Genomic DNA, 1,016,947 nt, shown 5'->3' on the forward strand with positions numbered 1-1,016,947 from the left:
CCACTGCTAGCCACTGCCCAAGCTAAGAATGGAATGGGTACAGTAATGATGGTATTTGTTAAGCGTTTGCTAAGTGCCAAGCACTGTTCCAAGCACTGGGGTAGATAGAAGGTAATCAGGTTGTCCCACGTGAGGCTCACAGTCTTCATCCCCGTTTTACAGATGAGGAAACTGAGGCCCAGGGAAGTTAAGCGACTTGCCCAAAGTCACACAGATGACAAGTGGTGGAGCTGGGATTAGAACCCACAGCCTCTAACTCCCAAGTCCGTGCTCTTTCCACTAAGCCATGCTGCTTCTCTGCTTTATTCATTCAATCGTATTTATTAAGCGCTTACTGTGGGCAGAGCACTGTACTAAGCGCTTGGGAAGTCCAAGTTGGCAACATATAGAGACGGTCTCTACCCAACAGTGGGCTCACAGTCTAGAAGTGAGCTAGACTCACTGCTTGACTCTCCCTCCCTTAGCTGAGACAGGTAGAATATCGGAAACTCTCCAGGCATGATCCTGAGAGGGGAGTATATGGGATAACTAATAAATAATAATTATGGAACCTGTTAAGCATTTTCTTATGTGTCAAGCCCCGTTGTGTGCAGGAAACATTCATTCATTCGATCGTATTTATTGAGCGCTTACTGTGTGCAGAACACTGTACTAAGCGCTTGGGAAGTATAAGTCAGCAACATGTAGAGACGGTCCCTACCCAACAGCGGGCTCACAGTCTAGAAGGGGGAAACAGATGACAAAACAAAACATGTAGACAGGTGTCAAAATCATCAGAACAAATAGACTTAAAGCTATATGCACATCATTAACAAAATAAATAGAATAGCAAATATGTACAAGTAAAATAGAGTAATAAATCTGTACAAACATACATACAGGTGCTGTGGGGAGAGGAAGGAGGTAGGGCGGGGGGGATGGGGAGGAGGAGAGGAAAAGGGGGGCTCAGTCTGGGAAGGCCTTTTGGAGGAGGTGAGCTCTCAGTAGGGCTTTGAAGGGAAGAAGAGAGCTAGCTTGGTGGATGTGTGGAGGGGGAGGGCATTTCGGGCCAGGGGAAGGACGTGGGCCGGGGGTCGACGGCGGGACGGGTGAGAACGAGGCCCGGTGAGGAGATTAGCGGCAGAGGAGCGGACGGTGCGGGCTGGGCTGGAGAAGGACGGAAGGGAGGTGAGGTAGGAGGGGGTGAGGGGATGGACAGCCTTGAAGCCCAGGGTGAGGAGTTTTTGCCTGATGCGTAGATTGGTAGCCACTGGAGATTTTTGAGGAGGGGAGTAACATGCCCAGAGCGTTTCTGGACAAAGATAATCTGGGCAGCAGATGTTAACCTACTCTGTTAAATTATAGTCTCCCGAGCACTTAGTACAGTGCTTCTAGACTGTGAGCCCACTGTTGGGTAGGGACCGTCTCTATATTTTGCCAACTTGGACTTCCCAAGCGCTTAGTACAATGCTCTGCACACAGTAAGCGCTCAATAAATACGATTGAATGAATACAGTGCTGTGCACTCAATAAGCACTCAATAAATACTATTGATTGATTTATACTACGTGTTGGGGTAGCAGCCTGGCATAATGGGTAGAGCATGTGCCTGGGAGTCGGAAAGTGATGGGTTCTAATCCCGGCTCCACCACTTGTCTGCTGGGTGACCTTGGGCAAGTCATTTCACTTCACTGGGACTCAGTTCCCTCATCTGCAAAATGGGGATTGAAACTGTGAGCCCCCCGTGGGACAAGGACTGTGTCCAACCTGATCTGCTTGTGTCCACCCCAGCTCTTAGTATGGTGCGCACATAGTTAAGTGCTTAACAAGCACCATAATTATTTTTTTGTTATTTATTAGATATAAGAGAACGAGGTCAGACTTGGTATCTATCACACACAGGCCTGAAAGTCTAAGTGGAGTGAGGAAAACAGGTATTTAATCCCCATTTTACAAACAAAGTGAGGCCTGAAGAAGTTAAAAGCCGCCCCAAAGTCACACAGCTGCTGAATAATAATAATAATGATGGTGTTTATTAAGTGCTTACTATGTGTAAAGCACTGTTCTAAACACCGGGGAGGTTACAAGGTGATCAGGTTGTCCCACAGGGGGCTCACGGTCTTCACCCCCATTTTAATAATAATAATAATTATTATTATGGCATCTATAAAGCGCTTACTATGTGCAAAGCACTGTTCTAAGCACTGGGAGGGATACAAGATAATCAGGCTGTCCCACGAGGGGCTCACAGTCTTAATCCCCCTTTTACAGATGAGGTAACTGAGGCCCAGAGAAGTGAAGTGACTTGCCCAAAGTCGCACAGCTGACAATTGGCAGAGCTGGGATTTGAACCCATGACCTCTGACTCCAAAGCCCGGGCTCTTTCCACTGAACCACGCTGCTTCTCAGCAGCTTGACAGATGGAGGATTAGAACCCAGGTCCTGTGACTCCCAAGCCCGCGCTCTTACAGCTAGGACCATGAGCCCGCTGTTGGGTAGGGACCGTCTCTACTTGGACTTCCCAAGCGCTTAGTCCAGTGCTCTGCACACAGTAAGCGCTCAATAAATACGATTGAATGAATGAATGAATGACCGCGCCGCTCCCGGCAGCAGTGATGCTTGTCCTCACTGGTTGGAATATACAGGCTGGTGGACCAGGCTTCCCTTTGCAATCCTTTACTTCCAGGGAAAAAGGGGATGGGAGAGACCTTCTAGACTGTGAACCCGCTTTTGGGTAGGGACCGTCTCTGTATGTTGCCAACTTGTACTTCCCAAGCGCTTAGTACAGTGCTCTGCACGCAGTAAGCGCTCAATCAATACGATTGAATGAATGAATGAATGCTGGGACCACTCTCTCTGACCCCACAGTGAGGGTCATGCACACAGGACCTCAGGGCCCATTAGGGTTAATAATAATAATAATAATAATAATAATAATAATAATGGTATTTGTTAAGCGCTTACTATGTGCAAAGCACTGTTCTAAGCGCTGAGGGGGATACAATGGGATCAAGTTGTAAGGTTTGCTTACCCCAAAATGTATCTTGAACTTTGAAGACTGGAGATTCCGGACTGCTCTCCCAATGCCTGGCTTCCATGGAGAAACTTCCATGGAGAGAAGCTGGGATGGGTGAACGGAGATCTCCTAGAGGAAGAGACACAGGAGAAAGCATGATTGAGCTCCCTTTTATAATAATAATAATAATAATGGCATTTATTAAGCGTTTACTACGTGCAAAGCACTCTTCTAAGTGCTGGGGAGGTTACAAGGTGATCAGGTTGTCCCACTTGGGGCTCACAGTCTTCATCCCCATTTTCCAGATGAGGGAACTGAGGCCCAGAGAAGTGAAGTGACTTGCCCAAAGTCACACAGCAGACAAGTGGCAGAGTCGGAATTTGAACCCGTGACCTCTGACTCCAAAGCCTGGGCTCTTTCCACTGAGCCACGCTGCTTTTTCCTCTCCTCCTCCCCACCCCCCTCGCCCTACCTCCTTCCCCTCCCCACAGCACCTGTATATATGTTTGTACAGATTTATTACTCTATTTTACTTGTCCATATTTACTATTCTATTTATTTTGTTAATGATGTGCATCTAGGTTTACTTCTATTTATTCTGACGACTTGACAACTGTCCACATGTTTTGTTTTGTTGTCTGTCTCCCCCTTCTAGACTGTGAGCCCGCTGTTGGGTAGGGACCGTCTCTATACGTTGCCAACTTGGACTTCCCAAGCGCTTACTACAGTGCTCTGCACACAGTAAGCGCTCAATAAATACGATTGAATAAACGAATGAATGAATGAATCTCCTAGAGGAAGAGAAGAGACACAGGAGAAAGCATGACTGAGCCCCCTTTTTCCTCTCCTCCTCCCCATCCCCCTCGCCCTACCTCCTTCCCCTCCCCGCAGCATCTGTATATATGTTTGTACAGATTTATTACTCTATTTTACTTGTCCATATTTACTATTCTATTTATTTTGTTAATGATGTGCATCTAGCTTTACTTCTATTTATTCTGACGACTTGACAACGGTCCACGTGTTTTGTTTTGTTGTCTGTCTCCCCCTTCTAGACTGTGAGCCCGCTGTTGGGTAGGGACCGTCTCTATACGTTGCCAGCTTGTACTTCTCAAGCGCTTACTACAGTGCTCTGCACACAGTAAGCGCTCAATAAATACGATTGAATAAACGAATGAATGAATGAATCTCCTAGAGGAAGAGAAGAGACACAGGAGAAAGCATGACTGAGCCCCCTTTTTCCTCTCCTCCTCCCCATCCCCCTCGCCCTACCTCCTTCCCCTCCCCGCAGCATCTGTATATATGTTTGTACAGATTTATTACTCTATTTTACTTGTCCATATTTACTATTCTATTTATTTTGTTAATGATGTGCATCTAGCTTTACTTCTATTTATTCTGACGACTTGACAACGGTCCACGTGTTTTGTTTTGTTGTCTGTCTCCCCCTTCTAGACTGTGAGCCCGCTGTTGGGTAGGGACCGTCTCTATACGTTGCCAGCTTGTACTTCTCAAGCGCTCAGTACAGTGCTCTGCACACAGTAAGCGCTCAATAAATACGATTGAAAGAATGAAAAGCATGACCATATGTTCAGGCTTGCTTTTTGGGCTAAATGGTATTTAAGTGGGGCCGGGCACTGTACTAAGCACCGGGGTAGATACACACTATTTGGGTTGGACATGATCAATAAATTGTATTTATTCAGTGCTTACGGTGTGAAGAGTACTTTAAGCGCTTGGGCACAGTATAACAGAGTTGGTAGACACGTCCCTGCCCACAATGAGCTTGCAGTCCTCAATATAGTTATAGACTGTGAGCCCACTGTTGAGTAGGGACCGTCTCTATATGTTGCCGACTTGTACTTCCCAAGCGCTTAGTACAGTGCTCTGCACACAGTAAGCGCTCAATAAATACGATTGATTGATTGATAGCGTTTATTAAGCGCTTACTATGTGCTCGTCCCCCTCTCCATCCCCCCGTCTTACCTCCTTCCCTTCCCCACAGCACCTGTATATATGTATATATGTTTGCACGTATTTATTACTCTATTTATTTTACTTGTACATATCTATTCTATTTTATTTAGTTAATATGTTTGGTTTAGTTCTCTGTCTCCCCCTTCTAGACTGTGAGTCCGCTGTTGGGTAGGGACCGTCTCTATGGGTTGCCAACTTGTACTTCCCAAGCGCTTAGTCCAGTGCTCTGCGCACAGTAAGCGCTCAATAAATACAATTGATTGATTGATTGATTGTTCTAAGCGCTGGGGAGGTTACAAGGTGATCAGGTTGTCCCTCGGGGGGCTCACAGTCTTCATCCCCATATGATTACGTATATTTTGAAGACTGGAATAAAATACAATAAAAAAGCACTTTCCCCTCATGCCTTGAGAGTCAAGATTGAGAAGCAGCAAGACCGATTTGGATAGAGCCCGGTCCTGAGAGTCAAAAGGACCTGGGTTCTAATCCCGGCTCCACCACGCGTCTGCTCCGTGACCTTGGGCAAGTCACTTCACTTCTCTGTGCCTCACTTACCCCATCTGTAAAATGGGAATTAAGATTGTGAGCCCCATGTGGGACAGGGACTGCGTCCAATCCGATTTGCTTGTTTGCATCCACCTGGAAGTTTAGTACAGTGCCCAGTAGTACAAAGTAAGTGCTGGAGAAATTCCATAGTTATTATTGTTGTTAGTACTAAGCACTTGGGAGGGTACAGTTCTGTAGCTGATCCCTGCCCACTCCTTTCCATTCTAGACTGTGAGCCCGTTGTTGGGTAGGGATTGTCTCTCTCTATGGCCAAATTGTGCTTTCCAAGCGCTTAGTACAGTGCTCTGCACACAGTAAGCGCTCAATAAATACGATTGAATGAACTGAATGAATTCAGTCAGTTCTCCCCCTCCTACTTACCTTGCTGATTTCCTTCTCCAACCCAGGCTGCACTCTTGTCTCCTCTGCTGCCAACCACCGCTCCTCTGCCGCTCACCTCCTCACTGGGCCTCGTTGTTGAGTAATAGTAATAGTAATTTTGGTATTTGTTAAGCGCTTACTATGTGCAAAGCACTGTTCTAAGCGCTGGGGGGGATACAGTTGAGGGTCCCCCCACCTTTCTAGACCCTTCTTGCCCTCCCTCCCAACATCCGCTAAGCTAGCTCTCTTCCTCCCTTCAAGGCCCTACTGAGAGCTCACCTCCTCCAGGAGGCCTTCCCACACTGAGCCCCTTCCTTCCTCTCCCCCTCGTCCCCCTCTCCATCCCCCCCATCTTACCTCCTTCCCTTCCCCTCAGCACCTGTATATATGTATATATGTTTGTACACATTTATTACTCTATTTTACTTGTGCATAGCTATTCTATTTTATTTTGTTAGTATGTTTGGTTTTGTTCTCTGTCTCCCCCTTCTAGACTGTGAGCCCACTGTTGGATAGGGACTGTCTCTATATGTTGCCAACTTGTACTTCCCAAGCACTTAGTACAGTGCTCTGCACACAGTAAGCGCTCAATAAATATGATTGATTGATTGATTGATTCTAGACTGTGAGCCCACTGTTGGGTAGGGACCGTCTCTATATGTTGCCAACTTGGATTTCCCAAGTGCTTAGTACAGTGCTCTGCACACACAATAAATATGATTGAATGAATGAATGAATGATGATGATGATGGCATTTATTAAGCACTTACTATGTGCAAAGCACTGTTCTAAGCGCTGGGGGGGTTACAAGGTGATTAGGTTGTCCCACAGGGGGCTCACAGTCAATCCCCATTTTACAGATGAGGGAACTGAGGCCCAGAGAAGTGAAGTGACTTGCCCAAAGTCACACAGCTGACAACTGGCAGAACCGGGATTTGAACCCATGACCACCAACTGCAAAGCCCGGGCTCTTTCCACTGAGCCACACTGCTTCTATATATCATTCTCACCTGTTCCGCCATTGACCCCCGGCCCACGTCGTCTCCCTGCCCTCCCTCTGCCCATCCGCCAAGCTCGCTCTCTTCCTCCCTTCAAAGCCCTACTGAGAGCTCACCTCCTCCAGGAGGCCTTCCCACACTGAGCCCTTATTCCTCTTTCTCTCCATCCCCCCGCCCTACCTCCTTTCCCTTCCCCACAGCACCTGTATATATATTTGTACAGATTTATTACTCTATTTTACTTGTACATACTTACTACTCTATTTTATTAATGATGTGCCTATAGCTATAATTCCATGTATTCTGACGGTTTTGACACCTGTCTACTTGTTTTGTTGTCTGTCTTCCCCTTCTAGACTGTGAACCCTCTGTTGGGTAGGGACCGTCTCTATCTGTTGCCGACTTGGACTTCCCAAGCGCTTAGTACAGTGCTCTGCGCACAGTAAGCGCTCAATAAATATGATTGAATGAATGAACCTACTCTCTATAAGTCGATCCCGTCTACCTCACCTCCAGCCCCTTGCCCCTATCAGTCAATCAATCAATCACATTTATTGAGTGCTTACTGTGTGCAGAGCACTGTACTAAGCGCTTGGGAAGTACAAGTTGGGTTCTATCCTCCTTCAGGCCTGGAATAATAATGATAATAATAATAATGATGGCATTTATTAAGTGCTTACTATGTGCAAAGCACTGTTCTAAGCGCTGGAACTCCTTCCTCCTTCATATCGGGTAACCACAGCTCTCCCCATCCTTCAAAGCCCTCCTAAAATCACGTCTCCTCCCAGGACCATCTCCGATTAAGTCCTCATTTTCCCTATTTGCCATCCCTGCTGCATCGTCTCTTTCATTTATTCATTCGATCGTATTTATTGAGCGCTTACTGTGTGCAGAGCACTGGACTAAGCGCTTGGGAAGTACAAATTGGCAACATATAGAGACGGTCCCTACCCAAAAACGGGCTCACAGTCTTGGCCCTTGGCTCTAAATATTCACCCCCTCCTCAGCCCCCAGCACTTATGTATCTAGTTTTTCAATCTGCTATTTCCCCTATTCATTTTATATTTATTTTAATATCTGCTTCCTCCTCTAGACTGCAAGCTCCTTTAAACTCTCTTTTCCTTACCTGCAATTCATTTTAGTATCTGTTTCCCCGTCCAGACCGTAAGCTCTTTCACTGGTATTTAGAGCTGCCCTAGAGGATTCTAATCCCAGCTCCGCCACTTGTCAGCTGTGTGACTTTGGGCAAATCACTTCACTTCTCTGGGCCTCAGTTCCCTCATCTGGAAAATGGGAATGAAGACTGGGAGCCCCATGTGGGACAGCCTAATTGCCTTGTATCCACCCCAGCGCTTAGAACAGTGCTTGGCACATAGTAAGTGCTTAACAAATAACAACATTATTATTATTATTATTATTATTGTTATTATTATTATTGTTGTTGTTATTATTATTATTACAATGCCTGGCACATAGCAAACACTTAAATAACATTTTTTAAAAAGACGCCCAGCCAAGGGCTTATAGAGTGACTGGAGGTAAGCAAAGATTATCAGGTGTTTGCTGTGTGACCTCGGGCCAGTCATTTCACGTCTCTGGGCCTCAGTTTTCTCTAGACTGTGAGCCCGTTGTTGGGTAGGGACCGTCTCTATATGTTGCCAACTTGTACTTCCCAAGCGCTTAGTACAGCTCTCAGCACACAGTAAGCGCTCAGTAAATACGATTGAAGGAATGAATGAATCTGTAAAATGGGGATTAAAACTGTGAGCCACAGGTGGGGACATGGACTGTGTCCAACCCGATTTGCTTGTATCCACCCCAGCGCTTAGTACAGTGACTGGCACATAGTAAAGAAGAAGAGCATGGAGAGGCAGCATGGCCCAGTGGAAAGAGCTCGGGCTTGGGAGTCAGAGGTCATGGGTTCTAATCCTGCTCTGCCACTTGTCTGCTGTGTGACTTTGGGCAAGTCACTTCATTTCTCTGTGCCTCAGTTCCCTCATCTGTAAAATGGGGATTAAGACTGGGAGCCCCACATGGGACAACCTGATCACCTTGTATCTACCCCAGGGCTTAGAACAGTGCTTTAGAAGGAGCATGGCTCAGTGCAAAGAGCCCGGGCTTTGGAGTCAGAGGTCATGGGTTCAAATCCCGGTTCCGCCAATTGTCAGCTGTGTGACTTGGGGCAAGTCACTTCACTTCTCCGGGCCTCAGTTCCCTCATCTGTAAAATGGGGATTAAGACTGTGAGCCCCCCATGTGGGACAACCTGATCACCTTGTAACCTCCCCAGTGCTTAGAAAGTGCTTTGCACATAATAAACGCTTAATAAATGCCATTAAAAAAAACAGTGCCTGGCACATAGTAAGCGCTCAATAAATACTATCAACATCATAGTAAGTGCTGAACAAATACCATAATTATAATTATTATGATCTGGGAGGAGGCAGACTTTGAGAATAATTTTCTAGGAGGAAACGTCAGCAAGGTAACCTGAACCATATTATAGACGCAGAATGGTGCCGTGGATAGAGCACGGACCTCGAAATCAGAAGAACCTGGGTTCAAATCCCAGCTCTCCACTTGTCTGCTGTGTGACCCTGGGTAAGTCACTTCCCTGTGCCTCAGTTCATTCATTCATTCATTCAATCGCATTTATTGGGCACTTACTGTGTGCAGAGCACTTTACTAAGCACTTGGGAAGTACAAGTTGGCAACCTATAGAGACTGTCCCTACCCAACAGCAGGATCACAGTCAGTTGTTTTGTCTGTAGAATGGGGATTCATACTGTGAGCCCCTTCTACACTATGAGACGGTTGTTGGGTAGGGATTGTCTCTATCTGTGGCCGAATTGTACTTTCCAAGCGCTTAGTCCAGTGCTCTGCACACAGTAAGCGCTCAATAAATATGATTGAATGAATAAATGAATGGATATGGATTGGTTCCAACCTGTTAGCTTGTCTCTACCCCAGTGCTTAGTACAATTCATTCAATTGTATTTATTGAGCACGTACTGTGTGCAGAGCACTGTTGTCTAAGCGCTTAACAAATACTATTTGAAAAAGAAAGTAGGAAGCCTCAGGCTCTGCACATAGTAAGCGCTCAATAAATCCGAATGAATAGATGGATCCCGGCCCTGCCGCTTGTCAGCTGTGTGACTTTGGGCAAGTCACTTCACTTCTCTGGGCCTCAGTGACCTCATCTGGAAAATGGGGATTAAGATTGGGAGCCCCACGTGGGACAACCTGATCACCTCGTATCCTACCCAGCGCTTAGAACAGTGCTTTGCACATAGTAAACGCTTAACAAATGCCAAAATTATTATTATTATTAGGGAGGAGGGGGTGGATGAATGAATGAATAACACCGGTCTGTATGTGCTTGCTCTTGAAAGCCACTAGGGGGCGCCATCTTGTTAAAGATCGTGTTCATTCATTCATTCAATCGTATTTATTGAGCGCTTACTGTGTGCAGAGCACTGTACTAAGCGCTTGGGAAGTACAAGTTGGCAACATATTTTGTTGTTTGCAGCCTGCAAAAAACTAGGGAGAGAATTTATCTGGAAGTGTGTGTTTTTCCAGACTTCATGGCACTAAAGGAATAACAATAATAATAGTATTTGTTAAGCGCTTACTATGTGCAAAGCACTGTTCTAAGCGCTGGGGAGGATCCAAGGTGATCAGGGTGTCCCACGTGGGGCTCACAATCTTAATCTCCATTTTACAGATGAAGTAACTGAGGCCCAGAGAAGTGAAGCGACCTGCCCAAAGTCACACAGCTGACACGTGGCAGAGCCGGGATTAGAACCCACGACCTCTGAGTCCCATGCCAGGGCTCTTGCTGCTTCTCTACTTCTCTGTTGTTGTGTTATATGTCTACTGAACCCCATTTACATTGGCAGGGCCAGTCTAATCTGTCTACCGTATAGTTTTTGGGGGGGTTTAACCGTATTTATTAAATGCTTACTGTGGGTTAAGTACCATTCGAAGCGCTGGGGTTGGTACAAGTTAATCAGGCCAAATACAGCCCCTGTCTCACGTGGGGCTTACAGTCTAAAAAGGAGGAAAAAGGGGTATTGAATCCCCATTTGCAGTTGTGGAAACCGAGGCGTATTGAAATGCCATTTTGCAGTTGAGGAAACTGAGGCACAGAGACTAATAATAATAATTTTGGCATTGTTAAGCGCTTACTATGTGCAAAGCACTGTTCTAAGCGCTGGGAAGGATAGGAGGTGATCAGGTTGTCCCACATGGGGCTCACAATCTTAATCCCCATTTTACAGATAAGGGAACTGAGGCCCAGAGAAGTGAAGTGACTTGCCCAAAGTCACACAGCTGACAATTGGCAGAGCTGGGATTTGAACCCAGGACCTCGGAGTCCCAAGCCCGGGCTCTTGCCACCAAGTCACGCTGCTTCTCTACTTCTCTGTTGTTGTGTTATATGTCTACTGAACCCCATTTACACTGGGAGGGCCAGTCTAGTCTGTCTACCGCATAGTTTTTTGGGGGGTTTTAACGGTATTTATTAAATCAATCAATCGTATTTATTGAGCGCTTACTGTGTGCAGAGCACTGTACTAAGCGCTTACTACATGCTTAAATGCTTAAATTATTAAATGCTTTCTATGGGTCAAATACCATTCCAAGCGCTGGGGTGGATACAAGTCCCTGTCCCACATGTGGCTTACAGTCTAAAAAGGAGGGAAAAGGGGTATTGAATCCCCATTTGCAGTTGAGGAAACTGAGGCATATTGAAAATCCATTTTGCAGATGGGGAAACTGAGGCACGGAGAAGTGAAGAAACTGGCCCAAGGTCATACAGCGGGTAAGTGGCAGGGCAGGATTAATAATAATAATAATAATAATAATGGCATTTATTAAGCGCTTACTATGTGCAAAGCACTGTTCTAAGCACTGGGGGGGATACAAGGTGATCAGGTTGTCCCACGTAGGGCTCACAGTCAAACCCCATTTTACAGATGAGGGAACTGAGGCTCAGAGAAGTTAAGTGACTTGCCCAAGGTCACACAGCAGATATGTGGCGGAGCCTGGATTCGAACCCATGACCTCTGACTCCAAAGCCCGGACCTTTCCTCTGAGCCTCGCTGCTTCTCTGGATTATCTGGATTCTCTGGATTAGAATCCAGGTCCTCTGACACCCAGGCTTTATCCACTAAACCAGGCTGCTTCCCAGCCATGCTCCCTCCCAGGGCGTAATAAATTGCACTGCTATCGCTCTGGCCTAGAGTCCGAGGACTTGGGTTCTAATTCTGCCTTCACCACTTGTTTGCCGCGTGACCTTGGTCAGATAAGGTCACTTCTTGACTTCAATGACTCAGTTTTCTCAACTGTAAAATGGGAAGTCAATACCTGTCCTCCCTCCTGTTTAGACTGAGAACTCCATCTGAGCCCCAAGAGGCCGGGGGGTCAGAAGGACCTGGATTCGAATTTAGCTCTGCTATTTGTCCGCTATACTATTTGAAAAAGAAAGTAGGAGGCCTCAGGCTCTGCACACAGTAAGCGCTCAATAAATCCGGATGAATGGGTGGATCCCGGCTCTGCCGCTTGCCAGCTGTGTGACTCTGGGCAAGTCACTTCACTTCTCTGGGCCTCGGTGACCTCATCTGTAAAATGGGATTAAGATTGTGAGCCCCACATGGGACAACCTGATCACCTGATCGCCTGATCATGGTTTTCAAAGAGGGAAACCGTTTGGTTAACAGCTGGTCTGACCCAATCCAGATGGGGTCAATCAATCAATCAATCGTATTTACTGAGCGCTTACTGTGTGCAGAGCACTGTACTAAGTGCTTGGGAGGTACAAGTCGGCAACATATAGAGACAGTCTATGTATGCTGTGTGACCTTAGGCCAGTCACTTCACTCCTCTGTGCCTCAGTTCTCTCATCTGTAAAATGGGGATTAAGACTGCTCTGCCACTTGTCTGCTGTGTGACTTTGGGCAAGTCACTTCACTTCTCTGTGCCTCAGTTCCCTCATCTGTAAAATGGGGACTAATACTAATAATGGCATTTATTAAGCGCTTACTATGTGCAAAGCACTGTTCTAAGTGCCAGGGAGGTTACAAGGTGATCAGGTTGTCCCACAGGGGGCTCACAGTCTTAATCCTCGTTTTACAGATGGGGGAATTGAGGCCCAGAGAAGTGAAGTGACTTGCCCAAAGTCACACAGCTGACGAGTGGCAGAGCCGGGATTTGAACCCAGGACCTCTGACTCCAAAGCCCAGGCTCTTTCCACTGAGCCACGTTGCTTCCTTAAGACTGTGAGCCCCACGTGGGCCAACCTGATCACCTTGTATCGACCCCGGCGCTCAGAACAGTGCTTGGCACAGAGTAGGTGCTTAACAAATACCATTATCATTATTATTATTTTGAAGACTGGGGAGATATGCGCGGAACAACGTTTTGGAAAAATGATCCAGTCAGCGGAGTGAAGAATGGTTTGACGAGGTGAGAGGCTGGAGACAGGGAGAGCAGTGAGGAGGCTGATTTAGCAATCAAGTAATAATAATAATAATGATGGCATTTATTAAGTGCTTACTATGTGCAAAGCACTGTTCTAAGTGCTGGGGAGGTTACAAGGTGATCAGGTTGTCCCACATGGGGCTCACAGTCTTCATCCCCATTTTCCAGATGAGGTAACTGAGGCCCAGAGAAGTTAAGTGACTTGCCCAAAGTCACACAGCTGACAATTGGCGGAGCCAGAATTTGAACCCATGACCTTTGACTCCAAAGCCCGCACTCTTTTCCACTGAGCCACGCTGCTTGTAGGGCTACGTATGACCACTGCCGGCTGAACCATTCATTCATTTATTCAGTCGTATTTATTGAACGCTTACTGTGTGCAGAGCACTGTACTAAGCGCTTGGGAAGTACAAGTCGGCCACATATAGAGACAGTCCCTGGGGGTAGCTGTTTTAAATGGAGAGGAAGGGGTGGATCCTGGAAGCGTTGTGGAGGAAAGCCCAACAGCTTTAAGTGACAAGAGTTGGAAATCCCAATCTCCATCTGTCTCCCACTGCTTACTCCACTCTCCTTAGAAAATACTACTAATAATAATATTAATAATAATAGTAATTATTATTATTATTATTTTGGTATTTGTTAAGCGCTTACTATGTGCAAAGCACTGTTCTAAGTGCTGGGGAGGATACAAGGTGATCAGGTTGTCCCACGAGGGGCTCACAATCTTAATCCCCATTTTGCAGACGAGGGAACTGAGGCACAGAGAAGTGAAGTGACTTGCCCGTGGCAAAGGAGAATTCTAGGAGACTCTGATGGCCTGTGAGAAAATCCTTAATGTCACATAATCCTTAATATCACATATCACAGTGCAAAGCACTGTTCTAAGCGCCGGGGTCGGTACAAGGTGATCAGGTTGTCCCACGTGGGGCTCACAGTCTTAGTCCCCATTTTACAGATGAGGGAACTGAGGCCCAGAGAAGTGAAGTGACTTGCCCCAAGTCACACAGCTGACATTCGTTCAATCAAGGGGGTCCTTTAGTCGAAAATTATTCCGAAGGAAGACGTGGCGGTTGCAGTGCTTAGACTGTGAGCCCACTGTTGGGTAGGGACCGTCTCTATATGTTGCCAACTTGTACTTCCCAAGCGCTTAGTACGGTGCTCTGCACACAGTAAGCGCTCAATAAATATGATTGATTGATTGATTGATTGATTGAATGGTGCGATTTTGGAGGAAACTGAAGGAGAGGGGCTGAAAGGGATGAAGTTAGTACAGAGAAAGTTTCAATAATACAGGTGAGAAGAGACCGGAGGAAGAGAGGAAAAATCTATAGGAAGTTCCAGTCAGGAAAAATGACTTCCTTCCGTCGCCTGTAGGACAATACAGGTTATCAATAATAATAATAGCATTTATTAAGCGCTTACTATTTTCCAAGCACTGTTCTAAGCGCTGGGGTAGATACAAGGTAATCAGGTTGTCCAGGCTGGGGCTCACTGTCTTAATCCCCATTTTACAGATGAGGGAACTGAGGCACAGAGAAGTCAAGTGACTTGCCCAAAGTCACACAGCCGATCAGCAGCGGAGCTAACCCGCAACCTCTGAACCGCCAAGCCCGGGCTTTACACCATGCTGAGGGAAGGGAAGGACTTCAGTGAATCAAATACTTCCAAGGTTCCGATTTATTCTTCTGAGCACTTGAAAGGGCTCTCTGCTCACAGTAGGTGCTCAATAAATATTATTGATTGAACAATTGAGTCCGAACATGGCAGGGGGAGGGGGTGGTGGGGGATAGGCAGGAAGGTTGGGGGACCTACAAAGTTAGAAAGTCTAAAAAAGGGGAAAGTTCAGGAAAAAAAAGATGAGCTCAATCTTGACCATTTTGAGTTTGAAGTGGCAAAGGCATCCAGCGAGAAAGGCAGTTAGAGAAAGAGAGGTTAGGGCTCAAAAGGGTAATTAATAATAATAATAATAATAATAATAACAATAATGGCATTTGTTAAGTGCTTACTACATGCAAAGCACTGTTCTAAGCGCTGGGGAGGTTACAAGGTGAACAGGTTGTCCCACGTGGGGCTCACAGTCTTAATTTATTTATAGAGTATATATTTATATACTCTGTAGAGTATAAAATAGAGTATTTATTACTCTACTTATTTATTTTACTTGTACATATCCATTCTATTTATTTTATTTTGTTAATATGTTTGGTTTTGTTCTCTGTCTCCCCCTTCTAGACTGTGAGCCCACTGTTGGGTCGGGACTGTCTCTATATGTTGCCAACTTGTCCTTCCCAAGCGCTTAGTACAGTGCTCTGCACACAGTAAGCGCTCAATAAATACGATTGATTGATTAATCCCCATCTTACACATGAAGTTTTGAAATCATAAATGAGAGAACGCAATAGACAGGTTGATTAGGCAAACTTTGAGAGAAGAGTCTGCTCTCTGCGGGTACTTTCATTCATTCATTCGATCATATTTATTGAGCGCTTACTGTGTGCAGAGACTGTACTAGGTGCTTGGAAAGTATAATTTGGCAACATATAGAGACAGTCGCTACCCAACAACAGGCTCACAGATAGAAGTCCTGACATTGTACAGAATCAAGAATCTGGCATTTGGGAAGCTATTTATTTCTTTCCGTAATTAAGTGATGATGTATTTCAGTTTGTCTTTTCAGATTTTCTTTCAGGCATAAATTCATTCATTCATTCATTCAATCGTATTTATTGAGCACTTACTGTGTGCAGAGCACTATACTAAGCATTTGGGAAATCCAAGTTGGCAACATATAGAGACGGTCCCTACTCAACAGTGGGCTCTTCAAAGCTAATATATTTTTGGAGATCTGAGATGAAGTATGTAGCGAAGACGATTGCTAACTTTTGTTGCGGAAGGATTCGTTGTCACTCTAGAATTCATATCTTGGTTAAAAATAAAAACACCTGGGAAGAATCCATCTGCATCAGGACATCTCTTCCAAGAGGCCTTCCCTGATTCAGCCCCCCTCTTCTCCCTCTCCCTTCTGCGTCGCCCTGGCTGTTCCCTTCAGCTCAGTGGAAAGAGCCCGGGCTTTGGAGTCACAGGTTAAGGGTTCAAATCCCAGCTCTGCCAATTAGCTGTGTGACTTTGGGCAAGTCACTTCACTTCTCTGGGCCTCAGTTTCCTCATCTGGAAAATGGGGATGAAGACTGTGAGCCCCCCGTGGGACAACCTGATCACCTTGTAACCTCCCCGGTGCATAGAACGGTGCTTTCATTCATTCATCATCATCATCATCATCATCAATCGTATTTATTGAGCGCTTACTATGTGCAGAGCACTGTACTAAGTGCTTGGGAAGTACAAATTGGCAACATATAGAGACAGTCCCTTCAATCGTATTTATTGAGCGTTTACTGTGTGCAGAGCACTGTACTAAGCGCCTGGGAAGTACAAGTTGCTTTGCATATAGTAAGCGCTTAATAAATGTCATTATTATTATCGTTATTATTATTCAACTCCACTGCCAGCCCCACAGCACTTATGTACATATCTGCAATTTATTTTTTCCTTATATTGATATCTGTCTCCCCACTTCTAGACCGTGAGCTCGTTGTGGGCGAGGAATGGGTCTGTTTGGGGTTGTATTGTACTCTCGTAAGCGCTTAGTACAGTGCCCTGCGCACAGTAAGTGCTCAATAAATACGATTGATGGATTGAATCAATAAATCCGATTGATGGATTGAATCAATAAATACAATTGATTGATTGAATGAATGAATAACTGACCTGATGGCTCATCTCGGTTTTGACGGGGAGGGCAGAACGAAGCCCAGTGTAAATAGTTTGCGTTTCTAAGGAAAATATTCCTGAAGGATTAACCTTTAAAGCAACTCAAGCCCTTCCACGTCAGCGTCTCCCAATCCTAAGATCCTGTTAAGGGTGTGTCCCTGTTTCGGGAGCTGAAAAAGCAAATAGTGGAGGAATTTGACCATCAAGGTACTGCCTGCTTGGTAAAACTGAAAAGTAAAGCTGAAGTTCGGAACGTGGCAGCGCGGTAGGGTTGAAAAGCGGCCTGTCTATTCCCTATATCCCAACTCCTCACTATCATCGCCGATTCGGGTTCCAGCTTCTCTGTTTTTGTTTTTAATGACATTTAATAAGCGCTTCTTATGTGCCAAGCTCTGTTCTAGGAGCTGGGGAGGTTACAAGGTGATCAGGTTGTCCCACGGGGGGCTCACAGTCTTCATCCCCATTTTATAGATGAGGTCACTGAAGCATAGAGATAATAATGATAATAATGATGGCATTTATTAAGCGCTTACTATCAATCAATCAATCGTATTTATTGAGCGCTTACTGTGTGCAGAGCACTGTACTAAGCTCTTGGGAAGTACAAGTTGGCAACATATAGAGACAGTCCCTACCCAACAGTGGGCTCACAGAGCACTGTTCTACGTGCTGGGGTGGGATACAAGGTGATCAAGTTGCCCCACGTGGGGCTCACAATCTTAATCCCCATTTTACAGATGAGGTAACTGAGGCTCAGAGAATAATAATAATGGTATTTGTTAAGTGTTTACTATGTGCAAAACACTGTTCTAAGCCCTGGGGGGATACAAGGAGATCAGGTTGTCCCATGTGGGGCTCACAATCTTAATCCCCATTTTACAGGTGAGGGAACTGAGGCTCAGAGAAGTGAAGTGACTTGCCCAAAGTCACACAGCTGACAAGTGGCGGAGCTCGGATTTGAACCCATGACCTCTGACTCCAACGCCCGGGCTCTTTCCACTGAGCCACGTTGCTTCTCTGTTTGCTACTAAAGCAAGTGGAAAGAGGCCAGGCTTGCGAGTCAGGGGTCATGGGTTCAAATCCCGGCTCCGCCACTGATCAGCTGTGTGGCTTTGGGTAAGTGACTCAAGTTATCTGGGCCTCAGTTCCCTCATCTGTCAAATGGGGATGAAGACTGTGAGCCCCCCGTGGGACAACCTGATCACCTTGTATCTCCCCCCAGAGCTTAGAACAGTGCTTGGCAAATAGTAAGCGCTTAACAAATACCATTATTATTGTCACTAATCCTATCCTTCCCTTTGGAAGAGCCCCAAACAGAACATGCGTAAAAAACAATATTTGTATGGCAAGCACACAAGCCACGTTGCCTACTGGAACGAGAACAGACCTGGAAGTTGGAGGACCTGGGTTCTAATCCTGACCCTGCTACTTGCCCTGGGCAAGGCACTACTTTTCTGGGCCTCAGTTTCTGCATCTGTGAAAAAATGGATTAATAATGATGGCATTTGTTTTTTGTTGGCATTTATTAAGCGCTTACTATGTGCAAAACACCATTCTAAGCGCTGGGAAGGATACAAGGTGATCAGGTTGTCCCTCGGGGGGCTCACAGTCTTAATCCCCATTTTACAGATGAGGCCCAGAGAAGTGAAGTGACTTGCCCAAAGTCACACAGCTGACGATTGGCAGAGCCGGGATTTGAACCCATGACCTCTGACTCCAAAGCCCGGGCTCTTTCCTACTGAGCCCCGCTGCTTCTCAAGCGCTGCTTTGTTAAGCGCTTATTATGTGTGACCCACTGTTCTAAGCACTGGGGGGATACAAGTTGTCACAGTCTTAATCCCCATTTTCCAGATGAGGTAACTGAGGCGCAGCGAAGTCAAGTGGCTTGCCCAAGTTCACAGAGCAGACAAGTGGCGGAGCCGGGATTAGAACCCATGACCTCCCAAGCCCCATTCTCTTTCCACTACACCATGCTGCTTCTCTAAAATTAATAATGATGGCATTTGTTAAGTGCTTACCATGTGCCAAGCACTGTTCTAAGCGCTGGGGGGGGAGGGGTACGAGGTAATCAGGTTGTCCCACGTGGGGCTCACAGTTTTAATCCCCATTTTCCAGATGAGGTAACTGAGGCCCAGAGAGGTTAAGTGACTTGCCCAAAGTCACACAGCTGATACGTGGTGGAGCCGGGATTAGAACCCATGACCTCTGACTGCCGCTTAGACTGTGAGCCCCACGGGAGACGTGGACTGTGTCTGACCAGGTTATCGTGTATCTACCCCAGGGCTTAGTATAGTGTTTGGCACATACTAAGTGCTTAACTTCTAGACTGTGAGCCCATTCGTTCATTCAATCGTATTTATTGAGCGCTTACTGTGTGCAGAGCACTGTACTAAGCGCTTGAGCCCGTTGTTGGGTACACCTGTCTACTTGTTTTGTTTTAATAATAATAATGGCATTTATTAAGGGCTTACTATGTGCAAAGCACTGTTCTAGGCGCTGGGGAATTTACAAGGTGATCAGGTTGTCCCACGGGGGGCTCACAGTCTTAATCCCCATTTTACAGATGAGGTCGCTGAGGCCCAGAGAAGTGAAGTGACTTGCCCAAAGTCACACAGTTAACAACTGGCGGAGCCGGGATTTGAACCGATGACCTCTGACTTCAAAGCCCGGGCTCTTTCTGCTGAGCCACGCTGCTTCCCTACTTCCCAAGCGCTTAGTACAGTGCTCTGCACACAGTAAGCGCTCAATAAATATGGAATGAATGAATGAATGAAGCACTGTTCTAAGCGCTGGGGGGTTGCAAGGTGATCAGGTTGCCCCTCGCGGGGCTCACAGTCTTCATCCCCATTTTACAGATGGAACTGAGGCCCAGACAACTGAAGTGACTTGCCCAAGGTCACACAGCTGACAAGCGGTGGAGTCGGGATTTGAACCCCTGACTTCTGACTCCAAAGCCCGGGCTCTTGCCACTGAGCCCCGCTGCTTCTCTGATCACCTTTGCTATCCACAAGTAGGGGGCAAAATAAATTAACCGGTGTAAATCTGTATGCCTGTATATATGTATATATGTTTGTACATGTTTATTACTCTATTTATTTTACTCGTACATATTTATTCTATTTATTTTATTTTGTTAATATGTTTTGTTTTGTTCTCTGTCTCCCCCTTCTAGACTGTGAGCCCACTGTTGGGTAGGGCCCGTCTCTATATGTTGCCAACTTGTACTTCCCAAGCGCTTAGTACAGTGCTCTGCACACAGTAAGCGCCCAATAAATACGAATGAATGAATGAATGAATGAACGAATCAGCCTCAGGGTTCGAGAACCCAAGGCGGTGACGCAGATAGGAAAAATGACTCAGAGACATGATGATGATGGCACTTGTTAAGCGCTTACTATGTGCAAGGCACTGTTCTATTTATTCTATTTATTTTATTATTCTATTTATTTTATTTTGTTATTTATTCTATTTATTCCATTTTGTTATTCATTCTATTTATTTTATTTTGTTAATATGTTTTGTTTTGTTGTCTGTCTCCCCCTTCTAGACTGTGAACCCTCTGTTTGGTAGGGACCGTCTCTAGATGTTGCCAACTTGGACTTCCCAAGCGCTTAGTACAGTGCTCTGCACACAGTAAGCACTCAGTAAATATGAATGAATGAATGAATAAATAAATACGATTGAATGAATGAATGAATAAATAAATAAATTGGCCGCAGGGTTCAAGAACCCAAGGTGGTGAAGCAGACAGGAAAAATGACTCGGAGACATGATGATGATGGCATTTGTTAAGCGCTTACTATGTGCAAGGCACTGTTCTATTTATTCTATTTGTTTTATTATTTATTCTATTTATTTTATTATTTATTCTATTTATTTTCTTATTTATTCTATTTATTTTATTTTGTTATTTATTCTATTTATTTTATTTTGTTAATATGTTTTTTGTTCTCTGTCTCCCCCTTCTAGACTGTGAGCCCACTGTTGGGTAGGGACCGTCTCTATCTGTTGCCAACTTGTCCTTCCCAAGCGCTTAGTCCAGTGCTCTGCACACAGTAAGCACTCAGTAAATACGAATGAATGAATGAATGAATAAATAAATACGATTGAATGAATGAATGAATAAATAAATAAATTGGCCGCAGGGTTCAAGAACCCAAGGTGGTGACGCAGACAGGAAAAATGACTCGGAGACATGATGATGATGGCATTTGTTAAGCGCTTACTATGTGCAAGGCACTGCTCTATTTATTCTATTTATTTTATTATTCTATTTATTTTATTTTGTTATTTATTCTATATATTTTATTTTGTAATTCATTCTATTTATTTTATTTTGTTAATATGTTTTGTTTTGTTCTCTGTCTCCCCCTTCTAGACTGTGAGCCCACTGTTGGGTAGGGACCGTCTCTATCTGTTGCCAACTTGTCCTTCCCAAGCGCTTAGTCCAGTGCTCTGCACACAGTAAGCACTCAGTAAATACGAATGAATGAATGAATGAATAAATAAATACGATTGAATGAATGAATGAATAAATAAATAAATTGGCCGCAGGGTTCAAGAACCCAAGGTGGTGACGCAGACAGGAAAAATGACTCGGAGACATGATGATGATGGCATTTGTTAAGCGCTTACTATGTGCAAGGCACTGCTCTATTTATTCTATTTATTTTATTATTCTATTTATTTTATTTTGTTATTTATTCTATATATTTTATTTTGTAATTCATTCTATTTATTTTATTTTGTTAATATGTTTTGTTTCGTTGTCTGTCTCCCCCTTCTAGACTGTGAGCCCTCTGTTTGGTAGGGACCGTCTCTAGATGTTGCCAACATGGACTTCCCAAGGGCTTAGTCCAGTGCTCTGCACACAGTAAGTGCTCAGTAAATACGAATGAATGAATAAATAAATAAATAAATAAATACGATTGAATGAATGAATGAATAAATAAATAAATTGGCCGCAGGGTTCAAGAACCCAAGGTGATGACGCAGACAGGAAAAATGACTCGGAGACATGATGATGATGGCATTTGTTAAGCGCTTACTATGTGCAAGGCACTGCTCTATTTATTCTATTTGTTTTATTATTTATTCTATTTATTTTATTATTTATTTTATTAATTTTGTTATTTATTCTATTTATTTTATTTTGTTATTTATTCTATTTATTTTATTTTGTTAGTATGTTTTGTTTTGTTCTCCGTCTCCCCCTTCTAGACTGTGAGCCCTCTGTTGGGTAGGGACCGTCTCTAGATGTTGCCAACTTGTACTTCCCAAGCGCTTAGTCCAGTGCTCTGCACACAGTAGGCACTCAATAAATACGATTGAATGAATGAATGCATGAATAAATCGGCCGCAGGGTTCGAGAACCCAAGGCGGTGATGCGGATAGGAAAAATGACTCAGAGACATGATGATGGATGGCATTTGTTAAGCGCTTACAGTGTGCAAGGCACTGTTCTATTTATTCTATTTATTTTATTATTTATTCTATTTATTTTATTATTTATTCTATTTATTATTTTATTTAGTTAATATGTTTTGTTTTGTTGTCCGTCTCCCCCTTCTAGACTGTGAGCCCACTGTTGGGTAGGGACCGTCTCTATCTGTTGCCAACTTGGACTTCCCAAGCGCTTAGTCCAGTGCTCTGCACACAGTAAGCGCTCAACAAATTCGATTGAATGCATGAATAAATCGGCCGCAGGGTTCGAGAACCCAAGGCGGTGACGCAGATAGGAAAAATGACTCGGAGACATGATGATGGATGGCATTTGTTAAGTGCTTACTATGTGCAAGGCACTGTTCTATTTATTCTATTTGTTTTATTATTTATTCTATTTATTTTATTATTTATTCTATTTATTTTGTTATTTCTTCTATTTATTTTATTTTGTTAATATGTTTTGTTTTGTTGCCCATCTCCCCCTTCTAGACCGTGAGCCCGCTGTTGGATAGGGACCATCTCTATCTATAGTTACCAACTTGTACTTCCCAAGCGCTTAGTCCAGTGCTCCGCACACAGTAAGCGCTCAATAAATACGATTGAATGAATGAATGAATCGGCCGCAGGGTTTGAGAACCCAAGGCGGTGACGCGGATCGGAAAAATGACTCGGAGACATGATGATGGATGGCATTTGTTAAGCGCCTACTATGTGCAAGGCACTGTTCTATTTATTCTATTTATTTTATCATTTATTCTATTTATTTTATTATTTATTCTATTTATTTTATTTTGTTATTTATTCTATTTATTTTATTTTGCTAACGTTTTGTTTTGTTCTCTGTCTCCCCCTTCTAGACTGTGAGCCCTCTGTTGGGTAGGGACCGTCTCTATCTGCTTGTTAATAATAATAATAATAATAATAGTGGCATTTATTAAGCGCTTACTATGTGCAAAGCACTGTTCTAAGCGCTGGGGAGATTACAAGGTGAACAGGTTGTCCCACGGGGGGCTCACAGTCTTAATCCCCATTTTACAGATGAGGTAACTGAGGCCCAGAGAAGTGAAGTGACTTGCCCAAAGTCACACAGCTGACAAGTGGCAGAGCTGGGACTTGAACCCATGACCTCTGACTCCAAATAATAATAATAATAATGGCGTTTACTAAGCACTTACTATGTGCAGAGCACTGTTCTCAGCGCTGGGGAATTTACAAGGGGATCAGGTTGTCCCCCGTGGGGCTCACAGTGATAATCCCCATTTTACAGATGAGGGAACTGAGGCCCAGAGAAGCGAAGTGACTTGCCCAAAGTCACACAGCTGACGAGTGGCAGAGCCGGGATTTGAACCCACGACCTCCGACTCCAAAGCCCGGGCTCTTTCCACTGAGCCACGCTGCTTCTTCCCAGCGCTCAGCTTTGTTCTGCTTTAACAAATACCATTATAAATCATAATACTAATGGCATTTGTTAAGCACTTACTATGTGCAAAGCACTGTTCTAAGCGCTGGGAATGAGTTCGGATGGAGCAGCAGAGGTAGGAAAGCTGACTGCTCTCCCGGTCACCTCCCGAGAGAGGTACCAGTGGCGAACGGCCCCGATTCCAGCCGCTTTTTCCCTTTTATTTGGTTTCCCATGGGAGCTACACAGAGGATTCCCGCACGCACGAGGAACTTCGGCACTGGGTTGTGAGGAGATTATTTAGGAGACATCGCCCACACGGAATGGGGTCATCATCATCATCATCATCAATCGTATTTATTGAGCGCTTACTGTGTGCAGAGCACTGTACTAAGCGCTTGGGAAGTACAAGTTGGCAACATATAGAGACGGTCCCTACCCAACAGTGGGCTCACAGTCTAAAAGGGGGTCATTTCGGACAGGGCCTAGCCGCTTCGATCAGCCAGTTTGATCGATATCGGCCCTCCTCCATTATAGACTCTTCCGCGAGGCCTGCGCTTCTTCCTCACACACCCTGCAGTTGAGCCCTAAAATGGAGTCGGTTATGCTAAGCCTTTAGGGAAAATGCAGTCGATGCCGCTTCGGCTGGAGTACGCGGCTCGGGTGGACACCACCTTGGACCTATCCCAGCGCTTAGCTTTGTTCTGCTTAACAAATACCAACATTATAAATAATCAATCAACTGATCATATTTATTGAGCGCTTCCTGTGTGCAGAGCACTGTACTAAGCGCTTGGGAAGTCCAAGTTGGCAACATATAGAGACGGTCCCTACCCAACCGTGGGCTCACAGTCTAAAAGGGGGAGACGGAGAACAAAACCAAACATACTAACGAAATAAAATAAATAGAATAGATATCATCATCAATCGTCTTTATTGAGCGCTTACTGTGTGCAGAGCACTGTACTAAGCGCTTGGGAAGTACAAGTTGGCAACATATAGAGACAGTCCCTACCCAACCGTGGGCTCACAGTCTAAAAGGGGGAGACAGAGAACAAAACCAAACATACTAACGAAATAAAATAAATAGAATAGATATGTACATACAAGTAAAATAAATAAATCATCATCATCATCGATCGCATTTAATAAATAAATAAATAGAGTAAAATAAATAGAGTAATAAATATGTACAAACATACATATATACAGGTAATAATGATATAATAATATGATATAATATATTATAATATATAATATATTATATATAATATAATAAATAATGATAATAATGGCATTTATTAAGCGCTTACTATGTGCAAAGCACCGCTCTAAGCGCTGGGGAGGTTACAAGGTGATCAGGTTGTCCCACGGCGGGGCTCGCAGTCGAGCAGCTTGGCTCAGTGGAAAGAGCCCGGGCTTTGGAGTCAGAGGTCATGGGTTCAAATCCCGGCTCCACCACTTCATTCATTCATTCATTCAATTGTATTTATTGAGCACTTGCTGTGTGCAGAGCACTGTAGTAAGCACTTGGGAAGTCCAAGTTGGCAACATAACTTTAGTAACTTCAGAGATTTAGTGATGGGTTGCGTAGGTGGGTTGAATGATGGAGAGGAGTCAAGGAAAACGCTAAGGTTTGGGGCGTGTGAGACAGGAAGGATAGTGGTGCCGACTTGGACTTCCCAAGCGCTTAGTACAGTGCTCTGCACACAGTAAGCGCTCAATAAATACGATTGATTGACAGATTGGTGCTGTCTATAGTGATGGGAAAGTCAGGGGGGAGAACAGAGTTTAGATGGGAACATAAGGAGCTCTGTTCTGGACATGGTAAGTTTGAGGTGATTGGAAGGAGATGTGACATAGTCAGAATTAGAACCCATGACCTTCATTCATTCATTCCATCGTATTTATTGAGCGCTTACTGTGTGCAGAGCACTGTAGTAAGCGCTTGGGAAATCCAAGTTGGCAACATCTAGAGACGGTCCCTCCCCAACAGCGGGCTCACAGTCTAGAAGGGGGAGACGGACGACGAAACAAAACATATTAACAAAATAAAATAAATAGAATGAGTATGTACAAATAAAATAAATAGAGTAATAAATCCGTACAAACATATATCCATATATCCAGGTGCTGTGGGGAAGGGGGAGGAGGAGGAGAGGAAGGAGGGGGCTCAGTCTGGGAAGGCCTCCAAACATATATACATACATACATATATATACATATATAATCAAGATGGCTCAGTGGAAAGAGCCCGGGCTTTGGAGTCAGAGGTCGTGGGTTCAAATTCCTACTCTGCCAATTGTCAGCTGTGTGACTTTGGGCAAGTCACTTCACTTCTCTGGGCCTCAGTTCCCTCATCTGTAAAATGGGGAGGAAGACTGTGAGCCCCACGTGGGACAGCCTGATCACCTTGTCACCTCCCCAGCGCTCAGAACAGTGCTTTGCACATGGTAAGCGCTTAATAAATGCCATTATTATTATTATACATAATCGGATGGAAGCTGATGTGTCCTCGCGGCGCGGATTGGTCGAGGGGGAGTGACGTCATAGGTGGGCGGGGAGAGCGGAGCGCCCGTGGGGGGGAGGGGTCCAAGCGGATGGAAGCTGAGATGTCCTCGCGGCGAGGATTAGTTGAGGACGAGTGACGTCACAGGTGGGCGGGGAGAGCGGAGCGCCGACGGCCAATCGGATGGAAGCTGAGGTGTGCTCCCGGCGCGGATTGGTCAAGAGGCAGCTACGTCATAGGTGGGAGGGGAGCTGAGGGATGAGGTGTGCTCCCGGCGCGGAGTGGGTGAATGGGATGACGTAATAAGTGGGCGGGGAGGGTGGAGTGATCGGGGCCAATCGGATAGAAGCCGAGGTGCCATCGCGGCGCGGATTGGTTGAGTGGGCGTGATGCAATAGGTGGGCGGGGAGAGCGGGGCGCCGGGGGCCAATCGGATGGAAGCTGAGGTGTCCTGGCGCGGATTGGTTGAGTGGGAGTGATGTAATAGGTGGGCGGGAAGGGCGGGGAGCTGAGGGCCAATCGGGTGGAAGCTGAGGTGTCCTCGCGGCGCGAATTGGTCGAGAGCCAGAGACGTCATAGGTGGGCGGGAAGGGGGGAGCTGAGGGCCAATCGGAAGGAAGCTGAGGTGTCCTCGAGGCGCGGATTGGTCGAGAGCCAGAGACGTCCTAGGTGGGCGGGAAGGGCGGGGATCTGAGGGCCAATCGGATGGGAGCTGAGGTGTCCTCGCGGCGCGGATTGGTCGAGAGCCAGCGACGTCCTAGGTGGGCGGGAAGGGCGGGGAGCTGAGGGCCAATCGGAAGGAAGCTGAGGTGTCCTCGCGGCGCGGATTGGTCGAGGAGGAGAGACGTCCTAGTCGGGCGGGGCGCCGGGGGCCAATCGGGTGGAAGCTGAGGTGTCCTCGCGCCGCGGCGGATTGGGCCACTTCCGGTCGGCGCTGGGGCCTGGGGCTGGTCCTCTTCCTCATCCTCCTCATCCTCTTTCTCCTGCTGGTCCTGCGGCGAGGAGCCCAGGTGGGTGGCTCCAGAATGATGGCATTTATTAAGCGCTTACTATGTGCAAAGCACTGTTTTAAGCGCTGGGGAGGTTGCAAGGTGATCAGGTTGTCCCACGGGGGGCTCACAGTCTTCATCCCCATTTTACAGATGAGGTGACTGAGGCCCAGAGAAGTGAAGTGACTTGCCCAAAGTCACGTGGTCGCTGGGAGGGTGGGCGGGCAGGGAGGCCACCGGGGAGAGGTACAAAACAACTATAATATCAACAATAATAATGGTATTTGTTAAGCGCTTACTACGTGCCAAGCACTGTTCTGAGCGCTGGGGAGGTGACAAGGTGATCAGGTTGTCCCCTGGGGGGCCCCCAGTCTTCATCCCCATTTTCCAGATGAGGCAACTGAGGCCCAGAGAAGTGAATAATAATAATAATAATAACGACATTTGTTAAGCGCTTACTACGTGCAAAGCACTGTTCTAAGCGCTGAGGGGGATACAGTGTGATCAAATTGTCCCACGTAGGGCTCACAGTCTTAATCCCCATTTTTACAGATGAGGGAACTGAGGCCCAGAGAAGATAAGTGACTTGCCCAAGGTCACACAGCAGACTTGTGGTGGAGGCGGAATTCGAACCCACGACCTCTGACTCCAAAGCCCGGGCTTTTCCACTGAGCCACGCTGCTTCTCTTACCCAAAGTCACCCAGCTGACAATGGGTGGAGTCGGAATTTGAACCCATGACCAACAGTGCTATTAATAATAAGGGTATCTGTTAAGCGCTTACTCTGTGCCAAGCACTGTTCTAAGCGCTGGGGGGGGGGATGCAAGGTGATGAGGTTGTCCCACGGCGGGGGCTCACAGTCTTTATCCCCATTTGACAGATGAGGGAACTGAGGCCCAGAGAAGTGAAGTGACCTGCCCAGAGTCACCCAGCTGACAACTGGTGGAGTCAGAATTTGAACCCATGACCAACAATGCTATTAATAATAAGGGTATTTGTTAAGCGCTTACTCTGTGCCAAGCACTGTTTTAAGCGCTGGAGGGGATGCAAGGTGATGAGGTTGTCCCACGGTGGGGGCTCACAGTCTTTATCCCCGTTTGACAGATGAGGGAACTGAGGCCCGGAGAAGTGAAGTGACCTGCCCCAGAGTCACACAGCTGATAACTGGTGGAGTCAGAATTTGAACCCATGACCAACAGTGCTATTAATAATAAGGGTATTTGTTAATTGCTTACTCTGTGCCAAGCATTGTTCTAAGCGCTGGGGGGGATGCAAGGTGATGAGGTTGTCCCACGGCGGGGGCTCACGGTCTTTATCCCCATTTGACAGATGAGGGAACTGAGGCCCGGAGAAGTGAAGTGACCTGCCCCAGAGTCACACAGCTGACAACTGGTGGAGTCGGAATTTGAACCCATGACCAACAATGCTGTTAATAATAGGGGTATTTGTTAAGCGCTTACTATGTGCCAAGCACTGTTCTGAGCGCTGGGGGGGATGCAAGGTGATGAGGTTGTCCCACGGCGGGGGCTCACAGTCTTTATCCCCGTTTGACAGATGAGGGAACTGAGGCCCGGAGAAGTGAAGTGACCTGCCCCAGAGTCACACAGCTGACAACTGGTGGAGTAGGGATTTGAACCCATGACCAACAGTGCTATTAATAATAAGGGTATTTGTTAAGCGCTTACTCTGTGCCAAGCACTGTTCTAAGCGCTGGGGGGGGGGGATGCAAGGTGATGAGGTTGTCCCACAGCGGGGGCTCACAGTCTTTATCCCCATTTGGCAGATGAGGGAACTGAGGCCCGAGAAGTGAAGTGACCTGCCCCAGAGTCACACAGCTGACAACTGGTGGAGTCGGAATTTGAACCCATGACCAACAATGCTGTTAATAATAAGGGTATTTTTTAAGCGCTTACTATGTGCCAAGCACTGTTCTAAGCGCTGGGGGGGATGCAAGGTGATGAGGTTGTCCCATGGTGGGGACTCACAGTCTTTATCCCCATTTGGCAGATGAGGGAACTGAGGCCCAGAGAAGTGAAGTGACCTGCCCAAAGTCACCCAGCTGACAACTGGTGGAGTCAGAATTTGAACCCATGACCAACAATAGTATTATAATAACAATAAGCCGGAATTTGAACCCATGACCATCAATAGTATTAGTAATAACAATAAGTCGGTATTTGAACCCATGACCAACAATCCTATTAATAATAAGGGTATTTGTTAAGTGCTTACTATGTGCCAAACACTGTTCTAAGCGCTGGGGAGACTACAGGGTGAATCAGTTTTTCCCACGGGCGGCTCACAGTCTTCACCCCCATTTTACAGATGAGGTAACTGAGGCCCAGAGAAGTGAAGTGACTTGCCCAAAGTCACCCAGCTGACAATGGGTGGAGTCAGAATTTGAACCCATGACCAACAATAGTATTAATAATAATAATGGTATTTATTAAGCGCTTACTATGTGCCAAGCACTGTTCTAAGCACTGGGGGGATGCAAGGTGATCAGGTTGACTCCATGGGGGGCTCACAGTCTTTATCCCCATTTGACAGGTGAGGGAACTGAGGCCCAGAGAAGTGAAGTGACTTGCCCAAGGTCACAAAGCAGACAAGTGGCAGAGCCAGGATTGGAACTCATGATCTTCTGACTCCCAGTCCCTTGCTCTAATAATATTGATGGTATTTGTTAAGCGCTTACTCTGTGCCAAGCACTGTTCTAAGCACTGGGGAGATGCAAGGTGACCCCACGGGGGTCTCACAGTCTTTATCCCCATTTGACAGATGAGGGAACTGAGGCCCAGAGAAGTGAAGTGACTTGCCCAAAGTCACCCAGCTGACAGTTGATGGAGTCGGAATTTGAACCCATGACCAACAGTACTATTAATAATAAGGATATTTGTTAAGCGCTTGCTGTGTGCCAAGCACTGTTCTAAGCACTGAAAAGCCTGAGCCCTCTAGCCTCAAAATCATTCAATCGTATTTATTAATAATAATAATGAGGGTATTTGTTCATTCATTGTCGTATTTATTGAGCACCTGCTGTGTGCAGAGCACTGGACTAAGCGCTTGGGAGAGGACAAATCGGCAACAAAGACGGTCCCTACTCCAAAACGGGCTCTTACTATGTGCCAAGCACTGTTCTAAGCGCTGGAATTGACACAAGGTCATCAGGTTGTCCCACGGGGGGCTCACAGTCTTCATCCCCATTTTACAGATGAGGTAACTGAGGCCCAGAGAAGTGACTTGCCCCAAGTCACACAGCAGACAAGTGGCGAAGCCGGGACTAGACTGTGAGCCCACTGTTGGGTAGGGACCGTCTCTCTATGTTGCCAACTTGGACTTCCCAAGCGCTTAGTCCAGTGCCCTGCACACGGTAAGCGCTCAATAAATACGATCGAATGAATTAGAACCCACAACCTCTGATTCCCCGGGCTTTTTCCAGTAAGCCACGCCGCTTTTGTGGACTGTATAATGGTTGTGGGCAGGGAATGTCGCCGTTTATTGTTGCGTCGTACTTTCCCAAGCGCTTAGTACCGTTCTCTGCACACGGTAATTTTATTTGGGAGCTTATTATGTGCCAGGGCTACAGGTCTCTGCCCACGGGAAGTTTATTTAGGTGCTTATTACGTGCCAGGCACTGGGATAGAAACGAGATGGTTGGGTTGGACACAGTCCCTGTCCCCCATAATAATAATAATAATAATAATGGCATTTATTAAGCGCTTACTAAGTGCAAGGCACTCTTCTTCCACTCTTAATCCCCATTTTACAGATGAGGGAACTGAGGCCCAGAGAAGTGAAGTGACTTGCCCGAGGTGGCACAGCAGGCAAGTGGCGGAAACTTCCGACTCCCGGAAGTATCCACTTTGCCATGCTGCTTCCCAATTTATTTATATCGATGTCCATTTGTCTGTATTGATGTGTGCCTCCCCCCCCATTCATTCATTCATTCATTCGTATTTATTGAGCGCTTACTGTGTGCAGAGCACTGTACTAAGCGCTTGGGAAGTCCAAGTTGGCAGCATCTAGAGACGGTCCCTACCCAACAGCGGGCTCACAGTCTAGAAGGGGGAGACAGACAACAAAACCGAACATATTAACAAAATAAAATAAATAGATATGTACAAGTAAAATAAATAAATAGAGTAATAAATGCGTACAAACATATATACATATCTCTGGGCCTCAATTCCCTCATCTGTAAAATGGGGATTAAAGCTGTGACCCCCCCGTGGGACAACCTGATCACCTTGCAACCTCCCCGGCGCTTCGAACAGTGCTTTACACATAGTAAGCGCTTAAATACCATTATTATTATTATTAAATAGAAGGCAGGGCGACAGAATGACTTACTGAAATCAAGAGGTGACGATCCTTTTTCTTAGTGCCTTAAAGACAACCACAGAAGCCGGTGAAAAATCTTTCCATCAGGATATTCTGAGAACTTTTTGGCCTCCCATGCTCAGGTGAAACCCCAAAGCTTGGCTAAATAATAATAATAATGATGATGTTGGCATTTTTTAAGCACTTACTACGTGCCAAGCACCATTGCAAGTGCTGAGTGACAGCAGACTAGCTTACAATGCTAGGGATTCAGGGGAGACTAGAGGTCATTTTCTAGACTGTGAGCCCGCTGTTGGGTAGGGACCGTCTCTATATGTTGCCAACTTGTCCTTCCCAAGCGCTTAGTACAGTGCTCTGCGCACAGTAAGCGCTCAATAAATACGATTGAATGAATGAATGAATTTGCGTCAAATAGGAGTTCTTATGTGCGGCGGAGCGTGTCTGCTAATTTTATTAAATTGCACTCAAGTGCTCAGTAAAGTGCTCCGCACGTAGTAAGCGTTCAGCAAATGCGATCGATTGATTGTTAGCGTCACTGTCCCCATTGTGCTCTTACTTGGAGTTAGGAAAGAGACCAATTACCCACTGAAAACTTAAGGGGATCAGCAAGAATTGAAGCAGGCCACGGTTCCCTATCAGTAATTTATTTTAAAATCCGCCATGGTTCCCTATCAGTAATTCATTTTAAAATCCGCCACGGTTCCCTATCAGTGATTCATTTTAAAATCCGCCACGGTTCCCTATCAGTAATTCATTTGAAAATCCGCCACGGTTCCCTATCAGTAATTCATTTGAAAATCCGCCATGGTTCCCTATCAGTAATTCATTTGAAAATCCGCCACGGTTCCCTATCAGTAATTCATTTTAAAATCCGCCACGGTTCCCTATCAGTAACTCATTTTAAAATCCGCCACGGTTCCCTATCAGTAATTCATTTGAAAATCCGCCACGGTTCCCTGTCAGTAATTCATTTGAAAATCCGCCACGGTTCCCTATCAGTAATTCATTTGAAAATCCGCCACGGTTCCCTATCAGTAATTCATTTGAAAATCCGCCACGGTTCGCTATCAGTAATTCATTTGAAAATCCGCCACGGTTCCCTATCAGTAATTCATTTGAAAATCCGCCACGGTTCGCTACCAGTAATTCATTTTAAAATCCGCCACGGTTCCCTATCAGTAATTCATTTTAAAATCCGCCACGGTTCCCTATCAGTAATTCATTTTAGAATCCGCCACGGTTCCCTATCAGTAATTCATTTTAAAATCCGCCACGGTTCCCTACCAGTAATTCATTTTAAAATCCGCCACGGTTCCCTATCAGTAATTCATTTTAAAATCCGCCACGGTTCCCTATCAGTAATTCATTTTAAAATCCGCCACGGTTCCCTATCAGTAATTCATTTTAAAATCCGCCACGGTTCCCTATCAGTAATTCATTTGAAAATCCGCCACGGTTCCCTATCAGTAATTCATTTGAAAATCCGCCACGGTTCCCTATCAGTAATTCATTTGAAAATCCGCCACGGTTCCCTATCAGTAATTCATTTTAAGATCCGCCACGGTTCCCTATCAGTAATTCATTTTAAAATCCACCTCCCCATGTAGACCGTAAGCGCGCCGTGGGCCGGGCACATGTCTACCGACTCTGTAGTTAGGGACTGCCTCTATATGTTGCCAGCTTGTACTTCCCAAGCGCTTAGTACAGTGCTCTGCACACAGTAAGCGCTCAATAAATAACGATTGATTGATTTTGTACTTTCCCCAGCACTTAATCCGGTGCTCCGCACACGGTAAGTGCTCCATAAAAAGCAACGACTAACTGATCTGAATACAGCAGTGGAGACCTCGTCTCTTCTTTGTTTTACTGAAGAATTAAATACTCATTTAAAGAAGAAGGCAGGAGACCAGGTCTGTTGTCGCTTTGTTTTACTAGAGAATTAAATACTGATTTAAAGGATATAATGACCGAGGATCACACCTTTGGGGGCTCAGGACGTTTGAGAAGCGGAAGCGGCGATTTGGAGCGGGATTCCGAGAGCGAGGGTGAGGAGAGACTTCTAGACTGTGAGCCCACCGTTGGGTAGGGACCGTCTCTATTCCCAAGCGCTTAGTACAGTGCTCTGCACACAGTAAGCGCTCAATAAATACGATTGATTGATTGATTGACTGATAAAGGGTAAGTCAGGGAGCGGAGTTTAGGTTTCACAGCCTGACGGAGCGGTTCCTGCTTGAAATTTCCGCTCGCTTCACTGCAGATCCGAGTCCCAGTTCCTGCCCAAATCCAAATCCGGAGAAATTCTTGAAAACGGTCAGGGAATTCCACTTGAGTTAACCATCCTCTTTCTCAACGTCTTTGCCAGCGGCTATTTTTCTCGTTCCTTAGCTCCTAAAGCAGGAGATTGCTTAAAATTGGCTTCTCCAGACTAGTTTGAGAGAGTGTGTACAGCCGTGCTGTGGGGGCGTAGCGTATCCTGGCGTGGAAGGGCATAATAATAATAATAATAATAATAATAATAATAATAATAATGGCATTTTTTATTAAGTGCTTACTATGTGCAAAGCACTGTTCTAAGCGCTGGAGAGGGTCCAAGGTGATCAGGTTGTCCCACGGGGGGCTCACAGTCTTCATCCCCATTTTCCAGATGAGGGAACTGAGGCCCAGAGAAGTGAAGTGACTTGCCCAAAGTTGCACAGCTGATAGTTGGCGAAGCCGGGATTTGAACCCCTGACCTCTGACTCCAAAGCCCTGGCTCTTTCCACTGAGCCACGCTGCTTCTCCAAGCGCTGAACAAATACCGTTATTATTATTATTATTATTATTTAGGAAAGCTTAAACTTTAAGGAGAAGCAGTGTGATGATGATGATGGCATTTGTTAAGCGCTTACTATGTGCAGAGCACTGTTCTAAGCGCTGGGGAATTTACAAGGTGATCAAGTTGTCCCACGTGGGGCTCACAGTCTTAATCCCCATTTTACAGATGAGGGAACTGAGGCTCAGAGAAGTTAAGTGACTTGCCCAAGGTCACACAGCAGACATGTGGCAGAGCCGGGTTTCGAACCCATGACCTCTGACTCCAAAGCCCGGGCTCTTACCACTGAGCCACGCTGCAGTGTGGTCTGCTGGCTAGATCTTGGGCCTGGGAATCAGAAGGACCCGGGTTCTAATTCCGGCTCTGCCACCTGTCTGCTGTGTAACCTTAGGCAAGTCACTTTCCTTCTCTGTGCCTCAGTTCCCTCATCTGTTAAATGCGGATTAAGACTGTGAGCCCCCCGTGGGACCTGGTTGTCTTGTTTGTACCCTAGCACTTAGAACAGTACGTGGCACGCGGTAAGCACTTAACAAATAGAGAAGCAGCGTGGCTCAGTGGAAAGAGCACGGGCTTTGGAGTCAGAGGTCAGGGATTCGAATCCCGGCTCCGCCACATGTCTGCTGTGTGACCTTGGGCAAGTCACTTCACTTCTCTGAGCCTCAGTTATCTCATCTGGAAAATGGGGATGAAGACTGTGAGCCCCACGTGGGACAACTTGATCACCTTGTATCCCCCCCAGCACTTAGAACAGTGCTCTGCACATAGTAAGCGCTTAACAAATGCCATCATTATTATTCTCTGAGCCTCAGTTCCGTCATCTATAAAATGGGGATTCATTCATTCATTCAATCGTATTTATTGAGCGCTTACTGTGTGCAGAGCACTGGACTAAGCGCTTGGGAAGTCCAAGTTGGCAACATCTAGAGACGGTCCCTACCCAACAGTGGGCTCACAGTCTAGAAGGGGGAGACAGAGAACAAAACCAAACATATTAACAAAATAAAATAAATAGAATAGATATGTACAAGTAAAATAAATAAATCGAGTAATAAATACGTACAAGCATATATAAAGGTGCTGTGGGGAAGGGAAGGAAGTAAGGCCGGGGGGATTAAGACTGTGAGCCTCCCGTGGGACAACCTGATCACCTTGTATCCCCCCAGCACTTAGAACAGTGCTTTGCACATAGTAAGCGCTTAACAAATGCCAACTGTAGCTCAGTGGAAAGAGCATGGGCTTTGGAGTCAGAGGTCATGGGTTCGAATCCCGGGTCCACCAATTGTCAGCTGTGTGATTTTGGGCAAGTCACTTCACTTCTCTGTGCCTCAGTTCCCTCATCTGGAAAATGGGGATTAAGACTGTGAGCCCCCCGTGGGACAACCAGATCACCTTGTAACCTCCCAGCGCTTAGAACAGTGCTTTGCACATAGTAAGTGCTTAATAAATGCCATTATTATTATTATTATTATCATTATTATATTATTATAAATACCGTTTTAAAAAGAGGTATGTGGAATAGGAGTGGCGGCAAGCAAATAAGGTGGTGAGGTGTAAGCTCCTAACCGAGAGTAGCTGAAACTATTGCACCTTTAAGCGCTCAATAAATACGATTGATTGATTGATTGATTAGAGAAACAGCGTGGCTCAGTGGAAGGAGCCCGGGCTTTGGAGTCAGAGGTCGTGGGTTCAAATCCCGGCTCTGCCAACTGTCAGCTGTGTGACTTTGGGCAAGTCACTTCACTTCTCTGAGCCTCAGTTCCCTCATCTGTCAAATGGGGATTAAAACTGTGAGCCCCACTGTGGGACAACCTGATCACCTTGTAACCTCCCCAGCGCATAGAACAGTGCTTTGCACATAGTAAGCGCTTAATAAATGCCATCATTATCATTAGTTTTATTATTATTATTATTCTCTGGGCCTCAGTTCCCTCATCTGTCAAATGGGGGTGAAAACTGTGAGCCCCACTGTGGGACAACCTGATCACCTTGTAACCTCCCCAGCGCTTAGAACAGTGCTTTGCACATAGTAAGCGCTTAATAAATGCCATTATTATTATCTTTGAGGTACAGGAGGCTTCAGGTCAAAGCTCCCCTTGGCGTTTTTATAGTTCCAGCTCTGGCCAGGTAAGAGATTCTGGGCAGTTCCGTTTCTCCAGGAGCAGATCTAACAGCAGGGGAACTTGAAAAGAGCAACCCAATCAATCAATCGTATTTATTGAGCGCTTACTGTGCAGAGCACTGTACTAAGCGCTTGGGAAGTCCAAGTCGGCAACACATAGAGACGGTCCCTACCCAACAGCGGGCTCACAGTCTAGAAGGGGGAGACGGAGAACAAAAGCAAACATACTAACAAAATAAAATAAATAGAATAGATAGGCCATGGAGTAGGATAGGCGCGGGAGGCGGTCTCAAAAGTTACAAAAAGACGCCCACGGCATCCGTAGAAGTAGAGCCCTCGGTCAGAAGTTGTCGTGCGGAGTAGCTAGTGGCATTTTCCGAGAAATGGGCTGATTTGTGGAGTCTTCTTTCCATCCCCCCCATCTTACCTCCTTCCCTTCCCCACAGCACCTGTATATATGTTTGTACATATTTATTACTCTATTTATTTATTTATTTTGCTTGTACATATCTATTCTATTTATTTTATTTTGTTAGTATGTTTGGTTTTGTCTCCCCCTTTTAGACCGTGAACCCACTGTTGGGTAGGGACCGTCTCTATATGTTGCCAATTTGGACTTCCCAAGCGCTTAGTACAGTGCTCTGCACACAGTAAGCGCTCAATAAATACGATTGATGATGATGATGATGATGATAAAAAAGTATTCAGGCCTTTGCGCAGCCGCAATCACGTCGTCAGATTGTGGTTAGTGTTTCACCCTTGGCCTGACTTCTGCCCAGTATCTCTTTTTTCCTTTGATTGAGCACTTGTCTGTCAATCAATCAATCCATCGTATTTGTTGAGCGCTTCCTGTGTGCAGAGCACTGAACTAAGCGCTTGGGAAGCACATGTTGGCAACATGTAGGGACGGTCCCTACCCAACAGCGGGCTCACAGTCTAAAAAACTGTCTAGCCTGTCGCGATTTCAAGTGCCGCGGGGGCAAATTTTGGTTTTTAAAGAAAGTGAGGGGTTTGGTGGTTGTTCCCGCGGGTGGGTCCGAGAAGGCCGGAATTCGGACTCTCCCTCGGCCCCATTCTCCGCCTTTTTCTAAATGAATCCGAACGTCCCGAATGCAGCGCTCACGTCTCTGTCCTTCAGGTCCCTTCCGGCTCATGGCTACGTACCTGGAGTTCATTCAACAGAACGAAGAGCGGGATGGGGTGCGCTTCAGCTGGAACGTGTGGCCGTCCAGCCGGCTGGAGGCCACGCGGCTGGTGGTTCCCTTGGCCTGCCTCTTGACTCCCTTAAAAGAGCGAGCCGACCTGCCCCCCGTCCAGTACGAGCCCGTCCTCTGCAGCAGGCCCACGTGCAAAGCCGTCCTCAACCCACTCTGGTACGTGCCTCTTTTCAAAAGGCCTTTTAACACTGTCTTCCAGACTGTGAGCCCTCTGTTGGGTCGGGACCGTCTCTCTATGTTCCCATCTTGTACTTCCCAAGCACTTAGTACAGTGCTCTGCACGCAGTAAGCGCTCAATAAATTTGTTTTGTTCTCTCTCTCCCCCTTCTAGACTGTGAGCCCGCTGTTGGGTAGGGACCGTCTCTCTATGTTCCCAACTTGGACGCTTAGTGCAGTGCTCTGCACACTGTAAGCGCTCAATAAATTTGTTTTGTTCTCTGTCTCCCCCTTCTAGACTGTGAGCCCACTGTTGGGTAGGGACCGTCTTTCTATGTTCCCAACTTGGACTTCCCAAGCGCTTAGTTCAGTGCTTTGCACACAGTAAGCGCTCAATAAATTTGTTTTGTTCTCTGTCTCCCCCTTCTAGACTGGGAGCCCGCTGTTGGGTAGGGACCGTCTCTATATGTTCCCAACTTGGACTTCCCAAGCGCTTAGTGTAGTGCTCTGCACACAGTAAGCGCTCAATAAATATGTTTGGTTTTGTTGTCTGTCTCCCCCTTCTAGACTGTGAGCCCAGTGTTGGGTAGGGACCGTCTCTCTATGTTCCCAACTTGGACTTCCCAAGCGCTTAGTGCAGTGCTCTGCACGCAGTAAGCGCTCAATAAATTTGTTTTGTTCTCTGTCTCCCCCTTCTAGACTGGGAGCCCGCTGTTGGGTAGGGACTGTCTCTCTATGTTCCCAACTTGGACTTCCCAAGCGCTTAGTGCAGTGCTCTGCACACAGTAAGCGCTCAATAAATCTGTTTTGTTGTCTGTCTCCCCCTTCTAGACTGTGAGCCCACTGTTGGGTAGGGACCGTCTCTCTATGTTCCCAACTTGGACTTCCCAAGCGCTTAGTACAGTGCTCTGCACACAGTAAGCGCTCAATAAATTTGTTTTGTTCTCTGTCTCCCCCTTCTAGACTGTGAGCCCACTGTTGGGTCGGGACCGTCTCTCTATGTTGCCAACTTGGACTTCCCAAGCGCTTAGTACAGTGCCCTGCACACAGTAAGCGCTCAATAACTGCGATTGAATGAATGAATGAATACGGTTGAATGAATGAATGAACAGAGGAAAATGCAATATTGGGGGGGTCGTCTTCAAGTGGCCTCATCTCCAAGAGTCCTGCCCCAATTAAGCCCTCGTTTTCCCCAACTCTATCTCCCTTGTGCATCATCTATTAATTCGTTCATTCAGTCGTATTTATCATTCATTCATTCAGTCGTATTTATCATTCATTCAATCGTATTTATTGAGCGCTTACTGTTTGCAGAGCACTGCACTAAGCGCTTGAGAAGTACAAATCGGCAACATATAGAGACGGTCCCTACCCAACAGCGGGCTCACACTCTAGAAGGGGGAGACAGACAACAAAACAAAACATATTAACAAAATAAAATACATAGAACAAATCTGTACAAATAAAATAAATAAATAAATAGAGTAATAAATACGTGCAAACATACATACATATATACTGGTGCCATGGGGAGGGGAAGGAGGTAAGGCGAGGGGGAGGAGGGGGCTCAGTCTAAGAAGGCCTCCTGAAGGAAGTCTTCATTCATTCAATCATATTTATCGAGTGCTTACTATGTGCAGAGCACTGTACTAAGCGCTTGGGAAGTACAAATCGGCAACATATTCAGTCGTATTTATTGAGCACTTACTGTTTGCAGAGCACTTACTAAGCGCTTGGGAAGTACAAATCGGCAACATATTGAGTCGTATTTATTGAGCACTTACTGTGTGCAGAGCACTGTACTAAGCGCTTGGGAAGTACAAGTTGGCAACATATAGAAACGGTCCCTCCCCAACAACGGGCTCACAGTGTTTGGGTGACCCTTGGGCATTCCATATTCACCCCACCTTCAGCCCCCAAAGCACTTCTCTAACAGCTCGTTGTGGGCAGGGAATACGTCTGTTTATCTTCACATTTTACCCCATCAATCACCTAGTACAGTGCTTTGCCCACAGCAAGCGCTCAATAAATACGACTGAAAGAATTCGGTCTGAACTCATGACTGAATGTTACGGACATTGGTCCGTAAACTGTTTATTTATAGCAATGTCTGTCTCCCTGTAGACCGTAAGCTCATTGTAGGCAGAGAACGTGTTTTGTCGAATTTTGTTTTGTTGAATTTTGCTTTGTCGAGCCCTTCTGGGCACTTAGTACAGTGCTCCGCCCACAGTAAACACTCAATATTCATTCATTCATTCAATCGTATTTATTGAGCGCTTACTGTGTGCAGAGCACTGGACTAAGCGCTTGGGAAGTACAAGTCGGCAACATATAGAGACGGTCCCTACCCAACAGCGGGCTCACAGTCTGGAATACCTTTGATTGATTGACTGCTTAGTACCGCATGCCGGATGCGCTCAGTAAATGCTACCGATCGGTAGATTGATCGTCTTAGTGTGTAGTCAAGCCGTGCAAGGAGAACTGCCTGCTTGGCTTTGTCAGCCCAAGAAGTAGTTTCAAAAATCACGTTAGTCCCCAAACCTTTCCCTACACTTCATTTATTGTTGTATTTACCGCACGCTTACTGTGTGCAAAGCGCTCGGGAGAGTACCATATAACATCAGAGAGTATACTTGCAGTGAAATGGTGTGGGTACATGGCAGTATCAGTCGAATGCAGTGGTTCTTATTGTTTTTATTGCTTCCAATTTCTTTACTACTCAGGGGCAAATATATCTGTGTATATGGAAAACTTGCTTAGACCTTTCTCGCCCACTCTAAGACTCCCTCACTTGCTCTGCTCCGCTGCTCTGAGGGTCACGGTTGGGGTTTGTTGGGTTTTTTGTCTTTGGAGACAGCATAATTTGAGAAGCAGCGTGGCTCAGTGGCAAGAGCACGGGCTTTGGAGTCAGAGGTCGTGGGTTCGAATCCCGACTCCGCCACATGTCTGCTGTGTGACCTTGGGCCAGCCACTTAAATTCTTAGAGCCTCAGTTCCCCTATCTGTAAAATGGGGATGAAGACTGTGAGCCCCACGTGGGACACCTTGATCACCTTGTATCCCCCCCAGGGCTTAGAACAGTGCTTTGCACATAGTAAGCGCTTTACAAATACCATCATCATCATAATTCAGTTAGCCCTCACCGTTGTTCGCCGTACTGGCGTAAGCCGATCAATCAATCGTATTTATTGAGCGCTTACCGTGTGCAGAGCGCTGTACTAAGCCGGCCTCGTCAAGATCAAAAAGTGGGTGAATCTGTGTCTTTTGAAGCTCCGCTAAGTAAGGCCTAACTGAGTTGTCTTGAGTTTACACCCCAAAGCCCCTTCCTGTTAGGCAGAAATTTATTTCTAAGATTCAGTACTCTGAGGTGTTTTTTTTTTTTAGCAGGAGAGTGACATGTTTTTTCTCCCCGCTTGAAATTTTCTTCTCTGCTGTCTTTTGCAGTCAAGTTGATTATCGCGCCAAGCTTTGGGCCTGCAATTTTTGTTTTCAGAGAAATCAGGTAAATTGTTCATTTGTCTCTACTGTCGTTTTCCGTGTGCTTTGTCATTCACGATCTGCGGGAAAGCTGTATTATTTAGCCGAACCGTAGGCCCTCGCTGCCGCTCGGCCTCATGGAAAGCCCAGTTACACTTCTGGGTAACCTAAAGTGGGAACGGTAACTTCTGTAGATGGTTGACCACGATCCTTGTTGTTTGAGCTTTTTAAGGAAAACAGGACTCGAAGAAATTTTACATTGTGCGTCGCTTGCCCTCAAAAAGCGTACCATTCACTTGTCCAGAACGAAATATGCAGTGCAATGAGTCGTGATTATGGGTTGGCTCTTCCTAACCCTGATTATGTTTGGTCGAACGTTTGTAAGCACTTGAGGAGATGAAGGAACCCAGCCTCATTACGGTTTCAGACAATGTTTGATATTCTCAGCTAAGCAGTAAGAGAAGAAAAATTAACCTTTCAATCACGTCCGTAGCGTGAAGTAAAAAGGCTCCATCTGGTATGTATGGTAAAAGTTGGAAGTCTCATCTGCTGGCGGCAGAAGACAAGAGGCGTCTTTTAAAATAGGGTGTTCACGACTAGCCTTTTTAGGCCGATCTTTGATGTGTCCTACTTTTTAAATATATTTTGTTTTAAATGTGTTTTGTATAATTTTATATCGGGGCCCTGACATATTTTAATCGCAACGGCACCGTGTTAAGGGGCTTCAAATGAATCTGCTTATCTCATTTGCAGTTTCCTCCAGCTTATGCGGGCATATCTGAAGTAAATCAACCTGCCGAATTGATGCCCCAGTTTTCTACGATTGAGTACATAGTGCAGGTAACTTGTCAGAAATACAATTGAATGAATGTGCATGTCTGAAGTAAATCAACCTGCAGAATTGATGCCCCAGTTTTCTACGATTGAGTACATAGTGCAGGTAACTTGTCAGGAATACGATTGAATGAATGTGCAGTTTTATGAACCTCCCCTTTCACGGACCTCCTATTTGCTATTTCCTCCGTGCTCGGTAGTTAATCATTATATAATAATTACGACAGTTACGTGCTAAGCACTGGGCCACATTAAACCTCAGTAAGATCAGGTCCGGTCCCCGCCCCACATAGGGCTCGTGATCTAAGAGGGAGGGAGAGCAGATATTTCATCCCTGTTTCACAGATGAGGCAACTGAGGCACAGAGAAGGTAAGAAACTTGCCCAAGGTCACACAGCAGACAAGTGGTGGAGACCGGATCAGAATCCAGGGCTCCTGACATCCAGTCCGCCGCTCTTTCCACTAGGCCACACTGCTTCTGTAGGTTTAATAACTTGAGGCACAAGTTAATCTTCATGGGGATTTCCCGCAGCCGACCGTAAACCATTCATTCATTCATTCAATCGTATTTATTGAGCGCTTACTGTGTGCAGAGCACTGGACAAAGCGCTTGGGAAGTACAATTCGGCAACAGATAGAGCCAGTCCCTACCCAACGGGCTCACAGTCTAGAGACCAAAGATGTCACCCCAAATACTTAGCTGGTCCTTGTCACTAGAACTCCATCCAGTTCCCTTTCCCGTGTAGGTAATAATAATAATAATAATGACGGCATTTATTAAGCGCTTACTATGTCCAAAGCACTGTTCTAAGCGCTGGGGGGATACAGGTAGGTTAATCACAGAATCTGTGGTTTCCCAGAGTCCCAGAAAGAAACAGAGTAAATCTAGCCTACCTTCCATCTGAATAACGTCAGTCAGTCATTTGTATTGTCGAGCGCTTATTGTGTGCAGAGCACTGTGCTAAGCGCTTGGGAGAGTACAATAGAACAATAAACCCACATTCCCTGCCCACAACGAACTTTCCGTCTAGAGGGGAAGACAGACAGATACTTACAAAAGTGCTGTGGTGCTGGGAAGGGGGATGAATCAAGGGAGCAAGTCAGCGCGACGCAGAGGGGAGTGGGAGAAGAGGAAGGGAAGGCCCTTTGGAAGAGATGTGCCTTCAAAAAGGGTTTAATCAATCAATCGTATTTATTGAGCGCTTACTGTGCGCAGAGCACTGTACTAAGCGCTTGGGAAGTACAAGTGGGCAACATATAGAGACAGTCCCTACACAACAGTGGGCTCACAGTCTAAAAGGGGGAGACAGAGAACAAAACCAAACATACTAACAAAATAAAATAAATAGAATAGATATGTACAAGTAAAATAAATAAATAAATAAATAGAGTAATAAATATGTACAAACGTATATACGTTTTTAGACTGTGAGCCCACTGTTGGGTAGGGACTGTCTCTATATGTTGCCGATTTGTACTTCCCAAGCGCTTAGTACAGTGCTCTGCACACAGTAAGTGCTCAATAAATGCGATTGATTGATTGATTGATTAAGGCGGGGGAGAGCGATTGTCGGATATGAGGAGGAAGGACTGCAGGGGAGCGTGTCGAGAGGGTTCCCCCCGGAGCCCTGCCCGATGTCACATTTGGAACCGGGCCTCCCCTTTCTTTCCGCCCCAGACTGCCGGTGGAAGTTAGGATGATTGTAGGGAAGCCCGGGTCCGTCCGGCTGCATCCCACGCCCCACATTTTGGGAGCGGTCCGGGAGAGAGGGGAAAACCTAAGCCCAGTTTTTCAATAGGTTTAATCATCCTCCATTTGGGTTCTGCCCTCTGCAGCGTTCTCTTGGCGTGTCACGCCACGGACCGGTAACGGTTTCCAAGTGGCCCTCTTTCACTTTCCTCCTAAATGGAGAAACCAGCAACTTCCGTACTTTAATCTGATCTTTAGAGGAAGGAGGGTTGAACTTTTTTCTCAGACACTTGAGATGTTTTTGGTTTTAACCATTTTGGATAAAATTACGAGGCGTTTCTTAATGTCTTAAGACATCAATGTCTTAATGTCTCATCCCCTCTCCATCCCCCCGTCTTACCTCCTTCCCTTCCCCACAGCACCTGTATATGTGTATATATGTTTGTACATATTTATTACTCTATTTTACTTGTACATATCTATTCTATTTACTTTATTTTGTTAATATGTTTGGTTTTGTTCTCTGTCTCCCCCTTCTAGACTGTGAGCCCACTGTTGGGTAGGGACTGTCTCTCTAAGTTGCCAACTTGTACTTCCCAAGCACTTAGTACAGTGCTCTGCATACAGTAAGCGCTCAATAAATACGATTGATTGATTGATTGTCTTCATCGCTGTCTAATGAATGGACCATACCTAAGCAGGGGGCCTTGAGTTCACCTGGCCAAAAGTGACGTTTTGTACTAATTAAATTGACGCAGCCGAGGTTTTTTAGCGTGTTAAATATTGTATAGCCATCGTGGTGGCTTAGTGGAAAGAATACGGGTTTAGAAGTCAGAGGTCGTGGGTTCTAATCCCTGCTCCGCAACGCCTCAGCTGTGTGACTCTGGGCAAGTCACTTCACTTTTCTGTACCTCACTTTCCTCATCTGTTAAATGGGGATCAAGCGTGAGCCTCACGTGGGACAATCTGATTACCTTATATCAACCCCAGCGCTTAGAACAGTGCTTGGGCCATAGTAAGTGCTTAACAAATACCATCATTATTATCACCCTCATCAGCAACAGCATGGACAGGGCACTTCCGTGGGCAGAACCCGTCATCGGGTGCTTGGGAATGTGTAACAGCGGTGCTAAATATGCGATTTGTTTAACTCTCTTCAGCTCCCTGTGAGGGAATATTGAAAAAGACAATCCCTTTAGGTATGGATTAATAGTAGTAGCGAGTGCTTAAAGTGAGCAGAAGCACTGTACTAAACACTAGGGAGAAGGACGAGGGGACTTACCATCCAGAAGGGGTAAGGATGGGCACGGGAAGAGAAGAGCAGTAAATTCGACAAATTAAAAAAATTTCAATTAAAGCAATAACCTTAAGAAAATAGATCAGTATCTAGGTGGAGGAAATGGCCCTCAGTACTCCTTTTCCAGCCAAATCACCCCAGAAGCCCATCTCTCTCGCCTATATGAACGGAGAAACAACTGCTTACAGTTCTGACTCGTTTGCAAGATTGGGTGACTAAGTAAACTCTTTAAAACATCTTCTAAGCCCTGAGGTTTCCTCTGCAAACCCCAGACTTGTTTTGGATTAGGTGGATGCCTGTTGCTAATAATTGGCTGTAGCTGAAGCCCACAAGGGAGACTTTCTAAATGAAAAATTGCCAAATTCAGCCCCCTTAAGAGGAACAGTAGTCCTCCCCGTTCCCCATGACCTCTTGAAGAGTGGATTCTTGTGACCTCAGGATTTTCCTGTTCAAGAATCAATCAATCAGTCAATCAATCGTATTTATTGAGCGCTTACTGTGTACATACCTATTCTATTTATTTTATTTTGTTAGTATGTTTGGTTTTGTTCTCTGTCTCCCCCTTTTAGACTGTGAGCCCACTGTTGGGTAGGGACTGTCTCTATATGTTGCCAATTTGTACTTCCCAAGCGCTTAGTACAGTGCTCTGCACATAGTAAGCGCTCAATAAATACAATTAATGATGATGATGATGATGATGCAGAGCAGTGTACTAAGCGCTTGGGAAGTACAAAGTACCCGTTATCTTTTATTTCACCAGTCAATTGTGTTTACTGAGTGCTTTCTGGCCCTGTCTCCCCCTTTAGACTGTAAGCTCATCGTGGACAGGGAACATATCTGCCAACTCTGTTGCGTTGTCCTTCCCCAAGCGCTTAGTACAGTGCTCTGCGCATAGGCAATGTGCGATCAGTACCATCGATCGATCGTAGCGCACTGGAGAGAGTAAAACAGAGTTGGTAGACCCGTTCCCTGCTCACAAGAGCTACCGTCTAAAGGACTGTAGACTGGTACAGCACTGTACTAAGCATTTGGGAGCGTACTAGACTTGAACCCTGCCCTTGAGTTTACAGTCTGGCGGGGAAGGCAGGCTAAAATAATTTGCAGGTAGGAAGAGGTGAAAAGGGATGTGAAGAGAAACAGTGTGGCCTCCTGGATGGAGCGCAGGCCCAGGAGACAGGGGACCTGGATTCTAATCCCAACTCTGCCACTTACCTGGTTTAGTGGCCCTGGGCAAGTCACTTTACTTCAGAGAAGCAGCGTGGCTCACAGCACCTGTATATATGTTTGTACATATTTATTACTCTATTTATTTATTTTACTTGTACATATCTATTCTATTTATTTTATTTTGTTAGTATGTTTGGTTTTGTTGTCTGTCTCCCCCTTCTAGACTGTGAGCCCACTGTTGGGTAGGGACCGTCTCTCTATGTTGCCAACTTGTACTTCCCAAGCGCTTAGTACAGTGCTCTGCACACAGTAAGCGCTCAATAAATATGACTGATTGATTGATTGAAAGAGCCCTTGCTTCAAATCCCGGCTCCGCCAATTGTCAGCTGTGGGACTTTGGGCAAGCCACTTCACTTCTCTGGGCCTCAGCTCCCTCATCTGGAAAATGGGGATGAAGATTATGAGCCCCACATGGGACAACCTGATCGCCTTGTATCCCCCCCAGCGCTTAGAACAGTGCTTTGCACATAGTAAGCGCTTAACAAATACCATCATTATTATTCTCTGTAAAACAGGGTTTAAAAGTCTGCTGTCACACTTTCCTCTACTGTAAGCCCCGTGAAGGCCAGGGACTGTGTCTGATCTGATTGTATTGCATTTACGCCAGTGCTTAGTGTAGTGCTTGGCACATAGTATTAACAAATATCACAATTATCATCATTATTATTATTATTGCGTGTCCTTATGTGTCCCCGCCTTACCTCCTTCCCCTCCCCACAGCACCTGTATATATATATTATATATATATATATATATATATATATATTTTACTATTTATTTATTTTGCTGTTTATTTTACTTGTACATAGCTATTCTATTTATTTTATTTTGTTAATATGTTTTGTTTTGTTCTCTGTCTCCCCCTTCTAGACTGTGAGCCCACTGTTGGGTAGGGACTGTCTCTATATGTTGACAACTTGGACTTCCCAAGCGCTTAGTACAGTGCTCTGCACACAGTAAGCGCTCAATAAATATGATTGATTGATATGTATATGTGTTTGTACGTATTTATTACTCTATTTTATTTGTTCGTATTTATTCTATTCTATTCTATTCATTTCATTTTGTTAATATGTTTTGTACAGTGCTCTGCACACAGTAAGTGCTCAATAAATACAATTGATTGATTGCTATGTATATGTGTTTGTACATATTTATTACTCTATTTGTACATATTCTATTCTATTCATTTTATTTTGTTAATTTGTTTTGTTGTCTGTCTCCCCCTTCTAGACTGTGAGCCCGCTGCTGGGTAGGGACCATCTCTATATGTTGCCAACTTGGACTTCCCAAGTACAGTGCTCTGCACACAGTAAGCGCTCAGTAAATACGATTGAATGAATGAATGAATGTGTGTTTGTGTTGGGCTTAAGTCATAAGATATGTAAGATATGAACAGAAGTGTTGAGTGGTTATGAGTACCCAGGGCACGGTGCTCTGCACACAGTAAGCGCTCAATAAATGCGATTGAATGAATGAGTGAATGTGTGTTTGTGTTGGGCTTAAGTCATAAGATGTGTAAGAGATGAACAGAAGTGTTAGGAGTGGTTATGAGTACCCAGGGCGCGGTGCTCTGCACACAGTAAGCGCTCAATAAATACAATTGAATGAATGAATGAATGTGTGTTTGTGTTGGGCTTAAGTCCTAAGATATGTAAGATATGAACAGAAGTGTTAGGAGTGGTTATGAGTACCCAGGGCGCGGTGCTCTGCACACAGTAAGTGCTCAATAAATACGATTGCATGAATGAATGAATGTGTGTTTGTGTTGGGCTTAAGTCCTAAGACGTGTAAGATATGAACAGAAGTGTTAGGAGTGGTTACGAGTACCCAGGGCGCGGTGCTCTGCACACAGTAAGCGCTCAGTAAATACGATTGAATGAATGAATGAATGTGTGTTTGTGTTGGGCTTAAGTCATAAGATATGTAAGATATGAACAGAAGTGTTAGGAGTGGTTATGAGTACCCAGGGTGCGGATGGTGAGTTGTGGGGGAAGTAACCTGGGGAGTTCAGAAAGCAGTCAGGGAATGCCTCGTAGTGGCGATGCAGTTTCCGAAGGGCTTCGAAGACGGGGAGGGTTGTGGTTTTTCATCATCATCATCAATCGTATTTATTGAGCGCTTACTGTGTGCAGAGCACTGTACTAAGCGCCTGGGAAGTACAAATTGGCAACATAGAGAGACAGTCCCTACCCAACAGTGGGCTCACAGTCTAGAAAGGGGAGATGAAGCAAGGAGGGAGGCAGAGTAAGAGTGTGAGCGAACCCAGAAGCTTCCTCGACTGACCGGCTTCTGGAAGGGTCGGAGTGGTTGTGACGTGGCCTCTGGCAAATCCCGAGTCTCCTAACTCCAGGTTTCCCGTAATGTGCGATAATTCAAGGCCGTAGCCCCGTGTCTGGCGTTGTTTCGGGAACCAAGTCTTCCACCCTCTCTCTTTCCTCTTAAGCGAGGCGCCCAGCCCCCTCTGATCTTCCTCTACGTCGTCGACACGTGCCTGGAAGAGGAAGACTTACAAGCTCTAAAGGAGTCTCTGCAGATGTCCCTGAGTCTGTTACCCCCGGACGCCCTGGTGGGGCTGATCACCTTTGGGAGGATGGTCCAGGTTCACGAACTGAGCTGCGAAGGGATCTCCAAAAGCTACGTCTTCCGCGGGACCAAGGATCTCACGGCCAAGCAAATCCAGGTGTGCCTCGGGGCGCTCCAGCAAACGCCGTCTTCCCTATCGGGCGGTGGGGGATCCGGATTGGGATTAAGTTGGTCATCCCCCTTGTTCCGTTAGGACATGTTGGGCCTCTCCAAACCAGCCGTGCCCGTCCAGCAGTCCCGGCCGGCCGCGCCCCCGGACCAGCCTTTCGTCTCAAGCAGGTAGGGCGGCGGTCCGGCTCGCGGGGTGAGGCGGGCGGGATGCCCGGCCAAGTCGCCGTTGGACATGAACCGCTCTAAGAAATTCCCGGGAATGAATTTTGGAGAGGTGGAAGTGTCCTTTAACCTCCAGTTCGTTTCCGTTCATTCAGTCGTATTTATCGAGCGCCTACTGTGCGCAGAGCACTGTACGAAGTGCTTGTTTTCTCAAAGAATGTTCAGGTGGAGAGGCAAACTGTCTAATAATCGTCAAAGAACTACACCCAATTCCGCCAGAATGTGGTTTTCGTTCATTCAATCGTATTTACTGAGCGCTTACTGTGCGCAGAGCACTGTACTAAGCGCTTGGAAAGTACCGTTTGACAACAGATAGAGACGGTCCCTACCCAACAACGGGTTTTGTTCACAGTTTGGTTGTAACGGGCCAGAAAAACTGGGGAACAGTCTTCCCATAACGGTAAATGCAGATTCTCAAGTTGACAGAAATAGATTTTGTTTAGGAAGTAAGGGTGTGCTCATGATGCTACTGCATTTCCCAGCCTCTTCCACAGTCTTACTCATTCAGTCGTATTTATTGAGCGCTTACTGTGTGTACTTCGTGATCTTAACAAAGCAGTAAACAGCGTGGCTCAGTGGAAAGAGCCCGGGCTTTGTAGTCAGAGGTCATGGGTTCAAATCCCAGCTCCGCCAATTGTCAGCTGTGTGACTTGGGGCATGTCACTTTACTTCTCTGTGCCTCATTTACCTCATCTGTAAAATGGGGATTAAGACTGTAAGCCCCGCCATGGGACAACCTTATCAAGCAGCGTGGCTCAGTGGAAAGAGCCTGGGCTTTGGAGTCAGAGGTCATGGGTTCAAATCCCAGCTCCACCAATTGCCAGCTGTGTGACTTGGGGCAAGTCACTTCACTTCTCTGGGCCTCAGTGACCTCACCTGTAAAATGGGGATTAAGACTGTGAGCCCCCCGTGGGACAACCTGATCACCTTGTAACCTCCCAGCGCTTAGAACAGTGCTTTGCACATAATAAGCGCTTAATAAATGCTCTCATCATCATCATCACCTTGTAACCTCCCCAGCGCTTAGAACAGTGCTTTGCACATAGTAAGCACTTAATAAATGCCATCATTATTATTATTATTAACAAATTCATTCATTCAATCGTATTGAGCGCTTACTGTGTGCAGAGCACTGTACTAAGCGCTTGGAAAGTACAGGTTGGCAACAAATACCGTCATCATCTTGCCACTGTACCTAACAATATTCCAATATTAAAGGAATCTGCATTGAAAAGTCAGTCACGGTGATACTTCCGAACCATTTATCTCCTTTCCATTAATTCCCATTGAACTAGTGACTACTCTACAGTGATGTTCCCCTTAGCCCAAGGTACTCCAAGAATAAACCCCCTCACACCCATTATGTACTAACTCCCCACACCATTCCCAACTGAAATCTAATAAGATGCTTACCTCTGGAATTAAGCCCAGCTCCCTAAGCATGTGGACTTGAGAAGGGTTTAAGTAAATTTGTGAATGAGAAATTTAAGTGGATAGCAAGGGAGAATGCTAGAAAGTGCATTTGAAGCTCGGGGTGGGTAGCTTAGTATCAATCAAGCATATTTATTGAGCGCTTACTGTGTGCAGAGCACTGTACTGAGCGCTTGGGAAGTCCAAGTTGGCAACCTATAGAGACGGTCCCTACCCAACAGTGGGCTCACAGTCTAGAAGGGGGAGACAGAACAGAACAAAACATATTAACAAAACAAAATAAATAGAATAGATATGTACAAGTAAAATAAATAAATAGAGTAATAAATACATACAAACATTCATTCATTCAGTGGCATTTATTGAGCGCTTACTGTGTGCAGAGCACTGTACTAAGCGCTTGGGAAGTACAAGGTGATCAAGTTGTCCCACATGGTATCCTCTGTGCTAACGTTGGAGACAGGATACTAGGCTGCTGGTCTCATGCTTACTGCTTACGCTCATCTCTAAGTCACCCTGGCTGGATTTCCTTCGAATATTCCAAAAGGCATTTTTTTTTTTTATCAGATAAAACCCAACCAAGGTTTTTATTCTGTTTGGCTTTTCGGCCTTAGTGCGCAAACGTACTCTGCAGATGAGTACGCTTCCCCTAATTAAATTGTGCAAATAACGGCTGACACTTCATAATAATAATAATAATAATGGCATTTATTTAGCGCTTACTATGTGCAAAGCACTGTTCTAAGTGCTGGGGAATTTACAAGGTGATCAGGCTGTCCCACGTGGGGCTCCCAGTCTTAATCCCCATTTTACAGAGGAGGTAACTGAGGCCCAGAGAAGTGAAGTGACTTGCCCAAAGTCACACAGCTGACCCGTGGCAGAGCCGGGATTTGAACCGATGACCTCTGACTTCAAAGCCCGGGCTCTTTCCGCTGAGCCACGCTGCTTGATAGAAACAGTTTAAAGAGGCAAGGCCTAAAATTGTTTCTGGTGGTGTGCTGTCATTATGAGGGCTTTGGTTAGCAATAACTAGGCATTTAGCCTTCCAGATTTGTTTCCCCAGACCAGTGAGATGATGATGATGGCATTTATTAAGCGCTTACGATGTGCAAAGCACTGTTCTAAGCGCTGGGGAGGTTACAGGGTGATCAGGTTGTCCCACGCGGGGCTCACAGTCTCCCCATTTTCCAGATGAGGTCACTGAGGCCCAGACAAGTGAAATGACTTGTCCAAAGTCACTCAGCCGACAACTGGCGGAGCCGGGATTTGAAACCCATGACCTCTGACCCCAAAGCCCGGGCTCTTTCCACTGAGCCACGCTGCTTCTCACTCAGATGATGTTTGCTCACTTAAAATTTACAGGTTTCTGCAACCCATCCATAAGATTGACATGAACCTGACAGATCTTCTTGGAGAATTACAGAGAGACCCTTGGCCGGTAACTCAGGGGAAAAGACCCTTGCGATCCACGGGGGTTGCTTTGTCAATTGCCGTTGGCTTACTGGAGGTAAATCTTGTTTTTTGCTGTGACTGTGTAAATAAGTAAGTTAATTGTCAATTTTTTTTTGTAAGATAAGATAATGGTGGTATTTGTTAAGCGCTTACTATGTGCAAGCACTGTTCTAAGCGCTGGGGGGGGGGGGATACAAGGTGATCAGGTTGTCCCACTGGGGGCTCACAGTTTTAATCCCTATTTTACAGATGAGGGAACTGAGGCCCAGAGAAGTTAAGTGACTTGTCCAAAGTCACACAGCTGACAATTGGCAGAGCTGGGATTTGAACCCGTGACCTCTGACTCCAAAGCCCATACGCTGCTTCTCTACTTGTACTTGTTAAGCGCTTACTGTGTGCCACTGTACTAAGCGCTGGGGTAGATTCAAGGCAATCAGGTTGGACACGGTCCCTGTCCCAGACAAGGCTCACAGTCTAAGTAGGAGGGAGTAGGATTTAATCCCCATTTTACAGATGAGGTAACCAAGGCCCAGAGAAGTGAAGTGACTTGCCCTTGGTCCCACAGCAGACAAGTGTGACTTTGGGCAAGTCGTTGAACTCCTCTGTGCCTCAGTTACCTCATCTGGAAAATGGGGATTAAGACTGTGAGCCCCATGTGGGACAACCTGCCTATTCATTCGTTCATTCATTCAATCGTATTTATCAGCGCTTAGAAAAGTGCTTTGCACATAGTAAGCGCTTAACAAATGCCAACATTATTATTATTATTGTTACAGTACAGCGGAGTTGGCGGACACGTTCCCTGCTCCCAACGAGTTGACAGTGTAGAGGGGGAAACCTTGGAGTCAGGTGAAGCACCCTGGGCTCTGCGCTGCTTTAAATTCTGAAAACGAAGAAGCTTCAATCAATCAATCAATCAGTCGTATTTATTGAGCGCTTACTGTGTGCAGAGCACTGTACTAAGCGCTTGGGAAGTACAAGTTGGCAACATAGTACAAGTACAAGGCCACATAGAGTTCTAATTAGTAGCCTAACTAGCTCTTTTTTTGAAACTGAAATAACTGGTAATAAATCGATCACCGTATTACGAGGCTCGGGCTGGGCAAAGGGAAGCTTTCTTTGTAAATGGCAAGGGAGTGTCTCCTGTCACCATTTCCAGGGAAAATGAATCCTCTTCGCATCTAAAGTTGGATAATCTCATGTACTCAGGGCACATTCCCAAATACGGGGGCCAGGATCATGCTGTTTACTGGAGGCCCGCCCACCCAGGGACCAGGCATGGTAGTTGGCGACGAGTTGAAGCTTCCCATCCGCTCCTGGCATGACATCGAGAAGGACAACGCACGTTTCACCAAGAAAGCTACTAAGGTAGGGACGTGAACATTCAGGCAACGGCGGCGTTTCAGAAGGGAGCGAAGGGGGAATCTGTTTAAATGTAATGCAGAAAAGATGACATTAGTCGTTCCCGAATGGGGGTATGGCAGGTGTTCCCCGAAAATGGAAAAGGACGGGGCAGGCTCGGGTGTAGGTTGTGGTGTGAGTGAGCCATCGTCCAAATGGAGACCCTCTTCCGGAGTTGGGGAAGCTGCCGAACTCAAGAGTGGGTTTTTTTGGCAGGAGAAGTTGCTAGACTCTTTTGCGGTGACTGCAATCAATCAGTCCAATAACAGTAGTTATCAAGCCCCTTCTGCGCGCAGGGCACTGTACTAATCACTCGAGAGAGCACATTAAATAGACACCATCCTGATCTTCAAGGAGTTTCCTGTCTAGTGGGGGAGACGGACACAAATAATTTACAAGTAGTAAGAGGAAGGAAACGTGGATATTTTTTGTGCGTGTGATTGTCGTAGAGCACGCAATATCGGTACAAAGGTTTACAGTCCATTCATTCATTCAGTCGTATTTGTTGAGTCTTCTGCGCACAGGGCACTGTACTAATCACTCGAGAGAGCACATGAAATAGACACTATCCTGATCTTCAAGGAGTTTACAGCCTAGTGGGGGAGACGGACACAAATAATTTACAAGTAGGAGGAGGAAGGAAACGTGGATATCTTTTGTGCGTGTGATTGTCATAGAGCACGCAAGATCGATACAAAGGTTTACAGTCCATTCATTCATTGAATCGTATTTGTTGAGCGCTTACTGTGTGCAGAGCACTGTATTAAGCGCTTGGGAAGTACAAGTTGGCAACATATAGAGACGGTTCCTACCCAACAGCGGGCTCACAGTCTAGTCTAGTGGGGAAGACTGACGTATAATTTACAAGTAGAAGGAAGAAGGCAAGGTGGATATTCAGTCATTATTTATTGAGCGCTTACTGTGTGCAGGGCACTATACTGAGCGCTTGAGTGAGTACAGTATAACAAGTAGGCACATTTCTTTCCCACAACCAGTTTACAGTCTAGAGGGGGAGACTGTCATTAGTATAAATAAATGACAGATATGTACATAAGTGCTCTGGGGCTGGAACCGGGCCTCCTTCCCTTCCCCACAGCACCTGTATATATGTATATAAGTTTGTACATAGTTTTTACTCTATTTATTTATTTATTTTATTTGTACATATCTATTCTATTTATTTTATTTTGTTAGTATGGTTTTGTTCTCTGTCTCCCCCTTTTAGACTGTGAGCCCACTGTTGGGTAGGGACTGTCTCTATATGTTGCCAATTTGTACTTCCTAAGCGCTTAGTACAGTGCTCTGCACATAGTAAGCGCTCAATAAATACGATTGATGATGATGATGACTAAAGGGAGCAAGTCAGGGCGGCGCAGAAGGGAGTGGTAGAAGAGAAAAGGAGGGCTTAGTCAGGGAAAGCCTCTCGGAGGAGATGGGCCTTCAATAAGGCTTTGAAGGGTGGGGGAATGTAATTGTCCAATTTATGGAGGGAGGGCATTCCAGGCCAGAGGCAGGACTTGGGCAAGGAGTGGGCGGCGTATGCATTTGCGCGTGTGAGATTGTCATAGATCACGTAATGTCCGTACAAAAGTGCTGTGGGTGGTTGCGTGTGTATAGGTAAATAGTTGGTACAGAGTGCTAAAGGATTTTATGCAGGGAAATGAGAGATTGGTTAAAGAAGGCCTCCTGGGGGAGAGTCATTCATTCAGTCGTATTTATTGAGCGCTTACTGTGTGCAGAGCACTGTCCTAAGCGCTTTGAAGATGGGAAGAGCAGCAGTCTGCCGGATGTGAAGTGGGAGGAGATTCCAGACAGGGAAAAGGACTTGAGAAAAAGGTCAGAGGTGGGAGAAATCCCCTCTCCATCCCCCCCGCCTTACCTCCTTCCCTTCCCCACAGCACCTGTATATATGTATATATACTTGTACGGATTTATTACTGTATTTATTTTACTTGTACATATTTATTCTATTTATTTTATTCTGTTAATATGTTTTGTTCTCTGTCTCCCCCTTCTAGACTGTGAGCCCACTGTTGGGTAGGGACTGTCTCTAGATGTTGCCAACATGTACTTCCCAAGCGCTTATTACAGTGCTGTGCACACAGTAAGCGCTCAATAAATACAATTGAATGAATGAATGAATGAGCTAGACCCTCTGCACACAGTAAGCGCTCAGTAAATGCGATTGAATGAATGAATGAATGAGCTAGACCCGAGTAGACTCACCTGAGGGGAAGGCAGAATGCGAGCTAGGGCGGCACTGTGGAATGTCGCTGTGTTCCCAGGAATGCTCTGGACCGGATGCGGTCTTTGGAAGTGCCTTTTTATGCTTGGGGGTCGGTGGCCAGTGGCTCGTCAAATTGTTTGGCCGGATCAGTGCAATTGCCAGGGCCATAGCTCATCGACAGTCCCTGCTTCGGGGCTCTGAACCATGAGTAATACAACACGTGAAGATGTGGGAAGTGAAGTACTGTGAATTATGCTTCAGGGATATTAATGTCAACAAACAGTTTTCCATAGTCAATCACAAATACAGGCAGATTTCACCAGTAGATGAAGTTGTAAATACTGAAGAACGTCTCTGTTGGTTAACGGTGTCTTAAAGCAGTTTCTCTCTCTTCACAGCACTACGAGATGCTTGCTAATCGTACTGCCATAAACGGGCACTGCATTGATATTTACGCGTGCGCCCTTGATCAGACCGGTCTCCTGGAGATGAAATGCTGTGCAAACCAAACAGGGTATGTTTAACCTGAGCGGCGTGACAGAGAATATCTGCTCACCACAGGGATGAGAAATCGCGAGAGCGACCGTTTCAGTAGAGCTGTGCAATGTAGTTGAAAGGGAATCCTGCTGCTTTGATTGTAAAATGGGGCTTAAGACTGTGAGCCCCGCGTGGAACAATCTGATTACCTTATATCTACCCCAGCGCTTAGAACAGTGTAAGCGCATAGTAAGTGCTTAAGTGCCATCATCATCATTATTATTATTATTATTATTATCCACTCCCCCATGCTGCTTCTCCACCACTGATTGGTTGATTGTTTACTTCAAAGAGGTAAAAACCAATAAAGTGGCCTACAAAGCAACAATAAATAATATACCAATAATCCAGAGTAATGCTATTATGAGCATCTGAAAAGTGAGAATGAAGAAGACGACTGTAAAGCATTCAATAATTCCGTTGATATTGGGGATGAATATAGCATTGAGGGTATGCCTCCAATTGGACAATACATCAGGACATCCATCGTGTCTTAAGCAAAGCATTCCCAACAGGAAAGTGATGCTCGATAGCACCCCTTCTAACTCTGCCCAGGGAGCGACTTTTTTAAGCGCTACACCCAATCAAAATTCAACCGTAACCTGCAGATTCCCAGCCCGTGGATAGAGCACAGGCCTGGAAATCAAAAAGATCTCGATTCTAATCCCAACTCCAATTGCCTGCCGAGTGAATTTGGGCAGTTCGTTTCACTCTCCTGTGCCTCAGTCCCCTCTTCTATAAAATGGGGTTTAAAGCCGTGAGCCCCATGTGGGACGGGGACTGTGTCCAACCAATTACCCCAGCGCGTAGTACGGTGCCTGGAACATGGTAAGCTCTTAACGAACATCATTTAAGAAAACAGAACAAAATAAAAAACAACCCTTTAGGAATGGTCACGGTCCTGTGCCAACAGGGAATCCTGGGATGAGAAAAACCTGCTGGGAAAACTTGGACCAGACACGTGCCTCGGCTTAACTCTCCTGTGCCTCAGTTCCCTCGTCTATAAAATGGGGATTAAAGCCGTGAGCCCCATGTGGGACGGGGACTGTGTCCAACCAATTAGCTCGTATCTACCCCAGTGCGTAGTACAGTGCCTGGCACATAGTAAGCTCTTAAAGAACATCGTTTAAGAAAACAACAAAACAAAAAACAACCCTTTAGGAATGGTCACGGTCCTGTACCAACAGGGAATCGTGGGATGAGAAAAACTGCTGGGAAAACCTGGGCCGGACACGGTGTCTCAGCTCAGAGACACCAATGTTCTGGGTGAAACCAACAGGATCTCTCAGCTGGTAAGAGTACGGTTTACAAGAGGAGGAAATGGAAGACTTGGCCAAGTCCTCCTGGAGTTGAGCAACAAAAAACTTGTGGCGCTCCCTCGGCAAAATCCAAAAAGATTAAAAGAAACCAACCACTCTCCCATCACCCGCCTTCCTTCTTCCTCTTCCATCTCTTCCTCTTTCCTCCCTCCTCCAGCTATTTCCATCCTCAGTCTATTACTGATTCCCCATTGCTCCAGCCTTACGCCTCTCCCTCCATTTTTGGCAGATTGAACTCTGATTTTTGTTTCATTGTATTTTCTTTTTTTTTTTTTTTTTCAAATTTTGCCCCTCATTTGGGGGCAGTCCGTGAATCTTTCTATAGTAAAATCTCCGCTTACAGAAGTCAGGATTGCTGGACCACAAGTGTGGATATGTAACTTCTGCTTGTTCCTTTGATTCGATCCCCACTTGACAAATTCACAATCATAATGGATTGCCATTGTGAAGTGAAATCCAGTGAAATGTAGCGAGCACTGCTGATTTTCCCAAGGGGTAGAAATTCAAGCATCCAAAACATGAGTACTGTGAAAAGGGTTATGAGTGATTAGAGGGTCCCTGGGGGCTTTTCTAAACATGAACTTGATTGCGATTGATAAAGGAATTGAAAGTTTGATTTCAGTTGGTGGGAGTAATAATGCGCATACTTGGAGCATCGTTTCCTCCTTGAAAAAGTAACCATTTCTTTTAAGTTCCGGAATACTGAAGATTGTAAGGATGCTTTACCTTTTAATATTTAATTTTTTTTCCACCTTTTAGGGGTCACATGGTGATGGGCGACTCCTTCAATACATCTCTCTTCAAGCAGACATTCCAGAGAGTTTTTAGCAAAGATTGTAACGGCGATTTTCGAATGGCGTTTGGAGGTATTTTGGAAGTGAAGGTAAGATCTCAGTGAAGCAACCGCTGTACTATGTGAAATGTTTTGATCTTTCCCTGAGAATGGTGAAAGGGAGGAGAAATGACGTAAGTGAATTACCCAAACAGATGAAACTGTCATAGTGGGTTTGAATCAGCGTGGCCCGGAAAGAGCCTAGTCTTGGGAGTCAGAGGACTTGGATTCTATGATCCTTGCCTTCGTGGAGGTTGTAGTATAGTAGTATATAGTATATATAGTAGTATAGTAGTAGTAGTATAGTATATAGTATCCTGTATATATGTATATATGTTTGTACGTATTTATTACTCTATTTTACTTGTACATATTCTATTTATTTTATTTTGTTAATATGTTTTGTTTTGTTGTCTGTCTCCCCCTTCTAGACTGTGAGCCCGCTGTTGGGTAGGGATCGTCTCTATATGTTGCCAACTTGTATTTCCCAAGCACTTAGTACAGTGCTTTGCACACAGTAAGCGCTCAGTAAATCAATCAATCAATCAATCGTATTTATAAATACGAGTAAATACGATTGAATTGAATTTAGTGGGGGGAGACAAATCCTCCGTCTCTTTGGCCTGTCCCTCTCACTCTCTCTGTGTTCGCATTTCCCTTCTGTCTTCGTCTGGGTCACTAAATCTCTGTGGATATACTTATCCACGTCTTTCCGGATAGGGGTGTTTCTGTAGTTCGGTGTAGAAGTGGTTACGGGTAGCTTTGGGTGTTTTCCCCTCCTGGCTTCAAGTTCTTCCTCACAGAGATGGCTTGTAATGCCTTTTCCTTTCTGCTGCTCCTCGGGCAGTGTATGACTCGTCCCTGTGCTCCTCTGTGGTCAGGGGAGACTTACCTTATCATCATCATCATCATCAATCGTATCAGTTATCAGTTGGGCGTGGGGCCTACGCTCCTCCTGCTGCTGCTGCTAGTGGGGTGCTCTTCATTTTACATACTGGGGGGCAACTCTGAGGGGGCATTGTTTTCATTCACACCTCTTTGGCCCGGTTCCCCACAGGTTTTGATCTGAGAATTTCTCAGAGGGGTAGGAAAGACCTCCAAGTGGAGGCTTCTTAACCTGTTAGCCCTGTGAAGCTCTGTCCTTTTCTGCCCCCACCCTTCCCCAAGATCAGTTGACACCTGTGCAGCCTGGAGAATCGTCACTCAGCCATCACAAGGCCCAAGATTTTGATCAGTTCCCAGTGGCCCTGAAAAGAGTCTGTACAGAAGACTAAACCCTGCTTGATAATCCGTGCTGCTGGGTTTTCTCTCTCCGACTTCAGTTGAAGTAACGGGGACAGGGTGTTTCGGGGCGAATTTTGGACTTCAGAATTCATTTTTCGACGTTTCAGACCTCCAGGGAACTGAAGATTGCCGGCGCTATTGGGCCCTGTGTATCCCTAAATGTGAAAGGACCGTGTGTGTCTGAAAACGTAAGTAAGATGGTAGCTTTTCTAACCCAGAGGGCTGAACAATTCGGCCTGTCGTGTCAGTGCACTGGGCATTCTTTAGGTCCTGCCCAGTGGCCAGGGGGCCAGGAGGACCTGGGTTCTAATCCCGCCTCTGCGGTGGGCCCGTGGATAGCCTCGAATATGCCAGGAGAGAGGAATGAGCCGCAGAGTTCAGTGCGCCAGCACTTGTTCAGAAGAATTCCCTAGGCCTGTTAACCGATTCTCTGACCTTTCCGTCCTTTCCCTCATCAGTCCAGAAGAAAATGAAGTGAAATCCACAAAGCAAGTAGTACAGAAAGCCTTTCCCCCAACTTTTCAGTTGTCTTGGATTTGATTTCTGGCTTCGTCTACGTGTCGGGGGTCACAATTTCACGGGCACCATTCCATTGACCTTAAAGGCAGTGGGTCCAAGTCATTGGACCCACTGAAAGGCCTGACTGAATTTTACTGTCATTGTACCTCTTTCCCTCAACTCGTGAACATTCAAGTGTTTGTTTTTCCGAGGGAGAGGGGGCTCAGAGGAAAACGGGACTTATTTTCTTCAGAGTTGAATCTCCGTACTGCTTTTTAACCGTCCCTTTTCTCAATCCCAGGAATTTGGTATCGGTGGTACAAGTCAGTGGAAAATCTGCAGTATGGACCCTTCATCTACACTTGGCCTCTATTTTGAAGTAGTAAATCAGGTCAGTCTGTTGTTTTCTGTCACGCTTCCCAAGCTCAACATGAAAAGGTTTAGCGTTTACTCTGACCTCACTTCCGAAGAACCTGAAACCAAAGAAGCTCCACCAGCTTTCCCTGACCCCAGTTCTCTTCCCAGTTTCCCGAAGTGGCTTTTTTTGTGCTAAGTGTTAGTATAACATAGAAAAGTGAACTCTTTTCACCCTCTCTGTGGGTAGAGATTGTAAGGATCATTGGAAGACTGATGCCTTTTCAAAACTCATGAAAGTCCAAGTTGAAACTGAGCCAGCATCTATTGGATTGTAAGCCCTTTGAGGGCAGGGACAGTAGCTTTGGCTTCTGGTGTTTGCTCCCAAGTGCTTAGTACAGTGCTGTGCACTCAGTAGGCCCTCAGTAAATTCAGTTGACTGCTTGCAACCAACTCATGGACCTGGGAAATAAATTTGCTTTGTCGATGAGACTGACATCAGCTGATATGTACCAGTATTCTTCCAACAGTGCTGCCTACAGAGCCCAAGGAAATTAATTTTTCACTAGCATACCTGCACCAACTAAGCAATTATATATAAATTTTTTACTCTGTTACTCTGTTACTTCCTCCGACCTGTAGTTGATTTTAGTGTCCATCTCCCCCCACTATACTACAATCTCCTCAAAGGCAAGAATCCATGTCTTATAATCTTTTTTGGACTCTCCCAAGTGCTCAGTGCAGTCGTTGGTTCAGTCGTATTTATTGAATCCTTATCTTATCATCTTTTTTGTACTCTCCCAAGTGCTCCGTACAGTCGTTGGTTCAGTCGTATTTATGGAGCGCTTACTGTGTGCAAAGCACTGTACTAAGCACTTGGAAAGTACACTTCAGCAATAAAGAGAGACAATCCCTGCCGACCCCGGGCTTACAGTCTAGAAGCGGGGAGACAGAAATCAAAACAAGTAAACAGGTGTCAATATAAATAAATAGATTTGTAGATATATACACTCAAAACAAGCGAAGAGGCAGCAATATAAATAAATAGAATAATAGATATGTACACATATACACAAGTCCTGTGAGGCGGGGAGGGGGTGTAGAGAAAAGGGATTGAGTCAGGGGGACGTGGAGGGGAGAGGGGCTTAGTCTTTTACATAGAGTAGGTACTCAAAACTCCTTTTGATGGAGCGATGGATATTGATGGATGATTGTGTTTGCTCATGTTGCCCCAGAAATGCCCAGGTAATGCCTCCAGAAAGGGCGTCCAAACCGATTTGCTCGTATCCACTCCAGCGCTTAGTACTGTGCTTGGCACGTAGTAAGTGCTTAACAAATACCATAATTGTCATTATTGTTACGAAAATCGATCTAGAATGTGGGAGGGGAAGTGAGCTCTTGAACACTTTGATTTATCATTAGACCTGGCCAAAGTGGAAGTCTGCCCTTTAATTATCTCTCTCAGACTAATAATAATAACAATAATGGCATTTATTAACCGTTTACTACATGCAAAGCACTGTTCTAAGCGCCGGGGGGCTTACAGGGTGATCAGGTTGTCCCACGTGGGGGCTCACAGTCTTAATCCCCATTTTCCAGATGAGGTCACTGAGGCCCAGAGAAGTGAAGTGACTTCCCCAAAGTCACCCAGCTGACAAGTGGCAGAGCCGGGATTTGAACCCACGACCTCTGACTCCAAAGCCCGGGCTCTTTCCACTAAGCCACGCTGCTTCTAATTCAGCTACTAATTTGAAATGTGTCTATTTATGCGGAAAATGCAGTTGGACTTTGTGTGTGTGTGTGGGGGGGGGGGTGTCTTCGTTTGGAATGAGGTATCATTCACTCATTCAGTCGTATTTATTGAGCGCTTACTGTGTGCAGAGCACTGTACCAAGCGCTTGGGAAGCACAGAAGTGTCGTCTACTACTAATCCCGTCAAATTTCTGTTTGCAGCACAATGCGCCAGTACCTCAGGGAGGCCGAGGAGCAATTCAGTTCGTCACTCAGTATCAGCATTCCAGCACCCAAAGACGCATCCGCGTGACCACAATTGCCAGAAAGTGAGGATTTCCAAGGTTGCCCTTTTTTTTTCTGCAAGGCTGTTCCTGCGGAGAGAGATTCTCATGCGCGTTAATTCCCCGTGCTCGGTTTACTAAGTGTCCTCTGCCATCTTTCCCTCTCTGATCTGTCAAGTAAAGGAGATCGCAGAGACTGTTGCAGATTTAAAGAGCAATCAATCAGTCGTATTTATCGAACGCTCTTTCTGTCAGATAAAGGAGAGAGCGGAGACTGTTGCGGACCGCTGTACTGTGTAAAGCGTTTCGATCTTTCCCTGAGAATGGTGAAAGGGAGGAGAACTCCCTTCTAGACTGTGAGCCCACTGTCGGGTAGGGACTCTCTCTAGATGTTGCCAACTTGTACTTCCCAAGCGCTCAGTACAGTGCTCTGCACACAGGAAGCGCTCAATAAATACGATTGATTGAAATGACGTAAGTGAATAACCCAAACAGATGAAACTGTCATAGTGGGTTTGAATTGGCGTGGCCCGGAGAGAGCTTAGGCTTGGGAGTCAGAGGACTGGGATTCTATGATTCTTGCCTTTGTGGAGGTTGTAGTATAGTAATATATAGTATATATAGTAGTAGTATAGCATATAGTATCCTGTATATGTGTATATATGTTTGTGCGTATTTATTACTCTATTTATTTTACTTGTACGTATTTATTTTATTCTGTTAATATGTTTTGTTTTGTCGTCTGTCTCCCCCTTCTAGACTGTGAGCCCGCTGTTGGGTAGGGACCGTCTCTATCTGTTGCCAACTTGGACTTCCCAAGCGCTTAGTACAGAGCTCTGCACAGAGGAAGCGCTCAATAAATACAATTGAATTGAAAGAGAAATCAATCAGTCGTATTTATTGAACGCTTCCTGTGTGCAGAGCGCTGTACGAAGCGCTTGGGAGCGTACAGTGTAACGGAGTTGGAAGTGTGGCTTAGTGGATAGAGCACGGGCTTGGGAGTCAGAAGGACCTGGGTTCTGATCCCGACTCCACCACCTGTCTGCTGGGTGACCTTGGGCAAGTCACTTCACTTCTCTGGGCCTCAGTTCCCTCGTCTGTAAAATGAGGATTAAGACTGTGAGCCCCACGTGGGACAGGGACTGTGTCCAACCGGATTAAATAATAATAATAATAATGATGGCATTTATTAAGCACTTACTATGTGCAAAGCACTGTTCTAAGCGCTGGGGTAGATACAAAGTAATCAAGTTGTCCCACATGGGGCTCGCAGACTTAATCCCCATTTTACAGATAAGGCAACTGAGGCACAGAGAAGTGAAGTGACTTGCCCAGAGTCACACAGCTGACAAGTGGCAGAGCAGGGATTTGAACCCATGACCTCTGACTCCAAAGCCCTGGCTCTTTCCACTGAGCCACGCTGCTTCCCTAAATGGATCTTAAATGGATCTGCCCCAGTGCTTAGCAGAGTGTGTGGCACATAGTGCTTAACAAATACCATAATTACGATTATTAATTATTACGCATTCCCTGCCCACAAGGAGCAGTGAAGACAATTGTCACCGCGCGGCTCCTTCGGTAAGTGCGGATTGTTAAAACTTTTGGAGGAGCTGGAATACTTTTTCAGCTTGTGCGCCAAACTATTCTAGGAGAAGGAACTCTGGATGGAGAGGCAGGAGACCTGTGGGACTTGGGGCAGGTTATTTCCGCCCGTCCCAGTCTTCCCACCTAAAAAATGGGGAGAACGTCCCTTTCCGAAACGTCGGGAGGCCGAAGGACGCCCGTGAAGTATTTTGATTCCGAAGAGGTATACTTGGTCACGTCAGTTGTGCTTCTCAAACGGCAGTTGGACGTCTTTCATCCAGATGAATATCGTTTTCCCCTTGTGCGCTCTCCTCCCCGTGAACACGCGTCCTTTTTTTTGGTTTTCGTAGCTGGGCGGATGCCCAGAGTCAGCTCCAGCACATAGAAGCGGCGTTCGACCAGGAGGCGGCTGCGGTGCTAATGGCCCGCCTTGGCGTGTTCAGAGCGGAATCGGAGGAAGGCCCCGACGTCCTTCGATGGCTGGACAGGCAGCTTATCCGACTGGTAAGTGTTCCTCGGGAGCAGTCCGGGAGGACAATGGTAAACCAATCTGTAAGTCCCGTTTTTTTCCCTCGGACGATATCCCCCGGCCTCGTCTACGGCGGATGTGGCTTGGTCGATGAGACTGACAGCAGCTGTTGTGTACCGGTATTCTTCCAACAGTGTCAGAAGTTTGGACAGTACAACAAAGACGATCCCAATTCCTTTCGGCTGTCGGATTCGTTTTCTTTATATCCCCAGGTAAGGAACGGGCTTCCTGTTGCGGTGCAAAGTATAATAGGGGTGGAAGAGCTACTGTTGTGATTCTTTCCTCTGTTTTAAAGGCTTAGAAAGATTGGCTCTGTGTGAGATTCTGGCAACCATTAAAATCCACCACTGTGGACTAGTGGTTTTTAAGGGTTTTCACTCTTTTTTTTTTTTAAAGTCAGTCAGTCAATTTATTGAGCGCTTACTGTGTGCAGAGCACTGTACTAAGCGCTTGGGAAGTACAAGTTGGCAACATCTAGAGACGGTCCCTACCCACCAGTGGGTTATTCATTCAATTCAATCAATCAATCAATCATATTTATTGAGCGCTTACTGTATGCAGAGCACTGTACTAAGCGCTTGGGAAGTACAAGTTGGCAACATCTAGAGACGGTCCCTACCCACCAGTGGGCTATTCATTCAATTCAATCAATCAATCAATCGTATTTATTGAGCACTTACTGTGTGCAGAGCACTGTACTAAGCGCTTGGGAAGTACAAGTTGGCAACATCTCGAGACGGTCCCTACCCAACAGTGGGCTATTCATTCAATTCAGTCAATCAATCAATCGTATTTATTGAGTGCTTACTGTGTGCAGAGCACTGTACTAAGTGCTTGGGAAGTACAATTTGGCAACATATAGAGACGGTCCCTACCCAACAGTGGGCTATTCATTCAATTCAATCAATCAATAAATCAATCGTATTTATTGAAGCGCTTACTGTGTGCAGAGCACTGTACTAAGCGCTTGGGAAGTACAAGTTGGCAACATCTCGAGACGGTCCCTACCCAACAGTGGGCTATTCATTCAATTCAATCAATCAATTAATCAATCGTATTTATTGAAGCGCTTACTGTGCGCAGAGCACTGTACTAAGCCCTTGGGAAGTACAAGTTGGCAACATCTAGAGACGGTCCCTACCCAACAGTGGGCTATTCATTCAATTCAGTCAACCAATCGTATTTATTGAGCGCTTACTGTGTGCAGAGCACTGTACTAAGTGCTTGGGAAGTACAAATCGGCAACATATAGAGACGGCCCCTACCCAACAACGGGCTCACGGTGTATTTGTTAGCTCTTACTATGTCCCAGGCCCTGTATTAAGTGCTGAGAGTCATAATCCCCGTTTTAGAGGAGGGAACTGAGGCCCGGAGAAGTAAAGTGACTTACCCAAGGGCACACAGCAGACCAGTGGCAGAGCTTTATTAGAACCCAGGTCCTCTGACTTCCCCAGGCCCGGGCCCTTTCCACTGAGGGCACAGTGCATACCTTTATACCTAAAATACCCCCAGTTGTCCCCTCAATATTGTCTCACGCACAGGAGGAAGAAAGAGCATCAAAAGCAGGTGGCTAAAGCAAGCAAGACGTTCCCATGCCCATTCACAGTTCCCTCCAGTAGAATTTCTGGAGCGTCTCCCGTAGCGGCCGTACCTTTCAGATCTCTGAAAAGAGATCTTTAGAGAAGCAGCGTGACTCCGTGACTCAGTGGAAAGAGCACGGGCTTTGGAGTCAGAGGTCATGAGTTCAAATCCCGGCTCTGCCCCTTGTCAGCTGTGTGAGTTCAGGCAAGTCACTTAACTTCTCTGTGCCTGTTACCTCATCTGTAAAATGGGGTTGACTGTGAGCCCCCAGTGGGACAACCTGATCACCTTGTAACCTCCCCAGCGCTTAGAACAGTGCTTTGCACATAGTAAGCACTTAATAAATGCCATCATTATTATTATTATTATTATCTCTGTAAATATTTGTATCTAGGGCACTTCCCATGGCAAATTATGTCTCTAAAGACATTAGTGGTTGTACATGATATTCGTTTCCTTTCAAAAACTCTTAGCCACTAAATACTTTCTTTTGGAAGCAGATGCTTTGCTGTTAATTTTCAATAGAAAATGCAGGTTAATCTCTCCCTCCCCACCCCCCAGCATGTACACAGCCCAAAGACAACTTGCCTTAATGCTGTCCAAAATAGAAGTCGTGGGTTCAAATCCCGCCTCCCCCACATGTCTGCCGTGTGACCTTGGGCAAGTCACTTCACTTCTCTGTGCCTCAGTTCCCTCATCTGTAAAATGGGGATTAAGACTGTGAGCCCCACATGGGGCAACCTCATCTCCTTGTGTTCCCCCCAGCGCTTAGAACAGTGCTTTGCACATAGTAAGCGCTTAACAAATACCAACGTAATTATTATCTCGGGAGGAGCCCCGGAGATTGACCCTGGCGTCAACCTCCATCCTCTATTACACCACTGATCCACACGCCCCCGGACACCTAAACCCACCTACCCTTCCCTGTAGCGGGCACTCGAGCTCCTGGGACAGGGACTCCGTTGGCGACTCTCTGAAAGTTGGCATTTCTGAGGAATTCCCTTTTGTGTGCATTGTGGATGCTCATCGGTCTCTGTGTGTGCAGTTTATGTTCCATCTGCGGAGATCTCCGTTTCTGCAAGTATTTAACAACAGCCCGGACGAGTCGTCTTACTACAGACACCACTTTGCCCGGCAAGACCTGACTCAGTCCCTCATCATGATCCAACCGATTCTTTACTCTTACTCTTTCCACGGCCCCCCCGAGGTAAGCATTCTGGGCTCTGGACGAGCCTTTGGTCCGCCTTCATGCCCGTGGGAAAAGTCTCACCGTTGTGGTCTTAGGGTGGGACGGAAAATATTTTCCGTCTCTGAAATTCGCTTCTCGGGTGTGCCAAAAGTTAGGCCCTTTCAGTTTGCGGTGACCCGACTTTGAGTACCATTTCTTGAGAGTACCAAAAACATCCAGGAAAGATAAACATTCCGAAGGAGCAATTACAAAAAAAAAAAAAACTCTCCTAATTTTAAAATCAGTTGCTATCATTCAGAATTAGTGGGAGCGGGAAAGAAAGTGAGTTTCTTGCTGTTGAAGCACATAAAAAAATGGAGAGACTGACGGGCGGGAGACTGAATAGTGGAGGGGAGGGGTTTCGGTCAGGTACGGGCCGTCGATAGAGCAGACCGCCTCGTTCTTCTGCCAGGAAGATGATCAGGAGTTATTTCCGACTTGGCGGGAAGCAATTTGTCTACGAGACTGAGATCTGGAATTAATAGATACAGTAATTGGAGGTTGTTCTCCCAGGCCTTTAAGCGAACTGGGCTGAGATTGTCAAATAACACAAGCAACCAGATCTTTAAGTTTCCGGAGCCGAGCTTGTAGATCATTATCTGCATCTCCCCGAGGTCCAAACTCTTTAGCAGTTCACGAAGTGGTTCCCTGAGAAGCTTGACGGAGATAGTGTTCCTCCCAAAGTGCCTCGCTGTCAGGAAGTAACTTTGGGATTACCGGGCCCAATTATAAGGCCTTTCTGGTAACCATTTTGTCCGTCTCCCTCGCTGACGCTCTCAGCCCGTGCTCTTGGACAGCAGCAGCATTCTTGCAGACCGAATTCTGCTGATGGATACTTTCTTCCAAATCGTCATCTACCTTGGTGAGGTAAGGTGTATTTATCAGGAATGCCGGAGTTGTATTCCCCCGCTTGGCCTTAACTCCGAGACCCTTGTTCAGTCAACCATTCAATCGTATCTACCGAGTGCTTAATAAGCGCTTGGGAGAGTACAGCGTAACAGAGTTGGTAGACCCTTTTGTGGAGACACAGTCCCTGCCCACAATGAGCTTAAAGTCTAGAGGGAAGTTGAGCAGGGAAGCCCCTTGGTACTTAATGACCGCATTCGAGGGCATTAATGGAAATTTTACGAGACCCATTTTAACCCACTGATTTCTCACCTTCTACGACTCTTGAGCTTTGATTAGAGTGGGATCAGGGCAGCCCTGTTAATGAGACACCCTTGACATTACTGTTAACGTTAAAGTTAACGTTGACGGTAACAGGTCATCACTGTCTAATTGCAGACCACTGAATTCCATGCTCTGGGGAAAGGTACAGAGATCATCATTCAGGTGTAATCTCTAGCCCACGGGATCTAAAAAAAATGAAGGTAATTTAAGAGGAGGGAGCAACCGGGGAGCTAGTGACAGACTCACAGAGAAGGAGGTAGTGCGATAACTTCGGCAGAGACAACAAGGAAAGCAGCGAATCAAAACTTCTGGGAGGGAACGGACCTTGGGCTGTCCCCCGTTGTCAGGCAGGGCTGCCTTAGATCCGGACCACCACAGTCTTCCCAACGCCCAAAGGAGAGGAAGGCGGTTTTTGCTCACCCTCCTCCCTGACATTGGAGCCCGTTGTCCCTGGGTTGCGTGGCTTTAGCCATGGCATCAAAGATAATAATAATAATAATGGCATTTGTTAAGCACTTACTATGTGCAAAGCACTGTTCTAAGCGCTGGAAGATCCTTTTCTGCTCCAAAGTTGGGCTTCCTGTAGCTATCTGGGGTTATAGAGTAATAATAATAGGAATTATGGTTCTTGTTAGGTGCATATTGTGTGCCAAGCATTGGGGTAGATAATAATTATAATGATGGTATTTGTTAAGTGCTTACTATGTGCCAAGAGCTATTCTAAGCGCTGGGGTTGATACAAGGTAATCAGGTTGTCCCATGTGGGGTTCACCGTTTTAATCCCCATTTTAAAGATGAGGGAACTGAGGCACAGAGCAATTAAGTGACTTGCCCAAGGTCGACCCACATCCTCTGACTCCCAAACCAGTGCTCTTTCCACTAAGCCACGCTGCTTCTCATCATCAGATTGGACCCAGTCCTCGTCCCGCATGGGGCTCACAGTCTTGATCCGCTGGGGTTGATAGAAGGTAATCAGGTTGTCCCACGTGGGGTTCGCAGTTGTAATCCCCATTTTATAGATGAGGGAACTGAGGCACAGAGCAATTAAGTGACTTGCCCAAGGTCGACCCACATCCTCTGACTCCCAAACCAGTGCTCTTTCCACTAAGCCACGCTGCTTCTCATCATCAGATTGGACACAGTCCTCGTCCCGCATGGGACTCACAGTCTTGATCCGCGTTTTACAGATGAGGCAGCCGAGGCCCAGAGAAGTGAAGTGACTTGCCCAGGGTCACCCAGCAGACAAGTGGCGGAGCCGGGATTAGAACCCAGGCCCGGACTCTATCCACTAGGCCATGCTGCTTCTAGATCTGACCTTTTCCGTCAGCCGCGGAGCCCTGTGCTCTACTCCGGTTTCCCTCTTTCAGCTTACCGTTTTGAAATGAGCGTCGCTTTCGGGGTTACCTCTGGCCAGTCGCTCTAACGTAATTTCCCCACGTCGGCTTCCGAGAACTCCTCCAGGGATTTAAGCGCTTAGTACAGAGCTCTGCACACAGTAAGCGCTCAATAAATATGATTGAATGAATTTGGAGGAAAGGAGGTAGTTGAGTAGTTGGCAATCGTGAGACTATGCTGGCCTCAGAGTTCTCCAGAGAAGTTGTTAGGAACCGGGAAGCTACCTGGGCTCCTGCTGCTATTACTGTGCTATTATTGTGAGAAGCAAGCGTGGCTCAGTGGAAAGAGCCCGGGCTTTGGAGTCTGAGGTCATGGGTTCAAATCCCGGCTCCGCCACTTGTCAGCTGTGTGACTTTGGACAAGTCACTTACTAGTAATAATAATAACAATGATGGCATTTGTTAAGCGCTTACTATGTGCAAAGCACTGTTCTAAGCGCTGGGGGGGATATAACATGATCAGGTTGTCCCACATGGGGCTCACAGTCTTAATCCCCATTTTACAGATGAGGTAACTGAGGCTCAGAGAAGTTAAGTGACTTGCCCAAGGTCACACAGCAGACATGTGACGCAGCCAAGATTCAAACCTATGACATTATGACTCCAAAGCCTGTGCTCTTTCCACAGAGCCACGCTGCTTCTCTGGGCCTCAGTTACCTCACCTGTAAAAATGGGGATGAAGACTGAGTCCCCCGTGGGACAACCTGATCACCTTGTAATCTCCCCAGTGCTTAGAACAGTGCTTTGCACATAGTAAGTGCTTAATAAATGCCATTATTATTATTGTTATTACTGCTCTCCCCGCACAGTTCTCAGCTGAAGTTTTTTATGGCAGAAAGTGCTTTCATCTCCTCCCCAGTCCGCTCTGCAGCTCCGGTTTTGCCGGCAGCTGCTGCTGGAGATCGGGCCTGCGAGGGTGTCCAGGGGCCATAGCAGGGACCCAGCCGGCCAGTGCTTAGAACAGTGCTTTGCACATAGTAAGTGCTTAATAAATGCCATTATTATTATTATTATTACTGCTCTCCCCATGCAGTTCTCAGCTGAAGCTTTTTATGGCAGAAAGTGCTTTCAACTCCTCCCCAGTCCGCTCTGCAGCTCCGGTTTCCCCGGCAGCTGCTGCTGGAGATCAGGCCTGCGAGGGCGTCCAGGGGCCACAGCAGGGACCCAGCCGCACGGGTCCCCCTCAGCCCAGAGAGCAGAGTTAGAAAAGAAGCTGGCAGAACCACGGGAGGGAGGCCAAAAGTCCTTCCTTCCCTTTGTCACTACCCCCTTCCCAGGAAATCCCAGTCAGTCAGATTTATTGAGCGCTTACTGTGTGCAGAGCACTGTACTAAGAACTTGGGAGAGTACAATGTAACAATGAGCAGACACACTTCCTACCCATATCCATCACCCTCTTCCCTTTGCCAGCCTCATTCATTCATTCAGTAGTATTTATTGAGCACTTACTGTGTGCAGAGCACTGTACCGAGCGCTTGGGAAGTCCAAGTCGGCAACATCTAGAGACGGTCCCTACCCAACAGCGGGCTCACAGTCTAGAAGGGGGAGACGGACGCAAAACGAAACATGTAGACAGGTGTCAAAATCGTCAGAACAAATAGAATTATAGCTATATGCACATCATTAACAAAATAAATAGAATAGTAAATATGTACATGTAAAATAGAGTAATAAATCTGGACAAATACATACAAGTGCTGTGGGGAGGGGAAGGAGGTAGGGCTGAGGGGGGATGGGAGGAGGAGAGGAAAAAGGGAGCTGAGTGTGAGAAGGCGTCCTCTAAGAGGTGAGCTCTCAGTAGAGCTTTGAAGGGAGGAGGAAGAGAGCTAGCTTGGCGGATGTGCGGAGGGAGGCCATTCCGGGCCAGGGGGAGGACGTGGGCCGGGGGTCGATGGCGGGACAGGCGAGAACGAGGCACCGTGAGGAGATTAGCGGTGGCAGAGGAGCCGAGGGTGCGGGCTGGGCTGGAGAAGGAGAGAAGGGAGGTGAGGTAGGAGGGGGCCAGGGGATGGACAGCCTTGAAGCCGAGAGTGAGGAGTTTTCGCCTGATGCGTAGGTTGACTGGTAGCCACTGGAGATTTTTGAGGAGGGGAGTAACATGCCCAGAGCGTTTTTGCACAAAGGTGATCGGGGCAGCAGCATGAAGTATAGACTGAAGTGGGGAGAGACAGGAGAGTGGGAGATCAGAGAGGAGGCTGATGTGGTAATCCAGTCGGGATAGGATGAGAGCTTGAACGAGCAGGGTAGCAGTTGGGATGGAGAGGAAAGGGCGGATCTTGGTGATGTTGCGGAGGTGAGACTGGCAGGTTTTGGTGTCGGATTGGATGTGTGGGGTGAACGAGAGAGGGGAGTTGAGGATGACGCCTGTGTTGCGGGCTTGTGAGACTGAAAGGATGGTAGTGCCGTCTGCAGTGACGGGAAAGTCAGGGAGAGGGCAGGGTTTGGGAGGGAAGATTAGGAGTTCAGTCTTGGACATATTGAGTTTTAGATAGCGGGCAGAAATCCAGGTGGAGATGCCCTGAAGGCAGGAGGAGACCAGAGCCTGAAGGGAGGGAGAGAGAGAACAGGGGTGGAGATGTAGATTTGGGTGTCATCAGCGTAGAGATGATAGTTGAAGCAGTCGGAGAGAATGAGTTCACCAAGGGAGTAAGTGTAGATAGGGAACAGAAGGGGCCCGAGAACTGACCCCTGAGGAACCCCTACAGTAAGGGAATGGGAGGGGGAAGAGGAACCCACAAAGGAGACTGAGAATCAACGGCCAGAGAGATAAGAGGAGAACCAGGAGAGAATGGAACCTGTGAAGCCAAGGTCGGATAGCATGTTGAGGAGAATGGGGTGATCCACAGTGTCGAAGGCAGCTGAGAGGTCGAGAAGGATTAGGACAGAGTAGGAGCCGTTGGATTTGGCAAGAAGGAGGTCACTGGTGACCTCCTCCTGGCACGGTCTGTCCATGGCGCAGTGAGGCAGCCACTTGCCCAGAGTGTTTCCATTTCACCAGTTTGTGCAAAAGAGGCAGGGTTTAATAAGACAGCAGCATCCTGCACTGCTTTCACTGTTGGAATGACCTGAAATTGAAACCTCCTACCCAGGTCCTGAACTTAGCATCTTGGCTTCATTGGGACTTTGGAAATTCTTCCCTAACAGCCGTCTTCAACTGTTTGCTCTCCAGTGGCTTCTTCCCCACTTTCAAACAAGCCCATGTCTCCCCTATCCTAAAAAACCCTTCCTTGACCCCACAGCTCCCTCCAGTTATCGCCCCATCTCCCTCCTACCATTCCTCTTCAAACTCCTCGAGTGAATTGTCTACCCCCGCTGTCTCAAATTCCTCTCCTCCAGTTCTCTCCTTGACCTCCTTCAGTCTGGCTTCCGACCCTTTCACCTCACAGAAACCACCCTCACAAAGATGATCAGTGATCTCCTTCTTGCCAGATCCAATGGCCTCTACTCCATCCCAATCCTCCTCGATCTCTCAGTTGCCTTTGACACTGTGGACCACCCCCTTCTCCTCAACACGCTATCCAACCTTGTCTTCACTGACTCTGTCCTCTCCTGGTTCTCCTCTTGTCTCTCTGTCTCCTTCGTGGGCTCCTCCTCTGCCTCCCACCCCCCCCAACTATGGGGGTCCCTGAAGGCTCATTTCTGGGTCCCCTTCTATTCTCCATCTACACCCGCTCCCTTGGAGACCTCATTCGCTCCCATGACTTCAACTATCACCTCTATGCGGATGATACCCAAATCTACATCTCCGGCCCTGATCTCTCTCCCTGTCTGCAGTCTCGCATTTCATCTCGCCTTCGAGACATCTCCACTTGGATGTCCTCCCGTCACTTCAAGCTCAACATGTCCGAAACAGAGCTCCTTATCTTCCCACACAAACCCTGCCCTCCCCCTGACTTTCCCGTCACCGTAGACGGCACCTTCACCCTTCCTAACAAGCCCATAACCTTGGCATTATCTGACTTGGATGTCCTCCCGTCACTTCAAGCTTAACGTGTCCAAAACAGAGCTCCTTATCTTCCCACACAAACCCTGTCCTCCCCCTGACTTTCCCGCCACCGTAGACGGCACCTTCACCCTTCCTAACAAGCCCATAACCTTGGCATTATCTGACTCCTCTCTGTCATTCTACCCACATATTCATCACTAAATCCCGTCGGTCCCACCTTCATAGCACAGCTAAAATCTGCCCTTTCCTCTCCATTCCTACTGCTACCACGTTAATAGAATCAGTCATCCTCTCCTGCCCGGATTACCGCATCAGCTTCCTTGCTGACCTCCCAGCCTGCTGTCCCTCCCCACTCCAGTCCATACTGCTCTGCTGCCCGGATCATTTTTCTACAAAACCGTTCAGGAGACGTCAGCCCGCTCCTCAAAAAACTCAAGCGGTTGCCTTTCAAACAAAGACTCCTCATTGTTGGCTTTAAAGCATTCCACCACCTTGCCCCTCCCTACCCACCTTGCTACTCTTCTAGAACCCAGCCCGTAAACTCCGCTCCTCCAGGGCTAGCCTTCTCACAGTGCTTCCATCTCACCGCCAACCCCTCTCCCACATCCTGCCTCTTGCCTGGAATGCCCTCCCTCCTCAAATCCAACAGACACTTTTCTCCCCTTCAAGGCCTTATTGAAAGCACATCCCCTCCAGGAGACCTTCCCAGACTAAGCCCCACTTTTCCTCATCTCCCACTCCCTTCTGCATCGCCCTGACTTGCTCCCTTTTCTCTCCCAGCCCCACAGCACTGATGTACATATCTATAATTTCTTTATTTGTCTTGATGTCTGCCCCGTCCCCCCCGCCCACAGACTGTAAGCTCGTAATGGGCAGGGAATGTGTCTGTTTATTGTTGTATCGTACTCCCCCAAGCACTTAGTACAGTGCTCTGCACACAGTAGGTGCTCAGTAAATATTGAATGACCGAGTTAATCCTGGGAATAATGAGTAAGGAGTTGGCTAGTACAGTGCTCTGCATACAGTAGGTGCTCAGTAAATATGACTGAACGACTGAGTGAGTCCTGGGAATAATGAGTAAGAAGTTGGCGCGGAAAGACCCGATCTTAGTCATTGTCCCCTGTCTTTGCAGTCAACTCAGGATGTTTAGGGCTGTCCATCATTCCCACACTCCCACCATCTTCCGTGGTTACCTGCAGCCTAGCTAGTTAGGCTTATTCCCCGCCCTTCCTGAAAGGAGCAAATTCTGGTCCTCTAACCCAGCTGATGGAACGGTTTCTTGCAGGAGTGATAAGTTGCAGAAATTTGGCTCCAAGACTCTCTTTATTTCCCAGTTAGGGCCCTTGGGTTTTCTCTGCCACCATTGAGCTTTCTCAGTGGAACGCCAGCCGTTTCCAGGCCAACCCGGCAGAGGCTACCGTGGGGTTAAACTCGGATTTTTCTGTGCGCAGACAATAGCTCAGTGGCGGAAGTCCGGCTACCAAGACATGCCCGAGTATGAAAACTTCAAGCATCTCCTGCAGGCCCCGTTGGATGACGCGCAGGAAATCCTGCAGACGCGATTCCCCATGCCACGCTACATAAACACCGAGCACGGGGGCAGTCAGGTAAGGCCTTGTTCCTCTAGTTTGTGTTCGGACAGAAGCAAAGAGGAGCCACGTTGTCCCGGGTACTGTACTTTCGCAAGCGCTTAGCACAGTAAGCACTCAATAGATCCTACTTGATTAGAAAAGTGAGCTTACGGGGTTGTTTTCAGAAAACCATCCTTGCTCTGATGAAAGACAGTGCGAGACACAGATCTATATGTGTCTTTACGGTTGTGGGATTAAAATACCCTTTACATAGGTGGGCTCCATAGCAAGTCCTCAAGCCTTGAGCTTTGTACCGCAGTGAAGACGAAGGAGCGGTATTTCAGTATTTTACTTGTACGTATTTACTATTCTATTTATTTTATTTTGTTAATATGTTTTGTTTTGTCATCTGTCTCCTTCTAGACTGTGAGCCCATTGTTGGGCTCTATATCATCATCAATCGTATTTATTGAGCGCTTACTGTGTGCAGAGCACTGTACTAAGCGCTTGGGAAGTACAAGTTGGCAACATATAGAGACAGTCCCTACCCAACAGTGGGCTCACAGTCTAAAAGTGAGACTGTTGAGAAGTAGCGTGGCTCAGTGGAAAGAGCCCGGGCTTTGGAGTCAGAGGTCATGGGTTCGAATCCCGGCTCGCCCCCTTGTCAGCCATGTGACTTTGGGCAAGTCACTTCACTGCTCTGGGCCTCAGTGACCTCATCTGGAAAATGGGGATCCAGACTGGGAGCCCCCCGTGGGACAATCTGATCACCTTGTATCCTCCCCAGCGCTTAGAACAGTGCTTTGCACATAGTAAGCGCTTAACAAATGCCATCATTATTATTATTATGTTGCCAACTTATACTTTCCAAGCGCTTAGTACAGTGCTCTGCACACAGTAAGCACTCGGTAAATACAATTGAATGAATGAATGAATGAATTTAATCGTATGCGTTGAGCACTTTCCATGTGCAAAGCACTGCACTAAGCACTTGGGAGCGTACGCTTTCCACTGAGCCACGCTGCTTCTTTGATTATCTTGTCTCTACCTCAGCGCAAGTGCTGAACAAAAACCACAATTAACATTATTACTTTATTAGGTAGGGCTGCCTTTGCGTTTGCTACTACTAGCAGGAAGACAGGAAATCTCAATTCCCATTTTACAGTCCGAACGAATTGCTTGTTCAGAATCGGCGCTGTTTTTTGTTTATAATAATAAACAGGTGCATTCCCTTCCCACAATGAGCTTGCTGAAGTGAAGAATTATAATATATTATAATATACTCCTATATATACCTGTATATATGTAAATATGTTTGTACATATTTATTACTCTATTTTACTTGTACATATCTATTTTATTTTGTTAGTATGTTTGGTTTTGTTCTCTGTCTCCCCCTTTTAGACTGTGAGCCCACTGTTGGGTAGGGACTGTCTCTATATGTTGCCAACTTGGACTTCCCAAGCGCTTAGTACAGTGCTCTGCACACAGTAAGCGCTCAATAAATACGATTGATTGATTGATTGGGGCTTGTAGATAGGTTAACTTGAGGCAAACTATCTTCACCCCTTGTAATGTTAGTGTGTCTTTAAGTCACGAGTGTTTTATTGTTTTATTTTTTAAGGCTCGGTTCCTGCTGTCCAAAGTGAACCCATCTCAGACACACAACAACCTGTATGCTTGGGGACAGGTAAGAAATTGAGTTCCACTTCTTGGAGAAGGCTAGAATAAACTGTCTGTGCTGTAGGCAGAGAAACAGTGTGGCCTAGTGGAAAGAATACGGGCTCAGGGGTCAGGCCCCGGGTTCTAATCCCGCCTCTGCCACTTGTCTGCTGTGTGACCTTCGCAAGTCACTTCGCTTCTCTGGGCCTCAGTTTCTCACCTGCAGAAAGGGGATTCGATACCTGTTCTCCCTCCTACTTAGACTGTGGGAGCTGATTATAATAGTAATAATAATAATGGCATTTATTAAGCACTTACTATGTGCAAAGCACTGTTCTAATTAATGATGGCGTTTATTAAGCGCTTGCTATGTGCAAAGCACTGTTCTAATTAATGATGGCGTTTACTAAGCACTTACTATGTGCAAAGCACGGTTCTAAGCGCTGGGGAGGTTACAAGGTGATCAGGCTGTCCCACGGGGGGCTCACAGGCTTCATCCCCATTTTACAGATGAGGTAACTGAGGCCCAGAAAAATGACTTGCCCAAAGTCACCCAGCTGACAATTGGCAGAGCCGGGATTTGAACCCATGACCTCTGACTCCAAAACCTGGGCTCTTTCCACCGAGCCACTCTGCTTCTTTGATTATCTTGTCTCTGCCTCAGCGCAAGTGCTGAGAAGCAGCGTGGCTCAGTGGAAAGAGCACGGGCTTTGGAGTCAGAGGTCATGGGTTCGAGTCCTGGCTCCGCCACATGTCTGCTGTGTGACCTTGGGCAAGTCACTTAACTTCTCGGAGCCTCAGTTACCTCATCTGTAAAATGGGGGTGATGACTGTGAGCCCCATGTGGGACAATCTGATCACCTTGTATCCCCCCCAGCGCTTAGAACAGTGCTTTGCACATAGTAAGCGCTTAACAAATGCCATCATTATTATTATTAAGTGCCGAACAAAAACCACAATTAATATTATTACTTTATTAGGCAGGGCTGCCTTTGCATTTGCTACTACTACTACTACTACTAATAATAATAATAATGATGTCATTTATTAAGCGCTTACTACGTGCAAAGCACTGTTCTAAACGCTGGAGAGGTTACAAGGTGATCAGGTTGTCCCACGGGGGGCTCACAGTCTTCATCCCCATTTTACAGATGAGGGAACTGAGGCCCAGAGAAGTGCCAGCAGGAAGACAGGAAATCTCAATTCCCATTTTACAGGCCGAACGAATTGCTTGTGCAGATTCGGCGCCTTCTCTTTTGTTTTTTGGATCGGTGTTGCCGATGACCTCCGACTCGTTTTGGGGCCCAACCCCACTGTTGGCTGTCCAGGAAGGAAGCACGTCGTGCCAGCTTGTACTTCCCAAGCGCTTAGTACAGTGCTCTGCACACAGTAAGCGCTCAATAAATACGATTGATTGATTGATTGATTCCCCAGAGCGTCCTTTGTTGCTCTGGACCCTGGGCTGGGTTGGGCTGGTCCAGTGCAGAAAGAGGGAGTTGGGGGGTTGGGGGCATTTGTCTTGAGATCCTGATTGATGTGATTTGATCTGAATTCATTCAGTCGTATTTATTGAGCGCTTACTGTGTGCAGAGCACTGTACTAAGCGCTTGGGAAGTAGAAGTTGGCAACAGATAGACACGGGCCCTCCCCAACAGTGGGCTCATAGTCTGAATCCGAGAGGCAGCAGGAAATATCACGCGTCTGGGGGGGTCAGAGGACCTGGGTTCTAATCCGGGCTCAGCCTTCTGCATTACCTAGGGCAAGTCACTTATTTCTCTGGGCCTCAGGTTTCCCGATCTGGGAAATGAGGATTAAATACTTGATCTTAGTTTCTTTTGACTGTGAGCCCCTTAGAGAAGTAACCTGACCTGGTGGTATTCATTCAATCGTATTTATTGAGAGCTTACTGTGTGCAGAGCACTGTACTAAGCGCTTGGGAAGGACAAGTCGGCAACATATAGAGACGGTCCCTATCCGACAACGGGCTCACAGTCTAGAAGGGGAATGAGACAGGGAGGGTGTCCAACCTAATTGGACGCCGAGAAGCAGTGTGGCTCAGTGGAAAGAGGCCGGGCTTTGGAGTCAGAGGTCATGGGTTCAAATCCCGGCTCTGCCAACTGTCAGCCGTGTGTCTTTGGGCAAGTCGCTTCACTTCTCTGAGCCTCAGTTACCTCATTTGGAAAATGGGGGATTAAGACTGTGAGCCCCCCGTGGGACAACCTGATCACCTTGTAACCTCCCCAGCGCTTAGAACAGTGCTTTCCACATAATAAGTGCTTAATATATGCCATCATTATTATTATTGTCGTCTACATCTTCCCCAGTGCTTAGTTCCACGCTCGGCCCGCAGTGAGAGTTAACATCGCTTACCTCTGTGCCCCACGCCACCTCCTGATCCTGATTTCTCACCTTCTTTTCGGAATAAAGGATGGTTCCTTCTAGACTGTGAGCCCACGGTTGGGTAGGGACCGTCTCTAGATGTTGCCAACTTGGACTTCCCAAGCGCTTAGTCCAGTGCTCTGCACGCAGTAAGCGCTCAATGAATACTATTGATTGATTGATTGATTTTTGGTTTTATCTCATCACGCAGGAATCCGGAGCGCCCATCCTAACGGACGACGTCAGCCTGCAGGTCTTCATGGATCACTTGAAAAAGCTGGCGGTGTCCAGCGCGTCCTAGGACCGCCGAGCCGCGGCCCCAAGAAGCCCGACCCCGGCCCATTTAAAGACGCAGGACACTCCCCTTCTCCTTCCTGCAGCTTTTTAAACTAACCCAAGGGGAACCTGTCGTCCGTTTAGATTTTAATTTATTTGGGTCCCTCTTCGACCGTCCCGCCTCCTGTTTCTTCCGTGCGCCAGCCCCGTAGGATGGGTGCCGTGGCACTCGCAGGCCGCCGCGTGCTTCCTTTTCTCTAACCTTTTGTAAAACAGACCTGACCCTTCTTGGCAGCTTCCTCCAGTGAAGGGGATATTGCTTACAAAGAAAATAAAGCTGGATGAGGAGAGCAATCAATCAATCAATCGTATTTATTGAGCGCTTACTGTGTTGCCTAAGCACTTGGGAAGTACAAGTTGGCAACATATAGAGACAGTCCCTACCCAACAGTGGGCTCACAGTCTAAAAGGGGGAGACAGAGAACAAAACCAAACATACCAACAAAATAAAATAAATAGAATAGATATGTACAAGTAAAATAAATAGAGTAATAAATATGTACAAACATATATACATATATACAGGTGCTGTGGGGAAGGGATGGAGGTAAGATGAGGGGGATGGAGAGGGGGACGAGCACTATCGAGGGCAACTGCTTCACAATCTTCGCGGCTGGGTGCGGTTTGTCCAGGTGAATTTCCAATGTGTCCCCTAGAGCTTGACACCGGAGTTTGATAATAATAATAATTTTGGTATTTGTTAAGCGCTTACTCATCATCATCAATCGTATTTATTGAGCGCTTACTGTGTGCAGAGCACTGTAGTAAGTGCTTGGGAAGTACAAATTGGCAACATATAGAGACAGTCCTTGCCCAACAGTGGGCTCACAGTCTAAAAGGGGGAGACAGAACAAAACCAAACATATTAACAAAATAAAATAAATAGAATAGATCTGTACAAGTAAAATAAATAGAGTAATAAATATGTACAAACATATATACATATACACAGGTGCTGTGGGGGAGGGAAGGAGGTAAGATGGGGGGATGAAGGGGAGAGGAGGGAAGGGAAAAACTATGTGCAAAACACTGTTCTAAGCGCTGGGGAGGATACAGGGTGATCAGGTTGTCCCATGTGGGGCTCACAGTCTTCATCCCCATTTTACAGATGAGGGAACTGAGAAGTGAAGCGACTTGCCCAAAGTCACACAGCTGACAAGCGGCGGCGATGGGATTTGAACCCATGACCTCTGACTCCTAAGCCCGGGCTCTTTCCACTGAGCCACACTGCATCATGGCGTAGTGGATAGACGACGGGCCCCAGGAGTCAGAAGGTTATTCATTCATTCAGTCGTATTTATTGAGCGCTTACTGTGTGCAGAGCACTGTATTAAGCGCTTGGGAAGTACAATTCAGCAACAAATAGAGACAATCCCCGCCCACAAAGGGCTCACAGTCTAGAAGGGGGGAGACAGACATCAAAACAAGTTAACAGGCCTCGGGAGCATCGTTATAAATAAATAGAATTATATGCATTAATATAAATAGCAACAGAGACAATCCCCGCCCACAAAGGGCTCACATCAAAACAAGTTAACGGGCCTCGGTAGCATCGTTATAAATAAACGGAATTATACGCATTAATAAATATAAATAGCAACAAATAGAGACAGTCCCCGCCCACAAAGGGCTCACAGTCTAGAAGGGGGAGGAGAGACATTAAAACAAGTTAACAGGCCTCGGTAGCATCGTTATAAATAAATAGAATTATACGCATTAATAAATATAAATAGCAACAAATAGAGACAGTCCCCGCCCACAAAGGGCTCACAGTCTAGAAGGGGGAAGACAGACATCAAAACAAGTTAACAGGCCTCGGTAGCATCGTTATAAATAAATAGAATTATACGCATTAATAAATATAAATAGCAACAAATAGAGACAATCCCTGCCCACAAAGGGCTCACAGTCTAGAAAGGGAGAGAAAGACATCAAAACAAGTTAACAGGCCTCGGTAGCGTCGTTATAAATAGAATTATACGCATTAATTAAATATAAATAGCAACAAATAGAGACAGTCCCTGCCCACAAAGGGCTCACAGTTTAGAACGGGGGAGACAGACATCAAAACAAGTTAACAGGCCTCGGTAGCATTGTTATAAATAGAATTATATGCATTAATAAATATAAATAGAAGTCTAATTATACAGATGTACATGTATTTCATTCATTTATTCAACCGTATTTATTGAGTGCTTACTGTGTGCAGAGCACTGTACTAAGCACTTGGGAAGTACAAGTTGGCAACAGATAGGGACAGTCCCTACCCAACAGCGGGCTCAGTCTAGAAGGGGGAGACAGACAACAAAACATATTAACAAAATAAAATAAATAGAATAAATACGTACAAATTAGAGTAATACGTACAAACGTATATATTCAATTGTATTTATTGAACGCTTACTGTGTGCAGAGCACTGTACTTAGCGCTTGGAAAGTCCAAGTTGGCAACATCTAGAGACGGTCCCTACCCAACAGCGGGCTCACAGTCTAGAAGGGGGAGAGAGACAACAAAACAAAACATATTAACAAAATGAATAGAATAAATACGTACAAATTAAAGAGTAATAAATACGTACAAAAATACATTCACTCATTCAATCGTATTTATTGAGCCCTTACTGTGTGCAGAGCACTGTACTTAGTGCTTGGGAAGTACAAGTTGGCAACATAGAGAGACGGTCCCTACCCAATAGCGGGCTCACAATCTAGAAGGGGGAGACAGACAACAAAACAAAACATATTAACAAAATAAAATAAATAGAATAAATATGTATAAATAAATGGAGTAATAAATATGTACAAACATATATTCATTCATTCAATTGTATTTATTGAGCGCTTACTGTGTGCAGAGCACTGTACTAAGCGCTTGGGAAGTCCAAGTTGGCAACGTATAGAGACGGTCCCTACCCAACAGCGGGCTCAGAGTCTAGAAGGGGGAGACAGACAACAAAACAAAACATATTAATAAAATAAATAGAATAAATATGTATAAATAGAGTAATAAATCCATACGAACATATATACATATGTACAGGTGCTGTGGGGAGGGGAAGGAGGTAAGGCGGGGGGATGGGGAGGGGAGGAGGAGCAGAGGAAAATGGGGGGGCTTAGTTTGGGAAGGCCTGCTCTTATCCTGGCTCTGCTGCGTGATCCCGGGCAAGTCACTTTGCTTCTCTGGGCCTCAGTTACCTCATCTGTGAAATGGGGATTGAGACTCTGAGCTTGGGAGGGAGGAGGAATGAAAGGAGCCAGTCAGGGAGATGTGGAAGGGAGTGGGAGGAGAGCTCAGAGCTTAGAACAGTGCTTTGCACATAGTAAGTGCTTAATAAATGCCATTATTATTATTATTTATTATTATTAGGAAAGGCTTCTTGGAGGAAATATGCCTTCAATAAGGCTTTGAAGCGGGGGACAGCGATTATCCATCTGACATGAGGAGAGAGGGCATTCCAGGACAGAGGCAGGATATGAGTGAGAGGTCATCGGTGAGATAGCTAATAATAATAATGGCATTTATTAAGCGCTTACTATGTGCAAAGCACTGTTCTAAGCGCTGAATGAGATCGAGATCTCCTGAGAAGGTTAGCAGAGGAACGAAACGTGCGGGCTGAGTTGTAGGAGAGTAGCGAGGTGAGGTAGGATTGGGGAAGGTGAGACGGGGCGATAACTGGAGGGAGCCAAGGGGGTCAAGTGAGGGTTTTTTGAGGATGGGGGAATCACGGGCATGTTTGAAAGAAAGCAGTGGGGAAGGAGCCATTGGAGAGTCGACTGAAGGTCAGGGAGGGAAGAAGGGAGAGGGCAAGTGTTTGGATAAGGTGTGAATCAATCAATCAATCAATCAATCATATTTATTGAGCACTTACTGTGTGCAGAGCACCATACTAAGCGCTTGGGAAGACCAAGTTGGCAACATGTAGAGATGGTCCCTACCCAACAGCGGGCTCACAGTCTAGAAGGGGGAGGCAGACAACAAAACAAAACATATTAATAAAATAAAATAAATAGATATGTACAGTGATGGGGTCTCATTCATTCAATCATATTTGTTCATTCATTCAATCATATTTATTAAGTGCTTACTGTGTGCAGAGCTCTGTACTAAGCGCTTGGGAAGTCCAAGTTGGCAACAGATAGAGACGGTCCCTACCCAATTTATTGAGCGCTTACTGTGTGCAGAGCTCTGTACTAAGTGCTTGGGAAGTCCAAGTAGGCAACATCTAGAGACGGTCCCTACCCAACGGTGGGCTCACAGTCTAGAAGGGGGAGACAGACAACAAAACAAAACATATTAACAAAATAAAATACATCGACTAAATAGGTACAAGTAAAATAAATAGAGTAATAAATATGTATATACAGGTGCTGTGGGGAGGGGAAGGAGGTAAGGCGGAGGGGAAGGAGGGGGCTCAGTCTGGGAAGGCCTCCTGGAGGAGGTGAGCTCTCAGTAGGGCTGATGAGCCGGTGGAGGGGATGGATTTTGGCAGGAGAGCTCTTGAGATACTGCTGAGAAAGGAGGGAGAGTCAACGAAGGGCACAGGGGAGGTTATAAGGGAGGTCACTTCTGATGGCTTCTCAATAAAGTATGCGCTCAGGTAATTAGGGGCAGGAGATGGGGGCAGGGGGTTTGAGGAGGAAGTTAAATATCTGAAACAACTGGCCAGGGGACAATGGGCCTGGGAATCAACAACGATGGAGACTGTGAGCCCACTGTTGGGTTGGGACCGTCTCTCTATGTTGACTTCCCAAGCGCTTAGTGCAGTGCTCTGTACACAGTAAGCGCTCAATCAATCAATCGTATTTATTGAGCACTTACTGTGTGCAGAGCACTGGACTAAGCGCTTGGGAAGTCCAAGTTGGCAACATAGAGAGACAGTCCCTACCCAACAGTGGGCTCACAGTCTAAAAGAAAAAACTATGTGCAAAGCACTGTTCTAAGCGCTGGGGGGGGGGGATACAAAGTGATCGGGTTGTCCCATGTGGGGTTCACAGTCTTAATCCCCATTTTACAGATGAGGTAACTGAGGCTCAGAGAAGTTAAGTGACTTGCCCAAAGTCACACAGCTGACATGTGGCGGAGCCAGGATTCGAACCCATGACCTCTGACTCCAAAGCCCGTGCTCTTTCCACTGAGTCACGCTGCTTCTCTGCAATAAATACAACTGATTGATTGATTGATTGATTGAAACAACTGGCCAGGGGGCAATGGGCCTGGGAATCAACAAGGATGGAGACTGTGAGCCCACTGTTGGGTAGGGACCGTCTCTGTATGTTGCCAACTTGTACTTCCCAAGCGCTTAGTGCAGTGCTCTGCACACAGTAAGCGCTCAATAAATACGATTGAATGAATGAATGAATGAAATAATTTTGCCCGGCGGAGGGTAGGGGGGGAGTTACGCAAATGAGGATAAGCCTGAGATTCATTCAGTCATATTTATTGAGCGCTTACTGTGTGCAGAGCACTGTACTAAGCGCTTGGGAAGGACAGGTTGGCAACAGATAGAGACGGTCCCTACCCAACAGCGGGCTCACAGTCTAGAAGGATGGGCAAGATGAGATGGACAAGGTCATCCGCACAGAGGTGGTAGTTGAAGCCATGGGAGCGAATGAAGCAGCGTGGCTCAGTGGAAAGAGCCCGAGCTTTGGAGTCAGAGGTCAGGGGTTCAAATCCCGGCTCCGCCAATCATTCATTCATTCAATCATATTTATTGAGCGCTTACTGTGTGGAAAGCACTGTACTAAGCGGTTGGGAAGGACAAGTTGGCAACATATAGAGACGGTCCCTACCCAACAGCGGGCTCACAGTCTAGAAGGGGGAGACAGACAACAAAACAAAACATAGAAACCAAATAAAATGCATAGAATAAATAGGTACAAGTAAAATAAATAGAGTAATAAATCTGTACAAACATATACACATATATACAGGTGCTGTGGGAAAGGGAAGGAGGTATGGTGGGGGAGATGGGGAGGGAGAGAGAAAGTGGGGGGCTCAGTCTGGGAAGGCCTCCTGGGACCCAACTTCTACTTGTCTTCTAGTCTGCTGTGTGACCTTGTGCAAGTCACTTAACTTCTCTGAGCCTCAGTTCCCTCATCTGTAAAAATGGGGATTAGGACTGTGAGCCCCACGTGGGACAACTTGATCACACTGTAACCCCCCCCCAGCGCTTAGAACAGTGCTTTGCACATAGTAAGCGCTTAACAAATGCCATTATTATTATTATTATTACTTCCCAAGCGCTTAGTCCAGTGCTCTTCACACAGTAAGCGCTCAATAAATACGATTGAATGCATGAATGAATGAATGACCGTCTCTCTATGCTGCCGACTTGTACTTCCCAAGCGCCTAGTACAGTGCTCTGCACCCGGCAAGCGCTCAATAAATTCATTCATTCATTCATGCAATCGTCAGCTGGGTGACTTCGGGCAAGTCGCTTCACTTCTCTGGGCCTCAGTTCCTTCATCTGGAAAATGGGGATGAAGACTGTGAGCCCCCCGTGGGACAACCGGATCACCTTGTAACCTCCCCAGCGCTTAGAATAGTGCTTTGCACATAGTAAGCACTTAATAAATGCCATCATTATTATTATTAGCCTGTACTTCCCAAGCGCTTAGTACAGTGCTCTGCACACAGTAAGCACTCAATAAATATGATTGAATGAATGAATGAATAAATGAATGAAGACAGTGAGCCCCCCGTGGGACAACCTGATCACCTTGTAACCTCCACAGTGCTTAGAACGGTGCTTTGCACGTAGTAAGCGCTTAATAAATGCCATTATTATTATTAGATGGAGAAGAGAAGGGGCCCTCCACCTGAACCTTGAGGGGCATCGACAGGAGGCAGGGAGGTCAGCAAGGAGGCTGATACAGTAATCATGGGCAGGATAATCAATCAATCAATCAATCGTATTTATTGAGCGCTTACTGTGTGCAGAGCACTATACTAAGCGCTTGGGAAGTCCAAGTTGGCACCATATAGAGACAGTCCCTACCCAACAGTGGGCTCACAGTCTAAAAGGGATAGGATAAACACTTGGAGCAATGTGGTAGCATTCATTTGTTCAATCGTATTTGAGTGCTTACTGCATACAAAACGTACTGAGCACTTGGAAGAGCCCGGGCCTGGGAACTGGAAGGTCATGGATTCTAATCCCGGCTCCGCCACTTGTCTGCTGTGTGACCTTGGGCAAGTCGCTTCACTTCTCTGGGCCTCATCTGTAAAATGGGGATTGAGACTGTGAGCCCACATGGGGCAGGGGTTGTGTCCAACTCAATCTGCTTGTACCCACCCCAACGCTTAATACGGTGCTTGGCACATAGTAAGCGCTTAATACCATCATTATTATTACACTGTAACAATCAGCAGACACATTCCTGTCCACAATGAGCTCACAGTCTAGAGGGGGAGGCAGATATTAATATAAATAAATAAATTACAGATATATGCAGATGTATACATGTATAACAAGTTTGGACAGAGAGGAAAGGGCAGATTTTAGCTATGTTGAATCTGTGGTAGTAGTGGTAATAATAATAATGGTATCTGTTAAGTGCTTACTATGTGCCAAGCACTGTTCTAAGCGCTTGGGTAGATCCAAGGTGATCAGGTTGTCCCACGTGGGGCTCCCAGTCTTCATCCCCATTTGACAGATGAGGGAACTGAGGCCCAGAGAAGTGCTTCATCCCCATTTTGTAAATCAATCAATCGTATTTATTTTTTTTTTATTGTATTTATTGAGCACTTACTGTGTGCAGAGCAGAGCACTGTACTATGCACTTGGAAAGTACAAGTTGGCAGCATATAGAGACGGTCCCTACCCAACAGTGGGCTCACAGTCTAAAAGGGGGTCATTATTATTATTATTAACTTGTACTTCCCAAGCGCTTAGTCCAGTGCTCTGCATATAGTAAGCGCTTAATAAATGCCGTCATCATCATCATCATCATCATCAATCTTATTTATTGAGCGCTTACTGTGTGCAGAGCACTGTACTAAGCGCTTGGGAAGTACAAATTGGCAACATAGCTATGAGAAGCAGCGTGGCTCAGTGGAAAGAGCCCGGGCTTTGGAGTCAGAGGTCATGGGTTCAAATCCCAGCTCCACCACTTGTCAACTGTGTGACTTTGGGCAAGTCACTTAACTTCTCTGGGCCTCAGTTCCCTCATCTGTAAAATGGGGATGAAGACTGTGAGCCCCACGTGGGACAACCTGATCACCTTGTAAATTCCCCAGTGCTTAGAACAGTGCTCTGCACATAGTAAGCGCTTAATAAATGCCATTATTATTATTATTATTATTATCATCAATCATATTTATTGAGCGCTTACTGTGTGCAGAGCACTGTACTAAGCGCTTGGGAAGTACAAGTTGGCAACATATAGAGACAGTCCCTACCCAACAGCGGGCTCACAGTCTACAAGGGGGAGACAGAGAATAAAACAAAACATATTAACAAAATAAAATAAATAGAATAGATATGTACAAGTAAAATAAATAGATAAATAAATAGAGTAATAAATATGTACAAACATATATACATATATACAGGTGCTGTGGGGAAGGGAAGGAGGTAAGATGGGGGGATGGAGAGGGGGATGATATTTATTAATGATTAATGATTTATTAAAGATATCGATTTATTAATGATATTTATTGACACATCCAATTTGTACTTCCCAAGCGCTTAGTACAGTGCTGTGCACATAGTAAGCGTTCAATAAATACGATTGATGATGATGATGATGAACGAATTAAGGGCCGACGAAGGGGAGGCGGTTGGGACTACAAGTACCAGAGTGCCCCGCGGCGGGGGAGGGAAGCGGCCGGAGGGACTGCAAGTCCCAGAGTGCCCCGCGCGGGGAGGGGCCGGAAGTGGGCGGGGGACTGCAAGTCCCAGAGTGCCCCGCGCGCGCGGGGAGGTGGGAAGGGCGGACTGCGAGTCCCAGAGTGCCCCGCGGCGGACTGCTAGTCCCAGAATGCCCCGCGGCGGACTGCGAGTCCCAGAATGCCCCGCGGGTGGGCCGAAGGCCTGCGAGTCCCAGAATGCCCCGCGGGTGGGCAGCAGGCCAAGGGGACGGGGAAGAAGGGCCTAAGTGTCATGGACGGCCCGAGGGCCGTGCGTTGGTACAGGAGGATGGCTGTGCTGTACGCCATGGGGGCCTGGACCACCCTGGGCTCCGCCTTCCTCTTACACTGGATGCGGGCCCAGTCCCAGTCCCAGCCCCAGCCGGCCCAGACAGGTACGGGCCCAGGGCAGGGCCACCCTCCACCCCCCATGACCCCATATTGCCTTCTGCATTAGCTATTTAAGAGACATCCATAAGACCTCACCATACCTCCCTCTCGCCTGTCCCGCCATCGACCCCCTGCCCACGTCATCCCCCGGGCCCGGAATGGCCTCCCTCTGCCCCTCCGCCAAGCTAGCTCTCTTCCTCCCTTCAAGGCCCTGCTGAGAGCTCACCTCCTCCAGGAGGCCTTCCCAGACTGAGCCCCTTCCTTCCTCTCCCCCTCGTCCCCCTCTCCATCCCCCCACGCCTTACCTCCTTCCCGTCCCCACAGCACCTGTATACATGGATATATGTTTGTACATATTTATTACTCTATTTTACTTGTACACATCTATCCTATTGATTTTATTTTGTTAGTATGTTTGGTTTTGTTCCCTGTCTCCCCCCTTTTAGACTGTGAGCCCACTGTTGGGTAGGGACTGTCTCTGTATGTTGCCAATTTGTACTTCCCAAGCGCTTAGTACAGTGCTCCGCACATAGTAAGCGCTCAATAAATATGATTGATGATGATGATGATGAAGACTGTGTTGAACATACAGTTGAGACTTTTTCCTCTTGGTTGGGTCACCACAACACCGTGTTAGGAAGTATTTGGACACTGTTAACAGCCGTTGGAAAACGTTTAGTACATATTTACTATTCTTTTTATTTTGCTAATGATGTGCAGAGAGCTTTAATTCTATTATTTGTTCTGACGATTTTGACACCTGTCTAAATGTTTTGCTTTGTTGTTATATATTTTTGTACATATTTATTACTCTATGTATTTATCTTGTACATATCTATTCTATTTATTTTGTTTTGTTAGTATGTTTGGTTTCGTTCTCTGTTTCCCCCTTTTAGACTGTGAGCCCACTGTTGGGTAGGGACTGTCTCTATATGTTGCCAACTTGCACTTCCCAAGCGCTTAGTACAGTGCTCTGCGCACAGTAAGCGCTCAGTAAATACGATTGATCGAATGATTGTTAACAGCCATTGGAAAACGTTTAGTACATATTTACTATTCTTTTTATTTTGCTAATGACGTGCATCGGGCTTTAATTCTATTTGTTCTGACGATTTTGACACCTGTTTCCATGTTTTGTTTTGTCTGTCTCCCCCCTCTAGACTGTGAGCCCGCTGTTGGGTAGGGACCGTCTCTATATGTTGCCAACTTGTACTTCCCAAGCGCTTAGTACAGTGCTTTGCACACAGCAAGCACTCAATAAATACGATTGAATGAATGAATGACCAGGAATCATGGTGCCAGGCCTGGTCGTAATAATCATGTTGGTATTTGGGAAGCGCTTACTATGTGCCAAGCACTGTTCTGAGCGCCGGGGAGGTTACCAGGTGATCAGGGAGGTGATGGGCGTCTAGCCTGTGAGCCCACTGTTGGGGAGGGACCGTCTCTCTATGTTGCCAACTTGTACTTCCCAAGCACTTAGTACAGTGCTCTGCACACAGTAAGCGCTCAATAAATACGATTGAATGAATGAATGAATAAATAAATAAATACGATTGAATGAATGACCATCTCTATATGTTGCCAACTTGGACTTCCCAAGCGCTTAGTACAGTGCTGTGCACACAGTAAGTGCTCAATAAATACGATTGAATGAATGAATCAATAAATAAATACGATTGAATGAATGAATGAATGAATGACCATCTCTATATGTTGCCGATTTGGACCTCCCAAGCACTTAGTCCAGTGCTCTGCACACAGTAAGTGCTCAATAAATACAATTGAATGAATGATTGACCATCTCTATATGTTGCCAACTTGGACTTCCCAAGCGCTTTGTCCAGTGCTCTGCACACAATAAGCGCTCCATAAATACGATTGAATGAATGACCATCTCTATATGTTGCCAACTTGGACTTCCCAAGCGCTTAGTCCAGTGCTCTGCACACAGTAAAGCACTCAGTAAATACGATTGAATGAATGAATGAATGGCCATCTCTATATGTTGCCAACTTGGACTTCCCAAGCGCTTAGTCCAGTGCTCTGCACACAGTAAGCGCTCAATAAATAAGATTGAATGAATGAATGATCAGGTTGTCCCACGGGGGGCTCACTGTCTTCACCCCCATTTTACAGTTGTTTTTCCACTGAGCCACACTGATTCCCGCCCTACCTCCTTCCCCTCCCCACAGCACTTGTATATATTTGTACAGATTTAATAATATTAATAATAATAATGGCATTTATTAAGCATTTACTATGTGCAAAGCACTCTTCTAAGCACTGGGGAGGTTACCAGGTGATCAGGTTGTCCCACGGGGGCTCACAGTTTTCATCCCCATTTTCCAGATGAGGGAACTGAGGCCCAGAGAAGTGAAGTGACTTGCCCAGAGTCGCACAGCGGACAAGTGGTGGAGCTGGGATTTGAACCCATGACCTCTGACTCCAAAGCCCGGGCTCCTTCCACTGAGCCACGGCCCCCCTTCTAGATTGGGAGCCCGGTTGTAGGGAGGGACCATCTCTATCTTATTATTATTATTATTATTATTATTATTATTATTATTATTATTATTATTATTATCTGCTGCCCAATTGGACTGCCCCAGCGCCTACTACAGTTCTCTGCACACACTGCGCGCTCCATAAATAATAATGATAATGGCATTTATTAATCGCTTACTATGTGCAAAGCACTGTTCTAAGTGCTGGGGAGGTTACAAGGTGATCAGGTTGTCCCTGGTGGGGCTCACAGTCTTAATCCCCATTTTACAGATGAGGGAACTGAGGCACAGGGAAGTGACTTGCCCAGAGTCACACAGCTGACAAGTGGCAGAGCTGGGATTTGAACCCATGACCTCTGATTCCAAAGCCCGTTGTCTTTCATTGATCCACGCTGATTCCCGCCCTACCTCCTTCCCCTCCCCACAGCACTTGTATATATTTGTACAGATTGATGACTCCATTTATTTTACTTGTGCATATTTACAATTTTATTTACTTTGTTAATGATGTGCAGCGAGCTTTAATTCTATTCGTTCTGATGTTTTTGACACCTGTGTAAGTGTTTTATTTTGTTGTCTGTCTCCCCCTTCTAGACTGTGAGCCCCTTGTTGGGTAGGGACCATCTCTATATGTTGCCAACTTGGACTTCCCAAGCGCTTAGTACAGTGCTCTGCACACAGTACGTGCTCAATAAATACCATTGATTGATTGCCGACTTGGAGTTCCCAAGCGCTTAGTACAGTGCTCTGCACACAGTAAGCGCTCAATAAATACAAATGAATGAATATTCATTCAATCGTATTCATTCAGAGAAGCAGCGTGGCTCAACTGAAAGAGCCCGGGCTTGGGAGCCAGAGGTCATGGGTTCTAATCCTGGCTCCACCACTTGTCAGCTGGGTGACTGGGCAAGTCACTTCACTTCTCTGGGCCTCAGTTCCCTCATCTGTAAAATGCGGATGAAGACTGTGAGCCCCACGTGGGACAACCTGATGTCCTTGTATCTCCCCCAGCGCTTGGCACATAGTAAGCGCCTAACAAATGTCATCATCATTATTATTATTATGAATAAATACTTCACAAAAACAGCCCGAAGAAATCAAGTGGGTTATGTGTTTTCAAGTTAAAATTCCCCAACTGCCAACAATCTGCTTCCAATATTATTCATTCATTCATTTGTATTTATTGAGCGCATACTGTGTGCAGAGCACTGTACTAAGCGCTTGGGAAGTCCAAGTTGGCAACATCTAGAGACGGTCCCTACCCAACAGCGGGCTCACAGTCTAGAAGGGGGAGACAGACGGCAAAACAAAACATGGAGACAGGCGTCAAAACCATCAGAATAAATAGAATTACAGCTATATGCACATCATCAGCAAAACAGAATAGTAAATATGTACAAGTAAAATAAATAGAGTAATCAATCTGTACAAATATACACAAGTGCTGTGGGGAGGGGAAGGAGGTAGGGCGTGGGGGCTCTAGTCTACCAACTCTGTTATACCATCATCAGTTGTATTTATTGAGCGCTTACTGTGTGCAGAGGACTGTACTAAGCGCTCGGGAAGTACAAGTTGGCAACATATAGAGACGGTCCCTACCCAACTCTCCAAAGCACTTAGTACCGTGCTCTGTGCATTGGACGCTCCGCCACTTGTCAGCTGTGCGACTTTGGGCAAGTCACTTCATTCATTCATTCATTCAGTGGTATTTATGGAGCGTTTACTGTGTGCAGAGCACTGGACTAAGCGCTTGGGAAGTCCAAGTTGGCAACATCATCATCATCATCATCAATCGTATTTATTGAGCGCTTACTATGTGCAGAGCACTGGACTAAGCGCTTGGGAAGTACAAATTGGCAACATATAGAGACAGTCCCTACCCAACAGTGGGCTCACAGTCTAGAAGGGGGAGACACTAAGTGCTTGGGACAGCACAATATAACGGACACATTCTCTGCCCACAACGAACATATATGTGTATCAAATATGCATCTATAATAATAATAATAATGGCATTTATTAAGCGCTTACTATGTGCAAAGCACTGTTCTAAGCGCCGAGCACTGTATCTGTACATTCAGTATCTGCATACACACACATATCCACACACCTGCACACAGTCAGCAAGGGCTAATACGGATCAGTTGAAAATTGCTGGAGGTAGCTGCAGGGATGGAAGCCATTTGTGCCCCGCGTCCGTCCGGCAAACCCACGTCGTCTCGGCTCTCCGCGGCGAGGGAGGTTCCTGCGGTGCAGTGAGGTGGAATTTGGGGGTGAGAGTGGTATAAGAGCTCGGGGTGAAAAGGCCAGGGAGAAGCAGAACGGGCTAGGCCGGAGAATTAGATCGGGAAGCGGCATCCCCTGGGCCTCTCTGGCTACCTGCAGCACCAGACCCACTTGGACTTTTCCACCTGTCGTCTGCCTCCCCCTTTTAGACGGTGAGCCCACTGTTGGGTAGGGACCGTCTCTGCACACAGTAAGCGCTCAATAAATACGATTGATTGAATGAATGAATGAATAAATACTATTGAATGAATGAATGAATAAATACGATTGAATGAATGAATGAATGCGTCTCTCTATGTTGCCAACTTGGACTTCCCAAGCGCTTAGTACAGCGCTCTGCACACAGTAAGTGCTTAATAAATACGATTGAATGAATGAATGAATACATAAATAAGATTGAATGAATGGCCGTCTCTATATGTTGCCAACTTGGACTCCCCAAGCGCTTAGTACAGCGCTCTGCACAAAGTAAGCACTCAATAAATACGATTGAATGAATGAATGAATGAATACATATATAAGATTGAATGAATGGCCGTCTCTATATGTTGCCAACTTGGACTTCCCAAGCGCTTAGTACAGCCCTCTGCACACAGTAAGCGCTCAATAAATACGATTGAATGAATGAATGAATGACCATCTCTATATGTTGCCGATTTGGACCTCCCAAGCACTTAGTCCAGTGCTCTGCACACAGTAAGTGCTCAATAAATACAATTGATTGAATGAATGACCATCTCTATATGTTGCCAACTTGGACCTCCCAAGCGCTTAGTCCAGTGCTCTGCACATAGTAAGCGCTCAATAAATACGATTGATGATGATGATGATGATGCATGGGAAATCCCTTGTTTCTCCCGGCTTTCCTTGTCTTCTTTTCCTCCCCAACTCTTCTGATTTGTCACCAGCACGGCAGTTAGTTCGTTGCGAAAGTTACCTCACAGGACATTTTTCTGCTCTCAGAGAACTTCTCAGTTCCCTCCTCTGTAAAGCTCTCCCACCTCAGTTTAACCGAGCAACAGTCCCATCACCCAAAGCTTCTCTATGCCGCAGTTACCTCATCTGTAAAATGGGAATTAAGACCCAACCCCACGCAAGCCGCGGACTGTGTCCAATCTGGTTATCTTGTTCATACCCCAGTGCTTAGTGCAGTGCGTGCACATTCATTCAGTCAGTCAGTCATATTTATTGAGCGCTCACTGTGTGCAGAGCACTGTACTAAGCGCTTGGAAAGTACAATTCAGCAATAAAGAGAGATCATCCCTGCCCACACCGGGTTTACAGTCTAGCGTAATAAACGCTTGACGAATACCATAATAAAGAGAAGAAGCATGACTCAGTGGAAAGAGCCCGGGCTTTGGAGTCAGAGGTCATGAGTTCAAATCCCGGCTCCGCCAATTGTCAGCTGTGTGACTTCGGGCAAGTCACTTCACTTCTCTGGACCTCAGTTACCTCGTCTGTAAAATGGGGGTGAAGACTGTGAGCCCCCCGTGGGACAACCTGATCACCTTGTTACCTCCCCAGCGCTCAGATCAGTGCTTTGCACATAGTAAGTGCTTAATAAATGCCATTATTATTAATTATTAAAGAGGACAGATTACGTAATTTATGAACTGTTTTCACCCCCGAAGGATTACCGTCACAAACTCTGACCCTGTTATCCGGTGAAGTCCTCCAAGATGATCCAAGATTTTCCCAGGCTGAGCCCCCTTTTTCCTCTCCTCCTCCCCATCCCCCCCGCCCTACCTCCTTCCCCTCCCCACAGCACCAGTATATATGTTTGTACAGATTTATTACTCTATTACTTGTACATATTTACTATTTGCCCCTTCCTTCCTCTCCCTCTCATCCCCCTCTCCACCCCTCCATCTTACCTCCTTCCCTTCCCCACAGCACCTGTATATATTTATATATGTTTGTACATATTACTCTATTTATTTTACTTGTACATATCCATTCTATTGATTTTATTTTGTTAGTATGCTTGGTTTTGTTCTCTGTCTCCCCCTTTTAGACTGTAAGCCCACTGCTGGGTAGGGACTCTCTATATGTTACCAACTCGTACTTCCCAAGCACTTAGTACAGTGCTCTGCACACAGTAAGCACTCAATAAATACGATTGATGATGATGATGATGATGATTTTGTTGATGCTGTGCACATGGCTTTAATTCTATTTGTTCTGACGACTTTGACCCCCGTCTCCATGTTTTGTTTTGTTGTCCGTCTCCCCCTCTAGACTGTGAGCCCGCTGTTGGGTAGGGACCGTCTCCGTATGTTTCCAACTTGTACTTCCCAAGCGGTTAGTACAGTCCTCTGCACACAGTAAGCGCTCAATAAATACGATTGAATGAATGAATAGGAAGCGCCCAATAAATACGATTGATCGGCTGATTGACCGATAGGCCAGGTGGCACTAAACCAAGCGTTAACGGTGGTTCAGATCTCCAACCTCATCACTTGCCCTTCTTCTTTCTGCCAGGCGACGAAGAGGAGGGAAAAGAAGAACACCCGCCCGATATTCCCGATCCCAGGAAAGGATTTTACGTGGAAACAACCTTCACTTACAGAGAAAACTTCGTGCCGTATACCACCAGGATCTTCAACCTGTTGAAATCGCTGACCGGCGGGCCCGGCCCGGCGGAGTAACCTCCCCCGGACTGTGGAAATCACAGCTCCCCGGGCGGGGAACGATTTATTTAATAACGACGACGGAAACGATTTATTTAAGAAGCCGGTTGGAAAAGGGAACGTGACCCTCTGCTGTTGAAATTACGACGAGAGGGGCCAGCGCGGGCCGGGATACCGAGTCCGGCTGTCCGTCCGTCCGTCCCGAGCCGAGATCGGGGGGCGTTCCCCCCGCTTCCCTCCGAAGACTGGCCGGGCCAAGGCCCCCGCTTTCGACTGCCAAGACGGACGTTGTCTCTCCGTCCGCCGTGGGTGGCCTTTCCTCGGGGAATTCGCTCGGAGTTTCATTAAATTGGTTATCCCGCGGCTACGGTTGCCGTAGACTTGTTGTAACGTTCCCCGTCTCCCCGTTGAGTTTCAGCAGAGAAGCAGCGTGGCTCAGTGGAAAGAGCCCGGGCTTTGGAGCCGGAGGTCCTGGGTTCAGATCCCGGCTCCGCCGCTTGTCAGCTGGGTGACTTTGGGCAAGTCACTTCATCATCATCATCATCAATCGTATTTATTGAGCGCTTACTATGTGCAGAGCACTGTACTAAGCGCTTGGGAAGTACACTTCTTCACTTCTCTGGGCCTCAGTTCCCTCATCTGGAAAATGGGGGTGAAGACTGGGACAACCCGATCACCTTGTAACCTCCCCAGCGCTTAGAACAGTGCTTGGCACATAGTAAGCGCTTAATAAACGCCATCATCATTATTATTATTGTTATTAAATTGGTTATCCTGCGACTACAATTGCCATAGACTTGTTTTAATGGTCCACGGATGTTCGAATCGGCCGATTCTGATGTAGGAATCGCGACATCAGACTGTGACTGTGAGCCCGCTGTTGGGTAGGGACCGTCCCTATATGTTGCCAACTTGTACTCCCCAAGCGCTTAGTACAGTGCTCCGCACACAGTAAGCGCTCAATAAATACGATTGAATGAATGAATGAATGAATGAATGAATGACAGCCAGGTCTGCCCTGAGTGGACGGTGGGTTTTAATTAGATCAAATGCCCCCCCAGGGACAAAAGCAGGATCTTATCATCGTCATCATCAATCGTATTTATTGAGCGCTTACTGTGTGCAGAGCACTGTACTAAGTGCTTGGGAAGTACAAAATTGGCAACATACAGAGACAGTCCCTACCCAACAGTGGGCTCACAGTCTAAAAGATCTTATTACACTGTACTTTACTCGACTGTACTAAACGCTATAATAAATGGCATTTGTGAAGCACTTTCTCTGTGCCAGGCACTGTACTAAACGCTGGGTGGATACAAGGGTTCTTTTAGACTGTGAGCCCACTGTTGGGTAGGGACTGTCTCTATATGTTGCCTACTTGTACTTCCCAAGCGCTTAGTACAGTGCTCTGCACACAGTAAGCGTTCAATAAATACGATTGATGATGATGATGATGACACAGTCCCTGTACTAAACGCTACAATAAATGGCATTTGTGAAGCACTTTCTCTGTGCCAGGCACTGTACTAAACGCTGGGTGGATACAAGGGTTGGACACAGTCCCTGTCCCACGTGGGGCTCACAGTCGCAACCCGCATTTTACAGGTAACCGAGGCACAGAGAGGTGAAGTGACTTGCCCAAGGTCACACAGCCGACAAACGCATCACCGTCTAACTCCCGTGCCCTCTCCGCTACGCCAGGCCGCGTCTCTGTGTTGGGCTACGACAGGCTCGGCAGTGGTATCCGAAGTGTAAGTGCTTTGACAAAAGAAAAAAAAAGCTGTGTACGGATTCCAGGTATTATTATAAATCGGATCTCAAGGTTTGCCCTGCTGAGAGCCTTGGCCTCCTGATTAACCTGTTTTTCGGTCATTTCTTTTCTGCTCTGAAAAATCGGAGGGGGCAAAGGCCTCCTCCCCTCCCTGCTACGCCAGATCTGCCTCCTAATGTGCCTCCCCTCCGTCTCCCCCTTTATTTTTTATTTATGAACGAGTCTCCCAACTCTGTCATAGCGTACTCTCCCAAGTGCTGTGCATAGGACTCTGCACACGGGAATCACAACCCAAAAAATACCACTGATTGACTGACTGACTGGCACCATGTTGCCAGCTTGTACTTCCCAAGCGCTGAGTACAGTGCTCTGCACACAGTAAGCGCTCAATAAATACGATTGAATGAATGAATGAATAAAACCTGGTCAAGCCTTAGGGTATTTCATGCCGGGGATGGGAAGAAAAAAACCACTTGTAACGGTAATAATGATGATAATAACTGTGGTATTAGGAGCTTACTATACGCAAGGCACTGTACTAAGCGCTGGGATGAATACAAGCAGTCCCTCCCCATCCCCCCCCGCCTTACCTCCTTCCCCTCCCCACAGCACCTGTATATGAGAAGCAGCGTGGCTCAGTGGAAAGAGCCCCCGGGCTTTGGAGTCAGACGTTGTGGGTTCAAATCCCGCCTCCGCCGCTTGTCAGCTGGGTGACTTTGGGCAAGTCACTTCACTTCTCTGGGCCTCAGTTGCCTCATCTGGAAAATGGGGATGAAGACTGTGAGCCCCCCGTGGGACAACCTGATCTCCAGCGCTTAGAACAGTGCTTTGCACATAGTAAGCGCTTAATAAATGCCATCATCATTACAATTATTGTAGATGTATATATGTTTGTACATAGTACTCTATTTGTACATCTTTATTCTATTTATTTTACTTTGTTAATATGTTTTGTTTTGTTGTCTGCCCCTTCTAGACCGTGAGCCCACTGTTGGGTAGGGACCGTCTCTATATGTTGCCAACTTGGACTTCCCAAGCGCTCAGTCCAGTGCTCTGCACACAGTAAGCGCTCAATAAGTACGATTGAATGAATAAATGAATGAAAGTCGGTTCCCTCTCCTTCCTCTCCCTCTTCTCCCCCTCCCCATCCCCCCACCCCTTACCTCCTTCCCCTCCCCACAGCACCTGTATATATGGCTGTACGTATTTATTACTTTATTTTATTTGTACATATTTATTCTATTTATTTTATTTCATTAATATGTTTCGTTTTGTCGCCTGTCTCCCCCTTCTAGACCGTGAGCCCACTGTTGGGTAGGGACCGTCTCTCTATGTTGCCAACTTGGACTTCCCAAGCGCTTAGTCCAGTGCTCTGCACGCAGCAAGCGCTCAATAAATACGACTGAATGGATGAACGATCGAAAGCAGCGGGTTGGACATAGTCCCTGCCTCGCGTGGGGCTCCCAGTCTTAATCCCCATTTTACAGATCAATCATTCATTCATTCATTCATTCCATCGTATTTATTGAGCGCTTACTGTAAAATGGGGATGAAGACTGTGAGCCCCACGTGGGACAACCTGATCACCTTGTATCCCACCCAGCGCTTAGAACGGTGCTTTGCATATAGTAAGCGCTTAATAAATGCCATTGTTATTATTATTACTGTGTGCAGGGCACCATACTAAGCGCTTGGGAAGTACAAGTTGGCAACAAATAGAGACGGTCCCTACCCAACAGCGGGCTCACGGTCTAGAAGGGAGAGACAGACAACAAAAGGAAACATATTAACAAAATAAAATAAATAGAACAGTAAATATGTACAAGTAAAATAGAGTAATGAATATGTACAAGCATATATTCATTCGATCGTATTTATTGAGCGCTTCCTGTGTGCAGAGCACTGGACTAAGCGCTTGGGAAGTCCAAGTCGGCAACATAGATGAGGTAACGGAGACACGGAGGCGTGAAGTAAGTTGCCGAGGGCTCTCTCAAATCCCTGCCCTCCAATTCTCTCTTTGACCCCCTCCAGTCTGGCTTCCGCCCCTTCACTCCGCAGAAACCGCCGTCTCAAAGGTCACCTACGAGCTCCTTCTTGCCAAATCCAACAGCCCCTACTCCGTCCTAATAATAATAATAATAATAATAATGGCATTTATTAAGCGCTTACTATGTGCAAGCACCGTTCTACGCGCTGAATCCTCCTCGACCTCTCAGCCGCCTTTGACGCTGTGGACCACCCCCTTCTCCTGGAAACATTTTATCCACCCTCGGTTACACTGACACTGTCCTCTCCCAGTTCTCCTACTATCTCTCTGGCAGGGAGAGCCATCATCATTATCATCATCCCGGTTCTCCTACTATCTCTGGCAGAGCCATAATAATAATAACAATAATAATAATAATAATAATGGCATTTATTAAGCGCTTACTATGTGCCAAGCACTGTTCTAAGCGCTAGGGAGGTTACAAGGTGATGAGGTTGTCCCACGGGGGGCTCCCAGTCTTCATCCCCATTTTCCAGATGAGGGGACTGAGGCCCAGAGAAGTGAAGTGACTTGCCCAAAGTCACACAGCTGACAACTGGCAGAGCCGGGATTTGAACCCATGACCTGATGATGATGATGGCATTTGTTAAGTGCTTACTATGTGCAAAGCACTGTTCTAAGCGCTGGGGAGGATACAAGGTGATCAGGTTGTCCCATGTGGGGCTTACAGTCACCATCCCCATTTTACAGATGAGGTAACTGAGGCTCCGAGAAGTTAAGTGACTTGCCCATGGTCACACAGCCGACATGTGGCAGAGCCGGGACTCGAACCCATGACTTCTGACTCCAAAGCCCGGGTTCCTTCCACTGAGCCACGCCGCTTCTCATAATCATTATCATCATCATCATCATCATTGTCACTGTTGCCAACTTGTACTTCCCAAGCGCTTAGTCCAGTGCTCTGCACACAGTAAGCGCTCAATAAATACGATTGATTGATTGATCATCATCAGCTCAATCTCGGTCTCCTTAGCGGGCTCCTCTTCTGCCTCCCATCCCCGAACTCTGGGAGTCCCTCAGGGTGCATTTCTGGGTCTCCTTCTGTTCCCCACTTACACCCATTTCCTTGGAGAACTCACTCGCTCACACGGCTTCAGCTACCGGCTGAGAAGCAGCGTGGCTCAGTGGAAAGAGCCCCGGCTTTGGAGCCAGAGGTCACGGGTTCAAATCCCGGCTCTGCCAGTTGTCAGCTGGGTGACTCTGGGCAAGTCACTTCACTTCTCTGGGCCTCCGTTACCTCACCTGGAAAATGAGGATGAAGACAGCCCCCCGTGGGGCAACCTGATCAGCTTGTAACGTCCCCAGCACTTAGAACAGTGCTTTGCACATAGTAAGTGTTTAATAAATGCCATCATTTTTTATTATTTATTATTATGACCTTATAACCTCCCAAGCACATAGAACAGTGCTTTGCACATAGTAAATCCTTAATAAATGCCATCATTTTTAATTATTTATTATTATGACCTTGTAACCTCCCCAGCACTTAGAACAGTGCTTTGCACACAGTAAGTGCTTAATAAATGCCATCATTTTTAATTATTATGACCCTGTAACCTCCCCAGCACTTAGTGCTTGGCACATAGGAAGTGCTTAATAAATGCCACCATTTTTCATTATTCATTATTATGACCTGGTAACCTCCCCAGCACTTGGAACAGTGCTTTGCACATAGGAAGCGCTTAATAAATGCCATCATTATTATCACTATTATTATTATTGCTATTACCACCTGTCCGCCGATGACACCCAAATCTATATCTCCAGCCTTGATCTCTCTCCCTCTCTGCAGCCTCGCATCTCCTCTTGCCTTCAAGACATCCCCACATCGATGTTCTCCCTCCACCTGTCATTCATTCAATCGTATTTATTGAGCGCTTACTGTGTGCAGAGCACTGTACTAAGCGCTTGGGAAGTACGACCTCAAACCTAATGTCTAATCAGAACTTATCTTCCCACCCAAACTCCGTCCTCCCCCCAACTTTCCCATCACTGTTGACGGCACCACGATCCTTCCTGCCTCACAAGCCCATAATCTTGGCATTGTCCTTGATGCGTCTCTGTCGTTCAACTCTCCTGGTGGTATTTGTTAAGCGTTTACTACGTGCCAAGCACTGTTCTAAACGCTGGGGTAGATACAAGGCAGTCGGGTTGTTCCACATGGGGCCCATGGTCTCTTAATCCCCATTTTTCAGATGCGGGAAGTGAGGCCCAGAGAAGCGACTTGCCCGAGGTCACAGAGCAGATAAGTAGCGGAGCCGGGATTCGAACCCACGACCTCTGACCTCTTTCCGCTGAGCCGCGCTGCTTCTCGAGCCACGCTGTTTCTCTGTCGTATTGTCAGGGCTGGAACCGGGCGTAGAATTAGACATGTAAACGATGTTGTAAGTGAAAATTTGGGGGAGCAGCGTGGCTCAGTGGAAAGAGCCCGGGCTTTGGAGTCAGAGGTCATGGGTTCAAATCCCGGCTCCACCACTTGTCAGCTGGGTGACTTGGGGCAAGTCACTTCACTTCTCTGGGCCTCAGTTCCCTCATCTGTCAAATGGGGATTAAAACTGTGAGCCCCACTGTGGGACAACCCGATCACCCAGCGCTTAGAACAGTGCTTTGCACATAGTAAGCGCTTAATAAATGCCATTATTATTATTATTATTAACTCGTACTTCCCAAGCGCTTAGTATACTGCTCTGCACACAGTAAGCGCTCAATAAAGACGAATGAATGAATGAATGAAGACTGCGAGCCCCCCGAGGGACAACCTGATCACCTCGTATCCTCCCCAGCGCTTAGAACGGTGCTTTGCACATCGTAAGCGCTTAACAAATACCAAAATTATTATCCCCGGCAACATTTTAAGTTCCGGATTTAAGACGCGAAACTTCAGATGACTTCCTCAAAGTTGCCTGAAGACACGCTTCTCTAAGAGCTAGAATTTGAACAGTCGGGCACCGATGAGGAAAAGAATCACAAACTATAGGGAGCCGTCACTAAATCCCGTCCGTCCCATCTTCACAACATCGCTAAAATCTGCCTTTTCCTCTCCGTCCGGACTGCTACCCTATTAATGCAAGCACTTCTGCTACCCGGCCTTAATAATAATAATAATAATGACATTTATTAAGCGCTTACGATGTGCAAAGCACCGTTCTAAGCGCCGGGGAGGTTACAGGGTGATCGGGTTGTCCCACGAGGGGCTCACAGTCTTCATCCCCATTTTCCAGATGAGGGAACTGAGGCCCAGAGAAGTGAAGTGACTTGCCCAAAGTCACACGGCTGACTACTGGAGTCGGGATTTGAACCCATGACCTCTTGACTCCAAAGCCAGGGCTCTTTCCACTGCCTTGATTGTCGTATCAGCCTCCTTGCTAAGCGTGGCTCAGTGGAAAGAGCCCGGGCTTTGGAGTCAGAGGTCACTGGTTCAAATCCCAGCTCCGCCAACTGTCAGCTGTGTGACTTTGGGCAAGTCACTTCACTTCTCCGGGCCTCAGTTCCCTCCCTCATCTGTAAAATGGGGGTTATGACTGTGAGCCCCCGCCGTGGGACAACCTGATCACCTTGTGGCCTCCCCAGCGCTTCGAACGGTGCTTTGCACATAGTAAGCGTTTAATAAGCGCTTAATAAGTAAGTAATAACTAAGCACAGTCTTTTAGACTGTGAGCCCACTGTTGGGTAGGGACCGTCTCTCTATGTTGCCAACTTGTACTTCCCAAGCGCTTAGTACAGTGCTCTGCACACAGTAAGTGCTCAATAAATACGATTGATTGATTAATAAACGCCATTATTATTATTTTCCTGCCTCTCCCCACTCCAGTCCATACTTCACTCTGCTGCGTGGATCATTTTCTTGCAAAAACATTCAGACCAGGTTTCCCCACTCCTCAAGAAACTCTCGTGGTTGCCCTTCCACCTCTGCTTCATTCATTCATTCAATCGTATGTATTGAGCGCTTACTGTGTGCCGAGCACTGTACTAAGCGCTTGGGAAGTCCAAGTGGGCAAAAGCACTCAGTCGCCTTAGCCCCCTCCTACCTCTCCTCGCTACTCTCCTACAATAAATAACCCAGCGATCACACTGACCTAATGCCAACCTTCTCATTTTACCTCCATGTCGTCCATCTCACCACAAACCTCTCGCCCACATCCTGCCTCTGGCCCGGGATGCCCTCCCTTCTCAAATCCGATTTTTCTCCCCGCCTTCCAAGCCTTATTGAAGGCCCATCTCCTCCAGTCAATCAATCAATCAATCAATCAATCGTATTTATTGAGCGCTTACTGTGTGCAGAGCACTGTACTAAGCGCTTGGGAAGCACAAGTTGGCAACATAAGGCCTCCAAGAGGCCTTCCCTGACTAAGCCCCCCTTTCCTCTTCTCCCATTCCTTTCTGCATCACCCTGACTTGCTCCTTTTATTCATCCCCTTTCCCAGCCCCACGGCAGTAATGTACATGTCTGTAATTTATCGTTTATTTATGCATTCACTTATATTAATGTCTGCCCCTCTGGGCTGGAAGCTCATTGTGGGCTCTCTCTGTTGCCGAATTGTACTTTCCAAGCGCTCAGCACAGTGCTCTGCATACGACTGACTAGCTCTCTTCCTCCCTTCAAAGCCCTACTGAGAGCTCACCTCCTCCAGGAGGCCTTCCCACACTGAGCCCCCCCCTTTTCCTTTCCTCCTCCTCCCCAGCGGCCCCACTCCCTCCCTCTGCCCCCCCCTCCCCACAGCACTTGTGTCTATTTGTACCTATTTATTACTCTATTTATTTTATTAATGATGTGTATATAGCTATAATTCTGTTTCTTCTGATGGTATTGACACCCGTCTACTTGTTTTGTCTTGCCCGTCTCCCCCCTTCTAGACTGCGAGCCCGTTGTCGGGTTGGGACCGTCTCTATGTGTTGCCGACTTGTACTTCCCAAGCGCTTAGTGCAGTGCTCTGCACACAGGAAGCGCTCAATAAATTAGAGAAGCAGTGTGGCTCAGTGGAAAGAGCCCGGGCTTTGGAGTCAGAGGTCAGGGGTTCAAATCCCGGCTCCACCAACTGTCAGCTGTGTGACTCTGGGCAAGTCACTTAACTTCTCTGGGCCTCAGTTCCCTCATCAGTCAAATGGGGATGAAGACTGGGAGCCCCCCGTGGGACAAACTGATCACCTTGTATCCCCCCAGTGCTTAGAACAGTGCTTGGCACATAGTAAGTGCTTAATAAATGCCATCATCATTATTATTATTATTATGGGTTCAAATCCCAGCTCCGCCAACTGTCAGCCGTGTGACTCTGGGCAAGTCACTTCACTTCTCTGGGCCTCAGTTCCTTCATCTGTCAAATGGGGATGAAGACTGGGAGCCCCCCGTGGGACAAACTGATCACCTTGTATCCCCCCAGTGCTTTGAACAGTGCTTGGCACATAGTAAGCGCTTAATAAATGCTATTATTATTATTATTATTATTGTTATTATTATGGGTTCAAATCCCGGCTCCGCCAACTGTCAGCCGTGTGACTCTGGGCAAGTCACTTCGCTTCTCTGGGCCTCAGTTCCCTCATCTGGAAAATGGGGATGAAGACTGTGAGCCCACCGTGGGACAACCTGATCACCTTGTATCCCCCCAGCGCTTAGAACAGTGCTTGGCACATAGTAAGCGCTTAATAAATGCTATCATTATTATTATTATTATGGGTTCAAATCCCAGCTCCGCCAATTGTCAGCCGTGTGACTTTGGGCAATTCGCTTCTCTGGGCCTCAGTTCCCTCATCAATCAGTCAATCAATCAATCAATTGTATTTATTGAGCGCTTACTGTGTGCAGAGCACCGTACTAAGTGCTTGGGAAGTACAAAAGTTGGCAACATCTAGAGACAGTCCCTACCCAACAGCGGGCTCACAGTCTAGAAGGGGGAGACAGACAACAAAACATATTAACAAAATAAAATAAATAGAATAGATACGTACAAGTGAAATGAATAAATAGAGTAATTAAGCGCTTGGGAAGTCCAAGTTGGTGACATATAGGGACGGCCCCTACCCAACGGTGGGCTCACAGTCTAGAAGGGGGAGACAGAGAACAAAACCAAACATATTAACAAAATAAAATAAATAGAATAGATATGTACCAGAAAAATAAATAAATAAATAAATAGAGTAATAAATACGTACAAACATATATACCAAACATATGTATGGAAAACGGGGATGAAGACGGGGAGCCCCCCATGGGACCACCTTGTAACCTCCCCAGTGCTTAGAACAGTGCTGGGCACATAGTAAGTGTTTAACAAATACTATTATTAGAGAAGCAACGTGGCTCTGTGGAAAAGAGCCTGGGCTTTGGAGTCAGAGGTTATGGGTTCAAATCCTGGCTCCGCCACTCGTCAGCTGGGTGACTTTGGGCAAGTCACTTCACCTCTCCGTGCCTCAGTTCCCTCACCTGTAAAATGGGGATGAAGACTGTGAGCCCCCCGTGGGACAACCTGATCACCTTGTAACCTCCCCAGTGCTTAGAACAGTGCTTTGCACATAGTAAGTGCTTAATAAATGCCATCATTATGATGATTATTATTATAAATAGAATAGATATGTACAAGTAAAATAAATAAATAAATAGAGTAATAAATACGTACAAACACATATACATATATACCAAACATGTATACATGGAAAACGGGGATGGAGACTGGGAGCCCCCCGTGGGACCACCTTGTAACCTCCCCGGCGCTTAGAACAGTGCTGGGCACATAGTAAGCGCTTAACAAATACTATTATTATTTATTATTATTAATTATTATAAATAGAATAGATATGTACTAGTAAAATAAATAAATAAGTAGAGTAATAAATACGTACAAACATATACATATATAACAAACACATATATGGAAAACGGGGATGGAGACTGGGAGCCCCCCGTGGGACCACCTTGTAACCTCCCCAGCGCTTAGAACAGTGCTGGGCACATAGTAAGCGCTTAACAAATACTATTATTATTATTATTATTATAAATAGAATAGATATGTACAAGTAAAATAAATAAATAGAGTAATAAATACGTACAAACATATATACATATATAACAAACATATATATATGGAAAACAGGGATGGAGACTGGAAGCCCCCCGTGGGACCACCTTGTAACCTCCCCAGCGCTTAGAACAGTGCTGGGCACATAGTAAGCGCTTAACAAACACTATTATTATTATTATTATTATAAATAGAATAGATATGTACAAGTAAAATAAATAAATAAATAGAGTAATAAATACGTACAAACATATATACATATATAACAAACATATATATATGGAAAACGGGGATGGAGACTGGGAGCCCCCCGTGGGACCACCTTGTAACCTCCCCAGCGCTCAGAACAGTGCTGGGCACATTGTAAGCGCTTAACAAATACTATTATTATCATTATTATTATCAATAATAATGATCATTAATAATAATCATTATCAATAATAATTATCGCTAATAATTAATATTCTATAATAATTATATAATCATAATCAATTATAATTATATCATCATAATTATATAATTATACTATAATTATAATCACAATCATAATTATACAATCACAATCACAATATAACCACCAATAATCAACATTAATAATTAATAATTAATAATAATGATAACGATAACAACAATAATAATAATAATAATAATAGTAATAATAATAATAATAAATACGACTGAATGAATGAATGGCCGGCTGACTGACTGACTGACTGACTGAGTGGCTGAGGCGGGCGGGCGGGCGTGGAGGCGGCCGCGGCGGGAGCTGCGTTTCCGGAGGCCCCCGCTAGGGGGCGGCAGAGGCCGCGGAGGGAGCTGCGTTTCCGGCGGCCCCCGCTAGGGGGAGGCAGAGGCCGCGGAGGGAGCTGCGTTTCCGGCGGCCCCCGCTAGGAGGCGGCAGAGGGGGCGGCCTGGGTGGGGGGGCGGGGGCGGCCCGGGCGGAGGTAAGAGCCGGAGCCGGAGTCGGAGTCGGAGTCGGAGCCGGAGCCCGAGCCCGAGCCCGCACAGCCCAGCACGGCCCAGCCCGGCCCAGCCCGGCCCGGCCCCGCCATGAAGGCCGTAGTGCAGCGCGTCACCCGAGCCGGCGTCACAGGTCAGTGTCCGGCACTTACCTACGGACGCGGCCGAGCCCCGCCGAACCCGGCCGAGCCGATCCCATCCGATCCGATCCCATCCGCTGGGGCCCGATCCGCTCCGTGCGCCCGCCCCCGCTCGGGGCCTGCTCCTGCTCCCACACTCACTCACACTCACAGGCCCTCCCCTCACTCACTCGCTCACTCACTCACAGTCACTCGCTCACTCATTCACTCAGTCATTCACTCACTCACTCATTCATTCAGTCATTCACTCAAGTCACTCACTCGCTCACTCATTCACTCAGTCATTCACTCACTCACTCATAGTCACTCGCTCACATTCAGTCAGTCACTCATTCATTCAGTCATTCACTCAAGTCACTCGCTCACTCATTCACTCAGTCATTCACTCACTCATAGTCACTCACTCGCTCACATTCAGTCAGTCACTCATTCATTCAGTCATTCACTCTTAAGTCACTCGCTCACTCATTCACTCATTCACTCAGTCAGTCACTCAGTCATTCACTCACAGTCACTCACTCGCTCACTCACTCAGTCATTCACTCACTCACTCATTCATTCAGTCATTCACTCAAGTCACTCACTCGCTCACTCATTCACTCAGTCATTCACTCACTCACTCATAGTCACTCGCTCACATTCAGTCAGTCACTCATTCATTCAGTCATTCACTCAAGTCACTCGCTCACTCATTCACTCAGTCATTCACTCACTCATAGTCACTCACTCGCTCACATTCAGTCACTCATTCATTCAGTCATTCACTCTTAAGTCACTCACTCGCTCACTCATTCACTCATTCACTCAGTCACTCACTCAGTCATTCACTCACAGTCACTCACTCGCTCACTCATTCACTCAGTCAGTCATTCACGCAGTCATTCACTCACTCTTAGTCACTCACTCATTCACTCAGTCAGTCAATCACTCACTCAGTCGTTCACTCATTCATTCACTCACTCAGTCATTCACTCACTCGTAGTCACTCAGATATTCACTCACTCATTGTCGCTCAGTCAATCACTCAGTCACTCATTCACTCAGTCAATCACTCACTCAGTCACTCATTCACTCACTGTCAGTCACTCAGTCAATCACTCAGTCATTCACTCACTGTCAGTCACTCATTCACTCACTGTCACTCATTCACTCAATCACTCAGTCATTCACTGTCATTCACTCACTGTCACTTAGTCATTCACTCAGTCATTCACTCACAGTCACTCACTCACAGTCACATATTCACTCAATCATTCACTCACTGTTGCTCACTTGCTCACTCATTCACTCAGTCCCTCACAGTCCCTCACTCCTCACAGTCACACACTCAGTCATTCATTGGTATTTGTGGAGCGCTTACTGTGCGCAGAGCCCTGGGCTAAGCGCTCGGGACAGGGCCCCTCCCTGCCCACAGCGGGCCCTCAGGCTGGGACGGGGCGGGGGGGGGGGGGGGGGGGGGGGACAGACGTCCACCCAAGGCACCAGGCCTGACTCTCCCTAAGTAGCCTCCTGGCTGTAGACATGGATCCGCAAGGGCTGAGGGGTGAGGAGTGGAGAGTGGGGTGAGGAGGAGCTGAGGAAAAGGGGGCCTAGTTTGGGGGCGAGGTCGAGGAGGAGGAGGAGGAGGAGGAGGAGGAAGAAGAAGAGGAGAAGGAGGGGAGGCCCAGGCCCAGGCCAGAGCGGGGCTTGGGACACGTGTTGGGCGGCGGAGGCCGAAGGAAGCCTGGAAGGGACGCTTCCCTTCTCTGGGCCTCTCACGTACCTCATCTATCCATGGGCCTTTGGGACCTCCCTCTCCCTCAGTTACCTCATCTGCAAAATGGGCTTCCGGGACCTCCTCTCCCTCAGTTACCTCATCTGTAAAATGGGCTTCCGGGACCTCTTCTTCCTCAGTTGCTTCATCTGTAAATGGGCTTTCGGGACCTCCCTCTCCCTCAGTTACCTCCTCTGTAAAATGGGCTTCCGGGACCTCTCCTCCCTCAGTTGCTTCATCTGTAAATGGGCTTTCGGGACCTCCCTCTCCCTCAGTTACCTCATCTGTAAAATGGGCTTCCGGGACCTCTTCTTCCTCAGTTGCTTCATCTGTAAATGGGCCTTTGGACTTCCTCTCCATCAGTTTCTTCGCCTGTAAAATGGGATTTCAGGGCCTCCTCTCCCAGTTATCTCGTCAGTAAAATGGGTCTCTGGGACCTCTTCTCCCTCAGTTGCTTCGTCTGTAAATGGGCTTTCGGGACCTCCCTCTCCCTCAGTTACCTCCTCTGTAAAATGGGCTTCCGGGACCTCTTCTCCCTCAGTTGCTTCGTCTGTAAATGGGCTTTCGGGACCTCCCTCTCCCTCAGTTACCTCATCGGTAAAATGGGCTTTCGGGACCTCCCTCTCCCTCAGTTACCTCATCTGTAAAATGGGCTTTCGGGACCTCCCTCTCCCTCAGTTACCTCCTCTGTAAAATGGGCTTCCGGGACCTCTTCTCCCTCAGTTGCTTCGTCTGTAAATGGGCTTTCGGGACCTCCCTCTCCCTCAGTTACCTCATCGGTAAAATGGGCTTTCGGGACCTCCCTCTCCCTCAGTTACCTCATCTGTAAAATGGGCTTCCGGGACCTCTTCCCCCTCAGTTGCTTCATCTCTAAATGGGCCTTCGGACCTCCTCTCCATCAGTTTCTTCGCCTGTAAAATGGGCTTTCAGGGCCTCCTCTCCCAGTTATCTCATCAGTAAAATGGGTCTCTGGGACCTCTTCTCCCCTCAGTTCCTTCATCTGTAAATGGGCTTCCAGGGCCTCTTCTCCCTCAGTTACCTCATCTGTAAAATGGGCTTCCGGGGCCTCTTCTCCCTCAGTTTATTCACCTGTAAAATGGGCCTTCAGGGCCTCCTCTCCCGCAGTTACCTCATCAGTAAAATGGGGTTTCAGGACCTCTTCTCCCTCCGTTACCTCATCTGTAAAATGGGCTTCCGGGACCTCTTCTCCCTCAGTTGCTTCATCTGTAAAATGGGCTTCCGGGACCTCTTCTCCCTCAGTTTCTTCATCTGTAAAATGGGCTTCCGGGACCTCTTCTCCCTCAGTTTCTTCACCTGTAAAATGGGCCTTCAGGACCTCCTCTCCCGCAGTTACCTATCAGTAAAATGGGCTTTCAGGACCTCTTCTCCCTCCGTTACCTCATCTGTAAAATGGGCTTCTGGGACCTCTTCTCCCTCAGTTTCTTCACCTGTAAAATGGGCCTTCAGGACCTCCTCTCCCGCAGTTACCTATCAGTAAAATGGGCTTTCAGGACCTCTTCTCCCTCTGTTACCTCATCTGTAAGATGGGCTTCCGGGGCCTCTTCTCCCTCAGTTTCTTCACCTGTAAAATGGGCCTTCAGGACCTCCTCTCCCACAGTTACCTATCAGTAAAATGGGCTTTCAGGACCTCTTCTCCCTCCGTTACCTCATCTGTAAGATGGGCTTCCGGGACCTCTTCTCCCTCAGTTTCTTCACCTGTAAAATTGGGCTTCTGGGACCTCCTCTCCCTCAGTTTCTTCACCTGTAAAATGGGCCTTCAGGACCTCCTCTCCCTCAGTTTCTTCATCTTTAAAATGGGCTTTCAGTCACCGTACTCCCTTCCACCCCTCAGTCTGCAAAGGCCCATCAGGGACAGACTGTCCAACCCGGTTATAGTCCGTCTACCCCTGCACCGACTACACAGTGGGTCAGTCGGTCGTAGTTATTGAGTGCTTACTGTGTGCAGAGCACTGTGCTGAGCGCCTGGGAGACTACAACAATATCATAGACACATTCCCTGCCCACAGGGAGTTTACATTCTAGAGGGGCAGACAGACACTAATAGAAATCAATAAATGACGGATACGGACATAAGTGCAGCGTGGCTCAGTGGAAAGAGCCCGGGCTTTGGAGTCAGAGGTCATGGGTTCAAATCCCGGCTCCGCCGCTTGTCAGCTGTATGACCTTGGGCAAGCCACTTCACTTCTCGTTGCCTCAGTTACCTCATCTGTTAAATGGGGATTAAGATCAGGGCAACCTGATCACCTTGTATGTACACCCGCGTTTAGAACAGTGCTTGGCACATAGTAAGTGCTTAACATATACCTTTTGTGCCTGGCACATGGTAAGCGCTGAACAAATGCCATCATCATTATTATCATTATTAATAATAATAATAATAATGATGGCATTTATTAAGTTTATTCTTATAAGTGCTGTGGGGCTGGGAGAGGGAATGAATAAAGGGTGCAAATCAGGGCGATGCAGAAGGGAGTGGGGGAAAAGAAATAGAGGGCGAGCCAGGAAAGGCCTCTTGGAGGAGTTGGGCCTCCAATAAAGGTTTTGAAAATGGGGAGAGTCATTGTCTGTCGGAGATTCATCCATTCAATCGTATTTATTGAGCACTTACTGTCTGCAGAGCACTGTACTAAGCGCCTGGGAAGTCCAAGTTGGCAACATATAGAGACGGTCCCTACCCAACAGCGGGCTCACAGGCGAGAAGATGAAGAGGGAGGGCGTTCCGGAACGTATATGTTGCCAACCTGTACTTCCCAAGCGCTTAGTACAGTGCTCTGCACACAGTAAGCGCTCAATAAATACGATTGGATGAATTAATGAACGAGAGGTCAGCGGCGGGATAGACAGATTGATCGTCGTCTGCAAAATAGGGAAGCGGCGTAGCATGGGGAAGGGTCTCCTCCTCCTCTATATTGAGAAGCAGCGTGGCTCAGTGGAAAGAGCCCGGGCTTCGGAGTCAGAGGTCGTGGGTTCTAATCCCTATTCCGCCACTTCTCAGCTGTGTGACTCTGGGCAAGTCACTTCACTTCTCTGTGCCTCAGTTACCTCATCTGTAAAATGGGGGATTAGGACTGTGAGCCCCATCTGGGACAACCTAATTGCCTTGTATCTACCCCGGCGCTTAGAACAGTACTTGAGACATAGTAAGCGCTTAACAAATTCCAACATTACTGTTATTATTATTACATGGGGAAACTGAGGCCCAAGGAAAGAGGAGGGGGGCTCTCTCCGGATTCTTCCTTTCTCCTCCCACCTCGTAGTAAGCGCTGAACATAGCCATTATTATTATTATTATCATCACATAATTACCTTGTATCTACCTCAGCGCTTTGCACAGAGCTTGGCACTTAGTAAATGTTTTCACTGTACGTCCATCTCAACTTCCTTGCAACCAAGTGCCCTGCTCGTGTCCTCCCTCTGGCCTGGACCTCCCTCCCCCTTCGTATCCTGCTAACTTGGTGCTAACTTGGACTCCCCAAGCGCTTAGTACAGTGCTCTGCACACAGTAAGCGCTCGATAAATACGATTGAATGAATATGCAACGGTCCACCATTCTCCCTAACTTCAAAGCCTTTTTTAAAACAGATCTAACTCCTAATTTCCCTTACTTTATTCACCCTCTCATGTGTTACTCAACTATGCACTTGGGCCCATTCCCCCTTCCTTTGGGGTATTTGTTAAGCCCTAACTATGTGCCAGGCACTGTTCTAAGTGCTAGGGTTATTATTATTATTATTATTATTATTACAATATAATAATAATAATGGTATTTGTTAATCGCTATGTGCCACGCACTGTTCTAAGTGCTAGGGTTATTATTATTAATAATAATAATAATCATAATAATAATGGTATTTGTTAAGTGCTTATTATGTGCAAAGCACTATTCTAAGCGCTGGGGGGGATACAAGGTGATCAGGTTGTCCCACGTGGGGCTCACAGTCTTAATCCCCATTTTAAAGATGAGGGAACTGAGACCCAGAGAAGTGAAGTGACTTGCCCAGAGTCGCACAGCTGACAATTGGTGGGGCCGGGATTTGAACCCGTGACCTCTGACTCCAAAGCCCGGACTCTTTCCACTGAGCCACGCTGCTTGTCTATTATTATTATTATTATTATTATTATTATTATTATTGTTATTATTATTATTGTGTCGTCGAGTCATTTCCAATTCATAGCGACTCCACGGATATACTCTCTCCAGAACTTCCTGTTCTCTGCCATAATCCGCAACCTTTCTAACGGTTCTTCCGTTCTCATTATTATGCTCTCTGGCCACCTCATTCATTCATTCAATCGTATTTATTGAGCACCTACTGTGTGCAGAGCACTGTACTAAGCGCTTGGGAAGTACAAGTTGGCGACATATAGAGATGGTCCCTACCCAACAGTGGGCTCACAGTCTAGAAGGGGGAGACAGACTTAGAACAGTGCCTTGCACATAGTAAGCGCTTAATAAATACTATTATTATTATTATAATGATGACATTTATAAATACCATAATAATAATTATTATTATTAGGGCGGGGGGGGAGAGAAAGGATGGGGCTCAGTGTGGGAAGGCCTCCTGGAGGAGGTGAGCTCTCATTCAATCATTCATTCAATCGTATCTATTGAGCGCTTACTGTGTGCGGAGCACTGTACTAAGCGCTTGGGAAGTACAAGTTGGTGATATATAGAGACGATCCCTACCCAGCCACGGGCTCAGAGTCTAGAAGGGGGAGACAGACTTAGAACAGTGCCTTGCACATAGTAAGCGCTTAATAAATACTATTATTATTATTATAATGGTGGCATTTATAAATACCAAAATAATAATTATTATTAGGGCTGGGGGGAGAGGAAGGGGGGGGCTCAGTGTGGGAAGGCCTCCTGGAGGAGGTGAGCTCATTCAATCATTCATTCAATCGTATTTATTGAGCGCTTACTGTGTGCGGAGCACTGTACTAAGCGCTTGGGAAGTCCGAGTTGGCAACATATAGAGATGGTCCCTACCCCAACAGGGGGCTCACAGTCTAGAAGAGGGAGACAGACAACAAAACAAAACATAGGAACAAAATAAAATAAATCAAATAAATATGTACAAATAAAATAATTTTGCCCGGCAGGAGGGTAGGGGGGAGTTACTCAAATGAGGATAAACCTGAGATTCATTCATTCATTCAGTCGTATTTATTGAGCACTTACTGTGTGCAGAGCACTGGACTAAGCGCGTGGGAAGTCCAAGTCGGCAACATATAGAGACGGTCCCTACCCAGCATTCATTCAGTCGTATTTATTGAGCGCTTACTGTGTGCAGAGCACTGTACTAAACTGCTGGTCTGCCTCTTCTGCGTTTTCCCTGGACTTTTCCCAGCATTAGTGTTTTCTCCAGAGAATCAGTCCTCCTGATGATGTGTCCGAAATATGCTAACCTAAGTCGAGTCATTTGACCTGCCAAAGACCACCTTGGTTTAATTTGTTCTAAAATCCATAGCCAGGGTAGATACAGAGTAATCAGGTTGAACACTGTCCCTGTCAATCAATCAATCGTATTTATTGAGCGCTTACTGTGTGCAGAGCACTGTACTAAGCGCCTGGGAAGTACAAGTTGGCAACATATAGAGACAGTCCCTACCCAACAGTGGGCTCACAGTCTAAAAGGGGCCCCGAGTCTTAATCCCCATTTTACAGACGAGGGAACTGAGGTCTAGAGAAGTGAAGTGACTTGCCCAAGGTCACACAGCAGACGAGTGGCAGTGTTGGGATTAGAACCCGGGTCCTTCTGGCGGTTCACGAGGCTGTGCTTCTCTTTGGTACTTTGTTACTTACTTACTCCCCCCTCAGTCCCACAGCAGTTAGGTGGATATCCAGAGAAGCAGCGTGGCTCAGTGGAAAGAGCCCAGGCTTTGGAGTCGGAGGTCACGGGTTCAAATCCCGCTCCGCCAACTGTCAGCTGTGTGACTTTGGGCAAACCACTTAGCTTCTCTGGTCCTCAGTGACCTCATCTGTAAAGTGGGGATTAATAATAATAATGGCATTTATTAAGCGCTTACTATGTGTAAAGCACTGTTCTAAGTGCTGGGGAGATTACAAGATGATCAGGTTGTTCCATGGGGGGCTCACAGTGTTCATCCCCATTTTACAGATGAGGGAGCTGAGGCCCAGAGAAGTGAAGTGACTTGCCCAAAGTCACACAGCTGACAGTTGGCGGAGCCGGGATTTGAACCCAGGACCTCTGACTCCAAAGCCCGGGCTCTTTTCCACTGAGCCACGCTGCTTCTCTAAGATTAAGATTAAGACTGTGAGCCCCCCGTGGGACAACCTGATCACCTTGTAACCTCCCCAGGGCTTAGAACAGTGTTTGCCCCATAGTAAGCGCTTAATAAATGCCATCATCATTATTATTATTATCCTTATATTCTGCCATTTTCCCTATCTGTAATTTACAGTCTTCCTCTCTAGACTGTGAGCTCCTGAAGGCGGGGACTGCGTCGACCGACTCGATTGTACCGCGCTTTCCCAAGCTCTTAGTACAGTGCTGAGCACTCAGTACTCACTCAATCGCATTTATTGAGCGCTTACTGTGTGCAGAGCACTGTACTAAGCGCTTGGCAAGTCCAATTCGGAAACGGAGAGAGGCAATCCCTGACCACAACGGGCTCAAGGTCTAGAAGGGGGGAGACAGACATCAAAACATGTAAACAATCAATCAGTCGTATTTATTGAGCGCTTACTGTGTGCAGAGCCCTGGACTAAGCGCTTGGGAAGTCCAAGTTGGCAACATATAGAGACAGTCCCTACCCACAGTCTAAAAGGGGGAGACAGAGAACAAAACCAAACATACTAACAAAATAAAATAAATAGAATAGATATGGACAAGTAAAATAAACAGAGTAATGAATATGTACAAACATATATACATATATACAGGTGCTGTGGGGAAGGGAAGGAGGTTAAGATGGGGGGATCGACAGTAGTTAGGACGACAACAACAACAATAATAATAATAATAATAGTGGTAGTATTGGTTAAGTGCTTGCTATTTTTTAATGGTATTTATTTAGCACTTTCTGTTGTCAAGTACTGTTCTAAGCTCTGGGGCTGAGCTTTCCTCTTCTCCAAATCCCCTCTGCAACCCCCTGACTTGCTCCCTTTATTTATCTCCCCCTCCCAGCCCCATGGTACTTGTGTACGTCGCTGTAATTTATTCATCTCTATATGCTGCCAACTTGTACTTCCCAAGCGCTTAGTACAGTGCTCTGCACACAGTAAGCGCTCAATAAATACGATTGAATGAATGAATATTTGTTTAGTCATATTGTCTATCTCCCCCTCTAAACTGTCAGCTCGTTGTGGGCGGGGATTGTGTCCGTTTTTTGCCGTATTGCCCTCCCAAGTGCTTAGCACAGTGCTGTGCACACAGTAAGTGCTCAATAAGGCAGCAGCTTTATTGGAGAAGCAGCGTGGCTCAGTGGAAAGGGCCCGGGCTTGGGAGTCAGAGGTCATGGGTTCAAATCCCGGCTCTGCCCGTTGTCGGCTGTGTGACTTTGGGCAAATCACTTGGCTTCTCTGGGCTTCAGTCCCCTCATCCGTCAAATGGGGATGAAGACTGCGAGCCCCCCGGGGGACAACCTGATCACCTTGTAACCTCCCCAGCGCTTAGAACGGTGCCTTGCACATAGTAAGCGCTTAATAAATGCCACCGTTATTATTATTATTCATAAATACGATCGAATGAATACAAGCCAATCAGGTGGGGCACGGTCCCTGTGCCACATGGAGCTCACGGTCCACGAAGGAGGGGGAATAGGAATGTAGTCCCCATTTTACAGGTGAGGGAACTGAGGCCCGGAGAAGTGAAGTGACTTGCCCCAGGTCACTCAGCAAGCATTTGGTAGAGCCGGGATTAGAACCCAAGTCCTCTGACTCCCACTCCGCTTCTCCTGTGTTCTCAGCACTGTTTCCTCCAGACCGTAAACTTGGCGTGGGCTGGGAATGTGGCTGTTACATTGTACTTTCCCAAGCGCTTAGTACAGTGCTCTAAACACAGTAAGCGCTCAATAGATGCGACTGATTCATTGATCGTTCTAAGTGCTGGGGTAGATTCAGGATAAGCAGATCAGGTAATCAATCAATCAATCGTATTTATTGAGCGCTTACTATGTGCAGAGCACTGTACTAAGCGCTTGGGAAGTACAAATTGGCAACGTATAGAGACAGTCCCTACCCAACATGGGGCTCACAGTCTAAAAGGGGGAGACAGAGAAAAAAAAAAACCAAACATACTAACAAAATAAAATAAATAGAATAGATATGTACAAGTAAAATAAATAAATAGAGTAATAAATCTGTACAAACATATATACATATATACAGGTGCTGTGGGGAAGGGAAGGAGGTAAGATGGGGAGGATGGAGAGGGGGATGAGGGGGAGAGGAAGGAAGGTAAGTAAAGAAGCTGTGTGGCTCAGTGGAAAAGAGCCTGGGCTTTGGAGTCAGAGGTCATGGGTTCAAATCCTGGCTCCACCAATTAGCAGCTGTGTGACTTGGAGCAAGTCATTTCACTTCTCTGGGCCTCAGTTACCTCATCTGTAAAATGGGGAGTAAGACTGTGAGCCCCCCGTGGGACAACCTGATCACCTTGTAACCTCCCCAGCGCTTAGAAGAGTGCTTTGCACATAGTAAGCGCTTAATAAATGCCATCATTATTATTATTATAGGTACTGTCCATCTGTCCCACATGGCGCTCCCAGGCAATCAATTGATCATATTTATTTAGCTCGCTCTCCCCATTATTTATCCTCAGTCCTCTCCCACTCCAACCTAGGTTGCCCACTTCATTTATTCATTCAATCATTTAATCGGTGGAAGTGTTTATTGTGTGCAGAGCACTGTTCTAAGCGCTTGGGAGAGTACAATAAATAATAATAATAATGATAATAATGGCATTTATTAAGCGCTTACTATGTGCAAAGCACTGTTCTAAGCGCTGGGGAGGTTACAAGGTGATCAGGTTGTCCCACAGGGGGCTCCCAGTCTTAATTCCCGTTTTACAGATGAGGTCACTGAGGCACAGAGAAGTGAAGTGACCCGCCCAAAGTCACACAGCTGACAATCGGCAGAGTCGGGATTTGAACCTGCGACCTCTGACTCCAAAGCCCGGGCTCTTCCCACTGAGCCACGCTGCTTCTCTTTGTGACAGTGTCACAAAGCTGTCAGACATGTTTCCTGCCCACGGGCTTACAGTCTGGAATGGGAGACAGCCATTAATATACATAAATAAACTGCGGATATAATAATAATAATGTTGGTATTTGTTAAGCGTTCACTACGTGCCAAGCACTGTTCTAAACACTGGGGGGGGGGGGGGATACAAGGCAATCAAGGTTGTCCCACGTGGGGCTCTCAGTCTTAATTCCCACTTTACGGATGAGGGAACTGAGGCACAGCGATATGGACATAAGCGCTGTAGGAGGAGTAAATAAAGGGTACAAATCCAAATGTCAGGGCGATGCAGGAGTGGGAGAAGAGGAAATGAGGCCTAAATCCCATCTGAGGGAAGGTGGGAATGGCAGTCGCTGGGTGAGATGGACAGTGTTGTTCATTCAGTTAATCAGTGGTATGAATTGAGTGTCTTCTATGTTCAGGACACTGTGCTAGGTGCTCTCCGAATCAGGAAATGGTATTCTCTGGTAACTGGTATTTTCTGGAAAAATGGTAAGCAGATTGCCTCCCCTAGACGGAGGGACGCCCCTGCCCAACGACCACTATTCCGGTCCCGGGGCTGGCGTCAATCAATCAATCAATCGTATTTGTGAGCCCACTGTTGGGTAGGGACTGTCTCTATATGTTGCCAATTTGTACTTCCCAAGTGCTTAGTACAGCGCTCTGCACATAGTAAGGGCTCAATAAATACGATTGATGATTTATTGAGCGCTCACTGTGTGCACAGCGCTGTACTAAGCGCTTGGGAAGTCCAAGTTGGCAACATAGAGAGACGGTCCCGACCCAACGGCGGGCTCACAGTCTAAAAGGGGGAGACAGAGAACAAAACCAAACATACTAACAAAATACAATGAATAGAATGGATATGTACAAGTAAAATGAGAGCCCCTAAAACCCAGCCGGGGCTCCCAGAGGGCTTGTTGTCATTTCCAGCTGGCTCCAGACCGCGGTTTGGTGGGGTGGGAGTTGAGGAGGGGCTGCTGAGACCAGACCCCCTCCCGCCCCCCGACTCTGGACCCGGATCCCTCTGCTCCTTTCCCTGGACTCAGAGCAGCAAGGAGCTGGAGCTGGATTTATTTATTTATTTATTTATTTATTTATTTACTTATTTATTTATTTATTTTTCATTTATTCATTATTCATTTATTATTTATTTATTTATATTTACTTATTTATATTTTATTTATTTATTTATTCATTATTTATTTGTGTATTTATGTGTGCATGCATGTATGCATTTATTTATTTATTCATTTATTTTTTGTTTATTTATCTATTTATTCATTTACTTATTTATTTACCTATTTATTTATCATCTATTTGTTTGATTAATTAATTAATTAATTGTTTTATTTGTTAATTCATTTATTAATTCATTTATTTGTTTGTTATTTATTTATTTATTTATTTATTTACTTATTTACTTATTCATTTATGTATTTATGTATGTATGCATTCATGTATGTATGTATGTATTTATTTATTATTTTTTGTTTATTTATCCATTTATTCATTCACTTATTTATCTATTTATTCATTATCTATTTGTTTAATTAATTAATTAATTGTTTTATCTATTAATTCATTTATTAATTCATTTATTTGTTTGTTTATTATTCATTCATTCATTTACTCATTTACTTATTTATTTATTTACCATTTATTCATTATTAATTTATTTACTCATTCATTCATTCATTTATTTTACTTGTACATATCTATTCTGTTGATTTTATTTTGTTAATATGTTTGGTTTTGTTCTCGGTCTTCCCCCCCCAGACCGTGAGCCCACCGTTGGGTAGGGACCGTCTCTACATGTTGCCAACTTGGACTTCCCAAGCGCTTAGTCCAGTGCTCCGCACACAGTAAGCGCCCAATAAATACGACTGATTGATGGATTGCACGCTGTCGGAGGGGGGCAGCCCCCGGGGATTCGGAAGTGGCGGGAGGAGATCTCCCCCGACCTCGGCTCGAACCTGACCAACACGCTCCGGCCTCTTCCTCACCGGAGGAGACGGGAGGAGCTGAATCTGTGAAGTAGGTCACCCCCATCCGTTCATTCAGTCGTATTTATTGAGCGCTTCCTGTGTGCAGAGCAGTGTACTAAGCGCTTGGGAAGTACAAGATGGCAACATATAGAGACGGTCCCTACCCAACAGTGGGCTCACAGTCTAAAAGACATCCCCCCCCCGCCACGTTTGTCACCCCCCAGCCCCAGGGCGGGCAGGGTCAGGCTTCCCACCCTAGACTGGTGATTTCCACACTGCCACCTCCGCCACCGTTCTCCTTCCTCACGGGCCCCACCTCCGCCTGCATGTGTCGTCCACCTCCCCCCGGCCTTCCTCCTCCGTGTGGACTTCTGCCTCCGTACGGCGAGCCGTCACAGCGTGGCCATCCATCTCAGTGTGGGCTTCGGCCTCCGTGTGGCCTTCCTCCTCTCCGCGCGGCCGTCGGCCTCCTCCTCCCACGTGCCCTCGAGTCTGGCCAGGCGCGGTCTTCCGGTCGGGGAGCAGGACAAAGCCGTCACCAAAACCTGCCGGTCTCAGCTCTGCAACATTGCCAAGATCCGCCCTTTCCTCTCCATCCCAACCGCTACCCTGCTCGTTCAAGCTCTTATCCTGTCCCATCTGGATTACTGCATCGGCCTTCTCTCTGATCTCCCATCCTCGTGTCTCTCTCCACTTCAATCCATACTTCATGCTGCTGCCCGGATTGTCTTTGTCCAGAAATGCTCTGGGCATGTTACTCCCCTCCTCAAAAACCTCCAGTGGCTACCGATCAATCTGCGCATCAGGCAGAAACTCCTCCCCCTGGGCTTCAAGGCTGTCCATCCCCTCGCCCCCTCCTACCTCACCTCCCTTCCCTCCTTCTCCAGCCCAGCCCGCACCCTCCGCTCCTCGGCCGCTAATCTCCTCACCGTACCTCGTTCTCGCCTGTCCCGCCATCGACTCCCGGCCCACGTCATCCCCCGGGCCCGGAATGCCCTCCCTCTGCCCCTCCGCCAAGCTAGCTCTCTTCCTCCCTTCAAGGCCCTGCTGAGAGCTCACCTCCTCCAGGAGGCCTTCCCAGACTGAGCCCCTTCCTTCCTCTCCCCCTCGCCCCTCTCCATCCCCCCATCTTACCTCCTTCCCTTCCCCACAGCACCTGTATATATGTATATATGGTTGTACATATTTATTACTCTATTTATTTATTTATTTATTTTACTTGTACATTTCTATCCTATTTATTTTATTTTGTTGGTATGTTTGGTTCTGTTCTCTGTCTCCCCCTTTTAGACTGTGAGCCCACTGTTGGGTAGGGACTGTCTCTATGTGTTGCCAATTTGTACTTTCCAAGCGCTTAGTACAGTGCTCAGCACATAGTAAGCGCTCAATAAGTACGATTGATTGATTGATTGATTGATAGGATGAGACGTTGAACCGGCGCTGTACGGAGTGGTTGGGAGAATCCAATACAACAGAATTAGCAGACACATTCTCTGCCCGCAGCGGGATGGCAGGGTGGGCGGCCAGCGCAAGGGCCCAGTCCACACCAGAGAAGACCTACAGGCCCGGGGCCAGGCACTCGGCCACCAGTGCGCTGTGGAAGGCGTCCGAGGGTTGGCCCGGGCCCGGGATTCCTTGCTGCCAGTTCACTGGGCCCTCCTGGCCCTAAGTCGGTGACACCTTTCATTCATTCATTCATTCGATCGTATTTATTGAGCGCTTACTGTGTGCAGAGCACTGGACTAAGCGCTTGGGAAGTCCAAGTTGGCAACATATAGAGACGGTCCCTACCCAACAGTGGGCTCACAGTCTCTAAGGGGGAGACAGAGAGCAAAACAAAGCATATTAACAGAATAAAATAAATAGGATAAGTATGTACAGGTAAAATAAATAAATAGAGTAATAATAAATAGAGTAATACCTGCCCGCAGCTGTTCCCGGGAGAGTAAATGCTCAATGAATACTATCCGTTGATTGAGTGACGTGCTTAACCATTCACACCATCATCATCATCATCATCAATCGTATTTATTGAGCGCTTACTATGTGCAGAGCACTGTACTAAGCGCTTGGGAAGTACAAATTGGCAACACATAGAGACAGTCCCTACCCAACAGTGGGCTCACAGTCTAAAAAACCATAATTATGATTCTGGCGTGCGCTCTGGTTCGGTCTCAGTCCGTCTTTTCCTTGGTCCTTCTGTCTTTCCTACTAGGGCACAGGCATACTATGTAGGGCTTTTTTTTTAATAGTATTTGTTAAGCCCCTCCTACGCGCCAGGCACTGTTCTAAGCCAAACATGGACACAGTCCATGTCCCATGAGGGCCGCAGTTGTAATCCCCATTTTCCAGACAAGGCAACTGAGGCACAGAGAGGTGAAGCGACCCAAGGTCACACAGCAGACAAGTGATGGAGTCGGGAATAGAACCCACGTCCTTCCGACTCCAAGGCCCATGCTCTATCCACTGAGCCACACTGCTCCTCCGTATTTAAATATTTGTTGAGAGGGTTCAGGGTGAAGAAAGGGTCATAATAATAATCATAATGATGGTATTTGTTAAGCGCTTACTATGTGCAAAACACTGTTCTAAGCGCTGGGGAGGTTATATACCTGTATATATGTATATATGTTTGTACATATTTTTTACTCTATTTATTTATTTTATTTGTACATATCTATTCTATTTATTCTATTTATTTTATTTTGTTAGTATGTTTGGTTTTGTTCTCTGTCTCCCCCTTTTAGACTGTGAGCCCACTGTAGGGTAGGGACTGTCTCTATATGTTGCCAATTTGTACTTCCCAAGCGCTTAGTACAGTGCTCTGCACATAGTAAGCGCTCAATAAATACGATTGATGATGATGATGATGATGATACAAGGGGATCAGGTTGTCCCACGGGGGGCTCACGGTTTTAATCCCCATTTTACAGATGGTATCATGGTATTTGTCAAGCATTTACTATGTGCCTGGCACTGTACTAAGCGCGGGGGTGGTTACGAGCAAATCAGGTAGGACACAGTCCCCGTCCTGCATAGATCTCACGGTCATAATCCCCATTTTACCGATGAGGTAACTGAGGCACAGAGAGGTGACTTGCTCAAGACCACACAGCAGAAGAGAGCAGCGTGGCTCAGCGGAAAGAGCCCGGGCTTGGCAGCCGGAGGTCATGGGTTCTAATCCCGGCTCCGCCACTTGTCAGCTGTGTGACGTTGGGAAAGTCACTTCACTTCTCTGTGCCTCAGTTACCTCATCTGGAAAATGGGGATGAAGACTGTAGGCCCCACGTGGGACAACCTGATCACCTTGTATCCCCCCCAGTGCTTAGAACAGTGCTCTGCACATAGGAAGTGCTTAACAAATGCCATCATTATTGTTATTATTAAGTGGCAGAGCTGGGAAGACTTCCAGGACTAGGCGAATTTCCAGTAGAGCTCCGATGGAGACGAGGGGCCCAGTGAGGATACAGTGAATGCCTGGTTGAGCGAGATGTGTCCAGAATTCCAAGGGGGAATCTTGTTTTATTGTTTTATGGTGTTCGTTAAGCGCTTACCAAGTATGAAACGCTGTTCTAAGCGCTGAGGTAGATACACGCCAGTTAGGTTGGACGCAATCCCCGTCCCACATGGGGCTCTGTCTAAATCTTGTCTGTTTCCCTAAAACCTCCGCTTTGCCTCTAGACTGTAAGCTCATTGCGGGTGGGGAATGTGACGACTGTTTATTGATATATCAAACTCTCCCAAGCGCTTAGTACAATGCTCTGCACACAGTCTACGCTCGGTCAATGCAAATTACCGACTGACTGACCAGTCTCTCCTGGAGTTCAGCTCCTTTAGCATCTGATGAGCTTCCCTGAGAAACGCCCTACCCAATCCCCAGAAGCTGGGAAATCGAAGACACCGGCACGGCAGGCGCCTATTTTTTATGGATTGCATTTTACCTTTTCTTTCAAAATGCCCTTAGCTTCAAAAGCAAACCCGATCCTGGCTTCACACCCGAACAGTTTTCTTTGTTAACACCAAAAAACATCGCCGATGCCCGGGAGGATTTGCACGGAAAGGTCCCGTCAAGCAAAGGACCAAAGAAATCCCGAAAATAGCGAGAACCGTGCAACCCCGATCGGCTACGTTGTGAAGCCGGCTTCTAACGAGGTGTCCGATTTGCCTCCGTCGCCAAGGAAAACCTTCCCGATGTGGGTGGTTGAAAGGTGAACTCAAGTTGGAATCGGGTGTGTGTTTTTTCAGGATATTATTTTTTGCCGTACAATAATGTACTGTAATTTGGCCCCCAGCGCTTCTGAAAGTAGCATTATGCATCAAAAAAGTGGGTGTTAATTCCTTAAACATGTGGTAGGGCATTTGGTGGAGGCGTCCTTCTACGCGTTTCCCCTCGAGGAGCCGCCGTAAAATCAGAAAAGGTTTCCAGAGCAAGGGGGATTACAGAAACACACACAAACCCAAACACATAAATTAGAGCTCTGTTGATTGGGTTGGCCACACCAAAAGATGTGCCTTGCGTTGCTTCTAAGTATTTAGGCTTTCTTCGGCCATGGGAAGCAGAGCAGACACAAAGTCTCCGAAGACAGGTAGGCCCACCCCACCGTTTGAACTATTAACAGGTTTTATGGGGGGATCAGGTAATAAATAAAACCGAAGATTACCAAAGGGGATTTTTCGACTCGGCTTTCCCAGGTTCTGCCAGCGGAAGCTGTTATAATTTATAATGTTTTTGAAATAATAATAGCATTTGAGGTTGCTTCTCATCTTCTGTTTAAATGTGGTCTCTACGGGAGAATACACAGTATCGAACAAAATGTTTTCTCGCAGCGCTTTGTAGAGAGAAACCAGTCCGGTCATTAAAAGAACGCCGCCCAGCAGGCTCCTGTGTTTTCTCTCCCAAAACAATTCTTTGCCGTTGGTCGCTGGTTCGTCATCATCATCATCATCATCAATAGTATTTATTGGGCGCTTACTGTGTGCAGAGCACTGTACTAAGCGCTTGGGAAGTACAAGTTGGCAACATATACAGTCCCTACCCAACAGTGGGCTCACAGTCTAAAAGTTCGTCAATCTTCAGCCCATCCAGGCCAGAAATAACGCTTTCACCCCAAGTAACTTGCTAATCGAAAACAAAGGGTAATTTTTTGGCTCCAGGGAACTGGCCTTTTTTTTTTTTTTTTCAAACTGTTATTATCTTTTAAAGATGCAAGATTCCTTGATTCCCTTTTCAGTCTGTTTTCCGGTAGCCCCAAACCGATATAAAAAACATCTCTTCAGAAGCACCAAATTGGAGAGCCGGGTGGTAATTTCCAAGATAATCTGCCTCGCTTTCATTCGGTGGGGTCGAGAAGGGCACAAGTGGTAGAAGAAAATTAGAAAAACGATAAGGTAGACTCTTGATTTGGTTGCGATTAAAAATTCACATCTTTCCCGATTGAAGCTTAGATCAAAAGAACAAATCTTATATAGTAATAGTGTAGGGTTCCGTATTTTGTCGTAGTTTAAATTCCAACCTAGACTTTGCTGCATTAATAACAGCTGTATAATTCCTATTTGCCCATGTTACGTGTAACTAGAAAAGCATTCATTTCAGTTTCTTCAAAGCGATTCGACCTTTAATAGTAGCGGCAGTAATAGTATTTATTAGGTGTTTACAGTTTGTAGAGCACCCTACTAAGCACTGGGAAAGTGTATCCAAGTGGGAATTTAACACAGACCCTGTCTCTTGAGGGGCTCCGAGTCTGTGAGTAAAAATGGGGGGTGAGGACTTGAGGCAGGCACATCAGGAGATAATATGATAATAACAATAATAATGATAATAATAGCGAAGTTTATGAAGCCCTTACTGCATGCCAAGCACTGGGGTAAATACAAGCTAATCAGGGCTCACAATTTAAGTATCAATCAGTCAGTCAATGCTTAGAGATGACGCTTGGAGCACGGGCCTGGGATTCAGAGGATCTGGGTTCTAATTCCGCCTCTGCCACTTGCCTCCTGTGTGTGCAGAGCACTGTACTAAGCGCTTGGGAAGTACAAGTCGGCGACATATAGAGACGGTCCCTACCCAAAAGTGGGCTCACAGTCAAGAAGGGGGCCGGGGGGGTTCTGTTGGGTGGGGAGTTTTTCTAGTTGTTGCCGAATTGTACTTTCCAAGCGCTTAGTACAGTGCTCTGCACTCAGTGAGCGCTCAGTAAGTACCATTGATGAATTGATTTAGAGGGAAAACCGAACTGATAATTCTTTTCTTCTCACTTTTTCTTCCTCTCCCCTGCTGATTCTATTCTCTTTTCTCTATTCTATTCTTCTTGACCGTGAGACCACTGTTGGGTAGGGACCGTCTCTCTATGTTGCCAACTTGTACTTCCCAAGCGCTTAGTCCAGTGCCCTGCACACAGTAAGCGCTCAATAAATATGAATGAATGAATGAATGAACTTGGGCCTGTTATTTAACCTTTCCGTGCCCCAGTTTCCTCATCCGCTCGATGGGGATTCAATCCCCGTTCTCCCTCCTACTTAGACCGTGAGCCCCGTGTGGAACCTGATTATCTGAACAGTGCTTGCCACCTAAAAGCGCTTTACAAATAGCATTATTACGATTCGATGCTTATTATAATTGGTATTTATGGGGCCTACTGTGTGCAGAGCACTGTACTAAGCATTGGGAGAGCAGAGTGCAGTAGCGTGAGCGGACAGGATCCCTCCTCCTGGTCTAGAAGGGGAGACAGATATTAAAAAAAAATTTCAGACGGGGAAAGTAACGAATATGAGGATATATATGTAAGTGCTGTGGGGCGAAAGTGCTTAGGCGAGGCGGGAAGGGAGGGAGAGTCACGGGGGAAGATGAGAGTTTAGTCAGGGAACGTTTCTTGGGGTAGATATCGTTTTGGTAGGGATCGAAGGTGGGGAGGGTGGTGGTCCGTTGGACTTGAAGGGGGAAGGACGCGAGCGAGGGGTTGATGGCGAGATAGACGGGATCGAGGTTCGGTGATGAGGAGCAAAGCGAGCCAGGCGTAGAGGGAATCTAGTGAGGTTAGGTAGCCGGGAGAGAGTTGACTGAGTGCCTTAAAGCTGATGGTGAGGAGATTCTGTTTGACGTGGTGGAATTTTTTTTTTATGGTATTTTTTATGTGCTGTGTGCCAGGCGCAGTTCTGAACTCTGGGCTAGATACAAGCTAATCAGGTTGGATGCAGTCCCTGTCCCACAGGGGCTCCCCGTTTTACGAATGAGGCACAGAGAAGTTAAGTGACTTGCCCAGGGTCCCGCAGCAGACAGGTAGTGAAGGCTGGATTAGAATTCAGATCCTTTGATTCCCGGATCCCTTTTCATCCCACTAGGCCACTCTGCTTCATGGTAGTTCATCTCTGTCTACATGTTCTGTTTTGTCGTCTGTCTCCCGCTTCCAGACTGTGAGCCCGTTGTGGGTAGGGACCGTCTGTAGATAATAATAATAATAATGGCATTTATTAAGCGCTTACTATGTGCAAAGCACTGTTCTAAGCGCTGGGGAGGCTACAAGATTATCAGGTCATCCCTCATGGGGCTCACAGTCTCAGTCCCCATTTTACAGATGAGGTAACTGAGGCACAGAGAAGTGAAGCGACTTGCCCCAAGTCACACAGCTGACAATTGGTGGAGCCGGGATTTGAACCCATGACCTTTGACTCCAAAGTTTGGGCTCTTTCCTACTGAGCCACGATGTTGCCGACTTGTACTTCCCAAGCGCTTAGTACAGTGCTCTGCACACAGTAAGCACTCAGTAAATACGATTGAAAGAATAAGCTACTGCTGTTCCTCCCTCTTAGATTTTGAGCCCTCTGTGGGATGGAGACTGTATCCAATCCTATTATTCATTCATTCATTCATTCATTCAGTCGTATTTATTAAGCGCTTACTGTGTGCAGAGCACTGTACTAAGGGCTTGGGAAGTGCAAGTTGGCAACGTATAGAGACGGTCCCTACCCAACAGTGGGCTCACAGTCTAGAACCAGGAGACAGACAACAAAACAAAACATATAAACCAAGTAAAATAAATAGAATAAGTATTATCTTGTCTCTACCCCGGCGCTTAGAACATAGTACGTGTTTAATAACTTCCATGATCATCATCGTCATTATTATGAAAATTAATGATCTTTGGCTGATGATATTTTGCTATACCATGGGTAGGCCTGAAAATCCGGGGGCATTCAAACACTCCGCCGGATCTGAACCTGTCATCGATCCGTAAAGCCGTTCGGTGCTTCCATTTTTTGCGATTTAATCTCTCCTTCTTTGTTTCTTTAAAAGTTGGCGAGGAGCAAGTAAGTTCCATTGGACGGGGCATCTGTGTGTTGCTGGGAATTTCTCTGGAGGATACACAGAAAGAGCTGGAGCACATGTGAGTTACGCGGTGGCCGGAATGACCGACCCATAGTCAGCATGAGATGTAAACTCCAGCGGTCGCCCATCCACCTCCGCATCCAACAAAAACTCCGACAATTATTCTCCCCCCGTTCGAAGCCTTATTGAAGGCACGCTTCCTCCAAGAGGCCTTCCCTGACTAAACCCTCCCTTTCCCCTTCTCCCACTCCCTTCTGCATCGCCCTGACTTGCTCCCTTCACTCTTCGCCCCTCCCAGCCCCGCAGCACTTCTGTACATATCTGTAATTTATTTATTTGTACTGATGCCTCTCTCCCCCCCTTTAGGCTGTAAGCCTGTTGTGAACAGGGAATGTGTCCGTTTATTGTTGTGTTGTACTCTCCCAAACGCCTAGTACAGTGCTCTGCACACAATCAATCAATCAATCGTATTTATTGAGTGCTTACTGTGTGCAGAGCACTGGACTAAGCGCTTGGGAAGTACAAGTTGGCAACATATAGCGCTCAATAAATACGATTGATGATGATGATGATGATATAGAGACAGTCCCTACCCAACAGTGGGCTCACAGTCTAAAAGGGGGAGACGGAGAACAAAACCAAACATACTAACAAAATAAAATAAATAGAATAGATATGTACAAGTAAAATAAATAAATAAATAGAGTAATAAATATGTACATATATATATATACACATATACAGGTGCTGTGGGGAAGGGAAGGAGGTAAGATGGGGGGATGGAGAGGGGGACAAGGGGGACGAGGAGGAGCACAATAAGCGCTCAATAAATACAATTAAATGAATGATTGAACGAACTGACCGTGCCACTTCCTTGGCATGTGAGTGTTTCTAAAAGGGTCAGAACCACTTCGACTTGTTATTCTAGACTATTGTTATTGTTACTGTTATTGATTGATTGATAGACTGTGAGCCCGTTGGTGGGTAGGGATCGTCTCTATCTGTTGCCGACTTGTACTTCCCAAGCGCTTAGTACAGTGCTCTGCACCCAGTAAGCGCTCAATAAATACGATTGAATGAATTCCTGTCCACCACCTCAGGTGATGAGCTTCTCTCTCTTTGACTGTGGGGACTGTGAGATTCACTCTCTCAATCAATCGATGGTATCTATCGAGTGCTTATTATGTGTAGAGCGTTCATTCATTCAGTCGTATTGCGTGCTTACTGTGTGCCGAGCACAGTCATAAGCTCTTCCATTCAGTCGTATTTATTGAGCGCTTACTGTGTGCAGAGCACTGTACTAAGCGCTTGGAAAGTACAGTTCAGCAACAGAGACGGTCCCTCCCGAACAACAGGCTCACGGTCTAGAAAGGGAGGAGACAGACAACAAAACCCAACAAGTAGACAGGCATCAATAGCATCAAAACAGATAAATAGAATTATAGATACATACACATCATTAATAAAATAAATAAAATAATACTATTAATTTTAGTACTCTCTCGGGAGAGTATGATACAACAGTCAACAGACACGTTCCCTGTGAGCCCGCTGTTGGGTAGGGGCCGTCTCTATATGTTGCCAACTTGTCCTTCCCAAGCGCTTAGTGCAGTGCTCTTCACACCGATCGAATGAATGAATGAATGAACTCTTCGGAGAGTTTAATAGAAAGGAATTTAATAGACACATTCCCTGCCGCCCAGTGAGCTTACATTCGGAGTGACTTGCCGAAGATGACACAGAGTTCTCAGGCCCAGCTTGTATCTACGCAATTAAATTAGCTTGTGTCTACCCCAGTGCTTAGTCCATTGTCTCGCACAGAGTAAACACTTAACAAATACCTTTAAAAAGCAACAACCAGCGCTAGATGCATCCAAATTTTCTTCTTTGACGCTGGTCTGTGCTGTCTCTTCTTGAGATTGGACCCGGTAGGATGGCGAGTTGGTCATAATCGCACCATTGCAGCCCGACGCTGTCTTCATAACGCAGCTGAACCAGGGGACAAGACAAATGATAGCCAATCCCTCTTTTCGTACAGTTGTAATTATTGAGCGCTTACTGTGTGCAAAGCACTGTACTAAGCGCTTTCCCCCCCAGCTCGAAGTGTGTTGCCCGGTTGCTTCTCCTCTTAACGAAAAGGAGGCTTCGCTCTTCCCTCCGAGTGGTAGCAGATCCGAGATCTTATAAAATGCTTCCAGTCAGTTCTGTTTAATCAATCAATCAATCGTATTGATTGAGCGCTTACTGTGTGCAGAGCACTGTACTAAACACTTGGGAAGTACAAGTTGGCAACATATAGAGACAGTCCCTACCCAACAGTGGGCTCACAGTCTAAAAGGGGGAGACAGAGAACAAAACCAAACATACTAACAAAATAAATAGAATAATCAGTCAGTCAGTGATATTTATCGAGCACTTACTACGTGCAGAGCACGAAATTAAGCATTTGGAGGGTTCAACGTAATAGAGTTGGTAGCCACGGTCTCTGCCCAGAGGAGCTTACAGTCCTATTTAAACCCCAATAAATAATAAATAGAAAACAGCATGGCTGAGAAGCAGTGTGGTGCACTGGAAAGAGCACGGGCTTTGGAGTCAGAGTTTATAATAATAATAATAATAGTAATGGCATTTATTAAGCACTTACTATCTTCTGGACTGTGAGCCCGTTGTTGGGTAGGGACCGTCGCTATATGCTGCCAACTTGTACTTCCCAAGCGCTTAGTACAGTGCTCTGCACACAGTAAGCGCTCAATAAATACGATTGAATGAACGAATGAAAGTGCCAAGCACTGTTCTAAGCACTGGGGAGGTTACAAGGTGATCAGGTTGTCCCACGGGGGGCTCACAGTCTTCATCCCCATTTTCCAGATGAGGTCACTGAGGCCCAGAGAAGTGAAGTGACTTGCCCACAGTCACACAGCTGACAAGTGGCGGAGCCGGGATTTGAACCCATGACCTCTGACTCCAGAGCCCGGGCTCTTTCCACTGAACGCTGGGTTCAGATCCCGGCTCCGCCAATCGTCAGCTATGTGACCTTGGGCAAGTCACCTCACTTCTCTGGGCCTCAGTGACCTCATCTGTAAAATGTGGGTTAAGACCGTGAGCCCCCCGTGGGACAACCTGATCACCTTGTACCCTCCCCAGCGCTTAGAACAGTGCTTTGCACATAGTAAGCGTTTAATAAATGCCATTATTATTATTATTATTATATTTATGAGCCGATAAGGAGTATTGATGACATATCTGTTATCTTTTCTGTACTTAATTTATCTGTACATATGCCTCCCCCTCTAGACTGTGGATTCCTTCTGGGCAGGGAAGGCGTCTATCTACTCTACTCTCCTAAGTGCTTAGTATAGTGCTCTGCACATAGTAATGCACAATAAATACCTTGATTTATTGGGAAATAAAGGGAAGGGGATGGAGGGAGAGCAAGGATTGTCCCATGGGTGCGGGAAGGTGAACGCTTGACTGGGGAAAATCTCCTTTTTGTGAAGCAGCGTGGCTCAGCGGAAAGAGCCCGGGCTTTGGAGTCAGAGGTCATGGGTGTGACTTTGTCAGCTGTGTGACTTTGGGCAAGTCACTTCACTTCTCTGGGACTCAGTTTCCTCATCTGTAAAATGGGGATTTAGAGTGTGAGCCCCACGTGGGGCAACCTGATCACCTTGTATCCCCCCGGGGCTTAGAACAGTGCTTTGCACATAGTAAGCGCTTAACAAATACTATTATTATTATTATTATTGCTCATTGGAAGAGTACCGGTCATTGGAAGAAAAATTATTGGAAGGAAAGCTCCCTCTTACCACAACTTGCTCCTCTCCTACTTCAACCCGGCTGCACATTTTGCTTCTCTACTGATAACTCTCTCACTTTACCTTAAACTCCACCTCACCGCCGACCTCTCGCCCACATCCTACCTCCGGCCCGGGGTGCCCTCCCTCCTCAGGTCCGACTGACCATTACTCTCCCCTCCTTCAAAATCCAACTGAAGTCACATCTGCTCCAAGAGGCCTTCCATGATGATGATGATCATCATCAATCGTATTTATTGAGCGCTTACTATGTGCAGAGCACTGTACTAAACGCTTGGGAAGTACAAATTGGCAACATATAGAGACGGTCCCTACCCAACAGTGGGCTCACAGTCTAAAAGGGGGAGACAGAGAACAGAACCAAACATACTAACAAAATAAAATAAATAGGATAGATATGTACAAGTAAAATAAATAAATAAATAAATAGAGTAATAAATATGTACAAACATATATACATATATACAGGTGCTGTGGGGAAGGGAAGGAGGTAAGATGGGGGGGATGGAGAGGGGGACGAGGGGGAGAGGAAGGAAGGGAGGAAATGATGGCATTTGTTAAGCGCTTGCTATGGGCGAAGCACTGTTCTAATTGCCGGGGCGGGGGGGGTACAAGGTGATCAGGTTGTCCCACATGGTGCTCCCAGTCTTCATCCCCATTTTACAGATGAGGGAACTGGGGCACAGAGAAGCTAAGTGGCTTGCCCGAGGTCACAGAGCTGACAAGTGGCGGAGCTGGGATTCGAACCCATGACTCCAGGCCCTTTTCCTCTTCTTCCGCTCCCTTCTACCCTTCTGCGCCGCCCTGGCTTGCTCCCTTTATTCATCCTCCACCCAACCCCACGACACTTATGTACACATCTGCGATTCATTTATTTCTATTAACGTCCGTCTCCCCCTCAAGACAGTGAGCTCGTCTTGGGCAGGGAACATGTCTGTTATCTTATTCACTCATTCATTCATTCAAGCGTATTTATTGAGCGCTTACTGTGTGCAGAGCACTGGACTAAGCGCTTGGGAAGTCCAAGTTGGCAACATATAGAGATGGTCCCTACCCAACAGCGGGCTCACGGTCTAGAAGGGGGAGACAGACAACAGAACAAAACATATTAACAAGATAAAATAAATAGAATAAATATGTACAAATAAAATAAATAGAGTAATAAATCAGTACAAACATATATTCATATGTACAGGTGCTGTGGGGAGGGGAAGGAGGTAAGGCGGGGGAGATGGAGAGGGGGAGGAGGGGGAGAGGAAGGGGGAGAGGGAGAGGAAGATATATCTATATATAGATATATACACATCATTCATAAAATGAATGGAATAATAATATTATTATATTGTACTCTCCCAAGTGCTTAGTACATTCGTTCATTCAGTCGTATTTATTGAGCACTCACTGTGTGCAGAGCACTGTACTAAGCTCTTCGGAAGTACAAGAAGTACAGAGAAGCAGCGTGGCTCAGTGAAAAGAGCCCGGGCTTTGGACTCAGAGGTCACGGGTTCAAATCCCGGCTCCGCCAATTGTCAGCCGTGTGACTTGGGGCGAGTCACTTCACTTCTCCGTGCCTCAGTTACCTCATCTGTAAAATGGGGATGAAGACTGTGAGCCCCCCGTGGGACAACCTGATCACCTTGTAACCTCCCCAATGCTTAGAACAGTGCTCTGCACATAGTAAGCGCTCCGTAAATGCCATCATTATTATTATTACAAATCGGCAACCTACAGGGACGGTCCCTACCCAACAGGGCTCTGCACGCAGTAAGCGCTCAGTATATACCACTGATTTGACTTTCCGACGCTCTCTTTCCAGGCGCGCCGTCCCAGGGGGTGATATCCGTGATTTTTCTCCTCCCTGCAGGGTTCGGAAGATTTTAAACCTGCGGGTGTTTGAGGACGAGAGCGGGAAGCCCTGGTCGAAAAGCGTGATGGACAAAGAGTACGAGGTTCTGTGCGTCAGCCAGTTCACTCTCCAGTGCATCCTGAAAGGGAACAAGCCGGACTATCACATGGCCATGCCCAGCGAGCAAGCCAAGGCTTTCTACGGCAACTTTTTGGAGCAGCTTCGGAAGGCCTACAAACCGGAGCTCATCAAAGGTGCGTCAAAGGGCCCGTTTCGGCGCGGGTGGAGACGATCCGGTAACTGCAGCCCCCTTGGAAATCTTGGGTTTCTTTCCCCCGCGCATTGTTACGAACAAATGCCGCCGGGGCTCTCCTGGCATCCGTGTGTTCGTTCTTTAGAGAATCGCAGTTACGAACCATTGTACTTCCCAAGCGCTCAGTACAGTGCTCTGCACACAGTAAGCACTCAATAAATACGATTGATGATGATACAGCATGTGGGTCTGGAGGTTTCTTAATAGCCCAGAAGGATGCCCCGTGAAGACCACGCTTCGAGCGGGCGGAGAGGTGGTTTAATGTTGAGTTTCCCCCAGCCGGGCTGATTTCACGGTATTGAAGCTCAAGACCTTAATCCACCCACTTTTCCCACTGACTCAGTTATTTCGAAAACCAGCAAGCCGCAGGATGTAGAGTTTTCCAAGATCGCAGCCCCACAGCGCTCATGGCTTCCCAAGCGCTTAGTACAGTGCTCTGCACATAGTAAGCGCTCAATAAATACGATTGAATGAATGAATGACTGTCCATACTTGTAAATCATTTCTATCAGTGCCTGTCCCCGCCTCTAGACTGTGAGCTTGTCTCGGGCATCATCATCATCATCATCAGTCGTATTTATTGAGCGCTTACTATGTGCAGAGCACTGTACTAAGCACTTGGGAAGTACAAATTGGCAACATATAGAGACAGTCCCTACCCAACAGTGGGCTCACAGTCTAAAAGGGGGAGACAGAGAACAAAACGTACCTACCAACTCTGTTGTATTGTACTCTCCCAAGTGCTTACTGTAGCGCTGTGCACACAGAAGCGCTTATTAAATGCCACTGATTGTTAATGGCTACAAGTCGGTGTTTGCAAGAAGGGGAGTTTTACTGAGGAGCTGTTCAGGCTTTTCTCCTCCCTTGAATTGCTTTGGGTAAGAATAATAGTAATAATAGTAATTATAATAATAATAATAATAATAGCATTTATTAAGCGCTTACTATGTGCAAAGCACTGTTCTAAGCGCTGGGGAGGTTACAAGGTGATCAGATTGTCCCAAGGGGGGCTCACAGTTTTAATCCCCATTTTACAGATGAGGTAACTGAGGCGCAGAGAAGTGAAGTGACTTGCCCAAAGTCACACAGCTGACAAGTGGCAGAGCCGGGATTTGAACCCATGACCTCTGACTCCAGAGCCCGGGCTCTTTCCACTGGGCCACGCTGCTTCTAATTATTTATGGAACTTGTTTAGCACTGTTTTAAGCGCTAGGATAGATACAAGCCAGTCAGGTTGGACACAGTCCCCGTCCCACACTGGGCTCGCACTCTTAATCCCCATTTTGCAGGTGAGGTAACTGAGGCCGAGAGAAGTGAAGTGACTTGCTCAAGGTCACGCAGCAGACACGTGGCCGAGCCGGGGTTAGAACCCATGACCTTCTGACGCCCAGGCCTGTGCGCTCTCCACTAAGCCAGGCTGCCTCTCTATCAATCAATCAGTCAATCATATTTATTGAGCGCTTACTGTGTGCAGAGCACTGTACTAAGCGCTTGGGAAGTACAAGTTGGCAACATACAGAGACAGTCCCTACCCAACAGTGGGCTCACAGTCTAGTTTTGCTGTCAATCATTTTCAGCCCTGATAGACCTCGCTAACCAAGGTTGTTTTTTTTTTCCTGGGAAAGCTTTGGGATTTATTGCATGTGTGGGATTACTTTAGAGAAGCAGCGTGGCTCAGTGGAAAGAGCCCGGGCTTTGGAGTCAGAGGTCATGGGTTCAAATCCCAGCTCCGCCAACTGTCAGCTGTGTGACTTGGGGCAAGTCACTTCACTTCTCTGGGCCTCAGTGACCTCATCTGTAAAATGGGGGTTAAAACTGTGAGCCCCCCCCCCCCGTGGGACAACCTGATCTCCTTGTAACCTCCCCAGCGCTTAGAACAGTGCTTTGAACACAGTAAGCGCTTAATAAATTCCATATTATTATTATTATTATTTCCCTGCCGTTTAGTTCAGGGGTATAGTCCCTCCTTTCCTTAGGCATGTTCTTATTTAAAAGAACGAGAGCAGTGTCCTTTCCCTTAAGTCCTCTTGACTCTAAGTCCGTTGTGGGCAGGGAACATGTCTATCAATATTGTGCTCTCCCAAGCGCTTGGGACGGTGCTCCACACACAGTAAGCGCTCAATAAGTAAAATTGATTGAAATCATCACGTGGGACTGCTTCCTCCCACTCCACCCCACCTCCGGGGTCTGGGGACGGGGTCCCACTAAACTATTTTGCGGGGGCTCCCAACCCTTTCAGGTTCTTGTGCAGCCTCTCTTCTTGTCCTGGGGATCTCCTGCTGCTTATGGGGATTCATTCAATCGTATTTATTGAGCGCTTACTGTGTGCAGAGCACTGTACTAAGTGCTTGGGAAGTACAAGTTGTCAGCATATAGAGACGGGCCCTACCCAACAACGGGCTCCCAGTCTAGAAGGGGGAGACGGAGAACAAAACAAAACATGTGGACAGGTGTCAAGTTATCAGAATAAATAGAAGTAAAGCTAGATGCTCATCGTTAACAAAATAAATAGAATAGTAAATATGTACAAGTAAAATAAATAGAGTAATAAAACTGTAATAATAATAATAATGGCATTTATTAAGCGCTTACCAACCCCCCAGCACTTCAAACAGTGCTTCATTCATTCGTTCATTCATTCCGTCGTGTTTATCGAGTGCTTACTGTGTGCAGAGCACTGTACTAAGCTCTTGGGAAGTAGGGAAGCAGTGTGGCTCAGCGGAAAGAGCCCGGGCTTTGAAGTCAGAGGTCATCGGTTCAAATCTCAGCTGTGCCACTGGTCAGCTGTGTGACTTTGGGCAAGTCACTTCATTTCTCCGGGCCTCAGTTACCTCCTCTGTAAAGTGGGGATTAAGACTGTGAGCCCCACGTGGGGCAACCTGATCACCTTGTAAATTCCCCAGCGCCTAGAACAGTGCTTTGCACATAGTAAGTGCTTAATAAATGCCATTATTATTATTATTATTATCACTATTATGTGCAAAGCACTGTTCTAAGCACTGGGAAGGTTGCAAGGTGATCAGGTTGTCCCACGGGGGGCTCACAGTCTTAATCCCTATTTTACAGTTGAGGTAACTGAGGCCTAGAGAAGTGAAGTGACTCGCCCAAAGTCACACAGCTGACAAGTGGCAGAGCCGGTGTTTGAACCCATGATCTCTGACTCCAAAGCCCGGGCTCTTTCCACTGAAACTTATATACAGGTGCTGTGGGGAGGGGAAGGAGGTAGGGTGGAGGGGAGGGAGAGGAGGAGAGGAAAAAGGGGGCTCAGTCTGGGAAGGCTTCTTGGAGGAGGTGAGCTGTCAGTAGGGCTTTGAAGGGAGGAAGAGAGCTAGCTTGGCGGATGTGCGGAGGGAGGGCATTCCGGGCCAGGGGGAGGACGAGGGCCGGGGGTCGACGGCGGGACGGGCGAGAACGAGGCACAGTGAGGAGGTTAGCGGCAGCGGATGAGCGGAGGGTGCGGGCTGGGCTGGAGAAGGAGAGAAGGGAGGTGAGGTGGGAGGGGGCGAGGTGATGGACAGCCTGAAGAGATCTTTAGCTCTCCAAGGGGACTTACTCCTTGGGTAGGGATCATGCCTTCCCTCTGCTTTACTTTCCCAAGTGCTCGAACAGTGCTCAGCCCTCCTGAAACTGCGCTCAGTACAGTGCCTGGCACGTAGTAAGCGTTTAACAAACACCATCATTATTATTGTTATTGAGGTGGAGGGTCCGTGCTCTGACTGGAGTCCCGGGCCAGGCTGCTGTCAGTCAGTCAGGCCGTTGTATTGATTGAGTGCTTACTGTGTGCAGAGCACTGTGTTAAGCGCCTGGGCGGGTACAGTACAACAGAAGGTGTGAGAATAATGAGAACAGCGAGAAGCAGCATGGCGTAGTGGATAGAGCCTGGGTCTGGGAATCAGAAAGTCATGAGTTGTGCCCCTTGTTTTCTGTGTGACCTTGGGCAAGTCACTTTACTTCTCCGTGCCTCAGGTGCCTCATCTGTAAAATGGGGATTGAGACTGTGAGCCCCATGTGGGACAGGGACTGTTGCTTGCAATAATAATGATAATAATGATGGCATTTATTAAGCGCTTACTATGTGCAAAGCACTTTTCTAAGCTCTGGGGAGGTTATGAGGTGATCAGGTTGTCCCACGGGGGGCTCAGAGTCTTCATCCCCATTTTACAGATGAGGGAACTGAGGCCCAGAGAAGTGAAGTGAGTTGCCCAGAGTCACACAGCTGACAATTGGCAGAGCCGGGATTTGAACCCATGACCTCTGACTCCAAAGCCTGGGCTCTTTCCACTTAGCCACGCTGCTTCTCTATTCATTCATTCATTCATTCATTCATTCATTCATGATCTAGTCATTCATTAATTCCATCATATTTATTGAGCACTTACTATGTGCAGAGCACTGTACTAAGCGCTTGGGAAGTACAAGTAGGCAATCCATTTGACTTTGGATGAAGGAAAATTCATTTTCTGAAAACCAAAAAACGGTTTCGGTTTACAGACTTTTGACTCAAGACAGATTTGGGATCTGATTGTTTTGTCAGACCAAGCCCTTCCTGAATATATATATATATATATATATATATGTATACACGCATATGTACATATATTCAAGAAACTTTTTAGAAGAATTATCATTTAGTATAGTGAGACTTATATAGTACAGTGCTCTGCACACAGTAAGTGCTCAATAAATGCGATTGAATGAATGAATGAATATAATGGAATGTGTGTTAAAGCAGGGTACCCTGTCCTCCCCAAATTGAACTTGGGGAGTTTTAATAATAATAATAATAATAATAATGATGATGATAATAGTAATAATAACAATAGTATTTGTTCAGCATTTACTATACGCCAAGCACTGTTCTAAGCACTGGGGAGGTTACAGGGTAATCAGGTTGTCCCACGTGGGGCTCACAGTCTTAATCCCCATTTTACAGATGAGGTTCCTGGGGCCCAGAGAAATGAAGTGACTTGCCCAAAGTCACCCAGCTGATAAGTGGCAGAGTCGGGATTAGAACCCACGACCTCTGACTCCCAAGCCCGGGCTCTTTCCACTAAGCCACGCTGCTTCCCTGTTTAGATTCTGAGATTCAATGTTGCCCCAGGCAGGTTCTGGGGAGGAGGCCGTTTAGGGAATGAAAAATCAATCCGCCGATCAGTGGTATTTATTGAGCACTTACAGCGTGCAGAATCCCTGGGAAGAATACGATGTGACAGAGTCGGTAGACACATTCCTTGCCCACAAGGAGATTGATGGTGATGATGGTATTTGTTAAGCGCTTTCTATGTGCACTGTTCTAAGCGTTGGGGGGATACAAGGTGATCAGGTTGTCCCACGGGCGGCTCACAATCTTAATCCCCATTTTCCGGATGAGGGAACTGAGGCCCAGAGAAGTGAAGTGACTTGCCCAAAGTCACACAGCTGACAGTTGGGATTTGAACCCATGACCTCTGACTCCAAAGCCCGGGCTCTTTCCACTGAGGCACGCTGCTTCTCCGGATTGCAGTCCAGAAGAACTGGGAGAGCAGGTGGTTTGACCCTTTCAGCCTCTCCTCCATCCGGGGCCACCAGACCCTTGTGCTGCTGTTGGGGGACAGAGAGGGATGAGGCAAAGCCCCTCAGGAAATTTACCCTCCCGGCTTCTGCTACAGGTGAGAGGAGGGACCTCAGAGAGAACAATCAATCAATCAATCAATCAATCAATTGTATTTATTGAGCGCTTACTGTGTGCAGAGCCCTGTACTAAGCGCTTGGGAAGTACAAGTTGGCAACAGATAGAGACGGTCCCTACCCAACAGTGGACTCACAGTCTAGAAGGGGGAGACAGAGAAAAAAACCAAACATATTAACAAAATAAAATAAATAGATAAATAAATAAATAAATAAAAGGAACAAGCAGCGTAGCTCAGTGGGAAGAGCCCGGGCTTTGGAGTCAGAGGTCAATCAATCAATCAGTCAATCGTATTTATTGAGCGCTTACTGTGTGCAGAGCCCTGTACTAAGCGCTTGGGAAGTACAAGTTGGCAACATATAGAGACGGTCCCTACCCAACAAGCGGGCTCACAGTCTAGAACCGGGAGACAGAGAACAAGACCAAGCATATTAACAAAATAAAATAAATAGATAGATAAATAAATAAATAAATAAAAAGAACAAGCAGCGTAGCTCAGTGGAAAGAGCCCGGGCTTTGCAGTCAGAGGTCACGGGTTCAAATCCTAATTGTCAGTTGTGTGACTTTGGGCAAGTCACTTCACATCTCTGGGCCTCAGTTCCCTCATCTGTAAAATGGGGATGAAGACTGTGAGCCCCCCATGGGACAACCTGATCGCCTTGTAACCTCCCCAGCGCTTAGAAAAGTGCTTTGCACATAGTAAGCACTTAATAAATGCCATCATCATCATTATTATTATTACAAGCAACAGTCCCTGTCCCATATGGGACAGTGCTTTGCACATAGTAAGCGCTCAACAAGTACCATCATTATTATTTATTATTAGAGCAGGGGCCTGGGAATCAGAAAGACCTCGGTTCTAAACCCGGCTCCGCCACTTGTCTGCTGCCCACTGTTGGGTAGGGACTATCTCTATATGTTGCCAACTTGTACTTCCCAAGCGCTTAGTCCAGTGCTCTGCACACAGTAAGCGCTCAATAAATACGATTGATTGATTGATTGATTGCTGCGGGATCTTGGGCAAGTCACTTGGTTGCTCGGTGCCTCAGTGACTCCATCTGTAAAATGGGGATTATATCCCACTCCCTCCTACTTGGACTGGGAGCCCCGTGTGGGACAGGGACTGTGTGTAACCTGATTTAACTCATATCTACCCCCGAGATGAGCACGTAGCAAATGCTTAACAAGTACCATAATTGTTTCATTATCGTTATACTTTTGACCTCCTTGGGAAACCAGGCTCCGAGGGGTTTGCGGTCCCTTCCGGCCTCGTGAGCCTTACGTTCGGGAAGAAAATCTCGGTCCGGCAGATGTCACACGTCCTTAAAGCAGCCGGAAGGAGCAAGGATAGAGGGGCTAAAACAGGCCTCCGCTCCGCGTCCCCGCAATAGTCAGAGGAAAGCATTCAACTGTCACCCATACCCAACAAATTGGAGGCTGCCAGTGGAGAAACAGCGTGGCTCAGTGGAAAGAGCCCGGGCTTTGGAGTCAGAGGTCACGGGTTCGAATCCCGACTCTGCCACATCTGCTGTGTGGCCTTGGGCAAATCACTTAACTTCTCTGAGCCTCAGTTCCCTCATCTGTCAAACGGGGATGAAGACTGTGAGCCTGCCATGGGACAACCTGATCGCCTTGTAACCTCCCCAGTGCTTAGAACAGTGCTTTGCACGTAGTAAGCGCTTAATAAATGCCATAATTATTATTATTATTATATTCAAAAGTTGCCCGCGTGATCCCTGTGGGGTCCGATTTGTCACGGGTGGCCGAGAGTTGGAGGAATGAGGGAAAAAACTTGGAGCCTGCTGGCTTTTTCGTCCTCTATGACGCCATTCCCTCCACGGGGTCTCTTTCAGGCCTTGCCCTCCCGCAAGTTTCTAAATCCAGAGAGAAGCAGCAGTTGCAGGTAGAACAGGGTCATTTTTTTTTTGCGAGCGGTTAGTATTTTATTTTTATGATTTGTTGACTTTTCAGTTGGGTTTTCTTTTTTCAGTAGACCTTCATTTTAACCCTCTAGTTGCGTTGTTGGAAAATTGCTGCATAATGTACGGACCTGGTTTTATGAGTCACTGAGTCAGTGGGAACTGGAGGATTTGGGGTTTCAAGTCTCCGAGGTGGCCTAACTTTTTAAAAATAAAAGTAGTATTTTGTTAAGCATTTAAACACATTCTTATATTTAGCTTGTGTTTTTGTGACCAGCCCACTGTTGGGTAGGGACTGCCTCTATATGTTGCCAACTTGTATTTCCCAAGCGTTTAGTACAGTGCTCTGCACACGGTAAGCGCACAATAAATACGATTGATGATGATGATGGTGACCCTGCCCCTCCTTAGGTGGGTATGTTTGCGGGTATCTCTGAATAAGTGACATTGACAGAGCAGCAGCGCGGCTCAGTGGAAAGAGCCCGGGCTTTGGAGTCAGAGGTCATGGGTTCAAATCCTGCTTCCGCCAACTGTCAGCTGTGAGACTTTGGGCAAGTCACTTCACTTCTCTGGGCCTCAGTTCCCTCATCTGGAAAATGGGGATGAAGACTCTGAGCCCCATGTGGGACAACCTGATCACGTTGTATCCTCCCCAGCGCTTAGAACAGTGCTTTGCACATAGTAAGTGCTTAACAAATGCCATTATTATTATTATTATTTGTGTAGGTAGGTATGTTTCTTGCGCATACTCTCCTCATTTGACCGTCTCTTTAAATCCGAATGGGAAACGGGAATGTTCTTTCCTTTCTCCCTTACTTCTGCTGGTTGCTTGTCTCAGTTTTGTACAAGAATTAAGGCTTCCAGGAGAACAAAATCTTGCTCCTAAAGATCCAGTCTGTCTTTTGGAGGGTTCTGAATGTGGGACATATATAGAAACCTCATTTAATTGAGGGAGTCCCTGCTTCCCTCCGAAGGCGGGAGTAATAAAAATAAGAATTATGGTCTTTGTTAAGCGCTTACTATGTGCCAAGCACTTTGCTAAGCACTGGAATAATTAATTAATTAATGATGGCATTTGTTAAGCACTTACTATGTGCCAAGCACTTTGCTAAGCACTGGAATAATGAGTGAATTAATTAATGATGGCATTTGTTAAGCGCTTACTATGTGCCAAGCACTTTGCTAAGCACTGGAATAATGAATTAATGAATTAATGATGGCATTTGTTAAGCGCTTACTATGTGCCAAGCACTTTGCTAAGCACTGGAATAATGAATGAATTAATTAATGATGGCATGTGTTAAGCGCTTACTATGTGCCAAGCACATTGCTAAGCACTGGAATAATGAGTTAATTAATTAATGATGGCATTTGTTAAGCACTTACTATGTGCCAAGCACTTTGCTAAGCACTAGAATAATGAATGAATTAATTAATGATGGCATTTGTTAAGCGCTTACTACGTGCCAAGCACATTGCTAAGCACTGGAATAATGAATTAATTAATTAATGATGGCATTTGTTAAGCACTTACTATGTGCCAAGCACTTTGCTAAGCACTGGAATAATTAATTAATTAATGATGGCATTTGTTAAGCGCTTACTCTGTGCAAAGCACTGTTCTAAGCCCTGGGGGAATACAAGGTGATCAGGTTGTCCCATGTGGGGCTCACAGTCTTCATCCCCATTTTACAGACGAGGGAACTGAGGCTCAGAGAAGTGAAGTGACTTGCCCAAGGTCACGCAGCCGACATGTGGCGGAGCCGGAATTCGAACCCATGACCTCTGACTCCAAAGCCCAGGCTCTTTCCACTGAGCCACGCTGAATAGACATAAGATCATCAAGATGGACTGCGTTACTGTCCCACGTGGGACTGTGAGCCCACTGTTGGGTAGGGACTGTCTCTCTATGTTGCCAATTTGTACTTCCCAAGCGCTTAGTACAGTGCTCTGCACATAGTAAGCGCTCAATAAATACGATTGATGATGATGATGATGATGACTCACTGGGTATCTATCGAGGCAGAAGCAGCATGGGGGGGTCTAGCAGCAAGAGCCCAGGCTTGGGGGTCAGAGGTCATGGGTTCTAATTCATTCATTCAATCGTATTTATTGAGCGCTTACTGTGTGCAGAGCACTGTACTAAGCGCTTGGGAAGTACAAGTTGGCAACATATAGAGACGGTCCCTACTAATCCCAGCTCTGCCACTTGTCCACCGTGTGACGTTGGGCAAGTCACTTAACTTCTCAGGGCCTCAGCTACCTCATCTGTAAAATGGGGATGAAGACTGTGAGCCGCTCGTGGGACAACCTGATTTCCTTGTATCTACCCCAGTGCTTAGAACAGTGCTTGGCACACGATAAGCGCTTAACAAACACCACCATTATTATTATTGTCTCTCATCCTCTGTTAAATTGATCAGGCTGATTAGGGCCGATCAATCGATCAGGGGTCGATGTCTGGAAAGTCCAAAGGCTCCTCATCCAGCTAGCAACTATCAAATCGATTTCCTAGTTTAGCGGACACCCGCAACCCTTCAAGGCCCTACTGAGAGCTCACCTCTTCCAGGAGGCCTTCCCAGACTGAGCCCCCTCCTTCCTCTCCCCCTCCTCATCCTCCCCACCTTACCTCCTTCCCCTCCCCGCAGCACCTGTATATATGTATATATGTTTGTACGGATTTATTACTCTATTTATTGATTTTACTTGTACATATTTATTCTACTTATTTTATTAATACGTTCTGTTTTGTTCTCTGTCTCCCCCTTCTAGACTGTGAGCCCACTGTTGGGTAGGGACCTATATGTTGCCAACTTGGACTTCCGAAGCGCTTAGTACAGTGCTCTGCACGCAGTAAACGCTCAATAAATACGATTGAATGAATGAATGAATGAATGTTGGGTAGGGACCGTCTCTATATGTTGCTAACTTGGACTTCCCAAGCGCTTAGTACAGTGCTCTGCACACAGTAAGCGCTCAATAAATACGATTGATTGCTCATCCTTCTGTGTCACCGATGCACTGGGTTTCATATTACTCTGTCTTATTCTGATGACATGACACCCGTCCACATGTTTTGTTGTGTCGTCTGCCTCCCCCTTCTAGACTGTGAGCCTGCTGTTGGGTAGGGACCGTTTCTAGATGTTGCTGACTTGGACTTCCCAAGCGCTTAGTACAGTGCTCTGCACACAGTAAGCGCTCAATAAATACGATCGAATGAATGAATAAATGAATGTTGGGAAGGGACCGTCTCTATATGTTGCCAACTTGGACTTCCCAAGAGCTTAGTACAGTGCTCTGCACACAGTAAGCACTCAATAAATACGATTGAATGAATGAATGAATGAACCTGTGTCGAGTGGTGATAAACCCTGGGCTGGGTACTGTGTCCTGCGTGTAGTTGACCTGGAAATCAAATTGACCTCTGACCCGGAAATCCCTATTCCTTCCTATCCAGGAGACCACCACTGTCCCGACCTTCCAAGCCTTACTAAAGTCACATATCCAAGAGACCTTCCCTGACTAAATCCTCATTACCCCTGCTCTTCTCGACTGTGAGCCCACTTTTGGGTAGGGACCGTCTCTATATGTTGCCAACTTGGACTTCCCAAGCGCTTAGTACAGTGCTCTGCACACAGTAAGCGCTCAGTAAATACGATTGATGGATTGATTGCTCATCCTTCTGTGTCACCAATGCACTTGGTTTCATATTACTCTGTCTTATTCTGATGACTTGACACCTGTCCACATGTTTTGTTGTGTCGTCTGTCTCCCCCTTCTAGACTGTGAGCCTGCTGTTGGGTAGGGACTGTCTCTAGATGTTGCCGACTTGGACTTCCCAAGCGCTTAGTACAGTGCTCTGCATGCAGTAAGCGCTCAATAAATACGATTGATTGATTGCTCATCCTTCTGTGTCACTGATGCACTTGGTTTCGTATTACTCTGTCTTATTCTGATGACTTGACACTTGTCCACATGTTCTGTTGTTTCGTCTGCCTCCCCCTTCTAGACTGTGAGCCCACTGTTGGGTAGGGACTGTCTCTATATGTTGCCAACTTGGACTTCCCAAGCGCTTAGTACAGTGCTCTGCACACAGTAAGCGCTCAATAAATACGATTGATTGATTGATTGCTCATCCTTCTGTGTCACCGATGCACTTGGTTTCATATTACTCTGTCTTATTCTGGTGACTTGACACCTGTCCACATGTTTTGTTGTGTCGTCTGCCTCCCCCTTCTAGACTGTGAGCCCGCTGTTGGGTAGGGACCGTCTCTATGTGTTGCCGACTTGGACTTCCCAAGCGCTTAGTACAGTGCTCTGCACACAGTACTCAATAAATATGATTGAATGAGCGGAATCAGTTCTGGAGCAAAGATCCACCGTGTCCATAATGGCTCTGAGAGAGTGAGGATGGTCCCCGGCTCCTTCCCTTGGCCCTCCTCTCCCGGAAGCAGAAGCCCCATCCCCAGCCCGGCCCCCCGACGGATCCCTCTCAAACCCCTCTAGCCTGTAAGCTCACTGTGGGCAGGGAACGTGTCTACCAACTCTGTTATATTGGACTCCCCCAAGCGCTTCGTACAGCACTCGGCACGGGGTAAGCGTTCAATAAATAGAATTGATTGATAAACAAGGGGGTCCCATCCTTCCCCGAGGAAGGCTGCGTGCGTGCGTGTGTGTGTGTGTGTGTGTGTGTGTGTGTGTGTGATGAAACATACTAGCCTAAATGCCAACGGTCCATCTCGTTCCTGAGACCAAGGAGGAAGGTCACTGACTTAATTGTCCCCTGGTAGCGTGGCTCAGTGGAAAGAGCCCGGGCTTTGGAGTCAGCGGCCACGGGTTCAAATCCCGGCTCCGCCACTTGTCAGCTGTTTGACTTTGGGCAAGTCGCTTCACTTCTCTGGGCCTCAGCTCCCTCATCTGGAAAATGGGGATGAAGACTGTGAGCACCCCCCGGGACAACCTGATCACCTTGGAACCTCCCCGGCGCTTAGAACAGTGCTTTGCACATAGTAAGCGCTTAATAAATGCCATTATTGTTGTTATTATTATTATCTCCAGGATCAACACCATTATTATTATTGCTATTATTATTTCCAGGATCACGTTCCTTGGTGTTCGCGTCCGCTAGACTGTAAGCTCCTTGTGGGCAGGTACCGTCTCTACTAACTCTTTTATGCTGTCCTCTCCCTAGCACTTAGTACAGCGCTGTGCACCCAGTAAGCACTCAATAAGTACCATTGATGGATGGACTGACTGAGCCCCCTCCTTCCTCTCCCCGTCCTCCCCCTCCCCTTCCCTCCCGCCTTACCTCCTTCCCCTCCCCACAGCACCTGTATATTTGTATATACGTTTGTACAGATTTATTACTCTATTTCTTTTACTTGTACATATTTATTCATCATCATCATCAATCATCAATCGTATTTATTGAGCGCTTACTATGTGCAGAGCACTGTACTAAGCGCTTGGGAAGTACAAATTGGCAACACATAGAGACGGTCCCTACCCAACAGTGGGCTCACAGTCTAAAAGGGGGAGACAGAGAACAGAACCAAACATACTAACAAAATAAAATAAAACAGAATAGATATGTACAAGTAAAATAAATAGAGTAATAAATATGTACAAACATATATCCATATATGCAGGTGCTGTGGGAAAGGGAAGGAGGTAAGATGGGGGGGATGGAGAGGGGGTCAAGGGGGAGAGGAAGGAAGGGGCTCAGTCTGGGAAGGCCTCCTGGAGGAGGTGAGCTCTCAGCAGGGCCTTGAAGGGAGGAAGAGAGATTTAGTTTATATGTTTTGTTTTGTTTTGTTGTCTGCCTCCCCCTCCTAGACTGCGAGCCCGCTTAATAAATGCCATCATTATTATTACCTAGACTGTGAGCCGACTGTTGGGTAGGGACCGCCTCTATTTGTTGCCAACTTGGACTTCCCAAGCGCTTAGCCCGGTGCTCTGCACCCAGTAAGCGCTCAATAAATACGATCGAATGAATGACTGATGGGGGCCAAATTTTCATTTTTGAGAGCAGGGACTGAACGGGGGGAGCTAACGGGCCGGAAAGCCCAATCCTGGGGCCTTTTGAGCTACAGTCGGGTCCTCTCGGCCTGGTCAGATAGCCGGAGTGAGCACGTCTGGGTGGGGGCGATCGCCCCGGTGGAGTGGACACAGCGTCTCCATATCAATCAATCAATCAATCAATCATATTTATGAGCGCTTCCTGTGTGCAGAGCTCTGTACTAAGCGCTTGGGAAGTCCAAGTTGGCAACATAGAGAGGCGGTCCCTACCCAACGGCGGGCTCACTCGCCCCTTTCTCCCCGGAGGCGGGCACCACCTGCCCACCCCGACTCTCCAGTGGCTACCAATCAATCTGCGCATCAGGCAGAAACTCCTCACCCTGGGCTTCCAGGCTGTCCATCCCCTGGCCCCCTCCTACCTCAACTCCCTTCCCTCCTTCTCCAGCCCAAATAGCCCGCACCCTCCGCTCCTCCGCCGCTAACCTCCTCACCGTACCTCGTTCTCGCCTGTCCCACCATCGACCCCCGGCCCACGTCCTCTCCCTGTCCCGGAATGCCCCCAATCCCTCTGCCCATCCGCCAAGCTAGCTCCCTTCCTCCCTTCAAGGCCCTGCTGAGAGCTCACCTCCTCCAGGAGGCCTTCCCAGACTGAGCCCCTTCCTTCCTCTCCCCCTCGCCCCCCTCTCCATCCCCCATCTTACCTCCTTCCCTTCCCCACAGCACCTGTATATATGTATATATGTTTGTCCATATCTATTCTATTTATTTTATTTTGTTAGTATGTTTGGTTTCGTTCTCTGTCTCCCCCTTTTAGACTGTGAGCCCACTGTTGGGTAGGGACCATCTCTGTATGTTGCCAACTTGTACTTCCCAAGTGCTTAGTCCAGTGCTCTGCACATAGTAAGCGCTCAATAAATACGATTGATGATGATGATGATGATCTCCTCCCCGGCCGAGCCGTGGCCAGGCGGGAACGACGGCCCGGGCCCCGGGGCCCCGGTCCTTGGCCCTCCCTCTCATGACCCCGATCGATCCGTGTTCCAGATGGCCGGTTCGGAGCCTACATGCAGCTGCACATCCAGAACGACGGGCCGGTGACCATAGAGCTGGAATCCCCGGCGGTGACCACCGCGGACCCTAAGCAGGTAAGGTCGGCCTCTTCACTTCGTCGGGGAGGGGGCTGGGGGAGCTGCCACGGGAGAAGAGCTCACCTCCTTTTAGGGTGGGGGGCAGACAACCATCACGATCGGAGAAAACCCGGGGAGCGGCAATTCCCCCCTGCCTCTAGACTGTAAGCTCGTAATAATAATTAGGGTATTTATTAAGGGCCTCAGTTACCACGTCTGTAAAATGGGGATTAAGACTGTGAGCCCCACCATGGGACAACCTTGTAACCTCCCCAGCGCTTAGTATAGTAATAATAATAATGGCATTTATTAAGCGCTTGCTATGTGCAAGGCACTGTTCTAATGATAATAATAATGATGGCATTTATTAAGCACTTACTATGTGCAAAGCACTGCTCTAATAATAATGATGGCATTTATTAAGCGCTTACTGTGGGCAAAGCACTGTTCTAATAATGATAGTGATGGCATTTATTAGGCACTTACTATGTGCAAAGCACTGTTCTAATAATAATAATAATGGCGGCATTTATTAAACGCTTACTATGGGCAAAGCACTGTTCTAATAATGATAGTGATGGCATTTATTAGGCACTTACTATGTGCAAAGCACTGTTCTAATAATAATAATAATGATGGCATTTATTAAGCGCTTACTATGGGCAAAGCACTGTTCTAATAATGATAATGATGGCATTTATTAAGCACTTACTATGTGCAAAGCACTATTCTAATAATAATAATAATGATGGCATTTATTAAGCGCTTACTATGGGCAAAGCACTGCTCTAATAATAATAATAATGATGGCATTTATTAAGCGCTTACTATGGGCAAAGCACTGTTCTAATAATAATAATAATGATGGCATTTATTAAGCGCTTACTATGTGCAAAGCACTGCTCTAATAATAATAATAATGATGGCATTTATTAAGCGCTTACTATGTGCAGAGCACTGTTCTAAGCGCTGGGGAGGTTACCAGGTGATCAGGTTGTCCCACAGGGGAGGTCACGGTCTTAATCCCCATTTTACAGATGAGTTAACTGAGGCCTAGAGAAGTGAAGTGACTTGCCCAAAGTCACCCAGCTGACAGTTGGCGGAGCCGGGATTTGAACCCATGACCTCTGACTCGAAAGCCCGGGCCCTTTCCACTGAGGCACGCTGCTTCTCTGTTATGCCATTATTATTATTATTATTATTATTATTATTATTATTATTATTATTATTATTATTATTTGCTAAGCACTGTTCTCATTGTGGGCAGGGAATGTGTCTGTTATATTGTCCTCTCTCCAGGAAATTAACACAGGGCTCCGCACACAGTCAGTGCTCATAAGCTTCTCATTAGAGAAGCAGCGTGGCTCAGCGGAAAAGAGCCCGGGCTTTGGAGTCAGACGTCATGGGTTCAAATCCCGGCTCCGCCACTTGTCAGCTGTGTGAGTTTGGGCAAGTCACTTCACTTCTCTGGGCCTCAGTTCCCTCATCTGGAAAATGGGGAGTAAGACCGTGAGCCCCCCGTGGGACCACCTGATCACCTTGTAACCTCCCCAGCGCTTAGAACAGTGCTTTGCACATAGTAAGCGCTTAATAAAAATGCCATCATTATTCATCCCTCCCTCCCAGCCCCACAGCACTGACATACATAATCTCTAATTTATTTATATTTTTTACTTACATATATAGATAAATATATATTTTATTTATAGTGATGTCTGTCTCCCCCTGTACATATTGCTTCGAACAGTGCTCCGCACATAGTAAGTGTTTAACAAATGCCATCATTATTATTATTATTATTTTTCTGTATTGGTGTCTTTCTCCCCCACACTAGACTCTTAGCTCATTGTGGGCGGGGAATAATAATAATAATAATAATAATAATAATGGTATTTGTTAAGCGCTTACTATGTGCAAAGCACTGTTCTAAGCGCTGGGGGGGATACAAGGTGATCAGGTTGTCCCACGTGGGGCTTACAGTCTTAATCCCCATTTTACAGATGAGGGAACTGAGGCACAGAGAAGTTAAGTGATTTGCCCAAAGTCACACAGCTGGCAATTGACGGAGCCGGGATTTGAACCCACGACCTCTGACTCCAAAGCCCGGGCTCTTTCCACAGAGCCACGCTGCTTCTCTACAGAGCCACGATATTGTTGTATTGTCCTCTCCCAAGCGCTTAGTATAGTGCTCTGCACACAGTAAGCGCTCAATAAATATGATTGAATGAATGAACGAATGAATGAGCAGGCTCGGCGTGGACAGGGAATGTGTCTGCTTATTGTTATATTGTACTCTCCCAAGCGCTTAGTACAGTGCTCTGCACATAGTAACCGCTCAATGAATGTGATTGAATGAATCAATGAGTCAATAACTAAATAATGTAGGGCGCTTTGGTAATAAAAGCATCACTTAAAAACACAGGTATTATTATTAGAGAAGCAGAGTGGCTTAGTGGAAAGAGCCCGGGCTTGGGACTCAGAAGTCATGGGTTCTAATCCCGGCGCCTCCACTTATCAGCTGTGTGACTTTGGGCAAGCTGCTTAACTTCTCTGTGCCTTGGTTACCTCATCTGTAAAATGGGGATGAAGACTGGGAGCCCCACGTGGGACCACCTGATTACCTTGTATCTACCCCAGGGCTTAGGACAGTGCTTGGCATGTAATAAGCACTTAACTAATACTATTATTATTATTATTATCTGACTAATCTCTCCCTCTCCCCTCTCCTGGTCTGGGCAAAGCATCTTAGCTTCCATGGGCCACTATATATGACTAAATACGTCGACTAAATACGTCGACGATTGAATATGGGAGTACAATTCTAAACCATCTTTGGCCGGGGTTCATCTCAGCTTGGTTTTATCCCAGCAAATGAGTTTAGCCTGGAATCCTCCCTCTGTCCTTTAAGGCTTTTCCCATTTTCCATTTCCTGAGAAACAGCTGCAGTGGATTTGTTTCCTTCCAGGGACACCATTTTCACGTGGAAAATAACACAGTCTCTAGACCGAAAGCTCACTGCGGGCAGGGGTCGTGTCGCCATACCAACTCTGATGTACTGTCCTCTCTCAAGCGCTTAGTAATAATAATAATAATGCTGGTATTTGTTAAGTGCTTACTATGTGGCAAGCACTGTTCTAAGCACTGGGTTTAGTGCTCTGCGCACAGTATGCGCTCAATAAATATGACTGAATGAATGAATGGACTGTGAGCCTGTTCATTAATTCATTCATTCAATCGTATTTCTTTTTTTTTTTTTTTGATGGCATTTGTTAAGCACTTACTATGTGCAGAGCACTGTTCTAAGCGCTGGGGGGATACATGGTGATCAAATTGTCCCACGTGGGGCTCACAGTCTTAATCCCCATTTTACAGATGAGGTAACTGAGGCTCGGAGAAGTTAAGTGACTTGCCCAAGGTCACCCAGCAGACGTGGCAGAGTCGGGATTCGAACCCATGACCTCTGACTCCAAAGCCCGTGCTCTTTCCACTGAGCTACGCTGCTTCCATTATACCATTATTCCATTATTCCATTACACGCTGCTGTATTTCTTGACCATTTACTGTGTGCAGAGCACTATACTACTATACTACTGCAGAGCACCCCACAGCACCTGTATATATGTATATATGGTTGTACATATTTATTACTCTGTTTATTTATTTATTTATTTATTTTACTTGTACATTTCTATCCTATTTATTTTATTTTGTTGGTATGTTTGGTTCTGTTCTCTGTCTCCCCCTTTTAGACTGTGAGCCCACTGTTGGGTAGGGACTGTCTCTATGTGTTGCCAATTTGTACTTCCCAAGCGCTTAGTACAGTGCTCTGCACATAGTAAGCGCTCAATAAATACGATTGATTGATTGATTGATTGATTGATACTAAGCGCTTGGGAAGTACAAGTCGGCAACATGTGGAGACGGTCCCTACCCAAAAGTGGGCTCACAGTCTAGAAGGGGGCCGGGGGGCGGTTCTGTTGGGTGGGGTTTTTTCTAGTTGTTGCCGAATTGTACTTTCCAAGCGCTTAGTACAGTGCTCTGCACTCAGTGAGCGCTCAATAAGTGCCATTGATGAATTGATTTAGAGGGAAAACCGAACTGATAATTCTTTTCTTCTCACTTTTTCTTCCTCTCCCCTGCTGATTCTATTCTCTATTCTCTATTCTATTCTTCTAGACTGTGAGCCCACTGTTGGGTAGGGACCGTCTCTATATGTTGCCAACTTGTACTTCCCAAGCGCTTAGTCCAGTGCCCTGCACACAGTAAGCGCTCAATAAATACGATTGAATGAATGAATGAATGAATTCTCCATAAATACGATTGAATGAATGAATTCTCCTCCCTCTCTCTTCCCCTTCCTTCAGTGGTCTTCTTTCTCCTCAATCAATCATCCAATCAGTGGTATTTATTGAGCATTTACTGTGTCTAGAGACCTTGCTGAGGATATTCATTTCATTCAGTCGTATTTATTGAGCGCTTACTGTGTGCAGAGCATTGTACTAAGCGCTTGGAAAGTACAATTCAGCAGCAAATAGAGGCAATCCCTGCCCGCAACGGGCTCACAGTCTAGAAGGCGGGAGATAGACATCAAAACAAGTGAACAGGCATCAATAGCATCGATATTAATACATAGAATCAGAGCTGTGTACACATCAGAACAAGTAAAACGGGCATTAATATAAATAAATAGAATTATGATAATAATAATGATGGCATTTATTAAGCGCTTACTATGTGCAAAGCACTGTTCTAAGCGCTGGGGTGGTTACAAGGTGATCAGGTTATCCCACGGGGGGCTCACACTCTTAATCCCCATTTTCCAGATGAGGGAACTGAGGCCCAGAGAAGTGAAGTGACTTGCCCGAAGTCACCCAGCTGACAACTGGCGGAGCCGGGATTTGAACCCATGACCTCTTACTCCAAAGCCCGGGCTCTTTCCACTGAGCCACGCTGCTTCTCTGATATGTGTATATACACACACACACGCACATATATATATATATATATATATATATATATAATATATATATACACACACATATATGTATGTATATTATTACAGCTATTATTACAGCTTTCCTTATATTCTCTTCAGGATGTACTGCCCTGCCCAACATATATATATATATATATATATATATATATGAGCCCCCTTGGGACAACCTGATCACCTTGTAACCTCCCCAGCGCTTAGAACAGTGCCTTGCACATAGTAAGTGCTTAATAAATGCCATTATTATTATTATTATTATTGTTATATATCTATACACGTGCTGTGGGGCGGGGGTAGAACCAAAGGAGCGAGTCAGGGTGAGGTGGCGGGGCAAGGGGGAGCTGAGGAAAAGGGGGACTGCAACGGACTTGGAAGACATGTTCCCTGCCCACAACAAGCTCACAGTCTAGAGGGGGAGATAGACATTAATATTAATAATTCCTCCTCCTCCTCCTCCCCATCACATCAATACAAGTCAACAGGCATCAATATAAATGAATGGAATCATAGATAATTCATTCAGTCGTATTTATTGAGCGCTTTCTGGGTGCAGAGCACTGTACTCAGTTAATAATAATAATAACAATGGCCTTTATTAAGCGCTTACTATGTGCAAAGCACTGTTCTAAGTGCCGGGGAGGTTACAAATGCCGGGTAGGTTACAAGCACTTAGAACAGTGCTTTGTACATAGTAAGCGCTTAACAAATGCCATTATTATTATTATTATTATTACAAGGTGATCAAGTTGTCCCACGGGGGGACTCACAGTCTTAATCCCTGTTTGACAGATGAGGTAACTGAGGCCCAGAGAAGTGAAGTGACTTGCCCAAAGTCACACAGCTGACAATTGGTGTAGCTGGGATATATATATATATATATATATATATATATATATATTTATTTTATATATATACACACACACACACACACGCGCACACAAACACACATATATATATATATATATACACACACACATATATGTATGTATATTATTACAGCTATTATTACAGCTTTCCTTGTATTCTCTTCAGGATGTACTGCCCTGCCCAGCATATAGTATTTAATAAATGACTGTTGAGGGGAATTTTTCCTTTTTCCTTTGTAACTGGATAAAAATAATGCACGGCATCAAGAGGTCACTCGATGTGCTATGTGCAAAGCACTGTTCTAATAATGCTGTAATAGTGCTCTAAGAATGGGAAAAACCATCCCATTCTTAATAATGATTATTATTAATAATAATAATATGTATATATATACATATATATGTAAGTGCTGTGGGGCTGGAGGGGGGAGAGCAAAGGGAGCAAGTCGAAGTGAGCAAAGGGAGGGGGAATTGAGGAAAAATCTTTCTTTCCTGTCCTCCTCTTCGCTCTCTCCCTTTCTCCCTTTTCCTTTCCCATTTTCCCCTTCCCTCTGCTCTAAGCTTTGTAGTCCCTGAGAAGATAATAGTCCTAGGGACAAATGGGGTGCCAGCAGGATTAAACACATTTTTTCAAAAAGAGATGGGCTAGTCGTGGGCTGGAATATATTTTTGATTCTCCGTCTTTAGAGCACACTGCTCTTTTTTGGAGACAGAATTCAGCTGCATTCGGTACTTAGCGTGAAAGGTGAGGAGAAGTTAAACGTAGCTGAGCGATTGTTACATTTCCCCTATTTGGTAGGTTTTTGTGGAGTTAGACGGGGGTAGGCGATGGTAAGGTCTAAACTATCTAAACTGTCTAAAATCTAAACTATCTCTTATTGTTAGGGTCTACATGCGGTACAAAGGATATCATTTCAGGGAGTCGAGCAATTGGACATCGAGTGACCTCTTGATGCCGTGCATTATTTTTATCCAGTTACAAAGGAAAAGGGAAAAATCCCCCTCAACAGTCGTTTATTAAATACTATATGCTGGGCAGGGCAGTACGTCCTGAAGAGAATACAAGGAAAGCTGTAATAATAATAAATAATAATAATAATAGCATTTATTATTATTATTAACAATAATAATAATGGCATTTATTAAGCGCTTACTATGTGCAAAGCACTGTTCCAAGTGGCTGGGGAGGTTACAGGGTGATCAGGTTGTCCCACGGGGGGGGCCTCACAGTCTTCATCCCCGTTTTACAGATGAGGGAACTGAGGCTCAGAGAAGTGAAGTGACTTGCCCAAAGCCACACAGCCGACAGTTGGCAGATCCGGGATTTGAACCCATGACCTCTGACTCCAAAGCCCGGGCTCTTTCCGTTGAGCCACGCTGCTTCTGTTAAGCAGCTTACTACGTGCAAAGCATGTTCTAAGCGCTGAAATAGTCACATACCCTAGGAGGAGAGGTAAAACAAATGGGAAAAAATAGCTCCTAAAGCACTTTCATTCAAAGAGTCGTATTTATTGAGCGCTTTCTGTGTGCAGAGCAGTGTACTAGGCGCTTGGAAAGTACAATTCAGCAACAAATAGAGACAATCCCTACCCAACAACGGGCTCACAGCGGAAGGCAGCAATTAATAGCAGGCCAACTGTGTAAATAATAATAATAATTGTGGTATTTGTTAGGTGCTTACTGTGTTTCATGCACTGTGTCAAGTGCTGGGGTAGATATTTAGCAAATCAGGTTGGACACAGTCACTGTCCCACATGGGGCTCCCAGTCTTAATCCTCATTTTACAGATGAGGGAACTGAGGCTCAGAGACACGATGTGACTTGCCCAGGGTCACACAGCAGACAAGTGGCGGAGCCAGGATTAAAACCCAGGTCCTTCTGACTCTCAGGCCCATGCTCTATAATAACAATAATAATAATATTGGCATTTATTAAGCGCTTACTATGTGCAAAGCACTGTTCTAAGCGCTGGGAAGGTTATAAGGTGATCAAGTTGTCCCACGCGGGGCTCACAGTCTTAATCCCCATTTTACAGATGAGGGAACTGAGGTACAGGGAAGTGAAGTGACTTGCCAAAAGTCACACAGCTGACAATTGGCAGAGCGGGGATTTGAACTCATGACCTCTGGCTCCACAGCCTGGGCTCTTTCCACTGAGCCACACTGCTTCTCTGTGTTTGAAGGTGGGACTGGGGGTATCCTGCTCTTTGAGCATCTGCTGTACTCACATCTGTAGTGCCTCTTGATTATTATTATTATTATATATAATAATAATAATAATAATTATTATTATGGTATTTGTTAAGTGCTCACTATGTTCCAAGCACTCTTCTAAGTGCTGGGGCAGATACAAGGTAATCAGGTTGTCCCATGTGAGGTAACAGGCCCAGAGAAGTGAAGTGACTTGCCCAAAGTCACACAGCTGACAGTTGGCGGAGCCGGGATTTGAACCCATGACCTCTGACTCCAAAGCCCGGGCTCTTTCCACTGAGCCACGCTGCTCTATCCACTAGCCCACACTGCCTCTCTACCAGGGAGCTGGCTGTATCTCACTGCCATCATCATCATCATCATCAATGATATTTACTGAGCACTTACTATATGCAGAGCCCTTTACTAAGCGCTTGGAAAATTACAGCGTAACAGCGTCGGTAGACGTGTTCCCTGCCCACAGTGAGCTGAAAGTCTAGACGGGGAGAGAGACATTAATATAAACCCAAAACTTAAAATATATAATCTATAGAGACGTACATAAGCGCTGTGAGTTGAGGATGGGGTGAATATCAAGTACCTATAGGTCACAGATCCAAGGGCATAGGTGATGCAGGAAGGAGAACGCGCTGAGGAAAAGAGGGCTTAATTGAGGAAGGCCTCTTTATTCATTCAATCGTATTTATTGAGCGCTTACTGTGTGCAGAGCACTGTACTAAGCGCTTGGGAAGTACAAGTCGGCAACATATAGAGACGGTCCCTACCCAACAGTGGGCTCAGGCCTGTTGGAAGAGATTCATTCATTCATTCAATCAATCGTATTTATTGAGCGCTTACTGTGTGCAGAGCACTGTACTAAGCGCTTGGGAAGTACAAGTCGGCAACATATAGAGACGGTCCCTACCGACCAGTGGGCTCGGGCCTCTTGGCAGAGAGTCATTCATTCATTCAATCGTATTTATTGAGCGCTTACTGTGTGCAGAGCACTGTACTAAGCGCTTGGGAAGTACAAGTCGGCAACATATAGAGACTGTCCCTACCCAACAATGGGCTCACAGTCTAGGGAAAACAAAGCATGTAGACAGGTGTCAAAATCATCAGAACAAATAGAATTAAAGCTATATGCACATCCTTAGCAAAATAAATAGAAGTAAATATGTACAAGTCAAATAAATAGAGTAATAAATCTGTACAAATATATATGCAAGTGCTGTGGGGAGGGGAAGGAGGTAGGGTGGAGGGGTGATGGGGAGGAGGAGAGGAAAAAGGGGGCTGAGTGTGGGAAGGCCTCCTGGAGGAGGTGAGCTCTCAGAAGGGCTTTGAAGGGAGGAAGAGAGCTAGCTTGGCGGATGGGAGGAGGGAGGGCATTTCAGGCCAGGGGGAGGACGTGGGCCGGGGGTCGACGGCGGGACAGGAGAGAACGAGGCCCGGTGAGGAGGTGAGCGGTGGCAGAGGAGCGGAGGGTGCGGGCTGGGCTGGAGAAGGGGAGAAGGGAGGTGAGGTAGGAGGGGGCGAGGGGATGGACAGCTTTAAAGCTGATGGTGAAGAGCTTCTGTTTGAAACTCTATGTGCCCCTCTTCCAAAGAATGTCCCGGCCTTGGTTGTGGTTATCCATCCAAACCTTCCTTAAACCTCCTGGCAGTTTGGACTGCACGGCTTCTGCAGTGAGGAACTCCATGGCCTTTTCCACCTGCTGGAACTATATTTGCTGTCGAAGTTATTTGTGCGAGGAAGAAAGCATTTCTGTCTCATGACGGCATTACATTCCTTCGGCTTATTTCGAACCTCCCCCGCCCCCCGTCAAGCTTCGATGACTCGTTGCGGGCCGGGAGTGTGTCTGCCAACTCTGTCGTGCGGTGCTCTCCCAAGCGCTTTGTACAGTGCTCTGCGAACAGTAGGTGATCAGTAAGTACCGTTGACGATGATGACGAGCATTCTTCCATCCCGGTGTTGCGGCAATTTTGTATGTGGCCAGTCCAAACCCTTCATGATTTCGTGGTATTCCGCGCCGAGACGCGCCGTCCATACTGCTGGGCAATTCCTGCATCGTTTGAGGAACAAATTCAGTTTTTCCCAAATAACATTTGGAACTAGTTTGGGATTCGCTCCAGAGAAAAGGCAACTTTCTGGGATATATATATAGATCTATCTATCTATCTATCATCTATCTATCTATCTATCTATCTATCTATCTATCTATATATATACGTATATATATCTATATATATCTATATATATATATACGTATAGATATATATACGTATATATACACATATATACGTATATATGTATATATATATACACCTGTATATATGTATATATGTTTATACATATTTAATATATATACGTATATATATATATATACACCTGTATATATGTATATATGTTTATACATATTACTCTATCTATTTATTTATTTTACTTGTACATATCTATCCTATTTATTTTATTTTGTTAGTATGTTTGGTTTTGTTCTCCGTCTCCCCCTTTTAGACTGTGAGCCCACTATTGGGTAGGGACTGTCTCTATATGTTGCCAATTTGTACTTCCCAAGCACTTAGTACAGTGCTCTGCACATAGTAAGCGCTCAATAAATACGATTGATGATGATGGGATTTTAGATAAACAAAGATCGTTGTAAAATTTTATTTCATCTACACTGATCTGGTAGTAGCTTGATTCGATTTTGCATCCCCTTTGAGTGTCCTCAGGTTCCCCATTTGTGCTGTAATTCTCAATTTCTCTTTGAACTCTTCTGACACGTCTTTGAGAAGCATCCCACGTTCCCGGTTGCTTTTTCCTTGGCCCTTCATGCCTGGCGTTCCTGACATTGTTTTCAGGGTCTCCTCCTTGACCTTTCATTTCTTTCTTGGCACTTTTATCACTTGAACTGTAGTTGCTGTTGAAGTTACTTGTGTGAGGAATAAAGCATTTCTGTCTCATGATGCCATTACATTCCCTTATACCACAGGGTAGGTCAGCCTTTTTATGGAGCATTTCTTCCACTTCCTCCTCCTCCTACAGCACCTGTATATATGTATACATGTTTGTACGTATTTATTACTCTGTTTATTTATTTTACTTGTACATATCTATTCTATTTATTTTATTTTGTTAATATGTTTGGTTTTGTTCTCTGTCTCCCCCGTCTAGACTGTGAGCCCACTGTTGGGTAGGGATCGTCTCTTTATGTTGCCAACTTGTACTTCCCAAGCGCTTAGTACAGTGCTCTGCACATAGTAAGCGCTCAATAAATTCGATTGATGATGATGATGAAGTTACAGCGCAGAGTTGCAGTCCCGAAGCCCGGCCGGGAGCCCCTTTAAAGGCAGCCGAATCAGCAGCTGTCAGGGAACTCCAAGTCGAGGGAGCAGACGGGATGGGATTGGGTTTCCACAAGCTTCCAGGGTCGGAACGTGAACCCAAGGAGCTCTGTGGTCAAAAAGCAAACGTGCCCGATGGCAAATTGAACAGGGAGTGGAAGTTCACAGAAACGGGAATAGACCATTGCCGGGATTTCACCTGTTGACAGTCGGCCATCCTAGCAAGCCGAGGGAGCAGACGGGATGGGATTGGGTTTCCACAAGCTTCCAGGGTCGGAACGTGAACCCAAGGAGCGCTGTGGTCAAAAAGCAAACGTGCCCGATGGCAAATTGAACAGGGAGTGGAAGTTCACAGAAACGGGAATAGATTTTTGCCGGGATTTCACCTGTTGGCAGTTGGCCATCCTAGCTGTCAGCCTAGCAGGTGTGCACTCTGTGTAAAATAATAATAATAATAATAATAATAATAATGATGGCATTTGTTAAGCGCTTACTACGTGCAGAGCACTGTTCTAAGCGCTGGGGTGGATACAAGGTGATCAAGTTGCCCCACGTGGGGCTCACAATCTTAATCCCCATTTTACAGATGAGGGAACTGAGGCAGACACGCAGCATGGCCTAATGGTTAGAGCACAGGCCCGGGAGTCCGAAATCCAGGTTCTGATCCGGGCTCTGCCCCTTGTCTCCTGGAGGGAGGTCAGTTCGCTTTTCTGTGCCTCGGTTCCCACATCTGTAAAATGGGGATTAAGACTGTGAGCCCCATGTGGGACAGGAACCATGTCCAATCTTATTAGCTTGTATCTTCCCCAGCGTTGGCACGTAAATGGGGATTAAGACTGTGAGCCCCATGTGGGACAGGGACCGTGTCCAATCTTATTAGCTTGTATCTTCCCCAGCATTTAATACAGTGCTTGGCACATAAATGGGGATTAAGACTGTGAGCCCCATGTGCGACAGGGACCATGTCCAATTTTATTAGCTTGTATCTTCCCCAGTGTTTAATATAGTGCCTGGCACGTAAATGGGGATTAAGACTCTGAGCCCCATGTGCGACAGGGACCGTGTCCAATCTTATTAGCTTGTATCTTCCCCAGTGTTTAATACAGTTCCTGGCACGTAAATGGGGATTAAGACTGTGAGCCCCATGTGGGACAGGAGCCGTGTCCAATCTTATTAGCTTGTATCTTCCCCAGTGTTTAATACAGTGCCTGGCACGTAAATGGGGATTAAGACTGTGAGCCCCATGTGGGACAGGGGCCGTGTCCGATCTTATTAGCTTGTATCTTCCCCAGTGTTTAATACAGTGCCTGGCACGTAAATGGGGATTAAGACTGTGAGCCCCATGTGGGACAGGGGCTGTGTCCAATCTTATTAGCTTGTATCTTCCCCAGTGTTTAATACAGTGCCTGGCACGTAAATGGGGATTAAGACTGTGAGCCCCATGTGGGACAGGGACCTTGTCCGATCTTATTAGCTTGTATCTTCCCCAGTGTTTAATACAGTGCCTGGCACGTAAATGGGGATTAAGACTGTGACCCCCATGTGGGACAGGGGCCGTGTCCAGTCTTATTAGCTTGTGTCTTCCCCAGTGTTTAACACAGTGCCTGGCACGTAAATGGGGATTAAGACTGTGACCCCCATGTGGGACAGGGGCCATGTCCAATTTTATTAGCTTGTATCTTCCCCAGCGTTTAATACAGTGCCTGGCACGTAAATGGGGATTAAGACTGTGAGCCCCATGTGGGACAGGGGCCGTGTCCAATCTTATTAGCTTGTATCTTCCCCAGTGTTTAATACAGTGCCTGGCACGTAAATGGGGATAAAGACTGTGAGCCCCATGTGGGACAGGGGCCTTGTCCAATCTTATTAGCTTGTATCTTCCCCAGTGTTTAATACAGTGCCTGGCACATAAATGGGTATTAAGACTGTGAGCCCCATGTGGGACAGGGGCCGTGTCCAATCTTATTAGCTTGTATCTTCCCCAGTGTTTAATACAGTGCCTGGCACGTAAATGGGGATTAAGACTGTGAGCCCCATGTGGAACAGGGGCCGTGTCCAATCTTATTAGCTTGTATCTTCCCCAGTGTTTAATACAGTGCCTGGCACGTAAATGGGGATTAAGACTGTGAGCCCCATGTGGGACGTGGGCTGTGCCCATCTTATTAGCTTGTATCTTCCCCAGTTTTTAATACAGTGCCTGGAACGTAAATGGGGATTAAGACTGTGAGCCCCATGTGGAACAGGGGCCGTGTCCAATCTTATTAGCTTGTATCTTCCCCAGCGTTTAATACAGTGCCTGGCACGTAAATGGGGATTAAGACTGTGAGCCCCATGTGGGACAGGGGCCGTGTCCAATCTTATTAGCTTGTATCTTCCCCAGTGTTTAACACAGTGCCTGGCACGTAAATGGGGATTAAGACTGTGACCCCCATGTGGGACAGGGGCCATGTCCAATTTTATTAGCTTGTATCTTCCCCAGTGTTTAATACAGTGCCTGGCACGTAAATGGGGATTAAGACTGTGACCCCCATGTGGGACAGGGGCCGTGTCCAATTTTATTAGCTTGTATCTTCCCCAGTGTTTAATACAGTGCCCGGCACGTAAATGGGGATTAAGACTGTGAGCCCCATGTGGGATAGGGGCCGTGTCCAATCTTATTAGCTTGTATCTTCCCCAGTGTTTAATACAGTGCCTGGCACGTAGTGAGTGCTTAACAAATACCGTTATAAAAAAGAGGGTGAGGCGTAAAAACTGACAGAGGAGCGCTTCTCTAAATTCCAAGCATCTGCTGTTGGAACCTTCCCAGTCAACTTGAATTCCCCAAATTACACAGATGGGGAATGCTGAACGGTCACGGACTTGCCTTTAACTTCTCAAAATCAAACTGGCCGGGAGCCAGAACTGATCAGTGCTCCCCACACAGTAAGCTTTCCCTCCATCAACCAGTCAGTGGGATTTATTGAGCGCCTACAATGTGCAGAGCGCCTTACTAAATCCTTGGGAGAGTACAATCCTTGAGAAGCAGCATGGCTCAGTGGAAAGAGCACGGGCTTGGGAGCCAGAGGTCATGGGTTCGACTCCCGGCTTCGCCAATTGTCAGCTGTGTGACTTTGGGCAAGTCACGTAACTTCTCTGTGTCTCCTTTACCTCATCTGTAAAATGGGGATGAAGACTGTGAGCCCCACATGGGACAACCTGATCACCTTGTATCTTTTTTTATGGCATTTATTAAGCGCTAACTATGTGCAAAGCACTGTTCTAAGAGCTGGGGAGGTTACAAGGTGATCAGGTTGTCTCACGGGGGGCTCACAGTCTTAATCCCCATTTTACAGATGAGGTAACTGAGGCCCAGAGAAGGCAAGTGACTTTGCCCAAAGTCACACAGCTGACAATTGGCGGAGCCGGGATTTGAACCCATGACCTTTGACTCCAAAGCCCGGCCCCTTTCCACTGAGCCAGTATCCTTTCCAGCACTTAGAACAGTACTTTGCACATAGTAAGTGCTTAACAAATGCCATCATTTATTTATTTTTCTTTATTTTACAATGCAACGGAGTTGGCAGACACCTCCCCTGCCCATAAGGAGCTTTCAATCTAGGGGGGGAGTGATACATTAAAAGAGATTACAAATGTGTGCCATTCATTGAGCGCTTACTGTGTGCAGAGCACTGCACTAAGCACTTGGGAGACTACAAGCGCTTAGTACAGTGCTCTGCACACAGTAAGCGCTCAATAAATGCGATTGATTGATTGATTGATTGAGATACATTCTCCGCCCACGGTGAGCTTCAGTAAGTCCCACTGACCGATTATCTAGAAGCAACGTTCCAATTGTACTTTCCAAGCGCTTAGTACAGTGCTCTGCACTCAGTAAGCGCTCAATAAGTACCATTGATGAATTGATTTAGAGGGAAAACCGAACTGATAATTCTTTTCTTCTCACTTTTTCTTCCTCTCCCCTGCTGATTCTATTCTCTGTTCTATTCTTCTAGACTGTGAGCCCGCTGTTGGGTAGGGACTGTCTCTATATGTTGCCAATTTGTACTTTCCAAGCACTTAGTACAGTGCTCTGCACTCAGTAAGTGCTCAATAAGTACCATTGATGAATTGATGTAGAGGGAAAACCGAACTGTTAATTCTTTTCTTCTCACTTTTTCTTCCTTTCCCCTGCTGATTCTATTCTCTATTCTCTATTCTATTCTTCTAGACTGTGAGTCCACTGCTGGGTAGGGACCGTCTCTATATGTTGCCAACTTGTACTTCTCAAGCGCTTAGTACGGTGCCCTGCACACAGTAAGCGCTCAATAAATACGATTGAATGAATGAATGAATGAGATGACACATGAATACATCACGACAGATAATGTGGCAGGTATACAGAAAGCACGTTCATTCAATCATATTCATTAAGTGCTTACTGTGTGCAGAGCACTGTACGAAGCGCTTAGCACTGTACTAAACTCTTTGGTTGGGCACTCACCCTCTCAACTCTTCTCCAGTTTTTAATGGGCGGCTCTATATGTTGCCAACTTGTACTTCCCAAGCGCTTAGTACAGTGCTCTGCACACAGTAAGCGCTCAATAAATGCGATTGATTGAATGAATGAATGAATGGGCAAATTTTCTGGGTGGGTCATCGCAGCGGACCCCTACCGTCACCCGTTGAGTGTCCGGGCAGAAGCCGAGAAGCCTAAGAGGGTGTCTCTTTTTCCTTCTAGACTGTGAGCCCACTGTTGGGTAGGGACCGTCTCTATATGTTGCCAACTTTTACTTCCCAAGCGCTTAGTACAGTGCTCTGCACACAGCAAGCGCTCAATAAATACGATTGATTGTTTGATTGATTGATTGATTTTTCAGAAATTGGGCCCGTCATCTGCAAGGGAAAGGGGGATTTTTCTTCAGGAAGAGCAGACCAGGCAAGCCAAGGGGCTCCCTGGTGCTTGAAGCAGCGGGGCTCAGTGGAAAGAGCAGGGGCTTTGGAGTCAGTGGTCAAGGGTTCAAATCCCGGCTCTGCCAATTGTCAGCTGTGTGACTTTGGGCAAGTCACTTCACTTCCCTGGGCCTCAGTTCCCTCATCTGTCAAATGGGGATTGACTGTGAGCCCTCCGTGGGACAACCTGATCACTCTGTAGCCTCCCCAGTGCTTAGAACAGTGCTTTGCACATAGTAAATGCTTAATAAATGCCATCGTTATTATTCTTCTAGACTGTGAGCCCACCTTCTAGACTGTGAGCCCACTGTTGGGTAGGGACTGTCTCTATATGTTGCCAACTTGGACTTCCCAAGCGCTTAGTACAGTGCTCTGCACACAGTAAGCGCTCAATAAATACGATTGATTGCTTGGGGACCCCATTCCCCCACCCAGGAGGGAGCAGGGTTCCCCAGATCCCGCAGAAACAGGGGGCTAGGAAAGTGGGGCAGCTGAGCTCCCCGAACAGTGGTCCAGAAGGAGGAGGAGGAGGGGATTCCGTCGGGATTATTGTCTAAAAGTCTGGAGCACCAGCCCTGAGGAACTGAGGGAAGGGATGGGTCCTTGGGAAGATAATAACCATAATTATGGTATTTGCTGAGCGGAAGGCACGGTACCAAGCGCTGGGGTGGAGACGAGCAAATCGGGTGGGGCACAGCCCCTTTCCCAATCAGTCAATCAATCAATCGTATTTATTGAGCACTTACTGTGTGCAGAGCACTGTACTAAGCGCTTCCCAGGTGGGGCTCCCTCACAGTCTCGATCCCCATTTCACAGATGAGGGAACTGAGGCACAGAGAAGTAAAGTGACCTGCTCGAGGTCACACAGCGGGGAAGTGGCGGTGCCGGGATTAGAACCCATGATCAAGGCCCTACTGAGAGCTCACCTCCTCCAGGAGGCCTTCCCAGACTGAGCCTCCTCCTTCCTCTCCTCCTCCTCCCCCTCTCCTTTCCCGTCTTACCTCCTTCCCTTCCCCTCAGCACCTGTATATATGTATATATACATACATACATGAGAAGCAGCGTGGCTCAGTGGAAAGAGCACGGGCTTTGGAGTCAGAGGTCATGGGTTCGAATCCCAACTCTGCCACGTCTGCTGTGTGACCTTGGGCAAGTCACTTAACTTCTCTGAGCCTCAGTTACCTCATCTGTAAAATGGGGATTAAGACTGTGAACCCCACATGGGACAACCTGATCACTTTGTATCCCCCCCAGCGCTTAGAACAGTGCTTTGCACATAGTAAGCGCTTAACAAATGCCAACATTATTATTATTATATATGTTTGTACGTATTTATTACTCTATTTATTTTACTTTGTTAATATGTTTTGTTCTCTGTTTCCCCCTTCTAGACTGTGAGCCCACTGTTGGGTAGGGACTGTCTCTAGATGTTGCCAACACTGTCTCCAGATGTTGCCAACTTGTACTTCCCAAGCGCTTAGTACGGTGCTCTGCACACAGTAAGCGCTCAATAAATACGATTGATTGATCGATTGATTGATGATCTTCTCACTCCCAGGCCCGGGCTGTAGCCACGAGGCCACGCTGCTTCTCGGACGTAAATCTGTGGACGTGAGATTGGCCTCGGACCCGGACAGTGGGTCACGGGGGGGAGTCAGGAATTTAAGAGCATCCTGATTTGAGAAGTAGTTTCGGCCGCTCCTTATTTACGGGGCAAGGGCTGCCTCAGAAGAGCTGTCTGGCATTCGCTGCCCAAGTTGTTGCTGAGGAGGAGCAGAGGTGAAGTAACTTTGAGCCTCTGGTGTGCAGCGAATGTATTCGTAGAGCCACGTTTACCAAGTTCCCTTTCCCGAGCTTGCAGTCCTGAGCGCGCTTCCACCGTCCTTGTAAATCACGTCGACCGTCCCGGGAGCCGATTCCCGTCATTGGGAAGCGACCCTCGTAAATGTCAGCCTGAAGAAATAACGTCTGGGTAGAAAAGGGGGAGGATGAAAAGGCAGGCTTTCAGCTTTACTCCCGTGCACGTAGTTGATTCTGGTGTCTGCAGACCCGACGTTTTTCTTGGACATTGACGATTCCTTGCCTCCTTTTGAGGCGTGACATTTCGCTGTCAAAATGTGCGACTTCAAACTTGAGGAATTAGAAGTGAGGCGTGTGCTTGCCTGAAGCGGCTCATCTTTGAAACAGAAATGGGAAAGGTAAAGCCGTCCTTCAACAGGATTGCACCATACGCATTATAGGTTTATTTTCTTTGTGGATTCTACTCACTGTAGAGTATACACTGTAGATTACATGTGCGGCCGAGTAGACACGGTGGATTATATGCAGTGTTAATTATGTGGTATTTGCCCCACGTCGCTCACTTCACCATTGCTTGCATCCCTTCCCTTTCCAGTTTGTCTTGGAATCACTAATGCTGCTCACTCCAAGAATAGAGAAATATCCTTAGCACCTGTATATATGTTTGTACATATTTATTACTCTATTTATTTATTTATTTTACTTGTACATATCTATTCTATTTATTTTATTTTGTTAGTACGTTTGGTTTTGTTCTCCGTCTTTTAGACTGTGAGCCCACTGTTGGGTAGGGACTGTCTCTATATGTTGCCAACTTGTACTTCCCAAGCGCTTAGTACAGTGCTCTGCATACAGTAAGTGCTCAATAAATATGATTGATTGATTGTAGGTGTGTAAATTCATGTGAAATGGACAGGGATCGGGTCTACCGAATCCGTTGTGTTGTACTCTCCCAGTTGTTTAGTATGGTGCTCTGCATTCATTCATTCATTCAATCGTATTTATTGAGCGCTTACTGTGTGCAGAGCACTGGACTAAGCGCTTGGGAAGTACAAGTTGGCAACATGTAGAAACAGTCCCTACCCAACAATGGGCTCACAGTCTAGAAGGGGGAGAACAGTCTAGAAGGGGGAGGACAGTCTAGAAGCGCTTACTGCCCAGAGTTCAGGGCAGACCCATAGTCACAGCGACCAGTCCAGCAGCCCCCGTCCTCTTTCCCGACCCTCCCCTAATCTTCAATCAATCAATCAATCAATCAATCATATTTATTGAGCGCTTACTGTGTGCAGAGCACTGGACTAAGCGCTTGGGAAGTACAAGTTGGCAACATATAGAGACGGTCCCTACCCAACAGTGGGCTCACAGTCTAAAAGGGGGAGACGGAGAATGAAACCAAACATACTAACAAAATAAAATAGAATAGATAGGTACAAGTAAAATAAATAAATAGAGTAATAAATATGTACAAACATATATACAGGTGCTGTGGGGAAGGGAAGGAGGTAAGATGGGGGGATGGAGAGGGGGACGAGGGGGAGAGGAAGGAAGGGGCTCAGTCTGGGAAGGCCTCCTGGAGGAGGTGAGCTCTCAGTAGGGCCTTGAAGGGAGGAAGAGAGCGAGCTTGGCGGATGGGCAGAGGGAGGCCATTCCAGGCCCGGGGGAGGACGTGGGCCGGGGGTTGATGGCGGGACGGGCGAGAACGAGGTACAGTGAGGAGATTAGTGGTGGAGGAGCGGAGGGTGCGGGCTGGGCAGTAGAAGGAGAGAAGGGAGGTGAGGTAGGAGGGGGCGAGGTGATGGACAGCCTTGAAGCTCAGGGTGAGGAGTTTCTGCCTGATGCGCAGATTGATTGGTAGCCACTGGAGATTTTTGAGGAGGGGGGACAGGGGCTGGCTGTCCGGTTTGGGGACTTTGGGGAGGACGCCGAAGTCCTGCCGTGGTATACAGTCTCCCCCTCCAGACTGCAAGCTCCCGCTGGGCAGGGAGCACGTGTCCATTATACGGTACTCTCTCAACCACTTGGTACAGTGCACTGCCCACGGCAAGCCCGGGCTTTGGAGTCAAAGTTTTGGCTTTGAAATACCATTAAATGAATGAATGAGTCAGAGGTTATGGGTTCTAATCCTGGCTCCACCCATTGGCAGCTGTGTGACTTTGGGGAAGTCACTTCACTTCTCTGGGCCCCAGTTCCCTCATCTGGAAAATGGGGATTAAGAATGTGAACCCCCCCCATGGGACAACCTGATTACCTTGTTACCTCCCCAGCGCTTAGAACAGTGCTTTGCACATAGTAAGCACTTAATAAATGCATCATTATTATTATTATTATTAAGCCTCAATAAACAGCACTGAGCGATTGATTGATAGTGTGAAAATTGCATGGGAATTCCTTACCATCTGGCATTGGCAACTCCTACCTCCCGAAGCAAAGATAATAATAATAATAATAATGGCATTTGTTAAGCGCTTACTATGTGCAAAGCACTGTTCTAAGCGCTGGAGAGGGTACACGATGATCAGGTTGTCCCATGGGGGGCTCCCAGTCTTCATCCCCATTTTCCAGATGAGGTCACTGAGGCCCAGAGAAGTCTCCTCACTGTACCTCGTTCTCGCCTCTCCCGCCGTCGACCCCCGGCCCACGTCATCCCCCGGGCCTGGAATGCCCTCCCTCTGCCCCTCTGCCAAGCTAGCTCTCTTCCTCCCTTCAAGGCCCTGCTGAGAGCTCACCTCCTCTGGGAAGCCTTCCCAGACTGAGCCCCTTCCTTCCTCTCCCCCTCGTCCCCCTCTCCATCCCCCCATCTTACCTCCTTCCCTTCCCCACAGCACCTGTATATATGTATATATGGTTGTACATATTTATTACTCTATTTATTTATCTATTTATTTATTTTACTTGTACATTTCTTTCCTATTTATTTTATTTTGTTGGTATGTTTGGTTCTGTTCTCTGTCTCCCCCTTTTAGACTGTGAGCCCACTGTTGGGTAGGGACTGTCTCTATGTGTTGCCAATTTGTACTTCCCAAGCGCTTAGTACAGTGCTCTGCACATAGTAAGCGCTCAATAAATACGATTGATTGATTGATTGAAGTGACTTGCCGAAAGTCACGCAGCTGATAATTGGCGGAGCCGGGATTTGAACCCATGACCTCTGACTCCAAAGCCCGGGCTCTTTAACACTGAGCCACGCTGCTTCTCTGAGATGTAGCGGCGACTCCCCCAGACCTGCGGTTCTGGTGATGATGAGGGTGATGGTATTTGTTAGGCGCTTACTACGTGCCAAGCACTGTTGTAAGCGCTGATGCTGAGGAATAGGAGGTGAGCAGCGACAGGGAGGGCCCAGCCCTGGGACAGACGGCAGGAACCTCCCTTTACAGGTACAGTGGAATGGGCGCCTTGCTTTTCGTCTACTTGCTCCACTGACCACACAACATCCACTGGAGGCCTCCGGGAAATGGTGATGTTGAAGATGTTGAAACTGGATAGGGAACGGCGTGGCTCAGTGGAAAGAGCCCGGGCTTGGGAGCCAGAGGTCACGGGTTCAAATCCCGGCTCCGCCACTCGTCAGCTGTGTGACTTCGGGCAAGTCACTTCTCTGGCCCTCAGTTACCTCATCTGTAAAATGGGGATGAAGACTGTGAGCCCCCCGTGGGACAACCTGATCACCTTGTATCCCCCCCAGTGCTTAGAACAGTGCTTTGCTCATAGTAAGCGCTTAGCAAAGGCCATCATTATTATTACCGTACCTTTGGCCATCTTTCTCTGCATCCGTGTCCGTCTCCAGCTTTTGTGACCCAGGTCAAGACCTCGGGCCCGGGAGGGAGGGGACCTGGGTTCTAATCCCGGCTCGTCCAGTCGCCTGCTGCGCGACGTTGGGCAAGTCGCTTGACTTCTCTGGGCCTCATTTTCCTGATCAGTAAAATTCATTCATTCAGTCGTATTTATTGGGCGCTTACTGTGTGCAGAGCACTGTACTGAGCGCTTGGGAAGTACAAGTTGGCAACATAGAGAGATGGTCCCCACCCAATAACGGGGTCACAGTCTAGAAGGGGGAGAGAGACAACAAAACAAAGCATGTGGATAGGTGTCAAGTCGTCAGAACAAAATAGGGAGCGAACACCTGTTTTCCCACTCCTTTGGACTGTGAGCCCACGTGGAACAGGGATTGTGGCTCATCTGATATTCTAGTATCTATCCTAATGCTTAGTAAAGTGCTTGGCACATAGAGTAAGCGCTTAGCAAATACCACGATTATTATTATTATTCTAATTGTGGTATTTGTTAAGCACTATGTGCCAGGCACTGTACTAAGCGCCGGGGTGAACACAAGCAAATAGGCTTGGGCACAGTGTCTGTCCCACGTGGGGCTCACAATCGCAGTCCCCATTTTACAAATGAGATGACTGAGGCCCAGAGAAGTGAAGTGATCTGCCCAAGGTCCCACAGCAGACAAGTAGCGGAGCTGGAATTAATAATAATAATAATAATGGCATTTGTTAAGCGCTTACTATGTGCAAAGCACTGTTCTAAGCACTGGGAGGATACAAGGTGATCAGGTTGTCCTGCGTGGGGCTCACAGTCATCATCCCCATTTCACAGATGAGGTAACTGAGGCTCCAAGAAGTTAAGTGACTTGCCCAAGGTCACACAGCAGACATGCGGCGGAGGCGGGATTCGAACCCATGACCTCTGCCTCCAATGCCCGTGCTCTTTCCACTGAGCCACGCTGCTTCTCTACCTTCCGACTACGCCCGTCTACCTGATTTAGTGGGAACTCCTTCCAGAATTTCCCCATTCCAGCAACACACTGATATTAAAGAGAACTTCAGCTTTAGAGTCAGCCTTAAAAATGGATTTTCTGAGTAAATTAATATTTTTTTATTTCCCTTCCCCAGTTCAAGAAAGGTTTGCCTTGTGGGTTTTAAATAGTGGTGTTAGTTTGGTTTAGTGCTTAAAACAGTCAGCTTTCTTTTAGAACAAAGCACAAACCTTTCCCACGCAATAGGTTATAACACCTTAGATTTTTCTCATTGGTAAGCCGAGATTTGGCAGATTCGTCACTATTAAAACACACTGCTAAAGAATTCCTCTGCTCTTTAGGGTGGACTTTAGGAATTGTAATTACGTGTTTGTCTGTGTTCAGTCTTGAAATATTTTTGGAGAAGCAGCGTGGCTCAGTGGAAAGATCATGGGCTTTGGAGTCAGAGGTCAAGGGTTCAAATCCTGGCTCCGCCAATTGTCAGCTGTGTGACTTTGGGCAAGTCACTTCACTTCTCTGTGCCTCAGTTACCTCATCTGGAAAAATGGGGATTAAGACTGTGAGTCCCATGTGGGACAACCTGATCACCTTGTAACTTCCCCAGCGCTTAGAACAGTGCTTTGCACATTCATTCATTCATTCAATCGTATTTATTGAGTGCTTACTGTGTGCAAAGCACTGTACTAAGCCCTTGGAAAGTACAATTCATCCACAAAGAGAGACAATTCCTGCCCACAGCGGGCTCACAGCCTAGAAGGGGAGAGACAGACATCAAAACAAGTAAACAGGCATCAATAGCCTCAATATAAATAAAGAGAATTATAGATATATACACATCAAAACAAGTAAACAGGGAATAATAAGAAATAAATAGAATTACAGATATGTACATATATACACAAGTGCTGTTAATCATAATAACAATGATGGCATTTGCTAAGCGCTTACTATGTGCAAAGCACTGTTCTATGCACTGGGGAGGATACAAGGTGATCAGGTTGTCTCACGTGGGGCTCACAGTCTTCATCTCCATTTTACAGATGGGTAACTGAGGCCCAGAGAAGTGAAGTGACTTGCCCAAAGTCACACAGGTGACAATTGGCGGAGCCGGGATTTGAACCCATGACCGCTGACCTCTGATTCCCAAGCCCTTGCTCTTTTCATTGAGCCACACTGCTTCTCTACTACACGCCAGACCGCTCAATAAATACATTATACTACTTCTCTGGATTTCAGAGTTGGTGCTACTCACAGTGAGATCCTCTGTCTCTCTGGCAACTCTAAATTTCCAAGCTACACCATTAGCCATAGGATGATGATAATAATAATTGGAGTATTTGAGAAGTGCTGATTACAGGCAAAACACTATGCTAAGCACTTAGATACATACACGTTAATCAGGTGGGACACACTCTCTGTCCCACATGAAGCTCACAGTCTAAGGAGGAGGATGGAGGATTTAATCCCCATTATATGGACGAAGAAACTAAGTTCATCGTGGGGCAGGGAATGTGTATGTTTATTCTTTCAATTGTATCTATTAAGTGCTTACAGTGTGCAGAGCACTGTACTAAGCACTTAATAGGCTTTATTGTTACAATAAGCACTTAATAAATGCCATTATTATTATTATTATTTGGCAGATTGGTCGCTATTAAAACACACTGCTAAAGAATTCCTCGGCTCTTTAGGGTGGACTTTAGGAACTGTAATTACCTGTTTGTCTCTGTTCTGTCTTGAAGTATTTAGAGAGCATTTCAGTGGCGTGTCCCTGAGATGCTTTGTATCGCTGAAAAGATTTCACACGATGGGAAAATCGAACTGGAGACTTAAAGGACCTGATGATCTTGTCCCTACCCCGGCACTTAGTACCACGCTTGGCACCTAGTTAGTGCTTAACAAATGCCGCAATTATTATTATTAAGGAGGCAGTAGCTTCTGAACACCAGACTCACCAGGGCCTTCTGCTTCGATAGGTCCTTTGTCCAGAGGATTAAGTTAATGATATTTAATTAACAAGGAGACCAGGGATTCAGCCTTGCCCAATTGAGTGCTTAATGCAGACAGTGCTGTTGATGATTTAGCACCGCTCTCCCTAAGAGATCAAAGCCCTTCACCTATAATCTCATTAAATCCTCACTACATTTTATGATCCTGGTCTATCCTGAAGCGGGGAAGGTTTGAAAGATTGGCTTAAAACCACAGCACAGCTCCAGTGGAATCGATAGAATAGGATGTTTCGAAAGGCATTTTCCTGATTCTGTGCCTTTGTTTCGGGTCGGACACAGCCCCGTCCCACTCGGCGTTTACAGTCTTAATCCCCATTTTACAGATGAGGTAACTGAGGCCCAGAGAAGTGAAGTGACTTGCCCAAGGTTACATAGCAGACAAGTTGCAGGGCCGGGATTAGAACTCAGTTCCTTCTGACTCTCAGGCCTGTGCTTCTCACCTCCTTCCAAGCTTATTGGATTCCCCCGCGACGAACTGTGAAATGATCCAAAGTCCTCAAAAGAAAATGGAGAAATAATCAATGATAGTTTTGGAGTGCTTACTGTGTGCAGAATAATAATAATAATAATAATAATGGCATTTGTTGAGCGCTTACTATGTGCAAAGCACTGTTCTAAGCGCTGGGGGGGGGGGATACAGTGTGATCAAGTTGTCCCACATGGGGCTCACAGTCTTAATCCCCATTTTTACAGATGAGGTAACTGAGGCTCAGAGAAGTTAAGTGACTTGCCCAAGGTCACACAGCAGCCTTGTGGTGGATCCGAAGCACTTTGGAAAGTAGGATTTAGGCACGATCCCTGCCTGCAAAGGAGTTCACATTTTCTAGACTGCGAGCCCCTCTTTACGTGGCCGATTTGTACTTCCCAAGAGCTTAGTACAGTGCTCTGCGCAAAGTAAGCGCTATATGTTGCCGATGTGTACTTCCCAAGAGCTTAGTACAGTGCTCTGCGCAAAGTAAGCGCTCAATCAATACGATTGAATGAATGAATGAATGACTCTACAGGGAAACAACCCAATTAAGCTGAAAACCGCCCTAGGAAGTGGAGAACCTTAAGGTAAACAGTGCAAAAATCACTTCCAAATCAAATGCAGACTTTAGTCTAGGAACTTCCGATTTCTTTATTCGTATGAATATCCGTCTCTTCCCCCTGGACTGCAAGCTCCTTGTGGGCGGGAAGCATGGCTACCAACTCTGTATTAAACTCTCCCAAGCACTCAGCACAGTGCTCTCTAACGAGTATTATTAAGTGCAGTCGAGTCGTTTCCGATTCATAGTTACTCCCTTGATATACCCTCTCCAGTACGTCCTGTCCTCTGCCATAATCCGCCGCCTTTCAACCGGTTCCCCCGTTCCCGCCGTTATGGTCTCTCTCCATCTCGCTGCCTGTCTGCCTCTTCCACGTTTTCCCTGGACTTTTCCCAGCATTAGTGTCTTCTCCAGAGAATTAATCCACCTGATTACGTGTCCAAAATATGCTAATCCGAGTTGAGTCATTTGGCCTTCCACAGTCCACTTTGGTTTAATTTGCTCCAAAACCCATTTGTTTGTCTTTCGGGCAGTCGGTGGTATTCGCAAAAGCCTTCTCCAACACCACATTTCAAAAGAACAGATGCTCTTTCTATCCTGTTTTTTCACCGGCCGGCTTTCGGATCCCTACACCGTCCCTGGAAACACCGTGGAGTTTGTATTTTTGCGGCAGTTGTTGTGTTGTGCGGTTGGGGCAAACGGTAAGCGCTCAATAAATAGCATCGACTGATTGGCTGATCGAATGCCCGGAACCGTAAACCCACTGAAGGCAGGGACTGACCGTCTGGCTCGTTTTGCACCGAGCCTAGATCGCGACCGGCCGTAAACGTGGGCCTGACGATGGGTCAGCCCTCCTAGTCCAGTGCTCTTCACACAGTAAGTGCTCAATAAATACGATTGATTGATTGATTGATTGATATCTCCATAGCAACCATCTCCCTGCTGTTTGGTCTCCAGCCAAAGAAAATGCAAAAGCCGGGCCGTATGCCTTCCCTGCTTGCGAATGCTGAATTCATTCATTTATTCAATCATATTTATTGGGCGCTCACTGTGTGCAGAGCACTGTATATGATAGCATTTATTAAGCGCTTACTATGTGCAAAGCACTGTTCTAAGCGCTGGGGAGGTTACACGGTGATCAGGTTGTCCCACGGGGGGCTCACAGTCTTAATCCCCATTTTCCAGATGAGGTCACTGAGGCCCAGAGAAGGGAAGTGACTTGCCCAAAGTCCCACAGCTGACAAGTAGCGGAGCCGGGATTTGAACCCATGACCTCTGACTCCAAAGCCCATGCCCTTTCCACCGAGACACACTGCTTCTCTATTAAATCAATCAATCGTATTTATTGAGCGCTTACTGTGTGCAGAACACTGTACTAAGCGCTTGGGAAGTACAAGTTGGCAACATATAGAGACGGTCCCTACCCAGCAGTGGGCTCACAGTCTAACTGTACTAAGCCTTTGAAGCGCTTAGTACAGTGCTTCGCACACAGTAAGCGCTCAGTAAATACAATTGAATGAATGAATGAATGAACTTTTTTCAGTGGCATTTTTGAAGCATTTGCTATGTGCTAGGCACTGGGGTGGATATAAGCTAGTCAGGCTGTACTAAGCGCTTGGGAAGTACTGGTCAGCAACGGATAGAGACGGTCCCTACCCAACAACGGGCTCACAGTCTAGGAGAAATCCCCTCATTTGCCCGCTTCCCATTTTGGCCAGAGTAGCTTGGGGGGAAGCAGCGTGGCTCAGTGGAAAGATCCCAGGCTTTGGAGTCAGAGGTCATGGGTTCAAATCCCGGCTCCGCCAACTGTCAGCTGGGTGACTTTGGGCAAGTCACTTCACTTCTCTGGGCTTCAGTTCCCTCATCTGGAAAATGGGGATTAAGACGGTGAGCCCCCCGTGGGACAACCTGATCACCTTGTAACCTCCCCAGCACTTAGAACAGTGCTTTGCACATAGTAAGCGCTTAATAAATGCCGCCATTATTATTATTATTATTACTAAACCACATTTCGGATGGACTCCTTTCAGTCGGTTCGACCTTCACGACAGCTCTAGAATCCACCCTCCCCTCTCTGCATCTAGCAGCGTGAGAAGCAGCTTGGCCCAGTGGGGAAAGAGCACTAGCCTTTGAGTCAGAGGACCTGGGTTCTAATCCCGGTTCTGCCAACTGTCTGCTGTGTGACCTTGGGCAAGTCACTTCGCTTCTCCGTGCCTCAGTTACTTCATCTGCAAACAGAGATTTAACCCCCGTTCTCCTTCTTTCTTAGGCTGTGAGCCCTTTTTGGGACAGGAGCTATGCCCAACCTGATTAACTTGTAACACTTAAACAAATACCACAGTTATTATTAAGCAGCGTGGCTCAGTGGAAAGAGCCCGGGCTTTGGAGTCAGAGGTCATGGGTTCAGATCCCGGCTCCGCCACTTGTCAGCCGGGTGACTTTGGACAAGTCACTTCGCTTCTCTGGGCCTCAGCTACCTCCTCTGTAAAATGAGGATTAAGACTGTGAGCCCCCCGTGGGACAACCTGATCCCCTTGTCACCTCCCCAGCGCTTAGAACAGCGCTTTGCACATAGTAAGCGCTTAATGCCATTATTAATTAACGGGGCTTTGCACATAGTAAGTGCTTAAGTAAGTGTGGGGGTTCCCCAAGGTTCAGTGCTTGGTCCCCTTCTGTTCCCAATATACACTCACTCCCTCGGTGACCTCATTCGCTCCCACGGCTTCAACTATCATCTCTACGCTGATGACACCCAGATCTACATCTCTGCCCCTGCTCTCTCCCCCTCCCTCCAGGCTCGCATCTCCTCCTGCCTTCCGGACATCTCCATTAGGATGTCTGCCCCCCACCTAAAGCTCAACATGTCGAAGACTGAACTCCTTGTCTTCCCTCCCAAACCTTGCCCTCTCCCTGACTTTCCCATCTCTGTTGACGGCACTACCATCCTTCCCGTCTCACAAGCCCGCAACCTTGGTGTCATCCTCGACTCCGCTCTCTCATTCACCCCTCACATCCAAGCCGTCACCAAAACCTGCCGGTCTCAGCTCCGCAACACTGCCAAGATCCGCCCTTTCCTCTCCATCCCAACCGCTACCCTGCTCATTCAAGCTGTCATCCTATCCCGTCTGGACTACTGCATCAGCCTTCTCTCTGATCTCCCATCCTCGTGTCTCTCTCCACTTCAATCCACACTTCATGCTGCTGCCTGGATTATCTTTGTCCAGAAACGCTCTGGGCATATTACTCCCCTCCTCAAAAATCTCCAATGGCTACCAATCAATCTGCGCATCAGGCAGAAACTCCTCACCCTGGGCTTCAAGGCTGTCCATCACCTCGCCCCCTCCTACCTCACCTCCCTTCTCTCCTTCTCCAGCCCAGCCCGCACCCTCCGCTCCTCCACCGCTGACCTCCTCACCGTACCTCGCTCTCGCCTGTCCCGCCATCGACCCCCGGCCCACATCATCCCCCGGGCCTGGAATGCCCTCCCTCTGCCCATCCGCCAAGCTAGCTCTCTTCCTCCCTTCAAGGCCCTGCTGAGAGCTCACCTCCTCCAGGAGGCCTTCCCAGACTGAGCCCCTTCTTTCCTCTCCCCCTCGTCCCCCTCTCCATCCCCCCGTCTTACCTCCTTCCCTTCCCCACAGCACCTGTATATATGTATATATGGTTGTACATATTTATTACTCTATTTATTTATTTATTTATTTATTTATTTTACTTGTACATTTCTATTCTACTTATTTTATTTTGTTGGTATGTTTGGTTCTGTTCTCTGTCTCCCCCTTTTAGACTGTGAGCCCACTGTTGGGTAGGACTGTCTCTATGTGATGCCAATTTGTACTTCCCAAGCGCTTAGTACAGTGCTCTGCACATAGTAAGCGCTCAATAAATACGATTGATTGATTGATTGATTAATAAATGCCATTATTATTAATTAACAGGGCTTTGCACATAGTAAGCGCTTAATAAATGCCATTATTATTATTATTATTATTACTGTTATCATCATACAGACTGCTGCCTGCTGATACATGCACTTGAGAAGCAGCGTGGCTTAGTGGAAAGAGCTCGGGCCTGGGAATCAGAGGTCGTGGGTTCTAATCCCGGCTCCGCCACTTGTCAGGTGTGTGACTTTGGGCAAGGCACTTCACTTCTCTGGGCCTCAGGTACCTCATCTGTAAAATGAGGATGAAGACTGTGAGCCCCCCGAGGGACAACCTGATAACCTGTATCTACCAGCGCTTAGAACAGTGCTTGGCACATAGTAAGCGCTTAACAAATACCATCATTATTATTTTTATCATGCACTTATGATATTCGGCCTCGACTACTGCATCAGCCTCCTCGTTGACCTCCCTACCTCCTGTCTCTCCCCCCTACAGTCATTATTAGAGAAGCAGCGTGGCTCAGTGGAAAGAGTCCGGGCTTTGGAGTCAGAGGTCATGGGTTCAAATGCCGGCTCCGCCAATTGTCAGCTGTGTGACTTTGGGCAAGTCACTTCACTTCTCTGGGCCTCAGTTACCTCATGTGGAAAATGGGGATTAAGATTGTGAGCCCCCTGTGGGACAACCTGATCACCTTGTAACCTCCCCAGCGCTTAGAACAGTGCTTTGCACATAGTAAGCGCTTAATAAATGCCATTATTATTATTATTATTACAGTTTGCACTTCATTCTGCTGCCCGGATCATTTTTCTGAAGAAAATATTCAGTTCCTCTCTCCCCACTCCTCAAAAAACTCCAACGGCTGCCCCTCCACCTCCATGTAAAACTGAAACACGTTCCCTGCCCACAAGGAGTTTTCAGTCTAGATGGGGAGAAAGGCATTCAAATAAATCAATCACGGAAATGTACATTGGTGCTGTGGGGCTGAGGGTAGGGTGACTATCAAATGTTTAACAGGTAAAAATCCAAGTGCATAGCATAATCACCAACAGTGTCGATTGGAAAGAGCTTGGGCTTGGGAGTCAGAGGTCATGGGTTCTAATCCCGGCTCCGTCGCTTATTAGCTGTGCGACTTTGGGCAAGTCACTTCTCTGTGCCTCTGTTACCTCATCTGGAAAATGGGGATTAAGACTGTGAGCCCCATGTGGGACAACCTGATTACCTTGTTTCTCCCCCGGCGCTTAGAACAGTGCTTGGCACATAGTAAGTGCTTAAGAAATGCCAAAATTATTATTATTATTATTACTGTTGCGTGCGGAGCACTGCACTAGCTACTTGGGAGACTGTAGAAGGGCAAGACATGGTTCCTGCCTTCAAGAAGATGGGGAAGACAGGAGTACAACTAACTACACCAGAGGCAAAAGAAGAGAAGCAGCGTGGCTCAGTGGAAAGAGCCCGGGCTTTGGAGTCAGAGGTCATGGGTTCAAATCCCGGCTCTGCCAATTGTCAGCTGTGTGACTTTGGGCAAGTCACTTCACTTCTCTGTGCCTCAGTTCCCTCATCTGTAAAATGGGAATGAAGTCTGTGAGCCCTCTATGGGACAACCTGATCACCTTGTAACCTCCCTAGCGCTTAGAACAGTGATTTGCACACAGTAAGCGCTTAATACAATGCCATCATTAAGTGTGTGTAAACGTTACAGTGTGCGATTTGAACTTTTACAGTGTGCAGAGCACTGTACTGAGTGCTTGGGAGTGTCCAATACAGCAATAAAAAAGGTGCATTCACTGCCCACAGAGAACTTACAGTTTAGAGGGGGAGGCAGACATCAATACAAATAAATTGCAAATATGTACCTAATTGCTGTCGGGGTGGGAGAGGGGATGATGATGATGGTATTAAGCGCTTACTATGTGCAAAGCACTGTTCTAAGCGCTGGGGAGGTTACAAGGTGATCAAGTTGTCCCTGGGGGGGCTCACAGTTTTAATCCCCATTTTTACAGATGAGGTAACTGAGGCACAGAGAAGCTAAGTGACTTGCTCTAAGTCACACAGCTGACAGTTGGCGGAGCCGGGATTTGAACCCATGACCTCCGACTCCAAAGCCCGGGCTCTTTCCACTGAGCCACGCGAAGTGCATGGGCTAGGGTTGTAGCAGAAGAGTAGCGAGAGCTGGTCATGTTCCTGTCCGCCAAAACAACAAGTAAAGCAAAAATAAACCAAAATAAAAAGCAGATTTGGGTAGATTAAAAAAATACCTAGGAGAGGTGAGGGGCCTGAGGGATGATATGATGATTAATCAAGGAACAACTCTTGGAAGAGCTTTTCTTCAGAGGAAAGCATTTGGAGAAACTGAGAGCGGGAGGGTATCCCACGTGGAGGATATGATGATTAATCAAGGAACAACTCTTGGAAGAGCTTTTCTTTAGAGGAAATCATTTGGAGAAACTGAGAGCGGGAGGGTATCCCAGGTGGAGGATATGATGATTAATCAAGGAACAACTCTTGGAAGAGCTTTTCTTTAGAGGAAAGCATTTGGAGAAACTGAGAGCGGGAGGGTATCCCATGTGGAGGATATGATGATTAATAAAGGAACAACTCTTGGAAGAGCTTTTCTTTAGAGGAAAGCATTTGGAGAAACTGAGAGCGGGAGGATATCCCAGGTGGAGGATATGATGCTTAATCAAGGAACAACTCTTGGAAGAGCTTTTCTTTAGAGGAAAGCATTTGGAGAAACTGAGAGCAGGAGGGTATCCCAGGTGGAGGATGATGATAAATCAAGGAACAACTCTTGGAAGAGCTTTTCTTTAGAGGAAAGCATTTGGAGAAACTGAGAGTGGAAGGATATCCCAGGTGGAGGATATGATGCTTAATCAAGGAACAACTCTTGGAAGAGCTTTTCTGTAGAGGAAAGCATTTGGAGAAACTGAGAGCGGAAGGGTATCCCAGGTGGAGGATATGATGCTTAATCAAGGAACAACTCTTGGAAGAGCTTTTCTTTAGAGGAAAGCATTTGGAGAAACTAAGAGCGGAAGGGTATCCCACGTGGAGGATATGATGATTAATCAAGGAGCAACTCTTGGAAGAGCTTTTCTTTAGAGGAAAGCATTTGGAGAAACTGAGAGCGGGAGGGTATCCCAGGTGGAGGAAAAACCAGGGCAACGGACTGGAGAATTGCAGGAGAAGTAGGTGTTTTGCTGGGGAGAAGAGAAAAGCGTAAGCGGAGGTGTAGTGAGAGTAGAGAGTGTGGTGAGCCCCCAACAAGCTGCCTTGTTAGTGACTGTTTGTGGTCCCGCGTCCAACAACTTAGAACAGTGCTCGGCGCTTCAAACAGTGCTTTGCACAAAGTAAGCGCTTAATAAATGCCATTTTAAAAAAACCCAACAAGGGAGAGGCTTTGCGAAGCCACCAATGGGCTTTACTTGAGGGCAGGTGATTAATCAATCAATCAATTGTATTTATTGAGCTCTTACTGTGTGCAGAGCGCTTGGGAAGTACAAGTTGGCAACATATAGAGATTGCGGGCTAGAGGCGGCAGAGCGAAGAGGGAGGCGAGGCTTTCTGTCCCTGTTCTATCGGACAACGGGCCTGGGTCAATCAGTGACTGACACATAGAGCCACAGCTGCCGTGACTAAGGCAGATTAAAGGTGGTCGCTTCGAATGGCAAAGGGGGCATCTGGATGTTCATAGAGGGCATCTGGAGGCAACGTGGAGTCTCTCGTAAGCAGACGGGGAAGCAGAAAGACGAAGCATTGGCAGAATGGGCTCCTTTGACCGCAGACTGGTATTGGACCCTTGGTGGAGTGAGTTTGTATATGTGTCACTCCCCTGTATAGTGATAAAACTCATTAAAAAAAACTTTCCCCATTATCCTTGGTGATCAGAGATGTGGTTTGATATCTACTACGTGTCACCGAGGCTCCCCCAGTCCAGGAAGGTCCTGGGGGCTGGTGAGAGAGAGCAGAGAGGTAAGAAGGAGACAACTGATCATCATCATCATCAATCGTATTTATTGAGCGCTTACTCTGTGCAGAGCACTGTACTAAGCGCTTGGGAAGTACAAATTGGCAACATATAGAGACAGTCCCTACCCAACAGTGGGCTCACAGTCTAAAACTGATGAAGAAGAGCCTTGAAGCAGAGAGGTAAGAAGGAGACAACTGATGAAGAAGAGCCTTGAGGCCGGCGACTGGAAGCTTTTTGTTCGTGTTCGAGGCAGTGGGCAGTCGTGGGAAGTTTCTGAAAGAGGAAGGGATGCACTCCCCCAGGCTTTTTAGCTAGATGAGCCGTGCACTTGGGTGTAAAACAGATCAATCAATCAATCGTATTTATTGAGCACTTACTGTGTGCAGAGCACTGTACTAAGCACTTGGGAAGTACAAGTCGGCACCACATAGAGACAGTCCCTACCCAACAGCAGGCTCCCAGATGAAAGAGGGAAGGAGGCTAGAGGCTCTTGGAGTCCATTAACTCTTGGAGGAGTTAATGAGATTGTGGACCAGAGGGAGGGTTTGATAGATGGAGCCATTAGATTGTAAACTCCTCTAGGGCAAAGACTGAATCTTGTTTTTTTCTGCTGTATTCATTCATTCAGTCGTATTTATTGAGCGCTTACTGTGTGCAGAGCACTGTACTAAGCGCTTGGGAAGTCCAAGTTGGCAACTTATAGAGACAGTCCCTACCCAACAGCAGTCTAGAAGACCGTGACTGCTGTATGTCCCCGGGACCTAGTCTGGTGCCCACAAGAAGGCTCACACAGTGTCTCTCCCCGCATGAGGTGTCCATTTCAGTCCTCTGTCCCCAGTGGATCTATTACAGGGAGGCGATGTGGCTTAGTGGCTAGAGCACAGACCTGGGAAACAGAAGGACCTGGGTTCTAATCCCTGCTCTGCCACTCGTCTGCTGTGTGACCTTGGCCAAGTCGTTTCACTTCCCTGGGCCTCAGTTCCCTCATCTGTGAGATGGGGATTAAGACTGTGAGCCCCACATGGGACCGGGACTGTGCCCAACCCGATTTGCTCGTATCTACCCCAGCGCTTAATATAGTCCCTGACACATAATAATAATAATAATAATAACGGTATTTGTTAAGCGCTTACTATGCGCTTACATAGTAAGCTGTTAACAAATAGGACACTATTATTATTATTAATCAATCAATCGTATTTAATGAGCACTTACTTTGTGCAGACTGAGCCCCTTCCTTCCTCTCCCCATCGTCCCCCTCTCCATCTCCCTCATCTTACCTCCTTCCCTTCCCCGCAGCACCCGTATATATGTATATATGTTTGTACATATTTATTACTCTATTTATTTATTTATTTATTTTACTTGTACATATCTACTCTATTTTATTTTGTTAGTATGTTTGGTTTTGTTCTCTGTCTCCCCCTTTTAGACTGTGAGCCCACTGTTGGGTAGGGACTGTCTCTATATGTTGCCAATTTGTACTTCCCAAGCACTTAGTCCAGTGCTCTGCACATAGTAAGCGCTCAATAAATACGATTGATGATGATGATATATGTTTGTACGTATTTATTACTCTATTTATGTATTTATTTTACTTGTACATAGCTATTCTATTTATTTTATTTTGTTAGTATGTTTGGTTTTGTTCTCTGTCTCCCCCTTTTAGACTGTGAGCCCACTGTTGGGTAGGGACTGTCTCTATATGTTGCCAATTTGTACTTCCCAAGCGCTTAGTCCAGTGCTCTGCACATAGTAAGCGCTCAATAAATACGATTGATGGTGATGATATATGTTTGTACGTATTTATTACTCTATTTATGTATTTATTTTACTTGTGCATAGCTATTCTATTTATTTTATTTTGTTACTATGTTTGGTTTCATTCTCCGTCTCCCCCTTTTAGACTGTGAGCCCACTGTTGGGTAGGGACTGTCTCTATATGTTGCCAACTTGTACTTCCCAAGCGCTTAGTACAGTGCTCTGCACATAGTAAGCGCTCAATAAATACGATTGATGACGATTGATGCAGAGCACTGTACTAAGCGCTTGGGAAGTACAAGTTGGCAACACATAGAGACAGTCCCTACCTAACAGTGGGCTCACAGTCTAAAAGGGGGAGACAGAGAACAAAACCAAGCATACTAACAAAATAAAATAAATAGAATAGCTATGTACAAGTAAAATAAATACATAAATAGAGTAATAAATACGTACAAACATATATCATCATCATCAATCGTATTTATTGAGCGCTTACTATGTGCAGAGCACTGGACTAAGCGCTTGGGAAGTCCAAGTTGGCAACATCTAGAGATGGTCCCTACCCAACAGTGGGCTCACAGTCTAAAAGGGGGAGACAGAGAACAAAACCAAACATACTAACAAAATAAAATAAATAGAATAGATATGTACAAGTAAAATAGAGTAATAAATATGTACATACATATATACAGGTATATATTATTATTACAGTTCTTACATACAGTAAACACATGGTAAATGCTCAGTAAATACCATTGATTGATGGAGTAGACTGCTAAGGAGTAAGACAAGGAGGGGGAGGGAGGGTTGTTAGGCGGAATTGTGCTTTGTAAAAGAGGGCTATATTTAGATTTAACTGCAGTGCCTTAGATTTAGAGTCAGAATGTGTATATTCTTAGCACCCGAGCCATATCTGGATACACCGAATCTGTCATTATTACCTCTGGGGCTGTCAGTCTGGAGCACTTCACAAGCAATCAGGTCTACTGAAAGCCTGGCTTGCTGGCAAAGGTGCCTGATTATTTTAAGCATTATTATGCGAAAATCAATATGATGAGCCCCCGCAAAGAAACCCCATCCCGCAAGGTGACCTTAACTCGGAGCAGCGTTAATTACACCGATTGCACTTATCAATCAGGTTTACTGCCGTAGGGAGTTTACCCGATCTATAAATAGGGTGTTTATTGAGTGGCTGTGATCTGCGGAAAACTTTGCGTTTAGCAGTGGATCTGAATGTGATGAGCTTTGAGAGATGCTGCGGTTGAGCGAAGGCTCATAACAAAGATGATGCCAGGAGATCAATCAGTCAATCAGTTAATCATATTTATCGCACACTTACCGTGTGCAGAGCACACTAATCAATCAATCGTATTTATTGAGCACTTACTGTGTGCAGAGCACTGTACTAAGCGCTTGGGAAGTACAAGTTGGCCACATATAGAGACGGCCCCTACCCAACAGTGGGCTCACACTTCTAGAGAAGCAGCATGGCTCAGTGGAAAGAGCCCGGGCTTTGGAGTCAGAGGTCATGGGTTCAAATCCCAGCTCCGCCGCTTGTCAGCTGTGCGACTTTGGGCAAGTCACTTCACTTCTCTGAGCCTCGGTTACCTCATCTGTAAAATGGGGATTAAGATTGTGAGCCCCACCTGGGACAACCTGATCACCTTGTATCCTCCCCAGCGCTCAGGACAGTGCTTTGCACATAGTAAGCGCTTAACAAATACCAAAATTATTATTATTATTACTAAGTGCTCGGAAAGAGCATGGACTTGGGAGTCAGAGGTTGTGGGTTCTGATCCCGGCTCTGCCACTTGTCAGCTGGGTGACTTTGGGCAAGTCACTTCACTTCTCTGGGCCTCAGTTACCTCATCTGGAAAATGGGGATTAAGACTGTGAGCCCCCTGTGAGACAACCTGATCACCTTGTAACCACCCCAGCGCTTAGAACAGTGCTTGGCACATAGTAATCGCTTAATAAATGCCATCATCATTATCATTAAAATATAACGGAGTGGGTAGACATGTTCTTTGCCCACAAGGAGCTTACAGTCTACCGGGGGAGATGGAAAATAAAATATGGATAGGTACTAGAGTGTTCTGGGGCTGAGGATAATAATAATAATAATAATGGCATTTATTAAGTGCTTACTCTGTGCAAAGCACTGTTCTAAGTGCTGGGGAGGTTACAAGGTGATCGGGTTGTCCCGGGGGGGCTCGCAGTCTTAATCCCCATTTTACAGATGAGGTCACTGAGGCCCAGAGAAGTTAAGTGACTTGTCCAAGGATGGGGTGAGGGGGGAAAAAAAAATCAGTTTTTAGTGATAGGGTGTGAGTGCAGAATCGTAGTGAGGAGTTCATTCATTCATTCAATCGTATTTATTGAGCGCTTACTGCGTGCAGAGCTCTGTACTAAGCGCTTGGGAAGTCCAAGTTGAGTTGAGAGAGATACCAAGATAGTGGCTTGGATCACAGTTAGAGGGAAAACCGAACTGATAATTCTTTTCTTCTCACTTTTTCTTCCTCTCCCCTGCTGATTCTATTCTCTATTCTCTATTCTATTCTTCTAGACTGTGAGCCCACTGTTGGGTAGGGACCGTCTCTGTACGTTGCCAACTTGTACTTCCCAAGCGCTTAGTCCAGTGCCCTGCACACAGTAAGCGCTCAATAAATACGATTGAATGAATGAATGAATGAATGAATGAATCACAGAGAAAATGGCAGAGTCAGCGGGGTTGGGAGGATGCAAGGAGAGAAGCGTTTAGGAGGGAAGATGAGAAGTCATTTCACCTCTGGGTCTTTTGAGTTTGAGGTGCCAGTAGGCTATCAGTCAGTCCATCAATCAGTCATATTTATTGCGTGGCTCAGTGGAAAGAGCCCGGGCTTTGGAGTCAGAGGTCATGGGTTCGAATCCCGGCTCCGCCAGGCCTGCTGTGTGACCTTGGGCAAGTCACTTAACTTCTCTGAGCCTGTTACCTCATCTGTAAAGTGGGGATTGACTGTGAGCCCCACGTGGGACAACCTGATCATCTTGTATCCCCTCCGGTGCTTAGAACAGTGCTTTGCACATAGTAAGCGCTTAACAAATGCCATTATCATTATTATTATTATTATTATTTATTGAGGACTTAAGGTGTGCAGAGCAAGGTAGAGAAGCAGCGTGGCTCAGTGGAAAAGAGCCTGGGCTTTAGAGTCAGAGGTCATGGGTTCAAACCCCGGCTCCGCCAATTGTCAGCTGGGTGACTTTGGGCAAGTCACTTCACTTCTCTGGGCCTCAGTTCCCTCATCTGGAAAATGGGGATGAAGACCGTGGGACCACCTGATCACCTTGTAACCTCCCCAGCGCTTAGAACAGTGCTTTGTGCATAGTAATGGCTTAATAAATGCCATCATCATCATTATTATTATTACTAAGCGCTTGGGAGAGCACAATATAACAGAATTGGTAGGCACATTCTCCACCCACAGTGAACTTTCTGAGGAGCAGCCTGGCCCAGTGGAAAGAGCACGGTTCTGGGAATTAGAGGACCTGTACATATTTATTCTATTATTTATTTTATTTTGTTAATATGTTTTGTTTTGTGGTCTGTCTCCCCCTTCTAGACTGTGAGCCCGCTGTTGGGGAGGGACCGTCTCTATATGTTGCTAACTTGTACTTCCCAAGCGCTTAGTACAGTGCTCTGCACACAGTAAGCGCTCAATAAATACAATTGAATGAATGAATGAATGAATTCCAGCTCCGCTACCTGTTCGCTGTGACTCTGGGCAAGTCACTTATCTCCTTGAGGCCTCAGTTACCTCACCTGAAAATGGGGATTCAATATCGTTTCTCCTTCCTACTTAGACTGTGAGCCCTGAGTTGGACAGGGAGTGAGCCTGACCTGAATGTCTTGTATCTTCCCTAGCGCTTAGAACAGTGCTTGATATACAGTAATCAATCAATCGTATTTATTGAGCGCTTACTGTGTGCAGAGCACTGTACTAAGCTCTTGGGAAGTACAAGTCGGCAACATATAGAGACAGTCCCTACCCAACAGTGGGCTCACAGTCTAAAAGGGGGAGACAGAGAACAAAACCAAACATACTAACAAAATAAAATAAATAGATATGAACAAGTAAAATAAATAGAGTAATCATCATCATCATCAATCGTATTTATTGAGCGCTTACTATGTGCAGAGCACTGTACTAAGCGCTTGGGAAGTACAAGTTGGCAACATATAGAGACAGTCCCTACCCAGCAGTGGGCTCACAGTCTAAAAGGGGGAGACAGAGAACAAAACCAAACATGCTAACAAAATAAAATAAATAGAATAGATATGTACAAGTAAAATAAATAAATAAATAGAGTAATAAATACGTACAAACATATATACATATATACGGGTGCTGTGGGAAAGGTAAGGAGGGGGGATGGAGAAACCTAAACACACTAGTAACTATATTCTAACAATTCATAAGTGACAAGGTGATCAGTGTAGCATATGAAAAAGGCATGAGAATGATGAGAACAATTAATTGGGCACCATAATTTTAATCAATCAATCGTATTTATTGAGCGTTTACTGTGTGCAGAGCACTGTACTAAGCGCTTGGGAAGTACAAGTTGGCAACATCTAGAGACAGTCCCTACCCAACAGTGGGCTCACAGTCTAGAATGGGGAGACAGGGAACAAAACAAACATACTAACAAAATAAAATAAATAGAATAGATATGTACAAGTAGAATAGATAGAGTAATAAGTATGTACAAACATATATACATGTATACAGGTGCTGTGGGGAAGGGAAGGAGGTAAGACAGGGGGGATGGAGGGAGGACGAGGGGGAGTGCTTAAGTAAGTGCTTAACAAGTACCACAATTATTATATTATTACTATTGTTGTTGTTAGTACGGCCTAGAGGCTGTGCTAGTGGAAGTGGTGATTACGGCATTTATTTGGGCTTACCATGTGCGTGGGGTAGATGCAAGTTCTAGACTGTGAGCCTGTTATTGGGTAGGGACCGTCTCTAAATGTTACCAACTTGTACTTCCCAAGCGCCTAGTACAGTGCTCTGCACACAGTAAGCACTCAATAAATACGATTGAATGAATGCAAGTTAATCAGCCTGAACCTTGCCCCACTTGGGGCTCACAGTCTAAGCAGGAGGGAGTAGGATTTAGTCCCCATTTTACAGATGAGGTCACTGAGGCCCAGAGAAGTGAAGTGACTTGCCCAAGGTCACCCAGCAGACGAGAGGCTGAGCCGGAATTAGAACCCAGGTCCTCCGACTCCCAGAACTGTGCTCTTTCCAGTAGGCTACACTGCCTCCGGGAGATGTCCTTGGGGGAGGAGCAGTGTGGCTTAGTGGAAAGAGCCCAGGCTTGGGAGTCAGAGGTCGTGGGTTCTAATCCCGGCTCCGCCACTTGTCAGCTGTGTGACCTTGGGCAAGTCACTTCACTTCTCTGGGCCTCAGTGACCTCATCTGGAAAATGGGGATTAAGACTGTGAGCCCCACGTGGGACAACCTGATTACTTTGTTTCTACCCCAGCGCTTAGAACAGTGCCTGGCACATAGTAAGCGCTTAGCAAATACCATCGTCATCGTTATTATTATTATTCAATAAGAGATGTGGGAATTAGAGAGCAGCAGAAGAGAGGGTAGATTTGGGAGTCATTTGCATCGAGCAAATATATAAAAAAATAAAAAATAAAATAAATAGAATAGCTATGCTTTCGAGCTGAAAGCATGTAAGTGGATGAATTTCCCAAGAAAGGGAGTGGAGGAGGAAACCAGCACTGTGTCCAGCAGAGATTTTGAACACTGAAATAGCCTTCAATCAATCAATCGTAATTATTGAGCGCTTACTGTGTGCAGAGCACTGTACTAAGCGCTTGGGAAGTCCAAGTCCGCAACACATAGAGACAGTCCCTACCCAACAGCGGGCTCACAGTCTAGAAGGGGGAGACAGAGAACAAAACCAAACATACTAACAAAATAAAATAAATAGAACAGATATGTACAAGTAAGATAAAGAAATAAATAGAGTAATAAATATGTACAAACATATACTAACATTATCAACAGCATCATCTTCAAATACACCCCAAACAGCTTCATCTGTACTTGGGAAAATGCTCGATTAAGCTGTGTGCAAAGAAAGAAATTCTCGCGGATTTTTGTCTGGCGAACCGAGCAGTTCTGGAGGGAAACCAAAGAGCATAATCATCATCATCATCATCAATCGTATTTATTGAGCGCTTACTATGTGCAGAGCACTGTACTAAGCGCTTGGGAAGTACAAATTGGCAACATATAGAGACGGTCCCTACCCAACAGTGGGCTCACAGTCTAAAAGGGGGAGACAGAGAACAAAACCAAACATACTAACAAAGTAAAATAAATAGAATAGATATGTACAGGTTAAATAAATAAATAGAGTAATAAATATGTACAAACATATATACATATATACAGGTGCTGTGGGGAAGGGAAGGAGGTAAGATGGAGGGGATGGAGAGGGGAACGAGGGGGAGAGGATCTTGAAGGGCAGCCCAACAACAGAAGGTGTAGCTACCCGGAGGCTGGAAAGGGGTTTTGTAATGGGAGATCGAAAAATTCACCATCCCCTGAAAGCTTTATAGATAATTACGGGATTTGAAATTGGAAACACCGTGCGCATTTTTAATATCTGTACTAGGAAAAGGACCTTAGCCGCTTTAATGTTTAATGCATGGACTGTTACAGGAGACTAGATGGATCCCCACGTCTCGTTTGTTCCATCACTGTCCAGAAGGAAATAAATTGCCTTCTATTTTTGGCCCCCGTTTGGAAACTGGACACTCCGGAGGGATGCGGCAGCGGCGTGAGAGCCCTGAAGCGGGACTTGCCATCCATTGCTCTTGAATGAACTGGCACAATTAATAGGAGAGCGATGTGGGGGAGATCTAGGCTCGCTAATGCTTATCTCGGCTTGGTCGGCCCAGGGCAAGGCCTAATGGCAGTCTGAAGAAAATTCACACTCCCAATCCATCTATTGATCCATCTATTATTATTGGTGGTATCTATTGAGCGCTTACTCTGAGCAGAGTGCAGTAATTAGCCCACGGGAGAGTACGGTGCAACAGAATTAGCAGGCACGTTCCCTGCCCGTAACGGGCTTACAGTCTGCGGCATGCTTAGTGGCCTGAAAATATCTCTGTATCAATTCATTCGTTCATTCAATCATATTTGGGTGCTTATTATGTGCAGAGCACTGTACTAAGCGCTTGGGAAGTACAAGTTGGCAACATATAGAGATGGTCCCTACCTAACAACGGGCTCACAGTCTAGAAGGGGGAGACAGACAACAAAACAGAATTAGCAGGCACATTGCCTGCCCGTAACGGGCTTACAGTCTGCGGCATGCTTAGTGTCCTGAAAATATCTCTGTATCCATTCATTCAGTCGTATTTGAGTGCTTATTATGTGCAGAGCACTGTACTAAGCGTTTGGGAAGTACAAGTTGGCAACGTATAGAGATGGTCCCCACCCAACAACGGGTTCACAGTCTAGAAAGGGGAGAGAGACAACAAACCAAAACAGAATTAGCAGGCACGTTGCCTGCCCGTAACGGGCTTACAGTCTGTGGCATGCTTAGTGGCCTGAAAATGTCTCTGTATCAATTCATTCGTTCATTCAATCGTATTTGATTGCTTATTACATGCAGAGCACTGTACTAAGCGCTTGGGAAAAACAGGTCGGCAACATATAGAGATGGTCCCTACCTAACAACGGGCTCACGGTCTAGAAGGGGGAGACAGACAACAAAACAAAACATGTGGACAGGTGTCAAGTCGTTAGAACTAATAGAATTAAAGCTAAGTGCACATCATTAACAAAATAAATAGAATAGTAAATATGTGCAAGTAAAATAGAGTAATAAATCTGTACAAACAGATATATAGGTGCTGTGGGGAGGGGAAGGAGGTAGGGCTGGGGGGATGGGTGAGCCCACTGTTGGGTAGGGACTGTCTCTATATGTTGCCAACTTGTACTTCCCGAGTGCTTAGTACAGTGCTCTGCACACAGTAAGTGCTCAATAAATACGATTGATTGATTGAGGAGATGAAAAAGGGAGCTCAGTCTGGGATAGCAACAGTGGAGTGTTGATTAAGTGCTTATTACGTGCCAGGTCCTGTGTTAAGCCATTGTGCAACATCCAAAGCATAAACACACACTCCCTGCCTTTGAGAAGCAGCGTGGCTCAGTGGAAAGGGCACGGGCTCTGGAGTCAGAGGTCATGGGTTCAAATCCCGGCTCCGCCGCTTGACAGCTGGATGACTTTGGGCAATTCACTTCATTTCTCTGGGCCTCAGCTCCCTCATCTGTAAAATGGGGATGAAGACTGTGAGCCCCCCATGGAACAACCTGATCATCTTGTAATCTCCCCAGCACTTAGAGCTGTGCTTTGCACATGGTAAGTGCTTAATAAATGTCATCATTATTATTATTATTACTAGTCACTTAACTTCTCTGCGCCTCAGTTACCTCATCCGTAAAATGGGGATTAAGACTGTGAGCCCCACGTGGGACAACCTGATCACCTTGCATCCCCCCCAGTGCTTAGAACAGTGCTTTGCACATAGTAAGCGCTTAACAAATACCATTATTATTATTATTATTATTATTTGAGAGTCTTCTGGTTTGAGGGGGCTGACCAAGATGTAACTTGGTGGATAGGCTGTAGTCAAGGGTGAGAGCAGAGATGGCCAACAAGACCCAAATGAAAAAGGAAAACACACGAGTGCCGAGGTGGCAAATGGCCTTTGCATGACTAATAATAATAATAATTGTGGTATTTGTTAAGCACTTACTTTATGCCAAGCACTCTACTAAGCGCTGGGGTAGATACAAGGTAATCGGGTCCCACAGAAAAGCAGCATTGTCTGGTGGATAGAGGACGGGCCTGGGAGTTGGAAGGATCCCGGCTCTGCCACTTGTCAGCTGTGTGACTTTGGGCAAGTCACTTCACTTCTCTGGGCCTCAGTTCCCTCATCTGGAAAATGGGGATGAAGACTGGGAGCCCCCCAAGTGGGACAACCTGATCACCTTGTAACCTCCCCAGCGCTCAGAACAGTGCTCTGCACATAGTAAGCGCTTAATAAATGCCATTGTTATTATTATATGAGTTCTACTGCTGGCTTCGCCACTTTTTGGCTGTGTGACTTGGGCGTGTCAATTCACTTCTCTGGGCTTCAGTTACCTCATCTGAAAAAAGGGGATTAATGCTGTGAGCCCACCTTTTAGACTGTGAGCCCACTGTAGGGTCGGGACCGTCTCTATATGTTGACAACTTGTACTTCCCAAGCGCTTAGTACAGTGCTCTGCACACAGTAAGCGCTCAATAAATACGATTGATTGATTGATTGATTGTGAGCCCCATGTAGGACCAGGACTGTGTCGAATCCGATTAGCTCATATCTACCCCGTTCATTCATTGTCAGTCAGTCATACTGAGCACTTACTGTGTGCAGAGCACTGTACTAAGCGCTTGAGAGAGTACAGTACATCAGACAGACACATTCTTTGCCCACAACGGGTTTACAGTGCTTGACATATGGTAAGCGCTTAATGAATACCACCATCATCATCATCACAGGCTAAGTAGGAGGGAGAACAGGAATTGAATCTCCATTTTGCAGATGAGGTGACTGAGGCACAGAGAAGTTAAGCGACTTGCCCAAGGTCACACAGCAGAAAAGTGGCGAGGCCGGGATTAGAACCCAGGTCCTCTGATTCCCAGGCCCGGGCTCTTTCCACGGAGCCATGCTGCTTCCCTAGGGGACAGGATTAGGAATGGGTGATGCTGAGGCGCAGAATGCCCCTGGAGGAGGCTACTGTTTGGGAAAGTTTGGGAGAAGGGGAAGGATGTGGCTTAGCAAGACTGAGAAGGAAGACCATTCCAGGAGGAAAGGAAGAGGAAAAACAGGGGTAGCGCTTGGAAACAAGATGAGGGTGAGAGGAGAAAAAGTAATAATAATAATAATAATGGCATTTATTAAGCACTTACTATATGCAAAGCACTGTTCTAAGCGCTAGGGAGGTTACAAGGTGATCAGGTTGTCCCTCGGGGGTCTCACAGCCTTCTCCCCCCTTTTACAGATGACGTAACTGAGGCCCAGAGAAGTGAAGTGACTTGCCCAAAGTCACACAGCTGACGAGTGGTGGAGCTGGGATTGGAACCCATGACCTCTGACTCCAAAGCCCGGGCTCTTTCCACTGAGCCACGCTGCTTCTCATTAGAAGCAAAAAGTAGTAGATAGTATTAATTAGTATTAGTATTAGAGAAGCAGCGTGGCTCTGTGGAAAGAGGTCATGGGTTCAAATTCCGGCTCCGCCAACTGTCAGCTGTGTGACTTAGGGCAAGTCACTTAGCTTCTCTGTGCCTTAGTTACCTCATCTGTAAAATGGGGATTAAGACTGTGAGCGCCCCGTGGGACAACCTGGTCACCTTGTAACCTCCCCGGCGCTTAGAACAGTGCTTTGCACAGAGTAAGCGCTTAACAAATGCCATCATTATTATTATTAATGCCAACCTACTCACTGTACCACTGTAAGCTAATGCCATCATTATTATTGGAGAAGCAGTGTGGCTCAGCGGAAAGAGCCCGGGCTTTGGAGTCAGAGGTCATGGATTCGAATCCCGGCTCTGCCAACTGCCAGCTGTGTGACTTTGGGCAAGTCACTTCACTTCTCTGGGCCTCAGTGACCTCATCTGTAAAATGGAGATGAAGAGTGTGAGCCCCCCGTGGGACAACCTGCTCACCTTGTAACCTCCCCAGCGCTTAGAACAGTGCTTTGCACGTAGTAAGTGCTTAATAAATGCCATCATTATTATTATTGGAGAAGCAGCGTGGCTCAGTGGAAAGAACCTGGGTTTTGGAGTCAGAGGTCATGGGTTCGAATCCCGGCTCTGCCAACTGCCAGCTGTGTGACTTTGGGCAAGTCACTTAGCTTCTCTGTGCCTTAGTTACCTCATCTGTAAAATGGGGATTAAGACTGTAAGCGCCCCGTGGGACAACCTGGTCACCTTGTAACCTCCCCGGCGCTTAGAACAGTGCTTTGCACATAGTAAGTGCTTAATAAATGCCATCATTATTATTATTATTATTAATGCCAACCTACTCACTGTACCACTGTAAGCTAATGCCATCATTATTATTGGAGAAGCAGCGTGGCTCAGCGGAAAGAGCCCAGGCTTTGGAGTCAGAGGCCATGGGTTCGAATCCCGGCTCTGCCAACTGCCAGCTGTGTGACTTTGGGCAAGTCACTTCACTTCTCTGGGCCTCGGTTACCTCATCTGGAAAATGGGGATGAAGACTGTGAGCCCCCCATGGGACAACCTGCTCACCTTGTAACTTCCCCAGCGCTTAGAACAGTGCTTTGCACATAGTTAGTGCTTAATAAATGCCATCGTTATTATTATTGGAGAAGCAGCGTGGCTCAGTGGAAAGAGCCCGGGCTTCGGAGTCAGAGGCCATGGGTTCGAATCCCGGCTCTGCCAACTGCCAGCTGTGTGACTTTGGGCAAGTCACCTCACTTCTCTGGGCCTCAGTTCCCTCATCTGTAAAATGGGGATGAAGACTGTGAGCCCCCCGTGGTACAACCTGCTCACCTCGTAACCTCCCCAGCGCTTAGAACAGTGCTTTGCACATAGTAAGTGCTTAATAAATGCCATCATTATTATTATTGGAGAAGCAGCGTGGCTCAGTGGAAAGAGCCCGGGCTTTGGAGTCAGAGGCCTTGGGTTCGAATTCCGGCTCTGCCAACTGCTAGCTGTGTGACTTTGGGCAAGTCACTTCACTTCTCTGGGCCTCAGTTCCCTCATCTGTCAAATGGGGATGAAGACTGTGAGCCCCCCATGGGACAACCTGCTCACCTCGTAACCTCCCCAGCGCTTAGAACAGTGCTTTGCACATAGTAAGTGCTTAATAAATGCCATCATTATTATTATTGGAGAAGCAGTGTGGCTCAGCAGAAAAAGCCCGGGGTTCGGAGTCAGAGGTCATGGGTTCAAATCCTGGCTCCGCCAACTGTCAGCTGGGTGACTTTGGGCAAGTCACTTCACTTCTCTGGGCCTCAGTTCCCTCATCTGTCAAATGGGGATGAAGACTGTGAGCCTCCTGTGGGACAACCTGATCACCTTGTAACCTCCCCAGCGCTTAGAACAGTGCTTTGCACATAGTAAGTGCTTAATAAATGCTATCATTATTATTATTGGAGAAGCAGCGTGGCTCAGTGGAAAGAGCCCGGGCTTCGGAGTCAGAGGCCTTGGGTTCGAATTCCGGCTCTGCCAACTGCCAGCTCTGTGACTTTGGGCAAGTCACTTCACTTCTCTGGGCCTCAGTTCCTTCATCTGTCAAATGGGGATGAAGACTGTGAGCCCCCCGTGGGACAACCTGATCACCGTGTAACCTCCCCAGCGCTTAGAACAGTGCTTTGCACATAGTAAGCGCTTAATAAATGCCATCATTAAGAGAGCCACCCCTTCTCTGCTGGATCTTTCTTGAAGCAGGCCTCCAGCGATCCCCTCCCCTCCGCTCCACCACGCTGCCTGAAGTTGCTTCCCCCTGTCTTTAAAATGTCAGTCCTGCCTCTCCAGTTCAGCTAGGACCAACGCGTTGGTGGGATAAAACAGCTGCTTGGGTGTCCTGTTCATGGCCTAGTGGTTAGAGCCCGGGCCCGGGAATCAGAAGGTCACGAGTTCCAATCCCGGCTCCACCGCTCGTCTGCTGTGTGGTCCCGGGGAAGCCACTTTGCTTCTCTGTGCTTCAGCTGGCTCATCTGTAAAATGGGGATTACAACGGTGAACTCATTCATTCATTCATTGTCGTAGTTGTTGAGCGCTTACTGTGTGCAGAGCACTGTACTAAGCGCTTGGGAAGTACAAGTCAGCAACATAGAGAGACGGTCCCTACCCAACAGCGGGCTCACCTTGCGGGACAGGGACCATGTCCCACCCGATTTGTTTGTATCCACCCCAGTGCTTGTTACATCATCAATCGTATTTATTGAGCGCTTACTGTGTGCAGAGCACTGGACTAAGCGCTTGGGAAGTACAAAGCGCCCGGCACATAGCGCTACTGTCAGTACTGAGAGCTCACCTCCTCCAGGAGGCCTTCCCAGATTGAGCCCCCTCCTTCCTCTCCCCTCCCCATCCCCCCCCGCCTTACCTCTTTCCCCTCCCCACAGCACCTGTATATATGTATATATGTTTGTACGGATTTCTTACTCTATTTTATTTATACATATCTATTCTATTTATTTCATTTTGTTAATATGCTTTGTTTTGTTGTCTGTCTCCCCCTTCTAGACTGTGAGCCCGCTGTTGGGTAGGGACCGTCTCTATTTATTTATTTTATTTGTACATATTTATTCTATTTATTTTATTTGGTTAATTTGTTTTGTTCTGTTGTCTGTCTCCCCCTTCTAGACTGTGAGCCCGCTGTTGGGTAGGGACCGTCTCTATTTATTTATTTTATTTGTACATATTTATTCTATTTATTTTATTTGGTTAATTTGTTTTGTTCTGTTGTCTGTCTCCCCCTTCTAGACCGTGAGCCCACTGTTGGGTAGGGACCGTCTCTATTCATTTATTTATTTTATTTGTACATATTTATTCTATTTATTTTATTTGGTTAATTTGTTTTGTTTTGTTGTCTGTCTCCCCCCTCTAGACCGTGAGCCCGCTGTTGGGTAGGGACCGTCTCTATATGTTTCTGACCTGTACTTCCCAAGCGCTTAGTACAGTGCTCTGCACACAGTAAGCGCTCAATAAATACGATTGAATGAATGAATGAATAGCGCTTAACAAATACTGCACTTATTATTACGATTATTCATCTATTCTCCCCTCGTATCACCCAACACAATTGAGCTACCACCGTGTTTTCTCTGCACAGTGGGAGCAGCATAGCCTAGTGGACAGAGGACCTGAGTTCGAATCCCGACTCCATCACTTATTCATTCATTCAATCGTATTTATTGAGCACTTACTGTGTGCAGAGCACTGGACTAAGCACTTGGGAAGTCCAAGTTGGCAACATATAGAGACGGTCCCTAACCAACAGCGGGCTCACAGTCTAGAAGGGGGAGACAGACAACAAAACAAAACATATTAACAAAATAAAATAAGTAGAATAAATATGTATGTCATTTATCTGCTCCTTGGGCAAGTCACTTCACTTCTCTGTGCTTCAGCTTCCTGAGCTGTAAAACGGGGAGTAAGATTGTGAGCCCCACGTGGGACAGGGGCTGTGTCCAACCTGTTAAGCTTGTATCCACCCCAGCGCTTAGAACAGTGCCTGGCACATAGTAAGCGCTTTATAACCTCCCCAGCGCTGAAAACAGTCCTTTGCACATGATAAGCGCTTAATAAATGCTATTATTATTATTATTATTATTATTATTCTAGACTGTGAGCCCACTGTCAGGTAGGGACCGTCTCTATATGTTGCCAACTTGTACTTCCCAAGCGTTTAGTACAGTGCTCTGCACACAGTAAGCGCTCAATAAATACGATTGAATGAATGAAGAACAAATACCGTAAAAAAGTACTGCTAGATCCAGTGTTGTGGATCAGGTCTCAGGGTGGAAAAACAAGATTACAAAAGAGGTCCAGCTGGCTATTGACCTTGTCCTGGAAACTGAGGGGCAGCTTTGGCCACAGGAGGAAAATGTTCCCGATTCATTCATTCATTGTCGTATTTATTGAGCGCTTACTGTGTGCAGAGCACTCCACTAAGCGCTTGGGAAGTACAAATTGGCAACATATAGAGACGGTCCCTACCCAGCAGCGGGTTCACAGTCTAGATGGGGGAGACAGAGAACAAAACGTAGTAACAAAATAATATAAATAGAATAAATATGTACAAGTGAAATAAATAGGGTAATAAATATGTACAAGCATGCATACATATATGCAGGTGCTGTGGGGAGGGGAAGGAGGTATGAGGGGTTCTTAATGTGACCCCAAACTCTCCTCTCCAGAGAGCCTTCCTGGTAAAGAGGTGTCTCTGGTAATCGTCAAAAAATAATAATAATAATGGTGGCATTTATTAAGCACTTACTATGTGCAAAGCACTGGTCTAAGCGCTGGGGAGGTTACAAGGTGATCAGGTTGTCCCACGGGGGGCTCACAGTCCTAATCCCCATTTTCCAGATGAGGTAACTGAGGCCCAGAGAAGTTAAGTGACTTGCCCAAAAAGAGGGGGCGGTGGTCTGGGAGATTCATTCATTCATTCAATTGTATTTATTGAGCGCTTGCTATGTGCAGAGCACTGTACTAAGTGCTTGGGAAGTACAAATTGGCAACCTATAGAGATGTCCCTACCTAACAGTGGGCTCACAGTCTAGAAGGGGGAGACAGACAACAAACCAAAACATATTAACAAAATAAACTAAATAGAATAAATGGTCCCTACCCAACAGCAGGTTCACAGTCTAAAAAGGGGAGACAGACAACAAAACAAAACGTTTTAACAAAATAAAATAAATAGAATAAATGGTCCCTACCCAACAGCAGGTTCACAGTCTATAAGGGGGAGACAGACAACAAAACAAAACATATTAACAAAATAAAATAAATAGAATAAATGGTCCCCACCCAACAGCAGGTTCACAGTCTAGAAGGGGGAGACAGACAACAAAACAAAACGTATTAACAAAATAGAGTAAATAGAATAAATATGTGCAAGTAAAATAGAGTAATAAATCTTTACAAACATATACTTGGGAAGTACAAATTGGCAACATATAGAGATGGTCCCTACCCAACAACAGGTTCACAGTCTAGAAGGGGGAGACAGGTAACAAAACAAAACATATTAACAAAATAAAGTAAATAGAATAAATATGTACAAGTAAAATAAATAGAGTAGTAAATCTGTACAAACATATATACATATATGCAGGAGCTGTGGGGAGGGGAAGGAGGTATGAGGGGTTCTTAATGTGACCCCAAACTCTCCTCTCCAGAGAGCTTTCCTGGTAAAGAGGTGTCTCCGGTAATGGCCAAAAAAAGGGGGCGGTGCTCTGGGATCATTCATTCATTCAGTTGTATTTATTGAGTGCTTGTTATGTGCAGAGCACTATACTAAGCGCTTGGGAAGTGCAAATTGTCAACATATAGAGATGGTCCCTACCCAACAGCAGGTTCACAGTCTAGAAGGGGGAGACAGACAACAAAACAAAACAGATTAACAAAATAAAATCAATAGAATAAGCGGTCCCTACCCAACAGCAGGTTCACAGTCTAGAAGGGGGAGACAGACAACAAAACAAAACGTATTAACAAAATAAAATAAATAGAATAAATGGTCCCTACCCAACAGCAGGTTCACAGTCTAGAAGGGGGAGACAGACAACAAAACAAAACATATTAACAAAATAGAGTAAATAGAATAAATATGTACAAGTAAAATAGAGTAGTAAATCTGTACAAACATATATACATATATGCAGGAGCTGTGGGGAGGGGAAGGAGGTATGAGGGGTTCTTAATGTGACCCCAAACTGTCTTCTCCAGAGAGCATTCCTGGTAAAGAGGTGTCTCCGGTAATGGTCAAAAAGAGGGGGCGGTGGTCTGGGAGATGCCCAGGATGGGTCAGGAGAGTCAGAGTTCCCGGTGTCTGCTGCCAGTCCCACCATCTGCATCAAGGCCTCCCTGCTGGAATGCATCGTTAGGGTTTGGAAGGGGAAAGTTGGGCAGGGAAGGACGAGGAAGCCCTCTTTTCCATTTCTTCCACTCCCTTCTGCGTCACCCTGACTTATTCCCCTTGCTCACCTCCCCCCGCCAGCCCCACAGCACTTATGTACATATCTGTAATTCATTTATCTAAATCAATGTCCGTCTCCCCCTCTAGACGGTAAGCTCGTTGTGGGCAGGGAATGGGTCTGTTATGTTGTTCCGAGCAGTTAGTACAGTGCTCTGCACACAGTAAGTGCTCAATAAACTATTGACTGAGAGGGAGAGAACTTCATTCATTCATTCATTCAATCGTATTTATTGAGCGCTTACTGTGTGCAGGGCACTGGACTTGGGAAGTACAAGTTGGCAACGTATAGAGACGGTCCCTACCCAACCGTGGGCTCACAGTCTAGGAGAACAGAGTAGAGAATAGAGAATAGAATCAGCGGGGGAGAGGAAGAAAAAGGGAGAAGAAAAGAATTATCAGTTCGGTTTTCCCTCTAAATCAATTCATCAATGGTACTTATTGAGCGCTCACTGAGTGCAGAGCAATCAATCAATCAATTGTATTTATTGAGCACTTACTGTGTGCAGAGCACTGTACTAAGCTCTTGGGAAGTACAAGTTGGCAACATGTAGAGACAGTCCCTACCCAACAGTGGGCTCACAGTCTAAAAGGGGGAGACAGAGAACAAAACCAAACATACTAACAAAATAAAATAAATAGAATAGATATGTACAAGTAAAATAGAGTAATAAATATGTACAAACATATATACATATATACAGGTGCTGTGGGGAAGGGAAGGAGGTAAGATGGGGGGGATGGAGAGGGGGGCGAGGGGGAGAGGAAGGAAGGGGCTTAGTCTGGGAAGGCCTCCTGGAGGAGGTGAGCTCTCAGTAGGGCCTTGAAGGGAGGAAGAGAGCGAGCTTGGCAGAGGGGCAGAGGGAGGGCATTCCAGGCCCGGGGGAGGACGTGGGCCGGGGGTCGACGGCGGGACAGGCGAGAACGAGGTACGGTGAGGAGATTAGCGGTGGAGGAGCGGAGGTTGCGGGCTGGGCAGTAGAAGGAGAGAAGGGAGGTGAGGTAGGAGGGGGCGAGGTGATGGACAGCCTGGAAGCCCAGGGTGAGGAGTTTCTGCCTGATGCGCAGATTGATTGGTAGCCCCTGGAGATTTTTGAGGAGGGGAGTAATATGCCCAGAGCGTTTCTGGACAAAGATAATCCAGGGAGCAGCATGAAGTATGGATTGAAGTGGAGAGAGACACGAGGATGGGAGATCAGAGAGAAGGCTGGTGCAGTAGTCCAGACAGGATAGGATGAGAGCTTGAATGAGCAGGGTAGCAGTTTGGATGGAGAGGAAAGGGCGGATCTTGGCAATGTTGCGGAGCTGAGACCGGCAGGTTTTGGTCACGGCTCGGATGTGAGGGGTGAATGAGAGAGCGGAGTCGAGGATGACACCAAGGTTGCGGGCTTGTGAGACGGGAAGGATGGTAGTGCCGTCAACAGAGATGGGAAAGTCAGGGAGAGGACAAGGTTTGGGAGGGAAGACAAGGAGCTCAGTCTTCGACATGTTGAGCTTTAGGTGGCGGGCGGACATCCAGATGGAGATGTCCTGAAGGCAGGAGGAGATGCGAGCCTGGAGGGAGGGGGAGAGAGCAGGGGCAGAGATGTAGATCTGGGTGTCATCAGTGTAGAGATGATAGTTGAAGCCGTGGGAGCGAATGAGGTCACCAAGGGAGTGAGTGTAGATTGAGAACAGAAGGGGACCAAGCACTGAACCTTGGGGAACCCCCACAGTAAGAGGATGGGAGGGGGAGGAGGAGCCTGCAAAAGAGACTGAGAATGAAGGACCGGAGAGATAAGAGGACAACCAGGAGAGGACGGAGTCTGTGAAGCCAAGGTCAGATAGTGTGTTGAGGAGAAGGGGGTGGTCCACAGTGTCGAAGGCAGCTGAGAGGTCGAGGAGGATTAGGACAGAGTAGGAGCCGTTGGATTTGGCAAGCAGGAGGTCATTGGTGACCTTTGAGAGGGCAGTTTCTGTACCAAGCGCTTGGAAAGCACAATTCGGCAACAACTAGAAAAAATCCCCACCCAACAGAACCCCCCCGGCCCCCTTCTACACTGTGAGCCCACTTTTGGGTAGGGACTGTCTCTATAGTTTGCCAACTTGTACTTCCCAAACGCTTAGTACAGTGCTCTGCACACAGTAAGTGCTCAAGAAATACAATTGAATGAATAATGAATGAATGACCACTCCTCTTGGGTAGCTATTTTCTCGTGGTGAACTTTGCCAGTTCTTGCTGTGATTTCAGTTAACAGACTGTCAACTTGTCAGTGAGGCGGTGGGGTTTTTTCCTTTTCGTTTTTAGTTTGGGAAGATACTAGGATGTAGACTTCCTCAGGGGAGGAATACTTGGAAATAGCGAAAAATATTGGGGATTGATTTCCACGTGGAAAGCGAATTGTAACCTTTAAACGACGTAACAATAAACCGTCTCCAAAGACATTGATTCATAATCATCTTTTTGCAGTCAGTCAAAACACCAGTGATGTTCTGTGGTGTGTATATGTATATATGCTTGTACATATTTATTACTCTATTTATTTATTTATTTATTTTACTTGTACATATCTATTCTATTTATTTTATTTTGTTAGTATGTTTGGTTTTGTTCTCTGTCTCCCCCTTTTAGACTGTGAGCCCACTGTTGGGTAGGGGCTGTCTCGATATGTTGCCAACTTGGACTTCCCAAGTGCTTAGTCCAGTGCTCTACACACAGTAAGTGCTCAATAAATACAATTGATGATGATGATGATGGTGTGTATCGGATGGCAAGCGCTTCCTCGGGTGACTATCCCAGAACCAAGTAACTGCAAAGCCTCCTCCCGTAATTAGTGCCGAGGAGTTGTTATGCCTTTGAATGGATGCACAGCCCTTGTAATTGAGTCCTTTTGGATCCTGGATGCAGGGAAAAACCTCTCAGCAGAGAAAGCAATTTTGAGGTGATGCGTTCATCACTCCCCATCAGTGCATATACTGCTGAGAGCCTCTCCACAAAGCTGTACGAACTGCTCAGAAATTCCGCTAGCGGGAAATGAATCGGCACGTGTGACGTCTCGTGTGTTAGTACAGTGCTAAGCGCTTAGTACAGCGCTCTGCACACAGTAAGCGCTCAATAAATACGATTGATTGATTGATTGATTTTGTCCCATCCACAAAGCGGCCCGTCAACACCTCCAAACTGCTGTGCTTTTGAGAAAGGGACCCACACTGGCCTCAATTTGCCTTTTCACACTTCCTCAACTCGTTGAGCTTCGTGGGGTTTCATGCCCATTCCTTCATTCATTCAATCGTATTTATTGAGCGCTTGCGGTGTGCAGAGCACTGTACTAAGCGCTTGGGAATACAAGTTGCCCACAATGGAAGTTGGAAAAAGTTGGCTTGTATTTTCTGCCTTCCCGATGCCATATTCTCTGGCCCACGTCATCCCCCGGGCCTGGACTGCCCCCAATCCCTCTGCCCATCCGCCAAGCTAGCTCTCTTCCTCCCTTCAAGGCCCTACTGAGAGCTCACCTGCTCCAGGAGGCCTTCCCACACTGAGCCCCTTCCTTCCTCTCCCCCTCGTCCCCCTCTCCTTCCCCCCCATCTTACCTCCTTCCCTTCCCCACAGCACCTGTACATATGTATATATGTCTGTACATATTTATTACTCTATTTATTATTATTATTATTATTGTTAACTGAGTACAGAAGAATGCAGAGGAGCAACAGCAGGGATGCAGTGGGGATGAAGGTGGCCATCTTGGGTCTCCGGAAGGGCCATGGGGCATCTTGGGCCTCGAAACTTCAGCGACGGCAAATCTCAGGGCCTTGAGTGATGCCCTTGGGGCAGCTGCTGAAGAAGTGGCGAAGGTGGCGTGTAATAATAATAATAATAATAATAATAATAATAATAATAATGATGGCATTTATTAAGCACTTACTATGTGCAAAGGACTGTTCTAAGTGCTGGGGAGGTTACAAGGTGAAGAGGTTGTCCCATGAGGGGCTCACAGTCTCAATCCCCATTTTCCAGATGAGGGAACGGAGGCCCAGAGAAGTGAAGTGACTTGCCCAAAGTCACAGAGCTGACACTGTACTAAGCGCTTGGGAGGTACAAGCCTTAGGAGAAGCAGCGTGGCTCAGTGGAAAGAGCACAGGCTTGGGAGTCAGAGGTCATGGGTTCAAATCCCAGCTCTGCCAATTGTCAGCTGGGTGACTTTGGGCAAGTCACTCGACCATGGCGGGGCTTAGGGTTTCCCGTGAGCATCACGAGAGCCGGCGGTGGTCGAAAATCGCCCCAAGCACCCCATGCATAGTATTATTATTAGTCGCTTCACTTCTCTGTGCCTCAGTTACCTCATCTGTAAAATGGGGATTGAGACCGTGAGCCCCACGTGGGACAGGGATTGCAACTTGATTTGCTTGCAAGCCCCCCAGTGTTTAGTACAGTGCCTGGCACATAGTAAGCACTTAGCAGATACCATCGTTATTAGTAGTAGTAGTAGTATTAGTATGAAGAATAACAATAATAGTAATTGTGGTGTCTGTTAAGCACTTACTATTCATTCATTCAATTGTATTTATTGAGCGCTTACTGTGTGCAGAGCACTGTACTAAGCGCTTGGGAAGTACAAGCCTTAGGAGAAGCAGCGTGGCTCAGTGGAAAGAGCCCGGGTTTTGGAGTCAGAGGTCATGGGTTCAAATCCTGGCTCTGCCAATTGTCAGCTGGGTGACTTTGGGCAAGTCACTCGACCATGGCGGGGCTTAGGGTTTCCCGTGAGCATCACGAGAGCCGGCGGTGGTCGAAAATCACCCCAAGCACCCCGTGCGTAGTATTATTATTAGTCGCTTCACTTCTCTGTGCCTCAGTTACCACATCTGTAAAATGGGGATTGAGACCGTAAGCCCGCCATGGGACAGGGATTGCAACTTGATTTGCTTGCAAACCCCCCAGTGTTTAGTACAGTGCCTGGCACATAGTAAGCACTTAGCAGATACCATCGTTATTAGTAGTAGTAGTAGTATTAGTATGAAGAATAGCAATAATAATAATTGTGGTGTGTCTGTTAAGCACCTATTATTCATTCATTCAATCTTATTTATTGAGCGCTTACTGTGTGCAGAGCACTGTACTAAGCACTTGGGAAGTACAAGCCTTAGGAGAAGCAGCGTGGCTCAGTGGAAAGAGCCCGGGTTTTGGAGTCAGAGGTCATGGGTTCGAATCCCAGCTCCGCCAATTGTCAGCTGTGTGACTTTGGGCAAGTCACTTCACTTCTCTGGGCCTCAGTGACCTCATCTGTAAAACGGGGATGAAGACTGTGAGCCCCCCATGGGACAACCCGATCACCTTGTAACCTCCCCAGCACTTAGAACAGTGCTTTGCACATAGTAAGCGCTTAATAAATGCCATCATTATTATTATTATTACAAGTCGGCAGCGTGTGGAGACGGTCCCTGCCCAACAACGGGCTCACAGTCTAGAAACGGGCGCACAGTCTAGATGCGTCAAGCACTGCTCTAAGTGCTGGGAGAAATACAAGTTAATCCGGCCGGGTGCAGTCCCTGTCCCACAAAGGGCTCCCAACCTAAGTAGGAGGGAGAACATCATCATCATCATCATCATCAATCGTATTTATTGAGCGCTTACTGTGTGCAGAGCACTGTACTAAGCGCTTGGGAAGTACAAGTTGGCAACATATAGAGACACTCCCTACCCAACAGTGGGCTCACAGTCTAAAAGGGGGAGACAGAGAACAAAACCAAACATACTAACAAAATAAAATAAAAAGTATTTATTGGGCACTTACTGTGTGCAGAGCACTGTACTAAGCGCTTGCTTACCCAGCACTTAGAACAGTGCTTTGCACATAGTAAGCACTTAATAAATGCCATCATCATTATTATTATTATTACTATGTGCCAAGCACTATTCTAAGTACTGGGGTAGATGCAAGGTGATCAGGTTCTCCCACATGGGGCTCACGGTCTTCATCCCCATTTTACAGGTGAAGTAACTGAGGCCCAGAGACTAATAATGCCTCTTATTAGTCTTATTAGAGACTAATGAAATGCCCTCCCTCTGCCCATTAACCAAGCTAGCTCTCTTCCTCCCTTCAAGGCCCTACTGAGAGCTCACCTCCTCCAGGAGGCCTTCCCAGACTGAGCCCCTTCCTTCCTCTCCCCCTCGTCCCCCTCTCCATCCCCCTCATCTTACCTCCTTCCCTTCCCCACAGCACCTGTATATATGTATATACGTTTGTACATATTTATTACTCTGTTTATTTTACTTGTACATATCTAATCTATTTATTTTATTTTGTTAGTATGTTTGGTTTTGTTCGCTGTCTCCCCCTTTTAGACTGTGAGCCCACTGTTGGGTAGGGACTGTCTCTATATGTTGCCAACTTGTACTTCCCAAGTGCTTAGTACAGTGCTCTGCACAGAGTAAGCACTCAATAAATACGATTGATTGATTAATAATAATAATGATGGTATTTAAGTGCTTATGATGTGCAAATGTTCTAAGCGCTGGGGAGGTTACAAGGTGATCAGGTTGTCCCACGGGGGGCTCACAGTCTTCATCCCCATTTTACAGATGAGGGAACTGAGGCACAGAGAAGTGAAGTGACTTGCCCAAAGTGGTGGAGCCGGGATTGGAACCCGTGACCTCTGACTCCCAAGCCTTTGCTCTTTCCACTAAGCCACGCATGGACGGGACTTATTTATATGCAGTCCCTGGCAGTCGGTGATGTACTGAGGAGTTGGCGGGGAAGCTTGGGGCCATTAGGGACAGGTGGGCCGTGGCGGGGAATTACAGCCGGTGGTTACGTTTAATAATAATAATAATAATGATGGCATTTGTTAAGCGCTTACTATGTACAAAGCACTGTTCTAAGCGCTGGGGGGGATACAAGGTGATCAGGTTGTCCCACGTGGGGCTCACAGTCTTAATCCCCGTTTTACAGATGAGGTAACTGAGGCTCCGAGAAGTGAAGTGACTTGCCCAAGGTCACACAGCAGACCTGTGGTGGAGCTGGGATTCGAACCCATGACCTCTGACTCCAAAGCCCGGGCTCTTTCCACGGAGCCACGCTGCTTCTCTTTTGTTGGAGGGGAGTGGTTTGGGGCCTTGAGCAATTTCAGCAGACATCCTTTTTGGCCCCGGGTGGGGCTCCCCGAAACTGGGAAACCGCGAAACACTCAGCAGTTTCAGCAATATTGAGCCACGATGTTCTTCTTTTAACCCTCTCTCTTTCGGGGCGACCTTTCCATTTTTGGGGCTCCGCAACACTTGGTAACTTTTCAGGGTTAATAACGGCATTTATTAAGCGCTTACCCTGTGCAAAGCACTGTTCTAAGCGCTGGGGAGGTTACAGGGCGATCAGTTTGTCCCACGGGGGGCTCACAGTCTTCATCCCCATTTTACTGATGGGTTACAAGATCAATCAGTCAATCAATCGTATTTATTGAGCGCTTACTGTGTGCAGAGCACTGTACTAAGCGCTTGGGAAGTACAAGCTGTCAACATATAGAGACGGTCCCTACCCAACAGTGGGCTCACAGTCCGAACGGCAACCGGAGAAGGCAGGAGTGGGGTCAGTCGAGAGTAATTATTTAGCGCCTACCGTGTTCAAAGCACTCTATTAAATACATGAGAGAGGTCTATAGAATTAATAGTAATAATGGTATTTGGGAAGCGCTTACTATGTGCCGGGGAGTAAGCCCTTCTCCCCCTTTTAGACTGTGAGCCCACTGTTGGGTAGGGACTGTCTCTATATGTTGCCAATTTGTACTTCCCAAGCGCTTAGTACAGTGCTCTGCACATAGTAAACGCTCAATAAATACGATTGATGATGATGATGATGATGATGATATGAGTTAATCAAGTTGGACACAGTCCCTGTCCCACATGGGGCTCACAGTCCCAATCCCCATTTTACAGATGAGGTAACTGAGGCATAGAGAAGTTAAGTGACCTGCCCAAGGTCACTCAGCAGACAAGTGGCAGAGCTGGGACTAGAATCCACATCCTTCTGACTCCCAAACCTATGCTGTATCCACTAGGACGCGCTTCTTTCTATCTATAATTTATTTTAATGTCTCCCTCCTCCACTAGATTACAGCTTTTTTGAGGCCAGGGATCATGTTTCGTGACTCTTGCACTTTCCCAAGTGCTTAGTAAAGTGCTCTGCACTCAGTAAACTCTCACTAAATATTCATTTAATCATATTTTTGAGCGCTTACTATGTGCAGAGCACATACTAAAAACCGTTGATGATAATAATAATAATAATGATAGCATTTAGTAAGTGCTTACTATGTGCAAAGCACTGTTCTAAGCGCTGGGGAGGTTACAAGGTGATCAGGTTGTCCCACAGGGGGCTCGCAGTCTTAATCCCCATTTTACAGATGAGGGAACTGAGGCACAGAGAAGTTAAGTGATTTGCCCAAAGTCACCCAGCTGACAATTGGCAGAGCTGGGATTTGAACCCACGACCTCTGACTCCAAAGCCCGTGCTCTTTCCACTGAGCCGTGCTGATTGATTGATTCTAGAGCCCCCAATAATAATAATTCATTCATTCATTCAGTCATATTTATTGAGCGCTTACTGTGTGGAGAGCACTGTACTAAGCACTTGGGAAGTACAAGTTGGCAACATATAGAGACGGTCCCAACCCAACAGTGGGCTCACAGTCTAGATAATAATAATGATGGCATTTATTAAGCGCTTACTATGTGCAAAGCACTGTTCTAAGCGCTGGGGAGGTTACAAGGTGATCAGGTTGTCCCACGGGGGGCTCGCAGTCTTAATCCCCATTTTACAGATGAGGTAACTGAGGCACAGAGAAGTTAAGTGACTTGCCCAAAGTCACACAGCTGACAATTGGCGGAGCTGGGATTTGAACCCACGACCTCTGACTCCAAAGCCCGTGCTCTTTCCACTGAGCCACGCTGATCGATTGATTTTAGAGCGCCCAATAATAATAATTCATTCATTCATTCAATCAAATTTATTGAGAGTTTACTGTGTGCAGAGCACTGTACTAAACGCTTGGGAAGTACAAGTTGGCAACATATAGAGACAGTCCCAACCCAACAGTGGGCTCACAGTCTAGACAATAATAATGATGGCATTTATTAAGCACTTACTATGTACAAAGCACTGTTCTAAGCACTAGGGAGGTTACAGGGTGATCAGGTTGTCCCACAGGGGGGCTCACAGTCAATCCCCATTTTACAGAAGAGGGAACTGACGCCCAGAGAAGTTAAGTGACTTGCTGAAAGTCACCCAGCTGACAACTGGCAGAGCCGGGATTTGAACCCATGACCTCTGACTCCAAAGCCCGGGCTCTTTCCACTGAGCCACGCTGCTCCTCAATAGGATACTAGCAACCCTTGTGAGGTGGTGCTTCTCCCCAAAATGTGCAATTTTCTGCATTTCATTAGCAACATCTGTTTCGAGGCACTCTTGCCCAAACTGCAGCAAGTTGCAGAAGACGCAAACCCGGGGCCCTTTCCTGTTATTTCAACTTCCGTCTTAACCACAGGGTAGATCGTGTAAGGGTGGAAATCAACACTTGCATCCGTTATTTTTAAAAAATATGCAGCCCCATCGTAAACCTCGGGGAGCTCTTTTTGGATTGCGTTACGCCGGGGAGCTCAGTGTGGGACTAATCCCCAGGGATGTGAGTTGAACTTCCTTCTCTGAGGTGAAGCTCACGAGGCCACCTCATTTATCCTAACGCGTAAAACTCCCAGTTTCCATGTCATGTGGATGGGGAGGGAATCACCTTCCTCGTTTGGGAAAAGAGGCGGAATATTTTGGTGCCCCTGAAGTGCCCTAATTTAACGCAAACCCCTCCTCTAGACTGTAAGCTTCTGCGGGCAGGGAAGGCATCTACCAACTCTCGTTTTATTTCACTCTCCTAAGCACTTTCTACAGTACCCTGCACAGGGTAAGCGTCCAATAAATACCGCCGATTGATTTCTCAGATCCTGAAACGTGTCAATGCTTAAAGGTGACTTGAGGGACCCCTTTTATTGTGATTTAACTGTCTTCGGGGCGCTGGTCGTTAGGCAGTTTCAAGCTTCGCCCTTTCGAAGGAATCAGCCGTCGTTTGCATGGTTCCCTGATGAAGCGTCGATGCAAATGAAAGCTCCAACCATACATTGCATAAACTCATTATAATGCGCCGCAGACATCTAGGTATCTCAACATAATATGCTTCAACCATTAAGCCAATTAGCGCTGAACAGATTTTCCTCACGAATGTGTTGCAGGCAGAGTTACATCCTAACCCAGTGCGCAGCATCAAATAACGATCCCCGCCACAGAACACAAGGTCATAATTCCGGCACAGGGGTCTGGTAAAGCTCTTAGTGTTTAATGACACTAGTTCCAACTGCCACGGGATCACAGTTTTCTATTCTATAAGAACGTAAGAGCATAAGCATGTTTTTCAATTGTATTTATTGAGCGCTTACTGTACTAAGCGCTTGGGAAGTACAAACCAGCAACATATAGATACGGTCCCTACCCAACAACGGGCTCACAGTCTAGAATAATGCCATAAGGGCGAAGGCCAATGGTCCGTCTTGCCCCGGTATTTTATTCATTCATTCATTCATTCATTCATTCATTCATTCATTCATTCATTCAATTGTATTTATTGAGCGCTTACTGTGTGCAGAGCACTGTACTAAGCGCTTGGGAAGTACACATTGGCCAACAAAAGATGCTGGAAGGAACAGCATAATGGTCACTTCCCCCCCACTTCGAACGTCTTGTACCTCTCGCTTCCTGGTCATCATCATCATCATCAATCATCAATCGTAATTATTGAGCTCTTACTGTGTGCAGAGCACTGTACTAAGCGCTTGGGAAGTACAAGTTGGCAACAAGTTGGTCAAAACCCATGGTAGATTTCTCCTACATCCATTTGTTCGACCCCATTTTCAAACGCGAGGGCAGTTTGGTCTGCATGCGCTTCCTGCGGTAATAAATTCCGTACCATCGTATCGCCACCCACTGCGTGCACGTTTTTCTTTTTGCTTCCTTTGGACTTCTAGTTTCAGTGGTGGCCCCTCACCTTGCTGTTGGGGGACCGGGGGAACAGTATTTCTCCGTTTGTCCCATCTATCTCTTTTAAGTTTTATGAACTTCAATCAGGACTTCTCTCCGTTTTCATTTTTCCAGAGTCCTAATCTTTTCAGCCTCTCCTTATACAGATAGCGCTCCAGCCTCCCCTCCGCAGCCTCCCCCCCAGCTATGATGATGATGGTATTTAAGTTATCTCGGATGCCTTGCCCTTCCCTGTCCCATAGCCAAGGATATTTTGTTAATGATGTGCATTTAGCTTTAATTCTATTTATTCTGATGACTTGACACCTGTCCACGTGTCTTGTTTTGTTGTCTGTCTCCCCGTTCTAGACTGTGAGCCCATTGTTGGGTTTAGCTTTAATTCTGTTTATTCTGACGACTTGTCACCTGTCCACATGTTTTGTTTTGTTGTCTGTCTCCCCGTTCTAGACTGTGTTCCCGTTGTTGGGTAGGGACCGTCTCTGTATATCGCTGACTTGTACTTCCCAAGTGCTTAGTACAGTGCTCTGCACATAGTAAGCACTCAATAAATACAATTGAATGAATGAATATGGCTGGGCACTGAAGAGAATGGCAGAGAAGTGAATGGATAAGGGGAAGGAGAGGGAACTGGTGTACCCATAGCGATTGGATGTAAAATCAACGGTGGGGCCTACGTATGCTTGCGAGCATCAGCGAATAGTGTAGAATGTGTCAGTCAGTCACATTTATTGAGCGCTTACAGTGTGCAGAGCACTATACTAAGTGCTTTGGAAAGTACAGTCTCACAGATGGTTAGACGTGTTCCCTTCCCAGCGCTTAGAACAGTGCCCAGCACTTAGAACCGTGCTTTGCACATAGTAAGCGCTTAATAAATGCCATTATTAAATAAATACGATTGAATGAATGAATGAATTATTCCCACAAGGACCTTGCAGTTTTCCGAGGAGGAACAGATATTAAAAGGAATTACATATATGTACATAGATGCAAATCTATGCACAAATCTAAGTGCAAGTGCGACAAAGAAGGGAGAGGGAGTAGTGGAAATCCCAGCACTTAGAATAATGCTCCAGTGCTTAGAACAGTGCTTTGCGCATAGTAAGCGCTTAACAAATGCCATTATTATTATGAGGGCTTAATCAGGGAAGGCGTCTTGGAGGAGATGTGATTTTAATAAGGCTTTGAATGTGGGGAGAGTGGTGATCTGACAGATACGAAGGGGGAGCGAGTTCTAAGAGATAGGACCTGGGTGAGGGGTCAGCAGCAAGATAGATGAAATCATCTATCATTCTTGAAGAGCGGGGAAACACGGACTGAACATTTTTGTAAAAAAATGATCCGGGCAGCAGAGTGAAGTGTGGACTGGAGTGAGGAGAGACAGGAAGCCGAGAGGTCAGCAAGGTGGGTATTAGAGGAGCCAAGTGACTGTGCTGGATTGTCATAGGAAATCAGCATGGTAAGATAGAAGGGGGCAAAGTGACTGAGTGCTTTAAAGCCGTTGGTAAGGCGTTTCTCATTGATTCAGAGGGGTTGGGCAACCACTGGAGGTTTTTGAGAAGTGAGGACCTGGGATATGCCTGAACCAAAGAGTAACTCTGGGCCCTGGGAAAATCATGACAAACACGTTTGAGTTTTAAACCAAGGTTTCCCTTCTCAGAACGCTCTGGGCATGTTACCCCCCTACTCAAAAACCTCCAGTGGCTGCCTGTCAACCTAGGCATAAAGCAAAAACTCCTCACCGTCGGCTTCAAGACTGTCCATCCCCTCGTCCCCTCCTACCTCACCTCCCTTCTGTCCTTCTCCATCCCAGCCCGCACCCTCCATTCCTCTGCTGCCACTAACCTCCTCACTGGGCCTCGTTCTCACCTGTCCCGCCGTCGATCCCCGGCCCACGTCCTCCCCCTGGCCTGGAATGCCCTCCCTCTGCCCATCCGCCAAACTAGCTCTCTTTACCCCTTCAAAGCCCTACAAAGAGCTCACCTCCTCCAGGAGGCCTTCCCAGACTGAACCTCCTTTTTCCTCTCCTCTTCCCCATCCCCCTGGCCCTACCTCCTCCCCACAGCCCCTGTATATATGTTTGTACAGATTTATTACTCTATTTCTTTTACTTGTACATATGTACTATTCTATTTTGTTAATGATGGGCATTTAGCTTGAATTCTATTCGTTCTCACGACTTGACACCTGTCCACATGTTTTGTCGTCTGTCTCCCCCTTCTAGACTGTGAGCCTGTTGTTGGGTAGGGACCGTCTCTATATGTTGCCAACTTGGACTTCCCAAGCGCTTAGTAGGTGCTAAGCACACAGTAAGCGCTCAAGAAATACGATTGAATGAATGAATGTGCGGAGCACTCTACTAAGCACTTGGGAGAGAACAGTATAACAAAGTTGGTAGATATGTTCCCTGCCCACATGAGCTTACATTATAGAGGGGGAGACAGATGTTAATATAAATAAATTACAGATATGTACATAATTGCTGTGGGGCTGAGGGAAGGAGATGTGCAGGAGGGAATGGGGGGAAGAGGAAATGAACGCTTAGTCTGGGAAGGCCTCTTGGAGGAGATGTGCTTTCAATAAGGCTTTGAAGGTAGGGAGAGGGATCGTCTGGAGGTTATGAAGAGGGATGGCATCCTAGGCCCAAGGCAGGATGTGGGCGAGAGGTCGGCGGAGAGATCGCCGAGATTGAGGTACAGTGAGTAGGGTGGCATTACGGGAGCAAAGCACGGGGCTTTGGTTGTAGGATAACAGTGAGGTAAGGTACGAGGGGACAGAGCGATTGAGTGTCTTGAAACTAATGATGAGGAGTTTCTGTTTGACGTGGAGGTGGATGGGCAACCACTGGAGGTTCTTGAAGAGCGGGGAAACATGGACCGAACACTTTTGTAGAAAAATCATCCGGGCAGCAGAGTGAAATCTGGACTGGAGTGAGGAGAGACAGGAAGCAGAGAGGTCAGCAAGGAGGCCGATAGTGTAATCATTGCGGAATAAGTGCTCGGATTAATGTAAACTGTACTGAACCGTTTTGGACCCTTTGGACTTAGTTTTCATCCCATTGGAATCACTGACTGGTAGCTCATTGGGTTGCGGTAATCTTTGTAAGAGACTTTAGAGCTCAAAGAGTAGGCAACCTTGTGGTATTCCAGGATTTTTGAAAATCTCCAATTTTTTTTAAAGCATTTTGGATTTGATAAAAATCCCAAGCACATTTTAATGGCGCTTGCTCTCTCTGTTTTCAAACTGATGTGGATTTTAAGGGAAGCTTTTTCCATGTGTTTCTGATTCCTTTTCACTTAATTCATCCAAATGGTGGTTAACAGGGGCCCTTTGATGCCCCAGAAGCCTTTGGGCTCTTTTAGAAGACTCTTTAAGCCTCTTCTTCCCCCCTGGGAAAGGAAAATTGTATTTACCAGCTAGGAAAGGAAATTCCAGAGGGTTTCAGTTTGAGACTTCTGGAGAGTGAGAATCAAGTTGTTGTACTGTTGCTGTTTAGACCCCCCGTCTCATTCCCCACAGCTCTTTATCAGCGCTTAGTACAGTGCCCGGCACATGGTAAGCGCTTTACAGGTACCATAATTATTACCAGTGAGACCTGGCACTGAAAGCCATATCAAGGGATTATCTAATCAGTCAGTACAGCCCCTTAAACCTTATCCTTATATACCTGTATATATGTATATATGTTTGTACATATTTATTACTCTATTTATTTATTTATTTATTTTCCTTGTACATATCTATTCTATTTATTTTATTTTGTTAGTATGTTTGGTTTTGTCTCCCCCTTTTAGACTGTGAGCCCACTGTTGGGTAGGGACTGTCCCTATATGTTGCCAATTTGTACTTCCCAAGCGCTTAGTACAGTGCTCTGCACACAGTAAGCGCTCAATAAATACGATTGATTGATGATTGATGACGATCTTTAGTGGATGGGGTTTTATGCAGTTTCTAAAGACTCACAGGAGCAGAAAAATCCCCATTGTCTCAGTATTACGATCTCCTGCTCTGTCATTTTATCAATAGCAGAACACCAATTTGTAGCTCACTTGTCTCTCTAAAGGCTCCAAACCCACTTTCCAGAGATAATAAAAATAATAATGATGGCATTTATTAAGCGCTTACTATGTGCAAAGCACTGTTCTAAGCGCTGGGGAGGTTACAAAGTGATCAGGTTGTCCCACGGTGGGGGGGCTCACAGTCTTCATCCCCATTTTACAGATGAGGGAACTGAGGCCCAGAGAAGTGAAGTGACTTGCCCAAAGTCACACAGCCGAGAGCTGGCGGAGCCGGGATTTGAACCCGTGACCTCTGACTCCATAGCCCGGGCTCTTTCCACTGAGCCACGCTGCCTCTCTGTTCCAGATGTTATCTGTGGAGTAGGGGCATAACGGGGCTCCCGCTGAGCCCTCTTTCCCTCTGAGTCACGATAGTGACATCACAGTGGTGAAATGTCTTCTGTTTCATCAGACGAGTCAGGTACAAGGCTAACATTTTTAATATGTTGGGAGAATACATACCTCACCAATGATCTCCTCCTGGCGAAATCCAACGGCCATCCTAATCCTCCTCAACCTTTAATAATAATAATGACATTTGTTACGTGCTTACTATGTGCAGAGCACTGTTCTAAGCGCTGTGGGGGGATACAAGGTGATCAGGTTGTCCTATGTGGGGCTCACAGTCTTAATCCCCATTTTACAGATGAGGTAACTGAGGCTCAGAGAAGTTAAGTGACTTGCCCAAGGTCACACAGCAGACATGTGGCGGAGTCGGGATTCGAACCCATGACCTCTGACTCCAATGCCCGGGCTCTTTCCACTGAGCCACGCTGCTTCATCTGCTTCGACACTGCGGACCGTTCCCTTCTCCTGGGAACATTATCTCACCTCGGCTTCACTGACACGGTCCTCTCCTGCTTCTCTTATAATAATAATGATGGCATTTATTAAGCACTTACTATGTGCAAAGCACTGTTCTAAGCGCTGAGGAGGTTACAAGGTGATCAGGTTGTTCATTCATTCATTCAATCGTATTTATTGAGCGCTTACTGTGTGCAGAGCACTGGACTAAGCGCCTGGGAAGTACGAGTTGGCAACATCTAGAGACGGTCCCTACCCAACAGCGGGCTCACAGTCTAGAAGGGGGAGTAGGGAGAAGGTCTAGAAGGTTGTCCCCCGGGGGGCTCACAGTCTTCATCCCCATTTTCCAGATGAGGTAACTGAGGCACAGAGAAGTGAAGTGACTTCCCAAAGTCACACAGGGGACAAGTGGCGGAGCCGGGATTTGAATCCCTTCTAGACTGTGGGACCACTGTTGGGTAGGGACCGTCTTTATATGTTGCCGACTTGGACTTCCCAAGCGCTCAGTACAGTGCTCTGCACACAGTAAGCGCTCAATAAATACGATTGAATGAATGAATACATGACCTCTGACTCCAAAGCCCGTGCTCTTTCCACTGAGCCGCACGGCTTCTCTCTCTTATCTCTTATCTCTCCGGTCGCTCCTCCTCAGTCTCTGAAGTGTCCTGTTTGGTTAGGACACCGGCTGGGGTGAGGAGAGAACAGTGGACAGGACGACACGCAAATTCGTGAAGCGTTCCATATTTTTCTATTTATTTCATTTTGTTAGTATGTTTGGTTTTGTTCTCTGTCTCTCCCTTTTAGACTGTGAGCCCACTGTTGGGTAGGGACCGTCCCTAGATGTTGCCAACTTGGACTTCCCAAGCGCTTAGTACAGTGCTCTGCACACAGTAAGCGCTCAATAAATACGATTGATTGATTGATTGATTGATTGATTTAGCGGGCTTCTCATCTGCTTCCCATCTCCCCCAAATGTAGGGGTTCCTAGTGGCTCAGTTCTGGGGTCCCTCTTATTCTCCATCTACACCCACTCCCTTGGAGAACTCATTCGCTCCCTTGGCTTCAACTCCTTTTCTACGCAGATGATTCCCAAATCGGTGTCCCCGACCTTGATTTCCCTCCTTCTCTGCAGTCTCGTATTTCCTTCTGCCTTCAGGACATCTCAACCTGCGTGTCCCGCCGACACCTCAAACTTAACTTGTCCAAAATAGAACCCACCTAAATCCCGTCCTCCCCAATAATGACGGACCCCTTGACGGACAGGCACCGTGTTTAATTCCCACCGAAGCAGCGTGGCTATTCTATTTACTTGTATTAACTTCTATTTACTTCTATTAACTTGTACTTCCCAAGCGCTTAGTACAGTGCTCTGCACACAGTAAGCGCTCAGTAAATACGATTGAATGATTTTATTTTGTTAATATATTTTGTTTTGCTGTCTGTCTCCCCCTTCGAGACTGTGAGCCCGTTGTTGGGTAGGGACCGTCTCTATATGTTGCCGACTTGTACTTACCAAGTGCTTAGTACAGTGCTCTGCACACAGTAAGTGCTCAATAAATATGACTGAATGAATGAATGAGCATGGGTTTTGGAGTCAGAGGTCATGGGTTCAAATCCCAGCTCCGCCAATTGTCAGCTGGGTGACTTTGGGCAAGTCACTTAACGTCTCTGGGCCTCAGTTACCTCATCTGTAAAATGGGGATTAAGACTGTGAGCCCCCCATGGGACAAGCTGATCACCTTGTAACCTCCCCAGCGCTTAGAACAGTGCTTTGCACATAGTAAGCGCTTAATAAATGCCATCATCATCATCATCAATCGTATTTATTGAGTGCTTACTGTGCAGAGCACTGTACTAAGAGCTTGATCATCATCATCACTGATCATCAGTGATCATCGTCATCACTGCTCCACGCGCCACTTAATAAGTATTTTTACTGCTATTATGAGACAACATCACTATTGTTCCTGTCTCATAAGAAGCAACGTGGCTCAGTGGAAGGAGCCCGGGCTTTGGAGTCAGAGGTCATGGGTTCAAATCCCGGCTCCGCCAATTACCAGCTGGGTGACTTTGGGCAAATCACTTAACGTCTCTGGGCCTCAGTTCCCTCATCTGTAAAATGGGGATGAAGACTGTGAGCCCCCCGTGGGACAGCCTGATCACCTTGTAACCTCCCCAGCGCCTAGAACAGTGCTTTGCACATAGTAAGCGCTTAATAAATGCCATCATCATCACTGCTCCGCGCGCCACTTAAGTATTTTTACTGCTATTACGAGACAACGTCACCATCGTTCCTGTCTCACAAGCCCATAGCTGTGGCATCATCTTCAATCAATGCTATTTACTGAGCACTTACTGTGCGCAATGCACTGTACTAAGCACTTGGGAGAGTACGACACGACCGAGTTGGTTGCCCACAAGGAGCATACAGTCTAGAGGGTTCCTGGACTCCTCTGTCATTCAGCGCAGATATTCAATCTGTTACCAAATCCCGTCCGTTCTGCCTTCTCAACGTCTCTAATAATAATAATGATGGCATTTGTTAAGCGCTTACTATGTGCAGGGCACTGTTCTAAGCGCTGTAAAATTTTATCTCAGCACTCTTAGGTGATCTATTCTAGACCCTCCTACGTATTTACAATCTTTTTTTAAACTCTCATACCAGAGAGGGGATTAGAACCCAGGCCTCTAGAGTCCCCCTCTTCCTGTCCATCTAAATTGGTACCTCGCTGCTCGAAGCTCTTTTCTCCTGCCTCAACTACTGCATCAGCCTCATTGCTGACCTCCCTCCCTACTCCTGCCTCTCCCTGCTCCAGTCCATATTTCACACTGCTACCCCGATCATTTCCCTAAAAATCCACTCAGTGCCCATCTCCCCTCCCCTTTAAAACCTTGATTAGTTGCCCGTCCTTCTCTGCATCAAACAGAAGCCCCTTACCATCGGCTATTTAAGGCTTTTCCCATTTTCCATGTCATGAGAAACAGCTGCGGTGGATTTGTTTCCTTCCAGACACCATTGTCACGTGGAAAATAACACAGTCTCTAGACCGAAAGCTCACTGCGGGCAGGGATCGTGTCGCCCGACCAACTCCGATGTACTGTCCTCTCTCAAGCGCTTAGTAATAATAATAATAATGCTGGTATTTGTTAAGCGCTTACTATGTGGCAAGCACTGTTCTAAGCATTGGGTTTAGTGCTCTGCACACAGTAAGCGCTCAATAAATATGACTGAATGAATGAATGGACCGTGAGCCCGTTGTTGGGTGGGGATTTTTTCTAGTTGTTGCCGAATTGTACTTTCCAAGCGCTTAGTACAGTGCTCTGCACTCAGTAAGCGCTCAATAAGTACCATTGATGAATTGATTTCGAGGGAAAACCGAACTGATAATTCTTTTCTTCTCACTTTTTCTTCCTCTCCCCCACTGATTCTATTCTCTATTCTATTCTTCTAGACTGTGAGCCCACTGTTGGGTAGGGACCGTCTCTATATGTTGCCAACTTGTACTTCCCAAGCACTTAGTCCAGTGCCCTGCACACAGTAAGTGCTCAATAAATACGATTGAATGAATGAATAGTAATAATAATAATGATCATGGTATTAAATGCTGTCTATGTTCATTCATTCAATCGTATTTATTGAGCGCTTACTGTGTGCAGAGCACTGTACTAAGCACTTGGGAAGTACAAGTTGGCAACACACGTGTCAGGCACTGTACTAAGCACTGAGGTAGACACAGGCTAATCAGGTTGGACGCAGTCCCTGTCCCACGTGGGGCTCCCAGTCTCAATCCCCATTTTACAGATGAGGTAAATGAGGCACAGAGAAGTGAAGTGACTTGCCCAAGGCCACACAAGTGGCAGGGCCGGGATTAGAACCTTCTGATTCCCAGGCCTGTGCTCATAGTAGTAGTATTTATTAAGCGCTTACTGTGTGCAGAACACTGTACTAAGTGCTGGGGGAGAATACCCGGGTGGGAATTAGACATGCTGTATGTCCCTTGGGAGCTCACAGTCTAAGCAGGGAGAAGGGCCTGGAGACAGATACATCAGGAATGGAGAAGCGGTACAACCCCACCCAGAAAGATACAAAAGAAAAACCAAATCAATCAATCAATCAATCGTATTTGTTGAGCGCTTACTGTGTGCAGAGCACTGTACTAAGCGCTTGGGAAGTGCAAGTTGGCAACATTTAGAGACAGTCCATACCCAACAGTGGGCTCACAGTCTAAAAGACTGTGAAATCAATCTAAATCAACCTAAAATCAATAATAATAATAGCATTTATAACAAGGTGCTGTAGCTAGGGGAGCAGAATTTCAGGCTCCTCATTCATTCATTCTATCGTATTTATTGAGCGCTGACTGTGTGCAGAGCACTGGACTAAGCGCTTGGGAAGTCCAAGTTGGCAACATAAAGAGACGGTTCCTACCCAACAATGGGCTCACAGTCTAGAGGGGGGAGGCAAGACAACAAAACAAAAGATGTGGACAGGCGTCAAGTCATCAGAATAAATAGAAGTAAATCTAGATGCACCTCATTAACAAAATAAATAGAAGAGTAAATACGTACAAGTAAAATAAATAGAGTAATAAATCTGTACAAATATATATACAGAATTTGTCAAGTGCTTACCGGGTGCCAGGCACTGCCCTAAGCACTGGGGTGGATACAAGTCAGTTAGGTTGGACACAGTCCGTGGCCCACACTGGGCCTCAGTTTTATAATCCCCATTTTACAGATGAGGTAGCGGAGGAACAGATAAGTTGAAGCGGCGGTCCCACGGCAGACGCGTGGCGGAGCCGGCATTAAAACCCAGGTCCTTCTGATTTCTGGACCCGTTCCCTACACCCCCACAGCAGTCAACGAGTGTTTTCAAAAGCAGGAATAACGAAGGCATCGCTTCCAAATAATCAATCAATCAATCAATCAATCAATCGTATTTATTGAGCGCTTACTATGTGCAGAGCACTGTACTAAGCGCTTGGGAAGTACAAATTGGCATCACATAGAGACAGTCCCTACCCAACAGTGGGCTCACAGTCTAAAAGGGGGGGGACAGAGAACAGAACCAAACATACCAACAAAATAAAATAAGTAGGATAGAAATGTACAAGTAAAATAAATAAATAAATAAATAAATAGAGTAATAAATATGTACAACCATATATACATATATACAGGTGCTGTGGGGAAGGGAAGGAGGTAAGACGGGGGGATGGAGAGGGGGACGAGGGGGAGAGGAAAGAAGGGGCTCAGTCTGGGAAGGCCTCCTGGAGGAGGTGAGCTCTCAGCAGGGCCTTGAAGGGAGGAAGAGAGCTAGCTTGGCGGATGGGCAGAGGGAGGGCATTCCGGGCCCGGGGGAGAACGTGGGCCGGGGGTCGATGGCAGGACAGGCGAGAGCGAGGTACAGTGAGGAGATTAGTGGTGGAGGAGCGGAGGGTGCGGGCTGGGCTGGAGAAGGAGAGAAGGGAGGTGAGGTAGGAGGGGGCCAGGGGATGGACAGCCTTGAAGCCCAGGGTGAGGAGTTTCTGCCTGATGCGCAGATTGATCGGTAGCCACTGGAGATTTTTGAGGAGGGGAGGAACATGCCCACAGCGTTTCTGGACCAAGATAATCCGGGCAGCAGCGTGAAGTATGGATTGAAGTGGAGAGAGACACGAGGATGGGAGATCAGAGAGAAGGCTAGTGCAGTAGTCCAGACGGGATAGGATGAGAGCTTGAATGAGCAGGGTAGCGGTTTGGATGGAGAGGAAAGGGCGGAGCTTGGCAATGTTGCGGAGCTGAGACCGGCAGGTTAAGACCCAAAGCGATGTCATTCTGGCTCTCAAAGTCTAGCATCTTGTCCTTCACGGAAGCAACGGGGGCACTTGAGGAACAAGAGGAGATGGCTGTTCAGGGTTCAGAGTTTAGGCCATAGCAACCAGTTCAACGGCTCTCAGTCTTCCCGGGATTTTATGGAGGGATCATGGCTGTGCGCTCTTTCCCTCTTTCTGGAACTTCATCAGCTCTCCCCATCCTACCTTCGTTATCGCTCTCCTTTTACGACCCAGCACGCAAACTTTTCTCCTCCAATGCCACCCTGCTTACTGCACCTCAGTCTTGTATTCCTTGCTTTCTGACCCCTTCCCCACGTCCTCCCCCTGGCCTGAAGCCCCCTCCCCATTCTTATCTAACATGCTACCACTCTCCCGTCCTTCAAAGCCCTATTCATTCAATCGTATTTATTGAGCGCTTACTGTGTGCAGAGCACTGGACTAAGCGCTTGGGAAGTACAAGTTGGCAACATATAGAGACGGTCATCATCATCATCAATCGTATTTATTGAGCGCTTGCTGTGTGCAGAGCACTGGACTAAGCGCTTGGGAAGTACAAGTTGGCAACACATAGAGACAGTCCCTACCCAACAGTGGGCTCACAGTCTAAAAGGGGGAGACAGAGAACAAAACCAAACATACTAACAAAATAAAATAAATAGAATAGATATGTACAAGTAAAATAAATAAATAAATAGAGTAACAAATATGTACAAACATCTATACATATATACAGGTGCAGTGGGGAAGGGAAGGAGGTAAGATGGGGGGGATGGAGAGGGGGACGAGGGGGAGAGGAAGGAAGGGGCTCAGTCTGGGAAGGCCTCCTGGAGGAGGTGAGCTCTCAGCTTTTAGACTGTGAGCCCACTGTTGGGTAGGGACTATCTCTATATGTTGCCAACTTGTACTTCCCAAGCGCTTAGTACAGTGCTCTGCACACAGTAAGCGCTCAATAAATACGATTGATTGATCGATTGATTATTATTATTGCCTTTACACTTGACATTCACCCACAGCAGTTGCATACGTATCCGTAGTGTATTTTCATGCCTGCCTCTTTCTCTCGACTGTAAGCTCCTTGTGGGCAGGGAACGGATCTATTAATGGGAAGCAGCATAGCCCAGCGGACAGAGCACGAACCTGGGAATCAGAGGACCTGAGTTCTTATCCCGGCTCTACCACTTTTCTGCTCTGTGACTTTGGAAAAGCCTCAGTGACCTCATCTGTAAAATGGGGATTATTCATTCATTCATTCAATCGTATTTATTGAGTGCTTACTGTGTGCAGAGCACTGTACTAAGCACTTGGGAAGGACAAGTTGGCAACATATAGAGACGGTCCCTACCCAACAGTGGGCTCACGGTCTAGAAGAATAGAACAGAGAATAGAATCAGCAGGGGAGAGGAAAAAAAAGTGAGAAGAAAAGAATTATCAGTTCGGTTTTCCCTCTAAATCAATTCATCAATGGTACTTATTGAGCGCTTACTGAGTGCAGAGCACTGTACTAAGTGCTTGGAAAGTACAATACGGCAACAACTAGAAAAAATCCCCATCCAACAAAGGGTTCATGATTAAGACTTTGAGCCCCATGTGGGACCTGTATATATGTATATATGTTTGTACATATTTATTACTGTATTTATTTTACTTGTACATATTTATTCTATTTATTTTATTTTGTTAATATGTTTTGTTGTCTGTCTTCCCCTTTTAGACTGTGAGCCCGCTGTTGGGTAGGGACCGTCTCTATATGTTGCCAACTTGTACTTCCCAAGCGCTTAGTACAGTGCTCTGCACACGGTAAGCGCTCAATAAATACGATTGAATGAATGAATGAACATGGACTGTGTCCATCCTGATTAGCTTGTATCTACCCCAGTGCTTAGTACAGTGCCTGGCACGTAGTAAGCGCTTAACAAATACCATTAAAAAGCAAAACAAACCATTTGTTAATTGCACACTCCCCAACAGTTAGTACAGAGAAGCAGCATGGCTCAGTGGAAAGAGCCTGGGCTTGGGAGTCAGAGGTCATGGGTTCGAATGCCGCCTCCACCACACGTCTGCTGTGTGACCTTGGGCAAGTCACTTCTCTGAGCCCCAGTTCCCTCATCTATAAAATAGGGATGAAGACTGTGAGCCCCACATGGGACAACCTGATCACCTTGTATCCTCCCCAGCGCTTAGAACACTGCTTTGCACATAGGAAGTGCTTAACAAATGCCATTATTATTATTATTATTATTATTATTACAGTACTCTGCTCTTAGTAAGTGCTCAATAAATGACAGTGTTTGATCGGTTGAATACAGAATGCATATCCGTAATTTATTTTAATGTTTCTGTCCCCCCTCTAGATTGTAAGCTAGTTGTAGACGGGGGACATGTCTACCACCGCTGTTATATGGCACGCTCCCAAGTGCTTAATACAGTGCTCAGCACACAATAAGTGCTCAATAAATCCCCATCCTCTTTCTAGCCACCTTCCCGTGTGGAGCATATGTGACGGTCTCTAGAAACTGTCACGTTGCGCAACCTCTGTGGGCTAGTGGTCTAGTGGCTAGAGCCCGGGCCTGGGAATCGAAGAGCCTGAGTTCGAATCCTGAGTCCACCGCTCGTCTGCTGTGTGACCTCGAGCGAGTCGCTCTGATTCTCAGTACCTCAGTTTACCCTATCAGTAAAATGGGGATTGAAGACTGCGAGCCCCATGTGGGACCGGGACTGGGTCCCCGAACCCACTCCAGCGCTTATTACAGTGCCTGACAAATAGTAAGGGCTTAACAGTTATCAGTTGTCATCACCTCCCCTAGAAGGCATCCTCAAGCTGCTTGAGGCCGGTTCCTCGGCTCATTCATTCATTCAGCCGTATTTATTGAGCGCTTACTGTGTGCAGAGCACTGTACTAAGCGCTTGGGAAGTCCAAGTCGGCAACATATAGAGACGGTCCCTACCCAACAACGGGCTCGCAGTCTAGAATGGGGGAGACAGACAACAAAACAAGGGGCTCCCCTTGCAGCCCCTTCGGGAACCAGGCAGCAGGGAAAAACTACCCCCCGGATGACGCTGGAATGTAGTCAACGCCCCCAGCTTTGGGGCAGTGTGGACCCCAACCTCGGAGCCCGCAAGGACGGACGGACGAGGCTAGGTAATCAATCAAGGGTATTTACTGAGCGCTCACTATGTGCAGAGCACTGTACTAAGCATTTGGGAGAGGACAATCACAACAGAATTAGCAGACACTTTTCGCCGCCCCTAACGAGCTACAGCAGGAATAGTCCAGCGGGTCGGCATGGGGAGCCATAGCGTGAAAGCTCGGAGAGGAGAACCAATATTTCCTACAAAACAGCGCAGCCCGACATTTGGAAATCAAGAGAGGGTTTGGCGTCTCTGAGGAGAGGCGATCCAAAGACCGATTGGGGAAAGGGATCCACCTGGACCTCGCATCAGCCGACCTGTACTTCCCAAGCGCTTAGTACAGGGCTCTGCACACAGTAAGCGCTCAGTAAATACGATTGAATGAATGAATAAATGAATGAATCAGCCCAGCAATCAATCAATCAATCAATCGCATTGAGCGCTTACTGTGTGCAGAGCACTGTACTAAGCGCTTGGGAAGTACAAGTTGGCAACGTATAGAGACAGTCCCTACCCAACAGAGGACAATCTCTATATACGCACCACGTGGATTGAATTGTTGTTTTGCCCTCACAGAGAAGTAGAAAGAATCAAGCCACTAATAGCTTTGTGTAGATAATAATAAAAATAATAATAATAATGGCATTTGTTAAGTGCTTACTATGTGCACAGCACTGTTCTAAGCACTGGGGAAGATACAGGGTGATCAGGTTGTCCCTCTTGGGGCTCACAGCCTTCATCCCCATTTTACAGATGAGGGAACGGAGGCCCAGAGAAGTGAAGTGACTTGCCCAAAGTCGCACAGCTGACAAGCGGCAGAGCCGGGATTTGAACACATGACCTCTGATGCCCAAGCCCTTGCTCTTTCCACTGAGCCACGCTGCTTCTCTATAGATGTAGATATAGTAATCAATCAATCAATCATATTTATTGAGCGCTTACTGTGTGCAGAGCACTGTACTAAGCGCTTGGGAAGTACAAGTTGGCAACACATATAGATGTATAGTAATCAGTCAATCGTATTTATTGAGCGCTTACTGTGTGCAGAGCACTGTACTAAGTGCTTGGGAAGTACAAGTTGGCAACACATATAGATGTATAGTAATCAATCAATCGTATTTATTGAGCGCTTACTGTGTGCAGAGCACTGTAGTAAGCGCTTGGGAAGTACAAGTTGGCAACACATATAGATGTATAGTAATCAATCGTATTTATTGAGCGCTTACTGTGTGCAGAGCACTGTACTAAGCGCTTGGGAAGTACAAGTTGGCAACACATATAGATGTATAGTAATCAATCAATCGTATTTATTGAGCGCTTACTGTGTGCAGAGCACTGTACTAAGCGCTTGGGAAACACAAGTTGGCAACACATAGAGACGGTCCCTACCCAACAGTGGGCTCAGCCCAGTCTCTAACACAGCCAGTCAGTCAATCGTATTTATCGAGCGCTTACCGTGTGCAGGGCTTGGGAAAGTACAGCATAACGATATAACAGACACATTTCCTGCGCACAATGAGCTTACAGACTCGAGGGTGAAACAGGCATTAATATAAATAAATTACAGATATTTACGTAAGTGCTGTGGGGCCAGGAAGGTGGGGTGAATAAAGGGAGCGAGTCGGGGTGACGCAGAAGGGAGTGGGGGAAGAGGAAATGGGGGCTTAGTCGGGGAAGGCTTCTTGGTGGAGATGGGCCTTCAATAAGGCTTCGAAAGGGAATAAATCTATCGGATATGAGGAGGGAAGGCGTTCCAGGCTGGAGGCAGGATGTCGGCGGAAGGTCAGCGGCGAGATAGACGAGATGGAGGTACACGGTGGGAAGAGGCATTGGAGGATTGAAGTGTGCGGGCTGGTTTATAATAGGAGAGTAGCGAGGTGGGGCAGGAGGGGACCAGGTGATGGACTGCTTTAGGAATTCGTAATTGATCACCGTTGGAAGTCACCAGGAAGGATGCAGTGTGGGATATCTATTCTATTATATCTATCTATTCTATTTATTTTATTTTGTTAGTAGGTTTGGTTTTGTTCTCTGTCTCCCCCTTTTAGACTGTGAGCCCACTGTTGGGTTGGGACCGTCTCTATATGTTGCCAGTTTGTACTTCCCAAGCGCTTAGTGCAGTGCTCTGCACATAGTAAGCGCTCAATAAATACGATTGATGATGATGATGATGATGATGACACAGCCGGGAGACAGCACCAGAAAGGGGAACCAGACTTTTCCAAACAAAAAGCAGGAAGGAGATGGAAACGGGCAGCAGATTGGGCTTTGTCACCAAGATGCCGCCCCATTTAAGGCTGCCCCAGTAATCCAGCGCTTAGAACAGTGCTGGGCACATAGCGCTTAACAAATACCAACATTATTATTATTAAATGCAGGCCGCTGTGGTGCTAATTTATCATTTCAAATGGTGCCCAGTTGCTCTGGATGAAATGCAGGCCTCGGTGGGGCTAATTTTGTCATTTCGAATGGTGCCCAGTTGCTCCTGATGAAGGTTCCCGTTTTATCGAGTGGCCCAGCATCCCTGTCTGCTTTATGACGCGTCCCCTGGGCTTTCTGAATTATTAACGGGGTTTGCCTCTTCGTCTCAGGAAAGTCGTGTTGGAGGATTGGCTAGATTCAGATCGACCTGCTCGGACCGCTGAGTAATGCTTTAAATTGATGTGCTGGTCAGTGGATTCGACTGTTTTTCCCCGTTATTAGCATTTCAATCAATCAATCGATCAATCAATCAATCAATCGTATTTATTGAGCGCTTACTGTGTGCAGAGCACTGTACTAAGGTTTCATCTTCCCTTCCCCACATATATGTTTGCACATATTTGTTACTCTATTTATTTATTTATTTTACTTGTACGTATCTATTCTATTTTATTTTGTTAGTATGTTTGGTTTTGTTCTCTGTCTCCCCCTTTTAGACTGTGAGTCCACTGTTGGGTAGGGACCGTCTCTATATGTTGCCAACTTGGACTTCGCAAGCGCTTAGTACAGTGCTCTGCACACAGTAAGCGCTCAATAAATACGATTGATGATGATGATGATGATGATGATGATGATCAAGATGGAAGGGCAAGCTGGGTCCACGGTTCGCTGATCATCCTTGGTTTTTTCCTGAAAAGTCCCGAGGTTTGGCAGGAGCCAACCTAAACTGTGTTAGGTGTTCTAAGCTGTGTGTTAGTACCTTCAGTCAATGGTATTTATTGAGCACTTACTGGGTGCAAAGGACTGTACTAAGCACCCGGGAGAATACAATACAGTCGAGGCGGTAAGCCACGTTCCCTGCCCAAATCAATCAATCAGTCAATCGTATTTATTGAGCGCTTACTGTGTGCAGAGCACTGTACTAAGCGCTTGGGAAGTACAAGTTGGCAACATATAGAGACAGTCCCTACCCAACAGTGGGCTCACAGTCTAAAACGGGGAGACAGAGAACAAAACCAAACATACTAACAAAATAAAATAAATAGAATAGATATGTACAAGTAAAATAAATAAATAAATAGAGAAATAAATATGTAAAAACATATATACATATGTTCATGCCCAAAAGGAACTTACGGTCTAGAGGGGGAGACAGACGTTAATATCAATAAATAAATTAATTACAGACAGATACGTAACTGCTCTGGGGAATGAACAAATAACCTTTTGGGTCTGTTTTTTAAGGGCAGCTTTTTTCTGCCCGTTGATCTCATCATCAGCCATTTCAGAAGGTGGAAAAAACCAATCTGTCTGCCACTAAAAAGTTTTCTTCATCCCTTCCCACACTTGCTACTACTGCAGCGCTTCTTCTGTGGGCAGTGAGCATTGCTGGCCTCCCAACGGCTATTGATGGGTTTATTTTTAAGAGTGATGGTTATATTTTTAAGAATGTGCTTATTAATATTAATGATAATAATAATGATACTCCTTAAGTCCTTACTATGTGGCGAGCATTATTCTGAGTGCTGGGGGTAGATACAGAGGTTCTAATCCCGGTTCCGCCACTTGTCAGCTGTGTGACTTTGGGCAAGTCACTTCTCTGCGCCTCAGTGACCTCATCTGTGAAATGGGGATGAAGACTGTGAGCCCCACGTGGGACAACCTGATCACCTTGGATCTACCCCAGCGCTTTGAACAGTGCTTGGGACGTGGTAAGCGCTTAACAAATGCCATCATCATCATCCTCAAATTAATCAGGGTGGACACGGTCCCTGTCCCACATTGCGCTCACATTCTTAATACCGGTTTTTAGAGATGAGGTACCTGAGGCACGGAGAAGGGACTTGCCCAGGGTCACACAGCAGACGTGTGGCGGAGTCAGGATTAGAACCCACGTCCTTCTGACCCCCGGGCTCGTGCCCTATCATTCATTCATTCATTCAATCGTAATTATTGAGCGCTTACTGTGTGCAGAGCACTGTACTAAGCGCTTGGGAAGTACAAGTTGGCAACATATAGAGACGGTCCCTACCCAACAGTGGGCTCACAGTCTAGAAGGGGGAGAGAGACAACAAAACAGAACGTATTAACAAAATAAAATAAATAGAATAAATATGTACAAATAAAATAGAGTAATAAATATGCACGAACATCTATACATATATACAGGTGCTGTGGGAAGGGAACGGAGGCAAGGCGGGGGGGATGGGGAGGGGGAGGAGCGGGAGAGGAAGGAGGGGGCAAGCCATCCACCAAGCCATGCTGTGCAGTGCTACCTCAGATTTGGCTTGGGGACTCCCCTGGCTGATCTCTCTGAGCCTCAGTTTCTTCATCTGTTCAATGGGCAGAGCAGCTGCCTTCTACAGTTCAGGGTAAAGAGGCTCCCAAAGCGGTCTGCAGAGGTAATGTCATGGTGACCCCAAGTGATAGGAGCTCTAGAGCATCCTCTGCCCCAGAGGCGCCGATGGAACCAGAGTGGATTCATTTATTCATTCAATCGTATTTATTGAGCGCTTACTGTGTGCAGAGCACTGTACTAAGCGCTTGGGGAGTCCAAGTTGGCAACATAGAGAGACGGTCCCTACCCAACAATGGGCTCACAGTCTAGAAGGGGGAGACAGATGACAAAACAAAACATGTGGCCAGGTGTCAAGTCGTCAGAACAAATAGAATTAAAGCTAAACGCACAACATTAACAAAATAAATAGAATAGTAAATACGTACAAGTAAAATAGAGTAATAAATCTGTGCAAACATATATACAGGTGCTGCGGGGAGGGGAAGGAAGTAGGGCCGGGGCGATGGGGAGGAGGAGAAGAAAAAGGGGGCTCAGTCTGGGAAGGCGTCCTGGAGGAGGTGAGCTCTCAGTAGGGCTTTGAAGGGAGGAAGAGAGCTAGCTTGGCGGATGTGGGGAGGGAGGGCATTCCGGGCCGGGGGGAGGACGTGGGCCGGGGGTCGACGGCGGGATGGGCGAGAACGAGGCACAGTGAGGAGGTTAGTGGCGGCAGAGGAGCGGAGGGTGCGGGCTGGGCTGGAGAAGGAGAGAAGGGAGGGGAGGTAGGAGGGGGCCAGGGGATGGACAGCCTTGAAGCCGACAGTGAGGAGTCTTAGCTTGATGCGTAGGTTGACAGGCAGCCACTGGAGATTTTGGATGCCAACACTGTTCTAAGCGCTGGTACGTACCTGTAATTTTGTGTATTTCTATTAATGTTTGTCTCCCCCTCTAGACTGTTAGCTCTGTGTGGGCAGGGAACGGGTCTGTTATTTGCAGCCTATCCTGAGCAGGAGACTGTAAGCTCACTGTGGGCAGGGACTGTGTCTGTTTATTGTTACATTGTGCTCTCCCAAGCGCTTAGTACAGTGCTCTGCACACAGTAAGCGCCCAATAAGTACCACTGAATGAATGTATGAGGACCAGCCTGGTGCTTGGGGGTTGTGCATTCATTCCCCCTTCCCAGCCCCATGGCTTTTGTAATAATAATTACAATTACGGCGTTTGTTAAGCGCTTACTACGTGCCAAGTACTGTTCGAAGCGCTGGACGCTGTTTGAAGCGCTGGTACGTACCTGTAATTTTGTGTATTTCTATTAATGTTTGTCTCCCCCTCTAGACTGTTAGCTCTGTGTGGGCAGGGAACGGGTCTGTTATAGGCAGCCTATCCTGAGCAGGAGACTGTAAGCTCGCTGTGGGCAGGGACTGTGTCCGTTTATTGTTACATTGTGCTCTCCCAAGCGCTTAGTACAGTGCTCTGCACACAGTAAGCGCCCAATAAATACCACTGAATGAATGTATGAGGACCAGCCTGGTGCTTGGGGGTTATGCATTCATTCCCCCTTCCCAGCCCCATGACTTTTATAATAATAATTATAATTATGGCGTTTGTTAAGCGCTTACTACGTGCCAAGTACTGTTCGAAGCGCTGGATGCTGTTTGAAGCGCTGGTACGTACCTGTAATTTTGTGTATTTATATTAATGTTTGTCTCCCCCTCTAGACTGTTAGCTCTGTGTGGGCAGGGAACGGGTCTGTTATTTGCAGCCTATCCTGAGCAGGAGACTGTAAGCTCGCTGTGGGCAGGGACTGTGTCTGTTTATTGTTACATTTTGCTCTCCCAAGTGCTTAGTACAGTGCTCTGCACACAGTAAGCGCCCAATAAATACCACTGAATGAATGTATGAGGACCAGCCTGGTGCTTGGGGGTTGTGCATTCATTCCCCCTTCCCAGCCCCATGGTTTTTATAATAATAATTATAATTATGGCGTTTGTTAAGCGCTTACTACGTGCCAAGTACTGTTTGAAGCGCTGGACACTGTTTGAAGTGCTGGTACGTACCTGTAATTTTGTGTGTTTATATTAATTTTTTTCTCCCCCTCTAGACTGTAAGCTCATTGTGGGCAGGGAATGGATCTGTTGTATTGCACTCTTCTCAAGTGTTTAGTACAGTGCCGTGCACACAGTAAGTGCTCAATAAATACAATTGAATGACCAACTGACTTCAGGTCATCTCCCTTGTCCTCAAGGCCAGGTTTCCGTGGGTGAGTTGGACTGGGTTGAATCGAGCTCGGTTCAAACCCCTGGATGGGTCAACTCTGCTGCAGGAGGCAAAGACCGCTGAGTTCAAGGGCAACTTTCAATCGATCGATGGTATTTATTGAGCGCCTTCCGTGTGCAGAGCACTGTACTAAGCGCTTGGGAGAGTCCAATTGGCAGACACATTCCCTGCCAACGTGACTTGACAGTCTGAAGGGGACAACTTTCCCTTGAGATGGACGAGCTCCCGTCTGCGGTTTCCTTTAAAACACGCCGGCACTTGCGCAGAGCGGAGGTGTTAAAATTAAATCCATTTTTCCTTTAAACTTACCAATACGATTAGGGTTCAAAGCCCGCTCACCTTCACTTCGGCCGCGGGCCGAAATCCACTTGGAATATCACGAATCCCATTTGAGAAAACTAAACGCAGCTGAAAGGGAAAGGAGGCTGCCGGGGTGGATTAAAATTTGCTTTTTTTTCCTATCTGATAGGATTATTTGATTTCATTTCAAATGAGAGTTAGACCGCCTTTCATTTGCGGGCGGGTGTGCATGTATGGGCCAGCACGTACTTTAAAGAAATCGGCATCATGGTTAATGGCGGTGGAATTTTTTAAAAAAAAGAAGGCAAAGACTCTTCATGTGTTTATCTCTGACAGCTGTTTCATCTCTGGGCAGCTTTGTCTATCTATTAAGAATAATTCCCTAATACCACACCGGCCAGTTAGGCATTTTTTTACCCTTTTTTATTTGAAATGGGCTTTATCTAAATCCCTCCGTATAAACAGCGTGCTTTTGGCCTGACTCAAGGCAGAGGAAGCAAGCTGATTTTAATTTTATTTAATAGCTCTTTGGTGTCCCAGATATAAGCTACACATAGTTGAACATTTATACTGTTGTAGGCTCTTGGTATGTTGTGGGGAGTGAGGAGCTGATGGGAGATTTTTCTCTTTTTTTCTCTCACCGTGACCGGTGTCAATTTAGAAAACATTTTGAATCACTTAAAAGAACTGTCTCGGCCTAAAAGGCTCATTTGGAAGCACAATTCTCTGTTACTAATTACGCCGCGAAGTGCAGAAATTGCTTTTAAAATGTTCTAAACTTTTACAACTAAGGATCATCCTATTCTCTAATAAGTGATGTAAATTTGTTGTGGGCAGGGAATGTGTCTGCCAACTCTGTTGCATTGTGCGTGGCTCAGTGGAAAGAGCCCGGGCTTTGGAGTCAGAGGTCATGGGTTCAAATTCTGCTCCTCCAATTCATAATAATAATAATGATGGCATTTATTAAGCGCTTACTATGTGCAAAGCACTGTTCTAAGCGCTGGGGAGGTTACAAGGTGATCAGCCCCTTGTGGGGCCCACAGATTTAATCCCCATTTTCCAGATGAGGTAACTGAGGCCCGGAGAAGTTAAGTGACTTGCCCAAAGTCACACAGCTGACAATTGGGGGAGCCGGGATTTGAACCCATGACCTCTGACTCCAAAGCCCGGGCTCTTTCCTACTGAGCCATGCTGCTTCTCCAATTGTCAGCTGTGTGGCTTTGGGCAAGTCACTTCACTTCTCTGGGCCTCAGTTCCCTCATCTGTAAAATGGGCATGAAGACTGTGAGCCCCCCGTGGGACAACCTGATCACCTTGTAACCTCCCCAGCGCTTAGAACAGTGCTTTGCACATAGTAAGCGCTTAATGAATGCCATTATTATTATTATTATTACTGTCCCAAGCGCTTAGTAGAGTGCTCTGCACATTGTAAGCACAGAATAAATAATGTAGAGGACGATGATGCAGTGATGAGTGCCAGGAGTGGAGCAGATAGGTGTTTGCCTCTGTCTTGAAGGAGCTTATAGGCCAAAGTATGCAGCCCCCTCCACCCCCGCCCCAGGAAAATGAAAGGGTAATCAATTAAACTCCCAAATTCAGTGACTGAAACACAATCTGCCTTCCCCTTTCATTGATCCTGGGCCTGGGGGCTCTTTACTAAGACTCCTCAATCAATCAGTCACTAGATTGGTCAATCAGTCAATCACGAGAAGCAGCGTGGCTCAGTGGAAAGATCCCGGGCTTGGGAGTCAGAGGTCACGGGTTCTAATTCCGGCTCCGCCACTTGTCAGCTGGGTGACACTGGGCAAGTCATCTCACTTCTCTGGGCCTCGGTTCCCTCATCTGGAAAATGGGGGTGAAGGCCGTGAGCCCCACGTGGGACAACCTGATCACCTTGTGTCCCTCCCCAGCGCTTAGAACAGTGCTTCGCACGTAGTAAGCGCTTAATGGATACCACCACCACCATTATCATTAGTATTTATTGAGCGCTTCCTGTGTGCTGAGCATTGATCTAAGCGCTTGGTTATGTTGCCAACTTGTACTTCCCAAGTGCCTAGTCCAGTGCTCTGCACACAGTAAGCGCTCAATAAATGCGATTGATTGATTGATTGAAAGTAAACAAAGTTGGCGGGGAATGGGTCTGTTTTTTGTTCTATTGTACTTTCCCAAGCGCTTAGCACTGTGCTCTGCACACAGAGTTCAGGAAATACGATCGAATGAATGAGTGAATGAATGGTGGATGCGTTCCCTGCCCACAGTGAGTTTACAGTCTAGAGGGCAAGACGGACATGCTCCTTTGTTGGGAAAGACCGGAGGGCAGGGGAGGGGATGGGGAGACACCGTAGCAAGCCGAGGGGTGGTGAGCGTCTTTGATCCCATCGCGCGGACCCTCCGCAGAGAGCAAGCAGCCACAGACAAGCAGCTCTCCGAAACCGGCATGGCCGTGACTCACCACGCGTTTGAAGCTTCCGTGATGTCGGGAGCCAAGACACACGGAGAGACGGAGCAGGCCAACACGGCTCCTGGAGGGAAAGGCCCCACGACCGGATTGGGTAGGGACTGTCTCTATATGTTGCCGATTTGTACTTCCCAAGCGCTTAGTACAGTGCTCTGCACCTCGTAAGCGCTCAAAAAATACGATTGATGATGATGAATGCCCCTCGGGCCACACAGTCATTTTCTAGGATGCGTTTTTCCCTGACTCCAAGATAATCCGGGGAGTTATGCCGCTGTTCTTCTTCTCTTGTCAGTAATCCGGAGAGTTATGCCGCTGTTCTCCTGTAACCCGACGGTGCGACCGTTGAAACGATCGGAGGACTAGCTCTGTCAGTTAATACTGATAATAACAATAATAATAATAATGGCATTTGTTAAGCGCTTACTATGTGCAAAGCACTGTTCTAAGCACAGGGTAACGTTGTCCCACGTGGGGCTCACGTCTTCATCCCCGTTTTACAGATGAGGGAACTGAAGCTCAGAGAAGTTAAGTGACTTGCCCAGGGTCACACAGCAGACATGTGGCGATGGGCAGTACGGCCCGGTGGCTAGAGCACGGGCCTGGGCGCCAGAAGGGTGTGGGTTCTAATCCCGGCTCCGCCACTCGCCCGCCGTGACCCTGGGCAAGTCACTTCACTTCCGGGCCTCGGTTACCTCATCCGTAAAATAGGTTTAAGACTGTGAGCCCTATACGCGACAGGGACTGCGTCCAACCCGATTATCTTTTTATTTTTTAGACTGTGAGCCCACTGTTGGGTAGGGACTGTCTCTATATGTTGCCAATTTGTACTTCCCAAGCGCTTAGTACAGTGCTCTGCACATAGTAAGCGCTCAATAAATACGATTGATGATGATGATGATCTCGTATCTGCCCCAGCGCTTAGAACGGTGCCTGGCACATATAGTAAGTGCCTAACAAATACCGTTACTATTCCATTTGTAGGTCGTATTTATTCAGCGCTTACTGTGTGCGGAACACTGTACTAAGCGCTTGGGAGAGTACAATACAACAATAAGACACATTCCCTTTCCGTAATGAATTTATTGTCTAGACCGGGGGAGACAGATCTCAACACAAATAAATAACCGGGGCCTCTGTCTTTTAGACAGACAGCCTCTGTCTGTTTTGAGAAGCAGCGTGGCTCAGTGGAAAGAGCCCGGGCTTTGGAGTCAGAGGTCATGGGTTCAAATCCCAGCTCTGCCACTTGTCAGCTGTGTGACTTTGGGGAAGTCATTTCACTTCTCTGGGCCTCAGTGACCTCATCTGCAAAATGGGGATGAAGACTGTGAGCCCCCCGTGGGACAGCCTGATCACCTTGTAACTTCCCCAGCGCTTTGAACAGTGCTTTGCACATAGTAAGCGCTTAATAAATGCTATTATTATTATTATTATTATTATTATTATTATTATTATTATTATGTGGCGGAGCCGGGATTAGAACCCATGACATCTGACTCCCAAGCCCGTGCTCTTTCCACTGAGCCGTGCTGCTTCCTAATTAATCGATTGTATTTATCAAGCACTTATGGTGTGCAGAGCATCGTACTAAGGTTTTGAGAGAGTACAGTAGATCAGAGTTGGTAGACACGTTTCCCTGCCCACAACCAGCTACAGTCCAGAGGGGGAGACAGACATTGATAGAAATAAAGTAAATTGCGGATCATCATCATCATCATCAATTGTATTTATTGAGCGCTTACTGTGTGCAGAGCACTGTACTAAGCGCTTGGGAAGTACAAGTTGGCAACACATAGAGACAGTCCCTACCCAACAGTGGGCTCACAGTCTAAAAGATATAGACGTCAGTGCTGTGGGGCTAAGGGAGGGGTGAATGGAGGGAAGCAGCGTGGCTCAGTGGAAAGAGCCCGGGCTTTGGAGTCAGAGGTCATGGGTTCAAATCCCGGCTCCGCCAATTCTCAGCTGTGTGACTTTGGGCAAGTCACTTCTCTGGGCCTCAGTTCCCTCATCTGTAAAATGGGGATGAAGACTGTGAGCCCCCCGTGGGACAACCTGATCACCTTGTATCCTCCCCAGCGCTTAGAACAGTGCTTTGCACAGAGTAAGCGCTTAATAAATGCCATCGTTATTATTGAGGGAGCAAATCTAAGGGCCAGGGTGATGCCGAAGGGAGTGGAAGAAGTGGAAAGGAGGGCTTAGGAAAGGTCTCTTGGAGGAGATGTGCCTTCGGTAAGGCTTCGATGGTGGGGAGAGTAATTGTCTGTCGCATATGAAGAGGGAGGGCGTTCCAGGCCAGAGGCGTGATGTCGGCGAGAGGTCAATCAATCAATCAATCAATCAATTGTAATTATTGAGCGCTTACTGTGTGCAGAGCACTGTACTAAGCGCTTGGGAAGTACAAGTTGGAAACATATAGAGACAGTGAGATGGACACTAAGGTAGACTCTCCCCAACACCAAGCTTTTTCCAAGCTGCCCCAGGTTCTGCTGAGCCCCAACCGCTTAGTACAGTGCTCTGCACGCAGTAAGCACTCAATAAATACGATTGAATGAATGTAACCCCGTCTGCCAAGCTACCTCTAACTTCTACTTTAAGGAACATCTCTGGGCCTCATTTTCCTCATCTGCAAATGTGGATTGAATCAGCGTCTCCCTCGTACAGAGACTGTGAGCCCCAGATGGGACAGGTACTGTGCGCAACCCATTGTCCGTGTATCTACCCCGGGGTTTAGTACAGTGCTTGGCACATAGTGCGTCACAAATACCACAGTCAGTCACAGCTCATGGGCATTTTCACCAGCACACTTTCCCCACTGCTGCCCTTCATTTCCTTTTATGTTTCTTTCCAGTTGAGTCGTCTTTCTAGCCCCCGCTTCGGCACTCCTGTCCTTATTTAATGGCGTTCTTATTTGGCATTCATTTTTCAGTGAGCTGGCCCAATTCCCACTTTTCGTAGCATTCCCTTTTGTCCATCAGGTCCCTCTGGAATTCTTTGTTTAGCCAGCTTGGCAACTTATTCCACTTTCGTGTCCTTTCTCAGAATTGGTGGAGCTTGTTTCTGAGTCTGCAGAGCTGTCAGAAGAACAGCCAGCTTTCTTGGACCCCCATAGAATTTCCTTTCTATTACATCATTGTTGCCAGCTTGTACTCCCCAAGCGCTTAGTACAGTGCTCTGCACTCAGTAAGCGCTCAGTAAATATGATTGAATGAATCATCATCAATCGTATTTATTGAGCGCTTACTATGTATGATGAATGGATCAATCAATGATGAATGAATCAATGATTCATTAAGATGAATGAATCGTTCTAGTGCCCGAACTGTGTTAAAATTTGCTTTCCTAAAGTTCCTTTTCTTTATCTCGCTGACTTTACACCTCCCTTCCTGAATATAATACTCCCTGAAGGGAAGGATTCCCCTTGTTAGAAAGGAGCAGTTCTCGAAGAACACCAGCCCTAATTGATTTCTCTTCTTTCTGTACCAAGAAACTATCCCAAAATGTAATTCAAAAGTCTCTGATGTCCCGTTAGATGAATCGGACATACCAATCGATCAGGTGGATTTATTGAGCGCTTACTGTGCGCAGAGCACTGTACTAAGGGCTTGGGCTAAACGTTGGGTTAGGTTGCAAGAAATTCAGAACAGGCACAGGACTCTTGCTCCCCGATGGGGCTCACGATACAATCTAAGTAATAATAATAATAATAACAATAATGACATTTATTAAGCGCTTACTATCTGCAAAGCACTGTTCTAAGCACCGGGGAGGTTACAAGGTGATCAGGTTGTCCCACGGGGAGGCGGGGGGCTCACAGTCTTAATCCCCATTTTCCAGATGAGGGAACTGAGGCACAGAGAAGTGAAGTAATTTGCCCAAAGCCACACAGCTGACAATTGGTGGAGCCGAGATTTGAACCCATGACCCCTGACTCCAAAGCCCGGGCTCTTTCCACGGAGAGTAGCTGTCTCCTCTCCATTTTACAAATTCATTCATTCATTCAGTCTTATTTATTGAGCGCTTACTGTGTGCAGAGCACTGCACTAAGCGCTTGGGAAGTACAAGTTGGCAACAGATAGAGACAGTCCTTACCCAACAGCGGGCTCACGGTCTAGAAGGGGGAGACAGACAACAAAACAAAACATATTAACAAAATAAAATAAATAGAATAAATATGTACAAGTAAAATAAATAGAGTAATAAATATGTACAAACATATATACATAGATACAGATGCTGTGGGGGGGGGGAAGGAGATAAGGCGGGGGGGGATGGGGGAGAAGGGAAGGGGAAGGAGGGGGAATGAGCTGTTACAAATGAGATAACAGGCCCAGAGAAGATAGGCACTTTGCCCAAGGTCACACAGCAAGCCAGTGGCAGAGCTGAGTTTAGAAGCAGCGTGGCTCAGTAGAAAGAGCCCGGGCTTTGGAGTCAGAGGTCGTGGGTTTGAATCCCGGCTCCGCCACATGTCTGCTGTGTGACCTTGGGCAAGTCACTTAACTTCTCGAAGCCTCAGTTCCCTCATCTGTAAAATGGGGATGATGACTGTGAGCTCCACGCGGGACAACCTGGTCACCTTGTATCCCCCCAGTGCTTAGAACAGTACTTTGCACATAGTAAGCGCTTAACAAATGCCATTATTATTATTATTATTATTATTATTATTTTATTATTATTAAACCATGGCTCTCCTGAAACCCAGGCCGCTTCTCTTTCCGCAGATTCACACTGCCTCACAGCCAGTCCATCTACGAGCATCAAGGCGAGCCTCATAAAGCACGCCTTTACTAGGGGCGGGCTATGTGCGTATTAAATATTCGCCCCACCCTCAACTCCAGAGCACTTCCGTACATATCTTTAAATTATATATTGTAAATGACTTATATTAATGTCAGCCTCCCCCTCTAGACCGTAAGCTCGTTGTGGGCAGGGAGGGCGTCTACTAACTCTTGAGTTGTACTCTCCCAAGTGCTTAGTGCGGCGCTCTGCACAAAGTGCTCAATAAATACGATTGGTGATGATGATGGTGATTCATTCATTCGTTCTATCGTATGTATTGAGCACTTATTGTGTGAGGAGCACTGTACTAAGCGCTTGGAAAGTACAGTTTGGTAGTAGATAGAGACAGTCCCTACCCACCAGCGGGCTCACAGTCTAGAAGTGATGGTATGTGAGTGTAATGAACAGCAGTGGGGTCCCAAGCAGCTGCCGAGTCGTTAGTTGAATTGGGGCTCATGCAAGCCTTGGGGAGGAAGCTGAACAAACCACGTCGAAGTTCATTCATTCAATCGTATTTATTGAGCGCTTACTGCGTGCAGAGCACTGTACTAAGCGCTTGGGAAGTCCAAGTTGGCAACATATAGAGACGGTCCCTACCCAACAGCGGGCTCACAGTCTAGAAGGGGGAGACGGACAACAGAACAAAACATATTAACAAAATAAAATAATTGGAATAAATATGTACAAATAAAATAAATAAATCTCCGGGGACAGGGAGGCCAGCCTGATGCGGAACAGAAGGGAGGAGGAGGAGTTACCCTTCTGGGGAGGTCCAGAGACAAAGAAACAGATTAGCAATAAGTGCCAGGCATTGCCAATGGCCATTGCGTCCATGCAGTAAGGGACTATATGTGAACACAGTGTGAGTTGATTGTTGATCTGACAGCAAGCTTTTCCACCATCCCCGCACACATGACTAGGATACCCCTCCATCATCATCATCAACAATAGCACCGTACCATAATTTTTTCAATTAAATGTACAGCTATTAATACACACACCCTTCCCCTTCCTGCCCCGTATTGTACGTAGCAGGATTTGAATGGCCTGGAGTGAATTCCCCCGCCAGCCCCAGTACACTGTACCTCACTGTACCTCGTTCTCGCCCGTCCCGCCGTCGACCCCCGGCCCACGTCCTCCCCCTGGCCCGGAATGCCCTCCCTCCGCACATCCACCAAACTAGCTCTCTTCTTAATAATGGTATTTATTAAGCGCTTACTATATGCAAAGCACTGTTCGAAGCGCTGGGGTGGTTACATGGTGATCAGGTTGCCCCGCGGGGGGCTCACAGTCTTCATCCCCATTTTCCAGATGAGGTAACTGAGGCACAGAGAAGTTAAGTGACTTGCCCAAAGTCACACAGCTGACAATTGGTGGAGCCGGGATTTGAACCTCTGACTCCAAAGCCCATGTTCTTTCCACTGAGCCATACTGCTTCTCCTTCTTCCCTTCAAAGCCCTAGAGAAGCAGCGTGGCTCAGTGGAAAGAGCCCGGGCTTTGGAGTCAGAGGTCATGGGATCGAATCCCGGCTCCACCGCATGTCTTCTGTGTGACCTTGGGCAAGTCACTTAACTTCTGGGAGCCTCAGTTCCCTCATCTGTAAAATGGGGATGATGACTGTGAGCCCCACGTGGGACAATCTGATCACCTTGTATCCCCCCGAGCACTTAGAACAGTGCTTTGCACATAGTAAGCGCTTAACAAATGCCATCATTATATAATAATGACCTCCCTACAGGGAGGTCACGGTGTGTGTCTAGGTTAGCAGACTCAGTAGTAATAGATACCTTGTGGTGTTTTAAAAATAATTGCAGAGGCGACATTTGATCTTTCTGACTCCATAAAAGACCGTTGGAAACCTTGCGAGGGGTTGGAGGGAACAGAACTTTTCCATGCTCATTGCAGTCTATAAAAATCATAATAACCGACCTCACGGGGCTTGAGTTTTTCTTTCGTTGCTTTCTTTTCTCTCTAATTAGATTCCGTTCATATGCATAATAGAGAAGTCTGGCAGACAATAGTCAGAATTAAAATAATACGAGAGCAGCGCCGTACCTTGGCAGCTTATTAGCAAGAATAGGAAAGGAGAAGGGTTTGCTGCCACCAGGCCTGTGGAAAATCGCTAACGGCATCTGTTCCAAAAGGAGCAATATTTACCGAAGGTTAAAGCTCTCGATGGGGAGGCAGGTCACCGGGAGCTGATTCTGACTCAGCTGTCCTCTTTTTTTGTTTTTCAGTGGTATTTCTTAAGTGCTTATTCATTCATTCATTCAATCGTATTTATTGAGCGCTTACTGTGTGTGCTAATCAAGTTAGACACACTTGATAGGTCCACCTGACCAAATAACCAGGAAGGGATGGTTATTGACCTATGATGCCATTCCTCCTGGAAGTAACTAGAGAAGAAGAGTAGCCCTTTCTTGGCACGATGACAATTAAAGATGCCGGCAGACCCGATGACCATAGCGTAGTGCGTGTCAGTAACTACAAGCAGTGAACTGGCCCCGCGTGAGAAGATTTAGGCATTTTCCTGCATCACTTGGGGTATCCCTCGGGATATCCCTCTTCCGTACAGCGTGGCCTAGCAGAGACAGCCCGGGCCCGGGGGTCAGAGGACCTGGATTCTCATCCCGGTTCTGAGTCAGTTCAATCCTCTGGGCCTCCGTCTCCTCGTCTGTAAATTGGGGGATCAGCTTATTGTGGGCAGGAAATGTGTCTGTCTATTCTAACCACTTAGTACAGTGCTCTGCACAAAGTAAGCGCTCAATAAATACGATTGAATTTAAGGAATGAATGAATGGAGATATCCTTTAGTGAATTACTACTCCAGGGTTGCGTGAGGAGCCAGAAAGAGAGCCGAGAAGACAGGGAAAGGTTTTCTTGGGGATTGCCACCCTAGTCATAGATTGCAGACTAGATGGTAAGCTATTCACGGATAGGAATTGTCATCTTCTTCCATTGTATCCCCCCCCATGTGTGCAGTACAGCGCCCTGTACACGCAATTCAGTTCAGTGTTTTTAACGTCTGCCTTCCCCTCTAGACCGTAAGCGCTACACACAGCGAGTGCTCAATAAATACAATTGATTGACTGGCAGGGAACATTTCTGCTAATTCTCTGGTATTTTACTCTACCAAGTGCCCAGTGCAGTAACTCCGCACATAGTAAGTGCCCAATACATACCATTGATTGATCGATTGATTGGTAGGTCCCTAATAAATACTGTTGATTGATTAACTGATTGAAGTCAGCCCCTAGGCCCGCTGGTGGTGAAAGCCCTGATTTAGTCATGAGTCTGGAGTTGTGGTCATGGCATAGTGGAATTGGAAAGCTGTAAGGGGATTTTGAGAGTGTACGTCTCAGCTCTCCACTTGAAAGGACTAAAACCTTCCAGGGCTAAGAAGAGACACTGTCTACTACTTTCCTACAGCTTGGCTAGGGCTTTCATTTTTCTGGAGTGCTTTCACATCTGGATCTCACTTCTGTGACCACACTTTACTTCAAAATATCCCTGTGAGCAGAGTTAGGTCACTGGAGCAGGCTCTTAGGTCTGACCGACAGGACTATTTGTCTCTTCCCTGTTAGTTCTGTTGGGAAATGCCTACGTGAAACTCCACCAAAGTGAGAACTGGCAGGGACAAACCTAGTTGTTTGGGCTTTAAGCTTATCCTCTAGACTGTAAGCTCGTCGTGGGCAGGGAATTTGTCTATTTATTGTTGTATTGTCCTCTCCGAGGCGCTAATTCAGTGCTCTGCACACAGTAAGCACTTGATAAATACGATTGAATGAGTTGGACTGAATGGAAAGTGTTTGGCTCTTGGATGTGTATTCACCTGCAGCTTCTTGGTTAACTCCAGAATCTCAGAATCACACCTGGGGCAGCAGCTTGGGCTTAGTGGAAAAAACACAGGACAGAAAGTCAGGGGATCTGAGTTCTAGTCCTGGCTCTGTCTCCCTGGCCCTCTGAGTGACCTTGGAGAAGTCGCTAAACCTCTCTGGGCCTCATTTTCCTCATCTGTAAAATGGGGCGGGGGGAGGGTGGTAATAATACCTGCCTCTCCTTACCTCATAAAAATAGTCGGAGGCAAAGAGAAATCATTGATGTGAAAACACGCAAACTGAAAGCGCTAACCAAGAAATATGGTGTTGATTATTATTATTATCATCATCCTCCACCCAGTGCCATTTCATGTCAGGAGTTGCCAAGTTAAAGGTTCATTCTATATACCTCACTTGGAAAAAGGCCACTGTTAAATGTTTTCCAGAGCTGCTTGTATGAGAACTAGAAGAAGAATGGCCAAAAAATACCTCAGGAAGCCCGGGGGCACCTTCTCTTGGCTTCGATGCCCCTGGCTGCCCCCTTATTTTAGGAACTGTTGAGGAGAACCTGCACTTTCAACCTGCGCATATAGCACGACACCATTTCACCCAAGAAAACCTCCCCACCCCTCATTTCATCTTTTCATTTTCTCTTTTCCTGCGGCCACCGCTTTAGCATCCTACGCCACGAGAAGGAGGCCCGGACTGGGAATCATTCTTCTTCTCTCCACTGCCCAGGCAGCCGGCCTGTTCCTCGGTCTAATCCAGTCTGCCCTCCCGTTAAAGGGATCGGCGCATTTCCTGGAGTGGAGGAGGCTGAAAATTTGGAGATCCAGCCTCTCTCTGCCCAAGACAAGGGCCAGTTGAGTTGGAGGAGTTTGGGCCTCTCTCGTCACTTGGCGCTGCCCAAAAGACTGAGATTTTAGGGAGAAGGATCTTTTATTCTGCTGCTGGGCCCTCTGAGCTAAACAGTAAGTCAGAGAGAGATGCTTTTACTCCAGCAGGGCCACCTGGCTTCTTGGCTGCTCCGCCAGGCAGCTGCGTTTGCAAGCTGCCTGGGCCTGCTTAATTTTCTGCCCACGGTGCTCCGATCCCGCTCAGCTTGGACCATTCTGCCCGGAGCAATGTGGACACACGCTCGTCTGCTAAAACGGAAAGTTACCGCGGATATGTTCATAGATAGTCGACGTGCAGGACCCTAATTGGCTTATTTCTTCTTTGTGCGGTGGTCTGCCTCACTTTCGTGGCCACGGGCACATTAATTGAGCCCAACTGCAATGGCCATTTTTTTTTTACACTCTTTTGGTAAAGAAACAAATATCTCTTCTGATGTAAATTCCACATTTTGAATGCACTAGTTTCCGAGAGCCGAGAGTGGGCACGGCCTTGGATTTATTAGGTTAGCTCACAGCGTTCCCATAGAAAGCTGGGCTTCATTTGAACTGCAGTGCCGTATCTGGGTGAGATTTGTTTGAAGATGAATAAAATGAAAGAAGGATTATATAGAGATACAAGGGTAATAGCTTACTGGAATCATTGCATCATTTTTTTTTTTAATCAGCCATTTAAGACCTCTTCTTATCTAAGAAGAGATGGATCCGTGGGGTTGGAACTCCTCCCTCTCCTTATTCATCCAAACCAGATGCCCCAGATTGGCAGGTTTAGAGGGCTGCCGATACGTTTGTTAATGTGGAGAAATGCCCAAGAAGTCTGTACTGTTAAGGTTTTGTTCTATACCATCTCCTCGTGAGTAAACTTCAAGACATCTTTGCCCCGACACAGATATCAGTTTCAACCACAGGCGGGTCTGGGTCTGACACGGGACCTGCTAAGAACGAGAAATCCAGATTTGATTGTCTCTGAGAACACCTCGGCGTGTTTCTTCGAGGACTCTAAGAAACGGTGCTGCCTGACGGAAAGAGTACGGGCCTGGAAGTTGGGGGACCTTGGTTCTCTTCCCACTTGCCTCCTATGTGACCTTGGACGAGTCATTTAACTTCTCAGTGCCTGAGTTTGCTCATCTGTTAAAGAGGGATTCAATATCTATTCTCCTTCCCCATGTAGACTATGAGCCCCATGTGAGACAGGGACTGTGTCCGACCTGATTATCTTACATCTACCCTAGCGCTTAGTCCAGTGCTTGGCACGTACTAAGCGTTGAACAAAATTCCATAAACAAATTAATAATAATAATACTAATTTTGGTATTTGTTAAGTGCTTACTATGTGCCAGGCACTGTACTAAGTGCTTGGGTGGATACAACCTAAATTGGATTGGACACAGTTCCTGGCCCACTTGGGGCTCACAATTTCAGTTCCCATTTTATGATGATGATGATGGTGGTATTTGTTAAGTGCTTACTATGTGCAAAGCACTGTTCTAAGCGCTGGGAGGGATACAAGGTGATCAGGTTGTCCCAGGTTGTCCCATTTTACAGATGAGGTAGCTAAGGCACAGAGAATAATAATGATAATATTAATGGTGGTATTTGTTAAGCACTTGCTATGTGCCAAGCACTATTCTAAACGCTGGGGTAGATACAAGGTAATCAGGTTATCCCACAAGAGGCTCTCAGTCTTAATCCCCATTTTACAGATGCGGTAGCTGAGGAAACAGAGAATCAATCAATCAATCAATCGTCTTCTAGACTGTAGATTGAATGAATCATATTTATTGAGTGCTTACTGTGTGCAGAGCACTGTACTAAGCGCTTGGGAAGTACAAGTTGGCAACACATAGAGACGGTCCCCACCCAACAGTGGGCTCACAGTCTAGAAGATTAAAGCTATATTCATTCATTCATTCAATCATATTTATTGAGTGCTTACTGTGTGCAGAGCACTGTACTAAGTGCTTGGGAAGTACAAGTTGGCAACATATAGAGACGGTCCCCACCCAACAGTGGGCTTACATACTAGAAGATTAAAGCTATATTCATTCATTCCTTCATTCAGTCGCATTTATTGAGCGCTTACTGTGTGCAGAGCACTGTAAAGAGAAGTAAAGTGACTTGCCCAACAACGCACAGCAGGCAAGTGGCAGAGCCAGGATGCAAACCCATGACCTTCTGATGCCCAGGCCCATACTGTAGCCACTACGCCATGCTGCTAATTCACTCATTCATTCAATCATATATTACATATTTACTATTCTATTTATTTTATTTTGTTGATATGTTTCATTCTGTTGTCTGTCTCCCCCTCCAGACTGTGAGCCCGCTGTTGGATAGGGACCATCTCTATATGTTCCCCCTCCTCCCCCTCTCCATCCCCCCTGCCTTACCTCTTTCCCCTCCCCACAGCACCTGTATATATGTATATATGTTTGTACAGATTTATTACTCTATTTATTTTACTTGTACATATTTATTCTATTTATTTTATTTTGTGAATATATTTTGTTGTCTGTCCTCCCCTTCTAGACTGTGAGCCCGTTGTTGGGTAGGGACCGTCTCTATATGTTACCAACTTGTACTTCCCAAGCGCTTACTACAGTGCGCTGCACACAGTCAGCGCTCAATAAATACGATTGAATGAATGCTAAAAATTCCTTTTCTGTAGAGTCAGTCAATCAGTGGTATTTATTGCGGGCTTACTATTTGCAGAGCTTGGTACTACGCTTCATGATGATGATGATGATGATGATGATGAGCTTACTATTTGCAGAGCTTGGTACTTCACTTTATTATGATGATGATGATGATGGCATTTATTAAGCGCTTACTATGTGCAAAGCACTGTTCTAAGCACTTCATCACTTCCTGTGATGAATTCCACCTTTTAAGTCCACGCAGAAGCAGCTTCTCCCAGGTAGCCCGACCCAAGATGCGTTGGGGTGAAAAAAACCTGCCCGTTAATTGGCTGCAGCCAAACTCCGATCCAGCCTTCGCAGTGTTGAATCCCAGGGCCATGAGAAGCAGCATGGCACAGTGGATTCATTAATCGTATTTCATTAATTCATTAATTCATTCGATCGTATTTATTGAGTGCTTACTGTGTGCAGAGCACTGTACTAAGCGCTTGGGAAGTCCAGGTTGGCCACATATAGAGACGGTCCCTACCCAACAGCGGGCTCACAGTCTAGAAGGGGGAGACAGGCAACAAAACAAAACATATTAACAAAATAAAATAAATAGAATAGATATGTACAAGTAAAATAAATCAATAAATAGAGTAATAAATCCGTACAAACATATATACATATATACAGGTGCTGTGGGGAAGGGAAGGAGGTAAGGCGGTGGGGATGGAGAGGGGGAGGAGCAGAAGGTCATGAGTTCTAATTCCAACTCTGCCACTTGTCTGCTGTGTGACAGTCACTTCACTTCTCTGGGCCTCAGTTACCTCATCTGTAAAATGGGGATTGAGACTGTGAGACAGGGACTGTGTCCAACCTGATTTTCCTGTGTCCACCCCAGTGCCTATAGTAAGCGCTCAAAAAATACCGCAATTATTATTCGTATTATTTCTTGATAATGTGGGGCCAGGATTCCAAGGTCTCGCTGGGCTGAAGGCAGATGATCAGTTACCTCATCTGTATAATGGGGATTGAGACTGTGAGACAGGGACTGTGTCCAACCTGATTTTCCTGTGTCCACCCCAGTGCATATAGTAGGTGCTCAAAAAATACCACAGTTATTATTCTCATTATTTCTTGATAATGTGGGGCCAGGATTCCAAGGTCTCGCTGGGCTGAAGGCAGATGATCAGTTACCTCATCTGTAAAATGGGGATTGAGACTGTGAGACCGGGACTGTGTCCAACCTGATTTTTCTGTATCCACCCCAGTGCGTATAGTAGGCGCTCAAAAAATACCACAATTATTATTCTTATTATTTCTTGATAATGTGGAGCCAGGATTCCAAGGGCTCACTGGGCTGAAGGCAGGTGATCAGTTACCTCATCTGTAAAATGGGGATTGAGACTGTGAGACGGGGACTGTGTCCAACCTGATTTTCTTGTATCCACCCCAGTGCATATAGTAGGTGCTCAAAAAATGCCACAATTATTATTCTTATTATTTCTTCATAATGTGGGGCCCGGATTCCAAGGTCTCGCTGGGCTGAAGGCAGATGAAGTTCCATCTGAGTTTATTAGTGATCATGGGGAAGCAGCGTGGTTTAGTGGAAAGAGCCCGGGCTTGGGAGTCAGAAGACATGAGTTCTGATCCCGGCTTTGCCACTTGTCTGCTGTGTGACCTTGAGCAAGCTGCTTAACTTCTCTGTTAAGTGCTTACGATGTGCCAAACACTGTTCTAAGCACTGGGGTAGGTACAAGGTAATCAGATTGTCCCACGTGGGGCTCACAGTTTCAATCCCTGTTTTACCGATGAGGTAACTGAAGTACCAAGACACAGATACCATGATGATGATGATGATAATAATAATAATAATAATAACAATAATAATAATAATACAGATCTGCAGTGATGGGGATGAGGATTTACTTAAATCTGCCACCTCCCCACCAGGCTCCCAACCTGCTCTCAGACTGAACCCCTCCCTTCCTCTCCCCCCCACCTTACCTCCTTCCCCTCCCCACAGCACCTGTATATATGTATATACGTTTGTACAGATTTATTACTCTATTTGTACATATTTATTCTATTTATTTTATTTTGTTAATATGTTTTGTCTTGTCTGTCTCCCCTTTCTAGACTGTGAGCCCACTGTTGGGTAGGGACCATCTCTAGATGTTGCCAGCTTGTACTTCCCAAGCACTTAATACAGTGCTCTGCACACAGTAAGCGCTCAATAAATACGATTGAATGAATGAATGAATGAACGCTCCCCTTCAACCCCATCTTTGCTCCCTCTGTTATTCCCCCTTCCCAGCCCCACAGCACTTACATACAGAGCTGTAATTTTTTTTTATAGTAATGTCTGTCTCCCCACCTAAGCTGTAAGCTCATTGTGGGCAGGGAATGTGTCTGTTTATTGTTGTATCGTCCCCTCCCAGGCTCTTGGTACAGTGCTCTACGTGCAGTAAACGCTCAATAAATGCGATTAAATGAGTGAATGAACCTCAGGGCTGGGAACAGAGCCAGACTCCAGCTCAGACACCTTCCCAGTCACTTCCAAACTGATCCCACCTTCTGCATTACTGGTCCTGGGGATTCAGCATGAAGATTTTCCCACCATGCAGATTTTCCCACCAATTAGGTTGTTGCGCGTGCTCAACAGCCGGATTTGCCCCCCAGTCAGATCCTGCTTGGGGGAACCCATCAGAGGAGGACTACTGGAAAAACAGCGTTTTAACTGGTGGGCTTGAGGAACAAAAGTCCCCCGGAAGCCATCGTATGTTGTGGGAGTTGTAGATTAGCACGCCGCTATCCTTTTGTGTACTTTCTGTAGCATCATATGTAGCATCATCACATTATCATCATATTATTTGTGCCCCCATTAAATTGTCCTGCTGCTGAGAATGATCTGTAGCATTGTTTCAGTAGGTCTTGCTGTCTTTGCTACCACTCAGAATAGAAGTACCACTCAGAATGGAGAAGCAGCGTGGCTCAGTGGAAAGAGCCCGGGCTTTGGAGTCAGAGGTCATGGGTTCGAATGCCGACTCCACCACATGTCTGCTGTGTGATCTTGGGCAAGTCACTTAACTTCTCTGGGCCACAGTTCCCTCATCTGTAAAATGGGGATTAAGACTGTGAGCCCCACGTGGGACAACCTGATCACCCTGTACCCTCCCCAGCGCTTAGAACAGTGCTTTGCACATAGTAAGTGCTTAACAAATGCCAATTATTATTATTAAGTTGCTGAGAATCCTACAGCAGATTAGCCTTCAGTTCATTCATTCATTCATTCAATCGTGTTTACTGAGCGCTTACTATGTGCAGAGCACTGTACTAAGCTCTTGGGAAGTACAAATTGGGAACATATAGTAACGGTCCCTAACCAACATCAGTCTAGAAATTCACGAAGCGCTTAGGAAAGTATGATATAACAGATGTAGTAATAATAATAATAATGATGGTATTTATTAAGCACTTACTATGAGAGAAGCACTGTTCTAAGCGCTGGGGGGGGGGATACAAGGTGATCAGGTTGTCCCACGTTGGGCTCCCAATCTTAATCCCCATTTTACAGTTGAGGTAACTGAGGCACAGAGAAGTGAAGTGACTTGCCCAAGGCCACACAGCTAAGTGGCGGAGGCGGGATTCGAACCCACGACCTCTGACTCTCAAGCCCGTGCTCTTTCCACTGAGCCATGCTGTTTCCCTAGTAGATTAGCTCCATCCCCACAAGGAACTTACAGTCTAGGCAGGGAGACAGACAAATAAATAAATTTATTCATTCATTCATTCAATCGTATTTATTGAGCACTTACTGTGTGCAGAGCACTGTACTAAGCGCTTGGGAAGTCCAAGTTGGCAACATATAGAAACGGTCCCTACCCATCAGCGGGCTCACAGTCTAGAAGGGGGAGACAGACAACAAAACAAAACATATTAACAAAATGAATAGAATAGTAAATATGTACAAGTAAAATAAATAGAGTAATAAATCTGTACAAACCTATATACAAGTGCTGTGGGGAGGGGAAGGAGGTAGGGCGGGGGGGATGGAGAGGAGGAGAGGAAAGAGGGGCTCAGTCTGGGAAGGCCTCCTGGAGGAGGTGAGCTCTCAGTAGGGCTTTGAAGGGAGGAAGAGAGCTAGTTTGGCGGATGTGTGGAGGGAGGCCATTCTGGGCTGGGGTCGATGGCGGGACAGGCGAGAATGAGGCCCGGTGAGGAGGTTAGCAGCGGCAGAGGAGCGGAGGGTGCGGGCTGGGCTGGGGAAGGAGAGAAGGGAGGTGAGGTAGGAGGGGGCGAGGGGATGGACAGCCTTGAAGCCCAGGGTGAGGAGTTTCTGCCTGATGCATAGGTTGATTGGTAGCCACTGGAGATTTTTGAGGAGGGGAGTAACATGCCCAGAGCGTTTCTGGACAAAGACAATCTGGGCGGCAGCAGCATGAAGTATGGATTGAAGAGGGGAGAGACACGAGGATGGGAGATCAGAGAGGAGGCTATAATCCAGTCAGGATACGATGAGAGCTTGAACGAGCAGGGTAGTGGTTTGGATGGAGAGGAGAGGGCAGATCTTGGCGATGTTGCGGAGGTGAGACCAGCAGGTTTTGGTGACGGATTGGATGTGAGGGGTGAACGAGAGAGTGGAGTCGAGGATGACACCAAGGTTGCGGGCTTGTGAGATGGGAAGGATTCATTCATTCATTCATTCAGTTGTATTTATTGAGCGCTTACTGTGTGCAGAGCAGAGCGTTTTGGAAGTACAAGTTGGCGACATATAGAGATGGTCCCTACCCAACAGCGGGCTCACAGTCTAGAAGGATGGTAGTGCTATGTGCAAAGCACTGTTCTAAGCGCTGGGGAGGATACAAGGTGATCAGGTTGTCCCATGTGGGGCTTACAGTCTTAATTCCCATGTTACAGATGAGGGAACTGAGGCCCAGAGAAGTGAAGTGACTTACCTAAAGTAACACAGCTGACAAGTGGCGGAGCCAAGATTAGAATCCATGACCTCTGACTCCCAACCCTGGGCTCTTTCCACTGAGCCACACTGCTTCTTGATGATTCATTCATTCATTCATTCATTCAATCGTATTTATTGAGCGCTTACTGTGTGCAGAGCACTGTACTAAGCGCTTGGGAAGTACAAGTTGGCGACATATAGAGACGGTCCCTTCCCAACAGTGGGCTCTGGTGACCTTTGGGAGGGCAGTTTCCGTGGACTGAAGGGGGCAATAGCCAGATTGGAGGGATCAAGGAGAGAATCGGAGAAGAGGAAGTGGAGGAAGTAGGTGCAGACATGTCGCTCCAGGAGTTTGGAGAGGAATGATAGGAAGGAGATGGGACAATAACTGGCGGTGGGAAAGGAGCCATGGGGACAAGGGAGGATTTTTTTATGATAGGGGACACATGAGTGTGGGTGGAAGTACAGGGGAAGAAGCCTTTGGACAGTGAACAGCTGAAGATGGCGATAAGGGAGAGAAGAAGGGAAGGGGCAAGTGTTTTGGTAAGGGGTGAAGAGATGAGGTTGTAGGGGTACATAGAGAATAATAATAATAATAATAATAGCATTTATTAAGTGCTATGTGCAAACAATAATAATAATAATGATAGCGTTTATTAAGCGCTATGTGCAAATAATAATAGTAATAATGATAGCATTTATTAAGCACTTACCATTTGCAAAGCACTGTTCTAAGCACTGGGGAGGTTACAGAGTGATCAGGTTGTCCCACGGCGGGGCTCACAGTCTTCATCCCCATTTTCCAGATGAGATAACTGAGGCCCAGGGAAGTGAAGTGCCTTGCCCGAAGTCAACACAGCTGACTATTGGCAGGGCCGGGTTTTGAACCCATGACCCCTGACTCCAAAGCCCGGGCTCTTTCCACTGCGCCACGCTGCTTCTCAAGAGGAGCAGCATGGCACAGTGGTTAGAGCATGGACCTGGGAATCCGAAGGTCGTGGGTCCTAATCCCGGCTCGGCCACTTGTCTGCTGTGTGACCTTGGGCAAGTCAATTCATTTCTCCGGGCCTCAGTTACCTCATCTGTGAAATGGGGATTGAGACCGCGAGCCCCGCGTGGGACGGGGACTGTGTCCAACCCGATTTGCTTGTAGCCACCCCAGTATGTAGCATAGTGCCTGGCACATAGTAAGCCATCATCGTCATCATCAATTGTATTTATTGAGCACTTACTGTGTGCAGAGCACTGTACTAAGCACTTGGGAAGTACAAGTTATGCCATCGTTAGACGGGGTGGATTTTGATTTATTTTATTTATACATATTTATTTTATTTTACTTGTACATATTTATTCTATTTATTTTATTTTGTTAATATGTTTTGTTGTCTGTCTCCCCCTTCTAGACTGTGAGCCCACTGTTGGGTAGGGACCGTCTCTAGATGTTGCCAACTTGTACTTCCCAAGCATTTAGTACAGTGCTCTGCACACAGTAAGCGCTAAATAAATACTATTGATTGATTGATTGAATGAATGAATGAATGAATGAATGAATGAGAGGAGGCGGGAAATTTCCTCTGGAGATACTGCTGGGAGAGCTGGGGGAGTTGAAGAAGGGGCAGGAGGGAGGGACTGGAAAGCAACACAAGGCAGAAAATCAATTGATTTGATAAACCCATTATAACCATCTCTATCAAAGCACCCATTGTTCGATTATTCATCCTCATGAAGCTTTCTGCCAGTATCCTGTCTGGGGCACAGGAGCTGATGAACAGACCCACTGAGCTGTCTTTGCTTTCCTTTGAAAAGTATTTCTGCCGAGGAATCGCCCTTTCATGCGTCTCTCCCTTTTTATTTTGAGCTCCAAAATCTTCGCGGAGGCTTCGGTCTGGGAGACAGATGAAACCGAGTTTCTGAGGCTCTGCCACAAATGCCTTCTCGTCTCCTTCCAAAAATATCTCTCTTGGACCAAAGCTTGGGCTGTCTTTTCCGACAGTCTAGACCGTCCCACTGAAAGTAAGGGGGGGATGGATTTGCTGATTTCTCCAAGTACCGAGTCCCATGGTTAGTTGGATTTCGGAGGGAGAGATGGAATCAGGGAAATAAAGCCGCGTGGCTCAGTGGAAAGAGCCCGGGCTTGGGAGCCAGAGGTCGTGGGTTCTAATCCCCGCTCCGCCACTTATCAGCTGTGTGACTTTGGGCGGTTCACTTCACTTCTCTGGGCCTCAGTTACCTCATCTGTAAAACGGGGATGAAGACTGTGAGCCCCACGTGGGACAAGCTGACATCCTTGTATCTGCCCCAGTGCTTAGAACGGTGCTTGGCACATTAGTAAGCGCTTAACAAATACTGTAGTTAGTATCATTACTATCTGGGAATCCAACTCCTATCCAAACTGGATGGGGAATTGGGCTTCCAACCGGCTCCACAGGAGGTGTGGAAAGGGAAGCTGCCACTAAGAAATCCTGTATGATGGCAGTGGGACACCCCTCTAGATTGTGGGCAGAAATGTGTCTATCAACTCTATTATATGGAGTTATATATTATATTATATTATATATTATATCATATCATATCATATCATATATCATACCACATATTACATTATTATATTATATTATATTATGTTATATTATATTATATTATTATATCATTATATTATTATATTATATCATATTATATTATATTACATTATATATAATATATTATATATTATATATAATATAATATACATTTATATTATATATATTATATAATCATATAATATATAATATAAGCGCATAATATAAGCACTTAGTACAGTGCTCTGCACATAGTAACTGCTCAATAAATACGATTGATGAAATTATATTATATTATATTATATATTATATTATATTATATTATATTAATTATATTATATTATATTATATTATATTTATTATATTATATTATATATTATATTATATTCTCCCAGGTGCTTAGTACAGTGCTCTGCACACAGTCAGTGCTCAATAAAAACGATTGATCGATCAATTCCTGTCAGTGTTAGGAAACAGAGCAAAAGGAGAGCCAGACAACAGGTTTGGCCTTCATCTTTCCCCAGTCCGCTTCTTACGGTAACCCTGGCCACCGTCTCTTAAATCTCAAGTGTCAGCCAGCTACTGACTGTGAGCCCGCTGTTGGGTAGGGACCATCTCCATATGTTGCCAACTTGTACGTCCCAAGCGCTTAGTACAGTGCTGTGCATGCAGTAAGCGCTCAATAAATACGATTGAATGAATGAATGAATGCTGGGCCGGCAAAGATTACTCCCGCCATCCCGTGGGGAGCTTCCTTGAGCCGTCCCCTAGGCAGAGCGGGAGAAATGGCTGAGATTCTGGGGTGCAACTTTATCAAATCCCATTGTTGGGTAGGGACCGTCTCTATATATTGCCGACGTACTTCCTGGATGCTTAGTACAGTGCTCTGCACACAGTAAGCGCTCAATAAATACGATTGAATGAATGAATGTTCGCCACACCATTGTCCTCTGATTGACTTAGCGTATGGGAAGCTACTTGGAGGACAGACACTGAAGAATTATAAAAGCAGGGTAATTGTTATTCTAGACTGTGAGCCCACTGTTGGGTAGTGACGGTCTCTCTGTGTTGCCAACTTGTACTTCCCAAGCGCTTAGTACAGTGCTCTGCACACAGTAAGCGCTCAATAAATACGATTGAATGAATGAATGAACCTTAGAAAAATGATTGCTGCGTCCTGCCTTTAGTGGTTAGTTCAAGTGAGAGTAGCAAGCTGGAACAGAAAATTCATTCCTAAAGCATTTTTTCCAATGCCAAATGATTCAGTTATCAGAAAATTCAGTGTTGGGTCCCCCTGAGCCTTGTTCAAGCGGTGATAACATGAGGAAGGGATTGAGGGATAGGTAGGGAATGGGCAGAAGCTGCTTCTTCAAGGTCATTTGCCAATTGGAACTGATTTGGTGAATTTGAATTGCTGGGAGATTAGCTTGTTATGGACAGGGAATGTGTCTGTTATACTGTTATGTCGTATTCTCCCAAATACTTAGTACAGTATATAGAGAACACTTAGTACAGAGAAGCAACGTGGCTCAGTGGAAAGAGCCCGGGCTTGGGAGCCAGAGGTCGTGGGTTCTAATCCCGGCTCCGCCACTTGTCAGCTGTGTGACTTTGGGCAAATCACTTGACTTCTCTGTGCCTCAGGTACCTCATCTGTAAAATGGGGATGAAGACTGTGAGCCCTGTGTGGGACAATCTGATTACCTTGTATCCCCCCCCCCCCGCCCCACCCCCAGGGCTTTGAACAGTTCTTGGAACATAGTAAGCGCTTAACAAATGCCATTATTATTATTATTATTATTATTATTATTATTATTATTACAGTGCTGTGCATTCATTCATTCAGTCGTATTTATTGAGGGCTTATTGTGTGCAGAGCACTGTACTAAGCACTTGGGAAGGACAAGTCGGCAACATACAGAGACGGTCCCTACCCAACAGCGGGCTCACAGTTTAGAAACGGGCTCACAGTCTAGAAGTGCACACGGTAAGTGCTCAATAAATACAATTGGTTGATTGATCAATTGATTGAGTCCCTGGTGTTGAAATTTTATCAGACAAATGCTTTATCAGTTATTAGTAATTAATAATAGTTATGGTATTTGTTAAATGCTCTCTATGTGCTGGGCACCGTACTAAGCCCTGGATAAATTCATTCATTCATTCAATTGTATTTATTGAGTGCTTACTATGCTAAGCGCTTGGGAAGTACAAGTTCTGCCCACAGTAAGTGCTCAATAAATACGATCAAATGAACATAAATAGATAAATAGTTCTGAACAGAGTGCTTTAAAAAGAAGCACAAGCTTATGCCACGGATGTGTACGTTATGAGTTTTTTTTTCTTTGAATCAGCCGTCCAAGCTGGAGAAACCACAGCAGAGGAAAGAGAAGACCAGAGCGAAGGGACCGTCTGAATCAAGTAAAGAGAGAAATGTCCCTCGCAGCAAGGACGACCCAAGTGCCAGCAGTGGGGCCGAGGGCGATGTGTCTTCCGAAAGGGAGCCTTAAATTGAGAAAACGCAAGCCTCAGGTAGGAACCATTTACATACTGTGCAGTCCCCACCTTCTCTCAGCTTCTTCCCAACAAAGTAATGGCCTCCCGTGGAAGGAAATAAAATAGAATACATCGTAGAACCGTGGCAGGTGCTTATCTCTGCAGCTTTACCTATCAAGGTTCTTTAATAATTCTTCCTTCACACCCGTCTCTTCCAAAATGAAAGGAAAATGTCATAGCATGGATGGGGAACCATTGGTACACAGAAGGGCTGACATGGGTAATAATAATAATAATAATAATAAGGATGGCATTTATTAAGCGCTTACTATGTGCAAAGCACTGTTCTAAGCGCTGGGGAGGTTACAAGGTGATCAGGTTGTCCCACGGGGGGCTCACAGTCTTCATCCCCATTTTACAGATGAGGGAACCGAGGCACAGAGAAGTTAAGTCTTCTAGACTGTGAGCCCACTGTTGGGTAGGGACTGTCTCTATATGTTGCCAACTTGTACTTCCCAAGCGCTTAGCGCAGTGCTCTGCACACAGTAAGCGCTCAATAAATACAATTGATTGATTGATTGATTAAGTGACTTGCCCAAAGTCACACAGCTGACAACTGGTGGAGCCGGGATTTAGAGGTTTTGAATGTAGACATTTTGTTGAGCAAAGTGCCAAATTACTTGTACTTTTACAATAGCATGGGCAGTTCTATTTCATCTAGCATTTGGCCATATAGTAATCACTCTGTTATTTGTTAAGTGCCTGCTATGTGCTAAGCACTTAATCACTCTGGTATTTGTTAAGTGCCTGCTATGTGCTAAGCACTGAACTAAGCGCTGGGGTAGATGCAAGATAATCAGGTCTCATATGGGGCTCACAGTCTAAGGAGGCGAGAGAACAGATATTGAATCCCCACTTTCATTCACTCATTCAATCGTATTTATTGAGCGCTTACTGTGTGCAGAGCACTGTACTAAGCGCTTGGGAAGTCCAAGTTTTCAACATATAAAGAGGGAACTGAGGTACAGAGAAGGTAAGTGACTTGCCCAAGGTCACACAGCAGGTAGGTGGAGGAGGTGGGATAAGAACCTGTGTGTATAAGTGTAAATTGAGCCGAAGTTGAGCAGTAATCCCCGAGGAACCTGAAGGCTGTTGGAAAACATTTAATTAAACGTTCAAATAAAATGTGTGTCAAAGAAAAAAATGCAGAGAAGCAGAGACCCGGCAAAGTCAAATAGGGCATCATAGGGAAAATCAATCAATTGTATTTATTGAGCGCTTGCTGTGTGCAGAGCACTGTACTAAGCACTTGGGAACCTGATCAAGTGTAAATAATAATAATGATAATATTGTAATAATAATAATAATAATAATATTTGTTACTATATGTCAAGCGCTCGGTTAGATGCAAGTTAATCAGTTCAGACACAGTCCCTGACCCAACATGGGGCTCACCGTTTAAGTATGCAAGAGAACAGGTATTAAATCCCCATTTTACGGATGAGGAAACTGAGGCCATAGAAGTGAAGTGACAGAAAGGGGATTGAAAGCCAGGTCCTTTGACCCCCAGGCCTGTACTCTTTCCACTAGATAACTCTGCTCCTCAAAGAAAAGTACAGAAAAGCTCATAATGAGTGATAATCATAATGATGGCATTTGTTAAGCGCTTACTATGTGCCAAGCACTGTTCTAAGCACTGGGGGGGATACAGCGTGATCAGGTTGTCCCACGTGGGGCTAGTCTCAATCCCCGTTTTACAGATGAGGGAACTGAGGCACAGAGAAGTTAAGCAACCTGCCCAGGGTCACACAGCGCTTAGTACAGTGCTCTACACACAGTAAGCGCTCAATAAATGCGATTGAATGAACAGCAGACACGTGGCAGAGCCGGGATTAGAACCCACGTCCTCTGACTCCCAAGCCCGGGCTCTTTCCACTGAGGCGTTAGCAGCATAGCGTGGTGGATAGAGCATAGGCCTGGGAATCAGAATGTCATGGGTTCTAATCCTGGCTCCTCCACTTGCCCGCTGTGTGATCTTGGCAAGTCACTTCACTTCTCTGGGTTTCAGTTGCCACCTCTGTAAAATGGGGATTAAGTCTGTGAGCCCTAGGTGGGACAGGGACTGTGTCCAACCCGATTTGTGTCCACGTAGGCAGCGCTTAATAAATACTATTATTATTATTATTATTATTATTATTATTCCTGGAGGTGAAATATAATGCTCAAAGGGATAAGCCTCAGGAAAACTTCCATCAATGATGATGGCATTTATTAAGCGCTTACTATGTGCAAAGCACTGTTCTAAGCACTGGGGAGCTTACAAGGTGATCTGGTTGTCCCACGGGGCTCTCACAGTCTTAATCCTCATTTTACAGATGAAGGAACTGAGGCCCAGAGAAGTGAAGTGACTTACCCAAAGTCACACAGCGGACGAGTGGCAGAGCCGGGATTTGAACCCATGACCTCTGACTCCAAAGCCCAGGCTTTTTCCACTAAGCCACGCTACTTCTCTAAAACTTCCATCAATCTGTCAATGAATGGTATTTATTGAGCACCTTCCGTGTGCCGAGAACTGTACTATGGGCCTGGAAGAATATGATACAGAAACACTGATAGACATTTTTCCGGCGTATAAGGCGTTTACAGTGTGGGGTGGAGACAGACATTAAATTACGGCTCTGTTCCTAATGCTGTGAGACTGGGGGTGGGGTCAATATCAGAAAGAAGCATTCATTCATTCAGTCATATTTATTGAGCGCTTACTGTGTGCAGAGCACTGTACTAAGCGCTGGGAAGTACAAGTTGGCAACATATAGAGACGGTCCCTACCCAACAGTGGGCTCACAATCTAGTGTGGTTAGTGGAGCACAAGCATGGACGTCAGAAAGACCCGGGTCTGCCCCTTGTCTACTGTGTGACCTTGGGCAGGTGACTTAACTTCTCTGAACCTCATTTACCTCATCCGTAAAATGAGGATTAAAACCGTCAACCCAATGTGGGACATGGACTGTGTCCAACCTGATTAACATGACTCTATCCCAGCGCTTAGTACAGTGCCTGGTACATAGTAAGCACTTAATAAATACTGTTATATTAACAGTACTGTTATACTTTGCACATAGTAATCACTTAATAAGTGCCATTATTATTATTATTATTATTATTATTTTGAAAGGAAGTAATGGGAAAGCGAGTTCTAGCCTCATTTTAACACCTGAAGTGGTTTAGTCAAGGTTCACGAAGCAAACTCCAAGTTGATCCAGGAGGACTAGGTCTGCTTTACATATATATATATATAACAGTATATATATATATATATATAGTCTTTAAAGAATACAGATCCAAATGCACTGGGGACACAGAAGGGAGAGAGAATAAGGGAAATGAGGGCTTAGTTGGGGAAGCCCCTTGGAAGAGATGAGATTTGAGTAATAAGGCTTTGAAGGGGCGGTGAGTTGGGGTCTGTCATCTATGAGGGCGGAGGGAGTTCCAGACCAGAGGGAGGACATGGGGTTGGCAATGGGATAGATAAAATAGATAGATAGATAGATAGATAGATAGATAGATAGATAGATAATGTGATAAGATGGAGGTATAGTGAGTAGGATGGCGTTAGAGGAGGAAAGTTTGCGGGCTGGGTTGTGGTAGAAAATCAGTGAGGTAAAGTGGGAGGAGGAGAACTGCTTTAAAACCAATGGAAAGGAGTTTCTGTCTGACATGGAGGTGGATGGGCGACCACTGGAGGTTCTTGAGGAGGGGGGAAAACACGGACTGAACGGTTTTTTAGAAAAACGATTCAGGCAGCGGAGTGAAGTAAGAATAAGTGTGTTAGGTCTTGGAGATCACCGGCCTGTTTGGGCTAGCTAAGGCCGATGTTTCCCTCCTACCCCTCCCCATCCCCCCCCACCCCCGACTTACCTCCTTCCCCTCCCCACAGCACCTGTATATATGTATATATGTTTGTACGGATTTATTACTCTATTTATTTATTTATTTTATTTGTACATATTTATTCTATTTATTTTATTTTGTTAATATGTTTTGTTTGGTTCTCCATTTCCCCCTTCTAATAATAATAATAATAATGGCATTTATTAAGCGCTTACTATGTGCAAAGCACTGTTCTAAGCCCTGGGGAGGTTACAAGGTGATCAGGTTGTCCCACGGGGGGCTCACAGTCTTAATCCCCATTTTACAGATGAGGTAACTGAGGCCCAGAGAAGTTAAGCGACTTGCCCAAAGTCGCACAGCTGACAATTGGTGGAGCCAGGATTTGAACCCATGACCTCTGACTCCAAAGCCCGGGCTCTTTCCACTGAGCCATGCTGTTTCTCTAGACTGTGAGCCCACTGTTGGGTAGGGACCGTCTCTATATGTTGCCAACTTGTACTTCCCAAGCACCTAGTACAGTGCTCTGCACACAGTAAGCGCTCAATAAATACGATTGAATGAATTGAATGAATGAATGAATGAGACTCCCCTGGTAAACCCGGTTGGTTGCATGGTGAAGAGTCCCGTTTGACCCCTGAAGTACCAAATGAATTGTGGATTTTCCCAGAAAGGAGCAGTCTACTCATGTCCTGTCTCCAGGACCAGGCCCGTAGTCACATCTTCACTTAACTTCTCTGGGCCTCAGTTACCTCATCTGTAAAATGGGGATTAAGACTGTGAGCCCCCCGTGGGACAACCTGATCACCTTGTAACCTCCCCAGCGCTTAGAACAGTGCTTTGCATGTAGTAATCACATAATAAATGCCATTATTATTATTATTATTATTATCTTGAAAGGAAGTAATGGGGAAGCGAGTTCTAGCCTCATTTTAACACCTGAAGTGGTTTAGTCAAGGTTCACGAAGCAAACTCCAAGTTGATCCAGGAGGACTAGGTCTGCTTTGAAGCCGATGCCCCTGCCTTCGTCCAATACCCGTCTTTTGGGGACAAGGTGCTATTTTGAAAGCCTCAGGTTTATGCATTTTCCAGGAGTCAGCCTCCTCGGCTAGAGGTCCTTCAGTAATCTGAAGGGCTCGATTTCTCCAGATTCAAAGTTCGAAAGTATTCAGAGCGCACCTGCAATGAATGGAGAGCACAGAGTGGTTTTGAAATACTCATCCAGACTGTGACCTAAACTGAAATACAGGGAGATTAAAATTTTTCGATGAATATGTTGCAGTGCTCTGATTATAGGAAACGTGGTCCTGGCGTGGGGGAAAGTGGGAATGAGCAAGATGGAAAGGACACATTCCACGGCCCAGAGTGATGAACTTTCTTTGGGCAGTTTTCTAAGCTGCCGTTCAATTCTCTCCAGATTTCTGGGTTGAGTCAAATTCAGGCACTGGTATGCTTTGTTCCCGAGTCTGCAGAACGCCATAGCCTCTTTCTTCAGCGTTCCTCAAGTACTAATCCGGGGCTTTAAGCAAGCTGTCTTAAGGATCACATTTGTCAACCTTGAAAGCATTCCAATTAGAATCGGAAGCGGCGATGAATACATCTCCCCGATTAAGCAATCAGATTCCATAAGGAAGCCTCGCATGGTAAATTCTCTATTCTGTGAGTTGGTGACAGGATGCCGAATTCCAAATGGCAGGGGATCCTCAATGCAAATCCCAAGAAGTCAAATTTGACTTGATGAGAATAGCCGAAGGTTGACCGCCTGGTCAGAGATGACCTTTCGAGCGCTAACTGGTTGGGCTCAGTCCAGCCAGAGTAGGTGGTGATTTCAAGAAGGAGAGGTGAGAGACCACCGCTACAGGATCCTCCAAGATCTAATTCCTGGAAGGGGGGATCCAAGAGTCCCTTTCTGGAGTGGGATCAAGAACCCAGAGGGATACACTGGTCTTCCTTTTCCCCCATTTCCAAAGGTCCTGAGATTTCCGCTTTCTTGACCAAGTCCTTCTAGACTGTGAGCCCGCTGTTGGGTAGGGACTGTCTCTATATGTTGCCAACTTGTACTTCCCAAAGCGCTTAGTACAGTGCTCTGCACACAGTAAGTGCTAAATAAATACGATTGAATGAATGAGTGAATGAATGAATGAATGAAAAGTCCCTCTTCTGCAAAATTCCCTCGCTTTCATCGAGTCTCCGTATCGTCGGCTAACTACCCTCGACCATGCTTCCTGCTTCCCTCTTTCCTCATTCTGTTGCTGTAGCCTCTCTCCTTCTTCCACTTTATCCTCCTTAGTCTTTCCTTTTGTTCTTTCTTCTGCCATCGCCACCTCTTCTGGTCACCTCATTGCTCTTTGGTCTTCCGTCTTCTTCAGGAAGTCAATCAGTGGTATTTATCGAGCACTTCCAGTGTGCAAAGCAATTTATGGATTAATCAATGATATTTACTGAACCCCTATTGTGTGGGCAAGGAGCTTACAGTCCAGAAGGGGAAACAGATCTTAAAATATATTAAGGGCTGAGGGTGAGGTGAATATCAAGCGCTTTCAGAGTACAGCCCCAAGTGCATAGGTGATGCAGAAGGGAGAGGGAGTTGGGTCAGGGAAGGTCTCTTGGAGGAGATGCACTTTTAGTAAGGCTTTGAAATGGGGGGAGTGGTGGTCTGTCAGATATGAAGGGGGAGGGAGTTCCATGCCAGAGGTAGGATGTTGGCCAGGTGTCAGTGGCTATTCTATCCTAATCCTCCTCAACCTCTCAGCTACCTTTGACACTGTGGACCACCCCCTTCTCCTCAACACGCTATCCAACCTTGGCTTCACAGACTCTGTCCTCTCCTGGTTCTCCTCTTATCTCTCCGGCCGTTCATTCTCAGTCTCTTTTGCGGGCTCCTCCTCCCCCTCCCATCCCCTTACTGTAGGGGTTCCTCAAGGGTCAGTTCTCAGTCCCCTTCTGTTCTAGATGTACGCTCACTCCCTTGGTGAACTCATTTGCTCCCACAGCTTCAACTATCATCTCTACGCTGATGACACCCAAATCTACATCTCTTCCCCTGCTCTCTCTCCCTCCCTTCAGGCTCGTGTCTCCTCCTGCCTTCAAGACATCTCCATCTGGATGGCTGCCTGCCATCTAGAACTCAATATGTCCAAGACTGAACTCCTTGTCTTCCCTCCCAAACCCTGCCCTCTCCCTGACTTTCCCATCTCTGTTGACAGCACTACCATCCTTCCCGTCTCACAAGCCCGCAACCTTGGTGTCATCCTCGACTCCGCTCTCTCATTCACCCCTCACATCTAAGCCGTCACCAAAACCTGCCGGTCTCAGCTCCGCAATGCTGCCAAGATCCGCCCTTTCCTCTCCATCCAAACCGCTACCCTGCTCGTACAAGCTCTCATCCTATCCCGTCTGGACTACTGTATCAGCCTCCTCTCCGATCTCCCATCCTCTTGTCTCTCCCCACTTCAATCCATACTTCACGCTGCTGCCCGGATTGTCTTTGTCCAGAAACGCTCTGGGCATGTTACTCCCCTCCTCAAAAATCTCCAGTGTCTACCAATCAATCTGCGCATCAGGCAGAAACTCCTCACCCTGGGCTTCAAGGCTGTCCATCCCCTCACCCCCTCCTACCTCACCTCCCTTTTCTCCTTCTCCAGCCCAGCCCGCACCCTCTGCTCCTCCGCCGCTAATCTCCTCACCGTGCCTCATTCTCGCCTGTCCCGCTGTCGACCCCCGGCCCACGTCATCCCCTAGGCCTGGAATGCCCTCCCTCTGCCCATCCGCCAAGCTAGCTCTCTTCCTCCTTTCAAAGCCCTACTGAGAGCTCACCTCCTTCAGGAAGCCTTCCCAGACTGAGCCCCTTCCTTCCTGTCCCCCTCCTCCCCTTCTCCATCCCCCCCATCTTACCTCCTTCCCTTCCCCACAGCACCTGTATATATGTATAAATGTTTGTACATATTTATTACTCTATTTATTGATTGATTTATTTTACTTGTACATATCTATTCTATGTATTTTATTTTGTTGGTATGTTTGGTTTTGTTCTCTGTCTCCCCCTTTTAGACTGTGAGCCCACTGTTGGGTAGGGACCGTCTCTATATGTTGCCAACTTGTACTTCCCAAACAGTGCTCTGCACACAGTAAGCGCTCAATAAATACAATTGATTGATTGATTGCACATAGTAAGCGCTTAATAAATGCCATTATTATGATTATTATTATTATCATTATTATTTCTTGTAAACTATGCTGCCTCTAAGGCCAAGATGATGAACTGATCGGCAGCAGGAGGAACGTGAGACCCGCTGATTGGGGAGCTAGGAGAAATGGGGAGAAGTAGCTAGAATGGGGGACCAGTGGAGTGTCAGTGGCCCCTGAAGAAAAGAGAAGTCATTCATTCATTCATTCAGTCATATTTATTGAGCACTTACTGTGTGCAGAGCACTGGACTAAGCGCTTGGGAAGTATAAGTTGAAGTCAGTCAGTCAGATTTATTGAGCACCTTCTGTATACAGAGCACTGTACCAAGCGGTAAGGAGAGTAAAGTATAACCATAAGCAGACACATTCCTTGCCCACAACAAGCTTATGGGAGCAGCAGGGGTAGGAAGGTTGGAGGCCCCCATCATTCCCCTCCAAATCAGATAGAAACTCCTCACCATTGGCTTTAAAGTATGTGTATATGAAAGTATATAAGTATATGAAAGTATATGTTGCCAACTTGTACTTCCCAAGTGCTTAGTACAGTGCTCTGCACACAGTAAGCGCTCAGTAAATACGATTGGTTGATTGATTTATTTAAAGTAGTCCATCACCTTGCCCTCTCCTTCCTCACTTCGCTACTCTCTTACTACAGCCCAGCCCACACACTTCACTTCTCTAATAGCAACCTACTCGCTACATCTCGATCTCATCTAGCTCAGCCATGTTTGGAATGCCCTTCCTCCTCAAATATGACAGATACTTACTCTCCCCTCCTTCAAAGCCTTTCTGAAGGCATATCTCCTCCGAGAGGCCTTCCCTGACTAAGCCCTGCTTTCCTCTTCTCCCACTCCCCTCTCCATTACCCTGAATTGGTCCCTTTTCTCTTCCCCCGTCCCAGTCCCACAACACTTCTGTACGTATCTGTAATTTTATTTATTTATATGAACGCCTGTCTCCCCCCTCTAGACTGTAGAATGGGAATGTGTCCGTTTACCATCGTATTGTACACTCCCAAGCGCTTAGTACAGTGGTCTGCACACAGCTTTCAGCGTGGCTCGGTGGAAAGAGCCACCTCATCAGTGAAAGACTGTGAGCCCGCTTTTGGGTAGGGACCGTCTCTATATGTTGCCAACTTGTACTTCCCAAGCGCTTAGTGCAGTGCTCTGCACACAGTGGGCGCTCAGTGAATACGATTGAATGAATGAAATGGGAATTAAGACTTTGAGCCCCATGTGGGGCAACTTGATTACCTTGTATCTACCCCAGCGCTCAGAACAGTACTGTGTCCCAAGGCACACAGTAAATACCATCATTTATTATTAGTATTATGTTTTGTTTTGTTGCCTGTCTCCCCCTTCTAGACTGTGAGCCCATTGTTGGATAGGGACCATCTCTATACGTTGCCGACTTGTACTTCTCAAGCGCTTAGTACAGTGCTGTGCACACAGTAAGCGCTCAATAAATATGATTGAATGAATGAATGAATGAAAGAGCCCGCACTTTGGAGTCAGAGGTCGTGGGTTCAAATCCCGGCTCCGCCGATTGTCAGCTGTGTGACTTTGGGCAAGTCACTTCACTTCTCTGGGCCTCAGTTACCTCATCTGGAAAATAGGGATTAAGACTGTGAGCCCCCCGTGGGACAACCTGATCACCTTGTAACCTTCCCAGTGCTTAGAACATAGTAAGTGCTTAATAAATGCCATTATTATTATTCAATACTAATGAATTGAATGAATGAATGGAGGGGGAGACAGATATTAATATAGATAAATAAAGTATAGAAGCCCATAATGATTAGACCCCAAGCCTTTTCCTAAGATTTGGGCTCTGGCTAATCTGAACATCATTTCATTTGAGCGATGAGTGAACTTTCAACCCTCAAACTTGGGTAGTCTATTTAAAATCACTTTCAGTCAGATGCTCTACTTTCAATAGTGTTATTGAATCGATCGATGAATAGCACGTGTTGAGCCATCATACTTGGGAAAGTACAAATAATTAGTAGGCGTGATCTTTCCCCTCGTGGAGCCTACAATCTAACTGGAAAAATCGATGCTAGTTAATTAACAGATAAGAGAAAATAACAGAAGGTATTATCATCAATATCATTATCATCAATTTTAGACTGTGAGCCCACTGTTGGGTAGGGACTGTCTCTATATGTTGCCAATTTGTACTTCCCAAGCGCTTAGTACAGTGCTCTGCACATAGTAAGTGCTCAATAAATACGATTGATGATGATCAATCATATTAAATATATACCTAAGTCTTCAGGGATACTTAAGTGATTAAGTGCTGACATCAGAGTTGAGGGAAATAAGGTGAAGAAAATAGGAATAAATCAGGGAAGTCAGTCCTTTCCTGGAGGTGATACCATTTCAGAAGGGCTTTGAAGATGGGAGAGGGGCGGTCTGTCACAGACAGCTTGTACTTCCCAAGCGCTTAGTACAGTGCTCTGCACACAGTAAGCGCTCAATAAATACGATTGAATTAATGAATGAGGGAGTTTCTGGCGGAGGAGACAGGGAGGTCAGAGAGGAGGCTAATGCACTAATGAGGCTGGGAGATGACAAGTGTTGATTAGACCACCACTCAGTCAACTCTCCCTGATAATAATAATAATAATGATGGCATTTATTAAGCGCTTACTTTGTGCAAAGCTCTGTTCTAAGCACTGGAGAGGTTACAAGGGGATCAGGTTGTCCCATGGGGTGCTCACAGTTTTAATCCCCATTTTACAGATGAGGTAACTGAGGCCCAGAGAAGTTAAGTGACTTGCCCAAAGTCACACAGCTGACACTTGGTGGAGCCGGGATCTACTGATCTACTGATCTACTGCAATCCAGCTTGTACACTCTGCTTCTCTTAATGATAATAATAGTAATAATCATGTTATTTGTTAAGCACTTGGTCATGGGTTCTAATCCCAGCTCTGCCACTTGTCCGCTGTGTGACTTTGAGCAAGTCACTCCACTTCTCTGGGCCTCAGTGACCTCATCTGTAAAATGGGGATGGAGACTGTGAGCCTCTCGTGGGACAACCTGATCACCTTGTATGTACCCCAGTGCCTAGAACAGTGCTTGGCGCATAGCAAGCGCTTAACAAATACCAACATTATTATTATTATTATTATTATTACTTACTATGTGCCAGGGACTGTACCGAGTGCTGGGGTGGATGCAGGCAAGTGGGGTTGGACAAAATCCCTGCCCCACAGGAGGCTCACAATCTCAATCCCCATTTTACAGATGAGGTCACTGAGGCCCAAAGAGGTACAGTGACTTGCCCAAGGTCACATAGCAGACAAGTGACATAGCTGGATTGGAACCCATGACCTTCTGATTCCCAGGCCCACGCTGTAGCCACGATGTCATGCTACTCGCTGTACCTCAGTCTCTTCCGTCTCACTACTGATCCCCTGCCCTCCTCCTCCCTCTGGCAACAAGTTGTTGCCAACTTGTACTTCCCAAGTGCTTAGTACAGTGCTCTGCACACAGTAAGCGCTCAATAAATACGATTGATGATGATGAGGAACTCCCTCCCTCTCTATAAACGGCAGACCACCACTCTACCCACCTAAAATCACATCTCCACCCGAAAGGCTGACCCTCATTTTCCCTCTCCACCCTCCCTTCTGCATCGCCTGTGTACTTGGATCTGATACCTGTAAAGCATTTGATTTTCACCCCACTACGAGCCCCAAAGCCCTCAGACATCATCATCATCATCATCAATCGTGTTTATTGAGCGCTTACTGTATGCAGAGCACTGTACTAAGTGCTTGGGAAGTACAAATTGGCAACATATAGAGACAGTCCCTACCCAACAGTGCGCTCACAGTCTAAAAGGGGGAGACAGACACTCCCATTTCCCTTTAATTTATTGTCTGTCTTCCCCTCTAGATTGTAAGCTCCTTTTTTGCAGAGATCACATCTACCAACTCATGGCATTTTACTCTCCCAAGTGCTTAGGGCAGTGCTCTAAGCACTGTATATATGTATATATGTCTGTACATTTTTATTACTCTTTTTACTTGCACATATTCTATTTATTTTATCTTGTTAATATGTTTTGTTTTTTTGTCTGTCTCCCCCTTCTAGACTGTGAGCCCGCTGTTGGGTAGGGACCGTCTCTATCTGTTGCCAACTTGGACTTCCCAAGTGCTTAGTACAGTGCTCTGCACACAGTAAGTGCTCAATAAATACGATTGAATGAATGAATGCTCTGCACACAGTAAGTCCTCAATGGAGAACATCGATGGACAAACCCACACTAACTTTAGCTTCGATGTCGTGGTTACTTCCAGGAAACCCGTGGCCCTTGTAGAAAAGAATATAAAGGATCAATCATCTATAGTAGCCTTCATAGTCATTCATTCAATCGTATTTATTGAGCGCTTACTGTGTGCAGAGCGCTTACTGTGTGCAGAGCACTGTACTAAGCGCTTGGGAAGTACAAGTTGGCGACATATAGAGGCGGTCCCTACCCAACAACGGGCTCACATTCATTCATTCATTCAATCATATTTATTGAGCGCTTACTGTGTGCAGAGCACTGTACTAAGCGCTTGGGAAGTACAAGTCAGCGACATATAGAGACGGTCCCTACCCAACAATGGGCTCACATTCATTCATTCATTCAATCGTATTTATTGAGTGCTTACTATGTGCAGAGCACTGTACTAAGCGCTTGGGAAGTACAAGTCGGCAACATATAGAGGCGGTCCCTACCCAACAACGGGCTCACATTCATTCATTCATTCAATCATATTTATTGAGCGCTTACTATGTATATTTATTGAGCGCTTACTGTGTGCAGAGCACTGTACTAAGCTCTTGGGAAGTACAAGTTGGCAACATATAGAGATGGTCCCTACCCAACAATGGGCTCACAGTCTAGAAGGGGGAGACAGAGAACAAAACAAAACATGTGGACAGATGTCAGATCGTCAGAACAAATAGAATTAAAGCTAAATGCACATCATTAACAAAATAAATAGAATAGTAAATATGTGCAAATAAAATAGAGTAATAAATCTGTACAAAGATATATGCAGGTGTTGTGGGGAGGGGAAGGAGGTAGGGTGGGGGGGATGGGGAGGAGGAAAGGGAAAAGGGGGCTCAGTTATAGCACAATAAAGATTATAAGTGCCATCTGCTTTCCTTGGGATTGTTTTATTTTTAAAGGAAGTGACTTCTGGCATGCCAGAGTCTACACAGGGTCACAATTGGGGAAACTAAGCAGTGTACGTAAGGAGGAAATTTGCATTATTGATAAGGAGCAGTCTGTTTTAGTGGACCATATCTGACAAGCTTGCAGCCCCCCAAGTTCAAGGGAAAGAAGCTTAGAGAAGCAGCGTGGCTTAGTGGTTAGAGCACAGGCCTCGGAGTCAGAAGGACTTGGGATCCTGTCTGTACCACTTGTCTGTTGTGCGAACTTGGGCAAGTCACTTCAGTTCTCTGGGCCTCAGTTACCTCATTTGTAAAATGGGGATGAAGAGTGTGAGCCCCATGTGGGACAGGGACTGCATCCGACCCGATCAGCTTGTATCTATGCCAGCACTTAGAACAGTGTTTGGCACATAGTAAGCGCTTAACTAGTAATAATAATAATAATTGGCATTTGTTAAGCGCTTACTATGTGCAAAGCACTGTTCTAAGCACTGGGGAGGATACAGGGTGATCAGGTTGTCCCACGTGAGGCTCACAGTCTTAATCTCCATTTTACAGATGAGGTAACTGAGGCACAGAGAAGTTAAGTGACTTGCCCAAGATCACACAGCAGACATATGGCGGAGTCGGGATTCGAACCCATGACCTCTGACTCCAAAGCCCTTGCTGTTTCCACTGAGCCACGCTGCTTCCATTATCATTGTTGTTATTGCCGGCGTTTTCGAGAGGAGCCACGAGAAGTTCCCCGGGGCTCACCCTGTCACGTGTCTGTATTTGCATTTCCAGCCCTGAATCCTGCAAATTCACGGATGACTCACCAGACCGTCCTCTCCGAAATACGGTGTAAGGGACTGGGAATAGGAAAACGAGAAGAGGCGGACTCCCCAAATAGGAATCCACATCACCCTGCAGAAGAGCCAACCAAAGGACCGTTTCCATTTTCTGTTGTCGTTGTGCCTAATAGTGAAAGTGAGTTCCGCGTTTGATTTCACCCGGCCCTGGGATGAGAGACGATCGTCTTGCTCACTGAACCGGGTGACGGGGCCCACGCTTTCAAAACCTTTCTGTTGATTTCAAATACCGTCGGTTGTGAATTTAGAGGGCGGCGGCGTTATTTGTATTTGGGTTGTCATTGTGCGCCGGGGTGTGTTTGTGTGCCAGTAGCAGTGTGTCTCAAACCATGAACACAGTACCGTTCAGGGTATACACGAGGCCAGATTGGCCCGTCGTGTCTGTTAAGGGATCGATAAAAAAAGAACGGACATCTTACGTGATTTCCCGGTTGTCCTGAGAAATTTTTGTCCGTCTTGCGCCGTCGGCTGGGATGGGGATGGGGCAAGCAAATGATGTGGCTGCCCAGGGGTGGAAGGACAGAGCCCCACTGAAATCAGATTTTCACCAACAAATCAGCCGGCCTCTTTGCCCTCCAAAATTCGGTGTTCTCCTCTCTCAGGACTCCATTGCTTGGCTCCATCTTTCCCGTGGCGAGGTGATAAGTGGAGCTATCGTCCGTAGGGAACTGTAGGGAATGAAACATCCCACCAGTTGTAGGACCGGAGACGACTCGTCCTCCCCTTCAAACCAGTCCCCTCGGTGGCTCCAGGCAAGCCCGGCTCCACCGCTTTCAGTTTGGGGGTTGATCTCACAGGCCTGGACCTTCCTGTTGGTACTGTAGTGGCCAACTCACATCTGCATCCTTTTCTACTTAACCCTCTGTCTCCTCTCCCCCCGCCCAGGCTTCCTGGCTTTAGGAGAACGGGAGAGAGAGCCAGGTGGTGAGTCCTGCCCCGGGGCCAGGGAAGAAGGATGGAAAGGACAGGGAGGGGGGAGAAAGATAGGGAAGAGCAAAGGAGAGGAAGAAAAAGTCCGAAAAGAAACGCAGGACAGAGAGGGATCGAGGAGCCGAAAGGCAGGCGTAAAGAAATGAAGACGGCTGGGATTAATCAACGATATTTATTGAGCGCTTACCGGGTGCAGAGCGGTGTACTAAGCGCTCAGAAGAGTACGATGCAGTTGGTAGACCCTATCCCGTGCCTATAAGGAGCTCACGGTGTAGAGAGGCGCTTCAGGACTGTCCAAAGTCCCACCAGAAGGGGTGGAGCAGGAAGGCTGGCACCACCAATTCCCATTCCTCCTAGCAGTGCCCCGGCGAGGAGAGGAATTCAGGAACCAGGGCAAGGGACAGAGAAAGACAGGCAGAGAAATCAGCCGAGCCACGAAAGGTCCCCGTTGAAAGAAGGACAAGAGAAGATTAGGGACCAACATAAAGAGGCAGAAACACAATGACACTGAAAATGGACAGCAACACAGAGAAACAAAGACAGGAGACATCTAGAAAGGCACTAGACCCTAGGTATGTAGCTTGGCTATTTACCATTTTTGTGTGAGCTTTGTGTGTATCTTGTAGACCTTTTTTAGCTCAACAAAGCCACTTTATTCAACAAATTCTCCTACCTTCCTTCCTAGTGGGGTGTGAGAAGGCCTAATGTCTCTAACGCTGAACATCAAATTTCTCTTTTTCTCTGCCCAGTCAATGGTCTCCCTACAGAGTCTTCCAATGTAATAGTGGAAATGGTCTCCAACTGCCAAACATTTCCCTCCGCCCCTGCCCGATCGCCTCCCCCAAAAGGGCCATCTTTGATGTTTCTGTTGGTGTCAGACTTGGGGTCGCAGGGTATGTGTCCGTGCTGTTATTCTGTTGCACTCTCCCAAGCGCTTAGTACAGTGCTCTGCACACAGTAAGTGCTCAATCAGTACGATTGACTGACTGAGGGTAGACTAGGGGGAGGAAAAGGCTCAGGGGGCATCAGTTTGACCGCTGAACTTCGGTACATCTCCAGTTCCCATCCCCACCCCTTCCTCCACTCTACCTCCTCAGCTCCAGTTGTCGCCCCCGGCCTCTTAAATATATGATCGGTCAAGAGGCAAAGCCCGCCTGCTGCCCGCTTCCTGTTGCCTGCTCGATTTATCCCTTTGCCAGTGGTGTTTCCGAAGTCTATAAAACGTTTCTTCTGCCTGCCCCGGTTGCCTGACCTGTGCTTCCATTTTCCACTGAGCAACTGTCGGCCATCATCAGTCCATCGGTGGTATTTGTTGAGAGCTTACGGTCTGCAGAGCACTGTACTAAGAGCTTAGGAAAGTGTAGTATAGTCCAGTTGATCGACTTGATCCTGCCCACGAGAAGCTTACAATGTCATCCCTCCCAGGAAACGCATTGAAATACCATCCCTTTCCAATGGTGGTAGCTCAGTTATAACGATGGCATTTATTAAGCGCTTACTATGTGCAAAGCACTGTTCCAAGCGCTGGGGAGGTTACGAGGTGATCAGGTTGTCCCACGGGGGGCTCCCAGTCTTCATCCCCATTTTACAGATGAGGTAACTGAGGCACAGAGAAGGGAAGTGACTTGCTCAAAGTCACACAGCTGACAAATGGCGGAGCCAGGATTTGAACCCGTGACCTCTGACTCCAAAGCCCGGGCTCTTTTCCACTGAGCCACGCTGCTTCTCTATGTTCAAGGGCTGCGAAGATATTAAACGTGGCCTATAGGCAGTGCTGATGAAACTGCTCGAGAAGGTGGGTGTGACGACCAGACGCTGTCATCATCATCACCAGTCGTATTTATTGAGTGCTTACTATGTGCAGAGCACTGTACTAAGCGCTTAGGAAGCACAAATTGGCAACATATAGAGACAGTCCCTACCCAACAGTGGGCTCACAGTCTAAAAATAATTAGAGTATTTGTTAAGTGCTTTCTATGTGCCAGGCACTGTTCTAAGCGCTGGGGTAGATAGAAGCTAATCAGATTGGACACAGTCCCTGTCCCACATGGGGATCACAGTTGAGGGGGAAGGATAGGATTTAATCCCCATTTTATTCATTCATTCATTCATTCAATCGTATTTATTGAGCGCTTACTGTGTGCAGAGCACTGGACTAAGCGCTTGGGAAGTACAAGTTGGCAACATATAGAGACGGTCCCTACCCAACAACGGGCTCACAGTCTAGAAGGGGAAGACAGACTGCAAAACAAAACATGTGGACAGGTGTCAAGTCGTCAGAACAAAAAGAATTAAAGCAAAATGCATATCATTAATGAAATAAATAGAATAGTAAATATGTACAAGTAAAATAAATAGAGTAATAAATCTGTACAAACATATATAAAGTCCGTGCTGAGGGGAGGGGAAGGAGGTAGGGCCGGGGGGATGGGGAGGAGGAGAGGAAAAAGGGGCTCAGTGTGGGAAGGCTTCCTGGAGGAGGTGAGCTCTCAGTAGGGCTTTGAAGGGAGGAAGAGAGCTAGCTTGGTGGATGTGCAGAGGGAGGCCATTCCAGGCCAGGGGGAGGATGTGGCCCGGGGGTCGACGGCGGGACAGGTGAGAACGAGGCCCAGTGAGGAGGTGAGCGGTGGCAGAGGAGCGAAGGGTGCGGACTGGGCTGGAGAAGGAGAGAAGGGAGGGGAGGTAGGAAGGGGCGAGGGGATGGACAGCCTTGAAGCCTAGCGTGAGGAGTTTATGCCTAATGCGCAGATTGATTGGTAGCCACTGGAAATTTTTGAGGAGGGGAGTAACATGCCCAGAGAGTTTCTGCACAGAGATGATCCGGACAGCAGTGTGAAGTATAGACTGAAGTGGGGAGAGACAAGAGGATGGGAGATGAGGGAACTGAGGTAACTCTATCCACTAGGCTGCACTGCATAAGAAGGTCGGGCACTTCTGGTGCTCTGAAGTCCCGCTGTTTGACCTGGCCCTTCCATTTGTCCATCCATCTGTCCACCTCCCACGGGTCAGGCTGCCATCCTTGACGTTTCCAATGGCTTGCTCACCAGTCTGAGCCGGGAAAGGAGAGGAGGGAAGGGTAACTCCCTATGGATGCGTGTGCACTTTCCCAGAGATCTGAGTTGGGCGCAACCGACCTCTGGCAACTCCCTCAGATCCATTATTCTGGTCACTTCCACTCTCCCTCCTGCTGCATTTTAGGACACACCCTGACCACCCGTCCGCCGGCCGATGTACTTTTCTTCGCCCCTTCGCCCTCACCCCCCACCTTGCAGCCTGGGCTCCCGGCCGGCCGGTGGGTATTTAGGACGAGATACGGCAAGGCCTTAGTGGATAGACCACGGGCTTGGGAGTCAGAGGACCTGGGATCTAATGCTGACTCTGCCGCTTGACTGCTGTGCGGCCTTGGGCAAGGCACTTTCAACTCCTTGGTGCCTCAGTTTTCTTCAGTTCTGAAATGGAGATGAAGACTGTGATTTTCATGCGGTACAGGGACTGCGTCTAACCTGATTAGCTTATATAATGATGCCATTTGTTAAGCGCTTACTATGTGCAAAGCACTGTTCTAAGCGCTGGGGGGGGGATACAATGTGATCAAGTTGTCCCATGTGGGGCTCACCGTCTTAATCCCCATTTTTACAGATGAGGTAACTGAGGCTCAGAGAAGTGAAGTGACTTGCCCAAGGTCACACAGCGGACTTGTGGTGGAGCCGGGATTCGAACCCATGACCTCTGACTCCAAAGCCCGGGCTCTTTCCACTGAGCCACGCTGCTCGCTGCTTATATATCTACTGCAGTACTCTGTACAGTGCCTGGCGCATAGTAAGAGGTTAACAAATAGAGAGAGAGAGACAGAGAGAGACAGAGAGAAAGAAAGGAAGGAAGGAAGGAAAGGAAAGGGGGAAAAGGAAAGGAAAGGGGAAAAAGGAAAGGGGAAAGGAAAGGAAAGGGGAAAGAGGAAAGGAAAGGGGAAAGGGGAAAGGAAAGGAATCTCTGAGTGGATTTGGAAGCAGTGGGCAATTGGCAATTAGGTCATCCACTATTCCTACACAACCCGAGGCTCTTGTCCCTGGGCAGATTCATTCAATCGTATTTATTGAGCGCTTACTGTGTACAGAGCACTGTACTAAGCGCTTGGGAAGTACAAGTTGGCAACATATATGATCTTGGCCTGCCCAGGATATGGGCAGGGGAGAGAAGTCAGTGAAGATGTCCCCTCCATCAGCAGCGCAGACTGAGCTACAACTTGTTTTTTCATCTTTATTTGTTAAGTGCTTACTATGTGCCAGGCACTGTACTAAGAGCTGGGGTAGATACTAGCTAATCAGGTTGGACGCAGTCCGGGTGCCACGGAGGGCTTACAGTCTTAATCCCCATTTTGCCGATGAGGTAACTGAGGCCCAGAGAAGTGAAGTGACTTGCCCAAGGTCACATAACGGACAAGTGGCGGAGCTGGGATGAGAGCCCTGATCCTTCGGAGTCCCAGGCCCGAGCTCTAGCTTGTCGTGGGCAGGGACCGTGTCAACCAACTCTTTTACAATATACCCTCCCAAGTGCTTAGCAGAGCGCTCTGCACACAGTAAGTGCTCAATAAATATGATTGATTAATTGATTGAGCAGGAATAGCCCGGCCAACCTAACACGGGTCTGTCAGCTCCTAGTTAACCACCCAGGCGGGCAGCGTGAACAGTGGAACTTTTCACTTTTACGTTGCCAACTTGTACTTTCCAAGCGCTTAGTACAGTGCTCTGCACACAGTAAGCGCTCAATAACTACAATTGATTGATTGATTGATTCACCGTTTAATTCTGTGACCCCTTAGAGTTGGGAAGTGGGCCATTTTGGTTGAGCAGTCGATGGTATTCACAGCATGGCTCAGTGGAAAGAGCCCGGGCTTTGGAGTCAGAGGTCATGGGTTCAAATCCCAGTTCCTCCACTTGTCAGCTGTGCGACTCTGGGCAAGTCACTTCACTTCTCTGTGCCTCAGTTACCTCATCTATAAAATGGGGATTAAGACCGTGAGCCCCACGTGGGACAACCTGTTTGTCTTGTAACCTCCCCAGCGCTTAGAACAGTGCTTTGCACATAGTAAGCACTTAATAAATGCTATTATTATTATTATTAAGCAGTTACTGTGCTCAAAGCACTGTTCTAAGTGGAGTTGGTAGATGCGATCCCTCCCCCAAGGAGCTTACCGTTTTATGGGAGAGACAGGCATAAAAATAAATAACAGAAGGGGAAATAGTAAAAACTTTGGATACATACGTCAAGTGCTGTGGAACTGGGGTGAGAATCAAAGTGTTAAGGGCGTACGCAGTCAAGGGCAAAGTTAGTGGCAAGAGCCCGGGCTTGGGAATCAGAGGTCATGGGTTCTAATCCTGGCTCTGCCACTTGTCAGCTGTGTGACTTTGGGTAAGTCACTTCACTTCTCTGGGCCTCAGTGACCTCATCCGCAAAATGGGGATTAAGACTGTGAATCCCACGTGGGACAACCAGATCACCTTGTAACTACCCCAGCGCTTAGAACAGTGCTTGGCACATAGTAAGCGCTTAACACCAACATTATTATTATTATTATTATTGTCACAGAGGGAAGTTGGTTAGGGGAAACGGACCATTTGGATTTTGAAAATGTTGAACTTCTCCCTCGCAAGTCTCTCTCTCTGCCTTTGGTTGGAAGTCTCCGGAGAACCAGGACCCATGGATTCTCGCTGGCTTTGTTGTACCCCAAGGGTTTGCCTCAGGGCTCACCTCAGAGCTCGTCTCAGGGCTTACCACAGGGCTCACCTCAGGACTCACCCCAGGGCTCCGTACCTCGTAAACGGGGACGGCTCATGTGGGAAGAGGAACTTCATTTCCCATCCTTTCCTATCATTGTTTCTGACTTGGAATTCTCAGGAGCCGCAGCTCCTTGTAATCATTCATTCATTCATTCAATCGTATTTATTGAGCGCTTTCTATGCGCAGAGCACTGTACTAGTCGGCAACGTATAGAGACGGTCCCTTCCTGACGACGGGCTCACAGTCTAGAAGGGGGAGACAGACGACAAAACAGAACATGGAGACAGGTATCAAGACCGTTAGAATAAATAGAATTCGAGCTAGATGCACATCATTAACAAAATAAATAGAGTGGTAGATATGTGCAAGTAAAATAAATAGAGTAATAAATCTGTACAAATATATACAAGTGCTTTGGGGAGAGGAAGGGGGTAGGGCGGGGGAGATGAGGAGGAGGAGAGGGAAAAGGGGGCTCAGTCCAGAATCAGAGAATTGACAGTGGAGGCTCCAATAATAGTTATAATGGCATTTATTAAGCACTTACTATGTGCAAAGCACTGTTCTAAGTGCTGGGGAGGTTACAAGGTGATCAGGTTGTCCCATGGGGGGCTCACAGTCTTAATCCCCATTTTCCGGATGAGGGAACTGAGGCCCAGAGAAGTGAAGTGACTTGCCCAAAGTCACACAGCTGACCTGTGGGGGAACCAGGATTCAAGCCCATGACCTCTGACTCCAAGCCCGCGCTCTTTCCACTGAGCCACGCTGGTGTATCATATTGAGAAGCAGCGTGGCTCAGTGGAAAGAGCCCGGGCTTTGGAGTCAGAGGTAATGGGTTCAAATCCCAGCTCCGCCAACTGTCAGCTGGGTGACTCTGGGCAAGTCGCTTCGCTTCTCTGGGCCTCAGTGACCTCATCTGGAAAATGGGGATGAAGACTGTGAGCCCCCCATGGGACAACCTGATCACCTTGTATCCTCCCCAGCGCTTAGAACAGTGCTTGGCACATAGTAAGCACTTAATAAATGCCATTATTATTATTATATTGAGGAGACAGAGCATTAAGCCCACTGTTGGGTAGGGACTGTCTCTACATGTTGCCAATTTGTACTTCCCAAGCACTTAGTACAGTGCTCTGCACATAGTAAGCGCTCAATAAATACGATTGATGATGATTAAGCAGGAGAACGTAGTGCGTCCCTACCGTATCAGCCATCGCTAATTAACGGATCAGGTTGTCTTCAAAACGTACAACCGTCTCCCCGGACGCGAGCCATCTGGCAGGGACTGAGCTGGGCGTCAGGGAGGGAGGGAACTGGGTGGAATTTGGGCAGCAACCAAAGCTGGGCACGTGCACACAAATGTGCCCAAAGGGGCTGGGAGAACGCAACAGCGAGGTGGAGGGAGGCCGAGAGGCACTGGAAAACGAACAAGATGAGCACTTGGAAGAGGACCAGAGGAACCGTGGCCTGAGAAAGGGGGAGAGGATGGATGGCGTTTCCATCCATCCCCTCAGCTCCCTGCGACCCGAAGAACCAAGGACATCCGGGGCTGGCTCCGAGTCAATCAATCAATCAATCGTATTTATTGAGCGCTTACTGTGTGCAGAGCACTGTACTAAGCGCTTGGGAAGTACAAGTTGGCAACATGTAGAGACAGTCCCTACCCAACAGCGGGCTCACAGTCTAAAAGGGGGAGACAGAGAACAAAACCAAACATACTAACAAAATAAAATAAATAGAATAGATATGTACAAGTAAAATAAATAAATAAATAAATAGAGTAATAAATATGTACAAACATATATACATATATACAGGTGCTGTGGGGACTAAGCCTCCTTTTGCTCTTCTCCCACTCCCTTCTACATCAATCAATCAATCAATCAATCAATCGTATTTATTGAGCGCTTACTATGTGCAGAGCACTGTACTAAGCGCTTGGGAAGTACAAATTGGCATCACATAGAGACAGTCCCTGCCCAACAGTGGGCTCACAGTCTAAAAGGGGGAGACAGAGAACAGAACCAAACATACCAACAAAATAAAATAAGTAGGATAGAAATGTACAAGTAAAATAAATAAATAAATAAATAAATAAATAGAGTAATAAATATGTACAACCATATATACATATATACAGGTGCTGTGGGGAAGGGAAGGAGGTAAGACGGGGGGATGGAGAGGGGGACGAGGGGGAGAGGAAAGAAGGGGCTCAGTCTGGGAAGGCCTCCTGGAGGAGGTGAGCTCTCAGCAGGGCCTTGAAGGGAGGAAGAGAGCTAGCTTGGCGGATGGGCAGAGGGAGGGCATTCCAGGCCCGGGGGATGACGTGGGCCGGGGGTCGATGGCGGGACAGGCGAGAGCGAGGTACAGTGAGGAGATTAGTGGTGGAGGAGCGGAGGGTGCGGGCTGGGCTGGAGAAGGACAGAAGGGAGGTGACTTCCTTCGACTTCACTTCGACTTGATCCCCCTCCCCACTCCCAGCCTCATAGCACTTATGTCCAATCTGCAGTTTATTTATTTATATATATATATAATATATAATATAATATATTATATATATGTATATATATGTGTGTATATATTATATATATGTGTGTGTATATATTATATATATGTGTGTGTATATATTATATATATATATTATATATATATATATATAATTATGTATATATTGAGTCAGGAAGGAGTCCCCGCTGGTAGGAGGAAGATGCAATTTCACACTGACATCCATCAGTGTGGGAAGCAGCTGGGAGGCAGCAGGGCCTAGTAGTAGTAATAATAATAATAATAATGGTACTTGTTAAGCCCCTACTATGTGCCACACACTGTTCTGAGCTCTGGGGTAGATACAAGGTAATCAGGTCGGACAGAGTCCCGGTCCCACGTGGGGCTCGCACTTTCAATCCCCATTTTGCAGATGAGGGAACTGAGGCCCAGAGAAGTGAAGGGAGTTGCCCAAAGTCACGCAGCTGACGTGGGGCAAAGCCAGGTTTTGAACCCAGGTCCTCCCGAGTCCCAGGCCCAGGCTCTATCCACTAGGCCATGCTGCTTCAGACGTAGTCCCTTTGTGGAAACAGCACAGGCCTAGCTACGTCACTCACCTGCCGTGTGATCAGAAGCAGCGTGGCTCAGTGGGAAGAGCACAGGCTTTGGAGTCAGAGGTCATGGGTTTGAATCCCGGCTCTGCCACCTGTCTGCTGTGTGACCTTGGGCAAGTCACTTAACTTCTCTGAGCCTCAGTTACCTCATCTGTAAAAGACTGTGAGCCCCACGTGGGACAACCTGATCACCTTGTATCCCCCCAGTGCTTAGAACAGTGCTTGGCACATAGTAAGCGCTTAACAAGTGCCATTATTATTATTATTATTATTATTATTATTATTATTATGATCTTGGACAAGTCATCTCCTCCTTCCTCTCCCCCTCCTCCCCCTCCCCATCCCCCCCGCCTTACCTCCTTCCCTTCCCCACAGCACCTGTATATATGTATATATGTTTGTATGGATTTATTACTCTATTTATTTTATTTGAACATATTTATTCTATTTATTTTATTTTCTTTATATGTTTTGTTTTGTTGTCTGTCTCCCCCTTCTATACTGTGAGCCTGCTGTTGGGTAGGGACCGTCTCTATATGTTGCCAACTTGTACTTCCCATGCTCTTAGTACAGTGCTCTGCACACAGTAAGCGCTCAATAAATACGATTCAATGAATGAGTTGAATGAACCTCCCTTCTCTGTGCCTAAGTTCCTATCTATAAAATGAGGTTGCAATACCTGTTTTTCCTCCTACTTAGACTGTGGGACTTGATGATCTCTCTACCCCAGCGCTTAATACACTGCTTGGCACATAGAAAGTGCTTAGGAAATACCACAGTTATCATTATTATTATCATCATCATTATTATCAATCAGTCAATCGTATTTATTGAGCACTTACTGCATGCAGAGCACTGTACTAAGCACTTGGGAGGGTACCATATAACAATAGAACAGACACATTCCCTGCCCACAACAAGCTCATTAATAACAATAATAATAATGATAACTGTGGTATTTGTTGAGCGCTTACTGTGTGTCAGACACAGTACTCAGTGCTGGGGTGGATAGAAGCAAATCAGGCTGGACACAATGCTTGTCCCACAAGGGGCTCACAATTTCAATCCCCATTTTACAGATGAGGTAACCAAGGCACCAAGAAGTGAAGTGACTTGCCCAAAGTCACACAGCTGGCAGTTGGCGGAGCCGGGATTTGAACCCATGACCTCGGACTCCCAGGGCCGTGCTCTATCCACTAGGCCACAGTCTAGGGGGGAGACAGACATTAAGATAAAGAAATAAAATGACTGTTATGTAATAATAATAATAATGTTAAGCACTTACTAATGTGCCAAGCACCGTTCTAAGCGCTTGGGGAGATACAAGGTTATCAGGTTGTCCCACGTGGGGCTCACAGTCTTAATCCCCGTTTTACAGATGAGGGAACTGAGGCACAGAGAAATGAACTGTCTTGCCCAAAGTCACACAGCTGACAAGTGATGGAGCCGGGATTGGAACCCACAATCTCTGACTCCCAAACCCGTGCTCTTTCCACTAAGCCACGCTGTGTTGTGGGACTGGGAGTGGGATGAATAAAGGGAATAAATGAGGGTCCCTCCCTTCAACCTTCCCTCCGTCCCTTCTTTCCTTCCTCTTTCCCTCCCTCCACCCATCTATAATAATAACAATAATAATTTTGGTATTTGTTAAGCGCTTACGATGTGCAAAGCACTGTTCTAAGCACTGGGGAGGATACAAGGTGATCAGGTTGTCCCATGTGGGGCTCCCAATCTTAATCCCCACTTTACAGATGAGGTAACTGAGGCACAGAGAAGTAAAGTGACTAGCCCAGAGTCACACAGCTGGCAAGCGGCGGAGCCGGGATTTGAACCCATGACCTCTGACTCCAAAGCCCGGGCTCTTTCCACTAAGCCACGCTGCTTCCCACCCTGTCTCCAAGCCCTTGGCACGCAAGCCTCCAAAGGACCCAACTGGCCCTCCGACCAAAACGATTGCCCATCCAGGGTAGAGGGGTGGATGGATTTGAGGCCCGTGACCGCAGAGCAGGGTGCAGAGTTGTGAGGGGGAAAACCTGCGGGCTGTAAGTTTGGGCGGCCCAGCCGGAGGGAGACCCGCTTTGGGATGGCCGGATCTGAGGACAAGCCGATTCGGATGGGAGATTTCCACGTACGACATTTCGCCAGTGCTGCCGTAATGTGGATTAGAAACAGACGTGGTCCCTTTGTGCTCAGTGAACAAGTTAAGCGCACGCTGGAAATCACTGATACGGTACTCCTCCCGACAAACATTAACATTAAGAGTGGGAGGGACATTTATTCATTCATTCAATCGTATTTATCGAGCGCTTACTGCGTGCAGAGCACTGGACTAAGCGCTTGGGAAGTACAAGACGGCAACATAGAGAGGCGGTCCCTACCCAACAATGGGCTCACAGTCTAGACAACAGCACAAAACATGTAGACAGGTGTCAAAATTGTCAGAACAAATAGATTTAAAGCTAGATGTAGGTAGTCTTGTCTTATGCTGTCGAGTTGCCTTCAAACCAGGGTGAGTCCGTGGACGCATCTCTCCTGGAACTCCCCACCTCCATCTGCAATCGATCTGGTAATGGATCCAGAGAGTTTTCTTGGCAAAAATACGGAGCAGTTTACCATTGACGCCTTCCGCGCAGCAAACTGGAGTCTCCGCCCTCGACTCCCTCCCGTCCCGCTGCTGCCCAGCACGGGTGAGTTTTGACTTGTAGCAGGTTGCCTTCCACTCGCTAGCCACTGGCCAAGCTAGGAATGGAATGGACGGGCCTCTGCTTGACTCTCCGTCCTGTAGTTGAGACTGTTAGAGAGCTGGAAACTCTCCAGGTGCAACCCTAAGAGGGATATGTAGCTAGTAATTAATATTAATTATTATGGTATTTGCTAAGTGCTTACTGTGTGTCAAGTACTTTAGTAAGCACTTGGGTAAGTAATAAGCACTTAGTACAGTGCTCTGCACACAGTAAGCGCTCAATAAATACGATTGATAATAATAATAATAATGACATTTATTAAGCGCTTATTATGTGCCAAGCACTGTTCTAAGCGCTGGGGAGGTTACAAGGTGATCAGGTTGCCCCACGCGGGGCTCACAGTCTTCGGCCCCATTTTACAGATGAGGGAACTGAATTCCAGAGAAGTGAAGTGACTTGCCCAAAGTCACACAGCTGACAAGTGGCGGAGCCGGGATTTGAACCCATGACCTCTGACTCCAAAGCCCCTGCTCTTTCCACTGAGCCACGCTGCTTCTCAAGTTAAGGTACAAGATAATCAGACCGGACATAGACCTCATCCAGATGGGGCTCACAGTTTAAGCAGGAAAGCAGGTATTGCATCCCTATTTTAGTTACAGAGGAAACTGAGGCACAGAGAAGTTAAGTGATTTGCCCAAGCTCTCACAGCAAGCGACAGAGCTGAGATTAGAACCCAGATCCTCTGACTCCAAGGCCTGGCGTTTTTCCACAAGGCCATGCTGCTTCATAGATGAGAAAGTGGTTAAATTAGTAGGGTTCATTAATTGTTACAGAAATGGGTCACGTGAGTGTAAGTGCAGAGTTGGTGTGGAAGTACTGAGAGAATAACTAGATAAGTGTGACTTATAGAGAAGAAAAATTAACAGTCAATCAGTCGATCATATTTACTGAGCACTTGCTGTGTGCAGAGCATTGTGCTAAGCTCCTGGGAGAGTACAATATAACAAAGTTGGTAGAAATGTTCCCTGCCCACAACAAGCTTACGGTTCAGAGGGGTTGTCAGACATTAACATGAATATATTACAGATATAATAATGATGGTATTTGTTAAGCTCTTACTATGTGCAAAGCACTGTTCTAAGTGCTGGGGAGGATACAAGGTGATCAGCAGCGTGGCTCAGTAGCAGTGTGGCTCAGTAGCAGCGTGGCTCAGTGGAAAGAGCACAGGCTTTGGAGTCAGAGGTCATGGGTTCAAATCCCGGCTCCACCACTTGTCAGCTGTGTGACTTTGGACAAGTCACTTAACTTCTCTGTGCCTCAGTTACGTCATCTGTAAAATGGGGATTAAGACTGTGAGCCCCCCGTGGGACAACCTGATCACTTTTAAGAGAAGCAGGGTGGCTCAGTGGAAAGAGCACGGGCTTTGGAGTCAGAGGTCATGGGTTCAAATCCCAGCTCCACCAATTGTCAGCTGTGTGACTTTGGGCGAGTCACTTCACTTCTCTGGGCCTCCGTAACCTCATCTGTAAAATGGGGATGAAGACTGTGAGCCCCCTGTGGGACAACCTGATTGCCTTGTAACCTCCCCAGTGCTTAGAACAGTGCTTTGCACATAGTAAGTGCTTAATAAATGCCATCATTATTGTTATCAGGTAGTCCCATGTGGGGCTCACAGTCTTCATCCCCATTTTACAGATGAGGGAACTGAGGCCCAGAGAAGTGAGGTGACTTGCCCAAAGTCACACAGCTGACAAGTGGTGGGGCCGGGATTAGAACCCATGACCTCTGACTCCCAAGCCCGGGGTCTTTCCACTGATCCATGCTGTGTGCTGTGGGGCTGAGGGAGGTGCAAATAAATTTGCACCTGAATAAAGGGTGCAAATTTAAATACAAGGCTGACATAGAAGGGAGAGACTGTGAGCCCACTGTTGGGTAGGGACCGTCTCTGTATGTTGCCAACTTGTACTTCCCAAGCGCTTAGTACAGTGCTCTGCACACAGTAAGCGCTCAATAAATGCGATTAAATAAATGAATGAATGAAAAGGGAGAAGGAGAAGAGGAAATGAGGATTTAATCGGGGAAGGCCTTTTGGAGGAGATGTGCCTTTAATAATGATGGTACTTGATAAGCGCTTTCTTGCCAAGCACCGTTCTAAGCGCTGAGGTAGATACAAGGAAATCAGGTTGTCCCACGTGGGGCTCGCAGTCTTCATCCCCATTTTCTAGATGTGGAAACTGAGGCCCAGAGAAGTGACTTGCCCAAAGTCACCCAGCTGACAAGTGGCAGAGCTGGGATTAGGACCCACGACCTCTGACTCCCAAGGGAAGGTGGAGAGGGCGATCGCCTGGCCTCCCGGAGGGGAGGGGATTTTAGAAGGACTTTGGACGTGGGGAGAGAAGAGGTCAAGCGGATGTCAAGGGGTTGGGAGTTTCAGGCAGGAGGGAGGGTGGCAAGGGTCGGCAGCAGGAGAGTTGCCAATGAGGCAAGGCGTCTCAAGGACTGGCTTCTGTTGACCCAAGCCAGAGCTTTAGGGAAGGAGTTCTCCCCAAGTCCAGTCCCCATGGATCCGGATAACTGGGAATCTCCTGGTCTCGACTCTGCAGTTCTGGGAGCTCCTGCTGGTAGCCACAAGGCCCAGAGGTCCCATTGAAATCAATCAATCAATCAATCAATCGTATTTATTGAGCACTTACTGTGTGCAGAGCACTGTACTAAGCTCTTGGGAAGTACAAGTTGGCAACATATAGAGACAGTCCCTACCCAACAGTGGGCTCACAGTCTAAAAGGGGCAGACGGAGAACAAAACCAAACATACTAACAAAATATAATAAATAGAATAGATATGTACAAGTAAAATAAATAAATAAATAGAGTAATAAATATGTACAAACATATATACATATATACAGGTGCTGTGGGGAAGGGAAGGAGGAATAGAGTAATAAATATGTACAAACATATATACATATATACGGGTGCTGTGGGGAAGGGAAGGAGGTAAGATGAGGGGGATGGAGAGGGGGCAGGGGGAGAGGAAGGAAGGGGCTCAGTGTGGGAAGGCCTCCTGGAGGAGGTGAGCTCTCAGCAGGGCCTTGAAGGGAGGAAGAGAGCGAGCTTGGCGGATGGGCAGAGGGAGGCCATTCCAGGCCCGGGGGATGACGTGGGCCGGGGGTCGATGGCGGGACAGGCGAGAGCGAGGTACGGTGAGGGGCTGCACAGATGCAGGTGGAATCGCCCCGAACTTGTACTTCCCAAGCGCTTAGTCCAGTGCTCTGCACACTGTAAGCGCTTAATAAATATGATTGAATGAATGAATGAATGCTCCTTGGCTGCCCCTCTGGCTCCACCCCCACATGGTGCTACGCTCGGGCCGTGGCCAACGTCCGCTAAGCCCATGGAAGGGGAATAATAAGAAGCAGAATGATGATAAAATAATAATAAGTAATAATAATAATAATAATAATAGCATTTATTAAGCACTTACTACGTTCAAAGCACTGTTCTAAGCGTTGGGGAGGTTACAAGTTGATGAGGTTGTCCTACGGGGGGCTCACAGTCTTAAGTCTTGGAGGAGCAGCGTGGCTCAGTGGAAAGAGCCAGGGTTTTGGAGTCAGAGGTCATGGGTTCCAATCCCGGCTCCACCAATTGTCAGCTGTGTGACTTTGGGCAAGTCACTTCACTTCTCTGGGCTTCAGTTCCCTCATCTGGAAAATGGGGATTAAGTCTGTGAGCCCCCCGTGGGACAACCTGATCACCTTGTATCCTCCCCAGCACTTAGAACAGTGCTTTGTGCATAGTAAGCGCTTAATAAATGCCATCATCATCATTAATCCCCATCTTACAGATGAGGGAACTGAGGCCCAGAGAAGTGACGTGACTTGCCCAAAGTCACACAGCGGACAAGTGGCGGAGCCGGGATTTGAACTCATGACCTCTGACTCCAAAGCCTGGGCTTTTTCCACTGAGCCATGCTGCTGCTCGCTGAGCCATGCTGTAAGAGAAGCAGCATGGCCTATTGCATAGTACAGACCTGGGAGTGAGAACGACTTTGATTCCCAGCTCTGCAGCTTGTCTGCTGTGTGACCCTGGGAAAGTCGCCTAACTTCTCTGTGCCTCACCTCAACTGTAAAGTGAGGATCAGTACTGTGAGCCCCATGTAGAACATGGACTGTGTCCAATTTACTTAAATAAAATAAATAATGGCATTTATTAAGCACTTACTATGTGCAAAGAGTTTGTATCTACCCTAGAGTTTAGTAGAGTGGTTGGCACATTATAAACACTTATCAAATACCACAAGACAAAGAAAGAAGAAGAAATTATAGTATTTATTAAATACTTGTACCATAAGACAAAGAAAAAAAAGGAGAAATGTTAGTCTTGTGCCATGAGACAGAGAAGAAGAAGAAATGATAGTATTTATTAAGTACTTGCTTTGTGCTAATTGCTGGAGTAGATAAAAGATAATGAGATAATAATAATAGTGGTATTTGTTAAGCGCTTACTGTACGCCATTCATTCAGTCATATTTATTGAGCGCTTACTGTGTGCAGAGCACTGTACTAAGCGCTTGAAGCAAATCGGGTTGGCTACAGTCCCTGTCCCGCATGGGGCTCACAGTCTTAATCCCCATTTTACAGATGAGGGAACTGAGGCACAGAGAAGTGAAGTGACTTGCCCAAGGCCACACAGCAGACAAGTGGCAGAGCCGAGATTGGAACTCATGACCTTGTGATTCCCAGGCCCGTGTTCTATCCACTATGCCATGCTGCTTCTGATACAGTCTCTGTCTCACATAGACTCTAAAAACTGGGGAGACTGAGGTATCATTTCCATTTTACAGATGTGGAAACTGGGGCCCAGAGAAGTCGAGTGACTTGCCCAAGATCATGAAGCAGGCAAGTGGCAGAGGCGGGACTAGAACCCCAGTCTCCTGTCTTCCCCAGACCACCTGGACCCTCATTTCCCTCAAAAACTGCCCAGATTTTCAGAGGGCAGCCTCGACCGCTCTCCACAGCAGGAGGTTGGGTCTCTGTGTTGGATAAGGATTGCTAGGAAGCCCTAGAAATGAAAGAACTACAGAGACACAGGAAAATCAATCGGTCAATCAGTGATATTTATTGAGCGCTTACTACGTGAGAAGCAGCGTGGCTCAATGGAAAGAGCCCGGGCTTTGGAGTCAGAGGGCATGGGTTCAAATTCCGGCTCTGCCACTTGCCACTTGGGCAAGTCACTTCACTTCTCTGGGCCTCAGTTCCCTCATCTGTAAAATGGGGATTAAGACTGTGAGCCCCCTTGGGACAAGCTGATCACCTTGTAACCTCCCCAGCGCTTAGAACAGTGCTTTGCACATAGTAAGCGCTGAATAAATGCCATTATTATTATTATTATATGCAGAGCACTGTGGAGAGCACTGTACTACCCCTTGGGAGAGTACAACAGAATTAGCAGATACGTTCTCCTCCCACAATGAGCTCACAGACCACAAGATGCATCCAAAACACAGGAATAATAGTGATGGCGTTTGTTAAGCGCTGGGGGAGATACAAGGTAATCAGGTGGTCCCACGTGGGGCTCACAGTCTTCATCCCAATTTTACAGATGAGGGAACTGAGGCCCAGAGAAGTGAAGTGACTTGCCCAAGTGGCAAGTGGCGGAGCCGGGATTTGAACCCATGACCTCTGACTCCAAAGTCCATGCTCTTTCCATTGAGCCACGCTGCCTCTCACGTAGTAAGCGCTCAATAAATATCATTAAATAAGCATAGTAAGCGTTCAATAAATATCCATACTTCATGCTGCTGCCCGGATTATCTTTGTCCAGAAACGCTCTGGGCATATCACTCCCCTCCTCAAAAAACTCCAGTGGCTACCGATCAATCTGCGCATCAGGCAGAAACTCCTCACCCTGGGCTTCAAGGCTGTCCATCCCCTGGCCCCCTCCTTCCTCACCTCCCTTCTCTCCTTCTCCAGCCCAGCCCGCACCCTCCGCTCCTCCACCGCTGATCTCCTCACCGTACCTCGCTCTCGCCTGTCCCGCCATCGACCCCCGGCCCACGTCCTCCCCCTGGCCTGGAATGCCCTCCCTCTGCCCATCCGCCAAGGTAGCTCTCTTCCTCCCTTCAAGGCCCTACTGAGAGCTCACCTCCTCCAGGAGGCTTTCCCACACTGAGCCCCTTCCTTCCTCTCCCCCCCGTCCCCCTCTCCATCCCCCCCATCTTACCTCCTTCCCTTCCCCACAGCACCTGTATATATGTATATATGTTTGTACATATTTTTTACTCTATTTATTTATTTATTTATTTATTTTATTTGTACATATCTATTCTATTTATTTTGTTAGTATGTTTGGTTTTGTTCTCTGTCTCCCTCTTTTAGACTGTGAGCCCACTGTTGGGTAGGGACTGTCTCTATATGTTGCCAATTTGTACTTCCCAAGCGCTTAGTACATTGCTCTGCACATAGTAAGCGCTCAATAAATACGATTGATGATGATGATGGTGAAGTGACTTGCCCACAGTCACACAGCTGACAAGTGGCAGAGCAGGGATTAGAACCCACGACCTAATATGGCATAATACCATTGTCAGTGGTATTATGTATATATGTATATACCTGTATATATGTATATATGTTTGTACATATTTATCACTTTATTTATTTTACTTGTACATATCTATTCTATTTATTTTATTTTGTTAGTATGTTTGGTTTTGTTCTCTGTCTCCCCCTTTTAGACTGTGAGCCCACTGTTGGGTAGGGACCGTCTCTATATGTTGCCAACTTGGACTTCCCAAGCGCTTAGTACAGTGCTCTGCACACAGTAAGCGCTCAATAAACACAATTGATGATGATGATATGTTTGTACATATTTATTACTTTATTTATTTTACTTGTACATATCTATTCTATTTATTTTATTTTGTTAGTATGTTTGGTTTTGTTCTCTGTCTCCCCCTTTTAGACTGTGAGCCCACTGTTGGGTAGGGACTGTCTCTATATGTTGCCAACTTGTACTTCCCAAGTGCTTAGTACAGTGCTCTGCACACAGTAAGCGCTCAATGAATACGATTGATTGATTGATTGATTGATTGACCTCTGACTCAATAGCTCGGGCTCTTTCCCTGGGCTGATCTGGATCCAAAGCCAAGTGCCAAACCCACCCTCCCACACCTTCACATCCCACCCCACCCTTCCATTTGGGATTTCAGATTCCCAAACGAAGACAGCTTTGGGGGTCGGCGGGGAAGTCGGAAGAACCCGCCTCGTGGCAGACGTGGCACGGAAGAGCTGAAGTGGCGGTTGTGGGGACAACAGGGTGAGGGAGATGAGAAATTAATCAGGGGCGGCTTCGGAGGAGACGTGATTTCAGGGGGTCTTTGAAGATGGCGAGAGCTGCGGCCGGTCAGCCGTGAGGGGGTAGAGAGTTTCAGACAGCAGGAAACTTGAGCGAAAAGTTGGGGGTGAGAGAGACAAGAATCAAGGGTCAGTGAGTGAGCAGGCTTGAGAGGAACATTCATTCGTATTTATTCCTTCGTATTTATTGAGCGCTTACCGTGTGCAGAGCACTGTACTAGCGCTTGGGAGAGAAGCAGCGTGGCTTAGTAGAGAAGCGGCACGGCTCAGTGGACAGAGCACAGGCTTGGGAGTAAGAGGTCGGGGTAGGGACTGTCTCTATATGTTGCCAATTTGTACTTCCCAAGCGCTTAGTACAGTGCTCTGCACATAGTAAGCACTCAGTAAATACGATTGATGATGAAGAGGTCGTGGGTTCTAATCCTGGCTCCGCCACTTGTCAGCTGTGTGACTTTGGGCAAGTCGCTTCACTTCTCTGGGCCTCAGTTAACTCATCTGTAAAATGGGGATGAAGACTGTGAGCCCCCTGTGGGGCAACCTGATGGCCTTGTAACCTCCCCAGCGCTTAGAACAGTGCTTTGCATATAGTAAGCGCTTAATAAATGTCATTATTATTATTATTACTTACCCAAGTGCTTACTAAAGTACTTGACACACAGTAAGCACTTAGCAAATACCATAATAATTAGTATTAATTACTAGCTACATACCCCTCTCAGGGTTGCACCTGGAGAGTTTCCAGTGCTTAATAAATGCCATTATTATTATTATTATTATTATTCTCTGGGCCTCAGTTAACTCAACTGTAAAATGGGGAACAAGATTGTGAGCCCCACATGGGACACCCTGATTCATTTATTCATTCATTCAATCATATTTATTGAGCACTTACTGTGTGCAGGGCACTGTACTAAGCACTTGGGAAGTACAAGTTGGCAACATATAAAGACGGTCCCTACCCAACAACAGGCTCACAGTCTAGAAGGGGGAGACAGACAACAAAACAAAACATGTGGACAGGTGTCAAGTCGTCAGAACAAATAGAATTAAAGCTAAATGCACATCATTAACAAAATAAATAGAATAGTAAATATGTACAAATAAAATAAATAGAGTAATAAATCTGTACAAACAAATATACAGGTGTTGTGGGGAGGGGAAGGAGGTAGGGCGGGGGGGATGGAGAGGAGGAGATGACCTTGTATCTACCCCAGCACTTAGAACAGTGCTTGGTACATAGTAAACACTTAACAAATACTATTATTATTATTATTATTATTATTATTATCATTATTATTATTATTATTATTATGGTACAACAATAAAAAGACGCATTCCCTTCCCACTTCAAACTTACCATCTAGAGTGGGGGAGCCAGACATCAGTACCAATAAATTAATTACAGATATGTACATAAGTGCTGTAGGGCTGCGTGGGGGGAAGAACGAAGGGAGCAAATCAGGGCAACGCAGAAGGGAGTGGAAGAAGAGGAAAGGAGGGGAACAAAGAGTGTGGGCTGGGGTGAGGTGGGGGAAGAGAGAGGCATTTATTTTATTTGTACATATTCATTCTTTTTATTTTATTTTGTTAATATGTTTTGTTTTGTTCTCTGTCTCCCCCTTCTAGACTGTGAGCCCACTGTTGGGTAGGGACCGTCTCTATATGTTGCCAACTTGGACTTCCCAAGCGCTTAGTAAAGTGCTCTGCACACAGTAAGCGCTCAATAAATACGATTGAATGAATGATAAATTCTGGAGAGAGAGCCATTACTCAGGGGTTCTCTGCTTGATGCCAAGAAAAGTGGGCCCCCACTGGAGGTTCTGGAGGAGTGATGAGATCATCAGCATCATCAATTGTATTTATTGAGCGCTTACTGTGTGCAGAGCACTGTACTAAGCGCTTGGGAAGTACAAATTGGCAACATATAGAGACAGTCCCTACCCAACAGTGGGCTCACAGTCTAAAAAGTTTTCACAGTCTAAAAGATGAGATGTGGGTAGATCTGAGCAGCAGGGCGAAGTTTGGCCTGGAGGCAGGGAGGTCAGCCAGGAGGCCATTGCAGTCATCAAATCAGGATACGGCCAGTGCCTGGACCAGCGTGGTGGCAGTTTGGGTGGAGAGGGAGGGTCGGATTCTGGAAATCTCACGGAGGAAGAACCATCAGGATTGGGCAGCCAAATTGGAAAACGGTCTCGAGAGAAGGGGAGGCATGAAGGATGGAGAAGCAGCGTGGCTTAGTGGAAAGAGCCCGGGCTTGGGAGTCAGAGATCATGGTTTCTAATCCCGGCTCTGCCGCTTGTCAGCTGTGTGACCTGGGGCAAGTCACTTCCCTTCTCCGGGCCTCAGTTACCTCACCTGGAAAATGGGGATTAAGACTGTGAGCCCCACATGGGACAACCTGATCACCTTGTATCCCCCCAGCGCTTAGAACAGTGCTTTGCACATAGTAAGAACTTAACAAATGCCATCGTCATTATTATTATCATAGCAAGCGCTTAACAAATACCAACATTATTATTATTTTATTATAACTCCAAGAATGTGAGCCCGAGGGGTGAGGAGGCTGGCGGGAGTGATGGGAGGTGTCTCTCTCTGGGTGGGACTAGCTCACAATCGCCCAGGCCCCTTTCTGTGTCCCATTTTAAGAGGAGGAGGGGCATTTAATCATTCATTCATTCAATCGTATTTATTGAGCGTTTACTGCGTGCAGAGCACTGGACTAATCGCTTGGGAAGTACAAGTCGGCAGCATGTAGAGACGGTCCCTACCCAACAACGGGGTCTAGAAGGGGGACGGGGGACGGGGAGAGACAACAAAACAAAACATGTGGAAAGGTGTCGTCATCAGAATAAATAATAGCCAAGCCCCCAGATGTCCCTAAAAATGAAGTGTGTGATGACCAGCCCAGCTGCTGCTGATGTCACAATCCGGCCCGCCGGGCCGGAGCCGATCCAAAGCCTGCCGAAGCCCAGGCTGGACGGTGCCAAAGCTCCGCGGAGAGCCATGTGGAAAAGGGAGAAGAAAAGGATCCACCAGCATCCCGCCAACACCCAGGCCTGCGAAGGAGCCGCTGGAGGCCTCGCCTTCCTGAGTTCGGCCCCCGAGCCCTTCCAGGGGACGGGGCTCCAGTGTGACCTCGTGTTCGAAGAAATGGGCCGGCGGATCCAAGAAGCCGGGGGCCGGCTGGTGGGGAAAGTGAACGCGGTATTTCAGCTGGACATCACGGACGGCGGGAAGACGGCAGTGCAGTGGACGGTCGACTTGAAGAACGGCTCAGGGGAGGTGTACCCCGGCTCCGCCCGGAGCCCGGCTGACACCGTCTTCACCATTCCTCACCACATCTTCATGGAGCTGGTCCTGGGCAAGGTCAGCCCGCAGTGGGCTTTCTTGGCCGGCAAACTGAAAGTGAGCGGCAAAGTCCGGCTGGGCCAGAAGTTAGAGAAGATCTTCAGGGACTGCGCCGGGCTCTAAACTGGGTGAGGCCCAGGATGGAGACATCTCTCCCACACGGAAGGGCGGAAGCAACGCTCGCACCGAAGATTAAAAAAAAAATTTATCCGATATTTTTACTCAAATTCTTCCTACTTTGAATCCCGATTCGTAGCCCGGCCGATCTGTGATCGGCCGCCGACGATGCCAGTGCAGTAAAGTGGCATGGAGTGAACCACCTCGATCCGTTTCCTCTGTTTCTCAGCAGCAGCAGCCCACACCAGATGCTTTCCAGGGTTAGAGGGCCTTCGCCCGAACAAAATCTCTCATTTCTAGGTCGGCGAACGTGGGGTTTCCCCAACTCTGTACTCACCACTTTCCCAAGCCCTTGTACTTTCTCGTTCCTTTCGTTTTCTGGGACTCTCAATCAATCAATCATGGTATTTATTGAGTGCTGAGTAGCTGCAGAGCACTATACTAAGTACTCAGGTAACCTCTCCAGCGCTTAGAACAGTGCTTTGCACATTGTAAGCACTTAATAAATGCCATTATTATTATTAGTATGGCGTAGTGGAAGTCAGAAGGTCGTGGGTTCTAATCCCGCCTCTTCCGCTTTACTGCAAGTCGCTTCACTGCTCTGGGCCTCAGTTACCTCATCTGTAATATGGGGATTGAGACTGTGAGCCCCATGTGGGACAGGGACCGTGTCCGACCCGATTTGCTTAGTCCATCCCGACGTTTAGTACGGTGCCTCGTGCACACAAAAAGCGCTTAACAAATTGCCACAAGTGTTGTAATTATTGAGAGCGCAATTGCCCCAAGTGTTATAATTATTGAGAGCACAATATAACAGAGTTGGAAGACAATGTTCCATGCTCACGGTGAGGTCATAGTCTATTTGAGGGACAGCTTCACGGGGCCTGTCTACGCATGGCTGGGTGGGGCATACAGTAGCTAACCTTTCGGGTCGATTTTAATGCCGCTTGGGCACCCTAAGATCCACGATCCCTGTGGTCTACCCGGCGGTTTCTGCTTGATCCCAGCGCGACGACAGTATGGCTACAGTCCGCCCATCTGACAAAGTAATTTGGGGTCGTCGGATGTGAATCTGGGGTAGAAGAGAGTGTGAAAATACTCTGGCAGAAGCAATCGGGGCCACGTGATGCAAGGAAAGATCAGAGACTCAGGTTCAGTGCGGGTTTATGAAAAGAGAAGCAGAGTGGCTCGGTGGAAAGAGCACAGGCTTTGGAGTCAGAGGTCAGGGGTTCGAATCCCCGCTCCACCACATGTCGGCTGTGTGACCTTGGGCAAGTCACTTAACTTCTCTGAGCCTCAGTTACCTCATCTGTAAAATGGGGATTAAGAGTGTGAGCCCCATGTGGGACAACCTGATCACTTTGTATCCCCCCAAGCGCTTAGAACAGTGCTTTGCACATAGTAAGCGCTTAACAAATGCCACCATTATTATTATTATTATTATAGGGCTGGGCCAGGAGATCTTTTTTGCAGACCCAATACCATCTACGGTGTGCTCTGTGACCTCAGCCTTATTGCTTAACTTCTTTGGGCTTCAGGTTCCTCATTTGTAAAATGGAGATTCATTCATTCATTCAATCATATTTATTGAGTGCTTACTGTGTGCAGAGCACTGTACTAAGCACTTGGGAAGAACAAGCTGGCAACACATAGAGACGGTCCCTGCCCAACAGCGGGCTCACGGTCTAGAAGGGGGAGACAGACAACAAAACAAAACATATTAACAAAATAAAATAAATAGAGTAGTAAACATGTATAAGTAATAATACTGCTTGCCTTTTTAGTAGCAGTAGTAGTAGTGTAATAGTGGAAAGACTACAGACTGTGGGGTTGGGGGGCCTGAGTTCTAATCTTGACTCCACTACTTGTCTTCTGTGTGACCTTGGACAAGTCACTTCTCTGTGCTTCAGTTCCCTCATCTGCAAAATGAGGATTCAATATCTGTTCTCCCTCCTAGATTGTGAGTTGCTGTGTCCTACCTGATTTTCTTGTATCCACCCCAGTGCATTGGTACAGTGCCTGGAACATAGTAGATGCTCAAAAAATACCACAGTTATTATTCCTGGTAATGGGGGGCCAGAATGCCAAGATCCCACTGGGCTGAAGGCAAATGAAGTTCCATCTGAGCTTATTAGTGATCATGGGGAAGCAGCGTGGCTTAGTGGAAAGAACTCGGTCTTGTGAGTCAGAGGACATGGGTTCTAATCCCAGCTCTGCCAGTTGTCTGCTGTGTGACCTTGGGCAAGTCACTTAACTTCTCTATGCCTCAGTTGCCTCTGTTTTACTCATCAGTGTAAATTAATGGTAGTTTTTGAGCACTTATTGTGTGCAGAGCCTTGGAGAATACCATACAGTTGAGTTGGTAGACCTGATCCCTGCCAAGGAGTTTAGAAACTCACTGCTTGCTCTAAATTTATTTTAGTGTCTCTCCCCCAATTGCTAGATTGTAAGCTCCTTGTGGGCAGGGTTTGTGCCTACTAGGAGAAGCAGCGTGGCTCAGTGGAAAGAGCCCGGGCTTTGGAGTCAGAGGTCGTGGTTTCAAATCCCGGCTCCACCACTTATCAGCTGTGTGACTGTGGGCAAGTCACTTAATTTCTCTGGGCTTCAGTTAATCAATCAATCAATCAATCAATCGTATTTATTGAGCGCTTACTGTGTGCAGAGCACTGTACTAAGCGCTTGGGAAGTCCAAGTTGGCAACATATAGAGACGGTCCCTACCCAACAGTGGGCTCACAGTCTAGAAAGGGGAGACAGACAACAAAACAAAACACATTAACAAATTAAAATATATAAGATATGTACAAGTAAAATAAATAAGTAGAGTAATAAATCCGTACAAACATATCAATCAATCAATCGTATTTATTGAGTGCTTACTGTGTGCAGAGCACTGTACTAAGCGCTTGGGAAGTCCAAGCTGGCAACATATAGAGACGGTCCCTACCAAACAGCGGGCTCACAGTCTAGAAGGGGGAGACAGAGAACAAAACCAAACATACTAACAAAATAAAATAAATAGAATAGATATGTACAAGTAAAATAAATAAGTAGAGTAATAAATACATACAAACATATCAATCAATCAATCAATCATATTTATTGAGTGCTTACTGTGTGCAGAGCACTGTACTAAGCAATTGGGAAGTCCAAGTTGGCAACATATAGAGACAGTCCCTACCCAACAGTGGGCTCACAGTCTAGAAGGGGGAGACAGAGAACAAAACCAAAAATACTAACAAAATAAAATAAATAGAATAGATATGTACAAGTAAAATAAATAAATAAATAGAGTAATAAATATGTACAAACATATATACATATATACAGGTGCTATGGGGAAGGGAAATTACCTCATCTGTAAAATGGTGATGAAGACTGTGAGCTCACCGTGGGACAACCTGATCACCTTGTTAACCTTCCCAGCGCTTAGAACAGTGCTTTGCACATAGTGCTTAATAAATGGTATTATTATTATTACTAATTCTATTGCAGTCTCCCAAGTGCATAGTACAGTGTGGTATGTATGTATTCAATAAATACCACTCATCAGTTGGTTGAAGCAGCGTGGCTCAGTGGAAAGAGCACGGGCTTTGGAGTCAGAGGTCATGGGTTCGAATCCCAGCTCCGCCACATTTCTGCTGTGTGACCTTGGGCAAGTCACTTAACTTCTCTGAGCCTCAGTTACCTCATCTGTAAAATGGGGATTAAGACTGTGAGCCCCCCGTGGGACAACCTGACCACTTTGTAGCCCCCCCCCCAGCGCTTAGAACAGTGCTTTGCACATAGTAAGCGCTTAACAAATGCCAACATCATTATCATTATTATTATTATTGAACAGAGAAAGAGTCTAGAAAAGAGGTCCTAGGGATTTTCTCCCTCTCCCAAACCAGAGGCCTCGGCCTGGGAGCACAAACTCAGACAGAGAACTATAAATACGAAGGATTAAATGGGGATTAAAATGGTAAGCCCCACGGGGGACAACCTGATTACCTTGTATCTACCCCAGCACTCAGAACTTGGCACATAGTAAGTGCTTAACAAATACCATAATCATAATAATAACAGTGCTTGGCATATGGTAAGCTCTTAACAAATACCACAATTATTATTCTTAGCAGCAGCATTTATTCATCACCTGTTTGTTGTGATGCACTTTACTAGGTACTTGGGAAGTGTACTTTCCCTTCCCCTAAGGAGCTTACACTCTTAATAGGAGAGGCAAACATGAAACTATACAACTAGTGACAACTTTTAGACTGTGAGCCCACTGTTGGGTAGGGACTGTCTCTATATGTTGCCAATTTGTACTTCCCAAGTGCTTAGTACAGTGCTCTACACATAGTAAGCGCTCAATAAATACAATTGATGGTGATGATAGTGAGTTCAAAAATGAATGAATGAAACAGACATAGAGATGCTCATAGAACAGACATACTGATGAGTGCTAAAGAGGATATAGATAAATTGATGATGGCTGAAGGAATGATATAGCTCAGGGTGTTGGGAAAATAATTGGGCGGGAAGGGGGGGGATATGTTGTCCCTATCTTACAGGGATGAGGATACAGTGGGACAATCGATGGGAAACTCCTCGGAGGAATCCAGGAGGTACAGACATTCTCAGTTCCTTAAATATGGCTAGAAGCAAAAAAATACCATTGATTGATTGATGGATAAAACAATCTCTGTGCTGCTGGCCGAAAGCGTGTCTTTTCATCATCATCATCATCATCATCATCGGTATTTACTGAGCACTCACTGTATGCAGAGCACTGTACTAAATGTTTGAGAGGGTACAATATAACAGAGTCGATAGTCAAGTTGCCCAAGCTAGACGCATTATCTAGAGCAGGCATATGTGAGCACGAAACAAGCCATGACGGCTTGGACTTATGGATAAGAAGCAGGAAAAAGTGGTACGAAAGGAGACGGAGAATCCTGAGGATGAGCGCGAGTCCAGCTAAGCTTCCTTCTTTTGCTCCTCCCTTCCTCTGCTCCACAAAGTCACCTTATTCTGATTTTCCACCTTCCCGGCTGGCTTGTTTGGTGGCTAAAACCTTCATATTTGTAGTTTTCTGTTTGAGTTTGTGCTCCCAGCCGAAGCCTCTGGTTTGGGAGAGGTGGGAAATCCCTAGGACCTCTTTCCTAGACTCCTTCTCTGTTCAACCAACAGATCAGTGGTATTTATTGAACACATACTGTGTTGTACTATGCATTTGGGAGAGTGCAATAGAATTAGTAAGCAAAAACCCTGCCCACAAGGAGCTTACAGTCTAGCAGTCGGGGGAGAGATGTTAAAATAAATTTAGGGCAAGCAGTGAGTTTCTAAACTCCTTGGCAGGGATCATGTCTACCAACTCAATTGTATCGTATTCTCCCAGGCTCTGGACATCAATGGTAGATAATCAGATTGGACACAGGGTTCACAGCCTAAGTAGGAAGGAGTAGGATTTAATTCCCATTTTACAGATCAGAAAACTGAGGAACGGAGAAGTTAAGTGGATGGCAGACAGATTTTCTTCATGTGGTGAATATTAGGTATTTTTGCCAAATTACATGTTTTGTTATACCCACTGGCTGTGATCAATGGATAAAAAAGAACTGGAGCCTCTTAGCAGCAGAAATCTGACATTCCTTGCAGGGTGTCTTTCAGTTCAGGGTTCTAGTGACTCCCCTTGTTAAAACACCACAGAAGTCTCTTCACCATTGCTAATTTTCTCAGTTCCTTAAATATGGCTAGGAGCAAAAAATACTATTGATTGATTGATGGATAAAACAATCTCTGTGCTGCTGGCTGAAAGCGTGTCTTTTCATCATCATCATCATCATCATCATCATCATCATCATCATCATCATAGGTATTTACTGAGCACTTACTGTATGCAGAGCACTGTACTAAATGTTTGAGAGGGTACAATATAACGGAGTCGATAGACATGTTCCCCTGTCCCCGGTGAGCTTACAGCCTACAGGGGGAGACTGATATTAATATAAATAATTTATAATATATAATTCATAGATGCATAAATGCTACACTAAAATCCAGCATCCTCTCAGGCAACAGAGCAGCATCCTGTGCTTAGCCAATCACATGATTGTCACTGAAAACTGGGACTGTAAGCTCCTTATGGGAAGGGACCATGTATAGAACTGTAATAATAATAATAATAATAGTATTTGTTAAGCACTTACTGTGTGCCAGGCACTGTTCTAAGCAGTAAGGTGGATATGAGCTAATCAGGTTGGACACAGTCCCTGTCCCACGTGGGACTCACATACTCTCTCAGGCAACTAGTATAGTGCTCTGCACACAGTAAACCCTCAATAAATTTCTGGGATGGATTGACTGACTGTTCTCAATCTACACTCACTCCCTTGGTGACCTCATTCGCTCCCACGGCTTCAACTATCATCTCTACGCTGATGACACCCAGATCTACATCTCTGCCCCTGCTCTCTCCCCCTCCCTCCAGGCTCGCATCTCCTCCTGCCTTCAGGACATCTCCATCTGGATGTCCGCCCGCCACCTAAAGCTCAACATGTCGAAGACTGAGCTCCTTGTCTTCCCTCCCAAACCTTGTCCTCTCCCTGACTTTCCCATCTCTGTTGACGGCACTACCATCCTTCCCGTCTCACAAGCCCGCAACCTTGGTGTCATCCTCGACTCCGCTCTCTCGTTCACCCCTCACATCCAAGCCGTCACCAAAACCTGCCGGTCTCAGCTCCGCAACATTGCCAAGATCCGCCCTTTCCTCTCCATCCAAACTGCTACCCTGCTCATTCAAGCTCTCATCCTATCCCGTCTGGACTACTGCACCAGCCTTCTCTCTGATGTCCCATCCTCGTGTCTCTCTCCACTTCAATCCATGCTTCATGCTGCTGCCCGGATTATCTTTGTCCAGAAACGCTCTGGGCATATTACTTCCCTCCTCAAAAATCTCCAGTGACTACCAATCAATCTGCACATCAGGCAGAAACTCCTCACCCTGGGCTTCAAGGCAGTCCATCCCCTCGCCCCCTCCTACCTCACCTCCCTTCTGTCCTTCTCCAGCCCAGCCCGCACCCTCCGCTCCTCCACCACTAATCTCCTCACCGTACCTCGTTCTCGCCTGTCCCGCTGTCGACCCCCGGCCCACGTCATCCCCCGGGCCTGGAATGCCCTCCCTCTGCCCCTCCGCCAAGCTAGCTCTCTTCCTCCCTTCAAGGCCCTACTGAGAGCTCACCTCCTCCAGGAGGCCTTCCCAGACTGAGCCCCTTCCTTCCTCTCCCCCTCGTCCCCCTCTCCATCCCCCCATCTTACCTCCTTCCCTTCCCCACAGCACCTGTATATATGTATATATGGTTGTACATATTTATTACTCTATTTATTTATTTATTTATTTATTTATTTTACTTGTACATTTCTATCCTATTTATTTTATTTTGTTGGTATGTTTGGTTCTGTTCTCTGTCTCCCCCTTTTAGACTGTGAGCCCACTGTTGGGTAGGGACTGTCTCTATGTGTTGCCAATTTGTACTTCCCAAGCGCTTAGTACAGTGCTCTGCACGTAGTAAGCGCTCAATAAATACAATTGATTGATTGATTGATTGACTGACGGGACCCTGGAGAACCTAGGCAACACCACCTTCCTTCTTGGGGATCATCACTAGACAAGAGTGTGGGATTAAGTTCTTCTGGTCCCCCAGGATGGTGAAACTCTAAGATCTCCAGACTGTAAGCTCATTGTGGGCCAGAAATGTGTCTGTTTGTTGTTGTAGTGTACTCTCCCAAGTTCTCAGTACAGTGCTTGGCACACAGTAAGCGCTCAATAAATACGACTGAACGACTGAATGGATGAAACGGCAATTCCCAGAGTTGTGTGGTGGGACTAGAGTGAGTGAGACTGAGTGTGTTCCAGCCCAGACGTGGACAACCCAGAATTTAGATAAGCAAGGTTAGTTGGGTTGGAATTGCACAATCGGCTGACTGAAACATTTGCTATTCTGGGCCACTTAAATAGTTTCTAAATTTGCTGGAGATGCTCCCTGTGCCCCACCAAATCTGGGCCTGTCCTGGCCAAACCTGTTTGAACAGTCAGTTTTATGGGTCACCTAAGAAAAGGACACATTTTTTAAAAAAACTGGTATTTATTAAGTGCTTACTCTATGTCAGACACTTTACGAGGCATCGGGGTAGGTACAAACTAATCAGGTTGGACACAGTCCCTGTCCCATATGGGGCTCACAGTCTTACTCCCCATTTTACAGATGAGGTAACTCAGGCACAGAAAAGTTAAGTGACTTGCCCAAGGTCACAAAGCAGACAAGTAGCAGAGGCAGGATTAGAACCCAGGCCCTCTGACTCTGAGGCCCATGCTCTATCCACCAGGCCACGCTGCTCCTCGACTTGATCTTGACCCCAGGCACCTCTGACCCATTTTTTTTTAATGGCATTTGTTAAGCACTTACTATGTGCAAAACACTGTTCCATTTAACTTCCCAAGCGCTTAGTACAGTGCTCTGCACACAGTAAGCATTCAATAAATAAATACGATTGATGATTTAAGTGTCCGTCTCCCTCACTAGATTGTAAAATCCTTGGGAGAAGGGATCTTAGCTGTTTACTCCATTGTACTCTCCCGAGCTCTTAGTACAGTTCTCTGCACACAGTGGGTCCTCTATAAATGTGATTGGTTGATTGTTTGGCAGCCCTATATATTGAGAATAGAGAAGCAGTGTGGCTCAGTGGAAAGAGCACAGGCTTGGAAGTCATAGGTCATGGGTTCAAATCCCGGCTCCGCCAATTGTCAGCTGTGTGACTTTGGGCAAGTCACTTAACTTCTCTGGGCCGCAGTTACTTCATCTGTAAAATGGGGATTAAGACTGTGAGCCCCACGTGGGACAACCTGATCACCTTGTAAACTCCCCAGCGCTTAGAACAGTGCTTTGCACATAGTAAGCACTTAATAAATGTCATTATTATTATTATAGGTCATGGGTTCAAATCCCGGCTCCGCCAATTGTCAGCTGTGTGACTTTGGGCAAGTCACTTAACTTCTCTGGGCCTCAGTTACCTCATCTGTAAAATGGGGATTAAGACGGTGAGCCCCCCGTGGGGCAACCTGATCACCTCGTAACCTCCCCAGCACTTAGAACAGTGCTTTGCTCATACTAAGTGCTTAATAAATGCCATCATTATTATTATTATTGACCCTCAGCTGTTACACTGGCATCTTATCTCACTGAAGCCCAGCCCTACTGGCCTTTGCCACAATTTCCCTCTGAAAACTCCCCGAAGCGGATCCCGTGGGCCAACTCCTAGCACAGTTTCCTGGTGGGAGAAAACGCCGGCTGACTGAGGTTGTGTCGCCGGATTCATTCAGTCAATCGTATTTATGGAGCGCTTACTGTGTGAAGAGCACTGTACTAAGCGCTTGGGAAGTCCAAGCTGGCAACATATAGAGATGGTCCCTACCCAACGACGGGCTCACAGTCTAGACATGGCACCAATCCCCCCCAGTTGGGCTGGGCCCCTTTCAGTCTCTAAAGAGGCTGATGCGGAGGGATGGGGGATCTCCTCTGAGGAATTCAGAAGGATGCTTTCTCCCACCACCACCCCAAGACCACACAGGAGATAAGCGGCGGAGCTGGGGTGAAAACCAGGACCTTCTGACTCCTACGCCCTTGTTCTTTCCACTATGCCAGGCTGCAAAACCAGCTAGAGTTATTGGGCAGAAACCCCTGGTGCCCCTTCCCACCCATCTTCGCCGACAACCTTCCCCCTGACTCCCAGGAACACCACGGATTCCAAACCGAGGTTCCTGCCTCCAGCTGAGTCCTGTTATTCCCAGAGCCAAGCCTGGATTGATTCCCCTTTGAAGGTGAGCCCAGGGAAATGGGTGTCTGGTGCTTCAGCTGGTCTGTGGAGGCGAGAAGAGAAACCAGCGCTGGTTTGAAAGTGTGGCCCTCCCATTTGGGCAGGTAAGAAATACTTGGGATTGTTTTTGTGGGTCACTTTGGCTTTAACCACTGCTTTACCCCACTAGTGCGTGTTCAGTAACTATCCACAGTTATACAAGAGAGTCAGGCGAGTACGGTGATAGACTAGGAAGCCCAGAAGCAGCAGAGTGTAGTGGAAACAGCACAGGATTGGGATTCAAGAGATCTGGGTTCTGTGCCCTCTGGCATGACCTTGGGCAGATCGCTTGACTTCACTGGGCCTCAGTTTCCTCATCTGTAAAATAGAGGTTAAATACCTGATCTGATTCATTCGTTCATTCATTCAGTCGTATTTATTGAGCGCTTACTGTGTGCAGAGCACTGTACTAAGCGCTTGGGAAGTACAAGTTGGCAACATATAGAGACGGTCCCTACCCAACAGGGGGCTCACAGTCTAGAAGGGGGAGACAGACAACAAAACAAGACATGTTAACAAAATCAAATTGATAGAATAAATAGGTGCAAATAAAATAGAGTAATCAATCAATCAATCAATCGTATTTATTGAGCACTTACTGTGTGCAGAGCACTGTACTAAGCACTTGGGAAGTACAAGTTGGCAACATATACAGTCCCTACCCAACAGTGGGCTCACAGTCTAGGAGGGGGAGACAGACAACAAAACAAGACATATTAAAAAAATAAAAAAAATAAAATAAATAGGTGCAAATAAAATAAATAAACAGAGTAATAAATACGTACAAACACATATATGTATATACAGGTGCTGTGAGGAGGGGAAGGAGGTAAGGTGGGGGGTGATGGGGAGGGGGAAGTGATCTAACTGTAGATACAACTCCAGAGGTCAGCACAGTATTGGACACATAGCCCTTAATAAATATTATTATAGTTGTAAAAAGTAAGTGGAAAGAGTAAGGTTTTTAACGATACACCTTGCCTGGGCTACTAGCAGTCATTCAAAGCCCCACGTCCATCATCATTGACAACTCTGAGAGCAGAGCGCTGTACTGGGTGTCTACTGCAGGCAGTGCACTATTATACCACTTGCCTTCTCTCTGCCTCTCCACCCAGCTTCAATTCATACTCCACCACATGGTCAGGATCCTCTTCTTGAAATGTTACTTGGTAAACTTCTCTCTATTCTTCCAAAACTGCCCAATGGCTCTTCCTCTACCCCCCCGTACTCTTCTATTTATTTGATTCAAGCATTCTGTGGTTTCTTTACTTAGAGGGCACAAAAACGTATATTTTTTTTCCCAAAAAAACAGTCCACACACTGAAAAATGAGTAAACAACAGGAGAACGGGCTCCAGCCAGCTGCTGTGGAAATGCATGATCTTGAGTTTGCGGGCAAAGAGAAACTGAGGGTCCCAACAAGCGACCCCCAACCGCCCAATCTAATCAGGAGTGAAGGGAGGGAGAGGGGAGACGGAGATGGATGCTCAGCCATCAGAATCAATTAATCAGTGGTATTTATAGACAACAACAACAACAATGGTGGCATTTATTAAGTGCTTACTATGTGCCAAGCACTGTTTTAAGTGCTGGGCTAGATACAAGGTAATCAGGTTGTCCCATGCAGGGCTCACAGTCATAATCCCAATTTTACAGATGAAATAACTGAGGCCCATGGAAGGCCCAAAGTCACATAGTTGACAAGTGGTGGAGCCGGGATTAGAACCCACGACCTCCGATTCCCAAGCTCTGCTCTTTCCACTAAGCCATGCTACTTCTCTATTGAGCATTTACTGTGTGCAGGGCACTGTACTAAGCGCTTGAGAGAGTACAACACAAGAATATAACAGGCACATTCCCTGCCCACCATGATCTTACAGAACTGCATTTCGGCTCCAGACAAAGCCAACAACTGGTTCCCAAAGACAAATGAACTGTGGTTGGTTATCTGGAAAACCATCCATCACTCTCACTGGAGAAATAATGTCAGTTAACGCTGTAATCTGTGGCTAGAGGGCAACAAAAATCAAATTTCCAGTGTCTTAAATTGATGGGGTTTGCAGCAAACGTGATAGTGATTGTCCAGATTAAATGGTCAAACAGGAAATCCCGACTCTCGTCCGCCGTAGCCTAGAGGGTCAGGCTCGGGAGTCAGAAGAGTCAGAAGTACCTGGATTCTAATCTCAACTCTGCCACTTACCTACTGTGTGACCTTGGGCAAGTTACTTCACTTCTCTGTGCCTCAGTCACCTCATCTGTAAAATAGAGATTAAGACTGTGAGCCCTATGTGGGACATGGACTGGACATGGACATGGACATGGACTGTGGGAAAGGGACTGTGTCCATTCTGATCTCCTTGTATCTACCCTAGCGCTTCAAAACACTGGCATACAATCAGTGCTTAACAAATACTATTTAAAAAGGAGCTTAATGGGGCATGTAAGCTGGTTCCTAGGGTGTCTGACACATAGAAGTGTTTAGTAAGTACCATTTAAAAAAAGGAAAAAAAACCCTCGCTGTGTCTCCGTTGCCTTACCTGTTAAATGGTCATTAATTACCTGTTCATCCTTCCACTTAGATTGTGCCCCATGTGGAGCAGGGACTGGGTCTGATATGATTGTATTTTGATTGTATTTAATAATAATATTATTATTATTATTATTACTGTGAGCCCATTGTTGGGTAGGGACCGTCTCTAGATGTTGCCAACTTGTACTTCCCAAGCGCTTAGTACAGTGCTCTGCACACAGAAAGCGCTCAATAAATATGATCGAATGAATGAATGATGGCATTTATTAAGCACTTACTATGTACAAAGCACTGTTCTAAGCACTGGGGAGGTTACAAAGTGATCAGGTTGTCCCACGGGGGGCTCACAGTCTTAATCCCCATTTTACAGAGGAGGTAACTGAGGCCCAGAGAAGTGAAGTGACCAGCCCAAAGTCACACAGCTGACAATTGGCGGAGCCGGGCTTTGAACTCATGACCTCTGACCCCAAAGCCCGGGCTCTTTCCACTGAGCCACGTGCCTTAGAGCAATACTTGTCTTATAGCAAATGCTTAACAAATGCTACAGTTATTATTAATTTCTTTGAGTGCCCCATTGCCATCGTCAGAGATAGAACAGTGTACTGCACCCTTCCTGTCAGGGTACTAATGTCTTCTCTGTTCGTCAGGGACTCTATCTGTTTCATTTTGTTCACCATTTAACTCTTGTCCAGGAGTCAGGACCTCAGTTCCGTTTCCAACTTTGTCACCGTCTTGTTATGTGAAGTTGGGCAAGTCATTCCTTCTCTCTGTGCCTCGGTCTTCATCTGCAAAATGGGGATGATTGATTGGGAGAGTTGCTTTCATTGTTGCCTTTCAGACCCCAAGCGCCGTGTGGGACAAGGACTCTGCCCAATGTGCTATTCTGGTTTGAACCTAGTGCTTAACGCGGGGCTTGGCACACACTCAGTCTTTAGTTAGTACCCTTATCAATAAGTAAGCATTAGTCCTGTAAAACCTGAAGAGCTTGAAGTGTAAATTCCAAACCGAACAGAAATCATTACTTGTAAGAAGAGGACACTCTGTTATTAATTATGATGTAAACATTAAATGGGTGGTCCCCTCGTCCCCCTCTCCATCCCCTTCATCTTACCTCCTTCCCTTCCCGACTGCACCTGTATATATGTATATATGTTTGTACATATTTGTTACTCTATTTATTTCACTTGTACATATCTATTCTATTTATTTTATTTTGTTAGTATGTTTGGTTTTGTTCTCTGTCTCCCCCTTTTAGACTGTGAGCCCACTGTTGGGTAGGGACTGTCTCTATATGTTGCCAACTTGGACTTCCCAAGCACTTAGTACAGTGCTCTGCACACAGTAAGCGCTCAATAAATATGATTGATGTTGATGTTGATGTTGGTCTCTTTATGGTTTTCAGTTGGTTTCTTGCACTTAAATGTGGATGCCATTGAGCTGATTTATTCCTTTTTTTCCAGGTGCCAGAACAGTCATAAATTTTTGTTTTGGTCACATTTAAAAGGTGCTATAATTCACAGGGAAAAGATTCTTTCTATAAAGCTGCAGACATTTGAGTTATAAAGATTTTTTTCCCTTTCCAAAAGCGCCCGTTTCTGCTAGGAGCCGACATCCATCCCGGAGTTATCTGCAGGGTGCATTTGTCATAGGACCATTCACCAGTACGATAGTCCGCACAGCTTTTAACATTAAATAGTGCCTCCTGCTCTATCTGGGAGATTATGAGGGTGTCCATTTCAGGAAACAAAGCCCTTTTAGGACTCCTGAAGGGTTTATTTCCAAGGTGAATCATGGAAATTGAAAGAAGCTTACATAGACGCTCAAGTCATATTTTTCAAGTGGAAATCTGAAAAGAGATTGATAGGAAGGGTTTCTCCCTCCCCCGGAGACGGGAGAAGCGGATTACTTTTGGCAAGAGCCGTTTACGGAGCAGGTGATGGGCAAGTGCGTTCCTGGAGAAGTTTTCCGCTGGGCCCAGATTACTGGAGGAAGTATTCATCGAGCCACCTACTCTGTTCAGAGCGTCGCGCTAAGCACTTGGGCGAGCGCGCCGCAGTTGGTGATCATGATCTCTGTCCCTGAGGACTGCGTTGCCCTCAGGATCGGGGTTGATTCAAAGATGGCAGGGTGGAGAGATGGTGGCGAACAGAAGCGTGGCTGGAATGGGGGCCTTGAGCATCCTCCCTTCAAGGCCTTCCTCCCTTCAAGGCCCTACTGAGAGCTCACCTCCTCCAGGAGGCCTTCCCAGACTGAGCCCCTACCTTCCTCTCCCCCTCGTCCCCCTCTCCATCCCCCCATCTTACCTCCTTCCCTTCCCCACAGCACCTGTATATATGTATATATGTTTGTACATATTTATTACTCTATTTATTTTACTTGTACATATCTATTCTATTTATTTTATTTTGTTAGTATGTTTGGTTTTGTTCACTGTCTCCCCTTTTAGACTGTGAGCCCACTGTTGGGTAGGGACTGTCTCTATATGTTGCCAACTTGTACTTCCCAAGTGCTTAGTATAGTGCTCTGCACACAGTAAGCGCTCAATAAATACGATTGATGATGATGATGAACATCTGTCGTGAAGTGGAGGTTGCGGGTGTGCTTTTAGAAAGGGGACTTGGGTGGGCCTTAAAAATTGGGGCACACTGGGGAGTTGTCTAGCTTTGGATAGTTGTGATCTATTCGCTTCTCAGGGTGAACCCACCAGCATTTTATTGTGGGACATCAGTTCTAAACTGTAAGCCCGTTGTGGGCAGAGAACATATCGATCAATTAATAGTAATAATAACAACCACAACAAATGATGGTATTTGTTAAGCTCTTACAGTGTGCCAAGACTTCCCAGACTGAGCCCCCTTCTTCCTCTCCCCCTCCTCCTCCTCCCCATCCTCCCTGCCTTACCTCCTTGCCCTCCCCACAGCATCTGTATATATGTATATATGTTTGTACATATTTATTACTCTGTTTATTTTACTTGTACGTATTTATTCTATTTATTTTATTTGGTTTATATGTTTTGTTTTGTTGTCTGTCTCCCCCTTCTAGACTGTGAGCCCACTGTTGGGTAGGGACCATCTCTAGGTGTTGCCAACTTGTACTTCCCAAGCGCTTAGTACAGTGCTGTGCACACAGTAAGCGCTCAATAAATACGATTGAATGAATGAATGAATTAGTGCATGTTTGACCCACAAGCTGCTGATGATGTTGATGAAGATGATGAGGAAGGTGATGACAGCATTGACAGGAGATGATAAAGGTCATGATGACGATGAAGATGGTGATGTCACTTGAAGAGAAAAAAATAACCAAGAATAAAAACCCTTTGTCCCATCTCTAAGGGGCAGGCAAGAGGAATTGGAAGAGTTGTTTGGCTGGGGCAACAATAAGGTGGAAGTGGGAGCGACTGGAAATGAGTCTGTTTTGCTCTGAAGGAGACGTCTTGACTCCCTGTAGGGTTCATGGTGGCAGACACCGGTCATGGGCTCTGTCTCCGGCAAAACGAATCCTCCTTTGGTCTGGCATATCAAACCCACAGGGTTATCCTTCTACTTAGCTCGGAAGCCCCATGTGGGACAGGGAATATGTCTGACCTGATTGACGTGTTTCTAATCCAGAGTTTAGAATGGTTTTTGACACATAATAAGTGCTTAACAAATGTAATAATAATAATAATAATAATAATAAATAATAATGGCATTTATTAAGCGCTTACTATGTGCAAAGCACTGTTCTAAGCGCTGGGGAGGTTACAAGTTGATCAGGTAGTCCCACGGGGGGCTCAAAGTCTTCATCCCCATTTTACAGATGAGGAATCTGAGGCCCAGAGAAGTGAAGTGACTTGCCCAAAGTCACCCAGCTGACAAATGGCAGAGCCGGGATTTGAACCCATGACCTCTGACTCCAAAGCCCGGGCTCTTTCCACTGAGCCACACTGCTTCTCCAGCCACACTGCTTCTCCAAGCATATCATTAATGGTAATGATAATAATGACAATAGCAATAATAATAATAATATTCTCACAACTCCAAAGCAATCCTGTTTCGGGGCGTTACTGATGTCTTTGGCACTCCCAAAAGCAGGCCTGGTGGTGCAGTTGCAAATGAACTCTATCTCCAAGTTAGCAATCTATCATAATTATTAAGCACTTATTGTGTGTGGAACACTGTTTGGAAGAATCAATCAATTAATCAATCAATCGTATTTATTGAGCGCTTACTGTGTGCAGAGCACTGTACTAAGTGCTTGGGAAGTCCAAGTTGGCAACATATAGAGTACAATTTCCCCGCCCACAACAAGCTTACAGTCTGGAGGGGGAGAAACAACCTTTAATAAAAAATAAATAAATTACTGATATGGACATAAAGGCTGTGGGGAATCTGTGAATGCTGCCATCTCATCATATCTTCCTCATCAACTTTCACCGACATGAGCTCCTGAACGAATAGACAGGCTGAATATGTCTAAGCCCATTCCTCTCAGAAGCCTCTCCTTAACGGTCCCTGAAAGGACTAGAACTCGGAAAACTTTTTCACAATGTACTGAGGTTCTAGGAAAACGTTTTCACAATGTACTGAGGGCTTTGGGGCTGGGAGGTCACTAGAAATCAGAGCTTTCTGGGAATGGAGGAGCAGGAGGTGAGAGATTAGGACACCTGAGGAGAGTGGGTTGTGGGTGAGCATGGGGTTGATTGATTCTGAGCTCATTAATGGGATGGAGAGGGAGAGAAAGGGGACAGAGGAATGAAGGGAGAGAGGAAGAGAGGGGTAGAAGGGGTGGGGGAGCAGAGAGAGAGAAAGAGCCTACCTGTAGACGGTAAGCTCCTGTGTGCAGGGATCATGTCCACCAATTTTAATGTCCTGTAGTCTCCCAAGCGCTTAATACAGTGCTCTGTGCACAGTAAATGCTCAATAAATACCACTGATCACCACTGCTTCTCAGCTGGGTGATTACACCTGAAGGATTCTGGCTCCAAGTTCCAAGAGGAGCTGCTTGTAGTGACATCGGGTCAGGAAAATGGATGTCACGGGCAGGCGTGGCGGCAATCAGCTGTGGCCGCAGTCAGAGAACTGGGCAGAGAAGAAGTATGGCTCAGCGGAAAGAGCCCGGACTTTGGAGTCAGAGGTCATGGGTCCAAATCCCGGCTTTGCCAGTTGTCAGCTGTGTGACTTTGGGCAAGTCACTTCACTTCTACATGCCTCAGTTCCCTCATCTGTAAAATGGGGATTACGACTGTGAGCCCCCCGTGGAACAACCTGATCACCTTGTAACCTCCCCAGTGCTTAGAACAGTGCTTTGCACATAGTAACGCTTAATAAATGCCATCATTATTATTATTATTGTTATCTCCCTCTGGGTCCACAGATCTTTCAAGAATTGATCAATAGTATTTACTAAGTACCTATTGTGTAAAGAACACTGTACTGAGCACTTGGGAGAGTTTATGGGCAGGGAACGTGTCTGCCAACTCTGTAGACCAAGAGTTTAGTACGGTGCTCTGCACACAGTAAGCACTCAATAAATACGATCAATTGATTGATTACAATAAAATTAGTGGACATGATTCCCTACCCTCCAGGTCATTATTATTTAGTGGGGGGTGCAGACACTAAAATCAATTGCAGATTGGAGGAAGTAATAAAGTACAAAGGTATGTACATAAATGTCACAGAGAGGTAGAGCATCATCATCATCAATCATATTTATTGAGTGCTTACTGTGTGCAGAGCACTGTATTAAGTGCTTGGGAAGTACAAGTTGGCAACATATAGAGACGGTCCCTACCCAACAGTGGGCTCACAGTCTAAAAGGGGGAGACAGAGAACAAAACCAAACACACTAATAAAATAAATAGAATAGATATGTACAAGTAAAATAAATAAATAAATAGAGTAATAAATATATACAAACATATATACAGGTATAGAGCAGAGTTGTGTGTACTAAGTGCTTAAGTATAATGGGAGTGAATACTTAAGTATATTCATATTTTATATTGTACTATTCCAAGTGTTTAGCACAGGGCTGTGCACACATTAAGCATTCAATAAATATGATTATTGATTGATTGATTAAAGTACTGAAATGGCAGTTAGGGGACATAGAGTGAAGAGAGGACAGATTAATCAGGAAAAGTCTCTTGGAGGAGATGTGATTTCAGGCGGGCTTTGAAGATGGGGAGAGCATTGGACTGTCTGATGTGAACAGTGAGGGAATTCTCAGCAAGAGGGAAGGCAAATGAGAATGAGGCTCAATGAGTAGGTTGCCTTTGGAGGAATGTAATCTGAGAGCTAAGGTGTGGTGGAGAACAGCAAGGATAAGAAGGGGTAAAGAGAGTTGATTGAGTTCCTTAAAGCCAGTGGTCAAGAGCTTCTGTTTGATAGTGAAATAAACAATCACTGGAGATTTTGGGGAAATGGGAAGATGTGGAAAGATCTGGGCAGCAAAGTGAAGTATGGACCAGAGAAGGGAGAGGCAGTGAAGAGGCTGACGCAGTAGCGAAGTTGGGACAAGACAAGTGCTTAGACCAGCGTGGTGGCCATTTGGGTGGGGAGGAAGAGGTGGAATCTGGAATTTTTGAAGAGGAAGTACCAAGATAATTTAATGATAGGCTGAATATTGAAGTTGAAAGAGAAGAAAGGGATTAAGAATAATGTCAAGATCGCAGACTCGAGACAGAGAGGATGGTGGTGTTGTCCACAGGGATCACTCAATCAATTGATCAATGTCGCTTTTTAAGCACTGTACTAAGAGTTTGGGAGAGCGCAGTACAATAGAGGTGGTAGACACAATTCCTGCCCTCAAAGAGCTTACAATCTAGCCGGGGAGACAGACATTAAAATAAATTACAGATGGGGGAAGCAACAGAATCTGAGGCTATGTACTATGCTTGTGGGGCTGGGGGAAAGGTGGAGAAGCAGCGTGGCTCAGTGGAAAGAGCCCGGGCTTTGGAGTCAGAGGTCATGGGTTCAAATCCCAGCTCTGCCAATTGTCAGCTGTGTGACTTTGGGCAAGTCACTTAACTTCTCCATGCCTCAGGTACCTCATCTGTAAAATGGAGATTGAGACTGTGAGCCTCCCGTGGGACAACCTGATTACCTTGTAACCTCCCCAGCACTTAGAACAGTGCTTTGCACATAGTAAGTGCTTAATAAATGCCATTATTATTATTATTATTGTTATTAGGAAAGGAAAATAATTCCAAGATTGCAGACTTGAGACAGAGAGGATGGTGGTGTTGTCCACAGGGATCACTCAATCAATCGATCAATGTCGCTTTTTAAGCACTGTACTAAAAGTTTGGGAGAGCGCAGTACAATAAACTTGGTAGACACAATTCCTGCCCTCAAAGAGCTTACAATCTAGTGGGGGAGACAGACATTAAAACAAATTACAGATGGGGGAAGCAACAGAATCTAAGGCTATGTACTATGCTTGTGGGGCTGGGGGAAAGGTGGAGAAGCAGCGTGGCTCAGTGGAAAGAGCCCGGGCTTTGGAGTCAGAGGTCATAGGTTCAAATCCAGGCTCCACCAATTGTCAGCTGTGTGACTTTGGGCAAGTCACTTCACTTCTCTGGGCCTCAGTTACCTCATCTATTAAATGGGGATTAAGACTGTGAGCCCCCCGTGGGACAACTTGATCACCTTGTAACCTCCCCAGCACTTAGAACGGTGCTTTGCACATAGTAAGCACTTAATAAATGCCATTATTATTATTATTATTATTATTATTATTATTATTATTATCAAAGTACTTATGGGGTACAGACCCAAGTGCACAGGTGACACAGAAGGGAAGGCAAAATAGGGTAGGAAAATGATGGAGTCCTCTTGAAGGAGATATGATTTTAGTATGATGGCTTTGAAGATGAGAACAGTAGTGGTCTGTCGGACATGAATGGGGAGGGAGTTCCAGGTCAGAGGGAGGATTTGAGCAACGGTTTAGCAGGAAGAGAGATGAGATCAAAGTATGGTAAGTGGATTACATCCCTTTGCTCTACCCCTGTCCCCACCCCACAGCACTTGTGTATATAGTTACATATTTATAATCATATTTATAAGTAATTATTATTATTATTATGACATTTAAGTGCTTACTATGTGCAAGGCACTGTTCTAAGTGCTGAGTAATATTAAAGTGATATGTAATATTTGTAATTATAATTCTATTATTTTTTATTAGTGATGTGTATATATCCATAATTCTTTTTATTTATAATAATGCTACTGATGCCTGTTTTGATGTCTGTCCCCACACTTCTAGACTGTGAACCCGTTGTGGGCAGGGGTTGTCTCTGTTTGTTGCTGAATTGTACTTTCCAAGCACTTAGTACAGTGCTCTGCACACAGTAATAATAATAATAATAATAGTGATGGCATTTATTAAGTGCTTACTATGTGCAAAGCACTGTTCTAAATGCTGGGGAGGTTACAAGATGATCAGGTTGTCCCTCGGGGGGCTTACAGTCTTAATCCCTATTTTACAGATGAGGTAACTGAGGCCCAGAGAAGTGAAGTGACTTGCCCAGAGTCACACAGCTGACAATTGGCGGAGCCAGGGTTTGAACCCATGACCTCTGACTCCAAAGCCCGGGCTCTTTCCACTGAGCCATGCTGCAGTAATTTTTCAATAAATATGACTGAAAGAATGAATGAATGAATGAATTGGTGTAAAAGGATGATGAAGAAGTAGGAGGGAGGAGAAGATTTGAGAGGGAAAATGAGTTCAGTTTTGGCTTTGTTAAGCCAGAGGCATCAGTGGGACACCCGGATTGAGGTGTCCCAAAGGGAAATGCAAGATTGCAGAGTGGGAGAGCGAGTGGTCAGGGCCAGAGAAGTAGATTTGAGATTTATCTGCAAAGAGATGGTAGATAATAATAATAAGAATAATAATAGGAATAATGTTGGTATTTGTTAAGTGCTTACTATGTGCAAAGATAGATGAAATCATGGGAGCAAATGAACTCTCCAAGGGAGTGAGTGTAGATTCTTTCTCATGGTATTTGTTAAGCACTTACTATGTCTTCTAAGCGCTGGGCTAGGCCCAAGATATTGAGGTTGGATGCGATCCCTGTCCCTCGTGGGGTTCACAATCTTAATCCCCATTTTACAGATGAGATAACTGAGACAGAGAGAAGTGAAATGACTTTCCCAAGGTCACACAGCAGACAAGTGGAAGAACCACGATTAGAATTTAGGTCCTTCTGACACCTAAGCCCATGCTCTGTCCACTAGGCCATGCTACTTCTTATTGATTAAGTGAGACTGAGAAGAAAAGGAAACCCAAAACAGAGCTTTGAGGGACACCCATTCTTAGTGGGTGGGAGGCAGGGGAAGAACTGACGAAAGGGCCTGAAAATAATTAGAAAGGTAAGAAGAGAAACAGGAGAGAACTATGACAGAAAAATCAAGGGTAGGAGTGTTTCCAGGAGAAGGAAGAATTCCACAAAGTGGTCGAAGACAGCTGAGACGTGGACAATTGGATGAAATTTAGCCTGCTAGATTTGGCAAGAAGAAGTTCCTTGGTGACCTTGGAGTAAAGCAGGCTCAGTCGAGTGAAGGGAGTAGAAACTGGATCCTTAGAGGGTCAAGAAGAGAGTCGAGGAAAGGAAATGGAGGCAACAGGTCTATCCCATCCATCTGAGGAGTTGGGACAGGAATGGGAGGCAGGAGATGTTGACATAGATGGAGAGAGTAGAGGGATCCAGAGAAGGATTTGTGGAGGTAGGGGAGACTTGGGAATCTTTGAAGGGAGGGGGAAGGAGTCAACAGAGTGAGTGGTTGAAAATGATGGTCAGGGAAGGAAGAAGAGTGGACACAAGTATTTTCAGAAGGTGAGACGAGTGTATCTTTTTATAATTTTAATTTAATTATAGTACTTGTTAAGCACTTAGAATGTGCCCGGCCCTCTTCTAAGCTCTGGGGTAGATGCAAGATAATCAGGTCAGCTACAATCCCTGTCTCACGAAGGACTCATATTCAGAATAGGAGGGGGTCGGATTAAATACCCATTTTACAAATGTGAATAGAAAACGGGCCTGGAGTCAGAAGGACCTGGGTTCTAATCCTGCCTCTGCCACGTCTGCTGTGTGACCCTGGGCAAGTCACTTAATTTCTCTGCGCTTCAGTTGCCTCATCTGTAAAATGGGGATTAAGACTGTGAGCCCCGGGTGGGACAACCTGATCACCTTGTAACGTCTCCAGTGCTTAGAACAGTGCTTGGCAGCGAATAAGTGCCTAACAAGTACCATAATTATTATTAAACGAGGAAACTGAGACACAGAGAAGTGAAGCGACTTGCCCAACATCACACAGCAGGCAAGTGGCAGAGGCAGGAATAGAACTCAGGCTCTATGATTCCCAGGCCCCCACTATTTCCGTTAGACCCTTGACCGCTGTGGTGACTCCAGATAATAATAATAATAATAATAATAATAATAATAATAATGGCATTTATTAAGCGCTTACTATGTACAAAGCACTGTTCTAAGCACTGAGCACTGATTATGGGATCTAGCCTCTGGGCGGGCCGTGATGCAGGGACAAACTATACATCCAGGGGAGGTGGAGACAGACCTCCCCAGACATTCAGCGGCGGATTCAGTGGGCAGATCTGGGAATTTTCTCCATCTGGATTCATGTACTCTTACTCGGCCTCCGAGCTGTAGGAATGTAGCCCGCTCCTTTGGCGGGATTAAAAACTAGTTCTGTCCTTTTGGTCTCTTCCCTGGCTTCTCCATCACCGCTCTCTGGAGATGGGAATGAACCGGGCATGAGAATCGGTTTTCCCTCCAACTGTTCTCTCTGGTGGACAGCACGAGAGAGCTTCAGAGATGGGCCTCACGGAGAAACAGGGCAGGAATGTGGGGATTGGCAGGGATGGGAAACTGCTCCCTTCTGCGTTCAGCCCATTGTGACTGTGGAATAAAACGTGTGTGGCCCCTGAAACAGGGCTTGGACGCTGGGCTGAGGGGCGAGAACAATGTAGGGGATGGGAACATTCCACCCGCCCACAAACACACACACATATGCATGCATGTACACACACTATGTGCATGCACACACTCGCACAGGTCTGATATGAAATCCATCCCCTTTGCTGCTTAAGGCAAGCTGAATCTTGTCAGATTAGCAGGAGATGGTCCATGTGGCCTCACTCCTCCCAAAACTATGGGATAGGAGGAAGGGCAAGGGAGAGGGGAAACACATGTTCAGTCCTCACAGTTTCCATGGTGACAGGACCAACGAGAGCCCGCACATTTCATCCGTGAAGCGCCAGGGAAACGGTCCAGGTGGGCACATGGGGTAGGTGGGCAGTCAGGAATGCTGAGGAGAAAAGGAACTAGGAGTAGGAGGCTAGGGAAGTGAGTTGAGGGTTAAATCCAGGAATAAACCAGATTCCAGAACTGCCCCAAACTGGACCCTTTTGTTTCAGAAGCATCTGTATCCCCTCTCCCTGGCCACATCTCCTCCCCACAACCCCCGCAGCCCCAGAAACCAGGATGCCATCTGCTGATCCCCCTCTTTTTCCTGGAGTGGAGTAAGACCAGCCTCGCAAGCATGGGGAAATGGGTCGGGAGTGAGAGAAAGAACGTAAAAGGGGAGTAAAATGGAGTTTCCTATGACTTTAGATTTACTGTGGGACTCCCCTCCCTTACCCAAAAGAAGTCCATTTGGAGTTGAAAGCATAAAGAAAAACTTAGATCAATTTGCCAATGCACCCTGATTTTGCCAGGTTGGTTTTCAGAATCATGGTGAAATGCTTTTCCTGGGGGATTTCCTCTCGTCCCTACTCTGTGAAGAAACAGGATTTCTTTGGGCAACTGGCAGGTGCGGTTGATTTTTCTTATTTTATGTGGGAATATCACATTCTTCCCAGTCCAACATATATCCCTCACCAAGAACCAGCTTGGGAAATTCAAACCCCATTTTAATTCCAGTTAAAATAATAATAATAATAGCCATCAGCCATTGCCCCCAGAGGACCCCACCTCAGAGCGGGGTGACTCCTAATGGGATTTGGGAATGGCTGTGAATGGTGACACTATTTACGGGATTTGGGAATGGCTGTGAACGGTGACACTATTTACGGGTCTCTGGTTGATGGGCCGTGCCCAGACCTCAGAGCACATGCTTTAGGAGCACATGGTCTTGAAGACTTCGCTCACGATCCAGAGTTCACGTTTGCCGATCGGCCAGGAGGGTTGGCGGGAAGATTAGTAAAGAGCGGAACAAGATTTGTGTCTCCCCAGAACAAACCATAATCTATGCATTTGTGTTGTTTTATTATCCGTGTATTCAGAAGCAGCGTGGGCCAAATGGAAAGAGACCGGGCCTGGGAATCAGAGGATCTGGGTTCTAATCTTGGCTGTGCCATCTACCTGAGGTGTAAATTTGGGCAAGTCACTTGACTTCTCAGAGCCTCAGTTTCTTCACCGGTAAAATGGGGAGTCAATACCTATTGTTTCTCTCCTACTGAGCCCAAAGAAGGACAAAAGACTGTATCTGACCTGATTAGCTTGTATCTACCCCAGTGCTTGGCACGTAGTATTCATTCATTCATTCAGTCATTTTTATTAAGCGCTTACTGTGTGCAGAGCACTGTACTAAGTGCTTGGGAATACAATGGACATATTTCCTCCTCTAGAAGAGCTTACAGTCTAGACATGGATCATCCATCTGTCATGTTGACACTGGGCTATGTATCTGGCTTCGTGGATTTTTTGGATTGCGTCTTTAACCCCTTGGGATTTTTTTTTTTTTAGTGGTATTTGTTGAGTGCTTACTATGTGTCGAGCACTGTCCTAAGCGCTGGGGTAGATACAAGTTGATCAGGTCAGGCACACGGGGCTCACAGTCTAAGTGGGAGGGAGAAGGGGTGTCGAATCCCCACTTTGTGGGTGAAACAAGTGAGGCACAGAGAAGTTAAGTGACTTACCCAAGGTCACACAGCAGGCATGTGGATTAGAACCCGGGTCTTCTGGCTTCCAGATACAAGTGTTACCCACTAGGTCACATCATTTCCTGTAGTTCGTAGTTTGGTATGAACCAGAGAGGTTTTTCATTCCACAGCTCTTTGGGTTACTTGAACCATAAAGACACTTCCATTTTTTTCATATTTTCCCCATATACACATATTCTCTGCAGCTCCTGGAAAACAAAACCAAAACAAGCAAACCAGCTACTGACTGGTTTAAATAAGTAATAGTAAGCACTCAAGTTACCTTTTTCCAATAAAAAGCACGGCTTTGGAAGTTAGGAGCCATGGAGTTTAATCCTGGTTCTGACACTTGGGCAAGTCACTTGACTTCTCTGTGCCTCAATTTCCTCATCTGTGAAATGGAGATAAGAAACCTATTCCTCCTCCCCCTTAGACTGTGAGCCCCATGTGGGTCAGGGACTGTGTCTGAACTAATCCTGTGGTATCTAAGCAGCATGGCTCAGTGGAAAGAACACGGGCTTGGGAGTCAGAGGTCATGGGTTCTAATCTCAACTCTGCCACATGTCTGCTGTGTGACCTTGGGCAAGTCACTTAACTTCTCTGAGCCTCCGTTACCTCATCTGTAAAATGGGGACTAAGACTGTGAGCCCGCTGTTGGGTAGGGACCGTCTCTATATGTCACCAACTTGTACTTCCCAAGCGCTTAGTACAGTGCTCTGCACACAGTAAGTGCTCAATAAATACGATTGAATGAATGAATGAATGAATGTGGGACAACCTGATCACCTTGTATCCCCCCCAGCGCTTAGACCAGTGCTTTGCACTTAGTAAGAGCTTAACAAATGCCATCATTATTATTACACTGGGGCTTAGTACAGTGCTTGGCACATAGCAAGCACTTAACAAATTCCACAATTATTATTATTACTTTTATTAAAGTCATGTGCCCATACACATTTATAGTGGCATCTAAAAGCAATATATATAATTTTATATTACCGAATATAAAATTGTATTATATCATCGCTATATTATTATAATGTAATAATAATGATAATAAGGACCTTATTCAAAAATGCCACCATTAGTGGGTATTCTATGGGTATACGATAGCCTGACATATGACTTCTGTTCCCTCGGGAAACTCAACAGGGTAAGGGAATCTTCCAGAGTCCTACAGAGTCACTTAGGAAGTTCGGCTACGTTTGGATGTCTGCGGTGTAGGGACACATATCCAAGAAGAGAGGCAAGTGACCGCAAAACTGCCATCTGCCAAGCCATCGACACTAAGTCTGAAATCAACTGAATCAATCAATCAATCAATCATATTTATTGAGCGCTTACTGTGTGCAGAGCACTGTACTAAGCACTTGGGAAGTACAAGTTGGCAACATATAGAGAGAGTCCCTACCCAACAGTGGGTTCACAGTCTAGAAGGGGGAGACAGAGAACAAAACCAAACATATTAACAAAATAAAATAAATAGAATAGATATGTATAAGTAAAATAAATAAATAGAGTAATAAATATGTACAAACATATATACATATATACAGGTGCTGTAGGGAAGGGAAGGGGATAATGTGTCATCCTCCGCCGGGGAAACTTTGCACATAATCTACAGTGGCAACACACAGCTCAATCAATCAATCGTATTTATTGAGCGCTTACTGTGTGCAGAGCACTGTACTAAGCGCTAAGCTCAACACCATCACTGAATTTGGCCACCCAGGCAATACACTTTCCAACTAGGCAAAGATGGTCAAGGAAATGGAAATTTGAATCAAGAAGCTCAGCACATCCTTTGGGTGACTATCAGATGGTCAGCACAGTATGGTAATAATAATAATAATAGTAATAATAATAATTGCATTTATTAAGCACCTACTATGTGCAAAGCACTGTTCTAAGTGCTGTGGAGGTTACAAGGTGATCAGGTTGTCCCACGGGGGGCTCGCAGGCTCAATCCCCATTTTATAGATGAGGTAACTGAGGCCCAGAGAGAGATTAAGTGACTTGCCCAGAGACACACAGCTGACAATTGGCAGAGCTGGGATTTGAACCCATGACGTCTGACTCCAAAGCCTGTGCTCTTGTCCACTGAGACACGCTGGTACTACTACTACTACTAATAATAATGATAGCATTTATTAAGCACTTACTATGTGCAAAGCACTGTTCTAAGCACTGGGTACTACTACTACTACAACTACTACTATTACTACTACTACTACTACTGTGACCTTGGGCAAGTCACTTCACTTCTCTGAGCCTCAGTTACCTCATCTGTAAAATGGGGATTAAGACTGTGAGCCCCACCTGGGACAACCTGATCACCTTGTATCCCCCCAGCGCTTAGAATAGTCAGCACTTAACAAATGCCATCATTATTATTATTTTACTATGTGCAAAGCACTGTTCTAAGCGCTGGGTACTACTACTACTACAACTACTACTATTACTACTACTACTACTACTACTACTAATGTCATTTTTTAGGCAGTTACAAGAAGCAGCGTGGTTCAGTGGAAAGAGCACGGGCTTTGGAGTCAGAGGTCATGAGTTTGAATCCCAGCTCCGCCACATGTCTGCTGTGTGACCTTGGGCAAGTCACTTCACTTCTCTGAGCCTCAGTCACCTCATCTGTAAAATGGGGATTAAGACTGTGAGTCCCACGTGGGACAACCTGATCACCTTGTATCCCCCTAGCGCTTAGAATAGTCAGCACTTAACAATGCCATCATTATTATTATTTTACTATGTGCAAAGCACTGTTCTAAGCGCTGAGTACTACTACTACTATTACTACTACTACTACTACTACTACTATTACTACTACTACTAATGTCATTTTTTAGGCAGTTACAAGAAGCAGCGTGGTTCAGTGGAAAGAGCACGGGCTTTGGAGTCAGAGGTCATGAGTTTGAATCCCAGCTCCGCCACATGTCTGCTGTGTGACCTTGGGCAAGTCACTTCACTTCTCTGAGCCTCAGTCACCTCATCTGTAAAATGGGGATTAAGACTGTGAGCCCCACGTGGGACAACCTGCTCACCTTGTATCCCCCCAGCGCTTAGGATAGTCAGCACTTAACAAATGCCATCATTACTATTATTTTACCATGTGCCAGACACTGTACTAAGCGCTGGGGTAGACACAAGCAAATCGTGTTGTTCACAGTCTCTGCCCCACTGGGAGCTCGCAGTCTCAATCCTCATTTTGTAGATGAGGGAACCGAGGCCCTGAGAAGTAAAATGACTTGCCCAGGGTCACACAGCAGACAAGTGGTGGAGCCAGGATCGGAACCCACGACCTTCTGACTCTCAGGCCGGGAATCTGTCCACTCTACCCACCATTCTGCTTCTCATTAGGTTCCAGTCCCAACTGAAGGTCACTAGAGCCGTAGTGCCGTTGGGCCGTCCAAACGTCTCCACGGCGGAGGGGCCCAGGCGCCCCGTCTGAGGCCACATCTGACTCCGAGAGCAATTTTATTCGCGTCATTTGTGAGTCATCCTCCAGTGGAAAAAACAAGGTCACCGATAACACAGCCCTTGGATGATGTCAGCCTATTCGATTTCACCTCCGGGTAGCTGAGGACATCTTGTGAGAAGAAGCCGCTTGGCCTCGTGGGGAGCGGTGTGACCTAGTGGAAAGACCACATGTCTGGGAGTGTCAGAGGAGCTGCGTTCTAATCCCGGCTCTGCCGCTTGTCTGCTGTATGACCTTGGGCAAGTCATTTCCCCTCATCCCCCTCTCCATCCCCCCCCATCTTACCTCCTTCCCTTCCCCACAGCACCTGTATATATGTACATATGTTTGCACATATTTGTTACTCTATTTATTTATTTATTTATTTATTTTACTTGTACATATCTATTCTATTTCTTTTATTTTGTTAGTATGTTTGGTTTTGTTCTTTTAGACTGTGAGCCCACTGTTGGGTAGGGACCGTCTCTATATGTTGCCAAGTTGTACTTCCCAAGCGCTTAGTACAGTGCTCTGCACACAGTAAGTGCTCAATAAATACGATTGATGATTTCCCTTTTCTGTGCCTCTGTTACCTGTAAAGTGGGGATTAAGATTGTTAGCCCATGTGGGACAGGGACTGCGTCCAACCTGATTAGCTTGTATCTACCTCAGCACTTAGTACAGTTTCTTGCTCATAGTGAATGCTGTGAGTGCTCATGAATGCTCATAGTGACTTCTAGACTGTGAGCCCACTGTTGGGTAGGGACCGTCTCTATATGTTGCCAAGTTGTACTTCCCAAGCGCTTAGTACAGTGCAGTGCACACAGTAAGCACTCAATAAATACGATTGATGATTTCACTTCTCTCTGCCTCTGTTACCCGTAAAATGGGCATTAAGATTGTTATCCCCATGTGGGACAGGGACTGCGTCCAACCTGATTAGCTTGTATCTACCTCAGCACTTAGTACAGTATCTGGCTCATAGTGAATGCTGTGAGTGCTCATGAATGCTCATAGTGACTTCTAGACTGTGAGCCCACTGTTGGGTAGGGACTGTCTCTATATGTTGCCAACTTGTACTTCCCAAGCGCTTAGTACAGTGCTCTGCACACAGTAAGCGCTCAATAAATACGATTGATGATGATGATGATGATATGTTGCCAACTTGTAATAATGATGGCATTTATTAAGCACTTACTATGTGCAAAGCACTGTTCTAAGCACTGGGGAGGCTACATGGTGATCAGGTTGTCCCTCGGGAGCTCACAGTCTTAATCCCCATTTTACAGATGAGATAACTGAGGCACAGAGAAGTTGAGTGACTTGCCCAAAGTCACACAGCTGACAATTGGCGGAGCCGAGGTATGAACCCATGACATCTGACTCCAAAGCCCGGGCTTTTTCCACTGAGCCACGCTGCTTCTCAACTTGTACTTCCCAAGCGCTTAGTACAGTGCTCTGCACACAGTAAGCGCTCAATAAATACGATCGAATGAATGAATGAATGCTTAACAAATACCATTTTTAAAAAATGGACAAGACTAGGACCCCGGAAAAGTTGCTATGTGCCGAGCTCTCTCTTACCTAGCCTTACTAGTCTTCCACTACGATTTAGTCTGCGCACTTTGCTCTTTTAATGCTGACCTACTTACTGAACCTTGATTGGGCCGCTCTTGCTACTGAGCCCTTTCTCAAGTCTTGCTTCTGTCCTGGAACTCCCTTCCCCTTCACGTGAGATGGCCCACCATTCTCCCTATCTCCAAAACCCTCCTAAAATCCATCTCCTGCAAGCTGTCTTCCCTTAGTTTTCATTTCCCCATCCTATTCACCCACTCTGCGGTGTCACCTATGCCCTTAGGTCTGTACCCCTAATAATAATTATGGTATCAAGCGCTTACTACGTGCCAGGCACTGCACTAAGTGCTGGGGTGGATACAAGCAAATCGGACTGGACTCGATCCCTGTCCCACGTGGGGCTCACAGTCTCAATGCCTATTTTAAAGATGAGGTAACTGAGGCACAGAGAAGTGAAGTGACTTGCTCAAGGTCACACAGCAGACAAATTGCAGAGCTGGGATTAGAACCCACATCCTCAGACTCCCAAACCTATGCTTTTACCCCTAAACCACACTGCTTCTCTTTAGAGCAGAACATTGTACTGTCTACTGTGTGCAAAGTGCTGTACTGAGTGTCTACTGTGAGCAGAGCATTGGGCTTGGTCGTATACAGAGTTGTCCTCCAACTAAAAGAGGACACTGTTGATAGCGGAAATGAGTTTCTGCTAGGGTTAGGGTTAGGGTCTCTATATGTTGCCAACTTGTACTTCCCAAGCGCTTAGTACAGTGCTCTGCACACAGTAATCGCTCAATAAATACAATTGATTGATTGATCTGTTCTAATCTTTGACACTTTGCTCCTAAAAATACAGTAGTGCACTTTCCTGGCCCCTTGTCATTGGGGAGGAGTTTTGATTATGAGGGTTTCAGTGACACTGTCCTCTCCTCATTCTCCTCTCACCTCTCTGGCCATTCATGACTGCGAGCCCGCTGTTGGGTAGGGACCGTCTCTATATGTTGCCAACTTGTACTTCCCAAGCGCTTAGTACAGTGCTCTGCACACAGTAAGCGCTCAATAAATACGATTGAATGAATGAATAAAATTCATTCTGAGCCTCCTTCATGGGTTCCTCCTCTGCCTCCGACCCCCTAACTGTGGGGGTCCCTCGAGACCCAGTTCTGGATCCCCTTCTATTCTCCATCCACACCCACTTCCTTGGAGAACTCATTTGCTCCCATGGCTTCAACAACCACCTCTATGTGTATGATACCCAAATCTACCCCTCCAACCCTGATCTCTCTCGCTCTCTCCAGTCTCACGTTTCCTCCTGCCTCTCAAGACATCTCTATCAATCAATCGTATTTATTGAGCGCTTACTGTGTGCAGAGCACTGTACCAAGCGCTACTCTCTACTTGGATGTCCTCTCGTTGTCACCTCAAGCTTTACAAGTCCAAAACAGAAAGGAGGAGAGTTGTCCCCTCCTCAAGGTTTCCTCTCCATCCCTGCAACCCCGGGTGAGTCTCTCTGTTTCTGCACCTGAACAAGGAGAATAATAATAATAACAATAACAAAAATTGTGATATCTGTTAAGTTTGTGGGCCAAGCACTGTACTAAGCCCTGAGGTGGATGCAAAATAATGCAGTTCCACATGGGGCTCTCAGTCTAAATAGGAGGGAACACAGGTATCGGATCCCCATTTTGCCAGTGAGGGAACTGAGGTCCAGAGAAGTGAAGTGACTTGTCCAAGGTCACACAGCAGACATGTGGCAGAAGCCAGGATTAGAACCCAGATCTGTTGACTCTCAGGCCCACACTCGTTCCACTAGTCCATGCTGCTTCAAGGTTTTACAGTTTCCAGAGTTCCTCACAGGGGTTCCCGTTGATGAATGGTTAATAGTGGTAAACAAGTCACATCTGCCTGCCAAAATTTTGTGTCTGAGGAGAAAGTTGAAATCCATCAGTAGCAGGCGCCTTTATCTGAAAAGAACATTCTCTGTAGTGTTCTGGTCTCGGGATGTCTCCCCCGTAGGATTTGAACCGTGAGGACCACCCTCTAACCCGGCAGCACCCGACAGAAACGGGACGAGCCGGCGCTTTCAGCCACCTTGGGATTTATGGGTGTCTGGATGTAGCAGTTCTTAGCGAGAAGTAGCCCTGGAGAGAGGAACAGGAATGGAGAGACACTTGGCATACACAAACCCATGTTGTGTGACAGGCGGGATTCACATTGTCATCTTGCCAACTAAGCACAAAAGGCCCACCTCCTCATCCACTTCTTAATCTGCCCCGAAACACAGGTGGAACCTCGTCATCATCATCATCATCAATCGTATTTATTGAGCGTTTACTATGTGCAGAGCACTGTACTAAGCGCTTGGGAAGTACAAATTGGCAACATATAGAGACGGTCCCTACCCAACAGTGGGCTCACAGTCTAAAAGGGGGAGACAGAGAACAAAACCAAACATACTAACAAAATAAAATAAATAGGATAGATATGTACAAGTAAAATAAATAAATAAATAAATAAATAGAGTAATACATATGTACAAACATATACACATATATACAGGTGCTGTGGGGAAGTGAAGGAGGTAAGATGGGGGGATGGAGAGGGGGATGAGGGGGAGAGGAAGGAAGGGGCTCAGTCTGGGAAGGCCTCCTGGAGGAGGTGAGCTCTCAGCAGGGCCTTGAACCTCGTCGGGAAGAAGAAAGTCCCCCCTGGTTCTCTTATGCTAAACGAACGCTCAGAACCCTCTAAATTTTTGTCCTGAGAACCCCACACCCAGTCCCAGCCATGTTCACTCATTCAGCCGCATTTATTGAGCACTCACTGTGTGCGGAGCACTGTACTAAGCGCACGAAACCCTTCTCCCTTAATTCCGTGAACCCCCAACCCCCCAAACCCGCTGGCCTGTGGGGCGCAGGCCCCATCTCAGAGCCCATTCAAGCGACTGGGCAGTCGAATGGATAACCCACTTTAAGACGCTGGATAAATTCCCACACTCCCCCATCCCCTCACCCCCTTTTCCTTTTTTTGGTCAGATTTTGGTTTCAGGAAATGGGCTCAAAAAAGAGCACTTCTAGACTGTGAGCCCGTTGTTGAGTAGGGACTGCCTCTATACGTTGCCAATTTGTACTTCCCAAGCGCTTAGTACAGTGCTCTGAGACAGTAAGCGCTCAATAGATACGATTGAATGAATGAATGAGTAGGGCAAGAGTCACCACGTCAGCAAGGATAAGAAACCAAAATCTAGCCAAGAGCAAACACATCTCTTCCTTGCTCTTGACAACTGGGCAGCAGGATTCTCCGTCTGATTGTGAATCAGGACAACCCGATAAATAATGGTATTTGTTAGGTGCTTACAATGGGCCTAGGACTGTACTAAGCGCTGGGATAGACTCAAGATAATCAAGCTGTCCCTGTCCCACATGGGGCTCAAACTCTAAAGTGGGTTGGGGAACTGGTATCCCCATTTTATACAAGAGCTCAGAGAAGTTAAATGACTCATCCAAGATCACACATCAGGCCAGCGGCAAAGGCAGGACTAGAACTTGAGTCTCCTGACTCCGTTAGGCCATGATCCACTTCATAATAATAATAATAATGATGGCATTTGTTAAGCGCTTACTATGTGCAAAGTACTGTTCTAAGCACTGGGGAGGTTATAAGGTGATCAAGTTGTCCCACGGGGGGGCTCACAGTCTTAATCCTCATTTTACGGATGAGGTAACTGAGGCACAGAGAAGTCAAGTGATTTGCCCAAAGTCACAAAGCTGACAATTGGCGGAGCCGGAATTTGAACCCATGACTTCTGACTCCAAAGCCCGTTCTCTTTCTACTGAGCCACACTGCTTCTCTGTACACACTCCTTCATAGCCCAAGGTGGTCTTTGTTATTATTATTTTTATTATTATTATTAATCATAATGGTACTTATACGCAGAGCACTGTTCTAAGTATATATGTCTAATTTTATTTATTTGTATTATTGCCTGTTTATTTGTATTGATGTCTGTCTCCCCCCATCTTGACTGTGAGCTCGTTGTGGGCAGGGATTGTCACTCCTTATTGTTGTATTGTACTTTCCCAAGCACTCAGTACAGTGCTCTGCACCCAGGAAGCGCTTAATAGATATGTTTGAAGCAGCATGGCTCAGTGGAAAGTGCCTGGCCCATAATAGATGCTCAAAAATGCCACAATTATTATTATTATTATTATTATGTCCTAATAATATTATTATATTATTATTATAATGTGGGGCCAGGATACCAAGGTCCCACTGGTTGAAGGCAAATGAAGGTTCATCTGATCTTATTAGTTATCATGGGGAAACAGCGTGGCTCAGTGGAAAGAGCACTGTCTTGGGAGTCAGAGGTCATGGGTTCTAATCCCGGCTCTGCCACATGTCTGCTATGTGACCTTGGGCAAGTCACTTAACTTCTCGGTGCCTCAGTTATCCCATCTGTAAAATGGGGATTGACTGTGAGCCCCATGTGGGACAACCTGATCACCTTGTATCTCCCCCCCAGCGCTTAGAACAGTGCTTGGCACATAGTAAGCGCTTAACAAATGCCATCATTATGATTGAATAAATGAATGAATACAAGTTAATCAGGTAGGACACAGTCCTTATCACACATGGGGCTCACAGTCTCAATCCCAGCTCTGCCACTTGTCAGCTGTGTGACTTTGGGCAAGTCACTTCACTTCTCTGGGCCTCAGTTCCCTCATCTGTAAAAATGGGGACTAAGACTGTGAGCCCCATGTGGGACAGCCTGATAACCTTGTATCTTCCCCAGCGCTTAGAACAGTGCTTTGTACATAGTAAGCGCTTAACAAATACCATCATCATTATTATTATTATCCCCATTTTACAGATGAGGCAATTGAAGCCCAGAGAAGTGAAATGACCTGTCCAAGGTCACACAGCAGCCATGTGGCAGAGCCGGGATCAGAACTCAGTTCCTTCTGACTACAGGGCTCATCTATCCACTAAACGATGCTCCTAATCCCAGCTCTGCCCCAATTTGCTTGTATCCCCCCACCCCCCCGCCCCACACCCAGCACTCAGTACAGCACCTGGCTCATAGTAAGCACTTAATAAATCCTACAGATATAATTTGTTAAGTGATTACAATGTGTCAAGCACTGTTCCAAGTGTTGGGGTGGATACAAGTTATCAGGTTGGACACAGTCCCTGTCTCCTGTGGAGCTCACAGTGTAAAATAGGAGGGAAAAACCAGGCTTACTCTGCCAGAGGGAACCAAAGTGGGGGGAGGTAAGAACAGGGGGGCTGAGTTGAGGCCTAAAGCGGAGATGCTCCTTCTACCTCGCCTACCCTGGTCTGCCCCCAATAACAATAATAATAATGATGGCATTTATTAAGTGCTTACTATGTGCAAAGCACTGTTCTAAGTTATTTTATTTTATTTTACTTGTACATATCTATTCTATTTATTTTATTTTGTTAGTATGTTTGGTTTGTTCTCTGTCTCCCCCTTTTAGACTGTGAGCCCACTGTTGGGTAGGGACTGTCTCTATATGTTGCCAACTTGTACTTCCCAAGCGCTTAGTACAGTGCTTTGCACATAGTAAGCGCTCAATAAATACGATTGATTGATTGATTGATTCTAAGTGCTGCGGAGGTTAAAAGGTGATCAGGTTGTCCCACGGGGGGCTCACAGTCTTCATCCCCATTTTCCAGATGAGGGAACTGAGGCCCAGAGAAGTGAAGTGACTTGCCCAAAGTCACACAGCTGACAGTTGGCGGAGCCGGGATTTGAACCCATGACCTCTGACTCCAAAGCCCGGGCTCTTCAAGAGGCACCACTCAGGGCCAAGAGCAAATGGGGAATGGAAACGGCTCTTAGCACCGTGCGTTTGGTACAAGAAGGGGAATGGGTGCCAGGTTCAGACTGGCACATGCGCCGGCCGGATCAGCGTGGCTTAGTGGAAAGAGCCCCGGCTTGGGAGTCAGAGGTCATGGGTTCTAATCCTGACTCCGCCACTTGTCAGCTGTGTGACTTTGGGCAAGTCACTTAATTTCTCTGGGCCTCAGTTACCTCATCTGTAAATATCAGGATTAAGACTGTGAGCCCCACCCGGGACAACCTGATGACCTTGTATCTACGCCAGCGCTTAGAACAGTGCTTGGCACATAGTAGGTGCTTAACAAATACCATCATTATTATATAGCGAATCTTATATTTCCCAATGCAGTGCAGTTAAGTAAATCACGGCAATAGGGAGGAAGGGAAGCTAAAAATGGGGACAACTTCCCATATTCCTAAAATCCATTGAGCCTAGCTCTGCCTATTTTCAGAGTCTCCTAAAAACCCATTTCCTCCTCTGGAAGGCATCCCCTTGATAAATACATTTGAATGAATGAATCCCCTGATTAATCTTCACTTCTCTAATCATGTCACCCCGACAGCTTCCGACTGCATGTATATATCTGTTCATTGCATTCATTTATTCATTTTTTGCTTGCTTTTGTTGTTACCAGTTGAATCCGTGCTCTTATTCTAGCATCCCTGAATGTATATAGTCTGTGCCTGCCTTTTTTCCCTCCATTAACTTGTAAATTCCTTGAGAACAGGGACCCTGGGTGTACTTTTAGAGAATACTACTACTACTACTACTACTACTACTACTACTACTACTACTACTACTACTACTACTACTATCATCATCATCAATCGTATTTATTGAGCGCTTACTGTGTGCAGAGCACTGTACTAAGTGCTTGGGAAGTACAAATTGGCAACATATAGAGACAGTCCCCACCCAACTGTGGGCTCACAGTCTAAAAGGGGGAGACAGAGAACAAAACCAAACATAGTAACAAAATAAAATAAATAGAATAGATATGTACAAGTAATATAAATAAATAAATAAATAGAGTAATAAATATGTACAAACATATATACATATATACAGGTGCTGTGGGGAAGGGAAGGAGGTAAGATGGGGGGATGGAAAGGGGGACAAGGGGGAGAGGAAGGAAGGGGATCAGTCTGGGAAGGCCTCCTGGATTATTACTGCTACTACTACTACTACTACTACTACTACTACTACTACTACTACTACTGCTGCTGCTGCTGCTGCTATTAATATCAATCAAGCAATAACGAATGGTATTTATTGAGTGCTTACTATATGCTTACTTTCCGAAAGCCTAGGAAAGTACAACAGAATTAACAGACACGTGCCCCTGTAATAATAATAATAATAATAATAGTATTTGTTAAGAGCTTATAGGCCAAGTGATATACTACAAATTAGAGTAGGTACAGTGCAATTAGGTCAGATACAGTCCCTGCCCACGTGGGACTCACAGTCTAAGGAGGGGATACAGAACACGTATTTGATCACCTTCCTAGAGATGAGAAAACTGAAGTATAGAGAAGTTATGTGACTTGTCCCAAGTCATAAAGCAGGTGAATGGCAGTGCCAGGATTAGAACCCAGGCCTTCTGACTCCCAGTCCTCTGCTCTTTCAATAATAATAATAATAATAATAACTATGGTATTTGTTAAGTGTATACTATGTGCCAAGCACTGTTCTAAGCGCTGGGATAGATACAAGGTGATCAGGTTGTCCCACGTGGGGCTCACAGTCTTAATCCCCATTTTCCAGATGAGATAACTGAGGCACAGAGAAGTGTAGTGGCTTGCCCAAGATCACATAGCAGATAAGTAGCGGATTTGGGATTAGAACCCACGTCCTCTGACTCCCAAGCAGGGGCTTTTTCCACTAAGCCACGCTGCTTCGCTTGCCTAGGTCCGTGCACTTCACATAGAAGCAACTCGGTAGAACACTCTGCCCACAAAAAGGAGCTTAATAAATACCGATGGTGATCTTTTACCCCAAGGTCATCCATATCATCATCATCATCAACAGTAGGAGTTGGTGATGACGCTGTCCCGGATACTGAACGAGCCACGGCATCCTGGACGACCCAGTCCAGGATTACTTCGGAATCAGTGGCTGATTCTGTCTCAGGAAAAACAAGTGTTCACTTGCAGAAGTTAATCAGAGGCCTCCCTGCTCCTCAGCGACAGGAATGTCTACAGCCTCGTTTTCAACTCAGTGAACAAGCGCTTAGTACAGTGCTCTGCACACAGTAAGCGCTCAATAAATACGATTGATTGATCGAACAGGAAATCTGCAGCTCTCTAACCCTGGCCGGGACCACAGATTTTTTTGTTCCCGAGATGGAAGTGGGGGAATGACAGGTGCGAGTGGAAAAGACAGTTTAATAGTGAAGGCAGGGCCCACTGTTGGATAAGGACCGTCTCTATATTTTGCCAACTTGTACTTCCCAAGCGCTTAGTACAGTGCTCTGCACACAGTGAGCACTCAATAAATACGATTGAATGAATGACTTTACCGGACTCAAGACCCTTGGGGAAGAGGAGCTTGCCACTACATCTGGCTTCCACATATTCTCCGGTGCCCCTGATGCCAGGCTAGAAGTATAAGTCATTATTGGCTAGGGGGTTTGCCCGGCCCGAGGGCCTCCCACGGGTTGGGTTTCCCTGGGCAGAGCTTGAGAAACCCCTTCAATCTGCCCCAAAGGGTGGCAGACTGTTGGCTGGCTGAGGTAAGATGTGGGGGCAATAATTATAATAATAATGATAATAACTGTGGTTTGGTTAAGCGCTTACTATGCGCCAGGCACTGCACTTAAGTGCTGGGGTGGATACGAGCAAATCAGGCTGGACACAGTCCCTGTCCCACGTGGGGCTTACACTCTCAATCCCCATTTTACAGATGAGGTAGCTGAGGCCCAGACAAGTGAAGTGACTTGCCCGAGGTCACGCAGCAGACAAGTGGTGGTCAGAATTAGAACCCATGACCTTCTTGCTCCCAGGCCCATGCTCTATCCTCTACGTCAGTCCTCTCCCTACCTCCCTGCTTGCTAGCCCAGGCCAGACTCCCCAGTGATGAGACGAACCAATCTTGCCCCATTAACAAGTCCGCTTCACTGCTATTTATCCGTTTTCTAATTTTAACAGTTCGCACTGGTACTAATCGCCCAGTGCCTTATTTATAGAAAATCAGCACTTCCAAAGTATCAACTTGCTCTATTTATCTACTCCATATGTGTCGCTTCTTATAAATATAGAGATTTGGTAATTGTCCCTGAACCTCATCCTTAAACATAGAAAGTGGATAAATACAGCACGAGGCTCTTACATCTTGTTTCTCTGAAACTGGAAACGCAACTTCATCTTGAAGGGGCCACCTCAGCGGTCAGTCCCTTCCGACCCTCCTCAAATGTCCAGCTTAAAAACAGCTGAGGTGGTCATGCCCCACCTATATAATAATAATAATAATAATAATAATAATGGTACTTATTAAGTACTTAGTATCTGCCAAGTTGTAAGTACTGGGGTAGATACAAGGTAATTCATTCATTCAATCATATTTATTGAGCACTTACTGTGTGCAGAGCACTGTACTAAGTGCTTGGGAAGTACAAATCGGCGACGTATAGAGACGGTAATCAAGTTGTTCCACGTGGGGCTCACGGTCTTCATCATCATCATCATCATCATCATCAACCGTCTTTATTGAGCACTTACTGTGTGCAGAGTACTGTACTAAGCTCTTGGGAAGTCCAAGTTGGCAACATATAGAGACAGTCCCTACCCAACAGTGGGCTCACAGTCTAAAAGGGGGAGACAGAGAACAAAACCAAACATACGAACAAAATAAAATAAATAGAATAGATATGTACAAGTAAAATAAATAAATAAATAATCCCCATTTTACAGATGAGAAGTTAAGTGACTTGCCCAAAGTCACACAGCCAACTGGCAGAGCCGGGATTAGAACCCACGACCTCTGACTCCCAAGCCTGTGCTCTTTCCACTAAGCCACGCTGCTTTTCCTGCTTCTGTATGAGAGTCAGATAGAGACACGCCATTTTCCAGATAGTTTGCATTACAAACTATCCTCTCCCCCTCGTCCCCCTCTCCATCCCCCCATCTTACCTCCTTCCCTTCCCCACAGCACCCGTATATATGTATATATGTTTGTACAGATTTATTACTCTATTTATTTATCTTACTTATACATATCGATTCTATTTATTTTATTTTGTTAGTATGTTTGGTTTTGTTCTCTGTCTCCCCCTTCTAGACTGTGAGCCCACTGTTGGGTAGGGACTGTCTCTATGTGTTGCCAACTTGTACTTCCCAAGTGCTTAGTACAGTGCTCTGCACACAGTAAGCGCTCAATAAATATGATGATTGATTGATTGATTTGCATTAGTAAACGCATATAAGCTCGCTGTGGGCAGGGGACATGTCTACCAACGACTGATGCATTGTACTCTCCCAAGCACTCAGTACAGTGCTCTGCACACAGTAAGTGCTCAGTAAATTCCATGATTGACGGTAAATCCAGGATCCATATACTAAGGGCTCGTTATGAGGAGCAGGTCTGAGGCGCGTTTCCAGCCCAATTATTGATCTTTTTATGGTATTTGTTAAGGGCTTACTATGTGCCAGGCACTGTACTAAGCACCGGGGTAGGCAGAGGATAATCAGGATGGACAAAATCCCTGTTCCACAAAGGGCTCACAGTGTTAATCCTCATTTTACAGATGAGGTAAGTGAGGTGCCGAGCAGTTAAGTGACTTACCCAAGGTCACGTAGCAGACAAGTGGCGGAGCGAGAATCAAAACCCAGTTCCTCCGACCCCCAGACTGTGCTCTTTCCATTAGGGCAGCGTGGCTCAGTGGAAAGAGCCCGGGCTTTGGAGTCAGAGGTCGTGGGTTCGAATCCCGGCTCCGCCACATGTCTGCTGTGTGACCTTGGGCAAGTCACTTAACTTCTCGGAGTCTCAGTTACCTCATCTGTAAAATGGGGATGAAGACTGTGAGCCCCACGCAGGACAACCTGATCACCTTGTATCCCCCCAGCGCTTAGAACAGTGCTTTGCACATAGTAAGTGCTTAACAAATGCCATTATTATTATTATTATTATTATTATTATTAGGGCGAGCTGTTTCTCTTGGTAGTGTTGGTGTAATCATTGCATCGTGTGGGACAGGGACTCCCCCCAACCTGATTATCTTGACTATATCCTGGAGCAAAGCACAGTGCTTGGCACATAGTAAGCACTTAACAGCATGGCTCAGTGGAAAAAGCCCAGGCTTGGGAGTCAGAGTTCATGGGTTCTAATCCCGGCTCCCCCACATGTCTGCTGAGTGACCTTGGGCAAGTCACTTCACTTCTCTGTGCCTCAGTTCCCTCATCTGTAAAATGGGAATGAAGACTGTGAACCCACCTGATCACCTTGTATTCATCCCAGTGCTTTGCACATAGTAAGCGCTTAACAAATGCCACTATTATTACTTAACGAATGCTTCATTTATTATTCTTAGCATGATCATGATCATTCTCCTCGCCTCGCCTTTTCTACTGAAAAATGGAGCGACACATCTTTCCCTCTTTTCCCTCTTTTCCCTCTTTTCTTCTTCTTCTTCTTCTTCTTCTTATTATTATTAGGGCGAGCTGTTTCTCTTGGTAGTGTTGGTGTAATCATTGCATCGTGTGGGACAGGGACTCCCCCCAACCTGATTATCTTGACTATATCCTGGAGCAAAGCACAGTGCTTGGCACATAGTAAGCACTTAACAGCTTGGCTCAGTGGAAAGAGCCCGGGCTTGGGAGTCAGAGTTCATGGGTTCTAATCCCGGCTCCCCCACATGTCTGCTGAGTGACCTCGGGCAAGTCACTTCACTTCTCTGTGCCTCAGTTCCCTCATCTGTAAAATGGGGATGAAGACTGTGAGCCCCACGTTGGACAACCTGATCCCCTTGTATCCATCCCAGTGCTTTGCACATAGTAAGCGCTTAACAAATGCCACTATTATTACTTAACGAATGCTTCATTTATTATTCTTAGCATGATCATGATCATTCTCCTCGCCTCGCCTTTTCTACTGAAAAATGGAGTGACAGATCTTTCCCTCTTTTCCCTCTTTTCCCTCTTTTCTTCTTCTTCTTCTTATTATTATTAGGGCGAGCTGTTGCTCTTGGTGGTGTTGGTGTAATCATTGCGTCGTGTGGGACAGGAACTCCCCCCAACCTGATTATCTTGACTGTATCCTGGAGCAAAGCACAGTGCTTGGCACATAGTAAGCACTTAGCGTGGCTCAGTGGAAAGATCTCGGGCTTGGGAGTCAGAGTTCATGGGTTCTAATCCTGGCTCCCCCACATGTCTGCTGAGTGACCTCGGGCAAGTCACTTCACTTCTCTGTGCCTCAGTTCCCTCATCTGTAAAATGGGGATGAAGACTGTGAGCCCCACGTGGGACAACCTGATCCCCTTGTATCCATCCCAGTGCTTTGCACATAGTAAGCGCTTAACAAATGCCACTATTATTACTTAACGAATGCTTCATTTATTATTCTTAGCATGATCATGATCATTCTCCTCGCCTCGCCTTTTCTACTGAAAAATGGAGCAACACACCATTCCCTCTTTTCCATTTGTGATACTCTGGGCTGCTCAGTAGAGAGCACAGTGAGAATTGAAGCCATGTGCGGCGTTTCAGTCATCACCCAAAAAAACCTGGCAGGCTCCTCTACCATAAACGGGGCAACACCAAATGAAGAGAAATCCCGCATTACCTTTGGTTTGAGACTCCTAATGTGACCTGTAGACTTTTAAGCGGCTTGACATCAATCAATCATATTTATTGAGCACTTCCTGGGTGCCGAACACCGTACTAAGCACTTGAGAGAGTACAATATAAGAGTTGGTAGTCCCATTCCCTGCCCACAATGAGCTTGCAGTCTAGAGGGGATGGATACAGTCTAGATACAATCTGTATCCTGGTGGGGCTCAGTCTCATCTACCGGAAGCAGCATGGCCTTGTGGATAATAATAATATTAATAATGGCATTTTTTAAGCGCTTGCTATGTGCCAAGCACTGTTCTAAGTGCTGGGGGGATACAAGGTGATCAGGTTGTCCCACGCGGGGCTCACAGTCTTAATCCCCATTTTACAGATGAGATCACGGGGGCACAGAGAAGTTAAATGACTTGCCCAAAGTCACACAGCTGACAAGTGGTGGAGCTAAGATTAGAACCCATGACCTCTGACTCCCAAGCCCGGGCTCTTTAATAATAATAATAATAATGATGGCATTTGTTAACCACTTATTATGTGCAGAGCACTGTTCTAAGTGCTGGGGGGGGGGTGAGAAGGTGATCAAGTTGTCCCACGTGGGGCTCACAGTCTTAATCCCCATTTTACAGATGAGGTAACTGAGGCTCAGAGAAGTGAAGTGAAGCGCTAAACAAATACCGTCATCATTATTATTATTATGTCAACCCAGTCCCAGTGTGGGCAGGCCTGTTCCATCTTGGTGGAGATCCAAGGAGACAGCAGACATGATCATCTCTCGCCCCCCTCCAGTAAACTGGTGACCATGGTAGGTATGCCTGCTGCCTTCCTGTAATACATGCCCGTGCTCCATCCATTAGGCCACACTGCTTGATGAAGCCTCTCGAGGGTGCAAAACACTCTCCTAAACACGTGGGAGAGTAGAGTAATAATAATAATAATAATAATGATGGTATTTGTTAAGCACTTACAATGTGCAAAACACTGTTCTAAGCACTAGGGAGATGCAAGGTGATCAGGTTGTCCCACGGGGGGCTCACAGTCTTCATCCCCATTTTCCAGATGAGGGAACTGAGGCCCAGCGAAGTGAAGTGACTTGCCCAAAGTCACACAGCTGACGAGTGGCGTAGAATGAAGGCATATGTTCCCTGCTCTCGAGAAGCTTACAATCTAATGAGAGAGACAGACAGACAGAAAGAGGAAGACATTCACAAATAGAGGGAGGTGATGATTTGGATGATGATGATGACGGTGGTGGTGGTAAAAAAAAAATGGATTGGGGGTTTGGAAGACTAGCAGGTATCTTTTTGGAAAACTTTCAACACAGTGGCGAGGGGGAAGTCAAAGAGCTTAGAACAGTGCTTTGCACATAGTAAGCGCTTAACAAATGCCATCATTTTTTTTTTTAAATGACCTCCGAGAGTGCCTTCCTGCTCTGGAAATCTGCACATTGTGGTGAGAACTCTGGTAAAGGAATTTTGATTTTTCTTTTTAAATTTGCCACAATTTATGTATTTATAGTAAATATTTGCATTATATATGATATATACATATATATATATATATATATATAGTAATATCTCTCTCCCCCTCCATACTGTAAATGCCTGTAGGCCTGCCATCTCTCATACTGGACTCTCACAAGTGCTTAGTTCAGTGCTCTGCACGGAGTAAGTGCTTGATAAGAACATTTGATTGCTGAACAATCAATCAGTCAATCAATCGTATTTATTGAGCGCTTACTGTGTGCAGAGCACTGTACTAAGCGCTTGGGAAGTACAAGTTGGCAACATATAGAGACAGTCCCTACCCAACAGTGGGCTCACAGTCTAAAAGGGGGAGACAGAGAACAAAACCAAACATACTAACAAAATAAAATAAATAGAATAGCTAGGTACAAGTAAAATAAATAAATAAATAGAGTAATAAATCTGTACAAACATATATACAGGTGCAGTGGGGATTCTGTTGTCCCACAGCTCTCAACCCCACACGCAGTAGAAAGGTCATTTTTAGCATGGGTTTGAGGGGAAGGCAGTGTCTCTCTCACGGGTGAATTTACCCTCCTTGTCTGAAGAGATTGTGGGGTCTGAGAAGGTAGAGGATAGACCCAAACGGACGGTTCTCCCTCTCCCCTGTCTAATTGCAGGACTTTCATTCATTTATTCATTAACTCATTTATGTTTATTGAGCAGTTACTGTGTGCAGAGCACTGTACTAAGCGCCTGGGAGAGTACAATATAACGCTAAACAGACACATTCTCTGCCCACAGTGAGCTTAACAGTCTAGAGGAGGAGACAGACGTTAATATAAATAAATAAAATTACAGATGTGGACACAAGTGCTGTAGGGCTGGGAGAGGGGGGTGAATAAAGGGAGCAAGTCAGGGCGACGCAGAAGGGAGTGGGAGAAGAGGAAAGGGGGGCTTAGGCAGGGAAGGCTTCTTGGAGGAAGCGTGCCTTCAGTGAGGCTTTGAAAGGGGGGAGAGAGTTGTTTCAGCAGTGTTGCCCACATGGTAACAAGTGTTGCCTTCCTTCCTGTCCAGAACTGAGCCCACTGTTGGGTAGGGACTGTCTCTATATGTTGCCAATTTGTACTTCCCAAGCGCTTAGTACAGTGCTCTGCACATAGTAAGCGCTCAATAAATACGATTGATGAGGATGATGATGAGGCTGCCATTTAACGGTGCATTTCTCTGCTCCCTGAAAGCCATGAAAGCAGATGGGGAATAACAAAGGAAAAACTGGAAATTGGATGTGACAACAATGCTTCCAGCTGGAGCTTGGGGACCAGGGACGCGGTGAGCACTGATTGTTAGCTACAAAACGTGGTGATTATTAATAATGGCAGGAATAATCATAATTAAAATAGCTGTGGTTGTTCAATGCTTCCTACGTGCTAGACACTGAGCTAAGCGGATGGGTAGATATAAGACAATCAAATCGGACACAGTCCCTGTCCCACACAGGGTTCACAGAGGATGAGTAGCAGTGCGGCTCAGTGGAAAGAGCGTGGGCTTGGGAGTCAGAGGTCATGGGTTCGAATCCTGCCTCCGCCACTTGTCAGCTGCGTGACCTTGGGCAAGCCACTTAACTTCTCTGTGTCTCAGTTACCTTATCTGTAAAATGGGGATTAAGACTGTGAACCCCACATGGGATGACCTGATCCCCAGTGCTTAAAATAGTGCTTCTCACATAGTAAGCACTTAACAAATACCATTATTATTATTATAAGCGCTTAGTACAGTGCTCTGCACACAGTAAGTGCTTAATAAAACAATTGAATGAATGAGTAAATACCACAACTTTTCTTCTTATTATTATTACCCAGGGATGTGGGGATGGAGATGGGGCCAAATCCCAGCTCAAAGCAGCATGGCCTAGTGAATAGAGCCCGGGCCTGGGAATCAGAAGGTCATGGGTTCTAATCCCGGTTCCACAACTTGTCTGCCTTGTGTGGCCTTGGGCAAGTCACTTCACTTCTCTGTGCCTCAGTTCCCTCATCTGTAAAATGGGAATTGAGACTGTGAGCCCCACGTGGGACAGGGACTGCGTCCAACCCAATTTGCCTGTATTCACACCAGCCAGTGTCTGGCACATAGTAAGTACTTAACAAATACCATTTTTCCCCCGTGCCCCATGCATCTGTCCATTCTGCTTTTTCTTTCCCTGCCAATCTACCCCTGCTGCCTCCACTCAATTGCAACTGAATTTTCTTTTGGTCAAAATGCAAGCATTTCATGCACGGGCTCTATCAGGCTATCCAGCCATCCAGGACACCCACCCTTGTTTCTTGGTAAGGTGTAACGGTTCAGCTCTGCTGTCATCTGAAACGGGACTCTGAAGAGCGAGAAGGGTTTTGGGGATATTTTAATACCCTCTGAAAATGAAAGCCATAAACAAGGGAGTAATTGCATTTTAGTTTAATTAGACAGGATATTGTTCTAGCTCTTTAATGAGTGCCATAAACTAACAGAAGGAATTAGGCTCTGGTACTTGACATGCAGGCTGACATTTTTCATTTCAATTCAGGGTTTAACGCAGACGGGTCCATTTATTACGTTGGTCTCATAAAACCTGCATTTTCCGTAATAACAATGACAATAACCGTGGAATGTGTTACATTATTACTATGTGCCCATCACTGCACTGGCACTATGGGGTAATAATGATAATAATGATGGTATTTGTTAAGCACTTACTATGCGCAATGCACTGTTCTAAGCGCTGGAGGGATACAAGGTGATCAGGTTGTCCTACGTGGGGCTCACAATCTTAATCCCCATTTTACAGATGAGGTAACTGAGGCACAGAGAACTGAAGTGACTTGCCCAAAGTCACACAGCTGACAAGTGGCGGAGTCGGAATTAGAACCCATGACCTCTGACTCCCAAGCCTGAGCTCTTTCCACTGAGCCACGCTGGCACAAGACTATCAGGATGGATATAGTCCCCGTTTAACTGGGGGCTCACAGTGGCAGAGAGAACAGGTACTTGTTTCCCATTTTACGGATTTCATTCATTCATTCAATCGTATTTATTGAGCACTTACATACTAAGCGCTTGAGAAGTACAAGTTGGCAACATACAGAGACGGTCCCTACCCAGCAGCGGGCTCACGGTCTAGAAGGGGGAGACAGACAACAAAACAGAACATATTAACAAAATAAAATAAATAGAATAAATATGTGCAAATAAAATAGAGTAATAAATACGTATAAACATATATACAGGTGCTGTGGGGAGGGGAAAGAGGTAAGGCAGGGGGTTTGGGGAGGGGGAGAATTGAGGCCCAGAGAAATTAATTAAGTGGCTTACCCAAGGTCACACAGCAAAGGTAGGATTAGAACCCTGGTCCTCTGATTCCCAGGCCTGTGCTTTTTCCACTAGGCCATGCTGCTTCTCTATGTTTATACAGTAACCACTGGGCAGCCCATACTGGTCCCAGTGGTTGGCATGGGCTAAATGGCGTTCCGGGGCTAGATTTCCCCCAACAGACAAGGCCTCTTCAGAATAAGCAAGTCTCGAGGGAGGCTTGGAGTCCTGAATTCACTTCCCGCCCACAACGAGCTTACGGCCTAGACGCGGGGAGAAAGACATCGATACAAATAAATGAATTACAGATATGGACATAAGTGCTGTGGGGCTAGGAGGGGAGAAGAACAAAGGGAGCGAGGCGGTGACAGAAAAGGGAGTGGGAGAAAAGGAAAAGGGGGAGCTTAGTCTGGGAAGGCCTCTTGGAGGAGATGGGCCTTCAATAAGGCTTTGAAGCTGGGGTGATTCAAGCCACACGGGGTGGAAGATATAATAATAATAATAATAATAATAATATTAATAATGGCATTTATTAAGCGCTTACTATGTGCAAAGCACTGTTCTAAGTGCTGGGGAGTTTACAAAGTGATCAGGTTGTCCCACGGGGGGCTCACAGTCTTAATCCCCATTTTACAGATGAGGGAACTGAGGCCCAGAGAAGTGACGTGACATGCCCAAAGTCACACAGCTGACAAGTGGCGGAGCTGGGATTTGAACCCATGACCTCTGACTCCAAAGCCCGGGCTCTTTCCACTGAGCCATGCTGCTTTCCCCGAGCACCTCGGTGTGATGATGATAATGGCATTTATTAAGCGCTTACTATGTGCAAAGCACTGTTCTAAGCGCTGGGGTAGAGACAAGGAAATCGAGTTGTCCCACGTGGGGCTCACAGACTTAATCCCCATTTTCCAGATGAGGTAACTGAGGCACAGAGAAGTGACTTGCCCAAAGTCACACAGACGGAGCTGGAATTAGAACCCATGACCTCTGACTCCCAAGCCCAAGCTCTTTCCAATCGACACTGTTGGTGATTATGCTATGCACTTGGATTTTTACCTGTTAAACATTTGATAGTCACCCTACCCTCAGCCCCACAGCACCAATGTACATATCCGTGATTGATTTATTCGAATGCCTTTCTCCCCATCTAGACTGAAAACTCCTTGTGGGCAGGGAACGTGTTTTAGTTTTCCGTGGAGGTGGATGGGCAGCCGTTGGAGGTTTTTGAGGAGTGGGGAGAGAGGGACTGAATATTTTCTTCAGAAAAATGATCCGGGCAGCAGAATGAAGTGTGAACTGTAATAATAATAATAATTATCATTAATAATTCCAGATGAGGGAACTGAAGCCCAGAGAAGTGAAGTGACTTGCCCAAAGTCACACAGCTGACAAGTGGTGGAGCCGGGATTTGAACCCATGACCTCTGACTCCAAAGCCCGGGCTCTTTCCACTGAGCCACGCTGCTTCTCTGGGTAGCATTGGGTCTGAGGCGATGATGCAGGGAGCACAGCCCAGCACAGATCAATCAGGAGGAGCCAAGATAGTCTGAGGAACCGTCATCGGCATCAGTGGTATTTATTGAGCGCTTACTCTGCGCAGAGCACTGTACTAAGTGTTTGGGGGAGAACAGTACAACCGAATTGGTAGACACATCCCCTGCCCACAGCGAGTCGTCCAAAAGGAACGAACGGTATGTTTTATCCAAAATGTCAACGGGCAGGGGTTTTCCCTCAGGAGAAGCAGCATCATCAATCGTATTTGTTGAGCGCTTACTGTGTGCAGAGCACTGTACTAAGCGCTTGGGAAGTACAAATTGGCAGCACGGCCTAGTAGAGAGATTACACGGGTCTGGGAGGACCTGAGTTCTAATCCTGCCTCTGCCAATTGCTTGCTGTGTGACCTTGGGTTCAACTTCTCTGTGCCACCGTTTCCTCGGCTGTAAAATGGGGATTCCTGTTCTCCCTCCTACTTAGACTGTGAGCCCCATGCGGGACAGGGATTAAGTCTGATCTAATTAATTTATACCTACATTAGCGCTCAGAACAGTGTTTGACACATAGTAAGCACTTAACAATACCACAAAAAAAGGATAACTAGGTACTGGCTCAGTGGAAAGAGCCTGAGCTTTGGAGTCAGAGGTCATGGGTTCAAATCCCGGCTCCGCCACTTGTCAGCTGGGTGACTCTGGGTAAGTCACTTCACTTCTCTGGGCCTCAGTTCCCTCATCCGTAAAATGGGGATTAAGACTGTGAGCCCACCGTGGGACAAGCTGATCACCTTGTAACCTCCCCAGCGCTTAGAACAGTGCTTTGCACATAGTAAGCGCTTAATAAATGCCATTATTATTATTATTACTTAACAGAGCTCTAAACTCTCCAGAAGAGCACCTGTAAGCCACCAGAACTGACTGAGAATGCAAATTCTTCAAGAGCAGGGCCTGTCTTCTGCATGTAGTAATAATAATGATAATGATGGCATTTGTTGAGCGCTTACTGTGTGTGAAGCACTGTTCTAAGCGTTGGGGGGGATACAAGGTGATCAGGTTGTCCAACGTGGGGCTCACATCTTTATCCCCATTTTACACAGGAGGTAACTGAGGCCCAGAGAAGTTAAGTGACTTGCCCAAGGTCACACAGCAGACACGTGGCAGTGCCGGGATTAGAACCCATGACCTCTGACTCCCAAGCCCATGCTCTTTCCACTGAGCCACGCTGCTAGTAGGCAGCCAGCACAGCGCTCTGCACACTGTTGATGAGCCGTGCACTGCTCTCCTGCCATTAGTTCCTAGTTTAACACTGTGCTTACTGTAGACACTCAGTACAGTGCCCTGTACAGGCGAGGCATTCAGTATAGTACTCTGCAGGCAATGCGAATTCCCAAACAGCGATGGGTGAACAGTAAGCATTTGACACAAAGGATCCTTCTCTGCACATAGTAGGAGGCTCTCTGTTGGGCAGGAACTGTCTCTATATGTTGCCAACTTGTAATAATAATAATAATAATAATGGCATTTATTAAGCGCTTACTATGTGCAAAGCACTGTTCTAAGCGCTGGGGAGGTTGCAAGGTGATCAGCTTGTCCCACGGGGGAGCTCCCAGTCTTCACCCTCATTTTACAGATGAGAGAACTGAGGCCCAGAGAAGTGAAGTGACTTGCCCAAAGTCACACAGCTGACAAGCGGCGGAGCCGGGATTTGAACCCATGACCTCTGACTCCAAAGCCTTGGCTCTTTCCACTGAGTCACGCTACTTCCCACCTGATCACCTTGTAACCTCTCCAGTGCTTAGAACAGTGCTTTGCACATAGTAAGCACTTAATAAATGCGATTATTATTATTATTATTCCCAAGCACTTAGTACAGTGCTCTGCACACAGTAAGCTCTCAATAAATACAATTGAATGAATGAATGGAGAGGATGAAGGCCTCACGTTACAATCCAACTGCTGAGAAGGCTAGGAAGGGGTTCAATCTGGCACCAAACGGATTCGTTCGATCGTATTTATTGAGCACTTACTGTGTGCAGAGCACTGTACTAAGCGTTTGGAAAGTACAATTCTGCAACAGATAGGGACAATCCCTACCCAACAACGGGCTCACGGTCTAGAAACCAACCAGTTGAAGCCGAGTGAGAGAGGAGAGGCAACCCAGGCAATTCGTGTAAAATTATCCAGAGGACAAGATGGCTTGAGAGGATCTTTTCCTCTGTCTTGTTGAAGGAAAAGGGGAATTTCGGGCCTGGGATTGTAGGGTTTATTCTAACTCCTTAGATTTTCTCCTTTAGACTGTGAGTCCTGTATGGGACAGGGACTCTGTCAGACTTAATTATTATGAATCTACCCCAGCCCTTGTCACATAATAATAATAATAATAATGGCATTTATTAAGCGCTATGTGCAAAGCACTGTTCAAAGCGCTGGGGAGGTGACAAGGTGATCAGGTTGTCCCAGGGAGGCTGACAGTCTTAATCGCCATTTTACAAGTGAGGTAACTGACATAGTAAGTGCTTGACAAATGTATATATATGTATATATGTTTGTACATATTTATTACTTTATTTATTTATTTATTTTACTTGTATATATCTATTCTATTTATTTTGTTTTGTTAGTATGTTTGGTTTTGTTCTCTGTCTCCCCCTTCTAGACTGTGAGCCCACTGTTGGGTAGGGACGGTCTCTATATGTTGCCAACTAGGACTTCCCAAGCGCTTAGTCCAGTGCTCTGCACACAGTAAGCGCTCAATAAATATGGTTGATTGATTGATTGATTGATTGATGGACAAATACAACAATTATTATTCTTTATTTCATTCATTCCATTGTATTTATTGAGTGTGCAGAGATCTTGAAAAGCACAATTCGGCAAACGATAGAGACAATCCCTACCCAACAACTTGCTCGCAGTCTAGAAGTGGGATACAGACAACAAAACAAGTAGACAGGCATCAATACCATTCCTGTCTTATTATTATCATTTTCAATATCATCGCCATCATCATCACAGATATTTTGCTATCCTCACCATCGTTACTCTTTCTACCCTCTGAATCATATTTTAAAAATTGGGGCTATATCTGAAAACTGCAAAATAATTCATTTAAACTTGTTTTGAATTTTGTTGACATTTTTACTACCAGAATGGAGATTATTTTATTTTATTGTTTTACTTTTTTATGGTATTTGTTAAGCGCTTAGTATGCGTCAGACACTGTTCTAAGCACGGGGGGAGGTACAAGTTAATTATATAGGACACTGTTCCTGTCATTCATTCATTCATTCAATCATATTTATTGAGCGCTTACTGTGTGCAGAGCACTGTACTAAGCGCTTGGGTAGTACAAGTTGGCGACATATAGAGGCGGTCCCTACCCAACAACGGGCTCACAGTCTAGAAGGGGGAGACAGACAACAAAACAAAACATGGGGACAGGTGTCAAGTCGTCAGACCAAATAGAATTAAAGCTAAATGCACATCATTAACAAAATAAATAGAATAGTAAATATGTACAAGTAAAATAAATAGAGTAATAAATCTGTACAAACATATATACAGGTGCTGTGGGGAGGGGAAGGAGGTAGGGCGGGAGGGATGGGGAGGAGGAGGGGGCTCACGGTCTGAAGAGTTAGGTGAGTTTGCAAATCCATCCTGATTCTTCCAGGATCAGCTTGGGTTGGTTTGGTTACTTTGTGTGATGAATCAGTAGTGTTTTCTCCGATGCCCACGGAATCGCCATTTACTGTTCAGGAAGGTATTGGGAAGCTTGGGCCATTTCCCAAAGCAGCATGAAATCTTTTTCCTGTGGGATTTCTCTTCTCCCCGCTCGGTGAAGATTCATTCATTCATTCAATCGTATTTATTGAGCGCTTACTGTGTGCAGAGCACTGGACTAACCCTTGGAAAGTACAATTTGGCAACAGATAGAGACAATCCCTACCTAACAACAGGCTCACAGTCTAGAAGGGGGAGACAGACAACAAAACAAAACAAGTAGACAGTCCTTCCTCTCCCCCTCCCCATCCCCCCGCCCTACCTCCTTCCCCTCCCCACAGCACCTGTATATACGTTTGTACAGATTTATTACTCTATTTTACTTGTACGTATTTACTATTCTATTTATTTTGTTAATGAGGTGCATCTAGCTTTACTTCTATTTATTCTGATGGCTTGACACCTGTTCACATGTTTTGTTTTGTTGTCTGTCTCCGCCTTGTAGACTGTGAGCCCCTTATTGGGTAGGGACCGTCTCTACACGTTGCCAACTTGTACTTCCCAAGCGCGTAGTACAGTGCTCTACACACAGTAAGTGCTCAATAAATACGATTGAATGAATGAATGAATTAATCGCATCAAAATAGATAAACAGAATTATAGGTCTATTCACATCATTAATAAAATTAATAGAATAATAAATACAATCAAATATACACAAGTGCTGTGGGGCGGGAAAGGGGGTAGAGCAGGGGGAGGGAGTAGGGGCGATGGGGAGGGGAGGAGGAGAAGAGGGGGACTCAGTCTGGGAAGGCCTCCTGGAGGAGGTGAGCTCTCAGTAGGGCTTTGAAGGGAGGAAGAGAGCTAGCTTGGCGGATGGGTGGAGGGAGGGCATTCCAGGCCAAGGGGAGGACGTGGGCTGGGGGTCGACGGCGGGACGGGCGAGAACGAGGCCTGGTGAGGAGGTTAGTTGAGGCAGAGGAGTGGAGGGTGCGGGATGGGCTGGAGAAGGAGAGAAGGGAGGTGAGCTAGGAGGGGGCGAGGTGATGGAGAGCTCTGAAGCTAATAGTGAGGAGTTCCCTTGGGAAATTGGCCTCTAGGGTCAATTTTTGCTCATTTTGTGTGTGTCATCATTCTTTCTCTTCACCGCTCACCTCACTTGATACTAGGATGTTGCTCGGCTCCGACTGCCCCGGGTGTCTGTCTTCCAGAGCTGAAAGGCTGAAAGGGCAGCGGCAGACGCCATCTGGAGTGATGGTCCCAGGGTGTGGCGAGGGGGCATGAGCGGTGTGCCTGGTGCCACGGGGCACCCCTCACACATGTCCCCCCTAGCCCTGTGCCAACCGGGACCTTCAAGGCCTGGGGCAGCCTCAGTGACACGTAGTAGGAGTTAAACCACACCTCTGATCACCAAGGTTACTGTGAAAAGTTTATAATTATTCATTCATTCATTCAAACATATTTATTGATCATTTACTGTGTGCAGAGCACTTTACTAAGCGCTAGGGAAGTACAAGTTGGCGGCATATACAGACAGTTCCTACCTAACAACGGGCTCACAGTCTAGAAGGGGGAGACAGACAACAGAACAAAACATGTGGACCAGTGTCAAATCATCAGAACAAATAGAATTAAAGCTAAATGTACATCATTAACAAAATAAATAGAATTGTAAATATGTACAAGTAAAATAAATAGAGCTATAAATCTGTACAAACATATATTCAGGTGCTGTGGGGAGGGGAAGGAGGTAGGGCGGAGGGGATGGGGAGGGGAGAGAAAAAAGGGGGTTCAGTTTGGGAAGGCCTCCTGGAGGAGGTGAGCTCTAGGTAGGGCTTTGAAGGGAGGAAGAGAGCTAGCTTGGTGCAAACCCCGGCAGGTGATCCGTGCCTTGGCCCGGCCCCTGGATGACAAGAAGAGACTGGTGCGTAGGGAAGCGGTGTCGGCGCGGGGCCGGTGTCACCTCATCTGTAAAATGGGGATCAAGACCGTGAGCCCCACGCGGGACAACCTGATTACCTTGTATCTACTCCAGCACTTAGTAACTGAAGCACAGAGAAGCAAAGTGGCTTGCCCAAGGCCACACAGCGACAAGTGACAGAGGCAGGATTGGAACCCATGTCCTCCTGACTCCGAGGTCCAGGCTGTAGCCACTGCATCATGCTGCTCCTCCCAGCAGCCCACTCCACCTCTCCAGACGTTGTTGGAAACGAAATGAAAGGAAGCAAGAAAGGCTTTGCACGCGCCCCAAATGAGCTCTGTAAAATCGCTGACAATTTGTGGATCATCATCATCATCAGTCGTATTCATTGAGCGCTTACTGTGTGCAGAGCACTGTATTAAGCGCTTGGGAAGTACAAATAGGCAACATATAGAGACAGTCCCTACCCACCAGTGGGCTTACAGTCTAAAAGGGGGAGACAGAGAACAAAACCAAACATACTAACAAAATAAAATAAATAGAATAGATATGTACAAGTAAAATAGAGTAATAAATATGAACAAGCATATATACATATATACAGGTGGATATTCTTCTAAACTTTTCCACGATGAGGAAGATGATTTGGGAGCATTTGCCAACTAGAGAGAGACTGCCCTGCAGAGGCTACGTAAGTGCCAATGAGCTTCCACTGAGGCAGTCGCTCCCATATGCCCACTTCCCATGCCGATGCCCAAATCCCTCCCCATGGCACTCCCGCACCCCAACTCTCACTCTGGGAGGGTGGGATCCTGGGACCCCAAGATTTATTACTCTATTTATTTGTACATATTTATTCTATTCATTTCATTTTGTTAATCTGTTTGGTTTTGTTCTCTGTCTCCCCCTGCTAGACTGTGAGCCCACTGTTGGGTAGGGACCGTCTCTCTATGTTGCCAACTTGGACTTCCCAAGCGCTTAGTACAGTGCTCTGCACACAGTAAGCGCTCAATGAATACGATTGAGTGAATGAATGAATGTGTGGAGGGAGGGCATTCCAGGCCAGGGGGAGGACGTGGGCTCCAGATGAGATCGCTGAGGCCCAGAGAAGTGAAGTGACTTGTCCAAGGTCACGCAGCAGACAAGTGACAGAGGCAGGATTAGAACCCGTGGCCTGATTCCCAAGCCCGTGCTCTGTCCGCTACGCCGTGATCCAAGAAACAGTCACATCATATAAGAACCTCAGACCATGCTTAACGCCCCGCCTGCATTGGCACCACAGTCCGTTCAGCCCAAGTAGCGGCTCTTGGCTGCTGGGAGAAGCCAAAGTCTGGATGCCCTCCTCGTGATCCGGGCTCATAGTTGTGTTTTGTTTTGTTTAAACAGTATTTAAAAGCACTCTACTAGGTGCCAGGCCCTGAACTAAGGGCTGGGGTAGAGTCAAGCTAATCAGGTGGGGCACCAGTCCATGTCCCGCATGAGGCTCGCAGTCCTCATCCCCATTTGACAGATGAGGAAACTGAGGCGCAGAAAAGTTAAGTGACTTGCCCAAAGTCACTCAGCAGACAAGCGGAGGTGTCGGGATTAGAACCCAGGCCCTTCTGAGTCCCAATCTCATGTTTTATCCACTAGGCCACACGACTTCTCTGGTGTGGGGATAGGCCGTCAGACAACTCCGATCCCTAACTCTCCCTTCAGGGAGCAACGTGGACCACGGGTCCGGGCGTGGCTCATTCATTCATTCAATCGTATTTATTGAGCGCCTACTGTGTGCAGAGCACTCTACTAAGCGCTTGATCTTGGAAAGAGCACGGGCTTTGGGGTCAGAGGTCATGGGTTCAAATCCCGGCTCCGCCAGTTGTCAGCTGTGTGACTTTGGGCAAGTCACTTCACTTCTCTGGGCCTCAGTTCCCTCATCTGTAAAATGGGGATTAAGACTGTGAGCCCTATGAGGGACAACCTGATCACCCTGTAACCTTCCCAGCTCTTAGAACAGTGCTTTGCACATAGTAAGCGCTTAACAAATATCAAAATTATTATTATTATTATTATTCTCTGGGCCTCAGTGACCTCATCTGTAAAATGGGGATTAATAATAATAATGATGGCATTTGTTAAGCACTTACTACGTGCAAAGCACTTTTCTAAGTGCTGGGGAGGTTACAAGGTGATCAGGTTGTCCCACGGGGGGCTCACAGTCTTCATCCCTATTTTACAGATGAGGTAACTGAGGCGCAGAGAAGTTAAGTGACTTGCCCAAAGTCACACAGCTGACAAGTGGCGGAGCTGGGATTTGAACCCATGACCTCTGACTACAAAGCCCAGGCTCTTTCCACTGAGCCACGCTGATTAAGACTGTGAGCCCCCCGTGTGACAACCTGATCACCTTGTAACCTTCCCAGCACTTAGAACAGTGCTTTGCACATAGTAAGCGCTTTATAAATGCCATTATTATTATTATTCATTCATTCAATTGTATTTATTGAGCGCTTACTGTGTGCAGAGCACTGTACTAAGCGCTTGGGAAGTACAAGTTGGCAACATATAGAGACAGTCCCTACCCAACAGTGGGCTTACAGTCTAGAAGTAATAATAATAATAATAATAATTATCATTATTATCTCTCCAAAGCTCCCCAGAAATCGACCGGCAATTTTTTTTTTTTTTTGGCAAAATTCGAAGGAAATAGGAAATCGAAAACAGAACGAGAGATTTTTGGAATCCAATTCCAAAACGAAATGAAAAATTAAATCCGATTTTCCCCGGATTGTTTAGGGCCTAAATTCAACGATATTAGAAGGAGAAATAGAGGATTTCTTTGAAACCCCCACATCTGAAGACACTTGCTTGAGAAGACGGCTACCAATTCCACCAGGTGTCTCCCCATCCTAGGGGTTGCCCGGGCTTCCAGGCCAGAGTCCAAAGAGGGGGAATTTTGGCTTCGAGGTGACCCCCGAATCAATCAATTAATCAATCAATCAATCGTATTTATTAACCTCCCCCAGGATAAGTCCCTACCCCCATTTTAGACAGTGTCCAAACCCTCCTCCTGCCCTCAGGTGACAGAAAAAACACGTCTGCCTCTTCGAAAGCCTCTTTTAAGCACTCTATAATAATGATGATGGCATTTGTTGAGCGCTTACTATGTGCCAGGCACTGTTCTAAGCGCTGGGGAGGATACAAGGCGATCAGATTGTCCCCCGTGGGGCTCACAGTCTTCATCCCCATTTGACAGATGAGGGAACCGAGGCACAGAGATGGGAAGTGTCACAGTTTGGCAGCAAATAGAGAAAATCCCTACCCAAGAGATGATAATAATAATAATAATAATAATAATGATGGCATTTATTTAGCGCTTACTATGTGCAAAGCACTGTTCTAAGCGCTGGGGAGGTTACAAGGCGATCAGGTTGTCCCCCGGGGGGCTCACAGTCTTCATCCCCATTTTACAGATGAAGGAACTGAGGCCCAGAGAAGTGAAGCAACTTGCCCAAAGTCACACAGCTGACAAGTGGCGGAGCCGGGATTTGAACCCATGACCTCTGACTCCAAAGCCTGGGGTCTTTCCCCTGAGCCACACTGCTTCTCCTGATGATGATCGTATTTGCAAAGCACTTACTATGTGCCAAGCACTGTTCTAAGCACTGGGGTAGAGACAAGGTTATCAGGTTGTCTCACCTGGGGCTCACAGTCTTAATTATCATTTTAATAAATAAATAATAATGGCATTTGTTAAGTGCTTACTATGTGCCAAGCACTGTTCTAAGCGCTGGGGAGGATACAAGGCGATCAGATTGTCCCCCGTGGGGCTCACAGTCTTCATCCCCGTTTGACAGATGAGGGAACCGAGGCACAGAGAAGTGAAGTGTCACAGTTCGGCAGCAAATAGAGAAAATCCCTACCCAAGAGATGATGATGATGATGGTATTTGTTAAGCGCTTATTATGTGCCAAGCACTGTTCTAAGCGCTGAGGTAGAGACAAGGTAATCAGGTTGTCCCACGTGAGGCTCACGGTCTTAATCCCCATTTTAATAAATAAATAATAATGACATTTGTTAAGCGCTTACTATGTGCGAAGCACTGTTCTAAGTGCTGGGGAGGATACAAGGTGATCAGATTGTCCCCCGTGGGGCTCACAGTCTTCATCCCCATTTGACAGATAATAATAATAATAATAATAATAATAATAATAATAATAATAATAGTGTTGGCATTTGTTAAGCGCTCACTATGTGCAAAGCACTGTTCTAAGCGCTGGGGGGGATACAAAGGGATCAAAGGTTGTCCCACGTGGGGCTCACAGTCTGAATCCCCATTTTACTGATGAGGCAACTGAGGTTCAGAGAAGTTAAGTGACTTGCCCAAGGTCACACAGCAGACATGCGGCGGAGCAGGGATTCGATCCCCTGTCCTCTGACTCCAGAGCCCGGGCTCTTGCCACTGAGCCACACTGCTTCTCTAAGGTAGGAGGGGGCGAGGGGATGGACAGCCTTGAAGCCGAGAGTGATGAGTTTTTGCCTGATGAGGGAACCGAGGCACAGAGAAGTGAAGTGTCACAGTTTGGCAGCAAATAGAGAAAATCCCTGCCCAAGAGATGATAATAATAATAATAATGATGATGATGGCATTTATTTAGCACTTACTATGTGCAAAGCACTGTTCTAAGAGCTGGGGAGGTTACGAGGTGATCAGGTTGTCCCCCGGGGGGCTCACAGTCTTCATCCCCATTTTACAGATGAGGGAACTGAGGCCCAGAGAAGTGAAGCGACTTGCCCAAAGTCACACAGATGACAAGAGGCGGAGCCGGGATTTGAACCCATGACCTCTGACTTCAAAGCCCGGGCTCTTTCTCCTGAGCCACGCTGCTTCTCATGATGATGAACGTATTTGTTAAGCGCTTACTATGTGCCAAGCACTGTTCTAAGCGCTGGGGTAGAGACAAGGTAATCATGTTGTCTCACCTGGGGCTCACAGTCTTAATTGCCATTTTAATAAATAAATAATAATGGCATTTGTTAGGCACTTACTATGTGCCAAGCACTGTTCTAACCACTGGGGAGGATACAAGGAGATCAGATTGTCCGCCGTGGGGCTCACAGTCTTCATCCCCATTTTACAGATGAGGGAACTGAGGCACAGAGAAGTGAAGTGTCAATTTGGCAGCAAATAGAGAAGATCCCTACCCAAGAGATGATGATGATGATGGTATTTGTTAAGCACTTACTATGTGCCAAGCACTGTTCTAAGCGCTGGGGTAGAGACAAGGTAATCAGGTTGTCCCATGTGGGGCTCACGGTCTTAATTCCCATTTTAATAAATAAATAATAATGGCATTTGTTAAGCGCTTACCATGTGCCAAGCACTGTTCTAAGCACTGGGGAAGATACAAGGCGATCAGATTGTCCCCCGTGGGGCTCACAGTCTTCATCCCCATTTGACAGATGAGGGAACTGAGGCCCAGAGAAGTGCAGTGACTTGCCCAAAGCCACACAGCTGACGAGTCCTTTTAGACTGTGAGCCCACTGTTGGGTAGGGACTGTCTCTATATATTGCCAACTTGTACTTCCCAAGCGCTTAGTTCAGTGCTCTGCACACAGTAAGCGCTCAATAAATACGATTGATGATGATGAGTGGCGGAGCTGGGATTAGAACCCACGACCTCTGACTCCCAAGCCGGGGTTCTTTCCACTAAGCCACGCGCTTCTGGAAGAGGGTATCGTTTCTTTGCCACAAAAAAAAAAGATTAAGAGAAAATCTTGCCTCAGTTTTCAAGAAAGTGCAGGTACTTTTAAATATCATTGAATAATTCCTTTAAGGAGGGAGAAGAATTGAAAGGTGTGCAGATGTGTTCCGAAGGATTTCATCTGCTACGAGGTGTTTGAGAAGTGAGGTGGGTTAGAGCTGAAAAACCGTCAGAAATTACATCAGCGCTCTCCTGCAAAGATTTCTAATTCTATTACAACTCCTCCTTTATTTAATATTACGATGCTCTACTTGGAGTCACCTTTTAAAACGTTAATCGACGGTTTGGTGACTTTTAGTACTACAGAATATAGCAGTCGTGATAGCGGTAGAAACAGCGTGGCTCAGTGGAAGGAGCCTGGGCTTGGGAGTCCGAGGTCATGGGTTCGAGTTCCGACTCCCTCCCTTGTCGGCTGTGTGACTTTGGGCAAGTCACTTCACTTCTCTGTGCCTCAGTTCCCTCATCTGGAAAATGGGGATGAAGACTGTAAGCCCCACGGGGGACAATCTTGATTACCTTGTATCCCCTCCCAGCGCTTAGAACGGTGCTTGGCATATAGTAAGCGCTTAACAAATACCAACATTATTATTATTATTAAGTCATCGTGGTAGTAGTAGTTGTATTTGTTGAGTGCTTACTGTTTGCAGAGCACTGTACCAATCAATGTGAAGCAGTGTGGCTTAGTGGAAAGAGCCCGGGCTTTGGAGTCAGAGGTCATGGGTTCGAATTCCGGCTCTGCCACTTGTCAGCTGGGTGACTTTGGGCAAGTCACTTCACTTCTCTGTGCCTCAGTTCCCTCATCTGGAAAATGGGGATGAAGACTGTGAGCCCCACGTGGGACAATCTTGATTACCTTGTATCCCCCCCACGCAGCGCTTAGAACAGTGCTTGGCATATAGGAAGCGCTTAACAAATACCAACATTATTATTATTATTAAGTCATCGTGGTAGTAGTAGTTGTATTTATTGAGTGCTTACTGTTTGCAGAGCACTGTACCAATCAATGTGAAGCAGTGTGGCTTAGTCGAAAGAGCCCGGGCTTTGGAGTCAGAGGTCATGGGTTCGAATCCCAGCTCCTCCACTTGTCAGCTGGGTGACTTTGGGCAAGTCACTTCACTTCTCCGGGCCTCAGTTCCCTCATCTGTAAAATGGGGATGAAGACTGAGCCCCACGTGGAACAATCTTGATTACCTTGTATCCCCTCCCAGCACTTAGAACAGTGCTTGGCATATAGTAAGTGCTTAACAAATACCAACATTATTATTATTAAGTCATCGTGGTAGTAATAGTTGTATTTATTGAGTGCTTACGGTTTCCAGAGCACTGTACCAATCGATGTGAAGCAGTGTGGCTTAATGGAAAGAACCCGGGCTTTGGAGTCAGAGGTCATGGGTTCGAATCCCACTCTGCCACTTGTCAGCTGGGTGACTTTGGTGACTTTACTTCTCCGGGCCTCAGTTCCCTCATCTGTAAAATGGGGACTGAGACTGTGAGCCCCACGTGGGACAACCTGATCACCTTGTATCTACCCCAGCGCTTACAGCAGTGCTTTGCACATAGTAAGTGCTTAATAAATGCCATTATTATTATTATTACCCCAGCGCTTAGAGCAGTGCTTTGCACATAGTAAGCGCTTAACAAATACCATCATCATTATTATTTCCAAGCCCTAGGAGAGAATATGCGGGTGGGAAATGGGCCCTTATCCCCTGGGAGGCTCCCAATCAAAGGCTACGGGTGGGGAGAAGGGAACTGAAGACAGGACATCATTCATTCATTCATTCGCATTTATTGAGCGCTTATTGTGTGCAGAGCACTGTACTAAGCGCTTAATACATCAGGAAAGATGAACCACTGAGGCAGTCCCCAGACAAATACACAAAATGCAACCCCCCATGGATAGGGTGCTGTGGAGGAACAGCGATTCAGGCTCCTCGGGCCTCAGAGTTCAGGACAGCGAGCCCCCTCCCCTGCCTCACGGGTCGTGGGAGGAATGGCCACAGTTTCCACAGATGCTCTACTCCATTGCAATGGAGCCTAGCTATTATCTACCGATCTTCTATCCACCCAACTATCATTGATCTACTTGTACTTCCCAAGCGCTTAGTACAGTGCTCTGCACACAGTAGGCACTCAATAAATACGACTGAATGAATGAATGAACTGATCTAACTAGCCATCTACCCATATCTATCCATCCAGCTATCACTGATCTAAGTAGCACTCTATCTATAATAATAATAATAATGATGGTATTTATTAAGCGCTTACTATGTGCAAAGCACTGTTCTAAGCGCTGGGGAGGTTACAAGGTGATCAGGTTGTCCCACGGGGGGTTCACAGTCTTTTAATCCCCATTTTACAGATGAGGGAACTGAGGCACAGAGAAGTTAAGTGACTTGCCCAAAGTCACACAGCGAACAATTGGTGGAGCCGGGATTTGAACTCATGACCTCTGACTCCAAAGCCCGGGCTCTTTCCACTGAGCCACGCTGCTTCTAATCGATAGTAATAATAATGATGGCATTAGTTAAGCGCTTACTATGTGCAGAGCACTGTTCTAAGCGCTGGGGGGATACAAGGTGATCAGGTTGTCCCCCAGGGGGCTCACAGTCTTAATCCCCATTTTACAGATGAGGTAGCTGAGGCTCAGAGAAGTGAAGTGACTTGCCCAAGGTCACACGGCAGCCATGTGGCAGAGTAGGGATTCGAACCCATGACCCCTGACTCCAAAGCCCGGGCTCTTTCCACTGAGCCACGCTGCATTGATCTAACTAGCCATCTACCCATATCTACCCATCCATCCATCACTGATCTAACTAGCCATCTATCTATATCGATCCATCTAGCTATCACTGATCTAACTAGCCATCTACCTATATCTATCCATCTATCTTTGATCTAACTAGCCATCTACCTATATCTTTCCATCTATCTATCATTGATCTAAATAGCCATCTACCAAATCTACCCATCTGTGTATCTATCATTGATCTAACTAGCCATCTACCTATATCATTTCATCTATCTAACATTGAACTAACTAGCCATTTACCTATATCTATCCATCTTTCTATCTATAATAGATTTATGTATCTATCTATCATCTATCTATCTTTGATCTAACTAGCCATCTACCTATATCTATCCATCTATCTTTGATCTAACTCGCCATCTACCTATATCTTTCTGTCTACCTATCATTGATCTAAATAGCCGTCTACCAAATCTACCCATCTATGTATCTATCATTGATCTAACTAGCCATCTACCTATATCATTCCATCTATCCAACATTGAACTAACTAGCCATCTACCTATATCTATCCATCTATCTGTAAATGATTAATGTATCTATGTATCTATCTATCATCTATCAATCGTATTTCTTGAGTGCTTACTGTGTGCAGAGCACTGTACTAAGCATTTGATCTTTGATCTAACTAGCCATCTACCTATATCTATCTATCTATCTATAATTGATCTAACTAGCCATCTACCTATATCTTTCCATCTATCTACCATTGATCTAAATAGCCGTCTACCAAATCTACCCATTTATGTATCTATCATTGATCTAACTAGCCATCTACCTATATCATTCCATCTATTTAACATTGAACTAACTAGCCATCTACCTATATCTATCCATCTATCTATGATTGATCAGTGTATCTATGTATCTATCGATCATCTATCTTTGATCTAACTAGCCATCTACCTATATTTATCTATCTATAATTGATCTAACTCACCATCTACCTATATCTTTCCATCTATCTATCATTGATCTAAATAGCCATCTACCAAATCTACCCATCTATGTATCTATCATTGATCTAACTAGCCATCTACCTATATCATTCCATCTATCTTTGAACTAACTAGCCATCTACCTATATCTATCCATCTATCTATCTATAATTGATCTATGTATCTATCATCTATCTACCTTTGATCTAACTAGCCATCTACCTATATTTATCTACCTATAATTGAACTAACTAGCCATCTACCTATATCTTTCCATCTATCTATCATTGATCTACCTAGCCATCTACCTATATCTATCCCTTGATCTATAATTGATCTAACTAGCCATCTACTTATATCTTTCCATCTATCATTGATCTACCTAGCCATCTACCTATATCTATCCTTCTATCTATAATTGATCTAACTAGCCATCTACCTATATCTTTCCATCTATCTATCATTGATCTGCCTAGCCATCTACCTATATCTATCCCTTGATCTATAATTGATCTAACTAGCCATCTACCTATACCTTTCCATCTATCATTGATCTACCTAGCCATCTACCTATATCTATCCCTCTATCTATAATTGATCTAACTAGCCATCTACCTATACCTTTCCATCTATCATTGATCTACCTAGCCATCTACCTTTATCTATCCCTCTATCTATCTATAATTGATCTACCTAGCCATCTACCTATATCTTTCTATTTATCTATCATTGATCTAACTAGCCATCTACCTATATCATTCCATCTATTGATGGATCTAATTAGCCCTCTACCTATATCATTCTATCATTGATCTAACTAGCTTTCTACCTATATTATTCCATCTATCATTGATCTAACTATCCATTCACCTATATCTAATCCCTCTACCTTTCTATTGTCTATTTATTCATATATCATTGATCCAGCTATTCATCTACCTCTAGCTATCAATCACTACCTTTTATCTATGTATCTGTATGTATCTACCCACTCGGTATTCCTTATATTCATTCGTTCATTCATTCGTATTTATTGAACGCTTACTGTGTACAGAGCACCGTACTAAGCGCTTGGGAAGTACAAGCTGGCAACATAAAGAGACGTTCCCTACCCCACAACGGGCTCACAGTCTAGCATATAAACTAATTTCACGACACTTTTCTAGAGGTTGGGGAACGGATTCTAATTTATGAGTTAGGTTTATGGCAAAATGTACCCCGCAGAACAACTACTCATGAATCAGTGACATTTTAAAGGACCATAACCCAGTCGGATGGTTGGGTGCTCAGCACCGTATAATAGTCAGCGTACAATGGCTCCACGATACAGCACTTTGAAGACAGTGAGTGCCCAGGAGAGTTCTCTGCAGACAGTGGATCAAGTCCGGTGCTCAGTCCCTACTGGGTACAGGGACAGCGCTCTGCACACAGCAGGTGCTCCATAAAAACTGACAATGAATGAGTGACAGCGTCCCCTCTTACTCCCCGACTCGGTTTCTCCTCCCTCATTTACTTCTTTCTCTCATCGTGGAGAGCACAGGGTGACACATAGGCAAGGACACAGACATATACACACACGCACACATTCACACATGACTTGGAAATGGAAGCTGTATGAGGTAACTGAGGTCCAGAGAAGTGGAGTGACTTGCCCGAAGTCACACAGCTGACAGTTGGCAGAGCCGGGATTTGAACCCTTGACCTCCGACTCCAAAGCCCGTGTTTTTTCCACTGAGCTATGCTGCTTCTCTAATTCCTTAATTCTGCCCTCTCTTCCACCGGACATCATTATTTCTCCATCTTTATGAACTTCTATCCCCATTGCCGTGCCATCTGCTCCTCAAAACCCCCACCCATCTCTTGCCCCTAATGACCTGGCCAAGTACTGTATTGATAAAATTGAAACCCTAAAATCTCCCCTGCTCCTCTGCAGCCCTTTCTTTGACTCTCCTAGCAGTATCTCAAGAGATCGCTCAACTCCTCTCAAAAATCTACCCCTTCCACCCATACCTCTGACCCCATTCCTATTTCCCATTCCCCATTACTATTCTATTTATTTTGTTAATGATGCGCACCTAGCTTTATTTCTATTTATTCTGATGACTTGACACCCGTCCACATGTTTTGTTTTGTTGTCTGTCTCCCCGTTCTAGACTGTGAGCCCGTTGTTGGGTAGGGACCGTCTCTATATGTTGCCAACTTGTACTTCCCAAGCGCCTAGTACAGTGCTCTGCACACAGTAAGCGCTCAATAAATACGATTGAATGAATGAATGAATTCACATATGCACAAACGCACACATACACACGCGCACATACTAGGGACCGTCTCTATATGTTGCCGACTTGTACTTCCCAAGCGCTTAGTACAGTGCTCTGCACACAGTAAGCGCTCAATAACTACGATTGAATGAATGAATGAATATGCAAAGCTAACACACTCACAATCAACACAGACATAGATAGCCTCCACAAACACACATATCTATCTACAGATGCGCAAATGTACACAGAACAGAACCCAAAACCCTGGCATGAAGAGCGCACTCAGACACCGGGACCCACAAGCAGACCAACACAGAGAAACATATGCAGAGACACAGAGACATGCCAAGGTCATGGGTTCAAATCCCGGCTCTGCCACTTGTCAGCTGTGTGACTTTGGGCAAGTCACATAACTTCTCTGGGCCTCAGTGACCTCATTGGTATAGTGGGGATTCATTCGTTCATTCAATCGTGTTTATTGAGCGCTGTGTGCATTCATTCAATCGTACTTATTGAGCATTTACTGTGTGCAGAGCAGTGTATTAAGTGCTTGGGAAGTACAAATCGGCAAAATATAGAGGCGGTCCCACCCAACAACGGGCTCACAGTCTAGAAGGGGGAGACGAGGGGGATGAAGATTGGGAGCCCCACGTGGGACAACCTGATCACCTTGTATCCTCCCCAGCACTTAGAACAGTGCTTGGCACGTAGTAAGTGCTTAACAAATATAATAATAATGATTATGCACATATATGCCTACAGACAGACGACAGACAGATACAAACCCCCGACCCCTAAATACACGGAACCCTGCCCTCCTCTTCCTCCCCCTCCTCTCCTGCCCATCAGCTGGGGGTCTTGGGGTGAGATGGGTGAGGAAGTGGTGATCGCAGAGAGGGCATTCATTCATTCAATCGTATTTATTGAGCACTCACTGTGTGCAGAGCACTGTACTAAGCGCTTGGGAAGTACAAGTTGGCAACAAATAGAGACGGTCCCTACCCAACAGAGGGCTCACAGTCTGGGGTGGGGGGGAGGTGGAGTAGCCATGGCAACCATGTCTAGTGGGAAGGTGGAGGCCTCAGAAGATGCAGTACCTGCAGCAGATGCAATAGCAGCTGCAGCAGCTGCAGCATCAGGAAGGGCGAGGCCGTGGGGTGGGCTGGGATAGTAATAATAATAATAATAATAATAATAATAATAATTAATAATGACATTTATTAAGTGCAAAGCACTGTTCTAAGCGCTGGGGAGGTTACAAGGTGATCGGGTTGCCCCACGTGGGGCTCACAGTCTTCATCCCCATTTTACAGATGAGGGAACCGAGGCCCAGAGAAGTTAAGTGACTTGCCCAAGATCATGCAGCGGACAAGTGGTGGAGCTGGAATTAGAACCCATGACCTCTGACGGGGGCGGGGCCAGAGGGGGAGGAGGCGTGGCCTGGGCCAGAGTGGGAGTGGCCTGGGTCGTCGGGGGGTGGGGTCGGAGGCGTGGCTTGGGTCGTCGGGGGAGGGGCTAGAGGAGAAGGGGGCGTGGTCCGAGGCATCGGGGCGGGGCCAGAGGAGGGGGAGGCGTGGCCTGGGTCGTCGGGGGCGGGGCCAGCGGAGAAGGAGGCGTGGCCTGGCTCGTCGGGGAAGGCCCTGAAGCGTCGGGGCGGGGCTAGAGGAGCAGGAGGCCTGGCCTGGTCGTGGGGGGAGGGGGCCCTGAGGAACCGGGGGCGGGGCCAGAGGGGGAGGCGTGGCCTGGGCCGGAGTGGGCGTGGCCTGGGTCGTCGGGGGCGGGGCCAGAGGTGAAGGAGGCGTGACCTGGGCCTGGCTCGACGGGGGCGGGGCCGGGGGAGAGGGAGACTTGGCTTGCGTCGTCGGGGGCGGGGACAGAGGAGGAAGGGGGCGTGGCCTGTGCCGTCGGGGCGGGGCCGGAGAAGGAGGCGTGGCCTGAGCCGTCGGGGGTGGGGCCACAGGCGTCGGGGCGGGGCTGGGGGAGCGGGGGGCGTGGCCCGGGCCGTCGGGGCGGGGCTAGAGGAGCGGGAGGCGTGGGCTGGGCCGTCGGGGGGGGCCCGAGGCGTCGGGGGCGGGGCCGGAGGAGAAGGAGGTGGGCTGGGCCGTCGGGGCGGGGCCGGAGGACAGGGAGGCGGGGCCCGGGCCGTCGGGGCGGGTCCGGAGGCGGCGGGGCGGGGCGGGGGCGGGTCCCGGCTCGGCGGCAGCGGCGGCGGGCACTTCTCCCCGCCCGCCCGCCCGCCCGCCGTCCGTCCGTCCTGCCGTCCTCCCTCCCGTCCGTCCGTCCTCCCGTCGGGGCGTCCAGCGGGCGGCGATGCTGCCGGCCCCGGGCGGCGCGGGGCTGGGGGGGCGGGCCCCCCGGGCCCCCCGGCTCCCCCGGCTCCCCCGGCTCCCCCGGCTCCCGCGGCTGCGGCTCCGGCTCCGGCTGCGGCCGCGGCCCCGCGGGGCGAGGAAGCGGCTGCTGCTGGCCCAGCTGTGCCTGCTGGGGGGCGCCCTGCTCGCCCCGCTCGGACCCCTCGGGCCCCTCGGACGCTCGCCCGGGCGCGCGCCGGAAACCCCCGACGGTCAGTCCGGCCGCGGGACCGGGGGGCGGCGGGGGGCGGCGGCGGACCGTCCGGCGGAGGCCTCCTTTGGGTTGCTCTGGGGGGCTGGGGGGGTGCCACCGCCTCTGCCTCTGTGTGTCTGTGTCTGTGTGACTGTCTGTGACCGTGTGTGTGTGGTGTGTGTGTGTGTGTGAGAGAGAGAGAGAGAGACATACATTGCCTGGGTGACCGTGTGTGTGACAGCTTGGATTTCTCCCTCTGTGTGTGTGTGTGTGTGTGTGTGTGTGAGAGAGAGAGAGAGAGAGAGAGAGAGAGAGAGAGAGACATTGCCTGGGTGACCGTGTGTGTGACAGCTTGGATTTCTCCCTCTGTGTGTGTGTGTGTGAGAGAGAGAGAGAGAGAGAAAGAGAGACATTGCCTGTGTGACCGTGTGTGTGACAGCTTGGATTTCTCCCTCTGTGTGTGTGTGTGTGTGTGTGTGTGTGTGTGTGAGAGAGAGAGAGAGAGAGAGAGACATTGCCTGTGTGACCATGTGTGTGACAGCGTGGATTTCTCTGCGTGTGTGTGTGAGAGAGAGAGAGAGGAGAGAGAGAGAGAGAAAGAGAGAGAGAGAGAGAGGGACATTGCCTGTGTGACCGTGTGTGTGACAGCGTGGATTTCTCTGTGTGTGTGTGTGAGAGAGAGAGAGAGAGGAGAGAGGGAGAGAGAGAGAGAGAGAGAGAGAGAGAGAGAGAGGAGAGAGAGAAAGAGGGACATTGCCTGGGTGACCGTGTGTGTGACAGCGTGGATTTCTCTCTCTCTCTCTCTCTGTGTGTGTGTGTGTGTGAGAGAGAGAGAGAGCGAGAAAGAGAGACATTGCCTGGGTGACCTTGTGAGTGACAGCGTGCATTTGTGTGTGTGTATGTGTGCAGTGTGTGAGAGAGAGAGAAAGAGAGACATTGCTTGGGTGACCATGTGTGTGACAGCGTGCATTTGTGTGTGTGTGTGTGTGTGTGTGTGTGTGAGAGAGAGAGAGAGAGAGAGAGAAAGAGAGACATTGCCTGGGTGACCGTGTGTGTGACAGCTTGGATTTCTCCGTGTGTGTGTGTGTGTGTGTCTGTGTGTGTGTGTGAGAGAGAGAGAGAGAGAGAGAGAGAGAGAGAGAGATAGAGAAAGAGAGACATTGCTTGGGTGACCGTGTGTGTGACAGCGTGCATTTGTGTGTGTGTGTGTGTAGTGTGTGTGAGAGAGAGAGAAAGAGAGACATTGCCTGGGTGACCGTGTGTGTGACAGCGTGCATTTGTGTGTGTGTGTGTGTGTAGTGTGTGTGAGAGAGAAAGAAAGAGAGACATTGCCTGGGTGACCGTGTGTGTGACAGCGTGCATTTGTGTGTGTGTGTGTGTGTAGTGTGTGTGAGAGAGAGAGAAAGACATTGCCTGGGTGACCGTGTGTGTGACAGCGTGCATTTGTGTGTGTGTGTGTGTGTGTATGTTTGTAGTGTGTGTGTGAGAGAGAGAAAGAGAGACATTGCCTGGGTGACCGTGTGTGTGGCAGCGTGCATTTGCGCGACCGCCTCTGTGTGTGTCTGCGTGTGTGTCTGCGTCTCTGTGACCGTGGGTGTGTGTGTGTGCGCGCGCGAGGGTAGGGACCGTCTCTGTATGTTGCCGACTTGTCCTTCCCAAGCGCTTAGGACGGTGCCCTGCACACAGAAAGCGTTCAATAAATACGATTGAATGAATGAATGAATGTGAGAGAAAGAGAGAGAGAGAGAGAGGGAGGGAGAGAGAGAGACATTGCCTCTGTGACCGTGTGTGTGACAGCATCGATTGGTGCGACCGCCTCTGTGTCGTGTGTGTGTGTGTCTGTGTGACAGCCTGGATGTTTGGGACCGCTTGTGTGTTTGTGTGACAGAGTGGATATGTGTGTGTGGTGTGTGTCTGTGTGACAGCGTGGATGTGTGCAACCGCGTCTGTGCTTGCGTGTGTGTGTGTGTGTGTGTCGCTGTGTGACCATCTGTGACCGTGTGTGACATTGCCTGTGTGACCGTGTATGTGTGTGTGACACCGTGGATAGGTGCGACCACCTCTGTGTGTGTGTGTGTGTGTGTGTGTCTGTCACTGTGTGACTGTGTGCACAACGGCGTGCATGTGTGTGATCGCCTGTGTGTGAGAGTGACTGTCTGTGACCGTGTGTCCGTGTGTGTCCGTGTGTGTGTGTGTGTGTGTGTGTGTGTGTGTGTGTGTGTGTGTGTGTGCTGGCGCTCGGCTGGGGGGCAGTCAGTCAATCGGTCAGTCAGCAATGCTGAGTTTATTCCGCCTCCTTGCCCATCAGTGCCCGATGGATGCCCTGTGAGTGCCCGGTGGGTTTGGCAGCGTGTGCCCGGAGCCCGGGGGCCGCACCTGCCAGCTGGGCGGGACTGACCCCCTCTTTTGTTTCTTTTACTTGTACATAAATATTCTATTTATTTTATTTTGTTAGTACGTTTGGTTTTGTCTCCCCCTTTTAGACTGTGAACCCACTGTTGGGTAGGGACTGTCTCTATATGTTGCCAATTTGTACTTCCGAAGCGCTTAGTCCAGTGCTCTGCACACAGTAAGCGCTCAATAAATACGATTGATGAGGATGCCCGGGCAGACCCGGACCCCCGCCGCACAACCCCCCTCCTTTATCCTCCCCCCACACCCGGCCCCCTCCCCAGGGGGGCAACTCGCTCCCCCTAGACCGCTCCTCCCGACCCGCTCAGCCCCAGCCTGCAGCCCGGGCCCTCGGCCCGCCAGGCCGTCAGCCCACCAGGCCCTCGGCCCCGCAGGCAGTCAGACCCTCAGCCCAGACCCTCGGCCCGGCGGTCCGTCAGACCCTCAGGATGTCAGCCCAGGCCCTCAGCCCATCAGTCCGCCAGGCCCTCAGCCCAAACCCTCAGCCCATCTGTCTGTCAGTCCGTCAGCCCTTCAGCCCATCAGGCCGTCAGGCCCTCGGCCCAAACCCTCAGCCCGTCTGTCTGTCAGTCCATCAGCCCTTCAGCCCATCGGTCCGTCAGGCCCTCGGCCCAAACCCTCAGCCCGTCTGTCTGTCAGTCCGTCAGCCCTTCAGCCCATCAATCCGTCAGGCCCTCGGCCCAAACCCTCAGCCCATCTGTCTGTCAGTCCGTCAGCCCTTCAGCCCATCAGTCCGTCAGGCCCTCGGCCCAAACCCTCAGCCCATCGGTCTGTCAGTCTTTCAGCCCTTCAGCCCGTCAGTCCAGCCGTTCCTCAGCCCAGGCTCTCAGCCTGCCAGTCAGTCGGGCCCTCAGCCCATCAGTCTGTCAATCTGGCAGCCCGTCAGTCTGTCGCCCAGGCTCTCAGCCTGCCAGTCAGTCGGGCCCTCAGCCCATCAGTCTGTCAGTCTGTCAGCCCGTCAGTCTGTCGCCCAGGCTCTCAGCCTGTCCGTCAGCCCTTCAGCCCATCAGTCCATCAGGCCCTCGGCCCAAACCCTCAGGCCATCTGTCTGTCAGTCCGTCAGCCCATCAGTCCGTCAGGCCCTCAGCCCAGACCCTCAGCCCGTCGGTCTGTCAGTCCGTCAGCCTTTCAGCCCGTCAGTCCGTGAGGCCCTCGGCCCAAACCCTCAGTCCGTCAGGCCCTCGGCCCAAACCCTCAGCCCATCGGTCTGTCAGTCTTTCAGCCCTTCAGCCTGTCAGTCCATCAGCCCATCGGTCCGTCAGGCCCTCGGCCCAAACCCTCAGCCCGTCTGTCTGTCAGTCCGTCAGCCCTTCAGCCCATCAGTCTGTCAGGCCCTCGGCCCAAACCCTCAGCCCATCTGTCTGTCAGTCCGTCAGCCCATCAGTCCGTCAGGCCCTCGGCCCAGACCCTCAGCCCGTCGGTCTGTCAGTCCGTCAGCCTTTCAGCCCATCAGTCTTCGAGGCCCTCGGCCCAAGCCCTCAGTCCGTCAGGCCCTCGGCCCAAACCCTCAGCCCATCGGTCTGTCAGTCTTTTCAGCCCGTCAGTCCATCCATTCCTCAGCCCAGGCTCTCAGCCTGCCAGTCAGTCGGGCCCTCAGCCCATCGGTCTGTCAGTCTGTCAGCCCTACAGCCCGTCGGTCTGTCTCCCAGGCTCTCAGCCTGTCCATCAGTCAAACCCTCAGTCCGTCAGGCCCTCGGCCCAAACCCTTAGCCCATCGGTCTATCCGTCTTTCAGCCCTTCAGCCCATCAGTCCATCCGTTCCTCAGCCCAGGCTCTCAGCCTGCCAGTCAGTCGGGCCCTAAGCCCATCGATCTGTCAGTCTGTCAGCCCTACAGCCCGTCGGTCTGTCTCCCAGGCTCTCAGCCTGTCCATCAGTCAGACCCTCAGTCAGTCCGGTCTTCAGCCCGTCAGTCTGTCAGGCCCCCAGCCCAGACCCTCAGTCTGTCGGTGTGTCAGGCCCCCCGCCCTTCAGCCCATCGGTCCGCCAGGCTCTCAGCCCAGGCTCTCAGCCCAAACCCTCTGCCCATCGGTCTGTCAGTCCATCAGCCCAAACCCTCAGCCCATCGGTCTGTCAGTCTTTCGGCCCATCAGTCCATCAATTAATCAATCAATTGTATTTATTGAGCGCTTACTGTGAGCAGAGCACTGTACCAAGCGCTTGGGAAGTCCAAGTTGGCAACATATAGAGACAGTCCCTACCCAACAGTGGGCTCACAGTCCATCAGGCCCTCAGCCTGCCAGTCAGTCGGGCCCTCAGCCCATCGGTCTGTCAGCCCTACAGCCCGTCAGTCTGTTGCCCAGGCCCTCAGCCCGTCAGTCTGTCAGGCCCCCAGCCCAGACCCCCAGTCTGTCGGTGTGTCAGGCCCCCCTGCCCTTCAGCCCATCAGTCTGTCAGGCCGAGCCTGGCCGGATACGGGACTTTTCCCACAGGAGAAGGGATGGCATTGGGGTGGTGGCGGAGGATGTGGGGAAGGGAAGAAGGGGGAGGGGGTGTCACCTTAGCGATCCCGTCCCTTGGCACGCTGCCCCTTTAGATGTCACCTCCCAGGGAACCATCCAAATACCAACCGTGTCAATCAAGCAGTTAAGACGTTGGTGGGCTTCAAAACCGGGACACACCCCGGCAGCAAGAGGGTCTTCCCATTGAGCGTGAGGCCTGGTGATGGCACGGGACCTCGGGAGATCGGCCCACCGAGTCCAGCCCCGGACCCTCTCCCCCGGGGCAGGAGCGTAGGGCTTCTCGGTTGTGGTTTCTCTTGGTCTAGAGCCCCCGGCCTTCGTGGTGCGGACAGGGCATCAGGATGAGGGTGTTTTGTTTTTTTTTAATGGTATCTGTTAGTTCAGTTGGTGTCTCCCCACTCTTCAGTGGTTTCCCATCTGACTCCGCATCAAACAGAGACTCCTCACTATCGGCTTTAAAGCACTGGATCGGTTTACTCCATCCCACCTCACCTCACTGTGTCCCGACCTCATCTATCTGGCCGCCGACCCCTTTCCCAAGTCCTTCCCCTAGCCTGGAACTCTCTCCCGCTCCTTAAACACCAGGCCATCACTCTCTCCACCTTCCAAGCATTCGTAAGGTCACACGTCTTCCAAGAGGCCTAAATCCTCGGGCCGTTCCCTTTCCTTCTGCGTCATCTACGCACTCGGATCTGTAATAATAATAATAATAATGGCATTTATTAAGCGCTTACTACGTGCAAAGCACTGTTCTAAGCGCTGGGGAGGTTACAGGGTGGTCAGGTTGTCCCACGGGACTTCCGCGCATCTGATACTCGTTCCGCAGCACTTATGTACATCTCTTTAAATGACATGCTGTAAATAATTTATTCACATTAATGTCTGTCCCCCCTTCTAGACCGTAAACTCATTATGGGCCGGGGACGTATCCGCTCATTCGGTCGTGTTGTATTCTCCCGAGTGCTTAGTGCAGTGCTCTGCACATGCTAAATGCTCAATAATTGCAATTGATTAGTGGATTGCTATGCGCAAGCACTGTCCTAAGCACCAGAGACAAGCTAATTCATTCAATCGTATTTATTGAGCGCTTACTGTGTGCGGAGCACTGGACTAAGCGCTTGGGAAGTACAATTTGAGCGCATGGGAAGTATGATGATGATGACTGTGAGCCCAGTGTTGGGTAGGGACTGTCTCTATATGTTGCCAATTTGTACTTCCCAAGCGCTTAGTACAGTGCTCTGCACACAGTAAGCGCTCAATAAATGCGATTGATGATGATGATGACATTTGTTAAGCGCTTACTATGTGCAAAGCACTGTTCTAAGCGCTGGAAGAGATACAAGGTAATCAGGGTGTCCCACGTGGGGCTCGCAGGCTTCATCCCCATTTGACAGATGAGGTAACTGAGGCCCAGAGAAGTGAAGTGACTTGCCCATAGTCACACGGCTGACAAGCGGCGGAGCCGGGATTAGAACCCACGCCTTCCGACTCCCAAGCCAGGGCTCTTTCCACTGAGCCACGCTGCTAAATCGGGTTGGACTCCATCCCCGTCCCACGTGGGGCTCGCCGTCTTAATCCCCGTTTTACGGATAAGGTAACCGAAGCCCGGGGAAGTGACCAGTCCGAGGTCACGCGGCAGCCGACGAGGGGCGGAGCGGGACTAGAACCCAGGCCCTTCTGACTCCCGGGCTTTCCTGGACCCTCTTTGAAACCCTATCAATCAATCGATCAATCAATCAATCTTATTTATTGAGCGCTTACTGTGTGCAGAGCACTGTACTAAAAGCTTGGGAAGTCCAAGTTGGCAACATATAGAGACAGTCCCTACCCAACAGTGGGCTCACAGTCTAAGATCACCCTACTGATTTCCAGGAATTTATGGTAGCGATGGTGTTTATTGAGCACTTAGCGCGTGCAGAGCACTGTACTTAGCGCTTTGGAGGGTGCAGTACAACAGAGTGGGTGGACACGATCCCTGCCCACAAGGAGCTTCCAGTATAGTCGGGGGCGGAGGGACAGACGTGGAAATAACTGACAGATGGAGATTCATTCATTCTCTCGTATTTATTGAGCGCTTACTGTGTGCAGAGCACTGTACTGAGCGCTTAGTAGATGGACAGATGGAGATGGACAGAAGTGCCGTGGGAATGGGGAAGGGATCAGCGTGGCTCAGTGGAAAGAGCCCGGGCTCGGGAGTCAGAGGTCATGGGTTCGAATCCCGGCTCCGCCACTCGTCAGCTGTGTGACGTTAGGCAAGCCACCTCGCTTCTCCGTGCCTCAGTTCCCGCATCTGGAAAATGGGGCTGTGAGCCCCACGTGGGACAACCCGATCGCCTTGTATCCCCCCCCAAGTGCTTAGGACAGTGCATCGCACATAGTAAGCGCTTAACAAGTCCCATCGTTGTTATTATCCAAGCGCTTAAGGGATTCAGGCCCAGACCCAAGCGCGGAGGCCACCCAGGCCTCCCTTCGGCGTGATTTTAGTTGAGGACCTCGCATTCATTCATTCATTCATTCAATCGTACTTATTGAGCGCTTACTGTGTGCAGAGCACTGTACTAAGTGCTTGGGAAGTACAAATTGGCAACATATAGAGACGGTCCCTACCCAACAACGGGCTTACAGTCTAGAAGGGGGAGACAGACAACAAAACAAAACAGATTAACAAAATACAATAGAATAGTAAATATATACAAGTAAACATTGGGGTCACAGTCTAGAAGGGGGAGACAGACAAAAAAAAACCCCCAAAACAAGTAGACAGTTGTCAATACCAACAGAATAAATAAAATTATAGCTATATACACATCATGTATACTATGTGCCAGGCACTGTACTAAGTCATGGGGTAGGTACAAGCAAACTGGGTTGGACACAGTCCCTTTCCCATGTTGTCGTGATAATAATAATGATGACGAGGGTATTTCTTAAATGCTGATTAGGTGCCAAGCACTGTTTTCAGCACTAAAGTAGATTCTCTTTATTCAGATGATTTTGACACGTCTACATGTTTTGTTCTGTTGTCTGTTTCCCCCTTCTAGACTGCGAGCCCACTGTTGGGTAGGGACTGTCTCCATAGGTTGCCCACTTGTACTTCCCAAGCGCCTAGTACAGTGCTCTGCACACAGTAAGCGCTCAACAAATACGGAGGCCTACTGTGTGCAGCACGCTGTGGGCAGGCAGCCCCGGGGAGAGCACGCAGGAATTAGAAGACACGATCCCTGCCCGCAAGCGGCAGCTCTCGTTGGCGCTCCGCGACTCCTAGGAGGCCGCGCGCTTTCCAGGATCGCAGAAGCGATGCTTCGGTTTTCTGAGCCGAGAAGAAAAGGTTGACGGTTATGCCGATCAACTGCAGGGCGCCGCGTCCCCCGGAGGAAAGCTGGGATGATTATGGCCCTTGTCTGCCGAAGCCCTCAAGGCTCGGGGATTAGTGTGCCATTTTGAGATGCTTCTGCTTTCGTCGCCTCGTCAAGGCCCGAAGGCCTGACTCCGGACCGACGGGGTCGGCAGCTCCGGCCGTCCCGCCCCGCGTCCCGCCGCTTCCCAGCCAGGCTGCAATTTCAGTGTCTCCGGGGAAGTTTGTACCTATTTATTACTCTATTTATTTCACTTGCACATATCTATTTATTTTATTTTGTTAGTATGTTTGGTTTTGTTCTCTGTCTCCCCCTTCTAGACTGTGAGCCCACTGTTGGGTTGGGACTGTCTCTATATGTTGCCAATTTGTACTTCCCAAGCGCTTAGTACGGTGCTCTGCACACAGTAAGCGCTCAGTAAATACGATTGATGATGATGAAGTGGGAGAGAGAAAACGACGGGACACTCTTGACTTTCCTTTAGAAAGCCTCGTCCTCTTATCCTCCCTCTACAGTCGGTGGTTCTCGCGCACAGTAAGCCGTGACAGGATTTGGTAGCGAACCGCGGCCTTTCGGGACAACGCGGTCTTTCAGGACGGTCCCGTGGCCTAGATTTATTGACGTGGAACGAATCGGTAAACTTGGTCCGGTCTGGGTACGGGAGGGGGGCCGTTCCACAGGATGGACCGGATCACGGTTGCCCCTAGGAACCGCAGCGGGGTTCCCAAGGTTTGTTTCTCGTAACTTGACGCCTCGATTTGTGCGGTGCTGTTGTTTTCCCTCTCAGTGCTTTTCACATCAGTTCTCAAGGTGACATCACGGATAGAGCAAGAGCTTGGGAGTCAGGAGGACCTGGGTTCCAATCCCGGCTCTGCCACCCGTGTCCTGTGTGACCTTGGGCAAGTCGCTTCGTTTCTCTGGGCCTCAGTTACCTCATCTGTAAAATGGGGATTAATTCAATCGTATTCATTCATTCAATCGTATTCATTGAGCGCTTACTGGGTGCAGAGCACTGGACTAAGCGCTTGGGAAGTCCAAGTTGGCAACATCTAGAGACGGTCCCTACCCAACAGCGGGCTCACAGTCTAGAAGGGGAAGGCAGACAACAAAACAAAACGTATTGACAAAATAAAATAAATAGAATAGTAAATATGTACAAGTAAAATAGAGTAATAAATATGTACAAACATATATTGAGCACTTGCTGGCTGCAGAACACTGTACTAAGCACTTGGAAAGTACCATTTGGCAACAAAAAGAGACAGTCCCTACCCAGCAACGGTCAATCAATGGTATTTATTAAGCGCTCACTATGTGCAGAACACTGAACTAAGCACTTGGGAAAGTGCAATACAACCGAAATTAGTAGACGCGGTCCCTGTCCGTGATAGTTTAGAAGACTGTGAGTGCCTTGTGAGACAGGGACTGCGTTCAACCTGATTAGCTTTCATCTAACCCAGTTCTTAGAACAGTGCTTGGCACCTAATAAGCACTTAACAAGTACTATAATAATCATTATTATTATTATTACAACGTCCCTGGGAGGGAGGAGGGGGCTGCTGATTTTTTTATTAGTCTCGTTTTACGGATGGGCAAACTGAGGGACGAATTGGTTAAGCGACTCAGCCAAAGTCCCATAGCGCACCGCTGGTCGACCTGGCTCCGGAGCCCCAGTCTTCCGTCTCCCAAACCTGCGCCTTTTCCTCACCTGTCTACATGTTTTGTTTTGTTTGTTGTCTGTCTCCCCCTTGTAGACTGTGAGCCCGTTGTTGGGTAGGGACCATCTCTATACGTTGCCGACTTGGACTTCCCAAGCGCTCAGTACAGTGCTCTGCATACAGGAGGGGCTCAATAAATACGACTGAATGAATGAATGGACACGGCTTCTCATGTGGTCTGGATGATGATGATGATGGCATTTGTTAAGCGCTTACAGTGTGCCAAGTATGGTGGCACTAAGCGCTGGGGTAAACGCGAAATGGTCGGGTCGGATGCGGTCCCCGTGCCATAGAGCATTGCTCTGTTTTAACCGTCGTTATACTGAGCCTCCTTGAACGAGTTCCAAACTCCTTGAACGAGTTGTCTACACGCGCTGCCTAGAATTCCTCAACAGCAACTCTCTCCTCGACCCCCTCCAGTCTGGCTTCCGTCCCCTTCATTCCACGGAAACTGCCCTCTCAAAGGTCACCAATGGCTCATACTCTGTCCTAATCCTCCTCGACCTCTCAGCTGCCTTTGACACTGTGGACCACCCCCTTCTCCTCAACACGCTATCTGACCTTGGCTTCACAGACTCCGTCCTCTCCTGGTTCTCCTCTTATCTCTCCGGTCGTTCTTTCTCAGTCTCTTTTGCAGGCTCCTCCTCCCCCTCCCATCCTCTTACTGTGGGGGTTCCCCAAGGTTCAGTGCTTGGTCCCCTTCTGTTCTCAATCTACACTCACTCCCTTGGTGACCTCATTCGCTCCCACGGCTTCAACTATCACCTCTACGCTGATGACACCCAGATCTCCATCTCTGCCCCTGCTCTCTCCCCCTCCCTCCAGGCTCGCATCTCCTCCTGCCTTCAGGACATCTCCATCTGGATGTCCGCCCGCCACCTAAAGCTCAACATGTCGAAGACTGAGCTCCTTGTCTTCCCTCCCAAACCTTGTCCTCTCCCTGACTTTCCCATCTCTGTTGACGGCACTCCCATCCTTCCCGTCTCCCAAGCCCGCAACCTTGGTGTCATCCTCGACTCCGCTCTCTCATTCACCCCTCACATCCAAGCCGTCACCAAAACCTGCCGGTCTCAGCTCCGCAGCATTGCCAAGATCCGCCCTTTCCTCTCCATCCAAACCGCTACCCTGCTCATTCAAGCTCTCATCCTATCCCGTCTGGACTACTGCACCAGCCTTCTCTCTGATGTCCCATCCTCGTGTCTCTCTCCACTTCAATCCATACTTCATGCTGCTGCCCGGATTATCTTTGTCCAGAAACGCTCTGGGCATATTACTCCCCTCTTCAAAAACCTCCAATGGCTACCAATCAATCTGCGCATCAGGCAGAAACTCCTCACCCTGGGCTTCAAGGCTCTCCATCGCCTCGCCCCCTCCTACCTCACCTCCCTTCTGTCCTTGTCCAGCCCAGCCCGCACCCTCCGCTCCTCCACCACTAATCTCCTCACTGTACCTCGCTCTCGCCTGTCCCGCCATCGACCCCCGGCCCACGTCCTTCCCTTGGCCCGGAATGCCCTCCCTCTGCCCATCCGCCAAGCTAGCTCTCTTCCTCCCTTCAAGGCCCTGCTGAGAGCTCATCTCCTCCAGGAGGCGTTCCCAGACTGAGCCCCTTCCTTCCTCTCCCCCTCGTCCCCCTCTCTATCCCCCCATCTTACCTCCTTCCCTTCCCCACAGCACCTGTATATATGTATATATGGGTTGTACATATTTTTTACTCTATTTATTTATTTATTTTACTTGTACATTTCTATCCTATTTATTTTATTTTGTTGGTATGTTTGGTTTTGTTCTCTGTCTCCCCCTTTTAGACTGTGAGCCCACTGTTGGGTAGGGACTGTCTCTATGTGTTGCCAATTTGTACTTCCCAAGCGCTTAGTACAGTGCTCTGCACATAGTAAGCGCTCAATAAATGCGATTGATTGATTGATTGATTGAGCCTGGGGTGAAGAGGCCACACCAGGTCACCGGAGAGCACAGGTCAGGAAGAGAGCCCAGGCTTTCCGGATCCGAGTCCTCAGCCCTCTGTCCTGAGAACCGGCTTTCAGTAAAGACTTAATCACAGAGGGAGACGCATCCTGATTACGGGTGACGCGTTGGTTAGTTACCTAGAAAGACACGTCCAGTTGGTTGAGTTTTTGTTGCCGAACCCGAGAACCGGTGATTCCTCATAAGGGAGCTTGTCGTACCCCTACCCCCCAGCCCAAAACCGCGACTCCTTCTCCCCTCCACCCCCACCCAAGCGCACAGCGTGGCCCGTGACCGCTGCCGAATTGGCTGCTCAACCAGCTGGGGTGTGAAAGAAGGGCCGCCTTTACATTCTAGACTGAGGCTACAGTTTACTGAACATTTTGGACTTCACCAAGGAGAGCAAAGGGCCAGTCTAGGGCTCCTCGCTGGCCCGAGGATCAGTCTGTCCCCTTCATTGAGGTTGCGCCGGGATGCAGGTGGCCGAAACGGCAACCATCACTGCGCCGTGGACGGTGCCGGGCTCTAGCTCCCCGTCCCCTGGGCCCGAGGGCCTCCCGGGATAAAGCCCGCTTATTAATTTAATTTGATCTAGTGAGCGTCCACAGTCCCGGACGGCCACGGATCTCCGTCTTCATTCCGAGCCCAGGGAGGGGCTCCTCTGCTCAGAGAATTTCTGAATGCCTCCGGAATAGCCGGAGTGGACAGTAAGTACATCAGAGGGAGGCAGGAATGGGAATGCCGTAGCGGAGCTGGTTGGACCACGCCTTGTACAGTCAAACTTGGCCGAACTCTGTAGGCACGGCGCGGCGGTGTCCTGCAGCAATATTTCAGAAACTCATTTGCTTTTAGACTCTGCTATTTTCTGCTCTGAAGAGTGAGAGAGCGAGCGAAAGAGAGAGAGTGTGTGTATGTACGGGCGTGGGTGGGTATCCCGAGTGGGGGAAGTGTATAAAAATACATTTTGTTTATTTCCTTCCAATTTGCCCTAGCTCCCTCTGCCACCGGCTTTTCTTTATTCCCTTCACCCTCTAATCGTGTAACTGGAGAGCAGCGTCTTTCCCCGGCGGGACTGAGTTCAGAGGCATGGGGAAGAAGGTTCACCGGATGGGACAAGATTTTGGCTGCTCCCTTTGACTCCAGGGAGAGTCACATTTCTCCCATAAAATGATTCCTTCCCAGTGACTAATGTGAATAACTGGTTTTTAAATGTATAGGCCCGTGTGTGTGTAGTTGAAGCAAAAGTACCCCCTTGGAAGCCCTCGTCCAGCTAGAATTTTTGGCAACGGTAGCGTGTTTTTATTGTTTTTTTAATGGCATTCGCTAGTAGGTGCCAGGCACCGGGGTAAGATACAAGATAAATGGGTTTCACACAGTCCCTGTCCTACACAGGGCTCGCAGTTTTAATCCCTGTTTTACAGGTGAGGTCAACTGAGAAGTGAAATGACTTGTCCAAGGTCACACAGAGGGTAAGTGGAGGAGTCAGGATTAGAACCCAGGTCTTCCGACTCCAAGCCCACGCTCTTTCCACTGAGCCTCGCTGATCATCTGGTGTCTGGCTAGGGCCCTGGGTCCCATGCTGAGATGGGCTGCTGAGGACTAGGGTTAGTTTAGTCAATCAATCAATCAATCAATCGTATTTATTGAGCGCTTACTGTGTGCAGACACTGTACTAAGCAACATATAGAGATGGTCCCTACCCAACAGCGGGCTCACAGTCTAGAAAGAGGAGAGACAGAGAAATGGTGTCAGTGTGGAGCTTGTAGTGGGGAGTTTTTTCTGTTGAGCTCTTCCAAGTGGGTTCTGATTTCTGCCCGTGATGGATGTCCTTTGTCTGTGACCCCTGCCTGTGGCCCCAGGATGCTTGGAGCCCTTTAATCAATTTGTGCAGAGCACTGTACTAAGCGCTTGGGAGGTACAAGTCGGCAACATATGAGCCCACTGTTGAATAGGGACCGTCTCTGTATGTTGCCAACTTGGACTTCCCAAGCGCTTAGTACAGTGCTTGGCACACAGTAAGCGCTCAATAAATATGAATCATCATCAATCGTATTTATTGAGCGCTTACTGTGTGCAGAGCACTGTACTAAGCGCTTGGGAAGTACAAATTGGCAACATATAGAGACAGTCCCTACCCAACAGTGGGCTCACAGTCTAAAAATGAATGAATGAATGAGTATGGGCAGAGAATGCGTCTACAATGTGTCTGCAAAGACCGTGTCTACAAATTCTGTTATACTCTCCCAAGCGCTCAGCACAGTGTACCGCATACAGTGAGTACTCAATAAATACGATTGATTGAGGAACTGTGTGCTGGTTGCTCACCTGGATACCCATCCGCTTGGTTAGAGACGGCCCATCCAACACCATAAGCTCTCCCCTCTCCATCCCTGATTTTCCCCGCAGCGACCCAGCACGGACTTCCGATTTACGGAGCGATTCAGATATCCGTCAAACGTGCTAGAGTTTCTGGCCGCACGGGCTCCGGAGTGAACGGATTCTTTGGGCTTCACCCCTCCGTGTTCGAACCCGTCATCGTCATCAATCATATTTATTGAGCGCTTACTATGTGCAGAGCACTGTACTAAGCGCTTGGGAAGTACAAATTGGCAACCTATAGAGACAGTCCCTTGGTCTTCAGTGGGTGTTCCGTGCTTTGTGGGGAGAGGGGAGAGATTTCCGCGACAGCAATTCAGCGTTTGCCCTGACCAGGCCCTTCTGGTTTTGTAAACTTCAGTCTTGTCCCTTCTTAGCCTGAGACTGCGTCGAATGAAAAGCCCTAATAATAATAATAATAATAATAATAATAATAATGGCATTACAGTCAATCGTATTTATTGAGCGCTTACTGTGTGCAGAGCACTGTACTAAGCGCTTGGGAAGTCCAAGTTGGCAACATATAGAGACAGTCCCTACCCAACAGTGGGCTCACAGTCTAAAAGGGGGAGACGGAGAACAAAACCAAACATACTAACAAAATAAAATAAATAGAATAGATATGTACAAGTAAAATAAATAAATAAATAGAGTAATACATATGTACAAACATATATACATATATTACTATGTGCAAAGCACTGTTCTAAGCGCTGGGGAGGGGAAACAGGGTAACGAGGTTGTCCCATGTGGGGCTCACAGTCTTAATCCCCATTTTCCAGATGAGGTAACTGAGGCTCAGAGAAGTGGAGTGACTTACCCAAGGTCACACAGCAGACATGTGGCAGAGCCGGGATTTGAACCTATTATCTCTGAGTCCAAAGCCCGTGCTCTTTCCACTGAGCCACGCTGCTTCTCCCTCATCTTTCAGGGGTGCTGAAAAGAGAATAATGATAATAATACTAATAATAATGGTGGTATTTGTTAAGCATTTACTATGTGCCAGGCACTGTTCTAAGCACTGGAATAGAGACAAGTTACTCAGGTTGGCCCCATGAGGGGCTCACAGTCTTAATCCCCGTTTGACAGATGAGGGAACTGAGGCGCAGAGAAGTTAAGTGACTTGCCCAAAGTCACACAGCTGACAACCGGCGGAGCCGGGATTTGAACCCATGACCTCGGACTCCAAAGCCTGGGCTCTTTCCACTGGGCCACGCTGCTTCTCCAAAATAGAGCTAATACTGCTTGCCTTTTCCTACCTCATATAGGGGATCAATCAATCAATCATATTGAGCGCTTACTGTGTGCAGAGCACTGTACTAAGTGCTTGGGAAGTACAAGTTGGCAACATATAGATACAGTCCCTACCCAACAGTGGGCTCACAGTCTAAAAGGGGGAGACAGAGAACAAAACCAAACATACTAACAAAATAAAATAAATAGAATAGATATGTACAAGTAAAATAAATAAATAGAGTAATAAATATGTACAAGCATATATACATATATACAGGATGCCGAGGTGACTGAATTAGATAATGTAGACGAATGTTCTATGGAAAAATAAACACACCCTAAACATTCACAGTGGAATTTATTACTATTATTTTCAACTCTGACCCCTTCTGAGTTCCAAGGGAGATTCGGGTGTTTGGGGAGCAGATCCTCGGCCTCTAGAAAGTAGAGCTGGGAATTCCCACCCGTCTCACCAGGGAAGCAGTCTTCCTTTGGATGGATAAACATCCTCTCCCGATTCTCTGGATTCACAAGAGATGGGAAGGGCTAAATGTATCATCTTATAGTAAGGGTGGTATTTTTTTAAGCGATTGCCATGTGCTGTTAAGCACCGGGGTAGATAGATTATATGGAGACCAGACACAGTCCCTGTCTCACAATCAATCAATCAATCAATCGTATTTATTGAGTGCTTACTGTGTGCAGAGCACTGTACTAAGCGCTTGGGAAGTACAAGTTGGCAACATAGAGACGGTCCCTACTCACAGGGGGTACACGGTCAAAGTAGTGGAGTTAGAAGGACCTGGGTTCTAATCTTGGCTCTGCCACTTGTCCGTTGTGGGACCTTGTGCAAGCCACTTAACTGAGAGAAGCAGTGTGGGTCAGTGGAAAAGAGCCCGGGCTTTGGAGTCAGAGGTCATGGGTTCAAATCCCGCTCTGCCACTTGTCAGCTGTGTGACTGTGGGCAATAATAATAATAATGATGGCATTTGTTAAGCGCTTACTATGTGCAGAGCACTGTTCTAAGCGCTGGGGGGGATACAAGGTGATCAAGCTGTCCCACGTGGGGCTCACAGTCTTAATCCCCATTTTACAGATGAGGGAACTGAGGCTCAGAGAAGTTAAGTGACTTGCCCAAGGTCACACAGCAGACATGTGGCGGAGCCGGGATTCGAACCCATGACCTCTGACTCCAAAGCCCGTGCTCTTTCCAATGAGCCACGCTGCTTCTCCTAAGTAAGTAAGTCGCTTTACTTCTCTGGGCCTCAGTGACCTCATCTGTAAAATGGGGATGAAGACTGTGAGCACCCCCCGTGGGACAACCTGATCACCTTTGTAACCTCCCCAGCGCTTAGAAAAGTGCTTTGCACATATGCTTAACAAATGTCATTATTATTATTATTATTATTATTATTATTATTATTCTCTGGGCCTCAGTAACCTCATCTGGAAAATGGGGAGTAAAGACAGTGAGCCCTAGGTGGGACGGGAACTGTGTCCAACCCCGTAAACTTGTATCTACCCCAGCGCTTAGTACGGTGCCTGGCACATAGTAAGCGTTTAACAAATACCATAAAAAATAGTCTTTATTAAGTACTATCTTTGCACGGAGCATGGTACCAAGTGGTGGGAGAGGAGCATACTTGAGCTCACTGTTGGGTAGGGACCGTCTCTATATGTTGCCAACTTGTACTTCCCAAGCGCTTAGTACAGTGCTCTGCACACAGTAAGCGCTCAATAAATATGACTGAATGAATGAATGAATGAAGCATACAGATGAGAGTTAGACACGGCCTCCGTTGCTCAGGGGCTCAAAATCTAAGAGAATAAATGGGGAAAAGGGACTGGAAACACACACATTAGGAAGGATGAAAGACTAGAACACAAAGATAAATACTCAAAAGAAAACAAAAATCACTGGGGTGCTGTAGCTAGAGGAGAAGGATTTCCAGCCGCACGCTAAGGGTGCTTCAGTCCCTTAGTAGGAGGGAGAACCGGGATCGAATCCCCATTTTCCAGATGATGAAACCGAAACGTGCAAAAGTGAAGTGACTCGATCGAGGTCACACAGCAGGCAAGTGGTGGAGCCGGCATTAGAACCCAGGACCGCGCTCTTTCCACTAGGCCACAGTCTCCCCCTTTTAGACTGTGAGCCCACTGTTGGGTAGGGACTGTCTCTATATGTTGCCAACTTGTACTTCCCAAGCGCTTAGTACAGTGCTCTGCACACAGTAAGCGCTCAATAAATACGATTGATTGATTGATGGGCCACACGGCTCCCCTGTTGAACAGAGTTGGAGCCCTGAAGTAGGAGCCGTTTGGCCAAAGCCGGAGGAGCTTTGGGGCCGTCCCTGGGGCTGATCTCTGGGAGCTGGTGAGCGGCGCCTCAAAGTCGGAGCATCTCTCGGGCAGCCCGTCAAATCAATCAATCAATCATATTTATTGAGCGCTCACTGTGTGCAGAGCACTGTACTAAGCGCTTGGGAAGTCAAAGTCACAACTAATGGCCGAGTCAGCTTGCCGTGCTTGCTGGTTGGAACCTCTGAGCCCCATGTGGGACAGGGACCGTGTCCAACCCGATTAGCTTGTTTCTACCCCGGTGCTTGGAACAGCGCTTGACACATAGTAAGCGCTTAATAAATACCATCATTACTATTATTATTATTACTCCCGGGAAGAGTCCTGCAGACACCCTCTGATGCCCAACCAGAGAGAAGAGAGGGAGACCCACGAGATGAGACTCAGGGAAGTCTAACGGTGACGAGGTGGGCTCCCTAACCGGACACCGGACGGTCCGTAACCTTTTCTGATGGGAGATTTGTAAGCCAGTCGAAAATGCCCCGGGACGAACTGTAGGGAGACAGTTTACGGAGTCGGGATGCTCTTGGGCAGGATAAACGCTTTAATGGATAAAGTATGGGACTGGGAACGGTCCGTAACCTGTTCTGATGGTAGATTTGTAAGCCAGTCGAAAATGCCCAGAGACGAACTGTAGGGAGACAGTTTACGGAGTCGGGATGCTCTTGGGCAGGATAAACGCTTTAATGGATAAAGTATGGGACTGGGAATGAAGCGTGCTTGTCTCTTCAGCCAGCTAGGCCCCCTTGGTCTTCCCTTCTAGACTCTAACCTCACTGTGGGTAAGAAACGTGTCTACCAGCGCTTAGAACGGTGCTTTGCACATAGTAAGCGCTTAACAAATGCCATCATTATTATTATTATTATTATTATTATTACCCACTCAGCTGTGTCGTATGCTCCCGAGTGCTTAGTTCAGTGCTCTGTACCAGGGAAGGACTCAGTAAGTACTACTGATGATGATGATAATCACTTAGCCTCTCTGGGCCTTGGTTTCTCCTCTGTAAAATGGGACTAAGATAGGCTTGTGAGCCTCGTGAAGGACAGAGACCGTGTCCAGTAGTTTTTTTGTATCTTCCCAGGGCCTAGCACCTAGTAAATCCGTAATAAATGTCAGCGTGGCTCAGTGGAAAGAGCCCGGGCTTGGGGGTCAGAGGTCATGGGTTCTAATGCCGGCTCCGCCACTTGTCAGCTGGGTGACTTTGGGCAAGTCACTTCACTTCTCTGTGCTTGTTACCTCATCTGTAAAATGGGGATTAAAACTGTGAGCCCCACGTGGGACAACTTGATTACCGTGCACCCCTCTAGCACTCAGAACAGTGCCTGGCACATAGTAAGCGCTCAATAAATTATTATTATTATTAATTATTTCACATCTTTTGTTCAATGCTACCCCTTGAGACGCAGCATGGCTTAGTGGAAAGAGCCCAGGCTTGGGAGTCAGAGGTCGTGGGTTCTAATCCCGGCTCCCTCTTGTCAGTTGTGTGACTTCGGGCAAGTCACTTCGCTTCTCTGTGCCTCAGTTACCTCATCTGTAAAATGGGGACTAAGACTGTGAGCCCCACGTGGGACAACCTGATTACCTTGTAACCTCCCCAGCGCTTAGAACAGTGCTTTGCACATAGTAAGCGCTTAACGAATACCATCATCATTATTATTATTATTATTATTGTATCTACCCCATTGCTTAGAACAGTGCTCGGCATATAGTAAGTGCTTAACAAATACCATTATTATCCCTAAATCCTAAAATAACTCGGTACTTTGAAATTGTAGCCGAGTCCCATTGGGTGTCTACAGTGGAGTAAGCAAGAGCCCCTTTCACTAGCGTTGAACCTGAATACTTTCTCTTTCCTTAAGCGAAAGCAGAAAATGGACAACGAGCCACAGTTTAGAGGTGGCTGAAACCCTTTGGAGGATGTGATTCCAAGACAGTTGGATTTTCCAGGGTGGTGAGCGGGCCTCCTGGGTTATTTTCTGCTGAAAATAAAAATAAAAATCCTCGTTTGGGCCACTCTAAATGAGTCAGTGGGGTTGTGTGAGGTGGACAGGATGACTCACTGGGTTGGGAGCCGCTCGCACTCACCTCCGGAGGAGTCCCAGGGTCCCACCGGGCAACGAATCTACCTGATTGACAGCCGCTTTCCCCACCCTGATTTCTCGCCCCGCCGCCCTCAAATGGGGGGTCACCCCAACAGGCCCTCAGAGCAGCCCCGGATCCAGACCGTGCCGCAGCAGCAGGCCGAGGAGAGTGGCACGGGACTGCCAGCTCCTCTGGGCATCCCCTGTCAACCGGCAGAATTTAGGGGTCAATCAAGAGGAAGCTATTTCATTGTGCAAAACGCTCTGTCTGCAGTCTCAAACCAACACTATCCGCTTTTTAATTTATTGATGGCATTCGCTCATTCACTCATTGTCGTATTTATTGAGCGCGTACTGTGTGCAGAGCACTGTACCGAGCACTTGGAAAGTACAGTTCAGCAACAAAGAGGGACAATCCCTGCCCGCACCGGGCTTATTCGTTAAGCACTTACTCTGTGTTGAGCACTGTGGTAGATTCATTCAATCAATCATATTTATTAAGCGCTTACCGCGGGCAGAGCACTGTACTAAGCGCTTGGGAAAGTACGGTACAACAATAAACAGTGACAATCCCGGCCCACAACAAGTTCGGACCCAGTCCCACCTGGAGCTCACAGCCAAATAAGAAATATAATTATGGTATTTGTTAAGCACTTACTCTGTGTTGAGCACTGCGGTAGATTCATTCATTCAATCAATCATATTTATTAAGCGCTTACCGTGGGCAGAGCACTGTACTAAGCGCTTGGGAAAGTACGGTACAACAATAAACAGTGACAATCCCTTCCCACAACAAGTTCGGACGCAGTCCCACCTGGAGCTCACAGCCCAATAAGAAATATAATTATGGTATTTGTTAAGCACTTACTCTGTGTTGAGCACTGCGGTAGATTCATTCATTCAATCAATCATATTTATTAAGCGCTTACCGTGGGCAGAGCACTGTACTAAGCGCTTGGGAAAGTACGGTACAACAATAAACAGTGACAATCCCTTCCCACAACAAGTTCGGACGCAGTCCCACCTGGAGCTCACAGCCCAATAATAAATATAATTATGGTATTTGTTAAGCACTTACTCTGTGTTGAGCACTGCGGTAGATTCATTCATTCAATCAATCATATCTATTAAGCGCTTACCGTGGGCAGAGCACTGTACTAAGCACTTGGGAAAGTACGGTACAACAATAAACAGTGACAATCCCTGCCCACAGCCAGTTCGGACCCAGTCCCACCTGGAGCTCACAGCCCAATAATAAATATAATTATGGTATTTGTTAAGCACTTACTCTGTGTTGAGCACTGTGGTAGATTCATTCATTCAATCAATCATATTAAGCGCTTACCGCGGGCAGAGCACTGTACTAACCGCTTGGAAAAGTATGGTACAACAATAAACAGTGACAATCCCGGCCCACAACAAGTTCGGACCCAGTCCCACCTGGAGCTCACAGCCCAATAAGAAATATAATTATGGTATTTGTTAAGCACTTACTCTGTGTTGAGCACTGCGGTAGATTCATTCATTCAATCAATCATATTTATTAAGCGCTTACCGCGGGCAGAGCACTGTACTAAGCGCTTGGGAAAGTACGGTACAACAATAAACAGTGACAATCCTGGCCCACAACAAGTTCGGACCCAGTCCCACCTGGAGCTCACAGCCCAATAATAAATATAATTATGGTATTTGTTAAGCACTTAGTCTGTGTTGAGCACTGTGGTAGATTCATTCATTCAATCAATCATATTTATTAAGCGCTTACCGTGGGCAGAGCACTGTACTAAGCCCTTGGGAAAGTACGGTACAACAATAAACAGTGACAATCCCTGCCCACAACAAGTTCGGACCCAGTCCCACCTGGAGCTCACAGCCCAATAATAAATATAATTATGGTATTTGTTAAGCACTTACAATGTGCCAGGCACTGTACTAAAAAAAGCGCTGTGGTGGATGCAAGCAAATCGGGTTGCACAGGGTCCCTGTCCCACGTGGGGCTCACAGTCTCAATCCCCATTTTACAAGTGGGATCATTGAGGCCCAGAGAAGTGAAATGACTTGCCCAAGGTCACACAGCAGATAAGAGGCAGAGCCGGGATTAGAACCCACGTCCTTCTGACTCCTAGGCCCGTTTGTACATATTTATTACTCTATTTATTTATTTATTTTATTTGTACATATCTATTCTATTTATTTTATTTTGTTAGTATGTTTGGTTTTGTTCTCTGCCTCCCCCTTTTAGACTGTGAGCCCACCGATGAGTAGGGACTGTCTCTATATGTTGCCAATTTGTACTTCCCAAGTGCTTAGTGCGGTGCTCTGCACATAGTAAGCGCTCAATAAATACGATTGATGATGATGATGATGATGATGATGATTCACTACGCCATGTAGGAAGGAGGACAGGCATTGAATCCCCATTTTATCGGTGAGGAAACTGAGGCACAGAGAAGTTAAGCGAGCTGCCCGAGGTCACACAACAAGGCAAGCAGCGGAGCTGCTGGTTGACAGGGGATGCCCAGAGGAGCTGGCAGTCCTGTGCCACCCTCCGCGGTGGCACAGATTAGACTTTTGATTCCCAGGCCCGTCCTTTTTTGACTAATAGGCCACACCGCCTCGCTTCCCAGCTCCCTGTTCTGAAGTGTGATGAAAAATGTCCGTATTTCTGAAACCGACTGAGGCTCTCTGGCTGTTTTCGGTCTTGAAAGCAAGGCTTGTCTTGAGATAGTGACCCTATTTGAAGGGTACTCCGTCAGATCTTTCTCCTCCCTCCCTCCCTCTCTCCTTCCCTGTCCTGTCGCTCTTCATCGGTTATAGAAGAGCAGGCAGAGGGCAGGATGGAGTAGATCTCCATTCCCTCCTCGGCTTTTCCATTTAGCTCCGCGTTCCTGCCTCTTCCCCTCTCTGGCTCTTACCGGCCTGTCTCCCTGCCTCGGCTTCCGCTCGTCCAGGGACGTATATCCTGTGAATCCGCACGTCTCACCTCCCGATACCTCGACCCAAGCCCCTACTTGCCTCCTGCTCCGAAGGAGGCAAACGAGGGTGAGCCTTTTAGACTGTGAGCCCACTGTTGGGTAGGGACTGTCTCTATATGTTGCCAATTTGTACTTCCCAAGCGCTTAGTACAGTGCTCTGCACATAGTAAGCGCTCAATAAATACGATTGATGATGATGATGAGGGTGACTCAAAAAAAAGGGAGGGGGGGAAGGAGAGATGTCAGAAAGAGCAAACGAGGGGCAAGAGGAAGGGCGGAAGACAGCGGGGTGACCCTCGGAAGCCGGGGCTGATGGAGGGATAGTCCGGAAGCATCAGATTTCCGGAGGTCCATCTGAATTCGGGGGTCCTGTTATCGGATCCTAATAAATTATAAATGATTTCTTCCTATTAATCTCTATCTCCCCCTCTAGACTGTAAGCTGGATGATGGCACTCGCTCATTCACTCATTGTCGTATTTACTGAGCGTTTACGGTGTGCGGAGCGCTTGGAAAGTACAGTTCAGCAACAGAGAGGGACAATCCCTGCCCACACCGGGCTTATTTGGACTGTTTATTTTAGACTGCGAGCCCACTGTTGGGTAGGGACTGTCTCTATATGTTGCCAATTTGTACTTCCCAAGCGCGTAGTACGGTGCTCTGCACATAGTAAGCGCTCAATAAATACGACTGATTGATTGATTATTCGTTAAGCGCTTACTCTGCGTTGAGCAGGGAACGTGTCTACCAACTCTGTTGGACGGTACTCCCCCAGAGCACTTTGTACAGTGCTCCGCACTCAATAAATACCTTTGATCGATCGATCGATCGAATCTTCCCGACGCAAGCTAGCTCCGGATCCGGAGATAGCCTTAGGTCCAAGGAGGCGCGGTCGGATCCTGTTGAGTTTTTTCCACCTACCGTGAGTTAGGCCTCACGCAGCGAGTTTCACACGATTTCCGTGGAATAGGCCGGGGGGGGGAAGAGAAGCGAGGAAGGGGTGTGGTGTAATCCCAGAGTTGCTCCCGGGCTCAAGTTTTCCAAGCGGGCAACATTTTTGCCATTCTTTGCGCAAGCCCTCATTAGCGTCGAGGGGGGACGTGGCGGAGATAGTGCGGGCTCAGCGGCCTGATTTGATTTGGAACCAGCTGGGCCTGGGGAGGGGCGGGGAAGGGAGGAGGAGGTAGGGGTCTGGGCTGATTTTCCTTGGCAGCCCTCGCACCAGTTGGCAGATGAAGAAATCGAGCTGCTAAGACAGATCTGGATAATAAGACTAATAACTGTGGTATTTGTTAAGCGCTTACTACGTGCCGGGTACTGCGCTAAGCGCGGGGGTGGATCAAGCAAATCGGGTCGGGCAGAGCTCCTTTTTTCCACGTGGGACTCACGGCCTCGATCCCCATTTTGCAGGTGAGGCACAGAAAATAATAATAATAATAATAATAATGGCATTTATTAAGCGCTTACGACGTGCACAGCACTGTTCTACGCGCTGGGGAGGTTACAAGGTGATCAGGTTGTCCCACAGGGGGCTCACAGTCTTAATCCCCATTTTACAGATGAGGGAACTGAGACATAGAGAAGTTAAGTGACTTGCCCAGGGTCACGCAGCAGACGAGTGGCGGCGCCGGGATTAGAACCCTTGACCTTTTGACTCCGAGGCCCAGGCTCTAGCCACTGTGCTATGCTGCTTCATGCCTGGAGTTGGCAGGAGGCAGATTTTAGGCCTTCTGCCTCTTCACAATAATAATAATAGTAATGATAGCATTTATTAAGCGCTTCCTATGTGCAAAGCACTGTTCTAAACTCTGGGGAGGTCACAAGGTAATTAGGTTGGCCCACAGGTGGCTCACAGTCTTAATCCCCATTTTACAGATGAGGGAACTGAGGCCCAGAGAAGTTAAGTGACTTCATCATCATCAATCGTATTTATCGAGCGCTTACTGTGTGCAGGGCACTGTACTAAGCACTTGGGAAGTACAAGTTGGGAAGTACAAGTGACTTGCCCAAAGTCGCCCAGCTGACAAGTGGCAGAGCCGGGATTTGAACCCATGACCCCTGACTCCAAAGCCCGGGCTCTCTCCACTGAGCCAGCCATCCACTACAGTGCTCAGACTAATTAAAATGCATTTTCTTCCTTGAAAATTTGCCCTCCCGTAGGGAGAGACCTCCTGCTTCCACCCCTCTCCATTTTGCCAACCGGCCTTCTAGGAGAAGCAGCGTGGTGTGATGATTAGCGCGCAGGCCTGGGAACCTGAGCGTTGTGTGTTCTAATCCCGGCTCTGCCGCTTGTCCGCTGGGTGACCTTGGGCCAAGCACCTCACTTCTCTGGGCCTCAGTTCCCTCATCTGTAAAATGGGGACTAAGACTATGAGCCCCACGTGGGACGACGTGATGGGATGTGAGACAGGGACAGCGTCCTGCCTCATTTCCTCGTGTCCACCCCAGCGCTTAGTACGGTGCCTGGCGCATAGTAAGCCCTTAATGGATAACCCCAATTCTAATTATTAATATAATGAATTAGAGTCAGCTAGCCAAGCGACCCAGCAGTTTAAAGTTTGCCTTCCTGTGGGGAGGGACCTCCTGCTTCCCTTCTCCTCCCCGCTTTGCCAACCATCCTTATTAATGAATTAGAGTCCGATAGCCAAGTGACCCAGTAGGTGACCGCTGCGGTTGGGGTTTTTTGGCACCATTTCCCCAAAACAAAGAGTCAGCGGGAGCATCCCGGGGAGGACTGAGGAGAAGTGAGGAAAGCAATCACGGGGGTTATTAGGAACGGGCCAGGGCCGCACTTTAAATATATATTTTGCACGTTGACATTTGCTTTTTGGAACAAACGACATTTTGTTTCCTTTATCTTCTCATCTCAGCAGTTGCTTCACCTTTCCTCCCTGCTGAATGCTTCCCTTGCATAATGAAAAAGAAGAGAAAACCTATTTTAGCAGCAGACCCGCTGGGTTAAGAGCGCAGGAAGGCACGGGGCGGTGGGGGGAGCGGCGGGCAGGAGAATGGGAACTGAAAGATCCAAATGGCAAAGCAGTGTGGGCTGGTGGATAGAGCACAGGCCTAGGAATCGGGGGGCCTGGGTTCGAATCCCAGCCCTGCCACTGGTCCTCTGTGTGACCTTGGGCAAGTCACTTCGCTTCTCTATGCTTCAGTTACCTCATCTGTGAAATGGGGATTAAGACTGTGAGCCCCACGTGGGACAGGGATTGGGTCCAGCCTGATTATCTTGTATCTACCCCGGTGCTTAGTACAATGCCTGGCACATAGTAAGCCCTTAACAATGCCATTTTTCTTTTTTTAAAGCAGGGCACTCATCCACCCCAGGCCTGGACTGGTGTTTGGCTTCAGTGGCAATAATCGTAATAATAATAATAGTAATAATCAATCAATCAATCAGTCATATTTATTAAGCACTTACTGTGTGCAGAGCACTGTACTGAGCACTTGGGAAGTACAAGTTGGCAACATATAGAGACGGTCCCTACCCAACAGTGGGCTCACAGTCTAGAAGGGGGAGACAGAGAACAAAACAAAACATATTAACAAAATAAAAGAAATAGAATAGATATGTACAAGTAAAATAAATAGAGTAATAAATACGTACAAACATATATACATATATACAGGTGCTGATAATGGCATTTATTAAGTGCTTACTATGTGCAAAGCACTGTTCTAAGTGCTGGGGAGGTTACAAGGTGATCAGGTTGTTCCACGTGGGGCTCACAGTCTTTAATCCCCATTTTATAGATGAGGTAACTGAGGCCCAGAGAAGTGAAGTGACTTGCCCAAAGTCACACAGCTGACAATTGGCAGAGCCGGGATTTGAACCCACGACCTCTGACTCCAAAACCCGGGCTCTTTCCACTGAGCCATGCTGCTTCTCTCGTAGCACTCACACTTTAAATTTTTGCACATTACCTTCATTGTGTCTCAGGTGCTTTTGCATCAGTTTATTTATTTTGTCCTTACCAGTGGATGGAAGAGGTGAGGGGTGTTATCCCCATTGTACAGGGGAGGAAACTGAGGTACAGTATGGCTCAGCGGATAGAGCCCGGGCTTTGGAGTCAGAGGTCATGGGTTCGAATCCTGGCTCCGCTACATGTCTGCTGTGTGATCTTGGGCAAGTCACTTCACTTCTCTGAGCCTCAGTTACCGCATCTGTAAAATGGGGATGAGGACTGTGAGCCCCACGTGGGGCAACTTGATCACCTTGTATCCCCCCCCAGCGCTTAGAACAGTGCTTTGCACGTAGTAAGCGCTTAACAAATGCCATATTTATTTATTATTTATTATTCCCCAGTTTGTTTGTGGTCGCCCAGAGGCAGTGGCAGAAGTGACACTGGGCCACACCGAGCCAGGCTGGGCCCTTTCCTCCAGAGAGAAGAAAGCGGGTCTGTTCCCAGTTTCTCCGGTGGCTATCATCATCAATCGTATTTATTGAGCGCTTACTATGTGCAGAGCACTGTACTAAGCGCTTGGGAAGTACAAATTGGCAACACATGGCGTGGGCTTTGCTCAGAGGACGCTTCGCCTCTCAGCTCTGAGTTGTTTTGAGTTTGGAGTGAAGGGAGAGAGAGAGGAGGCTCCTCTGGTCTGTCTTTTGTGATGAATTTCTCCTGTTGGCGCAGAACAAACGTTTATACGCAGATACACAGAGGACAAAGTCCTTCGTGTTGACGACGGGCAGGGCTGGCTGGATTTTTAACCGATTCATCAGGGGTATTTATCATAATCAATCGTATTTATTGAGCGCTTACTATGTGCAGAGTGCTGTACTAAGCGCTTGTATTTATCGGACACTTACCGTGTGCCGAGCTGCGTACGAAGCGCTTAGGAGAGTACAACGCAACGTTAACTAGAGTTAGTTAACTCTAACTAACTCATGGCGTTAGAGTTAGTGGACATGTTCTCTGCCCACAGTGAGTTTACAGTCCAGAGAGATTAGGAGCTCAGAGTCTAGAGAGAAGCTGGTCTGGTAGTTACCCCCAAAGGCCAAACTCCATCGGGTCTTCCCTCCCTGACTGTTCCGTGGAATCAGTCAATCAATCAATCAATCGTATTTATTGAGCGCTTATTAAGCTGTGAGCCCACTGTTGGGTAGGGACCGTCTCTATGTGTTGTCAACTTGTACTTCCCAAGCGCTTAGTACAGTGCTCTGCACACAGTAAGCGCTCAATAAATACGATTGATTGATTATTATTGAGCGGCTGGAAGGTACCCAGCCGAAGCCAGTCTATCGTGGGTGATGTTTCTCCAGAAATGATAGTCAGGAACATCCGGGACTCTGGGAAATCATGGGAAGAGATTTCACGTGTCACTTCACATGTGACTTTGGGCAAGTGGCTTAATCAATCAATCAATCAATTGTATTTATTGAGCGCTTACTGTGTGCAGAGCACTGTACTAAGCGCTTGGGAAGTACAAGTTGGCAATGTATACAGACAGTCCCTACCCAGCAGTGGGGCTTCACTTCTCTGTGCCTCAGTTACCTCATCTGTAAAATGGGGATTAAGACTGTGAGCCCCCCGTGGGGCAACCTGATCACCTTGTAACTTCCCCAGTGCTTAGAACAGTGCTTTGCACATAGTAAGCACTTAATAAATGCCATCATTATTATTATGTCAGTGTATTGTCAATCTATCGGCGGCACACCCAGCAGTGTCAGAGGAGAGGTAAAATGACCATCTCCAGGAATTTTTTTCTTTTTATGAGTGAATCTGTAGGTGGGACTACCTCTTATTTCCCACAGCTATTAAAATTTTCACATTAGAAAGCACGAGTCTAATTATTTCTCTGCAGAACGACAGGTGTCCGCGGGTCGTAAACCTCGGCAGCAAACGCCAGGACTAGATGATGCCTTCCCTGGGAGGGAGCTGCCAAATCACGCGCTTTGCTTAAAAGAGCTAAACTGTGATGCTGGAGACGTTGTTCATTCATTCATTCATTCAATCGTATTTATTGAGCGCTTACTGTGTGCGGAGCACTGTACTAAGCGCTTATCATCATCATCAATCGTATTTATTGAGCGCTTACTGTGTGCAGAGCACTGTACTAAGCGCTTGGGAAGTACAAATTGGCAACATATAGAGACAGTCCCTGCCCAACAGTGGGCTCACAGTCTAAAAGGGGGAGACAAAACCAAACATACTAACAAAATAAAATAAATAGAATAGAGATGTACAAGTAAAATAAATAAATAAATAAATAGAGTAATAAATATATACAAACATATATACATATATACAGGTGCTGTGGGGAAGGGAAGGAGGTAAGATGGGAGGGATGGAGAGGGGGACGAGGGGGGGAGGAAGGATGGGGCTCAGTCTGGGAAGGCCTCCTGGCCTCTCTTTCCAGAAAGAGAAACTAAGGCAACAGAGAGATTAAATGACTTAAACAAGATCAGGGTCAGAGATGAACCCGGAAGCCAGCTCTCCTGACTTCTCCCTCTAATTTTCCAATTCCAGTTCCTCCCATTCCAATGGGAGGAGCGGCATGATACAGTGGAGCACGAGCCTGGGATTCAAAAGGTCTTGGAGTCTAATCCCGGCTCCACCACACGTCTGCTGGGTGACCTTGGGCAAGTCACTTCACTTCTCTGCACCTCAATCACCTCATCTGGAAAATGGGGATTGGGTCTGTGAGCCCCACATGGGAAAGGGACTGTGTCCAACCTGATTTTCTTGTACCCACTCCAGTGCTTAGACATAGCAAGCACTTAACAAATACCATATTTATTATTATTATTAACTCTGCCTCCCGGCCTCCTGGCCCCCATTCCCACCTAGATCGAGGAGACAGAAAAGGGGCTAGAGGGAGGCCTGCGGTGAAACAGACGGGAAGCGGTCGGCCTCGGCTGACACCGTTTCGTGGTACAGGCACAGAGGGAGTGGGGAAGCTGGCTGAGGGGTCGAAATGTGTTTGGGGTTAGGGAACGGCCCTGCTGATGGTGAAATTCCCTCCATGTATGTGAGTGGCATGGAAAGTCTATCCCATGATTCTAGACTGTGAGCCCATTGTTGGGTAGGGACCGTCTCTCTATGTGGCCGATTTGTACTTCCCAAGTGCCTAGTACGGTGCTCTGCACACAGTAAGCGCTCAATAAATACGATTGAATGAATGAATGAATGAAAGATAGCCTCCTGTCGGGTCAGGGTGTGTTGTATCAGTATCTGATGGAAGGAGAGGGAAATGGGATACCTTACCACTGACAGGATACGCACTTGAAATTTACTACCAGTGTAGGGATGGATTGCGTTAATAGTAATAATAATAATAATGAGGGTATTTAGGTGTTTACTATGTGCCAAGCCCTGTTCCAAGTGCTGGGGTAATCATCTTGTCCCCCGTGGGGCTCACAGTTTTAATCCCCATTTTACAGATGAGGTAACTGAGGCACAGAGAAGCGAAGTGGCTTGCCCAAGGTCACACAGTAGACAAGTGGCAGAGCCAGGATTAGAACTCTAATAATAATGATAATAATGATGGTATCTGTTAAGCGCTTGCTATGTGCCAAGCACTGTTCTAAGCACTTGGGAAGATACAAGGTTATTAGGTTGTCCCATGTGGGGCTCACAGTTTTAATCCCCATTTTACAGATGAGGTAACCGAGGCACAGAGAAGTGAAGTGGCTTGCCCAAGGTCACACAGTAGACAAGTGGCAGAGCCAGGATTAGAACTCTAATAATAATGATAATAATGATGGTATTTGTTAAGCGCTTACTATATGCCAAGCACCGTTCTAAGCACTTGGGAAGATACAAGGTTATTAGGTTGTCCCATGTGGGGCTCACAGTTTTAATCCCCATTTTACAGATGAAGTAACTGAGGCACAGAGAAGCGAAGTGGCTTGCCCAAGGTCACACAGCAGACAAGTGGCAGAGCCAGGATTAGAACTGTAAGAATAATGATAATAATGATGGTATCTGTTAAGTGCTTGCTATGTGCCAAGCACTGTTCTAAGCACTTGGGAAGATACAAGGTTATTAGGTTGTCCCATGTGGGGCTCACAGTTTTAATCCCCATTTTACAGATGAGGTAACCGAGGCACAGAGAAGTGAAGTGGCTTGCCCAAGGTCACACAGTAGACAAGTGGCAGAGCCAGGATTAGAACTCTAAAAATAATGATAATAATAATGGTATTTGTTAAGCGCTTACTATATGCCAAGCACCGTTCTAAGCACTTGGGAAGATACAAGGTTATTAGGTTGTCCCATGTGGGGCTCACAGTTTTAATCCCCATTTTACAGATGAAGTAACTGAGGCACAGAGAAGCGAAGTGGCTTGCCCAAGGTCACACAGCAGACAAGTGGCAGAGCCAGGATTAGAACTGTAAGAATAATGATAATAATGATGGTATCTGTTAAGCGCTTACTATGTGCCAAGCACTGTTCTAAGCACTTGGGAAGATACAAGGTTATTAGGTTGTCCCATGTGGGGCTCACAGTTTTAATCCCCATTTTACAGATGAGGTAACTGAGGCACAGAGAAGTGAAGTGGCTTGCCCAAGGTCACACAGTGGACAAGTGGCAGAGCCAGGATTAGAACTCTAATAATAATGATGGTATCTGTTAAGCGCTTACTATGTGCCAAGCACTGTTCTAAGCACTTGGGAAGATACAAGGTTATTAGGTTGTCCCATGTGGGGCTCACAGTTTTAATCCCCATTTTACAGATGAGGTAACTGAGACACAGAGAAGTGAAGTGGCTTGCCCAAGGTCACACAGTGGACAAGTGGCAGAGCCAGGATTAGAACTCTAATAATAATGATGGTATCTGTTAAGCGCTTACTATGTGCCAAGCACTGTTCTAAGCACTTGGGAAGATACAAGGTTATTAGGTTGTCCCATGTGGGGCTCACAGTTTTAATCCCCATTTTACAGATGAGGTAACTGAAGCACGGAGAAGTGAAGTGGCTTGCCCAAGGTCACACAGTAGACAAGGGGCAGAGCTGGGATTAGAACTCTAATAATAATGATAATAATGATGGTATCTGTTAAGCGCTTACTATGTGCCAAGCACTGTTCTAAGCACTTGGGAAGATACAAGGTTATTAGGTTGTCCCATGTGGGGCTCACAGTTTTAATCCCCATTTTACAGATGAGGTAACTGAGGCACAGAGAAGCGAAGTGGCTTGCCCAAGTCACACAGCTGACAAGTGGCAGAGCCAGGATTAGAACTGTAATAATAATGATAATAATGATGGTATCTGTTAAGCGCTTACTATGTGCCAAGCACTGTTCTAAGCACTTGGGAAGATACAAGGTTATTAGGTTGTCCCATGTGGGGCTCACAGTTTTAATCCCCATTTTACAGATGAGGTAACCGAGGCACAGAGAAGTGAAGTGGCTTGCCCAAGGTCACACAGTAGACAAGTGGCAGAGCCAGGATTAGAACTCTAATAATAATGATAATAATGATGGTATCTGTTAAGCGCTTACTATGTGCCAAGCACTGTTCTAAGCACTTGGGAAGTTACAAGGTTATTAGGTTGTCCCATGTGGGGCTCACAGTTTTAATCCCCATTTTACAGATGAGGTAACTGAGGCACAGAGAAGTGAAGTGGCTTGCCCAAGGTCACACAGTGGACAAGTGGCAGAGCCAGGATTAGAACTCTAATAATAATGATGGTATCTGTTAAGCGCTTACTATGTGCCAAGCACTGTTCTAAGCACTTGGGAAGATACAAGGTTATTAGGTTGTCCCATGTGGGGCTCACAGTTTTAATCCCCATTTTACAGATGAGGTAACTGAGGCACAGAGAAGTGAAGTGGCTTGCCCAAGGTCACACAGTGGACAAGTGGCAGAGCCAGGATTAGAACTCTAATAATAATGATGGTATCTGTTAAGCGCTTACTATGTGCCAAGCACTGTTCTAAGCACTTGGGAAGATACAAAGTTATTAGGTTGTCCCATGTGGGGCTCACAGTTTTAATCCCCATTTTACAGATGAGGTAACTGAAGCACGGAGAAGTGAAGTGGCTTGCCCAAGGTCACACAGTAGACAAGGGGCAGAGCTGGGATTAGAACTCTAATAATAATGATAATAATGATGGTATCTGTTAAGCGCTTACTATGTGCCAAGCACTGTTCTAAGCACTTGGGAAGATACAAGGTTATTAGGTTGTCCCATGTGGGGCTCACAGTTTTAATCCCCATTTTACAGATGAGGTAACCGAGGCACAGAGAAGTGAAGTGGCTTGCCCAAGGTCACACAGTAGACAAGTGGCTGAGCCAGGATTAGAACTCTAATAATAATGATAATAATGATGGTATCTGTTAAGCGCTTACTATGTGCCAAGCACTGTTCTAAGCACTTGGGAAGATACAAGGTTATTAGGTTGTCCCATGTGGGGCTCACAGCTTTAATCCCCATTTTACAGATGAGGTAACCGAGGCACAGAGAAGTGAAGTGGCTTGCCCAAGGTCACACAGTAGACAAGGGGCAGAGCCAGGATTAGAACTCTAATAATAATGATAATAATGATGGTATCTGTTAAGCGCTTACTATGTGCCAAGCACTGTTCTAAGCACTTGGGAAGATACAAGGTTATTAGGTTGTCCCATGTGGGGCTCACAGTTTTAATCCCCATTTTACAGATGAGGTAACTGAGGCACAGAGAAGTGAAGTGGCTTGCCCAGGGTCACACAGTAGACAAGTGGCAGAGCCAGGATTAGAACTCTAATAGTAATGATAATAATGATGGTATCTTCTAGACTGTGAGCCCACTGTTGGGTAAGGACCATCTCTCTATGTTCCCAACTTGTACTTCCCAAGCGCTTAGTACAGTTCTCTGCACACAGTAAGCGCTCAATAAATACGATTGATTGATTGCTTGATTGATCTGTTAAGCGCTTACTATGTGCCAAGCACTTTTCTAAGCACTTGGGAAGATACAAGGTTATTAGGCTGTCCCAGGTGGGGCTCACGGCTTTAATCCCCATTTTACGGATGAGGTAACTGAGGCACAGAGAAGCGAAGTGGCTTGCCCAAAATCACACAGCTGACAAGTGGCGGTGCCGGGATTAGAACCCACGACCTTTGACTCCCAAGCCCGGGCTCTTTCCACTAAGCCACACTGTTGTGGGCATCCAAGCCATCAGTACTGTCTCTCCCATCCCTAAGTAGACAACAGCACCTGCTCATTCATTCGGTCGTATTTATTAAGTGCTTATTGTGTATAGTACCATGTACTAAGCACCTGGGAAAGTACAGTACAACAATAAAAAGTGATATTCCCTGCCCACAACGAGCTCACAGTGTAGAGGGGGGAGACAGACACCCGTTGATAGATAGCTGCCAGGATAGTGCTGTGCACACAGTAAGCGCTCAATAAGTACCATTTAATGAATTGAATGAATGATAGCGGATGCAGTCTTTTGCCGCGGGAGAGATGATCTGTCTTTGTGCCGTCACCCACGTGGGAAGTCACTGATTCAATCGTATACAGTGCTCTGCACACAGTAAGCGCTCAATAAATGCGATTGATGATGAGCCCTTGCTAAAAGTGGACACCGAATGGGTGCTGGGTGCTACCTAGGTTCCTGGCGTGTGGGGCAGGGACTGTCCTTTTTTTAAAAAAAGAATCCGTGGTATTTGTTAAGCGCTTATTGTGCGCCGAACGCTGTTCTAAGATAAAGGTAAATTAGCTTGGACACAGTCCCTGTCCCCCCCGGGGCTCACAGTCCAAGCGGGAGGGAGAACAGATATTGAATCCCCATTTTAAGATCCAAATAATAATAATAATAGTGATGGCATTTATTAAGCTCTTACTATGTGCAAAGCACTGTTCTAAGCGCTGGGAGGATACAAGGTGATGAGGTTGTCCCACGTGGGGCTCACGGTCTTCATCCCCATTTTACAGGTGAGGGAACTGAGGCCCAGAGAAGTGAAGTGACTTGCCCAAAGTCACACAGCTGACAAGTGGTGGAGTCGGGATTTGAACCCATGACCTCTGACTCCAAAGCCCGGGCTCTTTCCCACCGAGCCACGCTGCAAAGCAAATGGCAAATGGCAAAGCAAATGGCAGAGCAGCGTGGGCTGGTGGATAGAGCACAGGCCTGGGAATCAGGGGGCCTGGGTTCGAATCCCGGCCCTGCCACTGGTCTGCTGTGTGACCTTGGGCAAGTCGCTTCGCTTCTCTATGCTTCAGTTACCTCATCTGTGAAATGGGGATTAAGGCTGTGAGCCCCACGTGGGACAGGGATTGTGTCCAACCTGATGATCTTGTATCTACCCCGGTGCTTAGTACAGTGCCTGGCACATAGTAAGCCCTTAACAATACCATTTTAGGAAGCAGCGTGGCTCAGTAGAAAGAGCGCGGGCTTGGGAGCCAGAGGTCATGGGTTCGAATCCCACCTCCCCCACATGTCTGCTGTGTGACCTTGGGCAAGTCACTTCACTTCTCTGGGCCTCAGTTCCCTCATCTGTAAAATGGGGATTAAGACTGTGAGCCCAACATGGGACAACCTCATCCCCTTGTATTCCCCCCAGCGCTTAGAACAGTGCTTTGCACACAGTCTTTTAGACTGTGAGCCCACTGTTGGGTAGGGACCGTCTCTATATGTTGCCAATTTGTACTTCCCAAGCGCTTAGTACAGTGCTCTGCACACAGTAAGCGCTCAGTAGTAAGCGCTGAACAAATACCAACATTATTATTATTATTTTACGATTGAGGAAACAGAGGCACAGAGAGGTTAAATGTGAGCCCGTTGTGGGCAGGGATGGTCTCTCCTTGTTGCTGAATTGTACTTTCCAAGCGCTTAGTATGGTGGTCTGCGCACAGTAAGCGCTCAATAAATAAGGATTGAATGAATGAAATGACCTGCCCAAGGTCACAAAGCAAGCGATTGGCAGAGCCGGGATTAGAACCCTGGCCTTCCGACTCCGCGGCCCGTGCTCTTTCCAACTAGATGTTGCCAACTTGTACTTCCCAAGCGCTCAGCACAGTGCTCTGCACAAAGTAAGCGCTCAATAAATACGATTGATTGATTGATTGATTGATTGATTGATTTCCACTAGGCCACGCTGTGTCTCGTGACTACGCTGGCCTTGTCTTATCTTTCCCGGTTTGGACCGGAGGCCCCGGTCTTTCCTCAGGACTTTGGCATTGTAGGGAGCGGAGAGATTCTGCCTGCCTTCTGACCATTTTCTGTTGTGATAAAAATAGCAAGCGCCCGGAAGGAAAGGAGCACGAATCCCAGCTCAGGGCAGAGGACAACTGGCTCTCAAGGCGGCTTTTAGAACCCGGTATTCCGAAGGAAAAATGAAGGATTTGAATGTCACCCTCGGGTTTGGAAAATAGAAAGCTCCCCGCAAAAAGAGCGCCAGACAAGTCCGGTAGGCGGAGAGCCTGCATATTTATACTGGATTTATGTCCTTCTTGGTTTACCTGAAGGGGATTTTCCCAGTTCTTGATTTTCTTCGGAATTTTCAAAGTGAAGAGGCCACTGTCTCCTGGAGGGCAGGTCCTTTTTCTGCGAAGGCTTGTGGGATGAGGGGATATTTTCATTTCTAAGAGCATCCTCCCTCCCTTCCCACCATTTCTCCGGCCTCTCGGAAAATCGAGGGAAACAGCTTTCCCTCTCCCCTCCCCTACGACTTCTGAGGTAGAAATGATGAGCAGGGGAATCACAGAGAGGAGGGAAGTGTTAATTATACAGGAGGAAGTGTGATCACAACAGTTCTTCAACGGAAAGCTAAGGGAAAAAAAATACCCCTGGAAGAACAAGCCATTCCGAAATTATCCCGTCTGAGCCTATTCCGGGAGTACCCTGGGTTAATAATGAAAAACCGAGGCTATAAGTAACTGCCTACGAATTCCTCACACAGTAATGGGTGCCGTGCCTCTATAAAGCTGGGAAGGGCACGGATTCCCAAACAGCCCGCTGAGGTTTAACTTCTCAGTCCCAGGGATCAAGACTCCCATGTCCAATTCTTTCTCCGGAGCAGCGAACGTCGGTTTCTCCGCCGGGCAGCATGGACTTGCTTGACTGGGCAGCGGGACGGATTTAAATTCAGCCTCACTAAGAAGTTTCTAGCCCCTTTCTTGCAGAGGTTTACTACCAGAGTTTACTAGCTCACCTCCTCCAGGAGGCCTTCCCAGACTGAGCCCCTTCCTTCCTCTCCCCCTCGTCCCCCTCTCCATCCCCCCATCTTACCTCCTTCCCTTCCCCACAGCACCTGTATATATGTATATATGTTTGTACATATTTATTACCCTATTTATTTATCTTACTTGTACATATCTATTCTATTTATTTTATTTTGTTAGTATGTTTGGTTTTGTTCTCTGTCTCCCCCTTTTAGACTGTGAGCCCACTGTCGGGTAGGGACTGTCTCTATATGTTGCCAATTTGTGCTTCCCAAGCGCTTAGTACAGTGCTCTGCGCATAGTAAGCGCTCAATAAATGTGGTTGATGATGATGATGATGATGTTGGGCACAGCCCCTGTCCCACATGGGGCTCACAGTACAAGAGGAAGCAAGAACATGTTTTGAAGCCTCTCTTTACAGATGAGGGACTGGAGCACAGAACAGTTAATTGATGGAGAGGGGAAACAGCATGCCATAGTGGATAGAGCACGGGCTTGGGAATCACAAGGTCATGGGTTCTAATCTTGGCCCCGCCACTTGTCTTGGGGTGGGATCTTCTGCGTCACTCCCCTGGGCCTCAGTTACCTCATCTGTAAAATGAGGATTGAGACTGCCAGCCTCACGTGGGACAGGGACTGCGTCCCACCTAATTTGCGTGTATCCGCCCCAGTGCTTAGCGCAGTGCCTCGCACATAGTAAGTGCTTAATGAATACAATAACAATAATAATAATAATGATGGCATTTGTTAAGAGCTTACTATGTGCAAAGCACTGTTCTAAACGCTGAGGGGGGGATACAAGGTGATGAGGTTGTCCCACGGGGGGCTCACAATCTTAATCCCCATTTTACAAAGGTGATCAGGTTGTCCCGCGGGCGGCTCACAGTCTTAATCCCCATTTTACAGATGAGGGAACTGAGGCTTTGAGAACTTAAGTGACTTGCCCGAGGTCACTTGGCAGCTATATGGTGGAATCGGGAATCAAACCCATTAATAATTAGAACTCAGGTCCTCCAACTCCCAGGTCTGTGCTGTTTCCACTGGACCACACTGCTTCTCTGTAAGTGTGGGAAAGGTTCTCTGTCAATTAATCAGTCAACCAAAGGTATTTACTGAGCTCTTACTGTATTCAGAGCACTGTATTAAGTGCTTGGGAAAGTACAACACAACAGAGTTGGTAGATACTATTCCTGCCCACAAGGAGCTCACAGTCTACAGAAGGAGATGGACATTAAAATAAATGACAGATAAGGAAAACAGAACAGTAATAATAATAATAATAATAATAATAATGGCATGTATTAAGTGCTTACTATGTGCAGAGCACTGTTCTAAGCGCTGGGGAATAGAACAATAATAATAATAATGGCATGTATTAAGTGCTTACTATTTGCAGAGCACTGTTCTAAGCGCTGGGGAAGATACAAGGTGATCAGGTTGTCCCACGTGGGGCTCACAGTCTTCATCCCCATTTTACAGATGAGGGAACTGAGGCTCAGAGAAGTGAAGTGACTTGCCCAAAGTCACACAGCTGACAAGTGGCAGAATTGGGATTTGAACCCATGACCTCTGACTCCAAAGCCCAGGCTCTATATGCTTCAGAATAAGGATAGTAGACAAGTGCTGTTGGGCTAGAGTGAGTATTAGAGTGCTTAAGGGGTGGGTACACAGCCAAGCACGTGGACAACTCAGGAGGACGGATAGTCATTCATTTATTCATTCATTCATTCATTCAGTCGTATTTATTAATCAATCAATCAATCAATCGTATTTATTGAGCGCTTACTGTGTGCAGAGCACTGTACTAAGCGCTTAGGAAGTACAAGTTGGCAACTTATAGAGACGGTCCCTACCCAGCAGCGGGCTCACAGTCTAGAAGGGGGAGACAGACAACAAAACAAAACATATTAACAAAGTAAAATAAATAGAATAAATATGTACAAATAAAATAAATAGAGTAATAAATCCGTGCAAACATATATACATAATAATAATAATAATAATGGCATTTATTAAGCGCTTACTATGTGCAAACATATATACAGGTGCTGTGGGGAGGGGAAGGAGGTAAGGCCGGGGGGATGGCGAGGGGGAGGACGGGGCTCAGGGTATTTGTCAAGCGCTTACTATGTGCCAGGCACTGTACTAAGCGCGGGGTGGATGCAAGCAAATCGAGTTGGACACAGTCCCCGTCCCACGTGGGGCTCACAGCCTCCATCCCCATTTTCCAGATGAGGGGACTGAGACCCGGAGATGTGAAGTGACTTGCCCAAGGTCCCACAGCCGACAAGTGGCAGAGCCGGGATTCGAACCCACGACCTTCTGAATCCCAGGCCCGGCTCTAGCCACTGCGCCACGCTGCTTTTGTGGCTAGGCTTTGCACATAGTAAGCGCTTAATAAATGCCATTATTAGGCGAAACGAAGGCTCACCTAGGGAAGGCGACTTGGAAGAGATGTGATTTTAGGGAGGGTTTTGAAGGTGTGGGGAGAGGGGTGGAGCATCGTCGGCTAGGAAGCGGGAAGGGGTTCCAGGCCCGAGGGTGGTGGTGGTGGGAGAGGTGCCGTCGCCTGGATAGACGACATCAATCAATCAATCAATCAATCAATCAATCGTATTTGTTGAGCGCTTACTATGTGCAGAGCACTGTACTAAGCGCTTGGGAAGTACAAATTGGCAACACATAGAGACAGTCCCTACCCAACAGTGGGCTCACAGTCTAAAAGGGGGTGACAGAGAACAGAACCAAACATATCAACAAAATAAAATAAATAGGATAGAAATGTACAAGTAAAATAAATAAATAAATAAATAAATAAATAGAGTAATAAATATGTACAACCATATATACATATATGCAGGTGCTGTGGGGAAGGGAAGGAGGTAAGATGGGGGGATGGAGAGGGGGACGAGGGGGAGAGGAAGGAAGGGGCTCAGTCTGGGAAGGGGTACAGAGGGCAGGTCGGCATTAATAATAATAATAATGATGGCATTTGTTAAGCGCCTACTCGTTAGAGAAATGAGTGCGCGGATTTTGGTTGTTGCCGGACATCAGCGCGATAAAGTAGGAGGCCCCATCTCACCGCAGTCAATCCATCAATCAATCGTATTTATTGAGCGCTTACTGTGCGCAGAGTACTGTACCAAGCGCTTGGGAAATCCAAGTTGGCAACATATAGAGACGGTCCCTACCCAACAGTGGGCTCACAGTCTAGACGATAATGATGGCATTTGTGAAGCGCTTACTATGTGCCAAGCACTGTTCTACGCGCTGGGGGGATAGAAGGTGATCAGGTTGTCCCACGTGGGGCTTACAGTCTTCATCCCCGTTTTACAGACGAGGGAACTGAGGCTCAGAGAAGTGAAGTGACTTGCCCAACATCACACAGCCGACATTGGCTCAGTGGAAGGAGCCCGGGCTTTGGAGTCAGAGGTCATGGGTTCAAACCCCGGCTCCACCACTTGTCAGCTGTGTGACTCTGGGCAAGTCACTTCACTTCTCTGGGCCTCAGTTACCGCATCTGTAAAATCGGATTAAAACTGTGAGCCCCCCGTGGGCTCACAGTAACCTTGTAACAACCCCAGCGCTTAGAACAGTGCTTTGCACATAGTAAGCGCTTAATAAATGCCATCATCATCATTATTATTATTATTATGTGTATATATGTATATAGGTTTGTACATATTTATTACTCTATTTATCTTGTACATATCTATTGTATTTATTTTATTTTGTTAGTATGTTTCGTTTTGTTCTCTGTCTCCCCCTTCTAGACGGTGAGCCCGCTGTTGGGTAGGGACCGTCTCTATGTGTTGCCAACTTGTACTTCCCAAGTGCTTAGTACAGTGCTCTGCACACAGTAAGCGCTCAATAAATACGATCGATTGATGTGGCAGAGCCAGGATTCGAACCCATGACCTCGGACTCCAAAGCCCGGGCTCTTTCCACTGAGCCACGCTGCTCTCACCACAGACAGCATCCTCTTGGAAACAAATGGCAACTCCATGGTTTTCTGTTGGGAAGCTGGCCAGGGGCTGCCTCACCTGGAGAATTTCTGGAGGAGCTGGAATGCTGTGCTCTGCCATCCTGCTTTGCTCCCTCCCCTCATGCCTCTTTTCTTTTACGGTAGTTGTTAAGTGCTTACTATGGGCCAGGCACTGTACTAAGCACAGTGCTTTGCACATAGTAAACGCTTAATAAATGCCATCGTTATTATGATGATGATGATGGCATTTGTTAAGCGCTTACTATGTGCAAAGCACTGTTCTAAGTGCTGGGGAGGTTACAAGGTTACTGTGAGCCCATGGGGGGCTATTATTATTATTATACAATTTGCACTTCCCAAGCGCTTAGTACAGTGCTCTGCACATAGTAAGCGCTCAATAAATGCGATTGATGATGATGATGATGATACAAGCTAATCAGGTTGGACACAGTCCCTGTCCCACATAGGGCTCCCAGTCTTAATCTCCATTTTACAGATGAGGTAACTGAGGCCCAGAGAAGTGAGGTGACTTGTCCAAGGTCACACAGCGGACAAGTGGTGGAGTGAGGATTAGAACCCTAACCTTAACTTTTCCCACCGCCCAGGGGCTCACCCTTCCGTGACCCTCCATTTCCATCTTGCGTCATTATGTTGCCAACTTGTACTTCCCAAGCGCTTAGTACAGTGCTCTGCACACAGTAAGCGCTCAATAAATTCGATTGATGATTGATCGATTGATCTCCAGGAGGAGGCAGAGTGATGATGCGTGTCTTTTGAGATTGCTTTTATAAGAGGAGAATGAACGTACCATTTCTTCTTTCCATCATTACTTTTAATGTCTCCCTCCCCCTCTGGACCGTAAGTTCCCTGTGGGCAGGGGTGGCATTTGCCAACTCTGTTGTATGTTATTTTTCCAATTGCTTAGTACCGCACTCTGTAAATGCTCAGCAAATAATAATAATAATAATAATAATAATAATAATAATTGTGGTACTATTACCACAATTGCTGTGTGAAAAGCACTGTTCTAAGCACTGGGGAGGATACAAGGTGATCACAATCTTCACCCCCCATTTTACAGATGAGGTCACTGAGGCCCAGAGAAGTGAAGTGACTTACAAGGATGACACGCAAATTCGTGAAGCGTTCCATATTTTTCTATTTATTTTATTTTGTTAATATGTTTTGGTTTATTCCCTGTCTCCCCCTTCTAGACCGTGAACCCGCTGTTGGGTAGGGCCCGTCTCTATATGTTGCCAACTTGGACTTCCCAAGCGCTTAGTACAGTGCTCTGCACACAGTAAGCGCTCAATCAATGCGATTGAATGAATGAACTTGCCCAAGGTCACACAGCCAACAAGTGGCGGAGCCGGGATTTGAACCCATGCCATCTGATTCCAAAGCCCGGGCTCTTTCACTGAGCCACGCTGCTTCTCTAATGACTGTCATTGATTGATTGATGGATGGATGGATGGATGGATGGTATCTGAATTCCCGCCCGGCCTCTTTGGTTTGGGCATGGAAGGTTGGTACTCAGGATTAGAAAGGAGGAAGGGGAAACCTAGTTCCCTGACTCTAGACGCTTCCTGGAGTCTTCCTATTCCCAATTTCTGATGCTGTGTGATTTTAAGGCTCCGAGTGGCTTTTCTCTGTGGCCCAGCTGCATTTCAGTGGTTTCGGCAAAATTGTGCGGATTTGAAATCTACGTTGGCGGTTTGGTTCCGTCAAAGAGAAGGCGGCTGCTTGCCCGTAGCTCCCAATAAATTCCTCCTCATCTTTTACAACCATCTCATTTGAGGGTTATTCTTCTTAGCCCGCCAAAGGCCTGTTGGCGGGGGTGAGCGGCACCTGACACGTCTGTGAATTAAATCCCGGGGAAGGGTGATGCTGAGTTAATGAGACCAGAAATGGGGCCTGGTGGTGTCTCCCGGGGGCCTGGTGTAGTCTCGGGGAGCTGTTCTGTGCGTGGGGACCCCCAGGGAAGATCAGTCCCCGAATTGACTGGGCGGTTGCTTGGCAAAAGTGAAGGAAACGGTGGGTCTTTGTGGGAATTTCATTGCCTGAATTTCACTGCGAAGACTACTTGCTCCTTCCTCTCCCCCTCGTCCCCCTCTGCATCCCCCCATCTTACCTCCTTCCCTTCCCCACAGCACCTGTATATATGTATATATGGTTGTACGTATTTATTACTCTATTTATTTACTTATTTATTTATTTTACTTGTACATTTCTATCCTATTTATTTTATTTTGTTGGTATGTTTGGTTCTGTTCTCTGTCTCCCCCTTTTAGACTGTGAGCCCACTGTTGGGTAGGGACTGTCTCTATGTGTTGCCAATTTGTACTTCCCAAGCGCTTAGTACAGTGCTCTGCACATAGTAAGCGCTCAATAAATACGATTGATTGATTGATTGATTGAAAGGCAGTAACCGGCAAAGCATGGGGATGGATATAATACTAATGGCATTTATTAAGCGCTTACTATGTGCAAAGCACCGTTCTGAGCGCTGGGGACGTTACAAGGTGATCCGGTTGTCCCACGGGGGGCTCACAGTCTTAATCCCCATTTTCCAGATGAGGGCACTGAGGCCCAGAGAAGTGAAGTGACTTGCCCAAAGTCACACAGCTGACAGTTGGCAGAGCCGGGATTTGAACCCGTGACCTCTGACTCCAAAGCCCGGGCTCTTTCCACTGAGCCACGATGCCTTGCTCTCTTGGCATCTGAACTGGTGCTTGGCGTTCGGTCGAGTCAAGGGGTAAGTCTCCACACGCCCAGGTCTGAAGATTGGTGTTTCCAATCTACCCACAAGAGTAAGCTAGTCTGAATCGAGCCCTGCCCTGGGACCATCCCGACCTTAATTGGGGGCCAGGAGGAATCACAAGTAGTAGTGATGATATAATAATAATAATAATAATAATAATAATAATAATAATAATAATGGCATTTATTAAGCGCTTACTATGTGCAAAGCACTGTTCTAAGCACTGGGGAGGTTACAAGGAGATCAGGTTGTCCCACGGGGGGCTCACAGGCTTCATCCCCGTTTTCCATATGAGGGAACTGAGGCACAGAGACATTAAGTGACCTGCCCAAAGTCACACAGCTGACAAGTGACGGAGCCGGGATACGAACCCGTGACCCCTGACTCCAAAGCCCGGGCTCTTTCCACTGAGCCACGCTGCTTCTCATATGAAGAGCATATCGTGTTCAGAGCACTAGATTAAGCACTGGGAAAGTCATTCGTATTGAAGCAGCATGGCTCAGTGGAAAGAGCCCGGACTTTGAAGTCAGAGGTCATGGGTTCGAATCCTGGCTCGGCCACATGTCTGCTGTGTGACCTTGGGCAAGTCACTTAACGTCTCTGAGCCTCAGTTACCTCATCTGGAAAATGGGGATTGACTGTGAGCCCCATGTGGGACAATCTGATCATGTTATATCCCCCCAGCGCTTAGAACAGTGCTCTGCACATAGTAAGCGCTTAACAAATGCCATTATTATTATTATTCAGTCAGTCGTATTTATCGAGCGCTTACTGTGTGCAGAGCACCGTACTGAGCGCTAGCCTTCAGACCTAGGGCTGTATAGTTTTCTCTTGTGGGTAGACTGTGATCCCCTTTATAGACTGTGAGCCCCTCAAGGGACGGGATCTGTTTCTAATCCATGTGTAATTCCCACTTGGAGCCTCTTTCCTCTAGCTGTAAGCTTGTTGTGGGCAGCGTATGTGTTTATTGTTATATCGTATTCTCCCAAGCGCCTAGTACAGTGCTCTGCACACAGCAAGTTGACTGACTTCCCCAGTGCTTAGTGTAGTGCTCAGAACACAGTAAGCACTTCATACCATTACTATTAATACTACTACTACTAATAATAATAGTGTTGGTATTTGTTAAGCGCTTACTATGTGCCAAGCACTGTTCTAAGCATCTACCCCTAAGCAGGGGTGGATACAAGGTAATCAGGTTGTCCCACGTGGGGCTCACAGTCTTAATTCCCATTTTACAGATGAGGTAACTGAGGCACAGAGAAGTGAAGTGACTTGCCCAAGGTCACACAGCTGACAAGCGGCAGAGCCGGGATTAGAACCCATGACCTCCGACTCCCAAGCCCGGGCTGTTTCCATTAAGCCACACTGCTTCTCAAGTAGCTCTTCTACTACTCGTGGATTCCTCCTGGTTCTCAGCTGAGGTTGGGATGGGCCCAGGACAGGGCTGGATTCAGACTAGCCTGTCATTCCTGGTCCCGGGGAGGGAATTCCTGGGCCCCGACGCTGGCATTTTTCTCATCCATCTGAATCCCGCTTGGATTGGATAAAGCGAAGTGGCTCTGATTCAGCTGGGTAGAAGTCAAGTACTCAAATTCAAAGGATGAGTAGTTCATTCATTCATTCAATTGTATTTATTGAGCCCTTACTGTGTGCAGAGCACTGTACTAAGCGCTTGGGGAGTAGTTGACTATGAAGGAAGCAGAATGAGGTTGGCTTTTCTGGGGCAAGCTGGGGGACAGAAATGAAGGCATTACATGTGATAGGGGAGGGGTCTACACAAGGGTCGTGGCCCCTGTTTAATCACTGACACTGGATGAGCTTGATAAATCCGATTTAGTTCTACCATTCTCTGGTAATAATAAGATTTGTGGTATTTGTTAAGCGTTTACTAAGTATCTGGCACCGTATTAAGCGCTGGGGTGGAAACAAGCAAATTGGGTTGGACAAAGTCCCGGTCCCATGAGGGGCTCACATCTCAATCTCCATTTTACAGATGAGGTAACTGAGGCACGGGGAAGTGAAGCCGCTTGCCCAAAGCCACACAGCAGGCAAGTGGCAGAGTGGGATTAGAACCCAGAACCTTCTGACTCTCAGGCACGCGCTGTATCCACTAAGTGATGGATACTTACTTGTGCTTCCCAAGCGCTTAGTACAGTGCTCTGCACACAGTAAGCGCTCAATAAATGCGATTGATGATGGTCACCCTCTATTGATCTCCTCAAGGAGATAAAGATCATTTCCAACCCTGAGGAGATTTAGTCTGTCCTCGCTGCCTTGGGGCTTTGCAGCAGAAGGAAGGGTAGATGCAGAATGAATGCTCCAGGTATCTCAACACCTCTTACCTTTATTGATAATAGTAACGATAATAACGGTGTTATTCTCTGACTATGAGCTGAACTCTATGCTGGGGTAGATACAAGTGCTTGTACATATCTATTCTATTTATTCTATCTATTCTATTCATTTTATTTTGTTAATATGTTTGGTTTTGTTCTCTGTCTCCCCCTTCTAGACTGTGAGCCCGCTGTTGGGTAGGGACCGTCTCTATATGTTGCCAACTTGTACTTCCCAAGCGCTTAGTACAGTGCTGTGAACACAGTAAGCGCTCAATAAATACGATTGATTGATTGATTGATTGGGTAGAAGGAGCATGGCTTGGTAAAAAGAGCACGGGCTTGGGAATCCGAGCTCCTGGGTTCTAATTCCTCTAGACTACGAGGTCGTTGTGGGAAGGGAATGTTTCTGTTTGTTGTTGTATTGTACGCTCCCAAGCACTTGGTACAGTGCTTTGCACACAGCAAGCGCTCAAGAAATATGATTGAATGAGTGAATAATCTCGCCTCTGCCAGTTGCTTTGCTGTGTGACCAGTCACTTCACTTCCCTCTGTCTCAGTTTCCCCAACTGTAAAATAATGAGGGTTAAACTACCTGTCCTCCCCTCTACTTTCTATATGGGACAGGAACTGTGTCCAACCTGATTAATTTGTATCAACCCTAGTGCTTAGAACAGTGCTTGACACATAATAAATGCTTAACAAACACCATAAAAATAGTAATAAGATAATCAGGTTGGACACGGCCTCCATCCCACATCATCATCATCAATCGTATTTATTGAGCGCTTACTGTGTGCAGAGCACTGTACACCTGTACTCACGTGTGAGCCCGTTGTTGGGTAGGGACCGTCTCTACACGTTGCCGACTTGCACTTCCCAAGCCCTTAGTACAGTGCTCTGCACACAGTAAGCGCTCAATAAATACGATTGAATGAATGAATAAGGGGGAGGGAGAATAGTTATTTCCCTGTTCACAGGTGAGGAAACTGAGACAGCAAGCGAGTGGCAGAGAAAGATTCGAACCCAGGTTTTGAACCCTTTTAGACTGTGAGCCCACTGTTGGGTAGGGACTGTCTCTATATGTTGCCAACTTGTACTTCCCAAGCGCTTAGTACAGTGCTCTGCACACAGTAAGCGCTCAATAAATACGATTGATTGATTGATTGATTGATTGGCTCCTTGTTCTAGTGCTCTTTCCGCTTAGAGCTGCTTTCCTTTTAGCCGTAGTTGGGAGAAATGGTATTTATTGAGCAGCCACCAGGGCTCAGGCACTGTACTAAGTGCAACAGAAGCAAGAGACGCCTTTATCCTGACAGCATTTATCTAAGGGAAGCCGATCTTGCCTCAGGGCAGATGGTGCTTGGAGAAAGCTCTCGTGCCGAGGCTGGTTGATGGGAAATCCTTGTTTTTTCTCAAGCAAAAGAAGGAAGTGTAATTTGCCCCTGAATCCTCCTTTTTTCAGCTAGCTCTCCTGGGCTGGTAGTACTTACAACGCCTTTACACACAAGCAAGAGCCTAAAAGCCTTTCGTGGTAGAAATGCTGAGTCCGGGCGTCTGGAGAATTTCATTCCTCAGCAAGAAACTCAGCTTTGCTCTCGGCGGGTTCTTCCGATTGAATACGTTCCAATGAATTCCCGACCCCGTGGCTCGTCCGGGAACCGTGTGCTCATAAGGAAAGGAAGAAAATTTAGCTTTGGCCTCCCGACAGGCACGTGTCGCTTGAGGGGGAGCCAGGGAATCACCGCTGAAGGTGCGTGTCGGCCGACAGAGCGTGGAAGCCGAAGAAGGAACACCCCTTTGATTTGGACGGGTCGATCCGTAGAGACCGCTGTCCTATGGCTGAGCTGGAGAGAATTTGGCGTTAGGCTATTATGCTAATTATGGTATTTGTTTAGTGCTCACTGTGTGTCAAACGCTGCTGTAAATTCTGGGGTAAATACCAGATAATCAGATCGCGGACACAGTCCCCGTCCCACATGGGGTTCAGAGTCTTAGCCGGAGGGAGGATGAATTAACCCCCATTTTACAGATAAATTAATAGAGGCACAGAAAATAATAGTAATAATTGTGGTATTTGTGACGTGCTTATCAATCAATCAATCAATCGTATTTATTGAGCGCATACTATGTGCAGAGCACTGTACTAAGCGCTTGGGAATTACAAATTGGCACTGTACTAAGTGCTGGGGTGGATGCAAGCAAATTGGATTGGACACTGTCCCTGCCCCACATAGGGGATCGCAGTCTTAATCCCCACTTTACTGATGAGGTAACTGAGGCCCAGAGAAGTGAAGGGACTTGCCCAAGGTCACACAGCAGACCGGTGAAAGAACTGGGATTAGAACCCCGGTCCTCTGACTTCTTGTCTTGTGCCGTCGAGTCCTCTCTGACCCGTAGCGACACCACGGACACATCTCTCTCAGAACGCCCCGCTCGCCATCTGCAATCGTTCTGAGCCCAACATGGGACAGGGACTGTGTCCAAGAGACGCCGCGGGGCTCAGTGGAAAGAGCCCGGGTTTGGGAGTCAGAGGTCATGGGTTCTAACCCCGGCTCCGCCGCTTGTCAGCTGTGTGACTTTGGGCAAGTCACTTCTCTGGGCCTCAGTTGCCTCATCTGTAAAATGGGGATGAAGACCGTGAGCCCCACGTGGGACAACCTGATCATCTTGTATCCCCCCAAGCGCTTAGAAAAGTGCCTCACACCTAGTATGCGCTTAACAAATGCCATCATTATTTTTCTAGACTGTGAGCCTGTTGTTTCTAGACCGTGAGCCCGTTGTTGGGTAGGGACTGTCTCTTCATGTTGCCGATTTGTACTTTCTAAGCGCTGAGTACAGTGCTCTGCACACAGTAAGCGCTCAATAAATACGATTGAATGTATCTAATCCTGGCTCCGCCACTCGTCTGCTGGGTGACCTCGAACAAGTCTTACCGCCTTCCCCTCCCCACAGCACCTGTATATATGTTTGTACATATTTATTACTCTCTTTCTTTTACTTGTACATATTTACTATTCTATTTATTTTATTTTGTTTATGTGTTTTGTTTTGTCGTCTGTCTCCCCCTTCTATCATCATCATCATCGATCATATTTATTGAGCCCTTACTATGTGCAGAGCACTGTACTAAGCACTTGGGAAGTACAAATTGGCAACATATAGAGACAGTCCCTACCCAACAGTGGGCTCACAGTCTAAAAGTGGGCTCACAGTCTAAAACTAGACTGTGAGCCCGCTGTTGGGTAGGGACCATCCCTATATGTTGCCGACTTGTACTTCCCAAGCGCTTAGTACAGTGCTCTGCACACAGTAAGCGCTCAATAAATACGATTGAATGAATGAATGATAGACTGTGTGTCTATTGATTGAATGAATGAATTGATTGAGTGTCTACGATCTATTGATTGAATGTCTATGATTGAATGATAGTGGATCCAGAGAGTTTTTCTGTAAAAATACGGAAGTAGTTTATCACTGCCTCCTTCCGCACAATAAATGAGTCTCCGCCCTTGATTTTCTCCCGGGCCATTACTGCCCAGCACAGGTGATTTTTGACCTGTAGCAGATTGCCTGCCACTCGCTAGCCACTGGCCCCTGCTTGACTCTCCCTCCCGTAGTCGAGACTGGAAACTCTCCAGGTGCGACCCTAAAGTCAGAGGACTTCAGACCCATGCTGTTTTAGGAAGAGACTTGGACCTGCAGTCCCAGATTGCAAAGGAGAGCAGAAAGATAGTTATGGGTAGAGAGGGCCGAGGGGTTTCCATCACCTCTAGAAACACCTGAAGGAAATCCCCGTGTTAGTGAACGGCATGGCCCACGATTGCCATGAGTCCGCTCTTCCAGGGGATGATCAGGATGAAAAATCCAGGAGCCGGCCAAGGCAGATGTTTGCCCGGGGCCAGCAATCAGGGTTTGAGGAAGCTGAACCCTCCACCTGAGCTTTCCGAAGAAGGGTTCCTTGTCTGTGGCCGTGGGAAATCGAGGAAGAAAAGGAGCTGGGAGAACGGGAAGCAGAGGAGAGAGGATTCCTGTGCTCTTTTGAGAATGTGTCGAAGGGTTATTTTTGAGAGAAGTGGTCTTTGGGAGAGCAGCCTGTAACCTTGTAATGTTCTCTGGCTTACCCTGAATGTGACTGGGTTTGTTACTACTATTATTATTATATTAGAATTATGTTATGTTATATAACTATGTTATATAATAATAATTGCCGTTATTAATTGAGGGCCTACTTTGGGCCTAGCACTGTACTGGACACTTGAGAAAAAAATTCTTACTTATTAGTGCCCACAAGATACTTTCAATCCATGGTGAAGATGAACACAGAACAATAACAAACTTTAAAAAACCCTAACCTTCCCTTTCCTCTCCGAATCCAGCCCAGAAGCAGCACAATTCCCAGTGCCCCCTCCCCGCTTCCCTATGTGCCAGGCACTGTACTAAGCACTGGGATAGATACAAAATCATCAGCCCCACAAGGGGCTCACAGTCTAAGTAGGAGGGAGGACAGGTTTTGAATCCCCATTTTACGGAAGAGGGAAAGGAGGCCCAGAGGAGTTAAGTGACTTGCCCAAGGTCACACAGCAGTAAGCGTGACTTTCACCAGACCCCTGTGGAGCCGGTTGGTGTCGTCAGCTGCACGGCTTTCCCGTGAGACCGGATTCCAGCTGCTTACCGCCAAAGAGACGTTTCCATCTGCAGCGTGGCTCAGTGGAAAGAGTCCGGGCTTTGGAGTCAGAGGTCATGGGTTCAAATCCCGGCTCCACCAATTGTCAGCTGTGTGGCCGTGGGCAAGTCACTTAACTTCTCTGGGCCTCAGTTCCCTCATCTGTAAAATGGAGATGAAGACTTTGAGCCCCCCGGGGGGCAACCTGATCACCTTGTAACCTCCCCAGCGCTTAGAACAGTGCTTTGCACATAGTAAGCGCTTAGTAAATGCCATTATTATTATTATTATTTATGGTTTCTTCCCCGTAAGAGATCCCGCCTGTTGCCCAGACCAACTGTCTGTCCGTGTGCCTTTCCAACCACCAGTCTGTCTGTTATTGTTCTTCATGTTTGGAGATCCTGCTGTTGGTGGGATATCCCCCACGCATCAATCATCAATCAATCAATTGCATTTATTGAGCGCTTACTGTGTACAGAGCACTGTACCAAGCGCTTGGAAGAGTACAATATAACAGTTGGTAGCCACATTCCCCTCCCAAAGCGAGCTTACAGTCTAAAAGGGGTGCATATTACCTGTATATATGTATATATGTTTGTACATATTTTTTTACTCTATTTATTTATTTAATTTATTTGTACATATCTATTCTATTTTATTTTGTTAGTATGTTTGGTTTTGTTCTCTGTCTCCCCCTTTTAGACTGTGAGCCCACTGTTGGGTAGGGACTGTCTCTATATGTTGCCAATTTGTACTTCCCAAGCGCTTAGTACAGTGCTCTGCACATAGTAAGAGCCCAATAAATACGATTGATGATGATCAGCAGTAGAGGAGCAGTGGGACCCAGTGGAAAGAGCACAGGCGTGGGAGTCAGAAGACCTGGGTTCTAATCCTGGTTCTAATCATGCCTGCTGTGTGACCTTGGGCAAGTCACTTTACTTTCCTGGGCTTCAGTTGCATCACCTGTAAAATGGAGATGCAAACCCTGTTCTCCTTCCTACTTAGATTGTGAGCCCTTTGTGGGACAAGGACTGTGCCTGGCCTTGGTCTTTTCTTCTTTTTTTCTTTTTTTAAAGGCATTTGTTAATCGCTTACTATATGCGAGGCACTGTTCTAAGACCTGGGGTAGATACAAGGTAATCAGGTTGTGTACCATCATTGTCCCACATGGAACTCACAGTCTTAATCTTCATTTTCCAGATGAGATAACTGAGGCACAGAGAAGCGGAATGACTTGCCCAAGGTCACACAGGAGACAAATGGCAGAGCCAGGATTAGAACCTGGTCCCTCTGATTCCCAGGCCCATGCTCTATCCACTAGGCTCAGTGGAAAGAGCCCGGGCTTTGGAGTCAGAGGTCATGGGTTCAAATCCCTGCTCCGCCAATTGCCAGCTGTGTGACTTTGGGCAAGTCACTTCACTTCTCTGTGCCTCAGTTCCCTCATCTGTAAAATGGGGATTAAGACTGTGAGTCCCACGAGGGACAACCTGATCACCTTGTAACCTCCCCAGCGCTTAGAACAGTGCTTTGCACATAGTAAGCGCTTAATAAATGCCATTATTATTATTATTATTCTCATAAACGCTTAGTACAATGCTCTGCACACAGTAAGCGCTCAATAAATACGATTGAATTGAGTGAATTATCTTGATTATCCTGATTATCTTGTACCTTCCTCATTGTTTGACACATAGTAAGTGCTTAACAAATACCACAGTGATTATTATTATTAGGATTTATGGTTGGCTTGCAGTGTGCTGGCTTTATCTTTGACTCAGTTGTTGCCTGTGGCCCTTTTGTGCCCAGATTGTGCATTCAGATTTTATAATAATAGTGCTGTGCAGATACCTATAATTCTATTTATTCTGACAGGTTTTGACACCTGTCTACCTGTTTTGTTTTGTTGTCTCCCCCTTCTAGACTGTGAGCCTGTTGTTGTGTAGGGACTGTCTCTGTATGTTGCCAACTTGTACTTCCCAAGTGCTTAGTACAGCGCTCTGCACCCAGTAAGAGCTCAATAAATACGATTGAATGAATGAATGCATGATGGTATTTGTTAAGCGCATACGTATGTGCCAAGCACTGTTCTAAGCACTGAAGAAATTCATTCCACCCCAGGTCCCAGCTGAACCCCTGCTTGTTTCCTTAGCTTTCTCCGCCAAGAGCATTCACCATCCTAAAATACCACCATGATTTCTGTCGGTCAGTCAGTAAATTGTTTTATCGAGCACTTACTGTGTACAGAGTACTATGCTAAGCGCTTGGGAGAGTACAGTGTAGCCATAAGCAGACACGTTCCCTGCCCATAACGAGCTTACAGCCTAGAGAGGAAGAGAGACATTAATATAAATAAATAAATGACCAATATGTACATTTAAATGCTGTGGGGCTGGGAGCAAGTCTGGGCAGCGCAGAAGGGAGTGGGAGTTGAGGAAAGAAGGGCTTAGTCAGGGAAGGCTTCTTGGAGGAGATGTGCCTTCAATAAGCCCGTTGTTGGGTAGGGACTGTCTCTATCTGTTGCCGATTTGTACTCCCCAAGTGCTTAGTACAGTGCTCTGCACACAGTAAGCGCTCAATAAATACGATTGAGTGATTGAATGAAAGGCTTTGAAGTTGGGGGGGAGAGTAATTGACTGTCACATATGAGGTGGGAGGGCGTTCCAGGCCTGAGGCAGGACGTGGGCGAGGGGTTGGCGGTGAGACAGATGAGATTGAGGTACAGTGAGAAGGTTGGAAAGAGCCCGGGCTTTGGAGTCAGAGGTCACGGGTTCAAGTCCCGGCTCTGCCACTTGTCTGCTGTGTGACTTTGGGCAAGTCACTTCACTTCTCTGGGCCTCAGTTCCCTCATCTGTAAAATGGGGATGAAGACTGTGAGCCCCCCGTGGGACAACCTGATCACCTTGTATCCCCCCAGCGCTTAGAACAGTGCTCTGCACATAGTAAGTGCTTAACACATGCCATTATTATTATTATTATTAGAGAGTGAAGTATGTGGGCTGGGAGATGAGGTAGGAGGGAGCAAGGTGACTGACTGCTTTAAAGCCAATGGTCAGGAGTTTCTAACTCCCCCATCCAGAAGGCCGAGAACCAAAGGGAACCCAGGACATTTGAGTCTTTTATTCCCACCGCTTTATCGGCTTTCCAGAGGAAATCCTAGAAGGAGACTGCCAAAGTCATCTAAGGTGAGCCAAAATAGCAAGAGAACATCGCTTCATCCTGAGCCAGCAAGACAGCTGAGAGGAAATCCATAATCACAGGCAGGGCTATTTTAAAAAAAAATTTTACAGTGGAAGATGGAGAAAAATGTTTTTGCCATTGATCTCCAACGGGGCAAGTTCATCCAGCCCCCGTCTCCGTGGAAGGAGAGAAATGGAAGCAGGCAGTAAATTTCCAGGGTCGGGCCAGGCAGAGGTCGGTGGAAGTTCACCTCCTTTTCCGGGGCCTGCCTCTGACCATGAACCTCGTCAGGTGGGCATTCAGAGTCCTAGGCAACATGGGGTTGACATTCTACTCTGGGAATGTTGGACTTTGGGAAAGGCCCGCTCCCGCATCCCTCAAGTGAGTTTTCCCTCATCCTGGTGATGAAAAATAGATCCTTCTCTGTGCAGCAAGAGTTGGGAAGCACCGTAGGCTAGTGGAAAGAACACGGGCCTGGGACTCAGAGGATCTGGGTTCTAATCCTGACCCCACCGCTTGTGCTGTGTGATCTTTTACTTGTACATATCTATTCTGTTTATTTTATTTTGTTAGTATCTTTGGTTTTGTTCTCTGTCTCCCCCTTTTAGACTGTGAGCCCACTGTTGGGTAGGGACCGTCTCTATATGTTGCCAACTTGTACTTCCCAAGCGCTTAGTACAGTGCTCTGCACACAGCGCTCAATAAATACGATTGATGATGATGATGATCTTGGGCAAGTTACTTTGCTCTCTGGGCCTCCATTCCCTTATCTACAAAATGGGGATGGGAAACCTGTTTTCCCTCCCTTCAAATCCCTCCCAAATTCATTCATTCATTCATTCAATCATATTTATTGAGCGCTTACTGTGTGCAGAGCACTGTACTAAGCGCTTGGGAAGTACAAGTTGGCAACATATAGAGACGGTCCCTACCCAACAGTGGGCTCACGGTCTAGAAGTGAGCCCCATTTGGGAACTAATGATTTTGCATCTATCCCAGTACTTAGTGCAGCGCTTGGCTCATAATAAGCGCTTTACAAATGCCATATTTATTATTCTGGTGGATGAAACTTGGGCCTGACAGCCAGAGGACTTGCCTACTGTGGCATCCTGGACAAGTCACCAAGTTCTCTGTGCCTTAGTTTGCTCAACTGCAAATGGGGATTCAATACCTGTGCTCCCTCCAGCTAAGGAGGGATTAAATCCTACTCCCTCCTGCTTAGACCGTGAGAAACAGTGTGGCCTAGAAAATAGCGTGTGAGAGTCGGAAGACTCTGGATTTTAGTCCCGGTTCCACTACCTGTCTACTAGTTGACCTTGGGCAAGTCACTTCACTTCTCTGTGCCTCAGTTACCTCATCTGTAAAATGGGGATTAAAGGTGTGAGCCCTATTTAAGACATGGACTGTGACCGGTCTGATTGGCTTGTATCTACCCCGGCGCTTAGTGCAGTGCGTGGCACATAGTAAGTGCTTAACAAATGCCTAAAAAACAAACAAAAAGCTTGATTGTGAGCCCCATGTCAGGAAGGGACAGCATCTGACCTGAGTAACTTGTATCTGCTCCAGTGCATAGAACAGTGTTTCATTCATTCATTCCATCATATTTATTGAGTGCTTACTGTTTGCAAAGCACTGTACTAAGTGCCTGGGAGAGTGCAATCCTACAATAAACAGACACATTCCCTGCCCACAACGAGCCAAAAGTCTAGAGGGGGAGGCAGACATTAATGTACGTAAATAAGTGAATAAATTTATACCGTTTGACACATAGTAAGCGCTTAACAAATACCATAAAAAAAGTCATTTTCCCCAATCTGATCCCATCCTGCAGTGGCTTCGTCCTGGTATTCCTGCTGGCAATGAGCTGGAGCAGGCCGAGAAGCCCTGCCGTGACCTTGGAGAATCTAGTTTCTTTGCGGGACATTCCCATTCACCTCCAGCTCGATGCCTTTTAAACTGGACACAGATCCCTTCTGGCCTTGCTCAGGGTTCCTGCGGGCATCCTCGCCTGCTCTGGGGGGCTTCTGGACTGGGAGGAGGGGCCTTCAAGCGCTTAGTACAATGCTCTGCACACAGTAAGCGCTCAATAAATACGATTGATGATATGCCGCTCTGAGGGCTGAGGGATCTGGAGAACATCTCCAGGGACTTCTCTTTAGCTTCTTGAGCAAGCTTCTGCACAGATTGTGTTCTTGAGGAAATTGGAAGCAGCAGGGGCCCGAGTCAGAAGGTTGTGGGTTCTAATCCCGCCTCTGCCACTTGTGGTGGTGGTGGTATTTGTTAAGCCTTTACTATGTGCGAAGCACTGTTCTAAGCGCTGGGGGGGCTACAAGGTCATCAGGTTGTCCCACGGGGAGCTCACAGTCTTAATCCCCATTTTACAGGTGAGGTAACTGAGGCACAGAGAAGTGAAGTGACTTGCCCAAAGTCACACAGCTGACAATTGGCGGAGCCGGGATTTGAACCCATGACCTCTGACTCCAAAGCCCAGGCTCTTTCCACTGAGCCACGCTGCTTCGCAGTCTACTGTGTGATCTCAGCCTTCATTGGTGTCATCTGTTTATTTACTCATTTGTGTCTATTTTCCATATCTACCCTCTCATATCTGTTGGATATTTGTCAATTCTTTTACATATTTGTTAAGTGCTTACTATGTGCCAGGCACTGTACTAAGCATTGGGGTTGAAACAAGCTAATCATTCATTCATTCATTCAATTGTGTTTATTGAGCACTTACTGTGTGCAGAGCACTGTACTAAGCGCTTGGGAAGTGCAAGTTGGCAACATAACGTAATCAGATTGTTAACAGTCCATGGCCCACATGGGGCTCACAGTCTTAATCCCCATGATGAGGTAACTGAGGCACAGTGAAGTGACATAATAATGGTAATAACGGTATTTTTAAAGTACTTCCTCTGGGCCGGGCACTGTACTAAGTGCCGAGGTAGATACAAGCAAATCGGGTTAGACCCAGTCCCTGTCCCATGTGGGACTTGAACAAGGTCATACAGCAGACAACTGGTGGAGCAGAGATTAGAACCCAGGCCCTTCTGCCTGCTCTATCCACTATCCCACACTGTCCCACGTGTGAAGGAAACATCATTTTTCTCCCTACTTCTCTCCCTACCCCTCACATCTCACTTGGTAACTTCCCCAGCCCACGAGAGTTGGGCTTTGAGCTGCTACCCCTGACTCGGTTGATGGCTGGGCAGGAGCGGATCAGCCGGTGGGAGAGAAGAGAACTTCTGTCTCCCAAGCCAGTGCTTTATCCTCTACGCCATGCTGTTTTTAGTCTTCTCCTGACTAGATCTGTAGACTAGGGTAGACTGCTCTATCTGCCTCCTCACTGTTTTCCCCTCAATCAATCAATCGTATTTATTGAGCGCTTACTGTGTGCAGAGCACTGTACTAAGCGCTTGGGAAGTACAAGTTGGCAACATATAGAGACAGTCCCTACCCAACAGTGGGCTCACAGTCTAAAAAGCCTCTCCCCTCTCCTGTCCATGGCTCACTCTTCTGTTGGATCAGCTTTCTAAAATGTGGTTCTGCGTGCATCTCCCCAATCTGTAAAGACTTCCAGTCGTTATTAATTCCTCTCCCCAACAAGAAGACACTCCTGCTTATTGACTTTAAAGCACTCCACCAGCTCTCTCTTTTTTCCCCACTACCTCCACCTCACCCAACTCTCCATCCCTCCTCACCTCCTCCAGGAGGTCTTCCAAGACTGAGCCCCCCTTATCCTCTCCTCCTCCTGCCCTGCCCCCTTCCCCTCCCCACAGCACTTGTATATATTTTTACATATTTATTACTCTATTTTATTAATGATTTGTATATATCTATAATTCTATTTATGTTGATGGTATTGACACCTGTCTACATGTTTTGTTTTCTTGTCTGTCTCCCCCTTCTAGACTGCGAGCCCATTGTTGGGTAGGGACCGTCTCTACATGTTGCCGACTTGTACTTTCCAAGCGCTTAGTACAGTGCTCTGCACACAGTAAGCGCTTAATAAATACGATTGAATGAATGAATGAATGAATGACCAGATACGTCCAGCACACATGGACATGTTATTCATCTGGGACTTGTGGGACTTGAACCCTCCTTCCTCTCCCGCTTCTCCCCCTCCCCATCCCCCCCGCCTTACCTCCTTCCCCTCCCCACAGCACCTGTATATATATTTGTACGTATTTATTACTCTATTTATTTATTTTATTTTACTTGTACATATTTATTCTATTTATTTTATTTTGTTAATATATTTTATTTTGTTGTCTGTCTCCCCCTTCTAGACTGTGAGCCCTCTGTTGGGTAGGGACCGTCTCTATATGTTGCCAACTTGTACTTCCCAAGCGCTTAGTACAGTGCTCTGCACACAGTAAGTGCTCAGTAAATACGATTGAATGAATCTTGAGGGAGAGCAGGCATGCCTTACTGCAGGGATCTCACCTTTATCTCTCTCTGTCCTCATTCCGACCCATCATTTCTTCTGCTTCGGAGGATTCCCAGACAGACTCACGGATCCTGGTCCATGCTGGCCACTGGAAGGAAAATGAGGGATGGAGAGGGGAGGCGAGTTAGGGGTGTTGGATGGTCCATCCCTAACCATGAGGACTGGGGGTAGGGGGGTGGTAAGAGGGCAACCAGGAAGTATTCTGCTACCTGGGCTATCCAGCTATCCATTAGTTGGATACTCCTTGGAGATGACTTTGAATAAAGTGTGTGTAGGTATGTGTGGTGTATGTATGAAGGAAGCCCCTTCCTTTCTCTCCCCCTCGTCCCCCTCTCCATCCCCCCATCCTACCTCCTTTCCTTCCCCACAGCACCTGTATATATGTATATATGTTTGTACATATTTATTACTCTATTTATTTATTTACTTATTTATTTATTCATTCATTTATTTATTTATTTTACTTGTACATATCTATTCTATTTATTTTATTTTGTTAGTATGTTTGGTTTTGTTCTCTGTCTCCCCCTTTTAGACTGTGAGCCCACTGTTGGGTAGAGACCGTCTCTATATGTTGCCAACTTGTACTTCCCAAGCGCTTAGTACAGTGCCCTGCACACAGTAAGTGCTCAATAAATATGATTGATTGATTGATTGATTGGTGGAGGGTAGAGTCATCACCCAGGGGCCGCTACTGCTCCTAACTCAATGATCCTGATGAAATGAGAACCACCTCAGAGCCAGGATTCTTTCAGGATTGAGCACAGATTCTGATGCTTGGAGAGCTACAGTCCCCGCTTGGGTAAACTTAGAACAGTGCTTTGCACGTAGTAAGCGCTTAACAAATGCCATTATTATTATTATTGTTATTAAACTGGTCTGCCCAGCTTTTCAACTCAGGAGCTGATGGAGGTCCAGCTTGGCCTTGGCAACGAGAAGGAGATGCTCAAAGGAGGAGGCAGCAGGGGAGAAGGGGGAAAAGTCAGTCGTATTAATTGAGAACGTTATATTTAGCACCTGGGAGTGTATAATAGAAGCTTTCCCTTCCCCCATGAACTTAGAGTCTAGAGGGGGAGACAGACGTTAATATAAATAAATACAATTGCAGATAGGTACAAAATGCTGTGGGGCTGGGAGGGGGGAGGAATAAAGGGAGCAAGTCAGGGTGACGCAGAAGGGAGTGGGAGAAGAGGAAAGGAAGCCTTAGGGAAGGCTAGGGACTAGGGAAAATATCAGTAGACTCGATATTTGGGGAAAGATGTGCTAGCTCTGCTCTGTGCCAGAAACATCTCACAGTTTTCATCAAGAGAAGTTTATTGTAAGCAAAAGCTGCGGCACCTGCCAACACTGAGAAGTCTAGAGTGCTAATCTAATGCGTTCTGATATTGCAGTGCCACAGCGAGAACTCAGGCCTCTTTTTTGTTTCCTCGACTGGGCCGCCTCTGTCAGCCTGTCCAGTTTGGCTGCATTTCTTGTCTCTGTGCCCCTGTGCAGGATATTTCCCTCCAGTGCTCTGGTCCCTGCCCTCCTGCGGCCATCTTAATTTTCATGTTTTTCTTTTCCCCCCCCTAATCCTCTTGCATCATTACTTTTCCTGATTCTTTTGGCTCCAGCTAGCCGACCTGTGGTTCTCAAGTCAATGTCAGGAAGGGAATAAATAGAAAAATGAACTTCTCAGGTGCCGCGTTTCGTGATTGCTTCCTGGGAGCAGAGTCTGAGCTTGTGGCGGTGGGAAAAATCAGATGCTTGCCCTCTAGGAGTTTGCCATCCAAATGTCAGAGAAGCCGAGAAGACAAGCAACAGCGTGTGCTTTTAGCATGTGCTGGAACGGATAAGTCAGTTAACAGACTCATGGTGGGAATTCCAAATTCCAGTTTGTTTAGCGTTTGTCAGCTACAAGAAGAGCTTGACTCTTTGGGATTTAGCGTGGCTAAAACTAGAACACTAGAATAGAGAAGCAGTCTGGTGTAGTGGATAGAGCTTAGGCCAGCAAGTCAGAGGGTCATGGGTTCTAATCCTGCCTTCACCATGTGTCCGCCGTGTGACCTTGGGCAAGTCACTTCACTTTTCTGTGCCTTGGTTACCTCATCTGTAAATTGGGGATTGAGACTGTGAGCCCCATGTGGGGCAGGGACTGTGTCCAACCCGATTTGCTTGCATCCACCCCAGTGCTTAGTACAATGCCTGGTACATATTAAGTACTTAAGAAACACCGCAATTATTATTATTAGAATAAGGGCTTGGGGAGGTCATGAGCTGCAGTCGTATAACACAAATTGCGTTCGTTACCCCTGATGTTCTATTTAGAAGATCAGAGTGTATTCATTAAGTGTCGCAGTAGTTGATTTTTTAAGGAGAGGGTCATCAGTTAGCGGGTTTTCTTTTCCTGTGTGGGGGGCTTTTTGTATGCCAAAGTTGAGACTATTTTTCAAGATTGGAGTCTAGAGAACTTGCCATCTGGCTCAACCTTAGCACTTTAGTAGCTTGACAGTGTACCTAATGGGAACAGCATGGGGCTGGCAGTCAGAGGAATTGGTTTCAATACTTGTTATCCTTCCCACTTAGGCTCTAAGCCCCAATTTAGACAGTCATTCGTAGTTATTGAGCATTTACTATGTGAAGAGCACTGTACTAAGCACTTAGGAGAGTCCAATGTAACAATAAACAGACACATTCCCTACTTTAGGATTCAATACTTCATTCAATCATATTTATTGAGTGCTTACTGTGTGTAGAGCACTATACTAAGCGCTTGGGAGAGCCCAATATAACAATAAACAGACATGTTCCCTAATTTAGGATTCAGTACTTCATTAATTCATTCAATCATATTTGTTGAGCACTTACTGTGCGCAGAGCACTGTACCAAGTGCTCGGGAGAGTACAATATAGCAATAAATGATCACATTCCCTTCCCACAATGGGCTTACAGTCTAGGGTGTTCTTTCTACTTGGAATCTGAGCCCCAATTTAGGAATCAATACTTGTTCTCCTTCCTATTGGGATTCTGAGCCCCACTTTAGACTGTGAGCCCTGTGTAGAACAGGGACTGTCAGACCTGACTAACTTCTCTCTACTCCAATGCTTAGAACGGTGCCGGACATATAGTAAGCGCCTAATACAAAAATGATAATCACAAATTACAGTGTTAAATGCCCTGGCTGGGTGAATGCAGAAGAATCTGCAGGCTCACTGAAACTGATCACCATATTGAATTGGTGTTTAGCAAAGTCTACTGGGTAGGGGGAGAGTAGTATCGACGATGAGCAATTCTTGCACTTTTCTTGGCCGCCGACTGCATCGTATTTGCAGAGGATGCGGGCAAATTGGAAAGGAAAATACAAGAACTTTGGTCCCTAGAGGTTGGTCTAGACTGTGAGCCCACTGTTGGGTAGGGACCGTCTCTATATGTTGCCAACTTGTACTTCCCAGGCGCTTCGTACAGTGCTCTGCACACAGTAAGCGCTCAATAAATACGATTGAACGAATGAATGAATGGTCTAGAAATGAATCTCTCCAGCCCCGGTGGAATCGGTGACCATGTGGGACCTGATTATCTTGCGTCATCTCCACCGCATAGGAGAGTGCTTGACACATAGTAAGCACTTAATAAACACCACAGTTGTTATTATTATCATTAGTATTATCATTAATATCATTATTATTAGATGCCGGGAGCTCTGAATACCTGTAGGACTCGAAGCACTGGGAATTTTAGTCCTCATTTCGAAATGATTTTCCTTGAAGAAGGTTAAGGGGGATAAATATAGAAAACAAGTTCCCTCCGGGAGAGTTTTTTGTTGTGGCTGTGTAGGTGGCCACCGCATTCTGCACTTTTAAACAGTTAGGCTAATGATGAAAAATCTAGCAGGAATTATGAAACATTCGGAGGACTTTATAAGACATTCCCTGCTGCTCTGCCTGTCTGCCCATTTGTACCAGTTTCTTGCAGTTTCTGTCTCTACCTGTCTTTGATGACTGAGGAACACTGATGAATAAGGTGATTATGTGAAGGGGGATGTTTTCCGTCTTCGCAAAAGCCTGAACAAGAGGAATGGGCGTAGTCTGCAGCATGAAGGATTGAGGTTAGACATGACTCAGTCAAATAGTTGTTGAGCTGGGTGCTTGGGAGATGTGTTAGGATGAACATATCTCATTCATTCATTCAATCAATCGTATTTATTGAGCGCTTACTGTGTGCAGAGCACTGTACTAAGCGCTTGGGAAGTACAAGTTGGCAACATATAGAGATGGTCCCTACCCAACAGCAGGCTCACAGTTTAGAAGGGGGAGACAGACAACAAAATAAAACATATTAACAAAATAGAATAAATATGTACAAATAAAAGAAAAAAATAGAGTACTAAATACTTACAAACATATATACATATATACAGGTGCTGTGGGGAGGGGAAGGAGGTTTGGCGGAGGGGATGGGGAAGGGGAGGAGGGGGCTCAGTCTGGGAAGGCTTCCTCTCAAGGAACTTACGTTTCAGCAGGTGGTAAAAAGGCAAATACCCGTAAGGGTAAGAATGCGTTAAAAAGGGAATCAGCAGGTTGGATGGTGTGTGTGGTTACTAGTAAGGGAAGAATTTACCGATGTTATGCTGGGTGGGACGTGTTAAGAGAATGAACAGTGGCAGGTTACCCAAACGACTACTGTACGGGCAGCTGAATTTGGAAAACCAAATGCAAGAAGGGCCGAGGAAACGTTTCGAGGACACAGAAAGACAAAAACTGGGAGCTATTAACAGACCAACCTGATGTACTGCTCTCAAAAAGAGAGTGGTTCTTTCTGAGAATAAGCTTCTTAAAGAATTCTTCCGTCCCCTTCACTCCACAGAAACAGCAGTCTCTAAGGTCACCGATTCTCTTCTTCTTGCCAACTCCAACTGCCTCTACTCCATCCTAATCCTCCTCCACCTCTCAGCTGCCTTCCACACTCTAGACCATCCACTTCTCCTGGAAACATTATCCTACCTTGATTTCACTGACCTGGTCCTCTCCTAGTTCTCCGTCTACCTCTCTGGTCACTCATTTTCAGTCTCTTTCGTGGGCTCCTCCCCTGCCTTCCACCCTCTAACTGTGGGAGCCCCTCAAGGAGATTCTGGATCCTTTCTATTCTCCACCCCACTCCCTTGGAGAATCATTCACTCCTATAGCTTCCACTATCATCTCTACCCTGATGATTCCAAATCTACCTCTCCAGTCCTGACCGCACTCCTTCTCTGCAGTCTCACATTACCTCCTGCCTTCAGGACATCTATATTTGGCTGTCCTGCCAACACTTCAAACCTACCATGTCCAAAATAGAACTCCTCATATTCCCACCCAAAACCTGTTTTTCCCTGACTTTCCCATCACTGTACAGGGCACCCCATCCTTCCTGTCTCACAAACCCATAGCATTGGCATTAACCTTGACTCCCCTCTCTCGCACAAGCCACACATTCAGTCTGTCACCAAATCTGTCACGTTCACCTGCACAACATCTCTCAAATCCATCCTTTCCTCTCCATCCAAACTACTACCAAGTTGATCCAAGTGTTTATCCTGTCCTGCCTTGATTACGGTCATCAGCCTCCTTGCTGACCTCTCTGCCTCCTATCTCTCCCCGCTCCAGTCCATACTTCCCTCTGCTCCCCGAATCATTTTTCTACAAAAACCTTCAGTCCATGTTTCCCCACTCCCCCAAGAACCTCCAGTGGTTGCCCATCCACCTCTGCATCAAACAGAAACTCTTTACTATCAACTTGAAAGCACTCAATTCCTTGACCCCTCCTACCTTACCTCACTGCTCTTCTGTTACAACCCATCCTGCACACTTCACTTCTCTAATGCCAAACTACAAACTGTGTCTCAATCTCATCTGTCGCATCACCAACCTCGCTCACATCCTGCCTTTGGCCTGGGACCCCCCTCCCTCTTCATATCCGACAGGCAATTAGTCTCTCCATCTCTGAGGCCTTACTGAAGGCTCATCTTCTCCAAGCGGTCTTCCTTGATGAAACCCTTATCTCATTTTTTCCCCACTCCCTTCTGTGTCATTCTGATTTGCTTCCTTTATTTGCTTCCTCCCTCAGTCCCACAGCACTTATGTATATAACTGTTATTTATTTACCTAGATTAATGTCTGTCTCCCGTTCTAGACTCTGAGCTCATTGTGGGCAAGGAACACAAGACATGTCTACCAAGTTTGTTATACTGTACCCTCCCAAGTCATAGTGTTCTGCACACAGTAAGCACTCAGTAAGCAGGATAGATTGATTGACTGATTGGTAAGGAGATTTAAAGCACTCAATCAGCTTGCCCCCTCCTATCTTACCTCACTAATTTTCTACAACCCAGCCCACATACTTTGCTCATCCAATACCTCAGTCTCATCTGCTTCACCATTGATCCCATGCCCTCATCTTCCCTCTGGCCTGGGACTCCCTTCCCCTTCCTATATGACAGACCACCACTTTTCATTCATTCATTCATTCAATCACATTTATAGAGCTCTTGTGTGCGAAGCACTGTACTAAACCCTTGGGAGAGTACGATCCAACAGTAACCGGACACATTCCCTGCCCATGATGAGCGTACAGTCTAGAGAGCTTTTCCCATTTTATAAGCATTTACTATGTGCCAAGCACTGTTCTAAGCGCTGGGGTAGATACCAGGTAATCAGGTGGTCCCACATGAGGCTCACTGTCTTAATCCCCATTTTACAGATGAGGTAACTGAGGCACAGAGAAGTTAAATGACTTGCCCAAAGTCACACAGCTAAGTGGCTGAGTCAGGATTAGAACCCATGACCTATGACTACCAAGCCCGGGCTCTTGCCAAAAACCTTCCTAAAATCACGTCTTCAAGCAGCCTTCCCTGACTGAGTTCCTCCTTTCCCCTACCCCCTCTCCCTTCTGCATTGTGTATGCACTTGGATCTGAACTCTAAAAGTATCTGATATTCACTCCATTCTTACCCCCACAGCTAAGACCTTAGTACAGTGCTGTGCACACAGTAAGCACTCAATAAATGTGATTGAATGAACATATGTACATGTCTGTAATTCATTTTAATGTCTGTCTCATGCTGTAGACTGTAAGATCCTTGTGGGCAGGAACACCTCTACCAACTCTGTTGTACTTTCCCTAGAGCGTAGTGCAGTGCTCTACACACAGAAGGGGCTCAATAAATAGCACAGATAGATTGAAGCGAAAGAGAAAATAGATTGAAGCGAGGCAAGCATCAAACCTAACAACCAAACTAAGGGCAGCCTTTTTGTGTACCAGTGTGGCTTAGACTGTGGACTACACATTGGCCTTATTAATAACACAGGCACTCTTAGGTTAGTTTCTTTACCAGTGATATCTTCTTTATTATTATTATTGTTATTGTTAATAATAATAATGATAGTAGTAATAATTGTGGTATTTGTTAAGTGCTTTCTATGTGCCAGGTACTGTTCTAAGCTCTGGGGTAAATACAAGGTAATCAGGTTGGACACAACCCCTGTCCCACATGGGGCTCACAGTTTTAAACCACATTTTACAGATGAGGGAACTGAGTCATAGAGAAGTGCTTAGAGAAGCAGCGTGGCTCAGTGGAAAGAGCCCAGGCTTTGGAGTCAGAGGTCATGGGTTCCAATCCCGGCTCCACCAATTGTCAGCTGTGTGACTTTGGGCAAGTCACTTAACTTCTCTGTGCCTCAGTTACCGCATCTGTAAAATGGGGATTAAGACTGTGAGCCCCCCGTGGGACAACCTGATCATCTTGTAACCTCCCCAGCGCTTAGAACAGTGCTTTGCACATAGTAAGCACTTAATAAATGCCATCATTATTATAAGTTCAGTGACTTACCCAAGGCCACACAGCGGAGAAGAGGCAGAGCTGGGATTTTGAAGCCAGGTCCTTCTGACTCCCAAGCCAATGCTCTGCCTTCTAAGCCATGCTGCTCCTTTGACATCAAAGGACAATTACAGTCATTCAGTTAATCAGAGGTATTTATTGAGCATTTACTCTGTGCAGAGCACTGTACCAGGCAGTTGGGAGAGTACAATAGAGTTGGTCATCATCATCATCATCATCATCAATCGTATTTATTGAGCGCTTACTATGTGCAGAGCACTGTACTAAGCGCTTGGGAAGTACAAATTGGCAACATATAGAGACAGTCCCTACCCAACAGTGAGCTCACAGTCTAAAAGGGGGAGACAGAGAACAAAACCAAACATACTAACAAAATAAAATAAATAGAATAGAAATGTACAGGTTAAATAAATAAATAAATAAATAGAGTAATAAATATGTACAAACATATATACATATATACAGGTGGTCGACATGATCCCTGCCCTCAAGAACCCTGCAGTCTAGTGGGGGAGACAGACACTAAAATAAAATACAGATCCAGGAAGCAAGAGTAATTTATTTTTATGTGAGGGTCAGTATCAAAGTGTTTAGTGGTTAATGAATCCCAATGCACAGGAGACGCAGAAAGGAGGGAGAAGAGAGGTTAGGCGGGGAAAGCTTCCTGGGTGAGATATGATTTGAAGGTGGGAAGAGTGGTGATCTGGCAGATACTGAAAGGGATGTGAATTCCAGCTAGGAGGAAGGGCAAGAGCAAGTAAGTCCTCAATAAGTGCCATTGATTGATAAAGGGGTTGACGGAGAAAGAGACGAAATAGAGGCATGAAGTTGGTCTGTGTTAGGCCTGAAGGAAGCAGGCTGGCTGGATTGTAGTGGGAGGGGAGAGAGGTAATAATAATAATATTTGTTCTTATTTTTATCATTATTTGTAATTGTATTTATTGAGCACTTATTGGCTGCAAAGCACTGCACTAAGCACTTGGGAGAGTACAACAGAACAACAAACAGACGCATTCCACCCACAACGAGCTCACAGTCTGGAGGAGGAGACAGACATTAATATAAATAAATAGATAAATAAATAAATTACAGATATACAGGTATAAGCACTTACTATGTGCCAAGCACTATTTTAAGTGCCGAGGTAAATACAAATTAATCAGGTTGAACTCAGTCCCTTTCCCACAGGGGCTCACAGCCTAAGTAGGAGGGAGATCCGGAGGTAGAAGGGGAAGAGCTTAGAACAGTGCTTTGCACATAGTAAGCGCTTAACAAATACCATCATCATCATCATCATTATTATTATTATTATTATTAAGAGCTGATTGAGTGCCTTAAAGTGATGGTAAGGAGTTTCTGTTTGATGCGTTGATGGAATGGGCAACCACTGGAGGTTCTTGAGGTGCGGGAAGATGGGGGCAGAATGATTTTTTAGAACAAAGATCTGGGCAGCAGAGTGAAGTATGGATTGGCTGGAGACCAGATGGGGTATGGCAAGTGTTCCAAGCGCTTAGTACAGTGCTCTGCACACAGTAAGCGCTCAATAAATACAATTGATTGATCAGCAATGCGAAGATAGAACTGACAGCGTTTGGTAACTGAATATGCAGGTTGAATGAGAGAGACGAGTCAAGAGTAACAGCGAGGTTATGGGCTTGTGAGACAAGGAGGATAGTAGTGTTGTCTCCAGTGATGGGAATGTCTGGGGGAGGACAGGGTTTGGGTGAGAAGATGAGGAGTTCTCTTTGGGCCATGTTAAGTTTGTGGTGTCAGTGGGCCATCCATGTAGAGATCTCCTGAAGGCAGGAGAAACTGAGATTACGGAGGAGAGGGGTTGGGGCTGGAGAGGTAGGTTTGGGAATCATCCACATAGAGATGGTAGTTGAACTACCATATTTGTCTGCATGATCACCTCTCTTCTTTGCAACCCTGAAACAAGGGAAGGGGATTAAATCTAGTCATAAGGAAAGCAGGAGAAAAGAAGAACAAAGGGAGGAGGAAAGGAAAAGGAAGTTAAGAGGACATTTGACAGCCTCTCATTTCTTTTGCACTTTCATGAGCTGCATACAGTAGTATCTGATGAATTAACTCTTCTCCCTACCCTAGAGTTCACACACTCCAGGAACCTTAATCCATGTCAGTCTGACCCTACTCCTTTTCTATCCTGGCAAGCACCCGTATTTCAAAGAAACTCCTGCAGCTCACCTCTATCCACCGAACTTTGGACCCTACTCCTCTTCCTGCCCTGGCGTGGTCACTACTTAAAAAAAAAATCTTTAATTTCCTCAAAAATCAGTGTGGGGGGCTTGGCAGGGGGAGGGCAGATTTTGTGAGTGGGGGGAAGAATTTGCGGATGCCGAGGGCTTTATATATCCCAAAATTGATCAGGCAAGGTTGGTCAGTCTTTAGAGATCTGAAAATCTTAATAGGAGGAGAGGTTTGCACTTGTGTGACATAGGTAAGATGCAATTCTGTCTGAAGTTAGGGAGTGGTTGGGAAGCTGAGTAGGCCAAAGAGGGAATGGATAAGATCTTTCTTTCATTAGTACAGTGCTCTGCACACAGTAAGCGCTCAATAAATACAATTTATTGATTGATTCAATCAATCATGCTTATTAAGCACTTACTCTGTGCAGAACACTGAGCTAAGCGCTTAGGAGACTACAATATGGCAGTAAACAGACACATTCCCTGCCTACAGTGAGCTTACAGTCTTGATGTGGGGGAGACAGACATTAATATATAAATAAATTACAGATGTACTGTGGGGCTGGGGGCAGGGAGAAATAAAGGGAGCAAGTCAGGCCGACACAGAAGGGAGTGGGGGAAGAGGAAAGTAGGGCGTAGTCAGGGAAGGGCTCTTGGAGGAGATGTGCCTTTCAATAAGGCTTTGAGGGAGGGGAGAGTAATATCGTCTGTCGGATTTGAGGAGGGTGGGCGTTTCAGGCCAGAGGCAGGATGTGGGCGAGAGTTTGGTGGTGATATAGATGAGATCGGGGTACACAGTGAGAAGGTTAGAAATAGAGGAACGATGGACAGGAGGTCCATACCCAGTCACTGGAGAAAAAGTTAGGATGGTGGATGGTCAGTTGCTCACCAGGAGTGTCCAGAAGGACCACCATCCGACATTTCTTCCAAGCCCCCGGTGACCCTGGTGACAGAGTCCCGGATTGGCTGGACTATTGGTCTGACCTGCTGTGTGACCCTGGGCTAGTCACTTAACTCCTCTGTACCTCGGTTCCCTCACCTGCAAAATAGGGATTCAATAACTGGTCTCCCTCCTACTTAGACTGTGAGCCCCATGTGGGACCTGATTATCCTGTATCTACCCCAGCGCTTAGTGCAACGCTTGGAATATCGTAAGCGCTTAACAAATATCACAATTATCGTTACTATTATTATTAGGACATCATTGCTCACAGTGTGATAGTCCAGGAATCCTTCAGGATTAAGCTTTTGTGATTTAAAACCTTCAGATGGAAACGTAGGTCAGCTTCTGAATGGAAGACCCCCTGAGTGTGAGCTCTCATCTGGTCATCCCGAAGGCAATGTTGTTTTCCTTCTTTTGCAAGTGAAGAAATGGAGGTGCTATCATCATCAATCATATTTATTGAGCGCTTACTATGTGCAGAGCACTGTACTAAGCACTTGGGAAGTACAAATTGGCAACATATAGAGACAGTCCTTACCCAACAGTGGGCTCACAGTCTAAAATTCAGGATTGAGGAAACTCTGGATCCAAGCAGCCATTGGGGGTGGAAAAAGTGACCCTCTTGGCAAAACCTCTTTTCACTTACGTGATCTCATTCAACCCCCTACCCGCTCCCTCTGTAATTTAACAATAATGATGGTATTTGTTAAGCGCTTACTTTGTGCCGAGCATTGTTCTAAGCTCTGGATGGTATCTGTTAAGCGCTTACTATGTGCCAAGCACTGTTCAAAGCGCTGGGGTGGATACAAGCCAATCGGGGTGGACACAGTCCCTGTCCCACTCTGGGCACACAGTCTCAATCCCCATTTTACTGATGAGGGAACTGAGGCCCAGAGACGTGAAGTGACTTGCCCAAAGTCACACAGCAGACAAGTGGCAGAGCTGGGACTAGAACCTGTGACCTTCTGATTCTCAGGCCCATGCTCTAGCCACTACGTTTAGTGTCAGTCTGTTTCCTCTGTCCATCAATCAGTGGTATTTATTGAGTGCTTACTATCTATAAAACATTGTACTTAGTGCTTGACTCTCTGTCCACCACATCTGTTGTATTGTAATCACAACTGTGGTATTTGCTAAGCACTATGTGCCAAACACTGTACTAAACGCCAGAATAGATACGAGATCATCAGGTTGGGCACAGTCCCTGTCCCACATGGGACTCACTGTTTAAGGAGGAGGAAGAACAGGTACTGAATCCCCATTTTACAGATGAGGATAAAGTTAAGTGACTTGTCCAAGGTCACACAGCAAGCAAGGAGCAGAACTGGATTTGGAACCCAGCTCCCCCAACTTCTGGGCCTGTGTGCTTTCCACTAGGCAGTCTGCTGCTCCAGGAAATAAATGGTAGTATTCTTGCTTTTCCTAGTCATTAGTCTGGAGATTTTGCCTTGTGTGTCCTTGCATTCATTCATTCATTCATTCATTCAATTGTATTTATTGAGCACTTACTGTGTGCAGAGCACTGTACTAAGCGCTTGGGAAGTACAAGTTGGCAACACATAGAGACGGTCCCTACCCAACAGCGGGCTCACATTGGACATATGTAATATGGAGATTAAGACTGTGAGCCCCACGTGGGACAGGGACTGTGTCCAACCCGATTTGCTTGTATAATAATAATAATAATAATAATAATAATAATAATAATAATAATGGCATTTATTAAGCGCTTACTATGTGCAAAGCACTGTTCTAAGCGCTGTATCCATCTTCAACCGCTCACTCTCCACTGGTTCCTTCCCCTCTGCCTTCAAACATGCCCATGTCTCTCCCATCCTAAAAAAACCCTCTCTTGACCCCACCTCACCTTCTAGTTATCGTCCCATATCCCTCCTACCATTCCTTTCCAAACTCCTTGAATGAGTTGTCTACACGCGCTGCCTAGAATTCCTCAACAACAACTCTCTCCTCGACCCCCTCCAGTCTGGCTTCCGTCCCCTTCATTCCACGGAAACTGCCCTCTCAAAGGTCACCAATGACCTCCTGCTTGCCAAATCCAACGGCTCATACTCTGTCCTAATCCTCCTCGACCTCTCAGCTGCCTTTGACACTGTGGACCACCCCCTTCTCCTCAACACGTTATCTGACCTTGGCTTCCCAGACTCCGTCCTCTCCTGGTTCTCCTCTTATCTCTCCGGTCGTTCTTTCTCAGTCTCTTTTGCAGGCTCCTCCTCCCCCTCCCATCCTCTTACTGTGGGGGTTCCCCAAGGTTCAGTGCTTGGTCCCCTTCTGTTCTCAATCTACACTCACTCCCTTGGTGACCTCATTCGCTCCCACGGCTTCAACTATCATCTCTACGCTGATGACACCCAGATCTCCATCTCTGCCCCTGCTCTCTCCCCCTCCCTCCAGGCTCGCATCTCCTCCTGCCTTCAGGACATCTCCATCTGGATGTCCGCCCGCCACCTAAAGCTCAACATGTCGAAGACTGAGCTCCTTGTCTTCCCTCCCAAACCTTGTCCTCTCCCTGACTTTCCCATCTCTGTTGACGGCACTACCATCCTTCCCGTCTCACAAGCCCGCAACCTTGGTGTCATCCTCGACTCCGCTCTCTCATTCACCCCTCACATCCAAGCCGTCACCAAAACCTGCCGGTCTCAGCTCCGCAACATTGCCAAGATCCGCCCTTTCCTCTCCATCCAAACCGCTACCCTGCTAATTCAAGCTCTCATCCTATCCCGTCTGGACTACTGCACTAGCCTTCTCTCTGATCTCCCATCCTCGTGTCTCTCTCCACTTCAATCCATACTTCATGCTGCTGCCCGGATTATCTTTGTCCAGAAACGCTCTGGACATATTACTCCCCTCCTCAAAAACCTCCAATGGCTACCGATCAATCTGCGCATCAGGCAGAAACTCCTCACCCTGGGCTTCAAGGCTGTCCATCACCTCGCCCCCTCCTACCTCCCCTCCCTTCTCTCCTTCTCCAGCCCAGCCCGCACCCTCCGCTCCTCCACCACTAATCTCCTCACTGTACCTCGCTCTCGCCTGTCCCGCCATCGACCCCCGGCCCACGTCATCCCCCGGGCCTGGAATGCCCTCCCTCTGCCCATCCGCCAAGCTAGCTCTCTTCCTCCCTTCAAGGCCCTGCTGAGAGCTCACCTCCTCCAGGAGGCCTTCCCAGACTGAGCCCCTTCTTTCCTCTCCCCCTCGTCCCCCTCTCCATCCTCCCGTCTTACCTCCTTCCCTTCCCCACAGCACCTGTATATATGTATATATGGTTGTACATATTTATTACTCTATTTATCTATTTATTTATTTATTTTACTTGTACATTTCTATCCTACTTATTTTATTTTGTTGGTATGTTTGGTTCTGTTCTCTGTCTCCCCCTTTTAGACTGTGAGCCCACTGTTGGGTAGGGACTGTCTCTATGTGATGCCAATTTGTACTTCCCAAGCGCTTAGTACAGTGCTCTGCACATAGTAAGCGCTCAATAAATACGATTGATTGATTGATTGATTGATTGTATCCACCCCAGCGCTTAGTACTGTGCCTGGCTTATCAAATATCATAATTATTATTATTAGGATTGTATCAGCCTCCTTGCTGACCTCCCTGCCTCCTGTCTCTCCCCACTGCAGGCCATACTTCACTCCGCTGCCCGGATCATTTTTCTGAAAAAACGTTCAGTCCATGTCTCCCCACTCCTCAAGAACCTCCAGTGGTTACCCACCCGCCTCCACATCAAATAGAAACTCCTTTCCGTTGGCCTGAAAGTAGTCACTCGCCTTTCCCCCTCCTACCTAACCTCGCTGCTCTCCTACTACAATCCAGCCTGCACACTTCCCTCCTCTAATACCAAGGCTCGGTGGAAAAGTTCCCGGGCTTTGGAGTCAGAGGTCATGGGTTCAAATCCCGGCTCCGCCAATTGTCAGCCGTGTGACTTGGGGCAAGCGGCTTCACTTCTCTGGGCCTCAGTGTAAAATGGGGATTAAGACCCTACGTGGGACGATCTGATCACCTTGTAACCGCCCCAGCGCTTAGAACAGTGCTTTGCACATAGGAAGCGCTTAATAAATGCCATAAAAAAGCCCCTACTCACTGTCCATCTTGCTACCGACCTCTCACCCACGTCCTGCCTCTAGCCTGGAACAGGCTTCTTCTTTCTCTTGCCACCTTCGAAGCATTATGAGAGGCACATCACCTCCAAGAAGCCTTCCCTGATCAAGTCCTCATTTCCTCTTCTCGCTCCCTTCTGCGTCACCCTTACATTTGGATTTGCACCCTTTATTTGCCTCCCCCCACCTCAGCCCCACAGCACTTATGTACATATTCATTCATTCATTCAATCGTATTTATTGAGCGCTTACTGTGTGCAGAGCACTGTACTAAGCGCTTGGGAAGTACAAGTTGGCAACATATAGAGACGGCCCCTACCCAACAGCGGGCTCACAGTCTAGAAGTGGGGGGACATATGTGTACTTCCCAAGTGCTTAGTACAGTGCTCTGCACACAGTAAGTGCTCAATAAATACAATTGATTGATTGATTGATTAATTAATTCATTTATTTATCTAAGTTGACACCTGTCTCCCCCTCTATTCTCTAAGCTTATTGTGGACAGGGAACATGTCTACCAACTCTGTTAATAATAATAATGGCATTTATTAAGTGCTTACTATGTGCAAAGCACTGTTCTAAGCACTGGGGTGGTTACAAGATCATCAGGTTGTCCCACATGGGGCTCACAGTCATCATCCCTATTTTACAGATGAGGTAACTGAGTCCCAGAGAAGTTGAGTGACTTGCCCAAAGTCACGCAGATGACAATTGGCGGAGCCGGGATTTGAACCCATGACCTCTGATTCCAAAGCACAGGCTCTTTCCACTGAGCCACGCTGCTTCCATGTGCAGTATTGTACTCTGCCAAGTGCTTAGTACAGTGCTCTGCACACAGAAAGAGCCCAATAAATACAGTTCATTCATTCAATTGTATTTATTGAGCGCTTACTGTGTGCAGAACACTGTACTAAGCGCTTGGGAAGTACAAGTTGGCAACATATAGAGACGGTCCCTACCCAACAACGAGCTCACAGTCTAGAAGGGGGTGACAGAAAACAAAACAAAGCATGTAGACAGGTGTCAAAGTCATCAGAACAAATAGAATTAGAGCTATATGCACATCATACAGTTGATGGATTGATTGACTGTCGGATAAAAGAGGCTGACTGGAGCAGAGCTCTTAAACCAGAGCCATCTTGGAAAAAGAAACAGATTTCCATTATTCCTAATAATAATAATAAAAATAATAATAATAATAATAATAATAATTGTATTTATTAAGCACTTACTATGTGCAAAGCACTGTTCTAAGCGCTGGGGAGGTTACAAGGTGATCAGCTTGTCTCATGGGGGCTCACAGTCTTCATCCCCATTTTACAGAAGAGGTAACTGAGGCCCAGAGAAGTGAAGTGACTTGCCCAAAGTCATCCAGCTGACAAGTGGCGGAGCCGGGATTTGAACCCATGACCTCTGACTCCAAAGCCCAGGTCGGAATTGCTCCTAGAGGCCGGGCCCTTTCCTGGGGCGAAGCATCCTTCTGGGTTTGAGGGACCCTCAGGGACCACAGCTTTGCGAGACCAGACAGATCTGCCTTCCGGGAACTTCCAGTCTATTACATTCACTAGAGAGACACTCCCCCTGCAACACTTTCGAACTCTCTTCTTAGCATTCGGTGATAAGGGCAAGAGAGGCAGCGTGACTCAGTGGAAAGAGCCCGGGCTTTGAAGTCAGAGGTCATGGGTTCAAATCCTGGCTCCGCCAATTGTCGGCTGTGTGACTTTGGGCAAGTCACTTCACTTCTCTGGGCCTCAGTTACCTCATCTGGAAAATGGGGATGAAGACTGTGAGCCCCCCGGGGGACAACCTGATCACCTTGTAACCTCCCCAGCACTTAGAGCAGTGCTTGGCACATAATAAGCGCTTAATAAATGCCATTATTATTATTATTATTATCAATCGAATTTATTGAGCACCTACTGTGTGCAGAGCTTAGAATGGTGCTTTGCACATAGTAAGCGCTTAATCAATGCTATCATTATTATTATTATCATTATTAAGGCCCCCCTTTTGTGTAAGGAATCCCCCCTGCACGTCTTTTACCATTCAGCAGCGGGGCTTAGTGGAAAGGGCACAGGCCTTGACGTCAAGGCACTGTAGTTCTCATCCCGGCTCCGCCACTTGCCTGTCAGCTGTGTGACCTTGGGCAAGTCACTTAACTTCTCTGTGCCTCAGCTTACTCATCTTTAAAATGGGTATTCAATATCTGTTCTTCTTCTGCACTTAGACTTAGAGCCTGACGGGAGACAGGGACGGTGCTCAGTCTCCTTTTATTGTACCCAGCTCAGTTCTTAGTTCATTCATTCAGTCCTTCAATCGTATTTATTGAGCGCTTACTGTGTGCAGAGCACTGTACTAAGCGCTTGGGAAGTACAAATTGGCTGCTACGGTTATGGTGATGATGATGGTATTTGTTAAGTGCTTACCAAGCGTTAAGTGTTGTACTAAGCGCTGGGGTGCTACAAGGTAATCGGGTTGGACGCAGTCCCTGTCCCCCATAGGGCTCACAGTCTCAATCCCCATTTTTCAAATGAGGGAACTGTGGCCCAGAGAAGTGAAGTGACTTGCCCAGGGTCACGCAGCAGATAAATGGCGGAGCTGGGGTTAGTATCCATGGCCTTCTGACGCCCATTTAAGTGTTCAATCCACTAGGCCATGCTGCTTATCATTCTGGGGGCTGTACCTTCCTATGTTCACAGCCCAGTGAGAAGCAGCGTGGCTCAGTGGAAAGAGCCAGGGCTTTGGAGTCAGAGGTCATGGGTTCAAATCCCCGCTCCGCCACTTGTCAGCTGTGTGTCTTTGGGCAAGTCACTTAACAACTCTATGCTTCAATTACCTCATCTGTAAAATATGGATTAAGATTGTGAGCCCCCCGGGGGACAGCCTCAACACATTGTAACCTCCCTAGTGCTTAGAACAGTGCTTTGCACATAGTAAGCACTTAATAAATGCCAATATTATTATTATTATTACTATCTCTATGCTTCAGTTACCTCATCTGTAAAATGGGGATTAAGATTGTGAGCCCCCCGGGGGACAGCCTCAACACCTTGTAACCTCCCCAGAGCTTAGAACAGTGCTTTGCACATAGTAAGCGCTTAATAAATGAAGCAGCGTGGCTCAGTGGAAAGAGCACAGGCTTTGGAGTCAGAGGTCATGGGTTCAAGTCCCAGCTCCGCCACGTGTCTGCTGTGTGACTTTGGGCAAGTCACTTCACTTCTCGGAGCCTCAGTTACCTCATCTGTAAAATGGGGATGATGACTGTAAGCCCCCCGTGGGACAACCTGATCACCTTGTATCCCCCACCCCAGCGCTTAGAACAGTGCTTTGCACATAGTAAGCGCTTAACAAATGCCATCATTATAATAAATGCTATCATTAACCCATATGGCATCTTCTAGTACCGAAAACACACTCGCCGTCGGCCTGTCTCCTGTCGGTCCATCTCCCTCAGGCTCTGCGCCGCTCCCTTTGTGCCCACCCGGATTTCTCTGGAACGGCTGCGTTAGAGAAATCCCACGCCCAGCCATCGCTGATTTAAGGATGCTCAGAGAGCCGCCGGTCCATGAGGCCCTGCCGTTCTGCCTCCTGTAGTTCAGGGGAATGGGCCGGGAACCTCGGTGGTCAGCGACTTGGTCTCACGTGATTTAGCCTGCCCGCTGGCTGCCCTCCAAGACTCACCAGGATCACTTTTTCCAGTTTCTTTCAGCCCCTTGTTCCCTCTTTTTAGGAGAAGGAAGGAAAATGCCCCCGAGCGTGTACCGGATTAAAACCATCAGGAGAGCCAGCGGTAAAACGGAAAGAGGAGGCTGAAGCGGACACGGGGCGAGCCCTTGGTGCTGGGAGCCGGTCGGGCTTGGGACGGGGGGAACGGGGCAGCGATTTTGGACCCCCAGTAGACGTCTTTTGGCGCAACACACAGATCTGGGCCGGGAATCCATCCCAGCCAAGCTGGGCCTCAGAAAGAAGGATTCTACTTGCCCTTTGGGAAGATGTAAAATCCAGTCCAAGGGGTGCAGCCCTCTGAGTCTGTTCTCTTTTTATCCTTCTGTCCTGGGTTTCTTCTCCAGAGAGTGTTCCTGGGGGATGTATGGGGGTCTGTCGGTCAGAGCGGTTGAAAAGGGGGAGTTCTGGCCTCCCTCTTCTCCTACCTCCCCTCCCCGCCTGAACCTTCAGGAGCAGGGTTTAGTGGAAAGAAGTCCGGATTGGGAGTCGGGAGGATCGGATTCTAATCCCAGTTCTGCCACTGGCCTGTAGATATGATCTTCCGGCAAATTGATTATCCGCAATTTGTTTATTCATACTAACGTCTGTCTCCCCCACTAGACTCTAAGCTTGTTCTGAACAGGGAACGTGTCTACCAACTCTATTATATTGTACTCTCCCAAGCGCTTAGTACAGTGCTCTGCACATAGTAAGTGGTCAGAAATATGATTGATTGACCGACCTCTTTGGGCCTCAATTTAGTCATTTGTAAAATGGGGAGAAAACACCCCCTCTCCCCACCTCTTAGACTGCAAGTTCTATGTCGGAGAGAGATTGTGTTCAACTTATTTTGTATTTACCCCAGCCTTTACCACAGTGTTTGGCACGTAAAAAACACGGAACAAATAATGATAGACTAAGGTTTACTAAAGGAATTTTATAAAGGAGACTACATTCTGACCGAAAAATCCTCAAAAAAACAAGCCGAAGAAGAGGTCGATCCCACCTTTCCGCTTATCGATTCTCAAGCTCCAAACCAGATCCAGAAACGCATCGTACTTGAAAAGTTGAGAAAAGTATTGCCAGGAATTTTGGGTCCCCTTCAAATTACATTAGGAGATGTTTACACCGAACTGAAGAGTCTCGTACGAATTTTCAGGAGCTCTCCCCGGTGTATCACATCTGCATGTTAATCTGTGCTGCCCACGGGGGACTGGAAACTCTCTCAAGTTGAAATTTCATAAATCGGAACCCGTTTTCTCATAGGAAACGAGGGACTGGTTCCTGAACTAAGGCCGCAACCCAGGTTTCCCAAAGCCGCGCAGAAATGTGTCTTCAATCGATATATATATATATCGATTGAAGACACATATGTATATGTACATATATATACATATGTATATGTATATATGTTTGTACATATTACTCTATTTTACTTGTACACATTTATTCTATTTATTTTATTTTGTTAATATGTTTTGTTGTCTGTCTCCCCCTTCTAGACTGTGAGCCCGCTGTTGGGTAGGGACCGTCTCTATATGTTGCCAACTCGTACTTCCCAAGTGCTTAGTGCAGTGCTCTGCACACAGTAAGCGCTCAATAAATATGATTAATGAATGAATGAAAGGGGAATTCCCTGCTTCCCATCACTTAAGGAGTCCTGCCTCTCAGTGGGGAGATCCACGTTACTCTTGACCTGGGTTAGGGATGTGAATAACTGGCTGGGTTGGGATGACAACCTGGTGGACGGAGGTGTAGGGGAAAGGAAATGGGAGTTGGGAGAACTGGGTTCTAATCCTTAATCATTCATTCATTCATTAATTCATTCATTCATTCTAGAATAGCAGGGACTGCATGTCCAGAGGCCTGGGTTTCAAACCCAACTCTGCCTCTCTGGCCCACTCGGTGACTTTACAATAAGTCACTTAATTTCTCTGTGCTTCCATTTGCTCTCTGCATCTCTTAGGTTGTGAACCCCATGTGGGACGAAGACTGGACCTGTTCTGATGATCTTATACCTATTTGAGGGCTTAGGGCTTAGCACACAGTTATTGCTTAATATATTCCATCAATAAATAAAAATAACTCTTCTACTTTCCCATCCTATCGCACCTGGCAGACTCACACATCTGGAAAAGTGGGTTTTACTACCCTTGCTTTACAGATGAGGAAACTGAAGCTCAGGGAGGTTAAATCATCATCATCAGTTGTATTTATTGAGCGCTTACTGTGTGCAGAGCACTGTACTAAGTGCTTGGGAAGTACAAGTTAAATGACTTGCCTGAGGTCAGCCAACAGTCCAGTAGCAGAGACGGGATTCAAACCCGGGCCTTCTGCATCCTGCTAGGGGATTGTCTCCAGGGACTGGCCTGAGACCACCACTCTCCTGATATTTTTTATTTTATGGTATTTGTTAAGCACATACTATGCGCCAGGTACTGAACTAAGCACTGGGATAGATACAAGCTTATCAGGGTGGACACAGTCGCTGTCTCATGCATGGGGCTCGCCGTCTCAATCCCCATTTTTCAGATGAGGTAACTGAGGTGCGGAGAAGTGACTTCCCCAAGGCCACCCAGCAGGCAAGTAGCGGAGCTGGGATTAGACCACAGATCCTCCGGAACCCAGGCCCGTGTCTATCCACTAGGCCACAGTGCTTCTCTCACCATCATCATCATCAATTGTATTTATTGAGCGCTTACTATGTGCAGAGCACTGTACTAAGCGCTTGGGAAATACAAATTGGCAACACATAGAGACAGTCCCTACCCAACAATGGGCCCACAGTATAAAAGGGATAGCGAGGGACTCCCAGCTTCAGGCCCGGAGCCCGACGTCTCGGCCGTCAGCGCGGCGGGGGTGGACGGAGCAACTGCGGCCCGGGTGAGGGTGGGCATCCGCGCGGGGAGAGGCGCAGAACGCTTCGGTGATGGAAAGTTGGACCATGCTCTGCCTTTCCCCTTTTCTTCCATGTGGCTCGAGTCTTGGGCCTTCAGTGTGAGTTTTTCTGGCTCTCCCCCTCGGACCTCTGCGTCTCTGAAGCTCCCGTCCCCCGTCTCCCAGCTAGATGCCCTTAGGTTGCCACACTCCCCCCAGTGTAATCGGGCCGGGGCCGGGGCCTCGCCACGCCGAGCCAGGAATGTCCTGGCCGCCCGCCACGTGTTATTGTTGACGTTCCGGAATGGGCTCGGGCCAGCGTGCCGCCCGGGGAGTCCAGGGGTCTCGGCGAGTCTGGAAAAGCTGAGCGTGGGGATGGAGGCCCCCTTCGACTCCCCCCTAAACCTGTCAGGGCCTGGGCCGTGGGACGGTCAGAGTGGCTCTGTCTTCGCGGTCTTCTTGCTTGACTGAGAAGCATCGGTTTTTAGACTGTGAGCCCACTGTTGGGTAGGGACTGTCTCTATATGTTGCCAATTTGTACTTCCCAAGCGCTTAGTACAGTGCTCTGCACACAGTAAGCGCTCAATAAATACGATTGATGATGATGATGATCGGTAAAATGCGGATGGAAAGACAGCAGGCCAAGGAGCAGGGGACCGGCTCCTTTGAACCCAGACCACTTCTCCAAATGTTGGGAAGGGAGAAGCAGTGGCTTGCTTGGATTCCTATTTCCAATCAATCAATCAATCAATCAATCGTATTTATTGAGCGCTTACTGTGTGCAGAGCACTGTACTAAGCGCTTGGGAAGTACAAGTTGGCAACATATAGAGACAGTCCCTACCCAACAGTGGGCTCACAGTCTAAAAGGGGGAGACAGAGAACGAAACCAAACATACAAAATAAAATAAATAGAATAGAGATGTACAAGTAAAATAAATAAATAAATAGAGTAATAAATATGTACAAACATATATACATATATACAGGTGCTGTGGGGAAGGGAAGGAGGTAAGATGGCGGGGATGGAGAGGGGGACGAGGGGAGTATCCACAAAGACATATCCTGGAGGCAGAAGGAAATGCGAGACTGCAGCAGATGAGAGAGATCAGTCGGAGATTTGGGAATCATCCACATAGAGATGGTAGATGAATAATAGATGAATGAATAATAGATGAATAATAGATGAATAATAATAATGCCAATGATAATAACAATAATACTTTCTAAGCACTTACTGTGTGCCAAGCACAGCTCCAAGCACTGGGGTAGACACAACTTAACCAGGTCAAACACAGTTCTTGTCCCACATGGTGTCACACTCTTATCCCCATTTTACAGATGAGGTAACTGAGCTGTAACTGAGTTATCACTTAGAAAAGTGACTTGTCCAAGCTCACACAGCAGACACGTGGCGGAGCCAGGCCCGTGCTCTCGCCACTTAGCCAAGCGGCTTCTCTACTAAACAAGCTGTTGAAGCCACAATCAATCAATCAGTCGTATTTATTGAGCGCTTACTGTGTGCAGAGCACTGTACTAAGCGCTTGGGAAGTACAAGTTGGCAACATTTCCAGGGCCTCTCTGGCTTCTGACTGGTCTCAGCAGTGGCTCCGAGAGGCTAGGAACCCGGTACCCGTGTCCTGTCCTCCTTCCCACCGCTTAGAGTGTGAGCCCCACGTGGGGCAAGGATTGTGTCGCAACTGAGTACCTTTTATCCACTCCGGTACTTAGAACAGTGCTGGACACATAGTAAGCGCTTAGTGAATATCATTAAAAAAAAAAGAAGTCAAGGTGTTGGGACGTCATTGAGACAGCACGCCTATAGCAGGGCAGAATGAGTCTTCTATAATGAAATCGTCCATAATAATGATGGTATTTGTTAAGCGCTTACTATGTGCCAAGCACTGTTCTAAGCACGGGGGTAGGTACATGGTAATCAGGTTGTCCCACGTGGGGCTCACAGTCTTCATCCCCATTTTACAGATGAGGTCACTGAAACAGCGTAGCTCAGTGGAAAGAGCCCGGGCTTTGGAGTCAGGGGTCATGGGTTTGAATCCCAGCTCCGCCACTCGTCAGCTGTGTGACTTTGGGCAAGTCACTTAACTTCTCTGGGCCTCAGTTCCCTCATCTGTATAATGGGGATTAAGACTGTGAGCCCCCCGTGGGACAACCTGATCACCTTGTAACCTCCCCAGCGCTTAGGACAGTGCTTTGCACATAGTAAGCGCTTAATAAATGCTATCAAAAAAAAAAGCACAGATAATTTAAGCGGCTTGCCCAAGGTCACACAGCGACAAGTGGCTGAGCCGAGATTGGAACCCAGGTCCTCGGACTCCTAAACCCGGGCTCTGTCCACTAAGCCACGCTGCTTCTCCTAGGATATAGGACGAGCCCCGCATGTACTTTGTGGATGGTGACAGAGGCGTCTTCCTCCAAGCTCTCTCTCAGTGATAGTCAATGGTATTTACTGAGCGTTTATGGGAGACTAAGCACTATACTAAGCGCCTGGGAGAGCACCATGCAACAGGGTTGGCAGACACATTCCCTGCCCACGAGGAGCTTAGAGTCTAGATTAGCCCAGTGGCTTCTGGAAGACAGGGCGTCCAGCATCTAGCTCTGCCACTACCTTTCCGGGCGCACTGGACAATTGCTTAACCTCACTGAGTCTCAGTTTCTTCGTCTGTGAAATGGGAATAGTAATACCTGCCTCGCCCTACTTCTCGGGGATATGGTGAGGCTAGAATAAAAGTTGTACCAATTCAGATCTACTGTTGTTAGCCGTCTTTCACTTAGGGGGCCGGGATCGGGGGAAGAGTCAGAGGGAATCTTTTCCCAGCTGGGAAAAAGGTGATCAGGTTGTCCCACAAGGGGCTCACAGTTTTAATCCCCATTTTACAGATGAGGTAACTGAGGCACAGAGAAGTTAAGGGGCTTGCCCAGAGTCACACAGCCGACAGTTGGCGGAGCCATGATTTGAACCCATGGTATTTGTTAAGCACTTACTATGTTCCAGGCACTGTACCAAGCACTGGGGTGGACACAAGTAAATCGGGTTGGACACAGTCCCTGTCCCACATGGGGCTCACAGTCTCAATCCCTATTTTACAGATGAGGTAACTGAGGCCCAGAGGATAATAATAATAATGATGGCATTTGTTAAATCCCAGCTCCTGCTGGGATGGAGATGCTTCTTCATCGGTTGGATTTGGCTCTGGGTCCTTTTATGAGGTTCCTTCTGCTTCCTTCTAGAGAAGCAGCCTGGCTCGGTGGAAAGAGCCCGGGCTTGGGAGTCAGAAGTCATGGGTTCGAATCCCGGCTCCGCTACCTATCGGCTGTGTGACTTTGGGCAGGTCACTTCACTTCTCTGGGCCACAGTCACCTCATCTGTAAAATGGGGATTGAGATTGTAAACCCCACGTGGGACAACCTGATTACCTTGTATTCCCCCCCAGCGCTTAGAACAGTGCTTTGCACATAGTAAGCGCTTAACAAATACCATTATTTTTTTTTCTATGGCTTTGGCTGAAGGCTGACCGGTGGCCTAGCTTTGTAGATTGATAGGCCAAGCAATGAGTGATATAGATTATTGACTGTTTACTCTATTTATTTATTTATTTATTTATTTTACTTGTACATATCTATTCTATTTATTTTATTTTGTTAGTATGTTTGGTTTTGTTCTCTGTCTCCCCCTTTTAGACTGTGAGCCCACTATTGGGTAGGAACTGTCTCTATATGTTGCCAACTTGTCCTTCCCAATTGCTTAGTACAGTGCTCTGCACATAGGAAGCGCTCAATAAATACGATTGATGATGATGATCATCATCAATCGTATTTATTGAGCGCTTCATGTGCAGAGCACTGTACTAAGTGCTTAATGATGATGATGATGATGATGATGACTGTAAGATCCTTGTGGACAGGAGCCACGTTTACCAGCTGTCTTGTATTATTATTATTATTATTGTTATTTTTGTAATATTTGGTAAGTGCTGACTATGTGCCAAGCACTCTTCAAATCACTAGGATAGATACAAGGTTATTCATTTGGGCACAGTCCTTGTCCCAAATGGGACTCACAGTCCCAATAGGTAGGATTAGGATTTAATTCCCATTTTACAGATGAGGAAACTGAGGCATAGAGAAGTTTAGTGACCTTCCCGAAGTCATCTGACCTTGGGCAACTCACTTCACTTCTCTGGGCCTCAATTACCTCATCTGTAAAATGGGGATCGAGACTGTGAGCCCCATGTGGGGCAGGGACTGTGTCCAACCTGATTTACTTGTGTCCACCCCAGCGCTTGGTACAGTTCCTGGAACATAGTAAGTGTTTAACAAATGACATCATCATTATTATTATTATTCTCTGGGCCTCAGTTACCTCATCTGTAAAATAGGGATTGAGACTGTGAGCCCCATGTGGGACAGGGACCGTGTCCAACCCGATTTACTTGTGTCCACCCCAGAGCTTGGTACAGTGCCTGGAACATAGTAAGTGCTTAACAAATACCATGGGTTCAAATCACGACTCCACCAACTGTCGGCTGTGTGACTCTGGGCAAGTCCCTTAACTTCTCTGGGCCTCAGTTACCTCATCTGTAAAATGGGGATTAAAACTGTGAGCCCCCTGTGGGACAACCTGATCACCTTGTAACCTCCCCAGTGCTTAGAACAGTGCTTTGCACATAGTAAGCACTTAACAAATACCGTTATTATTATTATTATTATTATTGTTCTCTGGGCCTCAGTTACCTCATCTGTAAAATATGGATTGAGACTGTGAGCCCTATGTGGGACAGGGATGTGCCCAACCCGATTTACCTGTGTCCACCCCAGCGCTTGATACAGTGCTTGTCACGTAGTAAGCGCTTAACAAATACCACTATCATCATCATCATCATATAGCAGACAAGTGGCAGAGCCGGGATTAGGCCCAGGACCTCTATCTCCCGGGCCTGTGCTCATTGGAAAGAGCCCGGGCTTTGGAGTCAGAGGTCATGGGTTCAAATCCCGGCTCCTCCAATTGTCAGTTATGGGACTTTGGGCTAGTCACTTAACTTCTCTGAGCCTCAGTTCCCTCATCTGTAAAATGGGGATTAAGACTGTTAGCCCCATGTGGGACAACCTGATCACCTTGTAACCTCCCCAGCACTTAGAACAGTGCTTTGCACATAGTAAGCGCTTAACAAATGCCATCATTATTATTATTATTATTATTATTACTGGGGAGGAAGGTGCGATTGGGGGGTCTTTGTGGAGATGTCCCTTGATAGAGAAGCAGCGTGGCTTAGTGGCACGGTCTTGGGAGTCAGAGGTCGTGGGTTCTAATCCCCGCTCTGCCACTTGTCAGCTGTGCGACTTTGGGCAAGTCAGTTCACTTCTCTGTGCCTCAGTTACCTCATCTGTAAAATGGGGATGAAGACTGTGAGCCCCACGTGGGAGAACCTGATTATCTTGTATCTCCCCCAGCGCTTAGAACAGTGCTTGGCACAGAGTAAGTGCTTAAGTGGAAAGAGCCCGGGCTTTGGAGTCAGAGGTCATGGGATCGAATCCCGGCTCCCCCACAAGTCTGCTGTGAGACCTTGGGCAAGTCACTTAACTTCTCTGAGCCTCAGTTACCTCATCTGTAAAAAGGGGGATTAAGACTGTGAGCCCCACGTGGGGACAACTTGATCACATTGTATCCCCCCCAGCACTTAGAACAGTGCTTTGCATATAGTAAGTGCTTAACAAATGTCATTATTATTATTATTATTATTATTATTATTATTATTATTATATCAACCTGGAGAGAATTGCTGAACAAAATCCCTGAACCCAGATAGCCATGGGCTCAGGAACCATTCTATGCTTAGCACTGGCAAAACCGACTCGAGAAGCAGTGTGACCTAGTGGTTAGAGCATGGGCCTAGGAGACGGAAGGCCCTGGGTCGACCGCTTGTCTGCTGTGTGACCTTGGGCAAGTCACTTCACTTCTCTGTCTCTTACCTCACCTGTAAAATGGGGATTAAGACTCTGGGCCCTATGTGGGACAGGGATTGTGTCTAAATTAATTAGCTTCTATCTAAGTGCTTAATACAGTGCTCTGCACGCAGTAAGTGCTCAATAAATACGATTGAATGAATCTACCCCAGCATTTAGAACAGTGCTTGTCACGTATTAAGCACTTAACAAGTAGCACTGGGAAAAAACGAACAACAAAAAAAACCTCTTTCAGTGGCCTGTGGACTCTCCTGGGGTTTCTCATGCTCCATGGGAGAGGGAGAAGAATGGATTTTGGAGAAGCAGCATGTCGGGTAGGGGCCGTCTCTATATGTTGCCGATTTGTACTTCCCAAGTGCTTAGTACAGTGCTCTGCACACAGTAAGTGCTCAATAAATGCGATTTAATGAATGACCTAATGGAAAGAGCCCAGGCCTGGGTGTTAGAGCTCCTGGGTCCTAATCCCTGCTCTGCCACTTAACTGCTGTGTGATCCTGGGCAAGTCACCTCCCTTTTCTGCGCCTCAGTTCCCTCCTCTGCCAAATGGGGATTTGATACCTGTTTTCCCTCCTACTTCCTCCCCCAGTGCTTCGTCCAGTACAATGCCCATATTATTATCATTGTTATTATTATTATTATTATTATTATGAGCTTTGCACCTCGTGGCCTGGAGAGTGTCTGGAGAGAAGCCAATACCTAAGTATGGGTTTTGGCAGGAACAAAAGGGCTGTGGGAGAGCTCCAGTTCCAGACAGGGACACGGACCCTCCCCCGAGACTTTCCTCTAAATTATCATCAATCGTATTTATTGAGCACTTACTGTGTGCAGAGCACTGTACTAAGCGCTTGGGAAGTACAAATTGGCAACCATCCATCCCCCCCATCTTACCTCCTTCCCTTCCCCACAGCACCTGTATATATGTATATATGTTTGTACATATTTATTACTCTATTTATTTATTTATTTTACTTGTACATATCTATTCTATTTATTTTATTTTGTTAGTATGTTTGGTTTTGTTCTCTGTCTCCCCCTTTTAGACTGTGAGCCCACTGTTGGGTAGGGACTGTCTCTATATGTTGCCAACTTGTACTTCCCAAGCGCTTAGTACAGTGCTCTGCACATAGTAAGCGCTCAATAAATACGATTGATTGATTGATTGGCAACATATAGAGACAGTCCCTACCCAACAGTGGGCTCACAGTCTAAAAGGGGGAGACAAAACCAAACATACTACAAAATAAAATAGAATAGATATGTACAAGTAAAATAAATAAATAAAATAAATAGAGTAATAAATATGTACAAACATATATACATATATACAGGTGCTGTGGGGAAGGGAAGGAAGTAAGATGGGGGGATGGAGAGGGGGACGAGGGGGAGAGGAAGGAAGGGCCTCAGTCTGGGAATTGGATTCATCTCTGGAGACACGGAAACCCCTGAATTTTCAGATCTTCATATATCTTCTTGCTCTTTCCCCTTCCCCATTCCAGTAACTCTGCAGCCCTTTCAAAATCCATTTTTGATCCATAAATTATCAGGCTTTCCCTAACGATCTTTCCACAGTCTTTCTCTGTAGAAGGAAGATAGAAGAATAATGTATGTATTTTTTTAAATAAGTCGAAACCCTTACGTTTTGCACAGAGGATGTCAGTGCTCACTGAACCCTGACGTTTAAAAGCAGAGAAGAATGGAACGGTGTCTGCTGTGGCACAGGGTGCACAGTGTTGTGCAGCGTGTGAGCTCCATGGGGATAAGGTATGTGTCACTCCGGCTCTGCCGGGTGACCTTGGGCAAGTCACTTCACTTCTCTGTGCTTCAGTAACCTCATCTGTAAAACGGGGATTAAGATCGTCAGCCCCACGCGGGACAGGGACTGTGTCCAACCTGATTACCTTGTATCTCCCCCAGCGCTTAGAACAGTGCTTGACACATAGCGCTTAACAAATGCCATCATTGTTAATAATAATGATAATAATAATAATTTTGGTATTTGTTAAGCACTTACTATGTGCCAAGCACTGTTCTAAGAGCTGGGGGAGATACAAGGTAATCAGGTTGTCCCACATGGGGCTCACAGTCTTAATCCCCATTTTCCAGATGAGGTAACTGGGGCCCAGAGAAGTGAAGTGACTCGCCCAGAGCCACACAGCTGATAAGTGGCAGAGCCGGGATTAGAACCCGTGACCTCTGATTCCCAAGCCTGCGCTCTTTCCACTGAGCCACGCTGCTTCTCATAATTGTTATGATTATTATAAGTACAAAACTCTTAACACAGGGCCCTTCAATACGATTACTTCCAGACTGTGATCCCGTTGTTGAGTAGGGACCGTCTCTATATGTTGCCGACTTGTACTTCCCAAGCGCTTAGTACAGTGCTCTGCACACGGTAAGCACTCAATAAGTACGATTGAATGGATGAATGAGTAACCATGGCCACAAACTACACTTGTAACCCTGAGAAGTCATCTTGAAATTCCTTCCCCTGGCTAAAAGAGAACTGGGCAGGAGAGCCCGGTTGGCTCCTTGCAAACCATTAGTATTACCAGGAAAACGGCTCATGCTTAATTCCTTTGGGCGGTGAGGTATTCCCTGCCCCCTTTTTGAATGGCATTTGGAAAGTGCTTACTTTGTGCCAGGCACCATACTAAGCATTGGGATAGATAAAAGATCGGCGGGCCGAGCACAGTCCCTGTCCCACATGGAGCTCACAGGCTTAGTCAAGGAAGACCTCTTGGAGGAGATGTGCCTTCAGTAAGGCTTTGAAGAGGGGGAGAGTAATTATCTGGCGGATTTGAGGAGGGAGGGTTTTCCAGGCCAGAGGCGGGATGTGGCTGAAGGGTCAGCAGCAAGTTGGATGAGATGGAGGTACGGTGAGAAGGTTAGCATTACAAGAGCGATGTGCGCGGGCTGGGTTGTAGTAGGTGAATAGTGAGGTGAGGAAGGAAAGGAAAGGGCAAGGCGATTGAGGGCTTTAAAGCCAATGGTGTGAAGTTATTCCCGCTAATCTCACTGTTAGGGCTTGGGAAGGGGCACTGAAAATCTTTGTGTCCTATGGTGGTCCCAAAGGAATTCATTCATTTGTTCAATTGTATTTATTGAGCACTCACTGTCTGCAGGGCACTGGACCAAGTGCTTGGGAAGTACAAGTTGGGAACATATAGAGACGGTCCCTACCCAACAACGGGTTCAATCAATCAATCAATCAATCGTATTTATTGAGTGCTTACTATGTGCAGAGCACTGTACTAAGCACTTGGGAAGTACAAATTGGCAACAGATAGAGACAGTCCTTACCCAACAGTGGGCTCACAGTCTAAAAGGGGGAGACAGAGAACAAAACCAAACATACTAACAAAATAAAAAATAGGATAGATATGTACAAGTAAAATAAATAAATAAATAAATAGAGTAATAAATATGTACAAATATATATACATATATACAGGTGCTGTGGGGAAGGGAAGGAGGTAAGATGGGGGGGATGGAGAGGGAGACGAGGGGGAGAGGAAGGAAGGGGCTCAGTCTGGGTTCACAGTCTAGAAGGGGGAGACAGGCAACAAAACAAAACATGTGGACAGGTGTCTAGTCATCAGAATAAATAGAAGTAAAGCTAGATGCCCATCGTTAACAAAATAAATAGAATAGTTAATATGGACAAGTAAAATAAAGTAACAAATCTGTACAAACATATATACAGGTGCTGTGGGGAGGGGAAGGAGGTAGGGTGGGGGTTGGGGAGGGGGAGAGGATAGAGGGGGCTCAGTCTGGGAAGGCCTCCTGGAGGAGGTGAGCTCTCAGTAGGGCTTTGAAGGGAGGAAGAGAGCTAGCTTGGCGGATGTGCGGAGGGAGGGCATTCCGGGCCAGGGGGAGGACGTGGGCTGGGGGTCGACAGCGGGACGGGCGAGAATGAGGCACGGTGAGGAGATTAGCGGCGGAGGAGCGGAGGGTGCGGGCTGGGCTGGAGAAGGAAAGAAGGGAGGTGAGGTAGGAGGGGGTGAGGTGATGGACAGCTTTGAAGCAGAGAGTGAGGAGTTTTTGTCCGATGCGTGGGTTGATTGATAGCCGCTGGAGATTTTTGAGGAGGGGAGTAACATGCCCAGAGCCTTGCTGCACAAAGATGATCCGGGCAGCAGCGTGAAGTATAGATTGAAGTGGGGAGAGACAGGAGGATGGGAGATCAGAGAGGAGGCTGATGCAGTAATCCATTCGGGATAGGATGAGAGATTTAATCAGCAGGGTAGCGGTTTGGATGGAGAGGAAAGGGCAGATCTTGGTGATGTTGCAGAGGTGAGAGTGGCAGGTTTTGGTGATGGATTGGATTTGAGGGGTGAACGAGAGAGAGCAGAGTCGAGAATGACACCAAGGTTGCGGGCTTGTGAGACGGGAAGGATGGTAGTGCCGTCTACAGTGATGGGAAAGTCAGGGAGAGGGCAGGGTTTGGGAGGGAAGATAAGGAGTTCAGTCTTGAACATATTGAGTTTTAGATCAGTCTGGGAATCTGGAATCAAGGAATCTGGGCACCCCTTTGCCCAACCTGGTTTTCTTTAAGTAAATGTTTCCCGTCAAAAATCTCGAAAGTAGAAACAAGTATGTATTTACCTTGTGGGAACAGCCAGTGTTTGTATTTCTCTCCGTTTCTGGTGCTACTCATAAAGCTGTTTGTTTGAAAACGGCGAGGAGGATACCCACTCTCTAGTTAATCGCAACAGAAGTGGCCACAGACGAAATGCGCTATGTTATGTAAGCGAGGGTGTTGCGAGGACACTCACCAAAACATCCTTGGCAGAAATCTGCAGAGAAGTCATATAGTTCCTGACCATTTCACCGGGGAGCTCCTCACCCCTTCCATTGCTCCACATAATAAATGCGGTACTCGTTAAGCTCTCACTATGTGCCGAGCACTGTCCTAAGCTTCAGGGTAATAATAATAATGATGATGATAATGATGGTATTTATTAAGCACTTACTATGTGCAAAGCACTGTTCTAAGCGCTGGGGTAGGTGAGATATAAACAGATTGGACCCAATCCTCATCCTACAAGGGGCTCACAGTCTAGGAATGCCATCACGTTACTCTCCCGCGTCCCTTCAAACACAGATACAGCTTCTGAGCCGTGGGGCTTGGCGGCAGAAAACGTGGTAGAGAGGGGTTGGGAGTTTAAAATGAAAATGTCACACGCAAAGCTCTCCGGCGCCGTGTTCATACAGGACCGAGTAGCCTATGCACTTGGGTCTGTTCCCCTTAACAGAGAAGCAGCGTGGCTCAGTGGAAAGAGCACAGGCTTTGGAGTCAGAGGTCATGGGTTCAAATCCAGACTCCGCCAATTAGCTGTGTGACTTTGGACAAGTCACTTAACTTCTTTGTGCCTCAGTTACCTCATCTGGAAAATGGGGAGTAAGACTGTCCCCCGTGGGACAACCTGATCACCTTGTAACCTCCCCAGTGCTTTGCACATAGTAAGCGCTTAATAAATGCCATGATTGTTATTAATTGTATTGATAGTCAATGTTTTTAAAGTTAAACGCTTGGACATATTGACATATTGATATCAATCAATCATTGATATTTACTGAGCACATACTGTGTGCTGAGCATTTCCCTCATTCATTCAATCGTATTTATTGAGCTCTCACTGTGTGCAGAGCACTGTACTAAGCGCTTGGGAAGTACAAGTTGGCAACACATAGAGACGGTCCCTACCCAACAAGCTAATTGTTAAACGCTTATTATGGGTCAAACACCATTCTAAGCGCCAGGGTAGGTACAGATCAATTAGGTCTGACACAGTCTCTGTCCTGCATGGGACTCACAGTCTAAGGAGGAAAGAGCAGGTATTTAATCCCCATTTTACAGTTGAGAAAACTGCGGCACAGGGAGTGAAGTGACTTTCCTTACGTCACACAAGTAATCAATTGGAAGAGCTGGGATTAGAACCCTGGTCCTCCGACTCCCAAGCCTGTGCTTTTCCCTGCTGCTTCTCACCCCGCTTCTCTCCCTATCCCCATGGCACTTATGTGCGTATCCGTCTGTAATTGATTTTAATGCCTGTCTCCCCTCTAGCCTGAAAGCTCCTTGTGGGCAGGAATCATGTCTACCAACCGTTTTGTGCTCCCCCAAGCACTTAGTAGAATTAGTAGAATAGTGCATTTAGCTTTAATTGTGCATTTAGCTTTAATTCTGTTTGTTCTGATGACTTGACACCTGTCCACATGTTTTGTTTTGTTGCCTGTCTCCCCCTTCCAGACTGTGAGCCCGTTGTTGGGTAGGGACCGTCTCTAGATGTTGCCAACTTGTACTTCCCAAGTCCTTACTAGTGCTCTGCACACAGTGAGCGCTCAATAAATACAATTGAATGAATGAGGTAAATGCTCAGCACACAGTATGTGCTCAGTAAATATCAATGATTGATTGATTGACAGGTGGCATGCCAGCTGAAAAACTATCCAGCATCGAACGAGACTAAAGCCTGTCCACTCCTTCACCATCTCATTCTGTCACCAGACCTATTCTGAGGGCCACCACCCCAGTCCTCTGTTAACTCGCTGCGGACAGGGACTGTGTCTTTTTATCTTTGTACTGTGCTCTCCCGAGCGCTCAGTACAGTGCTGTGCACACTGTAAGCACTCAATAAATACGAGTGAATGAATGAGTGATGAGAGATGAGCCAGTTCCCCATTCTCACTCCCAGTTCCTGACTCAATCAAGGGGTCACTCCCGTTCCTGCCCCCTCTCCCAGACAGAGAGTCCTCGGCAGGGCTGCTGGGGGATAATCAATCAATCAGTCAATCGTATTTATTGAGCGCTTACTGTGTGCAGAGCACTGTACTAAGCGCTTGGGAAGTACAGGTTGGCAACATATAGAGACGGTCCCTACCCAACAGCGGGCTTACGGTCTAGAATAATAAATAATAATGTTCCAGGCCCCTTTAAGGGAGCTTGTGACCTCACTGAGATACGTCTGCTTGGAACTCAGCCGAAGAAGCCGGCGAGGAAGTCCAGATGGCATTGTTCAAATCGGCCGTCCTGCCCACTTTCCTCCTGGCACTGGGCTGGGAACAGCAGGCCTCAGAGTGGTCCAGCTGTGGCTTTAATATGGAGGGAGTCCTTCTGGTGTCTTGGACCCTGCCGTGTCCCCCTACCCCCATGGCAGAGCTTGGGAAAGTACAATAAAACAGTATAACAGACACACTCCCTGCCCACAACGAGCTCACAGTCTGGAGAGGGAAACGGACATTACTGTGAATAAAAAATAAATTACAGATAGGTGCATAAGTGCTGTGGGCCTGGGAGGGAGAATGAATAAAGGGAACAAGTCAGGGCAACTTAGAAGGGAGTGGGAGAAGAGGAAAGGAGGACTTAGGGAAGGCCTCTGGGAGGAGATGTGCCTTCAATAAAGCTTTGACGTGAGGGGGAGGGTAAATGTCTGTCGGCACTTAGAACAGTGCTCAGCGCTTAGAACAATGCTTTGCACATCGTAAGCGCTTAATAAATGCCATTATTATTATTATGAGGAGGAGGGAGAGCGTACCAGGCCAGAGGCAGGATGTGGGCGTGAGGTCGGTGGAGAGAAAGACAAGATTGAGGTACAGTGTGAAGGTTAGCATTAGACGAGTGAAGAGTGTGGGCTGGGTTGTATTAGGACAGTAGTGATGTGAGGTAGGAGGGGGCAAGGGGATTGAGTGCTGCTTTAAAACCAGTGGTGAGGAGTTTCTGTTTGAGGCAGAAGCGGATGGGCAACCGCTGGAGGCAAGGAATGTGTCTCTTTATTGTTGTATTGTACACTCCAAAGCATTCAGTACCGTGGTCTGCCCACAGTAAGCACTCAATAAATAGGATTGAATGACTGCCATGAGGTGCTTGAGGAGAGGGGAAACACAAGCACGTTACAGACAGGGAATGTGTCTGATGTTATATTGTACTCTCCCAAGGATGTGCTTTGCACACAGTAAGTGCTCAATAAATATGACTCAATCAATGGCCAGGAAATTTTTGTAGAAAAGTGATCCGGGCAGCAGAGTGAAGCACACAGTAAGCGTTCAATAAATGCGATTGAATGAAAGTAAGTACTGGAATAGGGAGAGACAGGAGGCTGGGAGGTCAGTGAGGAGGATGATGCAGTAATCAAGGCCGGATAGGGTTGGATTAATGTGGTGGCAGCCCTTCTCCCAAACCAGCCCAGGCACACCCTGCGTACCATCCTGCAGGGCAAGATGCAAACAGGCCACAAACATACTTTCTTCCCTTTTAAGGTTCGTTGAAGAACTTCAGTTTGGATTGCTGTGAATTGCCTTGAAGTGGCCACTCTAGGGTGGACTTGGGGATGGCTGGGCCGTTGGGAGAATGCCAGAACCGGAGGGCCTCAAGCCCCGGCCCTTCCCCTACTGGACCCTTGGGTTCATCATCATCAATCGTATTTATTGAGCGCTTACTATGTGCAGAGCACTGTACTAAGCGCTTGGGAAGTACAAATTGGCAACCTATAGAGACAGTCCCTACCCAACAGTGGGCTCACAGTCTAAAAGGGGGAGACAGAGAACAAAACCAAACATATTAACAAAATAAGATAAATAGAATAGATATGTACAAATAAAATAAATAAATAAATAGAGTAAAAAGTATGTACAAACATATATACATATATACAGGTGCTGTGGGGAAGGGAAGGAGGTAAGATGGGGGGAATGGAGAGGGGGACGAGGGGGAGAGGAAGGAAGGGGTTCAGTCTGGGAAGGCCTCCTGGAGGAGGTGAGCTCTCAGCAGGGCCTTGAAGGGAGGAAGAGAGCTAGCTTGGCGGACGGGCAGAGGGAGGCCATTCCAGGCCCGGGGGATGACGTGGGCTGGGGGTCGATGGCGGGACAGGCGAGAGCGAGGTACGGTGAGGAGATCAGCGGCGGAGGAGCGGAGGGTGCGGGCTGGGCTGGAGAAGGAGAGAAGGGAGGGGAGGTAGGAGGGGGCGAGGGGATGGATGGACAGCCTGGAAGCCCAGGGTGAGGAGTTTCTGCCTGATGCGCAGATTGATTGGTAGCCACTGGAGATTTTTGAGGAGGGGAGTGATATGCCCAGAGCATTTCTGGACAAAGATAATCCAGGCAGCAGCATGAAGTATGGATTGAAGTGGAGAGAGACACGAGGATGGGAGATCAGAGAGAAGGCTGATGCAGTAGTCCAGACGGGATAGGATGAGAGCTTGAATGAGCAGGGTAGCGGTTGGGATGGAGAGGAAAGGGCAGATCTTGGCAATGTTGTGGAGCTGAGACTGGCAGGTTTTGGTGACGGCTTGGGTTGTAGCTAAACTGAGGCCTCCCCAGCCCCCAAGCTTCTCAGGCCTCTTTAGCACTGTCCCCCAAATCGGGGGATGGAGGGAGGTGCAGGGCGATAGAGGGACTTGGGACAATTTTGTTCACTCCCCACTACAACCAAGATCGAGAAGAGGAGATGGGGAAAGCCAGAGACTTGTTTCTGGCTGATAGTGGATCTGAAATCTCCAGCACTTAGAACAGTGTCTGGCACATAGTAAGAGCTTAACAGAAACTTAAAAGAAACGGTCATACCGCATCCCTGTGAATCAGGGCCCCCAAGTGCTCCCATCCCTGGTGATAATAATAATAATGATATTTGTTATGCATTTACTATATGTCAAGCAATGTTCTAAGCACTGGGGTAGATACAAGCTAATTGGGTTGGACACAATCCCTGTCCCACATAGGGCTCACAATCTTAATCCCCATTTTACAGATGGAGGGAACTGAGGCACAGAGAAGTTAAGTGACTTTCCCAAGGTCACACAGCAGACATGGGGGGGAGCCGAGATTAGAACCCATGTCCTTCAGGCCCGGACTCTTTCCCTTAGGCAGTGCTGCTTCTGTGGTCAAATGAAAGAATCAGGGTTCAGAACTCTTTTTCTGTCCTTGTGCTCCAGATGAAAACAGAATCCTGAGTTGGATGGACAACAGATTTGAGCCAACTATGGTGTTGGTGGTGGTTGTTTGTACCCATTCATTATCTTCTGTATTTATTGAGTGCCTTCTGGGGGCAGAGGACTGTACTGGGCACTGACTTTAGCCAACCCCAAAGTAACAGGCATGCCATTGTGGATTTTTTAAATGGTATTTATTAAATGCTTACTATGTATCTGGCACTATATTAAGTGCTAGGGTAGCGTATCCCTGTCCCGCTAGGAGCTCACAGTCTTATGCTCCATTTTACAGCTGAGGGAACTGAGGCACAGAGAAGTCAGGTGACCGGCCCAAGGTCACCCAGCAGACAAGTGGCAGGGCTGGGATTAGAACCCAGGTCTTCGGACTCTCAGGCACGTGCTCTTACATCATTTGCTGGTTACCCACTGTTAAGCAGTGACATCGTACAGAACCTATTGCAGAAATCTGCAGAACTGACACTTTTCTGCCGAGGGTACCTCTGACCTCATCTCTCACTGCAGAAAAATCCCCTTCCGCTTCCAGCACCCTGTAAATATGTATGCTGCTTATGAGCCACAGAAGCTAAGTCAGATGAAAGCTTGGCCTTTAATCAATCAGTCAATCAATCAATCAATCATATTTATTCAGAGCTTTCTGTGTGCAGAGCACTGTACTAAGTACGTCCATTCATTCATTCAATCATATTTATTGAGCGCTTACTGTGTGCAGAGCACTGTACTAAGCGCTTGGAAAGTACTGTTCGGCAACAGATAGAGACAATCCCTACCCAACAACGGTCTCACAGTCTAGAAGGGGGAGACAGACAACAAAACAAGTAGACAGTCGTCAATGGCATCAGAATAGATAAATAGAATTATAGATATATAGACATCATTAATAAAATAAATACATATGTACAAATATACACAAGGGCAGCGGGGCGGGGAAGGTGGTAGAGCAGAGGGAGGGAGTAGGGGCGATGGGGAGGGAAGGAGGAGCAGAGGAAAAGGGGACTCAGTCTGGGAAGGCCTCCTGGAGGAGGTGGGCTCTCAGTAGTGTTTTTAAGCAGAGCTAGTTTGGCGGATGTGAGGAGGGAGGGCATTCCAGGCCAGAGGTAGGAAGTGGGCTGGGGGTCGACGGCGGGACGGGCGAGAACGAGGCCCGGTGAGGAGGTGAGCGGTGGCAGACGAGTGGAGTGTGCAGGCTGGGCTGGAGAAGGAGAGAAGGGAGGTGAGGTAGGAGGGGGCGAGGGGATGGAGAGCTTTGAAGCCAATAGTGAGGAGTTTTTCTTCATGTGAAGGTTTATAAGGCAACCACTGGAGATTTTTAAGGAGGGGGGTGACACGCCCAGAGCGTTTCTGTAGAAAGATAATGCAAGCAGCAGAGTGAAGTATAGGCTGAAGCGGGGAGAGACAGGAGGATGGGAGATCAGAAAGGAGGCTGATGCAGTAATCCAGTCGGGACAGGATGAGAGATTGTACCAAGAGTACAATATAACAGACACATTCCCTTCCCACAGTGAGCTTACAATCTAGAGGGGAGACAGACATTAATATAAATAAATAAATTACACGTGCGTACCTGAGTGCTGTGGGGCTGGAAGGGGGGATGAATAAAGGGAGCGAGTCAGGGTAACGCAGAAGGCAATGGAAGGAAAGGAAAAGAGACTTTAGTCAGGGAAGACCTCTTGGAGGAAATGTGCCTTCAATAAGGCTCTGAAGGTGGAGGGAAAGTAATTGTCTGTTGGATGTGAAGAGGGAGGGTGCTCCTGGCCAGAGGCAGGACGTGGGCGAGAGGCGAGATGGATGAGATGGTGGTGTAGTGAGTATAGAGAAGTGAAGTGTTTAGGCTGGGTTGTACTAGGAGAGTAGTGAGGTGAAGTAGAAGAGGGCAAGGCGATTGAGTGCTTTAAAATACAAGTGCTGACTGGCAAGACTTCAGGTGCTTATCAGTACCACCTGAGAATTAAATGACCACTACAAAGGCAGACGAATGGTTATCCTAGTTGTATTGAGTGCAGAGGGAAGTATAGGGTGCTTTTTCACATATATTGATATCTAATCAATCAATCGTTCAATCGTATTTATGAGCACTTACCGTGTGCAGAGCACTTGGGAGAGGACAACATAACAATAAAACAGACACATTCCCTGCCCACAACGAGTTTACAGTCTTGAGGGGGAAATACAGATAGCTAGAGATAGACATCAAGGCCAGGCTGCTTCCCAAGAGAACCACTGCTTCTTTGATTGCCGGACTGGTGATCTGCAATAACTGGCTCCCAGCTTTTAGCTGAGATGCAGTATTGTCTGGGGCTTAGCGTTTGCAGGGAAAGATACCGAATACCTACTGTGCGCAGAGAACATTGTACTACTTGCTGAAAGGGCATCGCTATTTGCACGGCTAAAGGAGTGTTTGGAGGCCCAGGCGGACTGTTACGGTTTCTGTGTCGTGCTGAGTTTAGACTTGATTTTTTTGCCCTCTGAGAACGATCAGCCTAATTTACCCACAGTCACCAGATGCGGGGGAACCGTCTTAAAAACATGTTCTTGGGTAATTCTTGTCCATCCAGTACATGTTGCAAAACTTCTGCCACAAAAATAAAATGGGGTTTTGAATTTTGGATCCAGGGTGAAATGCGTTTGGTTTTGTTCTGCGTCTGTCTAGAACAGCAGCATTGGCTATGCTTAGTCTTTTGCTTAGTACTTCAGGTTTCCTTTTGTGGGGGTGGCTTTGGGGTTCTATACCTTGTCTGCCTTCTCTTTTTTTCCCCTAGTCCAGCCCATATATTTTTTCTGCCCTACTCCTTTGCCATTTTCCTACCAGCATTTTATCATAGCAGCTTTACTCTCAAAAATCTGCTCTTTTCCACTGTCTCCTGAGTTATTATTACTATTGTTATTCTTGTTAAGCATTTATTATGTGCCTATCCCTGTACTAAGTGCTGGGGTAGATAAAAGGTAATCAGACTGGACTCAGTTTCTGTCCCACACAGGGCTCACTGTCTAAGTAGGAGGGAGTAGGATTTTATCCCCTCTTTACAGATGAAAGAGTTGAGGCACAGAGAAGCAGCATGGCCTAGTGTAAAGAACATGGTCCTGGATGTCAAAGGACCTGGATTCTAATCCTAGCTCCACCACTTGTCTGCTGTGGCTGTGTGACCCTGGGCAAACCACTCAACTTCTCTGTGCCCCAGTTCCCTCATCTGCAGAATGGGGATTTGATACCTCTGCTCCCTCCTACTTAGACTGTGAGCCCTCTGTGGGACTCTACCTCTACCCTAGTGCTTAATACATTGCTTGGCACATAGTGAGCGCTTAACAAATACCACGATTACTACCGCAATTATTAGAAGTTAAGTGACTTGTCCAAGGTCACACAGCAGATCCTCTGATTCACAGGCCACTGCTCTTTCCACCAGGCCACACCGCGTTTCTGTGAAATGGGATTCTGTCGTTCTGACTGTTAAACTCAGTCCCTTCAGGTGATGAGCAAAGCCATCCAAGGTCAGATCAGTGGTCCATTGACATCAGGACTCTGCCCGCAGAGTGGCACCTGGGGTGGCTTAGAGGAACTCTGCGATGTCGCCCTCCTCATCTTAGCGGGATCCTTCCTTCTCCCAAACACCTCAATAACCATGTCCTCATTTCCACCCGCGTTTCATTTCTGTACATTCTGTCCACCACCACGGGTGTGCCCCTGAACAACTTGATCATGTAATATCCTTTCTCTGTTTTTAGCCTTAGAAGCAGATGTGGGAAGATTACTTTGAGGCTTATATTTTGGTCTTCTTTGAAAGCCTCTTCAGCAGTCATCACTTAAAAAATTCCCTGCTGGACTATAAACCGAGCTGGCTGCCTTCAGACTTGCGGATTGAAGCAGAAAATCTTCTCACTCAAACCCTGCCCTCCTCCAGACTTTCCCGTCACTGCAGACAACACCACCATCCTCTCCGTCACACGAGCTCCCAACACTGGCATTATCCTCAAATCATCTCTCTCACTCAACCCACATACTCAATCTGTCACCAAATCCTACCTTGGCTTTATCTCTAGTATCCGCCGTTTCCTCTCCATCCAAACTGCCACCAAGCTCTTCTCATATCCGGCCTCGACTACTGCTTCAGCCTCCTGGCTGACCTCCCCGCCTCCCTTCTCTCCCCGCTCCTATCCATCCTTCACCCTGATGTCTGGATCGTTTTTCTCAAAGCTTGCTCAGTCCACAACTCCCCGCTCCTCAGAAACCTCCAGTGGCTGCCCATCCACCTCTGCATCAAGCAGAAACTCCTCGCCATCGGCTTTAAAGCTCTCGATCAGCTCGCCTCACTTCTACCTCACTTTGTTGATCTCCTACTATGATCCAACATGCACAACTCACTCCTCTAATGTCAATCTACAATCTGAGCCTCCATTTCATCAGTCTTGCCATCATCCCTTGTCCACGTCGTCCCTCCTTTATACCTGACAGACCACCACTCTCCCTACTTTTAAAGTCCTAAAAAATGTCATCTCATCCCAGGCACCTTCACTGCCTAAATCCTCAATTCTCCTATTCACCCTCTCTTCCACATCACCTATACACTTTTTCTTTTAATGGTACTTGTTAAGCACTATGTGTCTCTGTTCTAAGCACTGGGGTAAAATCAAATCAGTAAGTCCTTGTCCCACGTGGGGCTCACAATCTATGTAAGAGGGAGAGCCGGTATTGAGTCTCCATTTTACAGTTAAGGAAACTGAGGCACAGAAAAGCAAAATGACTTGCTTTTCACAAAGCAGACAAGCGACACTGAAGTCTGTTCCCCTTAAATGCTTGATATTCCCCTCACTGCCAACCCCGCAGCACTTCTGTGTGCACGCATGCTTATGCTGTGCCATTCCCCGCTCTGTAATTTATTTTATATCTATCTCTCCTTCTAAACTGTAAGCTCCTTGTGGGCAGGGAAGCAGTATGGCCTAGCGGAAAGAAGAAAGTCCTGGAAGTCAGAGGACCTGGATTCTAATACCAATTCTACCACTTGTCTGCTGTCTGACCTCGGCCAAGTCACTTCACTTCTCTGTGCCTCAGTCACCCCATTGGTAAAATGGGGATTAAGACTGTGAACCAGCGTGGCTCAGTAGGAGTCAGAGGTCATGGGTTCAAATCCCGGCTCCGCCAATTGTCAGCTGTGTGACTTTGGGCAAGTCACTTAACTTCTCTGGGCCTCAGTTACCTCATCTGTAAAATGGGGATTAAGACTGTGAGCCCCCCCGTGGGACAACCTGATCACCTTGTAACCTCCCCAGCGCTTAGAACAGTGCTTTGCATGTAGTAAGCGCTTAATAAATGCCATCATCGTCATCATCATCATCATCATGTGTGACCTGGACTGTGTCCAACCTGACTAGCTCGTATCTACTCCAGTGCTTAGTACAGTGTCTGGGACATAGAAAGTGCTGAACAAATACCATTAAAAAAAAAAGGGAGTGTGTCAACCAATTCTATCACATTATACTTTTCCAAACAGTTAGTACAGTGCTCTGCACACAGTTAAGTGCTCAATAAATACCACGGATTGACTTATTATGGACTTTTCTGTCCTGGCCAGTAGTACAGCGTGACTCAGTGGAAAGAGCCCGGGCTTTGAAGTCAGAGGTCAGGGGTTCAAATCCCGGCTCCACCAACTGTCAGCTGTGTGACTTTGGGCAAGTCACTTCACTTCTCTGGGCCTCAGTTCCCTAATCTGTAAAATGGGGATGAAGACTGTGAGCCCCCCGTGGGACAACCTGATCACCTTGTAACCTCCCCAGCACTTAGAACAGTGCTTTGCACACAGTAAGCGCTTAATAAATGCTATCATTATTATTATTATTATTATTATTATTACAGATCATGGGTTTTCAACTTTAAGTAGACACTGGAACCCTGAGGTTTCAAGCAGCTTGGCCTATGAGAAAGAGCACAATCTGGGAGTCGGAGGACCTGGGTTCTAATCCCAGCTGGGCCAATTGCTTGCTCTGTGATCTTGGGCACGTCACAACTTCTCTGTGCCTCAGTTTTCTCAACTGTCAAAAGAGGACTTAAATCCCTGTTCTCCCTCCTACTCAGACTGTGAGTCCTATGCGGGAAAAGGACTGTGTCTAATGTGTACCTACCCCAGCGCTTTGAACGGCGTTTGACACCTAGTAGCACTTAAATACCATAAAAAGAAGAATTTTTTTTGTGTCCAGGTATCACCACAGAAGCAGATGATGAAAGAAAACAGCATCCCTGGGTCTCACATCCTGGGGCTCTGATCAGTCATTCTGTTAATTACGTTGGGCTTCTGCTGCCTGCTAAATACTTTGGAGTCCTATCATCTCTTACCATTGTTGACCATAATATGCCCGTGTCTCATTCATTCATTCATATTTATTGAGCGCTTACTGTGTGCAGAGCACTGTACTAAGCGCTTGGGAAGTACAAGATGGCAACATATAGAGTTGGTCCCTATCCAACAATGGGCTCACAGTCTAGAAAGGGGAGACAGACAACAGAACAAAACATGTAGACAGGTGTCAAGTCGTCAGAACAAATAGAATTAAAGCTAAATGCACATCATTAACAACTACTTAGAAGAATCCTCTAGTTCTGTGCCAGGAATGGGGTTGCAGCAGTTGGCTAAATGACTCTAAACCACATATTTGTACATATTTATTACTCTATTTATTTATTTATTTATTTTACTTGTACATATCTATTCTATTTATTTTACTTTGTTAGTATGTTTGGTTTTGTTCTCTGTCTCCCCCTTTTAGATTGTGAGCCCACTGTTGGGTAGGGACTGTCTCTCTATGTTGCCAATTTGTACTTCCCAAGCGCTTAATACAGTGCTCTGCACATAATAAGCGCTCAATAAATACGATTGATTGATTGACTCTAAACAACCCTTCTAGACCGTGAGCCCGTTGTGTGAGATTGTCTCTATCTGTTGCTGAATTGTACTTTCCAAGCACTTAGTACGGTGCTCCGCACACAGTAAATGCTCAATAAATACGATTGAATGAATGAATGACTCAGAAGTCTGGTTTTCCCCGCGGGTTCCTGGGTCTGTAGTTGTAAAACGGGGATATGGCCCCGATCCGTCTCTCGCCCGGCTGGGAGGAAGAATAGCAGACAAGAAGGAGTCCAAGCTGTGGGCAGCACAACATGGGGGTCACAACATCCATGAATCTATTGATTTTTTCCTTCCTAGGCTTTGACATCCTGAGCCCCCCGGACACCTTCGATAAATGGGATGGGAGGAGGTTGCTGGAGGCGGCTGATAGGAACACTACCGAGATTCCAGTCGACACAGGCCACCTGCCCCGGAAGAACTGCACCGAACCAGGTAGGACTAGCGTCCTCCGGGAATCCGAATTCGAGCATCTGCGGTTGGCCCCGGGCGTAAATGATGGCAGAGTCCTTTTCCGCGGTCTCTCTTTGAGGCCCAAGTGGGTTGGGAGGGGCCTTGTGGTCCGTCTCCCCCTTCTAGACTGTGAGCCCATTGTTGGGTAGAGACCATCTCTATACTCCCCAAGCGCTTAGCACAGTGCTCTGCACATAGTAAGCGCTCAATAAATACGATTGAATGAATGAATGAAAGTCTGGGGTCACTCGTACTCGTTGGTGGGACCAGGAACTGGGTGCGTTCTCGGAGTTACGGTAACAGTCGAAGAGTGATGGGGCCTGGCCCTCATCCACGGAATTGAAACCCTTTGAGAACAGTGCTTTGCACATAGTAAGCGCTTAACAAATGCCATCATTATTATTTGAGAAAGTTCGGTCCGGGCTTGGCAGACGGCCTTATCTTCAGAAGGGCTCCGTGGAGTTGGCCGACAACTTTGTCTCGTGGTCTACACCCTGGAGGTGGGTGCAGTGTATTTTCCACCTCGGCAGCAACCGTTGTCAAGTGACAGAATTATTTCTTGTGGAGGACTGGCTCAGCAGGGGAATTCCGCTGCAGGAAGGTATTCCACCGGGTTGGCCGGTCTGAGAGCAGGTTCAAGAGGAGAGTTGCTAAAGGCTCGGAGGCAGAGAGATTTTTGTGCCTGATTACACACTAGACAAGCTTTTCCCTGGAAATTAGCTTTCTCCTGATCATTTATTTATCTTTTACATGCACGCTTCCCCTCCCCTCCCCATTGCCTCGACTTGCTTCCTTTGCTCTACCCCCCTCAGAACTTGTGTATGTATGTACAAATTTATAATTCTATTTATTTATATTAATGCTATGTATATACATCTATATATTTGATTTATTTATATTGATGCTCTTGATACTTTTTTACTTGTTTTGATGCCTGTCTCCCCCCTTCTAGACCGTGAGCCTGTTGTGGGCAGGGATTGTCTCTGTTGCAAAATTGTACTTTCTGAGCGCTTGGTACAGTGGTCTGCACACAGTAAGCGCTCAATAAATAATATTGAATAAATGAATATAGCAATCAATTGTATACCATACCATGCCGTACCAATACCATAAAAAGAATAATTTTTTTGTGTCCGGGTATCACCACAGAAGCAGATGATGAAAGAAAACAGCATCCCTGGGTCTCAAATCCTGGGGCTCTGATCAGTCATTCTGTTAATTACGTTGGGCTTCTGCTGCCTGCTAAATACTTCAGAGTCCTATCATCTCTTACCATTGTTGACCATAATTTGCCCGTGTCACATTCATTCATTCATTCATTCATTCATTCATTCATTCATTCATCCATCCATCCATCCATTCATTCATTCATTCATTCAATTATATTTATTGAGCGCTTACTGTGTGCAGGGCAGAAGCAGAGTGGCTCAATGGAAAGAGCCCGGGCTTTGGAGTCAGAGGTTGTGGGTTCAAACCCCGGCTCCGCCAATTGTCAGCTGTGTGACTTTGGGCAAGTCACTTCACTTCCCACGTGGGACAACCTGATCACCTTGTATCCCCCCAGTGCTTAGAAGAGTGCTTTGCACATAGTAAGCGCTTAACAAATGCCATCATCGTTATTATTATTCTCTGTGCCTCAGTTCCCTCATCTGTAAAATGGAGATTAAGACTGTGAGCCCCCCGTGGGACAACCTGATCACCTTGTAACCTCCCCAGCACTTAGACCAGTGCTTTGCACATAGTAAGCGCTTAACAAATGCCATCATCATTATTATTATTATTACCTGGGAGAGTACAACACAACAATATAACGGAAACATACCCTGCCCACAATGAGCTTCGTACTATAAGGGGAAGACAGACATTGATATAAATAAAAAATAACTTACAGATATGTGCATAAGTGCTGTGGGGCTGGGAGGGAGAATGAGTAAAGGGAATGAGTCAGGGCAACTTAGAAGGGAGTGGGAAAAGAGGAAATGAGGGCTTAGTCAAGGAAGGCCTCTTGGAGGAGATATACTTTCAATAAAGCTTTGAAGGTGGGGAGAGTAATTGTCTGTCAAATATGAGGAGGGAGCAAATTCCAGGCAGAGATGGGATGTGGGCGAGAGGTTGGTGAGATAGATTAGACTGGGGCACAGTGAATAAGCTGGTACTTACTAGAGAAGGAGCGTGGCTCAGTGTGGAGAAGAACACGAGTTTTGGAGCTAGAGGTCATGGGTTCAAATCCCGGCTCTGCCAATTGTCAGCTGTGTGACTTCGGACAAGTCACTTCACTTTCAACAGGCTAAGAGCAAAGGGAGGGGAGCGGGACTGAGATTGAAGAGAGGAAAAAATTTAGAGAATTTCTCTCTTTGCCCTGTAATATTGTTCCTTGCAAATCCCATAGGCCAGAGCTCTCCCTGTCATCAAAGCCCTTCTGGAATTACATCTCTCGGAGGCCTTATGGTAGTGGCACTTATTAAATGTTTACTATGTGCCAAGCACTGTACTAAGCGATGGTACTAAGTGGTGGTGCTTGGATGAAGCAGCGTGGCTCAGTGGAAAGAGCATGGGCTTTGGAGTCAGAGGTCAGGGGTTCTAATCCCAGCTCTGCCAATTGTCAGCTGTGTGACTTGGGGCAAGTCACTTCACTTCTCTAGGCCTCAGTTACCTCATCTGTAAAATGGGGACTAAGACTGTGAGCCCCATGTGGGACAACCTGATCATCTTGTAACCTCCCCAGCACTTAGAACAGTGCTTTGCACACAGTAGGTGCTTAATAAATGCCATTATTATTATTATTATTATTATTCTCTGGGCCTCCGTTACCTCATCTGTAAAATGGGGATTAAGACTGTGAGCCCCCCGTGGGACAACCTGATCACCTTGTACCCTCCCCAGCGCTTAGAACAGTGCTTTGCACATAGTAAGCGCTTAATAAATGCCATTATTATTATTATTATTATTATTAGAGGAGCAAAGTGAGTGGGCTGGGATGTAGAAGATCAATGAGGTGAGATGGGAGGGGATGAGCTGATTGAGTTTTTTAAAGTGCTTGACACATAGTGAGCACTTAATGAACACCATAATTCAGTTAATGAATGGAAAGCTGGTTGAGTCCCAGGGTGTCCTAACTGGGGAGTAATAAAAATGATAATAATAATAATAATAATGCTAGCAATAAGAATGCTAGTAATTGTGGTATTGAGCATTCTGTGAAGCACAGCGGGAAACTGGGGGATCCTGAGTTCCGGTTTGACAGAGAAGCAGCATAATTCATTCATTCAATCGTATTTATTGAGCGCTTACTGTGTGCAGTGCACTGTACTAAGCGCTTGGGAAGTACAAGTTGGCAACATATAGAGACGGTCCCTACCCAACAGCGGGCTCACAGTCTAGAAGGGGGAGACAGAGAACAAAACAAAATATATTAACAAAATAAGATAAATAGAATAGTAAATCTAGTGGATAAAGAATGGGCCTGGGAATCAGAGAACCTGGGTTCTAATCACAGCTCTGCCACTTGTCTGTTGCATGACCTTGGGCAAGACACTTAATTTCTCTGCGCCTCAGTTCCCTCATCTGTAAAATGGGAATTGAGATGGTGAACCCCACGTGGGACACGGACTGCGTCCAAATGGATGATCATGTATCTCCTCCGGCATTTAGTACAGTGCCTGACACATAGTAAGTGCAAGAATCAGCCTGAGCCCAGACGCTGGTGCCTTCTACAAGGGATTCAATTCAGAAATCCCAGGAAATGAATTAATTTCATCATACAAGGTGGCAGAGCTGCCTATGGGGCTGTGGGGCTGTGAGTGTTAGCAGTGTTTCACTGGGTGGGGTAGACTGTGAGCTCACTGTTGGTTAGGGACTCTCTCTATATGTTGCCAACTTGTACTTCCCAAGCGCTTAGTACAGTGCTCTGCACACAGTAAGCGCTCAATAAATACAATTGATTGATTGATTGATTGAGTGGGGTGGTGATAGCATTTCTTAGAGGAATTCTGTGCTCGAGATTGTAAGCTTGTTGCACACAGGGAAGGTTGTCTGCACCTCTGTCGTATTGTACTCTCAATCAATCAATCAATCAATCGTATTTATTGAGCGCTTACTATGTGCAGAGCACTGTACTAAGCGCTTGGGAAGTACAAATTGGCAACACATATTGTACTCTCCCAAGTGCTTAGTACGCCAACTGTCAGCTGTGTGACTTTGGGCAAGTCACAACTTCTCTGGGCCTCAGTTACCTCATTTGTAAAATGGGGATGAAGACTGTGAGCCCCCCATGGGACAACCTGATCACCTTGTAACCTCCCCAGCTCCTAGAACAGTGCGTTGCACATAGTAAGCGCTTAATAAATTCCATCATCATTATTATTATTGTTATTATTACAGTGTTCTGCACACCATAAATGCTTAATAAATTCATTAATGAATTCATTTGTATTTATTGAATGCTTACAGTGTGCAGAGCACTGTACTAAGTGCTTGGGAAAGTCAAGTACAACAATAAGCGGACACATTCCCCGCCCACAACGATCTTACAGTCTAGAGGCGGGAAGACAGACATCAATACAAATAAACAAAATGACAGAAATGTACATAAGTGCCGAGGGACTGGGAGGAGGGAAGAGCAGAGGGGCAAGTCAGGGTGATGCAGAAGGGAATGGGAGATGAGGAAAAGTAGGGCTTAGTCTGGGAAGGCCTCTTGGAGGAGGTGTGCCTTCAGTAAAGCTTTGAAGTGGGGGAGAGGAATTGTCTGGCGGATTTGAGGAGGGAGGGCGTTCCAGGCCAGAGGCAGGACACGGGCTAGGGGTCGGCGGCGAGTGAAAAAAAATCAAGGCACAGTGAAAAGGTTAACAATAGAGGAGTGAAGCATGCGGGCTGGGTGGTAGAAGGAGAGAAGCGAGGGGAGGTAGGAGGGGGCAAGATGGTAGAGTGCTTTAAAGCCAATGGTGAGGAGTTTTTGTTTGATGCGGAGGTGGATGGGCAACCACTGGAGTGTTTTGAGGAGCAGGGTGACGTGTCCTGAACGCTTTTGTAGAAAAATGATCCAGACAGCAGACTGAAGTTTGGACTGGAGTGGGGAGAGACAGGAGGCAGGGAGGTCAGCAGGGTGGCTGATGTAGTAATCCAGGTGGGATAGGATGAGCAATTGTATTAACGTGGTAGCAGCTTGGGGGGAGAGGAAAGGATGGATTTTAGCGATGTTCTGAAAATAGGATTTAGTGTTGGATTGAATATGTGGGTTGAATGAGAGAGAGGAGTCAAGGATAATGCCAAGGTTACGGGCCTTAAATACCACCGGTGATGAATGTTCACAGCAAATGCTCCTTCCACAAAGAACTCAGATTTTTGAAAAGCTGTGGGCTTCACAAAAAAAAATCTTTATGAGTTTGGTGAGCAAGCTCTGTACTATGTAGAAAACTGGCTAACTGGGAAGAAATGAAGTAGGAGTGATTGTAATGGATGGAATAACCCTAAAATTCCCCACTAGATTATAAGCTCGTTGTGGGTAGGGAATGTGTTTTCCAAATCTGTTGGAGTGCCCTCTCCCAAGCGCTTAGTACAGTGCTCTGCACACAGTATGTGCTCAGTAAATGCCATTGATGATTCATTCATTCACTCAATCGTATTTATTGAGTGCTTACTGTGTGCAGAGCATTTCATTCATTCATTCAATCGTATTTATTGAGTGCTTACTGTGTGCAGAGCACTGTACTAAGCGCTTGGGAAGTACAAGTTGGCAACATATAGAGACGGTCCCTACCCAACAGCGGGCTCACAGTCTAGAAGGGGGAGACAAACAACAAAACAAATTAACAAAATAAAATAAATGGAATAAATACGTACAAGCAAAATAAATAAATAAACAGAGTAATAAATATGTACAAACATATATACATATATACAGTTGCTGTGGGGAGGGGAAGGAGGTAAGGTGGGGGGGATGGGGAGGAGGGGGGAGAGGAAGGAGGGGGGTCTCTTCTTTTAATTACCCATCTTCTTTCTATCTCAAATGCTGTCCCTATTAAATCCATCAGACCATAACTTTCCCACATTTGGAACCCTCCTGAAATCTCACCTCCCAGAGGTTTTCCTTGATTAATTTTTTTTCTTCCCAGGTCATCCCTTCCTAGCACATACACCTTCACAGCCATTCGCAACATTTTTGTACACCTAAATTTAAATACTGTATTCCAATCCCTTTTTAATAACAATACTGATGGGGCCCCCCCCCATGCACTGTACTAAGCACTTGGAAAGTACAATTCAGCAACAGAGGCAATCCCTGCTCACAATGGGCTCACAGTCTAGAAGGGGAGAGAACGGTCTAGAAGGAGGGAGATGATGAATTCATCGATGATGAGTGTTCACAGCAAATGCTCCTTTTACAACATGTTAGAAAGAACTCAGATTTTTGAAAAGCCGTAGCCTCGAGAAAAAAGTAATTGTGGGTTGGGGGAGCAAGTTCTAAATTGCAAAGAAAACTGGCTAATGGGTAAGAAGTGAAGTTGGAGTCATTGTATATTTGTACATGTTTATTATTCTATTCATTTTATTAATGATGTGTATATATCTATAATTGTATTTCTCTATTTTGATGCTATTGATGCCTGTCTACCTGTTTTGTTTTGTTGTCTGTCTCCCCCTTCTAGACTGTGAGCCTGTTGTTGGGTAGGGATTGTCTCTATCAGTTGCCGACTTGTGGTTTCCAGGTACGTTCATTCATTCATTCATTCAGTCGTATTTCTTGAGCGCTTACTGTGTGCAGAGCACTGTACTAAGCGCTTGGGAAGTACAAGTTGGCAACATGTAGAGACGGTCCCTACCCAACAACGGGCTTAGTACAGCGCTCTGCACACAGTAAATGTTCAATAAATACGATCGAACGAAAGAATGAAATTGTAACATGGAGGAACTAAACTTCCCCACTAGGTTATAAACTCATGGGCAGGGAATGTAACTGCTGATTCGGTTGAATTGTACTTTAGTAAACACTCAGTAAATACCACTGATTAAGTAGTGTGTGTGTTTGTGTTTGTGTGTGTGTGTATAGAGGCAAGAAGACCATACAAGAGCTAGAAAAGGTATAGAGTTGAGCCAATAAATCGTTTAGGGGGTGAAAACAGCTCATGACCCTTCAGTTTGGAAAGATGTGGGTTGAGGGGACGGTCATGAAGTTTGCAGAATCCTAAAGTGTGTGAACAGGATGAATTGCAGGATCCTAAAGGGTGTGGACAGAGGGAACAAGGAATCGTTGTTTTCCAAATCCCTCAGCCCCGGGATGAGTCTCAGCTTTTGGCTTCTGGAGGTGGCAGGTTCCCACTGAGCACATAGCAAGGGGCGGTTAGTACAGGAAAGTCATTACCAATGATTCAATAAAAATAACAATAATAATGGTATTCATTCAGTGCTTACTATGTGCAAAGCACTGTTCTAAGCACTGGGGAGGGTACAAAGTGATCAGGTTGTCCCACGGGGGGCTCACAGCCTTAATCCCCATTTTAAAGATGAGGGAACTGAGGCACAGAGAAGTGAAGTGACTTGCCCAAAGTCACATAGCTGACAGTTGGTGGAGCCAGGATTAGAACCCATGCCCTCTGACTCTGAAGCCCAGGCCACGCTGCTTCTCCAAGGAAGGCGAGAGTAATTACTAGACAAAGGTCTAAAATGAGGTTTTAGAGAGAAAATTTAGGGACATTAGAAGGATAAAATGCACTCAGGGACTACGATGGTTTAGCACTGTCATCATTATCAGTATTTCATCAACCAAGTGCTTGGGGGGACACAATCAATCAATCAATCAATCAATCAATCAGTCGTATTTATTGAGCGCTTACTATGTGCAGAGCACTCTACTAAGCACTTGGGAAGTACAAATTGGCAACACATAGAGACAGTCCCTACCCAACAGTAGGCTCACAGTCTAAAAGCGGAGCCCACAACACAACAGGAGCGGAGACATGGTACCTGTTCTTGAGGAATTTAATGGGAGAGGGAGATACCCATAAATCACATTCATTCATTGTTGCATTTATTGAGCGTTTCCTGTGTGCAAAGCACTGTACTAAGCGCTCAGCACTCATCCTTGTCTGTATAAATAATGTATTTGATTGGCCACACCTTCTTCTCTTAGCCAGGGAAGGGCGAAGAGGGGTGAAATAGAACAGGGCATAGTGACTCAGAAGTTTGGCTTAGGGTCCCGCTCTTGACAGGGTGTGAGTGTGAGCGTCAGCAGACGAGGCGTTAGCGGGATCTAACAAGGTGTGGGAAAGAAAGGGCCAATGGGGAGAGGAAGATTTAGAAACGCCGGGAATTTTCTCACATAGTCACCGTGAGAAGCAGCCATGGCCTAGTGGAAAGAGCACGGGCCTGGGAGTTGAAGGATTCCATTTTAGTTCCAAATGCAAAGGAAGCGAGCCATCTTGGGCTACGTCTCTCCAGACTCTCGCCTGAAGGGATCCCTTATTGCCCAACAAGAGTCGAAGGCCTGTTTTCGCTTGCGTGAAGCCTGCTCCGCGCACCGCCGGAGGGGCCTCTGTGAGTGGAAATGTTGTAGATGAGCTCTTTTTAGTTAATCCACCGTTCATCGTGTCCCTAGGAGACGGATGGAGTTTCCACCCAAATCCTCTGGACTGCAAATTCTCTGTGGGCAGGGAACGTGTTTACCACATGTTGTACTCTTCTGAGAGCTTAGTACGGTGCTCTGCACACAGGAAGCGCTCAATAAACTGTACTTCCCAAGCGCTTAGTACAGTGCTCTGCACACAGTAAGTGCTCAATAAATACGATGAATGAATAAATACCATTAATAATGATGATTCACTCTTTTTTTTTAATGGTATTCATTCAGCGCTTACTGTGTGCCAGGCATTGTACTGTAGAAGTTAATCGGGTTGGACACAGTCCATTATCCCACATGGGACTCACAGTCTTAGTCTTAATCCCCACTTTTTGCAGCTCTTCAGCTGACAACCAATAAATTTTGACTGTGCAGATGGTTTAAAGTCTGGCCCACTTCCAGATGGACAGGATTTTTTAGGCCAGTATGTCTAAGGGTAAATCCATTCTATCCAACCAGATTTATGCTTGATGCGTAACAGCTATCTCTGGAGAGAAGCCTGTTGCTGTAAATTCTGTTTTTCTTTTGTAAATGATACTTGTTAAGCCCTTGCTATGTGCCAGGCACTGTACTAAGTGCGGGGGTAGATAGAAGTTAATCAGGTTGGACACAGTCTCTGTCCCACAAGGGGCTCACAGTCTTAAATCCCATTTTACCGATGAAGTAACTGAGGCCCAGAGAAGCGAAGTGATTTGCCCTGAGGTCACACAGCAGACAAGTGGTGGAGCCAGGATTAGAACCCAGGCCCTTTGACTCCCAAGCCCGTGCTCTCTCCACTAGGCCGCTCTTGTAAACTCTTTGTGGACAGGGAATGGGTTTATTTATTGTTATAGTGTGTTCCCCCAAGCACTTATTACAGTGCTCGGCACATAGTAAGTGCTCAATAAATATGATTGATGGACGACTGACTGATGGATGAAAGATGAGGCTGAGGAGAGGGGCTTCTTCAATCGCTCCCCCCTGGGACTGGTCCGAATTGACATCACTTCTGGCAGACCCACACTGACCAGCGTTCTTCCTCTGTAGAGCTCAGTAATAACAATAATAATAATTATGGTACTTGTTAAGCGCTTACTATGTGCCAAGCACTGTTCCAAGCGCTGGGGTAGATACAAGTTAATCAGGTTGGACTCAGTCTTTGTCTCATATGGGGCCCACAGTCTTAATCTCCATTTTACAGGTGAGGTAACTGAGGCCCAGAGAAGTGAAGCGACTCGTCCAAGGTCACACAGCAGACAAGTGGCAGAGCCGGGGCTAGAACCCACGTCCTTCTGATTCCCAGGCCTGGGTTCTAGCCACTAAGCCAGGGTGCTTCTTGTAGGGGCCCAAAGTGTGGGGCCTGGGGCAGCTGACCCCAGGCAAATGATGGGAGGGAACGCTTCCTCGCCGAGTTCTCACGGCTTCACTCTCCTGAGCTGCCTTGGGCGGTGAAACAAAGCCCGCTGTTTCACAGTTCATTCCTGCAGTGGCTTTGGGAGGGAACGTTTTCATCTGTTCCATGAGTTTGGCCCTCTGGGAGGCTTGATCGCTGGCATATGTCTGTCTGCCACCTTTGCGGAAGGAAATCCTGCTCTTCTGCATGCTTCCCTAATAATAATAATCATAACGATAATCATAATAATAACCACAGTCACGATAACACCAATAATGATATTAATGATTGATAGTATTTGTTAAGTGCTTACTAAGTGCAAAGCACAGTATGGCTCAGCGGCTAGAGTCCGGGCTTGGGATTCAGAGGTCATGGGTTCTAATCCCGGCCCCGCCACATGTCTTCTGTGTGACCTTGGGCAAGTCACTTAACGTCTCTGAGCCTCAGTGAAATGGGGATTAAGACTGAGCCCCACGTGGGACAACCTGATCACCTTGTATCCCCCCCAGTGCTTAGAACAGTGCTTCGCACATAGTAAGCGCTTAACAAATGCCATTATTATTATTATTATTATTAAAACGAGGTTGAAGACTGTGAGCCCCATGTGGGACAACCTGATCACCTTGTATCCCCCCAGCACATAATAAGCGCTTAACAAATGCCATCATTATTATTATCATTGTGAAGCACAGGAATAAATACACTATAAACAGATCCAGACACAGTCCCTGACCCACTTGGAAATCACAGTCTAAGAGGGAGAGAGAATGGGTGTTGTATCCTCATTTTACAGATGAGGTAACTGAGGCTCAGAGAAGTTAAGAGACATATCCAAGGTTGCACAGCAGGCAAGGGGCAGAGCCACAGTAGAACCCAGGTCCTCTGATTCCCAGGCCTCTGCTCTTTCCAAAAGACTACCCTACTTCTCCAAGTGAGGTATGGGTCCCAAGGTCAGATTGCCCTAGCGAGGAAAAGGTTTAAACAATTGTGGTATTTGTTAAAAGCTCACTATTTATTCATTCAGTCACATTTATTGAGTGCTTACTGTGTGCAGAGCACTGTACTAAGCGCTTGGTAAGTACAAGTCGGCAACATATAGAGATGGTCCCTACCCAACAACAACTCGCAGTCTAGAAGGGAGAGACAAACAACAAAACAAGTGTGTGCCAAGCACTGTACTAAGCGCTGGAATGGACACAAGCAAATCAGATTGGACACAGTCCCTGCCCACAAGGGGCTCCTGGTCTTAATCCCCATTTTACAGATGAGGTAACTGAGGCACAGAGAAGTGAAGTGTCTTGCCCAAGGCCACATAGCAGACAAGTGGCAGAGCCAGGATTAGAACTCATGACCTCTTCCCCTGACAAGTAAGGTTTTTTGGAATTTATTAAGTGCTTACTACATCCCAGGCACTGTACTAAGCAGTGGGGGTACTAGGGCGTGTCGTTTCCCCTTCACTCATTCATTCATTCAATTGTATTTATTGAGCACTCAGTTCATTCATTCAGTCGTATTTATTGAGCGCTTACTGTGTGCAGAGGACTGTACTAAGCGCTTGATGTGTGCAGAGCACTGAACTAAGTGGTTGGGAGAGTATAGTATAACAATAAACAGACACATTCCCTTCCCACAGCGATAATTCTTGGAAGAATTGCCAATTGAAATTCACTCTCGGGGGTTCCCCACTGACCTGTGGGAAAAGTCCATGAGAATCAGCCTTCAATTTGGAAGCAGATTGCGGGATGAGGGTCCCTCCCTGCTCCCATCTTTCTTGCCCTTGAAGTGCCTCTGCCATTCCTCTTAGGGAATCACTTCCAGAGGAGAAACACCCTTAATCGGGTAGAAGAAGTCCAGAATCAGAAGTGTTGTCTTTCCCTGGGAGAGAAACTTCCAGAGAGTGGGTAGGAGTTATGATGTCTCAATAAATCTGTGATTTTTTTCGCATCTGTAAGGTGTTACACTCATTTCAGAGCTGAGATTTGTATGTTTCATGAGGAGACTGAAAGTATCTTTGTTGCCTTAAAAATAAAAACGGTGAAAGCCGTTTACTGAGAAATCCCTTGAGGAGGTCCTTAAATGCTAGGTTTTTTGCTTTTGGGGTTTTTTTAAATTTTTTTTTAGTGAATGAAATACTCCAAAAGTGAAGCTGGCTGAATTTATTATTGAGGTGTTTGGTAAATAGATCAGAGATACATTCCTGACAGTATTTATTTACACACTTTTCAGCCTGTCTGTAGGCTATCTATCACATTGGAAAGTCAGTAGTTGTTTGATAACAGAGCCCCTGGAGTGTTTCTTTCAAATTGACTTTAGAGGGGGGGAAAAGAAAACCTTAAAAATAATGGATTTTTGAGAAGGTCATCAGTTTGAAATATTGATGTCTCTTGTTCATGAACTATCAAAAGATGTACTCTTTTGGGTTTTATGTATTCACCATATAATAAAGGACAGGACTGGTGAACTCAGATATCTTCAGTAGGCTGCCAGGATTCTTTTTACAGAAACTTTGCAGTAAGCGCTCAGTAAATACGATTGAATGACGCCAGACCAGTTACCTGATAGCTGGAGACATTTAAAATCAGTCCATCAGTGGTATTTATTGGGCACTTACTATGTGCAGAGCACTGTTCCGAGCACTTGGGAGAAAACGATACAACAGAGTTGGTGAACGCATTCTCGGCCTAAGAAGTCCTGAGTTGTAGGAATTTCCTCGATAGGCACTACTCACAGCGACACGAGTGTAACTGTAACTAGATTTACTCTAATATCACGTGGTGCAGATTCATTTGACTGAAGAAGCTTTCAATTAACCACATTTCTTAGATTTTTCAGTTTGCTGACAGGAAGTACGACTGTGTCCTAGTTTTTTTGCACCTGTCTTGACTAGCTAACTGCAGTTCCTTAAAGAGCCGCCTAAAACAACACATCTAGCCGAAAATGATTTTGCGGCTTTACTATTCATTCAGAAGTATCTGCTGAACGCCTTTTGGGTGAAGAAAACTGAATCGAGCGTTGAGTGAGACAGCAAACTGAACTATCAAATATCTGCAGGACCCTGTCCTAAGTAATAATAATGATAATGGTGATAAAAATGATAATTATTATTATTAAGTGCTGGCGAGTCGTTTCCGACTCCATGGATATACTTTCTCCAGAATGTCCTGTCTTCTGACATAATCCACACCTTTCTAATAATAATAATGGCATTTATTAAGTGCTTACTATGTGCAAAGCACTGTTCTAAGCCTTGGGGAGGTTGCAAGGTGATCAGGTTGTCCCGAGGGGGGCTCACAGTCTTAAACCCCATTTTACAGATGAGGTAACCGAGGCCCAGAGAAGTTAAATGACTTGCCCAAAGTCACACAGCTGACATGTGGCGGAGCCGGGGTTTGAACCCATGATCTCTGACTCCAAAGCCCGGCCTCTTTCCACTGAGCCATGGTTCTTCCGGTATCGTTGTTATGGTCTCTATCCATCTCGCTGCTGGTCTGCCTCTTCTACGCTTTCCCTGGACTTTTTCTAGCGTTAGTGTCTTCTCCAGAGAATCAGTCATCATCATCATCAATGGTATTTATTGAGCGCTTACTGTGTGCAGAGCACTGCACTAAGCGCTTGGGAAGTACAAGTACAGTCCTCCTGATGATGTGTCCAAAATATGCTAATCTAAGTCGAATCATTTGGCCCTCCAAAGACCACTTTGGTTTAATTTGCTCCAAAATCCATTTGTTTATTTTTTGATAATAATAATAATAATTGTGATATTTGTTAAGCGCTTACTATGTGCCAACAACCGTACTAAGCACTAGTATAGATACAGTATAATCAAGTCCCCTACATGGGGCTCACAGTTTAAGTAGAAGGGAGAATAGGTATTGAACCCCCATCTTGCAGGTGAGGGAACTGAGGCCCAGAGAATTTAAGTAACTTGCCAGGGTCACACACGTAGCAGGTATGTAGCAGAGTTGGGATTAGAACCCAGATCCTCTGATTCCTAGGCCCAGTCTCTTTCCACTAGGGCCACTCTGCTTCGCGATAAAAGAAGAAGACTTAGCCCCTGCCTTCAAAGAGTTTGCAATCTAATGGAGGGGACAGTTGGAATTATTACGCATAATACCAAAGATCACCATTTCAGTGGAAAGAACACTGGAAAGCAGTTCTAACTGCTGGGGCTATGTCTTCTGTGTTGAATTTTTTCACCACAGCCCCTCCTAGGGTGTCCCTCAAGGAGGACAGACCAAGCAGGATTTTTTTTTTTAATGGTATTTGTTAAACGCTTACTATGTGAGCTAGAGACATGCTAATCAGATTGCACACGGTCCCTGTCCCACACAGACTCACAGACTTAATCCCCATTTTGTAGATGAGGTATCTGAGGCCCAGAGAAGTGAAGTGACTTGCCCGAGACCACACAGCAGACAAGTGGCGGAGCAGGGATTAGACCTAGATCCTTTGAATCGCAGGCCTGGGCTCAATAATAATAATAATAATAATAATAATAATAATGATGGCATTTGTTAAGCGCTTACTACATGCAAAGCCCTGTTCTAAGTGCTGGGGAGTACACAAGGTGATCAGGTTGTCCCATGTGGGGCTCACAGTCTTTATCCCCATTTTACAGATAAGGGAGCTGAGGCACAGAGAAGTAAGTGACTTACCCAAAGTCACACAGTTGACTATTGGCGGAGCCAGAATTGGAACCCATGATCTCTGACTCCCAAGCACGTGCTCTTTCCACCGAGCCACGCTGCTTCTCAATAGTAGTAGTATTGAGAGTCTCACGTGGTGTGGTACACTGTACCAGGTGCTTAGAAAGTAACAGAGTGATATGTTCCCTGCCCACAAGGAGCTTAAACTCTAATGGGCAGACAAACATAAAAACACTTACACAATATTTGGTTCTGCCACGTAAGGTTCTCGAAACTAAGATGTCAAGACTGGGACTTAATGATAATAATGGTATTTGTTAAGTGCTTACTATGTGCCAAGCACTGATACAAGGTAATCAGGTTGTCTCACGTGGGACTCACAGTCTTAATCCCCATTTTCCAGATGAGGTAACTGAGGCACAGAGAAGTTAAGTGAGTTGCCCAAAGTCACACAGCTGATAAGTGGTGGAGCCGGGATCAGAACCCACAACCTCTGACTCCCAAGCCCGGGATCTTTCCACTAAGCCACGCTGCTAGTCCGTCCTTCGTGATGGTAGAGTCCATCAAATTGCTGTCAACTTCACTTCCCTGAGGTAGATTAGATTTACTTCCCCCGCATTACAAATGAGGCCAGCAGAGTGCTTAAATGCATTGTCAAGGGTCTCCCACTAAGTCAAAGCAAGAAACTTTCATCACTAAGATCACTGGATCCACAGGGGCATAATCACAACCCAGGTAAGCCCCGCAGCCTCGGGCTCTCATCAGCAATAGGCTAAAAATAGGCCCACGGGTGGACTGAGTGCCCATGACAAGCGTTCAATCCCATATCCTATGATGTTCTCACTGCCTCTTTGACTCCATTTCTAGACCTTTGCTAGCACTTCCCAGGTCTTGTCTTCCTGCAGCCGAATACCGGGTGCATCAGGCAGAAACTGCCCACCCTGGGCTTCAAGGCTGTCCATCCCCTGGCCCCCTCCTACCTCACCTCCCTTCTCTCCTTCTCCAGCCCAGCCCGCGCCCTCCGCTCCTCTGCCGCTAATCTCCTCACCGTACCTCGTTCTCGCCTGTCCCGCCATCGACACCCGGCCCACGTCATCCCCCGGGCCTGGAATGCCCTCCCTCTGCCCATCCGCCAAGCTAGCTCTCTTCCTCCCTTCAAGGCCCTACTGAGAGCTCACCTCCTCCAGGAGGCCTTCCCAGACTGAGCCCCTTCCTTCCTCTCCCCCTCATCCCCCTCTCCATCCCCCCATCTTACCTCCTTCCCTTCCCCACAGCACCTGTATATATGTATATATGTTTGTACATATTTATTACTCTATTTATTTTACTTGTACATATCTATTCTATTTATTTTATTTTGTTAATATGTTTGGTTTTGTTCTCTGTCTCCCCCTTTTAGACTGTGAGCCCACTGTTGGGTAGGGACTGTCTCTATATGTTGCCAACTTGTACTTCCCAAGCGCTTAGTACAGTGCTCTGCAGACAGTAAGCGCTCAATAAATATGATTGATTGATTGATTGATTAAAATACTGCATTTTATCTCAGAAAAGACCTCGCGAGGTCCGGCTCCAGCTTTGACATCAGTTATTGGCCTTGGCTTTGATTGGTAGTGATCTGTAATCTGGGCCCACAGATTCAACCGAGCAATCGGTTAATAATCCAGCTCGGACCGCAGTCATTGACACTGACCGGTAGAGATCTGTAATTTGGCTCCACATACGCACCTGAACAATCACTGCGTATCTTGAATAATCAGATTTGAAAGTTCTCGCTCCGGAAAGTGCCACGCTTGAACGGGGCAGAGCCGATTGGTGTGCGTGCAGATATTTTTGGAAATACTGATTGTTTTAAGGATTGTGTGTTACCCTCAAAGATGAGGTTCAGTATGAGAGGCAGTCTGGATAAGAGGAAGCTTGAGTTACCGGTGTTTTCAAAATGGGGAAGTTAAGTCTGATGGTGAGAGTCCTGGGGTGTCAGTGGATGTCACTGCGGAATTACTGGCCATTGTTTTGGAGAGCCTGTCTAGGGTGAAAGAATTTGTTTTATGGCATTTATCGAGCGCTTACTATGTGCAAAGCACTGTTCTAAGCACTGGGGAGGTTACAAGGTGATCAGGTTGTCCCACTTGGGGCTCACAGCCTTAATCCCCATTTTACAGATGAGGTAACTGAGGCACAGAGAAGGTAAGTGACTTGCCCAAAGTCACACAGCTGACAAGTGGCAGAGCCGGGACCTGGGTTCGAATTCCCCTGGGATTCCCCTGGGATTGGCAAAAGTGAAGAGGACAGGCAGTTCTAGAGAAGCAGCATAGTCTAGTGGATAGAGCATAGGTGAGGAAGTCTAAAGAAACTGGATTCTAATCCCGGCTCTGCTTCTTGTCTGCTATGTGGCATTGGGCAAGTCACTTAACTTCTCTGGGCCTCAGTTACCTCATCTATAAAATGGGGATTAAGACTTTGAGCCCCACATGGGACATGGACTGTTTCCAACCTGATTAGCTTGTATTTGCCCCAGTTCTTAGAACAGTGCTAGGCACATAGTGCATAACAAATATTATTATTATTATTATTATTATTGTCACTATTATTATAATTTCACTCTGTAGATCCTGCTGAGGCTATTTAGTGGATCGAGCGTGGGTTTGGGAATCAGAGGACCTGAGTTCTAACCCCTGCTGTGCCACGCATCTGCTTTATGACCTTGAACAAGTCACTTCACTTCTCTAGGCCTCAGTTACCTCATCTGTAAAATGGGGATTAAGACTGTGAACCCCATGTGGGACATGGACTGTGACTAACTTGATTAACTTGTATTTATCCCAGTGCTTAATGCAGTGCTTGCCACATGGAAAGTGCTTCACAAATACCATTAAAGCCCCCCATAAAAGTCAGGCCCTTGGGGCCAATCACCTGAACTCATCTTGGGTGATGGAGAGTTCACGGTTCCGGTGCTATCAGAGTGGAGATTATAGGCCATTCCCCAGATGACCGCTTATTACAGTGCTCTGCACACAGTAAGTGCTCAATAAATACGATTGAATGAATGAATGAAGAAGTGATTGTATTAGCGTGGTAGCAGTTTGGTTGGAGAAGAAAAAGTGGATTTAAGCAGCGTTGTGAAGGTTGAACCAACAGGATTTAGTGATGGATTGAATTTGTGGGTTGAATGAGAGAGACGAGTCAAGGAAAATGCCAAGGTTATGGGCTCGTGAGACAGGAAGGATGGTGATGCCATCTACCGTGATGGGAATGTCAGGGGGAGGAAAGGGTTTTGGTGGGAAGATATGGAGTTCCCTGTTGGATATGTTAAGCTTGAGGTGATGGGAGGACATCCAAGTAGAGATGGACATCTCTACTATCCCAGGAGGCAGGAGGACGTGCAAGACTGTAGAGAGGAAGAGACATCAGGGCTGGTGATATAGATTTGGGTGTCATCTGCATAGAGAAGGGAGTTGAAGCCATGGGAGCGAATGCTTTATCCAAGGGAGTGGGTGTTGATGGGGAATAGAAGGGGAACCAGAACTGAACCTTGAGGGCAGTGTACTATGTTCTTGGGAGGGTACGGTACAACAGAATTAGCAGACATATTCTTTGCCCGTAGCCAGTCTACAGTCTAGAGGGAAGCTTACAGTCTATAATGAAGTCATATTGCCTTCCAGGGTGCTTGGTAAAAACTTGAAGTAACAGAAGTTGCTTTCCCAAACAGGTCATTGGGATGGGCATTCAATAAATACTAATTTCAACAAATGCAGCTGGCCAGTTAATCATGAAATAGGCTGGGCCAAGAATGCCCCCAGGCTGATGTAATTACCTGACCAGAAAAGTGGAGGATTAAACAGGGAAGACTTCCTAGAAGGGGTGGCTTTGAAAGTGGGGAGGGATGTGGGTTTGGGCGGCTCTGATGGGGATGACAGAAGTGGGAGCAGTGACGGGAACGTTGTTAGCAAGGCACGTTTAGGAACTGAAGCTGGGGAGGAGTCGAAAAGAGAGAACCAGGGTGTAGCGTGAGAAAAGGGGGTGAGATAAGAGGGAGGCAGCTGGGGAAGACCTTTGATTAGGCTTATTCAATCATATTTATCCATCAATCATATTTATTGAGCACTTACTGTGCACAGAGCACTGTACTAAGTGCTTGGAGGAGTACAACAATACAGAGTTGGTAGACATTTTCCCTGCCACCCAAGGAGCAAGGGGGAGACAGACGTTAAAATAAATTCTGTACGTGTACATTAGTCCTCTGGGTCTGAGGGTGGTGTAACTAAAGGAAATGGATCAGAGTGCATAGGTGGCACAGAAGGGAAAGTAGGGGAAATGAGGGTTTAACTAAAGAAGGCCTCTTGGAGGAGATGTGATTTTAATACGGCTCTGAAGGTGGGGAGAGGGGTCGTCTTTTGGAGCATTGCATTACACACTTGAGGAAGTGCAGTATAACAGAGTTACCCACATAGAGCCTACAGTCTAGACGGGATCTTGTCTTGTCTTATGCCGTCGAGTCGCTTCCGACCCATAGCGGCACCAACGGACACATCTCTCCCAGAACGCCCCACTCTCCATCTGCAATCATCCTCGTAGTGGGTCTAGAGAGTTTTCTTGGTAAAAATATGGAAGAGACAGATATTAATATAAATAAATTTTGGTTACGCACATAAGCTCCTTGGTTAGTTCCTTAATTAGGTTGGACACAGCGGGCTCACAGTCTTCATCCCTATTTTACAGATGAGATAACTGAGGCACAGAGATGTTCATTTAAGAGGAAGGGGTAAATAAGGGATGCGAATCCCTGTGTAAGGGCGATTCCAAAGGGACTGGGAGAAGAGGAAATGAGGGAAGACTTCTTGGAGGAGATGTGCCTTCAGTTAAGGCTTTAAAGCGGGGGAGAGTGATAGTGTGTCAGACATGAAGAGGGAGGGCATTCCAGGCTAGAGGCAGGATGTGGGCTGGAGTCAGCGGCAAGAAAGACGGGATCGAGGTTATGAAGGAGGAGGGAGTCTTAGGTGAGAACCAGTGAGAATCCAGGTGAGGATTTTGAGGAGGGGAGCGATGCATTCCGCCGGCCATTTTAGAAAGGTGATAAAGTGATCTGTGATGGTCTACAGATGGTACCTGCCTGCTTCCTGAGAGACTGTGGCATGGCCTCTTGGCTAGAGCACGGGCCTGGGATCTGAAGGATCGGGGTTCTAATCCCAGCTCCGCCACTTGTCTGCTGTGTGACCTTAGTCAGGTCATTAACTTCTCTGGGCTTCAGTAATCTCATCTGTAAAATGGGGATGAAGACTGTGAACCCCATGTAGGGCAGAGACTGTGTCCAACCTAATTAGCTTGTTTCTACCCAGTGCTTAGAGCTTGACAAATGCCACCATCATCATCATTGTTACTATTATTATTATTAATATTCTGAGGAACATCCAAGCCTCCTGTGTGCTTGGCCACGCTTTGCACGAGCCTGATTTTGTTCCACAGGCACTCTGCAAACCCCCCTCTGAGCTCTTTCGGAGTCCAAATCAGCCAGGGTCATTTGGAGCTCAGGTGCAGTCAGGAAAAACGACTATCGAACAGAGGACCGAGCCATGCTTAGCTCTGCTGCGGAAGTATCTTCTTGCACTTATTTTAGACGCCATTTCATCTTTTAAATGGCATTATTCCCCTATCCCCCTTTGAATAGATTTGCTTCGGCTGCTGAGCACAAGCAGAGGCAGCTATTGTCAGTGTTGCAATCCTCATGACATCAAGACTGTAAACAATGGGTGATGCTTCACTGAGTGAGCAGGTTATATAATATATCTGCAGATTCATCTTTTCCAGATGTTTTCCTGGGCCTTCTTTCATTACCTGCCCCTTTTCCCATTGCTCACTCTTCAGGGGGAAGCACTTGAATGAATGAATGACAGCTCAAAGCTGGGCTCTGGAGGCAACTGGTTAGTCAACTGTCAACCTCTCATTCAAGTCACCCTTTTCTAAGTATTTATTATGTGCCTACTCTGTACTAGTGTCTGGGAAGGTCCAAATTTATGAGATTGAATACCATCCCCCTACCGCATGGAACTCACCCCTTATCTTATCCCCCGTTTTAGAGATGAAGACACGGATGCCCAGAGAGGTTAAGTGACTTGCCGAAAATCACACAGTAAGCCAGTGGCAGGGCTAGAACTAGAGCCTGGGTGTCTGAAGTCCCCACTACGAGCAATCAGAAAATGTATTTTGTTTTTGGGGTTTCAATAGTGAGAAAAGAGCTGTTTCAGGGAAGGTAAGGGGCGTAATCCTTGTTGCCGACTTGTACTTCCCAAGCGCTTAGTACAGTGCTCTGCACACAGTAAGCGCTCAATAAACACGATTGATTGAATGAATGAATAATCAGCTTCTTGGGCTCTGCTGGGTGGGAAGGTGGGCAGGGAATGGGCCTGCTTGGGTGTGGAGCATCTAGGCTGTAAGATCGTTATAGGCAGGAAATATGTCCTCCAATTCTTTTATATTGTACTCTCCCAAGCACTCAGTACAGTGCTCTGCACATTGTGCACCCTCAGTACCACTGATAGCTTGATTGATCTAAGCCTTTATGCCTGCCTATCCAGCACGTGGAACAACCTCCGCTCCTCTGCCGCTAACCTCCTCACCGTACCTCGTTCTCTCCTGTCCCCCCATCGACCCCCGGCCCACGTCCTTCCCCTGGCCTGGAATGCCCTCCCTCTGCCCATCCACCAAGCTAGCTCTCTTCCTCCCTTCAAAGCCCTATTGAGAGCTCACCTCCTCCAAGAGGCCTTCCCAGACTGAGCCCCCTTTTTCCTCTCCTCCTCCCCATCCCCCCCGCCCTACCTCCTTGCCCTCCCCACAGCACTTGTATATATCTGTATGGATTTATTACACTATTTTACTTGTACATATTTACTCTTCTATATATTTTGTTAATGACGTTTATATAGCTTTAATTCTAATTGTTCTGACGATTTTGATGCCTGATTAGATGTTTTGTTTTGTTGTCTGTCTCCCCCCTCTAGACTGTGAGCCCGTCGCTGGGTAGGGTCCATCTCTGTGTTGCCGACTTGTACTTCCCAAGCGCTTAGTACAGTACTTTGCACACAGTAAGCACTCAATAAATACGATTGTATGAATGAATGAATGAATGCTTGGCACATAGTAAACACTTAACAAATACCATTATTATTATTATTATTGGATTCGATTCTTCTCTTCGGCATGAAAGATTTTATTACTGAAAGAAAGCCCGTTTCGGATCGAGGAGGAAGCAGGGTCAAACTATTCATAGTGGTTTTGCTCCTCTGGTGCCCATCTATAGAAGTTTTAAAAGCTCCATCTCCTCTCTCCAGCCTGCCAGAGAAAGACGCATTTCCCAGTCCCTTCGTCCTTCACTTATCTAGAGAAACAATCGATCCTTAAAAAAGAAAAGCAAAAATAATCCCCTTCAATTCCACCCACTCGAAGCCCTGGAGGATACTGGCTTTCTGTTCTCAGAATGGCCCCAAGAATGGATTCTTGGCTTCTTGAGTAACTGTACAGAAATAAGGGCTGCCCCAAAGTGGCAGTTCTTTTTGGATGTTAGGATTTTGGGAAAGCTTTCTATCTGGATGGAGAGAGTTATAATGCTATGGGGTACATTCACTGGCCTTTCAGTGGTCCAATCAATCAATTAATTGTATTTATCGGGCACTTACTATGTGCGGAGCACTGTACTAAGCAATATTTGTTTAGTATTTACTGTATGCCAGGCACTATCCTAAGCGCTGGGATGGATACAAGCAAATTGGATTGGACACAGTCCCTTTTTCCTCTCCTCCTCCCCATCGCCCCTCCACCCCTGCCCTACCTCCTTCCCCTCCCCACAGCACTTGTATATATTTGTGTATATTTATTACTCTATTTTACTTGTACATATTTACTGCTCTATTTATTTGATTAATGCTGTGCATATAGCTATAATTCTACTTATTCTGCTGGTATTGACACCTTTCTACATGTTTTGTCTTGTTGTCTGTCTCCCCCTTCTAGACTGTGAACCCATTGTTGGGTAGGGACCGTCTCTCTATGTTGCCAACTTGTACTTCCCAAGCGCTTAGTACAGTGCTCTGCCCACAGTAAGCGCTCAATAAATATGGTTGAATGAATGAGTGGGGCTCATAGTCACAATCCGCATTTTACAGATGAGGTAACTGAGGCGTAGAGAAGTGAAGTGACCCGCTCAAGGTCTCACAGCAGACAAGTGGCAGAACCGGGATTAGAATTCATGACCTTCCGACTCTCAGGCCCGTGCTCTATCCACTCCACCATGCTGCTTCTCATGCTGTTCCCTGCCCACAAGGAGCTTACAATCACTCAAACAGTGGTCTCTACTAAGCATTTACTATTACAGAGTACATACCAAGTGCATGGGAGAGTAGAACATGCGTACCAACTCTGTTATATTGTACTCTCAAGTGTCTAGTATAGTGCTGTACACACAGTAAGCACTCAATTTATACAATTAACTCCTAATTAACAATTAGGAGGCCTTTCCAGATTGAGCCCCCTTTTTCCTCTCCTCCTCCCCATCCCCCCGCCCTACCTTCTTCCCCTCCCCACAGCACCTGTATATATGTTTGTGCGCATTTATTACTCTATTTATTTTACTTGTACATATTTACTATTCTATTTATTTTGTAAATGAGGTGCATCTAGCTTTATTTCTATTTATTCTGATGACTTGACACCTGTCCACATGTTTTGTTTTGTTGTCTGTCTCCCCCTCCTAGACTGTGAGTTGTTGGGTAGGGACTGCCTCTATATGTTGCTGACTTGTACTTCCCAAGCGCTTAGTACAGTGCTGTGCACACAGTAAGCGCTCAATAAATACGATTGAATGAATGAATGAATTAAAAGACTACAACAGTCAGTTAATCAGCTCCCACCCACAAGGAGCTTACAGTCTGGTGGGGAGACAGACCTTAAAGTAAGTTACAAATAGGTACGTAAGAGATTTGGGGCTGAGGGTTTGGTGCTTAAAGCACTTGAAGGGTACAAATCCAAGTGAAAGGGTGATGGAGAGGGAGTAGGGGACATGAAGTGGGGGACATCGGAAGCAGCATGGCTCAGTGGAAAGAACCCGGGCTTTGGAGTCAGAGGTCATGGGTTCAAATTCCGGCTCTGCCACTTGTCAGCTGTGTGACTTTGGGCAAGTCACTTCACTTCTCTGGGCCTCAGTTACCTCATCTGTAAAATGGAGAGGAAGACTGTGAGCCCCCCGAGGGACAACCTGATCACCTTGTAAACTCCCCAGTGCTTAGAACAGTGCTTTGCACATAGTAAGCACTTAATAAATGCCATTATTATTATTATTACTATTATTATTATTATGAAGAGGCAATTTTAATAAGGCTTTGAAAGGCTGAGAGAGTGGAGGTTCGTTGACTGTGAAGCAGGAGGGAGTTTCAGGCTGGGTGGAGGACGTGGGTGAGGGGTTGGTGGCAAGATAGATAGTAAGTAGGTTGACATTAGAGGACCCTTTTAGACTGTGAGCCCACTATTGGGTAGGGACTGTCTCTATATGTTGCCAACTTGTACTTCCCAAGCGCTTAGTACAGTGCTCTGCACACAGTAAGCGCTCAATAAATACGATTGATGATGATGATGACCCTAGGTTGTAGTGGGAAATCAGCATTCATTCATTCCCTCAATCGGAGTTATTGAGCACTTACTGTGTGCAGAGCACTGTACTAAGCGCTTGGGCAAGATAAGATAGGAGGGGCGAGCGTGGCTCATTGGAAAGAACCCGGGCTTGGGAGTCAGAGGTCATGGGTTCTATTCTCAGCTCCTCCACTTGTCAGCTGTGTGACCTTGGGCAAGTCACTTCACTTGTCTGGGCCTCAGTTCCCTCATCTGTAAAATGGGGATTAAGACTGTAAGCCCCCCTGTGGGACAACCTGATCACCTTGTATCCTCCCCAGCGCTTAGAACAGACAGCGCTTAACAAGTGTCATCATTATTATGAGAAGCAACGTGGCTCAGTGGAAAGAGCACGGGCTTTGGAGTCAGAGGTCATGGGTTCAAATTCCAGCTCTGCCACCTGTCAGCTGTGTGACTTTGGGCAAGTCACTTAGCTTCTCTGTGGCTCAGTTCCCTCATCTGTAAAATGGGGATTAAAAACTATGAGCCCCCGGTGGGACAACCTGATCACCTCGTAACCTCCCCAGCGCTTAGAACGGTGCTTTGCACATAATAAGCGCTTAACAAATACCATTATTATTATTATTTTTATTCAAAACTGATGGAAAGGAGTTTCTGTTGGAGGTGGAGGTGGGTGGGCAACCACTGATCCAGGCAGCAGAGCGAAGGATGGACTGGCATGGGAAGAGAGAGGAGGCAGGGAGTTCAAGAAGGTGACGGATGACGTAGTCAAGGTGAGATATGATAAGTGTTTGAATCAGCAGAGTAGCAGTTTGGATGGTGAGGAAAGGGTGGATTTTACAGATGTTGTGCAGGTAGAACTGACAGGATTTGGTGACCGCTTAAATACGTGAGTTGAATGAGAGAGATGAGTTGAGGATGATGCCAAGGTTACAGGTTTGTGAGACAAAGAGGATAGTGATGCTATTTACAGTGATGGGAAAGTCACGGGGAGGGCAAGGTTTGGCTGGGAAGATGAGGAGTTCAATTTTGGACGTGTTAAATTTGAGGGGTCAGCAGGACATCCAACTAGAGGTGTCATGAAGGTCGGAGGAAATACAAAACTGCAGAGAAGGAGAGCGGTCAAGGCTGGAGAGGTAGATTTGGGAATCATTCCTATAGAGGTGTTGTTGAAGCCGTGGGAGCAAAAGAGTTCTCTGAGGGAATAGGTGTAGATGGAGAATAAAAGGGGACCCAGGCAGAGGAAGAGTCTTTGAAAGAGACTAAGAAGGAGTGCCAGATAGATAGGAGGAGACCCAGGAGAGGGCAATGTCAGTGAAGCCAAGGTTAAATAATCTTTCCAGGAGAAGGCGGTGATCCTTGATCTGAGAGGTCAAGAAGGATTAGGATAATAATAATAATAATAATAATAATAATAATAATAATAATGATGATGATGGCATTTGTTAAGTGCTTACTATGTGCAAAGCACTGTTCTAAGCACTGGGGGGGATACAATGTGATCAAGTTGTCCCACGTGGGGCTCACAGTCTTAATCCCCATTTTTACAGACGAGATGGATGGAGTACATCCATTACAGGATGGAGTAGAGGCCACAGGATTTGGCAAAAAGGAGGTCATTGGTGACCTTAGAAAGGGCATTTTCCCTGGAGTGATGAGCTGTCTCCCCCTCATCGTTAGGGCAGAGTGAGGTCTTCTTTCTGCTCTTTAATCCCATTAATGTTAACAGGATGGGGGAGCGAATGCCCCTTGGGGATAATGCTCTGACTCAGTGAGAAGCAGCGTGGCTCAGTGGAAAGAGCACGGGCTTTGGAGTCAGAGGTCATGGGTTCAAATCCTAGCTCCGCCAACTGTCAGCTTTGTGACTTCGGGCAAGTCACTTCTCTCTGCCTCAGTTACCTCATCTGTAAAATGGGGCTTAAAACTGTGAGCCCCCCGTGGGACAACCTGATCACCTTGTAACATCTATCTATCTATCTTGTAACCTCCCCAGCGCTTAGAACAGTGCTTTTCACACAGTAAGTGCTTAACAAATATCATCATCATTATTATTATTATTATTATTATATTCCATCAAGCCCTTCTGAAAACTCTTCTATTATTATTATTATTATTATTATTATTATTATTATTATTATTATTATATTCCATCAAGCCCTTCGGAAAACTCTCCGGGTCTATTTCAAGTCGACTTGCCGTCCCTGAAGCACCTTCTCTCCTGCCTCACACCCACAGCCGCGATCAGCCAGAGGTTAGCCAGAATTCCGTAGTTGGACATGCCAAGAACTGGAGAAGGAGGGTTTGTAGCTTGGGCACCATAGGGAAAATCCCCGCATTAGGTCTCACTTGCCCATCTGGTTTCCTGGGGTTGGGTACAGTGCACACCTGCTTTCCCAGATCTGACCCACTGAGGCTGGCTGGAGAAGAGGTTGGAATTTCAACTTCGCTCCTCTAATGCCAGCCTTCTCACTGTACTTCGATCTCGTCTATCTCGCTACCAAATTCTTGCCCACGTCCTCATATCCGAAACCTTATTCAAGGCACATGTCCTCCAACAGGCCTTCCCCGACTAAGCCCTCCTTTCCTCTTCTCCCTCTCCGTTCTGCATCGCCTTGACTTGCTCCCTTTATTCATCCCCTACTCCCAAACTCCAGCACTTATATACATATCTGTAATTTATTTATTTGTATCAGCGTGGCTCAGTGGAAAGAGCCCGGGCTTTGGAGTCAGAGGTCATGGGTTCAAATCCCTCCTCCGCTGCTTGTCAGCTGTGTGACTCTGGGCAAGTCTCTTAACTTCTCTGTGCCTCCGTTACCTCATCTGTAAAATGGGGATTAAAGCTGTAAGCCCCTCGTGGGACAACCTGATCAACTTGTATCCTCCCTGGTGCTTAGAACAGTGCTTTGTACATAGTAAGCGCTTAATAAATGCCTCTATTATTATTATGTCTCCCCCGCTCTAGACTGTAAGCTTGTTGTGGGCAGGGAATGTATGTTTATTGTTGTAGTGTGCTCTCCCAAACGCTTAGTACAGTGCTTTCCATACAGTAAGCGCTGAATAAATGTGACTGATTGAATGAACGAGTGAATGAATGAATGAACCAAGGTGTTGCCACGCTTCGGACTTCATCTCCGGTTACTGAGGAAGAACACTGGCGTTGCGATGTGATCTCTTTATAGTATGGTGGTGCCCACCAAGAATCATGCAAGATATCATCTGCTTGGCCCAACTTGATGGCTGATTTTAAAATTCTCTCAGCCTCCCCAACACGTGTTTGCCAGCCAGCCTACATCCCACTAGCCCTTTACAGCGACCCATGTCATTGCTGACATGTGTGTTCCTACTCCGGTTCCAGGGCAGTCGGGCAAATTTTCTGTTTAGATTGGATTCAGTCTTCTAGACTGTGAGCCCACTGTTGGGTAGGGACCATCTCTGTATGTTGCCAACTTGTACTTCCCAAGCGCTTAGTACAGTGCTCTGCACACAGTCAGCGCTCAATAAATACGACTGATTGATTGATTGATTTAAATTTGATTCGTCTGGGGTTTGATTTCCTCAGGCCTTGGCTAAATTGCCTGGCTGCCTTCACGAGTGCAGTCTGGAGCTCTTCTCTCTCCGAGTTTGAGGTAATAATAATAATAATAATAATGACATTTATCAAGCGCTTACTACATGCAAAGCACTGTTCTAAGCGCTGGGAATTGGTAGGAATTGGTTAGGGTAAATCGCCGGCCTGGGCCCCGATTCTGGGAAGGCAGAGTCCGTTGCATTTGTAAAGTGTATATGGGGTCCCGAGACACCCACCCACACGTGCACACCTATATCCAGCTATCCTTCGTTTTCCAAGATGACGTTACTGACAACGAGATCCCGTTTGAGTGGATGAGGAAAGTGCCAATGCTCTGTTCCACACTGGGAGCATTTGAAGAGCTTTACTGATGAGGACGATCTTTTCCCATTCCAACCAAGCTGTCAATTTGGCTCACTCCCCCATCTCCTCCTCCTCCTCCTTACCAGCACGGTCCCAGGCCCTGCAGCCAGACACCCCAAACACAGCACTCGCTCCTCCGGGGGAACACCAATCGATCAGATCTATTAAGCACTTACTGGGTGCAGAGCACTGTAGTAAGCGCTCGGGAGAGTACAGTGAGAAGCGGTGTGGCTGAGTGGAAAGATCATGGGCTCAGGAGTCAGAGGACATGGGTTCTAATCCCGGCTCCGCCACTTGTCAGCTGTGTGACTTTGGGCATGTCGGTTCACTTCTCTGCACCTCAGTTGCCTCATCTGTAAAATGGGGAGTAAGACTGTGATTACCTTGTATCCACCCCAGCGCTTAGAACAGTGCTTGGCACTTAGTAAACGCTTAACAAATGCCATTATGATGATGATCATCATCATCGCCTTGGCTGAATTGCTTACTTCGAGCCAAGCACCGTACAAAGAAGCAGTATGGCTTAGTGAATAGAGCACCTGCCTGGGAGGCAGAAGGCCCTGGCTCTGTCACATGTCTGCTGTGTGACTTTGGGCAAGTCACTTTGCTTCTCTTAGGCCTCAGTTACCTCATCTGTAAAATGGGGATTAGGTGTGTGAGCCCCGTGAACCCACTGTTGGGTAGGGACCGTCTCTGTATGTTGCCAAGTTGTACTTCCCAAGCGCTTAGTACAGTGCTCTGAACACAGTAAGCACTCAATAAATGCGATTGAATGAGTGAATGAACATTTGCCTCAAAGGCGGTCATCCTGTCATGCAACGTCGAACTGGATCATGGCTCCAGTTCCCTCTTCCCCCTTCTAGACTGTGAGCCCCTTTTTGGGTAGGGACCGTCTCTATATGTTGCCAACCTGTACTTCCCAAGTGCTTAGTACAGTGCTCTGCACACAGTAAGCGCTCAATAAATACGACTGAATGAATGAATGGCTCGTAGGCAACACTGGTGAGACTGCTGAAGAGGCTGGCTGGGCCTTCTGTGGAAGGTCCAGGTCTCGTGGCCATTTTGAGAATTAGACTCCCCCACGACATTTTGGCCATCAGGTTGGGGTGACCGACGCATTCGCAAAAGACTTGCTGACCGTCTCGGTTTGCTCTTCTGCTTCTTCGTCTCTCAGAGCATCCTTGGGTAGCAGTCTGTTCCACATCTCAGCATCCCCACCTGGAATACTTGGTCCAGTTCTGGGAGTATCTCAGGAAAGACAAAACAATATCACTTTACTATTTACCCTTCCCCAACCTCCACAGAACTTTCATACATATCTGATTAAGCAGTGTGGCCTGATGGTTAGAGCGTCGTCCTGAAAGTCACCTGTATATATGTATATATGTTTGTACATATTTATTACTCTATTTATTTATTTTACCTGTACATATCTATTCTATTTATTCTATTTTGTTAGTATGTTTGGTTTTGTTCTCCGTCTCCCCCTTCTAGACTGTGAGCCCACTGTTGGGTAGGGACTGTCTCTATATGTTGCCAATTTGTACTTCCCAAGCGCTTAGTACAGTGCTCTGCACACAGTAAGCGCTCAATAAATACGATTGATGTTGATGATGATGAAGACCCTGGGTTTTAATCTTCGCTCCACCACTTGTCTTCTGTGTGACTCTGGGCAGGTCACTTGACTTCTCTGTGCCTCAGTTACCTCATCTGTAAAATGGGGATGAAGAGTGTGAGCCCCCCGGGGGACAACCTGATCACCTTGTATCCTCCCCAGTGCTTAGAACAGCGCTTGGCACATAGTAAGCGCTTAACAAATGCCGTCATTATTATTATTATTATTAGCTCGTATCTATCCCCGTGCTTAGTGCAGTGCTCGGCACATAGTAAGCACTTAACAAATGCCGTCATTATTATTATTATTATTATTAGCTAGTATCTATCCCCATGCTTAGTGCAGTGCTTGGCACATAGTACACACTTAACAAATGCCATTAAAAGAAGTCTGTCTCTCCCTTCTAGTCTGTGAACTCCTCGTGGGCAGGGATCTTCTTTACTTACTCTGCTGTATTGTACCCTCCCAAGCGCTTAGTACAGTGCTCTGCACAGAGTAAGGGCTCAGTAACTGCCATTGATGGACTGAGAGCCGGAGAAGGTTTAGGGAAGAGGAATCAAGATGATCAGTGGGTAAAATAGTGTCCTAATGAAGGAAGTCCAGTAAAGGACCTTTAGTCTGAAAGACAAAGGCTGACGGATATTGGGATTGAATTTTTCAAAATCAGGAAGGGTGAAGAGAACGTGACTCTAGAATTTTTGCCCCCCTCCTTCCAACCCCACAGTGGCAAGACGAGGGGAAACACTCATTCCGTCCTCACAGTTCCCATTTCTTCCTCCCAAGCCAAGTTCAAGCATTATCGTGTGAAGGTTTTTGTTTGTTAAATGTTGAGTACAACTATTTACTGACTTCAGAAAGGCAGAGCCTTGAAATTAACCTTAGGAGGTGTCTGAGCAGTCCCCAAGGGATTATTTCCACATCATTTAGGGTGTTGTGCTGAATAATTATTCTTGGAGCTCATTTTTGGACATCTGTCTTCTTTTCTGGGGGCGATACCTTCTCTCACTCGGTCTTTGCTGTGGAAATTCAGCTACGGGGGGAGTGTTTTTCTGCTCATCTTCTGGCTGGTTGAATTGTTCCCTACAATGAGAACTTTGAATCCCACTGCACCTGGTGGGGGGATTCTTTCCCTGTTGAAATGATTGAAAATAGCCTTTTTTTCCCTCCCAGTGGTGGGTTTGTTTCACGTCGGACATGTACGCAACTGGTTTGGAGTTTGCCAACTCAACATGTGCAAGGGTCGCTTTCTGTGTGCAGAGTGCTGAACAGAACATTTTACGGGTGCAAAGTGCCAGTGGGTGCCTAGGAAGCAGCGTGGCTCAGTAGAAAGAGCCCGGGCTTTGGAGTCAGAGGTCATGGGTTCAAATCCCGACTCTGCCAACTGTCAGCTGTGTGACCTTGGGCAAGTCACTTAACTTCTCTGTGCCTCAGTTACCTCATCTGGAAAATGGGGATTTAGATTGTTAGCCCCCCGTGGTACAACCTGATCACCTTGTAACCTCCCCAGCGCTTAGAACAGTGCTTTGCACATAATAAGCGCTTAACAAATACCATTATTATTATTATTATTATTATTATTACTGTGTGCAGTGTACCCTGTGGTATTGGACACCTACTGGGTGCAGATGTGACACTAAGCACTTTCTCTGTGTGCTGGCACTATTGAGAACCATTTGTGAGCAGGGTGCCCTACTTGGTATTTAGGCGCCAAATGGAAGACTGGAAGATGGAAGATCCCTGACCTTGAGGAGCTTAGAATCCAGTGGGAGGAGATGACACACAAAATGAATGAAAATGCATTAAAAAAGCATGTGAGAAGAGAGGGATGATGAGCAAATAAATGAAAAAACCCAAACAAGTAGCTAAGCACACCAAGCGTTCTAGAAAAGCATTGTGGTCTAGCCTGACTCCACTGGCTTGAGAACCCAGAAGACCTGGGTTCTAATCCCAGCTCTGCCCCTTGTCTGCTGTGTGACCTTGGGCAAATCACTTCACTTCTCTATGCCTCAGTTACCTCATCTGTAAAGTGGGGATTAAGATTGCAAACCCTATATGGGACAGGGACTATCTATCCCAGTGCTTAGTACAGTGCCTGGGACATAGTAAGCACTTAAACAAATACCCCAAGTATTATTATTATTATTCCAAGAATGATTGATGGTTACAGCCAAACCAGGAGGGCAAGGATTATTCAGGAAATTCCTCTTGGAAGATGTTTCCGAAAGTGTTGAAGATCGGGAAGAATGTGGTTTGGTGGATTTTTTGGGTGTGGGGGCAAAGATATGAACAGTGAGTCGGAGATGGGAGATGGGAGAGGGAGGTCCAGTTAGGAGATCAGCATGTGGGGAGTGAAGAACCTGAGGAGAGCTGGATTGGGAGAAGAGGACGGATAGGTGAGAGGGAAGCCAGCTGATGGAGAGCCATGAATCCGATGGTTTGGAGCTTCTGTTTCCCAGATCCAAGGACTGAGGCCTGTCTCTGGCCCCCGTGTAGCACTATTTCAGAGGGAGGAGGACAAGTCTCCATCCACACTCCAATCTTTGCAAAGGGATGGGCCCCCGAGGGAACTTGGAAAATGTTACGTGTTTTGTTCCACAGAATCCCCAAGTACATTGTCAAGGAGAGGCAACTTCAAATACAGTCAGACATAAGAGAATTTATATAAGGGGAAAATATATTTTCCCTAAAGGATAAAAAGACTCTACTTTTCAGTTTGGAGATGAGACAGAGCAGAAAGGCATGGAAATAGGAGAACCCGAGGAAGGGGGAAAGTCACAATGGCCCATCCTATTTCAAGAAAGGGCTCATCGGGTCCAGTTTGGGCTCTCTGAGGCCGAAGGGGAGTGATGCACTCCGGGAAGTTCCCATTGTGCTTCCTCCACTTGGAATTAAAAGATTTTCTTCCTCCCCTGCCTTCGCCATAGAGCCTCGGTGCCACCGATAATGCTATTGATTCATTTGATTCCTTTTATGCTCTGATTCTTTGTCCCGGTGGCTCTTGTGGGATGCCCGGCAGAGAGGATTGTGAAACCCCATCGGGCACAATGGAGACATTGTGCGACTCCAGTGGGGTAATTTAGCCAGTAGGAGGGCTGAGGTGGAGAGAGAAAGTCGCGCCTTGTTAGGAAAACCTACTTGGCAATTACATAACCAGGTAAAGTCACAAGTCACAAGCTGTGGGTTGGTAGCAGCAAAGAGAAGTGGCCAGCAAGGACAGGAATAAAGCTAGAAAGGGCTTTTCTTCCCCTCATCCCTGCCCCTGAGAATAACAGGAAGAGCCTCTTCCCTGCATGTAATATAGAAAGCAATACAATTGAAAATATGTTTACACATGTATTTTGAGAAGCAGCACGGCCTAGTAAATAGAGCACAAGCCTGGGGGTCAGAAGGAACTGAGTTTTAATGCTGACTTCGCCATTTGTCTGCTGTGTGACCTTGGGCAAAGTCAACTTTTCTGTGTCTCAGTTACCTCATCTGCAAAATGGGGGTAAGACTTGTGAGTCCCACATGGGACACGTCCAAAATGATTAGCTTGAATCTATCCCAGCACTTAACACGGTGCCTGGCATCTAGTAAGTGCTTCACAAATACCATTAAAAAAAAAAAAGAGCAAGAACGTTGTTAAGGAATCCTCCAGTTTTGAAATAGTTTTCTTCATTAGCTGCCAGAAAGAGACCGAGGTTTGCTGACCTCGCCATTTGTCTGCTGTGTGACCTTGGGCAAAGTCAACTTTTCTGTGTCTCAGTTACCTCATCTGTAAAATGGGGGTAAAACTTGTGAGTCCCACATGGGACACGTCCAAAATGATTAGCTTGAATCTATCCCAGCACTTAACACGGTGCCTGGCATCTAGTAAGTGCTTCACAAATACCATTAAAAAAAAAAAAAGGAGCAAGAACGTTGTTAAGGAATCCTCCAGTTTTGAAATAGTTTCCTTCATTAGCTGCCAGAAAGAGACAGAGGTTTGCACCCTGGGGCTGTAGACCTCTTTAGAGGATTTCACCATCACGACAGCCATGGCATTAACTCCTGGGCTTCTTGCTGTGCTTCCAAAGAGGCAGGAACTCTGGGAAGCCCAACAGGAAATGGAGCAGCAACAGCTGTAGCCTGGAAAAATCAATCAATCAATCATAGTTATTGAGCGCTTATGGTGTGCAGAGCACTGTACTGAGCCATTGGGAACATACAGCATAACAGAGTTGGTAGGCATGTTCCCTGCCCACAACGAGCTTACAGTCTAGCTTACAGTCTGGAGGAGAGAAACTACTTTTCTTACTGCCACGGCCCCTTTTCCAGAGTTCAACACTCTGCCAGGGGAGTACAGCGAAAAGCAGAGCAGCAGTCAGTGGCAAAGATGCGACAAGAACACCCTACCTTTTCCTGTAGCACGGGAAGTAGCCCTGCATGTGCCAGGAGCTATTGAGGCAGCAGAAGTAGAAGTTTCTCCTCTCACCTGCTGAAGCTCCGCTTCCTTGGCTCCCGCTCTGGTGGATTTAGTGAGAAAGTGCTGGGTGAGGCAATTTGGGGGGCACCTTGGCTGGATCCAAGCGCTTAGTACAGTGCCTGGCACATAGTAAGTACTTAAGAAGCGCCCTCAACAAAAATAGAATAAATAAAAGAACTGAGACCACAGAGATTCAGTTTCTGACATTGCCGAACCCCCTCCTGACTCCCAGGATTTCGTAGTCGCGCCCGGCAGGCTGAGAGCAGATTTTGGCCCAGTCATTTTTCCTCATTAGGGAAGTACAAAAGAGCACGGGACACTGGCCAGGGAACTGTTTTCCTTAGTACGAGAAAATCCAACCAAGTCCGTTGGAAACCATTTTTAATTTAAATATTTTCTCTCCGGCCGATAACATCTGCAGCAAGCGTGGCCCCGAGCAAGTCTTCATCTCCGAGCGGCAGGCCCCTTTCCACATCCGCTGAGCGGACGCTATCGGTGCTGTCTTTAATGAACCGCAAATACCTCTGAGTGGAAGGATCTTCCTCGGATTGGTTCCTGACGGTCCCTCCTGGTGGTTGAGGGGGCCCGGTTCCGGACTGCTGCTCTCCCAAGGATTCCGTAGCCGGTTTGCGGTCATTTCCTCTCTGACCCGGCATCGAGTAGCGGGTAGCTGCCGTACCCTCTTGTCCGGCTGAGAAGGACTCTGAGCGGTGGAGGTGATTTGCCCAAGGTCACGAGTCAGCAATAGGTGAAATCCTCTCGGTCCGGATTTCAGTCCTAGATTGGGATTTCCCATCCACCAGTCCCAGGGAGTGAGGGGAAAGAGGGTGCTTTGCCCTGGAATTTAGTTTGACTTCACCCAAGGCCCAAGATCATAAGTCTCACCTGGCCCAGAGAGAGGGACTGAGCCTACCTGCTCATCCCCTTATTCTTCCTTCCTTCCTTTCCTTCCTTTCCTTCTTTCCTTTCCTTCCTTTCCTTTCCTTCCTTCCTTCCTTCCTTCCTTCCTTCCTTCCTTCCTTCCTTCCTTCCTTCCTTCCTTCCTTCCTTCCTTTCCTTCCTTCCTTTCCTTCCTTCCTTCCTTCCTTCCTTCCTTCCTTCCTTCCTTCCTTCCTTCCTTCCTACCTTCCTTCCTTCTTTCCCATTTATTAAGCACTTACTATGTGGAAAACACTGTTCTAAGCCCTGGGGAGGATACAAGGTGATCAGGGTGTCCCACGGGGGGCTCACAGTCTTAATCTCCATTTTACAGATAAGGTAACTGAGGCACAGAGAAGTTAAGTGACTTACCCAAAGTCACACAGCTGACAACTGGTGGAACTGGGATTTGAACCCCTGACCTCTGACTCCAAAGCCCGTGCTCTTTCCACTGAGCCACGCTGCTTCTCCATTTATTGAGTGTTTACTTGTGTGCAGAGCACTGTACTAAGCGCTTGGGAAGTACAAGTCGGCAACATACAGAGACGGTCCCTACCCAACACTGTACTAAGTGCTTGGGAGGTACAAGTCGGCAACATATAGAGACGGTCCCTACCCAACAACGGGCTCACAGTCTAGAAGGGGGAGACAGACGACAAAACAAAACATGGAGACAGGTGTCAAAGTCGTCAGAACAAATAGAATTAAAGCTAGATGCACATCAGTAATAAAATAAATAGAATAGTAAATATGTACAAGTAAAATAGAGTAATAAATCTGTACAAACATATATACAGTGTGGCTCAATGGAAAGAGCACGGGCTTTGGAGTCAGAGGTCATGGGTTCAAATTCCGGCTCCGCCAACTGTCAGCTGTGTGACTTTGGGCAAGTCACTTAACTTCTCTGTGCCTCAGTTACCTCGTCTGTAAAATAGGGATGAAGCCTGTGAGCCCTCCGTGGGACAACCTGATCACTTTGTAACCTCCCCAGCGCTTAGAACAGTGCTTTGCACATAGTAAGCGTTTAATAAATGCCATCATTATTATTATTATTATTATATACAAGTGCTATGGGGAGGGGAAGGAGGTAGGGCAGGGGGGATGGGGAGGGGAAGAGGAAAAAGGGGGCTCAGTTTGGGAAGGCCTCCAGTTTGGGGGCTTCCTGGGAATGGGGAGGGGGGCCACTGCGGACCTTGGTTGTGCGTGCATTCCCTCTGACTCCACCAAATAGCCAATCATATACTGCCGTGTGGCCTCCGGAATGAGGAATCAAAGCCGTTCTCAGGGTTGACCGGATACGTTCAGTACATAGTCCCGGGTGCCGCCCTCTCTGTCTCGTCTCCCTCACCTCTTCTTCCTCTACCTGCCCCACTGGAGTGTCAGGCCAGTGTACGTGTTGTCTAGGGCTTCACTCCAGTCAGCCCAATCCAGGTCAGACCCCAGATTTTCACGTTTGGTCGGGTTTTAGTGAGCAGTCCCGGGTGTTACTCTCCCAAGCTCCAGGCACAAAGCTCTCGAGACAGCACACTCTTAATCAATCAATCATATTTATTGAGCACTTGCATGCCGAGCACTGTACTAAGCGCTTGGGAGAGTAATAATAATGATGATGGTATTTGTTAAGCGCTTTCTATGTGCAAAGCACTGTTCTAAACGCTGGGGAGGTTACAAGTTGATCAGGTTGTCCCACCTGATGAACCTGTGAACTTTTAAATCGACTGAGACTTTTAGATCTCATTTCTTTGAGGGTAAACATACAATGCTGTTCCTTGCAATATGACTTTCTCCAAAGATTTAGGCTGGAACTACACTAACCAATTATCCAGATCATAATAATAATAATAATGATAATAATAATGATGGTATTTGTTAAGCACTCTTTATGTGCAAAGCACTGTTCTAAGTGCTGGGGAGGTTACAAGGTGATCAGGTTGTCCCGCGGGGGGCTCACAGTTTTAATCCCCATTTTCCAGATGAGGTAACTGAGGCCCAGAGAAGTGAAGTGACTTGCCCAAAGTCACACAGCTGACAGTAGGCAGAGCTGGGATTTGTACCCATGACCTCTGACTCCAAAGCCCAGGCTCTTTCCACTGAGCCACGCTGCTTCATTCGCACATTATACAATACAATATACGTATAACGGAGTTGGTAGACCCAGTCCCTGCCCACAGTGAGCTTACAGTCTAGAGGAAGAGCAGACATTAATATAAATAAATAAATTATGGATAGGTACATAAGTGCTGTGGGGTTGGGGGGGGGGCGTGGATGAAGGGAGCAAATCAGGGCAGCACAGAAGGGAGTGGGAGAAGAGGAAATGAGGGCTTAGGGAAGGCCACTTGGAGGAGATGTGCTTTCGGTAAGGCTTTGAAGGTGGGGAGAGTGATTGTCTGTCGCATATGAAGAGGGAGGGCGTTCCAGGCCAGAGGCGGGATGTGGGCGAGAGGTTGGCAGCAATATAGACGAGATTAAGGTACAGAGTCGGTTGGCACCAGAGGAGCAAAGTTTGCGGGCTGGTTTGTAGGAAGAGAGCAGCGAGGTGAGGTAGGAGGGGGCAAGGTGATTGAGTGCTTTTAAACCATCGGTAAGGAGTTGCTATTTGATGTGGAGTTTGATCCTTCTCCAGCCCAGCCCGCACCCTCCGCTCCTCTGCCGCTAATCTCCTCACCGTGCCTCGTTCTCGCCTGTCCCGCCGTCGACCCCCGACCCACTTCATCCCCTGGCCTGGAATGCCCTCCCTCCCTCCCCACATCTGCCAAGCTAGCTCTCTTCCTCCCTTCAAGGCCCTACTGAGAGCTCACCTCCTCCACACTGAGCACCCTCCTTCCTCTCCCCCTCGTCCCCCTCTCCATGCCCCCCATCTTACCTCCTTCCCTTCCCCACAGCACCTGCATATATGTATATATGTTTGTACATATTTATTACTCTATTTATATTACTTGTACATATCTATTCTATTTATTTTATTTTGTTAATATGTTTGGTTTTGTTCTCTGTCTCCCTCTTCTAGACTGTGAGCCCACTGTTGGGTAGGCACCATCTCTATATGTTGCCAACTTGTACTTCCCAAGCACTTAATACAGTGCTCTGCACACAGTAAGCACTCAATAAATACGATTGAATGAATGAATGCATGAACCACTGTAGGTTCTTGAGTAGTGAGGAAACACGGCCTGAAGTGTTTGAAGAAAAGCGATTCACGCAGCAAAGTATAGCATGGCAGCGTGGCTCAGTGGAAAGAGCCCGGGCTTGGGAGCCAGAGGTCTTGGTTTCTAATCCCGGGTCCACCACTTGTCAGCTGTGTGACTTTGGGCAAGTCACTTAACTTCTCAGGGCCTCAGTTACCTCATTTGTAAAATGGGGATTAAGACTGTGAGCCCCATGACGGACAACCTGATCACCTTGTATCCCCCCCAGTGCTTAGAACAGCGCTTGGCATATAGTATGCGCTTGACAAAATGCCATCATCATCATCATGGAGTGAGGAGACGCATGGAGTTCAGCAAGAACCTACGATAATCTGGGCGGGATAGGCTAAGTGGTTGAATTGATGTGGTAGCAGTTTGGATGGATGGGTGAGGGTGGATTTTAGTGATCACTCAATCAATACTAATAAACATAATAATAACAGTGCAAAGCACTGTTCTAAGCGCTGGGGGGATACAAGGTGATCAGGTTGTCCCATGGAGGGCTCATTCATTCATTCATTCAGTCAGTCAGTCAGTCATATTGATCGCTTACTGTGTGCAGAGCACTGTACTAAGCGCTTGGGAAGTACAAGTTGGCAAAATATAGAGACGGTCCCTAACCAACAGTGGGCTCACAGTCTCAAAGGGGGAGACAGAGAACAAAACAAAACATATTAACAAAATAAAATAAATAGAATTAATATTTACAAGTAAAATAAATAGAGTAATAAACCTGTACAAACATATATACATATATACAGGTTCTGTGGGGAGGGGAAGGAGGTAAGGTGAGGGGATGGGGAGGGGGAGGAGGGGAAGAAGAAGGAGGGGGCTCAGTGTGGGAAGGCCTCCTGGAGGAGGTGAGCTCTCAGTAGGGCTTTGAAGGGAGGAAGAGAGCTAGCTTGGCGGATGTGCGAAGGGAGGGCATTCCAGGCCTGTGGGAGGACGTGGGCCAGGGGTCGATCCCCATTTTACAGATGAGGTAACTGAGGTACAGAGAAGTGACTTGCCCAAAGTCACACAACTGACAATTGGCGGAGCTAGGATATGAACCCATGACCACTGACTCCAAAGCCTGGGCTCTTTCCACTGAGCTACGCTGCTTCTCTAATACTACTGATTGATTATACATATCCCGATTGCTGGCTCTACTCCTTGACAGAATCCCAAAGAAAACAGACTTGTGCAGTAAGGAAAATAATAATGGTGGTATTTGTTAAGTGTTTACTATGTGCCAAGCACTGTTCTAAGCACTGGGGTAGATACAAGGTAATCAGGTTGTCCCGCAGGGGGCTCACAGTCTTCATCCCCATTTTACAGGTAATGTAACTGAAACACAGAGAAGTTAAGTGACTTGCCCAAAGTCACACAGCTGACAAGTGGTGGAGCTGGGATTAGAACCCACGTCCCCTGACTCCCGAGCCCAGGCTCTTTCCACTGAGCTACGCTGCTTCTCACTGAGCCTCAGCCCCAGGAGAGATCTCCAGGCTCCATTCCCGAACTCTGACTCTATGTGAGATCCCCTACAGGGATGCTAACCAGTTCAATCTGTCAATCAATCCATGGTTTCTATTATTATTATTACAATTATAATTATAATTATTATCATAGTATTTGTTAAGCACTTACAATGTGCCAGGCACTCTACTAAGCACTGGAGTGGATCCAAGCAAATCGGGTTGGACACAGTCCCTGTCCCACATGGGGCTCACACTCTTAGTCCCCGTTTTACAGATGAGGGAATTGAGGCCCCGAGAAGTGAAGTGACTTGTCCAAGGTCACACAGCAGACAAGAGGCTAATCCGGGGTTAGAACCCATGACCTTCTGATTCCCAGGCCCATGCTCTATCCCCAGCACCATGCTGCTTCTCTAATCAAGTAGAAGCTTTACTATGCAATCAGTCAATAAATCAATCCATCAATTGTATTTTTTGAGCACTTAGTTGTACTAAGCACTCAGGAAAGTGCAGTGCAACAGAGTTGGTAGACACGATCCCTGCCCACAAGGAATTTGCAGTGTACAGGGGGAGTCGGGCATGAAATAGATGAGGAATAGGGGGAACAGCATAGTCTAAAAGTGTGGGTCTCCGGGATCCAGGACTCCCAGCATCAGGGGGGACCTTCATACCAGCAAGGGTGCAGAGTTGGTCGGCAATATATTAATATTAGCCTAAATTAATATAAATATTTATATTACTGCCTGTCTCCCCATCTAGACCATAAGCTTGTTGTGGGCAGGGAATATGGCTACCAACTCTGCTATATTGTACTCTCCGAAGCCCTTAATTCAGTGCTCTGCACTCCGTAATAATAATAATGATAGTATTTGTTAAGCGCTTACTATGTGCCAAGCACTGTTCTAGGCACTGGGGTAGATACAAGGTAATCAGGTTGTCCCAAGTGGGGCTCACAGTCTTAATCCCTATTTTACAGATGAGGTAACTGAGGCACAGAGAAATTAAGCGACTTGCCCAGAGTCACACGGCTGACAGTTGGCGGAGCCGGGATTAAAACCCATGACTGCTGACTCCAAAGCCCGGGCTCTTTCCACTGAGCCACGCTGCTTCACTTCACTGCTTCACAGTAAGCGCTTAATTGATGGATTGATTGATTGATTGCAAAGAGGAGCTTCTGATTCTCAGGTGCCTCCTCTCCCATCACCCAGACAAGAGGAGGTCAATCAATCAGTGGTGTTTATTGAGCGTGCACTATGTGCAGAGTACTGTACTAAGCACTTGGTACAGTACAGTATAACCAAGTTCATTAATCATATTTATTGAGCACTTACTGTGTGCAAAGTCCTGTACTAAGCTCTTGGGAGAGTACGGTATAACAATACATAGACACATTCCTGCCCACAACGAGCTCACAGTTTAGAGGAGCTCCTCTCCCCCTCGTCCCCCTCTCCACCCCCCGCATCTTACCTCCTTCCCTTCCCCACAGCACCTGTATATATGTATATATGTTTATACATATTTATTACTCTATTTATTTATCTATTTTACTTGCACCTACCTATTCTGTTTTATTTTGTTAGTATGTTTGGTTTTGTTCTGTGTCTCCCCCTTCTAGACTGTGAGCCCACTGATGGGTAGGGACTGTCTCTATATGGTGCCAGCTAGTACTTCCCAAGCGCTTAGTACAGTGCTCTGCACACAGTAAGTGCTCAATAAATATGATTGATTGATTGATTGCCTGCCTGCAGTGAGTTTACAGTCTAGAGATGTTTTGCTTACTGGGAAAGGAGCTGTTGGCTGATTTAGACTGTGAGCCCAATGTTGAGTAGGGACTGTCTCTATATGTTGCCAATTTGTACTTCCCAAGCGCTTAATACAGTGCTCTGCACATAGTAAGCGCTCAATAAATACGATTGATGATGATTTTCAGTGCCTAGCAGATGACATGCCAATGGAATCCCATCCTGTATTTTTATTTTTTGGTGGGGGGGGAACAAATCCAGGTTTGGTGGGAAGGAGGGGCAGCTGTCCTTGGCCCGGTCATGGTGAGGATGGTCTTCGTCTGACTTTGAGGAGGTGGGGTATGACTAAAGAGATCTGGCGGTGACACGTTACTGAAAAAGAGAACAAGCCAAGGACATTTAAAAAAAACGCAATGTTCTCATCCTCCCTCACATTATCCTCTTCTCTCTCCCTCTGTCTTTTCTGAAAATATTCTTTGATCCTTTTAGGGAAACAGGCAGGCCAAACTTCATTTACCGCTATTGCACTTCTGTACATCAGTAATTTGTCTGTCTTTCCCATTAGACTTTAAGATTCTTGAGGTCAGGGATTGTGTCCTATAGCTCTTTCATACTGTCGCAAGGGATTAGTACAGTTCTCTGCATGCAGTATTGCTTAGTAAATGTTATTAATTTATTGATCATTAGAAGAGAGTGGATAAGTAGCAGAGAAGCAGCTTGGCCTAGTGGATAGAGCACAGGCCTGGGAATCAGAAGGACCTGGGTTCTAATTCTGGCTCCACCGTTCGTCTTCTGTATGACCTTGGGCAAGATACTTCACTTTTCTGTGCCTCAGTTATCTCATCAAATGGGGATTAAGATTGTGAGCCCCATGTGGGACAGGAACCGTGTCCAATCCGATTTGCTCGTATTGATCCCAGTGCTTACTACAGTGCCTGGGACATAGTAAACACTTAACACATTGTTGGGTAGGGACCGTCTCTATAGGTTGCCGCCTTGTGCTTCCCAAGCGCTTAGTACAGTGCTCTGCACACGGTAAGTGCTCAATAAATACGATTGAATGAGTGAAAGAACAAATGTCACCATTATTAAAGAACTGAGAGAGCACCTCAAAGCTAGTGGTCTGGAGTTTCTTTTTGATGTGAAGACGAATGGACAACCGATTGAGGCTTTTCAAGGAGTGAGGGCTTTGGAGTCGGAGGTCATAGGTTCAAATCCTGGCTCCGCCAACTGTCAGCTGTGTGACTTTGGGCAAGTCACCTAACTTCCCTGTGCCTCAGTTCCCTCATCTGTAAAATGGGGATTAAGACTGAGAGCTCCCCGTGGGACAACCTGATCACCTTGTAACCTCCCCAGTGCTTAGAGCAGTGCTTTGCACATAGTAAGCACTTAACAAATACCATCATCATCATTATTATTATTATTATTTGTTGAGTGCATACTATGTGCCAGGCACTGTACTAAGATCTAGCTTTAATTCTATTTAGCTTTAATTCTTTTTGTTCTGATGACTTGACACCTGTCCAGGTGTTTTGTTTTGTTGTCTGTCTCCCCCTTCTAGACTGTGAGCCCGTTGTTGGGTAGGGACCGTCTCTCTATTTTGCCAACTTGTACTTCCCAAGCGCTTAGTACAGTGCTCTGCACACAGTAAGCACTCAATAAATACGATTGAACGAACGAACGAATGTGCAGATGGATGTTTAAAGAAATAAAAAAAATGATTTGGGCATCAGAGTGAAGAATGGCCCGGGGAGGGAAGAGACTGGAGGCAGGGAGGCCAATGAGGAGGCTGATGCTTTAGTCAGGCTGGGATATGCCAAGTTGCCCGGCGGGCAGAGTGACCATTTGGATGGAGAGAAACGGGTGATGTTGTGGAGGAAAAACGTGATAGGATATGGCAACGGGTTGAAAATTGAATGAAGGGAGGCATCAAGGTTGATTCTAAGGTTCTGGGTTTGAAAGATGGGTAGGATGGTGGTCGGCTGTGATGGGAAAGTTAGGTGGAGGAGAGGAGTTCAGGGGACAAGGTGAGTTCAGTTTGGAGCCTAATGAGCTTGAGGTGCTGACGGGACATCCAGTTAGGCATGTCCTGAACAATGCTTCGCACGTAGTAATCGCTTAACAAATGCCATCATTATTATTATTAAGTAGAAATGTGAAATTCATTCATTTGTTCAATCGTATTTATTGAGCACTTACTGTGTGCAGAGCAACGTACTAAGCGCTTGGAAAGTACAATTCGGCAACAGATGGAGACAGTCCCCTACCCAACAACAGGCTCGCAGTCTAGAAAGGGGAGACAGACAACAAAACAAGTAGACAGGCATCATTAGCATCAAAACAGATAAATAGAATTATAGATATATACACATCATTAATAAAATAAATATAATAAATATGTACAAACATAAACAAGAGATTGCAGAGAAGGAGAAAGATCGGATTAGCAAGGTAGATTGGGAAGTCAGATAGTGATGGTAGTTGAATCAATTGATCAGTCATATTCATTGAGTGCTTACTGTGTGCAGAGCACTGTATTAAGTGCTTGGGAGAGTAATAATAATAATAATAATAATGGCATTTATAGCACTGTATTAAGTGCTTGGGAGAGTAATAATAATAATAATAATGGCATTTATTAAGCACTTACTATGTGCAAAGCACTGTTCTAAGCGCTGGGGAGGTTACAAGGAGATCAGGTGGTCCCACGAGGGGCCCACAGACTTAATCCCCATTTTACAGATGAGATAACTGAAGCGCAGAGAAGTGAAGTGACTTGCCCAAAGTCACACAGCGGACAATTGGCAGAGCCGGGATTTGAACCCATGACCTCTGACTCCAAAGCCCGGGCTCTTTACATTGAGTACAGTCTAATGATATAACAGGCACATTCCCTGCCCACAGTGAGCTTACAGTCTAGAGGGGGAGATAGACATTAATACAGATAAATAAATTACAGATATGTAAATAAGTGCTGTGGGCCTGGGAGGGTGCGGGATGAATAAAGAAAGCAAGTCAGGGTGATGCAGAATGGAGTGGAAAAAAGGGAAAAGAGGGCTTAAGCAGGGAAAACCTCTTAGAGGAGATGTGCCTTGAGTAAGACTGAAGCGGGGGAGAGATTGTCTGTCAGATATGAAGAGGAAGGGTGTTCCAGGCCAGAGGCAGGATGAAGGTGGGAGGTCAGCGATGAGGTAGATGAGATTGAGGTAATAAGTGGGTTGGCATTAGAGGATCAAAATATTGTAAAAGGAGAGCAGTGAGATGAGGTAGGAGGGGGCAAGGCGATTGAGCGCTTTAAAGCCAATGGTAAGGAGTTTCTGTTTGAAGCAGAGGTGGACAGGCAACCGCTGGAAATTCTTGAGGAATGGAGAAACATGGACCGAATGTTTTTGTACAAAAATGATCTGGGCAGCGGAGAGAAGTATGGATTGGAGTGGGGAAAGACAGGAGGCTGGAAGGTCAGCAATGAGCCTGATACAGTAATCAAATTGGGATAGGTTAAGTGCTTGGATTAACGTGGTAGCAGTTTGGATGGAGAGGAGAGGGCGGATTTTAGCAATGTTGTGAAGGTTGAACCAACCACACAGATTAAATATGTGGGTTGAATGAGAGAGCGGAGTCAAGGAAAATGCCAAGAATATGGGCTTGTGAGACAGGAACGATGGTTGTGCTATCTGCAGTGATGGGAAAATCAGGGGATGGGCAGGGTTTGGGTGGGAAGATAAGGAGTTTTTTCGATATGCTAAGTTTGAGGCGTTGGTGGGACATCCAAGTACAGATGTCTTGAAGGCACGAGAAGATGTGAAACTGCAGAGAAGGAGAGAGATCAAGGCTGGAGATGTAGATTGGGAAATCATCTGCATAGAAGTGGCGGTTGAAAGCGTGTGAGTGAGGGAGTTCTCCAAGTGAGTGGGAGTAGATGGAGAATAGAAGAGTGGATGAGCTCCCCAAAGGAGTGAGTGTAAAGTGAGAATTGGTGGGGACTGAGAAGGGGGCTTTGAGAAGGACCCGCTGTTTAAGGGTGGCTGGGAAGCGGGGGAAGAACTGATGAAAAAGATTGAGGAGGACCCTGTGGAGAGGTAAGAGGATAGATCGCCCAGAGAGAACATCATTAGTAAAACCAAGATTAGACAGTGCTTCCAGGAGAAGGGAATGATCCACAGCAGCAGAGTCAGCTGAGTGGTCAAGAAGGATTTGTCTTATGCTGTTGAGTCTTTCCGACCCATAGCGACACCACGGACTCATCTCTCCCAGAACGCCCCACTCTCCATCTGCAATCCCGGTAGCGTATCCAGAGAGTTTTCTTGATAAAAATCCAGAAGTAGTTAACCATTGCCGTCTTCCATGCAGTAAATTCGGGTCTCCGCCCTCGACTCTCTCCCGTGCTGCTGCTGCCCAGCACGGGTGAGTTTTGACTTGTAGCAGATTGCCTTCCACTCGCCCAAGCTAGGAATGGGATGAGTTTTCCTTTGCTTGACTCTCCCTCCCATAGCCGAGTCTAGTAGCGTACTGGAAACTCCATAGGTGCAACCCTGAGAGGGGCAAGGAGGATGAGGATGGGGTAAAGTCCATTCAATTTGGCATAAAGGAGGTCATTGGTGATCTCAGAATTCACTTTTTTCTGCAGAGACTTAGGCTAGTGCTGTCTCACAAAGTGGGCCATGGGACATCCTAGATATTGGGACAGCAGCACGCAATTTTTGCGTGGCTTTCACCTAGAAGGCCAGGGACTCTGGACCTCCCAGGCTAAGCGTGGGCCAGGCCTTAAGTGACGTTTCAGTAGGTCAGTCAAGTTTCGGTTCTATTCTGGTTCCTTTTCATTCTGTACCTTTCGGTTTCTCTTCTGGTTCCGTTTAATTCAGTTCATTTCTGGTTCTGTTCCATTTCTAGACTGTGAGCCCACTGTTGGGTAGGGGCCGTCTCTATATGTTGCCAACTTGTACAGTGCAGTGCTCTGCACACAGTAAGCGCTCAATAAAAACGATTGAATGAATGAATGAATTCTGTTCCATTTCAGAGTGCCCTCCCACCCCCACCTCAGAGAAAGAAATTCTAGGAGAAGCAGCTTGGCCTAGTGGAAATAATTAATAATAATAATAATAATAATAATACTGGCATTTATTAAGCGCTTACTATGTGCAAAGCACTGTTCTAAGCGCTGGGGAGGTTACAAAGTGATCAGGTTGTCCCACGGTGGGCTCACAGGCTTCATCCCCATTTAACAGATGAGGTAACTGAGGCACAGAGAATTTAAGTGACTTGCCCAAAGTCACACAGCTGACAGGTGGAAGAGCCGGGATTTGAACCCATGACCTCTGACTCCAAAGCCCATGCTCTTTCCACTGAGCCACACTCAGAACACGGGTCTGCGAGTCAGAGGATCTGGGTTCTGATCCTGGCTCTGCCACTTGTCTGCTGGGTGACCTTGGGCAAATCACTTAGCTTCTCTGTGACTCAGTTCCCTCATCTGCAAAGTGGGCCTTCAATACTGGTTCTTCCTTCTACTTAGAATGTGAGCCCCATGTGGGACCTGATTATCTCGCAGTGCTTAATACAGTGCTTGGCACATAGTAAGCACTTAACAAATACCACAGTTACTAAGGACAGGACTGAGGAAAGACAGGATGCTTCTTTACTAGTTATCATTTTCCCTTTCACCACAGATGTTTTGGATCAGTCCTGCGAGCCTATTTTATTGTGAACTTTTAAATCGACTGAGACTTTTAGATCTCATTTCTTTGAGGGTAAACACACAGTGCTGTTCCTTGCAGTATGGCTTTCTTCAAAGATTTAGGCTGGAACTACACTAACCAATTATCCAGATCATAATAATAATAATAATGATGGTATTTGTTAATCACTCTTTATGTGCAAAGCACTGTTCTAAGCGCTGGGGAGGTTACAAGGTGATCAGGGTGCCCCATGAAGGGTTCACAGTCTTAATCCCCATTTTACAGATGAGGGAACTGAGGCACAGAGAAGTTAAGTGACTTGCCCAAAGTCACACAGCTGACAATTGGTGGAGCCGGGGTTTGAGCCCATGACCTCCGACTCCAAAGCCCGTGCTCTTTCCACAGAGCCACGCTGCTTCTCTCTTCCAGACTGTGAGCCTGTGTTTGGGTAGGGACCGTCTCTACATGTTGCCGACTTGTACTTCCAAAGCGCTTAGTACAGTGCTCTGCACACAGGAAGCGCTCAATAAATACGATTGAAGGAATGAATGAGTGAAAGGGTTGGTGGAGATAAAGGGCTAAAGAAGGGAGCTTGCTTAGACTGTGAGCCCCATGTGGGACAGGAATTCTGTCCACCTTGATTAATTTGTATCTACTCCAATGCTTAGAAAAGTGCTTGATATATAGTACGTATTTAAGAAATATAACATTAATAATAAATGGTGAGGTTCATGAAGAGAGGGCATCAGGAGAGAGACAGAGAAAGAAGAGGTAGAGCAGGGAGGGTTACCAGCAACCGGAGGAGAAGGGAGTCAGTGAGATAGGAGAGGAAGAAAGAAAAAGGGAAGAACAGAGACAGGATGGACAACGAAGCAGCAGCAGGGGAATCAATCAATCATATTTATTGAGCGCTTACTGTGTGCAGAGCACTGTACTAAGCGCTTGGGAAGTCCAAGTTGGCAACATATAGAGACAGTCCCTACCCAACAGTGGGCTCACAGTCTAGAAGAGCTGGGCACAGCAATGCTAGAATTCAGGGGGTGTTTTCTTTCCCGGGTACAAATTGGCACTGGTTTCACCTTTATGCTGGGCACACTGATGGCAATATTTATCCTGTCATTTGTCCCACAAATGTTTGCTCTTTGGTGTACCCTGGGAAGGAGAAGCAGGGGCTTGGGAATCAGAGGTCGTGGGTTCTAATCCCATCTCTGCCACTTGTCAGTTGTGTGACTTTGGACGAGTCACTTAACGTCTCTGTGCCTCAGTTCCCTCATCCGGAAAATGGGGATTAAGACTGTGAGCCCCATGTGGGTCAACCTGATTATCTTGTATCTATCCCAGCGCTTAGAACAGTGCTTGGCACACTGTAAGTGCTTAACTAATACCAATCAATCAATCAATCGTATTTATTGAGCGCTTACTGTGTGCAGAGCACTGTACTAAGCGCTTAGGAAGTACAAGTTGGCAACATATAGAGACAGTCCCTACCCAACCAGTGGGCTCACAGTCTAATGATACCATCATTATTAGTAGTAGTTATTGAGAGCCAACTGAGTGCAATGCACTGTATCGAGGACTTGGTTAATACAGAACAAGGAATTGATACATTCTGTGCCCACAGTGATATTACATTCAAATGGGGGAGACAGAAATAAAAGTATTTGCAAATAGAGTAATCAAAATTAATAATTGAAAGTGCAGTGGAATAAACATATTGGTAAACACTGAGAATAAGTACAGAACTGACTGCTAAAGGTCGCTGATGGGTTTGCATGACTTGGAATGTGGGAAATGATCAGGGAAGGTGTGCTGGAGGAGGTGGGCTTTTAGGAGAGATTTGACTATAGGAAGGACGGTAAGCTTCATGTGGGACAGAGAGTGTGTCCCACCTGATTAACTTGTATCTATCTGAGTGCTTAGCATAGTGTTGTGCCCGTAATAAGCACTTATCAAATACTCGAATTATTATTATCGTCATCCTATGGCTAATGGTGTAGCTTGGAAATTTAGAGTTGCCAGAGAGACAGAGGTTCTCACTGTGAGTAGCACCAACTCTGAAATCCAGAGCAGTAGTATAATGTATTTATCGAGCGGTCTAGAGTGTAATAGAGAAGCAGCATGGCTCAGTGGAAAAAGCACGGGCTTGGGAATCAGAGGTCAGCGGTCATGGGTTCAAATCCCGGCTCCTCCAGTTGTCAGCTGTGTGACTTTGGGCAAGTCACTTCACTTCTCTGTGCCTCAGTTACCCCATCTGTAAAATGGAGATGAAGACTGTGAGCCCCACGTGGGACAGTCTGATCGCCTTGTATCCTCCCCAGTGCATAGAACAGTGCTTTGCACATAGTAAGCGCTTAACAAATGCCATCATTGTTATTACGATTAATAGCACTTGTGTATATATGTACATATCTGTAATTCTATTTATTTATTATTATTCCCTGTTTACTTGTTTTGATGTGTACCCATCTATAATTTTCTTTATTGATATTGAGGCTATTGATGCCTGTTTACTTGTTTTGTTGTCTGTCTCTCCCCTTCTAGACTGTGAGCCCATTGTGGGCAGGAATTACCTCTCTTTGTGGATGAATTGTACTTTCCAAGCGCTTAGTACAGTGCTCTGCACACAGGAAGCGCTCAATAAATACGATTGAATGAATGACGGTGGTCTGTTTGATTTAGGAGGGGAAGGGAGTTCAAAACCAGGAGATTAGCAAGAGTGAGGGGAGGGCGGCTAACGAACCAGAAAATGAGTTGGAACAAGAGTGCCCAAGAATTTTCTTTGGTGGGTCACCTGATCGGAAATCCATTATATGTCGGAACTGCACGGATTTCCTTAATGATAATAATGGTGAACTACAGTGTGTTAAGCTATTCAAAAATATCGATTTTTTAACCGTAATAAAAAAGTTTAAAAACAGTCTAATTGGCTTTATTTAGGCAAAAGTGGACAGTAACAAGCTCAGTGCTCGCCATTGATCCATTTTGTTCAAGTCAGTGGGGCAACTGGTGTTTGACCGGCTTCGAGAACATAATGATAATAATGGTGAAATACAGTGTGTTAAGCTATTCAAAAATATCGATTTTTTAACAGTAATAAAAAAAGTTTAAAAACAGTCTAATAGGCTTTATTTAGGCAAAAGTGGACAGTAACAAGCTCAGTGCTCGCCATTGATCCATTTTGTTCAAGTCAGTGGGGCAACTGGTGTTTGACCGGCTTCGAGAACATAATGGTAATAATGGTGAAATACAGTGTGTTAAGCTATTCAAAAATATTTATTTTTTAACAGTAATAAAAAAAGTTTAAAAACAGTCTAATCGGCTTTATTTAGGCAAAAGTGGACAGTAACAAGCTCAGTGCTCGCCATTGATCCATTTTGTTCAAGTCAGTGGGGCAACTGGTGTTTGACTGGCTTTGAGAACATAATGATAATAATGGTGAAATACAGTGTGTTAAGCTATTCAAAAATATCGATTTTTTAACCGTAATAAAAACGTTTAAAAACAGTCTGATCGGCTTTATTTAGGCAAAAGTGGACAGTAACAAGCTCAGTGCTCGCCATTGATCCATTTTGTTCAAGTCACTGGGGCAACTGGTATTTGACCGGCTTCGAGAACAGTGGGGTGGATTCAGGCAGGATAAATCTCTATTCTGACAAGGCCCTCGTGGTCTGTTCGCCCATGTGTGCTGCCCGATTATGTAAAAACATTTGGCTAAATATGTCGGGCGGCCAACATGCAGACCACTTGACTATGTGTTGGCCGCCCCCAAGTTAGAAGGTGACTTGGGAAGAGGTTAGAGAGTAGTGGAGGAAGAGAGCAAATCGATGTAAGGTGGGTGAGTTTTTAGAGAGGCTTGAAGCCAACTGGGAGGAGTTGCTTGGTGCAGAGGGGCAAGACTGTACGCTCCCTGTGGGCAAGGCACATCATCATCATCATCATCAATCGCATTTATTGAGCGCTTACTATGTGCATGTCAGTCAGTCATGTCAGTCAGCACATGTCAGTCAGTCATATTTATTGAGCACCTACTGTGTGCAGAGCACTGTACTACTACTACAGAGAAGCAGCATGGCTCAATAGAAAGAGCACGGGCTTTGGAGTCAGAAGTCATGGGTTCAAATCTCGGCTCCGCCAATTGTCAGCTGTGTGACTTTGGAAAGGTCACTTAACTTCTCTGTGCCTCAGTTACCTCATCTGTAAAATGGGGATTAAGACTGTGAACCCTTCATGGGGCAACCTGATCACCTTGTAACCTCCCCAGCGCTTAGAACACTGCTTTGCACTTAGCAAGCGCTTAATAAATGCCATCATCATCATCATTATTATTATTACTAAGTGCTTGGGAGAGCTCAATATAACAGTACAACAGACACATTCCCTGCTCACAACGAGCTATCCAACTCAGTTGTGTAGAACTCTTCCAAATACTTAGTACAGCACTCTGCCCACAGTAAGCGCTCAATAAATAGCATGGATTGATAAATACCACTGACTTACAGGGGGAGCCAATGGTGGGTAGACTGGATGGGGCCTGAATTGAGCACTCCAGTGAGCACTCCAGCTCTCCTATGTGGGGCTAATCCATTCATTCATTCATTCAATTGAATTTATTGAGCGCTTACTGTATGCAGAGCACTATACTAAGTGCTTGGGAAGTACAAGTCGGCAACAAAGAGGGACAATCCTGGCCTACAACAGGCTTACAGTCTAATAAAAATATAATAGTAGTGGTACTTGTTAAATGCTTGCTATGTGTCAATCACTGTATTAAATGCTGGGTAAATACAAGATAATCAGGTCAATAATAATAATAATGATGGCATTTATTAAGCGCTTACTATGTGCTAAGCACTGTTCTAAGCACCGGGGAGGTTACAAGGTGATCAAGTTGTCCCCCTGGGGGCTCACAGTCTTAATCCCCATTTTACAGATGAGGTAACTGAGGCCCAGAGCAGTTAAGTGACTTGCCCAAAGTCACACAGCTGACAATTGGTCGAGACAGAGTCCCGGTCCCACAAAGGCTCACAGCCTAAGTAAGAACGAGAACGGGTGTTGAATCCCCATTTTACAGATGAGGAAACCAAGACACAGAGAAGTTAAGTGACTCGACCAATGTCCCACAGCAGGTCAGTGGCATAGCAGGAGCCCACTGTTGGGTAGGGACTGTCTCTATATGTTGCCAATTTGTACTACCCAAGCGCTTAGTACAGTGCTCTGCACACAGTAAGCGCTCAATAAATGCAATTGATGATGATGATGATGATTAGAATCCAAGTCCCCTGAGTTCTAGGACTGAGCTCTGTTTCCCTAACACGGATCGCCTATTCATTCATTCATTCAGTCGTATTTATTGAGCGCTTACTGTGTGCAGAGCACTGTACTAAGCGCTTGGGAAGTCCAAGTTGGCAACATAGAGAGACGGTCCCTACCCAACAGTGGGCTCACATCTCCCCCAGGTCTCCTGCAGTGCTTTAGGGAAAGGATCTGAGTTGGGTGGACTTTGGGCCGGACTCATTAGTGGGCTGCTTTGGGGGCAGATGTTCTTATTTGTGGATGAGTGATCCAAGCTGGGTCACCAGATGGAAAGTTGGGGATGTAGAAAGCAGTGTGGTCTAATAATAATAATAATAATGATGATGATAATGGCATTTATTAAGCGCTTACTATGTGCAAAGCACTGTTCTAAGCGCTGGGGAGGTTACAAGGTGATCCGCTCATTGTGTTATTGCTGTACTCTCCCCAGAGCTTGTTAATAATAATAATTTACTTGTACATATCTATTCTATTTATTTTATATTGTTAGTATGTTTGGTTTTGTTCTCTGTCTCCCCCTTCTAGACCGTGAGCCCACTGTTGGGTAGGGACTGTCTCTATATGTTGCCAACTTGGACTTCCCAAGCGCTTAGTGCAGTGCTCTGCACACAGTAAGCGCTCAGTATATACGGTTGATTGATTGATTAATAATGATGATGGCATTTGTTAAGCGCTTACTATGTGCCAAGCACTGTTCTAAGCGCTGGGGGAGATACAAGGTAATCAGGTTGTCCCACGTGGGGTTCACAGTCTTCATCCCCATTTTACAGATGAGGTCACTGAGGCCCAGAGAAGTGAAGTGACTTGCCCAAAGTCACCCAGCTGACAAGTGGCGGAGCCGGGATTAGAACCCACGACCTCTGCCTCCCAAGCCCGGGCTCTTTCCACTTAGCCACACTGCTTCTCAGGTTGGACACAATCTGTGGCCCACATGGGGCTCACTCTCTTAATCCCCATTTTACAGATGAGGTCACTGAGGCCCAGAGAAGTGAATTGGCTTACCCAACGTCACACAGCAGACAAGTGGCAGAGGCGGGATTAGAACCCAGATCCTTCTAACTCCCAGGCCTGGGCTCTATCCACTAGGCCACTCTGCTTCTCCAGGCCCCGGTACCCCAGTTGGCGGCAGAGTTTCGGTCTGGATGGAACATGGGGCCGACAACGGATGGACTTGTTCCTTGGTCTGAAATTCCCTCCTCTCAGATCTGGGAAAACGGAGACGCAATCCCGCCTCGCTTGTCCAAGGCCACACACCGATGGATCTCCTTCCCATTTCCGTGCTATGGGGAACTGGCCACATGGCCTCCAAAGTACTTGCGGATCACACTTATTAATTGAGACTCTGCCTCTCCATCCCTGATTTCCCTGGCCTGGGTAGACATCTTCCTTCCCAGCAGAATTCCCCCCTGCTAGGAAACGGCATGTTCCGGACGAGAGTGAGGAGAATTTTCCAGGTGATGGGGAATGCCGCAGAAATTGTTCTCCAAGCTCCCGGCCCCCCGGGCGCTACTCCCATCGATGCAGATTTTGTTTTTCTTGTATTAAGCCTGACGTGTTCAATTTCTCTGGCAGCGAGCTGCTAAATGTGGTCATCATTGGGAAATAAGAAGGATATTTATATTCCAATCCATAGACGCTTTAAATTAGCCAGGGCTGAGGTTATGAATGCCAACAGCTTTCATTTTTTTCTTTTGTTTTTCTTCAGAACAATCGCAAAATCCATTTCCTTTCCCATTCTGACAAAACACGTCTTTGGCCCTGTCTGTCCTTGAAAGCTCACCCGCTTCGTTTCTTTATAAATGATTACACACCAGGCCAAGAACGGCAAAAATGCGATTCTGACCAGCGGGGATATTGTGTGGCGTTTGTTTCCGTCCTCACGAGAAACCTGATGCCTGGGCTGGGCTGAGGATGCCCTAGTTCCTGGGAAGAGAGGCAGGACGGCTGGGGACAGGAGGAAAGATACACTGCGCAGAGCCTGAGGAGCAGGGTGTCGTAGTGGAAAGAGCACGGGCCTGAGCGTCAAAGGACTCGGGTGCTCATCCTGGCTCCTCCACTTGTCTATTCTGTAACATTCAACAGGTCACTTAACTTACTTCGGGGCAGACGCTGAACTAAGCCGTGGGATGGATACAGGCTAATTAGGTTGGCCACAGTCCGTGTCCCACATGGGGCTCATGGACTTAATCCCCATTTTACCGATGAGGGAACTGAGGCACAGAGAAGTGAAGCGGCTTTGCCCAGGGTCACACAGCAGACAAATGACCGAGCTGGAGTTGGAGCCCTGGTCCTCTGGTTTCCGGCCCCATCCTCTTTCCACTAGGCCATACTGCTTCTAGAAGGCCACCCGCTTCTAGTCTGTGTGCCCGTTGTTGGGTAGAGATTGTACTTCCCAAGCGCTTAGTACGGTGCTCTGCACAAAGTAAGCGCTCAATAAATATGACTGATTGATTGATTGTCTCTATTTGTTGCCAAATTGTACTTTCCAAGTGCTTAATACAATGCTCTGCACATAGTAAGTGCTTAATAAGTGCGATTGAATGAATGTATGCTTTCAGACAAGGATGAGGTTCTAAGCCAAGCTAACTTAATTGTTTAGATACACAAAGACATAGACACACAAAGACAGACAGCTCTTTTGGTATCTTGTAAATAGGAGCTGGCTAAAGGCAGCCTCACACCAAAGAGACGGTGTGATTCTCCCCCTCGTCCCCCTCTCCATCCCCCCCATCTTACCTCCTTCCCTTCCCCACAAAACCTGTATAAATGTATATTTGTTTGTACATATTTATTACTCTATTTATTTTACTTGTACATTATCTATTCTATTTATTTTATTTTGTTAGTATGTTTGGTTTTGTTGTCTGTCTCCCCCTTTTAGACTGTGAGCCCACTGTTGGGTAGGGATTGTCTCTCTATGTTGCCAACTTGTACTTCCCAAGCGCTTAGTACAGTGCTCTGCACACAGTAAGCGCTCAATAAATACGATTGATTGATTGATTGATTGATTAACTTCTCTGGGCCTCAGTTGCCTCATCTGGAAAATGGGGATTAAAAGAGCGAGCCCCTTGTGGGACAGGGACTCTGTCCAACCTGATTAATTTGAATCAATCCCAGTGCTTAGAACGGTAATCGGCACATAGTAAGCGCTTAAGAAGTACCATTATTATCATTATTAAAATGGGGATTAAGACTGCGAACCCTATGTGGGACAGGGACTGTGTCCAACCGGATTATCTTGTCTCTAGCCCAGCATTTAGTACAGTGCCTGGTACGTAGTTTGTGTTTAACAGATGCCATTAAAAGAAGAAAAAAGCCTCTCTGGGCTTAGGGAAAGGCCTCCAAGGGTTACTACCGGCAGCTGGGTTTTCTCTTCGTTGGATGTTGGAACTCTGAAGGGTCTGGGGATGGGGCCGTCCAGGGAAGTGGAGAGTCACTTTCCTAAATTTTTCCTCCACCTCATCTCAACAGCCACCCCAGGAAGGTCACGGGCTTGAGAAGTTGGTGGCCTCCCGCCTCCCTGCTTTTCTGGGCGATAGAGCCCGGTCCCCTGTCCAGAATTTTGAGTTTAATCCATCAGTCAATCAATCAATTGTATTTATTGAGTACTTACTGCCTGCAGAGCACTGTAATAAGCACTGGAGTAGATACAAGGTAATCAGGATGGACACAATCCCCATCCCACGTGGGGCTTTCAGTCTTTATCCAGACTAGTACTTCGTTAATACAATCGCTCATCCTATTCCGCCTGGATTACTGCATTAGCCTCCAGTCTTTCCCCACTTCTAGTCATCATCAATCGTATTTATTGAGCGCTTACTATGTGCAGAGCACTGTACTAAGCGCTTGGGAAGTACACATTGGCAACATATAGAGACAGTCCCTACCCAACAGTGGACTCACAGTCTAAAAGTCCATACTTCTCTCAGTTGCCTGGATCATTTTTCTACAAAAACGCTCAGGGCGTGTCACCCCGCTCCTCAAAAATACTCCAGTGGTTGCTCATCCACCTCCATATCAAACAAAAACTCCTCATCCTTGGCTTTAAAGCACTCCATCACCTTGCCCCCCTCCTACCTCCCCTCGCTTCTCTCTTTCTGCAATCCAGCCCTCACACTTTCTTCTAGTGCTCACCTTCTCACTGTGCCTCAATCTCGCCTATCTCGCCACTGACCCCTCTCCCACATCCTGCCTCTGGCCTGGAACGCGCTCCCTCCTCAAATCTGACAGACAATTCCTCTCCTCCGCTTCAAACCCTTATTGAAGGCCCACTGTTGGGTAGGGACTGTCTCTATATGTTGCCAATTTGTACTTCCCAAGCGCTTAGTACAGTGCTCTGCACATAGTAAGCGCTCAATAAATACAATTGATGATGATGATGATGAAGGCCCATCTCCTCCAACAGGCCTTCCCAGACTAATCCCCACTTTTCCCCACCTCCCACTCTCTTCTACATCGCCTTGACTTGCTCCCTTTGCTCTTTCCCCCTCTCAGCCCCACAGCACTTAAGTCCATATCTGTAAGGAGTCAGAGGTCATGGGTTCAAATCCCGGCTCCTCCAACTGTCAGCTATGTGACTTCGGGCAAGTCACTTCACTTCTCTGGGCCTCAGTTACCTCATCTGGAAAATGGGGATTAAGACTGTGAGCCCCCTGTGGGACAACCTGATCACCTTGTAACCTCCCCAGCGCTTACAACAGTGCTTTGCACATAGTAGGCACTTAACAAATGCCATCATTATTTTTATTATTAATTTTATTTATTTGTATCATCATCAATCGTATTCATTGAGCGCTTACTATGTGCAGAGCACTGTAGTAAGCGCTTGGGAAGTACAAATTGGCAACATATAGAGACAGTCCCTACCCAACAGTGGGCTCACAGTCGATGTCTGTCTCCTCTCCTCCAGACTGTTAACTTGTTATGGGCAGGGAATGTCACTGTTTAGTTTTGCGTTATACTTTCCCAAGCGCTTAGTTCAGTGCTCTACACACAGTAAGTGCTCAATAAATATGATTGTATGAATGACTTCATCCCCATTTTACAGATGAGGGAGCTGAGACAGAGAGAAGGGAGTGACTTGCTCAAGATCACCCGGCAGACAACTGGCAGAGCTGGAATTAGAACCCAGGCAGAGGTGATGCCTCCACTGCTGCTGCTGCAGCGTGGCTCAGTGGAAAGAGCCCGGGCTTTGGGGTCAGAGGTCATGGGTTCAAATCCCGGCTCCACCAATTGTCAGCTGTGTGACTTTGGGCAAGTCACTTCACTTCTCTGGGCCTCAGTTACCTCATCTGTAAAATGGGGATGAAGACTGTGAGCCCCCCGTGGGACAACTGATCACCTTGTAACCTCCCCAGTGCTTAGAACAGTGCTTTGCACATAGTAAATGCTTAATAAATGCTATTATTATTATTATTATTATTATTATTATTATTATTATTACTTATCTGCGGATGTGAAGTCCACCCAGAAGGCTCACACGAGGCTGAAACTTCCATATGGTGGGCCTGGAAAGACTGTCTTTTCCTGCACTTCAAGCAGCTGGTCGTCTCCAAGGTCAACTTTATCTTGGAAGCACTGTGGCTTATGGGAAAGACCAGGGGCCTGAGAGTCAGAGGACCTGGGTTCTAATCCTGCCTCCGCTACTTGTCTGCTCTGTGACCTTGGGCAATCTACTTCACTTTTCCGGGCCTCATCTGTATCTCATGTGTAAAATGGGCATTAAGACTGTGAGCCCTATGTGGGACGTGGGTCTGTGTTCAGTCTCATTACCTTGTGTCTCCTCTAGCGCTTAGCACAGTGCCTGGCACACAGTAAGCGCTTAACCAATACCATAAAAAGTCACTTTACTTCTCTGTTGCTCATTTTCCTCATCGGTAAGATGGGGACTCATTACCTACTTAGACCGTGAGCCCCATGTGGGACAGGGACTGTGTCCAACCTGGTTATCTTTTATGTACCCCAGCACTTAGTACAGTACCTGGAACATAGTAAGCGCTTAACCAGTACCTTAAAAAAAGCATAATAATAATGGCATTTATTAAGCGCGTACTATGTGCAAAGCACCGTTCTAAGCACTGGGTAGGTTACAACGTGATCAGGTTGTCCCATGGGGGTTTCACAGTCTTCATCCGCATTTTACAGATGAGGTAACTGAGGCAAAGAGAAGCTAAGTGACTTGCCCAGAGTCACACAGCTGGCAATTGGCGGAGCAGGGATTTGAACCCATGACCTCTGACTCCGAAGCCCAGGCTTTTTCCACTGAGCCACGCTGCTTCTCTACATGAATCATTATATCTGATTTGACACATGGTTCATGGTTATCCGAGTGCTGGAAAGTTATCTGCAACACAGTCATGTGTATTTAGTTGGCTGTATGGCTGATTCAAAAACTTTCTGTGGTGCTTATAACTGAGTTGGAAGAGGTTCCCAATGGACTGGAAGCAAATTCTGTCTTTTTTTTAAATTGGTATTTGTTAAGTGCGTATTATGTGCCAAGCGCTGTTCTGAGAGCTGGGGTAGATAAGAGGTGACCAGATGACATAGTCCCTGTCCCACGTGGGGCTCACAGTTTCAACCCCTTTTTTGCCGGGATTAGAACCCAGATCCTTCTGACTCCTAGGCTGGTGTTCTATCCATTGGGCCACCCTGCTTCTCGACCCCTTCCAGATTCCCTGTTGCATCCTTCAAGCATGCCAAATATATAATAGAGTGAATAGAACTGCACCCCCAAACCAGCCATACTTCACCCCAATAGGGATAGGGCATCATCAACTTGTATTTGACCGGCCTAATTATCACAAAGTCACAGAATAGAGGGAAACAGCAGGCGTTAGTGGATAGAGCACACGGCCCTGGGATTCAGAAGGTCACGGGTTCTAATCCCACCTCCGCCACTTGTCTTCTGTGTGACCTTGGGGAAGTCCCTTCACTTCTCTGTGCAACAGCTACCTCATCTGTAAAATGGGGGTTGAGACTGTGTGCCCCACGTGGGACAGGGACTATATCATTCATTCATTCAGTCAGTCAGTCAATCGTATTTATTGAGCGCTTACTGTGTGCAGAGCACTGTACTAAGCGCTTGGGAAGTACAAGCTGGCAACCTACCCAACAGCGGGCTATCCAACCTGATCACCTTGTATCTCCCCCAGCTCTTAGAACAGTGCTTGGCACATAGTAAGTGCTTAACAAATACCGTAATTGTCATTATTATTATTATTATTATTATTATTATAAGCTCTTAATCACCTTCTCAAGGGGCAGTTATAGCTCAGAACTACTAATGGTGTCACTCGGTTTGAGAACTTACAATGCCATCTAGCACAGAAGGTTTAATGTTGATCCCTGTTCTTTGCTTGTGACCGTTCTTCGCTTAAAACGGTGAGCCCCACGTAGAACAGGGCCTGTGTCCAACTTGAATAACTTGTAACTACCCCAGCGCTTAGAACTGTACTTGACACATAGTAAATGCTGAGCAAATACCAAAAGAATAAATAATAACAATGATGGCGTTTGGTAAGCGCTTACTATGTGCCAAGCGCTTTTCTAAGCGCTGGGAGGGATACAAGGTGATCAGGTTGTCATTCATTCATTCAATCGTATTTATTGAGCGCTTACTGTGTGCAGAGCACTGTACTAAGCGCTTGGGAAATACAACTTGGCAACATATAGAAACGGTCCCAACCCAACAATGAGCTCACAGTCTAGAAGGGGGAGACAGACAACAAAACAAAATGTGGACAGGTGTCACGTCATCAGAATAAATAGAAGTAAAGCTAGAGCACATCATTAACAAAATAAATAGAATAGTAAATATGTACAAGTAAAATAAATAGAGTAATAAATCTGTACAAGCATATATACAGGTGCTGTGGGGAGGGGAAGGAGGTAGGGTTGTCCCACGTGGGGCTCCCAGTCTTCATCCCCATTTTCCAGATGAGGTAACTGAGGCTCAGAGAAGTGAAGTGACTTGCTCAAGGTCACACAGCAGACATGGGGCCGAGCCGGGATTAGAACCCGTGACCTCTAACTCCAAAGCCCGGGCTCTTTCCACTGAGTCACGCTGCTTCATTTGCAAGGGGCAGAGACACTTCTCTGCCCCTCAGCCCCGCTCCACACCCAGAAGGCCCACGGTGCGGTAATCTGCACAAAGTAGCCGCTGTCAAATCCCATTTGCTAGAGCTTTACGGGTCCCTCAGTCATCTGATTCCCTCCCACCTCCATTCCCCAACGGGTCTGGGACTCTCGAAACTCCTTGGGAAGAGTTCTCCTCTCCTTCCGTGCCGTGCTTTGGGGGCAGAGTAAAGCTGAGGCTGCATAACACTGAACTGAACTCCATTTTGGTGACATTCGCGGCCAAGAATATGGACAGCCCCTTCAACCTTCCTTCTCCCGGGCTCCTATCACGTAGCCCTTTTTTGTGCACACAGCAGTGACTTCCCCCAAAGGTTTCTTTTGAATGCGATCAGTGACTTTCCACATTTGAAAAATCAGCACTGAGTAGGCATTTTCACATTTGAGGGAACTTGGCCTAGTGGATAAAACGCAGGCCTGGGAGCCGGAGGGCCTGGGTTTTAATCCCGGCTTCTCTGTGACCTTGGGAAAATCACTGTGCCTCCGTTTCCTCAGCTGAAAACTGGGGATTCAGTACTTGTTCTCGCTCCTACTTAGACTGTAAGCCCCATATTGGACAGGGAGTACATCCATCCCGATTAACTTGCATCCACCCTAGCCCTTAGAGCAGTGCTTGGCACACAATAAGTGCTTATAACAAATGCCATTAAAAAATTGGGGAGGGAATAACTTCTCCTTAGAGACGGGGCATGCTCTGCGCATCGGGAGAACTGTAAACTTGCTGAATTGTGGAAAGGCGTTCTTGGAAACTGAACTTCTAACAAATCAGACCCTGTTTCCAATTAATCTGAGTGTTTCCAGAGTCTCCGATTACACTCTTCCCACTGCATTACGACTTGGAGTTCGTTCGGGAGCAGCAGTTGGGATAATCAGGTCCCCGAGGTTGCATTTTGCAACGGTGCACTGAAAGAATTTTAGGGGTATTGTATTCCTGCCCTATATTTTGCTCTCTGTCTGTGTGGGGTGTTTGTAGCTTTACTTAATGCCCGATGCCCAATCAATCGATCATGTTTACTGAGGGCTTATTTTTTGCAGAGCTTTATACTAAGTCCTTGGGAGAGTCCAATACAACCGAATCGATAGTGACGTTCACTGCCCATAAGGAGCTTAGAGTCTAAATAGGGAGACAGACACTAAAACAAACTCTGGCTATGTACGTAAATGCAGTGGGACTGAGGGAGGGGTGAATAAAGGATACAAATCCAAGTGTGAGGGTGACGCAGAAGGGAGATGACGACTTGTGTATGCTTACTCAGGGGAAGAATTTATCTACATCAGTGGCCTCTCCTAGTAATAATAATATTAATAATAATTATGGTACTTGTTAAGTGCTTACTATGTGCCAAGCACTGTTCTGAGGACTGGGGTAGATACAAAATTATCAGGTGGGACAGAGTCCCTGCCCTACAAGGGGCTCATAGCCTCCTCAATCCCCATTTTACAGATGAGGTAACTGAGGCACAGAGAAGTTAAGTGACTTGCCCAAGGTCACAGAGCACACATGTGGCAGACCCGGGATTAGAATCCATGACCTTGTGGCTTCCAGGCCCATGCTCTATCCATTCTGCTATGCTGTTTCTTGGGAAGCAAATATAATTAAAAATGAAAACAAAAAAAACCCAAGCACCATAAAAGTATTTTTCTTTTCATTCAATGAATGGTATTTATTGAAGTCTTCTAGCTTCTAGACTGTGAGCCCACTGTTGGGTAGGGACCCTCTCTATATGTTGCCAACTAGTACTTCCCAAGCGCATTTATTATTGCAATAATAATATTATTATTATTGCTCTGCACACAGTAAGCGCTCAATAAATACAATTGATTGATTGATTGATTGATTGAAGCAGTGTGGCTCAGTGGAAAGAGCATGGGCTTTGGAGTCAGAGGTCATGGGTTCTAATCCTGGCTCCGCCACATGTCTGCTGTGTGACCTTGGGCAAGTCACTTCACTTCTCTGAGCCCCAGTTACCTCATCTGTAAAATGGGGATTAAGACTGTGAGCCCCATGTGGGACAAGCTTTTATCCCTCCAGCGCTTAGAACAGTGCTTCACACATAGAAAGCACTTAAATGCCATCATTATTATTACTACTACTATTATTGAGTGGTTACTGTGTACAGAGTCCCTTACTAAGCATTTGGAGAATAGAATACAACAGATTCCCTGTCTCAAGAAACTGAAAATCTAAATCCCAGCCCTTCAGGTCTTCTGCTGGAAATTTCCTAAGTCTTCGAAGTGTCTTGCCTTACGCTGTCGAGTCACTCCGATCCGTGGCAACTCCGTGGACACGTCTGTCCCAGAACGCCCCACCTCCATCTGCAGTCGTTCCGGTAGTGGATCCGGAGAGTTTTCCTGGTAGGAATACGGAAGCGGTTTACCATTGCGGCCTTCCGCCCGGCAAACTTGAGTCTCCACCCTCGACTCTCTCCCGTGCCACTGCTGCCCAGCGTGGGTGAGTTTTGACATGTAGTAGATGTCCTGCCACTCGCTAGCCACTTCCCAAGCTGGGAATGGAATGGACGGGCCTCTGCTTGCCTCTCCCTCCTGTAGTCCGGACTGATAGAGGACTGGAAACTCTCCAGGTGCAGCCTCGTAAAGACATCTTAAAGGCATATAGCATAACCCCTTTTATCAATCAATCAATCAATCGTATTTATTGAGCGCTTACTGTGTGCAGAACACTGTACTGAGCGCTTGGGAAGTCCAAGTTGGCAACATATAGAGACGGTCCCTACCCAACAGTGGGCTCACAGTCTGAAAGGGGGAGACAGAGAACAAAACATATTAACAAAATAAAATAAATAGAATAAATCTTGTAATTCCCAAGTGCTTTGTACAGTGCTCTGCACACAGTAAGTGCTCAATAAATACGATTGATTGATTGATTGATTAATAAATATGTACAAAAAAAATAAATAGAGTAATAAATACGTACAAACATATATACATATATACATGTGCTGTGGGAAGGGGAAGGAGGTAAGGCGAGGGGGATGGGGGGTGGGGGAGGAAAGAGGGGGCTCAGTCTGGGAAGTCCTAAATAATAATAAATAATAAATATAATAATAAATAATAAACAATAAATAATAATAATAAATAATAAACACATGCGGGCCGATGACTCAATAATAAAAACCATAGACAGACAGGTGCACACAAGTGCTGACAGGGTTGATGGGAAGACATGACTAGGAAGTTAGAGGCATTCTTCCTGGAAGGCCTCTCGGAGGAGGCGGAAATTTCAGAGCATTTCAAAAGCAGGGAGGGACGTGGTTTGGAGAAGCTGAGTGAGGAAGGGCATTCCAGCCTGGGAAACACGGGCGATGGTGGCTCTGGGCATTCGACGAGAAAAACATTTACATTTAGGGTACACCCCACCATGGGTCAGGGCAGGGCAGGGGCGCAGCAGGGCTTTGGCCAACCCCAAAGAGACATTCTCCCGAACTCCTTGTTTGGAGCAGAAACGCTTCTCCCTAAGCAACCCTTAGATCATCTGCAAGTGTGTCCTTCACCCTCCTTGTGATTCATTCAGAAGGAGCGACTCACCGCTGCTCAGTTTGAACTTGAAAAATTAGAAAATCTTTTTTTTTTTCCATGTTAAATCTCATTTGGGGCCTGGCAGGAGGGAAGATAAAAGTATTTCATTAAAATGGAATTTGGCAGGAGGGTTATTAAAGGGACTCGCACATGAGGGGCTTTGACTGCATGCTCCCACTGTGTGGTTTGCTGGCTCAACCAGCCGATGCCCTTCCCTCGCCCTGCCCCTGCCCTGCCCCATCCTCTCCCTTCCCACCCCTCGCCCCCCAATTTCTGTTCCTGCTCCTTTTTGCTCCTCTGTTGCAAGCAGTGGGAAAGTGTAAACTGGAGGAAACGAGGCTCGTTAGGAGGAGGCAAGGAAGGCCGATCAAAGAAACCAGGCCAACTCTGGTCAGGAGGGAAGCAAGGGAAGAGAGGGAGGTTTAGCTCACTTTTTCCCCTCAAGAGATCTCTCCTCCACTCGGAGCTCTCGCCGCCCCGCTCCTCCACCCCGGGCCCCTCTGTGTCCTTCCCAAGGCCGAAGGAGCGCTTAGTACAGTGCTCTGCACACAGTAAGCGCTCAATAAATACTATTGATGATGATGATGATGATGAGGGAGGCTGGACGGACCACAGCCCTCCACTGAGCAGATATTCTGGGAAGTCCTGGGACTAGGCAAAGCCCTCCATGGCTAAAGACCAGCTGGGAGCCTCTGTCCTAGCCTCCCTCCCTTCTCCAGTTCCCCCTCTCCCTATTTTCCTGTCTTCCCCTCCTCCCTCCACCCCTTCCCTGAATCCCCATCCCTCCCCAGCTCCTCTGGCTCTAGCCCATTCCCTGGTTCTGCTTCTCAGGGCCCCTGGCCTTTTTTTGTTTTTTTTGATGGCACTTGTTAAGCGCTTACTATGTGCAAAGCACTGTTCTAAGCGCTGGGGGGGATACAAGGTGATCAAGTTGTCCCACGTGGGGCTCACAGTCTTAATCCCCATTTTACAGATGAGGTAACTGAGGCTCAGAGAAGTGAAGTGACTTGCCCGAGGTCACACAGCGAACATGTGGCAGAGCCGGGATTCGAACCCACGACCTCTGACTCCAAAGCCCGGGCTCTTTCCACTGAGCCACATTGACTCTCCGCTTCACTGTGGCTCACAATTTACTAGACAGAGACCCAGAGATATCGAGAGACTCAATCAGGTGATTCACTCCGGATGTTCAAGCTACAGTCGATGCCACTTATCCTGGGGGATATCAAGGAGCGTCAGTGTGTCCTAGTGGGTAGAGCCTGGGCCTGAGATTCAGAGCACCTGGGTTCTAATCCTGCCCCTGCCACTCGCCTGCTGGGTGACCTTGGACAAGTCACTTCACTTCTAAGAAGCAGCGTGGCTCAGCGGAAAGAGCCTGGGCTTTGGAGTCAGAGGTCACGGGTTCAAATCCTGGCTCCGCCAACTGTCAGCTCTGTGACTTTGGGCAAGTCACTTCACTTGTCTGTGCCTCAGTTACCTCATCTGGAAAATGGGGATTAAGACTGTGAGCCCCCCATGGGACAACCTGATCACCTTTCTAGACTGTGAGCCCACTGTTGGGTAGGGACCGTCTCTATATGTTGCCGACTTGTACTTCCCAAGCGCTTCGTACCGTGCTCTGCACACAGTAAGCGCTCAATAAATACGATGGAATGAATGAATGAATCACCTTGTAACCTCCCCAGCGCTTAGAACAGTGCTTTGCACATAGTAAATTCTTAATAAAGGCCATTATTATTATTATTATTATTATTATTATTATTAGGCCCAAAGAAGTGACTTGTCCATGGTCACTTCACTTCTCTGGACCTTAGTTCCCTCATCTGCAAAATGGGGCTTCAGTCCCTGTTCTCCCTTCTACTTAGACTGTGAGCCCCATGTGGGACCTGATTATCTTGTATCTACTCCAGTACTTAGTATAGTGCTTAACAAATACTATTATTAATAATGATGGCACTTGTTAAGCGCTTACTATGTGCCAAGCACTGTCCTAAGTGCTGGCGTAGATACAAGTTAATTGTGTTAGACGCAGTCCCTGTCCCATGGGGAGCTCAGACTCTTAATCCCCGTTTTACAGATGAGATTACTGAGGCTCAGAGAAGTAAGGCGTCTTGCCCAATCATTATTATTTGGGTAGCAACAATTCTGTATTCCCCTTCTCCATCATTTTCATGGTTCTGGTAAATTCCACTGCTGCCTCCTCTCAGCTTGCATCTCTTCCTCCTGAGCGGGACTTTCCAATTCATCTTTCTAGACTCTAAGTTCATTGTGGGCAGGGAATGTGTCTGTTTACTGTTCTACCGTACTCTCTCAATAAATACAATTGAATGAATGAATGCCAACTCCGTTGTTTTCTAGAGAAGCAGTGTGGCTCAATGGAAAGAGCCCGGGCTTGGGAGTCAGAGGTCATGGATTCAAATCCCCGCTCTGCCAATTGTCAGCTGTGTGACTTTGGGCAAGTCACTTCACTTCTCTGGGCCTCAGTGACCTCATCTGTAAAATGGGGATGAAGACTGTGAGCCCCACGTGGGATAATCTGTAATCTTGTATCTTCCCAGCACTTAGAACAGTGCTTTGCACGTAGTAAGTGCCTAACATATGCCATTATTCTTATTCTTCTTATTATCATTATTAAGTGCTAGTATAGTGCTCTGCACATAGGAAGCGCTTGTTAAATACCATTAATGATGATGGCAGAAGCATCTTCCCGGCACTGTGGTCCTCCTCGTCTACCACTTCTCCAGCTCTGCCCCGTCCTTCTTCAGCTGCAATGATCGTAACCACGCCTGGCTCCCCAGAGGCAGGTCAACTGACGTTAAGAACGATAACGGCTTTGCTTCCTCATTTGGGTTCAACCTTTCCCGAATCGGGGCAGCTTGGTGTTCTCTTGGCAAATCAGTTTTACCACGGCTGTTTCCTCGGAGAGGAAATTCCCAGCCGATTTTACAGTTTTTCCTGGTGTTCTGGGCCCAGCGCCCTGGCCACCATTGATTTCTTTCCTAAATCCTAAGTCCCCGATCCCCCCCACCCCCCAAGTTCATCTCTCAATCAGTCAGTGGTATTTATTGAACACTTGTTGAGTGGGGAGCATAGCCGTCATGCTTGGAAGAGTACAAAAACAGCGATAATAATTGTGGTATTTGTTTAGCGCTTACTAGGAAGCAAGCACTGTACCAGGCACCGGAGAAGAAACAGGATAAGCAGCTTGGATGTGGTCCCTGTCCCACAGAGGGCTCACAGTCTAAGGAGGGTGAGTGGCCATTGAGCCCTCCCCCTGCCACCAACTTTACAGTTGACCAAACTGAGGGCCAGAGAAGTGAACTGACCTGCCCGAGGCCACACAGCAGGCAAGTGGCAGAGCTGGAATTAGAACCTAGGTCCTCCGGCTCCCAGGCCTGTGTTCTTTCCACTAGGCCATTTTCCCTGCTACGAAGGTGACCCCACTATCAAGGAACCTCCATATTCCCAAGTCAACTCCACTAGCCTTTTCCTGGGGCCCAACCCTGGATTTCCTCACTCCTTTTCTTTGTCCTTCTCTGCTCCTGGTTCCCCGGCCACTATTTCTCTTGCCTGGCCACTGATCAAAGTCCTCCAGAGAGGGGTGGGAGGGGGACAGGGCTTCCTCTCACCTTTGTGTCTCTCTCTCTACTTTAGTGGCTTGATAGGTGCTCACTTGCTTATTACTTTCCCTGACCTGCTGTGCTCCCCCAAACAGTACAGTGCTCTGCACACAATAAGCGCTCAATAAATTTCATTGATCAATTGATTGGATTCCCTCAATCAATCAATCAGTAGTATTTATTGAGTTCTTACTGTGCACAGAGAACTGTAGTCAATCAATAATATTTATTGAGTTCTGTGTGCAGAGCCCTGTACTAAGTATTTAGGAGAACAGTCAAACATATTTATTGAGTACTTTTTGCAGAACACTGTACTAAGCACTTGGGAAAGTACAATGGAATGGAGTCAGTAGACATGTTCCCTGCCCATTATTCATTCATTCATTGTCGTATTTATTGAGCGCTTACTGTGTGCAGAGCACTGTACTAAGTGCTTGGGAAGTACAAGTTGGCAACATATAGAGATGGTCCCTACCCAACAGCGGGCTTCATTATGAGGTTATTGTCTAGAGGGAGAGACAAACATTAATATAAATACATAAATGATGGATTTATACAAAAGTGCTGTGGGGCTGAGGGAGGAGTGAATAAAGAGTGCAAATCCAAGTGTGATATATAATACAATAGAGTGGTTATATAAGTTACCAGCCCTCAAGAAGCTTATGATGCAATGGGAAGTGGGGGAACAGTCAGGCATTAAAATAAATTACAGATAGGGGAAGCAGCAGGGTTTAAGGAAATGTGCTTCAGTGTCAGGAACATAGTAAGTGCTTAAGAAATACTATAATTATTATTCATTCATTCAATCGTATTTATTATTGTTGTCAAGTGCTGTGGGGGTGAGGGGTTTGGGGTGATTATCAAAGTCTTTTGGGATATTAGACACAAGACGCATAGGCGATACAGAAAGGAGGGAGAATAGGATGGGAAGAGAGATCAGTCAGGGAAGGCTTCTTGGAGGAGAAATTATTTTAGTAAGATTTTGAAGAGGGGAAAGAGATGGGCTTTGGAGTCAAGAGGTCATGGGTTCAAATCCCAGCTCTGCCCCTTGTCAGCTGTGTGACTTTGGGCAAGTCACTTCACTTCTCTGTGCCTCAGTTACCTCATCTGTAAAATGAGGATTAAGACTGTGAGCCCCACATGGGACAACTTGATCACCTTGTAACCTTCCCAGCGCTTAGAACAGTGCTTTGCACATAGTAAGTGCTTAATAAATGCCATTATTATTATTATTATTATTATTGTTATTATTATGGGCTCCTGGATATGGAGGGGGAAAGAGTTCCAGGCTGGAGGGAGGATGTGGTCTACGGCGAGAGAGACTAGATCGAGGTACTGTGAGGAGGTTGGTGTTAGAAGCGTGAAGTGTGTGGGCTGGGTTATAGTGGGAAATGATTGAAAGTAGTTCGGGTTAGGTTGAGAACTGATTGGAGTGGGATCTTCCCAGCTCCTCTTCCACTGGGAAGTATCGCTTCCTCAAGACAGGTTACTCTGGAAACTGCCCCAAGAACAGGCTTTCAGGACCCATCCACCAGCCGCTCTTTGAACTCCTATTAGATCCCTTCCCTCCATCTCTAGACAGAATTGTCAGTCAATCCGTAGGCCTCCTGTGTAACTCTGCCTGTCTCGCAACGAATCGGGGTGGATCGGGGAAATGAAATTTTGTGAGCCCCTGGCTGCAGCGTGTTAGGCGTGCCTACGGATGTAGCTGGGACTCTCACCCACTCCGAGAAACAGTACCACTTGTTTCGGAGTTTCCTCGGAAGGGCCATCACCTCAAATAACTCCCCACCCTCATGCCCACAGGGCCAGTCAAGGAAACTTTATGCTTCCAGGGCTGTGTGGCTCCTTCCAAGTGTGTTCCTGTCCAAGACAAGAGTGCCCGGCTGCTTCTAACTCTGCTTCTGGCAGGACTGCGTGGCTGTTTGTAACTCTACTTCTGGCTGACACGGGGCTGCACGGCTGCTTCTAATTGTGCCTCCGACCGACATACAAACTCCGGGGAGTAGGCGGCAGCGGGAAGAGTTTCTCTTCTCTCCTGCCCTGCCGTTGCTGCTGCTGCTGCTGCTCTGCTTCTTGTTGGCTCTCCCCAAATCTTCATTTTATCGGAGAGCCCAGAAAGAAGCCACTCTGCAGTGGCAGGAGATGATGTTCCTGCCAGGGCCATAATAGCCAAACTCCTCTTGACCCTTTGAAGCCCACTCGAAATGGCTTGTGCCCTGGTTGTGTTTCCCTCCGTCCTCCCTGATTTCCATTTGTCACTGTTCCATCCCTCATCCTGGAGCCCCTCAGCAAACTCCCGTCCCCCAAATCCTCCCCATTTCCTCAGGCCTGGACCAAATCATGTTTCCATCATGCTCCCTCAGTCTCTTGGTCTTTGATTTCTCCACCTCCCTCACTCCCTCTTCTCCCTTGCTCTTTTTATTCACCGCCCCACAGCACTTTTATTATTGATTATTAAATAATGGCATTTATTAAGCGCTTACTATGTGCCAAGCACTGTTCTAAGCACTGGGGAGTTTACAAGGTGATCAGGTTATCCCACGGGGGCCTCACAGCCTTAATCCCCATTTCACAGATGAGGTAACTGAAGCACAGAGATGTTAAGTGATTCGCCCAGAGTCACGCAGCTGACAATTGGCAGAGTGGGGATTTGAACCCATGACCTCTGGCTCCAAAGCCCGTGCTCTTTCCACTGAGCCATGCTGTAATTTCTTTATATTAATGTCTGCCTCCCCCTCTAGACTCTAACTCGTGGTGGGCAGGGAATGTGTCTGTTTATTGCTATAATGTACTCTTCCCAAGCGCTTAGTACAGTGCTCTGCCCACAGTAAGCACTCGATAAATACGATTGAATGGTTCGGAATCTCTGTTCTATAGCCGACCACCCAGGCCCTTTAGAGAAGAAAAAGCCGTCCAATTCGTCGGGCACGTTTGGAGCTTAATCAAACCATGATGCTTTTCAGTATTGTTGAGTCCTTTATGTTTCTGTTCTCAAGGATGTCCTCCCCACCCCCCGAATAATTCCCAGCAGTGGGCCTCTGTGGGCACAGATTGTGGATGAAGGAATCAGATCATACTCCAACGGACCCAACCTGCTGATCCTTTCTCTGCTTTGACTTCTTTGTCTCTGAAAATAATAACAATAATAATTGTGGTATTTATTAAGCACTCACTACATGCCAAGTGCTGTACTAAGCACTGACGGCATAGTGGATAAGTCCTGGAAGACGAAAGGTCATAGGTTCTAATCCCAGCTCTGCCACGGGTCGGCTTTGTGACCTAGAGCAAGTCATTTCACTTCTCTGAGCCTCAGTCACCTCATCTGTAAAATGGGGATTGAGACTGTGAGCCCCACGTGGGACAGGGACTGTGTCCAACCCAATTTGCTTGTTTCCACCCCAGCGCTTAGTACAGTGGTAAGTACTTAGGTTGTGAGCCTGTTGTCTTCTAGACTGTGAGCCCGTTGTTGGGTAGGGACCGCCTCTATATGTTGCCGACTTGTGCTTCCCAAGCGCTTAGTACAAGTGCTCTGCACACAGTAAGTGCTCAATGAATACGATTGAATGAATGAATGAACAAGTACCAAAATTATTATTATTATCATTATTTTTACAAGCAAATCGGGTTAGACACAGTCCCTGTCCCACATGGGGCTCACGGTCTTCCATTTTACAGATGAGGTAACTGACGCACAGGGAATCAAACGACCTGCCCAAGGTCACACAGCAGACAAGTGGCAGAGCCAGAATTAGAACCCAGTATCTTCCCACTGTTGGGTAGGGACTGTCTCTATATGTTGCCAACTTGTACTTCCCAAGCGCTTAGTACAGTGCTCTGCACACAGTAAGCGCTCAATAAATACGATTGATGATGATGATGGTGTGTAATCCCAGTCCTATGCTCGATTTACTAGGCCACGCTTCTTTTCTCCATATTTTACGCCTTACTTCTTTACCTCTAAACTGTAAGCTCACTTTGGGCCGGGAATGGGTCTACCAACTCTGTTATACCGTGCTCTCCCAAGCGCTTAGTACAGCGCTCTACACAAACTAAGCTCCGAATCAGCGCGATTGATTGAACAAGCCGCTCCGTGATGTCGGGCGGAAGCGGCAGCCGAAACTATTTCTAAACGCACTGGGCCCCTCGCAGAGAGTTACCTTTAAAGTGCCCACGTCACTAGGATTAGTCCTTTTAGTCCGTGTTCCCGGGTACTGACGTTACCCCCGCAATATCCGTGGGCATGGCTGGCAGTACACTCATCTCCCCTGGTGTATCTGGCCCCTTTCTCAGTTGGATTTTCGGATGTAAATGGTTCCATAATTACGTTTGCCGGTTTCTTTCTAAAGGGCTTAGCAATTACAGGCAAAGGGTCCCAGCTGGCTCTCGGATCACAGGGCCACAGGAGGCAAAATCCATCCAGCTCTTCGCGCAGGCCCATTGCAGAGAGGCGCGAGAGACATCTCCCGTCCACGAGCCGGGGCTGGGAGGTGTGTCGCTTCAAGGACGTCCTCCATTCTCAGACTCCCTGCTTGGGATAAAACTCTGTTAGGAAATCCAGGGATGTGGGTCAGAAAACACGAGCCTGTCAGGGTCTACACCGTCGTGGGGTCGGACAGACGCGCGTGTCGGAATAGGTACTTCCTGCTTCCCAGTTTTCCTTAACTCGTCCTCTAGACAGGAAGTTCGTTGTGGGCAGGGGAGGCATCTCCCTAACTCTGTTATTTTGGACTCTCCCAAGCGCTTAGTACTGTGCTCTGCACACAGTAAGTACTCAGTAAATTCCACTTGATTGATTGTGGGATTTTGCAAAACCGTAATCCTGGTGTTGAGGAGAATTGGGTGTGTGTTTTTCTTTTTTGAACCACTTGCAGGGCACGTGGAATGCAGTCTTGCCCATGGGCCTGGAATAGTGCAACACTGTATTCCCACTTGCCTGCCGTGTAACCTTGGACAAGTCACTTGCCTTCTAGACTGTCCCCTGGACTGTAAACTCATTTCAGAGAAGCAGCGTGGCTCAGGGGAAAGAGCGTGGGCTTGGGAGTTAGAGGTCTGGGTTCCAATCCTGCCTCCCCCACATGTCTGCTGTGTGACCTTGGGCAAGTCACTTCACTTCTCTGTGTCTCAGTTCCCTCATCTGTAAAATGGGGATTAAGACTGTGAGCCCCACATGGGACAACCTCAACTCCTTGTGTTCCCACCAGCGCTTAGAACAGTGCTTTGCACATAGTAAGCGCTTAACAAATACCAACATTATTATTATTATTATTATTATTATTATTTGGACAGGGAACCTATCTACCAACTCTGTTCTATTGCAATAATAATAATGATGGTATTTGTTAAGCGCTCACTATGCACAAAGTACTGTTCTAAGCGCTGGGGAGTTTACAAGGTGATCGGGTTGTCCCATGGGGGGCTCACAGTTTTAATCCCCATTTTACAGATGAGGTAACGGAGGCACAGAGAAGTGAAGTGACTTGCCCAAAGTCACACAGCTGACAGTTGGCTCTTCCAAGCTCTTAGTTCAGTGCTCTACACATAGTAAGCTCTCAATAAATACTACTGATTTGTTAATCGATTGCCTTCTCAGTTTCCTCACCTGTAAGAAGGAGATTAAATACATGCTCACCCTCCCTTTAAGACTATAAGCCCATCTGTGTCTGATGTGATTATTTTGCATCTATCTCAGCCTTTAGTACAGTGCTTGGCACTTTGTAAACCCTTGACAAATGTTATTGTTATTATCATTATCATTATTATTATTATTATTCTCTGTATGGTGGCCTGCACACAGCAAAGAGGCCCATAAGTGCTGAGCCTCTTCCCGGGCTAAGCTTCCTTTTCCTCTGCTTCCCCCCACCATCCCCTCACCCCCACTCATTCCCTCTGCTCTACCCCCTCCCCGCCCTATAGCACTTGTATGTATATTTGTACATATTTATAATTATATTTATTTTATTAATGATGGGTATAGATCTACAATATTGATGATATTGATGCTGGTTAACTTGTTTTGTTGTCTGTCTCCCCCCTTCTAGGCTGTGAGCCCACTGTGGGCAGCAGCGGGGCTCAGTGGAAAGAGCCCGGGCTTTGGAGTCAGAGGTCATGAGTTCAAATGCCGGTTCTGCCAATTGTCAGCTGTGTGACTTTGGGCAAGTCACTTCACTTCTCTATGCCTCAGTTACCTCATCTGTAAAATGGGGATTAAGACTGTGAACCCCTGTAGGACAACCTGATCACCTTGTAACCTCCCCGGCGCTTAGAACAGTGCTTTGCACATAGTAAGCCTTAATAAATGCCATTATTGTTATTATTATTGTCTCTGTTGCTGAATTGTACTTTCCAAGGGCTTAGTACAGTGCTGTGCACACAGTAAAGCGCTCAATCAATACGATTGAGTGAATGAATGAATGAATAATAGCCAGGTACCACAAACAGCAAACATGACAGGGCAACAAAGGACAGTCTGTGTGTGTGTGATGCAGTGGGTTTGTGAGTTCCACATTGGTGTTTTCAGGCACACGTGCACCTGTAGGTAAATTTGATTGTCACTGATGTCTTTGAGTATGACTGTGCCCTGGGTAATTTTGGAGAAATTTGGAGAAATTTTGGAAAATAGCGGAAAGAGCATGGGCCAGGAGTCAGAGGACATGGGTTCTGATCTCGGCTCCACCACATCCACCACATAGAGAAGCAGCGTGGCTCAGTGGAAAAGAGCCCGGGCTTTGGAGTCAGAGGTCATGGGTTCAAATCCCGGCTCCACCAACTGTCAGCTGTGTGACTTTGGGCAAGTCACTTCACTTCTCTGGGCCTCAGTTACCTCATCTGTAAAATGGAGATTAAAACTGTGAGCCCCCTGTGGGACAACCTGAACACCTTGTAACCTCCCCAGCACTTAGAACAGTGCTTTGCACATAGTAAGCGCTTAACAAATACCATTATTATTATTATTATTATCTGCTGTGTCACCTTGGGCTAGTCACTAAACATCTGGTGGCCTCAGTTACCTCATCTGTAAAATGGGGATTACAACTGCAAGTCCCTTGTCGAACATAGACTGTATCTGAGTAGCCTGAGCCTACTCCAGCGCTTAGTACAGTGCCTGGCACTTAGGAAGGGCTTGACAGGTACCACAAACAATCGAACAGCCAACAGAGCTCCCATCCTTTCACTCCCAGAGCTGGACTGGGAGACAGCCATCGATACTTTGAAGGCCCACGGTGAGTTCGACAGCTTGGTGTTGCCCGTCTCCTGGGGGGCGAGCTCATTCCTGGCAGCTGGAGGGTCAGGGACGAGCCGGGGCAGGGGAGGGGGAAACATAGGCCTCCAACTTGTACTTCCCAAGCGCTTAGTACAGTGCTCTGCACACAGTAAGAGCTTAATAAATACGATTGATTGATTGATTGATTGATTTCCCCCCATCTTACCTCCTTCCCTTCCCCACAGCACCTGTATATATGTTTGTACATATTTATCACTCTATTCATTTATTTATTTATTTTACTTGTACATATCTATTCTATTTATTTTATTTTGTTAATATGTTTGGTTTTGTTCTCCATCTCCCCCTTTTAGACCGTGAGCCCACTGTTGGGTAGGGACTGTCTCTATGTGTTGCCAACTTGTACTTCCCAAGCGCTTAGTACAGTGCTCTGCACACAGTAAGTGCTCAATAAATACGATTGATGATGATGATGATGATTTCTACCACTGCCCTAAGGGGCTGGGAGGAGTATTGCTAACCCCGAGCCTTGCCCTAAAGTGTGTGTTCTTCTCATCTGCCTGCCTGCCTGGAGGAGGCTGGTAACTGGTTTTGGGGAATGGAAGCTCACTGCGGGCAGTGCCTGGCTTCCTCACCTCTGAGTAGGGTCTGTCGGTTTAGCAACAGCAGCAGGTCAAAGGTCAAGGGGAAGGTCAGGAGTGGTGAGCTGGCCAGCCATCCTAAAATTAAACCCATCCAAACCAGGCTGTTTACGTGACTAGTGTGGCACTTCCCCTCTCCCCCCTCCACCCCTCGACGGTCTCTGTCGTTAGCTAATGGGGCCGGGGGATGGATTTCTCAGGGGAAGAGGCTTGACCTATGGAAACAATCAATCAATCATATTTATTGAGCGCTTACTGTATGCAGAGCACTGTACTAAGCGCTTGGGAAGTACAAGTGGGCAACATATAGAGACGGTCCCTACCCAACAGTGGGCTCACGGTCTAGAAGAAACAGCACAGGCCTGCAAGTCATCATCATCATCATCAATCGTATTTATTGAGCGCTTACTATGTGCAGAGCACTGTACTAAGCGCTTGGGAAGTACGAATTGGCAACGTATAGAGACAGGCCCTACCCAACAGTGGGCTCACAGTCTAAAAGGGGGAGACAGAGAACAAAACCAAGCATACTAACAAAATAAAATAAATAGAATAGATATGTACAAGTAAAATAAATAAATAAATAGAGTAGTAAATCTGTACAAACATATATACATATATACAAGTCAGAGGGCTTGGGTTCCTGTGTGGCCTTGGGCATGTCGCTTCATTTCCCTATCCATCAGTTCCCTCATTGGCAAAATGGGGATTCAGTACCTGTGCTCCCTCCTGTTTAGACTGTGAGCTCTATGTGGGACCTAATTGTTTTGTATCTACCCCAGAACTTGGCACATAGTGCTTAACAAACACCACAATTATTATTATTATTATTATTATTATTATTATTATTATTATTATTATTATCACTTTCCCCAGGAAAGAGCCATCCCAGGGAGGTGCAAGTCCCCACGGCCGGTGGGGGCTACCACAGGTCCAGTTTCAGCCAGGCAAGTTCTGACCAGGACATCCAACTAAAAGACCACCAATCTCCATGCCCCAAGGCCCCACCAGGTCACGGAGGCCTCAAGCCCCTCTCCAACAGCCTCAGCAGTAAAGGATCCTACCACTCATTCATTCAATCATATTTGGTGAGCACTTACTGCCTGCGGAGCACTGTGCTGAGCGCTTGGGAAAGTACAATAGAGCAACAGAACAGACCCATTCCCTGCCCACGGTGAGCTTACAGTCTAGACGGACGAGCTTCCAGCCTGGCTTCCATCCTGGAGCCAGCTGGCAGGCGCTGAAAGCAGGCAGTCAGTCAGTCAGTACAATAGTACGGACCCATTCGCTGCCCACCACGAGCTTACAGTCTAGAGGGGGAAAGCAGGTTGAGACCATCTCCTGCCAGGGCAGGTAGCCCCCGACGGAACAGGGCGCTGGGCCTCCCGGGCAGGTCCCCTCCACCCACGCAGGCCGGGCACAGGGACTCAAGGAACGAGCAGGGTGGTGGAATAGGAGCCCGGCAACAGAGTTGGACTCAGCCAGCCCGCCGAACGCGCAGGACGAAAGCTCAGCTCTACCCCGAAGTCCACAACGGGTTTGAACTCTGCGGTCCCCAAGAGTATAATTAAGTCGATTGTGAAATCGAACAATGCCATCCCTCCTCCAGCGCCGCCCCCCTCCCACCCCCAGGCATCTGTCATCATCCCAGCTTCCGGGGACTAATTTTCCACCTCCAGATTCCAACGTGCCGTGACTCCGTCGGGAACCGCTCCAGCGGCCTGCAGTGCTGCCCGTGTGGACGGCTAGCCGGCAGGGAATCTGGACCCCTTCTCCGGCACTTAGCTCAGTGGAAACATTTCCAGCCAAATTTTCACCGCTCGGCCAGAAAATCAGCGTCGGGGGCAAAACGCGGTCTATCGGACAGCCAGCCCTCTTGTTTAGAAGCTAGGAAACGTTTTTCAGAATATTTAAGGACACCAAAGAGGACGGGCCGGTTCCTAATCGCGGCTCGGCCACTGGCTCTTCTGGGTGACCACGGGCAAGTCTTTTAACTTTTCTGTGCTTCAGTTTCCTCCTCTAATAATAATCTTAATAATTATGGTATCGGTTAAGCGCTTGCTAGGTGCCAGGCACTGTCCTAAATGCTGGGGTGGATACAAGCAACTCGTGTCGGACACCGTCTCTGTCCCACATGGGGCTCACCGTCTCAAGCCTCACTTTACAGATGAGGTAACTGAGGCACGGAGAAATGAAGCGACTTGCCCAGGGTCACACAGCATTCATTCATTCATTCAATCGTATTTATTGAGCGCTTACCGTATGCAGAGCACTGTACTAAGCGCTTGGGAAGTCCAAGTTGGCAACATATAGAGACGATCCCTACCCAACAGCAGGCTCACAGTCTAGAAGGGGGAGACAGACAACAAAACAAAGCATATTAACAATAAAATAAATAGAATAAATATGTACAAATAAAATAAATAAATAAATAGAGTAATAAGGGGCAGAGCCGGTAGTAGAATCCATGACCCCATGACCTTCTGATTCCCAGGCCTGTGTTCTATCCACTAGGCCATGCTGCTTCTCTGCGAAATGGGGATTCAATACTTGTTTTCCCTCCTCCTTAGAATGTGAGCCCCATGTAGGAAAGGGACGGCCTGTATCGATCCTAATCAATCAATCAATCGTATTTATTGAGCGCTTACTGTGTGCAGAGCACTGTACTAAGCGCTTGGGAAGTACAAGTTGGCAACACAAGTGACCCTAGCACTTAGAACAAATGCTTGACACAGAGTAAGCGCTTAACAAATGCCACAACTATTATTATTATTAATTATCGTTACTAAACCACAAGGAGTGCCATTATTGGATCAGACCAATGATTCATCGACTCCAGTACTTTATCTCTGACGGGGGTAGCAGGAGACTCTTTTTGTACAGTATTTGCTAAGCGCTTACTGTGTGCCGGGCACTGTACTAAGCACTGGGGTAGATACAAGCTACTCAGGTTGGACACTGTCCCTGTCTCACACGGGGCTCCCAGTCTTCATCCCCATTTTACAGATGGGGCAACTGAGGCCCAGAGACTTGAAGCCACTTGCCCAAGGTCACCCAGCAGACGAGTGGTGGAAGCAGGATTAGCACCCAGGTCTTCCGACTCTCAGGACTGTGCCCTATCTACTGGGCCAGGCTATCTCACCATGCCCGCTGTCGGGTAGGGACCGTCTCTATATGTTGCCAACTTGCACTTCCCAAGCGCTTACGCACAGTGAACGCTCAATAAATGCGATTGAATGAATCAATGAATGAGTGAATGAAATGAGTAGGCCCCCACTAATCTGCGAGCAGGCGAAACATATAATAATAATAATAATAATAATAATAATAATAATAATAATGGTATTTGTTAAGCGCTTACTATGTGCAAAGCACTGTTCTAAGCGCTGGGGAGGTTACAAGGTGATCAGGTTGTCCCACGGGGGACTCACAGTTTTAATCCTCATTTTACAGATGAGGTTACTGAGGCCCAGAGAAGTTAAGTGATTTGCCCAAAGTCACACAGCTGACAGTTGGCGGAGCTGGGATTTGAACTCACGCTCTCTGACTCCAAAGCCCGGGCTCTTTCCACTGAGCCACGCTGCTTCTCATGAGCCACGCTGCTTCTCGTGGCAGATCAACATCTCCCCGGCCATAATAATAATAATAATAATGGTGGTATTTGTTAAGCGCTTACTATGTGCAAAGCACTGTTCTAAGCGCTGGGCGGGATACAAGGTGATCAGGTTGTCCCACTTGGGGCTGACGGTCGTAATCCCCATTTTCCAGATGAGGTAACTGAGGCACAGAGAAGTTAAGTGGCTTGCCCAAGGTCACACAGCTGACAAATGGCAAAGCCGGGCCATGTCTCTACTGCTCACCAGCGTTGCCCATTTGGGTCGCTCGGCCCACCCTCCCCTCTCCCCTCATGGCTCAGCTGGACCCCTTCTGCATCGCCATGGTGACGGAGCCATCTCTGCTTCTTTATGTTGCCAGCTTGTACTTCCCAAGCGCTTAGTACAGGGCTCTGCACACAGTAAGCGCTCAATAAATATGATTGATTGATTGATTGATTGCTTCTGCCGCTCTGGGCCCGCTCCGGCGACGTCTGCGGGGGGCCCGGTGTCTGCAGAGGGTGTGGGGGAGCGCTGGGCTTTCTCACGGGGCTCGTCAGGGAAGACTCTCAATCAATCAGTCAATCAATCGATCGTATTTATTGAGCACTTCCTGTGTGCAGAGCCCTGTACTAAGCGCTTGGGAAGTACAAGTTGGCAACATATAGAGACGGTCCCTACCCAACAGTGGGCTCTCAAGCGGGAGAGTGGGCAAATGATTCGATGAAACAGTGGGGTCCAGTTCATTCATTCATTGTCGTATTTATTAAGTGCTTACTGAGTGCAGAGCACTGTACTAAGCGCTTGGGAAGTACAAGTTGGCAACATATAGAGACGGTCCCGACCCAGCAGCGGGCTCACAGTCTAGAAGACCAACTCCAGTTGTTGAGAACAGTGCTCACAGGTAAACCCTGGCCCACACTGTAGTTACCGCATTGCCCGGGGTGGCTAAGCTGATTACTGCCCTGTCATTTTCAAAAAGTGCTCTCTCTTCCATGCCAATCCTTGGCGAGCTCACTTTGGCACTCCTGCCATCCTGCCATCATTCATATGTTGCCAACTTGTACTTCCCAAGCGCTTAGTACAGTGCTCTGCACACAGTAAGCGCTCAATAAATACGATTGATTGATTGATTGATTGATTGATTACGAGGCTCCCACCCCATGGGTTCCTGTTTTGTAACGTGTATGTAGAGTTATAGACTGTACCAACTCTCTTGTAATGGACTCTCCCAAGGGCTTAGTACAGTGCTCTGCAAACAGGAAGCACTCAATAAATACCATTGGATGTTCAATTGGTTGAGTGCAGCGTGGCGCAGTGGAAAGAGCCCGGGCTTGGGAGTCAGAGGTCATGGGTTCAAATCCCGGCTCCGCCAATTGTCAGCTGTGTGACTTTGGGCAAGTCACTTAACTTCTCTGGGCCTCAGTTACCTCATTCGTAAAATGGGGATTAAACGTGTGAGCCCCACGTGGGACAACCTGATCACCTTGTATCCTCCCTAGCGCTGAGAACAGTGCTTTGCACATAGTAAGCGCTTAACAAATACCATAATTATTATTATTATTCATTCATTAACTCATATTCATTAAGCGCTCACTGTGTTACCTCATCTGTAAAATGGAGAATAAGGTTGTGAGCCCCACGAGGGACAACCTGATCACCTTGTATCCTCCCCCGCGCTTAGAACAGTGCTTTGCACATAGTAAATGCTTAACAAATACCATAATTATTATTATTATTCATTCATTAACTCATATTTTTTAAGCGCTCACTGTGTTAACTCACCTGTAAAATGGAGAATAAGATTGTAAGCCCCACGAGGGACAACCTGATCACCTTGTATCCTCCCCAGCACTTAGAACAGTGCTTTGCACATAGTAAGCGCCTAACAAATACCATAATTATTATTATTATTCATTCATTAACTCATATTCATTAAGCGCTCACTGTGTTACCTCATCTGTAAAATGGAGAATAAGATTGTGAGCCCCACGAGGGACAACCTGATCACCTTGTATCCTCCCCAGTGCTTAGAACAGTGCTTTGCACATAGTAAGTGCTTAACAAATACCATAATTATTATTATTATTCATTCATTAACTCATATTCATTAAGCGCTCACTGTGTTACCTCATCTGTAAAATGGAGAATAAGATTGTGAGCCCCACGAGGGACAACCTGATCACCTTGTATCCTCCCCCGCGCTTAGAACAGTGCTTTGCACATAGTAAGCGCTTAACAAATACCATAATTATTATTATTATTCATTCATTAACTCATATTTATTAAGCGCTCACTGTGTTAACTCACCTGTAAAATGGAGAATAAGATTGTGAGCCCCACGAGGGACAACCTGATCACCTTGTATCCTCCCCAGCACTTAGAACAGTGCTTTGCACATAGTAAGCACCTAACAAATACCATAATTATTATTATTATTCATTCATTAACTCATATTCATTAAGCGCTCACTGTGTTACCTCATCTGTAAAATGGAGAATAAGATTGTGAGCCCCACGAGGGACAACCTGATCACCTTGTATCCTCCCCCGCGCTTAGAACAGGGCTTTGCATATAGTAAGCACTTAAAAAGTGCCATTATTATTATTATTATTAATCAATCAATCAATCAATCATATTGAGCACTTACTGTGTGCAGAGCACTGTACTAAGCGCTTAGGAAGTACAAGTTGGCAACAACTTTATTACTTTGTGCCAAGTAAGTTACTAGGAGACTGAATCAGACATGACCCCTAGTCCACAATGGGCTCGTTCATTCATTCAATCGTATTTATTGAGCGCTTACTGTGTGCAGAGCACTGTACTAAGCACTTGGGAAGTACAAGTTGGCAACATATAGGACGGTCCCTACCCAACGGTGGGCTAACTTGTGTGCGGTGGAAGATAGGGGGCCGAATTGGTGACAGACACTCAGAGGAGGAAGTGACAGGCTAAATACAGCACAACACGTAGATTAACCACGATAACATGCTAAGAAGCAGCGTGGCCTTGTAGAAAGAACATGGTCCTGAGAGTCAGAGGACCTGGGTTCTAGTCCCAGCTCTGCTGTTTGTCTACTGTGTAACCTAGTGCAGGTCACTTCACTTCTGTGTGCCTCAGTTACCTCATCTGTAACATGGGGATTAAGTCTGATGAGGGACATGGACTGTGTCCAACCTGATTAGCTTGTATCTACCCCAGTGCTTAGTACGGTGCTTGGCACATAGCAAGCGCTTGAGCAGCGTAGCTTAGTGGAAAGAGCATGGGTTTGGGAGTCAGAGGTTATGGGTTCAAATCCCGGCTCTGCCACATGTCTCTCCCCCTCCCCCTCTCTCCCCCTCGTCTCCCCCTCTCCCCCTCGTCCCCCTCTCCATCCTCCCGTCTTACCTCCTTCCCTTCCCCACAGCACCTGTATATATGTATATATGGTTGTACATATTTATTACTCTATTTATCTATTTATTTATTTATTTTACTTGTACATTTCTATCCTACTTATTTTATTTTGTTGGTATGTTTGGTTCTGTTCTCTGTCTCCCCCTTTTAGACTGTGAGCCCACTGTTGGGTAGGGACTGTCTCTATGTGATGCCAATTTGTACTTCCCAAGCGCTTAGTACAGTGCTCTGCACATAGTAAGCGCTCAATAAATACGATTGATTGATTGATTGATGTCTGCTGTGTGACTTTGGGCAAGTCACTTAACTTCTCTGTGCCTCAGTTACCTCATTCGTAAAATGGGGATTAAAAATGTGAGCCCCACGTGGGACAACCTGATTACCTTGTACCAACCCCAGCGCTTAGAACAGTGCTTTGCACATAGTAAGCGCTTAACAAATACCATTATTATTATTATTCATTCATTCATTCATTCAATCGTATTTATTGAGCGCTTACTGTGTGCAGATCACTGTACTAAGTGCTTGGGAAGTCCAAGTTGGCAACAAATAGCGACGGTCCCTTCCCAACAGTGGGCTCACAGTCTAGAAGGGGGAGGCAGAGAACAGAACAAAACATATTAACAAAATAAAATAAATAGAATATGTACAAGTAAAATAAATAAATTATTATTATTATTCATTCATTAATTCATATTTATTAAGCACTCACTGTGTGCAAAGCACAGTACTAAGCACTTGGGAAAGTACGATACAGTAATGAATAGTGACATTTCCTGCTCACAGTGAGCTCACAGTCTAGAGGCGGTGAGATAGACATCAATCCAAATAAATAAAATTGCAGATATGTACATAAGTGCCATGGGGCTGGGATGGGGGGGAAGAACAAAGGGAGCAAGTCAGGGTGACACGGAAGACAGTAGGAAATGAGGAAAAGTGGGGCTTAGTCTGGGAAGGCCTCTTGGAGGAGATGGGCCTTCAATAAGGCTTTGAAGGCGGGGAGAGTAGTTGTCTGTCGGATTTGAGGAGGCAGGATGTGGGCCAGGGGTTGCCGATTCGTCTCTATATGGTGCCGATTCGTACTTCCCAAGAGCTTAGTGCAGTGCTCCGCACACAGTAAGTGCTCAGTAAATACGAATGAATCACTGACTGAATGAATGAGACAGGCGAGATCGGGGCATAGTGAGAAGGTTAGCACTAATTTGGGAACCTACAGTTCACCCTGAATGGGGGACGGGGGACTGAATAACAATAATGATGGTATTTGTTGAGCACTTACTATGTGCCAGGCCCTGTATTAAGCACTGGACAGAAAAGATCCACCTCCCAGCCCCCACATTGCCTCCCAGCCGGATCCTCGGACTCCGTGCCTCAAAGATTGTGTGCCGTAGACCACCGCTGGTTTCAAGTGCCTGTAATTGATTTCACCTTGGGCTAGTTAGGCCCATCACTGTTCATCCGTCTTTCTGATTTTGAGCTCGTAGTCAACGTGGCAGTGATTGGTACGACACATGACATGGGGCGAATACTGAGGAGTTAAGTGTGGGGGGAGAGTTTCCTCTGGAGAACAGTGCAAGCAGCAATATATTGCTGATTTTTTTGAGAGGCATGATAATCTACGTTATGACCCAAATATGTAAGAATTTCTGTCAGTGATTTTTTTTTTCCACATTGAATCATGTTGAGGAACAGAAACATTCTTTAAAATATAACCAGCTTCGACAGTCTTCTTAAATGGGGCTAAAATGAAGCAGTCTCTCATTCATTCATTCATTGTCATATTTATTGAGCGCTAGTGATGGAGGCCACGACGCGAGTAATCTAAAAGGAGCGGCCGTGCCGCTGGCAGCACCGTGGATGTCGGAGCGGCCTTGGATGTCTGAGTACAGTGCTCTGCACACAGTAAGCGCTCAATAAATACGATTGATTGATTGATTTGGGAATTTTTATCTCTCCAACTCAGGTCTTCCCTGAAAATAAGCAACTTCCTTGGGTCAGAAGAGACTGCCACAAAAAGCAGTCGCCAGCGACCGTGGAAATGATTTGCTCGTTCCATTTGTCGTCCCGCAGTGCTTGTCACCCGTGTTCCTGGAGAGTCGGACGTCTCTGCTCTCTACCCCCTAGGCCTAGGCTTTGCCCTGTGTTCCTGGAGGCTCCAGGACTGTAGTGACAGGAGAAGGCCAGGGAAGACCCATTCAGACGGGGAAAATGCTCTGCCTCTCCCCGTGAACCTCCGCTCAAAATGGAGCTTTACGTCCACCTGATGCATGAAGGCGAGTATTTATATAGTTACATAGTTACATATACATGCCTTCTAATAATAATAATAATAATAATGGCATTTATTAAGCGCTTACTATGTGCAAAGCACTGTTCTAAGCGCTGGGGAGGTTACAAGGTGATCAGGTTGGCCCACGGGGGGCTCACAGTCTTCATCCTCATTTTACAGATGAGGGAACTGAGGCCCAGAGAAGTGAAGTGACTTGCCCAAAGTCACACAGCTGACAATTGGTGGAGCTGGGATTTGAACCCATGACCTCTGACTCCAAAGCCCGGACTCTTTCCACTGAGCCAGGCTGCTTCTCTAAGCTGCTTCTAGACTGTGAGCCCATTGTTGGGTAGGGAACGTCTCTATATGTTGCCGATTTGTACTTCCCAAGCGCTTAGTACAGTGCTCTGCACACAGTAAGCGCTCAAAAAATACGATTGAATGAATGAATGAATAGATGGAAGATGCCTCACCCATGTAATGAATGAATAGATGGAAGACGCCTCACCCATGTCCCGCTTCTGGCCTGGAATGCCCACCTTCTTCATACATGGCAGACATATGAAGCCTTATTAAAAACACATCTCATTTATTCAGTCATATTTATTGAGTGCTCACTGTGGGCAGAGCACTGTACTAAGTGCTTGGGAGAGTAGAATCGTGGCTCAGTGGAAAGAGCCTGGGCTTTGGAGTCAGAAGTCATGGGTTCAAATCCCAGCTCCACCAATTGTCAGCTGTGTGACTTTGGGCAAGTCACTTCACTTCTCTGTGCCTCAGTTCCCTCATCTGTAAAATGGGGATGAAGACTGTGAGCCCCCCGTGGGACAACCTGATCACCTTGTAACCTCCCCAGCGCTTAGAACAGTGCTTTGCACATAGTAACTGCTTAATAAATGCCATCATAATTATTATTACCAGAATGCAACAATAAACAGACACCTTTCCTGCCCACAGTGAACTTACAATCTAGACAACACATCTCCTCCAGGAGGCTTCCCCTGATTAAACCCTCATGTCCTCTTCTCCCACTCTCTTCTATGTCACCCTTGCCCTTAGATTTGCACCCTTTATTCACCCTTTTCTCTACCCCTCACCACTTGCACGTATCTGTAGTTTATTTATATTAAATGTCTGTTCCCCCCCTCTTGACCGTAAGCTCACTGTGGAAGGGAACGTTGTCTACCAACTCTTGTATTGTGCTCCACCAAGAGCTTAGCACAGCGCTCAGCACACAGTAAGCGCTCAATAGACACCATTGATTTATTGATTGGAAGGGGTGTGAGGTTCACTTGCGCCTTCTTCCAGACTAATAATAATAATTGTGGTACTTGGGCGTTTACTATATGCCAAGCACTGTTCTAAGCTCTGGGGTTAATTAGGTTAATTAATCAAGTTAAGTTAGCTGGTTAACTGGTTAACTTAACCAGTTAATTAGGTTGGACACAGTCCCTGTCCCACATGGGTTTCACATTCTTTTACCCCATTTTGCAGATGAGGTAACTGAGGCCTAGAGAAGTGAAGTGACTTGCCCAAGGTCACACAGCAGACATGTGGTGGAGCTGGGATTAGAACCCAGGTCCTCCTGACTCCTAGGCCTGGGCTGTATAATAATAATAATGATGGCATTTGTTAAGCGCTTACTATGTGGCAAGCACTGTTCTAAGCGCTGAGGGGATCCAAAGTGATCAGGTTGTCCCAGGTGGGGCCCACAGTCTTAATCCCCATTTTACAAAGGAGGTAACTGAGGCACAGAGAAGTGAAGTGACTTGCCCAAAGTCACACAGCTGACAAGTGGCGGAGCCGGGATTAGAACCCATGACCTCTGGCTCCTTTTCCGAGGGAGCCAGCCGGGCTTTGAAAGCGGAGATAATGAAGTCACCAATTCTAATTGGGAGGAATTGATTTATTCTGTTTGGCAGCGTTGATCACCCAGATCCCCACAGGACTGGCTGGGAAATGGGAGGTAATCAAGATGATATTCAGATTTCGGAGCCTGTTGCTTGGCTAATTCAGGGCCTTTTCCGTGAAACGAGCACTTGAGGCAGCTGACGTTCGGTCTCGGGTTTGGGTTTTTCACTTAACTCTTTACCTCAGGAAGGGAAGTCTAGCCGTTCGTTAAAGCGGAGATGCCACTGTTGGGAAGGTTGGGTGGATGGCTGGCAATCCGCAGCATCTTACAAAACTCAAGTCCCACGTTTTAAACCTGGTCTGCAATCTCCAGTCTGCCTGAGCCACAAAGCGAGACATATGTGTGAGAGGGAGAGAGGTGGGGAAGAAGAAGGGGAGGGGGCGGGAGATAGTGGAAGAGAAAGGCAGTGGGAGAGAGAGAAAGAGAAATTAAAAAAGAAAAAGAGAAAGACAGCAGAAGGGTGCAGTGTTTCCATTTCAGTGTAGGCTTACCTTCTAACTGTCCATCACTTTTCACCTGTTCCCACCTGGAACTCCCTCCTGCCCCTAAAATCTGCCTGTCACAGCTCTTCCCACCTTTAAAGCCCTCCTAAAACCCCGCCTCCTCCAGAAAGCCTTCACTATCATCATCATCAATTGTAATTATTGCTTACTATGTGCAGAACATTGTACTAAGCACTTGGGAGAGTACAATACAACAGAGTCAGCAGACATTCCCTGCCCATGACGAGTATCATTCTTGATTTTATGTTAACCCAAAAGCAACTTTTAATACTTATGTATTTTATTCTTATCAGCGTTTATGTACGTGTGTGTTCCTGATTTATGTATTTATTTGCAGTATGTGCTCATTCTCATTACACAACTGGTTCCTGAAAAGTGTGCCTTTAAGTCAAAAGTTATGGATCAGAATGATTTTCTCAAAAGAATAATGTTATAAATGGAGGATTGGGACTTGTCGGGAACCCTAATTTTTATCAAAATTACAAAGAATGGTGTACTCACTCAATTATAGGTAACTTTTAGACTGTGAGCCCACTGTTGGGTAGGGACTGTCTCTATATATTGCCAAATTGTACTTCCCAAGCGATTAGTACAGTGCTCTGCACACAGTAAGCGCTCAATAAATACGATTGATGATGATAATATAGCTTGAGGAGTGTATTCATTCATTCATTCAATCGTATTTATTGAGCACTTACTTTGTGCAGAGCACTGTACTAAGCACTTGGGAAGTACAAGTCGGCAACATATAGAGACGGTTCCTGCCTAACAACGGGCTCACAGTCTAGAAGGGGGAGACAGACAACAAACAAAACATGTAGACAGGTGTCAAAATCGCCAGAACAAATAGAATTAAAGCTCGATGCACATCATTAGCAAAATAAAAAGAATAGTAAATATGTACCAAACGTTTTGCATTGGCTGTTAACACTGTCCAAATATTTCCTAACATAATGTTGTGGTGACCCAGCCAAGAGGAAAAAGTCTCAATTGTATTCAAAGTGAATCTGAGAGGCTTCCCAATAGGGTCTGACTTTTGTTTTAATTGTGTATATTGTGTAATTGTCCTTGTCCCTTATGGTGTTTTGATATTTCACTGTTGCTTCGCTGCGATGTGTCTGTCTTCAATCCTTTTCCCCACCTTTACTTGTAGATTGTGAGCCCCTTCAGGGATTGGGTCCGTGTCTAATTCTCACCTGTTTATTCTTTCCCTGAACTCTGAACAGCGTTCTGCACACAGTAAGCATTTAATAAGAGAAAAAGTGTGGCACAGTAAAAAGAGCATGGGCCTGGGAATCTGAGGACCTGGGTTTTAATCCTGGCTCTGCCAATTGCTTGCTGTGTGACCTTGGGCAAGTCACTTAACTTTTCTGGTCTTCAGGTTCCATAACTTGTGAAATGGGGAGTCAATACCTGTTCTCCCTCCTGCTTAAGACTGTGAGCCCCATGTGGGACGGGGATTAGGTCTGACCTAATTAACCTTTAGTAAGGGCTTAACAAGTACCATAAAACAGACAATACATAATGCTTCTACTATTACTAAGGGTCGTTTACTTTTTCTTCATCAGAAGTTAAATGGACTTGTAGACCTACCCTGAGGCCTCCCCTGACCCAGAGGATCAGGGAACCTTGCTCTCCTTATCCTAGTCCATCAATCCATAGCATTTATTGCTCTAGACTCTAATTCTAGACTGTAAACTCCCTCTAGATGATGATGATGATGGCATTTGCTAAGCACTTACTATGTGCCAAGCACTGTTCTAGGCTCTGGGGGAGATACTAGGTTATCAGGTTGTCCCACATGGGGCTCACAGTCGTAATCCCCATTTTGCCGATGAGGTAACTGAGGCACAGAGAAGTTCAGTGACTTGCCCGAAGTCACACAGCTGACAAGTGGTGGAGCCAGGCTTAGAACCCACGACCTCTGACTCCCAAGGCTGTGCTCTTTTCCACCAATCATAATAATAATAATGGCATTTGTTAAGCGCTTACTATGTGCAAAGCACTGTTCTAAGCGCTGGGGAAGATACAAGGTGATCAGGTTGTCCCACGTGGGGCTCACAGTCTTAATCCCCATTTTACAGATGAGGTAACTGAGGCCCAGAGAAGTTAAGTGACTCACCCAAAGTCACACAGCTGACAATTGGCGGAGCCAGGATTTGAACCCATGACTTCTGACTCCAAAGCCCGGGCTCTTTCCACTGAGCCACGCTGCTTCTTTACCTCTAGACCATAAGCTCGTTGTGGGCTGGGAATGTGTCCACCAACTCTGGCATATTATACTCTCTCAGTTGCTTAGTACAGTGCCCTGCACACAGTAAGTGCTCAATAAATGTAACTGATTGATCGATTGATTAATTTTTACGGTCTAGCCGGGGAGACAGACTTAGCAGAGAGCGGTTGTGCTTGCCCAAGTGCCTGTTCAGTGCCCCGTGAATACAATCAATCAATCAATCAATCAATCAATCATATTTATTGAGCGCTTACTGTGTGCAGAGCACTGTACTAGGCGCTTGGGAAGTACAAGTTGGCAACATATAGAGATAGTCCCTAACCAACAGTGGGCTCACAGTCTAAAAAGGGGGAATACAAATGTGTGCCCAAGTAAGACCATGTACCCCTATGAACTTCCCATTGGAATAGCCCTTCCAAAGTCACATACCATGGACAAGTGAAGATCAGAATTGAAGGCAGTCTTATAGTTATTGAGTACTTACTGTGTGCAGAACACTGTACTAAGCGCTTGAGAGAGTACAATATAACAATATAACAGACACATTCCCTGCCCACCACAAGCTACCAGTCTAGAGGGGGAGACAGACTTTAATATAAATAAATAAAATTAGAGATAGGTGTATAATAATAGTGTTGGTATTTGTTAAGCGCTTACTATGTGCCAAGCACTGTTCTAAGCACTGGGGGAATTACAAGGTTGTCCCACATGGGGCTCACAGTCTTAATCCCCATTTTACAGATGAGGTAACAGGTCCAGAGAAGCTAAGTGACTTGCCCAAGGTCACACAGCTAAGTGCTGTGGGGCTGGGATGGGGGATCATCATCATCATCAATCGTATTTATTGAGCGCTTACTATGTGCAGAGCACTGTACTAAGTGCTTGGGAAATACAAATTGGCAACATATAGGGATGAATAAAGGGAGCAAGTCAAGGTGACACAGAGGGGAGTGGGAGAGAAGGAAAGGAGAGCTTAATCAGGGAAGGCTTCTTGGAGGAGATGTGCCTTCAATAAAGGCTTTGAAGGAGGGGAGAGGCAAGGAGCTTCAGGAATTGAAGTAGCAGCATGGCCTTGTGGAAAGAGCATGAGCCTGGTTGTCAGAAGACCTGTGATCTATTCCTGGCTCCCCCACTTGTCTCCTGTGTGACCTTGGGCAAATAACTTAACGTCTCTGTGCCTCAGGTAGAGCACAGGCCTGGGAATCAGAAGGACGTGGGTTGTAATCCTGGCTCTGCCACATTTCTGCCATCAGGCCTTGGGCAAGTGACTTCACTGCTCTGTGCCTCAGTTACCTCAACTGTAAAATGGGAATTAAGAGTGTGCGCCCCATGTGGGATGGGGACTGTGACCATTCTTTTAGACTGTGAGCCCACTGTTGGGTAGGGACTGTCTCTATATGTTGCCAACTTGTACTTCCCAAGCGCTTAGTACAGTGCTCTGCACACAGTAAGCGCTCAATAAATACGATTGATTGATTGATTGATTGATTCTGATTAACCCGTATCTGTTCCAGTGCTTAGAACAGTGGTGGGCACATATTAAGAACTTACTAAGTACCATCTGTAAAATGGGGATTAAGACTGTGAGCCTCAGGAAGGGCAGGGACTGTGTCCAGCCTGATTAATCTACTGCAGCACTTAGTATAATAATAATAATAATAATAATGACATTTATTAAGCACTTACTGTATGCAAAGCAATCAGTCAATCAATCATATTTATTGAGCGCTTACTGTGTGCAGAGCACTGTACTAAGCACTTGGGAAGTACACGTTGGCAACATATGGAGACGGTCCCTACCCAATACTGGGCTCACAGTCTAGAAGGGGGACTTAGAAAGCACTGTTCGAAGCACTGGGGAGGTTACAAGGTGATCAGGTTGTCCCACGGGGGGCTCACAGTCTTAATCCCTATTTTACAGATGAGGCCCAGAGAAGTTAAGTGACTTGCCCAAAGTCACATAGCTGACAATTGGCGGAGCCGGTATTTGAACCCGTAACCTCTGACTCCAAAGCCCGGGCTCTTTCCACTGAGCCACGCTGGTGTCTGGCACCTAGTAAGGGCTTAACAAATCCAATTACAAAAAAAAAAAAGCCCAATAAACAGTGCTTGATACATACTAAGCACTTAGCAAGTGCCATTATAAAGCAAAAACCAAAAAAAAAAAGACCTTGACAGATAGTGTGTAATGAGTAACATTACACACACATTTTTTCCCCCAAAAAATCCCTTTTGCTCTGGTGAATTGTTGCTGAAACAGACCTTTCTCTCCTTGGGTCCACTGGGCCAGAGTTCCCAGGCTGCCTTGGAGGGTCTGGGATTCAAGAGAAAAGCCCAGTGACTCTCCAGGGCTTGAAGAGAAACCATCCTCAGTGGCTGTTTTGAGTTCTCAGCAAGAGATAATTGTTATTCCTAACGAGGGAGTTGTAATTAGAATGGACGGCCTGTGGTAGCCTGGGGATGAGTGAATGCCCTCAGTGTTCCTCCAGATTGATGGAGGGAATCCCAGCCCAAAGCCCAAAGTGCAGAGGCTGAGAGCAGCCAGGCCAGAGGGGAGGCAAGTCTCCAGGGTCCAGAGTGTAGACTTTGACTGGATCATTGTTCTTGGGCCCTGGCTGGGCTAGCTTCCTGCATTTGATGCTCCCATAAAGACCTGCTGGGGCTCGAGATACTGAATTTTGTTGTTATTGTTGTTAATTGTTTTTTTTTTATGTCAGGGATCACGACTTGTACTTCCCAAGCGCTTCGAACAGTGCTCTGCACGCAGTAAGCGCTCAAAAAATACGATTGAATGGATGAATGAATGTCTGCTAACTCTGTTGAACTCTCCCCAGCACTTAGTACAGTGCTCTGCATGTAGTAAGCGCTCAATAAATCCCATTGATTGATGGTACTTGTTAAGGACTTACTCTCTACCATGCACTGGGTTAAGCGCTGGGGTAGATATAAGCCAGCCACATTGGACACACTCCATGTCATCATCATCATCATCATCATCAATCGTATTTATTGAGCACTTACTGTGTGCAGAGCACTGTACTAAGCGCTTTGGAAGGACAAGTTGGCAACATATAGAGACAGTCCCTACCCAATAGTGGGCTCACAGTCTAAAAGGGGGAGACAGAGAACAAAACCAAACATACTAACAAAATAAAATAAATAGAATAGATATGTACAAGTAAAATAAATAAATAAATAAATAGAGTAATAAATATGTACAAACATATATACATATATACAGGTGCTGTGGGGACGGGAAGGAGGTAAGATGGGGGGGATGGAGAGTTCCTGCCATGTCCCACATGGGGCTCACAGTCTTAATCCCCATTTTACAGATGAGGCAGTTGAGGCCCCGAAAAGTGAAGTGATTTGCCCAAGGGCACACAGCAGACAAATGCTGGAGTCAGGATTAGAACCCAGGTCCTTCTGACTTTCAGACACGTGCTCTTTCTACTCTCTGACAATTACTCCCCCCGCTAAAGCCTTATTGAAGGCATATCTCCTCCAAGAGGCCTTCCCTGACTAAGCCACCCCTTTCCTCTACTTCCACTCCCTTCTGTGTCGCCCTGATTTGCTCCCTTTACTCTCCGCTCCTCCCAGCCCCACAGCACTTATGTATGTATCTGTCATTTATTTATTTCTATTAATGTCTTTCTCCCCGCCTGTGGACTGTAAGCTCACTGAGGGCAGGGAATATGAATGTGTCTGTTTATTGTTGTATTGTACTCTCACAAGTGCTTAGTACAGTGCTCTGTACACAGTAAACACTCAATAAATGTGATTGAATGAACAAATGAATGACTAGGCCACGCTGCTTCTCTAGATATTTGCTATATATATGTTGATGGGCTCTAGATATTTGCCACTTGGAAAAAGTAACTGAAAACATAGTATTTCACTGACAACCATTAATGGACATCAAATAGCCCTTGGCAACATAGTGGGGTCTAAAGGAACCCTGATTCTGGAGCACGCCAACACAAGTCCCAAACCGCTACCATATTAGTACAATCACTCATCCTATCCCGACTGGATTACTGCATCAGTCTCCTTTCTGACCTCCCATCCTCCTGTCTCTCCCCACTTCAGTCTATACTTCACACTGGTGCCTGGATCATCTTTGTGCAGAAACGCTCTGGGCATGTTACTCCCCTCCTCAAAAGTCTCCAGTGGCTACCAGTCAACCTATGCATCAGGCAAAAACTCCTCCCTCTCGGCTTCAAGGCTGTCCATCCCCTCGACCCCTCCTAGCTCACCTCCCTTCTGTCCTTCTCCAGCCCAGCCCGCACCCTCCGCTCCTCTGCCGCCGCTAACCTCCTCACTGCCTCTTTCTCGCCTGTCCCACTGTCAACCCCCGGTGCACATCTTACCTCTGGCCCGAAATGCCCTCCCTCCGCACATCCACCAAACTAGCTCTCTTCCCCGCTTCAAAGCCCTACTGAAAGCTCACCTCCTCCAGGAGGCCTTCCCAACCTGAGCCCCCCTTTTCCTCAGCTCCCCCTCCCTTCCCCTCAACTTCCCCAGCTCCCCGCCCCACAGCACTTATGTATTTATATATTCATTCACTCATTCAATCCTATTTATTGAGCGCTTACTGTGTGCAGAGCACTGTACTAAGCGCTTGGGAAGAACAAGTTGGCAACATATAGAGACAGTCCCTACCCAACAGTGGGCTCACAGTCTAAAAGGGGGAGACAGAGAACAAAACATATTAACAAAATAAAATAAATAGAATAAATATGTACAAATAAAATACAGTAATAAATACGTACAAACATATATACATATATATCTATAATTCTATATATTTATTATTGATGCCTGTTTACTTGTTCTGATGTGTATATATCTATAATTCTATTTATACTGATGCTCATTAATTGTTTTGATATCTGTCTCCCCCCTTCTAGGCTGTAAGCCTGGCATGGGCAGGGATTGTCTCTCTTCATTGCTGAATTGTCCTTTCCAAGCGCTTAGTACAGTGCTCTGCGCCCAGTAAGCACTCACTAAATACGACCGAATGAATGAATGAATGAATGAAAAGTCCCAGCCTGAGTGAGCGGCCAGCTTTGGGAAGCAGGGAGAATGGGAGAGATTGGGATGGAGGGGCTCGGCTTCTCGACGGAATACATTTCCCTGAGAGGAGCTGAACCCAGGCTAGGCAGGTGGAAAAGCTTCAGCAGATATCAGCGAGGCCGCGGTTTGGGTTGATTTACTCAGGGGCTGGATGGCCACACTTGAGGTCCGTCTCCAGGGAGATCTGAGACAGAGGGAGTTCATCTTACTGCCCTGTCCTCTACACTGTAAGCTCGCTGTGGGCAGGCAATGCGTCTGTCATATTGTTCTATTGTACTCTCCCAAGTGCTTAGTACAGTACTGCGCACACAGTCAGTGTTCACTAAACATGACTGATTGACTGTCCTCCTCCCTCCTGTCCCTCTGGGGAGCAAGAAGGGAAGCAGCATGGCCTTGTACAGAGAGCACCCGCCTGAGAGTCAGAGGATCTGGGTTCTAATCCCGGCTCCGCCACTTGTCTGCTGTGTGACTTGGGGCAAATTACTAAAGTTCTCTGTGTTTCATATCTAGGTGTATGACGTATAGATAGTTGCCTCATCTATAAAATAGGGACTAAGACTGTGAGCCCCGTGTGGGACAGGGACTGTGTCCAACCTGATGAACTTTCATTCATTCAGTCGTATTTATTGAGCGCTTACTGTGGGCAGAGCACTGTACTAAGCGCTTGGGGGGAAGTACAAGTTGGCAACATATAGAGACGGTCCGTACCCAACAGCGGGCTCACAGTCTAGAAGGGCGAGACAGACAACAAAACAAAACATATTAACAAAATAAAATAAATAGGATAGTAAATATGTACAAGAACCCAGCGCTAAATACAATGCCTGGCACATGATAAGCACTAGATCATGGGTTTGAATCCCGGCTCCACCACTTGTCAGCTCTGTGACTTTGGGCAAGTCACTTAACTTCTCTGTGCCTCAGTACCCTCATCTGTAAAATGGGGATGAAGACTGTGAGCCCCACGTGGGACAACCTGATCACCTTGTGTCCCCCCAGTGCTTAGAACAGTGCGTCACACATAGTAAGCGCTTAACAAATGCCATCATTATTAAATACCATTAAAAAAAAAAGGCCAGTGAGGCATCGATACACCAGTCAGGACCATGTCGCCCTGTGCCTCGGTCTCATTAACCTCCAGGGACTGAAGACTGATGGAGTCTCTTGTCAGGAATGAAGACCAACCCTAGTCCTGAGATTTCATTCATTTGATGGTATTTATCATCATCATCATCATCAATCGTATTTATTGAGCACTTACTATGTGCAGAGCACTGTACTAAGCGCTTGGGAAGTACAATTCGGCAACAGGACTCAGGACCCTGCACATAAAGATGGCTCCAATTGCTTGTAGTGTGCACACTGCTATTCCCACTCCCTCTTCCTTGACAGAGGGAACACAGGGACAGTGGGGTGCGTTTCTTTTTTCATGGCATTTCATTCATTCATTCATTCAATCATATTTATTGAGCACTTACTGTGTGCAGAGCACTGTACTAAGTGCTTGGGAACTACAAGTCGGCAACATATAGAGACTTTGGGCAAGCACTTAACTTTTCTGGGCCTCAGTTGCCTCATCTGTAAAAATGGGGATTAAGACTGTGAGCCCCCTGTGGGACAACCTGATCACCTTGTAACCTCCCTGGCACTTAGAACAGTGCTTTGCACATAGTAAGCACCTAGTAAATAAATGCCATGGCTCAGTGGAAAGAGCCCGGGCTTTGGAGTCAGAGGTCATGGGTTCAAATCCCGGCTCCGCCAACTGTCAGCTGGGTGACTTTGGGCACGTCACTTCACTTCTCTGTGCCTCAGTTACCTCATCTGTAAAATGGGGATTAAAACTGTGAGTCCCCCGTGGGACAACCTGATCACCTTGTAACCGCCCCAGCGCTTAGAAAAGTGCTTTGCACATAGTAAGCACTTACAAATACCATCATTATTATTATTATTATCATTATTATATAGAGACGGTTCCTACCCAACAATGGGCTCACAGTCTAGAAGGGGGAGCTAAGCACTTATACTATGTAACAGGCACTGTACTAAATGGGTAGTGGTTGCTTTTTTTCAAATGGTATTTGTTAAACTCTTTCTATTACTAGCTATAATAGTAACAGCAATAACAGCATTTACTGAGCGCCCACTTGGTACGGTGCTCTGTACTGGGCTCTAGCTCTAAGTGCACAGGGAATGTGTCTACCAACTAAGCAGTGGGGCAGATTATACCTGCTATACGCGTTGGACAAAGTCCCTGTCCCACATGGGGCTCACACTCTTAATCCCCATAAATGAGGTAAATGAGGCCCAGAGAAGTGAAGTGACTCACTCAAGGTCACACAGTAAACATGCGGTGGATTAGAACCCAGGTCGTTCTGATGCCCAGGTCCATGCTGTTATTATTATATCTGAAGAGAGTGACAGTGAAGAAAAAAAGAGCAGAAAGGGCTGGTGGAACTAAATGGTGAAGAGTCTTGAAGCTGATTGTGAGGAGTTTTTATTTGAACGGGAAAAGATGCTGGAAGTCAGCGTGGCTCAGTGGAAAGAGCCCGGGCTTTGGAGTCAGAGGTCATGGGTTCAAATCCCAGCCCCACCAATTGTCAGCTGTGTGACTCTGGGCAAAGTCACTTCACTTCTCTGTGCCTCAGTTACCTCATCTGCAAAATGGGGATTAAGACTGTGAGCCCTCAGTGAGACAACCTGATCACCTTGTAACCTTCCCAGCGCTTAGAACAGTGCTTTGCACATAGTAAGCGCTTAATAAATGCCATCATTATTATTATATTTGCAGGAGAGGTGTGGGCCTAGTGATGTTTCAGGAAGAGAAGCAGCGTGGCCTAGTGCATAGAGCACGGGCTGGGAGTGAGAAGGATCTGGGTTCTAATCCCGGCTCCGCAACTTGCCAGCTCTGTGACCTTAGGCATGTCACTTCACTTCTATGCACCTCAGTTACCTCACCTATAAAATGAGGACTAAGACTGGACCCCATGTGGTACATGGCCTGTGTCCAACCTGAATAGCACATATCTACCCCAGCGCTCAGTACAGTACTTGGCACACAGTAAGCACTTAACAAATGTACTTCCCAAGCGCTTAGTACGGTGCTCTGCACTCAGTAGGTGCTCAATAAATACAATTGAATGAATGAATGAATGAAATACCATTAAAAAGAAAAGTCTGAGCAGCAGTGAAACCAGCAAGGAAGCAAAACTATCCTCCAAACTAGCTCTCTTCCTACTTTCAAAGCCCTACTGAGAGCTCCCCTCCTCCAGGAGGCCTTCCCAGACTGAGCCCCCTTTTTCCTCTCCTCCTCCCCATCACCCCCCAGCCCGACCTCCTTCCCCTCCCCACTGCACTTGTATATGGTACAGATTTATTACTCTATTTATTTTACTTGTACATATTTACTACTCTATCTTATTAATGATGTGCATATAGCTATAATTCTATTTATCCTGATGGTTTTCACACCTGCCTACATGTTTTGTTTTGTTGGCTGTCTCCCCCTTCTAGACTGGGAGCCCGTTGTTGAGTAGGGACGTCTCTATATGATGCCGACTTGTACTTCCCAAGCGCTTAGTGCAGTGATCTGCACACAGTAAGCGCTCAATAAATACGATTGAATGAATGAATGCTAGATCTTGTACCAGATTGTACCCAAGCAGTCTGGGTGGAGAGAAAGGGGCGGATCTGCTTAGAGAAGCAGCGTGGCTCAGTAGGAAAGAGCACGGGCTTTGGAGTCAGAGGTCATGGGTTCAAATCCCGGCTCCGCCAATTGTCAGCTGTGTGACTTTGGGCAAGTCACTTCACTTCTCTGTGCCTCAGTTACCTCATCTGGAAAATGGGGATTAAATCTGTGAGCCCCACGAGGGACAACCTGATCACCTTGTAACCTCCCCAGCGCTTAGAACAGTGCTTTGCACATAGTAAGTGCTTAATAAAATGCCATCATTATCTGGGAAATGTTGTTTTGGAAATTCTGGCAGGACTAGCGGTGAACTGGATGTGAGAGTTGAACGCTAGCCAAGAGCTGAGCATGACGCCAAGGTTGCGGGCTTCTGGATGGGGAGAATGGTGGCACATTAATAGGCTTTTTATCTGTGGGACCCACTGGCGGCCGAAGTGACTGGAAATTAGTGCCCGTGTGCCATTTAGCACGATCACCCGGAAGACAATTGTCTTGGCGCTGCGGTCTTTGCTTTCCACGTTAGCCGCCTGATTCTGAGAATTCTTCTTGAGCCTGTCCAACCCTCAGAACACATTAGGTGTTTCTTCAGCCGGAAACCTTCACGACCCTGTTGGCATAGACCCAGCGGGCAGAATGGGACTACACCCCAAAACTCTTTCTTCTGTGCGCTGTACTTTTTCTGTGCCGCTCATGTGAGCCTCAGCTTCGCTAAACCGCGTCCTTCCCCAACTTCACAATCTGCCTAAGCAACCACCGCATTGAAGAGGCATGTCAATCAATCAATCAATCGTATTTATTGAGCGCTTACTGTGTGCAGAGCACTGTACTAAGCGCTTGGGAAGTACAAGTTGGCAACATATAGAGACAGTCCCTACCCAACAGTGGGCTCACAGTCTAAAAGGACATAGTCTGTCCTGACTAAACACACCCGTGGCCCCTCAGATTAGTCGTGGCGTTTCACCAACCACACCGGCACACATGCATCTGTTTGTTTGGTTGTTTTCCATTTATTGCTTCTCCTGGTTGGTAGTTTCCCTCTACTCTCCTTGTTCAGCATGAGATCGCTAGGATGCAGGTCCTGAGTCAGGGGAACCCCAGAGACCCCCCTGATTCTGGTGTAAGCAGACTTACTGCAGGCAGGGAGTGTGTGCTTATTGGTGGGCAGGGAATGTGTCTACCAACTCTATTATATTGTAGTAATAATAATAATGGCAAGTACTTACTATATGCCAAGCACTGTTCTAAGTCTACCAACTCTATTATATTGTAATAATAATAATAATAATGGCAAGTGCTTACTATATGCCAAGCACTGTTCTAAGCGCTGGGGAGGATACAAGGTAATCAGGTTGTCCCACTGCAGGATCACAGTCTTAATCCCCATTTTACAGATGAGGTAACTGAGGTGCAGAGAAGTTGAGTTGCCCAAAGTCACACAACTGACGAGTATGTTTGGTTTTGTTCTCTGTCTCCCCCTTTTAGACTGTGAGCCCACTGTTGGGTAGGGACTGTCTCTATATGTTGCCGACTTGTACTTCCCAAGCGCTTAGTACAGTGCTCTGCACACAGTAAGCGCTAAATAAATATGATTGATTGAGTGGCGGAGCTGGAATTAGAACCCACGACCTCTGACTCCCAAGTGCTTTTTCCACTAAGCCATGCCGCTTCCCATTGTACTCTCCCAAGTGCTTACTACAGTACTCTGCATACAGTAAGTGCTTAATAAATCTGATCGATTGGTGTTCCCCCGGAGGAGCGAGTGCTGTGTTTGGGGTGTCTGGCTGCAGGGCCTGGGACCGTGCTGGTAAGGAGGAGGAGGAGGAGATGGGGGAGTGAGCCAAATTGACAGCTTGGTTGGAGTGGGAAAAGCTGGCATGGCTGGTCCTGGGAGCGGGAAGCTCAGAGCTCTCTAACTTGTACCTCATTAGTCCTCCTGTTGCGCTGCTTTTGTTTCCCGCAAGGGTCGGGGAGCAGAGGTGATTGTTCATCAGTTTGAGTTTGGCTCGAAAAGTGGACAGGGATTTTAGGGGGAGATGAGGGCTGGGAGGGGACTGGCTTCAAAGAGAAAGCCGCCATTTTGGTTCTTTTCAGGCCTGATTGGAAAGTCTCAGGTGTTGTCAGGGAGCTGGATGAGCGAGGCTGGAGTCCAGCCCGTACAGCTGGGGGAGACATGGCCTCCATCACCCCCGTGGACAGGCAGCTGGGACATGGCGACCCTCGGGGGGGCCTTTCGGGACCCCCCAGCCAGCCGATGCAGGGAATGGTTTCCACAGCAACGCTGAAGGAGATACGCGACATCGCTCATGCCGTCCGATAGAAACCGTCCTAAGCCGTTTGGGTTTTGGCGATTACATAATGGCCCGCGACCAAGGGATCTGAACAGCGGCGGCGGTGGTCTCGGGGGAATTAAAACGTCAAGGAGGAACTGCGGCCAGAACCGCAGCTGCTCGTGCTCCACATTTTCCAGCGGCCTCCACCTGGGCCCCGTGCCTGCCGCCTGGCTTCGAGGGCTCCCGGGTGTAGCACGGTCCCGGGCATCTGTCTCTGCCACCTCGTCAGCAACAATGAAGATTGATTATGCTGTGGAGTGAGCTGGAATTGGCAGTGGGCCAGAGCAGTGGATGCCCTCCAACAGTCAAGCCCATCCCCGGGGGCCCCGCCAACGCAGTGGCCAAGGGAAATTGTGATGGTGAGAGTCAAAATTGGGTTTCAGGCGAGGAAGACCGTCATTAAAAATGGAAACGGTTGTAAAGCAATGATTCCGACCCCTAAACCTAGCCTTCAAGGACTTGGGTCTGTGTGAAGGCCATTTATTCGTCCAGTTTGTATTAGAGGCATGTCTTCCTGGGCGCGCGTGTGCGCACGTGTGTATGTGTGTGCGCATGCATGTGCACAACACATGTTCAGTGGTCCTTTTGTTACCGAATTAAAGATTGTTTCCTAGATCACCTCATTCATTCATTCAATCGTATTTATTAATAATAATAATAAATAATAATAATGGCATTTATTAAGCACTTACTATGTGCAAAGCACTGTTCTAAGTGCTGGGGAGGTTACAAGGTGATCAGGTTGTCCCACGGGGGGGGTGCTCACAGTCTTAATCCCCATTTTACAGATGAGGTAACTGAGGCCCATAGAAGTGAAGTGACTTGCCCAAAGTCACACAGCCGACAATTGGAGGAGCCAGGATTTGTACCCATGAACTCTGACTCCAAAGCCCGTGCTCTTTTCCACTGAGCCACGCTGCTTCTCTATTTATTTATTGAGCGCTTACTGTGTGCAGAGCACTGTACTAAGTGCTTGGGAAGTACAAGTTGGCAGCATATAGAGACGGTGGCACTCATTCTCCGTCGTGTTACACACCTGTCCGATATCAATCGCGAATTAAACTGTCCCCTTTCTTCCATTAATCAGGAAAATATTCTCTTCCGGTTCAGAATCTGAGTGGCGAGTTTTTCAATCACGAGCATCGAGGCTCTTTCCCAAGACTTGAAATCCTCTTTTGGGGTGGATCGTCTAAAAGCGTGTCCTTCAGATCAAGAGAGAATATTGTTAGAGAAACAGAGGCATGCCACAGACAACAAAGGCCTCATAAACAGCAGTGTTTCAAAGCCAAAATATCTTACAGAAACACTGATTGGATCCGGACAGCTCCTTCCAGGAATATAATCCAATGTGAACATCAAGTGATTTTTATTTTAATAAGAAAAGTACTCTTTCCATTTCTTCTCAGTTTCTGTTTTGTGGCAAGGTGAATTATTATCTTGACATTATTGGACATTTTGCATTTTCAGGGTTCTTGGCTTTGGGAATCGGTTTAGTTTATTTATAGCGGAGAGTGTGTGAGAGCATCGGGAATTCCATCAGGGGTCAAAGCTGTGCTAAGTTCCCCTCATATTTCTGCTGGTACCAAGGAGCCTTGACCTGGGCTTCTTCTCCTCCTCCTCATCATCATGAATTCATTCATTCAATCATATTTGTTGAGCACTTACTGTGTGCAGAGCACTGTACTAAGCGCTTGGGAAGTACAAGTTGGCAACATATAGAGACGGTCCCTCCCCAACAACGGGCTCACAGTCTAGAAGGGGGAGACAGACAACAAAACAAAACATGTGGACGGGTGTCAAGGCATCAGAATAAATAGAAGTAAAGCTAGATGCACATCATTGACAAAATAAATAGAATAGTAAATATGTACAAGTAAAATAAATAGAGTAATAAATATGTACAGATATATATACAGGTGCAGTGGGGAGGGGAAGAAGGGAGGGTGGGGAGGATGGGGAGGAGGAGAGAAAACAGGGGGTTCAGTCTGGGAAGGCCTCCTGGAGGAGGTGAGCTCTCAGTAGGGCTTTGAAGGGAGGAAGGGAGCTAAATTGGTGGATGTGTGGGAGGGAGGGCATTCCAGGCCAGGGGAAGGACGTGGGCCGGGGGTCGATGGCAGGTAGCAGGTGGAAGGAAAGTGGTGAAGGTTAAAAGGAAGAAACCTTCCCTGAGGCAGGAATGGGATAGTACCGTGAGCGATTTGTCGGTGCACAGGGCCACTCCTGAAGACCTGGTGCATTGCCACAAGCTGCACAAATCGAGGAGTAGATCTCTAGTCCTTTGGAAACTCCAAGAGAAAGCTTTGCAGAGGAAGCAGAAGCTGGACACCCCCGATCTCGGGAATAGGAGATTGGTGCTCACGGGAGAGATTCTGTCTGACGAGTATCAGATGCATGAAGTGTTGGAAAGATCTGACCAGGCGATGGCCGTGGTGATAAACCTCTTTGGGGATGCTTCTCACCGGCGAACAGGGTTTCTGAATGGAACAATGGCCCCTGCCTGTGTGGGGAGCCCCCACCTGTCCAACCTGAACGAGGCTGCTGGGAACCCTCAGCCCAGCCCACACCCTCCACTCCTCCGCCGCTAACCTCCTCACCAGGCCTTGTTTTCACCTGTCCCGCCGTCGACCCCCGGCCCACGTCCTCCCCCTGGCCCGGAATTCCCTCCTTCCCCACATCCGCCAAGCTAGCTCTCTTCCTCCCTTCAAAGACCTACTGAGAGCTCACCTCCTCCAGGAGGCCTTCCCAGATTGAGCTCCCTCCTTCCTCTCCCCCTCCTCCCCATCCCCCCCACCTTACCTCCTTCCTCTCCCCACAGCACCTGTCTATATGTATATATGTATATATAATGGCATTTATTAAGCACTTACTATGTGCAAAGCACTGTTCTAAGCACTGGGGAGGTTACAAGGTGATCAAGTTGTCCCACGCGGGGCTCACAGTCTTAATCCCCATTTTACAGATGAGGTAACTGAGGCCCAGAGAAGTGAAGTGACTTGCCCAAAGTCACACAGCTGACAATTGGCAGAGCCAGGATTTGAACTCATGACCTCTGACTCCAAAGCCCATGCTCTTTCCACTGAGCCATGCTGCTTCCCCTGCATGTTTGTACATATTTATTGCTCTGTTTATTTATTTATTTTACTTGTACATATTCATTCTATTTATTTTATTTTGTTAATATGTTCTGTTTTGTTGTCCGTCTCCCCCTTCTAGACTGTGAACCCGCTGTTAGGTAGGGACTGTCTCTATATGTTGCCAACTTGTACTTCCCAAGCGCTTAGTACAGTGCCCTGCACACAGTAAACGCTCAATAAATACGATTGAATGAATGAATGACGGCAGGACAGGCGAGAACGAGGCACGGTGAGGAGATTAGTGGCAGAGGAGCGGAGGGTGCGGGCTGGGCTGGAGAAGGAGAGAAGGGAGGTGAGGTAGGAGGGGGCCAGGGGATGGACAGCCTTGAAGCCGAGAGGGAGGAGTTTTTGCTTGATGCGTAGGTTGGCTGGTAGCCACTGGAGATTTTTTGAGCACTTTCAATGTGCAGAGCACTGTACTAAGATGTTGAGAGAATACAGTAAAACCAAGTTGGCAGACATGTTCCTTGTCCACAACAAGTTTACAGTCTAGAGGGGGAGATGTATTTGCTAAGCGCTTCTTACGTACCAGGAACTGTACTAAACACTGGGGTAGGTACAAGCTAATCAGGTTGGACATAGCCCCATCCTACGTGGGGCTCCCAATCTCGATCCCCATTTTACAGATGAGGTAACTGAGGCACAGAGAAGTGATGTGGCCAAGGTCACATAACAGACAAGTGGTGGAGCCGGGATTAGATCCCAACTCCTTCCGACTCATAGCCCTTTGCTCTGTCCATTCGTTCATTCATTCAATCATGTTTACTGAGTGCTTACTGTGTGCAAAGCACTGTAGAGAGAAGCAGTGTGGCTCAGTGGAAAGAGCCCCGGCTTGGGAGTCAGAGGTCATGGCTTCTAATCCCGGCTCTGCCACTTCTCAGCTATGTGACTTAACTTCCCTGGGCCTCAGTTCCCTCAACTGTAAAATGGGGATTAAGATTGTGAGCCCCACGTGGGACAACCTTGATTACTTTGTATCTCCCAGCGCTTAGAACAGTGCTTAACAAATACCAACATTATTATTATTATTACTAACCATTTGGTTTAGGCCAAGCTGCTTCTTATATCTCCTGGCTCCTTGCTTAGAAAACACCCTGGTCCGACTGAGGTAGAGACGTGGCCAGTCTCCCTTTTGAATGACCCTGAGGGTGCAGTTGCCAGAGGGCCATCATGTAGCCAGGGTCAAATGGGCAAGGCTCAGGACACGTCTCTGAGACCCGATGCTGCTTGGCAGAGTCTCCAAGAGTAGTTTAGGAAGGCTGCTCCTCCACAGCTACCCCAGAAGGAAGTTCTGAGCGTCTTCTCGTTTAGCCCAGCTCATTGCCAATTTGGCAGTACCCCTGCCTCCAAGCTCCAGGTGGTACTGGACTGGACTGGGCCCGGCCGGCCACTCCCCAGTCCTGAGCTTCTTGCTCTGGCCTCATCCCATCACCATCATCATCATCAATCGTATTTATTGAGCGCTTACTATGTGCAGAGCACTGTACTAAGCGCTTGGGAAGTACAAATTGGCAACATATAGAGACAGTCCCTACCCAACAGTGGGCTCACAGTCTAAAAGGGGGAGTCAGAGAACAAAACCAAACATACTAACAAAATAAAATAAATAGGATAGATATGTACAAATAAAATAAATAAATAAGTAAATAGAGTAATAAATATGTACAAACATATATACATATATACAGGTGCTGTGGGGAAGGGAAGGAGGTAAGATGGGGGGGATGGAGAGGGGGACGAGGGGGAGAGGAAGGAAGGGGCTCAGTCTGGGAAGGCCTCCTGGAGGAGGTGAGCTCTCAGCAGGGCCTTGAAGGGAGGAAGAGAGCTAGCTTGGCGGATGGGCAGAGGGAGGGTATTCCAGGCCCAGGGGATGACGTGGGCCGGGGGTCGACGGCGGGAAAGGCGAGAGCGAGGTACGGTGAGGAGATCAGCGGTGGAGGAGCGGAGGGTGCGGGCTGGGCTGGAGAAGGAGAGAAGGGAGGTGAGGTAGGAGGGGGCGAGGTGATGAACAGCCTTGAAGCCCAGGGTGAGGAGTTTCTGCCTGATGCGCAGATTGATTGGTAGCCACTGGAGATTTATTGGTAGCCACTGGAGATTTCCCATCTGTCCCAGCAGCTGTAGGCTCTGCCACCTGCCCCCCCACGAGTCCTACACCCACTTCGCTCCCTTCCCCTCAGGTTGCTTCCTTCTTCACGCCTCCCACGTCTCTGGAACTTCTCATCGGGCTCAAGGCATATTGGCGTTTTTCGCACTACGACACTTTAATCCGGTGAAATCGTTCAAGGTGATCATCATCAATCGTATTTATTGAGCGCTTGCTGTGTGCAGAGCACTGTACTAAGCGCTTGGGAAGTACAAATTGGCAACCTATAGAGACAGTCCCTACCCAACAGTGGGCTCACAGTCTAAAAGGGGGAGACAAAACCAAACATACTAACAAAATAAAATAAATAGAATAGATATGTACAAGTAAAATAAATAAATAAATAAATGAGTAATAAATATGTACAAACATATATACATATATACAGGTGCCGTGGGGAAGGGAAGGAGGTAAGATGATCTGATAAACAAGCAGTTTACATTGGCTCCTGATCCTCATAATTGGCTTTAAAGCACTTAATTACCTTGCCCCCTCCTACCTCACTTCACTACTCTGCTACTACAGGAGGCCTTCCCAGACTGAGCCCCCTCCTTCCTCTCCTCCTCCTCCCCCTCCCCATCCCCCCCGCCTTACCTCCTTCCCCTCCCCACAGCACCTGTATATATGTATATATGTTTGTACGTATTTATTACTCTATTTATTTATTTATTTTATTTGTACATATTTATTCTATTTATTTTATTTTCTTAATTTGTTAATATGTTTTGTTCTCTGTCTCCCACTTCTAGACTGTGAGCCCACTGTTGGGTAGGGACCGTCTCTATGTGTTGCCAACTTGTACTTTGTGCAGTGCTCTGCACACAGTAAGCGCTCAATAAATACGATTGAATGAATGAATGAATACTACAACCCAGCCCACATACTTCGCTCCTCTAATGCAAATCTTCTCACTTTATTTATTCGATCGTACTTATTGAGCGCTTACTGCGTGCAGAGCACTGTACATTACTTCAGTCTCATGTCTTGCAGCCCTCCCTCCTCTTATCCGTCAGACAATTACTCTCTCCCACTTCATAGCCTTATTGAAGGCACGTCTCCTCCAAGGAGCCTTCCCTGACTAAGCCCTCATTTCCTTTTCTTCAACTCGCTTCTGTGTCTCCCTGATTTGCTCCCTTTATTCATCCCCCATTCCATCCCCACAGCACTTATGTACATATCTGTAATTTATTCATTTGTGTTAATATCTGTCTCCCCCTCTAGACTGTAAGCTCTGTGTGGGCAGGGAATGTGTCTGTTATATTAATAATAATGATCGCATTTATTAAGCGCTTACTTTGTGCAATGCACTGTTCTAAGCACTGGGGCGGTTATAAGGTGATCAGGTTGCCCCACGTGGGGCTCACAGTCTTAATCCCCATTTTACAGATGAGGTAACTGAGGCACAGGGAAGTGAAGTGACTTGCTCAAAGTCACCCAGCTGACAATTGGCGGGGCTGGGATTTGAACCCATGACCTCTGACTCCAAAGCCCGTGCTCTTTCCACTTAGCCACACTGCTTCTCAATATTGTTCCATTGTACTCTCCCAAGCATTTAGCGCAGTGCTCTACATACAGTAAGCGCTCAATAAATATGATTGACTGACTGACTGATGGTCTTCATAGTTTAAATTGCAAAGTCTCTCAATCTTGCAATCAAGAGTTGGCACCGGGGAAAAGGTAGACAGAAATTTCCTCCAGAATTGATCCCCACAGAGGGGCAGATGTGTGGTTTTCCTCATCAGGGGTTGCGTGTGGACCGTGAGGGTGAGGAGTGGATCGGAGGGTGCGTCCCCGGAGCTGACAGCCATCCCGGACCAAGAGGAGGATCAGGTCGGAAAACCGAAGCCTCAACCTCCCTGGTTCCTTGGGGAGCGAAGAGGTGAAAGGGGCGCGGAGGCCTCTGTGGGAGAGGTGGGAGCCAGGGCTCTCCAGACCAGGAACTAAGAGCATTCATTCATTCATTCAATTGTATTTATTGAGCGCTTACTATGTGCAGAGCACTGTACTAAGCGCTTGGGAAGTACAAGTTGGCAACATATAGAGACGGTCCCTACCCAGCAACGGGCTCACAGTCTAGAAGGGGGAGACAGACAACAAAACAAAACCTGTGGACAAGTGGCAAGCCGTCAAAACAAATAGAAGTAAAGCTAAATGCACATCATTAAAATAAATAGAATAGTAAATATGTACAAGTCAAATAAATAGAGTAATAAATCTGTACAAACATACATACAGGTGCTGTGGGGAGGGGAAGGAGGTAGGGCGGGGGGTTGGGGAGGGGGAGAGGAAAAAGGGGGCTCAGTGTGGGAAGGCCTCCTGGAGGAGGTGAGCTCTCAGTAGGGCTTTGAAGGGAGGAAGAGAGCTAGCTTGACGGATTTCAAATCACCAAAGGGCCATTTGGGATGCTTCAGAAGACACATTCCTCTTAGTCAATCACATTTATTGAGCGCTTGCTGTATGCAGAACACTGTACTAAGCGCTTGGGAGCATAAAATATAACAATATAACAGACGCATTCCTTGCCACAGTGAGCTTACAGTGTAGGGGGGAAGCACTACTTAGTGCCATATGTTGCCAACTTCTACTTCCCAAGCGCTTAGTACAGTGCTCTGCACACAGTAAGCGCTCAATAAATGTGATAGATTGATTGATTGATAGTGGAAAGAGCATAGGCTTGGGAGTTGGAGGTCCTGGCTTCTATCCTGGCTCTCCCAATTGCCTGATGTGTGGCTTTGGGCAAGTCACTTAACTTCTCAGTAATAACAGTGACGGCATTTGTTAAGCGCTTACTGTGTGTCGAGCACTGCTCTAAGCGCTGGAGCAGGTACAAGGTAATAAGAATAACAATAATAATAATAATGGCGTTAATTAAGCACTTACTATGTGCAAAACACTGTTCTAAGCGCTGGGGAGGTTACAGGGTGATCTGCGGCTGCTGCCATTGCCACACTGCATCACAGTCATGGAGAGAAGGTGGAGGGAAAGCTGAGGCGGCGCCTTCCTGAATCCTCGACGGGGATCATGGCCTCCTGATGCCTTCCCTGTATATATGTATATATGTTTGTACATATTTATTACTCTATTTATTTATTTATTTATTTTACTTGTACATATCTATTCTATTTATTTTATTTTGCTAGTATGTTTGGTTTTGTTCTCCGTCTCCCCCTTTTAGACTGTGAGCCCACTGTTGGGTAGGGACCGTCTCTATATGTTGCCAACTTGTACTTCCCAAGTGCTTAGTACAGTGCTCGTCACACAGTAAGCGCTCAATGAATACGATTGATTGATTCCCCTCCATATCTCCCGGCCCCCGGGCCCGCCGCCCCTCAGGGGGGACAGGGAGCAGGTGGAGGGCAGTGGATGTGCGTCTTTTAGACTGTGAGCCCACTGTTGGGTAGGGACTGTCTCTATATGTTGCCAATTTGTACTTCCCAAGCGCTTAGTACAGTGCTGTGCACACAGTAAGCGCTCAATAAATACGATTGATGATGATGATGGATTTCTGGGGTGGGAAGTGGACTTGTCGGGGTGGGGAGAGAGGGACGCGGCGCCATGTTGTGTCATAAGTCAACCCTCCTGTTGGGGATTGGTAGATCTGAGAGGACTCCCACCCATGTCTGCAACACAAAGAAATGCCTCTTATTCATTCATTCGATCGTATTTATTGATCACTTACCGTGTGCGGAGCTCTGTACTAAGCGCTTGGGAAGTCCAAGTTGGCAACATATAGAGACGGTCCCTATCCAACAGCGGGCTCACAGTCTAGAAATGCAAATTCCACCCTATTATGTAACCTTTCCTGGCTCAGGAGGTACCCCAGTGGCCCTCGCACCTCTAACACTAGCAGGAAGGGAGACGACACAACCACCAAATGGGCCACTGCAAAGCGCTTAGTACAGTGCTCTGCACACTGTAAGCGCTCAATAAATATGATTGAATGAATGAATCAATGATGCCCGCGGACTTTGGGCTGACAGAGTGGGCAGTCCTTGGGAAGCGACGTATCCTAGCGGATAGAGCATGGGCTTGGGAGCCAGAGGACCTGGGTTCTAATCCTGGCTCGTCTTCTGGGTGACCTTGGGCAAGTCACTTCACTTCTCTGTGCCTCAATTGCCTCACCTGTAAAGTGGGATTGAAGCTGTAAATCCATATGGGGCACGGACTTTGTTAAACCTGATTAGCTTGTATCTATTCCAGAGCTTAGTGTGGTGCCTGACACATAATGAGCACTTACCAAATACCATTTTTTTTAAAGTGTATTTTGAGTTTGTTCCTCCCTGTTAATGATTCCACAACCACTGCCTATTCGGCTTTCCCATGCTCTGTCTGATCCTTACAGCTGTTCTCCCTCCTACTTAGACTGTGAGTCCTGTGTGGGGCTGGGACTGTGTCTGATCTGATTAACTTGTATCTACCCCAGCCCTTTAAAACAGTGGCAGTGCTAAACAAATACCATAAAAAAAAACAAAAAAAATCCAGCTTTGGCTTCCCTAGCCATTCCAGGCCTCTTCCCAGGCTGCCGCCAACCTGAGAAATTAATACTTATCTTTAGGCTGCTGCAAACCCTAAAAGATGCACCTTATCCATATTTGAGGATAATTAGCAGGGAAACTGCAAATCAGAAGGAGTATGGCCTAGGAAAGCAGCATGGCTTAGTGGAAAGAGCCTGGGCTTGGGAGTCAGCGGTCATGGGTTCTAATCCTGGCTCCGCCACTTATCAGCTGTGTGACTTTGGGTAAGTTGCAACTTCTCTGTGCCTCAGTTATTTATCTGTAAAATGGTGATTAAGACTGTGAGTTCCACGTGGGACAAACTGCTCTGCACACAGTAAGTGCTCAATAAATATGATTGAATGAATGAATGAATTATCTTGTATCAACCCCAGTGCTTGGCACAGAGTAAGCACTTAACAAATACCATTATTATTATTATTATTATTATTATTATTATTATTATTTTAGACTGTGAACCCACTGTTGGGTAGGGACTGTCTCTATATGTTGCCAACTTGTACTTCCCAAGCGCTTAGTACAGTGCTCTGCACACAGTAAGTGCTCAATAAATACAATTGATTGATTATTATTATTATTATTATTATTAGTGAATACAGCACAGTACTGGGAGTCAGAAGGACTTGGGTTCTAATCCCAGCTCTGCCACTTGTCCACTGTATGACCTTGGGCAAGTCACTTCACTTCTCTGTTCCTCAGTTACCTCATCTGTAAAATGGGAATTAAGACCGAGATCCCCATTTGGGAAAGGGACTGTGTCCAACTTGATTAGCTTGTATCTACCCCAGTGCCTGGAGCGTAGTTAGTGCTTAACAAATGTCATCAAACCCCCCTATAAAAACAAAAAAAAACTCTCTTAGGGCAAATCAAATCTTTTGTGCTTCAGGGTCCCAGGTGTTAGAGCAGAGGCTAGTTGCCAAGACAACCAGGAAGGAGATTTCTTTCTCTCCCCTGTGAAACTCGAGGTTTTTGAAGACAGAGATGGAGGCTACTCTCTAACAGGCATCTCCTAGCTATTCCCCACCGTGACCTTCAGTAATGGGGTGCTCACTGTATTCAGAACGTTGTACCAATGGCCTCCTGTGTGCCAACCACTATTGCTACCCCACTCTGCAGTTCAGGCGTTCACTGAACTTATGACCTCAGTGGTTCCTGAAAATTGTTTTTTAAGTCAAAATGTAAGTTCCTGTTCCAGTGTTCTACATGGGGGATCGGTTCCTGAACCAAGGACAGAGTCCCTGTTTTACCAAAATGACTGTGAATTGTGCATTCAGTCAAATATAGAAGAGTACTACAGCTATATTATGCTTTTTATATTGAGTGAGAGGGATTCCATAAAATGGTAATCCATCTTTAGTTTCTCAGAGGTAAAATGGACCCTTGGGCCCTCACTTGTAACTCGGGCTGGCAGTCTGGTAACACTTTCCACCCTGGTTCCCTGGGCTCTCCGACTCTGCCCCCCTCACCCTCTTTAAACTTTCCCTTCCTCCCCTTCCCTAAATCCAGTTTGTAATGTCATTTTCACATTTCCCCGTGGCTCTCCTCACATCCCAAATCCACCTTCCCACATCCCTGAGGACTGTCCTGTAGCTCTCCTGCTCCTCCCCGATCCTACTCTGTTTTTGAATTAATTCCTAACTTTTTTCAAACCCGCTGGGACCAGCGTTCTAATCCCGGCTCCGCCACTTCCATGCTGTGTGTGTCCTTGGGTAAGTCACTTAATTTCTATGGGCCTCGGTTTCATCATCTATAGAATGAGAGTGAAATTCCTGTTCTTCCTCTCCCTGAGACTGTGAGCCCCATATAGTGCAGGGACAGTGTTTTACATAATTATCGGCTTCAACCCCTGCTGTTAGTGCAACACTGTTTGACGCATAGAATAAGCACTTAACAAATACCAGAATAGTTATTATTACATAATATATTGCATATTATTGTATTATTACGTATGTAATATCGTATATTACATAATAACTACTGTGGTATTTGTATTAAGATCATTTATTATTATTAGTATTAGTAGTAGTAATAATGATAATGATGATTTGCTGGCTATCTTTCCTAGCTACCCCAGGGACCACCTCAGCTGCAGGAACTGGACAGGAATGAATGGAGCCAAATGTCTAAGAGGGAACCTCTGCCATTCTCCAAGGAGTTTCGGGGAGCCCAGAGAAATGAAACTGGTTGAATTGGTTCCATGGGGAAATGGGGAAACAATTTTAGGGGAAGAAAGGAAATAGGTGTAAAAGGGGGTCGGGGGTAGAGCCGGAGAGACCAGGGATCTGGGAAGAGATGAATTAATCACCAGGCAGAGTCTCTGGAGAAAGCAGTCAGGCCCAGTCCCCTCTGATGAGACCATAAGCTCATTATAAGGGCTGTGTCTGTTTATTGTTAGATTGCACTCTCCCAAGTGCTTAGTACAGTGCTCTACACAAAGTAAACGTTCAATTAATATGAACGAACGAGTGAATGAAGTGCTGTACTGAAGGTTTTAAGGCAAGCTGAGTCCGTAAAGGCTAGTGTTGGAAAAGTGAAACCGATTGTTTGTAAGGCTGGAACAGAGTGTAAATTTAGGAATGTTCTAAGCGTTCAACTTTCAGTAAAAGACAGCCCCCACGCTCAATTATCGGAAGAGACGTAAATAGAAACCAAAGGTAGACCATAGATACAACCAACAACAACAAAGGCAAGCAATGAATAAATGAATGAACGCTTATTTAGTGAGCTAAATTAAACTCCCAAATACAAAAGACAACTGATGGGATGACATATTTAGGGAGGCGGGGAGCGGGGAAGACGATTTCACAGGTGGCCCTGTTTTGAGGTGGTTTGGCACATCTGAAACGGAGGAAATTCCAGATAGGGGGAAGGGTAGAAGGAATGGGTCCAAGTCGGAAGAGTTGAAATGAGAGAGATTCCACAACAGGCGGCGAATGGAATGGGGATGCCCGGGAATCCTGCTCTCTGGACTATCTTGGGAATGACGGTGTCTGGGACATACGTGTGCCACTTCTTGCTGCCAGCCCAGGACCATGGCAGCAGGAAGGGTCCTTGGTCACCATGCCAGTTGGAGAGCTGCAGCTTGGTCAGGCCAAACCAGGTGGGAGCATAGGCCAGTCCACCCTTCCTTTTTTTTTCCAAGTCCCTGAGTCCTCCTCAAATATAGGCAGCAATCAATCAATGGTATTAATTGAACACTTGCTGTGTACTAAGCACTGGGGAGAGTACAGTGCAACAGAGTTGGTAGACACAGTCCCTCCCCCAAGAAGCTTACAGTCTAGAGCAGGAGACAGACATTAAAATAAATAATTTTATTTCATTGCTTTGTCTATTTTTTTAAATTAATGGTATTTGTTAAGCACTATGTTCCAGGCACTGTACTAAGTGCCGGGTAGATGCAAGCTAATCAAGTTAGACAAAGTCCCTGTTCCACAGGGGGCTCACAGTCCCCGTTTTACTGATGAGGGAACTGAGGCACAGGGAGGTGAAGTGACTTGCCCAAGGTCACATGGCAAACAAGTAGCAGAGTCGGGATTAGAACCTAGGTCTTTCTGACTCTATCCACTATCCAGTAGACCATCCTGCTTCTTTCATGGAGTTCGATACCTGTGAAAGCACCGTGATGGCCACTGGCCGCTGGGCCTGCTGTGCTGTTTCCAGTGGGTTTTTTGGAGACAAAATCCCAAAGGACAATTTGGAGAATGTTAATTTCCCTTGCACAAGGAAAATGATCCAGAGGTGTGGCTGCAAGAGCTGATGGGGCTTTTTATACGAGGGGCTGCTGCTGTGGAGGGACCGTGGGGTTAAATATCAATCAATCAATCAATCGTATTTATTGATTGTTTATTGTGTGCAGAGCACTTTACTAAGCACTTGGGAGAGTGTTTGCAACAATAATAATACTAATTATATAATAATAAAATAAATATACCATATACAATATATATCATATATAACATGATATAATGTATAATATAATATATTATATATTATATAATATAATACTAATAATAACAATAATACAAACACATTCCCTGTCCTAATGATAATAATAATGATGGTAGTAATAATATTTGGTAAGCACTTATTGTATGTCAAGCACTGCACTAAGTGCTGGGATAGATATTCAGGTTGGACACAGTCCCTGTCCCATATGGGACTCATAGTCTAAGAAGAGGGAATAGGATTTAATCCCCATTTAGCAGATAAAGGAAGTGAGGCACACAGAAGTGACGTGCCGGGCACAAGCTCACGCAGCGGACAAGAGGCGGAACCAGAATTAGAACCCAGGTCTTCTGACTCCCAGGTGGAAGCTCAGTCAGAAGGTGATGGGTTTGAATCCCAGCTCTGCCACTTGTCTGCTGTGTGACCTTGGGCAAATCACTACATTTCTCTGGACCTCAGCTTTGTTATCTGTAAAATGGGGGTTGAGACTTTGAGCCCCACATGGGACAGGGCCTTTTTCCAACCTGATTTGCTTGTATCCACTCCACCTTTTAGTGCAGCACATAGTAACAACTACCATAATTATTATTATTAGAAACCGTCAGCTGGGCGGGACAGTGAGAAGAAGTCTTAGGGGTTACAACGGATGGTCGGGATCTGCTTATCTCGCCTCGCATTCTTATCCCGACGGGGAACACGGTTTCATTAAGAAGCCGACTCTGTGAAATGACCCCATGTTAGCTGTCTTCGGCATGAAACCGCACGGCCCCGCGGTGTCAACTCGGTTCAGCGGGCCGAGCCGAGGCCTCCGCTCCTGTCAGCGCCGCAGCCGAGAGCTGGGAAATGGCAATGTCTGCGCCTCAGGATGACTGTGAGCTTCCCGCTGGTCGCAGCATCGCTCAGGGATCCAGAGCAGCCGGGAGTCCCTTTGGCTTCGGCTAACAGGGGCAGCCAGCAGCTGGAAAGCCCTTCGTCTGACTCAGAAATCGAGCGAGCTCGATGCAGAAGTCGCTGAAGGAGCTCGAAAGTAGGACGGCTGGGCGCCATTTCTAGAGAATCTTGCTCCTCTTCTTTTAAAGGTCTGCATGTCCTTCACCGTGTGGGACTAATTTAGGCTCACGGATAAAAGTGAAAGACTTCAGGTTGCAGGTTAGGCCATTTTTTTAAAACGGTATTTGTTAAATGCTTTCTATGTGCCATGCACTGTATTAAGCACTGGTGTAAATACAAGCTAATCAGGTTGGTCACAGTCCATGCCCCACATGGGCTTCACAGTCTTAATCCAGTGTATGCTTAGTACAGTGCTCTGCACACAGTAAGCGCTCAATAAATACGATTGATTGATTGATTGATTAATGCCCATTTTACAGAGGAGGGAACTGCGGCACAGAGAGGTGAGGTGACTTACCCAAGGTCATAGTCATACGGCAGACAAATGGCAGAGCTGGGATTCCAGGTTCATGCTCTGTCCACTAGACCACGGTACTTAGAACAGTGCTTGGCACTTAGTAAGCGCATAACAAATACCATCATCATTATTATTATTATTACTTCTCATCTGTGTCACAGACAAGGTTTCACATATCTCTGACTTACAGTGCATTCTGACTGTATTCAAAGGATATTAAATTTAATGCAAGGGTACCTAAAATGCTGGATTTTTCTATTTTTAAAATGTGTAAACCAACTCTACAAGAGGTACCCTGACAGCCTCTAATGGGTGGATTGATGATTTGTTTCTGTTCGGTCTTTTGCTGTATCTGTTTTTCTAAAGGAAAATTACAGGGTCATGGTCTGTTTCCCTGCAATTCAGGAGGAAAGCATCCTTAAAGTAGTAGATGAGTGCTAAGAGTGGTCTGGCACACACAAGAAAAGGTTGGCTGTGCAAGCATAACCAATTAACATGTATCAGGGCAGAAGAGTAATACAGATAGTTAAAGACCTGTTGATGTATGTCTCATCTTATTTGCAGTGTCAGTGAGTAAAAGGAGATTCTTTTGTCTTTTTTTATTGTATTTGTCAAACATTAACTACATGCCAAGCATTGTACTAAAAGAGGATAATCGGGTTGGACACAGTCTCTGTCCCTCACAGTGTTCCTGATCTAAAGGGGAGGGAGAACAGGTATTGAATTCCTATTTTACCGATGAGGGCCAGAGAAGTAAGTGACTCCCCCAAGGTCTCACAGCGGTCAAGTGGCGGAGCTGGGATTAGAACCCAGGTTCTCCGACTCCCCTTCATTCATTCATTCAATTGTATTTATTAAGCGCTTACTGTGTGCAGAGCACCGTACTCTTCCCAACAGGTGATGCTGCTTTTCCACTGGGGCCATTGTGATTGATTAGATCTTAGACGGTCCATCACCGTAACCTGTCCCATCTTGTGGTAGTCATAGAGTTTGGGGAGTAGTGAGAGGATGTCTTCCAGTTTTGGGGTGGGCTGTGAGAGGGGACTGAAAGTGAGCAAGGTGGCAGCCAGAGGAACGGTCAGAGCTGGAAACTTTGGGAAGCAGTGTGGCCTAGAGGATAGAGAACGGGCCTGGGATTAAGAATAATAATGATAAATATGATGGTATTTGTTAATACTATGTGCTAAGTACTGTTTTAAGTACTGAGGGAGATACGAGGTTATCAGGTTGTCCCACGGACTCACAGTCTTATTCTCCATTTTACAGATGAGGGAACTGAGGCCCAGAGAAGTGAAGTGACTTGCCCAAAGTCACACAGCTGACAAGTGGCGGAGCTGGGATTAGAACCCACGACCTCTGACTCCCAAGCCCATGTCTTTTCCACTAAGTTCTTCTAGACTGTGAGCCCACTGTTGGGTAGGGACCGTCTCGGTATGTTGCCAACTTGTACTTCCCAAGCGTTTAGTACAGTGCTCTGCACACCGTAAGCGCTCAATAAATACAATTGAATGAATGAATGAATGAATGTAAGCTGCTCTCAAGGAGCAAGAAGGATCCGGGTTCTAATACCAGCTCTGCCACTTGTCTGCTGTGTGACCTTGGGCAAGTCAGATCACTTCTCTGGGCCTCAGTTCTCTCATCTGTAAAATGGGGATAAAGACGGTGGGCCCCAAATAGAGCATGGATCGGGTCCAGCCCGATTAGCTCTTATCTACCCCAGCACTCAGTACTGTGCCTGGAACATAGTAAGCGCTTAACAAAGCTTATAAACGTACCCAAAAAGTTCCCACTCTCCCAAACCCACCGGAGCCCCTGGGAGCCAGAGAAGCGGCCTGGCTCAGTGGAAAGAGCCCGGGCTTTAGAGTCAGTGGTCATGGGTTCAAATCCCAGTTCTGTCATTTGCCAGCTGTGTGACTTTGGGCAAGTCACTTCACTTCTCTGCGCCTCAGTTGCCTCATCTGTAAAATGGGGATTGACTGTGACCCCCTGTGGGACAACCTGATCACCTTGTAACCTCCCCAGCACTTAGAACAGTGCTTTGCACATAGTAAGCACTTAATAAATGCCATTATTATTATTATTATTATTACCACTCTGTGGTCTGAGGGTAACCCCACCAGACCTTTTCTTTATATCGACTTTCTTTGGGGTCTTCCAACTTCACCTCTGTCCCTGCTCTACTTTAAAACATGTCTTGGGAATTATTTGGCCACCACCAGAAAGAGACCTCCTTGGTTCCATGTTTCAGTGAAATCAAGGTGAATCCGCAACTGTCGGGGGGGTTCAAAATCAGCCACAATGGAAAAAAAGAGCCATTTGAAGTCACCCGAAGTGAGTTTGGGGACCATTGGTGTAGGAGTTGCAGAGATCTCGGACTGAGTTTCCTGTTTCATTACATTCATCACTCTCATTACAGTCCAGGGAAATCAATAATGCTCTTTCTTTGGGCACAGCAAAATTCAATTCATTCATTCATTCATTCAATCAGTCAGTCGTATTTATTGAGCACTTACTGCATGCAAAGCACTGTACTAAGTACTTGGGAGAGTACAATAGAACAACAAACAGACACATTCCTGCCCACAATGAGCTCACAAAGTAGAGGAGGAGACAGGCATTAATATAAATAAAGAGATAGTTGCAGATATATACATGATACAGATATATAAAGATATATCCTAATGACACTGAAACAGTTGAGTAAATAATGAAGTTGAGGTTTGTTAAACATTTAACCTGTGCAAAGCGCTGTCCTAAGCTTGGGGTAGATTTAAAATATTCAGATCGGACACAGCCCCTGTCCCACATGAGGTTCACACTCTAAGAGTAGGGAGAACTGGTATTTAATGCCCATTTGTACTGATGAGGAAACTGAAGCACAGAGAATTTAAGTGACTTGCCTAAAGTCACACCACAGGCAAAGGGGGAGAGCCAAAGTTAGAACTCAGGTCTCCTGACTCCCAGTCTGTGCTATACCCGCTAGGCCAAGCTGCTTCCAGTGGCCTATATGATGAGAAAAGAGATGATGTGGTGATGAAGCCAAAAAATGAGGTTACAGAATAATAACAATAATAATGATGGAATTTATTAAGCGCTTACTATGTGCAAAGCACTGGGGAGGTTACAAGGTGATCAGGTTGTCCCACAGGGGGCTCACAGTCTTCATCCCCATTTTACAGTTGAGGTAACTGAGGCACAGAGAAGTGAAGTGACTTGCCCCAAGTCACACAGCTGACAATTGGCGGACCCGGGATTTGAACCCATGACCTCTGACTCCAAAGCCCGGGCTCTTTCCACTGAGCCACACTGCTTCCTTTCCCTAGGGTACGGATGCTGCAGTAGTGAAAATGGTTCTGTCTGTTGTCCTTCTCTTCCCATCGTCACCGGAATCCACCGAGTGTCTACTTTGTGCGCTGAAATGTGTTAGGGTTTGGGGGACAGACCGTAAAAGGGAGAGATCAATCAATCAATCAATCGTATTTATTGAGCACTTACTGTGTGCAGAGCACTGTACTAAGTGCTTGGGAAGTACAAGGTGGCAACATATAGATACGGTCCCTACCCAACAGTGGGCTCACAGTCTAGAAGAGATGCGCATCCCTGCCCTCAAGGAGTATCCAGTCTTAACGGATGAGGCAAAATTGGCCCGAGTTGATGAATGGACATTGTTTAAAAGAGTATCAGAGTGGAAATAAACATGTGGCCTAGTGGAAAGAGAACAGGACCGCAAGTCAGGAGACCTCGGTTCTAATCCCAGCTGGTCGTTTTACTTGCTGTGTGACCTCAGGCAAGCCACCTAACTTTTCTGGGCCTCTGTTTCCTCATCTGCAAAATGGAGCTGTATTCCCCTACTCCCTCCCCTTTAGACTGTGAACCCCACGTGGGACAACAGCGCTCTGCACACAGTAAGCACTCAATAAATACGATTGATGATGGTCCAATCTGATGATCCTATCTCAATCCCAGTGCTTAGGACAGTACTTGTCACATGGTAAGTGCTTAAGCATTCATAATAATAATAATGGCATTTATTAAGCACTTACTATGTGCAAAGCACTGTTCTAAGCGCAGGGGAGGATACAAAGTGATTAGGTTGTCCCACGTGGGGCTCACAGACTTAATCCCCATTTTACAGATGAGGGAACTGAGGCTCAGAGAAGTCAAGTAACTTGCCCAAAGTCACCCAGCTGACAAGTGGCGGAGCCGGCATTTGAACCCGTGACCTCTGACTCCAAAGCCCGGGCTCTTTCCACTGAGCCACGCTGCTTCTCTGCTGCTTCATTCGTTATTAAGCGCTTCCTGTGTGCAGAGCACTGAACTAAGCGCTTGGGAAAGTACAGTGCAACAGTAAACAGTGACAATCCCCGCCCACAAAGAGCTCACAATGTAAAGGGAATTGCGCGGTTTTATTAGAGGAACAGGAAGAGATAAATAAATCAACAGCCAATAAACAGATAGATGAATGGAGTGCTGTGGAGGCTGAGGGAGCGGCATAATTGGCAGGAGCAGTGAAAAATGGCAAGTGCCTCCCTCAACAAGAAAACGTCATCCAGATGCTGAAAGATGCCCCAGTACCCTCTTGGATTGGTTTTATCTGGAAGAAAGGAAATAAAGGCTCCCAGCTCAGAGAAGCCTTCTTGCCCACATCAATCAATCGTATTTATTGAGCGCTTACTGTGTGCAGAGCACTGTACTAAGCGTTTGGGAAGTCCAAGTTGGCAACATATAGAGACGGTCCCTACCCAACAGTGGGCTCACAGTCTAGAGGAGCGGATTGGAAATCCTTTTCTACAGTTGGCTTCTGAACATGGAACACCCAGAGACTGCCAAGAAATGGTGTTGTGGGAACCAGTCAATCAGTCGTATTCATTGAGCGCTTACTGTGTGCAGAGCATTCATTCATTCATTCGTTGTCGTATTTATTGAGCGCTTACTGTGTGCAGAGCAGTCATTCATTCATTCGTTCAGTCGTATTTATTGAGCGCTTACTGTGTGCAGAGAACTGTACTTAAGCACTTGGAAAGTTCAATTCGGCAGCAAATAAAGACAATCCCTACCCAACAACGGGCTCGCAGTCTAGAAGCGGGGAGACAGACAACAAAGCAAAACAAGTAAACAGGCATCGATGGCACTGAACTAAACCCTTGGGAGAGTACAAAAGAACAGAGACAAATTCCCCGTCCACAACGAGCTTACAGTCTAGAGGGGGAGGTAGGCATTCATATAAATAAATTACGTGCACTGACCTCTCTTGTCCTGTCTCTGTAGGACACACAGTGTTGCTGTCTGAATAAATATCCAAGCTAATTCACTGGAATTCAATCAATCAATCAATCAATCATATTTATTGAGCGCTTACTATGTGCAGAGCACTGTACTAAGCGCTTGGGAAGTACAAATTGGCAACATATAGAGACAGTCCCTACCCAAGCATGACCCCAGGGTGGGAGAGGGAGGGAGGCTCTCAGAATCACAGATCGTTGTGTCCAGCCTCCTCTAGCCAGCAGATACCAAACACAGACAAAGCCATATAACCGACTTTAAGGGAGGAAAATGCCGCCGGTTAGTCACCTTACGGGGAATAGTACCGGCTTGGTGTAGGAACACACATCAGGTGATATTGCCATTCTTCCATTCGCTTCCCTTTTTTTTTTTTTGCTTTCATGGTGACTTTGGGCAAGTCACTTAACTTCTCTGTGCCTCAGTTCCCTCATCTGTAAAATGGGGATTATGACTGTGAGCCCCCTGTGAGGCAACCTGATCACCTTGCCTGCCCAGCGCTTAGAACAGTGCTTTGCACATAGTAAGTGCTTAATAAATGCCATTATTATTATTATTATTATGGTTCTCAAGCATGTTCACACTAGGTTGCCATCCGCCTTTCCCCAAACGCTGCAACGGAACAGCCCTTGTGATCCAGCTTTATTTAACCTTCTTCAGAGCTTCTTCCAACAAAATGATCAGTATCCTGAATCGTTTCACCTCATCAGCCACCCTTTGCACTTACATTCACGTCCATCTAACAGCATTTATGTCAATACATATTCTAGATTTATTGTTGATATCTCTCTCTGTCTGCCTTCCCCATGACAGTGTAAGCAGGGAACCTGTCGAGCTTCTGTTGAGCTTTCTCAAGTGTTAAATACAGTGCACTGTAATAATAATATTAATAATGATGGTATTGGTTAAGCTCTTACTATGTGCAAAGCACTGTTCAGCGCTGGGGAGGATACAAGGTGATCTCACAGTTTTAATCCCCATTTTACAGATGAGGGAACTGAGGCACAGAGAAGTGAAGTGACTTGCCCAAAGTCACACAGCTGACAGTTGGCGGAGCTGGGATTTGAACCCGTGACCTCTGGCTCCAAAGCCCGGGCTCTTTCCACTGAGCCACGCTGCTTCTTTTGTACTTAGTAGATACTCAGGACATATTATTATCATCCTCAGTGGCATTTATTGAGTGCTTACTATATATGGAGCACTGTACTAAACACTTGGGAGAGGAAAGTTTAACAGAGTTGATAGATAACATTCCCTGCATACAAGGAACTTCTTCTTACTAAATTGAATCCCCACATAATTGCTGCTTCAACACAAACAGTCCCACCGTGTCACCACTTCGCTGGGCCTCAGTTTCCTCTCCTTTAAAAGAGGATTCAGGACCCATTCTCCTCTTTCTTCTGTGATCTACCCCAGTGTGTGGTGCATTGTAAATCCTTATCAAATACTACAGTGATTGCTATGATTATTATTACCAAAAAACCCAGCCCTTAGTAGGGGAAAAACTATTAGGATAAGCTCAGAGAGGGCAGGAAGCTTGTCTAGAACTTGAGCTGTGTTTTTCCAAGCTCTTAATTCAGGGCTCTGCACTTGTGTGGTAGAATAAATGCTGTTACTGTGGCTTTTAGATGCCTTTCACTGGTAGGACTGAGGTTATAAGTGGGTTCCTGAAGAACATTGTTCTTTCCTCGATCACCTGTACAGTAGAGCCAGCGGATGGATATCGAGCCCCCCAAAAATGGGGAGAAAATTATTAGGGTAGCACAGTTAATGGTATTTATGAAGTGTGCCTTCCCAACTGAGCCCCCCTTTTCCTCTGCTTCTCCTCCCCTCCCCATCACCCTGACCGGCTCCCTCTTCTCTACCCCCCTCCCCGCCCCACAACGATTGTGAATGCATGTACATATTTGTTATTCTATTTATTTTATTAATGATGTGAATATATCTATAATTCCATTTATTTATATTGATGCTTTTGGTGCCTGTTTACTTGTTTTGATGTCTGTCTCCCCCCCTTCTAGATTGCGAGCCCATTGTTGGGCAGGGATCGTCTCTGTTGCTGACTTGTACTTTCCAAGCGCTTAGTACAGTGCTCTGCACACAGTAGGCGCTCAATAAGTACGATTGAATGAATGAATGAATGAAAAATCATTTGTCCACCACCTGTCCCCATCACACCCAGAAGGGTGGGGTTTTTTTTTGATATTTGTTAAGCGCTTTCTATATGTCAAACACTATTCTAAGCACTGGGATAGATACAAGTGAATTAGGTTATTCATTCATTCATTCATTCATTCAATCATATTTATTGAGCGCTTACTGTGTGCAGAGCACTGTACCAAGCGCTTGGGAAGTCCAAGTTGGCAACATATAGAGAGGGTCCCTACCCACAGTCTAGAAGGGGGAGACAGACAACAAAACAAAACATATAAACCAAATAAAATGAATAGAATAAATATGTACAAGTAAAATAAATAGAGTAATAAATATGTACAAACATATATACATATATACAGGTGCTGTGGGGAGGGGAAGGAGGTAAGGCACCGGGGTGGGGGTGGGGAGGGGGTCCCTGTCCCACATGGGGCTCACAGTCTCAGTAAAAGTAATATTTACAGTTTATTTATGTATTTTACTTGTACATATCTATTCTATTTATTTTGTTTTGTTAGTATGTTTGGTTTTGTTCTTTCTCACCCTTATAGACTGTGAGCCCACTGTTGGGTAGGGACTATTTCTATATGTTGCCAACTTGTACTTCGCAAGCACTTAGTACAGTGCTCTGCACACAGTAAGCACTCAATAAATACGATTGATTGATTGATTGATTAATAATGATGGTCTTATTTGTTAAGTGCTTACTGTGTGCCAGGAACTGAACTAAGCACTGGGGTATATACAAGTTAATCGGGTTGGACGCAGTTCCTGTCCTACATAGCACTCATACTCTTAAACCCGTTTTACAGATAAGGTAACTGAGGCACAGAGAAGGGAAGTGACTTACCCAGGGTCACACTACAGACTAGTGGCAGAACAGGGATTAGAACCCAGGTCCTCTGATGCCCAGGGCCGTTCTCTACCCACTAAGGCCATCCCAAGCGCTTAGTACAGTGCTGTGCACACAGTAAGCGCTCAATAAATACGATTGAATGAATGAATGAATGCTGCAGAGGTGAAGAGAATGGCCAAGCCAGGAGGCTGTGGGAGAAAGGACTTTGGCCAGGGGAAGTGAAAATGCGATCTATCAATCAATCAATCGTATTTATTGAGCGCTTACTGTGTGCACAGCACTGTACTAAGCACTTGTGCTCCCATCACCTGAGAAATCACCAAAAGTAAAGCGACCATTAAAAGCAAAAAAATCAAACCATCGCATTATACACTGTTCCTGAACAAAACCTTAAAGAGAGGGTAACATAAGAGTGCCCGGGCATTCACCATTTTCAGATCAAAGCTCGAGTTTTGTTTTTTTTGTCAGATTGATTCCAGTGTCAGAAATGATTGAGAATTTTGTCGATTTGACTTAGTTGTTTCGTTGTCTCTGGTGTATCATTAGACCCTGAATGGGCCTTTTGTGTCTCTTTTTTCTGAAATTCTAACTGGGAGTTGGGGAGAGGTGGGGAAAGCTTTGGTGGTGTAAAGGGGTTTTTTCTTCATCTGCCAGACTAAGCATGGATGATAATAATAATAATAATAATAATAATAATAATAATAATCATGGTATTTGTTAAGCGCTTGCTATGTGCAAAGCACTATTCTAAGCGCTGGGGAGGTTACAAGGTGATCAGGTTGTCCCACGGGGGGCTCACAGTTTTAATCCCCATTTTACAGATGAGGTAACTGAGGCACAGAGAAGTGACGTGACTTGTCCAAAGTCACACAGCTGACAGTTGGAGGAGCCGGGATTTGAACCCATGACCTCTGACTCCAAAGCCCATGCTCTTTCCACTGAGCCACGCTGCTTCTCAGGCGAGGGCCCAAGTAGTATTCATTCATTCATTCAATCGTATTTATTGAGCGCTTACTGTGTGCAGAGCATTGTAGTAAGCACTTGGGAAGTCCAAGTTGGCAACATATAGAGACGGTCCCTACCCAACAGCGGGCTCACAGTCTACAAGGGGGAGATGGACAAAAGAAAAAACATATTAACAAAATAAAATAAATAGAATAAATATGTACAAGTAACATAAATAAATAAATAGAGAAATAAATCTGTACAAACATATATACAGGTGCCATGGGGAGGGGAAGGAGTAATAGACTGTGAGCCCACTGTTGGGTAGGGACTGTCTCTATATGTTGCCAACTTGTACTTCCCAAGCGCTTAGTACAGTGCTCTGCACACAGTAAGCGCTCAATAAATATGATTGATTGATTGACTGATTGATTAATAGCAGTAGTAGTAGTAATTATTTTCTGTTCTATTGACCTCACCCAGGATGCGATACACTGTGCTGAGCATTTGGGGTGTGCAAAACTAACAAGTATCATATTCCCTGCCCACAAGGAGGTTGCGTGCTAATGGAAAAGTCAGACATAACAGTAGTTGCAGACTAATCATCATCATCATCATCATCATCAATCGTATTTATTGAGTGCTTACTATGTGCAGAGCACTGTACTAAGCGCTTGGGAAGTACAAATTGGCAACATATAGAGACAGTCCCTACCCAACAGTGGGCACTAATCAATATAAATAATCGACTAAACAGTCGAATAAATGTTTAGACTTATGTGCCGAGGACGGATATAAGGTCTAAAGTGCTAGAGATGGCTCTGTATTGGTACGACCTGGGATTCTGGGAATTAAATGAAAAGGGGTGTTGAAAGAGGTGGACTTCCAAAGGAATTTTGATTGTGGGAAGAGAGGTGGTCCGTTGGATTTTCAGGGGTTGGGAGGGGGTGGTTCCAAGCTGTGAAAGTGGTTTCAAGAGGCCTTCCCCCATCAAGTCCTCTTTTCCCCAGCTCGCTCTCCCTTCTGCACAGTCTATGCTGTTGGATCTGTGACCTTCGGGCATTTGATATCGCCCCACCCTCAACCCCACAGCACTTATGTATGTAGCTATAAATTATTTATTATAAATTATTTATTTATATCAATGTCTGTCATCTCCTCTAGACTGTAAGCTCACTGTGAGCAGGGAATGTGTCAGCGCTTAGAATGAATGAATGAATGAACAAATACCAACATTATTATCATTATTATTATTATAGTCTCCCAAGTGCTTAGTACAGTGCTCTGCACACAGTAAGTGCTCAATAAATACAATTGAATGAATGAATGCTCTGCACACAGTAAGCGCAGTATGGCTTAGTGGAAAAAGCCCAGGTTTGGGTGTCAGAGGATGTGGGTTCTAATCCCGACTCTGCCACTTGGCTGCTGTGTGACCTTGGGCAAATAACTTAACTTCTCTGGGCCTCACTAAGTGACCTTGGGTAAGTCACTTAAGTTCTCCATGACTCACTTTGTGACCTTGGGCAAGTCACTTAACTTTCCTGTGCCTCACTTACCTCATCTGTAAAATGGGGATTTAAAGTGTGAGCCCCAGTTGGGATGACCTGATGACCTTGTATCTATCCCAGTGCTTAGAACAGTGCTTGACACGTAGTAGGCGCTTAACAAATACCATCATTATTATTAATAAATACAATTGATGATGACGGTGAAGCTTCAGGAATACGAGAGCCAAAGGTGGGGGCAGTTGAGAGGGAGAGAGAGTTAGAAGGGTAGCTAGAGGGGAACAAAGGAAATGGATTGGGGAGCAGAGGGTGAAGATATGGAAAGTGGGATGAGTGGGATGGCCAAAGAGATCCCTGAAGCCGATTGGAAAGCAATTTTGTTTAACTTGGAGGGAAATGGAAGCAGTGGAAGGTTTTGAGGGGAGCAGAGATGTGTGTGGAGCGGTGATTGTGGAAATGATGCTTGCAATGAGTGTAATGTAGGTTTGGGAGTGGAGAGGCTGAAGACCTTCCCTAAATCCTCATTTCCTCTTCTCCCACTCCCCTCTGTGTCACCCTTGCACTTGGATTTGCTCCCTTTATTCACCCCTCCCTCAGCCCCACAGCTCTTATGTACACATGTGAAATTTATTCATTTATATTAATGTCCATCTCTCCATCTAGACTCTAAGCCCGTTATGGGTAGGGAATGGATCTTCCACCTCTGTTATCTCATACTTTCCGAAGAGCTCAATAAATACTCTGCATGGAGTAAGTGCTCAGTAAATACGATTGATTGATGGATGGATGGATTGATGAAGGGCTTTGCCAAGCTTCCGTTCCAATACCCAAGACTGGAAGGCACAAAAGCAGTGCTTAGACACAGAGGTTGGAACAAGCTCGTTGTGGGCAGGGGATGGGTCTGTTTATTATTATATTGTACTCTCCTTAGCGCTTAGCATAGCACTTTGCACACAGTAAGTGCTCAATTAATGCTATTGAATAAATGAATGAGTTGCCTGGGGTGGGTGACATTAGATGTGGCCTTAATTTAGCAGTGGTTGTACCCTGAGGGAGATATTTCTCCATCTTTCCAAGGGTGAGAGTGTCTTCCCTCAACTCAGGAGACTTGGGAGAGCTAAAGGACTGTTTCCATAAAAGAACCAAAAACGAAACATTATGGTCCTTGTTAAACACCTGCTATGTTCTAAGCGCTGCGGGGGATACAAGATGATCAGGTTGTCCCACATGGGGCTCACACTCTTAATCCCCATTTTACAGATGAAGTAACTGAGGCCCAGAAAAGTTGAGTTACCCAAGTTCATACAGCAGATTCATTCATTTCATTCATTCAATTGTATTTATTGAGCGCTTACTGTGTGCAGAGCACTGTACTAAGCACTTGGGAAGTACAAGTTGGCAGTAATAATAATAATGATAGGGGCATTTGTTAAGTGCTTCCTACGTGCCAAGCACTGTTCTAAGCGCTTAGAACAGTGCTTGGCACGTAGGAAGCACTTAACAAATGCCCCTATCATTATTATTATTATTATTCTAAGTGCTGAGGTAGATACACGATATTCAGGTTGTCCCACGTGGGGCTCACAGTCTTAACCCCCATTTTACAGATGAGGGAACTGAGGCGCAAAGAAGTGAACTGGCTTGCCCAAAGTCACACAGCTGACAAGTAGTGGAGCCGGGATTAGCGCCCATGACCTCTGACTTCCAAGCCCGGGTTTTTCCCTCAAAGCCATGCTGCTTCTCTACAGAGCTGGGATTAGAACCCATAACCTTCTGATTCCCAGGCCCTTGCTCTATCCACATAGCCACGTTGCCTCCATAAGACCACAGGGAAGTAGTACAGTTTTCGTTCTTTAGACATACCATTCCTCTTTTAGACTGTGAGCCCACTGTTGGGTAGGGACTGTCTCTATATGTTGCCAACTTGTACTTCCCAAGCGCTTAGTACAGTGCTCTGCACACAGTAAGTGCTCAATAAATACGATTGATTGATTGATTGATTGATTGGTTCCTCCCCACCTCCCCATCTCCATGTCATCTTTGGATGATGCATTGCATTCTGAACCCCAAAATAAGAGTGACCAAATAGATGTTCAGAAAGATGCAGCGAGGTTGATGTGCAGAGGAGACTAATTTGAAATAGTCAAGGGATGAGTTCAAACATCTGTTTCCTGATAGCATTCCTCTCCTGCAACTCTTGAAGGGCTCAGTAATGTTGGACCAGATTTCCATAATCTTCCATAATCTTGGATCGGTGACTTTGGGGCATTTGATATTCACCCCACCCCCAGCCCCGCAGCACTTATGTACATATCTTCAAATGATGTGTTATAAATTACTTCTATTTGTGTCTGTCTCCCCCTCTAGACTGAAAGCTTGTTATAATAATAATAATTATAATATAATATAATATTATATTAATATAATATTATAATATAATAATAATTATAATTATGGTATTTGTTAAGTGCTCACTATGATCCAGGTACTGTATTAAACACTGGGGTGATTCAAGCAAGTCATGTTGGACACAGTCTCTATCCCGCATAGAACTCACAGTCTCAATGCCCATTTTATAGATGAGGTAAATGAGGCACAGAGAAGTGAAGTGTAAGCTTGTCCTCTAGACTGCAAGCTCGTTGTGGGGAAGGAATGTGTTTACTGTTGTAGTGTTCTCTCCCAAGTGCTTAATACAGTGCTCTGCACACAGTAAGCAATCAATAAGTACCGCTGGATGAAGTGACTTGCTCAAGACCACACGACGGACAAGCGGGGGACATGGGATTAGAACCCGTGACCTTCTGTGCTCTATAATAATAATAATAATAATGTTGGCATTTGTTAAGTACTTACTATGCGCAAAGCACTGTTCTAAGCGCTGGGGGGATACAAAGTGATCAGGTTGTCCCATGTGTCTTAATCCCCAATTTACAGATGAGGTAACTGAGGCTCAGAGAAGTTAAGTGACTTGCCCAGGGTCACACAGCAGACATGTGGCGGAGTCGGGATTCGAACCCATGACCGCCGACTCCAAAGCCCGGGCTCTTTCCACTGAGCCACGCTGCTTCTCGCCAGTACGCCATGCTGCTTTTCATTGTTACGGGCAGATAATGTGTCTACTAATTGTGTTGTATTATACTCTTCCAAGCACTTAATACTGTGCTCTGCACGTAGAGTAGCGGCATCACTGAGTGGATAGAGCGTGGGCCTGGGAATCAGAAGGACCTGGGTTCTAATTCCGACCCTACCACTTGTCTGCTGTGTGCCCCTGGGCAAGTCCCTTCACTTTTCTGTGCCTCAGTTACCTCATCTGGAAAATGGGGGTTAAGACTGTGATTCCTATGTGGGAAAAACGATTGATGATGATGATGATCTGGACTGTGTCCAACCTAATTACATTGTATCTACCCCAGCGGTTAGTACAGTACCTGGCACATAGTGAGTGCTTAATAAATACCACAATTATTGCTATTAGTAAGTGCTCAATAAATACCATTGATTGATTGATTGATTGAATCTCAGGGGCTGTTACCCAAGTCACTGTGATTTACAGGGAATGGACAGAAATTATCCCATTCCGAGTCTCGTCCTTCACTTCATTCAGGCCCTTGGACAACTGTGGGGGAAGCCCGTGGAAACGTCCACTGCTGTTGGCCTGACTTGGATTTAGAATCGAAATTCCACTACTAGCAATTGGATTCGTCTGGCAGCCTTTCCTTTCTTTCATTCCCTTTGCTCAGTGCAGAGAAATCTTAATGAAGAAGCCGAGGGCATTTTCCTAAATCTCCACAATGAGTGCACTGGACAACCCATGTTATTCTTTTCTAGAAAAAGCCGAATGTAAAGTCCGACTTGCATTAAAGATGGGTAAGATGAACCCTTTTGGGATCTGATTTCAAAGCCCAGTTCAGGGAGTTTTCAACTTTCTGGCTTTTTCAATTGCTTCTAAAGAACGGGATGTTAGAAACCTGGGCAATTGTTAAAAACCAAAGAAACAGTGTGGGCTAGTGGTTAGAGCATGTGTTTGGAAGTCAGAAGAACTGGGTTCTAATCCCGGCGCCTCCACTTGTCTGCAGTGTGACCTTGGGAAAGTCACTTCACTTCTCTATACCTCGGTTGGCTCATCTGTCAAATAGGAATTTATACTGTGAGCCCCGTGTGGGACATGAACTGTGAACCTGATGTTCAGAGGTCATGGGTTCAAATCCCAGCTCCACCAATTGTCAGCTGTGTGACTTTGGGCAAGTCACTTCACTTCTCTGGGCCTCAGTTACCTCATCTGGAAAATGGGGATTAAGACTGTGAGCCCCCCGTAGGACAACCTGATCACCTTGTAACCTCCTCAGTGCTTAGAACAGTGCTTTGCACACAGTAAGCACTTAATAAATGCCATTATTATTATTATTACTATTACCCACGTGGGGCTTACAGTGTTCATTCCCATGTCATGCTGCTTCATTTCCCCAACCCATTTCCCCACTATTCATTCATTCATTCATTCATTCATTCAGTGGTATTTATTGAGTGCTTACTGTGTGCAGGGCACTGTCCTAAGTGCTTGGGAGCGAACAGTATAACAGTAAACAGACACATTCCCTCCCCGCAACAAACCACTGTTACCTCTACCTCAGCATTTCCACACTTCAGCATCACCTCAGCCCTTGGGTATTTACCACAGTCCTATTTATGTACAGATGTTTAAACTCTATTACGTCTCCCTACCAGTATTTTATTTTAGTATCTGTCTCCCCAGCTAGACAGTAAGCTTCTTGAGGGCAGGGATCATGTCTATAATAATAATAATAATGGCATTTGATAAGTCCTTACTATGTGCAAAGCACTGTTCGAAGCATTGGGGTAGATACAAGGTGATCAGGTTGTCCCACATGGGGCTCACAGTCTTAATCCCCATTTTACAGAGGAGGGAACTGAGGCTCAAAGAAGTGACTTGCCCAAGGTCACACAGCAGACATGTGGCGGAGCCGGGATTAGAACCCATGACCTCTGACTCCCAAGCCCAGGCTCTTTCCACTGAGCCAGGTTTCCCCAAAACAGTACTGTGCTTGGCACAGAATAGACCCTCAATAAACATTATTGATCAATTCATTCAATCGTATTTATTGAGCGCTTACTGTGTGCAGAGCACTGTACTAAGCACTTGGGAATTACAAGTTGGCAACATATAGAGACGGTCCCTACCCTGATAGTAGTCAGTGAGGTCCAGCATTTCTAGAGTTGCTTTTGAAAGGAAACTGGGGTAGCAGAAAGAAAATTCAGGTCCCCTTGACTATCCCTCAGCATGTAGGTGCTAAAGATTTAGCAGATAATGCTGAGTCCAGAGTAAATAATTTCCCTTTCCATCACTTTCTTCATTTATTTTACAGATTAGAGCCTTCTAGCATATATTCCATCTAAATAATTATCATATTTGTTAAGTGCTTACTATGTGCCACGCGCTGTTCTAACTGCTGGCTTAGATAAAAGGTAATCAGGTTGAACTCAGTCTGTGTCCCTCATAGGGCTCAAAGTCTTAATCCCCGTTATAGAGATGAGGGAACGGAGCCCCAGAGAAGTTAAGTGACTTGCCCAAGGTCGCCCAGCAGACAAGGAGCGGTTCTGGAATTAGAACCCATGTCCTTCTGACTCCCAGATAGAGCAGGGGTCTAGGCCATGCTGCTTCCACAGGCCGTGCTGGAAGTGGGGGATCTGATCAGAGGTTTACTTTAAGTTTTTGACGTGGTAGATCTTTAAAGGTCCGTTCTTCAGAGCATTCCAGAACCTTGTGGATCACCTGTCCTTTTATTGTCTCCCCCTTTTAGACTGTGAGCCCACTGTTGGGTAGGGACTGTCTCTATATGTTGCCAACTTGTACTTCCCAAGCTCTTAGTACAGTGCTCTGCACACAGTAAGCACTCAATAAATATGATTGATGATGATGATGATGATGAGGCACTTCACTCTCTTGAAGCATCCCATCATACCCCTCCATCTATCCCTCGTCTCTTCCCAGCCGCTACATTGCCACAGTTTGCCGTCGAGATCCTCTCCCACTCCCAGCTCCTTGTGAGGAGAGGAACCAAGGACACCGGTCTCTACAGTGCCTAAGGAAAGAGTTTGGGGACAGGCAGTCGTATTTATTGAGCGCTTACTGTGTGCAGAGCACTGTACTAAGCGCTTAATGGGAGAGTAGGTGGCTCACCTCACTGGAGGTGGTGGTGGTGGGATCGAGGCCACGAACCTTGGGACCCTCCGGAGTTCTGTGGGCCACAGAGAAACGGTGCTCTCTTGGTCCGTCGCTTGATGTTCAGTCAAAAATTGGTTTTAGGAAATCCCAATTTTTCGTTACAGAGCCAAGCAGGTCACAAAAGGTTTATGCAAAGAGAGAATAATAATAATAAGAATGGCATTTGTTAAGTGCTTACTCTGTGCAAAGCACTGTTCTAAGCACTGGGAAGGCTACAAGGTGATCAGGTTGTCCCACGTGGGGCTCACAGTCTTAATCCCCATTTGACAGATGAGGGAACTGAGGCCCAGAGAATGAAGTGGCTTGCCCAAAGTCACACAGCTGATAAGTGGTGGGGCCGGGATTAGAACCCATGACCTCTGACTCCCAAGCCCGGCCTCTTTCCACTGAGCTACGCTGCTTCCCCAAGCAGATCCACCTACTGCTCTTGACCCCAGTGGACTGGAAATCAGTTCTCCATTGAGGTATATCTCAATTCTGATTCAAGGCCTTGGGGAATTAATCTTAGGAGCAAAATCACCGAGAACATTTTCCCTGGGAACCTCAGGCCCTTAGGAGTGGCACCCCTGGCTCAACCCCCGGCTCAACCAAAACTCCGTCTCCATCAGCCCGTTGTTGGGTAGGGACCATCTCTATATGTTGCCGACTTGTACTTCCCAAGCGCTTAGTACAGTGCTCTGCACACAGTAAGTGCTCAATAAATACGACTGAATGAATGAATGAATGAATACAGTGCTCTGCACATAGTAAGCACTCAATAAATACGATTGAATGAATCAGCAGCAAACAGTGGCTGCTCCAGAGCTCGAAAGAACCCTGTACCGGACTGGACGGAAGTCTTCAAAAGCAGCATGGCTCAGTGGAAAGAGCCCGGGCTTTGGAGTCAGAGGTCATGGGTTCAAATCCCGGCTCCACCGACTGTCAGCTGTGTGACTTTGGGCAAGTCACTTAACTTCTCCGTGTCTCAGTTCCCTCATCTGTAAAATGGGGATTAAAACTGTGAGCCCCCCCGTGGGACAACCTGATCACCTTGTAACAATGCTCAGCACTTAGAACAGTGCTCAGTGCTTGGAACAGTGCTTTGCCCATAGTAAGTGCTTAATAAATGCCATCATTACTATTAACCTCCCCTGCACTTAGAACATTGCTTTGCACATAGTAAGTGCTTAGCAAATACCATCATTATCGTTATTATTATTATTATTATTCGAAGCTCGAGATGTGACCATCCAATGCTCCTATAACCCTCCCCTCCCCATCTTGTCAGCTGTGTGACTTTGGGCGAGTCACTTAACCTCTCTGTGCCTGTTACCTCTTCTGTAAAATGGGGATTAAGACTGTGGGCACCCCATTCATTCTCTCCAACTCTCCTTTCTCTCCAACAGTAATAATAATAATTGTGGTATTTGTTAAGTGCTTGCTATAAACGTGAGATAGATGCAAGCAAATTGGGCTGGACCCAATCCCTGTCCCACACTGGGCTCCCAGTCTCAATCCCCGTTTTTATAGATGGGGTAACTGAGGCACAGAGAAGTGAAGTGATTTGCCAAGGTCTGCCAACAGGCAAGCAGGGGAGCTGGGAATAGAACCCAGGTCCTTCTGACTCTTTGATCTGTGCTCTATCCACCAGACCATGCTGTTTCGCCATTGCCGTTAACTCTCCTCTCCCCATCCCTACCGTTCCCTCCGTGACCCAGAAAGGACTGATCATTTTTGAATCTCTCCAAGCCCCTCTGGTGCTAGCGATGGTTTTTGACTGCACATAGACTCCATATGCTTACCCCCGTACTGGGGGAAGATGTGTTTCCTGCTGTTCGTTCTGAATCTATCACGCTCAATCCCCGGTGGGGTGGGTTTTGGCAAACAACAGTACTGCATTCACCCTGCCCACTCCCCTCCTGGTTTTTGAAAACTTCAGTCCTGACTCCTAAAAGAACAGGCAGAGCCATTAGCCAATGGCTCTAAGTACTTTTTGCTGCCAAGCCTCAAACAGTGGAACTAGGATACAGTCGCAAAAGTCTGGTTTTGGACAGCAGGAATGTCCCTCCATAATAAGTCTTTTAGACTGTGAGCCCTCTGTTGGGTAGGGACTGTCTGTATATGTTGCCAACTTGTACTTCCCAAGTGCTTAGTACAGCGCTCTGTACACAGTAAGCGCTCAATAAATACGATTGATTGATTGATTGATTGATAATAATAATCAGTTAATAACGAAATTGTGCCAAGCACTATTCTAAGCACTGGTGTAGATACAAGATAATCAAGTCAGACACAGCCTCTGTCCCACCTGGGGCTCACAGTCTGAGGTGGGAGGGAGAACAGGAATTAAATCCGCTTTTTACAGATGAGGAAACGCAGGCACTGGGAGTTAAGTGAACTGTCCAAGGTCACACAGCAGGTAAGTGTTGAAGCCAGGATTAGAACCCAGGTCCCCAGACTCCCGGGCTCATGCGGTTTCCACTAGGCCACACTCCTCCCACTGGGAAACAGGATCACTTAAAGACCCAGTGTTCTGATCTAACAGTTTACCCTCTTCCACTTGGGATATTATTCCAACTCATTCCCCCATTCAGTCTGGTAGTCATCGTTGTGTACATTGGGTCAGTACGAGCTCCTCATGGGTAGGGATGGTGTCTCTTAGTTCTAATAATAATAATGATAATTATGGTATGGTAAGCGCTTACTATGAGCCAAGCACCGTTCTAAGCACTGGAGTAGTTACAAAGTAATCAGGTTGGACACAGTCCCTGTCTCACATGGGTCTCACAGTCTTAATCCCCATTTTTTACAGATGGGGTAACTGAGGTGCCGAGAAGTCAAGTGACTTGACCAAGGTCACACAACAGACAAATGGAGGAACTGGAATTAGAACTCACATCCTGTGTTGCTCTCCCCTAAATGCCTAGTACAGTGCTCGGCACATATAAGCACTCAATAAATAATTGATTGATTTACACCACTTTGCCCATAGTAAGCGCTCAATAAATACAATTGATGATGATGAGCATTTCTCATCAGAAGACAGTATCCTTCCCACTCTCCCCTTCCCCCCAACTCCCTCCCTCCCTTCTCCCATCTTTCTCCCTTGGCTTTTCCTACTTTTTTTATGGTATCAAGTGATTACTATGTGTCAAGCACTTTTCTAATCGCTGGGGTAGATGCTATGTTATCATTCATTCATTCAATCGTATTTATTGAGCGCTTACTATGTGCAGAGCACTGTACTAAGCTCTTGGGAAGTACAACTTGGCAACATAGAGAGACGGTCCCTACCCAGCAATGGGCTCACAGTCTAGAAGGGGGAGACAGACAACAAAACAAAACATGTGGACAGGTGTCAAGTCATCAGAATAAAGGTCAGCGACAGTCCCATGGGACTCATGGTCTACATTGGAGGAAGGAGGATTTAATCCCCATTTTGCAGATGAGGTAACTGAGGTACAGAGAAGTTAAGTTAGAGAAGCAGTGTGGCTCAGTGGAAAGAGCCCGGGCTTTGGAGTCAGAGGTCGTGGGTTCAAATCCCGGCTCTGCCACTTGTCAGCTGTGTGACTTCGGACAAGTCACTTCGCTTCTCTGTGCCTCAGTTCCCTCATCTGTAAAATGGGGATTAAGACTCTGAGCCCCCCGTGGGACAACCTGATCCCCTTGTAACTTCCCCAGCACTTAGAACAGTGCTTTGCACATAGTAAGTGCTTAACAAATGCCATCATCATCATCATCATTATCATTATTATTATTATTATTAAGTGACTTCCCCTAGGTTACATAGCAAGCGATTGGCAGAGCCAGGGTGAGAACTTGGGTCTTCTAACTCCAGCCCTGTGCTCTTTCCATTACGTCATACTGCTTCCCTTTCTCTTTCTCCTCTTTCTCCTATCTCTTTTTCGCCACCTGCCCTCCCCCTCCTCTTTGCCTCTCCTTTCTCCATCTATTCTTTCCCCTCCTCTTCCTGCCTCTCCTTTCTCCATCTATTTTTCCCCTCCTCATCCTGCCTCTCCTTCTCCTCCCTATTTTTCATTCTTCCCTACCCTTCTTTCACACTCCCTTCCTCCCGCTTTCCTCTCCTTGTTAGAACCTGTTCCTTTTTCCCCTAGCTCACTGTGGCTCGAGGGGAGTGGCCAACGGGAAGCAGCATGGCCCAGTGGATAGAGCACAGTCCTGGGAGTCAGAGGACCTGGGTTCTAATCCCAGCGCCCCATCTCGTCTGCTGTATGACCTTGGGCAAGTCACTTCACTTCTCTGTGCCTCAGTTATCTTATCTGTAAAATGGGGAAGAAGACTGTGAGCCCCCTGTGGGACAGGGACGTTGTCCAACCTGATAACCTTGGATTTAACCCAGAACTTAGAACAGTGCTTGACACATAGAAAGTGCTTAAAAATGCCACCATTAAAGTATTAAATTAATTCCATGACAGGAATAGGGAGACAGACAGGAGGGGAGAAAGTCGCTGAGCTCTTCCCCCCATCCCAGCTCCTTAGCACTTCATTCATTCATTCATTTATTAAGCGCTTACTGTGTGCAGAGCACTGTACTAAGCGCTTGGGAAGTACAAGTTGGCGACGGATAGAGACGGTCCCTACCCCACGACAGGCTCACAGTCTAGAAGGGGGAGACAGACAACAAAATCAAACGTGTGGACAGATGTCAAGTTGTCAGAATAAATAGAATTAAAGCTAAATACACATCTTATGTACATATCTGCAATTGTATTTATTTGTATTGCTGTGTGCCTCACCCACTTTAGACTGTGAGCTCACTGTGGGCAGGGAATGTCACTGTTTATTGTTGCTTGTAATTTCCCAAGCACTTAGTACAGTGCTCTGCGCACAGTAAGTGCTCAATAAATATGATTGTATAAATGAATGGTTTCTAGATCATTTCTGGTTGCCTCCAACGTCCCTCCCTCCCACTCAGCTGGGCTCATGTGCCTCAGAGAGCTGTTAGGCGCTCAGCATCCTTTACCACCGAGCCAAATAGATGCCACAACTGATGTCCAATTACCATTTTAGATTAGGTTAAAATTATGCCAGTAAAAAGATTAAATCGTTTCCCTGCTGTTCGTAGAAATCATTCTGAGCAGTTGCCAACCCTGATTGGTGCTAGCAGGTTTTGTGAGCTCGGACAAATTACTCAGCCTTGTTCCAATCCATTTCCTCCCATCTGTAAGACTGAGGTAAATCCAAACATCACCTTAGTGGCTCCCCTCCCACGGCTCCCACAAGGATGTTTGTAGAAGAATTCAAACCCCCCTGGAAGTCAGGGCTATTTCAACACCAAGTATTATTCTAGAAACTGGGAGGAATTTCTCATTTGTTTATGTTATTTGGGTTACAAAACCCCGCCTGGCATTTCCAGGATGAGGGCTAGCTAGCGGGCCAGCCATGAAGGGCGGTCAGCTCCGATACGATCGATCGGTCGTGTCGAAACCTGACATAACCAGAAAAAAGAGGAATTCCCACTCAGTACCCCACACCTTGTCGGGGGTCAGAATCCTGTACACCCAAAAGGGATGGATGTTAAGGTTGTGTCTTCCCCTTCTCCTGTCTCTCTCCCCAGTCACCCTATCTCATGGTTACCCTCAGTGATGATGTCCCTTTGGTTCTTGACTATTCAGAGAGGAAGCCTGATGATTATATGCTGGAGAATAAGGTAAACACATCAAAAGGACCAGATGAAATAGTGTGGAGGGGGGAAAAGCCTTTATTTGTGCTTCAGTCTCCTCACCTGTAAAATGGGGTAACCCCCACCCTATCTCTCAGGAGATCCTGGGAAGGCAGGAGAGATTTGCTTGGAAAACAGGCCCTGCAGGTCCTAAGGAGTGGATCCAGGCTTGGGAGTGTGTTGCCTTTTGTGTATTCATTCATTCAATCATATTTATTGAGCGCTTACTGTGTGCAGAGCAGTGTACTAAGCACTTGGTAGAGTACAATATAACACTAAACAGACACATTCTCTGCCCATGATGAGCTTACAGTCCAGAGGGGGAGACAGACATTAATATAAATAAATAAAATTACAGATATGGACACAAGTACTGTGGGGCTGGGAGGGGGGATGAATAAAGGCAACAAGTCAGGATGACGCAGAAGAGAGTGAGAGAGGAGGAAAGGAGGGCTTAGTCAGGGAAGGCTCTTGGAGGAGATATGCCTTCTTTGAAGGTGGGGGAGAGTCATTGTCTGTTGGATATGTGGAGGAAGGGCATTCCAGGCCAGAGGGAGGAACCTGGGAGAGGGGGTAGTTGTGAGATAGATGTGTGTAGCCCACTGGGACAACCCGAGTTTGTCCCCGGAAACGTGGGCAAGAATAGAGACAGATGGGAGATACGTTTCTTCGCCCTACTCTGTATCCTTCCAAGTCACAGTCTTCCTCCCGTGAAACAGCAGTTGCGCCAGTTTCAGCAGCGTACCCTCCTTCGAGTCAGATGTCAGTAAGTCGTATTTATTAAGCAGTCACTGTGTGCAGTACACTGTACTAAGCACTTGGGAGAGTATAATATAATACAACAGACATATTCCCTATCCACAACGAGCTTACAGTCTAGAGGGAGAGATAGACATTAATAAAAATAAATAAAATTACATGTATGTACATAAATGCTGTGGGGTTGGGAGAGGTGATGAAGAAAAGGAACAAGTCAGAGCGATGTAGAAGGGTATGGGAGAAAAGAAAGGGATGGCTTAGTCAGGGAAGGCCTCTTGGAAGAAATGTGCCTTCAATAAGGCTTTGAAGGTGGGGAGAGTAATTATCTGTCGGAAAAGAGGAGGGAGGGCATTGTCAGCCAGAGGCAAGACATGGTTGAGAGATCGCTGGTGAGATAGATGAGATTGAAACACAGTGAGTAGGTTGGCATTAGAAGAGCAAAGCAGCGTGGCTCAGTGGAAAGAGCCCGGGCTTTGGAGTCAGAGCTCATGGGTTCTCATCCCAGCTCTGCCACTTGTCAGCTGTGATTTTGGGCAAGTCACTTAACTTCTCTGGGCCCCAGTTACCTCATCTATAAAATGGAGATGAAGACTATGAGCCCCATTTGGGACAACCCGATCACCTTGTAACCTCCCCAGCGCTTAGAACAGTGCTTTGCACATAGTAAGCGCTTAATAAATGCCATCATTAAAGAGCAAAGTGGGTGGGCTGGGTTGTAGTAGGAGAGCAGCGAGGTGAGGTAGGAGGGGACAAGGTGATTGAGCGCTTAAAAGTCAGTAGTGAGAAGTTTGTGTGGGATGCAGAGGTGGATGGACAACCACTACTAAACCCCAGCCCTCACGCTTCAGTCCAGCAATGCTAACCTTCTCACTGTGACTCAATCTCATCTATCTCACCACCAACTTCTTGCTCACGTCCTGCCGCTGGCCTGGTACGCCCTCCCTCCTTATATGCGACAGACAGTTACTCTCCCCCAACTTCAAAGCCTTATTGAAAGCACACTTCCTCCAAGAGGCCTTCCCTGACTAAGCCCTCCTTTCCTCTTCTCCCACTCCCTTCTGCGTCGCCCTGACTTGTTCCCTCTATTCATTCTCCCTCCCAGCCCTACAACATTTATGTACGGGCTCCCGCTGCTGGAGATGCCGGCGCCGTAATAATAATAATAATGATGACATTTATTAAGCGCTTACTATGTGCCAAGCGCTGTTCTGGCCCCGGGGCCCCTTGCAGACCACGCAGCGCTGCAGCCTGGAACTGAAGCTGCAGGAACCGATCCTGTCCGGTCCAGTCCACCAGTCCATTCTGACCTTTTAGACTGTGAGCCCACTGTTGGGTAGGGACTGTCTCTATATGTTGCCAATTTGTACTTCCCAAGAGCTTAGTACAGTGCTCTGCACATAGTAAGCACTCAATAAATACGATTGATGATGATGATGATGGCCCTAACTCCCGTTGCTCCCCAGCACCCAGGGCCGGCCTGGATGCTGGGATAAGATGAGCTCCTCTAATACTAACCTTCTCAATCAATCAATCAATCAATCAATCGTATTTATTGAGCGCTTACTGTGTGCCAAGCACTGTACTAAGCGCTTGAGAAGTACAAGTTGGCAACATACAGAGACAGTCCCTACCCAACAGTGGGCTCACAGTCTAGAAGTCACAGTCACTCTGCCTCCATCTCTTCTATGTCGCCGCCAACCTCTCACCCACATCCTGCCTCTGGCCCGGGACGCCCTCACCTCCTCATATCCGACAAACAATTATCCTCCCCCAACTTTTGGTCCAGTAGCCAGAGCACGGGCCTGGGAATCAGAAGGTCCTGGGTTCTAATCCCGGCTCCACCACTGGTCTGCTGTGTGACCTTGGGCAAGTCGCTTCACTTCTCTGGGCCTCAGTTTTCTCATCTGGAAAATGGGGATTGAGACTGTGAGCCCCACATGGGACAGGGACTGTGTCTAACCCGATTAGCTCGGCTCCATCTCAGTACAGTGCCTGGCACATAGTAAGTGCTTAACAAATACCATTATCATTATTATTATTATAACTGTAGTTTATTTATATTAATATCAGTATCCCCCTGTAGACTGTAAATTCACTGTGGGCAGAAAATGGATCTGTTTATTGGTGTACTCTTCCAAGCGATTAATACAGTGCTCTGCTCACAGTAACCTCTCACTAAATACGATTGACTGACTTTATGATTGGAGAGCCCTGAAAGGGCAAATTCATTCAATCGTGTTTATTGAGCACTTACTGTGTGCAGAGACTAATGGATGACAGCAGAGAATGGATCTGTTTATTGGTGTACTCTCCCAAGCGATTAATACAGTGCCCTGCTCACAGTAACCTCTCAATAAATACGATTGACTGACTTACTGATTGGAGAGCCCTGAAAGGGCAAATTCATTCAATCGTACTTATTGAGCGCTTACTGTGTGCAGAGACTAATGGATGACAGCAGAGAATGGATCTGTTTATTGGTGTACTCTCCCAAGCGATTAATACAGTGCCCTGCTCACAGTAACCTCTCAATAAATACGATTGACTGACTTACTGATTGGAGAGCCCTGAAAGGGCAAATTCATTGTCGTATTTATTGAGCGCTTACTGTGTGCAGAGACAGATGGATGACAGCAGTGAGAAGCAGCGTGGCCTAGTGGATAGAGCATGGGCTTGGAAGTCAGAAGGACCTGGGTTCTAATCCCAGGATCTACCACTTGTCTGCTGTGTGACCTTGGGCAAGTCACTTCATTTTTATGTATTTCAGTCCCCTCATCAGTAAAAGAAGCAGCAGCTTGTCTCAGAGAAGCAGCGTGACTCAATGGAAAGAGCCCGGGCTTGAGAGTCAGAGGTCGTGGGTTCAAATCCCGGCTCCGCCACTTGTCAGCTGTGTGACTTTGGGCAAGTCCCTTCACATCCCTGGGCCTCCGTTACCTCATCTGTAAAATGGAGATTGAGACTGTGAGCCCCACATGGGACAACCTGATCACCTTGTATCCTCCCTAGTGCTTAGAACGGTTCTTTGCACCTAATAAGCGTTTACCAAATGCCATCATTATTAAAATGGTAGTGAAGATTGTGGGGCCCATCCATGTGCAATATGGACCTGATTAGCTTGTCTCTACCCTAGTGCTTAGTACAGTGCCCGGCACATAGTAAGGGCTTAACCAATATTTTAAAAAGCAGCTGTTGGAGGATTGAAGGGGGACATATTGCAAAAGAGGAAGGCCAAATAGACAATTTCAAGACCTGGTGGAGCAGAGCCTGGAGTTACGGGACAAAGCAATGCCCTGTTGGCAGAGAGCAGCAGGACATAGACCAGCCCAGCATGCAGTTGTCAGGAAAGAGGACGAATTCTCCTTGAACAGAAGCTTTGGGAAGATTGGAAGTCCGAGGGGACAAATTTGAAGGAAGCGACAGGCCCTGAAAGATGTCTAATGTTCAGTGCAGCAAAAGTTGCAGTGGAGAACGGAGGGGCGGTTCTACATCAGTCTCTTCAGCCTCACAGAATCAACAGTATTGATTATCTACTGAGTGCACAGCACTGTCCTGAACGTCATTTGTCTGCTGTGAGACCTTGAGAAGCAGCGTGGCTCAATGGAAAGAGCCCGGGCTTTGGAGCCAGAGGTCATGGGTTCAAATCCCGGCTCCGTCACTTGTCAGCTGTGTGACTTTGGGCAAGTCACTTCACTTCTCTGGGCCTCAGTTCCCTCATCTGTAAAATGGGGATTAAGACTGTGAGCCCCCTTGGGACAACCTGATCACCTTGTAGCCTCCCCAGCGCTTAGAACAGTGCTTTGCACATAGTAAGTGCTTAATCAATGCCATTATTATTATTATTGTTAAGTCACTTCACTTCTCCATGCCAGAGTCACCTCATCTGTAAAATAGGGATGAAGACAATGAGCCCTAATTGGGACATGTACTGTGTCCGACCTGATTAGCTGGTATCTACCCCAGTGTTTAGTGCTATGCTTAGCACATAGTAAGCACTTAACAAATACCGTCACAACAAAACAAAATATACCTACCATTTGCCGAGTACCGAGTACCATAATTGGTGCCTACTGTGCATGGAGCGCTATATTGGACACCTACTGGGATAGGAAGGTGAATCTGCAGTTAAAAAAAAGACTCAGAGGAGGCACAGAGTGGTGTGGTTGCCATAGCAATTCATAAGCAGCATAGCTCAGTGGAAAAAGCCCGGGCTTGGGAGTCAGAGGTCAGGGGTTCAAATCCCGGCTCCGCCAATCGTCAGCTATGTGACTTTGGGCAACCCACTTAGCTTCTCTGTGCTTCAGTTACCTCATCTGTAAAATGGGGATTAAAACTGCCGGGATAACCTGATCACCTTGTAACCTTCCCAGCTCTTAGAACAGTGCTTTGCACATAGTAAGCACTAAATAAATGCCATTATTTTTATATTATTATTGTAAACCTTACCCTACTGAGGAGTCTGAGGATGCGAAGCTTAAAAGCTCCCCCTCCTCCCTCCCTGCTGTTCCTGTGAGTCAGTGGCGAGCGGTGTCATCCTTGGAGAAGCCAAGGGACAGGGATCAGCTGGACGCGAGCTCTTAGCACATGCTTCTGGGAGTCGGCAATTGGGCTGCTTTTTCGAGTGCAGCAGTGTCAGAGGATGATGCCTCTTGGATTTTATTTCAGGGAAAGAATAATTAGCAGATGCTAATTGCAACACAGCGCCTGATTGAGATGGAGAAAGGCGGCGGGTTTCTCGTGGGGATGTCGGGAGGCTGGAGCCGGCGTTGGTTCGTTGGGGCTCGTGGTTATCAATCAATCAGTGGTACTTATTGAGCGCTTACTGTGTGCAGAGTGCTGCCTTTTTTCCTTCTAAGTCCTGGTGGGGCAAGTCACTCCAGCTCTGACTGGGGGATCGGTTTCCCTTTCTGTCCAGTGTGGCGAAAGCCTAGAAGTGGGCCAGCCGATTGTATTTATTGAGCGGTTGCTCTGTGCAGAGCACTGTACTAAGCGCTTGGAGAGTACAATATAACAATATAACAGACACATTCTTTGCCCACAAGGAGCTTGCAGTCTAATGGGGGAGACAGACATTCATATAATATAATACAATACAATGCAATACAATAATATAATATAATTAATATAATATAATATGTACTATAATATAATATAATGTAATATAATGTAATATAATCTAATATAATATAATGTAATATAATATAATATAATATAATATATAATATAATATAATATATAATATAATATAATATAATATAATATAATATAATATAATATAATGTAATATAATATATATAATCAGCGTGGCTCAGTGGAAAGAGCCCGGGCTTGGGAGTCAGAGGTCATGGGTTCTAATCCCGGCTCTGTCACATATCTGCTGTGTGACCTTGGGCAAGTCACTTAACTTCTCTGAGCCTCAGTTCCCTCATCTGTAAAATGGGGAATAAGACTGTGAGCCCCACGTGGGACAACCTGATCACCTTGTATCCCCCCCCAGCGCTTAGAACATAGTAAGAAGCTTAGAACATAGCCTTGCACAGAGTAAGCACTTAACAAATGCCATCATTAATTAAATATAATATAATGTAATATAATGTAATGTAATAATAATATAATACAATATAATATAATACAATGTAATGTAACATAATATAATATAATGCAATGTAATATGATATAATGTATAATACAATATAATATAATATAATATATAATATAATATAATATAATATAATATCAGCGTGACTCAGAGAAGCAGCGTGGCTCAGTAGGAAAGAGCACAGGATTTGGAGTCAGAGGTCAGGGGTTCAAATCCTGGCTCCGCCTATTGTCAGCTGTGGGACTTTGGGCAAGTCACTTAACTTCTCTGTGCCTCAGTGACCTCATCTGTAAAATGAGGATTAAGACTGTGAGCCCCACGAGGGACAACCTGATCACCTGGTAACCTTCCCAGTGCTTAGAACAGTGCTTTGCACATAGTAAGCGCTTAATAAATGCCATTATAAATAAATAATAAAATAAGTAACAATATAATATAATGTAATGTAATATAATAAATATAATATTATATAATATTATATGCCTGTCTACTTGTTTTGTTTTGTTGTCTTTCTCCCCTTCCTTCTAGACTGTGAGCCCTTTGTTGGGCAGGGATTGTCTCTATTCGTGACTGAATTGTACTTTCCAAGTGCTTAGTTCAGTGCGCTGCACACAGTAAGCCTCCATAAATATGATTGAATGAATGAATATGAATAAACAGATTACAGATATGTACATATGTGCTGTGGGGCTGGGTGAGGGAGAGATGAATAAAAGGAGCAAAGAAAAGGAGTTGAAGAAAAGGAAAAGAAGGCTTAGTCAGGGAAGGCTTCTTGGAGGATATATGCCTCCAATAAGACTTTGAAGCGGAGGGACAGGAATTGTCTGTCAGACATGAGGAGGGAGGGTGTTACAGGAGAGCGGCAGGATGTGGGCAACAGGTTGGCAGTGAGATAGACGAGATAGGAGCCCTACTGAGGTCCTTCCTCTGAGAGCCCTACTGAGAGCTCACCTCCTCCAGGAGGCCTTCCCAGACTGAGCCCCTTCCTTCCTCTCCCCCTCGTCCCCCTCTCCATCCCCCCCATCTTACCTCCTTCGCTTCCCCACAGCACCTGTATATATGTATATTTGTTTGTACATATTTATTACTCTATTTATTTATTTATTTTACTTGTACATATCTATTCTATTTATTTTGTTTTGTTAGTATGGTTGGTTTTGTTCTCCGTCTCCCCCTTTTAGACTGTGAGCCCACTGTTGGGTAGGGACTGTCTCTATATGTTGCCAATTTGTACTTCCCAAGCGCTTAGTACAGTGCTCTGCACATAGTAAGTGCTCAATAAATACGATTGATGATGATGATGATAGGAGTGGGGTTGGTGGTACCTGGGGAGTCACATCTGGGGCAGGTAATAGTTATTTGGGGTGTTCTGCACACAGTAAGCGCTCAATAAATACGATTGAATGAACGAATGAGTGAATGAGACCACTTATCCAGATTTGATTGGCTATGTGTAGAACCCAAACAAGGAGAAACCGAAGCAGTTCCAGTAATGAATGTGACAGGTCAGGAAAGGGCAGTCTTTGCAAGAGCTTGTTCGGGAAGAGACTGATGATCTCTCGTCCATCTTTTCAACCACACTGGTCCACAGACTAAGTGACAGGGAGAGTAGGTTTTGAGTGCCCATTTTACAGATAAGGAAACTGAGGGGCAGAGAAGTCAAACGATTTGCCCAAGGTCGCACAGCAGGTGAAGCCGGGATTAGAACCCAAAAGATTAGACCATCAGTATGGCTGACGCACCCTTAGAGCATCTCACTGTCAGTATCATCACCTTTGCCCCCAAAGGACTAATAAAGGTAACAAAAGGGTAAATAAAAATGAAATAGACATATGATAAGCAAATGGAATAAAGGAACAAATATGTGCATTTGTTAGTGGCTGATTCATTCATATATTCATTCAATCGTATTTATTGAGCGCTTACTGTGTGCAGAGCACTGTACTAAGCGCTTGGGAAGTACAAGTTGGCAACATGTAGAGACGGTCCCTACCCAACAATGGGCTCACAGTCTAGAAGGGGGAGACAGACAACAAAACAAACATGTGGACAGATGTCAAGTCGTCAGAACAAATAGAATTAAAGCTAAATGCACATCATTAACAAAATAAATAGAATAGTAAATACGTACAAGTAAAATAAATAGAGTAATAAATCTGTACAAACATATATACAGGCGCTGTGGGGAGGGGAAGGAAGGAGGTAGGGTGGGGGGGGATGGGGAGAAGGAGAGGAAAAAGGGGGCTCAGTCTGGGATGATGGGATGTCATGAATAGGAAAGTGGGGATAAGTTAGGGAATGCTAACCGGAGGAGGCAATTTTAAAAAGCTTCGAAAGAGGGAAGGGATGTGGCTTGAAGTTTGAGGAACTTAAAGCAGGTGGGGGTTCTGTGTCAGAGGAAGGACCAAAGGAATGTGTCAGAGAGGAATGAAAGAGTGGGAAGCGAGGTCCAGCTAGTAAGCGCTCAATAAATACGATTGAATGAATGAATGAATGAATGAATGAATGAATGAAAGGAGTGAGGAGAGTGGGCTTGGTTGTAGTGGAAGAAGAATGAAATATTAGGAGAGCCTTGGAGCCACTGGTGAGGAGTTCTTTGGGGGCTGAGGAAAATGGGTACTAATCATAATGCCTGTGCTATTTATTAAGCATTTACGATGTGCCAAAAACTGTACGAGAAGCAGCATGGTGTAATGGACAGAGCATGGGCCTGGGCATCAGAAGGACCTGGGTTCTAATTCCGGCTCTGCCGCTTGTCTGGTGGGTGAACTTCAAGTCACTTCACTTCTCTGTGCCTCAGTTACCTTATCCGTAAAATGGGGATTGGGACTGTGAGCCCCATGTGGGACAGGGACTGCATCCAATCTGATTTGCTCATATCCACCTCAGTGCTTCGTTCAGTGCCTGGTGCATAGTAAGCGCTCAAGAGAAGCAGTGTGACAGTGGAAAGAGCCTGGGCTTGGGAGTCAGAGGTCATGAGTTCTAATCCCGGCTCCGCCACTTATCAGCTGTGTGACTTTGGGCAAGTCACTTCACTTCCCTGTGCCTCAGTTACCTCATCTGGAAAATGGAGATTAAGACTGTGAGCCCCACGTGGGACAACCTGATTACCTTGTATCTACCCCAGCGCTTAGAACAGTGCTTGGCACATAGTAAGTGCTTAACAAAATACCATTAACAAATACCACTATTATTATCATTATCGTTATCATTACTAAGTGCAGGGGGAGATACAAGACAATCAGATCCCAGTCCCCGAACCTTCCTTCCCAGAGAGAATGGATGAAGCCAAATTTTTCAGTGAACTTTAAAATCCAAGAAAGAGATAATCGAATTGGAGATGCTAGGACACAAGCCCGATAAATGTGGATTAAGCCCTCCATACCCATGTGTCACGCTAAGTGATTATGACTCCAAACTTGCCTTTCCTACCTGCCAACTCTGTTGTACTGTTAATTCTACTCTCCAGGTGCTTCATTCAAACATATTTATTGAGCGCTTCCTGTGTGCAGAGCACTGTACTAAGCACTTGGGAGAGGACAAAATAACGATAAGCAGACACAGTCCCTCCTCATGATGAGCTCACAGTCTAATAATAATAATAATAATAATGGCATTTATTAAGCGCTTACTATGTGCAAAGCACTGTTCTAAGCTCTGGGGAGATTACGAGGTGATCAGGTTGTCCCACAGGGGGCTTACAGTTTTAATCTCCATTTTACAGATGAGGTAACTGAGGCACAGAGAAGTTAATTGACTTGCCCAAAGTCACATAGCTGACAGTTGGAGGAGCCGGAATTTGAACCCATGGCCTCTAACTCCAAAGCCTGTGCTTTTTCCACTGAGCCACGCTGCTTCTCTAGATAGTCTAGAGAGTCTAGTCTAGATAGTCTAGATAGTGCAGTGCTCTGCATACTGTAAGCACTCAGTAAATATTTCAGAGAAGCAGCATGGCTCAGTGGAAAGAGCCCGGGCTTTGGAGTCAGAGGTCATGGGTTCTAATCCCGGCTCTGCCAATTGTCAGCTGGGTGACTTTGGGCAAGTCACTTAACTTCTCTGGGCCTCAGTTACCTCATCTGTAAAATGGGGTTGAAGACTGTGAGCCCCCCGTGGGACAACCTGATCACCTTGTAACCTCTCCAGCACTTAGAATAGTGCTTTGCACATACTAAGTGCTTAATAAATGCTATTATTATCATTATTATATGATTGATTGAACTCCCATGTGTCTTACCAAGTGATTATGACTCTGAACCTGCCTTTTCCTTTTAAAAGTAAAATCAACTTCACAGCCACATGCATGTCTTTTAGTGGCTGATGTACCCTTGAAGAACCTCATTCACTCCTGCGGTCTGACACGCTCACAGTTCCTACGGGATGTTATCACTACTCAGCAGGAAATTGTATTATTAAATCAGCTGGTTGTGTGATCTCCCTTAGCGCAATGTATCAAAGGCAGGATCCATCAGAGGGGGCAAGATAGACTCTCTAAATGATTAGCACCCAGAGGGGGTGTGAGTGAGGCCCATTGATTTACCTCCAGCAGCTTGGTTTTCAGGTATTTCTGCAATTCCCAAGCCATTAGCATCGGTCTTCCTGCCCAGCTAGCCATTCAAATCACCCGTTTCCAGAACTGGATTCCCGGAATAAGGGGTGGCAGATCGGAGCCTGTTGCCCTGAGATGCATTCAGCGCAGTCTTGTACAGAGGGGGTCAGGGTTGGATCTGGTCTCATCCAGCGTACACTCTTTGCCTGTGGCGGAGAGTTTTGTCTAACAAGGTTGCCGAAGCAATGCTGCTCTGTTGAATGAAAGGTGCCCCAGGGCAGCAGGACTTGTCCCCAGTCCACCAGAAGGGACATTAAATCTCCACTGACGGCCAGCGTATGGCCTCAGTCGGCTTCTCTGGACAGCCCATCCAGTGCATCCTCAGTAGGGCTGATTGGGAGGTTTGATTTACATTGATGTTGACCGAACACCCAGATAATTTCCTTGTGGAGGATCTCTTGTTCTAAGCCTCTGCCTGGACAGGGTGGCATTTCTGCTTTTCCAGGGCAGCATGGGCTGTCCACTTTGCAGGGGCAGGGAGGTGCACCCTCTTCCCCTGGACAGGGTGAACCACCCTCTTTGCCTGGATAGGGTGGCCTGTCCGCTTTTCCTGGACAGGGTGACCCTTCAGCTTTACCTGATCAGGGCGGCCCATCCATTTTCCTGGATAGGATAGTCAGTCCACTTTGCCTAGACAAGGTAACCCATCTGCTTTACCTGGCCAGTGTGGCCCATCCTCTTTCTCTGGACCGCGTGGCCAGGATGCTTCGCCTGGAAGGGTAACCCATCCGCTGTCCCCGGACAGGGTGGCCCATTCGCTTTTTCTGAACAGAACAGCCAGTCCACTTTGTCTGGACAGGGTGGTCCATCTTCTTTGGTTAAGGAGGCCCATCTGCTTTGCTGACCATTATTTCAGGCAAGGGAAGATGTGGATGGTTGAGAAAAAGCAATCAAAGGGGACAACCAATTGAGCTAGGTGCCTTTACTCAAATCTCTTCTTTCCTTTCCTCTGTTATGGACTTGCTCATGTGGGGACTCCATCCACCCTCAGCCCTCAGCCTGGACCCCTGCTACATCACGGGGGCTACTTGTGGGGTCAGAGGAAAGAGCTGAGACTGGATTCCTGCTTTCATCTATCAGGGGAGGGGAAGACAGCAGGTAGAATTCATTTTTTCATTTATTCATCATCGGTATTGATTAGGGCAGAAGATATGTCCTGGGCGTCTGCTGTTTACAGGGCACCATCCTGCGTATCTTTGGTGTATAGAATACCAAATCCATCACTCATTCATACTTACTGAGCACTTACTGTGTGGGGTGCACTGTACTAAGCTCTTGGGAGACTACAATATAACAGTAAACAGACACATTCCCTGCCCACAACGAGGTTACAGTCAAACAGACATTATTATAAATAAATAAATTTCAGATATATACATAAGTGCCATAGAGGTCGGAGGGAGGATGAATACAGGGAGCAAGTCAGGGCAGTGCAGAAGGGAGTGAGAGAAGAGGAAAGGGAAGGCTTAGACAGGGAAGGCCTCCTGGAGGAAATGGGCCTTCAGTAAGGTCTTGAAGTCGGGGGAGAGTAATTGTCTGTCAGATTTGAGGAGGGAGAGTGTTCTAGGCCAGAGGCAGGCGAGATAGATAAGATCGAGACATTAGCAATAGAGGAGTTAAGTGTATCAGCTGGGTTGTCGTAGGAGAGTAGCAAGGTGAGGTAGGAGGGGGCAAGGTGATGGACTGCTTTAAAGCCAATGGTGAGGCGTTTTTGTCTGATGCGGAGGTGGACGGGCAACCCCTGGAGTTTTTTAAGGAATAGGGTGACGTGTCCTGAATGTTTTTGTACAAAAATGGTCTGGGCAGCAGAGTGAAGTATGGACTGGAGTGAGGCAAGGCAGGAGGCTGGGCGGTCAGCTAGGAGGCTGATCCAGTAATCCAGGCGGGATAGGATGAGTGATTAGTAACGTGCTAATGGATGGAGAGGAAAGGGCGGATTTTAGCCATTAGGGTGCTGGGTATGTCCCGGGCACCTGCTGTATGCAGGGTACTGTCCTGGGCATCTACATTGTATAGAATACTCTATCAGGCACCTACTGTGGGCCGGGTATGGATTTGGGCACCTGCTATGTGCTGAGCATTGTACTACTTGTCTCAGATGTGAATTTCTTAGACAGGGTCAGCTTCAGATGGGAAGCAAATGAAGCAGTTGCCTCAGGGCTCACAATCGGGGGTAGCGTTGATTCATTCATTCATTCAATCGTATTTATTGAGCACTTACTGTTTGCAGAGCACTGTAAAAAGCATGTGTCACTTGGAAGCAGCCCCTCTGGGAGTAGGGATCTTCAAGGGGACTACAATGGCTCTGGAGCCAGGGGAATGGGCTGGAGAGAGACATTCCAAGTCCAGGGGCTTAGGTGGACTTCCCACGTGATACCACATGAAACAGCCAAATGCCTGAAGCTGGCTCTGTGTGCAGAGCACTGTATTCGCTGCTAACCGAGTTCAGGGCACTTGTACTGAGCACTTACTGCATAAAGGGCAGTGTTACGGAGTGGTTCGAAGCCTACAATTAATGTCAAAGATATGGTACCTGTCTTCAAGGAGTTCACAGTCTAATGGGAGGAGGCAGGTAGAAACCGATAGCATACATAGAGCGAGAGGAGGCGGCCAAACAGAAATGACCAGTAGTCAGCTGTACTCTTGAGCCCTTACTTCGTACAGTGGTCTGCATGGTAGATAATAAATTCTGTTGTTTGTTGGGTAACAACAAATATGGAGGAAACTAATTAGCATGCATAAATGATTAAACAAATGGAATAAAGACAGCTGTATACATAAGTGCTAAGGATGGTGATTTGGTTAAAATGACATTGGGTGATGCTAATTAATCGGAGAATGCCTCCTAGGCGTGGGTTTTCAAGAGGGCTTTGAGGGATGATCAGATGATCAGAGCGGGTGAAGTCTAAGGAGAAAGAGGCTTCCAGAATAGTGTCTTGTATCCAGTGACTTCCCTGCTGACCTGCCCTCACCCGTCACCCATTCCCGGGATAAATTCTCTCCAGCCATAAGGGCAGGGCAGAAGAGTAGTTAACCAGTTAATCAGTTCCATGTAGACAGCCCACCTAAGCCCTCTCTACCAGGGTTCCTCTTTCTTTCTTTCTTTCTTTCTTTCTTTCTTTCTTTCTTTCTTTCTTTCTTTCTTTCTTTCTTTCTTTCTTTCTTTCTTTCTTTCTTTTTTCTTTTTCTTTCTTTCTTTCTTTCTTTCTTTCTTTCTTTCTTTCTTTCTTTCTTTCTTTCTTTCTTTCTTTCTTTCTTTCTTTCTTTCTTTCTTTCTTTCTTTCTTTCTTTCTTTTTCTTTCTTTCTTTCTTTCTTTCTTTTTCTTTTTCTTTCTTCTTTCTTCTTTCTTTCTTTCTTTCTTTCTTTCTTTTTCTTTTTCTTTCTCTTTCTTTTTCTTTCTTCTTTCTTCTTTCTTTCTTTCTTTCTTTCTTTCTTTTTCTTTTTCTTTTTCTTTCTTTCTTTCTTTCTTTCTCTCTCTCTCTCTCTCTTTCTTTCTTTCTTTTTCTTTTTCTTTCTTTCTTTCTTTCTTTCTTTCTTTCTTTCTTTCTTTCTTTCTTTCTTTCTTTCTTTCTTTCCTTTCTTTCTTTCTTTCTCTCTTTCTCTCTTTCTCTCTTTCTCTCTTTCTCTCTTCCTTCCTTTCTTTCTTCCTTTCTTCCTTCCTTCCTTCCTTTCTTTCTTCCTTTCTTCCTTCCTTCCTTCCTTTCTTTCTTCCTTTCTTCCTTTCTTCCTTTCTCTCTGGGGATCTGAGGGAGGATAAATAAAGGGAGCAAGTCAGGGTAAAGCAGAAGGAAGTGGGAAAAAAGGAAATAATAATAATAATGATTGCATTTGTTAAGCGCTTATTATGTTCAAAGCACTGTTCTAAGTGCCGGGGAGCATACAAGGTGATCAGGTTGTCCCACGGGGGGCTCACAGTCTTCATCCCCATTTTACAGATGAGGTAACTGAGGCACAGAGAAGTGAAGTGACTTGCCCAAGGTCACACAGCTGACAATTGGCAAAGCTGGGATATGAACCCATGACCTCTCACTCCCAAGCCCGTGGTCTTTCCATTGAGCCACGGTGCTTCAAGGAGGGCTTAGTCAGGAAAAGCCTCTTAGAGGAGATGTACCCTCAATAAGACTTTAAAGCCGGGGAGAGTAATCATCTGTTGGATTTGAGGAGGGAGGGCATTCCAGGCCAGAGGCAGGACATGGGCGAGGGGTCAGCGGCAAGCTAGGTGAGATTGAGGTACAGTAAAAAGGTTAACACTGGAAGAGTGAAGTGTGCGGGCTAGTTTGTAGTAAGATGGTAGTAAGGTGAGGTAGGAGGGGGCAAGGTGATGGACTGCTTTAAAGTCCATGGTGAGGAGTTTTTGTTTCATTCATTCATTCATTCAATCGTATTTATTGAGTGCTTACTGTGTGTAGAGCACTGTACTAAGCGCTTGGGAAGTACAAGTTGGCAACATGTAGAGACGGTCCCTACCCAACAGCGGGCTCACAGTCTAGAAAGGGGTTTGATGTGGGGGTGAATGGTTAACCACTGGATTCCCTTCCACTGGATTCCCACTGGATTCCCTTCCACTGGATTCCCTTCCCTTCCCTCCCCTCCCCTTCCCTCCCTTTCCCTTTCCTTATCAACATGAGGCTTTTAAGTTAGATTTGAGAAAGAACTTTCCTTTCTGGGAGAGTGCTCCAGTAACTCCTTGTAGAAGAGATATAATGAGGGTTTGGCATGAGTGTCTGTGGGTCCACACATCTGTGTCCATGTGTGTAAGTGTGTGTATGTGTGTGTCCATTTGGACATGTGTGTGTTGGACATGTGTGTGTTGGGCATGTGCGGACATGTGTGTCCATGTGGATACATGCATCCACTGATGCTAACCTCCTCACTGTACCTCATTCTCGCCTGTCCCACCATCGTCCCCTGGCCCACATCCTTCCCCTGGCCTGGAATGTCCTCCCTCCATGCATCCGCCAAGCTAGCTCTCTTCTTCCCTTCAAAGCCCTCCTGAGAGCTCACCTCCTCCAGGAGGCCTTCCCATTCTGAGCCCCCTTTTTCCTCTCCTCCTCCCCATCCCCCCCGCCCTATCTCCTTCCCCTCCCCACAGCACTTGTATATATATTTGTACAGATTTATTACTCTATTTTACTTGTACATATTTACTATTCTATTTATTTTGTGATGATGTGCATATAGCTTTAATTCTAATTTGTTCTGACGATTTTGACACCTGTCTACATGTTTTGTTTTGTTGTCTGTCTTACCCTTCTAGACTGTGAGCCCGTTGTTGGGTAGGGACCATCTCTATATGTTGCCAACTTGTACTTCCCAAGCACTTAGTATAGTGCTCTGCACACAGTAAGCGCTCAATAAATACGATTGAATGAATGAATGAATGAATTTGCCTGTTTATGTGTGTGTTTACTTGCTTCTCTGTTAAGAGCATGTACTGCCTTTCAGCTAGTGAGGATATGTTTAAAGCAGGTTACAGACCCTTCAAGGGGACCCTGACAAATTCAAGTAATCTATCAATTAATGGTCTTCACTGAGCTCGTACTATGTGCAGAGCACTGTACTAACTGCTTGAGAGCATACAACAGGATTAACAGACATGTTCCCCACCCAAAACGAGCTTACAGCCTAGAGAGGGAGATAGACCTCAGTATAAATAACTTAAAAGCTAACATTTAGAGATATCTACATAAGTGCTGTGAGGTTGAAGATGGGGTAAATATCAAATGCCCAAAGGTCACAGATTCAAGAGCATAGAGAGAGCAGGGGAAAAGAGCGCTTAAAGTTTATGGAGTTTTAACACAAAATGGCTCAGAGAGGGCAGGAACCATGCCTGGGACCTTTTTAAAACATATGTGGACATATATGTATGTGTCTGAGTGTGTGTGTATGTTTGTGTGTGTGCGTGCACACGTGTGCATGCACTCTCTACTATTTGAAAGTCTGCAAGGCGAGTGGTCTCAAACTCCTCACAATCATTCAGTTCCAAGCAGAGCATATACCAAGGGGAATTTCAAGCCGAAGGCTAATTTTTTTCCTCCAGACGCCGGCAATGAGTGAAAATAGTGCCGGGGAATGAAAACGAGTCCTTCATTAGAGCGGCAGCCTCAGTCACGTGACGAGCTAATGAGCGTGTGGTGACTTATGCCGATAAAGCCCCGCTGATTGCCTATACCGCTGCTGCTTCAGCTAACAAGGATAATATCATCGAGAGCGATCCGACAGCTCTCAATAACCGAATGCATTATTCAGTGTGCGCTCGTGAAAGGATCCCAGGCTGTGGGACAGGAACTGGAAGGTGTCTTCACCTACAGGAGTGGGGAGTTCTGTCCATCTACTTCCATTAGCAGTCGTTCCTGTCCAGACCACGTCCAAGGACGAGAAATGGGATTTCATCATCATCATCAATCGTATTTATTGAGCGCTTACTGTGTGCAGAACACTGTACTAAGCACTTGGGAAGTACAAGTTTGCAACATATAGAGACAGTCCCTACCCAACAGTGGGCTCACAGTCTAAAAGGGGGAGACAGAGAACAAAACCAAACATACTAACAAAATAAAATAAATAGAATAGATAGGTACAAGTAAAATAAATAGAGTAATAAATATGTACAAACATATATAAATATATACAGGTGCTGTGGGGAAGGGAAGGAGGTAAGATGGGATGGAGAGGGGGACGAGGGGGAGAGGAAGGAAGGGGCTCAGTCTGGGAAGGCCTCCTGGAGGAGGTGAGCTCTCAGTAGGGCCTTGAAGTGAGGAAGAGAGCTAGCTTGGCGGATGGGCAGAGGGAGGCCATTCCAGGCCCGGGGGATGACGTGGGCCGGGGGTCGATGGCGGGACAGGCGAGAGGGAGGCCCGGTGAGGAGATCAGCGGCGGAGGAGCGGAGGGTGCGGGCTGGGCTGGAGAAGGACAGAAGGGAGGTGAGGTAGGAGGGGGCGAGGTGATGGAGAGCCTTGAAGCCCAGGGTGAGGAGTTTCTGCCTGATGCACAGATTGATTGGTAGCCACTGGAGATTTTTGAGGAGGGGAGTAATATGCCCAGAGCGTTTCTGGACAAAAATAATCCGGGCAGCAGCATGAAGTACGGATTGAAGTGGGGAGAGACACGAGGATGGGAGATCAGAGAGAAGGCTGATGCAGTAGTCCAGAAGCGGTCAGAACTTGAGCGAGCTCATTTCCCTGCACTGGCCCGTTCCTTCCTGTCAGACTTTCTCTCCGTCAGACCACTGGGTTTGGATCACGTGGGCCATGGAGAGCCTCAGTAGCCTTCAGAGTCAGGTTGTGGTCGTTTTTGACGTACGGCGTTGGTGGATTTGACGGGCTGGACCAACTGAACTCATGTGCGAACTGCTTGATTCGTAAAACCCAGAACAGTTTAAAGACCGAGCAGAGAAAGAAGCTTCTCAAGAAAGTCCCTATCCCAGGAGGGACAGGGACTGCATCTGACCTGATCATCTTGTGTCTATTCCAGTGTTTAGCACAGTGCTGGGCACACAGCAAATAGCACCTAGCAAATACTCCAGTTTCTACAGGGAGAGAGGCAGGGTGAGAAGTAGTGTGGCCTAGCGGATAGAGCATGGTCCTGGGAGAACCAGATCAGAAGGATCTGGGTTTTAATGCTGGCTCCACTACTTGCCTTCTGTGTGACCTTGTTTCACTTCCTCTGTTCCTCAGTTACGTCACTCTATTTTACTTGTACATATTTACTATTCTATTTATTTTGTTAATATGTTTTGTTTTGTTGTCTGTCTCCCCCTTCTAGACTGTGAGCCTGCTGTTGGGTAGGGACCGTCTCTATATGTTGCCAACCTGTACTTCCCAAGCGCTTAGTACAGTGCTGTGCACACAGTAAGTGCTCAATAAATACAATTGAATGAATGAATGAATAATAATAATAATAATGGCATTTGTTAAGCACTTACTATGTGCAAAGCACTGTTCTAAGCACTGGGGAGGTGATCAGGTTGTCCCACGTGAGGCTCACCGTCTTAATCCCCATTTTACAGATGAGGTAACTGAGGCATAGAGAAGCTAAGTGAATTGCCCAAGGTCTCACAGCTGACAATTGGCAGAGCCGGGATTTGAACCCATGACCTCTGACTCCCAAGCCCGCGCTCTTTCCACTGAGCCACGCTGCTTCTCTAATCTGTAAAATGGGGGTGAAGACTGTGAAGCCCATGTGGGACAGGGGTGGGGTCAGACCTGATTATCTTGTATCTACCCCAGTGTTTAGTACAGTGCCTGGAACATAGTAGGCTTTTATAATAATAATAATAATTATGGTATTTGTTAAGCGCTGTTGACAAATGCCAAAAAGAAAAAAAAAAAGGCTGAGCCAGGGCAAACACAGGGCTGGAGTCAGGAGTTAAGGGTTCTAGTCTCAACTCCACTCCTGCCCAACTCTGTGACCTTAGGCAAACCTCTTAGCCTCTCAAGCTTCAGTTTCTTCAGCTGTAAAATAAGGATGAAAGAACCTGCTCTTCCAACGCATTTGATATAAACAGGGATATTGTGAGAGTAAAATGAGATAATCAGGTAAAAAGAACTTTAGGAAAATCAAAGCACCTTACAATTTGAAGTATTTATGTAACCATGCTCCTCTACAAATAGGGTTTTTTTTTTCTATTAGCAAATTCACTTTTAACTTTTTGTTTTCAGTTCTGTTCCTATTGAAATCAGAACTTGACTGTCACCCAGCTGTAAGGGGGAAATTCAAGAGGATAAACACTGGAATTGGCCACCAAGGAAGTCTCTGACGCTTCCAGTGGTTCTGCCTTTATGGGTTATTTATATGCCTGTCTGGAGGCAGAGTGCGGGACTAGATGACCTTGGGAAATTTGGGAGTCAGAAGGACCTGGGTTCTAATCCCAGCTTTGCTTCTTGTCTGCTATGTGACCTTGGGCAAGTTGCTTCACTCCTGTGTGCCTCAGCTACTTCATCTATAAAATGGGGATTAAGACTGTGAGCCCCATGTGGAACAGGGACTGTGTCCTACTTGATTAGCTTGTATCTACCCCAGTGCTTAGTACAGTGCCTGGCATGTAGTAAGTACTTAACAAACACCTTAAAAAAAACCAGTCAATCAAGCAGTGGTATTTATTGAGTGCTTACTGTTTGCTTACTCTCCCAAGTCCAAGTACAGTAAAAATAGAGTTGTTAGACATGTTCCCTGCCCTCCCCAGCTAAGGTTGTGGGATGTAGGGATGTTGGGGAGGGGGTTTTGATAGAGGTATCAAATTTTCACTTTGCGCAGGAGATCAGATTTGGAGCGGGCTTTGAGGGGGAGATATACAGAAAGTACTTAATATTCACCCCACTCTCGGCCCTATAGCAGTCATGTTCATATTCTTACATTGTGCCATTCCACTTATCGGTAATCTGTTCTCATTTCTTTCTCCCCATCGAGACTATAAGCTTCTTGTGGGCAGAGAACGTGCTTACCAGGTATGTCATAGTGTACTCTCCCAGGTGCTTATTACAGTGCTCTGCACACAATAAACACTCGATAAATACAGTTGATTGATTGATTGAGGGAGAGAGAGAGAAAAAACAGGGAGGGGGAGGGGGGAAAAGGAAGGGAAGAGGAAGAAAGAAAAACAGGGGTAAAGGAGAGGAAAGTAAGAGGAGACTTGAAGTTACTGTGCCTCTCACTTCCAATATTTCAACCTCCACATTGGTGATCCTCTGATCTTCCAGCCATCATTTTCTCTCACTTCCCAATTCTGCTGATCTCCTGTTTCACCCCACTTCAGCCTCGGATCAGCGGAGACACACACTATAAGTAATCATCTCCAAATACTGAACCATCTCTAACCTCCCTGCTCCCCCAAGAAAACTCAGTCCTCACTCACTCTGAACTCTGTACACACTCCTCATATCCCAGGCTCTGATGACCCCTCTGAGTCATCAGAGTCATACCTGTTCTCCCCACCTTAGACTATGAGTCCCATGTAGGATAGTGATTGTGTCTGATCTGAGTATACGGTATATACCCCAGCACTTAGCACATAGTGAGGATTTAACAAATGACACAGTTATTGCTATTATTATTATTATTGCTATTGATATTATTATTATCTCTTAGCTTCATATGAATTCTGACCCACAAGCAGTAAATAAAGAATGCTTTGTGGTGGAGACAGTACTTGACTGGATTTTGGCAGCAGCCTTCTGTCTTTAATAATAATAATTATGGTGTTTGTTAAGCGCTCTCCTCTCCTCTCCCTCTGAACTCCCTGTCTGCCTTCTCCTCCCTTGATTATTATTATTGTTATTATTTTGGCATTTGTTAAGCACTTACTACATGTCAAGCACTGTTCTAAGGGCTGGGGTAGATATACGTTAATCAGGTTGAATACAGTCCCTGTCCCAAGTGGGGCTCACAGTCTAAGTAGGACAGAGAGCGGGTATTGAATCCCCATTTTACAGATGAAGTAGCTGAGGCCCAGAGAAGTTAAGTGACTTGCCCAAGATCACACAGCAAGCAACTGACAGATCAGGATTAAAACCTAGGTCCTCCAACTCCTGGGGCCATGCTGTTTTCACTAGGCCATGCTGCTTCTCAGCATGCAATGGGAAAATATATACATCCACGACCGCTCTCTTCACCAATCTAACCTCCCTCACCTCTCCACGAGTCCCTTTGTAACTCCAGCATTCCCTCCCCCTAATAATAATAATAATAATAATAATAATAATGACATTTATTAAGCGCTTACTACGTGCAAAGCACTGTTCTAAGTGCTGGGGAGGTTACAAGGTGATCAGGTTGTCCCAAGGGGGGCTCACAGTCTTAATCCCCATTTTCCAGATGAGGGAACTGAGGCACAGAGAAGTTAAGTGACTTGCCCAAAGTCACACAGCTGACAGTTGGCGAACTCGGGATTTGAACCCATGACCTGTGACTCCAAAGCCTGGGCTCTTTCCACTGAGCCACGCTGCTAATGCAGGGTCACCCCCACACCCTGATTCCTCCGCTCTTGTGCCCTCCAGATGAATGCAGCTGTGGAAATCCAGGCCCTGGCTTGACTTCTGCCATTTCAATTTCACTCTGTCCTGCTATAACTCAGCTGTCTTCCCGTCTTGATAATACTTCTGTTTTTTTTCCTCTTCGACTCCTCTCCATTGTCTCTTCCAAACCTTTGGCTGCCTCTTGAAGTCGTCAAAAAGAAAGAGCCCGGGCTTGGGAGTCAGAGGTCGTGGGTTCTAATCCCGACTCTCCCACTTGTGAGCTGTGTGACTTTGGGCAAGCCACTTAACTTCTCTGGGCCTCAGTGACCTCATCTGTAAAATGGGGATTAAGACTGGGAGCCCCAAGTGCAGCAACCTGATAACCTTATATCTATCCCAGCGCTTAGAACAGGGTTTGGCACATAGTAAGCATTTAACAAATGCCATTATTGCTATTATTATTATTAAGCACTTAATTGAAGCAATCCAGCTACACCTTCCAAACGTTCCTCCATCACTACCTGACCACCTGCTACCCCCTCTTCATCTTTTTCTGGCTTCCCTGCTGATTTTCAACAGAGAGGTCTCCCACCTAGCCCCCTCTCCCTGCACCACTGACCCTAGCCCCTCAAACCTCCTGAAAGCACTTGTTCCCACTCTTCTCCCCTCCCTGTCTGCTATCTTTACCCTCTCATTCTTTGTCGGTTCCTTCGCTTCTTTCTGCAAATATACGGAAGTCTCCCCCATACCTAAGTGTCCCTCTCTCAATCCCACAGCCCCCTCCGGCTCTCATCCCATATCCCAGATCCCATTTCCGTTCAAACTCCTGAAACGCGTCATTGATTACCTCTAACTTCACTTCCTCTCCACCAACTATTCTTGACCCACTTCAGTCAGGCTTTTGACCCCTTCGGGTCAATGACACTGCTCTCTTTGAGGTCCCCAATGACCTCCTTATTGCCAAATTCTATGACCTCTCCTCTGTCCTACTCCTTCTTGGCCTCTGAGCTGCTTTTGACAGCATGGACCATGTTTTGATTTTGCGGACGCAGTACTAACCTTGTTTTTTTTGTTCATTTGCTTGTTTTTTATGATATTTATTAAGTGCTTACTAAGTGTCAAGCACTGGTCTAAGTGCTTGGGTAGATATAATAAGTACCATTGATGAATTGATTTAGCGGGAAAACCGAACTGATAATTCTTTTCTTCTCACTTTTTGTCCTCTCCCCTGCTGATTCTATTCTCTATTCTCTATTCTATTCTTCTAGACTGTGAGCCCACTGTTGGGTAGGGACGTCTCTATATGTTGCCAACTTGTACTTCCCAAGCGCTTAGTACAGTGCTCTGCACACAGTAAGCGCTCAATAAATACGATTGAATGAATGAATGAATGAATATAAATCAATGAAGTTATACAGTGTTCCTGTGTCACATGGGGCTCACACTCTAAGTAGGAGGGAGAACAGGTAATAGATCCCTATTTTACAGTTGAGGAAAGTGAGGCGCAGAAAGTGAAGTGACTTGACCAAGGTCACCCAGCAGGCAACTGGAAGAACAGGGATTAGATCCCAGGTCCTATGACAGCCAAGCCCGTGTCTTTTCCACTAGGTCCCCTGCTTCCTATGTGTAATTCTCTTTCTTTTCCTCTGATTGGCCCTTCTCAGTTTCATTCACTGGCTCCTCTTCCACCCCTCATTCCTGAAACTCCGGATGCCCTCTACGGATCCGTTGTGGTCCCCCTACTTTTCTGGTTCTGTTCCTCTCTTCTTGGCTCTTAGGTAAGCACACATGACCTCAGCTAACCCCTGTCTGCAGATGACTCCCAAATCTCCGACCTTTCATCAGGACTATAATTCTTCATCTCCTCTTGCCTCCAGGATCACTCCACTTGATATCCCACAGACACCTCAAACTTGATCCATCTAAAACTGAACTACCCATCTTCCCCCAACTTCCTCCCAACCATCCCACCTCCATAAATAACATTATCATCCTCCCTGTTCTTTCATTCAATTCATTCAGTCATATCTAGTGAGTGTTTATGGTGTGCACAACACCTGTACTAAGCACTTGGGAGAGTACAGTATAACAACAAAAAGACACATTCCTGCCCACAATGAGCTCACAGTCTAGAGGGGGAGACAGACATTAATAAATAAATAAATTACAGATATATACATGTTCATATATATATATATATATATATATACACACACATATATACATAGGTATACGTACATATATATATGTTCCAGAAGCCCACAACCTCCGCATCATCCTCGACTCTTCCCTCCCCTTCCATTCTCCCATTCATTCTACCTCTAAATCCTGCAGGTTTTTCCTCGATCAATCAGTCAGGCATATTTATTGAGAGTATACTGTGTGCACAGCACTATACTAAGTGCTTGGGAGAGTACAATATAACAGAGTTGATAGATATGCTTACTGCTCACAAGGAACTTATAGGCCTGTCGGGGAGACAGACATTAAATTATGGATATGTGCATAAGTGCTGTGGGATTGAGAGTGGGGTGAATAAAGGGTATAAATCAAAGTGTAAAGGTAATGCAGAAGGGAAGGGAAGTAGAGGAAATGAAAGCTTAGATTTTCCTACACAAAATCTCCCAGATCTTTCATTCATTCAGTCATTCAATCGTATTTGTTGAGCACTTACTGTGTGCAGAGCACTGTACTAAGTGCTTGGGAAGTAAAGTTGGCAACATATGGAGATGGTCCTCCAACAACGGGCTCACAGTCTAGAAGGGGGAGACAGACAACAAAACAGTACATGTGGACAGGGGTCAAGTCATCACAATCAATAGAAATAAAGCTAGATGCACATCATTAACAAAATAAATAGAATAGTGTAATAGTATAAATATAGTATAAATAGTATAAATACTATAATATTATAGTATTTATAGTAGATCTTCCCCAAACACCTCACCCAAGTGGCTACCGCTCTGTTACAAGCTCTGGTCATATTGTGGCTGGGCATTTTTTAAGTACTTACTATATATCAAGCACTGTTCTAAGGGCTGGGGTAGATATATGTTAATCAGGTTGAATACAGTCCCTGTCCCAAGTGGGGCTCACAGTCTAAGTAGGACGGAGAACGGGTATTGAATCCCCATTTTACAGATGAGCAGCATAGAGTATTTTACAGAGTAGCAGCCTCCTCATTAGTCTGGAGAAGCTGCTGTGGCTCAGTGGAAAGGGCCTGGGCTTTGGAGTCAGAGGTCATGGGTTCAAATCCCAGCTCTGCCAACTGTCAGCCGTGTGACTTTGGGCAAGTCACTTCACTTCTCTGGGCCTCAGTTACCTCATCTGGAAAATAGGGATTAAAATTGTGAGGCCCTCATGGGACAACCTGATCATCTTGTAACCTCCCCAGCACTTAGAACAGTGCTTTACACATAGTAAGTGCTTAATAAATGCCATTATTATTATTATTATAGTTTCCCTGCCTCCAGCCTCTCCCCTCTCCAATTGACACTGTGTGCAACGGCAAAGATCATCTTCCTGAAGCATCCCTCAGCAGACATCTTTCCACTCATCAAAACCCTCCACTGGCTCCCCATGTCTGTCCACATCAAGCAAAAACTCCTGACAGTTGACTTCAAGGCTCTCCACTAACTCACCTCACCGTACATATTGATATAGATAGATAGATAGATAGATATAGATAGATAGATAGATAGATAGATAGATAGATAGATAGATAGATAGATAGATAGATAGATCTACCTTTCATCTACCTTTAGAGAAGCAGCATGGCTCAGTGGAAAAAACACAGGCTTACGAGTCAAAGGTCATGGGTTCAAATCCCAGCTCTGCTGCTTGTCAGCTGTGTGACTTTGGGCAAGTCACTTCATTTCTCTGTGTCTCAGTTACCTCATCTGTAAAATGGGGATTAAGACTGTGAGCCTCATGTGGGACAACCTGATCACCTTGTATCCTCCCCAGCGCTTAGAACAGTGCTTTGCACATAGTAAGTGCTTAACAAATTCCATCATTATTATTATAATTATTATTATTCACCCACTGCCACTCAATCCATTCTCTTCATCCCTCCTAAGCTCACCTTCTAGCGGGACGTCACTCTCAGCTCTCCTGCCTGTATCTCCTTACTGTGATTGTTTCCCCGCCTTGGAACTTCCTCCTTCCCCAAATTCCACAGATTATACTTCTGTCCCTATTCAAAGCCTTCCTGAAAACCCGCCTCCTGGAACCTGCCTTCCCAGCATCCAAAATAGAGTAAACCCATGAGCCATCTCTAAGACTTAAGTTCTTATTTAATTACTTCACTCCTCTAATGCTAACCTTCTCACTGTACTTCAATCTCATCTGTCTCACCACCGACCTCTCGCCCACATCCGTCCTCTGCCCTGGAATGCCCTCCCTTCTCATTACTCTCCCCCACTTCAAAGCCTTATTGAAGGCACATCTCCTCCAGGAAGCTTTCCCTGACTAAGCCCTCATTTCCTCATTTCCTTTTCTTCCACTCCTTTCTGCGCCTGTCTGACCTGCCCCCTTTATTCATCTCCTCTCCCAGCACCATAGCATTTAAAGCAGTTATGTACATATCTGTAATTTATTTATTTATATTCATTATCCATCTCCCCCTCTAGACTGTGGGCAGGGAATGCGTCTGTTATATTGTAATGTTGTACTCTCCCAAGTGCTCAGTACAGTGCTCTGCATTTCATTCATTCATTCATTCAATCGTATTTATTAAGCGCTTACTAATTGCTCAATAAATACAGTTGACTGACGAAGCATTGGGGAAGAACAGAAGTGGGAGTTGGACACGGTCCCTGTCCCTCAGGAGTCTCATAGTATTTTCAGTTGTACTTTCATTAATCTATTTTGATTACTCTGTAAATTGTTTTATGTCTGTCTTACCCCACTGGAAGGTTAGCTCCTTGTGGTCAGTGAATGAGTCGCTTCTTGGTTTTCTGCTTCCCAAGAGCTTCTACAGTGCTTTGCACCCTGTAAGCTCTCAATAAATTCAGTGGGCACTGAAATATTCCTGGAGGATAAAAGAATTATACAGTTCAAGAGCTGGCGTATTTACCACTGCAAGGGCAAACCTCCTTTCTGTGCCTCATTCCCTCCTGTCCCGCCGTCGATCCCCGGCTCACGTCCTACCTCTGACCTGGAATGCCCTCCCTCCTCACATCTGCCAACTTAGCTCTTTCCTCCTTCAAAGCCCTAATGAGAGCTCACCTCCTCCAAGAGGCCTTCCCAGACTAAGCCCCCCTTTTCCTCTGCTCCTCCTCCCATCCCTATCACCCCGACTCCCTCCCTCTGCTTTACCCCCTTCCCCTCCTCACAGCACTTGTGTAATTTGTAAATATTTATGTGTACATATTATTTGTTTATATATATATTTTATATATAGACTGTGAGCCCACTGTTGGGTAGGGACTGTCTCTATATGTTGCCAACTTGTACTTCCCAAGCGCTTAGTACAGTGCTCTGCACACAGTAAGCGCTCAATAAATATGATTGATGATGATATATGTTTATAATATGTTTATATATGTTTATTATTTGTTTATTTGTATATTGGTATTTGTACATATTATTTGTACATATTTATTATTCTATTTATTTTATTAATGTGTATATATCTATAATTCTAATTATCAATTTTGATGCTAGTGATGACTGTCTACTTGTTTTGATTTGTTGTCTATCTCCCCCTTCTAGATCGTTAGCCCGTTGTTGGATAGGGATTGTCTCTATCAGTTGCCGAATTGTACTTTCCAAGAGCTTAGTACAGTGCTCTGCTCACAGTAAGCGCTCAATAAATATGATTTAAAATAAATATAAATAAATGCTATTACTACCCCTACTGCTGCTTCTAGAATGAATTAACTTCCTGCTGCTTTGTTGCCATCTCTGATCTTCCTCCTCCCCCTTCTCTGGTTTCACTGCTACAGCCTAGCTCATCCCCCAAGCCCCCAATCAATCAATCAATCAATCATTGGTATTTATTGAAGGTTTTCTGGGTGCAGAGCACTGTACTAAGTGCTTGGGAAAGTAATATGATAATAATCATGGTACTTGTTAAGTGATGATGATGATGATGATGATGGCATTTGTTAAGCGCTTACTATGTGCAGACCACTGTTCTAAGCGCTGGGGGGTATACAAGGTGATCAAGTTGTCCCACGTAGGGCTCACAGTCTTAATCCCCATTTTACAGATGAGGTAACTGAGGCTCAGAGAAGTTATGTGACTTGCCCAAGGTCACACAGCAGACATGAGGCGGAGTTGGGATTCGAACACATGACCTCTGACTCCAAAGCCTGGGCTCTTTCCACTGAGCCATGCTGCTTCTCAGTGCTTATCATGTGCCAAGCACTGTTCTAAGCGCTAGAGTAGATGCAAGTTAATCAGGTTGGTCACAATCCCTGTCCTACGTGGGGCTCACGTGCTTAATCCCCATTTTACAGGTGAGGGAACTGAGGTCCAGAGAAGTGAAGTGACTTGCCTAAAGTCACACAGCAAATAGCAGAACGAGGATTAGAACCCAGGTCCTTCTGGCTCCCGGGCCTGTGCTCTATCTACTAAGCTATGCTGCTTCTCTTTATAATGAGAATCAATCAATCAATCGTATTTATTGAGCACTTACTGTGTGCAGAGCACTGTACTAAGCGCTTGGGAAGTACAAGTTGGCAACAATATAATACATTTGGTAGACATGATCCTTGCTCACAAGGAGAAGCAGCTTGGCCTACTGGAAAGAGCATGGGTTTGGGAATCAGAGGACCTAGGTTCTAATCCCAGCTCTGCCAAATGCTTGCTGACTTGGGCAAGTCACTCAACTTCTCTGTACCTCCTTTTCTAGAACTCTCAAATGGGGATTAAATCCCCGTTCTCCCTCCTAGAGTAGCAGGGTGGCTCAGTGGAAAGAGCCCGGGCTTTGGAGTCAGAGGTCATGGGTTCAAATCCCGGCTCTGCCAATTGTCAGCTGCGTGACTCTGGGCGAGTCACTTCCCTTCTCTGTGCCTCAGTTCCCTCATCTGTAAAATGGGGATTAAGACTGTGAGCCCCACGTGGGACAACCTGATCACCTTGTATCCCCCACCCCCAGTGCTTAAAACAGTGCTTCACACATAGTAAGCACTTAACAAATGCCATAATAATAATAATAATAATTATTATTACTTAGACTGTGAGTCCCATACAGGAAAGGGACTATGCCCAACCTAATTAGCTTGTTCCTTCCCCAGTGCTTAGAACAGCGTTTGATCCTCCTAGATCAGGCTGATCAGTAAGCGCTTAACAGATACCATTAAAAAAAGAGCCTGTGTAGTCTACAGAGACTACCCTGCGTTGCTGCCACATTTTATTCTACACAGGTAGTGGCAACTCTGGCCGATCTGGGCATTTCTTCTGTTACCGACAGCAACAGTGAGCAGGTGGGCAGAGGTGGCACGGGCCCATGAGGCGATGCCATGGTTCATTCATTCATTCAGTCGCATGAGAAGCAGTGTGGCTCAGTGGACAGAGCACGGGCTTTGGAGTCAGAGGTCATGGGTTCAAATCCTGGCCCTGCCAATTATCAGCTGTGTGACTTTGGGCAAGTCACTTCACTTCTCTGGGCCTCAGTGAGCTCATCTGTAAAATGGGGATTAAGACTGTGACCGTGGGACAACCTGATCACCTTGGAACCTCCCCAGCGCTTAGAACAGTGCTTTGCACATAGTAATCAATCAATCAATCAATCGTATTTATTGAGCACTTACTGTGTGCAGAGCACTGTACTAAGCACTTGGGAAGTACAAGTTGGCAACATATAGAGACAGTCTCTACCCAACAGTGGGCTCACAGTCTAGAAGATCTTGTAAGTGCTTAATAAATGCCGTCATCATTAGAGGAGCAGCATGGCTTAGTGGAAAGAGCACGGGCTTTGGAGTCAGAGGTCACGGGTTCAAATCCCGACTCTGCCAATTGTCGACAGCTGTGTGACTTCGGGCAAGTCACTTAACTTCTCTGTGCCTCAGTTCCCTCATCTGTAAAATGGGGATTAAGACTGCGAGCCCCCCGTGGGACAGCTTGATCACCTTGTAACCTCCCCAGCACTTAGAACAGTGCCTTGCACATACTAAGTGCTTAATAAATGCCATCATCATCATCATTATTATTATTTTTTGAGTGCTTACTGTGGGAAGAGCAATGTACCAAGAGTACATTGTAACAATAAACAGACACATTCCCTGCCTACAACGAGCCTACGGTCTGGGCAGCAGGTCTTCACGGGGGTTGGGGCTGGGAGTGAGGAAGGCCTCTGGCTTGGCCCTGGTCACCCGATTCGGACAATTGGCTGATGAGAACCCCGAAAGCTCCAGGGCCGTGCGGGGGGCTGCGTCCTGATGCTAGGGAGCAGGAGGTGGTGTGGACAACTTCACCCCAGACCCCTCTCCGGCTCCAAAGGGCCAGCAGGCTAGCTGCGGGGGTGCCGCATTGCCAAACTCACAGGGGTCACCATCCCTTTCCCCCCCGTGGAGCCGAAGCTTACAGATATTAGCAGAAATACCATCATCAATCGTATTTATTGAGCGCTTACTATGTGCAGAGCACTGTACTAAGCGCTTGCTTAGTAAATATCACTCTGGTCTAGTCACTCTGAATAGCTTCTAACCACCCAACTCCCCCAGCACTCGACTCCCGGCTCCTGCCAAGTTGCAGGCGGCCTTCCAACCGATTCTTTGGTCGACACGGCGAGAGAAAGGAGCGATGGATGCAGGCGGGCACGGGAAAGGCCCAGGGTCAACTTCTACCTGGGAAACACGGTTTTCAGAGGGGCCGTTATAGGGTTGCGGACATTTCAGTGGTTCTCCGACAAATCAATGTAGATGAAGATTCGGGGCTGGGTCTGGGGCTGACAGAGACCCCTTAGAAGGGCATTTTTGGCAAACAGAGAAACCGTGCAACTTCATTCTCCCATGTGAGTTACAGTACACAAAACGGGTCGTTCATCAGCCTGTATGAGTCACTGCGGTGTAGAGATAAAGGCAGGGCTTCCCAGAGCAGGCCAGGAAAGCCCTTTGGTCTTTCCTGACAGGAGTTGAAGAAGGAAGTGAGAACTGTCTCTTGTGACAAACAGGAAAACATGGTTTCCATCACTTTCTTCCACCCAAACTCACCTTGCAGGAGAAAGGGCTCATTCTGTAATTGTCCCAGAATAGTAACTCCTTTTTTTGTGGTATTTGTTAAATGCTTATTATGTGCCAGGCACTCTACTAAAACACTGGAGTAGATACAAGCTGATCATGTTGGACACAGTCCATGTCCCACATGGGGCTCACAATCTTAATCCCCGTTTTACAGATGAGGGAACTGAGGCACAGAGAAGTGGAGTGATTTGCCCAAGGTCACAAGGTGGCCTAGCGGAAAGAGCCTTGGGCCTGGGAATCAGAGGACTTGGGTCCTAATCCCGGCTCCTTCATTTGTCTGCTGTCTGACCTTCGGTAAATTACTTCACTTCTCTGTGCCTCAGTTCCCTCACTGAAAAATGGGGGATTCAATACCCGTTCTCTCTCCTACTTAGACTGTGAGCCCCTGGTGGGACTTGAGTATCTTGGGAAGCAGCATGGCCTAGTGGATAAATCACAGGCCTGGGAGCCAGAAGACATGGATTCTAACCCTGGCTCCACCACTTACCTGCTGTACGAACTGGGGCGAGTCACTTCACTTCTCTGTGCCTCAGTTTCCCCAACTGCAAATTCCAATACCTGTTCTGCCTACTTAGATTATGAGTCCTGGATGTAACAAGGACTGTGTCTGACCTGATTTAACTTCTGTCTACCCTGGCACTTAGAACCGTGCTTGACATTGTTAATCCAATGACACGTTAAGGCATGCACTTATCCTCTCCCACCTTGATTACTGTATCGGTTTCCTTGTTGACCTCCCTGCCTCCCGTCTCTCTCCACTTGAATCCATACTGTGCTCTGCTGCCCAGTTTATTTTTCTAAGGAAGCATTCAGTCCATGTTTCTCCGCTCCTCAAGAACACCTCTGCATCAAGCAGAAACTCCTTACCATTGACTTTAAAGCTCTCAATCACCTTGCCCCCTCCTCTCTCACTTCACTTCTCACTTGCTACAACCCAGCCTGAACACATCACTCTTCTAATGCTAACCTACTCACTGTACCTCATTCTCATCTACCTTGCTGCTGAGCCCTCACCCAAGCCCTGCCTGTGGCCTGGAATGCCCTTGCTTTGCACATAGTAAGCGCTTAACTAATACCATCATTGTTATTATTATTATTCAACGGAGAGTAACTTCCCCACTGTCAAAGCCTTATTGAAGGCCCATCTCCTCCAAGAGGCCTTCCTTGACTAAGCCCTCTTTTTCTCTTTTTCCACTCCCTTCTGTGTTGCCCTGACTTGCTCCCTTTTTTTCATCCCCTCTCCCAGCCCCACGGCACTTAAGTACATATCCGTGATTTATATATTTATATTAATGGCCCTCTCCTCCTCTAGACTGTAATAATAATAATAATAATAATAATGATGGTATTTCTTAAGCACTTACTATGTGCAAATCACTGTTCTAAGTGCTGGGGAGGTTACAAGGTGATCAGGTGGGCCCACGTGGGGCTCACAGTTTTAATCCCCATTTTACAGATGAGGTAACTGAGGCACAGAGAAGTTAAGTGACTTGTCCAAAGTCACACAGCTGACAGTTGGCGGAGCCGGGATTTGAACCCCTGACCTCTGACTCCAAAGCCCGGGCTCTTTCCATTGAGCCACACTGCTTCGCTAAGCTTGTAAGCTTGTTGTGGGCAGGGAATGTGTCTGTTGTATTGTTGTGTTGTACTCTCCCAAGCGCTTAGTACAGTGCCCTGCACACAGGAAGTGTTCAATAAATATGATTGATTGACACGTAGTAAGGCCATAAAAATACCATTAAAATAAGTGGCAGAACCATGATTAGAACCCAGATCCTTCTGACTCCCGGGATCGAGCTCTATCCACTAGGCAACACTGCTTCTCTCTTTGGATTAGTAGAATGATGTTTTTTTCCCAAAGTTCTGTCACTTCTTTCTTTGAGGCAGGGGGACATGGGAATAATAATAATAATAATAATGATAAGAACTATTATGGTATTTGTTAAGTGCTTACTATGTGCAGAGCATTGTTCCAAGTGCTGGGGTAGATACAAGGCAATCAGATTATCCCACATGGGGCTCACAGTTTTAATCCCCATTTTGCAGTTGAAGTAACTGAGGCACAGAGAAGTTAAGTGACTTGCCCAAGTCACACAGCTGACAAGCGGCAGAGCCGGGATTAGAACCCACGACCTCTGACTCCCAAGACCGGGCTCTTTCCACTAAGCCATGTATTATCCCTTCTTTATGGAGGTGGAAACTGAGGCACAGAAATTTAGCCCAAGTCACATATATCTTTGAAGAGATCAGAGCTTTGCTTTTAGATACTTACGATAAATGACCTCATTGGAGAACTTGCCATTCGCTTAGCAAGAGCATCAGGTTAGATGTCGTGAATATTTGCTGTTGGGTAGGGACCGTCTCTATATGTTGCCAAGTTGTACTTCCCAAGCGCTTAGTACAGTGTTCTGCACACAGTAAGTGCTCAATAAATACGACAATGAATAAATGAATGAATTTACAGTTGAATGTAGCATCTTCTGGCTTATCCTTTCCCCCCGGCGTTCCTTTAAAATGTAGGAGACTTGGATTTGGAAATTATTCATTCTTGGCTGATTTACAAAGCTAAGTGATATTTTTACGTTGCCGGGTCCCCACTTCTTTTCTGTCAGGAAACAAAACAAAATGCCATGAAGAGCGTATAACTAGAGGGTCAGACGATAGAATGTCGATCGCCTTCTTGAAAGTGCCCCCGGACTTGCTTTTGTCAAGTTCCCCTTTTCCTCTACATATCCAGCTGTCCTTCATGTTTGAGATGGTACTGCTTCTGGTGAGATAATAATATTAACAATAAAAATAATAATGATAGTAATCATGGTACTTGTTAAGCACTTACTATATGCCAAGCACTGTTCTTAACATTGAAGTAGATGCAAGGTAACCAGGTTGGACACAGCCCCTGTCCCACATGTCAGCTGTGTGACTTTGGGCAAGTCATGAGAAGCAGCGTGGCTACGAGAAGCAGCGTGGCTCAGTGGGAAGAGCCCGGGCTTTGGAGTCAGAGGTCATGGGTTCGAATCCCAGCTCGGCCACTTGTCAGCTGTGTGACTTTGGGCAAGTCACTTCACTTCTCTGGGCCTCAGTTCCCTCATCTGGAAAATGGGGATTAAGTCCGTGAGCCCCACATGGGACAACTTGATTACCTTGTATCTACCCCAGCGCTTAGAACAGTGCTTTGCACATAGTAAGCACTTAGTAAATGCCATTATTATTATTATTATTACTTCTCTGTGCCTCAGTTCCCTCATCTGTAAAATGGGGATTAAGACTGTGAGCCCCACGTGGGACAATCTGATCACCTTGTATCCCCCCCAGCGCTTAGAACAGTGCTTTGCACAGAGTAAGTGCTTAACAAATGTCATTATTATTATTATTATTATGAATCCCCATTTGGCAGATGAGGTAACTGAGGCACAGAGAAGTGAAGTTACTTGCCTAAGGTCACACAGCAGACATGCGGCGGATCCGGGATTAGAACCCAGGTCCTTATGATTCAGGCCTGTGCTTCAGCCACTAAACAAGGCTGCTTCTTGGCACGCAAGGACAGCAGCACTGGCATTACCAAGAAATAGCTCCCGGTTTTTGTTTTCGAACTGGTAACAGCAAGACCATGTTGCCCTCAAGTCCAATACGCAACATCCCCTTCCAGCATTTCATTAGGCTTTATCTAGCCCATTTAAGCTGCTCGCTCTCTCTCATCTCTCGTGTATTTCAATTTTTAATTAAAAAGTTTCCGTACCCCTCCTCTGACGCTCCTGCAATTAGTTGAGTGTGTAAAAACTGATTCCTTTACATCTCCATCTTCGTCTTTCCCTTCCTGTATTTTCTCCAAGGTTCCTGAGGTTCAAATCATAGCAGATCATGTTTGAAAGTGTTTCAAATTTGCATCCAAGGGACAAGGAGTGATTTCATGGGCTGAGCTCTGGAGCGGAGGACGTGTAAGGATGGGCCAGAGGGACCCTAGGTGTCCGATCAATCAATCAATCGATCTGTTTTTTGTTTATTTTTATGGTATTTTAAGAGCTTACTATGTGCCAGGCACTGTTCTAAGTACTGGGGTAGATACAAGGTAATCAGGTTGGACACAGTCCATGTCCCACATGGGGCTCACAGTCTTAATCCCCATTTTACAGATGAGGTAACTGAGGCACAGAGGAGTGACTTGCCCAATGAGCTTCTAGTTTAGAGGGGGAGTTACAGCCGTGGGAATTCCAGGGGAGACGGAGATCTGAGTCGCCCCACTCCAGCCGCCCTCACCCACCACCTTCAACTTCCCACCTTCGCCTCCCACCCACCCAGCCCTGAGGACTCTTCTGTGATCCCAGTAGGACTTAAGGGAACCAGGGTCGTCTAGTGGATAGAGCACAGGCCTGGGAATCAGAAGATCATGGGTTCTAATCCCGGCTCCGTCACTTGTCTGCTGTGTCACCTTGGGAAAGTCACTTCCTTTCTCTGGGCCTCAGCTACCTCATCTGCAAAACAGGGACTGAGACTGTGAGCTCCGCATGGGACAGGGATTGTGTTCAACCTGATTTGCTTGTATAATAATAATAATAATGATGGCATTTATTAAGCGTTTACTACGTGCAAAGCACTGTTCTAAGCGCTGGGGAGGTTTCAAGGTGATCGGGTTGTCCCATGGAGGGCTCACAGTCTTAATCCCCATTTTACAGATGAGGGAACTGAGGCACAGGGAAGTTAAGTGACTTGCCCAAAGTCACACAGCTGACAATTGGTGGAGTCGGGATTTGAACCCATGACCTCTGACTCCAAAGCCCGGGCTTTTTCCACTGAGCCATGCTGCTGCTTCTTGTATCCACCCCAGCGCTTAGTACAGTTCCTTGTACATATTCATTCATTCATTCAATCGTATTTATTGAGCGCTTACTGTGTGCAGAGCACTGTACTAAGCGCTTGGGAAGCACAAGTTGGCAACATATAGAGACGGTCCCTACCCAAAAATGGGCTCACAGTCTAGAAGGGGGAGACAGACAACACAACAAAACATGTAGACAGGTGTCAAAATCGTCAGAACAAAGTAAGCACTTAAAAAATACCATTATTATTTTTATTATTTATTATTAAGAGTGTGAGCCCCATGTGGGACAGGAACTGCATGCAGCTTGATAGTCTTCTATCTACCCCAGCCCTTAGTACAGTGTCTGGCACATAATAAGCACTTAACAAAGACCGCAATTATTATAATTATCATTATTTCTGTGCAGAAATTTTTCCTAGCTTCCAGACATGGGATCCTCAGCCTCCCGGTGGAGCGGAGAGACTGCGGAGGCTGCGTCATGGCCGGGGACATTGCCATGGGACAGGAAGCTCAGTTGGGAGCAGCAAAGAAGGGTCACTAATGGGAATACACACTCTCAGTTATTAAGGCTCCATCATCATCATCATCAATCGTATTTATTGAGCGCTTACTGTTTGCAGAGCACTGTACTAAGTGCTTGGGAAGTACAAGCTGGCAACATATAGAGACAGTCCCTACCCAACAGTGGGCTCACAGTCTAGAAGGGGGAGACAGAGAACAAAACCAAACATCCTAACAAAATAAAATAAATAGAATAGATAGGTACAAGTAAAGTAAATAAATAAATAGAGTAATAAATATGTACAAACATATATACATATATACAGGTGCTGTGGGGAAGGGAAAGAGGTAAGATGAGGGGGATGGAGAGGGGGACGAGGGGGAGAGGAAGGAAGGGCAGGCTGGGCAGAAGCAGGTGATTAATGTGGTATTTGTTAAGCACTTTCTATGTTTAATAATGATAATAATAATGGCATTTATTAAGCGCTTACTATGGGCAAAGCACTGTTCTAAGCGCCGGGGAGGTTACAAGGTAATCAGGATGTCCCTTGTGGAGCTCACAGTCTTAATCCTCATTTTACAGATGAGGGAACTGAGGCACAGAGAAGTTAAGTGACTTGCCCAAAGTCACACAGCTGACAATTGGCGGAGACGGGATTTGAACCCATGATGCCTGCCTCCAAAGCCCGGGCTCTTTCCACTGAGCCACGCTGCAGAGGGGCCAAGCGGATAGAGTACAGGCCTGGGATTCAGAAGGGCTTGGGTTCTAATCCCGGCTCCGCCACATGTCTGCCGTGTGACCTTGGGCAAGTCACTTCATTTCTCTGTACTTCAGTTATCTCATCTGTAAAATGGGGATTGAGACTGTGAGCCCCCTGTGGGACAGGAACTATGTCCAACCTGATTACCTTGTATCTACCCCCAGCGCTTAGAACAATGCTCGGCACATAGTAAGCGCTTAACAAATACCATAATTATTATTATTATACAAGACGATCACATCAGATGCAGGCCCTGTCCCACACCAGGCTCATAGTCTGAGCGGGAAACACAGGTGTTGAATCCCCATTTTTGGATGTGGTAATTGAGGGCAGAAAAGTGAAGTGACCTCCCCAAGATCACACAGCAGGCTCATGGCAGAGCAGGGATTAGAACCCAGGTCCTCTGACTCCCAGTCTGGCGCTTTTTCCACTAGGCCGAATGCCGGCATACCTTCCCCTGAGATGTCTAGAGGATGAAGCCAGTACTCTCGGCCTGGAAAATTCTCAAGGGCAGCCGAAGGCTACATTCCTGGCTACTGATCAATAACTCTCCGCGGCCCCCTTATCGGCCCATCCCTCGCCTTCAGAGCGTGGAGTCGGGACCTTAGGAGAGAGAGAGGGGGTTAGTGACTTGGATGTGCGTTTGTGCCTTAGGTTTGTGGGTGATTAAATCAAAATGGAGCTTTGTCGCTAAGTTTCTAAGTCTCTGCTTTTGGTCAGGGAAAATGGAGGTTCTGAGTGTTGGCCAATCACTTACCATCCTCCTCCGCTTTCTGCAGGCGCCGGATCTTTATCTCTGTACATCCATTAAGGCTAAAAGCCGCCTGTTATGTAAGTAGATTTTCTCTGAAAAGCTATTTTCAGACACCGAGGCCCTTTCTTTCACTAGGACCCGAGGGAGTTAAAAAAAAAAAAAAGAAGTTTCAGCCCTTCCCAAGGGTATCATCGTGCTTGGGAGATAAGTTGATTGAAGCTGATCCACGAGTACAGTCCTCCTAACTCAATAGCAGGCCGGTTCAAGGGCCCAGAAAGGAGAGAATGGGAGGTTTTTAACGCCTGAGGTTAAACATTTCCCAGATTCTGGCCATCTGGTGGAGGCTAATAAAGCACCCCTGGCCGGGCTGCTCTCAACATGTCTTGTCGAAAACGGACCTCATTGTAGCAGAAGTTGAACCCCAGTTTGTCTGCGGGATTTGCCGTAGGATGGGAGGTTGGGGGTTTGAAGGGTACACTCAGGTCTGGCCTGCCTTGTTAGAGGATCTGCTTGGGCACCCTTGGGTGCGGGCTTGCCAATCAATCAATCGTATTTATTGAGCGCTTACTGTGTGCAGAGCACTGTATTAAGCGCTTGGGAAGTACAAGTTGGCAACATATAGAGACAATTCCTACCCAACTGTGAGCCTGTTGTTGGGTAGGGATTGTCTCTATTTGTTGCCAAATTGTATTTCCCAAGTGCTTAGTCCAGTGCTCTGCACACAGTAAGCGCTCAGTAAATGCTATGGAATGAATAAGAAACCAGCTCATGCGCAGCGATGCATTATCTACATTACACAGGATGCCTCCTCAAATATCTGTTTACCATGATTTTTTTTTTCCAGTGGCATTTGTTTAGTACTTACTATGTGCCAGGCACGCGGGGTAGATATAGTCTTTTAGACTGTGAGCCCACTGTTGGGTAGGGACCGTCTCTATATGTTGCCAACTTGTACTTCCCAAGCGCTTAGTACAGTGCTCTGCACACAGTAAGCGCTCAATAAATACGATTGATGATGATGATAGATATAAGAACATCAGGTTGGACGCAGTCCGTGTCCCACATGGGGTTCACAGTCTTAATCCCCATTTTACAGATGAGGCAACTGAGGCACAGGGAAGTTAAGGGACTTTACCCAAGGTCACACAGCAGACAGGTGGCAGAGCCGGGATTAGAACCTAAATTCTCTGATTCCCCGGCTCGTGCTCTTTCCACTAGGCCACGCTGCTTCTCAATTCGAATTTGAATTTGAATGATGCTTCTGTTTTCCCAATGTGTTTTAACATCTCTTGCTTCGTTTTACCTTCACAACAAGTCGGCGAGTTGGGAGTCGGAGAGAAGCACGTTGTCATGGTTCTCATTTCCAGATGAGGTAACCCGAGGCTCAGAGAGATTAAGGGATTGGCCTGAGGTCACGGAGCAGACCAGAGGCAGGACCCCTACAAAGGCTGGACTCCCAGCGATGGAGTGATTCCTCCAAATCTGTGTGGACGTTTGCGGATCTTAACTTGACCTTTCTGAAGGAATCGACAAAGGGAGAGATTGCTCCGACGCTGAAATTCCGCTGCTCTAAAAGGAGAAACCAAATAACCTCCCTAGGTGTCTTGTCAACCCCAGAGCCAATTAATCATAAGGCCCTCACTGAAGTTGGGAGTGAGATCTAGTTCCCAAGAGAAGCTGGAGTAATATAATATACACTAAATTTGTCAGGATGCTTGGCATCCCTCCCCCCCAGTGAGTTACATTTACATAAATTAGACTTTCCCCCAGGCACCTGGCCTTGTTACTCTAATAATGATAATAATAATGATGGTATTTGTTAAGCGCTTACTATGTGCAAAGCACTGTTCTAAGCGCTGGGGCAATAACAAGGTGATCAGGTTGTCCCACGTGGGGCTCACAGTCTTCATCCCCATTTTACAGATGAGGTAACTGAGGCACAGAGAATACTAATAATAATGGTATTTGTTAAGCGCTTACTATGTGCAAAGCACTGTTCTAAGTGCTGGGGCAATACAAGGTGATCAGGTTGTCCCACAGGGGGCTCACAGTCTTAATCCGATTTTACAGATGAGGTAACTGAGGCACAGAGAATAATAATAATAATGGTATTTACTAGGCGCTTACTATGTGCAAAGCACTGTTCTAAGCACTGGGGCAACACAAGGTGATCAGGTTGTCCCACGGGGGGCTCGCAGTCTTATTCCCATTTTACAGATGAGGGAACTGAGGCACAGAGAAGTGAAGTGACTTGACCAAAGTCACACAGCGGACAAGTGGTACAACCCGTGACCTCTGACTCCCAAGCCCAGGATCTTTCTTCTCTTGCTTCTCAGGGCTGCTACTCTAGACTGTAAACTCACTGTGGGCAGGGAATGTGTCTGTTATATTGTTTTCTTGTACCCTCCCAAGCGCTTAGTACAGTGCTCTGACCATAGTAGGCCCTCAATAAATACAATTCACCTGCTAACTGACTCTGTGGACTGGGGAAACCCCAGAGCTTTCCCTGAGGGGTCCGGTTCGTCCCAGCCTCCCTGTTGGGGTTCAGCGACGGGGGCTCAGAGAATTAAAGGGCCAAAATCTCAGGGAGCCGGAGGGTGCGATCATCATCATCATCATCAATCGTATTTATTCAGCGCTTACTGTGTGCAGAGCACTGTACTAAGCGCTTGGGAAGTACAAGAAGGCAACATATAGAGACATTCCCTACCCAACAATCTGGTCCCCCCCCCAAAATCTGCCCCGTGACTGCAACCTTCCCGGGATCCTCCCTGCCAGAACTCTTAGCTTCCCTCCTCTCCTCCGCGTCAACCTCCCTGACAATCCGCAGAGCCGCAAGAGGCCAGAGGAATGGCAGCGGCCTTGCTTGTAGCCTCTGGTTGGGAGAGAGTCCAGACCACGGTCACGAGAGTTAGAAATACGGCTTTATTTACACCGGCGTAGAAATGCTGCAAGACATGATGGGCTGAAAATGCGGCACCAAGCCTCAGGGCAAACGGAAGATCTACCGGGAAAACGGGGTGTCCGGCCTGCTCTGCGGCTGGGAGACCCGAACCTCCAAACGGAGGATGTGTCCGGCTGCTCTCCCCCTTTTAGACTGTGAGCCCACTGTTGGGTAGGGACTGTCTCTATATGTTGCCAACTTGGACTTCCCAAGCGCTTAGTACAGTGCTCTGCACACAGTAAGCGCTCAATAAATACGATTGATGATGATGACGATGCTGGGATGGGTTCATCGGCTGCATTTACAAACCAAAGTCAGCATCGAAAGGCAAGGCAAGATCACCTCCGAGGGAATGTGTCTGCTATATTGTTGTGTTAGGGGCAGATAATAATAATGATAATAATGGGATTTGTTAAGCGCTTGCTATGTGCCGAGCACTGTTCTAAGCGCTGGGATAGATACAAGGTGATCAGGTTGTCCCACGTGGGCTCACAGTCTTAATCCCCCTTTTACAGATGAGGTAACTGAGGCCCAGAGAAGTGAAGTGACTGGCCCAAAGTCACACAGCTAAGTGGCAGAGCCGGGATTTAGCCCACCACGACACCAAAACAGCAGAGAAGCAGAGAAGCAGCGTGGCTCAGTGGAAAGAGCCCGGGCTTTGGAGTCAGAGGTCATGGGTTCAAATCCCGGCTCTGCCCCTTGTCAGCTGTGTGACTTTGGGCAAGTTACTTGACTTCTCTGTGCCTCAGTTCCCTCATCTGTAAAATGGGGATTAAGTCTGTGAGCCCCACGTGGGACAACCTAATAACTTTGTATCCTCCCCAGCGCTTAGAACAGTGCTTTGCACATAGTAAGCGCTTAATAAATGCCATTATTATTATTATTATTAAAACAGCACCTGGCTCAGAGTCAGAAGGACCTGGGTTCTGATCCCCGCCCCACCACACGTCTGCTGTGTGACCTTGGGCGAGTCAATTCTCTTCTCTGTACTTCAATTACCTCCCCTGTAAAATGGGGATTAAGAATGTGAGCCCTATGCGGGACAGGGACTGTGGTCAGCTGGATTACCTTGGATTTATCCTAGCGCTTAGAAGAGTGCTTGGGATAAAGTAAGCGCTGAGGAAGTAACATCATTAATTGGTGATGTCTTTTAGACATGTGATGTGATGTCACAGTCTTTTAGACTGTGAGCCCACTGTTGGGTAGGGACTGTCTCTATATGTTGCCAACTTGTACTTCCCAAGCGCTTAGTACAGTGCTCTGCACACAGTAAGCGGTCAATAAATACGATTGATTGATTGATTGATTGGTGCTTGTGGGGGGGATGGATACCAGCAGCATTCCTATGTTGTAACGTATCCTAGTGTGCTAATGCAGGGTCCTACTCAAAGACAGAGATACTCCCATGTTTCTCCATCCTGTCAAGGATCTCATCCTCTGACAACATTTCTTGGGGCATCAGGGAACGCACCCAAACTTCATTTTCTCGGTTTCGGTCCGCAGCCAGTTTGTATGAAATTTTAATACATTCATTCAGTCATATTTATTGAGCGCTTACTGTGTGCAGAGCACTGGACTAAGCGCTTACATCCCAACTGTCCTTAGCTGTTTGCTTCCTGGAGGCTTGGAAACAGGAGAGACCAGTGGAGGCAGGATCTAATATGGGGGTGTTTATCCTCCCACTACGGGCCCTCCTGCTTTCTCTCCCTGTAGACTGTAAGCTCACTGTGGGCAGGGGATGTGTCTATTTTTGTACTCTTCCAAGCACTTAGTACAGTGCTTTGCACCAAGTAAGCGCTCCATCAATACGATGGAATGAATGAATGACAAGCAATATTTGGCAGAATTGTTCCAGCAGCTTAGATGCTCCAGTGCTCCATCTCCGTTCGCATGCTGTTCAGGAGCACTTGTTCATCCGGCGGGGCTCCTGTCCTCCGAAATACAGTACCATGTCAAGCGCTTAGTACAGTGCTCCACACTCCATAGATACCGTTAGTTAATTGTGGTCACTGGGACTCTTGTTAGACAGGCGCACCTCCCAGAGAAAGCGTTAGATGAACTTGTGTGTATGAAGATTCCAGGGGACAGAAGTCAAGTGAAAAATCCAAGCAGTGTTTCTTTAGCTGGCACTTTGAATAAGACCCCATTTATGCATGTAGAAAATGCCAGTCGAGGGAAGACTGTGGAAAATAGTTATTTTTCAACCAATCGTTTCAGATATAATAATAATGATGGCATTTATTGAGCGCTCACTATGTGCAAAGCACTGTTCTAAGCGCTGGGGAGGTTACAAGGTGATCAGGTTGTCCCACAGGGGGCTCACAGTATTAATCCCTATTTTACAGTTGAGGTAACTGATGCCCAGAGAAGTGAAGTGACTTGCCCAAAGTCACACAGCTGACAATTGGCAGGGTCAGGATTTGAACCCATGACCTCAGACTCCAAAGCCCGGGCTCTTTCCACTGAGCCACGCTGCTTCTCCAACACAAGCAGTCAGCCAGGACTTTCTTTCAATGTGACTAAAAACAGAGCAGAGACCGTTGAACAGTATTTATTAAGCTCTTGCTGAGGTAAGTTAGACACAGTACCTACCCCTCAAGAGGCTCCTGGTCTGAGAGTTTCCCAGGTCCCCTTTATTTAAGAGTTTGTTCTTTAAAGGGCTTTTTTTTAATGGTCCGTGTTAAGTGCTTACTATGAGCCAGGCACTGTACTGAGCGCCAGGAGAGATACAAACTAATCAGGTGGGACACAGCCCATGTTCCACACGGAGATCACAGTCTCAGTGCCCATTTTACAGATGAAGAAACCAAGGCACAGAGAGGTTAACTGGCTTTCTTGAGGTCACACAGCGGACAAGTGGCAGAGCAGGGATTGGAACCCAGGTCCTTCTACATAAACCCCCTCTCCAAGGGCCAGTGTGTTCGCAGAGTCCAGATGGCCCGTGTAGCAGGTGTATTCAGGTCGGGGAGTGAAGTCTTTACACCAACCCCTAGTTTGAGGGCCTTTTATATATACTTGTATATGTTTGTACATATTTATTACTCTATTTATTTATTTATTTATCCATTCATTTATTTTACTTGTACCTATCTATTCTATTTATTTTATTTTGGTAGTATGTTTGGGTTTGTTCTCTGTCTCCCCCTTCTAGACTGTGAGCCCACTCTTGGGTAGGAACTGTCTCTGTATGTTGCCAGCTTGTACTTCCCAAGCGCTTAGTACGGTGCTCTGCACACAGTAAGCGCTCAATAAATACGATTGATTGATTTTATATTTCTGGAAGATCAGCAGCAGCAGCTCCGCTCTTTCCCCGAATGATAATAAAGTGTGTCCATTTGCTTATTAGCAACGCACATCAAACCGTTCCCCACGCTGCAAGTCTCTGATTTCCCCTGCTTCGATAAATAGCGGCCGGGCTCATAAATCTTTCAGAGGAGCCCTATATTTAGTGGCTTTCGGTTTCGGGGGGAGATAAGAGGCCGTGGAGATGTCGTTTTGAAAGAGCTTTGCCTCCAGAGCGGCGTTATCTACCTGATGTAGATTTACCTGATGTAAATTACTCTATTTATTTATTTAGTTATTTTGTACATATCTATTCTATTTATTTTATTTTGTTAGTATGTTTGGTTTTGTCTCCCCCTTTTAGACTGTGAGCCCATTGTTGGGTAGGGACTGTCTCTATATGTTGCCAATTTGTGCTTCCCAAGAGCTTAGTACAGTGCTCTGCACACAGTAAGTGCTCAATAAATACGATTGATGATGATGATGATGTTTGGAGGGTTGGCTGAGGGGAATGTGGGGATCAGGCCAGAAACCTGCCCGTCTCTATATGTCGTCAACTTGTACTGCCCAAGTGCTTATTATGTACAGTGCTTACTGCATACTGTAAGCGCTCAATAAATCATCATCATCATCAATCGTATTTATTGAGCGCTTACTATGTACAGAGCACTGTACTAAGCGCTTGGGAAGTACAAATTGGCAACATATAGAGACAGTCCCTACCCAACAGTGGGCTCACAGTCTAAAAGGGGGAGACAGAGAACAAAACGATTGAATGAATGAATGAATGCCCTTCAAGAAGAGCAGGCCCAACCTTGGGGGACGATCTGGTTTCGTCCGCTGCTGCTGGGGGTTCGGAGGTTTCTTACCGGGCCCACCCCAATCCGGGGTTCGGGTTTATCTCCAGAAGTTGCCGTGGAAAGGAGCGATTGAGACTGGGGGCGACCTGCGAGCGACCTCCAGTCGGATGGATCTGCTGAACTGTGGCAAGAAGGCCATGCTCCGTCACCCGGGGGATTGTAGGAATGTTCGGCCTCAATGCCCCCGTAGGGGAAATTCCCTCTCCCACCTATCAGGCTCAATCAATTAATCAACAGCATTTACTGAGCACTTATTATGTGCAGAGCATTATTCTAAGCACTTGGAAGACTGCAATACAACAGAATTGGCGACCTCTGGTTGATCCTTCGCAGACCCATGCTGCCTTGCTTAATAACGTATCTACTGTGACCCCAGCTCTTTCTCTGTTTTGATAGCTTTTCTCAGCCTGAGCTGGTCCTGTTCACCATAATCATAATAATAACACTTACACTGTACTAAGCGCTGGGATAGATATTACTATTATCATTATTATTACTCTATTTATTTTATTACTCTATTTATTTATTTTATTACTCTATTTATTTTATTTCTCTATTTTATTATTCTATTTATTTATTTATTTTACTTGTACATGTCTATTCTATTTATTTTATTGTGTTAATATGTTTGGTTTTGTTCTCTGTCTCCCCCTTCTAGACTGTGAGCCCACTGTTGGGTAGGGACTGTCTCTATATGTTGCCAACTTGTACTTCCCAAGCACTTAGTACAGTGCTCTGCACACAATAAGTGCTCAATAAATACGATTGATTGATTGATTGATTATGAGATCATCAGGCCCCACGGGGGTTTGCAGTCTAAGTAGGAGGAAGAACAGGTATTGAATCCCCATTTTGCAGATGAGGGAAATGAGGCACAGAGAAGCAAATAATAATAACAATGATAATAATAAATGGTATTTTTTACGTGCTGTGTGCCAGGCACTGTACTAAGCACTGGGGTGGATACAAGCAGATTGAGTTGGATACAGTCCCTGTCCCACGTGGGGCTCACAGTCTCAATCCCCATTTTCCAGATGAGGTAACTGAGGCCCAGAGAAGTGAAGTGACCTGCCCAAGGTCACACAGCCAACAAGTGGCAGAGTCGGGATTAGAACACATGACCTTCTGACTCTGAGGCCCATGCTCTTTCCACTAAGCCATGCTGCTTTCTAAGTCTCAGTAGGCCACACTGCTTCCTATACCTCACTGCTTGCTGTGTGCCAAGCACTGTACTAAGCACTGGGGTAGATACAAGGTAATTAGGCTGAACAAAGTTCCTGTCCCAAATGGAGCTCACAGTTTAAGTAATAATAATAATAATAATAATAATAATGGCATTTATTAAGCGCTTACTATGTGCAAAGCACTGTTCTAAGTGCTGGGGAGGTTACAAGGTGATCAGGTTGTCCCCCGGGGGGCTCACAGTCTTCATCCCCATTTTCCAGGTGAGGTAACTGAGGCACAGAGAAGTGAAGTGACTTGCCCAAAGTCACACAGCTGACAATTGGCAGAGCAGGGGTTTGAACTCATGACCTCTGACTCCAAAGCCCGGGCTCTTTCCACTGAGCCACGCTGCTTCTCAAGCAGCAGGGAAGTAGGATTTAGTCCCTGTTTTAGAAGATGAAAAGAAGGCAGAGAAGCTGAGTGATTTGCCCAAGGTCACACAGCAGGGAAATAGCAGAGCCAGGATTAGAACCCAGGTCCTATGACTCACAGGCACATGCTTATTCATTCATTCATTCAATCGTATTTATTGAGCGCTTACTGTGTGCAGAGCACTGTACTAAGCGCTTGGGAAGTACAATTTGGCAACATATAGAGACGGTCCCTCCCAACAGTGGCTTATTCCACTAGGTCACGGTGGGCCGTGTCCATGGGTCCCACTTTGGTCTTTTCAGTCACATATTCATTCAGTCGTATTTACTGAGTGCTTACTGTGTGCAGAGCACTGTACTAAGCGCTTGGGAAGTACAAGCTGGTAACATATAGAGACGGTCCCTACCCAACAGTGGGCTCACAGTCTAAAAATGTGCAGTCATATGGGAAACATACCATCAACAGTGGCTTCTCCCACACCAAGGAGAAACATATAGATGTCTGTCTTTCCTACCTAAAGGTTCGGCCTGGCACTTATCCTAATTGAATTTCATTCCATTTGAAGGAACATTTTACCAATTCGTCTAAATCGCTGCAAGTTTGGTTCCAGTCTTCCAAAAAACTGTTGGCAGTTTAAAGCATCTCCAGATGCGATGAATGAGGTCTCCGTTCCTGTATCCAAGGTGATGTCACTTCACCTATCGATGGGGTTCTGGGTTCTAATCCTTGCCCCGCCACTTGTCTGCCCTGTGTGATCTTGGGCAAATCACTTCACTTCTCTGTGCCTCAGTTACCTCATCTGTAAAATGGGGATTAAGACTGTGAGCATCATATGGGGCCCACTGTTGGGTAGGGACCGTCTCTATATGTTGCCAACATGTACTTCCCAAGCGCTTAGTACAGTGCTCTGCACACAGTAAGCGCTCAATAAATACGATTGAATGAATGAATATAGGGCAGAGACTGTGTCTGACCTGATTAGCTTGTATCTACCCCAGCGCTTAGTACAGTGCCTGGAACATAGTAAGTACTTAACACATATCTTAAAAAAAGATATTGGCTGCCTGTCTGGTATTTAGACACCAAAACCCCCCTCACCCATTGGTTCTAAGACTTTCCAGGTCAAAAGTCATATTTTTAAAGGTATTTGTTAAACACTTACCACGTGCCAGACAGTGTTCTAAGAGATACTCACCTTGTTTCTCTCGTAACAAGCAAGTCGCTTCACTTCTCTGGGCCTCAGTTACCTCATCTGTAAAATGGGGATTAAGACTTGAGCCCCACATGAGACAGGGACTGTGCCCAACCTGATTAGCTTGTATCTACCCCAGTGCTTAGTACAGTGTTTGATATATAAGAGAGAAGCAGCAAGGCCTAGTGGAAAAAGCACAGGCTTGGGAGTCAGAGGTCATGAGTTCTAATCCCAGCTCTGCCCCTTGTTTTTTGATGGCACTTATTAAGTGCTTACTATGTGCAAAGCACTGTTCTAAGCACTGGGGAGGTTACAAAGAGATCAGGTTGTCCCCTGGGGGCTCAAAATCTTAATCCCCATTTTACAGATGAGGTAACTGAGGCCCAGAGAAGTTAAGTGACTTGCCCAAAGTCACAAAGGTGACAAGTGGCGGAGCCGGGATTTGAACCCACGACCTCGGACTCCAAAGTCCATGCTCTTTCCACTGAGCCACGTTGCTTCACTTGTCAGCTCTGTAACTTTGGGCAACTCACTTCACTTCTCTGGGCCTCAGTTACCTCATTTGTAAAATGGAGATTAATAATAATAATAATGATAATGGCATTTATTAAGCACCCACTATGTGCAAAGCACTGTTCAAAGCACTGGGGGGATACAAGGTGATCAGGTTGTCCCACGTGGGGCTCACCTGGGGCAACCTGATTACCCAATATCTCCCCTAGTGCTTAGAACAATGCAAGGCACAGAGTAAGCGCTTAGCAAATACCATCATATGTTGCCAACTTGTGCTTCCCAAGTGCTTAATACAGTGCTCTGCACACAGTAAGCGCTCAATAAATACGACTGAATGAATGAATATGGTGCGCACTTAACAAATATCTTTAAGAAACACTCTCAATTGTATTGTGAATGCCCCAGTGCTTAGTACAGTGCTCTGCATCCAGTAAGGGCTCAATAAACACCATTGATAGATTGATAGCTCTGCCCATCCGCCAAGCTAGCTCTCTTCCTCCCTTCAAGACCCTACTGAGAGCTCACCTCCTCCAGGAGGCCTTCCCAGACTGAGCCCCTTCCTTCCTCTCCCCCTCGTCCCCCTCTCCATCCCCCCCATCTTACCTCCTTCCCTTCCCCACAGCACCTGTATATATGTATATATGCTTGTACATATTTATTACTCTATTTCTTTATTTATTCATTTTACTTGTACATATCTATTCTATTTATTTTATTTTGTTAGTATGTTTGGTTTTGTTCTCTGTCTCCCCCTTTTAGACTGTGAGCCCACTGTTGGGTAGGGACCGTCTCTATATGTTGCCAACTTGTACTTCCCAAGCGCTTAGTACAGTGCTCTGCACACAGTAAGCGCTCAATAAATACAATTGATGATGATGATGATTGATTGGTTAAATGAGGGAGGGGGAATGCAGTCATCTTGCTGTTGCAGCTGAAACTTGTTGCTAGGCTTTGTCCACTCAAAAGAATCAATCCCAAGCAGCTAGTAGTTCTTCCAGGGTCTTCAGCTCTGAACCAAGAGGAGAGAGGCAGGGATTCGAGGTCACGGGGCTTCTCCAAATTCCCAGTCAACTCCCACACTCTGTTTGGCCCAAGCTGGGATGCAATATAGTAATAATAATAATTATGGTGTTTGTTAAGCACTTACTATGTGCCAAGCACTGTTCTAAGTGCTGGGGTAGTTACAGGGTAATCAGGTTGTCTCACGTGGGGCTCGCAGTCTTAACCCCCATTTTACAGATGAGGTAACTGAGGCACAGAGAATAATGATAATAATAATAATAATGGCATTTATTAAGCACTTACTATGTGCAAAGCACTGTTCTAAGCGCTGGGGAGGTTACAAGGTGATCAGGTTGTCCGACGGGGGGCTCACAGTCTTGATCCCCATTTTACAGATGAGGTAACTGAGGCTCAGAGAAGTGAAGTGACTTGCCCAAAGTCACACAGCTGACAAGTGGCAGAGCAGGGATTTGAACCCATGACCTCTGACTCCAAAGCCCACTTGAGCAATGCTGCTTCTCTCAATATCTCCTGCAAGGTTTCTACCCTTTGATCAGCTGAGCCTCCTATTCTTCAGCTGCAGAAAGGTTTGCAACAAGCAGGCTTCCCTGTGGGGCATTTTCTCATCCCGGTGAGTCATCCTGGTTTTCCTTGAAACTCTTCCTGGTTTTCCTTCAAAACCAAACTTCATGGTGGATGGGAGTCAGTTCGCCACTTGGGGCCATGGGTTTTTCTGGGTGTCTTCTTTTCAGATCAGGGAAAAACCCATACAGTTTCAGGAAATTTCCCCGGCCTTATTTTTCCTGATAATAATAATAATAATATTTTTATTATTATTTTGCCGACTTGTACTTCCCAAGCGCTTAGTACAGTGCTCTGCACACAGTAAGCACTCAATAAATACGATTGATTGATTTCCTCTGGTCTTCAAAACTTCCCTGGTGACGCACCATGAATGTTGCATTAACTCCCATAGGAATCTCTGTGTCATTCAGTGGTAATTGACAGTTATTAATTAGTTTCATTAACGCACCTTTAAATGAATGTGTAACCCATTGTGACCAGGGAATGTATCTGCTAACTGTTATAGTCTCCCAAGCTCTTAGTCCGGTGCTCTGCACATAGTAAGCACACAAATACCATCAATTAATTGATTTCTTTCTGAGGGTTTTATTACAAATAACAATAATAATATTTGTGGTATTTGTTAAGCACTTCTTATGTGCCAGACACTGTATTTAGCACTGGGATGGATACAAACAAATCAGTCCCTGTCGCACATGGGGCTCACGGTCTCAATCCCCAATTAACAGATGAGGTAACTGAGGTCCAGAGACGTGAAGTAACTTGCCCAAGGTCACCCAGCAGACAAATGGCAGAGTTAGGATTAGAATCCATGACCTTGTGACTCCCAGTCCTGTACTGTTTTCACTACACCACGTTTCTTTTCTAACACACTTCCCTTTGAACCACCCGTGAGAGAAATGGAGTTTTATGGTCTTTTTTTATAGGTGAAGATGGGACCCCGGTAATACAGCCGCTGAACATGTTTCTTATTGTTGATTTGGGACTGAGGATGAGAGTTGTTCTTGAATAATAATAATAATAATAATGTTGGTATTTGTTAAGCACTTACTATGTGCAAAGCACTGTTCTAAGCGCTGGGGGGAACACAAGGAGATGAGGTTGTCCCATGTGGGGCTCACAGTCTTGATCCCCATTTTACAGATGAGGGAACTGAGGCACAGAGAAGTGAAGTGACTTGCCCAAGGTCACACAGCAGACCTTGAACCATCTCCCGTTGGGAGCAAACCCAGCTGCTTTCCATAATCCGGCTGCTGATCGCGTTAACAGCCAGCAAATCCATTTCCTAGTTTAGCCAATACCTGCAAGCCATGTCAAGTGCTAATAACACTGGATACTATGCTCTGCATATAATAATAAGAATGATGGCATTTGTTAAGCACTTACTATGTGCCAAGCACTGTTCTAAGCGCTGGGGAGGTTACCAGGTGATCAGGTTGTCCCACGTGGGGCTCACAGTCTTAATCCGCTTTTTACAGATGAGGTAACTGAGGCTCAGAGAATAATAATAATAATGATGATGGCATTTATTAAGTGCTTACTATGTGCAAAGCACTGTTCTAAGTGCTGGGGTGGTTACAAGGTGATCAGGTTGTCCCACGGGGGGCTCACAGTCTTAATCCCCATTTTATAGATGAGGGAACTGAAGCTCAGAGAAGTGAAGTGACTTGCCCAAAGTCACACAGCTGACAGTTGGCAGAGCTGGGATTTGAACCCACGACCTCTGACTCCAAAGCCCGGGCTCTTTCCACTGAGCCACGCTGCTTCCCGTGCCCGTCCTGTTCTAAATTGTTGTCTGTCTCCCCTTTCTAGACTGTGAGCCCGTTTTTGGGTAGGGACCGTCTCTATGGGTTGCCAACTTGTACTTCGCAAGCGCTTAGTGTAGTGCTCTGCACACAGGAAGCGCTCAATAAATACGATTGAATGAATGAATGAATAAATAGCAAGCTCACTGTAGGCAACGAATGTGTTTGTATTATTGTTGTGTTGTACTCTCCCAAGTGTTTAGTATAGTGCTCTCCCCACAATAAATACTATAGATTGATTCTGACAGACAAAAACCCTCCCAGGAGCCCCAGCACACCCACCACACTGACAACAACACACTCACAAAAATGGACACACCCCAACTACACTCACTTGTAAACTACAAACACGTACAGACTTATACCCATTCCTTCTCTGACACACCTCAAGCTCAACCAGACAAAACACACACACACACCCCTCTCACAGAGGTCTACACATTCACCCCCTTAATCTGGGCCAATCTGGGTATGCAAGTTATTGCATGCATGCCCAGGCAGAAATCTGAATATGAGGCCATAGCATTGCACAAAAACAGTTCTATTTGTCTGGGGACATGTCTATTATTTCTGTTGTACTCTCCCAAGTGCTTGTACACAATAAGCACTCAATAAATGCCATTGGTGATGATGATAAGCACTTAGTACAGTGGTCTGCACACAGTAAGCTCTCAATAAATACAATTGAATGAATGAATGAATGAATATGCGTCCCCTAAACAGATTTTCTTCAGGGTGATGTAGCACGAATGTGGACTATAGTCTCACAGTCATGATGATGGTATTTGTTAAGCACTTAGTGGAAATAATAATAATAATGGCATTTATTAAGCGCTTACTATGTGCAAAGCACTGTTCTAAGCGCTGGGGAGGTTACAAGGAGATCAGGTTGTCCCATGGGGGGCTCGCAATCTTAATCCCCATTTTACAGATGAGGGAACTGAGGCACAGAGAAGTTAAGTGACTTGCCCAAAGTCACACTGCTGACAATTGGCAGAGCAGGGATTTGAACCCATGACCCCTGACTCCAAAGCCCATGCTCTTTCCACTGAGTCACGCTGCTTCTCTAGGCTTGGGAATCGTGGGTTCTAATCCCGGCTCCGCCCCTTTGGTGTGTCACCTGGGGCAAGCCACTTAACTTCTCTGGGCCTCAGTTCCCTCATCTGTAAAATGGGGATTAAGATTGTGAGCCCCATGTGAGACAACCTTCTTACCTTGTATCTACCCCAGCTCTTAGAACAGTGCTTGGCACATAGTAAGCGCTTAACAAATACCATTATTATTATTATTATTATTATTAGTCAAGTACTGTTCTAAGCAGTGGGGGTAGATACAAGCTAATCGGGTTGGACACATGGGGCTCACAGTCTTAATCCCGTTTTCCAGATGAGGAAACTGAGGCAAAGAGAAGTGAAGTGACTGGCCCAAGGTCACACAGCAGACCAGTGGTGGATCTGGGTTTAGAACCCAAGTCCTTTGACTCCCAGGCTCTTGCTCTATCCACTAGGTCACACTGCTTCCAGTCATGCTGTGAGTTGAGCATGCTTTTCCAGTGCTTTTTCTTTTTTTAATGTGCCATCAAATTTCAAGTCATGTTGGTTTTCTGTAAAGGCACAGAAGTTGTGTAGGTGCCGGCAACTTCTGTTAATGCTGGGGTGAGGGGAGGGGAACCTGGACTCCTGCCACCCCTGTGTCGCTTGTGGAGACATGAGAGAGGGGAGGAAAAGTGTGGCAACAACAAGCAAATTAGGTGTCAAGCCAGATGCCTGGGGAAAAAAAAAACTTTGGCGTCTCAAGACTCTGACCTTGCCAACTTGTACTTCCCAAGCACTTAGTACAGTGCTCTGCACACAGTAAGCGCTCAATAAACACGATTGATGATGATGATGATTTCCTCTCTTCCTCTCTTCTCTATACTCCCATTCCCCACAACTTCCTGCTGGCCAATAGCTCACCCTGTGCCTATCATCAATCGTATTTATTGAGCGCTTACTATGTGCAGAGCACTGTACTAAGCGCTATCCCACAGGGGCCGGCAACTTCCCAGAAGTGATGATGATGGCATTTGTTAAGCGCTTACTATGTGCAAAGCACTGTTCTAAGCGCTGGGGAGGATACAAGGTGATCAGATTGTCCCACTTGGGGCTCACAGTCTTAATCCCTATTTTACACATGAGGGAACTGAGGCCCAGAGAAGTTAAGTGACTTGCCCAAAGTCACACAGCTGACAATTGGTGGAGCCGGTACTTGAACCCATGACCTCCGGCTCCCAAGCCCGGGCTCTTTCCACTGAGCCACGCTGCTTCTCTAGGGATCCAGGGATGCTTCTCTAGGGATCCAGGGATGGAGGCCAGTGGAGCTGGAGGGAAGCCAGGGCTGAGGCCAGAGCACAGTCGGTGAGGTTGATGTCCAGGGTCTCCACTTGGTCTGCTCAGTGAGATCTGCCCGTCTGAAAACTTCCGTTAACCCGCGTGGTTCATCCGGAGATTTGGTTTTTTTATGATATTTGTTTAGCTCTTACTATGTGCCACGTACTATATACTAAGCACTGGAGTAAATGCAAGATAATCAGGTTGGATACAATCCCTGCAAAATAATCAGGTTGGATACAATCCCTGTCCCACACAGGGGCTCACAGTCTTAACCCTGATTTTACATGAACACACTGGGGCACGGAGAAGTGAAGCAACTCGCCCAAGATCACACAGCAGACAAGTGGCAGAAATGGGACTAGAATTCAGGTCCTCTGGATCACAGACCTGTGCTCTTTCCACTAGGGTGGAATTAATTTCCCCTAGTTTGGATGGAGCTGGTGTTGGCTGTTGTTGAAATGCCCAGGAAGGTAAATAGGATAGTCGAGTCGGAGTCTGAAAATGTCCTCAGCTCTCAGGGAGTAGGGAGGCTATCTGGGGATTTTCAGGTCCTGCCATCAGCGTTTAGAACAGTGTCAGCACTCAGAACAGTGTTTGACACATAGTAAACACTCTAATTCGGTTTGTTCTGATGATTTGACACCTGTCCACATGTTTTGTTGTCTGTCTTCCCCTTCTAGACTGTGAGCCCGTTGTTGGGTAGGGACCATCTCTATATGTTGCCAACTTGTACTTCTGAAGTGCTTAGTACAGTGCTCTGCACTCAGTAAGTGCTCAATAAATATGATTGAGTAAATGAATGAATGAACAAATAGTATTAAAAAACCCAGCTATTGAATTGATCAAAGTTGACTGCTTTAGTCATGGGAGAAATGGGGTGGACAACCCCATAAGGTGTGGAAAACTTGGGTTTCTGATTGGGAAAATATCTTGTGGTCTTTTGTTTCTTCCAAATAACTCAAAGGAGAAGCAGCGTGGCTCAGTGGATAGAGCATGGGCTTTGGAGTCAGAGTTCATGAGTCCATGGGTTCAAATCCCAGCTCCGCCAACTGTCAGCATTGTGACTTTGGGCAAGTCACTTCACTTCTCTGGGCCTCAGTTACCTCATCTGTAAAATGGGGATGAAGACTGTGAGTCCCTGTGGGACAACCTGATCACCTTGTAACCTCTCCAGTGCTTAGAACAGTGCTTTGCACATAGTAAGTGCTTAATAAATTCCATTAAAAAAAAAGGCAGCTGAATTTCCTTACTTCTGACGTGGCCAACACCTCATCACAGAGGAGAAGACACTGCAGATTTAATCTGGGGGAAGAGGAAGAAAAAACTTTAGGTGGAGAAAGGCAGTCACACCCAGTTTATCAATTCTTTGAGTAACAGGAGGCCTGGAGGAACTCATGGCCTTCTGATTCCCAGTTGCAGAAATGGTCCAGACACAGTTCCTTTCCACTGCAGCCTCACTGGGCTTGCTAAACTGGAGGAAGTCCCTGGAACGTCGTGTTTGCTTGGCAGTTTCTGCAAGGCAGAGACAAATCCTCTGTGGTTTGGGTGCCAGTAGCTGAGAGATCACTGGGTTGCCCCCTTTTCTCCCCCACCCCTACCCCTCCCTGTTAACACTGAGGGCACCTCAAATGTCTAAATGAAATGTGACTTTAAAAACTGCTGAGCTCCTCTGGGTCATGGCTGTAATACCTCATCAGCCTCACGCTATCTAAATCCTTAAGACCATCATCAAATTGGAGATTTCTGGGGCTCCGGGAGAATCAGATAAAGGAGTTGTGTCCGAGGTTGACGGTGCAGAGCTCGCTTGTGTCTTTGAGTAGTAATAATGGGATTCGTTAAGCGTGTACTATGGTGCTAAGCACTGTTCTAAGTGCTGTGAGCCCGCTGTTGGGTAGGGACCATCTCTACACGTTGCCAACTTGTACTTCCCAAGCACTTAGTACAGTGCTCTGCACACAGTAAGCGCTCAGTAAATATGATCTAATGAATACAAGGTCATCAGGTTGTCCCACATGGAGCTCACAGTCTTCATCCCCGTTTTACAGATGAGGTAACTGAGGCACAGAGAAGTTAAGTGACCTGCCCAAGGTCACACAGCAGACAAGTGGCAAACCGGGATTAGAACCCAGGACCTTCCGACTCCCAGTCTGGGCTATTTCCATAGGTCAAACAGCTCCTGCTGGTGATCCCAGGCACCGGTGGGTCCTACTTTTTCAGCAATGGGATGTGAGCCTCTAAAGGAGAAATGCATTTATGAGAAGCCCACTGACCCAGCCTGCGCTAACACCCTAAAGGTATTGTGAAGATTGTGTAGCGTGAAAGTGGCAGGAGTTTCCAAATCCTGGTCTGGACAGACCTCTCCAACTGTCATCCTTCTCACACCAGGGGCCTGAAAGGCGGGTGTCTGCTGGCAATAGTTCCTGGTTCATGCACTGGGGAAAACTCTGACCCTCCACATTTGCACATTTCTTTGCTTCAGAAATGATCTCACGGGTGCCGGCCATCTGAGCAAGATGCAAGCCATAGCCTGTCCCTCGGACTAGAGTGCTGGATTCTAGACAGGTCGAATCGAGTTCGTTGTGGGCAGGGAATGAGTCTGTTTATTTTTATTATTGAATTGTATTCTCCCCAGTGCTTAGTACAGTACTCTGCACACAGTAAGTGCTCAATAAATACCCTTGTCTGACTGAATGACCGACTGGAATCGCTGGTCGCTCCCTGCCCAGCCTGCAAACTCCCACCTGCAGGGGAATGCTAGACAGGCCCTTCCATTTTTCCAGCGGGGTCAGTGGAGAGGTCAGGAGAGTCATCCCCCTGCCTATGAATTAAGTCTTGCACTCCCTCCCCTGCTCTGCCCCTGGCTGATTGTCGGTCATCCCCCGTAGTGGGTTCTTGCTCCCCAGAAGCGTAAGAGAAAGCTCTCTGAAACTGCTTTTTCAAGACTCTGAATCATATCCTGTCTGGTACACAGTCCAGGAGAGAAGCAGCATGGCCTAGAGGAAAAAACACGGGCTTGGGAATCAGAAGGACCTGGGTTCTAATCCTGGCTCCTCCACTTGTCCACTCTGTGACTTTGGGCAAGTTGCTTCACTTCTCTGTGCCTCAGTTACCTCGACTATAACATGGGGATTAAGACTGTGATCCACCTGTGAGACAGGGACTGTGTCCAGACAAGTGGTGTAGCCAGAACTAGAACCCAGGTCTTCTGGTTCCCAGGCCCATGCATTATCCACTAGTCCACACTGCTTCCGTAAAAGCACTTGCTCCCACTTTCCTCCTTCACTGCTGTCTCCAACCCCTCACTCTCTGCTGGCTCCTTCCTTTCAACCTTCAAACATGCCCCAGTTATTCCCATACTTAATCTCTTTCTCTTGATCCCGTGTAACTTCCTCCAGCTATGGCCCATCACCTTCCTCCCATTTCTATCATTTAAGCATTCACTTCTCTTTCATCTCTTCTCTTGACCCGTTAAAATCAGGGTTTCAATCCTTTAACTCCAGTTTGACTGCACTCTCTGAGGTCACCAACAACCTCCAATTAGTTTATTCATTCATTCATTCCATCGTATTTATTGAGCACTTACTGTTACAAAGCACTGTACTAAGTGCTTGGGAGAGTACAACAATAAACTGACACATTCCCCACCCATAACAATCTTACAGTCTAGAGGGGAAGGCGGACATTAATATAAATAAGTAAATAAATTACAGATATCTAGATAAGTGCTCTGGGGCTGGGAGGGGGTTTGAATAAAGGGAGCAAGTCACGGTGACAGAAGGGAGTGGGAGAAGAGGAAAGGAGGGCTTAGTCAGGGAAGATTCATTGGAAGGGATAGTAATGATGGCATTTGTTTAAGCGCTTACTATATGCCAAGCACTGTTCTAAGCACTGAGGAGGTTACAAGGTGATCAGGTTGTCCCATGGGGTGCTCAGAGTTTTAATCCCCATTTTACAGATGAGGTTACTGAGGCACAGAGAAGTTAACTGACTTGCCCAAAGTCACACAGCTGACAGTTGGTGGAGCCGGGATTGGAACCCATGACCTCCGACACCAAAACCCGTGCTCTTTCCACTGAGCCACGCTGCTTCACAATAAGGCTTTGAAGGCGGGGAGAGTAATTGTCTGATGGATATGAGGAGGGAGGGCATTCCAGACCAGAGGCAGGGCGTGGGCGAGAGGTCGGCGGCGAGATAGATGAGATTCATTCATTCAATTGTAAATATTGAGCACTTACTGTGTGCAGAGCACTGTACTAAGTGCTTGGGAAGTACAAGTTGGCAACATATGGAGACGGTCCCTACCCAGCAACGGGCTCACAGTCTAGAAGGGGGAGATCCAGGTACACTGAGAAGTTTGGCATTAGAGGAGTGAGTTGTGCAGGCTGGGTTGCAGTGACAGAATAGTGAGGTGAGGTAGGAGGGGGAGGGCTCCACTCTGTCCTAATCTTCCATAACCTCTAGGCCGCCTTTGACGCTGTAGACCTCCCCCTCCTATTAAAACACTATCAGGCTGTGGTTTTGCTGATACGGTAGCGACTTGGTTCTCCTCCACTCCTCTGATCAGCCTTTCTCACTTTCGTTCCTCATCTGCCCCTCATCCCATATCTGTGGGTGTCCCACGATATTCTGTTCTGCGTCTTCTCGTTCTTTACCCACTCACTCAGGGGACACACCGGGCTTCAGCTCCCATCTCTGTTCAGACCACTCATTCATTCAATCGTATTTATTCATAATAATAATAATAATGATGGCATTTATTAAGCACTTACTATGTGCAAAGCACTGTTCTAAGCACTGGAGAGGTTACAAGGTGATCAGGTTGTCCCACGGGGGGCTCACAGTCTTAATCCCCATTTTACAGATGAGGTCACTGAGGCCCAGAGAATTGAAGTGACTTGCCCAAAGTCACACAGCTGACAGTTGGCGGAGCCGGGATTAGCACCCCTGACCTCTGACCCCAAAGCCCGTGCTCTTTCCACTGAGCTTTGCTGCTTCTCATTTACTGAGCACTTACTATGTGCAGAGCACTGTACTAAGCACTTGGGAAGTACAAATCGGCAACATATAGAGACGGTCCCTACCCAACAACGGGCTCACAGTCTCCCAATCTACCTCTCAATCTCTGACCGCTCGTCTGACCTGAAACCCCTCATTACTGATTTACTTTATCTTCCGGACCAACTCCTTCATCTCCACCCAAATAGTTACCGCTTGGGAAGAATTTATTGTATCACCCTCCTCACCAGTCTTCCTACCTCCAACCTCTCACTTCACTGATCTGTATTGCACACTACTGCACAGATCATCTTCCTGAAGCATCTTCTGACTTCCCATGTCCCCCCACATTCAAGCAAAAGCTCCTCACCCTCCACCAATTCACTCCACCTTAAATATCTGCTGTCTTCACCTGCTATTTCCCAACTTATTCTTTCATTATTTGTGCCCATCTTTAGCATCTGTGGGTAAATGTAATAATAGTAGTAATAATAGTAATGGTGATGGTTCTTGTCAAGTGCTTACTGTGTGTCAAGCACTGTTCTAAGCGCTGGGGTGGATACAAGCTAATCAGGTTGGACACGGCCCCTGTCCCACATTTTGCTCACAGCCTTAGTCCCCATTTTACAATGGAGATAACTGAGGCACAGAGAAGTGGAGTGAGTTGCCCAAGGTCACACAGCAGACAAGTGGCGGAGGCGGGATTAGAACCCAAGTCCTTCTGACTCCCAGGACCATCCTCTAGCCACTGAGTCATGCTGCTTTTCATAAGTGTATGTTGACTTGAACACTCAAGCTCCCTAAACTGATTTTTGATGGGGGGAAGGAATTTTTTTATAAATGGTATTTACTATGTGCCAGGCACTGTACTAAGCACCACATGTGTGACCTTGCTTGCCGGAGCCCAAGGCAGAAGAGAGATGGCAGTGAGATCTTCGTTAATTTTCTTTTTAATAATAGTAATAATGGTGGCATTTCTTAAGCGCTTACTATGTGCCAAGCACTGTTCTAAGCGCTGGGGGGAATACAAGGTAATCAGGTTGTCCCACATGGGGCTAACAGTCTTAATCCCCATTTTACAGATGAAGTAACTGAGGCCCAGAGAAATTAAGTGACTTACCCAAAGTCACACGGCAGACAAGAAGCGGAGTCGGAATTAGAACCCATGACCTCTGACTCCTAAACCCGTACTCTTTCCACTAAGCTGCACTGCTTCTCCAGTACTTGTTAAGCACTTACTATGTGCCAAGTACTATAGTAAATGCTGGGGAAGATATAAAATAATCAGGTTGGACCCAATCTCTGTCCCACGCAGTCTAGGAGGATTTAATCCCCATTTTTCAGATGAGGTAACTAAGGCACAGAGAAGTTAAGTGACTTGTCTAAGGCCATGCAGCAGGCACGTGGCAGAGTCAGGATTAGAACTCAGTTCCTCTGACTCCTGGGCCTGAGTTCTTTCTATTAGGCCACATTCCTTATTCCTGATCCTCAGAACCAAAAGGCTGGCACTGGATGGTAGCGGGCTGTTGGATTTTAGGATTTGTTTCTAAGCATGGGGACTGCCTGTGTCCATCTGGGCTGAACATGCAAACTTTCTGGTCCTGGGGGCTGGTAATTTAATTTTTTTATTTTTAATGGTATTTGATAAGTGCTTACTATGTTCATTCATTCAATCATATTTATTGAGCACTTACTGCTCTATCCCCGTAGCCCTGGGGACCTGGGTGGATCGCCTAACCAGCAGCGTGGCTATTGTATAAAAGCCAGGCCTGAGAGTCAGAAGGATCTGAGTTCTAGACCTGGCTCTGCCACTTGTCTGATGCGTGACCTTAGGCGAGTCACTTCACTTCTCTGGGCCTCAGTTATTTCATCTGTAAAATGAGGATTAAGACTGGGAGCCCCAGGTGGGACAGGTACTGTGTCCAACCTGATTAGCTTATATCGATCCCAGTGTTTAGAATGGCGCCTATCACAAGACTTTCTCCAAACAATGAAATTCTCCAATGCCACGCTTAGTACAGTGCTCTGCACACAGTAAGCGCTCAATAAATATGATTGATTGATTGATGCAGGTGGTATCAAATATTTCTTTCTGCATCAGATATTTAAGAGACATCTATAAGACTGTGTTGAAAATACAATTGAGGTTTTTTCCTCTTGGCTGGGTCATCACAACACTATGTTAGGAAATATTTGGACAGGGTTAACAGCCATTGGAAAACGTTTAGTACATATTTACTATTCTTTTTATTTTGTTAATGATGTACATATAGCTTTACTTCTATTTGTTCTGACAATTTTGACACCTGTCTACATGTTTTGTTTTGTTGTCTGTCTCCCCCTTCTAGACTGTGAGCCCGTTGTTGGGTAGGGAACGTCTCTATATGTTGCCAACTTGTACTTCCCAAGTGCTTAGTACAGTGCTCTGCACACAGTAAGTGCTCAATAAATACGACTGAATGAATGAATGAACCCAAGATGCCAAGACCCCCACCCCTGCCCACCACCCCAGGCTGAGGAGGTGGTCCCAATCTTGTCCGGGTTCTGGACTGTGGGGCGGGGGATTTTTTCTGGGCTCTTGTTATCATGTCCGGAGCAGCCAAGCGGGCGATCGTGTTTGCTTTGGAAAGGAGTTTAAAAGCATAGAGGAGTACAAATGGGAGAAGAAACAACTTCAAATAATGCAATCAAGCTAGGGATTTTCTTTCTCCTTTTTGAAGGAAAACGGATTTCACACTCATCAGTGTTTTCAAAGAACCAGTTAATGCTCGGATATTCACACTGTTATCCTTCCAAAGCAACTCAGTGAAAATTTTAAAGTAACTCTGGTTGAGATTTCTCTCTTGTTGGCAAAACCACCCCATAAAATACAGCATACATTAGTAGCAAATATTGCTGCTGTTTTCAAATCAAAGACACAGCAACCTAAAGAACTATTTGCCGCCCACACAACAGTAATGCCCTGTTTAATCTCAAAGAATCCCTTAGGAAATTGAACACATCTGAGGCTTTAGCGGCTTTGGCAGAGGTAACTGTAATCTGCAGGGTTGCCAGTGTGACTTTGGGTTATATCTTCTGGATTACTTGTGTTCCCTAAGAAGTAGTCTGCTGGAAAAGGTAATTTAGGCTGGAGAGATTCTTGGAATTGGTCATTTAGGAAAGTCCAAAGGGAAGGGAGGGAGAAGAGGAGGTGAATTCCAAAAGGTGTCAGCCAAGGCCCTCCATGTTGTGGCAGAGAGACTGTTGGGTTCGTTCACTTCAGGAGTGACCCAGTAATAATAATAATAATGGCATTTATTAAGCACTTACTATGTGCAAAACACTGTTCCAAGTGCTGGGGAGGTTACAAAGTGGTCAGGTTGTCCCAAAGGGGGCTCACAGTCTTAATTCCCGTTTTACAGATGAAGTAACTGAGGCACAGAGAAGTTAAGTGACTTGCCCACAGCTGACAATTGGCAGAGCCGGGATTTGAACCCATGACCTCTGACTCCAAAGCCCAGGCTCTTTCCACTGAGCCACGCTGCTTCCCCGAGGATCAGTGATTGATCCTTGGGCTAATTTTGGTCAGTACCCTTATCGGTATCCTGAACGAGGGACGCGGGAACGTACTCATCCGATTTACCGGTGATGCAGAATGGCCAACGCTTGGAAACATGGGGATGTCGTTCAACTGGGGGAAATGGTCCTGTGAAAGGAGGATGAGATTCAGTAGAGACAAAGGCGAGGGAGTACATTTGGAGAGAAACACAAATAATGCCAACACCGGCTGGCGATGGGATAACTAAACAGAGGACATCACAAAAGGGATCAGAGTAGGCCATGAGCTGCAAATCAGTCGGCAGGGTTGTGCTGTTATGGACTGAGCCAACAGGAGTCCAAAATGCAAGAATCGGGAAGTAATCCTTCCTATCTACCCTACCCCGGGAAGTTTTGATCCCCTCTCTTGAAACACAAGATAGAGAAATTATAGAGGATCCAGGTATAAATAAGACCTCAGTAAATACCAAGTGCTTAATACAGTGCTTTGCACACAGTAAGCGCTCAGTAAATATGATCGAATGAAGAACAACAAAAAACGATTAAAGGGATGGGACGTTGATCTTGTGAGAACTCAGCTTCTAGACCTTTTCTGCCTAAGGATTCATGAATCGACCCCTTGAACTATCCTGATATCTTATTTATTTAACGTCTGTCTCCCCTTCTAGACGGTAAGCTCGTTGTGAGCAGGGAACATGTCTACCAACTCTGTCGTATTGTAATAATAATAATAATGGCATTTATTAAGCGCTTACTATGTGCAAATCACTGTTCTAAGCGCTGGGGAGTTTACAAGGTGATCAGTTGTCCCACAGGGGGCTCACAGTCTTAATCCCCATTTTACAGATGAGGTAACTGAGGCCCAGAGAAGTTAAGTGACTTGCCCAAAGTCACACAGCTGACAAGTGGCGGAGCCGGGATTCCAAGAGCATAGTACAGTGCTCTGAGCACAGTGTGTGCTCAGTAAATACTACTGATGTTGATGATCCTCAGCTTTCATTATCTTTCCCAAATCACAGAAGAAACTGAAGCAAAGGGCAGATAAGCAACCTGCCCCTAATCAACAGTTTATTAGTGGCCAGGTCAGACTCAAACCAAGGACTCCCAACCCCAAATCAATCAATCAATCAATCATATTTATTGAGTGCTTACTGTGTGCAGAGCATTGTACTAAGCGCTTGGGAAGTACAAGTTGGCAACATATAGAGACGGTCCCTACCCAACAGTGGGCTCACAGTCTAGAAGACAAACTGCCCCTCATTCCCCACCAAATCAACCCCTGACTCGAAGCTAAAGGAGATCCAAGCCATGAGGTTTACAGAACCACAAGCCAGGAGAAGCAGCTTATCAGTTGCTCGGCAACTGGAGAGTCGTTGGCGTCCTAACAGTTGACATCCCAGCTAAAACCTGCAGGTTTCCCAAAAATCTCTGAATGGGTGGACCAGGGTGGGGTCTCGGAGAAAGTGGTCCCCCAGGGTTGTGGAATTAGGTTTTCACAGCTGATAACAGGGGATTCACTAGCTTTTAATCAATCAATCAATCAATCAATCATATTTATTGAGCGCTTACTGTGTGCAGAGCACTGTACTAAGCGCTTGGGAAGTACAAGTCGGCAACACATAGAGACAGTCCCTACTCAACAGCGGGCTCACAGGCTAGAAGGGGGAGACAGAGAACAAAAACAAACATACTAACAAAATAAAATAAATAGGATAGATATGTTCAAGTAAGATAGAGTAATAAATATTTACAAACATATATACATATATACAGGTGCTGTGGGGAAGGGAAGGAGGTAAGATGGGGGGATGGAGAGGGGGACGAGGGGGAGAGGAAGGAAGGGGCTCAGTCTGGGAAGGCCTCCTGGAGGAGGTGAGCTCTCAGTAGGGCCTTGAAGGGAGGAAGAGAGCTAATCAGTCAGTCATTTGTATTTATTGAGCCCTTCTCCTGTGCAGAGCACTGTACTAAGCTCTTGGGAGAGAGTACGTTATAATGGAGTCGGTAGATGAGTTTCCTGCCCACAACGAGCTCACAGTCTAGATGGATTGTGAGCTTTTTTATGCGCCCACAGTCCTGTTTCAGGATGGACATGAAGAATGTCTGTGTCACCTTCAACTCTGCTAGAAGAGACAGACTGAATGAGGGGGAGAAAGGCAGACCGAGTAATAGAGAGAGAGGGGAGAGAAAAGTCGCCTCAGGGGATTTCATCCGGCCCTCTGGCCAGTGCTAAATCGTGTTTTGCTTTTTCCCTCCAGTCAGATGCTTTCTTTGCCCAGACCCCTCGTTGCTTTGAATTCCAGGAGCAGCTTCAAAAGAACTTTGTGTAATAAGTCGACGCCATAGGGTTGGGGAGTGGTCCTCATGGTGCTGCTTTTTGCCTGGTCCGGCCCTGGGTGCCCTGTCCCGGGGAGGACCCCTTAAATAGCCGTGGAAACAGGAGAGTTTGAGAGTGCTCTGTTGTGTCTGTCTGTGACCGGCCCCGGCTCACCTGGCTCGGTTGAGTTGAGCATTCACGCATTGGAGAAGCAGCATGGCTCAGTGGAAAGAGCCTGGGCTTTGGAGTCAGAAGTCATGGGTTCAAATGCCGGCTCCACCAATTGTCAGCTGGGTGACTTTGGTCAAGTCACTTCACTTCTCCGGGCCTCAGTTCCCTCATCTGTAAAATGGGGATGAAGCCTGTGAGCCCCCCGTGGGACAACCTGATTACCTTGCACCCCCGCAGCGCTTAGAACAGTGCTTTACACATAGTAAGCACTTAATAAATGCCATCATCATTATTATTATTGGATGCAGAGTGCTAATTGGCTGGCCCCATTCCAGGTGGGCTGAAGGAAGAACTCCGCTGGATGAATTCAGCACGCTGATCATCTCGACAAGGTTAATTACCCTCATTTTGGATTGTTTAAAGGGCCACAGGTGTCCTAATAATGAAAATAATTATAATTATGTGTTGTTTGTGAAGTGCTTAATATACATCAAGCACTGCCATCCATCAATGAGTTGCTCAGTCAATAGTATTTATTAATAATGATGGTATTTGTTAAGCACTTACTATGTGCCAAGCATCATCATCAATCGTATTTATTGAGCGCTTACTGTGTGCAGAGCACTGTCCTAAGCGCTTATTATGGGCAGAGCAGTGTACTAAGCTCTTGAGATAGAACAGTCTAACCAAATTGGTAGACCCATTTTCTGACCACATGGGACTTACAGTCTAGAGGGAGAGACAGACATTAATATAAATACTGTACTAAGCACTGGGGTAGTAACAAGATAATCGCTCACAGTCTAAAAGGAGAGACAGACATTAATATAAATAAATAGTGTACTAAGCACCGGCGTAGAAACAAGATGATCAGGACGAACACAGTCCCTATCCCATATGGGCCTCACAGTAATAATAATAATAATAATGATGGTATTTGTTAAGCACTTACTATGTGCCGAGTACTGTTCTAAGTGCTGGGGTAGATACATGGTTATCAGGCTGTCCCACGTGGGGCTCACAGCCTTAATCCCCATTTTACAGATGAGGTAACTGAGGCCCAGAGACGTTAAGTGACTTGTCCACTTCCACTTGCCCACATCACATAGCTGACAAGTGGCTGTTTCAGGCGGGGTCCCTTCAGAACCCCAGGTCCATGATCTAACCACTATCCTATGCTGCTTCTCGTTATTCCTCCGCCTCTCTCGAGCCGTCGTTAGAGCAGGGAACACTGGAGAAGAAAGAGGAGTGACAGAACTGGTTAGGCTCTGAGTCGTAGGGTTTAGGGGTTGGAAGTTTGGGGTCAAGCATTTTGACCCCCCTCCCTTGAAATACTGGGGACTCAATGGGTTATAAAATCTTCCATTTTCCCCAGGTTAGCACTGCCCTGACCCTGCCTGGTCCCAGGGAATTGTTCTGATTTAGCCGAGTTGCCAAGAGGAGCAGGGTGGTTGGGTGAACAATCAATAAGTCCTTCAGTGGAATTTATTGAGTGCTTAATGAGAGTTAAGCACCGTATTAAGGGCTTGTGAAAATGAAATAGAAGCAACGTCAGTTTATCCGTCTGTCTTAGTGAATTATCTTATATCTACCCTGTGCTTAGCATGGGGCTCGGCTCCCAGAAAGCACTTGATAATCACCATCATGGTAGTCGTTTCCTCCCCTCAAGGAGTTTACAATCTAATGAAAGCAACAGCCAAAAAATATTTTCAAGGAGAGGGCAGAAGAGGATGGACAGGAATAAGCAAGGAAGGAGTACAAATATATCTTGGTGACATAAATGTCACCACAGTAATTGGATGTACAAATAGACAAGTAATTCAGTTCAATTCAGTTGTATTTATTGAGTGCTTACTGTGTGCAGAGCCCTGTACTAAGCTTTTGGGAGAGTACAATATAGCAATAAACAGACACATTCCCTGCTGACAACGAGCTTACCATCTAGAAGGGGAGACAGACATTAATATAAATAAATAAATTACAGATTCATTCATTCAATCGTATTTATTGAGTGCTTACTGTGTGCAGAGCACTGTACTAAGCGCTTGATATGTACATAAGTGCTGTAGGCGGCTTTGCACACAGTAAGTGCTCAATAAACATTCATTCATTCAATCGTATTTATTGAGCGCTTACTGTGTGCAGAGCACTGTACTAAGCGCTTGGGAAGTACAAGTTGGCAACATATAGAGACGGTCCCTACCCAACAGCGGGCTCACAGTCTAGAAGATTGAATGAATGAATGAGGTGGGGATAAATAAAAGGAGCAAGTCAGGGGGACACAGAAGAGAGTGGGAGAAGAGGAAATGAAGGGTTGGTCAGGGAAGACCTCTTGGAGGAGATATGCATAAATAAATGTAGCTAAGGTCTGAGGATAGGGTGGTCTGATTCGGGGCCTGGAAGAGCAGGATCAGGCACTGAGTAGGGAGACACAGAACGGAATGGGAGAAGATGAAATAAACGGTTAGGCAGGGAAGACTTCTTGGAGGAGATATGCATAAATAAATATAGCTAGGGTCTGAGGATAGGATGGTCTGATTCGGGGCCCGGAAGAGCAGGATCAGGCACTGAGTCTGTGGATGGGTTTGGGGCAGCTTGTGAAGGGGGTGGCAAGGCATTCTGGAGCTGTGATTTCACGGCATGGTAAATATTCACGTTTACGGGTGGGGTAAACATTCTGGTGATGAACTGGGTGCAGGCAGGCTGACTCCCCAAGGACCTGTTCTCGGAAATCCCCTGCCAAGGCGAGCTGGGGCCTGTGGTCTTTATTAAGTGGAATCAGTCAGTCACACTCAGTGGTATTTACTGAGCATTTACCGTGGGCAGAGCACTTTTCTACGTGCTTGGGAAACAGCATGGTGTAGAGGATGGAGCCTAGGCCCGGGCGTCAGAAAGTCATGCGTTCTAATCCTGGCTCCTCCACTTCTCCGCTGTGTGACCTTGGGCAGTCACTTCACTTCTCTGTGCCTCAGTGACCTCATCTGTAAAATGAAGATTGAGACTGTGAGCCCCTCATGGGACTGTGTCTAATTCAATTTGCTTGTAACCACCCCAGTGCTTAGTACAGTACCTGGCACATAGTAAGCATTTAAGAAATACCATTATTATGGCACTCCATTCATTCATTCAATCATATTTATTGAGCGCTTACTGTGTGCAGAGCACTGTACTAAGCGCTTGGGAAGTACAAGTTGGCAACAGATAGAGACGGTCCCTACCCAACAGCGGGCTCACAGTCAAGACGGGGGAGACAGACAACAAAACAAAACATATTAACAGAATAAAATAAATAGAATAGTAAATATGTATAAGTAAAATAAATAGAGTAGTAAATCTGTACAAACAGAGTTCTGCTTAAGTCCGCAAGGAGGAGGGAGGGGCTCCAGCTTTATCTTTGCTTTCCTCCTCTCCCCTTCCTTCACTTCTCTGTGCCTCAGTGACCTCATCTGTAAAATGAGGATTGAGACTGTGAGCCCCTCATGGGACTGTGTCCAATTCAATTTGCTTGTAACCACCCCACTGCTTAGTACAGTGCCTGGCACATAGTAAGCATTTAAGAAATACCATTATTATTATTATTATTATTATTACAACACAACAGAGTTGGTAGACATGGTCCCTGCCCACAGTGAGCTTACAGATGAGAGGAGAAATCTATAAACAGAAGCACTTGCTATAATGCTGATTGATTGATTGATTGATTCTAGACTGTGAGCCCACTGTTGGGTAGGGACCGTCTCTATATGTTGCCAACTTGTACTTCCCAAGCGCTTAGTACAGTGCTCTGCACACAGTAAGCGCTCAGTAAATACGATTGATTGATTGATTGACGAACAGTCCCTCTTGAGACCCTAGAAGGAAAACCAGGGATGGGGAAGACAGAGTTAGAGATATTGCATGATCCATCTTTAACAATTAGGGAGGGTGTCCAAGGGTGCCACCAACACTTGGTTTCTTCCTGTAAGAAGCCTAGAGATGTTGTTGGCAATGATGATGATGATGATGATTATGGTATTTGTTAAGCACTTACTATGTGCTAAGCACTGGATAGCACTCTGCATATGCTAGATGTCCACTACAGTGCTCCCCACAAGTATCCAGTGCTCGTACTGATTCTGAGTTTCCGTCTGGTGTCTCAGGGGAGCCGGATTTCCCGGAAAAGTTGTTTACAAAGAATCTCTATGCTTGAGGAGCAAGAAGATTCTTTTTCTTTCATTCCTTCATTCACTCAATCATATTTATTAAGGGCTTACTGTGTGCAGATCTTTGTACTATTCCCTTGGGAAAGTACAATGCAACAATAAAGGGTGACAATCCCTGCCCAGACTGTGAGCCTGTTGTGGGCAGGGATTGTCTCTATTTGTTGCTGAATAGTACTTTCTAAGAGCTGAGTACAGTGCTTTGCACAGAGTAAGCGCTCAATAAATACGATTGAATGACTGGAGGGGGAAGACAGACATCAATACAAATAAACAAAATTACAGATATATACGTACGTGTTGTGGGGTCCTGGCAGGGGTGGGGGGAGAGAGCAAAGGGAGCAAATTAGGGTGCTGCAGAAGAGTGGGAGATGAGGAAAAGTGGGGCTTAGTCTGGGAAGGCCTCTTGGAGGAGATGGTGCCTTCAATAAGGCTTTGAAGGGGGAGAGAGTTGTCTGTCGGATTTGAGGAGGGAAGGCCTTCCAGGCCAGAAGCAGATCATGGGTCAGGGATCGGTGAGCTTTCCCGAGATCAGATGGAATTCCTGGTCCCCAGAACAAACCTATTAGGTTGCAAAAAGTACCCCATCTTTTTGTTTAATGGTATTTGTTAAGCGCTTACTATGTGCCAGGCACTGTACCAAGCACAGGAGTAGATAAAAGACAATCAGGATGGACCTAATCCCTGTCCCACCTGGAGCTCATAGTCTAAGCATTCATTCATTCATTCATTCAATCATTTATGGAGCGCTTACTAGACTGTAAGCCCGCTGTTGGGTAGGGACCGTCTCTATATGTTGCCAACTTGTACTTCCCAAGCGCTTAGTACAGTGCTCTGCACACAGTAAGCGCTCAATAAATACGACTGAATGAATGAATGCAGAGCACTGTACTAAGCATTTGGGAGAGTACCATACAACAATAAACAGACACATTCCCTGCCCACAATGAGTTTGAGGGGTGTAGGATTTAATCCCCATTTTACAGATGAGTTAACTGAGGCCCAGACTAGTTAGAGAAGCAGCATAGCATTCTAGATAGATCACAGGCCCGGGAGTTAGAAGGACCTGGGTTCTAATCCCGGCTCTGCCACTTGTCTGCTGTGGGACCTTGGGCAAGTCCCTTCACTTCTCTGTGCCTCAGTTACCTCATCCATAAAATGGGGATTGAGACTGAGCCCCAGATGGGAAGTGACTGTGTCCAACCCGATTTGCTTGTATCCACCCCAATGCTTAGGACAGTGCCTGTCACACTTTAAGTGCTTTACAAATGCTGCAGTTATTATTATTATTACTGACTTGCCTAAGGTCACACAATAGACATGTGGCAGAGTCAGGATTAGAACCCAGGTCCCCCAAATCACAAGTGCTCTTTCCCTTAGGCCACGCAGCTTCCCATCGTCTTCCGGCCGCCTGGTCCAGGACTGTGTGACAAAGAATGGCTGGTATCTGGTGCCGCCACCTGGTTGAGAAACCTGCCTGACAATCCTTCCCCTCGACACCATCTCTATCTGTTGCCGACTTGTACTTCCCAAGCGCTTAGTAAAGTGCTCTGCACACAGTAAGCGCTCAATAAATATGAATGAATGAATGAATCCCCGGCATCAGACTCCTGAAGCACAAGATAATATCGAGAAGCAGCGTGGATCAGTGGAAAGAGCCCGGGCTTGGGAGTCAGAAGTCGTGGATTCTAATCCTGGCTCCACCACTTGTCAGCTGGGTGACTTTGGGTGAGTCACTTCACTTCTCTGGGCCTCAGTTACCTCATCTGTAAAATGGGGATTAAGACTGTGGGCCCCACGTGGGACAATCTGATTACCTTGTATCTCCCCCAGCACTTAGAACAGTTCATATTCAGTTAGAGAAGCAGCGTGGCTCAGTGGAAAGAGCCTGGGCTTGGGAGCCAGAGGTCATGGGTTCTAATCCCAGCTCTGCCCCTGGTCAGCTGTGTGATTTTGGGCAAGTCACTTCACTTCTCTGGGCCTCAGTTACCTCATCTGTAACATAGGGATTAAGACTGTGGGCCCCACGTGGGACAATCTGATTACCTTGTATCTCCCCCAGCACTTAGAACAGTTCATGTTCAGTTAGAGAAGCAGCGTGGCTCAGTGGAAAGAGCCCGGGCTTGGGAGCCAGAGGTCATGGGTTCTAATCCCAGCCCTGCCACTTGTCAGCTGTGTGATTTTGGACAAGTCACTTCACTTCTCTGGGCCTCAGTTACCTCATCTGTAACATGGGGATTAAAACTGTGAGCCCCATGTGGGACAACCTGATCACTTTGTATCCCCTCCAGCGCTTAGAACAGTCCTTTGCACATGGTAAGCACTTAACAAATGCCATCATTATTATTATTATTCATGGCACATAGTAAGCGCTTAACAGATACCATTGTCATTATTATTATTATTATTATTATTATTATTATTATTATTATCTCCGCCTGGTCACGGCCTCATCCTGCTGATTCTGAGACAATCGTTTCCGTCAGGAAGCTAGCCCCCTGCCCCTCCCCGCAGCCCACCAGCCCACAGAGGTGTGGTGGGAATTTGGAAGGGAACTGGGGCGAATGTTTTGAGCTCTTTGAGGAGAGGCGGGAGGATGGGGGGCCTTAATCTTAGTCAATTTTCAAGCATTGAATCAGTTCCTCAAAGGAGCGAGGCTTCCAAATCCAGTCTCCTTGGAAATAAGGATCCATCAGAAGCGGTTGAGGAGAAGGCCCTGGGTTTCCCCGGGGGAAGGGCGCTGAGTGGAATAAAAAGCAGCTTGCGCAGAGCAGGCCCGCGGCCCGCCTCTCTCGCTTTCTCTCTCGCTCTCCGAGGCTTGGGAATGGGGGCTGGATTCCACGGGACCTGCTGCTTCCAACTTCAGACTAAAAATAGCTTCCCCGCTCTTCTCGCCCCTCCTTCTTGTTACCCGGGAGACCGGGGAGATTTATGTTGGCAGATTTGGCAGGCTTCTCGTATTTATTTGGGCTGCGCTATAGAATCTGAAATTCTGGAGCCCCTCTTGGAATAATAATTATATTTGTCTCCAAATAAGCCCGAGGGACTCCAGGGGGGATGTGGAGCGTTCTTATCCAGAGGTCAGGTGAATCACCAAGGTCAGGGTTCTTTTTGAGAGTCATCCGAGGGGGCAAGATTCCTGACCCCCCCTTCTTTCAGTCAGTAGGTCAGTCATATTTATTGAGCGCTTGCTGTGTGCAGAGCAGTGTACTAAGTGCTTGGGAGAGTACATTCATTCATTCATTCACTCAATCGTATTTATCGAGCACTTACTGTGTGCAGAGCACTGTACTAAGCGCTTGGGAAGTACATGTTGGCAACGTATACAGACGGTCCCTACCCATTACAACAATAATGTAGTGAAGCAACATGGCTCAGTGGAAAGAACCTGGCCTTGGGAGTCAGAGGTCGTGGGTCCTAATCCTGGCTCTGCCAATTGTCCGCTGTGTGACATTGGGCAAGTCACTTCAGTTCTCTGGGCCTCAGTTACCTCATCTGTAAAATCGGGATGAAGCCTGTGAGCCCTACGTGGCACACCCTGATTACTTTGTATCTACCCCAGCACTTAGAGCAGTGCTTTGCATATAGTAAGTGCTTAACAAATGTGATCATTATTATTATTATTGTTATTATTATTATTAACAGACACAGTCCCTGTGAACCACGAGCTTCCTCCCTGCTCCCATGTTGCCAAACAGAGCAAACCCTTAGAAGTAGTAGTAAATCGTATTTGTTGAGTGCTTACTGTGTGCAGAGCACTGTACTAAACGCTTGGGAGAATACAATGTGACAGTAAACAGACACATGCCCTGTGTACCAGGAGCTTCCTCCCTGCTCCCATCTCGGCAAACAGAGCAAACCGTTAGTAGTAATAGTAAATTGTATTTGTATAGTACTTACTGTGTGCAGAGCACTGTATTAAGCGCTTGGGAGAATATAAAATGACAATAAGCAGGCACATTTCCCTGCTTGCCAGCGAGCTTACAGTCTAGAGGGGCTTGTAATGATGGGTAGGGCTTACGAATCTCAGGCTAAATCAGTTAGCATATGATGCATCTCCAGATTTTAGATATTGTGGCCATTTGGAAACAGAGATTCACCTATATCTATTTTAAGCCAGAGTCATATCTTTTAAGGATGTCCAAACTCAAGGCTTCTGACAGTCGTTGGCCCTGGGCTCTTAGCCAAGTTGCCACACTCTGGGTCTGCCTGGTTGCTAAGATCCCAGTTGATGAGTTCGTGTGTATCTGTCCAAGTCACAGGGTCCACGGCAGCTTTCCAAGGGCAGGAAACTCGACTGTTACCAAACACAAGATGTCCATATCTACACGGAGTAAGGTAACTTTGGGGAAAAGGTGCGTCCCTGGAGAATTTTGATTTTTGACCTGAAACCGTGGCATTTTTAAGGAGGATCGCCCCGAGTAGATCACTAGATCGCAAACTCCTCGAGCTGTCTCGTCTGCCAACTACATTATATTCTCTCATGCACCTAGTAGAGTGCTCTATGTACAGTAAATGTTCAATAAATACCTTTGATCAATAACAATTCTGGAGCCGCCGCAGCTTCTTAATAATAATGATGGCATTTATTAAGCGCTTACTATGTGCAAAGCACTGTTCTAAGCCCTGAGGAGGTTACAAGGTGATCAGGTTGTCCCACAGGGACACAGTCTTAATCCCCCTTTTGCAGATGAGGGAACTGAGGCACAGAGAGGTTAAGTGACTTGCCCAAAGTCACACAGCTGACAAGTGGCAGAGCTGGGATTTGAACCCACGACCTCTGACTCCAGAGCCCGCGCTCTTTCCACTGAGCCATGCTGCTTCTTCTCCTCCTATTTTATCTTCTCTTACAATAGTGCTTTGCACATAGTAAGCGCTTAATAAATGCTATTATTATTATTTCTCCCATTGTCCTCCTCTTCTACTCTTCATCTTATTATTGGTAGTAATAATAATAATAATAATAATGGGGTTTAGTAAGCACTAACTAAATGCCAAGCACTGTTCTAAGCGCTGGGATAGTTACAAAGTAATCAGGTTTTCCCACGTGGGGCTCCCAGTCTTAATCCCCATTTTACAGATGAGGGAACTGAGGCATAGAGAAGTGAAGTGACTTGCCCAAGGTCACACAGCAGACAAGTGGCAGAGTGGGGATTAGAACCCACGTCCTCTAACTCCCCAGCCTGTGCTCTAGCCACTAAGCCACCCTGCTTTTCTCACTCTCCTTGCTTCACCTTCTCCAAAGAGAGTGGAAAACATATGGAATCCATTCCAAAGGAAGCTGGAAATGTCAATAGGTTCCAGTGGGGGTTTGAACAATCCATGGAAGAGAGGTCCCTGCTGGGTCACAAGAGGGAATGTTTGGAATGAGGAAGCGAGGAATGTTGGATAGTCCGCCCTTAACCGTGAGCGTGAGGGCTGAGGAGGACTATCAGTCCATCATCATCATCATCATCATCAATCGTATTTATTGAGCGGTTACTATGTGCAGAGCACTGTACTAAGCGCTTGGGAAGTACAAATTGGCAACATATAGAGACAGTCCCTACCCAACAGTGGGCTCACAGTCTAAAAGGGGGAGACAGAGAACAAAACCAAACATACTAACAAAATAAAATAAATAGAATAGCTTTGTACAAGTAAAATAAATAAATAAATAGAGTAATAAATATGTACAAACATATATACATATATACAGTCCAGGAGTCCTTCCAAGCATTCTGGTGCCACCATCGGAGACAGGGATTGAATCCCTGTTTTACAGTTGAGGAAATGGAGTGACAGTTAAGTGACTTGCCCAAAGTCCCACAGAAAGCAAGTGGTAAAGGCAGGATTAGAACCCAGGTCTTCTGGCTCATGCTCTATGGCTCCAACTTAAGGCTACAAAAATCTCTCTAACTAGTAAAACCATTCTCCCTTCTTAGAGTTATGGGCGGAGCAAAGTGAAATGAAAGTGTTTGATTGGGTTCTAGATCAGTCACTAAGGGGCCCCAAGTGACTCTTCTGCCTTGGGTCTCAACAACAGCCCCAAGGCCAAAAACTGAAGGCAGTTTTCCTCTCATCATCATCATCAATCGTATTTATTGAGCGCTTACTATGTGCAGAGCACTGTACTAAGCGCTTGGGAAGTACAAATTTGCAACATATAGAGACAGTCCCTACCCAACAGTCCCTTAACACTCCTCTCTCTGGCTTTTCCCCACCACGAGAGAGAGTAGGGGCGTTCAGGGATGACTGATATGTTTCTGTTGTGGCGGATTGTGGCCCATTGTAGCCCAGTGATAATGGAGGTATTTGTTAAGCATTTACTATGTGCCAAGCACTGTTCTAAGCGCTGGGGGAGATACAAGGTAATCAGGTTGTCCCATATGGGGCTCACAGTCCTAATCCTCATTTTCCTGATGAGGTAACTGAAGCACAGAGAAGTGAAGTACAAGCACTTAGTACAGTGCTCTGCACACAGTAAGTGCTCAATAAATACGATTGATTGAAGTGGTTTGCCCAAAGTCACACAGCTGATAAGTGGTGGAGCCAGGATTAGAACCCATGACCTCTGACTCTCAAGCCCACACTCTTTCCACTGAGCCACGCTGCTTCTCTTCCAGTGTGTCAACCAATCGGATGTTTCTCCTCCAAGAAGCCTTCCCTCATTTCCTCTACTTCCCCTCCCATCCGTGTCACCCATCCACACCCTCGGCCTCACAGCCCTCCGGTACACATCGTTAATTTATTTAACCTCGGTCTCCCCCTCTGGACTGTAAGTTCCTACTGGGAAGGGAACATGTTGACGAACTCTGTTCTACCGTACTCTCCCGAGCGCTTAGTAGAGCGTTCTGCAAACTGCAAGCTTGCAAAAAATGCAATTGATTGAGCGATCCTCCTGTCTCCTCCCTCTATTACTCACCGCTTATCTCCAAGCCCCTAGCCAAGATGAGCCTGTATTATGTCCTCTGAGGAGTGGTGGGACCTCAGTAATTCATCTTCTGGGGATACTGATCTGTCCCCCTCTAAACTAGGCTGTGAGCCCATTGTTGGGTAGGGACCGTCTCTATATTCATTCATTCAATCATATTTATTGAGCGCTTACTGCGTGCTGAGCACTGTACTAAGCGCTTGGGAAGTACAAGTCGGCAACGTATAGAGACGGTCCCTACCCAACAACGGGCTCACAGTCTAGAAGGGGGAGATGGACCACAAAACAAAACGAGGAGACAGGCATCAGTAGCATCAAAATAAATACAATTATAGATATATGCACATCATTAATAAAATAAATAGGATAATAAATATGTACATAGCTATATGCAAGCGCTGTGGGTCGGGGAGGGGGGTAGAGCAGAGGGAGGGAGTCAGGACAATGGGGAGGGAAGGAGGAGCAGAGGAAATATATGTTAATACATGTTATATTATAATTATATTATATCATAATATATTATATTATTATATATTTTATTATATAGTAATATGATATATGATACAATAGTATAATAATTATAATATATAATAAATATATGTTGCCGACTTGTACTTCCCAAGCACTCAGTACAGTGCCCTACACACAGTAAGTGCTCAGTAAATACGATTGAATGAATTATGGGCCAGGAATATGTCTGCTAATTCTGTTGTAGTCTCCCAAGTGCTTAATACAGTTCTCTGCACATAGTAAGTACTCATGCGGCGAAGTGGGTAGGACATGGACTTGGGAGTCAGAAGGTTATGGGTTCTAATCCTGGTTTTGCCACCTGTCTGCTGTGTGACCTTGGGCAAGTGACTTCACTTTTCTGGGCCTCAGCTCCCTCATCTGTCAAATGGGGATGAAGACTGTGAGCCCCATTTGGGACAACCTGATCACCTTGTATCTACCCCAGCGCTTAGTACAATGTCTGCACACAGTAAATTCTTAACAGATACCATAATTATTATTAAATTGATGATAATGTTGATAATTATGACAACAGTGAGGTATATCTGGCTCTGTTTTTTTAATGACATTTATTAAGCGCTTACTATGTGCGAAGCACTGTTCTAAGTGCTGAGGGGAATACAAGGTGATGAGGTGGTCCCACGTGGGGCTCACAGTCTTCATCCCCATTTTACAGATGAGGGAACTGAGCCACAGAGAAGTGAAGTGACTTGCCCAAAGTCACACACATGACAAATGGCGGAGCCGGGATTTGAACCGGGATTCGAACCCATGACCTCTGACTCCAAAGCCCGTGTTCTTTCCACTGAGCCACGCTGCTTCTCTGTTCTCCAACAGGCCTCACTGTTGGAAAAACAGTGAGGCCTAGTGGATAAAGCTCAGGCCTGGGAGACAGAAGTATTTACCCCAGCCTTTACCACAGTGTTTGGCACGTAAAAAACACGGAATAAATAATGATAGACTAAGGTTTACTAAGGGAGTTTTATAAAGGGGACTACGTTCCGACCGAAAAATCCTCAAAAAAACAGGTCAAAGAAGAGGTCGATCCCACCTTTCCGCTTATCGATTCTCAAGCTCCAAACCAGATCCGGAAACGCATCGTACTTGAAAAGTTGAGAAAAGTATTGCCAGGAATTTTGGGTCCCCTTCAAATTACATTAGGAGATGTTTACACCAAACTGAAGAGTCTCGTACGAACTTTCAGGAGCTCTCCCCGGTGTATCACATCTGCATGTTAATCTGTGCTGCCCGCGGGGGACTGGAAACTCTCTCAGGTTGAAATTTCATAAATCCAAACCCATTTTCTCATAGGAAACGAGGGACTGGTTCCTGAACTAAGGCCACAACCCAAGTTTCCCAAAGCCGCGCAGAAATGTGTCTTCAATCGATATATATATATATATGTGTGTGTGTGTGTATATGTGTGTATATATGGGTGTGTGTGTGTATATATGTGTATATATATGTGTGTGTGTGTCTATATATATATGTGTGTATATATATATATATGTTTGTACATGTTGCTCTATTCATTTTACTTGTACATATTTATTCTATTTATTTTATTTTGTTAATATGTCTTGTTGTCTGTCTCCCCCTTCTAGACTGTGAGCCCGCTGTCGGGTAGGGACCGTCTCTATATGTTGCCAACTTGGACTTCCCAAGCACTTAGTCCAGTGCTCTGCACACAGTAAGCGCTCAATAAATACGATTGAATGAATGAATGAATGACCTGAGTTCTAATCCTAGCTCCTCCAACTTCTCTGCTATGAGACCATGGGCGTGTCACTTTCCTTATCTGGGCCTTAGTTACCTCATCTGTAAAATGGGGATGAATACCGAGAGGCCCCAAGTGGACATGGACTGCGTCCAACCTGATTAGCTTGCATCTAACCCAATGCTTACTACAGTGCCTAGCACATAGTAAGTGCTTAACAGATACCATTTTTTTTAAAAAAGGGAAGGACAATCTAGTGGATGCTTAATAAATGTCGGTAACGGTGAACAACAGAAGAAGAGTGAAGGAAGCGGGGATCTAGGGGGAGATAATAATGATAATGATGGCATTTGTTAAGCACTTACTATAATAATAATAATAATAATGATGGCATTTATAAAGCACTCACTATGTGCAAAGCACTATTCTAAGCGCTGGGGGGGAAATAAGGTGATCAGGTTGTCCCACGTGGGGCTCACAGTCTTAGCTCCCATTGTACGGGTGAGGTAACTGAGCCCCAGAGAAGTGAAGTGACTTGCCCAAAGTCACACAGCTGAGTGGGGATTCGAACCCATGACTTCTGCCTCCCAAGCCCGCGATCTTTCCACTGAGCCACGCTGCTTCTCTGTGCTGGGCTGTCACTGAATCTACTAAATGACTATTTTGTAAGCAGACATTGCAGGCCAGACCCGGGCTGACAAAGGCGGAGGAAAGGTTAAATGCTGGTTCTTTTGATTTTAGCAAGGTGTTTGTGTCTCCCTTGGAGAGGCGCCGGGAATATCTCCAGGCAGAGACACAAGGCGGGTGTGACTTGTTGCCAACTTGTACTTCCCAAGTGCTTAGTACAGTGCTCTGCACACAGTAAGCGCTCAATAAATACGATTGAATGAATGAATGACTTTATGGGTCATTTTCCGAGTTCCGCTGTCGTCCTGAAAGCTCACAGGTGGGGACCTGGCAAATCCTTAGAGAAGCAGTGTGGTCTAGTGGAAAGAGCTTGGCCTAAGAGTCAGAGGCCCTGGGTTCTACTCCCAGCTCTGCCACTTGACTGCTGTATGATCCTGGTCAAGTCACTTTACTTCTCTGGGCCCCGGTTTCTTCATCTGTAAAATGGGGATTCAATACCTGGTTTCTCTCTTATTTAGATTGGGAACCCCGGTTGGGGCAGGGACTGTGTCTGATCTGAATACCTGGTATTCAGATCATGGTCATGGGTTCGAATTCCGCCTCTGCCACATGTTTGCTGTGTGACCTTGGGCAAGTCACTTAACTTCTCTGAGCCTCAGTTACCTCATCTGGAAAATGGGGATTAAGATTGTGAACCCCGCGTGGGACAACCTGATCACCTTGTACCCCCCCAGTGCTTAGAACAGTGCTTTGCACATAGTAAGTGCTTAACAAATGCCATTATTATTATTATTATTATTATTATTATTAATTATTATTATTATTATTATTATTATTGTATCTACCCCAGAGTTCAGGACAGTGCTTGGCATATAGTAAGGGTTTTACCAACTTGTACTTCCCAAGTGCTTAGTACAGTGCTCTGCACACAGTAAGCGCTCAATAAATACAATTGATGATGGTTTTATTATCAGTAGTAGTAATAGTAATAATACTAGTAACATTTCTGTTGCCACCAACTTGCTCAGGAAAACAGGCGGTATCCCTAGGTAACCATGATCGAAAAGATCACACCGCAGGTCCAAACCTTCATTCATTCATTCAATCAAATTTATTGAGTGCTTACTGTGAGCAGAGCACTGTACTAAGCGCTTGGGAGCGTACAGTACAACAGTAAACAGACACATTCCCTGCCCTCAACGAGCTTAAAGCCTAGAGTGGGGGAAGTGCCCCACCGGCCCTATGTGCCAGGCCTCCCAATCCCAGCGTAGAGCGCCGCTCCCTGGGATGTTGCTGGGATTTGTCTCTGGGGATCCCTCTTGGAACCCTGTTGGAGGATCGTGCCAAACTGAGGCCCGGGATGCTCCCATCTTCCTGCGCAAAAGGCGATCCCGACCACCACTGAAAGCAGTCTCAGTTTGGACGTAACTCTGGCATCCAGATCCCAGGCAGAGACACCGATGTGGAAACAGCTCTTAGGTGCCTCGGGCGGCTTTGTCTCCACTTGGTCATGCTGCGTGAGATCTCCCATCACCCCCACAGAACCGTGGAGGGAAGCTCGGAGGTGACAGCCCGGGAGAGGAAGTGGTGGAAGCTGGAAAGATATTAAGGGGTGTGTAGAATCGGTGCTCCCTCCTCCTGTCCTGTGAATGCCCTCTCATTCATTCATTCAATCGTATTTATTGAGCTCTTACTGTGTGCAGAGCACTGTACTAAGCACTTGGGAAGTACAAGTCGGCAACGTATAGAGACGGTCCCTACCCAACAGTGGGCTCACGGTCTAGAAGGGAGAGACAGACAACAAAACAGATTAACAAAATAAAATAAATAGAATAAGTATGTACAAATAAAATAGAGTAATGAGTATGTACAAACGTATATTCATACATACATATATATACTTTACAGAATGAGAAACTGAGAAACAGAGAAGTTAGACTCATCCACTGTCAAAGAATAGGCAAATGGCAGAACCAGATTTAGAACCCAATCAATCAATCAATCAATCGTATTTATTGAGCATTCACTGTGTGCAGAGCACGGTACTAAGGGCTTGGGAAGTACAAGTTGGCAACATATAGAGACGGTCCCTACCCAACAGCGGGCTCACGGTCTAGAAGGGAGAGACAGGCAACAAAACATATTAACAAAATAAAATAAATAGAATAAGTATGTACAAATAAAATAGAGTAATAAATATGTACAAACATATATTCATACATACATATATATACTTTACAGAATGAGAAACTGAGAAACAGAGAAGTTAAGAGACTCATCCACTGTCAAACAGTAGGCAAATGGCAGAACCAGATTTAGAACTCAATCAATCAATCGTATTTATTGAGCGCTTACTGTGTGCAGAGCACGGTACTAAGCTCTTGGGAAGTACAAGTTGGCAACTTATAGAGACGGTCCCTACCCAACAGTGGGCTCACGGTCTAGAAGGGAGAGACAGGCAACAAAACATATTAACAAAATAAAATAAATAGAATAAGTATGTACAAATAAAATAGAGTAATAAATATGTACAAACATATATTCATACATGCATATATATACTTTACAGAATGAGAAACTGAGAAACAGAGAAGTTAAGAGACTCATCCACTGTCAAACAGTAGGCAAGTGGCAGAACCAGATTTAGAACCCAATCAATCAATCGTATTTATTGAGTGCTTACTGTGTGCAGAGCACTGTACTAAGCACTTGGGAAGTACAAGTGGGCAACATATAGAGACGGTCCCTACCCAACAGCGGGCTCACGGTCTAGAAGGGAGAGACAGACAACAAAACATATTAACAAAATAAAATAAAATAAATAGAATAAGTATGTACAAATAAAATAGAGTAATAAATATGTACAAACATATATACATACATACATATATACACTTTACAGAATGAGAAACTGAGAAACAGAGAAGTTGAGACACATCCACTGTCAAACAGTAGGCAAATGGCAGAACCAGATTTAGAACCCAATCAATCAATCAATCAATCATATTTATTGAGCACTTACTGTGTGCAGAGCATGGTACTAAGCGCTTGGAAAGTACAAGTCGGCAACATATAGAGACGGTCCCTACCCAACAGCAGGCTCACAGTCTAGAAGGGAGAGACAGACAACAAAACATATTAACAAAATAAAATAAATAGAATAAGTATGTACAAATAAAATAGAGTAATAAATATGTACAAACATATATTCATACATACATATATATACTTTACAGAATGAGAAACTGAGAAACAGAGAAGTTAAGAGACTCATCCACTGTCAAACAGTAGGCAAATGGCAGAACCAGATTTAGAACCCAATCAATCATTCAATCAATCGTATTTATTGAGCGCTTACTGTGTGCAGAGCACGGTACTAAGCGCTTGGGAAGTACAAGTGGGCAACATATAGAGACGGTCCCTACCCAACAGCGGGCTCACAGTCTAGAAGGGAGAGACAGATAACAAAACATATTAACAAAATAAAATAAATAGAATAAGTATGTACAAATAAAATAGAGTAATAAATATGTACAAACATATATTCATACATACATATATATACTTTACAGAATGAGAAACTGAGAAACAGAGAAGTTAAGAGACTCATCCACTGTCAAACAGTAGGCAAATGGCAGAACCAGATTTAGAACCCAATCAATCAATCAATCAGTCGTATTTATTGAGCGCTTACTGTGTGCAGAGCACGGTACTAAGCGCTTGGAAAGTACAAGTCGGCAACATATAGAGACGGTCCCTACCCAACAGCGGGCTCACGGTCTAGAAGGGAGAGACAGACAACAAAACATATTAACAAAATAAAATAAATAGAATAAGTATGTACAAATAAAATAGAGTAATAAATATGTACAAACACGTATTCATACATACATGTATATACTTTACAGAATGAGAACCTGAGAAACAGAGAAGTTAAAGAGACTCATCCACTGTCAAAGAATAGGCAAATGGCAGAACCAGATTTAGAACCCAATCAATCAATCAATCAATTGTATTTATTGAGTGCTTACTGTGTGCAGAGCACGGTACTAAGCGCTTGGGAAGTACAAGTCGGCAACATATAGAGACGGTCCCTTCCCAACAGCGGGCTCACGGTCTAGAAGGGAGAGACAGACAACAAAACATATTAACAAAATAAAATAAATCAAATAAGTATGTACAAATAAAATAGAGTAATAAATATGTACAAACATATATTCATACATACATATATATATTTTACAGAATGAGAACCTGAGAAACAGAGAAGTTAAGAGACTCATCCACTGTCAAACAGTAGGCAAATGGCAGAACCAGATTTAGAACCCAATCAATCATTCAATCAATCGTATTTATTGAGCACTTACTGTGTGCAGAGCACTGTACTAAGCGCTTGGGAAGTACAGGTTGGCAACATAAGCCAAGTCTTCTCATCTCTCTCCCCCGAAGAGGAATCATGCTGGCACACTGCACAGAGACAGGTGGTTTGTTATACGAACTCCTGGCACACAAACTTTGAGCTGGGAGTGAGAAGCAGTAGTGCTCAGTGGAAAGAGCCCGGGCTTGGGAGTCAGAGGTCATGGGTTCAAATCCCGGCTCCGCCCCTGTCAGCTGTGTGACTTCAGGCAAGTCACTTCACTTCTCTGGGCCTCAGTTACCTCATCTGTAAAATGGGGATTAAGACTGTGAGCCCCATATGGGACAACCTGATTGCCTTGTATCCCCCAGAGCTTAGAACAGTGCTTTGCACATAGCAAGCACTTAACAAATACCATCGTTATTATGTCACTGGGGAGCGGGATGGAGGGAGTGGTTGATGGAACTTCCAATCCATGGGAGGGAGACTAGGCCGGGCATCAAACTAATCCATCATCCCTTTCCCTGGCATTTTGGGAACCACTGAGTCTCACAACCCCCAGGAGATAAATAATAATAATAACTGTGGTATTGCTTACGCGCTTACTATGTGCCAAGTGCTGTTCAAAGTGCTGGGGTAGATACAACATAATCAGGGTGGACAAAGTCCCTGCCCAACATGGGGCTCACAGTCTTAATCCCCCTTTTACAGATGAGGTAACTGAGGCACCGAGAAGTTAAGTGACCTTCCCAAGGTCACACAGCAGAAAAATGGCGGAGCTGAGATTAGAACTTGCCCAAAGTCACCCAACTGACAATTGGCAGAGCCAGGATTTGAACCCATGACCTCTGACTCCAAAGCCCGGGCTCTTGCCAGTGAGCCACGCTGTTTCTCTATGCTGCTTCTCTTGTGGACATTCCCTGCCCCCAAGGAGCTTACAGTCTCTCGGGGTAGACGGATATAGAAATAAATATTTCCCAACTAGGAAGGGAGGAGTGCAGGTTGGCGCCACAAAGAAAATTCCCTTAATGGCTTAAGTCCGGGAGAGGAAGGGCATGCGTTTCCTCAGGAGCTGCTGCACGGAGTCATTTCCCACATCTCTGAGGGACGTTGCAGGACACCGTACGGTGCGGCCATCCATGCGACCCCACGAAACTTTGAGAAATGGTCCGGTCAGGGGCCCGGTCACCGCCTCTAATTTCTGTGTGTTAATGCGGCCCCTTGACTTCTCCCGTCCTCAGGCCCCGATCCCTTCCCATTTCTGATTGCTGCAGGTGGCCTCTATCACCCCCGTTTCTTCCCGGCTACTGGCCACCATAAAATACCATAAATTACAGCTCTCTGCTACGGTTGCGCTGCCCTCGCTGAGTCCGAGAGTTTGAAAGCCTTGACTGCTAAAAGGTTAGTTCGTGGGCCGAGGGGTGACCGAGCGATTAAAAGCGGCCTTTCAAAAGTGTCGTGCGTGTGTTTCTGCGGGCCCTTCTGAGCACCACCTTCACGATTGGGAATAATAATAATGATGGCATTTATTAAGCGCTTGCTATGTGCAAAGCACTGTTCTAAGCGCTGAGGTAGATACAAAGTAATCAAGTTGTCCCACATGGGGCTCACAGATTTAATCCCCATTTTCCAGATGAGGTCACTGAGACACAGAGAAGTGAAGTGACTTGCCCAAAGTCACACAGCTGACAAGTGGCGGAGCCAGGATTTGAACCCATGACCTCTGACTCCAAAGCCCGGGCTGTTTCCACTGAGCCACGCTGCTTCTCTGTAGGAAAGCGAGAAAGTGGCCGTGTGTGTGTGTGTTGGGGGGGTGGGGGTGCGCTTTGTTTGCACATGTGTAGTTGTGTGTATGTGTGTGTACATGCATGTGCCTGAACACTGCTCGCACTTCCTGGAATGGAAATTTGTGCTGCAAGAGGAGCTAGTGGGTGGTCAGGGTGGAAGCTGAAAACTGGGCCTATGTTCTGCTCGGTCACCACAGCTCTCCGTCAAAAAGAAAACGCTGATTGAGGGAGAAAGATCTTTCAGATCGCAGGAGGAGGACAAATGAGGGGAAGAACTGGAATCCAGTAGTTATTGAGGGAAAATTACAGACTAGCTCTTTTTATTAAGTTTGACTTGGGGCCTTTGCTTTCAAGTGAAACAGATTTACCCTTGGCATTTGGGGGAGAGCAGCCCACAGGGAGAAGGGCCCGAGGCGGGAAGTGGGTTACGGTTTTGTGGAAGAAGAAGGGGCTGGAAAAGGGATGAGGATAAAAGGGGAGAGGGAGCCCCACCCTTCAGAAGCCTCCCGAGTCTCACTGTGATGTCCCCCCCGCAACTGGGTCCCCTGAGGTTCTTGGAGCAAAATCCTCCTTGGACAAGTTATTTAACTGTGCCTCAGTTCCCTCATCTACACAATAATAATAATGGCATTTATTAAGCGCTTACTATGTGCAAAGCACTGTTCTAAGCACTGGAGAGGTTACAAGATGATTAGGTTGTCCCACGGGGGGGGGGGGGGGGGGGGGGGGGCGGCGGGGCTCACAGTCTTCATCCCCATTTTACAGCTGAGGTAACTGAGGCCCAGAGAAGTTAAGTGACTTTCCCGAAGTCACACAGTCACACAGCTAATTGGCAGAGCCGGGATTTGAACCCATGACCTCTGACTCCAAAGCTTGTGCTCTTTCCCACTGAGCCACGCTGCTTCTCATAATCTCACACAATGAGATTAATACCGTGAGCCCCAGGGCTGATTAGCTGGTATCATCCCCAGTGCTTAGTAAAGTGCATGGTAAAATGGGGATTAAAACTGTGAGCCCCATGTGGGACAACCTGATTACCTTGTATCCCCCCCAGTGCTTAAAACAGTGCTTGGCACATAGTAAGTGCTTAACAAATGCCATCATCATTATTATTATTATTAATGATAATAATAGAAATGATGATGGCATTTGTTAAGCGCTTACTCTGTGTCACGCACCATTCTAAGTGATGGGTAGATGCAAACTGATTAGATTGTACAGTCCCTGTCCCACGTGAATCTTGATCCCCATTTTACAGATGAGAAAGCGGAGGCACAGAGAAGTGAAGCGACTTGCCCAAGGTCACACAGCAGACAAGTGGCAGAGCCAGTATTAGAACCCAAGTTCTTCTGACTCCCAGGCCCGTTTTCTATCTATTAGGCCATGCTGTCATAGTAAGCGCTTAATCAATCAACCGTATTTATTGAGCGCTTACTGTGCGCAGAGCACTGTACTATGCGCTTGGGAAGTACAAGTTGGCAACATATAGAGACAGTCCCTACCCAACTGTGGGCTCACAGTCTAGAAGGGGGAATACCCCTTAATCAATCAATCAATCAATCGTATTTATTGAGTGCTTACTGTGTGCAGAGCACTGTACTAAGCGCTTGGGAAGTACAAGTTGGCAACATATAGAGACAGTCCCTACCCAACAGTGGGCTCACAGTCTAGAAGACTTACCTTACCAAATACCCTTAAAAAAAATGAGCTATCCATCATCCTGCCTAGGGACCCCTGCCCTTTTTATTCATTCATTCAATCGTATTTATTGAGTGCTTACTGTGGGCAGAGCACTGTACTAAGCGCTTGGAAAGTACAATTCAGCAATAGAGACAATATAGACCCAAGAGTCTCCCTTCCAAAGAGATCTCTCCAGATCCTCCAAAACAACCAGCAGGGAGTCCCAATAAGTCCCTCTCCTTTTGATCAAATGGCAAGTTATGTTGCCAACTTGTGCTTCACAAGCGCTTAGTACAGTGCTCTGCACACAGTAAGCACTCAATAAATACAATTGATTGATTGATTCATATGCTTAGGTGAAAGCTCACAGGCCCCATCTCCTTCGTTGTCCTCAAAGCGAGGTTCCCCCTACATCCCGGGCTTCCGTTGCCATCCCCATCGTCGCTTTTGGTGAAGCTGCGTGGCTCGGAGGAAAGAGCCCGGGCTTTGGAGTCAGAGGTCGTGGGTTCAAATCCCAGCTCTTCCAATTGTCAGCTGGTTGACTTGGGCAAGTCACTTCACTTCTCTATGCCTCAGTTATCTCATCTGTAAAATGGGGATTAAGTCTGTGAGCCCCACGCGGGACAACCTAATCACTTTGTATCCTCCCCAGCGCTTAGAACAGTGCTTTGCACATAGTAAATGCTTAGTAAATGCCATTGTTATTAGAGAAGCAGTATGGCTCAGTGGAAAGAGCAGGGGCTTTGGAGTTAGAGGTCAGGGGTTCGAATCCCGGCTCCACCACAAGTCTGCTGTGTGACCTTGGGCAAGTCACTTAACTTCTCTGAGCTTCAGTTCCCTCATCTGTAAAAATGGGGATTAAGACTGTGACCCCAACGTGGGACAACATGATCACATTGTATCCCCCCCAGCGCTTAGAACAGTGCTCTGCACATAGGAAGCGCTTAACAAATGCCATTATTATTATTTTGGCATTCCCCACGGGCGTGGATTCCTTCAATCCCGACTCCTAGCTCTGTTGCCGCCCGGGTGTGAGACCCTCGAGGTCTTGCTGCCCCCAGCCCCGTCTCCAAGTGAGCCGGCCCAGAGCATGGTCAGGAGTGTGGCCAGCCGTGGGGGGAGGCGAGAAAGGGATTGGAGGGGAGGGACGGGTGGCCACTGAGGAGCTCTCGTCTCCAAATGGGTCCCCAGGCTACTTAAGGGCTCCTAATCTGGGCTGTCACCTCGGTGACCATCGGAGGGGTGCGGTGGAGTGTTAAGTTGTGGCATCATGAAGCCAACGCTGGTTTGGAGGGATTAAATGGAACCCCTGCTAGGGTCCAAGGAGAGGATTGGTATTGATGTATTGCTTGAGAAGCAGCGTGGCTCAGTGGAAAGATCCCGGGCTTTGGAGTCAGAGGTCAGGGGTTCAAATCCCGGTTCCGCCAGTTGTCAGCCGTGTGACTTTGGGCAAGTCACTTCACTTCTCTGGGCCTCAGTTACCTCATCTGTAAAATGGGGATTACGACTGTGAGCCCCCCCATGAGACAACCTGATCACCTTATAACCTCCCCAGCGCTTAGAATGGTGCTTTGCACGTAGTAAGTGCTTAATAAATGCCATTATTATTATTATTATTGATGTCTGTCTCCCCCACTCTAGAATGTGAGCTCATTATGAGCAGGGAATGGGACTGTTTATTGTTGTATTGTACTTTCCCAAGCTCCTAGTACGGTGCTCTGCACACAGTAAGCACTTAATAAATACAATTGAATGAATGAGAGAAAACAGAGGAATTCCTGAGGGCCCCATGGGTCATCACTTCTAGACTGCGAGCCCGCTGTTGGGTAGGGACCGTCTCTATATGTTGCCAACTTGTACTTCCCAAGCGCTTAGTACAGTGCTCTGCACACAGTAAACGCTCAATAAATACGATTGAATGAATGAATCGCTTAAGAAGAACAACCTAATGGATAGAGCACTGGCCCAGGAATCAGAAGGACCTGGGTTCCAATCCCAGCTCTGCCCAGTTGTGTGCTCTGTGGTCTTGGGCAATTCACTTCATCATCATCATCATCATCATCAATCATATTTATTGAGCGCTTACTGTGTGCAGAGCACTGTACTAAGCACTTGGGAAGTACAAGTTGGCAACACATAGAGACAGTCCCTACCCAACAGTGGGTTCACTTAACTTCTCTGTGCCTCAGTTTCCGCAACTGTAAGATGGGGCTGCCTGCTCTCTCTCCTACTTAGACTGCAAGCCCCTTGTAAGACAGGGACTGTGGTCAACCTAACTTATACCTACCCCAGTGCTTAGAACATATAGTAATCGCTTAACAAATGCCATTTAAAAAGAGAGAGGAGAGACCCCGTGCTAGGGAGGCTTAGGGTCAGGTTTGTTTCCAAGACTGCGGCCCACCCAAGACAGAGGCAAATGGACTTATTTTGGGGACCAGCTGACAGGTTTTCAACTACCCCTGTCATCTGGAACTCCCAGAGCCCTCTGCAGACATGGCCAACAGAAGCAGCATGGCCTAGTGGATTGTACTTCCCAAGCGCTTAGTACAGTGCTCTGCACACAGTAAGAGCTCAGTAAATACGATTGAATGAATGAATGAATGAATAGAGCACGGGCCTAGGAGTCAGAGGACCTGCGTTCTAATCCCGGCTCCGCCGCTTGTCTGCTGTGTGACCTTGGGCAAGTCACTTCACTTCTCTGTGCCTCAGTTCCCTCATTCATTCATTCATTCAATCGTATTTATTGAGCGCTTACTGTGTGCAGAGCACTGTACCAAGTGCTTGGGAAGTACAAGTTGGCAACATATAGAGACGGTCCCTACCCAACAGCGGGCTCACGGTCTAGAAGGGGGAGACAGAGAACAAAACAAAACATATTAACAAAATAAAATAAATAGAATAAATATGTACAAATAAAATAAATAAATAGTTATAAATACGTACAAACATATATTCATTCATTCATTCAATCATATTTATTGAGCGCTTACTGTGTGCAGAGCACTGTACTAAGCGCTTGGGAAGTACAAGTTGGCAACATATAGAGACAGTCCCTACCCAACAGTGGGCTTACAGTCTAGAAGGGGGAGACAGAGAACAAAACAAAACATATTAACAAAATAAAATAAATAGAATAAATATGTACAAATAAAATAGAGTAATAAATACATACAAACATATATTCATTCATTCAATCGTATACATATATACATATGCAAAAGGGGGATTAAGACTGAGCCCTTTGTGGGACAGGGACTATATCCAACCCGATTATCTTGTATCTACCATATCGCTTGGAATAGTGCTTGGCATATAGAAAGCACTTAACAAATATCACAGTTATTATTATTATTATTATCATTATTTCCCGGAAAGCCAGCTTGTAGGGCCAGAGGTTTCCCAGTTTGGAAAGTGGCAAATCCAAGGTTTGTCAATGAAGTCATTTGCCACAGAGGACAGAAACCACAAGGAGAGGCCCTTACTCTGCCCAGGGTTCCAACTCGGGGCCATCTCTTGGAAGAGAGCTGATCCTCTCTGGATTTAATCCAGAAAGGATACTAGTTTAGCCTTCCCGTTAGCACTCGAAGCCTCCGCCAAGACTCTGAGTTGGCACCTGACTAAATTCTGGGTTTTATGATTGAGATTCTTCTGCCTCCTTCGTCTTGCTGGTGCTAACCTAATGCTGCTCTTGGCTTCAGTAAGCTCAGGGAATGCTTGTTGTCCTGCTGACTGACTCTCTTCTCTTAGCCCATCTTTGCTCCCCCCTTTCTCCATCTCCCCCCTCCTCTCCATCCCCTTAATTTTTTTTAATGATATTTGTTAAGCACTTACTATGTGCCGGGCACTGTCCTAAGCATGGTGAGAAGCAGCGTGGCTCAGTGGAAAGAGCCCGGCCTTTGGAGTCAGAGGTCATGAGTTCAAATCCCGGCTCCGCCAATTGTCAGCCGTGTGACTTTGGGCAAGTCACTTCACTTCTCTGGGCCTCAGTTACCTCATCTGTAAAATGGGGATTAAGACTGTGAGTCCTGCCATGGGACAACCTGATCACCTTGTAAACTCCCCAAGCACTTAGAACAGTGCTTGCACAGAGTAAGCACATAACAAATGCCATCATTATTATTATTATTATTATTATTACAAGCTGATCAGGTTGGACACAGTCCATGTCCCACATAGGTACTCACAGACTTAATCCCCATTTAACAGATGAGGAAACTGAGGTACAGAAAAGTGAAGTGACTTGCCCGAGGTCACACAGCAGACAAGTGGCAGAGCCGGGTTTGGAACGCAGGTCCTCTGATTCCCGGGTCCGGCCTTTTTCCGCTTGGCCACACTGCTTATTTAATGAGCAAAGCCTCCTCTCTCACCTCTGACCCCCAACCCGCTTCTCCTCTGGAAGGCACATTCACGCCCTAAGGCCCCCTTCTCTGAGACCCCCACAAGAAGCTGCTTCTATGGTCACAGGTACTGGAGACCAAACTCTTTTGAAACCTTGTCATGTTGGATCGAAGCAGGATGTCCGTTCGCCGAAGAATCTGAGAACAGAGATGCATGGCTGACACTCGGTTAATCAGTCGATCGTATTTACTGAGCACTTGCTTGGTGCAAAACACTGTACAAAGCACTTGAGAGCGTACAGTCGAACGGAGTTGGATGACTTGTTGCCTGCCTACCTAGAGGGGAAGACAGAAATTAATTTAAACAAATAATAAATAGATATGTACGTAGACTGTAAGCTCATTGTGGGCGGGGAATGTGCCTGTTATATCCTTCCATTGCACTCTCCCAAACGTTTAGTACAGTGCTCTGCACACACTAAGCTCTCAATAAATGCGATTGACTGACTGATATAAGTCTAGTGGGGCTGAGTGCGGGGTGAATGTCAAGTGACTAAAGGGTACAGATCTGAGTGCAGAGGCGACCCAGAAGGGAGACGGGGTGTTTGCATTTATTGGGAATGCTCTGCACATGGAACATTAAATTAGGGGTCTAGTTTAGACTGAGCTCCAATCCCCCCCACCTTACCTCCTTCACCTCCCCACAGCACCTGTATATATGTATATATGTTTGTGCGTATTTATTACTCTATTTTATTTGTACGTATTTATTCTATGTATTTTATTTTGTTAATATGTTTTGTTTTGTTGTCTGTCTCCGCCTTCTAGACTGTGAGCCCGCTGTTGGGTAGGGACCATCTCTCTCTATATATATACACACATATGCATATATCCCCTTCTAGACTGTGAGCCCACTGTTGGGTAGGGACTGTCTCTATATGTTGCCAACTTGTACTTCCCAAGCGCTTAGTACAGTGCTCTGCACACAGTAAGCGCTCAACAAATACGATTGAGTGAATGAATGAATGAATGAAAACCTACTTTGGGCAGAGCACTGTGATGAATCCCTCCTCTGGGCAAAATATGGTTCTAAATGCTAGGGAGCATGCAAAGAAGTAAAAACATATGGTCTCCACCCTCAAGGAATTTGCAGTCCGATGGACAATCTCACAGCCACGTGCTCCATTCCACACTGAGTGGATGGCAAAGTTGCTCTCGGTCGTGCTGATGCCCTGATGATCTGGATTGCCGGTCGGTGTTTGCAAAACTGTTCGTCATCTCCTGCTCTTTCTTAAGCAATTAGTCAGATTTTCCCCAGCAAAAATTCAGAAAGAGCCCAGATTCTGAGTGAAACATTTTCCCAGCTTCGGTATTTAGGTCCCACATTATCCAGAGCAAATGACTCTCAGACTGAACCTACGGGACCAAGCACCCCCTATCTGATTTTTCTTCCTGTCATACTATTATTTGAAATAATTAGGTCTCGGCATGAAGTATCTTCATGGTTCACTTCTACCAACAGATGCTTGTTTCTGAACTAATTAGACCGTGGGGCTTGCCGAAGTCCTACAGCATTATCGCAGAGTCAACATTGATTTTCTTCATCCAAAATGATAATGATTTTGCCTCTGAGACTCCCGAGTGAGAAAAACCCATTATTTGAATGATATATAGAGACGGCTCAGGCGTGTCCGTGGTGTGGAGAAGCGAGAATGGTCAGGAGCTGGATTTTGGAGTTGCTTCTAAAAATGGGCCCAAGCCCTCGAGCTCTGGATCCTAAATGATCTCTGAGAATAACCACAGTTGATGTACGTCTCTATATGTTGCCAACTTGTACTTCCCAAGCACTTAGCACAGTGCTCTGCACATAGTAAGCGCTCAAGAAATACGAATGAATGAATGAATGAATGAATGAATGTACAAAAATCCCTCCTCCAGAGAATTAGAAAAATATTTGTTATGGTCTCTAGTGGCTGCTTTGACAACAACTGGAATAATAACACGTGGTATTTATTAAGCGTTTAATATGTGTCAAGCATTGTACTAAGCGCTGAGGCATACTGGCTAATCAGGTTCCACATGGGGCTCCCAGCCTAAGCAGGAGGGAGAAGAGGTATTGAAACCCCATTTTTTAGGTGAGGGAACTGGATCACATAGAAGTTAAGTGATTCGCCAAAGGTCACACAGCAGGTAAGTGGCGGAGCCCAGATTAGAACCCAGGTCCTCTGATTCCCGGGTCTTTGGCCGTTCCTCTAGGCAACACTGCTTCCTGAAGAAGACTAACACATTCTTGATAGGGAGGGCCTGAACCCAGTTGTGTTTCTTGAGCAATTCAGCCAAGAAAGAAAGGTAGAAAGCACAGACTAAACCAACGGTAGCTTACTTTAGCTTCTCAGCAACTTGCGATTTCCATTTATAGCTTCCCTTATAGTCCCACCTTCTCCCTTCCAGGGCCACCCTTGCCCCTTAAACAACTTTCTCCATCCCTCCCTGGAACTGACCCCATAATAACAAAAATAATTGTGGTATTTAAGCACTTCCTGTGTGCTGGGGTAGATCCCACCTGGGGTTCCCAGTCGAAGAGCAGGGAGAACAGGTACTGAATCCCCATTTTGCAGCTGAAGGAACTGAGGCTCAGAGAAGTGAAGTGACTTGCCCAAGGCAAGTGGCAGTGCCGGATTCGAATGATAATAACGATGGCATTTGTTAAGGGCTTACTATGTGCCAAACACTGTTCTAAGCACTGGGATAGATACGAGGTTATCAGGTTGTCCCACTTGGGGCTCACAGTCTTGTTTCCCATTTTACAGATGAGGGAACTGAGGGACAGAGAATCAATCAATCAATCAATCATATTTATTGAGCACTTACTGTGTGCAAGCACTGTACTAAGCGCTTGGGAAGTACAAGTTGGCAACATACAGAGACGGTCCCTACCCAACAATGGGCTCGCAGTATAAAAGGGGGAGACAGAGAATAAAACCAAACATACTAACAAAATAGAAGTGAAGAGAAGTGACTTGCCCAGAGTCACCCAGCTGACAAGTGGTGGAGCCGGGATTAGAACCCATGACCTTTGACTCCCAAGCCTGGGCTCTTTCCACTGAGCTACGCTGCTCCCATAACTCCCAAGCCCGTGCTCATCTGTAAAATGGGGATTAAGACGGTGAGCCCTATCTGGGACAGGAACTGTGTCCGACCCGATTATCTTGTATCTACCCCAGAGCTTAGAGCAGTGCCCCGCACAGAGTAGGCGCTTAACAAATACCACAATTATTATTGTTAGATCTTGCTGCTTCACATAGAAGTAACACCAAGCACAAGCTCAGTGAGCCACTAATCCTCCTGCAATCAATCAATCAATCGTATTTATTGAGTGCTTACTATGTGCAGAGCACTGTACTAAGCGCTTGGGAAGTACAAATTGGCAACGGGGGAGACAGAGAACAGAACCAAACATACCAACAAAATAAAATAAATAGGATAGAAATGTACAAGTAAAATAAATAAATAAATAAATAAATAGAGTAATAAATATGTACAACCATATATACATATAAACAGGTGCTGTGGGGAAGGGAAGGAGGTAAGACGGGGGGATGGAGAGGGGGACGAGGGGGAGCGGAAAGAAGGGGCTCAGTCTGGGAAGGCCTCCTGGAGGAGGTGAGCTCTCAGCAGGGCCTTGAAGGGAGGAAGAGAGCTAGCTTGGCGGATGGGCAGAGGGAGGGTATTCCAGGCCCGGGGGATGACGTGGGCCGGGGGTCGATGGCGGGACAGGCGAGAACGAGGTACGGTGAGGAGATTAGCGGTGGAGGAGCGGAGGGGGCGGGCTGGGCTGGAGAAGGAGAGAAGGGAGGTGAGGTAGGAGGGGGCGAGGTGATGGACAGCCTTGAAGCCCAGGGTGAGGAGTTTCTGCCTGATGCGCAAATTGATCGGTAGCCATTGGAGGTTTTTGAGGAGGGGAGTAATATGCCCAGAGCGTTTCTGGACAAAGATAATCCGGGCAGCAGCATGAAGTATGGATTGAAGTGGAGAGAGACACGAGGATGGGAGATCAGAGAGAAGGCTGGTGCAGGAGTCCAGACGGGATAGGATGAGAGCTTGAACGAGCAGGGTAGCGGTTTGGATGGAGAGGAAAGGGCGGATCTTGGCAATGTTGCGGAGCTGAGACCGGCAGGTTTTGGTGACTGCTTGGATGTGAGGGATGAATGATCCCATACACCCTTTAACAAGCAACGCTGTCTTAATTCAGGAGTCCTAATGTCCCGGTTCTAATGCGGTGCTGGAGTTGGATTGGCGGGTTGCCCAGAGAGGCTACTCTAATCTGGGTTCTTGCTCGACGATGCCGTGTGAGTGCCGGTTCGTTCATTCATTCAATCGTATTTATTGAGCACTTACTGTGTGCAGAGCACTGTACTAAGTGCTTGGGAAGTACAATTTGGCAACATATAGAGACGGTCCCTACCCAACGGCGGGCTCACAGTCTAGAAGGTTGAGTGTAGTTTGGATGATGGACGTTGGTCGAACCTAATGTCTCCTCCACTAGATTGTAAACACCTTGAAGGCCAGGAGCACGTCTACCAACTCTGTTGGATTGGATTCCCCCAAGTTCATTCATTCATTCAATCGTATTTATTGAGCGCTTACTGTGTGCAGAGCACTGTACTAAGCGCTGGGGAAGTCAAGTTAGCAACATATAGAGACGGTCGCTACCCAACAGCGAGCTCATGGTCTAGAAGGGGGAGCCAGACAACAAAACAAAACATATTAACAAAATAAAATTAATAGAATAAATATGTACAAGTAAAATAGAGTAATAAATATGTACAAACATATATATATATATACAGGTGCTGTGGGGAGGGGAAGGAGGCAAGGCGGGGGGATGGGGAGGGAGAGCAGGGGGAGAGGAAGGAGAGGGTTCAGTGTGGGAAGGCCTCCTGGAGGAGGTGAGCTCTCAGTAGGACTTTGAAGGGAGGAAGAGAGCTAGCTTGTACCAAGTGCTTAGTACAGTGCTCTGCGTGCATTAAGCTGATTGTATGTTGCCAACTTGTACTTCCCAAGCGCTTAGTGCAGTGCTCTGCATACAGTAAGTGCTCAATAAATACGATTGAATGAACGAATGAATGAATTAATTAAGCGCTCAGTAAATGCCATGGAGTGATCAAGCCCATCTTTGTATCTTCCACATTCTGGAAATACAGTTGTCCCTGCTGCTCACATCCCAGATTTCTTTTATGATAGCTGTTAAGAGCTTACTATGTGCTAGGCACTGTTCTAAGCACTGGCATAGAGACAAGCTAATCATAATTATAATAATGATGACATTTATTAAGCACTTACTATATGCAAAGCACTGTTCTAAGCGCTGGGGAGGTTACAAGGTGATCAGTCTGTCCCACGGGGGGCTCACAGTCTTAATCTTCATTTTACAGATGAGGTAACTGAGGCACAGAGAAGTTAAGTGATTTGCCCAAAGCCACACAGCTGACAGTTGGCTGAGCTGGGATTTGAACCCATGACCCCTGACTCCAAAGCCTGGGCTCTTCCCACTGAGCCACACTGCTTCTCTAATCAGGGTGGACACCATTCATGTCCCACATTCATTCAGTCGTATTTATTGAGCGCTTACTGTGTGCAGAGCACTGTACTAAGCGCTTGACTTGGCTATGAGTCCCATGTGGACTCATAGCCTTATTCCCCATTTTACAGATGAGGTAACTGAGGCACGGGGATGTAAAGTGACTTGCCCAAAGTCACACAGCAGACAAGCGGCGGAGTCAGGATTAGAATCCAGATCCTTCCCACTCCCAGGCCACACTGTTAGTCACACTGCAGATTTAATGCAGCTACTCTGAGCGCCTCCACTGGCTTATCCCCGGGTGAATGGCAGCTGGGAAAGGAGGGGCTGGGAAAAGAAGGAAAGAGACTGTTTCTCTTTGCTCACATGCATGCCAAGTTTCCATGGGCAGGGGAGGTCCAGGATATGCACGATTGCCCCTGGCAATCACAGAACAACAGCAGAACCTGGGCAGAAAGCCGAAGCACCATTCCACGGACCCTCGTGCCCAGAATCGGGGCCTCCCAGCCTCTGGAGTGGAACTCCCATTTTATGGAGAGGAAGACAACAGGGGCATAGCCAAAAAGACTGTAAATCCCCCATGGGCAGGAACAGTTCTACCAACTCTATGTCAAACACTCCCAATAAATATGATTGATTGATTCCCTGTTCTCAGAAATACGTTCCCAGGTCTGTAGGATCATCATCATCAATCGTATTTATTGAGCGCTTTCTGTGTGCAGAGCACTGTACTAAGCGCTTGAGAAGTACAAGTTGGCAACATATAGAGACAGTCCCTACCCAACAGTGGGCTCACAGTCTAAAAGGGGGAGACAGAGAACAAAACCAAACATAGCAACAAAGTAAAATAAATAGAATAGATATGTACAAGTAAAATAAAGAAATAGAGTAATAAATATGTACAAACATATATACATATATACAGGTGCTGTGGGGAATCAATCAATCAATCAATCGTATTTATTGAGCACTTACTGTGTGGAGAGCAGTGTACTAAGTGCTTGGGAAGTACAAGTTGGCAATATAGAGAGACAGTCCCTACCCAACAGTGGGCTCACAGTCTGAAAGGGGGAGACAGAGAACAAAACCAAACATAGTAACAAAATAAAATAGAATAGATGTGTACAAGTAAAATAAAGAAATAAATAGAGTAATAAATATGTACAAACATATATACATATATACAGGTGCTGTGGAGAAGGGAAGGAGGTAAAATGGGGGGATGGAGTGTAGGATTTGCAAGAATAGTACGAGATCATGCTGTCTAGTGTAGCGCAGGTTCGGCAGAATCAATAGGCCCCTTCGACTGGCAAGTTTGGGAAATGGCCATAGTTCGTGAGAAGCAGCATCATGGCATAGTAGAAAGAGCGCGGACCTGGGAATTGGAAGGCCTGGGTTTTAATCTTGCCTGCTGTGCGACCTTGGGCAAATAAACTTATCTGGGCCTCAATTTCCTCACCTGTAAAATGGGGATTCAATATCTGTTCTCCTCCTACTTAGACTATGGGCCCCGTGTGAGACGGGGACTTGATTATCTTGTGTCTAACCCAGCACTTAGTACAGTGCTTGGCACACAGTAGGCACTAAATAAATGCCATCATTATTATTATTCCTGGTTCCGCTTGGAGGTCGGAGTGAAGGGAACAATTTATGGATTTTATTCAGTTATAAATTTACCCCGTTTAAAAACCCCTTCCTGAAAACCTAAGGGCTTCACTCAGAAATGCAATCAGTCCTGGGAGAGCTGGACGGACTTAGCCTGGGGATGACCAGTGGGGTTGCAGCCGCAAATCTCCTACAGAAGCGAGAACGGAAAAGGAGTCGGAGAGGCATTCTCCCGAGCCACGGTCCACGGGGGCCGAATACTACTGCAGCCCTACCCGGGGAGGGCCTAAGTGATGACAGAGATGACCAGCCATGCGACCATATCGCATGGATGGGGAGGGGAGACTCTTCTGAGCTCAAGGAAGCAGCGTGGCTCAGTGGAAAGAGCCCGGGCTTGGGAGCCAGAGGATGTGAGTTCTAATCCCAGCTCCACCACTTGTCAGCTGTGTGACTTTGGGCAAGTCACTTCCTCTCTGGGCCTCAGTTACCTCATCTGTAAAATGGGGATTAAGACTGTGAGCCCCACGAGGGACAGCCTGATCACCTTGTATCCCCCCACAGCGCTTAGAACAGTGCTTTGCACATAGTAAGTGCTTAACAAATGTCATTATTATTATTATTGTTATTAAGGACCACCCCCCACTCAACCCCTGCTCGGCCCATCCCTGGTCATCTTGATCCATGTCTGTTTTTCCTTCCCTCCAGCTCTCCATGAGTTCCCCAAGGACATCTTCACCAACGAGGATCGAAGACAGGGCGCGGTGATCCTCCACGTCCTCTGTGTAAGTGTTCTCTGGCTTCTCTGCAGGGGCGGGGAAGAGGTGGCAAGGGGGTCGAGCTCAGCGTTACCATTAGAGAGACCACCACCCAGCAATATATTGGTTTTTTCCAACAGTATTTGTTAAGCTTTTACTGTGTTCCAGGCCCTCTACTAAGTGCTGGGGTAGACACAAGCTAGTCAGTTTGGACTCCGTCCATGTCCCACTTGTCCTACATTTCAAAGATGAGATAACTGAGGCATAGGGAAGCTAAGTGACTTGCCCAAGGTCACACGGCAGAACAGTGGCCAAGCCGGGAGAAGAACCCAGGTCCTTCTGAATCCCGGTCTCCTGCTCTATCAATCAATCAATCAATCGTATTTATTGAGCGCTTACTATGTGCAGAGCACTGTACTAAGCGCTTGGGAAGTACAAATTGGCATCACATAGAGACAGTCCCTACCCGATAGTGGGCTCACAGTCTAAAAGGTGGGCTCACAGTCTATCCACTGGACACACTGCTCCTCGATATATATGGAGAAACTCTGAGGAGTGAATACCAGGTTTTGTTTTTTCTCACTTGGAACTGACCTGCTGGCAAAGGGCTGAAGTAATAATAATAATGATGATGGCATTTATTAAGCGCTTACTATGTGCAAAGCGCTGTTCTAAGCGCTGGGGAGGTTACAAAATGATAATAGTAATGACGGCATTTATTAAGTGCTTACTATGTGCAAAGCACTGAAAATGATCAGGTTGTCCCACGGGGGGCTCACAGTCTTAATCCCCATTTTACAGATGAGGTAACTGAGGCCCAGAGAAGTGAAGTGGCTTGCCCAAAGTCACACAGCTGACAATTGGCGGAGCCGGGATTTGAACCCGTGACCTCTGACTCCGAAGCCCATGCTCTTTCCATAGAGCCATGCTGCTTCTCTTCACAAAGTAGGGTGGCCATGTATCCAGTTTTGAACTGGATGGTCTGATTGTTAGCTTGTCTGTCCGTGTCCAATCCTAATGCAACACCGGGCAACTTGATATCCAATATTCAGCCGATTCCCACAGTGAACCTCTTCGTGGATGTGTGTCCTTATGACATCCATACTTAGCATCACTTATACGTTCTGTCTGCTGCTAGCACTGCCATTAATTAGCATGAGAGTGATCATCTTCTGATCAGTTTATGAATGTCTCAGAATTTCCACCAAGTAAATTCAGACTGGTTTGCATTTGGGGAATTATTCGATAGTCACAGTTTAAATATAGTTTAAATAAAGACTCAATGCTGTAAGCTCGTCTCTAGAGTGTAAACTTATGGGGGGCAGGGAATGTAGGGGAAGCAGCATGGTTTAGTGGATAGAGCCTGGGCTTGGAAATCAGAAGGTCATGGGTTCTAATCCAGGCTCTGCCACTTGTCTGCTGTGTGGCCTCGGGCAAGTCACTTCACTTCTCTGGGCCTCAGTTACCTCATCTGTAAAATGGGGATGAAGACTCTGAGCCCTTTGCAGGACAGGAACTGTGTTCAACTCAACTTGCTTGTTTCTACCCCAGAGGTTAGTACAGGGCCTGGCACACAGTAAGCACTCAACAAATACCATAATAATAAATACCATAATAATCATACCAGGTCTGTTATATTTTATTCTACCAAGCGCTTAGTACTGTGGTCTCCACACAGTAAGTGTGCTCTGCACACAGTAAGAGCTCAATAAATACGATTGAATGAATGAAAGGAAGTGGTCAATAAATACAGTTGTTTGACTGATAAAGATATAATGGGTAGTGGGCAAAAACGCTGCAAAATTCCTGAGATTTTAGTGGCCACCCTAAGTAGGAAGGAGCTCCATTATCGGGTTTGATGTTCTGGTGCACAGAAGAGAGGAAAAGTCCTTGGTATGAATCAACTTCATACCAAACAATCCCACTTTGGCTGGCCATGAATTTCAGCCTCTGGCTGACTGTATTTCCCAGTTGAACCAGACCAACCTCTTGCGTTTTGGCTTCCCAATCCTATGACCCTGAGCATTTCCTAACTGCCGGTGGGGTAGGGACGGGACAGGACGGGGGGTGGTCCTCAGGCAGCAGGAATTGGAGGCTTTCAGACCAGACCTTTGCACTATTTTGCTGCCTGGTTGGGGAAAAGTCAGGCAATGGCAGAGCCGGGGGTCAAAAGATAAGTTTTTCTTTTGTGGTTTGAGGACATGTTTGAGTGGCCAGTTGGCAAAGGTTTGAGGCTGTGTTGGTTGACCAATGTGGTCAGCAATGGATGAACAAATCCTGAATTATCTAATCCCACCCACTGACTCCAAAGCAGAATCAGTCAATCAATCAATCAATCGTATTTATTGAGTGCTTACTATGTGCAGAGCACTGTACTAAGCGCTTGGGAAGTACAAATTGGCATCACATACATACAGTCCCTACCTGATAGTGGGCTCACAGTCTAAAAGGGGGAGACAGAGAACAGAACCAAACATACCAACAAAATAAAATAAGTAGGATAGAAATGTACAAGTAAAATAAATAAATAAATAAATAAACAGAGTAATAAATATGTACAACCATATATACATATATACAGGTGCTGTGGGGAAGGGAAGGAGGTAAGACGGGGATGGAGAGGGGGACGAGGGGGAGAGGAAAGAAGGGGCTCAGTCTGGGAAGGCCTCCTGGAGGAGGTGAGCTCTCAGCAGGGCCTTGAAGGGAGGAAGAGAGCTAGCTTGGCGGATGGGCAGAGGAAGGGCATTCCGGGGCCGGGGGAGGACGTGGGCCGGGGGTCGATGGCGGGACAGGCGAGAGCGAGGTACAGTGAGGAGATTAGTGGTGGAGGAGCGGAGGGTGCGGGCTGGGCAGTAGAAGGAGAGAAGGGAGGTGAGGTAGGAGGGGGCGAGGTGATGGACAGCCTTGAAGCCCAGGGTGAGGAGTTTCTGCCTGATGCGCAGATTGATCGGTAGCCATTGGAGGTTTTTGAGGAGGGGAGTAATATGTCCAGAGCGTTTCTGGACAAAGATAATCCGGGCAGCAGCATGAAGTATGGATTGAAGTGGAGAGAGACACGAGGATGGGAGATCCGAGAGAAGGCTAGTGCAGTAGTCCAGACGGGATAGGATGAGAGCTTGAATGAGCAGGGTAGCGGTTTGGATGGAGAGGAAAGGGCGGATCTTGGCAATGTCGCGGAGCTGAGACCGGCAGGTTTTGGTGACGGCTTGGATGTGAGGGGTGAATGAGAGAGCGGAGTCGAGGATGACACCAAGGTTGTGGGCTTGTGAGACGGGAAGGATGGTAGTGCCGTCAACAGAGATGGGAAAGTCAGGGAGAGGACAAGGTTTGGGAGGGAAGACAAGGAGCTCAGTCTTCGACATGTTGAGCTTTAGGTGGCGGGCGGACATCCAGATGGAGATGTCCTGAAGGCAGGAGGAGATGCGAGCCTGGAGGGAGGGGGAGAGAGCAGGGGCAGAGATGTAGATCTGGGTGTCATCAGCGTAGAGGTGATAGTTGAAGCCGTGGGAGCGAATGAGGTCACCAAGGGAGTGAGTGTAGATTGAGAACAGAAGGGGACCAAGCACTGAACCTTGGGGAACTCCCACAGTAAGAGGATGGGAGGGGGAGGAGGAGCCTGCAAAAGAGAGTGAGAAAGAACGACCGGAGAGATAAGAGGAGAACCAGGAGAGGACGGAGTCTGTGAAGCCAAGGTCAGATAACGTGTTGAGGAGAAGGGGGTGGTCCACAGTGTCAAAGGCAGCTGAGAGGTCGAGGAGGATTAGGACAGAGTATGAGCCGTTGGATTTGGCAAGCAGGAGGTCATTGGTGACCTTTGAGAGTGCAGTTTCCGTGGAATGAAGGGGACGGAAGCCAGACTGGAGGGGGTCGAGGAGAGAGTTGTTGTTGAGGAATTCTAGGCAGCGAGTGTAGACAACTCGTTCAAGAAGTTTGGAAAGGAATGGTAGGAGGGATATGGGACGATAACTAGAAGGTGAGGTGGGGTCAAGAGAGGGTTTTTTTAGGATGGGAGAGACATGGGCATGTTTGAAGGCAGAGGGGAAGGAACCAGTGGAGAGTGAGCGGTTGAAGATGGAAGTTAAGGAGGGGAGAAGGGATGGAGCGAGAGATTTCATAAGATGAGAGGGAATGGGGTCAGAAGCACAGGTGGCCGGAGTAGCACTTGAGAGGAGGGAGGAGAGTTCCTCTGAGGATACCGCTGGGAAGGATGGGAGAGTAGCAGAGAATGTTGAATGGTAGCAGAGAATGGTAGCCAACCCATCTCAGTTAGATGCCTATCTGCCTGATGGGCAACTGGTCTTTTAGACTGTGAGCCCACTGTTGGGTAGGGACTGTCTCTATATGTTGTCAATTTGTACTTCCCAAGCGCTTAGTACAGTGCTCTGCACATAGTAAGCGCTCAATAAATACGATTGATGATGATGATGATGGGAGAGACAAGATTTCTCTTCTCTCTGCTATGGATTTCAAATGAAGAGCGGTGTGTGCGTCTGTGCGTCTATGTATTTCTGTATGTGTTTTCAGGGGTGACCCTGAATGACGGGCTGTAATCTGAAACATTGCATAAACCACCGCATTGACACTGTAATTCTTCCATCATCTAGAGTCAGTTTCCAATCAACTCCCCCTTGCCACAAACTGGAATCATCCCTTGAAACAGGGGTGAATTGGGGCTATTGCCAAGGTCAATGCCCAGGTGGCATTTGTTAAGCACTTACTATGTGCCAGGCACTGTACTAAGCGCTGGGGTGGACACAAGCAAATCGGATTGGACACAGTCCCTGTCCCACGTGGGGCTCACAGTTTCAATCCCCATTTTACAGATGAGGTAACAGGCACAGAGAAGTGAAGTGACTTGCCCCACGCCACACAGGAGACAAGTGGCAGAGACGGGATTAGAGCCCATGACCTTTTGACTCCTGGGCCCATGCTCTATCCACTATGCCATGCTGCTTCCCACCTTTGAGATCCTAGTGAACCTTAGAATAAGACCCGGTCAGTTGTGGAAGGCGGATTGGTATTTATAGATTGCACACAAGTGCTTGAGAGGTAGAAAATAAGACAATGACGCATTCTCTGTCCACAGAGAGTTTATACTCTAGTGGGGAAACCGATGATTCCGGAGTTGTGGTCCAGGGGAAAGGAGTTTAAGGGTAAACCTGCTATTCGCAACTGCTGTTGTTGCCAACTTGTACTTCCCAAGCGCTTAGTACAGTGCTCTGCACACAGCAAGTGCTCAATAAATACGATTGATTGATTGAATGAATTCCATTTCCTTTCGACAATTGGTCCCTCTTCATGGGACCGACCCCAGGTCCGACATTTCCCAGGATCAATCCTGGTTCATGGAGTTGGACGATCCCAGGGGCATAGACCCTCGGAGACCCTAGTCGAGTGGGCTCAGCCAAGGCCCAAATGGGTTTATTTCCACTGATAACTATTTTCCACAGCAGGCACAATTTCTGCATTTCATTGACTGCTTCCCAGAAAGCCACTTCCAGAGCTTACTGAACTTATCCATATCTGTAACCTGAGAGTGTCCCAGTCTCTCTCTGTAGATACTGATTAAGATAACTTCACCCGAAAACAAGGCACCCCGTCCTGTGTTTTCTGTGTTCCCAAGCAGATGAGAGCTGTCCAGCGCTGTGTTAGAGAAATCCATAGTAGTCACAATATTTCATTATTATTATTATTATTATTATTATTATTATTATGGTATTTGTTACGTACTTACCGTAATAATAATAATAATGATGGTATTTGTTAAGCACTTACTATGTGCAAAGCACTGTTCTAAGCGCTGGGGAGGTTACAAGGTGATCAGGTTGTCCCACGGGGGGCTCACAGTCTTAATTCCCATTTTCCAGATGAGGTAACTGAGGCACAGAGAAGTTAAGTGACCTGCCCAGAGTCACCCAGCTGACAGTTGGCGGAGCTGGGATTTGAACCCATGACCTCTGACTCCAAACCCCGGGCTCTTTCCACTGAGCCACTAGGTGCTGGGGTGGACACAAGCAAATCAGGTTGAACTCTGCCCCGTCCCACGTGGGGCTCCCAATCTCAATCCCCTTTTTTTTTTAGATGATGTAACTGAGACATAGAGAAGTGAAGTGACTTGTCCAAAGTCACACAGCAGACAAGTGGTGGAGCTTGATATATCAGCCAGGATCAATGTCCTGAGCAAACATCCCTGGCAGAGAAATTACTTTATAATTAATCTGTTTTCTAATAAGAGAGAAGAAGCTCTGCTTCCCAACTCGGAGGAATTTTTGCATTGGTGCTGGCTTGCTGAGCTGCCCGGATCCAGGTTGTTCATACCATCCCCACGGTCATGGCTTGCTCAGATGTCTATCCGGGGCCAAGTCACCTCAGTTTTCCTGCCAATAATGGATTGCCTAATTGCAAGGGATGGAACCCTGGATTCCTGTTATTCCTTCCGATAAAAGCAGCATCAAATCCCCCAAATTAAAAAAAAAAAATCTCAAACCAGGATGGGCTGAGTAAGTAATAATAATAATAATGACATTTATTAAGCACTTACTATGTACAAAGCACTGTTCTAAGCACTGGATTCAAGGGACGGTCAAATCTGAGCAGAAATAAAACACTCTTCAGTGTCTGCGTGATCTGCATTTCGCCTTTTAAAAGAAGACTGCACAATCAGTGCTTACCACCTGGATTTGATTTTTACCACCCCCTTGTGAGTGAGGATATGTTGGGTTGAGTGTAATAATAATTGTGGTATTTGTTCAGCGTATACTATGTGCCGAGCTCTACACCTAGTGTTGGGATGTCTACAATACAATTCGATGTCCCTCTCCGACATGGAGCTCACAGTCTAAGAGGGAGGGAGAAAGGGTATTGAATTCCCATCTTACAGGTGAGGAAACTGAGGCATAGAGCGCTAAGTGACCCAAAATCACAGAGCAGGCAAGTAGCAGAGCTGAGATTAGTACCCAGGTGTTTTGACTCCCAATTCTATGCTCTATTCACTAGGCCATGCTTCTCCTCTAAAGAGAACATAAAACACGCAGACACACTCTCATACACAAGACGTCATCTTAAAGCCTTTCCGTTGACCATATTTCATTGATTCACATTCTTTGGTAGTAGTTTTGTTTCAGGAAGGATGGCATCGATTGATGGTATTTACTGAGTGCTTACTGTGTGCAGAGCACTGCCCTAAACATTTGGGAGAGTACAGTACAGTGGAGTAGGTAGATATGTTTCCTGCCCACAAGGAGCTTACAGACTCGAGGGGAAAAGTTTTCCTTATGATGGGCATGCCTAGTACTTCCTCAGTTTGTGAAATAAGTGATTTCTGAATGGAAGCTTTTGGTGGAGAGAAACTTGGAAATGACTAGCAGAATTAATAGTGGTAAGCATCACTTTACTATACTGGCTAGTCAGTCAGTCAGTTGTATTTATTGCGCGCTTACTGTGCTAAGCACTGGGGAGAGTACAATACAACAATAAAAAGACACATTGTCCTAGGTATCTCCTATGTGCATGGTGACTCTTGTGTGCAGAGCATTGTACTGAGTGCTTATGTGTTTAAGATGGTATTTGTTAAGCGTTTGCTATGTGCATAGCACTGTTCTAAGCGCTGGGGGATACAAGGCAATCAGGTTGTCCCATATGGGGCTCACAGTCTTAATCCCCACTTTACAGATGAGGTAACTGAGGCACAGAGAAGTGAAGTGACCTGCCCAAAGTCACACAGCTGACAAGTGGTGGAGCGGGGATTAGAACCCATGACCTTGGACTCCCAAGCCTGGGCTTTTTCCATTAAGCCATGCTGCTTCTATGCTGTTTAGGGAACAGCGATGGGCTCCTACTGCTTGCAGATCTCTCTACTGCATGCCCACTATGATGATGATGATGATGATGGCATTTGTTAAGCGCTCACTATGTGCAAAGCACTGTTCTAAGCGCTGGCGGGGATACAAGGTGACCAGGTTGTCCCACGTGGGGCTCACAGTCTTAATCCCCATTTTACAGATGAGGTAACTGAGGCTCAGAGAAGTTAAGTGACTAGCCCAAGGTCAGACAGCGGTCATGTGGCCGAGTCGGGATTAGAACCCATGACCTCTGGCACCCAAGCCCATGCTCTTTCCACTAAGCCATGCTGCTCCTCTATGACCAGAGTACTGCGGTTTCCTGCCAAACAATCAATAGTATTTATTGAGTGCTTATGTGTGTAGAGCCACAGAGTTCAGTAGAGTTGGGTGACAGGATCTCTGCCTTCAGTGAGCTTACAATCTAGCTGGGAAGACAGACATTCAAATAAATTTCAGATAAGGGAAGCAACAGACCATCGAGATACGATCGTAAGTGCTAAGGGGGTGGGATTAGTATGAAAGGGTGTGTGAAATCAAATCCAAAGGTGACGCAGAAAGGAAGACTAGTTTGGGGAGTTGAGAGGTTAGTCAGGGAAGGCTTCCTGAAGGGGATATGATTTTAGTAGGGCTTTGAAGACCGGAGGGGTGGTGGTCTGTCATATTAAGGGTGAGGGAGTTCTAGAGAGAGGGATGGACCTGACAGTGAGTCAACAGCATGAGATATGAGATCGAGACACAGATGTAGATTGGTGTCTGAAGAGCCAAATGTGTGGGCCGGGTTGTAATGGAAGAGGAGAGAGGATCAGTAGAGGAGAGAAACTGACTGAATGCCTTAGAAACAATGGAGAGGGGTTTCTGCTTGATATGGAGATAGATGGGCAACCACTGGGGGTTTTGGAGTTGTTGTGGAGATGTACGCAGAGCAATATATTTAGAAATATAAGCCGGACAGCAGAGTGAAGCCTGGGCTGGAGAAGGGAAAGGAAGACTGTGAGCCCACTTTTAGACTGTGAGGCCACTGTTGGGTAGGGACTGTCTCTATATGTTGCCAATTTGTACTTCCCAAGCACTTAGTACAGTGCTCTGCACATAGTAAGTGCTCAATAAATATGATTGATGATGATGATGAAGAAGGGAGGGAGGTAAGTGAAGAGGCTGATACTGTATTTGAGGTGGTATATGGTAAGCATTTGGACCAACGTGGTGGCAGTTTGCATGGAGAAAAAGGGGCTGATTCTAGAGATGTTCTGAAGGTTGATGACATTGAATATATGGGTTGATTGAGAGAGGGGAGTTGAAGATAGTTCCAAGGTTATGGGCTCGTGAGACAGAGAGGATGGTGCTGTTGTCTACAGTGACGGGAGAGTCATGGCGAGGACAGGATTTGGGTGGGAAGATGAGGAATTCTGTTTTTGTTATGTTAAGTTTGAGGTGGGACAACCAAGTGGAGATGTCTTGAAGGCAGCAGATAGGAGACTACAGAGAAGGAGAGAGGTGAAGGTTGGAAAGGTAGATTTAATAATAATAATAATAATAATTTCAGTATTTGTTAAGTTCTTACTATGTGCCAAGCACTGTTCTAAGCGCTGGGGGAGATACAAGGTAATCAGGTTGTTCCACATGGGGCCCACAGTCTTAATCTCCATTTTCCAGATGAGGTAACTGAGGCACAGAGAAGTTAAGTGACATGCCCAAAGTCACACAGCTGATGAGTGGCGGAGCCAGGATTAGAACCCATGACCTCTGACTTCCAAGCCCGCGCTCTTTCCACTGAGATTTGGAAGTCATCTGCATAGAGGTGACGGTCTCCTTTCCAAATTCCTTCAGAACTCTCAATGCCGTTCAATCCAGGTGATGCATTCACATCTAGCTTATAAGTTTGGTCTGAACGCTGTCGTAGGTGGCACCAACAGCGTGATGCCGTTTCTGTAGCCTGTGTGCTGCAAAGGAACACGTAGGTGTGGGAATCCCTTTAAAATCTTTCTCAGAAAAGACCAAATGAAATAATTCATCAGCTGCCTCCTTTTCATCCTTTGGTGCTCCACCACCATTATCGGTCCGACGCGGTCAACCCCTTGCCCTCCCACCAGTAAAGATAAACAGGCCAAACGTTTAGAAGCGAATTATATCCCTACGGAAACAGGGTGCCTGCAAGGCTTGCTGAGGAGGCCCGGTGTTCCTCTTATTTGTCGAACGTATTTACACGGCTCGTTCTTCCCGACTTTCGACTCGGTAAATGTCGAAGCTCCCGGGTTTTATCCTCGGTAAACATTTTCCCCTGCCGGGTCTGATCTCAAGAAGTCCTAGCACCTGGCATGCCAGATCTGTCACCTGGAGACTTCCCGGGACATTTGGTATTTTACTGGTTCTTCTCCAAAACGTAGGTTCAGGCTGAAGCCAAAATCCAGCCCTAAAGGAACGTTGGCAAGGCATAGTTGAAGACTATTCTATTTATTTTGTTAATGATGTACATCTAGCTTTATTTCTGTTTATTCTGATGACTTGACACCTGTCCACATGTTTTGTTTTGTTATCTGTCTCCCCCTTCTATTATTATTATTATTATTATTACTATGGCATTTGTTAAGCGCTTACTATGTGCAAAGCACTGTTCTAAGCGCTGGGGGGGATACAAGGTGATCAGGTTGTCCCACGTGGGGCTCACAGTCTTAATCCCCATTTTACAAATGAGGGAACTAAGGTTCAGCGAAGTTAAGTGACTTGCCCAAGGTCACACAACAGACATGTGGCAGAGCAGGGATTCGAACACATGACCTCGGACTCCAAAGCCGCTGCTCTTTCCACTGAGCCAAGCTACTCCTCCAAGCTGCTCCTTCTAGATTGTGAGTCCGTTGTTGGGTAGGGAATGTCTCTATATGTTGCTGACTTGTACTTCCCAAGCGCTTAGTACAGTGCTCTGCACACAGTAAGCGCTCAATAAATATGATTGAATGAATGAAATTCTAAACCAGTGGAGTGCGGTGTGAGTGCCAGTGGCTTGAGGAATATGACATTAGGCAGATATGCCAATCTGGCAGGTGCTGCAGTTTGCCCGGGTCTTTGACCCAAATTTAGCTAACAGAAGAACCAACGTGGTCGGACCTTTGCCCAAACTTCAAACTCACTTTGATCTGGACTTCTTTAAAGTTTGGAAGATCAGTGTGATCGATGTCCTCCTTTTCCACCTCGCCTGGTGCTCCCTCTCTAGAAGCCGGCAGAGCCAACATTTTCCAGGAATGGATGTTCTTCCCAAATTTCAATCAATTGTATTTAGTTAGCACTTATTCTGTACAGAGCCCTGTAATAATAATAATAATATTTGTAAAAGGCGTACTATGTGCCAGTACTAAGCGCTGGGATAAGTATATGATACCCAGGTCCCACATGGGTCTCACAGTCTAAGTAGGGAGGAGCACAGGTATTGAATCCCCTTGTTGGAGATGAGGGTACTGAGGCACAGAGAAGTTAAGTAACTTCCCCAAGGTCACACAGCAGAAAGTGGCAGAGCTGAGATGAGAAACCAGGCCCGTGCTCTTCTCACTAGGCCACATTGCTGTAGTAAGCACTTGGGAGAGTATAATATGACAGAATTAGTGGACATGTTCCCTGCCTGTTACGAACTTACTTACAGTCTTGACCACCTTGTAGGCTGCTGGAGCCCGGATAAACTCCAACTGATCTTCCCAATAATTTGGTTCATCTGCCCTGCTGGATCCCAGGAAAAAATCGAGCGGTTGGCTTCCTATGTGGGATTTCTCTCAAGGCCGTTGGTCCAGTCCAGCTTTAAGATTCTATAAATAGCAGTAGGTTTAGAGGAGAGGAGGGAGACCATTTCAACATTCAGCCAGAGGTCTTGGCCTTGAGCTTAAACCTTCCCTTCTTCCCCCAGACCAGGAAGTAACGTGAACCTGGGGTGGTCTGGAGACCTTTTTGTCTCTCAGCTCTCCCCCGAGGTGCCCCATGTCCTGTGACCCTGGGGATAAAGTGGACTGTCGTCTGAGCTCAAGTACCCACTTTGGAAGGCACAGGCTGGCTGGCTGCTCTCCTGCCTCTGCGAATACCCTTCTTCTTTGTGGCATTTGTTAAGCACTTACTATGTGCCGTGCGCTGTTCTAAGCACTGGGGTAGATACAAGATAATTAGGCCAGATACAGTCCCTGCCCCACGTGGGGGACTCACAGTCTAAGTAGACGGAAGAACAGGGCTGGAATCTCCATTTGCAGTTGAGAAAACTGGAGGCACAGAGAAATGAAGTGAGTTGCCCAAGGTCATCCAGCTGGCAAATGACAGAGCCGGGTTAGAACCCAGGTCCTCTGGTTCCCAGGTCTTCCCACTAGGCCACGCCGCTTCCTGGTTGGAACAGCATCAAGGAGGGTGCCGTGGCCCTCCCCCCATCCTCTGGTGGGCTCCCTCGGCTCTGTGGGCGCTTGCCCACCTTGTCCCGGGCTCTGGAATCCTTTGGTTCGCAAGGGTGATAATTACTAGAGCGTGGAAGGCATCGCGGAAGGGCCGCTACGTAAATAGCACGGCTTGATATTTACCCAGTGCCAGTTTTCTGTAAATATAGAATTTCAGCGGTCTCCACACTGCCTCGTGCTCTGCTTTTTGAAGTGTTTGACACACGGGCCCTGCTTGGAGGAGGTGGAATCGTTCATCTGTCTGCTGCTCGTTTGACTCCGGCCCCAGGCGGCCGAAGGAACTAGAAAAACCCATACGCGTGCAGCTGTGGGCCCCTCTCGGAAGAGATGCCCACTTTGCCCAGCCTCTCCCTCTCACTGGAAATCCTCTCCTACCTCAGAGGTGTTTTGGGGGAAGAGAATAGGGCCTCCTGGAACAGAGCATGGCATCTTGGAGCTGAACAAGGGAAAGGGACGTCTGAGGAAAGAAAGGTCAGTCAATCAGTCAGCCAGCCCTATTTATTGAGGGCATACCGTGAGCAGAACACTGTACTAAGTGCTTGGGAGAGTACAATAAAACAATATATAACAGACTTATTCCCTGCCCTCAGTGAGCAGATTAGTGGAGACTTCATTTGTTCATTCATTCAGTGGTATTTATTGAGCACTTACTGTGTGTGGAGAATTGTACTAAGCACTTGGAAGAGTACAGTGCAACAATAAATACACATGTTCCCTGCCCACAACGAACTTAAAGACCTCGGAGCCTCCAGCTGTGGCTCAGATGTGGCTCAGAGAAGCGGCGTGGCTCAGTGGAAAAGAGCCCGGGCTTTGGAGTCAGAGGTCGTGGCTTCAAATCTCGACCCCACCACTTGTCAGCTGGGTGACTTTGGGCAAGTCACTTCACTTCTCTGGGCCTCACTTCCCTCATCTGGAAAATGGGGATGAAGACTGTGAGCCCCCGCATCGGACAACCTGATCACCTTGTAACCTTCCCAGCGCTTAGAACAGTGCTTTGCGCATAGTAAGCACTTACTAAATGCTATCATTATTATACTGGTAGTCAGGCCTGCTGTTTGCCTGCTGTGCGACCTCGGGCAAGTCACTTAACTTCTCTGGGCCTCAGTTTCCTCATCTGTAAAATGGGGATTCATTACCTGTTCTTCTTCCTCCATAGACCGTGAGCCCTTGTGGAACAGGGACTGGCTGAGTTGTGTCTTGGATCTACCCAGTGCTTACTACAGTGCTTGGCACAGAGTAAGCGCTTAACGATTATTGTCATTATTATCATCACCATCATTACTATTAATAATAATAATGATAAGGGATGTTTGTTCCAGGGGAAGGGTAGAAGAGGTTGAAAATGGCAGAGACAAGAACAAGGCACAGCAAATAGGTTGTCTTGAGAGGAAAGAAAAGGGAAAGCTGTAATGAAATGGGAGAAGAAACAATATAAGAAAGAGGAAGCAGCGTGGCTTGAGGGGTAAAACATGGGCCTGGGAATCAGAAAGACCTGCGCTCTAATCTTGGCTCTGCCACTTGACTGCTGTCTGACCTTAGGCAAGTCACTTAACTTTTCTGTGCCTCAGTTTCCTCAACTGTAAAATGAAGATTCAATACCTCTTCTCCCTCCTACTTAGGCTGTAAGCCCCATATGCGACAGGGACTGTTTCCGACCTGATAAAATTGTATCTACCCCAGCACTTAAAACAGTTCTTAACATACAGTAAGCACTTAACCATTAGAAAAAAAGAAGAGAGTTGATTGAGGGCCTTAAAACCAGGTCAGGAGTTTTTCTTTGATGCGAAGAGGAATGGGAAGCCGTTGGAGGATTTTGAGGTGACAAGAGATGCGCTTCAGCATATGCTACTCTTGCGGGGAATTATGGGTGTATCCTTTGGGATGCTGGAGGAGCACTGCTGGTACTAATTGGAAAGAGAATACAGTTCAGAAGGGTTTGGGAGGAGGCTGCTTCTCAGAGGAGTTTGACAGGGTACATAGAAAGACCTTTACTCCCTTCAACAGAACCTGTCAGCACCACTGAGAAATTTCCTTTTAACTCCTCTGGGTGACCTTATCAGAAGTCAGTACAACCATAAAAGTCCCCTAAAGTCACGTTCAGGACAAGCTGCAGCCAGGGAAGAAAAGAAGACTCCGACCAGCTGACAGAGTAATGGGGGCGGTTGAACGAAGGGGATCTGGGAATCTCGGTTCTGAGTTTGGCAGGATGGTTTTCATTGATTTTCAGTGACTTCATTTTCCACTGATTTTTGAAAGTGATTGGTTGCCAAAGGTCCCTTTGCCTAAAACATGTTTCCAGGTTTAACTGAAGTAAAGGCGAGCCTATTTGATTCAGGATGCACTTTTCAAAAGAGAAAATGAACAGGTTTAATAGGACTTTGCCTGTTGTGGGAGGAGCCAAGCAGACCCAAATCTGGGGGACTCCTATAGAGGAATCACAGGCATTTCAGTTCTAGAGTTCCACTGTGGACTGTAAAGCTCCCTTCTAGATTATAAGGTCGCTCTGGGCAGAGAATGTACTTATTATATTGTTATATTATACTGTCCTGAGCACTTCATAGAGTTCTCTGCACACAGTAAGCGCTCAATAAATATGATTGATTGAGCTCTATTCTATTACACGAGAAATAGCGTGGCCTAGTGGAAACAGCACAGGCCTCGAAGTCTCTAATCCTAGCTCTGCCACTTGTCTGCTCTGTGATCTTGAGCAAGTCACTTAATTTCTCTGTGCCTCAGTTACTTTATACAATGAGGGGGTCTTTTACTAGGGCTGTGAAGATAGGGAACGCAGTGGTCTGGCTGGGAGGGGATATTTCAGGCTGGGGGAAAGGAACGGGTGATGGGTCAGTGTCAGGAAAGTCAAGAGCGAGGCATAGTTAGGAAGTGAGCTTAGGGGGAGCGGAGGGTGTGAACAAAGCAGCCAATCACCTTGCCCCCTCTTGCCTCACCTCACTACTCTCTTACTGCAACCCAGTCCGCACACTCCGCTCCACTGATGCCAATCTTCTCATCGTACCTCCATCTTGTCCGTCTCGCTGCCGACAAGTCCGTCCACTGGCCTGGAATGCCCTCCCTCCTCATAGACAACAGGAAGTTACTCTCCCCACCTTCAGAGCCGTATCGTAAGCACATTTCTTCCAGAAGGCCTTCCCTGACTAATCGCTACTTTCTTCTTCTCCCACTCCCTTCTGCATCACCCTGACTTGCTCCCTTTGCTCACCTACCCCCCAGTCCACCAGCACAGCCCCACGGTTCAGTGCTCTGAACGTAATAAGCGCTCAATAATTAAGATTGCCTAAGAGAACAGATTGGTGACAGGGCTCACAGTCTGAATCCCCAATTTCCAGATGAGGCAACGGAGGCACAGAGAAGCGAGGTGACTTGCCCAAGGTCACACAGCAGACAAGTGGCAGAGCCAGAGCATTTGCAGGCAGGTGATTTGCTGCAGAGAAGGCGGGGAACAGGTCTCTCGCTCCGGCCACGGTCTTGGCTCAACCGCCAGTCCAGCCCGTGGCTTGGCGGGCACCGAGTCTGTCCAACCGCGATTTGGCTCTGCCTCCGGAATCGCATCCCCAGTGCAAAGTGGTTCAAAGCTGTTCCCCTGGAGGGAAGACATGAGAAAGGAAATGTTCTGCCAGTGTCCCCTGACGTCTTGCCTTCTGCTGGGACATGCGGGCCCAAGCCAGCGTCTACTGAGAAGAAACCGGGGAGCGCATGGGTCACACGTGGGTGGGCCGTCTGGACTGCTTGGGCACTTCCTGGCGGGTATATTTTTACATTCCCCGCGGTGCTGCAGTCACGGACCATTTTGCATTTAATTAGCTTGGCTCTTTTCGATTATTAAGGAGGGAAAATAGAGCCGGCCCCTCTCTCCGTTCCTCTCTCTGCCCCCTCCATGACGAAGCAGCCTGTGGGCCCCGGTCTGCAGAGCACGTTTTGGAAATATCGGGAGTTGAGCTGCCGTCACTCCCAAATTAATCTCACCCGGGATGGATCCGGGCAGAGACCGCTTCAGTGTAACTGATGTTTTACCTCTTACCTTCGCCTCCCCCGACCCTCCGAATCTTTACCTGTAGTCTCTTTTCATGTGGGCATGTCCTCTCCAAGCTGAAGACTGGGCATGCCCTGTGAGGCCTGGAAACAGTTCTGAATCACTGACCATGCACAGTCAGTAGTGTGGGGAAGCAGCCTAATAATAATAATAATAATAATAATAGTAATAATAATAATAATAGCATTTATTAAGTGCTTACTAAGTGCAAAGCACTGTTCTAAGCGCTGGGGAGGTTACAAGGTGATCAGGTTGTCCCACGTGGGGCTCACAGTCTTAATCCCCATTTTACAGATGAGGGAACTGAGGCCCAGAGAAGTGAAGTGTCTTGCCCAAAGTCACACAGCTGACAGTTGACGGAGTCGGGATTTGAACCCACGACCTCTGACTCCAAAGCCCGGGCTCTTTCCACTGAGCCACATAGCATGATGTAGCGTTTAGAACACGAGACTGGGAGTCATGAAGTCATGGGTTCAAATCCCAGCTCTGCCACTTTGCTGTGTGACCTCGTCACCTGTACGTCATCTGTAAAATGGGCAATAAGATCGTGAGCCCTTTGCGGAACAGGGACTGAGTCCAACCCGATTTGCTTGTATCCACGTCAGCACTTAGTACAGTGCCTGGCACATAGTAAGTGCTTAACAAATGCCACAATTATTATTATTTACCTACAAGGTGCAGATCATTGTTTTAGGTGCTTGGGAGAGTACCGATGTGATCGACTGATCGACACATGGGCCTGCAGACTTTTCCTTTAGAAGAGAAGAAGCAGAATAGATCTAGTGGAAAGACCACAGCCTGAGAGTGAGAGAACCTGGGTTCTAATCCCTGTTCCACCACTCATCTCCTGGGTGACCTTGGGTAAGTCACTTGGCTTCTCTGTGCCTCAGTTAATTATCTGTAGAAACTATTATCTGCAGAATTATCTGCAGAAACTCCTCACCCTGGGCTTCAAGGCTCTCCATCACCTCACCCCCTCCTACCTCACCTCCCTTCTCTCCTTCTACTGCCCAGCCCGCAACCTCCGCTCCTCCACCGCTAATCTCCTCACCGTACCTCGTTCTCGCCTGTCCCGCCGTCGACCCCCGGCCCACGTCATCCCCCGGGCCTGGAATGCCCTCCCTCTGCCCCTCCGCCAAGCTAGCTCTCTTCCTCCCTTCAAGGCCCTGCTGAGAGCTCACCTCCTCCAGGAGGCCTTCCCAGACTGAGCCCCTTCCTTCCTCTCCCCCTCGTTCCCCTCTCCATGCCCCCCCATCTTACCTCCTTCCCTTCCCCACAGCACCTGTGTATATGTATATATGGTTGTACATATTTATTACTCTATTTATTTATTTATTTATTTTACTTGTACATTTCTATCCTATTTATTTTATTTTGTTGGTATGTTTGGTTCTGTTCTCTGTCTCCCCCTTTTAGACTGTGAGCCCACTGTTGGGTAGGGACTGTCTCTATGTGTTGCCAATTTGTACTTCCCAAGCGCTTAGTACAGTGCTCTGCACATAGTAAGCGCTCAATAAATACGATTGATTGATTGATTGATTGATTGATCTGTAAAATAGGGATCAAAACTGTGACCCTCACATGGAACATAGACTGCATCCAATCTGATTAGCTTGTATCTACCCCAGTGCTTAGTACAGCGCCTGGCACATAAAAACTACTTAACAAATACCATTGGGGTAAAAAAAGAAAGGCTGTGAGACATTCCAGTCTTCTTGATTCAATTCTCTCTGCGTTTCCCGCCCTCCCGCTGCCCCGGCTCATGGTTCGTCCTGCTGTAGAAGCAGCCGCTAATGCTTTTCCGTGCTAGCTTTTCCCTCCCAGACCTCCGAAAGAGCCACTTTGGCTCCAAACTCCCAGAAAAATGGTCCTAGGGGCGAGCCTATGTCATGGAAACTACTCCAGTCCAGCAGGGAGGCGTTTGGTTTCTTGTTTCTTCAAGTCCAACGCAGAGCCAAGGAGCAGGTCTGAAACCTAGGATTCCGGTGACCGGAGCCGAACGGCCTGTGGTAACACCCTCGGGCCCACCTGGTGTGGTCTGGGGGAACCGGGCCGGGCCGGGGAAGACCTCCCGGGTGTCTGCGAGGGAGGAGAGGCCCAGGCCGGAGGGTCAGTGCAGAGCTTGGACAGGGCCCGTGTCTCCGACCGTCCATCATCATCATCAATCGTATTTATTGAGCGCTTACTGTGTGCAGAGCACTGTACTAAGTGCTATAGAGACAGTCCCTACCCAACAGTGGGCTCACAGTCTAGAGGCCCAAGCTTGCCAGTACTTTAGGTGGAGAATGCTGGCAGGTCTGGCGAGCAAGTCTTGCCCCAGTCAAAAGTCAGTGTGGCTCAGTGGAAAGAGCCCGGGCTTTGGAGTCAGAGGTCATAGGTTCAAATGCCGGCTCTGCCAGTTGTCAGCTGTGTGACTTTGGGCAAGTCACTTCACTTCTCTAGGCCTCAGTTCCCTCATCTGTAAAATGGGGATGAAGACTGTGAGCCCCCCGTGGGACAACCTGATCACCTTGTAACCTCCCCAGCTTAGAACAGTGCTTTGCACATAGTAAGCACTTAATACATGCCATCAAAAAAAAAAGTCAATGGGAACAGAAGATGGGGAGGCTGTGGGCTGCCTCAGACTTCTCTCCTGCTCCTTCTGTGACAACTTTGCCTTTCCTGAGCCTGTCCAGGGAAATCCTGTGTGGCAGTAGGGGGGAAGTGGGGGGGATTGTTTATGTTGCAAACTTGTACTTCCCAAGTGCTTAGTACAGTGCTCTGCACACAGTAAGCACTCAATAAATGCGATTGAATGAATGAATGAATGAGAGTGGGGACAGCCTGCTGGGCAGCCCCACTTCATGCTAATAAATATTCATTTATTTATCTATAATTAATGTCTGTCGCACCATCTAGACTGTGAGCTCACTGTGGACAGGGAATGTGTCTGTTATTGTATGGTACTCTCCCAAGCACTTAGTACAGTGTTCTGCACACAGTAAATGCTCAATAAGTACGATTGAATGAATGCTTGGGAATCTTTCTGCAAGACCTGCCTATTCCACATCCCATTAAAGAGCAGGAAACCGGGAAAACGAACCAGCCGTGGGCTGCTTTGGGGATGGTCCGGCTTCTCGAGCTGCCATTGAGTCCTGAGGTTCTGCTGAGCTCACAGGTTCCCAGCTGTGTCTCCTGTGAGGTCCATCAGGGATAGGGAAAGCGGATAGGGTTGTGGGCCATCCCAACAGAATTAAGAAACCTGGCCTTCATCCTCCTCCTCACCCTCCTCCTCCTTATCATAACGGATGGATTTGTTAAGCACTTTTCACTGAGCCAAGAACTATATTGAGCAGTGGGGTAGATGCAAGATAGGTCTGACACTGTCCCCGTTCCACATGGGGCTCCCCGTCTAAGTAGGAGGGAGAATAGGGATTGAATCCCCATTTGTACAGATAGGAAACTGAGTGATTTGCCCAAGGTTACACAGCCAGAAACGGGACGGCCGGAGATCCCCGCTCCGCCAACTGTCAGCTGTGTGACTTTGGGCAAGTCACTTAACTTCTCTGTGCCTCGGTTACCTCATCTGTAAAATGGGGATTAAGACTGTGAGCCCCCCGTGGGACAACCTGATCACCTTGTAACCTCCCCAGTGCTTAGAACAGTGCTTTACACATAGTAAGCACTTAATAAATGCCATCATTATTATTATTATTATGAGCCTGGAACCCGGTTTCTCTTGACTCTCAGACCCTTAGACCGTGCTGTTTCATTTCTGCTGTATCGTCAGTATTTACTGAGCACATACTACATGGAGAGGAAAATGTAGTGGTCTCCTGCTGTGGGTTGAGCATCACACTGGGCACTTTATTTGTAATAATAATAATAACGTTGGTATTTGTTAAGCACTTACTATGTGCCATGCACTGTTCTAAGCGCTGGGGTAGATACAAGGCAATTAGGTTGTCCCACATGGGGCTCACAGTCTTAATCCCCATTTTCCAGATGAAGTAACTGAGGCCCAGAGAAGTTAAGTGACTTGCCCAAAGTCACACAGCTGACAAGTGGCGGAGCCGGGATTGTAGAGCGCTGAAGTGAATACCTGTTCCCCATATATAGAACACTATAATAAGTATACCCTTAATGAAGGGCCCCGTACTGGGAGTCTGCTGTATTCAAAATACCTTTGGTGTTCAGAGCATTATATGCAGAGTGTTATCCTGGCATTCGGGAGCTTCCGATAAAAGTAGGAGACCATATCTCTCCCTCCAAAAGCTTACAGTCTAATGGGGGAAGGGGAAAGGCTTGAGGGATGCTTGTTTCGGTGGTCCAGAGTCTACTGCGCCATGATGAATCAATCAATCAATGGTGAGAAGCAGCGTGGCTTGGGGGAAAGAGCCCGGTCTTGAGAGTCAGAGGTCATGGGTTCTAATTCCGGCTCTGCCATTTACCAGCTGTGTGACTTTGGATAAATCGCTTAACTTCTCTGTGCCTCAGTGACCTCATCTGTAAAACGGGGATGAAGACTGTGAGCCCCACGTGGGACTACCTGATTACTTTGTATCTACCCCAGTGCTTAGAACAGTGCTTGGCACATAGTAAGCACTTAGCAAATGCCATCATTATTATTATTCAGTGCTTGGCACTTAATAAGCGCTTAACCAATACCATCATCATTATTATTATTATTTACTGAGTGCTATTCATTCATTCAGTCGTATTTATTGAGTGCTTATTGTGTGCAGAGCAGTGTACTAAGTGCTTGGGAAGTACAAGTGCAGAGCACTGCACTAAGTATACAGGAGAGTATAATACAACTACAGAGTTGGTAGAAACTTTCCCTGCCCACTATATTCGGGAGGCTGAGCTGAGCCTCAGTGGGTGTTGGATGGGGGTTGGATAGGAGGGAATGTGCAGAAGAGGATGGAAATACCCCCGCTCCTAAATTGGGAAGAGGGAAGGGGGGCGAGGGGGAAATCCGGGCAACCCAGCCATCTAGTTTTACCATTCAAGTCTAGCCCCCTTCCATTCTCCACAGCATCTGCCAAAATGAATTAACCGATACGGGCTCAGTTTCCCCTTCTGCCCCCCCCCCCCTTCAATGTAGAAGTAGCATGGCTTAGTAGGTAGAGCACAGGCCTGGGAGTTAGAAGGACCTGGGTTCTAATCCTGGCTCCACCAAAGGTCTGCTGTACAGATTTATTACTCTATTGTAGCGGAGGGACAGCACCCTCCGCTCCTCTGCCGCTAACCTCCTCACTGGGCCTCGTTCTCGCCTCTCCCACCGTCGACCCCCGACCCGCGTCATCCCCCGGGCCTGGAATGCCCTCCCTCTGCCCCTCCACCAAGCTAGCTCTCTTCCTCCCTTCAAGGCCCTGCTGAGAGCTCACCTCCTCCAGGAGGCCTTCCCAGACTGAGCCCCTTCTTCCTCTCCCCCTCGTCCCCCTCTCCATCCCCCCGTCTTACCTCCTTCCCTTCCCCACAGCACCTGTATATATGTATATATGGTTGTACATATTTATTACTCTATTTATTTATTTATTTTACTTGTACATTTCTATCCTACTTATTTTATTTTGTTGGTATGTTTGGTTCTGTTCTCTGTCTCCCCCTTTTAGACTGTGAGCCCACTGTTGGGTAGGGACTGTCTCTATGTGATGCCAATTTGTACTTCCCAAGCGCTTAGTACAGTGCTCTGCACATAGTAAGCGCTCAATAAATACGATTGATTGATTGATTGATTGATTGATTGATCTATTTATTCTACTTGTACATATTTACTACTCTATTCATTTTGCCAATGAAGCAGCGTGGCTCAGTGGAAAGAGCCCGGGCTTTGGAGTCAGAGGTCACGGGTTCATATCCCGGCTCCGCCAATTGTCAGCTGTGTGACTTTGGGCAAGTCACTTCACTTCTCTGGGCCTCAGTTACCTCATCTGTAAAATGGGGATTAAGACTGTGAGCCCCCTGTAGGATAGCCTGATCACCTTGTAAATCCCCAGCACTTAGAACAGTGCTTTGAACATAGTAAGCGCTTAATAAATGCCATCATCATTATTATTATTATTATTATTGTAAATGGGAATAAGAGTGTGAGCCCCATGTTGGACAGGGACTGTCCAAGTTGATTAACTTGTATCTACCCCAGTACTTAGAACAGTGCTTAGAATAGAACTTAGAACATATTGAGTGCTTAACAAATACCATAATAATAATAATAATAATAATAATAATAATGCATCCAACTCATTCTCCCACTGCCTGCCTTGTTAGATGGTTGAATCTCTCCTTACAGAACAACTTGACATCAAATGGGTCCAGGGATACTGCAAAAGTGAGTCTCTGTTTTGCATTTGCCATTGCTAAATGGTTACTCTGTCTCTGAGGAACCTGAAAAGAAATTAATTTTCTGAAGACTTGGGGTAAGATTAGTTCATCAGTGTGAGCTAGCCTCACTGAGTTTCCAAGGTGAATGTCCCTAATGGTCACCAAACACGTTATATTGTACTCTCCCAAGTTCTTAGTATGGTGCTCTGCACACAGTAAGCACTCAAGAAATATGACAGACTGACGGAAAACAAGCCAATGTAGACCAGGTTTGGAAATATTAGGCTTTGGTGCAATGAAAACCTCACCTTTCAGTGCTGCATCAAATTATAGATTTTGCCTTCTTATGCCTCAGGCCCCAAGGTGCAATCTATGCTTTCAGTTTCTTTCCTTGAGGAATCTTAGGGCTCCCAAAACATTGTCTGATTTGGGCTTGGCCCTTCATGACGCTTTCAAAGGTCTCAAATTAATTAATCTCTTCAGGGAGAACCACATTTTCTGTCCACTGGGCGATGAAAGGCAGAAGGAACTCTCTGCCCTTTTGCAATGAGATTTCAGTATTGTAAAATCAAAATGGGCTGGCCCTGCACATAGCTCAGGAGAGAGGGATCCAGTGCAGAAGTTTGAAAGGGATGACGTTATCTGTTGCTCATGCCATCAGAATGGAAGCCAAGGAGAGTATGGCCTAGTGGAAAGAGCATGGGCCTGGGATTTAGAAGAACCTGGGTTCTAATCCTGGCTTGCCTCTCATCTGCTGTGTGACCTTAGGCAAGTCACTTCACTTCTCTGTGCCTCCGTTCCCTAATCTGTAAAATGGGGACTGAGACCGTGAGCCTCGTGTGGGACATGGACTGTGTCCTGATTAGCTTGTATCTACCCCAGAGCTTAGTGCCTGTCACACAGTAAGCCCGTAACAGATACCTTAAAAATAAATCTTTCAATTGAGCTTACCATTGCCTGAAACTTCTGAGTTTCAGATATGGAACCATGAAAGAATATTTCCATCTGTGCAGGACAGACTAGCAGGAAAGAAAGCCTCCTGTGGCCCCAGTCCCCCAATCAAAAACAGAATTTCCATGGGAGCGAAGGGGAGTTTCTGGCCCAGAAGTCTGCCTTAGAGTTAGGAACCCAAGAACGCTTTTCAAGAGGGAGGAGGAGTGGGGTCCCCTAGGGAGCAGTGCAAATTTGGTTTTGCTTCAATCTTCCATAAAAATGATCTGGAAGAAGAAGTGTGCAGTCAAATCTCAATTTTGCCGATGACTCTGAGCTCCTCCGGGTGGTGAGATGCCATGAAGATAAATTCCAGAAAGATCTCGTAAAGCTAAGGGGACGGGCTGAAACTTAAATTGTAAACTCAGAGAAGCAGCATGGCCTAGTGACAAGAGCCTGGGCTTGGGAGTCAGAGGATCTGGGTTCTAATCCTAGTTCTGCCACTGGCCTGCCATATGACCTTGGCCAAGTCACTTCACTTCTCTGCACCTCAGCTATCTCATCTGTAAAATGAGGATTAAGACTGTGAGCCCTATATGGAACAGGGACCGTGTCCAACCTGATTACCTTGTATCTATCCCAGTGTTAAGAACAGTGCTTGGCACAGAGTAAGTACTTAACATTCATTCATTCAGTCGTATTTATTGAGCCCTTACTGTGTGCAGAGCACTGTACTAAGTGCTTGGGAAGTACAAGTTGGCAACATATAGAGACGGTTCCTACCCAACAGCGGGCTCACAGACAAATACCATAATTATTATTATTAAATCCTTGAGGTCAGAAACCCTATGTTTCACTTCTGTTGTGCCCTCCCAGGTGATTAGTACAGTGTAACCTAGCCCGCTCCATATAGCAGCGTGGCTGAGAAGCAGCGTGGCTGGCGAGAAGCAGCGTGGCTCCGTGGGAAGAGCCCGGGCTTTGGAGTCAGAGGTCATGGGTTCAAATCCCAGCTCCACAAATCGTCAGCTGTGTGACTTTGGGCAAGTCGCTTCACTTCTTTGTGCCTTAGTTCCCTCATCTGGAAAATGGGGATGAAGGCTGTGAGCACCCCTGTGGGACATCCTGATCACCTTGTAACCTCCCCAGTGCTTAGAATAGTGCTTTGCACATAGAAAGTGCTTAATAAATGCCATTATTATTATTATTATTATTATTGTTATTATTATTATTATTATATATGCCACACCACCATTCTCCCCACCTTCAAAATATTGAGATCGCATCTCCTCCAGGTGGCCTTCCCTAATTAAGCCCTCTTTTTCCCGGCTCCCTCTCCCTTCTGTGTCCTATCTGCATTTGGATCTGTGACCCTTGGGTCTTTGATATTCACCCCACCCTCAACTCCACAGCATTTATGTAGATATCTTTAAATTATATGCTATAGATTTTATTTCTTTTAATGTCTGTCTCCCCCTCTAGATCGTAGGCTCATTGTGGGCAGGAAACATGTTGGCTAAGTCTGTTGTATTGTACTCAGTAGAGTGTGAACAGTGCATCGCACATAGTAAGTGCTTAATAAGTACCATAATAATATATAATATTAATTAATAATTAATTATTTATTATCGGTAATTATTATTAATGCATCCAGTTCACTCTCTGACTGCCTGCATTGCTAGGTGGTTGAACCTCTTTTTACAGAGCAACTTGACATCAAATGGGTCCAGGGACACTGCAACAGTGAGTCTCTGTTGAGCCTCAGTTACCACATCTGTAAAATGGGGATTAAGACTGTGAGCCCCACGTGGGACAACTTGATCACCTTGTATCCCCCCAATGCTTAGAACAGTGCTCTGCACATAGTAAGCGCTTAACAAATGCCATTATTATTTACCATTGAAAAATGGTTACTCTGTCTCTGAGCAACCTGAAAAGAAATTAATTTTCCAAAAACTGGCGGTAAGATAAGTTCAATCTTAAATGCTCAATAAATACCATCGAATGATTGATTGGCTGAGGCTTGTGTTGCCTGGAGAATGTGCCTCAGTCCCCATAATTGCATTCTGGTCACACTGGAAACACACATTACGGTGGAACCAAATGGATAAGGTTGCCAAGTCCTGGTGGTTAGAGTTAGGCATAGAGAAGGGAAAGGCAGGACTGTTTGATGTACCACCCCTAACAACGAAGATGATTATCCATGGGGATAACCAGCTCCCGATTCTTTCCAAGAAACCCCTGATCACTGACTTTCAGGCAATCAATCAGCACTCTCTCCCTCCCACTTGTATTCTCTTCTCCCAAAACACTGCAGTCACGCTCTTCATCCCTGTTAAAGTTCAGTCACCTCTTTCTCAACCTTTCCACTGCCAACCTCTTGCTCGTGTCCTTCCCTCAGCCAGAAACTCATTCCCTCTTCAAATCTGGTTCAAAGCCCTTCTGAAAGTACATTTCCTCCAGGAGGCCTTCCCTGATTAATTTCTAATTTTCCCAGATTATGTCCACCTCCAATAGCCTTTCTGCACCAACTGGAGCTCTTATGTTCATATCTTACATAATAATAATAATAATAATAATAATAGTAGTACCTTCATGTCATCCTTGGCTCCACTCTCTCATTCACCCCACACATCCAATCGTCACCAAAACCTGCCAGTCTCACCTTCACAACATCACCAAGATCCACCCTTTCCTCTCCATCCAAACCGCTACCTCATTAGTACAATCACTCATCCTATCCCGACTGGATTACTGCATTAGGCTCCTTTCTGACCTCCCATCCTTCTGTCTCTCCCTGCTTCAGTCTAAACTTCACTCTGCTGCCTGGATTATCTTTCTACAGAAACGCTCTGGGCATGTCACCCCCCTCCTCAAAAATCTCCAGTTATCACTCATCCTATCCCGACTGGATTACTGCATTAGGCTCCTTTCTGACCTCCCAACCTCCTGTCTCTCCCCGCTTCAGTCTATACTTAACTCTGCTGCCCGGATTATCTTTCTACAGAAACGCTCTGGGCATGTCACCCCCCTCCTCAAAAATCTCCAGTGGTTGCCTCTCAACCTTCGCATAAAGCGAAAACTCCTCACTATTGGCTTCAAAGCTGTCCATCCCCTCTCCCCCTTCTACCTCACCTCCCTTCTCTCCTTCTCCAGCCCAGCCTGCACCCTCTCCTCCTCTGCTGCTGCTAACCTCCTCACTGGGCCTCATTCTCGCCTGTCCCACTGTTATCCCTGGCCCACATCCCATCTCTGGGCTGGAATGCCCTCCCTCCTCACATCTGCCCAACCCTTCAAAGCCCTACTGAGTGCTCACCTCCTCCAGGAGGCTTTCCCAGACTGAACCCCTCTTTTCCTCTGCTCCTCCTCCCCTCCCCATCGCCCCTACTCCCTCCCTCTGCCCTACCCCCGTCCCACAGCATTTGTACATATTTGCACATATTTATTATTCTATTAATTTTATTAATGATGTGTAGAGATCTATAATTCTATTCATCAATTTTGATGCTACTGATGCCTGTCTATTCTATTTGTTTTGTTGTCTGTCTCCCCCTTCTAGACTGTGAGCCCGTTGGCGGGTAGGGACCATCTCTATCTGTTGCTGAATTGTACTTTCCAAGTGCTTAGTACAGTGCTCTGCACACAGTAAATGCTCAATAAATATGATTGAATGAATTTGTTAAGCGCTTACTATGTGCCAAGCACTGTTCGAAGCACTAGGGTAGATAAAAGGTTATCAGGTTGTTCCACGTGGGGCTCACTACCTTAATCCCCATTTTACAGATGAGGTAACTGAGGCACAGAGAAGTTAAGTGACTCACCCAAAGTGAGTCAAAGTTAAGTGAGTCACCCAAAGTCAGACACAGCTGGTAAGTGGCAGAGCTGGGATTAGAACCCACGACCTCTGACTTTCCACTAAGCCATGCCAACATGCCTTATTACCTAAGCACTAACTCATATATAGAAATATAGACACATATGTACACATCTACATGCATATACATATGGAGAAAGAGTATACACAGCCATGTCCCCTTTTCTTTCCTCCTCATAACTTCCTCCTAAGTTATTTTAGTGATTGTCTCCCCCACTAGATTGTAAAGTCCTGGAGGGTAAGGAGACTGCGAGCCTGTCTTCTAGACTGTGAGCCCGTTGTGGGCAGGGATTGTCTCTTTTTGTTGGTGAATTGTACTTTCCAAACACTTAGTGCAGTGTTCTGCACACAGTAAGTGCTCAATAAGTACAATGAATGAATGAATGAATCATACCGCCTAACTCTGTTGGTCTCAGGGTTTCATGTTAGAAAAGCAGCATTGCATAGTGGATAGAGACTGTGACTGTGAGCCCACTGTTGGGTAGGGACCGTCTCTATATGTTGCCAACTTGTACTTCCCAAGCGCTTAGTACAGTGCTCTGCACACAGCGCTCAATAAATACGATTGAATGAATGAATAGAGCACGGGCCTGGGAGTTAGAAGGACTTGGGTTCAAATCCTGGCTCCGCCACTTGTCTGCTGTGTGACCTTAGGCAAGTCACTTCTCTGGGCTTCAGTTACCTCATCTATAAAACAGGGATTGAGACTGTGAGCCCTACACGGAACAGGGACCATGTCCAACCCAATTTGCTTGCATCCACCCCAGGGCTTAGTACAGAGCCTGGCACATAAAAAGGGTTTAACAAATACCATCATTATAATCATTATGTTCTGATGTCAACTCTATTTTACAACATGAGAAACTGCGAAGAGGGTAATTGAGAGTCAATCTAAATGTATATAGTAAATTTACACCGAGGCCAGAACTCAGATACTCTGATCCAAGGGTAGAACTCTGTCCCCCTGGGGTCCTGAGGGAAAAAAAAAAGGAGGTGGGAGAGGGAGAGTGGGAAAAAGGAGAGGGAGAGAAGAAAAAGAGGTGGGGGTGGGGAATTTCCCGGGTCCCTGCGGACATCACCTGAACTCTAGCTCATTTCTTTCCCAATCCCAGAAAGACAATCCCAGCCACAGTTTCCATGATTGTGGTTCGCTCCGCTCTAATGCCTGGCGTTTGGGTTATTAATTTGGACATCTCCCAGAGAACTTTTTCAGCGGGGAATTGCTCGCAGAGACCTTGAACATTCCTGCTGGCCTTGGGATCAGGAAAGAGATTTTCAGAGCCAGGAGGTTTATTATTTTTTATTTATTGCTGTAGACGTTCCTTTGGATTTGACTCTTCCCCCTTCACGTGCCCTTCTCTTGCCTCGTTCGGTTTCTCCGTTTCCCATCCACCGGGCCCAGAGAGCGCTTCATGCGCTTACCCAGATTTGTGCTCCGGTGACGGGCAGTTGGCTTGCCGGTTGACCCGGGGAGGGAGAGGGCATCGAGCGGGTGATGTCTCCTTATGGGCCAGAACTGGGACTCGCCCGCACAACATGCCTCTGTGAGGCTGTTACGCCCCAGAGTTGGTCATGGAAATGAAAAATTAGAAAAGTGAAGCGGAGCCATATGTGATTATTTTAACTTTGAAAGGGAAACAGCCAGGGGGCAAGAAGAGAGCTTGGTTTATTTTCTCAGGAATCCCTGCTAGCCAAGGTTAAAGCCCTCTCCTCTTCTTCCCCCCACCATCCCCCTTACCCCCGCGTTTACTCCAGCAGAAGGAGCACGGGCCTGGGCTCTGCCACTTGTCTGCTCTGTGGCCCTGGGCAAGTCACTTCACTTCTCTGTGCCTCAGTTCCCTCATCTGTGAAATAGGAATTGAGACTGTGAGCCCCATGTGGGACAGGGACTGTGTCCAATCTGATTAGAGAAGCAGTGTGGCTCAGTGGAAAGAGCCCGGGCTTGGGAGTCAGAGGTCAGGGGTTCTAATCCCAGCTCTGCCACATTTCTACTGTGTGACCTTGGGCAAGTCACAACTTCTCTGAGCCTCAGTTACCTCATCTGTAAGATGGGGATAAAGACTGTGAGCCCCACGTGGGACAACGTGATCACCTTGTTTCCCCCCAGTGCTTAGAACAGTGTTTTGCACATAGTAAGCACTTAACAGATGCCAATTATTATTATTATTACTATCATTATTAACTCGTATCTACACCAGCAGTTAGAACAGTGCTTGGCACATAATAAGGGCTTAACAAGTAACCAGCTCCCTCATCCCTTAGTTCCACCATCACCCCTCGAGGGTTGGGACTCAGAAACCAGGTTGTTTGTGGCGAATCCCTTCCCTGGATGTAGCATCAGCTGCTTCCAATGGAAAGTTGCTTTTCCAGAAAGCAAACCCGAGGGAATCAGCATGGCCTGGAGGAAAAAGCACGGACTTTCGAGTTAGAGAACCTGTGTTCTCATCCCAGCTCCACCCCTTACCTGCTGGGTGACCATGGGCAAGTTGCCTAACTTCTCTGTGCTTCAGTTCCCTCTTCTGCAAAAATGGGGATTCAATATCTGTGCTCCTTCCCACTTAGAATGTGAGCCTTATGTGAAACCCGATTATCTTACTACTGCTACTACTAATAAAAATAATAATAATAGTGATGTTTGTTAAGCACTTACTATGAGCCAAGTACTGTTCTAAGCGCTGGGATAGATATAAGCTAATCAGATTGGATACGGTCTGTGTCCCAAATGGGGCTCACGGTCTTTACTCCCGATTTTACTGATGAGGTAACTGAGGCACAGAGAAGTAAAGTGACTTGGCCACAGTCACACATCTACCCCAGCACTTAGTACACTGTTTGACACATAGTAAGAGCTTAACAAACACCACAATCATTATTATCATTATTATTATTAACATTATTATGCCCATGATGACTCTTTCTGCCCCTAGCACCTTTCAGAAATGTAAGGGCAGGTGCGATGAACATCACTCTAAAGACTGCTTATTGGAAATAATGCCAACAATCCATGATGATGATGATGATGATGGTATTTGTTAAGTGCTTACTATGTGCAAGCACTGTTCTAAGCACTGGGGTAGAGACAGGGTAATCAGGTTGTCCCACGTGGGGCTCACAGTCTTCATAATAATAATAATAGCATTTATTACATCCCCATTCCCCATCCTTCATCCCCATTTTAATAAATAAATAACAACTCACTTGTAGGTTTCAACCTTCCTGGGAGCAGCCTGGAGCCTCTACAACTAGAGAAGCAGTGTGGCTCAGTGGAAAAAGCCTGGGCTTTGGAGTCAGGGGTCATGGGTTCAAATCCCAGCTCCACCAATTGTCAGCTATGTGACTTTGGGCAAGTCACTTCCTTCTCTGGGCCTCAGTTCCCTCATCTGTAAAATGGGGATTGAAACTATGAGCCCCCCACCCCCTGGGATGACCTGATCACCTTGTAACCTCCCCAACGCTTAGAACAGTGCTTTGCACATAGTAAGCACCTAATAAATGCCATTATTATTATTTATTATTATTACACAAAGCCTTGTAACTTCCCCAGTGCTTAGAACAGTGCTTTGCATATAGTAAGCACTTAATAAATGCCATTATTATTATTATTATTTATTATTATTACACCTCATCACCCCTCTCCCACCCCTTTAGGAATTTCCTACCCCTCCAGCTGATAAATCTCCATTGGGCTCCCAATCTTTGTCTCCCCCATTAGACTGTATTGAAGAAAACCTCACAGACTCTGCGTTGTATTCAAAAGGATATGTCAGAGACAAGTTTATTCCTACTAGCGATTCCTTTAATCCAGAGCGGTGGTTGACAGGCAGCGTTTCCTCTACCAGTCAAGGCCAGTTCAACTCTACACAATACAGGATTTCCTTATATACAGTTGGTACATCATTTGCCCCCTCTCAGGGTCGCACCTGGAGAGTTCCCAGTACTCTTCTAGTCTTAATAATAATAAATAAAAATGATGGCATTTATTAAGCACTTACTGTGTGCAAATCACTGTTCTAAGTGCTGGGGAGGTTACAAGGTGATCAGGTTGCCCCACGGGGGGCTCACAGTCTTAATCCCCATTTTACAGATGAGGCAACTGAGGCCCAGAGAAGTTTATTTATTTATTTATTTATTTTACTTGTACATTTCTATCCTACTTATTTTATTTTGTTGATATGTTTGGTTCTGTTCTCTGTCTCCCCCTTTTAGACTGTGAGCCCACTGTTGGGTAGGGACTGTCTCTATGTGATGCCAATTTGTACTTCCCAAGCGCTTAGTACAGTGCTCTGCACATAGTAAGCGCTCAATAAATACGATTGATTGATTGATTGATTGATTAAGTGACGTGCCCAGTCACACAGCTGACAAATGGCCGAGTGGGGATTTGAACCCCTGACCTCTGACTTCACTGGGGCCCCGTTATTCCTTGTTTCTCTCATTAGACTGCAAGGACCGTAAGGGCAGGAAGCTTGGACTTAGATTTCACTTGGAATTCCTCCCAGGATCTGGTTTAGCATGGCACACCTGGTAACTGACCTCAATTTCCTTTCTCTGAATCCCATTCCCATTGTCCTGCCTGCCTCCTTTAATGCTTGAGGCTGTTGTCTTTTCCTTTGCCTCCCAAATGCCTGCTGCTAATTTGAACACCCCTGCTGTTCTGGAGGTCACTGGAGGAGAAAAGTGGGGCATTGAAAGTGTAAGCCTCTTCACCTATAATAGAGAAGTAATAATAATAATGGCATTTAGTAAGTGGTTGCTATGTGCAAAGCACTGTTCTAAGTGCTGGGGAGGTTACAAGGTGATCAGGTGGTCCCACGGGGGGCTCACAGTCTTAATCCCCATTTTACAGATGAGGAAACTGAGGCCCAGAGAAGTGAGGTGACTTGCCCAAAGTCACACAGCTGACAATTGGCGGAGCTGGGATTTGAGCCCATGACCTCTGACTCCCAAGCCTGGGCTCTTTCCACTGAGCCATGCTGCTTCATTGGCAAAATACAGTAGTAAATATGTACAAGTAGAATAGAGTAATAAATCTGTACAAACATATATACAGGTGCTGTGGGGAGGGGAAGGAGGTATGGCAGGGGGGGATGGGGAGGGGGAGAGGAAAAAGGGAGCTCAGTGTGGGAAGGCCTCCTGGAGGAGGTGAGCTCTCAGTAGAGCTTTGAAGGGAGGAAGAGAGCTAGCTTGGCGGATGTGCAAAAATATGGAATGCTTCACAAATTTGCATGTCATGTCACTGGACGAAATGAACAGCATTTCATTATGAAACAGGAGAGAGCTTTGCTCCCCACATTTCTAGACTGTGAGCCCGTTGTTGGGTAGGGACTGTCTCTACATGTTGCCGACTTGTATTTCCCAAGCGCCTAGTACAGTGTTCTGCACACAGTGAGCGCTCAATAAATGTGAGTGAATGAATTGAAGTCTCTGCCCTGAGGCTTTTTGTGGATGTGAGTTGCTTTAAAATTTATATTGTTGCAGTCCCCTTTCCAACTGAGGACAGGAGCCACCATTGTAGGTTGTCCATAAATTCAAGAACTCCTAGATTCCAGCTCTGTCTCCCCCTTCTAGACTGTGAGCCCCTGTTGGGTAGGGACCATCTCTATATGTTGCCAACTTGGACTTCCCAAGCGCTTAATACAGTGCTCTGCACACAATAAGCACTCAATAAATACGATTGATTGATTGATTGATTGATTCACTGGCACAGAGTGCAAAAGATGCCACTCCATTCCATTGTTTGGTTATGACCTTGGGCGGGGTAACACCAATAAGCGTTCAGCAATCTGCAGCTGGTGCTTTAGCCTTCCCTTCCCCACTGCACCTGTATATATGTATATATGTTTGTACATATTCATTACTCTATTTATTTATTTATTTGACTTGTACATATCTATTCCATTTATTTTATTTTGTTAGTATGTTTGGTTTTGTTCTCTGTCTCCCCCTTCTAGACTGTGAGCCCACTGTTAGGTAGGGACTGTCTCTATATGTTGCCAACTTGTATTTCCCAAGCACTTAGTACAGTGCTCTGCACACAGTAAGCGCTCAATAAATATGATTGATTGATTGATTGATTGTAATAAAAATGACCCTTCTGACACTCATTGGCTCAATGAATAGGATTGAAGGAATGAATGTTTGTACAGATTTATTACTCTACTTATTCTACTTGTACATATTTACTACTCTGTTCATTTTGCCAATGAAGCAGCGTGGCTCAGTGGAAAGAGCCCAGGCTTGGGAGTCAGAGGTCATGGGTTCAAATCCTAGCTCCGCCAATTGTCAGCTGTGTGACTTTGGGCAAGTCACTTCACTTCTCTGGGCCTCAGTTTCCTCATCTGTAAAATGGGGATTAAGACTGTGATGAGTGTCAGCAGTAGTCTAAGTACCTTTACATTCCAGATTCCGAGCCTTTCCCCCAGGGTGACATCATAGATGAGGGAAAGAGCACAGGCCTGAAAGTAAGGAGTAAGGGTTCCAATCCCGGCTCTGCCACTTGCCTGTGTGTGACCTTGGACAAGTCATTTCAGCTGTCTGGGCCTCAGTTTCCTATCTGTAAAATGGGGGTAAGGTACCTGTTCTCCCTCCCCCTAAGATTATGAACCCCATGTGGGATAGGGACTGTGTTCGATACTCTTCCGTTGTTTCTACCCTAGTTTGAGCCCAGTGCTTGGCATGTAATACACTCTTAACAAATACTGCAATTAGTAATTATGGTATTTGTTAAGCGCTTACCTAGAGAAGCAGTGTGGCTCAGTGGAAAGAGCACGGGCTTTGGAGTCAAAGGTCATGGGTTCAAATCCCAGCTCCGCCAGTTGTCAGCTGTGTGACTTTGGGCAAGTCACTTAACTTCTCTGTGCCTCAGTTACCTCATCTGTAAAATGGGGATGAAGACTGTGAGCCCCATGTGGGACAACCTGATCACCTTGTAACCTTCCCAGTGCTTAGAACAGTGCTTTGCACATAGTAAGCACTTAATAAATGCCATCATTATTATTATTATTCTTTGTGCCTCAGTTACCTCATCTGTAAAATGGGGACGAAGACTGTGAGCCTCATGTGGGACAACCTGATCACCTTGTAACCTCCCCAGCACTTAGAACAGTGCTTTGCACATAGTAAACGCTTAATAAATGCCATCGTTATGATTATTATTATGTGCCAGGCACTGTACTGAGTTCTGGGTGGGATACAGCTAAAAAGGCTCACAGTCTTCATCCTCATTTCACAACTGAGGTAGCTGAGGCACAGAGAAAGTCAGTGACTTGCCCAAGATCACACAGCAGACAAGCGCCAGAGCCGGGATTAGAATCCAGGTCCTTCTGACTCCCAGTCCCAAGCTCTAATAATAATAATGATAACAGTTTAGCATTTACTATGTGCCAGGCACTGTATTGAGCACTGGGGTGGATACAAGGAAATCGGGTTGAACACAATCCCTGTCTCAGGTGGGGCTCACAGTCTCAATCCCCAGTTTTACAGGTGAGGTAACTGAGGCACAGAGACGTGAAGTGACTTGCCCAAGGCCACACAGCAGACAAGTGGCAGAACCAGGATTAGAACCCGTGACCTTCTGACTCCCACCTTGGGCTCTTTCCACTAGGTCATGCTACTTCTCTAAAAACGGTACTTGATAATTGTTTGCTATGTGCCAGGCTTATCAAATACCATTTTTAGAGAAGCAGCATGACCTGGTGGAAAGAGCCCGGGCCTGAGAGTCAGAAGGTCATGGGTTCAAATCCTGGTTCTGCCACTTGTCTGCTGTGTGGCCTTGGGCAAATATGTGCCAGGCAAAAAGTCAAGAAATGTGCAGATGTAACAATTGCCACAAAAATGCAAATTGTCAGCGCTGTGGTGTTTGTAGTGGCCGTGTATGGATCCGAAAACTGGACGATGAAACAACGGGATAGAAAGAACATCGATTCTTTTGAAATGTGGTGTTGGAGAAGGCTTTTGCCAATGCCACTGACTGCCCAGAGTACAACAACAAAAATCGTTCTTAAAGCAGGTTAAGTGAGAACCCACCTGTTGCAGGACTGGGCTTACCAAGTACTTGGGGAATAAGCAAAAATTGTAGGCCCAAGTTGCCAAATATTCAGGCAGTGAACAGTAAATGAACAGTGAGATGAAATGAGCAATTCATTAAAAAGCAAGCCCTTACTTAGGAGTCCTTAAGATGGCTTACAAGGTAATGTGACAAGGAAGGTGGAGGATTAGTAGAGCTAATTAGTAGAGTTAAAAAAGTCCTAGGTGACTTTTTTAAGAGGGCTTTGAAGGGGGAGAGGGATATGGTTTGGTGGAGCGGAGGGCAGTGGCAGGGGACGGGAAGGGAAGGGTAATAATGATGGCATTTATTAAGCGCTTGCTATGTGCAAAGCACTGTTCTAAGTGCTGAGGAGGTTACAAGGTGATCAGGTTGTCCCACGGGGGGCTCAGTCTTAATCCCCATTTTCCAGATGAGGGAACTGAGGCACAGAGAAGTTAAGTGACTTGCCCAAAGTCACACAGCTGACAATTGGCAGAGCCGGGATTTGAACCCATGACCTCTGACTCCAAAGCCCGTGCTCTTTTCCACTGAGCCACGCTGCTTCTCTTAAGCACGCCAGGAAAGAGAAACAAAATAAAATAAATAGAATAAATATGAACAAGTAAAATCAATAGAGTAATAAATATGTACAAACATATATATACGGATATACATATATACAGGTGTTATGGGGAGGGGAAGGAGGTAAGCCGGGGGGGATGGGGAAGGAGGTGGGGGAGAAGAAATAGGGGGCTCAGTGTGGGAAGGCCTACTGGAGGAGGTGAGTTCTCAGTAGGGCTTTGAAGGGAGGAAGAGAGCTAGCTTGGCGGATGTGTGGAGGGAGGGCGTTCCAGGCCAGGGGGAGGGTACTCCAGGAAAGAGAAAAGGTGTGAACAGTGCATCTGAGACAGAATTGTGCTGGACTTTAAAGCCCAGCCCGCACCCTCCACTCCTCTGCTGCTCACCTCCTCACCATACCTCGTTCTCGCCCATCCCGCCGTTGACCCCCGGCCCACGTCCTCCCCCTGGCCTGGAACGCCCTCCCTCCACACATCCACCAAGCTAGCTCTCTTCCTCCCTTCAAAGCCCTACTGAGAGCTCACCTCCTCCAGTAGGCCTTCCCACACTGAGCCCCTTATTTCCTCTCCCCCACCTCCTTCCCCATCCCCCCGGCTTACCTCATTCCCCTCCCCATAACACCTGTATATATGTATATCCGTATATATGTTTGTATGTATTTATTACTCTATTGATTTTACTTGTTCATATTTATTCTATTTATTTTATTTTGTTAATATGTTTTGTTTTGTTGTCTGTCTCCCCCTTCTAGCCTGTGAGCCCGCTGTTGGGTAGGGACCGTCTCTATATGTTGCCAACTTGTACTTCCCAAGCACTTAGTACAGTGCTCTGCACACGGTAAGCGCTCAATAAATATGATTGAATGAATGAATGCCCAAAGAACAAACAAATGGATTTTAGAGCAAATAAAACCAAAGTGGTCTTTGGAAGACCAAATGACTCGACTTAGATTAGCATATTTTGGACACATCATCAGGACAACTAATTCTCAGAAGACACTATTGCTAGGAAAAGTCCAGGGAAAACGCGGAAGAGGCAGACCAGCAGCGAGATGGATTGAGACCATAACACCAATAACAGAAGAACTTTTAGAAAGGTTGTGGATTATGTCAGAGGACAGGACGTTCTGGAGGAAGTATATCCGTGGCCTCGCCATGAATCAGAAATGACTCAAAGGCACATAAGAGAAGCATGGCTCAGTGGAAAGAGCCCTGGCTTGGGAGTCAGAGGTCATGGGTTCAAATCCCCACTCTGCTGCTTGTCAGTTGTGTGACTTTGGGCAAGTCACTTAACTTCTCCGGGACTCAGCTATCTCATCTGTAAAATGGGGATGAAGACTGTGAGCCTCCCGGAGGACAACCTGACCACCTTGTAACCTCCCCAACGCTTAGAACAGTGCTTTGCACATAGTAAGTGCTTAACAAATGCCATCATCATCATCATCATCATCATCATCATAACAATAATAATAATAATAAATAATGTGTCAGACACTGTAATAAGCGCTCGGGTAGATACAAGTTCATTCATTCAGTTGCATTTATTAAACATTTACTGTGTGCGGAGCACTGTATTAAGCTCTGGGGAGAGTACACTATAACAATAAACTGACTCATTCCCTGCCCACGACGAGCTTACAGTCTATAGCTAGACACGGTCCCTGACCTACATGGGTCTCGTGGCCTTAATCCCCATTTCCCAGATGAGGTCCACGAGGCCCAGAAAAGTGAAGTGATTTGCCCAAGGTCACAGAGCCGAAAAGTGGCAGAGCCAGGATCAGAACCCAGGTCCTTCTAACTTCCAGGCCTGTGCTCTATCCACTGGGCCATGATTCCTCCACCATTCATTCAATCATATTTATTGAGCGCTTACTGTGTGCAGAGCATTGTACTAAGCGCTTGGGAAGTACAAGTTGGCAACATATGCTCATTACCTGCGTAGCTGTTGCATATATTCTTGGCCTACCCCTTGTTTTGGAAGCCAAAAAACAGTCATCCAGCCCCGAATCCGGTCTCTGTTGCCCACACCCTGTCGTCTCATGGCTCTGGTCTCTTTTAACGAGTTCAAACCCATCAGGGATTTCGCTTTCATTGCCCAGTGAAGGTTGGCACTGAAGCTGGCAAAGGTAATGAGTGAAGGAGGGATCATCAGTGCAGGAAATGACCCCTGAGCCCCCCTCATTCATTCATTCAATCAATCATATTTATTGAGCGCTTACTGTATGCAGAGCACTATACTGAGCGCTTGGGAGAGTATCCCGTCCCCACCGGGCAGCCGCGTCGGCGGGGCGGTCACCTGCCGGGAACAAAGGGAGAGCCCATCCCGCCCCTCAGCCTGGGACCCCCAACCCCAGAAATTCCAGGCTTTCCCCCGTCACCGTCCCGTTTGTTCGGAGCTTCTCCCCCTCCAAGCCATCTCCAATTAAATACGATTGAATGAATTGAATGAATATGCTTGTACATATTTATTACTCTATTTTACTTGTACATACTTACTATTCTATTTATTTTATTTTGTTAATATGTTTTGTTTTGTTGTCTGTCTCCCCCTTTTAGACTGTGAGGCTGTTGGGTAGGAACCGTCTCTATATGTTGCCAACTTGTACTTCCCAAGCGCTTAGTGCTCTGCACACAGTAAGCGCTCAATAAATACGATTGAATGAATGAATGAATGAGCAGGAAATGATGCCTGGGATGGAGTGGGAATTCCAGTTGATAATTCCAGAGTGAACGCCTCCAAACTCAAGGCACACGGGCAGTTTCCAAGCAGGCAGCCTTCGAAGGTTCCTTCTCCCTCTGAAGGTGGCCGGCTGGGTTAGGAGCTCTGAGGGGCAGGAGGTGGGCGGTGTGGAAATAGACTGTTTTGTATTTTTCTTTCTAAAAGGTTAGGAGTGATGAACAGGGTGAATTACACTTCCTCCAGAAGGAAGATTGTCTATTCTAGTCAGACGGGGACGATTCTTAACGAGGCAGAAACGGAGATGGCAGGAAGGACCGTGTTGCTTTAACCAACATGTTAAAGCTCCGTGTCACTAAAGTTGATCTTCTGTTATGTAAAGGGTTGGCGCGCACACACATGTTTAGTCCTTACGCGGTACAATCCATTATATTAACTTACTGGGATTTTCCAATCGGTTATTGATTGAACTTCATTTGCTGCGGAGCAGTACTTGCCGTTGCCATTACTAATGGCAGTAATAATTAACTTCCCAGCCTGGAGGCCTGACAGGTTTGTTTATTGATCGCAGCTCCGAGGCTGCGCTTGTTCAGATTTATCAACCGGCCCACAATTCCGATCAATAAGTAGCAGCAGAAAACCTGATTTATAGAGAATGCTCAACCCACTAGACGTCTCGGTGTGTGGAGATGTCTGTGGGTGAGGGTGTGAATGTGTGTGGGGGGGGTGTGTTTTTGTGTGTGCGCGCCAACCCTATATGTAACAGAAGATCAACTTTAGTGACACAGCTGAATGCCGTCGCTAAATTCTGTTACCCGAGTAGCACATTATCCAATTTGGCAAGGCAAGATTAGAAAACCCAGTCGAAAAGGCTATTGATATATTCATTCAATCGTATTTATTGAGCGCTTACCGTATGCAGAGCACTGGACTAAGCACTTGGGAAGTCCAGGTCGACAACATATAGAGATGGTCCCTACCCAACAGCGGGCTTACAGTCTAGAAGGGGGAGACGGACAACAAAACAGAACATGTCGACAGGTGTCCAAATCGTCAGAACAAATAGAATTAAAGCAGTGTGTGGAGGTCCAAATTGAAGTTACACAGCACAGAGTGCCCATCCTTCTTTATGGCTGTGAATCCTGACCCTAGCAGGCACACCACACTCTACTCCTAGAGCAGTTCCATGACATTATGGGCACGCGATATGGAGCATCAAGTGATTGGATTCACTCGATCGTATTTATTGAGCACTTACTGTGTGCAGAGCACCGTACTAAGCGCTTACAATGGATACAGTCGATCAGTCAAGCAACACTATTTATTGAGTGCTTACAGTGTGCAGAGCACTCTTCTAAGTGCCTGGGAGAGTAAAGTCTAACAGAGTCAGTAGACACCTTCCCTGCCCAAAAAGAGCTTACAGTCTAGAGGGGGAGACAGGCATTAATGTAAATAAATAAATTACAGTTTTTCATTCATTCATTCATTCATTCATTCATTCATTCACCTGTATACATGTATATATGTTTGTACATATTTATTACTCTATTTATTTATTTATTTATTTTACTTGTACATATCTATTCTATTTATTTTATTTTGTTATTTATTTTGTTAGCATGTTTGGTTTTGTTCTCTGTCTCCCCCCTTTTAGACTGTGAGCCCACTGTTGGGTAGGGACTGACTCTATATGTTGCCAATTTGCACTTCCCAAGCACTTAGTACAGTGCTCTGCACATAGTAAGTGCTCAATAAATACGATTGATGATGATGATGATGATTCATTCAATCGTATTTATTGAGCGCTTACTGAGTGTAGAGCACTGTACTAAGCGCTTGGGATGTACAAATCGGCAACATATAGAGATGGTCCCTACCCAACAATGGGGAGATATAAGTGCTGTGGGGCTGAGGGAGGGGTGAATAAAGGGTGCAAATCCAAAAGTGCTATAGAGTCACAGACAATGAATGCAGTCAGATCACAAGCTGTGCGACAATGCTTGGGACATCACACTTCTGCTGGGTGGGACAGTTGAGGACAACAGCTGACCACAAAATGCCCAAGCAGCTGCTAGATGGTGAGCTAAAATAGGATAATCATAAGCAGGGTGGAGAGGAGAGACACTTTAAAGACAAAATGAAGCTGTGCTGCCTAGTGGAAGGACCACAAGTCTGGGAATCAGAGGACCTGGGTTCTATTCCCGGCTCCTCCACTCTTCTGCTGGGTGGCTTTGGGTGGCACTTCACTTCTCTGGGCCTCAGTTACCTCATCTGTAAAGTAGGGATTAAGACTGAGAGCCCAATGTGGGACAGGGACTGTGTCCAACCCAATTATCTCATATCAATCCAAGGGCTCAGTGCAGTGTCTGGGGCATAGTGAGTGCTTTACAGATATGATTTTTTTCTTTTAAGAAAGGCAAAATCTCCAACAGTCAGGCAGAGAAGTAGACAATAAGAGAAGCAGTGTGGCTCAGTGGAAACAGCCCAAGCTTTGGAGTCAGAGGTCAGGGGTTCAAATCCCAGCTCCGCCAATTGTCAGCTGTGTGACTTTGGGCAAGTCACTTCACTTCTCTTGCCCGGCTTAACTTAACTTGCCCGGCTAGCTCAGTCGGTAGAGCATGAGACTTTTAGTCTCAGGGTCGTGGGTTCGTGCCCCACGTTGGGCGCAGGAGATTTTTTCAGCACTTAGAACAGTGCTTTGCACATAGTAAGCGCTTAATAAATGCCATCATTATTATTATTATTCTCTGTGCCGCAATTACCTCATCTGTAAAATGGGGATGAAGATGGTGAGCCCTCCGTGGAACAACCTGATCACCTTGTAAACTCCCCAGAGCTTAGAACGCGCTTAGAACAGTGCTTTCCACATAGTAAGAGCTTAATAAATGCCATTAATTAAGCAGCAGCTGAGGTCAGGTCAGTCTGGCAGTTAGCAATTAGATATGGGATGACTTTGTAGGAGCAAGGACTGGAGGGAGAAACCTAAACAGCTGCAGGCATGGTGGGTAACAAACACAGGAGATTCGTGGGGGGCAATCTTGATTGCACACAATGCGGAAGGGAGTGTCAGTCACTTATTTTTAGTAGCATCATCTTCAATCCTGAAGGACAGAGAAATAGATACAGACGCAAACACTTGGATATATAAACACTTTCTGCTGGAGGATAAGAAGAATCATTCCTAACCTTAAGTTGCCAAAGCTATAGATTCTTTTGAGAAACGTAATGTGTTACCCGTGACTTTATAACAGGGAGACAGTTTTATCTCCTCCGTTCAATCACAAATACCCACACAAACACACTCACACACACACTCTGCAAGTCATGTGGCCAAAATGTTTTTGGAAAATTTTCTTTGAGGCCAGACCCATTTTCCCTAGAGAAGGAGTTGTCCTTTGTTGTTGCTTTTTTATGATATTTGTTAAGTGCTTACTCTGTGTCAACCCCGTCTTAAGCGCTGGGATAGGTACAGATTAATTAGGTCAGTCCCTGTCCCTCATGGGGTTCACAGTCCAAGTATGAGAGAGAAGAGGTATTACATCACCATTTTATAATTGAAGAAACTGTGGCTCAGAGAAGTTAAATTCATTCGTTCATTCATTCAATCATATTTATTGAGCGCTTACTGTGTGCAGAGCACTATACTAAGCGCTTGGGAAGCACGAATCAGCAATATATAGAGACGGTCCCTACCCAACAACAGGCTCACAGTCTAGAAGGGGGAGACAGACAACAAAACAAGTAGACAGTTGTCAATATCATCAGAATAAATACAATTCTAGCTATATACACATCATTAATGAGAAGCAGCATGGCTCAGTGGAAAGAGCATGGGCTTTGGAGTCAGAGGTCATGGGTTCAAATCCCAGCTCCGCCACTTGTCAGCTGTGTGACTTTGGGCAAGTCACTTCACTTCTCTTGGCCTCAGTTACCTCATCTGGAAAATGGGGGTTAAGAGTGTGAGCCCCCCGTGGGACAACCTGATCACCTTGTAACTTCCCCAGCGCTTAGAACAGTGCTTTGCACGTAATAAAAGCTTAATAAATGCCATTATTGTTATTATTAATAAAACAGAGTAATGAATATATACAAATATACACAAGTGCTGAGGGGAGGGGAAGGGGTTAGGGCAGAGGGAGGGAGGGGGCAAAGACTTGCCCAAGGTCACACAGAAAGCAATTGTTGAGTGGGGTAGGAACCCAGGTCATCTGCTCTCAGCGTGACCTAGTGGATAGAGCACAGGCCTGGGATTCAGAAGGAGCTGAGTTCTAGTCCCAGCTCCGCCACTTGACTGCTGTGTGACCTTGGGAAGGTCACTTAACTTCTTTGTGTTTCAGTTACCTCGTCTGTAAAATGGGGCTTAAGACTGTGAGCCCCATGTGGGACAAAGGACTGTGTCCAACCTGATTAGCTTGTATCTACCCCAGTGCTTAAAATAGTGTTTGACGTATGGGAAGCGCTAAACAAATATCATTTTTTCCACTAGGCCCTGCTGATAACTAACAGAGAGAGAAAGAAACAAGCTGACCCACTTTGGGGATGGAAGGTTTGCCCCTAGGGAGCCCCCAACCTCAGTGAGGCTTTCATTTACCGATCCCACTGACCTAGAGAACATTGTTGCCATTTTGAATGTAATCCAAAAGAAATTTGAAAGATCAGTGTTTTATTCATTGGCTAAAATCGAATGCTTTAGGTGTTGATGTATTTTTACAATTCAGTCATTCACGTAGAGTGTTTATTTGGCATTTTTCCGGGCACTGAGCACTGTGCTAAGCATATGAGGGAGTACAAGAAGAACAAGAGATGTGATCCCTACTTTCAAGGAGTATAGAAACTGAAAAGAGAGACAAAGAGAGAGAAAGAGAAAGAGAGAGTGTCTGCTGCAGGAGAGGAATGAAAATGGCTCTTGCTGTAAAGCTATCAGGTGTCTTTCATGTCTGTTTTCTTATTTGACCTTCTTCCCATTATTTCTCTTGAGGAGAGGGGCAACTGGAACTTTGTGCTTATCAAAGCCTCTCACATTTAATGACTAAGGGAAGGCAGGATAGGTTCAATTATAGTTAATTATATGTTTTCTCCCTAAATGCGGCGTGGCTCAGTGGAAGGAGCACGGGTTTTGGAGTCAGAGGTCATGGGTTCAAATCTCGACTCCGCCAATTGTCAGTTGTGTGACTTTGGGCAAGTCACTTAACTTCTCTGGGCCTCAGTTACCTCATCTGTAAAATGGGGATTAAGACTGTGAGCCCCCCGTGAGACAACCTGATCACCTTGTATATATGTATATGTATATATGTATATATGTTTGTACATATTTATTACTCTATTTATTTATTTATTTATTTTACTTGTACATATCTATTCTATTTATTTTATTTTGTTAGTATGTTTGGTTTTGTTCTCTGTCTCCCCCTTTTAGACTGTGAGCCCACTGTTGGGTAGGGACTGTCTCTATATGTTGCCAACTTGTACTTCCCAAGTGCTTAGTACAGTGCTCTGCACACAGTAAGTGCTCAACAAATACGATTGATTGATTGATTGTATCCCCCCCCCCAGTGATTAGAACAGTGCTTTGCACATAGTAAGCGCTTAACAAATGCCATCATTATTATTATTATATTAAATACCTAATGGAGGTAACCAGAAGGCACAACGCATAGAGGAGGGTTGGGCCATTATTTTTGTGTTCCTGGATCTTCTTCTAATAAAAATGGATTTTGACTTTCTGTGACACCGAGGACACGTCTCATATAGGACAATCATTTACGTAAGGATCCCTCATGTTACCTCAGTGGTTCTGCCATCCACATTGCCAAAGGGAGCTATGCAGCAGCTCACCTCCGTCTGGAGAGTTGGGGTTTGGGGGTTGGGCAGCACCTTTGTACCTCGATGACCATCAGCATTTTCCCCTCGGAGCTCCATTCTAGAGCTCAGGAGCTCCCTCGGATTTGTAGACCGTATTGACATTCTGCTCCCCCTCCTCCTTCTCCTCTTTCCCCTCCTCCTCCCCCATTCCTCCTCCTCCTCCTTCTCTCTCTAATTCCAGGTGTTTTCTTTTGTTTTCCAGGCCATGTACATGTTCTACGCTCTGGCAATTGTATGCGACGACTTCTTCGTGCCTTCCTTGGAGAAGATTTGCGAGGTGAGTGTTTCCTTCACGGTTTCTCCCCTTAATAATTGTGGTATTTTGAATAATAATAATACTAATAATAATGGCATTAAGCACGTACTATGTGCAAAGCACTGTTCTAAGCGCTGGGGAGGTTACAAGGTGATCAGGTTGTCCCATGGGGGGCTCACAGTCTTCATCCCCATTTTACAGATGAGGTAACTGAGGCCCAGAGAAGTTAAGTGACTTCCCCAAAGTCACACAGCTGACAGTTGGCGGAGCTGGGATTTGAACCCATGACCTCTGACTCCAAAGCCCATATAAATATAGAATGCTGGCTATTAGGAGTTTATTTATTTATATTAATGTCTGCCTCTCCTTTTAGAATGTAAACTCATTATGGGCAGGGAACTAATGCTAATTCCGTTGTATTGCATTTTCCCAAGCACTTAGTACAGTGCTTTATACATACTAAGTGCCGAATAAATACAGAGAAGCAGCGTATACCATCCCTAACAACGAAGATGATTGGCCATGGGGATTTAATCCCCATGTTACCGATGAGGTAACCGAGTCACAGAGAAGTGAAGTGATTTTCCCTAAGTCCCGCAGCAGTCAGGTGGCAGAGGAGGGATTAGAACTCAGGTCTTCTGATTCCCAGTCCTGTGCTCTTACAGAAAGCATGGAGCTGGTGAACTCAGTGGAGGCGTTGGCCTCCCCATTCTCCACTGGAGAATTTATTGATTCAATAAATTTATTGATTCAATCATCAATCGTATTTATTGAGCGCTTACTATGTGCAGAGCACTGTACTAAGCGCTTAGAAATGGCCCCTGCTAACCAAAAGGTTCTTCCCTGATGGACTGATTCCTTACTCAAGAAAGCTCCTCGATGGCAGGGATCATGTCTACCAACTCTATTGTATCGGACCCTCATAAGCACTTGGTACAGTGCTCTACACACCAGAGGTGCTCAATAAATTCATTCATTCAATCGTATTTATTGAGCACTTACTGTGTGCAGAGCACTGTACTAAGCGCTTGGGAAGTACAAGTTGGCAACATATAGAGACGGTCCCTACCCAACAGTGGGCTCACAGTCTAGAAGTACCATTGATTGATTGATTGATTGATTCCTAAGTCTAGTTTTTTTATGGTATTTGTTAAACACTTGCTATGTGCCAGACACTCCACTAAGCACTGGGGTAGGTACAAAGTTGTCAGAGTGGACATGGTCCCTGTCCCGCGTGGGGCTCAGAGTCTTATTCCCCATTTTGCAGATGAGGTAACTGAGGCACACAGAAGTTAGGTGTCTTGCCCGAGATCACACGGCAGACAAGCGGCAGAGGCAGAATTTGTAGACAGGTCCTTCTCACTCCCAAGCCCCTGCTCTATCCACTAGGCCACACTGCTTCTCTAAGGATGCTTCTCTATATTTATAGTCTAACCTGGTTTCTCTCCATCTTTTCCGTGGGGAGCCTCCCCCCTCAGGGCTGAGGAGACAGCTGGGCTCATTACGGTGGACCATATAGGTGATGGAGTTTCTTACCAACTGCTGATTTTTCCTCCTCATTAACCTTTGGCCCTCTTCTTTTTCCTCCGATGATACATCTCTCTTCACGCCATCTTTCTCACCCCCATTCTTTTCTCTATCTCATGCAGGGTCTCATGGTCCCATACATCAACACCTTTCTCTCTTTTTCGCTCTGGTTTTAATGTGACTGTTTAATTCTCCAAGTCCAGAAAGAGAGAAACGTTGAAAGGATCGGGTTGGGAAAGGAGTTTATATTAAAAGTCATCCTAACTAGAGGGAGATCGAGCCCAGTGAGAGCCAAGTGAAATCGCTTTAATCAAAAAATCGTCACCATTTCTGGATCCCTCTTTCATCTTCCTTTCATCTCCTTGCCGCGCTTTGAAACCTAGTCCGGAAGAGTGACGTCCTCACTTCAGAAAAGAAATCAGGGGCCCGGCTGAGAATTGGGATCACTCTCTCCACTCTACGTCTCTAGATCTGAAGGGTTTGTCCTCAGTTTCTCAGCATGGGTTCCCAGAGGAGCCTGTCTCGCCTCAGGATTCAGACATTGATTCATTTATGGAGCGCTTACTGTGCAAGCACTGTATTAAGTGCTGGGAAAGTACAATTAAGCATAAAGAGAGACAATCCCTGCCCACACTGGGCTTACAGCCTAGAAGGAGGGAAACAGACATCAAAAAAAGGAAACAGGCATCAATGTAAATAAATAGAATTGTAGATATACACACATTAAAACAATTGGACAGGCGTCGTGTAAATAGACTTATAGATATAAACACATATACGTAAGTGCTGTGGGGCGGGGATTGGGAAGAAGGGCAAGGAGAGTGATTCGAGGTGATGCAGAAAGGAGGGGGAGTTGAGGAAAAGGGGGCTTAATCTGGGAAGGCCTGGGTGGGGAGTCAGAATATGAGCTGGGAAGGCCCAGGTGGTTTCTGCAGGCACAGAGGCTGTGTGAAACTAGTGGGATTAATCAATCAATCATATTTATTCAGTGCTTACTGTGTGCAAAGCACTGCACTAAGCGCTTGGGAGAGCACAACATAGCAAGCACTCAATAAATCCAATTGAATGAATGGATTTTTAGACTGTGAGCCCACTGTTGGGTAGGGACTGTCTCTATATGTTGCCAATTGGTACTTCCCAAGCGCTTAGTACAGTGCTCTGCACATAGTAAGCGCTCAATAAATACGATTGATGATGATGAATTTAAGAGAGTTGGTAGACTTTTTCCCTGCCCACAACAAGCTTCCAGTCTAGAGGCCTTCCCTAAATCCCCCTTTTCTCTTCTCCCACTCCTTCTGTGTCACCCTGATTTGCTCCCTTTATTCACGCCTCTTCCCAGCCCCACAGCACTTATGTACATTATCTGTCATTTATTTATTTCAATTAATGTCTGTCTCCCCCTCTTTTGTAAGCTCAGTGTGGGCAGGGAATGTGTCTGTTTATTGTTATATTGTACTCTCCTAAATGCTTAGTACAGTACTCCGCACACAGAAAACGCTCAATAAATATGATTGAATGCATGCCAAGTTGTATTCCCAAGCGCTTAGTACAGTGCTCTGCACACAGTAAGTGCTTAATAAATACGATTGAATGAAATGAATGAATGTGCACAGACCCACGTTTACAGGTTCCAGGAAGCAAAGGGCACTCTTCTTGCCACAATTATTTCATCAGACAAGGCTCTGGGCGTGAGATGATGAAGAAGGGACCCTCATCCGGCCGGAAGGTCCGCTCTATCCTGCAGCCGTATTTCTCGGCTTTCTCTTTACAAGATTTCCCTCGGGATGTGAGCCCACTGTTGGGTAGGGACTGTCTCTATACGTTGCCAATTTGTACTTCCCAAGCGCTTAGTACAGTGCTCTGCACACAGTAAGCGCTCAATAAATACGATTGATGATGATGATGATGATTAATAACTGCTGTGGGCTTGGCCTGAGGGCATATTAGGGGCAGGAACGGAGCAGGACGGGTAGACAAGGGCAGGAAGGGCACGGTGAGGTGAGGCCACAGGGCACAGTTTCTGCCTATTGAATATTCCTACGGATGAAATCGGGGAAGAAAGAAGAGGCTTGGAAGAGAGAGAGGAAACCGAGAGGGGTGGTGGATGTAAGGAAGGGTGAGTGAGGAGGAGGAGGCCTCGGAAACGACAGCAGCATGGACAGAGGAGGTCAGCTCCGCCGCTGGAAAAAATTGCAGCCGAAGCTCTCCCACTCTCCGATGTCCTATGGCAGCCCAGCCCGCGCACTTCACTCTTCCAACGCCCACCTCCATCTCCTCTATCCTGCCACCTGTGCTCTGGCCTCCCTCCTCCTTCATATCTGACAGTCAATCGATCCATCGGATTTATTGAGTGCTTACTGTGTACGGAGCACTGTACCAAGCTCTTGGGAGAGTACAGTAGAACAGAGCTGGTAGACATATTTTTCCCACCTTCAAAACCCTACTAAACTCACGTTTCTTCCAAGAGGCCTTCCTCGACTAAGCCCGTAATAATAATGTTGGTATTTGTTAAGCGGTTACTATGTGCCAAGCACTGTTCTAAGCGCTGGGGTAGGTACAAGGTAATCAGGTTGTCCCACGTGGGGCTCACAGTCTTCATCCCCATTTTACAGATGAGGGAACTGAGGCCCAGAGAAGTTAAGCGACTTGCCCAAGGTCACACAGCAGACGAATGGTGGAGCCGGGATTTGAACCCATGACCTCTGGCTCCCCAGCCCGTGCTCTTTCCACTGAGCCATGCTGCTTCTCTGGGAAAATGCCCATATTTCCCCTATGTGCCCTCCCCTCTGTATTACCTATGTATTTGGTCATTAACCCCTTAAGTATGTTGATTCTCACCCCAGCCCCACAGCACTGAAGTACATATCCTTTCACACTACTATTTCCCCACTCTGTGATTTATTTTAATATCTGTCTCCCACTGTAGACTACAAACTCCTGTGGTTTACCAACTCTGTTGTACTTTTCCAAGCACATAGTACAGTGCTCTGAACCCAATAAATGCTCAATAAATACCATGGATTGATTGATTGACTAATTGATTCTGGAACACCGGGGCCTAGCTGCCTTCCCAATACCACATCGCTCCAATCAGATAAGTGCTTAAGCATGGCCTAGTGGCAAAAATTATTATTATTATTATTATTAAAAGCCCGGGCTTGAGAGTCAGAGGATGTAGGTTCTAATAATGATAATAATAATGGCATTTATTAAGCGCTTACTATGTGCAAAGCACTGTTCTAAATGCTGAGGAGGTTACAAGGTGATCAGGTTGTCCCATGGGGGGGCTCACAGTCTTAATCCCCATTTTACAGATGAGGGAACTGAGGCCCAGAGAAGTTAAGTCACTTGCCCAAAGTCACCCAGCTGACAATTGGCAGAGCTGGGATTTGAACCCATGACCTCTGACTCCCACTAAGCCACGCTGTTTCTCTAATCCCGGCTCTGCCACTTGTCTGCTGTGTGACCTTGGGCAAGTCACTTAACTTCTCCGTGTCTCAGTCACCTCACCTGCAAAATGGAGATTAAGAACGGTGAGCCCCACGTGAGACAACCTGATTACCTTATAATAATAATAATAATAATGGCATTTATTAAGCGCTTACTATGTGCAAAGCACTGTTCTAAGCACTGGGGAGGTTACAAGGTGATCAGGTTGTCCCACGGGGGGCTCACAGCCTTAATCCCCATTTTACAGATGAGGGAACTGAGGCCCAGAGGAATGAAGTGACTTGCCCAAAGTCACACAGCTGACAGTTGATGGAGAGGGGATTTGAACCCAAGACCTCTGACCCCAAAGCCCGTGCTCTTTCCACTGAGCCACACTGCTGCTGGTTGGTTCTCTCCCAAGCAGTTAATGCAGTGCTCTGCACACAGGAAGCGCTCAGTAAATACCATCGATCGATTGATTAAGAACAGATGTCAGCTGGATCCCCAAGCAGCCACAGTACAATGAGATGAAATGGCATGCCCTATAATAATAATAATGGCATCTATTAAGTGCTTACTATGTGCAAAGCACGTTCTAAGCGCTGGGGAGGTTACAAGGTGATCAAGTTGTCCCATGGTGGGCTCACAGTCTTAATCCCCATTTTACAGATGAGGGAACTGAGGCCCAGAGAAGTTAAGTGACTTGCTCAAAGTCACACAGCTGACAGTTGGCAGAGAGGGGATTTGAACCCATGACCTCTGACTCCAAAGCCCGGACTCTTTCCACTGAACCACGCTGCTGCTGGTTGGTTCTCTCCCAAGCAGTTAGTGCAGTGCTCTGCACACAGGAAGCGCTCAGTAAATACCATCGATCGATTGATTAAGAACAGATGTCAGCTGGATCCCCAAGCAGCCACAGTACAATGAGATGAAATGGCATGCCTAATAATAATAATAATAATGGCATCTATTAAGCACTTACTACGTGCAAAGCACTGTTCTAAGCACTGGGGAGGTTACAAGGTGATCAGGTTGTCCCGCAGGGGGCTCACAGTCTTAATCCCCATTTTACAGATGAGGGAACTGAGGCCCAGAGAAGTTAAGTGACTTGCCCAAAGTCACACAGCTGACAGTTGGCGGAGAGGGGATTTGAACCCAAGACCTCTGACTCCAAAGCCCGGGCTCTTTCCATTTAACCACGCAGCTGCTGGTTGGTTCTCTCCCAAGCAGTTAGTGCAGTGCTCTGCCCACAAGAAGCGCTCAGTAAATACCATCCATCGATTGATTAAGAACAGATGTCAGCTGGATCCCCAAGCAGCCACAGTACAATGAGATGAAATGGCATGCCTAATAATAATAATAATAATAATAATAATAATAATAATGGCATCTATTAAGCACTTACTATGTGCAAAGCACTGTTCTAAGCGCTGGGGAGGTTACAAGGTGATTAAATTGTCCCCTGGGGGGCTCACAGTCATAATCCCCATTTTACAGATGAGGTAACTGAGGCCCAGAGAAGTGAAGTGACTTGCCCCAAGTCACACAGCTGACAGCTGGCGGAGAGGGGATTTGAACCCAAGACCTCTGACTCCAAAGCCCGGGCTGTTTCCACTGAGCCACGCTGCTACTGGTTGGTTCTCTCCCATTCATTCATTCATTCAGTTGTATTTATTGAGCGCTTACTGTGTGCAGAGCACTGTACTAAGCGCTTGGGAAGTCCAAGTTGGCAACAGGTAGAGACGGTCCTTACCCAACAGTGGGCTCACAGTCTAGAAGGGGAAGACAGAGAACAAAACAAAACATATTAACAAAATAAAATAGACTAAATATGTACAAATAAAATAAATAAATAAGTACCGGTTGGTTCTCTCCCAAGCAGTTAGTGCAGTGCTCTGCATACAGGAAGCGCTCAGTAAATACCATCGATTGACTGATTAAGAACAGATGTCAGCTGGATCCCCAAGCAGCCACAGTACAATGAGATGAAATGGCATGCCTAATAATAATAATAATAATAATAATAATAATAATAATAATAATAATAGCATCTATTAAGCACTTACTATGTGCAAAGCACTGTTCTAAGCACTGGGGAGGTTACAAGGTGATTAGGTTGTCCCACGGGGGGCTCACAGTCATAATCCCCATTTTACAGATGAGGGAACTGAGGCCCAGAGAAGTTAAGTGACTTGCCCAAAGTCACACAGCTGACAGCTGGCGGAGAGGGGATTTGAACCCAAGACCTCTGACTCCAAAGCCCGGGCTCTTTCCACTGAGCCACGCTGCTACTGGTTGGTTCTCTCCCATTCATTCATTCATTCAATTGTATTTATTGAGCGCTTACTGTGTGCAGAGCACTGTACTAAGCGCTTGGGAAGTCCAAGTTGGCAACAGGTAGAGATGGTCCTTACCCAACAGTGGGCTCACAGTCTAGAAGGGGAAGACAGAGAACAAAACAAAACATACTAACAAAATAAAATAAATAGACTAAATATGTACAAATAAAATAAATAAATAAATACTGGTTGGTTCTCTCCCAAGCAGTTAGTACAGTGCTATGCACACAGGAAGCGCTCAGTAAATACCATCGATTGATTGATTAAGAACAGATGTCAACTGGAACCCTAAGCAGCCACAGCACATTGAGATGAAATGGAACACCCTGTAAGCAGGGAGGTCGTAAAGCCCTGGTGAAGCACAGTCCCAAGCTCTGTGCCTCGGTTCATTCATTCATTCATTCATTCATTCATGCATTCATTCATTCATTCATTCAATCGTATTTATTGAGCGCTTACTGTGTGCAGAGCACTGTACTAAGCGCTTGGGAAGTACAAGTTGGCAACATAGAGAGACGGTCCCTACCCAACAGTGGGCTCACACTGTTGAGAGAGGGCTGCAAGACCCAAAGCAGGCTCGCGTGCGGCCTAAGAACATCAGTCCCTCAGTTTACCTGGCCAGGACTTATCCTTGCTCTTCTCCCATTACCACCCACCCGCCACACTTTGCTCTTCTCAGGCTAACCTACTCCCTGCACCCCAATCAATCAATCAATCAATCGGATTTATTGAGCGCTTACTGTGTGCAGGGCACTGTACTAAGCGCTTGGGAAGTACAAGTTGGCAACATATAGAGACGGTCCCTACCCAACAGTGGGCTCACGGTCTAAAATCATCATCATCATCAATCGTATTTATTGAGCGCTTACTGTGTGCAGAGCACTGTACTAAGCGCTTGGGAAGTACAAGTTGGCAACATATAAAGACGGTCCCTACCCAACAGTGGGCTCACGGTCTAAAATCAGCTCTATCTCCCGGCCGACCCTTTTTCTACATCCTGTAAGTCCCTTCCCCTTCATATTCAGCAGCCAATCTCTCTCCCCGCCTTCCAAACCCTACTGAAATCATGGCTCTCCTTGAGGAAGTCTTCCTGGAAAAAGATATCCCACCCGCAACCCTCCTTTCCCGCTCTACTGCCTCTTCCATCTACTTAATCCCACCTCCTCAGCACGTAGTTTCTCACAGTACCACACAGTCCACCCCAGGGCTCAGTACAGTGCCTGGCACACAGTAAGGGCTGAATAAATAACACAATTATTATTCTTAAGTGCATATAATTATAATAATTAATAATATTAAACAATAAAATTATTATTAACCATTAAATATTAAATAATAATAATTTTAGACTGTGAGCCCACTGTTGGGTAGGGACCGCCTCTATGTGTTGCCAGCTTGTACTTCCCAAGTGCTTAGTACAGTGCTCTGCACACAGTAAGCGCTCAATAAATACGATTGATTGATTGATTGATTGAATAATGATTGTATTTGTTAAGCACTTACTATGTGCCAGGCACCGTACTAAGTACCTGGGTGGATACAAGCAAATCGAGTTGGATACTTGTACTTCCCAAGCGCTTAGTACAGTGCTCTGCCCACAGTAAGCGCTCAATGAATACGATTGATGATGATGATATAGTCTCCGTCCCATGTGGGGCTCACAGTCTCAATCCCCATTTTACAGATGAGGTAACTGAGGCCCAGAGAGGCGAAGTGACTTGCCCAAGATCACACAGCGGACGAGTGGCAGAGCCGGGATTAGAAGCCATGACCTTCAGACTCCTGAATTGGTATTGGTATTAGAGAAGCAGTGTGGCTCAGTGGAAAGAGCATGGGCTTTGGAGTCAGAGGTCATGGGTTCAAATCCCACCTCTGCCAACTGTCAGCTGTGTGACTCTGGGCAAGTCACTTAACTTCTCTGGGCCTCAGTTACCTCATCTGTAAAATGGGGATTAAAACTGTAAGCCCCCCATGGGACAACCCGATCACCTTGTAGCCTCCCCAGCGCTTAGAACAGTGCTTTGCACATAGTAAGTGCTTAACAAATACCATCACTATTATTATTGCAAGAAGGGTCTTCGTCCATAGAGGAGTCATTGTGGAACTCTCTAATCCCGGTTCTAATCCCAGCTCCGCGACGTGTGCTGTGTGACCTTGGGCAAGTCACATCACCTCTGTGCCTCAGGGGAACATGGAAGGTCGGGGTCCCTGCGCTCCCGGGAACGTATTCTATCTAACCCCGGCTCCTCAACTTGTCTGCTGTGCGACCTTGGGCAAGTCACTCCTCTGGGCCTCAGTTCCCTCATCTGGAAAGTGGGGTTTAAGACTGAGCCCCACGGGGGACAACCCGACTACCTTGTATCTGTGAGCCCGCTGTTGAGTAGACACCGTCTCTATAATGTTGCCGACTTGGACTTCCCAAGCGCTTAGTCCAGTGCTCTGCACACAGTAAGCGCTCAATAAATACGACTGAATGAATGAATCTGTAAAATGAGGACACGTGGTGGAACAGGGATTGGGTCCAACCTGATTAACTTGTAACTATCCCAGTACTTAGAACAGTGCTTGGCATATAGTAAGCGCTTAACGGGTACCATTATTATTATTATTATTATTATTATTATTATTATTATTATTATTACCACTACTACTATTATCATTATTACCATTAACTTTGGAACTGGAAGAACGTTCAGTATAGTTGTCCACTAGACCACACTGCCCCCCCATGGTAGAGGAGAGAAGTGCAGCTACCAGTTATTGGTCAAAGAATAAACTAGAAATGAATTTCTCTAATCCCTAGAGATTATAATCCTTAGAGATCTAATCCCTAGAGATTTAATCCCTAAATAAATACTCTATTCATTTATTTATTACTCTATTTATTTATTTTACTCGTACATATCTATTCTATTTATTTTATTTTGTTAGTATGTTTGGTTTTGTTCTCTGTCTCCCCCTTTTAGACTGTGAGCCCACTGTTGGGTAGGGACTGTCTCCATATGTTGCCAATTTGTACTTCCCAAGCGCTTAGTCCAGTGCTCTGCGCATAGTAAGCGCTCAATAAATACGATTGATGATGATGATGATGATGAATATGGTGGCTTCTTAGAGCAAAAACTGAGAAAACTGTGAGAGTGGTATATATTACTGACAATTGGTGACGTAGCTGGTGAGAAGCAGCGTGGCTCACTGGAAAGAGCCCGGGCTTGGGAGTCCGAAGTCGTGGGTTCGAATGCCGACTCCGTCACTTGTCCGCTGCTCATTCATTCATTCAATCGTATTTATTGAGCACTTACTGTGTGCAGAGCACTGGACTAAGCTCTTGGGAAGTACAAGTTGGCAACGTATAGAGATGGTGTGTGACCTTAGGCAAGTCACTTCACTTTTCTGGGCCTCAGTTCCCTCATCTGGAAAATGGGGATTATGACTTTAAGCCCCACGTGGGACAACCCGATTGACTTGTATCTACCCCAGCGCTTAGAACAGTGCTTGGCACATAGTAAGTGCTTAACAAATACCAAAAAAAAAAAAAAGTAGCGTAGACTAGTGGAAAGAGCCCGGGCTTGGGAGTCAGGGGACGTGGGTTCTAATCCCTGCTCCTCCACTTGACTGCTGTGTGACCTTGGGTGAGCCCCTTAACTTCTCTGTGCCTCAGTTTCCTCAACTGCAAAATAGAGATTCGGTGAACCTATTCTTCCTCCTACTTAGAGTGTGAGCTCTATATGGAGCATGGACTGTGTCTGACCTGATTAACTTGTATCTATCGCAGTGCTTAAAACAGTGCTTGACCGATAGGAAGCACTTAACAAATTCTGTTAAAAAATAATGGAATTCATCCATCCATTCATTCATTCAATCGTATTTATTGAGCGCTTACTGTGTGCAGAGCACTGTACAGAGCGCTTGGGAAGTACAAGTTGGCAACATAATGGAATAATGGAATAATGGGGCCTAGCGTGGGACAGATGATCACTTCATAGAGAAGAGAAGCAGCGTGGCTCAGTAGGAAAGAGCCCGGGCTTTGGAGTCAGAGGTCATGGGTTCAAATCCCGGCTCTGCCAATTGTCAGCTGTGTGACGTTGGGCAAGTCACTTAACTTCTCTGGGCCTCAGTTCCCTCATCTGTAAAATGGGGACTAAGACTGTGAGCCCCACGAGGGACAACCTGATCACCTTGTAACCTCCCCAGCGCTTAGAACAGTGCTTTGCATGTAGTAAGCGCTTAATAAATGCCATCATTATTATTATTATTATTATTACTATTCATCTTCCCCTGTCTCACATAGGTTAAAAAGGTAAAACATGGCTTCCCTTAAAGAAAAGCAGCCAATCAACCCGTATCCGTTTTCCCTGGCTTCCCTTCCTCGAGGCGTCCCTTCCTGTCGAAGTATGGAAAAACCACTTGGCAATTAGGAGGCCGAGCTCGGGACCGTGGCCCCTGTTGGAGGGAGTTGGTTGGTCTAACTTCGATCTCCGTTTGTTCTCTTGCAGCGATTGCATCTGAGCGAAGACGTGGCGGGAGCCACATTCATGGCAGCTGGAAGCTCCGCTCCCGAGCTGTTCACGTCCGTCATCGGTAAGTGTCTTCCCGGGAAAACCGGGAAGAGAGAGGGCCAGACAGGACCCTGTGGTTGGGCAGGGAGAGACAGAGGCGGAGGGATCCAAGCTCTTGCTGATATCCATTAGATGGAGCGTCATTCCAGATCTTTCCATCCCTGCCAGTCCCCTTTTTTTTCCTTTTAATGTCATTTCTCAAATGCTTACTATGTGCCTGGCACTGTTCTAAGCGCTGGGGTAGATACATGGTAATCAGGTCATCATCATCATCAGTCGTATTTATTGAGCGCTTACTATGTGCAGAGCACTGTACTAAGCGCTTTGGAAGTACAAATTGGCAACATATAGAGACAGTCCCTACCCAACAGTGGGCTCACAGTCTAAAAGGGGGAGACAGAGAACAAAACCAAACATACTAACAAAATAAAATAAATAGAATAGATATGTACAAGTAAAATAAATAAATAGAGTAATAAATATGTACAAACATATATACATATATACAGGTGCTGTGGGGAAGGGAAGGAGGTAAGATGGGGGGGATGGAGAGGGGGACGAGGGGGAGAGGGGGAGAGGGAGAGGGAGAGAGGTCGGGCACAGTCCCTGACCCACATTTGGCTCAAAGCCTTAATCCCCATTTTACAGATGAGGCGACTGAGGTGCAAAGAAAAGACTTGTCCAAGGTCACATAGCAGACAAGTGACACCTCTCTACGTGTTTTGTTTCGTTGTCTGTCTCCCCCTTCTAGACTGTGAGCCCGTTGTTGGGTAGGGACCGTCTCTATATGTTGCCGACTTGGACGTCCCAAGCGCTGCTTGGAGAAGCAGCGTGGCTTAGTGGAAAGAGCCCGGGCTTCGGAGTCAGAGGTCAGGGGTTCAAATCCCGGCTCTGCCAGTTGTCAGCTGTGTGACTCTGGGCAAGTCACTTAACTTCTCTGGGCCTCAATGACCTCATCTGTAAAATGGGGATTAAGATAGTGAGCCCCCCGTGGGACAGCCTGATCACCTTGTAACCTCCCCAGAGCTTAGAACAGTGCTTTGCACATAGTAAGCGCTTAATAAATGCCATCATTATTATTATTAGTAGTAGTAGTACAGTGCTCTGCACACAGTAAGCTCTCAATAAATACGATTGAATGAATGAATGAATCTGTTTCTCTTTTTTTTTTTTGATGATATTTGTTACGTGATTACTATGTGCCAGGCACTGTACTAAACACTGGTGTAGATACAAGAGAGTCAAGTTGGACACAGTCTATGTCCCACATGGGGCTCACAGCTCCCCATTTCACAGATGCGGTAGCTGAGAACCAGTGAAGTGAAGTGACTTACCCAGAGTCACACAGAGGGTGAGTGTGGGGGGGAGATGGGATTATAACCAGAGAAGCAGATATTATAGTAGAGAAGCAGTGTGGTTCAGTGGAAAGAGCCCGGGCTTTGGAGTCAGAGGTCAGGTGTTCAAATCCCGGCTCCGCCAATTGTCAGCTGGGTGACTTTGGGCGAGACACTTAACTTCCCTGGTCCTCAGTTACCTCATCTGTAAAATGGGGATGAAGACTGTGAGCCCCCCGTGGGACAACCTGATCACCTTGTAACCTCCCCAGCGCTTAGAACAGTGCTTTGAACATAGTAAGCGCTTTATAAAAAAAAAAATGCCAAGCCTGGCCCTTCCCAGGCCCACACTCTATCTGCTAAACCTTGCTGCTTCTCAGAGTACTGGTTTAAAAAGCCTGGCCCATGCCTACGAGCTCTCTGACAGCCCCTGAATGAAGCCCCGTTGACCCGACCTTGTTGGGTGGGTTGGGGGTGGTAATAATAGTAATAATAATAATAATAATAATATTGGTATTCAATAATAATAATAATAATAATAATGGCATTTGTTAAATGCTTACTATGTGCAAAGGACTGTTCTAAGCGCCGGGGGCGCTTAGGCGATCAGGTTGTCCCATGTGAGGCTCACAGTCTTAATCCCCATTTTCCAGATGAGGGAACTGAGGCTCGGAGAAGTGAAGTGGCTTGCCCAGGGTCACACAGCAGACGTGGCGGAGCTGGGATTAGAACCCATGACCTCCGACTCCAAAGCCCGGGCTCTAGCCACTGAGCCTTAGACTAGTGGAATAGCCCACCCAACCAGGTCAAGTGAGGGGACACTTACTTCCTCATCAGTCTAAGGCAGATGACTGCTCACTTGAGGTGACTAAGCCTGGTCCAATCAACCAATCAATCAATCGTATTTATTGAGCGCTTACTGTGTGCAGAGCACTGTACTACCTCCTTCCCTTCCCCACAGCACCTGTATATAGTTTGTACATATTTATTACTCTATTTGTTTATTTATTTTACTTGTACATAGCTATTCTATTTATTTTATTTTGTTAATGTGTTTGGTTTTGTTCGCTGTCTCCCCCTTCTAGATTGTGAGCCCACTGTTGGGTAGGGACCGTCTCCATATGTTGCCAACTTGTACTTCCCAAGCACTTAGTACAGTGCTCTGCACACAGTAAGCGCTCAATAAATACGATTGATTGATTGATTGATTGATTGATTGGGAAGTACGGGTTGGCAACATATAGAGACAGTCCCTACCCAACAGCGGGCTCACAGTCTAGAAGGAATGTGGTTTGCACTGTGTTCTTCTTTGTCCCCCACCCCCCCACCTCTGAGATGATTACCTTGTATCTACCCCAACGCTTAGAACAGTGCTTGGCGCTTAGCGCTTAACAAATATCATTATTATTATTATTATTATTATTATTATTATTATTAGATGATGGGGCTCTCTCAGCATCCGAGAAAATCCTTAAGCTCTGCATCATCGTCCACCCGCTCCAATGTCCATCATCCCGGAAGATGAGAAGTTCTTCCTTGGGTTCAGCCACGGTCTCCTTTCCCCTTTTCCAGTCCTTAGTGGACTTAGATGACTGGATTATAGCCTCACTGTGGGCAGGGAATGTATCGGCTTATTGTTATTTTGTACTCCCAAGCGCTTAGTACTTGTCTGTTTGTTTTGACATGTATATATCTCTCTAATTCTATTTATTTATATTGATGCTACAGTTGCTGGTTTACTTGTTTTTCATTCATTCATTCAATCATATTTATTGAGCGCTTACTGTGTGCAGAGCACTGTACTAAGCGCTTGTGAAGTACAAGTTGGCAACATATAGAGACGGTCCCTACCCCACAGTGGGCTCACAGTCTTGATGTCTGTCTTCCCCCTTCTAGACTGTGAGCCCGTTGTGGGCAGGGATTGTCGCTCTTTGTTGCTGAATTGTACTTTCCAAGTGCTTAGTACAGTGCTTTGCACACAGTAAGAGCTCAGTAAATACGATTGAATGAATTGAATGAATATAATAGCAATAATGATGGCATTTATTTTAGAAGCAGCGTGGCTCAGTGGAAAGAGCATGGGCTGGGAGCCAGAGGTCATGGGTTCTAATCCCGGCTCCGTCACTTGTCAGCTGTGGGACTCTGGTCAAGTCACTTAACTTCTCTGGGCCTCAGTTACCTCATCTGTAAAATGGGGATAAAGACTGTGAGCCCATGTGGGACAATCTGATAATCTTGTACTGCCCCCACCCCCAGTCCTTAGAACAGTGCTTCACAAATAGTAAGGACTTAACAAATGCCATTATTATTATTATTATTATTATTATTATTATTATTATTATTATTAATAACAATAATTAAGCACTTACTATGCGCAAAGCACTGTTCTAAGCTCTGGGGAGGTTACAAGGTGATCAGGTTGTCCCACGGGGGGCTCACGGTCTTAATCCCCATTTTACAGATGAGGTAACTGAGGCACAGAGAAGTTGTGACCTGCCCAAAGTCACACAGCTGACAATTGACAGAGCCAGGATTTGGACCTATGACTTCTGACTCCAAAGCCCGCGCTCTTTCCACTAAGCCACGCTGCTTCTAATGAATGAGTGAATAATGATGATGGCATTTATTAAGCGCTTACTATGTGCAAAGCACTGTTCTAAGCCCTGGGGAGGTTACAGGGTGATCAGGTTGTCCCACGTGGGGCTCACAGTCTTAATCCCCATTTTCCAGATGAGGGAACTGAGGCCCAGAGAAGTGAAGTGACTTGCCCAAAGTCACACAGCTGGCAACTGGCAGAGCTGGGATTTGAACCCATGACCTCTGACTCCAAAGCCCGGGCTCTTTCCACTGAGCCACGACATTGATTGAGTGCTTAACAAATACCACAATTATTATTATTATTGAAGTGTTCAATAAATACATTGATTGATTTATTGATTGATTATTCACCCTTCCTTCTGAAGAGACCAGAGAGGATGTAATCCCTAGCTGAAAGAAAAAGGGCAGTAGAATCAATCATTCAATCGTATTTATTGAGCGCTTACTGTGTGCAGAGCACTGTACTAAGCGCTTGGGAAGTCCAAGTTGGCAACATATAGAGACAGTCCCTACCCAACAGTGGGCTCACAGTCTAAAAGCCCGGGTTGGCTTTCCCTCTTCACCACCCTCGTCCCCATCGGGACCCCCGTGTGCCACCCGGAGCCATCCCAACTCGCTGTGGGAACCAACGGCGTGGCTACTGGCTACTTTAAAGCAGTAGTCCGTCGCCTCGCCCCCTCCTACCTCACCTCCCTATGCTCCTACTACAATCCAGCCTGCACTCCTCGCTCGATCTCGTCCATCTCCCTGCTGACCTCTCATCCACATCTCTTACCTCCTTCCCTTCCCCACAGCATCTGTATATATGTATATATGTTTGTACATATTTATTACTCTATTTATTTATTTATTTTACATGTACGTATCTATTCTATTTATTTTATTTTGTTAGTATGTTTGGTTTTGTTCTCTGTCTCCCCCTTTCAGACTGTGAGCCCACTGTTGGGCAGGGACTGTCTCTATATGTTGCCAATTTGTACTTCCCAAGCGCTTAGTACAGTGCTCTGCACACAGTAAGCGCTCAATAAATACGATTGATGATGATGATGATGATCCTGCCTCTGGCCTGGAACACCCTCCCTCCTCAAATCCAACAGACATTAACTCCGCAATAAGACACACTTCCTCCAAGAGGCCCTCCCTGACTAAGCCCTCCTTTCCTCTCTCCCACTCCCTTCTGCGCCACCCTCACTTGCTCCCTTTATTCATCCCCCTCTCCCGGCCCCACAGCGCTTATGTCCATATCTGTCATTTCATTCATTCAATCGTATTTATTGAGCGCTTACTGTGTGCAGAGCACTAAGCGCTTGGGAAGTACAAGTTGGCAACATATAGAGATGGTTCCTACCCAACAGTGGGCTCACGGTCTTGAAGGGGGAGACAGACGACAAAACAAAACATGGAGACAGGTGTCAAAATTGTCAGAACAAATAGAATTAAAACTATTATTATCCATCCCCCTCTCCCGGCCCCACAGCGCTTATGTCCATATCTGTCATTGCATTCATTCAATCATATTTATTGAGCGCTTACTGTGTGCAGAGCACTAAGTGCTTGGGAAGTACAAGTTGGCAACATAGACAGTTCCTACCCAACAACGGGCTCACAGTCTAGAAGGGGTAGACAGACGATAAAACAAAACATGGAGACAGGTGTCAAAATTGTCAGAACAAATAGAACTAAAACTGTCATTATTCATCCCCCTCTCCCGGCCCCGCAGCGCTTATGTCCATATCTGTCATTTCATTCATTCAATCGTATTTATTGAGCGCTTACTGTGTGCAGAGCACTGTACTAAGCACTTGGGAAGTACAAGTTGGCAACATATAGAGACGGTCCCTACCCAACAGTGGGCTCACAGTCTAGGAGAGGGAGACAGACGACAAAACAAAACATGGAGACAGGTGTCAAAATCATCAGATCAAATACAATTAAAGCTAGATGCACATCTTCAGCAAAATAAATAGTAAAGTAATAAATAGAGTAATCAATCTGTATGAATATATATATACAGGTGCCGTGGGGAGGGGAAGGAGGTAGGGTGGGAGGGATGGGGCAGAGGAGATATGATAAGAATGGCTGTCTTCCCCTCTATACTGTAAGTTTGTTGTGGGCAGGGAATGTGTCTGTTTAATAATAATAATAATAATAATAATAATAATAATAATAATAATAATAATAATAATAATGGCATTTATTAAGCACTTACTATGTGCAAAGCACTGTTCTAAGCGCTGGGGAGGTTACAAGGTGATCAGATTGTCCCACGGGGGGCTCTCTTGTTTAGTGTTATAGAGTACTCTCCCAAACTCTTTGTTCAGTGCTTTGCACACAGTAAGTGCTCAATAAATACGATTGACTGGTGGTTGACTGGCATGCCGGCATGCTGTGGCAGGGGATAGTGTCTCCTCAGGGCCAAGGCTACTTCTTGGCACACACTAACACACACAGCACTACCACATTCATTCATTCATTCAATTCAATGGTATTTATTGAGCGCTTACTGTGTGCAGAGCACTGGACTAAGCGCTTGGGAAGTACAAGTCGGCAACAGATAGAGACAGTCCCAACCCAACAGCGGGCTCACAGTCTAGAAGGGGGAGACAGACAACAAAACAAAACATATTAACAAAATAAAATGAATAAAATAAATGTGTACAAGTGAAATAAATAGAGTAATAACTATGTACAAACATATATACCTATATACAGGTGCGGTGGGGAGGGGAAGGAGGTAAGGCGGGGGGGATGGGTAGAGTTGCTCTGGCTTTTACTCTCCCAAGTGCTTAGTACAGTGCTCTGCACAAAATAGGAGCAACTTGGAGTCCCCAGTCCAGATAGCTGGGTTTACTGCTGAAAAAAAAAAAAGTCCAGAATGGGGGCACCAGTGCCGATTGTTTTAACAGTACTGTATTGTAGACAAACGTGACTTCTTTCCATCCTGGTCCACCTCTTTTCTGGCTTCTCTGACTGTCGGGTGAGCCCACTGTTGGGTAGGGACTGTCTCTATATGTTGCCAACTTGTACTTCCCAAGCGCTTAGTCCAGTGCTCTGCACACAGTAAGCGCTCAATAAGTACGATTGAATGAATGAATGACCCCGCCTAGCCTAGGTCATCCCACCTAAGTAAGCTTCTTCATCCCCCCGTCAGTCTGGTTCTCCTTCTCTACCCCAGCTCAAACAATATCTGTCCTTTCTTTTTTTAGCAGTGTTTGTTAAACACTTAGAATCAATCGTATTTATTGAGCGCTTACTGTGTGCAGAGCACTGTACTAAGCTCTTGGGAAGTACAAGTTGGCAACATATAGAGACAGTCCCTACCCAAAAGTGGGCTCACAGTCTAAAAACTTAGAAGCAGGGTGGCTCAATGGAAAGAGCCTGGACTTGAGAGTCAGAGATCAATCAATCAATCAATCAATCAATCAATCGTATTTATTGAGCGCTTACTGTGTGCAGAGCACTGTACTAAGCGCTTGGGAAGTACAAGTTGGCAACATATAGAGACGGTCCCTACCCAACAGTGGGCTCACAGTCTAGAAGGGGGAGACAGAGAACAAAACCAAACATATTAACAAAATAAAATAAATAGAATAGATATGTACAAGTAAAATGAATAAATAGAGTAATAAATACGTACAACCACATATATACATATATACAGGTGCTGTGGGGAAGGGAAGGAGGTAAGGCGGGGGGGGGTGGGGTTCAAATCAAGGGTTCAAATCCCGACTCCGCCACTTGTCAGCTGTGTGACTTTGGGCAAGTCACTTCACTTTTCTGGGCCTCAGTTTCCTCATCTGTAAAATGGGGATTAAGACTGTGAGCCCCACGGGGGACAACCTTGATTACTCTGTATCCCCCCCCCTAGAGTTTAGAACAGTGCTTGGCACATAGTAAGCGCTTAACAAATGCCAACATTATTATTATTATTATTATTACTTACTATGTACCAGGCACCTTACTAAACCCCAAGGTAGAGATGAGACAATCAGCTTGGACACAGTCCCTGTCCCACATAGAGCTCTTAATCTCCATTTTACAGATGAGGTAACTGAGGCTTAGAGAAGTGAAATGACTTACCCTAGTCAAGCCTAGTGGGGGAGAGGGAGAGCTGAGGAAAAAGGGGGCTTTATAAAGCACTTACTGCTTGCAGAGCACTGTAGTAAGCTCTTTACAGCAATAAAGAGTGACAATCCCTGCCCACAATGCGCTCACAGTCAAGAGGAGGGGAGATAGACATCAATATAAATAAATAAAATTACAGATCACACAGCAGACAAGTGGCAGTGATGGGGTTGGAACTCAGGCCCTCCCTGAGACGTAATAATAATAATGGCGTTTATTGAGCGCTTACTATGTGCAAAGCACTGTTCTAAGCGCTGAACATAGGGACCAGACCTGCCGGCTGAATTGGAATAAATTCAAATAAACAATGATGGTTGCAGTATCTGGGGCCTTGTCTTTTCAGGAGTCTTCATCACCAAGGGAGACGTGGGCGTTGGAACCATTGTTGGCTCTGCTGTATTCAACATCCTCTGCATCATCGGGGTCTGTGGACTTTTTGCGGGACAGGTAAGGGGGTGGAAATTTGGACTAAGAACATTAGTAATAATAATCATACAACCAATTCTGCAACGACACTTGTTTTTACTACACAATCTGGGTATAATATAAGGGAAGTATTGGGAATGTGCTTTGCACAGCGCAAGTCTGTTTCCGTTCGAAGCTATTGCAAATTGATGCGAGTAGATTTGGGACAGAAAGAATTGGTCGTGTTTCTGCATGTGGCATCAAGGTGGGATGTATCTATGCTTCCCGGCCTCGGGAGTTTGTATTAAAAAATGTCTGTTGTGACGATATCTTCGAACCACCTACCCCCCAACTCATGCATTCATTCAATCGTATTTATTGAGCGCTTACTGTGTGCAGAGCACTGTACTAAGCGCTTGGGAAGTACAAGCCGGCAACGTATAGAGACGGTCCCCACCCAACAACGGGCTCACAATCTAGAAGTTCTCATTGAATCAGTGGTTACTCAGTCACAATTGTCCCAAACACAATATGATCCCCACTTGATAGGAGAACTCCCCTTCCTCATGCCTTGCATTTATACGATGCTTTTATTTTCCCTGAGCACTTTCAAGTTGCTTATCTCATTTGCAAAGCAGCATGCCACAGCCGTGGGAGCCAGATGAAGCCCTCTTTTCTCCGGCTCGCTCTCCCTTCTACGTCATCTCTGCACTCGGATCTCTGTCCTTTGGGCATTTGCTACTTGCCTCCCCCCCAGCCACACAGCACTTATGAACATATCTTTAAATCATTTACTATAAATTGCTTATTTATTCACATTAATTTCTCTCTCCCCCTCTGGACTGTAAACTCGTTGTAGGTGGGGAATGGGACTGCTTGCTCGGTTGTACTGGGCTGTTTGGGGGCTCGGGGGGAGAGGAGCCGGGCCTTAGAGGGGTCCCCCATCACCCCCGGGGGGTAGCTGAAGGGCTTGATGTCTCTCCCCTCACCCCCACCTTCAACCCCCACCTCTCCAAGCGTCCAGTACAGTGTCCGGCTCACAGGCTGTAAACCCAGTGCAGGCAGGGATTGTCTCTATTGCTGAATTGTACTTTCCAAACACTTAGTACAGTGCTCTGCACACAGTAAGTGCTCAATAAATGCAATGGAGAGGGTGCTCTCCCGAGCGCTTGGTAGAGTGCTCTGCACACAGTAAGTGCTCAATAAATACAATGGAGAGGGTGCTCTCCCGAGCGCTTAGTAGAGTGCTCTGCACACAGTAAGCGCTCAATAAATACAATGGAGAGGGTGCTCTCCCGAGTGCTTAGTAGAGTGCTCTGCACACAGTAAGCGCCCTGTAAATACAATTGGTTGATTAATAATAATAATAATAATGGTATTTGTTATGCGCTTACTATATGCGAAGCACTGTTCTAAGCACTGGGGGGGATACGAGGTGATCAGGTTGTCCCACGGGAGGCTCACAGTTTTAATCCCCATTTGACAGATGAGGTAACTGAAGCCCAGAGAAGTGAAGTGACTTGCCCAAAGCCACACAGCTGGCAAGTGGCGGAGCCGGGATTAGAACCCATAATAATAATGTTGGCATTTGTTAAGCACTTACTATGTGCAAAGCACTGTTCTAAGCGCTGGGGGATACAAGGTGATCAGGTTGTCCCACGGGAGGCTCACAGTTTTAATCCCCATTTGACAGATGAGGTAACTGAGGCCCAGAGAAGTGAAGTGACTTGCCCAAAGCCACACAGCTGGCAAGCGGCGGAGCCGGGATTAGAACCCATAATAATAATGTTGGCATTTGTTAAGCGCTTACTATGTGCAAAGCACTGTTCTAAGCGCTGGGGGGGATACAAGGTGATCAGGTTGTCCCACTTGGGGCTCACAGTTTTAATCCCCATTTGACAGATGAGGGAACTGAGGCCCAGAGAAGTGAAGTGACTTGCCCAAAGCCACACAGCTGGCGAGTGGCGGAGCCGGGATTAGAACCCATGACCTCTGGCTCCCAAGCCCGGGCTCTTTCCACTGACCCACGCTGCTTGAACAAGTTAACTTCTGAGTGTCTCAGTTTCCTCGTCTGTGAAATGGGGATGAAATACCTGTTCTTCCTCCTTTGTGAGTTCCTTGTGGTTCAGAGATTGTGTCTGATAGATTGTGTCTCTATTTATTTATTTATTTATTTTACTTGTACATACCTATTCTATTTATTTTATTTTGTTAGTATGTTTGGTTTTGTTCTCTGTCTCCCCCTTTTAGACTGTGAGCCCACTGTTGGGTAGGGACTGTCTCTATATGTTGCCAACTTGTACTTCCCAAGGGCTTAGTACAGTGCTCTGCACACAGTAAGCGCTCAATAAATACGATTGATTGATTGATTGATCTGGTTAACTTGTATGTACTCCAGCACTTAGTACAGTGCTTGACACAGAGTAAGCACTTCACAACTACCTCCATGATTGTCATTCTTATTTTACCCTCTCAACATCGCTGTGAGACAGGATGCATAAGATTTTATGCCCATTTTAAAGATGAGAAAGCAGCAGACCAGAGGGGTTCGGGAATTTGCCCAAGGCCTCACAGAAGGCTAGTGGTGAAACCAGGACTACTGACTCTCTGTTCCTTGCTGTCTCTGCTAGGTCACACTAGTGGCTAGAGAACGGGCCTGGGGGTCAGAAGGTCGCGGGTTCTAATCCCGGCTCCGCCACTTGTCTGCGATGTGATCTTGGATAAGTCACTTCGCTTCTCCAGGCCTCAGTTCCCTCATCTGTAAAAATGGGGCTTAAGACTGTGAGCCCCAGGTGGGACAGGGACTGTGTCCAACCCAATTATCTTGCATCTACCCCAGTGCTTAAAACAGTGCCTGGAAAATAGTAAGCGCTTAACAAATACCATAATTATTATCATTATTATTATTATTATTATTACCTTTCCCTAAAGCCCCACCAGAGTAGGGTAATAATAATAATAATGATGGCATTTATTAAGCGCTTACAATATGCCAAGCACCATTCTAAGCGCTGGGGAGGTACAAGGTGATCAGGCTATCATCATCATCATCATCATCAATCGTATTTATTGAGCGCTTACTGTGTGCAGAGCACTGTACTAAGCGCTTGGGAAGTACAAGTTGGTAACACATAGAGACAGTCCCTACCCAGCAGTGGGCTCACAGTCTAAAAGGGGGAGACAGAGAACAAAACCAAACATACTAACAAAATAAAACAGTCTTAATCCCCATTTTACAGATGAGGTAACTGAGGCACAGAGAAGTTAAATAATAATAATAATAATGGCACTTATTAAGTGCTTACTATGTGCAAAGCACTGTTCTAAGTGCTGGGGAGGTAACAAGGTGAGCAGGTTGTCCCACAGAGGGCTCACAGTCTTAATCCCCATTTTCCAGATGAGGAAACTGAGTCATAGAGAAGTTAAGTGACTTGCCCAAAGTCACACAGCTGACAATTGGCGGAGCTGGGATTTGAACCCACGACCTATGACTCCAAAGCCCGGGCTCTTTCCACTGAGCCATGCTGCTTCTCAGAGGCATTAATAGAATTGAGTAAAACTGGATCTATTCAAATCTCCAGGGCTCAATGTCCTGCCTCCCAGGGCAGGGAGGAATCAGTGGGCAAGCGCTTAGTACAGTGCTCTGCACACAGTAAGCACTCAATAAATATGACTGAACGAATGAATGAATGGTGGCTGCTGAGCCACTGGCAGTTGCTGCACAGGACTCATGGATCATAAGCTGTTTGTGGGCAGGGAATGTGTCTGTTTATTGGTGTCTTGTACTCTCCCAAGAACTTCGGAAAGTGCTCTGCACACAATAAGCAGTGTGGCTCAGTGGAAAGAGCCTGGGCTTTGGAGTCAGAGGTCATGGGTTCAAATCCCGGCTCTGCCAATTGTCAGCTGTGTGACTTTGGGCAAGTCACTTCACTTCTCTGTGCCTCAGTTACCTCATCTGTCAAATGGGGATTAAGACTGTGAGCCCCCCGTGGGACAACCTGATCACCTTGTAACCTCCCCAGTGCTTAGAACAGTGCTTTGCACAGAGTAAGTGCTTAATAAATGGCATCATTATTATTATTACTAATAAGCGTTTGATAAATATGATGCAGAGACTGAGTGATGGGAGAATTCTCCGAGGACTGGAAATGGTAATGGGAGGAGTTGGCAGTCCTGGAAATCACTGTCTCCGTCGGTTTAACTGATGGCTGGGAAGAAATTAGATCAAATGATCTTCTACCATTCATTCATTCATTCAGTCGTATCTATTGAGCACTTACTGTGTGCAGGGCGCTGGACTAAGCACGTGGAAAGTACAGTTGGGCAACAAATAGCGACAGTCAATCAATCAATCGTATTTATTGAGCGCTTACTGTGTGCAGAGCACTGTACTAAGTGCTTGGGAAGTACAAGTTGGCAACGTCCCTACCCAACAATGGCTCACAGTCTAGAAAGGGGGAGACAGACAACAAAACAAGTAGACAGGCATCAATAGCATCAATATAATTAAATAAAATTATAGATATAGACACATCCTTAATAAAATAAATAGAATAATACATATGTACATATGTACACAAATGCTGTGGGGTGGGAATGGGGGTAGAGCAGAAGGAGGGAGTCGGGGCGATGGGGAGGGGAGGAGGGGCAGAGGGAAAGGGGGGCTCAGTGTGGGAAGGCCTCCTGGAGGAGGTGAGCTTTCAGTAGGGCTTTGAAGGGGGAAGAGAGCTAGTTTGGCGGATGGGCAGAGGGAGGGCATTCCAGGCCAGAGGTAGGGCATGGGCCGGGGGTCGTCGGCGGGACAGGCGAGAACGAGGCCCGGTGAGGAGGTTAGCGGCGGCAGAGGAGCAGAGGGTGCGGGCTGGGCTGGAGAAGGAGAAAAGGGAGGTGAGGTAAGAGAGGGCGAGGGGATGGACAGCTTTGAAGCCAAATTCTACCAGTGTGACCCTACCTGAAAAATCACGGCGTGTAGGAAGCATCCCTGGGTCTTCATGACGAATAAATTGTGCCCAGACAGAACCTACCCACCATCATCCCCTGACTGTGAGCCCACTGTTGGGTAGGGACCGTCTCTATATGTTGCCAACCTGTACTTCCCAAGCGCTTAGTACAGTGCTCTGCACACAGTAAGCGCTCAATAAATATGATTGATTGATTGATTGATTGATTGATTGATCAGAGGGACCTAGATTGAGGGGGAAAGGACAGAGAGCTGGGGAGGGTTTAAAGGAGAGACTGGTGGAGTGTTAATAATAATAATGATGGTATTTGTTAAGCGCTTACTATGTGCCAAGCACTGTTCTAAGCACTGGCGTGTTGGAACCTCATTGCCATTATCCTGAGAAGCAGCGTGGCTCAGTGGAAAGAGCCCAGGCTTTGGAGTCAGAGGTCATGGGTTCAAATCTCGGCTCCGCCAATTGTCAGCTGCGTGACTTTGGGCAAGTCACTTCACTTCTCCGTGCCTCAGTTCCCTCATCTGTAAAATGGAGATTAAGACTGTGAGGCCCATGTGGGACAACCTGATCACCTTATATCCCCCCAGCTCTTAGAACAGTGCTTTGCACATAGTAAGCGCTTAACAAATGCCATCATTATTATTATTATTATCCTCCTCTCCAGGATGTATTGAGCATATATTGTGAGTGTATTGAGCACTGGGCTAAATACCTACTATGTGAAGGACACTGAGTGTCTACTGTGTGCAGAGCACTGTCTCAAAATGAAGTTCCTCGTATTCCCTCGTCGAACCTCCCAACATTCTCATTTTTTTCAATAAGGCCACCGTCCTCCCTATCCCTATTAGAGAAGCAATGTGGCCTAGTGGAAAGGGCATTCATTCATTCAATCGTATTTATTGAGCGCTTACTGTGTGCCAAACACTGTACTAAGTGCTTGGGAAGTACAAGCCGGCAACATATAGGGCATGGGTCTTGGGATCAGAGAACTTGGGTTCTAATCGCGGCTCTGCCGCCTGACTGCTGTGTGACCTTGGGCAAATCATTTAGCTTCTCTGTGCCTCAGTTACTTCATCTGTAAAATGGGGATTAAGACTGTGAGCCCCACATGGGATAGGGACTATGTCCAACCCGCTCATCTTATATCTACCCCAGCGCTCAGTTCAGGCCCCACATGAGAGAGGGACTGTGTCCAACCCGCTCATCTTATATCTACCCCAGCGCTTAGTTCAGTGCCTGGCATACAGTAACTTCTTAACAAATACCACAGATATTATCATTATTGTTGTCGTTAGTGTTATTATTATTACCCCCGAATCCTATAAACTTCTCTGTCATCTTTTACATTCGATCAACAGCCCAATCTGACTGCTAAATCCTACTGATTCCTCCTACCTAATATATTTTTCTCCACCCAAATACGTATCACCATTGTTCAAAAACTTGTTACACCACAGTAAGACTAGAGTTTTAGCTTCCTCCCTGTTCTCCCTGCCTCCAGTTCCTCCTCTTTCAGAGCATGTTGCTGCCCAAATCATCTTTCTGAACCACTTAACGCAAGTCTCCCTACTCCTCCAAGACCTCCAATAGCTATCCAACTCCCTCTGCATCAAATAAAGATTGCTTATCATTGGCTTCAAGGCTCCACACCAACATATCGACTCTCTTCACCCTCTCTATTCCTCATCTCACTCTCTTGGCTCTTCTCAAGTTTAACTTTTAACCAAGTGGACCTAGACTTGCCCACCCTCAACCCTTCGCTCACTCTGTTTCCCAGATCCGTCACCCTCCTCGACAGAAATTCACCAGATAGATCCACCTTCCCCATCTTCAAAGCCTTCCTAGGGTTCTGTCCTTCCGGCAAGATTTCTCTAGTTAATTTCCAACACCGCAGGTGTTATTGACTCAACAGTCACCCTTTCGACATATGTGTTTATACCTATCCTCAGCATATATTTACATATGCACATATCTACATATTATCAATAGTTTCTGTCTGTCTCCACCTCTAGACTGTAACCTCATTGTGGATAAGGAAATTGACTACCAACTTTGGTGTGTTGTACTCTCCCAAGCGCTGTGAGCCCACTGTTGGGTAGGGACTGTCTCTATATGTTACCAACTTGTACTTCCCAAGCGCTTAGTACAGTGCTCTGCACACAGTAAGCGCTCAATAAATACGATTGATGATGATGATGATGATAAATACCATTGATGATGATGAAAGATGATGATGTTTGTACATATGTATATTTAATAGTGCATTCCATTATTCCTATTTATTCTATCTCATCCTGACAAATTGGTTCTGCTCGCTACCATCCTTGTTCTTTTGTGTTCCTTGGTTGTAAATATTTTGTAGATCTTCCTCCCTCATGGGCTCCTTGAGGTTGGAGAACCTGTATTTTTGCAAGTACTTAGTGCGGTGCGTTTCACTCCAAAAACCCACTGACAGTATTTACTGATTACTTACTGTGTGAAGAGCACTGTACTAAGCACTTGGGAGAGTACAGTAGAACAGAGTTGGTAGACACGTTCCCATTCATTCATTCAATTGTATTTATTGAGTGCTTACTGTGTACCAAGCACTGTACTAAGTGCTTAGGGGAGTAAAATACAGCAATAAACAGACACATTCCCTCCCCACAACGAGCTCACAGTCTAGAGTGGGACAGACATAAATACGAATAAATAAAGTTACAGATATGTATTTAAGTGCTGTGGGGCTGGGAGAGGGGGAAGAACAAAGGGAACAAAGGAAGAGGAAATGGGAGCTGGGATTTGAACTGACTCCAAAGCCCGGGCTCTTTCCACTGAGCCACGCTGCTTCCCTAAGGGATGATGCAGAAGGGAGAGGGAGGGAGTATTGGAAATATATAAATAAATTAGTAATATGTGCTCTAGGACTACTGCTACTATTACTACTACTGGGCACTTACTATGTGCAAAGATTGATCGCGGATGCAGTGCTCTGCACACAACAGGTACTCAGCACAGAGCTCTCAATAAATACGATTGATTGATTCATTCATTCATTCATTTAATAAATACAATTGAATGAATGAATGAATGTGCAGAGCTCTGTGCTGAGTACCTGTTGCATGCAGAGCACTACATCCGTGATCAATCTTTTACCAAATGCTCACGTAATACTGAGATTGAGGAGTGAGATTTCCCGTGGATCTCAAAAATGGATCTCAAGTACTTTCCCAGACTCTCAGAGCTTCCCAAAGCCCCGAAAAACTCTCCAGACTTGGCCGATAGCCAAGTACAGAGGCCACCGGAGCAGCAGAATTGAATCTGATCAAGGCGTTTCACTCCCCTCTCCCTGTCGGTCCCCAGCTAAGTAGTTTGGTATTCTCCGGCAGCTTTGAAAAGAGGAATTATCAAGTCTTGGAAGAGAGTTCCTCACTCCTGGTGCTGTCGCCACTGGCACAGCGACAATAATTGTTGTCGTGATTAGCACAGCCGTTAGCCTTGTTATTCATTTCCACCTCGAACCTGGACCGAAAGTCATCCCGAAGGGATGGAGCGATAAAAAGGGATTCATGAACGGTTCATTCTGGCGGGGATCGATGTGTCACATTTGACATTTTCCATCCACGCATATTAATCACTCCCTTGGCTAGACACCTCGGTATGGAGGGACTCGGCTTCTGGATTTATTTTTGTGTTTTCCACCTCCTTCTCCTACTCTCGCCCACCACCGCGGTGACACGTGCAGGGATTCCGGAGCCCGGGAGCGCGGGGGCATCAGGATGGGTGCCAGGGGCTCAGCCTCAGGTTTGGCACTGATGGCATCTTCCTAGGCATTGGGGTGAGGTGCAGGAGGGACAGGAGAATAACAAGAATGGGGTGGCATAATAATAATAATATTAATAAAAGTATTCGCTAAGTGCTTTCCATGTGTCAAGTACTGTTCTAAGTACTGGGGTAGGTCCAGCGCTTAGTACAGTGCCTGGCACATAGTAATCGCTTAACAAATACCCTCCCAAGTCATTCAGATTGGACTCAATCCTTGTCCCTGTCCCACATGGGGCTCACACTCATAATCCCCATTTTACAGATGAAGAAACTGAGGCCCTGAGAAATTAAGTGACTTGCCCAAGGTCACACAACGGACATGTGGCGTAGCCAGGATCATCATCATCATCATAATAATAATAATGATGATGATGGCATTTGTTAAGCGCTTACTATGTGCAAAGCACTGTTCATTCATTCATTCAATCATATTTATTGAGTGCTTACTGTGTGCAGAGCCCTGTACTAAGCGCTTGGGAAGTACAAGTTGGCAACATATAGAGACAGCCCCTACCCAACAGCGGGCTCACAGTCTAGAAGAGTCACTGTTCTAAGCGCTGGGGGGGACACAAGGTGATCAGGTTGTCCCACGGGGGGCTCACGGTCTTAATCCCATTTTACAGATGAGGAAACTGAGGTCCAGAGAAGTTAAGTGACTTGCCCAAGGTCACACAGAAGACATGTGGCAGAGCCGGGATTCGAACCCATGACCTCTGACTCCAAAGCCCGTGCTCTTTCCACTGAGCCACGCTGCTTCACATATCATCATCATCATCATAATAATGGTTGTATTTGTTAAACTCTTACTATGCGCCAAGCACTCTTCTAACCGCTGGGGGAGATAACAAGGTAATCAGGTTGTCCCACGTGGGGCTCACAGTCTTAATCCCTATTTTACAGATGAGGTAACTGAGGCCCAGAGACGTTAAGTGGCTTGCCCAAGGTCACACAGCAGACAAATGGCGGAACCGGGACTAGAACCCACGACCTCTGATTCCCAAGCCCGGGCTGTTGCCGCTGGCCCATGCTGTTCCTGGGATCAGAACCCAGGCCCTTCTGACTCCCGTGCCCAGGCTCTAACCATTAAGCCACGCTGCCTTCAGAGCTCCCCAAAGCCCTGAGGCTTGGGACGTGTGAGTTAGCAAGGACAGGAATAAGCGGAATATCCTGATGGTGAGTTTCTGGGGAGCCACCTGGGCTTCTGTGCCGCCGGATTGAGGGAGAGGAATTCTATAAAAATAATAATAATGGCATTTTTAAGCACTTACTATGTGCAAAGCACTGTTCTGAGCGCTGGGGAGGTTACAAGGTGATCAGGTTGTCCTACGTGTGGCTCACAGTCCTAATCCCCATTTTACAGATGAGGGAACTGAGGCACAGGGAATAATAATAATGGCATTTATTAAGCACTTCTATGTGCAAAGCACTGTTCTAAGCGCTGGGGAGGTTACAAGGTGATCAGCTTGTCCCCACGGGGGGCTCACAGTCTTAATCCCCATTTTCCAGATGAGGGAACTGAGGCCTAGAGAAGTGAAGTGACTTGCCCAAAGTCACACAGCTGACAATTGGTGGAGTTGGGATTTGAACCCATGACTTCTGACTCCAAAGCCCAGGCTCTTTCCGCTGAGCCACGCTGCTTCTCATGAGGTGCCGAGAGGTGAGGGACAGGGAAGTGGGATCAAACACCTCAGGTGACAGAGGCCACGAGGTAACAGGAGGTGGCGGGTGGCAGAAATCAGGTGGTTAATAAATAGAAGTTTTGGTCTCACGCAGTATCTTTAATTCATTCATTCATTCAGTCTTATTTATTGAGCGCTTATTGTGTGCAGAGCACTGTACTAAGCGCTTGGAAAGTACAAGTCGGCAACATATAGAGATGGTCCCTACCCAACAACGGGCTCACAGTCTAGAAGGGGGAGACAGACAACAAAACAAAACATGTAGACAGGTGTCAAAACCATCAGAACAAATAGAATTATAGCTATATGCACATCATTAACAAAATAGAGTAGTAGATATATACAAGTAAAATAGAGTCATAAATCTGTACAAATATATGCAAGTGCTGTGGGGAGGTGAAGGGGGTAGAGCAGACTGGGGGGATGGGGAGGAGGAGAGGAAAAAGGGGGCTCAGTGTGGGAAGGCCTCCTGGAGGAGGTGAGCTCTCAGTAGGGCCTTGAAGGGAGGAAGAGAGCTAGCTTGGCCGATGTGCGGAGGGAGGGCATTCCAGGCCAGGGGAAGGATGTGGGCTGGGGGTCGACGGCGGGACGGGCGAGAACGAGGCACAGTGAGGAGGTGAGCGGCAGAGGAGTGGAGGGTGCGGGCTGGGCTGGAGAAGGACAGAAGGGAGAGGAGGTAGGAGGGGGCGAGGTGATGGACAGCCTTGAAGCTGAGAGTGAGGAGTTTTGGCTTGATTCATATGTTGGCAGGCAACCACTGGAGATTTTTGAGGAGGGGAGTGACATGCCCAGAGCATTTCTGTACATAGATAATAATAATAATAATAATGGTATTTGTTAAGCGCTTACTATGTGCAAAGCACTGTTCTAAGTGCTGGGGGGATACAAGGTGATCAGGTTGTCCCACATGGGGCTCACAGTCTTAATCCCCATTTTATAGATGAAGGAACTGAGGCACAGAGAAGTTAAGTGACTCGCCGAAAGTCACACAGCTGACAATTGGCGGAGCCGGGATTTGAACCCATGACCTCTGACTCCAAAGCCCATGCTCTTTCCATGGGCAGAAGAGAGAAGTATAGACTGAAGCAGTGAGAGACGGGAGAATGGGAGATCAGAGAGGAATTATGGCTATTGTGAGCCCCACTGGGGCCAGGGATGGGGATTAGGTCCAATCTGATTAATTTGTGTCTATTCCAGCTCTTAGAACTGCGCTTGACAAGCTCATTATGGGCAGGGAATGTGTCTGTTTATTGTTTCAGTGTCTGTTTATTGTTCAATGTTTCTCAAGCATTTAGTGCAGTGCTCCGTATACAGTAAGCGCTCAATAAATATGATTGAATGAACTTAGTAAGGGCTCAGTGTGGGGCTCCAGTGGCTACCAATCAATCTGCGCATCAGGCAGAAACTCCTCACCCTGGGCTTCAAGGCTGTCCATCACCTCGCCCCCTCCTCCCTCACCTCCCTTCTCTCCTTCTCCAGCCCAGCCCGCACCCTCCGCTCCTCCGCCGCTAATCTCCTCACTGTACCTCATTCTCGCCTGTCCCGCCATCGACCCCCGGCCCACGTCATCCCCCGGGCCTGGAATGGCCTCCCTCTGCCCATCCGCCAAGCTAGCTCTCTTCCTCCCTTCAAGGCCCTGCTGAGAGCTCACCTCCTCCAGGAGGACTTCCCATACTGAGCCCCTTCCTTCCTCTCCCCCTCGTCCCCCTCTCCATCCCCCCCATCTTACCTCCTTCCAATCAATCAATCAATCAATCAATCATATTTATTGAGCGCTTACTATGTGCAGAGCACTGTATTAAGCGCTTGGGAAGTACAAATTGGCAACATATAGAGACAGTCCCTACCCAACAGTGGGCTCACAGTCTAAAAGGGGGAGACAGAGAACAGAACCAAACATACCAACAAAATAAAATAGGATAGAAATGTACAAGTAAAATAAATAAATAAATAAATAAATAGAGTAATAAATATGTACAACCATATATACATATATACAGGTGCTATGGGGAAGGGAAGGAGGTAAGATGGGGGGATGGAGAGGGGGACGAGGGGGAGAGGAAGGAAGGGGCTCAGTCTGGGAAGGCCTCCTGGAGGAGGTGAGCTCTCAGCAGGGCCTTGAAGGGAGGAAGAGAGCTAGCTTGGCGGAGGGGCAGAGGGAGGGCATTCCAGGCCCGGGGGATGACGTGGGCCGGGGGTCGACGGCGGGACAGGCGAGAACGAGGTACAGTGAGGAGATTAGCGGTGGAGGAGCGGAGGTTGTGGGCTGGGCTGGAGAAGGAGAGAAGGGAGGTGAGGTAGGAGGGGGCGAGGTGATGGACAGCCTTGAAGCCCAGGGTGAGGAGTTTCTGCCTGATGCGCAGATTGATTGGTAGCCACTGGAGATTTTTGAGGAGGGGAGTAATATGCCCAGAGCGTTTCTGGACAAAGATAATCCGGGCAGCAGCATGAAGTATGGATGGAAGTGGAGAGAGACACGAGGATGGGAGATCAGAGAGAAGGCTGGTGCAGTAGTCCAGACGGGATAGGATGAGAGCTTGAACGAGCAGGGTAGCAGTTTGGATGGAGAGGAAAGGGCGGATCTTGGCAATGTTGCGGAGCTGAGACCGGCAGGTTTTGGTGACGGCTTGGATGTGAGGGGTGAATGAGAGAGCGGAGTCGAGGATGACACCAAGGTTGCGGGCTTGTGAGACGGGAAGGATGGTAGTGCCGTCAACAGAGATGGGAAAGTCAGGGAGAGGGCAAGGTTTGGGAGGGAAGACAAGGAGTTCAGTCTTCGACATGTTGAGCTTTAGGTGGCGGGCAGACATCCAGATGGAGATGTCCTGAAGGCAGGTGGAGATGCGAGCCTGGAGGGAGGGGGAGAGAGCCCTTCCCCACAGCACCTGTATATATGTATATATGTTTGTACATATTTATTACTCTATTTATTTATTTATTTTACTTGTACATATCTATTCTATTTATTTTATTTTGTTAGTATGCTTGGTTTTGTTCTCTGTCTCCCCCTTTTAGACTGTGAGCCCACTGTTGGGTAGGGACTGTCTCTATATGTTGCCAATTTGTACTTCCCAAGCGCTTAGTACAGTGCTCTGCACATAGTAAGCGCTCAATAAATGCAATTGATGATGATGATAAGAATAATAAGAATACTGCATTGCTTCATGGTATCATTCAGTGAGGATTGTCAGTCCAGCCCTCCCTCTCCTTTAGGGCTGGATGGCCCAGCTGCAAGTAACAAGAGAAATTGTGCCCCCAGAATTGAAGTCAAAGCAGCCCCACTTTAAGAATAATAATAATAATGATAATAATAATAATAATAATAATAATATTGGTATTTTTTAAGCGCTTACTATGTGCCAATCACTGTTCTGTGCGCTGGGATAGATGCAAGGTAATCGGGTTGTCCCCCTTGGGGCTCACAGTCTTAATCCCCATTTTCCAAATGAGGGAACTGAGGCCCAGAGAAGTGAAGTGACTTGCCCAAGGTCACACAGCAGACAAGTGGCGAAGCCGGCATGAGAACCCATGACCTCTGACTCCCAAGCCCAGGATTTTTCCACTAAGCCACGGTGCTTCGCTGCATGACAATAGTTATGAATAACAACAATTGGTAAGTATGGTATTTCTTAAGCTCTTACTATGTGCCAGGCGCTGTACTAGATGTTGGGGTAGATACAAGATAATCAGGCCAGACAAGTTCCCTGTCCCACACGGAGCTTCCAGTCTAAGTAGGAAGGAGGAGGGAGATATAATCCCCATTTTACAGAGGAGGAAACTGAGGCACAGAGATCTTGTGACTTGCTTGTATCCACTCCAGTACAGTGTAGTGTCTGGCACATAGTAAGCACTTAACAAATAGCATCATTATTATTATTATTGGTCAAGGTCACTAAACAGACAAGGGGCATTTGCAGGATTGAAGCAGCATGGCCTAGTGGATAGACCACGGGCCTGGGAATCAGAAGGATCTGGGTTCTAATCCCTCCTCCACCACTTGTCTGCTGAGTGACCTTGGACGAGTCACTTCACTTCTCTATGCCTCAGTTTCTTCATCTGTAAAATAAGGATGAAGACCTTAAGCCTCACGTGGGTCAGGGACTGTGTCCAACCTGATTAGCTTGTCTGAACCTTGTCTGTCCCCTTTTAGACCCCCTTTTAGACTGTGAGCCCACTGTTGGGTAGGGACTGTCTCTATATGTTGCCAATTTGTACTTCCCAAGCGCTTAGTACAGTGCTCTGCACATAGTAAGCGCTCAATAAATACGATTGATGATGAACCTCAGCGATTAGTACAGAGCCTGGCCCATAGTAAGCGCTTATCAAATACCATTATTATTGTATTATTGGTCAAGGTTACTAAACAGACAAGGGGCAGTTGCAGGATTGAAGCAGCATGGCCTAGTGGATAGACCATGGGCCTGGGAATCAGAAGGATCTGGGTTCTAATCCCTCCTCTGCCCCTTGTCTGCTGGATGACCTTGGGTAAGTCACTTCGCTTCTCTATGCCTCAGTTTCTTCGTCTGTAAAATAAGGATGAAGACCTTAAGCCTCACATGGGTCAGGGACTGTGTCCAACCTGATTAGCTTGTCTGAACCTCAGCATTTAGAACAGAGCCTGGCCCACAGTAAGCGCTTAACAAATACCATTATTATTGTATTATTGGTCAAGGTTACTAAACAGACAAGGGGCAGATGCAGGATTGAAGCAGCATGGCCTAGTGGATAGACCACGGGCCTGGGAATCAGAAGGATCTGGGTTCTAATCCCTCCTCTGCCACTGGGTGACCTTGGGTAAGTCACTTCACTTCTCTATGCCTCAGTTTCTTCGTCTGTAAAATAAGGATGAAGACCTTAAGCCTCACATGGGTCAGGGACTGTGTCCAACCTGATTAGCTTGTCTGAACCTCAGCATTTTTAACAGAGCCTGGCCCACAGTAAGCGCTTAACAAATACCATTATTATTGTATTATTGGTCAAGGTTACTAAACAGACAAGGGGCAGATGCAGGATTGAAGCAGCATGGCCTAGTGGATAGACCACGGGCCTGGGAATCAGAAGGATCTGGGTTCTAATCCCTCCTCTGCCACTGGGTGACCTTGGGTAAGTCACTTCACTTCTCTATGCCTCAGTTTCTTAGTCTGTAAAATAAGGATGAAGACCTTAAGCCTCACATGGGTCAGGGACTGTGTCCAACCTGATTAGCTTGTCTGAACCTCAGCGATTAGTACAGAGCCTGGCCCATAGTAAGCGCTTAACAAATACCATTATTATTGTATTATTGGTCAAGGTTACTAAACAGACAAGGGGCAGATGCAGGATTGAAGCAGCATGGCCTAGTGGATAGACCACGGGCCTGGGAATCAGAAGGATCTGGGTTCTAATCCCTCCTCTGCCACTTGTCTGCTGGGTGACCTTGGACGAGTCACTTCACTTCTCTATGCCTCAGTTTCTTCATCTGTAAAATAAAGATGAAGACCTTAAGCCTCACGTGGGTCAGGGACTGTGTCCAACCTGATTAGCTTGTCTGAACCTCAGCGATTAGTACAGAGCCTGGCCCATAGTAAGCACTTAACAAATACCATACCATACAACCCAGGTCACCTAACTCCTAGGCCTGTGCTCTATCCACTAAGCCATGCTACTACTACTACTAATAATAATGGCATTTATTAAGCGCTTACTATGTGCAAAGCACTGTTCTAAGCGCTGGGGAGGTTACAAGGTGATCAGGCTGTCCCACAGGGGGCTCACAGTCTTAAGCCCCATTTTACAGATGAGGGAACTGAGGCACAGAGAAGTTAAGTGACTTGCCCACAGTCACACAGCTGGCAAGTGGCGGAGCCAGGATTTGAACCCATGACCACAGCCCAGGGGCCGGGCAGCCACAGAGCTATTATGTATCTGCTGCATCTGACACTTGCAACCTGGCAAACACACCCCAGGGGGGTGACTAAATCAATCAATCAATCGTATTTATTGAGCGCTTACTGTGTGCAGAGCACTGTACTAAGCGCTTGGGAAATACAAGTTGGCAACATATAGAGACAGTCCCTACCCAACAGTGGGCTCACAGTCTAGAAGGGGACGAAAGGGGATTAAAGCCGACAGCAGTTGCTCATGTCAGCGGTCGCGTTCCAGAAGAAAGTGTCTGAGGTCTCGAGTCACCGTGGTTTGCATGTTGTTTCCGAGGCCATAGACGAGGACTCTAAATCGATCAATCAATGGTATCTATTGATTGATACCAATCAATTGGTATCAATCAATACAGCTGTATCAATTGTATCAACCAATTGTATCAATCAATACAGAGCTACGCTGAGCTCTGTATTGGGAGAGTTCAGGACAACAGAGTTGGCAGGCACATTCCCAAGTAAAATGAGGCCCAGAGAGGTGAAGTGACTTGCCCAAGGTCACACAGCTGACAAGTGGAATAGCTGGGATTTGAACCCATGACCACCTGACAAGTGGAATAGCTGGGATTTGAACCCATGACCTCCGACTCCAAAGCCTGGGCTGTTTTCCACTGAGCCACGCTGCTTCCTGATGACCTTATATCTACCCCAACGCTTGGAACAGCACTTGGCACACGGTAAGCGCTTAACAAATACCATCATTATTATTATTAGCACCTGTATATATGTTTGTACAGATTAATTACTCTATTCATTTTACTTGCACATATTTACTATTCTATTTATTTTGTTAATGATATGCATCTAGCTTTACTTCTATTTATTCTGATGACTTGACACCTGTCCACGTTTTGTTTTGTTGTCTGTCTCCCCCTTCTAGACTGTGAGCCCATTGGTGGTAAGGACCATCTCTATATGTTGCTGACTTGTACTTCCCAAGCACTTAGTACAGTGCTCTGCACACAGTAAGCGCTCAATAAATACGATTGAATGAATGAATGAATGATTGAATGAATGACAGCATCTCCAGCCCCAAGATTGGCATTGCCCAAACAGGCTACTGCCGAACGGCAAACCAGCCATCGTCTTGCCTCTCAGGGGAAGAATCCTGAAAATCTCCAAGTCCTTGTGGACTTCGGGTGATGGAATGAAGGTGGAGTGACTTACCCAAGGTCACACAGTAGACATGTGGCAGAGCCGGGATTTAGAGCCCACGTACTCCGAATTCCAGGCCCATGCTCTTTCCACTAGGCCATGCTGCTTCTTGTTAATCCCTATTTTCCAGATGAAGTAACTGAGACATAGAGAAGTTAAATGATTTGGCCGAGGTCACACAGCAGACCCATGGCAGAGGCGGGATTAAACCCAGATTCATTCATTCAATCGTATTTATTGAGCACTTACTGTGTGCAGAGCACTGTACTAAGTGCTTGGGAAGTACAGTTCCCAGGCCTGCCTCCCTGGATATCCATCCTTACCTAATTCATTCATTCAGTCATATTTATTGAGCACTTACTGTGTGCAGAGCACTGTACAAAGCACTTGGAAAGTACAATTCGGCAACAAATAGAGACAATCCCTACCGAACGTTGGGCTCACAGTCTAGAAGGGGGAGACAGACAACAAAACAAAACAAAACAAGTAGACAGGCATCAATAGCATCAATATAAATAAATAGAATTATAGACGTATACACATCATTAATAAAATAAATAGAATAATGAATATGAGCATATATACACAAGTGCTGTGGGGAAGGGAGGGGGTAGAGTGAAGGGACTGAGTCGGGGAGATGGGGAGGGAAGGAGGAGCAGGAAAATGGGGGCTCAGTCTGGGAAGGCCTTCTGGAGGAGGTGAGCTTCTAGTAGGACTTTGAAGGGAGGAAGAGAGCTAGCTTGGTGGATGTGTGGAGGGAGGGCATTCCAGGCCAGGGGAAGGACGTGGACCAGGGGTCAATGGCGAGACAGGCAAGAATGAGGCCCAGTGAGAAGGTTAGTGGCAGCAGATGAGCAGAGTGTGCGGGCTGGGCTGGAGAAGGAGAGAAGAGAGGTGAGGTAAGAGGGGGCAAGGTGATGGAGAGCTTTGAAGCCAACAGTGAGGGGTTTTTGTTTGATACGAAGGATGATAGGTAACCTATCAAGGAGATTTTGTTGATAGGAGATTTTTGAGGGGCGGGGGGGGTGACATGCCCAGGGTGTTTCTGTAGAAGGATAATCCAGGCAGCAGAGTGAAGTGTAGAATAAAGTGGGGAGAGACAGGAAGATGGGAGATAAGAAAGGATGCTGATGCAGTAATCCAGTCAGGATATGATGAGTGATTGTACTAACAAGGTAGCAATTTGGATGGGGGGGAAAGGGTGGATCTTGGCGATGTTGTGAAGGTGAGACCGGCAGCTTTTGGTGACAGATTGGTTATGTGGGGTAAATGAGAGAGCAGAGTCGAGGATGACACTAAGGTTGCGGGCTTGTGAGACGGGAAGGATGGCGGTGCTTTCCACAGTGACGGGAAAGTCAGGGAGAGGGCAGGCTTTGGGAGGGAAGATAAGGAGCTCAGTCTTGGACATATTGAGTTTTAGATGGTGGGCAGACATCCAGATGGAGATGTACTGAAGGCAGGAGGAGACACGAGCTGGGGGGAGGGAGAGAGAACAGGGGCAGAGATGTAGATTTGGGTGTCATCCACGTAGAGATGATAGTTGAAGCCGTGGGAGCGAATGAGTTCACAAGGGAGTGAGTGTAGATAGAGAACAGAAGGGGACCAAGAACTGATCCTTAAGGAACCCCTACAGTTAGGGGATGGGAGGGGAAGGAGGAGTCCGGGAAGGAGACCGTCCCTCCCTTTCCCCTCTATGCCAGCTGGAAAGAACGGTGTGGTGGCATTCTCCCCGATTTGGATCCAAAGCTTTCCTACAGCCAATGACCCTTTCCGAGACGACTGCATGTTTTTCCGCAGAGCAGGAGGAAGGGAATGTTGTGAGGGGTAGAGGAAGAAAATTCTGACCCACATAAGCAGTTGATGAAACAGCTGTCCTGCCAAGGGACTCAGAATCCTTCCGTTAAGTCTCCTGGCTGGTTAATCTGCCTTCGGCACCCAGGCCCTGCCTTTCGAGTCTCCAGAAAAATACTTAATCTAATGCACCATCTGTGCTCTGGACCGCTGCGATCCAGCCCCCCAAATTGGAACTGTTTGGAAAGCAGCAGGTAGCAAGATCATTAAAAAATGATTTAAAATGATCATGGAAGTGTTTTATTAGTTTCATTCCCCCAAATTGGGCTTATAGGAAGACGTGGGGGGCAGTTAGACTTTGCTTCACGTCCCAGGCCCGGGAAAGCGCTAGATTGTAGCCGTAAATTAAACACCGAGGGGCCCAACGCTGCAATGTTTCTCCGGGGAATTATGCCATTCCCAAACTGGGAGCGGAGACTGTAGCATCTTGGGCACTGGGAATGTTGGTTGTCCATTTGGGGAAATCAAGCAACACAGACATAGGGCAGGAGGGAACAGACATGGACAGGCCAACCTGTGTCCAAACCCATCATATGCTGGAGGTTTCTTTTGTTAAGCGCTTACTACGTGCCAGGCACTGTACTAAGTCCTGGGGTAGAGTTTGGTTCTAACCAAGCCTTAGAGAAGCAGCATGGTATATTCATTCAGTTGTATTTATTGAGCGCTTACTAAGTGCAGAGACCTGTACTAAGCGCTTATATAGTTCTAGAGCACAGGCCTGGGAGTCGGAAGGTCACGGGTTCTAATTCCGGCTCAGCCATTTGTCCGCTGTGACTTTGGTCAAGTCATTTCACTTCTCTGGGCCTCAGTTACCTCATCTGTAAAATGGCGATTGAGACCGTGAGCCCCACGTGGAACAGAGCCTGAGTCCAACCCCATTTTCTGGTATCCACCCCTGCACTTAGTACAGTGTCTGGCACATAATAAGTGCTTAACAAATATCGTTATTATTATCCTTATTTTGTGGGGAAGGACCCGTGTTCCCTCCAACCCCATCCCCCTTGGTATTTATTGAATGCCTTCTGAGTGCAGAGCACTGTGGTATGCATTTGAGGGAGTCCAATAATTATGGCATTCATTAAGCACTTAACTATGTGCTAAGCATCAGAGTAGGTGGAAGTTTATAAGATTGGATCATTGGACCCACTCCCTGTCTCACAAGGGGCTCGAAATTTATCTTAACCCCAATTTACAGAGCAGGAAACTGGGGCCTGAGACACGTTTATGTGACTTTGCCCAAGGTCAACAATAGGTCGGTGGTGGAGCTAAAACTCGAAACTTGAAAGTCTCCCTCTAGACTGTAAGCTCTCTTTGGGCAGGGAACGTGTCTACCGATTCTGTTGTACTGTACTCCTTGGAGCAGTTAATCCAGTGCTCCGCAAACAATAAGTACTCAATAAATACCATTGATTGATTTATTGATTGAAAACAGATCCCCAGCTCTCAATTTGATGTTTTATCCTCTAGCCCGTGCTGCCTCTGGAAGCAGTATGGCCTACTGGCAAGAGAATGGGTTTGGAAGTTAAAGGATGTGGGTTCTAATGCCGACTCTGCCACTTGTCTTCTGTGTGACCTTGGGCAAGTCACTTAATGTCTCTGTGCCTCAGTTCCCTCATCTGAAAAATGGGGATTAAGGCTTTAAGCCCCAGGTCGCACCGGGACGGTGTCCAACCTGATTAACCTGTATCTACCCCAGGGTTAGAACTGTGTTTGGCACATAGTAAGCACTTAACAAATACTGTCATTATTAATAATAATTAAGCACTTAACAAATACCATCATTATTAATTATTATTAACAATGGGGGAGACCAGCAGACACGAAATGATTTACCAATTACAAAAGCAGGAGAATGTAAGGATGCAATGGGGAGTAGCGAGAGTACAGATGGGTAGGGACCATCTCTATATGTTGCCAATTTGTACTTCCCAAGCGCTTAGTACAGTGCTCTGCACACAGTAAGCACTCAATAAATACGATTGAATGAATGAATGAATGAGTGAAATGAAGCATCATTAATAAGTAGGGGAATAAATTAGTAGCATACATAGATTTCTATTTATACAATCTACATATTAATGTGTTCAGTATTTATTGAGTGCTTACTATGTGCAAAACACTGTAATAAGCGTTTGGGAGAGTACAGTCCAACAGAGTTAGCAACACATTCCATGCCCGTAACAAGCCTACAGTCTAGAGGGGGAGACAGACAATAATATAAATAAATAACATATATTATTTAAACATATGGACCAAAGTGCTGTGGGTGACTATCAAATGCCCAAAGGTCACAAATCCAAGTGAATTCTTCTTAGGAAGGTAATCTAGATAGCAGAGAGGGAAGAGGCTAGAGTCTGAGAGACCTGTGAAGACACAGTCTAATTGTGAGGCGGTGACAGCCCAGATGAAGTGGCGGCTGTTTGTTTGGAGAGGAAGGAAAGGATCTGAGAAATGTTGTGAAGGGGACATTGGCCTGATTTACAGATCCAAGGGAATTCTTCTTGGGAAGGTAATCTAGATAGCAGAGAGGGAAGAGGCTAGAGTCTAAGAGACCTGTGAAGACACAGTCTAATTGTGAGGCGGCGACAGCCCAGATGAAGTGGCGGCTGTCGGTTTGGAGAGGAAGGAAAGGATCTGAGAAATGTTGCAAAGGGGAAATTGGCCTGATTTAGCAACAGATGGAATGTAAAAGCTAAATGATAGCCGGGAGTCAGAGGTCAATTAGCGATATTTATTGAGTGTTTACTGTGTGCTGTCCGAAGCTGACATCGAGGTTGCAGGTTTCTAGGACGGGAATGATAGTGGTGTCAAGAGAAGTGGTCTTCAGAAGGAAAATGGGGATTTTTCACATTTAGGCACATTAGGTTTGAGGAGCCGGTGGGAAATTTCTGTAGAAACATCCGGGAGGCAAGAGGAAATGCAACATTTTACAAAAGGAGAGAGGTAGATTTGGGAGACGTCGCGTAGAGGTGGTCGCTGAAACCACGCGAGCGGATGAATTCCCAGAGCAAGGAAGCAGAAAAAGGGAGCCGGAGCAGAGCTTTGTGGGCGGTGCCAGTCTCAGCCAACCTCGGGCCTTGAGACAAGAGTTCCAAGTTCCCCATCACATCCCAGTGGGAAGGTGTCATGGTTTGCTTGCGGTATGAAGTTCTCCTTTCACTGCCTGACAAAACAGTGATTTCCAGTGCCGGCCTTCCTAACCCTCAAGAAAAATGGGGATTCTTCACTTTATTCCCCCCCTCAGTGGGTACAAAATGGGCAGTTGCCCTCCTTCCTTCTGTTCTCTGCCTTCTCAGCTTCCCAGCATGGTGCCCTCTCCCAACGTCCCAGCCAACAGATAGGGGCCCAAATGCCCCCTGCTTCGACACCCATGGGGTTATAAAAGGGAAGGCGGAACGAAAAGAGGGAAATCGACCATCCTATAGCCCTCTGGCACTTTTCTAAGTAGATCAACAAACCGAAAGATGGAAAATTTTCAGAAACATCCTTCATTTTGGGAGGCGGTGGTAGGAGTGAGCTGTTAGGAGGAGTCTGGGGAAAAGGAGCACTTCATTCATTCATTCATTCAATCGTATTTATTGAGTGCTTACTGTGTGGAGAGCACTGTACTAAGCGCTTGGGAAGTGCAAGTTGGCAACATCTAGAGACGGTCCTTACCCAACAGTGGGCTCACAGTCTTGAAGGGGGAGACAGAGAACAAAACAAAACATATTAACAAAATAAAATAAGTAGAATAAATATGTGCAAGCAAAATAAATAAGTGCATAAGCACTTATGCATGTACAAGTATATGTAAAATAAAATAAAATAAGTAGAATAAATATGTACAAGTAAAATAAATAAATTCATAAGCACTTATGCATAAGCTCATTGTGGGCTGGGAAGATGTCTGTTTATTGTTGGATCATACTCTCCCAAGCACTTGGAACAGTGCTTTGCACATAGTAAATAGTCAATAAATGCGATTGAAAGAACAAATGAGGATCACTGCAAAAATAGACTTCCTAAGGATGGCTGCCGCACATGCACACCATTGGAGGGAGTGGGGTAAAGGTGGTGGGGACTTCAAAACCACTTCAAAACCTTAGTGAAGGCACATCTCCTTCAAGAAGCCTTCCCTGACTGAGCTCTCCTCTCCTCTTCTCCCTCTCTCCTCTGCGGCGTGCTTACTTGCTGCTTCATTCATCCTCCCTCCCATCCCCACAGCATGTATGTGTATATCTGTAATTTATTTATATTTATCTGTTTATTCATTTATATTAATGTCTGTCTCCCCCCTCTAGATGTGAGCTCGTTGTGGGCAGGAACATGTCTGTTGTTATATTGTACTCTCCCAGGAACTTAGTACAGTGCTTTGCAGACAGTAAGCACTCAATAAATACAATTGAATGCATGAATGACTTGAAGCAAAGGCAGTGGCCATATTTAGAAGGTCTGGAATTGGTGTCATTTTAGAATGTCCCAAACGGTGCCAACTTGGTAGGGGAAAGGGGCACACTAATACCCTCTGTCGCCCATCGCTCTAAGTCGGCCCTGCTTGCAGGACTCCAAAGGTGAGAGGTGGAGGAAAAGTTACCAAATGAAATTGAGAAAGAGTGTCAGGGAAATAGGAGCACCAGGGACATACCATGTCAGCAATAGTCTAATGATAATAATCGTGGTATTTGTTAAGCGCTTGCTGTGTGTCAGGCACTGTTCTAAGCGCTGGGGTGGATACGAGCAAATCGAGCTGGACACCATCTCTGTCCCACATAGGGCTCACAGTCTTAATCCCCCTTTTACAGAGGAATTAAGTGAGGCACGGAGAAGGCCAAGACAAGTGGCTAAGCCGGGACTGGAACTCAGGTCCTTCTGACTCCAAGTTCCATGCTCTATCCATTAGGCTACACAGCTTCTCAAGTATCTACAAGTAAGGAGCGGTCCCCAGGGTCAAAGGTAGCCAAGAGGTCAAGGAGAATTGGGATAGACCATTCTGCCGTTCACAAAGGCGATCTCAAGTGGTCTCATCAGGACAGAGCAAGATCTGGGCCACACATCTCTTCTTTTATGGCCTCTGGACTCGATTCAATCAAACCCGCCACCCCCCAAGCACTGGAATTCCTGCCGGACCATTGGTTGTTTATTGGCCTTTACATTGTGTTCGTTTTGGATTTCCTTCTATGGCTGGTTTCTATCATCTCACTCCCTTGCGGCACATTCTGTTTCAAATTAGGACTTGGAAAACCCCCGTTTCCCAAACAGCGTTCTCGTAAAAAGTGGTCTAGGTGTTAGAATTCGATAGCCGAGCGTGTGTTTCTGGAGGTTGACATCCACTGGTTCTTACCATTCTTGGTAAATCGCGTGGAGCGGCACTAGGGTGTTGGGATGTGACCCAGAGAAAGCCGTCATTCCCAGCGGCTCCAGATTTGCGGAGCTAACTTGAGCACCGAATAGCCTTCCAGCCCTGTTATGGAAGCATGTTCCACCCAGTGTGGATTTCCTGACGTTTCCCTGAATGCTCTCTTTCACCGTTTGCCTGCTTTTCCCACGGCTGGCACGTTCCAGATCGCTAAGCGTCACTCAGCAATAGCGGGCTGTCATGAATAGAACTCGAACGGGATTATGGAAAGGTTTCAGATCCTCCATTCCCTTCCTTCAGTGTCCTCTGAGCAGGCCAAGGACTGGGATGGTAAGACTGTGAGCCCTTTGGTGGGTCGGAACCGTCTCTATATGTTGCCGACCTGTACTTCCCAAGCGCTTAGTACAGTGCTCTGCGCACTGTAAGAGCTCAATAAATACGATTGAATGAATGAAAGTGGGATGGGACCAAGAGCTGGAAACAAAGGAGCAAATATAATTATTATTATGATACTTGCTAAGCACTTACTGTGTGCCAAGCACTGTTCTAAGTGCTGGAGTAGGTACAAGTTAAATATGCTGGACACAGTCCTTGTCCCATAGGAGGCTCAGGGTCTAAGTAAATCTTCCGTCTGCCCTCCCCACCAAGATTGGGGGGCCCCTCACCCTCAATCCCACTGGCACCCTAAGGCTCCCCTTCTCCCATCCACAGCCCTGGCTCTGTATCCCGTAGGTTTGCTGCGTTAGGGACTTGATAATAGGCCTCGAGCTCCCCTTCATGATCCCGGAAAGAGATCTAGGAGTGTTTTCGACTGTCTCTTAAAGCCATTGGTTCATGAGAAGCAGTGTGGCTCAGTGGAAGGAACACGGGCTTTGGAGTCAGAGGTCATAGGTTCAAATCCCGGCTCCGCCAATTGTCAGCTGTGTGACTTTGGGCAAGTCACTTCACTTCTCTGTGCCTCAGTTCCCTCATCTGTAAAATGGGGATGAAGATTGTGAACCCCACATGGGACAATATGATCACCTTGTATCCTCCCCAGCGCTTAGAACAGTGCTTTGCACATAGTAAGTGCTTAATAAATGCCATTATTATTATTATTATGTGGCTTTGGGCAAGTCACTTTGCTTCTCAGTATGTCGCTAAAATCCACACTTTCCTCTCTATCCAAACTGCTACTATGCTGATTCAAACACTTGTCGTATCCCTCCTTGACTGTCGCATCAGCCTCCTCGCTCACTTCCCTGCCTCCTGTCTCTCACCACTCAGTCTATACTTTGCTCTGCTGCCCAGATCATTTTTCAAAATAGCTGTTCAGTCCACATCTCCCCAGTCCTCAAGGACCTCCAAAAGTCGCTTATCTACTTCCGCATCAAACAGAAACTCCTTACCACTGGCTCTAAAGAACTCAATCAGTTTGCCCCTTCCTATCTCACCTCACTGATTTCCTACTTCAACATAATCTGCCCATTTTGATCCTCTGCCAACCTACCCCTGTCCCTTGATCTGGTCTGTCTCGCCACTGGCTCTTTGCCCAATGCTCCTTCTGGCCTGAATCTCCCTCCTCCATCATACGTGACAGATTACCACACTCTCCCCACCTTCAAAGCCACATTAAAATCACATCTCCTCCAAGAGGCTTTCCCTGATTAAGCCTTCTTTTCCTCTATGCCCTGTCCCTTCTGCATCACCTGTGCACTTTGATCTGTAGCCTCTAAACAGTTGATATTCACCACCACCCCCCCAACGCCATGGCATTTGCGAACATATAATAATAATAATAATAATGGCATTTATTAAGCGCTTACTATGTGCAAAGCACTGTGGAGGTTACAAGGTGATCAGATTGTCCCATGGGGGGCTCACAGTCTTAATCCCCATTTTACAGATTAGGGAACTGAGGTCCAGAGAAGTTAAGTGACTTGCCCAAAGTCACACAGCTGACAATTGGCGGAGGTGGGATTTGAACCCATGACCTCTGGCTCCAAAGCCCCTGATCTTTCTTCTGAGCCACGCTACTTCTCCTATCTTCAACTCTCCCTATATTCCCTGAAGTAACTCAAGAGAATATCTCTCATCTATTCTCTAAATCTACCCACTCCACCTGTGCTTCTGACCCCTTCCCTTCATTCCTTTTTGAAACACTCGCCTTCTCCCTTCTTCCCTCCTTGACTGCCATCTTCAACTGTTTGCTCTCCATTGGCTTCTTCCCTTCTGCTTTCAAACATGCCCTTGTCTCCCCTATCCTAAAAAAAAACCCTCCATTGACCCCCCCATCTCCCTCTTACCATTCCTCTCCAAAGTTCTTAAGTGAGTTGTTTACACCTGCTGTCTCCACTTCTTCTCCAATTCTCTCCTGGAACCCCTCCAATCTGCCTTCTTCCCCTTCACTCCTCAGAAACAGTCCTCTCTAAAGCAACCAAAGTCCTCTTTCTCCCCAAATGTCTCTACTTTATTCTAATCCTTCTATGTCTCTCAGCTGCCTTCAGTGCTGTAGACCACTCCCTTCTTTAAAGTTCCCTGATGCTGTCCTTTCATGGTTCTCCTCCTATCTCTCTGACTGCATCTTCTCAGTTTCTTTTGCTGGCCCTACTCTACTTCTCTCCCTCTGACGGTGGGGCTCCCTCAAGGTTCAGTTCTAGGTCATCTTCTATTCTCCACCGACACCATCTCCCTTGGAGAAATCACCTGCTTCCATGGCTTCATCTTCATGCAGATGATTCCCAAATCCACACTGCCAGTCCCAAACTCTCTCCTTCCCTGCAATCTCATATTTCCTCCTGCCTTCAGGACACCTGTACCTGGATGTCCCCCCGACACCTCAAACTAAACATGTCCAGAACTGAACTGAACTGTATATATATGCATCAATCCTAGGTATTGAGCAATTACGGTGTCCAGAGCACTTTACTAAGTGCTTGGGAGAGTACGGAATAACAGAGTTGGTAGACATACTTTCTGCAGAATAAGAGTTTAGAATGTAGAGGCCACTGCAATCTAGATTCCTCCTCATCCCACGGTCCCCATCGTGTGTCCATGGAGTCAGATTTCCCTCTGTCCTCTAGCCTCATTTCCTTCATTCATTCAATCATATTTATTGAGCGCTTACTGTGTGCAGAGCACTGTACTAAGCGCTTGGGAAGTACATCTTTAGGAGCACAACATTGTGGTACACCCCCAATCCTGCTCATCTTCTGCCTAAGAATCTTTACACTCTGAGCTCCTTGGGGGCAGAGATCGTATCTACCAATTTATTGGATTCTCCCAACCAATCAGTTAATCAATCAATCCTATTTACTGAATGCTTACTGTGTGCAGAGCACTGTACTAAGTTCTTGGGAGAGTACAACATAACAAGCACATAGTACAGTGTTCTGCAGACAGCGCTCAATAATCCCCCCCTCCCAGCCCCATAGCACTTATGTACATATTCATTCATTCATTCAATCATATTTATTGAGCACTTACTGTGTTCAGAGCACTGTACCAAGCACTTGGGAAGTACAAGTCGGCAACATATAGAGACCTTCCCTACCCAACAACGGGCACACAACATATCTGTAATTCATTTATTTATATTAATGTCTGTCTTCCCTGCTAGACTGTTAGCTAGCAGAGTGCAATATAACAATGTAACAATTAAGCAGTGTGGCTCAATGGAAAGAGCCCAGGCTTGGGAGTCAGAAGGTCGTGGGTTCTAATTCCACCTCTGCCACTTGTCAGCCGTGTGACTTTGGGCAAGCCACTTCACTTCTCTGGGCCTCAGTTCCCTCATCTGTAAAATATGGATAAAGACTGTGAGCCCCCCGTGGGACAACCTGATCACCTTGTAACCTCCCCAGTGCTTAGAACAGTGCTCTGCATATAGTAAGTGCTTAATAAATGCCATCATTATTATTATTAATGTAACAGACAAATTCCTTCCATACAACAATGCTTCTCATGGTGCCATTCCCCTATGGGGGAGCACAGAAAGGGGTGTTGAGTTGAAAGAGTTTCCAGGAAGATTGGAAGCAAATTCTACCACTTGAACCCAGGTCTCTTATTGCATCTTCCACCCGTGGTGGCACAGGGGAAGTCGAACGTGACTCAGTTCATGACGCATCTATAAATAAATGAGGGCTATGTATGCAAGTGCTCTGAGGCTGGGGATGGAGAGAATATCAGATCCAAGTGCACAGTCAGTCAGTCGTATTTATTGAGCACTTACTAGGTGCAGAACACTGTACTAAGCACTTGGGAGAGTCTTGTCGTGTCTTATGCCGTCGAGTGGTTTCCTACCCATAGCGATACCACTGACACATCTCTACCAGAATGCCCCGCTCTCCATCTGTAATCATTCTGGTAGCGTAGCGATGGAGTTTTCTTGGTAAAAATACACTTCTATATTTCTGTATTACTGTATTTCTGTATTACCACTGCCACCTTCCACTGTAAACTCGAGTCTCTGCCCTCAGTTCTCTCCCATCACGCTGCTGCCCAGCACGGGTGAATTTTGACTTGTAGCAGATGGCTTTCCACTCACTAGGCACTGCCCAAGCTAGGAATGGAATGGATGGGCCTCTGCTTGACTCTCTTCATCATCATCATCATCATCAGTATTTAATTGAGCACCTACTTTGTTCAAAGCCCTTTTTTAAGCGTTCGGGAGAGTACAGTACAACAGAGTCGGTAGACACGCTCCCTGCCCACAATGAGCTGACTTGACTCTCTTCAGGTTTGTATTTAGGCTTTAGTAAGTTGTCATTATGCCATCTGAATTTTCCTTGATGTTTAGGTCTTTGTTTAACCTCACTGTACATTTGTGTGGTTGAACATTTTTGATCGTGACCTGGGCCAGGTTCAGAAGACAAGTGAGTGAGATCATTGTGTCCCGCTGTTGGGTAGGGACCGTCTCTATATGTTGCAAACTTGTACTTCCCAAGCGCTCAGTACAGTGCTCTGCAAACAGTAAGGGCTCAATAAATACGATTGAATGAATGAATGAATTGTGTCAGTTCCCCATCAGTGGGACAATGAGAGTGGTTCGAGATTGGCAAACGCCAAACCAGCAGGAAGCAGCCCCGGCATAAATGGGAATCTGGGAGAGGAACCCAGTGTCTCTAACAAGTGGAGAGATGGAGAAGCACTCTAGGTTTGGGAATTTTGAAAAACTGCCAACTGACATCATGCAGCACGTTGGCTGCTCACATAGTAAATGACAATATAAGATGTCTTTTGGAACGGGAGTGAGAGGTGAATATTTCCTGCGTCAGGTCAGCCAAATGCCAGAGGCCACTCTAGTTTGTGAACTATTTATTCTGAAGGTATTTATTATTCTATTTATTTTACTTGTACATATTTACTATTCTATTTTTGTTAATGATGTGCATTTAGCTTTAATTCTATTTGTTCTGATGACTTGACACCTGTCCACATGTTTCGTTTTGTTGTCTGTCCTCCCCTTCTAGACTGTGAGCCTGTTGTTGGGTAGGGACCATCTCTATATGTTGCCAACTTGGACTTCCCAAGCGCTTAGTACAGTGCTCTGCACACAGTAAACGCTCAATAAATACAATTGAATGAATGAATGAATATTGACACCTGTCTACATGTTTTGTGTGGTTGTCTGTCTGCCCCTTCTAGACTGTAAGCCCATTGTTGGGTAGGGGCTGTCTCTATATGTTGTCAACTTGTACTTCCCAGTACAGTGCTCTGCACACAGTAAGCGCTCAATAAATATTGAATGAATGAATGACTGTAGCTGAGACTGGTAGAATACTGGAAATTCTCCAGGTGCGACCCTGAGAGGGGCTTGGGAGAGTACAACAATACAACAGAAACATTCCCTGCCCTCAACAAGCTTACGTTCTATAGGGCATAGATGACACAGAAGGGAGAGGGAGAGGGGGGAAAAGAGGACTTAGTGATGAAGGCCTCTCGAAGGAGATGTGACCTTAATAAGGCTTTGAAGGTGAGGACTATAAAAACCAACACCAGGAATGGAATGGGTCTTGTGACAGTTGTCCACCAGAGACATCCTGGGGATGCTCAAGGAATCCCTATCAACACGGTCAGGGATGGAGGGAGATTCCACCTTCCTTCAGAAAAAGAAAGTAACTGAAGGGGAGAGTCATCATCATTATCAATGGCATTTATTGAGCGCTTACGATGGGCAGAGCACTGTACTGAACACTGGGGCCCAATACAACAGAGTTGGCAGACATGTGCCCTGCCCACAATGAGCTGACTGGCTAGAGGGGGAGACAGACATTAATATAAATAAATGATTTATAATAAACAATTTGTAGGTATGTACATAAGGTCTCTGGGGCTGAGGGTGGGGTGAACACCCTCAATCATATTTATTGAGCGCTTACTGTTTGCAGAGCACTGTACTAAGTGCTTGAAAAGTACAGTTTGGCCACAGATAGAGAAAATCCCTACCCAACAACAGGCTCACAGTCTAGAAGCCCGCTGTTGGGTAGGGACTATCTCTATGTGTTGCCGACTTGTACTTCCCAAGCACTTAGTACAGTGCTCTGCACACAGTAAGCGCTCAATAAATACAACTGATTGATTGATTGATAGAAGGGGGAGACAGGCAACAAAACAAAACAGACAGCAATAGCATCAAAATAGATAAATAGAATTATAGATATATAAACATATATACAAATATATATATATATTTGTCATTGTCATTGACATTGATGTATATATGTATACGCCAATATATCTACCAACATATATATATATATATATTGGTATAAATATATGTATGTATGTGTGTGTGTGTATATATATATATATATATATATATATACACCAAATGCCCAGAGGTCACAAATCAAGTGCATAAAAAATGCAGAAGGAAGAGGGAGCTGGAAAAAAGAGGGCTTAATAGGAGAAGGCCTTCTGGAGATGTGACCTTAATAAGGGTTTGAAGAGTCCAGAAGAGGCAAGCTATCATTCTCGCTTTTGCTAAGAGGGACCTATGAAGATAACATTCCCATTTGAACTCCGCAAGCTCAACAAACTTTGAGGCCAACGCTCATTCCGGGACTGTGTGGAGGCCACAGCTGCCTCCACTGAGCATTTAGCAAACCTGAGAGAAAGAGGCTGGGAGAAGCAGAGGTGAGGTCGTCCAATTCCCAGGGGTTTCCAGTTAAATCTGAGTCACAGGGACTCCATTCTCTGAGAGGGAGACAGCTGAAATTCCCCCCATCAGCTGTCATCAGGCATGACAGTGTGTCATCGGAGAGGGAAATTGGATAAGGATCTCCTGCTGGGCCTTTATTAGATCATCTGTCTTGTGTTGGCGCTGTGGTTTGACAGATTAATCAATCATTCTTCACCTGGGAAATGGAAGTCCCGAACCTGATTCCCGTGCCAGTGAAAGAAAGAAAGCTGAAGGGGGAAAGTCTGTGGCCTGTTGGGTTGGCAGCCATGGAGCCTGGGCAGTGTTTCAAGGCATTTTTGTGAGGGTGGAGGGAGAAGGACCTCCCTCTCTTCCCCTCTTGCTCTAATGAATGTTGTCAGAGTTCAGAGGAATGAGCGGGGAACTCTCCGTCACAGCTCTTCCTACTCTCATGGTCTGAGGAGCTACAAGGGACCACCCAGGGACCCCACTGCAGGGCAAGACCTCTTATATAAAGATGCAAGATAAGTGGTTCCAATTTTTTCCCAGAGTTTTTTGAGCAGAGAATCCTTAAGGGACCACTATTAACGCCTACCAGAAATAGGCCCCTCCACCCCCCGAGTCTCAAACAAAATCAAAACCCACCAGGCTTGAGATCTTGAGGGGCCTCCACCCCTTCCTTTCTCTCCAGCCAAGTTTGGGTGAGGGATGGAGTTTGGTTTTACCTAAAATCTCTATAGACTGTATCTCTGAAGTCTCTTTGCATTTTGCTGCATAATTTCCTGCTTCCTCGGGGTTGATTGAACTCATGCGGGGAACAGGAGCAGGAGGTTGACTGTGGTCATGCATGGCCTAGTGGAAAGGTTTGGATTCATTCATTCAATCGTATTTACTGAGTGCTTAGTGTGTGCAGAGCACTGTACTAAGCACTTGGGAAGTTCATATTGGCAACATATCGCCACGATCCCTACCCAACAAAGGCTCACAGTCTAGAATAGGGAAGATCTAAGAGGCAGGGGCCTGGGTTCTAATCCCCAAAGTGTGACGTCTGATTTGTGACCTTAGGGAAGTCACTTCTGTGTGTTTCAGTTTCCTCACCTGTAAAATGGGGATTCGATACCTGTTTTCTCTCATATTTAAACTGTGGAACATATTCGGTGTCCACCCTGATCATCTCGTATCTGGCACAGTGCTGAGTACACTACTTGGTCCCTAATAAGCCTTTAACAAATACCGCTGGTATTCTGACACACTTGCACACGCTGTCCCTTGGAGAAGTTGATTCTCAACATCTTCACTGGTTCCCAGGAGCTGGCCCCTTCAACCCTGGGACCCATTCTGTTTTCCCAGAGACACCCCACTACGGGCACATGGATTAAACCCAGCGCTTAGAACAGTGCTTTGCACATAGTAATGCTTAATAAATTCCATTATTATTATTAGTATTATTATTCCAGCCTCCTGGTCTACAACTGAAGTAGGTTTCCTCACCCACACTCAATCCCCTGTCTCCAGAACTCTAAACTTTTAGTTTCCTATTTCCTAGTTTCGTATTTCCTATTTCGTAGAGTTGCCTGATTCCTGTGCTGACTCATCCATTCATTTGATCGTATTTATTGAGCACTTACTGCATGCAGAGCACTGTACTAAGCGCTTGAGAGAGAACAATATGACAGTAGACAGACACACTCCCTGCTCACAATGAGCTTATAGTCTACAGTGGGGAATACTTCTAGTTATGAAGACCTAATATAATCAGCAAAACCATCCTTTCAGTCTGGGGCTGTGTGTCCATTCATTCAATCGTATTTATTGAGCACTTACTGTGTGCAGAACACTGTACTAAGCACTTGTCTCCATTGGGGACACCGTGATGCTTGGAGGAAATGTGTACTGGTTGCCCTCCTGGACATTCATCCTTATTACTAAGGGTGAACCACCCAATACCCTCAACTCTCCCCACTCCTCAATCAATCAATCAATCAATCATTTATTGAGCGCTTACTATGTGCAGAGCACTGTACTAAGCGCTTGGGAAGTACAAATACAAGTCCTCTTTCCCTACTAATGATCCAGTACTGACCTGTGGCACTTTGAACGTTCCCAGAAAGGACAATCCCAAGTGACCACTGGGTTGAAAGGTTCTGGACCCTTGAGTTCCCCCAAGGCCCATGAACTTTCAAGGGTTCTTGAGAAGCAGCATGACCTAATTGTCCAAGGTCACAGCAACCAGGATTAGAACCCAAGTCTTCCTATTCCCAGGCCTGTGCTCTTTCCACTAGATAATGATAATAATAATGATGGTGTTTATTAAGTGCTTACTATGTGCAAAGCACTGTTGTAAGCTCTGGGGAGGTTACAAGGTGATCAGGTTGTCCCACGGGGGGCTCACAGTCTTCATCCCCATTTAACAGATGAGGTAACTGAGGCACAGAGAAGTGAAGTGACTTGCCCAAAGTCACACAGCTGACAGGCAGAGCTGGAATTTGAACCCTTAATCTCTGACTCATCATCATCATCATCATCATCAATCGTATTTATTGAGCGCTTACTGTGTGCAGAGCACTGTACTAAGCGCTTGGGAAGTACAAATTGGCAACACATAGAGACAGTCCCTACCCAACAGTGGGCTCACAGTCTAAAAGGGGGAGACAGAGAACAAAACCAAACATACTAACAAAATAAAATAAATAGAATAGATATGTACAAGTAAAATAAATAAATAAAGAGTAACAAATATGTACAAACATATATACATATATACAGGTGCTGTGGGGAAGGGAAGGAGGTAAGATGGGGGGAGATGGAGAGGGGGATGAGGGGGAGAGGAAGGAAGGGGCTCAGTCTGAGAAGGCCTCCTGGAGGAGGTGAGCTCTCAGTAGGGCCTTGAAGGGAGGAAGAGAGCTAGCTTTGCGGATGGGCAGAGGGACTGGGGGCATTCCAGGCCTGGGGGATGACGTGGGCCGGGGGTCGATGGCGGGACAGGCGAGAACGAGGTACGGTGAGGAGATTAGCGGCGGAGGAGCGGAGGGTGCGGGCTGGGCTGGAGAAGGAGAGAAGGGAGGTGAGGTAGGAGGGGGGGAGGTGATGGACAGCCTTGAAGCCCAGGGGGAGGAGTTTCTGCCTGATGCGCAGATTGATTGGTAGCCACTGGAGATTTCTGAGGAGGGAAGTAACATGCCCAGAGCGTTTCTGGACAAAGACAATCCGGGCAGCAGCGTGAAGTATGGATTGAAGTGGGGAGAAACACGAGGATGGGAGATCAGAGAGAAGGCTGATGCAGTAGTCCAGACAGGACAGGATGAGAGCTTGAATGAGCAGGGTAGCGGTGTGGATGGAGAGGAAAGGGCTGATCTTGGCAATGTTGCGGAGCTGAGACCGGCAGGTTTTGGTGACGGCTTGGATGTGAGGGGTGAACAAGAGAGCGGAGTCGAGGATGACACCAAGGTTGCGGGCTTGTGAGACGGGAAGGATGGTAGTGCTGTCAACAGAGATGGGAAAGTCAGGGAGAGGGCAGGGTTTGGGAGGGAAGACAAGGACTTCAGTCTTCGACATGTTGAGTTTTAGGTGGCGGGCAGACATCCAAATGGAGATGTCCTGAAGGCAGGAGGAGATGCGAGCCTGGAGAGAGGGGGAGAGAGCAGGGGCAGAGATGTAGATCTGGGTGTCATCAGCATAGAGATGATAGTTGAAGCCATGGGAGCGAATGAGGTCACCAAGGGAGTGCGTGTAGATCGAAAACAGAAGGAGACCAAGCACTGAACCTTGGGGAACCCCCACAGTAAGGGGATGGGAAGGGGAGGAGGAGCCTGCAAAAGAGACTGAGAATGAATGACCGGAGAGATAAGAGGAGAACCAGGAGAGGACGGAGTCTGTGAAGCCAAGGTCAGATAGCATGTTGAGGAGAAGGGGGTGATCCACAGTGTCGAAGGCAGCTGAGAGGTCGAGGAGGATTGGTATAGAGTATGAGCCGTTGGATTTGGCAAGCAGGAGGTCATTGGTGACCTTTGAGAGGGCAGTTTCCGTGGAATGTAGGGGACGGAAGCCAGACTGGAGGGGGTCGAGGAGAGTGTTGTTGTTGAAGAATTCTAGGCAGCGCGTGTAGACAACTCGTTCAAGGAGTTTGGAAAGGAATGGTAGGATGAATATGGGGCGATAACTAGAAGGCCGGGCTCTTTCTAGTGAGCCACGCTGCTGCTGCTTCAACTTCAATGAGACTTTCCAGAGTGCATTATCTTGGTGTGTGTGAAAAGACTTTTAACATATTCCCCTTAAGCTAGGATGCATCTTTTTCGTCTCCCAGAGTCTTAAGGGGAACAGATTTCACATCTCACTACTGAATCACTCTTAATTAATGCCTGATTTCCTGCTTCCCAGAAGCCTGAATAAATATCTGTTTCCTTAGGTTCTTCCCATTCTTCTGGAGTGAGATCTAATTTGGGATGAAATCAAACTTAGACAGTTCTCCCTCATCGGTCTCTCCCATGTGGCCTTATCTTCTCCCACTCCACAAGACTCACTGGGAATTGGGGAGGAATTCATTCATTCAATCATATTTATTGAGCGCTTACTGTGTGCAGAGCACTGCATTAAGCACTTGGGAAGTACAAATCGGCAACATATAGAGACGGTCCCTATGCAACAATGGGTATTTTAGTAGGTTACTGTGAAAATTATTTACTTCTCCACATTTAATATGCTTAATGTGTACGGAATAATTATTTGAAAGAGAGAAAGGTGAGGAAAGACGAGGATTATCTGATGCCTTTAGCAGAATTAAAACCAAATTAAGTTGCCAAGTACCACTTGGGTTTTATTTTTGTCTTCCTTCTTACTCCCCAGTGCCCGTTTTGCCCCTTCTACCTTCCCCATCCCAGTTTCCTTCCCTTTGAACAATAATAATAATAATGATGGTATTTGTTAAGCGCTATGTGCATAGCACTGTTTGAAGCCCACATCATCCTCTCCTACCAGCCTCTCCCACTGTTTGTCAACATCATCTACCGCCCCTCAGCCCCTCCTCCTAGACTATAAGCCCGTTGTGGGCAGGGATTGTCTCTCTTTATTGCTGAATTTCCAAGTGCTTAGTACAGTGCTCAGCACACAGTAAGCGCTCAGTAAATATGATTGAATGAGCAAACTTTCTGAATCACTTTGATCCCTTTCTCGTATTCCTTCTCTCTTTCTCAGTGCCTGCACTGCTCCGCAGGAACTTCCGTATCCCATCCCGGTCACTTTGATAGTTTGACACCAACCTACGCACTGTACCTCAATCCCTGTGTCATCGCCGATCCTTTTTGTTTTTAATGGCATTTATTAAGCGTTTACTATGTGCAAAGCACTGCTCTAAGCGCTGGGGAGGTTACAAGGTGATCAGGTTGTCCCACGTGGGGCTCACAGTCTTAATCCCCATTTTACAGATGAGCGAACTGAGGCTCAGAGAAGTGAAATGACTTACCCAAGGTCACACAGCTGACAAGTGGCGGAGCTGGGATTTGAAGCAATGACCTCTGACTCCAAAGCCTGGGCTCTTTCCACTGAACCACACTGCCTCACCAAAGATCCCTTGCCCATATCCTCTTTGGCTTGGAACTCCCTCCCCCTTCAGTAGCATGGCCTAGTGGAAAGAACGTGGGCCTAGGAATCAGAGAACCTGGATTCTTAATCCCAGGTCTATCAATTTTTGCTGTGTGACCTTGGGCAAGTCACTTAACTTCTCTGTTCCCTCATCTGTAAAATGGAGATTAAATACCTGTATTCCTCCTCCTTAGGCTGCGAATGGGACAGGGATTGTGTCTGACCTGGTTAAGTTGTATGTTTTTTTGTTTTGTTGTCTGTCTCCCCCTTCTAGACTGTGAGCCCGCTGTTGGGTAGGGATCGTCTCTATCTGTTGCCGCCTTGTACTTCCCAAGCGCTTAGTACAGTGCTCTGCACACTGTAAGCGCTCAATGAATACGATTGAATGAATGAATGAATACCCCAGCACCTAGCACAGTGCTTGGCACAGAGTAAGCACTTAACAAATACCGCCATTACCATTATTTCGCCTTGTATCCTCCCCAGCGCTTAGAACAGTGCTTTGCACATAGTAAGCGCTTAACAAATACCAAAATTATTATTATTATTATTATCTTACCCTCTCAACATCCCTGTGAGACAGGATGAGACCAATTTTATGCCCATTTTAAAGATGAGAATGCAGCAGACCAGAGAGGCTAAGAGACTTTCCCAGAAGCAGCATGGCCTAGTGGGCCGAGCACGGGCCTGGGGGTCATAAGGACCTGGGTTCTAATCCTGCCTCCACCACTCGTCTGCTAGAAGCAGCATGGCTTAGTGGAGAAGCTGTGCCCTTTAGTGGATAGAGCGCGGGCCTGGGAGTTGTCAGAAGGACTTGGGCTCTAATTCTGGCTCTGCCACATGGCTGCTGAGTGACCTTGGGTAAGTCATTTAACTTCTCTGGGCCTCAGTTACCTCATCTGAAAAATGGGGATTAAAACCCTCAGCCCCATGTGGGACAGGGACTGTGTCCAACTTGAATATCATGTATCATGAGAAGCAGCGTGGCTCAGTAGAAAGAGCCCGGGCTTCGGAGTCAGAGGTCATGGGTTGTAATCCCAGCCATATGTCTGCTGTGTGACCTTGGGCAAGTCACTTAACTTCTCTGAGCCTCAGTTACCTCATCTGTAAAATGGGGATTAAGACTGTGAGCCCCACTTGGGACAACCTGATCACCTTGTATCCTCCCCAGTGCTTAGAACAGTGCTTTGCATGCAGTAAGCACTTAACAAATGCTATTATGGTTATTATTATTATTATTGTTATTATTATTATTATTATTATTATTATGTACCGAGGCAGCATGGCTCAGTAGAAAGAGCCCGGGCTTGGGAGTCAGAGGTCATGGGTTCTAATCCCACTTCGCCACTTAGCTGTGTGATTTTGGGCAAGTCACTTAACTTCTCTGTGCCCTAGTTACCTCATCTGTAAAATGGGGATTAAGAGCCCGACGAGGGGCAACCTGATCACCTTGTAACCCCCCCAGCACTTAGCACAGTGCTTGGCACATAGTAAGTGCTTAACAAATACCATCATTATTAATGTTATTATTATCCACCCCAGCGTTTAAAGCAGTGCTTGGCACATAGTAAGCACTTATCAAATACCTAATTATCACTCACATCTGACAGTCCACCAGTCTCCCCAACTTCAAAGCCCCCTTAAAATCACATCTCCTCCAAGAGGCCTTCCCTGAGTAAACTCTTATTTCCCTTACCCTCACTTGTGCCTCACAAATACACTTGAAACTGTACTCCTTAATCACTTGATATTCACTCCATCCTTAGTCTCACAGCACTTGCGTACATAAATGTATACTCTACTATATCCCCTTGTACTTCCCAAGCGCTTAGTACAGTGCTCTGCACATAGTAAGCGCTCAATAAATACGATTGATGATGATGATGATATCCCCTGTCTGTAATTTATTTTAATATCTGTCTTCCCCTCTAAACTGTAAGCTCCTTGTAACCAGGGATCGTGTCTCCCAACTCCATTGTATTGCACTCTCCTAAGCTCTGCACGCAGCAAGGGCTCAATAAATATCATTGATCGATCAACCGTAATATTACAGAATCCTGATCCAAACTCCTTTAGAACCTTCCCTTAGTGTTTTTTCACTTAAAGAAGTGTTCCTTCATTATCATCTGTTTATCATCAGGGATGAAGCGTGGCTCAGTGGAAAAGAGCCCGGGCTTTGGAGTCAGAGGTCGTGGGTTCAAATCCCGGCTCCATCAATTGTCAGCTGTGTGACTTTGGGCAAGTCACTTAACTTCTCTGTGCCTCAGTTCCCTCATCTGTAAAATGGAGATTAAGACTGAGCCCCCCGTGGGACAACCTGATCACCTTGTAACCTCCCCAGCGCTTAGAACAGTGCTTTGCACATAGTAAGTGCTTAATAAATGCCATCATTATTATTACGTCTTTTGATGTCTGCCTCCCCACTTCTAGCCTGTAAGCCCATTGTTGGCAGGGATTGTCTCTAGTGCTGAATTGTACTTCCCAAGCGCTTAGTACAGTGCTCTGCACACAGTAAGTGCTCAACAGATATGATCGAGTGAATGAATGATCATCATGATCAGATTTGATTTAATATGTATTGTGTCCAGAGTACTCTCATAGCCCTCACAGGGTACAGAGCGAGAAGTAGCATGGCTGACTGGATAGGGCACCCACTTGGGAGTTAGAGGTCCTGGGTTTTAATCCTGGTTCTGTCACTCGCCTGCTGTGTGACTTTGGGTAAGTCACTTGACTTCTCTGTGCCTCAGTTACCTCATCTGTAAAATGGGGATTAAGATTGTGAGCCCCATGTGGGACAGGGACTATGTCCAAGTTGATGGTTGGGTAGGGACCGTCTCTATCTGTTGCCGACTTGTACTTCCCAAGTGCCTAGTACAGTGCTCTGCACACAGTAGGCGCTCAATAAATACGATTGAATGAATGAATGAATTGGCCTGCGTAGGCCTGATTAGTACAGTGCCTGGCACATGACATAAATATGATTGAATGAATGAGTGAATGAATGAATGAATGAATGAATGAATTCACTTGTTGCCGTTGTTACTGTATATGTACTGTATACTGTACTGTATATGTTGCCGACTTGTACTTCCCAAGTGCCTAGTACAGTGCTCTGCACACAGTAAGCGCTCAATAAATACGATTGAATGAATGAATGAATTGGCCTGCGTAGGCCTGATTAGTACAGTGCCTGGCACATGACATAAATACGATTGAATGAATGAATGAATGAATTTACCCGTTGTTGGGTTAGGGACCGTCTCTATACGTTGCCAACTTGTACTTCCCAAGCTCTTAGTACAGTGCTCTGCACACAGTAAGCGCTCAATAAATGCGATTGAATGAATGAATGAACAAATACTTTAAAAAGAAAGAGCTCCTACCGTGTACAGAAAGCTATGCTGTGTAGAGCACAAAGGCAGAGAACTGTATTGGATACCTACAGTAGGAACAAATGACAAAATCTCTACCCTCTGGGATCTCATAGTCCAATCCTCCCAGGAAGACCCGATAAAAGGCGGAAAAGAGATCCAAACCATCAGAACTAGAGAAACAGTTTCTCCTCTCCTCATTAAAGCATCCTCAGGGATAGCAGCCCCGGTGAGGGCCGAGCCTGTTTCCTCACTCCTAATTAAGTGGTCCCGGTTTGGGCCAGGAGCTCGGCGGCTGTATGAGCCGAACCGCCGCTGACAGGCAGCTCCCCCGGGGACCGAGGGAGCAGGTGTGGAGAGCAGCAGCCCTAATGAAGACAAAACTGACGCTCACTCCAGTCCGCACGTCCCAGCTGCCCCGACGGCTCTGTGGGGCTCTTTTCACTTCCCCTCGCGCTGCTGACCCTCAGAAAGGGACCGGCGCGGCCCTCAGGGCCCAAGGTTCGCCAAGCGGCCTTGTCCTGCCTCTGGTTGTCACCACAAGGACACCCTTTTTATGGTTTTTCTTTCATTCAATCATATTTATTGAGCCTTTACTGTGTGCAGAGCACTGTATTGAGCGCTTGGGAAGTCCAAGTTGGCAACATATAGAGACGGTCCCTACCCAACGGTGGGCTCACAGTCTGGAAGGGGGAGACAGAGAACAAAACAAAACATATTAACAAAATAAAATAAGTGGAATCAATCAATCAATAGTATTTATTGAGCGCTTATTGTGTGCAGAGCACTGTATTAAGCGCTTGGGAAGTCCAAGTTGGCAACATATAGAGACGGTCCCTACCCAATGGTGGGCTCACAGTCTAGAAGGGGGAGACAGAGAACAAAACAAAGCATATTAACAAAATAAAATAAGTAGAATCAATCAATCGTATTGAGCGCTTACTGTGTGTAGAGCACTGTACTAAGCGCTTGAATAAATATGTACAAATATGTATTTGTTAAGCGCTTGCTACAAGCCAGGCACTGTTCTAAGCACTGGGGTAGGTACAAGCTGATAATAATAATAATGATGGCATTTGTTAAGTGCTTACTATGTGCAAAGCACTGTTCTAAGCGCTGGGGAGATCAGGTTGTCCCACGAGGGGCTCACAGTTTTCATCCCCATTTTACACATGAGATAACTGAGGCCCAGAGAATAATAATAATAATGACATTTATTAAGCACTTACAATGTGCAAAGCACTGTTCTAAGCGCTGGGGAGGTTACACGGTGATCAGGTTGTCCCACGGGGGGCTCACAGTCTTCATCCCCATTTTACAGATGAGATAACTGAGGCCCAGAGAATAATAATAATAATGGCATTTATTAAGCACTTACTATGTGCAAAGCACTGTTCTAAGCCCTGGGAAGGTTACACGGTGATCAGGTTGTCCCACGGGGGGCTCACAGTCTTCATCCCCATTTTATAGATGAGGTCACTGAGGCTCAGAGAAGTGAAGTGACTTGCCCACAGTCACACAGCTGACAATTGGCGGAGCTGGGATTTGAACCATGACCTCTGACTCCAAAGCCCGGGCTCTTTCCGCTGAGCCACGCTGCTAATCAGGTTGGATACCGTCCCTGTCCCACATGGGGCTCACAATCCTGACGCCCATTTTACAAATGAGGGACCTGAGGCCCAGAGAAGTGAAGCAACTTGCCCAAGGCCACACAGCAGATAAGAGGGGGGCCCGGGACTAGACCCTAGGTCCTAATGACCCCCAGGCCCATGCTCTATGAACCAGGCCACACAGGTTCTGAGTAGGTGCTGTCACTCCTGTGATAACTGCTAGAGAGTAATAAAAATAATAACTCAATCTTTGTGTTTCTTGAGTGCTTATTGTGTGCAGAGCACTGTTCTAAGCACTTGGAAGAGTACAGTATAACAGAGTTGGTAGATAAGTTCCCTGCCCACAGTAAGCTTACAGTCTAGAGGGAAAGACCAGTATTAATAATAATAATAATAATGATGGTATTTGTTAAGCGCTTACTGTGTGCAAAGCATTATTCTAAGTGTCACTCCTGTGATAACTGCTAGAGAGTAATAAAAATAATAACAATCAATTGTGTTTATTGAGTGCTTATTGTGTGCAGAGCACTGTTCTAAGCACTTGGAAGAGTACAGTATAACAGAGTTGGTAGATAAGTTCCCTGCCCACAGTAAGCTTGCAGTCTAGAGGGAAAGACCAGTATTAATAATAATAATAATAATAATGGTATTTGTTAAGCGCTTACTATGTGCAAAGCATTGTTCTAAGCGTCACTCCTGTGATAACTGCTAGAGAGTAATAAAAATAATAACAATCAATCAGTTGTGTTTATTGAGTGCTTATTGTGCGCAGAGCACTGTTCTAAGCACTTGGAAGAGTACAGTATAACAGAGTTGGTAGATAAGTTCCCTGCCCACAGTAAGCTTGCAGTCTAGAGGGAAAGACCAGTATTAATAATAATAATAATAATAATAATGGTATTTGTTAAGCACTTACTATGTGCAAAGCATTGTTCTAAGCATCACTCCTGTGATAACTGCTAGAGAGGAATAAAAATAATAACTCAATCAATTGTGTTTACTGAGGGCTTATTGGGTGCAGAGCACTGTTCTAAGCACTTGGAAGAGTACAGTATAACTGAGTTGGTAAATAAGTTCCCTGCCCACAGTAAGCTTGCAATCTAGAGGGAAAGACCAGTATTAATAATAATAATTATAATAATGATGGTATTTGTTAAGTGCTTACTATGTGCAAAGCATTGTTCTAAGCGCTGGGGGGATACAAGGTCATTCATTCATTCAATCAATTGTATTTATTGAGCACTTACTGTATGCAGAGCACTGTACTAAGCGCTTGGGAAGTGCAAGTTGGCAACATATACAGACGGTCTCTTCCCAACAGCGGGCTCACAGTCTTTCCAGCCCATTTCAGGCTGGGAGTCAAGAACCGGATCCGACTTAACATCCTCGTAATTTTCCTCAGAAGCAGCATGGCCTCGTGGAAAGAACATGGGCCCGAGAATCAAAAGGCTTCTAGTCCCTGCTCTGTCACTTATCTACTTTGTGCGTCATTCATTCAATCGTATTTATTGAGCGCTTCCTGTGTGCAGAGCACTGTACTAAACGCTTAGGAAGTACAAGTTGCCAACATATAGAGACGGTCCCTACCCAACAGCGGGCTCACAGTCCTCACAGTTTGTCCTTGGGCAAACCACTTGTCTTTTCTGTGCCTCAGTTACCAGGGGTTTAGGGCTGTGAGACCCATGTGGGACATGGACTTTCTCCAACCCGATCATCTTGTATCTACCTCGGCGCTTAGTACAGTGCCTGACATATGGACAGACCCGGAGGTCAGAGAACCTGGGTTCTAATCTCAGCTCCACCATTCATCCAATCGTATTTATTGAGCGCTTACTGTGTGCAGAGCACTGTACTAAGTGCTTGGGAAGTACAAGTTGGCAAAATATAGAGATGGTCCCTACCCAACAGTGGGCTCACAGTCTAGACCACTTATCTGCTGCATGACACCAGGCAAATCACTTAAGTTTCGAATCCCTGCTCCACCGCATGCCTGCTGTGTGACCTTGGGCAAGTCACTTAACTTCTCTGAGCCTCAGTTACCTCATCTGTAAAATGGGGATTAAGATTGTGAGCCCCACGTGGGACAACCTGATCACCTTGTATCCCCCCCCAGCGCTTAGAACAGTGCTTTGCTCATAGTAACCGCTTAACAAATATTATTATTATTATTATTATTATTATTATTATTATTATTATTATTATTATTATCTCCACCTCAGTTTCCTCCTCTGAAAAATGGGGATTCTACACCTTTTCTCCCTCCTTCTTAGATGGTGAGCCACATTTATTACTTGTACATATTTACTATTTATTCTGTTAATGATGTGCATACAGCTTTTATTCTATTTATTCCGACGATTTTGACACCTGTCTACATGCTTTGCTTTGTTGTCTTTCTCCCCCTTCTAGACTGTGAGCCTGTTGTGGGGTAGGGACCGTCTCTATATGTTACCGACTTGTACTTCCCAAGCGCTTAGTACAGTGCTCTGCACACAGTAACCACTCAATAAATACAATTGAATGAATGAATGAATGTGGGACCCGATTATCTTGTACCTTATTAGCTTGTATCGAGAAGCAGCATGGCTCAATGAGAAGCAGCGTGGCTCAGTGGAAAGAGCCCGGGCTTTGGAGTCAGAGGTCATGGGTTCAAATCTCGCTCCGCCAATTGTCAGCTGTGTGACTTCGGGCAAGTCACTTCACTTCTCTGTGCCTCAGTTCCCTCATCTGTCAAATGGGGATTAAGACTGTGAGCCCCACGTGGGCCAACCTGATCACCTTGTATCCTCCCTAGCGCTTAGAACAGTGCTTTGCACATAGTAAGCGCTTAACAAATGCCATTATTATTATTATTATTATTACCTACCCCCAAGCTTAATACAGTGCTCAGCAGGTAGTAAATGCTTAATAAATACCTCAATTTTTAATAAGCACCTAGCCAATGCAGGAAATAGTGACAATAATACCCACCCCCAACCCAAGAGAAATGGGTCGTTCCATTCCATTCAATCCCCTTCGGTTTCCTTCGGCCCAAGGAGAAGCAGCATGGCTCAGTGGAAAGAGCCCGGGCTTTGGAGTCAGAGGTAGTGAGTTCAAACCCTGGCTCCGCCAATTGTCAGCTGTGTGACTTTGGGCAAGTCACTTAACTTCTCTGTGCCTCAGTTCCCTCATCTGTAAAATGGGGATTAAGACTGTGAGTCCCCCGTGGGACAACCTGATCACCTTGTATCCTCCCCAACACTTAGAACAGTGCTTTGCACATAGTAAGTGCTTAACAAATGCCATTATTATTATTATTATTATTATTACCTACCCCCACACTTAATACAGTGCTCGGCACATAGTAAACGCTTAACAAATACCTCAATTTTTAATAAGCACCTAGCCAATGCAGGAAATTGTGACAATAATACCCACCCCCAACCCAGGAGAAATGGGTTGTTCCATTCCATTCAATCCCCTTTGGTTTCCTTCGGCCCAAGGAGAAGCAGTGTGGCTCAGTGGAAAGAGCCCGGGCTTTGGAGTCAGAGGTCATGGGTTCTAATCCCGGCTCTGCCAATTGCTTTGGGCAAGTCACTTAACTTCTCTGTGCCTCAGTTCCCTCATCTGTAAAATGGGGATTAAGACTGTGAGTCCCCCCAGGGACAACCTGATCACCTTGTAACCTCCCCAGCGCTTAGAACAGTGCTTTGCACATAGTAAGCGCTTAATAAATGCCATTATTATTATTATTATTAACTCCTCCTGGCAGTTGTACTTGTACTTTCCAAGCGCTTAGTACAGTGCTCTGCACATAGTAAGTGCTCAACAGATACGATCGAGTGAATGATTTATCATCATGGTCAGATTTGATTTAATATGTATTGTGTCCAGAGTACTCTCATAGCCTTCACAGGGTACTGAGCACTGTACGGAATGAGAAGTAGCATGGCTGACAGGATAGGGGACCCACTGAGTCCAGCTGGAACCCTTTCCCCTCCCCATGGATGAGGGTTGTGGGGCGAGGGGGGCACAGGAGACGCATCCGTCAGTGGCAACTTTGGCCATGTGGTGACCAGTCATGGCACAGTGGATAGAACACGGGGTCTGGGAATCAGAAGGTCCTGGGTTCTAATTCTGGCTCAGCCACTTGGCCATAATTATAATGATGGTGTTCGTTAAGCACTTACTATGTGCCAGGCACTGAACTAAGCACTGGGATGGATACAAGCAAATAATAATAATGGCATTTATTAAGCACTTACTATGTGGAAAGTACTGTTCTAAGCACTGGGGAGGTTACAAGGTGACCACGGGGGGCTCACAGTCCTAATCCCCATTTTGCAAATGAGGGAACTGAGGCCCAGAGAAGTTAAGTGACTTCATTCATTCATTCAATTGTATTTATTGAGCACTTACTGTGTGCAGAGCACTGTACTAAGTGCTTGGGAAGTTTAAGTTGGCAACATATAGAGATGGTCCCTACCCAACAGCGGGCTCACCATCTAGAAGGGGGAGGCATGGAACAAAACAAAACATATTAACAAAATAAAATAAATAGAATAAATATGTACAAGTAAAATAAATAAATAAATAAATAGAGTAATAAATATGTACAAATATGTATACATATATATATATACACATATACATATATGTACATATATACATTGCCAATTTATACTTCTCAAGTGCTTAGTACAGTGCCCTGCACACAGTAAGCGCTCAATAAATATGATTGAATGAATATACGGGTGCTGTGGGGAGGGGAAGGAGGTAAGACGGGGGATGGGGAGGTGGAGGGTGACTTGCCCAAAGTCACACAGCTGACAAGTGGTGGAGCTGGAATTTGAACCCATGACCTCTGATTCCAAAGTCCGTGCTCTATCCACTACGTCATGTTGCTTCTCTATTATTATTATTATTATTATTATTATTATCCCAGGATGTGAGGGACTCCACCTCCACCTTTGCCCTCTTTTCCTCCTCCTCTTCCATGGTCGTCAAGAGGAAGAGGGAAAGTGGGGGGAATTTGAGGTGGGAGTGGAGAGGGGCGGTGATCCTAAAATCCTGAGTTTCAACTAAAACACTAAGACCGACCTAATTAGGCTTTGATGCCTTCATTTGTGCTGTGATAAATTACAGAGCCATGCAAGCAGAGCTGGAGTTCTGGGCAAAGGAAAAATGTATCATCTGGCAGGGGGAAGTTTTCAAATTATAATATCTTCCTGGGGGGGTGGATCAGGGGAGGGTGGAGTGGTCCTTTTATTTTCAAATGTTCCTCTCCATTTTCTGGGGTTTTCTTTGGTAATCTCCAGGGATTCTCCGTTAAGTAGATGTGAACATCTTATTTTAGGTTTTAGCTTGAAAGTTGATGATTTGCAGCCCAAGAGCTGTGCCGCCTGTGATGGTAATAATAATAATAATAATAATAATAATAATAATAATAATAATAATGGCATTTATTAAGCACTTACTATGTGCAAAGCACTGTTCTAAGTGCTGGGAAGGTTACAAGGTGATCAGGTTGCCCCACATGGGGCTCACAGTCTTAATCCCCATTTTACAGATGAGGTAACTGCGGCACAGGGAAATTAAGTGACTTGGCCAAAGTCACACAGCTGACAAGTGGCAGAGCTGGGATTTGAACCCATGACCTCTGACTCCAAAGCCCGGGCTCTTGTCCACTGAGCCACGCTGCTTCTCTAACTTTTGATCTCTCGGATCCTGAAAATGTCGGCTTCTGAAGGAAGTCAGTCATGACAGTAACGGCAGAGCCAACCGGCCTGGGGCATTCACTGAGAAGAGCGCTGTATTGGATGCCTCCAATGGGCAGTGCAATGCATTAGGCACGTAGAGGATGCAGAGCGGGTGGCTGGTGGCTGCCCTCTACAAAACACTCAATAATAATAATAATAATAATAATAATAATAATAATAATAATAATGGCATTTGTTAAGTGCTTACTGTGTGCCAAGCACTGTTCTAAGTGCTGGTGGCTGCCCTCTACAAAACACTCAATAAAAATAGTAATAATAATAATAATGATGATGATAGCATTTGTTAAGTGCTTACTATGTGCCATGCACTGTTCTAAGCATTGGGGAGGATACAAGGTGATCAGTTTGTCTCACGTGGGGCTCCCAGTCTTAATCCCCATTTTACAGATGAGGGAACTGAGGCACAGAGAAGGTAAGTGACTTGCTCAAAGTCACACAGCTGACAAGTGACGGAGCCGGGATGAGATAGAACCCATGACCTCTGATTCCCAAGCCACTAAGTGCTTTCTTTTTACGGAGCCTTTTTCTCAGTGTCTACTCTCTAGCTCTCTTCCTCCCTTCAGAGCCCTACTGAGAGCTCACCTCCTCCAGGAGGCCTTCCCACACTGAGCCCTTTTTCCTCTCTTCCTCCCCATTCCCCCCGCCCTACTCCTTCCCCTCCCCAAGCACCTGTATATATGTTTGTATAGATTTATTACTCTATTTTACTTGTACATATTTACTATTCTATTTATTTTATTTTGTTCATATGTGTTGTTTTGTTGTCTGTCTCCCCCTTCTAGACTGTGAGCCCGCTGTTGGGTAGGGACCATCTCTATATGTTGCCAACTTATACTTCCGAAGCGCTTAGTACAGTGCTCTGCACACAGTAAGCGCTCAATAAATACGATTGAATGAATGAATACTGTGTGCCGAGCACTGTCCTGGGTGTTTACTGTGTGCAGGGCTCTGTGCTGACAACCTACTCTGTGCAGAACGCTGTACAGGAGACCTCCTGCATGCAGAGCTCAGTACTGAGCACCTGCTGTGTGCAGAGCACTTAATTGGGTCCTGTATTTGACCTGAAACGTAGGTCCAAATTTCCCCTGCGGAGATTATTTAAAATTGAACACGCGGTAGAACTCGCTCCTGCTAGGAGAAACCAGAGGGAGGAGGTCCTTTCTTTAAAGTCAAATCCCCATGCCTTATGGAATATCACAGTCATGAGACTGTGTGCCCATTTTTTTTTTAAGGGTACTTGTTAACTATTTGCTTTGTGCCAAGCACAGAACTAAGTGTGGAGAAGACGGTAGGTAATCATCCCTGTCCCATATAGGGCTCACAGTCTTAGAAGGAAGGAAAAGGATTTAATCCTCATTTTTATGAAGAGAAGTTAAGTCCAAGGTCACATGACAGGCACAGTCTTCTAGACTGTGAGCCCACTGTTGGGTAGGGACTGTCTCTATGTGTTGCCGACTTGTACTTCCCAAGCGCTTAGTACAGTGCTTTGCACACAGTAAGCGCTCAATAAATACGATTGATTGATTGATTGACAGGCAAGTTCTGGAGCTGGGATAATAATAATAATAATAATAATGCTGGTATTTGTTAAGCACTTACTATGTGCAAAGCACTGTTCTAAGCGCTGGGGGGAATACAAGGAGATGAGGTTGTCCCACGTAGGGCTCACAGTCTTAATCCCCATTTTACAGATGAGGGAACTGAGGCACAGAGAAGTGAAGTGACTTGCCCAAGGTCACACAGCAGACATGTGGGGGAGGCGGGATTCGAACCCAGGACCTCTGACGCCCAGGCCTGTCCTCTTTAAAGTAGGTCACACTGTTCGCCCTTTCCAGAGCAAATATAGCTGCCATTGCCCCAAGCCCTTAAATATCAGAGCCAATGCACAAAGCTCGGTGAACTGCTCAATTGTACTTTCCAAGCGCTTAGTACAGTGCTCTTCACACAGTAAGCGTCAATAAATACGATTGAATGAATGAATGAATGAACCTCAATCACAAGGAGCGCATTCCCCACTGTGTCCATTTCTCTTTTTTTTTTTGATGGTATTTGTTAAACGCTTACTATGTGCAAAGCACTGTTCTAAGCGCTGGAGCACTGTTCTAAGCGCTGGAACCCAACTCGTGTCAAATCTCTGCTCTTGGTGAAGTGGGAAGAGATAGCAATTAAAACCGCCTTCCCTCCCCACCACTCCCAAAGCCAGTGGCAACTCTGTGAAACCAAAGGAAGTTTTTACCCTCTGAAAGGGACGAGAAGAAAGTTCCTTCCAAATATCCACCCCAAATCTGTCCTTGGGCCTGTGACTTTGAGTCTTCTTGGTTTTGCATGAGATTCCCGAGAAATTGAGCGGGAACAGCTGTTCCCCCGTCTATCCCGTCCCATTGGAAATCAGTCAGTGTCTTGTCTGCGTTAACCAATCCATGATGATGATGATATTTGTTAAGCGCTTACTATGTGCGAAGCACTGTTCTAAGTGCTGGGGTAGATACACAGGTTAATGAGGTTGGATATAGTCCTTGTCCCACGTGGGGTTCACTGTCTAAGTTGGCAAGAGAATAGGTATTTCATCCCCATTTTATAGTCGAGGAAACTGAGGCTTAGAAAAGGGAAATCACTTGTCCAGGGTCACACAGCAGACAAGGGGCAACTTGTTGCCAACTTGTACTTCCCAAGCGCTTAGTACAGTGCTCTGCACACAGTAAGTGCTCAATAAATACGATTGATGATGATGAAGGGGCAGATCCAGGATTGGAACCCAAATCCTCTGGCCCGCAGGCCCGTGCTCTATCCATTAGTCATACTACTTCTCTGAATCACTGCTATTTATTGTGTGATTTTGGGCAAGTCACTTCACTTCTCTGGGCCTCATCTGTAAAACAGGGTTGAAGACTGTGAGCCCCACGTGGGACAACCTGATCACCTTGTATCCCCCCCAGTGCTTAGAATAATACTGTGCACATAGTAAGTGCTTAAAAAATGCCATTATCATTATTATAATAATTGAGTGCTTACTGTGTGCAAAGCAGTGTACTAAGCGCTTGGGAGAATACAGTGCAACTGAGTTGGTAGACATGTCCCCTGCCTACATGAAGCTTACAGTCTAGAGAGGGAGATGGGCATTAAACTAAATTATGACTATGTGTATCAGCGCTGTGGGGCTGATGATGATTGTGAATAACAAGTGCTTAAAGGGCGTAGATCCAAGTGCAAAGATGATACGAAAAGGAAAGGAATTAGGGCAATGAGGGCTTAGTCGGGGAAGCTCTCTTGAAGAAAATGTGATTTTAATAAGGCTGTAAAGGAGGGGAGAGTAGCAGTCCGTCAGATTTGAAGGGAGAGGGAGTTCCATGCCAGAGGGAGGATGTGGGCGAGGCCTAACCCAAGCATGATTATTTGTATGTAAAACTAGGCCCTAAGAGATTTCCCAAAACTGAGCTGAACTGAGCTAAAAACAACCCAACCTAGGCCACGATTGCAGCTCTCGTGGTTTCTGGAGTCCATTTTCTCAATCCAGTTTTATGCCAGAGAAGCAGTGGGGCTCAGTGGAAAGAGCCCAGGCTTTGGAGTCAGAGGTCATGGGTTCTAATCCCGGCTCCACCAATTGTCAGCTGGGTGACTCTGGGCAAGTCACTTAACTTCTCTGGGCCTCAGTTACCTCATCTGTAAAATGGGGATGAAGACTGTGAGCCCCCTTTGGGACAACCTGATCACCTTGTAACCTCCCCAGCGCTTAGAGCAGTGCTTTGCATATAGTAGTGTTTAATAAATGCCATTATTATTATTATTATTATGTCTATTCAGAGTTCCGGCACATGCATTTTCTGGTCTGCCCTTGGAGGCTAGGTCTGGGTCTTCCCACTCATCTCCCCATTGATAAATTCCACTCTGGCTCAGTTTCCTGTTCAAACCCTGAATTGTCCCAGTAGAAAAAGAATTCTCAGTTACCCTTTCTAGCCCTATGTGAGTAGATTTTGTCTCCAAATCACAGGAGGTAGTAAGGCTGTTATCCTGCATGTCGCACCATGTTGCGGATAAACAAGGACAGCTTCTTCCCATAAGAATTATAATCATGGTACTTGTTAAGTGCTCACTACATGCCAACACTGTTCTAAGTGCCGGGTTAGATAAACGTTAGGTTGGACACAGTGTCTGTCCCACATGGGGCTCATAGAATAGGAGAGAGAACAGGTATTTAATCCCCATTTTGCAGATGAGAGAACTGAGGTACAGAGAAGTTAAATGACTTGTCCAGGGCAAGTGGAAAGTAGGCAAGCACCAGAGCTGGGTTTAGAACCCAGGTCCTCCGATTCCCAGGCCCATGCTCTTTCTACTAGGCCATGCTGCTTCTCTTCCCATTTGGGTATTATAAAAATAATAATAATTGTGGCATTTGTTAAAGTACTTACTATGTGCCAAGAACCGTACTAAGCACTGGGGTAGATACAAGGTAATCAGGTCCAACGTGGGGCTCATAATTGAATAATAATAATAATGGTATTTGTTCAGCACTTACTATGTGTCAAGCACCGTTTTAAGTTCTGGGGGAGAACAGGATCATCAGGTTGGACACAGTCCCTATCCCACATGGGGCTCCCAGTCTTAATCCCCATTTTACAGATGAGGTACCCGAGGGACAGAGAAGTGAAGGTCACACAGCAGACAAGTGGTGGAGCCGGGATTAGAACCCAGGCCCTCTGACTCCCGGGTGGTGCTCCTTCCCCTAGGCCGCTCTGCTTGATGATGATGATGATGGCATTTATTAAGCGCTTACTACGTGCAAAGCACTGTTCTAAGCACTGGGGAGTTTACAAGGTGATCAGGTTATCCCACGTGGGGCTCACAGTCTTAACCTATTTATATTTATAAATATATTTATAAATATTTATATACTCTATTTATTTTACTTTGTTAATATGTTTGGTTTTGTTCTCTGTCTGCCCCTTCTAGACTGTGAGCCCACTGTTGGGTAGGGACCGTCTCTGTATGTTGCCAACTTGTACTTCCCAAGTGCTTAGTACAGTGCTCTGCACACAGCAAGCGCTCAATAAATACAATTGGTTGATTGATTGATTAGCCCCCACTGTTGGGTAGGGACCATCTCTATATGTTGCCAACTTGTACTTCCCAAGTGCTTAGTACAGTACTCTGCACACAGTAAGCGCTCAATAAATATGATTGAATGAATGAAAGAACCCACATTTTACAGATAACTGAGGCCCAGAGAAGTGAAGTGACTTGACCAAGGTCACACAGCTGACAATCGGTGGAGCCGGGACTTGAACCCATGAACTCTGACTCCAAAGTCCGGGCTCTTTTCCACTGAGCCATGCTGCTTCTCCAACAGTGCTCTGCACACAGTAAGCACTCAATAAATACGATTGAATGAACATACAGTTCGTCCCAGTGCCCCCATTGCCTCTGGTCAGGGACAGAGTTCCAAGCTGGGTGGACCGTGGATCTGACCCAGTGAGGGATGGCTTCAGGCTGCGAGTGGGAGAAAGCATCCACCTCCCTCCACCTGTAGGAAGTGGCGTCCATGCTAACGGGCTCCTGGAAGGGACTCCGATTGCTCTAGAGCAAGGGGGTAATCTGGGGGTCCCTCCCCCAAAACACTCTAGGTTCAGGGGGATTAAAACAGTGGCTTGTATCATGCCGAATGCGCAACATAAGATTAGACTATTATATTGTATTCTCCCAAGCGCTTAGTATGGTGCTCTGCACACTGTAAGTGCTCCATAACTACAACTGATTGATAACGAAATGAGGAGTGGCAAGTATTTTCCCTCGTCGGGATAGCCAAATGCCCGAGGCTTGTTATCCACTCATTAATGGAGCTAATGTACTTTAATTTGTTTCCTAGGCCCTTCAGCAACTTCCTATTAGTGAGTTTTCCACATTATAGTGTGCTGAGCACTGCACTAAGTGCCAGTCCTTTTCTACGGTGTTTGTTAAATGCTTACTTTGTGTCAAGCACAGTTCTAAACGCTGGGGTAGATACGTAATCAGGTCAGACACAGTCCCTGACCCACCTGGGGTTCACAGTCTAAGTAGGAGTGAGAACAGCATTCTCACCCGTCCCACCGTCGACCCCCGGCCCACGTCCTTCCCCTGGCCCGGAGTGCCCTCCCTCTGCACATCCGCCAAGCTAGCTCTCTTCCTCCCTTCAAAGCCCTATTGAGAGCTCACCTCCTCCAGGAGGCCTTCCCAGGCTGAGCCCCCTTTTTTCCCCTCCTCCTCCCTATCCCCCCACTCTGCCCTACCTCCTCCCCCTCCCCACAGCACCTGTATATATACTTGTACAGATTTATTACTCTATTTTACCTGTACATATTTACTATTCTATTTGTTTTGTAAATGGCATGCATATAGCTTTAATTCTATTTGTTCTGACGATTTTGACACCTGTCTCCATGTTTTGTTTCGTCGTCTGTCTCCCCCTTCTAGACTGTGAGCCCGTTGTTGGGTAGGGACCGTCTATATGTGGCCGACTTGTACTTCCCAAGTAGTTAGTACAGTGCTCTGCACACAGTAAGCGCTCAATAAATGCGATTGAATGAATGAATGAACAGGTGTTGAATCGCCATTTTACAGTGGAGGAAACCGAGGCCCAGAGAAGTGAAGGGATTTGTCCCAGGTCACACAGCAAGCCATCTAGAACCCAGGTAGTCTGACTCTCAGGCCTGTGCTCTTTCCAGTAGACCCCACTGCTTCCCCACTTCTCATTCCGTACAGAATGGTTTATGTTGCCAACTTGTACTTCCCATGCGCTTAGTACAGTGCTCTGAACACAGTAAGCGCTCAATAAATACGATTGAATGAATGAATGAATTGGGTGTCTTTTGGGGAAGAGCACTGCGCTGTGTTTCGGGAGCATACGTGAGAAGTAAGAGATAGAGTTCCTCCCCTTGAGGAGCTTACAGTCCAGTCAGGGAGACAGTCCGGCCCAGTTGGAATAAATGCAGTGGAAATGAAAGGAGAAATCCAGAGAGAGCTCTTAACCACAAAAGCCAGCATGAGATAAATAAATGAGTGAAATAGATAAACAGTTGTAGACATAAGGGCTGAGGTGAATGACTTTCTGGTGGAACGATTAGACTAGGAAGTTGGGACAATTTGGGGAAGGCCTTCTGGAGGCCACTTTCCGGGAGATATTATTTCTCAGGAGAGTTATTGCCACCCCGTGAACTTTTGAGACCTAACATCTTCAGTTTCCTTCTGTGTGCTTTTCCTCTTAGGTTGTGGCTCTGTCATCGTGGTGTCTCCTGAGGGATTCAACATACTACACGTTGTCTGTCGTGGCCCTTATTGTGGTAAGCCCTTGATTATCATTATTATTGTTGCCGATGTAATCGATGTATTTGTTAAGCATTTACTATCTATCAAGTACTGTTCTAAGTGCTGGGGTAGAAACAACAGTGCTTGGAACATAGTAAAGTGCTTAATAAATACCATCATTATTATACAACTTAATCAGATTGGTCATAGTCCCGGTCCCACATGGGGCTGACAGTTTAAGTAGAGAAGAAAACAAGTATTGAATCCCCATTTTACAGGTGAGGGCAGGCTTAGAGCTGGACTGGTGGGGCAGAAAGGGAAATTTCTCCTGCAAAATTCAATCCTCTGTTTGTTGTAATAATAATAATAATGATGATGACATTTATTAAGCCTTACTATGTGCAAAGCACTGTTCTAAGCACTGGGGAGGTTACAAGGTGATCAGGTTGTCCCATGGGGGGCTCACAGTCTTAATCTCCATTTTACAGATGAGGTAACTGAGGCACAGAGAAGTTAAGTGACTTGCCCAAAGTCACACAGCTGACAGTTGGCGGAGCCGGGATTTGAACCCATGACCTCTGACTCCAAAGCCCGGGCTCTTTTCCACTGAGCCATGCTGCTTCTCTGTATTGTATAGATAGGGTGTTAGTTCTTGAGCTTCAGTGTGGAGTCTTAGGGAAATAATTCAAGTCAGAGGGTTACTTTGACCTGAAATAAACAGGATAACTGAGAACCGAGGTGTAGTGTTAGATTCTGGTCTTTCGGAAAATTGGCATGGCGTGGCCCCACGCCGTGCCGCTGATTCATTAGAGAAGCAGCGTGGCTCAGTGGAAAGAGCCCGGGCTTTGGAGTCAGAGGTCATGGGTTCAAATCCCGGCTCCGCCAACTGTCAGCTGTGTGACCTTGGGCAAGTCACTTAACTTCTCTGGGCCTCAGGTACCTCATCTGTAAAATGGGGATGAAGACTGTGAGCCCCATGTGGGACAACCTGATCACCTTGTATCCTCCCCAGCGCTTAGAACAGTGCTTTGCACATAGTAAGCGCTTAATAAACGCCATTATTATTATTATTATTCATGTGCTTCCCCAGGATGGGACCATTCCTTGGCAATGGTGGGCTAGGTGAAGGGAATAATGCTTATTGTTATTACCAATGCTATAATCGTGCTGCAATGTGTACAGCCCTTACTCTGTGCCAGGCACCGTACTAAGCGTTGGGACGGTTATATGTTGCCAATTTGTACTTCCCAAGCACTTAGTACAGTGCTCTGCACATACTAAGCGCTCAATAAATATGATTGATGATGACGGGTACAGGACACCCAGACAGATACAAAATGGGGCTCCGGTCTCGGGGAAGGGCCGCGGAAACCCAAAGGTTGGGGAGCTTCAGGCCGTGCACTTCGGCCCCGGGTTCCTTGAAATAAACAAGTGATTCATCGCCCAGCCCCTGCAGGGGATGGTTTGCTTCTTGGTGGAGACACAGAGCAGACACATCCAGGAATATTTCTCCCTCTATGGCAAATTGGCCTGAACTAGTTTTTTTTCTGTTCTCAGCAAGACATCTCCGGCGGCTTATGAAAAATAGCTGGTCTCCTGCCCAACTGAGGCCCAGCGGCAGCCTAGATAAGGGAAATGAAACTGTTAATAATGAAATGTGAGGAAGGAGAGAGATTTCGCTTCCCCGGGCTCAAAATGACTCTCACAATAATCCCGGTGGTATTTGTTAAGCGCTTACGGTGTGCCAAGCACCGTACTAAATGCTGGGGCCGATACAAGGTAATCAGGTTGGACACCGTCTCTGTCCCACGTGGAGCTCACAGTCTTAATCCCCATTTTACAGATGAGGTAACTGAGGCACAGAAAAGTGAAGTGATTTGCCCAAGTTAGCACAACAGGCAAGTGGTGAAATCAGGATCAGAAACCAGGTCCTTTTGACTCCCGGGCCCGTGCTTTATAATAATAATGTTAGTATCTGTTAAGTGCTTACTGTGTGCCAAGCACTGTTCTAAGCACTGGGGTAGATACAAGGTAACCAGGTTGTCCCACGTGGGGCTCACAGCCCCCTTTTGCAGATGAGGGAACTGAGGCCCAGAGAAGTTAAGTGCCTTGCCCAAGGTCACACAGGTGACAACTGGCAGAGCTGGGATTAGAACCCATGACCTCTGGTTCCCCAGCCGTGCTCTTTCCACTGAGCCACGCTGCTTCTCTGCTTGTTATTAAGGAACTTGTTATTACGGTGCTTGTTAAGCACTTACTTTGTGCTGCGGTGTCGCCTTATCCTGTCGAGTCGTGCCTGACCCTTAGTGACGCCATGGACACACGAGTCCCAGAACGCCCCACGTCCCTCTGCAGTCATTCTGATTGATAGTGTATCCAGAGAATTTTCTTGTTAAAAACATGGAAGTGCATGCCTCCTTCCATGCTGGGTAGATACAAGAAAATCAGCTGGACACAGTCACTGTCCACATGGGACTCACAGACCAAGTAGGAGGAGAGAATAGGAATTAATCCCCATTTTGCAGCCAAAGAAACGGAAGCACAGGGAAGCAAAGTAATAATAAGAGTAAATGTGATATTTGTTAAGTGCTAGCTATATACCGGGCACGGTCCTAAGTCCCAGGGTAAATATCTGAAAATCGGATTGGACCCAGTGCCTGTTCCACCTGGGGCTCACAGTCTTAATCCCCATTTTCCAGATGAGGCACAGGGAAGTTAAGCGCCTTGCCCAAGATCACACAGCAGACAAATGGTAGAACTGGGATTAGGACCCAGGTCCTCTGACTCATTCATTCATGCAATCATATTTATTGAGCGCTTACTGTGTGCAGAGCACTGTACTAAGCGCTTGGGAAGTATAAATTGACAACATACAGAGACGGTCCCTACCCAACAGCGGGCTCACAGTCTAGAAGAGACTCCCAGGCATGTGCTCTGCGCTTCCCACTAGGCCATGCTGCTTCTCTAAGAGCCTGACATTTAGCTGCCCTGCCTGATGATCCCCGCTTCCTCTACCCCCGGTTGCCCTCCCATGAACCCGTTGTTGGGTAGGGACCATCTCTATATGTTGCCAACTTGTACTTCCCAAGCGCTTATTACAGTGCTCTGCACTCAGGAAGCGCTCAATAAATACGATTGAATGAATGAATAGAGGCTGGAGAGGCCCTGGACGTACAGAGAGACATGGCTTACCTGCTTGCTTCCATCCTATTTCCTGGGTCTTGGTCCGGATGCGCGTACGGTGCTGTGAGACTCTTAAAATACGTTAATGGCATGTGGGGCCTGGTGTCTCCCCCTTGCCTCTCTTCACCTTGGTCCTAAGATGCTTCGTAAAAATGGACAAATTCTTAGGCATACTAATAATAATGGCATTCATTAAGCGCTTACTATCAATCAATCAATCGTATTTATTGAACGCTTACTGTGTGCAGAGCACTGTACTAAGCGCTTGGGATGTACAAGTTGGCAACATATAGAGACAGTCCCTACCCAACAGTGGGCTCACAGTCCAAGCACTATTCTAAAGCGCTGGGGAGGTTACAAGGTGATCAGGTTGTCCCACGGGGGGCTCACAGTTTTAATCCCCATTTTCCAGATGAGGGAACTGAGGCCCAGAGAAGTGAAGTGACTTGCCCAAAGTCACACAGCTGACAATTGGAAGAGCCGGGATTTGAACCCATGACCTCTGAGTGCAAAGCCCAGGCTCTTTCCACTGAGCCACGCTGCTTCTCTAACACCATCTAACACCAACCAAGAATTCTGCAGGCTGAATCAAGCCACATCCAACATTTTTGCCAAAACCTCATGTCCCTAAAGTCTGATTCTCTCTTTCAATGATCTCCTTCTCTCTTGAACTCTTTCTCCTGCTCTTCTTCTCCCCTGTTCTCCTTTTCATTCATTCAATCATTCATTCATTCAATCGTATTTATTGAGCGCTTACTGTGTGCAGAGCACTGTACTAAGCGCTTGGCAACATATAGAGACAGTCCCTACCCAACAATGGGCTCACAGTCTAGAAAGGGGAGACAGACTACCAAACAAAATATGTGGACAGGTGTCAGGTCATCAGAATAAATAAAAATAAAGCTAGATGCACATTATTAACAAAATATATAGAATAGTAAATATGTGCAAAAAATATGTACAATTTTTTCCTGCTTTCCATTCCTGTTCTCTTTTTCCTGCTCTCCTCCTCTCCTCTCCTTTCCTTTTCTCCTGCTCTCCTTTCCTGTTCTTTTCATGCATTCCTCCTCTCCTAGTCTCCTTTTCCCGCTCTCCTTTCCTGTTCTCTTTTTTCTGCTTTCCTTTTCCTGTTCTCCTCTCCTGCTATCCTTTACCGACTCTCCTCCTCTCCTGTTCTTTTTTCCTGCTCTTCTCTCCTGCTCTCCTTTACCTGCTCTCTTCTCCTTCTCTTTTTTTCCTGCTCTCCTCCTTTTCTGTTCTCTTTCTGCTCTCCTCCTTTCCTGTTCTTTTTTTCCCGCTCTCCTCCTTTCCTGTTCTCTTTTTCCTGCTCTCCTCCTCTCCTGTTCTGTTTTGTCCTGCTCTCTTCCTCTCCTGTACTTTTTTCTGCTCTCCTCCTCTCCTGTTCTTTTTTCCTGCTCTCCTCCCCGTTCTCTTTTTCCTGCCCTCCTCGTCTCCTTTTCCTGCTCCTCTTTCCTATTCTTTTCCTCTCCCCACTCCTATTTTCCTTTTCCTTCTCCTCTCTCCTGCTTTCCTTTCCCTGCTGTCCCTGCCTGAGCTTTCCTACCTCTTCCTTACGTTATCCAGATCACAAAAGCAATCATCTTTGGATCTTTGTCCCACCGATACGGCTTTTGCCAATGATCCATTCCTTGCCCGGACCTCTTTCCCGGTACTCTTTCTCAGGGATCGCCAACCCCAGGACAAAACAGCTACACCATAGGGATCGCTACTTATGAAATTCAGTTATTGAGAGAAAGATCAAACACAGGAAAAGGGAAAGCAGTGGAATTTGAGGGAGAGAAGCAAAGAGATAGAAGGGGAAGGGAGAGAGAAGGGAGAGAGAAAGGAGAGAGAGACAGAACGCAGTTCTGCAGTGGGTATTCCCACCTGCCACCATCTTCACCCCCAAAGTTATCAACGTTCACCCCTCACCTGCCACAGACTTGCCTGCAACTAGCATCCTGTCTCCCCAGCCCATTGGGCCGCCACGCCAGTTTCATTTAGTGAAAATCTTACTGTAATTTGCATGAGCATTTGATTTACATAAACTCAAATCTCTCAATCCATCGTTAATTCAGCAGCCGGGAGGGAAGAGAACTTGCTCTCTTCTTGCCTTTCTGCTTGATAAAGACAACCGCGAGCAATCGGAAGGGGGAGAATTGGCAGCCGTGAAAGAGCACGTTGGGAAGCTGCCATCAGTGGGCAAACTTTAGGTCTGGAATTTGAACAGCTGAGCCTCTCCCCGAACCCGGACCCGCCAGCCTTGGGCTGTGGAAGCTGATCCTGAGGCTCAGGAGAAGGGGCAAGTGTCCTCTTCCGTGTCCTGCTTGTTCCTTTGGGGCAGGCAGGGGGTCGAGTCACTGCCTGGCCTCTCTGCGGAGCACGGTCCCAGACTGGGGCTTGGCTGCAGGGGAGGAAGGAAGGACGGGCTCAGAGGGCTTTTCCTTTCCACCTTAAAGCATCTTTTTGCCCCAATCCTCCTCCGTGCTGTACTGACGGGTTGGACCGAGCCCCTGGCACGGTGTCAGTAGGGGCCCAGTCTTTCCATTCTGGCTGACACTGCTGCTAGTGGTGTTTGTTGGTAGGGAGGAGACTGATGGGGAAAGAGAGGGCTTTTGAGGAATCAGGGAGGGAGGCACAGAGGGTCTACAGAGTGTATCCCCTCCCCCCGGCCGCTGCAGATGGTCACCCCACTCTGTACCTCTCATAGGCCGGGCAGGGAAGCCCGGGAAGACAGGGATCTGGGACTAGCCGGTTGCCAGCGCGTAGCCAAAGCCAGCAGGTACGTGTTCCTTGGAGATGCGTTTCCAAGTGAAACACCCACCCCATCGGGTCTTCAGATCAGGCGAATGATCTTCCCGTGGTTCCCGCCAGCCTGAGCCCCCTGCTGATAAGGGAATTCCTCCCTACCTCGTCAAAGCTACGTGTAGAGCCCTACAGGAAGATAATGATGGCATTTGTTAAGCGCTTACTATGTGCAAAGCACTGTTCTAAGCACTGGGGAGGATACAAGGTGATCAGATTGCCCCACGTGGGGCTCACAGTCCTCATCCCCGTTTTACCGATGAGGTAGCCGAGGCACAGAGAAGTGAAGTGACTTGCCCAAAGTCACACAGCTGACAATTGGCAGAGCTGGGATTTGAACCCATGACCTCTGACTCTCAAGCCCGCGCTCTTTCCTTTGAGCCATGCTGCTTCTCTAGGAGAAGCGCTTCTCTGAGTGCTTCTCAGGAAGCACTCATTCATTCACTCAGTTGTATTTATTGAGCGCTTACTATGTGCAGTGCACTGTACTAAGCAGTAGGGAGAGTACGATACAGCAATAAACAGTCATAGTCCCTGCCCACAATGGGCTTACAGTCTAGAGTGGGGGAGAAAGACATCAATACAAATCAATCAATCGTATTTATTGAGCGCTTACTGTGTGCAGAGCACTGTACTAAGCGCTTGGGAAGTACAAGTTGGCAACATATATTAAAGATATAAACATAACATTAAAGATATGTACATCAGGCCTCTTGGACAAGGTGTGCCTTCAAGGAGGCTGTGAAGGAGGTGAGAGTAATTGTCAGATTTGAGGAAGGAGGGCATTCCAGGCCAGAGGCAGGACGTGGGCGAGGGGTCGGCGGTGAGACAGGTGAGACGGAGGCACAGTGAGAAGGTTAGCACCAGGGGAGCAAAGTGGGTGGGCTGGGTTGTAGACTGTGAGCCCACTGTTGGGTAGGGACTGTCTCTATATGTTGCCAACTTGTACTTCCCTAGCGCTTAGTACAGTGCTCTGCACACAGTAAGCGCTCAATAAATGCGACTGAATGAACAAATGAATAAAGGAGAGAAGGGAGGTGAGGTAGGAGGGGGCGAAGTGGTGCAGCCACAGCAGCATCGCAAGAACATCTATTCTGGGCACCGCAGCGCTGGACTCAGCCCCGTGGTCCCCCGGAGGTGGGAAAGTCGGCTGTCCCCTTCCTAGAGTGGCCGCCCAGAGCACGTCACCCTGTGCACGTTACTCCAGCGGGCAACGTAGCGCGGTGACATTGAACAGAATTTCGTCGGGAAATCTCTCCCCACTCTTAAATCTTGTCTTATGCCGTCGAGTCATCTCGACTCAGCCGCAGACGCGTCTCTCCTAGGACGCCCCACCTCCGTCTGCAGTCGCTCTGGTTGTGTATCCGTCGAGGTCTCTTGGTAGGAATCCAGAAGTAGTTTACCAAAGCCGCCTTCCGCACGGTAAACTTGAATCTCCGCCCTTCACTCTGTCCCACGCCGCCGCTTCCCAGCATGGGGGATTTTTTATTTGTAGCAGATGCCCTGGCCGAGCTGGGAATGGACTGGACGGGCCTCGGCTTGACCCTCCCTCCCGTAATCGAGACTGGTAGAGGACTGGAAACTCTCCAGGTGCCATCCTCAGAGGGGAGCCTTCAGTCAGCGCCATAAAATTCACAGAAAGCGAGGATGAATGCAGTCCCCTGTCCATTTTGATCAATCGGTGATGGCGTTTACTGAGTGTCTACTGTGTGCAGAGCACTGTGCTAAGTGTGTCAATCAATCAAATCGTATTTATTGAGCGCTTACTGTGTGCAGAGCACCGTACTAAGCGCTTGGCTCAGTGTCAGCGTGGCTCAGAGGAAAGAGCCCGGGCTTGGGAGTCGGAGGTCGTGGATTCTAATCCCGGCTCTGCCGCTTGTCTGCTGTGTGACTGGGCTGTGCCTCAGTTCCCTCATCTGTCAAATGGGGATGAAGACTGTGAGGCCCATGTGGGACAACCTGATTACCTTGCATCCCCCCCTCCCCAGCGCTTAGAACAGTGCTTGGCACATAGTAAGTGCTTAACAAATGCCATTATTATTATTATAACAATATAACCGAGTTGGGAGACATGGTCATCTAACAGTTAGCGGAATTCCACCCTGCCACACTTCAAAAGTCCCAACCAGAAAGTTGTAGCAGGGTTGTGAGGTTCCCGGCAGATGCGTTCACCTGCCTCCCCTTCTGACAGGCCTCGTCGAGACAGCTCCGGTCTCGCCTATCTTCCAAATCAATCGCGCAATCAATCAGCATATTTATTGAGCACTTACTGTGTGCAGAGCTCTGTACTAAGCGCTTTTGATGGTATTTATTAAGTGCTCACTACATGCCAAGCCCTCTTTTAAGCACTGGAGTAGTTACAAAGTAATCAGGTTGGCCCATGCGGGGCTCACAGTCTTAATCCCCATTTTACAGATGAGGGAACTGAGGCACAGAGAATAATAATAGTAATAGTAATGATGGCATTTAAGCGCTTACTCTGTGCAAAGCACCGTTCTAAGCGCTGGGGGGAGATACAAGGTGGGGCTCACGTGGGGCTCACAGTCTTAATCCCCATTTTACAGATGAGGGAACTGAGGCACAGAGAACAGTAATAGTAATAATAATAATGATGGCATTTGTTAAGCACTTACTCTGTGCCAAGCACTGTTCTAAGTGCTGGGGGGAGATACAAGGTAATCAGGTTGCCCCACGTGGGGCTCACGGTCTTAATCCCCATTTAACAGATGAGGGAACTGAGGCACAGAGAAGTGATGTAACTTTCCCAAGGTCACACGGCAGACGATAATAATAATAATAATGTTGGTATTTGTTAAGCGCTTACTCTGTGCCAAGCACTGTTCTAAGCGCTGGGGGGAGATACAAGGTAATCAGGTTGCCCCACGTGGGGCTCACGGTCTAAATCCCCATTTTACAGATGAGGGAACTGAGGCACAGAGAAGTGAAGTAACTTTCCCAAGGTCACACGGCAGACGATAATAATAATAATAATGTTGGTATTTGTTAAGCGCTTACTATGTGCCAAGCACTGTTCTAAGTGCTGGGGGGAGATACAAGGTAATCAGGTTGCCCCACGTGGGGCTCACAGTCTTAATCCCCATTTTACAGATGAGGGAACTGAGGCACAGAGAAGTGACATAACTTTCCCAAGGTCACATGGTAGACAAGTGGCGGAGCCGGGATTAGAATCCACGTCCTCTGGCTCCCAAGCCCGTGCCGTTTCCACTAAGCCACGCTGCTTCTTCATGCTTGGGAGAGTTCAGTAGAACAATATAACAGATGCGTTCCCTGCTCACAGCAAGCTTACAGTCCAGAGTGGGGGCACAGACAGGAATCCGTCTCTATATGTTGCCGACTTGTGCTTGCCAAGCGCTTAGTAATAATAATAATAATAATGGCATTTGTTAAGCGCTTACTATGTGCAAAGCACTGGTCTAAGCACTGTGGGGATACAATCAATCAATCAATCAATCAATCAATCGTATTTATTGAGCGCTTACTATGTGCAGAGCACTGTACTAAGCGCTTGGGAAGTACAAATTGGCATCACATAGAGACAGTCCCTACCCAACAGTGGGCTCACAGTCTAAAAGGGGGAGACAGAGAACAGAACCAAACATACCAACAAAATAAAATAAGTAGGATAGAAATGTACAAGTAAAATAAATAAATAAATAAATAGAGTAATAAATATGTACAACCATATAAACATATATACAGGTGCTGTGGGGAAGGGAAGGAGGTAAGACGGGGGGATGGAGAGGGGGACGACGGGGAGAGGAAAGAAGGGGCTCAGTCTGGGAAGGCCTCCTGGAGGAGGTGAGCTCTCAGCAGGGCCTTGAAGGGAGGAGGAGAGCTAGCTTGGCGGATGGGCAGAGGGAGGCCATTCCAGGCCCGGGGGAGGACGTGGCCGGGGGTCGATGGCGGGACAGGCGAGAGCGAGGTACGGTGAGGAGGTCAGCGGTGGAGGAGCGGAGGGTGCGGGCTGGGCAGTAGAAGGAGAGAAGGGAGGTGAGGTAGGAGGGGGCGAGGGGATGGACAGCCTTGAAGCCCAGGGTGAGGAGTTTCTGCCTGATGCGCAGATTGATTGGTAGCCATTGGAGATTTTTGAGGAGGGGAGTAATATGCCCAGAGCGTTTCTGGACAAAGATAATCCGGGCAGCAGAATGAAGTATGGATTGAAGTGGACAGAGACACGAGGATGGGAGATCAGAGAGAAGGCTAGTGCAGTAGTCCAGACGGGATAGGATGAGAGCTTGAATGAGCAGGGTAGCGGTTGGGATGGAGAGGAAAGGGCGGATCTTGGCAATGTTGCGGAGCTGAGACCGGCAGGTTTTGGTGACGGCTTGGATGTGAGGGGTGAATGAGAGAGCGGAGTCGAGGATGACACCAAGGTTGCGGGCTTGTGAGACGGGAAGGATGGTAGTGCCGTCAACAGAGATGGGAAAGTCAGGGAGAGGACAAGGTTTGGGAGGGAAGACAAGGAGCTCAGTCTTCGACATGTTGAGCTTTAGGTGGCGGGCGGACATCCAGATGGCGATGTCCTGAAGGCAGGAGGAGATGCGAGCCTGGAGGGAGGGGGAGAGAGCAGGGGCAGAGATGTAGATCTGGGTGTCATCAGCGTAGAGATGATAGTTGAAGCCGTGGGAGCGAATGAGGTCACCAAGGGAGTGAGTGTAGATTGAGAACAGAAGGGGACCAAGCACTGAACCTTGGGGAACCCCCACAGTAAGGGGATGGGAGGGGGAGGAGGAGCCTGCAAAAGAGACTGAGAAAGAACGACCGGAGAGATAAGAGGAGAACCAGGAGAGGACGGAGTCTGTGAAGCCAAGGTCAGATAGCGTGTTGAGGAGAAGGGGGTGGTCCACAGTGTCAAAGGCAGCTGAGAGGTCGAGGAGGATTAGGACAGAGTATGAGTCGTTGGATTTGGCAAGCAGGAGGTCATTGGTGACCTTTGAGAGCGCAGTTTCCGTGGAATGAAGGGGACGGAAGCCAGACTGGAGGGGGTCGAGGAGAGAGTTGTTGTTGAGGAATTCTAGGCAGCACGTGTAGACAACTCGTTCAAGGAGTTTGGAAAGGAATGGTAGGAGGGATATGGGACGATAACTAGAAGGTGAGGTGGGGTCAAGAGAGGGTTTTTTTAGGATGGGAGAGACATGGGCATGTCATACAAGGTGATCATACAAGGTGATCAGGTTGTCCCACGTGGGACTCACAGTCTTCATCCCCATTTTACAGATGAGGTAACTGAGGCTCAGAGAAATTAAGTAATAATAATAATAATAGCATTTATTAAGCGCTTACTATGTGCAAGGAACTGTTCTAAGCACTAGGGAGGTTACAAAGTGATCAGGTTGTCCCACGTGGGGCTCACAGTCGTAATCCCCATTTTACAGATGAGGTAACTGAGGCTCAGCGAAGTTAAGTGACTTGCCCAAGGTCACACAGCAGACATGTGGTGGATCCGGGATTCGAACCCATGACCTCTGACTCCAAAGCCCGGGCTCTTTCCACTGAGCCACGCTGCTTCTGTGGCTCAGTACAGTGCTCTGCACACAGTAAGCGCTCAGTAAATACGATTGAATTCATTCATTCATTCATTCAATCATATTTGAGTGCTTACTGTGTGCAGAGCACTGTACTAAGCGCTTGGGAAGTACAAGTTGGCAACATATAGAGACGGTCCCTACCCAACAGTGGGATCACAGTCTAGAAGGGGGAGACAGAGAACAAAACAAAACATATTAACAAAATAAAATACATAGAATAAATCTGAACATAAATAGGGTAATAAATCCATACAAACATATATACATATATACAGGTGCTGTGGGGAGGGGAAGGTGGTAAGGCGGGGGGGATGTGGAGGGGGAGGAGGGGATTAAATTCATTCATTCATTCATTCAATCGTATTTATTGAGCGCTTACTGTGTGCAGAGCACTGTACTAAGCGCTTGGGAAGTACAGGTTGGCAACATATAGAGACAGTCCCTACCCAACAGTGGGCCCACAGTCTAGAATGAATATGAATAAATGTTATAGCTATGTACAAAAGTGCTGTGGGGCTGAAGGAGGGGAGAATAAAGGGAGCAAATCCAAGTGCAAGGTTGGACAGAAGGGATTGAGAGAAGAGGTCATGAGGGCTTAGAAGGCCTCATTGATTCAATCGTATTTATTGAGCGCTTACTGTGTGCAGAGCACTGTACTAAGCGCTTGGGAAGTACAAGTCGGCAACATATAGAGACGGTCCCTACCCACAGTGGGCTCACAGTCTAGAAAGCGAGGAGAGGAACTGTCTGTCAGATATGAAGAGGGAGGACATCCCAGGCCAGAGGTGGAACATGGGCGAGAGTTCGGCGGCGAGAGAGAGAGCGCAGTGGCTCAGTGGAAAGAGCGCAGGCTTGGGGGTCATAGGTCATGGGTTCGGATCCCGGCTCATCCACTTGTCAGCTGTGTGACCTTGGACAAGCCGCTTAACTTCTCTGGGCCTCAGTACCCTCATCTGTAAAATGGGGATTAAGACTGTGAGCCCCATGTGGGACAACCTGATCACCTTGTATCCTGAACAGTGCTTCGCACATAGTAAGCACTTAACCAATACAACCATTATTATTATTATCAAAGTGATAAAAACAAAGTGACCAAAAATTAATGACTGTATAATTAAATATAAATAAACTAGGTGATCATCCTCAATGTTAAGAGGGACTGAAGGGGTGATCGGAGAAGTCGGAATTAATCCGAGAACGCCTCCCAGAGGAGAGGGGATTTCAAGAGGATTTGAAGGGAGAGAGGGATCTTGGCATTGACAGATTTGAAAAGAGAGGAGATCCAGGAAGGGGTCACGGAAAGGGCTGGAAAGTTGCTCTCGAAGGGAAAGAATAATAATAATAATGGTATTTGTTAAGCGCTTACTATGTGCCAGGCACTGTACTGAGCACTGGGATGGATACAAGCACATAGTAAGTGCTTTACAAATACCATTATTATTATTATTATTATTATTATTATTATTATTCTCTGGGCCTCAGTTCCCTCATCTGCAAAATGGGGATGAAGACTGTGAGCCCCCCATGGGACAACCTGATCCCCTTCATCATCATCATCAATCATATTTATTGAGCGCTTACTATGTGCAGAGCACTGTACTAAGCACTTGGGAAGTACAAATTGGCAACATATAGAGACAGTCCCTACCCAACAGTGGGCTCACAGTCTAAAAGGGGGAGACAGAGAACAAAACCAAACATACTAACAAAATAAAATAAATACAATAGATATGTACAAGTAAAATAAATAGAGTAATAAATATGTACAAACATATATACATATACACAGGTGCTGTGGGGAAGGGAAGGAGGTAAGATGGGGGGGATGGAGAGGGGGATGAGGGGGAGAGGAAGGAAGGGGCTCAGTCTGGCCCCTGATCCCCTTGTATCCTCCCCAGCACTTAGAACAGTGTTTTGCACATAGTAAGCACTTAACAAATGCCATCATAATTATTATTATGATTGTGAAGCCAAGTGGCCCTCAGAGTGATGCTGGTCTACCTCCTGTAATAATAATAATAATAATGGCATTTTTAATTAAGCGCTTACTATGTGCATTGCACTGTTCTAAGCGCTGGGGAGGTTACAAGGTGATCAGGTTGTCCCACGGGGGGCTCGCAGTCTTCATCCCCGTGTTCCAGATGAGGGAACTGAGGCCCAGAGAAGTGAAGTGACTTGCCCAAAATCACCCAGCTGACAATTGGCAGAGCTCATCATCATCATCATCAATCGTATTTATTGAGCGCTTACTGTGTGCAGAGCACTGTACTAAGCGCTTGGGAAGTACAAGTTGGCAACATACAGAGACAGTCCCTACCCAGCAGTGGGCTTGCAGTCTAAAAGGGGGAGACAGAGAACAAAACCAAACATACTAACAAAATAAAATAAATAGAATAGATATGTACAAGTAAAATAGAGTAATAAATATGTACAAACATATATACATATATACAGGTGCTGTGGGGAAGGGAAGGAGGTAAGATGGGGGGATGGAGAGGGGGGCAAGGGGGAGAGGAAGGAAGGGGCTCAGTCTGGGAAGGCCTCCTGGAGGAGGTGAGCTCTCAGTAGGGCCTTGAAAGGGCCTAGAGCTGAGATTTGAACCCATGACCTCTGACTCCAGAGCCCGGGCTCTTTTCCACTGAGCCACGCTGCTTCTCCTGTAGCCTGGTCCATGCTGACTTTTCATCTTCATCTCCATCCCTGTGGTTGGGGGGGGGAGGGGCCTCCCTGGAAACAAGACACGTGGAGCCAGAGGGCCCCCTAGCGGTAACCATTATTTATTTACTTATTTATTATTGTTATTTGTTATTAATAATAATAATAATAATAATGGCGTTTATTAAGCGCTTACTATGTGCAAAGCACTGTTCTAAGCGCTGGGGAGGTGACAAGGTGATCAGGGTGTCCCACGGGGGGCTCCCAGTCTTCATCCCCATTTGACAGATGAGGTCACTGAGGCCCAGAGAAGTGAAGTGACTTGCCCAAAGTCACCCAGCTGACAATTGGCGGAGCCGGGATTGGAACCCATGACCTCTGACTCCAAAGCCCGGGCTCTTTCTACGGAGCCACGCTGCTTCTCTGTTATTCTCTGTTATTCTCCGGAACTGGCTTCTCTTCTCTATTATTCTATTTATTCTGACGGTTTTGACCCCTGTCTACATGTTTTCTTTTGTTGCCTGTCTCCCCTTTCTAGACTGTGAGCCTGTTGTTGGGTAGGGACCGTCTCTGTATGTTGCCGACTTGTACTTCCCAAACACTTAGTACAGTGCTCTGCACACAGTAAGCGCTCAATAAATACGATTGAATGAATGAGTGAATGAACCAAACCTCACTGTTTTCGGCCTTACCCATGACCTGTCAGAAATGTCCATCAGATTAATAATGGTATTTATTAAGCGCTTTTTTTACGTGCGGGGCACTGTACTAAGCATTGGGGTCGATACAAGGTAATCAGGTCGGTCACAGTCCCAGTCCCACACGGGGTTCCCAGTCTTAATGAGAAGCAGCATGGCTCAGTGGAAAGAGCCCGGGCTTTGGAGTCAGAGGTCATGAGTTCAAATCTCAGCTCTGCCACCTCTCAGCTGTGTGACTTTGGGCAAGTCACTTAGCTTCTCTGGGCCTCATTTACCTCATCTGTAAAATGGGGATTAAAACTGTGAGCCCCTCATTGGACAACTTGATCGTCTTGTAACCTCCCCAGCGCTTAGAACAGTGCTTTGCACATAGTAAGCGCTTAACAAATACCATTATTATTATTATTATTATCATTATTAATCCCCATTTTAAAGATGAGGGAGCTGAGGCCCAGAGAAGTGGGGTGACTTGCCCAGGGTAACACAGCAGATGAGTGGAGGAACCAGGATTAGAAACCAGGGCCTCTATTCCTGGGCCCATGCTCTTTCCACTAGGCTATGCTGCTTCTCTCTTCTTCTAGACTGTGAGCCCGCTGTTGGGTAGGGACCGTCTCTATATGTTGCCAAGTTGTACTTCCCAAGCGCTTAGTACAGTGCTCTGCACACAGTAAGCGCTCAATAAATACGATTGAATGAATGAATGTTTGGTTTACTGAGCCCCAAAGGAGCCTTGCTGACCTCTTTTGAGCTGTGACAAGAAGGGAACATCCACCCAGATTCCAAACCCTCCTTCAGGTCTTGCTCCCTTTCAATCAATCAATCAATCAATCAATCAATCGTATTTATTGAGCACTTACTGTGTGCAGAGCACTGTACTAAGCGCTTGGGAAGTACAAGTTGGCAACATATAGAGACAGTCCCTACCCAACAGTGGGCTCACAGTCTAAAAGGGGGAGACAGAGAACAAAACCAAACATGCTAACAAAATAAAATAAATAGAATAGATATGTACAAGTAAAATAAATAGAGTAATAAATATATATTTATATATAGAGAGAGATAGATGTATATGTATATATATATATACATACATATGTCCCCCCAGATCCTGTGGGGCAAGCAGGGGTGGGCAGCTAGCAAGGTGGAGGAAGGGATACAATCTTTTGTTCAACCCGGCATCGCGGTGGGGAGACCCCCATGCAGGCCCAGAGCTGGTCTAATACGCCTTTTATTTCCTCCACAGTTTATTTACGATGAAAAAGTCTCCTGGTAAGTATCGCTGTCTTCCGCTTTCTCATCTCCTCAGCTGGTGTTCTCCACAACCAAAGACGGGGTGGAGAGAAGAGCCCATGGGATGGGTTGGCAGCTTTCTGGGAGCTGGTTTTCACCCATGGGATGGAGAGAAAAGCCCATGGGATGGGTTGGCAGCTTTCTGGGAGCTGGTTTTCAGCCATGGGATGGAGAAGAAAGCCCATGGGATGGGTTGGCAGCTTTCTGGGAGCTGGTTTTCACCCATGGGATGGAGAGAAAACCCCATGGGATGGGTTGGCAGCTTTCTGGGAGCTGGTTTTCACCCATGGGATGGAGAGAAAAGCCCATGGGATGGGTTGGCAGCTTTCTGAGAGCTGGTTTTCACCCATGGGTTGGAGAGAAAAGCCCATGGGATGGGTTGGCAGCTTTCTCGGAGCTGGTTTTCACCCATGGGATGGAGAGAAAAAGCCCATGGGATGCGTTGGCAGCTTTCTGAGAGATGGTTTTCGCCCATGGGATAGAGAGAAAAGCCCATGGGATACGTTGGCAGCTTTCTGAGAGCTGGTTTTCACCCATGGGATGGAGAGAAAAAGCCCATGGGATGGGTTGGCAGCTTTCTGAGAGCTGGCTTTCACCCATGGGATGGGTTGGCAGCTTTCTGAGAGCTGGTTTTCACCCATGGGATGGAGAGAAAAGCCCATGGGATGGGTTGGCAGCTTTCTGAGAGCTGGTTTTCAGCCATGGGATGGAGAAGAAAGCCCATGGGATGGATTGGCAGCTTTCTGAGAGCTGGTTTTCACCCATGGGATGGAGAGAAAAGCCCATGGGATGGGTTGGCAGCTTTCTGGGAGCTGGTTTTTCACCCATGGGATGGAGAGAAAAGCCCATGGGATGGGTTGGCAGCTTTCTGGGAGCTAGTTTTCAGGCAGCCCTTCCCAACGAAGGGATGAATAAAGTCCCTCTTCCGCCACCTCGCTCAAAGCAACAGCAGGCCCCAGAGTCAGACCACTGGACAGAGCAGCGGTGTTAGCAGAGCGCGCTGTACTGAACTGTGGTGTTCGCAGAGCACCATGCTGAGTGGTGGTGTCTGCGGGACGTTGTGCTGAGCAGTAATGCTAATAGAGAACTGGAATGAAGAGTAGGTTTGCATTTCATTCATTCATTCAAATGTATTTATTGAGCACTTACTGTGTGCAGAGCACTGTACTAAGCACTTGGGAAGTCCAAGTTGGCAACATAGAGACGGTCCCTACCCAACAGTGGGCTCGTAGTCTAGAAGGGGGAGACAGACAACAAAACATACAAAACAGTGAACATTCATTCAGTCATATTTATTGAGAGCTCACTGTGTGCAGAGCACTGTACTAAGCGCTTGGGAAGTCCAAGTTGGCAACATAGAGAGATGGTTCCTACCCAACAGCGGCCTCGTAGTCTAGAAGGGGGAGACAGACAACAAAACAAAACGTACAAAACTGAGCATTCATTCAATCGTATTGATTGAGAGCTCACTGTGTGCAGAGCACTGTACTAAGCACTTGGAAAGTACAAGTTGGCAGCAAACAATGTTTGCCATGCATGGTAATAATAATAATAATGTGGTGTTTTGTACAGATTTATTACTCTATTTTACTTGTATATATTTACTATTCCATTTATTTTGTTAATGATGTGCATCTAGCTTTACTTCTATTTATTCTGATGACTTGACACCTGTCCACATGTTTTGTGTTGTTGTCCGTCTCCCCCTTCTAGACTGTGAGCCCATTGTTGGGTAGGGACCGTCTCTATTTGTTGCCAACTTGTACTTCCCAAGTGCTTAGTACAGTGTTCTGCACATAGTAAGCACTCAATAAATACGACTGAATGAAAATGGTGTTTGTTAAGCACTTCCTATGTGCCAAGCACTGTTCTAAGCTCTGGCGGAGATACAAGGTGATGAGGTCGTCCCACATGGGGCTTACAGTCTTAATCCCCATTTTACAGAAGAGGGAACTGAGGCACAGAAAAGTCATCCCACATGGGGCTCACAGTCTTCATCCCCATTTTCCAGATGAGGTAACTGAGGCACAGAGAAGTTGTGACTTGCCCAAAAATAATAATAATAATTTTGGTGTTTGTTAAGCACTTACTATGTGCCAAGCACTGTTCTAAGCACTGGGGGAGATACAAGGTGATCAGGTTGTCCTGCGTGGGACTCTCAGTCTTCATCCCCATTTTCCAGATGAGGTGACTGAGGCACAGAGAAGTTAAGTGACTTGCCCAGAGTCACACAGCTGATAAGTGGCGGAGCCGGGATTAGAACCCACGACCTCCGACTCCCAAGCCCGGGCTCTTTCCACTGAGCCACGCTGGTACTGAGCAGTAGTGTTTGCAGAACAGTGTACTGAGCGGTAATGTTTACAGATCGCTGGACTGAGCCCCAAGTGTTTGCAGATCACTGTTCCTAGCGGTGATGCTTGCCGAGCACTGCGTGATTGAGTGGAAAGAGCCCAGCTTGGGAGTCAGAGGTCATGGGTTCTAATCCTGGCTCCATCGCTTGTCAGCCAGGTGAGTTTGGGCAAGTCACTTCTCTTCTCTGTGCCTCAGTTCCCTCATCTGTAAAATGGGGATTGAGACTGTGAGCCCCACGTGGGACAACCTGATCATCTTGTATCCCCCCCAGCGCTTAGAACAGTGCTTTGCACATTGTAAGCGCTTAACAAATACCATCATCATTATTATAATAAGCACTTGAGGGACATACTAATTAGGGAAGTAGGTTCAATCCCTGTCTTTGAGCTTACATTCATTGAGACAGGAAATAATCATGACTTAAATTGGAGAAGCAGCGTGGCTCAGTGGAAAGAGCCCGGACTTTGGAGTCAGAGGTCATGGGTTCAAATCCTGGCTCCGCCGATTGTCAGCTGTGTGACTTTGGGCAAGTCACTTCACTTCTCTGGGCCTCAGTTACCTCATCTGTAAAATGGGGATGAAGACTGTGAGCCCCCCGTGGGACAACCTCATCACCTTGTAACCTCCCCAGTGCTTAGAACAGTGCTTTGCACATAGTTGGAGCTTAATAAATGCCATCATCATTATTATTACTATTATTAAATGTGGCAGTGTTTTAATAATGGGAGCACAGATGATAATGATGGTATTTGTTAAGCGCCTACTATGTGCCAAGCACTGTTGTAAGCACTGGGGTAGTTACAAGGTGATCAGGTTGTCCCAAGTGGGGCTCACAGTCTTCATCCCCATTTTACAGATGAGGGAACTGAGGCGCAGAGAAGTGAAGTGACTTGCCTAAAGTCACACAGCTGATAAACTAGATAACGACCTATAGATGGATCAATTACCAGTAAATTGATAAGTCCATAAGTGTAAAAGTGGAGATTAGTCAAGGAAGGCCTCCTGGAGGAGGCGAGCTTTTCAGGAGGCTTTGGAGGTGGGGAGAGATGGGGTTTGGCAGATTTAAAAGGGAAGGACATCCATTATAGTGCCTTGTACACAATAAGCCCTCGGCACAGTGCTGTGAACACAGTTGTTGCTCAGTTCATTAGGCTGCACACAGTTGGGACTCAGAACAGTGTCCTCTATTCAGTATCGATCAATCAATCAATCAATCAATGGTATTTATCAAGTTTTACTGTGTGCTAAGCGCTTGTACGGAGCACTTAGGAGAGGGCAAAATGATAGAGTTGCTAGACGTGGTCCCTGCCCAGAAGGAGCTGCGCAGCGCTCTGCACATAGTAATGCTCTCAGTCTACACCGATGATCCTGTTACTGTCGGTGATGTTCTGGACACCCATTGATGTAGTACGAGCAATCGTTGGCATTTATTGAGCACTTACTCTGTCCTGAACACTGCCCTAAAAGCGCTTAGTGAGAACAGTTGAGAAGCAGCGTGGCTCAGTGGAAAGAGCCCGGGCTTGGGAGTCAGAGGTCATGGGTTCTAATCCCGACTCCCCCATGTGTCTGCTGTGTGGTCACTTAACTTCTCTGAGCCTCAGTTACCTCATCTGTAAAATGGGGGTGAAGACTGTGAGCCCCACGTGGGACAACCTGATCACCTTGTATCTCCCCCAGCGCTTAGAACAGTGCTTTGCACATAGTAAGCGCTTAACAAATGCCATTATTATCATTAATTAATTATTAATATATAATATAAGAATATAATATAATATGCAATAATATATTATTATATAATTATATAATAATATTAATAATAATAATAGAATTAGTAGTCACGATCCTGGCCATTGAGGAGCTTACAATCTAGCTGAAGATATGGTTACTGGTCGGGGGAAGTAACAAAGCAGGAAGTTATATACATAAAAGTTACCTGTGGGGAGGCAAATAATAACAATCATGGCATTTATTAAGCACTTACTATGTGCAAAGCACAAGCGCTGGGGAGATTACAAGGTGATCAGGATGTCCCACGGGGGGCTCACAGTCTTCATCCCCATTTTACAGATGAGGGAACTGAGGCACTGAGAAGTGAAATGACTTGCCCAAAGTCACCCAGCTGACAATTGGCAGAGTCGGGATTTGAACCCATGACCTCTGACTCCAAAGCCCGGGCTCTTTCCGCTGAGCCACGCTGCTTCTCAGCGTGGTACAGGTGTGCTGTACCAGCTGGGTATATTCAGCGTGTGTCCTCAGCCCGGTGGTCAGTCACCTACCTGTACAGGGATGTACTAGCATCCTCATAACGGACATGCCAGGGCCTAAAGATTGGGTATAATTAGAGACAGCACATATATCGGGTAAGTGCCTTCATCAATCCATTGTATTTATTGAGCGCTTACTATGTGCACAGCACTGTAGTAAACTCTTGGAAAAGTAATAATTGTGGTAATAATGATGATACTTGTTAAGCGCTTACTATGTGCTTAACACTGTTGTAGATGCGAGTTAGGTTGGACCCCCGTCCCGCCTGGGGCTCACAGGCTTAAATGCCCGATTTCCAGATGAGGTAACTGAGTCCCAGAGAAGTGAAGGGACTTGCCCAGGGTCACGCAGCAGGCAAGTGGCAGAGCCGGGATTAGAACCCATGGCCTTCTGAATTCCAGGCCCGTGCTGTGCCCATTACGTCATGCTGCTGCTACTTCCAGTAGTTGGTGGACATGATCCTTGCTTAAGAAAGGTAAACACATAATAATAATATAATAATAATAATAATAATAGCATTTGTTAAGCGTTTACTATGTGCAAAGCACTGTTCTAAGCGCTGGGGGGGGATACAAGGTGATCAGGTTGTCCCACGTGGGGCTCACAGTCATCATCCCCATTTTTTACAGATGAGATAACTGAAGCTCTGAGAAGTTAAGTGACTTGCCCAAGGTCACACAGCAGACATGTGGTGGAGCCGGGATTCGAACCCATGACCTCTGACTCCAAAGCCCGTGCTCTTTCCACTGAGCCACGCTGCTTCTCTAACACATCCCAGCCTGTCCTCAATAGCACATCTTCTTCACTCCTCCCCACCCCCCGACCCCCACATACACACACCCGTTGGCCTTTGGGTAATTTTGCTATTATTATTTCATTTATGGTATTTGTTAAACACTTCCTAGGTGTCCAGCGCTGTTCTAAGCACCGGGATGGATTCAAGTTAATCAGGTCAGACACGGTCCCTGAGCCGCACGGGGCTCACAGCCTGAGTAGGAGGAAGGACGGGTTTTGAATCCCCGTTTTGCGGGTGAGGAAACTGAGGCACAGAGAGGTTAAGTGGCTTGCCCAAGGTCACCAAGCAGGCGACCCGACCCAAAGCCCACCTAGAGTTGTAAGACACGACCTGGAGAGACATGTGGAGATTGAGGAGCCTGAGGGGCCGGTTTCCGTCATTATTAATAATAATAACAGTCCTCTAGACTGTGAGCCCACCGTTGGGTAGGGACCGTCTCTATATATTGCCAACTCGGACTTCCCAAGCGCTCAGTACAGTGCTCTGCCCACAGTAAGCGCTCAATAAATACGATTGACTGAATGAAATAATAACGATGACGGTTGTTAAGCGCTTACTATGTGCAAAGCACTGTTCTAAGCGCCGGGGGGATACGATGTGATCAGGTTGTCCCACGTGGGGCTCACGGTCTTCATCCCCATTTTTACAGATGAGGGAACTGAGGCTCAGAGAAGTGACGTGACTCACCCAAGGTCGCACAGCAGACATGTGGCGGAGCCAGGATTCGAACCCATGACCTCGGACTCCAAAGCCCGGGCTCCTTCCACTGAGCCACGCTGCTTCTCATGATTAGCTAACAGCTAATTAGCTTCTTCAGCAGAGGGGTTCCAAGCCCGTTGTTCCCAGCCAGGCCTGAACATTCCTGGTTTCTGGAGAAGGAATTTAAAGAGTGGCCCCCTGCCTCTGGCTCTACCATTCCACTCTGAGCTAACTCTTACTGCTTATTCCATATCAATCAATCCCCCTCTACCCACATCTTAACCCTGTCTTTTTTTTTTATTAAGGAATTTGGTAAGCGCTTACTCTGTGCCAAGCACTGAACTGAGAGCAGGTGTAGATAATAATAATAATAATAATGATGATCGTTTTTGTTAAGCGCTTACTCTGTGCCAAGCACTGAACTAAGAGCAAGTGTAGATAATAATAATAATAATAATGATGGTGGTTTTTGTTAAGCGCTTACTCTGTGCCAAGCACTGATAATAATAATAATAATAATAATAATGATGGTTTTTGTTAAGTGCTTACTCTGTGCCAAGCACTGAACTAAGAGCAGGTGTAGATAATAATAATAAGAATGATGATGGTTTTTGTTAAGCGCTTCCTCTGTGCCAAGCACTGAACTAAGAGCAGGTGTAGATAATAATAATAATGATGATGGTTTTTGTTAAGCGTTTACTCTGTGCCAAGCACTGAACTAAGAGCAGGTGTAGATAGTAATAATAATAACGATGGTGATTTTTGTTAAGCACTTACTCTGTGCCAAGCACTGAACTAAGAGCAGGTGTGGATAATAATAATAATAATAATAATGGGCAGGTGTAGATAATAATAATAATAATAATAATGGTGGTTTTTGTTAAGTGCTTACTCTGTGCCAAGCACTGTTCTAAGAACTGTGGTAGATACAAGCCAACTTGTACTTCCTAAGCGCTTAGTACAGTGCTCTGCACACAGTAAGCTCTCAATAAATATGATTGAATGAATGAATGAACCAGGGTGTCCCACGTAGGGCTCACAGGCTTCATCCCCATTTTCCAGATGAGGTAACTGAGGCCCAGAGAAGTGAAGTGACTTGCCCGAAGTCACGCAGCTAAGTGGCGGAGCTGGGATTAGAACCCACGGCCTCTGACTCCCAAGCCTGGGCTCCTTCCTCTAAGCCATGCTGCTTCTCTATAATAATACTAATGATGGCGTTTGTTAAGCGCTTACTGTGTGCAAAGCACTGTTCTAAGCGCTGGGATAGATGCAAGGTCATCAGGTTGTCCCACGTAGGGCTCACAGTCTTCATCCCCATTTTACAGATGAGGTCACTGAGGCACAGAGAAATGACTTGCCCAAAGTCACACAGCTGAGAAGTGGCGGAGCCAGGATTAGAACCCATGACCTCTGATTCCCAAGCCCGGGCTCTTTCCACTAAGCCACGCTGCTTCTCTGGTAATCGGGATGGACATAGTCTCTGTCATTCATTCATTCATTCAGTCTTATTTATTCGGCACTTACTGTGTGCAAAACACTGCAATAATAGTAATAATGATGGTATTTGTTAAGTGCCGACTTTGTGTCAAGCACTGTTCTAAGCGCTGGGGTAATAATAATAATAATAGCAGCATTTGTTAAGCGCTTACTATGTGCAGAGCACTGTTCTAAGTGCTGGTGGGGGGGGATACAAGGTGATCAGGTTGTCCCACGGGGGACTCACAGTCTTAATCCCTGTTTTACAGATGAGGTAACTGAGGCACAGAGAATAATAATAATAATAATAATAATAATAATAATAATGGTATTTGTTAAGCGCTTGCGATGTGCAAAGCACTGTTCTAAGCGCTGGGGGGATATAAGGTGATCAGGTTGTCCCACATGGGGCTCACAGTCTTAATCCCTATTTTACAGATGAGGTAACTGAGGCACAGAGAATACTACTACTACTACTACTAATAATAATAATAGTATTTGTTAAGCGCTTACGATGTGCAAAGCACTGTTCTAAGCGCTGGGGGGATACAAGGTAATCAGGTTGTCCCACATGGGGCTCACAGTCTTAATCCCCATTTTACAGATTTGGGTACTGAGGCACAGAGAAGTGAAGTGACTTGCCCGAAGTCACCCAGCTGACAAGTGGCAGAGCCGGGATTCGAACTCATGACCTCTGACTCCCAAGCCCGGGCTCTTTCCACTGAGCCACGCTGCTTCTCTAGATGCGAGGTAATCAGGTTGTCCCACGTGGGGCTCCCAGTCTTCATCCCCATTTTCCAGATGAGGGAACTGAGGCCCAGAGAAGTGAAGTGACTTCCCCAAGGTCACATAGCTGACAAGTGGCGGAGCAGGGATTAGAACCCGTGATCTCTGACTCCCAAGCCTGGGCTGTTTCCACTATACTAAGTGCTTGGGAGCGTATGGGTCTCACAGACTTCCCCCCCCATTTTCCAGATGGGGTAAAACTGAGGCACCGAGAAGTTAATTGACTTTCCCGTGGTCAAACGGCAGATAAGTGGCGGAGTCAGAATTAGAACCCAGGTCCTTCTTTCCACTTGAAGCAGGCCTCCTGCTTCCCCCGCGGCCCCGTCTCAGCTCTCGGGGCAACGGGGAGAGGACCAAAAACCCTAACCCATCTGGGCCTCCCTCCCGGAAGCCGGCGGGGTCCATGAAGGGCCATTTGAGAAGCAGCGTGGCTCAGTGGAAAGAGCATGAGCTTGGGAGTCAGAGGTCATGGGTTCAAATTCTGCCTCTGCCAATTATCAGCTGGGTGACTTTGGGCAAGTCACTTCACTTCTCTGGGCCTCAGTTCCCTCATCTGGAAAATGGGCATGAAGACTGGGAGCCCCCCCGGGGGACAACTTGATCAACTTGTAACCTCCCCAGCGGTTAGAACAGTGCTTTGCACATAGCGCTTAATAAATGCAATTATTATTATTATTAACTTCTCTGGGCTTCTGTTACCTCATCTGTAAAATGGAGATGAAGACTGGGAGCCCCCCGGGGGACAACCTGATCACCTTGTCACCTCCCCAGTGCTTAGAACAGTGCTTTGCACATAGTAAGCGCTTAATAAATGCCATTATTATTATTATTATTAACTTCTCTGGGCCTCCGTTACCTCATCTGTAAAATGAGGGTGAAGATTGGGAGCCCCTCGGGGGACAACCTGATCACCTTGTCACCTCCCCAGCTCTTAGAACAGTGCTGTGCACATAGTAAGCGCTTAAAAATTCCATTATTATTATTATTATTATTAACTTCTCTGGGCCTCAGTTCCCTCATCTGTAAAATGGGGATGAAGACTGTGAGCCCCCCGGGTGACAACCTGATCACCTTGTAACCTCCCCAGAGCTTAGAACAGTGCTGTCCATATAGTAAGCGCTTAATAAATGCCATTATTATTATTATTATTATTATTAACTTCTCTGGGCCTCAGTTACCTCATCTGGAAAATGGGGATGAAGATTGGGAGCTCCCCGGGGGACAACCTGATCACCTTGTCACCTCCCCAGCTCTTAGAACATATCTATTCTATTTATTTTATTTTGTTAATATGTTCGGTTTGGTTCTCTGTCTCCCCCTTCTAGACTGTGAGCCTGCTGTTGGGTAGGGACTGTCTCTATGTGTTGCCAACTTGGACTTCCCAAGCACCTAGTACAGTGCTCTACACACAGTAAGCGCTCAATAAATACGATTGATTGATTGCTGTGCACATAGTAAGAGCTTAATAAATGTCATCTGTATGATTATGATGATTATTTGAGGAGGGGGTCGGGCCACCCGACATTTCCTGTCTCCCCCTTTTAGACTGTGAGCCCACTGTTGGGTAGGGACTGTCTCTATATGTTGCCAGCTTGCACATCCCAAGCGCTTAGTACAGTGCTCTGCACACAGTAAACACTCAATAAATACGATTGATTGATTGCTGTGCACATAGTAAGTGCTTAATAAATGCCATCTTTATGATTATGATGATTATTTGAGGAGGGGGTCGGGCCACCTGACATTTCCTGTCTCCCCCTTTTAGACTGTGAGCCCACTGTTGGGTAGGCCCTGTCTCTATCTGTTGCCAGCTTGTACATCCCCAGCGCTTAGTACAGTGCTTTGCACACAGTAAGCGCTCAATAAATACTATTGATTGATTGATTGATTGATTTCCTGCCTTGGGCCGGGTCCTTCTGACTTGTTTTCCTGCTTTTCCCCCCAGGTGGGAGTCGTTGGTTCTGGTTCTCATGTATCTGCTTTACATCGTGATCATGAAGTGAGTGCTCCCCAGTGTCCGGCCCTCGCACACGTCGCCGGCCCCCCTTGGGCTGACCTTCCCCCGAATTTGCGGACCGCCGGCTCAGGAGGGGATTCTTCAGACTTCCCCGCTCTTTTTCCCCTTCCCCTACTCCCCCTTGCCCTCTCCCGTGCCCCCGGGGGGGAGTCCAGTAAGTAAAACTCAAGTCTACGGGGCTCCCTGTGAGCTGCCGGATGGGGAGAGGCTGCCCCACGGCCTTGAGAATAATAATGTTGGTATTTGTTGAGCGCTTACTACGTGCCCAGTGCTGTTCATTCATTCAATGAACACACAGTAAGCGCTCAATAAATACGATTGATTGAGTCAATCGTATTTATTGTGTTTGCAGAGCACTGTACTATCAATCAATCAATCAATCGTATTTATTGAGTGCTTACTGTGTGCAGAGCACTGTACTAAGCGCTTGAGAAGTACAAGTCGGCAACACATAGAGACGGTCCCTCCCCAGTGAGACTAGAAGGGCTCACGGTTCCAAGCGCTGGGGGGATACAAAAAAAAAAGATGGTATTTGTTAAGCGCTTACTATGTGCAAAGCACTGTTCTAAGCACTGGGAGGATACAAGGTGATCAGGTTGTCCCACCCAGGGCTCGCAGTCTTCATCCCCATTGTACAGATGAGGGAACTGAGGCCCAGAGAAGTGAAGTGACTTGCCCAAAGTCACACAACTGACAGTTGGCAGAGCCGGGATTTGAACCCATGACCTCTGACTCCAAAGCCCGGGCTCTTTCCACGGAGTCAGTCTGCTTCTCCAGGTTGTCCCACGTGGGGCTCCCAGTCTTCATCCCCGTTTTCCAGATGAGGGAACTGAGGCCCAGAGGAGCGAAGTGACTTGCCCAAAGTCACACAGCTGACAAATGGCGGAGTCGGGATTCGAACCCATGACCTCTGACTCCCAAGGCCGGGCTCTTTCCACTGAGCCACGCCGCTTCTCTTTAGAACTTCTGCCTCGGTCTCTCCTGGCCACCGTGGAGGGAAATCGAGAGCCGCGTCCGCTCTGCCGCGAGGTGGGCGGTCAATCAATCAGTGGTCTTTACTACATACACATACTACATACACAGCGCTGTGCTAAGCTCTTGGGAGAGTTCTGTTGTGTTATTCTGTACATATCTATTACATATCTATTCTATTTAATACATATCTATTCTATTTTATTTTGTTACATATCTATTCTATTTTATTTTGTTACATATCTATTCTATTTTATTTTGTTACATATCTATTCTATTTTATTTTGTTACATATCTATTCTATTTTATTTTGTTACATATCTATTCTATTTTATTTTGTAGTATGTTTGGTTTTGTCTCCCCCTTTTAGACTGTGAGCCCACTGTTGGGTAGGGACTGTCTCTATATGTTGCCAATTTGTACTTCCCAAGCGCTTAGTACAGTGCTCTGCACACAGTAAGCGCTCAATAAATACGATTGATGATGATGATTCCGTACTCTCCCAAGCGCTTCGCACAACGCTCTGCCCACAGTAAGCGCTCAGTAAATACGACGGCCTGACTACAATATAACAGATTTGGTAGACACGTTCCCTGCCCGCAAGGAGCTTACGGTCTAGAGGCGGAGACAGATGTTAATATAAAGAAAATCAGTTAGGGTGGGGGTCTTCACTGTCCCAGGCACTGCACTCAGGACACACACGCACACATGGAGAAGCAGCGTGGCTCAGTGGGAAGAGCCTGGGCTTTGGAGTCAGAAGTCATGGGATCGAATCCCGGCTCCGCCACATTCATTCATTCATTCAGTCGTATTTATTGAGCGCTTACTGTGTGCTGAGCACTGTATTAAGTGCTTGGGAAGAAGAAGTTGGCAACATATAGAGACGGTCCCTACCCAACAGTGGGCTCACAGTCTAGAAGACACATTCATTCATTCATTCATATTTATTTAGCGCTTACTGTGTGCAGAGCACTGTACTAAGCACTTGGAAAGAACAAGTTGGCAACATATAAAGACAGTCTCTACCCAACAGTGGGCTCACAGTCTAGAAGACACATTCATTCATTCATTCAATCGTATTTATTGAGTGCTTACTGTGTGCAGAGCACTGTACTAAGTGCTTGGGAAGTACAAGTTGGCAACATATAGAGACGGTCCCTACCCAGCAGTGGGCTCACAGTCTAGAAGACACATTCATTCACTCATTCATTCATTCAACCATATTTATTGAGCGCTTACTGTGTGCAGAGCACTGTACTAGTCAATCAAGCGTATTTATTGAGTGCTTACTGTGTGCAGAGCACTGTACTAAGCACTTGGGAAGTACAAGTTGGCAACATATAGAGACGGTCCCTACCCAACAGTGGGCTCACAGTCTCGAAGCGGGAGACAGAGAACAAAACAAAACATATTAACAAAATAAAATAAATGGAATAAATATGTACAAATAAAATAAATAAAAAGAGTAATAAATACGTACAAACATATATACATATCTGCTGTGTGACCTTGGGCAAGTGCCTCAGTCTGAACCTCAGTCACCTCATCTGTAAAACGGGGATGAAGACTGTGAGCCACACGTGGGACAACCTCATCACCGTCTATCCCCTCCGGGCGCTTAGATCAGTGGTTGGCACATAGTAAGCGCTTAACAAATGCCATCATTATTATTATACACATACACCCACATACTCACACTCTTGGGCAAAGATCAATCAATCAATCAGTCATATTTATTGAGCGCTTACGGTGTGCAGAGCACTGTACTAAGTGCTTGGGAAGTACAAGTCGGCAACATATAGAGACGGTCCCTACCCAACAGTGGGCTTACGGTCTAAAAGGGGGAGATGGAGAACAAAACCAAACATACTAGCAAAGATGAAGCGTGAAAGCTAGCAGGGTTGGGCTTGTCCACCCAATTCCTCCCCACGTCTCCGGCGGATTCCTCTGTTCCAATCGCAAAGATGAAGTGTGAAAAATGGCAGGGATGGGCTCGGTGGCCCGATTCCTCCCCACCTCCGCAGCGGATTCCTCTGTTATTCCAGTCGCGGAGCCGGGAAGCGGCCCTCTGCAGCGGTTTTCTGTTTTTTTCTTCCGGGGTTCAGGTACAACTCCTGCATCCACCAGTGCTTCGAAAGGAGGAGCAAGAACGCGGGGAATATGGTGAACGGGCTGGCCGCCGCCACCGAGATGGACGACAGCAGCAACTGTGACGCCACGGTGGTGCTGCTAAAGAAAGGTAAACGGGGAGGCCCGGGAGCTGGGTGAGGCCGTCGGGAATGATGGACAGGGCAGGGAGGGACAACAGGAAAGAGGAGGGAGTTCAGGTGGACAAGGTCGACGCTCCGTGGCTCGGAATAATAATAATAATTGGCATTTGTTAAGCGCTTACTATGTGCAAAGCACTGTTCTAAGCGCTGGGGAGGATACAGGGTGATCAGGTTGTCCCACGAGGGGCTCACAGTCTTAATCCCCATTTTACAGCTGGGGTAACTGAGGCCCGGAGGAAGCACGCTGTGGGGGGGATCTGCGGATAAGAACTGGTGGCAATAATAGCCATAATAATGGTACTATTCATTCATTCAGTCGTATTTATTGAGCGCTTACTGTGTGCGGAGCACTGGACTAAGTGCTTGGGAAGGACAAGTCGGCAACAGATAGAGACGGTCCTTACCCAACAATGGGCTCGCGTTCATTTATTCATTCAATCGTACTTGTTGAGCGCTTACTGTGTGCAGAGCACTGGACTGAGCGCTTGGGAAGGACAAGTCAGCAACAGATAGAGACGGTCCTTACCCAACAACGGGCTCACATTCATTCATTCATTCATTCAATCGTATTTATTGAGCGCATACTGTTTGCAGAACACTGGACTGAGCGCTTGGGAAGTACAAATCGGCAACAGATAGAAATGGTCCCTCCCCAACAACGGGCTCACATTCATTCATTCAATCGTATTTATTGAGCGCTTACTGTGTGCAGAGCACTGGACTGGGCGCTTGGGAAGGACAAGTCGGCAACAGATAGAGACGGTCCCTCCGCAACAACAGGCTCACAGACTAGAAGGGGGAGACAGACAACAAAATAAAACATGTGGACAGGTGTCGTCAGAATAAATAGAAATAAAGCTAGATGCACATCATTAACAAAATAAATAGAATAGTAAATATGTACAAGTAAAATAGAGTAATAAATCTGTGCAAACATATGTATAGGTGCCGTGGGGAGGGGAAGGAGGTAGAGTGGGGGCGAGGGGAGGAAAAAGGGGGCTCAAGGGGCTCAGCCTGGGAAGGCCCCTTCCTGTGGTATTTATTAAGCACTTACTACACGCCTGCATGGCTCAGTGGAAAGAGCCCGGGCTTTGGAGTCAGAGGTCATGGGTTCAAATCCCTACTCTGCCAACTCTCAGCTGTGTGACTTTGGGCAAGTCATTTAACTTCTCTGTGCCTCAGTTCCCTCATCTGTAAAATGGGGATTAAGACTGTGAACCCCCCGTGAGACAACCTGATCACCTTGTAACCTCCCCAGAGCTTAGAACAGTGCTCTGCACATAGTAAGAGCTTAACAAATACTATCATTATTATTCCTAAGCGCTGGGGTGGATATAGGCAAATGGGGTTGAACAACATCCCACATGGGGCTCCCAGTCTTAATCCCCATTTTCCAGATGAGGGACCTGAGGAACAGGGAAGTTCATTCATTCATTTATTCAATTGTATTTATTGAGCGCTTACTGTGTGCAGAGCGCTGTACTAAGCGCTTGGGAAGTACAAGTTGGCAACATATAGAGACAGTCGCTACCCAATAGTGGGCTCACAGTCTAAAAGGGGGAGACAGAGAACAAAACCAAACATACTAACAAAATAAAATAAATAGAATAGATATGTACAAGTAAAATAAATAAATAAATAGAGTAATAAATATGTACAAGCTGTGGGACTGGGGGTGGGGTGAAATTAGAAGGGGGAGACAGACAACAAAACAAAACATATTAACAAAATAAAATGAATAGAATAAATATGTATAAATAAAATAAACAGAGTAATAAATACGTACAAACATATATACAGGTGCTGTGGGGAGGGGAAGGAGGTAAGGTGGCGGGGATGGGGAGAGGAAGGAGGGGGCTCAGTCTGGGAAGGCCTCCTGGAGGAGGTGAGCTCTCAGTAGGGCTTTGAAGGGACTTGGCCAAGGTCACACAGCAGAGAAGGGGCGGAACCAGGATTAGAACCCAGGTCCTTCTGACTCCGTGGCCCGTGCCGTATCCATTAGGCCGTACTGCTTCTCACGCTGCTGGTAGGGGATCAGTGGCAGTTTGGTGGGCTGGGGGCGGGCAGGACTGCATCAAGTCTGCATCAAGTCGAGAAGCAGCGTGGCTCAGTGGAAAGAGCCCGGGCTTTGGAGTCAGAGGGCATGGGTTCAAATCCCAGTTCTGCCACATGTCTGCTGTGTGACCTTGGGCAAGTCACTTAACTTCTCGGAGCCTCAGTTCCCTCATCTGTAAAATGGGGATGATGACTGTGAGCCCCAAGTGGGACAACCTGATCACCTTGTATCCCCCCCAGTGCTTAGAACAGTGCTTTGCACATAGGAAGCGCTTAGCAAATGCCATTATAAAAAAAAAGTCTCTGGGAGAGTTGAGCAAAGTGGGCAGCACTAATAGTACAGTGCTCTGCACATAGTAAGCGCTCAATAAATACGATTGATGATGATGATGATGATAATAGGGTGAAGTGGACGATGAGGGCAGCAAGGGAAGAAGGGACCTGTAGAGGCAGGGACAGGTTGGGTGCTTTGCACGTAGTAAGCGCTTAATAAATACCGTCGTTATGTTAGGGTGGGGTAAAGGCCTCAGCAGAAGGCGGAACGTTACATCCAGATTCGAACACAGATCCAGCATTCAAATGCTCCTCTTTCTGACCCGTTGGTTGAAATGCCCCTGTGAGTTTGAGCGCTTAGTACAGTGCTCGGCACATAGTAAGCGCTCAATAAATACGATTGATGATGATGATGATGAAGTTTGGCAGGTGGAGGATAGGAAGACTTTCTGCTCCCTTTACTCCGGGGAAAACAGTGTGGCTTATCAGGGAGTCCGAGGTCCTGGGTTCTAATCCTGCCTCTCTTTCACTCTTGTCTGTTGGGTGAGCTTAACTTCCCCGGGCTTCCATGGGGCTTGGTACATAGGAAGCGCGGAACATGGGAAGCAGCGTGGGCTGGGGGGAAGAGCACGGGCTGGGAGTTAGAGGACATGGGTTCTAATCCCTGCTCTGCCACATGTCTGCTGTGGGACGTTGGATAAGTCACTTCACTTCTCTATACCTTTGCTACCTCATGTCTAAAATGGGGATTAAGACTTTGAGCCCCATGTGGGACAGGGACCGTGTCCAACCTGACTAGCTTGTAGCCACCCCAACGCTTAAAACAGTTCTTGACACAAAGTAAGCGCTTAATAAATACCATTATCATCATCTTCTAGACTGTGATCCCGCTGTTGCGTAGGGACCGTCTCTATATGTTGCCAACTTGTAGTTCCCAAGCGCTTAGTCCAGTGCTCTGCACACAGTAAGCGCTCAATAAATACGATTGAATGAATGAATCGTTGGAAAGAGCTTGGGCTTTGGAGTCAGAGGTCAAGGGTTCAAATCCCTGCTCCGCCAATTGTCAGCTGTGTGACTTTGGGCAAGTCTCTTCACTTCTCTGGACCTCAGTGACCTCATCTGTAAAATGGGGATTAAGACTGTGAGCCCCCCGTGAGACAACCTGATCACCTTGTAACCTCCCCAGCGCTTAGAACAGTGCTCTGCACATAGTAAGCGCTTAATAAATGCCATCATTATTATTATTATGTGGGACAGGGACCATGTCCAACCTGCCTAGCTTATGTCTCGACCCAAAGTAAGCACTTAATAAGTACCATCATCATCCTTCTAGACTGTGAGCCCACTGTTGGGCAGGGACTACCTCTATATGTTGCCAACTTGTACTTCCCAAGCGCTTAATACAGTTCTCTGCACACAGTAAGCGCTCAATAAATATGACTGATTGATTGCTAGCTCTCTACCTCCCTTCAAGGCCCTACTGAGAGCTCCCCTCCTCCAGGAGGCCTTCCCAGACTGAAGCCCCTTCCTTCCTCTCCCCCTCGTCCCCGTCTCCATCCCCCCCATCTTACCTCCTTCCCTTCCCCACAGCACCTGTATATATGTATATATGTTTGTACATATTTATTACTCCATTTATTTATTTTACTTGTACATATCTATTCTATTTATTTTATTTTGTTAGTCTGGTTTTGTTCTCTGTCTCCCCCTTTTAGACTGTGAGCCCACTGTTGGGTAGGGACTGTATATGTTGCCAATTTGTACTTCCCAAGTGCTTAGTACAGTGCTCTGCACACAGTAAGCGCTCAATAAATACGATTGATTGCTTGATTGATCCTCGTTATTATTATTATTATTATTAAGGACTTAACACGCATCATAATAGTAACGGGATTTGGACTCTTCTCCAATTCCCCCTCAGTCCGGAGGTCGCCTGAGGGAGCGGACCTAAGGATGACCATTCCCTTCCCTGTCTCTGTTTCCGTGTGCCCCGCGGCGGCAGCCAATTTCCACCGGAAAGCGTCCGTGATCATGGTGGACGAGCTGCTGTCCACCTGCCCCCATCAGCTGTCCTTCTCCGAGGCGGGGCTGCGGATCATGATCACCAGCCACTTCCCGCCCAAGACACGGCTCTCCATGGCCAGTCGCATGCTGATTAACGAGGTAACGGAGCGGGGCCGCGCGGACGAGGGGCTCACGGGGCCGGGGGGGGACCCACAGTGATTCCTTCATTCATTCAATCGTATTTACTGAGCGCTCACTGTGTGCAGAGCACTGTACTAAGCGCTTGGGAAGTCCAACTTGGCAACATAGAGAGACCCAACAGCGGGCTCGCAGTCTAGACGATGGAAAGTCAGCGTTGGATCGGTAGCTAGAGCCCAGGGCTGGGAGTCAGAGGCTCTGGGTTCTCATCCCGGCTCTGTGACCTTGGACGAGTCACTTCACTTCTCTGGGCCTCAGTTACCCCATCTGGAAAATGAGGGTGAAGGCTGTGAGCCCCATGTGGGGCAGGGGCTGCGTCCGACCTGATTAACTTGCATCTACCTGCGCTTAGAACGGTGCTTGGCATATTGTAAGCACTTAACGAGTATTATTAAAGTATCATTATTATTAGAGAAGCAGCATGGCTCAGTGGAAAGAGCCCGGGCTTGGGAGTCAGAGGTCATGGGTTCGAATCCCGGCTCCGCCACATGTCTGCTGTGTGACCTTGGGCTACTTAACTTCTCTGAGCCTCAGTTCCCTCATCCGTAAAATGGGGATTAAGACTGTGAGCCCCACGTGGGACAACCTGATCACCTTGTATCCCCCCCAGCGCTTAGAACAGTGCTTTGCACATAGTAAGCGCTTAACAAATGCCATTATTACATTATTATTATCATTGTTCCTCTCCCCTGACCTTCTGGACCGTGAGCCCCTTGGGGGTCAGGATCAGGGAGTGGGAGATGAGGAAGAGGGGGGTTTAGTCCGGGAAGGCCTCTTGGAGGAGATGGGCCTTCAGTCAGGATTTGAGGCGGGGGAGAGGAATTGTCTGGCGGATTTGAGGAGGGAGGGCGTTCCAGGGGTGAGGGGTGTCTTTGTTCAGAGCTCTGTCTTGGGCACCTACTGGGCACCATCTTGGATGCCCTTTTTGGACACCAAAGGCACCTCCTTGGTGCAGAGATCCCCCGAGGGCGGGCGGGTATTAGGGTGGCGCGCTCCCAGCTGAGGACGTGCCCATCTCTTTCCAGAGGCAACGGCTGATCAACAGCAGGACGTATGCCAACGGCGAGTCAGAGGTGGCCATCAAAATCCCCGTCAAGCACGCGGTGGAGAACGGGGCGGCCCCCAGCGGCTCCGGCCCCGAGCGGGCGGGGAACGGGTCGCAGAGGGACCACCACCGCCACCGCCACGAAGACGACGACGACGACGACGACGATGCGGCCGGCCCCGGGGACGACACCGAGAACGAGAACGAGGACAACGAGAACAACGAGAACGACGGCGAAGAGGAGGACGAGGAAGAGGAGGAGGAGGAGGACGACGAGGACGATGAGGGGCCCTACACCCCGTTTGACCCACCCTGTAAGAACACCCCCGCCTGTCCTGGTCACCCCGAGACAACCCTGCCACCAATACCACGCCAACCCTGACTGTGCGACTCACGCCACGCTCATGGGTGGATGCAGTCGGAGCCGGTCCCTTCATGGCTGCTTCTTAAATGACATGTTAATGTCATGTTAATGCCTGTCTCCCCTTTTAGGCTGTAAGCTCCTCGTGGGCAGGGAATGTTTTACGGTGACATTGTCCTCTCCCAAACCCTTAGTACGGTGCTTTGCACAACGTAAGCGCTCAATAAATATGAACGACTGCCATTCACCTCCCTCCTGCCCCAGGACAGGAAATGATGGATAAATGGTGACGGTCCAGGGTCAAGCTGAGCCACCGCGGAGACCCTGCCCATCACAGTGGCCTAGGGAGTCAGAAGATGTGGGTTCTAATCCCAGCTCCGCCACTTGTCTGCTGTGTGACCTTGGGCAAGTCGCTTCACTTCTCTGTGCCTCCGTTCCCTCATCTGTAAAACGGGGATTAAGACTGTGAGCCCCACGGGGGACAACCTGATTACCTTCTATCTACCCCAGTTCTTAGAACAGTGCTTGGCACATAGTAAGTGCTTAACAAATACCATAATTATTATTATTTTTATTATTATTTGCATCTGAGGGGTGCGTGGGAGGCAGAGATGGAGTCAGCCATTTGTAGTTATTGAGTGCTTACTGTGTGCAGAGCACTGTGCTTGGGAGAGTACAGTATAACAGTATAGCAGACACAATCCCTGCCCACAGAGAGCTTACAGTCCAGAGGGGGAGACGGATATTAATTTGGCATATCCTGGCCTGCTGCTCAAACAAACAATCGATCAATCGTATTTACTGAGTGTTCACTGCGTGCAGAGCACTGTCCTAAGTACTTGGGAGAGTAACAATAATAATGATGGCATTTGTTAAGCGCTTACTATGTGCAAAACACTGTTCTAAGCGCTGGGGAGGATACAAGGTGATCAGGTTGTCCCACGGGGGGCTCACCGTCTTCATCCCCATTTTACAGATGAGGTAACTGAGGCACAGAATGATAATAATAATAATAATAATGGCATTTATTAAGCGCTTACTATGTGCAATGCACTGTTCTAAGCACTGGGGAGGATACAAGGTGATCAGATTGTCCCACGAGGGGCTCAGAGTCTTCATCCCCATTTTACAGATGAGGTAACTGAGGCACAGAATAGTTAAGTAACTTGCCCAAAGTCACACAGCTGACAGTTGGCGGAGCCAGGATTTGAACCCATGACCTCTGAGTCCCAAGCCCGGGCTCTTTCCACTGAGCCACGCTGCTTCTCAATACAGTACAATATAACACTATAACAGACACATTCCCTGCCCACAACGAGCTTGGAGTCTAGAGGGGGAGACGGTAACAATATAACTGACCTAGTCCCTGCCCACAGCGAGTTTATAGTCTAGAGGGGGAGACAGATATTAATAGGATGTTTCCTAGCCTGCTGCTCAATCGATCAGTCGTATTTATCAAGTGTTCACTGTGTGCAAAGCACTTGGGGGAGTACAGTAGAGCACTATAACAGACACATTCCCTGCCTTCAACGAGTTAACAGTCTAGAGGGGGAAACAGACATTAATAGAAATTCAGAAATTACTGATACGTACATAAGCGCTGTGGGGCTGAGGTGGGGGTGAATAAAGGGAGCAAATCAGGGTGATGCTGAAGGGAGTGGGAGAAGAGAAAATGGGGATTTAGGGAAGCCCTCTTGGAGGAGATGTGCCTTTGAAGGGTGGGGAGTGTGATTGTCAGATGCTCAGCGCCTAGAACAGTGCTTTGCACATAGTAAGCGCTTAATAAATGCCATTATTATTATTATTATTATATGAGGAGGGAAGGCACTGCAGACCAGAGGCGGGACATGGATGAGAGGTTGGTGGCAAGATAGATGAGGTCGAAGTGTGACAGCACGGCTTAGTGGAAAGAGCCCGGGCTTGGGAGTCAGAGGATGTGGGTTCTAATCCCGGCTCCGCCACCTGTCTGCTGTGTGACCTTGGGCAAGTCACTTTACTTCTCTGTGCCTCCGTTACCTCATCTGTAAAATGGGGATTAAGACTGTGAGACCCACGTGGGACAACCTGATTACCTCGTAACTATACCAGTGTTTAGATTAGTGCCTGGCACTAGTTATTTTTTTTCATTCATTCATTCATTCAATTGTATTTATTGAAAACTTACCACGTGCAGAGCACTGTACTAAGCGCTTGGGAAGTCCAGGTTGGCAACATGTAGAGACGGTCCCTACCCCACAACGGGCTCACAGTCAAGAAGGGGGAGACAGGCGACAAAACAAAGCATGTAGACAGGTGTTAAAGTCGTCAGAACAAATAGACTGACAAATAGAATAGAATTTACAGTGAGTTGGTTGACATTAGAGGAGTGAAGTGTGCTACTTGGTTAGAATTGGAGGGAGGGGGACTCTGGGACCCCTGGCACAGGGCCGTGTCCCCTGACCTCAGAGGCAGTGCCCCATCTCCTCTGAGGAGATGAAGGAGATTCTTCAGCATTTACGACTTTCAGAGGGACAAGTCACAGTACAGGCTTGGTGCCCGTGGGACCCAGAGAGGGAGAAGGCCTTGACATGGCCCTTTCCTTTCCTTTCCTTTCCTTTCCTTTCCTTTCCTTTCCTTTCCTTTCCTTTCCTTTCCTTTCCTTTCCTTTCCTTTCCCTTCCTTTCCCTTCCTTCCCTTCCCTTCCCTTCCCTTCCCTTTTTCCTTCCCTTTTTCCTTCCCTTTTTCCTTCCTTCCTTTCCTTTCCTTTCCTTTCCTTTCCTTTCCCTTCCTTCCTTCCTTCCTTCCTTCCCTTCCCTTCACCTTCCCTTCCCTTCCCTTCCCTTCCCTTCCCTTCCCTTCCCTTCCCTTCCCTTCCTTTCCCTTCCTTTCCCTTCCTTTCCTTTCCCTTCCCTTCCCTTCCCTTCCCTTCCCTTCCCTTCCCTTCCCTTCCCCTCCTTTCCCTTCCCTTCCCTTCCCTTCCCTTCCCCTCCCTTCCCTTTTTCCTTCCTTCCTTCCTTCCTTCCTTCCTTCCTTCCTTCCTTCCTTCCTTCCTTCCTTCCTTCCTTCCTTCCTTCCTTTCCTTTCCTTTCCTTTCCTTTCCTTCCTTTCCTTTCCTTTCCTTTCCTTTCCTTTCCTTTCCTTTCCTTTCCTTCCTTTCCTTTCCTTTCCTTTCCTTTCCTTTCCTTTCCTTTCCTTTCCTTTCCCTTCCTTCCTTCCCTTTCCTTCCTTCCCTTCCCTTTCCTTTCCTTTCCTTTCCTTTCCCTTTCTTCCTTCCTTTCCTTCCTTCCTTTCCCTTCCCTTCCCTTCCCTTCCCTTCCCTTCCCTTCACTTTCCTTTTTCCTTCTTTCCTTCCTTCCTTCCTTCCTTTCCTTTCCTTCCTTTCCTTTCCTTTCCTTTCCTTTCCTTTCCTTTCCTTTCCTTTCCTTTCCTTTCCTTCCCTCCCTTCTTTCCTTCTTTCCTTCCTTCCCTTTCCCTACCCAACAACGGGCTCACAGTCTAGAATGGGGGAGACAGACAACAAAACAAAACATGTCGACAGGTGTCAAGTCATCAGAATAAATAGAAATAAGGCTAGATGCACATCATTAAGAAAATAAGTAGAATAGTAAATATGTACAAGTAAAATAGAGTAATAAATCTGTACAAACATATATACAGGTGATGTGGGGAGGGGAAGGAGGTAGGGCAGGGGGATGGAAAGAGGGATTGGAAAAAGGGGGCTCAGTCTGGGAAGGCCTCACTTCCTTCCTGTGAGACCCCAGGCCATCAAGAGGCCTGAGCTGGGGTCTCTGTATAAATGCCCCTTCCTCTCTCCATTCTGGATTCATTCATTCATTCAATCGTATTTATTGATGAGCGCTTACTGTGTGCAGAGCACTGTACTAAGCGCTTGGAAAGTACAATTCAGCAACAGAGACAATTCCTGCCCACAATGGGCTCACAGTCTAGAAGGGGAGAGGCAGACATCAAAACAAGGAAACAGGCCTCAGTAGCCTCAATATCAATGAAGAGAATTATAGATATGTACACATCAACAGTGCTTAGAACAGTGCTTCAGTGCTTAGAACAGTGCTTTGCACATAGTAAGCGCTTAATAAATGTCATCATTATTATTATTATCAAAACAAGTAAACAGGGAATAATAATAACCCGCTGTTGGGTAGGGACTGTCTCTTTATGTTGCCAATTCGCACTTCCCAAGCGCTTAGTACAGTGTTCTGCACACAGTAAGCACTCAATAAATACGATTGATTGATTGATTGTACTTCCACAGTGCTTAGTACAGTGCTCTGCACACAGTACGAGTGAATGAATGAAATCGAATTACAGATAGGTACGTATATACGCAAGTGCTATTAATCAATCAATCATATTTATTGAGCACCTACTGTGTGCAGAGCACCATACTAAGCGCTTGGGAAGTACAAGTTGGCAACATATAGTGACGGTCCCTACCCAACTGTGGGCTCACAGTCTAGAAGGGGGAGACAGAGAACAAAACAAAACATATTAACAAAATAAATAGAATAGATATGTACAAGTAAAATAAATAAATTATTAAATTTATTTAATATTTAATATAAAATATTAATAATGATAGCAATGATGGCATGCCCCCGCAGGGGCCGGGCAGGTGGGCAATGAAGGGGTGACAGAGGTGAGGAGGGACGGGGCTGGGGTCTCGGATGGGTGGCACTGAGGTGAAACAGGCGGTTAGGTGTTCCCCCTTCCCTGATCTCTGCTATCATCATCATCATCAATCGTATTTATTGAGCGCTTACTATGTGCAGAGCACTGTACTAAGTGCTTGGGAAGTACAAATTGGCAACATATAGAGACAGTCCCTACCCAACAGTGGGCTCACAGTCTACTGCTATCCCCCCTGCAGTGTAGCTGACGCCCCTGCCCTTGTCCCACCCTCCCCTTTGGTTCTCCAGTGCCCAGCGCTTACATAGTAAGCGCTTAATAAATGCCATTATTATTATTATTATTATTCTCCTCCAGCGGGCACCCTGGCAGTGCTGAAGTGGCTGTTCACCTGGCCGCTCAGCCTACTCCTCTACTTCACCGTGCCCAACTGCAACAAGCCGCGCTGGGAGCAGTGGTTCATGGTGACCTTCGCCTCTTCCACCCTGTGGATCGCCGCCTTCTCCTACCTGATGGTGTGGATGGTGCGTATCCTGCGCGGGAGCCCCCGGGGATGGGCTCGTCTCGTGTGTGTGTGTGTGTGTGTGTGTGTGTGTGTGCGCGCGCGCGCGTGCGCGCGCCTGTGTGTGTGTATTCTAGACTGTGAGCCCGCTGTTGGGCAGGGACCGTCTCTATATGTTGCCAACTTGGACTTCCCAAGCGCTTAGTACAGTGCTCTGCACACAGTAAGCGCTCAATAAATACGATTGAGGATGATGATGATGGGCTCGTCGTGTGTGTGTGTGTGTGTGTGTGTGTGTGTGTGTGTGTGTATTCTAGACTGTGAGCCCACTGTTGGGTAGGGACCATCTCTATATGTTGCCAGCTTGTACTTCCCAAGCGCTTAGTACAGTGCTCTGCACACAGGAAGCGCTCAATAAATGCGAATGAATGAATGAATCCGTGTTTGGCCACGTTACACAAACTCAAGGCCCTACTGAGAGCTCACCTCCTCCAGGAGGCCTTCCCAGACTAAGCCCCCTCCTTCCTCTCCCCTTCGTCTTCCTCTCCATCCCCCCAGCCTTACCTCCTTCCCTTCCCCACAGCACCTGTATATATGTATAGATGTTTGTACGGATTTATTACTCTATTTATTTATTTATTTATTTTACTTGTACATATTTATTCTATTTATTTTATTCTGTTAATATGTCTTGTTTTGTTCTCTGTCTCCCTCTTCTAGACTGTGAGCCCACTGTTGGGTAGGGACCGTCTCTAGATGTTGCCAACTTGTACTTCCCAAGCGCTTAGTACAGTGCTCTGCTCACAGTAAGCGCTCAATAAATACTATTGAATGAATGAATGAAACTAGATTGCGAGCTCACTGTGGGCAGCAAATGTCACTGTTTATTGTAGTATTGTACACGCAACAACAACAAGCAACAGAGAAGTAGTGTGGCTCAATGGAAAGAACATGGGCTTTGGAGTCAGAGGTCACAGGTTCAAGTCCCGGCTCTGCCAATTGTCAGCTGTGTGACTTGGGGCAAATCACTTCACTTCTCTGGGCCTCAGTGACCTCATCTGGAAATTGGGGGTGAAGACTGTGAGCCCCTGTGGCTCAGTGGAAAGAGCCCGGGCTTTGAAGTTAGAGGTCATGGGTTCAAATCTCAGCTCTGCCAATTGTCAGCTGTGTGACTTGGAGAAAGTCACTTCACTCCTCTGGGCCGCAGTTCCCTCAACTTTAAAATGGGGATTAAGACTGTGAGCCCCCCGTGGGACAACCTGATCACCTTGTAACCTCCCCAGCGCTTAGAACAGTGCTTTGCACATAGTAAGTGCTTAATAAATGCCATTATTATTATTATTTTATTATTATTATTATTATTATTATTATTATTATTATTACCCAAGTGCTTAGTACATTGCTGTGCTCACAGTAAGCGCTCAATAAATATGATTGAATGAACGAATGAGTATGTATTCATTCATTTATTCAATCGTATCTATTGAGCGCTTACTGTGTGCAGAGCACTGTACTAAGTGCTTGAGAAGTATGTTGGCAACATATATAGATGGTCCCTACCCGACAACGGGCTCACAGCCTAGAAGGGAGAGACAGACGACAAAACCAAATGTGTACTTCCCAAGTGCTTAGTCCAGTGCTCTGCGCACAGTAAGCGCTCAATAAATACGATTGAATGAGTGAATGTAGACAGGTGTCAAAGTCGTCAGAACAAGCGCTTAGTACAGTGCTCTGCACACAGTAAGCACTCAATAAATACGATTGAATGAATGAATGAATTAAAGCTATGTGCACATCATTAACAAAATAAATAGAATAGTAAATATGTACAAGTCAAATAAATAGAGCAATAAATCTGTACAAACATATATACAGGTGCTGTGGGGAGGGGAAGGAGGTAGGGTGGGGGAGATGGGGAGGGGGAGAGGAAAAAGGGGGCTCAGTCTGGGAAGGCCTCCTGGAGAAGGTGAGCTCTCAGTAGGGCTTTGAAGGGAGGAAGAGAGCTAGCTTGGCGGATGTTGGGAGGGAGGGCATTCCGGGCCCGGGGGAGGACGTGGGCCGGGGGTCGACGGCGGGACGGGCGAGAAAGAGGTACGGTGAGGAGGTTAGCGGCGGCAGAGGAGCGGAGGGTGCGGGCTGGGCTGGAGAAGGAGGGAAGGGAGTTGAGGTGGGGAGAGGGGGACACATTTGTTTGTGCATGCACGCACGTGTGTATGTGTTTGCATGGGTGCATTTGTGGGTGTGTGGGTGTGCGTGTGTTTTTCTCTGGTTGTGGCTGTTGGCCCTGTTGTAGCTGAGAATGGAAATCTCCCACTCCTCGGTGCAGTGCGAGTCCCGCCCCGAGAAGAGCAGCACTGGTGGCCCTCTCTGAGGCAGCATCTGGAGGCCGCTTGGCTCCTACCAGGGCTTCCGCAAAGAGGCAGGACCCTTTCGGCCAGGAAGGGCACCCACGGCGGGTGGCAGCAGCTATATGTTGCCAACTTGTACTTCCCAAGTGCTTAGTACAGTGCTCTGCATCATCATCATCATCATCAATCATATTTATTGAGCGCTTACTGTGTGCAGAGCACTGTACTATGCGCTTGGGAAGTCCAAGTTGGCAACATATAGAGACAGTCCCTACCCAACAGTGGGCTCACAGTCTAAAAGGGGGAGACAGAGAACAAAACCAAACATACTAACAAAATAAAATAAATAGAATAGATAGGTACTGCACACAGTAAGCGCTCAATAAATACGATTGAATGAATGAATGGGCATCCTCCCCCAGGCCGGGGAGGTCTCCATGGGCAGAGGGGGACGGCCCGGCCAGTTTGGGAGGAACTCCGCATTGCCCTGGTTTTCTCAGCCGGGCAGGGTGCAACAGGGTGGCCTCCCTGCCCGTCCCCGTCCTGCTCCCCGACTGCAGCTGGACAGGTCACAGGACACCGGGCCGGGACTGGGGAGAAATATAAGAGGGGAAGGCTGGCTCCAGAGCTCGGGAAGGGCTCTGCCGGCCATCCGCCGACCGGCCGCCCCGTCCCCGCAGGTTACGATCATCGGCTACACCCTGGGCATCCCCGACGTCATCATGGGCATCACCTTCCTGGCAGCCGGCACCAGCGTCCCCGACTGCATGGCCAGCCTCATCGTGGCCAGACAAGGTAGGGGATGACCGCAGCCCCCTCCACCCGCCTCCCTGCCCCCACCACGGACACCAGGCCGCGATTCCCACCTTGAGGAGACCGAGAAATCCCGGGAGAAGCCGGCCTGTCCCCTCCCTGACACCCCTCCGTCCCTCTGGTATCACCGACTGTGACGCCTCTAGGAAAAAATCCGGTGTCCGTCTTCGTTTACAAGGCTGAGATAGACCCATCGATGGCTCTCTCCCGCTCAACGTGGCCTAGTGGAAAGAGCGTAGATCTGGGAATCAGAAGGTCATAATAATAATAATAATAATAATGATGATGATGGCATTTATTAAGTGCTTAATATGTGCAAAGCTCTGGGGAGGTTACAAGGTGATCAGGTTGTCCCGCGGGGGGCTCACAGCCTTTATCCCCATTTGACAGATGAGAAGGTCATAATAATAATAATAATGATGATGGCATTTATTAAGTGCTTAATACGTGCAAAGCTCTGGGGAGGTTACAAGATGATCAGGTTGTCCCGCGGGGGGCTCACAGTCTTTATCCCCATTTTACAGATGAGAAGGTCATAATAATAATACAAATAATGATTATGGCATTTATTAAGTGCTTAATATGTGCAAAGCTCTGGGGAGGTTACAAGGTGATCAGGTTGTCCCACGGGGGGCTCACAGTCTTTATCCCCATTTGACAGATGAGAAGGTCATAATAATAATAATAATAATAATGATGGTATTTATTAAGTGCTTAATATGTGCAAAGCTCTGGGGAGGTTGCAAGGTGATCAGGTTGTCCCGCATGGAGCTCACAGTCTTTATCCCCATTTGACAGATGAGAAGGTCATAATAATAATAATAATAATGATGGCATTTATTAAGTGCTTAATATGTGCAAAGCTCTGCGGAGGTTACAAGGTGATCAGGTTGTCCCGCGGGGGGCTCACAGTCTTTATCCCCATTTGACAGATGAGAAGGTCATAATAATAATAATAATAATAATGATGGCATTTATTAAGTGCTTAATACGTGCAAAGCTCTGGGGAGGTTACAAGGTGATCAGGTTGTCCCGCGGGGGGCTCACAGTCTTTATCCCCGTTTTACAGATGAGGTCACTGAGGCCCAGAGAAGTTAAGTGACTTGCCCAAATCAATCAATCAATCAATCAGTCGTATTTATTGAGCGCTTACTGTGTGCACATCTTTGTACTGTGTGCAATCATACGATTGATGATGCAGAGCACTGTACTAAGCACTTGGGAAGTACAAGTTGGCAACATATAGAGACAGTCCCTACCCAACAGTGGGCTCACAATCTAGAAGTCACACAGCTGACAACTGGCGGAGCAGAATTTGAACCTGTGACTTCTGACTCCAAAGCCCGGGCTCTTTCCACTGAGCCACGCTGCCTCTCTCATGGGTTTGAATCCCAGCTCCGCCACTTGTCCTCTGGGTGGCCTCGGGCAAATCATTTCACTTCTCTGAGCCTCAGTTCTCTCATCTGCAGAATGGGGATTCAATCCCCGTTCTCCCTCCTAATTAGACTGTGAGCCCCATGTGGGACCTGATTATCTCAGATCTGCCCCAGCACTTAGCAAGGTGGTTGGCACTTGGTGAGTGCTTAGTAAATACCACTACCACAGTAGCAGAGCGGCCTAGTGAATAGCGCACAGGCCTGGGACTCAGAAAGACCTGGGTTCCTTGCGACTTGTCTACTGTCGGACCTTGGACAAATCAATCAATCAATCGTGTTTATTGAGCGCTTACTGTGTGCAGAGCACTGTACTAAGCGCTTGGGAAGTACAAGTTGGCAACATATAGAGACGGTCCCTACCCAACAGTGGGCTCGCAGTCTAAAAGTGGGCTCACAGTCTTAACTTCTCTGGGCCTCAGTTACCTCAGCTGCCAAACTCATTCGTTCAAGCGTATTTATTGAGCGCTAACTGTGCGCAAAACATTGAACCAAGAGCTTAGATTGGCGCAGTGGAAAGAGCCCGGGCTTTGGAGTCCGAGGTCATGGGTTCAAATCCCTGCTCCGCCACTTGTCAGTGGCTGTGTGACTTTGGGCAAGTCACTTCACATCTCTGTGCCTCAGTTCCCTCATCTGGAAAATCGGGAGTAAGACTGTGAGTCCCCTGTGGGACAACCTGATCACCTTGTAACCTCTCCAGCGCTTAGAACAGTGCTTTGCACATAGTAAGCGCTTAACAAATACCATCATCATTATTATTATTATTATGGGTTCAAATCCCGGCTCTGCCAATTGTCAGCTGTGTGACTCTGGGCAAGTCACTTAACTTCTCTGTGCCTCAGTTCCCTCATCTGTAAAATGGGGATGAAGACTGTGAGCCCTCCGTGGGACAACCTGATCACCTTGTAACCCCCACAGCGCTTAGAACAGTGCTTTGCACATAGTAAGCGCTTAATAAATGCCATTATTATTATCAATTTTATTATTACTATTATTAAGATTAAGACTGTGAGCCCCATATGGGACACAGACTGTGTCCCACCTGATTAGCTTGTATCTACCCCAGTGCTTAGTACAGTGCCTGGCACATAGTAAGTGCTTAACAAATACTATGTAAAAAAAAAAGCATATACCACGTGGCTTAGTACAGTGCCTGGTACATAATAAGTGCTTAACAAATGCTATATAAAAAAAGCATATACCACGTGGCTTAGTACAGTGGCTGGCACATAATAAGCGCTTAACAAATACTATATAAAAAAAGCATATACCACATGGCTTAGTACAGTGCCTGGCACATAGTAAGCACTTATCAAATACTATATAAAAAAAGCATATACCACGTGGCTTAGTACAGTGCCTAGCACATAGTAAGTGCTAAACAAATATTATATTAAAAAAAGCATATACCATGTGACTTAGTACAGTGCCTGGTACATAGTAAACGCTTAACAAATGCTATGCAAAAAAAAGCATATACCACGTGGCTTAGTACAGTGCCTGGCACATAGTAAGTTCTTAACAAATGCTATATTTTAAAAAAGCATATACCACGTGGCTTAGTACAGTGCCTGGTACATAGTAAGCGCTTAACAAATGCTATATTTAAAAGAAGCATATACCATGTGGCTTAGTACAGTGCCTGGTACAGAGTAAGTGCTTAACAAATACTATATAAAAAAAAAGCATATGCCACGTGGCTTAGTACAGTGCCTGGTACAGAGTAAGTGCTTAACAAATACTAAATAAAAAAAAGCATATACCACATGGCTTAGTACAGTGCCTGGCACATAGTAAGTGCTTAACAAATACTATATTTTAAAAAAGCATATATCACGTGGCTTAGTACAGTGCCTGGTACATAGTAAGTGCTTAACAAATACTATGCAAAAAAAGCATATACCACGTGGCTTAGTACAGTGCCTGGCACATAGTAAGTGCTTAACAAATGCTATATAAAAAAAAGCATATACCACGTGGCTAAGTACAGTGCCTGGCACATACTAAGCGCTTAAAAAATGATATATAAAAAAAGCATATACCACGTGGCTTAGTACTGTGCCTGGCACATAGTAAGCGCTTAACAAATGCTATATTAAAAAAAAGCATATACCACGTGGCTTAGTACAGTGCCTGGCACATAGTAAATTCTTAACAAATGCTATATTTTAAAAAAGCATATACCACGTGGCTTAGTACAGTGCCTAATACAGAGTAAGCGCTTAACAAATGCTATATTTAAAAGAAGCATGTACCACGTGGCTTAGTACAGTGCCTGGTACAGAGTAAGTGCCTAACAAATACTATATAAAAAAAAGCATATACCACGTGGCTTAGTACAGTGCCTGGTACAGAGTAAGTGCTTAACAAATACTATGCCAAAAAAAAGCATATACCACGTGGCTTAGTACAGTGCCTGGCACATAGTAAGCGCTTAACAAATACTATATTTTAAAAAAGCATATACCACGTGGCTTAGTACAGTGCCTGGCACATAGTAAGCGCTTAACAAGTACTATGCAAATAAAAGCATATACCACGTGGCTTAGTACAGTGCCTGGTACATAGTAAGCGCTTAACAAATACTATATAAAAATAAAAAAAAGCATATACCACGTGGCTTAGTACAGTGCCTGGTACATAGTAAGCACTTAACAAATGCTATATTTAAAAGAAGCATGTACCACGTGGCTTAGTACGGTGCCTGATACAGAGTGAGTGCTTAACAAATACTATATAAAAAGAAGCATATACCACGTGGCTTAGTACAGTGTCTGGCACATAGTAAGTGCTAAACAAATATTATATTGAAAAAAAGCATATGCCATGTGACTTAGTACAGTGCCTGGTACATAGTAAGCGCTTAACAAATGCTATGCAAAAAAAAAAAGCATATACCACGTGGCTTAGTACAGTGCCTGGCACATAGTAAGTGCTTAACAAATGCTATATAAAAAAAAGCATATACCACGTGGCTCAGTACAGTGGCTGGTACATAGTAAGCGCTTAATAAATACCATTATTAGTATGTGGCTTCTTGTTCTTCAGGAATGGGTGACATGGCTGTGTCCAACTCCATCGGAAGCAACGTATTTGACATCCTGATCGGGCTGGGCCTGCCCTGGACCCTGCAGACCTTGGCTGTGGACTATAATTCCTACGTGAGTCACCCCCCGACCCTGCCTCTCCCCTGCCCTCCCTGCCACTGTTGGGTCCGGGGGCGACGGGAGGCTTCAAGCCAACTCCCAGTATGAGCGCTTAGTACAGTGCTCTGCACACGGTAAGCGCTCAATAAATACGATCGAATGAATAAGGGCAGAACCTGGCAAGGTTATGCGAGCTCTCCTCCCCCCGTCCCCAACTCCAACCTCACTCTGAAGCAGAAATCCGTCAGTGGTATTTACTGAGCGCTTACTCTGCGCGGGGCACTGTACTCAGCGCTTGGGAGAGTACAACAGAGTTGGTAGGCGTGCTTCCTGCCCACAAGGAACTCACAGTCTAGAAGAGAGGCAGATGTTCAAATAAATTATGGGGATTTAATGTGGGGATGGTGGCGGGGGTGAATGTCGAGTGCAAGGATAATAATGAAAATAATAATTTATTAAGCACTTACTAAACGCTGGATGACGCTTAGATAGGGTGACGTATTTATTAAGCGCTTACTATGTGCAAAGTACTGTTCTAAGCACTTAGGGTGACGCCGGAGGGAGGAGGGAAGAGGAGGGGTTAGTGGGGAAGGCCTCATCGATCGATCAATCAATCAATCAATCAATTGCATTTACTGAGCACTTGCTGTGTGCAGAGCACTGTACTAAGCGCTTGGAAGAGTACAACACAGTAATATAACAGACGTATTTCCTGCTCACAATGGGTTTACAGTCTAGAGGGGGAGGGAAATGCGATTTTAATAAGGCTTTGAAGGAGGGATGAGTTGTGGCCTATTGGCTATGAAGAGGGAGGGATTTTAGGGCCATCATCATCATCATCATCAATCGTATTTATTGAGCGCTTACTGTGTGCAGAGCACTGTACTAAGCGCTTGAGAAGTACAAGTTGGCAACATGTAGAGACAGTCCCTACCCAACAGTGGGCTCACAGTCTAAAAGGGGAGATGTAACTGTCGCCAGTCCCCTGAGGAACAATTTTATTTTTGGATTGTGAGCCCCCTGAGGGCAGAGACCATGTCCAACTCCCATCTGGGTATTCTTTCCCAGCATTTCATTCAGTGCTGTAAACACAGAAAGCACTCAATAAGTAGCTAATAATAAATGGGAATTAATAATCAATAAACAGGAAGCAGCGTGGCTCAGTGGAAAGAGCCCAGGCTTTGGAGTCAGAGGTCCAGCTCCTCCACTTGTCAGCCGTGTGATTTGGGGCAAGTCACTTCACTTCTCTGGGCCTCAGTCACCTCATCTGTAAAATGGGGATTGAGACTGTGAGCCCCACGTGGGACAACCTGATCACCTTGTATCTACCTCAGCGCTTAGAACAGTGCTTTGCACATAGTAAGCGCTTAATAAATGCCATTATTATTATTATTATTACTATGACTATTACCACTACTACTGAGAAGCAGCATGGCATCGAGGGTAGTCAGAAGCTCATGGGTTCTAATCCCACCACTCCTACTTGTCTGCTGTGTGGCCGTGGGCAAGTCACGTCACTTCTCTGAGCCTCAGTTACCTCATCTGTAAAATGAGGAATAAGACTGTGAGTCCCATGCGGGATGGACACCTGATTTGCTTGTATCCACCCAAGCGCTTAGTTCAGTGCCTGACACATAGTATGCACTTAATAAATACAATTACTATTATTATTACTACTACTAATAATAATAATAATACCACTACTGCTACTGCTAACTTATCAGTGCCTCAGTTACTTCATCTGTAAAATGGAGATTAAGACTGCGAGCCCCATGTGGGACAACCTGATGACCTTGTATCTCCCCCAGTGCTTAGAACAGTGCTCGGCACATAGTAAGCGCTTAACAAATACCATCATTATAGAGAAGCAGTGCGGCTTAGTGGAAGGAGTGTGGGCTTGGGAGTCAGAGGTCATGGGTTCTAATCCTGGCTCTGCCACTTGTCAGCTGTGTGACTTCAGGCAAGTCACTTCACTTCTCTGTGCCTCAGTTACCTCATCTGGAAAATGGGGGTTAAGACTGTGAGCCCCAAGTGGGATAACCTGATCACCTTGTATTTACCCGCTTAACAAATACCATCATTATTATTTTTATTACCCCAGCGCTTAGAACAGTGCTTGGCACATGGTAAGAGCTTAACAAATAGCACCGTTCCGAGTTGTCCTTCCCTTCAATCAGTGGTATTTACTGAACACTCACTATGTGCAGAACACTATTCTGAGCACTTGGGCGAGTCCAATACAACAGAATTAGAAGAAATGTTCCCTGCCCCCTACCCATCCCCCTGCCTTACCTCCTTCTCCTCCCCGCAGCACCTGTATATATGTTTGTTCAGATTTATTACTCTATTTATTTTACTTGTACATATTTACTATTCTATTTATTTTATTTTGTTAATATGTTTTGTTTTGTTGTCTGTCTCCCCCTTCTAGACTGAGCCGCTGTTGGGTACGGACTGTCTCTATATGTTGCCAACTTGTACTTCCCAAGCGCTTAGTACAGTGCTCTGCACACAGTAAGCGCTCAATAAATGCGATTGAATGAATGAATGAATCATTATTATTATTAGTACTACTACTACTCCTGGTCCCGGGAGCTGGGCGGCAAAGCCGGACTCTTTCCTACCCACCAGTGTCAGAGAGTGGAGACGAGAGGCTGGTAGTGTTGAGGCACCTCGTAGACCGGGACATGGACTGCGTCCAACCTGATTAGCTTGTAGCCACCCCAGTGGTTAGTTCAGTGCCTGGCACATAGTAAGCGTTTAACGAATACCATTAAAAAATACCCCCAAACCAGACCGTTGGCACCATTTGCTGATTACCCTCTGGACACCCTCCCTTAGAGTTAAGGGTTGGTTATCCAAAACCGCTCATTCTCTCCTCCCTCCCCTCCCTTTCCCCGTGCCTCCGTGGCCCTCGTGCTGCCGAATTCCTCCCACGGGGACGAACCGCTTACCCAACCGTGACTCAGATTTAACCTTTCTTCTCCGCAGATTCGGTTAAACAGCCGAGGGCTCATCTATTCGGTCGGCTTGCTGCTGGCGTCTGTTTTCGTCACAGTAGGTGCCTCCTTTTCTCCTTATTTTCAAGTCTGCTTTTTCTCAAACCCCATTCCGCCCCCCTCAGCTTCCCCAGCCTCTCTGGGCAGCGGTGCCCTCTGACCTTTGGATCCCTGGCTATCACCCCCGGGACTTGGCTATCGGGCCTAGTTGCCCTGTTCCCCCCCCTCCCACCTCAAGGACGGCAGGAAATGTTTCTGTGTCTCTGGTACGTGGTCCTCCCAAAGTCCCCAGCTGCCGGCCAGCCGGGCAGAGGGATTTCCGCCGAGGAGGGATGCCGCCCTGAGTAGGCCGAGCCCCTGACCCCGGTGGCCTCGAATGGCCGGCTGAGCCAGCCCGCTCTGTGTCCGCTCCAGGTGTTCGGCGTCCACGTGAACAAGTGGAAGCTCGACAAGAAGCTGGGGTGCGTGTGCCTTTTCCTGTACGGCATCTTCCTGTGCTTCTCCATCATGACCGAGTTCAACGTCTTCACCTTCGTGAACTTGCCCATGTGTCGGGACCACTGAGCCACTCGGCGAGACTCTGCCGAGGGACCCTTCCTCCTCTCTGTGCAATACGGAGCGCCGCTGGTGCCCCTCTCCCCCCCCACCCACCCCAGCAGGGCACCGGGCCCCCTGAACCGGGGACGTTCAGTCTACCCAGCCGGCTGTCCGTAGGGCCTCCTCCCGACACCCTCGTCCGCCGGCCGCCTCGGCTCCCCCTCCTCATATGCCGTCGGGACTGCCCCCGTCCACGTGAAGACTTTCCACCGCTCACGCCATGTCGGAAAGGGACCCGGGGGCCGCGGCCTCGGAGGTGACTGGCTGCTAACTGGCCCCACGCCAGGTGAAACTCGTTCCAATTCCTCTTTCCTCTTTAAGTTATTTCACGGACTCCTGGTGGGACGTACGACTCGGGACCGTTGGTGGAAGGGGAGGAAGAGGCCTCCCGGGGCAGGTGTCCTTTCCAACAGAAATGTGGCGTTCTGGACCTGGGGCGCAAAGGGCCACATAGCAAACCTTCTTTGTCCAGGGAGCGAGCCGGCTCCTGGCACGGCTCCTGATGGCCTGAGCCCCCTTTGGGGACCAGAAGTTGGCCTGGCGTTGCCCTAGGGGATGGGGCCCAGGGGGTCTTGGGGCAGAATGGGGGTTCCCTGTAAGTAGGGGAAGGGGGAAATCCACCTGAGATACGGCTGAGTGTAGGGTCTCCAAGGAGCCAGGCCGGCTGCCGGCCTCCCTTCCACGAGGACCTGGGCCCGTCACGGCGTTAGCCCGAAGGTGGCCCGGTCCGGCAGAGACAGCCTCTCCCACTGGTGAGTGATTGAGATTCCTTCTCTGTGATTCCCACTCGTCCGGGGCCCAGGGGGCCATCCCTGCAAACACCCCCCCCGCCCCCCCCCCCCCCCCCCCCCCCCCGCCATCCACCACATAGTCACTGAGTTCCCGACACTGCTTTCTGGGGAAAGAAAGATGCGAATTTGCACAGTCCTGACCCGGAAAGCCACCGCTCGACGCTGAGTACGCTGGACCCGGCCAGACCGTTTGGAGGGAGGGTTCTCCCGGGAATGCGGCCCATCTGCCACCAGAGGGGCCGGGGGACAGGGGAGGAGGAGGAGGTGGCACTTTGGAAATGCAGAATGTGTTTTACGCGGACTCGCTCACGAGCATAATTTATTGTGACAGTTTTGCCAACCGTTGCTTGGAATCACCCCGCTAGGTTTCGTACGATGCCGTATCGGTATGCAGAATCACTCCACGAGCTGAATTACGTGTATTTATTGAAACTGCGCTGGCTGTGAGCACCCATCACGTATAATTCACCCGCTGTGGCTACTCTCCCTTCCCTGTAGACTTTGGAGGAAATCGCTGTGAGCAGCACAACGTCGCCTAGGAAAGTGCTTTTGTGAGCGTTACAGAAGGCGGTGGGGGAGGGAGAGGGGGGTCACCGGTAATCAAAGCACAAGGGTCCGCACACCTGGCTCTTAACTAGGGGGAGTTCTGCCCGCACCCCATTGCACATAGCACTTGATTAATTTAAGTGTGTTTCCTTTGGGCAGACCGACGGGGCAGGCCGCGTAAAGCCAGCATCCCTAGTCTTTCTTCCCGTGAAATTCTTCTTTCCTGCTTGTGGGCCTCTCGGGGAATCAGTGAAAACGGGGGTCACCCATATCAGAAAAGATGCTTGTGCGTTCTCTGCTTCTGCCTTGATTCCCCTGGAGAGAAGCCGGGTAGAAGGTGGCCTAGAGCTTTTCCAGCCTGCAGGATGGGTGGTAGCCCACGGAGTGGACAGGTGGACGCGGATTCCCCTGAGCTCCCTCAGGGACCCTCCCTCCTTGTCCTAAAAATGGCATGGTCCTCAAACAGGAAGGCATCTGAGGCACTCCGTCTTGGCCTGAATGTCTCGGTTGCGCTTTGGCTAATGAGGGTTTCCGGTCACGACCCCTCACCCGGGTGGGATAGGGCCACCCCCGAAGCTGGGGAATCTTCCCAACCTGGGGCGAGGGGCCCTGTACTCTAGGTCCCACCCATGACCATGTCGATCAGACGTGCCCTTCCCCTCTGGTCGAAACTCCAGCCTGCTCTGAGAGCTGGTGCCTAGGAGAGCCTAGAAATTATGCTCCTGCTCCACTCGGAGACGTTTCTCGGGGAGGGTCCCTCCCCCTACTCCCCTGGCCCCGACCCACCGAGCTAGATGGCAAGATCTCCCCTCCCATCGTGCAATCCTCCAGATCCTAGCTTTGCTGTGTATGTTTACAATAAAATACATCGTGGCCATATTTGTGCATTTTGCAACTAGTCCGTGTAAAGTGCCAAAGTACGTAAGTTACCCCGAACCGCTCCTACGTGAGCTCCGTCAGTCGAGCGCTAATGGCTGGTCGTAGTTGGAGTGAGCCGATCCCCCTGGCCCCAGACCGTTCACCGGTACCAGCCTGATTTTATTAGCCTTCTCCCGGCCCCGGAAAGAGTGTGGGGACACGCTTGCCCCCGTCTCTCTTCAAGTGGTCGGGGGAGAGGGAGGTGAATTGCCTGGGTCTCCTTCTTTGTTGGAGCAAATGTTGGAGTGTCCCATCCAAAATGTAACTCCGACCCACCTCCCTGCTCTGGCCCGGGCACCAAACTCAAGTGTGCCACTGCCCCAGCACGGACCCAGGAGGTTGCAAGTTGATGACCGGACTTTTCCACCCGTCCCGGTCAGCTCCCTCAGACTGTGGTGGTGACTCGAGGGCCTAGGAGGGGACTTTATTTGCTTGGCCATACAGGTCTTTCCCACACAGGCACCCCAGGGTGTTCGGGGTAAATGCCCGGAGAAACCCCCAAGATTCAAAAGGCAGTTTAGGTAGGGCAGGAGAAGTGGAAGTGGCATGGAGAGTTACCATCTAAACCGGTCACCTGCCCAAGTGAAACTTCTGAGCCCCCCTCAAATACAGGATTAGCCCCGGGCTAGGTCCTTTCTTCCCCCTCATTTCTCCTTCTGGGTGTGGGACCCAGAAAAGGGGAGCAGGACCAGGGACGGGCTGATCCCGATCGGATCGGCCCGGCCCCTGTCTGACCCGACCCCACGCAAGCCCTGCCAATGGAATGGCTCCGCTGGGCGAGAGAAAGCACGCTGGGTTCCAGGTGCCAGAGAAATCATTCTGAGGCCTGATCATGAGAAAACCCGGCCCTTGTGTTTTCCTAAATTGCACCCGATCCAAACTCCACATGTGGGGTGGTGGTCGGAGCTCGCCAAGTGGGAGGTGGTTGGGAAACGGGGTTTGCATTGGCTTTTTTGGGGTCTCTGGGCCTACGGATCTGTGTTCAGCTCTACTTTGGGCTTCAAGTCGGTCATTCACCGCAGATCCGGTCACCGAAGCCTCTCTCACCGAGCTAAACTGAGAGGCCTCGGATGTGGGGCAGGGAGCCTTGGCTGCTCAGGGGGTCCATACTTGAGTTGGTCATCTGGTGGGAACAGAATGCCCAGGGGCACAGCAAGGGGAGCCTCGCTTTGCTCCTCCACTGCCCACCGAGTCCTCCAGGTTGGGACGAGGGAACGTCCCGGGGCAGAATTCGGGGATTTTTTTTCATCTATTCATCAATCCTTTCCCGTTTGATTGAGGGTGCATCAAGTTAGGATCGCTCCACCCAGTTTGAGCAAAACCTTCGTGGTCCCCGACTTTCTCAAACTGGGGGTAGGGGCTACCCTCTGACTGGCCCCCACTGGTTGTTATCTTTGCCCTCCCCTTGACTCCCTCCTTGACTGCCTTTTGTCAGTACAAATCCAATGCCCTTTTTCAACCCACTGGGCCCACACCTCGCCCACCCAGCCCTCAGTCCTCCAGGACACCCCTTCTTGTGGTGAAGATAAAGGCAGACTGGCTTTACCTCCTCTTCCACATACACATCCAACCTGCTTCTCTCCTCTCTCTGGGGTGCTTGGGGCATGGACAGTTTGGGGGTCCATTTCTAGGGTCCTTCCTCCCCTCCCTTGCCTGTGGGAATGGTTTCCTGACACTCACCCCCTTGGAGATCCTACACTTCCAGGTTGGGAAGCCAGGCAGAGAAAGCTGGGAAGCGGGGAGGGGTGGGGGTGCAGTGATCTCTGTCTCCGGTGCTTTCCAGTTGATTTTATACCCTGGGAGATTATTTGTAGGAAAGAGGTCAGTAGGCCCAAATTCCACCAACTCTCAGAGCCCGCCGGTTACAGGGTGGATGGAACGTGTATATAGCAATGTCCACTAACTGAGAACCTTGAAATTTAAGGTGCTCGAAGGTTGTGTTTTTTTGGAAGCAGAAGTCCATGGCCCGATATTTTGCTGAGACCTAGTCTTTAAGGAAGAGAGTGTGCGGTGACCTCCCTCTTTTTAAGGTTTACTTCCTGGGAATATGTAATTGGGTGGTATTTCTCTGCCCAGATTTTTGTGGGAGGCTGTGTACATAAATAGGGTGCGTCTTTGTACATACAATTATGCTTGTACGTTAAGTATTTTTCTATTCAGCGAAGCAGTGTGGTTCTAGCGATTTCCCATGGGAACAGAAACCGTAGCCTACTTTTTCGTCACCCTCCTACTGCCCTGACGGGTCTGGGCTAGGATCCGCTGTGGCTTGGGTGCCTCCTGTGTTTCTATAATCCTGTGGCCCTAGAGGAATCCCAGTATGCGTACGTGTGCAATGATGTGCTTTCCACACCCAGGCTCATCCCTCTTTGTAGCAGCTCGAGATGAATTCCCCGCCGTCCCACCCATTAGGATCGCTCTTTTTTCCAGAGAAGAGCAGCCAGAGGCTCGGCCTTGGGTCCGGATTTCAGATCCTGGACACCGAACCAGCTCTCAGTCCAGCTCCTATTCCCTGGCAGTCGGAGCTGGAATGTTCCAACTGTTTCCATAGCCTGCAGCTCGGATGGCGGTTATCCGGGAGCCGACTCCTTCCTCCTGCCTCTGGTTGATAGACCGTAGTCCGTGTTCTTCCCGGCTCTGCCCGTTTAACCCTTCCTGACAAAAAAGGCAGCATCGCGCCTAGAAGCATGGCCTGGCAGCTGTGGCTAACGGAGCTTGGCCAGTGAGCCCTGGCCGCTAAACACGGTGGTGGGGAGGGCGAAGTAGAGGGAAGGGGGGCCGTCCTTGATCCGATCCCTCCCCGCCCCGCAAAGCATCTCTGAGGCCTGGCCCTTGTTGAGGAGAAGGCCCAGATGAAGTCTGTGCCCAAATCGAAACGTCAAATTGCGGGAACTGAAAATGGGGCAGCGATGCCTGCCACGGGCTGAGGGCCAAACAGTGGCCCGGGCTGGGAAACTGGGTACGACCCATTCTGTTCTCTCGGGGACGCTGTGCTTGGCGCTGGCTGGAACTCCTCAGGAAAACACTGTTTCTTTGTGACCCACGACCATTTCCCTCAGCGGCACCCGAGGGAGATCGGAGACCGAAAGGGATCCCGTGACAATCAGATTTGGGACGATCGTTTCAAGGGAGTTCTCAGCAGCAGAGTTTTCACTTTTGAAGCCAAGAGCCACTAGTGTGCCGTGTCCAACCCGGCTCAGATTGGACCCACCTTCGTTTGAATTCCAGTCTCCGGGGCAGAAGCCCGAGGCCTGCTGGGTACTTAATTTTCCAAGGACAGAATTCAGGTGAAGGTGGCCAAAAGCCAAGGGGCAGCACCCTGACTGTTCGCTGGTCGGTCGGTCGACCCCCAGACCAGATTCGGGTTGGACATTGGGGTGAGTTGGGTTGGCCCCTAGATGAGGAGCAGGCGTGGAGTTTGCCACGAGGGAATCGTGTGAGATGCAAGCACCAGAATGTACAGCGGAGGACCTGTTTTTAAAGGTCCACGATAGCTCTGCGGGCCCCCCGGAGCCAGTCTTCCGCCCTCAAAATTGGGGACCGTGGCATTCGCCGGGCAGGAGCCGTAGGCTGAGAGACTTAGCAAATGTTTCCTGCCAATGAGGTCCAGTCTTCCAGGAGATGGCAGAATCGCCATTTCCGTGAGCCCCAAAGCAGGTCACGCTCCCGTCTTTCTGGGGTGGTCGTGAGGGCCCAGTTGAGAGGCTGGGGACTGGAAGCTTCTTTCTTTTCCTAGCTGCCCTGTGGAAGGGAAGTGCGCTGTTATGAGACTCTCGGAGAAATTGGTACCGATGTGGCCGCTCGCATCAAAGTCGTTGATTTTACACCTGACCCACCTAGACCTCATCAGGCCCGGATTCCCCTGTTCACGGCGCGGACGTGCACAGCAGCATTATGTGAAAACCGATAGATGAGGCAATAAAAGACTTCCCCTCCCAAACGGTTCAGTGGCAAAAGCTTTTCTGTTCAAAATGAGGAGAAGGGAGCCGGGACAGGGTGAACCTAATGTGCCTTGGATTGGAAATGAGGAAAAAAAAATTGTTAAACCGATTTCTAGCTTCTTTATAGAGTCTTTTCAAAGCTGCAATACTGGCCCGGATTTTTAATTCTCTTTCTATTCATTTTTCCTGAAAGAAATTGGATTGCCCTGAGATTTTAGCCCTGGCTGGGGAGACACCGACCCCGGGAAGAGAGCCAACCGTAGAGCCCGTCATTCTCAGCCCAACTAAACCTGCCTTGGGCAGGATGGGTGACCCTCCCCGCCTCCCCTAGTGATGTTCTGCACTTCGGCCAGCCCCTTCCCAGAGTTGTAGGAAGCTCTGCCAACCTTCCTCTGTGATGAATCCATGCTGCCAGAGGGGCCCCACATGGCTTGGGCAGAGCGTGGGGCAGGGCTGTTTGAGTTTGGGGAGAGGAGTGGGGCCCTGCCCCTCCCCGAGTGTCCCCGCTCTACTGGAGCCCTCCCTCAAGCCTCACGTCCTGCCCCTCCCAGTGAACAGCACTCTAGGAAACTGCTGTTGTTTGAGGCGACAGGACTGATGCGACCGGCAGGAATGACAGCGACTCAGGTGTACACCCGGCCCCCGCCCCTACCCACCACCCTACGTGATGGCAGCTCTCAAGGAACCCCTTGCTGGGAATGGTGGAGCTCCCCAAGGGGTGGAGGTCCAGGGCACTTACACCATTGTCCCCCACTCTCCCCACGTCAACCACCAGAAACGCATCAGATCGATCCATTTGGCCCGTTCCCACCTCCTGCCCAGGATCTGACTGAATTTGCCCACATTCGGTGGGTAAGGCCGCTAGGGACAACATCCTTCAAAGGCACCGGAGGCTAGCCTTGCCGGAACGGTGACTGATATATCAGATCACCATGGTGAGAGAAGAAAGTAAATGCTCGCTTTTCCCTGCTAAACGAGAGAGTACCATTTCTAACCAAGCCCAGGAGCACCGTGGTAGCAATAAACAATCCATCTTTCCCCACGAAGGTGTTTCTTCCCATCGGGAGAGATGCAGGGGGAGAGAGCCAAGTCTGAGTTAAGAGAGGAAGGCCGGTCCCGTCTCTCAGAGAATTGCTGAGCGTCCCCGGAGGCCCCAGACTCCTAAATGGGGCAGCGGTCCTGTCTGTCATCATTCCGTTCAGGCTGCCCTCGGTCCTTAGCCATCACAAGCCGGGCCGGACCGACTCCGGGTCCATCGCAGGGAAACCCCGGCAGGTTGGCTGAGGGAGGAGAGAGGCCAGAGAAGTGGAGACTCCTTTTCTTCCTTCCTCCATGCTCCTTCCTGGCTCTGAGAGGCTTCTTGTTTGTTCTGTGCCCTGAGCTTGCCAACAGCTGCCCAGAACCAGATGCAGCCCGCAATGGGGCTTCACCGCTCCCCCGCCAGCCCGGGTGACAACTCAGAGGAGCACAACTCTTGCTACTGAGGCACGGTACTTTATTACCTGTTTATGGAGAGGGGAGAAGGGCAGAGGTAACCTATATAGGTCACTGAGTCGTGGCAGGATTATACCTGTAGTCACAGTCCTGTCAGATGAAAAATCAGGTAGAGGCCGGGTTTTTTTGCAGAAAGTGTACTGTCCGTCGGAAAGCTCTTTAGAGGATTTGCTTTCCCAAAGAAGGCAGACTTTAAAGCTAGAGTTTGCACGCTGCGCAGTTTTGTTACCGTGTCGAGGGGTTTGGGGGGAACACGAAGGGAATCCATTAAAGGTACATGGAGTTTTCTCCGCTGCCGAAAAGGACCGGGGACAGAGAAGGCCGCGAGGCTCGGGTCTGGCCACGGGACCCACAGAGAGTCGGGGTCTGCCGGTCTGGAGCTGGGGTTGAAGGGCTCCCCGCAGCTCGCCTGCCAGGGGCTGTGGCCACAGGGTGGTGGGCAGGCCACCCCCAACTCAGAAATGGTCCAGGTGCTCTTTGTGGGATGTTGCCTGTGTGTGAGGGAGACACTTGACCAGCTAGAACAATAACTTCCAGAAGCCCTCAGGGCCAACACACTTGCACAGTGGCTCACTCACTCTCAAACACACACTCACACACCTGTGCACCTGGAACTATCTCCAAGGCCAGCTTGGGGATCAAATGTCCCGGCCTGAGTCCATCTTAGGAAGGAAAAGTTCCCAGGACCCGGCCCAGGCAGGGCCGGCTCCGTGAATAGCGCGTCTCACTTTGGTACCAAGCAAGGATGGCCCCCCGCATCTTTGCTCTCCATTGGCTGCAGCATTGTGATCAGCCAAAGCCACGTTGGGCCAGGGGCAGACTATTCCGAGTCCGCCCCTCTAGCATCTTCCCCAGACAATATGGGACTCCGAAAGGCAGGACCATAAGTTCTCGGATAGCTTTTAGGCCTTATTTTTTAAAATTTATAAATATAGATTTATATTCGGGTACAAATGCATTATGTACTTTTAACCCAGTATGTTCTCCATTTTTAAAGCAGAGCTGTTTGGTAGCTGGCTGCCAACTCAATGAGAAGAAAAACATATATGGCTCACGGGCAAGGCGGGAACCAATATCGGTATTTCAAATTCTATGTGCGCGTGTATGTGCGGGCGAGGGTGTGGGTGTGTTCTTGCATGCATGTTTCTAAAAGATGGGATCTAGAAATTTTTCCAGTTTGGTATCGGGAAGCTTATTTAAAATATGGATCAACCCGAAGTTGAAGCTGTTCGTCAGGAATCGATAGAACTTCCCACCCATCTTTTTTTCTGAAACTCCGTTTCCTTTTCTGAATGTAATCACCTAAGGCTTAGGGTGGAAGCCAGGAAACTGTACACTGAAATATTTATACCTGCAATTTATTTATTTATTTATTGATGCGTCTAACAAAGAGAATGGAAGATGTGATGAGCTATTGTAATGCATTCATGTCCTCTAGGTGGGCGTTGAGAAAAATAAAATGTAACTCGATGAAAAGTCATGTAATATTAACTGATTTTCACTTTCTAGCCTTGCCAGATTCGCCTCAGCAATATACATTCTCAGTGAAGTCTCTCTTCACGATGGGAATGAACCTAAAACATTTCCCTGGACTTTAATTTTGCACCGATCACAACATCAGTGAGCCGACGTTAAACATTCATTCCGGTAAGAGCATGCTGACCACTAAATAAACGTTTAGGTCTTTCAAAAGACGTCCCCTCCCGGTCCCCTCCACCAAGATTCTCCAAAATTGGTGGTTTGAGTGAAATGGTCCGATGAACAAAATGTAAGTAGAGTAGAAGAACTCTTCACCTTCGTTTCACCTTCATTTGCAGACCGTAAGCTCGTTGTGGGCAGGGAATGTGTCTGTGATATTGTTATATCGTACTCTCCCCATCGCTTTGTCCAGTGCTCTGCTGAGTAAGCGCTCAATAAGTACGATTGACTGACTGTTAGGCTCCGGAAATTTGCCAGCTGGCAAAGCTTGTTACCAGCCCACACGTGAGTTGTCTGAGCCTCCCTGTTTTCCACTGCCAAAATCCTGCTGCCTTGGAAGGCAGTGATACCCACCCAAAAGAAGAGCATATGAGTGTGAAGAGTTACATTTTTAATGGCATTTCGATTCTCCTTCTCTGGTTGCCTAACGTCTTTCATGCCGGCTCTGAAAGCCCACGGGCTCTGATCAATTTGTGTGACCACCTCACCGGTTTACCTTCAGATGGTTTGCTCTTCGCTCAGTCACCGTAATGCAACACTACTGTCATTTGAAAGCTCGGGAAGTTGATGTGGAGAATTTAAAGAGATTCCTCCCCGGCCGCAGAATCAATTTCTGGCTCTGTGATTGAAAATCTCTGGATGGTTTTTACCCACCACTGAAGACTCCGTCGACAGACAGGCCTTTCTTTCTGGGATGCTCACGGACTCGGCAGTAGAATGAAAGATTTGGGATGTGACTGGTAAAGGGTACTGCGGAGAAAGCCAGTCGGGACAAGCCAAGGACCAGGAAAAAGGGCACAGTACTATAAGGAAAGGAACAGGACAGATATGGCGCCGAACCCACTTCCTTGAGGACAGTCCACTGCCACTAATAATAAAAATAATACCAACTGTGATATTTATTAAACGCTTACTATGTGCCAGGCACTGTACTAAGCGCTGGGGTGGATACAAGCAAATTGGGTTGGACAGAGTCCCTGTCCCACATGGTGCACACAGCCTTCATCTGTACTTACAGATGAGGTAAGTGAGGCACAGAAAAGTGACATGACTTGCTGAACATCCCACAGCAGACAAGCGGCGGAGCCGGAATTAGAACCCAGGTCCTTCTGACTCTCAGGACCGTGCTTTATCCACCAGGCCAGGCTGCTTCCCTAGATCCTATCAACAGGCAGTGGAAGACGGTTTAGGGGGAATGGGTCTCCCTCAAGGGACCACTTAACAGTCTTCCTGGATGAGGCTTTCACTTGAATTGGTTCTCACTGGACAAGGCAGCCTTTCTTCCTTGGCAACGACTGTCGGGAAGATTGGGTGTTAAGAGAAGGAATGGAACTAGGGTGGTGAAACCCAGGGCCCGAACCACCTGTTCAAATCCCACTCCGAGACGTGAGTCGTCTGTGACAGCTTCATGGCTGCAGAGCTCCTCGGCTTTCATGGAAGCCAGAATGGCTGTGGTCCTCAGGTGAACTCCTTTCCTCTTTGGGGAACACATAGCAGCATCGTGAGCCCCAGGGAGAACCTTCCCGAGTAGGTCCCCGAGGAGATACCAAGGCGAACACGTAAAGACATAGAACAGAAGGGGATCATGGGTGGGAAGAGTAGCACAAAATATAGCTTGGTGAAAAACTTGTCTGCTGGGATTTGAGCAGTGGTTGCCCCTCCTGAGGTGCCATCTTGGGATAATTTGTGTGAAATACTAGACTGGGGCTCAGCCCCCGGCAAGGAATAGCCCGGGCTCATGGCCAGTGTGCAGGTCAGGAGCCCATAAGCAGAGGAGCGAGAGGCCCAGGCAGAGCAGCCTTCCTTCTGGGGCTGGTGGAGCAAACAAAGCCCTGGCCTGCAACAATAGAAGGATTCTCTCAGGCCCGGACTTAGTCCGGTGGACGGATGGATGAACGGATGGATAGATGAAAAAATATTCCCTCTTTCCTAAAGCATCATGGTGGGGGAGAAGAGGCCAGAAGAATAGGCCAGAATTGCAGCAGAGCATTTAACGTATCTTGGTTCTCTGGATGGGTCCCATCCCGGCACCCACTGATGCAGGTGGAGACCCGTTTTTAGCAGAACATCTAAGAAAGCACATACTTGAGGGACTAGTCTGTGTAAATGAAAGCAAATAAGTCACTGTACTCTGCTTAAAAAGGTGACACGTGGGGGTCTTAAAAGGCGCATATCTCACCAGACCCCTTCAACTTCAAACTGAGCCAGAAACCGGTAAAAACACGAATAATCATTGGCCTTGGCTGGCATGGCTGGCAGCTGGGGTGGGCTAGGAATGGATAAGGGGGGCACCGCTGGGTCCTTTTTATAAAACAACTGCTGTACATCGATGCCCTCTCCCAGCCACGGACAGACGCACGAGCCGGCTGCCCGTGCTTCTGTGATTAGAATGAATTGACGATTCCTTCGGCATAAAAGTCAGGAGGAAGGTGATGAGGCCAACTCTATTCCCTTGCAAAATTCAAACCCCTCACCACACAAATACACACACACACACACACACACACCACACCCCCTCTTCTGAGCTAGCACCGATGAAGGCTTTAGACCCCCCCGCCGAATCCAATCCTTGGATGGTTAGTCTAAAAAAGGGAAGTGTAATAAAATGAGATGAGTTTTCCCAATCACCATGTCCGTTCCGCGTTGTCTACGTTCCGGTGTTGACCCTGCGTTTGCGCTGCAGGGAGAGCAGCAATAAGAAGCGACTAAATTGGATCTCCTTTCCTCACCCGATGCTCAGGATGTGGAGCCGTTAAGGCTCTCTGGGGTCTTGGCCTTTGAATTAAAGACGGTGATGCCTCGCGACATGTAATGTAATGAAATGTAAAAGGCCCAGGCTGTCTTTGATCCTGGAGCTCACTGGTGGGAAAAAGGAAATCGAGAGCCGAGGTTTACGGGAATGGGGGTTTTATTCTTCAAGAACTTCTCTTAAGCAATGGTTTGGGAATGGTGAAACGGAGGCGCCACAGACGCCGTGTGTTTCCTTTTCGAATAAGTTACACTGATTTTTGTCCTCCTCCTCGTATGAGTATTATTCCCCAGTCTGTCCTTCTGTCTGTCTGTTTTCCACTGCTTGTATGCATTGCTGTCCCACCTGACAGTGTTAGACAGAACCGTACAGACGTGAGAGCATGCCTTCTGTTTTCTGGTAACCTATGAAATTAGAAGCTTGTATTTCTGTGTTTTAAAGTGATCTAATTATTGGTAAACATGAAACAAACACAACACCGTTGTCTAAAGGGTATCAGACGAGTTTTCTTAGATTGACTTATTTTCAATGTTTTGTCATTTGATTTAATACTGTGCCAGACTCTACACTGAAACAATACAGAGTTTATGAATAAACTGCTCTCCGGGGTCTCCCTTCAACATTTGGGGCGGTGGGTGGTCTGCTACACTTTGCGCTGCCCCTGGAGCTGTCCTGCCTCCAGCCCCGGAGCCCCTCCAGACCCAGTGGGGTCGAGGTGTCCCCCCAAACTTGAGGGCCTGTCTATCCGGGGCTCCCCTACGACACGGGAGAAAGCTTGGGGGGAGAGTGCCACAGCTCCATGCCCACCCAGGAAGGACCGTGGGGCCCGGAACGGGGGTCTCTGTGGACACGTGGTGCCGTCTGACCGTGGGGAGAGAGGGGTTACTAGGCCTCATATTATTAGAATAATAATTATGGCATTGATTAAGCGCTTACTGTGTGTCAGGCACTGTACTAAGCGCTGGGGTGCATACAAGCAAATCGGGTTGAACACAGTCCCTGTCCCAAGTGGGGCTCCCGGTCTCAAACCCCATTTTACAGATTCATTCATTCATTCATACAATCGTGTTTATTGAGCGCTTACTGTGTGCAGAGCACTGTACTAACAGTGCTTTGCACATAGTAAGCGCTTAACAAATACCATCATTATTATTATTATTACTAAGTGCTTGGGAAGTACAAGTTGGCAACATATAGAGACAACATATGGCAACATATAGAGCAACATGGCAACATATAGAGCCCAACAGTGGGCTCACGGTCTAGAAGGGGGAGACAGACAACAAAACGAAACATATTAACCAAATAAAATAAATAGAATTCATTCATGCAATCGTGTTTATTGAGCGCTTACTGTGTGCAGAGCACTGTACTAACAGTGCTTTGCACGTAGTAAGCGCTTAACAAATACCATCATTATTATTATTATTACTAAGTGCTTGGGAAGTACAAGTTGGCAACATATAGAGACAACATATGGCAACATATAGAGCAACATGGCAAATATAGAGCCCAACATTGGGCTCAAGGTCTAGAAGGGGCAGACAGACAACAAACGAAACATATTAACCAAATAAAATCAATAGAATTCATTCATTCAATCGTATTTATTGAGTGCTTACTGTGGGCAGAGCACCAAACTAAGCATTTGGGAAGTACTAGTTGGCAACATAGAGAGATGGTCCCTACCCAACAGCGGGCTCACAGTCTAGAAGGGGGAGACAGACAACTAAATGAAACATAACAAAATAAAATAAATAGAATTCATTCATTCAATTGTATTTATTAATAATAATCATAATGGCATTTATTAAGCACTTACTATGTGCAAAGCACTGTTCTAAGCGCTGGGGAGGTAATTATTGGTAAACATGGTAAACTGTACTAAGTGCTGGGGTGAATACAAGCAAATCGGGTTGAACACAGTCCCTGTCCTGTGTTGGGCTCACGGTCTCAATCCCCATTTTACAGATGAGGCAACTGAGGCCCCGAGAAATGAAGTAATTATGATGGCATTTGTTAAATGCTTACTATGTGCCAGGAGTTGTACTAAGCGCTGGGGTGGATATAAGCAAATCGGGTTGAACACGGTCCCTGTCCTGAATGGGACTCACGGTTTCAATCCCCATTTTACAGATGAGGTTACTGAAGGCACAGAGAAATGAAGTAATAATGATGGCATTTGTTAAGCGCTTACTATGTGCCAGGAACTGTACTAAGCGCTGGGGTGGCTACAGCAAATTGAGTTGGACAGTGTCCCTGTCCCACATGGGGCTCACGGTCTCAATCCCCATTTTCCAGATGAGGTAACTGAGGCCCAGAGAAATGAAGTAATAATGATGGCATTTGTTAAGCGCTAAACTATGTGCCGGGAACTGTACTAAGCGCTGGGGTGGCTACAAGCAAATTGAGTTGGACAGTGTCCCTGTCCCACGTGGGGCTCACAGTCTCAATCCCCGTTTTCCAGATGATGTAACTTAGGCCCAGAGAAGCGAAGTGACTTGCCCAAGGTCACACAGCAGATTAGGGGTGGAGCCGGGATTAGAACCCCCGACCTTCCACCTCTGAGACCTGTGCTCTCTCCACAACGCCATGCTGCTTCTCCGTGCTGCTTTAGGCCTTCCCAGATTGAGACCCTTCCTTCCTCTCCCCCTCATCCCCCTCTCCATCCACCCCATCTTACCTCCTTCCCTTCCCCACAGCACCTGTATATATGTATATATGTTTGCATAAATTTATTACTCTATGTATTTATTTATCTTACTTGTACATATCTATTCTATTTTATTTTGTTAGTGTGTTTGGTTTTGTTCTCTGTCTCCCCCTTCTAGACTGTGAGCCCGCTGTTGGGTAGGGACTGTCTCTATGTATTGCTGACTTGTACTTCCCAAGCGCTTAGTACAGTGCTCTGCACACAGTAAGTGCTCAATAAATACGATTGATTGATTGATTGATTGATTGATTGATTGTGAGGCAGACTTAGGGCTAGAAATACTCCGTACTTGAGGAGCAATCCGGGCTCCAGAATACAGGACGGATCGCCTGCATACAGTGAAGTGACGCCAGGAGGGCGGGCTGAGTCAATCAATCAATCAATCAATCAATCAATCAATCAATCGTATTTATTGAGCGCTTACTATGTGTGGAGCACTGTACTAAGCGCTTGGGAAATGCAAGTCGGCAACATATAGAGATGGTCCCTACCCAACAGTGGGCTCACAGTCTAGAAGGGGGAGACAGACAACAAAACAAAACATATTAACAAAATAAAATAAATAGAATAGATATGTACAAGTAAAATAAATAAGTAAATAGAGTAGTAAGTTCATTGAGTCAGTTCACTGAGCTGAAATCTCATTTCAGAGTAACAGCATGGCTTAGTGGAAAGAGCCCGGGTTTGGTAGTCAGAGGGCGTGGGTTCTAATCCCGGCTCTGCCATTTAACAATAATAATAATAATAATAATGATGGTATTTTTTTAAGCGCTTACATATGTAAAGCGCTGTTCAAAGCGCTGAGCACTGTTCTAAGCACATAGCTGTGTGACTTTGGGCAAGTCACTTCACTTCTCTGGGCCTCAGTTCCCTCATCTGTAAAATGAGGATGAAGACTGTGAACCCCAGAGCACTGTTCAGAGCTCTGAATACTGTTCTAAGCACTTAGCTGTGTGACTTTGGGCAAGTCACTTCACTTCTCTGGGCCTCAGTTCCCTCATCTGTAAAATGAGGATGAAGACTGTGAGCCCCAGAGCACTGTTCAGAGCTCTGAATACTGTTCTAAGCACTTAGCTGTGTGACTTTGGGCAAGTCACTTCACTTCTCTGGGCCTCAGTTCCCTCATCTGTAAAATGAGGATGAAGACTGTGAACCCCAGAGCACTGTTCAAAGCTCTGAGCACTGTCTTAAGCACATCAGCTGTGTGACTTTTTGGGCATGTCACTTAACTTCTCTGGGCCTCAGTTCCCTCATCTGTAAAATGGGGATGAAGACTGTGAGCCCCAGAGCACTGTTCAACGCTCTGAGCACTGTTCTAAGCACATAGCTGTGTGACTTTAGGCAAGTCACTTCACTTCTCTGGGCCTCAGTTCCCTCATCTGTAAAATGGGGATGAAGACTGTGAGCCCCAGAGCACTGTTCAACGCTCTGAGCACTGTTCTAAGCACATAGCTGTGTGACTTTGGGCAAGTCACTTCACTTCTCTGGGCCTCAGTTCCCTCATCTGTAAAATGGGGATGAAGACCGTGAGCCCCACGTGGGACAATCTGATCACCTTGTATCCTCCTCAGTGCTTAGAACAGTGCTTTGCACATAGTAAGCGCTTAACAAATGCTATCATTATTATTTCTATCTCTTGGAACCAGATTGGCGATACAATCCATGAGGCACCCTGTAGTAAGTGGTTTTATAAACCAGGGAGAAATTCATGACTGCTCCAGCCAGTCTCTAACCACTCCAGATGTCTAAGTCACAGAAATCAAGTTCGAATCCACTGGAAGATAAAGAGAGCGCAGACTTGATCCCAAGCCTTATTATTTCTCTAATTTTGCAAGCTTCAAAACAAAACTTCCATAAATACTCTTAAATTATCCAAACACACAAGCCCTCTTGGGCCCGATCCCGGGTATTCATGGTTTGCAGGCATTCCTTGCTATTCATCTTCCTGATTTTCATCTATTTGCTTATCTTTATCTGTCCAAAACAAACACTTGGCAATTCATCTTTTCCCCCCCGCTCTGGGCTGAAGTCACAGCCGCAAAGCTGATCAAAGCCTCTAAGAAGCACGCACTGCTGCTTTCCGCTGGCAACCACCATGGCCGCTACACAACTGTATGGAGAAAATTACCTGAGATATGAATCTCCTTCACCTTCCGTCCTATTTCTGAGAAAACTACCCTGCTGAAGGATTCTTGCACCTCATCGTTGGACACCACGGAGCCCGGATTTGAGAGTCAGAGGTCGTGGGTTTTAATCCCACCTCCGCCACTTGTCTGCTGTGTGACTTTGGGCCAGGGGTCTCAGTTGCCTCCCCTGGAAAATGGGGATTAAGACTGTGAGTCCCATGTGGGACATCCTGATTACTTTGTATCTCCCCCCAGTGCTTAGAACAGTGCTTGGCATGTAGTAAGCGCTTAACAAATACCATTATTATTATTATTATTATTATCTGAGGAGCAGAGCAATCAATCAATCAATCAATCGTATTTATTGAGCGCTTACTGTGTGCAGAGCACTGTACTAAGCGCTTGGGAAGTACAAATTGGCAACATATAGAGACAGTCCCTACCCAACAGTGGGCTCACAGTCTAAAAGGGGGAGACAAAACCGAACATACTAACAAAATAAAATAAATTAAATAGATATGTACAAGTAAAATAAATAAATAAATAAATAGAGTAGTAAATATGTACAAACATATATCCATATATACAGGTGCTGTGGGGAAGGGAAGGAGGTAAGATGGGGGGATGGAGAGGGGGACGAGGGGGAGAGGAAGGAAGGGGCTCAGTCTGGGAAGGCCTCCTGGAGGAGGTGATAGGCTAAAATTAATAGAGCAGATAGGCTAAAATTAATTCAACCATTCAGAGAGCACAAGGATGCCCAGGGAACAGATAATAATAATAATTGTGGTGTTTGGTAAGTGCTTACTATGTGCCAAGCTCTGTGCTAAGCACTGGGAGCAGCATGGCCTAGTGGATAGAGCATGGGCCCTGGAGTCAGAAGGACCTGTGTTCTAATCCCAGCTCCGCCACTTGTCCGCTGTGTGATTCATTCAGTCATATTTAGTGAGCGCTTACTGTGTGCAGAGCACTGTACTAAGCGCTTGGGAAGTACAAGTTGGCAACATATAGAGACAGTCCCTACCCAAAAGTGGGCTCACAGTCTAGAAGATCTTAGGCAAGTCACTTCACTTCTCTGGGCCTCAGTAATCTCTTCTGTAAAATGGGGATTGAGACTGTGAGCCCCATGTGGGACAGGGATTGTGTCCAACCTGATTAGCTTCTATCTACACCAGTGCTTAACACATAGGGAGCGCTTAACAAATACTATTATTGTTGCTATTTATTATTTTACTGGAGTAGATGTAATGCAATCAGGTCAGCTCCGGTCCCTCTGGGCCAAATGGGGCTCAGCATCTAAGGGGAGGGGCAACAGGAATTCAACCCCCATTTTGCAGACTGTGAGCCCACTGTTGGGTAGGGACTGCCTCTATGTGTTGCCAACTTGTACTTCCAAGCGCTTAGTACAGTGCTCTGCACACAGTAAGCGCTCAATAAATATGATTGAATGAATGATGAGGATACTGAGGTGAAATGATTTGTCCAAGGCCACACAGCAAGCAAGTGGCAGAGCCAGGATTCCCGACCACATTTCCTGACTCCGTTCCTTACTCCAAGGGTTTGGGGAGGAGGGAAGTGGGAATTTTACTTAAGCTTGCATGTTGGTCTCTGGCCAACCTGAGTTGGGAATAAATGTTAAAAATCTCTCTCTTTTCCAGAGTCTACGTCCCACTGGAGGAATTAGCTTCATTGCTCTTTAACCACAGACTCCTGGGCGATTCTCACATGGTTGTAACACCAAACTCCCATCATCATTACTGACCACAGCCGTGAATAGGCATAATAACAGTAACCTGAATAATAATAACAGTAATAATAATGATGGCATTTATTAAGCACTTACTATGTGCAAAGCACTGTTCTAAGCGCTGGGGAGGTTACAAGGTGATCAGGTTGTCCCACAGGGGGCTAACAGTCTTAATCCCCATTTTACAGATGAGGGAACTGAGGCCCAGAGAAGTGAAGTGACTTGCCCAAAGTCACACAGCTGACAATTGGAGGAGCCGGGATTCGAACCCATGACCTCTGACTCCAAAGCCCGGGCTCTTTCCACTGAGCCATGCTGCTTCTCATAATTGCTAAGTGCCAAATGCTGGGTTACAATCAAGATAATAAGCTAAGGCACAGTCGCTGTCACCACATAGGACTCACAGTCTAAGTTGGAGAGGGAACAGGTATTGAATCCCCATGTTACAGATGAGGAAACTGAGACACAGAGAACTTAAGTGACTTGCCCAAGGTCACTCAGCAGGTAAGTGGTGGCGCTGGGATTAGAACCCAGATCTTCTGATTCCCAGGCCTGTGCTCTTTCCAATAGGCCACACTGCTCCCCATAACAGCAATAACTAAATTTACTGAAATTCTTGATAACATACAATGGAACTAAAATCCATGGTCCCTGTCCTTATAGGACATAACAAATCAATGGGTAGAGCTATGAATTAGGAAAGAGACTAGAAAAGAGAGCTTAGATGTGAATGATTAAACCCAAGCTCAACATTCAAATATTTAAACAAATAGAAGACGGGGATTAATCAGGAAATGCCTCTGGTGGCGGTGACTTTTGAGGAGGCTTTGAAGTTGGGGAAGGGAAGATGATCAGAGGTAGTTTTCACTGTCCCTTTCTCCCTTTCCCCACAGAGGTTCCCAACCTGATTTCTGGTAAGACCTTGGGGCTTTTTTGTTTTGTTTTGTTTTTTAGGGTATTTCATTCAATTGTATTTATTGAGCAATTACTGTGTGCAGAGCACTGTACTAAGTGCTTGGGAAGTACAAGTTGGCAACATAAAGAGACGGTCCCTACCCAACAACGGGCTCATATTCTGGAAGGGGGAGACAGACGACAAATCAAAACATGTAGACAGGTGTCAAAATCGTCAGAACAAATAGAATTATAGCTATATTTGTTAATCAATCAATCATTTATTGAATGCTTACTGTGTGCAGAGCACTGTACTAAGCGCTTGGGAAGTTCAAGTCGGCAACACATAGAGACAGTCTATTAAGTGTTAAACTCTCACTGAGTCTCAAACACTGTTCTCAGCACTGGGGTATTCATTCATTCATATTTATTGAGTGCTTACTCTGTGCAGAGCACTGTACTAAGCACTTGGGAAGTAAAAATCGGCAACATATAGAGACGGTCCCTACCCAACAACGAGCTCACAGTCTTGTATAAGTACGTTAGGTAGGGACCGTCTCTATATGTTGCCAACTTGTACATCCCAAGCGCTTAGTACAGTGCTCTGCACACAGTAAGTGCTCAATAAATACGATTGAATGAATACATTAGGTCAGACACAGTCCCAGTCCCATATGGGGCTCACAGTCTAAGAGGGTGAACAGGTATTTAATCCTTATTTTACAGTCAAGGAAAGTGAGGCACAGAGACTTGTCGAAGGTCACACAGCAAGCAATTGGCAGAGCCAGGATTAGAACTCAGGTCCTCTGACTTCAAGGCCCGGGCTCTTTCTGCTAAACCACGCTGCTTCTCTTGTTCCACGCAGACTTCTCAGATCCACTCGGAGAGAGGGACCAGAGGCCCTAGATTTCTCATCCGGGCGAGGGAGCCGTGCTGTTATCTTCTTTCTCCTCCCATTCCCAGACCACACATTGCAGCTCTTTTCCAGGGATCCAGGATCCCACTCCCCTCGGCTGGGCCCCCCACAAAACCCAGTCAGGATTGGGGTCCTCATTCTGTAGATGGGTTTCCATAGTGCGGTGGTTATCACGTTCGCCTCACACGCGAAAGGTCCCCCCGGTTTGAAACGGAGCGGAAACACTTTGTAAGTTTAAATTTTAAGCGCTTAGTACAGTGCTCTCCATACAGGAAGAGCTCAATAAATACGATTGAATGAACGTAGATGGTTTCCTACATTGCCCAGGTGGTCAGGGTCACAGGAGGAACAGAGTCATTTCCTCAAAAATGACCTGGGGGAAAACCAAGTGGGCAGCTGCCCAATCAAGCATGGCCCAAAGGAGAGGAAGCTTGCTTTGGGCGGGGAATGTTGTTGTATCATACTCTCCCAAGTGCTTAACACAGTGCTCGCTTTCCACACAGTAAGCACTCAATAAAGATGTCTGATTGAATAAATACAATTGGATAAATGAGCGTTCTCTCAGCCGCTGCCTGCTTGGAAAGAATCCCTCTTCTTGAAAATCAAAATCACCTGGTAATATCGTATTTCATTCATTCAGTCAGTCAGTCATATTTATTTAGTGCTTACTGTGTGCAGAGCACTGTACTAAGCGCTTGGAAAGTGCAATTCAGCAACCTACCCAACAACGGGCTCACTGCCCTATCATCCATTTTGTGGTCACAGCTCATTTAAGAACTACTGCAGCTGGCTCCTGAATGGGCCTCTTTTTTTTTTTTGATGGCATTTATTAAGCACTTACTATATGCAAAGCACTGTTCTAAGCACTGGGGAGGTTACAAAGTGATCAGGTTGTCCCACGGGGGGCTCACAGTCTTCATCCCCATTTTACAGATGAGGTAACTGAGGCACAGTGAAGTGACTTGTCCAAAGTCACACAGCTGGCAATCGGCGGAGCCGGGATTTGAACCCATGACCTCTGACTCCAAAGCCCGGGCTCTTTCCACTGAACCACGCTGCTTCTCTTCAATCACTTCAGTCATTCAATTAATAATATTTATCAAGCACTTACTGTGTGCAGAGCACTGCACTAAGAGCTCGGGAGAGTACAAAATATATTTGGTAGACATGTCCCCTGCCCACAGCAAGCTTACTGTCTAGAGTCCTCCTTTCTTGGAAAACATTTGATTACAAGGGCAAAAATCGGACACAGCCTAAATATTTGAACAGTTTAGTGCCCCAAAAGAAAACAGATAAAACAGTAGTTACTTGTCTCCTCCGTTTATCGATGGCATCTATTGAGCGCTTACTATGTGCAGAGCAATCAATCGTATTTATTGAGCACTTACTGTGTGCAGAGCACTGTACTAAGCACTTGGGAAGTACAAATTGGCAACATATAGAGACAGTCCCTACCCAACAGTGGGCTCACAGTCTAGAAGGGGGAGACAGAGAACAAAACCAAACATATTAACAAAATAAAATAAATAGAATAGATATGTACAAGTAAAATAAATAGATAAATAGAGTAATAAATACGTACAAACATATATACAAATATACAGGTGCTGTGGGGAAGAGAAGGAGGTAAGATGGGGGGGGATGGAGAGGGGGATGAGGGGGAGAGGAAGGAAGGGGATCAGCCTGGGAAGGCCTCCTGGAGAAGGTGAGCTTTCAATAGGCCCTTGAAGGGAGGAAGAGAGCTAGCTTGGAGAATGGGCAGAGGGAGGCCATTCCAGGCCCGGCGGATGACGTGGGCCGGAGGTCGATGGTGGGACAGGCGAGAGCGAGGTACGGTGAGGAGATCAGCGGTGGAGGAGCGGAGGGTGCGGGCTGGGCTGGAGAAGGAGAGAAGAGAGGTGAGGTAGGAGGGGACCAGGGGATGGACAGCCTTGAAGCCCAGGGGGAGGAGTTTCTGCCTGATGCGCAGATTGACTGGTAGCCACTGGAGATTTTTGAGGAGGGGAGTGATATGCCCAGAGCGTTTCTGGACAAAGACAATCCAGGCAGCAGCATGAAGTATGGATGGAAGTGGGGAGAGACACGAGGATGGGAGATCAGAGAGAAGGCTGATACAGTAGTCCAGACGGGATAGGATGAGAGCTTGAACGAGCAGGGTAGCAGTTTGGATGGAGAGGAAAGGGCGGATCTTGGCAATGTTGCGTAGCTGAGACCGGCAGGTTTTGGTGACGGCTTGGAAGTGAGGGGTGAATGAGAGAGCCGAGTCGAGGATGACACCAAGGTTGCGGGCCTGTGAGACCGGAAGGATGGTAGTGCTGTCAACAGAGATGGGAAAGTCAGGGAGAGGGCAGGGTTTGGGAGGGAAGACGAGGAGTTCAGTCTTGGACATGTTGAGTTTTAGGTGGCGGGCAGACATCCAGATGGAGATGTCCTGAAGGCAGGAGGAGATGCGAGCCTGAAGGGAGGGGAAGGGAGCAGGGGCAGAGATGTAGATTTGGGTGTCATCAGTATAGAGATGATAGTTGAAGCCGTGGGAGTGAATGAGGTCACCAAGTGAGTGAGTATAGATAGAGAACAGAAGGGGACTGAAAACTGAATCTTGGGGAACCCCCACAGTAAGGGGATGGGAGGGGGAGGAGGAGCCCGCAAAAGAGACTGAGAATGAACTACCGGAGAGATAAGAGGAGAACCAGGAGAGGACGGAGTCTGTGAAACCAAGGTCAGATAGCGTGTTGAGGAGAAGGGGGTGGTCCACAGTGTCGAAGGCAGCTGAGAGGTCGAGGAGGATTAGGATAGAGTAGGAGCCGTTGGATTTTTGCAAGCAAGAGGTCATTGGTGACCTTTGAGAGGGCAGTTTCCGCGGAATGAAGGGGACGGAAGCCAGACTGGAGGGGGTCGAGGAGAGAGTTGGTGTTGAGGAATTCGAGGCAGCGCGTGTAGATGACTCGTTCAAGGAGTTTGGAAAGGAATGGTAGGAGGGAGATGGGGCGATAACTAGAAGGTGAGGTGGGGTCAAGAGAGGGTTTTTTTAGGATGGGAGAGACATGGGCATGTTTGAAGGCAGAGGGGAAGGAACCAGTGGAGAGTGAGCGGTTGAAGATGGAAGTTAAGGAGGGGAGAAGGGACGGAGCAAGAGATTTCACGAAAGCACTGTTCTAAGCACTTGGAAGAGTACAATAGAATAGAGTTAGCAGACACTGTCCTTGCTTACGATGAGCTGGGGGCATGAGGGAACATTTATCACACTCCAAAAACCAAAAAACTTTCCTGTTGTCATGAGCAGCCTGATCAATCACCATGCAGGATATGGTTCTGTCCACATTTAAAAACAGACCCATCCTTTAATTTCAGGTTGGTTCCGTGAGACTAACCTTTAGATTGTAGGTTCTTTGTGGGCAGGGAATGTTAATTGTTATACTGTAATCACCCAAGCGCTTAGTACAGTGCTCTGCACATAGTATATTTACTATTCTACTTATTTTGTTAATGATGTGCATATAGCTATAATTCTATTTATTCTGACGGTTTTGACACCTGTCTATGTGTTTCATTTTGTTGTCTGTCTCCCCTTTCTAGACTGTGAGCCCGTTGTTGGGTAGGGACCATCTCTATATGTTGCCCTCTGCCCTCTGCCCATCCGCCAAGCTAGCTCTCTTCCTCCCTTCAAGGCCCTGCTGAGAGCTCACCTCCTACAGGAGGCCTTCCCAGACTGAGCCCCTTCTTTCCTCTCCCCCTCGTCCCCCTCTCCATCCCCCCGTCTTACCTCCTTCCCTTCCCCACAGCACCTGTATATATGTATACATGGTTGTACATATTTATTACTCTATTTATTTATTTATTTATTTATTTATTTATTTATTTTACTTGTACATTTCTATCCTATTTATTTTATTTTGTTGGTGTGTTTGGTTCTGTTCTCTGTCTCCCCCTTTTAGACTGTGAGCCCACTGTTGGGTAGGGACTGTCTCTATGTGTTGCCAATTTGTACTTCCCAAGCGCTTAGTACAGTGCTCTGCACATAGTAAGCGCTCAATAAATACGATTGATTGATTGATTGATTGTTGCCGACTTGTACTTCCCAAGTGCTTAGTACAGTGCTCTGCACACAGTAAGTGCTCAATAAATAAATATAAAATATTTATATTATAAATATGATTGAATTAATTAATTCATTCTCAGTCTCCTTTGCGGGCTTCTCCTCCCCCTCCCATCCTCCTACTGTGGGGGTTCCTCAAGGGTCAGTTCTTGGTCCCCTTCTGTTCTCTGTCTACACTCACTCCCTTGGTGACTTCATTTGCTCCCACGGTTTCAACTATCATCTCTACGCTGATGACACCCAAATCTACCTCTCTGCCCCTGCTCTCTCTCCCTCCCTTCAGTGCTCAATTAAGTGCTCAATAAATGTGATGGAATGAATGAATGAATTAACCTGCTGCCCACACCAGGGTTGGGGAGGACAAGATGGAGAAGAAATGAGAGAGCATTTGCTCTCACCCCTAAAATCACATCTCCCGCTCTGGCCAAATGCTGAGTGGGCAATGAGGTCACTATAGGAAGCGCTTAATAAATGCCGTCATTATTATTATTACTACTTCCTCACAGCTGCTGCTCTGTCCGCAGCTAAGGTAGCCATTTGCCCAGTTTCAAGCGAATCTGCTGGTGTGTATCCTGTCCCATTTAGGCATAATAATAATAATATAATAATAATAATAATAATAATAATAATAATAATAATGGCATTTATTAAGTGCTTACTGTGTGCAAAGCACTGTTCTAAGCGCTGGGGAGGTTACATGGTGATCAGGTTGTCCCACGGGGGCGCTCACAGTCTTCATCCCCAATTTACAGATGAGGTAACTGAGGCACACAGAAGTTAAGTGACTTGCCCAAAGCCACACAGCTGACAACTGGCGGAGCTGGGTTTTGGACCCATGACCTCTGACTACCAAGCCTGTGCTTTTTCCACGGAGCCATGCTGTTTCTGGCATAATAATAATAATAATAATAATAATAGCATTTGGTAAGCGCTTACTATGTGCAAAGAACTGTTCTAAGCGCTGGGGAGGATACAAGGTAATGAGGTTGTCCCACCTGGGGCTCACAGTCTTTAATCCCCATTTTACAGATGAGGGAACTGAGGCCCAGAGAAGTGAAGTGACTTGCCCAAAGTCACACAGCTGACAATTGGCGGAGCTGGGATGTGAACCCATGAACTCTGACTCCAAAGCCCGGGCTCTTTCCACTGAGCCACGCTGATGCCTGCATTGAGGGGCTCTAGGTGGAAATACAGTGGCCCCGTGCGAAGGAGAGGGCTGGGGGGACCCTCAGGAATGTGCCCTATAGTAATAATAATAATAATAACGGCATTTATTAATCACTTACTATGTGCAAAGCACTGTTCTAAGCGCTGGGGAGGCTACAAAGTGATCAGGTTGTTCCACGGGGGCTCACAGTCTTAATCCTCATTTTACAGATGTTGATGGCATTTATTAAGCGCTTACTATGTGCAAAGCACTGTTCTAAACACTGGGGGAGGGGGATACAAGGTGATCAGGTTGTCCCACGGGGGGCTCACAGTTTTAATCCCCATTTTACAGATGAGGGAACTGAGGCACAGAGAAGTGAAGTGACTTGCCCAAAGTCACACAGTTGACAGTTGGCAGAGCCGGGATTTGAACCCATGATCTCTGACTCCAAAGCCCGGGCTCTTTCCACTGAGCCACGCTGCTTCTCCAGTTACAGATGAGGTAACTGAGGCACAGAGAAGTTAAGTGACTTGTCCAAAGTCACATAGCTGGCAATTGGCGAAGCCGGCCCTAGGTTCGGCCGGGTGCCACGCTCATTAAGATGCCTCAGATCCAGGTGGACATCGTAATCCACGTTTCATTCTGGGGACGGCCTCTGGCTAAATATTAATCTTATTCATTCATTCAATCATATTTACTGAGCGCTTACTGTGTGCAGAGCACTGTACTAAGCGCTCGGGAAGTTCAAGTTGGCCACATGGAGAGCCGGTCCTTATTCATTCATTCCATTGTATTTATTGAGCTCTGACTGTGTGCACAGCACTGTACTGAGCGCTTGGGAAGTCCAAGTTGGCCACACAGAGAGCCGGTCCCTACGCAACAACGGGCTCATAGTAAGTGTTCAATAAATAAGAATGAATGAATGACTATGTGATATAGGCACAGGATGGATAAGATAAAATCAAATGAAATAAAATCCAATCCTCCTCCTCCTCCTGCTCCTCCTCGCCATGGTCGTTCCGGCGTGATGCCTGCAGTCCTATCGTCAGTCAGTCAGTCATATCGTGGAGAAGCAACCTGTCCTTAGCAGATATGTATATATGTATATATGTTTGTACATATTTATTACTCTATTTATTTATTTATTTATTTTATTTGTGCATATCTATTCTATTTATTTTATTTTGTTAGTATGTTTGGTTTTGTTCTCTGTCTCCCCCCTTTTAGACTGTGAGCCCACTGTTGGGTAGGGACTGTCTCTATATGTTGCCAATTTGTACTTCCCAAGCGCTTAGTACAGTGCTCTGCACATAGTAAGCGCTCAATAAATACAACTGATGATGATGATGATAGCAGAGAAGCAGCGTGGTATAGTGGCTAGAGCACACAGGCCTGGGATTCAAAAGGACATAGATTCTATTTTACTTGTACATATCTAATCTATTTATTTTATTTTGTTAGTACGTTTGGTTTTGTTCTCTGTCTCCCCCTTTTAGACTGTGAGCCCACTGTTGGGTAGGGACTGTCTCTATATGTTGCCAACTTGGACTTCCCAAGCGCTTAGTACAGTGCTCTGCACACAGTAAGCACTCAATAAATACGATTGACTGATTGATTGATTGATTGATTGCTGTGTGACCTTGGGCAAGTCACGCAACTTCTCTGTGCCTCAGCTACCTCATCTGTAAAATGGGGGTTGAGACTGGAAGCCCCACCTCGGACAGGGGCTGTGTTCAACCCGATTGGCTTGGAACCAACCTCAGCGCTTAGTACAGTGCCTGGCGCAGAGTAAGTGCCTACCAAAAGCAGCGCGGCTCAGTGGAAAGAGCCCGGGCTTTGGAGTCAGAGGTCATGGGTTCAAATCCCGGCTCTGCCAATTGTCAGCTGGGTGACTTCGGGCAAGTCACTTCACTTCTCTGGGCCTCAGTTACCTCATCTGTAAAATGGGGATTAAGACTGTAATAATAATAATAATAATGATGGTATTTGTTAAGCACTTACTATGTGCAAAGCACTGTTCTAAGCACTGGGGGGGATACAAGGTGATCAGGTTGTCCAATGGGGAGGCTCACAGTCTTAATCCCCATTTTTACAGATGAAAGACTATGAGACCCCATGGGACAGCCTGATCACCTTGTAACCTCCCAGCGTTTGGAACAGTGCTTTGCACATAGTAAGTGCTTAATAAATTCCATAAAAAGTAACACAATTATTACTATTATTATTATTATTTGCTCACTTACTGTGTGCAGAGTCCTGTACTAAGTTCTTGGGAGAGTCTAATAGAACAATATAACAGAAACATTCCCTGCCCACAACAAGCTTACAGTCCAGAGGGGGAGACGGACATTAATATAAATAAATAAATTACATATTTGTACATATTGTAATGTGATTTGTACATATTTGTACAAATGCTGTGGGGCTGGGAAGGGGGGTGATGTGTGTTGCATGTGTGAGGTCAGCATTCATTCATTCAATCAGTTTTATTGAGGGCTGACTGTGTGCAGAGCACTGTACTAAGCGCTTGGAAAGTACAATTCGGCAACAAATAGAGCATATCTAGCCTGCTCAAAGAATGAACTGTCTAGCTAGCCCTACCTAATGAGGGAGGAGGAAGAAGAAAAGGGAGGAGGAAGAAGAAATCCCAGGGTAGTAAGTCAAAGTAAGGCACTGTTTAATCAGTCAAGAACCTTCACTGAGCACCTACTCTATTAATAATAATAATAATAATAATAATAATAATGGCATTTAGTAAGTGCTTACTATGTGCAAAGCACTGTTCTAAGCGCTGAAGTGCTTGGGGGAGTAATGATAGAATTAGTAGATGTGATCCTTGCCCTGAAGAAGCTTACAGTTTAGTGGGGGAGACAGACATTAAAGAATATTCCACAAAAGTAATAGAGTAATAATAATGACGGCATTTATTAAGTGCTTACTGTGTAGTAAATGCTTACTTACTACAAACAGTGCTTTGCACTGTTCTAAGCGCTGGGGAGGTTACACCCTCCTTTTAATAATAATAATAATGACATTTATTAAGCACTTACTATGTGCAAAGCACTGTTCTAAGCGCTGGGGAGGTTACAAAGTGATCAGGTTGTCCCACGGGGGGCTCACAGTCTTAATCCTCATATTAATAATAATAATCGTGCCATTTATTAAGCACTTACTATGTGCAAAGCACTGTTCTGAGCGCTGGGGAGGTTACAAAGTGATCAGGTTGTCCCACGGGGGGCTCACAGTCTTAATCCCCATTTTACAGATGAGGTAACTGAGGCCCAGAGAAGTTAAGTAACTTGCCCAAAGTCACACAGGTAATTGGCGGAGCCGGATTTGAACCCACGACCTCTGACTCCAAAGCCCGTGCTCTTTTCCACTGAGCCACGCTGCTTCCCAGGTAACTGAGGCACAGAGAAGTGAAATGACTTGCCCAAAGCCACGCAGCTGACAACTGGCGGAGCCGGGATTTGAACCCATGACCTCTGACTCCAAAGCCCAGGCTCTTTCCAGTGAGCCAATAATAACGATAATTTTGATATTTTGAGTGTTTTCTATGTGTCAAGAATTGTACTAAGTGCCGAGGTAGATCTATGAGTTGGACAAAATCCCCATCCCACATGGGGCTCACAGTCTAAGGGGGCGGGGGGAGAACAGATATTGAATCCACATTTTACAGATGAGGAAACTGAAGCGTTTAGCACAGTGCTTTGCGGGAAGTGCTCAATAAATATGATTGGCTGAATGAAGCACAGAGAAGTTCAGTGAATTTCCCAAGATCATACAGCAGGGAAGTGGCAGAGCCGGAATTAGAACCCAAGTCCTCTGGGTCTCAGGCCTGTGCTCTTTTCATTAGACCGTGCTCTGTTCACTAGGCCCTTGTGGTTCCCAGAGAATATAAGATATGTACATAAGTACCTCAGGGAGTCTGTGTAATCCCTGACTCCTCTCTCTCTTTCAACCCTCCTACCCTGTCCTATTTTTATTTCTTCACAGCATCTCCAGGATCTGCTCCTCCCTCTCTATCAATCAATCAATCAATCAATCAATCATATTTATTGAGCGCTTACTGTGTGCAGAGCACTTTACTAAGAGCTTGGGAAGTACAAGTTGGAAACATATAGACAGTCCCTACCCAACAGTGGGCTCACAGTCTAAAAGAGTGGGCTCACAGTCACAGTCCAAACCACTATCACATTGGTCCAAACATTTGTCAAATAATAATAATTGTAAAGCACTTACCATGTACTGTTCTAAGCACAGGGATAGATACAAAGTAATCAGGTTGTCCCACGTGGGGCTCACAGTCTTCATCCCCATTTTACAGATGAGGGAACTGAGGCACAGAGAAGTGACTTGCCCAAAGTCGCACAGCTGATCAGTGGCGGAGCCGGGATTAGAACCCACGACCTCTGACTCCCAAGCCTGGGCTCTTTCCACTAAGCCACGCTGCTTCTCTACTACCTCAACTACTGATACTGTTCTTACTGATACTGCAGAAGCAGCGTGGCTCAGTGGAAAGAGCCCGGGCTTTGGAGTCAGAGGTCATGCGTTCAAATCCTGGCTCTGCCAGTTGTCAACAGTGTGACTTTGGGCAAGTCACTTCACTTCTCTGGGCCTCAGTTACCTCAACTGTAAAATAGGGATTAATACTCTGAGCCCCACGTGGGACAACCTGATCACCTTGTAACCTCCCCAGTGCTTAGAACAGTGCTTTGCACATAGTAAGTGCTTAATAAATGCCATCATTATTATTATTATTATTGTATCATCCTCCTTGCTGACCGCCCTGCCTTCAGCTTCTCCCCTCTCCATTCCATACTTCCCTCTGCGACCCAGATCTTTTTTTCCAAAACACTGTTTAGCACACATCCCCCAGCAATCCTCCAAATCTTCTATTGGCTGGCCAACTTATCGGCTGTGTGACTTTGGGCAAGTCACTTAACTTTTCTGTGCCTCAGTTACCTCATCTGTAAAATGGGGAATAAGATTGTGAGCCCCCCGTGGGACAACCTGATCACCTTGTATCCCCCCCCCCAGCGCTTAGAACAGTGCTTTGCACATAGTAAGCACCTTAATAAATGCCATCATTATTATTATTATTATTATCTGCACACAGTAAGGGCTCAATAAATATGATTGAATGAATTCCTCTCCATATCATGGAAAAACTCCTGACCATTGGCTTTAAGGCACTCGTTCAGCTATCTTCTCGCTTCCTCATCCATGCTCCTCCCTCTCTACGCTCCCGTCCCACATTTCACTCCTTTAAAGCTCACCTATGTTCCCATCTCTCTCACTTGTGCCTCTTGCTCTCGTCCTCCCCCTCGTCTGGGACTCCCTCCCTTTTCACATCCCACAGAACGCTGCTTTCCTTCTCTTCAAAGCCCTTCTAAAATCCCACTTCTCCAGGAGGACTTCCCTGATTAATGGCTCATCTCCCCCCCAACTCCCATTTCCTCCATTATGTCTACTTCAACCCTTCCGCATCACTTATGCACACGAGTTCTCACCTCTTAGGTACTTGGGTATTTGCTTCACTCTCCAGCCCCGCAACAATTGTGTCCATATTTTTAAACTTGGTTGCTTCCCCGTCTGTAATTTATTGCAATGTTCACTTACCCGGCAAGATTGGGGGCCTTTCATCATCAATGATATTTATGGGGTGCGTACAAAGCCCTTGGGAGAGTTCAATACAGCAGAGTTGGAAGACGCTTTCCCTGCCCACAAGAAGTTTATTTCAATCAAGCAATCAATCAATCAATCATATTTATTGAGCTCTTACCACGTGCAGAACGCTATGCTAAGTCCTTGGGAGAGTACACTATAACAGAGTAGGTAGACACATTCCCTGCCCACAGCAAGATTACAGTCTAGGGAGGGAGGCAGACATTAATATGAATAAATAAATTGCGTATTATTTTTTCCCTGAACTTTGCCCGGCAGTGCGGCTTCCTAGAGAAGCGAATGTCGGGTTCCGTTTACTAATGACAAAGTAGGCCCCCTGAAGTCAGTCTCATTGAGAGCAGGGATTAGAACTCAGGTCCATGCTCTATCATTCATTCATTCATTCATTCAATCGTATTTATTGAGCGCTTACTGTGTGCAGAGCACTGTACTAAGCTCTTGGGAAATACAAGTTAGCAACATATAGAGATGGTCCCTACCCAACAACGGGCTGTCCATAAGGCCACCCTGTCTCTCTTCTCCTTGTCCACACTTTTATCCCAGCACTTAAAACTGCCTCTCCCTTCCTTGCCAGATTACAGTTCTTCCCATCTTCAAAGCCCCCCTGAAATTCCACCTCCACCAAGAAGGCTTCCCTGATTAATTCAATCAATCAGTGGCATTTATTGAGTGCTTACTGTGTACTGAGCACAGTAGGTATTAAGCGCTTTGGAGGCTGAAAGCTTATTGTGAGCAGGGAAAGTGTCTGTTATATTGTACTCTTCCAAGCACTTAGTACAGTGCTCTGCACAGTAAGTTCACAATAAATACAACTGACTGACAGATACGGTAAAGTTAATAACAGTGCTTTGCATATAGTAAACACTTAATAAATGCCTTAATTATTATTATAATGGCTGTGACCCTTGTCCTCAAGGAGTTTACAATCTAATGGAGGAGAAAGACATTAAAATAAACTATGAGAAGGGAAAGAACAGAGCCTAAGGCTATGTATTCATCTGGTCATTCATTCAATTCTCTAGACTGTAAGCCCACTGTTGGGTTGGGACTGTCTCTATATGTCGCCAACTTGTACTTCCCAAGCGCTTAGTCCAGTGCTCTGCACGCAGTAAGCGCTCAATAAATACGATTGATTGATTCAATCGTATTGATTGAGTGCTTGGGAGAGTACTGTAAAGCAATAAACAGATATATTCCCTGCCCACAATGATCTTACAGTCTAGATGGGGGGGAGACAGACATTTATATGAATTAATAAATTACAGATATGTACATAAGTGCTGTGGGGGGGATGAAAAAAAAGAGCAAGTCAAGGTGATGCAGAAGGGAGAGGGAGAAGAGAAAAGGGAAAGGCCTCTTAGAGGAGATGTGTCTTCAATAAGGCTTTGAAGTGGGGGAGAGTCATGGTCTGGTGGATTTGAGGAGGGAGGGCTTTCCAGGCCAGAGGCAGGATGTGGACGAGGGGTTGTTGGCGAGATAGGCGGTTTGCGGGCTGGTACCAAAGTGCTGGATGTCGGGGAGAATATCAAAGTGCTTAGGAGTAATAAAAACGATAATAATAATGATGGCATTTATTAAGTGCTTACTATGCACAAAGCACTGTTCTAAGCACTGGGGAGGTTACAAGGAGATCAGGTTGTCCCACAGTGGGTTCACAGTCTTAATCCTCAGTTTACAGATGAGGTGACTGAGGCACAGAGAAGTGACTTGCCCAAAGTCACACAGCTGACAAGCGGCAGAGGCGGGATTAGAACCCACGACCTCTGACTCCCAAGCCCGGGCTCTTTCCACTGAGCCACGCTGCTTCTCTACAGTCCCAAGGTGACACAGAGGGAGACAGAATAGGCTTTGTCTCTGTTGCCAAATTGTATTTTCCAAGTGCTTAGTGCAGTGCTTTGCACACAGTAGGAGCTCAATAAATACGATTGAATGAATGAATGAATGAAAGTGGGGAGATGAGACATTGGACAGGAAAAGTTCCCTGGGGGAAATACGATTATAGTAGGTTTTGATGAGGGGGGCTTTGAAGTTGCGTCTTTCAGCCACTTCAGGCACTTATGTACTTAATGATGGCATTTATTAAGCACTTACTATGTGGAAAGCACTGTTCTAAGCGCTGGGGAGGTTACAAAGTGATCAGGTTGTCCCATGGGGGGCTCCCAGTCTTCATCCCCATTTTACAGATGAGGTAACTGAGGCCCAGAGAATAATAATAATAATGATAATGGCATTTATTAAGCACTTACTATGTGCAAAGCACTGTTCTAAGCGCTGGGGAGATTACAAGGTGATGAGGTTGTCCCACGGGGGGCTCACAATCTTCATCCCCATTTTACAGATGAGGGAACTGAGGCCCAGAGAGGTGAAGTGACTTGCCCAAAGTCACACAGCTGACATTCGGCGGAGCCGGGATTTGAACTCATGACCTCTGACTCCAAAGCCCGGGCTCTTTCCATTGGAGCCACGCTGCTTATAACTATCATCACCACTTATTTATATAGGTAGAAACAATTAGTCAGTTATTTCATCCAGGCATGTTATATCCTTGTTCTTCTTCCTGCTCTCACTAATTGTAAAAACTTTTTGTCCCCTGTTGGACTGTAAGCCTCTTCAGAATAAACGCCATGTCTTTATTAGACTGTGAGCCCACTGTTGGGTAGGGACTGTCTCTCTATGTTGCCAACTTGTACTTCCCAAGCGCTTAGTACAGTGCTCTGCACACAGTAAGCGCTCAATAAATACGATTGATTGATTTAGATTCAGGGCGCATTCTCCCAGGTGCTTTGCCACAGCGTTCAATAAATACCACTGATCGATTGACAAGGTTTCGGGTCTGTGTCTGTTCCTGTCTCTGTAGGTGCTTAAGAGTCGGTCTGGTTGAGTGTCCGTGTAGGATTGTGTGTCAGTGCAGTGTCTCCATTCATTCCTTCATTCATTCAATCATATTTATTGAGCGCTTACTGTGTGCAGAGCACTGGACTAAGCGCTTGAAAAGTACAGTTTGGCAACGGAAAGAGACAATCCCTACCCAACAACGGGCTCGCAGTCTAGAAGGGGGAGACAGACAACAAAACAAAACAATAACATCAATAACACTAAAATAGATAAATAGAATTACAGATATAATAATAATGATGATGATGGCATTTATTAAGCGCTTACTATGTGCCAAGCACTGTTCTAAGCGCTGGGGAGGTTGCAAGGTGATCAGTTTGTCCCACAAGGAGGGCTCACAATCTTCATCCCCATTTTACAGATGAGGTAACTGAGGCCCAGAGAAGTGAAGTGACTTGCCCAAAGTCACACAGCTGACAATTGGCAGAGCCGGGATTTGAACCCCTGACCTCTGACTCCAAAGCCCATGCTCCTTCCACTGAGCTACGCTACTTCTAAATAAACAGAATAATATGTACAAATATACACAAGTGCTGTGGGGCGGAGCAGGGGATAATAATCAATAACATCAATAACACTAAAATAGATAAATAGAATTACAGATATAATAATAATAATAATGGCATTTATTAAGCGCTTACTATGTGCCAAGCACTGTTCTAAGTGCTGGGGAAGTTACAAGGTGATCAGGTTGTCCCACAAGGGGGGCTCACAATCTTCATCCCCATTTTACAGATGAGGTAACTGAGGCACAGAGAAGTGAAGTGACTTGCCCAAAGTCACACAGCTGACAATTGGCGACAATTGAATAATATGACAATTGAATAATATGTACAAATATACACAAGTGCTGTGGGGTGGAGAGGGGGATAATAATAATAATAATGATGGTATTTGTTAAGCACTTACTATGTGCCAAGCACTGTTCTAAGCGCTGGGGGGATACAAGGTGATCATGTTGTCCCACATGGGGCTCACAATCTTAATCCCCATTTTACAGATGAGGTAACTGAGGCCCAGAGAAGTGAAGTGACTTGCCCCGAGTCACACAGCTGGCAAGCGGCGAAGCCGGGATTAGAACTCACGACCTTTGACTCCCAAGCCCGGGCTCTTTCTGGTACAGCAGAGGGAGGGAGTAGGGGCGATGAGGAGGGGAGGAGGAACAGAGGAAAAGGGGCGCTCAGGCTGGGAAGGCCTCCTGGAGGAGGTGAGCTCTCAGTAGGGTTGTGAAGGGGGGAAGAGACCTAGTTTGGCAAATGTGAGGAGGGAGGGCATTCCGGGCCAGAGGTAGGAACTCCTGGGCCATGTTGGGACTGTCCACATCATCATCATCATCATCATCATCAATCGTATTTATTGAGCACTTACTATGTGCAGAGCACTGTACTAAGCGCTTGGGAAGTACAAATTGGCAACATCTAGAGACAGCCCCTACCCAACAGTGGGCTTACAGTCTAAAAGGGGGAGACAGAGAACAAAACCAAACATACTAACAAAATAAAATAAATAGAATAGATATGTACAAGTAAAATAAATAAATAAATAGAGTAATAAATACGTACAAACATATATACATATATACAGGTGCTGTGGGGAAGGGAAGGAGGTAAGATGGGGGGATGGAGAGGGGGACGAGGGGGAGAGGAATCCCACATGTCTGGGTGGGATAGGCGTGAGTCTCCACACCCTCAACTCCCTTTTGGATCACCATAAGTTGCGCTCTTTTTTCATCCCCTCTCCCAGCCCCAAAGCACTTATGTAATAATAATAATGATAATAATAATAATAATAATAATGGTTTTTGTTAAGCGCTTACCATGTGCAAAGCGCTGGGGAGGTTACAAGGTGATCAGGTTGTCCCACGGGGCGCCCGCAGCTTTAATCCCCATTTTACAGATGAGTTAACTGAGGCCCAGAGAAGTGAAGTGACTTGCCCAAAGTCACACAGCTGACAGCTGGCGGAGCAGGGATTCAAACCCATAGCCTGTAATAATAATATAATAATGGCATTTATTAAGTGCTTACTATGTGCAAAGCACTGTTCTAAGCGCTGGGGAGGTTACAAGGCCATCAGGTTGTCCCACGGGGGGCTCACAGTTTTAATCCCCATTTTACAGATGAGGTAACTGAGGCCCAGAGAAGTGAAGTGACTTGCCCAAAGTCACACAGCTGACAGTTGGCGGAGCCAGGATTTGAACCTATGACCTCAGAGTCCAAAGCCCGGGCTATTTCCACTGAGCCACACTGCTTCCCGCCCTACCTCCTTCCCCTTCCCACAGCACCTGCATATATGTTTGTACAGATTTATTACTCTATTTATTTTACTTGTACATATTTACTATTCTATTTATTTTGTTAATGATGTGCGTCTAGCTTTACTTCTATTTATTCCGATGACTTGACACCTGTCCACATGTTTTGTTTCATTGTCTGTCTCCCCCTTCTAGACCGTGAGCCTGTTATTGAGTAGGGACCATCTCTATATGCTGCCAAGCACTTAGGACAGTGCTCTGCACACAGTAAGTGCTCAATAAATACAATTGAATGAATGAATGAATGGTGGAGCTGGGATTTGAACCCATGACCTCTGACCCCAAAGTCCGTGTTCTTTCCACTGAGCCATGCTGTTTCTCCTATATGTACCTTATGTACATATGGAATTTATTCTTATTGATTTCTGTCACCCCCTCTAGACTGTATGCTTGTTGCGGACAGGGAATGTGTTTGTTTATTCTTATATTGTACTCTCCCAAGTGCTTAGTACAGTGCCATACACAACATAAGCCTCAATAAATATGATTAACTGTCTCACTCCACCCTAGGCATCTCCCTGGTCTCAGAAGCAGCATGGCATAGTAGATAGAGCACAGGCCTACAAGTCAGAAGAACCTGGGTTCTAATCCCGCCTCCGCCACTTGTCTGCTAAGTGACCTTGGGCAAGTCACTTCACTTCTCTGTGCCTCAGTTCCCTCATCTGTAAAATGGGGATGAAGACCATGAGCCCTACATGGGAAAGGGATTGTGTCCCACCCAATTGTCTTGTATCTAATGCAGCGCTTAATACAAACCTGGCATATAGTAAATGCTTAATGAATACAGTTATTATCTTCTATTCATTCATTCATTCAATCGTATTTATTGAGCACTTACTGTGTGCAGAGCACTGTACTAAGCGCTTGGGAAGTACAATTTGGCAACATATAATGACGGTCCCTACCCAACAGTGGGCTCACAGTCTCGAAGGGGGAGGCAGAGAACAAAACAAAACATATTAACAGAATAAAATTGATAGAATGAATATGTACAAGTAAAATAAATAATAAATAATAATAAAACAGACAAGTGACAGAGCTGAGATTAGAAGCTACGACCTTCAGGCTCCCAGACTCAGTGATCTATCCACTGTGCCATGTTGCTACTCCCGTGTGCTCTGCACGCAGTAAACTTTCAATAAATACCATGGATTGATTGATCCTGAGGGCATTTGGAATAAGTGAAGGAGTATTTCCTCATTTGTTCTAGACATCTCACATCATCTCACATCTTCTAGACTGTAAGGTCCTTGTGAGTAGAAGGAAACTGAGGCCCAGAGAATAATAATTATAATGATGGCATTTGTTAAGGGCTATGTGCTGAGCACTGTTATAAGCACTGGGGGGGTTACAAGTTGTCCCATGTGGGGCTCACAGTCTTAATCCCCATTTTACAGATGGGGGAACTGAGGCTCAGAGAAGTTAAGTGACTTGCCCAAGGTCACACAACAGATATGTGGTGGAGTCGGGATTTGGACCCATGACCTCTGACTCCAAAGCCCGGGCTCTTTCCACTGAGCCAGAGAAGTGAAGTGACTTGCCCAAGGTCACACAGCAAGCAATTGGCAGAGCCGGGGTTAGAACTAAGGTCCTTTGACTCTCAGGCCTGCACTTTTTCTGCTATTTTTTTTTAATGGCATTTATTAAGCACTTACTATATGCAAAGCACTGTTCTAAGCGCTGGGGAGGTTACAAGGCCATCAGGTTGTCCCACGGGGGGCTCACAGACTTAATCCCCGTTTTCCAGATGAGGTAACTGAGGCCCAGAGAAGTGAAGTGACTTGCCCCAAGTCATACAGCTGACAGTTGGCGGAGCCGGGATTTGAACCCATGACCTCTGACTCCAAAGCCCGGGCTCTTTCCACTGAGCCACGCTGCTTCCCAGTTTATGGATTTATATTCAGATTGCGGTTAATGAAGATCTCCAGGTCATTTTCGGTTGGTCTTGAGAAGTCTCTTTTTCCTTTGAGGTGCTTATTTTCGAGCCCTTCTGTACTCCTTTGCATTTGTCATATTCACTTTCATGTGGGTCCAACTGGATTATCATCTCCTATCTATCCCAGCCCATGGTACAGTGCCAATTTGTACTTCCCAAGCGCTTAGTACAGTGCTCTGCACATAGTAAGCGCTCAATAAATACGATTGATGATGATGGCACACAGAAAGCGCTTAGCAGATACAATTATCATTCCTTATCAGTGTCATTTTGAATCTTCTGTAAGGTTAGCAACCTTGCCCAGGTTAGTAGAATACAGGAGCATGTTCTTGATTCCTTCACTTAGGCATCGAAAGGAATCGGCCCCAGGAGTAGCCCGTAATCAGTCAATCAATGCCATTTATTCATTCATTCATTCAGTTATATTTATTGAGCACTTACTGTGTGCAGAGCACTGGACTATGCGCTTGGGAAGTACAAGTTGGCAACATATTGAGTGCTTATTGTCTGCAGAGCACTGTCCAAAGTGCCTGGGAGAGTTCAGTATAACAGATTTGGCAGTCACGTTCCTTAGGAATAAATAATAATAAATAAAAATAATCAATAATAAATACGATTGGTTGATTGATTGATTAGGAGACACTACTTTATGTTTTTTTCCTCACCGAGCTATCGCCCTTTGAACCTGACTTTTGAGTCATCTGAGCATAGTATTGTTCCTTGACCAAACGTGTTGTAAGTTTCAAACGTCTTATTGATTAATGAATTCATAATAATAATAATAATAATGACATTTGTTAAGTGCTTACTATGTGCAGAGCACTGTACTAAGCGCTTGGGAAGTACAAGTTGGCAACATATCGAATGCTTATTGTCTGCAGATCGCTGTACAAAGTGCCTGGGAGAGTTCAGTATGACAGATTTGGCAGTCACGTTCCTTAGGAGACACCACTTGATGGTTTTTTTCCTCACCAAGCTGTTGATTATCACCCTTTGAACCTGACTTTTGAGTCATCTGAGCATAGTATTGTTCCTAGACCGAACGTGTTGTGAGTTTCAAACATCTTATTGATTAATGAATTCATAATAATAATAATAATAATGGCTTTTGTTAAGCACTTATTATGTGCAGAGCACTGTACTAAGTGCTTGGGAAGTACAAGTTGGCAACATATTGAGTGCTTATTGTCTGCAGAGCACTGTCCAAAGTGCCTGGGAGAGTTCAGTATAACAGATTTGGCAGTCACGTTCCTTAGGAATAAATAATAATAAATAAAAATAATCAATAATAAATACGATTGGTTGATTGATTGATTAGGAGACACTACTTGATGTTTTTTTTCCTCACCAAGCGGTTATCGCCCTTTGAACCTGACTTTTGAGTCATCTGAGCATAGTATTGTTCCTTGACTGAACGTGTTGTGAGTTTCAAACGTTTTATTGATTAATGAATTCATAATAATAATAATAATAATGGCATTTGTTAAGTGCTTACTATGTGCAGAGCACTGTACTAAACGCTTGGGAAGTACAAGTCGGCAACATATTGAGTGCTTACTGTCTGCAGAGCACTGTCCAAAGTGCCTGGGAGAGTTCAGTATAACAGATTTGGCAGTCAAGTTCCTTAGGTATAAATAATAATAAATAAAAATAATAAATACGATTGGTTGATTGATTGATTAGGAGACACTACTTGATTTTTTTTTCCTCACCAAGCGGTTATCGCCCTTTGAACCTGACTTTTGAGTCATCTGAGCATAGTATTGGTCCTTGACCGAACGTGTTGTATGTTTCAAACGCCTTATTGATTAATGAATTCATAATAATAATAATAATAATGGCATTTGTTAAGTGCTTACTATGTGCAGAGCACTGTACTAAGCGCTTGGGAAGTACAAGTTGGCAACATATTGAATGCTTATTGTCTGCAGATCGCTGTACAAAGTGCCTGGGAGAGTTCAGTATAACAGATTTGGCAGTCACGTTCCTTAGAAGACACCACTTGATGGTTTTTTTCCTCACCAAGCTGTTGATTATCACCCTTTGAACCTGACTTTTGAGTCATCTGAGCATAGTATTGTTCCTAGACCGAATGTGTTGTATGTGAGTTTCAAACGTCTTATTGATTAATGACTTCATAATAATAATAATAATAATAATAATAATGGCATTTGTTAAGCGCTTACTATGTGCAGAGCACTGTACTAAGCGCTTGGGAAGTACAAGTTGGCAACGTATTGAGTGCTTATTGTCTGCAGAGCACTGTCCAAAGTGCCTGGGAGAGTTCAGTATAACAGATTTGGCAGTCACGTTCCTTAGGAATAAATAATAATAAATAAAAATAATCAATAATAAATACGGTTGGTTGATTGATTGATTAGGAGACACTACTTGATGTTTTTTTCCTCACCAAGCTGTTGATTATCGCCCTTTGAACCTGACTTTTGAGTCATCTGAGCATAGTATTGTTCCTTGACCGAACGTGCTGTGAGTTTCAAACGTCTTATTGATTAATGAATTCATAGTAATAATAATAATAATGGCATTTGTTAAGCACTTACTATGTGCAGAGCACTGTACTAAGCGCTTGGTAAGTACAAGTTGGCAACATATTGAATGCTTATTGTCTGCAGAGCACTGAACAAAGTGCCTGGGAGAGTTCAGTATAACAGATTTGGCAGTCACGGTCCTTAGGAGACCGTGGGTTTTGATGGGTTTTTTTCCTCACCAAGCTGTTGATTATCGCCCTTTGAACCTGACTTTTGAGTCATCTGAGCATAGTATTGTTCCTTGACCGAATGTGTTGCATGTGAGTTTCAAACGTCTTATTGATTAATGAATTCATAATAATAATAATAATAATAATAATGGCATTTGTTAAGCACTATGTGCAGAGCACTGTACTGAGCGCTTGGGAAGTATAAGGTGGCAACCTATTGAGTGCTTATTTCCTTCAGAGCACTGTACAAAAGTGCCTGGGAGAGTTCAGTATAACAGATTTGGCAGTCACGTTCCTTAGGAGACACTACTTGATGTTTTTTTTTTCTCACCAAGGTGTTATCACCCTTCGAACCTGACTTTTGAGTCATCTGAGCATAGTATTGTTCCTTGACTGAACGTGTTGTGAGTTTCAAACGTTTTATTGATTAATGAATTCATAATAATAATAATAATAATGGCATTTGTTAAGCGCTTACTATGTGCAGAGCAGTGTACTAAACGCTTGGGAAGTACAAGTCGGCAACATATTGAGTGCTTACTGTCTGCAGAGCACTGTCCAAAGTGCCTGGGAGAGTTCAGTATAACAGATTTGGCAGTCACGTTCCTTAGGAGACACCACTTGGTTTTTTTCTCACCAAGCTGTTATCGCCCTTTGAACCTGACTTTTGAGTCATCTGAGCATCGTATTGTTCCTTGACCGAACGTGTTGTGAGTTTCAAACATCTTATTGATTAATGAATTCATAATAATAATAATAATAATGGCATTAGTTAAGCGCTTACTATGTGCCGAGCACTGTACTAAGCGCTTGGGAAGTACAAGTTGGCAACATATTGAGTGCTTATTGTCTGCAGAGCACTGTACAAAGTGCCTGGGAGAGTTCAGTATAACAGATTTGGCAGTCACGTTCCTTAGGAATAAATAATGATAAATAAAAATAATCAATAATAAATATGATTGGTTGATTGATTGATTAGGAGACACTACTTGATTTTTTTTCTCACCAAGCTGTTGATTATCGCCCTTTGAACCTGACTTTTGAGTCATCTGAGCATCGTATTGTTCCTTGACCGAACGTGTTGTGAGTTTCAAACATCTTATTGATTAATGAATTCACAATAATAATAATAATAATGGCATTTTTTAAGCGCTTACTATGTGCCGAGCACTGTACTAAGCGCTTGGGAAGTACAAGTTGGCAACATATTGAGTGCTTATTGTCTGCAGAGCACTGTACAAAGTGCCTGGGAGAGTTCAGTATAACAGATTTGGCAGTCACGTTCCTTAGGAATAAACAATAATAAATAAAAATAATCAATAATAAATACGATTGGTTGATTGATTGATTAGGAGACACTACTTGATTTTTTTTCTCACCAAGCTGTTGATTATCACCCTTTGAACCTGACTTTTGAGTCCTCTGAGCATAGTATTGTTCCTTGACCGAACGTGTTGTGAGTTTCAAACATCTTATTGATTAATGAATTCATAATAATAATAATAATGGCATTTGTTAAGCGCTTATTATGTGCAGAGCACTGTACTAAGCGCTTGGGAAGTACAAGTTGGCAACATTTTGAATGCTTATTGTCTGCAGAGCACTGAACAAAGTGTCTGGGAGAGTTCAGTATAACAGATTTGGCAGTCACGTTCCTTAGGAATAAACAATAATAAATAAAAATAATCAATAATAAATACGATTGGTTGATTGATTGATTAGGAGACACTACTTGATTTTTTTTTCTCACCAAGCTGTTGATTATCACCCTTTGAACCTGACTTTTGAGTCCTCTGAGCATAGTATTGTTCCTTGACCGAACGTGTTGTGAGTTTCAAACGTCTTATTGATTAATGAATTCATAATAATAATAATAATGGCATTTGTTAAGCGCTTATTATGTGCAGAGCACTGTACTAAGCGCTTGGGAAGTACAAGTTGGCAACATTTTGAATGCTTATTGTCTGCAGAGCACTGAACAAAGTGCCTGGGAGAGTTCAGTATAACAGATTTGGCGGTCATGGTCCTTAGGAGACACCACTTGATGGTTTTTTTTCTCACCAAGCTGTTGATTATTGCCCTTTGAACCTGACTTTTGAGTCATCTGAGCATAGTATTGTTCCTTGACCGAACATGTTGTGAGTTTCAAACGTCTTATTGATTAATGAATTAATAATAATAATAATAATAATAATAATAATAATAATAGCATTTGTTAAGCGCCTACTATGTGCAAAGCACTGTTCTAAGCGCTGGGGAGGTTACAAGGTGATCAGGTTGTCCCACGGGGGGCTCACAGTCTTAATCCCCATTTGTACAGATGAGGTCACTGAGGCTAGTGCTTCTCTCATCTTCCTAGTCTGATACTCTGTCGTAGAGGAAATGAAATTTGGCCGATTTTACCCTTCACCAAGCCTTGTCATCTAGGTACCCAACAAATTGGTCTTTGATGTATTCTTCTGGTAGTAGTAGTATTTATTGAGCCCTTACTTGCACGGAGAGTAGGTGGTTGGGGGAGAGTTCAACAGCGTAAGCAGACACATTTCTGTTGTATTTTGTAAAGTTTCAGTGCAGAGTAATCTCTGTAAATATCAGTTTAATTTTTGGGGAGGGACTCCTGATTTTCTTTCCTATCCTGTCAATGAATAGCATTTACTGAGCACCTCCTGTGTGCAGGCACTGTACTAAGTGTTAGGGAGAGCACAACCGGTTTTAGATGATCCCTGCCCGTGGCGAACTTATTCTGGTTTACCTCTCCAACCCATCATTGCAACTGGGATGTGCTGTGGCCCAAAGCCACATTGACCAAAATGGGAGAGAAGAATCCCCGCTAAGGAGATTCTTTTTTCTGCTCATCACACGATTTTACAGAAACCTGACATCACCTTTGCAGTTAGGTCGTTTCATCTCTACCTTCCCACACCGAGCTCCCCCTTTCCTCTGCTCCTCCTCCCCTCCCCATCCCCCCTACTCCCTCCCTCTGCTCTACATCCCTCCCCACCCCACAGCACTTGCATACACAAACTACATATTATTACAAGTGCATATAAGTACATACTTATCATTCTATTTATTTTATTAATGATGTGTACATCTACAATTTTATTTATGTTGATGCTATTGATGCCTGTCTACTTTTGTTCTTTTGTTCTCTCCTCTTCCTCCCTCCCCCTTCTCCTCCTCTCCTCTTCCTCCCTCCTCCTTCTCCTCTTCCCTTCTCCTTGTCCTCTTCCCTTCTCCTCTTCCCCCTTCTCCTCCCCCTCTTGCTTCTCCTTCTCCTCCTCTTGCTTCTCCCCATTCTCCCTCCTTCTCTCTCCTCTTCCATCATCCTCTCTCCTCCTCTTCCTCCCTTCTCCTCTTCTTCCTCCCTCCTCCTTCTCCTCCTGCTTCTCCCCATCCTCCTTCCTTCTCTCTCCTCTTCCATCATCCTCTCTCCTCCTCTTCCTCTCTTCTCCTCTCTTCTTTCTCCTCCTCTCTTCTTCCTCCCTCCTCCTCCTCCTCCTCTCTTCTTCCTCCCTCCTCCTTCTCCTCTTGCTTCTCCCCATCCTCCCTCCTTCTCTCCTCTTCCATCATCCTCTCTCCTCCTCTTCCTCCCTTCTCCTCTCTCTTCTTCCTCCTCCTCTCTTCTTCCTCCCTCCTCCTCCTCCTCCTCTCTTCTTCCTCCCTCCTCCTTCTCCTGTTGCTTCTCCCCATCCTCCCTCCTTCTCTCTCCTCTTCCATTATCCTCTCTCCTCCTCTCCTCTTCCCCCTTCTCCTCCTCCTCTTGCTTCTCCTTCTCCTCCTCCTCCTCCTCTTGCTTCTCCCCATCCTCCCTCCTTCTCTCTCCTCTTCCATCATCCTCTCTCCTCCTCTTCTTCCCTTCTCCTCTCTCTTCTTCCCCCTCCTCTCTTCTTCCTCCCTCCTCCTTCTCCTCTTCCCCCTCCTCCTTCTCCTCTTGTTTCTCCCCATCCTCCCTCCTTCTCTCCTCTTCCATCATCCTCTCTCCTCCTCTCCTCTTCCCCCTTCTCCTTCTCCTCTTGCTTCTCCTTCTCCTCCTCCTCTTGCTTCTCCCCATCCTCCCTCCTTCTCTCTCCTCTTCCATCATCCTCTCTCCTCCTCTTCCTCCCTTCTCCTCTCTCCTCCCTCCCTTCTCCTCTCTCTTCTTCCTCCCTCCTCCTCTCTTCTTCCTCCCTCCTCCTCTCTTTTTCCTCCCTCCTCCTCCTCTCTTCTTCCTCCCTCCTCCTCCTCCTCTTCCCCCTCCTCCTTCTCCTCTTGTTTCTCCCAATCCTCCCTCCTTCTCTCTCCTCTTCCATCATCCTCTCTCCTCCTCTCCTCCTCCCTCTTCTGCTCCTCCTCTTGCTTCTCCCCATCCTCCCTCCTTCTCTCTCCTCTTCCATCATCCTCTCCTCCTCTTCCTCCCTTCTCCTCTCTCCTCTTCCTCCCTCCTCCTCCTCTCTTCTTCCTCCCTCCTCCTTCTCCTCTTCCCCCTCCTCCTTCTCCTCTTGCTTCTCCCCATCCTCCCTCCTTCTCTCTCCTCTTCCATCATCCTCTCTCCTCCTCTTCCTCCCTTCTCCTCTCCTCTTCTTCCTCCCTCCTCTCTTCTCCCTCCCTCCTCCTCCTCTCTTCTTCCTCCCTCCTCCTCTTCCCCCTCCTCCTTCTCCTCTTGCTTCTCCCCATCCTCCCTCCTTCTCTCTCCTCTTCCATCATCCTCTCTCCTCCTCTCCTCCTCCTTCTCCTCCTCCTCTTGCTTCTCCCCATCCTCCCTCCTTCTCTCCCCTCTTCCATCATCCTCTCTCCTCCTCTTCCTCCCTTCTCCTCTCTCCTCGTCCTCCTCCCTTCTCCTTCCCCTCTTCCCCCTCCTCCTCCTCTTGCTTCTCCCCATCCTCCCTCCTTCTCTCTCCTCTTCCATTAGCCTCTCTCCTCCTCTCCTCTTCCTCCCTTCTCCTCTCTTCTTCCTCCCTCCTCCTTCTCCTCTTCCCTCCTCCTCTTGCTTCACCTTCTCCTCCTCCTCTTGCTTCTCCTCCTCCTCCTCCTCTTGCTTCTCCCCATCCTCCCTCCTTCTCTCTCCTCTTCCATCATCCTCTCTCCTCCTCTTCCTCTTCCTCCCTCCTCCTCTTTTTCCTCCCCCTTCCTTCCCCTCTTCCCCCTCCTCCTTCTCCTCTTGCTTCTCCCCACCCTCCCTCCTTCTCTCTCCTCTTCCATCCTCCTCCCTCCCCCTCTCCCTCCCTCCCTCCCCCCCCCCGCGGGGTGGGCGTGTCCGCCCCTGCGGGCGGCGGGCCCCCGCGCATGCGCCCTGCCCGGCCGGGGCGCCGAGAGCCCGCGCGGGGGCTGCCGGGTGCGGGTCGGCGCGGCGGCCCAGGCAGGCCCTCGGGAGCCGGGCCGGGGCCGCAGCCGCAGCGCCCCCCGCAGGGCGGACGGGACGTCGACAGCCCTCCCGCCAGGGCGCGCCAACGCCGCCGCCCGCGCCGCAGGTAAGCGGGGGCGCGCGCGTCCGTGCGTGCGCGTGCCTGGCGCGAGCCCCAGTGCGCCTGCGCAGCGCGATCCGCGTGCTTGGGTGCGATGGGCTGGGGGGAGGCGCCCTTAGGCGCTTACTACAGTGCGCGGCCCACCGAAATAAGCGCTCAATAAATGCGATGGAAAGAATGAATGGATGAATAATGATGGCATTTCTTCAGCGCTTACCGTGTGCCGAGCACTGTGCTAAGCGCTGGGGGACGTATAAGATAATAATAACAATAATAATGGCATTTGTTAAGCGCTTACTATGTGCGAAGCACTGTTCTAATAATAATAATAAGGATGGTTTTTGTTAAGCGCTTACTATTTGCAAACCACTGTCCTAATAATAATAATGATGGTGTTTGTAAAGCGCTTACTACGTGCCAAGCACTGTTCTAAGCACAGGGGAGGTTACAAGGTGAATCAGGTGGTCCCACGGGGGGCTCACAGTCTTCATCCCCATTTTAAAGATAATAATAATAATAATGGCATTTATTAAGTGCTTGCTATGTGCAAAGCACTGTTCTAGGCGCTGGGGAGGTTACAAGGTGATCAGGTTGTCCCACGGGGGGCTCACAGTCTTCATCCCCATTTTACAGATAATAATAATACTGATGGTATCTATTAAGCACTTACAATGTGCAAAGCACTGTTCTAAGCGCCGGGGAGGTTACAAGGTGATCAGGTTGTCCCACGGGGGGCTCACAGTCTTCATCCCCGTTTTACAGATAATAATAATAATGATGGCATTTATTAAGCGCTTGCTATGTGCCAAGCACTGTTCTAGGCGCTGGGGAGGTTACAAGGTGATCAGGTTGTCCCACGTGGGGCTCACAGTCTTCATCCCCATTTTACAGATAATGATAATACTGATGGTATCTATTAAGCACTTACAATGTGCAAAGCACTGTTCTAAGCACCGGGGAGGTTACAAGGTGATCAAGTTGTCCCATGGGGGGCACACAGTCTTCATCCCCATTTTACAGATAATAATAATAATAATGATGATGATGGCATTTATTAAGCACTTACTATGTGCAAAGCACTGTTCTAAGAACTGGGGAGGTTACAAGGTGATCAGGTTGTCCCACGGGGGGCTCACAGTCTTCATCCCCATTTTCCAGATAATAATAATTATGATAATGATGGCATTTATTAAGTGCTTACTAGGTGCAAAGCGCTGTTCTAAGCGCTGGGGAGGTTACAAGGTGAGCAGGTTGTCCCACGGGGGGCTCACAGTCTTCATCCCCATTTTACAGATAATAATAATAATAATAATAATAGAATTTATTAAGCGCTTACTAGGTGCCAAGCACTGTTCTAAGCACTGGGGAGGTTACAAGGTGATCAGGTTGTCCCACGGGGGGCTCACAGTCTTCATCCCCATTTTCCAGATAATAATAATAATAATGATGGCATTTATTAAGCGCTTACTAGGTGCAAAGCACTGTTCTAAGCTCTGGGGAGGTTACAAGGTGATCAGGTTGTCCCACGGGGAGCTCACAGTCTTCTTCCCCATTTGACAGATGAGGTCACTGAGGCACAGAGAATCAATCAATCAATCAATCGTATTTATTGAGTGCTTACTGTATGCAGAGCGCTGTACTAAGCGCTTGGGAAGTACAGTTGGCAACATATAGAGACAGTCCCTACCCAACAGTGGGCTCTGACCTGCCCAAAGTCACACAGCTGACAAGTGGTGGAGCCGGAAATAGAACCCATGACCTCTGACTCCCAAGCCTGGGCTCTTTCCACTGAGCAACACTGCTTCTCTGCTAATAATAATAATAATGTTGGTATTAAGGGCTTACTATGTGCCAAGCACTGTACTAAGCACTGGGGGAGATACAAGGTGATCGTGTTGTCCCACGTGAGGCTCACAGTCTTCATCTCCATTTTACAGATGAGGGAACTGAGGCTCAGAGAAGTGAAGTAACTTGCCCAAAGTCAGCTGACAATTGGAAGAGTTGGGATTTGAACCCATGACCTCTGACTCCAAAGCCCGGGCTCTTTCCACCGAGCCACGCTTCTTCTCTGCTAACAATAATAATAAATGTTGGTATTTAAGTGCTTACCGTGTGCCAAGCACTGGGGGAATTACAAGGTGATCAGGTTGTCCCCCGTGGGGCTCACAGTCTTCATCCCCATTTGACAGATGAGGGAACTGAGGCCCAGGGAAGTGAAGCGACTTGCCCAAAGTCACACAGCTGACAAGCGGCGGAGCCGGGATGAGAACCCACGACCTCTGACTCCCAAACCCGAGCTCTCTCCACTAAGCCATGCTTGGCTACGCTACGGGCCCGGGTGTCAAAGGGTCATGGGTTCTAATCCCAGCCCCTCCACTTGTCGGTTGTGTGGCCTTGGACAAGTCACTTCACTTTTCTGGTCCTCCCACAGTCTTGAGAATGTGAGCCCCAAGTGGGACGAGGGGCTGCGTCCAATCCAATTCGCTTGTGTCCGCCCAGTGTTTAGTACAGTGCCTGGCATGTAGTAAGCGCTTAACAAATACCACAGTTATTATTACTACGATCCTTCCCATTCCTTCTGCCTAAGCACAGGGCCAGGATCACCCAGAACTGCAGGGAGAAGGAGAGGGACGTGGCCTGGGGTTGGGACCAAGGGGGGAAAACGTCAAATTAAACTTGGGAGCCGGAGCTCACAAAAAACAGACAGATTTAGCCCGATTAATTAGTTGCAGGACTGTGGTGTTCTCTATCCAGCCCCATGCCAAACGCATCTGTCCACTGTCATCACTTCAGTTTGAGGAATAATCAATAAAAGTGTTTACAAAGCGCTTTACAAAATTAAGTTGCCTTGGGAATCGTTAGAAATGTTTCCCACATCCTCTGGATTTTCTCCAGGAGAGTGAGAAAGCGGAGTTGGTCACATAGGGATTGCTCAGAATTTCCTAGGTGCCCTAAAGTAGGGTTTAGAAATGGAAGGAAGCAGGGTTTTCCCTCCCTTTCCGAAGGGAATGCCAATCCGGATTGGACGGCCAGGGAAGACATAAACCCAGGAATGTCTCGGGGGAAATGTCTCTAGCCCGAGTGGGGTTTTCCCAGTCTGGAGCCGCCGCCGCCCCGGTGTGTTTCCAAAATTAATTAGGCTGTTGGTGTGTGGCAGGGGTGAGCCCACTGTTGGGTAGGGACTGTCTCTATATGTTGCCAATTTGTACTTCCCAAGTGCTTAGTACAGTGCTCTGCACATAGTAAGCGCTCAATAAATACGATTGATGATGATGATGATGATTTAGAGGTGGAAATTTCAGAGAGAGGGGCAGCCAGCTAGAGCTGTGGGAGCTTGGGAGCGTTTGACTGGCAAGTCAAAATAATAATAATAATAATGGTGGCATTTGTTAAGCGCTTACTATGTGCAAAGCACTGTTGTAAGCGCTGGGGAGGATACAGGGTGATTAGGTTGTTCCACATGGGGCTCACAGTCTTCATCCCCATTTTCCAGATGAAGGAACTGAGGCCCAGAGAAGTCGCCTGTATATATGTTTGTAGGTATTTGTTGTACTTCCCAAGTGCTTAGTCCAGTGCTCTGCACACAGTAAGTGCTCAATAAATACGATTGATTGATTGATTGAAGTTGACTTGCCCAAAGTCACCCAGCTGACAGTTGGCGGAGCTGGGATTTGAACCCGTGACCTCTGACCCCCAAGCCCGGGCTCTTTCCATTGAGCCACGCTGCCTCTCTAACGCTCGCCCCAACATCCCAGCCGAGCTGGACCTGCCTCCCTACACGTCTTTCTGTCCCACATGGGGCTCACAGACTCAATCCCCATTTTACAGATGAGCTAACTGAGGCCCAGAGTCACACAGAAGACAAGCGGCAGAGCTGGGATTAGAACCCACACCGCTTCTTCTTCTTCTTCTTATAATAATAATAATGGCATTTATTAAGCGCTTACTATGTGCAAAGCACTGTTCTAAGCGCTGGGGAAGTTACAAGGTGATCAGGTTGCCCCACGGGGGGCTAACAGTCTAATCCCCATTTTACAGATGAGGTAACTGGGGCACAGAGAAGTAAAGTGACTTGCCCAAAGTCACCCAGCTGACAATGGGTGGAGTCGGGATTTGAACCCATGACCTCAGACTCCAAAGCCCGGGCTCTTTCCACTGAGCGACACTGCTTCTCTTATATTATTATAATTAGAACAGTGCCGGGCACATAGTAAGTGCTTAGCAAATGCCATCATTATTATTATAATTATAAATTTCATTCAGTCATTGTCATTCAGTTGTATTAACTGAGCGCTTATGTGCAGAGCACTGTACTAAGCGCTTGGGAAGTCCAAGTAATTCATTCATTCATTCAATCGTATTTATTGAGCGCTTACTGTGTGCAGAGCACTGTACTAAGCGCTTGGGAAGTACAAGTTGGCAACATCTAGAGACGGTCCCTACCCAACAGCGGGCTCACAATCTAGAAGGGGAAGACAGACAACAAAACAAAACATATAAACCAAATAATATAAAATAAATAGAATAAATATGTACAAGTAAAATAGAGTAATAAATATGTACAAACATATATACATATATACAGGCAACAGATAGAGATGGTCCCTACCAAACAACGGGCTCACAGTCTAGAAGGGGGAGACAGACCACCCAAGTGCTTAGTACAGTGCTCTGCACGCAGTAAGCGCTCAATAAATGCCATTGAATGAATGAACAAAACAAAACATGTAGACAGGTGTCAAAACTATCAGAATAAATATTTACGTTAATGTCTGTCTCCCCCTCTAGACTGTAAACTCGTGGTCAAAGAACTTGACTACCAGCTTTGTCAAACTCTCCCAAGTGTTTAGTACAGTGTCCTGCCCACAGTAAGCTGTGAATAATTACCACTGATTGATCAATTCTTTTGTGCCAAGCACTGGGATGGGTTCACAATTCCGGCTCCGCCACTTGTCAGCTGTGTGACTTTGGGCAAGTCACTTCACTTCTCTGGGCCTCAGTGACCTCATCTGGAAAATGGGGATTAAGACTGTGAGCCCCCCGTGGGACAACCTGATCACCTTGTAAATTCCCCAGCGCTTAGAACAGTGCTCTGCACATAGTAAGCGCTTAATAAATGCCATTATTATTATTATTATTATTGTAACCTCCCCAGCTCTTAGAACAGTGCTTTGCGCATCGTAAGCGCTTAATAAATGCCATTATTATTATTACACAATAATTAGATCAGGTGCCGCTCTCCCAGTCAAAGAGGGAGAAAGAGCGGGTATCTTATCTCCATTTGTAAGACGAGGACACTGAGGCACAGAGCAGTTGAGTGGCTCGTTCAGGGTCACCTCGGCCGGCCATCGTTCGATCCGGAATTAGAACCCGGGTCTTTTGAGTCCCAGTAATGAGCCCCTTCCACTAGGCCGTACTTGCTCCGTAATTTATTTTAATGTCTCTTTCCCCCGTAGACTCTATGTGCCTTGTCTACTAACTCCATTCATTCATTCAATCGTATTTATTGAGCGCTTACTGTGTGCAGAGCACTGTACTAAGCGCTTGGGAACTACAAGTCGGCAACAGTTAGAGACGGTCCCTACCCAACAGTGGACTCCAGTCTAGTTACTGTATTGCATTATACTTTTCCAAGTACTTGGTAGAGTGCTCTGCACGCAGTAAGCGCTCGCTGTGGGCAGGGATTGTCTGGAGAAGCAGCGTGGCTCAGTGGAAAGAGCCCGGGCTATGAAGTCAGAAGTCATGAGTTCGAATCCCGGCTCCGCCAACGGTCAGCTGTGTGACTTCGGGCAAGTCACTTCACTTCTCTGGGCCTCGGTTACCTCATCTGGAAAATGGGGATTAAGACTGTGAGCCCCTTGTGGGACAACCTGCTCACCTTGTAACCTCCCTAGCGCTTAGAACAGTGCTTTGCACATAGTAAGTGCTTAATAAATGCCATCATTATTATTATTATTTGTTGCTGAATTGTACTTTCCAAGCGCTTAGTACAGTGCTCTGCATACAGTAAGCGCTCAGTAAATACGATTGAGTGAATGAATGAATGAATGCTCCACTTCCCAGTTGAGCAAACTGAGGCCAATGGACTTGCTCAAGCTGAAGCGAGAACCCAGACGTTCTGTCTCCCAACTCTCTTGCCTGGCTTCTACCTCCATCGCTTCCTAATAATAATAATAATGATAATAATAATAATGGTATTTGTTAAGCACTTACTACGTGCTAGGCACCGTTCTAAGCGCTGGGGTAGATACAAGATAATCAGTTTGGACGCGGCCCCCATCCCACACAGGGATCACAGTCTTAATCCCCATTTTACAGAAGAGGGAACAGAGGCACGGAGAAGTGAAGTGATTTGCCCAAGGTCACACAGAAGACAAGTGGCGGAGCCGGGATTAGAACCCATGACCTTCTGACTCCCAAGCCCGGGCTCTAGCCACTAGGCCATACTGCTTGCCTCCTAGTCGGAGAGGTACGTCTCTGTCCCTGCTCACTCTCGGAGGGAACCGAGAAGCAGCCTGGTCCAGCGGATAGAGTGGGTAGAGTAAGGGACTTGCCCAAGGTCACACAGCAGAGCCGGAATTAGAACCCAGGTCCTCTGATCCCCAAGCCAGCGTGGCTCAGTGGAAAGAGCCCGGACTTTGGAGTCAGAGGTCATGGGTTCAAATCCCGGCTCCGCCACTTGTCCGCTGTATGACTTTGGGCATGTCACTTAACTTCTCTGTGCCTCAGTTCCCTTATCTGGAAAATGGGGATGAAGACTGTGAGCCCCAAGTGGGACAACCTGATCACCTTGTAACCTCCCCAGCGCTTAGAACAGTGCTTGGCACATAGTAAGTGCTTAATAAATGCCATTATTATTATTATTATTGTTATTATTATTCTCCTAGGCCATGCTACTTCCCCCAGACGGTGGTACTGTCAACAGTGATGGGGAAAAGAGGGTTTGGATGGGAAGATGAGGCGTTTTATTCTGGGCATGTTAAGCTTGAAATGTCGGTGGGACATCCAAGTGAAGACGTCCTAAAGGCAACAGGAAATGCAAGACTGCAATCAATCAATCAATCAATCGTATTTATTGAGCGCTTACTGTGTGCAGAGCACTGGACTAAGCGCTTGGGAAGTACAAGTTGGCAACATATAGAGACAGTGCCTACCCAACAGTGGGCTCACAGTCTAGAAGGGGGAGACAGAGAACAAAACCAAACATATTAACAAAATAAAATAAGTAGAATAGATATGTACAAGTAAAATAAATAGAGTAATAAATCTGTACAAACATCTATACATATATACAGGTGCTGTGGCGAAGGGAAGGAGGTAAGGCGGGGGGGATGGAGAGGGGGATGAGGGGGAGACTGCAGAGAAGAGAGGTCAGGGTTGGAGACGTAGATTTGGCAATCAACGGTGTAGTGATGGACGTTGAAGTTGGGAGACCTTGGGCAAGTCACTTATCTTCTTTGGACCTCAGTTCCTTCAGCTGAAAAATGGGGATTTAGTACCTGTTCTTCCTCCTACTTGGACTGTGAGCCCGCTGTGGGACAGGGCCTCCGTCTGAACTGACTGTTTTGTATCTCCCCCAGTGCTTAGGAGGGTGCCCGACACATAGTAAGCACTTAACAAATACCCCAATTAATATTATCACTAAACCCAGGGCCCCAAATCATTTTTATAAAGTCAAATTTCAATCGACAATGATTCTCCGAAACCAACCTTCCTCTCTAGGCAGCTGTACACGCCACCCTCTGAGAAGGCTTTACGTTCATTCATTCAATGGTATTTATTGAGCGCTTACTGTGTGCAGAGCACTGTACTAAGCGCTTGGGAAGTACAAGTCGGCAACATATAGAGACGGTCCCTATCCAACAACGGGCTCACAATCAATCAATCAATCAGTCGTATTTATTGAGCGCTTACTGTGTGCAGAGCACTGTACTAAGCGCTTGGGAAGTACAGGTTGGGAACATATAGAGACAGTCCCTACCCAACAGCGGGCTCACAGTCTAGATGGGGGAGACAGACAACAAAACAAAACATGTGGACAGGTGTCAAGTCATCGGAATAAATAGAAATAAAGATAGATGCACATCATTAAGAAAATAAGTAGAATAGTAAATATGTACAAGTAAAATAAATAGAGTAATAAATCTGTACAAACATATATACAGGTGCTGTGGGGAGGGGAAGGAGGTAGGGTGGGGGGGATGCGGAGGAGGAGAGGAAAAAGGGGGCTCAGTCTGGGAAGGCCTCCTGGAGGAGGTTCATTCATTCATTCATTTAATCGTATTGAGCGCTTAATGTGTGCAGAGCACTGTACTAAGCGCTTGGGAAGTCCAAGATGGCAACATATAGAGACGGTCCTTACCCAACAGCGGGCTCACAGTCTAGAAGGGGGAGACAGACAATCAAACAAAACATATTAACAAAATAAAATAAATAGAATAAATATGTACAAATAAAATAAATAAATAGAGTAATAAATACGTACAAACATCTGTACATATATACAGGTGCTGTGGGGAGGGGAAGGAGGTAAGGCGAGGGGGATGGGGGGGAGAGGAAGGAGGGGGCTCAGTGTGGGAAGGCCTCCTGGAGGAGGTGAGCTCTCGGTAGGGCTTTGAAGAGAGCTAGTTTGGCGGATGTGCGGAGGGAGGGCATTCCGGGCCAGGGGGAGGACGATGGGCCGGGGGTCGACGGCGGGACAGGCGACCCATTTTCAGTCATCCTTCACTCAATCAAGCGATCGGTGGTGTTTATTGAGCGCTAACTCTGTGCAGAGCAGTGTACACGTGGGAGAGTACAACAAACAGGGTTAGCAGACATGTTCCCTGCCCGCTGTGTGCTTACATCCTACTGCTGCTTGGTCCTGGGAGGTCCCGGATGGCCTGATGTGTCCTCTCCTAAGCCCCAAGGCCCTAGACCCCCGGGCGAGCAGCCCAGAGAAACCCAAACAATAATAATAATAATAATAATAATGATGGTATTTGTTAAGCGCTTACTATGTGCAAAGCACTGTTCTAAGCACCGGATGGTCAGTTGGAAAGCCCGAAGTCTCTGGCTCTCCAAGCCAGATGCTGGCACCACTTCTTGAGAAAACATTGCTGTTTCCTACTGGGGAATCGCATATTTTGCATCCTGTGTTTATTTCCTTAAGGCCAAAAAGTATGTAGATGATAAATAAAAAAGAGTCAAAACTGGATCAAAGGTTAAGTCCTACACAGCAGGCTCAGCTTTCCAACCCTGCCAGTTTCCTTTTTTTTTCTTCTTTTTATGCTATTTCTTAAACGCTTACTATGTGCCCGGCACTGTTCTAAGCGCCGGGGTAGATAAATGGTAATCAGGTCGGGCACAGTCCCTGAACCACATGGGGCTCAAAGTCTTAATCCCCATTTTGCAGATGAGGCAACTGAGGTGCAGAGAAGTGAAGTGACTTGTCCAAGGTCACACAGCAGACAAGGGACACTTGTCTGCATGGTTTGTTTTGTTGTCTGTCTCCCCCTTCTAGACTCTGAGCCCATTGTTGGGTAGGGACCATCTCTATATGTTGCCGACTTGGACTTCCCAGGCGCTTAGTACAGTGCTCTGCACACAGTAAGCGCTCAATAAATACGATTGAATGAATGAATGAATGAAAGTGGCGCAGCCGGGACTAGAATGCAGGTTCTTTTGCCTCCCAGGCTGCACTTAACAAATAATAATAATAATAATGATAGCATTTATTAAGTGCTTAGTATGTGCAAAGCACTGTTCTAAGTGCTGGGGAGGTTACAAGGTGATCAGGTTGTCCCACGGGGGGCTCACATTCTTAATCCCCATTTTACAGACAAGGTAACTGAGGCCCAGAGAAGTTAAGTGACTTGCCCAAAGTACCATTACTATTATTATTATTATTATTATTATTATTATTATTATTATTATTATTCAGAGCTTAGAACAGTGCTTGGCACATAGTAAGCACTTAACAAATGCCATCATTATTATTAATAACTACCATTAAAGAAAAAAAGTAACAGAGCCAGGAGAGAGTGAGGAAAGAGCCACGGGAGAGTGAGTGGTTGAAATTGGTGGATGAACAAAGTGGGGGGGAACATGGATTGTAATAGGGTGTGGAAGGATGTAGTCAGAGGGGCAAGTTTTGGGAGTAGATTTAATAATAATAATGACGGCATTTATTAAGTGCGTACTATGTGCAAAGCGCTGTTCTAAGCGCCGGATTTAGAAAAGTGGGAGATTGCCCCTTGAAAGACTGTAGGGAAGAGGACCAAGAGAGTCAGTGAAGGGACTGGAGGGGGAGGATGGAACTGGAAAGGAAGTTCCTTGAAACCAGGGATCGTATCTACTGATTCCATTGTTCTCTACGGTGCTCTGCCCACAGAAGACATGAATAAAATCAATTGCTTGATCGTAATAATAATAATGATGGTGATGGTATTTGTTAAACACTTATTCTGTGCCACGCCGTGTTCTAAGTGCCGGGGTCAAGACAAGATGATTGGATAATCATAGGACTTGCAGCCTTAATCCTGTTTTACAGATGCGGGAATTTAGAGCAAAGAGAAGTGAAGTGACTTGCCCAAGGTCACATAGCAGACACGTGGCGGAGCCGGGATTAGAAACCACGTCCTTCTGACTCCCAGCCGCATGTTCAATCCACTGGGGCACACAAAACCAACTCACCAACTATCAAGAAGCAGTGGAAGAGCGAATTAGAAAGAGCCCAGGCCTGGGAGTTCAAATCCCGCTCTGCCAATCAATCAATCGTATTTATTGAGCGCTTACTGTGTGCAGAGCACTGTACTAAGCGCTTGGGAAGTCCAAGTTGGCAACATATAGAGACGGTCCCTACCCAACAGTGGGCTCACAGTCTAGAAGGGGGAGACAGAGAACAAAACAAAACATATTAACAAAATAAAAGAAATAGAATAGATATGTACAGGTAAAATAAATAGAGTAATTAATGCATGCAAACATGCCAGCTGTTTGCTGTGTGATCTTGGGCAAGTCACTTAACTTCTTTGGACTGGGAGCTCCATGTGGGATAAGGACTGTGTCCAACTTGAGTATCCCATATAAAAAGCAGGCCCTAGTACAGTGCCACGGCACATTGTCAGCACTTAATGTAATAATAATGTTTCTGTTTCTTTGGAGGCTGCTCATTTTCAGCAATTCTCAGCCTTTAGTGCTGTTTAATTTCCCTTCTTTCAGAGTTTATAGTTACGTTCAAAGGGAAATCAAATACTGATAATCCTGTGGATCTTTGACTCGCCACGTAGAATTATCGTGTTTGTAATGGATGTTTCCCAACAGCAGCAAAATCAGGTAAAAGCTATGCTGAGAGCAAGGAGCAAGAAAGTCTCAACCATTAGAGAAGCAGCGCAGATATTAATATCTGTCTCCCCCTCTAGACTGTAAGCTCATTGTGGGCAGGGAACGTGTGTTCTGTTGTTGTGTTGTACTCTTCCAAGCACTTGGTACAGTGCTCTGCACATGGTAAGCGCTCAGTAAATATGATTGATTGTTGGTTGAAAAGAGCGGACAAGAAGGAAGGAGAGAGCTGATTGGGTGCTTTTTTTTTAATGGCATTTATTGAGCGCTTACTATGTGCAAAGCACTGTTCTAAGCCGTGGGGAAGTTACAAGGTGATCAGGTTGTGTCAGTGGGGCTCACAGTCTTAATCCCCATTTTACAGGTGAGGTAACTGAGGCCCAGAGAAGTTAAGTGACTAGCCCAAAGTCACACAGCTGACAATTAGCAGAGCTGGGATTTGAACCCATGACCTCTGACTCCAAAACCTGGGCTCTTTCCACTGAGTCACGCTGCTGCTTTAGACCAGTGCTTTAGAGCCACTGGTCAGGTGTTCTGTCTGCTGTAGAGAGAAATGGATGTCCGTTTGAAGTATTTGAGGAGTGTGAAGCTGTGCGTAGGCCAGCTTTTCAGAAAAATAGTACGGGCACAGAATGAAGCATAGACTTGAGTGGGGAGCGCTTAGTACAGTGCTCTGCACATAGTAAGCGCTCAATAAATACGATTAAATAAATAAATAAATTGTTGGCCAGGAGGCCAGTGTGGCGGCTAATCCATTAGTCAAGTCTAGTGGCTATTTGAGTGGAGACAAGAAGTGGATTCTGGAAGCGCAGTGCAGGCATCACTGACAGAATTTTATGACGGTGTGAATATCGGAGTTGGAAGGAAGGGACGAGTAAAGATTGTGGGCTTCAGAGATTGAGGGGTTGGTGGTGGGAAAATTTGGTAGAGAGGATTTGGAAGGGAAAATGAGGGGTTCAGTTTTAGACTTTGAACTTGAGGTGCCGGTTGGACATCCAAATGGGGATGTCTTAAAGGCAGGAGGAAATTCAAGACTGCAGAGAAAGTCAGAGGTCAGGGAGAGCTAGGTAGATTTTGGAGTCATCCCTGTAGAGGAGAGTAGGGAACAGATGAAATCCCCAAGGGGGTGAGTTGGGAGTGAGAAGAGAAGGGGCCCAAACCGGAGCCTTGAGGGATACCCACGATTAAGGGGTGAGGAAGAACCCGAGAAAGACCCGGAAGAAATTGGAGAGATTGGAGGTAAAAGATATTTTAACTTTGCTGTGCGTAAAGTCCCGAAGGCTTGAATCTTAAACCCAGAGAAGTGTAGGTTTGAGTTTTGGCTGTTGCTTGCGTTCGGCACAGAACTGGTTAGCAGATCAATCAAATGTGCTTTCTTTGCAAGGCAAGTCTTTGAAATTCTCCTTTCAGTTATCGCTTAGACTTGATTTCTATTTTGTGAATGTTACTGACGGTATTTTTGGCTTTGAAGTAACCTAAATTATGGATGAGTGCTGACAATATTAGCATGATTAGAAGTTGATTGGTTTTCAAAAGCATTTCTTATTTTCTCCCGCTACTCAGTTTTATATACAAGTCCAAATATCGCTGGAAAGCATTTGTATAGGACACATAGCACTTGTATGTACGTATACATTTGGCGTGATTTATTGAAACACTTATGTCAACCTCATCTATTTGCCTATGTATTCTTCTGTACTTTTGCTCTTCTTGAGAAAGTGCTTGTGAATGACTTGTGCTGTCAGTCTTCCCCATTAGATAGTAAAATCCTTGAAGGTAAGCACTGTGTGACTTACTCATTTGGATCAACTGCTAAATACCATACCCTGCAGTCATTCATTCATTCATTCAATCGTATTTGTTGAACACTTACTGTGTGCAGAGCGCTGTGCTAAGCACCTGGGAGAGTACGATGTAGCAATAAACAGACACATTCCCTGCCCACAGTGAGCTTACAGTCTAGAGGGGGAGACAGGCATTAATATGAATACATAAATTACAGATATGGTAATAATAATAATTATAATTTTGGTATTTGTTAAGCGCTTACTGTGTGGCAAGCACTGTTCTAAGCACTGGGTAGATGCCAGGTAATCAGGTTGTCTCATATAATAAATAATGATGGCATTTGTTGAGCACTTACTATGTGTGAAGCACTGTTCTAAGCGCTGGGGGGGATACAAGGTGATCAGGTTGTCCCACGTGGGGCACACAGTCTTAATTCCCATTTTACAGATGAGGTAACTGAGGCTCAGAGAAGTTAAGTGACTTGCCCAAGGTCACACAGCAGACATATGGCTGAGCCGAGATTCATTCATTCAATCATATTTATTGAGCGCTTACTGTGTGCAGAGCACTGTATTAAGCGCTTGGGAAGTACAAATTGGCAACATATAGAGAAGGTCCCTACCCAACAGTGGGCTCACAGTCTAGAACCCATGGATTAGAACCCACGACCTCTGACACCCAAGCCTGGGCTCTTTCCATTGAGCCACGCTCACAGTCTTAATCCCCATTTTCCAGATGAGGCACAGAGCAGTGAAGTGACATGCCCAAAGTCACACGTCCAATAAGTGGCGGAGCCGGGATTAGAACCCACTCCCAAATCCACGCTCTTTCCCCTGAGCCGTGCTGCTTCTGTACATAAGGGCTTTGGGGCTGGGAAGGGGGATGAGCAAAGGGAGCAAGTCAGGGCGACGCAGAAGGGAGTGGGAGAAGAAGAAAGCAGGGGTTAGTCAGGGAAGGCCTCTTGGAGGAGGTGTGCCTTCAGTAAGGCTTTGAAGGAGGGGAGAGGAATTGTCTGTCAGATTTGAGGAGGGAGGGCGTTCCAGGCCAGAGGCAGGTTGTGGACGAGGGGTCGGTGGCGAGATAGGCGAGATGGAGGTACCGTGAGAAAGGTCAGCGCTAGAGGAGTGAAATGTGAGGGCTGGGTTGTAGTGGGAGAGGAGTGAGGTGAGGTTGGAGGGGGGCAAGATGATTGAGTGCTTTAAAGCCAAGGGTGAGGAGTTTTTGTTTGATGCACAGGTGGATGGGCAACCTCTGGAGTTCCCTTAGGAGTGGGGAAACATCCTACGCATTTTTGTAGAAAAACGATCTGGGCAGGAAAGTGAAGTATGGACTGGAGTGGGGAGACACAGGAGGTGGGAAGTCAGCAAGGAGGTTGATACAGTAATCTATGTGGGATAGGATGAGTGACTGTATTAACACTGTTTGGATGGAAAGGAAGGCGTATTTTAGCGATATCGTGAAGGTGGGACTGACAGGATTTAGTGATGGATTGACTGTGTGGGTTGAACGAGAGAGAGGAGTCAGAGATAATGCCAACGTTACGGGCTTGTGAGACGGGAAAGGTGGGTGCCGTCTGCAGTGATCAATCAATCGTATTTATTGAGCGCTTACTGTGTGCAGAGCACTGTACTAAGCGCTTGGGAGGTACAAGTTGGCAACATATAGAGATGGTCCCTACCCAACAGTGGGCTTACAGTCTGGAAGGGGGAAACAGAGAACAAAACCAAACATATTAACAAAATAAAATAAATAGAATAGGTATGTACAAGTAAAACAAATAAATAAATAGAGTAATAAATATGTACAAACATATATACATATATACAGGTGCTGTGGGGAAGGGAAGGAGGTGAGGTGGAGGGTGGAGAGGGGGAGGAGGGGGAGAGGAAGGAGGGGGCTCAGTCTGGGAAGGCCTCCTGGAGGAGGTGAGCTCTCAGTAGGGCCTTGATGGGAGAGTTAAGGGGAGTGCAGGGTTTGGGTGAGATGATAAGGAATTCTGTTTTGGACATGTTAAGCTTGAAGTGACGAGAGGACACCTGCACACTGACTCTCAAAAAGTACTCTTAATTGATTGCCAACTTGTACTTCCCAAGTGTTTAGTACAGAGCTCTCCACACAGTAAGTGCTCAATAAATACGATTGAAAGAATTGATTGGCTGTTTGAAAGGTGCCGATGAGCAAGCTGCTATATACCCTTAATCATATGCTACTTGGATTTTTTTTTCCCCAAGAGGAATCCCTTTTTCAGTTGTGTCATAAAACTGGTGAGCAATGCAGTCTAGGTGCCATCATGTGATTGATTCATTAAAAATGAGTCTTTTATCTTTCCATTCAAAATATTGAAGTGTAACATGTAGACAGAGTTCTCGGCATTCCACTGCTCACGAATTTTTGGTTCACCCAACCCAAGTTCCACAAAAAGGCTTTAAATCATAAGCGGCTTCTGATTTTGTAAACCTTTGTAAATGCCCTGATTTTTATAGACTTAGATGGGATCTACCCTTGCAAGCTTTCCCCTCAGCTACAAACCTGGAAGCTCCCCCCAAAATGGCCCTGGAATAGATTTCCAAAAGCTGTTTTTGACCCACAAAGGCTGAGCTAGGACATCTGGCTGAGAGAGGAACTATTCTGGGAATTCTTTGATAGCCACCCCCAACCCCACAGCAATTTTGTACATATCTTTAAATTCTATATTATAAAGTACTTCTTTATTCATATCCATGTCTTTCTCCCCCACTAGACTGAAAGCTCGTTAGAAACAGGGAGCATGTCTGCCAATTCTGTTATATTCATTTATTCATTCAATGGTATTGATTAAGTGCAGAGCACTGTACTAAGCGCTTGGGAAAGTACAATATAACAATAAATAGTGACAGTCCCTGCCCATAATGAGCTCTCCCAAGTGCTTAGTGCGTTACTGTGCACATAGTAAGTGCCCAGTGTATATAACATGAGGCCATTGTTGGGTAGGGACCGTCTCTATATGTTGCCAACTTGTACTTCTCAAGTGCTTAGTTCAGTGCTCTGCACACAGTAAGTGCTCAATAATTATGATTGAATGAATGAATACCATAGTTTGATTGATCTAGTAATAATAACACTGATAATCGTATTTGTTAAGCGCTTACTAGTGCCAAGCACTGTTTTAAGATACCTTTAAGATACAAGGTAATCCAGTTGCCCCACATGGGGCTCACAGTCTTCATCCCCATTTTACAGATGAGGGAACTGAGGCACCGGGAAGGGAAGTGACTTGCCCAAAGTCACACAGCTGACAAGTGGTGGAGCCGGGATTAGAACCCACAGCCTCTGACTCCGAAGCCTGGGCTCTTTCCACTGAGCCACGCTGCTTCTCTGAGAGAGTCAGTACTGGACTAAGTGCTCAGTGACGGATGGTAATCGATAGTAATTCCCTGCTGTCCCTAAATTTCCATCCCTTGACAGGCACATTGCAATTGTGCTGGGCTAGGAACAGGTCACAACAAAAAACTGGGCCTGAGAGCAGTGTGGCCTGGTGGATAGAGCCTGGGTCTGGGAATCAGGAGGACCTAGGTTCCAATTCCGGCTCCGCCACTTGTCTGCTGTCTGACTTTGGGCCAATTGCTTCACTTCTCTGTGCCTCAGTTACCTCATCTGGAAAACGGGGATGAAGATTGTGAGCCCCACGTGGGACAGGGACTGTGTCCAACCTGATTACCTTGTATGTAGTATGCAGCCTAGAACATAGTAAGTGCTTAATAAATATCACAATTATTATTATTTTCCCAGATGGCATTCCACAGAGATACAGCACCTAACTGACCCAAGGAACAACAAGAGCTCTGTGTAGTAAGCGGTATTTTAAAGTTCTATTGCTCTTTATGCTATGCACAGCACTTCATTGACTTCCTAGATATTTGTATTCCCACAAGCTCACATTTCAGTTCCCTGTTTTTCTGGCTGCTCCCAGAATCCGAAATGTATCTGGTCAAGTCTCTATAATGCCTGGGAGTTGTAAAAGGCATCTCTTTTCTTGCCTGGCTTCCCGCTCCCTTCAGGAAGGATGGAAGTTAGCATTCTGTAATCTTCCTCTTTCTGATTTCACAGTACAAATAATGTCAGGATGAACCAGCTGAATGACTGATTATAGAAATAAATATTTGTAAGTGGCGGGGAGCCTAGGATTCACCACCATTAATAATAATAATTAGTAGACTGTAAGCTGTAAGCTCCTCTAGACCGTAAGCTCGTTGCGAGCAGGGAACGTGTACTCTCCCAAGTGCTTAGTACAGTGCTGTGCACCCAGTGAGCTCAGTTAATACCTCTGATTGAAAGATAATTGTGGTATTAGTTAAGGGCTTACTATGCTTGTGAACCTTTCAAGGAACAGGGTTCATGTCTAATTTCCCCCTTTTTCATTCATTCAATCGTATTTATTGAGCGCTTACAGTGTGCAGAGCCTTTCTCAATGCTTATCTACATACAGTTAGCACTTAATCCTATTAGCCGTCAAACACCGTACTAAAAGCTGAGGTAATAATAGTAATAATAATAATAATGGCATTTGTTAAGCGCTTACTATGTGCAAAGCACTGTTCTAAGTGCTGGGGAGGGGGGTGCAAGGTGATCAGGTTGTCCCACGTGGGGCTCACAGTCTTAATCCCCATTTTACAGATGCGGTCACAGAGGCTCAGAGAAGTGAAGTGACTTGCCCAAAGTCACACAGCTGACAAGTGGCAGAGCCGGGATTAGAACCCACGACCTCTGACTCCCAAGCCCGGGCTCTTGCCACTGAGCCACGCTGCTTCCAGATTGGACTCAGTCCTGATCCCACATGGAACTTTCAGTCCAAGAAGGATGGAGAACAGGTGTTGTAGTCCCATTTTATAGAGGAAGAAACTGAAGCCCAGAGAATAATAATAATAGTGGTATTTGTTTAGTGCTTAATATGTGCCAGGTACTGTACTAAACACTGGGGTGAATGTAAGCAAATAATAATAATGGCATTTATTAAGCACATACTATGTACAAAGCACTGTTCTAAGCGCTGGGGAGGTTATACGGTGATCAGAGCCCACTGTTGGGTAGGGACCGTCTCTATATGTTGCCAACTTGTACTTCCCAAGTGCTTAGTACAGTGCTGTGCACACAGTAAGCGCTCAATAAATACGATTGAATGAATGAATGAATGAATCAGGTTGTCCCAAGTGGTGCTGACAGTTTTCATCCCCATTTTATAGATGAGGTTACTGAGGCACAGTGAACTGACTTGCCCAAAGTCACACAGCTGACGAGTAGTGGAGCTGGGATTTGAACACATGACCTCAGACTCCAAAGCCCGTGCTCTTTCCACTGAGCCACGCTGCTTGGAAACAGTCCCTGTCCCATGTGGGGCTCACAGTCTCAATCCCCATTTTACAGATGAGGTAACTGAGGCACAGAGAATAAAAATAATAATAATTATTATTATTATTATGGTATTGTTAAGTGCTTACTATGTGCGAAGCACTGACTTCCCCAAGGTCACACTGCAGACAATTGGTGCAGCTGGGATCAGAACTCTTGACCTAGAAGTTAAGTGACTTGTCCAAGGTCACCCAGCAGGCAGGCCAGGGAGCTAGGATTAGATCCCAGGTCCATCCACTTGGAGCACAGGCTTTGTAGTCAGGGGTCCTGGGTTCAAATCCCAGCTCTGCCAATTGTAAGCTGTGTGACTTTGGGCAAGTCACTTCACTTCTCTGAGCCTCAGTTCCCTCAGCTGTAAAATGAGGATTAAGACTGTGAGCCCCCCGTGGGACAACCTGATCTCCTTGTAACCTCCCCAGCACTTAGAACAGTGCTTGGCATATAATAAGTGCTTAACAAATACCATTATTATTATTATCATTATTATTAAGTACTTGTGATTGATTAAACAGTCTATTTTTCTGCACTTTACCACTCTGACCTACTGATCACCCATTCCCCCATCTTGCCCCTAGCTCTCCCCTAGTTTACAATGCAGTAGGGCAGAGAGACACTAAAATAAATTACAGATGGAGGGAACGGAACACATTCCCTCAAAATCTCCAGTCGCTGCCTGTCAACCTACGCATCAAGCAAAAACTCCTCACCCTGGGCTTCAAGGCTGTCCATCCCCTGGCCCCCTCCTACCTCACCTCCCTTCTGTCCTTCTCCAGCCCAGCCCGCACCCTCCGCTCCTCTGCCGTTAATCTCCTCACCGTGCCTCGTCTCGCCTGTCCCGCCATCGACTCCCGGCCCACGTCCTCCCCCGGGCCCGGAATGCCCTCCCTCCGCACATCCGCCAAGCTCGCTCTCTTCCTCCCTTCAAATCCCTACTGAGAGCTCACCTCCTCCAGGAGGCCTTCCCAGACTGAGCCCCCTCTTTCCTCTCCTCCTCCCCATCCCCCCTCTGCCCTACCTCCTTCCCCTTCCCACAGCACTTGTATATATTTCTACAGATTTATTACTCTATTTTACTTGCACATATTTACTATTCTATTTATTTTGTTAAGGATGTGCATATAGCTCTAATTCTATTTCTTCTGAGGATTTTGACACCTGTCTACATGTTTTGTTTTGTTGTCTGTCTCTCCCTTCTAGATTGTGAACCCGTTGTTGGGTAGAGACCATCTCTATACGTTGCCAGCTTGTACTTCCCAAGCGCTTATTACAGTGCACACAGTGAGCGCTCAATAAATATGATTGAGTGAATGAATGAATGAATGAATGTATTCCCTGATGAACCCCACCCTTTCATCACCCACCACCTTCTCATTTAGCCATCCCCTCTGCTATCTGAGTACTATGTTTACATTTCTAGATTGTGAGCCCGTTGTTGGGTAGGGATTGTCTCTATCTGTTGCCCAGTTGTACTTTCCAAGTGCTTAGTACAGTGCTGTGCACAAAGTAAGCGCTCAATAAATGCGATTGAATGAATTAATCAGTGATAATAATAATAATGGTGTTTGTTAAGCGCTTACTCCGTGCGCTGGGGTGTAGACAAGCAAATCGGGTTGGAAACAGCCCTGTCCCACATGGGGCTCACAGTCTCAATCGCCATTTTGCAGTGAGGTAACATGGAGAATAATAATAATAATAATGTTGGTATTTGTTAAGCGCTTACTATGTGCCAACCACTGTTCTAAGCGCTGGAGTAGATACAAGGTCATCAGGGTGTCCCATGTAGGCCTCACAGTCTCCATCCCCATTTTACAGATGAGGTAACTGAGGCACAGAGGAGTTAAGTGACTTGCCCAAGGTCACAGTGAAGTGACTTGCCCAAGGTCACACAGCAAAGTACCGAAATGGGATTAGAACCCATGACCTTCTTACTCCCAGGCCCATCTTCTATCCATAACCCATGCTGCTTCCCATGCTTCCCATATGCTTCCCATAGAGAGGCAGTGTGGTTCAGTGGAAAGAGCCCGGGCTTTGGAGTCAGAGGTCATGGGTTCAAATCCTAGCTCCACCAATTGTCAACTGTGTGACTTTGGGCAAGTCACTTCAATCAATCAATCAGTCATATTTATTGAGTGCTTACTGTGTGCAGAGCACTGTACTAAGCGCTTGGGAAGTACAAGTTGGCAACAAATAGAGACGGTCCCTACCCAACAGTGGGCTCACAGTCTAGAAGGGGGAGACAGAGAACAAAACAAAACATATTAACAAAATAAAATAAATAGAATAAACATACAAATAAATAGAATAAACATGTACAAATAAAATAAATAGAGTAATAAATACATACAAACATATATACATATATAAAGGTGCTGTGGGGAGGGGAAGGAGGTAAGATGAGGAGGGGGAGAGGAAGGAGGGGGCTCAGTCTGGGAAGGCCTCCTGGAGGAGGTGAGCTCTCAGTAGGGCCTTGAAAGGAGCAAGAGAGCTAGCTTGGCGGATGTGTGGAGGGAGGGCATTCCGGGCCAGGGGGAGGACGTGGGCCGGGGGTCAATGGCAGGACAGGCGAGAATGAGGCACAGTGAGGAGATTAGAGGCAGAGGAGCAGAGGGTGCGGGCTGGGCTGAAGAAGGAGAGAAGGGAGGTGAGGTAGGAGGGGGCGAGGGGATGGACAGCCTGGAAGCCCAGAGTGAGGAGTTTTTGCCTGATACGTAGGTTGATTGGTAGCCACTGGAGATTTTTGAGGAGGGGAGGAACATGCCCAGAGCTTTTCTGCACAAAGACAGTCCGGGCAGCAGCATGAAGTATGGATTGAAGTGGAGAGAGACACGAGGATGGGAGATCAGAGAGGAGGCTGATACAGTGGTCCAGATGGGATAGGATGAGAGCTTGAACGAGCAGGGTAGCGGTTTGGATGGAGAGGAAAGGGCGGATCTTGGCAATGTTGCGGAGGTGAGACCGGCAAGTTTTGGTGATGGCTTGGATGTGAGGGGTGAATGAGAGAGCGGAGTCGAGGATGACACCAAGGTTGCGGGCTTGTGAGACAGGAAGGATGGTAGTGCCGTCAACAGAGATGGGAAAGTCAGGGAGAGGGCAGGGTTTGGGAGGGAAGACAAGGAGTTCCGTCTTGGACATGTTGAGTTTTAGGTGGTGGGCAGGCATACAGGTGGAGATGTCCTGAAGGCAGGAGGAGATGCGAGCCTGGAGGGAGGGAGAGAGAGCAGGGGCAGAGATGGAGATTTGCCCAAGGTCACACAGCAGTCAAGTACCGGAAGTGAGATTAGAAACCATGACCTTCTTACTCCCAGGCCCATCCTCTATCCATTACCCATGCTGCTTCTCAGGATTTGTTTGGCTTCTTCTGTCTGCAGAGCACTGTACTAAGTGGGAGAGTGTAGCAAAATTAGTAATAATAATGATAGCATTTATTAAATGCTTACTGGGTGCAAAGCACTGTTCTAAGCGCTGACACGATCCTTGACCTCAAGAACCTTACATTCTAGCAGGGGAGTCAAACAGGAAAAATAGATCACTGATCAGAGGCAGAAGGAAATGTGGGGGATTCATTCATTCATTGTCTCATTTATTGAGCGCTTATTGTGTGCAGAGCACTGTACTAAGCGCTTGGGAAGTACAAGCTGGCAACATATAGAGACAGTCCCTACCCAACAACGGGCTCACAGTCTAGAAGGGGGAGATGGACAACAAAACAAAACACGTGGACTGGTGTCAAGTCATGGGAAGCAGCGTGGCTCAGTGGAAAGAGCCTGGGCTTTGGAGTCAGAGGTCATGGGTTCAAATCCCGGCTCCGCCACCTGTCAGCTGTGTGACTTTGGGCCAGTCGCTTCACTTCTCTGGGCCTCAGTTACCTCATCTGTAAAATGAGGATTAAGACTGTGAGCCCGAAGTGGGACAACCTGGTCACCTTGTAAACTCCCCAGCGCTTAGAACAGTGCTTTGCACTCAGTAAGCGCTTAATAAATGCCATCATTATTATTATTATCAGAATAAATAGAGGTAAATCTCGATGCACAACAATAACAAATAAATAGAATAGTAAATATGTACAAATAAAATAAATAGATTAATAAATCTGTACAAGCTCGGGGGGTTGCGTAACTAGATGAACATGAGTTGTGACTTAAGAAATGGGGTAGGTAAGGTATGCTCATGAGATCTTTGGGGGGGCGCGGTTGACACTACATTAGTGATCAGGTGGCATGCAAATGATTAAGTGGCAGTTGAAGGCTGTAGGGCAGGGAGATTTTTAATTAATCAGCAAAAGCCCCCTGCGGAAGATGGACAGGGAACATGTCCCCTAATTCTGTCGTATTGTACTCTCCCAAGCACTTAGTACAGTGCTCTGCACACAGTAAGCGCTCAATAAATACGATTGAATTGAATGCTCTGAGCATAGATGTACTGGATAGAACACACGGGCGTGGGAGTTAGATGGTCATGGGCTCTAATCCCTGCTCTTCCACTCGTCTGCTGTGTGGCCTTGGGCAACTCACTTCCCTTCTCTGTGCCTCAGTTACCTCATCTGGAAAATGGAGATTACGATTGTGAGCCCCACGTGGGACAACCTGGTCACCTTGTATCCTCCCCAGCGCTTAGAGCAGTGCTTTGCATGTAGTAAGTTCTTAACAAATACCAAAATTATTACTATTATTAATAAATGCCATCATTATTATTATTAGGGAGGCTTATCTGGGACAGGGACTGTGTCCAACCCGATTTGTTAGACTGTGAGCCCACTGTTGGGTAGGGACTGTCTCTATGTGTTGCCAATTTGTACTTCCCAAGCGCTTAGTACAGTGCTCTGCACATAGTAAGCGCTCAATAAATACGATTGATTGATTGATTGATTGATTGTTCATATCCACCCCCGTGCTTAGTACAGTGCCTGTTACATAGTAAGTGCTTGACAAATACCATAATTATTATTATAATACGTATTCAATAAATACCATTGATTGATTGAGATGTAATTTCAGAAGGGTTTTGAAAATGGGGTGAAGCAGGGTCTGTTGGATACAGAGAAGCAGTGTGGCCTAATAAAATAATCATACTAATGGCATTTATTAAGCGCTTACTATGTGCAAAGCACTGTTCTAAGGGCCTAGTGAATAGAACACGGGCTTGGGAATCAGAAGGACCTGGGTTCTAATCTTGGCTCTGCCGCTTGTCTGCCGTGTGTTCTTCGGCAAGTCACTTCACTTCTTTCTGCCTCAGTTACCTCATCTGTCAAATGGGGATTAAGACCGTGAGCTCCATGTGGGACAGGGACTGTGTCCGACCTGATTACCTTGTATCCACCCCAGTGCTTAGAACAGTGCCTGGCACATAATAAGTACCTAACAAATACCATCAGCAACAGCAACAGAGACAGTTCCAGACAGGAACGAGGATGTGAACAAGAGGTTAGCAGCGAGAGAGCCAAAACCGAAGCACTCTTGAGTAAATTAATCTGAAAGGAGTAACGAGTGTGGCTGGGATATCTTGGGGCAAAAGAGTGGATATGTAGGAATTTTCTTGGATGCACAGTGGGTTTTGAGGAACCAGGTTTTAGAAAAACTTTCCGCGCATGAGAGTGAAATATAGACCGGATAGGAGAGAGAGACCGAAGACAGAGAGACCAGCGAGGAGTGTGCTGTAGTAGTAAAGATGGGATATCAATCTGTCAATGGTATTTATTGAGTGCTTACTATGTGTAGAGTACTGTACTAAGCGCTCGGGATATGACATGTGCCTGGACCACCGTGGTGACCGTTTGAATGATGGGGAAGAGATGGATCATGGATAGGTTGTGGTGGAAATTGGACAAGATTTGGGTGACCGAGTGAAAATGAGGGTTCAAAAAGAGGGCGAACTCAGAGCTGGTTATCGCCCCTACACCTTCCTCCCATTCGTGGATAGTATGTAGTGGGCACCCACTGACTGTACTTCCTTCGCCTTCCAATTCCCTTCTTGGTCTTCTGCAGTCTGGTTTCCACCTCCTTCAGTCCCAAAAGGCTGTTCCGTTAAGGTCACTGCCAAATAATAATAATAATAATGGCATTTATTAAGCGCTTCCTACGTGCCGAATTTAACAGACTCCAATCCATCCTAATTCCCTTCGACCTCTTTGCAGCCTACAGCACTGTGGATGGCTTCCTTCTCCTGGAAACGTCACCCAATCTTAGTTTTCCGGATGTGGTCCTCTCCTAGTTTTCCTCCTACCTCCCCAGCTGACCGTCTCGGTTTCTTTCGCTGGCTCTCCCTCTTCCTTTCAATCCCTAATCCTGGGGGTCCCTCAAGGCCCCATTCTAAGTCCCCTTCTTTTCCCCTTTTGCATGCTCATCAACTCCCATGGCGTCAACTCAAAATAATCATCATCATCATGGTATTTGGGTAAGCACTTACGATGTGTCAACCGCTGTAATAAGCAAATCTACCTCTCTAGCCCTGCATCTTACCTCCTTCCCTTCCCCAGAGCACCTGTACATCTGTATCTATGTTTGTACATATTTATTACTCTATTTATTTTACTTGTACATATCTATTCTATTTATTTTATTTTGTTAGTATGTTTGGTTTTGTTCTCTGTCTCCCCCTTTTAGACTGTGAGCCCACTGTTGGGTAGGGACTGTCTCTATATGTTGCCGACTTGTACTTCCCAAGTGCTTAGTACAGTGCTCTGCACACAGTAAGCGCTCAATAAATACAATTGATTGATTGATTGATTGATTTTCTCTTTCTCAGCAATCTCACGTTTCCTCCTGCCTCTGGAACACACCTCTGTGGATGTCCCGCAGGCTTCTCAAACTCAGTCTGCCTAAAACCGAACATTCTCGCCTTCCTTCCCAAATTTCCGCCTCCACCCAACATTCCTGTCACTGTTGAAAACATCCCCAGGCTACCCGTCTTTCAAGCCCGGTGTTATTCAGTCAATCAGTAGTATTTATCGAGTGGGTATCTAAAACCTGAATAAAGGCCAGGAGGTGTGCAGTTGTGGACACAGCCTCTTTAAGCAGGGCTCTGCCTATAAGAAGTGCCCAATACAATGTTCTGTACACAGTAGACACCCAGTACAGTGCTCTGGATGTGTAGTCACCCAGTACAGTGCTCGATACAAAACAGATGCCCTGTCCGGTGCGCTACAGTAGCCACCCACCCAGTACATTGCTCTGTATGTGGAAGGTGTCTAGTACAGTACTCTCTGTATGAAGTATGTGTCCAGTACAGTGCTCTGAGTGCAATCCAGTTCAGGGCCCAGTCCATTGTAGGTGCTCAGTCGGTTCTGGTGATACTAAAACCAGTATTATTGTTATTATCATTATTAATAATAGTAATAATAATGATGTTGATAATAAAACTGGAAAGATAGGATGGCATTGCATAAAAGCAGCGTGGCTCAGTGGAAAGAGCACAGGCTTTGGAGTCAGAGGTCATGCGTTCAAATCTCGGCTCCGCCAACTGTCAGCTGTGTGACTTTGGGCAAGTCACTTGGGCCTGTTACCTCATCTGGAAAATGGGGATGAAGACTGAGCCCCCCATGGGACAACCTGATCACTTTGTAACCTCCCCAGCGTTTAGAACAGTGCTTTGCACGTAGTAAGCACTCAATAAATGTTATTATTATTTTTATTAATAATAATAATAATGTTGATAATAAAACTGGAAAGATAGGCTTGTGTTGCGTAAAAGCAGCGTGGCTCAGTGGAAAGAACGTAAGCTTTGGAGTCAGAGGTCATGTGTTCAACTCTCGGCTCCGCCAATTGTCAGCTGTGTGACTTTGGGCAAGTCACTTCACTTCTCTGGGCCTCAGTTCCCTCCTCTGTAAAATGGGGATTAAGACTGTGAGCCCCCCATGGGACAACCTTATCACCTTGTAACCTCCCCAGCGCTTAGAACAGTGCTTTGCACTTAGTAATCACTTAATAAATGCCATTATTATTATTGTTATTGCCCTGTGGTTTTGTATCTGTAAATCTTATGGGCCCCCACTGAGTCATTTCTGGGGCTGCTTATTCATTCATTCATTCAATTGCATTTATTGAGCGCTTACTGTGTGCAAGTACTAAGCACTTGGGAAGTGCAAGTTGGCAACGTAGAGAGACGGTCCCTACCCAACAGTGGGCTCACAGTCTAGGAGTTTATATCTAATGCAAGGAGGACGGTTGTGTATGTTTCTCTTGGCAGAACTGACAAGGCTGATGTCAGAGGCAGGCGAGGATTTATTTTGCTCTTAAAGCGGGAGCTAAGCACCTGGTCAAACCGTATGGTGCAGCCAGGGTTGGAGCCCCCTGCATTCCCAAGCCCAGGGTCGGATTTCCCAAGCGTAAGCCAAGTTGGATGAGGCCTTTGGAAAATGCTTAAGCTGCTGGCCCAGGGAGGCTGAGCTTTGGGGCTCCATGGGTGGGTATTTGGGGGGAGTTGGCTGGCAGCCTCACAGGGTGTGTAGTGCAACACAAGGAACCCCTCCCCATCCCCCCCACCTTACCTCCTTCCCCTCCCCACAGCACCTGTATATCAATCAATCAATCAATCAATCGTATTTATTGAGCACTTACTGTGTGCAGAGCACTGTACTAAGCGCTTGGGAAGTACAGGTTGGCAACATATAGAGACAGTCCCTACCCAACAGTGGGCTCACATGTATATATGTTGGTACATATGTATTACTCTATTTATTTATTTTATTTGTATTTATTACTCTATTTTATTTGTACGGATTTATTTTATTTTGTTAATATGTTTTGTTTTGTTGTCTATCTCCCCCTTCTAGACTGTGAGCCCGCTGTTGGGTAGGGACCGTCTCTATATGTTGCCAACTTGTACTTCCCAAGCGCTTAGTACAGTGCTCCGCACACAGTAAGTGCTCAATAAATACGATTGAATGAATGAATGAATCCCAAATCACATGGATGACAACCGAGAATTCTTCCATGATTTCTGTTCATAATTAACTTTTACATTTGATCTCCTTCCCTCCTCCTAAGACTGTGAGCCCCCTGTGAGACATGGACTGTGTCTCACTTTTCATTCATTCAATTGTATTTATTAAGCACTTACTGTGTGCAGAGCATTCAGTCAGTCGTATTTATTGAGCGCTTACTGTGTGCAGAGCACTGTATTAAGCGCTTGGGAAGTACAAATCGGCAACATATAGAGACGGTCCCTACCCAACAGCGGGCTCGCAGTCTAGAAGGGGGAGATAGACAACAAAACAAAACATGTGGACAGGGGTCAAGTCGTCAGAACAAGTGGAATTAAAGCTAAAATAGAATTATCTTCTAACCGCCCCAGCACTTGGGAGAAGCAGCGTGGCTCAGTGGAAAGGGCCCAGGCTTGAGAGTCAGAGGTCGTGGGTTCTAATCCCGGCTCCGCCACTTATCGGCTGTGTGACTTTGGGCAAGTCACTTCACTTCTCTGTGCCTCAGTTCCCTCACATGTAAAATGGGGATGAAGACTGTGAGCCCCCCGTGGGACAACCCGATCACCTTGTAACTTTCCCAGGGCTTAGAACAGTGCTTTGCACATAGTAAGCGCTTAATACTGAGAGCTCACCTCCTCCAGGAGGCCTTCCCAGACTGAGCCCCTTCCTTCCTCTCCCCCTCGTCCCCCTCTCTATCCCCCCATCTAACCTCCTTCCCTTCCCCACAGCACCTGTATATATGTATATATGTTTGTACATATTTATTACTCTATTTTACTTGTACATATCTATTCTATTTATTTTATTTTGTTAGTATGTTTGGTTTTGTTCTCTGTCTCCCCCTTTTAGACTGTGAGCCCGCTGTTGGGTAGGGACCGTCTCTATATGTTGCCAACTTGTACTTCCCAAGCGCTTAGTACAGCACTCTGCACACAGTAAGCACTCAATAAATATGGTTGATTGATTGATTAATAAATGCCATCATTATTATTATTATTAAATACCATAATTATAATTATTATTATTATCGTTACATGTAAAATGGGGCTTGAGACTGTGGACTGTGTCCAACCCGATTTGCTTGTATCCACCCCAGTGCTTAGTATAGTGCTTGGAACAAAGTAAGCTCTTAACAAATACCACAATTATTATTACCATTATTCTTAATAATAATAATCAGGTGGACTTTTCAGTTTGTGAACCTGTCTCTCCTAGCTTTAGGAAAAAAGGGGAAGGGAAACTTCTTAGTACTCAGGACAAGTCCCCCCACATCTCTGTGTGTGGGAGTACCCACATTCCCTGCTCCCCGATAGTCTCTCACTGCTCATCATCAATCGTATTTATCAATCATATTTATTGAGCGCTTACTATGTGCAGAGCACTGTACTAAGCGCTTGGGAAGTACAAATTGGCAATATATAGAGACAGTCCCTACCCAACAGTGGGCTCACAGTCTAAAAGTCCCCGCTTCCCACTCCTCGCCTACCTTCGCCCAGGTCTGGGTGGGACCTCTGGAAATCCAAGTAATCAATCAATCAATCAATCAGTCATATTTATTGAGCGCTTACTGTGTGCAGAACACTGTACTAAGCGCTTGGGAAGTACAGGTTGGCAACATATAGAGGCAGTCCCTACCCAACAGTGGGCTCACAGTCTAGAAGAGCTATGAGCTATGAGTAAGAGCTATGAGGTGGGGTAGCAGAGTGTACTTTCAGTGTCTGCCCCAGAACATGGTTGGGGCGATGCCGGGGGGCTTCTCCAACCTCCACAGAGAATCCAGCTGCCCAGAGTCAGGGGCGCCGAGAGGGACGTGGAGAGAATTAAAAGCAGGGTCCTCGGCCAGGGGCAAGCCGACCTCTGGGTTGTCTAGGGCTGACTGAGTAATGAATAATAATAATGATAATGGCATTTATTAAGCGATTACTATGTGCAAAGCACTGTTCTAAGCGCTGGGGAGGTTACAAGGTGGTCAGGTTGTCCCACGTGGGGCTCACAGTCTTTAATCCCCATTTTACAGATGAGGGAACTGAGGCCCAGAGAATTTAAGTGACTTGCCCAATGTCACACAGCTGACAATTGGCGGAGCTGGGTTACAGATGAGGGAACGGAGGCCCAGAGAATTTAAGTGACTTGCCCAGAGTCACACAGCTGACAAGTGGCGGAGCCAGGATACAAACCCATGACCTCTGACTCCAAAGCCCGGGCTCATTTCCACTGAGCCACGCTGCTTCTCTATGAAGTCAATCTCTAGGGAAGCCCACCGCTTCTCTCTCCCTCACCCCCCAGGCCTACTCCCTTCCTCCTTCGCACACCCCTCCCCAGAAAGGCAAGGAAAATAGAAATCTCTATCACCACCGGTTGTTGGCGGGGATGGCCCCCCGAGGCTTGGCACTTGCAGGGGAATTTTGAATCATTTATTCGTTCAGTCGTATTTATTGAGCGCTTACTGTGTGCAGAGCACTGTACTAAGCGCTTGGGAAGTCCAAGTCGGCAACATATAGGGACGGTCCCCACCCAACAGCGGGCTCACAGTCTAGAAGGGGGAGACAGACAACAAAACATATTGACAAAATAAAATAAATAGAATAAATATGTACAAGTAAAATAGATAGAGTAATAAATCTGTACAAACATATATACATATATACAGGTGCTGTGGGGAGGGGAAGGAGGGGGCCCCAAAGCCCCGTGGCCTCCCACGCCCAGGTGGAGCGACCGCGACCGACTGACAAGTGGATTTCAGGATGCCTTGGGTCTGTCTCCCCTGTAATTTTTTTAATGGCATTTGTTAATAATAATAATAATAATAATAATGATGGCATTTATTAAGCGCTTACTATGTGCAAAGCTCTGTTCTAAGCGCTGGGGAGGTTACAAGGAGATCAGGTTGTCCCACGGGGGGGCTCACAGTCTTAATCCCCATTTTACAGATGAGGGAACTGAGGCCCAGAGAAGTGAAGTGACTTGCCCAAAGTCACACAGCTGACAGTTGGCAGAGCTGGGATTCGAACCCATGACCCCTGACTCCAAAGCCCGGGCTGTTTCCACTGAGCCACACTGCTTCTCCACTTACTATGTGCTAGGCAGTGTACCAAGCTCTGGGGTAGATACAATATAAGCTGGTGGGACACAGTCCACGTCCCACAGCGGGCTCACAGTCTTAATCCCCATTTTGCAGATGAAGTACCCACTTATTTTACTTGTACGTATTTACTATTCTATTTATTTTGTTAATGATGTGCTTCTAGCTTTACTTCTATCTATTCTGATGACTTGACACCTGTCCACATGTTTTGTTTTGTTGTCTGTCTCCCCCTTCTAAACTGTGAGCCCGTTATTGAGTAGGGACCGTCTCTATATTCATTCAATCGTATTTATTGAGCGCTTACTGTGTGCAGAGCACTGGACTAAGCGCTTGGGAAGTACAAGTTGGCAACATATAGAGACCGTCCCTACCCAACAGTGGCTCCTCTATATGTTGCCAACTTGTACTTCCCAAGCGCTTAGTACTGTGCTCTGCACACAGTAAGCGCTCAATAAATACAACTGAATGAATGAATGAATGAATGAAGTAACTGAGGTACAGAAAATTGAAGTGACTTGCCCCAGGTCACATAGCAGATAAGTGGCAGTGCCAGGATTAAAACCCAGTCCTTTGACTCTTAGGCCTGTTCTCTATTATAATAATAATAAAAATGTTGATATGTGTTAAGTGCTTACTATTTGCCAAGCACTGTTCTAAGCGCTGGGGGAGACCCAAGCTAATCAGGTTGTCCCACGTGGGGCTCACAGTCTTCACCCCCATTTTACAGATGAGATAACTGAGGCACAGAGAAGTGAAGTGACTTGCCCAAAGTCTCACAGCTGACAAGTGGCAGAGCCGGGATTAGGACCCACAACCTCTGACTCCCAAGCCTGTGTTCTTCAGCGCTTAGAACAGTGCTTGGCACATAGTAAGCGTTTAACAAATGCCATTATCATCATCATCATCAATCGTATTTATTGAGTGCTTACTATGTTCAGAGCACTGTACTAAGCGCTTGGGAAGTACAAATTGGCAACATATAGAGACAGTCCCTACCCTACAGTGGGCTCACAGTCTAAAAGGGGGAGACAGAGAACAAAACCAAACATACTAACAAAATAAAATAAATAGAATAGATATGTACAAATAAAATAAATAAATAAATAGAGTAATAAATAAATAAATAGAGTAATAGTAATAGAGCCATTATTATTATTATTATTATTTCCGCTAAGCCACGCTGCTTCCACCCAGCTTTCTCCCTGTAGATTGCAAGCTCCTTGCAGGCAGGGGTTGCATCTACTGATTCTATTATCTCGTACTTTCCCAAGCTCATAGTACAAAGCTGTGCACATAGTAAGCACTCAAAAATACGCCTGATTGATACCTTTTTCCCCACCTGCAGTGGCGAAGAAGGTTGATTAAAGCCTTGAAATAGAGAGCACTCAGGAATAGCTGGAAGAGACTTGTTAATTCCCTTGTTGGGTGGGGAAGGAAAGGGATTGGTTTCTTTGCCCTTTGTCATTCATTCAATCGTATTTATTGAGCGCTTACTGTGTGCAGAGCACTGTACTAAGCGCTTGGGAAGTACAAGTTGTCCTGTTCTGCCAATTGCAAGTCACGTAACATCTCTTTGCTTCAGTTTTCTCAACTGCGAAATGGGGATCTCTGTTCTCCCTCCTACTTAGACTGTGAGCCCACTTTTGGATAGGGACTGTCTCTATATGTTGCCATCTTGTACTTCCCAAGCGCTTAGTACAGTGCTCTGCACACAGTAAGCGCTCAATAAATGCGATTGATGATGATAATGATGTGAGCCCCATGCGGGACAGGGACTGTGTTCGAATTTGCTCTTAGAACAGTGTTGGATGCACGGTAAGTGCGTATCAGATGCCGTAAAAAAAAGCCAATTTAGGACAGTAAAAGCTGAGGAGGGACAGTCCAAGTTTGGACGTATCCTGGTGACGTTCCTGCCTCCTCTGCTCATAGAGAGGGAGCCCGGTTGGACTGTAACAGATTTTTTATTTTTAATTGCATTCGTTGAGGACTTACTATGTGCCAGGCACTAGGTTCTGGGATAGAGTCATTCATTCATTCAATCATATTTATTGAGTGCTTACAGTGTGCAGAGCACTGTACTAAGCACTTGGGAAGTACAAGTTGGCAACATATAGAGATGGTCCCTACCCCACAGCGGGCTCACAGTCTAGAATAACAAGCTAATCAGGTTGGACCCAGTCCCTGTCCCACATGGGGCTCACAGTCTTAATCCCCATTTTTTTGCCAACTTGTACTTCCCAAGCGCTTAGTACAGTGCTCTGCACACAGTAAGCGCTCAATAAATACGATTGATTGATTGATTGATTTCACAAATGAGGTAACTAATGGCCAGAGCAGTGAAATGACTTGCCCAGGGTCACACAGCAGACAAGTGGCGGGGCTGGGGTTAGAATCCAGGTCCTGTGACTCCCAAGCCAGCGCTCTCGTGGCTCAGTGGAAAGAGCCCGGGCTTGGGAGTCCGAGGTCATGGGTTCTAATCCCGGCTCCGCCACTTGTCAGCTGTGTGACTTTGGGCAAGTCACTTCATTTCTCTGAGCCTCAGTTCCCTCATCTGTAAATTGGGGGTTAAGACTGTGAGCCCCACGTGAGACAACCTTAATTACTTTGTATCCCCCCCAGCGCTTAGAACAGTGCTTGGCACATAGTAAGAGCTTAAAAATACCATTATTATTATTATTATTATTATTATTATTATTATTATTATTATCCACTAGGCCATGTTACTTCTCTTGTAACGGCTTGTTTCAATTCCAATTTTTTTTCTCCTCCATTTACTCTAAAAACCAGGCTGAGTTTAAAATTAAAAAAAAGGGTTTAGTCTAAAGATGGTCCAATTTTCCTATTGGATCCTATGTGAAAATGCCGATTTTTCACTTTCGGCAGCTAAATCATTCAGATCTGAATTAAAGCAGCACGGCCCAGTGGAAAGAGCATGGGCTTTGGAGTCGGAGGTCATGGGTTCCAATCCTGGCTCCACCAATTGTCAGCTGTGTGACTTTGGGCATGTCACTTCACTTCTCTAGGCCTCAGTTACCTCATCTGTAAAATGGGGATGAAGACTGTGAGCTCCACGGGGGACAACCTGATTCATTCATTCAGTCAGTCATATATATTGAGCGCTTACTGTGTGCAGAGCACTGTACTAAGTACTTGGGAAGTTCAAGTTGGCAACATATAGAGATGGTCCCTACCCAACAATCAATCAGTCAATCAATCGTATTTATTGAGCGCTTACTGTGTGCAGAGCACTGTACTAAGCGCTCGGGAAGTCCAAGTTGGCAACATATAGAGAAGGTCCCTACCCAACAGTGGGCTCACAGACTAGAAGGGGGAGACAGAGAACAAAACCAAACATATTAACAAAATAAAATAAATAGAATAGATATGTACAAATAAAATAAATAAATAGAGTAATAAATATGTACAATCACATATACATATATACAGGTGCTGTGGGGAAGGGAAGGAGGCAAGGCGGGGGGGATGGAGAGGGGAGCGAGGGGGAGAGGAAGGAGGGGGCTCAGTCTGGGAAGGCCTCCAACAGTGGGCTCACAGGCTAGAAGTCTAGAGCCTGATCACCTTGTAACCTCCCCAGCGCTTAGAACAGTGCTTTGCACATAGTAAGCGCTTAATAAAATGCTATTATTATTATTATTATCATCATCATCATCAATCGTATTTATTGAGCGCTTACTATGTGCAGAGCACTGTACTAAGCACTTGGGAAGTACAAATGGCAACATATAGAGACAGTCCTTACCCAACAGTGGGCTCACAGTCTAAAAGGGGGAGACAGAGAACAAAACCAAACATATTAACAAAATAAAATAAATAGAATAGATATGTACAAGTAAAATAAATAGAGTAATAAATATGTACAATCATATATACATGTATACAGGTGCTGTGGGGAAGGGAAGGAGGCAAGGCGGGGGGGATGGAGAGGGGGGCGAGGGGGAGAGGAAGGAGGGGGCTCAGTCTGGAAAGGCCTCCAACAGTGGGCTCACAGTCTAGAAGTCTAGAACCTGATCACCTTGTAACCTCCCCAGCGCTTAGAACAGTGCTTTGCACATAGTAAGCGCTTAATAAAATGTCATTATTATTATTATTATTATTATTATTATTATTATTATTAATAAAGTTGAATGGTAAATGGTCTGTTTCAGGCTTGGATCATAAAGGATGAACGTAGTCGGGGCCGACAGCTGTTTCCTGCCAGAAGCTCTCCTCTGTAGTAGCCCTTCCAAACCAGTGGCAAGCCGGGAACACAGGCCCGGTCCTGGGGGGAGCCTGCCGTCTTCCCCAAACAGAAGCGGAGGAGAGCAGATGCCTCTGGAAGGAGCAGGTAGGTTCCGAACCCAGAACAAATCACGTACATCGGGTCACTGGACCCGGGACGATTTCAGATATTTTTTTCAGAAGGCATCTTAGCGTAGTGAAAAGGGCATGGGCACGGAGTCAGAGGACCTGCTTCCAGTCCCGGCTCTGCCACTTTTCATTCATTCAATCGTATTTATTGAGCGCTTACTGTGGGCAGAGCACTGTACTAAGTGCTTGGGAAGTACAAGTCAGCAACAGATAGAGACGGTCCCTACCCAACAACGGGCTCACAGGAGAAGCAGTGTGGCTCAGTGGAAAGAGCCTGGGTTTTGTTGGAGTCAGAGGTCATGCGTTCAAATCCCGGCTCCGCCAATTGTCAGCTGTGACTTTGGGCAAATCACTTAGCTTCTCTGTGACACAGTTACCTTATCTGTAAAATGGGGATTAAGACTGTGAGCCCCCCGTGGGACAACCTGATCCCCTTGTAACCTCCCCAGCGCTTAGAACAGTGCTTTGCACATAGTAAGTGTTTAATAAATGCCATTATTGTTATTATTATTATTCAACCTCATTCACACCTCCTCAGCCCTCCCATGCTAGTTGACTGTTGGCTCCCCTCCCCAGGTATCTCTGCTCCCTGAACCCCCTTAACTGGCCCACCCTACTCCAGCTCTTAATAGTTTGTATCTGCTCTCTGTGGCATCATTATCTGCCAATTCTATTATTGCCATAGCATATTGATTGCTTAACTACACCCTGTGATGCCATCACCTGCTTTTATCATTGCTACTGTTTTATTGCTTCTGCACTCGCCCTGCTGACCTCACTATGAACTTTCAGTTCCCTTGCTCCCAACTGCCATTCCCATTCCTCACCTTCCCCTTCCCCTCTCCCACCCAGCTGTTTCCCTCCCTCTCACCCACCAAGACCACTCCCCCTCACCCCCTACCAAGGATTCCTCTGTACCAGCGCAGGTCCTCCACTTCTCCCTCCCGGCCCTCTCCCTCCCCTTCTCCCCGCCCCCACCCCAGCCCAGTTCTCCTTTCCCATCGCCACCCCCCTGCCCACGCTCCCCGCCCAGGCCCCCGCCAACTCATCCCAATCCAAACCCTCCCCACCCCTCGCACCCTTCCCCCTCCCTCCCCACCCTCGACAGCTGCTGCCAAGTGTGGCCTCTGGAACCCCCGCTCCGTTTTAAGTAAGACCACTTTCATCCTGGACCTTTTCCTTTCCAGTTCTCTACTCCTCCTCGCCCTAACTGAAACGTGGCTGTCGCCGGACGACACAGTCTCTTCTGCTGCTCTCTGCAGTGCAGTCCTCTTCTTCTCCCACTCCCCCAGACTCACCGGAAAAGGAGGAGGTGTCGGTTTCCTTCTCACCCCCCAATGTCGCTTTCGCACTATCCCTCCTCCCCCTTCCCTTTCCTTCCCTTCCTTTGAAGCCCACATCATTCGCCTCTACCACCCCCTCCAGATTCTTGTAGCCGTCATCTACCGCCCTCCCGGCCCCACTTCCAACTTCTTTAACGACTTTGACCCCTTCCTCACCTTCGTTCTCTCCTTCTCCATGCCCACTCTGATCCTCGGAGACTTCAATATCCACATGGATATCCCTGACGACTCCTCTGCCGCCCGCCTTCTATCTCTCCTTGATGCTGCCAACCTCTTCCTCCACCCCACCTCGCCCACTTACCAACTTGGTCATACCCTCAACCTCATCATCTCCTACCGCTGCACTGTGTCCACCCTCACCAACTCTGTAATCCCTCTCTCTGATCATAATCTTCTCACCTGCCTCCTCACTCACACTCCTTTCCCCTGTAAATCCGTATTACTCCCTCACAGAGATCTCCGCTCTCTGGACCCCACCCATCTTTCGGAGCGCCTCACACCCCACCTCGCCGCCCTCTCCTCTCTACCCAGTCTTGATGATCAGATTACTGCTCTCAACTCTACCCTCTCTACTCAGCTAGACTCACTTGCTCCCCTTTCCCTTCGCCGCTCTCGCACCACTAACCCACAGCCCTGGATCACTGCCACTGTCCGCCTCCTTCGCTCTTATGCTCGAGCTGCCGAACACTGCTGGCGAAAGTCTAAACACCATGCCAACCTCGTTCACTTCAAGTTTATCCTTTCCTGCCTTAACTCAGCCCTCTCTTCTGCCAGACAAAACTATTTCTCCTCCCTTATTGACACCCATGCCCATCACCCCCGCCAGCTCTTCCATACATTCAACTCCCTTCTCAGGCCCCCGGTTCCTCCCCCTCCTCCTTCCCTCACCCCCAACGACCTGGCCTCCTACTTCATTAACAAAATTAAATCCATCAGGTCCGACCTCCCCAAAGTCTCTTCCCCCCTTTCTCCATCCCCCCGGCTCTCAACACTCTCTGCTACTCTCCCATCCTTCGCAGCGGTATCCTCAGAGGAACTCTCCTCCCTCCTCTCAAGTGCTACTCCGGCCACCTGTGCTTCTGACCCCATTCCCTCTCATCTTATGAAATCTCTCGCTCCATCCCTTCTCCCCTCCTTAACTACCATCTTCAACCGCTCACTCTCCACTGGTTCCTTCCCCTCTGCCTTCAAACATGCCCATGTCTCTCCCATCCTAAAAAAACCCTCTCTTGACCCCACCTCACCTTCTAGTTATCGTCCCATATCCCTCCTACCATTCTTTTCCAAACTCCTTGAACGAGTTGTCTACACGCGCTGCCTCGAATTCCTCAACACCAACTCTCTCCTCGACCCCCTCCAGTCTGGCTTCCGTCCCCTTCATTCCACGGAAACTGCCCTCTCAAAGGTCACCAATGACCTCCTGCTTGCCAAATCCAACGGCTCATATTCTGTCCTAATCCTCCTCGACCTCTCAGCTGCCTTTGACACTGTGGACCACTCCCCTTCTCCTCAACACGCTATCTGACCTTGGCTTCACAGACTCCGTCCTCTCCTGGTTCTCCTCTTATCTCTCCGGTCGTTCTTTCTCAGTCTCTTTTGTAGGCTCCTCCTCCCCCTCCCATCCTCTTACTGTGGGGGTTCCCCAAGGTTCAGTGCTTGGTCCCCTTCTGTTCTCGATCTACACGCACTCCCTTGGTGACCTCATTCGCTCCCACGGCTTCAACTATCATCTCTACGCTGATGACACCCAGATCTACATCTCTGCCCCTGCTCTCTCCCCCTCCCTCCGGGCTCGCATCTCCTCCTGCCTTCAGGACATCTCCATCTGGATGTCCGCCCGCCACCTAAAGCTCAACATGTCGAAGACTGAGCTCCTTGTCTTCCCTCCCAAACCTTGTCCTCTCCCTGACTTTCCCATCTCTGTTGACGGCACTACCATCCTTCCCGTCTCACAAGCCCGCAACCTTGGTGTCATCCTCGACTCCGCTCTCTCACTCACCCCTCACATCCAAGCCGTCACCAAAACCTGCCGGTCTCAGCTCCGCAACATTGCCAAGATCCGCCCTTTCCTCTCCATCCAAACTGCTACCCTTCTCATTCAAGCTCTCATCCTATCCCGTCTGTACTACTGCACCAGTCTTCTCTCTGATCTCCCATCCTCGTGTCTCTCTCCACTTCAATCCATACTTCATACTGCTGCCCGGATTATCTTTGTCCAGAAACGCTCTGGGCATATTACTCCCCTCCTCAAAAATCTCCAGTGGCTACCAATCAATCTGCGCATCAGGCAGAAACTCCTCACCCTGGGCTTCAAGGCTCTCCATCACCTCGCCCCCTCCTACCTCACCTCCCTTCTCTCCTTCTACTGCCCAGCCCGCACCCTCTGCTCCTCCACCGCTAATCTCCTCACCGTACCTCGCTCTCGCCTCTCCCGCCGTCGACCCCCGGCCCACGTCATCCCCCGGGCCTGGAATGCCCTCCCTCTGCCCATCCGCCAAGCTAGCTCTCTTCCTCCCTTCAAGGCCCTGCTGAGAGCTCACCTCCTCCAGGAGGCCTTCCCAGACTGAGCCCCTTCTTTCCTCTCCCCCTCGTCCCCCTCTCCATCCCCCCGTCTTACCTCCTTCCCTTCCCCACAGCACCTGTATATATGTATATATGGTTGTGCATATTTATTACTCTATTTATTTATTTATTTATTTTACTTGTACATTTCTATCCTATTTATTTTATTTTGTTAGTATGTTTGGTTCTGTTCTCTGTCTCCCCCTTTTAGACTGTGAGCCCACTGTTGGGTAGGGACTGTCTCTATGTGTTGCCAATTTGTACTTCCCAAGCGCTTAGTACAGTGCTCTGCACATAGTAAGCGCTCAATAAATACGATTGATTGATTGATTGATTGATTATTATTACTTGCTTGGTGTGTGTGGCTGTGGGCAAATCCCTTTGCTTCTCTGTACCTCAGTTCCCTCATCTGCAAAATGGGGATTCAATACCTGTTCTCCCTTCTCCTGGCTGTGAAACTTGGGTGGGATAATGATGGTATTTGTGAAGCACTTACCATGTGCCGAGCACCCTTCTAAGCACTGGGGGAGATACAAGTTAATCAGGCTGTCCCACATGGGGCTCACAGTCTTAATCCCCATTTTACAGATGAGGGAACTGAGGCCCAGAGAAGTGAAGTCACTTGCCCAAAGTCACACAGCTGATAAGTAGCGGAGCTGGGATTAGAACCCACGACCTCTGACTCCCAAGCCCGGGCTCTTTCCACTAAACCACGCTGCTTCTCTGGATAGGGACTGATTATATTGTTCCTACCCCAGTATAGTGCTTGGCAAACATTCAGCGCTTAACAGATACTGCAATTCTTATTTTTATTTTGTTGTTTACCTTAAAAGACAGTTGAGGATACCTCCCAAAGCGCTGACATGGTCCTTGGATTCAAACTAGAATCTTTTTGGATCTTTCTCCTCCTCTTCCCTCCCCACCAATCCAAGCTGTTCAAGCCCACCAGCCATTTTCAGCTCATATCTCTATATTTATGCTCCTCTGCACTTGTGTAAATATAATGAGAATAATAATAATACTAATAATGATGGCATTTATTAAGCGCTTACTATGTGCAAAGCAGTGTTCTAAGCGCTAGGGAGGTTACAAGGTGATTGGGTTGTCCCACGGGGGGCTCACAGTCTTAATCCCCATTTTACAGATGAGGGAACTGAGGCCCAGAGAAGTGAAGTGACTTGTCCAAAGTCACACAGCTGACAATTGGCGGAGCTGGGATTTGAACCCATAACCTCTGACTCCAAAGCCCATGATTTTTCCACTGAGCCATGCTGCTGCTAATAAACAGCATGATGATGGTACTTGTTTAATAATAATAATAGTAATGATGATGACATTTATTAAGCGCTTACTATGTGCAAAGCACTGTTCTAAGCGCTGGGGAGGTAACAAGGTGATCAGGTTGTCCCAAGGGGGGCTCACAGTCTTAATCCCCATTTCACAGATGAGGTAACTGAGGCACAGAGAAGTTAAGTGACTTGCCCAAAGTCATACAGCTGACAATTGGCGGAGTCGGGATTTGAACTCATGACCTCTGACTCCAAAGCCCAGGCTGTTTCCACTGAGCCCCGCTGCTTTAGCGCTTACTATGTGCCAAGCATTGTTCCAAACACTAGGGTCGATCATCATCAATCGTATTTATTGAGTGCTTACTGTGTGCAGAGCACTGTACTAAGCACTTGGAAAGTACAAGTTGGCAACATATAGAGACAGTCCCTACCCAGCAGTGGGCTCGATACAAAATAATCAGGTTGGACTCAGTCCCTGGCCTACATGGGGCTCACGGTCAAAGTAGGATTTAATCCCCATTTTAGAGATGAGGAAACTGAGGCACAGAGAAGTTAAGCGACTTGCCCAAAGTCACACGACAAGCTAGTGACGGAGCTAGCCTGGAAGCCAGACTCTTTCTAGTCGTCCACTTTCCACTGTGCTCTTTCCACTAGGCGACAGTGCTTCCCTAAAATACGGTTTATTTCATTGTACATTCGATTACTCCAGCTGTAAATAATTTTAAGGCTCTCTTCCCCATTGGAAGGTCAACTCCTTGTGGGCAGGAAATACCTATTTTCTTTGTGTAGCACTGTCTCAAATGCTTAGTACAGTGCATTGCACTTAGTGGATTCTCAGTGAATAGTTATTTCTACTCTAAACCTTTGTAGCCAAAAGACCTTTTTGACCCAGAGCTTCCTGTCCATTTTATATCTGCTGCCGTTGTGCTTTTCCCAACTTTGCTCCTTTTCTCTGGTCCTTTCCTATAGTTGGGTTTTTCACCTCTTTATCTCACCCTTCCTGAGTCCTGCTGTCCTTGATAGGTCTTTCTCAATCAGTCAATCAATCAATAATAATAATAATAATAATAATAATAATAATGGCATTTATTAAGCGCTTACTATGTGCAAAGCACTGTTCTAAGCGCTGGGGAGGTTACAAGGTGATCAGGTAGTCCCACGGGGGGCTCACAGCCTTAATCCCCATTTTACAGATGAGGCAACTGAGGCACAGAGAAGTTAAGTGACTTGCCCAAAGTCTTCTCTTCTTCAATCAATCATCATTGGTGTCTATTGAGCAATCAATCAATCAATCGTATTTATTGAGCACTTACTGTGTGCAGAGCACTGTACTAAGCACTTGGGAAGTACAAGTTGGCAACATATAGAGGCGGTCCCTACCCAACAGTGGGCTCACAGTCTGAAAGGGGGAGACAGAGAACAAAACCAAACATACTAACAAAATAAAATAGATTAGATATGTACAAGTAAAATAAATAAATAGAGTAATAAATATGTACAAACATATATACATATATACAGGATATATATATATAGATAGATAGATAGATAGATAGATATACAGTCACTTGTATGTAGAACACTGTGCTAGGCGCTCAGAAGAGTACAGTACAATAGAGTTGGTAGATAGGTCCTCTGCCATGAGCTTACAATAGAGAGGGGAAGACAGACATTAATATAAATAGGGAATATAATTTAATAATAACAATAATGATGATGGTATTCGTTAAGCACTCACTATGTGCCAAGCACTGTTCTAAGCACTGGAGTAGATACAAGGTACTCAGGTTGTCCCACGTGGGGCTTACAGTCTTAGTCCCCAGTTTACAGATGAGGGAACTGAGGCCCAGAGAAGTGAAGTGACTTGCCCAAAGTCACACAGCTGATAAGTAGCGGAGCCGGGATTAGAACCCACGACCTCTGAGTCCCAAGCCTGGGCTCTTCTTCTTGACTGTGAGCCCACTGTTGGGTAGGGACTGTCTCTATATGTTGCCAACTTGTACTTCCCAAGTGCTCAGTACAGTGCCCTGCACACAGTGAGTTCTCAATAAATGCAATTGATTGATTGATTGATTTCCACTAAGCCACGCTCTTCTCTGATAATTATCGAATTAATGTGGCCGAGTGGAAAGAGCATGGGCCTGGGAGTTGAGTTCTAATCCCAACCCCACCAAGTCGCTAAGTTTCTCTGCACCTCAGTTACCTCATCTGTAGAATGGAGAACATAATACAATGGGAGAAGCCGCATGGCCTAGTGGATAGAGAATGGGCTTGGGAGTCAGAAGGACGTGGGTTCTAATCCAGGCTCCACGACCTGTCTGCTTTGTGACCTTGGGTAAGTCATTTCCCTTTTCCATGCCTCATTTCCGTCATCTGTAAAATGGGGTTTAAGACTTAAAGCTCACTGTGGGCAAGGAATGTGTCTGTTCGTTGCTATACGGTACTCTTCCCAACATGGGGTACAGTGCTCTTCATACCTTAAGTGCTCAATAAATATGATTGACTGACCGACTATTAACCCCATGTGGAGCTATGTCCAACTTGATTAGCTTGTTTCTACCCCAGTGCTTAGATACATATCCATATATATATATATATGGATATGGATCTATCTATCTATCTATCTATATATATATGGAATTTGTTAGGTATATATATACATGAATATACAATTATATACAATATGTATGTATATAAATATAGAAAATTGTATATATACGGTATTTGTTAAATATATATACATATATATACATGAACATAAAATTATATGCGATATGTATGTATGTAAATATAGAAAATTTCTAGACTGTGAGCCCGTTGTTGGGTAGGGACCGTCTCTATATGTTACCGACTTGTACTTCCCAAGCGCTTAGTACAGTGCTCTGCAGTAAGCGCTCAATAAATATGATTGAATGAATGAATGAAAATATATAATACAAATGCCCTAAGGGTACAGACTGATGTGCATAGATAATAATAATAATGATGGCATTTGTTAAGCGCTTACTATGTGCAAAGCACTGTTCTAAGCGCTGGGGAGGTTACAAGGTGATCAGGTTGTCCCATGGGGGGCTCACAGTTTTAATCCCCATTTCACAGATGAGGTAACTGAGGCCCAGAGAAGTGAAGTGACTTGCCCAAAGTCACACAGCTGACAGTTGGCGGAGCCGGGATTTGGACCCATGACCTCTGACTTCAAAGCCCGGGCTCTTTCCACTGAGCTATGCAGATGATGAGAAGCAGCATGGCTTAGTGAAAAGAGCCGGGGCTCAGGAGTCCGAGATCGTGGGTTCGATAACCAGCTCTGCCAACTGTCAGCTGTGTGACTTTGGGCAAGTCACTTCTTCACTTCTCTGTGCCTCAGTTCCCTCATCTGTAAAATGGGGATGAAGACTGTGAGTCCTACGTGGGACAACCTGATCACCTTGCATCTGCCCCAGCGCTTAGAACAGTGCTTGGCATATAGTAAGCACTTAGCAAATACTATCATTATTATTAATAATAATAATGATGATGGCATTTATTAAGCTCTTACTATGTGCAAAGCACTGTTCTAAGCACTGAGGAGTTTACAAGGTGATCAAGTTGTCCCACGGGGGGCTCACAGTCTTAATCCCCATTTTACAGATGAGGGAACTGAGGCCCAGAGAAGTGCAGTGACTTGCCCAAAGTCACACAGCTGATAAGTGGCGGAGCCGGGATTTGAACCGATGATCTCTGACTCCAAAGCCCGGGCTCTTTCCACTGAGCAACGCTGCTTCCCCAATATTATTATTATTATTAGGTAGAAGGGAGAAGAGAATTAGGGGAAAAGAGAGCTTGTCTACTGTCAGTTCCATTTACATTCATTCATTCAATCGTATTTATTCATCATCAATCACATTTATTGAGCGCTTACTGTGTGCAGAGCACTGTACTAAGCGCTTGGGAAGTACAAGTTGGCAACATATAGAGACGGTCCCTACCTTAACAGTGGGCTCACAGTCTAGAAGGGGACTTACATCTCTTCTTTGGTCTGGTGTCCCGTTGCCTGACTTCTCTCTGCCCTCAGCTCCTCTAGAACAGCTCTGGGGAAAAAAGCAGGGCTTGAACAGGGGCCGCTCAAGGGAAGAATCAATCAATCAATCAATCGTATTTATTGAGCGCTTACTGTGTGCAGAGCACTGTACTAAGCGCTTGGGAAGTACAAGTCGGCAACATATAGAGACGGTCCCTACCCAACAGTGGGCTCACAGTCGAAAAGGGGGAGACAGAGAACAAAACCAAACATACTGACAAAATAAAATAAATAGAATAGGTATGTACAAGTAAAATAAATAAATAAATAAATAGAGTAATAAATATGTACAAACATATATATATATATATATATATATATATATATATATATATATATATACAGGTTTTCCTGCTGGGGTCGGGCCCCCCTGGGGAAGGTCCCTGGGCAGTTGTCCGGCCGCAGCGGGGCCTGCTGTTGGTGACAGTCCGGGCACCGCTCCTTCATCATCAATCTCATCATCCTCCCCACCCTCATCACCCTCCCGGCCATCAGCACCGTCGTGAACTCGCGGCAGGGCCGGGCTTCCCCTGACTCCTCTGGGCCTCAGTGGCTCTGATCGGGGAAAGCCCAGCTTTCTTTGGAGCTGCAGGGATGGCAGGGCAGGCCTGACTGTTGGGTAGGGACCGTCAATCAATCAATCAATCGTATTTATTGAGCGCCTACTGTGTGCAGAGCACCATACTAAGCGCTTGGGAAGTACAAGTTGGTAACATAAAGTGACGGTCCCTACCCAACAGTGGGGCTCTATATGTTGCCAACGTGTACTTCTCAACCGCTTAGTACAGTGCTCTGCACACAGTAGGCGCTCAATAAATACAATTGAATGAATGACTGGAGAGGGAATCCTGACCTACCCCTTTGCTAACGCTGCCTATTTCAAGAACAAACTGATCGTTCTCTCCTCCTTCTGGCCCTGCCCTTCCCCAACCCCTCTGCTCCCTTCCCTTCTGGAGGACGGTTCTTTGTGTTTCAGCTGGACACATAACTTCCTAAGGGAGGAGGCAAGTGGGACAAAAACAGGAACTGGCACATAGCTGAGGCAGATTCTTTCACTGGATCATTTGTCCAAGTGCAAGGAGTTTATCGGGAAATGGGGAGCTGCTGTGGAAACATTTTCCGTAAATATAATTTCACCCCACCCTCAATCCCATAGCTTGTATGTTCATAGCTACAGTTTTTTCATCTTAATATCTGTCTCCCCCTCCAGACTGTGTCGTCTTTTTATTTCCTGGTATTTGTTAAGCGCTTACTATGTCCCAGGCACTGTACTAATTGTTGAGGTACCTACAAGCTAATCAGGTTGGACACAGTCCCTGTCTAATGGAAAGAGCCTGGGCCTTGGAATCAGAAGGACCTGGTTTCTAATCCCAGTTCCTCCTCTATTTTCCATATAATTTCATATAATATAATTTCACCCCACCCCCAGTCCCACAGCTTGTACATATTTATTACTCTATTTATTTATTTTACTTGTACATATCTATTCTATTTATTTTATTTTGTTAGTATGTTTGGTTTTGTTCTCTGTCTCCCCCTTTTAGACTGTGAGCTCACTGTTGGGTAGGGACTGTCTCTATATGTTGCCAACTTGTACTTCCCAAGCGCTTAGTACAGTGCTCTGCACACAGTAAGTGCTCAATAAATATGATTGATTGATTGATTGATTGGAAAGAGCACGGGCTTTCAAGTCAGAGGTCATGGGTTCAAATCCCAACTCTGCCAATTGTCAGCTGTGTGACTTCGGGCAAGTCACTTCACTTCTCTGGGCCTCAGTTCCCTCATCTGTAGAATGGGGATGAAGACTGTGAGCCCCCCGTGGGACAACCTGATCACCTTGTAACCTCCCCAGAGTTTAGAACAGTGCTTTGCACATAGTAAGTGCTTAATAAATGTCATCATCATTATTATTATTACAAGCTAATTAGGTTGGACACAGTCCCTGTCTAATGGAAAGAGCCTGGGCCTCGGAATCAGAAGGACCTGGGTTCTAATCCCAGTTCCTCCTCTATTTTCCATAAATATAATTTCACCCCACCCTCAGTCCCACAGCATGTATGTTCATAGCTACAGTTTTTTCATTCTAATATCAGTCTCCCCCTCCAGACTGTGTGGTCTTTTTTTTTTTCCTGGTATTTGTTAAGCTCTTACTATGTCTCAGGCACTGTACTAAATGCTGAGGTAGCTACAAGCTAATCAGGTTGGGCACAGTCCCTGTCTAGTGGAAAGACAGTCTCAGTTCCTCCTCTTATCTGGTGTGTAACCTGGGTAAATCATAACTTCTCTGAGCCTCAGTTACCTCATCTGTAAAATGGGGATTAAGAGTCACAGAGAAATGAAGTGACTTGCTCAGGGTCACGTAGCTGACAAGTAGCGGAGCCAGTATTAGAACCCAGGTCCTTCTGACTCTCAGGCATATGTACTCTTTCCACTGGGCCACACTGCTTCTCCTTTAGGGCAGGGGATGTGTCTACCAACTAGTACAGTGCTGTGCACACAGTGGTGCTCAATAAATACCATCGATTACCAAGGTAAATTCTAAATGAATAGCAAGAGGTAATTTTATCTTGATTTTCCTGTCAATTGTGATTCGCTGATGGCTAATTTGTTTCTTTTGTTTTCCCTTCTTGCTGTTCCCATAGAAAAAGAGAAAATCTAATGACGGTAGATTAAAAGGAATACTTACTAATGTTGCCTTATTCTGAGAGAACCCAAAAAGAACGTCCGTGTGATTTTTTTGTTTATTTTTAAGATGTTTTGTGATTTATTATTTTGAAATATTTCATTTTGTTTTAGGAAAGAGTAGGAAACTTTTGGGCGGACTTTTACCTGGTAAATGGACTTGTTTTAGAATCAAGGAAAAGAAGAGAACATCTCAGTGAAGAAGATATTCTTCGAAATAAGGCCATCATAGAGAGTGGCAGCTAGGATGTTACGGGAACCTCTCACTTGCCAGGGGCTTCTGACCTCTGAATTCATTCAGTTGTATTTATTGAACGCTTACTGTGTGCAGAGTACTGGACTAAGCGCTTGGCAAGTACAATTCGGCAACAGATAGAGACAGTCCCACCCAACAATGGGCTCACAGTCTGAATTGTAAGCTCCTGATGAGCAGGGAGCTTGCCTCCCTACTCTGTTGTATCATACTCTCCCAAGCGCTCTCCCAAGTACAGTGCTTTGCACACAGTGAGAGCCCAATAAATACCATTGATTGATTGACTGAGCAATCGACATAGGTTCTGTCGTATTTATTGAGTGCTTACGGTGTGCAGAGCACTGTACTAAGTGCTTGGGAAGTGCAAGTTGGCAACATATAGAGACAGTCCCTACCCAACAGTGGGCTCACAGTCTAAAAGGGGGAGACAGAGAATAAAACCAAACATACTAACAAAATAAAATAAATAGAATAGATATGTACAAGTAAAATAAATAAATGAATAAATAGAGTAATAAATCTGTACAAACATATATACATATATACAGGTGCTGTGGGGAAGGGAAGGAGGTAAGATGGGGGATGGAGAGGGGGACGAGGGGGAGAGGAAGGAAGGGGCTCAGTCTGGGAAGGCCTTCTGGAGGAGGTGAGCTCTCAGTAGGGCCTTGAAGGGAGGAAGAGAGCTAGCTTGGTGGATGGGCAGAGGGAGGCCATTCCAGGCCCAGGGCATGACGTGGGCCGGGGGTCCACGGCGGGACAGGCGGGAACGAGGCCCAGTGAGGAGATTAGCGGCAGAGGAGCGGAGGGTGCAGGGTGGGCTGGAGAAGGAGAGAAGGGAGGTGAGGTAGGAGGGGGCAAGGTGATGGACAGCCTTATAGCCGAGGGTGAGGAGTTTCTGCCTGTTGCGCAGATTGATTGGTAGCCACTGGAGATTTTTGAGGAGGGGATTAGAGGAGGAGTCTGATTAGAGAAGCAGCGTGGTACGGTGGAAAGAGCCCGGGCTTTGGAGTCAGAGGTCATGGGTTCATATCCCAGCTCCGCCAATTGGCATCTGTGTGACCCTGGGCAAGTCACTTCACTTCTCTGGGCCTCGGTTACCTCATCTGTAAAATGGGGATTAAGACTGTGAGCCCCCCGTGGGACAACCTGATCACCTTGTAACCTCTGCAGTGCTTAGAACAGTGCTTCACACATAGTAAGTGCATAATGAATGCCATCATTATTATTATTATGTCATATTGTACTCTCCCAAGCACTTTGAACCCAGTAAGCGCTCAATAAATATGATTGGAAAAAAAAAAAAAACCCTTTCCTCTGTGATGTCAGTCCTGGACATCAGCTCCCAGATTACTAACCCTGCGGGAAACCATTTCCTCTCCCTCCTTTCATTCATTCATTCAGTCATATTTATTGAGCACTTACTACATGCAGAGCACTGCACTAAGCACTTGGGAGAGTACAGTCTAACAATTAACAGACATATTTCCTACCCACAACAAGCTTACAGGCTTGAGGGGCCCCACTAGCTGTACTGTTTAGGGGGGATTTCTTAAACACCTGCTATGTGTCAAGCACTGTTCGAAGCACTGGGGTAAATAAAAATCAATCAGTCGCTGTCCCCCTTGGGGCTCACAGTCAAAGACGTTGGGCGAACAGAACTCGACATGCCTCTTCCACATCTTAAAATAGCCACGGGTTTCGGTGCCACTCCACTCTAGTGCCAAGATGTAAATACTCTGTCATGTCCGAGCTTACGATCAGGACAGTCAGGACAGGGTGGGCTACAGCTGGGGTCGCCTTAAGGGGCTTTGCCTTAGTCACCCAGCTAGCCAGCTCCAAGCCTGGTTTCTGTTCCCGAGCCGGGAATATCTCACCCCGGCTCCTGCTCCCTGAGGAAAAGGACTGACTGCCCCTCAGTTTTCATCGGCTCCCGCTGCCCATTGCACAAAATGATCAGAATGGACCACGAGGCTCCGATGGGGCCCCGCGCACCATTGAATCCGGCCCGACTCCGAACCGGCTGCTTCCTTTCCCTGACGGTCGGGGATTTAGGGAATTTAGAGGATTTTTAGTGAAGCAGCGTGGCTCAGTGGAAAGAGCCCGGGCTCGGGAGTCAGAGGTCGTGGGTTCTAATCCCGGCTCTGCCACCTGTCTGCTGCGTGACTTTGGGCAAGTCACTTCACTTCTTTATGTCTCAGTTACCTCATCTGTAAAATGGGGATTAAGACGGGGAACCCCACGTGGGACAACCTGATCACCTTGTATCAACCCCAATGCTTGGCACAGAGTAAGCACTTAACAAATACCATCATTATTATCATTATTATTACCCTTCCCCTCCCCATCCCCCTGCCTTACCTCCTTCCCCTCCTCACAGCACCTGTATATATGTATATATGTTTGTACATATTTATTACTCTATTTTACTTGTACATATTTATTCTATTTTATTTTGTGAATATGTTTGTTGTCTGTCTCCCCCTTCTAGACTGTGAGCCCGCTGTTGGGTAAGGACTGTCTCTGTATGTTGCCAACTTGTACTTCCCAAGCGCTTAGTCCAGTGCTCTGCACACAGTAAGCACTCAACAAATACGATTGAATGAATTGAATTGAAATTATTATTTAGGGAACAGCGAGGGTTGGGGTTTTGAGTGCATCTGTGGGCCTAGGTGGAAGTGGCCTGTACTCTTTCCCCTTCCTCTCACTATTATCATTATTTTTAGACTGTGAGCCCACTGTTGGGTAGGGACTGTCTCTATGTGTTGCAAACTTGTACTTCCCAAGCGCTTAGTACAGTGCTCTGCACACAGTAAGCGCTCAATAAATACGATTGATGATGATGATGATGATTATTATTATCGTATTTAAGTCCTTCTTATGTGCCAAGCACCGTTTCATGCACTGGGGTGGATGCAAGTTAATCAGACTGAACACAGTCCCTGTCCCACATTGGGCTTACAGGCTAAGTAGGAGGGAGCGTAGGTATCTTTCTTCGCCTCCCTCTCCTCTCTCCCTAATCCTCGACCTATTTTTTTCTTTTTATTATTTTTTAATGGTATTTGTTAAGCGCTTCCTCTCTGCCAGGCACTGACCTAAACACTGGAGTAGATACAGGATAATCAGGTTGGACACAGTCCCTGTTCTACATGGGGCTCACAGTCCAAAAATAAGCGTTTATCTACCTCAATCTTGATCCCCATTTTGCAGATGAGTTAACTGAGGCACAGAGAAGTAAAGTGACTTGCCCAAGGTCGCACAGCAGAAAAGTGGCAAAGCCGAGATTAAAACCCAGGTCCTCCGTCTCCCAAGCCTGTGCTCTTTCCACTAGTCCACACTGCTTGATTGAGACTGGTCAGCCCATCATGGGACAGGGACTGTGTCCAACCCAATTTGTTGGCATCCGCCCAAGGGCTTAGTACAGTGCCTGGCACACAGTAAGCACCTACTAGACTGTGAGCCCGTTGTTGGGTAGGGACCGTCTCTATATGTTGCCGACTTGTACTTCCCAAGCGCTTAATACCGTGCTCTGCACACAGTAAGCGCTCAGTAAATATGATTGAATGAATGAATGAAATACCATGATCATTATTATTATTATTTTCGTGCTCTTTCTCTTCTCAGTCTCTTCTCCTCTGCGTCCCTCTTTCTCCTCCCCAGCTCGCCCTGGGCCCACAAAAATGGGCACCCCTTGAAGAGCAACTTTCATTGTCTTCCTGTTTCTCTTCCTCCTTCCCCTGCCGTAGCAACCCCCATTGCTGTCATTATGTGCTCTGCACATAGTAAGTGCTCAATAAATACGATTGATGATGATGATTACAGGTGAAGAGCACAGGCCTAGAATTCAGAAGGTCATTTCTAGACTGTGAGCCCGCTGTTGGGTAGGGACCGTCTCTATGTGTTGCCAACTTGTACTTCCCAAGCGCTTAGTACAGTGCTCTGCACACCGTAAGCGCTCAATAAATACTATTGAATGAATGCATGAATGGGTAATAATCCCGGCTCCGCAACTCGTCTGCTGTGTGACCTTAGGCAAGTCACTTCTCTGGGCCTCTGTTCCCTCCACTGTAAAATGGGGATTAAGATGGAGAGCCCCACGTGGAACAGGGTCTGTGCCCAACTCGCTTTGCTTGTGTCCACCCCAGCGCTTAGTACAGTGCCTTGCCCTTAGTAAGCGCTTAACAAATACCATCATTTTCCTGGAGTTTCCAGCCAGCCTCCCTGATGTAGTTCCAACTGCACCAAAAGCTTCCAGAAGAGTGTAGGGCCCCATCTCCAGTCTTCCACCTCATAATAATAATAATAATAATAATAATAATAATAATAATAATAATAATAATAATAATGATGGCATTGATTAAGCACTTACTATGTGCAAAGCACTGTTCTAAGCCCTGGAGAGGTTACAAGGTGATCAGGTTGTCCCACGAAGGGCTCACGGTCTCAATCCCCATTTTCCAGATGAGGTAACTGAGGCACAGAGAAGTGAAGTGACTTGCCCAGAGAAGCAGCATGGCTCAGTGGGGAAGCAGCGTGGCTCAGTGGAAAGAGCACGGGCTTTGGAGTCTGAGGTCATAGGTTCGAATCCCGGCTCTGCCACATGTCTGCTGTGTGACCTTGGGCAAGTCACTTAACTTCTCTGAGCCTCAGTTCCCTCATCTGTAAAATGGGGATGATGACTGTGAGCCCCACGTGGGACAACCTGATCACCTTGTATCCCCCCCAGCGCTTAGAACAGTGCTTTGCACATAGTAAGCGCTTAACAAATGCCATTATTATTTATTATTATTATTATTATTACACAGCTGACAGTTGGCGGAGCTGGGATTTCATTCTGTGACCTCTGACTCCAAAGCCCGGGCTCTTTCCACTGAGCCACGCTGCTTCTCTCATCTATAGTAGCTTTAAGAAATGACCCCAAATCATCACTGCCGGATGTGTTACCAGAGGGTTTATAGTCTACTGTGGCTTCCCTGGCGCTCACAGATAGTTCAGGTGGGAAAGGTGGGAAAAGGAGAGGAGAGGGCAAGATTTTCACACTTAGGGGTATTTGCAGCCTGGACTCTAGAGGCCTCTTTCCAGGCTTAGAGGCAGGGCAGTTTTTATTAATAATAATAATAATAATAATAATAATAATAATGGTATTTGTTAAGCACTTACTATGTGCAAAGCACTGTTCTAAGCACTGGGGAAGTTACAAGGTGATAGGATGTCCCGGGGGGCTCACAGTTTTAATCCCCATTTTCCAGATGAGGTAACTGAGGCCCGGAGAAGTGAAGTGACTTGCCCAAAGTCACACAGCTGACAGTTGGCAGAGCCGGGATTTGAACCCACGACCTCTGGCTCCAAAGCCCGGGCTCTTTCCACTGAGCCACGCTCCTTCTGTTAATAATAATAATTACATTTATTAAGCGCTTACTATGTGCAAAGCACTGTTCTAAGTGCTGGGGAGGTTACAAGGCGATCAGGTTGTCCCACGGGGGGCTCACAGTCTTAATCCCCATTTTACAGATGAGGTAACTGAGGCACAGAGAAGTTAAGTGACTTGCCCAAAGTCACACAGCTGACAATTGGCGGAGCCGGGATTTGAACCCATGAACTCTGACTCCAAAGCCCGGGCTCTTTCCACTGAGCCACGTGAAGGAGGTTACCTCATAGTACATCGACCGGTTTGTGGTCTTGGCAATACACAGAGGTTCTGAAGGAATCTGCACCTTGTTAAAGGCTTGACTACAATCCCAATTTAATGTTATTCTACAGAGTAGTCAGGGGGAAGAGAGGGAGAGGCTTTATTTGCTAGAGGCCTCCGTGTCTTTGCCCTGGTTTTTCCCTGCAAGCTCAGGTCACACTCCCCCAGATGTGGTCGCATTTTCCTGAGGCCACAAGGAGCTACAGTTTTGCGGTCTGCCTCTCTCCTGGGGCCTGCTTCAGTGGGGGAATCAATCGATGAGCGTTTACGGTGTACAGGACACTGTGCTAAGCACTTGAGAGAGTACAGCCGTGTGCCTGCCGTGTGACCTTGGGCAAGTCGCTTAACTTCTCTGGGCCTCAGTTACCTCATTTGAAAATCAGTCTATCAATCAATCATATTTATTGAGCACTTACTGTGTGCAGAGCACTGTACTAAGCGCTTGGGAAGTACAAGTTGGCAACATATAGAGACAGTCCCTACCCGACAGTGGGCTCACAGTCTAAAAGGGGGAGACAGAACAAAACCAAACATACTAACAAAATAAAATAAATAGAATAGATATGTACAAGATAAATAAATAAATAAATAGAGTAATAAATATGTAGAAACATATATACATATATGCAGGTGCTGTGGGGAAGGGAAGGAGGTAAGATGGGGGGGATGGAGAGGGGGAAAATGGGGATTGAATCCTACTCTTTCCCCTACTTAGCTTGAGAGCCCTATGGGGGACAGGGACTGTGTCCAGCCAGATAGCATGTGTCTACCCCAGTGCTTAAATCAGTGCTTTATGCATAGTAAAAGCGTAGCAAGTACCGTTATTGTTATTACAATGCAGCAGAGTTGGTACACACATTCCCTTCTCATAACAAGCTTAGAATCTACTTGGGGGGTGAGGGGAGGAGACATTATCATAAACATCTCCAGCCCTGGTCTCTCTCTTCCTCTAGCCTCGCAGCTCCTCCTGCCTTCAAGACATCTCTACTTTGTTGTCCTCTCGTCACCTCAAACTGAACCTGTCCAAAACAGAGCTCCTTATCTACACACCCAAACCCTGTTCTCCCCCTGACTTTCCCATCACTGTAGATGGCACCACCATCCTTACCACGTCACAAGCCGTAACCTTGGTGTCATCCTTGACTCCTCTCTGTTAGTCAACGCACATGTTCAATCCATCACTAAATCCCGTCGGTCCCTCCTTCGCAACATTGCTAAAATCCGCCCTTTCCTCTCCATCCAAACTATCACGTTAATACAATCACTCATCCTATCCTGCCTGGATTACAGCATCAGCCTCCTTGCTGACCTCCCCCCCTCCTGTCTCTCCCCACTCCAGTCCACACTTCACTCTGCTCCCACATCATTCTTCTACAGAAATGTTCAGGACATGTCACCCTCCTCCTCAAAAAACTCCAGTGGTTGCCCATCCACCTCTGCATCGAACAAAAACGCCTCACCATTGGCTTTAAAACACTTCATCACCTTGCCCCTTCTGACCCCCTACCTCCTTTAATTCATTCATTCATTGTCGTATTTATTGAGAGCTTACTGTGTGCAGAGCACTGTACTAAGCGCTTGGGAAGTACAAGTTGGCAACATATATTTGTCTCCCCCTTTTAGACTGTGAGCCCACTGTTGGGCAGGGACTGTCTCTATATGTTGCCAATTTGTACTTCCCAAGCGCTTAGTACAGTGCTCTGCACACAGTAAGTGCTCAATAAATACGATTGATGATGATATAGAGATGGTCCCTACCCAACAGCGGGCTCTCCTTCACAGAGAAGCAGCATGGCTCAGGGGAGAGAGCCCGGGCTTGGGATTCAGAGGTTGTGGGTTCTAATCCTGCCTCTGCTACTTGTCTGCTGTTTGATTTTGGGCAAGTTGCTTAACTTTTCTGTGCCTCAGTTACCTCTGTAAAATGGGGAGGAAGACTGTGAGCCCCACGTGGGACAACCTGATTACCTTGTATCTCCCCCAGCGCCCAGAACAGTGCTTCGCACATAGTAAGTGCTTAACAAATACCATTATTATTGTTTTTACTTCGCTTCTCTCCTTCTACAACCCAGCCCATACACTTTGCTCCTCTAGTCCTAACCTTCTCACTGTGTCTCGATCTCGCCTGTCCAGTCGCCAATGCCTTGCCCACGTCTTGCCTCTGGCCCGAAATGCCCACCCTCTCCCCTCTCTTCAAAGCCGTATTGAAGGCCCATCTCCTCCGAGAGGCCTTCCCAGACTCAGCCCCACTTTTCCTCATCTCCCACTCCCCTCTGCTTCACCCTGGCTTGCTCCGTTTGCTCTTCCCCACTTCCAGCCCCACAGCACTTCCGTGCATATCTGTTATTGTATTTATTTATATTGATGTCCGTCTCCTCCCCTCTAGAGACTGTGCACTCGTTATGGGCAGAGATTGTGACTGTTTATTGTGGTATTGTACTCTCACAAGCGCTTGGTACAGTGCTCTGCACACAGTAAGCGCTCAATAAATGCGATTGAATGAATGAATAAACAACGATTTATAGATATGCCCAGCAGTGCTGTGGGGCTGAGGGTGTGGTGAAAATCAAATGCCCAAAGGTCACAGATCCAAGTTCATAGACAATGCAGAAAGGGGGAGGAAGTTGGGGATGGCAGTTAATCAGGGAAGGCCTCTTGGAGGAGATGCGACCTTAATAAGGCTTTGAAGGTGGGGGAGAGAGGTGGCCTGGCTTTATATGCCATATCTATTATTTATAGATATCTATAAAGATATCTATAGCTATCTATAATTTATATCTATTCTATTTATTTTATTTTGTTAGTATGTTTGGTTTTGTTCTCTGTCTCCCCCTTCTAGACTGTGAGCCCACTGTTGGGTAGGGACTGTCTCTATATGTTGCCAGTTTGTACTTCCCAAGCGCTTAGTACAGTGCTCTGCACACAGTAAGTGCTCAATAAATACGATTGATTGATTGATTGATATGCTGGTTGGGGGTGGAGGGAGATTTCAGGCCAGACCTCCATAGAGCTCCTTGGGCTCCTCTCTTTCCTTAACTCCTTAGAAGCCATGTGAGCTTGGCCAGAGGGGAGCTTCATCAATAATAGCTTGTACATATTTACTATTCTATTTATTTTATTTTGTTAATATGTTTTCTTTTGTTGTCTGTCTCCCCCTTCTAGACTGTGAGCCCATTGTTGGGTAGGGACCGTCTCTATACGTTGCCAACTTGGACTTCCCAAGTGCTTAGTACAGTGCTCTGCATACAGTAAGCGCTCAATAAATACGATTGAATAAATGAATGAATGGATAATATTCACTGAGCAACTACTACATGCTGTGCACTGCGGAGATGAAAGGCAATCCCTCCCCATTTACAAGCTAATGGGTCTCAGGAATCTAGGAGATCCAAGGGATGATCATAAATGCGGTATTTGTAAAACCTTTTTACAAATCTGTTCTGACACAGTCCTAGTCTCACAGTCTGAGTAGGAGGGAGAACATCCATGGAATCCTCTTTGTGTCGTTTCCCCTATCTAGAATTTATTTAAGGTCTGCCTCCTCCCTCCCCCTCTTGCCCTCACTCTGTAAACTCCTTGAGGCGAGGGATGTTGTATCATATTCATTCAGTCGTATTCATTGAGCGCTTACTGTGTGCAGGGCACTGTACTAAGCACTTGGAAAGTACAATTCAGCAACAGAGACAGTCCCTGCCTAATAATAATAATAATAATAATGGTATTTGTTAAGCACTTACTATGTGCAAAGCACCGTTCTAAGCGCGGGGGGGATACAAAGTGAACAGTTTGTCCCACGTGGGGCTCACAGTGTTAATGCCCATTTTACAGATGAGGGAACTGAGGCACAGAGAAGTGAAGTGACATGCCCAAAGTCACACAGCTGACAATTGGCGGAGCTGGGATTTGAACCCATGACCTCTTACTCCAAAGCCCGTACTCTTTCCACTGAGCCATGCTGCTTCTCTACAACGGGCTCACAGTCTCAAATGGGGGAGACACATATCGAAACAAGTAAACAGACATCAATAACATCAATATATGTAAGTAGAGTTATAACTATATATACATAATAAAATAAATAGAATTATAAATGTGTACATATATACTCACTGGTGCTGTGGAGTGGGGAAGGGGGTAGAGCAGAGGGAGCTAGTGGGGGTGATGGGGAGGGGAGGGGGAGCTGAGAAAAAGGGGGGCTTAGTCCGGGAAGGCTTCCCGGAGGAGGTGAACTTTCAGTATGCTTTGAAAGGGGGAAGTGTGCTAGTTTGGTGGATTTGAGGAGGGAGGGCATTTCAGGCCAGAGATGTGAGCCCCCCGCGGGACAACCTGATCACCTTGTTACCTCCTCAGCACTTAGAACAGTGCTTTGCACATAGTAAGTGCTTAATAAATGCTATCATTATTATTATTATTATTAGATAGGACATGGGCCAGGGGTCGATGGCGGTACAGGCAAGAATGAGGCCCAGTGAGGAGGTTAGCAGTGGCAGAGGAGCGGGGGGTGTGGGCTGGGCTGGAGAAAGCGAGAAGGGAGGTGAGGTAGGAGGGGGCAAGATGATGGAGAGTTTTAAAGCCAATAGTGAGGAGTTTTTGCTTGGTAATAGTGAAGAGTTTTTACTTGATAAGGAGTTTTTGCTCTCCCAAGCATCTAGCACAGTGCTTGGTACTTGGTAAATATTCAGTGATTACTGCTGAATGATTGATTGATGAGGAAACTGAGGCAACAAAAATAATAATTTCTAGACTGTGAACCCACTGTTGGGTAGGGACCGTCTCTATATGTTGCCAACTTGTACTTCCCAAGCGCTTAGTACAGTGCTCTGCACACAGTAAGCGCTCAATAAATATGATTGAATGAATAATAGTAATGATAACGATGGTATTTGTTAAGTGGTTACTTACTATGTGTCAAGCACTGTTCTAAGCCCTGGGGTAGATATAAGCTAATCAGGTTGGACAAAGTCCCCATCCCACTTGGAGCTCACATTCTTACAGGTGAGTTAACTGAGGCACAGAGAAGTGAAATGACTTGCCCAAGGTCACACAGCAGATAAGTGATGGGGCCAGGATTAGAACCCAGGTCCTTCTAACTCCCAAGCCATGCTCTATCCACTAGACCACGAAGTGAAGTGACTTGCCCAAGATCACTCAACAGGCAGGTGACAGAACTGGGAATAGAAGTCCTCTGACTCCTGGGCCCTGCTCTTTCCACTAGGCCAATTTGTTATTATTGTTGTATTGTACTCTCCCAAGCGCCTAGTACAGTGCTCTGAACACAGTCAGCGCTCAATAAATATGATTGACTGACTGACCGGATCTGGCCAGGATGCCAGGTACTTTGAAGGAAGGTTGGGATGGTTCCCTGGACTCGCTTCCCTGAATTTCTCTGGCCCGTCCAGGTGGCCGCTACGCTGGTGGTGTGGCTACCATCGAGACAGTCAGTGTTGCCCGGCGCATGGGTGCTGTTTAGCAGTCCAGTCCAGCGTCGGACAATTAAGCAATTCACTAAACTTCTGGGCCTCAGTTTCCTCCTCTGTAAAATGGGGATTCAGTCCCTGTTCTCCCTCCCACTTAGGCTGGGAATCCCATTTGGAACGGGGACTATGTCCGACCTGTTTACCTTGTATCTACCCCAGTGCTTGGCGCATAGTAAGCACTTAACAGATACCACAGTTATTAATTATTAGGAGCTGTGTCCAACCTGATTATCTTATTATCTATCCCAGGGCTTAGTACGGTGCTTGGCACATCGTAGACGTTTAACAAATGACATCTACTATGGAGGGCTTACTGTGTGCTAAGTACTGTACATGAGTACATGTACTAAGTACGTGAGAAACAGTGGAAAGAGCCCGCGCTTTGGAGTCAGAGGTCATGGGTTCGAAGCAGCGTGGCTCAGTGGAAAGAGCCCGGGCTTTGGAGTCAGAGGTCATGGGTTCTAATCCCGGCTCTGCCACTTGTCAGCCGTGTGACTTTGGGTGAGTCACTTCACTTCTCTGTGCCTCAGTTCCCTCATCTGGAAAATGGGGATGAAAACTGTGAGCGCCCCCCCCCCGGGGGACACCTGATCACCTTGTAACCTCCCCAGCGCTTAGAACAGTGCTTTGCACACAGTAAGCGCTTAACAAATACCAACATTATTATTACTATTATGGGTTCAAATCGCGACTCCACCAATTGTCAGCTGTGTGACTTTGGGCAAGTCACTTCACTTCTCTGGGCCTCAGTTACCTCATCTGTTAAATGGGAATGAAGACTGTGAGCCCCTCGTGGGACAACCTGATCACCTTGTAACCTCCCCAGCGCTTAGGACAGTGCTTTGCACATAGTAAGCACTTAATAAATGCCATTATTATTATTATTATTACTGTGGAAAAGTACAATAAAGGATGAAAAAGCACGGTCTTTGGCCCTCAAGGGAGTTCACAGTCCAACAAGGGAGGTTGGCTGTGGGCACATGAGGAAAGTTTGAATACATAAAGACAGAAAAAAATAATGCAAGGGAAATGATTAACATAATAAAAAAGCAAGAACAAGGAGCCGTTTTTAGGCCCCTGACGCCTGAGCCAGGGCTCTGAGAGTCCAATAAATCACAAAAGCAGCCACCCAACCCTTCTTAATGTTCTCTAATTTGCTGCAACTGCTGCTCCTGCAGAGACTCTTTTGATGGTATTTGTTAAGTGCTTACTCTGTGTCAAATGTGTTCTAAGTGCTGGGGTAGATACAGAGTAATTAGATCAGTCATAGTTCCTGCCATTCATTCATTCAATTGTATTTATTGAGCGCTTACTGTGTGCAGAGCACTCTACTAAGCATTTGGGAAGTACAAGTTGGCAACATGTAGGGATGGTCCCTACCCAACAGCGGACTCACAGTCTAGAAGGGGGAGACAGACCAAACAAAACATATTAACAAAATAAAATAAATAGAATAGTAAATATGTACAAGTAAAATAGAGTAATAAATCTGTACAAACAGGTGCTGTGGGGAGGGGAAGGAGGTAAGGCGGAGGGGATGGGGAGGAGGAGAGGAAGGAGGGGGCTCAGTCTGGGAAGGCTTCCTGGAGGAGGTGAGCTCTCAGTAGGGCTTTGAAGGGAGGAAGAGAGCCAGCTTGGCGGATGTGCGGAGGGAGGGCATTCCGGGCCAGGGGGAGGACGTGGGCCGGGGGTCAATGGCGGGATGGGCGAGAACGAGGCCCAGTGAGGAGGTGAGCGGTGGCAGAGGAGTGGAGGGTGCGGGCTGGGCTGGAGAAGGACAGAAGGGAGGTGAGGTAGGAGGGGGCGAGGGGATGGACAGCCTTGAAGCCAAGAGGGAGGAGTTTTTGCCTGATGCGTAGGTTGACTGGTAGCCACTGGCGATTTTTGAAGAGGGGAGTAACATGCCCAGAGCGTTTCTGCACAAAGATGATCCGGGCAGCAGCATGAAGTATATGGGGCTCACAGTCTAAGTAGGAGGGAGAGCAGGTATTTAATCCCTTTCTGCAGATGAGGGAACTGAGATACAGAGAGGTGAAGTGACATGCCCAAGATCACACAGCAGGTACCTGGTGGAGCTGGGATTAGAACCCAGGCCCCTGTCTTCCACTAGGCCTTCCACAGTCTTCTAGACTGTGAGCCCACTGTTGGGTAGGGACCGTCTCTTTATGTTGCCAACCTGTACTTCCCAAGTGCTTAGTACAGTGCTCTGCACACAGTAAGCGCTCAATAAATGCGATTGAATGAATGAATGAATGAATGAATAGACCTCGCTGCTGCTCTAGGCGCTTCCGCAAGACTTGTTAGGAGTAGAGCCTTGGTACGATGTGAAGGCAGGGATCGTGTCTATCAATTCAGTTGCACTCTCCCAAGCGCTTAGTACAGTGGCAGAGCCAGAATTAGAATGCAAGACTTTTGACTCCAAGGCCTGGGCTCTCTCCATTATGCCGTGCTGCTTATTTGGGGAACTTTTCATGAAGTATTATCTACCGTACGAAGTGAAAAATAATATCACTGCTCCCTCACCTAGTAAGCCAAAATAATAGTAAATTTATTTTTAAATTGAAATAATAAATTTAAACAATAGTAAACTTTAGACCACCAAAAATGTCATTTGAATCCATTGCCAGTGATTTGTTGTGTATTTATTGCTTTGGTGATTTACATAGGAAAGTGTGGAAACAATGAAAGTCTGTTTTTTTTAGGGGAAAAAGTCTTTTTTCTTTCTGTAGCTGAAAAAGCAGAAGTCAAATGGGGAAAAAAAACTCTAGCATTTTTTGGTTTCCGAGTTTGACTATTTACTCTGTGTTGATGTGATTCATAACTCTTTTCCTGTTACTGAACGTACTGATTCATCACCCTTGCACAGCAAATGGGCATTAAAAAATGGATTTCATCATGCAGAAGTGTGTTTCTAAACAGAGAACTCAGAAAAGTCAGCGGCAGTTTGACAAACACTTTGAAGGTTTAATGATAGCAAAGTGAATATTCGCCAAAGTTTGCTTTAAATCCTTGGGAAAAGTAGTAAAACCCCTACTTTCTAGTCTTACTGTTTGGGATCCTCCATTAATTTTCACAGTGTGAAGGGAAAATCACTTTGGGATCGAAGAGATTAAAGTTTCCTTTGGTTTGGAGACATTTCAACAACGCTGCTAACTCCCCAGTGAAAACAGTCAGGCATCAAGATTGGCCCTAGTTCTGAAACCGTGGACCCTGGAGACCAGTAGAAAGCGAGAAATGAACAGTGTGGATTATCACTCTGGGCAAAATGTGTCGCCTATTCAGCCGTTGGTTTTCCTAAAGAGAAAACTCCGGCTTTGAAGGAATAAAAACAAAAACAAAAAAGGAATTTCTGCCAAATCTTCTTTACTTTGGGCTAGAAAATTTCAGTGCCTATATTCAGTTAAAATTCAAGTTGCTCTCCTCTATCGATGAATTGCTCCAGAAGGAGGTAAATTCCATTTGCCAAACTTTTGGGAGATTTGTGCCATCTCCGAGCACAACTGAGGTTAGTCGGAATGAGGCTAATAAACCAATGGTATTTATTGAGTGCTTACTATATATGTTACTATATATGTTGCCAACTTGTACTTCCCAAGCGCTTAGTACAGTGCTCTGCACACAGTAAGCGTTCAATAAATACGATTGATTGATTGATTATATGCAGAGTACTGTACTAAGCACTTGGGAGAGTATAGGACAGCGTGGCCTAGTGACAAGAGCCTGTACTTGGGATTCAGAGGATGTGGGTTCTAATCCCGGGTCCACCGTTTGTCTGCTGTGTGACCTTGGGCAGGTCACTTAACTCCTCTGTGCCTCAGTTACCTCATCTGTGAAATGGGGGTTAAGATTGTGAGCCCCATGTGAGACGGGGTCTTTGTCCAACCTGATTACCTTGTACTTACCCCAGCACTTAGAACAGTGCTTGGCATATAGTAATCACTTAACAAATGCCATAATAATAATTATTATTATTATTGTCAATGCTCTTTAGAGGATTCTTGGAAAATAAACTTTTGGACCGTATTCAGGATCTTCAGATAAGTGAGTTTCATTTACGGTATATATTTTAGGAAGCTGCAAGGACATTTCAACAGCTTCATTGTCCAGTGGTTTTGAGAGAGAAACGCCTTCAAACTCAAATAATTTCAGAAGTCAGCAGTCAACACCCTACTAACTCCAGTACAATTTGTACCCTGAACTGGGGTTTTGCTGTTTGTGTAAAAATTCTCACAGGTGTCAATCAAGTAATAGTATTTATTGACCCCTTACTGGGTGCAGAGCACCGTACTAAGCACTTGGCAGAATACAGTGCAACAGAGTTGATAGACATGTTTAATAATAATTGTAGTATTTGTAAGTGCTTACTATGTTCCAGGCACTGTACTAAGGGCTGGGATGGATACAAGCAAATTAGGTTGGACACAGTCCCTGTCCTAAGTGGGGCTCACAGCCGTAATTCCCACTTTTACAGATGAGGCAACTGAGGCACGGAGAAGTGAAGTGACCTGTCCCAAGGTTACACAGCAGACAGGTGGAAGAGCCAGAATTAGAACCCGCGTCCTTTTGACTCCCAGGCCTGGTCTGTAACTCTAGTTTTCTACTTTTCATTGTCATTTTAGCGCTTTCTTGGCCACTTGGTCTTGAAGGCATTTCCTGAGCAGCCTTTATTATTTAGTATCTTGTTTATCTCCTCTCCCGCTTCCCTTCACCCTCTCCAGAATTCACTCTGTTCATATAACTGTCTTCCATGTAACTCATGTCCAGCTAAACAGTCTAGGCAGTGAGCTCCACTCTGGTTTCGATGAATCCAATGGTAAGATTGAGTAATTAATCTAATTATATTAGCGTCCGTCTCCCCCTCTCGACTGCAAGCTCAGTGTGGGCAGGGACTGTATCTGTTTATTGTTATATTGTGCTCTCCCAAGTGCTTAGTACAGTGCTTTGCACACAGTAAGGGCTCAATAAATACAATTGAATGATTGTATTGAATGAATGAGTGAGTATCAGGACAGAGGAGTGGCCACCGCTGAGGAAAGTGTGTAGAACTCAGGTGGCATGGACCAACCTGTAGCCCTGAACGTCCAATATCCGATCCCTTTCGTCTCCAGAAGAAGCATGGCCTAGTGAAAAGAGCATGGGTCTGAGAGCCGGAGGACTTGAGTTCTAATCCCGATTCCTCCACCGGGCCTACTGTGTGACTTGTGGGCAAGTCACTTAACTTCCCAGTGCTTCATTGTCCTCACCTATAAAGCAGGGACTAAGTCCCACTGGCTTTTATTTAGACTGTGAGGAACCTGATTTTCTGGTAACCACCTCAGTGCTTAGTAAAGTCTTGGCACATTGTAAATGCTTGACAAATATTCTTATCATTATTATTATTATTCCCAGCACTTATTTCCCGCAGTTTTGCCCGTGCCCCAGGGAGACCAAGGGTTTTGTTTCCTGGCCCCTGCAGACCTTAAGCAGCAGTAGGATTTGTTGAAAGAGAGCCACGGGTTTCACCTCCTTCTTGCACCTTCAGGGGTCCATGGAGAGATGCAAGAGCCCAGTGGGAGGAGAGGGGGAGGTGGGGAGAAGAGAGAGAGAGAAAGAAAGCATGAAAGAGAGAAAAAAAAAAGCATGAGAGAGAGAAAGTATGAGAAAGAGAAAGTGTGAGAGAGAGAAAGGAGACAGAAAAGAGAGGGAGAAAGGAGAGAGAAAGAGAAGAGAGGGAGAAAGAGGTGTATATATAATACTAATAATATTTATTAAGCACTTACTATGTGCAAAGCACTGTTCTAAGCTCTGGGGGGATACAAGGTAATCAGGTTGTCCCACGTGGGGCTCACAGTCTTCATCCCCATTTTACAGATAACTGAGGCCCAGAGAAGTTAAGTGACTTGCCGCTAGAAACTTGGCAAGTAGCCCAGGGAAGGAACATGGAAACTCAGAACAGATTTCCCTCATTTTGTTCTTTTCATTTAATCATATTTATTGAGCACTTACTGTGCGCAGAGCACTGTACTAAGTGCTTGGGAAAGTCCAATACAACAATAAACAGACCCCAGATACAAACGCCCATGCCAGTTCAAGATGAAACCAGCCTGTGCTCTAAACTGACTGTTGGGTTTCTGCCTTCCAAGCCATCGCACAGTATGGTTTCTATCCTCTCAGTCATTTCTTTCACCGGATTTGTAAATTCTGGGGTGTTAGGGAGGCGGCCCTAGGAGCAAAGTAGAATGACGGCAAAAACGAAGGGCTCTGCCCAAGACAGTCAAAGGTTGGAAAGTGTGCCGAGGATCTCCTTCGAAGTAAATCATTACCCGATTCCACGTCCTAAACAGAAACTAGCATATCCACAGTAAGACGAACTTGGGCCCTGGGGAAACGAGTGCCACCTTGCTCAGGTAAGAACTCAAAATTGTAATTTGAAGAAACTTGAACAAATTAGATATTGGAAACCGGGTGAAGTAGAGAGATCTCGAGACAGGTGAATCCTAGCCACTCTGGGGCAGATGGGAATTGTTTTTGTTTTCAAAGAATATCAGGAATGTCGCTTCCGTTCTCTCCTCTGGGAACCTATTTCCGAGTTTTGTCCCTGAAACTTTGCAAGTTCCTACTGTTGCAATTTCAGTTTGAAGCCTCTAGCTCGGCCTGCTGTGGAGGACTCTGGCCAATGTTGTACTCATAATTACTTTCCTTAAACCTCAGGGTCAAATTAGATTCCGTTCTCTTTTTTTGTCCTTTTTTATGGTATTTAAATGCTTACTTTGGGTCAAATGCTGCTTCTAAGCTGCTGGGATAGATACAAGTCTATCCGGTTGGACACAATCCCTGTCCCACATGAGGCTCACAGTCTACACTGTAGGCTCTCCTAGACTGTAAACTCGTTGTGGGCAGGGAACTTGTGCATATTTACTATTCTATTTATTATTCTATTATTATTATTATTCTATTTATTCTATTTAATATGTTTTGTTCTGTTGTCTGTCTCCCCCTTCTAGACTGTGAGACTGTTGTTGGGTAGGGACCGTATCTATATGCTGCCAACTTTGTACTTCCCAAGCGCTTAGTACAGTGCTCTCCACACAGTAAGCGCTCAATAAATACGATTGAATGAATGAATAATGGCAGCTGCCCAAACAGCGGACGACACATAATACTTTGTTGGTGTCTCTAGCTGCTCGTAATTCTTCTCTTCTTTTGTATGAGGGGTTGGATTGATATTTTCAGTTTTCTATTGAAAGCTCCCAAAAGGCAGGAACCCTGTCTGTATTCAAGGGAAAGAGGGGACTCACAAAGTCAGAGGTCATTCAATCAATCAGTCATATTTATTGAGCACTTACTATGTGCAGAGCACTGTACTAAGTGCTTGGGGGAGTAAAATACAACAGAATTAGCAGTCAAATTCCTTGCCTATAACGAGTTTACAGTCTAGTGGGGGAGACAGACATAATTATGAATCAGTGTCATTTCTAATATGTAATTTGTAGATATGTACAGAAGTGCTGTGGGGCTGGGGTTGGGGTGTATACCAAGTGTCCAAAGGTCCAAATGTAGTATATGGAAGGGGAAGGAATCCCACGTCAGAGGGAGGATGTGGGAAAGGGGTCGGTGGCGAGATAGATGAAATCGAGGTACAGTGAATAAGTAGGTATTGGAGGAGCGAAGTGTGAAGGCTGGGCTGTAGAAGGAAATCAGCCAGGCAAGGTAGGAGAAGCAGCATGGCTTAGTGGAAAGAGCACAGAATTGGGAGTCAGAGGTCGTGGGTTCTAATCCTGGCTCCGCCACATGTCAGCTGTGTGACTTTGGGCAAGTCACTTCACTTCTCTGTGCCTTAGTTCCCTCATCTGTCAAATGGGGATTAAGACTGTGAGCCCCACGTGGGACAACCTGATCACCTTGTAACCTCCCCAGCTCTTAGAACAGTGCTTTGCACATAGTAAGTGCTTAATAAATGCCATTATTATTATTATTATTCTGTGGACCTCAGTTACCTCATCTGGAAAATGGGGATTAAGACTGTGAGGCCCAAACATATTTACTATTGTATTTATTTTATTTTGTTAATATGTTTTGATGTGTTGTCTGTCTCCCCCTTCTAGACTGTGAGCCCGCTGTTGGGTAGGGACCATCTCTATATGTTGCCAACTTGTACAGTGCTCTGCACACAGTAAGCGCTCAATAAATATGATTGAATGAATGACAACCTGATTACCTTGTATCTACCCCAGCACTTAGAACAGTGCTTGGCACATAGTAAGCGCTTAACAAATGCCATTATTATTATTATTATAGGAGGGGGCCAGCTGATTGAGTACTTTAAAGCCTATGGTGCCCAATTCTGTTTTGATGTGGAAGCGGATGAGCAACCCCTGGAGGTTCTTGAAGTGTGAGAAAACATGAACTGCAAAATGCCCTGGGCAGCGGAGAGAAGTATAGGTCTGAACGGTGAGAGATGGGAGGAAGAGAGGTCAGGGAGTAGGCGAGGCAGAATAGAATAAGAGCTCGGCTGAGCATCGTAACAGTTTGGAGAGGAAAGGGCAGGTTTCTGCCCTGTTGCAAAGGTGGAACTGACAGGATTTGGTGATAAATTGAATATATAGGTTGAATGAGACGGATGAGTCAAGGATGATGCCAAAGTTATGGACTTGTGAAAAAGCGTGGATAGTGATGTTGGCTACAGTGATGGGGAAGTCAGGGAGAGGACGGGGTGTGGCTTTTGGATATATTTATTCTAAGGTGTCAGCGGCATCCGGGGTCAGAATAAACACATCCAGAGACAATTCAGAGGCTGGGCATTGGATTGAAAGGTTGTTCTAGTGGTGCTGACCCAGAAATGTGAAAATGAGGACCTGCCTCTTTTTCAGAAATGCATAGAAACTACATTTTCAAGTCCTGTCTGGTAACAAGCCAGAGTTTCAATCAATCAATGATATTTATTGAGGGATTACTATATGTCAAGCATGTTTCTAGAAGCTTAGGAGAGTACAATACGATAGAGTTGGTACAAGTTGGTGGATGTATTCCCTGCCCACAAAGAGTTTACAGTGTAGAGTCGGGGGCAGGCATTCAAATAAACGACAAATAGGGGATGTTTGAAAAAGAGCTCTGGGGCTAGAGACAAGATGGATATCAAACGCTCAAGGGGTACAGATCAAAGCACATAGACGATGCAGAAAGGATGGTGAAGAGGGAAAATAAGAGCTTAATTGGGGAAAGCCTTTTTGAGGAGGTTATTTTAGTAGGACTTTGAAGGTGGGGAGAGTGGTGGTCTGTCCTTTATGGAAGGGGAGGGAGTACCAGGGCAGAGGGAGGACGTGGGGAAAGGGATTGGCGGTGAGACAGATTCATTCATTCAATCTATTTATTGAGTGCTTACTGTGTGCAGAGCACTGTACTAAGCGCTTATGAGATCGGGGTATAGCAAAATAGCTGCTTTTTGAGGAGCCAAGTGTGAAGTGTGGGTTATAATAAAAGATCAGCAAAGTAATAATAATAATGGCATTTATTAAGTGCTTACTATGTGAAAAGCACTGTTCTAAGCACTGGGGGGGGGGTTACAAGGTGATCAGGTTGTCCCATGGAGGTCTCACAGTCTTCATCCCCATTTTACAGGTAAGGCAACTGAGGCCCAGAGAAGTGAAGTGACTTGCCCAAAGTCACACAGCTGACAAGTGGCGGATCCGGGATTTGAACCCATGACCTCTGACTCCAAAGCCCGGGCTCTTTCCACTGAGCCACGCTGCTTCTCAAGTAGGAGGGGTAAAGCTGATCAAGTGCCTTAAAACCAGTGGAAAGGAATTTCTGTTCGATGTTGGAGAAGCACTGTGGTCTAGTGGAAAGAGCAGGAGTCTGGGAGTCAAAGGACCTGGGTTCTAATCCCAGGCATGCCATTTGTTGTGGGTCCTTGGACAAGTATCTTAATTTCTCTGGGCCTCAGTTACCTCATCTGTAAAATGGGAATTAAATCCCCCTTCCTCCAATTTAGACTGTGAGCCCCATGTGGGACAGGGACTGTGTCCGATCTGATGACCTTGTATCTATCCTAGCACTTAGAACAGTGTTTGACACACAGTGACTGCTTAACAAATACTATCATTATTACTAGAGAAGCAGCGTGGCCCAGTGGAAAGCGCATGGGCTTTTTAGTCAGAGGTCACGGGTTCAAATCCCAGCTCCACCAATTGTCAGCTGTGTGACTTTGGGCAAGTCACTTCACTTCTCTGGGCCTCAGTTCCCTCATCTGTAAAATAAGGATTAAGACTATGAGCCCCCCGTGGGACAACCTGATCACCTTGTAACCTCCCCAGCGCTTAGAACAGTGCTTTGCAGATAGTAAGTGCTTAATAAATGCCATTATTATCATTATTATCATTTAGAGGCAGGTGGGAAGCCCCTGAGGTAAAACTCACCTTAACAAGAACTTCCCTTTCTTAATAGACACCCTTTCTTTTCCTTACCATCTTGTGGACTGGATGTTTTGCTCGTTCATTCAGTGGTACTTATGGAGTGCTTAGTGTGTGCAAAGCACTGTACTAAGCACTTGGGAAACTACAATACAACAATAAGCAGGCACATTCCCTGCCCACGATTTCCCCTTGACTGTCCTCTGGAAAATCCCCTGCAAACAAGAGGAGTGAATCACTCCTTGCTCCAGCTACCTGTCAGTAGGGTGGCACCGAAGTGTCCAAACAACCGGAGCAGAGGTGGCTGCTTGCATCATCCTTGTCCCAGAAAGTCATCTGCCCACCATCCGACAGAACTGGTTTCTGCCTAAACCCCGCGCTGGCCGAGGAAAGGGCCTGTGGCTGTTGCCCCGGGGTGGATTGGCGGCAGGGAATAAAAGACTAATAGAAAAGGCAGGAACACTCATGTGATTAGAGACACCATTTCTCCCTTCGACTTTCCCCTCCCTATCTCCTCCAAACCTCTGCACAAAGCCCCACTTTTCCTCTTCTCCCCCTCCTTTCTGCGTCACCCTGGCTTGCCCGCTTTGTTCTTCCCCCCTCCAAGCCCCACAGAACTCATGTACATATCTGCCATTTTATTTATTTGTAGAAGCAGCGTGGCTCAGTGGAAAGAGCCTGGGCTTTGGAGCCAGAGGTCATGGGTTCTAATCCCGGCTTGGCCACTTGTCAGCTGTGTGATTTTGGGCAAGTCACTTCACTTCTCTGTGTCTCAGTTCCCTCATCTGTAAAATGGGGATTAAGACTGAGCCCCACGTGGGGCAACCTGATCACCTTGTATCCCCCCAGCTCTTAGAACAGTGCTTTGCACATAGTAAGCGCTTAACAAATGCCGTCATCATTATTATTATTATTAATGTCCATCTCCCCCCACCCCCTCCAGACTGTAAGCTCGTTGTGGGCAGAGAATGTCACTGTTTATTGTTGTATTGTACTTTCCCAAGCGCTTAGTACAGTGTTCTGCCCACATAATAAAGGCTCAATAAATACGAATGAATGCATAAATGGTGTCTATAACATGGGATGAAACTCATGCAGCCCTTGCAGTCCACTCATGGCCTAGTGGAAAGAGTGCGGGCCTGTGAGTCAAAAGCTCTAATTCCAACTCCCCCGCCTTGTCTGCTGTGTGACCCTGGGCAAGTCACTTAACTCCTCTGTGCCACTGTAAACTGGAGATTGACTGTGAACCCCACATGAGAGAGGGACTGTGTCCAACCTGATTAGCTTTGTATCTACCCTGTGCTTAGTACAGAACCCCACCTGAGAGAGGGACTGTGTCCAACCTGATTAGCTTTGTATCTACCCCGTGCTTAGTACAGAACCTTTCACTTAACTAAATACCACTAAAGAATCAAACAAACAAAAAAGCCACTTGGTCTATCCAATCTGAGAATCCACTTGGATCCTTTTGACTCTCTTCTATGCTGAGCACACAGGGAAACTGCTTCTATTCCATTGTGTGACAGGGACAGTTCCGAGACAGCCCTGCCTCTCCTTGGAATAAGAATAATAATAATAATTATGGCATTTATTAAATGCTTACTACATGCAAAGCACTGTTCTAAGCGCTGGGGAGGTTACAAGATGATCAGGTTGTCCCACGGGGGGCTCACAGTCTTTATCCCCTTTTCACAGGTGAGGGAACTGAGGCACTGAAAAGTGAAGTGGCTTGCCCAAAGTCATACAGCTGACAATTGGCAGAGCCGGGATTTGAACCCATGACTTCTGACTTTTCTCTCTTCAGCCTCCAATTGGATTCTACTTCCTGTAACACCGCACCACTGCAGTGCTTTGCACATAGTAAGTGCTTAATAAATGCCATCATTATTATTATTATCAAATGAACGAACTCCTTTAAGAGTATCAACAATGTTCATATCATATATCATATTATGGAAGCAGCGTGGCTCAGTGGAAAGAGCCCGGGCTTTGGAGTCAGAGGTCATGGGTTCAAATCCCGTCTCTGCCAATTGTCGGCTGTGTGACTTTGGGCAAGTCACTTCTCTGGGCCTCAGTTCCCTCATCTGTAAAATGAGGATTAAGACTGTGAGCCCCCCATGGGTCAACCTGGTCACCTTGTAACCTCCCCAGTGCTTAGAACAGTGCTTTGCACATAGTAAGCGCTTAACAAATGCCATCATTATTATTGTTATATCAGAGTATAGATTGGGTGTCCACTGGGTGCCGAGCACTGTCTTGGGTGCCCCTTGGGTGAGAGATGCAGAGCATTAAATTTAGGTGCAGAGCACCAGATTAGGGGCTGGGAGAACATGCAGAAGAAGTTTTTTAAAAAAACTTAAATCCCCGTTCTTGAAGAGTTTACAGTCTAGCAGTGGAGGCCGCAAAAATAGATCTAAAATAGATTTAGTGGACCATGGTTTCAGGGAGCGTTTTCATATGTAGACACCAAACCTCAATGAAGAAGTGAAAACAGAAAACGGAATCAGAAACGTGCAGTGGCGGGGATGATCCCTAAGGCTCTTTCTGGCTTCACCTGGTTCTCCCCTGTGTGTTTTTGTGGGACTCCACTCCTCGGTTTTGCCAGAGAGAGCCAAGTCACTCTGTTTACATGGGTTATTCATGGCTCGTTAGTCATCTTCCACGGGGCGGGAGGGAAGTGATGACCCTGAGCCTGTGGCTTCTCTTGGACGCAGGCGTGGCCGTCCAGTGAGATTCTCACCCAGATCCCCCTGCCGACCCTATCACCCCGTGGCTCGCCCAGCCGATGCTCCAGTGGCCCGAGGAGGCTCGTGACTGTCGTTCGGTTTCGACGACGCTCGCCGGCGAACCGGGCCGGCCTTCCCCGAGGCTGCAAACCCTCACCAACCATTAGCCACTATGGTTTGCCCACTGATGGGCTCTTTTCCTCCCCTCAAATCCCTACTGAGATCTCACCTCCTCCAGGAGGCCTTCCCAGACTGGGCCCCCTTTTCCCTCTCCTCCTCCCCATCCCCCCAGCCCTACCCTCTCCAAAGCACTTGTATATATTTGTACAGATTTATTACTCTATTTTATTAATGATGTGCATATAGCTCTAATTCTATTTTTTCCGATGGTTTTGACACCTGTCTACGTGTTTTGTTTTGTTGCCTGTCTCCCCCTTCTAGACTGTGAGCCCATTGTTGGGTAGGGACCGTCTCTATATGTTGCCGACTTGGACTTCCCAAGAGCCTAGTACGGTGCTCTGCACACAGTAAGCGCTCAATAAATATGATTGAGTGGAATGGAATGGTGGGTGGGTGGGGGCCGGGCCGGCTCTGAAGGTGGGACTTGTAATGTGCCTGCTCCAGCATGACTACTCCAGAAATAGTTCATCATCATAATAATTAGTCATAAGTGGGGTATTTGTGAAACGCTCACTAAGTGCCAGGCACTGTACTAAGCCCCCGGGAGGATAGAAGCAAATCAGATCGGACAGAATCCCTGTCCCACATGGGGGTCACTCTATTTTTTTCTCATTCATTCATTCATTCATTCATTCATTCATTCATTCAATCGTATTTATTGAGTGCTTACTGCGTGCAGAGCACTGTACTAAGCGCTTGGGAAATACAAGTCGGCAACTTATAGAGATGGCCCCTACCCAACAACGGGCTCACAGTCTAGAAGGGGGAGACAGACAACAAAACAAAATGAAACATGTAGACAGGTTTTTTTCTTTTTTATGTATTTGTTAAGCACTTAATATGTGCCAGGTACCATACAAAGTACTGGGGTGGATATAAGCAAATCATATCAGACACAGTCCCTGTCCAACATGGGGCTCACTGTCTGTTATTTTTTCCTTTTTTTATGTATTTGTTAAACACTAACTTTGTGCCAGGCACCATAATAAGTACTGGGGTGGATACAAGCAAATCAGGTGGAGCACAGTCCCTGTCCCACATGGGGCTCACTGTCTATTTAAAAAAAAAAGTATTTGTTAAGCACTTACAGTGCTTATGCCAGGCACTGTACTAAGTGCTGGGGTAGATACAAGTAGATCAAGTTGGACAAGATCTCCTCCTCCCCATCCCCCCCTGCCCTACCTCCTTCCCCTCCCCACAGCACTTGTATATATGTTTGTACAGATTTATTACTCTATTTTACTCATACATATTTACTATTCTATTTATTTTGTTAATGATGTGCATTTAGCTTTAATTCTATTTGTTCTGACGACTTGACACCTGTCCACATGTTTTGTTGTGTTGTCTGTCTCCCCCTTCTATAGACTGTGAGCCCGTCATTGGTTAGGGACCGTCTCTGTAGGTTGCCAACTTGTACTTCCCAAGCACTTAGTACAGTGCTCTGCACACAGTAAGCACTCAATAAATACGATTGAATGAATGAATGAATACAAGTAGATCAAGTTGGACAAGATCTCCTCCTCCGCATCCCCCCACCCTACCTCCTTCCCCTCTCCACAGCACCTGAATATATGTTTGTACAGATTTATTACTCTATTTTACTCATACATATTTACTATTCTATTTATTTTGTTGATGTGCATTTAGTTGTAATTCTATTTGTTCCGACGACTTGACACCTGTCCACATGTTTTGTTTTGTTGTCTATCTCCCCCTTCTAGACTATGAGCCCATCGTTTGGTAGGGACCGTCTCTATAGGTTGCCAACTTGTACTTCCCAAGTGCTTAGTACAGTGCTTTGCACACAGTAAGCTCTCAATAAATATGAATGAATGAATGAATGAATGAAAATGACACAGGCCTCACAGTCTTAATTTTACAGATGGGTAACTGAAGTCCAAAGAATAAATAATAATATTTATGGTATTTGGTAAGCGCTTATTATGTGCCAGGCAGTGTACTAAGTGCTGGGGTGGATCAATCAATCAATCAATCGTATTTATTGAGCGCTTACTGTGCGCAGAGCACTGTACTAAGCGCTTGGGAAGTACAAGTCGGCAACACATAGAGACAGTCCCTACCCAACAGCGGGCTCACAGTCTAGAAGGGGGAGACAGAGAACAAAACCAAACATACTAACAAAATAAAATGAATATAATAGATATGTACAAGCCAGATAAATAAATAAATAAATAAATAGAGTAATAAATATGTACAAACATATATACATATATACAGGTGCTGTGGGGAAGGGAAGGAGGTAAGATGGATATAAGCAAATCGTGTTGGACACAGTCCCTGTCCCAAATTGGGCTCACGTTCTCAATCCCCATTTTCCAGATGAGGTAACTGAGGCAGAAAGAAATGAAGTGGTTTTCCCAAGGTCACACAGTGAAGCTTCTTGCCCGAAGTCACCCAGCGGGCAAGTGGCGGAGCCAGGATTCGAACCCCAGGCCCTTCTGACTCCCAAATCTGGGCTCTGTCCGCAATTCCAGAGCCACTGTTCACCTGCCAGGCTTACGGCATGAAGTTTCAAGTTTTATGTATTTGTTAAGCACTTACTTTGTGCCAGGCACCATACTAGTTACAGGGGTGGATACAAGCAAATCAGGTGGGGCACAGTCCCTGTCCCACATGGGGCTCACTGTCTATTTTTTAAAAAATGTATTTCATTCAAGCGCTTTGTTAAACATATTTGTTAAACACTTACTATATGCCAAGCACCGTCCTAAATCCTCAGGTTTCCATGGAGCGTATAGTACATAACCACGCCCAATGCCGCCCTGATCGGTCCATCTGGCCCAGTTCTGACTCTCTTAGAGAAGCTGCGTGACTCAATGGAAAGAGCCCGGGCTTGGTAGTCAGAGGTCATGGGTTCAAATCCCGGCTCTGCCAATTGTCAGCTGTGTGACCTTGGGCAAGACACACACAAGAGGGAAGGGAGACAGGCATCAATATAAATAAAGAAATTACAGCGATCTTCTGGGCCTGCAGGAAAAGCCTCTGTAGCTTTTTTGCCTTTGGGGCACCATCAAGTGTGTTGGCATTACAATCGGTTGGGATTGATTTTCCTAGATTTTCCTAGGCTGTACAGAGGAGGGGGTGGAGCAGGGGAGAGGAAGATGAGTGGGAAAAACAAGAGCCAGGATAGGAAAGGTTGAGTTCCCCATTCCATTCATTCATTCAATCGTATTTATTGAGCGCTTACTGTGTGCAGAGCACTGTACTAAGCGCTTAATAATAATGATGGTATTTGTTAAGCGCTTACTATGTGCAAAGCACTGTTCTAAGCGCTGGGGAGGTAGCAAGGTGATCAGGCTGTCCTACGGCGGGGGCTCACAGTCTTAATCCTCATTTTACAGATGAGGGAACTGGGGCCCAGAGAAGTGAAGTGACTTGTCCAAAGTCACACAGCTGACAAGTGGCGGAGCCAGGATTTGAACCCATGACCTCTGACTCCAAAGCCCGGGCTGTTTCCACTGAGCCACGCTGCTTCTCCAGGCTGTTCCACTGCCTGCACATTGGACCACGGCCCCGTTGGCCCAACTTCTTGTGGTCTGGCTAGCCGGAATGAGCGAGTATCACCCCAGTTTTCCAAACCCACAGGCACCCGATTAATCACTGGAAGGTCCGTTCATTTATAGCGGGGGCTGCACCTGTTGATTTCCCCCCGCTTCCACGAGCAGTCAGGGCCCTTCATCATTTATTGATCAGAGAGGGTTATGGCAGCTTTTGGAAATGCCCAGTCGACACTCTGAGAGTTTATACACGCAGAGAAAGTGACTCATGGACTTTGTACGTGGAACGAAAGCAATGCGAAGCTTTCCTCCTGGCACAGATTGAGCAGGCCTCTGTTTTCTCTCAGGAATGGGAAACAGGCATGTTTTTGTCATCACGAAACCTTGACTGGGGATGAGGCTGAAACCATCCATCTGGGTGTCCGGTTGCTGATTTGGGGGCACCCTGTGATTGTGTTGTCGGGCCCTTCTGGTCATTCATTCATTCATTCATTCATTCAATCGCATTTATTAAGTGCTTACTGCGTGCAGAGCACTGTACTAAGCTCTTGGGAAGTCCAAATTGGCAACATATAGAGACGGTCCCTACCCAACAGTGGGCTCACAGTCTAGAGCCAGCCCGATTGGCCTTTAGAAAGGGCAATGGAGCCAATTTTCAACTTTCTTTTGTCCTCTTTGCATTTCAGATGTAAATCAAGGATTGCACCTTATCGAAAGAGTTACATTTCTGTTGAGAAGCAGCTGGGCCTAATGGAGAGAGCTTGGGCTTGGGAGTCAGAGGGCCTGGGTTGTAATCCCTCTAGACTGTAAGGTCGCTGTGGGCAGGGAATAATAATGATGGCATTTATTAAGCGCTTACTATGTGCAGAGCACTGTTCTAAGCGCTGGAATGTGTCTACCAACTCAGATTGTACTTTCCCAAGCACTCAGTATAGCTCTCTACCCACAGTAAGCACTGAATATGTACAATTGATTGATAATCCCAGCTCTGCCACTTGTCCGCTGTTTGACCTTGGGCACGTTGTTCATTCATTCAGTAGTATTTATTGAGTGCTTACTGTGTGCAGAGTGATGTACTAAGCACTGGGGAGAGTATTAAACAATAGTAATAAACAGATGCATTCCCTGCCCACCCTGATCTTGCAGATCTTTTAGACTGTGAGCCCACTGTTGGGTAAGGACTATCTCTATATGTTGCCAACGTGTACTTCCCAAGTGCTTGGTACAGTGCTCTGCACACAGTAAGCGCTCAATAAATATGATTGATGATGATGATGATCAGTAGGGGGAGAAAGATATTCATTCAATCGTATTTACTGAGCACTTACTGTGTGCAGAGCACTGTACTAGACACTTGGAAAGTACAGTTTGGCAACAGAGACAGTCCCTACCCAACAATGGGCTCACAGTCTAGAAGGGGGAGACAGACAAAACAAAACAAAACAACTAGACAGGCAATTAATATATATTGTTATATTACAAATACCAATATAAGTACATATATTACAGATATGTACTTAAGTGTTGTGGCGTTGGGAGGGGCGAAGAACAAAGGGAGAAAGTCAGGGCAACTCAATTTCTCTGTGCTTCAGTTCCCTCATTTACAAAATGCGGTTTTAATTAATTCATTCATTCAATCGTATTTATTGAGGGCTTACTGTGTGCAGAGCACTGTATTAAGCGCTTGGGAAGTACAAGTTGGCAACTTGTAAGTACCCCAGTGTTTAGAACAGTGCTTGATGCATAGTAAGCACATATCGTACCCTAAATTATCTTTGTTATTATTAAACTTTAAAACGGAGTCTAGGAAGGTGTGGACTCTAGTAATAAAAATGAAACTAATAATTATGGTAGTTGTTAAGCGCTTACTATGTGCTAAGCACTATTCTAGTGCTGTGGTAGATACAAATTAATCTGGTTGGACCTAATCCCCGCCCATGTGGGGCTAACAGGCTTCATCCCCATTTTACAGTTGAGGTGCCTGAGCCACAGAAACGTGAAGTGACTTGCCCACGGTCACACAGCAGAGAAGCGGCAGAGCCAAGATTAGAACCCAGGTCATTCATTCATTCATTCCATCGTATTTATTGAGCACTTACTGTGTGCAGAGCACTGTACGAAGCGCTTGGGAAGTACAAGTTGGCAACATATAGAGACGGTCCCTACCCAACAGGTCCGTGACTCCCAGGCTGTGCTGTAGCCACTAGGCCACACTGCTTCTCCGCCCCTTTTAATGGACTGTTGATTTTTTGAAGGCCTGCTCACAGGAAGTGTTCCCCTGCCAGACATTATGCCTCGTGCTGTGTGGTTTTCAGCCAGTCACCCGGCCCTTGCTTCTCCCTTCATCCTTAGACTGTAAGCCCCTTGTGGGCAGGGAACCGTGCCCCCAGCTCTGTTGGATTGGACAAGTTGGACAAGTTGTTGGACAAGTTGGATCCAACTTGTACTTCCCAAGCGCTTAGTACAGTGCTCTGCACACAGTAAGCGCTCAATAAACACGATTGCTGATGGATGACAATTGATGATGATTGGAAACTCCCAAGTGCTTAGAGAAGTTATCATGCTTACAGAAACAGCGTGGCTCAACGGAAAGAGCCCGGGTTTGGGAGTCAGAGGTCATGGGTTCTAATCCCGGCTCTGCCACTCATCAGCTGTGTGACTTTGGGCAAGTCACTTCACTTCTCTGGGCCTCAGTTCCCTCATCTGGAAAATGGGGATGAAGACTGCGAGCCCCACGTGGGACAACCTGGTTACCTTGTATCCTCCCCAGTGCTTAGAACAGTGCTTTATTTCTATTTATTCTGATGACTTGACACCTGTTCACATCTTCTAGACTGTGAGCCCGTTGTTGGGTAGGGACCATCTCTATATGTTGCCAACTTGGACTTCCCAAGCGCTTAGTACAGTGCTCTGCACACAGTAAGTGCTCAATAAATACGATGGAATGAATGAATGAATGCTTAGCACATAATAAGCACTTAACAAATATCATAGTTATTATTATTAAGAGAAGCAGCGTGGCTCAGTGGAAAGAGCCCAGGCTTTGGAGTCAGAGGTCATGGGTTCAAATCCCGGCTCTGCCAACTGTCAGCTGTGTGACTTTGGGGAAGTCACTTCACTTCTCTGGGCCTCAGTTACCTCATCTGTAAAACGGGGATTAAAACTGTGAGCCTCCAGTGGGACAGCCTGATCACCTTGTAACTTCCCCAGCGCTTAGAACAGTGCTTTGCACATAGTAAGTGCTTAATAAATATTATTATTATTATTAGAATAGTGTTCTGCACCCAGTGAGCACTCGATAAATCCCGTTGATCGATCGATTGATCCTTTCCCGCCCTATTTCTTACCTTGCTCATTCATTCATTCATTCAATCGTATTTATTGAGCGCTTACTGCGTGCAGAGCACTATACTAAGCGCTTGGGAAGTACAAGTTGGCAACATAGAGAGACGGTCCCTACCTAACAGCGGGCTCACAGTCTAGAAGGGGGAGACAAACAAAACAAAACATATTAACAAAATAAAATAAATAGAACGGAAGAGGGGATGCAAAGATGGCCAAACCCTCATTTCCCTTATCCACCCTCCTCACAGTCACCTAGACACTAAGCTGTGTACCCCTTAAGCGTTCTGATACTCTTCTTTGCCCCAAAGCACTTCTGTACATATTCTTATACTCTATTTCCCCACCTGTAATTTATTTAAATGTCCACCTCCCCCTGTAATAATAATAATGATAGCACATATTAAGTGCTTCCTCTGTGACAAGTACTAAGTGCTGGAGTGGATGCAAGTTAATCAGGTTGGACTCCGTCCCTGTCCCACAATGGGCTAAGTAAGAGGGAGAACAGGTATTGAACCCCCATTATACAGATGAGGAAACAGAGGTCCAGAGAAGTCAAGTGACTTGCCCAAGGTCACACAGCAGGCAGGTGGTGGAGCCGGGATTAGAACCCAGGTCCTCTAATTCCCAGACCCAGGCTGTTTTCATCTTGCTGCCGACCTCTGGCCCACATCCTGCCTTTGGCCTGGGGTGCCCTCTTTCCTCATACCAGCTTCATAGTGAAGCAGCGTGGCTCAGTGGGAAGAGCCCGGGCTTTGGAGTCAGAGGTCATGGGTTCAAATCCTGGCTCCACTAATTGTCAGCTGTGTGACTTTGGGCAAGTCACTTCACTTCTCTGGGCCTCAGTAACCTCATCTGGAAAATGGGGATTAAGACTGTGAGCCCCCAGTGGGACACCTTGATTACCTTGTAACCTCCCCAGTGCTTAGAACAGTGCTTTGCACATAGTAAGCACTTAATAAATGCCTTTATTATTATTATTATTATTATTACCTGCCTGACTTACTCTTCTCCCTTCAAAGTCTTATTGAAGGCACATCTCCACCAAGAGGCCTTCCCTCTTTTCCTGTTCTTAAACTCCCTTCTGCGTCACCCTGACTTGCTCCCCTTAGTCATCCCCCTTTCCAGCTCCACCAAACTTATGTACATATCTGTAATTTATTTATTTTTATTAACGTCTGTCTCCCGCTCTAGACTGTAAGCACACTGTGAGCAGAGAACATGTCTTGTACACTCCCAAGCGCTTAGTACAGTGCACTGCACACAGTAAGCACTTAAATATGATTGATTGACTGACTGATCGACTAAGCCATGCTGCTTCTTGCCGTAGGGTGGAAGCTCTTCATGGGCAAGGATTCATTCATTCAATCATATTTATTGAGCGCTTCCTTTATGCAGAGCACTGTACTAAGCGCTTGGGAAGTACAAGTTGGTAACATATAGAAACGGTCCCTACCCAACAACGGGCTCACAGTCTAGAAGGGGGAGACGGACAACAGAACAAAGCATCCCACCGACCAAAAATCTATTCTGCTGTGCTTTACCAAGTGCTTAGTTGAGTGTTCTGTCATATAGTAATCGCTCAGTAGAAACCATTGTTTGATTATTATTATTATTATTATTAATAATAATAATAATAATAATATTAGATGCAAGAAGCCAAACAAGCAGGCCTGGCTCCACCTGTGCTATTTATTGAGCACTTCCTTTGTGCAGAGCACTGTACTAAGAGCTTAGGAAGTACAAGTTGGTAACATATAGAAATGGTCCCTACCCAACAACGGGCTCACAGTCTAGAAGGGGGAAACGGACAACAAAACAAAGCATCCCGCCGACCAAAAATCTATTCTATTCTGCTTTACCAAGTGCTTAGTTGAGTGTTCTGTCATATAGTAAGCGCTCAGTGGAAACCATTGTTTGATTATTATTATTAGTAATAATAATATTAGAAGCAAGAAGCCAAACAAGCAGGCCTGGCTCCACCTGTGCTAGGATTCAAAGTCACGGACCGTTGATTCAGGCTACGTATCAGACAGGCTAGCTGGCCTGTGACTTCTGGAAGAGTGTATCGGTCAGTACGTAGCTTCAGAAACATCCCCCTTGCCTGACCTGGGCTTTCCCAGGCAGCATTGGATTGATAATGAGAGTAAAATCAGCCCACAAAACCAGGTCGCCAAAGAAATTGTCCAGTAATAATAATAATGATAGCATTTATTAAGTGCTTACTGTGTGCAAAGCACTGTTCTAAGCGCTGGGGAGGTTACAAGGTGATCAGGTTGTCCCACAGCGGGCTCACAGTCTTCATCCCCATTTTCCAGAGGAGGGAACTGAGGCCCAGAGAAGTGAAGTGACTTGCCCAAAGTCACACAGCTGGCAATTGGCAGAGCTGGGATATGAACCCCATGACCTCGGACTCCAAAGCCGAGGCTCTTTCCACTGAGCTACGTCTATCCCAGAACATTCCCACCGCAGGCAGACGTCACCCTGCGCGTCTGGCCAGTCCTGGTGGAAGTGAAACTGGAGAGGCGGAGCAAGGAACTTAGACGTGCCAGGCTAGAAGGAGGAAGATCACGGGAACAGAAATCTGACTCTGTTTACGAGGCCGGAGAAGGAAATAGCTTTCTCAATCAATCAATCGTATTTATTGAGCGCTTACTGTGTGCAGAGCACTGTACTAAGCGCTTGGGAAGTACAAGTTGGCAACATATAGAGACAGTCCCTACCCAACAGTGGGCTCACAGTCCAGCTTCAAGCAGAGGTGGGGTAACCAGGGACCCAGGTGAGAGGGGAAGAGAGGGAAAGGCTGTTATTATCCTCTTTCTTTCCTCCTCTTCACCCCATCGTCCACACACTTGCTCACATTCACACACACGTGTACACCCAACTACAGTAAGAGAGCGGAGAAGAGGGCTGTTTGAGCGTTCACCCGGTCAGGTTCCTAGTTCTTGGTGGTTTCCAGCTAATCGTATACAGCTCATTGTCATTTTCAGCCAGTCGTATGCGAGCTGCTGTTTCCTCCCACCATTAATAATAATAATTATAATAATAATAATGGCATTTGTTAAGCGCTTACTATGTGCAAAGCACTGTTCTAAGCGCTGAGTGGGGGATACAGGGTGATCACATTGTCCCACCTGGGGCTCACAGTCTTAATCTCCATTTTACAGATGAGGTAACTGAGGCTCAGAGAAGTGAAGTGACTTGCCCGAGGTCACACGGCAGACATGTGGCGGACCTGGGATTAGAACCCATGACCTCTGACTCCCAAGCCTGTGCTCTTTCCACTGAGCCGCGCTGCTTCTCCATTGTTGCATCACCATTGTTGTGGCTGCCTTGACTACAGCCGACTTCACCGATTGTCCCCTACTTTCCTTAGCTGAGATTGCCGCTAAAGAAGAGGACGCGGGTGCCGAGGTGAGAATTTATCACGATGATGATGGGATTTGTTATAAGTGCATACTCTGTGCCAAGCGCTGTGGCAGCTCGCCGAGACTGAAAGCGTCAGGATGAGCTAGTTCGAATCAGGGCCCGCCGCCCTCTAGGAGCTCACAAGCGACGTCAACATAGATGGACAAATTTCTACCTATTTCTACAACCGAACCACATGTAATAATAATAATGATGGCATTTATTAAGCGCTTACTATGTGCAAAGCACTGTTCTAAGCGCTGGGGAGGTTACAAGGTGATCAGGTTGTCCCACGGGGGGCTCACAGTCTTCATCCCCATTTTACAGATGAGGTAACTGAGGCACAGAGAAGTTAAGTGACTTGCCCAAAGTCACACAGCTGACAATTGGCGGAGCCGGGATTTGAACCCATGACCTCTGACTCCAATGCCCGTGCTCTTTTCCGTTGAGCCACGCTGCTTCTCCAATGTAGAGGAGAGACGCCCACCAAGAGCCCGACATAAACGTGCTTTAAATTTAGGCTCCGGCGCTGGGGACGGGTGAGTTGGTCCCTAGAGTTGGGTGGGGGGTAGGATCTCTGCAGAAGGATTTCAGGAAGGATTTGAACCCATGACCACTGACTCCAAAGCCCGGGCTCTTTCCACTGAGCCATGCTGCTTTGGACATCGCCCCAGTTCTACTTGGAGCTCAAAGTCTAAGTAGAAGGGAGGACCGATATTAAATCCCCATTTTTTACGGTTGAGAAAAATGAAGCACAGAGAAGTCAAGGGACTTGCTCAAGGTCACACAGCAGACAAGTGGTGGAACTATTGTGTTAATGCTGTGCATCTAGCTTTATTTCTATTTATTCTGATGACTTGACACCTGTCCACATGTTTTGTCTTGTTGTGTGTCTTCCCCTTCTAGACTGTGAGCCTGCTGTTGGGTAAGGGACCGTCTGTATCTGTTGCCGACTTGTACTTCCCAAGCACTTAGTACAGTGCTCTGCACACAGTAAGCGCTCAATAAATACGATTGAATGAATGAATGAATGAATGAATGTATTACTCTATTTTACTTGTACATATTTAATATTCTATTCATTTTGTCAATGATGTGCATCTACGTTTATTTCTATTTTTATTCTGATGACACCTGTCCACATGTTTTGTCTTGTTGTGTGTCTCCCCCTTCGAGACTGTGAGCCCGTTGTTGGGTAGGGACCATCTTTCTCTGTTGCCGACTTGGACTTCCCAAGCGCTTAGTACAGTGCTCTGCACACAGTAAGTGCTCAATAAATACGATTGAATGGATGACTAGAGGAGGGAGAAGAAGAAACCGTTTAGCTTTTTCGAGGTTAGAGAATGGGTGTGGCTGGCAAGTGGGAGCCGTTTGCCCACAGGTGATATGTAGGTGGGAAGAGGAAGCAGTTGGATCTTCTAGAGAAGCAGCGTGGCTCAATGGAAAAAGCCCAGTCTTTGGAGTCAATCAATCAATCAGTCGTATTTATTGAGCACTTACTGTGTGCAGAGCACTGTACTGAGCGCTTGGGAAGTACAAGTTGGCAACATATGGAGACGGTCCCTACCCAACAGTGGGCTCACAGTCTAGAAGGGGGAGACAGCGGACAAAACAAAGCATATTAACAAAATAAAATAAATTGAATACATATGTGGGACAACCTGATCACCTTGCATCCCCCCCAGCACTTAGAACAGTGCTTTGCACATAGTAAGCACTTAACAAATGCCATTATTATTATTATTATTAAATGTACAACTAAAATAAACAAATAAATAGAGTAATAAATACATACAAACATATATACAGGTGCTGTGGGGAAGGGAAGGAGGTAAGGCGGGAAGGATGGAGGGGGGGAGGAGGGGGAGAGGAAGGAGGGGGCTCGGTCTGGGAAGGCCTCCTGGAGGAGGTGAGCTCTCAGTAGGGCCTTGAAGGGAGGAAGAAGTCATAAATCAGAGGTCATGGGTTCAAATCCCGGCTCTGCCACTTGTCTGCTGTGTGACTTTGGGCAAGTCACTTCACTTCTCTGGGCCTCAGTTACCTCATCTGGAAAATGGGGATTAAGTCCGTGAGGCCCACGAGGGACAACTTGATTACCTTGTATCTACCCCAGCGCTTAGAACAGTGCTTTGCACATAGTAAGCGCTTAATAAATGCCATCATTATTGTTATTTTTATTATTCTCACCTAATTGTTTCTGGACTGGAAACCCCGAAAGCATGTCCTTTAAAATAGTAATTGTGGCATCTGTCAGGACTAAGTGCTGGGGTAGATCCAAGATCGTCAGGTCCCTCATGGGACTCACGGTCTAAGTAGGAGGGAGAAGAGAGATTGAAAACCCATTTTGCAGATGAGAGAACTGGGGCCCAGAGAAGTGAAGCGACTCACCCAAGGTCACACGGCAGACACGTGGCAGAGCCGGAATTAGAACTCAGGTCCCCTGACTCATGGGAATTAGAAGAGGGCAGCATTTGGAATGCTAAGGGGGGCGGGTTCCTGATTAAAGGAGCCAATATCTGTCTCCCTCTCTAGACTGTAAACTCTCAATAAATCCAGTTGAATGATTGAATCTCCCCTCTAGATTCTAAGCTCCTCGTTGGCAGGGATTGTGTCGGCTAATTCTGTTGTAGTGCCCTCTCCCAAGCGCTTAGTACAGTGCTCTGCACATAGGGTTCAATAAATATGATCGATTGGTCGGGCTTTGGGCAGTGCCCTGAAGCGAGTTATTGTGGGCAGGGCGTGTGTTTATTATATGAAGAAAAGCAGCATCGCCTGGGCTTGGGAGTCGGAAGGTAATGGGTTCTAATCCCGGCTCTGCCGCTTCATTCATTCATTCAGTCGTATTTATTGAGCGCTTACTGTGTGCAGAGCACTGTACTAAGCCGCTTATCTGCTAGGTGACCTTGGGCAAGTTACCTCACTTCTGTGGGCCTCGGTTACCTCATCTGTAAAATGGGGATGGAAACTGTGAGCCCCGTGTGGGCCAGGGACTGTGTCCAACTCGATTTGCTTGTATTTATTCTATTTATTTTATTTTGTTAATATGTTTTGTTGTCTGTCTTCCCTTTCTAGACTGTGAGCCCACTGTTGGGTAGGGACCATCTCTAGATGTTGCCAACTTGGACTTCCCAAGCGCTTAGTACAGTGCTCTGCACACAGTAAGCGCTAAATAAATGTGAATGAATAAATGAATGAACCAATGCCGCTGTACTGTGTTCTCCCAAGCACTTAGTACAGTGCTCCGCACCCAATAAGCGCTCAACAAATATTCTATTTATTTTGTTAATGATGTGCATATAGCCGTACTTCTATTTGTTCTGACGATTTTGACACCTGTCTACATGTTTTGTTTTGTCGTCTGTCTCCCCCTTCTAGACTGTGAACCCGTTGTTGGGTAGGGACCATCTCTATCTGTTGCCAACTTGGACTTCCCAAGCACTTAGTACAGTGCTCTGCATGCAGTAAGCGCTCAATAAATACGATTGAATGACTTGATGGATCGATCTTAAAAGGGCAGCCGTGAATAATCTCTAAAAGTCATCTCCTGGAGGGCAAAGAACTGCAATTCTATTTATTTTATTTTGTTAGTATGTTTGGTTTTGTTCTCCGTCTCCCCCTTTTAGACTGTGAGCCCACTGTTGGGTAGGGACTGTCTCTATATGTTGCCAGCTTGTACTTCCCAAGCGCTTAGTACAGTGCTCTGCACACAGTAAGCGCTCAATAAATACGATTGAATGACTTGATAGATCGATCTTAAAAGGGCAGGCGTGAATAATCTCTAAAAGTCATCTCCTGGAGGGCAAAGAACTGCAATTCTTTTTATTTTAATTCGTTAGTATGTTTGGTTTTGTTCTCCGTCTCCCCGTTTTAGACTGTGAGCCCACTGTTGGGTAGGGACTGTCTCTATATGTTGCCAACGTGTACTTCCCAAGCGCTTAGGGCAGTGCTCTGCACACAGTAAGTGCTCAATAAATACGATTGATTGATTGATTCTGTGGACCCCCCTACCAACGAGGCAGGGAGGGAGGAGTGCTTGTAGGAGGTGTGCGATGCGTGGTAGGGACCGTCTCTATATGTTGGCAACTTGAACTTCCCAAGCGCTTACTACAGTGCTCTGCACACAGTAAGCGCTCAATCAGTACGATTGAATGAATGAACCCGGGGGGCAGGGAGCTCAGGATTTGGTTGGCAGGACACCCGGTGTGGAGCCCTCTCTCTGTTTAGGAGGAGGGAAATGGGTAGGTCCAACAACAGACCTATTTTCCGGGTCAATACTTCCTCCCTGGGCCGAGCCCACAGAAATACCGGTTCCCGAGATGCCAGGAGAGCTGGTGTTCCTCGCTTTGCCCTACTTGAGGGACGGCCGTGCCAGCTGGCAGGACCACTGGGAAAAAAGGTGCCGGAGGGGGACTCGATTGGCGTGAAAGAGGAACCCGGAGAACCCGGAAAGGGGTCCACAGGTCCAAGCTGGTAGGGAAAATGGGCCACGAAATGGTTCTGTTTTTCTCCTCTTGGTTTCCGTGGTAGAGGGAGGGACTCCTTCCCCTTCCAGAGGGAATCCCAAGGATCACGGGTGGTGAGGCGTCTCCCCTCCCCACGGCACCTGTATATATTTATTGTACAGATTTCTCGACTGTGAGCCCGCTGTTGGGTAGGGACTGTCTCTATATGTTGCCAACTTGTAATAATAATAATAATGATGGCGTTTATTAAGCGCTTACTATGTGCAAAGCACTGTTGTAAGCTCTGGGGAGGTTACAAGGTGATCAGGTTGTCCCACGGCGGGCTCACAGTCTTCATCCCCATTTTCCAGATGAGGGCACTGAGGCCCAGAGAAGTGAAGTGACTTGCCCAAAGTCACCCAGCTGACAAGTGGCGGAGCCGGGATTTGAACCCACGACCTCTGGCTCCAACTTGTACTTCCCAAGTGCTTAGTACAGTGCTCTGCACACAGTAAGTGCTCAATAAATACGATTGATTGATTACTGTATTTTACTTGAACAAATTTACTATTCTATTTATTTTGTTAATGGTGTGCATCTAGAGAAGCAGCGTGGCTCAGTGGAAAGAGCCCGGGCTTTGGAGTCAGGGGTCATGGGTTTGAATCCCGGCTCCGCCAATTGTCAGCTGGGTGACTTTGGGCAAGTCACTTCACTTCTCTGGGCCTCAGTTACCTCATCTGGAAAATGGGGATTAAGACTGTGAACCCCCTGTGGGACAACCTGATCACCTTGTAACCTCCCCAGTGCTTAGAACAGTGCTTTGCACATAGTAAGCGCTTTATAAATGCTATTATCATTATTATTATTATTATTATTATTATTATTATCTAGCTTTAATTCTATTTGTTCTGACGACTTGACACCTGTCCACGTTTTGCTAATAATAATAATAATGATGACATTTATTAAGCGCTTACTATGGGCAAAGCACTGTTCTAAGCGCTGGGGAGGCGACAAGGTGATCAGGTTGTCATTCATTCATTCATTCAATCGTATTTATTGAGCGCTTACTGTGTTCAGAGCACTGTACTAAGTGCTTGGGAAGTACAAGTTGACAACATATAGAGATGTTCCCTACCCAACAGCGGGCTCACGGTCTAGGAGGGGGAGACAGAGAACAAAACAAAACATATTAACAAAATAAAATAAATAGAATAAATATGTACAAATAAAATAGAGTAATAAATACATACAAACATATATACATATATACAGGTGCTTTGGGGAGGGGAAGGAGGTAAGGCGGGGGATGGGGAGGGGGAGGAGGGGGACAGGATATGTACTAAGTACTATGTATGGGTTATGTACTCTGTAAATAGTACATATTTACTATTCTATTTATTTTGTTAATGATGTGCATCTAGCTTTAATTCTATTTGGTCTGATGACTTGACACCTGTCCACATGTTTTGTTTTGTTAATAATAATGATGGCATTTATTAAGCGCTTACTATGTGCAAAGCACTGTTCTAAGCACTGGGGAGGATACAGGGTGATCAGGTTGTCCCATGTGGGGCTCTCAGTCTTAATCCCCATTTTCCAGATGAGGGAACTGAGGCCCAGAGAAGTGAAGTCACTTGCCCAAAGTCCCACAGCTGACAGTTGGCGGAGCCGGGATTTGAACCCATGACCTCTGACTCCAAAGCCCGGGCTCTTTCCACTGAGCCACACTGCTTCTCTGCAGTTGTTGTCTGTCTCCCCCTTCTAGGCTGTGAGCCCGTCGTTGGGTAGGGACCGTCTCTACATATATGTTGCCAACTTGTACTTCCCAAGGGCTTAGTACAGTGCTCTGCACACAGTAAGCGCTCAATAAATACGATTGAATGAATAAATGAATGAATGTATTACTCTATTTTACTTGTACATATTTACTATTCTATTCATTTTGTCAATGATGTGCATCTACCTTTATTTCTATTTATTCTGATGACACCTGTCCACATGTTTTGTCTTGTTCTCTGTCTCCCCCTTCTAGACTGTGAGCCCGTTGTTGGGTAGGGACCATCTCTATATGTTGTCGACTTGGACTTTCCAAGCGCTTAGTACAGTGCTCTGCACACAGTAAGCGCTCAGTAAATACGATTGAATGAATGAATGAATTTATTACTCTATTTTACTTGTACATATTTACTATTCTATCTATTTTGTTAATGATGTGCATCTAGCTTTATTTCTATTTATTCTGATGACACCTGTCCTCATGTTTTGTTGTGTGTCTCCGGCTTCTAGACTGTGAGCCTGTTGTTGGGTAGGGACCGTCTCTATCTGTTGCCGACTTGGACTTCCCAAGTGCTTAGTCCAGTGCTCTGCACACAGTAAGCGCTCAATAAATACGATTGAATGAATGAATGAATGTATCACTGTATTTTACTTGTACATATTTACTATTCTATTTATTTTGTCAGTGATGTGCATCTACCTTTATTTCTATTTATTCTGATGACACCTGTCCACGTGTTTTGTCTTGTTCTCTGTCTCCCCCTTCTAGACTGTGAGCCCGCTGTTGGGTAGGGACCGTCTGTATATGTTGCCAACTTGTACTTCCCAAGGGCTTAGTACAGTGCTCTGCATACAGTAAGCGCTCAATAAATACTACTGAATGAATGAATGATTTTATTACTCTATTTTCCTTGTACATATTTACTATTGTATTTATTTTGTTAATGATGTGCCTCTACCTTTATTTCTATTTATTCTGGTGACACCTGTCCGCATGTTTTGTCTTGTTGTGTGTCTCCCCCTTCTAGACTGTGAGCCCGCTGTTGGGTAGGGACCGTCTCTATCTGTTGCCGACTTGTACTTCCCAAGGGCTTAGTACAGTGCTCTGCACACAGTAAGCGCTCAATCAATACGATTGAATGAATGAATGAATGAACTGGGATTAGAACCCAGGTCTTCTGACTCCCAGGACTGTGCTCTTTCCACTAGGCCACGCTGCTTCCTGAGCTTGGAGATGAGAAGGGGAGGGCTTTGGGTTGGGGAGGGACAACAGGCCTCAAAGAGCTGGGAGAGGGGGGTCTTTCCCGCTCCTCTCAGGAACTGTTGTGGGGGGCGTAGGGTGAGGGAGGGTGAGACAGCTGTGAGGCAAACTCTGGCTTCACCCCAAAGCTGGAAACCTGAGGGGTGCCGTCTCTCCACCACCTTCAATCAATCAATCAATCAATCAATCGTATTTATTGAGCACTTACTGTATGCAGAGCACTGTCCTAAGCGCTTGGGAAGTACAAGTTGGTAACATATAGAGATGGTCCCTACCCCACAGTGGGCTCACAGTCTAGAAGGGGGAGACAGACAACAAAACCAAACATACTAACAAAATAAAAGAAATAGAATAGATATGTACAAGTAAAATAAATAAATTGAGTAATAAATATGTACAAACATATATGCATATATACAGGTATATATTAGAGCTGCCATCTAAGACCCCAGTAGCATCACTGGCTTTGGAGTCAGAGGTCATGGGTTCAAATCCCAGCTCCACCAGTTGTCAGCTGTGTGACTTTGGGCAAGTCACTTCACTTCTCCAGGCCTCAGTTCCCTCATC

At 46.5% G+C, this 1,016,947-nt stretch overlaps 6 protein-coding genes and 1 non-coding gene across 9 annotated transcripts in view; all 7 read left to right on the forward strand.

Annotated features, from left to right (window-relative positions):
* The first annotated feature begins 27,434 nt into the window (after positions 1–27,434).
* SEC23B (SEC23 homolog B, COPII coat complex component) lies at positions 27,435–80,605 on the forward strand. Of its 2 annotated transcripts, XM_038747494.1 has the most exons (20): positions 27,435–27,510; positions 37,900–38,134; positions 41,578–41,635; positions 42,364–42,450; positions 49,105–49,341; positions 49,438–49,523; positions 52,371–52,515; positions 53,670–53,828; positions 56,487–56,602; positions 58,704–58,827; positions 60,168–60,248; positions 60,860–60,949; positions 62,866–62,972; positions 64,862–65,015; positions 65,175–65,252; positions 67,667–67,828; positions 68,630–68,716; positions 75,811–75,966; positions 77,555–77,620; positions 80,183–80,605. In XM_038747494.1, the coding sequence occupies exons 2-20, from the start codon at positions 37,914–37,916 to the stop codon at positions 80,270–80,272; spliced, it is 2,304 nt and encodes a 767-aa protein (XP_038603422.1). In that variant the 5' UTR covers positions 27,435–27,510; positions 37,900–37,913; the 3' UTR covers positions 80,273–80,605. The 2 variants fall into 2 exon arrangements, with proteins under 2 accessions (XP_038603422.1, XP_038603432.1); XM_038747504.1 differs by lacking the exons at positions 27,435–27,510; positions 37,900–38,134; positions 41,578–41,635; positions 42,364–42,450 and adding an exon at positions 42,489–42,550.
* Positions 80,606–89,378: 8,773 nt separating this feature from the next.
* Positions 89,379–97,443, forward strand: SMIM26 (small integral membrane protein 26). The gene is made up of 2 exons (XM_038748526.1): positions 89,379–89,553; positions 96,817–97,443. Exons 1-2 carry the CDS (start codon positions 89,412–89,414, stop codon positions 96,981–96,983), a joined length of 309 nt encoding a protein of 102 aa, XP_038604454.1. The 5' UTR covers positions 89,379–89,411; the 3' UTR covers positions 96,984–97,443.
* An 11,364-nt stretch (positions 97,444–108,807) lies between these two features.
* Positions 108,808–274,423, forward strand: DTD1 (D-aminoacyl-tRNA deacylase 1). Its single transcript, XM_038747070.1, has 6 exons — positions 108,808–108,886; positions 130,148–130,238; positions 135,857–136,092; positions 150,801–150,901; positions 259,759–259,936; positions 273,936–274,423. The coding sequence occupies exons 1-5, from the start codon at positions 108,844–108,846 to the stop codon at positions 259,912–259,914; spliced, it is 627 nt and encodes a 208-aa protein (XP_038602998.1). The 5' UTR covers positions 108,808–108,843; the 3' UTR covers positions 259,915–259,936; positions 273,936–274,423.
* A 22,381-nt stretch (positions 274,424–296,804) lies between these two features.
* SCP2D1 (SCP2 sterol binding domain containing 1) lies at positions 296,805–297,496 on the forward strand. The gene has a single exon (XM_038751501.1). The coding sequence runs from the start codon at positions 296,846–296,848 to the stop codon at positions 297,311–297,313; it is 468 nt and encodes a 155-aa protein (XP_038607429.1). The 5' UTR covers positions 296,805–296,845; the 3' UTR covers positions 297,314–297,496.
* A 67,600-nt stretch (positions 297,497–365,096) lies between these two features.
* SLC24A3 (solute carrier family 24 member 3) lies at positions 365,097–880,955 on the forward strand. Its single transcript, XM_038745680.1, has 18 exons — positions 365,097–365,200; positions 366,496–366,608; positions 469,821–469,955; positions 707,558–707,634; positions 752,370–752,444; positions 764,212–764,296; positions 772,675–772,778; positions 828,103–828,177; positions 844,276–844,301; positions 854,642–854,695; positions 857,791–857,924; positions 862,205–862,446; positions 863,511–863,844; positions 868,875–869,041; positions 872,048–872,162; positions 876,662–876,774; positions 879,751–879,816; positions 880,173–880,955. Exons 1-18 carry the CDS (start codon positions 365,097–365,099, stop codon positions 880,320–880,322), a joined length of 2,169 nt encoding a protein of 722 aa, XP_038601608.1. The 3' UTR covers positions 880,323–880,955.
* TRNAK-UUU lies at positions 748,899–748,971 on the forward strand. The gene has a single exon. It is a non-coding gene; the product is annotated as a tRNA-Lys (tRNA).
* An 80,837-nt stretch (positions 880,956–961,792) lies between the features above and the next one.
* The window catches only part of RIN2 (Ras and Rab interactor 2), a 251,078-nt gene continuing 195,923 nt past the window's right edge, over positions 961,793–1,016,947 (forward strand). Inside the window, exon 1 of one of the 2 annotated variants that reach the window (XM_038743246.1) lies at positions 961,793–961,964. The gene's annotated coding sequence lies outside the window, so the exon portion shown is untranslated. Of the gene's footprint in view, positions 961,965–1,008,825; positions 1,008,905–1,016,947 lie in introns of those variants that run through there. The other variant, XM_038743247.1, reaches the window with a different exon arrangement.

Source organism: Tachyglossus aculeatus, chromosome 1 (genome assembly GCF_015852505.1).
Source record: "Tachyglossus aculeatus isolate mTacAcu1 chromosome 1, mTacAcu1.pri, whole genome shotgun sequence".
In the NCBI taxonomy this organism is placed as follows: Eukaryota; Metazoa; Chordata; class Mammalia; order Monotremata; family Tachyglossidae; genus Tachyglossus; species Tachyglossus aculeatus.

Coding starts and splice junctions, on each gene's coding strand:
- SEC23B (XM_038747494.1), top strand. CDS start 37,914: ATGGCTACGTACCTGGAGTTCATTCAACAGAACGAAGAGCGGGATGGG. Junction 60,249..60,859: donor GACCGTGTGTGTCTGAAAAC/GTAAGTAAGATG, acceptor TCTCAATCCCAG/GAATTTGGTATCGGTGGTAC. Junction 77,621..80,182: donor ACCTGTATGCTTGGGGACAG/GTAAGAAATTGA, acceptor CTCATCACGCAG/GAATCCGGAGCGCCCATCCT.
- SMIM26 (XM_038748526.1), top strand. CDS start 89,412: ATGGACGGCCCGAGGGCCGTGCGTTGGTACAGGAGGATGGCTGTGCTG. Junction 89,554..96,816: donor GCCCCAGCCGGCCCAGACAG/GTACGGGCCCAG, acceptor TCTTTCTGCCAG/GCGACGAAGAGGAGGGAAAA.
- DTD1 (XM_038747070.1), top strand. CDS start 108,844: ATGAAGGCCGTAGTGCAGCGCGTCACCCGAGCCGGCGTCACAG. Junction 130,239..135,856: donor CAGAAAGAGCTGGAGCACAT/GTGAGTTACGCG, acceptor TCCTCCCTGCAG/GGTTCGGAAGATTTTAAACC. Junction 150,902..259,758: donor CCACCGCGGACCCTAAGCAG/GTAAGGTCGGCC, acceptor TCTTTGAATCAG/CCGTCCAAGCTGGAGAAACC.
- SCP2D1 (XM_038751501.1), top strand. CDS start 296,846: ATGTGGAAAAGGGAGAAGAAAAGGATCCACCAGCATCCCGCCAACACC.
- SLC24A3 (XM_038745680.1), top strand. CDS start 365,097: ATGGCAACCATGTCTAGTGGGAAGGTGGAGGCCTCAGAAGATGCAGTA. Junction 764,297..772,674: donor GCTGTTCACGTCCGTCATCG/GTAAGTGTCTTC, acceptor TTGTCTTTTCAG/GAGTCTTCATCACCAAGGGA. Junction 772,779..828,102: donor GTGGACTTTTTGCGGGACAG/GTAAGGGGGTGG, acceptor TTTTCCTCTTAG/GTTGTGGCTCTGTCATCGTG.